Here is a 1124242-nt window from a genome sequence, read left to right as displayed (position 1 = left end):
GATCTAAGCCAGCCCTCTTCCATCCCTATTCCCTGTTGCCAACTCAGAGTCAAGCTCCTCTGATGAACCCTTCCTTGCATGACTCCTCAACGGCTCTCTGCTAACTCGCTCTTTACTATCAGGACTTAAAGGCTGTCAAAATTCCTCTCATCTAAAACATTCCAAAGTCACCTTTCTTAACCCCATACCGCAAGCCCCCTCACCAAACACAGACCAAACACAGATAAGCTAGTGATCTCTCTCTCACCTCTCCTTTACAGACAAAATTCTCAACAGTGTTGCTAAAACAAATAGATACTTTTCAGCCATTACCATATTTCAACTCTGCAGGACTTTACTTTGATTATTCCTTTTTTTTTTTTTTTTTTTAGACGGAATCTCACTCTGTTGCCCAGGCTGGAGTGCAGTGCCGCGATCTCGGCTCACTGCAAGCTCCGCCTCCCGGGTTCAAGCGATTCTCCTGCCTCAGTCTCCCGAGTAGCTAGGACTACAGGCATGCACCACCACAGGCAGCTAATTTTTTATATTTTTAGTAGAGATGGGGTTTCACCATATTGGCCAGGCTGGTCTCGAACTCCTGACCTCGTGATCCACCCGCCTCGGTCTTCCAAAGTACTGGGATTACAGGCATGAGCCACCGCACATGGCCCTTAGTCCCTCCTTTTTGAACCCCTTTATTCTCTTAGCTCTTTCCAAGACACTACACCCTCCTGGTTCTCCTCCCACCTCTGTGGCAGCTCTTCATTTTCTTTAGAAGTGTTCACATTCCATAGGGTTCTGCCCTATGCCATCTTCTCTTCTTACTCTTCACACTCTTCCTGGTGATCTTAGTCATTCCCCTTGCTTTATCTCCCCCTTTGCAAAGATTCGCATTTGGTATTAATATTAACTTAATTATATTGTATTCAATATCTATTCTTTAAGAGGCAGCATAGTATCTTAGAAAAAGAATGAGTTTTAGAGTCAGAGAGATCTGAGTTACTAAGCTGTGTGAACTCTAAATATTGCCTCTCTTTAGAGCTTTCAGGACTCTAGCAAAGCCCCCTGTTACTCCATATTCTCTCCTAAAGTAATCTTATTTATACCCTAAAATTTGTAGTGTCATTATCTGGCCATGTAAGATGTGCCTGCTTCCCCTTTGCCTTCCACCATGATTGTAAGTTTCCTGAGGCCTCCCTGTCAGAGGTATGTGAACAAGAACAACTTTATCTTGAATAGGAGCTGGGTAAAATAAGGCTGAGACCTACTGGGCTGCATTCCCAGACAGTTAAGGCATTCTAAGTCGCAGGATGAGATAGGAGGTCAGCACAAGATACAGGTCATAAAGACCTTGCTGATAAAACAGATTGCAGTAAAGAAGCCGGCCAAAACCCACCAAAACGAAGATGACGACGAGAGTGAATGTACACAGGCTAATTTCCTTAATATGGTTATTTTCAGCATCTAGGGTTACCATAGTGAATGGTAGGGCACTGATAAATATGGCTATCTAGACATTTAGAAATAGCTCCTGTATAAGTGTTCACCCTAGGGCTGGCAAATGCAGACCCTAGAAGGGCAGGCCAGGAAAGCCCTATATTCCAGTGGGACAGCAGAAATATTTGCCTCCTGGCAATTGGATCAAGATCGGATCCTAGCAATTGGATCAGGGTTTGCCTCCTGGCAATTGGATCCGGAATCTGATCCAGTTCTCCCTTGATGGGACTGAAGTAAGTTACTAAATCTTGGAGCCTTAGTTTTCTCCCCTGTAAAATGGAGATAATTCTATCCACCAAGCCCTAGGACGATCAGATGAGATAACAGAGATGAAAGCAGTCTGTTGACTTTTAAAGGGCTGCCAGATGTTCTAAATTATTACTATGCTAGGCAGTGCCGCAAATATGCATCTTAGATTTAGCAGTTTGTCCTCTAACCTACTTATTTTTATTTTAAGTTCTGGGGTACATGTGCAGGATGTGCAGGTTTGTTACACAGGTAAACGTGTGCCATGGTAATTTGCTGCACCTATCAACCCATCACCTAGGTATTAAGCCCAGCATGCATCAGCTATTTTTCCTGATGCTCTCCCTCCCCCAACCCCACCCCGACAGGCCCCAGTGTGTGTTGTTCTCTTCCCTGTGTCTATGTGTTCGCATTGTTTAGCTCCCACTTACAAGTGAGAACATGCAGTGTTTGATTTTCTGTTCCTGCATTAGTTTGGTGAGGATAATGGCTTCCAGCTTCATGTGATGTGTTATTTTGTGGTTTACAAACAAATCTAGTGATTCTGTTGCTTTTGAATCAAAATCACATGATTGCAGTGTATTACTGATTGCCATTGCTGTTCATGCTTCTTTTCTCCTGGATGTTTGGACTTAGGCAACGTTTCTTCCTCTTATACTATGCTCAAAACAGACCTACATCAAGGATACCTGTTCTTGTTTGAAATTCACAATCAGTAGAGGGAGCTAACACATTATCAATAGCTATAAAATAATTGACATTTGAGTATGGGACATATTTTTCGTTGCAGCTTATTCCAGTTAGAGTCATCACATATCTTCTTCTGTTCATCTGAGCCATCTGTGGTTCTAATATGAACTTTTGCAAAGCAGTTGTGAATAATTATTTTTTTTCTTATTTTTTTTTTTGAGACGAGGTCTGGCTCTGTTGCCTAGGCTGGAGTGCAGTGGCACGATCACAGCTCACTGCAGCCTTGAATTCCTGGGCTCAAGCGATCTTCCCGCCTCAACCTCCCTAGTAGCTGGGACTACAGGCACGTGCCACCACCCCCAGCTAATTACTTCTGAGGTGTCTGTGTTCCACATAGTAGTAAGATTTCTCATTACATCAAGAACATGCCATTTCTTTGTATCTGTGATAGGAACACTGCTTCTCATAATGTGTCAAGCACTTCCAGCATCCACATTTTGATTATTTATTATATCTCAGTTTAATAGCTGCTTGCAGCCATGGTGCTGGCAGGCAAAAAAATTTTTTAAAGGCCACAGATGTGTTTGATTTAAACCTTCAACGACTATGTGCAGCTATTGGTAATAGAGTGTTCACATTCTGGCAAGCCATTTTTCTCTCTAATTATAGGAGCCATTCCCTAAACAACCTGCTAGATATCAGTGCATTTTTGTTAATTTTATATGCACACAGTTAAATTGTGTATATAAAGGAAATTTTAAATTCTTCATATAGGAGATTTAAATTTCTCGTTCTTCTCAGCACTCTGGCAAAAGAAGGCTGATGACCCAACTCTCTTTATATATTTATTTTTGTCCAAAGAAATATTTTTCTGTCAGAGAATGCCTCTGGTTTGGTTGCAGATTACAGAGGTGTAGTACATGTGCCCCAGGGTACGTCTATTCAGATTTCACTTCCTACTTTCAAGATCTTCAGCAAACAGAGTTATTGTAGATTCTTCACCTTTTAGGTGAAGTGACATGATATTGTGATAATGCCGAAAGCATTGTCACTTGCCGTAAGACTTGACATCAACTCCGATCTGGAGAGCAATTTCATTAGCCTTTTCTAAAAACTCGTGAGCATGCAGATATAGAAATACCTGCTCTGATTTGGCAAAGTTATTCAAGTGTTTTATTTACTAAGTTAGCATGCTTTGCTCCTCTCATTCTGTTACCAATTTCACCTCCCCTGGCTGCTTGTCTTTTTATCTTTTCCTAATGTTTAAGAAACCTATGGAATATTCATACAGAAACTCCAAATTCTGAGACTATTTCACTTTTTGACTTTTCTTTCTTACCGAGTAACTTGTAGCTCTGGAGAAACTGGGAGCTAATTTTTCTCTTTAAAGCCACAACTAACGCATTGCATGGAGAGTAACAGAAAAGGCCTGCCTCACAGAAAACAAACATTCTAAAAAGGAAAGCCTAAGGGCAAGCCCAAGGCTTGGTGCAGAAAGTGGAAGTGTAGCAGTGAGGAGGCAACTCATTTTCTTAAGTTTCAAAGTTTCTAAAAACAGTAAAAGTGATGTCAACTTCACTGGAAGGGCTAATTTGAATTATCTTAATAACCAAGGTATACTAATGACTTTGAGATAGATACTGTTGCTATCCGATATTGAGTGATTAGTTTTAAGACATAAAATGATGAAACTGAGGGACGGCACTGTTTTTTAAATTATCTTCTCTTAAAATTTTGATGGAAAATTACGAACAATTCCAGTTCAAAGTTCTAAGCATAAAATGAGGGTATGTCCAATCTGTTGGTTCTCTTCTTTGATTTGCTATAAATAATCCATACTCTTATTTCAATCTTAACGTCCATATCTACCCACTGTTTAGCTCTCACTTGTAAGTGAGAACATGTGGTATTTGATTTTCTATTTCTATGTTAATTTCACTTTCTTTGCTAATTCATTTAGAATAATGGCCTATGTTTTCTATTTCTACGTTAATTCACTTAGAATAATGGCCTCCAGCTGCATCCGTGTTGCTGCCAAGGACATGATTTCATTCTTTATTATGACTGCCTAATATTCCATGGTGTATATGTTCCACATTTTCTGTATCCACTCCACCCTTGATAGGCACTTAGGTTGATTCCATGACTTTACTATTGTGAATAGTGCTGCAATAAACATATGAGTGCAAGGTTTCTTTTTAATAGAACAGTTTCTTTCTCCTGAAAAACTACCTATTGGGTACTATGTTCACTATTTGGGCAATGGGTTCACTAGGAGCTCAAACTCAGCATTATGCAATATACCCTTGTAACAAACCTGCACACATACCACCTGAATCTAAAATTTAAAAATTAAATAAATGTTTTTTTAAAAAGAATGCATACTCTAATGGAATGGTAAACCACAAAACTGGTGTCCTCATGAAAAAGGTCTGTAACTTGGCATTAGATTTTTTTCCACCTTGGCTTATTTCCAGTTGTTCAGGATTTTGGCTAAAAATCCTTCAGCATTTAACAAATTATCTGTTGGTGAAAGGTGCTGGATCTGTTTCTCTGCACATATGCTGATCTTTGTCACCAATCACTTTAATAATGAGAAAACAGCTGGGACAGGTTCCCATATCTTTCCCATTCTCCAACTGTTGACGAGAATGAAGATGTACATATAAATTGTCCCTACATGTGCAGGGATAGAAATGCATCTTTAAGTCATTGTCATATAACAAGTGCATGATTTCCACCTTGGAACAGACCAAGCATGCGTTCACCTTTGAGTTTTTGCGTCAGCTGTTTACTCTGCACTGAATGCTGAACCTGCAGATCTGTGTGCATGTCTTTCTTGTTATTCAGGCCCCTCCTTAGATGGACTTTCCATGACCACTGGCTTCTCATTAGCCACTTGCCACATGTTCACTCTACATATTTTCTTGTTTTATTTTTTATGATAATTAAAATACTTATGTTTTTATTGTTTACTAGCTTATTTTCCATTTACCATCATTAGGATATACATTTCATATGGGCAGGAACGTTATTAGTCTTGTTCACCACTCTTATCTCCTCAGGGTAGCACAGAGCTACCGTTACAGTAACGGTGTGAAGTAATTATTATAATCAGCAAAACCCCCTTTTCCAGACAAGGAAAACCGAGGCTTCTAGCCTCACAGACAGCGAGGGGGGCTGAGGTTTGCCTCCCACGCTCTTGGCTTCCCAACTCCGCCCCTCTCGAGCAATTTTCAGAAGCTCTTTTTTTTTTTTTTTTATTTTATTATAATTTAGGTTTTAGGGTACATGTGCACAATGTGCAGGCTTGTTACATATGTATCCATATGCCATGTTGGTGTGCTGCACCCATTAACTCGTCATTTAGCATTAGGTATATCTCCTAATGCTGTCCCTCCCCCTCCCCCCACCCCACAACAGTCCCCGGAGTGTGATGTTCCCCTTCTTGTGTCCATGAGTTCTCATTGTTCAATTCCCACCTATGAGTGAGAACATGCGGTGTTTGCTTTTTGTCCTTGCGATAGTTTACTGAGAATGATGGTTTCCAGTTTCATCCATGTCCCTACTGGCTAGCCATATGTAGAAAGCTGAAACTGGATCCTTTCCTTACACCTTATACAAAAATTAATTCAAGATGGATTAAAGACTTAAATGTTAGACCTAAAACCATTAAAATCCTACAAGAAAACCTAGGCAATACCATTCAGGACATAGGCGTGGGCAAGGACTTCATGTCTAAAACACCAAAAGCAATGGCAACAAAAGCCAAAATTGACAAATGGGATCTAATTAAACTAAAGAGCTTCTGCACAGCAAAAGAAACCACCATCAGAGTGAACAGGCAACCTACAGAATGGGAGAAAATTTTTGCAACCTACTCATCTGACAAAGGGCTAATATCCAGAATCTACAATGAACTCAAACAAATTTACAAGAAAAAACCAAACAACCCCATCAAAAAGTGGGCAAAGGACATGAACTGCTCGCATTCCACAGCAAAACGGTTGGAAGACAGTGCGTAAATCCTAGCGAGGGGCGGAATGTTTCGGAGTATATACCTCCCAGGGCCCTCATCAGAAATGCCCCAGCGGCTGCAGAGCTTGAAGCGAGCCGGGGGACAAAGGGACCGGCGGCAGCTGCTCTGGGAAGGCGTCCTCCCCGTTGTTCTCTGCACTCCAGCGGGGAGTGGACTCAAGGACCGCTACCTTTTTTTTTTTTTTTTTGAGACGGAGTCTTGCTCTGTCGCCCAGGCTGGAGTGCAGTGGTGCAATCTCGGCTCACTGCAAGCTCCACCTCCCGGGTTCACGCCATTCTCCTGCCTCAGCCTCTCCGAGTAGCTGGGACTACAGGCGCCCGCCACCGCGCCCGGCTAATTTTTTGTATTTTTAGTAGAGATGGGGTTTCACCACGGTCTCGATCTCCTGACCTCGTGATCCGCCCGCCTCGGCCTCCCAAAGTGCTGGGATTACAAGCGTGAGCCACCGCGCCTGGCCGAGGACCGCTACCTTTAGATGCTGAACGTGATTTCTGAATGCGAGGTCGTGGCCCGGGACTACTACTGCCCTCAATTTTATTTCAAATCTTTGCTTGCGGTGGTTCCCTGTAAGGAAAAAAACCAAAAACTTCAGGTACGTCGAATGCGAAGGTAATGGTTTTCATGTTATGTTTGAGTGTTTGAAAGCCATGTGTCCATATGTAACACGAATGAAATCAGGGAATGTGTGTGTGTTTTTCAAATTGTTCATCTTCCTACATCTTCTTGACACAGCTGTGCAGATCATTAACTTTGTTGAGAGATGGAAATACTTTTTGTAAAAAGACAGTAAATTTCTAAGTGTAATGGAAAGTCACACAAATTTGAGAGAGGTGAAGAATATGCAAGATACAATGATAGTTGATATGAAATATATTTTATTAACAAAGTAGGCAGAGGAAGGAAGGGAAACACATGAGCATTATTTGTTGAGTTTCTGCTATGTCCAAGGCACTAATACAACAGTACGCAAAACGAAGTTCCTGTCCTCTTGCAGACTGCATTTGTTGAGTTCCCCTTATATGTCAGGCAAAATTTCTTACATTCTGTTTTTGAAAAATATACATGGCTTCAATGAATATTCCAACAATCCTGGGTAGTATCATCCCAGCTACTTGGGAGGCTGAGGCAGGGGAATCACTTGAACCCAGGAGGTGGAGGTTACGGTGAGTCGAGATCGTGCCATTGCACTCCAGTCTGGTCAACAGGAGCGAAGCTCTGTCTCAAAAAAGTAAATAAATAAACAAAAGAAGTGGAGAAAAATATAGGAGATTCTTTATGTAGGCCCTTTTCCCTAAGCAACAAAGAAAAGGCAGAAATAGTAAAAACAATTACATATCTGATTATATAAAATTTAAAATTTCTTAAAAATACTATAATTAAAATAAAGAACTAACAATATCTTAAATATGTTTACAATATATATGCCAGACAAAAGGTTATGGTCCTAAATATATATAAAGTGTTCTTACAAATGAATTAGATGGATACCCCAATTTTAAAAAAAGTTAGTCAAGAATGGGAGCTAGATCCCTAGCTTTACTCCCAGACTCCACTCTGTGCCTGCTTTAGCATATCCAAACCTAGCAATGAAGTCAGGAAAAAAACCACCTTTCCTTTTACTTAACAATATCTATAGTTCCTAGAAGGCAGATATAAATTACAATTTTCCTTCATTATAATTACAAAGCTTCCCACTTCCTATATTGGAGTATTACAGTAGGGAAGCTGGGGAAAATGCCAAGCTTCTTGGGTTAGACAGCTTTATAGGATATTACACCAAAAGCACAATCCATAATGAAAATAATTGATAAGTATACTTTGTCAAACATAAGAAAATTTTTCTTTTAAAGACACTATTCAGGATTCTGGGAAGATGGTGGAGTAGGAAGCATCGGAAATCTGTCTCTCCACCTAGATAAAACTGCACTGGCATAATCTGATTTAACTACAGTCGTGTGTCATTTAACAACAGGGATAGATTCTGAGAAACACATTGTTAGGCAGTTTCATCATTGTGCAAACATCATAGAGTGTACTTACACAAACCTACATGGTATAGCCAACTACAAACCTAGGTTATATGGTATAGCTTATTGCTCCTAGGCTGCAAAGCTGTACTGCATACTGTACTGAATACTATAGGCAGCTATAGCACAATGGTAAGTGTTTGTGTATCTTAAACACAAAAGTTATAGTAAAAATACAGTATTATAATACCGTGAGACCACCATCATATATGCAGTCCGTCATTGATTAAAACATTGTTATGCAATGAATGACTCATTTTGGAACTCTGGAGTCTATTGAAAGCTTGCAACTTCCAAGGGAGGCCTTAGATCAGTGGTCCCCAATCTTTTTGGCACCAGGGGCTGGTTTCATGGAAGACAATTTTTCCATAGGCCGTGGGGTGGAGAATGGTTTCGGGATGGAACTACAGCTAGATTCTCATAAGGAGCGTGCAATCTAGGTCTCTTGCATGCGCGGTTCACAATAGGATTCGGGATCCTGTGAGAATCCAATGCTTCCCCTGATCTGACAGGAGGCAGAGCTCAGGTGGTAATGCTCACTTGCCCGTTGCTCACCTCCTGTTGTGCGGCCCCGTTCTTAAGCCACGAACTGGTACTGGTCCGCAGCCCAGGGGCTGGGGACCCCTGCCTTAGATGGCAAGTTTCAGTTGATTTTAGTCAATTTCAACTCACAAGAGTAGCTACCCAACCCCCACCCCTCAGCCCTATGGCAGGCAACTGTGCACATATTCCTGAAGCAGCATATACATAGCTTGTAGAAGGCAGGGTAGGCAAAAAGGACTCTGTCTTCCAAATATCAAGGATCCGTGCTCTGATTCTGAGTTGCTGCTTCTGATCATGGAGATGCAGACAAAAATGGTGGCAAACATTGTTGTTGCACCTCCCCACATTGTTGCAAGCCCCTCTCCCTTGGGTTGAAATGACTTCCAGGTGATTTAAAGGGCCAACGCCCCTTTCTCCCCTTCATTTTTCTCTTTCCCTTTTTGGGAAACAGATGTTGAAGACTAGATATTTAAAAGCAACTGTATATACAGAGCAAATTGGAAAGTCACAGAACATACACAGAGGAAGGTGTAGGCCTAGAGAAGATCTGAGAAGACCTGAAATTTACAGGCACAGGTACAGCCTATAAAGATAAAAAACAAAAAGAAAACCTGGAAAATTCTGGAGAAGGAGGATAACCTGATTTGCAGAATTACCACATTATCAGATTCAAATGTCCAATTTTCAATAAGTAAAAGATCACAAGGCATACAAAGAACCAGAAAAGTATGGCCCATTCAAAGAAAAAATAAACCCACAGAAACTATCGCTGAAAAAGACCTGATAGCAGATCTACTACACAAAGACTAAAACAACTGTCTTAAAGATGCTCGAAGAACTGAAGGAAGACATAGAATAAGTCAAGAAAATTATATATGAACAAAATGGAAATATTAATAAAGAGAAAGAAAACCTAAAAAACCAGAAAGAAATTCTGGAACTGAAAAGTACAGTAACTGAAATAAAAAAAAATAGGACCATAGTTCTATGTTACTGAAGTTAAGCTGGTAAAAATGTATAGAGTGTTATAACTTTAGAATGTTAAATGCAATCCCCATGGTAACCACAAAAAGATACCCAAAACATGTACATAAAAAGAAATGAGAAAGAAATTTGAACAGTTCCCTAAAAAAAGATAAAAATCAAACTAAATACAAAAAAGAAGACAGGGTATTTAGTGTGTCCATCACCTGAGTAGTGTACATTTTTGTTAACTCTAGTCACCCTACTTTGCTATCAAACATTAAATTTATTCCTTCCATCTTACTTTTACCAACTTATCTTTATCGTCTCCCTTCCACTCCACTCAACCTTCCCAGTCTCTGTTATCTACCTTTTCACTCTCTACCTCACATTAGTGAGAACGTGTACTATTGGCCTTTTTGCCTGACTTATTTCACAGTTCCATTCATGTTGCTGAAAATGACATGATTTTATTATTTTTTATGGCCACATAGTATTCTATTGGGTAGATATACCACATTTCTTTATCCATTCACCTGTTGATGGTCACTTAGGTTGATCCCATATCTTTGCTGTTTTGAATAGTACTGCAATAAATATGTAAGTGCAGGTATTTGATATAAGGATTTCTCTTCTTTGGGGTAGATACCCAGCAGTAAGATTGCTGGGTCAAATTGTAGTTCTATTTTTAGTTTTCTGGGAAATCTCCACATTGGTTTCCATAGTAGCTGCACTAGTTTACATTCCCACCAACAGTGTATAAGCATTTTTTTTTCCCTCATTTTAGCCAGTGTCTGTTATTTTATTTTACTTTTTAATAATAGCCATTCTAACTGGGGTAATATATCTCATTGAGGCTTTTATTTGCATTTCCATCATGTTGAGCATTTTTTCATATACTTCTTAGTTGTATGTCTTCTTTTTAAAAATGTCTATTCATGTCTTTTGTCCACTTTTAGGAGATTATTTATTTATTTTCTTTTGAGTTGAGTTCCTTGTATTTTCTGGATATTATTGCCTTGCCAAATGAATAGTTTTGCAATGATTTTCAACAGGTTGTCTCTTCACTCTGTTGATTATTTCCTTTGCTGTGAAAAAGCTTTTTTGTTTAATATAGTCCTATTTGTCTATTTTTCTTTTTGTTACCTGTCTTTTTGAGGTGTTAGCCATAAAATCTTTTCCTAGACCAATGTTCTGAAGTGTTTCACTTGTGTTTTCTTCTAGTAAATTTATACTTCTGGGTCTTACATTTAAGTCTTTAATCTATCTTGGTTGATTTTTGAATATGATGAGAGACAGAGGTCCAGTTTTATTCTTCCACATATGAATATCCAGTTTTCCTGGCACCATTTATATTGATTGATTGATGGATTGATTGATTGAGACAGAGTCTCGCTCTGTTGCCCAGGCTGGAGTGCAGTGGCGCGATCTTGGCTCACTGCAAGCTCTGCCTCCCAGGTTCATGCCATTCTCCTGTCTCAGCCTCCTGAGAAGCTGGGACTACAGGCACCCACCACCATGCCTGGCTAATTTTTTGTATTTTTTTTAGTAGAGACGGGGTTTCACCGTGTTAGCCAGGATAGTCTTGATCTCCTGACCTTGTGATCCGCCCTCCTTGGCCTCCCAAAGTCCTGGCACCATTTATTGAAGACAGTGTTCTTTCTCAAGTGTACATTCTTGGCACTTTTGTTGAAAAATCAGTTGGCTATACATCTGTGGATCAATGTCTGGCTTTTCTAGTCTATTCTAGTGTCTGTTTTTCTACCAAGCCATGCTGTTTTGGTTACTATAGCATTGTGATATATTTTGAGGTCAGGTAGTGTTATTTCTCCAGCTTTGTTCTTTTTGATTAGGATTGCTTTCGCTATTCAGGCTTTTTTTAGTTCCATATGAATTTTAGGATTAAAAATGACATTGGTACATTGATAAAGATTGCATTGAACCTTTAGATTGCTTTGGACTTATGGTCATTTTAATGATATTATTCTTTTGCTTCCAAGTGTAAGATTCCCTTAAGCATTTCTCATAGGGCTGGTTTAGTGGTGATGAATTTCCTCAGCGTTTGCTTTTCTGGGAAAGACTATTTCTCTTTCATTGATGAAGACTAACTTTGTTCAGTATAGTATCTTTGGCTGGTGCTTTTTCTCTTTCAGCCTTTTGAATATATAATCTCAATCTCTCCTGGCTTGTAAGGTTTCTTTTGAGAAATCTGCTCTAAGTCTGATAGGGGTTCACTTATAAAGGGCTAGATGCTTTTCTCATGCTGTTTTTAGAATCTCTGTCTTTGACTTTTGACAATTTGACTATAATGTGCTGTGAAAAAGACATTTTTGGGTTGGATCTATTTGGAGATTTGTGAGCTTCTTGTATCAGGGTGCCTAAATGTCTTGCTAGATTTGGGAAGGGTTCAGCTATTATTTTATTAAAGAGCTTTTCTAACCCTTTTTTTTTTCTTTTCACCTTCTGGTATACCAAAAATTTGAATATTTGGTTGTTTTGTGGTGTCCCATATGTTGCATAGGCTTCTTTTATTCTTGTTTGTTTATTTTAATCTGCCTGTGTTATTTTGAAATACCCATCTTCAAGTTCTAAAATTCTTCTACTTGAGCTATTGTTGAAGCTTTTGAATATATTTTATATTTCATTTAATGAATTCTTTAATTCCAGAATTCCTGTTTGGTTCTTATGATATCTACCTCTTTGGAAATTTTCTCATTTGAATCTTGAATTGTTTTTCTCATTTCTTTGTGTTGTTTTTCTATATTCTCTTATATCTCACTGAGTTTCTTTAACATCATTATTTTGAGTATTTTTAATTGGAATCTGTTGTTGAATAATTATTTTGTTCATTTGAAAGTGTCATATTTCCTTGCCTTTTCATGTTTCCTGTATCCTTATATTGATATCTGCACATCTGGTATAATAGTCACTTCTTTCAATTTTTTGCATTTTCTTGCATAGGGGAGAATTTTTTTTCCTGAAGATATGTCTATAGCATTGGTTGAGTAGAGCACTTTGACAGATTCTGGGTACGTACAATAGTTCAGTTTCCATATAATTTATTTGGTTGTAAACAGTGTCAGGGGTGTCTGTGATTTCCTCAGTGGCTTAGGGTGTGATTGTTAGTGGAGGCTGTGGTGAAGTTTTGCTACGTATGGGGATGCCAGATGGGCTTGTCCTCATGTTCTGGTGGTGGCAGTGGTGTGCCTGTTCTTGGGTCCAAGGATGAAGTATACTTACAACAGTGATATCACGTCCAGGTGGGCTGATTCTTTGGCCTCCAGGTAACTTGCTAGGGTCCCAGTACTGGCAGTGGTAGGCCAGGCAGGTGGATGGGCTCTTGGACCCCTGGGAAGTGGGTGTGGTGTGGACAATGGCAGCAGTAGTGGTGTGACTAATCTCTGGGTCCTAAAGATCCACACTGGTGTTGGCAGTGGTTGTAATATGCTGGGTAGGCTGGTCCCTAGGCCTGTAGCTGACACATGCAGGTGGGTGCCCATTGTGGTAGCAGTGGCAGGTTGAGTGGGCCTGAACTCTGGCCCCTGGACACAGGGCTAATGTGTCTATAGCTGTGGACTGGGCCTGGTGGTCCCTGGGCACCCTGATGGCATGCTCAGGCACTGGATGGGGAGGGTGATGCCAGGCCCAAGGCAGAATGCTTGGGTGGTGGTGACAGTAGCTGTGCTACAGCCCTGATACTGGGGACCACAGGGTTGCTTTCAGTGACAGGAGCTGTGTGCAGACAGATGGAGAGCATATACTGCATTTGCACTTTGGCCCTAGGTGTGGCAGTCTACAGTGGCTGCTGCTACAGGCAGGGATGTTTGTCCTCGTGGCATGTTAAAATCTGCAGCAGCTTTTCTGCTGGGGACAGTGGGGTCTTTGTTAGTGGCTTATGCTTGCCAGTGGCTCATGCCTCCCCTGGAGGCAGCAGCTAGCTGTGACAGTAGCTGCGGGTAAGGAATGTAATGCAGCCCCAGAGATGTAGAGATGTAGGGTCTGTTGGGTCCTGGGGCAAGATGCAGCAGGGCTGGGCTCTCAAAATGGTGCCTTGCTGTAGCTACTTAGTGCTCAGGCAGTGTATGGAACCCAGCCTGAGGTTCCTCTCTGGAGCAATGCCTTCACAAGGTCTACAGGCAGATCCCTCTGTTAGTCTCAGGGCCCATGAGGGCCTAGGGACTTTCCCATGGCTAGGATGCAGGAGTCTACAGTGGGAATGTGGGACCACTGGGGTCACTCACTTACCCTTTTCCTGTATTGGAGAGCCTCTCCGGGCTGATCCCCACCAAGCAGGATGCCTTATTTCCACTTTCTTCCTTGCTTTAGGTATTTCTTATCATTTCTCTGCTGAATTCCAGTGCTCTCTCTTAGATGCTATATTCAATGTGTGATTATCTACTTATTATTTTGTTTTGTGTGTGTGTGTGTGTGTGTGTGTGTGGAGTAGGTGAATACCAGATTCCTCTAGTCAGCCATCTTGACGCCCCCTCCCCCAAGAGTTTTATTTCTACTGTTTCAAATCTCTTTGATCGTCCTTATACTTACTGTCCTATTCATATGAAAGGGTAAAGCAGTGAATTTGTGGAACCACAAGAGGGAGACATTGTCGTGTGTGTGTGTGTGTGTGTGTGTGTGTGTGTGTGTGTGTGTATTTCCTGTATTCATTTTCTTTTTTTGTTTTGTTTTTGTTTTGTTTTTGTTTTTGTTTTTGTTTTTGCTTTTGTTTTGAGATGGAGTCTTGCCCTGTTGCCCAGGCTGGAATGCAATGGCGTGATCTTGGCTCACTGCAACCTCTGCCTCCCGGGTTCAAGCAATTCTCCTGCATCAGCCTCCTGAGTAGCTGGGACTAGAGGTGTGCGGCACCATGCTCAGCTAATTTTGTATTTTTAGTAGAGATGGGGTTTCACCATGTTGGTCAGGCTGGTCTTGAACTCCTGACCTCGTGATCCGCCCACCTTGGCCTCCCAAAGTGCTGGGATTACAGGTGTAAGCCACCGCACCCAGCCTCCTGTATTCATTTTCTATGGAGTTTTTGATTGGCCTCCTCAATAAATTTTCACTCATTGAAATAAGTGAAATCAACTTTCACAGTTCTGTCTGTAGAAGTCGTATCCTTCAGTATTAAGAATGTGAACTCTCTTAATTAAAGGATGGGCAATTTGAAACTTCCCTGAGAACTTGTGCTTATGTAATTTTGAAAATGAACATAAAATGGCCAATTTGATTTCCCATGTGCATATTGATTTCTTTGAAAGAAGCAGAGAACTAATTTTGAAGCTATGCAGTGAGAGACAATCCAGTAAGTGTTTGCTTTTAAAAATGTCTTAGTTATCACTGACCTTGAATAAATGTGTCGGCTTCCACAACTGTTGAACAGATGTTCTCTTCCTTCTTCACTCCTCCCTGCACTCATCTCTCAGGGCTTGTGTAAGTCTTAGTGAAATACCATAAGTAAAGAGTTAGGAGTGCCTCCAGGAGAAAATGCTATGCCAGCAGAACGTCTATGTCATAACCAGTCCCTGTTGTTTGGTCTGAAAATTGCACTGACAGGCAATAGTCTTTTCTGTACTAGACTTTTCAAATAATCATGGCTTGAAGTTTTACATGTAACTTTTCCAGAAGCGTAGGATTGACCAAAGTGCCTAGTGGGAATACACTAATGAAGTCTTACCATGGCATGCAGGAGACAGTATAGGTTGACATTATGGAGATTAGAAGACAAGGTTTTGTGAAAAGAGAAAGAAAACAGGGCTCTGGAATTTTCATTAGACTAACTTAGATCATATTCAAAAAGAAAGATCTGATAACTCAGTCAGTCTGTCTTGATTCTAGTCAAGCTTTGTTATGACATCCATTGCTACTTTATGGTGTTCAGATCTTTTTGCTTTCTCACTATTGCATTCTTATTATATATTTTCATCATTGCATAAGATGAATATAGCTACTGCTTAGAACAGTGTCTATCCCATAGTTTGGCTCTCAATAAATACATGATGAATGAATAAACAAACTTATGCATAGTTAGCTACAGCTATGTTCCTGCCCTTTAGAGTTTTCTATTTACTCTTATCAACTACATTGTCAAGTAGGGGGAAAATAATATAAAGGAAGTAACACTGTCCTTGGGAATTAGGAGAACTGATTTCTGGTACAGAAATCCACCATTAATAGTTGCTTCTCCACTTTGTAATTCAGTTGAGAGACAGTGATTGGAACCTTAGAGATTCTGACTGGAAGGGCCAGGATGGAAGTATCTATGTTTAAAAAATACTCGATTCTGACATAGAGACAGAACTTTCTTTGTAGGCCCAATTCTGACTGTAGGCAGTAATGATTTAAGAAGCCTCAAACTAGAGTGTATTGAAAGCATTGTAGAAATTAGCATGTTAAAAAAAGCTCTTTAGGAGATTTCATTGCATAAAGAGCTCTTACAAACTGACAGTAAGAAAACTAATTTTAATAGCCACAAGTTGGTTCAACCACACATAACAAAAAATCCAGATTTACAGTGATTTAAACGGAATAGACATTTTTGCCTCATATAAAAGAAGCCTGGAGTTAGTTAGGAAATCTAGCCTGCGCCTCCAGATTCTTCAAGCCTCTATCCATTACCCAGTTACAAAGCCACTTTCACATTTTCAGATATTTGTTATAGCAACACCCTACTTCTAGTACCAATTTTTTTAGTCCATTTTGTGCTATTATAACACATATAATTACCACAGACTGGATAATTTAATGATCAAAATGTTTTCAAAATTTTTTTACCTTTTTTTCTTTTCAATTGACACATAATGATTGTACATGTTTATGGGTTACATTGTGATATTCCATTACCTCTATACAATGCAGAATGATCAAATCAGGTTAATTAGCATATCTATAACCTTAAACAATGATCATTTCTTCATGTTGGGAACATTCACAACCTTTTCTTTAGTTATTTAAAAATATAGAGGAAATTGTTGTTAACCATGGTCACTCTACAGTGCTATAGAACACCAGAACTTATTTCTCCTATCTTGCTATAATTTTGTATCTATTAACCAGCCTCATTCATCTCCCATTCTCCCTACCCTTTCCAGTTTCTAGTTACTGCTCTTCTACTTTCTACTTCTATGAGATCAACTTACTTCACTTCCACATGTGATTGAGAATATGTGGCATTTATCTTTCTGTGCCTGGCTTATTTCACTTAACACAATTGAAAAGAAATTTATTGCTCTTAATTCTGAAGGCTGGGAAGTCCAAGATTAAGGGGACAGCATCTGATGGGGACTTCTTGCTGTGTCATCCCATGGCAGAAGGTAGAAGGGCAAGGGAGAGAGAAGCTTAACTCACCATTTATAACTAACCATCTCCTGTGATAACAGCATTGATTTATTCATGAGGGCAAAGTCCTCATGGCCTAATCACCTCTTAATGGTCTCACCTTTTAATACTGTTACAATGGCAATTAAATTTCAGTGTAAGTTGGCTGGGCGCAGTGGCTCATGCCTGTAATCCCAGCATTTTGGGAGGCCAAGGTGGGTGGATCACTGGAGATCAGGAGTTTGAGAGCAGCCTGGCCAACATGGTGAACCCCGTCTCTACTAAAAATACAAAAATTAGCCAGGTGTAGAGGCACACGCCTGTAATCCCAGCTACTGGGGAGGCTGAGACAGGAGAATCACTTGAATCCGGGATGTGGATGTTGCAGTGAGCCTAGATCGTGCCACTGCACTCCAGCCTGGGTGACAGAGCAAGACTCCGCCCCCCTCCCCTGCCAAAAAAAAATTAACACAAGCTTTGAAAGGCACAAACATTCAAATCATAGTGGATGCATTGAAGAGGATAAGAAGGACAGTTTTACATGACCCCTTTTCCAACCCCAGGCAGCACAGTATGGAGAAAGACACCCCCTATTGAGGGGAAAGGGAGAAAAGTGGGCACAGAACTTTCCCTTGGATTCCAAAACTTGGTCTGCTTCAGTAAAACTCAACACTTGGAGGGCCCTATGGCCCAAGACTCTAGGCAAGTACCCATAAATTGAACCTCCAGGCCTGCCCTGGCACCAGGCTGGACCCCACAGCCCCAGCCTTCAGGAATGCATAGTGGATTGTATCTCCAGTCTGTACCACCACTGGGCTGACTTCAGCAGTGCTGGGCATCAAGCCTACTCCAATACCAGGCTGGCTGCATTAGCCCTGGGATTCAGCCTGCACCAATGCCAGGCCAGGCCCTGAGGACACAGTCTTTAGTCCAGCCCTTGGGAATACAGGCTGTAGGACCACCCCAGCAGACATAATCAACAGGTCCAACTAAGTGGATACAGGATGCAGGCCCATCCACCTGCTAACCTAGGCACCAGGCCAGCCAGCCTGAGGACTCCAGCAGCAAGCCCACCATGGGTTACACCAGAATCTCTGAATGGGCTGACTGTTACAGGAATTTACCAAGCAAAGCCAGACTGCTAACACCGGAATAAGTACCTATTTTTTCAAATGTGCAGACACCAATGCGTGGTCACAAGGATAAAGAACAATCAGGGAAATGTGACTATACCAAAAGGGCAACATAAAGCACCACTGACCAACTATAAATAAATGAAGATGTATGAAGTGTCTGAAAAAGAATCCAAAATAACTATTTTAAGGAAACTCAGTAAACTTCAAGAATATACAGGTAAACAATTCAATAAAATTAGAAAAACAACAAATGACCAAACCAGGAAATTTAAAAAAAAAAAATTCTGGAGCTGAAAAATAAAATTGTAAACCAAAAATAAAATTAGAAGTCCCCTAACCATCTGAATGGACTTCCTCCTCAAGCCAGGGCTCTTTTAAAATTTAGCCTGAGAGACTGTTTCAGGCTATGACAGGAAGTGGGGGTGGGACATGCCTCATTCTATACCTCTTTGGCATTAACATTAACACAGACTTTAAATCTGATGAGAAACGTTTTACAACCTATTATCTCTGAAACCTGATACCTGGGACACACAGTCTTATCTGCATGATAAAACTTTGGTCTCCATAACTTCTTATTGTGACCCAGACATTCCTTTCTATTGATTCCAGGTCTTGGAATAAACTCAACCAATTGTCAACCAGAAAATTTAAAAATCTACCCATAAGTTGGAAGTTCTCCCAACTTCAAGTCGTCCCACCTTTCTGGACCAAACCAATGTATTTCTTATATGTACTTGATTGAAGTCTCATGGCTCCCTAAATGTATAAAACCAACCTGCACCACCTTAGCCACATGTTCTCGGGACCTCCTGAAGGCTATGTTGCGGGCCACGGTCACTTTTATTTGGCTCAGAATAAATATCTTCAACTATTTTAGAGTTTGACTCCTTTTTGTCAACATAATGAATGAAATGAAGTAGGCAATAGAGAATATTGACAGCAGAATTGACCAAACAGAAAAAAGAATCTGTGAATTCAAAGACAGGTTATATGAAAATATACAGTCAAAGGAGAAAACATAAAAAATAAGAAAAATAAATGAATAAAGCTTATGGAATTTATAGGACAACATCAAAAGAACAAATATCCAAGTTATAGGAGTTTAAGAAGGAAAACAGAGAGACAAAGGGGTAGAAAGCTTATTTAATTAAATAATAGCAGAAGACTTTCTAAATATGGAGAAAGATATAAGTATCTAGACATAGGAAGGTCAAAGATCTCTAATCATATTCAATCCAAACAAGAGTTTGTGGTTAGGTGATTTTCTCTAGTGCTTTGATTCCTTACTTTCATTTATTTTTTGTGTATTCACTATAGGTTTTTGCTTTGTGGCTATCATGAGGCTTACATAAAACATCTTATCATTATAACAGGATTTTTTAAGCTAACAAAACTTAACTTTGACCACAAAAAATCTCTACACTTTTACTGCACTCCTCTTTCATTTTGAATTTTATTGTCACAATTTGCATCTTTTTATATTGCATATCCCTTAATAAATAATTGTAGCTATCGTCATTTTTAATAATTTTGCCTTTTAACCTGCATTTTAAAAACATAAGTCCTTTATGAAATACCATTACGGTATTAGAATATTCTGAATTTGACTGCTTATTTACTTTTGGCAGTGAGTTTTATACTTTCAGATGTTTCTGCATTACTAATTAGGATCTTTTTCTTTCAGCTGGAAGAACTTCCTTTAGCATTTCTTTTAAGACAGGCCTGGGGTTGCAATCCTAGTCTCTGATAAAATAGACTTTAAACCAACAAAGATCAAAAGAGACAAAGAAGGCCATTACATAATAGTAAAGGGATCAATTCAACAAGAAGAGCTAACTATCCTAAATATATATGCACCCAACACAGGAGCACCCAGATTCATAAAGCAAGTCCTGAGTGACCTACAAAGGGGCTTAAACTCCCACACAATAATAATGGGAGATTTTAACACCCCACTGTCAACATTAGACAGATCAACGAGACAGAAAGTTAACAAGGATATCCAGGAATTGAACTCAGCTCTGCACAAAGTGCACCTAATAGACATCTACAGAACTCTCCACCCCAAATCAACAGAATATACATTTTTTTCAACACCACACCACACCTATTCCAAAATTGACCACACAGTTGGAAGTAAAGCTCTCCTCAGCAAGTGTAAAAGAACAGAAATTATAACAAACTGCCTCTCAGACCACAGTGCAATCAAACTAGAACTCAGGATTAAGAAACTCACTCAAAACCGCTCAACTACATGGAAACTGAACAACCTGCTCCTGAATGACTATTGGGTACAGAATGAAATGAAGGCAGAAATAAAGATGTTCTTTGAAACCAATGAGAACAAAGACACAACATACCAGAATCTCTGGGACACATTCAAAGCAGTGTGTAGAGGGAAATTTAGAGCACTAAATGCCCACGAGAGAAAGCAGGAAAGATCCAAAATTGACACCCTAACATCACAATTAAAAGAACTAGAAAAGCAAGAGCAAACACATTCAAAAGCTAGCAGAAGGCTAGAAATAACTAAAATCAGAGCAGAACTGAAGGAAATAGAGACACAAAAAACCCTTCAAAAAATTAATGAATCCAGGAGCTGGTTTTTTGAAAAGATCAACAAAATTAATTACATGTTATTTATGACTAGTCCAACCATTATGGAAGATAGTGTGGTGATTCCTCAAGGATCTAGAACTAGAAATACCATTTGACCCAGCCATCCCATTACTGGGTATATACCCAAAGGATTGTAAATCATGCTGCTATCAAGACACATGCACACGTATGTTTACTGTGGCACTATTCACAATAGCAAAGACTTGGAACCAACTCAAATGTCCATCAATGATAGACTGGATTCAGAAAATGTGGCACATATACACCATGGAATACTATGCAGCCATAAAAATGGATGAGTTCATGTCCTTTGTAGGGACATGGATGTAGCTGGAAACCATCATTCTCAGCAAACTATCGCAAGGACAAAAAACCAAACACCACATGTTCTAACTCATAAATGGGAATTGAACAATGAGAACACTTGGACACAGGAAGGGGGATATCACACACTGGGGCCTGTTGTGGGGTGGGTGGATGGGGGAGGGACAGCATTAGGAGATATACCTAATGCTAAATGACGAGTTCATGAGTGCAGGAAATCAACATGGCACATGAATACATATGTAACAAACCTGCATGTTGTGCACATGTACTCTAGAACTTAAAGTATTAAAAAAAAAGAATAGTGTCCACTGTATCTCTAAGACAGCCAATATTTGCTGAATGAATAATTGAAGGAATTAATAATTGGAAAGTGTACAAACCATGTAAGTTATAAAAAACAGACTGAGAGTTTAGAATAAATGCTTGGCTTACCTGATTTTAGTACAAATAAATTCATAAATCAGAGCAAAAAATCACAGGAGAGATAGAAATTCTGGGAATGAAATCTGGCTATGCTATAAATATAACATAAATTATTGCTCAAACTTTCGAATGTCCCTGTTGTATTTCAAGTCTACCCAAATAAATGGATTGCAAATCAAAAAAAAAAAAAAAGAAAATATTTTGTGCTATTTTTCTTTTGAAAGTTTTATAGTTTTGGTTTTTATTTCTATGTCTATGATACATTTTGAGTTAATATTGGTATATTATATGAGAAAAGGGTTCATATTCATTTTTTATATGAGTATCCAATTGTGCCAGAAATATTTGTAGAAAAGATAACCTTTTCTCCGTTAAATTATATTCATACCCTTGTTGCAAGTCAATTGACCATAAAAAATAAGAGTTTATTCCTGGACTCTTAATTCTGTTCCATTGATCCATTTGTCTATGTTTATGACAGTGCCTCATTGTTTTGGTTACCATAGCTTTATATAAGATTTTAAGTTGAGAAGTAAACGTACTGCATCTTGTCCTTCTTTTCCAAAACTGTTTTTGTCATTCTGGATCCTTTGCATTTTGATATCAGCTTGTCAACTTCTGAAAAATATCCTGTTGTGGTTTTGATAGAGATTACATTGAACCTATAGATCAATATGAGGAGAATTTCCATCTTAACAATATTTAGGCTTCCAGTCCATGAACATAGAGTGTCTCTCCATTTATTTAAATCTTTTAAAATTTCCCTTAGCAATGTTTTATCATTTCCATTGTACAAATCTTACACTTCTTTTGATAACTTTTATTTTATTTTATTTTATTTTTTGAGACAGAGTTTTGCTCTTGTTGCCCAGGCTGGAGTGCAATGGCATGATCTCGGCTCACCACAACCTCCGCCTCCCGGGTTCAAGTGATTCTCCTGCCTCAGACCCCCGAGACGCTGGTATTACAGGCACGCACCACCACGCCCGGCTAGTTTTGTATTTTTAGTAGAGATGAGGTTTCTCCATGTTAGTCAGGCTGGTCTTGAACTCCCAACCTCAGGTGATCCGCCCACCTCGGCCTCCCAAAGTGCTGGGATTACAGGCGTGAGCCACTGGGCCCGGCCGATAACTTTTATTTTTAAGTATTTTAATCATTTTGATGCCACTGTAAATAAAATTGTTTTCGTAATTTAATTTTGGACATTGCTAGTACATAGAAATACAATTGATTTTTGTATATCAATCTTATATTTGTGATCTTGTTGAATTCATTTAGTAATTCTAATAATTTCTTCACTCTAATCATGTATTTTCCTCTTTAAAAGAGTAACTTATTTTTGACACATAAAAATTGTTTATATTTCAAATGTACATGATATTTTAATATATAGTTACATTGTAAAGTGATTGCCACAATAAATTTATGTACCATCTCATATAGTTACTATTTTTGTGTGTGTGATGAGAACATTTAGGTTCTACTCTCTTACAAATTTCAAGTATACTATACATTATTAACAATAGTGAGCATGTTATACATTAAATTTTCAGAAATTATTCACCATATAACTGAAATTTTATGCCCTTTGACCAAAATCATTTCATTTTCCCCACTCTCCAGGCCCTGGCAACTATCTTTCTACTCTCTCCTTCTCTAAGTTCAATCTCTTTAGATTCCACATATAAGTGAGGTCATGTAGTATTTGTATTTCCATGTCATAAATCTAAAGAATATTTCACTTAGCATAGTGTCCTCTAAGTCCATTTATGTTGTCACGAATGGCAGGATTTCCCTCTTTTTAAAGACCAAATAATATCACATTGTGTATGTATACTATATTTCTTTATCCATTCTTCCATCAATGGACATTTATTGTTTCCATATTTTGGGTATTGTGAATAATGCTACAATGAACACGGGAATGCAACTATCATCTCTTCTGACTTCGGTTTCTTTGGATACATACCCAGAAGTGGGATTGCTGGATCAAATGATAATTTTTTAATTTTTTTGAGGACCTCCATACTATTTACCAATTTAAATTCCCACCAATGTTGTATGAGGTTTCCTTTTCTCCACATCCTTGCAGACATTCTTTACCTTTTTTTTTTTTAAGATGTTATTGTCTTTATTTGCATTTTGTGGAAAATCCAAATGAGTGGATAGGCAACTTGATATGGCAATGATGAAAACTTGTTTAAAAAAGCATAATTTGCCTGCTTTGGCATTTCTTCTAGCTAATGACGTTCCAGGAGCTTGTAATGAATTATTATTTTTTAATTTTTAAAATAATTAATTTAATTTAACTTTTAATTTTTGTGGGTACATAGTAGGTGCATGTATTTATGGGGTACATAGGTGTTTTGATATAGGCATGCAATGTGAAATGTCACATGAAAAATGGGGTATTCATATTTAAATGCTTTCTTAGTCTATTTTCTGTTGCTATAAAGGAATACCTGAGACCGTAATTTATAAAGAAAAGAGGTTTATTTGGTTCACAATTCTGCTGACTGTAAGATTGGGTGTCTGGTGAAAGCCTCAGGCTGCTTGGAAAGGTGAAGAGGGGCCAGCTTGTGCAGAGTTCAGATGATGAGAGAGGAAGCAATAGAGAGACAGCGGGGAGATGCCAGGCTCTTTTTAGCAACCAGCTCTTCCAGGAACTAATAGAATAAGAACTCATTGCCCTGAGGATGGCAGCAAGCCTTTCATAAGGGACCTGCCCCCACTACTCAAACACCTACCATTATGCCCCATCTCCAACATTGGGGATCAAATTTCTACATGACGTTTGTGGGTGGAAACATCCAAATTATAGCAGATGCTATTATAAGTGAAATTTTTTTCTTAATTTCATTTTCAGATAGTTTATTGTGTTGTATAAAAATGCAACTCATTTTTATATGTTGATTTTGTATCCTGAAACTTTACTGAATTATTATTCCTTTTTTCTTTGAGACAGAGTATTGCTCTCTCACCCACACTGGAGTGCAGTGGCATGATCTCAGCTCACTGCAACCTCCACCTCCTGGGTTCAAGTGATTCTCCTGCCTCAGCCTCCCAAGTAGCTGGGATTACAGGCACCCACCATCACACCTGGCTAATTTTTTGTATTTTTATTTGAGACGGGGTTTCACCATGCTGGCCAGGTTGGTCTTGAACTCCTGACCTCAAGTGATCCTCCCACTTTGGCCTCCCAAAGTGCTGGGATTACAGGCGTGAGCCACCATGCCCGGCCTGAATTCATTTATTATTCTAATTGTGTTGTGTGTGTGTGTGTGTAGTCTTTAGGATTTTCTACATATAATATCATGTCATCAGCAAACAGATAATTTCATTTCTTCCTTTCTTATTTGGATTCTTTTTATTTGTTTTTATTGCCTAATTGCTCTGGTTAGGACTTTAAGTACTAAGTTGAATAGGATAGGTGAGAGTGGGCATCCTTGCCTGTTCTGGATCTTAAAGAAAGGCCTTGATTTTTTTACTATTGAGTGTGATGTTAGTTTTGGGCTCCTCAGAAATGGCCCTTATTGTGTTGAGGTTAGTTCCTTCTATTCCTAATCTGTTAAGAGCTTTTATCATAAAAGCATATTGAATTTTGTCAAATGCTATTCATTTGTTGAAATGATCATTTGACTTTTAGCCTTCATTCTGTTAACGCAGTGTTTCACATTGATTGATTTATGTATGTTAAACCATTCTCATATTCTAGGGGTAAATTCTACTTGATCCTGTTTATGATGCTTTTAATGAGCTCTTGAACTCATTTTGCTAGTAGTTTGTTGGTGATTTTTGCATCTATGTTTATCAGGGATATTGGTCTGCAGTTTCCTTTCTTGTGGTATCTTTGGCTTTGGTATTAGGGTGAGGTGGGCCTCACAGAATTAATTTGGCAGTCCTCCATATTTTTATATTTTTTGGAAGAGTTTAAGAAGGATTGGAACTAATTTTTCTTTACATGTTTGGTAGAATTTACCAGGGAAGACATCTGGTCTTGAGTGCTTCTTTGTTGGGACTTTTTGGGTTACTGCTTGAATTTCCATATTTGTTATTGATCTGTTCAGACTTTTAATTTATTTCATATTCAGCATGGGTAGGCTGTATGAGTCTAGGAATTTATCCATTTCTTCTAGGTTGCCCAATTTGTTAAGATATACTTCTTTGTAATTGTCACTTATAATCCCTGTTTCTCGTTGCATCAGTTGTAGTATCTCCTCTTTCATTTCCGATTGTATTTATTTGAGTGTTTTTTTCTTAGTTTAGCTAAGGATTTGTTGATTTTGTTTATCTTTTTGAAAAACCAACTCAGTTTCTTTGATTTTTTCTATTGTTTTCCTATTCTCTATTTCACTTATTTCTGTTCTAATCTTTATTTTCTTCATTCTGCAAATTTGGGGCTTAGTTTGTTCTTTTTCTTGTTCCTTGAGATGTAAAATTAAGTTGTTTATTTCAGATATCTCTTTTTAAATGTAAGCAGTTTTCTCTATAAACTTCCCTATTAGTAGTGCTTTTGTTGCATGCCATAGGTTTTTGGTAGGTTATGTTTCCATTTTTGTTTGTCTTGAATAAGATGTGGTTAAAATCAAACTGTTCTTTTCACCGTCTTAAATATGTCTTTTCTATTTCTGTGCTCCAGCTGGGCACTGCAACCTCTTACCTGGGTTTCTGAGCTCTCTTGAAGGTACTTTAATCAGTTGATTGTTTTTAAATCAGTGTTTCTGTGGGGGTATGAGGGCTGGAAACTCCTACTCTGTCATCTTTTAAAATTTAGCCTTTGTAGTTATCTCAGTTTTTAGTTTTCACTTTCCTGAAGAATAGTGAGGCCAATAGCCTTTTAAAATAGAGATATATCTTTGTTTCAAGGTGGTTTATGTATGGTTTTGCTGGGAGAAAGTGGAATGAATGAAACCATCTTTGAGTCCCTTATTCCGGTGGTCCCCAAACCTGGCAGCCTATATCAGATTAATTTGTATAGTTTTATAAATGTTCAAATGCTTAGGTTCCACCTAGAAGTGACTGAATCAGAATATCCAGTACTGGATCTCAGATAATTATATCTTATAATTCAGTCATATTCACACATAGCTTAATTTAGGAACCACTACTACCTCTATCTGCATTCAATTTATTTTTAGCAATATTTTTCCAGGCGGTTTTTACACAGAGTACAATTTGAGTACCACTGATATGTTTATTATTGTTGCCTAGTGCAGGGTTACTTCGCATCTGACCCCCTTTTTAATTTTTCTGCTAATATTACCATATGCAGAGCCATGCATTCAGCTGGTGTGGACTCAAAAAATTGAGACTGTCATTCTGTTTGGCTTTGCATAATATTAATGAGGTTTAGTGCTTCCATAAACTCATGTCCTGCTGTTCAATGCCAAATATAAATGCTTAGGAGATATACCTAATGTTAAATGATGAGTTAATGGGTGCAGCACACCAACATGGCACATGTATACCTATGTAACAAACCTGCATGTTGTGCACATGTACCCTAAAACTTAAAGTATAATAAAAAAAGAAAAATAAATAAAATAAAATCTAGATGCTTCTCAAAAAAAAATTACCAATAAAGAAAAAAACTTTGCTGAGGAAAAAAAAACAAATATAAATGCGTTTTGCCTAAACCACTGTGTGTAATTCAATGGCTACAGGCATCACTGTGGCCTGATATTCCAGATGTAAATAATGCACCTGTGGTAGATAAGTAAAGACAATGAGAAAAATGATTACTTCTCATCTTAGGAGAAAGAAATGGCTTTGGAATTGGACTTTTGAAACCATTCCCTGAGTTTCTGCACCAACATGATACAGGATAAAACAACAATGTGGGTCTGCAATTTTTTAATGACATGCACAAATGCTATTTAGCATCATTACAAACTCACCCTAGTATTCTCTATAGAAGTGTAGAATGGGTGAGTAGTGAAATAAAATAATTTTCCATAATAAAAGTCATTCTGGAAATGGGAGATAGTTATATACTAGAGCCATGCAATCTAATCCTGACTTTGCTACTAACAGTGTACTGTGTTTCACTTTCCCCATTTTACACTAAAGAGAACAGATTATATAGTCCCTTGGGGGCTTTCTAGCTCTGAACTTACATAAAACTGTGATTATCACCACCTTTCTCCTTCTTTCAGACTGTGGGGAAAGAAAATATGTTGTATTGCTTTTACCCTTTCATCATAACAATTAGCTCTTGATTAGTGCTTTTCTGGCAACTATTGCATCTTAGTGAAGATGATCTAGTATTTCAGCAATTGCTGGATTCTTAAAAATGTGCCAGTGTGGTGTATTGAAATTAGTAAGGTTTCAAAAGATATTTCAAACTAGCCTTAATTAATTAAATGCTTGATAAATACAGTCCAAGGTTAACCACTTAATAAATTGGCAACCAAATAAAAAATGGAATCAAACACTTTAAGCAGCTTACTGGAAGGGATCTGGGCTCTCCACCAAGAGATTCTGTAGCAGTGCTGGCAGCAGGGTGGGTCATTTTCAAGCTCATGATTCATTGTCACTATACCCTTTCACCCAAGATGGAACCCTTCCCCCCAAAATGCACAGTATTGCTTAATCTGCAGCAATGATGTTTGTGTTAGTGTCAACAGATTAAAAGAAAATTCCCACCTGAAATGTGAGTAGTTAAGATGTTAAGAATCATCTTTAATTCACTGTGTATTTGAACACAAGAATATTATAAAAGAGGGCAGTGGTGATATTTCTTAGGTATGTAGAAAAGTTCTCTGCTGTTTCTGTGAACTGGTATTTAAGTGGAGGACTAGATTAAAGAAAAAAGGATGTTGCTGAAAAAAAGAGATCATAGGCTGGGTGCAGTGGCTCACACCTGTAATCCTAGCACTTTGGGAGGCTGAGGCGGGCAGATTCGTTGAGCTCAGGAGTTTGAGACCAGCTGGGCAACATAGTGAGACTCTGTCTTTACAGAAAATACAGAAATTAGCTGGCTATGGTGGCACGTGGCTGTAGTCCCAGCTACTCAGGAGGCCGACGTGGGAGGATCACCTGATCCCAAGGAGGTTGAGGCTGCAGTAAGCCCTGATTGCACCACTGCACTCCAGCCTGAGTGACAGAGTGAGACCCTGTCAAAAAAAATCATAAGGTAAGATAATTTGATTCTATTTAGAAGACTGTAGAGAGTGTTAAGTTACTGAAGATTTGAAAGCAAGAAGTAATTAAGGGTTGGTTATATACCAATCAAGTATGAGTAGATTAATTTAGGAAAACTCTGTTTTCTGAGAAACTAAAGGGACAGATATTATCACTCAAGTTGTTAGGAAGCTGTACTTGTAAAAATACTGAGGATTATGTCAAATTAAGTTTTAAAACCAAGGAACATATTAAGCAGCAACTTTGTGCTCAATTCTGTGCTTACAGCTAATATGAGAAAGAAATGAGTTTCCTGTCTGAGAGTACTAACAAAGGCAGCATGATATAATGGAAAATGTAAAAAACTTTTTTTTTTGAGACAGAGTCTTGCTCTGTCACCCAGGCTGGAGTGCAGTGGTGCAATCTTGGCTCACTGCAACCTCCACCTCCCATGTTCAAATGATTCTCATGCCTCAGCCTCCCAAGTAGCTGGGATTACAGGTGTGCACCACCATGCCCAGCTAATTTTTATATTTTAGTAGAGAGGAGGTTTCACCATGTTGTCCAGGCTAGTCTCAAACTCCTGGGCTCAAGCAATCCACCTGCCTCGGCCTCTCAAAGTGCTAGGATTACAGTGTATTATCTTTTTGATGTATTGTTGGATTCAGCTTATTAGTATTCTGTTGAGGATTTAAAAATCTATGTTCATCGAGGATATTGGCCTGTAGTTTTCTGTTTTTACTGTGTCCTTGTCTGGTTTTTCGCTACACTGGCCTTGTAGAATGAGTTAGAAAGAGTGTCCTCTATTTCGATTTTTAAAATAGTTTGAAATAATTGGTATTAATTCTTCTTTAAAGATTTGGTGCAATTCAGTGGTGAAGTCATTTGCTTCTGAATTTTTCTTTGTTGAAAGACTTATCATTGATTCAATCTCATAACTTGTTATTGGTCTGTTCAGATTTTCTATTTCTTCTTGATTCACATTGTTGTAGGTTGTATGTACCCAAGAATAATCAATCAATTTTCTTCTAGGTTTTCCTATTTCTTAGCCTAGTAGCAGTAGTCCGTAGTAGTAGTTCATGGTAGTCTATGATGATCTTTTGTATTTCTGTGTTATGTTTTATTTATTTGGGTCTTCTCTCTTTTTTTCTTAGTCAGGCTAATGTTTTGTTGATTTTGTTTCTCTCTTTTAAAAAACCTTTTAATTTTGTTGATATTTTGTATTGTTTTTTAGTCTCAGTTTTGTTTATTTATAATCTGATCTTTATTGTTTCTTTCCTTTTACTAATTCTGAGTTTTTTTGTTTTGATTTTCTGGTTCCTTAAGATACATTGCTAAGTTGTTTTTAGTTTTTTGAGGTAGGTTATTATTGCCATAAATGTGCATCTTAAAACTGTTTTTGCTGTCCATTGGTTTTGGTATGTGTTTCTAATTTCATTTGTTTTGAGGAATTTTACATTTTTAGTCTTAATTTCTTCCTCCACCTATTGGTTGTTCAAGAGCCTGTTGTTTAATTTCCATGTGTTTGTATATTTTCAAATGTTCCTCTTGTTATTGATTTCTAGTTTTATTACATGTGGTCAGACAAGATACTTGGTATAATTTTGATTAAAAATTTTTTTCTCATACTTGTTTTGTGTCCTAACATATCTTCAAGCCTGGGGAATGTTCCATATGCTAACGAAAACAATGTGAATTCTGCAGTTGTTGAAAGAAATGCTCTGTAAATGCTTGTTATGTCCATTTGATAGATGGTCCAGTTTAAATCCTATTATTCTTTGTTGATTTTCAGTCTAGATAATCTGTCCAATGTTGAGAGTGGGGTGTATTATTGTATTGGAATCTATCTCTCCCTTTAGATCTAGTAATGTATGCTTTATATATCTGGGTGGTCCAGTGTTTGGTGCATATATAAGTTTAGTTGTTATATTCTCTTGCTAAATTGATCTGCTTAGATCTAATGTTCTTCTTTGTCTCTTTTTCATCTTTGACTTGATATTTACTTGTCTGATAAAAGTATAGCTACTACTGCTTGCTTTTCATTTTCATTTATGTGAAATATCTTTTTTATTAAAATGTTTACATTTTAGTTATTTTGGGTATAATAGGCATAAATATTCATGGAGTACATGTGATGTTCTGAAATAGGCATATAATGTATAATAATCACACCAGGGTAGTTGGAATATCCAAGCACTGATCATTTATTTGTGTTAGGAACACCCCCAAGCACTGATCATTTATTTGTGTTAGGAACATTCCAATCTCACTCTTTTAATTATTTTAAAATATAGAGTAAATTATTTTTTACTATAATCACCCTGTTGAGCTATCAAATGTTAGATGTTATTCATTCTATCTAACTATTTTTGTGCACCCATTAACCATCCTCATTTCCCCTCCACTACCCTTCCCAGCCTCTGATAATCATTATTCTACTCTCTGTGTCTACAAGTTCAATTGTTTTAATTTTTAGCTACATGTGAGTGAGAACTTGTGAAATTAGTCTTTCTGTGCCTGGCTTATTTCACTTAATGTAATGTCTTCCAGTTCCATACGTGTTGTTGCAAATGACAGGATTTTATTCTTTTTCACAGCTGAATAATATTCTATTTTGTATATATGCACTACACTTTCTTTGTCCATTTTATTCATATATGTACACTTAGGTTGATTCCAAATCTTACCTATTGTGAATAGGGCTGCAATGAATATGGGAGTGTAGATATGTCTTCAATATCCTGATTACCTCTTTTTAGATACATACTTAGCAGTGGAAATGCTGGATCATATGGTAGTTCTATTTTAAGTTTTTCTGAGAAACCTCCATATTGTTCTCAATAGTGGCTGTCCTAATTTATGTCCCTGCCAACAGTGTATGTGGGTTTCACTTTCTTCACATCCTTGCCAACATTTGTTACTGCCTGTCTTTTGGAAAAAAGGCATTTTAACTGGATGAGATGATATCTCATTGTGGTTTTGATTAGGATTTCTCTGATTACTGATGAAATTGAGCATTTTTTTCATATACTTCTTAGCCATTTGTATGCCTTCTTTTGAGACTTGTCTATTCAGATCATTTGCCCATTTTGAAGCTGGATTATTAGATTTTTTCCTATTGAGTTGGTTGAGCTCTTTATATAGTCTAGTTACTATTCCTTTGTCACATAGGTTACTTGCAAATATTTTCTTCCATTCTGTGGGTTTCTCTTCACTTTGTTGACTGTTTCCTTGGTTGTGAAGAAGCATTTTCGCTTGATGTAATCCCACTCGTCTATTTTTGCTTTGGTTGCCTGTGCTTCTAAGGTATTACTCAAGAAATCTTTGCCCAGATCTATGTCCTGGTAGGTTTCCTCAATGCTTTCTTTTACTGGTTTCATAATTGCAGGGCTTAGATTTAAGTCTTTAATCCATTTTGATTTGATTTTTATACATGGCAAAAGATAAGGGTCTAATTTCTTTCTTCTACATAGAGATATCTAGTTTTCTCAGCACCATTTGTTCAAGAGACTGTCTTTCCCCCAATATATGTTCTTGACACTTTTGTTAAAAAGGAGTTTACTGTAAATGTGTGGATTAAGTTCTGGGTTCTGCATTCTGTTCCATTGGTCTATGTATCTGTTTTCATGCCAGCACCATGTTGTTTTGGTAACTAAATCTCTGTAGTATAATTTGAAGTCTGGTAATGTGATTCCTCCAGTTTTGCTCTTTTTCCTTAGGATGATTTTGGCTAGTCTAGGTCTGTTGTGGCTCCATATAAATTTTAGAATTTTTTTCTATTTCTGTGAAGAATATCGTTGGTATTTTCATAGGTATTGCCTTGAATTTGTAGATTGCTTTGGGTAGTATGGACATTTTAACAATATTGATTTTTCTAATCTATGAGCATGGGATATATTACAATTTTTGTTCTCTTCAGTTTCTTTTATCAATGTTCTATAGTTTTAATTGTAGATTTCCTTCACCTCTTTGGTTAAGTATATCCCTAGGTGTTTTATTTTATTTGTAGCTATTATAGATGGGAATATTTCCTTGATTTCTTTTGTATATCATTTACAGTTAGTATATGGAAATGCTACTGACTTTTTTTTTTTTTGACAGAGTCTCACTCTGTCGCTCAGGCTGGAGTGCAGTAGCGCGATCTTGGCTCACTGAAAGCTCCGCCTCCCAGGTTCACGCCATTCTCCTGCCTCAGCCTGCCAAGTAGCAGGGACTACAGGCGCCCGCCACCAAGCCCGGCTAATTTTTTTGTAGTTTTTTAGTAGAGACGGGGTTTCACCGTGTTAGCCAGGATGGTCTCAATCTCCTGAGAGCTTTTATCATGAAGGGATGTTGAATTTTATCAAATACATTTTCAGCATCAGTTGAAAATATCATATGGTTTTTGTTCTTCATTCTGTTGATATAATGTAGGACACTGATTGATTTGCATATGTTGAACCATTCTTTACCCCGGGTTGATCCCACTTTGTTATACTGAATAATCTTTTTAATGTGTTGTTGAATTTGTTTTACTAGGATTTTGTTGAGGATGTTTGCATCTATGTTCATCAGAGATATACTTGCCTGTAGTTTTCTTTTTTGGTTGTGTCTTTAGTTTTGGTATCAGGGTAATACTGGCCTCATAGCATGAGTTTGAAAGTAATCTCTCCTCCTCAATTTTTTTGAATAGTTTGATCATGTTTGATATTAGTTCTCCTTTAAAATGTTTGGTAGAATTCAGCAGTTAGGCCATTGGATCCTGAGCTTTTCTTTGATGAGAGACGTTTTATTATGGCTTTGATCTCATTACTTGTTATTGGTCTATTCAGGTTCTGGATTTCTTCATGGTTCCATCTTGCTAGGTTGTATGTGTGTAGGAATTTATCAGTTTCTTCTAGGTTTTTCAATTTATTGGCATATAATTGCTCAAAATAATCTCTAATGATCGTTTGAATTACTACAGTATCAGTTATAATGTCTCCCTTTTAATTTCTTATTTTATTTATTTGAATCTTATCTCTTTTCCTTAGTCTGGCTAAAGTTTTGTCAATTTTGTTTATTTTTGTAAAAAAGCCAGCTTTTTGTTTTGTTGATCTTTTGTACTGCTTTTTGGTTTCAATTTCATTTATTTTTGCTCCGATTACTATGATTTCCTTTCTTCTACATATTTTGCATATGATTTGCTCTTGCTTTTATAATTCTTTAAGGTGCATTTTAAAATTGGCTATTTGTCATTTTTGTACTTATTTGATGTAGGACTTATTGCTATAAACTTTCCTTTTAATACTGCGTTCGCTGTGTCCCGTAGATTTTGGTTTGTTATGCTTGCATTTTCATTTGCTTCAATACATTTTAAAATTTCATTACTAACTTCTTCATTGACCCACTGGTAATTTAAGAGCATATTGTTTTATTTCCATGTTTGCATGGTTCCTAAAGTTCTTGTTATTGATGTCTAGTTTAATTTTATTGTGGTCAGATACTTGATACTATCTTAGTTTTACTGAGGTTTTTAAGACTTGAGAATGATCCATGTTCTCAGAAGAAAGTGTATTCTGCAGCTCTTGGATAAAACGTTGTGTAAAGATTTATGAGATTCTTTTGATTTATTGTGCAGATTAAGTTCAATATTTCTTTGTTGATTTTCTATCTGGATGATCTGCCCAATGCTGAAAGCTGTGTGTTAAGGTCTCCAGCTATTATTGTATTGAAGGAGTCTATCTCTCTCTTAAAACTCTAATAATATTTGCTTTCTGTGTCTGAGTGCTCCAGTGTTGGGTGCATATATATATTTACAGTTATTATATTCGCTTGCTGAAGTGACCTCTTTATCATTATATAATGACCTTTTTAGTCTGTTTTTATAGTTTTTGTCTTGAAATCTATTTTATCTGATAAAAAGTGTACACATTTGTGCTCCTTTTTTGGTTTTTATTTTCATAGAATATCTTTCTCCAGCCCTTTATTTTCAGTCTGTGTGTATCTATATAGGTAAAATGAGTTTCTTGTAGGTACCATATAGTTGGGTCTTTTAAAAAATTCATTCGAGATTTTAGTTCATTTACATTCAATGCTATTGATAGGTAAAGACTTACTATTGCTATTTTGTTTTTTGTTTTCTGGCTGTTTAGTGTCCCTCTCTCCCTCCCCACCTCCCTCCATCCCCTCCCTCCCTCCCTCTCTCTTCCCCTTCCCCTTCCCCTTCCCCTTCCCCTCCTTCTCCTTCTCTTCCCCTTCCCCTTTCCCTTTCCCTTCCCCTTCCCCTTCCCCTTCCCCTTCCCCTTCTCCTTCCTTCCTTCCTTCCTTCTTTGTGTAAAAGTGATTTTCTCTCGTAGTAGGTTTTAATTTCTTGCTTTTTATTTATTGTGTATCTGTAGATTTTTTGGTTTGAGGTACCATGAGTCTTGAAATAACATCTTATAATCAATCATTTTAAACTGATGACAACTAAACTGTGATTACAGAAAAGCACAACAAATAAACAAAGAAGGAAAGTGAACACTAATAAAAACTACATACTTTAACACCATCTCCTCCCAGATTTTTAATTTTTGTTGTTTATAGTTATGACTTTTAATACTATCTCTTAAAACGTTGTTGTAGTTATTATTTTTATAGGTTTGTCTTTTAGTCTTCCTACTCAAGATGTGAGTGGTTTACACACCATTACAGTGTTAGATTATTCTATAGTTGTCTGTGTACTTACTGCTGCCACTGAGTTTTGTATGTTCATATGACTTCTTATTGCTTATTAGCATCCTTTTCTTTAAGATTGAAGAACTCTCTTTAGCATTTTTTTTGTAGCACATGTGTGTACTTGATGAATTCCCTTAGCTTTTTTTTTGGTCTGGGAAAGTCTTCGTTTCTCCTTTATGTTTGAAGGATATTTTTGCTGGATATAATATTCTAGGGTAAAAGTTTTTTTCCTTCAGCGCTTTGAATATGTCATGGCAGTCTCTTGTAGCCTGCAAGGTTTCCATTGAGACATCTGCTGCCAGACATATTGCTACTTCTTTATGCTATATTTGTTTCTTTTCTATTGTTGCTTTTAGGATTATGTTTTCATCTTTGACCTTTGGGAGCTTAATTACTAAATGCCTAGTGGTCGTCTCATTTAGTTTAACCCTGCCTGGTTTTATATGACCTTCTTGTACCTGAACACTGCTATCTTTCTCTAGGTTTGGAATGCTCTTTGTTATTATTTCTTTGAATTAACTTTTTACCCCAGTTTCTCTCTCTACCTCCTCTCTAAGACAAGTATATCTTAAATTTGCCCTTTTGAGGCTATTTTCTACATCTTGTAGCCATGCTTCACTTTTTTATTGTTTTTTTTCTTCTCTGTGTTTTCATATAGCCTCTGTTTGAGCTTACTAATTCTTTCTTCTGCTTGATCAATTCTGCTGTGGAGAGACTCTGGTGCATTTTTCAGTGTGTCAATTGAATATTTCTGCTCTAGAATTTTTGTTTGATTTTCAAAAATTATTTCAATCTATTTGTAAATTTCTTTGATAGGATTCTGAATTCCTTCTCTGTGTTATCTTGAAGTTTGTTGAATTTCCTCAAAACAGTTATTTTGAGCTGGATGCAGTGACTCATGCTTATAATCCCAGTGCTATGGGAGGCCAAGATGGGAAGGTTGCCTGAGAGCTGGAGTTTGAGGCCAGTCTGGGCAACATCGCAAGACCCTATGTCTACAAAATTTTTAAAAAATATTAGCCAGGCATGGTGGTGTGTAACTCTAGTCTCAGCTACTCAGGAGGGTGAGGTGGGAGGATCATTTGAGCCCAGGAGTTCAAGACTACAGTGAACTATGATCACACCACTGTACTCCAGCCTAGGCAGCAGAGCAATACACCACCCCCTCCCCCGCCAAAAAAAGGCAGCTATTTTGAATCCTTTGCTGAAATGTCACATAGCTCTGTTATTCTGGAATTTGTCGCTAGTGCCTTATTTAGTTTTGTTTGTGAGGTCATGTTTTCCTACATGTTCTTGATGCTTGTGAATATTCATCAATTAGGTTTTTATTCTAGTCTTCACAGTCTGGCCTTGTATGTACTCATCCTTCTTGAGAAGGCTTTCCAGGAATTCAAACGGTTGTGATTTAAATCTTTGGTCATTGCAACCATATCTGCACTAGGGGGCTCCCTAACTCCAGCAATGCTGCAACTTTTGCAGGCTCTTACTGCCTTGGTGCACTTGGATGAGATCCAGGAGTATTCTCCAGGCAGTCTCTAGTTCTCTTCCTTCACTTTCCCCCAACAGAAGGAATCTCTCTCTCTCTCTCCATGCTGGTATGCCTGGAGTTGGGGAAAGGGCGATGCAAGCAATACTCTGGCCGCCACAGCTGGGACCACGCTGGATCACACCTGAAGTCAACATAGTACTGGGTCTCGCCCAAGGACCATGATGATACTGCCTGGCTACCACTGATGTTTATTCAAGGCCCAAGGGCTCATTGTTCCACAGGTGGTGAATACTGCCAGGACTGGGTCTTTCTCTTCAGTATAGTAGGTTCCCTTCTGGCCCAGGGTGGGTCTAGAAATGTTATCCAGGAACTAGGGCCTGAAATCAGGGGCTTCAGGAATCTGCTTTGTGCTTTATTTAACTGTGGCTTTGCTGGTACCCATGTTGCAAGACAAAGTCCTCTGTGCTCTTCCCTCTCCTTATGGAAGCAGAAGGAGTCACTCCTTGAGTTGCACTGCCTGGAGTTGGGGGAGGGTTGACACAAGCACTCCCTTGGCTGCCACAGCTAATGTCTCACTGGTTCATATGCACTCCCATTCCACTGGCTCTGAGCACAGTGCAGCACCTGAAATTGCTCAAGGACTGCAGTTCTTGTAGCCTGACTGCCTTTTAAACCTACTGAGGAGCCAAGGGTACTTTAATTGGCCAGCAGTGGAGCTAGCCAAAACTTGGGTTTTTATCGCTGGGGCAGAGAATTCCCTTTTGGCTGGGGCTAGTTTAAATGCTCCCTCCATGGGCACTGGAAGGATTCTGCTCTGTGTTGTGTTCTGCTGTAACAAGGCAGCATTGGAACTCAGTGTGGGAACTCAGTCCCACAATCACTTCTTTCTCCCTTCCCCAAGCACACAAATTCTCTCTTCGTGTGCTGCTGGGGGATGGAGAAGTGGTGGTGTAGGCAATGTAAGACTGTATTTTGTGTCTTTTTCAGTGCCTCTTTTCTTGATATTATTTGAAAATCAAGTACTGTAATTGCTCACCTGATTTTTGGTTCTTATGAAGATGCTTTCTTGCATGGATAGTCATTTAATTTAGTTTTCTGGTAGGAGGAAGATTGCTGGAGGGTTATATTTGGCTATCCTGCTCTGTCTTCTCAAGCTGTTTAAAATGTATTTTTTCAACCCTTCCCATTTAGTCTGTGTCTTCCTGGTGATGAGAGTTTCTTTTAAGTAGCATCCAGGTGGGTCTTTAAAAAATTCCTTCAGCCAGTCTATATCTTTTAAGTCCGGAATTTAATCCATTTACATCCAAGGTTATTATTGGTAGAAGAGGACTTATGTTATTTTATTGATTTTTTTTTCTGGTTGTTTTGTATATCCTTTGTTCTTTACTTCTCTTATTGTTTATTTTTGTGGTTGGGTGGTTTTCTGTAGTTATAAAGTTTGATTGTTTTCTCTGTGTGTCATCTCTACCAGTGAGTTTTGCAGTTTTGCATGTTTTCATGATGGTGGTTATTGTCTATTGATTTCTAGAAGTCAGACTCCCTTGAGCATTTCTTTTAATACTGGTCTAGTGTTGATGTATTCCTTTAATTTTTGTTTATCAAAGATTTTATTTCTTCTTCATTTCTGAAGGATAGCTTTGCTGTGTATATTATTCTTTCCTGGCGGTTTTTTTTCCAGTATTTTAAAAATATCATCCTATCCTCTTCTGGCCTGTAAGATTTTTTGCTGAGAAAGCCACTATTAGTCTCATGAGGGTTCCTTTATATGTGACTTGATGTTCTTCTCTTGCTGTTTTTAGAATTATTGCTTTGTCTTTAACTTTCAACAATTTGAACATTATGTGGCTTGCAGAGAATCTGTTTAGGTTTAATCTGCTTGGCAACCTTTGAGTTTCCTGGTTCAGGATGGCCATCTCCCAAGGCTTGTGAAGTTTTCAGCTATTATTTCATGAAACATATTTATACACCTTTTTCCCTTCCCTTCTTTTTATGGAATGTCAATAATGTAATATTTGTTTGCTTAATACTGTCCCATACATTCTGTATGCTTTCTTTATTCTTTTTTTTTTTTTGTCTACCTCTGTTATTTCAAAACACCTGTCTTTAAGTTCAGAAGTTCTTCTGAACTCCTTTCTTCTGCTTGGTCTTATCTGTTGTTGAAGCCCTCAATTGTCTTTTTTTAAAATTTTATTCATTGAATTCTTCACCTCTGAGATTTCCGTTTTGTTCATTTTTATGATATCTATCACTGTGTTGAATTTGTCATTCAAGTCATGAATTATTTTCCTGATTTTTTGTATTATCTATCTGTATTCTCTTATATCTCATTGAGTTTTCTTAAGATTATTATTTTGAATTTTTTTCTGACATTTTGTATATTTCCTTATGATTGGGGTCTGTTACTGGATAATTATTTTTTTAAATGTATATATATTTTTAATTTTATTATTATTACACTTGAAGTTTTAGGGTACATGTGCACAATGTGCAGGTTTGTTACATATGTATACATGTGCCATGTTGGTGTGCTGCACCCATTAACTCATCATTTAACATTAGGTATATCTCCTAATGCTATCCCTCCCCACTCCCCCCACCCCACAGCAGTCCCCCGAGTGTGACGTTCCCCTTCCTGTGTCCATGTGTTCTCATTGTTCAATTCCCACCTATGAGTGAGAACATGCGGTGTTTGGTTTTTTGTCCTTGCAATAGTTTGCTCAGAATGATGATTTCCAGTTGAATCCATGTCCCTACAAAGGACACAAACTCATCATTTTTTATGGCTGCATAGTATTCCATGGTGTATATGTGCCACACTTTCTTAATCCAGTCTATCGTTGTTGGACATTTGGGTTGGTTCCAAGTCTGCTATTGTGAATAGTGCCGCAATAAACATATGTGTGCATGTGTCTTTATAGCAGCATGATTTATAGTCCTTTGGGTATATACCCAGTAATGGGATGGCTGGGTCAAATGGTATTTCTAGTTCTAGATCCCTGAGAAATCGCCACACTGACTTCCACAGTGGTTGAACTAGTTTACAGTCCCAACAACAGTGTAAAAGTGTTCCTATTTCTCCACATCCTCTCCAGCACCTGTTGTTTCCTGACTTTTTAATGATCACCATTCTAACTGGTGTGAGATGGTGTCTCATTGTGGTTTTGATTTGCATTTCTCTGATGGCCAGTGATGATGAGCTTTTTTTCATGTGTTTTTTGGCTGCATAAATGTCTTCTTTTGAGAAGTGTCTGTTCATGCCCTTTGCCCACTTTTTGATGGGGTTGTTTGTTTTTTTCTTGTAAATTTGTTTGAGTTCATTGTAGATTCTGGATATTAGTCCTTTGTCAGATGAGTAGGTTGTGAAAATTTTCTCCCATTTTGTAGGTTGCCTGTTGACTCTGATGGTAGTTTCTTTTGCTGTGTGGAAGCTCTTTAGTTTAATGAGATCCCATTTGTCAATTTTGGCTTTTGTTGCCATTGCTTTTGGTGTTTTAGACATGAAGTCCTTGCCCATGCCTATGTCCTGAATGGTATTGCCTAGGTTGTCTTCTAGGGTTTTTATGGTTTTAGGTCTAACATGTAAGTCTTTAATCCATCTTGAATTAATTTTTGTATAAGGTGTAAGGAAGGGATCCTGTTACTGGAGAATATTATGTTCCTTTGGAGGTGTCATGTTTCTATGCTTTTTCATGTTTGGTGTGTCCCTATGTCAATTTGTACACATCTGGTGGAAAAGTCACCTCTTCAAATTTTATGGAGTAGGTTTTGTAGGGAAAGATATATTCATATAGATGAGTCTTGAGGTCTTGAATAAGATATAATCTTATTCATATAGATCAGTTCAGTGGGGTGTGTTGGGTTGGTTCTAGGTGGATGCAGTAAATAGTCTCCATGTAGTTTCCTTAGCTGTAATCCACACCAGTGATGTTTGCAAGGGTCTCATTGGTCTAGGCTAAGAGAATTTGTACTGGCAGTAGTGGTGTGGCTTTGTTTTTTTTAGAAACAGCTCATCAGGCTGTTTCTCAGGTCAGTGGTGCAGGTGTGCACATGGTGGGTCAGCCAACTTAGAGTCTGACTCCCTGGGGATGGAGCTACAGGGTTATTTCTCCAGCTGGGGGCATGAACCTATGGTTGCTTACCAGCCTCAGACCGGGCATAGCCTATGGGACTGTTTCTCAGGCCCAGTAGATGGCCATACAGTTTGATTACTTCATTTTTGGTCATGTTAAGTTTTTTTTTTTTTTTTTTTTTGAGACAGAGTCTCGCTCTGTCGCCCAGGCTGGAGTGCAGTGGCGCAATCTCGGCTCACTGCAAGCTCCGCCTCCCGGGTTCACGCCATTCTCCTGCCTCAGCCTCCGAGTAGCTGGGACTACAGGCGCCCACCACCACGCCCGGCTAATTTTTTGTATTTTTTAGTAGAGACGGGGTTTCACCGTGGTCTCGATCTCCTGACCTCGTGATCCGCCCGCCTCGGCCTCCCAAAGTGCTGGGATTACAAGCGTGAGCCACCGCGCCCGGCCCATGTTAAGTTTTTAAATACCAATGAAAAATATAGCTGGAGATATCCAGAAAGCATGGGAGGATAATACGTTTGAACTTCAAGGTAAGATCTGGGTAGCGGTCATTACAAGAAAATTCATATGGTAGTTGAAGTTATATGATTACATAAAATAATCTAAAAACAACATATAGTGTGGGGGTCTTCAGAGTGTGTGTGTGTGCATGTGTGTGTACACACAGTCTTGTTTTGTTTTTAATTGGTTTTGAATGTCTTTGGTTAGGACACACACTATAATTCAAACACAGTCTTTACCATTCCCTATTTTCTTATACCTGGAAAACTTATTAAAGTTATTTTACCTGTTTGACCTCTGGAAATACTTGTGTTTTCAATTTCTGGTGTAGCAAGAAAAGCAGTGGACTTTTTATCACTTAACATTAAAAATAGATTTTAACTTAAAATATTTTTAATATTATTTTAAATCACCATACAGAAAAATTGATTTTTAAATATCTTGATGTACAGTTTTATGAATTTTAACACATGTATGGAGACATGTTATCAGTACTACATCAGGACATATAATAATTTTAACATAAAACTTCCTCATTCTACCACTTTATAGTCATCCCTCCTCCCACCCATAAATGCTGGCAACCTGTTATATTTCTATATCTTTTTCTTTTTTTTTTTTTTTTTTTGAGACGGAGTCTCGCTCTTTTGCCCAGGCTGGAGTGCAGTGGCACAATCTCGGCTCACTGCAAGCTCCACCTCCTGGGTTCACGCCATTCTCCTGCGTCAGCCTCCCGAGTAGCTGGGACTACAGGCGCCCGCCACCACGCCTGGCTAATTTTTTGTATTTTTAGTAGAGACGGGGTTTCACCATGTTAGCCAGGATGGTCTCGATCTCCTGACCTCGTGATCCACCTGCCTCGGCCTCCCAAAGTGTGTTCTATAGCTTTATAGTCTTGCATTTTCAGAACGTTATATAAATGATATAATGCAGTATGCAGCCTTTTGAGACTGGCTTTTTTATGCAGCATAATGTCTTTGAGAGTCATCCAAATTGTTGTGTGTATCAATAGTTTGGGCTTTTTATTCTGAGTAGTATTCCATTGTGTGGTTGTGCCAGTTTATTCATGTATTCACTTATTGAAGGACATTTGGATTCTTTCTAGTTTGGGGCAATTATGAATAGTGCAGATATAAACATTTGTGCTCAGACATAAGTTTTCATTTCTCTAGCATAGAAACTCAGGAATGGAATTGCTGAGTCACATGGTAAGTCTATGTTTAACTTTGTAGGAAACTACCAAACCATTTTGTAGAGTGGATGCACCATTTTTTATTCCCCTAGTAATGTATGAGAGACCCAGTTGCCCAGCACTTGATATTGTCAATTATTTTTTAAAAAATTAAAACATCATATTGTATCCTATAAATGTATAATGTATACTATTATTATTGTTTGTTAATTAAAAATTTTAAGATGTTTCTTTCTTGCTATAAGAGAAAAAGACGCTTTTTTAATATAAGGAAATATTCCCAGAAACAGATAAAATGTAAAGTAAAATCATTCATTCTCTTCCCAACCACGAGGAAATTGCTAATTGTTTCAAGTGTATCCTTCCAGAGTATTAACTGATTCATGAGCATATATAGATGTATACGACTATCCTTTTGTTACTTTAAAAATTCAAATGGTATAAAAGAATATGGTTCTGCATATAAATGTACATTGTACATTTTTATTTCTATGGTCTATTTTGAGTTAATTTTTGTATAAGGTATGAGGTTAAGGTTGAGGGCTTTTTGTTTTGCTTTCTCATTTGCATATTGATGTACCATTGTTGCAACATCATTTTTTGTTCATCCACTAAATTGCTTTTGCACCTTTGCCAGAAATCAATTGACCCATAATTGTGTGGGCATACTTATGGTCTCATTTTGCTCCATTGATCTATTCGTCTATCCCTTTGCCAGAACCACACTGTTTTGATTACTGTAGCTTTATAGTAATTCCTTTTTTTGAGATGGAGTCTCGCTCTGTCACCCAGGCTGGAGTGCAGTGGTGTAATCTCGGCTCACTGAAACCTCTGGCTCCCAGGTTCAAGCAATTCTCCTGCCTCAGCTTCCCAAGTAGCTGGGACTACAGGCACCCGCCACCACGCCCAGCTAATTTTTGTATTTTTAGTAGAGACAGGGTTTCACCATGTTGGCCAGGATGGTCTCGATGTCCTGACCTCGTGATGCACCCGCCTCGGCCTCCCAAAGTGCTGGGATTACAGGCGTGAGCCACCATGCCCGGCCAGTAATTGTTTATTTTTTTATTTATTTTTTTAAATTATTATTTTATTATTATACTTTAAGTTCTAAAGTACATGTGCAAAACATGCAGGTTTATGACATATGTATACATGTGCCGTGTTGGTTTGCTGCACCTATTAACTCATCATTTGCATTAGGTATTTCTTGTAATGCTATCCCTCCCCCATGCTCCCACCCAATGACAGGCCTCGGTGTGTGATGTTCCCCACCCTGTGTCCAGGTGTTCTCATTGTTCAGTTCCCACCTATGAGTGAGAACATGTGGTGTTTGGTTTTCTGTCTTTGCAATAGTTTGCTCAGAATGATGGTTTCCAGCTTCATCCATGTCACGACAAAGGACATAAACTCATCCTTTTTTATGGCTGCATAGTATTCCATGGTGTATATGTGCCACATTTTCTTAATTGAGTCTCTCATTGACAGACATTTGGGTTGGTTCCAAGTCTTTGCTATTGTGAATAGTGCCGCAATAAACATACGTGTGCGTGTGTCTTTATAGCAGCATGATTTATAATCCTTTGGGTATATACCCAGTAATGGCTGGGTCAAATTGTATTTCTAGCTCTAGATCCTTCAGGAATTGCCACACTGTCTTCCACAATGGTTGAACTAGTTTATGCTCCCACCAACAGTATAAAAGCATTCCTATTTCTCCACATCCTCTCCAGCACCTGTTGTTTCCTGACTTTTTAATGATCGCCATTCTAAATGGTGTGAGATGGTATCTCATTGTGGTTTTGATATACGTTTCTCTGATGACCAGTGATGATGAGCATTTTTTCATGTGTCTGTTGGCTGCATAAATGTCTTCTTTTGTGAAGTGTCTGTTCATATACTTTACCCTCTTTTTGATGGGGTTGTTTGAATTTTTCTTGTAAATTTGTTTAAGTTCCTTGTAGATTCTGCATATTAGCCCTTTATCAGATGGATAGATTGTAAAAATTTTCTCCCATTCTGTAGGTTGCCTGTTTGCTCTGATGGTAGTTTCTTTTGCTATGCAGAAGCTCTTTAGGTTAATTAGATCCCATTTGTCAATTTTGGCTTTTGTTGCCATTGCTTTTGGTGTTTTAGTCATGAAGTCCTTGGCCATGCCTATGTCTTGAATGGTATTGCCTAGGTTTTCTTCTAGGGTTTTTATGGTTTTAGGTCTAACATGTAAGTCTTTAATCCATCTTGAACTAATTTTTGTATAAAGTGTAAGGAAGGGATCCAGTTTCAGCTTTCTACATATGGCTAGCCAGTTTTCCCAGCACTATTTATTAAATAGGGAATCCTTTCCCCATTTCATGTTTTTGTCGGGTTTGTCAAAGATCAGATGGTTGTAGATGTGTGGTGTTATTTCTGAGGCCTCTGTTCTGTTCTAATGGTCTATATCTCTGTTTTGGTACCAGTACCATGCTGTTTTGGTTACTGTGGCCTTGTAGTGTAGTTTGAAGTCGGGTAGCATGATGCCTCCAGCTTTGTTCTTTTTGCTTAGGATTGTCTTGCCAATGCAGGCTCTTTTTTGGTTCCATATGAACTTTAAAGTAGTTTTTTCCAATTCTGTGAAGAAAGTCATTGGTAGCTTGATGGGGATGGCATTGAATCTATAAACTACCTTGGGCAGTATGGCCATTTCACGATATTAATTCTTCCTATCCATGAGCATGGAATGTTCTTCCATTTGTTTGTGTCCTCTTTTATTTTGTTGAGCAGTGGTTTGTAGTTCTCCTTGAGGAGGTCCTTAACATCCTTTGTAAGTTGGATTCCTAGGATTCCCAAATTCCTAGTTGGATTTTATTCTCTTTGAAGCAATTGTGAATGGGAGTTCCCTCAGGATTTGGCTCTCTGTCTGTTACTGGTGTATAAGAATGCTTGTGATTTTTACACATTGATTTTGTATCCTGAGAGTTTGCTGAAGTTGCTTATCAGCTTAAGGAGATTTTGGGCTGAGACGATGGGGTTTTCTAAATAGACAATCATGTCATCTGCAAATAGGGACCATTTGACTTCCTCTTTTTCTAATTGAATACCCTTTATTTCTTTCTCTTGCCTGATTGCCCTGGCCAGCACTTCCAACACTATGTTGAATAAGAGTGGTGAGAGAGGGCATCCCTGTCTTGTTCCACTTTTCAAAGGGAATACTTCCAGCTTTTGCCCATTCAGTATGATACTGGCTGTAGGTTTGTCATAAATAGCTCTTATTATTTTGAGATACGTCCCATCAATACCTAGTTTACTGCGAGTGTTTAGAATGAAGGGCTGTTGAATTTTTTCAAAGTGCTTTTCTGCATCTGTTGAGATAATGATGTGGTTTTTGTCATTGGTTCTGTTTATGTGATGGATTATGTTTATTGATTTGCATATGTTGAACCAGCCTTGCATCCCAGGGATAAAGCCAACTTGATCTTGGTGGATAAGGTTTTTGATGTGCTGCTGTATTCAGTTTGCCAGTATTTTATTAAGGATTTTCGCATCAATGTTCATTGGGGTGTTGGTCTAAAATTCTCTTTTTTTGTTGTGTCTCTGCCAGGCTTTGGTATCAGGATGATGCTGGCTTCATAAAATGAGTTAGGGAGGATTCCCTCTTTTTCTATTGATTGGAATAGTTTCAGAAGGAATGGTACCAGCTCCTCTTTGTACCTCTGGTGGAATTCAGCTGTGAATCCATCTGGTCCTGGACATTTTTTGGTTGGTCGGCTATTATTGCCTCAATTTCAGAGCCTGTTATTGGTCTATTCAGCGATTCAACTTCTTCCTGGTTTAGTCTTGGGAGGGTGTATGTGTCGAGGAATTTATCCGTTTCTTCTAGATTTTCTAGTTTATTTGTGTAGAGGTGTTTATAGTATTCTCTGATGTTAGTTTGTATTTCTGTGGGATGGGTGGTGATATCCCCTTTATCATTTTTTATTGCATCTATTTGATTCTTCTCTCTTTTCTTTTTTATTAGTCTTGCTAGCATTCTATCAATTTTGTTGATCTTTTAAAAAACCCAGCTCCTGGATTTACTGATTTTTTGAAGGGTTTTTTTGTGTCTCTATCTCCTTCAGTTCTGCTCTGATCTTAGTTATTTCTTGCTTTCTGCTAGCTTTTGAATTTCTTTGCTCTTGCTTCTCTAGTTTTTTTAATTGTGATGTTAGGTGTCGATTTTAGATCTTTCCTGCTTTCTCTTGTAGGTATTTAGTGCTATAAATTTCCCTCTACACACTGCTTTAAATATGTCTCAGAGATTCTGGTGTGTTGTGTCTTTGTTCTCATTGGTTTCAAAGAACATCTTTATTTCTGCCTTCATTTCGTTACGTACCCAGTAGTCATTCAGGATCAGGTTGTTCAGTTTCCATGTAGTTGTGCAGTTCTGAGTGAGTTTCTTAATCCTGAGTTCTAGTTTGATTGACTGTGTTCTGAAAGACAGTTTTTTGTGATTTCTCTTCTTTTACGTTTGCTGAGAAGGCTTTACTTCCAACTATGTGGTCAGTTTTGGAATAAGTGTGATGTGGTGCTGAGAATAATGTATATTCTGTTGACTTGGGGTGGAGAGTTCTGTAGATGTCTATTAGGTCCACTTGGTGCAGAGCTGAGTTCAAGTCTTGGATAGCCTTTTTAACCTTCTGTCTTGTTGCTCTGTCTAATATTGACAGTGGGGTGTTAAAGTCTCCCATTATTATTGTGTGGGAGTCTAAGTCTCTTTGTTGGTCTCTAATGATTTGCTTTATGAATCCAGGTGCTCCTGTATACGGTGCATATATTTCTAGAATAGTTAGCTCTTCTTGTTGAATTGATCCCTTTACCATTATGTAATGGCCTTGTCTCTTTTGATCTTTGTTGGTTTAAGGTCTGTTTTATCAGAGACTAGGATTGCAGCCCCTGCTTTTTTTTTTTCAGTTTCCATTTGCTTGGTAGATCTTCTTCCATCCCTTTATTTTGAGCCTATGTGTGTCTCTGCACATGAGATGGGTCTCCTGAATACAGCACATTGATGGGTCTTGACTCTTTATCCAATTTGCCAGTCTGTGTCTTTTAATTGGAGCATTTAGCCTATTTACATTTAAGGTTAATATTGTTATGTGTGAATTCAATCCTGTCATTATGATGTTAGCTGGTTATTTTGCCCATTAGTTGATGCAGCTTCTTCCTAGCATCAATGATCTTTACAATTTGGCATGCTTTTGCAGTGGCTGGTACTGGTCGTTCCTTTCCATGTTTAGTGTTTCCTTCAGGAGCTCTTGTAAGACGGGCCTGGTGGTGACAAAATCTCTCAGCATTTGCTTGTCTGTAAAGGATTTTATTTCTCCTTCACTTATGACGCTCAGTTTGGCTGGATATGAAATTCTGGGTTGAAAATTCTCTTCTTTAAAAATGTTGAATATTGGCCCCCACTCTCTTCTGGCTTGTAGAGTTTCTGCCAAGAGATCCACTGTTAGTCTGATGGGCTTCCCTTTGTGGATAACCCAACCTTTCTCTCTGGCTGCCCTTAACATTTTTTTCTTTCATTTCAACCTTGATGAAGCTGACAATTATGTGTCTTGGAGTTGCTCTTCTCGAGGAGTATCTTTGTGGTGTTGTCTGTATTTCCTGAATTTGAATGTTGGCCTGCATTGCTACGTTAGGGAAGTTCTCCTGGATAACATCCTGAAGAGTGTTTTCCAGCTTGGTTCCACTCTCCCCATCACTTTCAGGTACACCAATCAGACGTAGATTTGGTCTTTTCACATAGTCCCATATTTCTCGGAGGCTTTGTTTGTTTCTTTTTACTCTTTTTTCTCTATATTTCTCTTCTCACTTTATTTCATTAATTTTATCTTCCGTCACTGATACCCTTTCTTCCACTTGATCGAATCGGCTACTGAAGCTTGTGCATGCATCACGTAGTTCTTGTGTCATGGTTTTCACCTCCATCAGGTCATTTAAGGTCTTCTCTACAGTGTTTTTTCTAGTTAGCCATTCGTCTAATCTTTTTTCAACATTTTTAGCTTCCTTGCAATGGGTTCGAACATCCTCCTTTAGCTTGGAGAAGTTTGTTATTACCGACTTTCTGAAGCCTAGTTCCGTCAACTTGTCTAAGTCATTCTGCGTCCAACTTTGTTCCATTGCTGGTGAGTAACTGTGATCCTTTGGAGGAGAAGGGGCATTCTGGTTTTTAGAATTTTTTTTTTTTTTTTTTTTTGATGGAGTCTCGCTCTGTCACCCAGGCTGGAGTGCAGTGGTGCGATCTTGGCTCACTGCAAGCTCCGCCTCCCAGGTTCATGCCATTCTCCTGTCTCAGCCTCTCTGAGTAGCTGGGACTACAGGCGCCCGCCACCATGCCCGGCTAATTTTTTTGTATTTTTTTTTTAGTAGAGATAGGATTTCACCATGGTCTAGATCTCCTGACCTCGTGATCCACCCGCCTCGGCCTCCCAAAGTGTTGGGATTACAAGTGTGAACCACTGCACCTGGCCTAGAATTTTCTGCTTTTCTGCTCTGGTTTCTCTCCATCTTTGTGGTTTTGTCTACCTTTGGTCTTTGATGATGGTGACCTACAGATGGGGTTTTGGTGTGAATGTCTTTGTTGATGTTATTCCTTTCTGTTTGTTAGTTTTCCTTCTAATAGTCAGGTCCCTCAGCTGCAGGTCTGTTGGAGTTTGCTGGAGATCCACTCCAGACCCTGTTTGCCTGTGTATCATCAGCGGAGGCTGCAGAACAGCAAATATTGCTGCCTGATCCTTCCTCTGGAAGCTTCATCTCAGAGGGGCACCTGGCTGTATGAGGTGTCAGTTGGCCCCTACTGGGAAGTATCTCCAACTTACGCTACATGGGGGTCAGGGACCCACTTGAGGAGGCAGTCTGTCCGTTCTCAGAGCTCAAAACCATGCTAGGAGAAGCACTGCTCTCTTCAGAGCTGTCAGACAGGACGTTTAAGTCTGCAGAAGTTTCTGCTGCCTTTGGTTCAGCTATGCCGTGCCCCAACAGGTGGAGTTTACAGAGGCAGGCACGCCTCCTAGAGCTGAGGTGGGCTCCACCCAGTTCAAGCTTCCCGGCCACTTCGTTTACCTACTCAAGCCTCAGCAACAGTGAACACTCCTCCCCCAGCCAGGCTTGCCATCTTGCAGTCTGATCTTGGACTAGCAGTGAGCAAGGCTCCTTGGGAGTGGGACCCACTGAGCCAGGCGCGGGATATAATCTCCTGGTGTGCCGTTTGCTTAGACTGTTGGAAAAGCTTGGTGTTTAGGTGGCAGTGTCCCAATTTTCCCAGTACAGTCTCACGGCTTCCCTTGGCTGGGAAAGGGAAATCCCCCGACCCCTTGCACTTCCTGGGTGAGGCAATGCCCCACCCTGCTTTCGCTCACCCCCCATGGGCTGCCCCCACTGTCCTACTAGTCCTAATGAAATGAACCAGGTACCTCAGTTGGAAATGCAGAAATCACCTGTCTTCTGCATCAATCACACTGGGAGCTGCAGACTGGAGCTGTTCCTATTTGGCCATCCTGGAACGGACCCCAGCAATTCTTAAAATCAGGTAGTATGCATTGAGATGCTTCACAGAGCTAGAAAAAAACTATTTTAAAATTCACATGAAACCAAAAAGAGCCTGATTAGTCAAGGCAATCCTAAGCAAAAGGAACAAAGCTGGAGACATCATGCTATCCATCTTCAAATTATCCTACAGGGATAGGGTAACCAAAACAGCGTGGTACTGGTACAAAAACAGACACATAGACCAACAGAACTGAATAGAGATCTCAGAAATAAGACAGGATACCTACAATTATCTGATCTTTGACAAAGCTGACAAAAACAAGCAATGGAGAAAGGATGCCCTATTCAATAAATGGCGCTGGAATAACTGCCTAGCTATATGAAGAAGATTAAAACAGGACCCCTTCCTTACACTATATACACAAATTAACTCGAGATGGATTAAAGACTTAAATGTAAAACCCCAAACTATAAAAATCCTGGAAGACAACCTAGGCAATACCATTCAGGCCATAGGCATGGGCAAAGATTTTATGATGAAAATACCAAAAGCAATTGCAACAACAGCAAAAATTGACACATGGGATCTAATTAAACTAAAGAGCTTCTGCACAGCAAAAGAAACTATCAGCAGAGTAAACAGACAACCTACAGAAAGGGAGAACATTTTTGCAAACTATGCATCTGACAAAGGTCTAATATCCAGCATCTATAAGGAACTTAAGCAAATTTACAAGAAAAAAACAACTTCATAAAAAGTGGGCAAAGGACACTAACACTTTTCAAAAGAAGACATACATGTGGCCAGCAATCACATTAAAAAAAGCTCAATATCACTGATCATTAGAGAAATGCAAATCAAAACTACAATGAGATACCACCTAATACCAGTCAGAATGGCCATTACTAAAAGACGTACAATAACAGAGGCTGGCAAGGTTATAGAGAAAAAAGAACGCTTATACAAATGTATGTAGGAGTGTAAATTATTTCAACCATTGTGGAAGATAATGTAGTCATTCCTCAAAGAGCTAAGGACAGAAATACCATTTGACCCAGCAATACCATTACTGGGTATATACCCAAAGGAATATAAATTGTTCTGTTATAAAGACACATGCATGCGTATGTTTATTGAAGCACCATTCAGAATAGCAAAGACATGGAATCAACCTAAATGCCCATCAATGATAGACTAAATAAAGAAAATGTGGTGCATATATACCATGGAATGTTATGTAACCATAAAAAGAATGAGATTATGTCCTTTGCTAGGACATGGATGGAGCTAGAAGCCATTGTCCTTAGCAAACTAACATTTGTGATGGGCCCTGAGCATCCTTTCAACTTCTTGCTAAGTGTGCCAAAAATGCAAAGTCCTGAATGCTTTTTTTTTTTTTTTGAGACGGAGTGTCGTTCTTGTTGCCCAGGCTGGAGTGCAATGGCGCGATCTTGGCTCACCACAACCTCCACCTCCTGGGTTCAAGCGGTTCTCCTGCCTCAACCTCCTGAGTAGCTGGGATTACAGGCATGCGCTACCATGCCTGGCTAATTTTGTATTTTTAGTAGAGACAGGGTTTCTCCATGTCGGTCAGGCTGGTCTCAAACTCTTGACCTCAGGTGATCCACCTGCCTTGGCTTCCCAAAGTGCTGGGATTATAGGCATGAGCCACTGCGCTTGATCAGTCCTGAATACTTTTTATCTGTGTTGTTTCTCAGGGTTGTGTTTGCAGTGAGCAACCCAGAGTGATGACATTATGTCTCTCCTTTGGACAAAATGCAGGGGTTCAATGTAAAAGTGAATACCCCAGTCGTAGTGTTTCTCTCCCATAATGCAACCCATTACATGCGCAAGTATCAATTAAGGAGCCTCATATTTTCTGCCAGCATCCATCGAACAGTAATAGGCTATCTCATTACCTTGTAAGTAGGGTAAAATTGCAGATCCTTCACAGTTCTTGACAGTTTTGAAAATGAGTATAGGTGCAGGCTGTGTTAGTCGATATGAGAAGACTGCTCGGAACCTAATAGTGAACGGTTTCTATCCAGTGATGGACAGACCAGGGTGGGAATAAGGATCCTCCACTTCTCTAGCTGTTAATGAGGCTAAGAATTGAAAAACAAATCCCAATGGTGCTTTGATTATTGTTCATTTACCTGTGGTGGGAGGATGAAGGCATGTCATGATGACAATGGGGTGGCAAGCCCTGGGGTTCCAGCGAAAAGGCAAGGTATGGTGTGAATGCTGAATCAAAGAACCCACAATGCTAAAATACCATCAGCAGTGAGGATATAGAGCTTTGAGCAGAGCAAAACATTAGAAGTTAATTTGTTAGGCTTGAGCAGTTGTTCACTGGAAACCCAAAGTAAATACAAAGCTTTGGTGCGGAACTTAGTTCTCACTGCACTTCATGATTATTCTCTTCCCCTCTACCCTGATCTTAAGTATTTTAAGAAAAAATGAAATATGCTGGGAAATTTTGGGAAGAGGAGGGACTAAAAATTTTTATAGCTCTGTTGGATATAAGCAATTCGTGATGGGCCCTGAGCATCCTTTCAACTTCTTGCTCAGTATCCCCAAAATGCAAAGTGTTTCAAGTCACCATCTTACTTGATTTTGTAGATGTGGCCCAAAACATTGAGGACTGCAAGGTAAAGCTGCAGCAGCATGTCTGGGCCCTTGCTGGTCTCCAGGAGGTATATGGGGAAGAGACAGCACCAACTCTGGGTGAAGAAGCCAAAGGAGAAAAAAATAAAAGCCTTCCTGCAACTCAGCCTTACAAAAAGTATGTAGAAAAATCTTGCAGTGTACATCATTTCTAAGGGTGAAAAAGTGAATGCTTTTCCCCTAAGATCGTGAACAAGGTGGACTGCCTATTCCTACAATTTCTGTTCAACATAGTACTGGAAATCCTAGCCAGTGTGGTGGGGGAAATAAAGAAATAATGGGCATACTGATTGCAAAAGTAGAAATAAAATGGTTGTTATTCATGAATGACATAATCCTCTATGTATAAGGTCTTGAGGAATCTACATAAAAAGCTATTTGAGCAAATAAGGTCACAAGATAAAATATCAATTGTATTCTGTGTACTAAGCAATGAACAATTGGGAATTAAAATTTTAGAATACCATTTACAGAAGCATACAAAATCATTAAACATGGATGGATAAATTAAATATGTGTAAAAGTACAATACTTTGTTGAGAGAAATAAAAGAAGATGTAAATAAATGAAAGATATACCGTGGTCATGTATTGGAAGACGGAATATTTTACAGATATTGTGTTAGTTTTCTATTATTGTGTAATAAATTAACACAAATTTCAGGACAACACAAATTTATTGTTGTATCATTTCTGTGACTCTGGAGTTGAGGCTAATTTGTTGTTGTTGTTGTTGTTGTTGTTTATTGAGATGGAGAGACTCGCTCTGTTGCCCAGGCTGGAGTGCAATGGCAAGATCTCGGCTCACTGCAACCTCCGCCTCCCAGGTTCAAGCAATTCTCCTGCCTCAGCCTCCTGAGTAGCTGGGATTACAGGCAAGTGCCACAACGCCCAGCTAATTTTTGTATTTTTAGTAGAGACGGGGTTTCACCATGTTGGCCAGGTTGATCTGGAACTCGTGACCTCAAGTGATCCCCCCACCTCGGCCTCCCAAAGTGCTGGGATTACAGGCCTGAGCCACTGCGCCCGGCTGCAAATTGGAGGTTTTAAGGGTAATCTGAGAAGCCAATCACATCCAGCCTACTAAAGTAGGACTATGGTACAAACTTTCGGTTATAAGATTAATAAGTTTTGGAGAGCTAATGTACTGCATGGTGACTATAGTTAATAATACTTTATTGTTTACTTGAAATTCAGTAAAAGAGCAGATTTTTGAGTGCCCTAACTGCACACACACACATGCACATAGTTACATATGGTAACTCTGGGTGGTGATGGATGTATTAATGAATTTGATTGTAGTAATCACTACGCAGTGTATACCTATATCAACTCATCACATTGTACACCTTGAATATATGTAATTTTAATTCATCAATTATACATCAAAATGCTGAGAAAAAGTAGGACTATGAAGTGGAAGCTCATTTAGAGGCCTATGGGAAGCTTTTGTCTCTGTGTATGGTATCACCTCTTTGGGACCTAGCTTTTGATTGTGAATCTAGAGCTGCTTTTGGTCAGCAGGGTCAGCAGTTGGAAAGATTAGCTAAATGCTGAGCAGAGGAAGTGATGACAAATTGGAATCTGTCAGGGACCTTTGCATCTGTTCATCAACATATTTGTGGTATATTTGTATTTTTCAAAGATGGATGCAATAATATATTCCATCTTACATGCTCTTCTGCAATATGACTTGCCACTCCCCAGTCGAGAGGTAGAGTCTATTTCTCCATCCCATTGAGCCTGGCACTAACTGTGAATACTTTGACTAGCAGATGATGGTGTAAATGGTACTATACCAGTTCTGGGCACAGCACCTACCTGGCATGAAAATGGATTCCTGCCACTTAGAACACTCACTATTGGGATGCTTCCTCAAAGAATCTGGCTTCCATGCTGTAGAAGCCCTAGCCACATGATGAGGCCACATGTAAGTGCTCTAGTCTATAGCACCAGCTGAATTCCCAGCCAACATCCAGCCATGTGCATGAACCATCTTGGAGGCCCAGTCCAGTTGATTATTTAGAGAAATCCAGCCCCCAGACACCATCTGACAAACTGTAAGACCCACTCAGCTGAACCTAGTCAACTCACAGCACCATTAGAGATAATAATAAATTTTTAAGCCACTAAGTCTTGGGACAATTTGCTACATAACAATGGATAATCAGCAGTATCTGACCATGAAGACCCTCCAAGAATTATAGCTGTTGTTTTACTTTTACCTCCTAATCACACAGTTTCTTTTAATATGAAACCATTCAAATAAAGGGATTTCAGGAAATGTAGTTTCTGTTGGGAAAAGCTGAGTGTTGGGAGAGAAGCTGAGGCAGGGCTTGCATGTCTGACATAATGTAAAAGTCTTGGAACAGGTCTGGGGTCCAGGGTCTAAAACCCCTTGTGCCCTTTGGAACACCAAGCTCTGTGCTAAAGGGTGGAAGGCTACCCTGATGCACCATAATCTAAGCCTAGGACATAAAATCCCTCGTGGCTTGGATAGAATCCAGGGCTCAGGGCACAAAACCCCTCAGGGCCTCTGGAACGTGTCTAGACTTGCTGGCTCCTTGCTCCTTGCTCTCCCAGGATTGATTGTATCTTGAGTTAAAATAACCTGCTCTCCATTATCTCAAGTAGCAGAGCAGATGCTAAACCATCACAGCTGTAAATCCTGTGCTTAATGCAATGCGCCCTTTCAACCCCACATTCTCACCACCTGTTTCTTTGATCACCAATAAATAGTCTGGGCTTCCAGAGCTCGGGGCCTTCACAGTCTCCATACTTAGCGATGGCCCCCTGAACTCACTTTCTCTCTCAAACTGTCTTTTCTCATTCCTTTGACTCCGCCAGACTTCGTCACCCCCACAACCTGGTGTTGGGTCCGATCACCCCAACATTCCTGGCTGCCCAACGTGAGGCAACAAAAATCCTGGTGAAGGAATGCTAGAGAGTGTGAAAGCGGAGGATGCATTGTCAAAGGACACCCGAGGACAACTGAAAGAAGCTCGGTGGGAAAGCTTAGCACTCAGAAGAACCAAGGTAACAATGGGACAAAGTGAAAGCAAACATTCTGCTTACTTGAATTTCTTAAGGCACTTATTACGAAGAGGGTGAGGCATGGGGTAAGACCAGGGGAATCTGAGGCTTGTTTATTCAGAGGGCCCCATTTAGAGAAAAAGAAGACAAAGTGAGGACTTAGAAGGAGCCTGGGCAAGTTATCTTGAAGCTTCAGTTTCACGGTTAACCTGCCTCTGCTAGAGAAAAACAGATTTAATGAGCACAGCAGCATGATATGGGCTGAATGTAAAGAAATTTGGACTCAAGGCCCCAAGGATTATTTGTTTGAGTTGTGGAATATGCTTGATTTTGGTATGTTAGCAATTTTATCGGCATCATTCATTGCAAGATTCAGGGCATTCTGGCATGCTTCCAAAGCCCAGAGCATCATTGATGTAAATGATAATTTGAAGGACTTGACAAAAGTAACATTGGGAGATAATGTGAAATACTGCAATTTGGCCAGGAGGGAGTGGGACCCCCCAGATCCTGGTATGGTGTCTGAAGGTCTTTGTGCAGTTGCTGTGGTTTTGAGTTTCTCTGGGATAGCTTGTATTTTGCCAGCAAATGAAAGCTTTGGACCTCTGCAGATGTTGCTTGGAGGAGCAGTCAAAGACATCTTCAGGTTCATGGTCATATTCATTATGGTGTTTGTGGCCTTTATGATTGGAATTTCAACCTCTACTTCTACTACATTGATGTAAAACAAAATGAAGCCTTCACAACAGTTGAAGAGAGTTTTAAGACACTGTTCTGGGCTATATTTGGACTTTCTGCAGTGAAATCAGTGGTCATCAACTATAACCACAAATTCATTGAAAACATTGGTTATGTTCTTTATGGAGTCTATGATGTTACAATGGTCATTGTTTTGCTAAATATGTTAATTGCCATGATCACCAGTTCATTCCAGGAAATTGAGGATGACGCTGATGTGGAGTGGAAATTTGCAAGGGCCAAACTCTGGTTTTCCTGCTTTGGGGAGGGGAGAGCACTTCCTGTTCCCTTCAATCTGGTGCCAGGTCTGGGGTCCCTGTTTTGTCTCTTGCTGAAGCTTAAAGGGTGGATTTCTGAGCTCTACCCAGGGTCATAAAAAAGGTTTCCAGGAAGAGGTAGAGCTAAGTAAGTAGAGCTAAGTAAGTACAGCTAAGTAGGGAAAGACAGGAACTTGCAGGAACTAACAGGTACCATAGGGACAGACAGGGACAGATAGAGATAGGTGAAGACTAGCAATATAAGGTCAGTGCCCTAAAGAGGTACAAAAGTAGAGAATAGTGAAGACTAGCAGAGATTTGCAGGGACAGACAGGAACATTCTGAATTATGGAAATTAGCTATGGCTCAAAGTCCAATCAAAATCTGAGAGGGCAAATATAAAAGGAATAGAGAGGAGGGAGGCAAGGATAAAAATGCTCTTTTCTCTCTGACAGGACCTTTTGGGTTCAAAGTTGCGCTAGCAATAGGAAATGTTACTCTTGATATAAATAAACACTTTATTACATGCTCTGAATGTCACTTGTTTACCTGCATTAATTCAACCTTTGATAAAAATCAGATTATCTTGATAAAGCCAGGGAAGGAGTTTGGATCCCTGTGTCTCTAAATAGACCATGGGAGACATCACCATCTATTTATATTGTAACTGAGATCCTTAAAAAACTCTTATCCCATTCCAAAAGATTTACAGTTGAAGGCCATTGGAGGCTCTACATTTGTGGATTTTGTTCTGGTGGTTGTGTGCTTTTGCTGTCTCCTTTTAGTCTGCAGATGTGGAAGCTGCCTCTGAAGAGGAAGCTGCCTCTGAAGAGGAAGCTGCCATCAAGAACAAGCAATGATAGCTGTGGCGGTTTTACAAAAAAGAAAAGGGGGGCATGTTGGGAGAAGCTGAGTGTTGGGAGAAACAGAGGCAGGGCTTGCATGTCTGAAATAATGTAAAAGAGTCTTGGAACATGTCCGAGGTCCAGGGTCTAAAACCCCTTGTGGCCTTTGGAACACCAAGCTCTGTGCTAAAGGGTGGAAGGCTACCCTGATGCACCATAATCTAAGCCCAGGGCATAAAACCCCTCGTGATCTCTGGAATGTGTCTCGACTTCCTGACTCCTTGCTTCTAGCCCTCTCAGGCTCCTAGATTGATTGTGTCTTAGAATTGGCCATATCAATGCTAAACTATCACAGCTGTAAATCACGTGCTTAATGCAACATATCCTTTCGACCCCCGCATTCTCACCAACTGTTTCTTTGTCTGATCACCAATAAATAGTCTGGACTTCCAGAGCTCGGGGCCTTTGCAGCCTCTGTACTTAGCAATGGCCCCCTGGACCCACTTTATCTCTCAAACTGTCTTTTCTCATTCCTTTGACTCCACTGGACTTCGTCACCCCCATGACCTGGTGCTGGGTCTGATCACCCCAACAGTTTTGAGCTCAACACTCTAGTGTAAAGATAGACAATAGAACATTCTAGTATATTTGGCTTGGCTGTATAACTTATGTTGTATATTGGAATGTGAATGGACGTGGTGCAAGCAGAGGCTTTCAATGTACTTGTTTGTTCTTGTACTTCTGTTATCTTCCCTGAAAAGAATATGCCCTGGGTAGCCTTCAATGTGATCACACAGTAATAAGATGCATGGAGCAGACTTGAATTCAACCCTTATTCTGGAGCCAAGCCTAGCCAAGCCCAGTAGAGCCCAGAGAAACCACAAATGACTAAGAGACCTGTGAACAAGAAATAAATACTTATAAGTCACTGAGATTTGGGGGGTTATTTGTTACATCACATTATTTCAGCAATAACCATCCATTATAATGGGTAAGTAAAAAAGAATCAAACATTTATTCTGCCTTTCTTGACGAAAGTACTTCAGGGTAACCAAATAGTTGATATGGAAAAGTTCTTCTTTACAGAAGAATTCTAGTTTATAAATGCAGGAAGGATGACAGGATAGTACCACTTTGCAACCTACAATGAAATGACAGCTATAGGCAAAGATCATCAAAAACTGCTAAAATTATTAGGTGAAAAGTTAATTGGGAAGTTTATAATGGATAGATCAGGGCGACAATACATGAACAAACTAATTAGTGTTAACCTAGCAAAAAAGGAGAGACAACAAGACATATATGCCTCCTGACGTGATGCAGTAGGAAGTATAAAGGACACCATGTATGATTTATTCTTGCTAAAATTTGCATTTGTATCTGATAAACCTCTACACCAACCTATAGGAAATAGAGGGTCAGAGGAACTGGTGAGTGGTGATATCAGTTACTGAGTTAAGGAAGACACCTTGGGGAAGGAGCAATTAGCAAAATCCAGAGTGTGGGAAATTTTACAGGACAAACAACTGGTTCTTCCACAAAGACATTAAAAGGAAGGAGAAGAGAAGTGAAACCTATAATTAAAAGATTAAAGAGATATAATAATTGACTCCAATATATCCACCTTCTTTGGATCCTGATTCAAGCAAACCAATTGTAAAAAATGTAGGAGACAACCAGAGAAATTTTGACACTAAATGGATATTATATGATATTAAGGAATACTTACCCTTAGATATAGTATCTTTAGATATGATTAAGGAATAGTTATCTTTAGATGTGATATTGTGATTATGTTTAAAAGTTAGTCCCTATCTTTTAGAGGTACATGCTGAAATATTTATGGATGAAATGATACATCTTGGTTTTATTTCAAAATGTGGGGTGGTAGGTGGTGGCTGTAGAGGGAGCACTATTGGCTAAAAACCTAGGTTTTTGGCTGGAGCAATTAGGTGCATGGTAATACCAGTTAGTGATATAGGAAAAGCCAGAGAAAGAAACAGGTTTTTATCAGGCCAAGGGGAGTGGCAGATTACAAGTTCTGTTTTTGATACATTAGATTTGAAATGCCTACTAGACATAGAAGAATAGATACCAAGCAGATGGTTGGACATGTGAGTCAGGTATTCAGCTGAGAGGTCAGACTGGAGATATATTTTTGGATGTCACCAGATTCCATAGTTTACACACTCTATGTGATCTTATCTTTAATATATCTTTAATATGTCATCTTTAATCTATGTCTTCAATACTTCCTAGATTAGGTAGATGCTATTCTGTTTTGTGCAGTTTTTCCCACTCCTAAAAGGACTGTAAGTTTGTTCAGCTATTTTAGATGACAACTTAGCAATATCTCTTAAAATTAAAATGCACATCCCCAAGTGGCCAAGCAATTCCACTTCTCTGTATCTACCTTAGGGTAATATTTGCACATGGGCAAAAACAGACATATACAAGGACTCTCCCACAACCTTGTTTATAACAGCAAAATAATTGAAGCAACCTAAATGTCCATCAACATGGGAATGGCTAAATTAAAAATATTTCCATGCTGTGAATGTTATGCAACAGTTAAAAAGAATGTGGGATAGCTCTATGTACTATAACTAAAAGGTCTTCAAGATATATTGTTGAATAAGAAAAGCAAGTTGCAGAGGAATACTTTTATTTCTATTTTATACCTTTAAAAAACCTGTGTATGTGCACATGTGTATCCATATATTTGTATATATGTATAAAAATTTAAAAATACTTCAAATAATATACAACAATCAGATAACATTGGCTATATTTGGGTAGGATACTGGGTTTGGAGGCTAATCAAGATAACTTTTTAGCTTTATAAGCTAAATATAATGAATGTGGGGCTGAAGAGTATTTTTTTTTTTTGAGATGGAGTTTCGCTCTTGCAACCTCTTCCTCCTGGGTTCAAGCGATTCTTCTGTTTCAGCCTCCGGAGTAGCTGGGATTACAGGCGCCCACCACCATGCCCAGCTAATTTTTTGTATTTTTAGTAGAGACGGGGTTTCACCATGTTGGCCAGGCTAGTCTCAAACTCAGGTGATCCACCTGCCTCGGCCTCCCAAAGTGTTGGGATTACAGGCGTGAGCCACTGTGCCCAGCTGAATGGTATTTTTAAAGAAAGTCATAGCAGATTAATTCCCTAAACACTTTGCATACTTATCATATGCAATTGTGTCCAAATTGTTTTCCTTCATAGATTGCTAAATGTCTGAAAAGCCATATTGTGTCTTTCAATGGTTTTGTTAATTATTTGAAAGAAAGGAAAAGAAAACTGCGAGGACATAAATCTTCAAGGGAATGCAAATTCTATTGATGACATGTGGGGTTGAATTCAATAAAATGAAAGAGTATTTTTTCATAAAGTAAAAGAGTCTGAAATTAGATCTTAAAGTTTGTCTTATCCAACAGCTATTCAATGCTGTAATAAGCTCACCAGCATCCCAAGTAAGAATCATTCTATATCTTCTTAAGCGTTGTTTGAATGGGGGCTCATTACTTAATGAGGCAGACTATTGAATTGTTGGACAACTAGAACTGTACCTTATGTTGATCTTAAATCATCAACTTCAACTGGTTCCTTTTGCCACTAAAGATACACAAATCAATTGTCTCTCATCTTTTACATGGCAACTTTTTGAATATTTGTAGACAATGGTCCTGCTACCGTGGAATCATTTCTTTCTTCAGGCTAAAAAATCCTGCACCTATTTGATTTCCCATCCTATCACTTTCCTTATATTCTGGACCAATTCCAAGTTTAGTGGTGTTCTACTTAAACTGTAGGGTTTAGTATTTTTGTTGCTGGGAAAGTACATCTGCTATTGTGGCTCATCACTTTTGCACATACCAGAGAGATAATCTGGAGCAGTTATTCTTCTAATGACCCCATATAATTAACCCTTGTAGTGTCTAATTAAAAATAAACATATATCAGGGTCCCTATGTTTCCCTGTGGAACTGTTCTAATTCATCTTTGTCCTCTGGCTACCATTTTACATAAGATATCCATAGGGCAGTTAATTTTGGAAACACATATGATAGAAAATGCTCAGGCATGCTCAGGTATTGGATTTCTGTAATCCTGGGATTTGCTTGTTTGTTAGGGTCACTGAATTTATTTATTTATTCTTTTTTCACTCTGGCCCTTTAAGATAAGTTTCAGCTGATTCCCATGAGGCTCACTGAGTAACTTACAAACGTTGGGGTTCTAAACTTGCATCTCTATTCTTCTCTATCTACATTCATTTCCCCTCCCTCAATCAGTCCTGTAGCTCTAAATACCGTCTATATGCTCATAATACAAAAATATATATATCTCTTGTTTAAATCTCTTCCTTGAATTCTGCCATCCACAGAGTCAGAATCATTTTAAGAATGGCTGTCTTTAAAGTCATAGGATGGCTGCTGGCACTCATCAGGACTATATTTTTCTTGTTCCTGACCAATGGAAAATAAACTGCATTGTTTTCCACAGTCAAAATGTTATCATAAACTTTTTCTATAATAAATTATCATGCAGTTTTTTTCTTTTAATCTGTTAGTTTGGCCAATTACCTTTATACACCTTCTAATATTAAGCTATGTTTACATCCCTAACATAAAACGAACCATTAAATTCAGTTAGTGAATATAAATGCACAAGTTCTACATGAAATAGCATCCTCCCCTGGATTACAGAAATCCAATACCTGAGCATGCCTGAGCATGATGTACTTTATACGGTTCTGACTCCCAGAGAACCTGGGATTTGCTTGTTTGTTAGGGTCACTGAATTTTTTATTTATTCTTTTTTCACTCTGGCCCTTTAAGATAAGTTTCAGCTGATTCCCATGAGGCTCACTGAGTAACTTACAAACGTTGGGGTTCTAAACTTGCATGTAATGTCTTTGGTTTTCGTATCATGATTATGCTGCTTTAAAATAATAAGTTAGAAGCTTTCCTTCTTTTCTATTGCTAGAAGAGTTTGATTAAAATTTAGATGATCTTCTCCTTAAAATGTAGTTGAACTTGCCTGTACAAAAAAGGTGCTTTCTTTGTAGGAATATTTTAAAATACTGCTTTAATTTATTTTATGTTTCAAAGACTATTCAAACTCTTTATATGTTGGGGGTCAGCGTTAGTAAGTTTAGGTAAAACTTCTTAGTTGCGATAAACATATCTTACATATTCTTCTTAATTTTTTATCGCCTTGACCTAATTGAAAGAGGAGTATTAATATCTCTATGTAGTACGTTTGTTCATTTATCCCTGCAATTCTATCAATTTTTTGCTTCATATTTTCGAGGCTATTTATTAGGTACTAATATGTTTAAAATTTCTCTAACTTTGCAGTGAATTGAACATTTACCATTAGGTAGTGATCCTCTCTATACCTAATAGTATTGTATAAAAGTATATTTTATCTGAAATTAATGTAGATATACCAGTTTTCTTTTCCTAATATTTGCTTAATATGATTCTTTCCTACCCTTTTGTTGATTAAAACTGTTTTATTGGGCTAAATTCTAGACATTTGATACTGTTATTGTTGACTTTTAACAATTTAAATGTAACCTCCAAGTTAGCATATTTTGATCATTTAACCTTTAATTCTAGATATAAATTAATTCAGAGTAAGGCCAATTCTGCAGTCAGCCCATGACATATGTAGACTCAGCTACACACATTCATTTGGGGAGTGATACGGTTTGGATCTGTGTCCCCACCCACATCTCATATTGAATTGTAATCTCCAGTGTTGGAGGTGGGGCCTGGTGGGAGGTGATTGGATCATGGGGGTGTTTTTCTCATGAATGGTTTAGTACCATCCCCTTAGTACTGTGCTAGTGATAGTGAGTTTTCACAAGATCTGGGCATTTAAAAGTGTATGGCACCTTCCCCTTTTTGCTCTTGCTCCTGGTTTCACAGTGTGACGTGCCTGTTCCCCTTTCACCTTACACCATGATTGTAAAGCTTCCTGAGGCCTCCCTAGAAGCCAAACAGATGTCAGCACCACACTTCCTATAAAGTCTGCACAACCATGAGCAAATTAAACCTCTTTTCTTTATAAATTACCTAGTCCCAGATATTTCTTTGTAGCAATGCAAGAACTTCCTAATACAGGGAGTCAGTTTACAGTGGTCTCTAATCATTCAAGCCCACTGAGGGCAGTTTGTGTCATCAGCCTCTTTAGTACTACATATTTCTGCATTTAAATTGTGGATCTGAAACAATGACAGCACAGTGATTGTAAAGATTAAGAAAAAAACCTGAGTTATTTCAATTTCGTAATTTTTTTTTGGTCACTTGGAGTTTTGATATAAATAGACACTTCTCAGAAGAAGATACACAAATGGCCAAGAAATGTATGAAAAAAATGCTCAACATCATTAATCATCAAGGAAATGCAAATTAAAACCATAATGAAATACCACCTTACCCCAGCTAGAATAGCTATTATTAAAAAGTCAGAAAACAATAGATGTTAGTGTGGATATGGTGAAAAGAAAAGGCTTATACACTACTGGTAGGAATGTAAATTAGTACAACCTCTATGGAAAACAGTATGGAGATTTCTCAAAGAACTAAAAGTAGATCTACCATTCAATCCAACAATCCCACTACTGGGTATCTACTCAAAGGGAAAGAAGTCATTGTATCAAAGACACCTGTACTTATATGTTTATCACAGCACAATCACAATTGCAAAGATATAGAACCAACCTAAGAACCAACCCATCAACTGGTGAATGGATAAAGAAAATGTGGTATATATATATACCATACCATGGAATACTACTTAGCCAGAAAAAGAGCAAAATAATGTCTTTTGCAGCAACTTGGATGAAGTTGGAGGTCATTATTCTAACTGAGGTAACTCAGGAATGGAAAACTAAATACCATATATTCACACTTACAAGTGGGAGTTAAGCGATGGGTATGCAAAGGCATACAGAGTGGTATAATGGACATTGAAGACTCAGAAAGGGGGAGCGGGCAGGCGGATGAGGGATAAAAAAACTACATATTGGGTACAATGTGCACTAGTCGGGTGATGAGTGCACTAAAATCTCAGAATTTACCACTATGTAATTCATCTATGTACCAAAAACCTGTATATCCCAAAAGCTATTGAAATAAAAAAAATGTAAAAACATTAAAAAATCAAAGCAATAGAACAGAGTATGAGCTGTGAGATAGACTATTTTTGCTAGATAAGTGAAATTTTTAGTTCACACATGATATATTTTACTTCTTGAATATGTTTAAGATTGAAATTTAGTCTTTTAAAATTAATTTTTGGTTTAAAACTAAAGAAAAAACAACAATTTTCACAGGTTGGGTACAGATTATGTACATAATTATCATTGAAAATAATTTTCTCATACAAAGAAGGAGAGCATTTAAAAATGACTTGCTCCAGGTGATAATCTGAAGAAAAAAGTTTCTCTCTACTCACATACAGTTGTTTAACATAAAACTTCTGACACCAGATGTGTGTGGGGTTTTCCCTACACACCAAGCAATTCTCCAGTGGACACTAGGCTGGGTGTCCTACAATTTAATTCAATTCTGACGCTATCTACCTGGAGTTAGCATCAGATCCCACAGGTTAAGGGCTCAGTCTCACAAGACTGCTCCTTTACTTCGGATGCCAATTGCAAGCTCCAAGTTGTGACCTGTGACTGATCAGCTATAAATCAGGAGTTCTCACGACACCCTCTTTGGGTTTGAGTAATTTGCTGGAGTGGTTCACAGCACTCAGGATAACACTTACTCTTTTGCTGGTTTGTTACAAAGGATATTACAAAGGATACCAAGGTACCTAGGGCAAGGTATTGGGGAGGAGGCACGGAGCTTCCTGCCCTCTCAAGGATTGTCATCCTCCAGGAACCTCCAGGTGTTCAGCAATCTAGAAGCTTTCTAAACTCAGTCCTTTTCACTTTTTATGGAGACTTCATTACATAGGCAGGATTTTTACTACTGGGTGCTATTTCATTGTATGGATATGCTACAATTTGTTCATCCATTTATTTGTTTTTTTGGAGACAGTCTCACTCTGTCGCCTAGGCTGGAGTGCAGTGGTGAAATCTCGGCTCACTGCAAGCTCTACCTCCTGGGTTCAAGTGATTCTCCTGCCTCAGCCTCCCAAGTAACTGGGATTACAGGCACCCGCCACCACACCCAGTTAATTTTGTATTTTTAGTAGAGACAGGGTTAGGGTTAGGGCCAGACTGGTCTCGAGCTCCTGATCTGAAGTGATTCACCCTTCGCGGCCTCCCAAAGTGCTGGGATTACAGGCATGGGCCACCGCACCTGGCCTGTTTATCCACTTTATCTGTTGCTGGAAACTTGGGTTGTTTCCAAGTTAGGGGTAGTATAGATAAAGCTGATATAAACAAGTACAAATCTTCTTATGGAACTATGTTTGTGTTTATCTGGGATAAATACCTAGGAGTGGAATCACAAGGTCATATGAAAAGCATGTGTTTAGTTTTTATAACAAACTGCTGGCCGGGTGTGGTAGCTCACACCTGTAATCCCAGCACTTTGGGAGGCCGAGGTGGGTGGATCACCTGAGGTCAGGAGTTCGAGACCAGCCTGGTCAACATGGTGACACCGCATCTCTACTAAAAATATAAAAGTTAGCCAGGTGTGGTGGCACACACCTGTAATCCCAGCTACTTGGGAGGCTGAGGCAGGAGAATCATTTGAACCCAGGAGGTGGAGGTTGCAGTGAGCCGAGATCACACCATTGCACTCCAGCCTGAGCAACAAGAGTGAAACTCCATCTCAAAAAAAAAAAAAAAAAAACCCACACACACAAACTGCTGAAATATTTTCCAAAGTGGTTGTACTATTTAATATTCTCACAGATAAGACGTGAGTTTCAGCTTCTCCACATCCTTAGCAATAGAGGGTATCATTACATCTTTTATTTTATCTATTCTACTGTTTTGTAGAGGGTGTTTTCATGTGCCTATTTGTTACTTATATATCTTTTTTCTTCTTCCAATGACAGCAATACTGAATGTACATCTTTTATACAAAGAAGAAAATATACAAATTGCAATTATACAGAGGGCCCATTCAAATTTTTAGCTCACCTTTTCTTCTGGCTGTTTTTCTTTTATTCTTATTCCTATTCTTACTGTTATTACTACTATTGAGTTTTGAGAGTTCTTTATATACTTTGGATATAAGTCCTTTGTCAGGTAACTGTTTTGTAAACATTTTCTCACAATCTGTGACTTGTCTTTTTATTTTGACAGTATGTTTGGAAGAATAAAACTTTGACATTTTGATGAAATTCAATTTATCAGTGTTTTTTATGGCTTATGCTTTTTGTGTCCTAAGAAATCTACTTACCCAAAGGTTGTAAAGATTTTCTCTTTTTTTTCCTATTTTCCATTTCAAGTTAATTTTTATTTGCGTGAAGTAAGTGTCAAGTTGTTAAGCTTCTTTTTTTTTTTTCATGTGAACATCTAGTTGTTCCTGCTGTAAAGATTCTCCTTTTTCCATTTAGTTGCCTTGGCACCTTCATAAAAAATCAATTGACCATGAATATATGAGTCTCTTTCTAGATACCTTATTCTCCGCCATTAACCTGTATGACTATCTTTTTGCCAACACCAGACTATCTTGATTTCTGTAGTTTTATAGTCTTTGGAACATATTTTTTTCCTTAGTTTTATTGTAACTTATGATGAGCAAACAACCATATGCCTTGTAAAGTCCTTGGCTTACATTCACCCATAGTTCATGTCCTTAGACCAAGAAAAACCTTAGACCGTATACTGAGTACTAGAACTTACTGAGCATCTCTGTAAATATTAGGTCAAGGAAAACAGATGAAGGTTGACCAGACATTTTAGAAAGAAACAAGTAATTTATTTTAGTTTCCTGATTTTCACCTGCTCATTTCCAGTTTTCCTCGTCTTGGAAACATACAGCAGTGTAAGTTAACACAGTGACAATCCAGGATTCCTTCCTTTCTACTTGATTCATTCTTTCTGTTCTTGCTGTCAGAAGTTGGTATTTTTTAAACCTGAGGTCAAGTACTTCTGTTCTCATCTCTTTTTATACTTTCCCTTCTCACAGCATCAACTATCTCCTTTATGTGCGTGATTTCCAAGTCTATATCTCAAATCCATTCTTTCTATCTATATTTGAAAAGCACTTGTTCTATATTAACAGATTGATACTGTAATGATATAAAATTAAACATTTATAAATGGAGTTCATTTTTTAAAATCTCTCACTTCTATTTTTTCCAATTTCATAATTCTAGTGAGTTAAACTCCAACCTCTGAATTACATTTGACTAAATTATCTCTTTTTATATTTACCATGCCTATTTTTTTCTTTATCCTCATATTCACTACTTTGTGTATGGGTTCATGAAAACAATTTTAACTTGTATCCCTGCCTCTTTCAAGTATCATTCTGTATATTATAGACAACTAATTTTCTAACAACTTTCATCAGGACATTTAAAATTATCTTCAGTTTGGGTCCAATTCATTTTTCTAGTCCAAAAATATATTTTAAACTCTTCACTCCAGATAGAGCATCTCATTTACTTGATCAGTGCATTTTGCCCTCATATGTTTATTTTCATATATACCATTCTTCCTGTGCAATTATCCTGACACCTTCCCCTGTGTTTAGTAGTAAGTTTTGATCTCAAGTAGTGTATTACCAATTTGTTATTTTAGAAAATTCATTTTGACATCTAGATCCTTTGTATTTCTATATAAATTTTAGTACCAGCTTGTCAGTATCTTTCAAGTTAAATTTATGAATTAATATTGGGAGGATTGACACTACTGTGTCTTCCAAGCTATGAATATTATATTATATTATATTTATTATATTATATATGCCTCCATTTATTTTTCTTCAATTTCTGCAGCAAAGTTTACAGTTTTGAATGTACAGGTTTTCAATGTATTTTGTTAAATATAACCTTAAGTAATCCATATTTTTTGAATGTTATTTTAAAAGCAATTGCTTTTTATTTCAATATTTAATTGTTATGTGCTAGTTTATGGAAATGCAATTGACTTTTATATGTTGATCTTGTATCTTGTGACCTTGCTCACTTACAATTTTAATAGCCCTTTTGGAGATTCATTAGGATATTCCATGTACACAATAATGTCACTTGTGGATATAGTTTTGGTTCTTCCTTTCCAATCTTAATGTCTTTTATTTCTTATATGGACCTTATTGCAATGGCTGGGACTTTCAGTACAATGTTGGCTAGAAATGACAAGAGTGGACATACTTGCCTTGTTCCTAATATATTTTTAATTAAAAAATTTTTTTGTGGGTACATAGGTGTATATATTTATGGGGTATATGAGATATTTTGATACACGCATGCAATGTGAAATAAGCACATCATAGAGAATGGGGTATCTGTCCTGTCAAGCATTTATCCTTTGAGTTACTAATAATCCAATTACATTATTTGAGTTATTTAAAAATATGCAATTATTATCGACTATAATCACCCTATTGTGCTATCAAATAGTAAGTCTTATTCATTCTTTCTAATTTTTTTTGTACCCATTAACTATCCCCGCCTCTGGTAGCCATCCTTCTTTCTATGTCCATTTATTCCTAATCTTAAGGGTAAAGCAGTAGGGCTTTTGTTGTAGGTGCCCTTTATCAGGTTGAGGAAGTTCCCTTAAATTTCTAGTTTGCTAAGGGTTTTAAAAAATGATTATTATAAATTGGCCTTGAATTTTTTTTGCAGATGCTGTTTCTGCATCTATTAAGATGATCATATGGTTTCCCCCTTTATTCTGATGATATGGTGAATTTCAGCAATTTATTTTCAAATGTTAATGTCTTTGTCCCTTGCATTTCCAGGATAAACCTCTCTTGGTCGTGATGCATTATCCTTTATATATCTTGCTGGATCCAATTTGTTAATATTTTGTTAAATACTTTTGTATTTTTGTTCATAAAGGATGTTACTCTGTAGCCTTCTTTTGTTGCAATAACTTAGTCTGGTTTTTAAATCAGAGTAAAACTGGCCTAAAAATTGAGAACTGGCCTAAAAATTGAGAACTGTCTCTTTCTTTTCTAATTTCTGAAATAATTTGTGTAAGATTGATGTTACTTTTTCCTTAAATGTTTTATAGAATTCACCAGTGAAAACTATCTAGCTTAATGGTGTTTTTAACTGATTATGAATTCAATGTCTTTACAAAATACACTATTTGGATTTTCTATTTTTTGAGTAAATTTTGGTCATTTGGTCTTTCAAGGCAATTGTCAATTTCATTTAAGTTGTAAAATCTCTTGGCATAAAATTGTTCATAGTATTTCCTTATTATACTTTTAATATATGTAGGACCCATAGTGATATTCCCTCTTTCATTTCTAATATACATAATTTGTGTCTTCTCTCTTTTTTTCTTGATCAGATTAGCTATTTCCAAATAGCTCTTGGTTTCACTGATTTTCTCTATTTTTCTATTTTCAGTTTCATTTATTCTCTTTGTTATTACTTTCTTCTACACTTTGGGTTGATTTTGCTCTTATATTTCTAATTATTAAAGTAGAAACTTACATTGTTGATTTGAATCCTTCTTTTCTAATATAAGCACTTAATACCATACATTTCCCTCTAAAGGCACTGCTTTAGCTACACCTCACAAGTTTTTCTTTTCTGTAAATTTAACCAAAATCTCTCATTTCTAATTTTTCGAATTTCATACTTCTAGTGACTTAGACTCAAGCCTCTGAGTTATATTTGACTCAATTATCTCTTTAGATATCTACCCTGCCAGTTCCTTTATTTTATCCTCATATTCACTACTTTGTGATTATAACAAAAAAGTACAATTTCGTTAACATGGATACATTGTGTACTGATGAAGTCTGGGTAGCCACTCTCCCACATATTTCTTTTTAAGAGATGGGGTCTCACTATATTGCCCAGGCTGGTATTGAACTCCTGAGCTCAACTGATCCTCCCACCTTGGCCTCTCAAAGTGCTGGGATTACAGGCATGAGCCACTGTGCCCAGTCCTCCCACAAGTTTTGATATGCCATGTTTTCATTTTCATTCGGTTCAAAATATTTTCTGAATTAACTAGTGATTTCTTCTTTGACCCATGTGTTATGTACAGATATGTTGTTAATTTTCAAATATTTAGAGATTTTTCAGATATGTTATAGAATCCTAATTCAATTCCATTGTGGCCAGAGAATATACCTTGTATGATTTTGCTCTTTTTAAGTTTATGAGACTTGTCATCCAGAATATGGTCTATTTTGGTGAATGTTCCATGTGCGTTTGAAAATAATGTGTATTTTGCTGCTGTTGGGTGGAGTTTTCTATAAATGTCAATTAAGACATGTTGGTCAATAAGGTTCTTCAAATCTTTCATATTCTTACTGATGTTCTGTCTATTTGTTCTATCAATTACTGAGAAAGGTGTTGAAATATCCAAGTCTAATCACATTTTGTTTATTTCTGCTTTCTTTTCTGTCAGTTTTTGCTTCATGCATGTTCAATCTATTAGGTGTATGCACATTTAGAATTTCCATGTCTTCTTGGAGAATTGACTTATCATTATGAGATGTTCCTCTTTATTCCTGAAAAATATTTCTTATTCGGAAGTCTACCTTATGTTGATATTAGTATAGTCACTCTAGATTTCTTTGGATTACTTTTTGTATATCACTTTTCACATATTTCTTTTTAACTTATCTATGTCTTTATAATAAAATTATAAATAAAATTGGGTCTTGCTTTTGCATCCAAGGGAGGAGAAGAAAAAAATGTTTTTTGTAATGTAAGGAACTCCTATTTGAAAGTAAAAGTAAATGAAGTCAAGTGAATATATTTTCCAAGATGAGTCCTGCCTGACCCAGCATGATATGACAAAGGTAGGCAGTAAGGAAGAATTAACAGTATTTCTGAGTATTTTGGCATTGACTGAAAAAATGTATGACTTTCAAGTGGTATATAACATAAATTTAAAATTTTCTAGCCAACAGCTCAGGCACATTTTATAATAGGATTGCAATAGAGAGTGAAGTGTAGGCTTAATAGACATAAGTAAAATACATACATCTCTCAATTTTTAAGTCAGTATAAAGGAGCAATTACATTGATGATTCATAATGAAAAATAATCTGAAACTTATTTTTCTCAGTAGAATACACTGTAGTACATCAATATGTGCTTCTCCCCCAATAGCTTTATATGATATGCCAGGTAGTGAACATACAGGAATTAACAACACAATAATTATTCCTGCCCTTATAAAGTTTATATTTTAGCAGAAGACAGAAATAAATCTGTAATTAAATAATTAGTAGTGTAGTCAGAGATAGTTAATAGCTTTTTGGTTAATTATGATTGTGGAGATGTAGAAAAGCTAATGAATTAGAGAGATTCTTAAGAAAAAAGAATTGACAGCACTTTTTGATTCATTGCATATAGGAGATGAAGAGAATGAAGATAGGAAGATTCACAAGCTTATGGCTTGAGCATTTGAGTAGATAGTAATAACATTTATTGAGGTTGAGAACCATCAAAGATGAGCAGATTTGAGGAACAAAGTTAATTAGTTCAATTTTGAATGTGTTGAACTTGAGGTATCTATAATATATGTAGATACAGAGTATGCAATTAGATATAGCACTGAGCTTAGAAAAATGGTGTGTGGCCGGGCATGGTGGCTCAGGCCTGTAATCCCAGCACTTTGGGAGGCCGAGGCGGGCGGATCACGAGGTCAGGAGATCGAGACCATCCTGGCTAACGTGCTAACGTGGTGAAATGCCGTCTCTATTAAAAATACAAAAAAAAAAAAATTAGCTGGGCGTGGTGGCGGACGCCTGTAGTCCCAGCCACTCAGGAGACTGAGGCAGGAGAATGGCGTGAACCTGGGAGGCAGAGCTTGCAGTGAGCCGAGATCACTCCAGCCTGGGCGACAGAGCGAGACTCTGTCTCAAAAAAAAAAAAAAAAAAAAAGAATAAAGAAAAATGGTGTGTGCTGGAGATACAAATGTGGGAGTCATCAGTATAGTTGAAGTCATAAGAGTGTAAATTCCAGAAGTAGAGAAATGAAGAAATGGTTCTTGGGGGCCAGGGAGGAGTTTTGGGATGGCATTTCTTGGGAAAAGTGTGTAGACTTGTAAAACAAAAGGGACAGGAAGAGTCCTGAGTACTTCAATATTTAAAGGCCAGATAAAGGAAAAAAAACTAGAAAAAGAGACTGGGAAGTAACCAAATAATTAGGAGGGAAAACAGGAAAATGTAGCTTAATTGAAGCCATGAAAGGAAAGAACTTAAAGGAGGGAAGGGTCAATTATGTTGAAAGCTGCTGATTGATAGATCTAGTGAAAATTTTAAAAATGCATGTTTAATTTCCATGCACACATTCTAAATTGATATAATTAGCAAACAAGGTGGTATTGCAGAGTGTAAAGAACATGGTGTTTGAGACAAACCTGGTTTTAAATCCTAGGACTTCTTTTCACTTGTTAGTTTCATTGCCACGTCCATTGTCAATAGTGATAAAATATCTATATCATAAAGTTGTCATGAGGATTAAATGTTAATTTTATGCCTGAAATATAGTAAGAACTCAATAATTGTTATCTCTTATATTCATATGGTAGTTGTTTCCAAATGTGTTTCCAAATGTTTCCCTCTAGGATTACACTTAATTAATGGGAGATGAGATTGGATAGAAAAACACTCTCCTCTTCTATGTCTGGTGGAAAATTCTGGGGCGCATTCTACATGGCTCCTTAGAGAGTCCTCAGTGGGAATAATCTTCAGTGGGAATAATCCTCAGTTGCCTATAGTAGTAAACAGATCAATAACATGCCCTTGGATTGATGTTCCTTTCTTTCCTGGTTCACCTTTCTCAGTCCCTTCTCCTGTTTTCTGAATCACTTCCCTCAAATAAACTAACTGCATGTGGCTCATTGTCTCAGGTGGGGGGAGCTGTTAATGTAGACAGCACGATGGACTGGAACAAATGCTAGTGATAAACTGAATAAGATGACTGAGAATTGACCATTGGATTTAGCAAGGTAGGATCATTGGCGACATTGAAAAGAGCTATTTTGGTGGAGGGTTGGTTTAAAAGCTTGGCTAGAGTGAGTTCAAAAGAAAAGGCTATTTTCCCAGTGATATATTGCAAGGTCATAGGATGGGAGTGGAGGTATGGAGGAGGTGGGGTACTGGAGGTGTGATGAGAGAGAAGTGTGAAGCAGTCCTTTTAAAGAGTTGATTTGAAAATGAACTGAAGAGAGAAATAAAGTAGAAATACTCGGTGGCACTGAGGGCATGCTTGAATGTACCGTTTTGTGTTTTTCTCCAATGACATTCATCTGTTTAGATGAAAATGTGGAACAAGTGATTATATTTAAGGTTCAGATTTTGTCAGGCAAGTATGCTAGAGGGAGAGAGGGAATCTAATCTGGGTAACAAGGGAGGTCAGAGTTTGGGGGTATGATGGATAATAAACAATTGGGGATTAAACATCATATTAAAAATTATATACAAGTCATGTCAAGATATGCTCTCAGAGTGTAAGGAGGCACTATTAATAAATATTTTAGAAACAGGTATTAGCTGAGACAGTCCTGGGCAAATTGGGACGTATTATAATCCTATTAATATAGCCATTTTTATACTGAAAAGGAGATTGCAGTAGTTAAGAGCACAAAATCTTTAGAGTCATGGTTCCTGGGTTTAAAACCAGGCACAGAAAAACTAACTTGCCAAAGGTGGCTTAACACATGGTGGAGCCAGCTACAATCCTTTAGATGAAACCCATCAAGCATGGTTCCCTGCATTGCACACTCTCTTGTGTATTATCTATATCTTCTGATTCTAAATTCAGTGCTGCTTTTGGACTTCAGGTATGCTCTAGCCTCTTATGCAGTAATTACTCTTTATTCTCCTTCTTGGCTTCAGTCTCCATCCTGTTTATCTGAAGTGCTCTTGAAATAGATTTCAGTTTCTTCAACTATTAACGCCTACCACAACCAAATTTGACCCTTCCTTGAGAACTACAGATTGAGTCTGATTTTTCATTCTGTTCACCTGCACTTTATGCAGCTCATACCTAGGCTCTTGTGTTAATTGTTGTGAGGCAAAGTACAAGAATTTCGGCAGTGTAATTACTAGCAAGGAGCTCTTTGGGTCTATATTTTCTAGGAAATCATAGGCCCCTACATGGCCTCTAAACAACCCAATTTTTCCTGAACATAGGTCATCACCTCTTAATTACCTGAAAGGAAACACCTGCCTGAGATGAATCTGAATTATAAATATTTGTCATTATACTTTTAGGCCTCTTGATTTACACTAATTCGTTGTCTCTCTACCCTCCCCTTAAAAGGGAGGTATTTCAAGATGAAATGAGAATATATTTACCAAATAGATTTTTAAAACTTACTTGTAATGTGACATATAGAATTACCTAGTTTAATCATGGCATGTTTTACATTTTTTAGTATGGTTCACATAAGAAGATAAAGAAGTGCTTTATTAAATACATATATTTTTGTATTTAAAAATAACTTTCAAATAAATACTTAAAAATCATTGGCAAAAATGAATGATGATTAGGCATGTATATTATAATTTCAAAATAAAGAAGACATAAGAGGCCCATTTTATAAATGGTACAGAATTTTATTTTTAACAAATAAACAAGTAGCCAGATGTATGACTCCTAGGGGAGTAGAAGTGGCCCTCTGTGGAAATTCATAATATCCAGGATGGATAGGATGGGATTGGATATGGTTATCCTGTTCTGGGGCTCTGGAGTTCAAGAAATGTGTTTCTTGTGGTTACAGATTATTCTGGGAGTACTAGATCCTCAAATAATCTATTTCCTCAGATGCGCCAAGTCAGAAAGCCCCTTTCCTCCATTCTGGCTTCTACAAAAGAAGCTCCTCCTAGTGGGCAAGCCTCCCCCTTGGCTTTCCATGGGTACTGCCTTTCAGAAGAGACTTCCTTTTTTGACCTTCTCCCTTCAACCAGGACCAGCCTTGGGAACGGGATCTACAAGTTCCATAGAAACCCTGGGCTAGTTCAGTACTAAGGCCGTGTTGTGGTTGACTGAGTATATGAAATCCAGATATCCCATTGCTTTTATATTCCTCTTGATCCCTATTCCAGCAAGGGCAAGAGAAAAATGTATGACCTCTTTCCTCAACTGCTAATTTTGATTGTCACTGAGGCCAACCTCAGTTTAAAGGCACGTACGACCTACACAAGTGTTCAGTCTTGTTACATGCTATCAGGTAGACACAATACCCAAATGATTGACTAAAATAAACACAACTTTTATGTTGTTTTAGAGACTCAACCCCACATATATGTTATACATTAATTCCCTTGCATTTGCATAGAACCTTGTACATTAAGAAAAATGCTTCTGCTTTAATGATTCTCATACACTCTCTAGGCTTTATTATCTTCATTTTACAGATGAGAAAAGCAAAGGTTCAGAGGAGGAATAGGGTAGAGATAGAAGCAGTGTAGTATAAAGACAGGAATTCTGGCCTAGGAGTCTGCAGACCTGGATTCTTATCCTGACTTTGTCACTAACTCACTGTGTGGTTATGAGTAAGTCACTTTCCCTCTCTTAGCCTCACTATCTGCATTTACAGAATAAAGTGATTGGATTTTCTCAATTTTCTGTTTGCATATTATAATCATCTGGGAACTTTAAAAATCCATTCCTCAACACCTCCAAAGATTCTGATTTAATTGGTCTCAGGGTACTGTGATTTCCACAACACCACTTTGACTCAGAAAAAAACAATCCAGGGAAACCATAAATCCACTCTGGTATTTCTCTCTGAAGGAGAGAAACCTTGTCATTTAATAAAAGATCTAAGTACTATGGAGCATGTCCTAGAAGGGATTTTGAAAGGCAGATAGTGTTAGTGGCATATTCTAACTTTGAACCTCTAGGAGAGAGACCAAGTCTCCACCCATCTCTCTCTCTCTTTCTCTCTTCTGCTGTCTCCTGTTCTCCTTCCCCCCACCCCATAGAATCATTCCAGATGAAGAGCTATAGGAGTTTGGAAAAGAAGAGTGTTGATATAAGTCAAGGAAAAAATGGAGTTCAAGGGTACAACTGAACCAAGTAGTTAGTAAATGGTGTTTTAGGTGAGAGAAACACACTGATTATAGAGCTTTTTTCTTTCACATACCTCATTTTCTTAACCTTTGTTTTTCTTTCTGGATCCACATTTACTATTACTTCCCATTACTTTTTTCTTTCTTTCTTTCTTTCTTTCTTTCTTTCTTTCTTTCTTTCTTTCTTTCTTTCTTTCTTTCTTTCTTTCAATATGGTTTATGTATTAAGAAAGGCCTGGGGCCTTCTCCTCTTTGAGAGGCCTTCACCTCCATTGGAAGGGGACCATTAAGAAAAAAATTCACAGAGTAAAGTTGTTTAAGCCAACTAATCTCTAGTATAAAAATGAGTATTCCCCAAACTAATTCTGTTAAGCCTTGGTGTGTGAATCCCCATCCAAGGACACATGATTTTCTATCCAAGACTATAAAGATGAATATGAGAGTCTTTTGGAAACTTCATATAAATAATTTTCTATATAAAGAAATGCAAATATGAATAACTAATTGGTAGACATTTAAAAAAATAAGTGTCCCTTTCCTTGCAGTTTCTTTGTAGTGTTTCTTTTTGTTATCAGAGTGGTAAGACTTTGAAGATGAGGATTAAAGTACTTTAGGCCTTAGGACATAGGTTCAAAATGACTCTTCAGGGTTCACATATGGTCAACCCCATCTTTTCACAGTAAAAGAACATGCCTGTGGCTTGAATGTTAAAGCCTTATGTTAATAAAGCTAGGGTATTTGCCTACATTACCACTTGTGTTTTCAGCAGTTTAGTTAGTTCTTCAAGGACCTGGGAGCTTCCAGAGCCTTGACATCTCTGTCTTTTACCATCAGAGACATGACTATTACCTGGTATGGTCAAAAGGATTGCCAGGTTAGTTTGGGAATGACAAAGTGTGAGTTAGAATTACCCTCTTCTTTTTCAGGAGATTGGCCAATAAATACATATGGGAGCAAACATATATAACTTGCATTGTAATGACAGCAAGATTCCTAACAATAGTCAGTGTCATTCCCAAAATGTCTTTCCTTATCTTGTCCATCCTGGCCTTTAACAGCAGCAACACTGGTAGCGTCATGATCTTATCTTTGAGAGTGAAAATAAGGATATGGGCCTAAACTAGGATAAAGGGACCAAGAATTTCAGTCCTACAAAATCTTATCAAACCTTAGGCCAAAGGTCCAAATGGGGCACTAATGCTTTTGCTTTATGTGACAATGATCTACAGGACACAGGGAACTATTGTATATGTGAATAAAAGGTAGTATAATTCTTAGAATGTGTCTGTGTCATAATTAGTGGCTGAAATATTTTTTAAAAAGCCAGCCAACCAACTCATTGCTTTATTTTCATGTTACAGAATACCTTGTTTAGCCATTTTTCCCCAGCATTTATTGACTTGACCAGTTTTCCTACTATTATGCTCATGGAACCTAAAAGAACATATGTGCATTCACATACATATTTTGACTTAGACATGCTTTTTGAGGAGTTCAGTAATATGAAACTCCTTTTTATATTAAGAAGAAAGATAATTTGAGAGTTTGTTACTCCTTTAATTGAACAGGGAATTAATTTCCATATAAAAAAGAAGCCCTTTAAAGCAAGCTAGAGAATAAATAGGTTCAGGAAGGCAAACATAGTACAGTTCTAAGAGCCACAATAAAGCTTTATTTACTTTAAAGGTGGTAGGTTATCTCTAACTTACTTCGAAGGAATGTGATTAAAGACATAAGGTAAAAGCACCACCCTAGTGTAGCACTTTAAATTTAATCTCCCTATATTCATATACTTGCCTTACTGTTTATAGTGGAGCTGCAATCCTTCCCATTATTGCTGAAGCATGAAATGCCAAGGTACATATTTAAGTGCCCACCACGCACTACCCAAAAGTGTAGGAGGGTTAATATCACATGGGGAAGAATTTGACTAATGAGATGACAGCTAGCAGATGAATTCACCTCCTTTCCTCCACCAGGTGGGCTGTATGGAGATGTAGTAGTTTCATATGGTCTGTCATAAAAAATTGCAAAATTAGCTTGCCAAGGAACAGACTGTGGCCAACTCAGTGACATACTTTTTATTTGTTCTTCTTTCTTCCCTCCCTCATTAACCCTTTCCTTACTCATACTACCCTGGATTGTACATAGCTTTTGCTTCAAACTCTATTTTTTAAGAAACTGAGGCTAAGATACCTGGAAATTAGGAACTCTGGCATAAAGTCATAATTCCACTCAATTTTCAGAACTGTGTGACTTTGGACAGGTTATTTTCCCTCTCTGTGCATCCCTTTCTCCAGCTATAAAATGTTAACATCGGACTAGATGTTCTCTAAGGGTCCTTTGGCCAAGTTAAAGGATTCAGTGTGAAGGAGCTGTTGGTAAAATGTGTTATACGGACCAGTGGTCATCAGTGGTTTGCTTACATTTGAATCAGAAGAGTGCTCTCAATATAATCAATAAGGTTGAATGTTAACAGCTCTAACAAATCATAAGCTCCAAAAATAGTCTCAGTTGTACTTCGTTCAAAAAAATTGAATTAGTTTTCCCTGGCCAATAAAGATAAGGCTAATAAACTCTTACCCTCCTTGGCACAAGTGAAAATACTCCCTTAATAGCTCTACAGCATAAGCTAAGAAATGGTAACTGGCTGCATGCATGTTTTCAAAGGGAATAGTGGAAAAGTTTGTAATGTCACCATTTTGGGAGCAAGACAGCTAATATATGATGCCTGTAACTATTGCTTTACTCTTAACATAGCAACATACTTATTTTAACTCCTAGGTTGCAGGTAGACCAGAGTTAGGGAAAGAATTATTCACCATTTGAGGCTTGTTACTCCAGAATGGTTTACATTGTGCTCCAGCCTTCTATATCTGACTCTGGAGCATGGACCTGGGAGTCAGACACCCTGGGTTCAAATCTTAGCTCTACCGTTTACAATTGTTACCTTTTGTCAAGTCACTTAACTTCTCTGTGCTTCAGTTTTCTCATCTGTAAAATAGAGATTGGAATGATACCTATGTTGTAGAAATGTGAGGAATGAATGAGCTAATATAAATAATATGCTAAAAATAGTGCTTAGCACTATGTAAGTATTCACTATATTTATTATTGCTATTGTGATTAGGGAAGACGGGCTGGAAACTACAGGAAAACTCTTGGCTGATGCCATATGAAATGTATCAAGGAACCAATATGTGGAAGGCAGTAGAGATAGGGGCTAACAGATGATTTAACTGCAAAAAAATGCTAAGCTGGAAACACCCTCTAAATATTCCTGTTTATACAGGACATGACACAAAGTAGAAAAATAATGAAAACAGAGCCTCCCTGCAGGATTTAGAGTTCTTTCATATATATTTTAAATATACATGTGCAATACATTAAAATATATAGAGATGTGTGAATATATATTTACATATATATATATATATATAAAATCACAGAAGGGATACATATGCACACTCACTCACACGTCCATGCGCATACCCCAACAGGACCCATCTATACGTAAAGCAGATGCAGTCCATATCAGGCCAACTTGGACACAAGTGAAAGCCCTGACTCAACAGCAGATTGCAGATTGCAACTGTATTTGAGTAACCCTTCAATTTCTTCTACCAAGTGTAAGGCCATTTAGAAACACACTGAGAAAGGCTCCTCTGGGTATATGGCAGAACCCAGGGCCCCTCTGGCAGTGCACAATTTGCCTGAGTTAGGACTGCAAGATTGGGATATCAAGGAGCTATCAAGGAGGGAGGGGCTCGTGTTATTTTGGGGCCTGAAACTAATAAGCAAACATCCATAGAATAATTTAGCTCCAGGAACAATGCACTACTGTCAGAGAATCCTTAGATAACTTATCTCTAAGCACATTTCAGGCAGAAGCAGAGAAGTGTGTGTTGCTATTCATCACCATCCAGCTTGACCCAGAGAACTGGACAGAGCTTTTCAGGGTAGATAAGTGTAAAGTACAATCAAGCATACTTGTAAGATTAAAAAGTTACTTAAAATTAAAGGATCTGAGAGCAACATAAGAGGTTACAGGTATTGGTTTGGGTTTATAAATGTTCCAAGAAGCCTAACATTATATATGGCACCATTTGCAGCAATATCATTAACATTATTAATAATCATCATAACATATTTATATATACAAAAATAGAGCAAAGCAATTCTAGAAGAGGAGGTGTAAGTGAAGATGTGGGGCTCTGTGCAGCCCAAATGTCAGTACACTTCAGGAAGATTCAGAACCAACAAAAAGTGAGTGGCACATATTTCTGTAATATGTATCCAACAAAGGGACATGGATGTCCCCTCTTCCCCCGTGTACGACTTCTCCCCACTTCTCCACCCTGCAACACACATCCATGCACACTCTAAAAGAGATGATCTATAAAGTTAGAGTCTGGAGGTCTTAAACTAAGTTGGAGCACCTTGATTTCAAGCAAGTGCCCTCAATCTCTGAATTCCTCAGTGAATTTTGGATTCACTTATAGAGGGAAACTGTATAATTCTTGTGTCTTTTAGCAGCAGTCTTTAGGAGCCTGCCATCACCACTGCAGCTTTTCCCCATTGAAGGGGGTTCACAGCACAGGCTCTCTGTATTTTTTAAGAGAGAAGTCAGTTCTCTAAATTATACATCTTTCATCTCAGTTTTTCACTGTTGCTGAAATTTAAGTTCTCAGGCAGCTGCCATTGCAGACAAAGCCAGGAGCAAGCACAGTGTGTACAGCAAAGAGTAGATGCAATGGCGAAGATACAGCTTGGTTAGGGCTTCTTTAAGCTTTTCTTTTCCACACTTGAGCTTCTACAAGGTGACAAAGCCAAAGGTGATGTCCACTGGGGGAAGCCTCAACACCTGATAGTTAATTAGCTACCCACCATGCACTGGAGAAAGACCACCACACTAACTTGGCATGGTTCCTGAAAAGTAATTGAATGGGAATGGCTTTCTGTCACTGTTAATAGAGCCCTAGGAAAAAGTCCCATGACTCAATGTGGTAAAGGGGTAAGAATACTGAACTAGGAGTCAGAAGGCCTATATTCCAGTCTCAATTCTGCTGTTAACTCAGTGTGCGGCCTTGGGGGCAAGTCCCTTCCTATCTCCAGGCCTCAGTTTTCCCATCTGTAAAATAAGGGCATTGAACTAGATTAATAGTTAAGATTCCTTCCAGCTCTAATGTTTTATGACTTTTTATGTCCATTATTAACGCCTGAGCCATGCAGTCTCAGGGAAGTTAGCTTCTAAGAGAGAACATACCTCTGTATCCTTTGCTTTGTTCATTTAGCTATAAAGCACGTCTGCCTTTGGCACTTGGGTCAGACATACAAAGTTATGAGCATCCTGATTTACTATCCTACTCAGCATGCTAGTGGAATCTGTCAGTACTATAAGTTGATTATTGAGAAAGGGAGAAAAACTCCAACTAGTTAAACCTGGAAATATAACTTTGCCTCATGCGCTCACAAACAGGTGAGAGTGGTTGTGAGCACACACACACATCGGGATACACACTATTGCTAGTGATCAGTTCATTACAGTAATCCATTTCCCTTAATAAAAATTAGTAAATAGTATAGCATAGCAAAGTTTGGCGTCTAAGGAAACATCTATGGAAAAACAGCACTTTTGGACATGTTAGAGAAAGGAACAGGTAGAGAGAGACAAATATAGATCAAATGAGATAGAAATACAGGCAGAGAAAGGATCAGTCTGAAAAAGGAGGAGGGGAGAAGGAGAAAGGGAGGAAGAAAGAGAAAAAATAAAAGTAGACAGGGTGAGAATGAAGGGGAAAGGAATACAGAACAGAATAATGAAAGAGGAGAGAGGAATAAAGAAGAGAAGGGCAGTAACAGGGAGAAGGGGTCATATTCCCTGGAAGGTTGAACGCTGTTCCACATGTACCTGTGAAAACCATCTTAGAAGAAAGCTTCCAAAGGCACAGCAGAAAACAGAGTGACGATCAGAGCCTGCATCGAGAGGTATTACACTGGGGAGCCCCTAAACCTCCACGTTGCTGGCCCTGTCAGTCCTCAGTGTTCAAACCTCATACCCATATATCACCTGAATTTGCCATGACAGCCATAAGGGCTGAGTTGGCAGGGTGTAAAGAATGAAGAGGAGTGGGATAGATACTGTGAGAAAGAACAAGGCATCCTGCACCAGGATGTACTTGGTCATTCCCCTGACACTGCAGGAATAAAAGAGGAGAGGGCCTAACTTTGGCTAGTTTATCACTCCTCCCCCTCTCCAAAGATGAGGCCTATGCTTTACTGATGGGGGCTAGAAGGAGAAAAGCTCTGGATCCACCTTGCTGGAAGGTCATACAGACTTTTCCTGGGCCTTGGGGAAGGGTGCACTACCAGAAGAGATCTTTCTGCACACAGTGTTGGTGTGCCTTTTGCAGCGGCAGCCTGGTCGCCGGAGGCTATCATAGCCCTGTTGGCACAGATGGAGGCATCCACGGGTAGGCAGGTAGCAGCACAGGCAGGGTAGGAAGAGGGAGATGAGGCTCATGGCTGCCCAGCGGACGAAGCAAGAACTAGGCCCACAGGAGCAGGGCTCATCAGCACAGTTGTCTTCATCATCAGTGGAGCAGTGGTAGAAGAGGCCCTTGACACAGCAGAGACAAGTGCCATAATCGAGGAGGCTCTCAGCAGAGCAAAGGCAACGCTGGTTGCACAGCCAGCAGGAGGGAAGAGGGCGAGCTGCTGTGCAGGGGACACACTTGCAGCGCCCACACTCCTCACAGATGAAGAGGTGCTCACTAGGGTGCCCTGCAGATTGCTCAGCTTCTCCCTTCAGAGCACCATCAGCCTTTGGGTGGACCCCTGCTCCAGGTTGGGTTCGGATGATGGATTGGCCTGAAGGTGAGGGTGTAATGCTGGCCAAGAGCCTTTGATCAGAGGCAGTGGTGCTATGGGACATTGAGCTGGCAATGCTAGATTGGCTCAGATGCTGAGGCAAGGGCTGCAGTTGATGGCACTGGCTGAGACTGCGGGGGAGAGAAGTAGGCATGGTAGCCAGAGACCAATCAGACTTGTGGGTTTGTACAATAAGGGAAGGGCTGGAGAGGGCCTGTTTACAGGGGGCTGGAGGCCGTTCAACATAGTCATTGCTAGCATGAGTAGAGCGCAGCTGTTCAATAGGCAGAATTTGTTGAAAATCATCTGTCACCGCAGCATCCATTTTGCCTTGATTTTTTAGCTCTGAGTGGTTTTAAGTCAGGGTGGCACTTATGGTGATAAAGAGGAGCCCTTGTAGTTACATGGATCTCAGGGCACATGAGAAAAATCCTAGGAGAGAAGGCATAAAAACAGTAAATGAGAACACACAGGCATAAGTACTTTGTAAGAAACCAACAAAGCTCAGGCCCTATCACCACCGCTACCTTCAATTACTTTACAGTAATCTTCATGCTACACCTTTATTCTGTAATTAGCCTCACTTACTTCTTTATAGGCAAATCTGATCATCCCCTCCAGACTATAAAGAAGTTTGGGAACAAATATCAGATAGTTGATTCTTTTTGTGTTCCATCAAATGCCTAGTTTCATAGGAGCAGCTAGCTCATTCAGGTATTTGCTAGCAGAGACATCCAAGCCTTGGGCATCAGAATTCTAATACAAATGGAAGCTAATATTAAATGCAAAGGCTATTTTCTGAAGCAATGCTGAAGGGAAAGAGAAAGCCTCAACAGTCTCCCATGAGAAGTTGCTCATATATATATATATATATTTTATATATGTATATAAAACCAATCAAAATTATCTTTTCAGTGTGAATTTGTGATAAGCAGAAATAAACAGATAAGAAAGGACATTACTTGATTCAGTGAATACAGGCAAGCAAGGAGAATGCAATAAAGGCAGAGATACAGCAAACACACAGAGGGTAGGAATTAAGCTGTCTGCAGTGTAGTAGGGAAAAAAAAGGCTTCCCAAGAGTATAAGGAAGCCAAGACTAATCATCTTGCAGTTCTCTTCACCTTACTGGCTGCTTTAACTTACTAAGGAAGTGATTCTTTTTAAATGGAATGGAGGCTCCAGAATCAAACTTTTGTACACGTGGGAATAATACTGGGAATCAAGGAACTATAGAAGACAAGTCCTGAATTATTTCAAAAATCGTCTGTAATTATACCTATTACTATGCTAAGTCAACTCCATATTGATGGGACTTACCAAGCAGAATCTGCTTGGACTTCTTTTCTCTATCACTACCTTACACAATAAACTGACTTTCTTAAAGGAAAGTGACATTCTTATACCATATTTAAGCTAAGTTGAATGTCTAGAAAGCATATGCTTGCATTTCCATTGTACTACAGTCAGGAAGAGGTGGTTGGTCATTCCCTGAAGGATTTTGCCAAGCTTAGAACTGATAATGATGACCATGGGGAAAATACTGTACAAATAGTAGACTGCTGTATCACACCACCTAAAAGACTGAAGAGCCAAAAAGGTGTACATGAAGAAACCTAAACACAAATCCAGGAAACATCCTGGAGGCATTAGGACCTAGCAAAACACTAGCATGAATAAAGTATATATTTGAGATCCATCAGATTTCAGGCCTCCTCAAAATAGATCAATTACTCACACTACTGTACGTGATGGATAGCTTGAATGAGTAATAGAAATGAACAAGTGAGAGAGGATGGTGCTTGATTAGGTTTCCATAAGCAAGCAAACATGACACTGAAATGGGCCCAAAGCTCAATAACAGGAAAAACAAGGATGCAGTTCATAAAAGACTCAGTGGCTAATAATATGACCAGACTCAGTTGACTTTTGAGGCTATATCCTCATGCAAACCTGATTAGCTGAATTTACATCTGTTCATTATTTGAAAAGATTTAATTTGGTTAAAAATAACCTTTTTGGCATATCACATCAAAGAACCAGTCTGACAAAAATTTCACTTTTTAACTAGTTGTTTTGGTGTTAAATAAATGCAGCATAAGAGAATGCAAATAAATATTATAGAAACTCTCAGACTCAAATATTTATGTCACTTTTGTCAAATCACTTGCTTTCTTTGGGCCTCAGTTTCACTATCTATGTGAAACCGAAGGATATGTGACGTGAACAAGGTGATCTTGAAGGACCTTGAGCCATTATGGTCTGTATTTCTTTCTATAACTACACAATTTTCTAAAATATTTCTTTTCATCCGTGTCTTCTACATCTTCAAGTCCTTGAGGGTAAGGTGGGCAGTGTGCCCTTATTTATTTGGGCATTCAAAAGCAAAATGTATGTTTCCTTTATTTACTTGCACGCAAAGGCTCATGCAACCTGCCACCTCTACCTTTGCTGTATCTTTATAGATTCATAGTCTCAGCATTGGAAAGGAACTGGCAGCTTTCATGTAGACACCTAAATAAAAAAGGACACATTGTTCATTTGGCTTGGAGGGTATGTAGATGTAGGAACTTGGGACTGGGAAGAGTCTTTTGACAAATTTATGAGAAATAGATTTATGTCCCATTGATCAGCTAAAGAATATGTAGCGCCCTGCAAGTCCTTTGTACTGTAAGAACAATAATATACATGCTGAATGCGGTTTAGACTAATTGATTTCCCAAAGGAAACTAGATTCAAAACATATTGAAAATTCCAGGAAGCAATAATTTAAAGGAAGGTATACAAGGTCTCAAAGTTACAGGAGATAAACAGGTGAGATTCCAAAGACAGGATTCTAGGGATGTCACTAGGTACCTCAGGGACATGCCCAGAAGGTTGAAAGCTAATCTGGGAGGAATCTAGGTCATAATATAAATGACTCAGAAACAATAATGAGAATTATGTTCAAAGGGGATCCTGTCTGGGGAGCAGAAGGGTACATGGTGTTTAGGTTGAAAAGCTGTATTTCAATATTGATTAGATTTCTGCAAGGCTGATAAATTGAGATGCTTGGTTGGATGACTAAAGATGCTGTGGGCATTATTTCAGTCTGAAAGAATGATGCACTGTCTTGCCTACAAGTAAGGGAACTGACAGGATGAACTTAGAAGGTTTCTTCCTGCTCTGTAGAATCTTTTATTCAAATGGACTCTGGGATCTAATGTGGAAGACCTGCAATAAGTGGACAGTAGGACCTGAATAAAATGAGAGTGTTGAGTAGGATTTAAGGATTGAATGACAATAAATTGTTTGCCATTCCGGACGTGCTGAATCTGATCTGGCTAACAGGATGAACTGAAATAGATACTGTACAGGAAGGTAAGAGGGAAAAATATGTTGAGAAAGGAACAGGCAAGACACTGCTGTAGCACATAGGCTAGATGAAAAACTACCACTACACGAATGTTTATGATTCAGAAATCCACCCACTAAAGAGCCATTCATTGTGAGCAGCAACAGTTAAGAAACTGTGCAGTTGGCCAATTCCATATTCTATCAAATGAGAGAGAGAGAGAGAGAGAATGTACACATCACATACTATTAAATAAGAGCAAAGGTGATTACAGGTCTTGGCTGCACATTGATGGGATCTAGTGATTTTTGTCACGTAGTGCCTCTGCAGTAATGAATGATGCATTGTAAACCCACTCCCATCACAGTCTTTCTGGCCAGGTGCTCATAGCTTTCTAAACAGTTTTTCTGTAGCCCTGAATTTGCCATGTTCAACCTGAAAAAAATTTCTTTTCTTATGCCAATTTAGGGACTAGAAAGCTGAGCCCATTCAAGAAATGCTAATGTTTGTTAATGAAAGAAAATGTATTTTCTCCCTGGAACCTAAAATCTGCCATGTTGAGAATAAAGTTGAAAACTTTCCTATCTAAAGCCCTTCTATGCTAACGCCATAGGACAGTTCTGATTTCTATGGTAAATCCTTTCTGATACAGTAGGACTCAATGTTGATTTCAAAGAAGAGTGGGGAAGAGGAGATCCTGGCTCTTGTTTTCTCCCACTCTCATGGGTTCAATGCTGTTTTGTACCTTACTGTGTAACGGCTCTTAGGTGTGTTGCTTTTTTCTATGCTCTGCTGTTATATACACTCCTTCTCAGAATAACTGAAAGCAAACATAGGGGGAATTTCTGCTTTGGCTTTATATGTTTTCTTAGTTCTACTGTTCCAAAGTCTGCTCTCTAAAAATCCCTCTCTGTGCAAAAAGCATTTGCATCTCTATCAAAGCACTCCCCCCTTACAAATACCAAGTTGTATATAGTTTACATTACTAACCTCTCTGCCACTGACTGGGCCTCCCTCCTACCGCATACATCTTGTTGGAGCTGCCAGGTTCTCACCACATTTAACTCTTAACTTGTCACTTTGCTACCCTAGTCCTATTCATTACTTTAATGGTTTCATTAAGACTCATAGCAGTTTATTTCAAACCAGGGAGTCTTGCAGTTTTAAGACCTTGAATTTTAAAAGATATAGGTCTTTTAGTGATGAATGATACAGGGAAAAGTTGTAATACCAAATGAATTCACATACTTCTAATCCTGAGGAAAATTCTGAGAAGAAGCTGGTTGTTCATCTAAGAAGTAGGAATTTTTTTTAAAAAAACTCAAATCCTTTTATATGACACAAGAAATTTAAGTTCGAGTCCTAATGCTAGCTCTACTTTGCTGTGTGGCTGTAGGCAAATGACCTCCGTTCTGGTCTTCAGTTTCTTCATCTGCAAGATAAAAGGAGGGTTTTTAAAGGCCTTTCTTGTCCAGATGCTCTAAATTTTATGTTGGGTTTGTTGGTTGCATTTCTCTGTTTCAAAAGTCTTTAAAGAAGACTTAGTCTCCTTTCCTTTAGGTTCTTTACTTCCTCACTACTCAACTCCTCAACTCTTAATAAATATCTTCAAATCTAAGTCACTCAGATCACTATCTAGACTGTTTCACAGCTAGAGAGACCTAAAAACAGAACACAAAGGGACAAATATATAGAATGTTATGGTAATGTCTTTGTATATGTTTGTTTAGAGGCAAGAAGAGCAAGACCAATATTTCATTGTGGATAAACGGCTAGCCTGTGCCTTATTTGTATCTATGAATGTAGCCGACTTTTTGGGAACATGATTTAACACCTGGTATATCCAAATTCATGTGATAACACATCATGATACAGTGAGGTTTTAATATTCCCAGAAAAGCAACAATAGTTTCCGTTTCAAAATAGATTTTCTCCTTAAGAGTTCAAGGTCTGTTTTCTGTTCATCCAACTTGGTTTGCAGCATGCAGAGGTGAAGAATGATAATTATAATTAGCTTCATGGAAGTGAGTGTGCAGTAAACCATTGCCCTAGGTCCTATCAAATGCCTATTGGCTAACTAGGCGTGCTCACAGGTTCTCACTTTTGACAAAATTTCCATATGCCACACAGAGACATGTGCACATGTACCCAGGCACGGATCCAGAGATTTCTAAATCACTGCTCTGACTCAATGTAAGTGGGGGGTTATGCCGTGTCAGCTTGCGCCATGTCTACCAAGGGCAAGGTGATGTGATGAAATCTGAACGATGCACAGCCCAGACTTGTGAGCCAATAGCAGGCTAGCCCCATGCTGACAGGATGCCCGCTGGGCAGCGAGACTGGCCTTAGCACGGGCTCTCTCTCTGTCCTCAGCTTGGGTGGTTAGGCTGCGTTTTGAGGGCTTTAGGCAAGTACCAAAATGCATTTAAAGGTTAACAGGCTAGAAATTAAATTGACATTCGCCTACGAAAATATTATTTTGAAGTTCCATTTTGATTTACACATTTCCAGTGTGGATAGTTTTCTGCAAGAGCTGATTTATTTAAATATCATTTAAAGGGTTTTCATTTTATTTTATCTATGCGCTTGCGCGCGCGCGCGCAAGCGCGCGCGCACACACACGCACACACAGAGACAGCACAGGATGGCTGGAATGAATGGCAATCTGTGCATTGCATAGAAAGAATTCTGGGTTTTTAAAGAGCTAATTTCTATGGCTTACCTTGAGGAAAGGGCTTATCCATGCTGAGAAGAGCAGAAGAACTAATGCCCCATCTGGCTCAAAGGATCTCTTCTCAGTCTTTAGGTTTCTCCACCTCTCTTCGGAAAGTCTGAATGAAAACTCCTTCACTGGCAGGCAGTGGAGCCAGAAACAGAGATAGTTCTGTCTTGTTCTTTGACACAGCAGAGAAAACACAAAACAAAACAAAACAAAAACAAAAAAAAAAAAAAACGGGGGAGGGGGCGAGTCAAACCTGTACTGGCATATACTTTGTATAGATTTTACAGGCAGATCTAAATCTTGATGGACGTATTTCCCAAAGAAAGCTCAGCAGGGTAAGTTGTTCACCTCCTCCTCTTTCTCCTCCTCCTCCTCTTTCTCCTCCTCCTCTTCTTTCTCCTCCCCCTCCGCCTCTTTCTCCTCCCCCTTCTCCTCCTCCTCCTGTTTCTTTTCCCCCTCCTCCTCCAGTATTTTCCTTCCCCTCCTCTTGCCCTCCCCTTTCCCTCCTCCCCTTCTTCCTCCTTTACCTCCTCCCCCTCCTTCTCTTTTGCCTCCGCCTCCGCCTCCACCTTGGCCTCCCTCTCCTCCAATCTGACAGATGAACCGAAGCAGCAGAAACTGCAGTTGTAGACACAGGGTATCTCAGCGGAGCAATAGATACCGCCAGTGTGTGATTATTTATATGGCTCAGGGTGTGTTGGTATATAATCTGCAGTGGGGGCAGGGAGTGAGGTTGCAGTGTGTTCACCTTAGCTAGCTGGCTGTTTTGTGAATGTAGATGATTTCTGGAGGTCTTGTGAATGGGTTATAGGGGAGGATGGGAAAGAAGGGATTTATTGCTCCTTGTTATAATTTCTGTCTCTCCCCCCTCCCCCCCACCGTGTCGTTTGCTTTCCCGGAGCTGTAGCTCTTAATGCTTGGCTAAGTGGCGTCATCCAGATGAAATTGAATCGACCCATTAAAACTCCCCATAGGAATCTCTGTATCCGGTCCCCGGGTAATGACTGAAACAAAATTTAAAGGAACGTGGGGGTGGGGTGGAGAGTAACAATTTTAAAGAGGTCTCATTTAAATATCTTTGCCAATCACATTTCTACCAATCTACTCAGCCTGCGCTGAGTAATTGAAGCTTCAATAAGATGAAGAGAAAGAGCTTCTCCTTTGTTTAACGGTTCCTCCTACCTCTTTTCCTCATGTGTTCCCACTTTATCAGCCCTAATGATTGTCCATCCATTGCCCCTGGGAAACCATTACCCAACCTACTTTCCCTTTAGCATGGCATGCATTCAACAACAAATATTTATTAAGTGCCTTCCTTTGTACTAGGTGTTGTGGATTCAGTAAGGAAGACAGGATTCCTGCCTTCATGGAGCCTCCCTGGGACTGAAAATAAAGCAGCCTTGGACATTTTCTCTTAAAGCCAAGGACAAAGCTTTCTGTAAATTACCCTCAGTCCACTATTTAATTCAATAGGAAAGGATCTTTCTTCTGGGCATCCAGACAGAAGCACTTGGATGACAGCAAGCTTTATATTTAAAATAAAGGAGATCTGATTTCAAGTCCTATTTCAATGGACAAGTGGCAGGAGCTTGGCCATCAACATTCTTAGGATGCTTTGGTTACCTCATCTATAAAATTGAGATGGTAAATGGTGACAGTTCAGAGTAAAACAAACTGTGAGTCAGGAAACTGAGATTCTTAATCTTATTCTGACTCCTTGTGTGACCTTAGCAATTTACTTCCCCTCTAGAGTGTCAATTTTTACATTAACATGAGGAGATCTGATTAGGTAATTGCTAACATCTTTTCTACCTCTGACACTCTGTCATTTACCCTCTCTCAGATGTGTTAAGAAGACAAAAGAAATCATGAGATTAAAAAAAGTACGGTTGTGTGGGTCTGCATGCTCCTGTGTGTATGTATGTGTTTAAGGTGCTCCAAACAGTTGTGATGACATGTATGTATGTATATGTGTGTGTGTGCGTGCGTGCATGCCTTTGTATGTGCGTGTGTGTAATTTCTAAACAAATCCAGCTCTCTTTTCCCATTTGGAATTTCTAGTCAAGAGATTTTCCTATGTAAATTCTCTTTTGTGGTTCACACTTTTTCTTTACTCTTAACATTGGCTTGAGCTTATCAAGATCATGAAAACCCTTAAAGCTAAACTGTAGGTTCATCCACAGAAGAAAATATACTTGCTGATATATTTTTTCACCCACTTATTCAACAAATATTGATTGCACATTAACTATGTGTCAAGCACTGTACTAACTAGATTCAGGTCAAATAGATCAGGGTTCAAATCTTTGCTCCTCAACCTGGGAGCTACCTCACTTTAGGCAATTCAATTAACCTCTCTGGCATATAGCAAGCACCCCATGAATAGTAGCTACGAATGTTAAGAAATTGTTCTTGCTCTAATGTAACCCATAGGAGAGGCAAGAGATGATTTCAATTTGAAGCCCTTTTATTTTTTAAAGTCTGGCTTTAAAGTTGAATAGCTGGGTTGCCTAATTCCTTTCCTCCCTCCTTTATTCTGTGGGCCTATATTAAGGCAACGATTAAAACATTGGGATTATTCAACCTTCTTACCTCTTAGGATGATACCCATGACAAAAAAAAGTTAAATTGATGATCATTCATTCATTCAACCATGCCTGCTGTGGGCCACTCACTAAAGGCTAGTAATTCAACAGCTAGATTTCCTGCGCTCCTGGAATTGACATTCAAGTGGGCAGGGTGACATGTTTACTCTTTGCCAGGTGCTGTCCTATGAATTTTACATGTTTTAACCTATTTAATTCTCACAACAAACCTATGAGGTATATTAATGAATTATACTGATTTTTAAAATGAGAAACCAAGGTCCAAAGACCTTAAGTAACTTGTCCAAGGTTACACAGTTGGCAATTTGCAGATCTAGGATTTTAACTCAGGGTGACTCACTCCAGACCTTGTACTTTTAACCACTATACCACCGTATCCAACCATCTGCAAATCCCTTGAGGGATTTTTGTTCTAACTTTTAGAAATTATTTGGTAAATGCTATGGTCTGAATATTTGTGTCTCTCCAAAATTCCTGTGCTGAAACCTATCCACCAATATGATAATATTAGGAGGTGGGGCCTTTGGGAGGTGATTAAATAATGTACGTGGAGCCCTCATGAATGGGATTAGTTCTCTTATAAAAGAGGCCCTGAAGACCTGCCTTGCCACTTCCATCATGTGAGGACACAGCGAGAAGGTGCTGTCTATGAGGAAGTTGGACTCCCCCAGACACTGGTAACACCTTAATCTTGGACTTCCCAGCCTTTACAATTGTAAGAAATACATTTCTGTTGTTTATAAGTTATCTAGTCAAAGGTATTTTGTTACAGTAGCCCAATAAGACTAAGATAATATTCCTGAATATTCTATAGGCCTAGCAGTCACTTATTGCAAGAAAAGCCTAATCACCTCTCTCTTCAAAAGACCACTTTAGAACAGATTTGTCCTCTTCTTTGTGCTCCAGAGGCCCCCTTTGTGCTTACCATCATTGCAGAACTTATCACCCTTTATTATAATTGTCTGTCTCCCAATTTAGACAGTGATCTCTTTGAGGGCAGATATAATATTTATTATATTTGTCTTCACTGCCACATCCCCAAGGCCTAGCATACTGATCACTAAATTAATACTTATTGAATGAATGGATAACCAATTTTTGGAAATCTACATGAATATCTTTATTTGTTCTTTAAGCTGTTTTGTTTCTAAAAGACAATTTGAAGTTCCATGATTTTTGATAGGCTATCACTATAGTACAATTATATACAGAAATTTGATGTTGAGACATTACAAAACTCACTATGTATTGCCAGACAACTTCTTTTACAAACTTGTTAGATTCTTGTAGCAGTGCATTTCAGAAAATTTGTTTTCTTAGCTCCTTAGTTAATGGTGTACTCTTCAGAAAACATATTTTGACAGATTCATTGAGTTGTCCAAGATCATACAGCTAGTAAGTGGCAGCATTGGGCCTAGTAGTGAACACAGGTCTCCTGTTTCCCAATCCAATGCCTTCTTTCTCTCTTTAAGGCACCTTGCTGACATTAATTCAATTCCAGTTGAATTTGGATATATTGGCTCAGCACAGATCAACACATCTATTTCTGAAAGCCATTGATTTTCAATAAATAAATAAGTAACCTTGAAGGACACCAGAAAAGTCACCCTGCCTTGGAAATATCTTCTTTACTAAGTCTGTTTTAGAAATCTCTGAGTTACGATTTTGTAATGAATAAAATACATCTTTCCACGCTTTGTAGTAACTGGTTGTTCAGATCATTTCTGATATGACAGTTAACTCAAAAACATATTGAAAGAAGGGAGAGTATATCTAACAGAGCATACTGAAAAAAAGACTAGGGCATGGGTGAAAGTGATGAAGGCATTACAAATGTTGAAATAAATTAGATAGGTAAGGATTCAAAGAGGAATTGAGATCTGGGCAGAAAATGAATAACCATATATAAGTCACATGAAGGGTACATATGGAAAGCTGGATTGGTAGCAATGTGCATGGAGTCTGCGAAGAGTGAAACATTCAAACTGTCTTATTTAAGAGGTATATTGAAGAGAGGATTGGAATATATAGTGTTGGAGAATAACTCGAATGACAGGCAATTTAGACTTAATGCTCTGGGAATTAGAAATAAATTTTAGAACAAAGGACTAAAATATGAAAATAAGCCACATTTAAGAAAGATACATTGGGCATGATGTATAGGAGTGGGGAGATACTAGAGTCAGGTCAGCCAAATTGGGGTATTTTGGAGTAATCTAAACAGAAAATGATAAGGGCCTGGTTAGGGAATTGGCAGTGAGAATGGGAAGTAAGGATGAGATGTTTTCAGTTGAATATGGTAATGGCAATGATACCATTGCATACTGAGAAGTTGGAAGGGGGAGGTCAGTTTAAAGGAATAAATATATGATATTAGGGTTGTAAAGAACTTTGGTTGGGGTATGATTAATCCTGTCACCCAGGTAGTAAAAAGCAGGCTACCCAATTAGTTTTTCAACTCTTTATCTTTTCCCTCCCTCCCTCCTCTAGCAGTCCCCAATGTCTGTTGTTGCCATCTTTATGTCCATGAGTACCCAATGTTAAGCTCCCACTTATAAGTGAGAACATGAGGGGATTTTTTGTTGTTCCTGTATTATTTCACTTAGGAAAATGGCCTCTAGTTGCATCCATGTTGCAGCAAAGAACATGATTTTGTTCTTTTTTGTGTGGCTGCATAGTATTCCATGGTGTACCATATTTTCTTTATCCAATCCACTGCTGATGGGCACCCAGGTTGATTGATTCCATGTCTTTGCCATTGTGAATAGTGCTGCAAAGAACATATGAGTGCATGTGTCTTTCTGGTAGAATGATTTATTTTCCTTTGGATATATACCCAATAATAGGATTCCTGGGTTGAATGGTGGTTCTGTTTTAAGTTTTTTTTGAGAAACCTCCAAACTGCTTTCTACAGTGGTTGAACTAATTTATATTTATATTCCCACCAACAGTGTATAAGCATACTCTTTTATCTGCAGCCTTACCAACATCTGTTGATTTTTGACTTCTTAATAATAGCCATTCTGACTGATGTGAGACCAACCTCAATTATAAAATTGTATTCAAAACCACAAGCTACCTGCTCATCCTGATTTCTCTTTTATTTGAGATGACATCATAAATGCTTTAGTTACACAAGTTTGAAACTTTAACATCTATTTAACCTTTCTCTCTGTTAGCCTCCATTCATAAATGAATCAGGTACTATTGTTTCTGCCTCCAAATAGTCCAAAGACTACATCAAATATTATTTTCTCTACAATATAATTCATTGTCTCATCATCAGAAATACCTCTGAACTCTCATGACAATGTAGTTATACTTCTCTTATGGTATTTATCACTTTTTAATTTGTACTGTAGTAACTTATGTATATGTCTTATCTTTCCAACTAGAATTAGCTCCTTGAAGATTCATATATGACCCCTTCAAGGTACTGTTTACTGTGATTTTCATAAGATAAACTCTTGTTGAGAAAAACCAGGAAATATCAAGTTAGTGGCAGAGCCAGGATTAGAAACCAAGTCTCCTGACACTTGGTCTAGTATTCCTTTCACTATACCATAAATAGGGAAGATAATGAGATCTTTGAGTTATTCTTCAGAAGTGTTGAATTTGAGGTAAAGATGAGACATTTTCAAGTACGAATATTTGGTACAAAGTTAGAGATATGGTACTAGAATTTGAGTGATAAGACAGGAGAGGAACTTGAGGAATTTTAAGGCTTGTTAACATGAAAGAGATCATTGGAGTTTTGAAAATGGATGAAATTGCTGAGGTAGAGGAAAGGGAGCGTGTAAAGGACTGTGTTACCATGTGGAACAGTTAGAGAGCAAAAGGATAAAGAAGAATCATACAGCCAACAAACATATGAAAAAATGCTCCATATCACTAATCAGAAAAATGCAAATCAAAACCACAATGAGATACCATCTCACACCAGTCAGAATGGCTACTATTAAAAAGTAAAAAAAAAAAAAAATAGGTGCTGGCAAGGCTGCAGAGAAAAGGGAACACTTATGCACTGTTGTTGAGAATGTAAATTAGTTCAGCTACTGTGGAAAGCAGTTTGGAGATTTCTCAAAAAGCTTAAAATAGAACTACCATTCGACCCAGCAATCCCACTATTGGGTATATAACCAAAGGAAAATAAATTGTTCTACCAAAAAGACACATGCATGTGCCTGTTCATCACAGTACTATTCACAATAGCAAAGACATGGAATCAACCTAGGTGCCCATCAGTGGTAGACTGGATAAAAAAAATAAGGCACATATACACCATGGAATACTATGCAGCCATGAAAAAGAACAAAATCTGTTTTTTGGGTTTTTTTTTTTTTGCAGCAACATGGATGCAGCTGGAAGCCATTATCCTGAGCAAATTAAATCAGTAACACAGAAACATATACCTCATGTTCTCACTTATAAGTTGGAGATAAACATTTGGTGGACAGAAAGATGGGGACAGTAGACACTAGGGACTCCAAAAGAGAGGAGGCAGATAGGAGGACAAGGGCTGAAAAACTACGTATTGGGCACTACGCTCACTACCTAGATGATAGGATCAATCATACCCCAAACCTCAGCATCACACAATATACCAATGTAACAAACCTGCACAAGTACCCCTTGAATCTAAAATGAAAGTTGAAATTAAAATAAGAAGAATCAGTGAAGAAACAAGAGAAGGAGTAAGCAGATGTTAGAAAGGAATCAGGATACACATTGTCACAGAAGAGCAGAGAGAGTTTCAATAAAGATGGGGTAGTCAAAATGGGCTAATAGTGAAGAGAAATTAGGATAAGTAATTTAAAGTATTCAATGAATTTAGCCCCATAGGGCTATTGGTGACTTATTGAAAATGGTTTTGGTGGTGGGGTAAAATGTCAAATCTCAGTATGTTGAGAGGAAACTAAAAAATCATGGCAGAGTTATAAGATTTCAACACAGGGTAACCTAGTGGATTTTCAAGTGAAAGGAAGGAGTCAATGGGAAAAAATAAATGAAGGAGGAAGTTTAAAAGCATTCAATATTAGAGACAAATTCCAGGAAAATGTATAAGGATTGACATTTTGGACCAAATCATGGCATGTGCTTTAAAGCATGGGTCCCCAACCCGCGGACCATGGAGTGGTAGGGGTCGGTGGCCTGTTAGGAACCAGGCCACACAGCAAGAGGTGAGTGGCCCCTGAGGGAGCATGACTACCTGAGCTCCACCTCCTGTCAAATCAGCAGTGGCATTAGATTGTCTTCCATAAAATTGTCTTCCATAAAACCGGTCCCTGGTGCCAGATCTCTGCTTTAGAGTCAAAGAAAGATACAAACTTTGTCCCTGTTACAGTTTCACCTGGACTTATCTCTGCTGAAAAAGGATCTAAGCACCTGAAACCTGGTTAAGAATCTGCCAACTGAGTCCCCGTAAGTTTAATGTACTTCAAGGTTGAAATAAATAATAACTATACAAAACAATTCCAAAGCTAAGCCAATCCTTATGCTAAGGCCTTAGAAGTCAGACCTGGGCTTACAACCAGTTCCATAAATTAGTTTTGTGATACTTGGTTAACTTAAGCCTCTGAGCCTCAGTTTCTTCATTTGTAAAATAGGGACAATAAAGTCTTTGTTGAAAACAGAATGACTTGAGATAATGTAAGTAATAAGTAATATAGGCACTCAACAAATGGTAGGCATTACTACTCTATTCCAGTGTGCATCAAAATGGCTCTGCCCTCAAGGGACTCATTGGCTTGTGGAAAAGTCAAACACATTAAAACCAGTGATTACAATAGATGTAGAACATAATACTCATTATATTTGAAGAAAGCACATAAAGTTTAGGGATACAGATGAGAGATAAAGGCAAGAGAAATCAAACTCTGAAGAAGTCAAAGAAGGCTTCCTGGAGGAAGTATTTTTTTCAATTGAGTCATAGAGGATGTACTTAACTGTTGTCAGAGCATGTACTGCACTATATTTAAATGGCTTACTTACTTATCTGTGTTTCCCAATAGACTTGGGACAAAAGTCCTCTGTGTGTGTTGAATGGAAGAATAAAGGAATTAGTAAATAAATTCACCTGGTAAACATACTTCTATTTTTGCCCTCATCATATGGTAATATAATTTACATGATTCCATGCCCATTTCCTTTACTAAATTAGGAGCTCCTTGATTCATTCAACAATCAGCAAACATATATTGAGGGACAGCTTTGTACCAGGCTCTGGTGATACAGTAATAAATTAAGATACAATAATAAATGAATTTGTTACATGTTATTAATATAGATATATATAGCAATACGTTATTAGTTAATATATAATTAATAAATGAATCCCTGTTTTCAAGGGACTCATAATTTAGTAGGAAAGCTAGCCAATAGACAAATGTAATAAAGGGTGACAAGTGTTTTGGAAAGGAGCAGAGAGGAAATAATACCTAATGCAGTAATTGAGGAGATTATAAAATGCTTACAAGGAAAAGTGATATTTAAATATAAATTTGGCTAGGTGTGGTGGTTCACGCCTGTAATCCCAGCATTTTGGGAGGTCGAGGCAGGTGAATCACTTGAGGTCAGGAGTTTGAGACCAGCCTGGCCAACATGGTGAAACCCAGTCTCTACTAAAAATACAAAAGTTAGCCGGGCATGGTGGTGCGTGCCTGTAATCCCAGCTACTCGGGAGGCAGAGGTTGCAGTGAGATTGTGCCACTGTACTCCAGCCTGGGCAACAGTGTAAGAGTCAAAAAAAAAAAAAAGAATTAATAAGGTCCATTGAGAGCAGAGAAACAGCATGCACAAAGATATAAAGATGTCAAAACGACATGTTTCTAAACCATTCTAAGAGGGTCCCCTACACTCAGCTTGAGCAAATTAGAAGCAGAAATTTTCTCTAGAAGGCTACACATTGCACGATTTATTTATATTCCTAGAATGTACTGAACTTATTTAGGTTTTTACTAAAGTGTAGCAAGTGGAAATAGATTAGACATAGAGAACCAGCTTTATGTGATAGTCCAATATAGTGTCAAAAGTAATCATTATTAGGAACTTCATCCATAAACCCAATCAATTCTCTCTTATAACTCATTTTCTCTTGTTTTGTTTTTATAAAACACATGCTTCCACACAAATTCTGAAAGTCTTTCCTCATTCTCTTTCTCCCAGGACACATCCCAAATCCATTTGAGAGCCTGAAGTTCCTACAGGAGGCCAGCTCTATCCATAATCTATTGAAGTCAGCAGGAGCTCTTTAGAAGTGCCAGATAAAAAGCTGATCTGTGGACATCCTGATTCAGCAGTGGTGACACCAGAATTGTAAGCAATACCAAGGGAACATAGATTCTTAACTGAAAAGCCTATGGGGATGGAGATAATTATTTCTTTGCCACAGAAGCTGACAAATAGTTTAGGAGCAATGTTACCAATAATGGAAGTGTGTGAGGGAGGGACAAAGTGGTTCTATGTAGAGAAAACTGGACTTACCTGCTGTGTGGCTTTGGCAAGTCATTCTTCATCTCTAGGCCCTATTTTCCTTATCTGTGACACAGTAAGTTTGAATATAAAACAAACATATATGGAGTACATACTTAAGGTAAGGCAATATGCTTGATATGTGAGATACGGAAATGAATGTGACACAGTATGCCATGTAGTAGGTTATCAATACATATTGGCTGAATGAATAAATGAATAGTTTTATCCTCTCATTACTCACAGTCTGCTAAAACAAATGGATAGAACAGAGGGGTTAAATAATGATGGGCTAGCCAAAATGGCCTAATACTGAAGAGAAATACAGTTATATAAATACATAAACTGCAGTATAATCTGTCAATAAGTCAAGTCAGAGATGATTGTGGCCTGAATCATTGTAGGGACTGTGTGGATGAAGAAAAGTTGATGATTGGTAGAAGGTAGAATAAACAAGATTTAATGACTTATGTGGGGTGTTAGTAGTTCCATTTACTGAGATATGGAGGAAATATAAGAAAGCTTTGGGTATATTGGGTTTCAGGTGCCCATGTAATGTCTAGATGGTAATATAGGCAATATTATACATGGGTTCTGAGCTTAGAAGAGGATCTGGATCAGGAATAGAAATATGGACATCAGTAGGGTGCATATTTAAGCCATGTGAATGGATCACCCTAGCCAGAGAGAATGTGTAAAATGTTACAGTGATAGAAAGGTAGAGGTTGAAACCTTGGAGAGCACCTATATTTAAGTAGTTGGCAGGAACAAAGCCTATAAAATATACTGAGAAGGAATAGGAAGAAAGCTGGCAAGAGAATCATGTGTGTGGTACCTGGAAGCCAAGGAAGTAGAATATTTGAAGTTAAGAATGATCAACTATTAATTCCAACAGAGTGGTCATATGAGATACATAAAGTATGTACTGGATTTGGCAATTTGGTGATTACTAGTAAATTTGGTAGAGGTGTGTGTTTCTTTTTAGAGTGTGATTCCCAGGCAGGGCTGCACATCAGAATTATATATGGAACTTTATCAAGCTACATACTCCTAAACCTTGCCTCCAGAGATTTTTTTATTCAGAGACCTTGAGTGAGACCCAGAGAAGCTGCATTTTCAAAAAGTCCCAAATGATCCTTGGATATATCATGCTTTCTCTCACCTCCAGACCATTACAAGCATTATTCTCCTTGCCTGGGGTAATGGAAAATACCAAATCTACATCTCTGGCTCAGGCCTCTAGCTGAACTCTAGACCCACATATCCAACTACCTATCAGACAGCTGTACTCGTTGTCTTCCTTTCTCCATCAAACATGACAAAGGGTGAGGAGAATTGGTATTTTATATATGATGGTTATGGAATGTCTCCCTCACTAAGTGACATTTGAGCTGAGTCTCAAAGTGAGGGAGCAAGCCATCCAGCTATATGGGGAAGGCTTCTCCCACAGAGAGGAAACAGTAAATGCAAATCCCTGACACCAGAATGTACTTGATGTGTTCTAGGAGGAGCAAAGAGATCAGCACGCCTATGCCTAGAGTGGGAAGGGTGAGGGAAGATTAGTAGCAAATGAAACCAGAGAGGTAGCAGAGGATTACATCACGTGGAGTCTTGCAGACCATGTTAAATATTTTGCATTTTATTCAGGTTGGGCTGAGAAGATATTGTAGGGTTTTGTGCAGAAGAATGACAGAATATGACTTATGATTTTAAAAAGATCTCTCTGGCTGCCCTGTAGAGTATATATTCAGAAGAGGGGTTTATGTTGGAAGCAGGAAAACAATTAGGGAGCTATCGCAACTGTCTAGATGAGAGAGTGGTAATAGTGGAAGTGATGAATTAAAGTTAGAAGTTAGAATTCTAGTTATTTTTGTTCCATCAAAATACCCATTTTTTAGTTTTTTTTTTCTCATTCAGTGAAAGGCATCACCTATATTTTCCCAACACAACACATGTTGTTTGTATTTGTGTGTGTGTGTATCTAAATGTACCTGTAAGTCTCTGTGTCTTGTAAAGGAGCAGTAGATGGCATTGTACTTATGAACACAATTATATTTATTCCTATTGGAAAAGGAAAACTTTCTCCTCATTTCCATCTTCCTCCACATGCATTCTGTTTTTGATGGCTCAAATCATGAATTCTCTGTTTTTTCCTAATGTATCCTAACCTGAGCCTATCTGCATGCCCTACGTGAGTTCCCTAAGTACACAAGCATGACATCTCCATAGAGAACTTACCTCTATGACACCTATCAGATGCTTCAAATATATCTTTATATATGGCCTGTAATACTTCTGACTAGGTCCCAGATGTGTACCATGGATGTGGTGAATATTGCATTAAGCACCTGGCCACATGGTGTTTAGATTCTGGTATTAACTTAGCAGGATACTTCCCTGCTCCACATACACACCAACATATACTTCATTTTTCTCAGCTGTATAACTTATTTTCTCATTAATTAGAAGTTTTAAAACTTAGGAATGGGACAAGGAGACAAAGTGGGGCAAGTCCTTGTGAATGTCAGAAACTCTGAGGTAGCTGATATGACCATGTTCCACTCTCCTCTATAAGGGAGGCCAGCATGCTGCAGGTGAGCAACAGTGCAGAGGATTGCTTTCAGTTCTGGGAGCAGTTTATTTTCAGAACTGACATCCTACCCAGTACTAAATATAGCCAATCTCTTCCTTTCAAACAAGGGTTTCTTTTCTGTTAAACTTCAATAAAGCTCTTAGCTCTGTATTACAAGGTCTCCCCCAACCATCCTACCTTCATGAACTTTATTCTTGTTATACTCTCTCTCCCCAGCCACCTACTTTCCTCTCTCTGGCCTCTTTGGTTTCTCCTCCTTCTAACTTTCTTCTCTTTCCTATTTGTCTTCTCTGCTTTCTTGGAGTCTTTCACTATCTCCCTCTGGCACTTTCTTCTTCATGCCCCCAACTTTTAAAAAGGGAATCCCTTAGGAATACTCTCTCCAACAAGCCAAGAAAATGCAGATGCCTAATGGCTAAAAATAAGATGTTTTGTTTGCTTATTTTAAAATCTTCCCAGGCTGGAGACAGATCTACTTATATGCCAACTGGTTGACATGTAATATTAATGACATCCTTGCATTTATTGAGCATTTACAGTGTATTGTTTCAGGTATTTTATATACATAATCTCAAAAAAATCCTCTAAGGAAGGTGCTAAAATAACCCACATTTTAGAATGGGGCAACTGAGGCCAAGAGAGGTAAAGGTATGTTTTAGGCAAAACAGCAAATATATAGCATAAATGAGATTTGAACCCAAGCAGTTTAACTCCAGAGCCCATACCCTCAACTCCCATGCCACACTACTTCTCTACATTAGGGTTAATGTCTAAATAAAGAGGGAGTAGTTACAGGGGAAGGAAGACTGAAGATTGAGAAGCATCTAAAATAGCTCTGAGCTGATAAAGAAGATTAACTTTTGCTTTTAATAAAGTAAAATGTGAAGAAATTTAAAGACATTGGAGTAAAAGATTAAACTGGGATGTGTTCACTTTCACTTTTTACTGCAAGTTTTGAATTAGAATTCTGAGATTTAGGTACTAGTAATCTCATTACTCTCCAGTTAGACTATGTGAGTTCACCAGGACTCAAACAATTTTTACAATTTTTGTAGATATATTGCAAATTCTGCACTGTTATAGGGGCAAATGGTAGAGTGGTTATATCCATACAATGGATATACTACTCAACAATACAAATGACTTATTTTTTCCACTGCTGTTATCCAACAGCCTGCAGGGTGTGTGTGTGTGTGTGTGTGTGTGTGTGCATGCACGTGTGTGTGTATGCACACAAAATTATTTTTGCAATTATATATATTTGTAACAAACTTCCATATCAAATTCTCTATTTAAAATACACATGCACACATACACACACACACACACACACACACACAAGTTCAGCTACGTGGCAATATACAAGATCAATCAATATACAAAAGTATATTATAGTATCTATATACTAGCAATGAACAACCTGAAAATGCAATTAAGAAAACAACTCCATTTACAATAGCATCTAAAAGAATAAAATAGGAATACATTTAACAAAAAAATACAAGACATACACTGAAAACTACAGAACATTGTTGAAAGAAGTTAAAGCAGACCTATATAAATGGAAAGACACTCCATATTCATAGATTGAAAGATTTAATATTGTTAAGATGGAAATACTCTCCAAAGTGATCTACAGAAAACATAATCCCTATCAAAGTCCCAGCCAGATTTTTTGCAAGAATTCATGAATGAACCCTAAAATTCATATGGAAATGCAAGGGGTACAGAATAGTCAAAACAATCTTGAAAAAGAAGAACAAAATAAAAGTATTAAATCTTTCTGACTTCAAAGCTTACTACAATACTACAGTAATCAAGATGGTATAGTACTGGAATAACGATATACACATAGTCAAATGTAATATAATTGAGAGTCCAGAAATAAAACCTTACATTTATGATCAATTGATTTTCTACAAGCAAGTCAGCACAATTTAATGGAGAAAGAATAATCTCTTCAACAAATGGTGCTGGAACAACTGAATAGCCACATGCAAAAGAATGAAGTTGGACTCCTACTTCAAATCATATGCTGTACAAAAAATTAACTCAAAATCATAGACATAAATGTATGAGCCAAAACTACAAAACTCTTAGAATAAAACATAAGAGTAAATATTTGTGACCTTGGATTAGGCAAAGTATTCCTAGACTCAACAAGAAAAGCACAAGTGACAAAAGAAGAAATAGATAAATTACGTTTCTTCAAAATCAAAACCTTTTTTTCCTGCCAAAAATATAATCAATAATGTGAAAATGCAACCCACAGAATAGAAAATGTTTACCAGTCATATATCTGATAAGGAACTTGTATCCACAATAGATAAAGATCTTCAACTCAACAACTAAAACAAAGAAACAAATAGAAAAATGGGCAAAGGATTTGAATAGACATCTCTTCAAAGACACACAAATGGCCAATATGTGCATGAAAACATGCTCAATAACATCAGTCATTAGGGGAATGCAAAGCAGAAACAAAATTAGATACAACTTAATACCCACTAGAATGGCCAAAATCAAAGCAACAGACAATCACACGTGGTAGTGAGGATGTGAAGAAATTGGAAGCCTCGTACACTGCTGATGAGATTGTAAATCTCACAGCACTTTGTGAGTGGTGCAGCCACTTTGGAAGACAGTTTGGAATTTTCTTGAAATGTTAAACATGAAGTTATCATATGATCTAGTAATTCCATTCCTAGATATATAACCAAAAAAGTTGAAAACATGTGTCTGTACAAAAACATGTACATGAAGGTTCAATAGGATTATTCAGAATAATTGTTGAAAGATTGTTCAGCAGGACTGGCTAAACAAAACGTGACCTATCCATACAATGGAATATTTTCTAGACACAAAAGGACAAAGCACTGATACATCCCACAATATGAATGAACCTTGAAAACATCACAATAAATGAAAGAAGCCAGACACAAAAGGTCATATATTATAATATTCAATTTATGTGAAATGTCCAGAAAATGCAAATCCATAAAGAAAAGTCAATTTGTGGTTTCAGGGGCTGAGGGAAAGGAGAAATTCTGAGTGACTTCTAATGGGTACAGGGTTTCTTTTTGGGTTGATGAAAACATTATGGTATTAGATAGTGGTGATACTTGCACAACGTTGAGAATATACTAAAAACTATTGTGCACATTACATGGGTGACTTATTGCGTGTGAATTATGTTTCAATAAAGCTGTTTTTTAAAGAATACATTTGGGAGACTGTTTAGTCCTCATGCAAACAGACTCCTGTTATATTTGACTCTTTGCCAGAAGTACCAGTCTCTAACTAATAAACATTTAGATTGCTTTCAGACTTTTGGTATTACAAAAATGCTGCAATAAATATCTTTTACATGTATTTTGGATATTTGTGCTAATATATCTATAACACAAATTTCATTTCATTTTCTCACACTCTTGCCAACCAAGTATATTATCAAACTTCTCAACCTTTGTCTATCTGAGAAGTAAAAAATGATATCCTGAGTTTTAAAAAATTTGAGTGAGATTCAATACTTTTCAATATAAATATTGGCTATTTATATGTCTCATTTTGAGAACTGTATTTTCTTGTTCTTTGTCCATTTTTTCTATTTTTTCTTATTCTGGATCTGTAAGAACTTAATAGATACATTTAAATATCAATAGTAATATATAAATATCAAGATATTAAACCTCTAGCATAAACATTACTTTTTATCACTTCGCCATTGGTCTTTTTAATTAACTTATAACACTCCATGCTTTGCAAATGTTTTAAATTGTTATGAGTCAAACTCATCGATCATGTTTTCCATTATGGAATTATAGCATCTAGGTTTTGTGCCTTATCTCCTTGTGCTTTTTTTTTTTAGTATTTCTTATCTTTTGATGATTTCATATTTTTTGATAGCTCTTTGATCCATTTGAGTTAATTTTGGTGAAGGGGTGAGTTAGCGATCCAGTAGAGCTACCCCATAGGAATATGTGCTACACCAAGGTGCCTGGCAGAGGATATTCACTTTGACTTTATAGTTTAAAATTTTTACCAGAATCTGTCTAGACATGTGTCATTCTTCCCATTGCTGCTACTTGAGACTTGGTGGGCTCTTTCAATATGAACACTTAAGTCCCTTTTCAATTTAAGGAAATTTTAGTCCATTATTTGATTTCTTCATCCCCTCCTTTCCTTTTCCTTTCCTTTATTTTATTTCCCTTCCCTTGCTTTCCTTTTCTTTCCAACTCTCATTAAATAGATATTGGGATTCTCATAAATATCTATATGTCTCTTACTTTCTTTCATACAATTTCCTTTTTTTATATTGCATCCTGGCAGAATCACTATGTCCAATCTTCAACTAAGTAATTCTGTTTTCAGTTGTGTACATACCAATAGTCACCCCTTTAGTAAGGGGAAAATATTTGGCAATTGTATTTTTAATTTTAAAAATCTATATAGTAAACATTTGTCATATTTGTATCTGACCAACATATCATGTATAGCCTTTCTATATTTGGAAAAAATTCTTACATTATAATATTTACCTCTTAAATGTAGAAGTCAAAACTCAAACTTCTGTGTTGAAACTACAATGTAGGAATATGGCTTATGTTCTACCAGTAAGATGCCCTGACATGAGACTTTGATTCAGAATTGAAGCCACGCAGAAGGTAGAACTGTATGGTTTCCATTGTTGGAATAGGTAGTAGCAAAGAGACTTGACTTTGGGGAATGGCAGAGATTGCAAGGTCAAGTTCTTAATAAAGTAGTGGCATCAGTGCTGGCAGCAGTAGCTGTTGCAGTAAAGTCAATTTCTTGGCATCTAATTGTAGGAGCAACAGTTTTTCTTATCAGGGCAGTGCTGTGGCAATAGTCCTGGACATTATTTCTGGAAGCTGAACCTCAAGCATGGTTTTCTAGCCTTCCTTTAATAAATAGCTATACTACTTACACAATCTCAATTTCAGCATCCCCTTTTCAAGCCATCTTTTCCTGTCTTTTCTGCTCACTCCTTCTAATGCCCCAATTCCAACATTTTCTTGAACCTACTGGGACCTCAAATTCATTGACCCCTATTACTTTTTACTGCCATTCACTCTACACATGTTCTCACTTCTCTTCTTACCTGACATTAGATTTCATGGTTCATCATTACAATTACACTTCCAAGCATATACCATTAACTTCTTTTCCCTTCTTTCAATTCATCATAGTCACCTCTGAAAAAATCCAAACATGCCTAAATCCAACTTTCCACCTTTTCTGTTTCCATGTTAACTGGTTTGGTATTCATTTAATATTAGGCTGTTTAAATTCATGACCATTAACCTCAAGTGGGCTTTTCGAGCTGCTTGGCAATGCTGTGACATTTTTATAACCCACTAGCTGGCTATTTTATACCATCTACTCTCTCCTTAAACCTCCAAAATCTAGTACTCCATTCTCACTCTTAACTGGTGACATTGTTTTACAAGCTACCTTTGCTGACATTACCAATGATCTCCATATTGCTAAATTCAAAGGTTAATTATCAGTCTTCATCTTACTTAACCTGTTGGTATCATTTACATGGTTAATTATTCTCTCCTTCTTGAAAGACTTTCTTTACTTGGCTTTCAGGTAGCCTTTTTATACTTCTCCTATCTCACTATTTATTTCATCTCAATGTCCTCTGGTGATATTTTTTAATTCATTTTTTTAAATGATTTCAACTTTTAGGTTCAGGGGGTATATGTGCAGGTTTGTTACATGAGTATATTGTGTGATGCTGAGATTTGGGGTACAATTGATCCCATCACCCAGCTAGTGAGCATAGTACCCAACAGTTAGTTTTTCAACCCTTGCACTCTTCCCTTCCCCCGCACTAGTCTCCAGTGCCTATTGTTGCCATCTTTATGTCCATGTGTACCCAATGTTTAGCTCCCACTTGTAAGTGAGAACATGTGGTATTTGGTTTTCTGTTCCTGCATTAGTTCGCTTGGGATAATGGCCTCTAGCTGCATCCATGTTGCTGCAAAGGACATGATTTCACTCTTTTTTATGACTGTGTAGTATTCTATGGTGTATATGTATTCTGGTGATATTTTAATTCCCAACTGCAAAATACTGAAGTAATGTAAGACTCAATCCTTGGTCCTCTTCTATTCTTTATCTACATTCATTCCTTAGCTGATCTCATGCAGTCTCATCACTTTAAATGCCTTCTATATAGAGAGAACTCTCAAATTAATATCTATAGACTCAATCCCTCCTCTGAACTCCAGAATAATGCATGCCACTGGATATTCAAAATCTCCAATTGAATGTTTAAAACACATCTCCTAGTTAACATGTCCAAAACTTCAGCTCTTCATTCTCCAACAAAAGTTAACTGATTCTCCTATAATTTTCTCCATTATAATAAACAGTACCTTAGTTATTCTAGTTCCCCAGGCAAAAATCTTGGAGTCATTCTGTCATTCTCTCACACCCCGAACTCAATCCATCAGGAAATACTGTCCATATTTTTAAAAAATATATCCAGAGTCTGACCATATATCCCTGTCCCCACTGCTAATACCCTGATCCAAGCCACAATCATCAAATTCATATATCACTGTAATAGCCTGCTAACTGATGTCCCTGCTTTTACCCTTGCCACCTCTAGCCTATTATCTATATAGCTACTATAGTTATACTGTTAAAGTGTAAGTCAAATTATCACAGTCTTTTCCTCATAATTCTACAATGGCTTCTCATATATTTCATAGTGAAAGCCAAAATACAATAGTCTACAAGGTCCTATATAATTTGGCCTATTCTTATTGCCCTCACCTCAATTTCTATCACTCTTTCTCACACAACCCACTGAAGCCAAACTGGTGTCCTTGCTATTAGTCAAAACCCCCAGATACTTCCACCTCAAATCTTTTTTATTTTGTGTTCCTTTTGCTCAGAATATTTTTCTCTTGCCCTTGATTCACCTCATTACTTCCTTTGATTCCTAGCTCAAATGTTACTTTATCAGAGAGGCCTTCTCTTACCACTCTATCTATAATACATACATGCATACACAGACACACTTACACACACCCCTGTCACTTGCTGTCTCCCTTACACTGCCATCACTACCTGAATTATATGTTTATTTCCTTATAATCTCTAGCCTCTGACTGGAATATAAGCTCTTTAAGGACAGGGAATGTCTATTTTACTCACTGCTGTATCCCCAGTGCCTAAAAGAATAACCAACACATAGTTACCACTCATTAGATATTTGTTTAGTTTTAGAAAAGCCCAAGTGGATTGTATTGCTTATAGCTAAGAACTCTGATTACTTCCTTTTTTGTAAAAGCTTATTTTTATTTTATGGATCCAAGGTATTTAATGATGTATTGGGCATTGTGTGATTGACTGTGAAAAATCTTTCTCTAAATCCTGTTTATCCATATTTATAGTTCACTTCTGTTTTCTCCATATACTATTTCTTTAACCATTAGTTATTGTGTTGGTTGAGTCTGGTGGATCTAATGTTTTTGGTTTTCACTCAATTTGATGATTCTCGGTTGCCTGTTTATATTTACATATGAAGACCTAGATTAAAAAATGTTTTAGCTGGAATTCATATTTTCTGCACATGTGAAAAATCCTTGTTCCCTTGGCAATTAATGCAGAATCTGATCGCCCTATCTCTTGTTTATTGTACATGGGAAGAGAGAAAAGCCAGTATTTCCCCTTCATGGTGGATGGTTAGCTTGTCTTCTGATTCCATGTATCAGTCAGACATTCCATGAGGTATTGCCCTGTTCTTTGGCCCTGATTCCCAATATAATAGCCTTTAGTGTCAGAATTCTTCCTTTAGAAGTCTTCGTCCTGGAGCAAACATCATTTATAGAGGGATAATTCATGTAACTATTCCTCATTCCTTTAATGAAATATGCCACCTATCATCCTATTGTCAAGTCCCTTTCCCTCCTTACTGCCTCTGACCTTGGGGTTATTCCAGGTTTCTACTGGCAAAATTACTCTTTTGGAAGTCCTCTCCTTTGCCTGCTTGGTAGTCACTCCCTAAACTATATTCTTGGTAATTACATAACTGTGAGAAAATGCTTTTTGATACAACCTACTTCTGGGCAAACATACTTTTCTCCATATTCATATGATTAGCCAAGATTTCATCATTAAACTACTTTAAACATGGTTTATAAATGGCAATTGTTTTCATCGATACTATCTTTATAGCCAAGTGTTTACTATCTTGTTAAGCATGGCCAACAATCTTATATTTAACATACACACATCTCTGGTACCTACCAGCAGCAGGAATAGTTCCTTTCTAGCATGTCACTTGAACCACACTAAAAGAATAGGATGGCAAATGTAATTCTCATCCTTTCTCCCTCTCTGGAGCAGTGCTATTCAGCATGTGTTCCACACACCAGTTCCAAAACTGTTTGTTACCAGTCCCTTATAAGTATAATAAGTATATAAATTGTATAAGTATATAATTATACTGATCAAGTATACAAATGGTAAGTATTTAGACATTTTTAGAGCATTTCACATTGCTGCTTTATCCAAGTGCATCGTTTCGTATTTTACAAAAGTCCATGGCCAATTGGAAATTAAAAAAAAAAGTTCCTTCACCACAAAGAGTTGAGAAGCACTGCTCTAGAGTGTCTCAATAATGTTTTTGGTCAGGTGGCATACTTTCCCTTCTTGTATTACCTTTGTCTTCCTCAGAGTTGGCCTTTAAGCCAAGGGACCTGGCTGCCTTCCAGGCAGTCATTTCCGCATAGTTTAATAGCTATAGCCAGTGAACTGAAAGTGCATTTCCTGCCACCATACTGTAAAATTATTATTAATGTAATAGGAGAATGCACTTCTGGTTTTGGCACTGATATTTGGGATACTGCACCAGGGCTGGTAGCTTAAAAGAGTGGGCAATATTTTGGAGTATGGATTAATGGAGATAGAACCACTAGGAATACTTCCTGTTAAAATATGCTATATTTGCCATTTAGAGATAATTTAATAATATGATATTTTAAATGAAAATAGGAAAATCTCTTCTTATGTGAGGCCATGAACCTTTGCTCAAAGGAAGTTTTAAGGAGGTGGGTCTTAGCTCATTTTAAGAGCTAACTACTAATGGAATAGTTTCTAACTACTGATGGAATAGTTTTATTAGGTAAATGCTCAAAGACTGATTTACAAACTATCATTGGTTCTCTAATAATGAATCCTGCAATTAGTTGAAAATTAGATTAAGCTCTAGGGCCCCTTCCAAAGCAGAATTCTATAATTATGTGCTGAAGTAGATTTAGGCATCAAAGGAAGGAAAATTAATTTTGAATCAGCAGTCATTAAGTGTGATGTCCTGTGATTCTCCTTTAATTTAGAGAAAAATTCTGTGATACTTCAGGAAGGATGTAATACTGAGGTCATTTGAGGGCTGAAAGTTTACTTGGAGTCGTATGTGGTCCCAGATCCACAGTTTGGAGCTAAGAGGAGACAATAAAAGATTTAAATAAAGAGTAAATGGAAATACAGACAGAAATAGAAACATATAGTACCTGGAAACCTTATGTGTGGAGTGAACACTTTCAGTAGCCTTCTTACATAGAAAAGTCATGACCATTCCATCATTCATCCTTCAACAACTATTTATTGCTTGTAGTCTAGACTAGTTGCAGATTATGCAGTTCATTTATTGGGGTCATGCACAGCTGTCCATTATAGATCAGCCAGGTTAGTCCTTCCAGAATTTGAGTACCCAATGTGCAGTTATTAATGTCCAAGAACTGAAGACTCAAACACAACCAAGGTAAAGGAAAGACTGAAAAGGAACTGGTCACTATTGAAACAATCTTAAGACTTGACATATACATAAACAAAAATGTTTTCTCCCCTTTACACTCATAAATAGAGGGTTAACAGCTATTTAGGTTACTATGGAAAATTTAAATCTTGGAGAATAGAAAATTTAATTGAGGGCATGATGATTTTCTAATTGTTTACAAGGTCTTTGTATTGCCTTTTGTTCATTAAAATGAAAAAATTGTATTAACAATATTAGAAAGTTAATATGTTGCTGATGAGGTTCTCCTCTACTGGAATAATTTCTAAAAATCAAAGAAATAGGAAAAAATTAATGTTAAATTAGCTACAGTGTCTGAATCAATTTATTTCTGCAAATTATTTCTGACCAAATGTCTCAGAAACAAATCAATGTAAAAGATTATGAATATTTACTTGCTTACAGGTATAAAAGAAAGTAACATGAAACTTTTTTGAAGAAAACAGAAGAATTTTCCTATGAGCCAATTCATACTGCTGCAAATATTTTGGATCCAAGACCAAAAGCTAGAAATGTAAATAATGATAGCACTGCTGCTGCTGCCCTAGATTGAATTACAAAACAAGCAGCACATTTAGAAATTTATGCTGGAAAAATCCTTTCAAATGTGTCTGAATACAGAGCAGTTACAGTGTTTGTGCAGTCATGCAGTTTGGACTTGTGCCAAGTGTAACGCTCTTATTCCTGGTTCCACCCTTCTGATGAGGAATCTGAAGGCCAGGTTACAATTCAAGGTCTCTACGGCTAGCTCAAGCTCCTACCCAGTGTTTCTGAGCTTTTATCCCTACTAAGTTTGCTCATGAAAATAACAATATTAATAACTAATGTATATTTGGTGCTTACTATATGCCAAGCATTATGCAAGGTAAATTACATATTTTATTTTAAGCTTCACAATAAACCTATGAGGTAAATACTTTTATGTTCAGATGGGGAATTTGATTCTGTATGAGGTTAAAGAAATTGCTCCAGGTCACATCATTATATCTGTTCCATTATAAATCTATTGAGAAATCTATAGTCTTTCTGCATGTCAAGGATGATTTTTGTTTGGAAGACAAGGGCAGGTATCTTAGAACAATAAGGTCTCCCAAGCCTCAACATCTAGCTGCTGCCCTCACAGGTGACTTCCCTCAACACAAGATTTTGTCTCTTATTCTTGCTAGCTGCTTTCAGCCACACCTCTAAGAAGCTGTCAATAGCTCTCAAAAGCTGCACTTCATGATGATCCTTGTACCAGCCGCAGCCTTATGGGCTCCTCAATAGTGATATAATTTAATATTACAACAGGGTCTCTGATGCACCCTTAAATGACAGAAACAATTTGAGGAACATTTGAACGGTGAGAAAATGAGACTAGGAATTGAAAGATGTTTCTATGTTCCTTAGACATGAGTTCCAATATTATTGGAAGTTAATAAAGAGGCTTTGCACTCAGTAGCTTAACATCCTATTCTTCCTCAATTCTAAGTATTCCTAAAATACAATCTGAATCAGACACACACCAGAAAGAGCCCCTGAAGCCCAATCCAATGAACTGGGGGAGCATGAAAAATCTAAGCATTACCTGGAAAATCTGCTACAAAAGAATCCACAGGTAAAGTGGCCCCAGGTCAAACAAAAGGAGTTTGCTAAGAGTGGTGCAGCAGGTTTCTGTTGAAGACTTTGTTTCCTTCCAGTAATGCTTTACACAATGTGAGCAATGGTTGTGTGAGGCTGTGGTTCTGTCTCTCTGACTTTAGTGTCCTGGGTCTGCACTCATGTTGTATTTTTTTCCTTCTGTTTTTGTGACTAATTTTCTCTGTGGGATTAGTATTTTTATGTACAGCATGACACTGAAAGAAACACTTTAAACTGCGTTTGCCAGGAAAAGTCCCTTCCCATTTGGAATCCAAAGTGAAACCGACACCACACTTGAAGATGCCAGGATTGTTAGAGGAAAATGTCACCCAATAATCCCAGGAAGCAGGAGCCCTATTGTTGCTGTTTAACCACTTCTTTCCCATTTTGGTGGCAAGTTGCCTCCTTTTACACAAACTGCCTCAGGAAATCCTAAGGATATCATGGTGTCTGTCTGTCCTCGCAAGAGCATGCATTATGGTAGGACATTGCCTTCATTCTGTTCCTTTTTCTCCAAAACTCTTGCTTATTCTGACCATTTGGCTGGACTTTCTACTGTAGGATTACCTCGGAATCCACACGAAACCCACAGAGTTTCAGAACTGTCTTGAATTACATGTTTTCCCAAACATCCACCCAGTTCATAGGTGGCCTAACCTCTGAAGTCTCAGAGTTGCAAGATGCCTTGAGTCTTAGACTGTCTTCCGTCTTCTTTCTCCCTTCTATACCCCGTCCAGCCAAAGTTGCCCAGCCACACTAAATTGCAGTCCTTGCAGTGTTGCATGCTTCCTTTGGGCAGCTTGGCTTTTATGAATAGATGAGGAGAAAATTGGGATATGCAAACACATTTATCTCTTAATATAAATATATAAATGGAATTATTTAAAATTGTGCTTTTATGTCTAGCTTCTTAGCATAATGTTTTCAAGGTTCATTCATGTTGATGTATCATGATTTTATTCCTTTTTTATTTTTCAAGTTATCAACACTTATTTACATACTTGATAAATTTGTTGGAAATTTTAATTGTTTTATGTTCCAGGAGGAGTATATTTGCCTCATTTCAGGAACTATTTGTACATTTGTTTGTTGAGGATTATTTGGTGTTTAAAATTTACCCCCCAAAATATACTGAATTGCACAAAAGGAAAGGTTCTCGATAACTTTCTGGTTTGCTCAAAAACTCTCGGGTCTTTACATTTCTAAGGCATTTTTATATGTATATTTTACCCTCACAGTGTTACTGAGAAAGCAGGTGCTGCCATCCCCATTTCAAACATAAAGAAACTGTGGCCCAGGAAGAACAATAACATGCCCAGGTTGTCCACATATCTCCATGCCTTATCTGGTATTAAGTCCAGGGGCCCTTATTCAGCATCATTTATACCTCTAGTCTAACAGAAGCTCTTGGAGGAGACACACTTGGCATGACCATGTGCACATCCCCAGAACTAATTCAGAGTACTGCCACGGGGAGCCAATTCCCCTAGATCTCTGACACACTGGTTAGGCTTGCTGTGTCCCAGGCCATGTCTGTGATTTTACTGAGGATTTTTGCATCGAGGTTCATCAGGGATATTGGCCTGAAGTTTTCTTTTTTTGTTGTATCTCTGCCAGGTTTTGGTATCAGCATGATACTGGCCTCATAAAATGAGCTGGGGAGGAGTCCCTCCTTTTCAATGGTTTGGAATAGTTTCAGAAGAAATGGTACCAGCTCCTCTTTGTACCTCTGGTAGAATTCAGCTGTACATCTATCTGGTCCTGGGCTTCTTTTGGTTGGTGGGCTATTTAATACTGCCTCGATTTCAGAACTTGTTATTGGTCTATTCAGGGATTCAGCTTCTTCCTGGTTCAGTCTTGGGAGGGTGTATGTGTCCAGGGATTTATCCATTTCTTCTAGATTTTCTAGTTTATTTGCACAGAGGTGTTTATAGCATTTTCCGATGGTTGTATTTCTATGGGGTCAGTGGTGATATCCCCCTTACCATTTCTGATTGTGTCTATTTGATTCTTCTCTATTTTCTTCTTTATTAGTCTAGCTAGCAGTCTATTTTATTAATTTTTTCAAAAAACCAGCTCCTGGTTTTGTTGATTTTTGAAGGTTTTTTTGTGTCTCTATCTCCTTCAATTCTACTCTGATGTTGGTTATTTCTTGTCTTCTGCTGCCTTTGGGGTTCTTTCAGTTCTTTCAGTTGTGACGTTAGGTTGTTGATTTGAGATCTTTCTAGCTTTTTGATGTGGGCATTTAATGCTATGAATATCCCTCTTAACACTGCTTTAGCTGTGTCCCAGGGATTCTGGCACATTGCCTCTTTGTCCTCATTAGTTTCAAAGAACATCTTGATTTCCACCTTAATTTCATTATTCACTCAGAAGTCATTCAAGAGCAGGTTGTTCAATTTCCATGTAGTTGTGTGATTTTGAGTGAGTTTCTTAATCTTGAGGTCCAATTTGTGCTGTGGTCTGAGAGACTGTTATGATTTCAGCTCTTGTGCATTTGCTGAGGAGTGTTTTACTTACAATTATGTGATCAATTTTAGAGTAAGTGCCATGTGGCATTGAAAGGGATGCACGTTCTATTGTTTTTGGGTGGAGAGTTCAGTAGATATCTATCAGGTCTGCTTGATCCAGAGCAGGGTTCAGGTCCTATATATCTTTCTTAATTTTCCATCTTAATGATCTGTCTAATATTGACAGTGGAGTGATAAAGTCTCCTAGTATTATTGTGTGGGAGTCTAAGTCTCTTTATAGGTCTCTAAGAACTTGCTTTATGAATCTGGGTGTTTCTGTATTGGGTGCATACATATTTAGGATAGTTAGCTCTTCTTGTTGAATGGAACTCTTTACCATTATGTAATGCCCTTTGTCTTTTTTGATCTTTGTTGGTCTAAAATCTGTTTTGTCAGACTCTACAATTGTGACCCCTGCTTTTTTCTGCTTTCCATTTGCTTGGTAAATTTTCCTCCATCCCTTTATTTCGTGCCTACATGTGTCTTTGCACATGAGATGGGTCTCTTGAAGATAGCATACTGATGGGTCTTCACTCTTTATCCAGCTTGCCATTCTGTGTCTTTTAATTGGGACATTTAGCTAATTTACATTTAAGGTTAATATTGTTACGTGTGAATTTGATCCTGTCATCATGATGCTAGCTGGTTATTTTGCAGACTTATTGATGTAGTTGCTTCATAGTGTCACTGGTCTCTGTATTTCAGTGTGTTTTAGTAGTGGTTGGCAAATATTATTCCTTTCCATATTTAGTGCTTCCTTCAGGAGCTCTTGCAAGGGAGGCCTGGTGGTGATAAATTCCCTCAGCATTTGTTTTTCTGAAAAGGATCTTATTTCTCTTTTGCTTATGAAGCTCAGTTTGGCCAGATGTTCTGGGTTGGAAATTCTTTTTTTGAGAACGTTGAATACTGGCTCCCAATCTCTTCTGGCTTGTAGGGTTGCTGCTGAGAGGCCTGCTGTTAGTCTGATGAGCTTCCCTTTGTAGGTGACCTGGCCTTTCTCTCTGGCTGTCCTTTACATTTTTTCTCTCATTTCGACCTTGGAGAATCTGATGATTATGTGTCTTGGGGTTTGATCTTCTCATGGAGCATCTTACTGGGGTTCTCTGGATTTCCTGAATTTGAATGTTGGCCTGTCTTGCTAGGTTGGGGAATTTCTTCTGGATGATATTGTGAAGTATGTTTTCCAACTTGTTTCTGTTCTCCCCATCTCTTTCAGGTACCCCAATCAGTCATAGGTTCAGTCTTTTTACATAATCCCATAGTTCTTGGAGGTTTTGTTTGTTCCCTTTCATTCTTTTTTCTCTTTTCTTGTCCACCTGTCTTATTTCAGAAAGATAGCCTTCAAGCTCTGAGAGTCTTTCCTTCACTTGGTGTATTCTGCCATTGATACTTGTGATTGCTTTGTGAAGTTCTCCTGTTGTGTTTTTCAGCTCCATCACATCCACTTATGCTCCTCTCTTAACTGGCTACCCTGGTTATCAGCTCCTGTATCATTTTTTTCATGATTCTTAGCTTTTTTGCATTGGGTTAAAACATGCTCCTTTAGCTTAGTGAAGTTCATTATTATCGGGGGAACCCACCCCCAATATTTCAATGTAGGTTCTTTCTATTTTCCATAAGTGTTGGCCGGCTGAGAAATAAAGAGAAAGAGTACAAAGAAAGGAATTTTGCAGCTGGGCCTCTGGGGGTGACATCACATATTGGTAGGACTGTGATGCCCACCTGAGCCACAAAACCAGCAGGTTTTTATTAAGGGTTTCAAAAGGGGAGGGGGTGTATGAACAGGGAGTAGGTCACAAAGATCACATGATTCAAAGGGCAAAAAGGAGAACAAAGATCACATGTTTCTGAGGAAACAGGACAAAAGGCAAAACAGAACTACTGATAAGGGTCTATGTTCAGCTGTGCACGTATTATTGTCTTGATAAACATCTTAAACAACAGAAGACAGGGTTCGAGAGCAGAGAACCGGTCTGACCTTGAATTCACCAGAGTGGGGTTTTTCCCCACCCTAGTAAGCCTGAGGGTGCTGCAGGAGACCAGGGCATATTTCAGTCCTTATCTCAACCGCATAAGACAGACACTCCCAGAGCGGCTGTTTATAGACCTCCCCCCAGGAATGCATTCCTTTCCCAGGGTCTTAATTATTAATATTCCTTGCTAGGAAAAGAATTTAGTGATATCTTCCCTACTTGCACGTCCGTTTATAGGCTCTCTGCAAGAAGAAAAATATGGCTCTATTCCGCCTGACCCCACAGACAGTCAGACCTCATGGTTGTCTTCCCTTGTTCCCTAAAATTGCTGTTATTCTGTTCTTTTTCAAGGTGCACTGATTTCATATTGCTCAAACACAAATGTTTTACAATCAATTTGTACAGTTAACACAATAGTGGTCCTGAGGTGACAGACATACTTAGCTTATGAAGATAATAGGATTAAGAGATTAAAGCAAGACAGGCATAAGAAATTATAAAAGTATTAATTTTGGGAACTGATATATGTCCATATTAAAATGAAATCTTCATAATTTATGTTCCTCTGCTGCAGCTCCAGCCAGTCCCTCTGTTCAGGGTCTCTGACTTCCCACAACACATTATTACTCATCTTATGAAGCCCACTTCTGTCAATCTAGCCATCTCAGCCTCGGCCCAGTTCTGTGCCCTTGATGGAGAGGTGTGTAGTCATTTGGAGGAGAAAAGGCACTCTGGCATTTTGAGTTTTCAGTGTTTTTGCATTGATTCTTTCTCATCTTTGTGGGTTTATCTTCAATCTTTGAGGTTGCTGGCCTTTGAATGGGGGTTTTTGTGGGGTCCTTTTTGTTGTTGTTGCTGTTGCTTCCTGTTTGTTTGTTTCTCTTTTAACAGTCAGGCCACTCTTCCACAGGACTGCTGCAGTTTGCTGGGGGTCCACTCCAGACCCTAGTCACCTTGGTCCCTCCCTCACCTGGATGTATCACCAGTGAAGGCTGCAAAACAGCAAAGATGGCAGCCGGCTCCTTCTTCTGAAAGCTCTGTCCCAGTGGTCACTGACCTGATGCTGGTCTGAACACTCCTCTAGAAGGTATCTGGAGACCCCTGTTGGGAGATCTCACCCAGTCAGGAGGAATGGGATCAGGGACCAGCTTAAAGAAGCAGTCTGGCTGCCCTTTGGCTGAGCAGATGTGCTGCACTAGGGGGAACCCTTCCACCTTGTTCAAACCACCCAGACTCTCCAGAGCCAGCAGGCTGGAAATGCTGTCAGCTGAACTGCAGTGACAGTGGTTTCCCCTCCCCCTAGGGGCTCCATCTCAGGGAGAGATCAGAGTTATGTCCATATAACCCTGGCTGGAATTGCTGAAATTCCCACAGGGAGCCCCTCCTCCCACACCCCAGTGAGGAGAGATGGGTTGGGATCTCACTTAAAGAAGCAGTCTGGCCATGATCCGGCACAGCAGCAGCTGTGCTTCCTTGTGGAGAACTCCTGCTGGTCTGTACCACCTGGACTCTCTGGAGCCAGCAGGCTAGAACGGCTGACTTGAACCATAGCGATGGCATCTGTCCCTCCCCCCAGGAACTCAATCCATCTCAGGCCGTCTCCAGCCTGCTGCCTTTGGCCAGCTGGAATTCTAATCCAGTGGGTTGTGACTTGTGAGGTTCCATGGAAGTGGGGCCCACAGAACAATGCCAGTTGGCTCCCTTTATTCAGCCCCCTTCCTAGGGGAATGTACAAATGATATCCCACCTCAACCGGAATTTCCAGGGGTGGAGTATGCAAAGCTCCTGTGTCTCCGTGTGTGCCTGATCAGCTACTTTGCTGAGATTCTATACAGCCCTGTGCTTCAGACCCAAGGCCCTGGTGGTGTGGGCTCACTAGGGGATCTCCTGATCTGTAGGTTGCAAAGATCTGTGGGAAAAGTGTGGTTTCCCAGGAAGAGTTGCATAATCACTCACCACCTCCCTTGGCTGGGGGTGGGGCTGTCCTGGCTCTGTACCACTCCTGGGTGGGCCATCGCCCCACCCTGCTTTCCTTGCTGTCCATGGGTCGAGCCATCTGCCTAGTCAGTCCCAATGTGAGAACCTGGATACCTCAGTTGAAGGTGCAGAATTCACTCACCATTTTCATTCCTCTCCATGAAAGCCATGGACCGAAGCTGCTTCTAATCGATCATCTTGGCCTGTCTTATTTGTTTTCTTTAGTTCAATGTCTATGCATGTTTTTGACCACTTTCTAATTGGATTGTTTGATTTTTTTTTTACTGTTGAGTTCTCAGCACACTTTATATATATTGTGGAAACAAATTATCTGTTGCAGTTGTGAGTTGCAAGCATTTTTTTTCCCAGTCTGCACCTTGTATTTTCATCCTCTTAACATCTTTTTCCCAGTGCATTTTTTTCATTTTGATAAAGTCTAATTTAGCAATTGTTTTCTTTTAAAGATTTGTGCTTTTGGTCTCAGGTATAAGAACTCTTTATCCACCTGTAGTTCCCAAAAATTTTATCCTATGTTTACTTCCAAAAATGTTTTACAGTTTACATTTAAATCCACGATCTATTTTGCATGGATTTTTGTACAAGGTGTAAGAATTAGGTCCTAATTATTTTTTAAAGGTGAATGCATTCAAATATACTTGGGTAACTCAAATTTAATTAAAAATAGAAATCAGAGGTGGTAATAATATAAGGTTAAATATACTCTTATATTTCCACATTATAATTCATACCCCATTTTGAAGGTAGAGAATCTTCCTAAAGTACAATTCATATTGTATCACTCACTTGCTTAAATTCTTTCAACACCTCCTCACTTACCTCAGGATAAATTCTAAACTCCTTACTATGAGCAAAAGGCTTCACATGATTTGAGTCCTCTCCAGTCTTATTTTTGCCACCCTGCTCTCTATTCCCCAGTCACATTCACAATCCAGCCACAGTGAACTTCTTCAGTTTCCTGTCACATCCAGGTCTTCAAATATGTTTGGAACATTTTTTATTCATTCTTTACTTGGTTAGCTCCTATTTATCCTTTAGGCCTCAGCTTGATCATAACTTCTTCCTAGAAAGCCTTCCCTAACTCCCCATCTGTGTTATATTGCCCTTTCTATGTTCTTACATAGTACTCTGTATGATCCTCATTATGGCATTTTTTTACATTGTATTATAGTTGTCTGTTTACTTGTCTGAATCTTACCTCTAGATTATGAGTCTCATAATGACAAGGATTGTTTCTATTGTTCTCACCATTGTTTCACAGATAACTAGCACCCTGCCTGAATTGTACTGATGTTCAACAAATATTTGCTAGCAAAGACATGGAATCAATCTAGATGCCCATTGATGGGGGATTGGATAACCAAAGAACAAAAAAAATAACCAGTCTGAAGAGACAAGTTAAGCATCACAACCACACTTGGATGCAGCAGAAATTTAGGAATTATAAGACCAGAAATTTAAAATAGCTATAACTAATATGTTAAGGGCTGTAATGGAAAAAGTGAACAACATTCAAAAATAGACAGATAATACAAGCAGATAGATGAAAATTCTAAGAAAGAATCAAAAGCAAATAAGCAAATGCTAGAAACAAAAAACACTATTACATACATAATGTCTTTGATGGACTCACCAGTAGACTAGACAAGGTCCAGGAAAAAATCAGTGAAACTGAAGATATGGCAATATTAGCTTCTCAAGGTGAAAATCGAAAAGAAAAATTACTGAAAAAATAGAATATTCAAGAACTGTGTGACAACTACAGAAGATGTAATATACATGTAATAGGAATCCCAGAAGAAGAAAGAGAGAAAGAAACAGCATAAATATTTGAAATAATAATGGCTGAGAATATTCCAAAATTATTAACAGATACCAAACCACAGATGCAAGGAAGCTCAGTGAATACCAAGCAGGAGAAATACCAAAATAAACAAACAAAATACTACACTTAAGGACATCATATTTAAACTACAGGAAAGCAAAGATAAAGAGAAAATCTTGAAGGAAGCCAGAGGGGGAAAAACACCTTATCATTAGAAGAACAAGGGTAAGAATTTCAGAAACTTATCAGATACCATGAAAGCAAGAAGAAAGTGGAACCAAGTATTTGAAGTGTTGAAAGAAAAAACCCACCAACCTAGAGTTCTATATCCAATGAAACTGTCCTTCAAAGTGAGGAGAAATAAAGACTTTCTCATACAAACAAAAATTGAGGAAATGTGTCACCAGTAGGCTTGTCTTGCAAAAAATGTTAAAAGAAGGTCTTCTCCTTCAGGGAGAAGGAAAATGATATAGGTCAGACACATGGATCTGGATTACAAAGGAAGAGTGTTCAAAAACACATAACTGAAGGTAAAATAAAATATTTTATTTTTCTTATGTTTCAGTGGCCTAACAGGTAAAAGTTTGTTCAAAATAATAAGAGCAATGATATGTTGGATATCGCTTATGAATAAGTGAAATGTACGACAGAAATGTTTAAGGGATAGGAGAGAGGAACTAGGAATATTTTTTTAAGGTGCCTGCACTTTCTGTGAATCAGTATGGTGTTATTTGAAAGTGGATTTAGATTAGTTGTAAATGCATATTGCAAACTCTAGGACAACCACTTAAAAATTTTCAAAAGAAACAATATGCTAAGAGAAAAGAGAACATTGAATCATATAATATGTTCAACTTACACCAGGAAAGAAAAAAAAAGAGTGGAAGATAGAAAAAGATAAAGAACCAGGGGAAAAAGAGAACAATTATAAAAAGATACATATTGGCTGGGCGCGGTGGCTCACGCTTGTAATCCCAGCACGTTGGGAGGCCGAGGCGGGCGGATCACGAGGTCAGGAGATCGAGACCACGGTGAAACCCCGTCTCTACTAAAAATACAAAAAAATTAGCCGGGCGTGGTGGCGGGCGCCTGTAGTCCCAGCTACTCGGAGAGGCTGAGGCAGGAGAATGGCGTGAACTCGGGAGGCGGAGCTTGCAGTGAGCCGAGATCGTGCCACTGCACTCCAGCCTGGGCGACAGAGCGAGACTCCGTCTCAAAAAAAAAAAAAAAAAAAGATACATATTAATCAAATTATATCAATAATGACTTTAAATGTGAATGGTCTAAATACCAATTAAAACACAGATTATCAGAGTGTATAAAAAACAAAGAACCAACTATATGTTGTCTACAAGAAATCCAATTTAAATATAAAGACCCAGATATATTAAAAGTAAAGGGTTAGAGAAATATATGCCATGCTGTCAGCAATCAAAATAAAGCTTGAATAGCTGTATCAATATCGCATGAAGATTTCAGAGCAAGAAAAATCTTCAGGGATAAAAATGGCCATTACATAATAAAGCGGTCAATTCTCTAAGAAGAAACAACAATCCTTCATGTATCTGTGCCTAAAAACAGCATTAAAATAGATGAGGCCAAAACTGATAGAACTGTAAGAAATAATCCACTCTTATAGTTGGAAATTTCAACATCTTTCTCTCAAAAAGCAACAGATTCAGCAGGCAGAAAATCAGGATATAATTGGACTGAAAGCACTGTTAATTAACTGGACCTAATTGACACAGAATGTCAATTCTATAAATTCTATAAATGTGGAACATTTATCAAGATAAATCACATCTTGGGCTTTAAAACACACCTTAACAAATTTAAAATAATTAAAATCATACAAAGTATTCTCTTAGACCATATTGGAATTAAACTAGTCATTAGTAACAGAAAAATAGGAAGAAAACCTCCAAAACATTTGGAGATTAAAAAACATACATATAAATAACACATTGTTCAAAAATAAAATCTCAGAAAAAGTTAAATTTTTTTTAATTAAATGAAAATAAAAGTATAATTTATCAAAATTTTCAGAATGTAGCAAAAGCAGTGGTTAGAAGGCTATTTATAGCATTTAATGGATATATTAGAAAGATATAAAATCAATAATATAAACTTTTACCTGAGGAAACTAGAAAAGAAAGGCAAGTTAAGTCCAAATTAAGTAGAAGAAATAAAATAATAAAATTAGGGCAGAAATCAAAGAAATTGAAAACAAGAAATTAAGAGAGAAAATCAATGAAATCCAAATCTAGTTCTTTGAAAAGATCAATAAAATTAATAAACCTCTAGCCAGGCTAACCAAGAAAAAGAGAAGATAGAAATTATTAATACAGGCATACCTCATTTTATTGTGCCTTGGATTAATGTGCTTTGCAGAGTTTTTGTTTGTTTGTTTGTGTGTGTGTGTGTGTGTGTGTGTGTGTGTGTTTTTCAAATTGAAGGTTTGTGGACACTCTATACCATTTTTCGAACAGCATGTACTCACTTCATGTCTCAGTGTCACATTTGGGTAATTCTTACAGTATTTCAAACTTTTTCATTACTATTATATTTGTTATGGTGATCTATTATCAGTTATCTTTGACGTTACTATTACAGACCTATATTCAATTATCTTTGACATTACTATTACAGTTGTTTCAGGGTCCCACAAACTGCACTCATATATGACAGCAAAGTTAACTGATCCATGTTGTGTGTGTTCTCACTGCTCCACTGACTGGCCATCCCTCATCTCTTTCCTTCTCCTCAGGGCTCCCCATTCCCTAAAATACAACAGTATGGAAATTAGTCCAATTAATAACATTACAATGGCCTTTACGTGTTCAAATGAAAGGAAAAGTTACATGTCTCTCCTTTAAATCAAAAGCTAGAAATGATAAAGCTTAGTAAAAAAGACATGTCAAAAGGCAGGACAGGTTGAAAGCTAGGCTTTTTGTGCCAACCGGCCGAGTTGTGAATGCAAGAAAAAGTTCCTGAACAAGATTAAAAGTGCTACTCCAGTAAACAAATAAATGATAAGAAAGTGAAACAGCCTTATTGCTTATCCGGAGAACGTTTTAGTGGTCTAGGTAGCTGAAACCAGCCACAATATTCCATTAAGCCAAATCCAGAGCAGGGCCTTAACTCTGTTCAATTCTATGAAGGTTGAGAAGCAAGGAAACTGCAGAAGAAAAGTCTGAAGCTAGCAGAGGCTGGTTCATGAGATTTAAGGAAAGAAGCCATTTCCATAACAAAAGTGCAAGGTGAAGCAGCAAGTGCTGATGGAGAAACTGCAGAAGATCTAGCTCAGAAAACTGATAAAGGTGGCTACACTAAGCAATAGATTTTCAATGTTGATGAAATAGTCTTCTGTTGGAAGAATATGCCATCTGGAACTTTCATAGCTAGAGAGAAGTCAATGCCTGACTTCAAAGCTTCTAAGGACAGGCTGACTCTCTTGTTAGGGGCTAATGCAGCTGGTGATTTTAAGTTGAAGCCAATGGTCATTTATCATTCTGAAAATCCTTGGGCCCTTAAAAATTATGCTACATCTACTCTGCCTATGCTCTAGAAATGGAACATCAAAGCCCAGGATGACAGCAAATTTTTGTGGGTACATAGTAGGTGGGTATGTGTATATATATATATATATATATTCAGCATATATATGTATATGTATATATATATCAGCATTTATATGTGTATATATATACATACCCACCTACTATGTGTATATATAGTGTGTGTGTGTATATATATATATAGGGTATATGGGATATTTTGATGATACAGGCATACAATGTGTAATAATTACATCAGGGTAAATGAGATATCTATAATCTCAAACATTTATCCTCTGTGTTACAAACAATCCAAACATACTCTTTTAGTTATCTTAAAATGTACAACTAAATTATTATTAAATATAGTCACCTTGTTGTACTATCAAATACTGGAACTTATTCATTCTTTTTACTTTTTTGTACCCATTAACCATTCCCCTTCTCTCTCCCCACTACACTTCTAGCCTCTGGTAACCATCATTCTGCTCTCTATCTCCATTGAGCCCAGTTGTTTTAATTTTTAGCTCCCATGACTAAGTGAAAATAAAAAATGAAAGCGAAGATTGTCCTTCTGTGCCTGGCTTATTTCACTCAACACAATGACCTCCAGTGCCATCCACGTTGTTGCAAATGACAGGATCTCATATTTTATAAGGCTGAATAGTGCTCAAGTGTGTATATGTGCCACATTTTCTTTATTCATTCATCTGTTGATAAACATTTTGGGTTCCTTCCAAATCTAGACTATTGTGAATAGTGCTGCAATAAACATGGGAGTGTAGATATCTCTTCAATATACTGATTTCTTTTCCTTTGGGTATATACCCAACAGTGGGATTGCTGGATCATATGGTAACTATATTTTTAGTTGTTTTGAGGAACCTCAAACTGATCTCCATAGTGGTTGTATTAATTTATATTCCCACTGACAGTATGAGGCTTTCCTTTTCTCCACATACTTGGCACTATTTGTTATTGCTTGTCTTTTGGATAAAATCAATTTTGACTGGGCTGAGATATCTCATTGTAGTTTTGATTTGCATTTCTCTAATGATCACTGAGGTTAAGCACGTTTTCATGTGACTGCCGTTTGTATCTCTTCTTTTCAGAAACATCTATTCAGGTCTTTTGCATATTTTTTCACCCTTTTCCTTTTTAGTAAAAGAAAAGTGCAGCTCACTACCAGCACTCATTTAATTTTACATAAACACACTCTTTGAGGCTGGAGCAAATCTGACTGATTTGCAATGTAAAAATAAAATGTAAAAACTGTTCTTGGAATTTTTTTCTAAACAACATCAGAATCATCTGACTCATCAGAATCGTCTATTTTGGAAAACTCAGATTCTTCAAATGAATCTTCGGCCAAAAACTGTACAAGAACAATGTTAACGTGACATCTAGGAAGGCTATATTTTCTAAGATTTGACATTTTTATCAATTGAGATTTACTATATTTTGTAAATGGAAATACCATTACTAAAAACAGAATGCTATAAATAGAATGATGTGTTTTGTTTCCAAAGTCAATGTACTGGAGCAATGCGAAAATAATACTTATCTTACTTTCACTTCCTTGGTTAATACTTGCAAGCACCGTTGGCAAGTATTCTTAAGTCCAATGGGAAAAGGGCTAATAAGATTGTTAGATTTTTTCCTATAGAGTTGTTAGAGCTCTTTATATATTCTGATTATTAATCTCTTGTCAGATGGGTAGTTTGCAAATATTTTCTCCCATTCTGTGGGTTGTTTTTTCATTTTGTTGATTGTTTCCTTTGCTGTGCAGAAGCTTGTTAACTTGATACGATTCCATTTGTCCATTTTTGCTTTGGTTTCCTGTGCTTGTGGGATATGACTTAAGAAATCTTTGCCCAGTCCAATTTTCTAGAAAGATTCCCCAGTGTTTTCTTGTAGTAGTTTCATAGTTTGAGATATTAGATTTAAGTCTTTAATCAATTTGGATTTTATTTTTGTACATGGCAAGAGATAGAGGTTTAGTTTCATTCTGCATATAGATATCCAGTTTTCCCAGCATCATTTATTGAAGAGTTTGTCTTTTCCCTAATGTATGTTCTTGGCATCTTTGTCAAAAATGAGCTCACTGTAGATGTATGGATTTGTTTCTGACTTTTCTATTTTGTTCCTTTGGTTTACGTATCTGCTTTTATGCCAGTATCATGCTGTTTTCTTTACTATAGCTCTGTAGTATAATTCAAAATCAGGTAATGTGATCCTCCAGTTTTGTTCTTTTGGCTCAGGATAGCTTTGGCTATTCTGGGTCTTTTGTGGTTCCATATAAATTGTAGAATTGTTTTTTCTGTTTCTGTGAAGAATGTCATTGGTATTTTGATAGGGATTGCTATGAATCTGTAGATTGCTTTGGGTAGTATGGACATTTTTACAATATTGATTCTTCCAATCCATGAACATAGAATATCTTTTCTTTTTTTGTATGTCCTCTGCAATTTCTTTCATCAATATTTTACAGTTTTCATTGCAGAGATGTTTCACTTCCTTGGCTAAATCTCAGGTATTTGATTTTATTTGTAGCTATTGTAAATGGGATTACTCTCTTGATTTCTTTTTCAGATGGTTCACTGTTGGCATATAGTAATGCTACTGATTTTTGTATCTTAATTTTGTATCCTTCAATGTTACTGAATTTATTTGATCAGTTCCAATAGGTTTCTGGTGGAGTCTTTAGGTTTTTCCAAATATAAGATCATATCATCTGCAAACAAGGATAATTTAACTTCTTCCTTTCCAATTTGGAGGCCCTTTATTTCTTTCTCTTGTCTGATTGCTCTAGCTAGGACTTCTAATGCTACTTTAGTAACAGTGGTGAAAATAGGCATCCTTGTCATGTTCTGATCCCCATTCAGCATGATACTAGCTGTGGGTCTGTCATATATGGCTTTTATTATATTGAGGTATGTTCCATCTATATATCCAGTTTTTAAAGGGATTTTATAATGAAGCAATGTCAAATTTTATCAAATGCTTTTTCAGCATCTATTGAAATGATCATGTGGTTTTTGTCCTCCATTCTGTTGATATGATGTATCATATTGACCAATCTGTATACGTTGAACCATTGTTGCATCCCTGGGATAAATCCCACTTGGTCATGATGAATGATCTTCTCAATGTGTTGTGCAACTCGGTTTGCTAGTATTTTGTTGAGGATTTTTGCATCAATGTTCATCAGGGATGTTGGCCTGTAGTTTTCTTTTCTTGATGTGTCTCTGTCTGGCTTTGGTATCAGAGCAATATGGCCTCATAGAATGAGTCTGAAATTATTCCCTTCTCCTTTGTTTCTTGGAATAGTTTGAGTAGGATTGGTATTAGTTCTTTAAATGCTTTTTAGATTTCAACAGTGAAGCCATTGGGTCCCAGGCATTTCTGTGCTGGGAGACTTTGATCCTGTTACTTGCTACTGGTCTGTTCAGGTTAAGATTTCTTCATGGTTCAATCTTAGTGGGTTGTATGTGTCCAGGAATTTATCTATTTATTCTAGATTTTACAATTTATTGGCACATAGTTGCTCATAGTAGCCACTATTAATCCTTTGAATTTTTGTGGTATTAGTTGTGATATTTCCTTTTTCATCTGATTTTACTTATTTGCATCGTCTATCTTTTTTTTCTTAGTGAGTCTGTCTAAAGTTTTGTGAATTTTGTTTATCTTTTTAAAAACCCAACTTTTTCTTTTTTTGGTATTTTCTATTATTTTCTTCATTTCAATTTAATTTATTTTTGTTCTGATCTTTATTTTCTCTGCTAACTTTTGGTTTGTTTTGCTCTTGCTTTTCTAGCTCTGTAAGAGGCATCATTCAGTTATTTATTTGAAGCTTTTATTCTTTTTTAACATAGGCACTTATAGCTATAAACTTCACTCTTAGTAGTGCTTTTGCTGTATCTCATAGGTTTTCATATGTTGTGTTCCCATCATCATTTGTTTCAAGAAATTTTTCAATTTTCTTCTTAATTTCTTCATTGACCCACTGTTCATTCAGGAGCATATTGTTTAATTTCCATGTATTTGTATAGTTTCCAGAATTCCTTTTGTTATTGATTTCTAGTTTTATTCCATTGTGGTCAGAAAAGATGCTTGATATTATTTCAATTTTTTGAATATTTTAAGCCTTTTTTTGTTACCCCAAAATATAACCTATCTTAGAGAATGATCCACATGCTAAGGAAAAGAATGTGTATTCTGTAGCTGTTGAATCAAACGTTCTGTACATATCTATTATATTCATTTACTTTATAGTGCAGACTAAGTCTAAATTTCTTTGTTGATTTTTTGTTGGATATCTGTCCAATGCTAAAAGTGGGGTGTTGAAGTCTCCAGCTATTATTGTATTTGGGTTTCTCTCTTTAGCTCGAATATTTGCTTTATATGTCTGGGTTCTCCAGTTTTGAGTGTGTATATATTTAAAATTGTTATATCCTCTTGCAGAATTGACCCTATTATCATTATATAGTGTCTTTCTTTGTCCCTTCTAATAGCTGTTGTCTTGAAATCTAGTTTGTCTGTATATGTATAGCTACTTCTGCTAATTTTTTGGTTTCCATTGGCATGGAATATCCTTCTCCATTCCTTTATTTTTAACCTATGTGTGTGTTTAAAGGTGAAGTGTTTCAGTGGGTACAGCCCACGGAGGGTGAGTCAAAGCAGGGCAGGGCATCGCCTCACCCAGGAAGCGCAAGGGGTCAGGGGATTTCCCTTTCATAGCCAAGGGAAGTCATGACAGACTGTACCTGGAAAAATGAAACACTCCCGCCCAAATACTGTGCTTTTCCCATGGTCTTAGCAACTGGCAGACCAGGAGGTTCTCTCCCATACTTGGCTTGGCAGGTCCCATGCCCACGGAGCCTTGCTCACTGCTAGTGCAGCAGTCTGAGATCAACCTGCAAGGCTGCAGCCTGGAGGGGGAGGGGCATCCGCCATTGCTGAGGCTTCAGTAGGTAAACAAAGTGACTGGGAAGTTCGAACTGGGCCCACTGTAGCTCAGCAAGGCCTGTGGGCAGGGCATAGCTGAACAAAAGGTAGCAGAAACGTCTGCAGACTTAAACGTCCCTGTCTTACAACTCTGAAGAGAGCAGTGGTTCTCACAGTATGGCATTTGAGCTCTGAAACAGACAGACCGCCTCCTCAAGTGGGTCCCTGACACCCATGTAGCCTAACTAGGAGACACCTCCCAGTAGGGGCTCACAGACACTTCATACAGGCAGGTGCCCCTCTGGGACGAAGCTTCCAGAGGAAGGATCAGGCAACAATATTTGCTGTTCTGCAATATTTGCTGTTCTGCAATATTTGCTGTTCTGCAGCCTCCACTGGTGATACCCAGGCAAAAAGGGTCTGGAGTGGACCTCCAGCAAACTCCAACAGACTGGCAGCTGAGGGACCTGACTGTTAGAAGGAAAACTAACAAACAGAAAGAAACAGCATCAGCATCAACAAAAAGGACATCCACACCAAAACCCCATCTGTAGGTCACCAACATCAAAGACCAAAGGTAGATAAAACCACAAAGATGTGGAGAAATCAGAGCAGAAAAGCTGAAAATTCTAAAAATCAGAGTGCCTCTTCTCCTCCAAAGGACTGCAGCTCCTTGCCAGCAACAGAACAAAGCTGGATGGAGAATGACTTTGATGAGCTGACAGAAGTAGGCTTCAGAAGGTCGGTAATAACAAACTTCTCCAAGCTAAAGGAGCATGTTCAAACCCATCTCACGGAAGCTAAAAACTTTGAAAAAACATTAGACGAATGGCTAACTAGAATAAGCAGTGTAGAGAAGACCTTAAATGACCTGATGGAGCTGAAAACCATGGCACAAGAACATTGTGACGAATGCACAAACTTCAATAGCTGATTTGATCAGGTAGAAGAAAGGATATCAGTGATTAAAGACAAAATTAATGAAATAAAGTGAGAACACAAGATTAGAGAAAAAAAAGAAAAAGAAACGAACAAAGCCTCCAAGAAATATGGGACTATGTGAAAAGACCAAATCTATGTCTGATTGGTGTACCTGAAAGTGATGGGGAGAATGGAACCAAGTTGGAAAACACTCTACAGGATATGATCCAGGAGAACTTCCCCAACCTAGCAAGGCAGGCCAACATTGAAATTCAGGAAATACAGAGAACACCACAAAGATACTCCTCAAGAAGTGCAACCCCAAGACACATAATTGTCAGATTTACCAAGGTTGGAATGAAAGAAAAAATGTTAAGGGCAGCCAGAGAGAAAGGTCAGGTTACCCACAAAGGGAAGCCCATCAGACTAACGGCAGATCTCTTGGCAGAAACCCTACAAGCCAGAAGAGAGTAGGGGCCAATATTCAACATTCTTAAAGAAAATAATTTTCAACCCACAATTTCTTATCCAGCCAAACTAAGCTTCATAAGTGAAGGAGAAATAAACTCCTTTAGAGACAAGCAAATGCCGAGAGATTTGTCACCACCAGGCCTGAAGGAAGCACTAAACATGGAAAGGAATAACCTGTACCAGCCACTGCAAAAACATGCCAAACTGTAAAGACCATTGATGCTATGAAGAAACTGCATCAACAAATGGGCAAAATAACCAGCTAACATCATAATGACAGGATCAAATTCACACATAACAATATTAACCTTAAATGTAAATGAGCTAAATGCCCCAATTAAACAACACAGACTGGCAAATTGGATAAAGAGTCAAGACCCATCAGTGCGCTGTATTCAGGAGACCCATATCACATGCAGAGACACACATAGGCTCAAAGTAAAGAGATGGAGGAAGATCTACCAAGCAAATGGAAAGCAAAAGAAAAGCAGGGGTTGCAATCCTAGTCTCTCATAAAACTGACTTTAAACCAACACAGATCAAAAGAGACAAAGAAGGCCATTACATAATGGTAAAGGGATCAATTCAACAAGAAGAGCTAACTATTCTAAATATATATGCACCGATTACAGGAGCACCCAGATTCATAAAGCAAGTCCTTAGAGATCTACAAAGAGACTTAGACTCCCACACAGTAATAATGGGAGACTTTAACACCCCACTGTCAATATTAGACAGATAAACAAGAAAGAAGGTTAACAAGGATATCCAGGACTTGAACTCAGCTCTGCACCAAGCAGACCTAATAGACTTCTACAGAACTCTCCACCCCAAATCTACAGAATATACATTCTTCTCAGCACCACGTCACGGTTATTCTAAAATTGATGACATAATTGGTAGTAAAGCACGCCTCAGCAATGAAAAGGAACAGAAATCACAATAAACTGTCTCTCAGACCACAGTGCAATCAAATTAAAACTCGGGATTAATAAACTCACTCAAAACTGCACAACAACATGGAAACTGAACAACCAGCTCCTGAATGACTACTGCGTACATAATGAAATGAAGGGAGAAATAAAGATGTTCTTTGACACCAATGAGAACAAAGACACAACATACCAGAATCTCTGGGACACATTTAAAGCAGTGTGTAGAGGGAAATTTATAGCACTAAATGCCCACAATAGAAAGCAGAAAAGATCTAAGATCAACACCCTAACATCACAATTAAAAGAACTAGAGAAGCAAGAGCAAACAAATTCAACTGCTAGCAGAAGGCAAGAAATAACTAAGATCAGAGCAGAACTGAAGGAGATAGAGACACAAAAAAACCTTCAAAAAATCAATGAATCCAGGAGCTGCTTTTTTGAAAAGACCAACAAAGTTGATAGACTGCTAGCAAGACTAATAAAGAAGAAAAGAGAGAAGAATCAAATAGACGCAATAAAAAATGATAAAGGGGATATCACCACCCATCCCACAGAAATACAAACTACCATCAGAGAATACTATAAACACCTCTACACAAATAATCTATTAAATCTAGAAGAAATGGATAAATTCCTGGACGCATAAACCCTCCCAAGACTAAATCAGGAAGAAGTTGAATCCCTGAATAGACCAATAACAGGCTCTGAAATTGAGGCAATAATTAATAGCCTACCAACCAAAAAATGTCCAGGACCAGATGGATTAACAGCCGAATTCTACCAGAGGTACAAAAAGGAGCTGGTACCATTCCTTCTGAAACTATTCCAATTAATAGAAAAAGAGGGAATCCTCCCTAACTTATTTTATAAGGTCAGCATCATCCTGATACCAAAGCCTGGCAGAGACACAACAAAAAAAGAGAATTTTAGAACAATATCCCTGATGAACATCGATGCAAAAATCCTCAATAAAATACTGGCAAACCAAATCCGGCAGCACATCAAAAAGCTTATCCACCAAGATCAAGTTGGCTTTATCCCTGGGATGTAAGGCTAGTTCAACATACGCAAATCAATAAATGTAATCCATCACATAAATGGAACCAATGACAAAAACCATATGATTATCTCAATAGATGCAGAAAAGGCCTTCGACAAAATTCAACAGCCCTTCATGCTAAAAACTCTCAATAAACTAGGTATCAATGAAATGTACCTCAAAATAATAAGAGCTGTTTATGAGAAACCCACAGCCAATATCATACTGAATGGGCAAAAACTGGAAGCATTCCCTTTGAAAACCAGCACAAGACAAGGATGCCCTCTCTCACTACTCCTACTCAACGTAGTGTTGGAAGTTCTGGCCAGGGCAATCAGGCAAGAGAAAGAAATAAATGGTATTCAATCAGAAAAAGAGGAAGTCAAATTGTCCCTGTTTGCAGATGACATGATTGTATATTTACAAAACCCCATTGTCTCAGCCCCAAATCTCCTTAAGCTGATAAGCAACTTCAGCAAAGTCTTAGGATACAAAATCAATGTGCAAAAATCACAAGCATTCTTATACACCAATAACAGAAAGCCAAATCCTGAGGGAACTCCCATTCACAATTGCTACAAAGAGAATAAAATCCAACTAGGAATTTGGTAATCCTAGGAATCCAACTTACGAGGGATGTGAAGGACCTCTTCAAGGAGAACTACAAACCACTGCTCAATGAAATAAAAGAGGACACAAATAAATGGAAGAACATTCCATGCTCATGGATAGGAAGAATCAATATTGTGAAAATGGCCATGCTGCCCAAGGTAATTTATAGATTCAATGCCATCCCCATCAAGCTACCAATGACTTTCTTCACAGAATTGGAAAAAAATACTTTAAAGTTCATATGCAACCAAATAAGAGCCTGCATAGCCAAGCCAATCCTAAGCCAAAAGAACAAAGCTGGAAGCATCACACTACCTGATTTCAAACTGTACTACAAGACTACAGTAACCAAAACAGGATGGTACTGGTACCAAAACAGAGGTATAGACCAATGGAACAGAACAGAGGCCTCAGAAATAAAACCACACATCTACAACCATCTGATCTTTGACAAACCTGACAAAAACAAGCAATGGGGAAAGGATTCCCTATTTAATAAATGGTGCTGGGAAAACTGGCCAGCCATATGTAGAAAGCTGAAACTGGATCCCTTCCTTACATCTTACACAAAAATTAATTCAAGATGGATTAAAGACTTAAATGTTAGACCTAAAACCATTAAAAACCCTAGAAGAAAACCTAGGCAATACCATTCAGGACATAGGCATGGGCAAGGACTTCATGACCAAAACACCAAAAGCACTGGCAACAAAAGCCAAAACAGACAAATGGGATCTAATTAAACTAAAGAGCTTCTGCACAGCAAAAGACACCACCATCAGAGTGAACAGGCAACCTACAGAATGGGAGAAAATTTTTACCATCTACCCATCTGAAAAAGGGCTAATATCCAGAATCTACAAGGAACTTAAACAAATTTACAAGAAAAAAACAACCCCATCAAAAAGTGGGCAAAGGATATGAACAGATACTTCACAAAAGAAGACATCTATGCAGCCAACAGACACATGAAAAAATGCTCATCATCACTGGTCATCAGAGAAATGCAAATCAAAACCATAATGAGATACCATCTCATGCCAGTTAGAATGGCGAACAGTAAAAAATCAGGAAACAAAAGATGCTGGAGAGGATGTGGAGAAATAGGAACACTTTTACACTGTTGGTGGGAGTGTAAATTAGTTCAACCATTGTGGAAGACAGTGTGGTGATTCCTCAAGGATCTAGAACTAGAAATACCATTTGACCCAGTGATCCCATTACTGGGTATATACCCAAAGGATTATGAATCATGCTACTATAAAGACACATGCACACATATGTTTATTGCGGCACCATTCACGATAGCAAATACTTGGAACCAACCCAAATGCCCATCAGTGATAGACCGGATAAAGAAAATGTGGCACATATACACCATGGAATACTATGCAGCCATAAAAAAAGGATGAGTTCATGTCCTTTGCAGGGACATGGATGAAGCTGGAAACCATCATTCTTAGCAAACTATCACAAGGATAGAAAACCAAACACTGCATGTTCTCACTCATAGGTGGGAATTGAACAGTGAGAACACTTGGACACAGGGCGGGGAACATCACACACCGGGGCCTGTCAGGAGGTGGAGGGGCTGGGGGAAGGATAGCATTAGGAGAAATACCTAATGTAAATGACGAGTTGATGGGTGTACCGAACCAGCATGGCACATGTATACCTATATAACAAACGTGCACATTGTGCACATGTACCCTAGAACTTTATATATATATGTGTATATATACGTATATATACGTATATATGTGTGTATATATACGTATATATACGTATATATGTGTGTATATATACATATATGTGTATATATATATACGTGTATATATACGTATATATGTGTATATATATATACGTGTATATATATGTATGTGTATATATGTATATATATGTATGTATATATATGGTGAATTGTTTCTCTTGTAGGCAATAGATCAAAAGATATTACTTTTTTTTATCCATTCAGCCAGTCTATGTCTTTTGATTGGAGAGTTTAGTCCATTTACGTTCAATATTATGTTTGATAAGTAACGACTTACTCCTGTCATTTTGTTATTTGTTTTCTGGTTGTTTTGTGATATTCTCATCCTTCTTTCTTTCCTTCGTGTGTTCTTTCATGTGAAGGTTAATTTTCTTGGTTAATATGATTTAATTTCTTGCTTTAACTAATTAATTTATTTTTGAGATAGAGTCTCATTCTGTCACCCAGGCTGGAGTGCAGAGGCATGATCTTGGCTCACTGCAACCTCCACCTCCTGGGTTCAAGTGATTCTCCTGCCTCAGCCTCCTGAGTAGCTGGGACCACAGGCACGTGCCAGCACACCCAGTTAAGTTTTCTATTTTTAGTAGAGATGGGGTTTCACCCTGTGGCCAGGCTGGTCTCGAAACCCTGACCTCAAGTGATCCGCCCGCTTCAACCTCCCAAAGTGCTGAGATTACAGTCGTGAGCCACTGTGCCTGGCCATGCTTTTATTTTTAGTGTATTTGTTTTATGTCTTTTGATTTCAGGTTACCATGAGACTTGTAAATACTAGCTTATAACCCATTATTTTAAGCTGATAACAACTAAACACTGATTGTATGAATGAACATACAAGCAAAGAGAAAACTAATAACTCTATACCTTAACTTTGTTCCCCTGCTTTTTAATTTTTTTGTTCCTATTTATATCTTATTGTACTGTCTATGTCTTGAAGAGTTGTTGTAGTTATTGTTTTTGATTGGTCCATCATTTATTCTTTCTACTTAGGACAAGGGTAGTTTACACACCACAGTTACAGTGTTATAATATTCTGTGTTTTTCTGTGTACCTACTACTACTAGTGAGTTTTGTACCTTCAGGTGATTACTTATTGCTCATTAACATCCTTCTCTTTATGATTGAATTACCGTGTTTAGCATTTCTTCTAGGACAGGTCTGGCGTTGATGAAGTTCCTCAGTTTTTGTTTGTCTTGGAAAGTCTTTAATTCTCCTTCATGTTTGAAGGATAATTTTTGCCAGATACACTATTCTAGGATAAAGGTTTTTTTTTCTTCAGCTCTTTAAATATATCATGCCACTCCCTCCTAACCTGTAAACTTTCCACTGAAAAGTCTGCTGCCAGGTTATTGGAGCTCCATAGTATGTTATTTGTTTATTCTCTCTTGCTACTTTTAGGATCCTTTCTTTATCCTTGACCTTTGGGAGTTTGATTATTAAATGCATTGAGGTAGTCTTCTTTGGGTTAAATCTGCTGGGTGTTTTATAACTTTCTTGTACTTGGATATTGATATCTTTCTCTGGGTTTGAGAGGTTCTCTGTTACTATCCCTTTGAATAAACTTTCTGCCCTCCCCTACCCCTGTACCTCCTCTTTAAGATCAATAACTCTTAGATTTGCCTTTTTCAGGCTATTTTCTAAATCCTATAAGTATGCTTCATTGTTTTTATTCTTTTTTTATTTTGGTTTCTCTGACTGTGCATTTTCAAATAGCCTGTCTTCAAGCTCACTACTAATTCTTTCTTCTGCCTGATCAATTCTGTTATGGAAAGACTCTGGTACATTCTTCAGTATGCCTACTGCATTTTTCAGCTCCAGAATTTCTTCTTGATTCTTTAAAATTATTTCAATATCTGTGTTAAGTTTATCTGATATAATTCTGAATTCCTTCTCTGTGTTATCTCATATTTATTTGAGAGTCCTCAAAACAGCAATTTTGAATTATCTGTCTGAAAAGTCAGATATCTCTGTTTCTCCAGGATTGGTCCCTAGTGCCTTATTTAGCTCATTTGGTGAAGTCACATTTTCCTGGATTGTCTTGATACTTGTAGATGTTTGTCTGTGTCTGGGCATTGAAGAATTGGGTATTTATTGTAGTCTTCACAATCTGAGCTTCTTTATACCCAACCTTTTTGGGAAGGCATTCCAGATGTTGGTAAGACTTGGGTGTTGTGATCTAAGCTGTATCTACTTTAGGGGGCAGCAGTAACACTGTGGTTCTTGCAGACTTTTAGATGTACTGCCTTGATGGTCTTGGACAAGATCTGGAAGAATTCTCTAGATTACTAGGCAGAAACTCCTGTTCTCCTCCCTTACTTTCTCAAATAGAGTCTCTCTCTCTCTCTCTCTCTCTCTCTGTTCTGAGCCACCTGAAGCTGGGGGTGGCATGACACAAGCACCCCTGTGGTCACCACCACTCTGACTGCACTGGGTCAGACCTGAAGCCAGTACAGCATGGGGTCTTGACCAAGGCCTGCTGTAGCAACTACCTGGCTACTGCCTATGTTTGCTCAAGACCATGGGTCTCTACAATCAGCAGGTGGCAAAACCAGACAGGCCTGTGTCCTTCCCTTCAAGGTAGGATGAGATCCCCCAGGCCCTAGGCAGGTCCAGAGATGCTGTCTGGCAGCCAGGGACTAGATTCATAAACCTTGGAAGTCTACCTGGTGTTCTATTGTACTGCGACTGAGCTGTACACAGTCAACTAGACATGGTCCTTCCCACTCTTCCCTCCTGTTTCCAAATTCAAAGGAGCCCCACCCTGTGGCCAACATGATCACAGGCCCATAAGGAGTATTGTCAGACTACTGTCAATGTTCACTTAGAGCCCAAGGGCTCTTCTGTCAGCTTGTGGTAAATGCTGCCTGGCCTGGGACTTACCCTGCAGGGCAATGGGCTCCCCTCTGACCCAGGGCAGGTCCAGAAATGCCATCAAAGAGCCAAGTCCTGGAACTGGGGACCCCAAGAGCCCATTTGGTGCTCCACCCCCTTGTGGCTGAGCTGGTACCTCAGGAGCAAGGGAAACTCCCCTTTACTTTTCCCTCTGCTCTTCTCAAGCAGAAGGAGTTGCCCCATAGCCACCACAGCCGGGAATGTCTTGAGTCTCACCTGAAGCCAAATCCTTCAGTGTAGTACCTGGGGATCACTGCTGATTATTCAGGGCTCTTTAATTAGCAGGTGATGAATGCTGCCAGGACTGGGTCCTTCCCTTGAAGGCAGTGACCTTCCTTCTGGCCCAGGGTGTGTCTAGTATTGTCATCTGGGAGCTAGGCCCTGAAAAGAGGTCTTGTGACTCTGACCAATGCCCTATCCTGCTGTGGCTGAGCTGATATCCAAGATGCAAGACAAAGTCCTCCCCACTATTTCCTATCCTTTCCTTAGGTGGAAGGAAGGGGTCTCTTTTGGAGCTGTCAACAGTGCAGCCAGGGGTTAGGGGTTAGGGGTTAGGGGAGGGGTGATACCAGCACTCCCTTAGCTGCCCCAGCTGGTGTCTCAGTAGGTCACACGCTCCCCAGTCCATTGTCTCTGGGCCCAGTTCAGCACTAGGACTCGCCTAGGGGTTGCTGTCCTTGTGGCCTAGACTGTCTTTCAAGTTTATTTAGAGCCCCAGAGCACTATAGCCCACTGTAGCAAGGCCTGCAGAACTCAAGTTTAGACCATTTAGGGTTGGTGATTTCCCTCTGGCCAGGGCTGGTTTAAATGCTCCCTCCATGGGCAGGCATCAGCTGAGTTTGATTTGGTTTGTTTTCTGCTATAAGAGGACAGCACAAAGCTCAATGCCTCACAATTACTGGGCTCTCCCTCCCCCAATGCACAAAAATGCTCTCTGCACCATGCTGCAGCTATTAATAGCTGCCAGGGCACGTTGTGGGGGTGGTGGCATCAGTGATTCAAGACTGTTTTTTCTACCTCTTCAGTGCCTCTTTCAGCTAAACCAGGTACTGTGAGTACTCACCTGATTTTTGGTTCTTATGAAGGTGCTTTTTCTGTGTAGATAGTTTTTAAATTGGTGTCCTTGTAGGGTGGATGATTGGTGGAGACTTTTATTTCACCATCTTGGTCCTAGAAATCCTCATTGCTTATTTTATAACTTACCTATCATGTTTCATTTTTATATCTGTCAGTATTTTCCTATATGGTTTCCAGATTTTGTGTTTGGCTTCAGAAAGCCTTTCCTATCTCAATTTATTTTTTAAATGATCTTATATTTTACATTTAAATATTTAATACATCAGAGTGTGTTTGTTTCTATTTGGTATCTTTATAAGAATTCTAAATAAATAGCCAATTGTTCAAACACTCTTTTATCCATTGATTTGAAATGTCACATTTATTAATATGATTATATTTGTATCTGTGGTGTGTCTTTATTTTGTATTCGAAATGCCCAGTTAATTGTTCAAACACCCTTTTGTCTCATTGATTTTATATGCCATATTTATTGCATATTAAATTCCCACAGGCATTAGGTATGTTTCTAGAAACTATTTTATTTGATTAATTTGTTTATGTCTGTGTCAGGCTCATATGTTTTCTGCTATTGTAGTTTTATAATTTTTAAAGTTTTATTTTATTTATAATTAACACAAAAATTATACATAGTTATGGGGCACAGTGCTATCTGGGAGGGTGGTATTTTTCTGAACACAATCTTTTTTTGTCAAGATTTTTCTTGGATATTCTTACACATTTATACTCCCAAATGAATTTTTATCAAATCGTATTTAAAAACTTTTTAGATCATAAGACTTTCAGTTGTGGCAGAGTGAAGCCTTCAGCAAATCCTCTCCTGACAAAACAAGTATTAACTGGACATTACAGGGCTCTGGAAATTGAAAAAAGGAAAACAAAAAATAGAGAAGCAGTTATTTATGAAAATCTGCTATAAATTCCAGTAAAAACAGTGGGAGTCTGCAGCTTTCTTGCCTGAGGCCACTCCCATTCAGCTCAATCAGCATGGTAGTTTTACTATGATATTCTGGCTGGGAAAACCAAAGTTTCACTGACAGAAGTTGCTGGCTTGATTTGAAGCATAGGGCAGGACCTACACTCAGCAGTTTGCCAATAAAATCATTCTACTATAAAGACACATGCACACATATGTTTATTGAAGCACTATTTACAATAGCAAAGACTTGGAACCAACCCAAATGCCCATCAATGTGAGACTGGATAAAGAAAATGTGGCACATATAACCATGGAATACCCTGCAGCCATGAAAAAGAATGAGTTCATGTCCTTCCCAGGGACATGGATGAAGCTGGAAACCATCATTCTCAGTAAACTAACACAGGAACAGAAAACCAAACACCACATGTTCTCACTCATAAGTGGGAGTTGAACAATGAGAATATGTGGACACAGGAAGGGGAAGATCACACACCGGGGCCTGTCAGGGGGTGGGGGGCAAGATGAGGGAGAGCATTAGGACAAATACCTAATGCATGTGGGGCTTAGAACCTAGATGACAGGTTGATGGGTGCAGCAAACCACCATGGCATGTGTATACCTATGTAACAAACCTGCACGTTCTGCACATGTATCCCAGAACTTAAAGTATTTTTTAAAAAGTAGTACACAAGAGGGATGACCTACAGCTTAGCTAGCCTGATGTTGTAGTCCTTGTTGAGGTGAGTAGCAAGTAAACCAGAAATGTAATGGGAATATTCTTATAATGTGAGAGCTATAGAAGGGCTACGTAAGCTCTCCATACATCCTTGGCTGATTGGGAAGATAACAAGCATAGACAGGGTAAATCTGAGAAGGCCCAGCAAAAAAATAAAAGTTGATGATACCTTTTTTTTTTTTTTTTGACAGTCTCGCTCTGTCACCCGGGCTGGAGTGCAGTGGCGCGATCTCGGCTCACTGCAACCTCTGCCTCCCGGGTTCAAGCAATTCTCCTGCCTCAGCCTCCCAAGTAGCTGGGATTACAGGCGCATGCCGCCACGCCAGGCTATTTTTTTGTTTGTTTGTTTGTTTGTATTTTAGTGGAGACAGGATTTCACCGTGTTGTCCAGGCTGGTCTTGAACTTCTGAGCTCAGGCAATCTGCCCGCCTCGGCCTCCCAAAGTGCTGGGAGTATAGGTGTGAGCCACCGTGCCTGGCTGATGATATCTTAAAAATGTACATTGAAAGAGAGTGGAAGACTTATGGACTACAGTTATTTGAACACGTATTTTGTAGAATCATTTGCTGACCACTGAGCTGTGCAATCACAGGGGCAATTCATAGAAAACCAGAATAAAAAAAAAAGGTATGATTAAAAAAATGAACAGAGACATCAGTGGGTGCACAGCATGGGGAAGACAGATTCTGCAGATTAAGGCCAGGCAAATTATTAAAATACGAAAAGAAAAACAAAACAAAAAAGTAAAAAGAAAACATAACATTGAGGGAAAGAGCCAGAATTAAGTTGATGAAATATATTACCTAAAAAAGTTAGGTTTCAAGAAAAATTAAGAGATGTGTGGGAAAACAGCAAAATGAAGCCCATAATCAGGAGTTAAAGCAGAAACTATGAGTGGGTCCAAATGTTGGATTTAGCAGACAATGACTTCAAAGAAGCTATTACAAGAATTGAAACTAAATGACAATGATCCAACAGATAGAAAATATCAATAAAGAAATAAAACGTAAAGAACAAAATAAAAAGTATAGGGTTGAAGAGTATGATTCCCAAAAGAAAAACTGCTGTAAATGGGTTCCGCTACATCTTTGGGATGGCAAAGGAAAGAATCAGTGAACCTAAAGACAGAGTAACAGAAATTATCTAATATGAAGAATGGAGAGAAAAAGATTAAAGCAGGGGCAAGAAAGATTGTGGAATAGAAGCCTACACTGTTCATCCTCCCTGCTGGAACACCAAATTTTAACAATTATCTTCACACAGAAAAGCACCATCACAAGAACCAAAAATCAGGTGAACAATCACGGTACCTGGTTTTAACTTCATATTATGGAAAGAGGCATTGAGGAGGGCAAGAGAGACAGTCTTGAATCATTGATGCCACCCCTCCTCCATCCCCTGGCAGTGGCCATGTGTCACAGTGAGAGAATCTTTGCACTTTGGGGAGGGCAAGCACAACGACTGGGGGAATTTACATTGAACTCAGTGCTGCCCTGTCACAACGGAGAATAAAGACATGCTGGGCTCAGCCAGCACCTGTGCATGGAGGGAACATTTGGACCAGCCTTAGCTAGAGCAGTATCATGCATCCCAGCAACTGGAACTTGGGTTTCTTGTCAAGCCTTGCCACCACTGGCTGAAGTGCAATAGGGTCCTAGGTAAACTTGAAAGGACATGAGGACTGTAACTCCTAGGTGAGTCTTAGTGCTGAACTGGGCTCAGAGCCAGTGGACTTAGGGGGCACACAATTTAGTGAGACACCAGCTGGGGCAGCTGGGGGAGTTCTTGCACTACTTCTCATCTAATCACAGGCAGTGCAGCTCACAGCTCAGAAAGAGACTCCTTCCTTCCATTTGAAAATGAGAGGGAAGAGTAAAGAGGACTTTGTCTTGCAACTTAGTAGCTCAGCTACATCAAGATAAGGCACCAGGCAGAGTTGTGAGGCACCCATTCCAGGCCCTAACTCCCAGACAACATTTCTAGACACACCCTGAGCCCAAAGGAAATCTGCTGTCTTGAAGGGAAGGACCCAGTCCTGGCAGGATTTATTACCTGCTGACTAAAAAGCCCTTGGGCCCCGAACAACCACCAGTGATACCCAGGAAGTATGCCATGGACCTTGGGCTCTCAGATATGCTGACTTCAGGGGAGACCCAGCACATTCCCAGCTGTGGTGGCTACAGTGCAAGACTCCTTCTGTTTGAGAAAAGCAGAGGAAAAAGTAAAGGGGACTTTGTCTTGCACCCCAGGTACTAGCTCAGCCACAGTGAGGGTAGAGCAACAATCACACTGTTGGAGTCCCTGAGTACTGGCCTAGGCTCTTAGCATTTCTGGACCTGCTCTGGGCCAGAGAGGAGTTCACTGCCCTGAAAGATGAGTCCCAGGAATGGCAGCATTCACCATAAGCTGATGGAAGTCCTTGGGCTTTACACATTGGTGGTGGGCTGGCAGAATCCCCCGTGGATGGGTGGTGGTGGCCACAGGGAGAGGCTCCTCTGCTTGGGAAAAGTTGGGGGAAGAGCAGGAAGTACTTTGTATTGTGGTTTGAATGCCAACTTAGCCACAGTAGAATAGAACATCAGGTAAATTGCTACAATTTTTTACTCCAATCCCTGGCTCCCAAACAGCATCTCTAGACATGCCTGGAGCCTGAAAAAACTTGCCACCCTGAAGGGAAGGGCCTTGGGTAAGGCCCAGTGCTGTTCTGGCTTCAGGTCTGACCCAGCACAGTTCCTCTGGTGGTGGCCACAGGGATGCTTGCATCACCACACTCCCAGTTCCAGGTGGCTCAACACAGAGAGAAAGAAATGCCATATGTTTGGGAGAAAGTAAGGAAAAAGAATAAGAGTCTCTGCCTGGTAGTATAGATAATCCTTCCAAATCTTATCTAAGACCACCACGGTGGTACCTCTATGAGTCTGCAAAAGTGAAAGCATTATTGGGCTTGGGGTCCAAATCCCTTTGAATACCTGGAAAGTCTTCCTAAGAAGGACAGACAGAAACAAGCCCATATTTTGAAGACTACAATAAATACCTAACACTTTAATGCCCAGACACTGAAGAACATCTACAAGCATCAACACCATCCAGGAAAAGAAAACATAATCTCATCAAAGGAAGTAAATAAGGCATCAGGGATCAATCCTGGAGAAACAGAGGTATCTGTGCTTTCAGACAGAGAATTCAAAATAGCTATTTTGAGGAAACTCAAAGAAATTCAAGAAAACTTAAAGAAGGACTTCAGAATTCTATCAGATAAATTTAACACAAAGATTTAAAAACTTAAAAAGCATCAAGCAAAAATTCTAGAGTTAAAAATGCAACTGACATGCTGAAGAATGCATCAGAGTCTCTTCATAGCAGAATTGATCAAGCAGAAGAAAGAATTAGTGAGCTTGAAGACAGGCTATTTGAAAATACAAAGTTAGAGGAGACAAAATAAAAAAGAATAAAAAAATGAAGTATGCCTACAGATCTGGAAAATAGTCTCAAAAGGGCAAATCTAAGAGTTATTGGCCTTAAAGAGAAGGTAGGGAAAGGGCTATGAGTAGAAAGTTTTTTTCAAAGACATAATATGACAGAATGTCCCAAACATAGAGAAAGATAACATTCAAGCACAAGAAGCTTATACAACACTAAGCAGATTTAACCCAAAGACTACCTCAAGGCATTTAACAATCAAACTCTCAAAGGTCAAGGATAAAGAAAGGATCCTAAAAGCAGCAAGAGAAAAGAAGTAACATATGATAGAGCTTCAATATGTCTGGCAGCACACTTTTCAGTGGAAACTTTACAGGCAAGGAGGGAGTGGCATGATATAAGTGTTGAAACAATAAACCTTTTACCCTAGAATAGTATATCCAGTGAAAATATCCTTAAAGCATGAAGGAGAAATACATTCCCAGACAAACAAAAGCTGACAGATTTAATCAACTCCAGACCTGTCCTACAAAAAATGCTAAAGGGAGTACTTCAATCTGAAAGAAAAGGACATTAATGGGCATTAATGAGAAATTATTTAAAGGTACAAAACTCATTGGTAATAGTATGCACACAGAAAAATACAGAATAGTACAACACTGTAAGTAGTGTGTAAACAGCAAACCACCATGGCACACGTATACCTATGTATCAAACCTGCACGTTCTGCACATGTATCCCAGAACTTAAAGTAAAATTTTAAAAAAAAGATCAAATGATGAACCAATCAAAAATAATAACCAAAACAACTTTTCAAGACACAGACAGTACAGTAAGACATAAAGGGAAACAACAAAAAATTAAAAAGCAAGGAATGAAGTTAAAGTGTAGAGTTTGTATTAGTTTTCTTTCTGCATATATGTTTGTTTATGCAATCAGAGTTAAATTGTCAGCAGTTTAAAATCATGGGATATAAGATAGTATCTGCAGGCCTCATGGTAACCTCAAATTGAAAAACATATAACAGACACAAAAAATAAAAAACAAGAAATTAAATTATACCACCAGAGAAAATCACCTTTTCAAGACAGGAAGGAATGAAAGAAGGAAGAGATCACAAACAACCAGAAAACAAATAACAAAATGGCAGGTGTAAGTCTCTACTTATTAATAAGGACATTGAATGTAAATAGACTAAACTCTCCAATTAAAAAACAGAATGGCTGCATAAATTAAAAACAAGACCCAATGATCTGTTGCCTACAATAAACACACTTCACCTATAAAGATAGATATAGACTGAAAACAAAGAAACGGAAAATGATATTCCATGCTAATGAAACCAAAAAGAGCAGAAGTAGCTATACATATATCAGACAAAGTAGACCTCACGACAAAAATTATAAGAAGAGACAAAGGTCATCATATAATGATTATGGGGCCAATTCAGCAAGAGAACATGATTGTAAATACATATGTACCTGATATTGGAGCACCCAGATATAAAAAGCAAATATTATTAGAGCTAAAGAGAGATAGACCCCAATACAATAATAGCTGAAGGCTTCAATACCCCACTTTAAGCATTGGATAAATCTCCCAGACAGAAAATCAACAAAGAAACATGGACTAATTATGCTCTATAGAACAAATGAACCTAATGGATATTTACAGAACATTTCATCCAACAACTGTAGAATGCACGTTTTTCTCCTCAAAACATAAATCATTCACAAGGATAGATCATATGTTAGGTAACAAAACAAATCTTAAAACATGCAAAAAATTGAAATAATATCAAGCATCACAATGGAATAAAACTATAAATAAGTAACAAGAGAAATTTTGGAAACTATATAAACATACAGAAATTAAATGATATGCTCCTGAATGATGAGTTGGTCAATGATAAAATTAAGAAGAAAATTCAAGAAGTTTTTGAAAGAAATGATAATGGAAACACAACATACCAAACCCTAAGGGATACAGCAAAAGCAGTACTAGAGAAAAATTTATAGCTATAAGTCCCTACAACAAAAAAGAAGAAAAGCTTCAAAAAACAACCTAAATATGCATCTTAAAGAGCTAGAAAGCCAAGAACAAACTGATCCCAAAATTAGTAAAAGAAAAGAAATAATAAAGATCAGAACAGAAATAAATTAATCTGAAATGAACAAAACAATACAAAAGGTCAGTGAAACAAAAGTTGGTTTTCAAAAAAGATAAACAAAATTCACAAACTTTTAGCCAGACTAAATAAGAAAAAAAGAGAGAGGCCCAAATAAATAAAATCAGAGATGAAACAGAAGACATAGCAACTGATACCACAGAAATTCAAAAGATCACTAGCAGCTACTATGAGCAACTATATGCCAATAAATTGGAAAATTTAGAATAAATGGATAAATTCCTAGATATATACAACCTACCAAGATTGAATCATGAAGAAATCCAAAACCTGAACAGACCAATAATAAGTAACTAGAAGAATCTGTAATAAAAAGTCTCCCAATAAAGAAAAGCTTGGGACCCATTGGCTTCACTGCTGAATTCTACCAAACATTCAAAGAACTAATACCAATCCTACTCAAACTATTTTAAAAAATAAAGAGGGAATACTTCTAAACTCATTCTATGATGCCAGTGTTACTCTGATATCAAAACTAGACAAATATGCATCAATAAAATAAAACTACAGGCCAACATCCCTGATGAATATTGATGCAAATTCTTCAACAAAATACTAGCAAACCAAGTTGCACAACACACTGAGAAGATCATTCATCATGACCAAGTGGGACTTATCCCAGGAATGCAAGAATGGTTTACCATATGCAAGTCAATCAATGTGATATAGCAACAGAATGAAGGACAAAAACCACATGATCATTAAAATAAATGCTTAATAAAGATTTGATAAATTCAACATCCCTTCATGATAAAGAAAAACCCTAAAATAACCTAGGTATATAGATGGAACATACCTCAACATAATAAAGCCATATATGACAGACCCACAGCTAGTATCATAGTGAATGGGGAAAAGTTGAAAGCTTTTCCTCTAAGATCAGAACATGACAAGGATGCTTATTTTTGCCACTGTTATTCAACATAGTATTGGAAGTCCTAGCTAGAGCAATCAGACAAGAGAAAGAAATAAAGGACCTCCAAATTGGAAAGGAAGAAGTTAAAATTATCCCTGTTTGCAGATGATATGATCTTATATTTGGAAAAACCTAAAGACTCCATAAGAAACCTATTGGAACTGAGAAAACACATTCAGTAACATTGCAGGATACAAAATCAACATACAAAACTCAATGACATCACTATATTCCAACAGCAACAATCTGAAAAAAAATCAAAAAGTAATCCCATTTACAATAGCCACACAAAAATTTAAATACTTAGAAATTAACCAAAGAAGTTAAAGATCTCTACAATGAAAGTTGTAAAACACTGATGAAAGAAATTGAAGAGTACACACACAAAAAAAGAAAGATATTCTATGTTTATGGATTGGAAGAATAAATGTTGTCAAAATGCTCATACTACCCAAAGCAATCTACAGATTCAGTGCAATCCATATCAAAATACCAGTGATATTCTTCACATAAATCAAAAAAAGCAATTCTAAAATTTATATAGAACCATAAAAGACCCAAAGTAGCCCAAACTATTCTGAGCAAAAAGAAGAAAACTGGAACAATTATATTACCTGACTTCAAATTATACTACAGAGCTATGGTAATCAAAACAGCATGGTACTCGCATAAGAATATACACATAGGCCAATGGAACAGAATAGAGAACCCAGAAACAAATCCACATACCTACAGTGATCTCACTTTCTGTAAAGGTGCCAAGAACATACATTGGGGAAAAGGAAGTCTCTTTAATAAATGCTGAGGGGAATAGTGGATATACATAAGCAGAAGAATGAACCTAGAACCCATCTCTCACCTTATACAAAACCAAATCCAAATGGATTAAATACTTAAATCTAAGACTAAATTTATGAAACTACTACAAGAAAACATTGGGAGAACTCTCCAGGACATCAGTCTGGGCAAAAATTTCTTGAGAATTACCTAGCAAGCACAGGCAACCAAAGCAAAAATGGAAAAATGGGATCGCATCAAGTTAAAGAGCTTCTGCACAGCAAAGAATACAATCAACAAAGTGAAGAGACAACCCACAGAATGGAAGAAAATATTTGCAAACTACTCGTCTGACAAGGAATTGATAATCAGAATAAATAAGGAGCTCAAACAACTCTATAGAAGAAAATATAAAAATCTGATTTAAAAATGGGCACAGTAACCAAAACAGCATGGTACTGGTACCACAACAGAAACATAGATCAATGGATCAGAACAGAGCCCTCAGAAATAATGCTGCATATCTACAACTATCTGATCTTTGACAAACCTGACAAAAACAAGCAATGGGAAAAGGATTCCCTATTTAATAAATGGTGCTGGGAAACTGGCTAGCCATATGTAGAAAGCTGAAACTGGATCCCTTCCTTACACCTTGTACAAAAATTAATTCAAGATGGATTAAAGACTTACATGTTCGACCTAAAACCATAAAAACCCTAGAAGACAACCTAGGCAATACCATTCAGGACATAGGCATGGGCAAGGACTTCATGTCTAAAACACCAAAAGCAATGGCAACAAAAGCCAAAATTGACAAATGGGATCTAATTAAACTAAAGAGCTTCTGCACAGCAAAATAAACTACCATCAGTGAACAGGCAACCTACAAAATGGGAGAAAATTTTCACAACCTACTCATCTGACAAAGGGCTAATATCCAGAATCTACAATGAACTCAAATTTACAAGAAAAAAACAACCCCATCAAAAAGTGGGCAAAGGACATGAACAGACACTTCTCAAAAGAAGACATTTATGCAGCCAACAGACACATGAAAAAATGCTCATCATCACTGGCCATCAGAGAAATGCAAATCAAAACCACAATGAGATACCATCTCACACCAATTAGAATGGCGATCATTAAAAAATCAGGAAACAACAGGTGCTGGAGAGGATGTGGAGAAATAGGAACACTTTTACACTGTTGGTGGGACTGTAAACTAGTACAACCATTGTGGAAGTCAGTGTGGCGATTCCTCAGGGATCTAGAACTAGAAATACCATTTGACCCAGCCATCCCATTACTGGGTATATACCCAAAGGACTATAAATCATGCTGCTATAAAGACACATGCACACGTATGTTTATTGTGGCACTATTCACAATAGCAAAGACTTGGAACCAACCCAAATGTCCAACAATGATAGACTGGATTAAGAAAATGTGGTACATATACACCATGGAATACTATGCAGCCATAAAAAATGATGAGTTCATGTCCTTTGTAGGGACATGGATGAAACTGGAAACCAGCATTCTCAGTAAACTATCACAAGGACAAAAAACCAAACACTGCATGTTCTCACTCATAAGTGGGAATTGAACAATGAGAACACATGGACACAGGAAGGGGAACATCACACTCCAGGGACTGTTGTGGGGTGGGGGGAGGGGGGAGGGACAGCATTAGGAGATATACCTAACGCTAAATGACGAGTTAATGGGTGCAGCACACCAACATGGCACATGGATACATATGTAACAAACCTGCACACTGTGCACATGTACCCTAAAACTTAAAGTATAATAATAATAATAATAAAAGAAAACATAAAAAAATGGGCAAAAGACTTGAAGACATTTCTCAAAAGAAGGCACACAAATGCAAACAGGAATATGAAAAAGGGCTCAGCATCACTGATCATCAGATAAATGCAAATCTAAACTACATTCTCCTCTCGCCCCACTTAAAATGGCTTATATCCAAAAGACAGACAATAACAGATGCTGGTGAGGGTGTGGAGAAAAGGGAACCTTTATACATTGTTGGCGGGAATGTAAATTAGTACAACAACTATGGAGAACAGTTTGGAGCTTCCTCCAAAATCTAAAAATAGAGCTACCATACAATCCAGCAATCCCATTGCTGGATATATGCCCAAAAGACAAGAAATCAGTATATCAAAGAGACATCTGCACCCTCATGTTTGTTGCAGCACTGTTCACAATAGCCAAGATTTGGAAGCAACCTAAGTGTCCCTCAACCAATAAATGGATAAAGAAAATGTACATATACACAATGAGGTACTATTCAGTCATAAAAAATAATGAGATCCTGTCATTTGCAACAACATGGATGGAACTGGCAGTCATTAGTCATTGAACTAATGGAGATAGAGTATAGAAGAATGGATACCAGAGCCTCAAACTGTAGTCGTTAATAGGGAGAAGGTGGGGATGGTTAATGGGTACCAAAAAATAGTTAGAATGAATAACTTCTAGTATTTGATAGCATAACAGTGGGGGAACTAGAGTCAATAATAACTTAATTGTACATTTTAAAATAACTAAAAAGAGTATAACTAGATTGTTTGTAACACAAAGGATAAATGCTTGATGGGGTGAATACTGATTTTCCATGATGTGATTATTACGCATTGGTTACTTGTACCAAAATATCTCATGTACCCCATAAATATATATACCTGCTATGTACAGAAATTTAAAAAATATGAAGAAAGATCGAAGCAAAAATAACTTCTCAAATTTGATGAAAAGCATTAATCTACACATCAAAGAAGCTCAGCAAATGCCATATAAGATAAATACAAACAGCCACACCTAGACACATCCTCGTCAAGATGCTAAGTAACAAAGGCAAAGAAAATAATTTAGAAAGCAGCAGGAGATAACTCATCATGTATAAGGGAATGACTGTTAATGGCTTGCATTTCATCAGAATCAATGGAGGCCAGAAGGCAGTAGGATTATGTATTCAAAGTGCTGAAAGAAAAAAAGTCTGTTGAGCAAGAATACTATGTTATGCAGAATTATCTTTCAAAAGTGAAGGCAAAATAAATACAGTGTCACATAAACAAAGACTGAGAAAATTCATTGCTAACAGATCAGCCCTATAAGAAGTTTGAAAGGAACTCTCCAAGCTGAAGGAAACACATACCAGATGACTACTCAAAGTAGAGACTGATAAATTAAGAGCCATATTGTAATCCCTGGAGCAGCCATTAACAAAATAGCTCAAAAATAGAATTAAAGACTCAACAGAAGAATTAAAATTGTATATTGTAAAATATTCAACTAAAAAGGAGCTAGTAGAAGAGGAACAAAAAAGATATGAGACATGTAGAAAATATTAGCAAAGATCACATGTAAATCTAATCATATCTTTATTAAATTAAATATGAATAAATGATATACTCTAATCAAAAGGTGGATATTATCAAACTAGGTGAAAAAGCAAAATCCAACTATATGCTATCTGCTGGAGACATATTTTAGATTAAAGATACAAGGAGTTTGAAAGTAAAAGGATGGAAAAATACATACCATGCATATTATAAACATAAGGAGTTGAAATGGCTATATTGATATGAGTACATAGACTTTAAGACAAGAAAGAATATTAGAAATAAAGGGACCAGTTCATAATAATAAATATGTAACAATTATAAACGCATTCCCACCTAACAACAGAGCCCCAATACACATAGAGCAAAATCTGAAAGAATTGAAAAAAGCTGCAGAGATTTCAAAAATCTTAATAATTGCTAGGACAAATAGATATTAGTAAAGATGTAGAGAAAACTTGAACAACACCAGTGTGACCTGACATTTTAGAACATTTTACACAATAACAACATAATACACATTTTATTCAAGCAAACATGAAACATTCTACAGTATAGACCATGTAATAGGCCACAAACCCAGTCTCAATAAATTCAAAAAGTTCAAAACAAATCTATGTTCTCTGACAACAGATTAGATTAGAAATAAACAACAGAAAGAAATTTAGAGCTCCCCAAATATTCGGAAATTCAACCACACTTCCAAACAATCCATAAATAAATTACAAGGAAAATTATAGTGCATTTTAACTGGAGGAAAATGACAACAAAACATATTGAAATTTATGGTATGCCCCTTAAGCAATGCTTGGAAAAAAAATTATACTTTAAACTCTTTATCATAATGAAGAAACATTGCAAATCAATAATCTAAACTTCCCACCTTCAGAAACTAGAAACACAAGAGCAAATTAAACCTAAAGCAAGGAAAGAAAAGAAATAAAATCAGAGCATGAATCAATGAAATAGAAAAGAAAAAATGTCATAGAAGTAGAAGAAAATCAATTAAACCATAAGTTGTTTCTTTCAAAAGATCATCCCATAAGTATTTGGGAGAATGCACCAATGAAATAATATGGGCCTACAGAGTTCTTTTATGGAAAATTTTAACTACAGATTAAAATTTTAAAATAGATGTACCATTGCTATGGTTATTTATTTCTTCTTGGATGAGTTTTTGTAGTTCGTGCCTCCCAGGGATTTAGCCCATTTCATCTAAATTGTTCCATTTGTGAATATAAAGTTGTTCTTAATATTCCTTCATCCTTTTAATGTATGTGTGGTCTTTAGTTAAATGGGAATTATTCCTTCCTGATATTGGTAATTGTCTTCTTGATTTTTTTTTCTTGGTCATTCTGGTTAAAGGTCTATCAATTTTGTTGATATTTTTAAAAAGCCAACTTTTGTTCCATTGATATCTATTAATTTTCTCTTTTAAACTTTATTGATTTTTTCTCAGCTTTATTATTTCCTTTCTTCTGCTTACTGTGGGTTTATTTTGAACTTCTTAGGGGGAAGCTGAGATCATTTATATAAGACTTCTTTCCTAATATAACAATTTAAAAATATAAATTTCTCTCTAAGCACTAATGTAGCTACACCATGCAAAGTTTTATCTGTGGTATTTTCATCTTCATTCAGTTCAAAATATTTTAAAATTCCCTTTCATATTTCTTCCCTGATCATTGGGTGACTTAGATGGATGTTGTTCAATTTACAAAAACGTTGGGAATTTTTCCAGAGTATCTTTCTGTTATTGATTTCCAGTTTAATTCTACTGCAATCTGAGGACATACTTTATATGATTAATATTCTTTTAAATTTGTTGAGGTTTGTCTTATGACCCAAAGTATGGTCTACATTGGTGAATATTCCACACACATTTGAAAATAAATTGTATTCTGCTTTTGTTGGGTGGAATGTTTTATAAATGTCAATTAGGTCTTGTTGTTTGATAGTACTGTTCAGATCTTCTATATCCTTGTTAATTTTCTGTTTACTCGTTCTACCAGCTGTTGAGAGAAGTGTCGAAGTGTTCAGCTATAATTGTGGATTTCTGTATTCTTCAATTTCAGTAATTTAAAATGCTTCATATACTATGGGCTATGTACATAGTACTATGTTGTAAAGGGCATTATGTCTTTTGGATTATGTCTTTTGGAGAGTTGATCCCTTCATCATCATGTATGTCTCTCTATATCCCTGTTAATATTCCTTTTCTGAAGTTTATTTTTGTCTAATATTAGCATAGCTATTCTAGTTTTGTTTCAGCTAGTGTTTGCATTATATGTATTTCTCCACTCTTTTACTTTCAACATATCTATATCTTTACAGTTAGTTTCTTGTAGACAACATATAGTTGGGTCTTGATTATTTTTAAATCCAATCTGATACTGCCTTTAAACTGGTGTATTCAGAATATTTACACTTAATGTGATTATTGATATGGTTGGATTAAAATCTACCATTTTCTTAGCTGTTTTCTATTTGTTCTATTTCATCTGTGTTTCATTATTCTTCCTTTTCTGCCTTCTCTTGTGTTATTTGAGCATTTAAAAATTCTGTTTTATCTTCTCTTAATGACATTTTAAATAAAAATTTAGTGCCTTCCCAGAGTTTATGATACACATTTAAAAAATCACAGTCTACCAGCAAATATTATTCTCCTACTTCACATGAAGTGTAAGGCTTTTACAACTGTACATTCCCAATTGCTCCCTCCCATCCATTCTGCTTTTGTTAGCACAACTTCTAATTTTATATATGCTATAAATATACAATAAATTATTATATTTTTTCTTTAGACAGTGAGTTATCATTTAGAACAATACAAATAAGAAAAATAATTTAACTTTACCTTCCTATGTTTCATTTCCAGCACTCTTTATTTCCTTGTGTAGTCCCACATTTTAGTCTGATATGATACTCTTTCTGCCTGAAAAACTTTCCTTTATCTTGTAGAATGAGTCTTCTGACAATGAATTATCTCAGTTTTTGCTTGTTTGATACAATTTTTATTTCACTTTCATTTCAAAAAGATTTTTTTTTTATATCATTTAAGCATGTTTTCTTTAAAAACGCATTTGGAGAAGGAAAGAGAACACATTACAAAGTCATGAATTTAGATACTACATTAGGAAAATGATAAACCTACTTTGAAGATTTATTTTCCAACCATTTTACTGTAGGAATCTTTTGCTTAAAATACAGTAAGATTCTCATTATTCCCTGAATGTGCTAATGACTTTTTCTGTAGGGTTTTTTTCCCACGTTTTTTTCTCTTCTGGAGCTTGCTATTTGCCCAACTGAATGGTGCCCTTTCAAGGTTTGACTCCGTTCCTGCTTTCTACATGAAGCTTTTCCTGACTTTTTCTTAAAAAAAAATGGCATTCTTTGTCTGCATAACTCATTTCCACATTCAACAATGAGTTGCTATTTACTTTTTAAAGTACATGCTCTGTTTTCACTTGATTACTTGATTCTAACTGCTGTGTGCCTCAGTCTCATGTATAAAATACAGGTAATAACAATCATGTATAAAATTCAGGTAATATTTACCCCAGATAGATGAGGATAACATAAAACAAGTACTCAGTGAATATCAGTAATTGCTATTGTTAGCCATAAACTCCTGCAGGGAAGGAATCATACCATGTGCCTCTTTTTTTTTTTTTTTTGTCTTTTGTTTAAAAAAAAAAAAAAAAAAAAAAACAAAATCAAAAAGATTTTTTTCTGGATATAGAATCCTGGGTTGACAAATTATTCTTTCTACATGTTAAAATGATCATTCCATTGTGTCCTGACCTGTATGGCTTATGACAAATAGTCTGCTGTTATTATCTTTTTTCTCTGTGTTTGATATTTCCTTTTCTCTGCCTTCAGGATTTTCTCTTTGTCTTTTGTCTTCCAGCAGTTTGAATAAAATATGCCTAATTTGTTTGGTTTTTAAAAAGTCATGTTTGGTGCACTCTGAGCTTGGGTATGCAATTTGGTGTTTGTCATTAATTTTCAAAAAAAAATTCTCAGTCATTATTTTTTAAAATACTTTTTCTGCCCCATTCTTTCTCTCTCTTTTCCTTTGGTGATTCTAGTTACATGAATGTTAGAACATTTGATATTGTCACACAGCTCTTGAATGTTTTCTTTTCCTCATTCTCTTTTTGTCTCAATGTAATCAATTTGTTGGTCTAAATTTTTGTTTCAATTTAATATATTTTAAGGTCTATGGATTTTGTCCTCAGAGGTGTCAGTTCTGTTGGGCCCCTCAAAGGCATTCTTCATCTCCGTTATTTTGTTTTTTATTTCTAGCATTTATATTTGATTCTTTATTATAGTTTTGATCTCTCTGCAGAAATTACCCATCTATCTTGTGTGTTGTCCACTTTTTCTGGTGGAACATTTAACTAATTACTCATAGGTATTTTAAGTTACCTGTCAGAGAGTTACCAAATTTGTGTCATATCTAATTTTGATTTTGAATATTTCTTGTGTCTTTCGGAATGTGTTGATTTTTTTTGCCTTTTCACATGCCGCATAATATTTTGTGGAAAGTTGAATAAGTTGGGTAGGAAATAGAGACCAAGGTAAATAGATTTTATGCCTTGAAATGCACATGCCTTTCCTTCTAGTAGGCCTTTAGTGCGAGGGTTTGCATTATTACAGTTAGTAGTTAGGCTCAATTTGAGATATATTGCTGCTATGGTTACCATCAGTGAACCACCACAGGCTTCAAATTTTTATAGAGAATTTGTGTCTATCATGGAGAATGGTCGACCAGAACAATATCTGTTCAATTATGAGATTAAGGGTTTCTATTTGTGCTATACCCCAGAGAATGTGTCTTTGTTCCTTTCTCATTCATCTCCAAGCAGAATTCTGTTGTTATTTACTATTTTAGGCTTTTTAGCTTGATGGTAGTGTGGGGTGTGGCCTCTGTTGTTCTGATTAAGAGTTAGTTATAGGCATGCACTATGTTCTTGCATCTTAGGTATATGATCTGATAGGTTCTCCTGACTTTCCTCAGCTGTAGTTGTAGGCTCAACATGTAACCCTACTCCTTCCTCAGAAGTAAAGCTTTCCTCCTGTTCCCTTTCCCCAGATGCAATAAGTGTTCATCAATGCCATAATGCCAGAGGTTCTGGTTGACCTTCCCTCCGAAGTTCAAGGCTTTATTTTCTGTATTGGAAGCAGAGGAGAAATATCCAGCGGGAGTTTCTTGTTCCTCCAACATAGCTACTGATATCTTACTCCAAATCTGCATCACAACATACACTTCTAGAATGCTCTCTGATATTTTCTATGAGCACCTGTTGAGGTTCATGGAGGACCGTGCAAGGTGACACTGACCCCTCCAAGTTCTTGGCAAATAGGGGTTTCACACTGTCTTGCCAGATTACTCTCAGCCTTCACCATGTTGTCAACTATTCTAGTTCAATGCTTCTTACAAGGTTCTTGTTGTGTCTTATATGAGTGTGTACTTTCGTCTTCTCTTTTGTCACATGCATCATTCTTTCTCCCTTAGATATGGGCCAACTGTTTGCTCTGAAACCCAAGCTCCTTGATGGGTTCAAAAAAACTATGAGTTCTAGAAGTTTTTCTATAGACTCTTTGGGATTATCTATAGAGACACTGTTGTTGTCTGTGAATAGAGAGGGTCACCTTTCTTACTTTCCAATCTGTTTATCTTGTATTTCTTTTTTCTTACTTAAATCTTAGCACTGGCTAGGGATTCCAATACAATGTTGATTATGAGTGGTGTTAGTGAATATCTTTGCCTTCTTTTCAATCTTAGTGGAAACAAGAATTCAGTCTTTCATTATTATGATGTTAGTTATAGTCCTGTGTGGATACCACTTATTAGGTTAAATTTTTTTATAGGATATTCATTGACTGGGGAAATCTCTACACCATTAATTTTCACATGTAATACCCAACTACACATTGATAGCCATTCTGTATTAATCAGCACAGTCTAACCAGATTGTCTCTAGTGCAAATGGGGAAGGAAAGAGTCAGAAAATATTAAAGTGGATGGTGAAATAGGGATAGATAGTTGATTACTTGCTTGCTTCTCAGCATCCATTACTCCCTATTTCTGATAACAATACCTTGAATTCCCTTTTTGAAACTACTCTTCTCACATTCTCAACCATCTTGGTCAAAGTAATTGATTTGGGGATTGGTACACAATTCATTGAGAGCCTATAAAATGAAAAAAAGACTGGTTAAAGATAAGTTATTTCTCTTCCCTGGGAATTGATGGCATGAGGATGTGAGCTTTAGATAAGCAGAAAACATCTTGCCACCATATCAGGGCTAGCCTAAAGATGAAGTTTATACAGCAAGGAAGGAAGAACTAAGAGATGCAGAGAAATGGAGTGTGGTAGACACAGCCAATTAGCTGACCCAACATCCATTCCCAAATCCATTTTTATGTGGTTTGCCACTCTAAAGGCAGAAAAATCTGAATATTCACTTTATCATCCTCCTTTGTAACTAGATGTGGCCATATGACAGTTTGCCAAGGAGATATAAGTGAAATTTTGCTGAGGAAGTTCCAACAAATTTTTGTTTTTTTCTTGATAAAGGGAACATATATGAGTGGTACTACTCATCCATCTTTATTTCTTGCATTGAATGCAGATTTGATCTCTGGAGCTGCAGCACTACTTTGTAGCCATGAAGTGACAAGCATGAGGGAAGTGCAAAGATAATTGTAAAAATTGTGACATTGTCAGGCTGCTAAACAAACCCATGAAGCAACCTATTTAGAGACTTCTTGATATATGATAATAATACATTCTTCTTTGAGTAAGCCTCTGTAAGGCATTCTTTACTAATATATGAACCACATATTCATTATTTTTTGAGAAAGATTGAATTAGTTTTTCTGTTATTTATAACCAAAAATTTCTAACTGATACAGATAGTATCATAATGGAATTTCCCTAGGGACTCAGGATTACCTAAATTCAGTCTTACCTCATCTACTCTTCCTGCCCAAAGAGAAACCAGGACTCAAACTCAAATCCATGTCTAAGTTTCATTATATGAGAAATGGGTTGTATTAGTCAGCGTTCTCCAGAAAAACAGAACCAATTTATACACACAGACACACACAGACACACACACACACACACACACACACACACACCCCTACCTACAGTGCACAACCAGGCACTATTCTAAGTGCTTTATGCATATAATCTCATTTAATCCTCACATTGTCCCACAATCAGATATATATGTGTATATATATGTGTGTGTGTGTGGGTGTGTATATGTATAATTAAAAAATTGGCTAATTGGCTCGTGTGTTTGTGGAGACTGAGAAGTCTCACAGTCTTCCATTTGCAAGCTGGATATCCAGAAATGCCAATGGTGTAGTTCTAGCCTGAATCTGCAGGACTGAGAACCAGGAGAAATGAGGCTGTAACTTCCCGTCCAAATTCAAAGGCAGAGGAAGACCAATGTCTGAGCTTAAGCAGTCAGGCAGAGAAAGAATCCACCTTTCTTCTACCTTTTGTTCTATTCAGGTCCTGAATGGATTGGATGATGCCCACCTACACTGGGAAGGGCAATATTTTTATTCAGTCTAACAATTCTAATGCTAACCTCATGTCGAAACACCCTCACAGATACAACCAAAAATAACATTTAGCTAGACATCTGTGCATTCCATGGCCCAGTCAAGTTGACACATAAAATTAACCATCACAGGGGTACAATAATAGTTCTTACTTCACAGGACTATTGTGAGGATTAAATGAGATGATATGCATAAAGCACTTAGAATAGTGCCTGGTGGTACATTGTAAGTACCCATTACTAGATTGTACTACCCTGATTCTTAAGATATACTTAAAAGGCCCTTGATTACAGATTTGATCTTGACATTTAAAAAGGAATAACTATAAAAGTTCTAGTTGTTTTGAGAATACATGTCACAATCATCAACCCAGAAGTTTCCAATACTCATGTCTTTGAGGAGAGTGAAATCATTTATCTAAACCAGAAACTCAGTTGGATTGTCCATACTGAATTATGGGGTAAAACCCTGGAATGAAGGTTCTGGTTTTGTTAGTGGTGGCTAGCGGTGGCTGTGTTTATTTGTCATCTTAAACTTTATTTTATGACCAAGTTATTCTCAATGTCAATACCAAGGGGCCGAGACACAGAGGTCTTGAAATTATTCTCTGCCCAACTACATTAGGCTTAATTTTGTTGAGTGCTATTAATTGCAAGAAGAGAAAAGATTATGCAAATGGAAGGAGAAAAATGATTTTGATGCATGACTTCTGGGAAAATGATTTTTAAAATTTAGCAAGTTGCTGTGTATATATTTGGGGTCAGTGTGAATCTGTTTGTTTTAACTAAACTCAGTTATCAAAGTCTTGGGGGTATGGTATAAAAGGACACTTCAAAATATCAAATTTACCCTTAAACAATCAAGAAGGAAGTGCTGCCTCAGATATGACATGATAAGGGCTGTACGGACCACTTATCCCACAAACAGCAACTACTATTAACTCCAGACTCTCTCTCTCTCTCTCTATATATATATATGTGTGTGTGTGTGTGTGTGTGTGTGTGTGTATGTGTGTGTGTTGTGTGTATGTAATAAACACTTGAGAACTGTGAAGTATAAACAAAAGAAGGAAGATAGGGTAAGGTAGTCAAAACTGGCAAGAGGGCAAGTTCCCCGTTAAATTTTCTGAGACAACAAAACATCAGCATTCATCAGACAAATATAACAGAACCCAGAGCCTCCGTAACATAATGTCCACAATATTCAGAGTATAATCCAAAATTACTGGACACACAAACAGCCAGGAAAGAGTGCATGTCTATAAGAGTTAGTTATAGGCATGAACATAGTGCATGCCTATAAGAGTTAGTTATAGGCATTCACTATGTTCTTGCATCTTAGGTATATGATCTGATAGGTTCTCCTGACTTGAGAATTATATATTCTCAAGAGAAAATATAATCAGCACAGGCCAACTCTGAGATGACCCAGATGTTAAAATTGTCATATAAGGACTTTAAAGCAGCTATTATAACTATATTAAATTAATGAAAGAAATTACACTAGAAGTGAATTGAAAATATAGGAAATATCAGCAGAAAAATAGAAAACACAAAAAAGAAAATTTTGGAGATGAAAAATGCAATAGCTGAAATTAAAACTTCATTAGATGGGCTTAAGAGAAGAATAGAGGTGACAGAGGAAAAAGAAAATGAATGTAAATATAGATTCATAGAAATTACAATACCTGAAAATGAGAAGGAAAAAATATTTTAAAATGAACATATTATCAGATATTTGTAGGACAATATCAAAATGTTCAGTATATGTATAATTGGAGTCAAAGAAGAAACAGGGAGAAAATGGGGCAGAAAAATATGTAAAGAAATTATGGCTGAAAATTTTCCAAATTTGATGCAAGACATAAATGTACATATCTAGAGATTTCAATCAGAATACATTAAAAAAATTCCTAGGCACATTATAACCAAACTACCAAAAACCAAAAAAAAAAAAAAAAAGAAAATCTTAAAAGCATCTAGAGAACAATGACACATTACATAGAAGAAAACAATAATTTGAGTGACTGCAGACTTCTCATCATAACTCATAGAGAGAGACAATGAAATGATTCTTTAATATGTGGAAAGAAAAAATGATCAATCCAGTTTTATAAATTGTGAAAATATTCTTCAATAATGGAGATGAAATAACAACATTTTTAGATAAGGAAAACTAAGAAAATTCATGCAGAGCAAACCTGCAATGGAAGAAATGCTAAAAGAAGTAGATAGGCTGAAGGAGAATTATAACAGAGGGAAACATGGGTCCAAAAAATGAACCAAAAAATGCATCAGAGACACTGAATACGAAAGATTATTTTTTCCCTCATAATTTCTTTAAAATGCATATGCCCTTCTAAGGCAAAAATATAGTATTATCTTGTGAAATTGTTAATACAAATAGTTTTAATATGTATGAGAACTATAACATAAAGCAAGGGTCCCCAACCGCTGGGCCAAAAAGCAGTACCAGTCTGTGGCCTGTTAGGAACAAGGCCACACAGCAAGAGGTGACTGGCAGGCAAATGAGTGAAGCTTCATCTGTATTTACAGCCACTCTCCATCATTTGCATTACCACCTGAGCGCTACCTCCTGTCAGAACAGCAGCCACCGCATTAGATTCTCATAGAAGCGTGAACTCTTTTGTGAATTGCGCGTGTGAGGGATCTAGGTTGTGCACTCCTTTTTAGAATCTAATGCCTGGCGGTCTGTCACTGTCTTCCAACAACCCCAGATGGGACTATCTAGTTGCAGGAAAACATGCTCAAGGCTCCCACTGATTCTACATTATGGTCAGTTGTATAATTATTTCATTATATATTACAATGTAATAATAATAGAAATACAGTGCACAATAAATGTAATGCACTTGAATCATCCCAAAACCATTGTCCCTCACCCACCCTGGTCCATGGAAAAATTGTCTGTATGTTTCCAAGATGTCTAAATTTTCTAAGAAGTGGTACAGTATTAACTGTAAATGGACTGTAAAGATGATGCATATTTCAATGCTTAGAGAAGCCACTAAAATCACAAACACGTGCATACACAGACACACAAACATATTATCTTAAAAGGCCACAGATAAAACTGAATAATAAAAAGATCACAATAATCTGAAAGAAGACAGTAAATGGGAAATGGAGGAACAATAAAACAGAGGGAACAAAGATAAAACAATAAAATGGTAGAGCTGGGTCCAATCACATAAAAATTGCATTAAGAATTGATGGTCTATGACCAAGCATGGTGGCTCATGCCTATAATCCCAGTGCTTTGGGAGGCCAAGGCAGGAGGATCACTTGAGGTCAGGAGTTTTAGACCAGCCTGGGCAACACAGCAAGACCCTGTCTCTACAAAAAATAAAAATTAGCCAGGTGTGGTGGTGTGCACTTGTAGTCATTCCTAGCTACTCAGAAGGCTGAGGCAAGAGGATCACTTGAGCCCACAAGTTGGAGGCTTCAGGGAGCTATGATTGTGCCATTGTACTCCAGCCTGAGCAACATAGCAAGACCCTGTCTCTAAGGAAAAGAAAAAAGAATTAAACATTCTAATGAAAATACAGAGATTATCAGTATGTATAAAAATATAATTATATCCTGCCTCAAAATGGCACACTTTAAACTTAAAGATACAAAGAGACTGTTTATCAGGAGGACATAAGAATGATACATGTGTACATGCCTATAATAGAGCCTTGAAGTGCATGAGACAAAAATTGACAGAGAGAAATAAACAACCCTAAAATTGTTGTAGGAGATTTTAACACTTATGCTTTAGCAATTGACACAACTAAACAAAAAGGTCACTAAAGATATACATGACATGAACAACTCTATCAACTACTGTGACTTAATATTTATAAAATACCACACCAGGCAATTGCAGAATACACATCATTATTGTCAAGTACACATGGTGCATTTACTAAGGTGGGCTATATTCCAGGTCATAAAACAAGTTTCAATAAATATAAAGTGATTGAAATTATGCAGAGGATGTTCTCTGACCACAGGGGAATTAAATTAGAAATAAATATCAATAATATATATCAGAAACTCCAAATATTTCCAAATTTAAAAATACACTTCTAAATAAATCATGAGTCAAATTATAAATTACAAGAGGCATTAGATAATATTTTGAGATGAATGATAATGAATATGTAACAAATATTTGTTGGATTAAGATGATACAGTAGTTAGAAAGAAAAAGCTTTAAATGTTTTTTGAAAAGGAAAAAGGCCTTAAATCAATGATTAAGAAGCTAGAAAAAGAACAAAGTACAACTGAGGTAAGCGAGTAGAAGAAAGAAAAAATAAAGAGGAAAAAACAATTAAATAGAAGAAAAACCTAATAAATAAATTAAAGATCAACTAAAGATCAAAATCAACAAACATCCAGATAGACAGATCAAGAAAATAAAGAGAGAGAAAACAAACAATATCAGAAATAGCAAAGAGCACATCAGTACATATCATTAAGTCATTAAATGGTAATAAGTATGTATTGTGAATGATTTTATGCTAGAATATTTGACAATTTAGATGAACAAATTCCTTGAAAAATATAACCTACAAAATGGACAGAAGCTAAAACAGAAGATATGAATAACATTATATATAGTAAAGAAATTTAATTTGTTACTAAACATCTAAGAAATTCCAGGTCCAGATGGCTTCGCTGAAGTCTATCAGACATTTAAGGGAAAAAAATACCAGCAAAGTGACATATACATTTAATGCGATAACAATAAAAACCTCAGCAGATTTTTTTCTATAGACATTGACATGTTGATAGTATAATTTATATGGAAACACAAATAACCTAGAAAATGCAAATCAATTTTTAAAAATATAGACAGTATTAGAGAAATTACAGTGCTTAAGTTAGCCTTATTATAGTTACAGTAATCAAGAGAGTTAGACATTGGTGAAAGCATAGACATATAGGTCACTGAAACATAATAGACTCAGACATGTCCAATTCGTTTTCTACAAAGATTCAAAGGCAATTCAATTGAGTAAAATGTCTTTTCATCAAATAGTGCTAGAACAACTGGATATTCATATGGAAAAAAAAATGAACATTGACTTTTGCCTCACAGTATACACAAAATTTAACTCAAAATCAACCAGGGAGCTAAATGTAAAATATAAAGCTGTATCCATTTACTATTCCCTCTTTATCCCTCCTCCCCACTAACCTTACCAGTCTCTGGTAACCATCATTCCACTCTCTATCTCCATGAGTTCATTTTTTAAAGCTCCCAATATGAGTAAGAATATGTAATAGTTATCTTTTTGAGCCTGGCTTATTTCACTTAACAAAAAGGGTACAACAATAGAGTTGCTATTTGGGAAGTTGATGTGGGAAGATTGCTTGAGCCCAGGAGTTTGAGGCTAGCCTGGGCAACATAGTAAGACCACATCTTGCAAAAACATATAGTTAGATGGAAATAAAAAAATCTAGAGTACAATATCACAATAGGGCAACTATAGTTAACAATAATTTATTGAATATTGCTAAATAACTAAAAGAGTGGAATTGGAATGTTCCTAACATGAAGAAATAATAAATGGTTGAGGCGATGGATATCCCAGTTACTGTGATTTGATTATTGCAATTGTATGCTTGTATAAAAATACCACATGTACCCTATAAATATGTACAACTAATATCCATAATAGTTAATCCTTTTCCCATTTAGAAAAGAAAGTGCAGTTCACTGCCGGCACTCTTTTAATTTTACATAAACACCCTCTTTGAGGCTGGAGCAAATCTGACTGATTTTCAATGTGAAAATAAAATATAAAAACTGTTCTTGGAATTATTTCTAAACAGAACTAACATCAGAACCATCTGAATCATCAGAATCGTCTATTTCAGAAAAATCGAATTCATCAAATGAATCTTTGGCCAACAACTGTTTGAAAATAATGTTAACATCACGTGTCGGAATGCTGTGTATTCCAGAATTTGAAATTTTCAGCAATCAAGAATTACTAGATTTTGTAAATGTAAATACCACCACTAAAAACAGAATGCTATAAATAGAATAATGCCTTTTGTTTCCAAAGTTGATATAATTGAGCATTGCAAAAATAATAATAAAAGTGAAATATTTTGTGGCAAAGTTATCTCGGGGTAAATGCTGCAGCTGCAAGTGCCACTGATGAGTATTCTTGGGGCAAACAAGCACAGGATTAAAAATGAAAAATTAAATAGATAAAACCGTAACAATTCTAGGAGAAAACATAGGAAAAATATTTTCAAATTTGTAGGAAGGCAATACTCCTTAGATAGGACACAAATCATATACGATAAAATAAAAATGTTACAAAAATTTAACTTGATCAAAATTAAAACCTTTTGCTCTTTGAAAAAAATTGGTAAGAGAATGAAAAAGCAAGCTAGAATGAAAAAAATTCATCAGACATATATTAATAAAGATATATCCAGAATTGATATAAGTTCATCCAGAATAGAAAAAGAACTTTTTCAGGTCCAGTTGATTCAGTGCTGAGTTCAGGTAAATGTCTTTGTTAATCTTCTGCTTTGATGATCTGTCTAATACTATCAGTGGGGTATTGAAGTCTCCCACTATTATTGTGTGGGACTCTAAGTCTTTTTGAAGGTCTCTAAGAACCTGCTTTATGAATCTAGGTGCTCCTGTATTGGGTGCATATATATTTAGGAGAGTTAGGTCTTCTTGTCGAATTGAACCCTTTACGATTATGTAATGCCCTTCTTTGTCTTTTAAAAACTTAGTTGGTTTAAATCTGTTTTGTCTGAAATTAGGATTGAAACCCCTGCTTTTTTCTGTTTTCCATTTGCTTGGTAGATTTTTCTCCATCCCTATATTTTGAGCCTATGGGTGTCACTGCATGTGAGATGAGTCTCTCAAAGACAGCATACCAATGGGTCTTGGTTCTCTATCCAGATTGCCATTCTATGCCTTTTAATTGGGGCATTTAGCTTGTTTATATTCATGGTTGTTATTGATATGTGTAATTAACATGACAGACATCTACAGAACTCTCTACCCAAAAGCAATAGAATATACACTCTTTTCATCGCCACATGGCAATGCTCTAAAATTGACCACATAATTGGACACAAAACACTCCTAAGCAAATGCAAAAGAAGTGAAATCATAACAACCACTCTCTTGGACCACAGCACAATCAAATTAGAAATCAAGACTAAGAAATTTGCTCAAAACCATACAGTTACATGGAAATTAAATAACCTGTTTCTGAACAACTTTTGGGTAAATAATGAAATTAAGGCAGAAATCAAGAAGCTCTTTGAAACTGATGAGAACAAAGACACAACATACCAGAATCTCTGGAACACAGCTAAAGTAGTGTTAAGAGGAAAATTTATACCACTAAATGCCCACATCAAAAAGTTATAAAGATCTCAATTTAACAAACTAACATCACAACGAAATGAACTAGAGAACCAAGAGAACACCAACCCCAAGGCTAGCAGAAGATAAGAAATAACCAAAATCAGAGCTGAACTGAAGAAGATTGAGACATGAGAAACCATTCAAAAGATAAATGAATCCAGGAGTTGTTTTTTTTTTTTTTAATCAATAAAATAGATAGACTGCCAGCTAGACTAAGAAAGAAAAAAGGGAGAGAAGATCTAAATCAACACAATTAAAAATGACAAAGGGGTATTACCACTGACCCCACAGAAATACAAAGAATCATTGGGATATTATGAACACCTCTATACACATAAACTAGAAAATCTGGAAGAAATTGATAAATTCCTGGACACATACACACTCCCAAGACCAACCACAGGCTCTGAAGTTGAATCAGTAATAAATAGCCTACCAACCAGAAAAAGCCCAGGACCAGTTGGATTCATAGCCAAATTCTATCACATATACAAAGAAGATCTGGGACCATTTATATTGAAACTATTCCCAAAAAATGAGGAGGAGGAACCCCTCCCTAAGAGGCACAACAACAACAACAATAAATGGTGCTGGGATAACTGGCTAGCTATATGCAGAAGATCGAAACTGGACCCCTTCCTTACACCATGTACAAAAATTAACTCAGGATGGATTAAATACTTAAATGCAAAGTCCCAAACTATGAAAACCCTGGAAGAAAACCTAGGCAGTAGCATTCAGAACATAGGCATGAGCAAAGATTTCATGATGAAAACACCAAAAGCAAATGCAACAAAAGCAAAAATTGTCATACGGGATCTAATTATGCTAAAGAGCTTCTGCACAGCAAAAGAAACTATCAACAAACAGACAACCTACAAAATGGGAGAAAATTTATGCAAACTATGCATCTGACAAAGGTCTAATATCCAGCATCTATAAGAAACTTAAACAAATTTACAAGAAAAAGCCGAGCAACTCTATTAAAAAGTGGGCAAAGGATATGAACAGACACTGCATGTTCTCACTTATAAGTGGTAGCTGAAAAATGAGAATACATGGACACAGAGAAGGGAACAACACACACTGCGGCCTGTCGGAGGACGGCAGTGGTGGGGAGAGCATTAGGGAAAAGAGCTAAGGCATGCTGGGCTTAATAGCTAGGCGATGGGTTGATAAGTGTAGCAAACCACCATGGCACATGTTTACCCATGTAACAAACCTGCACATCCTGCACATGTACCCCAGAACTTAAAAAAAAAAACAATTTAAAAAAAGACATACATGCGTCCAACAATCATATGGAAAAAAGCTCAACATCACTGATCATTAGAGAAATGCAAATCAAAACCACAATGAGATACCATGTCACATCCGTCACAATGGTTATTATTAAAAAGTCAAAAAATAACAGATGCTGGAAAGGTTTTGAAGAAAAAAATGCTTTTACACTGTTTGTGGGAGTGTAAATCAGTTCAAGAATTGTGGAAGACAGTGGGGCAATTCCTCAAGGAGCTAAAGACAGAAACACTATCTGACCCAGTAATTCCATTACTGGGTATATACACAAAGGAATATAAATCATTCTATTATAAAGACATATGCATGTGTATGTTCATTACAGCACTATTCCCAATAGCAAAGACATGGAATCAACCTAAATGCCCATCAATGATGGACTGGATAAAGAAAATGTGGTCCATATACACCATGGAATACTATGCAGCTATAAAAAGGAACGAGATCATGTCCTCTTCAGGGACAGGAATGGAGCGGGAAGCCATTATCCTCAGCAAACTAACTCAGGAACAGAAAAGCAGATACTGCATGTTCTCACTTGTAAGTGGGAGCTGAACGATGAGAATACATGGACATAGGGAGGAGAACAACACACAGTGGGGCGGGGGAGGGGTGGGGGGAGGGAGAGCATCAGGAAGAATAGCTAATGGATGCTGTGCTTAATACCTCAGTGATGGGATGATCTGTGCAGCAAACCACCATGGCACACATTTACCCTTGTAGCAAACCTGCACATCTTGCACATGTATCCCTGAACTTAAAAGTTGAAGAAAAAACGAAGAAAGTAGCTTCTCCCCCAAAAATACACTTACCATAAGAGCCAGCAATCCCACTTCTAAGTATTTACCAAAGAGAAATGAAAATATATTTCCTTATGAAGAATTGAATGTGAATGATAAATGTTTGAGGTGATGGATACGCTAATTACCCTGATTTGATCATTAAACATTGTATACCACATTTTCTTTTTCTTTTTTTAAAAATTTTACTTTAAGTTCTGGGATACATGTGCAGAACGTGCAGGCTTATTACATAGGTATACAGTGCCATGGTGGTTTGCTGCACTCATCAACCCGTCATCCAGGCTTTAAGCCCTGCATGCATTAGATATTTGTCCTAATGCTCTTCCTCTGTATCCATTCACTTTCTGTGCTTTGGATAAAGCTCTCTATTTCTAGTTCCAAGAATTTACATGCCACACAGGTCTGGCCGATCACTCTTGTAAGCTACAATATGTGGTTAAGATATGAGCATGTTACTCAAGTAAACTATTCTGATCTGATCAGAGAGAATGCCAGTAATCTTGTTCAAGTAATAGACAAACAGGTGTTTTCTATTCTGCTGGACTTAAAGTCATGAAATTGTAAACCAGGAGTTATTGGCAACTACCCTGCCACAATGAGAGAAGAACCTGTAAGAAATGGATATAATGCCGAGGAAAGCATAACTGAGAAATGGATAGAGCTCATGCCTTGACATTATTTGAGTTCCTGGATTCAGTCATGTTATCTAAAACTGGATCTATCCCTGGGCTATTCTGTTACATGAGCCAATACATTTCCCTTTTGATAAAGTCAATTTGGATTAAGTTCCTGACCAGTTGCAAATATGAGTTCTAATTGAAATATTAGTCTTGTGAGTATAGACAACTGTTTTTTTGTCAAATGGAGGTATCCTGGTCTATACTGAGAAAGGAAAGCAAGCATGTCAGTCAGGCTCAAAGCCTAAGCCAAGTTGGGCTCCGCGCATTGCCTGATCAATTTATAAATGATGTTTTGTTGCAAACTCTCTGTTCTGGGTAATGTGCAAGTTGAAAACACATGAAGAAATGCTCATCATCACTGGCCATCAGAGAAATGCAAATCAAAACCACAGTGAGATACCATCTCACACCAGTTAGAATGGCCATCATTAAAAAAGCAGGAAACAACAGGTGCTGGAGAGGATGTGGAGAAATAGGAACACTTTTACACTGTTGGTGGGACTGTAAACTAGTTCAACCATTGTGGAAGTCAGTGTGGTGATTCCTCAGGGATCTAGAACTAGAAATACCATTTGACCCAGCCATCCCATTACTGGGTATATACCCAAAGGACTATAAATCATGCTGCTATAAAGACACATGCACACGTATGTTTATTGTGGCACTATTCACAATAGCAAAGACTTGGAACCAACCCAAATGTCCAACAACAATAGACTGGATTAAGAAAATGTGGCACATATACACCATGGAATACTATGCAGCCATAAAAAATGATGAGTTCGTGTCCTTTATAGGGACATGGATGAAACTGGAAAACATCATTCTCAGTAAACTATCGCAAGGACAAAAAACCAAACACCGCATGTTCTCACTCATAGGTGGGAATTGAACAATGAGAACTCATGGACACAGGAAGGGGAACATCACACTCCCGGGACTGTTGTGGGGTGGGGGGAGGGGGGAGGGACAGCATTAGGAGATATACCTAATGCTAAATGACGAGTTAATGGGTGCAGGAAATCAACATGGCACATGGATACATATGTAACAAACCTGCACATTGTGCACATGTACCCTAAAACCTAAAGTATAATAAAAAAAAAAAAAAAAGAAAGAAAAGAAAATTCTAAAGGACTTATGTGGAAAAACTTTCAGTTCTTGCACAGGTGGAATAATAGTGTATACCTTCCTTTCTCTCCCACTGAACTGAACTTCAAAATGTGGACAGAATGCATGAACAGCTATTTGAGAATGCTAAAAAGTAAATAGCATACATATTACGAAAAAACATCACAATTCAAAGTACCAATAAACCAGCATCATGTTTTTTTGTTCTGGCAGCCCCTGGCCTCAACTCAATGTAACCTAAATCTCAGAAGTTAACACTGTAGTGCAAAGCGAGATTCAGGGGAAGCCTGGCTCAAGGAGCAGGAAAGGTAATATCTAAAACTCAGGGGTGGAAGAATATCCCATTTCTTCTTTCCTTTTTCTTCATTCTCAAGTTCCCAGCCTCCAGATAATATTGTGGCAGCAACATAGCCTGGCACTGAAAGTATGCAGGAGCCAAAACTCTGAGAGAAGGGAATATTCTTCTCTATTGGATGCAGATATAGCTCCAAGAGGGCAGGGCCAAATCCCATTGCTTTTAACCCTTTCTTTGTCCTTCTGCTGGACATAGTATAATTACGGAAGGGGCAGTTTGGGGCTGGAAGACTGAAAAGTTACTTAGGAACAGAAAAATACTGGGAGATAACAGAGAGAGGAACTTGGAGAAGTGACTCCATAAAGCTGTTGAACTCCTGATGTTACCCTGACTCATTTATTCATGGATTTGATACTAATATACTAAAGAACTTTGAAAACTGAGCTAACAAGTAGATCTTCACCTACACCTCAGACTGACCACTGTGAATGATAAATGTTTGAGGTGATGGATACGCTAATTACCCTGATTTGATCATTAAACATTGTATACCACATTTTCTTTTTCTTTTTTTAAAAATTTTACTTTAAGTTCTGGGATACATGTGCAGAACGTGCAGGCTTATTACATAGGTATACATGTGCCATGGTGGTTTGCTGCACTCATCAACCCGTCATCCAGGCTTTAAGCCCTGCATGCATTAGGTATTTGTCCTAATGCTCTCCCTCTGTATCCATTCACTTTCTGTGCTTTGGATAAAGCTCTCTGTGTGACATAGACCCAAATAGCACTGCAAAAACTTTGAAAACTAAACTTACAAAGAAGACTAAAACAAAAATATCAATATTTTCCTAGGATTTAAATCAGATTGAATGCCTTAAAATGTAATATTCAAAATGTTCAGGATACAAACCAAAAACTAGTTGGCATACAAAGAAGCATGAAAATCTGGGCTTGCATGGGAAAGGACAATAGATGCCAACAATAATTATCTGACAAAAACTTTAAAGAAAGTATTATGAAAATTATCTAGTGGACAATTGTGAACACTTTTGAAACAAATATTAAAAAAGAAAGTATCAGCAAAGAAATAAAAAATATAAAGGAGAACACAATAGAAATTTTAGAACTGAAATAATCAGTGAAATAAAAATGGAATATGGTCGGGCATAGCGGCACACGCCTATAATCCCAGCACTTTGGGAGGCCAAGGCAGGCGGATCATGAGGTCATGAGATAAAGACCATCCTGGCCAACATGGTTTCTAGTAAACCCCTGTCTCTACTAAAGAGTACAAAAATTAGCTGGGCATGGTGGCACGCACCTGTAGTCCCAGCTACTCGGGAGGCTAACACAGGAGAATCGCTTGAACCCAGGAGGTGGAGGTTGCAGTGAGCTGAGATCACGCCACTGCACTCCAGCCTGGCGACAGAGCAAGACTCCATCTCAAAAAAAAGGAATACTATGCAGCTATAAAAAAGAACAAGATCATGTCCTTTGCAGGGACATGGATGGAGCTGGAGGTCATTACCTTAGCAAACTAACATAGGAAAAGAAAACCAAATACCACATATTCTCACTTATAAGTGGGAACTAAATGATGAGAACACATAGACACATGGAGAGGAGTAACATACGCTGGGGCCTATTGGAGGGTGGAGGGTGGGAAGAGGGAGAGGATCAGGAAAAATAACTCATGGGTACTAGGCTTAATACCTGGGTGAGGAAATAATCTGTACAACAAACCCCTATGACACAAGTTTACCTATGTAACAAACCTGTACTTGTACCCCTGAACTGAAAATAAAAGCTAAAAAAAAAAAAGAAATCCCCACAGACAAACCAATATTACTACATGGACTTACTGGAAAAATAGAGATTATAGAGAAAAGAGTCAGTGAACTTGAAGATAGAGCAATAGAAATTATCCAATCTGAACACAGAAAAAAAGATTGAAAAAATGAACCTCAGAGACCTGTGGAACAATAACAAAAATTCTATAATTCACAAAATTGGAGTCCAAGAAGGAGATAAGAAAGAGTGCTGAGTTGAAAAAATATTTGAAGAAATAATGGTTGAATACTTCTCAGCAATCTCATTCAGGATAAACCCAAAGAAATACATGCCCAGATACATCATAATCAAATTGCTGAAAGATAATGAGAAAGAAGTCTTGAAATCAACCGTAGGAAAGCAATGTATTCTATAGGGAAAACGGATTTCTCATTCAAAAGCATGGGGCCCAGAAGTAAGTACACAACATTTTTCAAGTACCAAAATGAAAGTTTGTCCACCTAGAATCCTAAATCCAGTGAAAATATCCTTAATAATGGTGAAATAAATATATTTAAGATTAAGAAAATGAGAATTCAAAACCAGCAAACCTGCTTTCAGAGAATTGCTAAAAAAAAAAAAAAGTTTTCTGACAGAGAGGAAATGATGCCAAAAGAAAATCTGGATCATCAAGAATGAAAGAAAAGCAATAGAAATGGTAAATATCTGGGTAAAAATAATAGACTTTTCTCCTCTTGAGTTCCTTACAACACGTTCGATGATTGAAAGCAAAAACAAACAAACAAAAACAAAAAAATATCTGATAGGATGTTCAATGTATATAGATACAATATGTAAGACAACTATAGCACAAAGATGTGGAAGGTAAAGGAATCTATACGGTGGTAAAGTTTCTACATTCCAATTGAATTAGTAAAATATCGATTCTAAATAGATTTATTGATTCTAAATGAATTGTGAAAAGCATACATTTGGAAAACCCTAAAGCAATGTCCCTTCTTTCCTTCTGTTCTGGCGGAGAAGGGTTCCTACTCCTTTTTAAGACCAGTCCCTTCACCTGCTGCAAGCTGGATCCCAGGCTCCTTGGCCTTCTCTGATTTCTTATAATAGTGATCATTCTCTCTAGCTCACTCTTTCTCCTGTATTTTCAACATCTCCAATATTCAGGAAGCAAAAAGGAAAACAGTCTCCTTCAAAACTACATCCCCTCCTCTCTCCCTTAACCTTCCTCTTCCCTGTCAACCCCCTCAAACACTCCATCATCTCACTTCTCACACTCTCTCAGTCTACTCCAGTCTGGCCTGGCTTCCACGACCCCACTAAATCAGCCTGTTGTCAAGGCCACCAATGACCTTCATGGTGTCACCACCCCTGGTCACCTGTCGGCCCCCATCTTCTGTGACCTCTCAGTGGGCTGCCCATGTCCTCCTGATGAAAACAGTTCTTTGCCGGCTTCCAGGACAGCACACTCCTGACTCGAACTCTCCAGACACTCTTCATTCTCCTTAGTTAAATCATTTTCCTCTACTCTTCCCTTAAAAGCTGGACTTTCCCAGGCTTCTGTCCCAGGCTGTCCTCTCATCTCCTTCTATATATTCTTCCTGAATCATTTCATCCATTTGTATGATCAAAATTATTATTACTGTCTATATGCCAATGGCTCCCAAATTTACGTCTCTGGCCTAGTCATCTTTCCTTAGCCAGATCTATATATCCAGCTGCCACTTTAATACAAGCATATCTCAGAGATATTGTGGGTTCGTGTTCATATTACCACAGTAAAGCAAATATCACAATAAAAATAGTCACATGAATTTCTTGGTTTCCCAGTACATGTAAAGGTTATGTTTACACCAAACTGCAGAATATTCATTGTAAAATTATGTCTAAAAAGTAATGTACATATCTTAATAAAAGATACTTTATTGCTAAAAAGTGCTAACAATCATCCGAGCCTACAGTAAGTCCTAATCTTTTTGCTGGTAGAAGGTCTTGCCTCAATGTTGGTGTCTGCTGACTGATCAGGGTGGTGGTTGCTGAAGGTTGGAGTGGCTGTGGCAATTCCTTAAAATAAGACAACAATGACATTTGCCCATTCGACTGACTCTTCCTTTCACAAATATTTCTCTGTAGCATGCAATGCTGTTTGATAGCATTTTACCCACAGCAGAACTTCTTTCAAAATTGGAGTCAATCCTTTCAAACCATACCACTGCTTTATCAACTGGAATATTCTAAATCCTTTGTTGTCATTTCAACAATGTTCATAGAATCCTTACCAGTAGATTCCGTCTCAAGAAACCACTTTCTATTTTCATCCATTAGAAGCAACTCCTCATCATGTTAAAGTTTTATCATGATATTGCAGCAGCTTAGTCACATCTTCAGGCTCCACTTCTAATCTTTCTGTTTTTACCACATCTGCAGTTACTTCCTCCACTGAAGTCTTGAACCCCTCAAAGTCATCATGAGGATTGGAATCAACTTCTTCCAAACTCCTGCTAATGTTAATATTTTGACTTCAACTCATGAATCGTGAATATTTTTTATGCCATCTAGAATGTTGAATCTTTCCAAAAGGTTTTCAATGTACTTTGCCCAGATACTTCAGTGGAATCACTATGTATAGCAGCGGTAGCATTAAAAATGTATTTTTTAGCCTGAGTGACATAGTAAGACCCTATCTTTACAAAAAAATTTAAAAATTAGCCAGGTGCGATGGCACACATCTGTAGTCCCAGATACTCAGGAGGCTGAGGCAGGAGGATCACTTGAGCCCAGCAGGCTTAGGCTGCAGTGAGCCATGATTGTGCCATTGCATTCCAGCCTGGGTGACAGAGTGAGACTTTGCCTCAAAAAATGTTTTTTATAGAAGGATCCACACAAAAAACTTGAAAGTCAAAATTACTCCTTGATCCATGGGCCACAGAATGGATGTTGTGCTAGCAGGCATGAAAACAACATTAATATTCTTATACATTTCCATCAGAGCTCTTGACCTAGCAGGTGCATTATCAATGGGCAGTAATATTTTGAAAGAAATTTTTTTTTCTTGGCAGTAGGTATCCACAATGGGCTTTAAATATTCAGTAACAGGTGTGCTGCCTTCCAGGCTTTGTTGTTCCATTCACAGAGCAAAAGTAGAGTAGATGTAGCATAATTCTTCAGGGTCCAAGGATTTTCAGAATGATAAATGACCATTGGCTTCAACTTAAAATCACCAGCTGCATTAGCCCCTAACAAGAGAGTCAGCCTGTCCTTAGAAGCTTTGAAATCAGGTGTTGACTTCTCTCTAGCTATGAAAGTTCTAGATGGCATATTCTTCCAACAGAAGACTATTTCATCAACATTGAAAATCTATTGCTTAGTGTAACCACTTTTTTCAGTTTTCTGAGCTAGATCTTCTGGCTAACTCACTGCAGCTTCCCCATCAGCACTTGCTACATCACCTTGCATTTTTGTTATGGAGATGGCTTCTTTCCTTGTAACTCATGAACCAACCTCTGCTAGCTTCAGACTTTTCTTCTGCAGCTTTCTTGCCTCTCAGCCTACACTGAATTGAACAGAGTTAAGCTCTTGCTCTGGATTAGGCTTTAGCTTAAGGGAATTTTGTGGTTGGATTGATCTTCTATCCAGAGCACACAAACTTTCTCCAGATGAGTAATATAAGGTCACCTCACTTTCTAATCATTCATGTATTCAGGAAAGTGGCACTTTTAATTTTTTCAAGAGCTTTTCTTTGCATTTACAACTTGGCTAATGGTTTAGTGCAAGAGGTCTAGCTTTCTCCCTATCTCAGCTTTTGAAATGCCTTCCTCCCTAAGCTTAATCACTTCAAGCTTTTGATTTAAAGTGAAAGATGTGCGACTCTTTCTATCACTTGTATTAGTCCATTTTCATGCTGCTGATAAAGGCATACCTGAGACTGGGCAATTTACAAAAGAAAGAGGTTTAATTGGACTTACAGTTCCACGTGGCTGGGGAAGCCTCACAATCATGGTGGAAGGCAAGAAGCAGCAAGTCCTGTCTTATGCGGATGGCAGCAGGGCAAAGAGAAAAAATGAGGAAGATGCAAAAGCAGAAACCCCTGATAAAACCATCAGATCTCATGAGACTTATTTACTCCCATGAGAACAGTATGGGGGAAACTGCCCCCATGACTCAATTATCTCCCCCTGGGTCCCTCCCACAACATGTAGAAATTATGGGAGTACAATTCAAGATGAAATTTGGGTGGGGACACAGCCAAACCAGATCACACTTGAACATTTACAGGCCACTGTATGATTATTAATTTAAATATTGTTGTGTCTCAGAATAGAGAGGCCCAAGGACAGGGAGAAAGACAAGGGAATGGCTGTTCAGTGGAACAGTCAGAACACACACAATATTTATCAATCAACTTTGCTATCTTATAGAGGCACAGTTAGTGGCATCCCCAAATAATTACAATAGTAACATCAAAAATCACTGATCACAATCACCATAACAGATATAATAGTAATGGAAAGGTTGAAATATTGTGACACTTACCAAATTCCCAAAATGTGACATACAGACATGAAGTGAGCACATGCTGTTGGAAAAAATGGTGCCAATAGACTTGCTTGACATAGGATTTCCACAAACCTTCAATTTGTAAAAAATGCAGTATCTATGAAGCACAATAGAGCAAAGCACAATAAAATTAAGTATGCCTGTATCTCTATTTGAATATTTCACACTTATCCGAAACTCAGTGTTCAAATTGAACTGATCATCTCTTTCCTGCCAAAAAATAAATAAGTAAATTCCACTATTCTAGTATTTTGTATCTCAGCGAACAATCCTGCCATCCATCCCGTCAGCCAAGTCAAACTGACTGTGGGGAGTATCCCACATTCAATCTAGAACTAAGTCATGTGTATTTTACCTCCTAAAAGTCTCTCAAATTAGATGACTTATTCCCCATGCCCATAATTTCCCATTTCTACCTTAAGTCGTCACCATTCTCTCATGGTGATTTTAGTAATCTTAAGACTGGTTCTCCTGTTACCTTTCTTGGCCTCCTATATACTAGTCTCCATACTAGGGCCAGAGTAGTAGTAGTATCTCTATAAAATACCAATTTGACCTCTTCTCTTCTCTTCTCTTCTCTTCTCTTCTCTTCTCTCTTTTCTCTCTCTCTCTCTCTCTCTCAAACACACACATACACACACACACACCCCAGCATTGCTTAAAATCTTATCTTTCAGTGGCTCCTCATTGCTATTAATATAAAGTCCCATGTTTAAAATCTTGAACCCGGCAAGAACCGTCCCATATCTCCCATTGTGGTTTCACTTTTTGATACACTCTCTGGGTTTCTACTTTCTAGCCACACTTTCCAGCTCTTAATTATTCTATAATAGCAGACACTCATGACTCTGGTCCTCTTCATATACTGTTTCCATTGCCTTGAATGTCTTCCTGCTCCCTCTCTTCGCCTACCATCTGCTTATCCCACTTTTACTCATACTTTTGCTTTCAGTGTAAACATCTTATTCATAGGAAAACCTTTGCTGATCATTCAACTCAGATAAGATCAGGTTTATATGTTCTCATAGTTCTGTATTTTTCATTTATAAAGGCAAATACAGACTACTAGTATGTAATTATTTAATGACTATCTCCCCTCACTATATTTGAAAGTTCCATGAGGACAAAAACCATATCTATTGTTTACTCATTGCTATGGTTTGAATGCATGTGTCCCTCCAAAATTCATATGTTGGAACTTAAACCCCAATGTGATAGTATTGAGAGGTGAGACCTTTAGAAGGTGACTAAGTCATGAGGGCAGAGCCCTCATGAATGGGATTATTGACATTACAAAAGGGCTAGAAGGAACTAGCTACTCCCACCCCCGTCCTTTTTGGCCTTCCTTCTGCCATATGAGAAAGCAGCAAGAGGCACCATCTTTGAAGCAGAGAGCAGCCTTCATCACACACCAAATCTACTGGTGTCTTGATCTTGGACTTCCCAACATCCTGTGAGCAATACATTTCTGTTACTTATAAGTTACCTAGCCTCAGACATTTTGTTATAGCATCATGAATAGATTAAGACAGTCTTATTCTTTTTTTTTAAATTTGTATTCATGGTTTTTATTTTTAATTTTTATTTATTTACTTATTTATTATACTTTAAGTTCTAGGGTACATGTGCAGAATAGGCATACACATGCCATGGTGGTTTGCTGCACCCATCAACTCATCATTTACATTAGGTATTTTTCCTAACGCTATCCTTCCCCCAGCTCCCCACCCCCCTACAGGCCCTGGTGTGTGATGTTCCCCACTCTGTGTCCAAGTGATCTCATTGTTCAATTCCCATCTATGAGTGAGAACATGCAGTGTTATTCTTAAGACATGAAGGTGCCTGGCACAGAGTAGGAGCTCAAGAATATTTGTTGAATGAATCTGTCCTCTCAAGACTGATCAGAGTGTAAAAGAACTAATTATACTCTAATTTTCATTGAAAAAACATACAAGTTTTCTAAATTAAATGTTGCTGAGAAAATAAAATGCACAGTCATAAGTGAGATGATAGATTACAGATTTGTCATTCACATTTATATAAAATCTAGTCCAGATTGACTTCACTTGCACAGTTTGCAAGGCATCACAGTTTTCTGTTTCTTTCCCTCACTTCAACCAAGTATTTAAAAATGCCATACAAAGGCACTCTTTTCAGTTCTTTAACAATATGTTTATTCCTCCCCTCTTCTTTTGGGTCTCTTTTTTACTCCAAGGGAAAGGGCTGATTTGGGAGCTCTGGCGAAGAAACGCAGACTGTTAATTCGCTAAGTATTTGCTAAGGGGTTTCTCCAGCCAGAAAAGAAAGGACATTCGAATTAGATACTTTATATATTAACATAACAGAATCACAAGTAGATAGGCCAGTGTCTTACTCAGCATGGTTTTTACTGTCCCTTCTGAAGGGTACTGGAGTCATTCTACTGCAATCGTTAAAGACTTTTTTCCATCCTGATAGTATTATAGGAACTTCTTCCTAAATATTTTTGGAGGTAGAATGGTTTCTCATAAATTCAGAGCATAGATAATTAAGGTAAGGAGAGAAGAATTTCTATTACATGAGGAGAAATCCCTTTTGACAACAAGCCCATTCAGTCTAGAAATACTACTCCATTAGGGTCTGTAGGGTTCCCTACATTTCAGTCCAGGCCATCTCATTCAATAAGACAGTACTGAGATACCCCCAGAAATAGCTATGTCTTTTTCAAACCTGCACAAGCTTGTGTGGAAGGGGCCAGTAAAGCTAAACACAGGTATTAGGTTTTTCCATAAGAACCAGATCTGGTGTGTTGCCTTCCTTGTGGAAGTTTTCCAAGGTTACTAGGGTGTCTAGTACCAAATTGTCACACAGTAGGCATTTCAGTCTGTCAATGGGGGCAGTGAAAGACTATTTCATCAAAGTGTTGGCCAGGAAAATAGATAATCTTTCTGCTCTGATAAACGTTTATTGGAATGACTCCCCAGATACACAATGGAGCATGACTGAAGTCCACAGACGTTGCATGTTCCTTCTAGGTTTGCAGGACTTCTACTTTCTGGTTATAAGAGTTTTAAGGATGGCACAATATGATTCACTCTGTCTTTGCCTGAGTTTGGGACCAATTGAAAGATAGAAAAGTGATACACATGGAGGTCAAAACATTAGCTTTATTATTGATAAAGCTGATATTGGAGAATGTGGCTTCCCTAATATTGCACCACAGGTAACGCTATATAACCATAGGTATCCTCATGGGAAAGTCTCTCCCTGTAAAACTTAAAGAATAAAGGAGCAGACAAGAATGCACACTTCCGATGAGCAACTGGCTCCAAAGAAAATGGAGAGGAAGGAGAGTGAATTACACTTGCTCATTTCATGCTCCTAAATTCACCAACTGGGTTAAGTCATTAGAATTAGTAGGTGAGAAAACAGATAGATGCCAGGAGAGTGTAAGGAAAATGTTTCCTGGTGGAACCCAGAGGAGAGTGGAAAAATTGATTCCCATCTCCCAGAACATCAGTTTTCACATGCAATATCTAACATTCTATAAGTCTGTATCTCCAAGTAATGAGACTATTCCAAAGTTTGCATCAGTATCTTTTTATTGATAAGTATATGTCTTTAAATTGATGCTACTGATAACTTTATTTATGGTACATTTGCAAATGACTCTTTTTGATTTGTTGGTGTTTCTCACTGTGAACATTCTGTGAGAAATGCAAATATAAAATTGTATGATTTAATTAATATCTTCAATAGCTGATCCGAATTGACTGAAAGAATACATCTAGAAATGGAAAGGATGGAAGAAAAACACAGGAATAACACAAAAGAGGCCCAAGATGTCTGTAGGGAAAATAGGTAACATAAAAGCATGAATTCTATGGTTTGAATGTATTCCCTCAAAAATTCAGATGCTGCCAATGTGATAGTATTAAGAGGCCTTTGAGAAATGATTAGGCCATGAGGGCTCCTCCCTCATAAATGGAATTAGGTGTCCCTATAAAGGGGCTTCACAGAGGGAGCTGGTTCCCTCTTGCCCTCCACCTTCTACCATGTGAGGACACAACAAGAAGGCCCTCACAAAATGCCAGTGTTGTGATCTTGAACTTTCCAACCTCCAGAATTGTGAGGAAATACATTTCTGTTTTTTAATAAATTACACAGTCTCAGCAATTTTGTTATAGCAGCACAAAACAGCCTAACATAGTGAGCATCTATGATTATAGAAATTTAATATTCTAATAGATGCTTAGAATCACAAAGTCTATAGAAGAGCTTAGGCATCACTTGACCCACTTCATTTGCCACTAAGTTCCAGAGAGGGGAAGGGACTTGCCAAAAATCATAACAGCAAATATGAGTACAGGGAGGGAAGTGAGATTAAAATTCAGGTCTTCTGATTTCCATTACAAAATATAACACCAATATTTATCCTTATATCATAATTACTCAGCTACCATGTTGCCACCATCTTCTTTGTCAAAGAATGTTACACTGGATATATTAGAACATTCAAAAGGGAGATTATAACCCAAGATAGATGAAAAAAATAGAAGAAAGTATATAGTTTACTGAATAAGTTCAAGTCTTATGACCAGATGAATAATATTCATATTGAGAAAAATTATGAATTAGATCCTTCTTGGTGATCTTTGAAGACTTATGGAGAATGAGAGAGGCACTCTAAAATAGAGCCCAGAAAATGTATTTCTTCTTTTCAAAAAAAAATGAGAGAAATTTTCAGAGCTTAAAAAATGTGACTTCAATGTAAAATTTAGTCAAGGCTTTAGAACTGATTAACAAAAAAGAACTACTGATGAGCAGAAAAAGAAGTGGTGATTACCAGGAATGAACATGTATGACCAACAGCTAGTTTTGATGAAATAATCTAATTACCCACTGAAAACTCCACGCTTATTTTTGATACAACAAAGGATCCAAATTAAGTTACTGTAAATAACAAATCTTGGTATGTGGTACATCTAGAAATATTTGTTATACTGAGACAAGCAGCTTTCTTTTCTCCTAAGCATAATATTTTGCATTTTATGCACTCTTGGCACAATGTTACACTAAGTTCAATTAACAAAAAACAATATATAACAACATTGTCAATAGCTGGCATAGGCAGCTGGCCAGCTATACCTTTCCCACACTGGCTAATTCATAGTCATTTGGATGTCCTTTGTCTCATTTATAATGACCAGAATTGTGGAAAATATTCCAGTTGGGGAACCACCATCTTTGCATCATGTCTCCTGACACTGAAAATCATGTTCTTCCTACCTTTGTGGGGCTCAACGGACTGCTTTACTTAATTTTGACGTTTCTGGCATGCCTTTAAGCTATGTACTGGCCACTCTCAATTACTTTCATGTATCACACTTCCTCTCATTATATGACCCCCCAAACTTTCCTCCTCTCTTTCCATGCAGAGACAGACTTCTGGCTTCCCTTGGAGCCTTTCCCCTCAAATAGTCCACAGACACATTCCCACAAATCATATTTGTGTACTTATTGGCAAGCTACAGTTAAGCTTCCAACTTATTTTTTCACGCTTATTTAAAGATGTATTGCAGTTCCTTCACAGGGTTAGTAGGTTAGTAGATAAGATGAATGCTGTATATATAGTGTATCTATCTGGATTGAATAAGGCAGGCATTTGACAATGTTTTGTATTGAAACGTTGTCAAACATTATATTGAAACATACTATATTTTCATCATAAAAAAGTAGACAGCAACAGAATTATATAGGTTCACAATTAATTGAACAATTATACCCAAACATTTCTGCTTACTGGATTAGTTATAAGCTCCATAAGAGCAGGAACTACAGGTATTAAGATAATCAAATAAACAATGGTTAAGAAATAGTTAAGTGAAGGGATAAAAGGTATCAAACATAGAAAGATCTGTAGTCCTTGCCTTGTTCAATATTTTTGTTGATGAGTTGGACATGGATGAAGAGAGCTGAAATGGACCCAATATTTGTTAAAAATGTGTAATGATCAATGGAAAAATCTTTCAAATACACAAGATAAAGCAGGCTTGGCTTAAGACCTTCATATACAAACAAAAAAAAGACTTTGAGGACTTAGTTGACAGCAAGCTTGAGTCAAGTGTGTAGTTACTGAAAAAGTTGGTAAAATCTCAGTCCTCATTAATTAAAGTATAATATGCAAAGGAAGGAAGGTATAAAATTCATATTTAAATTTGCTCTGACAAAATCTCACCTGAAAGAATGTGGTCTGTTCTGAGAGGCAAACTTTAGTTTGATAATAAGTAGAACTGTATAACCATTAGATTTAGCCAACAATGGAACAGACTTCCTTCCTTGAGAGAGGCAGTAGGTTTCCCAACACCGGAAGTATTAAGTAGAGAATGGAAATCTACTTGGAAAGACATTGTACGGGAAATTCATCTTCAGTAAGAGAGGATGGTGAGAAAATAAAAGGAAAATCTTAGGGCCGAATTGGTTATTGTCTTTGTCACACTGGTTCCCACAAGCAGACTATAGGTATACAATAAGATATTAATCCTTTCAGCACTCATGGCTATCAGGCAGGGTTTTGGGTAGCTGGAACCTCCAGGCTAGTTGCCTTTGGCTGCAAGCAGTCTTAGCTATATGTCCCAGTGAAATATACAAATGCCATTTTTTATTTGTGTCATAATGTAAAAAGATTGGGAACCACTGTACAAAATTAACTCTGGGTTCCTTTCAGTTATGATGAGTGAATTTTCCAAGTTAATGTCAGAGTTGTCACTAGGAATTAGTCCATGGTTCTTTCTAAATTACAGAACCCATAACAGAGAGTAAAACACCTATAGAATCTAGAATTAAAGCAAAATAAAGATAGCCGCTGTGGAATTTGACTTAGAGAAAAATAGTAAAGAAGATAAATAGAGAGGCTGCAGTTCTAAAGGTTTGGAACCTGGAGGAGGAATCCTATCCTTTGTGCATTGATGGTGGGATTGACCATAGGCAAACAGGGCTGCCCTGTCTTAAGTGTATCCTGAATCAGTGCCTATATGCAGAGAATTAGCCTTTCCAATTCCAGGGCCTTTTGAAAAAGAGCATAGATAAATTTTGACTAGCAAAAGACTAAATAGAAAAACTCCAAGAAGGAGGTGCCCAAGCAAGGCAGAAATGGATGAGATGCTATAAGATGGGGGCTTGTAAAGCTTGGAACAGTCTGAAGGCATTGAAGAGTTGAGAACCAGTAGTCAGGGAGGCTGGAAGGGCACCAAAGAAACCTTGGCTGATTCCACACTTTGGCAGCATTTCTGACAAACTTCAGCCAGAAATCTCTCCCATTGCAATGTCCCCTTTTGAGAATATCAGGCAAGATTTACAAAAACCAACAGATGCATTTCACAGAAGTAATATTAGCGCTTTTCAAATCTACTTCATATTTAGTGAACAAAGAAGAAAACAGTGTTCTATACAAATGGTAGCTTAAAAGCAAATCATGCTCATTGTCATGTGTTGTTCTCATGACATGAAGACTTTAAAGGCAGAAACTGTCTTAAGGTTTTATATTTGCATTCTGATGCCTAACAGAGCACAGCATGGATCATTTGATAGATACATACAAAATGGAGACACTATGGCTACCTGCTCAAAACAAATGTTTGAATGAAATAGTTGAATAATTATTAGGACTTGGAATGAGACCCATAAAAGACAGAGAAAGATTTTGCCATAGCCCTTGGCAGGTCATTCCTGCTTCCTCACCAAACCCAAATACCAACTCTCAAGATACCCCCATCCCCTGGACATTAGGAGAAGCAATAACCTTCCTGCAGAAGAAAACTGGTTCCTTGCCTCCAAGATCAGAATGACTCAGAGGGAGAGAGAGAGATTAAAAAAATGTTATCAGGCTAAAAGGTTACTGTTTAAATCATAAGTGTCTTAGATGAAAACCAGTTCAGAATAAGTAACTATTTTACTTTTCACAACCAGTCACTCTCTCATCTCACATAGTTCTACATCCCCAGCCCCCAACTTCCTCATCATCTCTAAAATAAAGTATCACACCTCGGTAGATTGTCTCAGCACCTTCTAAAGCCTCATAAGGTGGGATTACAGTGGTCCAGCAGGAGGTAGATGGAGATAAATGTCACATTGTATGGCAAATGTATTTACATGGAAGAAAAAGTTGCCATGAGCTCACAGCTGTGGATGTAGAAAGATTATGGACTGTAGTAATTGGTACAGATTTCCTCAAGGAATACCCTTTAGGATGATCAGTGTATTTGGCTCCTAGAGGGTTTTTAAAGGCCACGATCGTAGTATGGGAAGAACATTGCAATAAAAGGCTTGTAGCCCTCGTTCTGCCTTATGTGAACTTGGACAAGTCCCCTTTGCCATTCTGGCCTAATTTGTAAAATAGAAAAACAATTCCTGCTTTGCCTGCCCCACAGACTGTTATGAGGTCAGATGAAATAGTTATTATAAGATAATTTTAAAACAATAAAGCAGAGGTCAGATAAAAGTTATTATAAAATAATTTTTAAAACAATAAAGAAAAATACAAATAAAAGAAACATTCTACTCTAATTTATTCATTTTACAGAGGAGACAATTTCGAAGCTAAGATGTTACAGTACTGTTTACAAATACATAGCTAGTTAGTAGCAGAGCCAAAACAAGGACTCATTCTCCTGACTGTTAGTTAAGTGATTTCTCCACTACCCTAATTTGTCTTCTTCACTAACTTGGTATATGTGAGAACTCAATTGACTTGTCGCTCCAAGACACTGCAAGAAGCTTCCCCAGAGGGAAAGAATTGAACAAGGCCAAACAACTTGAGTGGATACTAAGAAGTAATGATACTGATAGGCTTAGAGAGAAAGAAAGAGCCACATTCCAGAGCATTTATGTGATCTCACTTTTTATAGTGCACTTTTCATAAATAATAGAGGCCACACTGGAATAAAGGCTATGAGCATAAGTTCTAGAACCAGAGATAGACCTGGGTTCAAATCTTGGATATATTATTTACTAGCTGTATGACTTTGAGCAAGTTACTTTATTGCTATTGCTCCCCTAGCCATCAAATGGGGATAGTAAGAAAAACTATTCATTAGGTAGCTGTTAGAAATAAATGAGATAAACCATATCACGTGTTTTAACATGATGCCTAGTACTTAAGTTCTCAATAAATTAGCTATTCTTATTATTCGTTTTGGTGTTGTTCTTAGTGTTATTCAGCCCTAAAACTTCAAAGGAATGCCTATTTCACTATGAGAGATGGTCATAGTCATGCCTATCACCACATGGTCCATAGAAGTATCAGTGCCATTTAAAATGCCAGAGACAGAGTGGACAACCTCAGACCAGCCACAAGATTACTTCCGTAAAGGAATGAAAATAGACAGTTTCCTTCCAATTCTAAGGTATTAAGAAATGTTTATCATGAACAGATATTTAGTTTCACCAAGTGCTTTTTGCCGTTTATTGAGATGATCCTATAATTTTTCACCTTAAATTGGTTAATACAATAAATTACATTCCCTAATTTTGAACATGCCCTACTTGCTCATTATAGCTTACTTTATAATGCATCACTTGATTCAATTGTCTAATGTTTTTTTTTCTTTTTTTTATTATTATTATACTTTAGGTTTTAGGGTACATGTGCACAATGTGTAGGTTTGTATTAATTTTGAAAAATCTGTTAGTGAGATTAATCTACAGGGTTTTTTATTGCTTTGTTTTGTTTTGTTTTATACTAGCTGACTTTGTTATCAAAATTATACTATCCTCACAGAATGATTTGGGAAACTCAATGTTTTTTCTCTGTGTTCTAGAAATAAACACTACAAGTTAGGGAAAGGATAAGAAGGAATGATTTATTTGGCAAAATTAACAGTAAAACTAATAAGTGAATTAGTAAGGTGGCTATATATAAAATAAATATAATTAAAATACACTTAAGTAATATAAAACAGAAAATGTTGAGAACTCTATAACTTCTGAATGGTAACACTTTTAAGGTGGAAGTAATTATACATTTGGAAAATATGAAAATTTTTTTTTCACCTTGAATGGTTTAGGACTTTATTTACATGACAGTATCAGTTTTGGTGAAGAAGCTTCTTAGATATGAATTTCATTATTATTGTAGCATTTTATATCCTCTCTGGTGAACTGAGTGTAGTTACCAAAAGTGTAAAGATGAGCATATAAGCATAGAGTGCCTAATTCATTTAGAATGATAATCTACATATTTGCGTTCACATTTCAGTGGAACTTACTGAGGAATGTCTAGATATCATCACTGTAAATTTAGGCATTGTCTGTGGATTTTTACTTAGAAAAATGTTTTCAATGCTAAACATGTCTATCTCAACATGTTTAGCCGTTAACTGAAACTGTACTGTGGTTTGTGTTATGATTAGCAGATGATGTATCAGCATAGGAATCATAAATATGCTTATGAATCATCTTTCTGGAAGGTGTAAGATTTTCCATTTGAGCCCAGTTTCTTAGAGATCTAGGTAATAATATGATAGAATGATTTGACTTAAAGATATTGTACATCATAAATAGGTCAATGTTTAAAAAGTCAGAAATGAGAAGTCCAAGGACAAATTTTAAAAGGCTTTTTAGGAGATGACTGAGGAATACAATAGTATACGTATTTAAAATGGATGATGTAAAGGAATAGGTACGTAAAGATAAAGGAAGGATGAGAAAAGAGGGCAAAGGAGAATTAGCTTAAAGGTAACCCTTAAAAAAGTCATTAATGATTATTTAGAGACACATTAGAAATTATTCAGTAGATACTTTGAGCCCCAGAATCTCTTTATTACTTGTCTGCTCTAGGTTGTTTATCTCCAAAAGCAAATCATTGGAATGGGGCCAGTATTGCATTAGGATTACTAATGGCTCACTGTCTATGTTTGCCTATTTTTTTTTTTTTTGAGAGACACTTAAAGAACAATCCTCAGTAAGTGCCCCTGAGCCCTTGGACCTTTATAACATGAACAATTCTAAATCATGGAACAGGGAAGAGGGGCAGAAATAGAATATCCTATTAGAGCCGATAGTTATGGCTTGGAACATGGTGACTGCAATATTCCTATAAGATTGGCCTAAGCAAAAAAGAAAGTGGAAAAAGGATCAGCAACAAAACAGGAAAGACACAGGGACAATATGGGCCCCAAGGAGAGGAAATTCCTCTAGGAATCTGAGGATGGTGTTGAATTTCATGGTTTAAAGCAGGCTGAAAACAAAGGAGTTAGGAGAAATGTAATGTAAGAATTACCTCAGGAGCTTTAAATTTTTAATTAAGATATAAAGTACATAAAAGTGCATAAAGAGCAGTAATCTTTAGTGTAAAGCTAAATAAAATTGGATATATGGATATAAGCCTGTGTAACCCCTATATAGATCAAGATATAGAAAACATCCAGCACTTCAGAAAGTTCCCTCTGGCCCTTTCTGACTCTATATTCCATTAATCTCTTCCCAAGAGGTAACCCCTATTCAGACTTTTTCTTATCGTAGATTACATTTGCCTTTTCTATAAATTTATATAAATAGAATAATACAGTATGTACTCTTTTGTCTTACTTTTTCACTCAGTGTAATGTTTTTGAGATTGATTCATATTATTGTACATGTCAGTAGTGTGTAAAGTTTTATTCATTCTACTACTGATGAACATTTAGGTTGTTTCCAGTTTGGGGCTATTATAAATGATGCTTTTTGGATCATTAATATCCATGTTTTGGGGTGAAGATGCACATTCGTTTTTGTTGGTTATGCATTTAGGAGTGAACTTCCTAGGTTGTAAGTATTCATACTTTCCGCTGTAGTAGATACTGTCAATTTTTTTTAAAAAGTTGTTCCAATTAATACTCCCACCAGCAACGTATAAGATTCCAAATGTTCAACAACCTTGGCAACACTTGGGGTCTATTGTTTAATTTTAGTCATTATTGTGGATGTAGAGTGGGCACATTGTGGATTTAATGTTCATTTCTTGATGAATAATTATGTTTTGTGTCTTTTCATATGTTAATTGGTCATTTGGATATCATCTTTTGTGAAATATCTGCTCAGGTCTTTGACCCATTTTTAATTAGGCTATTGTCCTTTCTTATGATTCGTAAGAGATCTTTATATATTCTGAACACAAGTCCTTTGTCAAATATATGTATTGTAATTATCTTCTACTCTGTGACTTGCCTTTTCTCTCTATTAATGGTATGTTTTGATGAAAAGAACTACTACACACACCCACCACCATCACTACCACCATCTCCCTAGCAGTCAAACTTACTTCCTACTTTATAGGTATAACAAAAGGCACCAGATAGGAGTTTCCTCATTTTCTTGCCACCAACCCTACACTTTCTGCCTCTGTGCCTATTCTATCTTCCTTTCAACTTATTATAGTAGAGGGGTTGTTCTTTCTCCTAGTTAAGGCCAGTCTCTTCCTCTATGCTTTGAATTCCATTCACTCTTACCATTTGGAGTCCCAGACATTACCAATTTCCCCCTATTTGTCCTGTATCTTCAGACTGTTCCCTGAAATGGCTCCTTCACATCAGCATTTAAGCATTTCCATTTTTCTCCCATTTTTAAGAAAACAACAAACAAAATGTCCCCTTCTCATCCTCCTACTGTATCCCTTTCCACCCCATTCACAGCCAATTTTTTCAAAAGAATTGTCCTTACTTTGTTTTGTTCATTTTGTCTGTTCTTTTCTTTATTTCTACTCACTACTTAACCCTCTCAAGTCTGATTTCCACCCCATCTCTCTACAAAGATCACTAATGACTTCAGTATCACTAAATGTACTTTACACTTATAAAATCTCATTTTGTTGGATTTCTTAGTGGTAGTTGACAGACTTGACCACCACATGCTATACAAAACACTCTATCTTTAAGTATAGTACACCACAGTCTCTTGGTTTTCCTTCTGCTTATCTTGCAGCTCCTTATCAGTATCCTTTGCTCGCTACTCCACTTCCACCAAGCCATTAAATATTGAACCTCTATTCCAGCCTCTCCTAACTTCCATTAGCTCCTAAGTAATTTCACCCACTCCCAAGGCTTTAATCATCTAAATTGCAAAGTCTTCCAGGTCCATATTTCCATTCCAGTCCTCTCTCCTAAGGTTTAAACATGTATAAATCCAAAATAAGCTCATCATTTTCATGCCACACATTCAACACAAATATATTTTACTTCCATTGTTACCATTGTTAGCAATATTGATCAATGATCAGCTCTCAAGTCAGAAACCTGGGAGTCTTCTTTGATTCTTAGCACTCTCTTTCACTCCTTGCCAATAATAATATCTTATAAACATTCCAAAATCTGTTTACGCTTCTGCTTCCCCATTGTTATCAACTTGGTCTAAGCCCATATTATCTCTTTTTTGGATTATAGCTCCTAACTGGCCTCCTTTCTTTCACTCTTATGTCCTGTAGTCCACTCTCAGTGTTGTAGTCAGAGCAGTGTTTTAAAAACACAACCCAGTTCAAGTCGTTATTTCATTTAAAACCCTCAAATGACTCCATCAAATTCAGGTTAATTCAGTTCTTAGCCAGGTTTAAATATTTGCATGATCTATCCCATAAATATACACAATTATTATCAATTAAAAATAAATAAAATATTTTAAAACAACAAAATACTTGCATGACCTGGCTCCCTGCTACTTCTGTGCCCTAATCTCCAATTGTTCATCTCATTGATCAGTCTCCTCCGGTTACATTTCCTTCCTTGATTCTCCTTGAACACCCCAACTATGTTCATACCTCAGAGCCTTTGCACTTGCTGATCCTTCAGCTGGAAATGGTGTACCCCACCAACATTCAGGTGGATTTTACTCATATTTCAGGATTCAGCTTAAATGTATTTTATTAGGGAAGCCTTCTTCAGTTGTCCAAGGATTTATACCACCATATAATCAATTTGCACATCTGTAAAAACCCAATGATTTTTAAATTTTAAAATTGTAATTATGAAATATTTCAAGCATACAGAAAATTTAAAAAGCACCTATATATCCACTATTGAGATTAAACAGACACCAAATTTTTGTTAATTTTACTTTATATCACTTTAAAAAATAAAACATTACAGATAGAGATAAACCCTACCTCCATTCCTTCATCCCCCACTTCTCACTGATAGATGACCACTATCCTGAAGTTGGCATGTATCATCCCAATACTTGTTTTTGTACTTTCACTAAATGTGTACGTATCCATTAAGATGTATTCGATTGATTTCATGCTTAAAATTTGGGGATCAAGTGTTTCATACTGTACATACCTTTTGCATCTTGCTTTTTCCCCCCTCAATGTTATGATTTTAAGATTTATCTATGTTGGTACACATTGATCTAGTTCATCCACATAACGACTTCATAGTATTCCATTGAATAAATGAACCATGCTAGCTTTTTTCTTCATTTCTCTGATGATGGGTAGTTAAGTACATTCCAATCTTTTTCTATACAAATTGTTTGCAATGAACATCCTTCACCATATCTCCTAATGCATATGTACAATTTTCAAGACTATATGCCTAGAAGTGGGTATGTATATCTCTATATTTATTAGATATTGCTAAATTCTTTCCAAAGCAGTTATACCAATTTACAATTAGTAACAATGAAAAGCTCCTATTTCTCCTCATTTCTCCCAAAGTTGGTGTTATCAGAGTAAATTTTGCCAATCCGGTGAATATTAAATAATATCTTGTTGTGATGCAACCTCTGTGAGGTTGATTTTCTTTTAACATGTTTACTGGTCATTCAAGATCCTTCCTCTAGTAATTGCTGATTCATATTATATCTATATTTTTGATTTGGTTATTTGTCTTTTTTTGTTTATAGAAATTCTTTATATATTCAGAATTTTAAACGTTTGTCATTTGTGAGTTGTAAATATCTTCTGTCAGTCTGTAACTTGCCTTTACCTTTGCTTATACTGAAATATTTTAAATTTTAATATATTTAAATTTATCTTTCCCTTTATGGTTTGTGTTTCTATGTTTTATTAAAGAGCTCCTCCCGGCCGGGCGCGGTGGCTCACGCTTGTAATCCCAGCACTTTGGGAGGCTGAGGCGGGCGGATCACGAGGTCAGGAGATCGAGACCACGGTGAAACCCCGTCTCTACTAAAAATACAAAAAATTAGCCGGGCGTGGTGGCGGGCGCCTGTAGTCCCAGCTACTCGGAGAGGCTGAGGCAGGAGAATGGCGTGAACCCGGGAGGCGAAGCTTGCAGTGAGCCGAGATTGCGCCACTGCACTCCAGCCTGGGCGACAGAGCGAGACTCCGTCTCAAAAAAAAAAAGAACTCCTCCCCATCTAGATATCATAAAGACTTCCTACTGTTCTCTTTTTTCTTACTTTCTTCTTACTAATACACAAACACACACACACATGCACCCCACAAACATATGTATTCTACTCTTCTTATTATTTTTACTTAGGGTTTAAACCTGCCAGGAATTAAATTATTAAATTTTTATAAATGGTGTATAAAGTATTGATCTAATTTTATCGGTTTCCATAAGGGTAACCAAATATCCTAACACCATTTATTGGAAAGTCCATCATTTCATACACTGATTTATTATGTACTCTATATGTCATATACTAATCACTTATTCTTGTCTATTTGTAAGTTCATTGTGATTCTCCACCATTTATTTGTCTATTCATGCTATAATATTACACTTTTTAAAAATATTATGGCTTTATGGTAAGTTTCACTATCTAGTAATGTCAATTCTTCATGCTTATTACTCAAAATAGTCATGATCATTATTACCTATTTTCAAATTTATATGAATTTTAGTATCAGTATGTCAAGTTCTGTAAGAATAATATCCTTAGTCCATATTTATTATTTATATCTTGATTAAACTTTCATTTAATGTATGGAATAACTTGAGAATAATCATTTATGTTCACAAATCTTTCCCTCAGGAACATAGTATAACTCTACATTCATTTAGGCCTTTAAAATAGATTGTAATTAAAGTTTTATCATTTTCTTCTTCAAGAGGAAACACTTTTAAATTATTGCATTTTATAAGAGTTATTTCTATATACCTTGTAATTTTTGTTGCCCTTATAAATGCTTGAGGGGATGGATACTCCATCTTCCATGATGTAATTATTATGCATTGTGTGCCTGTATCTAAACATCTTATGTACCCCATAAATATAAATCCCCTACTATCTACCTACGAAAATTAAAAATTAAAAAAATAGTAGCTATGGGAGGAGGGGGTGTCCATTCTTGCATATTGTATGTGTGTGTCTTATACCCATAAATATTTCACTATGTTTGCATTGGTTTTTAATTTTGGTCTATCTTTTGCTATTTAGAAAAATTGTATTTTTGCTCTAACGATATCTTGATTCTAGTGGTTTTCAAACTTTCAGCATACCTCAGAATCTCCTAGAGAGCTGTTACAACACATTGCTGGGCCCCAATTCCAAAATTTCTGATTCAATGGTTCTGGGGTAGGGTATGAGAATTTGTATTTCTAACAACTTTCCAAGAGATGCTGATGGTACTGGTCTAGTACAACATTTGAAGAGTTTTTATTTTATACTAATATCCTTATATAATGCTTTTAGCTCCATTTTAAAGAAACTGTCTATTGTTTCCCCTCATGAGTCATAATGAAATTTGCTGGTAACCTCTTTTTGCCTTTCCTCTCTTTCTGACCTAGCCTCTGATTTAAACCTATATCCTTTTACTCCCAGTTAATATTTACAAGGCTATCCTCTTTCTATACCCATTTTTATTATTTGTAGTATATTTATATTTCAGATCATATAATATTTAACTCTATTCTGTCATTCCATCCCCATTATTTATTCTTAGCTTTACAGGTAAATATAGCTACTGCTCACCATTAGAAATGTCCCAAGCTTCTCCTATAGTTTCTTGCTTATTTGAACCTTGTTCTCTATTAAATCCCTTAGGAAGGAATAATGACAATATTTCTTGAGTTCTTGCATATTCATTACAGCTTGTCTTTTAACTTGGTTGGATGTAAAATCTTTGGTATGCTGTTGCTTATCCATCTCATTTATAAGCAGTTTTCCTACATCACAATCTTTGCACATTTCTCTGAGGAGTTTTTTTCTGAAGCCTTTCTTCTGGAAGAACTCTAATACTACATTAAACAAATACATACAAATAGCCTTTTTATGTATACTTAGAAATCTGGTGCTCATAGGTAAGCAGCTCCTTGGCAAAAGAAGTGCAGTAGTGGCCAGCTGAAATGGCCACTTCCATCCAGAGCTTTTCAGAACTGAACATTTCTTAGGGAATTAGGTGATGTCACCAGTGTACCCTGTGCTGTACTTCTTCCACTTTTCCACGTTTATATCCACTTTTGATCTCCCTTACAGGCATTTGAACCCACATCCTAGTTAAGACCCATTTATAGTCCATAGCCAGAAAATTTCCTTTGAATGCACAACTATTCTGTTGGTGGTAGAGTTTTTGTTTGTTTTTGTTTTTGCCAAACTGCACTTTCACATGGCAAGCGGGTCTTTTAGAAATCCAATTATATGCCTTCCAAAGGTCCAAGGCCTTATTTCTAGTCAACTTGTACAGACCATTACAACTTCAGCTAACACAGCTGCACATTGCTCACCTGTCTTTTATCTGCAAGCACCACCTACTGGCCTGGAAGTAAAGCTGCACAACCCAATACAATGCCTGTTGACAAAATGCTTGTGCTGGGGAATGAGATAAGCTTCCTGAGACCTCCAAGTCCCTGTCTCTACAGGAGGCAGTAAGCTTGTTCAGATCCCCACTACACCACTACTATAATCAGATAATCAGCATTTGAGAAAACCACCACATTAAGCCTATTTATAACCCTGGCATTCGTACAGAGTCCTGGTCCCCTGAAAGCACTCAGAAAAAATGCCAAATGACTCTACTGAACATACACTACAGTCATACATTCAAGGGGGTGGGAGGAAACAAAAAGTCTCATCCAAATGAAAATAAATTCAAAAATAAGAAGTGACAGCTTATCCAGATAAGAAGGAACCAGTGTAAGAACTGTGGTAGTATAAAAGATGAAGTGTTTCAACAACCCCAGAGAATCACACTAGCTCTCTAGCAATGGATTCTAGCCAAAATGAAAATTCTGCAATGGCAAATAAAGAATTAAAAGTATGGATTTTAAGGAAACTCAGTGGAAACCAAGAGAAAGTTGAAAAGAACAGAAAGAAATCAGAAAAATAATTCAGGATATAAATGGAAATTTACTAAAGAGACAGATAATTTTTTTAAAAAAACCATACAGAACTTCTGGAAATGAAAAATTCATTGAAGAAGTTCCAAAATATAGTTGAAAGCTTTAACAATAGACTAAACAAAGCAGATGAAAGAATTTCAGAGCTTTAAGACAGGTCTTTTGAATTAACCTATTTAGAAATAAAGAAAAAAGTTTTAAAAAAATGAAGAATGCCTTTGAAATATATGGCATTATGTAAAGTGACCAACCATACAAGGTCATAGATACTCCTGAGGGAGAAGAAGAAAAAGTAAAAAGTTTGGAAAACCTATTGAGGAAATAATTCTGAAAAAAATGCCTGGTCTTGTTAGAGATTTATACATCCAGATACAATAATCTTAAAGAATTCCTGGAAGATGGATTACAGGATGACCTTCACCAAGCCATATAGTCTTCAGACTAGCCAAAGTCAAAGTGAAAGAAAAAATACTAAAAGCAGCAAGGGAGAAGCATCTAATCACCTATGAAGGAAATCCCATCAGACTAACACCAGACTTCTCAGCAGAACCCTTATAAGCCATAAGAGATTGGGGTCCTATTTTCAGTCTTCTTAAAGAGAAAACTGCCAGTCAAGAATTTTGTATCCCACTAAACTAAGCTTCATAAATGAAGAAGAAATAAAGTATTTCCCAGACAAGTAAAGGCTAAAGAAATTTGTCACCGCTAGACCAGTCCTACAAGAAATGCTGAAAGGAATTTTCAACAAGGAAACAAAAGAATGATATCCACCATCACAAGAACATACAAAAAGTATAAAACACATAGTTCTTATAAAGCAATTATACAATCGAGACTATAAAACACCTATATAACAATTAAAATTATTACAGAAACAAAACCTCATATATCAATATTAATCTTGAAAGCAAATGGAATAAATGCTCCACTTAAAAGATATTGACTAGTGGAATGGTTTTTAAAGAAACAAGATCCAAAAATATGCTGCTTACAAAAGAATCCACCTAACTGGTAAGATATTTATAGACTTGAAGTAAAGAAGTGGAAAAAGATACTCCATGCAAACAGGACCAAAAGCTAGCAGGAGCACCTCTACTTATGTCAGATAAAACAGACTTTTAAATAGCAACAGTAAAAAAAAGACAAAGAAGGTCAGTATATATATAATAAAGGAATCAAGTCAACAAGAAGATATGGCAATCCTAGATCGATATGCACACAACACTGGAGCACTCAGATTTATAAAAATGAATACTACTAGACCTAAGAAAAGAGATAGACAGCAGTGCAATAGACAGCAATTCAACACTTCATTGAAAGCACTAGACAGATCACTGAGGCAGAAAATCAACAAAGAAACTCTGGAATTAAATTGGACTCAAGATAAAATAGACCCAACAGACATTTATAGAACATTCCACCTAACAACAGCAGTATATACATTCTTCTCATCTACATCTAGAACTTTCTCCCAAATAGACCATATGCTAGGCCACAAAGCAAGTCTCAACAAATTTGAAAAACCAAAATCCTATTAAATATCTTCTCAGACCACAATGGAATATAACTAGAAATCAACACCAAGAGGAAGTCTCAAAACTATTCAAGTACATGAAAATTAAACAATCTGCTCCTGAATAATCTGTGGGTAGATGATGATATTATGGTGGAAATTTGAAAATTTTGAAACAAATGAATACAGACACAATGAACCCAAGATCCTGGGATACAGCAAAAACAGTGCTAAAAGGGGAGTTTATAGTATTAAATGCTTACATTCAAAAGATAGAAAGGCCTCTAATTAACAACCTAATGTCACACCTCAAGAGACTAGAAAAACAACAAACCAAATCCAAAGCTAGCAGAAGAAAAGAAATAACAGAGATCATAGCAGAACTAAATGAAATTGAAACCAAAAAATTATACAAAGAATCTATAAAATTGAGGGGGTGGAGCCAAGATGGCCAAATAGGAACAGCTCCGGTCTACAGCTCCCAGCATGAGCAACACAGAAGACGGGTGATTTCTGCATTTCCATCTGAGGTACCAGGTTCATCTCACTAGGGAGTGCCAGACAGTGGGTACAGGACAGTGGGTGCAGCACACCGTGTGCGAGCCGAAGCAGGGCTAGGCATTGCCTCACTCGGGAAGCACAAGGGGTCAGGGAGTTTCCTTTCCTAGTCAAAGAAAGGAGTGACAGATGGCACCTGGAAAATCGGGTCACTCCCACCCTAATACTGCGCTTTTCCAACGGGCTTAAAAAACGGCACACCAGGAGATTATATCCTGCACCTGGTTCGGAGGGTCCTACACCCACGGAGTCTCGCTGATTGCTAGCACAGCAGTCTGAGATCAAACTGCAAGGTGGCAGTGAGGCTGGGGGAGGGGCGCCTGCCATTGCCCAGGCTTGATTAAGTAAACAAAGCAGCCGGGAAGCTCGAACTGGGTGCGGCCCACCACAGCTCAAGGAGGCCTGCCTGCCTCTGTAGGCTCCACCTCTGGGGGCAGGGCACAGACGAACAAAAAAACAGCAGTAACTTCTTCAGACTCAAATGTCCCTGTCTGACAGCTTTGAAGAGAGTAGTGGTTCTCCCAGCACACAGCTGGAGATCTGAGAACGGGCAGATTGCCTCCTAAAGTGGGACCCTGACCCCCGAGCAGCCTAACTGGGAGGCACCCCTCAGTAGGGACAGACTGACACCTCACACGGCCGGGTACTTCTCTGAGACAAAACTTCCAGAGGAATGATCAGGCAGCAGCATTTGCGGTTCACCAAGATCCGCTGTTTTACAGCCACCGCTGTTCTGCAGCCACCACTGCTGATACCCAGGCAAACAGGGTCTGGAGTGGACCTCTAGCAAACTCCAACAGACCTGCAGCTGAGGGTCCTGTCTGTTAGAAGGAAAACTAACAAACAGAAAGGACATCCACACCAAAAACCCATATGTACGTCACCATCATCAAAGACCAAAAGTAGATAAAACCACAAAGATGGGGAAAAAACAGAGCAGAAAAACTGGAAACTCTAAAAAGCAGAGCACCTCTCCTCCTCCAAAGGAACGCAGCTCCTCACCAGCAACGGAACAAAGCTGGACGGAGGATGACTTTGATGAGTTGAGAGTAGAAGTCTTCAGACGATCAAACTACTCCGAGCTACAGGAGGAAATTCAAACCAATGGCAAAGAAGTTAAAAACTTTGAAAAAAAATTAGACGAATGGATAACTAGAATAATCAATGCAGAGAAGTCCTTAAAGGAGCTGATGGAGCTGAAAGCCAAGGCTTGAGAACTACGCGAAGATTGCAGAAGCCTCAGGAGCCGATGTGATCAACTGGAAGAAAGGGTATCAGTGACAGAAGACAAAATGAATGAAATGAAGTGAGAAGGGAAGTTTAGAGAATAAAGAATAAAAAGAAATGAACAAAACCTCCAAGAAATATGGGACTATGTGAAAAGACCAAATCTACATTTGATTGGTGTACCTGAAAGTGACGGGGAGAATGGAACCAAGTTGGAAAACACTCTGCAAGATATGATCCAGGAGAAATTCCCCAATCTAGCAAGGCAGGCCAACATTCAGATTCAGGAAATACAGAGAATGCCACAAAGATACTCCTCGAGAAGAGAAACTCCAAGACACATAATTGTCAGATTCACCAAAGTTGAAATGAAGGAAAAAATGTTAAGGGCAGCCAGAGAGAAAGGTCAGGTTACCCATAAAGGAAAGCCCATCAGACTAACAGCTCATCTCTCGGCAGAAACTCTACAAGCCAGAAGAGAGTGGGGACCAATATTCAACATTCTTAAAGAAAAGAATTTTCAACCCAGAATTTCATATCCAGCCAAACTAAGCTTCATAAATGAAGGAGAAATAAAATATTTACAGACAAGCAAATGCCGAGAGATTTTGTCACCACCAGGCCTGCCCTAAATGAGCTCCTGAAGGAAGCACTAAACATGGAAAGGAACAACTAGTACCAGCCACTGCAAAAACATGCCAAATTGTAAAGACCATCAAGGCTAGGAGAAACTGCATCAACTAACGAGCAAAATAACCCTCTAACGACATAATGACAGGATCAAATTCACACATAACAATAGTAACTTTAAATGTAAGTGGGCCAAATGCTCCAATTAAAAGACACAGACTGGCAAATTGGACAAAGAGTCAAGACCCATCAGGGTGCTGTAATCAGGAAACCCATCTCATGTGCAGAGACACACATAGGCTCAAAATAAAGGGATGGAGGAAAATCTACCAAGCAAATGGAAAACAAAAAAAGGCAGGGGTTGCAATCCTACTCTCTGATAAAATAGACTTTAAACCAACAAAGATCAAAGGACACAAAGAAGGCCATTACATAATGGTAAAGGGATCAATTCAACAAGAAGAGCTAACTATCCTAAATATATGTGCACCCAATACAGGAGCAAGTCCTGTATTAAAGCAAGTCCTTAGGGACCTACAAAGAGACTTAGACTCCCACACAATAATAATGGGAGACTTCAACACCCCACTGTCAACATTAGACAGATCAACGAGACAGAAAGTTAACAAGGATATCCAGGAATTGAGCTCAGCTCTGCACCAAGTGGACCTAATAGACATCTACAGAACTCTCCACCCCAAATCAACAGAATATACATTTTTTTTAGCACCACACCACACCTATTCCAAAATTGACCACATAGTTGGAAGTAAAGCAATCCTCAGCAAACGTATAAGAACAGAAATTATAACCAACTGTCTCTCAGACCGCAGTGCACTCAAACTAGAACTCAGGATTAAGAAACTCACTCAAAACCGCTCAACTCCATGGAAACTGAACAACCTGTTCCTGAATGACTACTGGGTACATAACGAAATGAAGGCAGAAATAAAGATGTTCTTTGAAACCAACGAGAACAAAGACACAACATACCAGAATCTCTGGGACACATTCAAAGCAGTGTGTAGAGGGAAATTTATAGCACTAAATGCCCACAAGAGAAAGTAGGAAAGATCCAGAATTGACACCCTAACATCACAATTAAAAGAACTAGAAAAGCAAGAGTAAACACATTCAAAAGCTAGCAGAAGGCAAGAAATAACTAAAATCAGAGCAGAACTGAAGGAAATAGAGACAAAAAAAACCTTCAAAAAATTAATGAATCCAGGAGCTGGTTTTTTGAAAAGGTCAACAAAATCGATAGACTGCTAGCAAGACTAATAAAGAAGAAAAGAGAGAAGAATCAAATAGACGCAATAAAAAATGATAAAGGGGATATCACCACCGATCCCACAGAAATACAAGCTACCATCAGAGAATACTACAAACACCTCTATGCAAATAAACTAGAAAATCTAGAAGAAATGGATAAGTTCCTGGACACATACACCCTCCCAAGACTAAACCAGGAAGAAATTGAATCTCTGAATAGACCAATAACAGGCTCTGAAATAGTGGCAATGATCAATAGCTTACCAATCAAAAAAAGTCCAGGACCAGATGGATTCACAGCTGAATTCTACCAGAGGTACAAAGAGGAACTGGTACCATTCCTTCTGAAACTATTCCAATCAATAGAAAAAGAGGGAATCCTCCCTAACACATTTTATGAGGCCAGCATCATCCGGATAACAAAGCCTGGCAGAGACATAACCAAAAAAGAAAATTTTAGACCAATATCCCTGATGAACATTGATGCAAAAATCCTCAATAAAATACTGGCAAACCAAATCCAGAAACACATCAAAAAGCTTACCCACCATGATCAAGTGGGCTTCATCCCTGGGATGCAAGGCTGGTTCAACATATGCAAATCAACAAATGTAATCCAGCATATAAACAGAACCAAAGACAAAAACCACATGATTATCTCAATAGATGCAGAAAAGGCCTTTGACAAAATTCAACAGCTCTTCATGCTAAAAACTCTCAATAAATTAGGTATTGATGGGACGTATCTCAAAATAATAAGAGCTATCTATGACAAACCCACAGCCAATATCATACTGAATGGACAAAAACTGGAAGCATTCCCTTTGAAAACTGGCACAAGACAGGGATGCCCTCTCTCACCACTCCTATTCAACATAGTGTTGGAAGTTCTGGCCAGGGCAATCAGGCAGGAGAAGGAAATAAAGGGTATTCAATTAGGAAAAGAGGAAGTCAAATTTTCCCTGTTTGCAGATGACATGATTGTATATCTAGAAAACCCCATTGTCTCAGCTGAAAATCTCCTCAAGCTGATAAGTAACTTCAGCAAAGTCTCAGGATACAAAATCAATGTACAAAAATCACAAGCATTCTTGTACACCACTGACAGACAAACAGAGCCAAATCATGAGTGAACTCCCATTCACAAGTGCTTCAAAGAGAATAAAATACCTAGGAATCCAACTTACAAGGGATGTGAAGGACCTCTTCAAGGAGAACTACAAACCACTGCTCAATGAAATAAAAGAGGATACAAACAAATGGAAGAACATTCCATGCTCATGGGTAGGAAGAATCAATATCATGAAAATGGCCATACTGCCCAAGGTAATTTATAGATTCAATGCCATCCCCATCAAGCTGCCAATGACTTTCTTCACAGAATTGGAAAAACTACTTTAAAGTTCATATGCAACCACAAAAGAGCCCGCATCGCCAAGTCAATCCTAAGCCAAAAGAACAAAGCCAGAGGCATCACGCTACCTGACTTCAAACTATACTACACGGCTACAGTAACCAAAACAGCATGGTACTGGTACCAAAACAGAGATATAGATCAATGGAACAGAACAGAGCCTTCAGAAATAATGCTGCATATCTACAACCATCTGATCTTTAACAAACCTGATAAAAACAAGCAATGGGGAAAGGATTCCCTATTTAATAAATGGTGCTGGGAAAACTGGCTAGCCATATGTAGAAAGCTGAAACTGGATCCCTGCCTTACACCTTATACAAAAATTAATTCAAGATGGATTAAAGACTTATATGTTAGACCTAAAACCATAAAAACCCTAGAAGAAAACCTAGGCAATACCATTCAGGACATAGGCATGGGCAAGGACTTCATGTCTAAAACACCAAAAGCAATGGCAACAAAAGCCAAGATTGACAAATGGGATCTAATTAAACTAAAGAGCTTCTGCACAGCAAAAGAAACTACCATCAGAGTGAACAGGCAACCTACAAAATGAGAGAAAATTTTTGCAATCTATCCATCTGACAAAGGGCTAAAATCCAGAATCTACAAGGAACTTAAACAAATTTGCAAGAAAAAAACAACCAACCCTATCGAAATTGGGCAAAGGATATGAACAGACACTTTTCAAAAGAAGACATTTATGAGGCTAACAAACATATAAAAAAAGCTCATCATCACTACTCATTAGAGAAATACAAATCAAAACCACAGTGAGATACCATCTCACGCCAGTTAGAATGGCAATCATTAAAAAGTCAGGAAACATGCTGGAGAGGATGTGGAGAAATAGGAACACTTTTACACTGTTGGTGGGAGGGTAATTAGTTCAACCATTGTGGAAGACAGTGTGGCGATTCCTCAAGGATCTAGAACCAGAAACACCATTTGAACCAGCCATCTTATTACTGGGTATATACCAAAAAGATTATAAATCATTCTACTATAAAGACACACGCATACATATGTTTAATGCAGCACTATTCACAATAGCAAAGACTTGGAACCAACCCAAATACCCATCAATGATAGACTGGATTAAGAAAATGTGGCACATGTACACCATGGAATAGTATGCAGCCATAAAAAAGAATGAGTTCATGTCCTTTGCAGGCACATGGATGAAGCTGGAAACCATCATTCTCAGGAAACTAACACAGGAACAGAAAACCAAACACTGCATGTTCTCACTCATAAGTGGGAGTTGAATAATGAGACCATATGGGCACAGGGTGGGGAACATCACACACTGGGGCCTGTCAGGGGTGGGGGGCAAGGGGAGGGATAGCATTTGGAGAAATACCTAATGTAGATGACGTGTTGATTGGCACAGCAAACCACCATGGCACATGTATACCTATGTAACAAACCTGCACATTCTGCACATGTATTCCAGAACTTAAAGTATAATAATAACAAACCAAATACAATGTAAAAAAAAAGAAAGAAGAAGAAGATATAACAATTGTAAACATATATGCACTCCAAATTGGATCAACTAAATATACAAACCAGATATTAACAGAACTGAAGGGAGAAATAGAGACAGTACAACACAAACCTTTAGGCAGACTAATTAAGAAAAAAAGAGAGAAGACCCAAATAAATAAAGTAAGGGATAAAAAGGAGACATTACAACTGATAGAAGTTCGAAGGATTCTTAGTGGCTACTATGAGCAACTATATGCCAATAAATTGGAAAATCTTGAAGAAATGGATAAATTTCTAGACATATAACCTACTAAGATTGAGTGATAAGGAAATCCAAAACCTGAACAGACCAATAACAACTAATAAGATGAAAGCCATAATAAAAAGTCTCCCAGCAAAGAAAAGGCCAGGACCTGATGGCTTCACTGGTAAATTCTACCAAACATTTAAAGAAGAGCTAATACCAATCCTATCCTACTCAAACTATTCCAAATAATGGAGGAGGCGGAACTTATTCTCTGAGGCCGTATTACACTGCTATCAAAACCAGACAAAGACATTGAGAGGAGGTTCTAGCTGGGCTTCCTGGGTCTAGTAGGGGCTCAGAAAGCTGTGAAACTCACTCATTTTCTGCAGCAGGACTTACTTTGGTCCTGGATGAATAATATTGAAGACATATACTTAAAATATTCCTAACATCAGAATTTGTGCATCTGTTTTCTTCCCCAAGAAAGCTATAAACAGCGAAACTTTTGCTGTAAGCTTCCTTGTGTCCTCGCTCCCTCTCTCCCTTCCCCCTCCCCTGAAACTAAAAGGAATGTTAAAAGCCCGTTTTTCTGTGACCAGCAGACCTTATCTATGCTCCCAATTCCGATTCCTTGTAAACACAGTTTGTAAACTCCTGTGAGATCCTGTCTTCTTTGCCATGCCGCTGCAAGGTCATAAAGTAGATAAACCTTAAGTTACAATTCCGGTTTCCCTCAAGATCTGACACATGTTAATTGTCTTTGTTTCTCGCTCTGGTAACATCTTCCCGCCACACGTATTTCCCGCCTTAAAGGGTTTAAAAGGTGATCAAAAAATCTAACACTGGCTACCGGCTCAGGACCCCTTCCACGCTGTGGAAGCTTTGTACTGCCACTCTGCTCAAAAAAGCCTACAGATTTTTTCTCTCAGTCTGATCTGTGTCTCTCTCTCACCGTGGGCTGCCACCACACCAAATCTTTGGCATGGCTAAGGCAAGAACCTTTGGCGTTACAACATCACAAAAGAAAACTATAGGCCAATATCACTAATGAATATTGATGCAAAATTTTTCAAGCAAATACTAGAAAACCAAATTCTATAAAACATTAAAAATATAATTTATCATGACCAAGTGGCATTTATCACACAGATGCAAAGATGGTTTAATATAGGCAAATCAAGTAATGCAGTACATCATATCAACAGAAAGACCAAACCATATGATCATTTCAATTGATATTGAAAAAGCACTTGATAAAATTCAACACTTCTTCATAATTAAAATCCTCAAAAAATTGGGTATAGATGGAATATATCTCAACATAATAAAAGCCATATACAACATACCCACAGCTAGTATCATACTGAATGGGTAAAACTGAAAGCCTTTCCTCTAAGATCAGGAACAGAAGGATGCCCACTTTAACTACTGTTATTCAATATAGTACTGCAAGTCCTAGCTAGAGCAATCAGACAAGAGAAAGAAATAAAAGGATCAAAAATGCAAAGGAAAAAGTCAAATTATCCTTGTTTGCAGATGATACGATATTAAACTTGGAAAAAACTAAAGACTTTACTAAAAAAACTATTATAACTGGAAAACAAATTCAGTAAAGTTTCAGGATACAATATCAACATACAAACGTCAGTACCATTTCTATATGCCCAGTGAAAAATCTGAAAAAGAAATTAAGAAAGTAATCTCATTTACAATAGCTACAAATAAAATGAAATACCTAGGAATTAACTTAACCAAAGAAATTAAAGATCTTTACCATGAAAACTATAAAACACTGATGAAAGAAATTTAAGAGGACACAAAAAAATGGAAAGATATTCCATATTCACAGATTGGAAAAAACAATATTGTTAATATGTTCATACTACCCAAAGCAATCTGCAGATTTAATGCAATCCCTATCAAAAAAAGTTGAGTTGCTTGATATTTTCTATAGATTGAGGTCTGCAGCTGTGGTTGCCCACCATTTCAGACACACAATCTTGCAAATAGATGATGTACACTTATGGTATTGACAAATACAGTAAAGTACTATAAATTTATTTTCTCTTTCTTATGATTTTCTTAATAACACTTTTTCTCTAGCTTATTTTATTGTAAGAATACAGTATATAATACATTAACATACAACATATGTGTTAATCAACTCTTTGTTATTGAAAAGGCTTCCAGTCAACAGGGAGCTATTAGTAGTCAAGTTTTTGGAGAGTCAAAAGTTATATGTAGATTTTCAACTGTGCAGGGAGTTGGTGCCCCAACTCCTGTGTTGTTTGAAAGTCAACTGTATATAAGAAACTTCTGCAACTCGATAGTGAAAGACAAATAACTCAATTAAAAAGTGGGCAAAGGACTTGAACAGACATTTCTCCAAAGAAGACATACAAATGGCCAACAGATAATGAAAAGATGCCCAACATAATTAATTATCAGTGAAATACAAATCAAAACTACAATGAGATATCACCTCATATTTATTAGGATGGCTATTATCAAAAACCCAAAGATAACAAATGTTAGTGAGGATATGAAGTAACTGGAACCCTTGTATGCTGTTAGTGGGAAAATGAAATTATGCAGCAGCTATAGAAAACACTAAAGAGTTTCCTCAAAAACTTAAAAATAAAAGTATCATGTGATCTAGCAATCCCACTTCTGAGTATATACCCAAAATAATTGAAATAAGGATCTTGAAAAGATATCTGCACTCACACATTCATTGCAGCAGTATTCATAATAGCCAAAATATGGAAACGATTCAAATGTCCAGATGAATGGATAAATAAAATGTGGTGTATACATACAGCAGAATATTATTCAGCCTTAAAGAGGAAGAAAATCTTGCCATATGTGACAACATGGTTGAACCCGGATGATATTATATTAAATGAAGAAAGCCAGTCACATAAGGACAAATACTCCTATATGAGAAATCTATAATAATCAAACTCATAGAAGCAGAGAACATAATAGTGGTTGCTAAGGGCTAGGGAGGTGGGGGAAATGGGGGCTTGTTCAATGAGCATAAAGTTTTAGTTATGCTAGATGAATAAGTGTTATAAATCTGTTGTGCAATACAGTGCCTGCAGTTAACCATATTGTATGGTTAACTACAACTTCAAAATTTGTTAAGAGGGTAGATCTCATGTTAAGTGTTATTACCACAAACAAACCAAAAAAAACAAAGGGACACAAGGAAACTGAAAGTGTTTGATTCATTTATTACATTGATTGTGGTGATGGTATAATGGATATTTGTATATACTCAAACATCAAATTATACATATTAAATATGTGCAGTTCTTTGTGTATCAATTATGTTTTAATAAAGCTGTTGTTAAAATTAGAATAATTCTAGAGGGTTTGTTTTCAAAGTAAGTATTTATAAATGTATGGATATATTGTAGAGGAAATGCAAAGCGTAATATAGGACCTAGGGATAATAGCAGTGGAGTAGCAGTTACCAAGCTTAGGCCAGTAGGGACAAAAGGAGGAAGCAGTTGTCAGAACCCAAAAGGAGTGAGTCTTGTAGAGACAGATGCTTTGAAATAAGCAGTGAGCTTCAGTTGAGGCCAACCCAAGACAATCTTTCAAGGAGAGACCCAGAGAAATAAGTACTCTGACCTCACCCTCCTCTCTCATTCTGATTTCCTTCTGGGGTTCTGGCCAAATATAACCAGAAGCCATACGGCAAGGGATTTCATTAATGTAGTCCATATTCCTGGAACATAGGGTAGGGTGAAAAAGGATGATGGGTCTGGATGAGAAGATATCTAGCACTATCATATTGATGGGCTTAAAGACATAATATGACAAAGATGTTCTCCCCAAATTGTTCTACAGATTTAGTCACAACCAAAATTTCCACAGATTTATTTTGCGACTTGACAAGCTGATTTTTTTTTTATTGTACTTTAGATTTTAGGGTACATGTGCACAATGTGCAGGTTTGTTACATATGTATCCATGTGCCATGTTGGTGTGCTGCACCCATTAACTCATCATTTAGCATTAGGTATATCTCCTAATGCTGTCCCTTCCCGCTACCCCCACCCCACAACAGTCCCCAGAGTGTGATGTTCCCCTTCCTGTGTCCATGTGTTCTCATTGTTCAATTCCCACCTATGAGTGAGAACATGCGGTGTTTGGTTTTTTGTCCTTGCGATAGTTTACTGAGAATGATGTTTTCCAGTTTCATCCATGTCCCTACAAAGGACATGAACTCATCATTTTTTATGGCTGCATAGTATTCCATGGTGTATATGTGCCACATTTTCTTAATCCAGTCTATCATTGATGGACATTTGGGTTGGTTCCAAGTCTTTACTATTGTGAATAGTGCCGCAATAAACATATGTGTGCATGTGTCTTTATAGCAGCATGATTTATAGTCCTTTGGGTATATACCCAGTAATGGGATGGCTGGGTCAGATGGTATTTCTAGTTCTAGATCCCTGAGGAATCACCACACTGACTTCCACAATGGTTGAACTAGTTTACAGTCCCACCAACAGTGTAAAAGTGTTCCTATTTCTCCACATCCTCTCCAGCACCTGTTGTTTCCTGACTTTTTAATGATGGCCATTCTAACTGGTGTGAGATGGTATCTCATTGTGGTTTTGATTTGCATTTCTCTGATGGCCAGTGATGATGAGCATTTTTTCATGTGTTTTTTGACAAGCTGATTTTTTAATGTAGAAATGCACATGGCCAAATCATCCTCGAAGAAGAAGATGTGATACGGAATAGCAGGAAAGATGATGAAGCTCGTTTAATTAGGACTTGATGTATAGTGCAAGAATAGACAAAAAAAATCCATTAGAATAGAATGAAGAGTTCAGAAACAGGCCCATACACATATCGATACTGGATTTATTACAAAGGTGGCACTGCAGAGCAGTACAGAAAGGGTGATATTTTCTTTCTTCTTTTTTAAAACTTTACATATATATATACATATATATACATATATACATATATACATATATACATATATATACATATATACATATATACATATATACATATATATACATATGTATACATATATATACACATATATATACATATATATATTTTAGAGGAGGTAGGGGCTCGCCATGTTGCCCGGGCTGGTCTTGAACTTCTGGGCTCAAGCAATCCTCCCGCCTCAGCCTCCCAATGTGTTAGGATTACAGGTATGAGCTACTACGCCCAGCCGGGTGATCTTTTCAATAAGTGGTGCTGGCTGGGATATCCACTTGAGAAAAAAAGGCAACCCAATAAGATACTCAGACACTCCACTAAAAATAAAAAAGATTCTTGACTTTATAAATCTTCTGGAAATTTTAAATTAAAACCCAGTGGGGTTACCTTACACACCCATGAAAATGGCTAAATTTAAAAAAAAGACCCCTGAGAATTACTAACAATTCCTTCTGTTGTAAGGACTGTGGAACAAAGGACATGCTTTTACACTGCTGGTGTGCCTGTAAATTGCTTGTGTCAATCAAGTTCCAGTCAGGAGACAGAAAACACACCAATTGTTTTAGCAGAGGAAACTAACATAAGGAATTGTTAACTGGGCATTGGAAAAATCAAAATGCAAAAAGAAAACAATAAGTTACCATGGATATGGTAACAGCAGGAAGCAGCTACCACTCCTAGGGTGGAACAAAGGGAAGAGTTTGAAATTATTAAATCCCAGAAGTTTGGAGGAAAGGCTTTGCAAATGTGAAATGCAGACTCCTCAGGAGGGAGCAAAGGCCTGATGATGCTCATCTGAGTGCACTTGAGGAGGGTCTTCCAATGAAACACTTCTGGGGAGGGGGTACTGCCAACTGGTGGTGGAGTATCTGAGGAAGTGCAATAAGGCTAATTCTGGAAATGTTGGGGAAACTGCAAACTGGATTAAGCTGCTGCTACTGGCAGGAACAGACACTGCCCTAGCACCTTCTCTAGGCAAAGACTACCAGGGAGCTAGCTGGCAGAGCATAAATGTGGTTTACAAAATCTGAGCCTCAACATCACAGTGTGGCCTGAGTCTCAGAGACTATTAATAACCAGTACAGCATACCAATTTGGCTACTAAGTATTCATATATATCCTTCTACATGTATCTTCACTTCTATACACCAACAAAAATAACTCTTTGTATTTAATATTATTAATTTTAATTAATAAGTTGTCACTATCCTTCACACAAAAACACTCTCACAATCTCCCCAAAATGAGAAGTGACAAAGTCACAATAGTTATTGTATTTGCCTCTGAACTATGTTGATTTCTCTTCAAATTCACTTACAGTCCCATCTGAAAATTTTTACATAAATACTAAACTGTAAAGTTAACTTCCAAAAATGATTTTACATAAAATAATAAGGGGAAAGAAGAGAAATAAATTAGTCAATATATGCATACAGTTTATATATAATATGTACATACATACATACATAAAAACAAGGAAGAGTGTCTCATTGCTACATATACACCATATAGTTTTGGGTTGTAGCTAATATCTAAAACATCCTTCTTCAACTAATTCATATATCCTTGCCCCATTTTGTGTTACCTGGTAGGGAGACCCACAGCTTTATTCCTGAACAGTCTGAATCCTTAAAAATCTTGCCTATTTCCTGTTTGATGTAGTTTTCTATTAATCTTCACTATTCAGCATAGAAATACAAAGAGGTTCCCCAGAGAATTTCTCAAGTGCAAGAATAGTCCTCTCTGACCCCACGGTGGGACAGCAACCTAATTTCTTTGGAGATCTAGATCAATCATTCCAGCCTGTAGAGTAGCCTTTCCTGATTGTTGGTTCACTGGCATAAGAACTTCCAAATAGCTAATAGCAGGTGGCAGTCAAAACTTCCAATTCAATGGAATAATTGTGTCCCCGATTAAAGCATTCCTCCTCTGGTAAGTAGACCTCTAAGCCAGCAGTGCTCAAAGTTACCAGAACAAGAACCAAAATTCTGTAAGTGAGTTATTGAGGAGCCACTTCCGCTTTGATTTCTTGGTTCCTAAAAACAAAATTTAAGTGTTGTCTCCCAACTCATATCACAGTGGATCTTCAGCAGCCTATCCATTGTTCAGTCAGTCCAGCTGCTTCTGGGTGATGTGGTATATGGTAAGTCAAATTAATTCCATGGTATGGAGCAACTTCCACTTTGATTTCTAGTTCTAGATCCTTGAGGAATTGCCATACTGTCTTCCACAATGGTTGAACTAGTTTACACTCCCACCAACAGTGTAAAAGTGTTCCTATTTCTCCACATCCTCTCCAGCTTCTGTTGTTTCCTGACTTTTTAGTGATCGCCATTCTATCTGGTGTGAGATGATATCTCATTATGGTTTTGATTTGCATTTCTCTGATGACCAGTGATGATGAGCTTTTTTCATATGTTTGTCGGCCGCATAAATGTCTTCTTTGGGGAAGGGTCTGTTCATATCCTTTGCCCACTTTTTGATGGGGTTGTTTGTTTTTTTCATGTACATTTGTTTAAGTTCTTTGCAGATTTTGGATATTTAGCCCTTTGTCAGATGAATAGAGTCCTCAAGTATCTAGAACTGGAAATATCATTTGACCCAGCAATCCCATTACTGGGTATATACCCAAAGGATTATAAATCATTCTACTATAAAGACACATGCACACGTATGTCTGTTGTGGCACTCTTCACAATAGCAAAGACTTGGAAGCAGCCCAAATGCCCATCAATGATAGACTCGATAAAGAAAATGTGGCACATAGACACCATGGAATACCATGCAGCCATAAAAAAAGGATGAGTTCATGTCCTTTGCAGGGACATGGATGAAGCTGGAAACCATCATTCTCAGCAAACTAACACAGGAACAGAAAACCAAACACAACATGTTCTCACTCATAAGTGGGAGTTGAACAATGAGAACACATGGACATGGGAGGGGGGCATCACACACTGGGGCTTGTTGGGAGGTGGGGGGCTGGGGAAGGGAGAGCATTAGGAGAAATACCTAATGGAGATGAAGGGTTGATAGGTGCAGCAAACCACCATGGCACATGTATACCTATGTAACAAACCTGCATGTTCTGCACATGTACCCCAGAACTTAAAGTATATATATATATACTTTGTATACTTTATACATATACTATATATATATTATATATAAAGTGTATATATATTTATATATTATATATAAAGTGTATATATATTTATATATTATATATAAAGTGTATATATATTTATATATATTATATATATTTTTATATAGATATATATATAAGTTATATATGTAAATTTATAAGTTATATATACGTATATATATTTTATATATGTATATATATTTTATATATATATACATATATATACGTGTATATATATATTTTATATATATATACATATATATATATACGTGTATATATATATTTTTATATATATATATACATATATATATATACGTGTATATATATATATAACTTAGGCCCAGGAGCCCTAAGTTATCTTGGGACCTCAAGAGGAGAGGAATTTACCCAACTCACAGGTATTTGATAATACAAATCCATGGCTGGGCTCAGCTTTAAAAAAGTATTGTCTGAGGATCCTTCTATGGAACAAAGTTCCATCAAAGCCAATTTAAAACGCCTATGTAAAAAATAATTATTTTTGCTGCACTTTATTCAAATAATCTGGCCAAGTGTAATACAACAAAACAAAACCCAACAAAATTTAGGAGTTGTCTCCCAACTCGTCACAACTGGATCTTCAGCAGCCTAACCATTGTTCAGTCAGTCCAGCTGCCTTTGGGTGATTTGGTATATGGTGAGTCAAATGAATTCCATGGTATAAGCCCATGCTGTGCTTCATTTGCTGTGAATTGAGTTTCTTATTAAGAATCAATGTCATTAGAATATCATGATGGTGCATAAGACATTTCACAAGTCCACACATGATAAAGCTAGCAGAAATATTATGGTAAATCCATACTCAGAGCGAGTGTCTATTTCAGTGAGGAAAAATCATTTACTACTCCTTAATAGAGGCTATCCTATGTAGTCAACTTGTCACCAGGTGGATGGCTTGTTCCCTCCAAGTGTTCCTCTCCTATCTTGGCAGGCTAGGCACTCAACAGTAACAATATCCAGGTAAGGCATGTGAGAAAATATATCAAAATGCTCCTGACCTTTGGATCCCAAGAAAACTTCACGAAAGTGATAGATTCTGATTTTTTTTTTTTTTTTTTTTTTTTGATGGAGTCTCGCTCTGTCGCCAGGCTGGATTGCAGTGGCGCGACCTCGGCTCACTGCAACCTCTGCCTCCTGGGTTCAAGCAATTCTCCTGCCTCAGCCTCCCGAGTAGCTGGAACTATGGGTGCATGCCACCACGCCCAGCTAATTTTTGTATTTTTAGTAGAGACGGGGTTTCACCATGGTGGTTTACTATTCTGTTACTAATGGGAAGTTCTTGAGGCTTATACTTGCCTCTACCTACAATAATAACTCTCATTTCATGGATCAGAGAGCAAATGTGAAGATTCTGCCACTGTCTGAATGTGTCTACTCCAATTATATATTCAAGAGCTTGGGGGAATAACCATAGGGTGGGTAATCTGATTTACTTGTCACAAACATAGATCGAAACTCCACTATCATCTTACCTCCATAAGCCCACATTTAAGCTCGTGAACCAGTGTAATAACGTAGGTTCTCAGAAATTAACATCAATTCAGAGCTAGGGTCTAATATCCCCCAAAAGATCTGGCTGTTTCCTTTTCCCTATGCTGTCACCACGGTAAATGGCTATAGGTCCCTTTGGAGAAGGTTTGGGATAAGGTTTACAGTATATATTTATGGCAGTGCTCCGGGGTGTTTCATCAAGGGGACCTATCCTCTCCTTCAATCACAGAGCTCTAGGTCTATGAACTTTTTAGGTGTTTTAGAACTGGGTTTGAGGAGCCATGAATTTCCATTTTAGTGATTCAAGTCAAGTTTCTATCAAACCTAAATTCTTGTTGTTTAGATCAAGTATCATTTTAGTAATCTACCCATCTATTTCATTCCTAAGGACACTGTGATGAATTAGCTGCCATCAAAAATTGTTGGAGACCAAAACATTGTGATAATCACTTTGTCCTTATTTCCAATTAAAGTACTTACTCTTATCTCTTGTAGTTAAGGGCTGACAGTTGGCCTCTGCTACTCAGGGATACCATCATACTGACTGATATCAGGGCACTCATCTCAGTGTTGTAACTTTCCACTGTCATACCTGGGGGATACAGTGTGTGTGTGTGTGTGTGGTGGCTGTGGAAATCACATATGATGAATTCACTCCATCATTCCTATCTCCCTAAGCTTTCGTATTCCTTCCTGTACATTATGTCACGAAAGTTCTAACATCTCAACTGATTTAAATGTAGGCTGCTATTCAGTCCAAATTTTAGTCAACTAGCCAAAGAAGCTGTTAGAGTTACTTCCTTCTGTACAAGCTAATGCACTAAATCCATAATCTCTAATAAGTGTATCTATATTAATAACTTTGTCAATAATAATTAAATTGAACATTTAAAAATAACTAAGAGTGTAGTTGTATTGTTTATAACACAAAGGATAAATGCTTGAGAAGATGGATATCCCATTTACCCTGTTGTGATTATTACACATTACATGCCTGTATAAAGATATGTACCCCATAAATATATACACCAACTATGTACCCACAAAAATTAAAATTAACAATAAAAATCCTATAACTAAAAATGCAATTAATAAAATAAAAAATGCAATAGAGAGAATCAACAGCTGAATTGATCAAACAGAAGAAAGAATGTGAATTTGAAGAAAGATTATTCAAAAATATACAGTCAGAATGGCTATTATTAAAAAGTCAAAAAAACAGCAGATGCTAGTAAGGCTGCAGAGAAAAGGGAAAGCTTATACACCATTGATAGGAATGTAAATTAGTCCAGCCCTGTGGAAAGCAGTCTGGAGACTTCTCAAAAAACTTAAAAAACAGAGCTACCATTTGATCCAGCAATTCCACTACTGGGTGTATATCCAGAGGAAAATAAATCATAAACCAAAAAGACACATGCACTCGTATGTTCATCACAGCACTATTCACAATAGCCAAGACATGGAATCAACCCAGGTGCCCATCAATGGCAGATTGGATAAAGAAAATATAGTACATATACAACATGGGATACTATGCAGCCATATTGAAGAATGAAATCATGTCCTTTGGAGAAATATGGATACAGTTGGAGGCCACAGTCTTAAGTGAATTAACACAGAAACAGAAATCCAAGTACTGCATATTCTCACTTAAAAGTGGGAGTCAAACACTGAGCACACATGGACATAAATGTGACAGCAATAGACCCTGTGGACTACTGGAGCGGGGAGAGAAGGAGGGGTGAGGGTTGAAAAGCTACCTACTGGGCACTATGCTCACTACCTGGGTGATAGGATCTGTACCCCAAGCCTCAGCATCACACAAATCCCCGTGTGACAAGCCTGCACATGTACCCTTGTATCTAAAAGTTGAAATAAAAAAAAATACACTCAAAGGAGAAAAAATAAAACGAATAAAAAGGAATAAAGAAAGCTTCTGAGATTTATGGGATAGCATCAAAAGAGCAAATGTTCAGATTATAGGGGTTCATGAAGGGGAGGAGAAAGAGAAAGGGATCAAAGCTTATTCAAAGAAATAATAGAAAAATTTCCAAATCTGGAGAAAGATATAAATCTCCAGGTACAGGAAGGTGAAAAGTATCCAATCAGATTCAATCCAAATAAGAATATTATGACCAAACTATTAAAAATCAAAGACAAAAAAGGATCCTGAAATCAGCAGCAAGAAAAATAAAGCAAATACTATATAAGGGAGTTCCAGTATGCCTAGCAGTGAACTTCTCAGAAGAAACCTTGTAGGCCAGCATAGAGTGGGATGATATATTCAAAGTGCTGAAAAGAAAAAAAACACTGTCAACCAATAATACTATACCAGCAAAACTATCCTTCAGAAATGAAGGAAATATAAAGACTTTCTCAGACAAACAAAAGCTGAGGGAGTTTAACACCATCAGACCTGTCATACAAGAAATGTTAAAGGGAGTTATTCAAGCTGCAAAAGAAAGAACTCTAATGAGTAACATGAAAATATTTGAAAGTATAAAATTCTCTAGTAAAAGTGAGGACATAGTCAAATTCAGAATAATATGGTAATGGTAGCATGTAAATCACTTATATGTTTAGTATGAAGACTGAAAGACAAAATTATGAAATATAATAACTATGATAACTTGTTAAGGGATATGCAATATTAAAATATGTAAATGGTGACATCAAAAAATTCAAAATGTGGGAGTGTAGAATGGGGTAAAACTGTAGGTTTTTGTTTGTTTGTTTGTTTTTTGGCTATCAAAGTTAAGTTGCTGTCAGCTTAAAACAACCTGTTATAACTGTACGATGTTTTTTGTAAGCCTAACAATGAAACTATGAAACTACTAGAAGAAAACATATGGGAAAAGCTACACAGTGGCCTCAAAAGCACAGGCAACAAAAGTGAAAATAAACAAATGGGATTACATCAAACTAAAAAGTTTCTGTACAGCAAAGGAAATAAACACAGTGGAGAGAAGGAGAGAAAATATTTGCAAACTATGTATCTAATAAGGAAGTAAGGAACTCACACAAGTCAATAGCAAGAGAACAAATAACCTGATTTAAAAATGGGCAAAACATCAGAGAAATGCAAATCAAAACCACAATGAGATACCATCTTACAGCAGTTAGAATGGCGATCATTAAAAAGTCAGGAAACAACAGGTGCCAGAAAGGATGTGGAGAAATAGGAACACTTTTACACCGTTGGTGGGACTGTAAACTAGTTCAACCATTGTGGAAGACAGTGTGGTGATTCCTCAAGGATCTATAACTAGAAATACCATTTGACCCAGTGATCCCATTACTGGGTATATACCCAAAGGATTATAAATCATGCTACTATAAAGACACATGCACACATATGTTTATTGCAGCACTATTCACAATAGCAAAGACTTGGAATCAACCCAAATGTCCATCAATGAGAGACTGGATTAAGAAAATGTGGCACATATACATATGGAATACTATGCAGCCATATAAAAGGATGAGTTCATGTCCTTTGTGGCGACGTGGATGAAGCTGTAAACCATCATTCTCAGCAAACTATCACAAGGACAGAAAACCAAACACCACATGTTCTCACTCATAGGTGGGAATTGAACAATGAGAACACTTGGACACAGGGTGGGGATCATCACACACCGGCGCCTGTCATGGGGTGGGGGGAGTGGGGAGGGATAGCATTAGAAGGAATACCTAATGTAAATGATGAGTTAATGGGTGCAGCACACCAACATGGCACACGTATACATATGTAACAAACCTGCACGTTGTGCACATGTACCCTAGAACTTAAAGTATAATAATAAAAAAGAAACAATAACAAAAAACAAAAAAAGAAAAAAAAATGGGCAAAAGACCTGAATCAACGTTTCTCAAAAAAAGACATATAAATGGTCAACAAGTATATGAAAAAATACCCAACATCATTACCATCAGGGAAATGCAAAGCAAAACCACAATGAGATATTGCCTCATTCCTATTAGGATGGCTATTACCAAAAAGACAAAAGATAACAAGTGTTGGTGAGGATATGGAAAAAAGGAAACCCCGGCACACTGTTGGTGGGAAGGTAAATTAGTATACTAACTATGGAAAATAATACAGAGGTTCCTCAAAAAATTTAAAAAAGCCTTGCCAGCATCTGTTGTTTCTTGACCCTTTAATAATCATCATTCTGACTGGTGTGGGATGGTATTTCATTGTGGTTTTGATTTGCATTTCTCTAATGATCAGTGATGTTGAGATTTTTTTCATATGTTTATTGGCCACATAAATATCTTATTTTGAGAAGTGTCTGTTCATGTCCTTTGACCACTTTTTGATTTTTTTCTTGTAAATTTGTTTAAGTTCCTTGTAAATTCTGGATATTAGACCTTTGTCAGATGGGTAGATTGCAAAAGTTTTCTCACATTATTAGGTTGCCTGTTCGCTCTGATGATAGTTTCTTTTCCTGTGCAGAAGATCTTTAGTTTAATTAGACCCCATTTGTTAATTTTTGCTTTTGTTGCAATTGCTTGGAGAAATAGGAACACTTTTACACTGTTGGTAGGAATGTAAATTAGTTCAGCCATTGTGCGAGATGGTGTGGCAATTCCTCAAGGAGCTAGAACCAGAAATACCATTTGACCCAGTAATCCCATTACTGGGTATACACTCAAAGGAATACAAATCATTCTGTTATAAAGATACATGCACGTGTATTTTCAGTGCAGCACTATTCACAATAGCAAACACATAGAATCAACCCAAATGTCCATCAATGATAGACCGTATAAAAAAAATGTGCTACATACACACCATGGAATACTATGCAGCCATAAAAAGGAATGAGATCATGTCCTTTGCAGGGACATTGATGAAGCTGGAAGTTATCATCTTCAGCAAACTAACACAAGAACAGAAAATCAAACACTGCATGTTCTCAATCACGGTGGGAGCTGAACAATGAGAACACATGGACACAGGGAAGGGAACAACACATAATGGGCCTGTTGGGGGTTGGGAGGGATAGCATCAGGATAAATAGATAATACATGTGGAGGTTAATACCTAGATGATGGGTTGATAGGTGCAGCAAACCACCATGGCACACGTTTACCTATGTAACAAACCTGCACGTTCTGCACATGTATCTCAGAACTTAAAATTAAATTTAAAAAATTAAAAAAGAACTAGCATATGATCCAGCAATCCCACTATTGGGTATATATCCAAAGAAAATGTAATCAGTATGTCAAAGAGATATCTGCATACCCATGTTTATCGCAGCACTATTCACAATAGCCAAGATATGGAATAAAACTAAGTGTCCATCAATGAGTGCATGGATTTAAAAAGTGGCATATATACCACTTGAAATATTATTTCAGTACCACTTTGGAATATTATTTAGCCATAAAAAAGGAAATCATGTTATTTGTCACAGCATGGATGAACCTGGAGGACATTATGTTAGGTGAAATAAGCCAGGCACAGAAAGACAAATACTGCATGATCTCATGCGTGTGAAATCCACAAGTTAATCTAGTAAAAGTAGAATAGAATGGTGGTTACCTAGAGGGCAGGTGGTTGGTTACAGGGGGCAGGTGGAGAGATGTTGGTTAAAGAATAGAAAATTACAGTTAAATAGGAGGAATAAGTTCTATCATACAGTATGGTGACTATAGTTAATAACAATATGTTGTATTCTTGAAAAATTGCTAAGAGAGTGGATGTTGCATTCTCACTACGATATGATAACTACGTGTGATAATGCACTTTTGTTAATTATGTAGATTTTACCATTCCACAATGTATATATCCTTCAAAACATCATACTATACACAATAAATACATATAATTTTATCTGTCAATTTAACAAAAGAACGATATACCAGCTCTGGCTTCAGATGAAGGAGCTTTGGGGTAGAATGATTTGAAACCTTTGCTCCCTATCAAATTCTAATGCTTTCTCAGGTCATATTGAGTTGAGATAATTGAACTGACGGAACACTTACTTACGTGGTAATTTTTGGCTAAAAAACAGGACACTGAAAACATGCCGACAATATACAAGAATGAAGTTGAACCCTTGCATCTCATCACATATAAAAATTAACTAAAAATGTATCAAAGATATAAATGTAAGAGCTAAAATATAAAACTCTTAGAAGAAACATAGATGTGACTCCTTATGACTATAGTTTGGGCAGTAGTTTCTTAGATATAACACCAAAAGCACAAGCAACAAAAGGCGAAAATAGATAAACTCAACAACATCAAAATTAAAAACTATTATGCTTCAAAAGACACCATCAGGACAGTGAAAAGACTACTCACAGATGGGAAAAAATTTTGCAAATCATATATCTGACAAGATCTTGTATCTAGAATACGTAAAATGCTCTTACAACTCAACAATAAAATGAAAAATAAGCCAATTTAAAAATGGACTAAGGATTTGCGTAGGAATTCATCCAAATAACATATTCAAATGGACAATAAGCTAATAAAAAGATGCTCAACATCATTAGTCCCTAGAGAAATAAAAATCTAAACCATAATGTGATACCACTTCACCTCCTCTAGGATAGTTAAAATAATAATAAGGAAATCAACTAAAATGAGTGTTGGAGGGGATGTGGATAAATTGGAGACCTCCATACATTGCCAGTAAGAATGTAAAATTGTGTAGCCATTGTGGAAAACAGTGTGGCAGTTCCTCAATTGGTTAAACATAGAATTACCATATAATCCAGCAATTCCATCCCTAGAGAAATGAGAATGTATTTACACAAAATATCTTGTGTATGAATGTTCGTAGTAGAATTACTCACAAAAGCCAAAAGTAGAAACAACACAAATGTATATCAACCAATAAAAAGATAAACAAGGCCGGGCGCGGTGGCTCACGCTTGTAATCCCAGCACTTTGGGAGGCCGAGGCGGGCGGATCACGAGGTCAGGAGATCGAGACCACAGTGAAACCCCGTCTCTACTAAAAATACAAAAAATTAGCCGGGCGTCGTGGCGGGCGCCTGTAGTCCCAGCTACTCAGAGAGGCTGAGGCAGGAGAATGGCGTGAACCCGGGAGGCGGAGCTTGCAGTGAGCCGAGATTGCGCCACTGCACTCCAGCCTGGGCGACAGAGCGAGACTCCGTCTCAAAAAAAAAAAAAAAAAAAAAAAAAAAAAAAAAAAAGATAAACAAAATGTGGTTTATCCATATAATGAAATACTCTTCAGCCATGAAATGAAATGAAACATGAATTGACCTTGAAAACATTATGCTCAGTGAAATAATACAAAGGACCACATTGTATTATTTGATTTATATAAAATGTCTGGAATAATAGACAGAAAATGAATTAGTGGTTGCCAGTGGTAGGGAGTGATGTTGGGGTGTCATGGCTAAGGGATGCAGGGTTTGTTTTTGGGGTAATGAAAATTTTCTAAACTTGATTGTGATGGTGGATACACAACTCTGTGGATATACTGGATTTACTATAAGTGAATTATATCTCAACAAAGTTGTTTAAAAACATTTTCACAGGCAAAACTGACTGTGGGAAACAAAAAAAAACCCTTCAACAAATAAATAACAAGAAAAAAAGTAAGGAAGGAGAGGAAATATCTATTCAAAGAGATTTAAAAAACATAATGACCAATTAGGATACTGACTATATATTTGATATCAGGGGAAATTTGTTCTAATAATTGCATGTGGTTATATTGAATAAAACAGTTTTTATCTTTTATAGGTACATCCTAAACATTTCCAGATGAAAAGATAAAATATAAGAGACTTGCTTCAAAATAACCTAGATGAAGCAAAATTTGCCATTAATTGAATAGTTGAAGCTGAATGATAGGTATATGGGGATCAGTATATCATTCTCTCTAGTACAGGTTTAGAATTTTCCATTTTAATTAGCTTGATTGAATCTTTCTACAGTGTATACATAAATCAAAGCATCACATTGTACCTCATAAATATACACAATTATTTGTCAATTAAAATTAAAAAAAAATTGATCAAAAAAGTGTTTTAAAAAGATGCCTCAAAGCTGTGAAATGTGGAATAAAGTTAATACCTCCTTTTATTTTCCTGTTTCCTTTTATAGTTTAGTGACTTAGATGAATTGACTCAACTATTCTGTGTTTCATTTTTGCATTGCAACACATTGTATTAAGAGAAGAAATTTACTTTTGTACTAGAATGTAACTTTCTTGCCAGTAGCCATTTCTATCTGTTATTCCCGGTTCTATTCTCAGAATAGGCATATAGTAGGTGTTTAATAAACATTTGTTGTATGAACAAAACAAAAAGGAAGAAATACTCTGCTGTAGTCTATTAAGTTCATTATCCTGGACTATTAAATTACTGTCAATGCACAATTTAAATTGTCTACTTCATTAAAATTTATTTGCTATTATATACTGTTATCAGGCCTGCTAAATAACATATGAAACTAATCGGTAAAAATACTACATTATGAAGTCTCTTGCCAGAGGCAAATTGATCATTTTAAAAGGGATTTTGTAGTGTTGCTATGGCCACAAATAGATGTATAGATGATAGATAGATAAATAAATAGATGATAGATGCAAATATAGATTATATAGATATAGATAGGTAAATAGTGTATTTCTGTAAGAAAGTGGTAAAAGTATAAATATTTAACTTTTCTTCATTTGTATTTTTCTGTAATTTCTAGTTTTTCATCTAAAATATACATACATTATTTGTATAACAATTTTGTTAAAAGATTTGTAGATACGCTCAGGTTACCTTGGTGCATGGTAGTTAGTTGAAAAGGAAACTCATTGTAAATAAATGCCAGATGAATCCCTCAAAAAGGAAAAAAGCAGCCTCCTATCTAACAAGGAATGTTTTTTAAAAAGCCAAATAATGCTTTTCCCAATATTGTGTTTAATAGATAAGAAAAACTGCAATGATTTATTACACTCTAAATCTGAGCCAGGTGCTTTACATTCACTATCTCACTTAATTCACACGTTAATCCTGCAAGGTATGTGTCATTAACCTTATCTCACAGACGCAAAAACTAAGACAGAGAGGTTAAGTAACTTGCCTAAGCTTACACAGCTATTAATTAAACCAAATTTTGTTTCTCTTAGAGTCAGAGCTTTTGATCTTCTTCGTGAAATGTCTGGTACTAGATAGGTTTTGAAATGCAGAAATCAGCAAAACTGTCTCTTCAAGAGCAATTGGAAAGAAAATAAACCACCTGCAAGTTCTTCTGATGCATATTGGACTGGCATCTGGACCCACAAGTAAGCAATGACAAGTTCTAACTAAAACATGAAAAATTCAGGGCGAGTCAGTTCTACTGAAGACAGAAACAGCATCAGATAGAGCAGTAACTGGTAACAGGTGAATACAGGGGCAAATCATTCATAATATTTTGGAGTATCAGTTTCCACATCTGTAAAATGAGAGAGCTTAACTAAATCAAAACAAGTTCAATAAAAAGTGCATAAAGTTCCTTTATCTCTAAAATTCTATAATTCTAAGAAATGATTTAAATAAGGTATCTTCACATATTTTGTATAACCGTATTTCAATATGATATGGCTTATTTTCAGAAAAGTGCCCATTTCTCTGTTGAAAAAAATGTGGACTTTCATTTCGGACACTGTAATTCAGGAAAATGATTCTAAGAAGCAATGAAGTTCATGGATAAATAGAGTCATAGAGGGCAATAGCCATGAAGAAAAGAAGATCCTAGGTAATCTGAATATAGTATTTATTTTTATATACTCAGTCCCTGAAATGGGCCATTGATTTGTGAAATTTGGCCCAGTATTCTTTAAGTTGCTAGAGGTCTGTGAGGCCACAGACATATAGGTAAGGATGTGACAGCAATCAATCAGCTGCACATCAGAAGTCAGCCCCACTGTGAGGTTCAGTGATGGGAATTAGGATATAGGATTCTGTTTGGCCTAGCTGGGGATTCCAAAACAATTGGTTGATATTTCTCTTAGCTCTTGATATCATATACTTGGGGAAAGCAATCCTAATATATGATGAAAAATGCAATGTCATATGTATGGAGTTCTAGCAAAGGCAGTGGTTTAACTGAGACCCCTTAATGAATGCTGGATATCTGTTATAAATGTTTCTTTATGGTCCCACTTGGGTCTTTGCCTCCAAATTTACAGACCCATCTGTTGGTCTGCTTGACTCAAGAAGTTACTGATAAAAGTATCATCTTTAGATAATTTAAAATTTTGGGAGACTGCTATCTTTTAAATATGAAGCAACTTGGAGGGGGAACCCTGGAAGTGTATGGGTGTTTAAGTTCAAATTATCAAGGTCACTTCCAGGACACTGTGATGATCCACATTATTATTTTCTCCTCTTCTAATTCTTGATTTGTATAAATTTGTATAAGTACTGCTTTCTGCACAAACTGCAGCATTTTCAGCCTGTAGTGCAAAGTCATGCCCTAGGTATCTCCATTTTTATTTTTACTTAGCAGACATGGCTCCAATAGATAGGATCCTATTTGGGTTCCACTACAGAATGAAGGTGGGGTTGGCTGTGCAAACTTGAGGGATACAGCCAGAATAAGCCCCTGAGACAGTGAATTATGGAGCTTAAACTCTAATTAAGACAAATCACATAAGTGTAGGATGTCTGGTTAACACTGATTTTACAGCATGAAGTTCTCACTTTAACTGCAGGTAGTGGTTTGTTTTCAATACCCACAATCCTTCAGGGATGAAACATGCCCTAGGGCCACTAGAACCTATTTTCCAAAAGCAGTGATATTATAATTTCTTGTTAGTCCTCAGAAAGTTATTATACTTTGCATCACATATACTTTATAGCCCCAACAGTCTGACTTTAGAGTGTGAAAAGTGCAGAGTGAGGGTTTTTCTGAATGCCCATCATGCTCTGCCAAGCACAGGTGTTGGTTTGAAATTGCTTCTACATGAAGCCTGTTGACCTTAATGCCTGTTAGAGGAGGTGGCCCTATACTCCAGAGATACTGACTTGATAGTGAGGACCACCCACCTGCCCTTTGGGGGTAGCCTTTGGCTTCTGTGAGTTTGTAGTAAAGGCAGGGCAGGGAACCCGTTTCGGGGTCTTCTGCACTGCTTTGTTGGTGAAGTTCCTTTCTCAGATGCAGAGATGTTGTGCAATAAGATACGGTATAAATGAAGAGACCCTTGAATACCTTTGGCTGCTCTGGAGCCCCAGATATATTGAGTCTCTTGCTCAGGAAGTCAGTCATACTAGAGAAGTTGGGCCAAGCATTGCTGGTAATACACTGAATTTCAAATAAATCTTTGACCATACTGAAATGAGGGGACCTTTGCTAATATCACCCTGACTACCAGAGTGGAGAGGACATCATTTGGTAACTTGGCCTACAGACTCTTGAAGACACATTTTTTCCTGTTGGCATATGATGATAGCCCAACTCATTTTATGAGAAATAGTTGAAACAAAGAGGAATGTTTAGGGAGAAGAAAACTCATGGAAGTGGGAGCGTGGTAGAACAAAGGAAAATCCAGGAAGGATGGAGTAGACAATGTGAGTAGACCAGGATTAAAACCTATGTTTGTCTGACTCCAGAGCCCAGGGTTCTTGCCTCACCAACAGTAAGACTGGAAAAAATGTAATAGGTAATATGAGAAAAAATTAATATGGTTTGATGACTAGAATATACTTCATTGTTGTATGCATTTCTTGACTTAAATCCAAAATGGATTTAAGCTATTTATAGTACAAGACGTACATAGGATGTCTGCTAAAACAAAAGTTAAAAATGATTCAGAATCACATAAGCAGAATAAACTGAAGATAATGATAGTTACAGAGTTTGATCACAAAACTTAGCTGTTCTTGCATGTTCTTGCATTCATGCTGACTCTGTGAACAATAATATTTGGCAAATTGGGTTTCCAGCATAGAAGTTGCAGCCATCGGCACTACTGGCTGCAGTAAAGTTGATTTTCTGTTGTAGAAATAGCACTGGTATATATAGGAGCATCTAGTCCTTTGTGGTAGTAAAAGAGGTTTCCTCATCACACCAGTTGTGCAGTGAGTTTTTGGTTGGTGGTCCTAGACACCCAGCCCATGCCTGGTTCTCCACGATTTATGATAATTCTGTTAGCCACCAAGTGTCTGTTTTTTCTAACTTAATTTTTATTGAAGTATAGTTTATATATAGTTAAATGTACAGATCTTAACTATACAGGTCAACGAGTTTTGACAAATGTATACACTGTGTAACCAACATCACAATCAAGATACAGCACATTATCATCACTCCAAAGGGTTTTGTCATTACTCCTTCCAGTAAATACACAACCCCTCTGCTCCAGGAAACCATTATTCTACTTTCTACCAGCATAATTTAATTTTGGAATTTCTAGAATTTTATATAAATTGTCATACAGTATGTATTCTTTTGTGTCTAGCTTCTTTAGCTGAGTATAATGTTTTTGAGGTTCATCTATGTTTGTTGCTTTTGAGTAATTATTTTATATGGGTGAGTAGTATTCCATTTTATGGATGTATAGTTTATTATCAATTTGCATGTTTTGAATTATTTGCAGTTTGGAGCTATTACAAATAAAAGTGCTGTAAAAATTTGTGCAGAAGACTGTATGAGCATATATTTCCATTTCTCTTGGGTAAATAATTAGGAGTGGTATTACTGAGTCATAGCAAAAGTGTGTGTTTAACTTTATAAGAATCTGCTAACCAGTTTTCTAAAGCAGTTGTGCCATTTTATTTTGCCATCAGCAATGAATGAGAACTCAAAATGCTCCACATCATCATCAACACTTGGTAGTATCATTCTTTTTTAAATGTTATAGCTTGTGTGAAGTGTTGTGTCTTTGTGATTTAACTTTTCCTTCAGTTCAAGAGTAAATGATGTTGAACATCTTTTCATATGTTTATTGGCCATTCATACATCTTCTTTTGTAAGTATATGTTTAAATCTTTTTCCCATTTCTAATTGGGTTTGTTTGTGTTTTTATGTTTGGTTTTAAGAGTTCTATATGTATTATAGATACCTTACTTTTGTAAGATATAGGTATTACATTTTGTATTTAGTCCATGGCTTATATTTTCATTTTCATAACAATGTCTTTGACATGCAGAAGTTTTTAATGTTAATGAAGTTTATCACTTTAAACTTTTATGGTTAATGATTTTTTTTCTATTTTGAGAAATAATTGCCTAACACAAGATCATGAAGATATTCTCCCACGTTGTCTTCCTTATGCTTAACAATTTTAGCATTTATGTTTAGGTCTATGATTACTTCTAAGTTGAGTTTTGTTTATGATATGAGGTAGAGTTTGAGGTTCATTTTCTTCAACTTTCAGTGGTTTAAGAGAATTTCCCTGTTCAAAGGCATTGGTAATGATATAAAAAATTAAATAAGACAGCATTGTATTGGCTGAGGGATAGACACTTAGATCAATGGAACCAAATACAAAAAAGCAGAAACAGACCCTCACAAATTTGCCCAACTGACTTTTGACAAATGTGCAAAAGCAAGTTAAAAAAAAAAAGTAAGGATAACCTTTCAAGCAATAGTCCTGGAGCAACTGAACATCTATAGGCAAAAGTATAAACTTCAACCTAAATTTCATACCTTACCAAAAAAAGTCACTGAAAATGGATAATGGACTTAAATGTAAGCCACAAAACTATAAAACTTTTTTAAAAACATGATAAAATCTTTGGATATAGGTTTCAGTAAAGGGCTCCAAGACTTGACATCTAAAGCACAATCCATAAAAAAACTTGGTAGATTGGATTCATCAAAATTCAAAACTTGTACTCTGCAGAATATTGTCTTATGAGGATGAAAAGACAAGCAACAGAGTGGGAGAAAATACTTGTAAACCACATATCTAACAAAGAATTAGTATGTTAAATATATAAAGTTCTCAAAACTCAACCATAAAAAATGCTGAACAATCCAAGTAGAAAATGGGCAAAAGACATGAAGAAACCTTTCACCAAAGATTATATACCAATAGAAAATAAGCACATGAAAATATGTTCAATATAATTCATCATCAGAGAAAGGCAAATTAAAATCACAATTAGATATCACCACAGACCTGTCAGAATACCTGACATAAAAAATAGCTAAGATAAAAAATACAATACAAAATGCTGGAAAGGTTGCATGGAAGCTCGATCTTTCATACATTGACGGTGGGAATATAATATGGTACAGCCACTCTGGAAGACAGTGTTGTAGTTTCTTAAAGTATTAAATATGCAAATAGCATATAACCCAGGAAATGTACTTCTGGGCACTTAGGCCAGAAAAATTAAAACTGGTATTCCCAAAAAACACATGTGTACAAGAATGCTCATAGAAGCTTCACTGACAATAGAAAAATACTGAAAACAGCTCAAATGTTCTTCAGTGGGTTATTGGTTGAACAAACTCTGATACATACATACCATGAAATACCACTCAACAATAAAAAAGAATCAACTATTGACACACACAACTTAGATGGATCTAACGGGAGTTAAGCTGAGTAGAAAAAAAGCCAATCCCAAAAGGTTACATATTGCCTAACTCCATTAATACAACATTCTTGAAATGACAAAGTTATAGAGATGGAGAACATATTAATAGTTGCCAGGTGTTCAGGAGGAGAAAGGGAAGTGAGTGTGGCTATAAAGGGGCAGCAAGAGAAAGCTTGTGGCAATGGAAATGTTTACGTTTTAATTGTGGTGGTCATTATACAAAGTTACACATATAATATTTTATACAATGACACACACACATATGCATGTGTAACTGGTAAAATTCAAATATGCTCTGTGGATATTACCAATGTAAATTTCCTGGATTGATATTGCACCAGAGTTAGGCAAGATTTAACATCAGAGGAAATTGTGTAAAGGGTACACGAGGTCTCCCTGTATTTTTTGGAAATTTCCTGTGAATTGACAATTATTTCCAAATAGAAGGTTAAAACCAAAGAAATATATGACCATAATATATGTAGGCCTATTACTGGATTCTGAGCTATTTTATAGACTTATTTGTTATTTCTTACTCTAATACCACACTGTTTTGATAAGTGTAGTTTCACAGTTAGTCTTGAAACCAAGAAGTTCTATAACTCCTCCTCTTTTTAAAGTTTTGCTAGAAACCCCAAGACATATGTTTACCCATCTCAACATCTGCACAGATTGTCTTCTCTAACGCCTTGCTCCATAGATTTCAGATGCTTCTGCTACCTTGAGCTCTGATCTTTTCCTCCTTCGTTCAATGAGACTGCAAGCTCAGCTTGGAATCTAGCTCTTGATGCTGGGATCAGAAAATAGTCACCAGGCAAAGAGCTAAGGCAGTCTTGGGGCTTAATTTGTGAGTTTCTCTTTTCCTGGGGATCATAATCATGGGCTGACTATTGCTCAATATCTTTAAACAGTTTCCTTGCATATTTTATGCAGTTTTATGATTTTTCTAACGGCAAGAGTGCTGGTCCAGTGTCATTCCCAACATAACTTTTTTTCCTGCTTAAATCAGTCAGATTCAGCTTCTGTTGCATGCAACTAAGAACCTTGACTGATACAAGCCCTTATTTTATGCCATGTCCTATGATATGTGCTTGGCATTTATTATGTGATTTAATCTTAAATTAGAGAAATAATTCCATGTGGAAACTAGAGAAATGGGCAAGAAGCATTTCTAACAGTGAAGACAAGGTTGAGGGGAGGGAGGTTGCAGTGAGAGGAGCATTCTAGATGGAGGAAGAACTTATAGATGCACAAGAGAATCAGCATGCAAGAAATAAAGTATGAAAATTTTGTCATCTTCAAGGGAATTCTTCTGAGACCTTTATAAATTATCCTAATCCAATAAAACCACTATACATAGAATTTCCTCCATAAATGCAGTAAAGTACAATTGTTTATATAGTAGGATATTATCGGACGGTTTTAACTTTCCCACCCCTATTAACATGGGTACTAGTAAAATAACTAACCATCCTAGTTTGCCCTGGACTGTTGTGGTTTTAGCACATTACAGGGAATTCCTCAGCCCCAGGAAAACTGAGAAAATTATCCTTTGGTATATGTGACATCGCTCACCTAGCTACAGTTGATTGGTCTTGGGTGGCCACCAGATTCAAACTTGGCCAATAAATCCCTCATAGATTTATGGAGATAGGACCATAAAGGTCTATGGCAATCAGGGAGTGCCTCTCAGATCTTTCAAGGGAAAACCTACTATGAGGAGTGGAGTCAGCTAACAGTCTCCAGCTGGAGCACTTTTGGGATATTTTTGCATCATTTGATCCAAGGCCATTCCCTTCCCAGGCATCTCCAGCCAATCTCTGAGCACAAGAGGTGTACTAGGGCTGTTTCTGTCTAACGCAGGATTCCTCTAATTAGCAATCTCTGTTGGGGTGGTTGAGACTTCCATAGAGCTGTACTATAATCTCCTCTTTATCTTGCCAGCCATTACCCACGATAGATCTGTAGATTTGTAACTCCATCTCAGCATCTACTTTTCAGAGGACCTGATCTGGCTTAGTGTCTCTCTTCAGTGGTTGAATCTGTAATATGAAAATCTAGGAAGGTGTCCGTAACCATATCTACTGTTAGATGGACCTTGGGAAACAAAAAGAGCTTGAGAGGAGTGAGGAGGAAAGCAAGGGAGGGAGCGAGGGAGACAGAGAGAAAGAGAGAGAGAGAGAGAGACCAGATAAATGTGTAGGGAAGAATAGGGGTAAAAGAATGATAGAGTCAATGTCATTGGAATCCTTGTTTTTGACGATTCTTGAGGCCTAACTGTACCTTTTTAAAACTTTTGATTGTTCTAATCCTTCTTGAGTTCTGTGAAACACCTTATTATCTTCCTGTAAATGACTCTCTTTTGCTTGTTAGTTTCAGGTAGGTTTTGATAACTTTTAACTAATGAGTCCTAACTAATACTTCTTCACTGCAAAATTAATTGTATAGGTTACTATGTTTATGCTGAATCACATTTCTGTTGAGAGTCAGAAATGTTCACATCCCCAGAGTCAGAAATGTTCATAAACCCAAACATAAATTAATATACCCTTCAGCTTTACCAAATTTTTGTCCACGAGTAGGTGAGGAAAATTTTGTATGGTCTAGATGATTTCTGAAAAGTTTTAGCATTTATTTGTTTCTCTATAGAGTACATAGCAGGATTCTTGTCACAGACCAAAGCTTCAGCCAAATTCAACATTGCACTGTGTCCAGAATATTTATTTTCTGGCTAAAAGTCACTACTTTTATTATAAATCTTCCTTCTTTAATTTTTTAACTCTTTCAAAGATCACTAGTAGTTAGTTCTTTTAAAGACCATCTTTGATAAATCGAAGTTCAAAATCACAATTAACACATAGTTTTAACCACATTTCAAGAACTCAAGGTTATGAATATGATTAGAGATCATTAAAGCTTCATTGAGATGCTGATAAAACAAAGGTGTAGATGTTAGTCAAAGATGATGGCTCTCAGACATCATTTAATACAGTAGTCCATGCAAGAGATGGTGATAATTTGGCCTAGAGCAAGGGTCTAAAAATTATTGCCCACAGGGCAAATCCTGCCTCTTGCCTGTTTTTGTAAATAAACTTTTATTGGAACATACCTACACTCATTCATTTATGTATTGTCTGTGACTTCTTTCACTCTATGAAAGCAGAATTTAATACTTGGAGACAGAGACTGTATATGACTCAAAAAGCCTAAAATATTTACCAGCTGACCCTTCACAGAAAAAAAAAAAAGCCAAACTCTGGTCCTAAATGTTAGCAGTACAGTGAGGGACAAATGCATGAGCAGATTATATTTTGGAAGCAGAACAAGAACAAGTTTGGTGTGTTCTAGGAACAGCTGGTGTGGCGGGAACATAAAAAGACCCAGATACTATTGTTTTTATCTATTTTGTTTTCTAGCACATTTGTACCTATTGCTTTTATTCAGCTATTCATTCATTCCAAAAATATTAAGAAGTTCCACTCTGTACCATACACCATGTGACCTGCTACACACACACACACACACACACACACACACACACAGAGAGAGAGAGAGAGAGAGAGGAAACAGTGAAATATCTGACTTTTATTTTATTACAAGTAAAATTTATATTTTATTAAAAGCAAAATATCCAGGCTCCCTAGAGTCTGGAGCCAGATTACCTAGGTTTGAATCTCAGCTCTGAAATTTAACTGCCATGTGATCCTGGTGAAAATTGCTTAACCTATCTGGGCCTCAGTTGCCTTATCCTTAAAGTAGAAATAATATCATCTACCTTAAGTGTTTGATATAAAACACTTAGCCCAGTGTTTAGCATATAGTGCACATTTTATAAATGTTGTTTACTATTAATAAGGAAACTTGCTTCTTTTACTGACTCAAACAAACAGGTGTTGTCTATCAACCTCTTGCCTTTTCTGAGTACTTTGTGTTGATTTCAGCTTAGCTTTAGTGAGCTCATTCACTGTAATTGCTACAGTTATTATCTTCCTATTACAGGACATTGGATCATGCTGTTCTTTCTGCACAAAGCTTTTTTCGTTTTCGCATTTGCTGGCCAACTCCTATTTGTTCTCCTATTTCTTCATACAGTAGGCACTCATTAATGTTTATTCCATGAATGAATACCAGCCAGACTAAATCTAGATTCTCATTGTACTTAGTTTTTCCTCTTTATGTTACATTCACACTCTGGATATGTCCTTTTGTTTACACACTGGTTCTAGAAATTTTTCAACAAATACTTATTAAATATATAGACATTTTAGACTCTGTGCTTGGAGAACAAATATGAAAAATACAAGTTTTCTGCTCTCAAGAAGCTACTTATTCATTAGAGGACAAAGACATGCAGAAAGAGAAATTATAATCTAGAATAAGTGGTACTCTTGAGACCTGTACGAGATTCATTGGGAATACCGGACCTAGGGAAAAAAATATACAAACTTATCTGGGAAAGACAGGGAAGGCTTCACAGAGAAGGTGCTATCTAAATTGAGTTAAAAATAACGAGTAGCCGTTTTCCAAATAAACAAGTGCCGGGTAAGAGCATTCATGGCAGAAGGAATTCCAGGGCAAAGGTGTGGAGGCTTTTTCCTCTTTTGTTGATCCTGACTTCTACAAACCAATTCCTTTATTGCTTTTTTGACATTAGATTAACACTTTTAATCTCGAATAAATATAATACTGCACAATTTCCCATTTTCAGTATATATGCATTTGATTTTTTTTGTTGTTCTTACTCTCATTTTTTTAATCTGCCTTGGATTTTCATTGCACATACTATTTCAGTATACTTTTTGGTCCTTCTTTGTAGTATGTATTGTTCTTAAATTTTTACCTGCATAAGGTGTTCATTCCTAATGGGTATTCCCTTCTAGTGCTCACTGTGTGTAGCACTGTATCTGGACCCTGGGTTCAAGATGCTCAGCTGAATCGATGGGAGTAATGAGCGGCATATGACTTCCATAAACTCAAGAAAGTGGTGGAAAGGTAGTAGAATTTTAGTTCTAGTAAACCTCGATAAAGTACCATAAATAGAAGCGTAGTGGGGGGACTCAGGAGGAGCACTGAAATGGCAGGCAGGGGACCCAGGTTTTATAGCTTTATGGGCCTGTTTTTTCTCATCCCTGCACCTATGGCTTCAAGTATGTTCACTAAAGGGGATTGAATAGAGTGCCCTGGTCCAGTCCTTCCGAACGGGAGACTGACGCCCTAGCACCGGGCGAAGTCCCGGGCGCCAGAGGCACCCACCCCGCAAGGCCGGAAGGAGTGGGGCGGGGCCTAGAGGCTCTCCGCTGGGCCCGAGCGGGCTGGGGGAGGGGAGCGTGGGGCCGACAGTTTTGGGGGTGAAAAGGCAAAAAGCGGGTGAAAGGCTGCCTCCCGAGGCTCTCCTTGCTTGGAATTCTGCCCACTCTGCGGAGTTAGGAGTCACGACCTCCAGCACAGGTGGGTTCCGTCCCGTGGGTCAGGGAAGCTGTGTCCCCATGGGTGCTACGGGTGGGTTTGCCCAGGCGCTCGCTTTCAGGCCTGTCGCAGTGGGCGGCGGAGGCTCTCACCCGGGCTGCTGGGCCCAAGGGCGGTGGTACTCACCTTAACCCTGGCGGAGAAGAAGGCCACTCCTGCCTTGCTGCAGGGCTGTCGTCACGATCTGTGCCAGTTGCGCGACACAGTCTGCCCGGAGATCAGCGTGAGGCCAGATGGGCCTAGCGCTCAGGAAGAGCTGGAGCAAGCTCGCGTTGGGACTGACGCCCAGTGTACATTGTTTCAATCTCGGTCGGACTTTACAGCCCTGGATCTGTCACTGACTTGGTGTTTAGCTTTTCAGCGAGTCCCTACCCTCTCCCTGCCTCACTTTGTTCGGCAGTACAGTGGAAGGTGGAACTCAGCTGTCTGCAAGATCTTGCAGCACTTTCTTTCGTTCTCATATCCACTAATGTTCTCTGCCCAGATTTTACCCTTTGTCTGCCCCCTCTGGAGCAAGGCACTGGGTAAGTTAGGCTAGGAAGTTTTCTTTCTCTTCCGAAAACAATTGAAAAGCCTTTAAATACTCCTGACTGCCCTGGAAACGACATTCAAACCATTAATTGAATTTGGTCAACTCTGAAGAATGGGTTTGTGAATGCCATACTATTAAACATTTTAACTAGATGATTGCCTAAAATGATGTGTGTTGAGTGGACATAGTACACTGCCTAGCAAAAGTCTTATGATAAATGATTTGGGTGCTTTAACTCAGTCGCTGAAAGAAAAACTTGAGCTCTCATATTTAAGAAACACTTTCATAATCCACTCCCGTACAGTAGTCTTTTAGAGTTACTTGTAGCTTGGTTTGCCCTTTCAGGACACACTGTAGTAAAAATTACATACAGTTTATTTTACGTTAACTATAAAGACAAACAAGGACTATAAACATTATGGATCAACATTTTGATGTCAACTTCTGGTTTCTCCTCATTAAGGAACTGGTGGTAATGATAATGGTTAACATATATTATGCAAAATACTATAATTTTCACAACAACCAGAAGACGTTAAGTAAGGTTATTTCTTAAAAGACTTATACTTTATCTCATAACCAGTGTGATGAAGGGAATGTTTGCTGGGGTGGTTGAGTCTGGGAGCTTGTTTAGTGTGCCCCACCTAGCTCTTTATTTCTTGGAAGCTTGGACTGGAACAGATCACTTCCTTGTTTTGGCGTCTGTTTCAGGAACCGCCGTTTGTTCTGTATTTCTGCTTGTCAACCCTGGGAACAACAGTAAAACCAGCCAAGTGGATCACTGGGTGTTTACAATGTTTCTGACAGCTGTATCTGATGCCTCCAGGGGCTGGGAGGGGGACCCCAGGATTAAGAAACCTCTTTGGTGGAGTCTCTTCCTGCAAACTGAACACGGATCCATCAGTTGGACACCACTGTGATCCCCTTTCTATAACACCAAGCATTCCCCATGCTCATATGGGCTGTACATGGACCTGCCATTGCCCCATGTAAAGATTTACAGGATAAGAGGCTCTTGAAAAAACCCAGCCTGCTCCATACCTGTAGGTTCTAGGGAAGGAGTGGCTGATATGTGGGTGAGTGTTCTTCTGCATGAGGGAAAGACCTTATGATTTCCCAAATGGTTTGAAAAGTGAGAAAAAAATTATGCTGGACATCTGCTGAGCCAACCTGAAGGGTGAGTTTTGCACTGGCTTATGTGGCAGGACCTGGTGTCTGCCTTGCTTAGCCATATTTTTACTCTATTCATCATACTCTGTTCGTTCACTCCAAAGGCAATCAATGAATGTCAACTCTGTGCCAGGATGCTGATCCATTCACTGAGATTGGCAGCACAGGAGGACAGCCAGTTCGGGAGGACAACAGGAATTCAACTTTAAGCATACTCAGTCTGAGGCCTCCTCACCTTTCCCCACTCCCTATATCTAACTGCTACAAAATCTTGTCACTTCTACATCCTGAATATTTTTAAAAAATCCATCCACTTCTCTTTGCCCCTATGACTACTCCAAATTTCAAGCCAGCAATATTCTTTTTTAACTGATTTAAAAATTTTTATTTTAAAAGACCAAATGGTTGCATGACCCTCGACTCTCATGGGAAAACCACAAGCCTTACTATCACCACCACCACCACAGCAACAACAACAAACAGCCTAATGACCTCTGTATGATCCCTAATAAACTGTCAAAGTAAAGAGACGAATGTTCTCTTTTTTTTCTTGATGCTCAATGTGTTTAAAAACATATTTAGGATAATTAACGTGCCCTAAAATTCACGTATTTAAAGTGATTTTATAAATTTATTGGGTGGTGCAACCATCACTACAATCCAATTTTAGAACATTTGCATCACGTCAGTGACATCTTCCTTGCCCATCTGCAGTCAGTCTTCATTACCACTCCCAGCATCAGACAACCACTAATCTATTTTCTGTGCCTATGGATTTGCCTATCCTGAAAATTTCATCTAAATAATGTCTCCAAAGTTTATTAATGTTGTGGCATATATAAATACTTCATTCCTTTTTATAGCTGAGTGATATTCCTTTACATCAGTGTACTATATTTTGTCTATCTAGTCATCAGTTGATGGACACTTGGATTGTTTCTGTCTTTTGGCTATTGTGAATAAAGCTGCTATGAACATTTGTGTATAAGTTTTTGGGTGGACATTCGTTTTCAGTTCTCTTGGTTAAACACCTATGAGTGGAATTACTTGGTCATATTATAACTGTATGTTTAATTTTCTGCCAAACTGTTTTCCCAAGGGGCTGTACTATTTTACAGTTATTAGATTTGTATGAACCACCAGCAATGTATTTCTTCACATCATCACTGTATTTTTTATTTCCCCGTTTTTTTGTTTTTTTGTTTTCAAATGTGTAGCTATTCTTGTGGGTGTGGAGTAGTATCTCATTGTGATTTAGATTTGCATTTCCTTAATGGCTAATTGAGCATCTTTTTATTTGCTTGTTAGATATTTGTATATGTTCTTTGGAGAAATGTCTCCTCACATATTTTGCCCATTTCTGATTAGATTGTTTGCTTCCTTACTATTGAGATGTAAGAGTTGCTTATATACAAGTCCTTTATCAGATATGTAGTTTGAAAATATTTTCTCCAAGTCTGTGGTTTGTCTTTTCATTTTCTTACTACTGTATGTTGAAGGGCAAAGGTTTTTATTTATTTTACTTTTATTTTAGTTTCAGAGGTACGGGGCAGGTTGGTTCTATAGATAAATTGTGTGTTATAGGGGTGTGGCGTACATATTATTTCATCACACAGGCAATAAGCATAGTACGCAATAGGTAGTTTTTTGATCCTCACCCTCCTCCCAACCTCCATCCTCAAGTAGGCCCCCGTGTCTATTGTCCCCTTCTTTGTATCCATGTGTACTCAATATTAGCTCCCATTTATAAATGAGAACATGTGGTGTTTGGTTTTCTGTTCCTGTGTTACTTTGCTTAGAATAATGGCCTCTAGCTCCATCCATGTTGCTGCCAAGGACATGATCTCATTCTTTTTATGGCTGCATAGTATTCCATGGTGTATGTGTACCAAATTTTCTTTATTCCATATACCACTGATGGGCATTTAGATTGACTCCATGTCGTTGCTGTTGTGAATAATGCTGTGAGGAACATATGCATGCGTGTGTCTTTATGGCAGAACGATTTATATTTCTTTGGGTATATACCCAATAATGGATGGCTGGGTCAAATGGTAGTTCTGTCTTAAGTTCTTTGAGGAATTGTCAAACTGCTTCCCACAGTGGCTGAACTAACTAACATTCCCACCAGCAGTGTATAAGTGTTCCCTTTTCTTTGCAACATCACCAACATCTGTTATTTTTGACTTTTTAGTAATAGCCATCCTGACTGGTGTAAGATGGTACTTTATTGTGGTTTTCGTTGATTAGTGATGTTGAGCATTTTTTCATATGCTTGTTGACCACATGTATGTCTTCTTTTGAAAAGTCTCTGTTCATATCCTTTGCCCACTTTTTAATGAGGTTGTTTGGTTTTTGCTTGTTAATTTGTTTAAGTGCTCTATAGATTCTAGATATTAGAACTTTGTCAGATGCCTAGTTTGCAAATATTTTTTCCCATTCTATGTGTTGTCTATTTACTCTATTGATAGTTTATTTTGCTCTACAGAAGCTCTTCAGTTTAGGTGCTATTTATCAATTTTTATTATTGTTGCCATTGCTTTTGATGTCTTTGTCATGAAATTATTTGACAGGGCCCATGTCTAGAATGGTATTGCCTAGGTCTTCTTCAAGGTTTTTATGGTTTTAGTTGTTACATTTAAGTCTAATCCATTTTGGGTTGATTTTTGTATATGGTGTAAACAAGGGGTCTGGTTTCTATCTTCTGCACACAGCAACCAGCAATCCTAGCAGCATTTATTGAATAGGGAGTATTTATCCCATTACTTGTTTTCATCAGTGTCAAAGATCAGATGGCTGTAGGCATACAACTTTATTTCTGGGCCTCCATTTTGTTCCATTGGTCTATATGTCTGTTTTTGTACCAGTACCGTGCTCTTTTGGTTACTGTAGCCTTGTATAGTTTGAAGTCAAGTAATGTGATGCTTCCAAGTTTGTATTTTTGCTTAAGATTTATTTGGCTATTTGGGCTCCTTTTTGGTTCCATATGAATTTTAGAATAATATTTTTTTAATTATGTGAAGAATGCCATTGGTAGTTTGATAAGAATAGCATTGAATCTATAAAATGCTTTGAGCAGTATCACTATTTTAACAATATTGATTCTTCCTATCCATGAGCATGGAATGATTTTTCATTTGTTTGTATCATCTCTGATTTCTTTCAGCAGTGTCTTGTAATTCTCATTGCAGATATCTTTCATCTCCCAGGTTAGCTGTATTCTCAGGTATTTTATTTTTTTTATGGCTCTTGTGAATGGGATTGCATTCTTTATTTGGTTCTCAGCTTGGACATTATTGATGTATAGAAATGCTACTGATTTTTGTACATTGATTTGGTAGCCTGAAACTTTGCTGAAGTTGTTGATATGATCTAGGAGATTTTTGTCAGAGACTATGGGGTTTTCTATGTATAAAATAATATTGTCTGCAAACATAGATAGTTTGACTTCCTTTCTTCCTATCTGGATGCCTTTTTTTTTCATTCTTTTGCCTGGTTGGTCTGGCCAAGACTTCCAGTAGTATGTTGAGAGTGGGCATCCTTGTCTTGTTCCAGTTCTCAAGGAGAATGCTTCCAGTTTTGCTCATTCAGTATATGTTGGCTGTGGGTTTGTCATAGATAGCTCTTATTATTTTGAGGTATGTTCCTTCAGTGCCTAGTTTGTTGAGGGTTTTTAACATGAATAGATGCTGAAATTTATCAAAAGCCTTTTCTGCATCTATTGAAATGAACATGTGATTTTTGTTTATAGTTTTGTTTATGTGATTAATAATGTTTATTGATTTGCATACATTGAACCAACCTTGCATCCCAGGGATAAAGCCTGCTTGATCTTGGTGAATTAGCTTTTTGACATGCTACATTATTCACAGGTATTGGCCTGAAGTTTTCCTTTTTTGTTGTGTCCTTGCCAGGTTTTGGTATCAGCATGATACTGGCCTCAAAGAAGGAGTTAGGGAGGAGTCCCTCCTCAATTTTTTGGAATAGTTTCAACAGGAATGGTACCAGCTCTTCTTTATATGTCTGGTAGAATTCAGCTATGAATCCTTCTGGACCTGCGTTTTTTTCTAGTTGGTAGGCTTTTCATTACTGATTCAATTTTGGAACTCGTTATTGGTCTGCTCAGTGTTCGAATTTCTTCCTGGTTCAGTCTTAGGAGGTTGTATGTCTCCAGGAATTTATCAGTTTATTCTAGGTTTTCTAGTTTGTGTGCAGAAAGATGTTCATAATAGTCTCTGATGGGTTTTTTTTTTTTGTATTTCTGTGGGGTTGGTGATGATGTCCCCTTTATCATTTCTGTTTTTGATTACTTGTGTCTTCTCCTTTTTTCTTTGTTAGTCTAGCTAGCAGTCCATCTGTCTTACTTATTCTTTCAAGGAACCAGCCTCATTGATTTCATTGATTTTTTTTATCATTGAATGCTACAGTCTTTCCTCTTGATGCTGTTTTAGCTATGTCTCAGAGATTCTGATATGTTGTATTTTTGTTGTCATTAGTTTCCAAGAATTTATTGATGTCTGACTTAATTTCATTGTTTACTCAAAAGTCATTCAGGAGCAGGTTGTTTAATTTCCATGTAATTTTATAGTTTTGACCAATCTTCTTGGTATAGATTTCTATTTTTATTGTGCTGTGGTCTGAGAATGTGGCTGGTATGATTTTTGTTTTTGTTGGTTTTTAAAATTTTTAATTTGCTGAGAGTTGTCTTATGGCTGACTGTATGGTCGATAGAGTATGTGCTATCTGCAGATTAGAAGAATGTATAGTCTGTTGTTTTTGGGTGGATTGTTGTGTAGATGTCTGTTAGCTCCACTTGATCAAATGTTGAGTTCAGGTCCCAAATATCTTTGTTAGTTTTCTGCCTCGAGGATCTAATACTGTCAGTGGGGTATTGAAATCTCCCACTATTATTGTATAGTTATCTAAGTTTCTTCATAGGTCTCTGAAAACTGGTTTTATGAATCCGGGTGCTCCAGTGTTGGGTGCTCCTGTGTTGGGTGCATGTATATTTAGGATAGTTAAGTCTTCTTGTTGACTCTTTACCATTTGTAATGTCCTTCTTTGCCTTTTTTCATCGTTGTTGGTTTAATGTCTATTTTGTCTGAAATTAAAATAGTAATCCCTGCTTTTTTTTGTTCTTTGTTTGCTTTGTAGGTTTTTCTCCATCCATTTACTTTGAGTCTGTGGGTGTCATTGTATGTGATGTATGTGAGATGGGACTCTTAAAGACAGCATACCACTGGGTCTTGCTTCTTTATCCAATTTGCCACTTGGATACCTTTTAATTTTGGCATTTAGCCCATTTACACTTAAGATTAATATTAATATGTGCAGATTTGATCCTGGCATCGTGTTGTTAGCTAGTTATTATGTATACTTGATCATGTGGTTGCTTTATAGTGTCAGTGGCCTATGTATTTAAGTGTGTTTTTGTGGTGGCCAGTAATGGTCTTTTGTTTCCATATTTAGCACTCCCTTAAGGACCTCTTGTAAGGCAGGCCTGATGGTAATGAATTCCCTTAGCATTTGCTTGTCTAAAAAAAGATCTTATTTCTCCTTTGTTTATGAAGCTTAGTTTGGCTGGATATGAAATTCTTGGCTGGAGTTTCTTTTCTTTAAGAATGCTGAATCTAGGCCCTTAATCTCTTTTGACTTGCAAGATTTCTGCTGAAAGGTCACTGTTAGCCTGATGGAGCATCTGATGACTATGGGGATGGTCCTCTTGTATAGTTCTTGCAGGGGTTTTCTGAATTTCTTGAATTTTAATGTTGGCCTTTCTAGTGAGGTTTGAAAAATTTTCATGGACAGTATTATGTTTTTCAGCTCTATCATTATTAGTTTGGTTCTTTCTTAAAATGGCCATTTCATCTTTCAGCTCCTGTATTGTTTTATTATAATCCTTAAATTCCTTGGATTCAGTTTCCACCTTCTCATGGATCTCAAATGATCTTAATTCCTATCCACATTCTGAATTCTATATCTGTCATTTTGGCCATTTCAGCCTGGTTAAGAATCCCTGCTGGGGAACTAGTGTTGTTTGGAGGAAAAAAGACACTCTGGCTTTGTGAGTTGCCAGCGTTCTTGTGCTGGTTCTTTCTCCTGTGTGTGAGCTAATGTTTCTTTAACTGTGGTGTAATTTGAGTATAGTCATTTGACCTCATTTCTGGACATTGTGAGAGTGCTGGAGCTTTGTGCTGGGTCTTTATTTGTAGCTGAATTCTTGTCCTTGGTTTCACAGAGGGATATATTAGCTAAGTATTTTTGGTGTCAAAATTTGGGCTGTGATCCAGTAGATGGTGCTTAAGTGTAATGGCCATTAGGTAGGCTCTTGCTCAGCCACATGACTCCTCTATTTCCTTGTGTTTGTGGCCATGCTCCCTCTTGGTGCTCTGAGGGTGTGGGCTCCTCTCCCACTTGAGTGCTGGCTGCAGAGCTTGGCTTAACACTCTTCGGCTTCACATGCAGCCTTCAGGTGAGCTCAGGCTTTGGGTTCCCTCCCCAGCTTGGGAGCAGCAGGGGCAGGGACCTTGGCAGTGGCAATTGCAGAGGGCATTTCACTTGTCTTTTGGGTCTCCACTCCAGAGAAATGCAGAACTACTATCATTTGGAGCATTCATCCTGGGGTGGAGTGGCTGCATTGTGGGCCCAAGCCGGAGCCCTGCCTGGTGATGAATGGGGAGGGGGAGAAGGGAGCTCATAGGGAAGACAGACTAGCCTCTTCTCCTTAGGTTGGCTGTGGCATGATGAAGGTATGAGTACAGCACTCAGGGTCTTTATTCCTTCTCCAATCCAAGGGCAGCAAGGGCAGTACCACTGCAGTGGCAGTCTCAGAGGCAGTCTCATTTCATTTGCCTCTGGGAGGCAAGTCTCCCAGAGGCAGTCTCATTTCATTTGCCTCTGGGAGGCAAGTCTCCCAGAGGCAGTCTCATTTCATTTGCCTCTGGGAGCTCCACCCCAGAGCAGCACAGAGCCACTGACAATAGGAATGTTCAGCCAGGAGGTAGGGCAGCTGTTCTGTGGGCCCAAGCCAGGGGCCCTGCTTGGTGAAGACCAGGGGGTTGGAGGCTCACAGAGATGAGAGACTTGGCTGTATTCTGTATGGCAACTGTGGCATGTTGGAGGTGCAAGTAAATTCCTCAGGCTCTTTATTCCTTCCCCAGTCTGAGGGCAGCAAGGACAGAGCTGCTGCAATGGCAGTGGGAGAGGGGCTCTCAGTTCTTTATTTTTGATGAAGTCCAAGTTATTTTTTTTCTTTTGTCAATTGTGTTTTTTGCTGTTGTATCTAATAATTCTTTGCCTAACCCAATGTCATGTTTTCCTGTGTTTCTAAAAGTTTTATAGTTTTACCTCTTTCATTTATGTCTCTGATTCGTTCTGTGTTATTTTGTGTATGGTGTAAGGTGAAGGTCTTCATTAATCTTTTTGCATATGGATATCCAATTGTACTATCATCATTTGTTGAAAAACTAACCTTTTCCTGTTGAATTGACTTGGAACCTTTTTTGAAAACCAATCGACCATAAATGCATGGGTTTATATCTGAACTCTCAATTGTGTTCCATTAGTTTACATTTCTATTCTTATGCCAGTCCCTACTGTCTTGACTATTGTGGCATTGTAATATGTATTTCAATTGAGAAGGGTGAATCCTCAAATTTTGTTCTTCTTTTTCAACATTGTTTTGGGTATTCTGGGTTCTTTCCATTTCCATGTAAATATTAGGATCATCTTGTCACTTTTTCTTTCTTCCTTTCTTCCTTTCTTTCTTTCTTTCTTTCATTCTTTCTTTCTTTTCTTAGACAGCATCTTGTCTCTTTCATTCTTTCTTTCTTTTCTTAGACAGTGTCTTCTTGTCTCTTTCTTTCTTTCTTTTCTTTTCTTTCTTTCTTTCTTTTCTTTCTTTCCTTCGACAGGGTCTTGCTCTGTTGCTCAGGCTGGAGTGCAGTGACACAATTGCAGCTCATTGCAACCTCAACCTCCCAGGCTCAAACGATCCTCCCACCTCAGTCTCCTGAGTACCTGGGACTACAGGTGTGCACCACTATGCCTGGCTATTTTAACAATATTTTTGTAGAGATGTGGTCTCCCTATTTTGCCCAGGCTGGTCTCAAACTCTTGGGCTTAAGCTATCCTCTTGCCTTGGTCTCCCAAAGTACTGGGATTATAGGCATGAACCATCATGCCCTGCCTCTGCTTTGATTTTGGTAGAGATTGCACTGAATCTATACATCAGTTTGGGGAGAACTGCCAACTAACAGTATTGGATTTTTCAATCCGTGAACTTGAAATACCTCTCCATTTATTCAGATCTTCTTTAATTTTCCTCAATAATGTTTTGTAGTTTTCAGTGTAAAAATCTTTTACTTTTTTTGTTAAATTTATTCCCAAGTATTTAATTTTTGGTACTGTTGTGAATTATTTTTTATAATATCACTTTATGATTTTTTGCAAGTATATAGACATACAAATTGTCTTTGTGCATATTGATTCGGTATCCTGTGACTTTGTTGAGTAGAATTATTAGTTTTAATATTGTGTGTGTGCATGTCCATGTGTATGTGTGCATGTGAGTGTGTGGGTATATTCCTTAGGGTTTTCTCATTCAGGGTTATGTCAAGGAGAGTTTGACTTATTTTTTTTCCCCAGCCTGGATACCTTTTACTTCTTTTCCTTGCCTAATTCCCCTGGCTAGCATCTCCAGTATAATGTTGAATAGGAATGACATGAGTAAACATCTTTGTTTTTTTTCTGGTCTTAGGGGAAATATTCAATCCTTCATCACTAAATGTGATGTTAGCTGTGCATTTTTCATTTTTCATAGATGTTCTTTATCAGGTTGAGGAAGTTTTACTAATTGGTTAAGTTTTTATGTTTGATCAGGAATGAGTGTTAGATTTTGTCAGATGGTTTATCTGCATCTATTGAAATGATCATGTGGTTTTTATCCTTTATTCTACACGATACATTATTAACTAATGTAACATAGGGTATTACCTTAATTTGGGGGTGTTAAACAAACTTTGCCTTCCTGGAATAAATCTCTCTCTGTCATGATATATAATCCTTTTTGAAATACTGGTGGATTTGATTTGCTAACATCTTGTTAAGGAATTTTGCATTTGTATTCATAAGGGAAGTTGAATTGTAGGCTTCTTTTCTTATACTGTATTTGTTTTGTTTGATGTCAGAGACCAGCCTCATAGAATTAGTTGGGGAGAGTTTTGTTGTCAGATGTGTATATGTTTATAGTTATATATCTTCCTGATGAATAGAACCTTTCATCATTATAAAATGTCCTTCTTTTTCTATAACTTTTTTATTATTATTATTATACTTTAAGTTTTAGGGTACATGTGCACAATGTGAAGGTTTGTTACATATGTATCCATGTGCCATGTTGGTGTGTTGCACCCATTAACTCGTCATTTAGCATTAGGTATATTTCTTAATGCTGTCCCTCCCCCCTCCCCCCAACCCACAACAGTCCCCGGAGTGTGATGTTCCCCTTCCTGTGTCCATGTGTTCTCATTGTTCAATTCCCACCTATGAGTGAGAATATGCGGTGTTTGGTTTTTTGTCCTTGCGATAGTTTACTGAGAATGATGTTTTCCAGTTTCATCCATGTCCCTACAAAGGACATGAACTCATCATTTTTTATGGCTGCATAGTATTCCATGGTGTATATGTGCCACATTTTCTTAATCCAGTCTATCGTTGTTGGACATTTGGGTTGGTTCCAAGTCTTTGCTATTGTGAATAGTGCCGCAATAAACATACGTGTGCATGTGTCTTTATAGCAGCATGATTTATAGTCCTTTGGATATATACCCAGTAATTGGATGGCTGGGTCAAATGGTATTTCTAGTTCTAGATCCCTGAGGAATCGGCACACTGACTTCCACAATGGTTGAACTAGTTTACAGTCCCACCAACAGTGTAAAAGTGTTCCTATTTCTCCACATCCTCTCCAGCACCTGTTGTTTTCTGACTTTTTAATGATCACCATTCTAACTGGTGTGAGATGGTATCTCATTGTGGTTTTGATTTGCATTTCTCTGATGACCAGTGATGATGAGCATTTTTTCATGTGTTTTTTGGCTGCATAAATGTTTCCTTTTGAGAAGTATCTGTTCATGTTCTTTGCCCACTTTTTGATGGGGTTGTTTGTTTTTTGCTTGTAAATTTGTTTGAGTTCATTGTAGATTCTGGATATTAGCCCTTTCCCAGATGAGTAGGTTGTGAAAATTTTCTCCCATTTTGTAGGTTTCCTGTTGACTCTGATGGTAGTTTCTTTTGCTGTGCAGAAGCTCTTTAGTTTAATTAGATCCCATTTGTCAATTTTGGCTTTTGTTGCCATTGCTTTTGATGTTTTAGACATGAAGTCCTTGCCCATGCCTATGTCCTGAATAGTATTGCCTAGGTTGTCTTCCAGGGTTTTTATGGTTTTAGGTCTAACATATAAGTCTTTAATCCATCTTGAATTAATTTTTGTATAAGGTGTAAGGAAGGGATCCAGTTTCAGCTTTCTACATATGGCTAGCCAGTTTTCCCAGCACCACTTATTAAATAGGGAATCCTTTCCCCATTGCTTGTTTTTGTCAGGTTTGTCAAAGATCAGATAGTTGTAGATACGTGGCATTATTTCTAAGGGCTCTGTTCTGTTCCATTGATCTATGTCTCTGTTGTGGTACCAGTACCATGCTGTTTTGGTTACTGTAGCCTTGTAGTATAGTTTGAAGTCAGGTAGCATGATGCCTCCAGCTTTGTTCTTTTGGCTTAGGATTGACTTGGTGATGCGGGCTCTTTTTTGGTTCCATAGGAACTTTAAAGTAGTTTTTTCCAATTCTGTGAAGAAAGTCATTGGTAGCTTGATGGGGATGGCATTGAATCTATAAATTACCTTGGGCAGTATGGCCATTTTCACGATATTGATTCTTCCTACCCATGAGCATGGAATGTTCTTCCATTTGTTTGTATCCTCTTTTATTTCATTGAGCAGTGGTTTGTAGTTCTCCTTGAAGAGGTCCTTCACATCCCTTGTAAGTTGGATTCCTAGGTATTTTATTCTCTTTGAAGCAATTGTGAATGGGAGTTCACTCATGATTTGGCTCCCTATTTGTCTGTTTTTGGTGTACAAGAATGCTTGTGATTTTTGTACATTGATTTTGTATCCTGAGACTTTGCTGAAGTTGCTTATCAGCTTGAGGAGATTTTGGGGTGAGACAATGGGTTTTCTAGATATACAATCATGTGATCTGCAAACAAGGAGAGTTTGACTTCCTCTTTTCCTAATTGAATACCCTTTATTTCCTTCTCCTGCCTGATTGCCCTGGCCAGAACTTCCAACACTATGTTGAATAGGAGTGGTGAGAGAGGGCATCCCTGTCTTGTGCCAGTTTTCAAATGGAATGATTCCAGTTTTTGCCCATTCAGTATGATATTGGCTGTGGGTTTGTCATAGATAGCTCTTATTATTTTGAGACACATCCCATCGATACCTAAATTATTGAGAGTTTTTAAAATGAAGGGTTGTTGAATTTTGTCAAAGGTCTTTTCTGCATCTATTGAGATAATCATGTGGTTTTTGTCTTTGGTTCTGTTTATCTACTGGATTACATTTATTGATTTGCATATGTTGAAGCAGCCTTGCATCCCAGGGATGAAGCCCACTTGATCATGGTGGATAAGCTTTTTGATGTGCTGCTGGATTCAGTTCACCAGTATTTTATTGAGGATTTTTGCATCAATGTTCATCAGGGATATTCGTCTAAAATTCTCTTTTTTGGTTATGTCTCTGCCAGGCTTTGTTATCCGGATGATGCTGGCCTCATAAAATGTGTTAGGGAGGATTCCCTCTTTTTCTATTGATTGGAATAGTTTCAGAAGGAATGGCACCAGTTCCTCCTTGTACCTCTGGTAGAATTCGGCTGTGAATCCATCAGGTCCTGGACTCTTCTTGGTTGGTAAGCTATTGATTATTGCCACAATTTGAGAGCCTGTTATTGGTCTATTCAGAGATTCAACTTCTTCCTGGTTTAGTCTTGGGAGGGTGTATGTGTCCAGGAATTTATCCATTTCTTCTAGATTTTCTAGTTTATTTGCATAGAGGTGTTTGTAGTATTCTCTGATGGTAGATTGTATTTCTGTGGGATCGGTGGTGATATCCCCTTTATCATTTTTTATTGCATCTATTTGATTCTTCTGTCTTTTCTTGTTTATTAGTCTTGCTAGAGGTCTATCAATTTTGTTGATCTTTTCAAAAAACCAGCCTCTGGATTCATTAATTTTTTGAAGGGTTTTTTGTGTCTCTATTTCCTTCAGTTCTGCTCTGATTTTAGTTATTTCTTGCCTTCTGCTAGCTTTTGAATGTGTTTGCTCTTGCTTTTCTAGTTCTTTTAATTGTGATATTAGGTTGTCAATTTTAGATCTTTCCTGCTTTCTCTTGTGGGCATTTAGTGCTATAAATTTCCCTCTACACACTGCTTTGAATGTGTCCCAGAGATTCTGGTGTGTTGTGTCTTTGTTCTCGTTGGTTTCAAAGAACATCTTTATTTCTGCCTTCATTTCGTTATGTACCCAGTAGTCATTCAGGAGCAGGTTGTTCAGTTTCCATGTAGTTGAGCAGTTTTGAGTGAGTTTCTTAATCCTGAGTTCTAGTTTGATTGCACTGTGGTCTGAGAGACAGTTGGTTATAATTTCTGTTCTTTTACATTTGCTGAGGAGAGCTTTACTTCCAACTATGTGGTCAATTTTGGAATAGGTGTGGTGTAGTGCTGAAAAAAATGTATATTCTGTTGATTTGGGGTGGAGAGTTCTGTAGATGTCTATTAGGTCCGCTTGGTGCAGAGCTGAGTTCAATTTCTGGGTATCCTTGTTAACTTTCTGTCTCGTTGATCTGTCTAATGTTGACAGTGGGGTGTTAAAATCTCCCATTATTATTGTGTGGGAGTCTAAGTCTCTTTGTAGGTCACTCAGGACTTGCTTTATGTATCTGGGTGCTCCTGTGTTGGGTGCATATATATTTAGGATAGTTAGCTCTTCTTGTTGAATTGATCCGTTTACCATTATGTAATGGCCTTCTTTGTCTCTTTTGATCTTTGTTGGTTTAAAGTCTATTTTATCAGAGAGTAGGATTGCAACCCCTGCCTTTTTTTGTTTTCCATTTGCTTGGTAGATCATCCTCCATCCCTTTATTTGAGTCTATGTGTGTCTACTGCACGTGAGATGGGTTTCCTGAATAAAGCACACTGATGGGTCTTGACTCCTTATTTGTCAGTCTGTGTCTTTTAATTGGAGCATTTAGCCCATTTACATTTAAAGTTAATATTGTTATGTGTGAATTTGATCCTGCCATTATGATGTTAGCTTGTTATTTTGCTTGTTAGTTGATGCAGTTTCTTCCTAGCCTCGATGGTCTTTACAATTTGGCATGTTTTTGCAGTGGCTGGTACCAGTTGTTCCTTTCCATGTTTAGTGCTTCCTTCAGGAGCTCTTTTAGGGCAGGCCTGGTGGTGACAAAATCACTCAGCATTTGCTTGTCTGTAAAGTATTTTATTTCTCCTTCACTTATGAAGCTTAGTTTGGCTGGATATGAAATTCTGGGTTGAAAATTCTTTTCTTTAAGAATGTTGAATATTGGTCCCCACTCTCTTCTGGCTTGTAGAGTTTCTGCCGAGAGATCAGCTGTTAGTCTGATGGGCTTCCCTTTGTGGGTAACTCGACCTTTCTCTCTGGCTGCCCTTAACATTTTTTCCTTCATTTTAACTTTGGTGAATCTGAAAATTATGTGTCTTGGAGTTGCTCTTCTCGAGGAGTATCTTTGTGGCGTTCTCTGTATTTCCTAAATCTGAATGTTGGCCTGCCTTGCTAGATTGGGGAAGTTCTCCTGGATAATATCTTGCAGAGTGTTTTCCAACTTGGTTCCATTCTCCCCGTCACTTTCAGGTACACCAATCAGACGTAGGTTTGGTCTTTTCACATAGTCCCATATTTCTTGGAGGCTTTGTTCATTTCTTTTTATTCTTTTTTCTCTAAACTTCCCTTCTCACTTCATTTCATTCATTTCATCTTCCATCACTGATACCCTTTCTTCCAGTTGATCACATCAGCTACTGACGCTTCTGCAGTCTTCACGTAGTTCTCGAAACTTGGCTTTCAGCTCCATCAGCTCTTTTAAGCACTTCTCTGCATTGGTTATTTTAGTTAAACATTCGTCTAATTTTTTTTCAAAGTTTTTAACTTCTTTGCCATTGGTTTGAATTTCCTCCTGTAGCTCGGAGTAGTTTGATCGTCTGAAGCCTTCTTCTCTCAACTCGTCAAAGTCATCCTCCTTCCAGCTTTGTTCCATTGCTGGTGAGGAGCTGCATTCCTTTGGAGGAGGAGAGGCACTCTGCTTTTTAGAGTTTCCAGTTTTTCTGCTCTGTTTTCTCCCCATCTTTGTAGTTTTTTCTACTTTTGTTCTTTGATGATGGTGATGTACAGATGGGTTTTTGGTGTGGGTGTCCTTTCTGTTTGTTAGTTTTCCTTCTAACAGACAGGACCCTCAGCTGCAGGTCTGTTGGAGTTTGCTAGAGGTCCACTCCAGACCCAGTTTGGCTGGGTGTCAGCAGCGGTGGCTGCAGAACAGTGGATTTTCGTGAGCTGCAAATGCTGCTGCCTGATCGTTCCTCTGGAAGTTTTGTCTCAGAGGAGTACCCGGCCGAGTGAGGTGCCAGTCTGTCCCTACTGGGGGGTGCCTCCCAGTTAGGCTGCTCGGGGGTCAGGGTCCCCCTTTAGGAGTCAATCTGCCTGTTCTGAGATCTCCAGCTGTGTGCTGGGAGAACCACTACTCTCTTCAAAGCTGTCAGACAGGGACATTTAAGTCTGCAGAGATTACTGCTGACTGTTTGTTTGTCTGTGCCCTGCCCCCAGAGGTGGAGCCTACAAAGGCAGGCAGGCCTCCTTGAGCTGTGGTGGGCTCCACCCGGTTCCAGCTTCCTGGCTGCTTTGTTTACCTAAGCAAGCCTGGGCAATGGCGGGTGCCCCTCCCCCAGCCTCGCTGCCTTGCAGTTTGAACTCAGACTGCTGTGCTAGCAATCAGCGAGACTCCATGGGCGTAGGACCCTCCGAGCCAGGTGTGGGGCACAATCTCCTGGTGTGCCGTTTTCCAATCCCGTTGGAAAAGCACAGTGTTAGGGTGGGAGTGACCCGATTTTCCAGGTGCTGTCTGGTCACCCCTTTCTTTGACTAGCAAAGGGAACTCCCTGACCCTTTGTGCTTCCCGTGTGAGGCAATGCCTCGCCCTGCTTCGGCTCGCACACGGTGCGCTGCACCAACTGTCCTGCACCCACTGTTTGGCACTCCCTAGTGTGATGAACCCAGTACCTCAGACGGAAATGCAGAAATCACCCGTCTTCTGCGTCGCTCATGCTGGGGGCTGTAGACCGGAGCTGTTCCTATTCGGCCATCTTGGCTCCACCCTCCAACATGTTTTTCTTAAATTCTGTTTTATCTGATATTAGATATTAGTCCAACCACTCCAGCTCTTTTATGGTTGCTCTTTCTTTTATATAATTTTTTCATTCTTTTATTCTTTTAACCTTTTTATGTCTTCACATTTAAAGTGTGTTTTTCCATTATTGTAGATGGCATATCCTTGGAGTGTGTTTTTCATCCAGTCTCACAATGTTTATGTTTTGATTGGACTGTTTAACCCATTTATACTTATAGATGTACATCTGCCTTTATTCATTTATTTCATTAATGTTTCTTGACTTCTTTGTTCCTCTGTTTCTCCTTTATTACCTTCTTTTATGTTATGTAGCTAATTTCTTGCATACCATTTAAATCCTTTTTTGATGTTTTTACTGTAATTTCTAGAGCTTTTTTATTGAATGCTCTGGGGATTGCAATATGTATGTCAACTTGAAATAACCTACTTTAGATTAATAATAATTTAATTTCAGCAACACAGGGAAGTTTTCTCCACCTATCCTTTGTGCTATTAATGCAGTATATTTTACATCTTAATATGTTATAAGCCCAACAACACAGTTTTAAAAATACTGTTTTATGTAGTTTTCCTTTAAAAGAAAGTAAGAAAAGTATGTATTTTCTCTTTTATGTTTACTTACATAATTACCTTTACTAATCCTCTTTATTTCTTCCTATGGATTCAAGTTACCATCTGATGTCATTTCCTGTTAGCTCAAGGACTTTAGTATTTTTTGTAGGGTAGGTCTGTTAGCAATGAATTCTCTGTCTTTGTGTATTGTGGAATTTCTTTATTTCACATTGATTTTTGAAGGATAATTTTGCTGGATATAGAATTCTTACCTGAAAATTTTGGGTATTTTTCTTTCAGCATTTTGCTATTCCATTGCCTTCTGGCCTCCCCCACAGGGTGTGGCCTCTGATGTTTTTACTCATTTTTTTGGTTGTTGTTGTTATTATGCTAGCTTCCAGGGGGTCACTGCTGGGCCACATTTTAGTGGTCATCCAGTGATTGTTCATATGTTATGCTTAAACACCTTCTGCCAGTGAGGGTTCCACAATTTGCTGAAAGTATCCATGTGTGGGCTGGGGCATACATTCCAGATTCACGCAGTTTAGAAATCTACCTTCGCTATTACTTGCTACTGTATAACACCTCACATTTAGGCAAAGACTAGTAGGTAAGTGAGGCACTGTTCAGTTTCTCCCGAGCATGTGCACAGACTTGGAGACCCCTAGGGATATGTAGGACCTTATTTAAAGCCCAGTATAGCTGTCTCATACAGTAGATTACTCTGTTAAATTTTAGGCTGGTCTCATTTGCTTCAACTAGTATTGCAACTTTTGTCAGCTGTGATGTTGGTCATTCCCAGTTGATTGGTTCTTCTTTGTGGAGGAGTCAAGTGTCTTGTGCCTCTAGCCAGCCATCTTGAAAGACTCTACCAATTCCCTTTTTGTAACAAATATTTTGTACCAATTTCTTTATTAACCAGAAGTGAAATTCATAGATAGCATAACCTACCTATACACATATTTAAAATATGAGCACAATGTCCTAACTAGAATTTAAAGGAAAAATTAAATGCGAGTGATTTATAATAATGTATTTAAATATGTAAATGCTGAAACATGACTACCTGAAGTAGCCAAATATTTACACCTATACATTGATCGCCATGAATGTGACAGCTACAAATATAATACCACAAAGTGTAATTATCATTGGTGACATGATTTTCTAAAACAATAATTTTGGATAAGTTTCTGAACAAAAGAAAATATACTGTTCTCTCAATTTACTTGGTAGTGTTATTCCTAGAAAATTCAGTATATAGTAAATTCATGCAAAAATACCATGTTTATGTGTAACAAAAGGAGGTAGGTTCTGGCTCTGGTAATTATAAACAGGTTTTTCATTTGTAGGCATGTCAAGGTTAATATTAAAAAGTTTAGGCAGGATTCTCCATTGCCTGGGACTGTCCTGAACATTTCAGGATGCCTAATATCTCTGATGCCACTAAATGTCAATAATTCCCCTCCAATCATTGTGATAACCAATCTGCCCCATACACATTTCCAACACACTCCCTAGACATGGCAAGATGCCTGTTGATGGTGGCAAGATGCCTGTTGAAAACCACTACTTTAGGATAAAGTATATGCATATCCTCAACTCTAATAGATAAAAAATGTCAAACTCATTTTCAACATGGTTGTATCAATTTTTGTCTCACTAAATGGAAATGCTTTTATATCTTATTGTTAAGTATGTTTGTTATGTTTTCGTACCCCTTAACAGGCTAAGGAAGTTCCATTCTATGCCTAATTTACTGAGAGACTTTTTAAATATTGTGAATGGATACATTATCTATTTTTTTCTGAACATACTGAAGTGAGTGTGTTTTGCCTCTATCACCTATTAATTTGTTGAATTCTATAATATATTTTCTAAAATTTAAGCAACCTTGAACATGATAATTCATGTCTTTACTTTTTTTCTTGGATTTGCTCTGCTAATATATTTTGTGTTCTTGACAAGCATGTTTGTGAGTGAGATTGGTCTGTAAGTGTGTTGTCTTGGTTTGATTTTGATATAAAGATTATACTTGCCTTAAACATGAGTATGGGAGTGTTTTCTCTTTATTTGTTCTCAGGAAGAGCTTGTATAATATGGAAGTACAGTTGACCCTTGAACAATGTGGAGGTTAGGGCTTCTGACTCTTGCACAGTCGAAAATCCATGTGTAATTTTTTATTCCCCGAAACTTAACTACTAATAGCCTACTATTGACCAGAAGCTTCACTGATAACATAAACAGTCAATTAACACATACTTTTTATGTTATACATATTATATACTGTATTCTTATGTGAAGATGAGTAGGCTGAGAAGGAGGAGGACTAGGAGGGGTTGACCTCACTGTCTCAGGAGTGGCAGAGGTGGAAGGGGTGGAGGAGGTGGAACGGGAGGCAGGAGAGGCAGGAACACTCGTAACTACAGAAGAACATAATAATTTCTGTCTGTATTTTTTGCTTTATCATTTCTCTAAAAATGTTCCTATATGGTACCAATTATTCCACCATTTGCTTTAGTTTCAGTGCCCATATCATAGAAAAGTCAATATTGTAAAAGAAGTAAAAAAGCAGTCTTGAATAATCAGAACCCTTCTTCCATATTGTCTAGTGTCAATTTCTTTTATTATTATTATTATTATTATTATTATTATACTTTAAGTTTTAGAGTACATGTGCACAGCGTGCAGGTTTGTGACATATGTATACATGTGCCATGTTGGTGTGCTGCACCCATTAACTCATCATTTAGCATTAGGTATATCTCCTAATGCTGTCCCTCCCCCCTCCCCCCAACCCACAACAGTCCCTGGAGTGTGATGTTCCCCTTCCTGTGTCCATGTGTTCTCATTGTTCAATTCCCACCTATGAGTGAGAACATGTGATGTTTGGTTTTCTGTCCTTGCAATAGTTTGCTGAGAATGATAGTTTCCAGCTTCATCCATGTCCCTACAAAGGACATGAACTCATCGTTTTTTATGGCTGCATAGTATTCCATGGTGTATATGTGCCACATTTTCTTAATCCAGTCTATCATTGTTGGACATTTGGGTTGGTTCCAAGTCTTTGCTATTGTGAATAGTGCCGCAATAAACATACTTGTGCATGTGTCTTTATAGCTGGCACTGCTTCATCTATGTCTTCTTCCTCATAATCTGGCACTGGTTCAGAAGCACTCATCTCCATCAAGTCGTCATTTTAAAATTTTAAAATTCCTGTGGCATGGTATCTATTAGCTCTTGGACTTTTCCAATATTCCTATCTTGAAACCCTTCACCCTTCCACCTGCTTTTGCCATATGTGCAATCTACTTCATAATTAACTTAATTGGCTCTGTCATAAGTCTATGAAGTCATGTACAACATCTGGACACAGTTTTCTCCAACAGAAATTTATTGTTTGGGGCTTTATGGCTTTCATGCCTTTTTCTATAACAATAATGGCATCTTTTTTTTTTTTTTGAAAAGGATTTTATTTTGAAGAATGTACAGGTTGAGTATTCCTTATCTGAAATGCTTGGGACCAGAAGCATTTCAGATTTTTTTTTTTTTTGGAATATTTGCATTACATGCTTACCAGTTGAGCATCTTTAATCCCCAAATCCAAATTCCAAAATTCTCCAGTGAGTATTTCCTTTGAGCTCATGTCAGTGCTCAAAATGTTTCAGATTTTGGATTTTTGAATACTCAACTTGTATTAGCTTAGGTAAAAAAATGCTTAAGAAACACTGAGCCTATCATTGTTGGACATTTGGGCTGGTTCCACGTCCTTGCTATTGTAAATAGTGCCACAATAAACATATGTGTGCATGTGTCTTTATAGCAGCATGATTTATAATCCTTTGCGTATATACCCAGTAATGGGATGGCTAGGTCAAATGGTATTTCTAGTTCTAGATCCCTGAGGAATCGCCACACTGACTTCCACAATGGTTGAACTAGTTTACAGTCCCACCAACAGTGTAAAAGTGTTCCTATTTCTCCACATCCTCTCCATCACCTGTTGTTTCCTGACTTTTTAATGATGACCATTCTAACTGGCGTGAGATGGTATCTCATTGTGGTTTTGATTTGCATTTCTCTGATGGCCAGTGATGATGAGCATTTTTTCATGTGTACTATGCAGCCATAAAAAATGATGAGTTCATGTCCTTTGTAGGGACATGGATGAAGCCGGAAACCATCATTCTCAGCAAACTATCACAAGGACAAAAAAACCAAACACCGCATGTTCTCACTCATAGGTGGGAATTGAACAATGAGAACACATGGACACAGGAAGGGGAACATCACACACCGGGGACTGTTGTGGGGTGGGGTAGGGGGGAGGGATAGCATTAGGAGATATACCTAACACTAAATGACGAGTTAATGGGTGCAGCACACCAACATGGCACATGTATACATATGTAACAAACCTGCACATTATGCACATGTACCCTAAAAGTATAATAATAATAAAATTTAAAAAAAAGAAACACTGAGCCTATTTCAATGAGTTCATATACGTAGAATAAATGTATTCCTGAGTATAGTCACTGTCAGGAATTATGGAAACTACAGAAAACATAAGAGGCGCCAAAAGATTGGGGAATTGACAAACATATTTTGAAGAGTAAATTCTGAGAAGTTGGACAACAACCCTTGAAAGTATTAGATAATGTCAGCATTTAGGGGACAGTGTATTGGGCAACTGACTGAGGTTCCTAAGAATGAGTCATGTCAAAATAGCCTCATTTTTTTCTTTTGATACAAATGGGGGAATTCTTTAATGGTGGAATCCTTCCAGACTTTCATGATGTTCTCTTTATTGGGGTTCTCTTTCATAGCATTGACAATTCTTTCTATAGAGTACTGGGTGTAATGAGCCTTAAAGGCCCTTATGACCCTCTGATCTAGGGACTGAATTAGAGACATTGTATTTGGAGGCAAGTAGACCCCTTAAACGCCTTTGGTGTTGAACTCATGGGGGTTCTGGGTGTCCAGGGACATTGTCCAATATCAAAAGAACTTTAAAAGTCAGTATCTTACTGATAAGGTACTTTCTGACTGCAAGGACAAAGCATCAATGGCACCAATCCAGAAAAAGGTTTCTTGTTGTCCCGGCTTTGTTTTACAATCAAAATACTGACAACTGGTGTTTATCTTCTCTCTTCAAAGCTCAGAGATTAGCAGCTTTGTAGATAAGGAAAATCCTGATCATAAACCTGACTGCATTTGCACAAAGCAGTAGAGTTAGCCCATCCATTCCTGCCTTAAATCTTGATATTCACTTCTCTTCCTTACTAATAAATGTCCTTCGTGGTATTTTTTTTCCAGTATAGGGCACATTTATTTACATTAAATCCTTGTTCATATAGATAGCCTTTCTCTTCGGTGATTTTCTTAATGGTATCTCAGAAATCATCTGCTGCCTCTTAGTCAGTAGAAGCTGCTTCTCTTAACATTTTTAATGCCAAACCTCTTTCTGAAATTGTCAAACCATCCTTTGCTGGCATTAAATTTTCCAGCTTTAGATCCTTCACCTTTTCGTTTGCCTTATCTTGTCATATGATCACTTCAATTTTCCTCAAATCATATTAGAATCTATAGGTATGCCTTTCTTATAGAAATCCTGTACCCATATAAAAACTGCACTTTCAATATGAGATAAAAAGGTATTTCACAAAAGGTACAAGGTTTTTGTGCCTGCTGGCATAGCTGCAGCCACAGCTTCATGAATTTTCTTTATTTACAATGGTCCTTAACTGGGTTTACTTATCTTGAAATGGTGGACAACCACAGTTGCAGACCTCAATCTACAGTACATACCAAGTAATTAAACATTTTCTTGTAATGTCATGACTTTTCTCTGCTTCTTGGACGCACTTCCAACATCACTAGTAGCACTCTGTATGGATCCCATGATGTTTTAAGATTTATGGCATTGCACTAAATACAATGAAAAATATGTGAGAATCATAAGAGATCACTTCTTACTGTGATATGCAATTTACTGCAGACATGAACTGCTCTTGTGGAGATAATTAGCATCACACAGCTTTTTAAGTGGATACTCATAATACTTGAGCCCACCCAGAATGGCAACAAGAGGTGTCTATGAAATTATTATAGTAGTATAACTACAGTAAATTTTATGCAGTTGTGATTTAATACTGCATCTTTATATTTGTTTACATTTATCTTGACCATGAATGGCATCATGTACAGTCTGTGTGTGTAAATTTTTTTTTTTTTTTTTGAGATGGACTCTCACTCTGTCACCCAGGCTGGAGTGCAGTGGCACAATCTCGGCTCACTGCAAGCTCCGCCTCCCAGGTTCACGCCATTCTCCTGCCTCAGCCTCTCCGAGTAGCTGGGACTACAGGTGCCCGCCACCACGCCCGGCTAATTTTTTGTATTTTTAGTAGAGACGGGGTTTCACCGTGGTCTTGATCTCCTGACCTCCTGATCCGCCCACCTCGGCCTCCCAAAGTGCTGGGATTACAAGTGTGAGCCACCGTGCCTGGCCAGAAATGTTCTTTAATATCTGTTAAGTCCATTTGGTCTAAGGACCAGTTTACCAGTTTAAATCCAATGTTTCTGTGTTGATTTTCTGTCTAGATGATCTGTCTAATGTTGAGAGTGGGCTGTTAAAGTTCCCCATTATTATTGTGTTGGAGTCTTTCTCTCCCTTTATATCTAGTAATATTTGCTTTACAAATCTGTGTGCTCCAGGATTGAGTGCATATATGTACTCTAAACATACAAAAAATTTTGTTTATTTTCATGGAGCACACAGATTCATAAAGCATATATATGTGTGCGTATATATATATATATAATTTATATCCTCTTGCTTGATTAATTTACCATTATGTAATGACCTTGTCTTTTTACTGTTTTTCACCTAAAGTCTGTTTTATCTAAGTATAGCTACTCCTGTTTACTTTCAGTTTCCATTTGCATGTAATGTCTTCATTATCCCCCTTTGTCTATATGCATCCTTGCAGGTAAAGTGCCCTTCTTGGAGGCAGCATACAGTTGGACCATGTTTTTAAAATCCATTCAGCCAGTCTATATGTTTAAATGGAGAATTTAGTCCATTTGCATTCAAGGTTATCACTGATATGTGAGGTTTTGTTCTTATATTGTTGTTTTCTGGTTGTTTTGTATATTTTTTATTCATTTTGTTTTCTCTTATTGTTTGTTATTTTGGTATGGTGATTTTCTGTAGTGGTATCATTTGAGTCCGTTCTCTTCCTCATTTGTGTGTAGGGTTTACTAGTGAGTTTTATACTTTTGTTTGTTTTCATGATGGTAAATACTGTCATTTTGCTTTCAGGTTTAAGACTCGAGCATTTCTTGTAGGACTCATCTAGTGGTGAAAATTCTCTCAGCATTTGCTTCTCTGAAAAAGACTACATTTATGAGGGAAATCATAAATTTCCCTTCATTTATGAGGGAAAACGTTGCTAGGGATAATATCCTTGGCTGGCAGTTTTTTTTTTTCTTTCAGGACATTGAATACATCATCTCATTCTTTCCTGTCCTGTAAGACTTCTGCTGAGAAATCTGCTGTTAGTCTGATGAGAGTTCTTTTATTGGTGGCTAGACATTTTTCTCTTGCTATTTTTAGAATCCTGTTTTATCTTTGACTTTAGAGAGACTGACTATAATGTGGTGGGGAGAAAACCTTTATGCATTGTATTTCTGGGGATGTTTGAGCCCCATATAGACATATGGATGTCTAAGTCTCTTGCTAGACTTGGGAATTTTTCACCTATTATTTCATTAAATAGGATTCCATCATTTTGTTCTCTCTTCAGCCTTGAGAACACTGATAATTCAAAGATTTGATCACTCTATGGTGTCCCAAATGTCATGAAGGTTTTGCTCATTCTTTTTAATTCTTTTTTATTTATTTTTGTTTCTGACTGAATTATTTCAAAAGACCTGTTTTCAAGTTCTGAAATTCTTTCTTCTGCTTGACCTAATCTATTATTGTAACTTTCAAATGTATTTTATATTTTATTCAATGAATTCTTCAGTTTCAGAATTTTTGTTGGGTTCTTTTTAAAAAAAAAATCTATTTGGAAAATTTCTAATTCATATCTTGAATTGTTTTTCTGATTTATTTTTGTTTTTCAGATTTCTCATTTATCTTGCTAAGCTTCTTTAAAATTTGTATTTTCAATTTGTTATCTGGGATTTTGTGAATATCTTTTTGATTGGGATCTGTTGCTGGAAAGTCATTGTGAATTTTTTCTTTTCCTCTTTTTATTTGTATAAATGTATGGGGTACAAGTGTAGTTTTGTTACATGGATATATTGCCTAGTAATGAAGTCTGGGATTTTAGGGTAACCATCACCTGAATAATGTGCATTGTACTCATTAAATAATTTATCATCCCTCACTCCCCTCCTACCCTTCCAAGTCTCTGATATTTATCATTCCTCACTCTATGTCCATGTGTGCACATTACTTAGTTCCCACTTATAAGTGAGAACATATGGCATTTTCTTTTCTGTTTCTATGTTGTTTCACTTAAAATAATGGCATTCAGTTACATCCATGTTGCTGCAAAAGACAATTTTATTATTTTTTATAGCTGAAGAGTATTCCATTTTGCATATGTACTACATTTTCTTTAGTCATCCATTAACAGACATTCAGGTTAATTCCATACCTTTGCCTTTGTGAATAGTGCTTGATATGGTTTGGCTGTGTCCCCACTCAAATCTCATCTTGAATTCCTACATGTTGTGGGAGGGTGGGAGGGACCTGGTGGGAGGTAATTGCGTCATGGGGGTGAGTCTTTCCCATGCTGTTCTCATGATAGTGAATAAGTCTCACAAGAGCTGATGGTTTTATTTATTTTATTTTTTTGATGGTCTTTCTTCTTTTCTTTTTTTTCATTATACTTTAAGTTCTAGGGTACATGTGCACAACGTGCAGGTTTGTTACATATGTATACATGTGCCATGTTGGTGTGCTGCACCCATTAACTTATCATTTACATTAGGTATATCTCCTAATACTATCCCTTCCCCCTCCCCCAACCCCATGACAGGCCCCGGTGTGTGATGTTCCCCACCCTGTGTCCAAGTGTTCTCACTGTTCAGTTCCCACCTATGAGTGAGAACATGTGGTGTTTGGCTTTCTGTCCTTGCAATAGTTTGCTCAGAATGATGGTTTCCAGCTTCATCCGGGTCCCTATAAAGGACATGAACTCATCCTTTTTTATGGCTGCATAGTATTCCATGGTGTATATGTGCCACATTTTCTTAATTCAGTCTATCATTGATGGACATTTGGGTTGGTTCCAAGTCTCTGCTATTGTGAATAGTTCCACAATAAACATACATGTGCATGTGTCTTTATAGCAGCATGATTTATAATCCTTTGGGTATATACCCAGTAATGGGATGGCTGGGTCAAATGGTATTTCTAGTTCTAGATCCTTGAGGAATCAGCACACTGTCTTCCACAATGGTTGAACTAGTTTACATTCCCACCAACAGTGTAAAAGTGTTTCTATTTCTCCACATCCTCTCCAGCACCTGTTGTTTCCTGACTTTTTAATGATCACCATTGTAACTGGTGTGAGATGGTATCTCATTATGGTTTTGATTTGCATTTCTCTGATGACCAGTGATGATGAGCATTTTTTCACGTGTCTGTTGGCTGCATAGATGTCTTCTTTTGAGAAGTGTCTATTCATATCCTTTGCCCAATTTTTGATGGGGTTGTTTGATTTTTTCTTGTAAATTTGTTTAAGTTCTTTGTAGATTCTGGATATTAGCCCTTTGTCAGATGGGTAGATTGCAAAAATTTTCTCCCATTCTGTAGGTTTCCTATTCACTCTGATAGTAGTTTCTTTTGCTGTGCAGAAGTTCTTCAGTTTAATTAGATCCATTTGTCAGTTTTGGCTTTTGTTGCCATTGCTTTTGGTGTTTTAGTCATGAAGTTCTTGCCCATGCCTATGTCCTGAATGGTATTGCCTAGGTTTTCTTCTAGGGTTTTTATGGTTTCAGGTCTAACATTTAAGTCTTTAATCCATCTTGAATTAATTTTTGTATAAAGTGTAAAGGAAGGGATCCAGTTTCAGCTTTCTATATATGGCTAGCCAGTTTTCCCAGCACCATTTATTAAATAGGGAATCCTTGCCCCATTTCTTGTATTTGTCAGGTTTGTCAAAGATCAGATGGTTGTAGATGTGTGGTATTATTTCTGAGGGCTCTGTTCTGTTCCCTTGGTCTATATCTCTGTTTTGGTACCAGTACTATGCTGTTTTGGTTACTGTAGCCTTGTAGTATAGTTTGAAGTCAGGTAGCATGATGCCTCCAGCTTTGTTCTTTTTGCTTAGCATTGTATTGGCAATACGGGCTCTATTTTGGTTCCATATGGACTTTAAAGTAGTTTTTTCCATTTCTGTGAAGAAAGTCATTGGTAGCTTGATGGGGATGGCATTGAATCTATAAATTACCTTGGGCAGTATGGCCATTTTCACGATATTGATTCTTCCTATCCATGAGCATGGAATGTTCTTCCATTTGTTTGTGTCCTCTTTTATTTCATTTATAGTTTATAGTTCTCCTTCAAGAGGTCCTTCACATTCCTTGTAAGTTGGATTCCTAGGTATTTTATTCTCTTTGAAGCAATTGTGAATGGAAGTTCACTCATGATTTGGCTCTCTGTTTGTCTGTAATTGGTGTATAGGAATGCTTGTGATTTTTGTACATTGATTTTGTATCCTGAGACTTTGCTGAAGTTGCTTATCAGCTTAAGGAGATTTTGGGCTGAGACGATGGGGTTTTCTAAATATACAATCATCTGCAAACAGGGACAATTTGACTTCCTCTTTTCCTAATCAAATACCTTTTATTTCTTTCTCTTGCCTGATTGCCCTGGCCAGAACTTCCAACACTATGTTGAATAGGAGTGGTGAGAGAGGGCATCCCTGTCTTGTGCCAGTTTTCAAAGGGAATGTTTCCAGTTTTTGCCCATTCAGTGTGATATTGGCTGTGGGTTGTCATAAATAGCTCTTACTATTTTGAGATACGTTCCATCACTACCTAGTTTATTGTGAGTCTTTAGCATGAAGGGCTGCTGAATTTTGTTGAAGGCCTTTTCTGCATCTATTGAGATAATCATGTGGTTTTTGTCTTTGGTTCTGTTTATATGCTGGATTACATGTATTGATTTGCATATGTTGAACCAGCCTTGCATCCCAGGGATGAAGCCCACTTGATCATGGTGGATAAGCTTTCTGATGTTCTGATAGATTTGGTTTGCTAGTATTTTATTGAGGATTTTTGCATCAATGTTAATTAGGGATATTGGTCTAGAATTCTCTTTTTTTGTTGCGTCTCTGCCAGGCTTTGGTATCAGGATGGTGCTGGCCTCATAAAATGTGTTAGGGAGGATTCCCTCTTTTTCTATTGATTGGAATAGTTTCAGAAGGAACGGTACCAGAAGAGCCGATGGTTTTATAAAGAGTAGCTTCCCTGCACAAGCCCGCTTCTCTTGTCTGCTGCCAGGTGAGATGTGCCTTTCACCTTCTGCTATCGTTGTGAGGCCTCCCCAGCCACGTGGAACTGTAAGTCCATTAAACCTATTTCTTTTGTAAATTGTTGAGTCTCAGGTATGTCTTTATCAGCAGTGTGAAAACAGACTAATATAGTGCTGCAATAAACATACAAGTACGTGTATACTTTTTATATAATGGCTTGTTTACTTTTGGGTAGATACCTATTAGTGGGATTGCTGGATCAAACGGTAGCTCTATTTTTACTTATTTGAGAAATCTCCATACTATTTTCCATAGAGGTTATATGAATTTACATTCCCATCAGCAGTGTATAAGCATTCCCTTTTAGCATCCTCACCAACATCTGTTGGTTTTTTTTTTTTACTTTTTAGTAATAGCCATTCTGACTGGCGTAAGATGATATCTCATTGTGGTTTTAATTTTCATTTCTCCAGTGATCAGTGATGCTGAGCATTTTTTCATATGTCTATTGGTCATTTGTATGTCTTCTTTTGAAAAATGTCTATTTACGTTCTTCACCCACTTTTTAATGGAGCTATTTGTTTTCTTTGTTGTTGTTGAGTTGTTCATGTTCCTTGTGAATTTGAGTGCTGGCTGCTGAGAACTAGGTTCATGTTGGATGCATAGTTTGCAAATATTTTTCCCCCATTCTCCAGGTTGTCTGTGCACCTGGTTGATTAATTATTTTGCTGTATAAGAGCTTTTTAATGAAGTCCCATTTTTCTATTTTTGTTTTTGTTGCTTGCGATTTTGAGGTCTTAGTTGTGAATTCTTTGCCTAGACCAATATCCAGCAGTTTCCCTAGGTTTTCTGCTAGTATTTGTATAGTTTCTGGTTTTACATTGAAGTATTTACTCCATCTTAAGTTGATTTTTTTATGTGGTGAGAGATAGGAGTCCAGTTTCATTCTTCTGCATGTGGCAATCCAATTTTCCCAAGACCATTTATTGAAAATGATGTCCTATAAAGATGGGAGCAATAGACAGACACTGGGGACTGCTAGAGGTGGGAGAGAAAGAGGGGGCTAAAGGCTGAGAAACTACCTATTGGGGACATGTTCACTACCAGAGTGACAGATTTAGTCATACCCCAAACTTCAGCATTATGTAATATACCTTTGTAACAAACCTGCACGTGTAACCTCTAATTCTAAAACAAAAGTTGAAAAAGAAAAAAAAAGGGCATCTTTTTCCCATTGTGTGTTTTTGCCACCTTTGTCAAAGACCAGTTAGTTGTAGATATGTGGTTTTATTTCTGGATTCTCTATTCTGTTCCATTGATTTGTGTGCCTATTTTTATACCAGTACCATGCTGTTTGGTTCCTACAGCTTTGTAGTATAATTTGAAGTCAGGTAATGAGATACCTCCATCTTTGTTCTTTTTGCTTAGGATTCCTTTGGCTATTCAGGCTCTTTTTTGTTTACATATGAATTTTTAAATTTTTTTCTAATTCTGTGAAAAATGATGTGGGTATCTTGATAGGGATTGCAATTAATCTGTAGGTTGCTTTGAGCAGCATGGTCATTTTAACAATATTGATTCTTTTGACTCATGAGTATGGGATGTTTTTCCATTTGTGTCATCTACAATTTCTTTCACCAGTGTTTTGTAGTTTTCCTTGTAGAGATTCTTGGTTAAATATATTCCTTAATATTTTATTTTTTGTAGCTATTGTAAATGGGATTTCCTTCTTAATTTGTTTCTCAGCTGGATAATTATTGGCATATAGAAATGCTACTAATTTATGTATATTGATTTTGTTTCCTGAAAGTTTACTGAAATCAAATCTACAAGTTTTTTGGAGAAAGTCTTTAGGGTTTTCTAGGGTGAAGTTTTTCTGGGGCTGCGATGTGAAGTGTGCCAGTTTTAGGGCCCCAGTGGTGGCAGCAGTGGGCTGAGTTTGCCTGTCCTTGAACCCCAGAGCCACGTATTCTGGCTCTGGTGTTAACAGGTGAAGGCAGGCCAATTCTTGGGCCTCCGGGTGGCTTGTTCAGATGTCAGCAGTGACAATGTTTGGCCAGGCTTATGGGCGGGTTCTCAGGCCCCGGTGCAGTGGGCATGATGTGGGCAATGGCAATAGCATTGATGGGGCATCCTCCTACATCCTATGTGGTTGAAGCTCGTCTTTGCCGTGGCAGCAATGGGTTGGGTGGGTCAATCCCCTGGCACACAGGTGATATGTGTTGGTGTTTGCCAGCAGTGGTGGTATTGGTATGTTGGGTCAGCCCAACTTCAGACCCTGAGAAGAGTACTCAGGTTCCACTGGTATGGACTGGGCTGAGAGATCCCCAGGCCTCTGGATAGCATACTTGAGTACTGGGGGCATAGGACTGGGTTAGTGTACTTGCCCTCAGGGACCCTGGTTAGTGTATTCAGGCTATGGCTGTGATAGGCAGGGGCAGGGTTGTCTCCAGGCTGCCGGCAGGATGTTCAGGTGGGGGCAGTGGTGGCTGCACTGTGGGCCTGCCATCTGGGAGGATGGGGCCATTGTTATTGTCAGCAGTGCAAGCAGGCACTTGTGGGGCACACAGCCTGCTCATACCTTGGTCCTGCAGCCTACAGCAGCACTAGTAGAACTTTTCCTTGGGGCATGTAAAAGTGCCAGGCCTTCCCCATCTCCCTCCTGGGCCTGATGGTGGCAGTGGCAGCATTAGCCCCAGGGCAGGATGCAGTTCTTTGGGGACTGGGCTCTCAATGGTACCAGCTGTAGTCCTGTCACCATATAGGGTGGGACCACTATCAGTGGGAGCAACATAGGCAGGCACCTGTGTGTTACATGGTTTTCTTGCTCTTTCGTTTCACAGCAGCCTGCAGCAGCAGCAAGGATGGGATTCGTCCTCAGAGTGTGTGAAAGTGCCTGATTTCTTCTTTCCCTCCTTGGCCAGTGGTGGCAGCAGTGGCAGTGGCACCAGGGCTAGATGTGTTAAGGCAAAAACTGCAATTACTTTTGCACCAACCTAATAGTTCTTTGAGAGCTGGGCTGTTAGTATTATCTCCATGGAAGGGGCATATACTAGCTACATCTAATCAGCCACTATGAACCTGACTGGTGTGAGATGGTATCTCATTGTGGTTTTAATTTACATTTTTCTATTTTTTTTTTTTTTTTTGAGACAGAGTCTCGCTTTGTTGCCCAGGTTGGAGCACCGTGGTGCAATCTCAGCTCACTGCGTCTCTGCCTCCTTGGTTTAAGCAACTCTCATGCCTCAGCCTCCCTGAGTATCTGGGACTACAAGTGCGCACCACCATGGCCAACTAATTTTTTTTTATTTTTAGCAGAGACGGGGTTTCACCATATTGCCCAGCCTGGTCTCAAACTCCTGAGCTCAGGCAATCTACCCACCTTGGCCTCCCAAAAGTGCTAGGATTACAGGTGTGAGCCACTGCACCAGAACTTAATTTACATTTTTCTAATGATTTGGTGATGTTTAGCATTTTTTATGTGCTTGTTGGCCATGTGTATGTCTTCTTTTGAAAAGTATCTGTTCATGTCTTTTGCCCACTCTTTAATGGGGTTGTTTGGTTTTTGCTTGTTAATTTAAGTGCCTTATAGCTTCCAGATATTAGACCTTTGTCAGATGCATAGCTTGCAAATATTTGCCCCATTCTGCGTGATGTCTGTTTACTCTGTTGATAGTTTCTTTTGCTGTGCAAAAGCTCTTTAGTTTAATTAGGTCCCATTTGTCAATTTTTGTTGCCATTGCAATTGCTTTTGACGTCTTCGTTATGAAATCCTTCACTGGGCCTGTGTCCAGAATGGTATTTCTTAGGTTATCTTCCAGGAGTTTTGTAGTTTTAGGCTTTACATTTATAAGTCTTGAAACCATCTTGAGTTGATTTTTGTATATGGTATAAGGAAGGGGTCCAGTTTTAATCTTCTGCATATGGCTAGCAGTTATCCCAGCACCATTTATTGAATAGGGAATCCTTTCTCCATTGCTTGTTTTTGTCAACTTCATTGAAGATCAGATGGTTATAGGTGCACAACTTTATTTCTGGGCTCTCCATTCTGTTCCATTGGTCTATATCTCTGTTTTTGTACCAGTACCATGCTCCTTTGCTTACAGTAGCCTTGTAGTATAGTTTAAAGTCAAGTAATGTGATTCCTCCAGCTTTGATCTTTTTCCTTACGATTGTTTTGGCTAGTCAGGCTACTTTTTGGTTTCATATGAATTTTAGATTTTTTTTCTAATTATGTGAAGAATGTCATTGGTAGTTTGATAGGAATAGCATTGAATCTATAAAATGCTTTGGGTAGTATGGCCATTTTAACAATATTGACTCTTCTTATCCATGAACATGGAATGTTTTCCTATTTGTTGGTGTCATCTATGATTTCTTTGAGCAGTGTTTTGTAATTCTCATTGTAGATATTTTTTACCTTCCTGGTTAGCTGTATTCCCAGGTATTTTATTCTTCTTGTGGCTGTTGTGAATGGGATTGCACTCTTGATTTGGCTCTCAGCTTAGATGTTGTTGGTGTATAGAAATGCTACTGATTTTTGTGCATTGAGTTTTGTATCCTGAAACTTTGCTGAAGTGCTGATTTTTTTTTTAAATCAAATCTAGGAGGTTTTGGCAGAGACTATGGGGTTTTCTAGGTATAGAATTATATAATCTGCAAACAGAGATAGTTTGACTTCCTCTCTTCCTATTTGGATGTCTTTTATCTCTTACTCTTGCCTGACTGCTCTGGCCAAGACTCCCAGTACTATGTTGAAACTGGACATCCTTGTTTTGTTCTGGTTCTTAAGGGGAATGCTTCCAGCTTTTGCTCATTCAGTATGATGTTGGCTGTGGGTTTGTCATAGATGGTTGTTAACTATTTTGAGGCATGGTCCTCCAGTGCCTAGTTTGTTTTAACATGAACAGATGCTGAATTTTATCAAAAGCCTTTTCTGCTTCTATTGAAATGATCATGTAGTTTTTGTTTTTAGTTCTGTTTATGTGATGAATCACATTTATTGATTTGCATATTTTGAACCAAACTTGTATCCCAGGGGTAAAGTCTATTTGATTGCGGTGGATTAGCTTTTTATTGTGCTGCTGGATTTGGTTTGCTCATTTTTTCTTGTGTTTCTTTGAAACTTGCTTATTTTCTTTGGCTTTCAACAGCCTATTGTGATTTTTCAGTATGTAGATTTCTTTGTGTTTATCATCTTTGGGGTTGAGATCCTTGGATGTGTAGATTAATATTTTTCATCAAGTTTTGGAAATTTCTGACAATTATATTTTCAAATATTTTGTCTGTCCCTTTTTGTCTCTCTGCTTTTTCTTGGACTCCAATGACTCATATGTTATGATATGCATTGAATTTTGTCCCTCCAAAATTCATATGTTAAAGTCATAACCCTCTATATCTGAGAATGCAATCTTATTTGAAGATAAGGTCTTTACAGAGGTAATCAAATTAAAATGAAATTATTTAACTTATATTCTTATAAAAAGGGAAAATTTGGAGACAGATACATGCAGAGGGGAAATGATGTGAAGACACGGAGAAGATGGCTATCCACAAGCCGAGGAAAGTGGTCTGGAACATATCTTTCCCTCATATCCCTTAGAAGGAACCAACACTACCAACACATGGTCTCAGACTTCTGGCCTCCAGAACTGTGAGATATGTTTCTGATGGTTAAGCCACCCAGTTCGTGGCACTTTGTTATGGTAGTCTTAGTAAACTAATACAGGTTGTTGTGTTCGGTGCTATCCCACAGGTCTCTGTAGCTCTGTTGATTTTTCTTAATTTTTTTCTTTCTGTTCTACAGATCAAGTTATCTCTATTAATCTGTCTTTAAGCTTGTTGATTCCTTCTTCTGTCAGATCAATCTGTGTAGTCTCCCTAGTGAATTTTTCATTTCAGTTATTATATCCTTCAATTCCAGAGTTTCCATTTGATTCTTTTTTTATAATTTCTGTCTCTTTGTTGATGTTCTGTGTGCTAATTGTTCTCCTAATTTCCTTTAATTCATTAAACATGGTTTATTTTGTTCTTTTGTTCTTTGAGCACATTTTTTGTCCTTGTCTGCTGTGTGCAACATCTGAGCCCCTAGAAATGGTTTTTGTTGACTGCTGTTTTCACCCCATGTATGGATTACACATTCTTTTTTATTCTCATGTCTAATATTTTTTAAGGAAAATTGGACATTTTAGACAATATTACCTCTGTATCAGCATAGCTTAGTGGTCAGTTAATGGTTGGTCAGAGATTGCAATTAAAGTCTTTAACCAGTAAGGCTAAGTTCCTACCCTTTGAAAAGTGGATCTGCATGTGGGATGGGAAACAAATTCAAAGTTCAGGCTGTTTACAAGCCTGTCTCACTCTTACTTTCTGTGTGGACAAGGACTCGTGTTCTCCCAGGGACAAGTGCATATCTAGGATCCACTTTGACCTTTCGTAAGCAAGTGTGCAGTTTGTAAATATACGTGGCCTGCCAAACCCCCAGTGATATGTGAGAACTTTTCAAGGCCTACTTTGGCTGTCTCATTACCCGGATATCCCTGTTAAATTTCTTGCTGGCCAGCCTTCTGGCCTGTGGCTCTCTACAACCATTATGGAGGCTTTAGGCTAGCTGTCATATTGGCCTTCCTTGATTGCTTGCCACTGATTTTGCTATTGTTTTCAGCAATGCCACTGGATATGGGTTTTATTGTGATCTTCTGCAAATGATGGCAGCACCCTCCATCAGTGGAGCTTTCAGTTCTTAGGGCTTCCACTGCACATTTAAAATGACCATGCCACAGAGCTGGTGGAAGGAATGGGAATGACCCCAGGTTAAAATGCCATAGATTTCTACCATTCGTACTCAAGATTCAATAGTTTTTCTTGAATTAATACTTTCAATTTGTTGTATGATTTTGTCAGTTTCCAGAGTCATGATGTGGTTGTTTTTGACAACTTTGTCCAGTTTATTTTTGCATTTTGAATAACTTTACTGAACTCCTCATTCAGCTATTCCTGTCTCCCCTGTATTTATTTTAGGTATCTATTATGGGTGATTTATTTTTTCTAATTGGATAGTTAGTTTTGTTTTATTTTGTAACTTGAGATAAATAGACATTTGGGATTTCAAGTTCTTAGATTGCTTCTTGTACTGCACAAAAAGTATAGGAAAAATTGTTTTTATTTCAGTTCCTAATACAGTCATTATGTTCAGATGTAACTGCCAGTCATTCAGGAAGTTAAATGCTCTAGCTGTTGGCTTGCAGCCTTTCAGGAGATGCTGTTTCTTTCTTTGTAGTAACCATAAAGATATCGAAGTTGGCCCATATGAAGTTGCTGCTCTGACTAGAATTTCCAACTGCGGCCATTCCCCAGACATTTCTGATTATTCTGCAACCAATAATTGTTGGATCTCGATTTGTTAATTCACATAAAAATGTATTAAGTCCTTAGTATATGTTTGATACTGTGGAGGTTACAAGTAAATTTACTCTCCAAACTCGTGGGATTTGCAGCTTAGCTAGAGAATCAAAGCTTACATACTTGATGAACCAATTAGGAGGACAGTTAAAATCAAGATAACACCAGCACATTTGGTTCAGATAGTATGCATCACTGGCCATCAGGAAAGATAGAAATCTGTGTAGTCCAAATGAAGTGAGGAAGACTTCTTTGAATGAACAGATTTCGAAATGGTCTTTGAAGAAGGAAGAGAGATTTTATATAGAGTGAAGAGAGCATCCCAGGTTGAAGTATTATGAGCAACACCATGAACAGGACCATTGACATCTCCTGACTAGCTTAGTGTGTCTCTTTTAGTCACATATACCTATTCTCTCAGCGTGTACCTCTCAACCCATAAAAAGGGAGTTCTGGTACCTTAAGTGGCCATTCACAGGGAAATAATGAACCATTCAATCTAACATTGGCTCATCTCTTACTTGACTCTCCCAGGAACCAACTTTGCCGTCTGTTCTTCTGTTGTATATCTGCCTTATCCTTCATGTTGAACACTCATTGTTACCTTCTGTCCTCCTGACTACAATCTTATATTGTCATGTTGGTAGGTCATCCTTGGACAGTCCTTGATGGTTTATTTCCTGGTTTTAGCATTGCTCACAACCTTCCTGCTCAGACTGGAAGAAATCCTTCTTGGATTGTGACATCTGCCTCTTAGAAAAATATATCTTTGACACAATGATTCTAGTGTCAACATAGTATACCCTTGGAGGAGATAATGGTGCCCCAGTGACAATATAGCTGGAAAGTGTGGCCCAGAGATAAGAAACTGTGTTTCTTCAAATTAAGAATGCTAACTGGCCAGATAACAGAATCCAGGAGTATAATCACTAATCTTGAAGTCATCTTGCTCCATCTACTGTCCCTGGAAAACACACAGATGCACATAGCCTTGGTTCAGGCTTTACTTTAAAGGTGTTAATTATACAGCATTGCTTCTGTTGGAACATTTTTTTTCTGGCTATTCATCATAGTGTCTCAGATTCATAATGGTCCCTAGGTTTTCAAAGCAACCCAAGGCATTTAGGGGGCTCTTCATTTATACTGTATCTTATCCCACCACATCTGTGCATCTGAGAAAGGGACTTCTCCAACAGAGCAATGCAGGAGACCCCCACAGGGGTGATGGGGTGCCCTACCTATACTTTTACTACAAACTCACAGCAGCCAAAGGCTACCCCCAAAGGACAAGTGGGTGGTCCCCATTTTCAAGTCAGTATCTCCAGAGTATCGAGGCACCTCTTCCACCTAGCAGTAGAGTCAATAGATTTAATTCAGAAGCAACAGTATACCAACACCTGTGCTCAGCAGAGCGTGGTGGACATTCAGAAAAACCTTACGTGGCACCTGGCAAATAAATGTGTGGATGAGGTGTGTGTGTGTGACTGTGGATTGGAGGAACTGAACTTTCACTGCCATTTGTAAGTCTTGATGGGCTAAGTCCAAGCCCTACTTTTCTGCCCATATTATAATGCCACCCCAGTGTGCCTCTGCGGCCCCTAGAAGCCCTTTTAAGACCTTTCATGGCAGTGCATCTGACATAATGTCTTCTGGTACATGGAAACATGAAGTCCATGCATTGGAACCAAGGACATACCAGGAAACCCAAGGGGTAGTTTCACCTACTCTTGACCCTAGACCACCCTTGTTTGACCTAAACTTTGCCTCAACCTTGTCCTGCCCTGCTTTTCAGTACCACAAGCCATATCCATTATGGTAAATACACTGATGTAGTTGGCTATGCCCTGCCTGATATTATTGTCTCTCACCAAAGGCCACAGTTGTCACTGCCTTTCAGACTCCAAATTCTTTAAGGTCTTCCCTTTCCTCTCACAGCATACTGTTGACAGTAAATACATATAACAGTGCTTATTCTCCTTTCACATACAAAAGATCTGAAATGCTCTGCTTAGTCAATTATTATAAACTATTTCTGCTTTTTGACTTCACTGTTTATGTCGTATAATGCTTGTAGACACTTTGCTTAACTCATACCTTTTCCTTTTGGATTGTAGTTTTTGCTCCTCCATGCTCTGAAACTACCTCTATTCTGGCAGCACATTTTAAACCCACTTTGGCTAATGCTTTTCATATTCTCACCTGGTAACTTAAACTCTTACTACCTAGATGCTATTGGCAATCCATTTTGGCCTATGTTAGGATCTATACATAACTAGCCCATTGATGGTAAAGTATATGTTAGTGACTAGAGCAGACTAGTGACAAACTGTCCACATTGGGGCTGAATATGGCTTGAAGATGTGTTTTTGGCTCATATTATTGTGGCATTGTTGAATTTAGTCACTGTGATGCCCACCACAATGTGCCACTCATATCTCCTACTAAAGGGAGTATAGCTGACTGAGGGCCCAGCTGCTGTGTTCTATCATCCATCATTGTTTCTTTCTTCCAAGGCTATACTTCCCATCGACTGTTCCAAACTACTGAATGACCATGGCAAGAATACTAATGAAAGCCCATTCCTTGGAGACCCAGACTCCTTTAATGGCCACCTTTGGCTTGAGTATTCCCCAACAGCCTTCCTGGAACTTTCTTAGATCTGCATTGCTGTCTGAGACTGTGCTTCCTTCCTTCTGTCTTCCACAGGGATAGGACCTATACCATGGTCTGATGACCCTCCAAGTCTAGACACTCTTCCCACTTCCCCTCACATATCTTTTCCCCAGTAAATTACTCACACATCTATTTTTATCATGGCATCTGCTTTTTTAGAAGACCTGAACTAATACAGTTGTTGGCATTACAATTTGGGAGATTTCGTATATAATCTGTATATCTGGCTCATTTCAAAAATTCTGAAGATTACAACACTAGGCCTATCTGTCCATAATCAGCTGGAACTAAGTAGTGGCTATGATTTTTGGACATTTCAGTTCACCCCTCTCTCTACAACACATTGTCTCTTATACTCGACTTATTTATGTTACTTGCCTAGCCCTTGTGAGCATTTAATTTTGAGTCTTTGAAAAAAAGGAACATTCTTTTAATTCATGCAATCCAACATATTATTTTGCTGATTGTGATGGAGAAAATGGCATAGACCCTGCTCCCATTAGAACTTTTTCTTGTAATAAGGCAACCAAACATTAGCCAAACAATCACAGAAATAAAAACAAATAAATAATTACAAGTTGTAATAAGTGCATTGAAGAATAAAAGGATCTATGAGAAACTAACAAATGTTAATCTTCTTTTCTCTGGCTACACCAATTCCTTTGGTAGTCTCATCTAGTCTCCTGCCTTTAAATACCAACTATGGAACAACTACCAAATTTGTATCTGCAGCTCATATCTCTCCCCCGAACTCAAGACTCATGTATCCAGCTGCCTCTCTGATATTTCCACCTAAAAATCTAATAGACATTTCAAATTTAACAGATCCAAAACTAAAATTCTAATCTGTTTTTCCAAACATCCTCCAGCAGTCTTCCCCATCCTTTCAGTTTTTCAGTCCAAATACCTTGGGTTATCATTCATTCCTTGATACGGTTTGGCTCTGTTCCCCCCTCCTGCTATCTCATCTCGAATTGTAATCCCCACGTGTCAGAGGAGGGGCCTGATGGAAAGTGATTGAATCATGGGGGTGGACTTTCTCCTTGCTGTTCTCATGATTGTGAGTGAATTCTCGGGAGATCTGATGCCCTAAAAGTGTGGAACTTCCCCTTTTGCTCTATCTACCGCAAAGGTCTCTGACATGCCCTGGAGACATTTTCTTCATTGTTTTGACTATTAACATTTGGCTTCTCTTTACTTACGGAAATTTCTGCAGCAGGCTTGAATTTCTCCCCAGAAAATGGGTTTTTTTGTTTTTTTCCTTTCTATCACATATTCAGACTGCAAATTTGCCACATGCAATCCAACATATTGCTCTATCTATCTCTTGCTACCATGTAAGTTGTGCATTGCTTCCCCTTTACCTTCTGCCATAATTTTAAGTTTCATGAGGACTTGCAGCCATGCAGAACTGTGAGTCAATTAAACCTCTTTGTTTTACAAATCACCCAGTCTCAGGTAATTCTTTATAGCAGTGTGAAAATGGACTAATACAGAAAATGGGTACCAGGAGAGTGGGACATTGCTATAAAGATAACTGAAAATGTGGAAGTGACTTTGGAACTGGATAATGGGCAGAGGTTGGAACAGTTTGGAGGGTTCAGAAACAGACAGGAAGATGTGGGAAAGTTTGGAACTTCCTAGAGACTTGTTGAAGGGTTTTGACCAAAATACTGATAGTGATTTGGACAATGAAATCCAGGCTGAGATGATCTCAGATGGAACTGAGGAACTTAATGGGAACTGGAGTGAAGGCCACTCTTGCTATGCTTTAGCAAAGAGACTGGCAGCATTGTGCTCCTGCCCTAGAGATCTGTGGAACTTTGAACTTGAGGGAGATGATTTAGGGTATCTGGTGGAAGAAATTTCTAAGCAGCAAAGTGTTCAAGAAGTAACCTGGCTGTTCCTAACAGCATAGTGTTATATGCACCTGGGTGTTCCTAACAGCATACTGTCATGTGCATTCACAAAGAAATGGTCTGAAATTGGAACTTATATGTAAAAGAGAAGCAGAGCATAGAAGTTTGGCAAATTTGCAGCCTGAATATGTGACAGAAAGGAAAAAACCAAAAAACCCATTTTCTGGGGAGAAATTCAAGCCTGCTGCAGAAATTTCCACAAGTAAAGAGAAGCCAAATGTTAATAGTCAAAACAATGAAGAAAATGTCTCCAGGGCATGTCAGAGACCTTTGCGGCAGCCCCTCCCATCACAGGCCCAGAGGCCTAGGAGAAAAAAAAAGGTTTCATGGGCCGGGCCCAGGGCCTCCCTGCTCTGTGCAGCCTTGGGAAATGGTGCCCTGCATCCCAGCCACTCCAGCTCCAACTGTGGCTTAAAGGGGCCATGGTACATTGCTTCAGAGGATGCAAGCTCCAAGCCCTGGTAGTTTCCATGTGGTATTGGGCCTGTGGGTGCACAGAAGGCAAGAATTGAGGTTTGGGAACCTCTGCCTAGATTTCAGAGCATGTATGGAAACACCTGGATGTCCAGGCAGAAGTCTGTTGCAGGGGCAGAACTGTCATAGAGAACCTCTACTAGGGCAATGCAGAGGGGAAATATGGGGTTAAAGGCCCCACACAGAGTCCACACTGGGGCACTGCCTAGTGGAGCCATGAGAAGAGGGCCACCATCCTCCAGACCTCAGAATGGTAGATCCACCAACAGCTTGCACTGTGCACCTAGAAAAGCCACAGGCACTCAATGCCAGCTCGTGAATGAAGCCTCAGTGGCTGTACCCTGCTGAGCCACAGGGGCAGAACTGCTCAAGGCTGTGGGAGCCCAACCCTTGCATCAGCATGCCCTGGATATGAGAAATGGAGTCAAAGGAGATTATTTTGGAGCTTTAAGATTTAATGGCTGCCCTGCTGGGTTTTGAACATGTGTGGGGCCTGTAGCCTCTTTGTTTTGGCCAATTTCTCCCATTTGGAATGGGAGCATTTACCCAATGCTTGTACCCCCATTGTATCTTGGAAGTGACTAACTTGTTTTTGATTTTATGGAATCATAGCAGAAGGAACTTGCCTTGTGTCTGATAAGACTTTGGACTTGGACTTTTTAGTGCTGAAATGAGTTAAGACTTTGGGGGCTGTTGGGAAGGCACGACTGGGTTTGAAATGTGAAAAGGACATGAGATTTGTGAGGGGCCGGGGTGGGATAATATGGTTTGGCTCTGTGTCCCCACCCAAGTCTCATGTCTAATTGTAACCCCCAATGTTGGAGGAGGGGCCTGGTGGGAAGTGATTGAATCATGGCAGTGGATTTCCCCCTTGCTGTTCTCATTATTGTGAGTGAGTTCTCATGAGATCTGATGGTTTAAAAGTGTGGCAATTCCCCCCACTCCTGCCATCATGTAAGACGTGCCTTGCTTTCCCTTCACCTTCTGCTATGATTGTAAGATTCCTGAGGGCTCTCCAACCATGTAGAACTGTGAGTCAATTAAATGTCTTTTCTTTATAAATTACCCAGTTTCAGTAGTCCTTTATAGCAGTGTGAAAATGGACTAATACATTCCTCTTTATCTCACACCCCATATTCAATTCATCAGCAAATGCTGTTGTTTCTGCCTTCAATAAAACAGACTCTGACCGTTTTTCACCACCTTCACTGCTACCGCCTTAGTCTAAGTCACTATCATTTCTTGCCTGGATTACTCCAATAAATCCAGTACTGTAATAGCCTACTAACAGGTATCCCTCCTTTCCTTGGCCCGTTTACAGTTTATTCTCAATACAGCAGCCAGAACAGTTCATTTAAACTGTGTCATCATGTTACCTATTAGTTTTAAAACCCTACAATGGTTCATCATTTCTATCAGAGTAAAAACTAAAGTTTTTATATATTAGCTTATAATGCCCTACATGATCTAACCAGACCTATTTATTCCTACCTTTCTCACTTCATCTCCTATTATTTTACTTCTTGCTTAGTGAGCTCCAGCTACAATGTTTTTTCTTTCTTTTTTTTTTTTTTGCTGCTTTTTTTTCTTTTGGCCACAACAGATATAATCACAACTTAGAGCCTTTGCATTGGGTATCCCCTCTGCCTAGCCTACTTTACCCCAGATATCCTTATGACTAACTCTTCCTTTGATCAAATGTCATCTTTCTTAATGAGGCCTACCCTGACCACCATGTTTCAATGTCCAACTTCCATCACACTGCTTTATCCTGCTATTTTTTATAGCTTACTATATATAACTTATTATGTTTATACTTAATTATCTACCTTCTCCCACTAGAAGATAAACTTGAAAGCAAGACTTTTTGTCTTCTTTGTTCACTGGTATATCCCTAGTGCCTAAAACAATGTCTAGCACAAAGTAGACACCTGAAAAATATTTGTTCAAATGATTAACTAATTAATTAGTTAATAAGAGTGTCAGTGAAGGTTTCTCAATGAATTGATATTTAATCTGAGACCTAAGGAATGAGCAGGAAGAACGAAGGGGAGAGCATGGTAAGCAGAGAAGGCAATATATGTGATGGTCCTGACATGGGTGGGGCAAGATAGATTATGTAACGCCCTGAGTGCAATTGTAAAGAGATTGCTCAAACCTTTGCCTCTCCTCAAGGAGCTCATAGCAATTGAGGTAAGAAAAATAATTAAAGAAATGATTGTCATATATGTTTTAAGTGCACTAATAAGGTTATGCACAGAGACCTGTGAATACACTGAGTAGGCAGTTGCTAACTCTTCCTAAGGGAGCTGGGAATATTTTACGAAGAAGGTGACATTTGAGCTAAGTCTCAGGCAGGAGAGTGGCATGATGAAAGTGTTTTAAGAAGATTAATCTGGCAATAGTATGGACAATGGATTGGAATATGGATGGACTGAAGGCAAGGAAACCATCTAGTCTATGGCAATAGGCCAGGTATGAGGTGATGAAGGAATCTATAGGAATGGAAAGAGAAGGACAAATCTGAAAGACATTTGGAAGGAAAAATTGACAGGAGCTAAATGCACTCTTGGCTTTAAGCCTTTCAGGAGGTAATGCTTCTTCCTTAGTAATAACCATGAAAAGATTCAGATTGACCTATTATGTAATTGCCTACTCTGACTAGAATTTCTAGCTATGGCTGTTCTCCAAAAGTTTCTGTTATTATGATTGATACTTGTTGGACCTTAATTTACATTACAATGGCTTTAGACTCTAAAGGTTGGGAAGCTCTCAAAAACATAATTTTGACTATGAAACAGCAAATTATTCTATTAAAGGAGAAAAGAGGAAAACCATGGGGCCACATAGGAAGTTTTACAATGAGTTCATACTTTCTTTTTTTTTTAAAAGATAATATATAAGAAATAGGAAAAAGGGCACAAACACAAGGATAAATATAACTGGTGACACGTGCCTAAAGGGTTAGTATTTGGAAGGATAAGGTCCAAAATTACCTCAGGCTTGTAGAAATGCATATTTGTAAAGACAACAAGAACAATATTTTAACTATACTCTCAGAAAGAAAAAGTACATGTGTCCTGGAATGGGTAAATTGTAACTCAGTTGATATTACTAAACTACTCTCAGTAATCAAAGGCATTAAGGAAAATAGGAAAGGTGCTTTAAGATTGGATTTATATAAATATATTACTGAGTCTAACAGAAAAAGGGGGAGTCTTCAATCTTCTAATCAGTGAGCTAAATGTCTCTTAAGTTAGCTTCTAAAACAAATTTTCAAATAAGTGAGTACTTAAAAAATTACAGTTATCAACAAAGCCATTCAACACAAACCCAGTTCTTATTTCTGACAAGGCTATTAGAGGTAGTTTATGGAAATATGGCAGACATAATTACATATCTTATATGAATGAATGAAATTTCAGCAAGACTAACAAATCATTTACGATAACCTTCTGGACAAGATAATATGGGTTATAAAAGTAATATAATTATGTATTAATTAATTAAATCACCATATTCAAAGAGTGCTGATTAACATATCATAGGCAAAGGATGAATTTTTTGATGAACTGCTGTATACCCTACCTTTGGATTGACCCAGTCAATATTATTTACTTAAGCAAGATATCTTAAGCAGACATTAAGATTAAGCAGACATTTTAGATTTAAAGAGGCTATGATGCTGGAAGAATAATAATTCAATTCAATTTTCACAAACATTTATGGAGTTCTGCTAAGTACCAGGAACCATGCTAGATGTTAGGGTATCAAAATGAATGAGACAGATAGGCCTTCCTATTGAGGAACATCCAGCATTATTAGGGGGAAAGACATATAAACATGTCATTTCAACATAATGTATTAAGAAGAAAGACATAAAGAGTATTATGAGAGAACAAAAGAAAGCTACCAGTTTATTCTGGGAGTTTAGAGAAGACTTCTTAGATGAGATGATATCTAGCCTGATTCTTAAAAGATGAATAAAAGGTAGAGTAGGAAAGGAAGGGCTTCCAGTTTTAACAAAGAGCATGAACATGAGTTTCTTCAAATATGAAAGAACATGGTAAATCTGAGAGTAAGCAATAAAGTACAAGGAGGTAAGTAGCAGGAAGTTAGGCTGAGAGGTAGCTCAGAACCATGTAGTAGAAGGCATTACATTAAGGACATTGGATTTTACATTGAAAAGCCTAGGGAGACATTCAAATGGAGTGACACACTGACATATTTTAGTTAACTCTTCCTACCATGTGCAAAAAGTTTGAAGGGAGGGCAAGAGTGGATAGGTCAATTAGAAGGCTGTTGCAGTCTTTAAGTGAGAAATAATGATGGGCCTGGACAGGCATGTTGGCAAGTAGAGATACACTATGATGGGTGAAGTTTGAGAATCATTTAGGGGATAAAAGTTATCATGACTTGATAATTGACTGGGGGGGGAAACTTTTTTTAATGAGGTATCGAGTTTGAAGCACTGATTTTTGAGTTACACAACTGGTTGAATGAGACTAGAATTTACTGTGAGGAGGAACTCTGTGGGAGGAGACAGTTTAGGTGTGGGGGGATCATGATGTCATTAAAAGGTGCTTCAGGAGGATAGGAATATTTTTGGTTGCTGATATATTTTCAGCGCCTTTAACAGTGTCTGGCACCTAATATGTATAAAGATCTGATATATTTGCAATAGGAGTCCTAGAAAAAAAGGAGAGAGAATGGTACAGAAGCAATATTTGAAGACATGATGATGAGGAATTTTTTTTTTTTTTTTTTTTTATTATACTTTAGGGTTTTAGGGTACATGTGCACAATGTGCAGGTTTGTTACATATGTATCCATGTGCCATGTTGATTTCCTGCACCCATTAACTCGTCATTTAGCATTAGGTGTATCTCCTAATGCTGTCCCTCCCCCCTCCCCCCACCCCACAACAGTCCCCGGAGCGTGATGTTCCCCTTCCTGTGTCCATGAGTTCTCATTGTTCAATTCCCACCTATGAGTGAGAACATGCGGTGTTTGGTTTTTTGTCCTTGCGATAGTTTACTGAGAATGATGTTTTCCAGTTTCATCCATGTCCCTAGAAAGGACATGAACTCATCATTTTTTATGGCTGCATAGTATTCCATGGTGTATATGTGCCACATTTTCTTAATCCAGTCTATTGTTGTTGGACATTTGGGTTGGTTCCAACTCTTTGCTATTGTGAATAGTGCCGCAATAAACATACGTGTGCATGTGTCTTTATAGCAGCATGATTTATAGTCCTTTGGGTATATACCCAGTAATGGGATGGCTGGGTCAAATGGTATTTCTAGTTCTAGATCCCTGAGGAATCGCCACACTGACTTCCACAATGGTTGAACTAGTTTACAGTCCCACCAACAGTGTAAAAGTGTTCCTATTTCTCCACATCCTCTCCAGCACCTGTTGTTTCCTGATTTTTTAATGATGGCCATTCTAACTGGTGTGAGATGGTATCTCACTGTGGTTTTGATTTGCATTTCTCTGATGGCCAGTGATGAGGAGCATTTCTTCATGTGTTTTTTGGCTGCATAAATGTCTTCTTTTGAGAAGTGTCTGTTCATGTCCTCTGCCCACTTTTTGATGGGGTTGTTTGTTTTTTTCTTGTAAATTTGTTTGAGTTCATTGTAGATTCTGGATATTAGCCCTTTGTCAGATGAGTAGGTTGCAAAAATTTTCTCCCATTGTGTAGGTTGCCTGTTCACTCTGATGATAGTTTCTTTTGCTGTGCAGAAGCTCTTTAGTTTAATGAGATCCCATTTGTCGATTTTGGCTTTTGTTGCCATTGCTTTTGGTGTTTTAGACATGAAGTCCTTGCCCACGCCTATGTCCTGAATGGTATTGCCTAGGTTTTCTTGTAGGATTTTAATGGTTTTAGGTCTAACATATAAGTCTTTAATCCATCTGGAATTAATTTTTGTATAAGGTGTAAGGAAGGGATCCAGTTGCAGCTTTCTACATATGGCTAGCCAGTTTTCCCAGCACCATTTATTAAATAGGGAATCCTTTCCCCATTGCTTGTTTTTGTCAGGTTTGTCAAAGATCAGATAGTTGTAGATGTGTGCTATTATTTCCTCAGGCATGGTTAACTTCTTGTTCCTTTGCACCTTTCACTGTGTTGTATGCTTAAAACTATTATAAATAGTTAGTAGTTATCATCCTGTACTTGTCTTTCTTCCCTGCTAGATTGTGAACATCTTGAATGGTGGCTAGGACTGCTGATTTACTTATGTTTGTATCTTAATACTTAAGAAAGTACCTATTATAGCCGGGCGCGGTGGCTCACGCCTGTAATCCCAGCACTTTGGGAGGCCGAGGAGGCGGATCACGAGGTCAGGAGATCGAGACCATGCTGGCTAACACAGTGAAACTCTGTCTCTACTAAAAATACAAAAAATTAGCTGGGCATGTGGCAGGTGCCTATAGTCCCAGCTACTCGGGAGGCTGAGGCAGGAGAATAGTTTGAACCCGGGAGGCGGAGCTTGCAGTGAGCCGAGATTGCACCACTGCAATCCAGCCTGGGCGACACAGCAAGACTCCGTCTCAAAAGAAAAAAAAAGTACCTATTAGTAATATTTATTTTGTGAAATAATGAAGTGGGTGAATATACTTAAGAGTAGATTTTTGGGAGATTATTCGATGTAGTGGGAGAAGAGTATTTGATTAAGAATTTAATATTTGACTAGGAGTTGGAAATTTTTTTTCTTTGAAGATCCAGATAGCATATATTGTAGACTTCATAGACTACAAAGAAGAAATTCTACTCTGGTCTTGGTCTGGAGTCTTGGTGTCATACTCATCTTTGTTTTTCTTTACAACTCCTTAAAAAATATAAAATCCATTTTTAGTTTGTGGGGCACAGATTGCCAACCCCTGTTTCAGACAGTATCTATAGGTAGGAGGTTGGAAACAAGAGACAGTGAAGAAATAAATGTAACCCAGATATCAGCCGAGGAGTTTCTGTGCTCTCCTCTTTGCCCTCAGCCACAAAATCTCAATAAATTTGACTTTAGCCTTCCATTCTCTATCCTGTAATTACAGACTGCTCCCTAGTGATTAGTAAATTCTATTATATTTCTAGCTATGGCTTTAGTTTATGAGATTGGTTTCATCCCATATCAGCATGACGTTCAGTCCTTTCATCAGCTTACAACTCACATACCCACACATATGCATGTGCACACACACACACAGGCACTCACCAGTCCACTCAAGATAAGCATTTTGTGGGTTTAATTACACTACTGCATATTTGAGGGTGTAATTGAGAAGGTTCACATTGAGAACCACACAGCCTATCTGCAATCACATAGCTCTCTCAGTTTTTCACCACAGGACAAATTAATTCCTTTTAAGACCTTATGCAAATGGTGTTGTTTTATTAATTTTTCTAAAACTATGCTACTCAGCATCACCAACTCCAAGCAGGTTTATCAAGGCATTTTCCCAACAGATACAGTTTATTCCTAACAACAGCCATAATAACGATATTAATAGCAGTGATACATATGTAGGGCTTAGTATGGAACATATAATTCTAAGTATTTTAGTCCTCACAGTAAAGCCATGAGATAAATACTATTCTCAACCTCATTTTACAAAGGAAGAAATGGAGTCACTGAGGGTTTAAGTAACTTGCCCACAGCACACATAACCAGCAGAGAAGAAAGTTTCACATAGTCGGAATAGGGTTGATCAATAGTGTCACAAGCAGAGAGACCCAGAAGGATGAGACATGAAAAATAATCCTTTTACAATTATGGGTCAATTGACAGGATAATGACAGGGATACATTCTGAGAAATGCCTCATTCAGCAATTTCATGGTTGTATGAACATCCTAGAGTGTTAACAAACCCAGATGGTATAGCCTACTACACGTCTAGGTTATATGATATATATAGCCTGTTGCTCCTAGGCTACAAACCTGCATAGCATATGACTGTACTGAATACTGTAGGCAATTGTAACATAACGCTGAATATTTGTGTATGTAAACACATCTAAACATAGAAAAGGTAATGCACTGTGCTACATTACCATGTCACTAGATGATAGGATTTTTTCAGCTCCATTATAATCTTATGGGACCACCATCATATATGTGGTCTGTTATTGACAGAAATGTCATTATGCAGATGACTGTATGTATTTGGAAGGTTAAGATTAATGAATTTTTTAAAGCACTGCTTCAGTTAGGTAGTAGGGCAAAAGGAAGATTGTATGACATAAAATAAGAGTGGCTAATGAGAAAATGTACGTAATGGTTATAGATCATTTATGCTTAACTTTTCACAATTTCTGCTTTGTTTAATCCTCTGTATTGAGATCATTAAATCTATCATTTTACATAATTATATCTGTAGTGTTATTCCTATAGCTTCATAAAAGTTGTTGTATATTACTACTAACTTGTTATTATCCAATCTTCTAGGATGTGGTACCACAGATTGTCCCACCTACACAGCAGGCTTCAGGACTTGCTGAAGGGAGGAGTCATATATCCGGCCCTTCCACAGCCCAACTTCAAAAGCTTACTTCCTTTAGCTGTCCATTGGCACCATACAGCCTCCAAGTCTCTGACTTGTGCTTGGCAGCAACATGAAGATCATTTTGGTAAGAGATGTGTGAAGACAGATACTTTTTAAAACTTGTGGTAAGAAATATTTGCTTTGGCAGCACATATATCAAAAATTGGAATGATAAAATTGTGGTAAGAAAACACATAGTATAAAATTTACTATCTTAACCATTTTAAGTGTACAATTCACATTGTTATGCAATGATAAATACCTTTTGTGTGGTCTGAAAATACTTTTTGTGGAGTTGACAGGACCTCTAGCCATTTATTTTTAAGATTAGCCTACAAGTTGGGAGAAAGACAAAAATAACAGAGGGCAATAGTGAAATCCCTTCTCAACTAGGGGAAGGCAACTCAGACTGCTCCAGCCCCACTCCATCTCCCTGTCTTACCTAAGGGAAAAAAAAATAAAGAAAAGAAAGCCTTAATATACAAGGGAGAGGGTTTCAAAGACATAGACTAGGAATGTTACAACCACAGAAAGTATTAGTTGGCATACCTATGTGTGTGAGTCTTCTAAGGCTGCCATAACAAATTACACAAACTAGGTGATTTAAAACAATAGTGTATTTTCTCATAGTCTTGGAGGGTTGGTAAGGCCATACTCCCTCCAAAGGCTTTGGGAGAGAGTTTTTCCTTGCCTTTTCTAGTTTCTTATGGTTGCTGGCAATCCTTGGCTTTACTTTGCTTGTGCCAGCATTACTCCAGTCTCTGCTTTCATATTCACATGGCCTTCTTCACAATGTCTAATCTCTGTCTTCAAATATTTCTCTCTTTATAAAGATAGCAGTCATTGGATTTAGAACACACCCTAATCCAGTGTGACCTCATTTTAACTTGATTACATCTGCAAAGACGCTTTCTAAATAAGGTCACATTCACAGGTACCAGGGATTAGGACTTCAACATATCTTTTGGGGGGTTACAGTTCAATCTACCACACCCTGGAAGAGAAACAAAAACAATTGTGAAAGTCACACTTCCAAGACACAGGCCCACTATGCACTCCAAAGACTGAGAATCTGAAGATTGTAGAAAGCCCTCATCCCCCCACACCCTACAACAAGCTAATAAGCCTCCAGTTAAAATGACAATGGATTACAGCTGGAAGAGCTGCAAGAGACAGCCTGTCTCTGAGGTACAGCACAGAGGGAAGGGCCAAGGCCAAGAGAGAAGACAAAAGCAAAATCACTAGAGAAGTTTAATGCTTCTGGTACCCACAGAGACAACAAACATCAAACACAACCTAACTCCGGGCCAGATTAATATAAATATACATGGTAAAATCCTACTTACCTCAGTAGCTATTGCTCTGTACAAGATGTGTGGCTTTTAACAATAATAAAATTACAAAACTTGCTAAGGCAAGAAATAACACAATTTGAACAGACAAGGCAAGATCAGAACCAGACTTACATATGACACAGGTGTTGAAATTATCAGTCAGAATTTTAGGATTTTTTCTATTTCTGTGAAAAATGTAATTGAAATTTTGACAGGAGCTGCACTGAATCTGTAGATCACTTTGAATAGTATAGATATTTTAACAATATTAATTCTTCCAATCCATGAAGATGGAATATTTTTTCATTTATTTGTGTGTTCTCCAATTTATTTAATCAATGTTTTATAGTTTTGAGTGTAGAGATTATTAATCTCCTTGGTTAAATTTATTCCTATGTATTTTTTTGCAACTATTACAAATAGCATTGTTTTCTTGATTTCTTTTTCAGTTAGTTCATTGTTAGAGTTTAGAAGCATTAATGATTTTTGTATGTTGATTTTACTGAATTCATTAAGTCTAACAGTTTTTTGGTAGTCTCTTTAGGGTTTTCTATATATAAGATTATTTCATCAGTGAACAGAGACAATTTCATCTCTTTCTTTCTTATTTGCATGTCTTTTATTTCTTTTCCTTGCCTAATTACTCTGGCTACGACTTCCAGTACTATGTGGAGTAAGAGTAGGAGGAGTGAGCATCATTGTCTTGTTCCTGATCTGAAAGGAAAAGTTTTCAACTTAAGACCCTGAATGGCTAAAGCAATCTTGAGCAAAAAGAACTAAGCTGGAGGCATCATACTACCCGATATCAAAATATATTACAAAGCAATAGTAATCAAAACAATATAGTACTGGCATAAAAATAGACACATTAACGAATGCATTATGAATAAACACACACACACACACACACACACACCTTAAAATAAACAAGCAGGACCTCACATGTAGGCATATGATATTAAAACTGCAGAAAACCAAAGACAAAGAGATATTCTTGAAGGCAGCCTAGTGGGGAGAAAAATACCTTACCTACAGAGAAACAGATAAGAATTGCAGTGGACTTCTCATCAGGAACTGTGCAAGCAAGAACACAATGGAATGACAACCTTAAAGTGTTAAAGGGGGGACAACTACCAATGTAGAATTATATATCCAGCAAAATGATCCTGCAAAAGTGAAAGATAAAGACTTTTTCATACATCAATACTATTTTGATTACTGTTGCTTTGTTGCATGTTTTGAAATTGGGAAGTGCGAGGCCTCCAATTTTGGTCTTATTTTCAAGACTATTTTGACTATTCAGGGTCCCTTGAGATTCCCTATGACTTTTAGGAAGGTTTTTTTCTGTTTCTACAACAAATTCCACTGGAGTTTTGATAGGCATTGCATTTAATCTGTAGATCACTTTGGGTAGTATGGACATTTTAACAACATTAAGCCTTCCAATCCATGAGCATGAGATGCCTTTTCATTTATTTGTAACTTTCTTTGATTTATCATAGCAACATTTTGTAGTTTTCACTGTACAAGTGTTTCACTAACTTGGTTGAGTTTATTCCTAAGTATTTCATCCTTTTTGATGCCATATGCAGAATGCTGAAACTGGATCCCTTCCTTATACCTTATACAAAAATTAACTCAAGATGGATTAAAGACTTAAACATAAGACCTAAAACCATAAAAACCCTAGAAGAAAACCTAGGCAATACCATTCAGGACATAGGCATCGGCAAAGACTTCATGACTAAAGCACCAAAAGCAGTGGCAACAAAAGCCAAAATAGACAAATGGGATCTGATTAAACTAAAGAGCTTCTCCACAGCAAAAGAAACTACCATCAGAGTGAACAGGCAACCTACAGAATGGGAGAAAATTTTTGCAATCTATCCATCTGACAAAGGGCTAATATTCAGAATCTACAAAGAACTTAAACAAATTTACATGAAAAAAAAACAATCCCATCAAAAAGTGGGCAAAGGATATGAACAGACACTTCTCAAAAGCAGACATTTATGCAGCCAACAAACATATGAAAAAAGCTCATCATCACTGGTCATCAGAGAAATGCAAATCAAAACCATAATGAGATATCATCTGACACCAGTTAGATTGGCAATCATTAAAAAGTCAGGAAACAACAGATGCTGGAGAGGATGTGCAGAAATGGGAACGCTTTTACACTGTTGGCGGGAGTGTAAATTAGTTCAACCATTGTGGAAGGCAGTGTGGAGATTCCTCAAGGATCTAGAACTAGAATTACCATTTGACTCAGCAATCTCATTACTGGGTATATACCCAGAGGATTATAAATCATTCTACTATAAAGACATATGCACACGTATGTTTATTGCAGCACTGTTCACAATAGCAAAGACTTGGAAACAACCCAAATGCCCATCAATGATAGACTGGATAAAGAAAATGTGGCACATATACACCCTGGAATACTAGACAGCCATAAAAAAGAATGAGTTCATGTCCTTTGCAGGGACATGGATGACACTGGAGACCATCATTCTCAGCAAACTAACACAAGAATAGAAAATGAAACACCGCATGTTCTCACTCATAAGTGGGAGTTGAACAATGAGGACACATGGACACAGGGAGGGGAACATCACACACTGGGGCCTGTCAGGGAGTGGGGTCTAGGGGAGGGATAGCATTAGGAGAAATACCTAATGTAGATGACAGGTTGATGGGTGCAGCAAACCACCATGGCACATGTATACCTATGTAACAAACCTGCATGTTCTGCACGTGTATCCCAGAACTTAAAGTATAATAAAAAATAAAATAAAATAAATAAATGGAATTTTTTCTTAATTTTTCTTCTTAGATTGGTAACCATTAATATATAGAAATGCAATGCATTTTATGTATTGCTTTTGTATCCTGCAAATTTTCTGACATCATTTATTAGTTACAATACTTTGTATTGCATATGGAATATTTAGGGTTTTCTACATATAAGATCATGTCATCTGTGAATAGAGACAATTTTACTTCATCTTTTCCAATTTAGATTTCTGTTACTTCTCTTTCTTGTCTAATTTTTCTAGCTAGGAATTCCAGTACTTTAACAATAGTAATATTGAGGGTGGGCATCCTTTCCTTATGATGTGCATCCATTAACATAGATCTATAATTATTTGTTACTTTTGTTTTTAAAATTTATACCATATTTAAAAGTGATTTACACACTTATATTACAATACTACACAATAAACCTTTATCAGAAGGTTTATATTTTCATATGGTTTTGTGTTGCTATTTATCATCCTTTTTCTTCAACTTGAAGGATCCCTTTAGCATTTCTTGTGGGGCAGATTGAGTGGTGATCAACTTCCTCTCCTTTTGTTTATCTGGGAAGTCTTAATCTCTCCTTCATTTTAGAAGGACAGTTTTACAAAATATAATGTTCTTGGTGGGCAGGTTTTTTTCTTCAGTAATTGAATATATTATTTCACTCCTTTCTAGCCTGCAAGGTTTTGCTGAGAAACCAGCTGATAGTTTAATAGAAGCTCCCTTGTATGTGATGAGTCATTTTTTCTTGCCACTTTCAAGATTCTGTCTTTGTGACAGTTTGATTTTGATGGGTCTCAGTGTAGGTCTCTTTAGATTTATTTCAACTAGAGTTGTTTGTGTATTCAAATTGTGTGTCCTTTTCTCTCATCAAATTTGGAGAGTTTTCAGCCATCATTTCTTCAGATTAGCTCTCTACTCATTTCTCTTTTCTCCTTTTGTGATTTGCATCATGTGTATGTTGTTCTGCTTGTTGGTGCCCCATAAATCCCTTAGGCTCTCCTCATTTTTCTTCATTCTTTGTTTTTTTTTCTTCTCTTTCTCAATAATTTCAAAGCCCTATCGATGAGTTTACTAATTCTTTTTTCTGCCTGGTCAATTCTGCTATTGAATCCCTCCAGTGAATTTCTCCTTCGATTATTAGATACTTCAGTTCCAGAATTTCTGTTTGATTCTTCTTTATAGTTTTATTTATTTGTTGATATTCTCATTTTGTTTATATGTCAGTTTCCTAATTTTGTTTAGTTGCCTATCTATGTTCTTTTTTAATTCTTCAATTATTCTGGTGATGCTTATTTTGAGTTTTTGGTAATTTACATTTCTTTATGTCTTTAGGGGTGCTTTCTGGAGGTTTAAATTATTCCTTTGAATAGTCCATATTTCTTTGTTTCTTTGTATGTCTTATTATATCTTGTTGAGACTTTAACATTTGAAAGCTCAGATACCTTTCTCAGTCTTTGTGGTCTGGTTGCATACAAGGAGGACATTCTCCAATTAGCCCAGTTAAAGAATCCAGAGACCTTCTAATCCTTTCCTGGGAATGCATACTCTTCTGGAATTGTGCATTTAATCTTCTAGTTGAAGAGATTTATCAGTTTCTATTCAGGAGTTCCCCTTGATGTCTGTCTGTGATACTGCCATCTCTCTGTTTCTGTAGTAAACTAGGGTATTGGAGCTCCACATAATATCTGTCTGTGGTCTACAGACTCAGGTGCCAGGCCAAGCCACATTGATCACCTTTGTTCTCAGCAGGCCCCCAATCTGGCTTCCCATTGCTGTCAGTTCTTAGATTCAGGCAAGACAGAAACCAGTCGTTTAGATAACACCCTGAAAAGTTAGAATGTTGGACATTCAACTTGTTTTCCCCCCTAGGATAAGTCAAGAGGTAGGGGTTTCCTCTCAGTTACAATGCACCAAGCTGGGAGAAGAGTCTCTGGTGAAGAAATGCCATGAATTTTCCTACTGGGTTTTGGTGAGGTTGGCTTTGCACTTGCCTGGGGTGCAGCAACCTTTTAACTCATTTCTGAATTTGTCATAAAGGCAATTGTTCCATAAATTGTTATTCAATCCATGGGGGAAGGAGGGTCTTTTTTTTTCTATTCTGCCATCTTGCTGATGGCACTCCTGAAATATTATTTTAATATGGGAGATATTACATGTTTGCTAATGAGGATGATCCAATAGGGAAGGAAAATTTGGTGATGCAAAAGAGAGGAATGGAACTGCTTCAGGAGCATAGTCTCTGAGTATGAAAGAAGAGATAGAATCTAGTTCATAAATGGAAGTATTGAACTTGATTAGATGCACAGATATTTCCATGATTGTAACAGAAAGAAAGGTGGAATATATGGGCACAGATGCAGGTAAGTGATTGGACATGGGGCATCAGTTTGTGAAGATTCTCTTATTGCTTCTACATTTTCTTTGAAGGAAGAAGCAAGGTCATCAGTTGAAAGTGTGAAGGGTGAGGAGGTATTGGCAGTTTGAGGATGGGGAGATGGTATGACACAGTCTTCTTAGAGAGCGAGTGATTTTACTAGGAAATTATGCAAGAATTATTTGGCTATATTGAGTACTAATTTGAGATTTTTCATGATGAGTTTAAAATGATACTAGCCAGTGCAGTTTTTAAAATTTTCTCCATCATAAGTGTCCATCAATGGATGAATGGATGAAAAAAGTGAGGTATACATACACAATGTAATACTACTCAGCCATAAAAAGAATCAGATCCTGTCATTTGCAGCAACTTGGATGAACCTGGAGGAATTTATGTTAAAGGAAATAAGCCAGGCACAGGAAGACAAATACTGCATTATCTCACTCATATGTGGAATCTAAAAAATTTGATCTCATAGAAGTGAGTAGAATGGTGATTATCAGAGGCTAGGGTGATTGGGGGGATGGAAGATGGAGACATGTTGGTCAGAGGATACATGATTAGAGTTAGATAGGAGGAATAAATTTCAAGAGTCTATCATACAGCAAAATGACTATAGTTAATGATGATATTGTATTCTTGAAAAACAGAGTTGACGTTACATACTAGCACCACAAAAATAATAACTGTGAAGTAATCCATTTATTAATTGGTTAGGTTTAGCCATTCCAAAATGTATATATACTTCAAAACATCATGTTTACAAGATAACAAAACACATTATTTGTCAATTAAAAAAAAAACATAAAAGAAAAATTTTTCTCCAGCAATTTTCAGCTGCTTGGCTGCACAGGAGGTAGGAACTTGAGTTTACCATGGTTGGGGCTTCGTCAGAGAAGTATGGCACAGAGAGAGGGGACAAGGAAGTTAAGACTGTTTGCAGGGAATTGATTAAAATGATGGACCATGGAATACGGGCTCTGTAAGGAGGGAAGTGAGGACATTAAAGGAAACAAGATGACAGAGAGTGAAAAGGAGCTTAGGGTCAATGGATTGGAGCTCTTTATGGGGTTGAAGGATTATTGGAGTGAGGAGTGCCAGAATAATTGAACTGGAATGGTAATAAGAGGTGGCTAGAGTATGGAATGTTTTAAATGAAAATTTTGAGAGTACCGTAATTAATGATGATGAAGTTGCCAAGGATGACAGGGAAAGGGTAAAGTGGACAACAGTAAACTGGTCTTCATTAAAAATGGAGAGTGACTCAAGAGGTACTTGATTAGAATAATTAAGAAAGCATGATCTTCAAAGAAGCTTGGGTTTTAGAGGAAGGAGGGAGAAAAAGTGGTCCAAAAACAACATTGAGAAGCAAGGAGGTAACTATCCTAACAGGATTACTGCAGCCTTGTCTTGCTCTCCTGTTGATCCATTATCCATCCTGAAACTAGAGTGCTCTTTCTAAACTCCAATCTGATTTTACTACCTTGATTTTTAAAATCCTTTTATAGTGTCCCGCTGTCTATAGATGATGAATATCTGAATGTGGCAGGAGAAAGGAGTGTAAATGGAGAGGTTATATGGATTTCAGAAAGATTTAGGAAGTGGAATCAACAGACCTTGGTGATTGATTAAATGTGGGTTATAAAAGAGATGAATCAAGGTGAGTTTCAAGTTTCTTTTCTGTATTAAAATTTTGATAAGATCTAATTAATAAGCATTTGTTGAGTGTTAATTTTATTAACTGAGCTAAGAACTGTTAGAGAACCAAAGATGGAAGATTCCCTTTCTCAATGTAAGATGTAGAGTCCCTGAAATGAATAAAATAAGTAAATAAATATGAGAAGCATAATTAGCTTATGCCAGACACAAATGTAAATTGAGTTGATACCTACCAAATATTTAATTTCAAAGAGGAAATAGATTATTCAAAGAAGCTGCCTTGAATAAAGGAATTTTTAGCTATATTTTGAAGGAGAAGGTGGTCATTTAATCAGATCGTCCTTTAATTAATTTTTCCTGTGATTTCAAGGAGAAAAATTACAAGTGAAAAGGCAAGAATGGACTCCAGTCAGCAAAAGGACAGTATGCATACCAACTTAACTAAAATGAAGGGATATACTGAGGCCTACTAAAAGGCAAATCTAGCCACACAGTAGTTTATTCCACTACTACACTGCTTATATAACTAGCAACTCTTAACCTGAAAATGGAATATAGCATATAGTCAGGATTACTAGGTATCTAGTAGAGCAGGAGAAGATCATTTGTAGGTACGTGGCCTGTATTGGAGTTACCAGTAAGGCAGCTGCACCACTGCTTGATTTACCATTGATTTATTCAACAAACATTTAATGAATACCTAGCAGGAATTGTCCTAAGTGCAAAGCATGCAGAGAGGAAGAAGACACATTCCCTATCCTCAAGATACTTACAGTCTTGTGGCAATGATAAACAAGCATAAGAAAACATGAGAAATTCTTTTAGGCAATGCATAGGGTGCTGTAAGAAAACCTGGAGAGTTATGAATGACTGCCTGCTGAGTCATGAGTATTGAATATGAACTAGGCAGGGGAAGAGGGGTGAGGCAGTGAAGAAGAATGTTTCAGTTAGAGTGAACTATGTGTACAAGAGTTAGGCTACAGAGAATATGTCATATTGGCCTATATGGACTGCTACATCAAGTGCAAGGAAGGGTTGATAAAAGAGGCTACAGAGGTTAGCCGGGGCCACATTGTGCAGACCCTTGTAGGCAATCTTGAGGAGATTGGTCTTTATTGTAATGGGGAACTACTTAAGGGATTCTAAGCTAAATTTCATTGTAAAGAGTATTCTGACTGATGTGTGGAGCTTAAATGGAGACGGGTTAGTTAGGTTTCAAATGCTATTAAGGTGGTAGTATTAGCTACTCTTGCCAACTCACTAGAAGTGAAAGAGAGGATGAAAAAAAGAGTTTCTGCTACAGATTATCTCAGAGGTCAGCAGACTTTTATCTGTAAAGGGCCAGTGCTATGGACTGAATGTGTTTTCTCCAAATTCATATGTTGAAGCCTAACTCCCAATGTGATGGTACTTGATGATGGAACCTTTGGGAGCTAATTAGATTATTAGGGTGGAGTCCTCATGATGGAATTAGTGCCATTATAAGAGAGAGCATATTCTCTGTCTATCATTTGAGGATATAGCAACAAGGTAGCCATCTGCACACCAAGAAGAGGGTCCTCACCAGGAATCAAATGGCCTGGAACCCTCATCTCAGACTTCCTAGCTTCCAGACAGTGGGAAATAAATATATGTTGTTTAAGCTACCCAGTCTATTATAATTTTGTTATAGCAGCCTTAACTGACTAACACAGCCATATAGTAAATATTTTAGGCTTTTTTTGGGGCCATGTACAGTCTCTGTCCCATGGTTGTCTTAGTTGGCTCAGGCTGCTTTAACAAAATACCATAGCCCAGGTGGCTTAAACAACAGACATTTATTTCTCACAGTTCTGTAGGCTACAAAATCCAACATCAGGGTACCAGCATAGTCAAGTTCTGGTGAGGACTCTCTTCCTGGCTTGCAGATGGCTGCCTTCTGCCTTCTTGCTGTATCTTCACATGGTGGAGAGATAAAGGGCTCCATCTCCTGTCCCTTGTTATAAGAGCACTAATACCATCATGAAGAATCTACCTTCATGGCCTAATTATCTCCCAAAGTCTCCATCTCCAGATACCATCACATTGGGGGTTAGAGCTTTAACATATGGACTTAGGGGAGACTCAATTCAGTCTATTACATTCCACCCCTAGATTCCCCAAATTCATATTCTTCTTACATAACATACCTTCCATCCCAACAACCCCAAGTCTTAACTCATTCCAGCATCCACTCTAAAGATGAAAATTCCAAAGTCTCAACTAAATCTCATCTAACTTTTATATGGGTGAGACTTGAGGAAGCTCCCTGAGGCCTCCCCAGAAGAAGATGCTGTTATGCTTTCTGCATAGCCTGCAGAACCATGAGACAATTAAATCTCTTTTTTTTATAAATTACCCAGTCTCAGGTATTTATTTATTTATAGCAATGCAAGAATGGTCTAATACAGAATCTAAAAACTGAGTTAAGGTATTTAAAAATGATCATGTTTCTAGGGGAAGAGAAAGAAAGTCATACAAATCCGCAGCAGCAGATATGATCTTGGTTCAAACAGAATGGAAAACAATTAAGAAGCCACTCAAGACTAAAGTTTCAAAAGGCACAGTCACCTCAAAGAGCCTCATGGGCAGGGCTGCTGCTAAATTTTGGGCTTGCTTTTTTTCTAGCAGTACCTCAAAACCCTTTCAGCCTCTACCCCATTACCCATTTCCAAAGCTGCTTCCACAATTTTAGGTATTTGTTACAGCAGTACCCTACTTCTCAGTACCAATACCTATATTAGTCAGTGTTCTCCAGAGAAACAGAACAGAACCAATAGGGGAATATATGTGTGTGTGTGTGTGTGTGTGTGTGTGTGTAAAGGAATTAGCTCACGCAATTATGGAAACTAAAAAGTACCAGTCTTCCATCCATAAGCTTGAGACCCAGGAAACCTGGTGATATGATTCCAGTTTAGTCTGAAGGCCTAAGAACCAGGAGAACCTTTCTAAGTTCTAGTCGAAGTTCAAAGGCCTAAAATGGAAGGCTGATATGTAAGTTTCAGTCCAAGAACAGGAAAAGACCAATATCCCAGCTCAAGCAGGCAGATAGAATTATCCCCGCACCGCAGAAGGCAATGTACTCTACTCAAGTCTATTGATTTAAATGCTAATTTCTTCCAGAAACACTCTCACAGAATTAATGTTTAGCCACTTATCTGGGCACCCCATGGTCCAGTCAAATTGACACATAGAGTTAACCATTACAGTGATTTTCTTTGTTTTGTTTTTGTTTCATTACACTTTTAAAGTGTAAAAACCATTTTTTATCTTGCAAGCCAAACAAAATAGGTCACACACTATATTTGACCCACAAGCTATAGTTTGTTGAACTGTGCATCATCTCACTGCAATGACCAAACTGAATAAGGGTTAGTGGTACTCAAACACTTTTGTCACTCTAAGGAAAGGGTTCTCAATATTTTTAGGTTATAGACCCAATAGAAATTCTACACACACACACACACACACACATGAATTTTGCATATTATTCCACACACCCTAGGACAAGAACCCCAACTGTAGGGCACCACCAAATGAATAGCCCTATTTCAGAGTATTAGCAGTTGTATCAGACAGTCTTTCAATTAAGTTCAGTATCTATAGATTTTCAAGCATCCAGTTGGGGTATACCTTGAAAGCACTTGTATAAGGCATGCCTGCCATCACAGACAAAATGACTCAGTAAAGACCAAGTGTTGGCTTATAATGAGGAAATAATATAGGTACATGGAGGTGATGCCCCAATAGTCCATTCTGCTTCTCTCCTGTAAAGCTCAAGACTATTAGAAGGGAAAGAGATTTTCTGCAGGACATAAGTTGCCTTCTATCTGCATGTTTGACTTAGGCAATAAGATTTCCTGTAATATTCTCAGAGGGTTTCTGATGCCTGCTTTTTTTCTGTGTGTAGGTAACCCTTCTGTTGCTATACATATCTCATGATCTTTTCTTGTTGTTGAAAACCTGGACATTTTAGATAACATTTTATGGAAACTGAGTTCTGATGTCCCCAGAGGAATTGTTGCATATTTTTCTGTATTTGTTTGTATTTTGTGTATTTGTTTGTTTTGTGTATTTTTTTGTTGTCTGGGGTAATTCTGTAGAGTCTTTGTCCCTTGCAGTGTGTAGCCACTGATGTCTCTGCTCAGGTTTTATTTTTACTTCTTGTTTTTTATTTTTAACTGTGGTTTCCTAAGCATTGCACTGGGGTCACCATAGCCCAGAGGCTCTCAATTGTGGTCTGTTTTGCCCCCCCAGGGGACCTTTGGCATTGTCTGGAGACATTTTTTGTTGTCACAACTGGAGAGGAAGATGCTGCTGACACCTGGTCAGTAGAGACCAGGGATGCTGCTAAGCATCCTACAGTCCACAGGACAGCACCCTATGACAAAAAGACTATCTGGCCCAGATGTCCATAGGCCTAGTTGAGACAGCAGGTTGGGAATTCCTGATATAGTTTAGAGGCCAGCCAACTATTGATCAGAGGTTATGCTTAAAAAACTTAATGTAATAAGGCTTCCACCCTTTGCCAGAGGATCTGTGTGTTGTTTGAGGCATACACTTGAAGTTTGAGCTATTTACAAGTGATATGGTTTGGATGTTTGTCTCCTCCAAATCTCATGTTGAAATGTGATCTCCAGTGTTAGAAATGGGGCCTGATGGGAGGTATTTGGGTCATGAGGGCAAATCCCTCATGAATGGCTTGGTGCCTGCCCCTCAGTAATGAGTTCAGACAAGATCCAGTTGTTTAAAAGAGTCTGGCACTTCTTCACTCTCACTCTCTCTCTCTCACTATGCATCGTGTTAGGTCCCCTTCACCTTCTGCCATGATTATAAGCTTCCTGAGGCCCTCACCAGAAGCAGATGCCAGCACTATGCTTTCTGTACAGCCTGCAGAACCATGAGCCAAATAAATCTCTTTTCTTTACAAGTTACCTATCCCCAGGTATTTCTCTATAATGATGCAAACAGACTAACCCAAGAAGTTTGTCCTGGTTTTTACTTTCTGTCATTCTCATGTCTCCTACAAAAAGCGTCATTTTCATCCAGAGACATGTAAATAACTAGGGCCATTTCCAGTCTCTCTTCAGTGTGCATACAGCACTGCATGCATGTGCAACCTTCCAAATACTAGGGATGTGTGGGAGCTTTTCAAGGCCCATTATAGCTTTCTCACTCCCTATATAGCCTGGTTAGATTTCTGCCTGTTCTTCTGGTCTGTTGTTTGCTCCAACCAGTATGGCTTCCCTAATTGTTTTTGATAACACCCAGATGAATGGGGGTTTTATGCATGCTCTGCTCCAAATCAAGTTAGTCATCTTTGACAGCAAAGCTGCGGGTTTTCTTGGTTTAGCCCACCTTCATGGAACTACTACTGATTGGAGCTAGAGGTGGAGGAATAGGAGTGGGAGCACCCCATGATAAATACACCACAGATTCCCACTGTTTTTACCCAAGGTTCAGTAGTTTTTTGTAAATAAATGCTTCCTTTTTAAAAGAAATTGCACTGTGTATGTTTAAAGTATATGACATGATATTATGAGATACATATAGACAGTAAAATGGTTACTATAGTGAAGCAAATTAACATATCAATCATCTCACATAGTTACCCAGTTTTGTGGCAAGAACAGCTACAATTGACTCATTTAGCAAAAATCCAAAACACAATGCACTATTATAAACTATAGTCTTCATGTTGTTGTATAACAGACATCTAGATCTGTTCATTCTACGTATCTGCTACTTTGTGTCCTTAGCCATACATCTCCCATTTCCTCCCCCATGCCCCTATCCTTGGCCCTGGTAACCACTGTTTGATTCTCTCTGTATATTTATTTGACTTTTTTTTAAGATTCTGGATACAAATGAGATCATGCAAATTTTTTTTTCTGTATCTGGTTTATTTCACTTAGCATAATGTCCTCCAGGTTCATCCATATTATGGCAAATGGCAAGATCTCCTTTTTAAAAGGCTGAATAATATTCCATTGTCTATATATACCACAGTTTTTTATACATTCATCCATCAACAGACATTTAGGTTGTTTCCATATCTTGGCTTTCATGAATAATGCTGCAATGAACATGGAAGTGCAGGTATCTTTATGAGGTAGTACTTTCATTTCCTTTGGGCATATACTTAGAAGGCAAAAGAATGAAATTGGACCTTTGTCATCCTACACACAAATCAGCTCAAAATGGATAAAAGACTTAAACAAGAATAAGACCTGAAACCATAAAACTCCTAGAAGAAAACAGGTGGTAAAGCTCCTTGACATTGGCCTTGGCAAGGACTTTTTTTGGTATCACACCAACCGCTTAGGCTGCAAAAACCAAAATAAATAAATGAGACAACATCAAACTAACCAGCTTATGCACAGCAAAGGAAACAGTCAACAAAATGAAATGATATCCTGGGGATTAGGAAAAAATATTTGCAAACTGTATTTGTGATAAGGGGTTCATATCCAAAATTTATAAAGAATTCATAAAACTCAATAGCAACAAAACATATAACCCAATTAAAAAATGGTCAATGGATCTGAATAGACATTTCCCCAAAGAAGACATACGAATGACCAACACATATATGAAAAGATGCTCAACATCACTAATTATAAGACAAATACAAATCAAAACTATTCTGATATACCACCTGACACCCATTAGAATACCTATTTTCAAAAAGACAAGAGATACCAAGTGTTGGTGGGAATGTAGATTGGTGTACCAATTATGGAAAACAGTATGAAGGTTACTAAAGAAATTAAAAATAGAATAAATACTTCTCAATTTGCTGTATACCTTTGGACAATTTCCAGAGTCTTAAAACGGTTCTTTTTTAGTTTGGCCAGTTTTATCAATACTTTTGGGGGAGAAAATTTGCCAAGCTCCTCACTGTATTTTTCTAAAAGAAGTCTCACCTCCAGACTCCCAAGGCTGTACTTTGAGATGCATTAGTGTACTAGGCTGTGGGGTTGCACGACTTGGGTTCATGTCCTAGCTCTACCACCTAATGATTATATTCTTACAAAGATACTTAGCATCTCTGAGCTTTAGTTAGTTGTCCTTAAAATGAGAATGATAATACCAGTGAAAGTAAATGTGAGAGGTACAGGTATAGCAATTTTTAAAAACTATTGCTTAATATCTTAAAATGTGGATAAACCAGTTTATTCAGCGATTCTTCCACTTCCCCACTGATAGACATTTAGTCTTTTTTCTAATTATTTTTAGTATTATAACCATCACTATTATGAATAACCTTATATGCAACTCCACATGTGTGACACTTTCTATACAATACTGAGAGGTGAACTACTGTTTGTCCAAAGGAAAAGAAGTCATTATATCAAAAAGACACCTGTATGTGTATGTTTATCGCAGCACAATTTACAATGGCAAAGATATGGAACCAATCTCAGTACCCATCAACCAATAAGTGGATAAAGAAAATGTATATATACACCATGAATACTACTCAGCCATAAAAAAGAATGAAATAATGTATTTTGCAGCAACTTGGATGGAGCTGAAGGCCATTATTCTAAGTGAAGTAACTCAGGAATGAAAAACCAAATACTGTATGTTCTTACTTATAAGTGGGAGCTAAGCTATGTCATGCAAAGGCATACAGAGTGGTATAATGGACATTGGAGACTCAGAAGAGGAGAGGGAAGGAGGGGGATAAGGAATAAAAAACTACATATCAGTTTCAGTATACACTACTCGAGTGATGGGTGCACTGAAATCTCTGACTTCACCAATATACAATTCATCCATGTAACCAAAAACCACTTGAGCCCCAGAAGCTATTGAAATAAAAAAATATTTATTAAAAGATAAAATAAATAAATAAAGTACAAGAGAAAAAAGATAAATACTGAGAGGTGAATTTCTAGGTCAAATATGCACATTTTAAATTATTTTCATAGAAACTTGCTGATTGCCATCTAGTATAACTTTAACAATATATACTCCTACTACCAATGTTTGCAAGTATGCATTTTTCCCCACATCCTTTAAAACACATTTTAATCAGCCTTTAAAATTTTTGTTGCTCTGATGGGTATAAAATGGTATCACATTTTGGTTTAAATACCCATTTCTTTGATTATTACCAAGGCTGGGGGCAGTTCATATGTTTACCGGTCACTTCTGGTGACTTTCCTTATTGATATCCTTCACCTATTTTTCTGTTGGGTTTTTATCTTTAATGATCACAGAGGTTTATTCTGTATGCTGGATATTAATCCTTTTATGCTACAAATTTTTTCCTTTTACCTGTCTTTTAACTTTGCTTTTATATTGTTTGCAGAACAGAAGGTATTTATTTTAATATAGATTAATTTATCTCTATGCCTTTTGTGTCATATTAAAACAGCCTTTCCTACCTCAAGGTTGTCAACATTTAATGTTTTACAGTTTTAATTTTTTGTACTTTAATCCATCAGAAATTTATTTTTTTGAATTATATGAAGGCATAACTTAATTTTTTTCTTTTCTTTTGTAAATTGTGTCACACACTTTATTTACCTTTTCTAAATGAGTAACCTGATGTATAGAAAGTCTTTTTTTTTTTGTAATTTTTTTATTTTGCTATAACTTCTTTTTTTTTTTTTTTTTTTCGAGACGGAGTCTCGCTCTGTCGCCCAGGCTGGAGTGCAGTGACGTGATCTCGGCTCACTGCAAGCTCTGCCTCCAAGGTTCACGCCATTCTCCTGCCTCAGCCTCTCCAAGTAGCTGGGACTACAGGTGCCTGCCACCACGCCTGGCTAAATTTTTTGTATTTTTAGTAGAGACGGGGTTTCACCGTGGTCTTGATCTCCTGACCTCGTGATCCGCCCGCCTCGGCCTCCCAAAGTGCTGGGATTACAAGCGTGAGCCACCGTGCCCGGCCTTTGCTATAACTTCAAATTAACAGAAGGTTAGTTACTAAAATAGTACAAGGACCTCCTGTATTAGTCTGTTCTCACACTGCCATAAAGAACTCCCAGAGAATGGTTAATTTATGAAGAAAATAAGTTTAATTGACACACAGTTCCATAGGCTGTACAGGAAGCATGGCTAGGAGGCCTCAGGAAACTTACAATCTTGATAGAAGGTAAAGGGGAAGCCAGCATGTCTTACCGTGGTGGAGGAGGAGAGACAGACAGCAAAGGGGGAAGTGCTACACACTTTTAAACAACCAGATCTCATGAGAACTCACTATCATTAGAGCAGCAAGGGGGGAATTTGCCCCCATGATCCAATCACCTCCCACCAGGTCCCTCCCCCAACATTGGGGATTACAATTCAACGTGAGATTTGGGTGGGGACACAGAGACAAACCATATCATTCCATCATTCTACTCCTAGCCCCTCCCAAATCTTATCTTTTCACATTTCAAAACCAATCACGCCTTCCAACAGTCTCCTAAAGTCTTAACTCACTCCAGCAGTAACTCAGAAGTTCAAGTCCAAAGTCTCATCTGAGACAAGGCAAGTCTCTTCCACCTATGAGCTTGTAAAATCAAAAACAAGTTTGTTACTTCCAAGATACAATGGGGGTACAGGCATTGGGTAAATGCTCCCATTCCAAATGGAAGAAATTGGCCAAAGCCAAGGGGCTACAGGCCCCATGCAAGTTCAAAACCCAACAGGGCAGTCATTAAATCTTAAAGCTCCAAAATAATCTCCTTTGACTCCATGTCTCACATCCAGGGCATGCTGATTCAAGGGGTGGGTTCCCACAGCCTTGGGCACCTCTGCCCCTGTGGCTTTGCAGGGTACAGCCCCTGGGGGTGCTTTCACGGGCTGGCATTGAGTGGCTGTGGCTTTTCCAGGTGCACAGTGCAAGTTGTTGGTGGATCTACCATTCTGGGGTCTGGAGGATGGTGGCCCTCTTCTCATAGTTCCACTAGGCAGTGCCCTAGTGGGGACTCTGTGTGGGGCTTCCAACCCCACATTTCTCCTCCACACTGCCCTAGTAGAGGTTCTTCATGAGGGCTCTGCCCCTGCAGTAGTCTTCTGCCTGGATATTCAGGCATTTCCAGCCATCCTGTGAAATCTAGGCAGAGGTTCTCAAGCCTCAACTCCTGCCTTCTGGGCACCCATAGGCCCAACAACACATGGAAGCCACCACTTGGGGCCTGCATCCTCTGAAGCAATGGCCCAAGCTGTGCCTTGGTCCCTTTTAGCCATGGCTAGAGCTGGAGCAGCTGAGACACAGAGACAAAGGACATGGGGGCCATGTCCCAAGGCTGCACAGAGCAGTAGGGCCCTGGGCCTGGCCCACAAAACTCTTTTCCCTCTTGGCCTCAGGGCCTGTAATGGGACGGGCTGCTGCAAAGGTCTCTGACATGCCCTGGAGACATTTCCCCCCTCCATTGTCTTGGATATTAACATTTGGCTTCTCTTCGCTTATGGAAATTTCTGCAGCCTTGAATTCCTCCCAGAAAATGGTTTGTTTTCCACCACATGGTTTCACTGCAAATTTTACAACCTTTCATACTGTTTCCCTTTTAAATATAAGTTCCAGTTTCATACCATCTCTTTGCAAATGCATATGAGCATGCACTGTTAGAAGCAGCCAGGCCACATCTTGAACACTTTGCTGCTTAGACATTTCTTCTACCAGATACCCTAAATCATCTCTCTCAAGTTGAAAGTTCCATAAATCCCTAGAGCAGGGGCACAATGCTGCCAGTCTCTGATAAAGCATAGCAAGAGTGACCATTACTCCAGTTCCCAATAAGTTCCTCATCTCCATCTGAAACCACCTCAGTATGGACTTCACTGTTTGCATCGCTATCAGCATTTTGGTCAAAACTATTCAAGAAGTCTCTAGGAAGTTCCTAACTTTCCCTCGCCTTTCTGTCTTCTTCTGAGCCCTCCAAACTGTTCCAATCTCTGCCTGTTACCCAGTTCCAAAGTTGCTTTGACATTTTCAGGTATCTTTATAGCAATGCCCCACTTCTCTGGTAACAATTTTCTGTGTTTGTTTGTTCTCACATGGCTATAAAGAACTACCTGAAACTGGGTACTTTATGAAGAAAAGAGGTTTAATTGACTCACAGTTCTGCAGGCTATACAGTAAGCATGGCTGGGAGGCCTTAGGAAACTTACAATCATGGTGGAAGGTGAGGGGAAGCAAGCACATCTTACCATGGCAAAGCAGGAGAAAGTGAAGGCAGAAGTGCTACACACTTTTAAACAACCAGATCTCGTGAGAGCTCAGTCACTTTCAGGAGAACAGCAAGGGGGAAATTTGCACCCATGATCTGATCACCTCCCACCAGGTCCCTCCCCCAACACTGGGGATTACAATTCAACATGAGATTTGGGTGGGGACACAGAGCCAAACCATATCACCTCCTATATATCCTCTATGCACCTATACTTCCTTCTTTTGATACTTGAATGGTTTCATTTTCTAAATTTAGTACTCCTATATATTTTGAGTTTATCTTGATAACCTTGTGACAACATGACGTATAGACACAAATTTATCTTTTCCCAAGTTCTATCTAGTTGTCCCAACACCATTTATTTAAAAAATTCATCTTTTCCTCAATGACTTTTGCTGTCACTTTATTACATATTAGATTTCCATATGCATTTGGGTATATTTCTGGGCTTTTTATACTCTTCCATCATTTTATCTATTTAAATACAACATTACACCATTTTAATTATAGAAGTTCTACAGTATATTTTAATATCTGGTAAGGGGAAAGTCCCTCCCCTCAACCCTTATTGCTTATTGGTAGAAGACTTTTAGAAGGAAGTTTTCTGGATGCTGATTTTTTAAAGTTATCTCAATAAATAGTTCTGATGAATGTGATCTTTTCCCTAGAGCTGAAATATGCTAATACCGTGATGCGCTTTGATTATGTCTGGCTTCGAGACCACTGCCGCTCAGCATCGTGCTACAACTCTAAGACTCACCAGCGCAGCCTGGATACTGCCAGTGTGGATTTATGTATCAAGCCAAAGACCATTCATCTGGATGAGACCACACTCTTTTTTACTTGTGAGTGGACAGGAGACTTGATCTTCTTTGGGGGTACTCTTCTGAAGGACAGTTATTTTGTGGAAAATGGTTTGTTCCTTTCAAAAATAATTAATTAGTTACTTTTCTTTTTTTCTTGTTTTGGAAGGATTTTTTGAAACATTTTATTTTTCTCTTCAAATAAAATTGTTACAATCCACAGCTAACATTATACTTAATAGTGAGACTGAATGCTTTCCCTCTAAGACAGGGAACTTGGCAAGGATGCCCACTCTTACCACTATTATTTAACATCCACTCTCACCACTCTTATTTATCATAGTACTGAAAATTCTATTATAGTAAGTCAAGAAAAGTTAATAAAATTCGTACATAAAACTCTTTATTTGCAGATACATGACAGCCCAACATAGACTACCTCAAGTAATCTATAATAAAACCGTGAAAACTAATAAATGACTTCAGTAAGGTCAGAGGACACAAGATCAACACACAAAAATCAATCATATTTCTATATACTTAAACATGCAGAAACTGAAATGAAAAATGACCATTTCAATAGCTTCAAATAAATTTAAATATTTAGGTATAATCTAACAAAATATATATAGGATCTGTATTATAAAAATTATTAAATGCTGATGAAAGAAATCAAAGAAGACATAAATACATGGAGAAACAAATCATGTTCATGGATTGGAAGACTCAACATAGTAATGATGTCAGTTTTCTCCAAATTGATCTATAGTTTTAACGCAATTCCTGTCAAAATATAAGCAAGATTTTTTTATAATTATAAACAAGCATGCTCTAAAATTTAAATGGAAATATACAGGCCCTAGGAGAGCCAACACAATTTTGAAAATGAAGAATTAAGTGGGAAGAAATCACTTCCTGATGTTAAGACTGCAGTAATCAAGACAATGTGGTATTGGTGGAGGGACAGATACATAGATCAGTGGAATAGAATAGAGAACCCAGAAATAGATCCACAGAAATATAGTCAACTTATCTTTGGCAAAAGTGCAAAAGTCATTCAATGGAGGAAGGATAGGCTTTTCAATAATTGGTGCCGGAGCAATTGGACATCCATAATGAAAAAATAAAAGAACCTCAACTGAAGTCTCACACCTTATATAAAAACCAACTTATAGTAGATTGTGGACTTAAATGTAAAACATAAAACTATAAAACTTCAAGAAAAGAACATATGAGAACATCTTAAGGTCCTGACTGGTGCTAGGACTAAATAACTCTTAAAACTCAGCATAAAAAACAAGCAATACAATTTAAAAATGGATAAAAGATATGCTCGGACATTTTCCTGAATAGGATATACAGATGGCGAATAAACACATGAAAAGATGTTCAACATTATTAGCTGTTACAGAAATGAAAGTTAATATCACAATGAGATTGCAGTACATACCTATCAGAATGACTACATTAAAAAACAGTGACTACACCAAATACTAGAGAAGATGCAGAGAAATTCTATCACTCATACATTGCTTATGGGAATGTAAAATGGTACACTCTGGAAAACAGTTTGGTAATTTCTTAAAAAAAAAAAAAAACTAAACATGCAACCCAGAAATCACACTTCTGGGCATTTATCCCAAAGAAATGAAAACTTACGTTCACATAAAACCCTGTATATTAATGTTCACATCAGCCTTATTTGTAATAGCCAAGAACTGGAAACTACCCAATGGGTGAATGGTTAAACAAACCATCCATACAATAAAATCCTACTCAGCAATTTTATTGGAACGAACTAATGATATGTAACTTGGAAGAACCTCAATTACATTATGCTGAAGTGAAAAAGCCAATCTGCATGATTTCATGTATGTAACAGTCATGAAATAACATAATTATAGATATAGAGAACAGATTATTGGTTGCCAAGAGTTAGGGATGCGGGGGTAGGAGGTGGCGGATGTAGCTGTAAAAGGGTAACACGAAGGAGTCATACGGTTGAGTATCTTGATTGTGGTGGTGGTTACACAAAGTTACACATGTAATTACACTGCGTAGAGCTATGCACACAAATGAATATATGTTTAACTGGTTAAATCTGAATAAACCCAATGGATTGTACCAATACCACTTTCTTGGTTTGGGTATTGTAGTGGGGTTATATAACATGTTAACATCAAGGAAGGGGACGAGCTCATGGGACTTTCCTACACATTTCTTTTCAACATCCTATGAATCTATTATCTCCAAATAAAAAAGTTAAAAAGCATTGGAGGAAAAAACATGCTTACGATGCATACATTGACTACTAATTTCTCTATGATAGAAAAAAAATGCTATAGAAAGGTTTATTTAAAAACAGGCAAAATATTAGCAAAATGTATGCCAAAGACTAAATGTCCCTAATATGTAAGGTGCTTTTGCTAAATTGTAAGAAAAATGTGAGAAAGGACTGAACAGACAAATCATTAAAGCAGGAGTCAGCAAACATTTTCTATAAAGAGCCAGATGGTAAATATTTTTAAACTTTGTGGGCTATATGAGTGAATGGAGCTATAGACAATATGTAACAAAATGGACAGCATGTGTTCTGAAACAAGCATTACAAAACCAAGCACCAGATTTGACTCATAAGCCATAGTTTGGTAGTCCCTGCATTAAAGAAACATAGATGTCTAACAAATATAGAAAGTATTCTTATTAGCCATATTAGTAAGCAAATAAGTTAAAATTATTACAAGATAGCAGTTCCACTTTAGTTACCAAATTAGAAAAAAATATATTTTAAAAATAAGAATACTCCATTTTGATGGACACATATGTACTGTTGGAGGGAATGAAGATAAGTAGACTTTCTAAAAAGTAATTTGATTATGTATATCAGAACTCTTAAAACTTTATATCTTTGAAATTTCTAAATACAAAGATGCAAACTTTTAAGAAATGTAATATACATTCTATTTCTAAATTATAGAAATATGGTTAAAGATGATCACTAATAAATAATAGGAAAATTTTAAAAAATAAATGTACATACCCAGAAGAACAGATGGGTTAGGTAAATCTTGGTAATGTATATTTTATAAGCTTTAAAAATTAATTTTAATGAAGGTTGAATTTTTAAAATGATAAAATTTAATTTTAAACATTGTTAAAATGTTAAGTGACAGAAAAACTGGAAGGAATGATGCCAGGCTGTCAATCATAGTTTCATCTGGGTGATAGAATGATAAACATGGTGACTTTTAATTTCCTCATACTTTTTTATGCTTTCCAAATTGTCCAGAGTGTGATACTTTTTTATCAAGGGGAGGGAGGAAAAGAGAGACACAAGTAAAAAGGAGAGGCAAGTTGTCAACATAGTCTTTCACTCCTTCTGCTGCTTCCTTTGCTTACCCTGAAGATTTTCTAAAGCATTTCGGGGTTGGTTTTCAACTTTTTTTGGGTGGGGTGTGCACAGCAGGTGAAGCCACTTACAAAGTAATTGTATTGTATTGTGTTGATGTCATATAATTAGACAGCAATGTCCTGTATCATGTAGAAGAGGAAGGCAGCATAGAATAGTACTGAACTTGTAGCAGCAAGAAGGTGGGGTTCTAGTTTCACCTATAGTACTTAGTTGTGTGATCTTGAGTGACTCACTGACTTTTTCTCCATCTCTAAAATAAAGATTAGCCCCTTCTAGCTCAAACATTCTGAGTTCCTATATAGATGGAAGACAGGGATGGGGGCAAGGGGAGAGAGTGCCAAGTAGGTTTGTAAAAGCCTACTTGGATTATCATTCTTTGATGACTTGATGAATTTTCCAGAAGGTCTTTTACTATGTAACTATAATTCTGTAAACTTATTTAGCCTCTGGGAAGATTTATTTGTTCATTCATTTATTCATGCATACCACTCAAACCACACATGTTTCTTTCTCAGAAACATTCTAGGCACTTATTTTAATTTGGTTTCATAAACAATACAGTACTGGATAACTGATTGCTAGGAAAAAGATTCTTAACTAGTTGTAACCAATTACAAATATTGACATTATTTGTAATTATTATTTTAGTGCCTTTTATTTTTCCCCTTAAAAGGGCCAGATGGTCATGTGACTAAATATGATTTGAATTGGCTGGTGAAAAACAGCTATGAAGGGCAGAAACAAAAAGTCATCCAGCCTAGAATACTATGGAATGCTGAAATCTACCAGCAAGCCCAAGTTCCATCTGTAGATTGCCAGAGCTTCTTAGAAACCAACGAGGGACTGAAGAAGTTTCTGCAAAACTTTCTGCTCTATGGAATTGCATTTGTAGAAAATGTCCCTCCCACTCAAGAGCACACAGAGAAGTTGGCAGAAAGGATCAGCTTAATCAGGTAATTCATTTGTTTCCTAAAATCCACAGTACTGTAATTAATTTCCAGAGTATGAACACCAATAAATAAATGTAACAGGTATGGTCACCCTCATTTTCAATCCAGAATATTTTGTAGCATGAATAAGGGACTCCCACTTGCAGTACTTTATTTGAGGTCTGGATTTCTAATCTCTAAATACACTTATGTGTAAAATATAATGATGACTGCAGAGTCGTTGGTAATATGTTTCTACACAACAACAATGGTACAGCAAGTCTCACTAAATACTTGCTAACACAAACTATCCTTTTTTCTTTATTCCTCCATGTCCAAAAGATGAGTGAGGATCTACATTAATCACTTCTGTGTCTTATAAAGAATATGAGAACTCTTCAGTCATCCTTGCAAATTGGATTATCCAAAATATTAGGAAATGACCACCATTATTGAAAAAATGGTACTAATAAAAGACAACAGCTATAAAAATAGTAAATAAAGTTAAGAAATCACTTCTAGAAGCAGCTGTATCATCTTTTTCTGTGAAAGAAAGGTGAGCATAGAAAAGAACCTTGAATTTATGAAGGCTATGAAAACTAGGCACATAATCAGAGTGGGATGATTCTCTAAGCTTTCATAATACAATATTATACTTCCACAGTTTTCTCCCCAACTTTCTAGAATGTTAATAAGTGACAGAATTGTCAAGACTAGCATGTTCAACTGTCATTTTCACCTTATGGATGAAATTCTGGAGCCAAAAAAATCTATTGTTATTTGTGAGTAACTAAAGAAGGTATTGGAAAGAGTTTTGAAAGACAAGAATGAACATTTCAAATAGCTAACAGGGCTTTCTTTATTTCATCTAACAGAGAAACCATTTATGGGAGGATGTGGTATTTCACTTCAGACTTCTCCAGAGGTGACACTGCATACACCAAGCTAGCTCTGGATCGGCACACTGACACTACCTATTTTCAAGAGCCCTGTGGGTAGGTGGATTAGACTTTTACAGTGTAAGATCTTTATATGTGATAGTCTTGAGTGGTTTCTTAATTATTTTCCATTCTGTTTGAACCAAGATCATATCTGCTGCTGTGGATTTGTATGACTTTCTTTCTCTTCCCCTAGAAACATGATCATTTTGAAATACCTTAACTCAGTTTTTAGATTCTGTATTAGGCCATTCTTGCATTGCTATAAATAAATAAATACCTGAGACTTGGTAATTTATAAAAAAAAGAGATTTAATTGTCTCATGGTCCTGCAGGCTATACAGAAAGCATAACAGCATCTTCTTCTGGGGAGGCCTCAGAGAGCTTCCAATCATGGTGGAAGGTGAGCGGGGAGCAAACAGTTCACATGGCAAAAACAGGAGCAAGTGAGAGAGAGTCAGGGAGGAGGTGCCACACAATTTTAAACAGCCAGCTGTCACAGGAACTCACTCACTATCTGAAGACAGCACCAAGCCATCAGTTATCCACCTCCATGACCTAAACACTTCCACCAGGCCCTACCTCCAGCATTGGAGATTACAATTCAACATGAGATTTTGGTGGGGATAAATATCCAAACTATATCAGACTCCTAGGAATAAAATAGTTTTAAGTGATTGAAAACTCATCTTACTATATAAATGGAGTCCTAATTTTGTTAATTATTAAAATGTAATTTTACATTTTTCAAAGTAATTATAAATTATCCCCCAAAAAGTATTGCCTAACCATTAGTTTTGGGATTTGTACAGATTTCTTGCATTTAGTTATTAACATATTGTAAAATGGTCGTCATGCAAACACAGCTGCTTTGAGTATGGCATTAAGAAGAATTTGAATCTGATTTACAAGAAGTTGGAGAGGAGGAATGATGGAAGAATAACTTCTTCACATGGAATAAGATGCTTTTGAGCCAAAGATGATACATACTATACTCAGTTTTCCTACCATTTGCTCTTCAGTAGAGGCACCTCTGTGGTTATTCTGTGTTCTTGATCTTGCTTCTGCATATAGATGGTGAGCCTGAGACACAAAGATATGAGTAAAATGAGTGCACATAGATTTATGGAGACTATATGAGAGGATGATAATATGCAATTGCTCATGGTTACACTGATTTCCTTTAAGGGTTTGTAACTTAAGAATGTTTGATTCAGGGAAGGAAGAACAAAGCAGCTTTTAGATATCCTGATAAATGTTATCAACATATGGAGAGATCAACAACCCTGCATCCTCATTCTAGTGGATACAGAAGGAAAAAAAGAGGAAATGGGATAAGAAGCAGCTGTACAGGGGTTGAGGTTCAAATACTGACTAGCTCTTCCCATTATGACCAACACCAGAGATAAACAACTGTTTGTGGCTTTAGTTTAATTGTTTGTAATCAATGGCAAGGACCAAGTAGATTAGCAGTATGGTAATAGCACTTAAGAATTCAGGCTATGGCATCAACCAGACCCAGATTTGCATCCCAGCCTCAACATGTATTAGATTTGTGATCTTGGACAAGTAACTTAATTTCTCTGTGCTTCAGTTTCCTCATCTGTAAAATGGGACTAGTAATAAAACCTATCCATTAGCATTGCTAAGGAATTAAATTATATGATCATACTGCCTGACACAAACTAAGTGTTCAATAAATATTAGCTATAATTTTCATCATTTTATTCATTTTAATCACCATCTTCATTGTTATATGCTTTGCTCTCTCTAAAGCTACCTTTGCTCTAGATCTCATCCTTTCCAGCCTTCTTGGGGATTTCTCTCTCCTCTATCTTCAGCCTTTCCATACCTATTGACTCCTTCTTATCAGCCTCCCATATCTTAATTCTCTATTTTTGTACTTCCTTGGACTCTATCTCCGTTTAGCTACAGCCATGTTTTTTCCTTCCACTTCATGGATAAGATTATTAAAAGAATAACAGCTACATTCAATATATTTTCATTCTCACTTCCCATTTACTCCTCAAACCCATAGGCATCTAGTTTTCCCAACCCACCCCTCACTGCAATTAAAGTTACTCTCTCTAACGTCACCAGCAACTAATTGTCATATCCAGTGTGTACTGTCATCTTACTTGATCCCTGAGACATACCATTAACCACTACTAAATTTCTTAAATATTCCTTCTTTCCTAGTTTTCTTCCTATATATCTGACCATTTTTCCTCAGCCTCCTTTGCTGGCTTCTTTTGTCTGCTTCCTAAATATTATTGTTCCTCAAGGTTTTCTCCTTATCCCTCTTTTCTTACTTGAAATGATCTCTCCAAATGACCTCTTCCATGCTCTTGGCTTTAGCTATCACTTGTAACAAAATCCACCTCTCTTCCTTAAACATCTTTAACTGGTAACTAAATAACCCTGACCTAGAAGTTTCACAGAAATTTCAATATGGCCAGGCTTACCTTTCTCTTTTTAATTGTATTTATATTATATTAGATTGTCCTTGATTTTACTCCTTCTATCTTTTTATTTCTTATTTTAATTTGCTTTTTACTTTTTCTTAGTTTTGCGTATTTGATTAAATTATTATTAATTTTATTTTCCCTCATAAATTTGAAAATTCTACCTTAGTTTTCCAGTCAATTAATAGTCACCTTACCTTTCCCTGTTAACATATTCAGACATATATGATTAGCTGTGCTAACATGCCTCTAAACTGAACTCCTTCCTCAACCTCTCATACTTCCTCATTATCATTCAATAGCATATCTGTCTGTAATCTCGGTCTTAGTAAATAGCATTATCATTTTTCAGGTGCCCAAGTGAGAAACCTGGAGTTATTCTAGATTCTTGCCTGTCCTTCAGTTATCAAATTCTGCTACTTCTACCTCGGTATCTCTCAGGTGTGTCTTCTTCTCTATAACGCCCCTTTTTGAGTTCAAGCTCTCAGTATTTTTCTTTACTATTTCAGTTATTCAAGTTGGTTTCCAAGTTTTTTGTCACGTTGCTTCTCACCAGTCCATGTTCCACACTATCAACATAATGGACTCTTTAAAATATGGATATGGCCGTAGAGTTTCACAGTTTAAAATCATTTTGTGGTTCTCTGTGCTATGCCAATAGGAACTTCTTACTCCTTGTTGTTTTACGTTGGTATCTTTGGTCATGCTTTCTCTCCGCCTAGAATGCCTTCTTCTCATCTCAATCTCCTTCTACTCCAATTCTTGCTCATTCTTTAAGATTAGTCAAAACAATTTTCATTCTTCTCCAAAACATTTCTTTATACAACACCCCACTAGAACAGATCATTCCTTTGTTTATGACCCCACTATATCTTGTATGCAACTTTATTATAATACCTATCATATTTTATTTGGTATTTATTTGCTTTAGCTCTCTTACTAGACTATGAGCTTCTTGAAAATATAGGTTATATATTATTCATGCCTGTATTCCCAGGGCCCAGCACATATAAGCTTCAATATATGTTAGATATGTTTAGAAGAAACCTCTAGTGGCATTAATATTTCAAAACACAAAAAAGTACAACTGCCTATGAGGGAAAAACAATTAGGAAATGAAAAGAAAATGACAAGTAGGTTCAGTAATCATTTTATATATAATTTCTAGAATTTTGATATGTTCTCTCTTCCACTGAACAGAAGAATTTTCTTTTCTCTCTTTAGCATTCAAGTGTTTCATTGTCTTAAGCATGAAGGAACTGGTGGCAGGACACTGCTAGTAGATGGATTCTATGCAGCAGAACAGGTACTTCAAAAGGCACCTGAGGAATTTGAACTCCTCAGTAAAGTGCCATTGAAGCATGAATATATTGAAGATGTTGGAGAATGTCACAACCACATGATTGGGATTGGGCCAGTCTTAAATATCTACCCATGGAATAAAGAGCTGTATTTGATCAGGTGAGTACCAAAGAACTATCCCCAATTGTAATATATTTGCCAAAGATTAGCCTTCTAACATAACAAAAATCCCTAAGATTCTTATATCTGCTACATTTTAATCTTGCTTTCCCATAGCTTTTTATTATCAAACAGTTTGTATTCTTCTTATAATTCCCATGGAATAATAAATAGCCACCAACCAAAGAATACTAGGTTTATTTTGGGGGTGGGGCCAAATATTAGAGGTAGTATTTTTTAAATGAAAACATTATTAAATGAAAAAGTTATTGAATTATCCTCAGTGACCAAACAGCTAGGTTACCCAACAACATTTATGTATCTAGCCCAGATTTATGCAAAGCTCTTGACCAGGGTATTCAATTGACTACTGATATCACAACTTAGATATATTTTTTTTTATTATTATACTTTAGGTTTTAGGGTACATGTGCACAATGTGCAGGTTTGTTACATATGTATCCATGTGCCGTGTTGGTTTGCTGCACCCATTAACTCGTCATTTAGCATTAGGTATATCTCCTAATGCTGTCCCTCCCCCCTCCCCCCAACCCACAATAGTCCCCGGAGTGTGATGTTCCCCTTCCTGTGTCCATGGGTTCTCATTGTTCAATTCCCACCTATGAGTGAGAACATGCGGTGTTTGGTTTTTTGTCCTTGCGATAGTTTACTGAGAATGATGGTTTCCAGTTTCATCCATGTCCCTACAAAGGACATGAACTCATCATTTTTTGTAGAATATAAAACATATCATATTCAAACGTGAACTCATCACTTCCACTCATTTTAAACCTACTTCTCCACTTATTTTCCCATTTTCATTGAATGATACCACCATCCACTAAGTTTCCCAAGCAATAAACCAAACATCATATTTAATTTTTCCCTCTCCCTTATATTACATAACCAGTCTTATCAACTCAATCTCCTATATTTTTCTCAAACTATCCCCTGCTTTCTATCTACAATGCCTCTTCTTGCAGTGAGAACACTCTTCTTTCCCATGGCTAAAGTTGTAACTGACGTCCTTGCTTCCATTGTGAGCCCTCTTCCATTAATTTTTCATGCTGTAGCTAGAACATTCTTTCTGAAACACAAGTCTTATCTTTTGCTCGCATGTTAAGATCCTTCTAAACCTCCCCAGTGTCCTTCAGAGAAAGACTAGAATCCTTCCTTATGGCTTTTAAGGTTCTGTATGATCTGATCCCTTCTTACTCTTCTAGCATGTAATTCATGTTTTCCATACATTCTTCCCTAGCTATACCAAACTGCTTTGGGTTTCTGGAGCCAATTATTTTGCATCTTGCAGCCAAGCTTTTTCTATGCATTTTTGCAGATGGATTACCCCTCCTGCTTCTGCTTAGTCCAAGCAACCTGTTACTGTGCGTTAGTTCAGTTTACTCAGCAAATATTTCATGAGCATCTACCAAGAGTCATGCTCTGTTCTTGACACTGCAGATGAAACTGTACGCACAATAGACAAAAATTCCTGGCCATCTTGGAATTCTCATTATAGTGACAAGAGAGTAATTAAAAATAAATAAGCAAATATATAATATATCAAATGGTGATAAGTACTAGGGAAAAACAAAAAAGCAGGGAAGGAGATATGGGTTGAAGAGGCAGGGTGAAGATAGCTGTAAAACTTGACATACTACAAAGAGTATAGGCTTTGTAATCAGAAGGAGTTCAGTGTGAAATCCTGACTGCCATTTATTGATTTTTGGCCTTGGACAAGTCACTTAACCTGCTAGTCATGAGTTTCCAGTTACAATAATAATACCTTCTGTGCCCATTTGTTGTGAAGTTAAAAATAAATTGTTATCCTTACCTTTACCCCTGGCTTGTAGTAGGAACTGTGTAAATATTAATTTACTTCCGTTGGATAAGTTCCTCTGGGAAACTCTCCCTCTGTTGTCTCTCATATATCTAAGTGCCTAAAACAATGAGTAGTAACTCAGTATTTTCCCAATATTTTATTATGAACATTTCTAAACATACAGAAAAGTTGAAAACATTTAACACAGAAAAGCTATAGACTTACATCTAGATTCTACCATTAAGATATTTCTATAGTTCCACTCATGTTACTGCAAAACACACGACTTCATTATTTTTTATGGTTGCATAGTATTCCATGTAAATGTAAAATGTAGATGGGTAGATGCCCAGTAGTGAGATTGCTGGATCAAATGGTAGTTCTGTGTTTAGTTCTTTGAGAAATCTCCATACTGTTTTCCATAAATGTGATAATTTACATTCCCACTAACAGTGCATAAGCATTACTTTTTTCTCCACATCCTCACCAACATCTGTTGTTTTTTGATTTTTAAATAATAGCTATTCTGACTGGTGTAAGATAGTATTGTGTGGTTTTAATTTGCATTTCTCTGATAATTAGTGATATTGAGCATCTTTCATATGTTTGTTGGCCACTTGTATGTCTTTCAAAAAACACCCATTCATGCCCTTTGCCTACTTTTTAATGGCGTTACTTGTTTTTTTGTTTTTTTTTCTTGTTGAGTTGTTGGAGTTTCTTGTAGATTCTGGATATTAGCCTTTGTTAGATACATAATTTGCAAATATTTTTTCTCATTAGGTAGGTTTACTCTGTTGATTGTTTCTTTTGCTGTGTGGAAGGTTTGTAGCTTAACTGAGTCCCGTCTGTTTATTTTTGTTTGTGTTGCATTTGCTTTTGAGGACCTGGTCATAAATTCTTTGCCTAAGCCAGGCCAATGTCCAGAAGAATTTTTCCTACATTTTCTTACAGGATTTCTACAGTTTCATGTCTAAAATATAAATCTTTAATCCATCTCGAGTTAATTCATGTATATGGTGAGAGATAGGGGTCCAGTTTCATTCTTCTGCATATGGCTAGCCAGTTTTCCTAGCACCATGTATTGAAGAGGGTGTTCTTTCCCTATTGTTTAATTTTGTCAATATTGCAGATCAGTTGTTAATAGGTACTTTATTTCTGGGTTCACTATTCTGTTCCGTCGGTCTATATGTCTATTTTTATACCAATATCATGACGTTTTGGTTACTATAGCCTTGTAGTATAATTCAAAGTCAGAATGTAATACTTCAAACTTTGTTCTTTTGGCTTAGGATTGGTTTGGCCATTCAGACTCTTCTTTTGGTTTCATATGAATTTTACGTTTTTTTAAATTATGTGAAAAATTGTGTTGGTAATTTGATAGAGACTGCGTTGAATCTGTAAATTGCTTTGAGCAGTGTGGTCATTTTAATAATATTGATTCTTTTGATCCATGAGCATGGGATGTTTTTTCATTTATTTGTGTCATACACAATTTTTTCATCAGTGTTTTGTAGTTCCTCTTGTAGAGATCTTTCACCTCCTTGATTAAATGTATTCCTAGGTGTTTTATTTTTTGTGGCTATTGCAAATGGGTTCTTCATTTGGTTCTTAGCTTGAATGATATTGGTGTAGAGAAATGCTACTGTGTTTTGTACATTGATTTTGTATCCTGAAACTTTACTGAAGTTCTTTATCAAGGCTAGGAATCTTCTGGAAGAGTCTTTTGGAGTTTTATTGTACACTATTTGGGGTTTTCAACATAATGGGGTATTTTTTTCTCCTTTATAATATGTATGCCTTTCATTTCTCTCTCTCTCTCTCTCTCTCTGTGTGTGTGTGTGTGTGTGCACGTGTATGTGTGTGTGCATGTGTTATTGCACTAGCTGGGACTTCCAGGACTAACAGTGAATAGTAGTGGTGAGAAAGGACATCCTAGACTTATTTCTGATTTTAGGGGAAAATTACTCAGTGGTTCACTGTAGGTTTTCCATGGATAGCCTTTATTAGAGTAAGGAAATTTCCTTCTATTCCTAACTTGTTGGGAATTTTATCATTAATTAATATTGAATTTTGTTGAATGCCTTTTCTGCATTTATTTATATGATCATTTGATGTTGCTTATTTAGTGTGACAACATGATAAAATACATTGATTGATTTTTGAATGTTGAACCAACTTTGAATACCTGGGATAAACTCCACTTGATCTTGATGCATTATCTTTTTTATACATTGCTAGAGTTGATTGGCTAATATCTTAGTAAGAATATTTGTACCTATGTTTATGTGAGATATTGCTATTTTGTTTTTTCCTTGTAATATCTTTGTCTGAGTTTGGTATTAGGATGATGCTATCCTCATAATATGAGTGGGGTCATTTTCTCTCCTTAATTTTCTGAAAGAGACTGTAAAATTTGTATTACATCTTACTTAAATGTTTGATAGAATTCATGAGTGAAATTGTCTGGCCTGGAGTTCTCTTTCTTGAAAAGTTTTAAATTACAGATTCAGTTTCTTTAATAGATGTCAGGCTATTCAGATTATCTACTTTTCTTTGAATTAGTTTTTTTTTTTTTTTTTTTTTTTTTTTTTACCATGTGGGTTTAAGAAACTGGTTCATGTAAGTTATCAAATATATAGGCATAGATTGATTGTAGTATTCCCCCTCTTATTCTTTTAGTGAGAACATTCAAAATCATCTCTTCTAGCTATTTTGAACTATACAACATATTATTGTTGACTATTGTGACCTCATTGTGCAAGAGAACACCAGAACTTAATCCTCCTATCTAACCATAACTGTAACTTTGTACCCAGTGACCAACCTCTTCCCATCTCTCCTTCCCTCCTCGCCTCCCCTGCCTCTGGTAACCACTGTTCTACTCTCTACCTCTATAACATCAACTTTTAAATTTATATTTGTTTTATTTTTACTTTTTATTTTTGTGGTTACATAGTAGGTGTATATATTTATGGGTTAGATGAGATGTTCTAATATAGGTATGCCGTATGTAATAATCACATCAGGGTAAAAATGGGGTATCCATCTCCTCAAGCATTTATCTTTGTATTACAAACAACCAAATTATACTCTTTTGGTTATTTTAAAAGTACGATTAAATTATTTTTTTTACTATAGTCTCCCTGTTGTGCTAGCAAATACTAGGCCTTATTCATTCTTTCTAACTATTTTTTGTACCCATTAACCTTCCCCACTTCCTCCTCACCCTCCCACTAACCTTCCCAGCCTCCCTTCTACTCTCTATCTTCATTTCAATTATTTAAGTTTTAGCTCACACAAATAAGTGAGAACATGCAAAAAGTTTGTCTTTCTCTGCCTGGCTTATTTCACCTAATGTAATGTCCTACAGGCTTATCCATGTTGTCACACATGACAGGATCTCATTATTGTTTATGGCTGAATAGTACTCCATTGTGCATATGCACCACATTTTCTTTATCCATTCATCTGTTGATGGACACTTAGGCTGATTCCACATCTTGGCTATTGTGAATAGTGCTGCAGTAAACATGGGTGTGTTAGTCAAGGTTCTCCAGAGAGACAGAACCAATAGGATATATGAGAGAGGATTTATGAGGTGTAGTTGGTTCAGATGATTATAGAGATGGAGAAGTCCCACGATAGGCCATCTGCAAGCTGGAGAACCGAAGAAGCTGGTAGCATGATTCACTCCAAGTCTGGAAGCCTCCGAACTAGGGAAGCTGAGAGTACAGACCCCAGTCTGAGTCCAAAGGCCTAAGAGCCCACAGGAGGCTGTGGATGCAAGTCCCAGAGTCCAAAAGTGGAAGAAACTGGAGTCTGATGTCCAAGGACAGGAGGAGGAAAGGCATCTGGCTCCAGAAGGGAGACAGAATGAGCAGAGAGAGAGAATTCCTCCTCTTCTGTCTGTTTGTCCCAACCAGGCTCCCAGCTAATAGGACAGTGCATGCCCACATTGAAAGTGGATCTTACCTGTTGCAGTCCACTATCTCACACACCACGCTCCCCTGGAAACACCCTCACAGACACACCCAGGAAACAATGCTTCAACAGCCATCTTGGCATCCCTCAATCCAGTCAAGCTGACCTGTAAATTGAACCATCACCATGAGAGTGCAGGTATCTCTCCAACATACTGATTTCATTTCCTTTTAATATATCCAGTAGTGAGTTCTTGGGATCATATGCTAGCTCTATTTTTAATTTTTTGAGGAACCTCAGTACTGTTGTCCATATTGCCTGTACTAGTTTACATTCCCGTCAACAATGTATAAGATTTCCCCTTTCTACACATCTTCACCAGCATATGTTGCTTCTTTAACATAAAGAGTGTAAAATCACTGTATTAGAAAGTTTAACTAATCAGTCACAAATGAACAGCATTTTTGAGCACTAAACAGAGGATTAAAATAATTTCCAAACACTAGAGAAAATTATTGAAAACTCTAATATTTTAGGCTTAAAGTATCATTACCTTCATGAAAGCAAAAATCCTATAGATGATATTTTCTAATATATATATATTCAAAGTACTATGAAATTATAATAGAAATCATCAATTAAAATGTAACAAATAAGTAATATCTAACCACGGGCAAATTTCTTTTAAGGATCACTTTATTATATTTTATGTTATTAAATTAAATTTTAATTTTTTAAATTATTATGGGTAAATAATAGTTGTATATATTTATGGAGTGCATGTGATGTTTTGATACAGGCATACAATATGTAATGATCAAATCAGGATAATTGAGGTATCTATCATTTCAACCCTTTATTATTTCTTTGTGTTAGGAACACTCCAATTCTACTCTCTTAGTTATTTTTAAATATGCAATAAGCTATTGCTAACTATAGTTGCCCTATTGTGCTGCCAAATACTAGATCTTATTCATTCTCTCTGTGTTTGTACATACTAACCATCCTTACTTTCAGCCTATTTTTTGTCTTTTTAATGATAGCCATTGTAACTGGGGTGAGGTGATATTGTGGTTTTGATTTGCATTTCCCTAATGATTAGTGATGTGGAGCATTTAAAAATATACCCATTTGCCATTTGTCTACCTTCTTTGGAGAAATGTCTATTCAGAACTTTTGTCCATTTTTAAGGGAATATGTCTTTTTTGGTTATTGAGTTTGAGTTCCTTATATACTCTGGGTATTAATCTCTTGTAGATGCATAGTTTGCAAACATTTTCTCACATTCTGTGAGTTATCTCTTCACTCCGTTGATTGATTGTCTCTTAGAAATTTTCAAATTACAATACATTGTTATTAACTATAGTCACCATGTGGAAAAGTAGATCACTTGAACTTATTCCTCTGATCTAAAATTATGTATCCTTTGAGCAACATATCCCCAACCACCCAACCACTACTCCACAACCCACCAGCCTCTAGTACCCACCATTCTGCTATTTCTATGATATCAACTTTTTTTTTTTTTACATTACACATATGAGTGAGATCATGCAGTATTGATATTTCTGTGCCTGGCTTATTTTCACTTCATGTTCTCCAGGTTCATCCATGTTGTCACAAATGACAGGACTTTCTTCTTTTTCAAGGATGAATAGTATTCCACTTTTTATACATACCACATTTTCTCTAGATACACTCCCATGTATTCTGCCTAGATTGATTTTATATCTTGGCTATTGTGAGTATTTCTGCAAAGAACATGGAAGATATCTCTTGGACATACTGATTTCATTTCCTTTGGGTATGTACCCAGTGGTGAGATTGCTGGATGATGTAGTAGTTCTACTTTTAGCTTTTTTTAGAAACCTCCATATTGTTTTCTATAATGGCTGTACTAATTCACATTCCCACCAACAGTGTGCAAGGGTTCACTTATCTCCACATCCTCATCAACATTGTTATCTTTTGTCTTTTTAATAATAGCCATCCTAAGGAGTATGAGATGATATGCCGTGGTGGTTTTAATTTGAATTTATCCGATTATTAGTGATGTTGAGCACTTTTTCATATACCTCTTGGCCATTTGTATGTCTTCTTTTGAGAAATGTCTATCCAGATCCTTTGCCCTTTTTTTAAATCAGGTTATTTGTTTTCTTACTATTGAGTTGTTTGAGTTCCTCAAATATTTTAGATATTAACCCCTTATCAGATGTATAGTTTGCAAATATTTTCTCCCATTCTGCAGGTTGTCTCTTCATTCTTTTGTTTCCTTTGCTGTGCAGAAGCTTTTCCGTTTGATGTAATTTCATTTACCTAGTTTTTCTTCCGTTGCTTATACTTTTGGATCACATCTAAAAAGTAATTGTACAGACCAATATCATAGAGTTATACCATATGTTTTCTTCTAGTAGATTTATGGTGTCAGGTCTTACATGTAAGTGTTTAATCCATTTTTAGTTGATTTTTGTATATGTTGTAGGAAAAGGGTCTAATTTCATTCTTCTGCATGTGGACATCCAGTTTTCCCAGCACCGTTTATTGAATGTATAAGAGTTCTTTTCTCTCCACATACTTGCCAACATCTGTTATTTTTGGTCTTTGTAATAACAGCCATTCTACAATGGCCATATTCCCATACTGTGGGTTGTTTCTTCACTCTGTTGATTGTTTCCCTTGCCTCACAGAAACTCTTTAGTTTAATCCAGTCTCATTCGTCTATTTCTGGGTTTTGTTTCCTGTGCTTTTGGTGAATAAAATCTTTTTTCCCAGAGCATTATCCTGGAGAGTCATCCCGAAGTTTTCTTCTAGCATTTTTATAATTTCTATAGCTCCTCCAAGGTCACACACCTGAACTGAGATTGTAATGGTGATCTATCTGAAAGCCTATTTATCTACCTATCTGAAAGCCCATCAGCTTTCACTTACACCACAATACACAAATCCATCAAATGCATCGTCCGCTCAATTATGGAGCTCTCTTGGGAAATACTTGTCTGTCAGCTAAGAAGAAGGATAACTTTGTTAAATCTTCCTAGCTTTTCTTGTCAGATGAATGCCTTCTTTATTTGCTTTCCCCTACTCCCAGGTCTCTCTTGCTTCATATCAAAGCAGGAAAAAAAGGAAAAACTGCACAATAATATGATGGCATCACTTTGTGCCAAAGTCCAGAAATAGTCTTATTCTAATCCAAAGTATTGCACAACCATTTTGCTTATGTGTAATAGACTTTTCCTGCTACTTTCTCTGTTGGCTTTAGAAAACACCACCATCTAATATAAATAGTGAATACCAAATTCCATGTAAACTTGGACAAATCACAAGGTCTTATCATTATTTTCCTTATGTATAAATTAAGATAATAACAGCTGTACTACTTACCTCACGTGGCTATCATACAGAGGGTCAATGAGATAGTGTATATGGAAACATTTCTAAGCTGCAAATCTCAGTTTGAAGTCAAAAGATTACAAGTGTGATCTGTAAAAATGTTGCTCTCATGAACAAGTGTACACAAGAATTACAATCATTTTTCTGTTCTCTGGTATAAACAATGAGTTAAAGAATTAAGGACCCCTGATTTAAAAACCTCTCTGCTACATATGAACTCTGTGGCAGGTCTCTAAGTTTCAGTTGCCTTAAATGTAAAAGGAGGTTAATAACACCTTTCCTTCTGGGATGATGAAATAAGTAAATTAAATAATATTTTTGCAAATGCCTAACCCGGCACTAGAAGTTTCTGGAAATGACAATGGGTGTCAGTAGCCTGGTGAAGACTGTGCTTCCTCACTCCATTCTCCCTCCAGGCATGGCTCCTTGAAGCCTGGGAGGATGGACTATTATATTCTTTTTCTTTCTTTCTTTTTTTTTTTTTTTTTCTTTGAGACAGAGTCTCGCTCTGTCGCCCAGGCTGGAGTGCAGTGGTGTGATCTTGGCTCACTGCAGCCTCCGCCACCCAGGTTCAAGTGATTCTCCTGCCTCAGTCTCCCAAGTAGCTGGGACTACAGGTGCGTGCCACCACACCTGGCTAATTTTTTTGTTGTTTTGTTTTGTTTGTATTTTTAGTAGAGATGGGGTTTCGCCATGTTGGCCAGGCTGGTCTCGAACTCCTGACCTCAGGTGATCTGCCCGCCTCAGCCTCCCAAAGTGCTGGGATTACAGGCGTGAGCCATCGCGCCCGGCCTATTTTTTCATTTGATTCTTGCGGTAGCCCTGTGAGATCAGCTAAGCAGATGTTATTATTGCTCATTTTATATGCAACAAAACTAACAATGTTGGCTCTGATTGCGCCATGTACTATCTAACACTAAGGAATATTGCCTGAGATGTCCAAAAATGGCACCATTGGATGTTAATTTATCTTTGGAAAGAACATCTTTGGCAGTATCTAGTAAATCTGAGCGTACACATACCTTATGATCCATAAGTTCCATTCTTAAGTTTACTTCAAACAGGAGTGAATATATTTGTTCACCAAAAGACATGTAGTAGAATGTTCATAACAGCACTGTTTGTAGTAGTTCCAAACCAGAAATTACTCATATGTCCATCAACAGTAGAATGGATAAACTGTGGTGTGATCATGCAATCAACTTCCATATAGCACCAATAAACTATTGCTAAGCAATGATGAAACTCCTAAACACAATATTAAATGAAAGAAGCCAGACACAAATGAATACATATTGTGACTGCAATTATATAACGTTTTATATAAACAGGCAAAACTAATCTTTGGTGATAGAAGTCAGGATGGTAGTGACCCTTGGGTTGGGGGATGGGCGTTACTGGAAAGGGGCATAAGGGAGGGTTCTGGGGTTCTGGTAATGATCTGTTTATTGACCTGGGTGCTAGTGATATGGATGCGATTACATCATGAAAATTCATCAAGCTTACGATTTGTGTACTTTTCCGTAATGTATACTATACTTCACTAAAAAGTTAATTTGCCTTAGGCAAAACAGAAACCCATGATCTTAGGCCAGGTTTTTCAGTGGCTTCCCATGGTACTCAGAATAAAATCCAAAGTCCTTACCATGGCATGCATGGCAATATATACATGATCTAGCCCCTGGCTACCTCCTCCGCGTAATTTCTCCCACCATTATTCCCTTTGCTTACTCAGCTCCAGCCACATGACCTTCTTACTGGTCTGCAAACAGAATAAAACTCCATTCCACCCCAAGGCTGTGTTTTTGCTTTTCCCTTTGCCTGGAATGCTCTCCCCTCAGCTTGTTACATTGTTGGTCTCGTATCATACAGGTAACAGCTCAAATGTCGCTTCTTCAAAAAGTCCTCCACTTAACACTCCATGTGAAATAGATTTCCCAGTCACTCTTTATTATATAACACTATTATTTTTTCATAGCATTTATAACTAGCTGAAATTACTTTGTTTATGTGTTTATTACTTGTTTATCATCTATCTTCCTCAATAGAAGGTAAACTCTCCAAAGACTGAGGTCACGTCTGCTGTATTCGTCCTTGTATCTTTAATGCCTGACGCACTGCCTAGCATGTAGCTGGTGCGCATATAAATGTTGGGGTTGAATGAATGATTGAAGATCCCTGGGTGAATGGTCCACTAGGCTATAGCTTGGATTCCTCCCACAAAGGGAGACACTTGAGAAGTTGTAAGTCATCCTGTTAAAAGGAAAGCTTTGTTAGTACAACCTCTCTTGTCCACCCCACCTCAGCTTGGTGAGGAGAAAGCTCAGCGCTTTCCCCAGTGCTTCCATGAACTTTGGCCAGTAAAGACTTAAAATATCATATCATAAGATGAGAGAAACCAGTTGGAACTTAACTTCTATCCCGTATCCTTAGATTATTCAAAGAAAAATAAAACACGGTCAACAGGCAGTGGAACTCCTCACTCCAATGTGATATTCCTGAGAGAATATTGACTTATCGTCACTTCATCTCTGGGACAAGTATTGAACATAGGGGAAGCCTTATATAAAATTGTTCAGTAAACAAAAGATGTCTTTAAAGTGTGTTTGAGATCTTTTTTCTCATGATTCCATGTTAGGTACAACAACTATGACCGGGCTGTCATCAATACCGTTCCTTATGATGTCGTCCATCGCTGGTATACAGCACACCAGACTCTAACGACAGAGTTGAGGAGACCTGAGAATGAGTTTTGGGTCAAACTAAAGCCTGGCAGGGTGGGTCCTAATCTCTAAAGATGTCAAGCAAGCTTGTAATACTGAAGCAGTGAAGAACGGGTACTTACTTAATATGTGAGTCACGATGTTGCAAAGGAAAAAGAGAAAAGAGTCCTTGGTTTTGGTCGTGGTCCTGCTGCCCACTCACTGAATGCCCCGGAAGCAAGCCTCATCCCATCTCTAAGGCATCAGTGACTCTATTTGTATGATGAAGAGGTTTAACTAGATGACCCCCAAGGGTCCTTCCAGCTTCATGATTCCATAGTTTTTATTTTTGGTATTTCCTCTGGATGAAAAATATCTTCAGCTTAGCATAAAATGTCATGAGATAATTTAACCCTTTGAGAAAGGGTAGAATAAGAATTAAAGAAAAAGGAAAAGAAAGAAACCAATTATCCGATTTGCTTTGATAAGAGAGCAATTACTTGAGAAACAGAAGCTCCTCCAGTGCAGGGCCCATTACCTACTGTTGCCTCTGTAACTTCCATTTAGCCTACTACAGGGCTATACACGTCGTAGTTTCCAAAAGTTTGTTTAATTTCAAAAGAAAAATACCTCATTTAATGTAACCAGAGAACAACCTAAAGGTCATCTTTTAAATGATCTCTTCTGACTTAGGGTTCCTTTGGTCTGTCCTTCTTCTGACAGTGTTTTCTCTCTCTCTTTTTTTTTTTTTTTTGGCCCATTCACAGGTCCTATTTATAGACAACTGGCGTGTCCTACATGGCAGGGAATGCTTCACTGGCTACCGCCAACTCTGTGGCTGCTATTTAACAAGAGATGATGTATTAAGCACTGCTCGCCTCTTGGGGCTTCAGGCTTAAAATTGACAGCATCGGGATCATGAATACACCTGGCACCCTGGCTACCACAATTTCATATGGGCAGAATAATATTGTGTCAAACTCTACTTCAGATTGTCTCCTTATCCCATCCCACAAAATAGAATCTGTTCGTTTCTCTAGTAAGGGAGACTTGTTAGAGAGGGGGGACTCTGAGTTACCTAATGTCAGACATCTAGTGGGGCAGCTCTCTTCCTCATGTTATAACATGGATCCACTTGTTTTATGTAAACCTTTTAATATAATTTTGGTCAGTCTCCTTCAGAAATATAATCTCCATATTGATAGGAAAGCAATAATTGCCATGAGGTAACGATTTTTTTTCCCAAGTAGATCAGTTAGAAAGAAATGCATTCTAGAAATAACAAAAATCCTGATAAAGCAACGATTTGCAGAATTTTTGGTCTTAGGACACCTTAACACTCTTAAAAGCTATTGAAGGCCCCAAGGAGTTCTTGGGTGTGAGTTCTATCATCTATTGATACTAATTATTTTAGGTATTAAGACTGAGAAATATTTAAAACTCAGGAAGAACACAGAAGCACACATCCCTCAGCTATCAGAGAGATGACATAACCATATGTCATGTAGCCTCTGGAAAAGTCCTCCGTATCCTCATGAGATAATGAGAGGGGGAAAAAAAGCTACTATTGCCTTTGTAACTTCCACTTAGCCTACTACAGGGCTATGCACATCTTAGTTTCCAAAAGTCTGCTTAATTTCAAAAGAAAAATGCCTAATTGAATGTAACTCATCTTGGTGTTACTATACAAAATAATTTTTAATCTGCAGACCCACTAAAAGGGTCTCAGGGACTCCTCCAGGGGTCTTCAGACCATACTTTGAGAACCTATAGGCTAGCGACTACCTTGAGACGACAGTCATTTACCTAGGCCTATGGATTAAAGGGTTTAGCTGAAACCCTAGATTTTTCTCTGTAGTCTAATAGAACTCCAAACATTGTAAGAATTGCTTGGTAGCATAAGCTCAGGGATAAGGTGGGAATTCAGTTCAAATATAGTGTTATATCTTCCATACAAATCATCTCTATAGGAGTTAAATTAGGAAGTCACAACAGCGCCTGTTGAACAAACTCATCGGTGTGGTAATCCTATGAGGGATAATTGTAGAAAGGTTTTAGAGACTTGTGAGGTTCCATATGATAATTCTTTACACACACACACACACCCCCACAAGAGAAAGTACACAGGGCTATTCTGTAGTATTGTTCAGGGAAATCAGCATGATAGATGCTGTGCCTCCAAAGAGTTCTCTGGAGATTACTACCCAAACGTATATTTTGGCAATTTGGTGGTATTTAGGATGTAATATGTTTTCCTCCATTTCTGCTAATTTTCTCTCTCTCTCTCTCTCTCTCTCTCTCTCTCATAACATACTATACATGTTAATTGCCAAGATTTGAATGAGTCAAATTTAGTAGCTTGCTGCTTTTATTTTTCAAATGGCTTCTTTTATGTATTGGGGGGGCAGGGTATGAGGCTTCTTTCCCCTCAGCTTTCATTGAAAGTGAAGCTGTACAATAACCACATTGACCACTGTAGGATGATGAAAGAGAATATAGGCTAGGATGCACACAAGAGGGGGGAAAAGGCATTATTAGTGAAGATAGGAGTCACAAAGCAAAGCAAAGTCAGTATTCAGATAGAGAACAGAGCCTAATCTGATGTTTGCAGGGAGTTCCTAGATCACATTTGGCAATTTACACATTATTTTATTGACCTATCCAGTGCTCCAAAATGTGTTCCAAAATATTTTGGCATTTTATTTGTACTATATAGGAATCTTTAGGGGAGTCCATGAAATTTGTTTTCCTCTTAGGTCAAAGGACTGATAATTAACTTTGGTTCTTAAGGAGTATGCCCTTTAGCAATAAGAACAGCAATAACATTTTACCCTGCAGTTTTTTCTCTATACCTACTGTTATGCACTCCTAAAATATGTCATCATTAGTCTTCATGAGGATGTTTACCATTTTTGAAGTTTTGCGTAAATTAGCCTTGAAGATTACACTATAACTGAGGTCATCAGCATTGACTTATGGCCAGCAAAGGACATGCTCATGGCCCTGGAGAGATGAGGACACAAAACAAATCAATTTCCCCACTTACTGAAGGACTCCCCTTACCTTCTGTCTCTGCTGAGACCTTGACCCGTTAATTATTTTACTCTCCTTTTTGGAAATTTGCAACCAGTCCTTCTCAACAATGTACTCCCTTTAGTACATTGAAGAAAAAGAGAAGGGAATTATTTGGGTCCTGATCACGATGCATTGAAAACTTCCTATGTGAGATGTGTCTGTTTTTACATCTCTTCCAGGTGTCCCTGAGTATATAAGCATGGGTCTATGTCTACCAAGCTCACTGCAGAGTTACTTTTACCTTTTGCTATGGTGGAATGGGATCTGTAGGGTCAGGAACACAGCACCTAACACAGTGTCTTATGGATAGTAGTTTTTTATAATACACATGTGTTGGAAGAATAAATGAATGAGTCCTTTTCAAACAAATTCACCAGAAGTTACCACATTCTCTGTATGTATGTCCTTATTCGTTTGGCATTTAGCTGACACTGACTTTTGTTTGCTTTCATCTAGAGTGACCAACTATCCTCTTGTGCCCAGAACTACAGGACTTTCCATTTTAAAACTAGGAGAGTCCCACACAAACCAGGACTGTTGGTCAGTCACTGTACCTTCTTGCTGCTAGATATGTAATTTTCTTTGGTTTTCATCACTGGTTCTCATTTCTTTGAAAGTGCTTGTAGGTCACAGACTGTGTAGTCCATGACGAAAAGAACAAAAGATGTATGAATTATGGTGTGTTGTGGTGGTTCCCAAAGTAGAGTCCCCAGACCACCAGCAGTGGCATCATTTGAGAACTCCTTAGAAATGCAAATTTTCAAGGCCCACCCCACGCCTACTAAGTAAGAAACTCTGGGCATGGGTACCAGCAGTTTGTTTTAGCAAGTCCTCCGCAGGATTCTAACAAACACATGACAAAGTTTGAGAACTACTGACAGGAAGAGTCCTGCTGCTGAGTTCTAGGCCCAGTTCTGTCACTGGCTCACTAAATGACTTGACGCATGTCCCTCTCCTGTTTTGAACTTCAACTTTCTCTTCTGTGAAATGAAAGCCTTGGACTAGGCAGCGTCTAAAGGCTCTGTCACTCTGTAATTGTGTGACTTTGGTAACTTTGTTTGACTTCTCCTTGCTTAAGTTTTCTCATATGGGTATGGTAAGGAAAATACCTACCTCACAGGATTTTCTAACAATTTTGTGATTATTAAGTATGATGACTGATGACTAATAATGACAGCCAACTCTTACACAGTGCTTTCTATATCCTGGACTGTTCTAAGTGCTTTTAATCCCCGCAACAATCCCATCTCCATTTTACAAATGAAAAAGAGAGGTCACACGGCTAATACGTGTCAGAGTTTGGATTAAAACCCAGAAAAATCTGTCCCCAGAGACAATGATTTTAACCAGCATGCCCTTTTGCTCAATAAATGTTAATTCCCTCACCCTTTCCACACACACGCAGTCTAGCTGACCATTCATAGACAATAATCCCACTTTCACAGTCCATCCAACAAGATCTTAAAAGAACCATGAGAATCTCTAGGTTTCTTTTGCAAATAGTTTTCAAGCATTTAAAAAAAAAGGTAGGGGGCGGGGAGGGAGTGGCCAAGATGGCTGACTAGAAGCAGCTAGGGTGAGTGGTCCTCATGGAGAGGGAAGAAAGGGGCGAGTAAATACAGCACCTTCAACTGAAACATCCAGGTACCCGCACTGGGTCTAATCAAGGAAACAACTCGATCCGCAGAGAATGAAGAAAAGCAAGGCAGGATGACAGCCCACCCAGGAGCAACATGGAGACAGAGGAACTTCCCCCACCCAGGGAAGTAGTAAGTGAATGTGTGATCCTCCCATGGATCCTTGCAACCCTTGGGTCAGGAGATTCCCTCGTGAACCCACTCCACCAGGGCCTTCAGTCTGACACACAGAGATACACGGAGTCTCGGCAGAGCAGCCGCTTGAGCACGTGCAGAGATCCAGGAGCTTTACGTACTCCGGCCCTGGGTTTCCCAGCAAAAGTAACTGCAACTCCTGCAAAGCGGGAGATTAGACCCCTGTACCTACCCCTAGGAAAGAGGCTGAATCCAGGGGGCCAAGCAGCAACGATCTGCGGGCCCCACTTCCACCGCACCTCACAGGATAAGACCCACTGGTTTGGAATTCCAGCCAGCCACCAGCAGCAGTGTTGCACCTACCTGGGACGGAGGTCCCAGGGGGAGGGGCAGGCTGCTTTCTGGGACAGAGCTCCCAGAAGTGGTACCCCAGAACAGCACAGCACAGCACAGCTGCTCTTCAGAAGCATGGCCAGACTGCTTCTTTAAGCAGGTGCCCAATCTGTTCCTCCTCACTGGGTGGGACTTTTCAACCAAGGCCTCCAGCAACCCCTACTGGTGTTCTCTGGCTGACAGAGATTTGAATTCTCCCTGGGACAGAGCTCCCGGAGGGAGGGAAGGGCCACCAGCTTTGCTGTTTGGGCGAATTAGCTGTTCCAGCCTCCAGGCTTTGGAGAGCCCACACCAACCAGGGGTGGAAGCAGTGCCCCAGCACAGCACAGCTGATCTGTGAAAGCATGGCCACACTGCTTCTTTAAGCAGTTCCCTGATCCCGTTCCTCCTGATTGGGTGAGACCTCCCAACCAGGGTGTCCGGCCTTGTCCTACAGGTGCGTTTGGGCTGGCAACAGGTCTCTACCTCGCTGGGCCGGAGCTCCCAGAGGAAGAGGCAGGCTGACATCTTTGCTGTTTCACAGCCTTCACTGGTGATAGCTCCAGGTACTGGAAAATCCAAGGCGACTAGGAACTGGAGAAGAAGCCCAGCAAAGTACAGCAGCCCTACAGAAACATGGCCAGACTGTTAAAAGAAAAAAAAAAAATCCAAAGGTCAGCAACCTCAAAGATTGAAGGCAGATAAGCCCACAAAGATGAGAAAGAATCAGTGCAAGAACGCTGAAAACTCAAGAAGCCAGAGTGCCCTCTTTCCTCCAAATGACTGCATCACCTCTCTAGCAAGGGTTCGGAATTGGGCTGAGGCTGAGATGGCTGAAATGACATAAGTAGAATTCAGAATATGGATAGGAATGAACTTCACTGAGTTAAAAGAGTACATTGTAACCCAATGCAAGCAAGCTAAAAATCATGATGAAACATTGCAGGAGCTGACAGACAAAATAGCCCATATGGAGAAGAATGTAACCAACCTGATGGAACTGAAAAAACACACTACAAGAATTTCATAATGCAATCACAAGTACTAACAGCAGAATAGACAAAGCGGAGGAAAGAATTTCAGAGCTTGAAGACTGGCTTTCTGAAATAAGACTGGCAGACAAGAATAGAGAAAAAAGAATGAAAAGCAATGAACAAAACCTCCGAGAAATATGGGATCATGTAAAGAGGGCGAATCTAAGACTGACTGGTGTCCCTGAAAGAGATGGGGAAAACGGAACCAATTTGGAAAACATATTTCAGGATATCATCTATGAGAAAATCCCTAACCTAGCTAGAGAGGCCAACATTCAAATTCAGGAAATCCAGAGAACTCCAGGAAGATACTCCACGAAAGGAACATCCCCAACACACATAATCATCAGATTCTCCAAGGTTGAAACGAAAGAAAAATGTTAAAGGCAGCTAGAGAGAAAGGCCAGGTCACCTACAAAGGGAAGCCCTTCAGACTAACGGTGGATGTCTCAGTGGAAAACCTACAAGCCAGAAGAGATTGGGGGTCAATACTCAACATTCTTAAAGAAACTCCGACCCAGAATTTCATATCTGGCCAAAGTAAGCTTCATAAGCGAAGAAGAAATAAGATCATTTTCAGACAAGCAAATGTTGAGGGAATTTGTTACCTCCAGACCTGCCCTACAAGAGCTCCTGAAGGAGGCACTAAATGTGGAAAGGAAGGATGGTTACCAGCCACTCCAAAAACACACTGAAGTACTCAGACCAGTGACACTACAGAGCAAACATGTAAGCAAGTCTGCAAAATAACCAGCTAGCATCATGATGAAAGGATCAAATCCAAACATACCAATACTAACCTTAAATGTAAGTGGGCTAAATGCCCCAATTAAAAGACACAGAGTAGCAAGCTGGATAAGGAACTAAGATCCAATGGTATGCTGTCTTCAAGAGAACCATCTCACATGCAATGACACACATAGGCTCAAAATAAAAAGATGGATGAAAATCTACCAAGCAAACGGAAAACATAAAAAAGCAGCAGTTGCAATCCTAGTTTCTGACAAAACAGACTTTAAATCAACAAGGATCAAAAAACACAAAGAAGGGCATTACATAATGGTAAACGGTTCAATTCAACAAGAAAATCTAACTATCCTAAATACATATGGACCCAACACGGGAGCACCCAGATTTATAAAGCAAGTTCTTAGAGGCCTTCACAGAGACTTAGACTGCCACGCGATGGTAGTGGGAGACTTTTGAACACCCCACTGACAATATTAGACAGATCATTGAGACAGACAATTAACAAAGATATTTAGGACCTGAACTCAGCACTGGATCAAATGGACCTGGTGGATCTCTACAGAACTCTCCACCCCAAAACAACAGAATATACATTCTTCTGATCACCACACGGCACTTACTCTAAAATCGACCACGTAATCAGAAGTAAAACACTCCTCAACAAATGCAAAAGAACTGAAATCATGACAAGCAGTCTCTTGGGCCACAGAAGAATCAAATTTGAAATCAAGACTAAGAAATTCACTCAAAACCATACAATTACATGGAAATTGAATAACCTGCTCCTGAATGACTTTTGGGTAAACAATGAAATTTAGGCAGAAATCAAGAAGTTCTATGAAACTAATGAGAACAAAGATACAAAGTACCAGAATCTCTGGGATACAGCAAAGGCAGTGTTAAGAAGGAGAGGTACAGCACTAAACGCCCACATCAAAAAGTTAGAAAGATTTCAAGTTAATAACCTAACATCACTACTAAAAGAACTAGAGAAGCAAGAGCAAACAAATCCCAAAACTAGCAGAAGACAAGAAATAACAAAAATCAGAGCTGAACTGAAGGAGACAGAGACATGAAAAACTCTTCAAAAAATGAAAGAATCCAGAAGCTGTTTTTTTCCTTTGAAAAAAAGTAATAAAATAGACAGACCACTAGCTAGACGAATAAAGAAGGAAAGAGAGAAGATTTGAATAAACACAATCAGAAATGATAAGGGGAATATTTACCACTGACCCCACAGAAATACAAACAACCATCAGAGAATATTGTGAACACCTCTGTGCACATAAACTAGGAAGTCTAGAAGAAATGGACAAATTCCTGGACACACACGCCTCCCCAGGCTGAACCAGGAAGAAACTGAATCCCTGAACAGACCAGTAATGAGTTCGGAAATTGAGGCAGTAATAAATAGCCTACCAACCAAAAAAAATCCCAGGACCAGATGGATTCACAGCTGAATTCTACCAGATGTACAAAGAGGAACTGATAGCATTCCTACTGAAACTATTTCAAAAAATTGAGAAGGAGGGACTCCTCCTTAACTCATTCTATGAGGCAAGCATCATCCTGAAACCAAAACCTGGCAGAGATACGACAACAAAAGAAAACTTCAGGCCAGGATCCTTCATGAACATCAATGCAAAAATCCTCAACAAAATGCTGGCAAACCGAATCCAGCAGCACATCAAAAAGCTTATCCACCACGATCAAGTTGGCTTCATCCCCGGGATGCAAGGTTGGTTCAACATATGCAGATCAACAAATGTGACTCATCACATAAACAGAACTAAAGACAAAAACCACATGATTATCTCAATAGACGCAGAAAAGGCTTTTGATAAAATTCAACATCCCTTCATGTTAAAAACTCTCAATAAACTAGGTATTGAAGGACCATGCCTCAAAATAATAAGAGCCATCTGTGACAAACGCACAGCCAACATCATACTGAATGGACAACAGCTGGAAGCATTCCCCTTGAAAACCGGCACAAGACAAGGATGCCCTCTCTCACCACTCCTATTCAACATAGTATTGGAAGTTCTGGCCAGGGCAATCAGGCAAGAGAAAGAAATAAAGGGCATCCAAATTGGAAGAGAGGAAGTCAACCTATCCCTGCTTGTAGATGACATGATCCTGTATCTAGAAAACCCCATTGTCTCAGCCCAAAGGCTTTTTAAGCTGATAAACAACTTCAGCAAAGTCTCAGGGTACAGAATCAATGCGCAAAAATCACTGGCATTCCTAGACACCAGCAACAGTAAAGCCAAGAGCCAAATCAGCAATGAACTCCCATTCACAATTGCTACAAAGAAAATAAAATACCTAGGAATACAGCTAACTAGGGAGGTGAAAGATCTCTACAAGGAGAACTACAAACCACTGCTCAAAGAAATTGGAGATGACACAAAACAAATGGAAAAACATTCCATGCTCATGGATAGGAAGAATCAGTATTAAAATGGGCATACCGCCCAAAGCAATTTATAGATTCAATGCTATTCCCATTAAACTACCATTGACAGTCTTCACAGAACGAGAAAAAAAAAGACTATTTTAAAATTCATATGGAACCAAAAAAAAAAAAAAAAAAAAAAGCCTGACTAGCGAAGGCAATCCTAAGCAAAAAGGACAAAGCTGCAGGCATCATGCTACCTGACTTCAAACTATACTACAAGGCTACAGTAACCCAAATAACATGGTACTGGTACAAGAACAGAGACATAGACAAATGGAACAGAATAGAGAACCCAAAAATGAGACCACACACCTACGACTATCTGATCTTTGACAAACCTGACAAAAACAAGCAATGGGGAAAGGATTCCTGGTTCAATAAATGGTGCTGGGATAACCGGCTAGCTATATGCAGAAGATTAAAACCGGCTCCCTTGCTTACACTATATACAAAGATTAACTCAAGATGGATTAAAGACTGAAATGTAAAACCCCCAACTGTGAAAACTCTGAAAGACAATTTAGGCAATAACCATTCAGGGCATAGGCATGGGCAAAGATTTCATGATGAAGACGCCAAAAGCAATTGCAACAAAAGCAAAAAATTGACAAATGGGGTCTAATAAAACTAAAGAGCTGTGCACAGTGAAAGAAACTATCAACAGAGTAAACAGACAACCTACAGAATGGGAGAAAATATTTGCAAACTATGCATCTGACAAAGGTCTAATATCCAGCATCTATAAGGAACTTAAACAAATTTACAGGAAAACAAACAACCCCATAAAAAAGTGGGAAAAGGACATGAACAGACACTTTTCAAAAGGAGACATACATGCGGCCAACAATCATATGAAAAAAAAAGAGGTCAACATCACTGATCATTAGAGAAATGCAAATCAAAACCACAATGAGATACCAACTAATATTAGCCAAAATGGCCATTATTAAAAAGTAAAAAAAAAATAACAGATGCTGGCGAGGCTGTGGAGAAAAAGGAATGCTTATACCTTTTGTGGGATTGTAAACAAGTTCAGCCACTGTGGAAGACAGTGTGGTGATCCCTCAAAGACCTAAAGACAGAAATACCATTCAACCCAGCAATCCCATTACTGGGTCCACACCCAAAGGACTAAAAATCATTCTGTTACAAAGACACATGCATGTGTATGTTCACTGCAGCACTATTCACAATAGCAAAGACATGGAATCAGCCTAAATCCCCAACAGTGACAGACTGGAGAAAGATAATGTGGTACATATACACCATGGAATACTATGCAGCCATAAAAAAGAATGAGATCATGTCTCATGTCCTTCGCAGGGACATGGATGGAGCTGGAGGCCCTTATCCTTAGCAGACCAACACAGGAACAGAAAACCAAATACTGCATGTTCTCACTTATAAGTGAGAGTTAAATGATGAGACCATATGGACACATAGAGGGCAACAACACACACTGGGGCCTTTTGGAGGATAGAGGGTGTGAGGAGGGAGAGGATCAAGAAAAACAACTAATGGGTACTAAGCTTAATACCTGGGTGATGAAATAATCTATGCAACAAATCCCCTATGACACAAGTTTACCTATGTAACAAACCTGCACTTGCACCCCTGAACTTAAAAGTTTAAAAAAAAAAAAAAAAGGATTTAGTGGCTAATAAACTCTAAATAAAGCATTTCAAACTTAAAAACAAAATCTGGCCAGGTGCCGCGGCTCATGCCTGTAATCCCAGCACTTTTGGAGGCCAAGGCAGGAGGATCGCTTGAGGTCAGGAGTTTGAAATCAGCCTGGGCAGCAAAGCGAGACCCCGTTTCTACAAAAAATAGAATTAAAAGAAAAATTAGTTGGGTGGAGTCATGAGTGCCTGCAGTCCCAGCTACTCGGGAAGCTGAGGTGGGAGGATCTCTTGAGCCCATCAGTTCAAGGCTACTGTGAACTATGATCACGCCACTGCACTCCAGCCTGGGTAACAGAGCAAGACCATGTCTCAAAAGAAAAAAAAAAAAATCATCATTTCTAATTTTGCCTCTTCCAAGAATGGAAGGAAATTAACCTATTCAGTACTTTTTTTCTCTTGCAAAATACCAGTCAGTTGTTAGGCTCAAAACCCTTTGATAGAACATATCCATATCACTGGCCCCAGGGTGCTCTTGGGCATATTGGAAATCCACTCACTTCGCTCAGCTGTGGATTAGCTCAACTCTTAGTTACGAGGCCAGAACATGTCTGCATCCTCACCTCCCTAAGCCTGCAGCTCATCAGAACCAAAGACCCTGGCAGAGTTTGGCGGTAGTTCTTTTTTGTCAGACTTACAGTCAGGGGTTGGTGGGTTTGTGGGTAGCCCCATTCTAGTCCTTGGCTTTAATCTGTGAGTATGGCTTTTGTCTTCCATCGTGCTCAGGGTACTTTGGAACCGCTATACATTGCAGGAGCTTAGCTTCTGGCTACCATGGTTTGCTTCCAGAGCAATAAGCGTAGTACTTCAACATGGAGACAATTATCTTTTGTTTTTGTTTTGTTTTGTTTGTTTTGTCTTGGCCATGCCTTTTTGAGTTTACCTTTTTATATTTTGTCCATCATTGCCACGTGTTTGGAGCAGTGGGCGTTCCATAACATGAACTCACTGTACCATCATGAATGGGAAGTCAGGGGAAACCTTTTCCACGTGGATTTTACTCTTCCCTGATTCCCTAAATTGGGTTTGCAAAATACTACTGTGCACTTTCTTGATGATTCGGGCTTATCTTTATGACTGTCTGTTTTTGTGTCAGACTGTAAAGAAGTATAAAAGTCTTTAGCTTGATTAATGCAATCCACGCTTCCTTTCTGGAAAAAAAAAGGGGGGGGGGCATTTTTTACAGTTGCAATAAATCATCTTAAGCCATGTTGGTGTATATCATATAGATTAGTGGTGGTGTTCTAGCTTACTTTCTGTGTGGGCAGACAGGCACGGTAATTTATCCCCTGGACAACTAAAGATCACAAGGGCTAATGCTGTGTAAACCTGTGAACTCGGTGAAGGTTTTTCTCTGTTAGCCCCATCTTTCTCCATGCTCTACCCACTGATGGTGGCCACTCCCTCCAATTCAGGTACTCCCTCCAATTCAGGTACTCCCTCTCACCATCTGCATCTGCTTTCTAACTTCCTCTCTGATGCCTTGACTGAGGCAGTGTCATGTCACAGGAAGAGCACAGACTTGGAATGATCTGGGCTTGAATTCTGTCTCTGACTTTTACTAGCCTGGGAAATTTTGGGAAGTTGCTTTCCTTCCTTGAGCCTGTGTTCCTACATATGCAAAGTGGGGCTAATAAAGGCCAGCTACCTGAAAAATCTATGATGAAGAATGAATCTATACATGTGTATAAAGTGTGAGCAGCACATAAAAAACACTCAGTACACAGTAGTTGTTTATCATTGTTGACAATATCACTATTTGAGAGAAGAGGAGGAATCAGGGCTAGGCTGTGTGTTTGACAGGAATCAACATTCTACTTAGGGGGAAGCAGCAAATTTATGACAGGCAGAATTGGAAAAGTATGTGAAAATGTTAGGGGTCAGAGAGAGTAGGCAAGTTGTGAAGCACAGATACATCGGCAAGGCATCTGAACTTCTAGGCCTGAGGGTTCCTGGATAGGAAGTTGGTTTGGGGTTTTGGCAGTCCGAAGGCTGAGAGCTGAAAGAACAGAATGGTCAGGGAACAGGTCAGAGAGCCAGATGAGAAAAGCTGAGTCTGGAGAGTTTTAGGGAGAGTGGTGTGGTAACGAAGGTGTGTAGAATCAATGAGACAGGCAGGCAGACACCCATGCTCGTGATGATGCGTAGTTAAGGTGGAGCACATACTTCCACATCTACCTTCACCATCTCCCAAAACCCCACTGGAACTGCTACAAATACGATTTTTGAAAGGATTAGAAGGATAGCAGTGAAGATGAAATAAAAAGGGTTGAAGAACAGGAAAGGAGAAAACAACTAAATTTTGGATGCCGAAGAACAGATGGATGAGTGGCAACTGACTTAGCAGATCCAAGAAGGCCACAAACTAGGAATTCTGAGACCTTAGTGGGAAAAGCAAACAGCTAACTTGATTTACTCCCCACCCCCAGGAATCTTCAAAGGCTGGACCAGGGTAACTCTGGAAGTGGAGTTACCTCTGGAAGTGAAGAGGGTTGGGTATCAAAATAATGAAGGCTGTTTGGAAACTCTTTTAAGAAGTAGATTCATTGCCAAATCCCCTCCTGCTGTCAATGCCAGTGAGGGGCTGGCCCTTCCCTGCTCTGACAGAAGCCTGGAGTGTTATTCCCTGGAGAGGGTAAAGCAGAGGGTCTCTGGATGGGGAGTTCCCAGACTTAGTTGAGGGCTGGGGTCCTGTACTGAAAACAGGGGTGCTGAGTGGAAGCATGTGTCTTGAAAGCTGTGAACTCCCAGTCTTCTTCCCTGCCCCTGCCCCTAAAATTCTGGCAGCTGGAAGAGTCTTCTGTGAGCCATCTGACCAACCTAAGAGAAAAAGATCTAAGGAGGCTGACACTGAAGGCTCCCCAGTAAAGGGCTCACTCAGCTGGGTTACTCCCCAGTGAGGTACACAGTTTGATACTGTGAGGAAGAAGACACCCATTCAATTGAGGGTACTTATTTTTGGAATAGGAGGAGAGACCTGAGCATTTTAGTGTCTGCAAGGAAAGGAGCCAGGCAGAGAAGACGGAGAGATGAGAGATTCTTGAGAGAAGACGTAATTGATGGAGTGAGGCACCTGGGGAGGCAGGATGGGATGGAACCCAGAGCAGGAGTGGAAGTGACAGCCTGAGTCAGAAGAAAGAACCTTCATCTTTCACCGAGACAGGATGAAAAGAAATGAGATCTGGTTATAGACTCAATTCGATCCATTATTATTTTGCAGCTACTATATCCAAGGCGTTGTGTGGGGTAGTGTTCATTCATCCATCCACTCATTCATCCAACATTTTTTGGAGCAACTACTGTGTTCCAGGCACTGTGCTGGGTGCTGGAGATACCGAGATGAATCAGACAAGGTTCCAGTCCTCAAGGAGCTCACAGTCACAGGGCGAAAGCAGGCTCACAACATAGGGCAATATGTGCTGTGAAACTGAGCACAGGGGGCTGTGAGAACACGGAGCAAGGGACACTGTAGAGAAGGGAATGAAGCAGGTATGGAAATGGATATAGAACAAGGCATGGACTGCTCTGTGCGTTCAAGGGCAGAGAGATCTCATCCAGCAGGGCCCATCTGCAGAGGTTTCATGAAGTTAGGTCGTCTTTGAGTTGAAACCGAGAGGATGCCTAGGGTTTCTTTCAACCTGCAGTGACGTGGGGGTGGGGAAGGGGTGCCCACCAAGAGGTGAAAACAGATGCAAAGATCCAGAGGCAGGAAATTGCAAGAGGACATGTTCAGGGTAGAGGGAGAGGCCCTGGTTGAGCACCCGAGAAGCCCCGGTTGAGAGTATGCTGAGGCAAGTAGTAGGAGGTGCAGTTGCGAAGCAGGAATAGGATGAGATGCAAAAAATATCACTGAAGCAACATCACAAAATGCAACCGGGTTGAACAAATGGATTGTGTAAAAAACACCAGACTGTGAAATGAGAAACCCGATTCTGTTTTAGGCCCAGCTCTGAAACAAACTTGCTCTTGATGTGGTATGTAGTGACTCAGTTAACGTCTCTGAACATTGGTTTCTTCATCCATCAAGTGGTAGCAGGAACACCTTTCCTGCCTATCTCATGGGGTTCTCGTGAGGAGCATATGAGTCAGTGTACAAGAAAACACCATTAAAAAAAAAAAAAAAAAAAACTCTTTAAAGTGCCGGTGCACACACGTAAAGGCTTATTATTGGGGAGGCGCTTGTGCTGGGAACACAACCCTAACCCTAACCAGGGGAGCAAATGTACTGAAATATTCTCCTAAAGGGATCCAACAACATTCCGAAACTAGTTGTTAGGTAACATGGGGAGCGAATCAACTCCTGTTAATTTGGAATGTCTATAGATCAAATTTACATACAATAAAAATAGATTTGTACTATCCCGGTAGCCTACCGATGATAGTAAAACAGGAATTATACACACAAAAACATGCAAATGTCCAATTGTTCTTCATTCACTCAACCAACATTCATTGACCACTCTGCTGTGCACTGAGGGCGGGCACAGTGGAGGCCAGAGAAATAGAATTTCTGCCCTCAAGATCTCCTTGTACCATGGGAGACAGATGTATTAACAGCAATGTTAACACCAGGTAAGCACAAGGAGTCTGTGGGAGCTCAGAACAAGGGTACCTAAACCAGTCTTTTGCAGCTGAGGTTGTATTAATATGAAGTAGTACCACTGCCCCGATTTTACAGATGAGGAAACTGAGAGTTAGAGAGCAAGTGACAGAGCCAGTACTCTAACCCAGCTGTTTTAATTCTGAATCCAGGGCTTTTTCTGTCTCGCCACAGCTGCCTCTTTTGCTTTGTAAATACTTTAGGTCTAATGCATATGGCAAAAGATAAGTTGTCTTGTGTGTCCCTGCCCGTCCTAGACTGTCTGCTCCTTTCCAGAGACAAACAGGAATTTGGGGGTTAGAGCACTTCCATTTTCCCTTAAATGTTATATTTCAGATATAAGTAATAATAATAATAATTCAATAAATAATAATAAAAGTCCTCACCCTATCTATAAGTTCCTTTTGAAAGTTTCTCAAGAGTCCAGGAGTGTGTGTGCACACACGCGTGTATGTGTGGGTGTATATGTATGCACGTGTACGTGCACGCATGCAAGTGGGTGCGTGTGCGTAGGCGTTTGGAGTAGGGAAGGTTGGGAAGCACTGGCTCCTGCATTTTTTCAACAAACCTAGATACAGAGAAAATGGAAAATGAGCCCAAACAAAAAGGAACTTGCAGAAGAAGACAGGTGAAAATAACCAATGAGAGAAAAGAGTTCTCAGGAGACACCAGGAAAGCGGTGTCTTACTGGCCACATCTACTGCTTCACTGGCAGTTCCATTAAAATAAAATATATTCCACTAAAATACATATAGGGAAAGTGGTTTTCTCCATCATGTTCTTCTGGGAATTTTGTGGAAATTTCCTGACGCTGTGTGAGTCATAAAAGGAAAAAGAAATAATTTCCATTTCTGGAAATAGTGCAGATTACATAACCCGAAATCCCTCCGTGCTACACAACACCTAAAAAAGCTGGGTAACTAGTGGTCTGTGGTTGCCAAAAATGGCATCCTGTGAACATCCGGGAGCCTCAAGCAATCCCAACACTACAGCAACTGAAAAAAAAAAGAAGGGATTGCACTAAGTCGTAAGATCCCTTTCATCCATTTCTTTGCACCATATCATTCTTTAGTTCTTGTATTCACTCATTCACTGGAACATTTACTGAGCACTGATTCTATATCAGGTATTGGCTGCATTGTGTTTTGATGAATACAAAGTTGAAAGGCATGGTCCCTGTATTCAAATAGCTCACCACGTTGTGCAGTGGCTCTTGACCGGAGCTGCACATCAGAATCACTTGAGAAGGTTTGCAACAATGCATATGCCCGCCTTCCTCACTGCCCTCAAGATTCTAACTTCATCCTGGAGGGAAATGAATAGCCTGGCATTCTTTCTGTGTTGATTTCTGAAACCCAGAGCCTGAAGGGAATTCAAAGTGTTAGACAGCATTCTATAGAAATATGAAAGGGAAAGGATTTCTTCTGGACAGGATAGTTCCACAAGCTCAGGGGAAGGTGCAGAAGAGGCGAGACCTCTGTCATTTCCAAGAGGAGTGGGAACCTGGGCCCTGCTGCCCGACAGCAATGCCAAGGAGAGACGTGGATTGATTTGAGAGGCATTTTGAAGGTAGAGTCCACTGAACTTGGTGTCCAATTAATTGCGAGAGAGGGGTTGAGGGAGAGGAAGGTGTCAAGATGACTCCCAGGTTACTGGTTTGGTCAACTGGGCACACCTTATTCACACAGGGAATATTAGAAGAGGAGAGAGCTTGGAGGGAAGATGTTTTCAGTCTTGGATATATTTGAGTTTGGGGTGCACGTGGAACAGAACATCCAGGCAGGGAAGTCCGAGAGGAAGGTGTCAAGATGACTCCCAGGTTACTGGTTTGGTCAACTGGGCACACCTTATTCACACAGGGAATCTTAGAAGAGGAGAGAGCTTGGAGAGAAGATGTTTTCAGTCTTGGATATATTTGAGTTTGGGGTGCACGTGGAACAGAACATCCAGGCAGGGAAGTCCAAGAGGCAATTGGATACTCTTATCTGAAGTTTAGCAGGGTGTTCAATCTTGTGTATCATTTTAAAGTGATTGCATCACTCCCAACCCTCTTAAAAACTTTCTGAGTAAAGCATAATACCAACTTTATACATTTCCTTTCAAAGAGTACACAAAAATCAGTTCTTTGTGCCTCAGGGAAGAGCCACACCCAGTTATCTATATAACCATATTTTGAGTACCACCTCGTGACTTTTCTGCGGCCTTCAGTACCTGCTTTTAAATGGTCACATATAATAAATGCACTAAAAGCAGCCATGTCTCACCACCGTTTGCTTAGGGCAGGATTCCCATCAGCAATGGATCTTCATATTTTTCTGCTTCTGAGCCTAGGGAAGAAAAATCCATGAAGGTAACCAGTTCACAAAGTGGCTCTTCTTCCCAAAATTTCTTGTGACATGTGGCTTTGAGCAATTAGGGCTCTTTCAACCCCTAGGCCCTTCCTCACTTATCTTAAGCTGTCATTGAGTGTCTGGCACCCCAAAGCACCAATCTTTCTTTGAGGCTACATATTCACGAAAAGTCTTCCCCCCCATCACATTCCTCTTCCAGAAAATTTGTGGGAGCTTCTTAGTGCTCTGGGAGTTTTAAAGGGGAAAGCAATTTCCATTTCTGGAAACAGTGCACACTAGATAACCTGAAAAGCCTCCTCCTGTTACAAAGCACCTTTTAAAAGGCAGGATAAAATTTAATAAATATTCCTTTTAATGCACATATGATGAACCTATGGTGGAAATTGACCCTCAGGTGTCAAAAAACAAAGAGGAACCTAAAGAGCAGATCGATGGGCATTTGAATTTATGTTAGGCTGGTAGGGGAATGGATTCAATAACCACCAGGGAGAGGAGAAAAGCCTTGGTGCCTCACAAGGGCTACACAGTCAATGAAAGGATGGACTAGGAAAAAAAAGTCTTCCCACCACCACGGTGAGATGACAAGAGGGTTTGTTTCTTCATGGGTTCTGGTGGGAGAAAATAAAATGCTTCCCCTGGTCATTTGTAACTCTAAGGCTATTGTCATGTAGGTCTAGGGTTGGAATTAATACCTCTTATTTAGGTCTTGAAAACCCCAAGCTTACACTTAACATCAAAAAGATAACAGCCAGAGATACACCCCCAGTCAAACCTCACTGAAGTCACACAGATGAAGCCGTTTGAACAAATCCCTAAACTCACAAACAAAATTATAAAACACCTGAGGGAAAAAAAAAACCGCCTGTGATTGAGTATCAGCAAACACAATGATGAGCAGGATTAGACTACCAAAAACTTCAGATAATAGAGCCAACCGAGAGTATAAAATAAGTTTGTGTAAGACACTTAGAAATAATAAGGAATCCAAACATATTCACACCAGTTAGAATGGCGATCATTAAAAAGTCAGGAAACAACAGGTGCTGGAGAGGATGTGGAGAAATAGGAACGCTTTTACACTGTTGGTGGGACTGTAAACTAGTTCAACCATTGTGGAAGTCAGTGTGGCGATTCCTCAGGGATCTAGAACTAGAAATACCATCTGACCTAGCCATCCCATTACTGGGTATGTACCCAAAGGACTATAAATCATGCTGCTCTAAAGACACATGCACACGTATGTTTATTGCAGCACTATTCACAATAGCAAAGACTTGGAACCAACCCAAATGTCCATCAATGATAGACTGGATTAAGAAAATGTGGCACATATACACCATGGAATACCATGCAGCCATAAAAAATGATGAGTTCATGTCCTTTGTAGGGACATGGATGAAACTGGAAACCATCATTCTCAGTAAACTATGGCAAGGACAAAAAGCCAAACACCACACGTTCTCACTCATAGGTGGGAACTGAACAATGAGAACACATAGACACAGGAAGGGGAACATCACACTCCGGGGACTGTTGTGGGGTGGGGGGAGGGGGGAGGGACAGCATTAGGAGATATACCTAATGTAAATGACGAGTTGATGGGTGCAGCACACCAACACGGCACATGGATACATATGTAACAAACCTGCACATTGTGCACATGTACCCTAGAACCTAAAGTATAATAATAATAATAAAAAGAAAATGTGGTATATGTACACAATGAAATATTATTCAGCCTTGAAAAAAGAGACCCTGCCATTTGCCACAACATGGATGGACTTGGAGGACATTATGCTTGCTAAGTGAAATTGGCCAGACATAGAAAAAGAAATATTTCATGGTTTTACGTATTGTGGAATCTATGTTTTTAAAAGCTCAAACACACAGAAAATGAAACAGTAGTTATCACAGGTGGGAGTGGGGAGAGGAAATGGGGTGATGTAGCTCAAAGGATACAATATGGCAGACATGTACGATGGACAAGTCTAGAGAGCTGGTGTACAACATGAGGACTGAAATTAATAAAATTGTATTGTATTAGCGATTTTGTTAAACGAGTAGATTTTAGCTGCTCTTATCACCAAAAAAGTAACACGTGAGAGGACAGACATTAATCCGCTTCACTATTCTAACCATTTTACTATCTACACATATCATCATGTTGTAAACCTCAAGTATACACAATAAAATTTATTTTTTAAAAAACAAAACAAAACAAAACAAAAAAAGAAAGATCAAGGTTCTATGGAAAAAGAAGAGGCCGGTTTCTTTCTTTAAGGAACCAAATAGAACTTCCGAAAATGAAAGACATTATTTCCAGTGACAGCAAAAGATCAGAGGATGGGTTTAAAAGCAGATTCATCTGCTTTAGTGAACTGGAAGATAGAAGTAAGGAAATTACTCAGAAGGCAGCAAGGAGAGATAGCAAATGTATAAACGGTTAAGAGATACAGAAAAATGATGCAAAGGTCCAAAAAACCTCTAATAGGAATGACAGAATCAGAGAATAAAGAGAACAGGGGTAAACCAATAATCAAAAGGATACTGGCTGGAAATTTTCAGATTTGAAAACAGACGTAGTTCCTCGTATTCTAAAAGCATGAGACAGAGCAAGAATCAATAAAACTGAATCACAGGGAAACTGGCGCAGGTCAACAAAGAAAAGGGGAAAGATCTTAAAATCAACTAGAAAGAAAAGACACAGTGCTATCAAAGGGATAATAAACTGACAGCAGACTTCTCACCAACTGCAATAAAAATGGAATCATATCACTAATGCATTCAGGGAATGGGGGGAAATGTCATACCCAACTAAACTACAATTCAAGAATGAGTGAAGTAAAGATATTCTTTTTGATATATTTTAAAATATTTATGTATTTATTTATTGAGACAAGGTCTCACTCTGTCGCCCAGGTTGGGGTACAGTGGTGCGATCATGGCTCACTGCAGCCTCGATCTCCTGGGCTCAAGGGATCCTCCGGCCTCAGCCTCCCTAGTAGCTAGGACTACAGGTGTGCACCTCCATGCCTGGCAATTTTTTTTTTTTCCCCGAGTAGCTGGGACTACAGGTGAGCACCACCACTCCTGGCTATTTATTTATTTATTATTTTGTAGAGACAAAGTCTCATTATGCTGCCCAGGCTGGTCTCGAACTCCTGAGCTCAAATGATCCTCCCACCTCGGCCTCCCAAAATGCTGGGATTACAGGTGTGAGCCACTGCACTCAGCCAGTAAAGATATTCTTCAACAAAGGTTGAGAGGGCTGACCACTCACAAACCCTCACTGAAAGAAAGACTTAAAGATGTTCTTTCATTAAAAGGAAATTGAACGAAAAGAACAAAGCAAGATGCAACAGAGGAATGGTGAACAAAGAAACTAGTAACCATGGCCATGAGTCCAAAAAAAAAAAAGACTGCATAAAAACCAATATAACTGACCAAATTATACCTAAATGCTGGACAGCACTGACTTGTAAGACAAGGTCCTTGTATTGTTTGCGGTGAAATTGGAGACGATTAAGATTTGATAAAATGAAGTGTTTGCGATTAAAAATAAAAAGACCTTGATAATTTCATATCCGCTAGTGTGGATTCAGATCCATTAGAAAGCTTACATTTATCTAAAACTAACTCCAAGTCAGCCAGAATATATCCCAGGAATAAAAAAATAACCCTTCCAAACCAGAGATTTTGTAACTGAACTCCGGTCCAGGCCGTTCATCACCTGAAGGCCAAAAACTCAAAGAGAGGAGCTTTGGTGAAAGGAAAGTTAGCTTTATTTGAGAAGCCAGCAACCCGGAGGAGTCAGTGAGCTAGACTTCAGTGATCACCTCTCTGAGTTGTGCCTCTGGATTAGGGGTTTTTAAGGGAAAGCAGAGGAAATAATGATCAAAACATTCTTCTAAAACGTGTTCAGTCTCAGGTGGGCAGTTAATCACTGCTTTCTTGGTCAATGTTTTGTGACCTTCTACAGGCACCGTCAGCCTATTCTTACCAGGCTGGTCAGCCCCTTCCCAGAGTTGCTGGTTGGCGTGTTTTCTTTTATCTCTGTTGAAGGTCCTGTTTTCCTGAGGCTATTTTTAGTGAATAATCTACAAACTCAAGCAAAGCAATAATCATATTCAAGCAAGCAAGCAAGCTTTTATCTAACTTGGAGTCAGTAATATTACAATTTATTTGTAAAAGATGGTAGAGGGAAGAAAGATAGAAAAATCTCCCTTCCCCTCTCGTACTAAATAAATAAAAAATAATCGTAAAAAGCAGAATGAGGAGAAGAGACGAATAAGGAGGAGAAGCAGGAGAAGGAGGGAGAGAGGGAGGAAAGTGGCTTCCCAGGAATGAAACTATATATATATATATATATATATATATATATATATATATATATATATAATCTGTATAAATTCTAGTGGGGAGGATGGCTGGTTCAGCACACTTCTGATTCTGTCCCCACCCCCTGGAAGCAATACTGAGGAAAAACAATGTGAGCCAGTTAGATCCTGAGAATGGGATGTAAGGCTCTCTAACTTGAGGAGAAATGGACCTGAGAGAATAAGCAGAAAAAAATTAGGTAAATGCCTTTGTGAATAGAAGCCCTCAATTGCCACTCCTAGATTTCACCAGCGGTAAGAAGGCTCCCAATTCTTTCCATTTTCCAAGACACTGTGCTGAGTTGGGCGAACAAAACAAAATCCTCAGAGTAAGACACACCCTTGCATGGATGGACTGGAGCATGATACATGATATTTAGCAAGATCTTAGAAGGAAAGGTAGATTGAAATCAACATCCCGCCTGCCCTCAAATTATCACCCTCAGAATGTTAGAGCAAATAGAAAGTCTGACAATGTTTTCCATAATTGAAATAAAAATAAATGGTTTAGCAATGATGCTAACAATCTACAGGGATAGAGAGGGAGAGGGAAAAGGAGAGAAGAGAGGAGACAGAGAGGGAGGGAGGAAGGAAGGAAGAAAGAAGAAAGGAGGGAAAAAGAGAAGAGGGGAGGAGGGAAGGAAGAAAAAGAAGAAAAGAAATAAAGAAGGAAATAGAGAGAAAGAGAAAGAAAGAAGAAGAAAGAAAGAAAGAAAAAAGAAAGAAATACGAAAGAAAAAAGAAAGAAAGAGAAAGAAAGAAACCATCATAGTATACAAAAGACAGATAACCATCACAGACTGGAAGAATGCATAAAACAAGGAACAGATGCAACTAACCCTAGAGTTCTCTAAGCCATAGTAAAATTTAAAATATGATTTCAACTTAACAAAGTTTCAAAGACCAGATGATTGGCAGCTGAATATGATTTTTTTTTTTTTAAAGGAGATTACTGAGCTCAGAAAAGAAACCGAGAACTCAGAGAACCACATGGTGGATCAAAGAAGTAAATTAGGAAGAGCAAGATGCAGAAGAGACATGCACACAAATCGAAACAAGGGCATGGAGGAAGGACTTTAGACGGTCACGCTAATGCTGATCCAACATTAAGATAATTTACATGCCTTAAGTAAAGAGCCTAATAAATGGGATAGAAAAATATCCACAGATGCCATATGTGAAAAGTTTCCAGAAATAAAGGAAGAATTGAACCTGCTCCTCAGAAGGACAAAGTCTCTACCAGGAGAAATTGATGCAGAACAATCACTATTGAGATATGTTCTAGTTGTGTTATGGTACTTCAAAAAACATTAAAGAATTTCTTAAATTCTTTAAAGACACCTAAGCATGCATGCACACGCACGTGCACGCACGCGTGCACACACACACACACACACACACATACACACATCAATTACTTACAAGGGAACAAATTTGTTCACTTAAATATAACAGTAAAACGTAACATCTCCAGAATGTTTCTGCTCCTGGGTGAGATGAAGCATGCACACTCTACTGAATGCAGCTATAAAATGTGGACACAGTGCATGGGCCAGCTATTTGAGGACTCTGAAAAGTAAACGGAAGGAGGCAGACCGGGGAAAGACTACAATCTGAAGCACCACTGAAACAGCAGTGAATTTGACATTTTCCCCCCTTTAGTATCCTTGGCTCAATGTAGCCTGCAAGTTAGAAGTAGACAGTGGTGTGAACAGAGAGAGCTCTGGTTCTGACGTGAGAAGAGGGAAAACGGAATACTAACCCTCAGCGATAGTTAAGGGAATCCTCAGTTTTTCTTTCTTCTTTTCTTTGTACTTTCATGTTCTAGCCCACAGGCAATCCTGTGGCAGCAGTGGTGGTGACAGAGGCAGTGACAGTGGCAGCCACCAGGGCCTTCAGGTGATTAAAACTCTGAAGGAAAGTAACCTTCCTCTCTGATTGTAGGTCCCAAGAGGGTGCCCATGACTTCTTTTTCCCCTCTTTGGTCTTCCTGCCGAATGACACCAGAGGAAGGCAAAGGCACAGGAAGCGTGTGGCAGAGAAGAGTAACTAAAGCAACAGCAACAGCTGCCTGGCTAGAAGGTTGAAAAGGGGAAGCTGAGGGAACCAGAAAGTGCTGGGGAGATTGCAGGGAGGGAGGAAGTGCTTGGGAAAGTAAACCCATGAAGCTGTGTATGAGCTTCCTGGCTTACCCCCAAGCTGTGTATGTACAGATGTGATCCTGTACGACATACAAAGGACTTTGAGAACTGCACTGAGTAAGGGATATAGACCTCGCCGGCTCCAAGACTGCTGATCATGCTTAACAGAACCAAATACTATTGCAAAGGCTTTGAAATGGAACTAACATTAAAACCCCTGGTCAGAACATGTGGCCTGAGCCTAAGTGACTGGGGGAAAAATGAGTGGAGACTTGGGGATCTGTGGGAATATGACAAAAGAGCTACCTTTTGTGTCATCATAGTGACAGAAGGAAAGGAGGAAGAGGGTGGGACTGAAAAAGTATTCAAATAAATAATGGCTGGAAGATTCTAAACATGGCAAAAGACACATGCCTGTACATTTAAGAAGCTGAGTGAACCCCAAACAGAATAATCTTAAAGAAACTTACACCAAGAAGCATCACAGTCAAACTTCTGAAAACTAAAGACCTAGAAAAAAAGTCTCAAAAGCAGAGAGAGAGAGAGAAAGGAAACCTTACCTATACGGGAAAAGGAATTAGAATGGCAACATATTTCTCATTAGAAACCACGGAGGCCAGAGGAAGTGGCATAACACTTCTCAAGTGGCAAAACAAAAGAACCAGAACCCTGTCTACAAAGTGAAATTACCTTCAGGAATGCAGGGGAAATCAAGACATTCGCAGAAAAAGGAAAAGTAAGAGAGATTGTTGCCATCAGACCTACCCTTACCTCTACGCTTACAGAAGCTTCCTACATGAGACTCCACTAGGCATGTAAAATGCCTTGGCTGAGCATGACCTGCTCACCAATTCTCTCTAATGTGGACATTTATCATGCTGCCCAGTATTGGGAAGATATGTCTTAGAATTTCTCACGAGCTCCTAGTACAAGTCTGGTCTAGTTTCTGCCTCCAACCCCTCCACTGAAATTGCTCTTGCCAAGGCCCCCAGCAACACTTGCATTGCTTAATTCAGTGAACGGGTTTTAATGCTTATCATTTTGGAACTCAGCAAGTGTTTCTGAGTTTGTCACTTCTTGTTCAGTTCCTCTGCCTTCCTTCTGAACCGTCTGCTCTCATCTCTTTCTGGCTTGATTATCTTTCAGCGTGCCCCCCCCACCCCGCACCAACTTTATCTGTGGAGACACTCCTCTAGTCTTCTTCCAATGATGTTCCTCTTTTGCTTGCCCCTTAAAAGAAGTTGTCCTTGGTCCCCTTATATATTCTCTCTATGTGCTGTCCCTGAATGGTCTCAGCTACATTCATGGCTTCAAGAACTACCCTGATGAGTCACAAATCTATATTTTCAGTATTGACTTCACTCCTGAACTCCTAAGCCAAATCTCCTTCATCTCCCTCTGGATATCCCACAGGCATTTCAAATTTCACATGCTCAAGACTGAACTCATCTTCCGACCCATACGCAGACCTCCTCCTTCATCCCATTTGTCCAGGAATGACTCCAAAGTCTGTAGTCACCTCACTCTATCCCTGTGGAGTCATGCTAGAGCTTTTTCACTTCCCCATCGCCACTCCCTTCCCCTGCCAACCAATGCCCCGCTTTTCCAATTGGCTAACTTGTACTCATTCTTCGACCATTTCTCCAGGAACATTTCCCCAACCCCCAAAGTCTGTGTGAAGTACTCCTCTTATGTGTTCCTACAGCACTTTCTTAGTCCATCTATGTCCATTCCATAAAGGAATACCTGAGGCTGGGTAATTTATAAAGAAAAGAGGTGTATTTGGCTCATGATTCTGCAGGCTGTACAGGAAACACGGTGCTGGCATCTGCGTGGTTTCTGGTGAGGGTCTCAGGCTGCTTCCACTCGTGGCATAAGGTGAAGGGGAGCCGACAAGTGCAGAGATCACATGGTGAGAGAGGAATCAAGGTGGCGGGGGGGAAGGGGGAGGTGCTACACTCTTTTTTAACAACCAGCTCTTGTGGGAATGAATCAAGTGAGAACTCACTCATTACTGCGAGGCTGGCACCAAGCCATTCATGAAGGATCCACCCCATGACCCAAACACCTTCCATTAGACCCCACCTTCCAACACTGGGTATCAAGTTTCTACATGGGATTTGGAGGGGTCAAACAAACCAAACTATAACCAGCACCTTGAACTTCCCCTCTCATAGCACTTATCACAGTATAGTGTTGTAGTTGTCTGGTTCCTTGTCTGTATGTTCCACCAGACTGCATGCAGGGATCTGATCTATATTTCTCGTTGGTGTTGTCTCAATGCTTAACACAGTATGCCTGGCACTACCCTTCAATATTTTTTGAAGAATGAGCACATGAATTATCATGTCTCCAGCTAGGTTTGCCAGTATGAGTAATATGTAGTGAGTGCCTACTGTGTGCCATTTTACTACCTAAACTTTTTATGAAGTCTGTCCCCTAGTCTTATCTACCAATGCCATTGTCTTAGTTGAGATACCTGTCATTTCTTGACTGGTATAATACAGCAGCTTTCTAATTCCAATCTCAGTCCTCTCTGTTCTATTCTCCACACACAATCCTCTCTGTTCTATTCTCCACACAGCTTCCAGGGTGATCTTTCTAGAGGCAAATCAGACCATGTCACTCCCAAGCTGAAAGACCACAGTGGGTTCAGTGTAGCCTACAGGGTATTCTAAAACCTGAGCATGGCATAATAGAACCTCCATGTCTTGGCTCCCGCCTACCTGTTTCCCAGCCACATCAACCACTACTGCTCCACTGGCATCCTACTCTCCAGCCTTAATGAATTGGTTGCAACTCCCCTCCTCCCACCAGTGCCTTGGCTTCTCATCGTGCTACAGATTCTTGAACACACACATTGTCCTCCAAGAAGCTTGCCAGATCCACTCCTATTCTTTCAACGAAATGTTTATTGACCACTCTTTATACACTATGACCAAATAGGATTTATCCCACAAATGTAAGGTTGGTTCAACATGTGAAAATCAATTTATATAATACACCATATTAACAGAATGCATGGCGGAGCGGCGGGGAGGGGGCTCATGGTCATCTTAATCATGTACAAAAAGGATCATTTGACAAAACACAGTAGCCTTTCATGAAAATAAATTCAACAGACCAGGAACAGAAAGAAACTTCTTCAACCTGACAGAGGGCATCCAAGAAAAACCCAGAGATAATATCATACTTAATGGTGAAAGACTGGTTGATTTCCCCCTAAGATCAGGAATGCCACTCCTAATTCAACATCATACTCAAAGTTCAAGTCAGGGCAATTAGTCAAGAAAAAGAAATAAAAGGCATCCAGATTGGAAAGGAACAAGTAAAACCATCTCTATTCATAGATGCATAGATGGCATGTTCTTATATAGAGGACACTAAAGAGTCCAACAAAAGAAAAAAAAAATGAGACGGTTAGGCTCTGTGTCCCCACCCAAATCTCATGTCGAATTGTAATCCCCACCTGTTGAAGGAAGGGCCTAGTGGGAGGTGACTGAACCACGGGGGCGGACTTCCCCCTTGCTATTCTTGTGATAGAGTGCTCACAAGATCTGATGATTGTCTGAAAATGTGCGGCGCTTCCCCCTTTGCGCGCGTTCTCTCCCTCTTCCTCCTGCTCCAACATGTGAAGAAGGTGCTTGCTTCCCCTTCACCTTCCGCCATGATTGCACGTTTCCTGAGGCCTGCCCAGAAGCAGAAGCCTGTACAGCCTGCAGAACCATGAGGCAATTAAACCTCTTTTCTTTATGAATTACCCATTCTCAGGCAGTTCTTTATAGCAGTGTAGGAACGGACCAATACGCCAACCCTGTCTGAGTATGCTCAGCAAAGCATATTAGGCTCAGCAAAGTTGCAGTATCCAAGATCAATCTGCAACAATCAGTTGTATTTCCATACCCTAGCAATGAATAACATGAAAATAAGATTAAGGAAATGATTCATTTTACAGTAGCGTCGAAACAATAAAATGTCGAGGAATAAATTTAACAAAAGGTGTATAAGACGTATACTCTGAAAATTACAAGACGTTGCTAAAATAAATTAAAGAAGACCTAAATAAATCGAAAGGCATTTTGTGTTAATGGATTGGAACACTTAATATTGTTAAGATGCCCATAATCTCCAAGGCAATATACAGATTCATTGTGATGCCTGTAAGAAACCAACCTGCCTTCTTTGTGAAAACTGACAAACTGATCCTAAAATTCATATGAAAATGTAAGGGGCTCAGGTAGCCAAAACAACCTCAGAAAAGAAAAAAGTTGAAGGACTCACGCTTCCCAATTTCAAAACGTACTACAAAGCTGCAGTAATCCGAAAAGGGTGGTACTGCCATCGTGATAGATATATTAGGTCGATGTTACAGAACTCCGAGTCAGGAATAAACCCATATATTTATGTAAAGTTTATTTTCAGTAAGAGTTCCAGCACCCCTCAATGGGTGGAGGGGAAGAATAATCCCCTCAACAAACCGCGCTGGGACAACTGGATAGCCACATGCAAAAGAATACCCCTGGACCCCTACCTCACATCATGTAAAGAATTAATTCAAAATGGATCACAGATCTAAATGTAAGGGCTGAAACTATAAAACTCTAAGAAGAAAACAGAGATGTAACTTTGCACGACCTTGGATTAGGCAACAGCTCCTTCAGTATGACACCAAAGGCACAGCCACAGACATCTTTTCATTTGGCAAGTGGGACTACATCCAAATTTAAGTCTTTTGGGCAACAAAGGGCTCTATCCAGAAAGTGAACGGGAGAAACATTTGCACATCACATATCTGATAAGAGTCTATTTTCCAGAATATATGAACAAGTTTTAGAAGCCCACAGCCAAAATACAATCAACCGAATTAAAAAATGGGCAAAGGGCTTGAATAGACATTCCTCCAAAGCAGAGGTACAAAGGGCCAAGAAGCACATGAAAAGATGTCTTAGTCTGTTTCCTGTTGCCATAATTGAATACCCGACACTGAACAATTTGCAAAGAAAAGAAATTTATTTCTTACCGTTCTGGGGACGGGGAAGTACCCCGGCATCTGGTGATGGCAGAGGGTATCACATGGCGAGAGGGCAAGAGCATGTACGTCGTTTCAGGCCTCTCTTCCTATTCTTATAAAGCCACCAGTCGCATCATGGGGGTCTCACCCCGATGACCTTATCTAATCCTAATTACCGTCTCAAAGGCTGTGCCTCCAATCAACATGTGAATTTGGGGATTAAGTTTCCAAGACACACAATTTGGGGGACACACTCAAACCACAGCAACATCATCAGCCATTTGGGAAATACAAATGAAAACCACCATGAGATAGCACTTCACACCCACTAGGATGGCTATTGTAAACAAAACAAAATGAGGCAAACAGAAAACAAGTTTTGATGAGGCTGCGAAGAAATTGGGACTCTCATGCACTACTGTTGGGAATGCAAAAGATTACAGCTGCTGTGGAAATCAGTTTGGTGGTTCCTCAATAAGTTAAACAGAATTACCACATGAGCCAGCAGTTTGACTCCTAGAAATAGACCCCAAAGAACTGAAAACAGATATTCAAAGAAAAACTTGTACAGAGATGGTCATGGCAGTGCTATTCACAGTAGCCAGAAGGGGGAAATAACCTGTCCATCAACTGACGAGTGGGTAAACAAAATGTGGCCTCCTGTTTATACAACAGAATCGCACTCAGTCATTCAAAGGAAGGAAGTACTGATTCATGCCTCTACATGGATGAACCCTGATGAAACCACTACGCCAAGTGAAAGCAGCCAGACACACAAGGCCTCACATTTGGTCGTATAATTCCATCTATAGGAAATCTCCAGGACAGGCTAACCTCTATGGACAGAAAGCTGATTGACTAGTGGTTGCCAGGGTCTACCTGGAACGTGTGCACGGGCGGGGGGAGGGGGTGTGTGTGGGAGGGTGTGGGGGTCGGTAGTGGTGGTGTGGAAGGAGGCGTGTGGCAAGTGACTGCTTATAGGTACAGGGGTTTCGGTTTCTTTTCGGGGTGTTGAAAACGTTTTGGAACTAGGTGGTTGTGATGGATGTGCAACACCGTGAAGGCGTGGTACCTATCCTCCCCTCGCCCACCCCTTTGTCTTTCCCACAACGTTCCCATCCGGTAGAAAGGGAGAGTTCCCACTGGCAAAGAGAGGGTCACGAGCGCGAGTCCCCCTGCCCCGCCCCGCCTCACCCCACCCCCACGGCCCTCCAGCCACTTCTAGGCCCAGGCCTGCTCCCTCCAGGCCAATGGGAAAGCGATGAGGTCACCTGATGGACGTGCGTTCCTTGTGAGGGGCCGTCACCACGTGCGTGCCCGTCACCGGATGTGCGTGCCCATTGGTCTCGGCTCCCTAGCCAAGGAGGGGCTGGGCCCTGGTCGCTAGGATACACAGTACTGGACGCGGTAACTGTCATCTTGAGAGCCATCTTGCCTAGCTAGGCCAAGCCGAGATAGCACACTCGACGCCCAGCATGCCGAGGAGGAGGAGCCACCGAGGGTCCTCCGGTGCTGGCGGCCGGGGGCGGACCTGCTCTCGCACCGTCCGAGCGGAGCTTTCGTTTTCGGTGAGCCAGGTGGAGCGCGGTCTACGGGAGGGCCACTACGCTCAGCGCCTGAGTCGCACGGCGCCGGTCTACCTCGCTGCGGTTATTGAGTACCTGACGGCCAAGGTCCTGGAGCTGGCGGGCAACGAGGCCCAGAACAACGGAGAGAGGAACATCACTCCCCTGCTGCTGGACATGGTGGTTCACAACAACAGGCTGCTGAGCACCCTTTTCGACACAACCACCATCTCTCAAGTGGCCCCCGGCGGGGACTAGCTTCTGACACCCGGCCCCTGGGACCTGGCAGGTCCACTCCTCCACCCACCCGGCCCCAAACTCCCCAGCCCCAAATCCCCCGGCCTTAAACACCCTCCCCCCCCCAACAACCCAGGCCCCAAAGTCTTGGGCCTTCATTAATTCTGTCAATAAAGTGTTTAAAGGAACCCACCTGCCTGCTTCAGTCACTTTGCCTTGGGGTGGGGGTGGCGGGGGGCGGTGAGATGGGTTGGGGGGGGTTGTGAGACCTCCACAGCTGGAGGGATGGAGAGGTGGTGGGGGTCTGGGGTTGGGTGGGAGTCAGGGATGGCACAGAGGAGCAGTCTCTCCCGGTGACAGTGCAGGGGAGTGGCCCTGGGTGGGAAGGGGACACCCCCGCTGGTTCCGAGCAAGTCAGGGCCTGCCCGGGAAAGTCCTCAGCATGATGGTGTTCGTGGGGGCGGGTGGGCCTCAAGGCCATGACTGCAGTGTAGCGACAGGCCGGACTTCTAAGGCAACCGGGGTGGGGACGGAGAGGTGGACCCGGCGCTTGGCAAGGGGCCCGGGACGGCAAGATGGAGGAGTGAGTGGTGGGGGGAAAACAGTCCAGAAATGCACAGACACGGAACTAGGGTCACGAGTTTAGTTTAGGTCATGTTCAGATGGAGAGGCTGTGGGATGCCTTTAGCAACCTAGACCATTTGCATTGCAGCCGAGCTAGCAGCAGCTGGTGCCCCGCCAGGCCCCGCGTACCTTCCCAGGGTCTTGGATCCGCATCCCCGAGACCCTCGATTTGCATACGCCGCTCACAGCCCGGCCAGGCCCCGCCTCCGATCCCGCTCTTTGCATGTCACCAGGGCTGGGGAGCGGGCGCGGGCACGGGCACGCCGGCAGCCCGCCAAGGGGGACACAGGGCACGTCGCCCCGCCCCGCCCCGCCTCGCCCGCCCGCCCGCCCGCTGCGGCAGCGCGTCCGGAAGTGCTTGGGGCGGCGAGCATGGCTGCAGCGGCGGCAGGCCTGGGAGGCGGCGCCGGCCCGGGACCCGAGGCCGGGGACTTCCTGGCCCGCTACCGGCTGGTATCGAACAAGCTGAAGAAGCGGTTCCTGCGGAAGCCGAACGTGGCGGAGGCCGGCGAGCAGTTCGGACAGCTGGGCCGGGAGCTGCGCGCCCAGGAGTGTCTGCCGTACGCGGCCTGGTGCCAGCTGGCGGTGGCGCGCTGCCAGCAGGCGCTCTTCCACGGGCCCGGGGAGGCGCTGGCCCTCACCGAGGCCGCCCGCCTCTTCCTGCGGCAGGAGCGCGATGCGCGCCAGCGCCTGGTCTGCCCCGCCGCCTACGGGGAGCCGCTGCAGGCCGCCGCCAGCGCCCTGGGCGCCGCGGTGCGTCTGCACCTCGAGCTGGGCCAGCCGGCCGCCGCCGCCGCCCTCTGCCTGGAGCTGGCCGCCGCCCTGCGCGACCTGGGCCAGCCGGCCGCCGCCGCCGGTCACTTCCAGCGCGCCGCCCAGCTCCAGCTGCCCCAACTGCCCCTGGCCGCGCTGCAGGCGCTTGGCGAGGCCGCCTCCTGCCAGCTGCTGGCGCGCGACTACACCGGCGCCCTGGCGGTCTTCACGCGCATGCAGCGCCTGGCGCGGGAGCACGGCAGCCACCCGGTGCAGTCACTGCCGCCGCCCCCGCCGCCGGGGCCCCTGCCCGGGCCCGGGGCGACGCCCGCCCTACCGGCCGCGCTGCTTCCTCCGAACTCCGGCTCGGCGGCGCCCTCTCCCGCCGCCCTGGGCGCCTTCTCGGACGTGCTGGTCCGCTGCGAGGTGTCCCGCGTGCTGCTGCTGCTCCTCCTGCAACCGCCGCCCGCCAAGCTGCTGCCGGAGCACGCCCAGACCCTGGAGAAGTACTCCTGGGAGGCTTTTGACAGCCACGGGCAGGAGAGCAGCGGCCAGCTTCCCGAGGAGCTCTTTCTGCTGCTCCAGTCTTTGGTCATGGCTTCCCACGAAAAGGACACGGAAGCCATCAAGTCGCTGCAGGTGGAGATGTGGCCACTGTTGACTGCTGAGCAGAACCACCTCCTTCACCTCGTTCTGCAAGAAACCATCTCCCCCTCAGGACAGGGAGTCTGATCCATCCCATTCACCCAATGACTTTTTGCCCAGGCCGGGACTTTTTGCATCAGTCACGTTCACCAGATGACTTTGCCTGTTACCAAACCTCATGCACCCACGTTTGCGTCTGGGGAGGAATGAAAAGACATCGTTCCCGCTTCTGCGTTTTGTTATTCCTACTGCCGCCATAGGAATTACTTCGTTCGCTGAACGTTACCAGCATCCCAAGAACACATTTTGATAGAATCAGGGTAGAGGACGTAGCTGTCTTCTAAAAAGCCACGACATGAAAATGACAATCCCTTTCGTCTCCTTCCTCCACTGCTTCCACCCAACGCGGCCTCCTGCCTCCGCCTTTGTTTCATAGTGAGGATTTTATTTTGCACGGCGCCCTCCCTCTAAATACCTACCCTGGATGATTTCATCCTGCTCCTCATTTCTTAACATATTCCTGTGTCTTTGTAATGGCCAAATTTCTCCTTCCACTCGTCCGCACGGTACGTCTTCATGGGAGTCATTTTATTCCTTAACAGCTTCCTTGTAACCACAGCCCTAAATCCATGATAAAGTTACTCTTGTACTCCTCATGTGTGGTTTTGGTGTCCGTCGTCTGTAAAATGTGACTCTCTTACCTGCTTGTCAGGAGGCCAAAAGCAGAACCAGATAGCTCTTTGGGCTCCAGGATGTATTCGTTCCTTTGAAATTTCACTATGCCTCCTATGTGGGCAAGGAACCTGCAGAGATCATCTATGATGTGCTCCGTACTCAGGTGACTGCAATGCAGATACATCCAGTGCAGCGGGTCTGGTGCCGATGCATCGATTTGCATTGGAATTCACGGTTCTGGTTCTATTCCCAGAGGTATATGCAGTCTGGATCACAACAGCTTTTATTTGTAATAGGGAATTTTTTTTTTTTTTTTTTTTTTTTTTTTGCCGAGATGGAGTCTCACTCTGTCGCCCAGGCAGGAGCGCAGTGGCGTCATCTCGGCTCACTGCAACCTCTGCCTCCTGGGTTCAAGCGATTCTCCTACCTCAGCCTCCAGAGTACCTGGGATTACAGGCGTGCACCACCACGCTGGGCTAATTTTTGTATTTTTAATGGAGATGGGGTCTCACCATGTTGGCCAAGCTGGTCTCCAACTCCTGACCTCAAATGATCCACCCTCCTCGGCCTCCCAAAGTGCTGGGATTACAGGCATGAGCCACCACGCCTGGCCTGTAATAGGGATTTTGCTGCAACTTTTAGTTAAGTAGGTGAAATCAGAGTGGTGGCCCTTTGGTGGTGTGCGATCACGTGACTGCAAGGCAGCCTCCGTGTTCCCCCAAAGCGGGATGGCGTTCCGTTTGAAAACACTAAAGTTTCCAAGGCTTTCTGGCTCAAATGGAGCATGCACCCCAACCAGGCTGTTTTCTTATTTATTGCGTCTGTTTAATCCTTTTGATGGTGACAACAAGAACTCTTCAGAATATAGCCTCTTTCTCAAACTTTCAACCCTGGGGAAATGCATCCTTTGGGCCGAAGTTGCACGCAATACTGATCTTCGGGGCTGAGATGTAAGGACACAGTTTGGAGTAGGTGTTTTTGTTTTGCGTCTTCTTGCAGGGGAGAGGTGTGGAGGGTTGTCACTGTGAGTTGAGTGCCTCAAAATGGGCGGGACTTGTAGGGTGCTCTTTTCTGCTTCTATTTCTATTTCTATTTCGACAGTGTGGAAGTAATGGGAAGCACAGGAGAGGCCCATTCCACCATCATTCCTCTGTCTCTCACTTGGCTGCCAGGAAGGGTCCTACAGAGCCCTGAACGCCTGGCCCAAATTATTGTAAAAGCGGTTGAAGGGCTCATGCTCCTTTGCTCTTTGGCTCTTTCCTGGTATGCTCCTCTTAACCCGGGCTGCAGACCCGGCCGGCTGGCTTCTTGTCAGGTTTAGGAGTCACGGAGCTTGACTGGTGACCAGTTTGGGATTTGGGCTTCAGGAGAAGCCTCCTTAGGCCCCTGGTCCAAACTCCTTGCATCAGGGAGGTGAGGGGAAGGATAACCAGACAGTCCAGTACTGGGTATCTGAGCATAATTCTAGGAAACACGAAAACTCCTCGTTTTCCATTTGCCGTGGGCTTGTTCATGTATCTCCCTCAGAAACTTAAGAGCAGTGATAACTGGGCCGAGGCCAGATTTCAGCATTTTTGAGAATTCCCTCGTAATGTATCACATCAATATCAAAAGTCAACACTGATTTCTAGCATGCCAAAAGCAAATACTTTCAGAGGACATGATTAGTTTGCTTTTTAACTTGAAAACAATTCCAAATTCACACTTACAACAGCGTAAACCGTCGGAAATGGTGGCAGCGAAGCAGTGAACCCTTAAAGGCTGTTGGGGTTCCCCTTCTCCCCATTATGAGGTACTCCCAAAAGGAGAAATGTTGCTTATGAAAGAATATTTTATACGTGAATAGTACAAAGACAAAGACGTTTGAGAACCGCTACGCCGGAGGAAGGTGGTCAAGACTGAAATTAGTGTATTAGGCAAGATCTGGTTCCTAGGTGCTGAGGATTCTGGTGCCAAGGATTAATGTTAACCGTGTAGGCATCTCTACCACCGTTAGAGGAGACCAGCATCCCACAGACTCTTTCTGTCAAGGGCCGGATAGAAATGTGTTAGTCTTTACAGACCACAGATGGTATCTGTTGCACAGTCTTCTTTGTTTCTTTGTATGTTTGTCTTTGCAATCCTTTAAACGTGTAAAAACTATTCTTAACTCACAGTCCGTACAAAAGCAGGCTATGGGCCGAATTCTGGGGCTATAGTTTGCCCACCCCTGAATTAGAACCCAGAACATAGTAGTTACTCAATAACTGTTTAGTTTTTTTTTTATTTCAATAACTTTTGGCTTACAAGTGGTTTTTGGTTAAATGGATGAATTATATAGTGGTAAATTCTGAGATTTTAGTGCACCCATCACCCGAGTAGTGTACATTGTACCCAATGTGTAGTTTTTTTATCCCACACCCTCACACTCTCCCCCTTCTGTGTCTCCAAAGTCCGTTATATCACTCTGTATGTCTTTGCATTCTCATAGCTTAGCTCCCACTTACAGGTGAGAACATAGGGTAATTTGGTCTTCCATTCCTGAGTTACTTCACTTAGAATAATGGCCTCCAGCTCCATCCAAGTTGCTGCAAATGACATTATTCTGTTCCTCTTTATGGCTGAGTAGTTCTCCACGGTGTGTACTTACCACATTTTCTATATCTACTCATTGGTTGATTGGTGCTTAGGTTCGTTCTATATCTTTGCATTTGTGAATTGTGCTGAAATAAACATATGTGTGCATTTGTGTTTTTCATATAATGACTTCTCCTTTGGGCAGATACCCAGTAGTGGGATTGCTGGATCGCGTGGTAGATCTACTTTTAGTTCTTTAAGGAATCTCCATACTGTTTCCCATAGAGGTTATACATTCCCACCTAGCAGTGTATGCACCGTCCCTTTTCACCACATCCACGCCAACGCCTATTGCTTTTTAATAATGGCCATTCTTGCAGGAGTAAGGTGGTATCTTATTGTGGTTTTAATGTGCATTTCCCTGATGATTAGTGAGGTTGAGTATTTTTTCATATATTTTGTGGCCATTTGTATATCTTCTTTTGACGAATATTTATTCATGTTATTTGCTTACCATTTGATGGGATTATTTTTATTTTTTCTTGCTGATTTGTTGCGTTCGTTGTAGATTCTATGTACTAGTCCTTTGTTGGCTGCATAATTTGCAAATATTTTCTCCCATTCTGTGGGTTATCTGTTTACTCTGATGATTATTTCTTTTGCTGTGCACAGTGTTTTAGTTTAATTAGGTCCCATTTATTTTTGTTTCTGTTTCATTTGCTTTTGGGGTTTTAGTCGTGAATTCTTTCTGCAGGCCAATATCCAGAGACGTTTTTCAAGGTTATCTTTTAGAATTTGTATAGTTACAGGTCTTAAATTTAAGTCTTTGTTCCATTTTGAGTTGATTTTTGTATAAGGTGAAAAATAGGGATCCAATTTCATTCTTCTACATGTGGCTAGCTAGTTTTCCTAGCACCATGTATTAAATAGAGTGTCCTTTCTCCAATTTATGTTTTTGTATGCTTTTTTTAGGATTAGTTTGTTGTTAAGTATTTGGCTTTATTTCTGGGTTCTCTATTCTGTCCCATTGTTCTATGTGCCTACTTTTATACCAGTTCCATACTGTTTTAGTAACTATAGCCTTGTATTATAAATTGAAGTCCAGTAATGTCATGCCTCCATATTTTTCTTTTTAATTATGATTGCTCTGGCTATTTGGGCTCTTTTTTGGTTCCATATGAATTTTAAGATTGTTTTTTCTAAATCTTTGAAAAACAATGTTAGCATTTTGATGGGAAATGCATTGAATCTGTAGATTCCTTTGGGCAGTATGGTCATTTTCACAATATTGATTCTTCAAATCCATAAGCATAGTATGTGTTTCCATTTGTTTGTGTCGTCTGTGATTTCTTTCACCAGTGTTTTGTAATTCTCCTGGTAGAGATTTTTCACCTCTTTGGTTAAGTGTATTCCTAGGTATTAAATTTTTTGCAGCTGTTGTAAAAGAGATTGAGTTTTTAATTTGATTTTCAGCTTGGTAATTGTTGGTGTGTAGTAGTGGTACCAATTTGTGTACATTGATTTTGTAACCTGAGACTTTACTGAACTTGTTTATCAAATCCAGGTGTCTTTTGGAGAAGTCTTCTAGGTATATGGCCATATCATTAACAAACAGTGATAATTTGACTTTTTCTTTTTAAATTTGGATGGCCTTTATTTCTTTCTCTTGCTTGATTGCTCTGGGTAGGACTTCCAGTACTATGTTGAATAGAAGTGGTTAAAGTGGGCATCCTTATCTTGTTCCAGTTCTCAGGGGGCATGATTTCACCTTTTCCTATTCAGTTTGATATTGGCTGTGGGTTTGTCATATATAGCATTTTTTTTAGACAAATCCCTTCTATGCCTATTTTGCTGGGGGGTTTTATCATAAAGCAATGCTGGATTTCATCAAATGCTTTTTGTGCACCTATTGAGATGATCATATGGTTTTTGTTTTTAATTCTGTTTATGTTGTGTATCACATTTATTGACTTGTGTATGTTAAACCTTCCCTGCATCCTTGGGATGAAACCCAGTTGATCATGGTGTATTGTGTTTTTGATGTGCTGTTGGATTTGTTTAGCTAGTATTTTGTTGAGGATTTTTCCATGTATGTTCATCAGGGATATTGGTCTGTAATTTTCTTTTTTTGTTATGTTCTTTCCTGGTTTTGGTATTAGAATGATACTGGCTTCATAGAATAATTTAGGGAGGATCCCCTTTCTCTATCTTTTGCAATAGTTTCAGTGGGATTGGTACCAGTTCTTCTTTGAATGTCTGGTAAAATTCAGCTGTGAATCTATCTGGAACTGAGCATTTTTGGTTGGCAATATATTTTTTTATTACTGATTCAGTCTTTCTGCTTCTGATTGGTCTGTTCAGGGTTTCTATGTATTCCTTATTCTGAAACAGAGTTTCACTCTTGTTGCCTAGGCTGGAGTGCAATGGCACGATCTCAGCTCACTGCAACCTTCACCTCCCAGGTTCAATCAATTCTCCTGCCTCAGCCTCCCAAGTAGCTGGGATTACAGGTACCTGCCACCATGCCTTGTTAATGTTTTTTGTATTTTTAGTAGAGATGGGGTTTCACCATGTTGGCCAGGCTGGTCTTGAACTCCTGACCTCAGGTGATCTGCCTGCCTTGGCCTCCCAAAGTGCTGGGATTACAGGCATGAGCCACCGCTCCCATCCAGCTTCCAGTTTAATGGAATCGTTGTTGTGTCTCCTGGTGGCAGCATTCCTCCCTCTGGGGCTAAGACTTCTAGGCCAGCAGAATGTAATGTTGCGGGAACAGGAAGAAAAATTTTGCTTCACTATGGGTGATGGTTAGTGGTGCCACTTCCACTTCCACCCCTTGATTCCTGGACCCATGAATCCTGGCTATGGGAGAAAGAGTACCATATATTGGACGCTGATTCAGAGCATACATGGCCTTCTGGAGAACTTTGCCCCAGCCCTGCAAAGTATTGTCACCTAGTTGATGTTGTAATTGTGGCTTCAAAAGGCCGTTCCACCATTCTGTCAATCCAGCTGCTTCAGGATGATGGGGGACATGGTAAGACCAGTGAATTCCATGAGCATGAGCCCACTGCTACACTTCTTTAGCTGTAAAGTGAGTGCCTTGGTCAGAGACAATGCTGTGTGGAATACCGTGACAGTGGATAAGGCATTCCGTGAGTCCACGGATGGTAGTCTTGGCAGAAGCATTGTGTGCCGGATAGGCAAACCCATATCCAGAGTAAGTGTCCATTCCAGTGAGGACAAACCTCTGCCCCTTCCATGATGGAAGAGGTCCAATATAATCAACCTGCCACCAGACAGCTGGTTGATCACCCTAAAGAATGGTACCATATTGAGGGCTCAGCGTTGGTCTCTGCTGCTGGAAAATTGGGCACTCAGCAGTGGCCGTGGCCAGGTCAGCCTTGATAAGTGGAAGTCCATGTTGCTGAAACCATGTGTAACCTCCATCCCTGGCACCATGACCACTTCGTTCATGGGCCCACTGGGCGATGACGGGTGGCTGGGGAAAGAGGCTGAGGGGTATCCACAGAATGGGTCATCCTATCCACTTGATTATTAAAATCCTTCTCTGCTGAGGTTACCCATTGGTGAGCACTCACATTGGATACAAATATTTTCATAGCTTTTGACCACTCAGAGAGGTCCATCCACATACCGCTTCCCCAAATTTCTTTGTCACCAATTTTCCAATTATGCTTCTTCCAAGACCCTGACCATCCAGCCAAACCATTGGCTACAGTCCATGAATCAGTATATAATCGCACTTCAGGCCACTTCTCCTTTCATGAAAAGTGCACAACCAGGTGCACTGCTCAAAGTTATGCCCACTAGGAAGATTTCCCTTCACCACTGTCCTTCAGGGATGTCCTAGAAAGGGGCTGTAGTGCTATAGCTGTCCACTTTTGTGTGGTGCCAGCATATTGTGCAGAACCATCTGTGAACCAAGCCCTAGTCTTCTCTTCCTCTATCAACTGCTCATGGGGAACTCCCCATGAGGCCATGGGTGCAAGGTTGGGGGAGAGAAGGCAGGGTGGCAGGAGTAGAGACTGTGGACATTTGAGCCATTTCCTTATATAACTTACTTGTGCCTTCAGGACTTGCTTGAGCCCGATCATGTATATACCATTTCCATTTGATGATGGAATGCTGCTGTGCATGACCCACTTCATGGCTAGATGGGTCAGAAAGCACCCAGTTCATGATAGGCAGTTCAGGCAGTATGGCGACTTGGTGACCCATAGTCAAACATTCAGTTTCCACCAAAGCCCAGTAACAGGCCAAGAGCTGTCTTAAAAGGAGAGTAGTTATCTGCAGAACATGACAGGGCCTTGCTCCAAAATCCTAGAGGCCTCTGCTGTGATTCACCTATGGGGGCCTGCCAAAGGCTTCAGACAGCAACCCTATCTGCCACTGACACCTCAAGCACCATTGGATCTGCTGGGTCATACGGCCCAAGTGACAGAGCATCTTGCATAGCAGCCTGGACCTGTTGCAGAGCCTTCTCCTGTTCTGGACCCCACAAAAACTGGCAGCCTTTTGGGTCACTTGATAAATGGGCCAGAGTAACACACCTGAATGAGGAATGTGTTGCCTCCAAAATCCAAATAGGCCCATTGTTAGATCTGACATACAGCAATTGCAGGACTCTTCAAAGATACAGGTGCTGCACTCACAAATCTATTTCTCAAGGCATTGGTCAAGGGTATATCTTTTGGACCCTCCAAGCTGGGATGAGTAGGTCTAAATTAACGAATTCACTCCACTATCCCAATCTCCCTAAGCCTTTGGATCCCTTCCTCTACATTAAACCAAGGGAGATCAGGCATTTCAGCTCGCTCACAGTGGGCTATCTTTTAATCCATATTTCAGGTAACCAAGCAAATAAACTATTAGAACCTTTTTTAACTACCCGAGCTGCAACATTAAATGCAGAGTCCCTACTTAGTGGGCCCAAATCAATAAATCCAGCCTGATCCAACTCTATGTTCCTTCCACCATTATCCCACACCCTTAATATCCATTCCCATGCCTGTTCTCCAGATTTTTGTTAATATAAGTTAGAAAAGTCAAGCAGTTCTTTTTGAGTGTAGTGTTCCTCCTCATGGGTCACACTCTAAACCTCACCTCTAGAGGCCCACTGCGACTTTAGTCTAGTTATAGGTCTAGAAGCAAACAGGGGTATTAGGGTTGGCTCCTGAGGAGAATCAACATTATCTTGCCTGGCAACTGCCTCAGGGGAGGCCATCACTGTTGCCTCAGGCAGCGCAGGGTTTATCTCTTCAGGCAAAGGTAGAAAGGCTGATGGCAGCATGGGTTAGGGAGAGGATGTTGCCACTACTGGGGATGGGGAAGCTGTTTCTTCTGGCAAAAAAGGTTCATCAGAGTTTACATACTCAGTGTCCCCAGCTTCATCAGGGTCCTCCCACACATCCCCATTCCAAGTCGCAGGGTCCCATTCTTTTCCAATCAATGCCGTCACTTTAACAGTAGATACCTGGTGAGGCTGTGCATGCACCTTTGGTTGCAGGTCAGCCACTCACGTAATAAGAGCTTGTGTCTGTTTTTCCACAATTTCAGCTCTTTCTCTACAAGAGATAACACTCTCACTCAGGGCAATCTTAGCAGATTTGAGGCTCAGTATCTGTTTCTGAAGCCAGGAGATAAAATCCCTGAGTTCATTTTCTTTCATCACGTTGTCCGCTGAACTTAGGAGCAACCAACCGGCTTCATTATATTCCTTGGTCCCCCATATAAGGTCAAAGGTATGATGTATAGAGTCTAAACTCCTTGCCTCTCACAAGTGGTGAATCAGGAGTGTTAAATGCATTTATTTTGCATAACTCTCTAAACAGTCTATGACAAGGACTATCAGTGTTCTCCATACTCTTAGAAGTAGAGTCCTTAGCATTTTTGAGTCTAATCATATCAAGCAGCCAACTCTAGAAACCCCAAAACCAATGAAAGAACTCCATCCTTAATATTTGCTTCCTCTAGAGCCACTCCTGGTACCAAAATCTGTCAGGGTTCTCTAGAGGGAACTAATTATATATATAATAAGTTTATTAAGTATTAACTCACACAATCACAGGGTCCCACAATAGGCTGTCTGCAAGCAGAGGAACAAGGAGAGCCAGTCTCAGTCCCGAAACTGAAGAACTTGGAGTCCAATGTTCGAGGGCAGGAAGCATCCAGCATGGGAGAATGCTGTAGGCTGGGAGGCTAGGCCATTCTCATTTTTTTTTCACATTTTTCTGCCTGCTTTATATTCTAGCCACACTGGCAGCTGATAGATGGTGCCCACCCAGATTAAGGGTGGGTCTGCCTTTCCCAGCCCACTGACTCAAATGTTAATCTCCTTTGGCAACACCCACACACACACACCCAGGATCAATACTTTGCATCCTTCAATCCAATCAAGTGGACAATCAGTATTAACCATCACATAGGCTAACTAAAAAATGAGAGAAGACTCAAATAAGTGAAATCAGAAATGAAAGAGGAGACATTACAACTAATCACACAGAAAGACAAAGGATCATAAGAGACTATAAGAAACAATTATATTTCAACAAATTGGATAATCTAGAAAAAATGGATAAATTCTTAGAAACATATAACCAACCAAGATTGAATCATGAAGAAGTTGGAAATCTGAATGTACCAATAATGAATTAAGAAATTGAGTCACTAATCACTAGTCTCCCATCAAAGAAAACCCCAGGACTAGATAGCTTCACCCTGAATTCTACCAAATATTTAAAGATTAGCTAATAGCAATTTTTCTCAAACTCTTCCAAAAAAATCAAAGAGGAAGGAATATGTTCAAACCCATTTTCTAAGGCCAGCATCACCCTGGTACCAAAACCTATCAGAGACACAACAAAAAAACAAAACTTCAGGTCAGTATCTTTGGTGAACATTGATGCAAAAATCCTCAACAAAATACTTCAAAGCAAATCCAGCAACACATCAAGAAGTTAATCCATCAAGTAGGCTTTATCCTTGGGATGCAAGGTCAATTCAACATATACAAATCAACAAATGTGATTCATCACATAAACAGAACTAAAGACAAAAACCACATTATTATCTCAATAGATGCAGAAAAGGCTTTTGATAAAATTCAACACCCTTTATGTTAAAAAGAAACTATTAATAAACTAGGTATTGAAGGAAAATATCTCAAAATAATATCCATATATGACAAACCCACAGCCAACATTATACTGAATGGGCAAAAGCTGAAAACATTCCCCTTGAGAAACTGGCAGAAGAGAAGGATGCCCTCTCTCACTACTCCTATTCACATAGTATTGGAAGTCCTGGCCAGAGCAATCAGACAGGAGAAAGAAATAAAGAAAGAAAATTGGAAAAGAGGAAGTTAAACTATCCCTGTTGGTAGATGACATGGTTCTTTTTTTATTTATTTTTTTTATTTATTTATTTATTTATTTATTTATTTATTTTTGAGACAGAGTCTCGCTCTGTCGCCCGGGCTGGAGTGCAGTGGCGCAATCTCGGCTCACTGCAAGCTCCGCCTCCCGGGTTCACGCCATTCTCCTGCCTCAGCCTCCGAGTAGCTGGGACTACAGGCGCCCACCACCGCGCCCGGCTAATTTTTTGTATTTTTTAGTAGAGACGGGGTTTCACCGTGGTCTCGATCTCCTGACCTCGTGATCCGCCCGCCTCGGCCTCCCAAAGTGCTGGGATTACAAGCGTGAGCCACCGCGCCTGGCGACATGGTTCTATATCTAGAAAACCTCATAGTCTCAGCCCCAAAGCTCCTTCAGGTGATAACTTCAGCAAAGTATCAGGATTCAAAATCAATGTACAAAAATCCCTAGCATTCCTATATACTAACAGCAGCCAAGCCAAGAGCCAAATCAGGAATACAAACCCATTCACAGTTGCCACAAAAAGAATAAAATACCTAGGGATACAGCTAACTAGGGAGGTGAAAAGAGTTCCACAATGAGAATTACAAAACACTGCTCAAAGAAATCAGAGATGACACAAACAAAACATTGAAAAACATTCCATGCTCATAGATAGGAGGAATCAGTATCGTTAAAATGGCCATACTGCTCAAAGCAATTTATAAATTCAATGCTATTCTTATCAAACTACCAATGACATTCTCCACAGAACTAGAAAAAACTGTTTTAAAATTCACATGGAATAAAAAAGGAGCCCAAATAGCCAAGGCAATCCTAAGCAAAAATAACAAAGCTAGAGGCATCACGTTACCTGACTTCAAACTATACTGTAGGGCTACAGTAACCAAAACAGCATGGTACTGGTACAAAAACAGACACATAGACAAATGGAACAGAATAGAGAACCCAGAAATAAGGTCACACACCTACAATCATCTGATCTTTGACAAACTTGACAAAAACAAGCAATGGGGAAAGGATTTCCCATTCAATAAATGGTGTTAAGATAACTAGCTAACCATATGCAAAAGATTGAAACCAAACCCCTTCCTTACACCATACACAAAAAATAACTCAAGATGGATTAAAGACATAAATGTAAAATTCCAAACTATGAAAACCCTGGAAGACAACCTAGGCAGTATCATTCTGGACATAGGAACGGGCAAGATTTCATGATGAAGACAGCCAAAGCAATGGCGAAAAAAAAGCAGAAAATTGACAAATGGGATCTAATTAAACTAAAGAGCTTCTGCACAGCAAAAGAAACTATCAACAGAGTAAACAGACAACTTAAAGAATGGGAGAAAATATTTGCAAACTATGCATCTGACAAAGGTCTAATATCCAACATCTATAAGGAACTTAAGCAGATTTACAAGAAAAAAAAAGCCATAATAAAGTGGGCAAAGGACATGAATGGACACTTTTCAAAAGATGATATATGCAGGGATCCGAAGGCCCCGTGGGATGTGACCAACTCAGCATTCCACTGGAGGCTATATGATCAAACAGCAAACTGTTTATGATGAATACAGGATATGGGCAAACTCACGACTGCTCCCGCTGCCAGAAGGTTTGCTGAGGGCAATCGCTTCCTGGTGCGAGCTCCTTGAGGTTATCTACTGGGACACCTAGAGAATGCAGTCTTGCAAGCCTACTCTGGACCGAGCAGCTGACTCCTTCCTTCCATCCCCCCCTTCTCACTATCTCTTTTGCCTAATAAATACAGAGGGCTATGTAAAGCTCAGCGCCCTTGTCCACTAGAGGCAAGGTGCCCCCTGACCCCTTCTTCCAAAAATACTCTTTTGTTTTTGTCTTTTATTTCTGCATTTGCCCCCTTTGTTCAGTCCCCCTAGTTCTGTGCGGGTTACAGACATACATGCAGCCAACAAGCATATTTTAAAAAGCTCAATATCACTGATCATTAGATAAATGCAAATCAAAACCATAATGAGATATAATACCATCTCACCCCAGTAAGAATGGCTATAATTTAAAAGTCAAAAAATACCAGATGCTGGTGAGGTTGCAGAGAAAAGGGAACCCTTATACACTATTGGTGAGGGTGTAAATTACTTCAACCATTGTGGAAAACAGTGTGGTGATTCTTCAAAGGGCTAAAAACAGAACTACCATTCAACCCAGCAATCCTAGTACTGGGTATATACCCAAAGGAATATAAATCATTCTACCCTTAAGACACAGGCATGTGTATGTTCATTGCAGCACTGTTCACAATAGCAAAGACAGGAAATCAATCTAAATGCCCATCAATGGCAGATTGGATAAAGAAAATGTGGTACTTATCCACCATAGAATACTATGCAGTCATAAAAAAGAACGAGAGCATGTCCTTTGCAGGAACATGGATAGAGTTGGAGGCCATTATCCTTAGTAAACTAATGCAGAAACACAAAACCAAATACTGCTTATTCTCATGTATGAGAGCAAAATGATGGAAAGGCATGGACACAAAGAGGGGAACAACAGACACTGGGACCCACTTGAAAGTGGAGGGTGGGAGGAGGAAGAGCATCAGAAAAAATAACTACTAGGTACTAGGCTTAGCATCTGAGTTACAAAATAATCTGTACAACAAACCTCTGTGACATGAGTTTGCCTACATAACAAACAGGCACATGTATCTCTGAACCTAAAATAAAAGTTATTTAAAAACAGAAAAGAAGACTGCAGGGCAATATAACTGATGAACATAGGTGCAAAAATCCTAAACAAAATACTACCAAACCATATTTACTGGTACATTAAAAGGATTTTTCACCATGATCAAGTGGGATTTATTCCTGGGATGTAAGGTTGGTTCAATATATGCAAATCAATAAATGCGATTCACCACATTAATAGAATAAAGGACAAAAAGCACAGGATCATCTCAATAAATGCAGCAAAATCATTTCACAAAATTCAACATTTTTTATGATTAAAAACTCTCCACAAATAAAATGAATGTTTCTCAACACAATAAAGGCCAGCCATGTACAAGAAGCCCACAGCTAAAATTATACTAAATGGCAAAAAGTTAAAGGCTCTTTCTCTAAGATCAGGAACAAGACAAGAATGCTCATTCTCACCACTTCTGTTCAATATAGTACTGGAAGTCCTAGCCACAGCAATTAGACAAGAGAAAGAAATAAAAGCCATGAAAATACAAAAGAATAAAGTGAAACTGTCTGTGTTTGTTAATTATTATTATTATTATTATTATTATTATTATTATTGAGACAGAATCTCACTCTGTCACCCAGGCTGGAGTGCAGTGGTGTGATCTCGCCTCACTGCAACCTCCACTTCCCGGGTTCAAGCGATTCTCCTGCCTCAGCCTCCCGAGTAGCTGGTACTACAGGCATGCGCCACCACGCCCAGCTAATTTTTTGTGTGTTTTTAGTAGAGACAGGGTTTCACCATGTTGACCAGGATGGTCTGTATCTCTTGACCTCGTGATCCGCCCACCTCGGCCTCCCAAAGTGCTGGGATTACAGGCATAAGCCACTACGCCCGGCCTACATAATATTATATATAGAAAACCCTGCAGACTGTGCCAGAAAACTATTAGAATTGATAAGGAAGTTCAATGAAGTTGCTGATACAAAATCAACTTACAAAATTCAGTAGCATTTCTATACACTAAAAACAAACTGTCTGAAAAAGAAATTAAGAAAACAATCTCATTTACAATAGCAAAAAATAATACATAGGAGTAAATTTAACCAAGGAAGTTAAATATCTGTATACCAAAAAATGATAAAATATTTATGAAAGAAATTAAAGATGACATAAGTGGAAAGATATCCTGTGTTCATGGAGTGAAATAATTACTACTGTTAAAATCTCCATACTACCCAAAATGACTTACAGATTCAATGCAATCCTTATCAAAATTCCAAGTCATTCTTCATAGAAATAGAAAAAGAAACTAAAATTTTTATGGGACCAAAAATGAAACCTAACAGCCAAAGCAACCTTTACCAAAAAGAATAAAGCTAGAGGCATCCCACTATCAAATTTAAAAATACATTACAAATCTATAGTAATCAAAGCAGCATGGTACTGGCACAAAAACAGACACATCAACCAATGGAATAGAATAGAGAGCCCAGAAATAAACTCACACAAGTATGGTCAATTGATTTTTGACAAAGTTGCCAAGAACACACATTGGAGAAAGGACAGTCCCTTCAGTAAATGGTGTTGGGAAATCTAGATATCAAAATACAGAAGAATTTTAAAAATATATAAGGAACTCAAACTACTTGGTAACAAGGAAACAAATAACCCTATTAAAAATGGGCAAAGTACCTGAACAGACATTTCTCAAAAGAAAGCATACAAATGGCCAATAGATACATGAAAACATGCTCAACATCTATAATCATCAGCAAAAATTCAAGTTAAAACCACAATGAGATATCACCACACACCTGTTATTTTGGCTATTTTCAAAGAGACGAAAGATAATAAATGTTGGTGAGGATGTAGAGAAAAGGGAACACTTATACATTGTTGGTAGTATTATAAATTAGTACACCTATTTTGGAAAACAATATGGAGATTCCTTCAAAAATTTAAAATAGAACTACTATATGATCCAGCAATCCCACTAGTGGATATATAGCCAAAGGAAATAATACTGAAGGGATGTCTGCACTCCCATGTTCATTGCAGCACTATCACAATAGCAAAGATATGAAATAAACCTGTTTCCATCAACAGATGTAATGGATTTTTAAAATGTGGTGTGTGTATACACACACACACACACATATATAGATACACACACACACACACATATATAGATACACACACACACACACACACACACAATATAATACTATTCAACCTTAACAGACAATTTTGCCATTTGCAACAACACAGATAAACCTAGAGGACATTATGCTAAGTGAAATAAACCAGGCACAGAGGACAAATATTACATTATCTGACTTATATGTGCAATCTAAAAAAGTCAAATTTATAAAAGTAAAGAGTAGAATGGTAGTTGCCAGGGGCTGGAGTGGGGGAGTGGACAGGGAAAGGGGAGACATTGTTCAACAGGTACAAAGTTTCAGTTACATAGAAGAAATAAGTTCTGGTGATCTATTGCACAGCGCAGTAAGTATAGTTGATAAAATGTATATTTTGAAATAGCTACAAGGGAGGATTTTAAATGTTCTCACCACTAAAAATGCTGATTATTATGAATTTATCATTCTACATTGTATACATGCATAAAATATGTTGTACCCCATAAATATATATAATTATTATTTGTCAATTAAAAACACATTACCTACTGAACTGTGCACTTTAGTTATTTTTGTTATATAAATTTACTTCAATTAAAAATTAAAATTAAATAAAAATTTTTAAATGAAGGAGAAACTTTAAAACTTTGAATCAAATAATTTGGTACCCAATATATCCTTTCATGGTGTAAAAATGAAAAATGGCCCAGGGAAAAGAAATTAAGGCTGTGGGTCTTCCACAGATATCTGTAAGATTTGAGGTACCTAAAATTAAGTAGAGAGAAAGAGAATGTGTTTTAACAATATTGTGGGCGTAGCTGTTCATACATGAATCTGACCAGAGCAAAATAGCTAAAACTTTGGAATAAATTGAGGGAGATATACTATCAAAATAAAAATAAGTCTGAACTAATAGAAAATATGATGGTTGTAGACTTAAAATAATCCTTTGGCCTCTAACCTTTTATGGGTGAGAAACAGGCCCAGCAGCACCTAAAATTGGAATATTTCATATAGTACCAAAGAGGATAATAGAAAAGGAAAGATTTTCTGTAGGAGAGTTCCAAGAGTCATAAATAGCAATAGGCTGGGAGAGACACTCTCAAGGAACAGAACAAGAGCCTAATTAAGGAATATTTCCCACCTTCAGTCATTTTCAGTTCAAATGTCTCTGTATCAAAAGGAGTCCCATCTGGACTTGATGACATTACCACATATCACCTAGAAATCTTAGACTTTTGAGCTCTAAACAATGACTGATTAGTAATTTTTGACTAATTGATCCTTTGACATGGGCAATTGTATTGTATATGTTTAATATTTGGTGACTAGAGGATAGCTCACAGTAAATGCTTTCACTCTTTATCAAATATTCCAGCTTTTCAACACAAGGTGCTACTTTCCATAGAAGAATTATACATCTCTTTTTTTATTAAACCCAGGAGTTGTCATGTGACTTGCCTGTGAATGAAATGCTTAATGAATATTTACTGTGCACCTAAGATTGCTAGGTGCTTTACTTCTCGTGACACAACTATAAAGATAAATAAAGTCCTTGCATTGAGAAAACATATGATCTTCCCAATAGAGAGATGTATGAAACCGAGCCTTCTTGCCCTGCTCACTAAGACTCACAGCAGTATTTGCATAAGAAACACAAACATGTTTTGAAAAAAGGTTTGAAAAGTAAATCTTTAATGAAGTCCTAGAGAAGCATAGGAATAGTTGTAGTGTGAAGGAATTATACTGAAGAAGGGAAAACGAAATTTTTTTTAAAATGCTGCTTTGGTCTACAGATACCCTTTCAACTTTAGGAAATGAAAGTAAAGAATATTACCTTTTTAGAAACGTATTTAGGTATTGAACTATGCTTCTTAGACATGACACTGCTCACAGCCTAAAGCACATCAGCTTTACAAGTGTTAAAACACAGAAAAATATTTCTTTTAAATCCATTTCGATGTCTCTCATTCTAAAGCTCCACTCATTACCACAGCTGCTGTCTCAAGTAGCTCTATGCTTTATCTTAGAAGGTAATTGTGATGAAAATATTTAAGGTTTTGTTCCTGCACAGTCAAAATTAGAATACAAAATGCAAATGTGTGTGTAAAATGGGAATTTTCCTGTCACAGAACTGCTATCGAGGACAATAGGACCAAGTAACTCTACATTAAAGAGAGGTATTTGAGGCCGGGCGCGGTGGCTCACGCTTGTAATCCCAGCACTTTGGGAGGCCGAGGCGGGCGGATCACGAGGTCAGGAGATCGAGACCGCGGTGAAACCCCGTCTCTACTAAAAATACAAAAAAAAATTAGCCGGGCGCGGTGGCGGGCGCCTGTAGTCCCAGCTACTCGGAGGCTGAGGCAGGAGAATGGCGTGAACCTGGGAGGCGGAGCTTGCAGTGAGCCGAGATTGCACCACTGCACTCCAGCCTGGGTGACAGAGCGAGACTCCGTCTCAAAAAAAAAAAAAAAGGTATTTAACCATCCATCTGAGAAGCACTTACTAAGAGCTGACTCCAAAACAGTTTTGTGACTTCTAGCCTACCATCATCCACCTCTAGGCTGTACAAAAGAACGTGAGAGTGCTTGAGGAAAGAGGCTAGTAGCACAATTTTTTTAAGGGTCTTCTATCAAGTGATGGGGTGTGGAATGCTGTTTCCCCTCTCTGGTTATCTACACAACTCTCTCCCTTTTCAAATGAGGAAATTTTAACCTCATAAAGCATGGATGTGTTTGCCAAGAGGAAAGATTTACTTCTCACCCCAGCCCTACACCACTCTTACAGGATCTTTGCTGAGAAGGAAAAATGTATAGCCCTTTCCTGTGCTATTACTGAAGTAAAACATATAAGAAAGTTCTTGGGTGAAATTTATCTGTATCTCCTGAAGTTTGAAGGGCACCAATACTGGTAACTGACTTTTCCTAGTAAATTCCAAATATAAGAAGCCAGCTGGTGCTGTTTGGAATAACAAAATACAGAGATGAAGCTGGTAAGAAGAAGCTTTCACTGTCCAAGTTTTGGTGGAAAAATATGGCAAATTACTTCCCTTGGGTGAGATCAGACATCAAAGAAGTTAGCTGGGTACATCTTGAGAGGATCCTTTCCTAGAGATCTTTCTGTTGAAGTGAGGCGAACCCCAGAAAAAAGAGGCTATGTGGGTTCTACTGTAAGTTCATAAAGGGTAGGAAAAAGAGTGCATTGTTACATCAAAGAGCAGTGCAGTATTGAAGTTCTCAAAAGAATGGGGGGAGGGGGGAGGGACAGCATTAGGAGATATACCTAATGCTAAATGATGAGTTAATGGGTGCAGCAAAACAACATGGCACATGGATACATATGTAACAAACCTGCACATTGTGCACATGTACCCTAAAACCTAAAGTATAATAATAAAAAATAAAAAATAAAAAAAAAGAATGCACAAATGCACTCCAAAATGAAAACAGCCAACATTTTGCCATCCAGAGCGCATCCAGTGTCATCTGGAAGGCACTAATTCCGGATTACAGTGGTACTATTCAATTAAAACCATTTTGCCTCCTTACTTTTCTCTTCTACTCCAATCTATCCCCAATTCTCAACGGATCTCGAAGCAGTATAATGATTTGGAGGATAGAAATTATCAGGAACAGTATATAAAATGGCATTGTTTTGTATATTTACATAAATAGATTAAAATATGAGTATAGGACAAGATAAAATGAAAATGACCATGTAAATCTGAAAAACCAAAGAGAATTCTAGAAATAAAAATATACCAATTTTAATTAAAACTCATCTGATCGGTTTGATGGCAGATCAGATACAGCTGAAATTAGAAAACTCAGATAGACCAAAAGACATTACTTGAAACTCAGCACAGAGACAAAAAATAAATACAAGGGATGGAGAACATGAAGGATAGAGCATAATGGTTTACTATATAATCAGAGGTGTAGAAGGAGGAAAGAGAAAAAACAGAGCAGAGGGAATATATGGTTATAAAGGCAGATATTTCCCAGAACTGATAGAAGACCAGTCCACAGATTCAGAAATTTCAATGAATCTCAATCAGGATGATTAAAAAGAAATTTACACTTAGACACAGCATTTAGAAATCAAGGGAATATTTTACACTGCTGGTGGGAATGTAAACTAGTGCAACCATCATGGAAAATTATGGAGATTCCTTAAAGAACTAAAAGTAGAACTACCATTTGATCCAGCAATCCCACTACTAGGATTCCTACCCCAGGAAAAGAAGTAATTATACAAAAAAGATACTTGCACATGCATGTTTATAGCAGCACAATTCACAATTGCAAGAGTATGGAACCAGCCCAAATGCCCATCAATCAACCAGTGGATAAAGAAACTGTGGTATATATACCACGGAATACTATTCAGCCATAAAAATAAATGAAATAATGGCATTCACAGAAACCTGGATGAATTGGAGACCACTATTCTAAGTGAAGTAACTCAGGAATGGAAAACCAAACATCGTATGTTATCACTCATAAGTGGAAGCTAAGCTATGAGGATGCAAAGGCATAAGAATGATACAATGGACTTTGGGGACTTGAGGGAAAGGGTGGGAGAGGGGTGAGGGATAAAAGACTACAAACTGGGTAAAATGTACACTGCTTGGGTAATGGGTGCACCAAAATCTCACAAATTACCACTAAAGAACTTACTCACGTAACCAAACATCACTTGTTCCCCCAAAACCTATGGGAATAAAAATTTAAATAAAAAAGTAATCAAAGACAATCAAAGTAGCTTAATAAATGGAGAGAAAGGAAAGATCTTCCTTAAAAAAGAATTCCAACTGATAAATGTAGAAGGAATGATGAAATTGGAAAATCACTATTTTGCAACCAAAATGGGAATAATTGATTGAGGCAAGAATCATTAATGGTGAGTTAAAGTTTATTGAGGAGTAAGACATTCGTATACAATTGTCTCTTGGTATATACATGGGCGATTGGTTCCAGGACCTCCATGTATACCCAGATCCACGCATACTCAAGTATCACAGTCTGCACATATATGAAAAGTTGGCCCTCCATAAATGTGAGTTTTGCATCCCCCAAATACTGTATTTTTGATCTGGCTTTGATTGAAAAAATCTATGTATAAGTGGACCCATGCAGTTCAAATCCTCATTGTTCAAGGGTCAACTGTAGTCTTAGAGTGTCTTCCTACAAGACAGATGTTACTTACGAAAGAAAAATTTGTTGCTTTACAGTGGGAAAAGCTGGAACACACCACCTTAACCAAGTTATCAAAGGTAACATCATCAGTAATGGGACAGATAAATATCAGGCTCACCTACTACAATACACTGAGTACACAATGTTACTTCTGTGTTATTTCTTCCAGTAGTGCATAACATGCACCTAATCATAAGGAAACATCAAAAAAACCCGAACTGAGGGACATTCTACAAAATGACTGGTCTGTTCTTCTTCAAAGTTGTCGAGGTCATAAGGAAAAGGAAAGATTGGGGAACCATTCCAGATTGAAAGAGACTAAAATAATCATGAAAACTAAATGCAACATACAATCATGTATTAAATCCTGGATAAGAAAAATTATGAGGAGTCTTATTGAAACAATTGAAAACAATTTGAAAAAGATCTGTGCATTAACTGATAGTTTTATATCAGTATTAACTCCCAAATTTCAAGGGTTGTACTATAATAATGAATGAAAGATTGCTTGTATTTTTAGACACACACTGAGCTACTTAAGGGTATTGAACATCATATCTATGACATATTATCAATGCATTCAGAAAAATGCTATTATATATATTAGTAATATAAAGAGAGATAGATGGTTATATGATATAATAATAAAGCAAATGTGGTAAAACAAAGTTTTTAATGGGGAATGTGGGTGAATTCTTTGTACTATTCTTGAAAGTTGTCCGTATGTTTGAAATTATTTCAAAATATGAAGTTTAAAAGCATTATAGGAACCTAGTTTTTTCAACTTTGGGAGGCCAAGGCAAGCAAATCACTTGAGGCCCGGAGTTCGAGACCAGCCCAGCCAACATGGCGAAACCCCGTCTCTACTAAAAACACAAAAATTAGTTGGGTGTGATGGTGTGTGCCTGTAGTCCCAGCTACTCGGGAGACTGAGGCAGGAGAATCACTTGAACCCAGGAGGCAGAGGCTGCAGTGAGCCAAGATTGCACCACTGCACTCCAGACTGGGTGACAGAGCAAGACTCTATCTCAAAAAAAAAAAAAAAAAAATAGAAGAAAAGGAGAAGATACCAATTCTGAATGTGGAAAGCAATAGAGTAGATAAAGATGTAACATAAAGATATGCAAACTATGAAAATTTGATGTAACTATATTATATTGAACACAATAAACATTAGGGTAAGGGAATGTACTAAATATTAAAAAAGGTCACTGCATAAGAATAAAAGGGTCAACACAGCAGGATGATATAACATTTATAAACCTTAGTCAAGTAAAAACGTAGCCTCAACATTTATGAATCAAAAATTTACAGGAATAAAAGAGAAATGTAAAAACTGAACATTATTGCCTTCTTCAGTAATTGATAGAAGAAGCAATCATAAATTCAATAAATGTATGAATATTGGTTTAATACAATTAGTACTTTTGATCTAATGGTGACAAACAGAATACTACACCCACCTCCCAGACAAGGACTTCAAAATAGCTGTCTTAAGAATGGATGAAACTGGAAAACATCATTGTCAGTAAACTATCCCAAGGACAAAAAACCAAACATCGCATGTTCTCACTCACAGGTGGGAATTGAACAATGAGAACTCATGGACACAGGAAGGGGAACATCACACTCCGGGGACTGTTGTGGGGTGGGGGGAGGGGGGAGGGACAGCATTAGGAGATATACCTAATGCTAAATGACGAGGTAATGGGTGCAGCACACCAACATGGCACATGGATACATATGTAACAAACCTGCACATTGTGCACATGTACCCTAAAACTTAAAGTACAATAAAAATACAATAAATGGTATCGGAAACACTAGATATCCACTTGCAAAAGGTGAAGTTGGATCCCTATTGTATTACACAAAAAATCAATTCAAAGATCTGAAACTGTAAAACTCCTAGAAGAAAACACGGAGGAAAGCTCTATAACATTGGTCTCAGCAATTACTTTTTGGATTTGGTGCCAAAAACATAGATGAGAAAGGCAAAAATAAATGAGTGGTACTATATTAAACTAAAAAGTTTCTGCAAAGCAAACACTCAATCAAATGAAAAGGCCACATATGGAATGGGAGAAAATATTTGTAAGCCACATGTCCAATAAGGGGGTAATATCCAAAATATATAAGGAACTCATACAACTCAACAGCAAATAAGTAAATAAATAATAATAACAAATAACCTGATTAAACAATGGGCAAAGGGCCTGAATAGATGTGTTTCCATAGAAGACCTGCAAATTGCCAATAGGTGTATGAAAAGATGCTCAATATCACTAATTATCAGGAAAATGCAAATCAAAACTAGAATGACATATCACCTCATACCTGTTAGAATGGCTATTATCAAAAAGTCAAAAGATAACGAATGTTGGTGAGGATCTGGAGAAAAGGGAACACTTGTACACTTTGGAGAGAATGTAAGTTGGTACAGCCACTATGGAAAACAGTATGAAGATGCCTCAAAAACTCAAAAATAGAACTACCATATATGATCCAGCAATCCCACTCCTGAGTGTATATCCAAAGGAAATAAAAATCAATATCTCAAAGAGATATCTGCACTGCCATGTTCATTTCAGTATTACTCACAATAGCCTAGATATGGAAACAACTAAGTGTCCATCAACTGATAAATGGATAAAAAATGAAGTATTATTCAGCCATAAAAAGAAGGAAGTCCTACCATTGGCAACAACATGGATGAACCTGGAGGAAATTATGTGAAGTGAAATAAGCCAGATATAAAAAGACAAATACTGCATGATCTCACTTATATGTGGAATCTAAAATATCAAACTCATAGAAACAGAGAGAAGGGTCCATTACCGGGTGGTGGGTGTGGTGGAAATAGGGAGACGTTGGTTAAGGGATACAATTCATAATGAATAATTTGGAGATCTAAAGCGAGACATGGTGACTATAGCTAATATTGTATACTTGAAATTTGCTAAGAAAATAGACCTTAAATATTTTCATCATTCATGTAAAAGTAATGATGAATGTTCATTAGTTTGATTGTGGTAATCATTTCACAATGTATACATAGATCAAAACTTACATTGTATACCTTAAATATACACAATATTTATCTGTCAATTATACCTCAGTAAAGCTGTAAAAAAGGAAAAGTATTTATGATAACAATGCCTCATCAAACAGTAAATTCCAATAAAGAGATACAATTTTTTAAATCACAAAGTGGAAAATTAGGAGTTAAACAGTAGAATAACAACTGAAAGATTAATAGAAGGACTCAACAGGTTTGAGCTTCCAGAAGAAAGAGTCACTGAACTTGAAGCAGATTTGAAAAATACTATGTGATCTGAAGAATAAAGAAAGGAAAGATTGAAGATAAATTAACAGAGCTTCTGAAAAATGTGGCACACCAATAATAGCACCAATGGACATATAATGGGCATAACAGAAGATAGAAGAGAAAAATTGAGGCAGAAAAATTTATTCATATAAATAATGGCTGAAATATCCCCAAATTGGATTTTTAAAACCATTAATATATGCATCCAAAAAGCTCAATTTATTACTGAAAGACATCCCCCTAAGATCAGGAACAAGACAGAGTCTGCTCCAGCCACTTCTATTCAACATTGTATTGAAAGTTCTGCTGTGATTATTAGGAAAGAAAAAGAAATAAAAAGCATCCAGATTGGAAAGGAAGATGTAAAACTCTCTCTATGAACAGATGACATTATTTTCTATATGGAAAATTCTAATGAATACACACACACACAAACTATTAAAGTTACTAAATGAGCTCAACAAGATTGCTGAATACAAGGTCAATGTAAAAAAATTGATTGTATTTCTATACACTAGCAGTGACACCATAAAAATAAAATTAAGAAAAAATTCAATTACAATAGAATAATAATATAATACTTAGAAATTAATTTATCAAAAGAGGTACAAGAACTCCGAAAAGAAGTATAGTATACTCTGAAAACTACAAAAGATATTTTTGAAAGAAATTAAAGACCTAAACAAATAGAGAGACATTCCACAGTCATGGATTGTAACACTTAGTATTTTTTAGATGGCAATAATCCTCAAATTGATCTACAGATTTCATACAATATTTTCAAAATCCTAGTTTGCTTTTTTTGCATAAATTAAAAAGCTGATCCTAAAATTCATGTCTAAATGCAAGGGACCTCATTTAACCAAAACAATCTTGAAAAAGAAGGACTAAGTTGGAGGATTCATAGTTTCTGATTTCAAAAAATGCCACAAAGCAACAGTAATCAAGGCATTGCAGTACTGGCATAAAGATAAATGTATAGATCAATGGAATAGAATTAAGATTCAGGAAATAAGCCCACAGGTAATAAATAGTCTGACACCATTTTTGTTTGACTACTGACAGCTCTTAAGCCTTACTTTCCCTCTTCCCTTTCTGCCTCACATCTGGGGAGGCTGATAGGAAAGCTGGGGTACTCCTTCCTTTAATGCTGGCAGGAAGTCCAAATTATGTACGGGAACCCTCACCTAGGCCACACATCCTAACTGCCAGAAAAAATGGAAGTTATTCTCCATACTCTGCTCTTCCAAGCCATCGTCAGACTTGCTTTGAAGCCACTTTGATCTTCCCAAGAAGACTTTATCGTGTGTAATAAACTTTTCATACCCTCTTGGTGTATGTGTGGCATCATTAGTCTCAACATACAAACCAAATTTTGAGTGGGGATCCATCCTGCATATTAACATGGCCACAAAACACCTTACATTTATGGTCAATTAATTTTTGACAAGGGTGTTGAAATCATTCAATAGAGAAGGAATAATATTTTCAACAAATCATGCAGAAACAGATATTCACGCAAAAAATAAAGTTGAACCCCCTACTTCACAACATACACAAAAATTAACTCAAAATAGGCCATAGAACTAATTGTAACAGCTAAAATTATAATCCTCTAAAAATTATAGTAAATTTTTGTGACCTTGGATTAGGCAATAGTTTCTTAGATATAACACCAAAGTATAAGCAATAACAAAAAATTAGATTAATTGAATTTCATCAAAATTTAAAACTTTTGTGCATCAAAAGACACTATCAAGAAAATAAAAAGAAAACCCACAGAATGAGATAAAATATTTTCAAATCACATATCTAATAAGGGTCTTTTCCATAATTTATAAAGAGCTCTTAGAACTCAATAATAAAAAGACAACCCAATTGAAAAAATGGGCAAAGTATTTGAATACACATTTCTCCAAATAGACACGAATGACCAATAAGCACATGAAAAGATTCTCAACATCATTAGTCATCAGAGAGATTCAAATCAAACCATAATGAGATACTACTCACACTCACAAGGATGGCTATAAGAAAAAGAAAATGGAAATAACAAGTGTTGGTAAGGATGTGGAGAAATTACAATCCTCATATATTGCTGGTGTGAATGTAAATAGTATGGCCATTGTGGAAAATAGTTTGATCATTCTTCAAAAAGTTAAAGTTAAACATAGAATTACTATATGACCTATCAATTGTACTCCTAATATATACTCAAAAGAATTGAAAGCAAGTGTTAAAAGAAAAACCACACAACTTTTACAGAAATTATTCATAGCAACACCATTCATAATAACCAAAAAGCTGAAACAATATCCATCATCTGATGAATGGATAAATAAAATGTTTGCATATCCATACAACGGAATATTATTCAGCAATACCAAGGGATTAAGTATTGACACATTATGACAGAGATAAACCTTGAAACCATGCTAAATGAAAGAAGTTGTTCACAAAAGACCACATATGGTTTACTTCCATTTATATGAAATATATAAACCAGGTAAATCCACAGAGATACAAAGTAGATCAGTGGTTGCCAGGGGCTGTAGGTAGGGGAGAATGTCAAGTGACTGCTAATATGTACAGGATTTTGTGGGGAGGTGATAAAGATGTTATAAAATGTGATTATGGTAATGACTGCACAAATTATTGAATTTTTATTTCAAAATTGGTGAATTTTATGGTACATAAATTATACCTCCAAAATATGCAAAAAATGAAATACAAGAAAAATTTGTTGGAGAAAATTTGCTATTTGAGATTGAGTAAAGAATATTAATGAAGAATGTTAAATGAATTCCCCTAGATTCTCTGCTACTATAATATTAACACTACCATTTAACTCTATAATTTAAATATCTAAATATAATGAAACAACTGACATCCAGAGATTGTGTTCCATTGCTGGATGAGTATTCATCTGAAAGTTCTTCACTGCCAGAAGGTCTAGGCAACCTTTCCAGTACACTTAGACGATAATGTATACCATTTTGAATTCTAAATTCCATTGAATTACCTATGTAGCTGATAGTTTTTCTGGAGGCATTGTCCTCGCATATAAAACTAGAGATTAAATTCACATAATTGTGTCAGAATTGAATAAATATTTTATACGAAAGTGTTCTGCAGGAGGTCAGTTTGGGCCCAAGTTTTTAAAGAAGGCAAGGAATAGAGAGAAAAGAATGTATTATTTACATTAAATAGGGCTATTTAGCTATTCAATTTCCAATTATTCACCTTTAGGCAATCCTGTTATGCTGAAGGCCTTCTGATGCTTACCATGTATATAATCAGACTGTATAAAACACTCCACTGAGCCATGGTCTGTTTGTTGCAGCAGCTTTATAGGCACTGAAATGAAAACAGTCAAGAGTAGAAAAAATGTCATGGGAACTGCAGTTACTTTTCATATGTCTGAGATGGTGAGAAAGCTGATATTTGGCAGATATTTATTTAAAAATCAATATATTGTGAGAGCCTGAATTACAATAGTGTTAAAACCAAATTTAAAAATTACAGCATTATCACACCTATTTATTACATTCTGAGTATTGGGTAGGGTAATGGTCTAGGCAGTATTCCAGAGAAGTGGAAGAAATAAATAAACTAATGAAATTGCAAGGCTCAGAAGTTAGGAGTGTGCACTAAGTGCTAAGGACTCAAAATGGAAAATCATGAAGAGACTTGGGATTGAAGCAATTTCAAAATAAGGATTTGACAAATACCAAAATGGGTCTGGCCATTGTTTCAATTGGATGAAATGTCTCCTTCCTCTCAGTTTAGAAAAGTATTGACATATTTTAAATCATAAAAATCAATCAAAACTTTTCTGTGATCTCACATCCCCCACAGCTATGTCTCTCTTCCTCTTTGTAATAAAGAATAGTCCACATTTGTTTTCTTTGCTTGCTCATCTTCTACTTTCTCCTCAATCCATTGCAATCTGACTGTAAATTCTACCATACCACTGACTAAAGTCACAGGCCACAGTTTTCATCTTACTTTGCCCCTTAACACTACCAGGTACAGTTGATCACAGATGACTGCACAACTCTGTGCATATACTGAAAATTATTGAATTTTTATTTTAAAATTGGTGTTTTATGGTACAAAAATATACAAAAATGAAGTACAATAAAAAATTGTTGGAGAAAGTTTGCTATTTGAGATTGAGTAAAGAAGATTAATGAAGGTTAAATGAATTACCCTAGACTCTCTGCTATTATAACTCCATAATTTAAATACCTAATTGTCTTCTTTCTCTATGCTATCACACCACATTCTTCTCATTTTCTTCCTACTTTACTTGTCTCTCCTTAGTCCCCTTTGAAAGTTTCTTTTTCTCTGCAAGTCCCTTAAGTGATAATATTCCTTAGGATTTTGTCCTATTCCCTCTTCTTTTCCAACTATACACAACAGTTATCACCATCTTATATCAACCTATTGTTTGGGGATTTCCCCCATTCTATGAATATTAGTGGGATAAATATAATCTACTTTTTAGGGCAAATGTTAGCATATTTTAAGATATATTAAGGGTAGATTTGACATCAAAAGCACAGGTAACAAAAGCAAAAATAAACAAATGAGACTATATCCAAAATGCTTCTGCACAGCAAAGGAAAAAAATCAACAAAATTAAGAGGCAACCTACAGAATGGGAGAAAATATTTGTGAACTGTGTATCTGATAAGGGGCTAATATCCAAAATATGTAAGGAACTCACATAACTCAATAACAGAAACCCCACAAAAAACTAATAATCCAATTAAACAATGGGCAAAGGACTTCAATAGACATTTTTCCAAATAAGATGTAAAATAGCCAAGAGGTATATGAAAAATGCACAAAATCAGTAATCATCAGAAAAACTCAAATTAAAACCACAATGAGATCACTTCACACTCATTACAATGGCTATTATCAAGAGACAAGTGTTCGTGAGAATGCAGAGAAAAGGGAGTCCTTGTACGTTGCTGATGGGAATATAAATTGATACAGTCTCTGTGGAAAAGAGTAAGGACTTTCCTCAAAATATTAAAAACAGAACTACCATATGATCCAGCAATCCCACTGCTGGGAGACATCCAAAGAAAATAAAACCAGAAGCTCAAAAAGATATCTGCATTCCCATGTTCCTTGCACCATTTTTCACAATAGCCAAAATAAGGAAACCACCTTAAAGTTGACACAAGTTTATGGGTCTTTGTGACAACATGGATAAACCTAGAGGGCACTAGGCTAAATGAGTAATCCAGGCACAGAAAGAGAAATACCATATGATCTCATATGTGGAATCTAGAAAGGATGAACTTATAGAAGCAGAGAATAGAACAGTGTTTGCTGGGGACTGGAGAGTGGGGGAAATGGTGAGATGCCACATATGAGATCTCTTTCAGTTACAGGATGAATAAGTTCTGATGATCTAATGTACAGCATGGTAGCTGCAGTTAATATTTGAAATTTGGTAAGATAGCAGATTATAAGTGTCCTTACACACTTAAATGCACTTAACACATGCACACACAACATGGTAACTATGATGATGACAGACATGTTAATAAATTTGATTGTGGTAATTATTGCATAAAGTATACATATATCAAATCTGTACACCTTGGATATATACAATTTTGTTTGTCAATTATATCTCAATAATGCTGGAAAAAATGTAAGGGATAGCTACGTTGGGTTAGGTGGGACTTTAACATTTTAAGTCAGTGAAGAAGAGTGTATTTTGAAATTGAGACATCACAGCTTAGATTCTTTTGGATATTGCCAACGGTTTTGGCTGCCCAAAATATTAATCCCTTTCTATGAATGCAAAATTACCCCGCCTCATGGGTTTTGGTGGGAAGCAAAATATACCTCCTACTACAAGGGATGAAAATTCTAGATGCTAACTTGCCTAATCTCCATTACAGCTGGGGAGTGGCCACATAACCTAAGCTCCCTCAATCAGATGTGTCTGTGCCAGACTGACTTGGAAACTAAAGATATAATAAGATTTCTCTTTCTGGTGGCAGTGGTATAATCATTTTTCTAATCAGATTTTTTTTTTTTTTTTTTTTTTTTGAGACAGAGTCTCACTCTGTCGCCAGGCTGGAGTGCAGTGGCGCGATCTCGGCTCACTGCAACCTCTGCCTCCCTAGTTCAAGCGATTCTTTTGCCTCAGCCTCCTGAGTAGCTGGGATTACAGGCACAAATCACCACACTCAGCTAATTTTTGTATCTAATCAGAGAATTCTAAGGTGTGATTTGAGGCATTTTTCTTAGGTATAGCTGAACCAGGTTCAGTCAGCTAGGATTGGCCTCTACTGCTTGCACCTAACAACCCCAATTGATACAGCTCCTAATATTTACCTCCGGCTCTGCCCTGACTGTGAGATATAAGTAAGATCATATCTCACATATCTCACAGGTTCCATACAGGATATCTCACAGTGGTTTGGCTCTGTATCTGATATCTCACAGTTATGGAGCCAAACCACTTACTAGCTGTGTAACCTTGAGCAGGTTACTTCTTTCTGAACCTTTGCTCTTGTATAAAATGAGAATTATATTAATACCTACCTCACAGGAATATTGTAATGGTCAAGTAAGAAACTTAGGTGTCAAAAATTGTAAACTGAATAATGCAATACAGTATTGTAAAATATAATTTATACTATTATACTTTATTCTACAGTAATTTATTAAATGGTAGTGGTACCTTGTTTTTCTTACCACATGTGTGGGAGGCTTGTAACTGTTTCTTTACTCCTGGGAAACAAGGTTTCCCCAAAGTAGCTGTATCTGCAAACAATGTAGAGTTTTATTTCTTTTGACGTTGCCTCAATAGTCCTTGTAGAGCACCAGGAGCGAAGCACTCTGTTGGTAATGATTTGAACAAACAAAAATAATTTGAGGGTTGGGAACTTGAAAGGGAGGTAAAATAGATAGCAGAACAAGAATTGATATTTCTGTAATGCAGGCTCGAGAGAGACAAAAAAGAAACTGATGCAAAATACTTTGAGGTCTCAAGGAAATAGAACTAAAAAGAGGATCTTGTAGTAAAAACAGTCTATTCAGGCTACCATCACTGAAGCAAATGAATCAGGATATTGTTAACGTTTTTGTCACTTTGCTTCAGATGCAAATATCATGGAAGAAATATGTACTGGATTGGCCTGACTTGGCTAGCACACCCGCTCTTTGCCTAGGAGAGGGCCTGGTTCCTTTAGACCATATCCAAAGGAGATAATTGTCTACAAAGAAATTGAGGGTATAGGGATGACAGAAAAATAGATGCTGACAGCAACAACAAATGCACATGATTGTGAAATGGAAAAAGTAATCTTGTTTTTTTCTACCATGTCATACTGCCAGGCTTTAGTACCATGCCAGGTTGAGAATTGTTTTTTGGTGCAGAGAGACTGGCATCATAATTTATCTTCCTTAGAAAGCAATGCCACAGCACCTCCAAGGTTATTGGCAAATATCAAATAATGATGAGTGTTGGGTTTTTGTGTTCTGAAATGAGTAAAACAAGTTCTCGTAGTTTTTTGTACTTGAAAAAGTACAGTACAATTTTTATTTATGAATGTTTTAAAAATTGCCAATTTTCTCTAAGTTCCTAATAGCTCAATTATTTTACTGCTCTAAATATAGAGTTTAAAATGTGTTGTTTTAGATTTTTGGTAACCATACATATTTAGCAATTAAAGATATTAGTGCTACCAAGCGACTTTGAAAAATACTGATTACTAAAATAAAAAAGAAATATTTTGAGTTTTAGTGCTTAATTCCTTCTGTTGGTTATAGAAGAAGTAATTGAAAGGTAGTTGGAGGAGCTAGATTGGAGTTATCTGCTATGCTCTATCACTAGGACAGAATTTCTCAACCTCAGGGGCCATTTGGGGCCAAATAACTCTTAGTTACAGCGTGTTGTTCTGTGCGTTGTAGGATGTTTAGAGTCATTTCTGGACTCTACCTACTAGATGCCTATAGCATTCCCTACCCTTCAGTTGTGACAGTGTCACATATATCTCCAGACATAGCCGACACCTTGGGGAGGGTGTATAAAATCACTGCTGGTTGAGAACTACTGGACTAGAGGTAAAGCTACAAAATCCTGTGCATTGAGAAAAATACTTATGAAGATTTCCTCTTTATACTGAGGTTGAGGCAAATCAACAAGGGTTATTCAAAACTTTGTAGCCTAAGCATTCAAGAGATTTGCATCCTACAGATCATGAATATACCAGAAGCAGGAACTAATACGATGCAATAAAAATTACAGGGCAGCATTGCCAAAAATGAGAAGGATTTAGGCCACAGACAGAAATTACATCACTGAGAATTCCATACAGACCTTGTATATGATAGCTAATGCTGAAGCACCCTCCAGCAATAATGCTGTGATATAGTGTTGCATTATTAACTGAAAATAAGTGAGTATAACTGGGTTTTCCAATGGAATTCTTAAGAATGTTAATTTTTTCTGTGGAACACACTTTAGGATGAGCTGAACTGGGAAGAAGCTACTGAGTTTGCACACTTAAGAACCAAGCAGTATTTTCTACCCACACTGTCTTGCGAAACAGCCCAGAAATACATATCAGGTGTAGTTTTCAAAAACAACATTTCTTTGGCCATGAACTAGCTGAGCAAGATTATATTCTTACTCATAATGCAATTTTAACTAGTTAAGAATGTGTATATCGTTATATACTAAGACAAAGCTAGTCTCATTACATTGCCCATATATTGAATATCATGGTGATCTGGATAATATTAATCCATTATTTAAAGCTCAGTAAACCACTGACATTAAACAAATAATTTGAAAAACTTTATTGCAGGTCTTGCATGTCTCCCATTTCCAACATACTTGTGACTGGTCCATTTTTATTCATTACATCACATTTCTGTTTTCCCCTAAGAATTTGCTATAACTTGCAGAGAAAATTGCCAGGACAGATCTATTTCTGCGCTGAAGCCTCATCGTGCCATTCTCACACATTGTCTTTATTTGGTAGTTCTCTAGGAAACAAGGCTGATGCTTTAGCTTCCCTTTCAAATTCAACACTGTATTCCAACATGTATATTTTTAAGCTGTCTGGAAGCATTGACAGTTTAAATTTCCTTAAAATGAGGATAAATATGTCATAGAGTCAGTTGAACTTGCAGAAATCAATTTTCAGAAGGATTACAATCCACAAATTACAAAATGAGATACTACAGTGAAAGTGGCTCTTATTTTTGGGTAGATTTCAGATCTTTCTCTAATTATAAAATACAAAATACCTCTGTAACCAAGACGTATTTTGTGTCTGTGGGTTATATAGCTTAAGGTATTATGCATTGATTTAAAAATTACTAAACATGAAAACACAGACATAGCACTTAGAAATGAGTCCACAAACTATGCAGGACTACAATCCTTTTTGATAAATCCCCTCTTAATTGTAAATACCTCTGTGAAACTTGCCTGGTCTATACTTATAAGACACAAGAAGCCACTTATATGTCTCAGGACATGGGTCTGGTCTAAATACTCAACTATTCACAGATATCGGATACCAGTGTTGGTCCTGGCACTCATCCACGAGTTTCTTATGAAAGAAGAGAAGAGAAGAGAAGAGGAGATTACAAAATAAAAATGTGATGTGCACATTAATGTGTTATCATTTCCACCAATGAATTTTACAACTTTTCAATAAAATGTTTCTTTTTACTCTGACATCTAGAAATTCTATTCAATGAACACCGAAAAGATATAGACAGATTGATGATAGCTAGATAGATAGATTAGACATGAAAAATTAAAACCGTGAATTACAGCTGTCATTTACTTGCTCTATGACTATTAACAAATTATATCCACAAAATTTTATTTCTTTAAGTTTCATGGAGATAGCAATTCCCAGCACAAGTTAAGGAAAAAACTATGTTCAAATTCAATTACTACAGAAATCAAAGATTTTACTATATGGAGAAGCTGAGTACTCTGGCTCTGGAAATGATTAGGAATACCACATAGGCCAATAATATTTGTGGCTCATTAAAATGGGAGAGGGCACACTGAATGGCAAGAAGAAAATCAAGAGACATGGAAACATGGAAGCCAAAGGAATTGAGTGTTTAAAAAAAGGTAGACTGGTAGGCTGTGTCAAATAATCCTAAGGAGTTAGATCAGATAAAGACATCAAAGTGTCCATCAGATTTAACAACATGGACATCATTAATGACCTCAGTGAAGCTGGTGGTGTCAGAAATAAGACTGAGTGAATTTCTATTGAGAAAGTAAAGATGGAGAGTGTGTTTTTTAAAACAGAATAATACAAAATAATAGGCCAGTCAGAAAGCTATATATTTAGCTTCTATTAGAGACTGATCTACCAGCTTTCCAACTGGTAGATCCCTTAGTCCAGCTCCCATCTAGGTCATTAATGGCCTCTGTCACTTACTAGCTGTGGAGCTATAGAAGAATCAGTTCACCCACCTGATTCTGTTTCCTCATCCTTAAAATGGTTTAAAAAATAGTGCCTACTTCATAGAGTTATTATGTAGATTAATGGCTAGAATGCTTATGCTGTGCCAAGCAACATACCTGGCACATAGTAGCTATTCAATAAATGTCAGCTATTATTATAAGAGAGGAAAGAAATTGGCCAAATTAAGATCATGTAACTAAAATCAAAATTCTCCTAATCCAAATGGTGTAGGAAAACTATCTAGGACTAATTTCTTTATTTATTTTATTTACCTTGTCCTGGTAGTTACATATCAAATCTGTTCCTTTCTCAAATAAAATCAGTGTATTTTATTTTTGAATGTAGAGTTATCTATACCCTTACTCTCTGAGAAGTTGCATCTTACCTGTCTAGTTGTGACTGACACACAGTTGGCATTTTCACTGGTCCTACCAATTGGAGTTGGGCAAAAGTTTTCCTTGGAGACTTTACGACCATAAAAAGTGGAAGGGATAACTGCCTTCATTTCATTATGTACCCAGTAGTCATTCAGGAGCAGGTTGTTCAGTTTCCATGTAGTTGAGCAGTTTTGAGTGAGTTTCTTAATCCTGAGTTCTAGTTTGATTGCACTGTGGTCTGAGAGACAGTTTGTTATAATTTCTGTTCTTTTACATTTGCTGAGGAGTGCTTTACTTCCAACAATGTGGTCAGTTTTGGAATAAGTGTGATGTGGTGCTGAGAAGAATGTATATTCTGTTGATTTGGGGTGGAGAGTTCTGTAGACGTCTATTAGGTCCACTTGGTGCAGAGCTGAGTTCAATTCCTGGATATCCTTGTTAACTTTCTGTCTTGTTGATCTGTCTAATGTTGACAGTGGGGTGTTAAAGTCTCCCATTATTATTGTGTGGGAGTCTAAGTCTCTTTGTAGGTCTCTAAGGACTTGTTTTATGAATCTGGGTGCTCCTGTATTGGGTGCATATATATTTATGATAGTTAGCTCTTCTTGTTGAATTGATCCCTTTACCATTATGTAATGGCCTTCTTTGTCTCTTTTGATCTTTGTTGGTTTAAAATCTGTTTTATCAGAGACTAGGATTGCAACCCCTGCCTTTTTTTGTTTTTCTTTGAAACCTATGAGGACAAAGACACAACATACCAGAATCTCTGGGACACATTTAAAGCAGTGTGTAGAGGGAAATTTATAGCACTAAATGCCCACAAGAGAAAGCAGGAAAGATCCAAAATTGACACCCTAACATCACAATTAAAAGAACTAGAAAAGCAAGAACAAACACATTCAAAAGCTAGCAGAAGGCAAGAAATAACTAAGACCAGAGCAGAACTGAAGGAGATAGAGACACCAAAAACTCTTCAAGAAATCAATAAATCCAGGAGCTGGTTTTTTGAAAAGATCAAAAAAATTGATAGACTGCTAGCAAGACTAATAAAGAAGAAAAGAGAGAAGAATCAAATAGCCGCAATAAAAAATGATAAAGGGGATATCACCACCGATCCCACAGAAATACAAACTACCATCAGAGATTACTATAAACACCTCTATGCAAATAAACTAGAAAATCTAGAAGAAATGGATAAATTCCTGGACACACACACCCTCCCAAGACTAAACCAGGAAGAAGCTGAATCCCTGAATAGACCAATAAGAGGCTCTGAAATTGAGACAATAATTAATAGCCTACAACCAAAAAAATTCCAGGACCAGATGGATTCACAGCCGAATTCTACCAGAGGTACAAGGAAGAGCTGGAACCATTCCTTTTGAAACTATTCCAATCAATAGAGAAAGAGGGAATCCTCCCTAACTCACTTTATGAAGCCAGCATCATACTGATACCAAAGCCTGGCAGAGACACAACACAAAAAGAGAATTTTAGACCAATATCCCTGATGAACATGGATGCAAATATCCTCAACAAAATACTGGCAAACCAAATCCAGCAGCACATCAAAAAGCTTATCCACCATGATCAAGTGGGCTTCATCCCTGGGATGCAAGGTTGGTTCAACACATGCAAATCAATAAATGTAATCCAGCATATAAACAGAACCAAAGACAAAAACCACATGATTATCTCAATAGATGCAGAAAAGGCCTTCGACAAAATTCAACACTCCTTCATGCTAAAAACTCTCAATAAATTAGGTATTGATGGGACGTATCTCAAAATAATAAGAGTTATCTACGACAAACCAACAGCCAATATCATACTGAATGGGCAAAAACTGGAAGCAAAAACCCACAGCCAATATCATACTGAATGGGCAAAAACAGGGATGCCCTCTCTCACCACTCCTATTCAACATAGTGTTGGAAGTTCTGGCCAGGGCAATCAGGCAGGAGAAAGAAATAAAGAGTATTCAATTAGGAAAAGAGGAAGTCAAATTGTCCCTGTTTGCAGATGACATGATTGTATATTTCGAAAACCCCATAGTCTCAGCTCAAAATCTCCTTAAGCTGATAAGCAACTCCAGCAAAGTCTTAGGATACAAAATCAATGTGCAAAAATCATAAGCATTCTTATATGCAAATAACAGACAAACAGAGAGCCAAATCATGAGTGAACTCCCATTCACAATTGCTTCAAAGAGAATAAAATACCTAGGAATCCAACTTACAAGGGATGTGAAGGACCTCTTCAAGGAGAACTACAAACCACTGCTCAACGAAATAAAAGAGGACACAAACAAATAGAAGAACATTCCATGCTCACGGATAGGAAGAATCAATATCGTGAAAATGGTGACACTGCCCAAGGTAATTTATAGATTCAATGCCATCCCCATCAAGCTACCAACGACTTTCTTCACAGAATTGGAAAAAACTACCTTAAAGTTCATATGGAACCAAAAAAGAGCCCGCATTGCCAAGTCAATCCTAAGCCAAAAGAACAAAGCTGGAGGCATCATGCTACCTGACTTCAAACTATACTACAAGGCTACAGTAACAAAAATAGCATGGTACTGCTACCAAAACAGAGATATAGACCAATGGAACAGAACAGAGCCCTCAGAAATAATAGCACACATCTATAACCATCTGATCTTTGACAAACCTGACAAAAACAAGTAATGGGGAAAGGATTCCCTATTTAATAAATGGTTCTGGGAAAACAGGCTAGCCATATGTAGAAAGCTGAAACTGGATCCCTTCCTTACACCTTATACAAAAATTAATTCAAGATGGATTAAAGACTTACATGTTAGACCTAAAACCATAAAAACCCTAGAAGAAAACCTAGGCAATAGCATTCAGGACATAGGCATGGCGAAGGACTTCTTGACTAAAACACCAAAAGCAATGGCAACAAAAGCCAAAATTGACAAATGGGATCTAATTAAACTAAAGAGCTTCTGCACAGCAAAAGAAACTACCATCAGAGTGAACAGGCAACCTACAGAATGGGAGAAAAGTTTTGCAATCTACTAATCTGACAAAGGGCTAATATCCAGAATCTACAAAGAACTCAAACAAATTTACAAGAAAAAAAACAACCCCATCAAAAAGTGGGTGAAGGATATGAACAGACACTTCTCAAAAGAAGACATTTAAGCAGCCAACAGACACATGAAAAAATGCTCATCATCACTGGCCATCAGAGAAATGCAAATCAAAACCACAATGAGATACCATCTCACACCAGTTAGAATGGCAATCATTAAAAAGTCAGGAAACAACAGGTGCTGGAGAGGATGTGGAGAAATAGGAACACTTTTACACTGTTGGTGGGACTGTAAACTAGTTCAACCACTGTGGCAGTCAGTGTGGCGATTCCTCAGGGATCTAGAACTAGAAATACCATTTGACCCAGCCATCCCATTAGTGGGTATATACCCAAAGGATTATAAATCATGCTACTATAAAGACACATGTACACGTATGTTCATTGCAGCACTATTCACAATAGCAAAGACTTGGAACCAACCCAAATGTCCATCAATGATAGACTAGATTAAGAAAATGTGGCACATATACACCATGGAATACTATGCAGCCATAAAAAAGGATGAGTTTATGTCGTTTGTAGGGACGTGGATGAAGCTGGAAACCATCATTCTGAGTAAACTATCGCAAGGACAAAAAACCAAATACTGTAGATTCTCACTCATAGGTGGGAATTGAACAATGAGAACACTTGGACACAGGAAGGGGAACATCACACACTGGGGCCTGTCATGTGGTGGGGGGAGGGAGGAGGGATAGCATTAGGAGATATACCTAATGTAAATGACGAGTTAATGGGTGCAGCACACCAACATGGCACATGTATACATATGTAACAAACCTGCACATTGTGCACATGCACCCTAGAACTTAAAGTATAATAATCATAAAAAAAAGCAGAAGGGATAATGATAGATGCCTTTTGTGGGTCGATGATTCCCAGTTGCTCTCTATAGCATTCATGAGCTATATGTTTCTTCAGGACCTTCTTTAGTTAGGCTGGGGGTATGTTGGAGGTAGATAATGGAGAAGAATACTGTATAACTCCCAAAGTACTTCTAGACTCTTATAAAGGACCTCAAATTTCAACCCTGCTAAATCTCCATACAGTGCCTAAGTATCTTTTATAGATTCCCAGTAATCAGTCATCTAGAATCTTCCTAAACACTTTTAATAGTAGGGTATGTTTGTTATGTGGCTGTTGAATAGTTATATTGGTTAAATGTGTTTCCTCATGTTGAATGAATTTCTGGTCTCCCTATTGCAACTTCTGCCTATTAATTCTACTTCCATCACTAGGAGTTATTAAAAAAACCAGGTCTGAGTCCTCTTTTTCATAATACTCTATTAGATATTTAAGGACAGTGACTTTCTTGCACTACAAAACAAATTTTCTCAACCTAAGTTGAGAAACTTCCTAAGTAATTTCCAAACTTCTCACCATACTTTAAAATCTCATATGAACCATGTCTAGCTTGACAATAAATTTCTTAAAGTATTAGAAACAACACCAGATAGAGTCTGAATGAAATAGAGAACAATGTGATTTCTGGAAGTCACCTTTTACTTCTAGTTTGAAAACGAGCACACTATATACTATTATCGCCTGTCTTATGAGACTGTGTCAGACACTTTATTGACTACCCAGTATTTATTTCTATCTTTCTTTACTAATAGGAGCCTTAATTTTGTTTGTGGTAATAATGTACTCAACCCCAGTTGAGACACTTGCTTTTTCAGGCTCTTTTTAAGCTAGAGCAGCCATGTCACACAGATATCTACATTTTGCATGCCATGATGTCGCAAAGGTTACTATAAATCCTTATCTTTTGCTTCTGCCTCTCCTCTTTCCCCCAAGTGAATCTACTAATATTCCTCTCTCTTCCTGAACTTCTACTAGCAAAATCCATTCTACCCAAATTTCTCATCCAATTCTGACAGAGGAAGTATATAGGCAGCCTACTATTCTAAGCTTATTGAAAAGCTTATCTCTTTTAATCCTCAAAAATACCCTATGAACTCAGTAAAATTATCCACATTTTTCAAAAGAAAAGCAATGAGGATCAGAAAGGTGAAGACACTAGAGAGTAAGTAGTAAAGCTAGTATTTAAACATAGTTCAACATGTTTTTAACCCCTGCCCTGAGGTCTTCTTACTAAGAGTCCTTTGTCAGAGGGGCCAAGATGGCTAATTAGAAGCAGCCATGGCCCGCCGCACTCAGAGGAATGAAAGAGGCAAGTGAATACAGCACCTTCAACTGAAATATCCAGGTTCTTGCACTGGGACTGATTAGGACAACTCGACTCACGGAGCACGAAGATAAGCAGGGTGGGGTAATGGCTCACTCAGGAGCAACACTGAGCCAAGGGAACCCTCAAACCCAGCCAAGGGAAGCAGTGAGTGATTGTGCAACCCCTGGAAACCACACTCTTCCCATGTATCTTTGCAATTTGCTGATCAGGAGATCCCCTTGTGAGCCCACCAGGGCCTTGGGGCTGACACACAGAGTTGTTTGGAGTCTTGGCAGAGCAGGTGCTCAGGCACACAAAGAGACCCAGTAGTATTACATACTCCAGCCCCAGGATCCCCAACATAGATGTCTGCAACTCATGCAGGGCAAGAGAGCTGCACATACCCCTAGGAAAGGGGTGGAACCCAGGGAGCCGAGCAGCATTGTTCTTTGGGCCACACTTTCATGGCACCTCACAAGATAAGACCCACTGGCTTGGAATTCCAGCCAGCTACCAGCAACAGGGTGGAGCCTGCCTGAGGCTGGACAGAGCCCCCTGTGGGCAGGGGGAGGGGTGGGCACCATCTCTGCTGTTTGGTCAACTCAGCTATTCCAACCTGCAGGCTTTGGAGAATCCAAATGGTCCAGACAGGAAGGGTCCCTCCATTGCCATATTGTGGCCAAACTGCTTCTTTAAGTGGGCCCAATCCATTCCTCCTCACTGGGCAGAACCTCCCAGCTGGGACTTCTGGCCATGCCTGCTTGCACATATTATGGACAGAGCTCTGAACTATCTCTAGGATGGAGTGCCCTGAGGAGGGGAGGGCTGCCACTTGGGTTGGTTGGACAACTCAGCCGTTCCAGCCTGCAAGCTTTGGAGAGTCCAAGCCAATGGGGACAGAGGTGGTTCCCCACCATGACATAGCTGTTTTGTTGAGGTGTGGCCAGACTGCTTCTTTAAGTGGGACCCCAATCCACTCCTCCTCATGGGGCAGATCCTCCTAGCAGGGTCCTCCAAGCCAGGGCCTCTGGCCACCCCCACCCATGTTCTATGGGGCCAACAGAGCTCTAATTTCTCCCTGAGACAGAGTGCCTGAGGGGCAAGGCAGGTCGCCACTTGAGACATTCGGGCTTCTTAGCCAGTCCAGTTTCTGGGCCATGGAAAGCCCAAACCAGACGGGGGCTGAAAGGATCCCCAACACAGCACAGCTGCTCTACCACAAAGCAGCCAGACTGCTTCTTTAACTGGGTCCCTGATCCTGTTCCTACTGACTGGGTGAGAACCTCCAAATGGGGTCTCTAGCCACCTCCTACAGACCTGTTGGAGCCAGCAATAAATCAGTAGCCCTCTGGGATGGAGCTTCCAGAGAAAGAGGCAGGCTGCCATCTTTGCTGTTTTGCAGTCTTCACTGGTGACACCTCCAGGTATGGGAATAACTGAGGCAAGTAGGGTCTGGAGTGAACCCCCAGCAAATAGCAGCAGCCCTACAGAAGACTGGCTAGACCATTAAAAGAAAAACAAACACAAAACAACAACAACAAAAGTCCCCCACAAAGTCCCCATCCAAAGGTCAGCAACCTCAAAGATTGAAGGTAGTAAGCCCCCAAAGATGAGAAAGAATCAATACAAAAACTCAAAAAGTCAGAGTGCCCCTTTTCCTCCAAATGACTGCAATGCCTCTCCAGCAAGGGCTCAGAACTGGACTGAGGCTGGGATGGCTGAAATGACAGAAGTAAGCTTCAGAAGGTGGGTAATAATGAACTTTGCTGAGCTAAAGGAGCATGTTGTAACCCAATGCAAAGAGCTAAGAATTAAGATAAAACAATACAGGAGTGGATAGCCAAATTAGTCAGCATAGAGAGGAACATAACTGACCTGTTAGAACTGAAAAACACACTACAAGAACTTCACAATGCCATCACAAGTATTAATAGCAGAATAGACCAAGCAGATTATTCTCAGGGCTTGAAGACTATTTTTTCTGAAATAAGGCAGGGAGACAAGAATAGAGAAAAAAGAATGAAAAGGAATAAACAAAACCTTTGAGAAATGGGATTATGTAAATAGACCAAACCTTTGACTGATTGGGGTACTTGAAAGAGATGAGGAGAATAGAACCAAGTTGGAAAACATACTTCAGAATATCATCCAGGAAAAATTCCCCAACCTAGCAAGACAGGCCAACATTCAAATTCAGAAAATGCAGAGAACCCCAGTAAGATACTTCATGAGAAGATCATCCCCACGACACATAATCATCAGATTCTTCAAGGTTGCAATGCAAGAAAAAATGTTAAGGGCAGCTAGAGAGAAAATCCAAGTCACCTACAAAGGGAAGCCCTTCAGACTAGCAGCAGACCTCTCAGTGGAAACCCCATAAGCCAGGAGAGATTAGGGGACAATATTCAACATTCTTAAAGAAAAGAATTTCCATCCCAGAATTTCCTATCCAGCCAAACTAGCTTCATAAGCAAAGAAATAAGATCTTTTTCAGACAAGCAAATGCTGAGGGAATTTGTTACCACCAGATCTGCCTTACAAGAGCTCCAGAAGGAAGTACTAAATATGGAGAGGAAAGACCATTACCAGTTACTCCAAAACCACATTCAAGTACACAGACCAGTGATACTATAAAGCAACCATGTAAACAAGTCTGCAAAATAACTAGCTAACATCATAATGACAGGATAAAATCCATACATAACAATACTAACCTTAAATGTAAATGGGCTAAATGTCCCAATTAAATGATACAGAATGGCAAGCTGGTTAAAGAACCAAGACTCATTGGTATGCGGTCTTCAAGAGAACCATCTCACATGCAATAACACATATAGGCTCAAAACAAAGGGATGGAGGAAAATTTACCAAGCAAATGGAAAATAGAAAAAGGCAGTGGTTGCAATTCTACTTTCTGTCAAAACAGACTTTAAACCAACAAAAATCAAAAAAGAAAAAGAAGGGCATTACATAATGGTAAAAGGTTCAATTCAACAAGAAGAGCTAACTATCCTAAATATATACGCACCCAGTATAGGAGCACTAAGATTCATAAAGTAAGTTCTTAGAGACATTCAAAGAGACTTAGACTCCTACACAATAATAGTAGGAGACTGTAACATCCCACTGACAATACTAGACAGGTCATTGAAACAGAAAATTAACAAAGTATTCAGGACCTTAACTCAGCTCTGGATCAAGTGGACTTGATAGATATTTATAGAACTCTTCACCCAAAAACAACAGAAAATACATTCTTCCATTCTTCTCATTGCCACATGGCACTTACTCTAAAATCGACCACATAAAGTAAAACATTCCTCAGCAAATGCAAAAGAACTGAAATCATAGCAGTCTGGCATCTCCCCTCTCACCCATGCTTCCTCTCTTGTCATGTGATCTCTTGCACGAATTGGCTCCCCTTCCCCTTCCACCATGAATGGAAGCAGCCTCAGGCCCCCAGCAGAAGCAGATGTTGGCAACTTGCTTCTTGTACAGCCTGCAGAACCATGAGCCAAAGAAGCAACTTTCTTTGTAAATTACCAAGCCTCAGGTATTCCTTTATAGTAACATTAAATGGACCAAGACAAGTAACAATAAGATGGAAGAGCTAAAAAACACAATGGGCTTTCAACAGGGCCATACTAACAAGATATAAAACACAGCCTAAACAAGTTACAGGTGATTAAACAGTAAGTGACCAGATTACTAGAACAAAAGTCAACATTAATAGAGGAAGATAATAGAATGCAGATTCTCTACAATATTATACACCATGTTCATAAAAGAAAATGTGACACAAAAAAAGCAATCACTAAAAATCAACCAAAAGATGCTCCAGATGTTAAATTTAAAAGAAAACAATGATAAAGTAGTTAGTATAAATAGTTTAAATAACTAAAAAAGGAGAGATGATATCAGGAAGACAGCAAGCTAGGCAGTGCTAACCTTCATCCTCTCACAAAAACAACAATTTAACAACTATTCATGGATGAAAATAGCTCTGGGACAGTTCTGGGGTACAATTAAAAAGGAACAGTAGCCAAGTGGAGCACAAAAATCAAGGATGGCTGCATAGAAAAAGGTAGGAAATATTTTACCCCTGGCTGGAAAAGCTCAGTCCCAAGAGGAATCTCCTTGGCTATGAGTTCCCACTGCAGAGAATAAGAAGAGCAGGAGGACCCCAGCAATCTTTGCCAGTGAGGACCCCAGAAGCCCTTGTGACCACCACAGACCCCTAAACAGCCTTCTGCTGGAGAGGACCCCTGCAGTCTTTGCAAATGTAAAACTCAGTTGATGGAGCCTCCTGGATCTCAAGTTACTGTGGCTCCCAAAGCCAGAGCAACCAAATCCCCCTCACCTGGATGATGCCACTGTGGGCTCCTCAAAGCCAGTGCCACTGCACTCCCCCAGCCAGTTGCCAAAAAGTGCATGTGCCCCAGACCTAGTGCTACTGCCCACTTGACCCAGATGGTGCCCTCATACTCGCTCACAGGTGAAGGCTTTTCCCTATAGTAACCAGTCCATAAAGTCTGGAAGAAGTGACTTTTTTTAATGCACAGACACTGGGTTGGGCAGGGTCTTCAAGACAGCTGATTAGAGGTATCACTTACTCACCTTGTCCACTAAGAAGAACCAAAATAGCAGGTAGATAATTACACCTCAAATAGATCATCCAAGAGAGGACACTGGAATTCAATAGCAAAATGACAGGAAACAAAGCAAGGAAAGGGAGGGAAGTGAGGCAGCCTGCTTGGCTAGGATTGGCTGGGAGCTGAGACAGACTCCCCAATGCATGGAAAACGTGAGAGACCATCAGCAGTCCACATTCCCATTATGAACTACTGAAATCCTAGTTTGAGAGAGCCCTTTAACCCTCCTTGGCCCTGAGACTAACATGGTGAGCTCTCTGGAAATCACAAGAAGGAACTGCACCAGAGAGAGTACCACAAGCTCCCAAGTCCTTGGCAACAGTGACACCATCTTTAGAGCACAGTCCACACTGGACTATGTGGTGCCCTGCATCCAGCACCAAGGTAGTAGTCATAGGCAGCAGGCAGCAATCCTTTCCCCTCACTTCCTGCAAAGGGGTGGCCATGTATTTTAACATGCCCCAAAGACAAATTCCACTGCCTGCTATTGCAGTGGCTGCAGACTGCTGCGGGCTGATGTATTAGTCTGTACTCACGCTGCTATGAAGAAATACCTGAGACTGGGTAATTTATAAAGAAATGAGAACTAATTGACTCACAGTTCCACAGGCTTGGGGAGGCCTCAGGAAACTTACAACTAGGGTAGAAGGGGAGGCAAACACATCCTTCTTCACAGGGTGGCAGGAAGGAGAAGAATGAGAGCTGAGTGAAGCAGGGAAGCCCTTTATAAAACCATCAGATATCAAGAGAACTTACTCACTATAATGAGAACAGGATGGAGGAAACCACACCCATGATTCCATTATCTCCACCTGGTCCCTCCCATGACACATGGGGATTATGGGAACTACAATTCAAGATGAGATCTGGGTGGCTACACAGCCAAACCATATCACTGTACCCCTGGCCCCTCCCAAAATTCAAGTCTTCACATTTCAAAATGCAATCATGCTTTCCCAACAGTCCCCCAAAGTCTTAACTTATTCCAGCATTAACCCAAAAGTCCAAGTCCAAAGTCTCATCTGAGACAAGAACGTCCCTTCTACCTGAGCCTGTAAAATCAAAAGCAAGTTAGTTACTTCCTAGATACAATGGGGATACAGGCATTGGGTAAATATATCCAATCCAAATGGGTTAAATTGGCCAAAATGAAGAGGCTACAGTCCCCATGAAAGCATGAAATCCAATGGGGCAGTCCATCTTGAAGCTCCAAAATGATCTCCTTCGACTCCATGTGTCACATCCAGGTCACGCTGATGCAAGAGGTGAGCTCCCACAACCTTGAGCAGCTCCAAGGCTTTGCAGGGTACAGGCCCCTTCCTGGCTGCTTTCATGGCTGGCGTTGAGTATTTGCAGCTTCTTCAGGCACGTGGTGCAAGCTTTCAGTGGATCTACCATTCTGGGGTCTGGATGATGGTGGCCTTCTTCTCACAGTTCCATTAGGCAGTGCCCCAGTGGGGACTCTGTGTGGGGGTTCACACCCTACATTTCCCTTCTGCACTGCTCTAGCAGAGGTTCTCCATAAAGGCTCTGCCCCTGCAGCAGACTTCTACCTGAACACCACGACTTGAGGCTGCACAGGGCAGGAAGGCCCTGGACCTGGCCCAGGAAACGATTTTTTCCTCCTAGGCCACTGGGCCTGTGATGGGAGAGATGATTTAGGGTATCTGGTGAAAGAAATTTTTAAGTGGCAAAGCATTGAAGAGGAAGCAGAGCATAAATATTTGAAAAATTTGCAGCCTAGTGATTCAATAGAAAAGAAAATCCCATTTTCTGCAGAGAAATTCTCAGCATCCCACCCTACCAGTACCAATTTACTGTATTAGTCCATTGTCACACTGCTATGAAGAAATACCTGAGACTGGGTAATTTATAAAGAAAAGAGGCTTAATTGACTTACAGTTCTGCTGTGTTAGGGAGGCCTCAGGAAAATTACAATCATGGTGGAAGGAGAAGCAAACACATCCTTCTTCACATGGCAGCAGGAAGGAGAAGAAGAATGACAGCCAAGTGAAGGGGGATGCCCATTGTAAAATCATCAGATCTCATGAGAACTTACTATCACGAGAACAGGATGTGGAAAACAGGCCCCATGATTCAATTATCTCCACTTGGTCCTTCCCATAATGCATGGGGTTTGTGAAAATATAAATCATGATGAGATTTGGGTGGGGACACAGACAAACCATATCAGCTGATATGTAGGCAAAGCCAACTACCTATGGCTGCTCCCAGGGAAAGCAATTCCACCTTCTTAAGTAACTTAGTAATAGCACAGCCATTGCCACCTTCACCTGAGCATTCTGTTGATGACCTATGGCTCACCTCACCCCTACATAACACAATCAGCATCTTCATGAAGCATGATGGGGGTGGTGTGAAACCACAGCTCAGCCAGGCTCCACCTCATGCCCAAGATCCAAGCATATCAGTCAGAGGCCCAGGGATTGACCAGCCCAGTTCACCACTAGTAGCACCTGAGCACTCCTCCCAGGGTCTGACATCAGGCCCACTCAACCTGCTGTTACCACCAAAGCTGGTGCCCGCCCCCGTGCATCACCTTCTAGTCTGGGCGCTGGCCTCCCCAACCCATCACAGCCACTGCCAACACCAGCATGAGCCTAATATAGCTACTGGATAGCCCTACCATAGCTACTGCCATCAGCCACATCATGCAGGCTATCCAGGGCCTTGAGGACCCACCCACATGCTCAGCCCATCAATGTCATTCCTGGCACCTGAACAAGCCACCTGGAGGCTTAAGAGTCAGCCTTAGAGGACCCATTAACACTGGCACCAATGTGTGCCAACCTAAAACCCAGGGACAGATTCACCCACCCCACCATTGCTGACATTGGGACCCAAAAACTGGCCTACCTGGCATCCCAGTCACCAGCAAAATTTCACCCCAGCCTCCAGTAGTAGCCACAACCTAAGCCACTGAGGAAATCAGTTATCACTGATGCTGTTTATAGCCAAATAATTCATGCAAAGACTACACTACTCCCCACATTCCAAAGTTAAAGCACTCTCCTATGATAGCAATGTTTTTAACTGGAAAAAGTGACTGTTACATCAGATGTATGGATATCAGTGTAAGGACAAAAGAAACATTAAAAAGAAATATGACACCTACAAAGGGACACAATAATTCTCCAGCAACAGCTCCCAATTAAAAAAAGCATAAGGCCAGGCACGGTGGCTCATGCTGCAATCCAAGCACTTTGGGATGCCAAGGCAGGTGGATCACTTGAGGTCAGAAGTTTATGACCAGCCTGGCCAACAGGGCAAAACCACATCTCTACTAAAAACAAACAAACAAAAAATAGCTGTGTGTGGTGACACATGCATAGAATCCCAGGTACTCAGGAGGCTGAGGCAGGAGAATCACTTGCACCTGGGAGGCGAAGGTTGCAGTGAGCTGAGTTCGCACCACTGCATTCCAGCCTGGGTGACAGGGTGAGACTCCATTTCAAAAAAAAAAGAAGAAAGAAAAAAAAAGCATGAAACCCCCCAAAATTCAAAATTTTGATACTAAAAAAGCTTAGTGATATATAAGAGAATTCTAGAAAACAATAGAAAGAAATAAGAAAAACAATTCAGTATACAAATGAGAAATTTACCAAAGAGATAGATATAATAAAAACAAACCAAACAGAAATCTTGGAGTAAAGAATTAATTGTATGAAATACACACTGGATTCAAAAGTTACAACAATAGACTATATCAAGCAGATGGAAGTCTCAGAACTTGATGACAAGTTTTTTTAAACAACCCAGTCAGACAAGAGTATAGAAAAAATAATAAAAAAGAATAAGCAAATCCTTCATGACATAAGGGACCCCATAGGTGACAAATCTTTGAATGATCACAGTTCCAATTGGCAAAGAGAGAATGAAAGGGTAAGAAAACCTATTAAACAAATAATAGACACAAATTTCCCAAGCAAAGAGATGTAAACATCCAGATGCAGGAAGCCCAGAGACTGCCAAACAGATACAATGCAAAAAGCTCTTCTCCACAGCACACTGTAGTTAAACTGTCAAAAGTCAAAGACAAAGAGAGAACTCTAAAATTAGCAAGAGAAAAGCATCTAGTCACTTATAAAGGAATCCCCATTAGACTAAAGCAGATTTCTCAGCAGAAACCTTATAAATAGGAGAGAATTGGATGATATATTCAAAGTGCAGAAAGAAAAAAATTGTCAGCTAAGGACATTAAACCTAACAAAGTTATCCTTTATAAATGAAGCAGAAATAAACTATTTTCCAGAAAAACAATAGCTGAGAAAATTTATCACCACTAGAATGGCTCTACAAAAAATACTTAAGGGAGTCCTACACATGGAAGCAAAACATGATATCTACTATCATGAAAACATATGAAAGTATAAAACCCATTAATAGAGCAAACCTACAAATAAGGATGAGAAAGGAATAAAATATTATCACTATAGAAAACCACCAAACCACAATGATAAACAATAAGAGAGAAAGAAAGTAATGAAGAGTATTAAAAATAACCAGAAAACAATGAACAATATGAGAAGAACAAAACCTCACATATCCATAATAACCTTAAATGTGAATGGGTTAAATTCTCCACTTAAAATGCATAGAATGGTTGAACGAATAAAAACATGGACCAAGTATATGCTGCCTACAAGAAATGAACTTTACCTGTAAAGACATATATAGACTGAAAGTATAGGGATAGAAAAATATATTTCACACAAACAGAAAGTAAAAATAAGCAGGAGTAGTTATACTTAGAAAAAACAAACTTTAAGTCAAAATAGTAAAAAAAAGATATTATTATATAATAATAAAGAGATCAATCCATGGAGAGGATGTAACAATTATAAATATACATGCACCCAATATTGGAGCTCAGATTCATGAAGCAAATATTACTAGATCTAAAGAGAATGGCTCAATATAATAATAGTGAGGGATTTCAACACCCTACTCTTAGACAGATCATCTAAAACACTAGATTTATTTATTTATTTATTTCGAGGCCAGGTTATAAGACTGGCAAATTTTTGTATTTTTGGTAGAGACAGAGTTTTACCATGTTGCCAAGGCTGGCATCGAGCTCCTGGGCTCAAGTGATCCACCTGCCTTGGCCTCCCAAAATGCTGGGATTACAAGTGTGAGCCACCATGCCTGGCTGAAACACTGGATTTAAATCAGGCTTTAAACCAAATGGATCTAACAGACATTTACAAAATATGTCATCCAATAGTTGTAGAATACACATTCTTCTCAAAAGCACATGGAACATTCTATAGAGTAGGCAATATGTTAGGACACAAAACAAGTCTTAAACTTTAAAATACCTAAGTCATATCAAGCATCTTGTCAGATCACAGTGGAAAAAAATTAGAAATCAATACAAAACAACTTTGGAAATCATATGAATACATGGAAATTAAACAACATGCTTCAGAAAGACCATTGAGTCAATGAAGAAATTAAGATGGGAATTAAAAATCATTGAAACAAATGAAAATAAAAATACAGCATACCAAAACCTATGGGATACAGCAAAAGCAGTGATAAGAGGGAAGTTTACAGCAATAAATGCCTATATTAAAAAAGTAGAAAGATTTAAAATATTAAATCTTTAAAATTTTAAATAAACTTTTAAAGTTAAAAAAATCTAACAATGTACCTTAAGGAACTAGAAAAGCAGCAACAAACCAAATCCAAAATTAGCAGAAGGAAAGAAATAATAAAGATCAGAGCAGAACCACACAAAATAGAGGAAAAAAATACAGTGCATCAATGGAACAAACAGTAAGTTTTTTAAAAAGATAAACAAAATTGATAAATTGCAAGCTAGACTAACCAAGAAAAGAAGGGAGAACACAGATACACCTAATGCTAAATGACGAGTTAATGGGTGCAGGAAATCAACATGGCACATGGATACATATGTAACAAACCTGCACATTGTGCACAAGTACCCTAAAACCCTAAAGTATAAAAAAAAAAAAAAAAAAAATTAGAAATGGAAGACATTACAAGTGATACTACAAAAATGCAAGGGATCATCATGGATTATTATGAAAACCATATACTAACAACAAGAAAACCTAGAGGAACTGGATAAATTTCTGGAAGCATACAACCTAACAAGATTGAATCAGGAAGAAATAGAAAACCTAGATGGAAAAATAATAATAAAAAAAAAAAAAAGAAAACCTAGATGGAAAAATAATGAGTAGTGAGATTGAATTAATAATTAAATGTCTCCCAACAAAGAAAAGTCCAGGACTGGATTCATTGCCAAATTCTACCAAACATATAAAGAAGAACTAATGCCAACACTTCTCAAGCTATTCTAAAAAGTTCAAGGTGTAAGAATACTTCCCAACTCATCCTATGAGACCAGCATTACTCTAATAACAAAATCAGAAAATGACACAATAAATTTAGAAAAGTACAGGTCAATATTCCTGATGAACATAGACACAGAAATTCTCCACAAGATGCTAGGAAACCAAATCCAACAGCACATCAAAAAATGAATACACCATGATTAAGTATAATTTATACCAGGGATGCAAGGATGTTTCAACATATGCAAATCACTGAATGTCATGAATCACATCAAAAGAATAAGAAACAAAAAGCATATGGTCATCTCAATAGATGCAGAAAAAGCATTTGATAAAATTCAATATCATTTCATGATTAAAAACCTGAAAAACTAGGCATAGAAGGAACCTTTATTATTTCAAAATAGTAAATGCCATATATGACAAACCCGCAGCTAGAATCATACTGAACGGGGAAAATTTGAAAGCCTTCCCTCAAAGAATTGGAACAAGACAAGGATGCCTATGTTTACCACTTTTATTCAACATAGTACTGGAAGTCCTAGGCATAAGAATCAGGCATAGCAATCAGGCAAGAGAAAGTAATAAAAAGAACCCAAATTAGAAAAGATAAAGTCAAATTATTTGTCTTTGTAGACAACATAAACTTACATTTAGAAAAATGAAAATACTATACCAAGAAGCTCTTAGAACTGATGAACAACTTTAGTAAAGTTGCAGGGTATAAAAACATAGAAAAATCAAGAGCTTTTCTATACACCAATAATGAAATGTCCATACAAGACATCAAGAGGGCATTCCTGTTTACAATGGTCACAAAAACAAACAAACAAACAAACAAACAAAAAAACCTCCGAACAAATATAACCAAAGAGGCAAAAGATCTCTACAACAAAAACTACAAAACATTCGTGAAAAAAATTGAAGAGGACACAAACAAATGGAAAATCATCACATGTTCATGGATCAGAGGGATTAATATCATGAAAATGACCATACTGCTCAAAGCAACCTACAAATTAAATGCATTTCCTATCAAAATACCAATGTCATTTTTCACAGAATTAGAAAAAAAATCCTAAAATTTATATTGAACAAAGTGTCTGACTAGCCAAAGCAATCCTGAGCATAAAAAAACAAAGCTGGAAAAATCACACTACCCAGTTTCAAAATACAAGGCTATATTAACCAAAACAGCATGGTACTAGTATAAAAATAGACACATACCTCAAAGGAACAGAATAGAGAACCCAGAAATAAATCCACAGATTTACAGCCAATCAATCATTACAAAGTCTTCAAGAATTTTCACTGGGGAAAGAGGATACCCTCTTAAATAAATGGTGTTGGAAAACTGGATAACAATAATTTTCGATTATTGTGAAACTAGAGCCCTATCTCTCACTATGTACAAAAACTAATTCAAGATAGATTAAAGACAAATGTAAGACCTGAAACTATAAAACGACTATAAGAAAACCCAGGGAAAACTCCTCAGCACCTTGATTTAGGCAAAGATTTCATGACTAAGTCCTCAAAAGTACAGGCAACACAATCAAAAATAGACAAATGGGACTATATTCAACTAAAAAGCTTCTGCACAGAAAAGAAAGAAATCAACAGGGTGAAGAAACAACCTATGGAATAAGAGGAAATATTTGCAAACTACTCATCTGACAGGGGATTAATATCCAGAATATACAAGGAACTCAATCAACTCAACAGTAAAAAAGAAAATAATCACATCAAGATGTGGGCAAAGGACATGAATACATATTTCTCAAGAGGAGACATACAAATGGTCAAGAGCTATGTGAACAAATGATCAACATCACTAATCCTCAGGGAAATGCAAATCAAAACCACAATGAGACATTATCTTACCACAGTTAGAATGGCTATTATTAAAAAGACAAAAATAACAATTGTTGGCATGGATGTAGTGAAATGGGAACTCTTACAGTGCTGATGGGAATGTAAGTTAGTAATCCCCATGGAAAACAGTATAATGATTTATCAAAAAACTAAAAATAGAACTACCATACAATCCAACAATCCCACTAGTGGGTATTTATCTAAAAGAAAATAAATCAATATATCAAAAAGATGCATGCACTCCCATGTTTATTGCCACACTATTCACAATAGCAAAGATATGGAATCAACCTACATGTCCATTAATGCACAAATGGATTAAGAGGATGTGGTGTTTATATATATGACCATAAAAAAGAATTAAATCATGTTATTTGCAGCAACACGGATGGAACTGAAGTATCTTATGTTAAGCAAAATAAGCCAGGCACAGAATGACAAATTTCACATGTTCTCACTCATACATGGGATCTAAACAAGTAGATCACAGAGGTAGAAAGTGAAATGATGGATACCAGAGAGTGGGAATTGTGTATGGGTTGGTGAAAGAAAGGTTGGTTAATGGGTACAATAATACAACTAGATAGAATATGTTCTAATGTTTGATAGCAGAGTAGGGTGATGATAGTTAACAACAATGCATTGTATTTTTAAAAATAGCTAGAAGACTTGAAATGTACCCATATATAAATGATAAATATCTGGGTGATGGATATTCTATATACCCTGTGTATTAGGGTTCTCTAGAGGGAAAGAACTAATAGGATAGATGTATATATAAGGGGGATTTTATTAAGGAGTATTGACTCACACAATCACAAGGTGAGGTCCCACAATAGGCCATCTGCAGGCTGAGGAGAGAGGAAGCCAGTCTGAATCCCAAAGCCTCAAAAGTAAGGACTTGGAGTCTAATGTTTGAGGGCAGGAAGCATTTAGCATGGGAGAAAAATGTAGACGGGGAGACCAAGCCAGTCTAGTCTTTTCACGTTCTTCTGCCTGCTTTTATTCTGGCCACACTGGCAGCTCATTAGATTGTGCCCACCCAGATTGAGGGTGAGTCTGCCTTTCCGAGTCCAATGATTCAAATGTTAATCTCCTTTGACAACACCCTCATGGACACACCCAGGAACAATACTTTGCATTCTTCAATCCAATCAAGTTGACAATATTAACCATCACACCCTGACTTTATCATTACATATTCTACACATGTAATAAATTTCACATATATCCCACAAATATGTACAAATACAATATATCAAAAATTTAAATAAAAATAAAAGTACAGATTCCAGTGCTAAGCTACATGAAATGTGAAAAATCAGGGAAACATGACACCATCAAAGCAACACAACAAATTTCCAGTAACCTACCCAAAATAAATGAAGACCTACGAAATGCCTGATGACGAATTCAAAATAATAAATCTAAGGAAGCTCAGCAAGCTACAAGAGAATACAGATAGACTACTCAACAACATCAGGAAAACAATACATGAACAAAAAAGGTCCCAAAATATTAGAAATTATTAAAAAAGATCCAAACAGAAGTTCTGGATCTGAAGAATACAGTGGCAAAACTAAAAAATGCAATAGACCACTTCAACAGCATATTCAATCAGAGAGAAATAATTAGCCAACTCAAAAACACATCTTTTGAAATTATACAGTAAGAAGAGAAAAAAATGAAAAAGAATGAGAAAAGCCTACAGGATTTATGGAACACTATTATGACATACACATTATGATATTCCCCAGAACAGAAGTGAGAGGGAAAGGAGAGAAAAGTATATTTAAAGAAATAATGACTCAAAACTTCTCAAATCTGGGGAAGAAAATAGGTACCTAGATTCAAGAAGCCCAAATAACGTCACATAAGTGGAACATAAACAGGTCTACACTAAGGCATTATAATTAATTTGTCAAAAGTCAAAGCCAAAGAGATAATTTTTAATTAGCAAGAGAAAAGTGACTCATCACATATAAAGTAACTTCAATAAGACTTTTAGTGGATTTCTCAGCAGAAGTCTTGTAGGCCAGGAGAGAGTGGGATGATACATTCAAAGTATTGAAATTAAAAAAAAAAAACTGCCAACAAGATAACTATACCTGGAAAAACTATCCTTTAAAAATGAAAGAGACATAAAGTCTTTCCCAGACAAACAAAAACTGAGGGAGATAATCACCATTACATACGCCTTATAAGAAACACTTAAAGGAGTTCTTCAAATTGAAATGAAAACATGCTGGGCATGGGCTCATGCCTACAATCCCAGCACTTTGGGAGGCCAAGGCAGGCATATTGCTTGAGCTCAGGACTTCAAGACCAGCCAAGGCAACATGGCAAAACCCTGTCTCAACAAAAAAATAAAAAATTAGCCAGGCATCGTGACATGTGCCTGTAGTACCAGCTACTTGGGAGGCTGAGGTAGGAGGATCACTGGAGCTCAAGGAGGTCAAGGCTGAAATGAGCTGTGATCACACCACTGCACTCCAGCCTGGATGACAGAGTGAGACCCTGTCTCAAAAAATAATAATAAAATAAAATAAAAACATGCTAAACAGCAACATAAAAGCACATGAAAGCATAAATCTTACTAGTAAGTGTAAATATATAGACAAATACAGAATAATGGAACATTGTAATGATGGTAATTACTGTGGGCAGCAAGCCACCCAGGCGCCGAGGCAAGAGACCAAGGACACGAGCTGTTCCAGTATAATAAAATATAAAACAAGAATAGTCATACCAGATATAGATCTTAGATATGATTATATATGAATATCATTAATCATTAGTTGGTAGTAACTACTCTTTGTCCCAATATTATAATAATCCCTGCTCTATAATCATAACCTAGGAAAAACCAGGCCATACAGAGATAGGAGCTGAGGGGACATAGTGAGGTGTGACCAGAAGACAGGAGTGCGAGCCTTCTGTTATGCCTGGACAGGGCCACCAGAGGGCTCCTTGGTCTAGCGGTGACGCCAGCATCTGGGAAGATGCCCGTTGCCAGGCAGACCTTGGTCTAGTGGTAGCAAGAGGTGTCAAGAAACAACACCCGCTACTTAGCAGACCAGGAAAGGGAGTCACATTTTCCCCGGGGGATTTTAGAGAAGACTCTGCTCCTCCACCTGTTGTGGAGGGCCTGACACCAGTCAGGCTTTCCCGCAGTTATCCAGAGGCCTAACCATCTCCCTGTGATGCTGTGCTTCAGTGGTCACGCTCCTAGTCCACCTTCATGTTCCATCCTGTACACCTGGCTCTGCCTTCTAGATAGCAGTAGTAAATTAGTGAAAGTACTAAAAGTCTCTGATATGTAGAAATAATGGCGTGAGCTGTCTTTCTCTGTCTTCTCTCTCTCTCTGCCTCGGCTGCCAGGCAGGGAAGGGCCCCCTGTCCAGTGGACACGTGACCCACGTGACCTTACCTATCATTGGAGAAGACTCACATTTTTACCCTGCCCCTTTTGCTTTGTATTCAATAAATAACAGCGAAGCTAGACATTCGGGGCCACTACCAGTCTCTGCGCATTGGTGGTAGTGGTCCCCCGGGCCCAGCTGCCTTTTCTTTTATGTCTTTGTCTTGTGTCCTTATTTCCACACTCTCTCGTCGCTGCACACGGGGAGAGACCCACCGACCCTGTGGGGCAGGTCCCTACAAATTACTATTACCCTAATATAAAAGTTAAAAAACAAAAATATTAAGAATAACTATAACCACAAAAATTTGTTAATGACTGCTCTATATAAAAGAAGTACACTCTGACTACAAGAACACAATGTGAGGGAAGGACATAAAAGTATAAAGTTTTTATATGGGATCAAAGTTAAGTTGTTGTCAACTTAAAGTAGACAGTTATAACTACAAGACATCTTATGCAAGCCTTGTAGTAACCACAAATAAAAAACCTATAATAGACACACAAAAGATGAAGAGAAAAGAATCAAAGCAAATGACTATAAAAAACGATCAAATAAAGAACACAAGAGAGGACTAGAGGAACAAAACAACAGCAAAATGGAGAGAAAACAATGAGCAACATGGCAATAATATATTGATATGGTTTGGCTGTGTCCCTACCCAAATCACATCTTGAAACGTAGCTTCTATAATCCCCACGTGTTATGGGAGGGATCCAGCGAGAAGTAATTGAATCATGGAGGCAAGTTTTTCCCATGCTGTTCTCATGACAGTGAATAAGTCTCAGGGATGGCTTGATAAAGGGAAGTTACCCTGCACATGCTCTCTTGCCTACCACCATGTAAGATGTGCCTTTGCTGCTCCTTCACCTTTGCCATGATGGTGAGGCCTCCCCAGGCATGTGAAACTGTGAGTCCATTAAACTTATTTTTCTGTATAAATTACCCAGTCTCAGGTATGCCATTATAGCAGTGTAAGAATGGACTAATATAGTAAATTGGTACCAGTAGAGTGGGGTACTGCTATTAAGATACCCAAAAATGTGGAAGCAACTTTGGAACTGGGTAACAGGCAGAGATTGGAACACTTTGGATGGCTCAGAAAAAGACAGGAAGATGTGGGAAAGTTTGGAGCTCCCTAGAGATTTGTTGAACAGTTTTGACCAAAAAGTCCAGGCTGAGGTGGTCTCACATGGAGATGAGGAACTTATTGAGAACAAGAGCAAAGGTGATTCTTGCTATGCTTTAGCAAAGAGACTGGTGGCATTTTACCCCTGCCCTAGAGATCTGTGGAACTTTGAACTTGAGAGAGATGATTTAGGTTATCTGGTGGAAGAAATTTCTAAGCAGCAAAGTATTCAAGATGTGACTTGGGTGCTCTTAAAAGCATTCAGTTTTACTGATTCACAAAGATATGATTTGGGATTAAAACTTATGTTTAAAATGGAAGCAGAGCAGAAAAACTCAGAAAATTTGCAGCCTCACAATGGGAAAGAACAGAAAAACCCATTTTCTGAGGAGAAATTCAAGCCAGCTGCAGAAATTTGCATAAGTAATGAAGAGCCAAATGTTAATCGCCAGACAATGGGGAAAATGTCTCCAGAGCATGCCAGCAGTCTTCACAGCAGCCCCTCCCATCACAAGCCGGGAGACCTAGGAGAAAAAAACTGGTTTTATGGGCCTTGCTGCTTTGTCCAGTTTCAGGACTTGGTGTCCTGCATCCCAGCCATAGCGAAAAAGGACCAACATACAGCTCAGGCCATTGCTTCAGAGAGTGCAAGCCGCAAGCCTTGGCAGCTTCCACATGGTGCTGGGCCTGCTGGTGCTCAGAAGTCAAGAACTGAGGTTTGGGAACCTCTGCCTAGATTTCAAAGGATGCATGGAAACACCTGGATATCCAGGTAGAAGCCTGCTGTAGTGGCAGAGCCCTCATGGAGAACCTCTGCTAGGGCAGTGCAAAAGGGAAATGTAGAGTGGGAGCTGTCACACAGAGTCCCCACTGGGGCACTGCCTAGTGGAGCTGTGAGAAGAGGGCCACCATCATCCAGCCCCCAGAATGGCAGATCCACCAACAGCTTGCACTGTGCACCTGGAAAAGCCTCAGACACCCAACTCCAGCCCATAAAAGCATCCAGGAGGTGGTGCGGGCTGTACCCTGCAAAGCCACAGGGACAGAGCTGCCCAAGACCATGGGAACTCACCTCTTACATCAGTGTGAACTGGATGTGAGACATGGAGTCAAAGAAGATCATTTTGGAGCTTTAAGATTTGACTGCCCCACTGGATTTCAGACTTGCATGGGCCCTGTAGCCCTTTTGTTTTGGTCAATTTCTCCAATTTGGAACAGGTGTATCTACCCAATGACTGTATCCCCATTGTATCTAGGAAGTAACTAACTTGCTTTTGATTTTACAGGCTCATAGGCAAAAGGTACTTGCCTTGTCTCAGGTGAGACTTTGGACCGTGGACTTTTTAGTTAATGCTGGAATGAATTAAGACTTTGAGGGACTGTTGGGGAGGCAGGATTGGTTTTGAAATGTAAAGACATGAGATTTGTGAGGGGCCAGGGGTGGAATGACATGGTTTGGCTGTGTTCCTACCTAAATCTCATCATGAATTGTAGCTCCCATAATCCCCAAGTTTCATCGGAGGGACCCAGGGGGAGGTAATTGAATCACAAGGGTGGGTTTTTCCCATGCTGTTCTCATAATAGTGAATAAGTCTCATGAAATCCAATGGTTTTATAAAGGGCAGTTTCCCTGCAATGCTCTCTTGCCTGCTGCCGTAAAAGATGTACCTATGTACCTTTGCTCCTCCCCAGCCATGTGAAACTGTGAGTCCATTGAACCTCTTTTTCTTTATAAATTACCCAGTCTCAGGTATTTCTTCATATCAGTATGAAAATGGACAAATACATATGTCTTCACTTATCAATAATTATTTTAAATATATATCAATTGAACTTTCCAGTTCAAAAGACATAAAATGGCTGAATGAAACCAAGTGTTGAGCCATAAAATAAATCATAAATCTCAATACATTTCCAAGGACTGAAAACTTATATATTCCCTGACCACATGAAGTTAAATTGAAAATTAAATAATACACTTTTAAGAACTAAGTGGATCTAAGAAATCACATTATACATCATACAATATTGTGAAATGAATTATTATAAAAAAGCAACACATCAAAATTTATAGACTGCAACTAAAACAGTTCCTAAATGGAAATTTACAGCTTTAAATGCTTACATTAGTAAAGGAGAAAGGTTCAAACTCAAACACATTTGTAACTTCCTTAAGCAACTAGAAAAATGAGAGAAAAATAGACCTAAAGGAAGTAGAAGGAAAGAAAGAATAACCAGAGCAGAAATCATTGAAATACACAACAGATTAAAAATACAAAAAATTTTAAAAGTCAATAGCGTCATTGAAATGAATACTCTGACAAGTCAGCAACAAAATGAATCAAAAAAAAAAAAAAAAACAAAAAGGAGTGAGGAAACACAAATTCTCAACACGCCCAGGAATGAATGAAAGGATGTATCGGCAGATTCTAGAGATGCTGGAAGTATAACAAGGAAATATTAAGATCAACTTCAGTCAAAAAATGCAAAAAAAAAATAGACAAATACAAGTTACTAAAAGTGACCGAAGAAGAAATTTAAAATGGGAATTGTCCTATAGCTATTAAAGAAATTAAAATCAGGACAAAAAACCTTTCTTTGTGAAGAAAATTTCAGACCCATATAGTATTACTGGTGAATTATATCAAACACATAAAAAGCAATAGGCGTTGGCGTGGATGTGGTGAAAAGGGACGGTGCATACACTGCTAGGTGGGAATGTATAACCTCTATGGGAAACAGTATGGAGATTCCTTAAAGAACTAAAAGTAGATCTACCACGCGATCCAGCAATCCCACTACTCGGTATCTGCCCAAAGGAGAAGTCATTATATGAAAAACACAAATGCACACATATGTTTATTTCAGCACAATTCACAAATGCAAAGATATAGAACGAACCTAAGCACCAATCAACCAATGAGTAGATATAGAAAATGTGGTAAGTACACACCGTGGAGAACTACTCAGCCATAAAGAGGAACAGAATAATGTCATTTGCAGCAACTTGGATGGAGCTGGAGGCCATTATTCTAAGTGAAGTAACTCAGGAATGGAAGACCAAATTACCCTATGTTCTCACCTGTAAGTGGGAGCTAAGCTATGAGAATGCAAAGACATACAGAGTGATATAACGGACTTTGGAGACACAGAAGGGGGAGAGTGTGAGGGTGTGGGATAAAAAAACTACACATTGGGTACAATGTACACTACTCGGGTGATGGGTGCACTAAAATCTCAGAATTTACCACTATATAATTCATCCATTTAACCAAAAACCACTTGTAAGCCAAAAGTTATTGAAATAAAAAAAAAACTAAACAGTTATTGAGTAACTACTATGTTCTGGGTTCTAATTCAGGGGTGGGCAAACTATAGCCCCAGAATTCGGCCCATAGCCTGCTTTTGTACGGACTGTGAGTTAAGAATAGTTTTTACACGTTTAAAGGATTGCAAAGACAAACATACAAAGAAACAAAGAAGACTGTGCAACAGATACCATCTGTGGTCTGTAAAGACTAACACATTTCTATCCGGCCCTTGACAGAAAGAGTCTGTGGGATGCTGGTCTCCTCTAACGGTGGTAGAGATGCCTACACGGTTAACATTAATCCTTGGCACCAGAATCCTCAGCACCTAGGAACCAGATCTTGCCTAATACACTAATTTCAGTCTTGACCACCTTCCTCCGGCGTAGCGGTTCTCAAACGTCTTTGTCTTTGTACTATTCACGTATAAAATATTCTTTCATAAGCAACATTTCTCCTTTTGGGAGTACCTCATAATGGGGAGAAGGGGAACCCCAACAGCCTTTAAGGGTTCACTGCTTCGCTGCCACCATTTCCGACGGTTTACGCTGTTGTAAGTGTGAATTTGGAATTGTTTTCAAGTTAAAAAGCAAACTAATCATGTCCTCTGAAAGTATTTGCTTTTGGCATGCTAGAAATCAGTGTTGACTTTTGATATTGATGTGATACATTACGAGGGAATTCTCAAAAATGCTGAAATCTGGCCTCGGCCCAGTTATCACTGCTCTTAAGTTTCTGAGGGAGATACATGAACAAGCCCACGGCAAATGGAAAACGAGGAGTTTTCGTGTTTCCTAGAATTATGCTCAGATACCCACTACTGGACTGTCTGGTTATCCTTCCCCTCACCTCCCTGATGCAAGGAGTTTGGACCAGGGGCCTAAGGAGGCTTCTCCTGAAGCCCAAATCCCAAACTGGTCACCAGTCAAGCTCCGTAACTCCTAAACCTGACAAGAAGCCAGCCGGCCGGGTCTGCAGCCCGGGTTAAGAGGAGCATACCAGGAAAGAGCCAAAGAGCAAAGGAGCATGAGCCCTTCAACCGCTTTTACAATAATTTGGGCCAGGCGTTCAGGGCTCTGTAGGACCCTTCCTGGCAGCCAAGTGAGAGACAGAGGAATGATGGTGGAATGGGCCTCTCCTGTGCTTCCCATTACTTCCACACTGTCGAAATAGAAATAGAAATAGAAGCAGAAAAGAGCACCCTACAAGTCCCGCCCATTTTGAGGCACTCAACTCACAGTGACAACCCTCCACACCTCTCCCCTGCAAGAAGACGCAAAACAAAAACACCTACTCCAAACTGTGTCCTTACATCTCAGCCCCGAAGATCAGTATTGCGTGCAACTTCGGCCCAAAGGATGCATTTCCCCAGGGTTGAAAGTTTGAGAAAGAGGCTATATTCTGAAGAGTTCTTGTTGTCACCATCAAAAGGATTAAACAGACGCAATAAATAAGAAAACAGCCTAGTTGGGGTGCATGCTCCATTTGAGCCAGAAAGCCTTGGAAACTTTAGTGTTTTCAAACGGAACGCCATCCCGCTTTGGGGGAACACGGAGGCTGCCTTGCAGTCACGTGATCGCACACCACCAAAGGGCCACCACTCTGATTTCACCTACTTAACTAAAAGTTGCAGCAAAATCCCTATTACAGGCCAGGCGTGGTGGCTCATGCCTGTAATCCCAGCACTTTGGGAGGCCGAGGAGGGTGGATCATTTGAGGTCAGGAGTTGGAGACCAGCTTGGCCAACATGGTGAGACCCCATCTCCATTAAAAATACAAAAATTAGCCCAGCGTGGTGGTGCACGCCTGTAATCCCAGGTACTCTGGAGGCTGAGGTAGGAGAATCGCTTGAACCCAGGAGGCAGAGGTTGCAGTGAGCCGAGATGACGCCACTGCGCTCCTGCCTGGGCGACAGAGTGAGACTCCATCTCGGCAAAAAAAAAAAAAAAAAAAAAAAATTCCCTATTACAAATAAAAGCTGTTGTGATCCAGACTGCATATACCTCTGGGAATAGAACCAGAACCGTGAATTCCAATGCAAATCGATGCATCGGCACCAGACCCGCTGCACTGGATGTATCTGCATTGCAGTCACCTGAGTACGGAGCACATCATAGATGATCTCTGCAGGTTCCTTGCCCACATAGGAGGCATAGTGAAATTTCAAAGGAACGAATACATCCTGGAGCCCAAAGAGCTATCTGGTTCTGCTTTTGGCCTCCTGACAAGCAGGTAAGAGAGTCACATTTTACAGACGACGGACACCAAAACCACACATGAGGAGTACAAGAGTAACTTTATCATGGATTTAGGGCTGTGGTTACAAGGAAGCTGTTAAGGAATAAAATGACTCCCATGAAGACGTACCGTGCGGACGAGTGGAAGGAGAAATTTGGCCATTACAAAGGCACAGGAATATGTTAAGAAATGAGGAGCAGGATGAAATCATCCAGGGTAGGTATTTAGAGGGAGGGCGCCGTGCAAAATAAAATCCTCACTATGAAACAAAGGCGGAGGCAGGAGGCCGCGTTGGGTGGAAGCAGTGGAGGAAGGAGACGAAAGGGATTGTCATTTTCATGTCGTGGCTTTTTAGAAGACAGCCACGTCCTCTACCCTGATTCTATCAAAATGTGTTCTTGGGATGCTGGTAACGTTCAGCGAACGAAGTAATTCCTATGGCGGCAGTAGGAATAACAAAACGCAGAAGCGGGAACGATGTCTTTTCATTCCTCCCCAGACGCAAACGTGGGTGCATGAGGTTTGGTAACAGGCAAAGTCATCTGGTGAACGTGACTGATGCAAAAAGTCCCGGCCTGGGCAAAAAGTCATTGGGTGAATGGGATGGATCAGACTCCCTGTCCTGAGGGGGAGATGGTTTCTTGCAGAACGAGGTGAAGGAGGTGGTTCTGCTCAGCAGTCAACAGTGGCCACATCTCCACCTGCAGCGACTTGATGGCTTCCGTGTCCTTTTCGTGGGAAGCCATGACCAAAGACTGGAGCAGCAGAAAGAGCTCCTCGGGAAGCTGGCCGCTGCTCTCCTGCCCGTGGCTGTCAAAAGCCTCCCAGGAGTACTTCTCCAGGGTCTGGGCGTGCTCCGGCAGCAGCTTGGCGGGCGGCGGTTGCAGGAGGAGCAGCAGCAGCACGCGGGACACCTCGCAGCGGACCAGCACGTCCGAGAAGGCGCCCAGGGCGGCGGGAGAGGGCGCCGCCGAGCCGGAGTTCGGAGGAAGCAGCGCGGCCGGTAGGGCGGGCGTCGCCCCGGGCCCGGGCAGGGGCCCCGGCGGCGGGGGCGGCGGCAGTGACTGCACCGGGTGGCTGCCGTGCTCCCGCGCCAGGCGCTGCATGCGCGTGAAGACCGCCAGGGCGCCGGTGTAGTCGCGCGCCAGCAGCTGGCAGGAGGCGGCCTCGCCAAGCGCCTGCAGCGCGGCCAGGGGCAGTTGGGGCAGCTGGAGCTGGGCGGCGCGCTGGAAGTGACCGGCGGCGGCGGCCGGCTGGCCCAGGTCGCGCAGGGCGGCGGCCAGCTCCAGGCAGAGGGCGGCGGCGGCGGCCGGCTGGCCCAGCTCGAGGTGCAGACGCACCGCGGCGCCCAGGGCGCTGGCGGCGGCCTGCAGCGGCTCCCCGTAGGCGGCGGGGCAGACCAGGCGCTGGCGCGCATCGCGCTCCTGCCGCAGGAAGAGGCGGGCGGCCTCGGTGAGGGCCAGCGCCTCCCCGGGCCCGTGGAAGAGCGCCTGCTGGCAGCGCGCCACCGCCAGCTGGCACCAGGCCGCGTACGGCAGACACTCCTGGGCGCGCAGCTCCCGGCCCAGCTGTCCGAACTGCTCGCCGGCCTCCGCCACGTTCGGCTTCCGCAGGAACCGCTTCTTCAGCTTGTTCGATACCAGCCGGTAGCGGGCCAGGAAGTCCCCGGCCTCGGGTCCCGGGCCGGCGCCGCCTCCCAGGCCTGCCGCCGCTGCAGCCATGCTCGCCGCCCCAAGCACTTCCGGACGCGCTGCCGCAGCGGGCGGGCGGGCGAGGCGGGGCGGGGCGGGGCGGGGCGGGGCGACGTGCCCTGTGTCCCCCTTGGCGGGCTGCCGGCGTGCCCGTGCCCGCGCCCGCTCCCCAGCCCTGGTGACATGCAAAGAGCGGGATCGGAGGCGGGGCCTGGCCGGGCTGTGAGCGGCGTATGCAAATCGAGGGTCTCGGGGATGCGGATCCAAGACCCTGGGAAGGTACGCGGGGCCTGGCGGGGCACCAGCTGCTGCTAGCTCGGCTGCAATGCAAATGGTCTAGGTTGCTAAAGGCATCCCACAGCCTCTCCATCTGAACATGACCCAAACTAAACTCGTGACCCTAGTTCCGTGTCTGTGCATTTCTGGACTGTTTTCCCCCCACCACTCACTCCTCCATCTTCCCGTCCGGGGCCCCTTGCCAAGCGCCGGGTCCACCTCTCCGTCCCCACCCCGGTTGCCTTAGAAGTCCGGCCTGTCGCTACACTGCAGTCATGGCCTTGAGGCCCACCCGCCCCCACGAACACCATCATGCTGAGGACTTTCCCGGGCAGGCCCTGACTTGCTCGGAACCAGCGGGGGTGTCCCCTTCCCACCCAGGGCCACTCCCCTGCACTGTCACCGGGAGAGACTGCTCCTCTGTGCCATCCCTGACTCCCACCCAACCCCAGACCCCCACCACCTCTCCATCCCTCCAGCTGTGGAGGTCTCACAACCCCCCCCAACCCATCTCACCGCACCCCCCCCCACCCCCACCCCAAGGCAAAGTGACTGAAGCAGGCAGGTGGGTTCCTTTAAACACTTTATTGACAGAATTAATGAAGGCCCAAGACTTTGGGGCCCGGGTTGTTGGGGGGGGGGAGGGTGTTTAAGGCCGGGGGATTTGGGGCTGGGGAGTTTGGGGCCGGGTGGGTGGAGGAGTGGACCTGCCAGGTCCCAGGGGCCGGGTGTCAGAAGCTAGTCCCCGCCGGGGGCCACTTGAGAGATGGTGGTTGTGTCGAAAAGGGTGCTCAGCAGCCTGTTGTTGTGAACCACCATGTCCAGCAGCAGGGGAGTGATGTTCCTCTCTCCGTTGTTCTGGGCCTCGTTGCCCGCCAGCTCCAGGACCTTGGCCGTCAGGTACTCAATAACCGCAGCGAGGTAGACCGGCGCCGTGCGACTCAGGCGCTGAGCGTAGTGGCCCTCCCGTAGACCGCGCTCCACCTGGCTCACCGAAAACGAAAGCTCCGCTCGGACGGTGCGAGAGCAGGTCCGCCCCCGGCCGCCAGCACCGGAGGACTCTCGGTGGCTCCTCCTCCTCGGCATGCTGGGCGTCGAGTGTGCTATCTCGGCTTGGCCTAGCTAGGCAAGATGGCTCTCAAGATGACAGTTACCGCGTCCAGTACTGTGTATCCTAGCGACCAGGGCCCAGCCCCTCCTTGGCTAGGGAGCCGAGACCAATGGGCACGCACATCCGGTGACGGGCACGCACGTGGTGACGGCCCCTCACAAGGAACGCACGTCCATCAGGTGACCTCATCGCTTTCCCATTGGCCTGGAGGGAGCAGGCCTGGGCCTAGAAGTGGCTGGAGGGCCGTGGGGGTGGGGTGAGGCGGGGCGGGGCAGGGGGACTCGCGCTCGTGACCCTCTCTTTGCCAGTGGGAACTCTCCCTTTCTACCGGATGGGAACGTTGTGGGAAAGACAAAGGGGTGGGCGAGGGGAGGATAGGTACCACGCCTTCACGGTGTTGCACATCCATCACAACCACCTAGTTCCAAAACGTTTTCAACACCCCGAAAAGAAACCGAAACCCCTGTACCTATAAGCAGTCACTTGCCACACGCCTCCTTCCACACCACCACTACCGACCCCCACACCCTCCCACACACACCCCCTCCCCCCGCCCGTGCACACGTTCCAGGTAGACCCTGGCAACCACTAGTCAATCAGCTTTCTGTCCATAGAGGTTAGCCTGTCCTGGAGATTTCCTATAGATGGAATTATACGACCAAATGTGAGGCCTTGTGTGTCTGGCTGCTTTCACTTGGCGTAGTGGTTTCATCAGGGTTCATCCATGTAGAGGCATGAATCAGTACTTCCTTCCTTTGAATGACTGAGTGCGATTCTGTTGTATAAACAGGAGGCCACATTTTGTTTACCCACTCGTCAGTTGATGGACAGGTTATTTCCCCCTTCTGGCTACTGTGAATAGCACTGCCATGACCATCTCTGTACAAGTTTTTCTTTGAATATCTGTTTTCAGTTCTTTGGGGTCTATTTCTAGGAGTCAAACTGCTGGCTCATGTGGTAATTCTGTTTAACTTATTGAGGAACCACCAAACTGATTTCCACAGCAGCTGTAATCTTTTGCATTCCCAACAGTAGTGCATGAGAGTCCCAATTTCTTCGCAGCCTCATCAAAACTTGTTTTCTGTTTGCCTCATTTTGTTTTGTTTACAATAGCCATCCTAGTGGGTGTGAAGTGCTATCTCATGGTGGTTTTCATTTGTATTTCCCAAATGGCTGATGATGTTGCTGTGGTTTGAGTGTGTCCCCCAAATTGTGTGTCTTGGAAACTTAATCCCCAAATTCACATGTTGATTGGAGGCACAGCCTTTGAGACGGTAATTAGGATTAGATAAGGTCATCGGGGTGAGACCCCCATGATGCGACTGGTGGCTTTATAAGAATAGGAAGAGAGGCCTGAAACGACGTACATGCTCTTGCCCTCTCGCCATGTGATACCCTCTGCCATCACCAGATGCCGGGGTACTTCCCCGTCCCCAGATCGGTAAGAAATAAATTTCTTTTCTTTGCAAATTGTTCAGTGTCGGGTATTCAATTATGGCAACAGGAAACAGACTAAGACATCTTTTCATGTGCTTCTTGGCCCTTTGTACCTCTGCTTTGGAGGAATGTCTATTCAAGCCCTTTGCCCATTTTTTAATTCGGTTGATTGTATTTTGGCTGTGGGCTTCTAAAACTTGTTCATATATTCTGGAAAATAGACTCTTATCAGATATGTGATGTGCAAATGTTTCTCCCGTTCACTTTCTGGATAGAGCCCTTTGTTGCCCAAAAGACTTAAATTTGGATGTAGTCCCACTTGCCAAATGAAAAGATGTCTGTGGCTGTGCCTTTGGTGTCATACTGAAGGAGCTGTTGCCTAATCCAAGGTCGTGCAAAGTTACATCTCTGTTTTCTTCTTAGAGTTTTATAGTTTCAGCCCTTACATTTAGATCTGTGATCCATTTTGAATTAATTCTTTACATGATGTGAGGTAGGGGTCCAGGGGTATTCTTTTGCATGTGGCTATCCAGTTGTCCCAGCGCGGTTTGTTGAGGGGATTATTCTTCCCCTCCACCCATTGAGGGGTGCTGGAACTCTTACTGAAAATAAACTTTACATAAATATATGGGTTTATTCCTGACTCGGAGTTCTGTAACATCGACCTAATATATCTATCACGATGGCAGTACCACCCTTTTCGGATTACTGCAGCTTTGTAGTACGTTTTGAAATTGGGAAGCGTGAGTCCTTCAACTTTTTTCTTTTCTGAGGTTGTTTTGGCTACCTGAGCCCCTTACATTTTCATATGAATTTTAGGATCAGTTTGTCAGTTTTCACAAAGAAGGCAGGTTGGTTTCTTACAGGCATCACAATGAATCTGTATATTGCCTTGGAGATTATGGGCATCTTAACAATATTAAGTGTTCCAATCCATTAACACAAAATGCCTTTCGATTTATTTAGGTCTTCTTTAATTTATTTTAGCAACGTCTTGTAATTTTCAGAGTATACGTCTTATACACCTTTTGTTAAATTTATTCCTCGACATTTTATTGTTTCGACGCTACTGTAAAATGAATCATTTCCTTAATCTTATTTTCATGTTATTCATTGCTAGGGTATGGAAATACAACTGATTGTTGCAGATTGATCTTGGATACTGCAACTTTGCTGAGCCTAATATGCTTTGCTGAGCATACTCAGACAGGGTTGGCGTATTGGTCCGTTCCTACACTGCTATAAAGAACTGCCTGAGAATGGGTAATTCATAAAGAAAAGAGGTTTAATTGCCTCATGGTTCTGCAGGCTGTACAGGCTTCTGCTTCTGGGCAGGCCTCAGGAAACGTGCAATCATGGCGGAAGGTGAAGGGGAAGCAAGCACCTTCTTCACATGTTGGAGCAGGAGGAAGAGGGAGAGAACGCGCGCAAAGGGGGAAGCGCCGCACATTTTCAGACAATCATCAGATCTTGTGAGCACTCTATCACAAGAATAGCAAGGGGGAAGTCCGCCCCCGTGGTTCAGTCACCTCCCACTAGGCCCTTCCTTCAACAGGTGGGGATTACAATTCGACATGAGATTTGGGTGGGGACACAGAGCCTAACCGTCTCATTTTTTTTTTCTTTTGTTGGACTCTTTAGTGTCCTCTATATAAGAACATGCCATCTATGCATCTATGAATAGAGATGGTTTTACTTGTTCCTTTCCAATCTGGATGCCTTTTATTTCTTTTTCTTGACTAATTGCCCTGACTTGAACTTTGAGTATGATGTTGAATTAGGAGTGGCATTCCTGATCTTAGGGGGAAATCAACCAGTCTTTCACCATTAAGTATGATATTATCTCTGGGTTTTTCTTGGATGCCCTCTGTCAGGTTGAAGAAGTTTCTTTCTGTTCCTGGTCTGTTGAATTTATTTTCATGAAAGGCTACTGTGTTTTGTCAAATGATCCTTTTTGTACATGATTAAGATGACCATGAGCCCCCTCCCCGCCGCTCCGCCATGCATTCTGTTAATATGGTGTATTATATAAATTGATTTTCACATGTTGAACCAACCTTACATTTGTGGGATAAATCCTATTTGGTCATAGTGTATAAAGAGTGGTCAATAAACATTTCGTTGAAAGAATAGGAGTGGATCTGGCAAGCTTCTTGGAGGACAATGTGTGTGTTCAAGAATCTGTAGCACGATGAGAAGCCAAGGCACTGGTGGGAGGAGGGGAGTTGCAACCAATTCATTAAGGCTGGAGAGTAGGATGCCAGTGGAGCAGTAGTGGTTGATGTGGCTGGGAAACAGGTAGGCGGGAGCCAAGACATGGAGGTTCTATTATGCCATGCTCAGGTTTTAGAATACCCTGTAGGCTACACTGAACCCACTGTGGTCTTTCAGCTTGGGAGTGACATGGTCTGATTTGCCTCTAGAAAGATCACCCTGGAAGCTGTGTGGAGAATAGAACAGAGAGGATTGTGTGTGGAGAATAGAACAGAGAGGACTGAGATTGGAATTAGAAAGCTGCTGTATTATACCAGTCAAGAAATGACAGGTATCTCAACTAAGACAATGGCATTGGTAGATAAGACTAGGGGACAGACTTCATAAAAAGTTTAGGTAGTAAAATGGCACACAGTAGGCACTCACTACATATTACTCATACTGGCAAACCTAGCTGGAGACATGATAATTCATGTGCTCATTCTTCAAAAAATATTGAAGGGTAGTGCCAGGCATACTGTGTTAAGCATTGAGACAACACCAACGAGAAATATAGATCAGATCCCTGCATGCAGTCTGGTGGAACATACAGACAAGGAACCAGACAACTACAACACTATACTGTGATAAGTGCTATGAGAGGGGAAGTTCAAGGTGCTGGTTATAGTTTGGTTTGTTTGACCCCTCCAAATCCCATGTAGAAACTTGATACCCAGTGTTGGAAGGTGGGGTCTAATGGAAGGTGTTTGGGTCATGGGGTGGATCCTTCATGAATGGCTTGGTGCCAGCCTCGCAGTAATGAGTGAGTTCTCACTTGATTCATTCCCACAAGAGCTGGTTGTTAAAAAAGAGTGTAGCACCTCCCCCTTCCCCCCCGCCACCTTGATTCCTCTCTCACCATGTGATCTCTGCACTTGTCGGCTCCCCTTCACCTTATGCCACGAGTGGAAGCAGCCTGAGACCCTCACCAGAAACCACGCAGATGCCAGCACCGTGTTTCCTGTACAGCCTGCAGAATCATGAGCCAAATACACCTCTTTTCTTTATAAATTACCCAGCCTCAGGTATTCCTTTATGGAATGGACATAGATGGACTAAGAAAGTGCTGTAGGAACACATAAGAGGAGTACTTCACACAGACTTTGGGGGTTGGGGAAATGTTCCTGGAGAAATGGTCGAAGAATGAGTACAAGTTAGCCAATTGGAAAAGCGGGGCATTGGTTGGCAGGGGAAGGGAGTGGCGATGGGGAAGTGAAAAAGCTCTAGCATGACTCCACAGGGATAGAGTGAGGTGACTACAGACTTTGGAGTCATTCCTGGACAAATGGGATGAAGGAGGAGGTCTGCGTATGGGTCGGAAGATGAGTTCAGTCTTGAGCATGTGAAATTTGAAATGCCTGTGGGATATCCAGAGGGAGATGAAGGAGATTTGGCTTAGGAGTTCAGGAGTGAAGTCAATACTGAAAATATAGATTTGTGACTCATCAGGGTAGTTCTTGAAGCCATGAATGTAGCTGAGACCATTCAGGGACAGCACATAGAGAGAATATATAAGGGGACCAAGGACAACTTCTTTTAAGGGGCAAGCAAAAGAGGAACATCATTGGAAGAAGACTAGAGGAGTGTCTCCACAGATAAAGTTGGTGCGGGGTGGGGGGGGCACGCTGAAAGATAATCAAGCCAGAAAGAGATGAGAGCAGACGGTTCAGAAGGAAGGCAGAGGAACTGAACAAGAAGTGACAAACTCAGAAACACTTGCTGAGTTCCAAAATGATAAGCATTAAAACCCGTTCACTGAATTAAGCAATGCAAGTGTTGCTGGGGGCCTTGGCAAGAGCAATTTCAGTGGAGGGGTTGGAGGCAGAAACTAGACCAGACTTGTACTAGGAGCTCGTGAGAAATTCTAAGACATATCTTCCCAATACTGGGCAGCATGATAAATGTCCACATTAGAGAGAATTGGTGAGCAGGTCATGCTCAGCCAAGGCATTTTACATGCCTAGTGGAGTCTCATGTAGGAAGCTTCTGTAAGCGTAGAGGTAAGGGTAGGTCTGATGGCAACAATCTCTCTTACTTTTCCTTTTTCTGCGAATGTCTTGATTTCCCCTGCATTCCTGAAGGTAATTTCACTTTGTAGACAGGGTTCTGGTTCTTTTGTTTTGCCACTTGAGAAGTGTTATGCCACTTCCTCTGGCCTCCGTGGTTTCTAATGAGAAATATGTTGCCATTCTAATTCCTTTTCCCGTATAGGTAAGGTTTCCTTTCTCTCTCTCTCTCTGCTTTTGAGACTTTTTTTCTAGGTCTTTAGTTTTCAGAAGTTTGACTGTGATGCTTCTTGGTGTAAGTTTCTTTAAGATTATTCTGTTTGGGGTTCACTCAGCTTCTTAAATGTACAGGCATGTGTCTTTTGCCATGTTTAGAATCTTCCAGCCATTATTTATTTGAATACTTTTTCAGTCCCACCCTCTTCCTCCTTTCCTTCTGTCACTATGATGACACAAAAGGTAGCTCTTTTGTCATATTCCCACAGATCCCCAAGTCTCCACTCATTTTTCCCCCAGTCACTTAGGCTCAGGCCACATGTTCTGACCAGGGGTTTTAATGTTAGTTCCATTTCAAAGCCTTTGCAATAGTATTTGGTTCTGTTAAGCATGATCAGCAGTCTTGGAGCCGGCGAGGTCTATATCCCTTACTCAGTGCAGTTCTCAAAGTCCTTTGTATGTCGTACAGGATCACATCTGTACATACACAGCTTGGGGGTAAGCCAGGAAGCTCATACACAGCTTCATGGGTTTACTTTCCCAAGCACTTCCTCCCTCCCTGCAATCTCCCCAGCACTTTCTGGTTCCCTCAGCTTCCCCTTTTCAACCTTCTAGCCAGGCAGCTGTTGCTGTTGCTTTAGTTACTCTTCTCTGCCACACGCTTCCTGTGCCTTTGCCTTCCTCTGGTGTCATTCGGCAGGAAGACCAAAGAGGGGAAAAAGAAGTCATGGGCACCCTCTTGGGACCTACAATCAGAGAGGAAGGTTACTTTCCTTCAGAGTTTTAATCACCTGAAGGCCCTGGTGGCTGCCACTGTCACTGCCTCTGTCACCACCACTGCTGCCACAGGATTGCCTGTGGGCTAGAACATGAAAGTACAAAGAAAAGAAGAAAGAAAAACTGAGGATTCCCTTAACTATCGCTGAGGGTTAGTATTCCGTTTTCCCTCTTCTCACGTCAGAACCAGAGCTCTCTCTGTTCACACCACTGTCTACTTCTAACTTGCAGGCTACATTGAGCCAAGGATACTAAAGGGGGGAAAATGTCAAATTCACTGCTGTTTCAGTGGTGCTTCAGATTGTAGTCTTTCCCCGGTCTGCCTCCTTCCGTTTACTTTTCAGAGTCCTCAAATAGCTGGCCCATGCACTGTGTCCACATTTTATAGCTGCATTCAGTAGAGTGTGCATGCTTCATCTCACCCAGGAGCAGAAACATTCTGGAGATGTTACGTTTTACTGTTATATTTAAGTGAACAAATTTGTTCCCTTGTAAGTAATTGATGTGTGTATGTGTGTGTGTGTGTGTGTGTGTGCACGCGTGCGTGCACGTGCGTGTGCATGCATGCTTAGGTGTCTTTAAAGAATTTAAGAAATTCTTTAATGTTTTTTGAAGTACCATAACACAACTAGAACATATCTCAATAGTGATTGTTCTGCATCAATTTCTCCTGGTAGAGACTTTGTCCTTCTGAGGAGCAGGTTCAATTCTTCCTTTATTTCTGGAAACTTTTCACATATGGCATCTGTGGATATTTTTCTATCCCATTTATTAGGCTCTTTACTTAAGGCATGTAAATTATCTTAATGTTGGATCAGCATTAGCGTGACCGTCTAAAGTCCTTCCTCCATGCCCTTGTTTCGATTTGTGTGCATGTCTCTTCTGCATCTTGCTCTTCCTAATTTACTTCTTTGATCCACCATGTGGTTCTCTGAGTTCTCGGTTTCTTTTCTGAGCTCAGTAATCTCCTTTAAAAAAAAAAAAATCATATTCGGCTGCCAATCATCTGGTCTTTGAAACTTTGTTAAGTTGAAATCATATTTTAAATTTTACTATGGCTTAGAGAACTCTAGGGTTAGTTGCATCTGTTCCTTGTTTTATGCATTCTTCCAGTCTGTGATGGTTATCTGTCTTTTGTATACTATGATGGTTTCTTTCTTTCTCTTTCTTTCTTTTTTCTTTCGTATTTCTTTCTTTTTTCTTTCTTTCTTTCTTCTTCTTTCTTTCTCTTTCTCTCTATTTCCTTCTTTATTTCTTTTCTTCTTTTTCTTCCTTCCCTCCTCCCCTCTTCTCTTTTTCCCTCCTTTCTTCTTTCTTCCTTCCTTCCTCCCTCCCTCTCTGTCTCCTCTCTTCTCTCCTTTTCCCTCTCCCTCTCTATCCCTGTAGATTGTTAGCATCATTGCTAAACCATTTATTTTTATTTCAATTATGGAAAACATTGTCAGACTTTCTATTTGCTCTAACATTCTGAGGGTGATAATTTGAGGGCAGGCGGGATGTTGATTTCAATCTACCTTTCCTTCTAAGATCTTGCTAAATATCATGTATCATGCTCCAGTCCATCCATGCAAGGGTGTGTCTTACTCTGAGGATTTTGTTTTGTTCGCCCAACTCAGCACAGTGTCTTGGAAAATGGAAAGAATTGGGAGCCTTCTTACCGCTGGTGAAATCTAGGAGTGGCAATTGAGGGCTTCTATTCACAAAGGCATTTACCTAATTTTTTTCTGCTTATTCTCTCAGGTCCATTTCTCCTCAAGTTAGAGAGCCTTACATCCCATTCTCAGGATCTAACTGGCTCACATTGTTTTTCCTCAGTATTGCTTCCAGGGGGTGGGGACAGAATCAGAAGTGTGCTGAACCAGCCATCCTCCCCACTAGAATTTATACAGATTATATATATATATATATATATATATATATATATATATATATATATAGTTTCATTCCTGGGAAGCCACTTTCCTCCCTCTCTCCCTCCTTCTCCTGCTTCTCCTCCTTATTCGTCTCTTCTCCTCATTCTGCTTTTTACGATTATTTTTTATTTATTTAGTACGAGAGGGGAAGGGAGATTTTTCTATCTTTCTTCCCTCTACCATCTTTTACAAATAAATTGTAATATTACTGACTCCAAGTTAGATAAAAGCTTGCTTGCTTGCTTGAATATGATTATTGCTTTGCTTGAGTTTGTAGATTATTCACTAAAAATAGCCTCAGGAAAACAGGACCTTCAACAGAGATAAAAGAAAACACGCCAACCAGCAACTCTGGGAAGGGGCTGACCAGCCTGGTAAGAATAGGCTGACGGTGCCTGTAGAAGGTCACAAAACATTGACCAAGAAAGCAGTGATTAACTGCCCACCTGAGACTGAACACGTTTTAGAAGAATGTTTTGATCATTATTTCCTCTGCTTTCCCTTAAAAACCCCTAATCCAGAGGCACAACTCAGAGAGGTGATCACTGAAGTCTAGCTCACTGACTCCTCCGGGTTGCTGGCTTCTCAAATAAAGCTAACTTTCCTTTCACCAAAGCTCCTCTCTTTGAGTTTTTGGCCTTCAGGTGATGAACGGCCTGGACCGGAGTTCAGTTACAAAATCTCTGGTTTGGAAGGGTTATTTTTTTATTCCTGGGATATATTCTGGCTGACTTGGAGTTAGTTTTAGATAAATGTAAGCTTTCTAATGGATCTGAATCCACACTAGCGGATATGAAATTATCAAGGTCTTTTTATTTTTAATCGCAAACACTTCATTTTATCAAATCTTAATCGTCTCCAATTTCACCGCAAACAATACAAGGACCTTGTCTTACAAGTCAGTGCTGTCCAGCATTTAGGTATAATTTGGTCAGTTATATTGGTTTTTATGCAGTCTTTTTTTTTTTTGGACTCATGGCCATGGTTACTAGTTTCTTTGTTCACCATTCCTCTGTTGCATCTTGCTTTGTTCTTTTCGTTCAATTTCCTTTTAATGAAAGAACATCTTTAAGTCTTTCTTTCAGTGAGGGTTTGTGAGTGGTCAGCCCTCTCAACCTTTGTTGAAGAATATCTTTACTGGCTGAGTGCAGTGGCTCACACCTGTAATCCCAGCATTTTGGGAGGCCGAGGTGGGAGGATCATTTGAGCTCAGGAGTTCGAGACCAGCCTGGGCAGCATAATGAGACTTTGTCTCTACAAAATAATAAATAAATAAATAGCCAGGAGTGGTGGTGCTCACCTGTAGTCCCAGCTACTCGGGGAAAAAAAAAAAATTGCCAGGCATGGAGGTGCACACCTGTAGTCCTAGCTACTAGGGAGGCTGAGGCCGGAGGATCCCTTGAGCCCAGGAGATCGAGGCTGCAGTGAGCCATGATCGCACCACTGTACCCCAACCTGGGCGACAGAGTGAGACCTTGTCTCAATAAATAAATACATAAATATTTTAAAATATATCAAAAAGAATATCTTTACTTCACTCATTCTTGAATTGTAGTTTAGTTGGGTATGACATTTCCCCCCATTCCCTGAATGCATTAGTGATATGATTCCATTTTTATTGCAGTTGGTGAGAAGTCTGCTGTCAGTTTATTATCCCTTTGATAGCACTGTGTCTTTTCTTTCTAGTTGATTTTAAGATCTTTCCCCTTTTCTTTGTTGACCTGCGCCAGTTTCCCTGTGATTCAGTTTTATTGATTCTTGCTCTGTCTCATGCTTTTAGAATACGAGGAACTACGTCTGTTTTCAAATCTGAAAATTTCCAGCCAGTATCCTTTTGATTATTGGTTTACCCCTGTTCTCTTTATTCTCTGATTCTGTCATTCCTATTAGAGGTTTTTTGGACCTTTGCATCATTTTTCTGTATCTCTTAACCGTTTATACATTTGCTATCTCTCCTTGCTGCCTTCTGAGTAATTTCCTTACTTCTATCTTCCAGTTCACTAAAGCAGATGAATCTGCTTTTAAACCCATCCTCTGATCTTTTGCTGTCACTGGAAATAATGTCTTTCATTTTCGGAAGTTCTATTTGGTTCCTTAAAGAAAGAAACCGGCCTCTTCTTTTTCCATAGAACCTTGATCTTTCTTTTTTTGTTTTGTTTTGTTTTGTTTTTTAAAAAATAAATTTTATTGTGTATACTTGAGGTTTACAACATGATGATATGTGTAGATAGTAAAATGGTTAGAATAGTGAAGCGGATTAATGTCTGTCCTCTCACGTGTTACTTTTTTGGTGATAAGAGCAGCTAAAATCTACTCGTTTAACAAAATCGCTAATACAATACAATTTTATTAATTTCAGTCCTCATGTTGTACACCAGATCTCTAGACTTGTCCATCGTACATGTCTGCCATATTGTATCCTTTGAGCTACATCACCCCATTTCCTCTCCCCACTCCCACCTGTGATAACTACTGTTTCATTTTCTGTGTGTTTGAGCTTTTAAAAACATAGATTCCACAATACGTAAAACCATGAAATATTTCTTTTTCTATGTCTGGCCAATTTCACTTAGCAAGCATAATGTCCTCCAAGTCCATCCATGTTGTGGCAAATGGCAGGGTCTCTTTTTTCAAGGCTGAATAATATTTCATTGTGTACATATACCACATTTTCTTTTTATTATTATTATTATACTTTAGGTTCTAGGGTACATGTGCACAATGTGCAGGTTTGTTACATATGTATCCATGTGCCGTGTTGGTGTGCTGCACCCATCAACTCGTCATTTACATTAGGTATATCTCCTAATGCTGTCCCTCCCCCCTCCCCCCACCCCACAACAGTCCCCGGAGTGTGATGTTCCCCTTCCTGTGTCTATGTGTTCTCATTGTTCAGTTCCCACCTATGAGTGAGAACGTGTGGTGTTTGGCTTTTTGTCCTTGCCATAGTTTACTGAGAATGATGGTTTCCAGTTTCATCCATGTCCCTACAAAGGACATGAACTCATCATTTTTTATGGCTGCATGGTATTCCATGGTGTATATGTGCCACATTTTCTTAATCCAGTCTATCATTGATGGACATTTGGGTTGGTTCCAAGTCTTTGCTATTGTGAATAGTGCTGCAATAAACATACGTGTGCATGTGTCTTTAGAGCAGCATGATTTATAGTCCTTTGGGTACATACCCAGTAATGGGATGGCTAGGTCAGATGGTATTTCTAGTTCTAGATCCCTGAGGAATCGCCACACTGACTTCCACAATGGTTGAACTAGTTTACAGTCCCACCAACAGTGTAAAAGCGTTCCTATTTCTCCACATCCTCTCCAGCACCTGTTGTTTCCTGACTTTTTAATGATCGCCATTCTAACTGGTGTGAATATGTTTGGATTCCTTATTATTTCTAAGTGTCTTACACAAACTTATTTTATACTCTCGGTTGGCTCTATTATCTGAAGTTTTTGGTAGTCTAATCCTGCTCATCATTGTGTTTGCTGATACTCAATCACAGGCGGTTTTTTTTTTCCCTCAGGTGTTTTATAATTTTGTTTGTGAGTTTAGGGATTTGTTCAAACGGCTTCATCTGTGTGACTTCAGTGAGGTTTGACTGGGGGTGTATCTCTGGCTGTTATCTTTTTGATGTTAAGTGTAAGCTTGGGGTTTTCAAGACCTAAATAAGAGGTATTAATTCCAACCCTAGACCTACATGACAATAGCCTTAGAGTTACAAATGACCAGGGGAAGCATTTTATTTTCTCCCACCAGAACCCATGAAGAAACAAACCCTCTTGTCATCTCACCGTGGTGGTGGGAAGACTTTTTTTTCCTAGTCCATCCTTTCATTGACTGTGTAGCCCTTGTGAGGCACCAAGGCTTTTCTCCTCTCCCTGGTGGTTATTGAATCCATTCCCCTACCAGCCTAACATAAATTCAAATGCCCATCGATCTGCTCTTTAGGTTCCTCTTTGTTTTTTGACACCTGAGGGTCAATTTCCACCATAGGTTCATCATATGTGCATTAAAAGGAATATTTATTAAATTTTATCCTGCCTTTTAAAAGGTGCTTTGTAACAGGAGGAGGCTTTTCAGGTTATCTAGTGTGCACTGTTTCCAGAAATGGAAATTGCTTTCCCCTTTAAAACTCCCAGAGCACTAAGAAGCTCCCACAAATTTTCTGGAAGAGGAATGTGATGGGGGGGAAGACTTTTCGTGAATATGTAGCCTCAAAGAAAGATTGGTGCTTTGGGGTGCCAGACACTCAATGACAGCTTAAGATAAGTGAGGAAGGGCCTAGGGGTTGAAAGAGCCCTAATTGCTCAAAGCCACATGTCACAAGAAATTTTGGGAAGAAGAGCCACTTTGTGAACTGGTTACCTTCATGGATTTTTCTTCCCTAGGCTCAGAAGCAGAAAAATATGAAGATCCATTGCTGATGGGAATCCTGCCCTAAGCAAACGGTGGTGAGACATGGCTGCTTTTAGTGCATTTATTATATGTGACCATTTAAAAGCAGGTACTGAAGGCCGCAGAAAAGTCACGAGGTGGTACTCAAAATATGGTTATATAGATAACTGGGTGTGGCTCTTCCCTGAGGCACAAAGAACTGATTTTTGTGTACTCTTTGAAAGGAAATGTATAAAGTTGGTATTATGCTTTACTCAGAAAGTTTTTAAGAGGGTTGGGAGTGATGCAATCACTTTAAAATGATACACAAGATTGAACACCCTGCTAAACTTCAGATAAGAGTATCCAATTGCCTCTTGGACTTCCCTGCCTGGATGTTCTGTTCCACGTGCACCCCAAACTCAAATATATCCAAGACTGAAAACATCTTCTCTCCAAGCTCTCTCCTCTTCTAAGATTCCCTGTGTGAATAAGGTGTGCCCAGTTGACCAAACCAGTAACCTGGGAGTCATCTTGACACCTTCCTCTCGGACTTCCCTGCCTGGATGTTCTGTTCCACGTGCACCCCAAACTCAAATATATCCAAGACTGAAAACATCTTCCCTCCAAGCTCTCTCCTCTTCTAATATTCCCTGTGTGAATAAGGTGTGCCCAGTTGACCAAACCAGTAACCTGGGAGTCATCTTGACACCTTCCTCTCCCTCAACCCCTCTCTCGCAATTAATTGGACACCAAGTTCAGTGGACTCTACCTTCAAAATGCCTCTCAAATCAATCCACGTCTCTCCTTGGCATTGCTGTCGGGCAGCAGGGCCCAGGTTCCCACTCCTCTTGGAAATGACAGAGGTCTCGCCTCTTCTGCACCTTCCCCTGAGCTTGTGGAACTATCCTGTCCAGAAGAAATCCTTTCCCTTTCATATTTCTATAGAATGCTGTCTAACACTTTGAATTCCCTTCAGGCTCTGGGTTTCAGAAATCAACACAGAAAGAATGCCAGGCTATTCATTTCCCTCCAGGATGAAGTTAGAATCTTGAGGGCAGTGAGGAAGGCGGGCATATGCATTGTTGCAAACCTTCTCAAGTGATTCTGATGTGCAGCTCCGGTCAAGAGCCACTGCACAACGTGGTGAGCTATTTGAATACAGGGACCATGCCTTTCAACTTTGTATTCATCAAAACACAATGCAGCCAATACCTGATATAGAATCAGTGCTCAGTAAATGTTCCAGTGAATGAGTGAATACAAGAACTAAAGAATGATATGGTGCAAAGAAATGGATGAAAGGGATCTTACGACTTAGTGCAATCCCTTCTTTTTTTTTTCAGTTGCTGTAGTGTTGGGATTGCTTGAGGCTCCCGGATGTTCACAGGATGCCATTTTTGGCAACCACAGACCACTAGTTACCCAGCTTTTTTAGGTGTTGTGTAGCACGGAGGGATTTCGGGTTATGTAATCTGCACTATTTCCAGAAATGGAAATTATTTCTTTTTCCTTTTATGACTCACACAACGTCAGGAAATTTCCACAAAATTCCCAGAAGAACATGATGGAGAAAACCACTTTCCCTATATGTATTTTAGTGGAATATATTTTATTTTAATGGAACTTCCAGTGAAGCAGTAGATGTGGCCAGTAAGACACCGCTTTCCTGGTGTCTCCTGAGAACTCTTTTCTCTCATTGGTTATTTTCACCTGTCTTCTTCTGCAAGTTCCTTTTTGTTTGGGCTCATTTTCCATTTTCTCTGTATCTAGGTTTGTTGAAAAAATGCAGGAGCCAGTGCTTCCCAACCTTCCCTACTCCAAACGCCTACGCACACGCACCCACTTGCATGCGTGCACGTACACGTGCATACATATACACCCACACATACACGCGTGTGTGCACACACACTCCTGGACTCTTGAGAAACTTTCAAAAGGAACTTATAGATAGGGTGAGGACTTTTATTATTATTTATTGAATTATTATTATTATTACTTATATCTGAAATATAACATTTAAGGGAAAATGGAAGTGCTCTAACCCCCAAATTCCTGTTTGTCTCTGGAAAGGAGCAGACAGTCTAGGACGGGCAGGGACACACAAGACAACTTATCTTTTGCCATATGCATTAGACCTAAAGTATTTACAAAGCAAAAGAGGCAGCTGTGGCGAGACAGAAAAAGCCCTGGATTCAGAATTAAAACAGCTGGGTTAGAGTACTGGCTCTGTCACTTGCTCTCTAACTCTCAGTTTCCTCATCTGTAAAATCGGGGCAGTGGTACTACTTCATATTAATACAACCTCAGCTGCAAAAGACTGGTTTAGGTACCCTTGTTCTGAGCTCCCACAGACTCCTTGTGCTTACCTGGTGTTAACATTGCTGTTAATACATCTGTCTCCCATGGTACAAGGAGATCTTGAGGGCAGAAATTCTATTTCTCTGGCCTCCACTGTGCCCGCCCTCAGTGCACAGCAGAGTGGTCAATGAATGTTGGTTGAGTGAATGAAGAACAATTGGACATTTGCATGTTTTTGTGTGTATAATTCCTGTTTTACTATCATCGGTAGGCTACCGGGATAGTACAAATCTATTTTTATTGTATGTAAATTTGATCTATAGACATTCCAAATTAACAGGAGTTGATTCGCTCCCCATGTTACCTAACAACTAGTTTCGGAATGTTGTTGGATCCCTTTAGGAGAATATTTCAGTACATTTGCTCCCCTGGTTAGGGTTAGGGTTGTGTTCCCAGCACAAGCGCCTCCCCAATAATAAGCCTTTACGTGTGTGCACCGGCACTTTAAAGAGTTTTTTTTTTTTTTTTTTTTAATGTTGTTTTCTTGTACACTGACTCATATGCTCCTCACGAGAACCCCATGAGATAGGCAGGAAAGGTGTTCCTGCTACCACTTGATGGATGAAGAAACCAATGTTCAGAGACGTTAACTGAGTCACTACATACCACATCAAGAGCAAGTTTGTTTCAGAGCTGGGCCTAAAACAGAATCGGGTTTCTCATTTCACAGTCTGGTGTTTTTTACACAATCCATTTGTTCAACCCGGTTGCATTTTGTGATGTTGCTTCAGTGATATTTTTTGCATCTCATCCTATTCCTGCTTCGCAACTGCACCTCCTACTACTTGCCTCAGCATACTCTCAACCGGGGCTTCTCGGGTGCTCAACCAGGGCCTCTCCCTCTACCCTGAACATGTCCTCTTGCAATTTCCTGCCTCTGGATCTTTGCATCTGTTTTCACCTCTTGGTGGGCACCCCTTCCCCACCCCCACGTCACTGCAGGTTGAAAGAAACCCTAGGCATCCTCTCGGTTTCAACTCAAAGACGACCTAACTTCATGAAACCTCTGCAGATGGGCCCTGCTGGATGAGATCTCTCTGCCCTTGAACGCACAGAGCAGTCCATGCCTTGTTCTATATCCATTTCCATACCTGCTTCATTCCCTTCTCTACAGTGTCCCTTGCTCCGTGTTCTCACAGCCCCCTGTGCTCAGTTTCACAGCACATATTGCCCTATGTTGTGAGCCTGCTTTCGCCCTGTGACTGTGAGCTCCTTGAGGACTGGAACCTTGTCTGATTCATCTCGGTATCTCCAGCACCCAGCACAGTGCCTGGAACACAGTAGTTGCTCCAAAAAATGTTGGATGAATGAGTGGATGGATGAATGAACACTACCCCACACAACGCCTTGGATATAGTAGCTGCAAAATAATAATGGATCGAATTGAGTCTATAACCAGATCTCATTTCTTTTCATCCTGTCTCGGTGAAAGATGAAGGTTCTTTCTTCTGACTCAGGCTGTCACTTCCACTCCTGCTCTGGGTTCCATCCCATCCTGCCTCCCCAGGTGCCTCACTCCATCAATTACGTCTTCTCTCAAGAATCTCTCATCTCTCCGTCTTCTCTGCCTGGCTCCTTTCCTTGCAGACACTAAAATGCTCAGGTCTCTCCTCCTATTCCAAAAATAAGTACCCTCAATTGAATGGGTGTCTTCTTCCTCACAGTATCAAACTGTGTACCTCACTGGGGAGTAACCCAGCTGAGTGAGCCCTTTACTGGGGAGCCTTCAGTGTCAGCCTCCTTAGATCTTTTTCTCTTAGGTTGGTCAGATGGCTCACAGAAGACTCTTCCAGCTGCCAGAATTTTAGGGGCAGGGGCAGGGAAGAAGACTGGGAGTTCACAGCTTTCAAGACACATGCTTCCACTCAGCACCCCTGTTTTCAGTACAGGACCCCAGCCCTCAACTAAGTCTGGGAACTCCCCATCCAGAGACCCTCTGCTTTACCCTCTCCAGGGAATAACACTCCAGGCTTCTGTCAGAGCAGGGAAGGGCCAGCCCCTCACTGGCATTGACAGCAGGAGGGGATTTGGCAATGAATCTACTTCTTAAAAGAGTTTCCAAACAGCCTTCATTATTTTGATACCCAACCCTCTTCACTTCCAGAGGTAACTCCACTTCCAGAGTTACCCTGGTCCAGCCTTTGAAGATTCCTGGGGGTGGGGAGTAAATCAAGTTAGCTGTTTGCTTTTCCCACTAAGGTCTCAGAATTCCTAGTTTGTGGCCTTCTTGGATCTGCTAAGTCAGTTGCCACTCATCCATCTGTTCTTCGGCATCCAAAATTTAGTTGTTTTCTCCTTTCCTGTTCTTCAACCCTTTTTATTTCATCTTCACTGCTATCCTTCTAATCCTTTCAAAAATCGTATTTGTAGCAGTTCCAGTGGGGTTTTGGGAGATGGTGAAGGTAGATGTGGAAGTATGTGCTCCACCTTAACTACGCATCATCACGAGCATGGGTGTCTGCCTGCCTGTCTCATTGATTCTACACACCTTCGTTACCACACCACTCTCCCTAAAACTCTCCAGACTCAGCTTTTCTCATCTGGCTCTCTGACCTGTTCCCTGACCATTCTGTTCTTTCAGCTCTCAGCCTTCGGACTGCCAAAACCCCAAACCAACTTCCTATCCAGGAACCCTCAGGCCTAGAAGTTCAGATGCCTTGCCGATGTATCTGTGCTTCACAACTTGCCTACTCTCTCTGACCCCTAACATTTTCACATACTTTTCCAATTCTGCCTGTCATAAATTTGCTGCTTCCCCCTAAGTAGAATGTTGATTCCTGTCAAACACACAGCCTAGCCCTGATTCCTCCTCTTCTCTCAAATAGTGATATTGTCAACAATGATAAACAACTACTGTGTACTGAGTGTTTTTTATGTGCTGCTCACACTTTATACACATGTATAGATTCATTCTTCATCATAGATTTTTCAGGTAGCTGGCCTTTATTAGCCCCACTTTGCATATGTAGGAACACAGGCTCAAGGAAGGAAAGCAACTTCCCAAAATTTCCCAGGCTAGTAAAAGTCAGAGACAGAATTCAAGCCCAGATCATTCCAAGTCTGTGCTCTTCCTGTGACATGACACTGCCTCAGTCAAGGCATCAGAGAGGAAGTTAGAAAGCAGATGCAGATGGTGAGAGGGAGTACCTGAATTGGAGGGAGTACCTGAATTGGAGGGAGTGGCCACCATCAGTGGGTAGAGCATGGAGAAAGATGGGGCTAACAGAGAAAAACCTTCACCGAGTTCACAGGTTTACACAGCATTAGCCCTTGTGATCTTTAGTTGTCCAGGGGATAAATTACCGTGCCTGTCTGCCCACACAGAAAGTAAGCTAGAACACCACCACTAATCTATATGATATACACCAACATGGCTTAAGATGATTTATTGCAACTGTAAAAAATGCCCCCCCCCCCTTTTTTTTTCCAGAAAGGAAGCGTGGATTGCATTAATCAAGCTAAAGACTTTTATACTTCTTTACAGTCTGACACAAAAACAGACAGTCATAAAGATAAGCCCGAATCATCAAGAAAGTGCACAGTAGTATTTTGCAAACCCAATTTAGGGAATCAGGGAAGAGTAAAATCCACGTGGAAAAGGTTTCCCCTGACTTCCCATTCATGATGGTACAGTGAGTTCATGTTATGGAACGCCCACTGCTCCAAACACGTGGCAATGATGGACAAAATATAAAAAGGTAAACTCAAAAAGGCATGGCCAAGACAAAACAAACAAAACAAAACAAAAACAAAAGATAATTGTCTCCATGTTGAAGTACTACGCTTATTGCTCTGGAAGCAAACCATGGTAGCCAGAAGCTAAGCTCCTGCAATGTATAGCGGTTCCAAAGTACCCTGAGCACGATGGAAGACAAAAGCCATACTCACAGATTAAAGCCAAGGACTAGAATGGGGCTACCCACAAACCCACCAACCCCTGACTGTAAGTCTGACAAAAAAGAACTACCGCCAAACTCTGCCAGGGTCTTTGGTTCTGATGAGCTGCAGGCTTAGGGAGGTGAGGATGCAGACATGTTCTGGCCTCGTAACTAAGAGTTGAGCTAATCCACAGCTGAGCGAAGTGAGTGGATTTCCAATATGCCCAAGAGCACCCTGGGGCCAGTGATATGGATATGTTCTATCAAAGGGTTTTGAGCCTAACAACTGACTGGTATTTTGCAAGAGAAAAAAAGTACTGAATAGGTTAATTTCCTTCCATTCTTGGAAGAGGCAAAATTAGAAATGATGATTTTTTTTTTTTTCTTTTGAGACATGGTCTTGCTCTGTTACCCAGGCTGGAGTGCAGTGGCGTGATCATAGTTCACAGTAGCCTTGAACTGATGGGCTCAAGAGATCCTCCCACCTCAGCTTCCCGAGTAGCTGGGACTGCAGGCACTCATGACTCCACCCAACTAATTTTTCTTTTAATTCTATTTTTTGTAGAAACGGGGTCTCGCTTTGCTGCCCAGGCTGATTTCAAACTCCTGACCTCAAGCGATCCTCCTGCCTTGGCCTACAAAAGTGCTGGGATTACAGGCATGAGCCGCGGCACCTGGCCAGATTTTGTTTTTAAGTTTGAAATGCTTTATTTAGAGTTTATTAGCCACTAAATCCTTTTTTTTTTTTTTTTTAAACTTTTAAGTTCAGGGGTGCAAGTGCAGGTTTGTTACATAGGTAAACTTGTGTCATAGGGGATTTGTTGCATAGATTATTTCATCACCCAGGTATTAAGCTTAGTACCCATTAGTTGTTTTTCTTGATCCTCTCCCTCCTCACACCCTCTATCCTCCAAAAGGCCCCAGTGTGTGTTGTTGCCCTCTATGTGTCCATATGGTCTCATCATTTAACTCTCACTTATAAGTGAGAACATGCAGTATTTGGTTTTCTGTTCCTGTGTTGGTCTGCTAAGGATAAGGGCCTCCAGCTCCATCCATGTCCCTGCGAAGGACATGATCTCATTCTTTTTTATGGCTGCATAGTATTCCATGGTGTATATGTACCACATTATCTTTCTCCAGTCTGTCACTGTTGGGGATTTAGGCTGATTCCATGTCTTTGCTATTGTGAATAGTGCTGCAGTGAACATACACATGCATGTGTCTTTGTAACAGAATGATTTTTAGTCCTTTGGGTGTGGACCCAGTAATGGGATTGCTGGGTTGAATGGTATTTCTGTCTTTAGGTCTTTGAGGGATCACCACACTGTCTTCCACAGTGGCTGAACTTGTTTACAATCCCACAAAAGGTATAAGCATTCCTTTTTCTCCACAGCCTCGCCAGCATCTGTTATTTTTTTTTACTTTTTAATAATGGCCATTTTGGCTAATATTAGTTGGTATCTCATTGTGGTTTTGATTTGCATTTCTCTAATGATCAGTGATGTTGACCTCTTTTTTTTTCATATGATTGTTGGCCGCATGTATGTCTCCTTTTGAAAAGTGTCTGTTCATGTCCTTTTCCCACTTTTTTATGGGGTTGTTTGTTTTCCTGTAAATTTGTTTAAGTTCCTTATAGATGCTGGATATTAGACCTTTGTCAGATGCATAGTTTGCAAATATTTTCTCCCATTCTGTAGGTTGTCTGTTTACTCTGTTGATAGTTTCTTTCACTGTGCACAGCTCTTTAGTTTTATTAGACCCCATTTGTCAATTTTTTGCTTTTGTTGCAATTGCTTTTGGCGTCTTCATCATGAAATCTTTGCCCATGCCTATGCCCTGAATGGTTATTGCCTAAATTGTCTTTCAGAGTTTTCACAGTTGGGGGTTTTACATTTCAGTCTTTAATCCATCTTGAGTTAATCTTTGTATATAGTGTAAGCAAGGGAGCCGGTTTTAATCTTCTGCATATAGCTAGCCGGTTATCCCAGCACCATTTATTGAACCAGGAATCCTTTCCCCATTGCTTGTTTTTGTCAGGTTTGTCAAAGATCAGATAGTCGTAGGTGTGTGGTCTCATTTTTGGGTTCTCTATTCTGTTCCATTTGTCTATGTCTCTGTTCTTGTACCAGTACCATGTTATTTGGGTTACTGTAGCCTTGTAGTATAGTTTGAAGTCAGGTAGCATGATGCCTGCAGCTTTGTCCTTTTTGCTTAGGATTGCCTTCGCTAGTCAGGCTTTTTTTTTTTTTTTTTTTTTTGGTTCCATATGAATTTTAAAATAGTCTTTTTTTTTCTCGTTCTGTGAAGACTGTCAATGGTAGTTTAATGGGAATAGCATTGAATCTATAAATTGCTTTGGGCGGTATGCCCATTTTAATACTGATTCTTCCTATCCATGAGCATGGAATGTTTTTCCATTTGTTTTGTGTCATCTCCAATTTCTTTGAGCAGTGGTTTGTAGTTCTCCTTGTAGAGATCTTTCACCTCCCTAGTTAGCTGTATTCCTAGGTATTTTATTTTCTTTGTAGCAATTGTGAATGGGAGTTCATTGCTGATTTGGCTCTTGGCTTTACTGTTGCTGGTGTCTAGGAATGCCAGTGATTTTTGCGCATTGATTCTGTACCCTGAGACTTTGCTGAAGTTGTTTATCAGCTTAAAAAGCCTTTGGGCTGAGACAATGGGGTTTTCTAGATACAGGATCATGTCATCTACAAGCAGGGATAGGTTGACTTCCTCTCTTCCAATTTGGATGCCCTTTATTTCTTTCTCTTGCCTGATTGCCCTGGCCAGAACTTCCAATACTATGTTGAATAGGAGTGGTGAGAGAGGGCATCCTTGTCTTGTGCCGGTTTTCAAGGGGAATGCTTCCAGCTGTTGTCCATTCAGTATGATGTTGGCTGTGCGTTTGTCACAGATGGCTCTTATTATTTTGAGGCATGGTCCTTCAATACCTAGTTTATTGAGAGTTTTTAACATGAAGGGATGTTGAATTTTATCAAAAGCCTTTTCTGCGTCTATTGAGATAATCATGTGGTTTTTGTCTTTAGTTCTGTTTATGTGATGAGTCACATTTGTTGATCTGCATATGTTGAACCAACCTTGCATCCCGGGGATGAAGCCAACTTGATCGTGGTGGATAAGCTTTTTGATGTGCTGCTGGATTCGGTTTGCCAGCATTTTGTTGAGGATTTTTGCATTGATGTTCATGAAGGATCCTGGCCTGAAGTTTTCTTTTGTTGTCGTATCTCTGCCAGGTTTTGGTTTCAGGATGATGCTTGCCTCATAGAATGAGTTAAGGAGGAGTCCCTCCTTCTCAATTTTTTGAAATAGTTTCAGTAGGAATGCTATCAGTTCCTCTTTGTACATCTGGTAGAATTCAGCTGTGAATCCATCTGGTCCTGGGATTTTTTTTGGTTGGTAGGCTATTTATTACTGCCTCAATTTCCGAACTCATTACTGGTCTGTTCAGGGATTCAGTTTCTTCCTGGTTCAGCCTGGGGAGGCGTGTGTGTCCAGGAATTTGTCCATTTCTTCTAGACTTCCTAGTTTATGTGCACAGAGGTGTTCACAATATTCTCTGATGGTTGTTTGTATTTCTGTGGGGTCAGTGGTAAATATTCCCCTTATCATTTCTGATTGTGTTTATTCAAATCTTCTCTCTTTCCTTCTTTATTCGTCTAGCTAGTGGTCTGTCTATTTTATTACTTTTTTTCAAAGGAAAAAAACAGCTTCTGGATTCTTTCATTTTTTGAAGAGTTTTTCATGTCTCTGTCTCCTTCAGTTCAGCTCTGATTTTTGTTATTTCTTGTCTTCTGCTAGTTTTGGGATTTGTTTGCTCTTGCTTCTCTAGTTCTTTTAGTAGTGATGTTAGGTTATTAACTTGAAATCTTTCTAACTTTTTGATGTGGGCGTTTAGTGCTGTACCTCTCCTTCTTAACACTGCCTTTGCTGTATCCCAGAGATTCTGGTACTTTGTATCTTTGTTCTCATTAGTTTCATAGAACTTCTTGATTTCTGCCTAAATTTCATTGTTTACCCAAAAGTCATTCAGGAGCAGGTTATTCAATTTCCATGTAATTGTATGGTTTTGAGTGAATTTCTTAGTCTTGATTTCAAATTTGATTCTTCTGTGGCCCAAGAGACTGCTTGTCATGATTTCAGTTCTTTTGCATTTGTTGAGGAGTGTTTTACTTCTGATTACGTGGTCGATTTTAGAGTAAGTGCCGTGTGGTGATCAGAAGAATGTATATTCTGTTGTTTTGGGGTGGAGAGTTCTGTAGAGATCCACCAGGTCCATTTGATCCAGTGCTGAGTTCAGGTCCTAAATATCTTTGTTAATTGTCTGTCTCAATGATCTGTCTAATATTGTCAGTGGGGTGTTCAAAAGTCTCCCACTACCATCGCGTGGCAGTCTAAGTCTCTGTGAAGGCCTCTAAGAACTTGCTTTATAAATCTGGGTGCTCCCGTGTTGGGTCCATATGTATTTAGGATAGTTAGATTTTCTTGTTGAATTGAACCGTTTACCATTATGTAATGCCCTTCTTTGTGTTTTTTGATCCTTGTTGATTTAAAGTCTGTTTTGTCAGAAACTAGGATTGCAACTGCTGCTTTTTTATGTTTTCCGTTTGCTTGGTAGATTTTCATCCATCTTTTTATTTTGAGCCTATGTGTGTCATTGCATGTGAGATGGTTCTCTTGAAGACAGCATACCATTGGATCTTAGTTCCTTATCCAGCTTGCTACTCTGTGTCTTTTAATTGGGGCATTTAGCCCACTTACATTTAAGGTTAGTATTGGTATGTTTGGATTTGATCCTTTCATCATGATGCTAGCTGGTTATTTTGCAGACTTGCTTACATGTTTGCTCTGTAGTGTCACTGGTCTGAGTACTTCAGTGTGTTTTTGGAGTGGCTGGTAACCATCCTTCCTTTCCACATTTAGTGCCTCCTTCAGGAGCTCTTGTAGGGCAGGTCTGGAGGTAACAAATTCCCTCAACATTTGCTTGTCTGAAAATGATCTTATTTCTTCTTCACTTATGAAGCTTACTTTGGCCAGATATGAAATTCTGGGTCGGAGTTTCTTTAAGAATGTTGAGTATTGACCCCCAATCTCTTCTGGCTTGTAGGTTTTCCACTGAGACATCCACCGTTAGTCTGAAGGGCTTCCCTTTGTAGGTGACCTGGCCTTTCTCTCTAGCTGCCTTTAACATTTTTCTTTCGTTTCAACCTTGGAGAATCTGATGATTATGTGTGTTGGGGATGTTCCTTTCGTGGAGTATCTTCCTGGAGTTCTCTGGATTTCCTGAATTTGAATGTTGGCCTCTCTAGCTAGGTTAGGGATTTTCTCATAGATGATATCCTGAAATATGTTTTCCAAATTGGTTCCGTTTTCCCCATCTCTTTCAGGGACACCAGTCAGTCTTAGATTCGCCCTCTTTACATGATCCCATATTTCTCGGAGGTTTTGTTCATTGCTTTTCATTCTTTTTTCTCTATTCTTGTCTGCCAGTCTTATTTCAGAAAGCCAGTCTTCAAGCTCTGAAATTCTTTCCTCCGCTTTGTCTATTCTGCTGTTAGTACTTGTGATTGCATTATGAAATTCTTGTAGTGTGTTTTTTCAGTTCCATCAGGTTGGTTACATTCTTCTCCATATGGGCTATTTTGTCTGTCAGCTCCTGCAATGTTTTATCATGATTTTTAGCTTGCTTGCATTGGGTTACAATGTACTCTTTTAACTCAGTGAAGTTCATTCCTATCCATATTCTGAATTCTACTTATGTCATTTCAGCCATCTCAGCCTCAGCCCAATTCCGAACCCTTGCTAGAGAGGTGATGCAGTCATTTGGAGGAAAGAGGGCACTCTGGCTTCTTGAGTTTTCAGCGTTCTTGCACTGATTCTTTCTCATCTTTGTGGGCTTATCTGCCTTCAATCTTTGAGGTTGCTGACCTTTGGATTTTTTTTTTTTCTTTTAACAGTCTGGCCATGTTTCTGTAGGGCTGCTGTACTTTGCTGGGCTTCTTCTCCAGTTCCTAGTCGCCTTGGATTTTCCAGTACCTGGAGCTATCACCAGTGAAGGCTGTGAAACAGCAAAGATGTCAGCCTGCCTCTTCCTCTGGGAGCTCCGGCCCAGCGAGGTAGAGACCTGTTGCCAGCCCAAACGCACCTGTAGGACAAGGCTGGACACCCTGGTTGGGAGGTCTCACCCAATCAGGAGGAACGGGATCAGGGAACTGCTTAAAGAAGCAGTGTGGCCATGCTTTCACAGATCAGCTGTGCTGTGCTGGGGCACTGCTTCCACCCCTGGTTGGTGTGGGCTCTCCAAAGCCTGGAGGCTGGAACAGCTAATTCGCCCAAACAGCAAAGCTGGTGGCCCTTCCCTCCCTCCGGGAGCTCTGTCCCAGGGAGAATTCAAATCTCTGTCAGCCAGAGAACACCAGTAGGGGTTGCTGGAGGCCTTGGTTGAAAAGTCCCACCCAGTGAGGAGGAACAGATTGGGCACCTGCTTAAAGAAGCAGTCTGGCCATGCTTCTGAAGAGCAGCTGTGCTGTGCTGTGCTGTTCTGGGGTATCACTTCTGGGAGCTCTGTCCCAGAAAGCAGCCTGCCCCTCCCCCTGGGACCTCCGTCCCAGGTAGGTGCAACACTGCTGCTGGTGGCTGGCTGGAATTCCAAACCAGTGGGTCTTATCCTGTGAGGTGCGGTGGAAGTGGGGCCCGCAGATCGTTGCTGCTTGGCCCCCTGGATTCAGCCTCTTTCCTAGGGGTAGGTACAGGGGTCTAATCTCCCGCTTTGCAGGAGTTGCAGTTACTTTTGCTGGGAAACCCAGGGCCGGAGTACGTAAAGCTCCTGGATCTCTGCACGTGCTCAAGCGGCTGCTCTGCCGAGACTCCGTGTATCTCTGTGTGTCAGACTGAAGGCCCTGGTGGAGTGGGTTCACGAGGGAATCTCCTGACCCAAGGGTTGCAAGGATCCATGGGAGGATCACACATTCACTTACTACTTCCCTGGGTGGGGGAAGTTCCTCTGTCTCCATGTTGCTCCTGGGTGGGCTGTCATCCTGCCTTGCTTTTCTTCATTCTCTGCGGATCGAGTTGTTTCCTTGATTAGACCCAGTGCGGGTACCTGGATGTTTCAGTTGAAGGTGCTGTATTTACTCGCCCCTTTCTTCCCTCTCCATGAGGACCACTCACCCTAGCTGCTTCTAGTCAGCCATCTTGGCCACTCCCTCCCCGCCCCCTACCTTTTTTTTTAAATGCTTGAAAACTATTTGCAAAAGAAACCTAGAGATTCTCATGGTTCTTTTAAGATCTTGTTGGATGGACTGTGAAAGTGGGATTATTGTCTATGAATGGTCAGCTAGACTGCGTGTGTGTGGAAAGGGTGAGGGAATTAACATTTATTGAGCAAAAGGGCATGCTGGTTAAAATCATTGTCTCTGGGGACAGATTTTTCTGGGTTTTAATCCAAACTCTGACACGTATTAGCCGTGTGACCTCTCTTTTTCATTTGTAAAATGGAGATGGGATTGTTGCGGGGATTAAAAGCACTTAGAACAGTCCAGGATATAGAAAGCACTGTGTAAGAGTTGGCTGTCATTATTAGTCATCAGTCATCATACTTAATAATCACAAAATTGTTAGAAAATCCTGTGAGGTAGGTATTTTCCTTACCATACCCATATGAGAAAACTTAAGCAAGGAGAAGTCAAACAAAGTTACCAAAGTCACACAATTACAGAGTGACAGAGCCTTTAGACGCTGCCTAGTCCAAGGCTTTCATTTCACAGAAGAGAAAGTTGAAGTTCAAAACAGGAGAGGGACATGCGTCAAGTCATTTAGTGAGCCAGTGACAGAACTGGGCCTAGAACTCAGCAGCAGGACTCTTCCTGTCAGTAGTTCTCAAACTTTGTCATGTGTTTGTTAGAATCCTGCGGAGGACTTGCTAAAACAAACTGCTGGTACCCATGCCCAGAGTTTCTTACTTAGTAGGCGTGGGGTGGGCCTTGAAAATTTGCATTTCTAAGGAGTTCTCAAATGATGCCACTGCTGGTGGTCTGGGGACTCTACTTTGGGAACCACCACAACACACCATAATTCATACATCTTTTGTTCTTTTCATCATGGACTACACAGTCTGTGACCTACAAGCACTTTCAAAGAAATGAGAACCAGTGATGAAAACCAAAGAAAATTACATATCTAGCAGCAAGAAGGTACAGTGACTGACCAACAGTCCTGGTTTGTGTGGGACTCTCCTAGTTTTAAAATGGAAAGTCCTGTAGTTCTGGGCACAAGAGGATAGTTGGTCACTCTAGATGAAAGCAAACAAAAGTCAGTGTCAGCTAAATGCCAAACGAATAAGGACATACATACAGAGAATGTGGTAACTTCTGGTGAATTTGTTTGAAAAGGACTCATTCATTTATTCTTCCAACACATGTGTATTATAAAAAACTACTATCCATAAGACACTGTGTTAGGTGCTGTGTTCCTGACCCTACAGATCCCATTCCACCATAGCAAAAGGTAAAAGTAACTCTACAGTGAGCTTGGTAGACATAGACCCATGCTTATATACTCAGGGACACCTGGAAGAGATGTAAAAACAGACACATCTCACATAGGAAGTTTTCAATGCATCGTGATCAGGACCCAAATAATTCCCTTCTCTTTTTCTTCAATGTACTAAAGGGAGTACATTGTTGAGAAGGACTGGTTGCAAATTTCCAAAAAGGAGAGTAAAATAATTAACGGATCAAGGTCTCAGCAGAGACAGAAGGTAAGGGGAGTCCTTCAGTAAGTGGGGAAATTGATTTGTTTTGTGTCCTCATCTCTCCAGGGCCATGAGCATGTCCTTTGCTGGCCATAAGTCAATGCTGATGACCTCAGTTATAGTGTAATCTTCAAGGCTAATTTACGCAAAACTTCAAAAATGGTAAACATCCTCATGAAGACTAATGATGACATATTTTAGGAGTGCATAACAGTAGGTATAGAGAAAAAACTGCAGGGTAAAATGTTATTGCTGTTCTTATTGCTAAAGGGCATACTCCTTAAGAACCAAAGTTAATTATCAGTCCTTTGACCTAAGAGGAAAACAAATTTCATGGACTCCCCTAAAGATTCCTATATAGTACAAATAAAATGCCAAAATATTTTGGAACACATTTTGGAGCACTGGATAGGTCAATAAAATAATGTGTAAATTGCCAAATGTGATCTAGGAACTCCCTGCAAACATCAGATTAGGCTCTGTTCTCTATCTGAATACTGACTTTGCTTTGCTTTGTGACTCCTATCTTCACTAATAATGCCTTTTCCCCCGTCTTGTGTGCATCCTAGCCTATATTCTCTTTCATCATCCTACAGTGGTCAATGTGGTTATTGTACAGCTTCACTTTCAATGAAAGCTGAGGGGAAAGAAGCCTCATACCCTGCCCCCCCAATACATAAAAGAAGCCATTTGAAAAATAAAAGCAGCAAGCTACTAAATTTGACTCATTCAAATCTTGGCAATTAACATGTATAGTATGTTATGAGAGAGAGAGAGAGAGAGAGAGAGAGAAAATTAGCAGAAATGGAGGAAAACATATTACATCCTAAATACCACCAAATTGCCAAAATATACGTTTGGGTAGTAATCTCCAGAGAACTCTTTGGAGGCACAGCATCTATCATGCTGATTTCCCTGAACAATACTACAGAATAGCCCTGTGTACTTTCTCTTGTGGGGGTGTGTGTGTGTGTAAAGAATTATCATATGGAACCTCACAAGTCTCTAAAACCTTTCTACAATTATCCCTCATAGGATTACCACACCGATGAGTTTGTTCAACAGGCGCTGTTGTGACTTCCTAATTTAACTCCTATAGAGATGATTTGTATGGAAGATATAACACTATATTTGAACTGAATTCCCACCTTATCCCTGAGCTTATGCTACCAAGCAATTCTTACAATGTTTGGAGTTCTATTAGACTACAGAGAAAAATCTAGGGTTTCAGCTAAACCCTTTAATCCATAGGCCTAGGTAAATGACTGTCGTCTCAAGGTAGTCGCTAGCCTATAGGTTCTCAAAGTATGGTCTGAAGACCCCTGGAGGAGTCCCTGAGACCCTTTTAGTGGGTCTGCAGATTAAAAATTATTTTGTATAGTAACACCAAGATGAGTTACATTCAATTAGGCATTTTTCTTTTGAAATTAAGCAGACTTTTGGAAACTAAGATGTGCATAGCCCTGTAGTAGGCTAAGTGGAAGTTACAAAGGCAATAGTAGCTTTTTTTCCCCCTCTCATTATCTCATGAGGATACGGAGGACTTTTCCAGAGGCTACATGACATATGGTTATGTCATCTCTCTGATAGCTGAGGGATGTGTGCTTCTGTGTTCTTCCTGAGTTTTAAATATTTCTCAGTCTTAATACCTAAAATAATTAGTATCAATAGATGATAGAACTCACACCCAAGAACTCCTTGGGGCCTTCAATAGCTTTTAAGAGTGTTAAGGTGTCCTAAGACCAAAAATTCTGCAAATCGTTGCTTTATCAGGATTTTTGTTATTTCTAGAATGCATTTCTTTCTAACTGATCTACTTGGGAAAAAAAATCGTTACCTCATGGCAATTATTGCTTTCCTATCAATATGGAGATTATATTTCTGAAGGAGACTGACCAAAATTATATTAAAAGGTTTACATAAAACAAGTGGATCCATGTTATAACATGAGGAAGAGAGCTGCCCCACTAGATGTCTGACATTAGGTAACTCAGAGTCCCCCCTCTCTAACAAGTCTCCCTTACTAGAGAAACGAACAGATTCTATTTTGTGGGATGGGATAAGGAGACAATCTGAAGTAGAGTTTGACACAATATTATTCTGCCCATATGAAATTGTGGTAGCCAGGGTGCCAGGTGTATTCATGATCCCGATGCTGTCAATTTTAAGCCTGAAGCCCCAAGAGGCGAGCAGTGCTTAATACATCATCTCTTGTTAAATAGCAGCCACAGAGTTGGCGGTAGCCAGTGAAGCATTCCCTGCCATGTAGGACACGCCAGTTGTCTATAAATAGGACCTGTGAATGGGCCAAAAAAAAGAGAGAGAGAAAACACTGTCAGAAGAAGGACAGACCAAAGGAACCCTAAGTCAGAAGAGATCATTTAAAAGATGACCTTTAGGTTGTTCTCTGGTTACATTAAATGAGGTATTTTTCTTTTGAAATTAAACAAACTTTTGGAAACTACGACGTGTATAGCCCTGTAGTAGGCTAAATGGAAGTTACAGAGGCAACAGTAGGTAATGGGCCCTGCACTGGAGGAGCTTCTGTTTCTCAAGTAATTGCTCTCTTATCAAAGCAAATCAGATAATTGGTTTCTTTCTTTTCCTTTTTCTTTAATTCTTATTCTACCCTTTCTCAAAGGGTTAAATTATCTCATGACATTTTATGCTAAGCTGAAGATATTTTTCATCCAGAGGAAATACCAAAAATAAAAACTATGGAATCATGAAGCTGGAAGGACCCTTGGGGGTCATCTAGTTAAACCTCTTCATCATACAAATAGAGTCACTGATGCCTTAGAGATGGGATGAGGCTTGCTTCCGGGGCATTCAGTGAGTGGGCAGCAGGACCACGACCAAAACCAAGGACTCTTTTCTCTTTTTCCTTTGCAACATCGTGACTCACATATTAAGTAAGTACCCGTTCTTCACTGCTTCAGTATTACAAGCTTGCTTGACATCTTTAGAGATTAGGACCCACCCTGCCAGGCTTTAGTTTGACCCAAAACTCATTCTCAGGTCTCCTCAACTCTGTCGTTAGAGTCTGGTGTGCTGTATACCAGCGATGGACGACATCATAAGGAACGGTATTGATGACAGCCCGGTCATAGTTGTTGTACCTAACATGGAATCATGAGAAAAAAGATCTCAAACACACTTTAAAGACATCTTTTGTTTACTGAACAATTTTATATAAGGCTTCCCCTATGTTCAATACTTGTCCCAGAGATGAAGTGACGATAAGTCAATATTCTCTCAGGAATATCACATTGGAGTGAGGAGTTCCACTGCCTGTTGACCGTGTTTTATTTTTCTTTGAATAATCTAAGGATACGGGATAGAAGTTAAGTTCCAACTGGTTTCTCTCATCTTATGATATGATATTTTAAGTCTTTACTGGCCAAAGTTCATGGAAGCACTGGGGAAAGCGCTGAGCTTTCTCCTCACCAAGCTGAGGTGGGGTGGACAAGAGAGGTTGTACTAACAAAGCTTTCCTTTTAACAGGATGACTTACAACTTCTCAAGTGTCTCCCTTTGTGGGAGGAATCCAAGCTATAGCCTAGTGGACCATTCACCCAGGGATCTTCAATCATTCATTCAACCCCAACATTTATATGCGCACCAGCTACATGCTAGGCAGTGCGTCAGGCATTAAAGATACAAGGACGAATACAGCAGATGTGACCTCAGTCTTTGGAGAGTTTACCTTCTATTGAGGAAGATAGATGATAAACAAGTAATAAACACATAAACAAAGTAATTTCAGCTAGTTATAAATGCTATGAAAAAATAATAGTGTTATATAATAAAGAGTGACTGGGAAATCTATTTCACATGGAGTGTTAAGTGAAGGACTTTTTGAAGAAGCGACATTTGAGCTGTTACCTGTATGATACGAGACCAACAATGTAACAAGCTGAGGGGAGAGCATTCCAGGCAAAGGGAAAAGCAAAAACACAGCCTTGGGGTGGAATGGAGTTTTATTCTGTTTGCAGACCAGTAAGAAAGTCATGTGGCTGGAGCTGAGTAAGCAAAGGGAATAATGGTGGGAGAAATTACGCGGAGGAGGTAGCCAGGGGCTAGATCATGTATATATTGCCATGCATGCCATGGTAAGGACTTTGGATTTTATTCTGAGTACCATGGGAAGCCACTGAAAAACCTGGCCTAAGATCATGGGTTTCTGTTTTGCCTAAGGCAAATTAACTTTTTAGTCAAGTATAGTATACATTACGGAAAAGTACACAAATCGTAAGCTTGATGAATTTTCATGATGTAATCGCATCCATATCACTAGCACCCAGGTCAATAAACAGATCATTACCAGAACCCCAGAACCCTCCCTTATGCCCCTTTCCAGTAACGCCCATCCCCCAACCCAAGGGTCACTACCATCCTGACTTCTATCACCAAAGATTAGTTTTGCCTGTTTATATAAAACTTTATATAATTGCAGTCACAATATGTATTCATTTGTGTCTGGCTTCTTTCATTTAATATTGTGTTTAGGAGTTTCATCATTGCTTAGCAATAGTTTATTGGTGCTATATGGAAGTTGATTGCATGATCACACCACAGTTTATCCATTCTACTGTTGATGGACATATGAGTAATTTCTGGTTTGGAACTACTACAAACAGTGCTGTTATGAACATTCTACTACATGTCTTTTGGTGAACAAATATATTCACTCCTGTTTGAAGTAAACTTAAGAATGGAACTTATGGATCATAAGGTATGTGTACGCTCAGATTTACTAGATACTGCCAAAGATGTTCTTTCCAAAGATAAATTAACATCCAATGGTGCCATTTTTGGACATCTCAGGCAATATTCCTTAGTGTTAGATAGTACATGGCACAATCAGAGCCAACATTGTTAGTTTTGTTGCATATAAAATGAGCAATAATAACATCTGCTTAGCTGATCTCACAGGGCTACCGCAAGAATCAAATGAAAAAATAGGCCGGGCGCGATGGCTCACGCCTGTAATCCCAGCACTTTGGGAGGCTGAGGCGGGCAGATCACCTGAGGTCAGGAGTTCGAGACCAGCCTGGCCAACATGGCGAAACCCCATCTCTACTAAAAATACAAACAAAACAAAACAACAAAAAAATTAGCCAGGTGTGGTGGCACGCACCTGTAGTCCCAGCTACTTGGGAGACTGAGGCAGGAGAATCACTTGAACCTGGGTGGCGGAGGCTGCAGTGAGCCAAGATCACACCACTGCACTCCAGCCTGGGCGACAGAGCGAGACTCTGTCTCAAAGAAAAAAAAAAAAAAAAAGAAAGAAAGAAAAAGAATATAATAGTCCATCCTCCCAGGCTTCAAGGAGCCATGCCTGGAGGGAGAATGGAGTGAGGAAGCACAGTCTTCACCAGGCTACTGACACCCATTGTCATTTCCAGAAACTTCTAGTGCTGGGTTAGGCATTTGCAAAAATATTATTTAATTTACTTATTTCATCATCCCAGAAGGAAAGGTGTTATTAACCTCCTTTTACATTTAAGGCAACTGAAACTTAGAGACCTGCCACAGAGTTCATATGTAGCAGAGAGGTTTTTAAATCAGGGGTCCTTAATTCTTTAACTCATTGTTTATACCAGAGAACAGAAAAATGATTGTAATTCTTGTGTACACTTGTTCATGAGAGCAACATTTTTACAGATCACACTTGTAATCTTTTGACTTCAAACTGAGATTTGCAGCTTAGAAATGTTTCCATATACACTATCTCATTGACCCTCTGTATGATAGCCACGTGAGGTAAGTAGTACAGCTGTTATTATCTTAATTTATACATAAGGAAAATAATGATAAGACCTTGTGATTTGTCCAAGTTTACATGGAATTTGGTATTCACTATTTATATTAGATGGTGGTGTTTTCTAAAGCCAACAGAGAAAGTAGCAGGAAAAGTCTATTACACATAAGCAAAATGGTTGTGCAATACTTTGGATTAGAATAAGACTATTTCTGGACTTTGGCACAAAGTGATGCCATCATATTATTGTGCAGTTTTTCCTTTTTTTCCTGCTTTGATATGAAGCAAGAGAGACCTGGGAGTAGGGGAAAGCAAATAAAGAAGGCATTCATCTGACAAGAAAAGCTAGGAAGATTTAACAAAGTTATCCTTCTTCTTAGCTGACAGACAAGTATTTCCCAAGAGAGCTCCATAATTGAGCGGACGATGCATTTGATGGATTTGTGTATTGTGGTGTAAGTGAAAGCTGATGGGCTTTCAGATAGGTAGATAAATAGGCTTTCAGATAGATCACCATTACAATCTCAGTTCAGGTGTGTGACCTTGGAGGAGCTATAGAAATTATAAAAATGCTAGAAGAAAACTTCGGGATGACTCTCCAGGATAATGCTCTGGGAAAAAAGATTTTATTCACCAAAAGCACAGGAAACAAAACCCAGAAATAGACAAATGAGACTGGATTAAACTAAAGAGTTTCTGTGAGGCAAGGGAAACAATCAACAGAGTGAAGAAACAACCCACAGTATGGGAATATGGCCATTGTAGAATGGCTGTTATTACAAAGACCAAAAATAACAGATGTTGGCAAGTATGTGGAGAGAAAAGAACTCTTATACATTCAATAAACGGTGCTGGGAAAACTGGATGTCCACATGCAGAAGAATGAAATTAGACCCTTTTCCTACAACATATACAAAAATCAACTAAAAATGGATTAAACACTTACATGTAAGACCTGACACCATAAATCTACTAGAAGAAAACATATGGTATAACTCTATGATATTGGTCTGTACAATTACTTTTTAGATGTGATCCAAAAGTATAAGCAACGGAAGAAAAACTAGGTAAATGAAATTACATCAAACGGAAAAGCTTCTGCACAGCAAAGGAAACAAAAGAATGAAGAGACAACCTGCAGAATGGGAGAAAATATTTGCAAACTATACATCTGATAAGGGGTTAATATCTAAAATATTTGAGGAACTCAAACAACTCAATAGTAAGAAAACAAATAACCTGATTTAAAAAAAGGGCAAAGGATCTGGATAGACATTTCTCAAAAGAAGACATACAAATGGCCAAGAGGTATATGAAAAAGTGCTCAACATCACTAATAATCGGATAAATTCAAATTAAAACCACCACGGCATATCATCTCATACTCCTTAGGATGGCTATTATTAAAAAGACAAAAGATAACAATGTTGATGAGGATGTGGAGATAAGTGAACCCTTGCACACTGTTGGTGGGAATGTGAATTAGTACAGCCATTATAGAAAACAATATGGAGGTTTCTAAAAAAAGCTAAAAGTAGAACTACTACATCATCCAGCAATCTCACCACTGGGTACATACCCAAAGGAAATGAAATCAGTATGTCCAAGAGATATCTTCCATGTTCTTTGCAGAAATACTCACAATAGCCAAGATATAAAATCAATCTAGGCAGAATACATGGGAGTGTATCTAGAGAAAATGTGGTATGTATAAAAAGTGGAATACTATTCATCCTTGAAAAAGAAGAAAGTCCTGTCATTTGTGACAACATGGATGAACCTGGAGAACATGAAGTGAAAATAAGCCAGGCACAGAAATATCAATACTGCATGATCTCACTCATATGTGTAATGTAAAAAAAAAAAAAAGTTGATATCATAGAAATAGCAGAATGGTGGGTACTAGAGGCTGGTGGGTTGTGGAGTAGTGGTTGGGTGGTTGGGGATATGTTGCTCAAAGGATACATAATTTTAGATCAGAGGAATAAGTTCAAGTGATCTACTTTTCCACATGGTGACTATAGTTAATAACAATGTATTGTAATTTGAAAATTTCTAAGAGACAATCAATCAACGGAGTGAAGAGATAACTCACAGAATGTGAGAAAATGTTTGCAAACTATGCATCTACAAGAGATTAATACCCAGAGTATATAAGGAACTCAAACTCAATAACCAAAAAAGACATATTCCCTTAAAAATGGACAAAAGTTCTGAATAGACATTTCTCCAAAGAAGGTAGACAAATGGCAAATGGGTATATTTTTAAATGCTCCACATCACTAATCATTAGGGAAATGCAAATCAAAACCACAATATCACCTCACCCCAGTTACAATGGCTATCATTAAAAAGACAAAAAATAGGCTGAAAGTAAGGATGGTTAGTATGTACAAACACAGAGAGAATGAATAAGATCTAGTATTTGGCAGCACAATAGGGCAACTATAGTTAGCAATAGCTTATTGCATATTTAAAAATAACTAAGAGAGTAGAATTGGAGTGTTCCTAACACAAAGAAATAATAAAGGGTTGAAATGATAGATACCTCAATTATCCTGATTTGATCATTACATATTGTATGCCTGTATCAAAACATCACATGCACTCCATAAATATATACAACTATTATTTACCCATAATAATTTAAAAAATTAAAATTTAATTTAATAACATAAAATATAATAAAGTGATCCTTAAAAGAAATTTGCCCGTGGTTAGATATTACTTATTTGTTACATTTTAATTGATGATTTCTATTATAATTTCATAGTACTTTGAATATATATATATTAGAAAATATCATCTATAGGATTTTTGCTTTCATGAAGGTAATGATACTTTAAGCCTAAAATATTAGAGTTTTCAATAATTTTCTCTAGTGTTTGGAAATTATTTTAATCCTCTGTTTAGTGCTCAAAAATGCTGTTCATTTGTGACTGATTAGTTAAACTTTCTAATACAGTGATTTTACACTCTTTATGTTAAAGAAGCAACATATGCTGGTGAAGATGTGTAGAAAGGGGAAATCTTATACATTGTTGACGGGAATGTAAACTAGTACAGGCAATATGGACAACAGTACTGAGGTTCCTCAAAAAATTAAAAATAGAGCTAGCATATGATCCCAAGAACTCACTACTGGATATATTAAAAGGAAATGAAATCAGTATGTTGGAGAGATACCTGCACTCTCATGGTGATGGTTCAATTTACAGGTCAGCTTGACTGGATTGAGGGATGCCAAGATGGCTGTTGAAGCATTGTTTCCTGGGTGTGTCTGTGAGGGTGTTTCCAGGGGAGCGTGGTGTGTGAGATAGTGGACTGCAACAGGTAAGATCCACTTTCAATGTGGGCATGCACTGTCCTATTAGCTGGGAGCCTGGTTGGGACAAACAGACAGAAGAGGAGGAATTCTCTCTCTCTGCTCATTCTGTCTCCCTTCTGGAGCCAGATGCCTTTCCTCCTCCTGTCCTTGGACATCAGACTCCAGTTTCTTCCACTTTTGGACTCTGGGACTTGCATCCACAGCCTCCTGTGGGCTCTTAGGCCTTTGGACTCAGACTGGGGTCTGTACTCTCAGCTTCCCTAGTTCGGAGGCTTCCAGACTTGGAGTGAATCATGCTACCAGCTTCTTCGGTTCTCCAGCTTGCAGATGGCCTATCGTGGGACTTCTCCATCTCTATAATCATCTGAACCAACTACACCTCATAAATCCTCTCTCATATATCCTATTGGTTCTGTCTCTCTGGAGAACCTTGACTAACACACCCATGTTTACTGCAGCACTATTCACAATAGCCAAGATGTGGAATCAGCCTAAGTGTCCATCAACAGATGAATGGATAAAGAAAATGTGGTGCATATGCACAATGGAGTACTATTCAGCCATAAACAATAATGAGATCCTGTCATGTGTGACAACATGGATAAGCCTGTAGGACATTACATTAGGTGAAATAAGCCAGGCAGAGAAAGACAAACTTTTTGCATGTTCTCACTTATTTGTGTGAGCTAAAACTTAAATAATTGAAATGAAGATAGAGAGTAGAAGGGAGGCTGGGAAGGTTAGTGGGAGGGTGAGGAGGAAGTGGGGAAGGTTAATGGGTACAAAAAATAGTTAGAAAGAATGAATAAGGCCTAGTATTTGCTAGCACAACAGGGAGACTATAGTAAAAAAAATAATTTAATCGTACTTTTAAAATAACCAAAAGAGTATAATTTGGTTGTTTGTAATACAAAGATAAATGCTTGAGGAGATGGATACCCCATTTTTACCCTGATGTGATTATTACATACGGCATACCTATATTAGAACATCTCATCTAACCCATAAATATATACACCTACTATGTAACCACAAAAATAAAAAGTAAAAATAAAACAAATATAAATTTAAAAGTTGATGTTATAGAGGTAGAGAGTAGAACAGTGGTTACCAGAGGCAGGGGAGGCGAGGAGGGAAGGAGAGATGGGAAGAGGTTGGTCACTGGGTACAAAGTTACAGTTATGGTTAGATAGGAGGATTAAGTTCTGGTGTTCTCTTGCACAATGAGGTCACAATAGTCAACAATAATATGTTGTATAGTTCAAAATAGCTAGAAGAGATGATTTTGAATGTTCTCACTAAAAGAATAAGAGGGGGAATACTACAATCAATCTATGCCTATATATTTGATAACTTACATGAACCAGTTTCTTAAACCCACATGGTAAAAAAAAAAAAAAAAAAAAAAAAAAAAAACTAATTCAAAGAAAAGTAGATAATCTGAATAGCCTGACATCTATTAAAGAAACTGAATCTGTAATTTAAAACTTTTCAAGAAAGAGAACTCCAGGCCAGACAATTTCACTCATGAATTCTATCAAACATTTAAGTAAGATGTAATACAAATTTTACAGTCTCTTTCAGAAAATTAAGGAGAGAAAATGACCCCACTCATATTATGAGGATAGCATCATCCTAATACCAAACTCAGACAAAGATATTACAAGGAAAAAACAAAATAGCAATATCTCACATAAACATAGGTACAAATATTCTTACTAAGATATTAGCCAATCAACTCTAGCAATGTATAAAAAAGATAATGCATCAAGATCAAGTGGAGTTTATCCCAGGTATTCAAAGTTGGTTCAACATTCAAAAATCAATCAATGTATTTTATCATGTTGTCACACTAAATAAGCAACATCAAATGATCATATAAATAAATGCAGAAAAGGCATTCAACAAAATTCAATATTAATTAATGATAAAATTCCCAACAAGTTAGGAACAGAAGGAAATTTCCTTACTCTAATAAAGGCTATCCATGGAAAACCTACAGTGAACCACTGAGTAATTTTCCCCTAAAATCAGAAATAAGTCTAGGATGTCCTTTCTCACCACTACTATTCACTGTTAGTCCTGGAAGTCCCAGCTAGTGCAATAACACATGCACACACACATACACGTGCACACACACACACACACAGAGAGAGAGAGAGAGAGAGAGAGAAATGAAAGGCATACATATTATAAAGGAGAAAAAAATACCCCATTATGTTGAAAACCCCAAATAGTGTACAATAAAACTCCAAAAGACTCTTCCAGAAGATTCCTAGCCTTGATAAAGAACTTCAGTAAAGTTTCAGGATACAAAATCAATGTACAAAACACAGTAGCATTTCTCTACACCAATATCATTCAAGCTAAGAACCAAATGAAGAACCCATTTGCAATAGCCACAAAAAATAAAACACCTAGGAATACATTTAATCAAGGAGGTGAAAGATCTCTACAAGAGGAACTACAAAACACTGATGAAAAAATTGTGTATGACACAAATAAATGAAAAAACATCCCATGCTCATGGATCAAAAGAATCAATATTATTAAAATGACCACACTGCTCAAAGCAATTTACAGATTCAACGCAGTCTCTATCAAATTACCAACACAATTTTTCACATAATTTAAAAAAACGTAAAATTCATATGAAACCAAAAGAAGAGTCTGAATGGCCAAACCAATCCTAAGCCAAAAGAACAAAGTTTGAAGTATTACATTCTGACTTTGAATTATACTACAAGGCTATAGTAACCAAAACGTCATGATATTGGTATAAAAATAGACATATAGACCGACGGAACAGAATAGTGAACCCAGAAATAAAGTACCTATTAACAACTGATCTGCAATATTGACAAAATTAAACAATAGGGAAAGAACACCCTCTTCAATACATGGTGCTAGGAAAACTGGCTAGCCATATGCAGAAGAATGAAACTGGACCCCTATCTCTCACCATATACATGAATTAACTCGAGATGGATTAAAGATTTATATTTTAGACATGAAACTGTAGAAATCCTGTAAGAAAATGTAGGAAAAATTCTTCTGGACATTGGCCTGGCTTAGGCAAAGAATTTATGACCAGGTCCTCAAAAGCAAATGCAACACAAACAAAAATAAACAGACGGGACTCAGTTAAGCTACAAACCTTCCACACAGCAAAAGAAACAATCAACAGAGTAAACCTACCTAATGAGAAAAAATATTTGCAAATTATGTATCTAACAAAGGCTAATATCCAGAATCTACAAGAAACTCCAACAACTCAACAAGAAAAAAAAACAAAAAAACAAGTAATGCCATTAAAAAGTAGGCAAAGGGCATGAATGGGTGTTTTTTGAAAGACATACAAGTGGCCAACAAACATATGAAAGATGCTCAATATCACTAATTATCAGAGAAATGCAAATTAAAACCACACAATACTATCTTACACCAGTCAGAATAGCTATTATTTAAAAATCAAAAAACAACAGATGTTGGTGAGGATGTGGAGAAAAAAGTAATGCTTATGCACTGTTAGTGGGAATGTAAATTATCACATTTATGGAAAACAGTATGGAGATTTCTCAAAGAACTAAACACAGAACTACCATTTGATCCAGCAATCTCACTACTGGGCATCTACCCATCTACATTTTACATTTACATGGAATACTATGCAACCATAAAAAATAATGAAGTGTGTTTTGCAGTAACATGGGTGGAACTGGAGTACATAGTTATCTTAAGTAAAATAATTCAGAAACAGAAAGTCAGATATCACATATTCTCACTTGTAAGTGAGAGCATAACAATGGGTACACATGGACATATAGAGTAGAATAATAGATACTGGAGACTACAAAAGGGTGGCAAGTTGACAATGGTTGAAAAAGTACCTCTTGGGTACAATGTTCACTATTCAGATGATGGGTACACTAAAAGCCCAGACTCCACCACGATGTGATATATGCATGTAAGAAATCTGCACTTGTGCCCTCTAAATCCATTTTTAAAATTGGAAAAAATCACCGTAAGATACCGCTTCACAGCCACTGGAATGACTATTATAAGCAAACAAAGCAAAGAGCAAACAAGTTTTGGTAGGGCCTGGTGGGAGGTGTTTTCATCATGGGGGCAGGTCCTTCATGGGTGGTTTGGTACCACTCTCACAGTAATGAGTGAGTTCTCCCTCTGAATTCATGCAAGAGTTGGTTGTTTAAAAGAGTGTGGCATGTCCCCCCACCACTTTCTCTCCTCCTTCCACTTTCATCATGTGAGATGCATGCTCCCACTCTACCTTCTGCCATGATCGGAAGCTTCCTGAGGCTCTCACCAGAAGCAGATGCTGGCACCATGCTTTCTATACAGCCTGCAGAATCATGAACCAATTAAACCTCTTTTCTTTATAAATTACTCAGCCTCAAGTATTTCTTTATAGCAAAGCAAAAAGGGACTAACACAACATTTATATGAAATATCTAGAATAGGCAAATCCATAGGCACAGAAAGTAGATTAATGGTTGCCTAATACTGGGAGTGGTAATGAAGATTGATTACAAATGGGTAAGAAAGATGTCACTCATGTGATGCAGGTGTTCTAAAATTAGATTATAATGGTGGTTGCACCACCCAATAAATTTATAAAGTCACTTTAAATATGTGAAATTTATGGCATGTAAATTATCCTAAATACAATATTTAAACACTCTGAGCATCAAGAAAAAAAGAGAACTTTCATCTCCTTACTTTGACAGTTTATTAGGGATCATACAGAGGTCATTAGGCTGTTTGTTGTTGTTGCTGTGGTGGTGGTGGTGATAGTAAGGCTTGTGGTTTTCCCATGAGAGTCGAGGGTCATGCAACCATTTGGTCTTTTAAAATAAAAATTTTTAAATCAGTTAAAAAAGAATATTGCTGGCTTGAAATTTGGAGTAGTCATAGGGGCAAAGAGAAGTGGATGGATTTTTTAAAATATTCAGGATGTAGAAGTGACAAGATTTTGTAGCAGTTAGATATAGGGAGTGGGGAAAGGTGAGGAGGCCTCAGACTGAGTATGCTTAAAGTTGAATTCCTGTTGTCCTCCCGAACTGGCTGTCCTCCTGTGCTGCCAATCTCAGTGAATGGATCAGCATCCTGGCACAGAGTTGACATTCATTGATTGCCTTTGGAGTGAACGAACAGAGTATGATGAATAGAGTAAAAATATGGCTAAGCAAGGCAGACACCAGGTCCTGCCACATAAGCCAGTGCAAAACTCACCCTTCAGGTTGGCTCAGCAGATGTCCAGCATAATTTTTTTCTCACTTTTCAAACCATTTGGGAAATCATAAGGTCTTTCCCTCATGCAGAAGAACACTCACCTACATATCAGCCACTCCTTCCCTAGAACCTACAGGTATGGAGCAGGCTGGGTTTTTTCAAGAGCCTCTTATCCTATAAATCTTTACACAGGGCAATGGCAGGTCCATGTACAGCCCATATGAGCATGGGGAATGCTTGGTGTTATAGAAAGAGGATCACAGTGGTGCCCAACTGATGGATCTATGTTCAGTTTGGCTCCAAGCAGGAAGAGACTCTTCCCAACAAAGAGATTTGTTAATCCCGGGGTCCCTCTTCCAGCCCCTGGAGGCATCAGATACAGCTGTCAGAAACATTGCAGACACAGAGTGATCCGTTTGACTGGTTTTGCTGCTGTTCCCAGGGTTGACAAGCAGAAATACAGAACTAATCATGGTTCCTGACACAGATGCCAAAACAAGGAAGTGATCTGTTCCAGTCCGAGCATCCAAGAAATAAAGAACTAGGTGGGGCACACTAAACAAGCCCCCAGACTCACCCACCCCAGTGAACATTCCCTGGTTGTAGAGAGAAGTGAAATTTGCAACCCAGAACAGAAATCTGGCTGTGTGAGCAGTAGAATTGGGGGTGGAAACATTTAATAAAGTACAATTTTTTAACCCTCTTTTAGACAGTATCATTGGATAAACATCCTTTTCAATAATAAAAATCCAAGTCATTTCTGGCCCTTTTCCTGGAAGTGCTTTCAAGTTACAGGAACACCAATAAGAGGCCCTTTTCTGGGCATGGAGCCCAGGTCTCAAAGGGAGGCTCTAGAAAACATCTGGTCTGCTTGATATATAGAAGCTAGCACTGCATGTGTGTGTTTGTGTGCATGTGTTTCTCCTGTGCTGACTCATGGCATTGAAGCCTCTCTGGAAACACCCCCACCCTTCTAGCCAGCCAGTTTATACACACCCCTTTGGCTCCTCCTTGATTTAAATGTTAGGTCACGAGGAAGAAGGAAAACGATTTCAAGAGCTTCACTTAAGCATCTAGAATTTTCTGCGTCACACCTCTTGAGAGAAGAGACTGGCTCCAGGTCTGACTCAGGCCACTACAAGCTAGACTCTCTTCTTAAAGCACCAACATTATTTGAGTCTTTGGATAAAATTGAGAAAAGAGTCTACAAGTATTGTGGACTCTACAGGAGGCAGGAGGCTGACAACTGGCAGTAAAGACAAAGATGTCAGGCCTGAGGCCCAGCACTCAAGTGGACCCTGAGATTGAGCTTTTTGTAAAGGTAAGTTTTCCAGCTATAATAACTGCATGTAGAATATATTAGTTTTTGACACTGAAGTCCAATGTCTTTAAAAATTCTCCACATTTGGGCTAGAGATAGGAAAGACTGTTGTGATTATTTTCCTACTCTGAGTTCTAGAAGAATGCCCGGGTGTGTGACTGTTCTTAGATGACAACTGGAAAACAGATCTCTTCTGAAAAAGGCAAGGTGATATGGTGGAAAAGCACTAGACTGGTTTGTAGTGAGCGACTAAATTATATTCTCAATGGCTTCCTATATAACCTTAGAAAAATCCCTCCCTCTCTCCAGACTTTTGTTTCTCCATCTATACAATGAAGGAGCATGACAAGATGATCCTTAAGGGCTTTCCAAGTCTCAAAATCTGTGTTTTATGAGACAGGTTTTGGAAGGCCTGACTGGGTAGAGGAGAGGGCCGAGAATGACCTGAGAACTCCATTCCCACACATAGCCCAGACAGAACTTTCTAAACTTCTGCAATGGACAGACATCACAGCAGGGTCACATGGACACTGTGGGAGAAAAAAACCAGGAGTCTGTGTGCTTGTTATGTGAGGAGGGGGACATTTTAGAATGCTCTGCTTCTTCTTTTTGGTCTGCCATGGAGTTTTTTTTTTTTTTTTTAACATGTCTTAACTTTTCAGAAAAGCACTTTGGAAAACCCCTAATTCAAGAGAAAGGAACATGTGTTTCCAAATTAGCTCATCAAGAAAGAAAAATTTATATGGGTTATTCCCAGTAGAAATTAAATAGCTTACTAAATCCTCGCTTACATTAACTGTGTAGCTTTTCCCTTTATTTTCACTGACTATTGGAAGTATTCAGGATAATAAGAACAATAACAAACTCATACTGTGCCTGGCTCTTTTCTAAACACTTTACATATGTTACCTAATTTAGTCCTAACAACTTAGGAGATAGGTTGTTATTAATGGTGCTTGTATAGTACTAGCATCATCAGTAGTAGTAGTGATAGTAGTAGTTATTACTACTTCATTGCAAGTTTTAGTTATTACAATATTATAATGTTGTTCTCATCATTTCTAGATAGATAAACTAAGGCATTAAAGTTTAAGTAACTTGCCTCTAAAACTATACAGCTTCCTGATGGCTTACAAAGACATAAAATAAGATATACTTACCAAATGTTAAGTTAAATACCTATTGGCAAAAGTAATGCTTTTACAGCCAGTTAGATTATTTAACAGCTTGTCACATATATACACCAAGGACATCATCAACCTGTCTTTTCAAAATTGTAAGAGAAAGACCCTTGAATTCCTGCAGTGCTAGGTAATGCAATTAAGTGTTTGCTAAACTATCAGGCATAAGAGCAACTTCTCCTATCTCTGGGTTGTAGCAAAACATATAACTGCTCAGATAGGATATAAATGAGCTGTAATTTCCTAACTGGCTTTTTACATTTACCAATTCCAAATCAGAAGTAATGTCTCTTTACTGGGTAACTAAAGTGTTCCCTTTGTCTGAACTGTTCATTCAACTCAATTAGACTCCTTAAATCAATTGTTGGCTTTGACCTATGTGTTTATCTTCATAGGCTTTTCATATTTGGGTGGTAATCTGGACAGCAAACTTTAGCAAGTCACACATGGATGAGAAAATGTTGAATTAAATAATAACTTTCAAAGTAACCAATAATTTATTGAGTACTTACTATATGGTAGGCACTGTGCTAAGTGGTTTATTATTAACCCTCTTTTATGAATACAGAAATTAAAGCAAAGAGCAGCTAAGTAACTTTGTCCAAGGTCACAGAGCTAGTTAGTGGCAGAGTTAGAATTCTAATCCTTTAAAATAGCTATGTCTAATATTATTCAATTGTTTTCAGTTGTGTGAACTTTTTAGTAAACTAGTCCAGAATTTTTTCAGGTGGAGTGCTTTAGATGTAAGCTTATCTAATGACATTCATACAAATTACAGATTTTCTGGAAGAACCTCAAATATCATCTGGTCCAGGTTTTTGTTTTATTTTAAGCTGTGTTCCACAGATCTCTAGAAGTTTCGTGGAAGATACTGGGAGGGGAAATAGGGGTTGAGAAGGACTAAAAGTGCTAATAAGTAATTTTTAAAAGGCATTACTACAAGAGATTAAGCATTCTCCTGTCACAATTAAGAATTTATACAACAATATCTATGTGTTCTGTGTAGTCAATAAAAACATTGTCTTTTAGCTCTGAATGATTTGAGCAAGGTTTCTATCCAATAACTAAGAACAAAGGATTTCATAACACACATTTTATTTTCTCTAAGTGCAGGGATGAAATAATCTTAATGATTTGTTTTTTGTTGTTAAATGGAATGTTTGCATTATGTACCAAAGACTCTAAAATTAAGTTTTAGTATATTTGTACATAAAATTATGGAATCTAACATTTGGGCCAAAATTCTGAATGTAATACTTTTGTCAAAAACTTTTTTTTAACGTGTAGGGGAAAGAGGGAAGAGATGATACTCTTTTCTGAGTGTTCAGACCATTTCAAAGTATCTTATAGCTATTATAAATACTCATAAAGACTGATTAATATAAAAATTTGACAAAACTATTAAATGAGAGAAGGCAGTGTTTAAGAGTATGGTGTCTGGAGGATATAGTCCTGGTCCTGAATGCTAAGTGAGCAGAGGATGTGTGTCATCAATTCTTGATTAGCCGACTGTACTTGAGCAAGTCAGCCTGTCTGAGCCTCAGTTTCCTCACCTGTAAAACAAGTGTAATAACAGAGCCTACCTCATAGCATCATCCTATTTGTAAGGATTAAATAAAACAAGTATATAAAGCACAGTAGTTGGCAATGTAGTAAACACTATATAAATGTTAACTATTGTTGCCATTATTATTTTTCGTGTTTGAAAACTTAGATCACAAACACAAAGAGAAAAAATTGTTTTGGTGAATGGCCGCAGCCTGTCTTTGCCAGCTGAAGATAATTAAGAGATCAGTAATTCATCAATCAGGCTAGCGAATTTATATCCTAAAATTGTATGTGATGGCACTTTAAAGCAGCATAACAGAACAAAAAAACCCTTCAGTTTTCCTGTAAAACTTTACTGCATTTCCCCCACACCTCAGTGTTTTGATTTTCCTTTTGCCAAAGGCGATCCACCCTTCCTGCTGTATCTATTATCAGACTCCATTCTTCTTCCTGCCTCTCACCCTTAATCATGTTTCCACTCACTAAACCTAGTTTTGATTGGATCCTTAGTCTGACTTCTATTACAAAACAAATGCAGCTGGTAAGGTTGGTTGCCTCTTCCCATTCCTCTTCACACCCTGCCGTCACAAAGATCAACAATATCATTTTCTTTGTCACATCCACTATCAGGGAAAGAAAATTTTGTCAAAAAATTGAAATTTTGTCCAGTGTTTCTGGACCTTAATAATTCTACGCATAATAGATCAGAGCAGCCGTAAGATGAAGTGCCTTTTATTTCCTTCTATAGGCTACTCTCTCTAGTCTTTCCTATCGTAATTCTTGGTGATTTTAATCTCTACACAGATGATTCTTCCAACACTCTAGCCCCTCAGATCCCTGACTTTCCCTCCTCCAGGGATCTTAGTCCTCATCATCTCTCAGGTGTTTCTTCCCATAGTCATACCCTTACTTTGTCATTGCAATGTCTGCAACCTCTGCATAATATCATTTATTTGGGGGTGTTTTTTGTTCTTCTTTTTGAACTTCTCTATTTTCATATATTTTATCAAAGTAAAATTTACATAAAATAAAATGAGTGCATTTAAGTATACAGTTCAATAACTTGACAAATGTATATACACATATAACCACCATTCCAATCAAAATATAGAATACGTCCATCACCTCAGAAAGTTCCCTTGTGTCTCTTTGCAGTTAGTCTTCTCTACCCTACCCTTTACCTCTCTCTGCCACAGCCAACCATTGATCTGCTTTCTGTTAGCCTTACATTTTCTAGAATTTTCTGTAGATGAAATTATACAGTATGTACGCTTTTGTGCCTGCCGTCTTTCACTCAGCACAATTATTTTGAGATGCACCCATGTTGTGTGTTTCAATATCTCATTCCTTTTTATTACTGAAGCATCCCATTGTATGGATATATCATAATGTGTTTATTCATTCATCCATTGAAAGACTTTTGGATTTTTTCCATTTTGGGGCTATTGTGAATATTGCTATAAGTATTCGTGTACACATTTCTATGGCAATATGCTTTCATTTCTCTTGCATAAATACCTAAGATTGGAATTGCTGGATCATGTTATAGGTACATGTTTAACTTTGACAAAATATTTTAAAAAGCAGTTGTACCATTTTACACTTCACTTCATTATGTGAGAGTTCCACTTGCTCCACTTTCCTCTCAACACTTGGTATGGTCATTCTTTTTCATTTCAGTTATTCTAATGTGTTTATCATGGTATCTCACTGTGGTTTTAATTTGCCTTTCCGACATGTCTAATGATATTGGGCATCTTTTCATGTCCTTATTTATCATCTGTATATCTTCCTTTGTAAAGTGTTCAAATGTCTTCCCCATTTTAATTGTTTTTTAACTTCAATTTTTAATTTTTGTGAGTACATAGTAGGTATATATATTTATGGGTTGCATGGAATATTTTGATACAGGCATGCAACATGTAATAATCACATCAGGTAAATGGGGTATCCATCCCCTCAAGCATTTATCTTTTGGGTTACAAACAATTCAATTATACTGTTTTGGTTATTTTTAAATGTACAATTAAATTATTTTTCACTGCAGTCACCTTATTGTGCTAGCAAATACTAGGTGTTATTCATCCTTCCTAGCTATTTTTTGTACCCATTAACACTCTTCACTTCCCCACACAGACAGCCTCACTACCCTTCCCAGCCTCTAGTAGCCATCCTTCCACTCTCTCTCTCTATGAGTTCAAATGTTTTTGTTCTTAGCTCTCACAAATAAGTGAGAACGCGTGAAGTTTGTCTTTCTGTGCCTGGCTTATTTTATGTAATATGTGATGTCCAGTTCCATCCATGTTGTTGCAAATGACTGAATCTCATTCTTTTTTATGGTTGAGTAGTACTCTGTTGTGTATATGCCCACATTTTCTTTATCCATTCATCTGTTGATGGGATATTTAGGTTGCTTCCAAATCTTGGCTATTGTGAATAGTACTGCAATGAACATGGGAGTGCAGAGATCTCCGTGATATGCTGATTTCCTTTCTTTGGGGTAGATACCTAGCAGTGGGATTGCTGGATCATAAGGTAGCTCTATTTTTATTTTTTTGAGGAACCTCCAAACTGTTCCCCATAGTGGTTGTACTAATTTACATTCCCATCAACAGTGTATGAGGATTCCCTTTTCTGCATATCCTCGCCAGCGTTTGTTATTTCCTGTCTTTTGGATAAAAGCCATTTTATTAGGTTGGTGCAAAAGTAATTGCGGTTTTTGCAATTGAAAGTAATGGCAAAACTGCAATTACTTTTGCACCAACCTAATAACTGAGCTAAGATGATATCTCATTGTAGTTTTGATTTGAATTTCTCTGATGATCAATGACATTGAGCATGTTTTCATATGGCTCTTCACCATTTGTATATCTTCTTTTGAGGAATGCCTATTCACATCTTTTGTCCATTTGTCAAACACAGTATTAGATTTTTTCCTATAGAGTTATTTGAGCTCCTTATATATTCTGGTTATTAATCCCTTGTCAGATAGGTGGTTTGCAAATACTTTCTCCCATTCTGTGGGTCGTCTTTGCACATTGTTGATTCCTTTGCTGTGCAGAAGCTTGTTAACTTGATGTGATCCCATTCGTCCATTTTTGCTTTGCTTGCCTGTATTTATGGCATATTATTCAAGAAATCTCTGCCCACTCCAATGTCTTGGAGAGTTTCCCTAATGCTTTCTTTTAGTAGTTTCATAGTTTCAGGTCTTAGATTTAAGTCTTTAATCCATTTGTATTTGATTTTTTGTATATGGTGAGAGATAAGGGTCTAGTTTCATTCTTTTGCATATGGATATCCAGTTTTCCCAGCACCTTTCCCCAGTGTATGATCTTGGCACCTTTCCTGAAAATGAGTTCACTGTAAATGTATGGACTTATCTCCAGGTTCTCCATTCTTTTCCACTGAGCTATGTGTCTTTTTTTATGCCAGGACCATGCCATGTTGGTTACTATAGCTCTGTAGTATAATTTGAAGTCAGGTATTGCTTAGGAGATAGCTTTGGCTATTCTGGGTCTTTCCTAGTTCCATATAAATATTAGGGTTTTTTTTTTAGTGAATAGGTTTTTTTACTTTATTTTATTTTATTATACTTTAAGTTTTAGGGTACATGTGCACAATGTGCAGGTTTGTTACATATGTATACATGTGCCACGTTGGTGTGCTGCACCCATTAACTCGTCATTTAGCATTAGGTGTATCTCCTAATGCTATCCCTATTTAATAAATGGTGCTGGGAAAACTGGCTAGCCATATGTAGAAAGCTGAAACTGGATCCCTTCCTTACACCTTATACAAAAATTAATTCAAGATGGATTAAAGACTTAAATGTTAGACCTAAAACCATAAAAACCCTAGAAGAAAACCTAGGCAATACCATTCAGGACATAGGCATGGGCAAGGACTTCATGTCTAAAACACCAAAAGCAATGGCAACAAAAGCCAAAATTGACAAATGGGATCTCATTAAACTAAAGAGCTTCTGCACAGCAAAAGAAACTACCGTCAGAGTGAACAGGCAACCTACAAAATGGGAGAAAATTTTCGCAACCTACTCATCTGACAAAGGGCTAATATCCAGAATCTACAATGAACTCAAACAAATTTACAAGAAAAAAACGAACAACCACATCAAAAAGTGGGCGAAGGACATGAACAGATGCTTCTCAAAAGAAGACATTTATGCAGCCAAAAAACACATGAAAAAATATTAGGATTTTTTAAAATTCTGTGAATAATGTCTTTGTCATTTTGATAGGGATTGCATTAAATCTATAGATTGCTGTGGGTACTATGGACGTCTTAACTACATTTATTCTTACAATTCATAAATATAGAATATCTTTCCATTTTTGTGTGTCTTTTTCAATTTCTTGTATCAATGTTTTATAGTTTTCATGTAGAAATCTTTTAGTATTTTTGTTAATTACTATGTACTTTATTTCATTTGTAGCTATTGCAAATGGAATTACTTTCTTGATTTTTTTTCAGATTGTTCACTGTTGGCATATATGTCACTGATTTTTGTACATTGATTTTGTAACCTGCAACTTTACTGAATTTATCAACTTTAAGAGTTTTCATTGGAGTGTTTAGGTTTTTCCAAATATGATATCATATCATCTGCAAACAAGGTAATTTGACTTCCTCCTTTCCAGTTTGGAAGTCTTTTTATTTCTTTATCTTGTCTGATTGCTCTGGCTAGGACTTCCAGTACTATGTTGAATAACAGTGATGAAAGTGGGCATCCTTGTTATGTTCCCAATCTTAGAGGACAGGCTTTCAGCTTTTCTCCATTCAGTATGATACTAGCTATGGATTTGTCATATATGGCTTTTATTCTGTTGAGGTATGTTCCTTCTATACCCATGTTTTTGAGGGTTTTTTGTCATAAAGGGATGTTTAATATTATCAAATGCTTTTTCAGCAACAATTAAAATGATCATAAGGTTTTTGTTCTTCATTCTGTTGATATGATGTATCTCATTAATTGATGTGTGTATGTTGAACCATTCTTGCATCACTGTAATAAATTGCACTTGGTCATGATAAACGATCTTTCGTTTTGTTTTTGTTTTCACTTTTAAGTACAGGGGTACATGTGCAGATTTGTTATATAGGTAAACTTGTGTCATGGGTGTTTGTTGTACAAATTATTTCATCACCCAGGTATTAAGCCTAGTAACCATTAGCTATTGTTTTTTTTCTGATCTATTCCTTCCTCCCACCCTCCGCCCTCCGATGGGCCCTAGTGTCTGTTGTTTCCTTTTATGAGTCCATGTATTCTCATCTTTTAGCTGCCACTTGTAAGTGAGAATGTGTGGTATTTGGTCTTCTGTTGCTGCATTAATTTGCTAGGGATAATGGTTTCTAGCTCCATTCATGTTCCTATAAAGGACGTGATCTCATTCTTTTTTTTTAAAGTGACTTTATTTTATTTTAGTTAAATAAATTACAAAATATCACTAAGTGAAAATAAAATCAATAAAAATCATCCATGATACCACTCACTTTAACATTTACGTGTATAGCCTTTTATGCTTTATTTCTTCACATATATAGATAAATACATTCATCAAAAAGAGGTTATTTCATATATTAAGTTGGTTCAAAATTAATTGCGCTTTTTGCCATTTTTTTAATACATTGTTTTGCAAAATATATTTAACAATGTATTATGAATTTATTTCTATAACATTAAATATATTCTCTGTGTGTATGTGTGTCTTGGTTTCCTATGACTAAAATTTTTTAAAACTAAGGTGTTATGTTGAGATAGTTGAAGATTCACATGCAGTTTTAAGAAATAATACAGAGAGATGCTGTGTGCCCTTTACCAAGTTTCCCTTAATGATAACATCTTGTAAAATTATAGTACGATAAGAAAACCAGGACATTATTGACATTGATGCAGTCAGATACAGAAAATTTTCATCACTACACAGATCCGTGTTGCCCTTTTAAAGCCACATCCACTTGTGTCTCATCCAATCCCTCAACCATTAATCTCTTTTCTGCTTTGATAATTTTATCATGTCAAGAATGTTATGTAAATGGAATAATACAGTATATCACCTTTTGGGATTGTCTTTTTTTCCCCCACTCAGCATAATTCCCTGGAACTTCATCCAAGTTGTTGTGTGTATCAACAGTTCGATCCTTTTTATTGCTGAGTACTACTCCATGATACTGATATGCCACAGTTTGTTTAATTATTCAGCTGTTGAAGGACATTTTGGTTGTCACTAGTTTTGGGTTATTACAAACAAGGCTGTATAAATCCTCTTTTACAGGTTTCTTTATGGACATAAGTTTTCATTTCTCTGAGATAAATGCCAAAGGGTCTAGTTGTTTGGTCGCATAGCAGCTGCATGTTTAGATTTGTAAGAAATTGCCAAAGTGCTTTCCAGTGTGGTCATACTATTTTACATTAAAACCAGCAATATTTCTGTCCATTCTTACCAGCATTTTGTGTTGTCACTATTATTATCTTAACTATTTTGAAAGGTGTGTAGTGACATTTTATTGTTTAAATTTGCATTTCCCAAAAGGCTAATAAAATTGAACATTTTGTGTGCTTATTTGTCATCTGTATGTCCTCTTCAGTGCAATGTCTATCCATGTCCTTTGCTCGTTTTCTTTTTTCCTTTTTTATTTTAGAGTATTTAATTGGCAAATAAAGATTGTATATATTCAATGTATACAACACAACGATTTTGTTTCTTTTTAAAAAAATTATTTATTTTTTGATGGGTTTTTGGGGAACAGGTGAAGTTTGGTTACATGAATAAGATATGTAGTAGTGATTTCAGAGATATTGGTGCACCCATCACCCAAGCAGTGTACACTGTACCCAATGCATAGTTTTTTATCCTCACTCCCCCACCCCTTTCTCTGAGTCTTCAAAGTCCATTGTATCATTCTTATGTCTTTGCGTCCTCATAGCTTAGCTCCCAATTATAAGTGAGAACATACCATGTTTGGTTTTCCATTCCTGAGTTACTTCACTTAGAATAATAGTCTCCAATTCCTTCCAGGTTGCTGCAAATGCCATTATTTAATGCCTTTTTATGGCTGAGTAGTATTCCATGGTGTGTGTGTGTGTATATATATATATCACATTTTCTTTTTTTATTATACTGTCAGTTCTTGGATGCATGTGCAGAACGTGCAGGTTTGTTACATAGGTATACATGTGCCATGGTGGTTTGCTGCACCCATCAACCCATCATCTAGGTTTTGGGCTCCACATGCATTAGGTAATGCTCTCCCTCTCATTTCCCCCCACTCCGCAACAGGCTCCAGTGTTCCATGTGTTCTCATTGTTCAACTCCCACTTATGAGTGAGAACATGTGGTGTTTGCTTTTCTGTTCTTGTGTTAGTTTGCTGAGAATGATGGTTTCCATCTTCATCCATGTCTTCGCAAAGGACATGAACTAATTCTCTTTTATGGCTGCATAATATTCCATGGTGTATCTGTGCCACATTTTCTTTGTCCACTCTATCATTGATGCCCCTTTGGGTTGGTTCCAAGTCTTTGCTCTTGTAAACAGTGCTGCAGTAAACATAAGTGTGCATGTGCCTTTATGGTAGAATGATTTATAATCCTTTGGGTATATACCCAGTAATGGGATTGCTGGGTCAAATGGTATTTCTGATTCTAGATCCTTGAGGAGTTGTCACACTGTCTTCCACAATGATTGAACTAATTTACATTCCCACTAACAGTGTAAAAGTGTTCCTACTTCTCCACATCCTCTCCAGCATCTGTTGTTTCCTGACTTTTTAATGATTGCCGTTTTAACTGGTGTGAGATTGTATCTCACTGTGGTTTTGATTTGCATTTCTCTAATAGCCAGTGATGATCAGCTTTTATTCATATGATTGTTGGCCACATAAATGTCTTCTTTTGAGATGTTCATATCCTTTGCCCACTTTTTGATGGGGTTGTTTGGTTTTTTCTTGTAAATTTGTTTAAGTTCCTTGTAAATTTGTTTAAGTTCCTTGTAGATTCTGGATATTAGCCCTTTGTCAGATGGATAGATTGCAAAAATTTTCTCCATTCTGTAGGTTGCCTGATCACTCTGATGACAGTTTCTTTTGCTGTGCAGAAGCTCTTTAGTTTAATTAGATCCCATTTGTCAATTTTGGCTTTTGTTGCCATTGCTTTTGTTGTTTTAGTCATGAAGTCCTTACCCATGCCTATGTCCTGAATGGTATTGCCTAGGTTTTCTTCTAGGGTTTTTATGGTTTTAGGTCTTATGTTTAAGTTTTTAATCCATCTTGAGTTAATTTTTGTATAAGGTGTAAGGAAGGGGTCCAGATTCCGTTTTCTGCATATGGCTAGCCAGTTTTCCCAGCACCATTTATTAAATAGGGAATCCTTTCCCCATTTCTTGTTTTCATCAGGTTTGTCAAAGATCAGATGGTTGTAGATATGTGGCATTATTTCTGAGGCCTCTGTTCTGTTCCATTGTTCTATGTATCTGTTTTGGTACCAGTACCATGCTGTTTTGGTTACTGTAGCCTTGTAGTATAGTTTGAAGTCAAGTAGCGTGATGTCTCCAGCTTTGGTTTTTTGTTTGTTTGTTTGTTTGTTTTTGGTTTTTTGCTTTTGCTTCAGATTGTCTTGGCTATACAGGCTCTTTATGGGTTCCATATGAAATTTAAAGTAGTTTTTTTTTATTATTATACTTTAAGTTTTAGGGTACATGTGCACAATGTGCAGGTTTGTTACATATTCCAATTCTGTGAAGAAAGGCAATTGTAGCTTGATGGGAATAGCATTGAATCTATAAATTACTTTGGGCAGTATGGCCATTTTCATGATATTGATTCTTCTTATCCATGAGCATGGAATGTTTTTCCATTTGTTGTGTCCTCTCTTATTTCCTTGAGCAGTGGTTTGTAGTTCTCCTTGAAGAGGTCCTTCACATCCCCTGTAAGTTGTATTCCTAGGTATTTTATTCTCTTTGTAGCAATTGTGAATGGGAGTTCACTCATGATTTGGCTATCTATTATGGGTGTATAGGAATGCTTGTGATTTTTGCACATTGATTTTGTGTCCTGAGACTTTGCTGAAGTTGCTTATCAGCTTAAGGAGTTTTTGGGCTGAGACAACGGGGTTTCCTAAATATACAATCATGTCATCTGCAAACAGATACAATTTGACTTTCTCTCTTCCTATTTGTATATGCTTTATTTCTTTCTCTTGCCTGATTGCCCTGGCCAGAACTTCCAATGCTATGTTGAATAGAAGTGGTGAGAGAGGGCATCCTTGTCTTGTGCCAGTTTTCAAAGGGAATATTTCCAGCTTTTGCCCATTCAGTATGATATTGGCTATGGGTTTTTCATGGATAGCTCTTATTATTTTGAGATACATTCCATCGATAACTAGTTGATTGAGAGTTTTTAGCATGAAGGGATATTGAATTTTATCAAAGGCTTTTTATGCATCTATTGAGACAATGATGTGGTTTTTGTCATTGGTTCTGTTTACATTGTGTATTATGTTTATTGATTTACGTATGTTGAAACAGCCTTGTATCCCAGGGATGAAGCCAACTTGATCATGGTGAATAAGCTTTTTGATGTGCTGCTGGATTCAGTTTGCCAGTATTTTATTGAGGATTTTCACAACGATGTTTATCAGGGATATTGGCATGAAATTTTCTTTTTGTGTGTGTCTCTCTGCCAGGTTCTGGTGTCAGGATGAAACTGGCATCATAAAATGAGTTAGGGAGGAGTCCCTCTTTTTCTATTGTTTGGAATAGTTTCAGAAGGAATGGTACCAGCTCCTCTTTCTACCTCTGGTAGAATTTGGCTGTGAATCCGTCTGATCCTGTGCTTTTTTGGTTGGTAAACTGTTAATTACTGCCTCAATTTCAGAACTTGTTATTGTTCTATTCAGGGATTGACTTCTTTCTGTGTCCAGGAATTTATGCATTTCTTTTAGATTTTCTAGTTTATTTGTGTAGAGGTGTTTGCAGTATTATCTGATGGTAGTTTGTATTTCTGTGGGATGAGTGGTGATATCCCCTTTATTGTTTTTTATTGTGTCTATTTGATTCCTCTCGGTTTTCTTCTTTATTAGTCTGGCTAGCAGTCAATCTATTTTGTTCATCTTTTCAAAGAACCAGCTCCTGGATTTATTGATTTTTTTTAAGGATTTTTCATGTCTCTACCTCCTTCACTTGTGCTCTGATCTTAGTTGCTTCTTGTCTTCTGCTAGCTTTTGAATTTGTTTCCTCTTGCTTCTCTAGTTCCTTTAATTGTGATGTTAGGGTGTTGATTTTAAATCTTTCCTGCTTTCTGATGTAGGCATTTAGTGCTATAAATTTCCCTCTAAACACTGCTTTAGCTATGTCCCAGAGATTCCAGTACATTGTGTCTTTGTTCTCATTAGTTTCAAAGAACATCTTTATTTCTGCCTTAATTTCATTATTTACCCAGTAGTCATTCAGGAGCAGGTTGTTCAGTTTCCATGTAGTTGTGCGGTTTTGAGTGAGTTTCTTAATCCTGAGTTCTAATTTGATTTCACTGTAGTCTGAGAGACTGTTTGTCATGATTTCCATTCTTTTGCATTTGCTGAGGGGTGTTTTACTTCCAATTATGTGGCCAGTTTTAGAATAAGTGTGATGTGGTGCTAAGAAGAATGTATATTCTGTTGATCTGGGGTGGAGAGTTTTGTAGATGTCTATTAGGTCTGCTTGGTCCAGAGCTGAGTTCAAGTCCTGAATATCCTTGTTAATTTTCTGTCTCGTTGATCTAATGTTGACAGTGGGGTGTTAAAGTCTCCCACTATTGTTGTGTGGGAGTCTAAGTCTCTTTGTAGGTCTCTAAGAACTTGCTTTATGAATCTGGGTGCTCCTGTATTGGGTGCATATATATTTAGGATAGTTAGCTCTTCTTGTTGCATTGATTCCTTGACCATTATGTAATACCCTTCTTTGTCTTTTTTGATCTTTGTTGGTTTAAAGTCTGTTTTATCAGGGACTAGGATTACAACCCCTGCTTTTTTTTTTTCTTTCCATTTGCTTGGTTAATATTCCTCCATCCCTTTATTTTGAGCCTATGTCTGTCTTTGCACATGAGATGGGTCTCTTGAATACAGCACACTGATGGGTCTTGACTCTTTATCCAATTTGCTGGTCTGTGTCTTTTAATTGGGGTATTTAGCCCATTTATATTCAAGGTTAATATTGTTATGTGTGAATTTGATCCTGTCATTATGATGCTAGTTATTTTGCCCATTAGTTGATGCAGTTTCTTCATAGTGTCAATGGTCTTTACAACTTGGTATGTTTTTGCAGTGGCTGGTACCGGTTTTTTTTTTTCCATGTTTAGTGCTTCCTTCTGGAGCTCTTGAAAGGCAGGCCTGGTGGTGACAAAATCTCTCAGCATTTGCTTGTCTGTAAAGGATTTTATTTTTCCTTCACTTATGAAGCTTAGCTTGTCTGGATATGAAATTCTTGGTTGAAAATTGTTTTTTTAAAGAATGTTGAATATTGGCCCCCACTCTCTTCTGGCTTGTAGGGTTTCTGCAGAGAGATCTGCTGTTAGTCTGATGGGCTTCCCTTTGTGGGTAACCCAACCTTTCTCTCTGGCTGCCCTTAACATTTGTTCCTTCATTTCAACCTTGGTGAATCTGACAATTATGTGTCTTGGGGTTGCTCTTCTCAAGGAGTATCTTTGTGGTGTTCTCTGTATTTCTGGAATTTGAATCTTGGCCTGCCTTGCTAGGTTGGGGAAGTTCTCCTGGATAATATCCTGAAGAGTGTTTTCCAACTTGGTTCCATTCTCCCTGTCACTTTCAGGTACACCAGTCAAACGTAGGCTTGGTCTTTTCACATAGTCCCATGTTTCTTGGAGGCTTTGTTTGTTTCTTTTTATTCTTTTTTCTCTAATCTTGTCTTCATGGTTTATTTCATTAAGTTGATCTTCAATCTCTGATATCCTTTCTTCCACTTGATTGATTTGGCTATTGATACTTGTGTATGCTTCACGAAGTTCTTGTGCTGTGTTTTTCAGCTCCATTAGGTCATTTATGTTCTTCTCTATACCGGTTTTTCTAGTTAGCAATTTGCCTAACCTTTTTTCAAGGTTCTTAGCTTCTTTGCATTGGGTTAGAACATGCTCCTTTAGCTTGGAGGAGTTTGTTATTACCCACCTTCTGAAGCCTACTTCTGTCAGTTCATCAAACTCATTCTCCATCCAGTTTTGTTCCCTTGCTAGCGAGGAGTTGTGATCCTTTGGAGAAGAGGCATTCTGGTTTTTGGAATTTTCAGCATTTTTGCACTGGTTTTTCCTCATATTTGTAGATTTATCTACTTTTGGTCTTTTATGGTGGTGACCTTCGGATGGTGACCTTCTGTGTGGACGTCCTTTTTGTTGACGTTGATGCTATTCTTTTCTGTTTCTTAGTTTTGCTTCTAACAGTCAGGACCCTCTGCTGCAGGTCTGCTGGAGTTTGCTGGGGGTCCACTCCAGACCCTATTTGCCTGGGTATCACCAGCGGAGGCTGTAGAACAGCAAAGATTGCCTTCTGTTCCTTCCTCTGGAAGCTTTGTCCCAGAGGGGCACCTGCCAGATGCCAGCTGGAGCTCTCCTGTATGAGGTGTCTGTCGACCCCTGCAGGGAGGTGTCTCCAGTCAGGAGGGACAGGGGTCAGGGACCCACTTGAGGAGGCAGTCTTCCCTTAGCAGAGATTGAGCACCACGCTGGGAGATCCACTGCTCTCTTTAGCACCAGTAGGCAGGAATGTCTAAGTCTGCTGAGGCTGCACCCACAGCCACCCCTTCCCCCTGGTGTTCTGTCGCAGGGAGATGGGAGTTTTATCTATAAGCCCTGACTGGGGCTGCTGCCTTTCTTTCAGAGATGCCCTGCCCAGAGGAAGGAATCTAGAGAGGCAGTCTGGCTACAGCGGCTTTGCCGAGCTGCAGTGGGCTCTGCCCATTTCCAACTTTCTGGTGGCTTTGTTTACACTGTGAGGGGAAAAGAGCTTACTCAAGCCTCAGTAATGGTGGACGCCCCTTCCCCTACCAATCTCAAGCATCCTAGGTTGACTTCAGACTGCTGTGCTGGCAGCGAGAATTTCAAGCCAGTGGATCTTAGCTTGCTGGGCTCCATGGGGATGGGATCCACTGAGCTAGACCACTTGGCTCCCTAGCTTCAGCCCCCTTTCCAGGGGAGTGAATGGTTCTGTCTCACTGGTGTTCAGGCACCACTGGGGTATGAAAAAAAGCTCCTGCAGCTAGCTTGGTGTCTGCCCAAATGGCTGCCCAGTTTTGTGCTTGAAACCCAGGGCCCTGGTGGCATAGGCACCGGAGGGAATCTCCTGGTCTGCTGGTTGCGAATACCATGGGAAAAGCATAGTATCTGGGCTGGGGTGCACCATTCCTCACAGCACAGTGCCTCAAGGCTTCCCTTGGCTAGTGGAGGGAGTTCTCCGACCCCTTGTGCTTCCTGAGTGAGGTGACGCCCCACCCTGCTTTGGCTCACCCTCCTTGGGCTACACCCACTGTCTGACCAGTCCCAGTGAGATGAGCTGGGTACCTCAGTTGGAAATGCAGAAATCACCCGCCTTCTGTGTTGATCTCGCTGGGAGCTGCAGACCAAAGCTGTTCTTATTTGGCCATCTTGCCAGCCCCCAATTATTTCTTCTGCTATACAGAAGCTTTTTCATTTAATTAAGTCCATCTATTTAGCTTTGTTCATGTTGCATTTGCTTTTGGGTTCTTGGTCATGAAGTCTTTGCCTAAACCAATGCTTAGAAGAGATTTTCCAATGTTTTCTTCTAGAATTTTTATGGTTTCAGGTCTTAGATTTAAGTCTTTGACTCGTCTTGAATTATTTTTGTATAAGGTGAGAGATGAGGATCCAGTTTCATTCTTCTACATGTGGCTTGCCAATTATCCCGACATTATTTGAATAGGATGTCCTTTCCCCACTTTATGTTTTTGTTTGCTTTGTTGAAGATCAGTTGGCTATAAGTATTTGGCTATATTTCTGGGTTCTGTATTCAGTTCCATTGGTCTATGTGTCCATTTTTATACCAGTACCATGCTGTTTTGGTGACTATAGCCTTATAGTATAGTTTGAAGTCGGGTAATGAGACGCCTCCAGATTTGTTCTTTTTGCTTAGTCTTTCTTTGGCTATGTGGACTTTTTTGGTTTCATATGAATTTTAGAATTGTTTTTTCTAGTTCTGTGAAGAATGACAGTGGTATTTTCATGGGAATTGCATTGAATTTGTAGATTGCTTTTGGCAGTATGGTCATTTTCACAATATTGATTCTACCCATCCATGAGCATGGGATGTATTTCCATTTGTTTGTGTCATATATGATTTCTTTCAGCAGTGTTTTGTAGTTTTCTTTGTAGAGGTCTTTCACCTCCATGGTTAGGTATATTCCTGAGTTTTTTTTTTTTTTTTTGCAACTATGGTAAAAGGGATTGAGTTCTTATTTTATTCTCAGCTTGGTCACTATCATTGGTATATAGGAGAGCTACTGTTTTGTGTACATTAATTTTGTATCCTGAAACTTTGCTGAATTTATTTACCAGTTCTAGGAGCTTTTCGGATGAGTCTTTAGAGTTTTCTAGGTATACAAACATATCATCAGCAAACAGCAACAGTTTGACTTCCTCTTTACCAATTTGGATGCCCTTGATTTTTTTCTTTTTTCTGATTGCTCTGGCTGGGACTTCCAGTACTATCTTGAATATAAGTGGTAAAAGTGAGCATCATTGTCTTGTTCCAGTTCTCAGGGGGAATGCTTTCATCTTTTGCCTGTTCAGTATAACGTTGGCTATGGGTTCGTCATAGATGGCCTTTATTACCTTAAGGTATGTTCCTTCTCTGCCAATTTTGCTGAAGGTTTTAATCATAAAGGGATGCTGGATTTTGTCAAATGCTTTTTATGTATCTATTGAGATGATCATGTGATTTTTGTTTTTAATTATTTCTATGTGGTGTATGACATTTATTAATTTGCAGATGTTAAACCATCCCTGCATCCCTGGTATGAAACTCACTTGATCATGGTGGATTATCTTTTTGATATGCTATTGGATTTAATTAGCTAGCATTTGGTTAAGGATTTTTCCATGTATGTTCATCATGAATATTGGTCTGTAGTTTTCTTTTTTTGTTATGTCCTTCCCTGGTTTTGGTATTAGGGGGATACTGGCCTCATAGAATGATTTAGGGATAATTTCCTTTTTATCCAATGGAATAGTGTCAATAGAATTGGTACCAATTCTTCTTTGAATGCCAGATAGAATTCATCTGTAAATCCATCTGGTCCTGGACTTTTGTTGTTGTTGTTGTTGTTGGCAATTTTTAAATTATCATTTTAATCTTGCTGCTTGTTATTGGTGTGTTCAGAGTTACTATAACTTCCTGGTTTAATCTAGAAGATCTTTATATTTCCAGGAATTTATCCTCTTCTCTAGGTTTTCTAGTTTATGCATGTAAAGATGTTCATAGAAGCCTTAAATAATTTTTTGTATTTCTGTCGTATCAGTAGTAATATCTCTCATTTCATTTCTAATTGAGTTTATTTGGATCTTCTCTCTTCTTTTCTTGGTTAATCTCACTAATTGTCTATCAATTTTATTTATCTTTTCAAATAACAAGCTTTTGTTTCATTTATCTTTTGTGTTTTGTTGGTTTGTTTCAATTTCATTTAGTTCTGCTCTGCTCTTTATTTCTTTTCTTCTGCTGGGTTTGGGTTTGGATTGCTTTTGTTTCTTCAGTTCTGTGAGGTGTGACCTCAGATTGTGTATTTGTGCTCTTTCAGACTTTTTGATGTAGGCATTTAATACTATGAACTTTCCTTTTAGCACCACTCTGATGGTTAATACTGAGTGTCAACTTGATTGGATTGAAGGATGCAAAGTATTGATCCTGGGTGTGTCTGTGAGGGTGTTCCCAAAGGAGATTAACATTTGAGTCAGTGGGCTGGGAAAGGCACACCCACCCTTAATCTGATTGGGCAGCATCTTATTAGCTGCCAGCATGGCTATAATATAAAGTAGGCAGAAAAATATAAAAAAGATGAGACAAACTTAGCCTCCCAGCCTACATCTTTCTCTCATGCTGGATACTTCCTGCCCTCAAACATTGGACTCCATGTTCTTCAGTTTGGGGACTTGGGCTGGTTCTCCTTGCTCCTCAGCTTACAGACAGCCTATTGTGGGACCTTGTGATCATGTTAGTTAATACTTAATAAACTAATAGGATATATATATATATATCCTGTTAGTTCTGTCCCTCTAGAAAACCCTGACTAATACAGCCACTTTTGCTGTATCCCAGAGGTTTTGATAAGTTGTGTCACTGTATCATTCAGTTCAAACAATTTTTTATTTCCATCTTGATTTCATTGTTGACCCAACAATCATTCAGGAGGTTATTTAATTTTCAGGTATTTGTGTGGTTTTGAGGATTCCTTTTGGAGTTGATTTCTAATTTTATTCCACTGTGTTCTGAGAGAATACTTGATATAATTTTGATTTTCTTAAACTTACTGAGACTTGTTTTTTGCCCTATCATGTGGTCTGTCTTGGAGAATGTTCCATGTGCTGATGAATAGAATGCATATTCCGCAGTTGGGAAGAATGTTCTGTAAATATCTGTTAAGTCCATTTGTTTTAGGGTATAGTTTAAGTTGATGGTTTATTTGTTGACTTTCTTTTTTGATGACCTGTCTAGTGCTGTCAGTAGAGTCTTAAAGTCCCCCACTATTATTGTGTTGCCATCTATCTCATTTCTTAGGTCTAGCAGTAATTGTTCTATAAATTCAGGAGCTCTGGTGTTAGGTGTATATATATTTAGGATTGTGATATTTTCCTGTTGGACTAGTCCTTTTATCATTCTTTAATGTCTCTGTTTGTCTTTTTTAACTGCTATTGCTTTAAAGTTTGTTTTGTCTGATATAAGAATAGCTACTCTTGCTCACTTTTGGTGTCCATTTGCATGGAATATCTTTTTCCACCCCTTTACCTTAAGTTTACCTGAGTCCTTATGTGTTAGGTGAGTCTCCTGAAGACAGCAGAAACTTGGTTGGTGAATTCTTATCCCTTCTACCATTCTATATCTTTTAAGTGAGGCATTTAGGCTATTTACATTCAATGTTAGTACTGAGATGTGAGGTACTATTCTATTCATCATGCTATTTGTTGCCTCAATACCTTGTTTTTTTTTCATTGTGTTATTGTTATATAGATGCTGTGAGATTTGTGCTTTAAGGAGGTTCCATTTTGGTGTATTTCAAGGATTTGTTTCAAAATTTAGAGCTCCTTTTAGCAGTTCTTGTATTGCTGGCTTGGTAGTGGCGAATTCTCCCAGCATTTGTTTGTCTGTAAAAGACTGTATCTTTTCTTCATTTATGAAGCTTAGTTTCACTGGATACAAAATTCTTGGGTGATAATTGTTTTGTTTAAGGAGGCTAAAAATAGGACCCCAATTCCTTTTAGCTTGTAAGGGTTTCTACTGAGAAACCTGCTGTTACTCTGATAGGTTTTCCTTTATAGGTTACCTGATGCTTTTTCCTCATAGCTCTTAAAATTCTTTTGTTTGTCTTGATTTTAGATAACCTGATGACTATATGCCTAGGCAATTATCTTTTTGTGATAAATTTTCCAGGTGTTCTTTGAGCTTATTTTATTTGGATGCCTAGATATCTAAAGGCTGGAGAAGTTTTCCTCGATTATTCCCTCAAATATGTTTTTCAGACTTTTAGATTTCTCCTCTTCCTTGGAAACATCAATTATTCTTAGGTTTGGGTGCTTAACATAGTTCCAAGCTTTTTGGAGGCTTTGTTCACTTTTTTTGTTTTTTAATTATTTTTTTCTTTGTCTTTGAGGGATTGGGTTAATTTGAAAGCCTTATCTTCAAGCTCTGAAGTTCTTTCTCCTGCTTGTTTGATTCTATTGCTGAGACTTTCCAGTGCATTTTGCATTTCTATAAGTGTGTCCTTAATTTCCAGAAGTTGTGGTTGTTTTTTATTTATGCTATCTATTTCATTGAAGATTTTTGCTTTCATATCATTGAAGATTTTTCCTTTCATATCCTGTATCATGTTTATGATTTCTTTAAGTTGGAGTTCACCTTTCTCTGATGTCTCCTTGATTAGCTTAATAATCTACCTTCTGAATTCTTTTTCTGGCAATTCAGGTATTTTGTCTTGGTTTGGATCCATTGCTGGTGAGCTGGTGTGATCTTTTGGGAGTGTTAAATTACCTTGTTTTGTTGTATTACCAGAATTGATTTTCTGGTTATTTCTCATTTGCTTAGACTATGTCAGAGAGAAGATCTGGGAGGGGCTGTTCAAATTCTTTTGTCCCACAGGGTGGTCCCTTGATGTGTTGTTCTCCCACTTCCTCTAGAAATCGGGCTTCCCGAGAGCCGAACTGTGGTGATTGTTTTTGCTCTTCTAGGTCTAGCCACCTAGCAGAGCTACTGGCTTCAGGCTGGTACTGGAGAGTATCTGCAAAGAGTCCTGTGATATGACCCATCTTCATGTCTTTCGGCCATGGATACCAGCACCTGCTCTGGTAGAGATAGCAGGGGAGTGAAGTGGATTCTGTGAGAGTCTTTGGTTGTATTTTTGTTTAATGTGCTGGATTTGTATTGGTTGGCCTCCAGCCAGGAGGTGGTGCTTTCAAGAGCACATCAGTTGTAGTACTCTAGGGAGGAAGCAAACTTTCCCTAGGGTCACCTGGTTAAGTATTCAGGTTTCTCAGGTGGTGGGGAGAGCCATAGAGCTCCCAAGAGATTATGTCCCTTGTCCCTGGCAACCAGGGTGGGTAGAGAAAGACCACCAAGTGGGGGCAGGGTTAGGCATGTCTGAGCTCAGACTCTCCTTGAGTGTAGCTTGCTGTGGCTGCTGTAGGGGATGGAGGTGTGGTTCCCAGGCCAATGGAGTTATGTTCCCGCGGGGATAATAGCTGCCTCTGCTGAGTCATACAGGTCACCAAGGAAGTAGGGGAAAGCTGGCAGTCACAGGCTCACCCCGCACCCATGCAGCCTGAAGTCCTAAAGGCCAGTCTTACTCCCACTGTGCCCCCTCAACAGCACCGAGTCTATTTCCGGGCAGCTGGTGATCAAGGCTGAGAACTTGCCCTGGACCACCAGCCTCCCAGCTAAAAAGCAACGAGACTCACAGTTTTTCAGCATCTCAGGGAGCATGCAGCAGTGCTCCAGTTCCTTTAGAGGGTCTGTGGATTCTCTCAGCTTCCCTGGAATGTTGCTGTGGTAGTTCTTGGAGCAAAAGATCATGATGTGAGCCTCCACACCTCTCTGTCTGTCCAAGTGGGAGCTGCAGGCTAGTGCTGCCTCCTATCTGCCATCTTAATGATCTTATTCTTTTTTATGGCTGCATCATATTCAATTGTGTGTATGTACCACATTGTCTTTATCCAGTCTACCATTGATGGGCATTTAGATTGATTCCATGTTTTTGCTATTGTGAATAGTGCTGCAGTGAGCATGTGTGCATGCATCTTTATGATAAAATAATTTATATCTCTTTGGGTAGATACCCAGTAATAAGATTGCTGGGTAAAATGGTAGTTCTATTTTTAGGTCTTTAAGAAAATGTCACACTGCTTTCCACAGTAGTTGAACTAATTTAGACTCCCACTTAACAGTGTATGTGTTCCTTTTTCCCTGCAACTTTGACAGTATTTTTTTTTACCTTATTTATATAGAGAGGTGGCATTTTGCCATGTATCCTGGGCTGGTCTAGAACTCCTGGGCTCAAGTGATCCATCCTCCCTCCGTGGCATCCCAAAGTGCTAGGATTGCAGGCATGAGCCATGGTGCCCAGCCTATTTTTGACTTTTTAATCATAGCCATTCTGACTGGTGTGAGATGGTGTCTCATTCTGGTTTTGATTTGAATTTCTCTAATTATCAGGGGTGTTGAACTTTTTTTTCATATGCTCATTGGCCACATGCATGTCTTCTTTTGAAAAGTGTCTATTCATGTTATTTGCCCACTTTTTAATAGGCTTTTTCTTGTAAGTTTGTTTAAGTTTCTTATAGATGCTGGATATTAGGCCTTCATCAGATGCATATGGAAAAACATTCCATGTTCATGGATAGGAAAAATAAATATCATTAAAATGGCCATACTGCCCAAAGCAATCTATAGATTCAATGCTATTCCTATCAAACTACCAATGACATTCGTCACAGAACTAGAAAAAATTATTTTAAAATTCATATGGAATCACAAAAAGAGCCCAAATGATTGGTTCATCACATAAAGAGCCTAAATGATCAGTTCATCATTTAGTCTTTCTACTTAAGAGTAGTTTACAAACCACAGTTACAGTATTATAATATTCTGTGTTTTTCTGTGAGTTTTATACCTTCTGATGATTACTTATTGGTCATTAACCTTATTTTTTTTCTGATTGAAGTACTCTGTTTAGCATTTCTTGTGGGGTATATCTGGTGTTGATAAAAAGCCCTCAGCTTTCATTTGTCTGGGAAGATTTTTATTTCTCCGTGTTTGAAGGATGTTTTTGCTGGATATACTATTCTAGGGTAAAAGTGTTTTTCTTTCAGCACCTTCACTGTGTCATGCCACTCTCTCCTGGCCTGTAAGGTTGCCACTGAAAAGTGCTTCCAGATGCATTGAAGTGCCATTGTATGTTATTAGTTTCTTTTCTCTTGCTGCTTTTAGGATCCTTTCTTTATCCTTGACCTTTGAGAGTTGGACTATTAAATGCCCTGAGATAGTCTTTTTTGGGTTAAATCTACTTGGTGTTCTATGACATTCTCATACTTGCATATCAATGTCTTTCTCTAGGTTTTGGAAATTCTCTGTTAATATCCCTTGAATAAACTTTCTATCCTATCTGTTTCTCTACCTCCTCTTTAAGGCCAATAACTCTTAGATTTGCCCTTTTTAAGCTATTTTTTAGATTTCATAGGCATGCTTTATTCTTTTTTATTATTTTTTCTTCTTTCTCATCTGTGTGTTTTAAAATAGCCTGCCTTCAAGCTCATTAATTCTTTCTTCTGCTTGATCAATTCTGCTATTAAAAGACTTTGATGCATTTTTCAGTATGTCAGTTACATTTTTCAACTCCAGAATTTCCGCTTGATTCTTTTAAGTTATTTCAATCTCTTTGTTAAATTTATCTGATAGAATTCTCTGTGTTATCTTGATTTTTTTTTAGTTTCCTCAAAACAGTTATTTTGAATCTTTATCTGAAATGTCACATGTCTCTGTTGCTCCAGGATTGGTCCCTGTGCCTTATTTAGTTCATTTGGTGAGGTCATGTTTTCCTGGATGGTCTTGATTCTTATGGATGTTTATCTACATCTGGGCATTAAAGAGTTAGGTATTTATTGTAATCTTCACAGTCTGGGCCTGTTTGTACCCATCCTTCTTGGGAAGACTTTAATTTGGCTTTCCTGCTCCACCTCTCCTCTCTTTTGCCCAATTTATTTTAAGATGGAGTCTCACTCTGTTGCCCATGCTGGAGTGCAGTGGCATGATCTTGGCTCACTGCAACCTCTGCCTCCAGGGTTCAAGCAATTCTCCTGCCTCAGCCTCCAAAGTAGCTGGGATTACAGGAGCCCACGACCATGCCCAGCTAATTTTTAGTAGAGATAGGGTTTCATCATGTTGCCCAGGCTGGTCTCGAACCCCTGACCTCAAGTGATCTGCCTGCCTCAGCCTCCCAAAGTGCTGGGATTACAGGCATGAGCCACCACACTTGGCCTCTCTTGCCCATTTTTAAAGTTGGGTAGTTAGTTGTTGAGTTGTGTTCTTTATTTGTATTTTTATATGTTATGGATACAAGACATTTTTTATTTTCTTAATAATTCTTTTGAAAAGCAGGAGATTTTAGTTTTGCTGTATCCCAGCTTATTGAATTTTTCTCTTCTCTCCCTCCTCTGAATCCCAGTCATATTGACCTTCTTTCAGTTCTTTATACATGCCATGCTCAAGCCTATTGCCCATTCATCTAATTAACTGTTACTTATCCTCTGAACTCAGTTTAAATGCTACTTCCTCAGGGAAGGCCTTCCCTGACAGACCCCACATAGATTTCTCTGAGTTTCTCTGTTAAACACTCATAAAATGCACTTCCTTTCTTCAAATAATTTATCTGTTTAAAACTGAGAGTTAATTTGGGGGAATGTTTTTATTTTAATATCTGGTGTGTATATACATATATATGTATATGTCTGATATATGTTACACACATAATTTGTTCAGTGAATATTCATTGGGTAAGTAAATGAATAAGTAAAGAATAGAGGGTCCACCAATAAACTCAAGTGCATATAAAATTTCAAAGCAGAAAAGTGTTTTCAATCAGTAGAAAAAAATGATGGTTGATATAGTTTGGATATTTCTCCTTGCCCAAATCTCATGTTAAATTTTAATCCCCAATTCTGGAGGTGGGGCATGGTGGGAAGTGTTTGGGTCATGAGGGCAAACCCCTCATGGCTTAGTGCTGCCCTCATGATAGTGAGTGAGTTCTCATGAGATCTGGTTGTTGTAAAGTGTGGCATCTCATCCCCCACTCTCTCTCTCTCTCGCTCCCGCTTTCGCCATGTGAAGTGTCTGCTCCCAGTTCAACTTCTGCTATGAGTAAAATTTTCCTGAGGCCTCCCCAGAAGCTGAGCAGATGCTGGTGCCATGTTTGTACAGCCTGCAGAACTGTGAGCCAATTAAACCTCTGTTCTTATAAATTATCCAGTCTCAAGTATTTCTTCAGAGTAATGCAAGAGTGACCTAATACAATGATGTATCAGGCTGTGTTTGCAATACTATAAAAAAAAATCTGAGCTTGGGTAAATTATAAAGCAAAGAAGTTTAATTGACTCATAGTTCTGCAGATATTACAAGAAGCATGGTGCTGGCATCTGATTCTGGTGAGGGCCTTAGGAAGCTTACAATCATGGTGGGAAGTGAAGAAGGAGAAGGTGTCCCACATGCTGAAAGTGGGAACAAGAGAGCAAGGGGGGGAGGTGCCACATACTTTTAACAACCAGATCTTGAGTGAACTAACTGAGCAGGAACAAACTTATTACCAAGGTGATGGTGCTAAACCATTAATGAGGGATCCGCCCCCAGGATCCAATCACCTCCTACCAGGCCCCACCTCCAACATTGGAGATTACATTTCAACATGAGATTTGGAGGGGACAAATATCCAAACCATATCAGATGGATTTATTTAACGAAAGGCATAAGACTATTAACTATTTGTAAAAATCTAAAAATGCTAAAGAAGTCCTCATACACTTCTTACACCAAAACAAAATCCAAATAAATGAAACAAATGCAAAAATTAAACCATGATGGTGCTAGAAGAAAACGTGACAGAAAATCCTTATGGTAAATCAAAATATGAAAATAAAGTAAGGAAATATGTTTTTTGTAATCTTAATGTATATAAGCAGATCAGAAAAGCCAGACCACATAGAGAAAAAGCATGGTAGATCTCATGTAAATTTAAATTTTACATAATCCATGTTTTTAAAATTACATGTAACATATATCACAAAGAGTTAATGTCTTTAATATACAAGTAATTTTTCCAAACAATAAGAAAAAGTCATTACCTTCATAAAAAAATTAAAAACTGTCATGAACAAACAATTTGTAAAATAAGGAAATGGTCAATGGCCATATGGAAAGGTACCTTTCAGAAAGGAAATTTGGTAAGATCTATCAAAATGGAAAATGTGCATACATTTTACTGATCATTTTCATTTTAAAGATTAACCTTAAAGATATAATCTCAGAAGTGGAAGAAGCTATATGCCCAGAAATGTTTGTTTCTGAAGTACTTAGAGTAGTAAAAATTTTGGAATATCTTAAATGTCTATCAATAGGAAAATTATATAAATTCTGATAATATATAAAATTTATTATTATTATTATGTACCCATCACAGTTGTAACTTTACATATAATGAAATTATTTGCTTCCCTATATCTCTTTGTCCATAGATGATGGAGTACATGAGATTAAGAATGTCCATGTTTGTCTCTAGCAACTGGCTCATTTCCTAGTAGGCACTGAATACATACTTATTGAACAAACAAATGAACTGAGGTCTCTCTTTATCTTAATAGGCTGGAAGTGATGGAGAGAGTATTGGAAACTGTCCCTTTTGCCAACGCCTTTTCATGATCCTCTGGCTTAAAGGAGTTAAATTTAATGTGACAACTGTTGACATGACCAGGTAAGAGAAATCAGGACATGTTAAATTCTAGGAATTGAGATTGGTAGATACCAATAAAATATTGGTGTTTATTTAATGTGTACTTTATCTGGAGACCTAACTCTGCTTATTTTTAATAATCATAGAAAGCCTGAAGAACTGAAGGACTTAGCCCCAGGTACCAATCCTCCGTTCCTGGTGTATAACAAGGAGTTGAAAACAGACTTCATTAAAATTGAGGAGTTTCTAGAACAAACCCTGGCTCCTCCAAGGTACAGCATTTACAGGATACTATTTTGCTGAAGATAATCTATTTTACTGGCTTGTTTATTGCAGATTTAGTATTCTTACCAATTTAAGTACTTTTGGATTTCTGGGCCTACATGTCAAATGACACACATGCATGAACATCCCCCTCCAACTTCAAATACAAAAAGATGATATGTGTAATATTTCAAATAATTTTTAAAAGCTGCATAACATACATAACACAAGAAGGTAAGTTCTCTGTGCTCTAGAAATAGAGTAGGGACATATAGTGAGATGGGAGTGAGGGAGTGGGATACTAACACTATGTAATGCATAAGGATTGGTCATGACTGGTCCTTAACACCACTGACGAAATGACAGAACACACCCAACACAAGGGCTAGTGGCCAGGAAATAGACTTCAAGCAGTTAACCAGAGGCCAGAACTGCACTGCCTACACTTGAATGACAACCGCACATCTCTGTCTACCCAGGATAGGTCTAGAAACAAGAAGCATGCTGTATTAATTTTCTATTGCTGTGTAACAAATTACCACAAACTTAGCATCTTAAAACAACACCTATTTATTATCTCACAGCTTCCATTGGTCAGTTGTCTGGGCATAGCCTGCTAAGGTCCTCTGCTCAGGGTATCAAAAAGTGGCATTCAAGGTGTTGGTCGGGAACGCAGTTATCATATGGGGCCCAGGTGACTCTTCCATCTTCATTCAAGTTTTTGGCAGAATTCGGTTCCTTGCACCTATATGACTGAGGTCTTAGGTTATTGGGTAGCTATTTGTTGGGGTTGGGTTGGCATTCAATTACTAGCGGCTGCCCCTCTGTATAGGCATTTCACAACATAGCTGATTGTTCCCTTCCTCTAAAACCTGCAGGAGAATGTCTCTCTGATGGTTCATCTTCTTTTTTTTTTTTTTTTTTTTGGAGACAGAGTCTCGCTCTGTCGCCCAAGCTGGAGTGCAGTGGCACATGTTGGCTCACTGCAAGCTCCGCCTTTTGGGTTCACGCCATTCTCCTGCCTCAGCCTCCCGAGTAGCTGGGACTATAGATGCCCGCCACCACGGCCGGCTAATTTTTTTTTTTTTTTTTGTAATTTTAGTAGAGACGAGGTTTCACCGTGTTAGCCAGGATGGTCTCGATCTCCTGACCTCGTGATCCACCGGCCTCGGCCTCCCAAAGTGCTGGGATTACAGGCATGAGCCACTGCACCCGGCCTGATGGTTCACCTTCTTTTAAATTTTTTTTATCAGTACAAATTATGGGATACACATGAAATTCTATTATGTGTATGTAATGCATAGTGATAAAGTCAGGGTATCTACGATGTCCATAACCCAAGTACAATACATTTTTGTAACTATAGTCACCCTACTCTTCTATCAAACATTGAATTTATTCCTTCTATCTTATTTATGTGTGTACTTTTAAATACACTTCTCTTCATCTTCCCTTCCCCTCCCAATCACCCTCCCCAGTCTCTGTTATCTATCTTTCCATTCTCTATCTTCATGTGATCAACTTTTTTAACTCACACATACAAGTGTATACCACACTTTCTTTATCCATTTATCTGTTGATGGACACTTAGGTCGATTCCGTACCTTGTCTATTGTGAATAATGCAACAATAAACATGAGAGTGCAGGTATCCCTTCGACATACTGATTTCTCGTGCTTTGGATAAATGCCAATTAGTGAGATTTTTGGATCTTATGATAGTGCTACTTTTGGTTTTTTCAGAAATCTCCATGCTGTTTTCCATAGTGGCTATATTTATATTCCCAAAAACAATGTATAAGAGTTCCTTTTTCTCCACATCTTTGCCAATGTCTGTTAATTTTTTGTGTATTTTTAATAATAGCAATTCTGACTGAGGTGAGATGATATCTCATTTTGGTTTTGGTTTGCATTTCTCTGTTGATTAGTAACATTGAGCATTTCTTTATGTACATTTTGGCCATGCCCTTTGCCCAGATTTTATGAGATTTTTTTTATTGTTGAGTTGTTTGATTCCTTGTATATTCTGGATATTAGTCCCCTGTTGAATGGTTTGCAAACATTTCCTCTCATTGAAAAGGTTGTCTCTTCACTCATTTCTTTTGCTGTGCAGAAGCTTTTTAGTTTAATTGAGTCCTATTTGTCTATTTTTGTTTCTATTGCCTGTGCTTTTGACATCTCAATCATAAATTATTTGTCTAGACCAATGTCCAGAAGAGTTTTCCCTAGGTTTTCTCTTATTATTTTTATAGTTTTGAGTATTATGTTTAAGTCTTCAGTCCATTTTGAGTTGATTTTCGTATATAGTGAGAGATAAGGATCAAGTTTCATTCTTCTGCATATGGCTATCCAATTTTCCCAGTACCATTTATTGAAAAAGGTGTCCTTTCCCCAATGTTCTTGTGAACTTTGTCAAAGATCAGCTGGCAGTAAATATGTGAATTTATTTCTAGGTTCTCTATTCTGACCATTGGTCTATGTGTCTACTTTTATACCAATAACATGCTATTTTGGTTACTATAGCCTTGTAATATATTTCAAAGTCAGGTAATGTGATGCCTCCAGCTTTGTTCTTTTTGCTCAGAATTGCTTTGGCTATATGGAATCTTTTTTGGTTACATGTGAATTTTAGTATTCTTTTTTTCTAATTCTGTGAAAAATGACATTGATATTTTGACAGGGATTGCATTGAATCTGTAGGTTACTTTGGGAAAATCACAATTCTAATAATATTCATTCTTCTGATCCATGAGCATTAGATGTTTTCCCATATATTTTTATCATTTTCAATTTCTTTCATTAGCATTTTGTAGTTTTCATTGTAAAGATCTCCCACCTCCTTGATTAAAATTATTCCTAGATATTTTAATTTTTAGCTATAGTAAATGGAATTGCCATCTTAATCTCTTTTGTGGGTAGATCATTATTGGTGTATAGAAATGCTACCTATTTTTTAGTGTTGATGTTTTTAACCTGGAACTTTACTGAATTTACTTATCAAATCTAAGAATTTTTTGGTGGAGTTTTTAGGTTTTACTAGATACAAGATCATGGCATCAGTAAAAAGGGACAATTTTACTTCCTTTTTTCCAATTTGGATGCCTTTTATTTCTTTCTCTTGCCTGATTGCCATACCTAGGACTTCCAATACTATGTTGAATAGGAGTGGTGAAAGTGGGCATCCTGGTTTTTTTTCCATTTCTTGGAGGAAAGGCTTTCAATTTTTCCCTATTCAGCATGATATCAGCTGTGGGTTTATCATATATAGCCTTTATTATTTTGACATATTTTCCTTCTATGCCCCATTTGTTGAGAGGTTTTATTATGAAGGGGTGTTGAATTTTATCAAATGCTTTTTCTGTATCTATTGAGATGATGATATGTTTTTTGTCCTTTATTCTATTGATGTCATATATTGAGGTTATTGATTTGCACATGTTGATCCATTCTTGTATCACTGGTATAAATCCCACTTGATCATGGTGTATTATCTTTCCGATATGCTATTGGATTCAGTTTGCTAGAATTTTGTCGAGAGTTTTTGTATCTATGTTCATCAGAAATATTGGCCAGTAGTTTTCTTCTGTGTGTGTGTTCTTGTCTGGTTTTTGTATCAGGGTGGTGCTGGCCTCATAGAATGAGTTAAGGAGAGTTCTCTCCTCTTCCATTTTTTTAGAATAGTTTCAGGAGAATTGGTATTAGTTCTTCTGGTAGAATTTGTCAGTGAATTTGTCCAGTCCTGTGCTTTTCTTCATTGGGAAACTTTTTATTACTGACTCAATCTTGCTACTCATTATTGGTCTGTTCATGTTTTCTATTTCTTCCCAATTCAGTCTCAGCACATTGTATGTTTCCTGGAATTTATCCATTTCCTCTAGGTTTATCAGTTTGTCAGCATAGTTGTTCATAATGGTCTCTGGTGATCTTTTGTATTTCTTACATATATGACTTAATGTGTCCTTTTTCATTTCTAATTTGTTTGTTTGGGTCTTCTACTGTTTTGGTTAGTCTAGCTGGCAGTTTATCAATTTAACAAAAACCAACTTTTTGATTCATGATGCTTTATATTTTTTAGTCTGTATTTCATTTAGTTCTGTTCTTTATTACTTCCTTTTTCTGCTAATTTGGTGTTTGGTTTGTTCTTGCTTTTCTAGCAGCTTTACATACATTATTAGATTGTTAATTTTTCATTTTCCTACTTTTTTGATGTAGGCATTTATTGCTATAAACTTGCCTCTTAGTGCTGCTTTTGCTGTATCCCACAGGTTTACGTATGTTATGTTTCAATTTTCATTTGTTTCAAGAATTTTTTTCTTCTTAAATTCTTTGTTGACCATTCGTTGTTCAGGAGCATGTTGGTTAATTTTTATGTATTTATGCAGTTTCTAAAGTTCCTCTTGGTGTTTGTTTATAGTTGATTTGATTTCATTGTGGCCTGAGAATATCCTTGGTATGATTTTCATTTTGTTAAATTTATTGAGACATTTTGTGGCCTAACATATGGTCCATCCTGGAGAATATTCCATGTGCTGATGAATGTATATTCTGTAGTTGTTGGATAGAATGTTCTGTAAATGTCTGTTTGGTTCATTTGGTCTAAAGTCCAGTTTAAGTCTAATGTTTATTTGTTGATTTTCTGTCTAGATTATCTATCTAATGTTGACAGTGGGATGTTAAAGTTCCTTCCTATTATTGCACTGCAGTCTGCCTCTACCTTTAGATCTAGTAATGTTTGCTTTATGAATCTGGATGCTCCAGTACTGGGTGCATATATATTTAGGATTGTTATATCTTTTTTGCTGGGTTGATCTCTTTGTCATTATATAATGATAGTTTTAGTCCTTTTTTCACTTTTTTTATTTAATGTCTGTTTTATCTTATATGATTATAGCTAATCCTGCTCACTTTTGGTTTCCGTTTGTGTGAAATATCTTTATCAACCCCTTTCAGTCTATATGTGTCTTTACTAGTGAGGTGAGTCTCTTGTAAGTACTATGCAGTTGGATTATGTTTTTTAAGTCTATTCATCCAGTGTATGTCTTTTAAGTGGAATATTTAATCTGTTTATGTTTACATGTGAAGACTTATTTCTGTCATTTTGTTATTTTTTTCTGGTTGTTTGTATATTCTTTGTTTTTTTTTTTTTCTTTCTCTCTTGTCATTTATCATTACAGTTTGGTGGTTTTGTGTAGTGGTAACATTTGAGTCCTTTATTTTCTTTATATCCAAGCAAGAAGGATGGCCACTATTCTCACATTGGGAGCAGTGTATAAGTGATTCAGCCTTTCCTTTCTTGTTGGACTCCTTACCCTTCAGACGAATTCCACATGTAGCATTTGGAATGACCTTTGGCTTGTACCCAGGAACTGAGTTGGACAGTACAGAACGTTTGGGACCATCTTTTCTTGGAGCGGCAGCTTTGTCTTTTGATTTCTGTCTTCCCTGAAAAGAGTCCTCCTGGCTGTCGGGAGAGCTTTCCCCTTCAGATACCTTGCCAGAGGAGCTGTCCTAAGTGCCTTTATTTTTCTGCTTCTCGTCACCTCAACCATCTTTGCCATCATCTGAATCACCGCCACTGTCTAGAGCAGGGAGCTCAGAATCCAGAGTGGCCTCCTACAGGGCTGTGTTTAATGGCAGATACCATAGCTCATCTGGTGAGTACCTCTTATAATATTCCTGGAACCGTCCGGGGATGAGAGCCACTGGGTAAGAACTGACCTTTGTTTGCACTGTTGGCAAAACTTCCTACTTCTCTTGAGGCACCTGGATAACGTGTCTGCAAGTCAAAATAAGCTCTTCTTTCTTCCATGCGTTCCCGGTTTAAGTTGCTGCTTTTTTTGGCAGTTTATTTATTTATTTATTTATTTTGAGACAGAGTCTCGCTCTGTCGCCCAAGCTGGAGTGCAGTGGCACGATCTCGGCTCACTGCAACGTCCACCTCCCGGGTTCATGCCATTCTCCTGCCTCAGCCGCCCAAGTAGCTGGGACTACAGGTGCGTGCCACCACGCCCGGCTAATTTTTTTGAATTTTTGGTAGAGACGGGGTTTCACCATGTTAGCCAGCATGGTCTGGATCTCCCGACCTCGTGATCCACCCGCCTCGGCCTCCCAAAGTGCTGGGATTACAGGTAGATTTCTTAATATACTCAGGCACTTTACTGGCTTCAACTTTCTGAGTATTCTGTTGTTACATTTGGGAATACTCTTTGTAATGGTCTGTAATTTGTTGACGTTCTTTTTCTTGTAGAATAACAGAATACTCAGCATGTTTGGCTGGATATTCCTTTATCATTAAAACAATCACTTCATCACTGTGCAGTTAAACCTAGAGTGCACTGAGTTTCAGTAATGACATTTGGCTCTCTCAGGTAGAGTTTCTCCTTGTAAGACAAATCTCGTCTCTCTAAATCTGGATATTTCCTTTTAAAGGAGGTCACAACTAAATATTAACTGACTTGTTCTTGAAGCATATAGTATTCTCCTGTTTCATCAGGTGGCCATTTCACAACTCCTAGAACTATCTCCTGAGCCCATATACCTCTTTTTGGATGCCTGGGTCCTGTCATTTGAATTATCTTCAATTTCATCCTTCGAGAACTGCGCTCCAGGGGTGGCTGGGTCGCTGTCGCATGGGGGGATCCTGACATCCGCCCGACCCCATATTGTTTTAAATATTTGTTTTATTCAGCATACCCTTTTCCCACATATCTGTAATACTAGGCATTAGCACTCTTTTTACATCTGTGCCAATATAATACGTATAGTGACGTCTCATTGATACTTAACTTGTATTTCCTTGAATAATAGATACATTTAAGCATCTTTACCTACGTTGTTTGATCATTTGGTTTTGTTCTCCTGTGAATCATCTTGTCAAATCCGTCTGATTTTCTATTAGCTTCATACTGAATAGGCAAAAGCTGGAAGCATTCCCCTTTAAAAGAGGCACAAAACAAGGATGCCCTTCTTACCACTCTTATTTAAAATAGTATTGGTTTGCATTTCTCTGATGGCCAGTGATGAGGAGCATTTCTTCATGTGTTTTTTGGCTGCATAAATGTCTTCTTTTGAGAAGTGTCTGTTCATGTCCTCTGCCCACTTTTTGATGGGGTTGTTTGTTTTTTTCTTGTAAATTTGTTTGAGTTCATTGTAGATTCTGGATATTAGCCCTTTGTCAGATGAGTAGGTTGCAAAAATTTTCTCCCATTGTGTAGGTTGCCTGTTCACTCTGATGATAGTTTCTTTTGCTGTGCAGAAGCTCTTTAGTTTAATGAGATCCCATTTGTCGATTTTGGCTTTTGTTGCCATTGCTTTTGGTGTTTTAGACATGAAGTCCTTGCCCACGCCTATGTCCTGAATGGTATTGCCTAGGTTTTCTTGTAGGATTTTAATGGTTTTAGGTCTAACATATAAGTCTTTAATCCATCTTGAATTAATTTTTGTATCACTGGCCATCAGAGAAATGCAAATCAAAACCACAGTGAGATACCATCTCACACCAGTTAGAATGGCCATCATTAAAAAATCAGGAAACAACAGGTGCTGGAGAGGATGTGGAGAAATAGGAACACTTTTACACTGTTGGTGGGACTGTAAACTAGTTCAACCATTGTGGAAGTCAGTGTGGCGACTCCTTGGGGATCTAGAACTAGAAATACCATTTGACCCAGCCATCCCATTACTGGGTATATACCCAAAGGACTATAAATCATGCTGCTATAAAGACACATGCACACGTATGTTTATTGCGGCACTATTCACAATAGCAAAGAGTTGGAACCAACCCAAATGTCCAACAACGATAGACTGGATTAAGAAAATGTGGCACATATACACCATGGAATACTATGCAGCCGTAAAAAATGATGAGTTCGTGTCCTTTGTAGGGACATGGATGAAACTGGAAAACATCATTCTCAGTAAACTATCGCAAGGACAAAAAACCAAACACCGCATGTTCTCACTCATAGGTGGGAATTGAACAATGAGAACTCATGGACACAGGAAGGGGAACATCACGCTCCGGGGACTGTTGTGGGGTGGGGGGAGGGGGGAGGGACAGCATTAGGAGATACACCTAATGCTAAATGACGAGTTAATGGGTGCAGGAAATCAACATGGCACATGGATACATATGTAACAAACCTGCACATTGTGCACATGTACCCTAAAACCCTAAAGTATAATAAAAAAAAAAAAAAAGAAGAAAAGGAAAAAAATAAAAATAAAAAAATAATAAAAAAATAAAATAATATTGGAAGTTATAGCCAGAGCAGTGAGGCAAGAGAAGGAAATAAAGGGCATCCAAATAGGAACATAGAAAGTCAAACTATCCCTGTTTGCAGACGACATGATTCTATATCTAGAAAACCCCATACTCGGCTGCACTCAGCATCGGAGCCAGGAGCTAGTGGCCGCTGCCATGTCCCACCAGACCCGCATCCAAGCAAGTGAGGATGTTAAAGAGATCTTGCCAGAGCCAGAAATGGAAAGTACAGACTTCTGAAAATATCTATTGAAAATGAGCAACTTATGATTGGATCATATAGTCAGCCTTCAGATTCCTGGTATAAGGATTATGATTCCTTTGTTTTACCCCTGTTGGAGGACAAACAACTGTGCTATATATTATTCAGGTTAGATTCTCAGAATGCCCAGGGATATGAATGAATATTCATTGCATGGTTTCCAGATCATTCTCATGTCCGTCAAAAAAGTTGTATGCAGCAACAAGAGCAACTCTGGAAAAGGAATCTGGAGGTGGCCGCGTTAAAGATGAAGTATTTGGAACAGTAAAGGAAGATGTATCATTACATGGATATAAAAAATGTTTGCTGTCACAATCTTCCCCTGCCCTACTGACTGCAGCTGAGGAAGAATTATGACATTAAAATCAATGAGGTACAGACTGACGTGGGTGTGGACACTAAGCATCAAACACTACAAGGAGTAGCATTTCCTATTTCTCGAGAAGCCTTTCAGGCTTTGGAAAAAATGAATAACAGCTGAACTATGTGCAGTTGGAAATAAATATAAAAAATGAAATTATAATTTTGGCCAACACAGCAAATACAGAACTAAAAGATTTGCCAAAGAGGGTTCCCAAGTATTCAGCTCGTTACCATTTCTTTCTGTGTAAACATTCCCATGAAGGAAACTATTTAGAGTCCACAGTTTTTATCTATTCAATGCCCGGATACACATGCAGTATAAGAGAACGGATGCTATATTCTAGCTGCAAGAGCCCTCTGCTAGAAATTGTAGAAAGACAACTATGGATGTTGTAATGGATGTAATTAGAAAGATCAAGATAGACAATGGGGATTAGTTGACTTCAGACTTCCTTTATGAAGAAGTACATCCCAAGCAGTATGCAGGAAAAAGAAGAATTCGAAGACTAATTAGGGGCCCAGCGGAAAATGATGCTACTACTGATTAGAGTCATCACATTAAACATAGCAATACTAGTTTTTTAAAAGTCCAGCTTTTAATACAGAAAAACTGAAATCATTCCATGTTGATATAAAGTAGGGAAAAAATTGTACTTTTTGGAAAATAGCACTTGTCACTTCTATGTATTTTTAAAATTAATGTTACAGAAGAGTCATGATTTCTATTTTTGACTTAAAGCTAGAAAAGGATTCAACATAATGTTTAATTTTGTCACACTGTTTTCATGGTGTTGATTCTACACTTTCACATACTTCTTAAAATTTTATACAGTTGGGCCAGTTCTAGAAAGTCTGATGTCTCGAAGGATAAACTTACTACTTTCTTGTAAGACAGAAAGACCTTAAAATATTCTTATTACTTAATGAATATGTTAAAGACCAGGCTAGAGTATTTTCTAAGCTGGAAACTTAGTGTGCCTCGGAAAAGGCCAGAAGTTGCTTATTCTGAGTAGCTGTGCTAACTCTGTCAGACTATAGGATCGTGTCTGCAATTTTTAGAAATAGTGCTTTATATTGCAGCAGTCTTTTATATTTGACTTTTTTTAAAATAGCATTAAAATTGCAGATCAGCTCACTCTGAAACTTTAAGGGTACCAGATATTTTCTATACTGCAGGATTTCTGATGACATTGAAAGACTTTAAACAGCCTTAGTGAATTATCTAAGGCTCTGTGAAGCCAAACATTTATGTTCAGATTGAAATTTAAATTAATATCATTCAAAAGGAAATAAAAAAATGTTGAAAGAGTTTTAAAAATCAGGATTGACTTTTTTCTCCAAAACATTTATAGGCAAATTGTGTTCTTTGTCACTTCTGAACAAATATTCAGATTTAAAATTACTTTAAAGTCCTAGTACTTAACAGGCTAACACAGATAAACACCGTAATAATCTCCTTTCAATTAATATTGTATTTCAAACCACATTTAACTGTCTTCTAATGCTTTGCATTTTCAGTTACAACCTAGAGAGATTTTGAGCCTCATGTTTCTTTGATTCTTGAAATAGAGGAAGCTAGAACACTTCATGTATGGTCTGTTAAACCTTCTACAAAAACCATAACTTTGAGGCATTTTCTAAATGAGCTGTGGGGATCCAGGATTTGTAATTTATTGATTTAAACTTTATGCTGCGTAAATCAGTTATCAGAAATGCACATTTCATAGGGTGAAGCACTCATTTTTTTTTTTTTTTTTTGAGACAGAGTTTCGCTCTTGTTCCCCAGACTGGAGAGCAATGGCATGATCTCCGCTCACTGCAACCTCTGCCTCCCGGGTTCAAGTGATTCTCATGCCTCAGCCTCCCAAGTAGCTGGGATTACAGACATGTGCCACCATGCCTGGCTAATTTTGTATTTTTAGTAGAGACGGGGTTTCTCTATGTTGGTCAGGCTGGTCGTGAACTCCCGACCTCAGGTGACCCGCCCGCCTTGGCCTCCCAAAGTGCTGGGATTACAGGTGTGAGCCACTGCGCCCGGCCAAAGCACTCATTTCTAAACCTTATTATCTAAGGTAATATATGTACCTTTCAGAAATTTGTGTTCAAGTAAGTAAAGCATATTAGAATAATTACGGGTTGACAGATTTTTTATATAGAATTTAGAGTATTTGTATGGGTTTTTGTTTACAAATAATCAGACTATAGTATTTAAACATGCAAAATAATTGACAATAATGTTGCACTTGTTTATTAAAGATATAAGTTGTTCCATGGGGGCACACATAGACAGACATACATACACCCAAATTATTGCATTAAGAATCCTGGAGCTGTGTTGCAGACCATAGCTGAAGCAGTTATTTTCAGTCAGGAAGACTACCTGTCATGAAGGTATAAAATAATTTAGAAGTGAATGTTTTTCTGTACCATCTATGTGCAATTATACTCTAAATTCCACTACACTACATTAAAGTAAATGGCCATTCCAGAATATAGATGTGATTATAGTCTTAAACTAATTATTATTAAACCTATGATTGCTGAAAATCAGTGATGCATTTGTTATAGAATATAACTCATCATTTATAGTATGTTTTAGGTGGCATTATCATACCTAGACAATGAATAACATATTCTCAATAAATTTATATAGCAGTGAAGAATTACATGCCTTCTGGTGGACATTTTATAAGTGCATTTTATATCACAATAAAAATTTTTTCTCAAAGAAAACCCCATACTCACAACCCAACAGGTCCTTCAGCTGATAAACAACTTTGGCAAAGTTTCAGGATGCAAAATTAATGTACAAAAATCACTTGCATTTCTTTACATCAACAACAGCCAAGCTGAGAGCCCAATTGGGAAGGCAATCCCATTCACAATTGCTACGCACAAAAAAATAAAATACCTGGGAATACAGCTAACTCAGGAGGTGAAGGATATCTACAATGAGAATTACAAAACACTGCTCAAAGAAATAAGAGAAGACACAAACAAATGGAAAAATATCCCATGCTCCTGGATAGGAAGAATCAATATCAACAAAATGACCATACTGCCCAAAGCAATCTAAAGATTCAGTGTTATTTCTAACAAACTAACAATGACATTCTTCACAGAACTAGAAAAAACTATTTTAAAATTCTTATGAAACCAAAAAAGAGCCCGGATAGCCAAGGCAATTCTAAGCAAAAATAACAAAGCTGTAGGTATCGCATTAGCCAACTTCGAACTATACTGCAAGGCTACAGTAAGCAAAACACAGCATGGTACTGATACAACACCTGTAATCCCTGCACTTTTGGAGGCCGAGGCAGGTGGATCACCTGAAGTCAGCTGTTCCAGATCAGCCTGGCCAACACGGTGAAACCCCGTCTCTACTAAAAATACAATAGTTAGCCAAGCTTGGTGGCAAACGCCTGTAATCCCACCTACTCAGGAGACCAAGGCAGGAGAATCGCTTGAACCTGAGAGATGGAGGTTGCAGTGAGCCAAGATCACGTCATTGCACTCCAGCCTGGGCAACAGAGTGAAACTCCATCAAGAAAGAAAGAAAGAAAAGAAGAAAAGAAGAAAGAAAGAAAGAGAAAGAAAGAAAGGAGGGAGGGAGGGAGGGAAGGCAGGGAGGGAGGGAGGGAAGGCAGGAAGGGAGAGAGAGAGACAGACAGACAGACAGAAAGAAAGAAAGAAAGGAGAAAGAAAGGAAGGAAGGAAGGAAGGAAGGAAGGAAGGAAGGAAGGAAGGAAAGAGAGAGAGAGAAAGAAAGAGAGAGAAAAAGAAAGAAAAGAAAGAAAGAAAGAAAGAAGAAAGAAAGAAAGAAAGAAAGATCAGGCACATAGACCAATGGGACATAATAGAGAGCCCAGTAATAAGGCCACACACCTACAACCATGTGATTTTTGACAAAGCTGACAAAAACAAGCAATGGAGAAAGCACTCCCTATGCAATAAATGGTGCTGGGCTGGCTAGCCCTATGCAGACGATTGAAGCTGGACCCGTTCCTTACACCATATACAAAAATCAAGATGGATTAAAGACTTAAGTGTAAAACCCAAAACTACAAAAACCCAGAAGACAACCTAGGCAATGCCATCCTGGACATAGGAACAGGCAAAGATTTCGTGACAAAGATGTCAAAAGCAATTGCAACAAAAGCAAAAATTGACAAATGGGATTTAATTAAATGAAAGAGCTTCTACACAGCAGAAGAAACAATCAATAGAGTAAACAGACAACCTACAGAATGGAAGAAAATTTTTACAAACTGCATCTAACAAAGGTCTAATATCCAGTGTCTATAAGGAGCTTAAATAAGTTTACAAGAAAAAAATCGCATTCAAAAGTGGGCAAAGGACATGAACAGATGAACAGACATACATGGGGCAAATAAGCTTATGGAAAAAAGCTCATTACTGATCATTGGAGAAATGCAAATCAAAACCACAATGAGATACCATCTCACATGAGTCAGAATGGCTAAAAATAAAAGTAAAAAGTCAAGAAATAGCAGATGCTGGCAAGGTTGTGGAGAAAAGCAAACACTTATACACTGTTGGTGGGAGTGTAAACTAATTCAACCATTGTGGAAGATAGTGTAGTGATTCTTCAAAGAGCTAACAGCAGAACTACCATTTGACCCAGCAATCCCATTACTGGATATATATCCAGAGGAATATAAATCATTCTACCATAAAGACACGTGCATGAGAATGTTCATTGCAGCACTATTCACAATAACAAAGACATGGAATCAACCCAAATGCCCATCAATGACAGACTGAATAAAGAAAAGGTGGTACATATATACCATGGAATAGTATGCAGCCATAAAAAGGAATGAGATCATGTCTTTTGCAGGAACATGGATGGAGCTACAGGCTATTATTCTTAGCAAACTAACACAGGAACAGGAATCCAAATACTACATGTTCGCACATATAACCAGGAGCTAAACGATGAGAACTCATGAACACAAAGAAGGGAACAATATACACTGGGGTCTACTTGAGGGTGGAGGGTTGGAGGAGGGAAAGGAGCAGAAAAGATAACAACTGGGTACTGAGCTTAATACCTTGGTGATGAAATAATCTGTACAACAAATTCCCATGACATGAGTTCACCTATATAACAAACATTCACATGTATCCGAAACCTAAAATAAAATTTTTTAATGAAATAAATATGGTTTTTGGGGGGCCTCCTCTTTCAGCTTTGGAGCCCCCCTCCCTCTATCTCGATACGGGGGAGTTTCTTCCTTCTGTCTTCTCCCTTCCTTCTTGCCTATTAAACTCTCTGCTCCTTAAAACCAAAAGAAAAAGGAAAGGAAAGGAAAGGAAAGGAAAGGAAGGAAGGAAGGAAGGAAGGAAGGAAGGAAGGAAGGAAGGAAGGAAGGAAAGAAGGAAGGAAGGAAGGGAAGAAAGAAGAAAGAAAGAAAGAAAGAAAGAAAGAAAGAAGAAAGAAAGAAAGAAAGAAAGAAAGAAAGAAAGAAGAAAAGAAAGAAAGAAAGAAAGAAGAAAAGAAAGAAAGGAAAGAAAGGAAAGAAAGAAAGAAAAGAAAGAAAGAAAGAAAGAAAGAAAGAAAGAAAGAAAGAAAGAAAGAAAGAAAGAAATATGGTTTTTATTTTTCTCACATAAGAAACTCAGAATGAACCTGGGATGATAGCTCCATAATTTCATTAGGGGTTTCAACTCTTAATCTTTCTTCTCTGCCATCCTTCAATTGAGGCTTCCAGTCTCAAAGTTAACTCATGGTGACAATATGTCTGCTGGAACTCCAGGCAACAGATCTAATATACAAGCCAGCTCTAAGGAGTTTTCACGGAAGCCACACCCAAAAATTTCCATTTACAGCTCATTGTCCAGAGGTAATTCATGTGGTTATATCTAAGTAGTGGTATATAAGTGTGTTATCTGCCATAGTTTGCCCCTCTGACCACCCAAATAGATGTATGTATCCCTCTTCTCATATATGGAACACACAGTTACTACAGTCAGCTCAAAGTCCAGAACCTTTGGATGATGTACAATATATCTCCATTAGATATTAATGGTCAAGCAGTCAAATATATTAAAAATTATCTCCACCCACTCTTTGACACACCCATTTTTAAAAGTGAAGATTCGATAACACACAACAACCACTGGTTCATACTAGTTCATAATAGTTACCATGACTTGAAAAAGGACTGAAATATTGTTTCTAAGTTTTATTGTTACAAACACTGCCAAAAGGAAGTCTTTTTACAGGGCCCTCCACAGCGGTTAGTCTTCCATATTGCTGGATATGGGAACCCTTCCATATGAACTTTGTTTTATCTCCTTTTTAAAAGCCTTGTAAACACCCACATTAATGGAAATGGTGGAGTAGGGAATTCCAGAACTCCATTCTTTCATAAAAGCAATGAATAGGCTGGCAAAACTGTCAGAAGCAACTTTTTCAGAACCCTGGAATCTAAGCAAAAATTACAGCAGCCAGGAGAACACTTAATGAATAAAAAATCTAAATTTCAGAGTTCTGTGGCATTTTTGGTTACCTTGATACCATCCTCCAACCCTCAGCCCATCAATAGCCTTAAAAATGGCAGCTTATATTGCAGGTGCAGGTTACTGGTACCAGAGGAAGTGATATTGACCTTATTTTCAATGAACTGTGATTGTGTGGTTTGACCTATCTGGTGGTTCCCTGAAGGATTACCTCAATAGTTTACCTTTTTGTCACCTGCATTAGAGCTTCCCCAGGGCTGAGGCACCTTCCCTGGTGGTGGTTGTGGAAAGAATTTAAAAGCAAATGTATTAGTCACAGCTACACAGGACAAGGAATAACATTTGGGAAAAGCAATCGACAAATTGAAAAATCCCAGGAAGGGCCAGGCGCAGTGGCTCATGCCTATAATCCCAGCACTTTGGGAGGCCGAGGCGGGCAGGTCACCTGAGGTCAGGAGTTCAGGACCAGCCTGACCAACATGGAGAAACCCCATCTCTACTAAAAACACAAAATTAGCTGCGCATGGTGGCGCATGCCTGTAATCCCAGCTACTCGGGAGGCTGAGGCAGGAGAATCGCTTGAACCTGGGAGGCAGAGGTTGTGGTGAGCCTAGATTGCGCCATTGCACTCTAGCCTGGGCATGGACAACAAGAGCAAAACTCCATCTCAAAAAAAAAAAAATTCCCAGGAAGAAAGAAGCTGAGATACTTGGGGGATGCTTAGGGAAATAACGGCTTCAAAACATTTTATGTATTCTGAGGACTATAGAAGACTATGTATGGACCAATTTCTAGATGTGTGCTCACAAAAGAGCTGAGAAGACTAGACTCTCAATTCTGGCTAAACTTCAGGCACCATACAAGCAGAAAATGAAGGCTAAGGCAGAACTTTAAACTGTGTAGCTAAGCAATGAAGGAGAGCCCCAACACAGAACTAACCCTCAAAAACTAAGAAAGCTTTTTCTTTTCATAGTTTGTTTCTTTGTTTTGCTTCCAGGAGTTTAATAAAATCTCTGTAAAATCAATAGCTGACTAAAGCTAATGGAACAAATATTTCAGAGGCCACACATACCAAAAAAATCTAGGCTTTACAAAATTAGTTAAGAAAATTAACTAAACCAACAACAACCACAATAAGCAGCAACAACAAGACCAGGGGAGTGGGAGAATCAATCAGATTTCCAGAGTTTCTACATTCTAACATTCAAAACATCTGGTTTTCAAGAAAAAAAAAACTGAGGCATGTGAGGAAACAAGAAAGTATGGCAAGGACAAAAAACCAAACACCGCATGTTCTCGCTCATAGGTGGGAATTGAACAATGAGAACACTTGGACACAGGGTGGAACATCACACACAGGGGCCTGTCGGGGGGCGGGGAGGGATAGCATTAGGAGATATGCCTAATGGGTGCAGCACAGCAACATGGCACATGTATACATATGTAACAAAACTGCATGTTGTGCACATGTACCCTAGAACTTAAAGTATAATAAAAGAAATGAAAAAAATACATTGCATAGATGAAATACGATCATACATTTATAGCATTTAGCACAGTTCCTGACATAATAAAATACCCAATAAAACAACAACAACAAAAAAGAAAAACCCACAGCTGACATTGTACTCAATAGTGAAGGACTGAAGTTTTTCCCCTTAAGATCAGAAACAAGACAAGGATGTTCATTGTGGTTGGAAAAAATAATTGATATAATTTCAATCTTTTTAAGTGGTTAAGAATTGTTTTGTGACCTAACATATGATCTATCCTGGTGAATATTCTGTATGTACTTGAAAATAATGTGTATTCTGCTACTGTTGCCCAAAATCTGGGGTTGAAGAGGCCAGCTTAGTACTGGGTTGGGCCTGAAGCCTGGGGCTCTGTGGGTCAGCCTTTTTGGGGCTTGGTTGGAGCCTGGTCTGGGCCTGAAGCCTGAGCTTGAATGGGCCAGCCTGAAATCTGGGGCCACTAGGGATGGCCTGGAGTCTGTACCCATGAGGGCTATATTGGAGGCTGAATGTTTGGATGCTGACCTAGTACCTGAGGCCATGGGGGCCAGCCTGGAGCTGAGGTCCGTGGGTGTCAATGTGGCACTGGGACAGACCCAAAGCCTGGGAGTGTGAGGGCCAGCCTGGAGCTGAGTTGGTCTGGATACTGGGTCTGTGGGTATTGGCCTTAAACTGGGGTCCAAAGGTGCTAGTCTTGTGATGGAGAGGGCCTGAAAGCTGAGTCTGGGGGTACAGTGGCTGTCCTGAAGCAAAGGGGCTGTCTTGGAGGGGTGCAAGCCTGGAGGTATGATCTGGTGCTGAAGGAAGTCTGGAGTCTGGGACCTGCAGGGATGGCCTGGACATTGGGGCTACAAGGGCTGGCCTACTGCCCAAGTCTGTGGGGACCAGCCTAAAGTCTGGGGTAATCATGGCCTGTCCAGGGCTAGACTTTACTGTGTTGGGCCCAGTGCTTGGGTCTGAGGCAAAGTCTGGTGTTCACTTACCTCTTCTCCTCCCAAGCAAAGGGCATCTCTCTCCATACTGTGTTGCCTGGGGTTGGGGAAGGCATAACACAGGTAATTTAAAACTGTCCTGCTAAAGTGAAAAATAAAGCAAAAAAGAGAAGTAGTGATGTTAGGGAAAGGAGTGATGTTGCAATGTTACAATTGAGCGTCCAGAGAAAGTAGGGGAAAGACACGATATGACTTACATTTTAACATGATTGCTCTGTCTATGGGTGGAGAATATTCCAGGTGTATGAGGGACAAGTATGGGAGTAAGGAGAATAGTCAGGAGGCTTTGGACTGGGCAGGGGCGGGGGGGTGGACAGATTCTGGATACATTTTGAAAGGTAAACTGACCAGAGTTGCTGATAGATCAAATGTGGAGTTAGAGGGAAAGAGAAGAATCAAGGAAGATATCTAAGTTTCTGACCTGACCATTTCTAGCTTCCAGTGAGTTTTTTTTATGAAAAGGAATTGAGTGTTTTAGCCTTTGTTTGTATTGTATATATTTAAGGTATACCACATGATGTCTTGATATACATATATATAGTGAAATGATTACTACAGTCAAGCAAATTAACATATCCGTCGCTTCATATAGTTACCTTTTTTATATGGTAAGAGCACCTAAAATTTACCCTTTGCAAATTTTCAGTATACAATATTATTAGTCCTCATATTATATATTATATCTCTAGACTTACTCATTCTACATAACTGCAACTTTGTACCCTTCGACATACATGTCCCTATTTCCTCCCCCCACTGCCCCTGGTAATCACTGCTCTATTCTTTTTTCTATATATTTGACCTTTTAAAGATGCCACACATAAGTGAGATCATGGAGTATTTGTCTTTCTGTGCCTGGCTTATTTCATGTTTATTTATCCATGTTGTTGCAAATGACAGGATTTCATTCTTTTTAAGGCTGATTAATATTCTATTACATATATATATATATATATCTCACAATTTCTATATCCATTCATCTATTGATGGGAACTTAGGTTGTTTCTGTATGTTGGCTTTTGTGAGTAATGCTGCAGTGAATATGGGAGCACAGATATCTCCATGAGGTGCTGATTTTTTATTGAATACTTTTCTGCATCTAGTCATTATCAAATGGGTTTTCTTATTTGATTTGTTAATGTGGTGAATTATATTATTACATTATTTTAATTATGCTAACTGAGCTTTGTATTACTAAGAGAGGATATCTTGGCTACTTTTTTCCCATTTTCTCCATCCTATTTATTCCATCATTTATTTTATAAGTTGTAATATTTGAAACCAAATTTTTCTTTTTCTTTTTTTTTTTTTTGAGACTGAGTTTCACTTTTGTCCCCCAGGCTGGAGTGCAATGGTGCAATCTCAGCTCACTGCAACCTCTACCTCCCAGCTTCAAGCAATTCTCCTGCCTCAACCTCCCGAGTAGCTGGAATTACAGGCACCCACTACCACGCCCAGCTAATGTTTGTATTTTTAGTAGAGACAAGGTTTCACCATGTTGGCCAGGCTGGTCTCAAACTCCTGATCTCAGGTGATCCACCCACCTCAGCCTCCCAAAGTGCTGGGATTACAGGCGTGAGCCATTGCGCCTGGCCAAAACCATATTTTTCTACTATTCATGTCTGAAAATGTATTGTACTGACATTATATCTTCTGACAAACAGGCTTTCAGGAGCAAGTATGGAAACCACCATTTGAAACATTGTTTCTACAGATAAATGAGCTTTGGATTCCAGACAACTGATTTCTCTGTGAACTTTAGAAACTAAAGTGTTCTGAGATTGGAAAAAATATAAACTTCTACTGAGAGACTTCTAAGGGTGTTTAGTTTCCAGCACAATGTTCCACAACTTCCATTTTCAGTATAGTGCAAGCTAGGGCACCTGGTCTCTGTCATGTTATGTGCAAATGATAGTTGAGTCATGTTTCTTTTTAAGGTACCCTCACCTGAGTCCCAAGTACAAGGAGTCTTTTGATGTGGGCTGTAACCTCTTTGCCAAGTTTTCTGCATACATTAAGAATACACAAAAGGAGGCAAATAAGAGTAAGATACCTTTCTTTAAATCTCTATTTTTCTCTCACTCTTCATATTCTCACTCAGCAAAAATAGAATTTTCCTGAATATATAGTATATTTTGGGGACTAGCCTAGTCTTCCCCTCATTCTCTGTACTCTCCTCTGAAATTCCCTTGCATGAATTTTTATTAGATTTAGAACTCAAGATTCAATATAGCAATTACCAACATAGCTCAATTAGAATATTGACATACCAGGTGTGAACTAACTGCAGGACTGTGTACCTTTAAGGTTTCTTAAACTGTGGCACCTACCATTTCCCACGAACATTCTTAAATTGGTTTATTATCCTCTGAGTCACCAGAACTGTGTTTTTTCTTTCGCTTTCTAACTCTTCTGAGTTGGATAACATGTATCACTTTTCTTTCTTTCTTTTACTCTCCTGCCAATGCACCTCCCTAAGAAAAGCCCAAAAGATTTACACTCACTATTTGATCTTACTTTGTCTTATCAGTGAGTAGCTGAGCATTCTAAATAGTTAACTAGATATTGAAGAGCCAGTGTAAGTACTATGTATAGATAGAGGTGTCTAAATATGTGGAAAGCATATTTAGAATGTATTTAGTCAAAAGACAATACATTTACAAGTAACTCTATTACTTCATTGCCTCAGATTTTGAAAAATCTCTGCTCAAAGAATTCAAGCGTCTGGATGACTACTTAAACACCCCACTTCTGGATGAAATTGATCCAGACAGTGCTGAGGAACCCACAGTTTCCAGAAGACTATTCTTGGATGGGGACCAGCTAACACTGGCTGATTGTAGCTTGTTACCCAAGCTGAACATTATTAAAGTAAGTCTTTATAGGGCAGGCTGAATGGGTGGGAGGGGTTTGCCAGTTGCCAGCACAAAGCATAGTGATCTTCCGGTGCAGTATTATTATATTATAGCTTTGTCATTATCATCATCATCATGTGTAGTATATACATCTCTTTTTTCTCTTTAGAGGGAAGACCCATAATGTTCTCTTCTGGGAATTATTAAAACTTGTTTCTTTTTTTTTTTTCTTTTTTGAGATAGGGTCTTGCTCTCACACGCAGGTTGGAGTGCAGTGGCATGATCAAGGCTTATTGCAACCCTCACCTCTGAGGCTCAAGCAGTCCTCCCACCCCAGCCTCTTGAGTAGCTGGGACTACAGGTGCGTGCCACCACGCCTGGCTAATTTTTTCTTCTTTTTGTAGAGACAGGGTTTCACCATGTTGCACAGGCTGGTCTTGAACTCCTGGGCTCAAGTGATCTGCCTGCCTTGGCCTCCCAAAGTTCTGGGATTACAGGCATGAGCCACCGTGCCCAGCCAAAACTTGTTTCTTTCTTTCCAAATCAGAAGGTATTTTCCACTGTCTTATTTTGTAAAGGATAATAATATTACCTATTTTACAGAATTGTTAAGAGAATTAAATAAATTAAAGCATTTAAAATGCTTAGAACAGTGCCTAGATCATAATAGGGAATAACCAATTTGGGCTTTTAGTATTATGATGAATTAATCATAAATTTAACAAATATTTATTGCATAGACTTATGCAGAATTTACTCTTTGAGTCCTATGCCAAACACAGAGAATATGTAAAGAAATAAGTCATAGGACTCTAAATAAATTCTTAGTCTAGTGGTGGTGGGTATGTGCTCATTTTCTGTGCTTCCTTCCTCTAAATATAGTCATAATTAAATACGGAATCAATATAAACATGATTGTAAGCATGTAGTTTTGTCAACATTTGTAGACAAAACATCAAAATAGTCCAAGATTCGAGTCTACTTCGTAGTTTGTTTTATAGTGCTTTTTGTGTCAATAAGATGCCTTTGATAATCTTGACTTCTAAGATACATTTCTACATAGCAGACATATTACTGATGCCTTTTTTTCCCTCTTTTTTTGCAAAATTCTAGGTTGCTGCCAAGAAATATCGTGACTTTGACATTCCAGCAGAATTCTCAGGAGTCTGGCGTTATCTCCACAATGCCTATGCCCGTGAAGAATTTACCCACACATGTCCTGAAGACAAAGAAATTGAAAATACTTACGCAAATGTGGCTAAACAGAAGAGTTAGGACAGCTCTTACAGGAGAAAAGGCTATATTTGTGATGAAATTTTACTTAGTGACGTATTAGAAAGGTTTTTGCAAATAAGAATATGAAAAATACTGTTTCTTCTTTCCAACTCTCTTATGAAAAGAAACTCTGTATTTCCTGTTAGCCATAAACAATCTGTCCACTGTATTTTACAGGTCTTCATACTTTTACTTAATTTTCTTTATTTGTATGGCAAACCACTGCAATCCTGAATGACATGGAAAGCATCACGATCTTTTGCCCTTTGCTTGAATTCCTGGAATGCATACATATAAGCTAAACAGATGTCTGCAGTTATAAATGTCATAAGTACATTTCCATATAAATCGCTAAAATAATTTCACATTTTTGTTACTTTAATATATACATGAGTTTATTTCTGATATAAATAATAAATTCAGAGAGTGAGCATATCAGAGAGGCAAATTCTTAAAGAATGATTTTTAAAATTAGCTCTAGGAAGAGATCAAGATCAATTGGTCGTAGAACAGCAGATTATATTATTTTTAAATGAAGAAGCACTCATTAAATAAAACATAATTTTAAAAAACAAGATAAGAAACAAAGTCCACTGAATCTTTTATTCATAGAAATGAAAAGGAAAATAAAAAATGTGGCTGACCAAAAGGTCTTGTTGTTGTCCATAAAAGGATAAGGTAAACAGTCCTTAGATAATTATAAAACTTTCTACAAAACTTAAAATGTTACATTACTATACGTATTCGTATTCACTTGTTAAAGTACTCTTAAATGATTCAAATCTGGAAACAAAAGCTGAACTTAACTCTTGCTCCCTCAAAGGAGAAACACAATCGTAAGTGCAGCTTCAAAAAAGGAAAACATTTTAGGCTTTGGTGGAAGGGTGGAGTTTAGATAAAATTTAAATGAAGTAGCGTTTTAATAGGTTCAAAGAAAAGTAAGGCAATGAGCAAATGCAAAGTACTGTCCTTGAAAACCATAGAGTCAAGATAAATGTATAGTGTATGGTTACATGACAGAGAAATGCAATCATGTTGATAATCTTTCAGATACATCCTCTCATCAGTATATTTCAGAATACATGCAATACACTAGCAAGTTACAATTTATAGAATACATTTGAAATGTTAAATGAAATAAGCCAGGCACAGAAAGACGAACACCACATGATCTCACTCATATGTGGAATTTTAAAAAGTTGAGCTCACACAAGTAGAGGGTAGAATCGTGGTTACCAGTGGCTGGGGAGAGAAAGAAGGCAGAGGCACTGAAAGATGTTGGTCAATGGGTACAAATTTACACCTAGGAAGAATAAATTTTGGCATTCACTGGGGATGGAGCCAAGATGGCCAAACAGGAACAGCTCCAGTCTACAGCTCCCAGCGTGAGCGACGCAGATGGGTGATTTCTGCATTTCCATCTGAGGTACCGGGTTCATCTCACTAGGGAGTGCCAGACCGTGGGCGCAGGACAGTGGGTGCAGCGCACCGTGCGCGAGCCAAAGCAGGGCGAGGCATTGCCTCACTTGGGAAGCGCAAGGGGTCAGGGAGTTCCCTTTCCTACTCAAAGAAAGGGGTGAGAGAAGGCACCTAGAAAATCGGGTCACTCCCACCCTAATACTGCACTTTTCAGACACGCTTAAAAAACGGCACACCAGGAGATTGTGTCCCGCACCTGGCTCGGAGGGTCCTACACCCACAGAGTCTCACTGATTGCTAGCACAACAGTCTGAGATTAAACTGCAAGGTGGCAGCGAGGCTGGGGGAGGGGTGCCTGCCATTGCCCAGGCTTGATTAGGTAAACAAAGCAGCCAGGAAGCTCGAACTGGGTGGAGTCCACCACAGCTCATGGAGGCCTGCCTGCCTCTCTAGCCTCCAATTCTGGGGGCAGGGCACAGACAAAGGTTGCAGACTTAAATGTCCCTGTCTGACAGCTTTGAAGAGAGTAGTGGTTCTCCCAGCACGCAGCTGGAGATCTGAGAACAGGGAGACTGCCTCCTAAAGTGGGTCCCTGACCCCCGAGCAGCCTAACTGGGAGGCACCCCCCAGTAGGGACAGACTGACACCTCACACAGCTCGATATTCCTGAGACAAAACTTCCAGAGGAATGATCAGGCAGCAGCATTCGCGGTTCATGAAAATCCGCTGCTCTGCAGCCACCGCTGCTGGTACCCAGGCAAACAGGGTCTGGAGTGGACCTCTAGCAAACTCCAACAGACCTGCAGCTGAGGGTCCTGTCTGGTAGAAGGAAAACTAACAAACAGAAAGGACATCCACACCAAAAACCCATCTGTACATCACCATCATCAAAGACCAAAAGTAGATAAAACCACAAAGATGGGGAAAAAGAGCAGAAAAACTGGAAACTCTAAAAAGCAGAGCACCTCTCCTCCTCCAAAGGAAGGCAGTTCCTCACCAGCAATGGAACAAAGCTGGACGGAGAATGACTTTGATGAGTTGAGAGAAGAAGGCTTCAGATGATCAACTACTCTGAGCTATAGGAGGAAATTCAAGCCAAAGACAAAGAAGTTAAAAACTTTGAAAAAGAATTAGACAAATGTATAACGAGAATAACCAATACAGAGAAGGGCTTAAAGGAGCTGATGGAGCTGAAAGCCAAAGCTCGAGAACTACGTGAAGATTGCAGAAGCCTCAGGAGCCAATGCGATCAACTGAAAGAAAGGGTATCAGCGACGGAAGACGAAATGAATGAAATGAAGAGAAAAGGGAAGTCTAGAGAAAAAAGAATAAAAATAAATGAACAAAGCCTCCAAGAAATATGGGACTATGTGAAAAGACCAAACCTATGTCTGATTGGTGTACATGAAAGTGAGGGGGAGAATGGAACCAAGTCAGAAAACACTCTGCAAAATATTATCCAGGAGAACTTTCCCAATCTAGCAAGGCAGGCCAGCATTCAGATGCAGGAAATACAAAGAATGCCACAAACATACTCCTCGAGAAGAACAACTCCAAGACACATAATTGTCAGATTCACCAAAGTTGAAATGAAGGAAAAAATGTTAAGGGCAGCCAGAGAGAAAGGTCGAGTTACCCACAAAGGGAAGCCCATCAGACTAACAGTGGATCTCTCGGCAGAAACTCTACAAGCCAGAAGAGAGTGGGGGCCGATATTCAACATTCGTAAAGAAAAGAATTTTCAACCCAGAATTTCATATCCAGCCAAACAGCTTCATAAGTGAAGGAGAAATAAAATCCTTTACAGACAAGCAAATGCTGAGAGATTTTGTCACCACCAGGCCTGCCCTAAAAGAGCTCCTGAAGGAAGCACTAAACATGGAAAGGAACAACTGGTACCAGCCACTGCAAAATCATGCCAAATTGTAAAGACCATCCAGGCTAGGAAGAAACTGCATCAACTAATGAGCAAAATAACCAGCTAACATCATAATGACAGGATCAAATTCACACATAACAATATTAACTTTAAATGTAAATGGACTAAATGCTCTAATTAAAAGACACAGACTGGCAAATTGGATAAAGAGTCAAGACCCATCAGTGCGCAGTATTCAAGAAACCCATCTCACGTGCAGGGACACACATAGGCTCAAAATAAAGGGATGGAGGAAGACCTACCAAGCAAATGGAAAACAAAAAAAAGGCAGGAGTTGCAATCCTAGTCTCTGATAAAATAGACTTTAAACCAACAAAGTTCAAAAGAGACAAAGAAGGCCATTACATAATGGTAAAAGGAACAATTCAACAAGAAGGGCTAACTATCCTAAATATATATGCACCCAATACAGGAGCACCCAGATTCATAAAGCAAGTCCTGACTGACCTACAAAGAGACTTAGACTCCCACACAATAATAATGGGAGACTTTAACACCTGACTGTCAACATTAGACAGATCAAGGAGACAGAAAGCTAACAAGGATACCCAGGAATTGAACTCAGCTCTGCACCAAGTGGACCTAATAGACATCTACAGAACTCTCCACCCCAAATCAACAAAATATACATGTTTTTTAGCACCACACCACACCTATTCCAAAATTGACCACATAGTTGGAAGTAAAGCTCTCCTCAGCAAATGTAAAAGAACAGAAATTATAACAAACTGTCTCTCAGACCACAGTGCAATCAAACTAGAACTCAGGATTAAGAAACTCACTCAAAACCGCTCAACTACATGGAAACTGAACAACCTGCTCCTGAATGACTACTGGGTACATAACGAAATGAAGGCAGAAATAAAGATGTTCTTTGAAACCAATGAGAAAAAAGACACGACATACCAGAATCTCTGGGACACATTCAAAGCAGTGTGTAGAGGGAAATTTATACCAGTAAATGCCAACAAGAGAAAGCAGGAACGATCCAAAATTGACACCCTAACATCACAATTAAAAGAACTAGAAAAGCAAGAGCAAACACATTCAAAAGCTAGCAGAAGGCTAGAAATAACTAAAATCAGAGCAGAACTGAGGGAAATAGAAACACAAAAAACCCTTCAAAAAATTAATGAATCCAGGAGCTGGTTTTTTGAAAAGATCAACAAAATTGATAGACTGCTAGCAAGAATAATAAAGAAGAAAAGAGAGAAGAATCAGGTAGATGCAATAAAAAATGAAAAACGGGATATCACCACCGATCCCACAGAAATACAAACTACCATCAGAGAATACTACAAACACCTCTACGCAAATAAACTAGAAAATCTAGAAGAAATGGATAAATTCCTGGACACATACACCCTCCCAAGACTAAACCAGGAAGAAGTTGAATCTCTGAATAGACCAATAACAGGCTCTGAAATTGTGGCAATAATCAATAGCTTACCAACCAAAAAGAGTCCAGGACCTGATGGATTCACAGCCAAATTCTACCAGAGGTGGAAGGAGGAACTGGTACCACTCCTTCTGAAACTATTTCGATCAATAGAAAAAGAGGGAATCCTCCCTAACTCATTTTATGAGGCCAGCATCATCCTGATACCAAAGCCGGGCAGAGACACAACCAAAAAAGAGAATTTTAGACCAATATCCTTGATGAACATTGACGCAAAAATCCTCAATAAAATACTGGCAAACCGAATCCAGCAGCACATCAAAAAGCTTATCCACCATGATCAAGTGGGCTTCATTCCTGGGATGCAAGGCTGGTTCAACATACGCAAATCAATAAATGTAATCCAGCATATAAACAGAACCAAAGACAAAAACCACATGATTATCTCAACAGACGCAGAAAAGGCCTTCGACAAAATTCAACAACCCTTCCTGCTAAAAACTCTCAATAGATTAGGTATCGATGGGACGTATCTCAAAATCATAAGAGCTATGTATGACAAACCCATAGCCAATATCATACTGAATGGGCAAAAACTGGAAGCATTCTCTTTGAAAACTGGAACAAGACAGGGATGCCCTCTCTCACCACTCCTATTCAACATAGTGTTGGAAGTTCTGGCCAGGGCAATCAGGCAGGAGAAGGAAATAAAGGGTATTCAATTAGGAAAAGAGGAAGTCAAGTTGTCCCTGTTTGCAGATGACGTGATTGTATATCTAGAAAACCCCATTGTCAGCCGAAAATCTCCTTAAGCTGATAAGCAACTTCAGCAAAGTCTCAGGATACAAAATCAATGTGCAAAAATCACAAGCATTCTTATACACCAATAACAGACAAACAGAGAGCCAAATCATGAGTGAACTCCTATTCACAATTGCTTCAAAGAGAATAAAATACCTAGGAATCCAACTTACAAGGGATGTGAAGGACCTCTTCAAGAACTACAAACCACTGCTCAGTGAAATAAAAGAGGATACAAACAAATGGAAAAACATTGCATGCTCACGGGTTGGAAGAATCAATATCGTGAAAATGGCCATACTGCCCAAGGTAATTTATAGATTCAATGCCATCCCCATCAAGCTACCAATGACTTTCTTCACAGAATTGGAAAAAACTACTTTAAAGTTCATATGGAACCAAAAAAGAGCCCGCATCACCAAGTCAATCCTAACCCAAAAGAACAAAGCTGGAGGCATCACACTACCTGACTTCAAACTATACTACAAGGCTACAGTAACCAAAACAGCATGGTACTGGTACCAAAACAGAGATATAGATCAATGGAACAGAACAGAGCCCTCAGAAATACGCCACATATCTACAACTATCTGATCTTTGACAAACCTGACAAAAACAAGCAATGGGGAAAGGATTCCCTATTTAATAAATGGTGCTGGGAAAACTGGCTAGCCATATGTAGAAAGCTGAAACTGGATCCCTGCCTTGCACCTTATACAAAAATTAATTCAATATGGATTAAAGACTTACATGTTAGGCCTAAAACCATAAAAACCCTAGAAGAAAACCTAGGCATTACCATTCAGGACATAGGCATGGGCAAGGACTTCATGTCTAAAACACCAAAAGCAATGGCAACAAAAGCCAAAATAGACAAATGGGATCTAATTAAACTAAAGAGCTTCTGCACAGCAAAATAAACTCCCATCAGAGTGAACAGGCAACCTACAGAATGGGAGAAAATTGTTGCAACCTACTCATCTGACAAAGGGCTAATATCCAGAATCTACAATGAACTCACACAAATTTACAAGAAAAAAAACAAACAACCCCATCAAAAAGTGGGCGAAGGACATGAACAGACACTTCTCAAAAGAAGACATTTATGCAGCCAAAAACACATGAAAAAATGCTCATCATCACTGGCCATCAGAGAAATGCAAATCAAAACCACAATGAGATACCATCTCACACAAGTTAGAATGGTGATCATTAAAAAGTCAGGAAACAACAGGTGCTGGAGAGGATGTGGAGAAATAGGAACACTTTTACACTGTTGGTGGGACTGTAAACTAGTTCAACCACTGTGGAAGTCAGTGTGGCGATTCCTCAGGGATCTAGAACTAGAAATACCATTTGACCCAGCCATCCCATTACTGGATATATACCCAAAGGACTATAAATCATGCTGCTATAAAGACACATGCACACGTATGTTGATTGCAGCACTATTCATAATAGCAAAGACTTGGAACCAACCCAAATGTCCAACAATGATAGACTGGATTAAGAAAATGTGGCACATATACACCATGGAATACTATGCAGCCATAAAAAAGGTTGAGTTCATGTCCTTTGTAGGGACATGGATGAAGCTGGAAACCATCATTCTCAGCAAACTATTGCAAGGACAAAAAACCAAACACCACATGTTCTCACTCATAGGTGGGAATTGAACAATGAGAACACATGGACACAGGAAGGGAAACATCACACTCCGGGGACTGTTGTGGGGTGGGGGGAGGGAGGAGGGACAGCATTAGGGGATATACCTAATGCTAAGTGACTAGTTAATGGGTGCAGCACACCAACATGGCACATGGATACATATGTAACAAACCTGCACATTGTGCACATGTACCTTAAAACTTAAAGTACAATAATAAAAAAAAGAAAGAAAAGAAAAATTTTGGTATTCACCACAGTAGGGTGACTATAGCAAATAATAATGTAGCATGTATTTCAAGATAGCTAGAAAAGCAGATTTTAAACGTCACCACAAAGAAATAGCAAATGTTTATAGTGATGGATATGGTAATTATGCCTATTTGATCATTATACTGTGTGTACATGCATTGAAACACCACATTGTATCCCATATATATGTACAATTATGTGCCCATTATACATTTAAAAAATAAATTTTAAAAACCTTCAATTAACTCTTGGTTTAAAGGAAAAATATAAACCAAAAGTACACTATCTCTAAAACAAATAATGATGATGTAAACACTTCATATTAGAATCCATGGGATAAATATAATGCAGTGATCAGAGGAAATTTTATAACACTAAACACTGCTATTAGTAAAAATAAAAGATTGAAAATAAATTGATTAAATATTGAGCTAACAAAAATTTTTAAAATGTGCACAACAATGTGAATATACTTAACACTTATCAACTCTCTGCTTCAAAATAGTTAAGATGATGAGTTTTAAGCTATGTGTTTTTAACACAACTTAAAAAAAAAATGTCCAAAGGGATCTTGGTAGAGCACCAGCAAAAAACAAAAAGAAACTTAGAATAAGTACAACAAATTAAGTAAAAGAACACAAGAAATTAACAAAAAAGTAAGAATTAACAAAAGAGAATAGAAATAACATAGACCTAGTTAATGAATCAAAATCCGTATTTTTTAAAAGACTGATAATACAGACAAACCACTAGCTACATTAATCAAAATAAAACAGAGAAAGCGAAAGTATGCAAAATAAAGAATGGGGAAATAACTATTAGAAGAAATTTAAGACATTATAAGAGACTACTTTGCAGACCTCTATGCAAATAAATTTTAAAATCTAGATGATAGAGATAATTTCCTAGGAAAGTAAAGATTACCAAAAACAACTTTATTAGAGACATAAAAATTACAGAGATCAATCTTCATAGAAGAAAGAGAGAACATTTTTTAAAAAGAAGAAATAGAGAAAATTATAAGGAACTACTTTACCAAAAAGTATCAATCCCCAGATAGTGTCACAGGGAAATTCTACCAAACTTTAAAAGACCGTGTATTCTCCAAGTAACTTTGTGAAACAGTGTTTCTTCTGGAAAATATAAAACAAAATATAAAGAAACTATATATAAACATTGTACTCTAATTGGCAAAGTTCTTTCTCAAGGGAACATGTGTAGACAATTCTGAAACAGCCATACATGTATACTAAGACTGAAAAAATAAGTAAATGAACTGTAGGTGGGAAGTACAAATAATCAAGAAAAGAAGGCTAGGATGAACTATGTGGTATTAGATTCGATTCAGAGACATCAGTATGTACTCATGTTTAACTTAATATTGATAGAGGTGAATAGATACAAAAATAATTACACGTGTGTATATACATGAGTCAGTATACATATGTGTAGTTCCTAGCCCTGTGTCCTGAGAGGGCCTAGAAGCAATAGTACCCTAGTAGCAACAAGCACACCCAATGCTAAGACTTTGGATTCTAATATCATTCTCCAATAAAAGGAACCAGAGCTCCTTGGAGAAGTAACTGATTCTAGGACCAGGGCAGGGGAAATATGAGAATCTCATAGCACCAGAAAGTAAGGAATCGAAAAAAAAAAAAAAGATGAAGGCATGGCAAAGGGATAGAGGAGTCATCCTGAAAGATTGCCAAATTTGGAAAAATTGCAGCAATAAAATATAGATACTCCTCACCTTCTGATGGGGCTATGACTTAATAAACCCATCGTAAGTTAGAAATATTGTAAGTTGAAAAGGTATTTAATACCCCGACAAACCCATCATAAAGTCAAAAAATCATAAGTCAAATCATAAGTCAAACCATAAGTCCAGATGCTTTTCAGGTTACCATGCAATTACATCCCAATAAACCCACCATAAACTTGAAAATTTGTAAGTAAGTCAAATGGTCATAAGTTGAGGTTTGTCTGTATTGCAGTATTAGATTATAACACAAAGTATAAAATAGATGAGTCCATATGGACACAAATGACTAAATCAATTAATTAATTAATGGAGGAAAAAAGGCAAATCTCTCATTACAGAGAAATTTATTTATCCAATCATCTGTTGATGGATACTTAGGTTGATTTCATGTCTTTGCTATTGTAGATAGTACTATGATGAATATACAAGTGCAGTATCTGTTTGGTAAAATGATTAATTTTCCTTTGGGTAGATACCCAGTAATGGGATTGCTGGGTCGAATGGTAGCTTGTTTTAGTTCTTTGATACATCTTTAAGCTGCTTTCCACTGTGGCTTAACTCATTTACATTCCCATCAGCAATGTATAAACATTCCCTTTTTTCCACAGCCTTGCCAGCATCTGTTATTTGACTTTTTAGTAACAGCCATTCTGACTGGTGTGAGATGGTATCTCACTGTGGTTTTGATTTTTATTTCTCTAATGTGATGTTGAGCTTTTTTTCATATTATTGTTGGCCATATGTATCTTTTTTTTTTGAGACGGAGTCTTGCTCTGTTGCACAGGCTGGAGTGCAATGGAATGATCTCAGCTCACTGCAACTTCCACCTCCTGGGTTCAAGTGATTCTTCTGCCTCAGCCTCCCAAGTAGCTGGGACTACAGGTGCATGCCACCATGCCTGGCTAACTTTTGTATTTTTAGGAGAGGTGGGGTTTCACCATATTGCCCAGGCTGGTCTCGAACTCCTGACCTCATGATCCACCTGCCTCGGCCTCCCAAAGTGCTGGGATTACAGGCATGAGCCACCACGCCCAACTGTATGTCTTCTTTTGAGAAGCGTCTGTTCGTATCGTTTGCCCACTTTTTAATGGGGTTATTTGGTTTCAGCTTGTTGAATCGTTTAAGTTCCTTATAGATTACAAGTATGAGACCATTATGAGATAGTTTGAAAATATTTTCTTCAATTTTGTAGGTTGTCTGTTTAATCTCTTATTAATTTATTTATATTTCAATAGCTTTAGGGGTACAAGTGGTTTTTGGTTACATGGGTGAATTGTATAGTAGTGAAGTCTGGGCTTTAAGTGTATCTGTCACCTGAATAGTTTGCATTGTACCCAACAGGTGGTATTTTTTATCCTTCACCTCCCTCCAGCCCTCCCCCACTTCTGAGACTCCAATGTCCGTTATACCATTCTGCAAACCTTTACATACCCATCGCTTAGCCCCTACTTATAAGTGAGAACATGTGGTATTCAATTTTCCATTCCTGAGTTACTTCACTTAGGATAATGGCCTCCAGTTTCACCCAAGTTGTTGCAAAACATATTATTTCATTTTTTATGGCTGAGTAGTATTCCATGGTGATATATATACATATACAGTTAACCAAAGAAGTGAAAAATCTCTACTATGAAAACTGTAAAACATTGATGAAGCATTGATGAAAGAAAGAAAAAAATGAAAGGATATTGCATATTCATGGTTTGGAGGAATAAATGTTGTTAAGATATCCATACTAACCAAAGCAAGCTACAGATTCAATGCAATCCCTATCAAAATTCCAGTAACATCTTCACAGAAATAGAAAAAATAATCCTAAAATTTATATTAAACCATAAAAGACCCAGAATAGCAAAAGCCATCCTCAGAAAAAGAACAAAACTGGAGGAATCACAGTACCTGACTTCAAATTATACTGCAGAGCTATAGTAACCAAAATAGCAAGGTACTGTCATAAAAACAGACACATTGACCAATAGAACAGAAAAGAAAATCCAGAAATAAATCCATGCATTTACAGTCAACTCATTTTTGACAAAAGTGCCAAGAACATGCATTGGGAAAAGGACAGTCTCTTCAACAAATGGTGTTGGGAAAACTGGACATCTATTTGCAGAAAAATGAAACTACCCCATATACAAGAATCAAATCAAAATAGATTAAATAATTAAATCTAAGACCTGAAACTATGAAACTACTACAAGAAGACATTGGGGAAACATACCAGGGCATTGGTCTAGGCAAGGATTTCTTGAATAAGACCTCAAAAGCACAGGCAAGCAAAGCAAAAATGGACAAACAGGATCACATCAAATTAACAAGCTTCTGCACAGCAAAGGAAACAATCAGCAAAGTGACAAGACAACCCACAGAATGGGAGAAAATATTTAAGAATACTCATTTGACAAGAGATCAATAACCAGAATATACAGGGAGCTCAAACAATTCAATAGGAAAAAAACAAATAGTCCAATTTAAAAATGGGTAAAAGATCTGAGTAAACGTTTCTCAAAAGAAGACATACAAATGGCAAACAGGTATATGAAAAAAATGCTCAACATCACTGATCATCAGAGAAATGCAAATCAAAACTACAATGAGATACCATCTAACCCCAGTTAAAATGGCTTTTATGCAAAAGATGGGCGATAACAAATGCTGGTGAAGATGGTGAAAAAGGGGGAACCCTCATACACTGTTGATAAGAACATAAATTAACACGACCACTATGGAGAACAGTATGGTGGTTCCTAAAAAAATAAAAATAGAACTACCATATGATCCAGCAGTCTCACTGCTGGGTATATATCCAAAAGAAAGACAATCAATATATTGAGGAAATATCTGCACTCCCATGTTTATTGCAACACTATTCACAATAGCCAAGATACAGAAGCAACCTAAGTGTTCATCAACAGATGAGTGAATTTTTAAAATGTCTGACAGGTACACAATGAAATAGTATTTGGTCATAAGAAAGAATGAAATCTTGTCATTTGCAACAATATGAATAGAACTGGAGGATATTATATTAAGTGAAATAAGCCAGGCACAGAAAGACAAAAATCACATGTTCTCACTCATATGTGAGCTCTAAAACAAAATTTAACTAATGGAGATAGAGAGTGGAATCATGTTTTCCAGAGGGTGGGAAGAGTAGTGGAAGGGGAATAAAGTGGGGATGGTTAGATAGAATAAATAACATCTAGTCTTCAGCAGCACAATAGGGTGACTACAGTTAACACTAATTTATTATGTTCTTCAAAATAACTAAAATAGTAGAATTCTAATGTTCCTATCCCAAAGAAATGATAAGGGCTTGAGGTGATGGATACCCCAATTACCCTGATTCAATCATTACACGTTGGATGCCTGTATCAAAACACCACATGTAACCCATAAATATATACAACTATTATGTACCCATAATAATTAAAAATAAAAAATGAAAAGTGGGAAAAAATGATTTACCACTTACAAGGGAACCCTAATAAGATTAACAAATGACATGTCAGCAGAAACAATGGAGTCCAAAAACAATGAGGTAACATATTCAGAGTGATCAAAGACAAAAGTCACCCAAGAATTTTATATCCAGCAAAGCTATCATTCAAAAAAAGAAAGCAAATAACGACATTCCCAGATAAACAAACAAAAACTGAAGAATTTGTTGCTAGCATGTCCACCTTGCAAGAAATATTGAAGGAAGATATTCAGACTGAAAGCAAGTGATCTCAGATGATAATTCAAATCCACAGAAACAAATAAAAAACCAGAACACCAGTAATTATGTAATTATAAAAGACTGCATAAATGTATATTTTTCCTTTTTTTCTATTAATTGATTAAAAAAGCAATTCCATAACATATGTATAAAATGTATTTTTCAGTCTATAACATAGAATGCAGTATATTTGCCAAAAGCAACACAAAAGAGGTGGCTGAGAGCAAAGCAATATTGGGATAAGCAAATATAGATGATAAAGCAATAATTATAACAATGCATTGATAGGTTTGTAAAATTAATAGACATAATATGCATAACATTAGTACCAGTAAAAAACAGAAAAGACAATAGAACTATACAGGAGTCTGGGCGTAGTGGCTCATGCCTGTAATCCCAGCACTTTGGGAGGCCCAGGCAAGTGGATCACTTGAGGTCAGGAGTTCAAGACCAGCCTGGCCAACATGGTGAAGCCCCGTCTCTACTAAAACTACAAAAATTGGCCAGGTGTGGTGGTGCACGCCTGTAGTCCCAGCTACTTGGGAGGCTGAGGCAGGAGAATTGCTTGAACCTGGGAGGTGGAGGTTGCAGTGAGCTAAGATCATGCCACTGCACTCTAGCCTGGGTGACAAAGCTAGACTCCATCTCAAAAAAAAAAAAGAACTATATAAGAATAATGTTTCTATATGTCACTAGAATAAAGCTAGTATAAATCTGAAGGTGATTCTCATAAGTCAGGATATATATGGTAAGATCTAAAGCAACCACTAAAAAATACTTCAAAATATAGTGAAAAAATTTTAATCAAGAATTAAGAAACTCAAATGGTACATCAAAAAATATTCACTTAGTGCAAAAGAAAGCAATAAGAGAAGACTAGAGGAACAAAAATATTAAGACATACAGAAAAACAAATGGCTGGCATAAATCCCACTATATCAATAAATAACATTAAATGTGAACAGATTAAACAATCTGTTTAAAGAAAAGCAAAGATTATATGGCTAGATGTTTCGATTGATACAACTATATGCTGTCTACAGCAGACACTCTATATTCAAAGATACAAAGTGAGTGAAAGTAAAATGATGGAAAAATACATATCATGCAAATACCAACCACAAGAAAGCTGAAGTGACTATACTAATATCAGAAAAAATAGACCTCAAAACAAAAACAGCTACTAAAGAAGGACAATTCATAGTGATAAAAGGGTCAATCTATCAGAAAGATACAATTACAAACATATATGCATCTAACAATAGAGCTCCAAAATATGTGAAACAATAACTGACAGTTAAAGTGAAAAATCGTTCTACAAGAATAGTTGGAGGCTTCATTCTCCACTTCCAATAATATGTAGAACAACCGTACTGAAGATCAACAAGGAAACAGTAGACATAAGTCTAAGTCTTTATAAACCAACTAGACATAACAGTTATATATATATATGAGCAGAGGATATATTCTTTTCAAGTGTATATGGAGCATTATCCAGAACAGACTATATACTATGCCAAAAAAAACAAACATCAAGAAATGTAAAAGGATAGAAATAATACAAAGTATGTTTTCTGACCACATGGAATGAAATTAGAAATCAATAGCAGGAAAAAGATATAAGAAACTCACAAATATGTGAGAATTAAACAAAACACTAATAAATAACAAATGGGTCAAAGAAGAGATCAAAAGGAAAATCAGAAAATACTTTCAGATAAATCAAAATGAAGGCACAAGAAAGATACCAAAACTTATGGGGTTCAGATAAAGCAGTACTCAGAGGGAAATGTATAGCTATAAGTGCCTTTATTATGAAAAAAAATCTCAAATCAATAACTTAACCTTACAACTTAAGAAACTGGAAAAAGATGAGCTAACTAAAAGAAAATCAAGCAAAAGGAAGAAAATAATAAAGATTAGGGCAGAGATAAATGAAACAAAGGGAATAAACAATAGAATCAATGAAACTAAAAGTTGGTTCTTTGAAAAGAACAACAAAATTGTCAAACCTCTTTTTTGGTTCCATATGGAATTTAAAGTAGTTTTTTCCAATTCTGTGAAGAAAGTCAATGGTAGCTTGACTGGTCATTAGAGAAATGCAAATCAAAACCACAATGAGATAATATCTCATGCCAGTTAGAATGGCAATCATTAAAAAGTCAGGAAACAGTGGCACGTGCCTGTAATCCCAGCTACTTGGGAGGCTGAGGCAGGATAACTGCTTGAGCCCAGGAGATGGAGGTTTCAGTGAGCCGACATCATGCCACTGCACTCCAGCCTGGCCCCACAGAGCGAGACTCTGTCTCAAAAAAAAAAAAAAAAAAAAAGGAAACAACAGATGCTAGAGAGGATGTGGAGAAATAGGAACACTTTTACACTGTTGGTGGGAGTGTAAATTAGTTCAACCATTGTGGAAGGCAGTGTGGTGATTCCTCAAGGATCTTGAACCAGAAATACCATTTGACCCAGCAATCCTATTACTGGGTGTATACCCAAAGGATCATAAATCATTATACTATAAAGACACATGCACACGTATGTTTATTGCAGCACTGTTCACAATAGCAAAGACTTGGAACCAACCCAAATGCCCATCAGTGATAGACTGGATAAAGAAAATGTGGCACATATACACCATGGAATACTATGCAGCCATAAAGAAGGATGAGTGCATGTCCTTTGCAGGGACATGAATGAAGCTGGAAACCATCATTCTCAGCAAACTAACAGAAGAACAGAAAACCAAACACCACATGTTCTGACTCATAAGTGGAAGTTGAACAATGAGAACACATGGACACAGGGAGGGGAACATCACACACTGGAGCCTGTTGGGGGTGGAGGGGTAGGGGAGGGATAGCATTAGAAAAAACACCTAATGTAGATGACAGTTTGATGGGTGCAGCAAATCACCATGGCGCGTGTATACCTATGCAACAAACCCACACATTCTGCACATGTATCCCAGAACTTACTATTTAAAATAAATAAACAAATAAATAAAAACTATTAGGACTAATAAGCAAGTTCAGCAAGGTTGGAGGATATAAAATAAATATGCAAAAATTAATTGCATTTTATAAACTTGCAAGGAGCGATCTAAAAATGAAATTAAGAAAACAATTCCATTCACAATAGCATCATAAATAACAAAATACTTGAAGTACAAAACTTCTGCACTGAACACTATGAAACATTGTTAAAACAAGTTTTAAAAACCTAAATAAATGGAATGATATCCATCTTGTGTTCATGGACTGAAAGACTTAATTTTGTTAAGACAGCAACACTCTCCAAATTGATCTACAGAGTCAAATCAATACCTATCAGCATTCCAACTGCCTTATTTGCAGAAACTGATAAGCTGTTCTTAAAATTCATACGAAATTGCAAGGGGCTCCAAATGACCAAAACAATCTTTGAAAAGATTGGATCCTCCACAGTAGGAGGACTCACACTTTCTGATTTCAGAACTTTCTACAAAGCTACAACAGTCAAGACAGTGTCATACCGGCATAAGGGCAGACATATAGAACAATGTGTATTGACCATTTCATTTCCTCTTCTGGGAATTGTCTGTTTATATACTTTGTATTTTTTATGTGTAATCTTTTATCATTGCCTTACTGTTTTAAAAAAATCAGCTTTATTAACATAGAAATAGAAAGTCCAAAAACACATCCATACATCCATGGTCAATTGATTTTCCAGAGTGTCAGAATCATTCCATAGAGAAAGAATAGTATCTTCAATAGAGTGCTGGGATAGCTGGATATCCACAAGCAAAGGAATGAATTTGAACCCCTTCCTCACACCATGCATAAAAACGAACACAAAATGGATTATAGACCTAAATGAATGAACTAAAACTATAAAACTCTTAGAAGAAAGCATGAATAAATCTTCATGGCCTTGGATTAGGCAAAGTATTCTTATACATGACACCAGAAGCGTGAGCAAAAAAATAGAAACTCGATAAATTGTACTTCTTAAAAATCTAACTTTGTTTTTCAAAGGGCACCCTCAAGAAAGTGAAAAAAAAAAGAACACACTGAATTGGAGAAAATATTTGCAAATCATATATGTGATAAACGACTTGTGTCTGGCATATATAAAGAACTCTTATAACTCAATAATACAAAGACTAGTAATCCAGTTTAAAAATGGGCAAAAGATCTAAGTCAATATTTTTCCAAGGAAGATACACAAATAGCCAATAAGAATGTAAAAATATGCTCGACGTCATCAGTCATTAGGGAAATGCAAATGAAACTAGAATACGGTACCACTTCACATCCGTGTTAGAGAGAATGTGGAGAAACTGGAACCCCATACGCTGCCAGTGGGATGTAATATGGTACAGCCACTGTGAAAGTCAGGCATTTCATCAAAGGGTTAAACATAGAGTTGCCACAGGACTGAGGAATTCCACTCTTAGGTATAAATCCCAAAAAACTGAAAACAGATATTAAAAAAAAACCTTGTACATGAATGTTCGATGGTAGGATTATTTAGAATAGCCAAAAGGTGGGAACAACCCAAATGTCTCTCAATGAATGAATGGATAAACAAGAAGTGGTCCATCCATACAATGGAATAGTATTCAGCCACGAAAAGGAATGAAGTACTGATACTTGCTATAGTGTGAATGAACCTCGAAAACATTATGCCAAGTGAAAGCAGCCAGTCACAAAAATGCACATATTATATGATTTCATGTATATGAAATGTTCAGAATAGGGAAATTTATAGAGACAGAAAGTACATTAATGGTTGCCAAAGGCTGGAGGAACATGGGATAGAGAGATGATAGCTAAAAGGTTCTGGGTTCCTTTTTTTTTAAAATATATATATATTTTTTTATTACACTTATTAAGTTCTAGGGTACATGTGCAGAACGTGCAGGTTTGTTACATATGTATACATGTGCCATGTTGGTGTGCTGCACCCATTAACTTGACATTTAGCATTAGGTATATCTCCAAATGCTATCCCTCCCCCCTCCCCCCACCCCTCTGGGTTACTTTTTGAAGTGATAAAAATGTTATAAAATTAACTGTGGTGCTAGTTGTACACATCTGTGAGTATATTAAACACCTATGTTAAGAATTGTTCACTTTAAATGGGTGAATTGTACAGTATGTGAATTTTCATGTTAATGAGGCTGATTTTTTTTAAAGAGTAAGGCAATGATAAAAGATTACACATAAAAGGCCGGGCGCGGTGGCTCACGCCTGTAATCCCAGCACTTTGGGAGCCCGAGGCGGGCGGATCATGAGGTCAGGAGATCAAGACCATCCTGGCTAATACAGTGTAACCCTAGCTCTACTAAAAATACAAAAAATTAGCCAGGCGTGGTGGCGGGCACCTGTAGTCCCACCTACTCGGGAGGCTGAGGCAGGAGAATGGCGTGAACCCGGGAGGCGGAGCTTGCAGTGAGCCGAGATCGCGCCACTGCACTCCAGCCTGGGCGACAGAGCAAGACTCCATCTCAAAAAAAAAAAAAAATTACACATAAAAAATACAAAGGATATGAAGAGACAATTCCCAGAAGAGGAAATGAAATGGTCAATACACAAGACTTGGTATTGACCTCATCAGTAGTCAGAGAAATGTAAAATAAAGCAATGAGACATATTTTTATTTAACTACATTCTATTGAGAAGAATTAAGAAAGAATAAAACATACATATGATGCTTGAAATAATGCAGAGCGATGGTCTTTTCCCACATTGCTGGGTAGAATTTAAACTGCTAAATAGTTTTGGAAAGTAGAATGCCCATGTCCATTAAATTTAAAATACATCTACTCTTTGAATTCATGGTCCCTTTTTTAAGACTCTAGCTCGTAGAAATAAAATACGTGCTTGTGGGCCCGGACTGCGCTCCCACCTGAACCTCTCTTGACCCGCGGTATCCCAGATCTGGAGCTTGATGCGTTTTCCTGGCTCGATCTCCACCAAGCGGGAGAAAAAATCCACCCCCAAGGTGGGGTCAGAAACCTGGGCAAAGCGACCCTCGGTGAAGCGGCGGATCAGGCAGGACTTGCCCACTGTGGAATCCCCGATGACAATAAGCCGGAACTGGTACAGCCAGATGGCCTCCATGGCCGCGGCTCTGCAGGTCTCCTTGGCCCGGATAAAGAATCTTTATTGCAGCATTGTTATAACAAAAGGGAAATTAGGTGGAAATGGAAAGATATTTATGATGTTTTATTAATTGCAAAAAGCAATTATTAATTGAAAGTAAGGCCCCAGTTTAATTTTTGTAAAAACAAACAGCAATAAATGCATATAGGAATACAAACACATATAATATTTGTGTGTTTATGTGAGCATGGAAACACTTGTAGACTAATATATAATTATGTACCTTCCCTTTTTTGCGCAGTTTTGTATTGCTTTGCTAGTTTCCATGAAAAGGTATGACATTTGCAGTTTGAACGACAGACAACAGTTTTAATTAACAGAGGGTGGGTGGGGTAGTTAGAAAGGGAGGGAACGCGCTAATTTTGCAGCCATTTTGTGTGCGCTCCTCTTACAGACAGTGCGGTCGGCCCAGGCGTCGCGTCTACGCGGGGGATTACAGTAACCCGGTTGTCAGTGATGAGTCAGAGTGCGTGGTGCTGATGCTGCTGCCATTTCATCACCTTTGCGAGCGCAGCATCCATCCCTCCGCTCTCCGGGCGCCTGGGCCTACCCAGCTTCGGGCTCCCAGGCCAGCGATGCGCTCGCGGCTGAGCTAGATCCTGCCGAGCCGCGCTCTCTGAGGCGTCGGCGGGGCGCCCCCTCCCGCCGTCCCCGGTCCGGGCCAAGGAGACCTGCAGAGCCGCGGCCATGGAGGCCATCTGGCTGTACCAGTTCCGGCTTATTGTCATCGGGGATTCCACAGTGGGCAAGTCCTGCCTGATCCGCCGCTTCACCGAGGGTCGCTTTGCCCAGGTTTCTGACCCCACCGTGGGGGTAGATTTTTTCTCCCGCTTGGTGGAGATCGAGCCAGGAAAACGCATCAAGCTCCAGATCTGGGATACCGCGGGTCAAGAGAGGTTCAGGTGGGAGCGCAGTCCGGGCCCGCAAGCAGTGGGAGGGTCTTCGGGGTTTGCACCGCCTCTGGGGAGAGAGGACTTCCTGGTCCTAGGTGCAGTCCAGGAGGGCAACACCAAGGGTCTTAGGGATTCTGCCAAAGCCCATCTTCGGCTAACCCGGAGTTCAGTGCAAGGAAAGAAGCGCCCTGGCAGGGAAGGCCGGTCAATAACACATATTGCTTGCACTACAACTCCACCAACCTGCCCCTTGGTGGCTAATAAACTAGCTGGAATTGATCTCTGTATCTCTAATTCATCAATCTCAGTCCCTATGTTACACACTTTCGAAAACGTTCCCAGGTCATCCTAACATAACTGACAGAGATTTAGATGCATAAATACATGTGTATTATGTTTTATTTCCATATCTGTGTGTGTGCACATATATATGCTAACATATGTTCTAACATAAAGGAAATAGATACGATTGATTCCTTCTTGCAACCAGCACACATTCAGTGATCATCTACTATGTGCCAGACTCTGGGCTTGTTTCTGGGAAAACAGTGTGAGGAAACTCACACAAGGGGATGCCATGTAATCTAAACAGACAAAGCCCCTTCACTCTTGGAACTTCTGTGTTAACACAGTTGAGAGAAATAGATAATCAGCAATTACAAAAGTGTGTCTTGCTCATATTTGTATGCCCACACCCTACTGTAACACTTGGCACAAAATGAACATGCTTAATTTCAATCAATGAATTCATTGAATAATCAATGAATATGTTTACTTTCACTCAGAACCCTTTGCTTTTCTATTGTAGCATGTATTATTTGTAATTATATGTATGAACACAGAGGAGGAATAATAACTGGGTATGACTGCCCAAGCAAAGACAGGAAACGCCCAGGGATAGGAAATAGCATGAATAAAGACAGAAGTGAGAGGGAGCAGAGGGTACACAGAAAACTTTGCAGAGAACAATTTGAACTAAAGTAGAGCAGCAGGAACCAGATCAAGAAAACTGAATAGCCCAAGTTTATGGTCATTTACTCATTTATCTATTGAAAACTAACTAAGCATAGAAGATACTGGTTGGGTAATTGAAGAGGGGTAAGGAGAAGAAATAATTACAAACTTAAGTTGCCTCCAGCTCCCCACTTCCACAAACAACACTGTGGAAAATATCACAGGTTCACTTTGAACTTGCGATTGCATTTCTCCTAAGCAAAGAAAGGTATCTTTTATGTGTTTGTTGGAATTTCTTTCTATATGAACAGCCTGTTCATGTCCACTGCTTATTATTTATTGGGCACTATGGACTTATACGAGTACTTTATAGGTTAAGAATATTAACCCTTTCCTGTCATGTATGTTGTAAGATATGTTCCTAGTTTATCATTTGTCTTTTCACATTATTTAAGATTTTTTAATGTAGGGAAGAATTTAAGGTTTATGTAGCCTTATGTCCATGCTTAGAAAGCCTTTGTCACTTTCTTTGCTAAGTACTCACAAACAATTAATGTAATAATATATTCCAGAGTTTTGACAGTGATCTACAGATTGTTTGTTGATTTCTTGAATCAAGCTTCTCACAAATCAAAACCTTTGTTTGTTCATGTCTAAATTTTCTGGTAAATCTACCATTCTCCATGAATCTTCAAACCTAAGAGCCAAGAAATGCTTTCAGTCCCCAGGGCTGATTTGCGTGATTCTGGAGACTTAAAGTCATTTGTAAGTTTTACCATCATCTAGCTTGGACTGTAGGTCCCTGGACAATGCTTGTTCTGTTAACATTGGGCCATTTTCTCTAAGCTATTGAGTCCTTCATTGTCTATCTTCTTTATCTGAGGAAACAGAAAACCTAAAAATAGACATAGATAAAAAAAAAAATCACATTAGTCTAAAGCAAGTGATTGCAGAGACAAATAGGCCTATACCCTGCAATAAGCTTTAATACACTGTAAGCAAAGTGCCATAATGTATATTTATAATGAGGCTCCTCAAATCAAGAAGTTAAAACATGTGAAGTTCCTTCTGATGGCTCCTGAGTTGGCCTCTTTGAAATGTGTCTGGAAATAGGGCTGAGAGGCACTTTGCCTGAACCCTTCGCCACCTCTCTTTTTCCCATTCGCACAGGCTTTGAAAATAAAAAATAAAATTGTGTTTCTCCTCACAGAAGAGATTGAGGATCTTTGGTAATTATAAATGGAAAAAATGGAGTGGCAAGATACCTACTTTAAATATTTTGTTAACTGTCACAAATTCATTTCTATGTTTTAAAAATCCTGTTTCAGCTGCTAGCATTTGTAATGACCTCTCCACGTCACAGAACACTTTAATATCCATTGTTTCATTTTGCCTCATGGTAACACTGTGACTTAGGTATCCTATTTTGCAGAAAGGGAAGTCTCTGTCAGTTATTCAGATTTGGGGGGTGGGAGAGTTAGTTGTAGTTTTACCTGAAGGCAAGAAATAGAACTAAGTTATATCCCAGGGTCACTCTCCAGTACTGAATCCATGGAAAATGCCTAAAAGTTCATGAACATTCATTTCTAGAAGATGCCCATGTCAAAGTTTTGCCCAACTGGAAACTCACATATTAGTAGTATTATGGAATGCCATTTGTATTCCCTTGTTTTTTTTTAAAAAAAAAAAAAAAGAAAATCATTTTTATTAAAGGACTGTGTCAATAACCAGGAACACTTGAATATACTGAGTTCATTGACATGCAGAAGTTTGGGCACGGCCTTTATTCTTTACTTCTTTCTTGTGTTTTAGATCCATCACTCGCGCCTACTACAGGAACTCAGTAGGTGGTCTTCTCTTATTTGACATTACCAACCGCAGGTCCTTCCAGAATGTCCATGAGTGGTTAGAAGAGACCAAAGTACACGTTCAGCCCTACCAAATTGTATTTGTTCTGGTGGGTCACAAGTGTGACCTGGATACACAGAGGCAAGTGACTCGCCACGAGGCCGAGAAACTGGCTGCTGCATACGGCATGAAGTACATTGAAACGTCAGCCCGAGATGCCATTAATGTGGAGAAAGCCTTCACAGACCTGACAAGAGACATATATGAGCTGGTTAAAAGGGGGGAGATTACAATTCAGGAGGGCTGGGAAGGGGTGAAGAGTGGATTTGTACCAAATGTGGTTCACTCTTCAGAAGAGGTTGTCAAATCAGAGAGGAGATGTTTGTGCTAGTCAGTTCTTTTATTTCCAAAACATGCTCTCCTACTTGAACTGAAAAGTAAGAGAAATAAATAGAATCTTTGTGTAACTGATGAGAACTCAACCTCCATTTGGATACCAAGTGAGCCTCCTTCTCAGGGGGACTCTGACAGACTCGTGTGCAGGTGGATGGGGGTGCCTGAGTGCTGTGACCAAGGGACTGAATTGCTGACATGGGCCGGGCCAGGCACTGTTTTGTGGCCCATGCTAGGCAGTGGCTGCTCCATGAGCCCTTTGTGGACCACATGTTAAGGGCCTGGGGTTTAGGAAGCTAAAGTCCCAGGAAAACATACCTACAGACAGGACAACTATTCCTTGGTATTTGAGCTCACTTATAGGCCATGAACATGAAGAAATACATAAAGGGGAAAAAAGTATCACATTGGGGACAATTAGCATAACTAAACAAAGATTATGAGCTCTACTTATTCTGTGAGAATAGCCTGCACCAAAGGTGTTTGCTGGGTTTGGTTAAAAGGTACCAATTAACTTTTAACAGCTTTCTGTAAAATGAGGAACACAGACCAAAAGGTCTGGTGTTCAAGTAAAAATGATGTGAATATGAAAAATAAGGCGATCTATGCAGTTATTTAGCACATTTCAGAAAATGAACACCCTTGTGATAGAATTACCAGCTGTATGAAACAAATTGTCCCACGCAAATTACCCTGTAACTAGGAAAGAGACACTATAACCCAAATACCATACCCCCTTTTTCCTTTGACCACGCCTGGAGTTTCACTGCCTTGGCACCTGCAATCTGGAAGTAAACAGTCTGCTTGCTTCTTTAGGCACCTGACAGTGACAACACAGGGACTGCCTCTGAAAAGAGCCCTGAGGCAAACACTCTCTCCTGCTGAAGAGGAGGCACTGTAACCCTTACAAACAGCTTACAGTTACTTGAGCTATTTATTTGATTATCGTAACAGGCCTACGAGGTTTTTGCCCCATTTTTACAGAACAGTAAACTAAGAGCCATGAGAATCACTTGGCCAAGGTCAAGGACTCGTGACTTCTAGCTCTTTTCACTGCATCATACTGCTGTCAGATGAATAAATGATTATGAATTTGTTTACTTGGGAAGAGATATGACTGTAAATAAATGTTCTCTACATGTTAGGATATGTTTTCCTTATTGATTACAACTCAGCTATAATCCTGAGGGAACATGGGAAGGAATCAAAGGTAAAGCCCATTCAGGTATTATTGACAAGAGGGCTTTAAACAAGTGAATAATTGCACAACTAAAAAGACATTAGAATTGTGTGGGCTATAAGTGTTCTTATCACTGAGACACAGTGGATTTTTACTGAAAGGAACCACATACAGCAATGGGGAGTGGGATAGGGATAAAATACCCACCCCAAAATGACCTTGGCCACCTGTCTGCCATATACGTACACTGAGTTCCTGTCTACCCAAGAGAGTCAGCCCTTAATTCTCAGGTGAACAAACAGCTAACTGCATCAGCAAATTGGAATGGCTGGCTTGAAGTTTCCATTATTTTCTTGAAGAGAGGTGATGCTTTAAATTACTTTTTGGATTGTAGCCAGTTCAGCTAGGCAAAAGCCATACTTTTCACAATTAAAAAAAAAACTATTCTGACTAGAGTCAGGTTTCTCATATCCATTGTGATAGGAAGGCCTAAGAATGGCAAATTGCTTTGAGATATAATATTGAACTTCAGTATGAATGTGACTGAATCTGAAAGTTTGGGAATTTGCTTCAGCTAGAATAAAGAAGCCAAATCATGAAAATTATGGAAGACTATTCTGCCACCTGTGCCCCAAGTTGGATGAGCAAATCACTTTGGATCAATTCACAGCATTAACTACAAGTGAACTGATCATCTTCTCTATATTCATTTCACAAGAGCTGGCTTAGGTGGGGTAATTAAATTGCCACCTTCATGGTTGTAAAAGACAAATGAAACATGGCAAATTTGATTAACACAAAATTTCATCAACTGCTGTACTTAATTATGTTTAGAAGATTCTGAAAGCAAGATTATCCAGTGGGTAAATGAGAGTTGAGTGGATTCTGTCAGTTCAAAAAAGGAAAGAAACAAAACCCTACAATTTTCTTCACTAAAATTTATTATATGTACACTATTCCCACTCCTGGCATTTTCTGGCAGGTTTAAAAATATTCAGCATAAATCCAGCAGAGGTGGCTGAGCTTAATTGCTTAAATAAGTTCTAGAAAATTTAAAAATCATTTTAGTAGAATTCAGTACCGTTGTCACTGCAATAAGTGGGTTTTAGAAAATAAGTGTGAAAAAAATCAGGTGTTAATATAATACTAAGGATAAAGCTTTAGAAGCTATTTTACTACATAGGTAAAGAAAAGATAAACTAACTTGTAACAAAGACCACAACTGCATGTTGGATTAGATTGTCTCATATTTCAGAATAAAATGTACTGTATACTTTTCCTCACTTTGTTGTGCACTGTAATGAAATGTGAAAAATGCTTTATTTAGCTGTATGTGAATGAAAATATGCTTGTATTTAGTAAAATGATTGATTATGTGACTGTGAGATTCCAAGTGTGTGTTATAGCTATTTCCAGAATCTGTTACTACAGTGTAGCAACTACTACCAAGGATGTCAATAAGATGTGACATATACCATACACAATCGTATTCACCATTATCTTAAAGCCAGAAAGAGAATATAATTTTTGAAAGTTATCTGACCATCATATCAAAAGTCACTGGGACCTCAATATTTCCTAGTGAGCCTATGCCACTTTGAGAAAAGTTGTTTCTGTCAAGCCTAAATCTTCATCATGGTGATTTTTAATCAAGAGTCTTAGTTCTGTTGCCAAGTAGTTGATTACAACTATTATGTTCCCTGGAAAGTCTTCTTTTTTCCAGGCTAAGTTGCCTCAGCTTTTTCAAATCCTACTACAGCATGCTTTTTATGCCAGGATCACTTACAGTGTGGCACCGACATAAGAACACAATAGTTCAGCACATTTCCCAGGATTGATAGTACACATGTGGGTGGGGGGAGGGTAAAAAAAAAAGGAAAGAGAATGGATTCTGAGTCTGGGCATAAGTAGATAGGTAGCCTAAGTTCTGTACCGCTTTATCACTTTTATAGTTAAGAGGGAATGGAAGGGAGGGAAGGGGAGAAGAAGGAAAGAAGAAAGGAAAAAAAACAATGTAACATCTCCTTCTCCTTAAAATGCTCCCCAGAGCTTGATCATTTTTTCTTCATTTATATTAATTCTCTTGGTGGCTTCATTCAGTCCCATGGCTATAAATTAAATCTATAAGTCCTGAATTTTTATCTTCAACTTGTCTATTTCCCATGGACTCCAGACCCTTATAACCAACTGTTTACCTGACATCCCCACTTGAATGTCTATCAGGCATCACAAATTTAACATGTCCCAAATCATGCTCCTAATCTTCCTCCCCAAATATGTCCCTCTCATAGTCTTCCCCTCCTCAGTAAATGGCAACTTTGTCCTTTCATCCACCTTTGCCAAAAATCTTGGTATCATCCTTGACTCCTTTCTTTCATAGTCCACATCTGATCTATCGGGAAATTCTGCTGGCTCTACCTTAAAAGTATAACCAGAATATGACAGCTTTTCACCATTCTCAACGCTAACACGCTGGTGCTGTCCACTATCATTTTTCTGAGTTATTGTGACAGCTGGTCTCCCTGCTGCCACTCTTGTCGTCTCCCCTTCCCCACCCCTGCCATGCTTGCAGTTTATTCTCCACAGAGCAGCTAGAAGGAGCCTGATAAAACATTAGTTATAAGCAATCGTCTACTCATAATTCTCCAGTGGTTATACATTTTACTCAGCTTAAAACCCAAAGTCCTTCCAATGGCCTGCAGAAGAACCCTTGGAAATAAATTCCATCTCCATCTCATCACCTCTGTAACCTCATTTCCTACTGCTAACCCTCTTTATTTTGCTCCAGTTACATGGGTTCCTTTCCTGTTCTTCAAACACACTAAGCACATTCCCACCTCAGGGACTTTGTATTTGCTTTTCCCTCTGTCTGGAATTCTTTTTCCTGAGATACCTGCATGGATTGCTCTCTCACCTTCATCAAGTTCTGGAGCCAGCAGCTTCCAAGAGTTGGAAGCAGTTTCCTCATCCTAGGGAAGACGTGGCTCAGTTTCCTCATCCTAGGGAAGACGTGGCTCCAAAAGTCATTGCTGACAGCTCAACCTAGAGTCTTACTCTTTAGTCTTCCCTGGGTAACAATAAAGTGTAGGGCACACAGAAAAGGGAAAGGAAACTTACAAGGAGACAATGAAATCCTGGAGAGTACAGTTTTACAGGATGGCGTGAACAGTAGTATCAAAATGCAGCAGTCGATTCAGAAAGATAAAAACTAAAATGAATCCGCAGGATTTGAAAGAACAGGAAGTCATGAGTGGTCTTTGCCGGCATAGTGTTGGTGGAATGATTGCTGCCTATATTAAGCCTCTCAGGAACTTGGTGTTCTCAGTTCTGTCACAGGACCAATTCTCTTCTCTCTTTCTTCTCTCTATCCTCTCCTCTCCCTAGACATTCTTACCTACTCTCGTGACTTCAGTTACCATCTTTCCATTGCTGATTCCAAAATCAGTAACTCTAGCTCACTGTTCTGAACGTTATACCAATACAGCCAACTTGCCTACTAAACAAACCACAAATTTCTCAAACTCAACATATCCAATACTAAAATCAATGTCTATCAAAATGACACCACCATTCACAGAAATTGGGAGTTATTCTTAATTCCTCACTCCCCCTCACTTCTCATATTAAATCCCTCATCTAGCACTGTCAACTCTAACTTCAAAATATATGTCTGACCCTGGGCAACACAGTGAGACCCCATCTCTACTAAAAAAAAAAAATAGCCCAGCATGGTAGCAGATGCCTCTAGTCCCAGCTACAAGGGAGGGTGAGGTGGGAGGATCACTTCAGTGAGCTGTAATCACACCACTGCACTCCAGCCTGGGTGACAGAGCAAGACCCTGCCTCAAATAAATAAATAAATATATATATATATGTGTGTGTGTGTGTGTGTGTGTGTGTGTGTGTGTCTGCCATTTTTCTCCATCTCCATTGAGATCACGTTTGTCCAGGCCACTATCAACCTGAACTACTTCATTATCTTCCTAACTAGCCTCCCTACTCCTTGTTCCCACTCCCATGATACATTCTCAACATAACAGCCAGAGTGATCTTTTTACAACATAAGTCAGATCAAGTAATTCCTCTGATTAAAACCCACTGATGGTTTATTGTCACATTTAGAACAAAATCCAAATAAACCCTACATTTCTTAACATGGCTACAAGGCCCTGCATGATCTGGCCTGGGTCTACCTCTCCAACTGTGAGGTCTACAAAAGCAGGAATCTTACTCATCTTGTTCACCAGTATTTCTCTAACTTGTAGCAAGTTAGGTGCTTGAATAATCTATACATACTTGAATGAATGATTGTTTTCTTGCTCTACTTTAATCCAATGACCTTGATTCTTACTTCACATCAGTAAAATACACACATGTCCCTATCTTGAAGCATTAACAAATTTTATACAGCCTCTAGAGTTCTGATTATAAGCTCTGGTTGCTCACTCTCTCCTATGAGACCTGCTTTTAAATGTCTTTAGGACGTTTTAGGCAATCAACCAGTCCCCACTGCCAGTCTATCAATGTATCCCTGGATTTTGTTTTCCTTCCCGTTTTTCCTGGCTCTTGTAGCCAACAGCATTCAACCATAAGTTCCTGAAGAAAATGACTGTTAAAAACTTGGTCTATTTCTTTCTATATATTTTTATTTCCATTTTCAAAAGGTTGTTTAATGTAGTGGTTAAGACTATGGATTTTGGAATAAAACAGACATGAGTTCAAATTCTGACTACCAGTTATGTGTCATTCAATCTCTCTGAGTCCCAGTTTACACACATATAAAATTGGATAATAATAGTATTAATTCACAGAGTTGTGAGGATGAAATGAGATAATCCATATAAAGTACTTAGCACAGGCTCTGGCATTTGGTGAACATCACATAACAATCTTACTCAGGAAAGGTTACGTACTATAATATGTTTGCCCCGAAATGAATCTTTTTCATAAAGGGTATCATGTAACACATACTATGCCATTACCTTTTTCACATGTTGTATATTCCCTGCAAATACACAAGGACAGAAACTATGTCTGTTTTTGCTAATCATTAAATCTTTACAGTTTATCAGTACCTGTACATATTTGCTAAATGTGATCAACAGTTAGTTGACATACTAAAGATGACAGAGCAAAGATAGAAGAAAACTGAGTCCTTGATAATGTCATTGAGCTACAGATTTAACTACCCTGGAGTCACCCTATATTAAGATTCCTTGTTTCATGAGTAATAAATCCCATTTTAGTTTGTGCAATTTTTTTCCACCTATAGCTGAAAGTCTCCTGATACGATAGTATTCCACTGTATGGATATACAAGTTATTCAATCAATCCTCAGATTATATGCAAATTTTGCTGTTATAAAGCAATACTATGATGCATATATATCTTTGTATATTTCACTATGTCCTCAAGTCAAAATCCTAGAAGTAGAATTTGTGAATCAAAGAAAATATACATTTAAAATTTTGATATAATTGATTAGATCAATATTTTTTAATGTGCATATCTTGGTTACTGGTTTTCTGTGGCTTGCAGCTGAGGCAGTCCTATTTATTAGTATGACCTCCTTATATATGTAAATTAGTTTTTTATTCATCATATATGTTGCAAATTTTTTTAGGTTTTTCTGATTTCTTAAGCTTTCTGGTGGTTAATACAGAAGTCTCTCATATATAGGTGATTAAATCTGTTGTCTACAATAAACTGGAAACAGTCTTTGTCTCAGAATTGGGGAACTGATGCCTGGAAGACAAGCTGTGAGGAAGACTTAATTTCCATTGGATAACATTTTGTATCTTTTGATTTTTGTGTCATGTAACTTATGTTATCTTTCTTGTACAGTATGTTGTCTTAATGTTTTTCGGCAATGATGTTAGGTTGAGATAGGCCTTCCCCACTCAAAAACTAGAAAACGGTTTTCCTATGATTTCTTATAATGGATTTGGGATTCCCTTAGGAATTGACTTAGGTATAGGAAGTGGAGATAGGGATAAGAACTATTTTTCCCAAATGACTAGCTATTTGTCCCTCCACCATCTGGAGAATATTCCATTGTTCCTTTAATAATTGGAAATTCTACCCTTTTCAAATATTAAATTGTCATACAAACATGAGTCTGGTTTTGGACTTAGCTTTTTTAGTTCATTAATCTAGTTTTCTATTCTTGCCTACATTGTTTTAGTTATAGTAACTCTGTAATATGTTTTCATTATCTTTTGTCACTTCAAAATTGTCTTTGTTATTCTCATGCAGTATATTAGAACCTGAAGATGTGTCAAGTTTCCCCTAAGGTAATATTGGGATTTTGATTGAAGTTGCATTAATTTACTGACACTGATATATGGCAGGAACAAGTGTCTTTACAATATTTGCCCAAGAATACGTCATTCAATTATTTTAATCCTTAAGTTTATGTCTATCAGTAACTTCTTATAGTTCTCTTATAAGTTTAGCCATTTTCTGTTTATTCCTAATTTATAACTTCTGCTATCATTGGAATGACTCTTTTTCTCATTATATGTTCTAAATGATCGTTGCTAGTATGTAGGAAATCTGTGGATTGGTTTATATCTTGTAGCCAGACACCTTACTAAACTCTCTTATTACCTCAAATAGTTTTTCAGTTGCTCTCTTCTGCTTTCCAGGCAGACATTATAATCTACAAGTAATGATAATGTTCTCTCTTCCTTTTAATATTTATACTTCATTTCTTTTTATTGTCTTTTTACACTGGCTAGATCTTAGAGTAAAATGCTAAATAACTGCAGTGGTGGTGAGCACCTTTGTCTTTTTCCTGCTGTTACGTGCTTCTAGCATTTTGACCTTAAATTATCTTTAATAGGCTATGGAACTTTTCACTGCATTATTATTTCACTAAGTGCTTTTAGAAAGAATGCATATTGACTTTTTCAAATGTCTTTCTGGTACCCGTTGAGGAAATCAAATGGTTTTCTTCCCTTAACCTGTGAATGTAATTAATTATATTAGTAAATCTGTTTATGTTAAACCATATTTATTTACATTCTTGGAATAAACTCTACTTGTTCATAGTGTATTTTTTAAATACTGCTTAATTTAATTTACTAACATTTTATTTAGGATCTTTGCATTTACATTCATGTTTCAGATTGGTTCATAATACCATTTCCAGAAATGTATTCCATGGGGATTACAAAGAATCTAGGTGTGTGTTGGGGAACACCTAGAGTCAAACAAATTCGGAAAATTGTGGATTAAATAAAGCAAAATAGTATTCTGTAGGACTACTGAATACTATGGTATACTGGGACCCTCCATTGGGAGGTAATTTTATACAGCATCTCCTCAACTTATATGACAAAATAACTCAGTTTCTGAAGCATCTTAACAGACATTTCAGTGAATAACACATTGGAAAATGTTGATCTTCTGTGCTTTCTGTCAGGTTTTGGTATCATGGTTATGCTGGCCTCAGGAATGATGAAATTATTAGAAATCTGTCTTCCTCTATACACTAGAATATTTTAAATAACGTGGGGTGGTCTGTTTCTTGAAGGTTTGATAGACTTCACTCATAAGAGCTTTTTGGTCCAGCATTCCTTTTTTTTTGTACAATCCTTTCCATTTATTTCATGGTTATGGTTAGATTCAGTTTTCAACCATAATATTGACCGTTTTCATATATGTTCATTGCCCTTCCCTGAAACAGGATTATATTTCCCTCTCATGATGTAGGTTTGGCCATGTGACTGGCAATGTCCCAGCTAGAGGCTTTTCTATTAGCTTGGATTCAGGAGTAAAGTAAACATGGAGCAGAGCAATCCTTGACCTATAATGGACATGTAGCCACCAGGACTGGGAATGACTACCACAGCATGTCATAGCCAATCTAGATTAACACATACATCTGGCTGGGCATGGTGGCTCAAACCTGTAATCTCAGCACTTTGGGAGGCCAAGGCAGGAGGATGGCTTGAGGCCAGGAGTTCGAGACCAGTCTGGGCAACATAGTGAGACCCTGTCTCTACAAACAGAAACAAAAACAAAAACACTGCATACATCCTCATGAGTAAATTTTGGTAATTTGTGTTTTCCTTGAAAATTATCTATTTCATGTAGATTTTCAAATGCATTGGCATACAGTTGTACTTAGCATAATTTAAAAATTTCTGTAATGGTGGATAGAAACCTCTCTCTCATTTGTAGTCTTGTGTGTTTTCTCTTTTTATTACTTATTTTTATCGGTATTTTCAAATAACCAGCACTTGGTTTTATCAATTTTACTTCCTCTGCATTCTAATTTATTGATTTTTAATGTTATCTACATAAAGTCATACTTTGCCCTTTTTTGTGTGAATGAATATTTTCCTGGTTCTTCATATGCCAACTAATTTTTTATTGTACTCTGAACATTTTGAATATTATGAGATTCTGGGTCTTGTTTAAATCCTACGGAGGATTTTGATTTTTTACTTTGATATACTAATTAGGAACACATCCAAGCTCGTGCAGCTATGCGATTGCTTTTCAGAGCTCCTCCCTCTCCTTGTCCTCCATCTCCAGCACTTTCCACTTCCCTGGAAATTCCCTTTTGGGTGCTCTAGGCAGAAATCTTGGGCTTTAGCTATCCTGCTCTGCTGTGCAGTGTCAGGGGCCATACAGCAGGAAAACTAGAAGAAAAAATGGTAAACTCACTGTGGGTTCACTGGTACTCCGAATTCAGTTATTCTTTCCTGATAGCCTACTGGTATTTTATTTTCTGTGTCTTTAAATAGCTGTTCCATGCATTCTGCCTAGGTTTTATAGCTGTACTCAGCAGGGGAGACAGGATGAAATGTGCTTCCTCCATCCTATCCACGAATCAAATTTTACTCAATGTATTTTTACAAAGGTGCCAAGGTATTTAATAATTTAATGGGGAAAGGATAATATTTTTAACAAATAGTGTTGAAAGAATTGGACATACATATGCAAATAAATGAACCTGAACCCTTACTTCACGCCATACACAAAAATAAACTAAAAGTAGATCACACACCTAAATATGAGGGCTAAAACTATTTTTTAATTTTTATTTTACTTTAAGTTCCAAAATATATGTGCAGAACGTGCAGGTTTGTTACACAGGTATACTTGTGCCATGGTGGTTTGCTGCACCTATCACCTGGGTTTTAAGCCCTGCATGCATTAGCTATTTGCCCTGATACTCTCCCTCCCCTGCCCCCACCCCACAGGCCCTGGTTTGTGTTGTTCCCCTCTCTGTATCCATGTGTTCTCATTGTTCAACTCCTACTTATGAGAGAGAACATGCAGTGCTAAAACTAAACTTCTAGAAATTTAGATAGGATGAAAACTTAAAAACAGTTTTTAAAACTGATAATATGATTTCATCAAAATTGGAAACTTTTTGCTTTTCAAATGACAGTTAAGAAAATGAGAAGTCAGGCCACTGACCTGGAGAAAGAATCTGCAATATCTGATAAAAGACTTATATGTCTAGATTATCTGAAGAACTCTCAAAACTCAATAATACAAAGATAAACAACCCAATCACAGTACACAGGCCACAGAAGAGACAAGTATACTTCTTGCTATTCACTAAAAACGCAATTTTCTTTCACAGCTATATTTATATAAATATAGCACTCCCTATGCCATCAAATACTTTTCCCTTTCTAACCTTTTAAGCAAATTGCTATTCAAACTATAATATTCAATTCAAGCATCATCTTCTTAGAAAATTTATCCACCTGATTTAAGTAATATCAAAAGGTCTCTGCTTTGTGGAGATTGTATATGGAATACAAACACATATTTCTCTGTTAAAGCAGACATCACATTTTTTTATGATCGCATCTACTATACATTTGATTTTCTTATAGAAACACAAGTTCCTTGAAGGTAGAATCTTATTCTTAATTAGGGAGGTAATAGAGCTGAAACTCAAAAATAAATCTGATTTCAAAGAGGCACTGACAAACCACAATAGAAATAATTAATTTTGATTTTTAAGAAGTCTCGCCTTTTCCTTGGGACATAATGTAGTATCAATGAAGCATCACATCTCAGACCAATTATTGAACTTTTGCACTTTAAATCTCCACTAGTTTCCAACAGCAATTTCACAAATATGTTTTTTTACACCAATAGCAATTTCGAAGACATCTGTCCTCATAAACTCTTCTTAAAGGGGCCAGACTTATTTTTAAACATTTGAGCATATCTTACCATAAAAGAACAGATTTTGCCAGGCATGGTGGTTCACACCTATAATCCTAGCACTTTACGAGGCTGAGGTGGACAGATTGCCTGAGCTCAGGAGTTCAAGACCAGCCTGAGCAACATAATGCAACCCCTATCTCTACAAAATATACAAAAATTACCTGGGCGTGGTGGCACGTGCCTATGGTCCCAGCTACTTGGGAGGCTGAGGCAGGAGGATCACTTAAGCCTGGGAGATGGAGGTTGCAGTGAGCCAAAACTGCACCAATGCACTCCAGCGTAGGTGACAGAGGAAGACCCTGTCTCCAAAGAAAAAAAAAAAGGACAGATTTTTTTTTTTGAGACAGAGTTGCATTCTTGTTGCCCAGGCTGGAGTGCAATGGTGTGATCTCGGCTCACCGCAACCTCTGCCTCCCGGGTCCCGGTTCAAGCAGTTCTCCTGCCTCAGCCTCCTGAGTAGCTGGGATTACAGGCACACGCCACCACGCCCAGCTAATTTTTGTATTTTTAGTAGAGACAGAGTTTCACCATGTTGGCCAGGCTGGTCTCAAACTCCTGACCTCGTGATCCGCCCGCCTCAGCCTCCCAAAGTGCTGGGATTACAGGCATGAGCCACCGCGCCTGGCAAAAGAACAGATTTTTAAACAATGTTTCATTCATGCATGCAATATATGAATCCTCACTGTATGCAAAGCACTGTTGTAGGTACTAGGGATAGGTGAAGATTAGAACAAAAATTTTTGCCCTTATACAACTTAAGTTCTAGGGTAGGGACACAGACAACGAGTAATATAAATATATAGCATGTAAAATAGTGATGAGGAGACTAACCACATAGTTTATCATCCAAGCTGGGCTTCTACTGAAAGTAGAAAGAGGAGCTAAAAATAATTAATAGTTGTGAACAACACAAACCAGACTGTCCCTGGCAAACTATGGCATATAATTACCCTAGAGTTAAGCACTAACAGGAAAACAAAGCAAGGAAGAAAGATAATGATATGCATTTGTGTGAGGCAGGGGAGTAGTAATGAAGCTTATATTTGAAGTTATATTTGAGTGAAGATCTGAAAGTGTTAAGGAGTAAACCAAGTAGATATCTGTACATTCCAGGAAAAGAGAATAACAAGTAGAAAGTCCTGTGGCAGGAGCAAAATGAGTATGTTTCGAGAACAGCAAAGGAACTGGTGTGCTAGAGCATAATGAGCCAGGGAAGAATGAAAGGGGGGTAAATGAAGAAAGAGAGAGAGAGAGAGAGAGCGGGGTGGTGGGGGGGCAGGGGCTGACTCACATAGATTAATTTAGAGAGGGGGTGTGGGACCCAGATCAGGTAGGGCTTGTACATCATTGTAAGGACTCTGGCTTTGCTCTGAATCAGATAAAAGTCACTAAAAAGTTTTAAGCACAAGAGACACTTGATCTGACTTACATTGTACCAGAATTCCTCTGGCTTCTTGTAGAGAATGGTCTGAAGAGGAGCGACTGTGGAACCATGAGAGATGTTGGTGACTTGGACCAGGATGGTAGCTGAAGAGGTGATGAGAGGTGGTCAAATTTTGGATAAACCATGAATTTAGTCAGGAATTGCTGATGAACTGAATATGACGTATAAGAGCATGGGTGGGATTTGAGGTGAGGAGAGGAAGGAGGAAGAATCAGTTTAGTTTTCAACACATTCAATTTGAGATGCCTATTAAGTTTCACATATGGAGATGTCAAGTAGGCAGTAGGATATGAGAGTCTAAAATTCTGAGGAACACTAGAATTTAGAGGTCATAGAAGATAGAAGTCCTACATGAAACTGAGGAGCAGGCGGGGAGGTGGGAGGAAAACCAGGCAAGTATACTAGAAACCAAGGAGGTAGAGTTAAAAGGAGAGAGCAATCAACTGTCAAATGCTGCTGATAGATCTAATAAGATGAAGATGAAGACTGGCCATTGGATCTCGCAATGTGCATGTCTGGAGACCCTGACAAGAGCAGTTTCTGTGGAGTATAGCATAGAAAACCTGGTTAGAAGAGAACAGGAGGGAAAAAAAGGAAAGTGAGTACAGAATACTTCCAAGCAATTTTCTGTGAAGACAAGTAAAGATGACAGCTTGCGGGGGTGTCAGGCCAAGAGAGTTTTCTTTTTTTTTTTTTAAGATAAGAAAGATTCAGTGGAGAAAGACTGAGGATTCAGGAGAGAGACAAGTTGCAGGGGAGAACCTTTCTTCTCTTTAAGATTGCAGGGACACTTTATCAATGGAAATGAGAAGTAAAGTACAGGGTGTTCTGCTGTGTACTATAATGCAATGCATGTGCTCCTAAAACTTTAAAATTCTGCAAAATTGCACAGCAGCTGTTTTAAGTTGAATTGTGTTCTCCAAACATGTCAAAGTCCTTGCCCTCAGTACCTGTAAATGTGATCCTATTGGGGGGGGGGGGGGGCGGTGGTGGTCAAATTGTAGATGTAATTAGTTAAGATGAGGTCATACTGGAGTAAGGTGGGCCCCAATCCAATGACTGGTGTCTTTATAAAAAGGGGAAATGTGTGCACAGGAAAAACACCAGGTGAAAATTGGAGTTCTGCTACCACAAGCCAAGAACTACCAGAAGCTAGGAGAGAGGCTTGCAACAAATCTTTCCATAGAGCCTTCAGAGGGAGCATGGCTCTGCTAACACTTGACCTTGGACTTCAATTCTCCAGAACTATGAGGTGATACATTTCTGTTTATTGTTTATCATACTTTGTAACAGCAGCGCTAGCAAATTAATATACTAACAGTAACAAGGCCTAAGGGAAAAATAGGTTTGGGGTGTATCACTTAAAATCAATACAATTTTGTGGCCAGAGCACTCAACAGAAAAGGTCATTGGTACTTAGGAAATAACATGTGCACTGCCTAGGCCAGAACTCCTCTAACTTGAGGCTGAGCCAGGCAATGTTACAAATATACCATCAATTGCCCTGGAAATGTTTATAATGCTTTGGTTAGGGCAAGACTGGGGGCCGAGATGAGGAGGATGAAGCAAAGGCTTATGAATATGGGCAGATGGTGGGTAGATGTGGGGTGGAGTGCATGGAGAGTCCTATCGTTGCTTCAGTCTTCTTGGACAACTAGAAAGCAGAAATATCAGCTGTGAGCAACAACCAGAGAGGGAGCGTCAGGGTTTGAGACCAGCAGAGAGGGTATGAAATTGTCTTGCAAGGGGAATGAATGGATCACTGCACAGCATCACTGCCCTCTTGAGACTTGCAGTGGTGACCTTTTTTTAGTTACATTAAGCTGCCCGGGAATTGGCAGAGTTGGTCTGAACCAAGACAGTGACTCAGCTAAGTCAGTATAGCAAAGCTGGATGACAAGAACATTGACAACATGTACAAAGAATGAAATACAAAAGAAGAGAAGTCAGGGCAGCGAAAACCTGAAAAGGTAGGCGGTGGTGGTCAGGGAACAGAATGGCTTGAGGCTGAAATTAGGAAGGAGCAGCAGTGGTTGGTAATGACAAGGTCTCAGGTGTGACCATGGGAATAAGTGACTAAGGAGTGGAGAGACAAGATCACCAAAGGAAATAATGCCAAGCTATTGGAAGGATTCACATAAATGCTGACAGAGTTAAGACAGGAGACACATAGTATTATCCTAAGAGACAGATTATCCTTACTTTTAATGATGAAGGAAGCAAAAGTTAGTGTTGGTTACTTGATTTGTTTTTTATTCTTTTGAGTTTAGCAACAAAGGCTTATATTTTAATCTGAATCCCCTGTTCTTAAGGTTATTAGTGTTCTCATTGCATCAAATTCTAATTTTGTAATTGTAATTTTGACCTGAAAGTTAACATAGTGCTTAATTTTGAAATGTTTCATATTTTTCTCATTTAAACCATTATTCATTCCAATTTTATCTGCATTACGGTCAGAAAATGTGGCCCAGATGATTTGCACTTTTGGAAATTTGACATTTTCTTCATTAGCTTAATATGTGCTCACTTTTTGTAAATGATTTTTGAGAATTGGGTTTGTAGGTGCCAACATTTATTAAATTAGCATTACTAGCAGTCTTGCCTAATTAACCTGTAAATGACTGTGATTAATATATTAGGACTCCTATTAATGTTTCTGTCCATTTTCCTTGCATTTCTAACACTTTATACGTTTTCACGTAATGTTATTCATCAGATACATGTTCACGAAGGTTTCATCTTTGTCATAAATGGTAGTCTTTACCAATGCAAATAAATATATGAAAGGAAAAAGAAAAATTACCTTAAGAAAACAGCAACTTGAACTTCTACCACAAATTCTCAGGTGACCTGGCACTTTGGAACCCACAACAGAATGAAAGCTCGCAACAGATATTTACACTTTAATAGAAGACCAAAGATTGCTTGATTTTCCAAAATATCCAATTGCCATCTCATTTGAAGTTTTGAAAACATTTTCTAAAATGTATGTCGCTCTGAAATACTTTACATATACTAATTATAATTCTGTAGAAACATTTTCTGGGGTTGGAAGGAGACTTCCCTGAAGGGGGCAGGTTAATAAAAGTCACATTAAATCATGTGTATAATATTTAATATGGTTGATAATTGCCATAAGCAGTGTTCAGTATTTCAGTATACCCTGCCGCTTTTAAGTACTAAAATACTGGTATCTATTTGCCATTATTCAGTAATAATCTAAATAATTTTGTCTCATCACATATGTAGTCATGCATGAAAAGTTTGAGCTGCCCAGTACTCTGATCATATTCCTCCCCCTTAAAAAAAAAAAAAACAAACGCTTTGAAGCTGTATTCTTATTATCAGCTTTTTAAATGATCCTTTCCTTGGTCATTAGAATCAGTAATCCATTTTCCCTACGGTTACTAGATTTCTCCCAGAACCAATCTGAGCCCCATCTACTTTCAAACATTCCTGATGTAACTAACTTTTCACCAAGGAGAAATGGGACAGGTGGAGGTTAGGGGTTGGGGTAGAGAGATGGGCCATTGGATACATAAGGAGGAGGGTGTGGTAGGGACCAGAGAAGAAGGGATCAGTCCTTAGTTTCCAGCTTTCCTGCCTCTATCTATTTTCAGGGCCAGATTCCCATCTCTGCTTGCCTTTTGTCTTCCAGAGTCATCTTTGTTTTGGGACTTGTCCACTCCTTCCCTAGGATAAAATTTATTTTCTCTGGACCTTCTTCCTCTATCATCTGTCCTGCACAAACTCTAGCCAGAAAAGTTAAAAGAGAAAGTCCTAGACCATGGTCATCTCTCAGATAACCAGGGTAATGACCCTTTCCTTGGTCATTAGTATGAGTAATCAGATTTCTCTATAGTTGCTAATTACCTGGATTTCTCCCAGAATCAGTTTGGGATCTGGTGGCTGAGGACCAAGTGGAGAAGAAAAAGGCAACTACAGTCCACTTTTTCTTTCTCTTTTTAAAGGCTCAGAGGGTACATGTGCAGGTTTGTTACATAAATATATTGCATAGTGGTGACGTCTGTGCACCACACTTCTTAATGCATCACTGGTATCAGTGTCTCAGTGTGACACACACACACACACACACACACACACAAAGCCAGCATTGCCATTTTACTCTGGTATTGCAACCAGTTGTTATAGTAAAGTTGAAAATTAGTTAAAAATCTAACACCAATGAAAATTTAAATACCTAGGAATACATTTAACCAAGGGAGTGAAAGAAATCAGAGAAGACACAAACAATGTGGCAGACGTGCTAGATAAAGCAATTAGTAAAGTAAAAGAAATAAAAGGCATCCAAATCAGAAGTTAAACTGTCTCTGTTTGCAGATGACATGATCTTACATACTGAAACTGTAAAGATCCCACCAAAAACTGTTAGAACTAATAAATAAGTTCAGGAAAGTTGCAGGATACAAAGTCAACATACAAAAATCAGTACTATTTCTATATGCTAACAATGAACTATCTGAAAAAGATATCAAGAAAACAATAACATTTACAATAGCCAAAAAGTACTCGGAAATAAACTGAACCAAGAAAGTAAAAGTCTATACACTGAAAACTGTAAAATACCAATGAAAGAAATTGAAGAAGACACAAATAAATGGATAGATACCCCATGTGCATGGACTGAATAATTAAAACTGTCAAACTGTTCATACTTCCCAAAGCAATCCACAGAATCAATACAATCCCTATCAAAATTCCAATGACATTTTGCACAGAAATTGAAAACAATCCTAAAATTCATAAAATCACACTCTCTGATTTCAAAATCAACTAGAAAGCTATAGTAATCAGAACATCATGGTACTGGTGTAAAACAGACACATAGACCAATGGAACAGAGAGCCTAGAAGTAAATCTACACATTACAGCTAATATGTAATGGCATCAGTAAAGATATTCACATACAGAAGACTGATATTGGACCCCTATCTCATTCCATATATGATAATCAACTCAAAATGGATTAGACTTAATCATAAGGCCTGAACCTGTAAAAACTACTGGAAGAAAACATAGGGAAAAAACTTGGTAACATTCATCTGGGCAATGATTTTTTGGGATATGACCCTAAAAGCACAGGCAATACAAGCAAAAATAGACAAATGCAAGAGATGTTATCCACTGACCTTTTACCTTTAAATTTTTTACTTTTACTCTAGAATCCACAGCTTTGATCTAGGGAAAGTAAACTGATTCAGTCTAAGATGGGTGTACTTGGAAAATCTGGAAAAAAAAATCCTATTTGGTCATTGCCTACTTGTATATCAAATATCCACAGAAGGCAAATAGAGTTGTCACATAATCAACTAACACATAAAATTATTTGAAAACCATAATCAAGAGGCATGATCCTTTATAAAGAAACTGCTCAAAAATACCGTGCACACCAGGTCTATCCTTTTTGACGTGAATACAACTAAATCTGACATCAGACAGGAGAGGAACACAAACACAAGTATATTCTCTAGTTAAACTTTAGGGCATAATCCATATGAATTTTCATGTGTAGATGAGATCCTGGGCCATCTTCTCCTAACCAAACAAGAAAAGGAACTCTGTGCACATAATACGTGAATCAATTTCTCCAGCCTTGGACACTTCCAATCTCAAACTGGTACCTTCTCACAACTGGTCATACAAGCAGTTCTCCCTGAGTACAGAAAGGAGTATGAATATATAGGAAATATGGTTAATTAGCAGGCCTAACGATGACAGTGGTCATAGTTACAAAATTTCAAAATAAAAAGTGTGAAAATGAAAATTTTAGTTATTGCCTAGTTTGGGCTACAAGCCTTAAAAGCTTGCACTCTGCAATGACTTCATAGGTTCACTAAATTCGTCACATCACTTGGTTTTGAGTTGAGAAAAACGTTTTCAGATCCATTTATTAAGGAACTTTGGAGATTAACTACTTGGACCTCCTGGCTGATTGTGTTTCACCTAACCCAGACAGAAATGTTTCCATCTGACCCTTAAAATTTACTGCAGACAATATTACTACATTTTCCACAGTTATTAGCTAAGAGGCCTTACAAAAGGAACTGAAAAGGGAAGCAGGCCAATGACAAAAACTGGGCCATGATTATGCAAGATTCAACAGGTTATGAGTGAGGTGTTTCAAATCCCTTTCTTTTAAGATTTGGCACTGACGTTGGATAGCTTTCTAGCTTGGTTCCCCTGGAAACCTGATGAAGGTAGACCACCAGCTGTCTGACAAGAGACTGCTTCTGGTAAAACGCTCAGCGAAGTATCCTGTGTGCAAGCTAGGAGGGCTGCAAATGAATGTAAACACCTGCTAAGAGTCACAGCTCGGGCTCCAAGAGCGCAGTGTACAACTTGTTCCTGGGCTTTGTCCCTAGCCAGAACCCAAGGATGCTACATGCACAGGGAACGGTTAAAAAGAGGGTGGTCGGCCGGGCGCGGTGGCTCACGCCTGTAATCCCAGCACTTTGGGAGGCCGAGGCGGGCAGATCACGAGGTGAGGAGATCGAGACCATCCTGGCTAACACGGTGAAACCCCGTCTCTACTAAAAATACAAAAACTTAGCCGAGGGAGGTGGTGGGCGCCTGTAGTCCCAGCTACGCGGGAGGCTGAGGCAGGAGAATGGCGGGAACCCCGGGGGGCGGAGCCTGCAGTGAGCCGAGATCGCGCCACTGCACTCCAGCCTGTGGGTAAGAGCGAGACTCCGTCTCAAAAAAAAGAGGGTGGTCCCTTATGGCTTCTAAAGCCAAGGTAACTCCTGTGTCCTTTTGTGCAGTCTGTGGGGACAGCGAAGATAATTCCCATAGAACTCTGCCTAAAGCCACCCTCTGGCATGCTGTCTTGACTGTCCAATGTCCTTCAGAGCAAACTGGTAACAGAGGAGGCCTTTCCGTGTCATGGGAGTTTGTGTAGTTGAACCCAACACCAGCTGTGATGGGTGCTGCCCTAGCACTCAGGAGTGTCTTCAGAGGCAACCCCATCCCACATTGGCACCACATTGTCATAGCCATGACTATCACAAGAGTATGGGATTAGAACCAATGAAGGCAAACCTTCAAAAAATGGTTTAAGATCTTTAAAGACATCACTGAAGTTTAAGGCTGTGAATAGCAAATATATAAAGGCAGAGCGTTCATTCATTAAAAAATGGACCTTAGCATTTTCCCCAAACTTAGCTATTACTAAGTAAAGGAGCAAGGCATCATGGTATAGAGGGGTAAATTTTCCCAGAAGCAAGGAAATGTGGCTCTCATTCTGGCTGTGCACATAGCTGCTGTATGGCCTTGAATAAGGTGCTTCTCCCTACAGATGTCAGTGTCTTTATATTGAAGAGGATGGGTAGGGGGAGCAGGGGATGATGGAAAGCACAACTGAAGTACAGGAGAAACAGGAATTTAGAAAAATGTTACATTAATAACAGCTGGAAAAAAGAAAACACCATCTGGGCTTTTAAGGTGAGAACAAAAACAATTGAGTTTTCAAAAAACCTATGTACAGAAAAAGAAACAGAATACATAGAAATATCAAGGTGGACTGTAAATAGAACATCTTTTTTTCCTGTTTTCTAAATTTTCTTAACTGAACATCTATTTTATAATGAAAAGCAGTTCAATTTAAGTTGCATTTCCAACACATTTCTCAGCATCAAGTTCTGTAGTCAATATTTTGCCCATATCCTCTCCTAGTATGCTATACTAACATTAAACTTCAAAATATGTCAAATCAGGATGGTTATGTTATTCTGAAAATGTAAACAACTCTAACAGAAATTATCTGGCAGAGGTAAGATTTAAATATCTTTCATTTAATTAACAGAGCCTAACACAATTCCTGACATATAATGGGTGTTTTTAAATATCTGTTAAATAATTACCTTAATTTTTGGCCTGTAATTCATATCTCGAAAGAGTTTTGTTTCTTCATAGTCCTTGTAATTACCTAAAAATCCATATTTATACTTTCAAAGACAAAATGAAGATCTTCAGAGCAAACCATTCCTGTTCTAACATTAACAGGAACATTTCATACCAATATATACTTACCATACATATCTCAAGATGTTTACAAACCTCAAATTCTAAAATACGAGAATTTAAAATTATGAAAGAAAAATTCAATCAAGGAAATTTTGTTATCTTTTCAATGAACTTCTCAATTGTCTGCAGATCTGTATTCCTTCCACAGGGATTTTATGTTGTTTCTAGAAATATAGGTTGTTCTTGGAACATGCTAGTATATGTACAAGTAAACTTTACAAATATGTGAAAAGACTCACGTTAACTTTAAAAAGGTGTTATTGTCTGAATCTTTGTGTCACCCCAAAATTGTTATGTTAAAATCTTAACCCCCAAGGTGATGGTATTAGGAGGTGGGGCCTTTCGGAGGTGAGTAGGTCATAAGGGCAGAGCCCTCATGATGAGATTAGGGCCATATTAATGAGGCCCAAGGGAGCTCCTTGCCCCTTCTGCCACGTGAGGGCGCAGTGAAAAGGTGCCGTTTACGAACCAGGAGACAGCCCTTACCAGACACCAAATCTGCCAGCACCTTGATGTTGGACTTCCCAGCCTCCAGAACTGGGAGAGATAAATTTCTGCTGTTTATAAGCCCCCCACTCTGTGGTATTCTGTTATAGCAGCCCAAACACAGTAAGACAAAGAGTAACATGAAAAAAGTGCTCTGCCATAGTTTTAGTATCACTGTTTTAATTTCATGAAATACAAGTACAAAACATTGTATAAGTATACTTTTTACTACACGGAGATGAACTAATACGTTTATGTTTTTATCAGAATCTGTATCACCTAGCACTGGTCAATGTACTAGTAGCTTTCCACAGGGATTTTTTTTACTATTCCTATGAGGTTTTATCATGAATAAAAAAGCTCACAACTCTTTTCAGCCATTGCAGATTTACATTTATCTTAACAATCCTGTTCTAGATACTTTGGAGAACTGTTAAGAACTACAAAATTACCTTAGGCAGAGTTTTGAATGAGTAATTTTATTTCACGTTGGCCAAGATCTCCCTTATGTTGGCATTGCAAAGACACTGCACTTATCTGAGGTTAGAAAAAATGTTGTCTTAATAGCCCTCTTAATGTGTAGCAAGGCAAATTACCATTTCCTAAAATGTCCAGAATATCATAGTAGATAGTTATTTGTTAAGCAGTAAGTCATGAAACCCCACTTATAGAAGACAATAGCAACAGAGGAGCACCAAGTCCTAAATATACCAAAGAAAAACAAGTTTACAAATATTCAAACTGTCTTCTCTACCTCTAAAATGGTTTAACCACATCAAGTGAGAGTAACATCAGCCAATTAGAAAGGGAAAAAGTAAACTGTGCTAGCGTCTGGCATTCAGCTTCTATAGCATGCCTCACAGTTTTCGGCCATTTCAGCTAAGAGTTTTCTTATGACAGGCAAAAATAATGATTAAAATACCATTAGCTTTGCTGAGAAATGTGAAAAAAAAATCGCAATGTCAAAAATATTTGAAACTAATTTTGTTTTTATAAATAAATAAAATGGTGTTTATCTTTTCTTAAAATTCTTGCTGTTAAAACATTCAAAGTTATGTCAACCTGTAAGGATAAAGGGGTATTTAAGATAACATGTTTGGAAAACTGAATCACATTTTTAATTGCCAGCATTATGCTTTGTTCTTGGTAGAGTCATCCTTGTTTCTTCTTTTTACATCCCAATTATAAACCCTGGCCATATCTGCAAGAATTGTCAAAGAAAATGCAAATGCAATTCTAAAGATAATGCATGCAATGACTAAGTATTCACTCCACTCACACAATGAATCATAGACACAGAAATGAAACATACACAAATACTGGTAACAAATAGTATTGTAAGACATCCTGCTATAATGTCAATTGCTAGGAAAATATTATAATTAAACTCTATCAAAACTAAGGACTCAAATCAATTGTTAACCCACTGTTTACTATGGTATTAGTCAACTGTCAACTAGTCAACTATGATATAGTTAACGAATATGTACTAGACACTCTCGATAGTTTTAAAGACAGTCCCTCACCCAAGAAATCTGAAAGATCACTCAACCCATATCCTGCCATGTAATATTTATATTAGTACAATTATCAATAATTTTATCTCTTACCCTCCCTTTGGCTTAACAAGTTTATTAAGCATCTACTGTATTTCTGACTAGGCACTGTACAAAGCCCTGAATAAGACAGGTGAAGTCCTTTCCCTTGTGGAGCTTAGACTCCAGTAGAATAGTCAATGTAACAGAGACTGCCCACCCTAGCTCCCTCACTTGTCTGCACACCTTCCTTTCCTACCTTTGCAGTACTAGCAATAACAAATGGCATTTAACTAAGCTTGTAGGACTCATCTTAGAGGATTTCCTCGCTTTTGGCTCCGGTACCCATCTAAGTCACTGGATCCTGTTTTTTCTCACACATTTAATATCTTTTCCTTTCCACAAGCACCACCCGTCCTAGGCCCTCATCATCTCGCAGCTGGATGAAGTTTCCACACTACCCGTCAGATGACGATGATCACTGCACTAGGCCCCAACAGGCCTGCCTTCCCTCAGCCAACCATAAACAACTGCCACATGCTGCACACTGGAAAAGAAGAGAAAGTGCAGCTCCCACATTTGAAGAGCTCACGGTTTGGCAAGGTAAAACTAAGCAGTATGTGTTAAGCAAGGACACAGGAAACACCCTGAGGATCAGGAAATGTTCAGGAATGCTCTGATGCTTGAATTGAGATATTTAGGGTAAAAGGGTAAAAAAAGAGCACATCCTGTAAATATGGGAAAGTCATTCCAGTTAGGAGGAACAAAACGTAGAAATGCAAAGGGTGTGGCACAATTGGGGAGTGTGTACAATAACTGATTGGGGTTATCTGGAACCTGTAATGCACTGGGGAAAGGCAAGAAGAGGTCAGTGGCATGAGGTGAGACAGGCTGGGGGCACTTCACAACAGTGCCTATATGTATATCTTATAAGTAACAAGGAACCGTTGAAATATTGTAACCAGAGGAATAAAAATGAGTGACCTAGTAAATTCATACTAGAGATAGTGGGAAGGACAGATGGAATGAGAGGAACCTAAAAAGCTACTGAGTGCAGGTTTTGGAGTCCCAGAACAAGAACAGTAATGGGCAGAGAGATTTATGAGGGAAATTTGATGTGAATCTGGCAATTGATTTATTATTGGTAGTGAGGAAGACAGAAGTGTGAAAGGTGACTCCCGTGATTTTGTCTCGAGTGACTGTGACAGGAAGTAGGAGGAAAAGACAGGCCAGAGAAGAAAGGCAAAGAGCTTGCCTTCCCCCTTGACCAGAATACCCCACTCCCACCTCTTCTCTCGGCTGATCTTTAAATCCTATGCCGCCTTTAAAAAAGCAGCCTAACTTTTATCTTCTCAGCAAAGCCTTCTTTGAACTAACTCCAGCCTACATCTTTCCCAAAGTTTAAATTGCCTTGGTGTTGCATATGTTAATTTACTTATAGTTTGCTATGAATTATCATTCAGCTGTTTTACATGTACAGTTCTAACAGAGAAAGGCACTGCCACTCTTTTCTAAAATTGATTTTCATGCCCCATATGGCTTAGCACAGTTACAGGAACATAGGAGACCCTTAACAAATGCTTGTGAAATTAAACTATTTAACCAGTTATAAAGTTGTCTTGGGAAAATATTTGGAAGAAAAATACTTATTCACCTATGTGAATTTGCTGTTTCCACATCACATTTCAAAATCACTAATCTATCTACAAACTTATTTAAATCCTAGTTCCAAATATCTTATTATCTTATAAAATCTATAACCTTATATTAGCCTAATAAGGAAATTCTTCCCACTAAAGCAATGTAAGAAAGAATGTGGGAGGTTTTCTGCATTCTAATTTTTTTTTTAGTTCTAGGGTACATGTGCAGGATGTGCAGGTTTGTTACACAGGTAAACGTGTGCCGTGGTGGTTTGCTGCACCTATCAACCCATCACCTAGGTATTAAGCCCAGCATGCATCAGCTATTTTTCCTAATGCTCTCCCTCTGCCCATGAAAGAATGTTTTTTTAAAAAATCTTTCTCCTTTTTTCCCTTGCTTTTTGTTTTAAGAAAGGATACTGACTTCTGTGGTAGTAAATTGATCTCGAAGAAAGTCAAGGTCTTCCTCAAGGGAATCAAGATTCTTTGTGGCAGTCGATAAATTCTTTTCCAACAATGCCTGAGCTTCATCAATATCATATTCAAGCATTACATTAGCCTGAAGAGAGAAAGTCATGACAATTACTCAATATTTACACAGAGCTTTATAGGTTAGAGTAAGTGTGGGCAAACTACAGCCCTCAGGTCAAATCCAGCCGCTGCCTTTTGTTGTCAGTTAAGTTTCACTGGAGCCCAGCTATTCTCTACTCAGGCTTTCATACCACAATGGCAAAACTGAGTGGTTGAGACGGAGACCATGTGATCTACGAAACCAAAAATATTTACTATTTGACCTTTTACAGAAAGTTTGCTGATCCCTTGGTTAAAGAATATGTTTACATACATTGTATCATTTAATCCTCAACCCTGCTGAGGCCAAAGTTATCTTCTTCACAGTTAAAGAAATTAAGGCTCAGGTTTCCTTGGCCGGCATAGCTAGTGGGTAAATGGGAGAATCAGGATAAGAAATCAGTATGTTTAGATACAAAATCCTATCTTTCTACTACCTCCATCGTGAAACTAAATAGTGTTGTTTGTATCAATTTAAATGAATTCTGAACTTGAGATATGATATTAATTTAAAATTTTTCAAAGACATTTATTATCATCTATATTTGACCAGGTAAAAAAGACAGCTAGCTTTTACTTGTCCCTTCCTACTACTTCTGACAGATGTTAGGGATTAAGACAAGGTAATGCGTCTGTCATTCTGAAGATCTAGTGTTACTGCCAATATTCAGGGATGCATGTACCCTGGAATTGGGAAGCCATACCTTTTACAGCTTTGAACTCCCCCTATCACCTGACTTACCACTGGGCATTTCCTAAACCACTTTCCTCATCTCACAAATGCAATTTTAAAATTAATCAAAGGATTGTTGTAAGGATTAAACAAGACAACATGAAAGTATTTGGCACAAAGTAAATGCCAAATAAATACTTATTGACTGAATAATCCAATCCGTAATTAGAAAACTGTATTAAAATTCAGATAGGACAAAAATATTCAACATAAGCAAAGACTGAACATAAATAAAACAAGAATCCACAAAGAAAAAAAACCAAAGCAGGGGACCACAAAAATTTCTAAATCCTTCATTTCAACAAAATGTTCCTGAAATGTGACACATGCACATACTACACACACACACACACACACACACACACGCACACACACTGGGTAAAATGACACACAAAATGAAATGAAAGGGTACGTTGTATACCTGGGAGAAATTGACCCAAAAGTCCTTTGAGCATCCAGGCAAAAAGAACACATCACTCATAAAGGAAAGAAATCAGTTTGCCATCACACTTTTTGACAGTGATGCTTTACAACAAAAGAAAATGGAGCACTGTATAAGATGCTCAAGGAAATAAAATGTGAGTTTAAGATATTATATCCAGCAAAACTGAATTTCAAGTACAAAGGTCACAGACAAGTTGTCAGCAACATGAGATAACTCAGGGAATATCATTCCCATAAATCTTAAGGCAATCTACTTATCAGACGAATGAGTAACATACAATCAAAATGACTGGGGGGACATCAACATAAAGACTATGATGTGCATTGAATATTTACACGAAGAACAAGAATAAATGAAAGACATGAGAGAGAGAGAGAAAAAGAGAGAGCAAACAGTATATAATGGCTCTGTGCTCCAACAATGTGGGAACAACCTTATAAAGAATGGGTAAGGACAGGAAGAACATATGCAAAAATGTCAGTGGTAACAGTGTTGGGTGGTGTTATTCTAAGAATGCTTTGTGTGTGAATAGTAATGTTGTCTAGCTCAATTCTATCACCCTTGGTATTTCTGAAAACCAGGATTCTTGATATAGAAGAAACGGGGGCTGGGCGTGGTGGCTCACACCTGTAATCCCAGCACTTGGCACGCTGAGATGAGTGGATCACTTGAGGTCAGGAGTTCAAGGCCAGCCTGGCCAACGTGGCGAAACTCCGTCTTTACTAAAAATACAAAAATTAGCTGGGCGTGGTGGTGCGTGTCTGTAGTCCCAGCTACTCAGGAGGCTGAGGGAGGAGAATCGCTTGAACCCAGGAGGTGGAAGTTGCAGTGACCCAAGATCATGTCAGTGCGCTCCAGCCTGGGCGACAGAGCAAGACTCCGTCTCAAAAAAAAAAAAAACAGAGGAATAACTAAAGTGAAAACTCTGTTGTCCTGAATTTGAATTGGAGGTAACAGTATGAAATCATGAAGTACACATATACTAACCTGCACCTTTGTACACAAGTTTATGCAGGTTAGCTATATCCTACTGGTTCTATTTCTCTGGTTGAACCCTGATAACAGATTCGTTCACTTACACTTTGCTTTATGCAGTTTTCTGATTTTTTTGTTTATATTTAATATTATATACATATAGAAAAGTATTCATATCATAAATATGTAGCTTGATGTATTTTCACAAACTTAACACACTCATGGAACCAGCATCCAGATCAAGGACAGGTTATCACCAACACCCCAAAGCTTCCTTGTGAACACTTCCAGTTACCACCAGCACCCCCACCCCAAAGGTAACCATTAACCTGACTTAGAGCATAGTTTTGCCTGTATTAGAACTTTACATAAACAGAATGACACAGTATATGTGCTCTTTTGTGACTGACTTCTATAGTAGGCAAGAATTATGGCTCCCATAACAGCTGTCTCATTCTAATCTCTGGAATCTGTGACTCTGATGAGATATTTACATCATTTGTCAGATTTGACCTTAATATACAGACTGCCTAGGTAGGCCTAATCTAGTTATATGAGCCCTTAAGAGCAGAGAACTTTTTCTGGCTGGCAGCAGAATGAGAAGTTTGAAAGATCTGAAGTGTAAGAAAGACTAGTCATATCACTGCTTTGAAAATAGAAAGGACTTCTAGAAGCTGAGACTGACTCCTGGACAACAGGCAGCAAGGAAACAGGGACCTCAACCACAGAGAACTGGATTTTGCCAATAACGTGAATAAGGCTGAAATCTAATTCTCCCCCAGAGCTGCCAGTAAGGAGTACAGCCCTGTTGACAATTTAATTCTGGCTTTGTGGGACCCTGAACAGAGGACCCAGCCAAGCCCATCTGGATTTCTGACCTATACAGCTAGGAGATAATGGATATTGTTTTAAGCCTCTGAGTTTGTGGTAATTTGCTATGCAGTTTCTTTCACTCAACCTTGTTTGTGAAAATCACCCTTGCAGTGCTGGCGTGTAGCAGCAGTTCATTCCTCCTCTGTACTGTATAGTATTCCACAGTCTGAACACATCATGATTTACTCATCCATTCGACTGTGATGAACATTTGGGTTGTTTCCAGGTTTTGGTTACTACAGAGTTGATATGAACATTCTTATACCTTTCTTTTAGTTAATATTTATACATTTCTTATATATAGCAAAAGGCAGAAAGAGATCGAGACAGGCATGGAACTGCTATGGCGTAGGCAATGCATATGTTCTGCTTTAACAGATACTGCCAGTTTCCCCAGTGGCTGTGTCCATTTACACCTTCACCAACAGTAAATCAGTGTTCTCACTATTCCATGTCCTACCATCACTTAGTATCACCCTACCATTCCGGTGGGTACACAGTGAGATCACATTGTGCTTTTAATTTGCATTTCCCTGTTTACTAATGAAGTGGGACAACTTTTCATATGTTTATTGGCCATTGGGAGGCCCTCTTTCTGGAAGTCACACACCCATTATCCTGAGGAGTTGCTTATCTTTCCATGTTATCCTTAACAAAAAAGTTTTCTAAAAAATTTAAGTATATAAATATTAGGAAAAAGAAAATGTTTGCAGATTTGGTGAAAGGAGTATATTGTTAAGATAAAATTATAAATATCTGATAAAGTCGATTACATTAAAATTTAAAACTTCTAAGAGGTACCACAAAAGACAAGTGACAGATAAGAAAAAGTATCTGCAATATTAAGAGAAGACTCTGCATCCGAAATACATAACATGTAAAGAAGACCTAAATGTCTATCAAAAAAAAAAAAGAATCCAACAGAAAAATGGAGCAACAACATAATCAGGAAGGCAAACAGAAGAGGAAATACAAATGAGCATTTTGTCATACAAAAACCTGTAAGATGATACTATTTTCACCTATAAAACTAGCAAAAATCTAAAAATGTGAGTGAGATTGTTAATAAAAGGGTATTTTTATATACTGTTGGAGAAAATGAAAATTGGTAGTCTTTTCTGGAGAGCAATTTGATAGTATCCATCAACATGTTAAATGTGCATACTCTCAGACACAACAATTCCGTTTCAAAGCAGCATACAAAAATATGCCTTTGTATACAAGTCTATACGTGCAAAAATATTTACTACAGCACCGCTCACTGTACAAGAAATTTCAAAACAATCTAAACACCCCTTGACTTGGGAATATTATCACATAGCCCTACCACAGAATAGTAAGCCAATAAAACGAAGGAGGCAAACTCTGTGTCTACTCACAAATAAAGACATCTGTGCTGAACAATATACAATATATATCCCATTTTTGTAAAAACAATTAACAAAATTCCCAATATTTAGGTACATACAGATGTACAGACATGATTAAAAGTGGGTGCATCTGGGGATGGAGCAGTAGCCTGCTGCTATTTGCTCTTTTAACCATTAGCATGTATGAACTCTGATGAAAAACCAACAAAAATGTCATTCACCCAAGAAAAATTTTTACTGAGCACTTATTATGTGTCAGGGAACTGGTAAATACACCAGTCAATAACATATCAGGGAGTGCTAAGTACTTCGAAGGAAAACAATATAAGATAAACAGTACAAGTGAAACCAAGGAATGCTGACAGACAAATCATAGCAGGTCCCTAGGGGAACTAACAATTGGAACTGAGAACTCAAAGGATTGAGTGTGAACAATACAGAAGTAGAAATGTGCGGCCACACTGGCAGGTTCCAGGAACAGTTAGGGGGCCACCATGGCTACAGCAAAGCGAGCAAAAGAATGAGCACAAATGAGTGCTGAGAGGGAGTAGTGCTGTCTTGTGGAAAGGACACCTCTGTATTCCACCCTTGGTGACAGGGAAACCAGTGGAGTCTTGAGCAGAAAAGTGGAATGATCTGACATGTTTTAAAAGCATTACTCTGGCAGCTTAAGCAGAGGAAAGAGCTAGAACAAAGTTTCTGAGGCAGGGCCATTCCCAGCATGCTCTAAGTCTGGCAAGAAGTCCAAGTGTGGCCAAGCAAGGACGTAAGTGAAGAACAGAAAGACTGGACACAGTGGCTCATACCTGTTATCCCAGCACTTTGGGAGGCCAAGGTGGGCAGATCACCTGAGGCCAGGAGTTCGAGATCAACCTGGCCAAAATGGCAAAATGCCGTCTCTACCAAAAAATTTAGCTGGGCATGGTGGCATGTGCCTGTGATCTCAGCTACTCAGGAAGCTGAGGCACAAGAATCGCTTGAGCCTGGGAGACAGAGGTTGCAGTGAGCTGAGATCACAACACTGTACTCCAGCCTGGGCGACAGAGTGAGACTCTGTCTCAAAAAAAAAAAAAAAAAAGAGAAGTACCAGAGAGTACCAGATGTATAGGAACTTGTCAGCCACTCAAAGAACTTGGACTTTTCCTCGGAATGTGATAAGAAACCATTCAAAGATTTTGGGCAGAATAATGGAATGACCTGATTGAGATTTCCAAGCATTAATCTGACCACTGTGCTAGAAAGGCTTTAGGAATTCCAGCAAAGGCAGAAGCAAGACAGTGAATTAGGGTATTATTATGGGTTAAAGAGTGTCCCCAAAAAAGATACATTTAAGTTTTAACCCCTTATATTCGTGAATGTGACCTTATGTGGAAGTAAGGTATTGTGGATTGAATTCTGTCTCCCCAACAAAAAATAAGTTGGACTCCTAACCCCCAGTAGCTCAGAATGTGACTTTATTTGGAGATAGGGTCTTTCAAAAGGAGAAATTTGGACACATGCATGCATACATGTGAAGATGAAGGCGGAGATCACAGTGATGCTTCTACACATCAATATGCCAAAGACTGTCCGCGAACACTAAAGCTAAGAGAGAAGGCTAGAACAGATTTTCCCTCACAGTTCTCAGAAGGAATCGACCCTGATTCTGGGGCTCATCACAGACTTCTGGCCTCCAGAACTGTGAGACAGTCCATTTCAGTTGTTAAAGCCACCCAGTTTGTGGTAATTTTATTATCGCATCCCTAAAAACTAATACAGACATTATTCCCACGGTCCTGGCAAGAGACAAAGGTAGCCTGGACCATGGTAATAGCAGTAAGGATGTGAGAGATAGTTGGCTTCTTGATCTATTCAGAAGAAGGAACCAGTGGGGTTTGCTGAAGGACTGGTTGAGAGATATAAAATAAAGAAGAGTCAAAGAAGACTCAAAGATTTTTGTTCTGAGCAACCAGGCAAAATATTCTGCCATTTACTGAGATGGAGAAGATTGTGGGAAGTGCCAGTCTATGAGTGGTGAAATGAGGATTTAAACATTCAAGAGGAATAAAAGAAGAAAAACATGAAAAGAGCAAGAAGAGCTCAGCAAAGAAAATGAAGAGAAAGACAAACAGAACAGGAATGAAAGACAGAGTAAAAGCAACAAAACAGAATAACTACAAGGGAAAACACAAAGTCATGGGGAAGCAGCCAGAGGAAATCACGCAGAATGAAACACATCGAATAACTGAATACAGAGAACATGATAGGTACTGAAAACAGATAAAGGAGATCGAACATATGCATATTTATTATTCCCAAAAGACAATAAAAGAAATGGGGCAAAAGTCACATTCAAGTACACAACAGAAATTATCTTTCCTGAAATAGAGTAACACTTGAATTTGTGAATCAAAAGGTCATGCAATTTCTACAAAAAAACTGAATACAGTAAATCATTCAATCCTTAGACACTCAGGTGTAGTTGCTATGCTTCAAAGTTATTTTTTAAAAAGCCTTAGTGATAAATACTGAATCCTTCCTTTTAAATACAGAACTAAGTGTAGGAATTATGATTGTATAGTGAAATATAAATGTTGTACAAACTTTGAGCAAACCTCCTTGGGCTAATCTAGAGTGCCTCCCCAGAGTGATCCTACAGGACAGGTGCTAGGGGAAATCCTCCCAGTAGGACAGCTGGTAGAAGTACACTCGGCTTGCTACTTTGTATGAGAACTCGCCTGAGGTAACAAGATCCATGGACAGGTAGCTGGATAGTCAGAGGACTGAGAAGAGCAAGATAGGTAAATCACAGACAAGCTCAATGAAATCATCTAAAACTGAAATACATGGTTTTAAAAAATAAACTCTAACCTCAAGCTTTTTGCAATACTCTTTTTCCCCTTAAATTTAAAGGGATCTTTCTAGAATTATTAAACTCTTATGGGAAGAAGCGTTTATCCAAAGTTCAGCAGTACCTTCTATTTTACTTCTATTGCTCTTCCTCCATATATTTAAGAGAGATAAAGCATTAACTGGAAGAGAAGCGGGGTTTGTTTGATCAGTTTTACCTTGATTGGGAGAGACTTCAGTATGTTTTTGCTGCGATCTTCATCGCACTTCTGATTCTAGTCAGTTTCTAATATGAACCACTTGAACTCTGTCCCTTTGTCCCTTCCACAATCAAAAGGAGACGAACACTTTATACATCTCGAGCAATACTATTAAAATACTAGCAAATACTAGCAAATATATTTACAAATATATCAGCTGTGGCTAGAACGTTTACTTACCCCCAACCACAGACACACTTTATCGGTAGGAGGAACTGAAGCTTTGCAATACAGGTTATCTGCCAGCAAGAATCTGGTCTCCATTGAGTTGGTGGACTCCTTCAAAACAAAAAAAAAATGACAGTACCATAAACAGGCCAGTTTGATACCAAGGTTATAAAGGAGAGACTGCACAGTTGAACCTAGGACATTTAAAACAGTACCATCACGCAGGCTAACTGTAGTGGTAAAAGAAATGAATGCTAGACCCAGGTGGCTGGGTATGGACTCTGGCTCAGCTACTCACTAGCTGTACAAATCTGGCATCTCACTTAACTTCTGTATCTCAGGTTCTTCATCTGTAAAATGAGGATTATAACAGTCCCTACACCTATGAAGTCAGTGGTAAGCACTGAGCATACACAAACACACACACACCCCCGAGTGCCTGACATACAGAGAAAGCATTATTATAAGAATTAGCCATTCTTCTATTATTTCATTGGTGCTTCATGCCCAATCAGTTGCTGAAGTCTTACAAAGTTCACCACATATTAAAATGTACTAGAAATAGTTATTCTACCAGTCAAGCAAAATCATAAGCATACACACAATCTTTTAAATACAATATGCTTACGAGATTTAATCTTTACAACCTGTTTTTATTTAATGAATACTGGATTAAGACTTAGAAGACTCTCAAATTTAGTTCTGCCAGTAACTAACTACATAGACAATGGTCAAGTATAACCTCTCCGTAACCATTTCCTCAACTATGAAATGAGAACCTGAAACAGATGATCTCTAAGATTCTTTCCAGCTCTATAAATCTTGGACTAATTCCTTATTCTTAGAGAGAAAGACAACAACAAAGAAAAAACCCTAGATGCTGCTAGCACAGAATAAGACATTTTCTTTGTACACCTACAACAATTTCAAATTGCATTTAAGTTTCACAAGCACTAAAGATAAGCAAAGCAATCCAAGTGTGGGCCCTAGAATTAAACTCGACTTTTGGGGGAAGGCCACAAAGCCACATTTGCTACAGAAGCACATCATAACATTACTGTATGTGCTTAAGAAGGCAGACTGGATTCCACAGCACAGATCAAATATCAGTGACCAAAGAGTCAAAGAAGACGAGTTTCTGCTGACATATCCTAGTTTGCTCATATTTACAAACAAATATGCACTTACTTTTTTCTTCTGCATGTATTTTAGAATTTCCAAAGTCTGTTTAATTTCAGGAATCTGACCTTTTAGCCTGTGAACAAGAAAAAGACTAACTTAGTATTTTGCAAGCAAAAATAAACAACAGGACATGGTCTTACTAACTTTGCATTTTCTACTAATGTGTTCTTGAGGGCTATTTATAGATATAAAATACTTAAGATATTTTTAGATATGAGATGAAATATTTAAGATATATTTATAAAAATAAAATATTTAATGAAATATTTACCTAAAGAAAATATATTTAGTAAAATATTCATAAAATATTTAAAGTATAAATACTTAATAAAAATATTTAAGATATACTAGCGAATGTTTATGGAATGCCTATTCCATGAAGACAAAGCTCTGTTCTATTATGTCAAATACCCCATTGTTATTTAATATTTCTAGAGTAGACTATATTCCAGAGGTGATTCATAGGTTCTGTACTTGATTAGAATGACATTTTAAATAGATTAATTTTAAAACTAATTTTAAAAATAACATGGATTCAAAACATTCTAAAATAGAAGACACCAATCCCCTATCCAGTGATGCACATAGCTACTCCTGGTGTGTTCATTCGGTATACACACATGTACATCACAGTCAGCTAAATGCCAGGCAAAGCACAGTGACACCTTCTCAGTATGTGCACTTGTCACACTGTGAAAAATGTACACCATCATCTGAATGCCAAACACACCACATTATGATACAGTATAATTTAGTGATTCTAAGCTTTGGGTATTTCTTCCTTAACTTTTATGTTGATAAATGCTCTTGTTTTCAAATGAGGTAACAATTGTTCTTAAAATTATAAATGGATCACTGATTTAAACACAAGAAATTAAGTTCTAGGGTCTCTGTCAAATGTAATTTCTAGCAAAATAGACTAAGGATATAAAAACAAAGCTCTGGTTCTTTCGAGGTAAATGTACTAAATATTATTAGAGACCAAAATGTAAACAAAATTTAAACACAACAATGAAAACGAACATACTCCTTATGTTGTATGTGTATCACATACGAACATATCATACAAAAATAAGCACACTCGCGCAATCTATGGCATCCAGATTGAATTGTAGTGAAAAAATGAATGCTAAGTATTTCTAGATTATTCACTGGACTGTATTATCAAATGATAAACATAAGGAGTATGTTCAGATCAAGATTTTTTGGTCATGTAATGATGTTGCCCAGGCTGGAGTGCAATGGCATGATCTCGGCTCACCACAACCTCCGCCTTCTGGGTTCAAGCGATTCTCCTGCCTCAGCTTCCCGAGTAGCTGGGATTACAAGCATGCACCACCACGCCCAGCTGATTTTGTATTTTTAGTAGAGATGGGGTTTCTCCATGTTGATCAGGCTGGTCTTGAACTCCCGACCTCAGGTGATCCACCCGCCTCTGCCTCCCAAAGTGCTGGGATTACAGGCGTGAGCCACCGCGCCCGGCTGGGGTTTGCGTTTTAAACTCAATCAAGATCCTAAGATTTGTTCATTCATTTTCACTGCTGTGTACTATTCCATTACAAATATAACAAACACAACTTCTTTATCTACTCTTCTGTCAAAGGGCACTTCTGCCAGCTCCAGGTCATTGTTACTGTAACAACAATGGAAACCTCCAGGTCCTCGGAGGGGCTAAAGCAGTGAAAGGGGAGACAGCAACTTAGAAGGAAAGTGAATCAAGCCTTCAAAAGAGGAATAAAGCTAAAAGAAAATGTTCTAGCTGTGTTCCTTTTCTCCCTCTGAACTGCCCCCAGGGAGTCACATTACCTACCTCATCACTGCTACAGGGCAGAAAAATGGCAGAATTGGCTAGTGGCAGGGGGAGGGCCAAGTTGGGAAGCTGAGAATTACAAGTACTAGTCCCCAGCAGCCCACCTCTCCCGACTCCCTTTCCCTCCTGTGATGATAATGAAGACAGCAGAAATGGAAAGAATCCCCCAGAGGTGGAATTACCTGATTGGGGAGAAGTATGTATCTGATGGCTATGCCCTTAGACTGGGATACCAGCAGCATTCCTCCCACCGCTACCCACCAGGAGTGACTTAAATTACCCCCACCTCCACATACATTACTGGCCAAAGTAGCTGATATCCCTGAGGGAATCTAAGCTGACAGGGAAAAGACATTATAATTTGATCAGTATAATAAATAAAGACAATAAATTCAACAACCTCTACCATATGAAACAAAATTAACAAATACCGAAAGATAAAACTATCATTAAATACTTAAAGATACCACAAAGAGAAAAGAAAGCATACTGGTAATATGAAGAAGAACCAACCAGAACTACTAGGTATAAAAATCGTAACAGCTGAAACAAAGAACTCATGGCTATCCATCTAATTGCCAAAAGATAAATGACAAAAGACATTTATCTTCCACACAGGTGGAAGAATTGCTTGAACCCAGGAGGTCAAGGCTGCAGTAAGCTGTGATCACACCACTGCACTCTGGCCTGGGCAACAGAAAGAAAGCCTGTCTCAAAAAAATAACCAGCCCACTATTAAAATAGGTAAAACTCAAGAAAATTTTCCTAACTCACTATCTCCAATTCTACCATTCTCTTTTAAAACACTAGACAAACACTGTTCTCATCCAGAACACCAACATTCACTGATGTTTCCTAAGTGCTTCGAATTTTTACCCCTTCTCCCCACATTTAGGCCTAGACCGTATGTTAAGCTAGAGTGAGTATCCTGCTATATACCACAGTTGTAGTGTTACCAATATAACTTTTTGTTTGTTTGTTTTTGTCTATCAATCATTAATTTACTAGTTAGAAGGGCAATGTAAGTTTGATACACAAATTTCCCCCTCTCCCAGGACTTGGTCCCAAGGCCCATTTTCTTTTCCTTTTTTTTTTTTTTTTCCTTTCTTGAGACAGGGTATCATCACTCTGTTGCCCAGGCTGGAGTGCAGTGGCACACTCACAGCTGACTGCAGCCTCAACCTCCCTGGCTTAAGCCATACTCTCACCTCAGCTTCCCTAGTAGCTGGAACTACAGGTATGCACCACCACACCTAGCTAATTTTTGTAGATATAGGGTTTTGCCACATTGCCTACACTGGTCTTGAACTCCTGGGCTCAAGCGATCCGCCCACCTCGGCCTCCCAAAGTGTTGGGATTACAGGCATGAACCACTGCACCCCGCCCCAAGGCACATTTTCTTCTCTATCTGTAACCTCCCTGTAGGTGATCTCAAATGCAATGGCTTTATTTTTCTTTTTCAAATAAACTTTTACTATCACAAAAGCAGTACATGTACATTGTAAAAAATTAAGAAAACAGATAAGCAAAAACAAGAAAAATGCCATATTCTAACTACCCAGAGATTACCACTGTTAATATGTCTTTAGTGTGGATTTCTCCAGATATTCCTGTGCATATATACATTTTTTTCCAAAACGAGAGCATACTGTTCTTAGTGTTTTCTATCTTGCTTCTGTCCATTAACACTCTCCATCTTTCCATGTCAATGACTTTTCATCTCATCTAATACTCAGTACATATTCAACTTTGTACAACTGTCACCAAAATCAAATGAGAAAATGTATCTACAAACTTCTGTACCTTTGCATAAATGGTGCCTTATGCCCTGACTGCCCCTTCCTCACTTTAGTCTGCCTCCAAACTCACAACTAATCTTTGAAATTCTATACAGCTATCTGTTCCTCTTAGAAGCTTCCTCTGAACCTCCTTGGCCCCTCCAGGTTAATGACGTGCTTTGGTACAAAGTAATGAGTTACCATCCCCTGTACCTCTACTGTTCTACTTTGTGTGCTAATTTTATTTATATACCTATAATTTCCCCCAAACTGTGTCCCTGGTTTTTTGTGTGGTTTGTTTGCTTTTTAGACTGGGTCTCGCACTTTTGCCGAGGCTGGAGTACAGGGGCATGATCACATCTCACTGCAGCCTCAACGTCCTGGGTTCAGGCGACCCTCCCACCTCAGCCTCTAGAGTAGCTGTGACCACAGGTGCATGCCACCATACCCAGCTAATTATTACTATTATTATTTTTGAGATGGAGTCTCACTCTGTCACCCAGGTTGGAGTGCAGTGGCACAATCTCAACTCACTACAACCTCCGCCTCCTAGGCTCAAGCAATTCTCCCGACTCAGCCTCCCGAGTAGCTGGGATTACAAGCACGTGCCGCCACATCTGGCCAATTTATTTGTATTTTAGTAGAGACGGGGTTTCACCATGTTACCCAGGGTGGTTTCAAACTCCTGAGCTCAGGCAATCCGCCCACCTCAGCCTCCCAAAGTGCTGGGATTACAGGTGCGAGCCGCCGGGCCCAGCCTGATTATTTTTTAATTATTTGTAGAGACGGGGTCTCCCTATGTTGCCCAGGCTAGTCTCGAACTCCTGGACTCAAGTGATCCTCCCACCTCAGCCTCCCAAAGTGCTAGAATTACAGGTTTGGGCAACCATGCCCAGTCCTGTGTCCTTGTTGAAAGCAGATACTGGATGTTATTTCACCCAAAACAGTACGTGGCATCTAGCTGGCATTCCATAAATATTTATCTTACAGAAGAATGCTGGCACATGCACAAAACAGAGATCTGTAAATATTTATTACAGTGAATTGACTTTATAAGCTATATAAAATAATGTACGGAAATAAAGAGTTGAGAGTAAAGATACCTTTTTTCCTATGCCTATTAGTTATGAAATCTTGGGATTTCATAACTAATTAAGTCTTATGCCCAGACTCTGTGGGTCTCTAATCTCCCTTGCAAAATTAGAAGGAAGAAGTAGACATATAAGACGTTATGATTTTGAAAGCTTTGGAATACAGTCCTTAACAACCATTCTATTAAGGTTTCAAAACCACATTTAGACTGGCAATACCAAGTGTTGGCAAGGATACGGAACAACTGGAACTCTTCTACATTGCTGGTGGAAATTTCATATGGTACAGCCACCTCGGAGGACTGAACACTTGACATCTGAATATTTTATTATATGTAAATTATATCTCAATTTTTTAAAAGTTCAAGCCATATAAGATTTTCAAAACTTAGAAATTTTTACACTTACCTTCTTTTCTTTTGAGCAAGGTTGAGTTCCATAAACTTATACTTCTGGTACTGTTCATCCAGCTTCTTTAATACAGTATCTGCAGTCTCATTCCCAGGCTGTTTCATGAAGGAATCTACATCTTCCTTTAATATCAAAAATAATACTTTACAAATTTTAAAATTCATGCCACTCAGATTTTTTGACTGCTTTGTTTTTAAAACATAAAAGAAAAAAAAGCTTTTTCTCCAAAGGTTTGTTTTTAACTAAAAGTACAGGTTAAGCATCCTTATCTAAAATGCTTGGGACCAGAATTGTTTTGGATTTTAGATTTTTTTTTTATTTTGGAATATTTATATTATACCAGTTAAGCATCCCCAATCCAAAAATCCAAAGTCCAAAATGCTCCAATGAGCATTTCCTTTGAGCATTATATTGGTGTTCAAAAAGTTTTGGATTTTAGAGCATTCTGGATTTCAGATTTTCAGATTTAGGATGCTCAACCTGTAGTTATAAAAAGTTAGAGACAATTTCAGACGGTACATATATATTATATAGCTAATTTATTCTCTCACTTTCCTCTTCATTTTTTATTCAAAAATAGGAAAAGAAGAATGACCTTGCCCACCACTTTATGCATTTCCCATGCATCCCTAGTAGTAAATATGAAAATATTAACAATCAAATACATTGCCTATTCATGCATCCTATTCACAAAATGATTTTACAGGTTGTATGTCAAGATTATCAATTTTATTACTTATTTTTAATTCAACAAGTTTTGCCATAGAAATCATACTAAATATGGTTACTGGGTTCCCAAGGCAATCCACAAATGCTTCCTTCAGTATCAAATAACTGAAACAAAGTAAACCTAAAAGGAAACAGAATAATTTTTTGTAACAGGAATAACTGATCAAAAGAAAAGCAGTAAAACTGATGTTAAAATATTTTTTATACCACATGCTGATCCTTGAAGAAAGGCTAGTTAATTAGATAAGGATCAGAAACAAGATGAAAATATATGGAAACTTAAAAGAGATGCTACAAGAGCCGTCTAGTACTTTACAGAACTCTAGTTCTTTATTATAAGTAACTTCAATTATCTTATAGCTTCTAAGATCTTCACATCATTATTCTTATCCATATTTACTAGCTACCAGAGAATATCTTAGCTGAAACAAGGAAGAAAAAGGAAGAGAAACACAGCAAGGGAGTGAACTATGAAGCCATCAAACTAGACAGTAAAGGAAATTGAAAAGGTGAGGCTGAGAGTTAATGGCTGAGGAGAGATGCCATCTTCCTAGAAGGGTCACTGCAGGGAAGAGAAAGAAGTGTAAGTTTCTGGCATATGATACATGTTATTAGGTGCTGGAGTTTAGCAAGAATTAACTACAGCAGCATAGGCTGTGGTTAAGAGACAGGAGGTGCCTGGTTTGAATCCCGGCTTCACCACTCGTTAGATGAGTTGACCTTAGGGAAGTTATTTAACCTCTCTTTGCCTCAATTTCCTCATCATCTGTACAAGTACCTTTTCGTCACCAGGGATTAAATGAGTTAGCATATGTGAAACGCTTATAAGAGTACGTGACACCTATCTATAGCATAATGTGCCATAGGGACACAAAGTGCCAGGGATTTTGTTTTGGGGTAGAGGTCAGAGAAAAACTACAGGGAGATGATATCTGAACTAGATGTGGAAAGATGATGAGGTCATGAAATGGACAATGGTGAAACAACAATTCAAGCAGAGAAAGAAAACAAATTACTACCTCAGTGGGGTTGGGGAATGGACTGGGTCTGACTTCTAACCACTATGGTATATTGCTTCCTATCATCATGAACATTAATACCTATTCGACACCTACCACACTGCAATACTGCAAGCATGTTCTCTGGTTCCCATAACAACTCTCTAAGTATTGTCATCCCTACTTCAGTTAAAGAAACTCAGGCTCAAAGTGGTAAAATAATATGCTTAAGGTTAAGCAGCAACTGGGAAGCAGAGCCAGGATTCAAACCCTGGTCTATTTAGAAGCCAATAATCTTTCTACAACACCACGTCACTTCAATTATTAATAGTTTGGAAACAGAAACAGTTATATAAAATTTGGGTTGCTTATTACATTATGTTGGTAGAAATTTTAAGGTCTAGAAAAAAATAACCACGACACTGTAGGGAAAAAGCATTTCAAGACATTATAAAGCCCTCAGATAAAGTGTCTCCTCCCGAGTTAGATTTCAGACGCCATCTATAGCTGAGCACTATGAATGTAACATTGAAGGCACTATGGAAATTCAATTAGACACTTAGTTTGAGCTTATACTACGTGTCAGGCACTATGCTATGACCAGGAGAAGTGGGGCGATTCATGAGAACTACCTCATCTCCTCCCAGTAGCAGAGCATGAGGGGTAAGCTGCCGGTGTGGACCTCCACGGATTGCCCAAGTTCAAATCCTGGATACCTCACTTACATCCTGTGTGGCCTGGGGCAAGTTACTCAAGGGCCCCGTATCTCAGTTTTATCATCTAAAAAACGGGCATAACAGTAGCTACCACCTCGAGTTTTGTAAAATCATTAAGAAAGTGCCTGGCACTCAACAAATTTTATTCTTTGTTATGATTAGGTAATAGATCAATGTAGAGAAATAAATGACACAGCTCATAAAAACACAAAATAACCAATTACGAAATTCAATCAGCAAATGTGAATATACAATATCAATTCAATCAGCAAATGCGAATATACAATATCAAGTGTGGTATAAAGAAATGAGTCTTTAGAAGGATATAAGACGTGGTTAGTAAAAAAGGCAGAGGTAAGGTAAGGTACAAACCAAAAGATTGAGAAACTTCCATGAAGATTTTATAGTAGCTAAGTGAGGACAGACAGATGACCTGGCCTGGAGGGCCAGTCAGATGTTTTCTCTCATTAGTCAAATAGTTTTCAACTACCATTTCTAAATTAAATACATAAAATAACATTTTTAAAAAGCCACCCAGAACAGGCAGCGCCCTCCAGAACGGCCTGTGGAGCGACCCGATCCCCTCTAGGACACTAGCGAACCTGAGACCTAGCGCCATCACAAGGGTTCAGCCTCCCCTCTCAACAATTCATTCTCCACTAAGTTGTTAGAATGATGTAGTTAAAACGAAAGGCCTTCTGATGACAGCCCGTTGCCTACTGGAAAAACCTCAATTCCTTAGCAAGACACAGAAGGATTTTACACTCTCACCCTATCATCCTACTTTCCCATCGGTCTTTTCTTCCATTTCCCCAGAGGCAACATTCCCGAGACCACTGCCTTCCTTCAACAGACAAAGTGATATTCCCCGTTTTCACATCTTAGCACTGGCTGTTCTGCCTATTCATCGTACTCTCTCTCCAGCATCCATGCTGAGTCGAGAGCTCCTCACCACCTCCCCTTTTCCAACCAGCAGGGGGGCGAAAACCGGCGGCAGCCCGGAGGTCCCTCAGGCCGCCCTGCCCTGCCACCCGCCCTACCTCGCCCCTCGCCCCTCGCCCCGGCCCCGCACCCCGTTCTCTTCTAGGGCCTTCTCGAGCAACGTTTCTTCCGGGCGGGCCCCCAGCAGAGCTCAATCTGTCCAGGTGCGAGGGGTGAGAACAGACCGAGCGCCCCCTCCCTGAACACTTAGCTCAGCTCCTTCCAACAGTCGAGGCCTGTGTGGGAGCCGGGAAGAAAGGGGCAGTCCAAGGCCTCAAGCCAAGATGCCAGGGAACAGCGTGCCTCTTACCACAAACACGGCCTCAGGAATCCCCAGGTGGAGCCGCCGCCCATTCCCTGTGGCCATTTCTCCTTTGCCACAACTGTCCTTAACGGCCGCCATCTTGGGGATGCGAGCGCGCGACTGCCTTCCGGGCCGCCGGCCCCCGGGATTCCGTGATTGGCTTGTTGGCACTTGCAGGCCCGCCTCTCCATGCACACTCATTGGTGCGCAGGGAGGGTCCCCCACAAGCTCCCCTTCTCCTTTGGCCGAAAGTAGCCCAACCTCTAGGTGCTGATTGGCTGCGCTCAGGTAAGTGACAAGCGTGGAAGGGCCGCGGAAGAGAAGCTGGAGCGACAGGAAAAATCCATACGTCCTCCTGGGAAAAGGGGTCTTGGGAGTGAGCGGTGCTAAAGCCTTAGGAATAGGGACCTAGCCTGACCCCACCCCGACCCTAGAACTGGCAGCAGCCTTCACGATGGCCTCTGGAGCGACCCAATCCCCCTCTCGGATGCTAGCGAACCTGGGACCTAGCGCCATCAGGAGAGTTCAGCCTCTGTGCCTTTCTGGTCTCACCATCCCAGGGAGCTTCCTGCGCCTTGAAGGGAACTTACTTTGTGTCTGTTTCAGAGTGGTCACTGGCCTCATTCTAATAAATACCCTGCCTGTCGCACCAGCCTTTCCTGAAAGCCAGCTTTGATCAGAACGTCTTCTCTCCAGCTCAAACGTTTCCAAAACTCCATAGTCTACATACAAAATCCTAAGAACTCCACCTAGACTTCTAGGCCCATGGACTTACCCAATGTCATCCTACACTACAACCCTTTAAAAGCACATGTGTCATACAGAACCAAGGAATTATTCTTCGGGCTCTTTTCTGTGCTTTATTTCACTGGAGTGTTTCCCAGTGAGGCAGTGCTTCATCTACTTGCACAAATTCTACCATAAGCCTAAGAATTATGCAATGGAAAGTAAGTCTCTCTTCTCAGAGGCAATCACTGTTACCGGTTTATCTCCACAGATAATGTACGATCAAGCATATAGACATAGATATGTCTTTATATATAATATGAGGAAGAAATTGGTATCATATTGTGAATGAGGAAACTAAAGCTCAGTGAACCTGTACAGCTCCTCCAAAATCCTACAACTACCTAGTAGTGAAGCCGGAATTCCAAACTAGTTCTCCAGTGGCTTCTATGCGATTTGGCTTGGGAGGATGAAGACGTGTTAGCTAACCATGACTCTGACCTTTTCTGGTCAGCAGCTTTGTAAGATAATGTCTCTGTTCCTGGAGAGAACAGAGAAAAGTATATGGGAACTCTGTTCTTCACCACTCTCCCCCACCTCAATGCCTTCCAAAAAAATTTTGTTTTTGAAAAGTAGGTAACGTTTCTACAGAAAAACATTGAGATATCAGACACACATGCAAATTTTGTTCAACTTCACTCATCCCTATCTATATTAATCATTGTTAGAACTAATCAAGGACTTACTTCAAACTTTAGGAATATTTCTCCAAATTATCACTAATTTTAATTTGGAATAAATCCCTCTAAGAGATATATTATTTGACACTTCGGGCCAGGTTTTTCTTTTGGAGCCAAAAGCCTTATCAGCTTATCACTCATGTTTTACTCCCTTATAGGTACAAACAGAAGAGTCCCTTATTTATACTGCTGAATATATTTCCTTTCTAGTCCAGCTAATTTTTGTATTTTTGTTAGAGACGGTGTTTCGCCTCGTTGGCCAGGCTGGTCTGAACTCCTGACCTCAAGTGATCCGCCCACCTTGGCCTTCCAAAGTGCTGGGATTACAGATGTGAGCCATCATGCCTGGCCACTCTTGAGTTCTATAAAACATGTTTGATGGTTGATAACAAAAAGTGTAAGATTGTCTGCATGGTTTTTCGATGTATGTAGATGTAATCTATAGACAACTATAACATAAAGGGAAGAAGGTAAGCTGGACCCATATGGTGCTAATGTTTCTACATTCCAACTGAAGTGGTCAAATATTGATTCTAAACTCACTGTGAAATGTGTTTGGTAATTGCCAGAGTAAGCACTAAAGGAAACTACACGAAGATATAATTCAAATCACAATATATAAATTAAAATGGGATACTAAAAAATGTTGTGGGCTTCCCCAGTTCCCCCAACTTTCTTTCCGAGTCTTGACAGAAAATCACAGAGTGACTTGATCACTTTGTGACCCAGCCCACTCCAGGTTTTTGCCAGGAGGCCTGAACAAAAACTGAGGCCTTGAACATTCCCAGGTGCTAATAAAGGCATCTAGCTTGTTACCCAAAACACTGAAAAAAAAAACTGGCCCCACAATTGAGCCAAATTTCTTAAACCTTAATAAAAACTCCATCCCCTGCCCCTGTATCTGCAGACATACCAGTCCATGCTTTGGACTGATCACCCTGGCACTTAGTGCATCTTTCTTTGGAATCACAAACAGCCCCATCTCAGGACGGTTTGGGGCACTCCATTGTGGGAACTCCTCTGCTCCTGCTTTTGAGGTGACTCCAGTCACAGGTCCTGTGGGACAAAACAAATGTTCAAAGAACCCAGAAGGCAGGAAAGAGGAAACAGAGGAACAACAACAAAAATAGAGGGGATAAACAGAAAATAATAAAATGGTAGACCTAAATACAAACATCAATAATGAAATTAAGTGCAATTGCTCTAAATACACCAAATAAAAGACAGAGGTTGTTAGAATGGATTTTTAAAACAACCCAACTCTACACTGTAGACGAGAGACTCACTTCAAATACAATGATATAGGCAACTTAAAACTAAAAGAATGGAGAGAAGATATAATACACAAACACTATTCAAAAGAAAGCTGTTATATTAATATCAAAGTAGACTTCAGAGCAAAGAAAATTGCCAGGAATAAAGGGGAACATTACTTATTGGTAAAAGGATCAATCCACCAAGAATACATAATAATCCTAAATGTGTATACACCAAATAACAGAGTTTCAAATTCTATGAAGCAAAAACTGACCAGACTGAAAGGAGAAATGAACAAATCCACAATCACTGAGGACTTAATACTCTACTCTGATGTCTAGACAGAAGGACTTTGCAGAAATCAGCAAAGATGCAATCAACCTACAGGATCTAATTAACGTTTACATAACATTTCACCCAACAATAGCAGAATATAATTGTTTTCAAGTGCCCATGGCCTGTTCACAAAAACAGACCATCCTCTGTGTCATAAATCAAAACTTGGCAATTTAAAATAATTTAAAGCATACAAAATATTCTCTCTGACCACAAATGAATTAAACTAGAAATCAGTAACAGAAAGATAACAAGAAAATTTTCCAACATTTAGAAATTCCACAACACGGCCTGGCGTGGTGGCTCACACCTGTAATCCCAGCACTTTGGGAGGCCAAGGAAGGTGGATCACCTGAGGTCAAGAGTTCGAGACCAGCCTGGCCAACATGGTGAAACCCCATCTTCACTAAAAATACAAAAACTAGCCAGGCATGGTGCCGGGCACCTGTAATCCCAGCTACTTGGAGGCTGAGGCAGGAGAATTGCTCGAGCCCGGGAGGCAGAGGTTGCAGTGAGCTGAGATCACACCATTGCACTCCAGCCTGGGTGACAAGAGCAAAACTCCGTCTCAAAAAAAAAAAAAAAAAGAAAAGAAAAATTACACAACACATGTCTAAATAATGGGTCAAAGAGAAATTAGGAAATATTTTGAACTGAGTGAAAATGAAAATATAATAAAATGTTTGGTTTATATCTAAAGCAGGGCTTAGAGGGCATTTTATAGAATTAAACACTTGTATTAGAAAAATATCAACTCGATAATCTAAATTTCCACCCCAAGAAACTAGAAAAAGAAGAGCAAAGCAAACCCAGATAAAGCAGAAGAAAGGAAACAACAAAGACTAGAAATCGATAAAATTGAAAACAAAAAAATCAATAGAGAAAATTCACTGAAACTAAAATTTATAATCCTTGTATTAGTCTGTTCTCATGCTGCTGATAAAGACATACCCGAGACTGGGTATTTTACAAAGAAAAAGAGGTTTCATGGACTCACAGTTCCACGTGGCTGGGGAGGCCTCACAATCATGGTGGAAGGCAAATGGCACGTCTTACATAGAGGCAGATAAGAGAGAATGTGAACCAAGCGAAAGGAGTTTCCTCTTATAAAATCATCAGATCTCATGAGACTTATTCACTGCTGTGAGAACAGTATGGGGGAAACCACCCCCATGATTCAATTATCTCCCACCGTGTCCCTCTCACAACACTTGGGAATTATGGGAGCTACAATTCAAGATGAGATTTACGTGGAGACACAGCCAAACCATATCAATCCTCTAAGCAAGGCAAAGAAAAAAAAGAGAGAGAAGACATAAATCACCAATATCAAGAAATGAAAGAGTAGAGATCACTACAGATCGCATAGACATTGATTAAAAGGAAAATAAGGGAATACCATGAACAGTTCTATGCATATAAATTTAAACCAAATTTTTATGTTATTTCTACATTTCATCTTCTTTACTGCAAACCCATTTCTTTGCTATACCTTTTCTAGTATTTCTTAGTCATCTGTGTCCTCTATTTTCTAAGCATCCATTTCCCTCAAATTGCCTTACCTTGTTTTCAAATCTATTGCAGTAGCACAGCCACAACTTTCCTCAGTATGTTTCAAAGTTACTCCTTCCTTCTTCCCAAACCCTACCAAAATTTTCATTCCTAGATATATCTCAGCTGGATATTAGAAAAAGAAAAGTCACTATCTACTCAACAGTTAATGTACAGTTTGTTATATCTATGGAACAAGGAAGTTTTAAAGCAAAATCATACAAAAAATAGCACAGGTCCACAATCCTATATTTTAAATCCTTGGGATCAAAAGTGTTTTGAAATTCACAATGTTTTGTATATTAAAAGACAATTTAGAAAATGCATATAAAACATATGATGTAACACCTCAGGGGGGATGCGATAGTACCCTGTAATCAAATGCATTAATATTTATGCAGCAAAATGCAAACAAGATCATAAATAATGACTATAGACTCATTATAGTTCAGATAACATTTTGCAGCCAAAAGAGTTTGTCACAAACCTTAACTAAGTAAGTAAACTTGTTGTCCAGAACTCTTTGAATTTTAAAATTGCATATAATTTATAGGGGATCTATCTTTCAACTTTCAATCTATTAGCAAGTCCTATTAATTCTATCTGTGTATCTCTGAAATCTCTTTCTTTCAAGGTCCACTGTCACTACTCTAGACCGGGCCACTTGAGACCTCCTGCTTGGATAACTTGAAAAGACTTTCTAATTGACTCCTTCGCTCTGTCTTACTTGCCTACTATCCATCTTCCATACTGTTCCCAGACTAATCTTTCAAAAATGTAAACATGATCATGTTATAGCTTTGGCTCCCCACTGCCAATAAGATAAACTCTTATACAAGTTCCTATGAGTTCTGGCCTCTATTAACCTTTCTAGCTTTATCTCTTATTGCCTCTGTCATATATTATGCTACAGCCATGTTAAGCTATTTACATTTTTCTGAATAGCCCATGTAGTTTTCTGCTCCCTCTGCTTGTGATGCCCTTGCCCTATTTGTCAACTGGTTGGAACAGGAATTAAAAGAAATTGGCCAGGCGTGGTGGCTCACGCCCGTAATCAACACTTTGGGAGGCCGAGGTGGGTGGATCACGAGGTCAGGAGTTCAAGATCAGCCTGGCCAAGATGGTGAAACTCCGTCTCTACTAAAAATACAAAAAATTAACCAGGCATGGTGGCACACACCTGTAATCCCAGCTACTCCAGAGGCTGAGGCAGAGAATTGCTTAAACCTGGAGGGGCGAAGGTTGCAGTGAGCCAAGATCACGCCACTGCATTCCACTCTGGGCGACAGAGCGAGACTCCGTCTCAAAAAAAAAAAAAAAAAAAAAGAGACATATACACCATGGAATACTATGCAGCCATAAAAAATGATGAGTTCCTGTCCTTTGTAGGGACATGGATGAAACTGGAAAACATCATTCTCAGTAAACTATCGCAAGGACAAAAAACCAAACACCGCATGTTCTCACTCATAGGTGGGAATTGAACAATGAGAACTCATGGACACAGGAAGGGGAACATCACGCTCCGGGGACTGTTGTGGGGTGGGGGGAGGGGGGAGGGACAGCATTAGGAGATACACCTACTGCTAAATGACGAGTTAATGGGTGCAGGAAATCAACATGGCACATGGATACATATGTAACAAACCTGCACATTGTGCACATGTACCCTAAAACCCTAAAGTATAATAAAAAAAAAAAAAAGAGAAAAGAAATTAAAGAATGTGTAAGCAGAAACTCAGTTGTATGTAAGAAAACCCAATTCCCCCGAGAAAGAGAAAGAGCTGGAGTCCTTTAAAATTAACTGCCTGTTTTTCTGTGGCTAGTGAGCCTTATCTCTCCTCCTTTCCCAGGCATTTTGAAGACCCTGTTTCTCTAGCTGTGCAGCTGCAAGGTCACTAAAAAGATAAACTCAAGCCATAAAACATGTTTTTCCTTAAAAAGTAAGAAATGATGTAAAGCATGTCTCAATTAATTGAATAACTGTCATTGTTTCTTGCTTCTGTAATATGCTTCCCCCTGCACAGATCTCTCCCCACCCCACAAAATGCTTGAAAGGTAACTTAACTCTTTGTTCAGGGCTCAGTCCTTTGGATGTTAATCTGAACTGGGCTGGTGCACCTAAATAATAAATATCCTCCTAACCCCATTGGTCTCTCTAATTCCTTATCAATCCCGCTACATGGTGACTATCAATTTACCTCATCTCTTTTCTGAAAAAGTTTTTTATTGATACATAATAAATGTACATATTTCAGGGGTACATGTGATAACACATTCATATAATTTGTAAAGATCAAATCAGGGTAATTGGGATATCCATCACCTTAAATATTTGTCTTTTCTTTATCTTAGAACCACTCAAATTATTATTTTCTAGCTATTTTGAAATATACAATAGATTCACCTCATCTCCTTTTACCTCATGTTCAGTTTCCTTGTAAAATTAATCAGTATACCCTCTGAAGTGTTCCACCTTAGCACTTAACAATATTCCATGTCTTTATTTCATCCACCCTTACAGTAGCTCCTTGAGAGTAGAGCCTAGTTCCTATTTGATTCTGTGTCTTTACCACTTAGCACAGTGCATGGTACCTAATAGGTATACAATAAAAGTAGAGCAAAATAGTGGAAGTGTAGATTCTATGATGAGAAGAGAACTGTAGGCCTTATAGAGATCCTAATGTGAATTTTCACATTTCAATTTATGAAATAGTTTAATGTACTTACAAGTGTTAGTGTAATACATTAAAAATGATTAAAAAGAAAACACTTCTTGCTCTACTAACATCCTTAATACAATTTTCTATGTTATATGTATATATCAAAAAACTAGAGTAATTATACAGCACAAATTTTACCACGTAGGGAAGAGGAGCAGCAATGGAATTCCATATGATTGATGTGCAGGTGAAGGTATTCAACTGCCAGTTTATTTCATCATTAATTTCCATCTCTGAAGGCTGACACCACTTCATGTCAGATCTAATGGGAAAAGAACAGTCTCTTCAATAAACGGTGCTGGGAAAACGTAATATTCACATGCAGAAGAATGAAATCGAACCCTTATCTCACACCATATACAAAAATCAATTCAAAATGCATTAAAGACGTAAACATAAAACCTGAAATTGTAAAACTACTGGAATAAAACACAGAAGAAAAACTATATGACATTAGTTGGGGCAATAATTTTTTGGATTTGACCCCAAAAGCTCAGGCAACAAAAGCTAAAATAAACAAATAGAATTAAATCAGACCAAAAATCTTCTGCACAGCAAAGGAAACAATTAACAGAGTAAAGAGAAAACCTATGGATTGTGAGAAAATATCTGAAAGCCATACATCTGAAAAGGGGTTAATATTCAAAATACATAAGGAGCTCAGACAACTCAATAACAAGAAAAGAGATAACTCAATTATGGGCAAAGGACCTGAATAGACATTTTTCAAACGAAGACATACAAATGACCAACAGATATATGAAAAAATGCTCAACATCACTTATCATTAGGGAAGTGCAAATTAAAACCACAAGATATCAGCTCATATCTGTCAGAATGGCTATTATCAAAAAGATGAAAGGTAAGTGTTGGCAAGGATGTGGAGACAAGAGAACCTTTGTACACTGTTGGTGGGAATATAAATTAGTACAGCCATTATGGAAAACTGTGGTTTTCCTCAAAAAGCTAAGAATAGAACTGCCATATGATCCAGCAATCCTGCTTCTGGGTATATATCCAAAAGACTCGAAATCAGTATATTGAGGAGATCTCTGCACTCCCATGTTCATCGCATCACTATTCACAATAGTCAAGATACAGAATCAACCTAAGTGTCCATCAATGGATGAACTGATAAAGAAAGTGTGGTATACACATAATGAAATACTATTTCATTTCATTATAAAAAGAAGGAAATCCTTCCCTTTCAGTGGGGAACTGAAGCTATAACATGATCATGTTTACATTTTTGAAAGATTAGCCTGGGAGGAGTATGGAACATGAATAGCGGGCAAGTAAGATAGAGTGAAGAAGTCAGTTAGAAAGTCTTTTCAACTTTCAATATACTTAAAATATTCAAGTCATCCAAGCAAGAGGTCTCAAGTGGCCTGGTCTAGAATAGTGATAGTGGACATTTGCAACAGCATAGATGAAACTGGAGGACATTATGCTAAGTGAAATAAGCCAGACACAGAAAGATAAATACTGTATGATATCACTTATATGTAGAATCTAAAAAAAGTTGAACTCATAGAAGCAGAGAGTAGAATTGTAGTTACCAGGGGCTGTGAGGCCTGGGGAGAAAAGGGATTGGGGAGATGTTGATCAAAGGATACAAAACTTCAGCTAGACAGAGGAGTAAGTTCAGGAGGCCTATTGTACAACACATTGATTGTAGTTAATAAGAGTATATTGAATATTCAAAATTGCTGAAAGTAGATTTTACATGTTTGCACCACAAAAAAAATGGTTTAAAATAGCCGGGCATGGTGGCTCACACCTGTAATCCCAGCACTTTGGGAGGCTGAGGTGGGTGGATCGCCTGAGGTAAGGAGTTCAAGAACAGCCTGACCAACATGGTGAAACGCCATCTCTACTCAATTAAAAAAAAAAATAGCCAGGTGTGGTGGTGCACGTCTGTAATCCCAGCTAGTTGGGAGGCTGAGGCAGGAGAATCGCTTGAATCTGGGAGGTGGAGGTTGCAGTGAGCCGAGATCGTGCCATTGCACTCCAGCCTGGGCAACAAGAGCGAAACTTCGTCTCAAAAAAAAAAAAATTAAAAATATGAGGAAACTGATATGTTAATTTGTTTAATCATTCCACAATGTATATTAAAACACCTGTTGTATAACATAAATCATAAATATATAAATTTTGTCAATTAAAAATAAATGTTCAAGACACATTTTTAAAAGAAAGATTGTCGGTAAAATAAAAACTGGAATATCTTCAGAGTTGTCAACATTAAATATAATACAGGCATACAATTTTTTATACCTAGGTTTACTAGTCAATCAAGCTTATGTTATCTTTACTAGATACTTAAGATTATAAAACTATAAATGTATCATCCCAGGCAGGGTTTCATACAGTATGCTCCAATATCAAAGAAGCAGTCTGTGCAAGTAGTGAATTTTTAAAATATATTCTTGGATTTTATTTGTTAATATTTTATGTAGGATTCTGCCAAATATAATGAATACATGAGACCAGTCAGCAGCTTCCTTTCTTTGTTCATCTTCATTCAGCTTTGATATTAAAGTTATGTCACTTTCTACACTGAATTGGAGATCTTCCCTTTTTCTATGGCGTAGAATTGAAATTACCTAATCTTTAAGGGTTAGATAGCTCAACTGTGAACTCATGATGCATTGGTAGATCTTCAGCTACCTTTTCAAAGACTTATGTGGTAATTGGTCTATGCATCTTTCTGCTTCTTCTTGGACGGTATATAGTAATTTATATTTTACTTGGAAATCATCCATTTCCTCTAGATTTTCAAATAGGCTGTTGTCAAACGGTTGCACAATCATAATTATTTTAATCTCCCCTCCATCTGTCAGCTCTTTTATTTCCAATGTTGTAAACATTTGCATTCTCTTTTCTATTTAATCAGAGGAGCTTATTTTATCAGACTTTACAAGGAATTTTGTATCTGTTTTTGTTGGTAGTGTTATTAATTTAAGCTTTTATCTTTAAAAATTTTATCTTCCTAATTATTTTCTACTTTCTTAAGATAAAAATGAAATTCTTTCTTAAAATTTATCTTTTTTAAACCATAATGATATTTAAAGCCACAGATTTTTATCTGAGTTTTAGCTCTCACAGTGCCCTATTAGCATTGGTATGAAGTTTTCTTCTTCATTACCTTTAGATAGTTAATAATTTTCCTTTTGATTTTCTCTTGGGCAAAAGAATTATATTTTTAAATTTCTAAATGGTTAAAATTTTCATGGTCAAATTTTTATTAATTAGTTCTAATTTTATTGAATTATGAGAAAATATAGACTGTAAAATTCTTCAAAATTTTGTTACGGTTTTCTTTGTGGCCAAGTATATTATTGCTTTAAAGAAAATGAACGTTCTGTGTGTGTGTGTGTGTGTGTGTGTTCTGGTTTATTATCGTTATTTATTTATTATGTTTTATTCAAATTCCTTTGTCTTATGTTTTATCTACTAGACCTGTCTAATAATGAAAGAAGTGATCTGAAATTGCCATTATAATTATACTTTTCTCAAGTTCTCCATGTATTTCTAATAACTTTTGCTTTCTATATTTAGCTTAGTGCTACAGCATTAATATTGTTATGTCTTCATAAATAGTGCCTTTTACCGTTATATTCTATCCCTCCTTATCCTTAAAGGAGGGATTTTTAGGTAGACCTAAAAATCCAGGTAAGAAACATCCTTATGTCTGAAGGCAAAGGATCACAGAGAAGAATCTGAAGAAACAGGCCTTGCAGTTTCCCCTAGCTGTTTAATATCAGATCATGCCCTTTTTGTCAGATAAGGCCCCAAAATCCTTATCCTTATCCTCTTTACCTGGCTTTTAACCTTACATTCTATATTATTTGTTGGTAATATTATCACTTCTGCCTTCCTTTGGTTTCCATTTCCCTATTATTTTTTTGGCTGAAATTTTAGGAGTTAACTCACTGAAGTTCACGTTGGTTAACCTATGATACTCAGGAGCTCCAACTAGTTGATTCATTATTTTTTGAAAATACTACATGGTGACTATCAATTTACCTCATCTCCTTTCTGAAAAAAATTTTTATTGATACATAATAAATGTACATATTTCAGGGGTACATGAAATAACACATTCATATAATTTGTAAAGATCAAATCAGGGTAATTGGGATATCCATCACCTTAAACATTTGTCTTTTCTTTATCTTAGAACCACTCAAATTATTATTTTCTAGCTATTTTGAAATATACAATAGATTCACCTCATCTCCTTTTACCTCATGTTCAGTTTCCTTGTAAAATTATATGAACAGCCACTTCTCAAAAGAAGACATTTATGCAGCCAAAAGACACATGAGAAAATGCTCATCATTACTGGTCATCAGAGAAATGCAAATCAAAACCACAATGAGATACCATCTCACACCAGTTAGAACGGCGATCGTTAAAAAGTCAGGAAACAACAGGTGCTGGAGAGGATGTGGAGAAATAGGAACACTTTTACACTGTTGGTGGGAATGTAAACTAGTTCAATCATTGTGAAGACAGTGTGGCGATTCCTCAGGGATCTAGAACTAGAAATACCATTTGACCCAGACATCTCATTACTGGGTATATACCCAAAGGATTATAAATCATGCTGCTATAAAGACACATGCACACGTATGTTTACTGTGGCACTATTCACAATAGCAAAGACTTGGAACCAACCCAAATGTCCAACAATAAGAGACTGGATTAAGAAAATGTGGCTCATGTAAACCACGGAATACTATGCAGCCATAAAAAATGATGAGTTCATGTCCTTTGTAGGGACATGGATAAAGCTGTAAACCATCATTCTCAACAAACTATCGCAAGAACAGAAAACCAAACACCACATGTTCTCACTCATAGGTGGGAATTGAACAATGAGAACACATGGACACAGGAAGGGGAACATCACACACTGGGGCCTGTTGCTGGGTGGGGGGAGGGGGGAGGGATAGCATTAGGAGATATACCTAATGTTAAATGACAAGTTAATGGGTGTAGCACACCAACATGGCACATGTATATATATGTAACAAACCTGCACGTTGTGCACATGTACCCTAAAACTTAAAGTATAATTTAAAAAAAAGAAAAATACAAAAAAGAAAACTGAAATCAACCATAATTGTTACACTTAGAGATAGCTAAGGCTGGTTGCAGTGGCTCACGCCTGCAATCCCAGCACTTTGGGAGGCAGAGGCGGGCGGATCACCTGAGATCAGGAGTTAGAGACCAGCCTGGCCAACATGGTGAAACCCCGTCTCTACTAAAAATACAAAAATCAGCAGGGTGTGGTGGCATGTGCCTGTAATTCCAGCTACTGGGGAGGCTGAGGCAGGAGAATCACTTGAACCCAGGTGGCAGAGGTTGCAGTGAGCCGAGATCACACCACTGCACTACAACCTGGGCGACAGAGTGCGACTCTGTCTCAAAAAAAAAAAAAAGAAAAAGAAGAAATAGCTAATGTGAACAGTTTGGGGTGACATACCTCAAATTTTGCATTATTCAGTTTATATGTATATGCATATATAGCAGAGTACATGTATGTGTATGTGTAGATAGATGTGTGTATCTATACACACGTCTTGAATGTTACTATGTGTTCTATTCCATGAATGAGCACTTTGACACGTCATTAAATAATCTTCTACGATAATAGTTATTCTCACTAAAGGAGCCCCTAGGTGAAGGAATCAAATTCTTGAATATTCCCATCCCAATCTCTGACTTTGCAAATCATTCAGTTTAATAGAAGATGTTCCTTTGGGAAGCATATCATCCGGTGAAGAGTATGGAATCCCACAAAAGACTGAAAACCTCGGTCCCATATCGTCATTGAAAATAGCTGAATAGTATTCCATCATATTCATAGCCCATAATTTATTTAGTTGATCGCATATCATTAAACATTTAGGATGCAGGAAATTATCTAGAGGGAAACAAAATTAACCTACATTAAGACATTTATTAACTTACCAGTAAGGAGGTAAAGTGTCATTTTTCTCTTCCAAAGAAGGTAAATGCTGTTTTAGTGCTTCAAGTAAACTGTGGGGTGCCTAAAAAAGATATTATGAAACACTTATTTTCTGATAGTTTTAGTGAATTCATACTCTTCTATATTACAGTCAGCCTTCCATATCCATGGATTCCACATCCATGGGTTCCACATCCATGAATTCAGTCAACCATGGGTTGGAAAGTATTCTGAACAAAATAGATGGTTGTGTCTCTATTGCACATGTAAAGATTTTTTTCTAGTCATTATTCCCTAAACAATACAGTATAATAACTATTTACATACTACTTACATTGTACTAGGCATTATAAGTAATCTAGAGACGATTTAAAGTATACAGAGGATGTGTGTATGTTATATGCAAATGCTACACCATTTTATATCAGAGACTTGCACAATCCCGCGTGGACAATGAGGGACAACTGTATAAAAATATTTTGAACAAAAATTAAGGTGCCTCATTAAAGCTAAAATTGCTACATGTAAATTCAGTATTAAAAGTAGCATCTTGGTATCAAATCAGATTTTCAAACTATGATTTAAAACACATTGTTAGGCTAGGTGCAGTGGTTCACACTTGTAATCCCAACACTTTGGGAGGCCAAGGCAGGAGGATTGTTTGAGCCCAGGAGTTCGAGATTAGCCTGGGCAACAGTGAGACCTCATCTCTACAAAAAATAGAAAAATTATCTGGGCATGATGACGCACACCTGTAGTCCCAGCTACTTGGAAGGCTGAGGTGGGAGAATCACCTAAGCCCAGGGAGGTCAAGGCTGCAGTGAGCTGTGATTGCTCCACTGCACTGCAGCCTGGGCCACAGAGTGAGACCCTGTCTCAAAAAAAAATAAAATAAAATACGTTTTTAAAAACAAAAAAAAAGTTTCTTAAAAGATCGAAAAACTGCTAAAATATCTATCTCCTCAGAAGACACTGGGCTTCCAACAGTCTCATTAATGATAAGCTTTATTTTTCACCAAGACACTAATTTTTATTAACATTACAGATTTCTTTCTGTATATGTTTATTGTCTGTTTCCCTGCAATAGACTATAAGCCCCATGAAGACAGGGATTTTGTCTGTTTTGTCCACTGATGAATCTTAAGTGCCTGGCACATAGTAAGTGCTTAATTAATATTTGCTGAATGAATGTGGATGTATCTTTTTATTCTGTTTCCACTAAAAATAGACTAGAGGACTAGATTGCAGCTCCCAGGTGGACAGACAGAGCAGTGTGAGACTCTGCATTGTGAAATTTTGCTCCAGAACTACTGCAGGAATAAACTAGGAAAGCCAAGAGAACCCAGAGGCCCTCTGAAGGAAGCGGGCTGCTCCTGCAGGATCCAGGAGACACTCTGAATACTGTGACTGCCCAAGCTGTGGAAGTGGGAAAGGGGGATCATCCACCCCTGAACACACACCCTCACTGGGGAACCTGAAGGTCTAGATCACGGGAGAAGATTCTGACTTTACCTGAAGCTGAGTCAATTTAGAGAGCTGAGCAAAATACAGGGGTAGAGGAAGCAGCAGGAAAAACCCTTTGAGCTCGCTGGGTTCCCTGGGAAGCCATTTCTGGTTTGTCTCACAGGGGTCCTTGGGGAGGACTATCAGAGGTACTGGGAAAAGGAAACCTCCAGCTGAACTTTGTAAAAAGTCTAAGGGATCGTGAAGTCTCCTGGCCAGAACTCAGGGGAGGGCATAAATCCGGTGTGCAGACTCCACAGGCAGGGAGGCACAAAAGCCGTCCTTGCTTTCATAGCTGGGAGGCTGGTAGCCTGGGGCAAGTTCTCAGCCCTGCTCGCCCACTCCCTGGAAACAGACTTGGTGCCATTGGCGGGGGCACAGTGGGAGTTAGACGGGCGTTTGGGGTTGTTTGGGAGCTGGGTAAGGCCTGTGACTGCCAGCTTTCCCCCACTTCCCTGACAACCTGCATGACACAGCAGAGGCAGCCATAATTCTCCTGGGAAGATAATTCCATTGACCTGGCAACCACACCCCCATCCCCCACACAGCCACAGCAAGACTCGCCCAAGGTGAGTCTGAGCTTAGACACTCCTAATCCTGCCCCCAACTGATAGTCTTTCCCTACCCACCCTGGTAGCTGAAGACAAAGGTCATATTCTCTTGGGAGTCCTAGGTCCTCACCCACTGCCTATTCCTCCCTATACTACCACAGCTGACGCGCTCTTAAAAGCCCCACCTCCTGGCAGAAGGCCAACCAGCACAAAAATAGTGCATGAAACAACCAAAACTGAGGACCCCCACAGAGTCCATTTCTCCCTGCTGCCACCTCCACTTGAGCAGGTGCTGGTATCCACAGCTGAGAGACCTGCAGACAGTTCACATCACAGGACTCTGTGCAGACAACCCCCAGTACCAGCCCAGAGCCTGGTAGACATGCTGGGTGGCTAGATCCAGAAGAGAGAACAGTCACTGCAGCCCGGCTCTCAGGAAGCCAGATCCCTAAGAAAAAGGGGAGAGTACTACATCAAGGGAACACCCCGTGGGACAAAAGAATCTGAACAGCAGCCTTGAGCCCCTCTGATATAGCCTACCCAAATGAGAAAGAACCAGAAAAACAATTCTGGTAATATGACAAAACAAGGTCCTTTAACACCCCCCTAAAAGCATCACACTAGCTCACCAGCAATGGATCTAAACCAAGAAGAAATCCCTGATTTACCTGAAAAAGAATTCAGAAGGTCAGTTATTAAGCTAATCAGGGAGGCACCAGAGAAAGGTGAAGTCCCATTTAAGGAAATAAAAAAATGCTACAAGAAATGAGGGGAGCAATCTTCAGTGAAATAGATAGCATAAATAAAAAATAATCAAAACTTCAGGAAATAATGAATGCACTTAGAGAAATGCAAAATGCTCTGGAAAGTCTCAGCAATAGAATTGAACAAGCAGAAGAAAGAACTTCAGAGCTCAAAGACAAGGTTTTCAAATTAACCCAATCCAACAAAGACAAAGAAAAAAGAATAAGAAAATATGAACAAAGCCTCCAAGAAGTCTGGGATTATGTTAAATAACCAAACCTAAGAATAGCTGGCGTTCATGAGGAAGAAGAGAAATCTAAAAGTTTGGAAAACATATTTGGGGGAATAATTGAAGAAAACTTGCTGACCTTGCTAGAGACCTAGACATTCAAATACAAAAAGCTCAAAAAACACCTGGGAAATTTATCGCAGAAAGATCATCACCCAGGCACATTATCATCAGGTTATCTAACGTTAAGATGAAGGAAAGAATCTTAAGAGCTGTGAGGCAAAAGCACCAGGTAACATAGAAAGGAAAACTTACCAGATCAACAGCAGATTTCTTGGCAGAAACCCTACAAGCTAAAAGGGATTGGGGCCCTATGTTCAGGCTCCTTAAACAAAACAATTATTGACCAAGAATTTTGTATCCAGTAAAACTAAGCTTCATAAATGAAGGAAAAATACAGTTTTTTTCAAACTAACAAATGCTGAGAGAATTTGCCACTACTAAGCCAACACTACAAGAACTGCTAAAAGGAGCTCTAAATCTTGAAACAAATCCTGGGAACGCATCAAAACAGAACTTCTTTAAAGCATGAATCCCACAGGACCTATAAAACCAAATTGCAATTAAAAAAAGATATACATGCAACAAATAGCATGATGAGTGGAATAGTACCTCACATCTCAATACTAGTGTTAAATGTAAATGGCCTAAATGTTCCACTTAAAAGATACAGAATTGCAGAATGAATAAGAATTCACCAACCACCTATCTGCTGCCTTCAAGAGACCCACCTAACACATAAGGACTCATATCAACTTAAGGTAAAGGGGTGGAAAAAGACATTCCATGCAAATGGACACCAAAAGCAAGCAGGAGTAGCTATTCTTATAAAAGATAAAACAAACTTTAAAGCAAGAGCAGTTAAGAAAGACAAAGAGGGACATTATGTAATGGTAAAAGGACTAGTCCAACAGGAAAATATCACAATCCTAAATATATATGCACCTAATACTGGAGCTCCCAAATTTATAAAACAATTACCACTAAACCTAAGAAATGAGATAGGTAGCAACACAATAATAGTGGGGGACTTCAATATTCCACTAACAGCAGTAGACAGGTCATCAAGACAGAAAGTCAACAAAGAAACAAGGGGTTTAAATACACCCTGGAACAAATGGACTTAACAGATATTTACAGAACATTCTACCCAACAACTGCAGAATATACATTCTATTCATCAGCTCATGGAACCTTCTCCAAGATAGACCATATGATAGGCCACAAAACAAGTCTCAATAAATTTAAGAAAATTGAAATTAGATCAAGTACTCTCTCAGGCCACAGTGGAATAAAGCTGGAAATCAACTCCAAAATGAACCTTCAAAATCATGCAAATATACGAAAATTAAATAACCTGCTCCTGAATGATCATTGAGTCAACAATGAAATCAAGATTGAAATTTAAAAATTCTTTGACCTGAAAGACAATAGTGACACAACCTATCAAAACCTCTGGGATACAGCAAATGCAGTGCTAAGAGGAAAGTTCATAGCCCTAAATGCCTGCATCAAAAAGCCCAAAAGAGCACAAATAGACATTCTAAGGTCACACCTCAAGGAACGAGAGAAACAAGAACAATCCAAACCCAAACCCAGCAGAAGAAACGAAGTAACCAAGATCAGAGCAGAACTAAATGAAATTGAAACAAAAAAAAATGCAAAAGATAAATGAAACAAAAAGCTGGTTCTTGGAAAAGATAAATAAAATTGATAGACCATTAGCAAGATTAACCAAGAAAACAAGAGAGAAAATCCAAGTAAGCTCAATTAGAAACAAAATGGGAGATATTACAACTGACACCACAGAAATACAAAAGATAAGTCAAGCCTACTATGAACACCTTTACACATATAAACTGGAAAACATAGAGCAGATGGATAAATTCCTGGAAAGATACAACTCTGCTTGCTTAAATCAGGAAGAATTAGACACCCTGAACAGACCAATAACAAGCAACAAGATTAAAATGGTAATTTTAAAATATTACCAACAAAAGAAGTCCAGGACCAGATGAATTCACAGCTGAATTCTACCAGACATTCAAAGAAGAATTGGTACCAATCCTATTGACACTATTCCACAAGATAGAGAAAGAGGGAATCCTCCCTAAATCATTCTATGAAGCCAGTATCACCTTAATACCAAAACCAGGAAAGGACATAACCAAAAAAGAAAACTACAGACCAATATCCCTGATGAACATAGATGCAAAAATCATTAGCAAAATACTAGCCAACTGAATCCAACGACATATCAAAAAGATAATTTACCATGATCAAGTGGGTTTCATACCAGAGATGCAGGGATGGTTTAACATATGCAAGTCAATAAATGTGATACACCACATAAACAGAATTTAAAACAAAAATCACATGATCATCTCAATAGATGCAGAAAAAGCATTTGACAAAATCCAGCATCACTTTATAATAAAAAGCCTCAGCAAAATCAGCAAACAAGGGACATACCTCAATGTAATAAAAGCCATCTATGACAAACCCACAGCCAACATAGTACTGAATGGGGAAAAGTTGAAAGCACTCCCTCTGAGAACCAGAACAAGACAAAGATGCCCACTCTCACCACTTCTATTCAACATAGTACTGGAAGTCCTAGCCAAAGCAATCAGACAAGAGAAAAAAATAAAGAACATCCAAATTGGTAAAGAGGAAGTCAAACTGTCGCTATCTGCTGATGATATGATTGTATACCTAGAAAACCCTAAAGACCCCTCCAAAAACTCCTAGAACTGATAAAAGAATTCAGCAAAGTTTCAGGATACAAAATTAATGTATGCAAATCAGTAGCTGTCCTATACACCAACAGTGACTAAGCTGAGAATCAAATCAAGAACTCAACTCCTTCTACAATAGCTGCAAAAATATAAAATACTTAGGAATATACCTAACCAAGCAGGTGAAAGACCTCTACAAGGAAAACTACAAAACACTCCTGAAATAAATCGTAGATGACACAAACAAATGGAAACACATCCCATGCTTATGGATGGGTAGACTCAATATTGTGAAAATGACCATACTGCCAAAAGCAATCTGCAAGTTCAATGCAATTCCCATCAAAATGCTACCATCATTCTTCACAGAACCAGAAAAAAAATCCTAAAATTCATATGGAACCAAAAAAGAGCCTGCATAGCCAAAACAAGACTAAGCAAAAAGAACAAATCTGGAGGCATCACATTACCTGACTTCAAACTATACTATAAGGCCATAGTCACCAAAACAGCATGGTACTGGTATAAAAATACATGCATAGACCAATGGAACAGAATAGAGAACCGAGAAATAAAGCCAAATGCTTACAGCCAACTGATCTTTGACAAAGCAAATAAAAACATCAAGTGGGGAAAGGACAACCTTTTCAACAAATGGTGCTGGGATAACTGGCTAGCCACATGCAGGAGAATGAAACTGGATCCTCCTCTCTCACCTTATATAAAAATCAACACAAGATGGATCAAAGACTTACACATAGGACCTGCGTCTATAAAAACTCTAGAAGATAACGTCAGAAAAACCCTTCTAGACATCAGCTTAAGCACGGATTTCATGACCAAGAGCCCAAAAGCAAATGCAATAAAAACAAAGATAAATAGCTGGGACTTAATCAAATGAAAGAGCTTTCCAACGGCAAAAGGAACAGCCAGTAGAGTAAACAGACAACCCACAGAGTGGGAGAAAATCTTCACAATCTATACATCTGACAAAGGACTAACATCCAGAATCTACGATGAACTCAAACGAATTATCAAGAAAAAAATCCCATCAAAAAGTGGTCTAGGGACATGAATAGACAATTCTCAAAAGAAGATATACAAATGGACAACAAACATATGGAAAAATGCTCAACATCACTAATTATCAGGGAAATGTCCATCAAAACCATAATGCAATACCACCTCACTCCTGCAAGAATGGCCATAATCAAAAAATAATAGATGTTGGCATGGATGCGGTGAAAACGGAACACTTCTACACTGCTGGTGGGAATGTAAACTAGTACAACCACTATGGAAAACAGTGTGGAGATTCCTTAATGAACTAAAAGCAGAACTGCCATCTGATCCAGCAGTCCCACTACTGGGCATCTACACAGAGGAAAAGGAGTCATTATACGAAAAAGATACTTGCTCATGCATGTTTATAGCAGCACAATTTGCAACCGCAAAAATGTGGATCCAACCCAAATGCCCATCAATCAACGAGTGGATAAAGAAACTGTGGTATAGATATACGATGGAATACTACTCAGCCATAAAAAGGGAATAAATTAACAGCATTTGCAGTGACCTAGATGGGATTGGAAACTATTATTCTAAGTGAAGCAACTCAGGAATGGAAAACCAAACACCGTATGTTCTCACTCACAAGTGGGAGCTAAGCTATGAGGATGCAAAGGCATCAGAATGATACAATGGACTTTGGGGACTTGAGAGAAAGGGTGGGAGGGGGTGAGGGATACAAGACTACAAATTGGGTTCAGTGTACACTGCTCGGGTGATGGGTGCACCAAAATCTCAGAAATCACCACTAAAGAACTTACTCATGTCACCAAATACCACCTCTTCCCCAAAAACTCATGGGAAAAAAATTTTAAAAAATAGAAACAATAGACTCCCTCTTATATAAGGCCAATTCCTCACCAGGATTCTATATTCCACCAACTCCCCTGAACCATTCACTGATTCTTTGTTCAAGAAATATTTATGATAATTTACCATAAGAAATGGGGATATAACCATAAGCACAAACAACTTGATCCCAAGCTTCATAAGATTACAGTCTTCTACAGATAAGGAGAAGATATATCAAACAATCACACAAATAAATGTAAAGTCATTTTAAGTTGTAAACAGTAGCATGAAAGAGAGGTACACAATACTCAGTGTTGAAGCAGGGGAATCTAACCAAGTCAGGGAAGTCAGGGAAGCAAGCCCTCCTGAAGAAAGTAATAGTTTGTGCTGTGTATGCTTATCCTTATGAAGGATAGCTGAGGAATAAGTAGTAGGTCAGTACAGGAAGAAAGAGCATTGTAGACAGAGGAATAACATGTGCAAAGGCCCTGGGGAAGGCATGTGGCACAGATGAACCCTGTTGCTAGAGCAGAAACAGCAGAGGGGAGCATAAGGGAGATGAAGCTGGAGAGTAGGAAAGGATTCAACAATGCAGGACCTTAAATTAAAAGCAATGTTGAGGAGCTTGCACTTTGTCCTAAGAATCCTGGGAGACTTTCGAGGGCTTTTAAGTGAGAGGTGAAATGACCAGATCTCTATTTTGGATGTTATCAGATCTGCATTCTGGATGCACTGTGTAAAATAAACAGCAGGGAGCAGAGTATATGGAGACAGACTGGTTGGAAGGTGAGAGAGAATGGAAGTTGAAGCTAAAATGCAGAAAAGAGGAGGCATTGCAGGCAAAGTCGTTAGGATTCAGTGTTGGATTGTAAAGGGGAGTTGAGGGAGAGAGTACCAAGGATGAGAAGGGTACACAGAAAGAGAAGCAGATCTGGGCGGAAGATGGGTGATATAAGCTGCTGAGCTAGCAGGTTTAATGTACTACTTACAGAGGTGTGGACACAGCTAAGGGACAATTCTGAGAGAATAAATAACAAAAGTTGTAGGCATTTGAACAATGTTGGAAACATTTTATTTTGTATGATTTCCTTTGGGACAATTCACTGCCAGCTATAAATTTGTGGAAACGCTGCCACACAATCTTAGCAGACAAGATCGGCAGAAAATCGCTTAGAAACACTGCAAACATGTGACAAGTTGCTTTCCGTGAAAAGAGTGGATGCGAAGCAGTAAGGACCCCCTTCATGAAGCACGCGGTCACCTTCCAGCCACCAGAACCACAGGAATGTTGTGGTAACTGAGGGAAAACGCATCTAGGCACACGTCACGGTGGCACCTTCCAGCAGGTCCCCAGGGTTGCGCCCCTGGAGCTCTGACAAAGAGTGTGGCCCAGAAATGTGATGTTTGGACTGCGAGTTTCGGTGAGAAATAACAATGCATCAGGTTGCAGACAAAGCAGACCCTGCTATGTGCGTTTATGGGAGCCACGCCCAACAGGAACCACAGGGAATGATGGAAAGGAGAGGGACGGACACAGACACATCAGAGAGAGGTTCTCAGGAGGAGGCTCTGTGGCCTCCAGACCACGTCAAAGCCAAGGCAGAAAGGATGAACTGAGGAAAGGAGGAAAATTTCCCCTTAAGGAAGGTAGAATCCAGAAGGGATCCCTAAAATGGTGAGCAGTTTAAACCTAGCAGTTTTGCATTAATTCACATAAAGTATAATGAAAACTGTTGGACACACAAGGAGAGACTGGCCAATCTACAGTCACAGAGGAAGGCCTTCACACCCCTTCACAGGATCTCACAGCAGATTGGCTGAAAAGTCTCCTTGAAACTGCAGACCTCTCTCAAGGAGACCCACTGAGTTGCGTAAAGGTGGGGCTGACTTAATTCTTGCCTCCCTGCTCTCCCACGTAGCCCTGCATTTCACTCCATTCCAGGGTTTCTGGGACACCCGAGAAAGCACGTAGTCCAGGGAGCATGTCTGCCAACTGAAGGCCTTGACAAATGACTTTCTGTACTGGCTGAGGGCCAGGGCCCAGCGTACTGATAAGGACGCTCTTCCAGAAAAAGGGTTGATTTACAGAGGAATGAATCTGCATGAAAGTTTACCAACAAGATCCCTGCCTGCCTTTTGCAGGCTCCCCTGCCGCCATCTACTTCATTTTTGATCTCAGGAAGACCAGAGCTGAGGTAAGGAGGAGGGTGGACTGGTGGGAAATGTGGCCCTCCACTCAGGTACTCCTCCTGGCAAATGTCCCTTAGAGCTCTAAGCACAGGTGCTGGTCAGTTAATGCTCATCTGTATCCCGACAATGGCTGGTCCCCTTGCTGCCCCCACCACCTCCCTTAGGGAAGAAAGGTCAATGTAGAAAAAAATCAGAGGATACCTTATGATAGATATCTAGTGATTCTTCATGTGTAGTTTTCGTTCAGTCTTTTTTGGGAACTCAGGGGCCGAGATTGTGTCTCATTCATTATAACTGAAAAGGAGTCAAGCATGTTTACGAATCAACGTTGATTGAAATCAACTGGTTATGTCACCATGAGGCAATGAAAGTCTATCTTCTCCCCTACTAACCCAGACATTCTCATTGTCTCTCTCTCTTCCCACCGCTGGTCATCTGACTTCTCATTCAGGAAGCCATGCATTATTTCACCCAACAGTGGTTCCCATTGTGGACCACTTTGTGGGATTTCAGGGCTACGTGCAAGCTGCCTTTGTACTTGTCTGCACATGAAGGAATATTTGTGCTGTGTATACTTGACAGAACATTCCTTTCCTTCAAAGATTTATAAGCCATCAGCCAAAAAACCCCTCCTTCTCTGCCACTAAACCTAACATTTTATTTGCATCTGCAACCATCCTCTCTCCCCTACATCCTCATTTTCTCTCTCTTCACAGGCTTCTTCACATACACATGACTGCCACATGAACCAGGCACCGTCTGAGCATTCCACATGTGTTATCTCAGATAATCCTTCATTCTTCTAGTCCCAAACAAGGCAGGTCTGCCACACCAGTCCCTGATACATAGGATGGGGACAGCTGGGGGATGGCTGTGAAAGTCTTGAGTCTCCAGATTTTCCAGAAACCTCTGAGCCTCCTTTGTTGGAGATGATGCAGAGGCCTCTACTCCACAAGTTACATGCCCCATCAGGATCTGCTCCCACCTCCATTCCTGTCCTCTAGGCACTCAGCTAGGGGTGTGCCTCTGATATAGCCCCCAATCACCCTCCAAGCAAAACAGTAGATTAAAAAAAAAAAACAAACAGGACTACCTCCCAAGAGGATGGCAGAAATTAGCACAAATCTAAATAGTAGAAAGGGTTATATTAGTGGTGATAGTCCCCATTCCCCATCAAAACCAGTTGGGTTCTGGAGATTAACAACTACAGCAAAGTCAATCAAGTAGTACCCCAATTGTAGCCACTACGCCAGCCATGATAGCTTCTTTGGTAGAGGTGGAGTTAATGCAGCTTTAGGTACATAGTATGTGGCTGCTGGTTTGGTAACTGTGTTGCTTTCTATCACCATCAGAAGTGTGACTCAGAAAGAGTTCACAGGCACATGGAATGAACAAAACTTTACATTTTCAGTTTTATACCCATGGCTGTGTTAACTCTCTTATCTTCTGTCATAATAAAGTTAGAAGTCTAGAACATCTGGTTACTCCTCAGAACATGAAATTGATCCACTGTATCTATGATGTCATGCTCACAGGATCAGATGAACAGGCAGTGGGCAGTATAGTGAAAGATACATGCAGTCTACATTCTTTTCACACTGATAAAATTAGGGGGGTTCCAGTGGTCAGAGGCATACCAGGACATCACATCCAAAATAAAAGATAAAGTATTGCATCTTGTACCTCCCACAACAGAAAAGGATACATGATACCTGGTAGGCTTCTTTGGGCTCTGGAGACAGCATATTCCCACATGAGGGAAAACTGCTCTCACCCGTATCCCAGGTGGCCTAAAATTTAGGCCTGCCACCTAAATTTGGGGGCCCAGAGCAGGAAAGGGCTCTGTAGTAGGTACAGGCTGAGCCAGAAGCCCTGCTGCTCAGGCCCCATGATACATCTGGGTTGGAGCACAGGCAGGTCCAGAGGGCTAAGTAGGATGCACAAGCAGGTTGCCTGAGGCCCATCTTGTCCACACCTCCAGCACTGTGAACCTATGCCCATGAGGGGATCCCTGAGAACTAGTTGCTGAGGAAGAAAAAAAACCTGAGCTCATTTGATTCTTACAACACTACTATGAGCCAGGTGGTGCATCATACCCGTTTTGCAGTTGCACAAATGAGGAACAGAGAATGGAAATGAGTTGCTTGAGACCATATACCTGAAAGGTGGACAAGGCAGTCCTCAAACCTAAGTTCATTATTCCAAATACCCTGCTGTTTCTACTGATAATATTAAAAGCGTGGTCTAGTTGTTATACACACACACACACACACACACACATGATAAGCACACATATATATGTTACTTATGGAGAAATGAAAATGCACACACATAAGTATACAGCAAAGGATGGAGAATCTCAGATGATGATTAATATAATAAACACATAAACAAAGACAAAAACATCACTTAAATACATAGAAGAGATACACTGACCTGAGTAATATATGGAATGCTGCTCTGGTCAATTCTGACTTGCTGAAACAAAAAAGGGGGGCGAAAGTACACATTACAGCAGAGAGTGGCAACAACAAAAATGTAACTGAGAGATCATTGTGTGCATGAAAGAGAAAATACCCCAAGAGTATGATGTCTTCCTGGGCTGGTACCTTATCAGGCTAAAGTATGCCTCGCACACTTAAGGACACCCTTATATTTATCCTAAGGATAGACTTTTTTATTATTTTTATTTTTTTATTATACTTTAAGTTCTGGGATACATGTGCAGAACGTGCAGGTTTGTTACATAGGTATACACGTGCCATGGTGGTTTGCTGCACCCATCAACCCGTCATCTACATTAGGTATTTCTCCTAATGCTATCCCTCCCGTAACCCCTCACACCTTGACAGGCCCTGGTGTGTGATGTTCCCCTCCCTGTGTCCATGTATTCTCATTGTTCAACTCCCACTTATGAGCGAGAACATGCGGTGTTTGGTTTTCTCTTCTTGTGTTAGTTTGCTGAGAATGATGGTTTCCAGCTTATTGAGTCTTTGCTGATTTAAGAAGAGCTAAGCTGCATTTTGGATATCATACAAATGTGTTCTAATTTTTCAAGTAGTCAGAAGTCAGCCATTATTCGTATTGTCATTCTCCCATGGGTAATATGTCTTTGTTCTCTTTGGTTTTCAGAAGCTTGACTATCACTCGCCTCCGTGTGGTTCTCTTTGTATTTATCCTGCTTGGGTTCCTCTGAGTGTCAGGGAGAACATGGGGCTCACCTCAAGTGTTTCTGTCACTGACCACAAACCTACCTATTGTTCACTACCTAAAAAGACTTATGTCATATATATTTTGGTCTACTTTTAGAGTTGTTTCTGGTGGAAGGGTAAGCTTGGTACTGGTTATCTTTATGGCTGCAAACAGAAGTCCTTGTAAGATTGCTTTTGAGTGCAAGTGCATTGGATAGTACATTTGAAGTACCTAACTTTAGTTTTAGTTTTAGTTTTACTGTTTACAAAGTAGTTAAAACAGCTACCAATTTCTGGGCGTTTGTGTGGTTATGGTGGTGGAGGAAAGAGGTATAGTTTCAACTGATACTAAATTATTGCAAAAAAAAGAAACACCTTAAGTAGAAATGGATTTCTGTACCTCTGCAACTTTCAGAAACTGTGTCAATTTGGTTGTATGAACTTGATGTAAATATCCAAACTTTCCCTGCATTGGTTCTTCCTCATGTCAAAATATTTGTCTAAAAATAGAAAAAAATTACCATAAAGGAGCCAATGTCTTAGCAATTTTCAAGTTTTACTCCATTCTGATTGTTCTATTTTAAGCTAATTCTGGATATGAATTTAACCTGTTCAAAACAATTCTAATTTTAATCAAGTTATTTTCTGTTTTAATAACAAGAAATAGCACTGCTCAATCCCCATAATCAACAATTTTTTATGGAGTAACTACTGTATACCAAATACTGGTGCTGGGTATATGGAAGTTAATAGCATGCACAGATAGTTTAGATTTTAATTTCAACGACTTCTAGTCTATAGTCTTTTTGATTAATACAAAGCTCTGCAACCCTTTGAGGGAAAGGGCTGTGTTTCCTACTCTCTTATAACCCTACAAATGTATAATACTACGTATTTCTTCAGTATAAGGAAAGTTATCAAATTCCCGTCAATAAAGTTTAGAGAATAATTGCAGCTAAATGAATCATTCATTAGGGCTAAATGATGACAGTAATTTCCTGAAAAGTCTAAAAATATATGCTTGTATATCATCAATAACAATTACTTATGTTGTAGGCTTTACCTTCTTAGGAAAGTCAAAACTGTGTTATTTGAACTTGGTGGAAATGGGCCTTATTAACATATAATGAATAAACATGGCAACCTAGGTTGATTCCCTGACAAATTTCCCAGAAATATCAGTTAGCACTTACATACAAGTGGAAAAGTTTTGTGGCTGATTAGACAAATAATGTTTAACCAATGAAGCAATATAATATTTGTATTGAAAAGTATACGTGACCCTGCAAAGATTTTCTATTTTGTATCTAAAGCAAATGTGAGTCTAAATGTAGACAAGGGATTTTTACAAATAAATTATTTTACCATTTTATGCTTTAAAAAGTAATCATTTAAAAAGTTTATTCTTTATCCTACCTAGCAGATTAAGGATCCCTTCATCATAAGCTGTAAAGAGACGAAGAGAATCTTTAAAGAGGAGCATAAAAGCAGCACGTATTATACCATTAGTTAGTTCATCAGGATTTGCCTGAAAATTAAATAAAAAAGTAACCAATTAACACCACAGTTAGAAAATTATTTCTCCTACCTATAGTTACAGGATGCTATTTACTATATTTTTAAACAAATTTTATAAAGCTCTTACGTTAAAACTAAGAAGAGCATTAAACTGGGTTTGAATAACTGGAAGTGTATTTAGCAGCTCTTCAGTATTCATAGTTCTTATCACACCATCTGTCCTATAAAAGATAGAAGAACTTCAAGAACCTCAATAATTAAGAGTTTGAGAAGCTCTGTGACATCAGCATCTTGAAATAGGGCTGTTTTTGACAAACTACAAAGCAGACCACATGTAAGTTTCAGTACCTCTTGCTTACAAACTAATGATATTTACTGACCCTCTCTTGGTTTTTGTGATGTCAGATGAGATCATTCTATATGCGAGTGACTTTTCATTCAAGTACTTGCTGTATCGTCTGATGAAGGTTGACATAGTATAGCCTAAAAATGAGATATTTCGATTATTTCCAATTCAACCAACAGTAGCTTTTTACAATATGTCAATAAATGCAAATGCTTATTCCACATTCACCTGTATACTTCAACAATATCTTTGAAGCACAAAAGCTAGAATGGCCTTTATTAATCACCTATTCCAACATTCTTCCAGCTTTCTGTTAAAGATTAATTTTTATTTCCTTAGAACCTTGATATCATCCCTTAATGGGATATTGATGGTGACATTCCTCGACAGATGAAATAATTGAACTGTATCAGCTCCTTTGACATTTTCACAGAAACTATTATAAATTGTTAGCATTTTCCTTACTCTCCTCATCCCACTGCCACCATCCCTCCTCCCCTCTCCTTCCACTCAGCAAAAATGACCTGACGCCTACTTCATAGAGAAAAAGGAGAAGAAAGGCCATGGTACAAACTCAACTACTCTCTACTCGACCTCCAAATGTATGCTGATTCCCCTTCAATGTATTCATTCATTCAACAATCACTGAGTGCCTACTATAAGCCAGGCGATGTACTAAGTGCTGGAAGTTCAGCAGTGAAAAAAACAGACAAATATTCCTGCCCTCATAGGGCTTACATTTCAATGGGAAATGACAGACAATTATGTTAAAAAAAAAAAAAAAAAAAAAAGGAACACAGAGACAGGGAGAAGGGGAAAGAGTAAACCCAGGCAGAGAACTGGTGTAAAGGTGCTGCAATTTTTGGTAGGCTGGACAAGGTTTCGCTGAGCAAAGACCTGTAGGTCTCATTAACTTTTCTGTCTCTAGCATATGGCATATTCTGTTATTCTTAGTAAGCTCCAAAATATACGTTGTATCAATGAATTTGGGGATTATTTACATTCTTAAAATGTATAGCACATCGCAGCCTTCATAATTTAGAAACTTTTTTAACTAGGCACGATTTTCAGACCTTTTCCCTCCTTGGCATATGGAAATATTTCCATCAAAGAATCATCTTACCTTCTATGACACTTTTATCCAGGAAATTGTGTAAAGTGAACAAAGAGCTCCGACATGAAACATGTTTAATGAAACGCTGTCAAACAAATGTGCCAAATTCTAAAATTAGTTTCTGTACACACAAAAAGTTCCTTAATGATTGTCATTATGAATGTATACTTAATTCTGTCACACACCTTGTATCTATTTCAGGAGCATTGATTAAGTTGAGCACAATCACATCCTGTGCTGGCCAACACAAGGATTTGCAGTGCTGCCAACTTTCCTCTATTTATATACCCCCCAAATAAACAAGGAGTTAAACATTAAAGCTTATGTGAATACACACTGTGTCCCTCTAAGACTTTCTATCTAGCCATGCCCCACTCTTGATTTTGAGCAATTTTAAGTTACGGAAGTATACAAATAATAATATGATACATCTGTGGACCCCACTACCTAGAAATGATAACTGCTAACTTTCTGACATATCTGCTTCAAGTCTATTATTAAAATAAGAGAAAATAAATGATTACAGATAAAGCCCCATCCCCGAGATCCATTTCCTGCTTCTGCCTAGAAGTAACTGGTATCATAATTTTAATGTGTTATCTTTACAGTCTATTTTCCTCATAGTTTCACATGTATTTGTTCCATGGACAAGTACTGTGTGTATTTTAAATTTTTTTACATAAGTAGTTTTGCACTCTAAGTGTCATTCTACAATTTGCTTCCTCTATTAGCATTGTTTTTGAGATCTAGCCTTGTTGGTATACAATCCCATTTAATGTAATACAGCATTTCATTGTATAACGACACTAAATTTTATCTGTTCTCTAGTGATGGAAATTTAGGTGATTTCTAGTTTTTCATTATTATAAACATGATGTAAGAAGTGGATTTGCAGAGTCACTGGGATGGGCATTTTCAACTTTCCAAATGTGTCTCAATGTTCTCCTCTCCGCAGAGTATGTGAATTCTCATTACCTCAATGTCCTCCCGACTATTCGTACTGTCAGAAATTTTAATTTTTGCTAATATGAGCATGTTCTCGATGATTATTAGACACTCTGTTTTCCTTTTCTATAAACCCTCTTCATTTCTTTTGCTCATTAATCTATTGTAGTGCCTTTTTCTTACTAATTATGTATTCTGAATATTAACCTTTAGTCTATAGTATATATGTTGCAAATATCTTCTTTTAACTATGGCGCCTTCCCTACCCAAATGTCATAAGCATGTTCTCCTACATTTTCTTCAATTTTATCTATTTTTTGAATTTAGATATTTCATCCATGTGGAATTTATTTTTGTATATGGAGTAACATAAGCATCTCATTCTATTTTTTCCATAGGGATGCTGCTTGTGCCAATAGGCTTTATTTTAAATTCTTTCCCCCATACTTTTCCCCACAATTTTTAGTGCCACCAAGTTCCCATATAAGTGCAGTTCTATAACCAAGCTCTCTATTATGTTGCATTTATATATATGTTCTATTTTTTACCAATACTATACTGTGTAATTACTGTTGCTTTATAATGAGTTTCAAAATCCAACCAATTTCTAAACCCTAATTTTTTAATACAAAACTTACTGAGGGAAAATGTCTGTGAATTTAAAATAGAAAATAATAAGTAATTTAATGTTATGGAGCATTCCAGTTGTTCTGTAAAATATAGAGAGATGGGTAGGTGATGAGGTAATATGCTTAGGTGTACAGTCTCTCCTGGCAAAGTAAAGCAGGTATGAGGTAACACATTTCTAAGGGGCTTTTTGGGGTCTAAATCCTCTAAAGAATTGACAGAAATATCCACTCTATTATGGACATTGTTATCCAGTGGCTATTTTATCAGTGACTAAAATGATACACCTCAAATAATACTGATCACAAAGATATATTCATTAATAAAAACAGATAAAAATATTTAAAATACATACTGCTATTCACTTCCCTCACTTGCCACTAATTAAAGTAAAAGGTAGTAAGCCCTTGACAAACCAAGAACATTTTGCAATTGCATGCTTACGCTCACCTCATTTCTGTGCACCATGAGGTGATGTACAGTAACCAGGGCTTTGAACACCACCACCCAGCTACTGCTCCTAGTTTTTTCAGAAAGAACATTAGCCAGATGTTCAATGCTCATGTTAGTTTCATTGATGTACTGTATTGGATCTAAATTAGAGACATGACAAGCATTAGAATACAGACTGAGAAATAATTTTCAAAACCAAAATTGGTAATTTTAACTTAAGTACAGATGCAATCAAATGTCGGAGAAATGACATAGGGAATCCTCAAAAACATTTTCTTCATTACATGTATTACAATTTGCACTGTTATATGTTACATGATATTTAATGCCTTTAGTTATCTTGCATACTTGATGAGGGGAGGGAATGAATCCATTTTGGTCCTCAAGGCCCAGCAAAGCAGATGGCACATAACAGGTTTTGGTCAATACTTATTAAATGAATGAACAGTACTGAAGAAGGTAACATACCCAAGATCATACAGGTAGTTAAATGGCAGGGCTGGGATTTGAAATTAGACTTGTTTGACCCTAGAGACCAAGCTATTAACCACTGTCACTGCTTCTCTCAAGAAAACTGTCATTCCATGAAGGTTCAGTTAGGAACTTTCTTTGTACTGTCACCCCATCTCTGATCCTTTTATCTGCATCCTGTATCCTTTTATTTATTGCTTCTTTTTCTTGAGTCCACTACCTCATAGCTTTGTACCTAGTTTATTGTGACAGCTTTTAAATTTCTGGCCTCATGCCTATAAACCATTCATGAATTCATTTCATACAGCCCCTCAAAAGTTAAGTTTCATAATTTGATTTTCACATTCAAGAACATGGCAATGATTCCCTACTTCTTACCAGTTCAAAATCCTCTTTGCTTTCAGAACTGTCTACAAACTATCATTATGCAACAACTTCATCCATGGCACTTATTCATTAATGAGCATTTCTTTAGGTCTTCAGAAGCGAATTCTGGCATATATTACATAAGTATCCAGGACTGTATAATACATACAGAGAATCTAGTATGTGGCCTGCTGAGAATAATGCTTTGCAAACATATATATATATGTATATATATGAAATTAATCTCTGTTTAACTTAGTAACTTGCTGTAACACATGCACATTATCATGATGATAAGAAGATAAAACTTCAGAAGGCAAATACAGATTAAGTCAATGAATAGTTTAAGCAAAATACCAAAATAAAGGGGTGATCAAAACAGTGAGTTAGCTATGAAGCTTTCAATAGCTGTAAAATTTAGGTATATTGCCAATAGCACACATTGTTTATCAAGTCACTGCTCACTACAAGCTCAAACAACAGGGAGTGGGGCTAGACTGGGTAGACTGGGAGTCTATCCTTTGAGCAACGGGTCACTCTAGGAATCAAAAATCTTCCTCATAGAAACATACACAGGGCACAAAAATTGTGCCATGGACACTCTAAAGCCTATTCATGGATGTTAGGTTAGGAATACCTAAGGGAGAATCTATTCAATAGACTTTCCTTCAGAAGACTCGCCGAATGTTGTAATTTATAAGGGCACTGGGGTGAACTCGGGAAATGAGACTTTTCTAAGAAGCCTGGGTTATTATTCCACCCTCTTTGTCTCCTATCTTAGTTGAATAATTTCTAAATATTTTGGAATTTGTAGTTAAAAACACCAGAGGTCGCTTCGGAAGGCTGAGGCGGGCGGATCACCTGAGGTCAGGAGTTCTGAGACCGGCCTGACCAACATGGAGAAACCCCGTCTCTACTAAAAATACCAAATTAGTTGAGCGTGGTGGCGGGCTACTGTAGTGCCAGCTAGTCAGGAGGCTGAGGCAGGAGAATCGCTCGAACCCAGAAGGCAGAGGTTGCAGTGAGCAGAAATCGCACCACTGCACTCCAGCCTGCAACACAGCGAGACTCTGTCGCAAAAAACAAAAAACAAACAAACAAACAAAAAACCCACCGGGGGTTCCCTTCTGTGCTCAAAGATTACTAGAAATGACAGCTCAAACTCCCCCTCCTGCAGGGACGTGGAAAAGGGGAGGGCACTGAGGTGAGGAGGAGGGGGAGTTGGGGGAGGCGAAGGAGAAAAGGTGCCGCCATTAGGAGGTTCTTCCCCATTCAGACTGCACTAGCTGCGTGGGCTGCCCATACCCAGCCTCCTACTCACCAGCCAGTTGTTTCGGCTCAGGCTCCGTGGGCTCATCGGTGGTCGCCCCGAGGGCAGCCTTGGACGCAGATAACCCCATGCGTGAGTCGCAGACCGCCAGCCACGAGGGTGATGGCGACAGAGTCCAGCCCCACCTCTTCCAGACCACAGAGGACCCGCATCCCTGAGCAGGGTACCGGCACCCCTGGTGTTGGACAAGGAGCCCCAGGTGACGGAAGAAATGCCTGACCCTGCAGGGAGCCCTCACCGGGCGACCTTACTCATGCAGCCTGACGCACACATCCAGCATTATGAGGTGGGATTTGAACTTGAGAGGAGCTCGGGCTCTGCAACAATGCTGGGAAAGATGGCTGCCCGGCCCAAGAAGGCAGGTACCACGCACTTGCTTGGTTTCTGAGGGCAAGTCCAGGTTTGGGGCAGGGCATCTCTAGAGGAGCTAGGGCACTTTGCATAGTACATGGCACAGTAACAAAGTAAACAACAACCATTAACGAATATTATGAGGAACGGGGACATGTTGGGGACTCCATATGAAAGCTCTCGAGATCTTCAGGTCTTGGGAAGTTAGGTGATCCTATGACAGTACCTTGGAAATTCTTGATATGACATTGTTAGGGAAGCTTCAGTCACACATTATCAGGGCTGTAGCCTGCTTGAGGTCATGTCTTCCTACTCTTCAGGCGGCATCAGATCCACAAGTCCATAGAGTTGTTCATAGTATTTCTTTATTATCCTTCTAATACCTGTAGACTCTTTACTGATGTTACTTCTCTCACTCTTCATATTGGTAATGTATGTTCTTTTTTTCTCTTGATTGGTCTGCCTGAAGAGTTAATTGTGTTGATCTCAAAGAACCAACTTTTGGTTTCATGGGATTTCTCTATTTTCTGTTTCTATTTCATTAACTTATGCTTTTTATTATTTCCTTTCTTCTACTTGCTTTGGGTTTATTTTGCTCTTTATTTTCTGGTTTCTTAAGGTAGAAGGCTAGGTTTCCGACTTGATATATTGCTTCTTTTATAATATAGCCATCTAGTGCTAAATACTGCTTTTGTTGTCAAAACACCTTTTTCTGACTTTGGTCTTTTAAAATTTGAGATTTATTTTATGGCACAGAATACAGTCTATCAAGGTAAATGTTCTTCTTTTTTTTTTTTTTTTTTGAGACGGAGTCTTGCTTTGCTGCCCAGGCTGGAGTGCAGTGGCGCAATCTCCGCTCACAGCAAGCTCCGCCTCCCGGGTTCACGCCATTCTCCTGCCTCAGCCTCCCGAGTAGCTGGGACTACAGGCGCCCGCCATCACGCCCGGCTAATTTTCTGTATTTTTAGTAGAGATAGGGTTACACTGTGTTAGCCAGGATGGTCTCGATCTCCTGACCTCGTGATCTGCCCACCTCAGCCTCCCAAAGTGCTGGCATTACAGGCGTGAGCCACCACGTCTGGCCACTTCTTGATGATCATATCACAGTTCACCAAAGCTCTGTTCATTTCCATTTTTTAAGAGCCTTCCTCCTACCCTATGCTTCAGTTTGGAGATTTTCTTTTGCTATGCCTTCAAATTCACTGATCTTTTCTTCTGCAGAGTCTGATTTGCTGTTAATCCCATCTAGAACATGTTGCGTTTCTAATATTGCATTTTTCATCTCTAGAAGTTCCATTTGGTTCATTTTATATGATTCAACATAATGAGAGTAATGAAAGATTTTAAAAGAATGAACATTTTCCTTTAAACCCTTGTGGATATTATAATAGTTATAACGGTTATTTTTAAATGTTTGCGAATTCCATCATCTTGGGCATTTCTTGGCCTGTTCCTATTGACTTATTTTTGTCTTGTGTATGGGTCACATTTTTCTGCTTCTTCCTATACCTAGTAATTGCTGATTGGATGCCAGATACTGTTAATTTTGCTTTGTTGAATGTTGTATGTTCATGTATTCCTTTAAGAAATGTTGAAGTTTGTTTAGACAAGCACACACATTACTTTTAAATCACATCTTTCTAAGGCATATTTTCTTAAATGGCTTTATTGATATTTAATTCACATATATCTTTGTTATGAGAAAAGCCTGGTACTGTAACATTCCCTCAAACTGGGCCCCCCAAACTGGGAAGTCCATCTTAGGAGTTTATTAGGACTTACATGCAGGGCACTCCTGGGCAGCAGCAGGACAACTCCAGAGATCTGCCCTGCCTCCCATCTCTAAGATGCCTTTAAGCTAATTTCCTGGCTCTTTGCCTACTGTGTGCAATGAGACTGTTTGCTGTAGTAGGTTCCCAGATACATTCCAGGATGTCTGGGTTCTCAAGGACACCTGCTCCTTGGCTGGGCACCATGGCCTTGGTTCACCGCCAAGGCTTGAAGTTTCAAGCCATTGGACATACACTCTAAGTAACATGGTGGGGGACCCACCACACTACAACTTTTCCCTCATTTCATGTAAAATTCAGTAGTTTTTAGTATATTCATAGAGTTGTGCAACTATCACCAAGATCAATTTACAAACTTTCTACCACTTTCAAAAGAAACCCTGTACCCATTTGTTTTGACAACCGCCAGCTAAATTGAGGTTCCAGTACCAGAGCAGCTAGCAACCCTGCCCAAACTCTGCAGCTTTGAAGAGCTCATTTATTAGCTCTAATAGGTTTTTTTTGTGTGTGCATGCATTCTTTAGGGTTCTCCGTACATAATATCAAGCCATTTGCAAATAGATACAGTTTTACGTCTCCTTTCCAATTTGGGTGCCTTCCCCCGCCCTCAACTGCCCTGGCTAGAATCTCTAGTACAATATTAAAGTGGCAGGAAAGAACATCCTTGTCTTGATTCTGATCTTATGCAGAAATAATTCAGTCTTTCACCATTAAGTATATTAGCTGTGGGTTATTCATATATGGCCTTTATCAGGTTTGGGAAGTTCCTTCCTCTTTGTAGTTTGTTGAGTGTTTTTCTCATGAAAATGTGTTGGCTTATGTCAAATGCTTATCCTGCACCTGTTGAGATGATCATGTAGTTTTAGTCCTTTATTCATTTAATCTGGTGTATTATATCGATTGATTCTTGTATGTTGAACTGTCCTTGCACTCTTAGGAAAATTTTCACATGGTAATGGGGCCATATTCTTTTTATATGTTGCTGGATTAGGTTTCCTAGGATTTTGTTGAGGAATTTTATATCTATATTCATAAAGAATATTGGTGTCTAGTTTTCTTTCCATATGATGTCTTTGTCTGGTTTTGGTATCAGGGTAGTATTGTTCTCATAGAATGAGTTGAGAAGTATTTCCTCTTCTGTTTTTGAAGAGCTTGTAAAGAACTGGTGTTAATTCTGAACTGGTATATGAATTCAAAAGTTTGGTAGAATTCACCAGTGAAGCCATCTGGTCCTGGGCTTTTACTGGTGGAAAGTTTTAAAACCAGTAATTCAATCTCTTTACTTCTCATAAGTTTATTCAGATTTTTTGTTTATTGGTAGGTCAGTTTTGGTGGTTTTTGTTTTTCTAAAAATTTGTCTACTTCATCTATATTATCTAATTTATTGTAATATAATGGTTCATACTTTTCCCCAATCATCCTTTTCATTGTTAAAAATTTTTATTTTTAATTTTTGTGGACAGGTGTATATATTTATGGGGTACATGAGCTGTTTTGATACAGGTGTGCAACACATAATAATCACATCATGGAAATGGGGCATCAATCCTGTCAAGTATTTATTATTTGTGTTACAAACAATCCAATTATACTCTAGTTGTTTTTAAATGTACAATTAAATTAGTATTTACTATAGTCATATTGTGGTACTATCAAATTCTAGGTCTTATTCACTCTTTCTAACTATATTTATTTTTACCTGTTAACCATCCCCATCTCCCCTCCACCCACTCCCAACTACCTTTCCGAGCCTCTGGTAACCATCCTTCTACCCTCTATCTCCATGAGTTCAATTGTTTTGGTTTTTAGATCCCACAAATAAGTGAGAACATGCCATGTTTGTCTCTCTGTGACTGGCTTATCTCACTCAACATAATGATCTCAAGTTCCATCCATGTTGTTGCAAATGACTGAATCTCATTCTTTTTTATGGCTGAATAGTACTTCATTGTGTATATGTACCACATTTTCTTTATCCATTCTTCTTTTGATGGACCCTTCGGTTGCTACCAAATCTTAGCTATTGTGAACAGTGCTGCAACAATATCTCTTTGGGAGTGCAGATAGCTCCTTAATATACTGATTTTCTTTATTTTGGGTATATACCCAGCAGTGGGATTGCTGGATTGTGTGAGCTGTATTTTTAGTTTATTGAGGAACCTCCAAACTGATCTCCATAGTGGCTGTAACTAATTTACAGTCCCACCAACAGTGTAAAAGGGTTCCTTCTTCTTCAGATCCTCGCCAGCATATTATTGCGTCTTTTGGATAAAATTCATTTTAAGTGGGATGAGATGATATCTCATTGCGGTTTTGATTTGCATTTCTCTGGCGATCAATGTTGAGCACCTTTTCATATGCCTGTTTGCCATTTGTATATCTTCTTTTGAGACATGTCTATTCAAATCTTTTGCCCACTTTAAAATCAGATTATTAGATACTTTCCTATATAGTTGTCTGAACTCCTTATATACTCTGGTTATTAATCCCTTGTCAAATGGGTAGTTTGCAAATATTTTCTCCCATTCTGTGGGTTGTCTCTTTATTGTTTCCTTTGCTATGCAGAAGCTTTTTAACTTGATGTGATCCCATCTGTCCATTTCTGCTTTGGTTGCCTGTGCTTGTGGGGTATTACTCAAGAAATTTTTGCCCAAACCAATGTCCTGGAGAGTTTCCCCAATGTTTTATGACAGTAGTTTCATAGTTTGAGGTCTTAGATTTAAGTATTTAATCAATTTTGATCTTATTTTTGTATATGGTGAGAGATAGGGGGTCTAGGTTCATTCTTCTACATATGGATATTCAGTTTTCCACACACATTTTATTGAAGAGATTGTCTTTTCCACAATGTATGTCCTTGGAACCTTTGTTAAAAATGAGTTTACTGTAGGTGTGTGGATTTGGTTCTGGGTTCTCTATTCTGTTCCATTGATCTATGTGTCTGTTTTTATGCCAGCTCCATGCTGTTTTGGTTACTGTCGCTCTGTAGTATAACTTGAAGTCAGGTAATGTGATTCCTCCAGTTTTGTTCTTTTCCTTAGGATAGCATTGGCTATTCTGGGTCTTTTGCAGTTCCATATAAATTTTAGAATAGTTTTTTTCTATTTCTGTGAAGAGGGTCATTGATATTTTTATAGGGCTTGCACTGAATCTATACATTGCTTTGGGTAATATGGACAATTTAACAATATTCATTCTTCCAGTCCATGAACATGGAATCTCTCCATTTTTTGTATCCTCTTGTATTTTCTTCACCAGTGTTTTATAGTTTTCACCGTAGAGATCTTTCACTTATTGGATTAATTCCTAGGTATTTAGTTTTATTTGTGACTATTGTAAATGGAATTACCTTTATTTTTTCAGATTGTTCACTGTTGGCATATAGAAATGCTACTGATTTCTGTAAGCTGACTTTGTACCCTGCAATGTTACTGAATTTATCAGTTCTAATAGTTTTTTGGTGGAGTCTAGGTTTTCCCAAATATAAGATCATATCATCTGCAAACAAGTATAATTTGACTTCTTCCTAATTTGGATGCTCTTTATTTATTTCTCGTCTGATTGCTCTAGCTAGGAATTCCAGTACTATGTTGAATAATAGTAGTGAAAGTGGGCATCCTTGTCGTGTTCCACATCTTAGAGGAAAGGCTTTTAGTTTTTCCCTATTCAGTATGATACTAGCTGTGGGTCCGTCATATATGGTTTTTGGGGAATGTTCCTTCTGTCCCCAATTTTTGAGTTTGTTTAAATGATGAAGGGATGTTGCATTTTATCAAATGCTTTTTCAGCATCAGTTGAAATGATCATGTGGTTTTTGTCCTTCATCCTGTTGATATGATGTACCCCATTACTTGATTTGCATATGTTGAACCATCCTTGCATTCCTGGGATAAATCTCACTTGGTCATGATAAATGATCTTTTTAATGTATTGTTGAATTCAGTTTCTCAGTATTTTATTGAGGATTCTTGCATCAATATTCATCAGAGATACTGGCCTATAGTTTTCTTAATGTATCTTTGTCTGGTTTTGGTATCAGGGTAATAACCCAGAGATTAGAATAAAAAATCTTAGAAATTTACCTGATGCTCTGTTCTACTGTGGTTCAGCTGGCACTCAAACCACAAGATGAAGTACTTCCCACTCTTCCCTCCCCCTTCCACAGGCAGAGGTGCCTCTCCCTGTGGCTACGATCAACACTGTCCCTTGGGGGGCTCTTCCAGGCCACTTCCAACATTCACTTAAAGCCCCAGGGCTCTTCATTCAGCTTGTGGTGAATGCTGCCAGGTCTGGGACCCACCCTTCAGGGCAGGGGGCTCCCCTCTGGCCCAGAGCAGGTCCAGAAATGCTGTCAAAGAGCCTCCTCATTGTTCTACCACATTGTAGCTGAGCTGGTACCTAAGGAGCAAGACAAAGTTCCCTTTACTTTTTCCTCTGCTTTTCTCAAACAGGAGTCTCTCATTGTAGCCACCACAGCTGGGAATGTGCTGAGTCTTACTTGAAGACAGCACATCTCAGAGCCCAAGGCCCACAGTATATTCCCTAGGTATTGCTGCTGGTTATTCAAGGCCCAAGGGCTCTTTAGTTAGCAGGTGATGAATCCTGCCAAAACTGGATCCTTCCCTTCAAGACAGTGGGTTCCTTCTTGGCCCAGGGTGTGTCTAGAAATGTTGTCCATGAGCTAGGGCCTGGAATGGCGGCCTCATGACTGCCCAGTGCTCTATCCTACTTTGGCTGAGCTGGTATCCAAGGTGCAAGCCAAAGTCCTCTTTACTCTCCTCTCCTTAAACATTTCCTTGATGCTAGCTGCACTGCTTGGTGTTGAGGGAGGGGTACTGCAAGCACTCTGTTAGGTATGTGTTTCACTAGGTCATGTGCCACCCTAGTCCACAGCTCAGCATTAGGACTCACCTAGGAATTGCAGTCCTTGTGTCCTAGACTGCCTTCCAAATTTACCTAGAACCCCAGAGCACTTTGGCCCATGGTGGCGAGGCCTGCAAAAACTTAAGGTCTGACCACTGGGAAGGGCAATTCCCCTCTAGTTAGGTCTGGTCCATATGCTCCCTACCTGCAAAGGCATGGTCGCTACCAGGGGATGGAGGAGGGGTGCTGTCTGTGAGTCAAGACTGTCTCTCCTATCCTATTCAATGACTCTCAGAAATAAGTTAAAACCAGGTACTGTGATTGCTTACCTGATTTTTGGTTCTTGTGGTGATGCTTTTGTGTGTGCAGATAATTGTTAAAATTTCGTGTTTCTGTAGGGGGAGGGAGGATGAACAGCATAGGCTTCTATTCTGCCATCTTGCTTTGCCCCTTTGGATATAATTCCCATTTTCTTTTTGTAAGGTTTGTAGTATTGTCTCCTATTTCATTCCCAATTTTAGAAATTTGAATCTTTTATTCATAGTCAGTCTAGCTATAGGATTGTCAGTTTTGTTGATCTTTTCAGCAAACCCACTTTTGGTTTTATTGATTTTTCTCTATCGTTTTCCTGTTCCGTCATTTGTCACCACCCTAACCTTTATTATATCCTTCCCTCTGCTAGCTTTGGGTTTAATTTGCTTTTTTTCAGTTCCTTAAGCTGAGAAGTTGGGTTATTAATTTGAAATCCTTTCTCTTTTTTACTGTAGGCATTTATAGATATAAATTTCCCCCTAAGCGCTGCTTTTATTGCATAAGTTTTGGTTTGTTATGTTTTTATTTTCATTTATCTCAAAGTATTTTCTATTTTCCCTTATGATTTGTTCTTTGACCCAACGGGTATTTAGGAATTTGTTGTTTAATTTCCATAACTTGGTGAATTTCTCAAATTTCTTTGTTATTGATTTCTAATTTTATTCCATTGTGGAGAGAGAACATACACTGTATAATTTCAGTCCTTTAAATTTATTGAAACTTGTTTTGTGGCCTAACATATAATCTAACTTAGATAATTCTTCATGTTTAGTTGAAGAGTATGTATATTCTGCTGCTATTGTTGGATTAAGTGTCTTATAAGTTGTCTGTCAGGTCTTCTTGGTTGATAGTTATTCAGTTCTTCTATTTCCTTGTTTATCATCTACCTAGTTGTTCTATCCACTATTGAAAGTGGTGTACTGAAGTCTCTAACAGTCATTGTTGAATTTTCTATTTCTGCTTTGATGCTGTCAGGTTTTGCTTCATGTATCTTGGGCTCTGTTGTTATGTGCCTATATGCTTATATCATCTTCCTAGTGGATTGACCATTGTAACTTTATAAAATGCCCCTATTTGTCTCTAACATTTAAAAAAATCTATTTTGTCTGATATTAGTTTAGCTGTTCCAGCTGTTATGGTTGCTGTTTGCATGATATATCTTTTCCCATCATCTTATTTGTATCTTTGAATTTAAAGTCTATATCTTGTGAACAGCATATAATAGGATTTTTTTGTGTATTCTAATAATCTCACTCATTCATTTATATCTAATTACTGATAAGTGATGATTTATGCCATCATTTTGCCCTTTGTTTTCTATATGCCTGTCTTTTGATCTTCTATTTCTCCATTACTGCCTTCTTTTGTGTTATATATTTTCTAGTACACCATCTTAATTCTCGTTTCTTTACTATATTTTTGAATTATTTCCTTAGTGGTTGCCCTGGTGATTACAATTAACATCTTAACTTAAAATCATCTGGTTTTAATGAATACCAATTTAATTTCAACTGTATTAAAAAAATTTGCTCCAACATGGCTCTATTCTCTTCTCCTCTCTTTTGGGCTATTATTGTCATACATATTATATATTTTTTACATTATATGCCCATCAACACGTCCTAGAATTATTGCTTTATGCAGCTGTCTTCTAAACTAAGTAGAAGAAAAAAGCGTCACAAAAATACAACATACCATCTCTTATATTTGTCTATGTAGTTACCTTTACCAATGATATTTATTTCTTTAAGTGAATCTGAGTTACAGTCTACTATTCTTTCATTTCAGCCTGAATAACTCTCTCTAGTATTTCTTCTAAGATAGGTCTGCAATGGCAGTCTCTTGTTTTTCTTTCTGGGAATGTCATTATTTTTTCTTTTTTTTTATTCAATCCAACAGATCCACTGGTAAGGAGATGTCATTATTTTACTTCATTTTTGTAGGATAGTTTTGCTGGACATATAATTCTTCATTGACACTTTTTTTTCAGCACTTTGAATATGTCATCCCACTGCCTTCTGGCCTCTATGATTTCTGACAACAATTTGGCTGTCAATATTATTGACATTCAATTGTATGTGATAAGTCGTTTCTCTTGCTGCTTCCAAGATTCTGTCATTGGCTTTAGACATTCTGACTATGAAGGGTCTAGGTGTGGGTTTATCCCATTCAAAATACTTAGAGTTTCTTGAATATGTAGATTCATAGCTTTCATCAAATCTGGGGAGTTTTTGGCCATTACTTCTTTATGCCCCTTCTTCTTTCTTTAGCTACAACTCCCATTGTGGGTGCATTGTTATGCTTGGTGGTGTCCCACAGGTCTCTGAGGATCTGTTTTTCTCCATTCTTTTTTCTTTTTGATACTTGGGTCTCTGATAATTGACCTACCTTCAAGTTTACTGATTCTTTCTTCTGCCGGCTCAAATCTGCTGTTAAGTCTCTCTCATGAATTATTCATTTCAGTTATTATAGTTTTTAGCTCCTGAATTTCTATTTTGTTCCTTTTAAAAATTTTATCTTTGTTATCTCTATTTGGCGAGATATCATTTTCCTGATTTAATTCGTTATTCATGGTTTCCTTTTGCTCTTTGAGCATATTTACAACTGTTGATTTAAATCGTCTAGTAAGTGCAAGACCTGGGTTTTGTCTGGGACAGTTTTTATAAACTTTTTTTTTCCTGTCAGTGGGCTGTACTTTGTTTCCTTGAATGCCTCATAATTTTTTGTTTAAAACTGGACATTTTGATGTTATAATGTGGTGGCTCTGGAAATCAGATGTCCCTCTCCCCAGGGTTTGCTGCTGTTGTTGTTTAGTGAATCATGAAATCATGCTACTGCCACCGGATAGGAGAGTAAGCTACTATCTAAAATTATAAATTATGAAACCTATACAACATAATAAATTTTTAGAATTATGTTAAATGAAGAAATCCACATGCAAAACTATAAGATGCATTAATACTAGAAATGAATAACAGAAATAAGAAAGAGAAAACCAAAAGGACTACCAAAAATGATAGTTATTTTGAGGAAATTATAGGTTTCTCTTCACATTTTTCAAGTTTCCTTTATTATATTACTTTTGTGATTTTAAAAATTGGACATTTTAATTTTGTATTAAGAAAGTAATACATACTCATTGTAGAAATTCAAAAAACAATTTACAGAAGAGTTCAAAGTGAAAAATAAGACTCCCCCCTGGCCTTAAGCTCAGTCACCAGAGGTAATGAGCTAATTAGCATTTTCTCATGTAGCCTTTCAGACATTGTATATTATATGTAGATTTTAAAAAGTAACTTGTTATAAACTTACCAAAAAGTTGGAGGAATAGTACAAAGAACTCCCATGTTCACTTCATCCAGATTGTTCAATTGATAACACTTCACATTTCTGCAGCGTGCATGCGTGCAGGTGTGTACCACCATTATCAAATGGCTTTTTCTTAACCATTTGAGACCAAGTTGCAGACATGTTCCATCACTCCTAAACACTCCAGTGTACAATTCTCAAAAACAAAGACACTCTTGTACATAACTACCACATTGTCAAAAAAAGGCCAAGCCCAAGAGTGATTCATTTGGCTTCTAAAGTAATGACATGTCCTTTTAAGATTCAGTTTGTTATCTACATAGACAGCAAGAGGAAGATGGGCCAAAGGTGCCAGCTCCCCATGTCCTTGTTCCCTGCACCAAACAGGACTTCTGAAACAAGGCCTGCATGTCTGCTGCACCAGTTATGGGACACCCCCTTGCTGAGGAGCCCCTTTTAGACTGCAGCTAGCAGTTTTATATTCTGTAGCTATACCCTGAGTGGGGCAGGGCAGATAGCCTCAGACCTCAACAGTACTCAGATGAGAAACTGTCTGTCTCAGTGACAGCCTCCCAGGAGAGATTAGGTTAGAGATAGCCTTGAAACAGCACCTCACCAGCCTCCCATCCTCTTGTGTTCTGGGAGGATCATGATACATCCCGCCAAGACTCAGATAAGTTGCAATTCAAGCCTAGCTTGCATAGATATATGCATACCAGGTCACAAGGGCACCATGGCAGATCCACTCTCTACAGCTCCATCCCTCACTTTTCAAATAGCTAGCTAAGAATTCTCAGGAGCATAGGCCACCCCATCAAGTGTACTCTAATTAATTGTGCTTATAGGGGCCTTAACCAAATACATTCTGATTTTTTTGGCAACATATACAAGAATGATTCTCTAATTAGGCCCACTTGGAGGATACACTGCAGCTAGGCTCCCCAGCTGGAGCCAAGCCAGTTAAATATTTCATTAACCCAGGTGCAGTAAGGGATGCTGACAGTTGCACATATCCTGCCTTGACTGACCAGCAGGAAGTCCTGGGTAATGTGTTATTGTCCCATTACCATGTACATTAGAGATAATACACCAGTTTGTGTGTGGCAAGCTAGTATAGGTAGCTTCTTATTCACATAAGAAGTTGTAGTGACCTCAGCAGTGCCATTGTGTTGAGTTGGGATCGGGTCCAATTCTATTAAGCTCTTGTACAAAAGAGTTTTGTTAGTTTCCAGAAAGTTAATCTCATTCTATCGTTTTGAATGGAGGCTGTTAACTACTTGAGTCAGCAGTTCCTGGGAAGTTTCTGAGAGTCCTTAGATTAAGATTTGCTGGCCAGCCATTGAGTTGAAAGTGGTGGTGGCAGTCTGGGCTAAATTTTCCAGAGGCTCTGCAGACAAGTAGCTGAGATGTTAGCAGCCCCTCCTCTGCCTTTACAGAGTTTCAAGTGTGCTCTCTCCACCAGTCAGGACTGTTGCCCTCCTTTCACAGCCATGTGATTGATGTTGCCAGTCCTTACAGCAGTCACTTCACCCTTTTCCAGTCCTTTCCTTGTCTTACCTACACCTTGCTCCTAAATTGTGTATTAGTCCATTTTTGCATTGCTACAAAAGAATACCTGAGGGTGGGTAATTTATAAAGAGGTTTAAATGGCTCACAGTTCTGCAGGCTGTACAGGAAACATGGCATCAGCATCTGCATCTGATGAAGGCCTCAGGAGGCTTACAATCATGGTGGAAGGCAAAGGGGGAACTGGTGCCTGCTGCCTGGGAAGCACAGATCTGATGAGTGTGTGGATTCCAGTGATACTCACCCTCAGGCTCCTGGGTCTTGTGCCATCTGCTGCTGTAATGTTTGTCTCACAGAGGCTGAAACATGATCATCCAGTCATCTTGCTGAAAACTTCCTAAGTCTAGTCAAAGATTTAGACATCCAGATACAGGAAACTCAGAGATCCCCAAATATATACAATTCAAACTGTATAAGGAGTTGGATCTTTTTTCTTTTTAAACGAAAGCAGACATTACAATAACCAATAGCTGTTGCAGACCAGGAGCTCATTTTATCTCCTTCGCAGGGAGCTTAGGGAGCACAGGTCAGAGCAGAAGAGGCCAGCCTGCAAGGTCAGCTGGAGCTGCAGGAAAGTTTCTTCTTTTGTGTGTCTTTTAAAAAAATAAAGTTTTATGGATACATAATTTATATACAACACAATTCACCCATTTAAAGTGAATAATTTAATGACTTTTAATATAGTCATGGAGCTGTACAACCATCACTGCAGTCAACTTAGAATATTTTCATCACCTCAAAAAGAAACCTCATCCCTCTTAGCTATCAACCCTCTATCCCTGCTCCTTCCTACCCCTCATTCCTTTTTATGGCCAAATAATATTCCATTAAAGAATAGACTGCATTTTGTTTACCCATTCATTGGTTGATAGACATTTGGGTTGTCTAGTTTTTGTTTAAATTTCTGTCTTCAGTTCTGTGGGATATACACCTAGAAATGCAATTGCTAGGTCTTATGGTAATTCTGTGTTTAACTTTTGGAGGAGCCATCAGCCAGTTTTCCAAATTGACTACACCATTTTATATTACTACCTGTAGTGTACAAGAGTTCCAATTTCTCCACACCCTCACCAACACTTGTTATTCTCTTACATTTTTATTCTGGTTAGTATAAAGTCATATCTCATGATTTTTATTTCTCTGGTGACTAGTAACGTCAAGCATCTTTTCATGTGCTTCTTCACAATTCGTAGGTCTTCTTTGGAAAATTCTATTTAGGTCTTTTGCCCATTTTTGAATTGTGCTGTTTGGTTTTTGTTGTTTTCAGTGTTCATTATATATTTTGCATACTAGACTCTTACACGTAGGATTTGCAAATATTTTCTGCCATTGTCCTGAGTTTTCACTTTTTGATCATGTCTTTGGATGCACAAAATTTTCTAACTTTCATAAATTCCAATTTATCTATTTTTATTTGTTGCTTGTACTTTTGGTGTCATATCTAAGAATCCACTGCAAAAACCAAGATCGTAAAGATTTACTACTGTTTTCTTATAAAGTTTTTATTGTTTAAGCTCTTGAATTTAAGTCTTCAATATGTTTTGAGTTAATATTCATTTATCGTGTGGGGTCTCAGTCCAACTTCATTATTTTGCACGTGGATATCCACTTGTCCATTCACCAGTTGTTGAAAATCAGTTGACTGTAGATGTGTGGGCTTATTTCTGGACTCTCAATTCAATTCCATTTTTAGTGGAGGATTTGAAAATCAGCATCTTGGTGCTAGGTGTGCTCATAGCCACTGGGTGTCACTTCTAGTCCCTCTTGGTGGATGGAGCTGAGAAAGATATGTACATATACACATACCTTTCTCAGCTCTGATATATATATATATATATATGGTTTCTGTGTGTGTGTATATATATATGTGTGTATATATATATATGGTTTCTGTGTGTGTGTATATATATATGTGTGTATATATATATATGGTTTCTGTGTGTGTGTATATATATATGTGTGTGTATATATGTGCGTATGTATATATGTATGTGTGTGTGTATATATATTTCCTTTGAACAAGAGTTCATATTAATGAACTCTTTTCCAATTTTAATCCAATACCATGAGATTCATTTTACCCTTCCTCCTTTCCATGCTTTTTTTTTTTTTTTTTTGAGACAGAGTCTGGCTCTGTCGCCCAGGCTGGAGTGCAGTGGTGTGATCTTGGTTCACTGCAGCTCTGCCTCCTGGGTTCACGCTATTCTCCTGCCTCAGCCTCCCAAGTAGCTGAGACTAAAGGCGCCCGCCACCATGCCTGGCTAACTTTTTTTTTGTTTTGTATTTTTAGTAGAGATGGGGTTTCAGCGTGTTGGCCAGGATGGTCTCAATCTCCTGACCTCGTGATCCACCCGTCTCGGCCTCCCAAAGTGCTGGGATTACAGGCGTGAGCCACTGCGCCTGGCCTTTCCATGTTTTCAAATAATTTTTCTGACATTTTCCTCAACAGATTTACTTCTTCGCTCAATCAACTTAGTTATTTGCTTAATGTAGCACATTGCTGGCTGCCTCCTCACCCTGAGGGCACTGGCACAACATGGCTTCCACTGGATCTCTCCCCCTGCCCCTCCACCCGACCATGGAGCCACAAAGCTGGAAACTCTGACACCTCCACGCAGTAATCCCAGCCTGCTTCCTCAGCCATCAGGCACTTTGACACCTCCATGTACCTGCTCCTCAGCCAACATGCTTATCCTACAAATTACTCAGATTACTAGGTTAGAAAAAGAATTTCAAATTGCTATAATTTATCAATATAAATAGTTTAGAAGGTGATGGAGAGAGATGTTAAGAATGTCTATTTGGTTTCTGGTTTGTGCAAATGGATGTTACATTCACTATTCACTGAGGTAAGAAATGTTAGAAGGGAATATAGTTTATTGATTTCAGATTTAGATATATTAATTTTTATGTGCCATTAAGACAGCCAAGTGGAGGCCAGGCACGGTGGCTCGTGCCTGTAATCCTAGCACTTTGGGAGGCCGAGGCAGGTGGATTGCTTGAGCCCAGTAGCCTCTTCAAAAAAAATACAAAAAAAAAAGCCAGGCATGGTGGTGCGTGCCTGTAGTCCCAGCTACTTGGGAGGCTGAGGTCAGGAGGTCGAGGCTTCAGTGAGCCATGATCATGCCACTGCGCTCTAGCCTGGGCAACAGAGTGAGACCCTGTCTCAAAAAAAAATATTTAAAAATTTAAAAACACAGCCAAGTGAAATGTCCAGTAGGTCTGGAGTTCAGATACAGATTTGTGTGTCAACTGCATATAGGTAAGCAAAGATAGAGAAGTCTATGAATGAATTTGAGAAGGAACAGCTAGAGACGAAAAGAATAGCAGGAAGGATAGCCAGAGAAGAAAATAAGAGAAGCCAAAAAGGAAGTAGATTTCAAGGAGAAGTGACCAAGTCTGTCAATACTGAGAGGTTCATTAAGGACGGGAAAAGCAACTATTGACTTTCACTGCATGGAGATCACTGGTGACTTTGGCAGGAGTAGTTTCAATGAAGTGCTGTGGGCAGAGGTCACACGGCAATGAGTTGAAATTATAGGAGATAAGAAAACAGAGAGAACAAGTATGTACAGTTACTATGAGAGTCTTGGATGTGATTGAAAATAGAGAATCTAGTGTTCATAAGGGGATACAGGGTTGTGTAAACGTAAGCCAGATTGGTGCAGCTGGGAAAATAATGACACATCCTGTTCACACCACTGTTTCTTGTGATGCTCAACACTTTTAAAGACTGGACACTGAGCTAAAAGAAACCTTGGTGGTCAACTACTCTAATCTCATTCTATACCTAAAGAAAATGAAACCCAGAAAGGGAAAAGGACTTGTGCTAAAGGTTGGCCTATAAAAATATTCCAATCGTTTTATTCCCCTCAAATTTTCTAGCACCCTTTTCTTATTTCATAAAATAGGTACCATACATCCCAGTTCCTTACTTAAAACTTACAACTTTTCATTTTGCAATAATTATATACTTATAGGAAGTTGCAAAAATAGTACAGAGTTTCATGTATCCGTTACCCAGTTTCCTCCAGTGGTACGGTTTTGTAACTATAGCACAACTTCGTATCCAAGACATTGACAATGATATTATACTGCTATCTAGACTACAGACTTTATTCAGTATCACCAGATTTTACATGCATTCATTTGTGTGTATGTAGGTCCATACAACTTCAGCACAGGTAAAGATTCATGTGCTTAAGCTCATAATCAAATGTGATAATCAACATCATAATCATCATAATCATATAGAACTGTTCCATCAGCACAAAGGAACTCCTTGAGTCATCCCTTTATAGTCATACATACCCCACACCTCCTCCAGTCCCTATCCCTGGCAACCATTAATCTGTTCTTCATTTCAATAATTTTGTCACCTCAAGAATGCTATATAAATGCAATCATACAGTATGTGACCATTTGAGACTGGCTTTTTTTGTTCACCATAATATCCCTGAGGTACAACCAAGTTCTTGTATCAACAGTTAGCTCCTTTTCATTCCAGAGTAGTATTCCAAGTTATGGATGGTTTGTTTAACCATGTACCTGTTGTAGGACATCTGGGTTGTTTCCAGTTTGGGGCTATTACAAATAAAGCTCCTATGAATATTTGGGTACAAGTACAATATAGGGTTTCGTTTCTCTGGAATGAATGTCCAGGAGCACAACTGCTGGGTCTTATATTTAACTTGATTAAAAAATTATGTTTAACTTGATAAGAAATTGATAAACTCTTTTCCAGAGTGGCTGTACCATTTTACATTCCTGTCAGCAATGTATAAAATATCCAGTTTGTATCCTCATTAGTATTTGGTATTTTCACTATGTTTTCTTTAGCCATTCAGATAAGTAAGCCACAGCCTCACTGTGGTTTTGCATTCCCTGATGACTTACGGAGTTTAACAGCTTTTCATATGCTTACTTGCCATCTATAGATCCTCTTCAGTGAAACATCTATTCATGTCTTTTGCCCATTTTCTAATTGGACTGTTTGTTTTTATTGTTGAGTTTTTGTGGCCTTTTTTTTTTTTGAGACAAGGCCTCACTCTGTTATACAGGTTGGAGTGTGGTGGTGTGATCATAGCTCACTGCAGCCTCAAACTCCTGGGCTCAAGTGATCCTCCTGCCTCCCTAGTAGCTGGGACTACTGGTGTGTGTCATGGTGCCCAGCTAATTTTTAAAAAAATTTTTTTTGTACAGACAAGAGTCTCACTGTGTTGCCCAGGCTGGTCTGGAACCCCTAACCTCAAGCACTCCTCCCATCTTGGCCTCCCAAAGTGGTGAGATTACAAGCATGAGCTACCATGCCTGACTTCACTTGAGTTTTTAGCACACTTTATGTATTCCAAATTGATCAGATATATGGTTTGCAAATTCATCTCAATCTGTAGCTTATCTTTTCCTCTTCTTAAATCACAAGTTTTTAAATTTTGGAGAAGTCCAATATATCAGTTTTTGTCTTTTATGGATGTGCTTTTGGGGCAAAGTCCAAGAACTTGTCACCTAGCTCAAGATCCTGAAGATTTTTCTCCTGTGGCTTTTTTCAAAGTTATATAGTTTTATGTATCACATTTAAGTCCGTTATACATTTTGAGTTAAATTTTACATAAGATGTGAGGTTTAAGTAGAGGTTCTTTTTTCTCCTCGCTATGGGTATCTAACTGCTCCAGCATAATTTGTCAGAAAGGCTATTCTTCCTCCATTGAATTGCTTTTGCACTTTTTCAAAATCAGTTGAGCATATTTATATGGGTTTATTTCTGGGTTCTCTCATCTGTTCCATTTATCTATGTGTCTGTTCCTCTGCCAATACCATCTATCTTGATTACTATAGCTTTATAGTAAGTCTTGAAGTCAGGTAAAGTGAGTCCTCCAAGTTTTTCTTCTTCAAAATTGATTTAGCTTAAGTAACTTTACACTGGATATTTTCATCTTTCCTATAGGGAAAGAAAAAGAATAGAGAAGAACAGTGGCTGTGGGAAATTAGGGACAATATAGTATATACATTCCATATGCTCAAGGCTAGTGGTTTTCAAATGTTAGTATGCCCCAGAATCAGCTAAGTAGTTCATGCAGATTTCTGGGTTTTATCCCCAGAGATAGAATATGACCTTCAAGTGATTCTGATGCAGGTGGTTCTGGACAACACTTTGAAATTTGAAAAATGAAAGGAGAAACAAAAACCAAAAACAGCCTTTATCACTTAACTTCCAGTATCCAACAAGCATACTTTGTTTCCAGTATGCAACAAGCACACAGAAAAGTATGTCTTTTCTGAAGACACATTTATCATTTGTGCTTTCACATGATAAGAGTAATGCAACCAAACTTTTTAAAGCATGATTTTTATTACATCCTAAATCCTAAATGTTTCTGGAGAAACACATTTTACTATAATGGAAACTCCTAGGCAGATAGGATCTGCTCAATAGGAATTTACTTCAGAGTCAAATATGCTAGAACTCATGTTTGGTTAAAAAGGGCACCTTCAGAGATTCAACGTTTGATAGGTATCTCAGAACATATATTTTAGAAATCAAGAAGGAAGACACTGCCCTCTCAATGAGGGCACAGAGGTGGGGTGCTTCCTTCCACTCACACTAGATTTATTATTTGCTTGTCCAACATAAGCATCATACCTACAAAATTGAAACATAAAATATTCTAGCAAAACATAAAATACATAAAACATAAAATGTATTTGAAAATGAAAATAAAGACTTCCAAGTTAAAAGAAAGGGAAATATAAATGTTTAAAATATACTCCCCAGACATTTTATTCTAAGATATTCCTTGCCATTGTACCACCCATAGCCTTTTTAAAAATAACTTTCATATTCTACTTAAATCATCTTGCATAAGCTCCTTATTGGTCAGTTATAGGTAGGAGGGTTCAGTGAACTCTAATTAAACTGTCAGGAAGACATCCTGTGCTGATTGCATGTGAAAAATAACTACTCCATTGTCTGCCTGCATGTGAGCTGTGTGCATTTTCAGACTGTGTTTAGTACACAAATTGAAAAAGAAGTTTTTTACCCCATTTTGTCTCCTGCTTTATTCTAGAGAAGAAAGTTCTTGCATAAGCTCTTCCTTTTCTTGTTGCAATTCCTGCAAATGCTGTTGGTTTTGCTCCAGTCTGTCCTCCAACCACTGTAGGAGAGGCCCGCTGACTGCCGACATCTGACTGCACAGATTCTTGGTAAACACTTCAATAGGAAAAATAAAGATGGGAATAATTGTGGAAAAGCACCATCCACTAGCATGTTTCCACTCTATCACCAACAGACCCCCAACCATAAGCACAGAAAGAAGGGGTTGGAGAAGGAAGGAGAAAAAGTGTAATAAGTAGGATTGGTAAACTATTTTCTGTGCCCAGCCAGGGGAAAAACAGAAGAGCTGAGCATAGAAAATACCCATTCTGAGGACATCTTGAATCCATAAGCCAGAGGGAAGCCTGGCAGAAAGAGGGCCAGCTCTTTACTCCCTTAGGCAAAAGGGCTAAGAGCCACGAAAGGGTTCCTTTCCCCAGCCTTTCAGACCTTCCCTTGCTGTAAACCACCATAACCTCCTAATGGACCAGTATAACCTCCTAATGGGCCAGAAGTCTGCCTTCTGCAACTTACGTTTCCAGAATGCCCTGTAGGTATATAAACTGTTCTGTATATTGCAGAAATATACATTAATTGAATACACCTGAGAGCTCCTCTTTTAAAATGAAGAACAGAGGGATGAAGAGTAAGGGAGTTACCATCTTTTATGCTTTACTGTGAATGTTCAGCTTCATGGTGAGACAAAGATTCTAAGGTACTCTTTTAAAACAAATTCCATCTAATGTAAGTACCTTTTTCTCTCTCATAATATGTGACTGTTACTTAAATGACCACTGTCCAGTTTTTTGCTATTTTAAAGATTGCAGTTAAGTGAGATTGCTAGATCTAAGTACATGTACACTTTAAAACTAATTATCCAGTATTTTCCAGATTGTACCAAATTATATCTCCAGGAACAGTGAGACTGTTCACTTCCCTCACATCCTCACCTAATTGTCTCTCAATTTAATCTTTGAAAAGGTGAAAAACTGATAATCTTATCTTAATCTATACTTCTTTTAAAGGTAATAATTAACATTTTTATTTTTGTAGGGGCCCATAAAAGTCTTTAATTTTTATTTAGTCAATCTTTCCTTTTGTGAGTTCAGGGTTTCACATTATACTTAGGCTATCACCTTCCTAGAGTCTGAAAAAGATTCTTGTAGTTTCCTCCTGTATTTCTTTAACTTATAAAATGAGCTTTTGGGGGTGTAATTTACAGACAGTAAAATGAACCAATTTAAAGTATACAGTTCTATGAGTTTTGACAAATGTATACCCCATGTTATAATTTGGATATTTGGCCCTCCAAACCTCATGTTAAAATTTGACCCCCAATGTTGGAGGTGGGGCCTCCGTGTGAGGTGTTTGGGTCATGGGGGTGGGTCCTTCCTCTCTCAGGGGTGAGTTCTTTCTCTGTTAGTTTCCACAAGAACTGGCTGTTAAAAAGAGCCTTGTCCCTCCCCCATTCTCATTTCCTCTGTTGCCACATGATGTCTGCATACACAGGCTCCCCTTTGCCTTCTGTTACAAGTGGAAGCAGCCTGAAGCCCTCACCAAATGCAGGTGCCAGCACCATGCTTCTTGTTCAGTCTGCAAAACTGTAAAGCCAAATAAACCTCTTTTCTTTATAAATTACCTAGCCTCAGGTATTCCTTCATAACAACACAAAATGAACTAAGACATCCCATGTAACCAGTGCTAGTCAAGATATATACCATGTCCACCACCCTCAAACAATCCCTTCCGCAGTTCCCTTTGCATCAAATGCCCCTTCACCCCTGGGCCCAGGCAGCTACCACACCACAGATTAGTTTTGCTTATTCTTGAATTTGGAACCATGGAGTATGTAGCCTTTTGTGTGATGCTTCCTTCACCTGGCATAATGTTCTTGAGATGAGTCCTGTTTGTTCATGTTTCAGTAGTTTGTTCTTTTTATTGTTGAGCTGTACTCCATTATATGGATATATCAGAGTTTATCCATTCACCCACTGATACACATTTGTGTTGTTTCTACCTTTTGGCTATTGTGAATAATGCTGCTGTAAACATTTGTGTACAGGCTTTTGTTTGAGCAGCTGTTTTCAATTCTTTGAGGTATACACCTAGGAAAGGAACTGGTATGACATTTGGCAAGTACAATTGCCAACCTCTTTTCTAAAGTGGTTGTACCACAATAGTAAAAGTTTAAATATATCTGGAATTTATTTTTTGTGTAGGGTATTAGGTAGGAATCTATTTTCCCCCAAATGGAAATAAAAGAATGTTAACTCCATGAAGGTTAAGACTGTCTCTTTTGTTCAGCACTGTACCTCAGTGCCTAGAATAGCACTCAAATGTTTCCTGAATGAACAAACAAAAAAATGAACTGTCCCAATCCTATTTAGTAAATAATTCATGTTTTTTTCATTTATTTAAAGTAATATCTTTGTTAAATATAAATTGTTATATATACATAGGCCTATCTCTGGACTCTGTTCGGTTCCACTGATCTATTTGTTTATTTGGAGCTATTATTTATACTTTTTAAATTACTATGGCTTTAGAATATGGTTATACATCATATATTACCAACTTTTAACTTTGTCATGCTTTATCCTGAGACCGAAATTATGGGACAGATAGACCAAGCCATTTCTCCCTTTTCTTTGAAAAGTAACCACCTATAACACTCAAAAGCCTCCCCTTCTTCCTCACTGGTGACTTTGGAAGTAACTGGGGAAGAGTGCACAGAATGACCCAGAAGTCAGGGTTACTCAGACAGAAAGTGTGGCTGGGGAAATGTGTATGTTAGGGACAAGTTAATTAGTATATATATTGTATTCAGCTTTTTGTTCCTTTGCCTTGTACAAAAATTACTTTTATATTTATTGACATCAAAGATTTTCTCCCTCATGCCTTCCCTTTTATCTGTCTATCTGTGTATCCATCCATCTCTTTCAATTCCCACCACGACAGGCTGGTAGTGTTATGCTGGAACCAATTCATGCCAGCTCACAAAAGCCAACTATTAAAATTCCAAGAAGTTTGTAAGCTAGTTGATGACATGTTAGTTGCTTGAAACCAGCCATGCCAGGGGCATTACAGCATGGAAACCGTCAAACACAACAAATCAGGGTCCTCCCTGCTCCTTGAGAACTGGTTGTTAAATGTGTGCCAGTATATCACTAAGTAGGTCTATCATAAAGCTCTTCCCTGTCTTTCCTCCTGTCTTACTCTAGGCTGTATTTATAGTATTCATGGATCCCCAGAGTTCAAAAGAAATGTTGGGCTCAGGATCAGGAAAACCCTTGGGAAAGGAAGCCTGAGGACAACTTGTATCCATCACTTCACTCACTTAAACTAAATTTGCATCTGTCAGCTGAGTATTTCAGGGAAATACTCAGAAAAAATGCTGAGTACTCAAGAAAAAATTCTTACCTGAGCCATTATGGATCTTGGTTACTGAGTCCAGATGTGTAAGGCTAAAGGATAAAATAGTTTAGGTTAGTGGCAAAGCAGCACTGAAGGGAAAGCAAAATGGTCATGGACTATACCAACCATAAACTGCATCACACCGTTGCCAACTGTATTAGATGAATATGTAGTATTTAAATCCCCAATATTAACTTCTTGATGATTTGGGGGATGTGATTTTATTCAAAGATATTTCAAAGTGATAATTTTGAAATTGCTGTCTCTCACCAAAGCTCTGACTTAGTACAAATTTATTGGGCAAGACCTAGTGCTTGGCAACAGGATTAAGATGTTGTGGATTATCCTCTTTTCTCAACCAAAAAAGAAAGTGTTCTTGCCCTTGAAAGATCCAAAGTAGCAGGAGAAAAACAAATGTTGAAGAAATTATCATACAACGTGAGAAACATTATGATTGGAGACTGCTAGAAAGCTTCCCAGAGAGGCAAAAAGAAAGGGGCTTCAAGAGTTGAGCTGCTAAAGATAAAAGGACAGAAGAAGAAAAGAGAGACTAGGTCCTGAGAAGTAGAGAAGAGGCGTGAAGAGGGTCTCTACCTGTGGATCCTCCTATACGCATCCTGCTCCTCCTGGCACAGGATCTTGGGCAGCTCTACTGCTGATTCAAGGCACACTTTCCCGATAGTGACATGAGGTACAATATGGATTGGGATTTCGATTCTCTCATACCTGTGAGGCAATCAGTTCAGGTCAGTTTTTAAACCCTGAGTTGTTATAATCAGAAGTCCTCTACAGTTTTAATTCAAAGTTTGGGATATGGCATACTTTAAAGATTAAGCATTGCTGTAATTCATTTAGTGATGCAACTTCAAAGTGGATAGAGTTCAAACTGGGTTTGTCTGGAGAGCAAACTAAAAGCCCGTCTGCAGAGCCGGTATTCCCTAGTTCCATAGAGAATCTAAGGCCACTTCTGTGAATTTAAGAGAAGCCTTGAGAGCTCAAGGTCCTTATGTCTGCTTCCCAGTCAGGGGAAATAGCTAATTAATACTGTTTTCAATCAAGAAGTTGCCAGTGAGGTTGAACAAATTAATCACAAAAGTCTGGAGAAGAGGAACTACAGACTCTTCAATGACTCCATCACATTCATAATGTAGGTGGGATTACTCACTTGTCCTAACTCAGTGTTTACCAGTGGCCCTCACTTCCCATTTTCTCCCCTGGGGGGAAATAGGTAAGAAATTCACAAATATTCACACGTTCATGCTAGAGTGGGAGAAACAGAAATGTTTGTTACTAAGGCCCAACCAATCTACCTCTACCCACTTCTCACCCCAAATACACCTAAACTCTACCTACCAGCAAGTTCAGTGGAGAATTCAGGTTGAAGGCCCCTGGCACTATGAGGCCCCACTGGCACATGGTGGTAAGGCAGCTTAAGATCTAGCTTCCCCATCCCAGCAGAACATGTCTAGTCCCCATACCACAACCTAGATGGAACACAAATGGTGGGGCATTACAAGCCCTCCCCTCCCCACACCCAAGTAGTCAGGGTGTGCTTCCATCTAAAATCATATATTTTCAGTCTGAAGAACTTTTAATATTTCTTGTAGTGAATTCTCCAGATTAATTCTGCCTGCTTTTTTCCATAAAAATGTCTGGTTTGTCTTAATATACATTTCTGGGGTTGATAGCTTTTTTCTTCATGCACGTTAAAGATGTCACCCCATCATCTTCCAGCCTCCCAGGGTTCTGATGAGAAGTCAGCCATCATTCTTATCATTGTATTGCTCCACTATTTGTAACATATCTTTTATTCCTTTAGCTGCTATAACGTGCCTATTTTAGTTTGCTTGTATTCATATTGCTTGTGGGTGTGAATCTATGGGTTTCATCTATGGGTATGAATCTATGGGTATGAATCAGTTTTTAGAGAATTCTTAGCCATTATCTCTTTAGGCATTCTTTGTCTACTTCTGGTGCTTCAATTACATGTAAATTAAAATGGTTCACACTGCCTCATGGTTCTGTCACACGCCATTCTGCTATTTCATTCTCTCTTTTTTTTAACTCTTTGCTTCACTTAGGGTATATTTTATCGACCTGTCTTTGTCATTGATCCCTTCTGCTATACCTGAGTCTGCTGCTAGTCCCTCTGGTGATTTCTTAATTTTAGGTATTTTCCACTTTTACAATGTCCATTTGGGTTTTTTTTTAATTGTGGTTAAAAAAATAAAATTTACTATCAACCATTTTAAGTGTACAGTTCAGTAATGTAAGTATATTAACATTGTTATGAAACAGATCTTTAAAACATTCTCATCTTGCAAAACTGAAACTCTATACCCATTAAACAACTCCCCTTTCTGCCTTCTCCCAGCCCCTGGTGACCACCATTCTACTTTGTATATCTATGATCATTAGATACCTTATATAAATAGAAAAATGCTGCATCTGTCCTTTTGTGAATAGCTTATTTCACTTAGCATAATATTCTCAGGGTTCTTTCATGCTGTAGGTTGTAACAGGTTTTCCTTTATTTTTAAGGTTGTATAGTATCCATTATATGTTACATTGCATTTTGTTGGTCCATTCATCCATTGATGGACATGTGGGTTGCTTTTACCTGTAGACTATTGTGAATAATGCTGTGAACATAGGTATGTAAATACCTATTTGAGATCTTGCTTTTAATTCTTTTGGATATACACCCAAGAAGTGAGACTGGTAGATCACATAGTAGATCTATTTTTAGGTTTTTAAAGAAACTACAGGCTTATTGCACCACTTTACAATCTCAACAATAATGTACAAGGGTTCCAACTCCATATTCCCACCAACACTTGTTATTTTCTGATTTTGTTAGATAGTAGCTGTCATAATGGGTGTGAGGTGATATCTCATTGTGGTTTTGATTTGCATTTCTCTGACAATTAGTGATATTGAACACTCTTTCATATGCTTGTTGACCAAGAGAGATATCACTTTAAGTCCTTTGCCCATTTTAAAATCAGATTTTTTTGTTGTTGAGTGTAGGAGTTCTTTATATATTCTGGATATTAACTCCTTATTAAATATATGATTTGCAACTATTTTCTCCCATTCCATAGGTTGCCTTTTCACTCAGTTCATTGTTTCCTTTCATGCACAGAAGTTTTAAAGCTTGATGTAGTCTCATTTGTCTATTTTGCTTTTGTTTGCTGTGCTTTTGGTGTCATATTCAAGAAATTATTGTCAAATCCAATGTCATGAAGCTTTTTCCCTATGTTTTCTGCTAGTTTTGTAGTTTGGGATCTTATGTTTTGGTCTTTAATTCATTTAAGTTTTATATACAGTGTAAGATAAGGGTCCAGCTTCTTTCTTTTGCATGTGAATATTCCGTTTTCCCAATATCATTTATTAAAGAGACTGTCTTTTTCTGATTTAGTGGTGTTGGTATCCTTGTTGAAGTTTGCTTGAGCATATATGCAAGGGTTTAAATCTGGGCTCACCATTCTGTTTCATTGATACCACACTGTTTTGATTACTGTAGCTTTGTAGTTACTTTTGAAATCAGGCAGTGTGAATTGTCCAAATTTGTTCTTTTTCGAAATTGTTTTGGCTATTCAAGGTCCCCTGAGATTCTATATCAACTTTGGGATAGATTCTTCTATTTTTAAAATGGCCAGCCTGGGTGACAGAGCAAGACTCCATCGAAAAAAAAAAAGATAAGGGGAGACTGCTTTTTGTAATTTGCCACTATTTTTTCTGATTCTATAGGTTATTTTCACCTTCTTGATAATGTGCTGTGATGCACAAAAGTTTTTAATTTTTATCAAATCCAATTTATCTGTTTTTTTTCCTTTCTCCCTTGTGCATTTGATGTCATATTTAAGAAACTAGTACCAAACTGAAGGTCATGAAGACGTACCCCTATGTTTTCTTCTAAAGTTGTATTGTTTTAGCTCTTCTATTTAGATCTTTGATCCATTTTAATTTTTGTATATTGGGTGAAGATAGTGGTCCAGCATTATTCGTTTTGCATGTGGATATCCAGCTGTCCCAGCACCATTTGTTGAATTGCCTCTTCTTTCCCTGTTGTATTGTCATGGCACAGTTGTTGAAGATCAATTGACCAGAAATGTACAGGTTGACTTATGGACTCACAATTCTATTCCACTGATTTATATATCTATCCTTTGCTACCTTTTGTGGTTTTTCTACAGTTCTCTGAAACTCTGTCCCTTTTTTTCCCAGTCTTTTCTGTCTGTTATCCAGCTTGGATAATTCTATTGATCTATCTTCAAGTTTACTGACTCTTTCCTCTGGCATTTCCACTGCATTCTCACTTTTAATCTAGAGTTTAAAATTTTTGGTTATTATATTTTTCAGTTGTAAAATTTACATTTGCTTCTTTTTATCTTCTATTTCTTATATGATACTTTCTTTTTAAATATTTGTTGCAGCATTTCTGTGACTGATAGCTTGAGCATTTTCATAATAGCAGCTTTTAAAGTCTTGTCAGATATTTCCAACATAAGTGTCATCTTGCCTTTTGTATCTGTTGATTATCTTCTCCTGTACAAGATGAGATTTCTGTGGTTCTTAATATGTTAAATAACTTTGGTTTATGTCCTGGTTATTTTGGATATTAAGTTACGAGACTTTGGATCTTTTATATATCCCCACTTCTGTGGTATTTTGAGTTTTGGGGCCCTTCTCCAATCTGCCTGTTATTTACATTCCAGAGTTCACAAATAGCTAGGCTTGGCATTCTTTCCAGAGTATATAGTTGAGTTCAGTGAGATATAGGGGCAGCATGTGTTGATTTCATCTTATGTGTGAAATCATCCAATGCTTTGAAATTTAATAAAATATTTCTAAGTAACACCTACATCAAAGTAAATCACAAAGGCAATAATATCACAAGGGAAATACTTTGAACTGAAGGATAGTTTTAAAAAATAAAAATTATGGATGTACCCAAAGAGTGCTTAAAGGGACATTTATGGCTCTTTTGAAAAGACTGATATCATTAATAAACCCCCACCAAGACTGATCAAGGTAAAAACAGAGAACACAAAAATTACTAATGTAAGGAATGAAAAAAGAGAAATCACTTCGGATCCTACAAACTTTAAAAGGATAGTAAGAAGATATTGTGAACAATGTAAACTACAGTTCTAGGATAAATTCCTAGAAAAGCACAACTTGCCAAAACTAAAACGATACAGAAAATAAGAATAATCCTACATATTTTAAAGAAACTGAACCTATAATTTAAAACTTTACACAAAGAAAACTCCACACTGACATTGCTAATCTGTTACATTCTATCAAACATTTAAAGAAAAAACCCAAACTTACACAAACCATTTCAGAAAATCGAGATATGAGAACATTTTCTACTTTGTACTATGCAGCCAGCAAAACCATGATATCAAAATCTAGCAAAGGTGTTTAAAGAAAAGAAAATTATGGATCAATCTTATTTATGAAAAACATATATAATTCCTAAAAAGATTAGCCTAGTGAATACACTAAAGAGATAATATACAGTGACTAAGGAATGCAAAGCTGGGTTAAGATTCAGAAATCAGTTCATGCGACTTACTACATTAAGGCAAATAATCATATGATTATCTTAATAAATGCAGAAGGAACATTTGATAAAATTCAACATTCAGTCATAAAAAAGAGGCTTAGAATACTAGGAACTTCCTTAATATGATAGAGGCTAACTACAGAAAAGCTAAATTACACACCAGAGATAATTGGGAAATTTTAAAGCATTCTCTTTTACATTTTATTCATAAATTTTACTGGAAGACTGAGACAGTATAATAAGGCATGAAAGATACATAAAAAGGTGTAAAGATTGGAAAGGGTGAAATTAAATCGCCCTTGTTTATGGAAGACATGACTGTTTACATAGAAAATCCCAAGGAAATAAAATCTGCAGATAAATCATTAGGATTAATAAGTATATTTATATCCATAAGGCTGCTGGATATAAAGCCAATATACATATATCAATTTGCTATCTAAATAACCGGTACCAACTGGAAAATTATGAAAAGATACCAACTACAATAACATAAAACACCAAATTCCCAAGAATAATTTAAATGAAAGATGTGTACAATCTTTTCAGATGTTTCACAGAAAAATACAAAAGATAGAGAAATTAAAATCTAAATAAATGGAGGGATACATCAAATTGATGAATGGATTCAATTCTATCCCAATCAAATCTCAGCTGACATGTTTCAGCAAGTTTTCTTGTGGAAATCAACAAGCCGATTTTAAAATTTATATGGGGTTACAAAGGGCCAAGAATAGCCAAGACAGTCTTGAAGAATAACTAACAACAAAGAGGAGAACCAATGTTACCACATATCATCAAGACTTATTATAAAGCTACAGCAACTAAGTGTGTTACTGACACAAGGATAGACACATACACAAAACAGAATTCGCCTAGAGTCCAGAAACATAACCATATATATATGGACAACTGATTTAAGGCAAAGTGGCAGGGCAGCAATAAATGGTGCCAGGTCAATTAGATACACACGTGGGAAAAAGGGAACATCAACTTACATCCCACATCATATCCTAAAGTTAACACTAAGTAGATTGTAGATTTAAGCATGAATGGTGAAATAATAAAGCATCTCTTTCAGATAGGGAAAGATGTCTTAAATAGTGTAGGACACTAAAAAGCACTAGATCGAAAAGATAAAAAGATAATTTGGACTATTATATTAAATAAACAACTTAGGCTCATCAAATGATACCATTAAGATAGTGAAAACCAGCTCAGGGTGAGAGAGTAGATACTTGGAATAGGTATAGCTGACAGCTTGTATCCAGAACATATTGGAATTCTTTTGAAGTACGAAGAAAGTTAAAGAAAAATGAATGTGACTTATACATGAAAGGATATCCAAAAAGCCGATAAACACTTGAAAAGGTGTTCAACCTAATTAGTCACTGGGGAAATCCAAATTAAAACCACAATAAGATACTACTGCACACTCACCAGAACTGCAAAAAATGAAAAAGTCAGAAAATACTAATTGTCAGTGAAGCTGTTAAGCTGTGAAAACCTTCATACACTGTTGGCAAGGATGTGAATTTGTATGATAGCTTGGAAACTATTCTACTAAAGTGATAACCCAGCAATTCCACTTCTATGTACATACTGAAAAGATATGCATTCACATGGGCAACAGGAGGCTTATGTAAGGATTATTTTCATAGCAGCTTTATTCATAAGAGCCCCAAACTGGAAACAACCCAAATGCCTAACAACAGAGCATATAAGTAAATTGTGGTAAATTCCAACAATGAAATATTACACAGCAATAAAAAAGAACTACCATAACAGAGTGAAAGAAGCCATACACAAAGTTGTACTTACCGTGTTTTCCCATTTATATAAAATTCAAAAACACAAAATTAATCTGTGTTGTTAGAGATTAGGATAACGGTTACCTTTGGGAAAAAACGAGGGCATAACAATTGAGAGGAGTCACAAAGGAGGCTTCTGGAGGGCTGGTAAGGTTCTACTTCTTGATGTGTAGTACAGTTTCACAGGTGTTCACTTTGTAAAAATTCATGGAGCTGATCTGGGTTGTCATTGCATAGGTGTTTTCACTTTGTGAAAATTGATTGAGCTGGACACTTGTAATTTGTATACTTTTCTGTGTGTTACACTTCAATTGAAAAGCTAACACCAACCAACCAAACTAAGTTTATGACAAAGAAGCTCTAGAGTATGCTAGAGCTCACAGGTCAGAATGTATGTATTAAAATAGTAGTTTTGAGATCTACAGCTGAAGGGACACTAAACAAATATTTACTGAACACCACGGGAACAGTAATAAAAAAGCATACCTTCTTTCAAGGATCTTACAATATTAGTGGAAAAACAAAATACTAAAATATAATGTTATAAGTATTACAAAAAGGAAGTATATGATTTTATTAAGTTTCCAGGAGGAATGCTTAACTGGGATGGTATCGGGGGTTGAGAATTATGAGAGAAGAATTCCTAAATTTGATCTTCATCTTCAAAAATGACTAGACATTGGCCAGGTGGTATAAGGAAAAAGGAAACTGTAGGCAGAGTGAGCATATGACAGAGAGAGAACATGGCTGGAGAAATAAGCAAACCATGAAGGGCTGCAGGTTTGGGGTTTTATTCTGAGGGCATTGGGGGGCAGGATCATTTTAGAATAGCTACACCATGATACCAAATTGAAAGGAAGCAAAATGGGTGAGTGCTAAAATTAAAGAACTTTTAAAAAAATAATAAAAATAAAAATACTACTTAGCATCTATGGGATATATTTAAAGCAAAGATCAGTGGAAAATTCATAGCCTTAAGCATTTATATCAATAATAATGAAAGACAAAAAATATATTCATTAAATTCCAAACTCCAAATGCTAAGATAAAGCACAACAAAATGACCAAAATGAAACATAAGGAAGGAAATAATGAACATAAAAGAAAAAGTAGTAAGGTTGGGAATAGAAAAAAAATAACTAAATAAAAATCAGTGTTTCAGGGAAAAATAACAAACTTGACACACCACCGGCTAACATAACCAAGGGAAAAAAGAAATAGCACAAATATACAAAATATGAAATGACAAGGGGGAGATAACTGTTGAAATCTGGCAGAGATATCTCTGTGTAAATAAATTTGCAAACCATACAAAATGAATAATTTCTTAGGAAACTGTACTTTACCAAAATTGACCCCATTACAGAAAGAAAGCATAAACAGATAAATTCCCAGAGGAGAAACACAAAAAGGCCTAGTTGATTTCATAGAGGAATTGTCAAAGAACTGATTGTCTCACTGCTACATACATTTCTGTCACAGCCTAGACAATGAAAGAAAACTCCAAACAATTCTTCTGAAGCAAATGTAATATACATACCTAAACCTGATAAAGACAGTACAAAAAAAGAATATTTCTGATAGTACTTATGATTTTTCCTGAATACAGAATCTTTCTTAATGAAGAAATGCTACAGGAATTTCCATAAGGATCAGAAACAAAACAAGATTATCTACTATTTCCACTACTATTTAATGTTCTAAAGAAGATACTAGGCAATGCAGTTATATTTAAGGAATCAATTAGAGGTTTAGGAATTGGGAAATAAGTAAAACTATTTGCAGATGGAGTGTGATACTTATCTGGAAAGCTCTAGAGAAATAAAGGTATAATTAACTCAAAGAACAAAAGAATTCAGAAAGATAAAAGTTTACATATAGAAATAGTAGCCTTCAAATATACAAGCAAAAAACAGAGGATGTAATAGAAAAAAAAACATTAACAAAGCAAAAAAGAAGATAAATGCTTACCTTTGTAGGGACATGGATGAAACTGGAAAACATCATTCTCAGTAAACTATCGCAAGGACAAAAAACCAAACACCGCATGTTCTCACTCATAGGTGGGAATTGAACAATGAGAACTCATGGACACAGGAAGGGGAACATCACACTCCGGGGACTGTTGTGGGGTGGGGGGAGGGGGGAGGGACAGCATTAGGAGATACACCTAATGCTAAATGACGAGTTAATGGGTGCAGGAAATCAACATGGCACATGGATACATATGTAACAAAAGTGCACATTGTGCACATGTACCCTAAAACCCTAAAGTATAATAATAAAAAAAAAAAAAAAAAAAAAAAAAAAAAAAAAAAGACATCAGTGGACATTGAAGTGGACCAAAAAAAAAAAAAAAAAAAAAAAAAAAAAAAAAAAAAAAGAATAAATTTCAGTACAACATATACAAAACCTATATGAGAAAAACAACACTCCCAAAAGACACAAAAGTAGACTACAGCAAATGGAAAGACAGCCAGTGCTCTTGGATAAGATGATGCAACATCACAGATTAATTTATAAATTTAACACAATCTCAATAGAAATATCAAAAAGTTTTTATCTGGAGCTAGACAAGTTGATAGTAAGGTTCACATGAAAAACCAAACATGTAAGAATAGTCAGGGTCTTGGACGGGCGCGGTGGCTCAAGCCTGGGCTCACACCTGTAATCCCAGCACTTTGGGAGGTTGGGAGTTCGAGACCAGCTTGGGCAACATGGTGAAACTGTGTCTCCACTAAAAATACAAAAATTAGCCAGGCATGATGGCACGTGCCTGTAATCCCAGCTACTCAGGAGTCTGAGACAGGAGAATAGCTTGATCCTGGGAGGCAGAGGCTGCTGTGAGCCAAGATCGCACCACTGCACTCCAGCCTGGATGACTGGGTGAGACTCCATCTCAAAAAAAAAAAAATAATAGTCAGGGAAACACTGAAACACTGAGAAAAGAAAAGCTACAATGGAGACTAGCCCTACGGATAATAAAACATACAATAAAGCCACTATAATTAATGTGATGGTAACGAAATGGACAGACAGAATAGAAAGAAATAGATCCAAGTGAATAGGGAGCTTTCATATGTGGTAAAAGGTGGCATGTAAAATTGCTGACATGAAGATAAGCTTTTTTTTAATTATTATTTTCCCTCGCTCTGTCGCCCAGGCTGGAGGGCAGTGGCACAATCTCAGCTCACTGCAACCTCTGCCTCCTGGGTTCAAGCAATTCTCCTGCCTCAGCCTCCCGAGTAGCTGGGATTACAGACATGTGCCACCACACTTGGCTAATTTTTGTATTTTTAGTAGAGATGGGGTTTCACCATGTTGGCCAGGCTGCTCTCGAACTCCTCACCTCAAGTGATCCACGAGCCTCGGCCTCCCAAAGTGCTGGGATTACAGATATGAGTCACTGTGCCCACCTAACACAAACTTTTTAAACAATGGTTTTGGAACAGGTAGATTGCCATTTAGAAAGGGATAAAATTAGACTCATATCTTAGTCTATACAAAATTAACTCTATATAGTTCTGACTTTTGACTTTTTGAACCATGTTGATGTTTCATATCCTCTAAAAGGGAAAAAAGTATGGGTTAAAAAACATCCTAAAATGGAAAACAAGCAAACAAGAAAAACCTGTCTTTCAAATAAATCATATAACCACACTGAAGTGGTCAGGGGGAAAACAGACTCTTAGGCATATGTCCAAACTTATCAAAATGTGTACATTAAATATGTGCAATTCTGCATGTTAATTATACCTCAATAAAGCTTAATAAAAAGAACTGTGAACAAATTTTGATCTCTAGTTAGTAGGTTTGTCTTTCACGGTGATATAGATTAGCAATTCTGAAACTACTTTCTGTATATTCTAGGGCTGAGTAACAAGTAAACATATTGTGGCTACCAGAAGCAAGACATCTGTCTTTTGAAGGAAAAAGTTGCAAATATGGAAAAGGAGAATGCTAGGATGAACCTTAAAGTATGGAAATAGAATTGGAGTTATCAGGTTGAACTCAGAGGTAAACTGGAGAAAGTTTCCAAGCTGAAGCACAAGGAGAACCCCCAGGTAGAGCTTGGCAGATGCCAAGTTGAGAAAATGGAGCTGAGACTCTGGGAAGGCCAAGATAGCTTGTGTTTGCAAAGCAAAGTAGCATAGAGGAAAGAGCTGCATAGGAAGAGAACTCTATAGAGACCTTTGGAGGGTCCTCTTCAAGTGTTCAGTTGATGACTGGTCTGGACATATGTGTGAGCAAACTACTCAGTCAGAGAAACAACAACCTAAAGGGATTAAAGGCAGCGAACTCCAAAGTATACACAGGGGCAGGAAAACCATCTATTTCCAACAGTCTGAATGGAAAATCTCATAATATTGGAAGCATCAGTGTTAAAAAGGGTCTTGCCTCAGTAGTGGGGAAAAAATGAACCTTATATTAAACACTGCTTTGTTTCTGCCTAATAAAGCTTAAAAGCAAGATCCAAAGGGATAGGACTGTTTCCTAATAACTTTAACAGTATCTTGAAACAAAACTCAAGAATATTTTTAGGAATACAAATATATCTAGTACCCAATAAGGTAAAATTCACAATGTCTGCATCCAATCAAAAATCATCAGGCGTGAAAAGCAGCAGAAGAGTCCAACCTATAAGGAGAGGAAATGAATTGGAATTGGCCCAGAATGATGCTAATTTAGTGACAAAATTGGAGGACAAAAACATTAAAATGGATATTATAACTATTTTGTATGTTCAAGAAGCTAGAAGATTAAACATGTTAAGTATAGAAAAGAAAAAATTTAAAAGATCCAAATGAGACTTTTAGACATGAATATTACAATGCCTGAGATAAAAAGTACAGTGGCGTATTGGCACATGCCTGTAGTCCCAGCTACTTGGGAGGCTGAGGCAGGAGGACTATTTGAGCCCAGAAGTTGATGGCTTCAGTGAGCTGAGATCATACCACTGCACTCCAGCCTAGGTGACAGAGCATGACCCTGTCTCTAAAAAAAAAAAAAATACATAAAAATTAAAATGTACAGTGGACAGGATTAATGGTAAATTTAACATTGCAGAAAGAAAGATGAGTAAACTGGAAGACAGCAATAGAAACTATACAGAACAAATCAGAGATAGAAAAAAAAAAAGACTGAAAAACAATGAACAGAGCATCAGTGAACTGTGAGGTAACATTAAGTGGCCAAATATATGGTTAGTTGAAATACCTAAAGGAGAGGAGAAAGTGGGACATAAAAAACTAGTGGAAATAATGTCTGAAGTTTTTCTAAATTTGATGAAAAAAATACATAAACCCACAGATCCAAGCAGCTCAATGAAACCCAAGCACAGGGCACATGGAAACAATTACAGCATGATACACTTATACTCAAATAGTTTAAAGCGAGTGATAAAAACAAAACCTTAAAAGAAGCCTTAAAAAAGGACACATTAAGTAGAGTAGACAAAGGTAAAAATGTCAGCCACTTTCTTGTTGAACAGCGGAGAAATATCTTTACAGTTCTGAACGTAAAAAAGGCAACCTAGAGTTCTTTACCCATTGAAAATATCTTTCAAAAAATGAAGGCAAAGACTTTTTTCAGACACATCAAAGTCAAAAGAATATAGCACCGGCAGAGCTACACTACAAGACACATTAAAGGATGTCCTTCAAGAAGAGAGAAAATGATACCAGATGTAAACAAAGAAACTAAGAGCACTAGAAATGGTTAACCATATGGTTAAATACAAAGACTTTTCTTATTTAAATTTCTTGAAAAGATAATAAACTGTTTAAAGTAAAACTTATATATACAAGTAAAATGTATGACCACGATGGCACAAAGGCCAGGAGGGGAGAAATGAAAGTATGATGTTGCAAGATTTTTATACTACGTATGAACTAGTAAAATATCACTCGAAGACAGACTGTGATACGTAAAAGATAACTAGTGGTTTTCAACCAGGGGTAATTTTTCCCTGCAGAAAACATTTGGCTGTGTCTGGAGATGTTTCTGATTATAACAAAAGACTACAGCTGATTAGTCTATAAAGGAGATAACCATTTGACAAAATACGACATCTGTTTTTGTTGAAAACATTTTCTTATCAATCCAGGAATTGAAGAAACTTCCTCAAACTGATTAAAGGAATCTATGAAAAATCTTCAGGTAACATCATACTTAATGGTGAAAGAGTAAATTATTTCTCCAAAGATTAGGAACAAAGTTACCATGACCGCTCTTACCAGCTGTATTCAACAGCTTATTAGAGGTTCTAACAATGCAATAAGGCAAAAAAAAAAAATAAATAAACAGAAGGCATCCACACTGGAAAGAAAGAAGTGAAACTACCTTTAATCACAGATGACATAATCGCCTGTAGATAATCCAGTGGACCCTTCAAAAAAGCTATTAAAAGTAACTGAATTTAGCAAGGTTGTAGGATATAAACTCAATATACAAAAACGACTTGTATTTTTATATAGTAGCAATGAATAGGAAATTGAAATTAATACAATCACATTTACAATAATATAAATACATGAAATGTATAGGGATAAATATGACAAAAGATATGGAAGACCTGTATATTGAAAACCACAAACTATTACTGAGATAATTAAAGACCTAAATAAATGGAGAGATATACCATGTCCATACTTTGGAAGACTCAATATTATTAAGATGTTAGTTCTCCCCAAAATGAATCTATAGATTCAACAAAATCCCAATTAAAATCCTAGCAGGCAGTTTTGGGAAACAGTCTATCAGTGTCTTAAAAAAATCAAACACACATCTACCGTATGTTCAGCCAGTGTGATCCTAGGTATTTCCCCAAGGAAAGAAAAGGCATATATCCACACCAAGACCTATATACAAATGTTCTAAGCAGCTTTATTTGTAATAGGCAAAAACTATAAATAACTCAAATATCCATCAACAGGTGAATGGATAAACATATTGTGGTAATATTTATACAATTTAATATTATTCTGCAATAAAAGGGACAAACTATTGATACATGCTGCGACATGGCTGAATCTCAGAATAATTATGATGTATGAAAAGAGACAGACAAAAAAGTACATACTCTATGATTCCATATACAAAAAAATCTAGAAAATGAAGACCAATCTGTACTAATAGTAGATCAGGGTTTTCTATGGTTAGAGAAGTGATAGGGCATGATGGAAGAAAAGAATTACAAAGAACCAAGGCTCCCTGGAGAAATAATGAATCCAGGCTGGGTAGAGGAAAGAATGAGACAAACCTGGAACATCTACTTGTGCTAGAAAATCAAAGAAAGATGGGAGTAAGTCAAAATAACACAGGAAAAACTTCTACTAGCCAATTCTGAAATATTGGGTGCCTCAAAATAACTAATGATAGTAATGGATCAAAACTCATTGAATAAAATAAGGATCCAGGTGTTCACATTAATATAAATAAATGAACAAATAATCAAATTGGTAGAAGAGAAAACTCTTTCTTAGAGTAGAATACCAACAAGTAAATGTTGAAGGAATGATGGAATTAGAACATTGCCATGTGACAAACATCTTAGTAATAAGTAATTTAGTAATAACTAATTGATGAATGCTAAAACTCCCCACAAGATACAGTCATCCCTTCGTATCTGTTGGGGATTGGTTCCAGGACCTCCCACAGACACTGAAATCCATAGATGTTCAAGTTCCTGATATAAAAGGGTGCAGTATTTGCATATAACCTCATCCTCCTGTATACTTTAAATTCTCTCTAGATGACTTATCATCTCTAGATTATTTATAATACCTCATACAGGCTGGGTGCACTGGTGCATGCCTGTAGTCCCAGTACTTTGGGAGGCTGAGATGGGCAGATCGCTTGAGCCTGGGAGTTTGAGACCAGCTTGGGCAACACGGCGAAACCCCACCTCTATAAAAAATAAAAAATAAAAAAAAAGCCAAGCCTGGTGGCACATGCCTGTAGTCCCAGCTACTTGGGAGGGTGACGAGGGAGGATCCCTTGAGCCTTGGAGGTCAAGGCTGCTGTGAGCCATGATCACACCACTGCATTCCAGCCTGGGTGACAAGGCGAGACCCTGTCTCAAAAAAAAAAAAATTATTATACTGTATTGTGTAGGGAATAATGACTAGAAAAAAATCTGTACATGTTCACCCTGTATGCAGGTTTTTTCCAAGTATTTTTGATCCAGGGTTGGTTGAATCAATGGAAACAGAATCCATGAATGCGGAGGGCCAACTGTTTATTAATATCAAAGGGAATAATTAACTTTACAGTGGAAAAACCTATCAGGCACTACCTTAAGCACATGGTCAAAGTTAAAGTCACCAGTAATGGAACAAATTGACATGGGCCTCCTGATACAAATCGCCAAAACAACCAACATAACTCCAGTGGCGTTATTGCCAAAAGTGCATAATCTACATCTAATCATGATAAAACATGAACAAATCCAAAATGAAGGACATTTTCCAAAATAACTGCCCTTTAGTAGTCTTCAAAAATGTTTAGGTCACAAAAAACATTAGGAACTGTTTCAAGGTTTTTTCTTCTGTTATATGGATGTAATTAGAAAAATTGGTGATGACATTTGAATACTATCTATGAATTAGATAATAATGCTGTATGGACTTTAATTTCCTGATACGGACAATTATATTCTGGTTATGTAAGAGAATGTCCTCGTTCTTTAAGAAATGCCTACTGAAGAGGCATCATGTGTGCAACTTACTCTCAAATGGTACAGGAAAAATATCCATACAATAAAGAAAAAAATGACAATAGAAATGTGACGAAATACCAACATTTGGGGAATCTGGGTGAGGGGTATACAGGAATCCTTAATACTATTCTTACAACTTTACTGTAAATCTAATATTATTTCAAAACAGAATATTAAAAAACATTGAGTAATAACTTTAAAAATTGATTTAGTAAGGACAATTCCTAAAACAGAAAAGTCAGACAACAGAAAACTCAATCAGTGCAAGTGACAGGAAGGGGAAAAAATTAAAAGCATAGTAAACAGAAGGCAAAACAGATAATGGCAGAAATACTGCCATAAGAGGCATACCTAAAACAAAATAACTGAGGAAGGTCAAAAATAAAGGAGTGGAAAAAGTTATAACAGGCAAACAAATGCTAACAAGAACTATAATACACAACAGGCAGTGGCAGAGATTGCTGGCTGCCTATTCCAAATGTGCCTTCTCACTTTCCTCCTTGATAACAGAATGTTGAGCTGGGGGACAGGCCCCTTTTTGCCCTCCTACCTTTCCTCTTCCTTCTGGCCCTCAATGGAGATGTGCTGGCTGGAGCTCCAGAAGTCTCGTGGACCATGAAGGGACCTTAGGATGGAAACCACACACCAAGATGGTGAAGCAAAATAGAGGAGCCTGGGTCCCTGATGACACTGCAGAGCCCTGAGACCTGATATCCATCTCCAGACTTCTTTTATCAGAAAAAAAATAATATTTCTAATTTTATTTCTTATTTAAATTTTTTTCTAATATATGCTGCTGAACCTAATCCTGACGGGAACAATAATATTATTTAGAAAGAAAGAATTCAAGGCATAAATAAAAAATAAATAGAAGAGGACTATTTCATATTGTATGAAGGAAAAACACAGAGAAGTTTAATAGTTATGACCTGTAAATATTCTGCCCTAAAACAAACAAACAAACAAAAAAACAGCTTCAAAGGATATAAAGCTAACCCTGACTAAAATATGAAAGTGGACAAATAATTTAGTTGGGATGGAAGTTTATACATACACATCTCTCTCAGATATCGATAATCAAAACCACAATGAAGGATATAAGGATTGGTATAACACAACTTAAGCTTATTCTAACAGGGATATAAGGAACTTGTACCCAAGAGAAAATACACATACTTTCAACCCAAATGAAAAAGCTGTGAAAATTGACTATGTTTTAAGTCAGGGATCAGCAAACTCTTGAAGTAAAGACATATTTTAAGCTGTGTGGGCCACAGGGTCTCTATTACAACACTCAGCTCTACAATCATAGCTGGAAAGGGGTCATAGACAATATGTAAATAAATGGATGTGGCTATATTCCAATAAAACTTGATTTACAAATATAGACCCCAGGCCAACCTGGCCTACAAGTTATAGTTTGTGGATCCCTGTTCTAGGTAACAGAGGAAATATTTTAAAAATCCATAAGGCTGATACAACACAGGCCACAGTTACCATAATGTAGAGTTAAAAATTAACATACTAGTCCCTCCCTCAAATCTAAACAACTGGAAATTTCAAAATTTTAAATTTTTAAATGCACTTCTAAATAACCCTTGGGTTGAAGAGAAAATAAAAATGGAAAGTACAAATTATTTACAAGTAAACAAACAAAAAACATCAGAACCACCTTACTACATATACATCAAAACCTGTGGGCCCAGAGTGAAGAGGAAAATTTATGACCTCAAATGTATTTATTAGAAAACCAGGAAGATAGAAAATAAACCTGGTTTTCACCTCAAGAATTTAGAACAATACAACAATAAAATGCAAAGAAAATAGAATAAATTAATAAAGAGAAATGCAGAATTTTTTTAAAAGGCTAAGAAACTGAGTTGTAAATAATGCTGCTATGAACATGGGTGCACAACTATCTCTTAGAGATCCTGCTTCCTCTTTTTTTGTTTTTGAGACGGAGTTTCACTCTGGCGCCATCTCGGCTCACTGCAAGCTCCGCCTCCCGGGTTCACGCCTTTTTCCTGCCTCAGCCTCCCCAGTAGCTGGGACCACAGGCGTCTGCCACCACGCCCAGCCAATTTTTTGTAGTTTTGGTAGAGATGGGGTTTCACCGTGTTAACCAGGATGGAGAGACCCTGCTTTCAATTCATTTGGGTATATACCAAAAAGTGGAGCTGCTGAATCATATGGTAGCAATATTCTTGATTTGAGAAACTACCATACCATTTTCCACAGTGGCTGTACCATTTTACATTTCTACCAACAGTGTATAAGGGTTCCAATTTCTCCATGTCTTTGCCAATACTTATTTTCTGGTTTTTTAAAACACCTTTTTGAAATACTGATTTCAATTTTATTGGATATATTCCTGGAAATAGGATTGCTGATTCATATGACAGTTCTATTTTTTGTTTTTTGAGGAATCTCTATACTGTTTTCTATCTCTGACTTTTTGATAATAGCCATCCTAACTCATTATGGTTTTGATTTGCATTTCTCGGATTAGTGATGTTGAGTACCTTTACATGTACTTATTGGCCATTTATATGTCTTCTTTGGAAAAATGTCTATTCAGGATCTTTGCCCATTTATAAATTATATTATTTGGGTTTTTTGCTATTGAGCTATGTGAATTCCTTATATATTTTGGATATCAGCCCCTTTATCAGATATATGGGTTACAAATATTTTTCTCCCCTTCCGTAGGTTGCCTTCTCATTTTGTTCAGTTTCTTTTGCTGTGCACACGTTTTAGTTTGATGTAGTCCCACCCGCTTATTTTTTCCTTTGTTGCCTGTGCTTTTGGAGTCGTATTCATAAAATCTTTGCCAAGACCAATGTCAAGGAGCATTTCCTCTGCTTTCCACTAGTAGTTTTACACTTTCAGGTCTTTAAGTCTTTAATTCATTTTAAGTTGAATTTTGTATATATGTGTGATAAGGATCCACTTTCATTCCTTCGCATGTGGGTATCTTGTTTCCCCAACACCATTTATTGAAGAGACTACCCTTTTCCCGTTGAATATTCCTGACATCTTTGTTGACGGTTAGTTGACTGTGTAAGCATGGGTTTATTTCTGGGCTCTCTATTGTCCTATTAGTCTATGTGTCTATTTTTATGCCAGTACCATATTGCATTGATTATTATAGCTTTATAATATACTGTGAAATCACATAGTGTGATTTCTCCAGCTTTGTTCTTCTTTCTCAAGATTGCTTTGGCTATTCAGGAACTTTTGTAGTTTCATATGAATTTTATGATTTTATTTCTATTTCTGTGAAAAATGTTATTGGAATTTTGATAGGGATTGCATTGGATCTGTAGATGACATTGGGTAGTAGTGTGTGGGAAGTAATGTCTCATTTTGGTTTTTATTTGCATTTCCCTAAAGACTAACGATTTGGGGCAATTTTTCACGTGTTTATTGACCACTTGTATATCTTCCTTGGAAAAACGTCCATTCAAATCCTTTTACACCTTTTTTAAAATTTAGGTGAAATTCACATAACATAAAATTAACCATTTTAAAGTGAACAATTCAGCGGCATTTAGTACCTTCACAATATTGTACAACCACCACCTCTATCTGATTCAGAAACATTTTCATCACTCCAAAATAAAATCCCGTACCTATTAGTTACTCCACATTCTTCCTTCCCACCAGCCCAGGATAACACCAATCTGCTTTCTGTCTCTATGGATTTAGCTATTCTGGATACTTCCTATAAGTGAAATCATACAATATGTGACTTTTTGTGTGGCTTCTTTCACTTATGTTTTCAAATTCTTTCAGATTGTAGCATGTTTCTATACTTTGTTTCTTTTTTATGAATAATATTTGATTGAATGGATATACAGTCATGCATTACTTATTGATGGAGATGCATCCTGAGAAATGCATCGTTAGGCAACTTCATTGTCATGCAAACATCATACAGTGTACTTATACCAAACAAGATGGTACAGCCTACTACATGCCCAGGCTATATGGTATCACCTATTGCTCCTATGCTATAAACCTATACAGCATGTTACCATATGGAATACCATAGGCAGCTGTAACACAATGACAACTATTTGTGTATCTAAACACAGAAAAGGTACAGTAGAAATACAGAATAAAAGACCAAAAAAAAGTACACCTGTATAGGGCACTTACCGTGAATGGAGTTTGCAGGACCGGAAGTTGCTCTGGGTGAGTAATTGAGTGAGTGGTGAGGGAATGTTAAAGCCTAAGATATTACTGTACACTACTGGAGACTTTATAACACTGAACACTTAGGATACACTATATTTAAAATTGTTTCTTTCTTGGCTGGGCACGGTGGCTCATGCCTATAATCCCAGCGCTTTGGGAGGCCGAGGTGGGTGGATCACCTTAGGTCAGGAGTTCAAGACCATCCTGGCCAACATGGTGAAATTCCATCTCTACTAAAAATACAAAAATTAGCCAGGCGTGGCAGTGCACGCCTGTAATCCCAGCTACTCGGGAGGCTAAGGCAGGAGAATTGCTTGAATCCAGGAGGCGGAGGTTGCAGTGAGCCTAGATCCTGCCATTGCACTCCTGGGTGCAAGTCTGGGTGACAAGAGCAAAATTCCATCTCAAAAAATAAATAAATAAAAATAAAAACAAAATTTTTCTTTCTTCAATAATTAACCTTAGCTTACTGTAACTCTTTTACTTTATAAACTTTTTAATATTTTGAATCTGATAATACATAGCTTAAAACACACTGTACAGCTATATAAAATATTCTCATTCTTTATATTCTTATTCTATAAGAATCAACATTACACTCAAAGAAAATGACCATTGGAGCACTGTGGAATTCATATTTTCAGATTAGGGATGCTCAACCAGTAAGTATAATGCAAATATTCTAAAATCTTAAAAAATCTAAAATCTGAAAGTATTTCATATAAAGGATACTCAATCTGTATTTGCTTTAAAGTCTTTATCACACAATTCCTACATGGGTGTCAGCTCAGTGTTGGCAACTGTTAATGTCCTTTTCTATGCAAGTTGAAATTTTCTCAGTTCTTCACATACCAAGTAATTCTGAATTGGATTCCCAGTATTTGGAATATAATGTTGACACACTGGGTCTTGTTTATATTCTATGGAGAATGTTGTTACTTTTGTTTTAGCACACAATCCACCTAGTTAGGTTCAGGTTCAATTTTCCACAGCCTTCTGTAGGCAGCAGTTCTAATTTTTCAGAGCCTTTGTAGCGTTCTTAGGATCATACCTGCATGTGCACCACCTAGTGGTCAGTATAGGATCTATGCGGTGGTCTATTGGTTAATTCTGTTCTAAATTATGCTAATTAGGATCAGATCCATGCATGCATTGCTCAAGTATTAGCCCAGAAATTTATGAAGTTGCTTTATCATGTTCCTCCCTTTATGTGATTTCTTGGACCCCTCCTGTTCCTCCTACCAGAAACGAGACTCTAGCTACTCTCTTGTGTTCCTCCATGATTTGGCCTGCGTATACACCAAATGTTTAATAACCAAGCTTTCATTCTTTTATCAAAATAATAATAATAATAATCATTATCATTTGTAGTAACAGCAGCATCAAGAATTCTTCTAATTAATCGTTAATAGTGATAATAATAATAATGATAAACTGTCTGGGAGGAAGTATGACAGCAATTGCTAAGACTGGTGTCCCAGAGCAAGATATCTCAGGTCTAGCACAGAGTGATACCTGAACAAAAAAGCTGGCTCCCAACCTATTCACCGTAAAGTGAAGCCTCATGTTGACAAGCCAAGGCCACAAAAAATGAGCTACCACTTCACTTTTTGTTGCTTTATTCTTAAAAAGGGATAGACAAGAAAGATTTTAAAAATTAAACAAAAAAAATTATCAGAGGAAACAGATAACTGTAAATAACAGAAGGCAATCTAACATTTCACTATCATATCAGTAAAATAAAAAAGGATGCTGTGAAATGGGAGTAACCACCAAATGTAGAAAAAACTCTTGAAAATTAAAAATGTAAAATTGCCAAAATAAAAGAGTTGGAAGATAAAATTTTAAACATCCGAAACTAGAACAAAATAAAAGAGACAGAAAATATGAGTAAAAAGAAAGAGTCATTAGGTCAATTTAGGACCTTTAACTTGTGACTGATAAGAGTTCTAGAAAGAGAAAGGGAAAAAAACGGGCAGGAATTATCAAAGAACAGAGAAAAGGATATGATATCTCTGTCCTATTAACTTAGGGGGAAAAGGAAGGAGAGAGCTATGAGAGAGGAAGCTGGTGATGCATCTCCTTCTGCTAGGACCTCAAGTCCATGAGACAGGATTACATTGGATAAATTAAGGAGAACACTGACCATGAGAACAAGGACTCCTACACTGACTACTATAACCAGCATGAGACCAGCAAGCCTCCTTTCCTTACAGTGTAGATTTATTTAAGTCATCTTCCCAATACTTCTGATGCCATCTTAGAGTGAATATGGGGAGTAACGGAAGTAACCAAAGGAATGAGAAGTCATTCCCCAAAGACCAATATAAACTAGAAGAAACTGTTTAAATTATGGAATTGGACTGAGTTACAAATAAGATTTCCTCTCTCCAGGAACTAGGTAGGTTGTGGATTGTTTTATCTGGGCATACAAAACAAACAAACAAGCAAAAAACAACAGAGAATTGCCCAGAGCTGAAAGACAAGCACTTTCTGATTGACGTGCACAGCAGTTTGAATAAAATATCCACATTCTAACTATATGATAGTTAGAAAATCATAGAAAATTTCACATCAAGAATAAAGAGAGATACCTAAAAGCTGTCAGAGAGACAGGGGAAAAAATGCCCTACAAAGGCTTATCATCAGTAACATTGGATGTTTAAAAACAATGCCTTCAAGGTTATGAGGGGGAAAATTTCCACTTCGAATTCTTTATCTAGTAAGGTTATTAATTAAGAATAAAAACATTTCAGACAAGCAGAACTCAGAAAGTTTAGCTCAAATACACACCATTCTTAGGAAGTTACTAGAGAGTCTTTTCCAGCAAAATGACACAGTGAACCAAGAAAGATAACATAAAATCCAGATCACAGTGGATCCAACCCAGGAGAATAATGAAGGAAAGTTCCAGGATGTCAGCTGTGCAGTAGGCCTAGAGAAGATACCAGATCAGGGTAAGAGGATAGTGGGTTTCAAGGGAACAATTATAGGAAAAGCAAGGATTCCAAATATTTTAATATTACTTCTGAGGATGTAGAGCTCTGGGAGATGATAAAGGCAGAAAAATAAGGGGAAAAAGCCACTCAAAACCCCATGTAAAAAACAAAAAGCTATATAAGAAAGGAAGTGGAATCATAGTACACTACACTGCTTGGTTGTACAGAGAATAATCTTTACATAATAATAACAATATAAACACTTTATTTTCTACTCTCAGAATCAACCATAGACAAAGCACAGAAAATGCAATTATGGTTACAACACAGAACATAGATGCTTACAACTGTGAAAATATAAATGCTTAGGGTAAAACTACAAGTAACAGCAGGGAGCCAAAAAATATTGTCTACTATCAATTGTTAATAGAATAAATAAGCAAACTTTAAGATTAGAAAAGTAACCAACAGAAGAACAAAAAATAGTAACATAACTACATTGAGGAGAATGGAGATGGGGTAGTATAAGTGAGCTAAATCCTCATTTGTGAGAGCAATATAACACAATAATAAATAAGAATAGAAAATATCCAAAATTGGTAAATCAAGAAAGAATATCATAAGTATATTATTTAGAGATATCAAAGTAACAGAACTAAAAGGAAAATTAGGAGAAAGAAGTGGTTCCATCTGAGGAGTGAAACTATTTATTATAAGCCCTTCTGTACCATTCAATATTTTTATGCATATGCATGTATTAGTGTGGTGAAAATTTTAAAAATTAATATTTATTGACTAGGTATTTATCTATTTCTCTTCCACATCTTTACACAAATCATAGCATACTGTTCTTCTACCCTGCATTTTCCATTTAACAAAATATCTTGGAGATATTTGTGTATTACTACCAAGCTTCCTCGCTTTTTTTTTAACGGCTGCATTTTATTCCATTATATGAATGTATTATAATTTATTTAATCAGTTCTGTACTGATGAGTATCTGTTTTTTCCCAATTCTTTGACATTTCAAACAATGCTACAATAATAAATTGATAAATATTACAAGAAAAAAGGTAATACAGTATTTGCTTCTATCTCCCAATTAGACAATGAATGAACATGGCATATAGTAGGTACTCAATTAAGATTTGCTATGGCCGGGTGCAGTGGCTGACACCTGTAATCCCAGTATTTTGGGAGGCCGAGGCAGACGGATCACCCGAGGTCAGGAGTTTGAGACCATCCTGGCCAACATGGTGAAACCCCGTCTCTATTAAAAATACAAAAATTAGCCACACGTGGTGGTACATGCCTGTAGTCCCAGCTACTCAGGAGGCTGAGGCAGGAGAAATGCATGAACCCGGGAGGTGGAGGTTACACTGAGACGAGATCACACCACTGCACCCCAGCCTGGGTGACAGAGTGAGACTCTGTCTCAAAAAAAAAAAAAAAAAAAGATTTGCTAATTTAGATTGAACTGGATTTCAATAAGGAAATGGATCTATGCAAACATTTAAATCAAGTTTATGACACAGCAAAGACAAGAATCTATACAAATCTAGTACTCTGCATGTTCAGTCTTTGATTTATGATTTACCAGAGAAAGGAAAAATAGTTACGATAAGTGTACAAAAGGAAACGTCAGGCAGGACTGTGGTGATGTAATTACAGTGAAGAGGCTGCTCATATGACCCTAGCTTCCTAGGTCCCCAATATCCAAGCTGCTAAAGAGATTCTAACTCATCATAGAGCTGTAAATGAGTATAAACAAAAAGGCAGAGTTCTTAGTGTCTTACCAGTGAAAGGAATAAAATGAAACAAAACAATAAATTCCCTGAATTGGAGATTAGCCCTCCAATACACACATAAGTCCCTCCCATACTTACTCTGAACTCTTTTGGGCCTGTATGGATTGGAAGCAAGTGTAGAGTACCCGGCCAGTCTATCAAAGGAAAAAAGAAAGAAAGAAATATCACACAAAGAAAGATTAATATTGAGAAAGACCCCAAAGGTCCCTCTAGAAGCAGAAGGTTAAAAGAGATTCCAAAGATGGAATATGCCATAAATTAATTTCTATAAAAAGGATCATATGCTCAGTCAACATAAGATGGTCACAACCAAACATCTGCTCATGTAACAGCAGGGAATTGTTAACAAACACAAGAACCAGGAACCTAAGAACCTGAACATTCAAACTGCCATCCTGAAAGCTGACAAACTTATTCAACAACTACTTATGATGACAATAAATAAATAAATGCATGATGACAAGGTTGAAAGCATTTCAAATGATGTATAAAGTTCAAGGTACTGAACTTCAGTGTTTCTGGAAAACTGATTTTATGAAAAATATTCATTATTAACACAGATTCTGAGAATATAACTAATGCACTAAATAAGACACTATTGTTATTCTTAGCAGAATTCATACCTACAATGTTAAGTAGTAATTTTCTTTTTGTTTGAACTGACACATATTATAACCTCTTGACATGAACATAAAATTCAAACAGAATTCAAATAAAGAATGGCAAGACTGGCCACTGATCAAACTGTTTAACCTCTCTGACCTTCAGTTTGTTCATTCATAAAATGGGAATAATACTTCTTCTGGGGTTTGTCAGGGTTACAGCATATTTACGTAAAGCACCTAATAAGTACATGCCATACAATAGGTGATAAATGGTAGCTGTTACTATTAGTAGCCATCAAACTATATTCAGCATCCAACCACTTCTCATTATCTTCACTCTTACCACCATGAGCAAACCTCCATCATCTCTTGTCTAGATTACAGCAATATCTTCCTAACAGGTTTCACTGATGCCACGGATTCCACCCCCACCCTCTGCCCACTGTTCGGTCTACACAGAAGCCAGAGAGATCCCATTAAAACATAAAGATCTGGACCTTGTTTAGGACAACTAAATGAGTTATCATTCAAACTGGGACACTTCCAAGAGGGAAGGACACTAGGATAATAGGGTAAAACTGGGACTGACAGAGGCAAACTGGGATGTATGCTCATGGTCTTCCTCACTCTGCTGCAGCCACACCAACTTCCTTGATGTTTCCTGAACATGCCACACTCACCTTAGGGTCTTTGCACTGCCTATTTCCTCTGCCTGGAACGTTCTTTCCCCAAGAAATCCACAAGATTTGTTCCCTCACCTTCTTCAGGTCCTGACTCAATGACCCTTTTCATTGAAACCTTTCCTGGCCATCCTATTAAAATTGCAAAGAGATTTTTCTCTACTCTGTGTATACACACACACACAGACCACACACACACACACACACACACACACACACAATACCTTTGTGTTCTTATCTTCTATGAAACAGGAAAAAATAAGTCCTACAAAGCCTTGATCCATCATCTGGTACATGGCTTGTGTGCGAACATCTGAAAATAAATGAAAATTTAAAAATCTTCGGTCAATAAGCTGTGTCTCACAGACTTAAAGATTTAAAGATAACAGCGACATATAATCTTCCTAGGATTCATATTGTACAGGCAAAACAGGAATATATCCTAAGGACGATGTCAAAGTAAAAATGTTTTGCTAGCTTAGGGTAATACTATCGAAAGTCTGCCATTAAATAATAAAACTTATTAATAACTCTAACCTGCCTAGCCCAAGAGTAGCTCTGCTATGGAATATGGTATAGAAAGAGAAATTAAAAATTTCAGTTACCCCAAAACTTGATAATTTCCTCCATGGAGAGTCAAAGAAAGGCTTTGGAAGGAGAGAAAGTATTTCCTAGAAAAAGCCTTTTGATGGACAGCTTCTAGGAAAGTGAACATATTTATTAGGCTTGCTACTAAAGAATAGAAGTGTGGAACAATTACAGAGGAAGCCATTGTATGGAAGTGGTTGTGATATAAATTCAACATTCCAGAGAGTAGAAACCCCTCCTATATGGTTACTTGATTTTTTTCTTAATTCTGCTTGATATGGTTACTGAACTTTTGAAAAGAGATAATAAACAGGCACCAAATAACAACATTAGAAAGGATTAAAATATTAAATGCCAAAAACGGCTGGGCGTGGTGGCTCATGCCTGTAATCCTAGCACTTTGGGAGGCAGAGGCAGGCGGATCACCTCAGGTCGGGAGTTTGGGACCAGCCTGACCAACATGGAGAAACCCCTTCTCTACTAAAAATTCAAAATTAGCTGGGTGTGATGGTGCATGCCTGTAATCCCAGCTACTTGGGAGGCTGAGGCTGGAGAATCGCTTGAACCTGGGAGGCAGAGGTTGCAGTGAGCCGAGATCATGCCATTGCACTCCAGCCTGGGCAACGAGAGCAAAACTCCGTCTCGAAAAAAAAAAGCCAAAAACTAAACAGAGGCTAAATTTAGTCTTCAGACCATTGTTTATAAAGGATACAAAAGATCAGGTGTCACAATGAAACACTGCAGATTACAGTTTTGCCCAATGGCTTACATTCACTTAGTTTGGCAATGTGTTCTTCAACATTGTTTGTGTGTATACCTTTTTGATCTGGATTTTGACTTCTCCCCAATGTCCTCCCAAGTAAAGACTGAGACCAAACAGTACCCAGCAATGAGTACAAAGGAAATTGGCTGAAAATATTGCTAAAAGTACATAGCATTGTAAAAATGGTCTCTGTACTGCTATATGACCTTGGTAAAATTATTGGTTCTGTTAAGCCTATTTCCTTATCAGTTAAATGAGAATAAACATCATCCCTTCTCTCATAGGGTTTTGTAATTTTTAAATTGCAAAATTTTTAAGACACATCAAAGGTACTTCATAAGCATTACTTCCATTCAATTTTATCTACAACCCAAACTGCTTTTTGTCAAGGTCACCAATGATTTATTCTTGGTCTTCAATTTACCTGATCTCAGCTGGTCACTGCCTTCTTGAAACACTGTCTTCACTTCGCCTCACGTTCCCACTCTTCCTACTTGTCTGTAACTTCCTGTCTCCGTTGCCGGATCCTTCTCATCTTCCCACTCCAAATATTGGTGTGGCCCAGGCTCAGTGTTCAGTCCTTTTATCTATCTACCCTTACTCTTTGGGGGATTTCATCTAGTTTTGTGGCTTCAAATCTACACCAGCCACTCCCAACTCCTGCCCAACAAACTCTAGTCCCAGAAATCCAGAACCATAGATCTAAGTTGTCGTCTGACAGTTCAACTTGATTGTCTTAAAACAATGCTACTGAGAGTATGTCTCACGTAAGCTCAGTACCTCCACCCTGGCGCCTGCCAAAGCGAGTCGACCCTGCCCGTCCACTGGCTACCAAGAGTCCCCGACCTTGGGCCCCCAGAGGCTCAGAGTGGCCTCGGTCACCCCCCCGGGGGAGACCCTCGTACTCCCATCTTCCCCCGTGGGAAGGCGTATTCTTCTCGCCGGCGAAGCTTCTCCGGGTGGGATCATTCTGGCACCCCGTCCTAATGGATGTACCCCGTCTGAGCATTGTCTACCCCTTGGGAGACCACTTGAGCTCCGAGGGACCCACTCCAGCCACCGCTGCCTGCGAGGAGCTGTCATCCTATGGACACTCATTCTCATCTCAGCAGCCTCGGACTCTGCACCACTCACCCTTCCCGACCTCGGCATCTACTCAGAAATTCTCTCAGGCATTCTGCTTCCCATCCAAACACAACGCTATCTACCTCTGCTGGCCACCTCTCAGCCTTTCCTGCTCTCTAAGTGAAAAGCCCATTGGTGCCCTCAGAACAGCCAAAGACTTATTTCAGAAGCCTCCAACAGAGGTATGAGATGCTTTAATGACATCGGAGCATTAGCCTGGCCATCTTTGGGATATAATGGATAAGAACAGCTGCTGCTTGCTATATGTTTTTGACGATCAGCTATATAAAGTGGAGTGAACCTTCAGAGCCAATTATTTGACCAACACTAGGGCAATTCGAGAACAGGGATGGGGGTGCTTTGCAAGAGGCTGCCTGGTTTGAATACGCGACTGCCCAGTCCTGCTTTGAGGAAGCCGAGAGATTGGGAACGCCTTTACTCTGGTTTTTAAGAGCTTTAATCCAGTTCTTACACAAGGATCCACCAGATGGCGCTGTGAGCAGGGGCTTCTCCTGGTTTCCTAAAGAAAGGGCCGGCCAGGCGCGGTGGCTCACGCCTGTAATCCCAGCACTTTGGGAGGCCAAGGCGGGCAGATCACCTGAGGTCATGAGTTTGAGACCAGCCTGGCCAATGCGGTGAAACCCCCTCTCTACTCAAAATGGAAAAAAAAATTAGCTGGGCGTGGTGGCACACGCCTGTAATCCCAGCTACTTGGGAGGCTGAGACAGGAGAATCGCTTGAGCCCAGGAGACGGCGGTTGCAGTGACCTGAGATGGCGCCATTGCACTCCAGCCTGGGCAAGGAAGGGAGGGAGGGAGGGACAGAGGGAGGAAGGGAGGGTGGGCGGGCAGGTGGGGTTCTCTACAAGACTGGGTACACAATGTGGACATGGCGTGCATGTTGCTGTGAAAAGCCACTCTGGACACTGTGCTTTCTCTCGGACATGCCTTCTGACCAGATATGGCCTCCTTAAAGGATGCAGATGCCACTGTGATCAGCATGAAGTTTCCCAATGGGGCGGCTGTTAGCTTGGATATCAGCCAGCACCGGACAGACAGCTGTGACCACAGACGGGACGTTCATGATTCCCAAGGTGTGTTGCAGATGAACAATCAGAATTCCTTGGGCATGACCAGGCAGGGTATGTCCTATCCCTCTGCTCCCAGACCCAGGCTGGCCGCTACCAAAACTCATATCGAGAGCGCTTCAGACATTTTGTCTGAAGAACCCTTAAAGGGAAAGAACCTCCTGAAATCACCAAAGAGCAGTTCCTCGGAGTCATTCAGGTAGCTGTCATGGCAAAGCAGTCCTGGGGGAACCAGGCAGCCATGGACCTACCCAGCAAATTGGTAAAGATCTCCGTGGTCAAGAGAGAAACTCTGTAAACTGCCCCAAGGCTCAAGCCAAGACCCTGCTTGAGATCCGATTGCCTGTTTCACTTCTCCCTGTTACTGAGAGAGGGAGGTGGAACTCTCTGGTGACATTATCCTCACCGGAAATAAAGAAAGGAAAGCAATAGGAAACCATGTATGTTTCATTACTGGTGTAACCAAACTCTTCAGGATGTGACTTCAGACCCAAGAATAAAAAGTTGGAGGTCCCTTATCTGTTTTCTGTTGAAAACCTGAGCCTGGTACATGAGAGATGCTCTTTTGGTCAGAGTTTCCTCTGGTTGGGTCTCTCAGGAAGAAAGCAGGTTGGGGACTGGACCACATAAACTGACCTGGAAACCAGTGGATTCAGCTTTTCTGTATGGCAAGTAAGGCAGAGGGCTGGTTAAGCTGTAAGTTAGACTAAATGTCACATGCACTGGGCCCCTTTGTGGGCAATTACACAGGTATTTAAGAAACAGTTTTCTTGAAGAATCTGTAACTTTGTGCACAGTGATATTACACAGCACCATTCCTAAGAAATATGATGAAATAACCATATGTAGTATTAAAAACCCATTTTATTATTCTTGCCTGAAATAGACATTCTCTTTTAATGTCAGTGGAGGAATGAACTGAAACTGCTTTCCCCCCAAGGGGACGTGGAAACATTTCAGAAATAGGCCTTCTCATTTCCTTTTAGGAGCTACGTGGCGAAAATGTTCCTGTGAAGTGGCAGACCTGCTCTGAATCCAGCCTATCTTTCCAAAATTACATGTGGAGGCCACTGGAAATGTTCTTAGCCTTAGCCTCCGGAGTAGCTGGAAATACATGCATGCATCACCACACCTGGCTAATTAAAAACAAAATTTAAGAGACAGAGGCTCGCCATCTTGCCCAGGATGGACTTGAACTCCCAGGCTGAAGCAATCCTCCCACGTCAGTCTCCCAAAGTGCTGCAATTACAGGCAGGAGCCACTACACCTGGCCTATCCTACTTTAAAAAAACTTTTTGGGGCTGGGCGCGGTGGCTCATGCCTGTAATCCCAGAACTTTGGGAGGCTGAGGTGGGTGGATCACAAGGTCAGGAGATCGAGACCATCCTGGCTAACATGGTGAAACCCCGTCTCTACTAAAAATGCAAAAAATTAGCCAGGCATGGTGGCAGGTGCCTGTAGTCCCAGCTACTCGGGAGGCTGAGGCAGGAGAATGGTGCGAACCTGGGAGGTGGAGCTTGCAGTGAGCTGAGATCGTGCCACTGCACTCCAGCCTGGGCAACAGAGCCAGACTCTGTCTCAAAAAAAAAAAAAAAAAAAAAAAACTTTTTAAACAAAGATATTAGAACTCACCTTAGTGCTAGAAAAAAAAAATTGAGCAGATCTTAAAATGAGGAACATAACTACAGGTACATGTCTCCTTGGATAAGCATTTACAAGTAAAATAAAATGAATATAAGAATAACTTCTACAAACAGTACCAAGTCTTGAGAGATTTATGAAATAGTCTGCACTATTTAAATCACTTATTTTTCTTTTGCAAACGTGTACCGTATAGGTAAAATTCAGGTACGTTAAGTGTGTGTATGACGTAACTGAACTGTATCTCTTTCCCCATCACCAAACCTATGTTTCCTCCTCCACTTCCTACTTCCATGAATACGATTCCCACTTGTTCAATCAAAGTGAGATGCTGCAGAAATCCTAGGCTCTAGACTCATATAAACTCAATTCAGATACTGGCTCTGCTACTTACTAGCCATCTGGTTTTGGACTGGGTATTTCAGCTCTGACTGTCAGCTTAGTTTGTTCCCCCAAAAGTCACACACTCCTCGTGATTAGCTGGGAAGTATTTCAATAAGTAGAGAGTACCTGACAGTGTCAATGTTTTATAAGATGGGATTTTAAAATGGTCACTAGATTTTCAACATGGATACCATTGATGACTCTAGCAAGATCCACTTATAATAGAAGCCAAACTAGAGTGTTTTTGTTGTTTTCCTCAATGTGAAGTATGAACATATTTGAAAGCTCCATGAAGGCAGGGACCATGTTTCTCTCATTCATTATCTTCAGCACTTTGACACATGATAGACACTCAAATTTGTTGGAAGAAATAATGATGGGAAGAATCCAGTATAGTGGAAAAGTATGTAGATGTGTAAAAAAGAGGGGCAAAAAAACAGTGTAAGGTTCTTGAGAATGTAGGAGGCAAAGATAAAATAGGAGGGAAAAAGGGAGGAGAGGCACAGTGAGAAGTACGTGAATCAAGAGAAACAGATGAAATTCCTTTCTAATGGTTCCTGTTTTCTCTATTAAAGTGGGAAGCAATGTTAGATAACATTGCTGAATGTGAAGGCAGAAATGGGGAATTCAGAGGTTTGAAAATGAAAGGGTTTGCCTTTGCAGAAAGTAGGAGCATACTGATCAGAGATATCATGGAACATGCACAGCTTCCCAATTTTGGAATTGGCTTTGCAGATATTATTACAAATTGGTATGGGCAAGTCCTCAGTATCTGTTCAACAAATGGACAGGCTGAGAAGAGGCTTGTTATCACCTCTTCCCATTTGACTCACATTTGTTAATTCTGCCTCATCAGTGGCATGAAAATGTTAGTGTCAGGCAGAGAAATCACGCACGTCCTGATGGGAGACGCTGAGACAGGCCTAGCACCACATGACAAAAGTGCATAACCTGAATCTAGTCATAAGTAAACAGTAGACAAAGTCAAATGGAGCAACATTCCATCTCCTAAAATGTCTATGTCATGAAAGAGGAAAAAAAGTCTAAGGAGCTGGTCCAGAGGAAAGGAGACTAAAGTGACATGAAGGCTAAATGCCATGCATGATCTGAGATTGGATCCTGGATTGGAAAGAAAAAACTGCCATAAAGGACAATATTGAGTTAACTGGCAAAATGTGAATAAGTTCCGTGTAGTTTGCACAATATGATCGCATTTATTAAATGTGCTTATTTTGACAATTGCACTGTGGTTATGTAAATAAATACCCTTGATCTTGAGAAATACACAATGAAGTATTTAAATGTAAAGGAGCATCATGTCTGCAACTCACTCTCAAATAGCATGTGTGCACACGTGCATGTGTGTATGTTGGAGAGGGAGGGAGAATATGATAAAGCAAATGCGACCAAAGGTTAACAATTGTTGCATCTGGTTCTTCATACTATTCTTGAAATTTTTCTGTAAGAATAAAATTCTTTTAAGATGAAATTTTAAAGTCTTTGTGTGTGTGCTTGTCCTACCTCACCCTTGCTTTTGTTCACTGTCCCCCCACCCTCCACTGCCAACCTCAACCCAACGCCAACTCACTTTATGTTCTTTTGAAGGAATGAATACATTCTGAAAGTGGGTCATCAAGTTCTATTTCAACTAGTTTCCATTCCTTACATGTAAAACTTTATCTTGTGTACATGTACGTTGCTATGGTAGGGCACATAATTCAGCCTCATTAGAGTTTCCTTAGTTACTACGCCTTTTGTTATAGAATGAATGACCTATCTTCTCTCACTTACCCTTTAGCTGATGATGGCTGCTCTTTATTTTCCCCACACAGCTTAACCTAGCTTGTTAGTTTTTGTTCAAGTCTTTAGGTTTGCAGCTTGTCTTTAATAACATCTTATTCTTCCTTTTTCCTAATCCCAAGGCTTCTATTTTTATAGGTGCTTCCCCTGTTTATATTTACAAGTACAAATGTTCTATATGGACTATATCTCATTTCTTCTTTATCACGTTACTCACTGTTTTCCCCTCAACAAAATCATTAAGGTCTAGGACAGCAGGAGCCATGACTTTATTATTCCTGAAGAATCATTTTATGGAATGATCCCTTTAAATTATGTTCAAAACAGTGTTACCTAGCCCACTGGAACTTAACCTAATTGCACTAATTACCTTATTAAAAGCACTGAAATGGTCACATCACTCTCCCTCACCAACTAAAATTATACCTTTCCTTTAACAGAAAAAAAGATTTCACTTTCTCACTTGTCATTCTTTACCACGGCTTGGAATTCTTTTCCTATTAAACGTAGTTTTTATTCATTGCTCACTTTTTCTGAGGTTTGCAATGCAATACAATGCCTCTGTTAGACTCAATTCTTTTTTTCCCATTTATTTACTTTCTCAAATATTAGTTTTAATTGACAAATCATAATTGCATACATTTATAAGGTACTACTTCTTAAAAGGCTGTTTGGAGATAAGTGTGAATGCCAGCTCAGTTGAGCAATTATTTTTCTTTAATTGTACCCATAGTTCCATTACTGTACTTTTTCTTTTTTTTGAGACAGAATCTCGCTCTGTCACCCTGGTTGGAGTGCAGTGGTACAATCTCAGCTCACTGCAACCTCCATCTCCCAGGTTCAAGTGAATTCTCCTGCCTTAGTCTCCCCAGTAACTTGGATTACAGGCACCCGCCACCATGCCTGGCTAATTTTTACATTTTTAACAGAAACAGGGTTTCACCTTGTTGGCCAGGCGGGTCTCCAACTCCTGACCTTAAGTGATCTGCCTACCTCATCCTGCCAAAGTGCTGGGAGTACAGGCGTGAGCCACTATGCCCGGCCTGTAAATATTTTTGAGATCTCAGGTGACAGACCTGACGTGTCCTCATTGTTAATCCTTTGAATATTGTCTGCCCTTCAATATAGATATTTCATATACTCTCTCCATGTCCTTGAGAGTTTTAAAAATAAATGCTTTGGCGTCTTTCTTTTATTGTTCATTTTATAGGTGAACAGCTACCATGGTAAGTGTGGAACAAGGTGTCGCATACATGATTTTCATACACTACTCTTAACAACTCTGAGACTATGTTCTTTTCTGACAGAGAGGAAACTAGAGAGGCACAGACAAGTTAAAATATTTTCTCGGCCGGGCAAATTTGGGGCCGGGCGCGGTGGCTCACGCTTGTAATCCCAGCACTTTGGGAGGCCGAGGCGGGCGGATCATGAGGTCAGGAGATCGAGACCACGGTGAAACCTCGTCTCTACTAAAAATACAAAAAATTAGCCGGGCGTGGTGGCGTGCGCCTGTAGTCCCAGCTACTCGGAGAGGCTGAGGCAGGAGAATGGCGTGAACCCGGGAGGCGGAGCTTGCAGTGAGCCGAGATTGCGCCACTGCACTCCAGCCTGGGCGACAGAGCGAGACTCCGTCTCAAAAAAAAAAAAAAAAAAAAAAAAAAACAAAAAATTTTCTCAACTAGTAAGTGACTGAAACAAGATGCTAACAGAGACCTAGTCTCCAACTAAATCAAAGCTGGTATTCAAAGCATATTCTAATACTTGTTCAGGTAGGATCTCTATACTCTGGACTCCAAATCTATTTTGTCTTGAATTATTTGCACATGGCTCCTTAATCATTTCATAATTTAGAGTTTATTTTTTTCAGTTACTTTCTGCAATATCCCTTTTTTTTTTCCTAACTGCTATGAAGATTGAAACGTTCTCACTACTGTTACTGCTGCATTACAAACTCCTACCTGGATTCTTGTTTAATGGCTCAGATCTTCTCCCCTGAGAGAATTCAATTATTCTCTGAACTCTGAAACTTTCTGGGTGCTCTGCTTCAGATACTTATAAGGTATTTTTCCTTAAATTCGTAGGGAATTTTTTACCACCAAATTTTATGTATTTATTTCCCACTGTAACTTATTACTATAGTGAAAATAATTGTTCAGTAATATATGTGTCAAACTTTTCTTCATTAGTGGCTGATCCCACTACCATGGTAAAAATTTTAGGCCAATCTGATTTCAGTGTTGACAATGACAGGAAAACAAATCAGACACTGAATTTTTTCAGTGACATTAAGGCTTTACAGGAATATATTAATAGTTATAAAAACAACTTTATTGGGACATCAGTGAGCCAATTAAAGAATCTGAATAAGGTCTGTAATTTAAATAATAGTATTATATGAATGTTAATTTCCCAATTTTTATAAATGTACCATGGTTATGTAAGAGAATTTCTTTGTGTTTAGGAAATTCATAGTGAAGAGTAGGGGTAAAAGGTACCATGTCTGCAACTTAATCTAATACTTCAGGAAAAAATTATCTTCAGACACACACGTATACACATATATGTAAAAGAGAATGATACAGCAAACGTTGCCAAATGTTAAAATTTGGCAAATCTGGGAGAAGGTAGATCTGTCATCTCCCTTACTCTAAATCAGTATTTAACTGAGGGTGTTCAACAATATCCCCACCTAACACCTATTCCCAGAGGTTGTTACAGTAGGTCTGAGTTAGGGTCTAGGAAAGATTAATTTGGGGCAGGCACATTTTATGAAAGCTTTCTCAGGTGATTCTGAGAAACATCCTCACCCACCCAAGACTGAGAACTAATACTGTATTTCTTAGGACCACTCGTGTTTCATTAAAGTCTGGGACTGTACCACTGATGATTTTTTGCCATTCGTATCACAGTGTAGATGAATATAGAACTTGCTATCAACTCAAACCCATATGACTAGTAGTAGCACAGTGGGAAGAGCAGACTTGGAAGTCAGACCTGGGTTCTAACCTCAGCTCTGCCACTTACTTAATTCACGTGAGTCTTTGTTTATCCTTCTGTGCAATGGGGGTAAGATCTCTAACTCACAGGTTGCCACAAGGATTAGAGAAGAAAACATTTGTAAACCATTAGCACATAGTTAAGTGCTCGTGAATATTATTAGTTCACTCTCCCCAAGTTATTCTCCTTCTTTCTGGAGAGGCAGATACGGACAAAAAAACCACCATGATTCTCAAAAAGGGGTAAAGGTAGAAAGAAAGCAATTTAGTTACATTACACTGATTAGAAGGGTAAAGATGTATATTGAGAGCCCCAATGGACTATACGTAAACAGCAACTGTAAAAATCAATTTTGCAAAATTTACCCTTTAATATCTTTAAGTCTGCAGAATGGGAGTGTCCTGGACAGTAATGATATTCAGCAATCAGCAATTTTCAGTTAACAGTTTAATTTTTTTATATCAACTGACAGACTTATTAAAAACAATCAATATGACATAAATCATTACTTTTAATACATAATAAAATAAATCAAAATAATGACATCTGCTAAAGGACAGTCAAATTTTGGTTTAAAATAACCACAGCCTATGTAATGGAGAAGGAAACATGATATTAGTTTCTGAGAACAATAAACACTGCAACCCTATGATACTTACCAACATGTGAAGGCCAAACAGTTATATGAGGATGGGAATGATACCAGCCCACAACTCTCATGGGGCGGCCTGTCAGTTCAGCCAACCTGTGTGTCTGTCAAGGTACTTTCAAAATGTGGCAACAAAATTTATGATGCTAATAAGGGTTGAGAAAGCATGCTGAAGTTTAAAATAAGCTTATTACAATTTAATGGCAACAAAAGAATGAAATAAGGTTAATGCTGAGTTTCCCATAATGCCCATTTAAAGCCAAAATTTCTAAAACTACTTACATCCTCAAGTTTAATTTAGCTGATGTTTCATCACTTGAATCCTTACCACTGTGCTATCTGAAAAGCTTTTCTAAATCTTCAGAAGTTGTCACTTTCAAGACTGCTGCTATTATCCTGTAAAATGCTGATTACTTTTCCTGCAAATTATTATATTAAAATATAATAATCCTTTTTATACAACTAAGTCTGAGAAACAATATTTCTAAGATATATTTTCAAGTTTTCAAATGCCAAGAGAAACTACTTAACTTCTCTTAGCCCATTTCTTCAGCTGCAGACTGAGGCAGGAGAATAATGTTTCAGAGCAGTGAAAAGTAAGTGCAATAATCCACACACGGTGTTTAGCACAGTGCCTGGCAAACACCTAGTAAGTGCTTAACAAATAGTAATTGCAGCTGAAGTTTGCAGGGCAGAGGACCAGAGAGGAGAGCTGCAGAGGGATAGCCTGCATATCCGCACTTGAGGGTCCCACTTGAGCCTTCAGCAGATCACTGATGAGCGGAAGCATGTGAGGAAACTACCGGAGGCCAGGGAAAGGATCCCTGAAGAAAACAAAAGTGGGATGGGGATCAGCTTCATATTCACTTACGAGGCGCCGGCCAGGACACTCAGAATCATACTGAAACAAATCACAGGAAACAAATGCCCCATTTGATCATTTTGGGGTTATATTTAACATGAAACATTGCAATCAGTTCCCAGCATTGCATTTTTTGAGAGGAAGTCACAAAAGAGAATCTCTCAAGAGGATAGAGACCAAGATAGTAAATGGCCTAGAAATTAAATGATACTAGGAAAACCGGAAGGAGGGGCAGGGAGGATTGGAGAGAAGACTAGGGAGGAAGATGGAGGGGACTCCACACACGGTTCATTGTCACAGGGTTTGATCCTGAGATCTTTTGGCATTTAGGAGCAGGAATGTCAGAAAATTTCTAATTCTTCCAATAAAAGCCACTCAAAAGGAGAAATAGAGAGAAATTCTAATAACCAAACAATTGGATCTAACGGAAGAAAATTTGTGAAACCACCTAAAGCAGGATGACTGCAGCAAGCAGCAAGGCGGCCCAGGAACCCCAGAGCACATAAAAGCTTCTATTGACCAGTAAGGATATCTCTGCCTCTGTTGAAGCTGCAGACAGCTGCTCTGGAGAAATTTCTACTCGGTCCTTCCTCTTATCAGAACGTCGTAAGATGATGACAGAATGAATGTGAACAATTCTGACGGCATCAACCTAAAGGAAAATGCACAGAAATGGTTACTTATGGCTCTCTCCAATAACACACCCCCCTTCAACTATAGAATTGCATTTTATTATAATACCAGATAAAATATTCCATTTTAGAAAACTGACACTTTTCTCATGAATAATGAAATGTTTCAAATAAAAGACACCCAACCTCAATATATACATTTCAGACACAAAAATATAAAATATATATGCTAATATTTAGGTCAAGGAAGGACTTTTAGGATGATCAACTAGTAATTATTTGACTTACAACTATGTACAAAACAGTGTATCACACAAAGGAATATAAATCAGAGTGCTGACAAAGGGTTCAATGTGCTAATGACACGGTTGAGTGGCAAGTTGTCATTCATGAAACTCCACTAAGATAATGTTGTAAGTCAATGCCATAGGAGCTGATACAGCTGGGCTCTGTGTCCCCACCCAAATTTCATCTCAAATTGTACACCCCACGTATCAGGAGAGACACCTGGTGAAAGGTGATTGGATTGTAGGGGTGGATTTCCCCCACACTGTTCTCATAATAGTGTGAGAGTGAGTTCTCAGGAGATCTGATGATTTAAAAGTGTGGCACTTCCCCCCTGACTCTCTCTCCTACCGCCATGTAAGATGTGCCTTGCTTCCCCTTCACCTTCCACGATGATTATAAGTTTCCTGAAGCCTCCCCAGCCATGTGGAACTGTAAGTCAATTAAACCTCTTTTCTATATAAATTACCCAGTCTCAGGGAGTTTTTTGTTTTTTTTTTTTCACACAGTCTCACTCTGTTGCCCAGGCTGGAGTGCAGTAGTGCAATCTCAGCTCACTGGAACGTCTACCTCCTGGGTTCAAGCGATTCTCCTACCTCAGCCTCCCCAGCAGCTGGGATTACAGGCACACGCCACCATGCCCAGCTTTTTGTATTTTTTGGTAGCTATATTGGCTAGGCTGGTCTCAAAACTCCTGACTTCAGGCCCGCCTCGACCTCCCAAAGTGCTGGGATTACAGGCATAACCCACCGCACCCGGCCTCAGAGAGTTCTTTACAGTGTGATAACAGACTAATACAAGAGCTCAGAGGAAAGAACTCACTTATATTAGAAAAGTAATCTTTTACATAAGCAGAATATGAATCTAAAAAAGAAAAAATCTTCATAGAAAAGGCAGACAAGTGTATCCATTCCTTGATTACTGTGGGAAGTTGGGGGAACAGATTTTCTACAGGTGCCGAATGGAAGTAGTAAACTGTAAATGAGGTGTCTGGGAGACAACTTAGCCAACTGATTTAGATACAGAGCTTGAGGTGAAATGGCAGATGGCAAAGCTAAGAAAGTTGGAGTGAGAATGTACGAGACCTCAAATGCCAAGCCATAATTTGCAGGATGAACTCGAACGAAAAAAAAATATTTCAGATAAACTGTACATGAAGTACTGGGCTAAGCAGATGGCAGAGATGGAAGAAACAGATTTGAGACCCATTAAAAAGAATGAATCTACAAGATTTGGTAGCTTATGGACCATGGGTGATGGTGGACAAGAAACGGTCAAAGAGGACTCTAAAGTTTCAAGGTTGAAACTAGGTAGAACATGTGAGGCAGATCTAAGTTTAGAAAGGGTCAGGAAGGAAACAAGATGAGCTTGTTTTCAGATGAGATAATCTGGGATGAGAGATCTACAATATGGCAATTTTTAGCAGGCAAGTGGGATTATAGCTTAGACTCAAACAGAATCAATGCAGGAATCAATAAAGCATTTATGAGTGGACAAAAAAGGAGTGGAGAAAGGGAGCAGAGGCCTTGGCCTGAATCAAGGGGAGTGGCCACATTTAGTGCGGGGAAGAACAAGAAGGGCCAGGGAGGAAGACAAAGAAGGCAAAACCAGAACAATGAAACGGTACAAGAGTTTCAGGGGAAAGAGTGGGCTTAGCATTATCAGATGTTGAAGGGACAAGGGTGAAATCTGAGAGAAGGCTTTTGAAATAAGCTATAGATTTTCACTGTGCAACAGGTCTAATTTCAGATGTGCAGCAAGTATGAAATACACAGAATTCAAAGGCAACACAAAAGAGAAAAAAGGAATGTAAAATATCTCAACATTTCTTAATATTCACTACATATTAAAATAATAATCCTTCAGATACTTAGGTTAAATAAAATACACCCTTCAAATTAATTTCATTTATTCCTTTTTACTGTGATTACTAAAAAATTTAAAATTATGTATATGGATCACATTCGTGGCTCACATTATATTTCTTTTTTTGCGGTTTATTTTTGTTTTGTTTTTCAACTAGATACTCCACTTAAAAAGATTATCACACTAAATTTTTTAAAAAGTATTTACCACACTGACTTCCACAATGGTTGAACTAGTTTACAGTCCCACCAACAGTGTAAAAGTGTTCCTATTTCTCCACATCCTCTCCAGCACCTGTTGTTTCCTGACTTTTTAATGATGGAAGTCAGTGTGGTGATTCCTCAGGGATCTAGAACTAGAAATACCATTTGACCCAGCCATCCCATTACTGGGTATATACCCAAAGGACTATAAATCATGCTGCTATCAAGACACATGCACACGTATGTTTATTGTGGCACTATTCACAATAGCAAAGACTTGGAACCAACCCAAATGTCCATCAATGATAGACTGGATTAAGAAAATGTGGCACATATACACCATGGAATACTATGCAGCCATAAAAAATGATGAGTTCCTGTCCTTTGTAGGGACATGGATGAAACTGGAAAACATCATTCTCAGTAAACTATCGCAAGGACAAAAAACCAAACACCGCATGTTCTCACTCATAGGTGGGAATTGAACAATGAGAACTCGTGGACACAGGAAGGGGAACATCACACTCCGGGGACTGTTGTGGGGTGGGGGGAGTGGGGAGGGACAGCACTAGGAGATATACCTAATGCTAAATGACAAGTTAATGGGTGCAGCAAAACAACATGGCACATGGATACATATGTAACAAACCTGCACATTGTGCACATGTACCCTAAAACCTAAAGTATAATAATAAAAAATAAATAAAAATTAAAAGTATTTACTGCTAATAAGAGACACATTTTAAATATTAGTATACAGAAAGGCTAAAAATAAAAGGATAAAAAATACACTATGCAACACTAAAAAGGCAGCTTAACTAATAAAGTTTAATATCTAATTTAGACAGTACAAACTGACATAAAACTCAAGACGAGGGCATGAAATCTTGAATAATAAAATTACATTATTAAGATTTGGAATGTATCTTAGTAACTGATGCCCAGGGTGAATTGTTTCTCTCTTTCTTGCTTTAGTCAGAGATTTCAGTGCCTAAGAGGAATGAGTAATATTTAATGCATAGACAGAGGAGGAAGAGGCGTCCACAAAGGATTGTGGGAAGGGGGAAACAGGAATAAAGGCAATACAGCAAAACCAACAAAAACTCATGAGAGTTCAGAGATTCAAGGAGAAAGATTAAGATAAGCACCAGGAAATAATCCACTGAAGGTAGAATTAGAAACCAGACCTCAGTGGGTTTGACTGGGGAAGGTGAAGGAGTAGTAATTGTAGCCCATTCTTTTAAGAAGTCTGGCTATTAAAGGAAGGACATAAGAGTAGTGACTACAGGAAGATACAGGATTAAGAAGTAGCTTTCCTTTCTGAAAATGAGAGTAATTTAAGCATATTTTTATCCTAAAAGAACCAGGTGACAGGGAGAAGACCCAGAAAAGAGACAGAACATTTGATAAACAAGGTCTCTGAAGAAGCTGCAGCTTTGGATAGGAAGAGGGCTTACTTCTTTGATATGGGAAGAGATGCAAAGTGATTAAAGTGGAGAAGTTTGTAACTAGTAGTAATAAGTAGATGAAGCTGTGGCCTGATAACTTGGTGGGAGGAGGGGAAGTAATTCATTTTTATTGTATTTTACAAAAGCATCGGTCTGTGACAGACTGAGTGAAACATTAACTGGTCCTATACCACGATTAGGTGAGAAGCATTACACTAGACCATCAAGGCTAGAGCATGCCAGAAAAGATGGTGTAGGCGTGCAGACAGGAAAAATGTCAAGGTAGACTAAGAACTACGATGCTATGGTTAGTTTGCCTGTTTAAGAAGAGAGGGTTGCATGAGTAGATGTTGGAATTCGAGATAAAGAGGTAATAGTGATGTGAACTACATGCCAAACAAAGTATCAAGGAAAGTGGGAGAAGGGCCAGAAAACAGGCAGTGACAGCAAGGAGAGCAGCAAGAGGATGGTACTGACAGTGATTATTAATCTTGATCAAACAGAGACAATTTGCTACAAAGAAAAGAAAATTAGATCCCATTCCTAGTGAGTAGATTCTTCATCTGATTTTACTAGAAAGAATATGTCATCCAGCCAGAAACCACATACTCTGGCTGAGATCACTGGATTACAGAAATCTTTCCCCAATTGCAAGTTTCCATCATGCAAAATGTTAGCACACATACCTTTTCAGCAACTGTGCGCATTTCAGTTCCAGTATATGCAAATTTGGAGTCACTCCTACTGGGAATAAATTAGAAAAAAAAAAGGAAGTGGGGTTTGGAATATAAAAAGGAATTAAAGCAAAATAACAGGACTAACTGTTTTTGCAATGAAATCTTAGCAGAGACCAAAGAAGACGAGGGAAACTGAAGTGAGGCTAGAGCTGCACTCTCTATATCTGTTAGAAGCAATCTGAGACACATGCACAAGTGGCTGAGTGTATGAAGTTATAATGGACAAAGCTAAATTCCTGGAATCCTGGGAATTAAGGAGGTGGGCTTGAGAAGTAAACTATGGTATGATTTGAAGTTTAAATTAAAACATTACCGAAAGGTTTCACCACGTGACGTATTGAAGCTACTGGGGATCACTGAGATCACTGAGGTCCATCAGGAGGAAAGGCAATGTCACTGTCAATTTACGTGAAGGAATGGGTCAACAGGGGGAAATGCCTCTAAACGTATATGCTCTCTGTCACAAAGAAAATTACTGATATCTCACTGGCATTTAAGGAGACACAGAACATGAAATACACTGAGCAAGGCCAGGTGTGGTGGCTCACGCCTGAAATCCCAGCACTTTGGGAGGTCGAGGTGGGCAGATTGCTTGAGCCCAGGAGTTTGAGATCAGCCTGGCCAACATGGTGAAACCCCGTCTGTACAAAAAAAAAAAAAAAAAAATAGCCGGGTGTGGTGGTGGGCACCTGTAATCTCAGCTATTCGGGAGGCTGAGGCATGAGAATCGCTTGAACCTGGAAGGCGGAGGTTGCAGTGAGCAGAGATCAAGCCACTGCACTCCAGCCTGGGCGACAGAGTGAGACTCTGTCTCACCCCTAAAACCCAACAATTATGATAATGCTTATTTAGATGTTTATGCCATATCTCAACTGAATAGGAGGTAAGGCAGAAACCAAAGTTCAAGGTTGTATCATTGAGGGAGCCCCGGAGTGATAATGGTAATTAATTTAAGACACGATCCGGACACAATACTGCCAAAGTCGCCATAATTTTAGGTTAACAATGACTTAGAGATTATAAGATATGAGTAAACAAATACAGTCTTACCTTGTATCATCGTTCAACTAGAGTGGGAAAAAGCAAAAAACATTATTGATCACATTACGTTTGTTTGACATATGATGCAGATTATATGACAATTAGGTCATGTGTTCACGCACATGGTATGAAAGACTGTAGAATTACTTTAAATTGTAAACAGTTGAACTGTATTTCCTCATCCTCTTTGGCCCCTCCTCAACACAATGCAGCGGAAACTTTTGCTTCCTTCAAGCCCCGCACCTTCTGTTAGGCTCTTCGATACCCTTCAAATGGTTTGGTTGATATCTCTGCTCCCTAGACAGAAGACTCGAGGCGAGGCAAGGGGCTGTAACTGTGGTCAGCTGCTGCGTCGTAATACCCGGACATCCTCATTATACTCCAGTGTCTTTCTGACCTGCCTGGCAGTTTTGGTCAACGGGGCGAAAAGCGCAGATCTAAAGAGAAGCGCCAGGCTACAGGAGAAAGGGCAAGGCTCCCGGGGCCTGTACAGACCGCCGGGGGCTCCTAGGAGACTAAACAAGTGTCAGGCGGCCAGAAGAAACCGGGATCCCCGCGACAGAGCTATGTAAAGGGTGTCCAAGGACCTAAATCGAGGATGCCTGTGGCCTCCGCAGCCCTGGGAGCTGCCGGCACCCACCCCGGGGACACATTAGGACTGCTCAGCAGGGTTCCATCCAGGCTAACAGACCTACTCACCTCCCCTATGCACAGCCCCATTACTTCCTCCTTCTCTGTGCTCAGAGCGTGGTTGAGGCAAACGAGGAAAGCGTCAGACTCGAGATGAACCGCCTGCACCGCCTGCACCACCTGCACCGCCATCTTGGCCCGACCCTTCTCACGTCCGCTTCGGGCCCACTTGGTCCTGACCAACCGGGTGCTGCGGCGCAGCCTCCCCAGCGCCCCGCGCTGTGCGCTCCGCCCAGGCCTGGCCTTCGGCGCGCGGGTTCCTCGGGGGCGGGGCTTAGGGAGCGGGCGGGGCTGTGGGGGCGGGGCTGTGGGGGCGAGGAGGGGGCAGCGGGCGCGAGGCTGGCGCGCGGGGGCGGGCCTTGGGGCGCGGGGGCGGGGCCCGCCCAGCAGCACCTGGGAAACGCCCGCGCGGTTTGGGGCAGGCGTGGCCGTCGGGGCGGAGGGCGGTGGCCGGCCGCGGTCCGGGCGTCAGGCCGGGCGGCGGGGGCGGCAGGGAGGCGGCGCTCTGGGGCCGCAGGCGGACGTACTCTGTGAGCGGCGCCCGGGCGCCTGGGCAGGCGCCTCCCGAGTACCGGCGCCCATTTTGCCCGCCCGCTAAGGAGACCCGTGCGCGGCCTACACGCTTGGGGGACAGCCCTTTAAGACGACATCTCCGCGAACGCCGGCCTCTTGAGCCAGGGGGACGCTCTTTTGAAAGTCAGTCCCAAAACAGTTAAGGTTTTATTTTATTTTGTTTTATTTCCAAGTCACAGCCCCCGAATCTCGTACAACTCTCCCTGGACCACTTCCGGTTGCCGGCCCGCGCCTCATAACTTCGGTTCGAGTGACCTCGGTCCGGGATGCCCCTCGGCTCACCCCGGGCTCACGTCGCGATCCTGGCTTGAGTGGCCCAGGGTGGGAGACCTGGAAGTTTTAGCCTAGCTGTTCTCAAGGCGGATTAATTAGCCCAAGAAACATTATATTCATGTGAGTAACCTTTTGCAGAAACAGTGTTATACTGTATCTGAAAAAGTATCACTCTTAAGCTTGGCTGCTGCTACTTTCTACAAAGGCTTTTAGGTAGCTATTTGTTGGATACAGGGAAGGGGAAATGGAGAACTTCAGTTTTTATTCAAGTTCGGATGTATCACATTAGGTATCCAGAATGCAAGTTTCCTCGGGTCTCCTTGTCTCGATGATATCAGACAGTAAAAATATATGTAAAAGTAATTTTTATTTCGAGGTATGTCAAACGTGCCAAGGATAAAAGTACAGATCTTCCAACTCACGAGTCTAGGAATCACACGTGGATTTTGAAAGCGATTCTAAATCAAAGCACAATATATGCCGTGCCGCCTCCACAGCCCGTCCGTGTTCGTGTCTTTGATTTGGTTTTCTACTTTGTGTAGTTTTGAAGCCAGGCAGGTATGGCAGTACTGGAAAGGGAACATTCCCAAGGTGCTACTTGAAGTGTTGATGCTTTGCTCTTTTCTCCCAAGTCAGTTCCAACCCAAGTCTCCCCACACATAGGGTCCCCATCCAGTGCAACGATCTGTAATGTGCACGCCAGCAGCCTCCGTTTTTACCTAACGATCTGTAAGGATCACATGGCACATCTTTCTATAATTAATTTGATCATGATGAAGGTTGGAAAATTTTCGTGTGCAGTTACATTGGACCTGTCTAAATTTTCTCTTGTTTCAATTTTATATCATATGTTATTTTCAGTTACTGTTTGTGGCTAGTATGCCCCGTCCTGATGGAGCAGGAACGGCTGTTCTTATTATTATGATATTAATATTTGGTGATGGGATATAGTGCCTTTAGGCACTTTCAAGAAGAAAAATACCTTTTGTTTGTTATCGGCGGTAGTCAATCTCATATTCCAGAATGAGGTTCACTAACTTTTCTAATGCTCATGGCTGCCTTTTACAGCTCCAGGCATTTAATTGGAGTAGAACAAAATTATTAACATTTATGGCAAGCTTATTATGTGCTAGATACTAAGCATTTATATGCCTGGTACATGTAAACTGCCCCATTTGGAGTCAAGCTCAACAACTTCCCCACTGTGTGACCTTGAGCAAGTTACCTAACTTCTCTGTGCCTTACTTTTCCTCACCTTTAAGTGGGGATGATAATCTGCCCACCTCATAGCGCCCTAAGAAGATTGTGAAAATTAAATGAGTCAATATATGTAAACATATAGGAAATGCTAAATAAAGACTATCGTGATTAATATGTTCTTTAATTCTCATTTTACACCTCAGGAAACTGAGGTGGAGAGACGTTAACTTGTCCAAGGTCACAAAGCTAGTAAGTGACAGACTCAGGACTCATACACAGGCCTGGGCCTGTGTTCTTGGTAATTTCACTCATTGTAATTGGACGAGTTTATGAATTGACTTCTAATAAAATAAGTGTATTCAACTGATCAATGTTTAAAAACTGTTCATCAACCTGGCAATTAAAGCAAACTATACTTTTTTTAAAAAAAGACACAAAAGAATTTATTCTGTAAAGGAAAAATGATAGTTTTACTTAGATTACTACCTAAGGAAGCCCTTCTATCTTATATGTCATCCATTTAAAACCTAATTTACAAAATGCCTTACTAAGAAATTGTCTGTCTTGGCCAGTGTGCTCTCTGGCCCCGAAATCAAGGTGACCCTCATGGGGACAATCTCTTCTAGTGGATGATAAAGTTATGCAGTTATCTAAACATTTTTGGAATTCATTTGTATTTGCAGCTGGCAGTATTCCTTGAGTTGAGTTGCACAAGTTTATATTCCATGTATTGTATTGCACCTTGTACCTAAGTCTATGTTGAGGTTTTAAAAGATTCGTCTTAGTTCGAGAAGTCCTGAATTTTGTAAACAAGTATCATGTGCAAATAAAATGTTCTCTAGTCAAATAAATTTGGGAAATGTTAACATAAAGTTTCTTTACTGCATAACTTGCCAGAACAGTTACTACACTAATGTGCTTTATGACTCTCCAAGATTCCCAAACTTATTTGACCAAGGAAAATGTTGGGAGCAAGTTTTCTAAGAATCACATTTTTCCACTCATAAAACCTGTGATTTTATAGGCTTTGATCTGAATCCCTCTCCCTCAGCCTTTGCATTTCTCTGCTGAGGACTTTGTTCATGCTCATATGGTGACTTCTCTGTCCCTTGATCACTGCAGTTGTCTTTCTCTGGGCCTGCATGCCCTCTGAATGGTAGCACACACAATTCCAGGATACTGTGCTGAGAGGTGGTTCCCAGGCTCATCCCGCTGATGCCCAGCATGTTGACCTTTGGGTCACAGCAGCACATCACACTGCCTTTCTTCTGAGAATATTTTGTAGTGACTCATAGGCCTCTTTGTAGTGACTCAGTAACTCAGACCATCATCTCCAAACTCTTTGCCCTCTATTCTACTGGCATTATTTCCTTTTAATGTCAGTATAACCAATGCAATTTTGTTTTCCATTCAAAACAAATTTAAATGTCAACATGTTGGTTGTTCCTAGCACTTATCTATGAAGTTGAGATGGTCCTGAAACCCTTAACACATGGTTTCCACTTTTTTAAAACAGCTATTGGCCACACTTAAGTCTTTTGTGCTTGAAATCCGAATTTAATATATTTTATTTTGACATTAGTATTTACCAGGTTTTTATTTGTATTTCTCTTTTCCAAAGCTCTGGGAAGGAGAGGCAAAACAACTGTATCTGCAAATGGGAAAAAAAAGGGGGGCTTTGGAAAAAAATTATAGCCAGAGGCTTATGCCTAGAGAATCAATCTCTACCCACGTATACATAGCCAATCATGGCGACCACTGTGGCGTTCCTTTGTTTCCCTTCCCTACCCACCATACATATACACCGGTTCACAGAAACATTGCTTGACCAGTACCTGGTGTAGCAAGGTACAGGTACAGACTTGGGGTGCCCAGAACTGTATCATTCCTGCTATTACACCAGGAATATTGAATATTACACCAGGCTCAGAGTCAGATGCACTCAGGGTATAATGGGTGAAGCATCTCGTTGCTCTTGACAGTCTCACTTTGAGGACTCTAACAACCACCCTCCCACGCTGCATTTCTTTTCCCACCTAATGAGAATAGGAGGTCTTTGTTTTGCGGGGCAGCTCCCCCAATGCCGTATCTACTCTGGCCAAAGGTAGAAATACAGTACAACTGCGCTATAATGTTCTGAGTAAGGTCTAGAAGATTCACTCATGCAAAATGCACATCAAGTTATTGTGAGGTCCTGAAATGAGATCTGGGGCTTGGGCAGAGGATCGTTATAGAGTTTGCTTCGGGAGGTATGCTTCCTTTACACCTCTCAAATGTGCTTCTGCTCTTCTGGCTTAGGAAGTCAAAATTTAAACCTAGTCCTCTATGGAAAAATGGGCTCCTGTAACATCCTGCAGAATTATTAAAATAAAACAAGGACCTAGATGGATAACTTTCATCTGCAGTCACTCAGCTCCAAATCAGCATGATCCCCAAAGTCTCTTGCAGCTCAGAAATTCCATGAAGCTAGCTTACTTTTCCTAACAAGAAAATCCCCTTCTAGAAATGTCCATCCGCTATTTGTAAACTTTCTTAGTAAACTGATAAATAGATCATTTGCCCTTAAAACAAACTTTCAATTTCAACTCTGAAAGACATGCATATATATCCTTCAGAATCTTACCTTTTAAAATGGAAATGGCTTGGAAGTGGCTTTTACCTGGGGAATATGGCATGCATGTGTCTGTTATACTGCCTTCCTGCCAAAATAAGTGTGTCCTTAGGCACGCTCTTTGCATATTCTATTGCTAACTACATTTTGCCAGACACTGCTTGTGAATGCAGTATGTGTGAGACCACTGCCCAGCTTCCTGTAGTGCTAGTCCTACATTTCCACAGAACTCCTCACCTAGCCAAATTCTTGAGCGCTTTGCAGTCAGCAGCACTACCTGAGGCTCTGCCTGAGTGTCACTTTAGTTGTCTTGCAGAAAGCTTCAGATGTCCTTGGTTCTATTTAGGTTGTGCAAATAGACATATATGAGGTTTGGTTCTGGTTAGTGGTTGCTAGTACCAGATCACCTTGCTTACTGGTGAGTTCATTCAAACCCGAAAAGTCACACCTGTGTCCTGTGCGCGGGTGCTGCAGGCTTAGGTGGAGAAAAGCAGGGCTAGAATTGGAACCCAAAGCCCAGAATGGCAGGAGAGGATGTGGGGGCTCCACCCGATCACCTCTGGGTTCACCAAGAGGGTATCTACCGCGACGAATACCAGCGCACGTGGGTGGCCGTCGTGGAAGAGGTAACTGTTTACATTTTGCTTATTTCTTTGATTTTGCTTTCAAGTAACTTGGTTTCTATTCCAGTCTCAATATTCTGAAGTCTTTGGTTTTATTTTTGATCATTCCTTTCCATTAGGAGACGAGTTTCCTAAGGGCACGAGTCCAGCAAATTCAGGTTCCCTTAGGTGACGCAGCTAGGCCAAGTCACCTTCTTACCTCCCAGCTACCTCTCATGTGGCAACTCTACCCGGAGGAGCGCTACATGGATAACAACTCTCGCTTGTGGCAGATACAGCATCATTTAATGGTACACATGTTGCTTAATTATTTTCCATTGTATTGGGACTCTCGTAACAGAGTACTCCATAAACTTTTCTTTTTCTGACAGGTCAGGGGAGTACAGGAGCTGTTGCTTAAGCTTTTGCCTGATGACTAACCTGGTATGTATTTCTATTTCTCCTCTGTCCTCCCCCTCTTTGTTTTGGCTCTATTCAGTTGTGGTGATTTTAATGATTTTTTTTTCCAGGTGCTGGGATTCTACGAAGATATGCTCCTTTGTTCTGTTCAGTATTTGGCAATCACTTCATCCACTACTGCAGTGCACCCACCCTTGGGCTTGGGGGGAGGGAGTGGGTTGAAAAACTGCTCAAGAAACAGAAGTTTAGCAAGGGTCATGAAGAATACTGCAAGTGAAACTGCAGAGAGAGGTTACGTAGGCAGAAAGCAAGTCAACAAAAGCACTTAGTCAGGATCCGTAACTTGAAATTGACTCCTTTGGAAATTGCCATAGAACCCTTAATGGACATCATCGGCTGGACCTGGGATCTGATGAATCCCACAAAAGTCAGCACCTTCTACAGAACAGATGCCCTGATCACCAAGGACTTGGTACTGATTTAGAGAGAAGAGAGCAGCTCCTAGCAGCATCAACATCTATTTGTCGCTTATTTGCCCTGCAGCAATTCACCTGCCTTTCCTTCTCCCATCCTGTAAATATCCTAGGTTTTGCTCCAGTGTTTCCCATCCCAGTACTGACCTAATTTGGATCTACTGAGTATTTAGAGGGCTCTGAAAAGAGATATGCATTGATGAAATTAGCTACAAAGGCTTGTGGGCCTTTTTTCTATCTGAAATCATGTCTTCAAATTACTGGAAGTTGCTGATCAAAATTGTGGGCTCTTGAATTCATTCTCTGATTACAGATATTTTAAATAAGCTGGTTTCTATAAGAACTTCAAGAAAAACCATTTTAGCTGCTTAACTGGCACCTTTCTCAGGAAGTAATAACACCAAATATTGCTGATTCCTAGGAAAACATTTACTACTTGTAAAGAATTTCCTGAGTTAAAGTAGTTATAACAGTTTATATACATTAAAAGTAAGGTTTTAGTTTAAAAAAAAAAAGTCTTGGGAATAATAGCTACCATGTATTGAGTCCTTTCCAGGCACTATTGTATGTACTTTATATACTTTATCACATTTAATCCTCCTGTCAATGCTTTGAGGTAGGTATGATTCCCATTTTATATATGAGTAATAAAAAAAGCTCAAGGAGTTTAATCATTTATCAAGGGTTTCTTCTGCGAATGATAGAGCCAGGCTGCGCCGTCGGCTCCTCTAGCCTAACGTTGGTTTACAATATTCAAAAAGAGTTGATTGAATTCAAGGTTTTTTTTCCATGTAAAGCTATTTATATCTTCCAAGCCTAATGAAATGGATATTATAAAAATACAGTTGATTCATCCTATGTTTGGGAAGAGTATTTTTAGTGTAATTATTTTCCAGCAATTGTAAGGGCATACTGCTTGTCTCAGAAGAAAATTCCACATAGAGGGGCTTTAAAGTCTTTATGGAAAAAAAGGAAAATAAAAATCATTTTTCTTGTTTTAGTTTTCTGGATATGCCGCAGAAGGATCCGTGCCAGAAGCAAGCCTGTGAGATACAGAAATGTTTACAAGGTAGTATATTGTAAAATGCTTTAAAAATATTTTTCCACTGTGAACTAACTATGAGACCAATTATTCTTTTATCTGTATTAACTCTTTTTTAAGAATGTAACGTATACGTAATTATCCTGAAGATTCTCTTCATTGTATCATCAAAGATGCAGAAAATAAAAAGTAATGTGATCAAAGCTAGGGGTTTTCACTCCAGGTGATTAGCATCACCTGGAGATCTTTAAAAACTTACCTAGAACAATTCAGACTTCCTAGGGCTAGGGTCTGGCTGGGAATCAGTCTAGAAAACTAACCAGGTGATTTTAATGCACAGCCAGCGTTGAGAATTACTCAGCTAAGGAAAAGGGTTTTTTTGTTGTTGTTGTTTGTTTTTACTAAAAGGCTAGTTTTAAATTGGTTGGTTATACTTCACTGCAGCTGACAATTCACTTTTTAAAAGCAATCTGGAAGAGGTGGGGTTGAAATGACAATTGGCATGCAGGCTGCCAAAGTCATCAACTAACTCTTAAAGGCAGAAGTGAATCTCGACTAAAGCATATTTGTGGTGATTTGTCCATTTGTCCAGCTGCTAAGTTTGACCAAATGTTGGAGGATTTTAGTTTTCTAATCAGTGAATGACTATTGCCAGAAGAGCAAATAGAAAAAGCTATAAGGCTATCTGAATTTGAAAAAATTTTAATAAGTTTTCCCCACTAGTAAAGTAATAGATGGAGATGGACGGTCATGAAAATATAGAAAGGTATGAAGGAAAAATGTTCAGAGTTCCCCCAAAGATTCACCACCAAAGAAATCCTTTGTTTGTATATTTCCTTGGACTTTTAGCTTTCATTCTTGGACTTTTCATTTTTTTGATGTTAGCAATATTTTATAAAATCTTTTAGATTAAAATCTGGATGTATAATAATGCCATTTTAGTCAAACTTCTTCCCTCCAACTTTAAGGAAAAGGAAAAAGTTTTTTGCATTTAATTCCTTCTCCCAAATAAATCCTTACCTTGTTTGAAATAACCCACGGCTAAGGGAAAAAATAAGTTAAAAAGAGCTGGTGACACCCCCTTGGCACAGTGTGGGAGGATTGAGAACTGGAAAGACTAAAAGATGACAAGCACTGTTGTAAGGACTTTATATATATTAAGCCTTTCATCCATGAGGTAGATGCTACTATAACCCCCATTTCATAAAGGGGAAAACAGACACAGAAGTTATGTAATTTGACTAGGGTCACATAGCTAGTAAGAGGTATGGTGGGAATTTGAACACCCCCCCCAACCCCGCCCTTGGTCTAGCTCCAAATCTGGATGGACTGTTACCCACCTTGCTATACTGCCTTTCTAATCAGAATTGTCTTTCCTATCCTGAGCTAACTACCATGTACCCCATTTTAGTACTGGGGGACTCAGTAACTGCAGCTGACCTAGAGCCTTTAGGTCAGGTCCCCCTTAGTGTTTATGTATAGTAGGGATCTGCAAATGTTTTATGAAAAAGGCCAAACAAGTAATATTTTAGGCTTTGGAGGCCAAAGGCCTTTGTTGTATATATTGCATATGTGTTGTGTGTTTACAACCCTTTAAAAATCTAAAATCCATTCTTAGCTCCCAGCTGTAAAAACCGGCTGAATTTGACCCTAAGGCTGCAGTTTGCCAATTCCTGATGCACAGCCTTAGTAGGGGAGGTCCAACAATCAGCTTAAACTGTATGCAAAATAACGTGTGGTGTATGTGCATTTTCCTAATTCATCAAATTAGTGACCAGTAATAAAAATGATGTTAAAAAGCAATGTCCTAGAAAAAGGTGCATACATGCTATTAACCTTAAAGGAAATTATATATTAAAATAGCTCTCAACCACTTTGTAAATCATACTTTTCTTCCTAACGAACCTGTCGACAGGTCTCTAAATTAGAAAGAATTCAGTGGACTTTGGTATATCTTCTTTCTTCCAGTTCCGTAGGTACTGAAAGTGAAAAGGGGTGGGAAGCACTGATCTAAACCTCCCTGTACCTTAGTCCTATGAGATCATGATTAGAGTCTGCCTGTATGTTTTTCAGCCAACAGCTACATGGAATCAAAGTGTCAGGCTGTCATCCAAGAACTGCGTAAGTGTTGTGCTCAGTATCCCAAGGGAAGATCTGTCGTCTGTTCAGGATTTGAAAAAGAAGAAGAAGAAAACCTAACACTGAAGTCTGCATCAAAGTAAAGTTCTGCTGAAGTGCTGCTCCATGTTTCCACCAAATGAATTTTTTTTTATCCTCCTGACTTTCTTCAGGCCAGGTAGCAGCAAATAGCAAATGAAAAAGTCAGCTAGAAAAGTTAATGAATATGCCATCTATGCAGAACAGGCAGAAATATAAACACATTAAAAGACAAATATGTAGAATGTAATATACTGAGCTGCTAAAATAAACCTGTTTAAGAGAAAAATTTGGGTTTTGTACTAAATGTATTTTAAGACTATTAGATATAGGGTATTAATGAGTTCTCTTGAAGTTCAGGCCACTAGTGCCATTCATCAAATTTAAGTCATATGAGGTATGTTAGGTGAAAGGACTCACTTCCAGCATCACAATTTTGACACCCCCTCCCTTTTTTTTTTTTTTTTTTTGAGATAGAGTGTCACTCTGTCACCCAGGCTACAGTGCAATGGTGCGATCTCGGCCCACCGCAACCTATGCCTGCCGGGTTCAAGCAATTCTGCTTCAGCCTCCCGAGTAGCTGGGATTACAGGCATGCACCACCACGCCTGGCTAATTTTTGTGTTTTTAGTAGACGGGGTTTCACCATGTTGGTCAGGCTGGTCTTGAACTCCTGACCTCGTGATCTGCTTGCCTCGGCCTCCCAAAGTGCTGGGATTACAGGCGTGAGCCAATTTTGATACCTTTTATAGATTACATGCTAAACTAATCAAAGTTTCCTTTAAACTAACTCATTACCTTTTGTACTTCCAAAAATGCAGAGCAAAAAGTGTCTTTCCAGATGCCAGTACGAGCATTTCTTTCTGCTTTTGCATCCCCACCTCAGCAACTAACCAGGGAGGAAAGGCATAGAAATGATCCTTGTAATGTTTAATGATCCTTAATTTATCATGCAGGAACTGAAGAAAAAATTTTCATTGGCAGTCAGATAGGCAGCAAGATAATTCAAACTTAGTTGGTTTATCTATTCTTTATATCCTGATAATAAAAAGCTGTTACAGAGGATCCAGACAACATTAATACAAAGCTGCTGGATGAAGCCTGTTGATAGTTGTCAGTCACTTTATGAAGTAGGAGGAGGCAGCATGCAACAGGCCATTTGCTTTCCTCAAATGGATGCTTGAACCACCAAAGTCCGTCCTCTAAAAAATAAAAAGATGACTAAAAGCAGGAATAATTTCTGCTAGGTCCCTGATGTTAAAATACCATAATTATTTGAGACCACCTGTTTTCTTTAAAGCAGCATTACTCAAAGTGTTTCTAGGAATTGCTGTAACCGGAAGAAAAAAAAGGCTTCTCTGGTCAGGTAAGTTTGGGGAATATAAGTACACAAGTTAATTTCCTGTCAGACTTCAGAGCTTTCAAAAAGCCTAAGTGTACCTGTTTTGCAGACAGCATCTCTTTGTGTGAATGCTCTCCAGAGAGACTTAAAGAGACGTTTCTAAGTTTCTAACCAGAGTGACAGAGCTAAATCCCCATGAAATTTAAATGAAGTCTTGTGTTAATAATAAAACAATAAAACATTATACAACTTTAATGTTACACCATCTACAAATCTAAATTACATTTAAAATTATCAGTTGACAGTTGTACTAGGATTTATATTAGGAATCACTACATGATCAAATAGATTGTTTTTCTGTGTTTTATTGCCAAGTTATTTTTACTGAGTTAACTACTCCAGTTTCAGACTCTTTTAAATGTTTTTATGCTAAAGTATATGTATTAGTCCATTGTTGCATTGCTATAAAAAGTGCCTGAGACTGGGTAGTTTATAAATAAAAGAGGTTTAGTTGGCTCACAGTTCCATGGGCTGTACAGGAAGCATGGCACTGGTATCTGATGGGCTTCTTGGGATGCCTCAGGAAACTTACAGCCATGGCAGAAGGCAAAAGGGGAGTGAGCACTCCACATGGCCAAAGCAGGAGCAAGAGAGGGGTGAAGTGCCACACACTTTTAAATGACCAGATCTCATGAGAACTCACTATCATAAGTAAAGTACCAAGAGGGGATGGTGCTAAACCATCCATGAGAAACCCACCCCCATGATCCAATCACCTCTCACCAGGATCCACCTCCATTAGGGAATACAGTTCAACATGACATTCAGTGGATCCAAACTATCAGTATACTACTTTCTTTCAGTTTTGAAAGGTTCAAATCAGTTCCTTTAAAGGATTGTGTCAGTTTAAGTCAACAAATCTATTTGAAGACATTAATTTAACTCTTATTATTCTTAGCTATTATTATGACATACAAAAAAATAGCCATCATAGAAGGCTTAACATTTACTGAGTGCTTCTTATTGTTAGGGACCAAGATTAACACTGAATCTCAGTCTTAAGGAAAGAACTCTAGGAAGGTGAAAACTATGATCTCCCATTTTAGAAATTTAAAAAAAAACCCTGTTAAGTTGGCTATTAGTGATGCTAAGTTTAATCACTTGGTTAGTGACTGACCTTTTAGCTAGAAAGGTAGTTTTCCCTTCGTAATGGGTAAGTCATTTGTGGGGTGATATCTTGTCACTCCTTTCCTTGCATTCACTCCACACGATTCCTAAGACATTTAATGAACTATAATATTACACTTGTGTTCAGTATTCAGAAGGCATCTGAAGTTGTATGGCACTTAATAGAAAAGGCTTTAAAGCCCTCTTAAGGAGTTAACAGCAAAACTCTTAATTTTTTCAGCACCAGCTTCCGACTGTGTACTTCAGTGGTTCTCAGTCTCTGCTGCTCATTAGAAAAAGCGAAGACACTTTAAAACCTCAGGATGCCTGAACTGCACCCCAGACCAGTGAAATCAGAATCTCTAGGATGAGAGCCAGAGCCAGGCATTAGTAGTTTTTAAAATTTCACAGGTGATTCCCAAGTGCAAGCAAGGATGGAAACCACTGCTCTCAGGAATATCATTTCTTACCATTTTAAAATTTAAAAAGGTAGACAGTTTTGACAAGTCAATAAACTGACTTTATTATAAAAATGTGAAAAAGTGCGACACTGTTTTCTTTAAAAAAAAAAAAAGTATTAAGATTCATGATCCCTTAAAAAGAATGCAAGCATCAGAAATATAAGCTATACCATATGACTTCTAGAAAAATCAAGCTCAGAACTAAAATAGGTTTTCTGCCCAATTACTCAGATGTTAGTGTGACCTCTTAGAGAATTGGGCAGAAAATGTATTTTAGTTCTGGGCCTGATTTCCGAGAAATCATACTAGATTTCATGACAAAGAAATGAAGCTGATAATTTGGTGGAGGGAGCAGAGGGCAGCAGTCAAATTTTTCTCTGGGGTCCAAAACTGGCTGTGAGCCTCCCTCTGAGAAGAAATTGAGATCATCATGAAACATTGATGATACTCAGAAATTTCAAATCCATCAGTATACCATCTTTTCAAGCAAAGATGCCCAAACTGTACAAAAGTAGAGGTTCCAAATAAGAGCCCAACCATTAGTTATGCCCATCTTTCTGGCAACCATCAAACAAAAGAATGATGGAGAGACTATTCTTACAATAGTTAACTACACAGTAACTCTGCTTTCCAAAACCAGAAGCACCCACCCCAAGAGCATGTTGGCTAGAATTATGCAAGAGATCATTCCTTGTAGAATCTAGTCCGCCAACTTGAATCGTCTTCTGCCAGCATCCATGAGACAGTAACTGCCCAGATCCAGTATCAAGGACTGTCACCCCAGTGGTGGGGTAGTCAAGAACCCCACTGTCCTGTTAATGAATGTCTGGAGGCTGAGTGGCAGGAGATTGCAGCACACAAGCGGCCATTTGGGAGGAGAGTCATGCTAACATCACAATGGCAATAACACTCATGACAATGGGCTGCTCAGGCAAGGGTGCCCACCACCACATCTCTCCCTGCACCCAGCTCCCGTGTCAGCAATAAGGATACACATCCTTGGGGGAGACTGAAACATTGGACTCCATCTGTTGAGCCCGAGCAGGCAGGCCCTGGATCCGTCTCTGCTCTCCGACTCTGGAGAGAACCTTGGGAAGAAGAGACTCAAAAGTTCTACCTCTCCTGTAGCATGCTCCAAGTCCCCATCCCACCAGGTCCCATTGCGGGAAAGACGCTGGGTCAAAGGGTGGCTCAAAGTGGCGAGGACGCAGGGCGGACCCATAGTAGCCAGGAAGGGGACAGAAGGGGTCCCTGAGCCGGGACACTGTCCAGCACGCTGCAGGGCAAGGGAAGGGAAGCCTTCACTACGTAGATGCCATCCTATTGGTTGACAACTTGGAAGCCTTGAGTGCGGTGTTACCACATCGCCGCCACAAGGGGGCGATGAAACCCCGAACACATTCCAAGTCAAGTTTCTGCGGACCATACACAGCGACAACGCTCTTCCCAAGGAAAAACTTCCGCCCCACCACCACTAATTAGGAAGTCCAGAGCGTCACTGGACTCTGCTACTGGAGAAAATACGTGCCTAGCTAAGCAGGCCTCACCAGCCAAATGAAAATAGTGCACTGAAAGGTGGAGCTGCCTGGTCCTTGAATCATCTCGGTTTTGCATGGAGGAGTGGCAGCTGTTCTTTTGGGGGAAACCTCAACTCCCACTTCACCACCTGAAACAAAACTGCTGGCACAATAGAGCCTTGATTCACAGGTACGCCTAAATGCCTGAGCCTACTTCAATGATGGTTCAGCTAAACTGAAAACAAGGTGTGCAGCTGTGCGTGTTCAACCTCCATGCCAGCTCTGCACAATCCCAAGTGGTCACAGTGGCCTCACATAGTGGGCAGAACTCACAGCCATTCTCATACTAGCAGGATGAGGCCAACCTGCAATACTGACCTCAACCATGACCCTCACAGTCCTAGAGGCAGCCAGCTGGGAAAAAACTTCAGGAGGGACCTACCTACAAATCTTAATTCAGACAATCAGAATACAGTCTGAGGTCAGAATATTTATTACAACCTACTCAAGGTAGTTTAGAACCACCTGCTAATCTTTGCTGCCCTCACCAATAATCACAGGAAAAACAGATGCATCAAAAGACAACCCCTACCCCACTGGAGAGGCATTGGGTGGCCAGTCTCCCCACATGCAACCCAAAGGGGCACAGAGCACTTTGGTTAGCTTTGCTGTTGCCATCCCATTGCTGTGGGTAAGTCACAGGTAAAGTGGCTACAGCCACTATCACCATATATGGCATAACCCAGAGACCCAGATGTCAGGAGAGGCAGAGTGTGGGGAAGCAGGAAACAGATGATATCATATAGCAAATACGATGTGAACCTTGCATGAATTTTAATTCAAACAAACTAAATGTAAAACACTTGAGGAAATTTTGAACACTGATCAGATTTTGGATATTATGTAATTACTGTTAATGTTTGATATGATGAGGTATTATATTTATGATTTTTAGAAGTAATTCTTACCTTTTAGAGATACATACTGAAATATGATAAAATGACATTTTGATATTTGTTTCACAATAATTGGTAAAAACCAGCAGAGCTATAATTTGATGATTGTTGTGAGTGATAGATACATGGGGGGATTATTGTACTATATTCTCTACTTTTATATATTCCTGAAAGCATCCATAATAAAAAGTGAAAAAAAAAAGTTCTTATAGAAAAATATGCAGCAAAGAGGCTCATACCATTATGGTTTTGAGATGATTCATACATATTGCAAGCAAAATGGCTTATGTTTCCTTAAATGTGAGGAGAAAAACGCAAATAGGTGATTTCTGTAAAGTTCCACACATCCACTGGTAGTTTTGATTTTCAAATTCAATACATCATTCTCAAGACAGGTTAAAATGCAAACATTTTTAAATGTATGGCCTTAGAAACACACTCATATTTCACAAGAGATCATCTCCAAGATTAACAATTCTGAGTAAAACTAACCTTTAATAGTGAGTTTTCTTTCTATAAAGTCATTATTCATATATTCAACAAATACTCGGCACCTATTAAGTGCTAGGCCCCGAGTATAATGGTGAAGACAGAAGTCTTGCTCTCTGAAAGCTGATTGATATTCTAGTTGGGACTGTAGACATGGTAACATGCCAGTACAGCAAAATGTGCTAAGATTCTATGTGTGCGTGTGTGCATGTGTGTGTGTGTGTGTAAGCTTTTAAAGAATAATTCTAGGGGTTGTGGTCATAATGAGACGGTAGATTATACTTGATGGAAATTTATTTCTCATGTCCTATCACTATCTTTCTTAATTCTGAATCCCTGCAAAGCTACTTCTTTAAAATTCTGGTTTAAATGTTGTAACTAAGTAGATTAAAAAAAATAGTAGAAGTGGCACAGATGAGTTATGGCCACCCCTAATGTTTTGATAAGAATATTTCATTCACATTTCAAAGCTTAAAACCTTTTCTACGAAATAAAAATCCAAAATCTTCCCTTTCCCACCTAAATCACTTGTTTTACAATAAATAAACCCTTTGGAAACAGCCATGAGATACATTATCCTGTACGGTAGAAAACATTCCTGGACAATATCAGATTTTTCAATTATAGTAATTATGCTGCCAATTTTGTCGGCATAATTATAACACATTTAAATAGCTCTTTCTGTAATGTAAAACCAACTAAAAAAGAAAGTAGACACCAAGATACCAAAATCTTTCATGCTTAAAGGCAAATGTATTCAGTTCCTTTCCATGCAGCACACAATAAGGTTATCTATGTGCTTATTTCTTTTCCAAATCAACAGTTTGGGACAACCTTTCAGGATCCACTCATCCTCCACGGTCAGCCATCTTGCAATGTGTTCTCATACGTGTCTTGCATAGGGGTAAAGGAACCTTCTTGTTGACCTATAGACTGACCAAGTAGGGGGTGTACTGGGAGGAGAGCTAAGGACTATTGTCTCTTCTGCCACCATCAAGCTCATGGTGCCACATTAACTTGTACCAGCAGATGCTTATAGAAGCCACTCGGATTTGCCATGGCAGGGAGGAAGGCATGGGAGAAGAGGAGGAGGGACTCGATGTCCTATGATGGAGTGTAGAGGCTGCTGGCTGGAAAAAACCAGGAACAATGAACATGAGGTCATCTTCCTTAGGATGCCATGCCAAGCAGAAAGCCTCCGAAAAATCCCCCAGTCACTAGAACATTCTTCTTCACAAATGACACCACCTGAAAACAGAAGATAGTACAATGGGTTGTTTTGCTAAGGATGTTAATAATATTAAGAATCATCTCTATTGTACCTATGCCAGTCTTAACAATGTCAATCCCCTCATCGGTTACGTAATTTGCACTTTACCCAAAGGGCAATGGACTTACATTAATATATGAAACATATATTATGAAACATATGAAATGTGAACATATGAAAATGACTACTGGCTGGTGTGGGGAGAGTAAGACTAGAGAGAGCCTGATGGGAAGGAGGATGCACATCAGGAGGTGGAGACAATGGCTCTTTGAATCAAGGACAGTTATGGGGAAAGAGTAAAGCTGCACTAAATAAACTGGTTACAGAGGCAATTCTGTTTCCAATTTTGCTCCTTCCTTCCTCTTTGGCATCTACCCTCCAATAGAGGCTTCTCATTTCCTGAAGTCTCTCCCCTAAATCTCTCCATCCATGCATTCCCCTCTGAAACCTGCTCCCAGGTAGATGCTATAAATTATCATTCTCACACTTCACCACATCTAACATGATTAACACGTGACGTTCTTATTTCCTTAAGTTCCCAAAGCTTCCCACCTCCCCTCTACCCTCCTGGAATAGCTCCCGGTCATCTGAGACTCAGTGCATACATTCAGACACTCTTTATGGCTCCTTAGTCTGTGCTCTACCAATCGCCTGACCACTCCCCACCCTTCCAATTTCAGAGACAATTTTGGTAAGTGGCTCAGACTTCCTCTTTCTCCTAAGTGTGATCACCACCTTAGAAAGTGTTCATATGAAGAAGACATCCAACATCCTGGCCTGATCATTTCTTGAACTCAAGTACAGTGACTTCCATCTCCAAACCACCTAAGCTACTCACACCCTGACATTCCCCTAACATTTTTCACACTACCACCCCATCCTCCTAGGACCACTGTCTTCTAACCCTCCAGTAAGCCCTTACTCCAACTATGCCTATGTCTTCCTGCCTCATTTCCACTCCTCCCCCAACTCTCCTGGACCTCTACATTTCCTTAAATGAAGCACTTTTGTCATCTGCCATTGGGGTAAAGAAAAAAAATCATACAACTTCCTGAAAAAATTGGTTTCGTTTATTATTTTTACTACTCTTTCTTCAACTTGCTAATTTGGCTTTCAACTCCACCACCCCACTAAACTGTTCTCACTGAAGTCATCTTGTTGCTAAATACTGAACTAAATCTTCATCCTGTTTCTCAAATCAGACCACCGGCTCTATGAGTAGGAAAACCAGCCACTACATCCCCAGGGCCTGTGACAGTGAACTCAATTCCAAATTATCTGGTTACTTTATAACAAACTCCCTCTGTGAGTCAACAGTTGGTTCTAATCAAATATTAACTTTATGCTTTTTATCATGTACACTTCCAGTATTATTTTAAAAGTTTTCAGCAAGGTGCCGTGGCTCACATCTGTAATGCCAGCACTTTGGGAGGCCAAGGTGGGAATACTGCTTGAGCCCAGAAGTTTGAGACCAGCCAGGACAACACAGGGAGACCCTGTCTCTCCAAAAAATTTAAAACTTCACTGGGTGTGGTGGTACACACCTATAGACCCAGCTACTCAGAAGGCTGAGGTCGGAGGATCGCTTGGTTGAGGCAACAGTGAGCCATGACTGTGCCACTGCACTCCAGCCTGGGCGACAGAGTGAGACCTCTCTTACAAAATTTGTTTTTACTCACTGTGGTGAGTCACTGTGCCCAGCCATGCATTATTTTTATAAACATTTGAATAATAAAGTTTTCATGACATAAAAAATGTAACTTTCCTAACTTTGAGGAGAGACAGAAGGAAGAATGGAAAGAGGAACCATCTGGGCTCTGGGCTCCTGTAGATACCCACCTCTGCCACCTTCCCACTCTGGGTAAAGGCACCAGCTTTGACCAGCCACTTGCCAATCACCAGCACGAAGAGCCACTCACAACATGAGAAGCCTGAGGTGCACACAGGGTATTTCTCCTCCCCTGCACTCAATCTGTCTGTTTTCCCTGTGAGGCTAGAGTGAGCTAATGGGAGAATCTCTCATCACTCCAGGCTACAGAAAGTACCAGCTATCTTCTTGACACCCTGATCCTTGTTTATTTCTCCCCAGTTCAGTATACTTATTTATTTGCGACATCTGACATATTTCTAAAGGTAATAAAGCAACAGCAAAATATATCCTTTTAAAAAGGAAGGACTTCTCCTGTCCCTGCAGTGCCAGGTTATAATCTAACTTGGCTTTAATGAACAAGATCAGGGGTTAGCAAACTACAGCCCATGGGCCAAATCCAATCTGAACCTGTTTTTAAATAAAGTTTTATTGCAACACAGCCACATCCACTTATTTAATATATCATCTATGGCTATTTTCATGATATACAGTGGAGTTGAATACTTGTGACATTTCCACCAGTTATATGCAGAACAAGCAGAGCATGAATGTTTCAGAGATACGCGTGTATAGTGACAAAATGGGACTCAAAATAATTATACTGGCCATATATCCTTCCCACCTACTATGCTGCCCCACATTCCTACAAGAACTGGTTAAAGGGATAATCACTCCACAAATGTTCACAGACAAAGGTCACCAAACACTTAATTATCCAGCTTTTAAAAATGTTCTGAAGTGATGATATTCCAAGTTAGTTTTGTCTCATTACTCTAAGTTCTTTGTAATGCTTAAGCCCTGTCCATCACTGAGATATGGTGCAATCGGGTTAAGCCCTGTATTTGTCTGCACTGTTCACACACTACACATGAACAATGCAAGTCTCACCTCCTCAGCTTTGCTCCTGACCTCAGTAGGTATCTGATTGCTCTTACGGATCTTCAGCTGCTCTTTGGCTTTCTTCATGTCCTTCTCCACTCGTTGCCAGTCAACTTTGATGTAGCCAGTATGGTTTGCAAGCTACAGTATCAACAATAATGACAACAAGAAATGAGAAACAGATTTGTTATTTCTTTTAGTCAGAATAAATCCTGAAGTAGACTCTCGAAACCCTCTGACTTTCCATTTTTGGAGACATCTGCCATTTGATTCTTTGTATCATGATGACATCTACTCAGCATCCCCCCTATATGCGAAGCCATATGCCTGGCACTAGAAATAACTACTGGCAATTCTTTTAAATTATTTATACTCTTACAACCCTTTTAGAAAGAGTTACGTAAGATGAAAATCAAGGTGAGGGGTCAAGATGTAGGGTGAAGAGATGGACCTTACAGCTGATACAAATGTTTCCAGAGAATGTGAACAGAACAAAGCATTCAGGCAGTTATTACTGTTGCTTAACAGGAAGAAATCTAGCATCTGGCCCCACAGAGATTTCTCATGAGCAACTTCATACAAAGGGGTATTAAGAGAACCACATCCAAAGACACCTGCAGCATATATCTATTTCCCTTGATAAAAACAGCAGGCACAAACACTAAAACTCAGTGTAAATCTGATTCAAGCATGTAGTTTTTTGATGATGGATTAATATCATCCAAGGAATGAAGAGAATGACTATAGCCAAACAATCAATGCCCTATCAATATCACTTCTCTCTCCCAAATTTTTGGCAAGTCATATCTACCTGGATATCTCAAAATACCCGAAACTAAAAGTCTTCACCTTGCTAGAGTCTCCTCCTGCACTGTTGCTCTTCCTCTAGGCCCTATTTTAGCTAACGGCACCACCAGTCACCCAAACAGACTAGAGAAAATACTTGTGATGTGTATCATAAACAAAACACTGATACTCAAAAAAGTGAACTTCTTCTAGAGATCAGTAAGAAAGAAAATTCACTTTAAAAATGGGTAAGGGCAATTCAGAGGAAAGTGTCCATGAAAAGGAAAAAGTTCAACTTCACAAGTAATCAAGCCATAGTACCTTTACTTATGAGTCTATAACTGGAAATACACAAAAGTCTATCAACACATGAATGGATAAACAAATTGTATCATATTTACACAATAGAATATTACTTAGTACTAAAAAGAACAAACTACAGCAACCACATAGTTGAGTATCACTATTTGTACCTAAAAGAAGGCTCTGGTTCATTTACTCCACCCTGTTTATCCCACAAAATCCTGCTATTAAACTGAGAGAATACATTGACTAGCTATTTGAAGGCTCTTACATAAAAACAGCGATATGCAGATTGACCAAACTGGTGGCGTGTTTCCTGCTTTTCCTGCAGTTATCACCTGGCCTAACCTCAAGGCAAGACTCAAGAAACATCTGACAAAATTCAACGCAAATTCATGATAAAACTCTCAGAGAAAGAGGAATAGAGGGGAACTTCCTCAACTTGATAAAGAACATCTACAAAAAAAAACCCTGCAGCTAACACTGTACATAATGGTGAAAGAATGAATGCAGGGAACAAGGCAAAGATGTCCGCCCTCTCCACTCCTATTAAATATCATACCAGAAGTGAACTCAGAGTCAGCACAACAAGGCAAGAAAAAGAATTAGGAGACATCCTGATTCACAAGGAAGAGGTCAAACTGTCTCCAATCATAGACATCTTTGTGTACATAGAAAATTTCACAGACTTCAACAAAAAACAAAAACTCCTAGACTAAAAAAGTGAGTTTAGCAGGGTCACAGAATACAAATTCACACAAAACCAACTGAATTTCTATATGCTAGCAATTTGAACTGGAAATGAAAAATGTTTAAATGATTTACAACAATGGGTGCAAAAAATAATTAAATATTAGGTACAAATCAAATAAAACATACAGGATCCGTATACTGAGAACTACAAAACGCTGAAGAAAGACCTCAAAGACAACCTAAATAAATGGAGAGACACATCATGTACATGGAATGGAATACTCAACACAGAAATGATGCCCAGTTCTCTACAAATTATCTATAGATTTACTGCAATCCCAAATCACAAATCCCAGTAGGATTTCTTATAGATACATAAGTAAGCTGGTTCTAAAATTTATATGGAAAGGCAAAGGAACTGGAATCACCAAAATGAATCTGAAAAAGAACAGAGTTGGGGGAATCACACTACCTGATTCAAGATTTACTATAATGCTACAGTAGTCAAGACAGTGTGTGATACTGAAGAAGAGATAGACACACAGACCAACAGAACAGAATAAAAAGTACAGAAACGGACGTGGACAACTACAACAAACTGATCGTTTACAAGGGTGCAAAAGTAGTAATGGTGGTGGTGAAGTCCCCTGGGTGGCCCAGGCCAGGATTGCGAGGTGACTTCCTGCTCTCCTTGGCATTACTGGGGGACTGCACTGCAGGGGTAAAGCAACACCAGAACTAGGAAAAGCAGCCTCTCCCGCTGCAAGGTCCCTCCAGCGCCCTCTACTGACAAAGCTCAACATCCTACTTCCATTGCAGCACAACAAGTAGAGGGAGCCGAATAAACTGAAAACTGGCAAGCGTTGTTGCTGGGCTCTGAAAGCTGCAAAAAGTGCTGGAAAGGATCTACAGCTTGGTAAGAAAAAGCAACTACATTCATAAAGACGTAAAGGAAAAATTTCACTGTTCACAGATGGCATAAAAAGATTTTATAGACAAAACCCAAAAGAATCCCAGACAAGTCAGAAATAAGAGACTTTTTTAACAAGGTGGCTGGCTGAAAGAGCAACATAAAATATCAACTGTATTTCAACACACTAGCATGAATCAGAATGTGTAGTTTTAAAAATCGTATCATCCACAAGAGCAACTAAAGTTATAAGGTATTCAGTAATAAAACTGAATCACAGATGTACAAGATCTATATGGAAAAATAATAAAAGTCTATTCAAAGGCATTAAAGAAGACCTAAATAACTGGAGAGAAAACCCATGTTCACAGATAGAATACTCAATATCATAAGAGATATCTACATGGTTCCAATGCAATTCCAATAAAAATTTCAACAGGATTTTTGAAAATAACTGACAAGTCTGATCTAAAATTTAGATGAATGAGCAGAAACACAAAAGTAGCTGCAACCCTCCTGAAGAATAAGGTGGAGGAATTTGCATTACCAAATATTAAGCTTTAGTACTGTCATAAAGATAGAAAGTTGACCAGTGGAACAGAACACAGAAACCAGAGTCACAGACACACATACATGGGTTCTGATATATGAAAGAGACAATGCTGCAAATGTTGGGAATGGGAAGAATTATTCACTAAATTCTGCTCAATTATCAGTATGGAAAAAAGGAAACTGGATCCCTACGTCAAACTATAACTTGTGATATAACTGATCTCCCAACATTATGCTTGCCTCCTGCTCTCACTCCTCTGGTGACAGATAACATGAGTGCCTGCCATAGATTCTCCATGTCTCACCTCTGCAGCAAAGCAGTGTCCCTGTACCCCTTGAATATTGGAATTATCCAACACCAGAATCTCATTTTGAGGTGCCTTTCTAGAGACATTTTCATTACCAATTATTTCTGTCAGGGCCCCAAAAAGAAACAGAAGACACACTCAAATTAAAACATTTCAAAGCAGTATTAAAATGTTTATGAAGTTTGGGGCAGCATATAAGGGAAACCACAGGGATAGAGCTGTTACTGCACTTTCACCTGAAGGGTCAAGGGGAAGGAGAGAGAGGTGTGAGGAGGGGCCCCACCTTGCAGGGAGTCTGACCTGTCCAGCAACAGAGCCAGCACCTAACAAGCCCACAGGGAAGCAGCCAACAAAAGTGATGCTGCATGACTTCTGAGGCTTGGGCAACAAAGGAGATGCAACTTGCACCACGTTTCTGGAGAACTGTGCTTGGGAGTCCTGAGGTCATGGTGGTGTGAGGAAGCCTATATCGGCACAGGAACCACATGGAAGAGCATTAAGACCATGGACAGGGGGGAAATAAGGAGAGGAGGAGGGAAGACAAACAGAGACAGAGAGACAAAGAGGCCCCACAAGTCCAGACCTACCCCAGCCCTCTGATCATCTGGCCTGTAACCACATGAGACTCTGATCCACAAGCACCTACCTTAACCCTCCCCAAACTCCTGTAACCATGAGAGAGAATAAAGTGATCATTATTTGAAGCCATTAGGTTTGGGGGAATTTGTCACGCAGCAATACCACACTCAAGCCAGCTACAGCCTGATTTTCCTTCTTCAATACATTTGATTTTCACCTGACCTATCTGCAAAACTCACTCCAATCATGGTGCTAATGCAGAACCTACCTTGCAAAAGTGAGGGTTGCCAACTGTGGGAAGAGACAAACGGCTGTGAATTCAGACTCTGGCATGATTCAGCAAGTTATAGCTCCCACAGCACAGCAGCTCTATGCACCGCTGCACAGCAGAATCACCTCAGGAGTTTTAAATTTTTCGATGAAATCAGACTGTGGGTCAGGAGTGGCACATGTTGGCTCTTTAAAAAAACTTCTAGGTGATTCCAATGTGGAGCCAAATTTGAATACCAATGCTGCAGAGCTAAGAAATGTATGCCTAATACAATCAAATGTCAGTTTTCTTTTGTTTTTGGAGAAACTGCTCCCTTTTTCTTTTTCAGGTCTTGTTTGTTAGTCTCTCCTAAGCAGTCTCAGAGAACTGGCAGCCACTGGTTCTGAAACTATGGGTCAAGGAGACAGCAGATGACATCTGACTGTACTGTCACTTAGCTCCCATTTCTCATCACATGCTCAACGTCCCCTCTGTAAAAGCTAGCTATATTAGCATATGAGACTAAATCATCACAGCACACTTGTATTTTTGAAATCACATCTGCTTAATAATTCAGCTGGTCTTAAAAACTCTTTTAAGGGAGCTATGATAAGGAATTTGCACTTCTGTCCCCACATGAGGAAATAAAATGTGACTGGCAAATAACATTTACTAGTATGATGAATAAAATTTGACTCAAACAGTCACTAGCATTTAAAATAGTACATGAAAACAAGTGCAAAGGCTAGTCTAGTGTGACATAGCCAGGACTGTATTACAACTCCCCACACCACATTCCTTAATGGGCAGGTGGAATTTCCAAACATCTGAGAACATTTCACATACAGACCTGAAGGAGAAAAAATCCACCTCCCACAGCTGTTGCAGCCAACTTTCCAACCTTCTGGAATATGAAACCCGTGCACCTACAAAAACAAACCAACATCAGACAAATTGATGAGCTGTCAGTTACACACAAACATGCATTTCTGGCAATGTTCATATCTTAATTAGCTTAAGATGATCTAGCTCCTTCCTACCCCCTACATAAAGCCAGCCCCAAGAGGAGCATGACATAAGGAAATCAAATCTTGGCTCTACAAATCTTGTGGTCTTGAGTAATTCCCTTAAAACTCTCAGGTTATATTTTTAAAAGATGACTCTGGTTACATTGTGGAGAAGAGATTAAAGGGGGAGGACGAAGGCAGAGACTAGTTAAGAGGGTGAAGTAGCGATCCAGAAGAGAAGTGAATGCCAATGGGCCAAGGTAGAGATGGCAAGGAGGGAGCAGACCTGAGGAACTGTTTGTGAAGAAAAAAATAAAACACTCCTGAGTTTGAGGACAGGATGGTTGCAAGGGATAAGGCACAAGATTCTGTCCTGAATGTGGCATTTTTTACAATATAAAAACAAGGAAGAGGAATAGAGGAAAAGATGCGGGAAGGGACGGGAGGAGATAACGTCATTTTGAGTATGTTGAATGCAAAATGTCTATATGATATCTGAGTGGCAACATCTCGTAGCCAGTTTCATATAATTATGTGTTTCTTTATTATTGTCTATCTTCCTGACCCCACCCGATACTAAAATGTAAGCTTCATGAAGGCAGAGATTTTGTTGTGTTCATTGCTGAACACATATCAGCTGTAATCATTAACCATTGTTGAAAAAATCCTCCCTAGACTCCAATTCTCCAGCCACCTTCCCTTTTCTCTGCTCTCCTTTACAGCAAAACTACTTTGAGGCCGTCTCTTTTGTCCTGTGTCCATATTCTCTTACACCTACACCATTCAGGCTTTTGTCCCATGACTTCAATGAAACCATTCCTATCAAGGTTACCACTGATCTTGACCTTACCAAATGCTAGTGTTCACTTCTCAGCTTTAATCTCATCTGACCTACAGCAGCTTTTGACACAGCTGATTACTGTCTCCTTTTTTTAAAAAAGGAATTTTATTGTGTATATTTGAGGTTTACAACATGATGTTATGGGATACATATAGACAAGTAAAGTGGATACTATAATGAATCAGATTAATATATATATCATCTCACATACTTACTTTTTTGTGATAAGAGCAGCTAAAATCCACTTAATTCACAGAAATCCCTAAGGCAATACAGCTGCAGTCCTCATGCTGTACATTGGATCTCTAGACTTGCTCCTCTTACATATTTGCTACTTTGTATCCTTTGACCTACATCTTCCCATTTCCTCCCATCCTATCCCTGGTAACCAGTTTTATTTCTTTATATTTATTATATTATACAACTGTATATATGACTTTTTCCCCACACATATGAGATCATGCAGTATTTTGTCTTTCTGTGTCTGGCTTATTTCACTTAGCATAATGTCCTCCAAAATCTATGCTGTGGCAAACAGCACAATCTCCTTTTTTAAAGCTAAATAGTATCCCACTGCATACACATTTTCTCTATCCATTCATCCATTGATGGACACTTAGGATGTTTCCATATCTTGGGTACTGTAAATTAATGCTGCACTGAACATGAGAGAGGAGATATCTTTATGAGGTGGTGATTTCATTTCTTTGGGGTATATACTCAGAAGAGGAATTGCTGGGTCACATGGTAGTTCTAATTTTAATTTCTTTAGGAACCTCCATACTGTTTTCCATAATGGTTTACCAATCTACATTCCCGCCAACAGTGTACTAGGGTTCCTTTTTCTCCACACCCTCATCAACAATTATCTCTTGTCTTTTTGATAACAGCCATTCTAACAGGCGTCAGTTGATATCTCATTGTGGTTTTAATTTGCATTTCCCTGATAACTGGTGGTGCTAAGCATCTTTTCCTATACCTCTGGTGGCCATTTCTATGCCTTCTTTGGGGAAACGTCTGTTCAGGTCTTTTCCCCATTTTTAAAATCAGGTTATTTGTTGTTCTGCTATTGTACTCTCTCCTTCTTGACATCTTTTTGCTCTGGAATACCATTCTCTCTTGGTTTTCCTCATATATCACTGGCCATTCCTTATGAGACAATTTTGCTGACTCCTCCCTCTTTCTGACTCCTGAATGTTAGGTTGTTCTGAGGGCTCCGTCCTAGAACCTCGTTGCTCTGTGTATTCACTTTCTATCTGCTGGGTCTATACCATGATCTCTGATGTAGGTTACTGTTACAGCTCCTCATCTGGACTCCTTACCTCCACTTTCACAACACCCTAGAATCTATTCCCAATATAGCAACTCATACAGTCCTAAAACAGGGGTCGACAAACCACAGCCTGGGAGCCAAACCCTGCCAGATGTCTCTTTGTAAATCAAGTTGCAACAGAGATTGTGTGATCCATAAAGCCTACAATATTTACCATATGGGCTCTTTACAGAAAAACTTTGCTGACCCCTACTCTAAAATGTAAGATCAAGGTACACTTCTGCTCATAACCTTCCAGTAGCTTCCCTCCTCACTAAGAGAGAAAGTTAAAGCCTTACACTTAACATCTTGTCTCCCATTACCTCACTACCCTCATTGTCTACTGTTCTCCCCTTATTACATTTCAGCTCAGTAAGAGAAAGAACTACAAATACAACAATGCATGCAGAACCTCATAAGACTTTTAATCTTTTTTAAACAAAAGTTAGATGTCAGGCAGTATATTTCTGAAGCGACTCTGAAATTGGAAGGGTGGTAGGACCAGTAAATAAATGATAAGGGTCCATTTTAAGAGCATTCCACTGTTCAGACTTACTAAAGTATAATCAGAGTAACTGATACATATTTAGAATGGTTACAGATTTTTGCTGTTACAAAAATTGTTGCACTGTTTATAACACCTGGCTTTTTCTCTTTTTAAAACAAAACACACATTTTAAATAAAGCCTAATAATAAAGCAAGACCCAAAAAGATCAAGTGATTTCTAAGTAATTGCATCCAAGAACAAGAATCAAGCACATTTATAAGAATAAAAAATATCTAGCACCCAATGAAGTAAAATTCATAATATCTGCCATCTAATTAAAAACTACCAGGCTTGCAAGGCAGAAAAATATGAACCATAATAAAAAAAAAAAAACTAAAAGAAACCCAGAAATGATACTGATGAAAAAATTAGTAGACAAAAGCATTAAAAGTTATTACAATTATATTCCATATGTTCAAGAAGCTAGAGAAAAGATTGCACATAATAAGTAGAGGCAAGGAAGCTCTTTTAAAAACATGCAAATCTTGGCTGGGTACAGTGGCTCATGCCTGTAATCCCAGTACTTTAGGAGGCCAAGGCAAGAGGATTGCTTGAGCCCAGGGCAAGAGGATTGCTTGAGCCCAGGTGTTTAAGGCCAGCCTGGGCAACATAGTGAATCCTCATCTCTCCAAAAATAACTTTTTTAAATTAGCCAGGCACGGTGGCATGCACCTGCAGTTCCACTATTCAAGAGGCTGAGGTGGGAGGATCTCTTGAGCCCAGGAGATAGAGGTTGCAGTGAGCTGTGACTGTGCCACTGCACTCCAGCCTAAGCAACAGAGCAAGAAAGTCTCAAAAAAAAGATGCAAATCAAACTTCTAGAAATAAAAACTACAATGTCTGAGACAAAAAATATAGCAGTTTAGACACTGTAGAACATTAATAAACTTCATGAAATAGCAATAAAAACTATCAAAAATGAAACAGAAAAGAGACAAAAAAATGAAAACGGTTATGATACTGAACTATAGTTAGACAAGATGTCACCTTGGGGGGAACTGGGGAATGGGTACAAGACCTCTATGGATTATTTCTAACCGCATGTGAATCTACAATTATCTCAAAACAAAGTTTTTAAAAAGTAAACAGTATTAATGAACTGTGGAAAAACTTCACACAGCCTAATAAATGTGTAATTGGAATCACTGAAGGAGGACAGAAAAAAATATTTGAAGGACAACAGAAAATATTCCAAGCTTCGTGAAAACTATAAATCCACAGATCCAAAAAGCTCAATGAAATCTAAGCAAAAGAAACAAAGGCCAGGCATGGTGGCTCACACTTGTAATCCCAGCACTTTGGGAGGCTGAGGCAGGAGGATCACCTGAGGTCAGGAGTTCGAGACCAGCCTGGCCAACATGGTGAAACCCCATCTCTACTAAAAATACAAAAATTAGCCAGGCGCGGTGGTGCACACCTGTAATCCCAGCTACTCCAGAGGCTGAGGCACGAGAATCACCTGAACCTGGGAGGTGGAGGTTGCAGTGAGCTGAAATCTTGCCACTGCATTCCAGCCTGGGTGACAGAGAAAGAGTCCATTTCAAAAAAAAAAAAAAAAAAAAAAAGATAGAAAAACAAAACTATAGCAAGGTATAACATAATCAAACTGCTTAAAACAAATAGTAAAGAGGAAATATTTTTTTCTTTTTTCTTTTTTTTTTTTTTGAGACAGAGTCTTGCTGTCGCCCAGGCTGGAGTGCAGTGGCACAATCTCGGCTCACTGCAAGCTGCGCCTCCCGGGTTCATGCCATTTTCCTGCCTCAGCCTCTCCGAGTAGCTGGGACTACAGGCGCCCGCCACCACGCCCAGCTAACTTTTTGTATTTTTTAGTAGAGACAGGGTTTCACCGTGTTAGTCAGGATGGTCTCGATCTCCTGACATCATGTTCCACCTGCCTCAGCCTCCCAAAGTGCTGGGATTACAGGCGTGAGCCACCGCGCCCGGCCTAGAGGAGATTTTAAAAGGAGCCTGAAGGGGGAAAAAAGAGGTATTGGGTACAGAGGAATAAGGTTTGAAGTGAACACATTTCTCATAGAAAATAATACAAAGCCAAAAGATAATGAAATGACACTTTTAATGTACTGAAAAAAAAGCAACAACCCTGTCAATCTAGAATTCTACACTAAGTGATCTTGCAAAAACAGAAATGAAATAAAGACCTTTTTCACAGATTCAAAACCTGAAAAAAAAATATCCCCAGCAGACCAGCAATATAAGAAATGTTAAAGGAAGTCTTTCAGGCAGGGGAAAATGATATCATATAGAAATCAGGATCCACACAAAGGCATGAAGAGCACAAGAAATGGAAACTATCGAGTGAAATGTGAAAGGCTTCCTTCTTGTTATTAAAAACTATAAAAATTCAACATTTAATGCAAAAATAGTAAGAATGTATTATGAATTTATATAAAAGTAAAATTTATAGCAATGAAAACAAAGGGGGAAGGGGACAATGGAAGCATACTGTTATATCATATATGAAGCGTTAGATTTCTTGAAGGCAGACTATAAGTAGAAGATGTATCCTATAAACCCTAAAGCAACCACTAAAATTACACAATGAACAGTTATAGCTAATAAGCCAACAAAGGACATAAATGTAATTATGAAAATATCCATGAAAACAGAATTATGAAAACGGAATTGAAAATATTTGATCTAAGCAACAAAAGAAATAAATTGGACCTCATCAAAATTAAAAATTGGACTTCATCAAAATTAAAAACTTTCTTGTATCAAAGAACATTATCAAAACAGTGAAAAGACAAGTTAGAGAACAGGACAAAATATTTGCAAATCATGTCTGGTAAGGATCTAGAATCCAGAACATATAAAGAACTCTTACAGCTCAATAACAAAAAGATAAACTCAATTAAAAAATGGGCAAAGGACTTGAGTTGACATTTATCTGGAGAAGATATACAAATGGCCAGCAAGTACATGAAAAGATGCTCAAAAGTTAGGTGGGTCCTCAAAAAAGTAAACATAGAATTATCATATGATCCAACAATTCCACTCCTGGGTATATACAAAAAAAAAGAAGACCTAAAAATAGGTACTGAAAAAATACTTACACCCAATGTTCATAGCAGCATTATTCACAACAGTCAAAAGGTGGAAACACCCCAGATGTCCACCAACAGATGTATGGATGAACAAACTGTGGCATATACATACAGTGGAATCCTATTGAGCTATAAAAAGGAATGAAGTAGCAATATATACACACTATAACATGGATGAACCTCAAAAGCATTATGCTAAGTGAAAGAAGCCAAACACGAAAGTTCACCCATTGCATGATTCAATCTATATGAAATATTCAGAATAGGTCAATCCATAAGGACAGAAAGCAGACTGTGGTTGCCAGGAGTTGTAGGAGGGAAGAATTAGGAGTAACTGCTCAATGGGTACTCAGTTTTATTTGCAGGTGATAAAATTATTTTAAAACCATATAGAGATAGTGGTTGTACAATACTGTGAATGTACTAAGTTGTACTAAGCTATTCACTTTAAAATGGTTAGTTTTATGTTATGTGAACTTCACCTCAGTATATATGTACACACATATATAACATATATATTTATATTATACACACACACACACAAATACTTGATCCAAAAGAAAGCAAAAAATAAAAACAAAGAACAGATTAAATACCAAGATGGTAATTTTGAACCCAAAATAACAAAAACAAACGTCCCACTTACAAAAAATATACACTTATGAATAAATCTAGCCAAGAAGGCAAAAGGTCCATACACTGAAAACTATAGAAGGCTGATGAAAGAAATTGAAGATAACACAAATAAACAGAAAGATATTCCATGTTCATGAATTGGAAGAATTAAAATTGCTAAAATCTCCATACCTCCCAAAGCAATCCACAGATTCAATGCAATCCACATCAAAATTCCAATGACATTTTTCACAGAAAGAGGAAAGAAAATCCTAAAATTCACATGGAAGTACAAAAGACCCCTAATAGCCAAAGCAATCTTGAGCAAAAAGAACAAAGTTGGAGGCATCATCACACTACCTGATCTCAAAATATACTACAAAGCTATAGTAACCAAAACAACATAGTCCTGGCATTAAAAACAAACACATAGACCAACGGATCAGAATAGAGAGCCCAGAAATAAATCCATGTTCTTACAGCCAACTGATTTTTGACAAAGATGCCAAGAACACACAACAAGGAAAGGATAGTCTCTTCAAAAAATGGTCCTAAGCAAACTGTTTATCCACATGCAAAAGAGACCCTCATCTGAAACCATTGCAAAAATCAACTGGAAACAGATTAAATACTTAAATATAAGACCTGAAACTATAAAACTGCTAGAAGAAAACAGGGAGAAAGCTCCATGACACTGGTCTGCACAAAGATTTTTTGGATATGACCCGAAAAGCAAAGGCAACAAAAGGCAAAAACAGACAAATGGAATTACATCAAACTAAAAAGCTTCTGTACAGCAAAGGAATCAACAGAGTGAAGAGACAATCTAAAGAATGGGAGAAAATATTTGCAAAGCATACATCTGATAAGAGATTAATATAAAAGATATACAAGGGATTAAACAACTCAATTGTAAAAATATAACCTGATTTAAAAATGGGCAAAGGACCTGAATAGACATTTCTCAAAAGAAGACATACAAACATACAAATGGCCAATAAATAAGGTATGTGAAAAAAATGCTCAACATCACTAATCATGAGAAAAATGCAAACCACAATGAGATATCACCTCACACCTGTTAGGATAGCTATCATCAAAAAGAGAAGAGATAACAAGTGTTGGTGAGGATGTAGAGAAAAGGAAATCTTTGTATGCTGTTGATAGGAATGTAAATTAGTAGAGCCATTACAGAAAACTGTATGGAGACTCCTCAATAAATTAAAAATAGTAGAACTAATAACATATGATTCAGCAATCACACTACTGGGTATACAGCCAAAGGACATGAAATTAGTACGCTAAAGAGGTATCTGCATTCCCATGTTCACTGCAATTATTCACAATATCCAAGATATAGACGACTTAAGTGTCCATCAACAGATGGATAATGAAAATGTGGTATATTACATAATGGAATACTGTTCAACCCTTAAAAAGGAAATCTTGACATTTGTGACAACATGGATTAACCTGTAGGACATTATGCTACGCAAAATAAGTCAGGCACAGAAAGACAAATACCAAATGGTCTCACTTATATGTGGAATCTAAAAAAGTCAAATTCATAGAAACAGAGAATGGTGGTGACCAAAGGTTGTGGGGTGGGGCGGTTGGGGAAATGTTGGTCAAGGACACAAAAATTCCAGTTAGGAGGAAGAAGTTTAGGATATCTACTGTATATATCATGGTGACTACAGTTAATAACAACATATTATATATTTGAAAATTGCTACAAGAGTAGGTTTTAAGTGTTCTCACCACAAAACCATCGTAAGTATGTGAGGTAATACATGTTAAATAGCTTGATTTAGCCATTCCACAATGTATACATATATCAAAACATCATGTACGCCACAAATAAATACAATTTTGGTGTTGCTGTTTTGTTTCCTTTTTGAGACTGGGTCTCATTCTGTCACCCAGGCTGGATGGAGTGCAGTGGCATGATCTTGGCTCACTACAACCTCCCCCTCCCAGGTTCAAGCCATCCTCCCACCTCAGCCTCCCAAGTAGCTGGGACTACAGGTGCACACCACCACGCCTGGCTAATTTTTCTATTTTTTGTACAGATGGGGTTTCGCCATGTTGCCCAGGCTGGTCTCAAACTCCTGAGCTCAAACGATCCATCCGCCTTGGCCTCCCAAAGTGCTGGTATTAAAGGTGTGAGCCACTGCACCCAGCCTACAATTTTTACTAGTCAATTAAAAGAATTTTAAAAATAAACTTAAATGTAAATAGTCTAAGCACCCTAATTTAAAGGAAGAGACTGTCAAATTGGATTCTAAAAAATTAACAACCACCTATATGGAACCTACAAGAAACCTACTTTACATGTAAAGACTCAGCTGGGTGTGGTGGCTCACGCCTATAATCTCAACACTTTGGAAGGCTGAGGCAGGCAGATCATTTGAGGTCAGGAGTTCGAGACCAGCCTGGACAATATGGCGAAACCCTGACTCTACTAAAAATACAAAAATTAGCCTGGTATGATGGTTCACGCCTGTAGTCCTAGCTACTTGGGAGGCTGAGGTAGGAGAATTGCTTGAACCCGGGAGGCAGAGGTTGCAGTAAGCCGAGATCACACCACTGCACTCTAGCCTGGGTGAGATAGCAAGACTATGTCTCAAAAAAATAAATAAATACAAATATAAAGACTCCACAGTACCCTATTCCATGTGCCTCTTCCCTTGGCTGAGTTAATCTGTATCATTTTCTGTTAAAAAAATAAAAAATAAAAAAATAACCCTGAGTGGAACAGCTCTGAGTTCTGTGAATTCTCCTAGAGAATTATCAAACATGATGGCGGTCTTGGGGACCCCTGAACTCTGCAACTAGTAAGTGGCTTTAGCAAGACTACAATATACAAGATCAATATACAAAAAAAACTATTGCATTTCTATATACTATACAAGCAATGAACAATGGCAACTTGAAATTTTAAAAGTAATACCATTTATAATGGTATCAAAAATATGAAATACTTAGGAATAAATCTGATATAAGATGTGTAAGATCTACAAAGCATTGCTGAGAGAAATTGAAGAAAACCTAAACAAATTGGAGAGATACACTAATGTTTATGGATCAACGCAATCCCAGTCAAAATCTCATCAGGTGTCTGGCAGAAACTGGCACCAACCTAATTCAAAAATTCATATGGAGTGTATAAAAACAAGATAAAATTCAGACGGAAATGCTAAACACCTAGAATACTCAAAAGAGCTTTGATGAAAAACAAAATTTCAAGACTTGCATTACCTAAGTTACAGTAATCAAAACAGCGTGATAATGGCACCTAGATCAATTTGGCAGTACAAAGAGCTCAAAAACATATAGTCAACTGATTTTCAACATAGGTGTAAAGACAATTCAGTGGAGAAAAAGACAGTCTTTTTTACAAATGTGGACACAACTAGATACCCATACACAAAAAAAACTTGGATTCCTACCTTATACTATATACAAAAAAGTAAATCAAAATGGATCACAGAACTAAATATAATATCTGAACCTATATACCATCTAGAAAAAGCGAGAGAAAATCTTGGTGACCCTGGATTAGGCAAATATTCTCAGACATGACACCAAAAGCTGGAGCTACAAAAGAGTTGCACTTCAAGATTAAGAACTTCTGCTCTTTGAAAGGTACAGTTCAGATAACGAAAAGCTACAGAGAAGTAATATATTTGCAAATCACATATCTAAGACTTCTATGCAGAATATTTAAAGAACTCTCACGATTCAGCAATGAAAGAAAACCAACAACCCAATAAAAATATGTGGAAAAGATTTGAACAAATAAGTCATCAAAGATATATGAATGGCAAAAAATAAGCCCATGAAAATGCTCAACATCATTAGTCATTAGAGAAATGCAAATTCAAACCACAATGAGATACAACTTCATACCCACTAAGATGGTTGTGATCAAAAAGATAATACCAAGTGTTAGTGAGGATGCAGAGGAACTGGAACCCTCACACATTGCTAGTGGAGATGTAAGATGGTACAGGCACTTTAAAAACTGGCAGGTACTTGTAAATTTAGAACATTCACTTACTACCTGACTCAGCCATACTATTCCGAGATATTTACCCAAAAGAAATGAAAGCATATGTTCATACAAAGACTTGTACACTTGTACACAAACTTGAAGTTTTATCTGTAATAGCTAAAAAGTGAAAAAAAAACTCAAATGTCCATCAAAGGTGGATGGAGAAACAGATTGTGGTACATCCGTACAACGGAGTACTGCTTAGCAATAAAAAGAAATGAACTGTTGATAAACAGAAAAGCACAGATTATCTCAAAATTATTATGGTGAAGGCTGACACAGGAGAATTGCTTGAACCCAGGAGGCAGTGAGCCAAGATCGCGCCACTGCACTCCAGTCTGGGCAACAGAGCAAGACTCCGTCTCAAAACAAAAAAATATATTATGGTGAATAAGAGAAGCCAGACAAAAAAGAATATATACTATGTAATTCCACTTCTAAAAAGAATCTAGAAAACATAATCTATAGTAATAGAAAACAGATCAGTGCTGGGAGGATGGCATGAAGGAAAGAGCGTGGAATTACCAAGAGGTACAAAGCAGCTTTTGAAGTAATAGGTATGTTCATTATCTTGACTGTGGTGATGGTTTTATGGGCATGTACATATGTAAAAATGTATCAAATAGTATACTTTAAATATGTGCAACTTATAAATATATATACCTATTTATTAAATTTAAAAACTAAGAGATAAAGAAAATAGCCAAGATGTTCCTAAAGAACAAGATAGCAGACACACACATATGCATGCACACACACACTCACATAAAGCAGCGGGGAAAGGGATAGCTTTCGCAATAAATTAAGTTGGGACAAATGGGTATTCCACATGGGGAAGAAAAGAAGGAATCTACCACATACTGAGCACAAAAACAATTCCAGGTGGATAATAAATCTAAATGTGAAAAGTCAAATAATAAAAGTTCTGAAACATGTGGTAAGCAAAGATTACTTAAATAAGTCACAAAAATCACTAACCATTAAGGTTAAGATTGATAAAATTGACTATATTAAAAATAAGATCTTCAGTTCATCAAAAGATACCATAAAATGAAAAGATAATAACAGAATGAGTGACAATATCTATAATACACACAACTAACAAAGGACTGAGAATATTCAGAATATATAAAGAACTCTTACAGCTTAACAAGGGAAAGAATGACAACTTCAGAGGAAAAAGACTAGAGTGGAACTGAAAGAGGAGATCCAAATGGTCAACAAACATGCATAAAAGTTGATCAATGTCACTCCTACTCAGGGAAATGTAAATGAAGCCACCATGAAATACTACTACCTAACTACCAGACTGGCAAAATGTTAACAGTCTGGATTTAACTTGATTACCTTGCTAAGGAAAAATTAACTAATTTTTTAAAAATTTAATAGCCTGGCAAAATCAAGTGCCATCATGCAGAACAACAGGTTCATTTAGTCCTTGCTGGGACTGTAAACTGTTAAAAACAGTTTTGGAAGGTGGTTTGACATTATTTAGTGAAGCTGAAGATACCTATACCCATTACCTAGCAATTTCTAGGTACAGACCCTACATATACACTGGGAAATCTAATACTCATATCAGCATAGTATTAGCCAAAAATGAAAACAACTCCAATATCAGTCATCAACTGAATATACTATGGTATATTCACAAAATGGAACTCAAAATACAAGTGAAAGTGAAGAAACTACAACTATATACAATGTAGCTGAACATATGAAACATCAGGTTGAGCGAAAAAGCAAGACTCAGAAGAATATATACTGATTGCATTTACTTTAAGTTGGAAACCAGGTAAACCACAGTATGTTATTTAGTGACATAACTGGTGTTAAAACTACAAAGAAAAGCAATGAAATAACTGCTTAATAACCTCTTGAGTTTCTAGGGCGCTAGCCACGTTTTTTTAACCTTAGCAGTTGTTACATAGGTGTTCACTCTAAGTATTTGCTAAAATGTACACCTGTTATATGTGCTGTTCTATATTTGCTATATGGTGCTATAAAATTTTTCAAACGTAAAGAGTCTATGAGATTAATGGATTCAATATTCACCTATGAAATCTGCTATTAACATTTTTTGAATTTATTACAAATGAAACCATAAGCTGTGTCACATTAACTTATCATCTGACATAGCTAATAAGTAGTTAGCTCCTTATTCTACCAGTTACCAGCTATGTGGCCTTGGGCAAACTAACCTTTCTGAGCCTCAGTTTCTATAAAATTCCAGAGTTGTGAGAAGGAAATGAGACATCTATGTAAATACTTCAAACAGAACCTGGCATATAGGAAACAATCATTATGTGTATCCATTAAATGGTACTTTAAGATGATGTTTAGATACATGCTACACATTGTGACCAATTTCACAAAAGCCAATGTGTTTTCACTGGTTAAAGGAGATGATGGTACCTATAACTGCAATACTAAATCATGCACAAAAGACAGTGGACATCTTTCACATCACTTACCATCCAGTGACACCTCCAATGAACAGCTGGGTTGCCACACTATACTTTTCTGCTGAAGGTCCAGATTCCTGCCCGAACAGCTTACGCCACCATGGCTGCTTCTTAGCAAATTCCGCAAGGTCCAGTGACTCAAAATTTCCCTCAAAGTTTCCTACAAGAAGTAATATGTTAAATAAGAAAATATTTACTTTTATAATAAATCACTACCATACCTAACTAGATTAAGAGATATTTAAAGAAACAGATGTAATAAGAAACCTCCAAATATTCTATTTTAAATAATAAATTTATTCTAAGTTGCAATTTTGGAAAATCAGACTAAAATCAGCAAATACTAATGTCTATATTAGAGGGAAAAACCTAGAAAATCTAGAATTAGTCCTCTAGTTTGTCCTCTCAAATTTAAAAATAACAAAAAATGCCAGGCGCGGTGGCTCACACCTGTAATCCCAGCGCTTTGGGACGCCGAGGTGGGCAAATCACCTGAGGTCAGGAGATCGAAACCAGTCTGGCCAAAATGGCGAAACCCCATCTCTACTACAAATACAAAAATTAGCCAGGCATGGTGGCAGGCGCCTGTAATCCCAGCTACTCGGGAGGCTAAGGCACAAGAATTGCTTGAACCCAGGAAGCAAAGGTTGCAGTGAGCCGAGATAGTGCCGCTGCACTCCAGCCTGGGCAACAGAGCAAGACTCCATCTCAAATAAATAAATAAATCCAAAAAGACCTACAAAAAACTGCCAGTAATGCATCCCAAATGAAACAAATTTGCCCCTTCTCTTCAGAAGTAACTCAATGCTATTCAGTAATCCACAAATTTTCTAAGTACTACGTGGATCTCCAGTGATAATGAAGATGAGAGGTAATGTTTAATTGAGCTCTTACTATTTACCAGGCAATGTGCTAAACATTAATCATGTATATCTAATTAAATCCACAGAATAAGGTAGGTACTACTTATTAACTCAATTTTATAATTAAGAAATGAAGGCCAGGTACAGTGGCTCACACCTGTAATCCCAGCACTTTGGGAGGCCAGAGGCGGGCGGATCACCTGAAGTCAGGAGTTCGAGACCAGCCTGACCAACATGGAGAAACCCCATCTCTACTAAAAATACAAAATTAGCCGGGGGTGGTGGCACATGCCTGTAATCCTAGCTACTCGGGAGGCTGAGGCAGGAGAATCACTTGAACCTGAGGGGCGGAGGTTGCGGTGAGCCAAGATCGCACCATTGCACTCTAGCCTGGGCAACAAGAATGAGACTCCATCTCAAAAAAAAAAAAAAAAAAAAAAGAAGGCACCGGGCATGGTGGCCCACGCCTGTAATCCCGGCACCTTGGGAGGCTGAGGTGGGCAGATCAACTGAGGTCAGGAGTTTGAGGCCAGCCTGGCCAACGTGGTGAAACCTCGTCTCTACTAAAACTACAAAAATTAGCTAGGCATGGTGGCACGCGCCTGTAATCACAGCTACTCGGGAGGCTGAGGCAGGAGAATCACTGGAACCGGAGAGGTGGAGGTGGCAGTGAGCCGAGATCGCACCATTTCACCCCAGCCTGGGCAACAAGAGTGAAACTCCATCTCAGAAAAAAAAAAAAAAAATGAAATGAAGGTTCCAAAGTTAAGCGATTTGCCCAAGCATGAAGAAAGAATTAACAAAATGTCAATCCCTTTCTCTGTGGGAAGATAATGTCAGGCTCCCCTACTATACCCAGCCCTGTTTCCCTGGAAACACACCGCACTAAGAAATGTCTGATATGAAATGTCAGCAATGTACTATTCAAAGCTGTTTACTGTAAAATTGACCTCAAATGATCAACTTCATCTGGCATAGAATGTGTACAGTCTTTTCACACATAACGTAATACACAACAGAAAATTACTACTACCCATGCAAAGGCAAAGCCATATAAAGGAAACAAAATTTGTTTAAACAAAAGAAACAGAAGCAGGCCAGGCACGGTGGCTCACCCCTGTATCCCAGCACTTTGGAAAGCCCGGGGAAAGGATCACTTGAAGTCTGGAGTTCAAGACCAGCCTGGCCAACATGGTGAAACCCTGTTTCTACTAAAAATACAAAAATTAGCTGGGCGTGGTGGCATGCACCTGTAGTCCCAGCTACTCAGGAGGGTGGGACAGGAAAGTCACTTGAACGCGGGTAGCGAAGGTTGCAGTGAGCCAAGATCACACCACTGCACTCCAGCCTAGGTGACACAGCGAGACTCAGTCTCAAAAAGAAAAAAGAAAAAGAAACAGAAACAGAACCAGTGATGATCAAGATGCTGAAGTAAACAAATAACAATGTTCGAAAACTGCTCAAAAGATTAAACATCTATGTAATTGGAGTTCCAGAAGATTAGAAAGAATGGGATAGAAGTAATATTCAAAGAGGTACACAAAAGTTATTCAGGCTGACAAGAAATGATGCCACATGGAAGTCTGGAAATGCAGAAAGGAATGAGACACTGGAATGGGCAAATAGGTGGATAAATCTAAATGAATACTTACTATACAAAATAATAATTACAGAAATTTTATACTTCAAAATCAAAGAAAAAAATCAGAATAAAAAGTAGAAAATAGGGGTTGGGCATGGTGGCTCATGCCTGTAATCCCAGCACTTTGGGAGGCCGAGGCGGGTGGATCACCTGAGATCAGGAGTTCGAGACCAGCCTGGCCAACATGGTAATACTCCGTCTCTACTAAAAATACCAAAAATTAGCCGGGCATAGTGGTGGGTGCCTGTAATCCCAGCTACTCAGGAGGCTGAGATGGGAGAATTGCTTGAACCCGGGAGGCGGAGGTTGCAGTGAGCCGAGATCAGGCCATTGCCCATTTTCCTGGGCAACAAGAGCGAAACTCCATCTCAAACAACAACAAAAAAAAGTAGAAAATAGGAATAGAAGGGAATTTCTTCAATCTGATATAGGACATCTACGAAAAATATACAACTAACATCATACTTAATGGTGAAATATGGAACACTTTCCTTTCCCTAAAATCTATTCAACTGTTTTTTGTTTTGTTTTGAGACAGGGTCTCACTTTATCACCCACATCGGAGTGCAGTGGCAGTATCACAGATTACTGCAACTTCAAACTTCTGGGCTCAAGCAATCCTCCCACCTCAGCCTCCCCAGTAGCTGGACTACAGCTGTGCACCACTGTGACCAGCTTATTTTTTTTTTTTGTAGACAGGAGGTCTCACTTTGTTGCCTAGGCTGGTCTGGAACTCCTGGCCCCAAGTGATCCTCCCTCCTTAGCCTCCCAAAGTGCTGGGATTACAGGTGTGAGCCACTTTGCCCGGCACTGTACTGGAGTTCCTAGCCAGTGCAACGAAAGACAAGAAATAAAAGTCAACAAGATTAGAAAGGAGGTACAATAATAATTCTGTCTTCATTGGCAGATAATATAACGGTGTATATAGAAAACCCAGAAAAATCTACAAAAAGGTACCAGAAGCAAGGTCACACATTATAAGACCAATATTAAAAAGTCATTTGAATTTTTATGTATTAGAAATGATGAACTGGAAAACAAAATAATTTTAATTGCAAAAATTATGTTGTAGTAAATTCAATGAAAGATGCACAAGACCTCTTCACTGTAAACTAGAAAACACTGCAAACTACAAAACACTGCAAAGAAATTGAAGATGACCTAAAATAACAGGGATATACTGTTTATGTTTTGCAAGACTCAATATTTTTAAGATGTTCATTCTCTCCATATATTGATCTATATATTCAATACAATCTCAATTAAAAAGTAGGTTTTTTCTTTTTTTTTTTTTTATTGAGACGGAGTTTTGCTCTTTTTGCCCAGGCTGGAGTGCAATGGCGCAATCTCGGCTCACAGCAACCTCCTCCTCCCAGGTTCAAGTGATTCTCCTGCCTCAGCCTCCCAAGTAGCTGGGATTACAGGCATGCACCACCACGCCTGGCTAATTTTTTGCATTTTTAGTGGAGACGGGGTTTCTCCATGTTGGTCAGGCTGGTCTCGAACTCCCGACCTCAGGTGATCCGCCTGCCTCGGCCTCCCAAAGTGCTGGGATTACAGGCGTGAGCCACCACGCCTGGCCAAAAAGTAGGTTTTTATGTAATTGACAAACTGGTTCTAAAATTCATATGAAGATACAAAAAAACCCAGCAGTGTTCCAGTTACTTCGGCTGTATAACAAAATACTCCAAAACTTCATGAAGCAAAACAATCATATATTATGCTCTCAGATTTTGTGGATCAGGAATTCAGCCACAGCACTGTGGTTTGTCTTTGCTTCATGTCTGAGGCTTTAGCCAGAAGACTTACAGGCTGGGTCTGAAGACTCTACACTCACACAGATAGATAGGCTGCTACTCTATGTGAGTCAATCTAGGCTTCCTTACAGTATAGGAGCTGAGGTCAGGAGGTGAAAGTCCCAAGAAAGGGAGAGAGCAAATGCACTGTTACTTCCACTACATTCTGTAGGAACGGGCAGTCAGTCACAAAGTCCCATCCAGATTCATGAACAGGGCATACAGATCCCACCCCTGGGTGGGAGGAGTGTCAAAGTCACTAGGAAAAAGACCATGAGGAACGGTAAATATTGCTGCAATCAGGAAAATACAAATTGCCACAATAATCCTGGGGGCGGGGGCGGGCAAGGGAAAGAGGAGGGTTCAAGGAATTTCAAGGCTTATTATAAAGCTACAGTATAATATACAACTATCTTAATTTCAAGACTTATAAAGCAATGACATTCAACACTGTCAAACTGACCCAAGGATACCCAAATATAGCAATGGAAGAGAATCCAGAATCCAGAAATAGATCCACACATATAGTCATTTGATTTTTAATAACATAGCACCAAGGTAATTCAATGAAGGAAACAACAAATGATGTTAGAACTACTATATATTTGTGTTTCAAAAAAAACTACTCTCTACCTTAAACCATACACAAAATATAATTCAAGAATTCATTCAGGATACATCACAGATGCCCATTTAGCAGAACAAAATATGGATGTTTGAGCACCTGGGTACTCCATGGCCTCTCAAGTAGTTAAATAATTAATTTTTCTAATGTAACAACAAAACATTACAGTTTTGTTTTAACGTAATTTGACCAAGCCCCTTAGATCAACAGGTGGCTCCATTGGGGCTGCAGTGAGCTATGATTGTGCCACTATGCTGTAGCCTGATTGACAGATCTAGTCCCTAAAAAAGGGAGTAGGGGGAAAGGTAGATAAAATGCAAGATATTTGGTCAGTCATTGGTCAAACACCGCTAAGCACTATGATAGACAAAAGTCAGCCAATAGCCCCGTTTATGAGCCCACAAAATCAATGATCACAGTTATTATGTGATCATCACTGTGATAACAACTGAAATTCATCTTAACCTCAAAATTTCTCACAACAATTTCCTAGCTGCAAATACCTGATCAACCTGTAAGAGCAGTCTGCTCTTATAAAAGTCAGTAAGAGCAGTCTGCTCTGCAGGAAAATACATTATCACATTGCACATTCCACCTTCCCAGAGTCATCTAAAATTTAGTGGTGTGCTGGTAAAATGCTTAACAGTCGGCTTTAGGCAAGGGCTGATTTGTAGTGTGGCCAATTTCCATTGTGTATTCATTCATCGTGAGCGTGACGTTACTGAATTGTGACACTCCTGAACCCAGAGTTGGGAAGAGATGCACAGTAGAGCACCACAGTATAGTATCTCCACCACAGAGATACAATAGATGTATAAATAACCTCAAAAGTGAAGTAACAATAAAACATGGTAAATAATAAAAGTGATGAGTTTTTAGTATTTTCACTGCCTTTGTTTTTAACATAATTGACGTAATTTTACGTTTATATGATTTTCAATGATGGCTCTGTTTAGCATTGGGATCCTGTGAGTCAGTACTAAATTAAATACACCTAAACATTCAAAACAGGGTAAGAAGCATAACTTAAAGACGTGCTCCACTGCGAATTACACGGAATCTTTGACTACGCCGACTAAACAGAAGGCTATTCCTAAGTACCATCCCTTATGTGCTAGTTTTTCAAAACCAACAATAAAGCAGTTGGGGAGGTGCCTTGTACACAGAATGACGCCACGAGGCATTTGAGATGAACGTCCAAAGGGACAAAGAAGCCAGACCGCTTCTGAGAACAGGGACAGAATGTCTTCGGGCTTCTGCTGCCGGGGGCGGCGCCGGAAGGCTGGGTGAGCTCCACTGGAGACTACACCCTGGGGTGGTTAGGCCCCAGAGACGCGCGTGACCTTGGCCGGACCCTGGGAGCGGCTGAGCCAGGGAAGAGCCCCGAGCGCCCTCCCCATCCCCGCGCCGCTTGGACTCCCCGGGGAGCTCGGTCGGGACTGGCGGGCGCGGAGCCCTTCCCCTTCCGGAGCCCAGGAAGGCGGCTCCCCGCGGCGCCGGCCGCGCGCGCGCCCGCCCTTACCTTGACTGGACGCGGCCATTTCGGTGAGCTTGTCTCGCGAGGACACACGTAGAGGATCTGCGCGGTAGGCCGCGGAGTGGCGCGCAGTTGTCGCCACCACTTGGCTTCCGGCACGTGGGGCAGATGTTTCCATTCCCACAGCGGCAGCGGAAGAGGGCGGGCCGGGCGCGCCGCGGCTGCTTGCAGTCGCCGCAAGCGGCTACATCATAGAGCTCAGCGTGCAGTGTCACAGGCCCCGCAGTCCCGCCCAACAGATGCACCGAGATGCGCGTGCGCAGAAGGCGTCCTGGGGGTGAGGCTCCTTCCCTCTACTCCCCCCGACTCTCCCCCACTTTCCCCCCTCCACCCACTGCGGCCGTCGGGGCTCGCTCGCCAAGTACCTGGAGGCGAGTTCCTGACGCGACTGCGACTCAATCCTCGCCTGGTGAAGAATATTTTACCTATGACTCACTGAAAATAAAGACGGCTGAGTGACCGTGTTTGTTCATGTAAACATTGAACAAATATTTATCGGCTTCTGCGATGTGCCCTACCTTTTAGTGGAGGAAGACACATTTTATTTATGTATTTAATTTTTCTTTTGAATTTTACATGTGAGTTATACTTAATAAAACTGACTTCAAAATATATCTTCACCAGAAAATCCAGCAACAGTTTCTATTATGTTAGTTAAAACAGCCAGTCTTTTCCTTTACTTTTAAAAATTATTCGTAAATATAATTAGTGAATTATAATAAACATTGACATCTGGTCCACTGCTTTAGGAGTGACACAAATGAAGTAACTCAAGCTATTTTCTTTATAATCATTGTGCTATTGTTTTCTTTTTCTTTTCAATTATACTGCTTAATATAGGATTTTGTAGCACCATAGGAGTTGAGTAAAAATAAAAGTAATAAAAATATACCTTATCTGGCCGGGCGCAGTGGCTCACGCCTGTAATTTCAGCACTTTGGGAGGCCAAGGCGGGCAGATCACGAGGTCAGGAGATCGAGGCCATCCTGGCTAACATGGTGAAACCCCGTCTCTACTAAAAATACAAAAAATTAGCCAGGCGTGGTGGCACGTGCCTGTAGTCCCAGCTACTCGGGAGGCTGAGGCAGGAGAATGGCGTGAACCAGGAGGTGGAGCTTGCAGTGAGCCGAGATCATGCCACTGTACTCCAGCATGGGCGACAGAGCGAGACTCCCTCTCAAAAAAGAAAAAAAAATACGTTATCTATGAAGATTTCCAATTTGATTTCTATTTATCACAAATGGCCACAGTACTCTTCTGTACTTTACCACATACCATATTGTATGCTGTAATTATTTGTGAATATGTAATTGATAGTATTGTAGGTTTTAGAGAATCCTTGAAAACATGAAAATTTGGTAATGGGGTCTATTTTGATTATTTATTTATTTATTTTATTTTATTTTATTTTATTCTGAGACAGAGTCTCGCTCTTGTTTCCCAGGCTGGAGTGCAATGGTGCGATGTCGCCTCACTGCAAGCTCCACCTCCCGGGTTCAAGCGATTCTCCTGCCTCAGCCTCCCAAGTAGCTGGGACTACAGGCGCGTGCCACCACGCCCGGCTAATTTTTTGTATTTTTAGTAGAGAAGGAGTTTCATCTTGTTAGCTAGGATGGTCTAGATCTCCTGACCTCGTGATCTGCCGGCCTCGGCCTCCCAAAGTGCTGGGATTACAGGCGTGAGCCACCGTGCCCGGCCATATTTTGATTTAAAATTTAGCAATAATAGATAAAATTTTCAATCAAGTAAGCCCTTGGGCCAGGGAATGCTATTCCTTAAAAAGTGCTTCTATCAATATAGCCTCTGACTCATTACTTTGGTAATTTTAAAATTGTATTTCATTCCTGATTAACATTCCCACCCAGATTATTAATTATACAATCTGTTAACTGTAGAATCTCAAACATGTTGGATTGTACTGTATTTGTCTGGAAGACACATTTTTAAAACGTTGTAATCGCTATAAGAGAAGCACTGGGAAAGAAAGGAGCTTCTATGCCTGCAGTGCCTGAGGAGCCCTTTAACAGTGTGCCCCGCCCCTAAGCTACTGATGCTGTCATCCCCATCCCAGTTAGTCAGCTTTATTCCAAAAAACTTGGTGTTCCAAATTTTTCCTTCTCAAAGCCCACAGATCCAAAATTCATCAGCAGTTCCCACAAACGTTACCCTCACAATGAATCCAGCCATTTTTCACCCTCTCCTGTGGTTCCATCATAGCCCAAGCCACCACCATTTCTCACCCCCGGTTAACAGGCCACCCTCATTCTACCCTTATCCCACTAGAGTTTGTTCTATCTACAGTGATCAGAAAGATCAGCCTAAAAGATAATTCTGATCACCACCCTCCTCTACTCACAACCCGGCCGTGTCTCCCCATTGCCCTCAGTGTAGAAATCAATGTCCCTTTGCTGAAATGCAACCTTAGTGAAACTTTCCATGACTAACCTCCTTTAAAATTGCAACCTGGTCCACCCTTACTCCCCTTTACCCCACTTCTCTTTTTTGCATAGCACTTATTTTACCTTCTAACATACTGTATAATGTACTCATGTATTGTAATTATTGCTTATCATCCCTCTTTCAGTTGCTTATATTTTTCATCATTGTGTACCCAGTGCCTAGGACAATGTCTGTCTAGGACAAATGGGTAGTTATGTGGCTGTAGGCAAGCCATTTAACCTCTCTGTACCTCAGTTACTTTATCTGTATCCACTTTGCAGTGTTGTCATGAGGATTAAATCAGATAGCCTATGTGTAGCACCTGGCAGCGAATTTATCACCCTGTACTATAATTGTCTACTTTTCTGTCTCCTGCATTGGACTGTCATTCCCAGGGGGTTGGGAACTGGGATTTCTTCATTTCTGAGGCATAGAAGTATAGCATAGTGGGTAGGAGCATGACTTCTGGAGCCAGAGTACATGGGTTTGAATGCTACCACTCACAAGCTGTGTGGCCATTGGAGAAGTTGCCTAACCTCTCCGTGCTTCAGTTTCATCACAGATAAAATGAAGGTAAGAATAGTACCTGTATTTAAAAGCACCTAGAACAGTTCCTGGCATATAGTGTCAGCTGTCATCTCTGCATCCTTGTACCTGTCAGAGAGGAGTATTTATCAAAGGGGCTTCTTGCTGCCTGTTTCCAAACCAGTCAACGATATACCAATTGCTCCCTAACACATTCTTGTTTGTGCAGAACTGAGCTCAATGATAACATTTTTATAGCAACCTTGATCAAGTTTCCTCTCATAATCTCTTACACTTTGAGGCCCCTGCAGGGGCCCTCACTCTCCCTAATACAGATTAACCTGAGTAGGGTGTTTGAGCTCACCATGGCTACATTCTGATGTAAAGAGATATATCCTATACCTGGGCCAAATGTAAACAACCTGGAAAAGTGTTAGGTTAAAAAGAAAACAAAATAAATAAATGAATAAATGCCAGGTGGTTATGAGTGCTATTGAGAAAAATGAAGCCAAGAGGGATATCAGTAATGCAGGTGGGGGTAAAGAGCTTACAACATAAATGTGGTGTGCCATATTTAAACCTCATTTAACAGGCAAGATTTGAGCTGAAATGTGAAGGAGTTGTGGGAGTGGAACTACGTGGAAATCTGGGGGAAAGGTGTTTTGGGTAAAAGAAATAGCAAGTGTTGAGGTCCAGGGGCATGAGTGTGCTTGATATTTTAGGGAAGAGTAAGGAGACCAGTATAACCAGAGTGAGATGAGACTACAGAGGTCAGGAGAAAGGGCATGCAGACCATGTGGGATGCTCTAGGACCTAGGCCATGGTAAAGATGTAGGGTTTTACCCTGATGGAGGTCAGAAGCCATTAGAGGATTCTGAGAAGAGGAGTGACAGGACTCGCTTTATAGTTTTAAATTATAACTATAAATTATAGTTTTTAAAACAATAGTTGCCTAACCTCATGTTATATGTAAAACTACAGTTTTAAAAACTATAAATTCCTCACACTGCTGCCAGTGTGAGGAGCAAGGGCAAAAGCAGAGAGACTAACAGGTTGCTGGTTACTCTTGCTAGTGCAAGTGAATTCTAGAATCTTCGACAACATCCAGAACTTCTCTTGCTGCTGCCACTCAGGAAGAGGGTTGGAGTAGGCTAGGAATAGGAGCACAAATTAAAGCTCCTGTTCACTTTGACTTCTCCATCCCTCTCCTCCTTTCCTTAAAGGTTCTGATTAAAGCAGACTTCTTATGCCCCTACTGCTATCAGAAGTGAATGGGTTAAGTTCAGCAGCCTCCCTTTTCCTACTTCAGTTTTTCCTGTGGCTGCTTCCCACTGATAAAAAGGAAGCAATCCTATCGGTTACTGCTTAGTGCTAAGCACATCCAGCGGGTAAAGTTCCTTAAAATGCTCTGCAAAGAAATTGGGACTTTTCATTAAATCAGAAATTTTACTTTTCCCCTCCTGGGAGCTAAAGATATTTTAGAGAAGAATTAACCTTTTGCTTCTCCAGTTGAACATTTGTAGCAATAAGTCATGCAAATAGAGCTCTCCACCTGCTTCTTTCTGTGCCTTTTGCGATTCTGCTTTAGTGCCACCAGAAGATACTACCTGGGTGCAGTGGAACTGTCATGGGACTATATGCAAAGTGATCCCGGTGAGCTGCCTGTGGACATAAGGTAAAGGCATGTCCTGTAGGGTCTGATCGGGGCCAGGATTGTGGGGATGTAAGTCTGCTTGGAGGAAGGTGCAGACATCGGGTTAGGATGGTTGTGATGCTACCTGGGCCCCAAAGAAACATTTCTGGGTAAGGTGTGCCACATCTGTGTTATTAGCAGAAATGCTAATTGCCAGTTCTTTTCATAGATAGGTCTGATCTATTTGTTGATATTTTGTTCTGTTTTGTCCATTGCTTCTCTTTGTCACATGCTGCTCCTCCAGAATCTAGACACTGGAGTAGAGGGAGGGTGAAGGGACAAAGACAAAACTTCCCTCCACCTGCCCAAGCTTCCATAGAGAGAATCAAGGCAATGAAATCCAATCAATATCACACACAAGTTTCATGTCTGGTTCTCTTGTGTGTATATGCAATGTGTGTTTTTTTTAATATCTTTTCCTACTTTGGGTGTAAGGATAATATGAGCCTTGAGTTCAGAAGCTTTTCGTGTTTTGGGGGTTCTGGTGCATTTAGGGAGAGTATTAAATAACTTTATCAATATTGTTTATGGTCATCAGTTGATTCAGATTTTTCTGTCTCTTCTTCAGTAAATATTGGTATATTTTGGTTTATATTTTGGTCTATATTTTCATAGAAAGCAATCTACTATCCCTAGATTTGATAATGTATTGGTATCAAGTTACATAAGAGTCTCTTGTGATTTCATTAAACGGTTCTGTGTCTGTAGTTATATTTCCTTTTTCATATATTTTCTTTTGGTTTGAGTTATCAATCTCTTTTTTCTTTCTGTTGCATCAGTTTCTGCTTCTACTTACATTGATTCATTCCTTCCTTCTAACTTCCTTTGGTTCATTTTGTTGTTAGATTTTTGCTTATTGAGTTGAATGCTGAAATCATTTATTTTATATTTTGTTTTGTCTTCTTTAAATGTGTATTATAAAGATTTAAATATAATACATAGATAGTGGCTATGTAAACATTAAATGTGGTCATGTTGTACATACTTCATAGTCTTTTTGGTTCTTTCTGTTTGGCTCCCCACCCTCTTTCCACATCAGTCCCCTTCTCCCCCATCTCAACTAGGTAACCCCAGTATAATAATATATATTCACATACACATACACACACACAAAGGTTTTCTTGGACATTATTTGTTTTATAAAATTGGGACATTATACACACATTTCTCACTCATTAACATGTACTAGAACTCTAAGTCAATTGGTATGGCTTTAATTCATTATTTTTATTGGCTATATAAGATTCTATGGTATGGCTGTATCGTAATTTAGTCAATATGTTCACTTTATTCCAGTTTTTGGCTACTATATCCTATATCGTTACATGCTGGTGCTTTTACTTCTGTTGAACAAATTTGCAAGAGGAATATTAATGGAACGAAGGGAATGTTTCCTTCTAAGTTTTAATTTCCAAAGAGGCCAGAAATTTTCAAACATTTCTACCATCGAAGTATGAAAATGGCCTTCTCTCTGCATTCACATAGCGATAAGTTTTATCCTGTTTTTAAAATTTGCCAATTTTACAGGTGTAGAGTGATATTGCATCATTACTTTCGTTGTGTTATTTTTATTTCTAATAAGTTGAGCATCTTTTTAAGTGCTTGTTGGCTATTGGATTTATTTAGGGGATTTAATTAGTCATATGCTTTGCCCATTATTCTTTGGACTCTTTCATTTAAAAAAAATTATGAGAACCCTTTTATTATTACAAATATTAACTCTTTGTCATGTATATTGCAGTTTCCCCCAAGATCCATTGTTTGTCTGTTGACTTTGTTATAACTTTTACCAAAACAGTTTTTAATTTTTATAATCAGAGATATCTTTTCTTTCATATCTTCAGAGTTGGCAAGGTTGGTTAAAAATGTTTCCCACACCTCAAGATTGTATGTGTAGTCTCCCAGATTTTCTTGCAAGATGTTTACTGTTTCGCTTTTCATATGCATTGCTTCAATTATCTGCTAATTACTTTTGTCATATGGCATAAGAGAGGGATTTGTCTAGTTTTATTTCCATCCAGATCAATAGCCTGTTGTGATGGCACCTTTTGCCACTGATTTGAATCAACACATTCATCATATAAAGTTCTCATATATATTAGCATGTATTTCTGGATTCATTAGGCTGTTTCACTAATCTACTGTTATCTTGCTATGCCAGTACCATAGTGATTTGATTACAGTGAGCCTATGATATCTTCTGATATCTGGTGGGTGAAAGCAATCCTCACTATTCTTTTTGTACCTTTCTTAGCTATTCTTAGACACTTTATTCTTCCACATAAAACTGTTAAGATATTTTTCAAATTAAAAAGATCCAAGCCCTGTTGTGATTCTAACTGAAATTTCATTAAACTCCTGCCTTAATTTTATTAATGTAATAAATTTAAATATTTTTCTTATTACATTTATCTCTATGTATTTTATAAGTGTGATGCTATTGTTAATAAGATAGTTTTCTCCTATTTCCATTTATGAGTGCTTAGCACCAAATAGAGATAAGCTATTGGTTTGTGTATTTTCAGCTTTTTCTTTTGAGGCAGGGTCTCATTTTGTCACCCAGGCTGGAGTGCAGTGGGTTGATCTCACCTCACTGCAGCCTCAACCTCCTGGATTCAAGCAATTCTCCTGTCTCAGCCCCCCAAGTAGCTGGGACTACAGGAGCAGGCCACCAAGCCTGGAAAATTTTTGTATATTTTTTAGAGATGGGTTTTGGCCATGTTACCCAGGCTGGTTTTCAACTCCTGAGCTCAAGCTTTCCCCCCACCTCAGCCTCCCACACCCAGCCATTGTATATTCATCTTAAATCTAGCTACCTTACCAAATTCGCCTATTAATTCTAGTAATTTTACCCTAAAGTCTCTATGAGTATTGAATCATATCATCACTTAAATGAGACCGATTTTAGCTCATTTCCAATGTTTATAGCCAGTTACTTCATTTTCTTATCTTATTGAATTTATTAGAAAACAAGAGAAAATGTTAAATAATAACAGTGAAACTGAACATTCCTTCTACTCTATGATTTTACTTGAAATAATTTTTGTATTTTGCTATTTAGAGTAACATTTGCTGTTTTGGTTTTTGTAAATGGTGTTTGTTACTTCTATTCTCATTTGCCACAAAACGTTTATCATAAATAACTTTTCAGCAGCTGGTATAATCTGAATTGTCTTCTTTGATATGTTGATAAACAAATTATGTTAATAGATGTCCTGACACTAAATACCCTTACATTCTTGCAGTAAAATCTACTATTCATGTAATTTGATTATTAGTGGGTTCTATGTACTACTATTTCTTTAGACACTGTGTGCCTTTAAATGTGGGATTGATCTATAGCTTTTTTTCTTTTTCTTTTTACTATTCTTAGTAGATTTTCACTACTGGACCTACTAATAATAATAAAGTTTTGTTGGCTTTATCAAATGAATTGATGGTACTCCATCTTTTTCTATTGCTTAGAATAGCTTAAGTAACATTTGAATTATCCATTGTCTAAAAGTTAGGTGAGACTCATTTATGAATCCATTTGGTCCTAGTGGCATTTGCAATGTCTTTAATCACCCCTCCAGGCTCTTCTATGATAATCAGTCAATTCAAGTTTCAACTTCTAATAATTATATACCTTTCTAGGAAGTAACTTTATTTATTTTTTCAATTTTGTTGCCACAGTGTTACATGTAACAATCACTCATGATTCTTTTACTCCACATTATCTGTAGTTATGTGCCCTTTCTTATTCCTAAATTCCTCTATCTTTGCTATTTATCTTTTTTCCTTGAATAAGCTTGCCAATGACTTGTCTATTTTGTTGCTGGTGGTGCTCTTTTCAAAGAATGAGCTTTTGGATTTATTTTTTTTTCTAGTTGGTATAAAGCATTTTTATTTTCACTGAGCAGAAAAAAAAAGCTATTGATTCATTAACTGTGCTGCTTTATAGGCATGTAGCTATGCACTGTTCACACATTAATATATAAAACTCCTCAGTCTGTTTTATTTTGTCCGATGGGAAAACATGAACAGTGAGATTTCTTATGCAAAAAGTGAACAGTTCAACTATGCTAGCTCCATATACCTTTATTAACATTCCAGAGACTTATCCTCTCAACATGATCTGACTTCTGTAGGATAACTTTTCAGGAAAAGTATTTTCTGATCAGTGAAGCTTGGAGATATAAATAAGCAATCGGCCAGGTATGGTGGTTCATGCCTGTAATTCCAGCACTTTGGGAGGCCGAGGCAGGCAGATCACCTGAGGTCAGGAGTTCGACACCAGCCTAGCCAACATGACGAAACCCCGTCTCTACCAAAAAAAAAAAAAAAATTAGCCGGGCATGGTGGTGCTCGCCTGTAATCCCAGCTACTCAGGAGACTGAGACAGGAGAATTGCTTGAACCTAGGAGGCAGAGGTGGCAGTGAGCTAAGATTGTGCCACTGCACTCCAGCCTAGGTGACAGAGTGAGACTCCATTTCAAAAAAAAAAAAAAGCAGTATCTCTCATATTCATTAACTGGACCCTGAATTTCTTAAAGCTCACCCCAAAGCTGAAGTCCATGAAGGCACTAGTTCTCAAACTTCAGTGTGCATAAGAGTCACTCGGGAAGCTTATTAAAATTTAGGTTCCTAGGCCCCATCCTCAGCAAACTATTTAGTCCCCATGTAATTCTATCCCACCCCGCCCCAGCTTTATTGTGGTATAATTGACAAATAAAAGTTGTATATATTTAAGGTGTACAACATAATGTTTTGATGTAAGTATACATTGTAAAATGGTATAGCATGGAGGGTTTTCTTTTCATTTTTTTCAGAATAGTTTGTAATATCTTCTTTGATTTCGTCTTTGATAATCTAGACGTATGATTTTAATTGCTTTTTAAATTTATCAAGTTAGTTTGTAGTATTTGGGTCAACTTTGAATATCCTGTTAATTTCCTATTGCTGTGTAACAAATTACATCAAATGTATCAGCTTATGACAGCACCCATTTACTGTCTCACAGTTTCTGTGGGTTAGAAGTCCAGGTGGGCTCAGCTGGATACTCTGTGCAGGGTCATACAAGGCCAAAACCAAGCTGTTAATAGGGTAATGTTAGCAAATTCAGTTCCTCCTCTCACTTTCCATATAGTGCCCTCTACCAGCAATGGTGCATCAACACTCTCTCATGCTTGGAATTGCTCTAACTTCAATTTTCCGTACATATCTCTGGCCTTTTTTGCCTCTCTCTTTTACTTTTAAGGACTCATATGATTACATTGGGCCGACCTGGATAATTCAGAATACTCTCCCCATCTCAAGGTCAGCTGATCAGCACCCTTAATTCCATCTGCAAAGTTTCATTTGCCACATAATATATTTTTGGACATGACACCAAGGAGCAAAGGTGATGTGGGCCAAATTTTTACCTGCCACAGGTATAGTTTACATACAATGAAGCACATCAATTTTAAATGTGCAGTTTGATGAGTTTTGACAAATGCATACACTTGCATAACCACCACCCTAATCAACATGCATTTACGTCAACCCTCCTGCAACTTTTTAATGAGTCTCCCCCACTGACCTGGCCTCAGGCAGTAAACTGCTATCTGGAAATTACAGATTTGTTTTCACATGTTCTAGAATTTTACATCAGTGGAATCATACGGTATGCATTCTTCCATGGCTTTTTTTTCTTCAGCATCATGATTTGGAAATTCATGCAGGTTGTTGTATAAAGTATTTCTATCCTTTTTATTGCTGATTACTGCTCCATTATGGGATTATATCATAATTTTAGATTATTTCCAGTTAGGAGCAAATACAAATAAACCTGCTATGAACAGTGCTCCACATGTTTTGTGTGAACATCTATTTTCATTTATCTTAGTTAAATATCTAGGAGTGGAATTGCTGGATCATATGGTAAGTGCAGGTTTAACTTTAAAAGAAACTGCCAGACAGATTTCTTGAATGTACCATTTTATACTCCCACCAGCAATGCATGAGAGTTCCAGTTGCAATATATCCTGAATAACATTTGATGTTGCCAGTACTTAATGACTGCACAGTGGTATCTCACTATACTTTTTTTTTTTTTTTTGAGATGGAGTCTCATCCCATCACACAGGCTGGAGTGCAGTGGCGCAATCTCAGCTCAACATCTGCCTCCTAGGCTCAGGCGATTCTCGTGCCTCAGCCTCCTGAGTAGCTAGGACTACGGTCACACGCCACCATGCCCGGCTAATTTTTGTATTTTTAGTAGAGATAGGGTTTTGCCATGTTGGCCAGGCTGGTCTCAAACTCCTGGCCTCAAGTGATCTACCCGCCTCAGCCTCCCAAAGTGTTGGGATTACAGGCTTGAGCCATTGAGCCTGGTTATACTTTTAATTTGCATATCTCTGATGACTAAAGATGTTGAGCATCTTTGCATGTGCTAATTAGCCATTCCTATATCTTCTTGGAAGTGTCTATTCATACCATTGGTCCTTCTTTTTTAAACATAGTTTCAACTTTTAGACTGAGGAGGTACATGTGCAGGTTTGTTACATAAGTATGTTGCATGATGCTGAAGTTTGGGTTACGAATGAATGATCCTGTCACTGAGGTAGTGAACATAGTACCCAATAGGTGGTTTTTCACTCCTTGCTACCCTTCCTTCCTCCTCCCTCCTTCCTCTAGTAGTCCCCAGTATCTATTATTCTATGTCCATGTATTCTCATCATTTAGCTCCCACTTATAAGTGAGAACATATGGTATTTGGTTTTCAGTTCCTATGTTAATTCACTTAGGATAATGGTTTGCCAGTTTTTAATTGGGTTGTCTTGTTATTGTTGAGTTTTGATAATTTTTTATCTATTCTGGGTACAAGACTTTTCAGAGGTACCTGTTTTGAATTTTTTTTTCCAATCTATGGCTTGCATTTTCATTTTCCAAATGGTGTCTTTCAAATAGTGGAAATTTATAGTTGTAGTTAAGTCCAATTTAGCTTTTCTTCTTCTATAATTCATGCTTTTTTTCCCCTGTCCTAGGAAATCTTTGCCCACCTCAAGTTCACAAAGCCTTTCTTCTGTTTTCTTCTAGAACTTTTATCACTTTAGCATTAGTATTTAGGTTTATAATACATTTTGAGTTAAATTTTCTGTATGGTGTGACTTCTCTTTCTCTATTGAATTCCCTTGGCACCTTTGTAGAAAATTAAATGACTGTATATAGGCAAATCTGTTTATGGATTCTCTAGTTCCATGGATGTGTATATCTGTGCTTATGCCAGTACCAAATTATTTTTATTGTTTTAACTTTATAGTAAGTCTTAATATCAGGCAATCTAAAACCTCTAACTTACTTTTTTATTGAAATTGCTTTTGATATATTTAGGCTTTTATATTTCTGTATTAATTTTATAGTCAACTAGCCAACTCCACCAAATAGCCAACTGAGATTTTGACTGGAATTGAATTGAATCTGTAGATCAATTTGGGGAGAATTGACATTTAAACAATATTGAATCTTTCAGTACAACAACATGGTATGCCTTTGTTTCTTTAAATTTTCTTTAATTTCCCTCTAGGATATTTTGTAGCCTACAGAGTAGTTCTTGCAAGAATTATATTAATTGTATCCGTAAGTATTTTGAGGGATTCGATGCTATTGTTAATTGTATCATTTTTATTTGTTTTCGTTTTCCAGTCATTTGTTACTAAAATATAGAAATTCAATTGATTTTTGTATATTGACCTTGTTCACTCTAATCTTGTTAATTTGCATTTTAGCTCTAGTAGCGTTTTGCACTTCTTTTAGAATTTCTACATATACAGTAATGTTGTCTGCAAATAAAGACAGTTTGCTTCTTCCTTTCCAAACTGGATACTTTTTATTAATTTTTTTCATGCCTTACTGCACTGGCAAGGGCCTCCAGTACAATGTTAGATAGAACTGATGATAGCAGAATCCTTGTCTTGTTCCTGATTTCAGAGGGAAAATATTCATTATTTTACCATTAAGTACAATTACTTGTAATTTTTTCATAGATGCCCTTTGTCAAATTGAGGAAGTTTCCTTTTATTCTTGGTATGAGAGTTTTTATCAAGATTTGATGTTGGATTTTGTCAAATGCTTTTTCTGCATCTATTCAAATGGTCATATGGTTTATCTTGTTTATTCTGTTATGGTGAATTACCTTGATTGATTTTTTAATGAGGAACTAGCTATATATTCCCAGGGAAGAAATCCACCTGGTTGTGACATATTATATTGGCAATATTTTCGCTATGGACTGAATTGTCTCCACCTCCCCCCACCCCAAATTCATATGTTGAAGTCCTAACTCTCAAGATGATTATATTTGGAGATAGGGCTTTTAGGAGGTAAACAAGGTTAAATGAGGCCATAAGGATGGAGTCCTAATCTGATAGGATTGGTGGCCTCACAAGAAGAGAGAAAGTTCTCTCTCTACACTCATGCACTGAGGAAAAGCCATGTGAACATACAGCGAGAAGGCAGCCATCTACCAGCCGGGAAGAGGGCTCTCACTAGAAACTGACTGTGCTGGCACCCTGATGTTGGATTTCCAGCCTCCGGAACTGTGAGAAAATGAGTTTCTGTTGTTTAAGTCACCCAATCTCTGGTATTTTGTTATGGCAGCCCTGGCCAACTAAAACTGTTTTGTTAAGGGTTTTGGTGGTGATGGTGGTTTTTTAGTTTTTGCATCTGTGCTCATGATGGATATTTGGCTGTGATTTTCTTATAATGTCATTGTCTGGTTTTGATATAAGAGTGGTATTAGTCCGTTCTAATGCTGCTATGAGGACATACCTGAGACTGGGTAATTTATAAAGGAAAGAGATTTAATGGACTCACAGTTCCACGTGGCTGGGAAGGCCTCACAATCATGGTGGAAGGCAAAGGAGGAGCAAAGACACATCTTATATGGCATGGTGGCAGACAAGAGAGCATTGTACAGGAGAACTGCCCTTTATAAAACCATCAGCTCTCATGAGACTTATTCACTATCGTGTGAACAGCATGGGAAAAACCCACTGCCATGATTCAATTACCTCCCACCCCGTCCCTCTCACAGCACATGGGGATTGTGGGAGCTACAATTCAAGATGAGATTTAGGTGGGGACACAACCAAACCATATCAAAGAGTAAGACTATTCTTTTTTTTTTTTTTTTTTTTTGAGACAGAGTGTCGCTCTGTCCCCCAGGCTAGAGTGCAGTGGTGCGATCACGGCTCACTGCAAGCTCCGCCTCCCGGGTTCACGCCATTCTCCTGCCTCAGCCTCCTGAGTAGCTGGGACTACAGGTGCCCGCCAACACGCCCGGCTAATTTTTTGTATTTTTAGTAGAGACGGGGTTTCACCGTGTTCGCCAGGATGGTCTCGATCTCCTGACCTCGTGATCCGCCCGCCTCGGCCTCCCAAAGTGCTGGGATTACAGGCGTGAGCCACCGTGCCCGGCCGACTATTCTTATAAAATGAGTTGAGATGTGTTCACTCTTCTATTTAATGAATTTGTGTAGAATTGGTATCATTTCTTTTTTAAAAGTTTAACTATATTCACCAGGGAAATCATCTTATCCCAGTGTTTTTTGTTTTGGTTTGGTTTGGTTTTTTTAAGGGTCTTAATTATGAATTCTATTTTTAATAGGTAAAGGGCTATTTGAATTTTCTATTTCTTATAGGATAAATTTTAATAATTTCTTTTAAGAAATTCCATTTGAGACTGGGCATGGTGGCTCACACCTGTAACCCCAACACTTTGGGAGGAGGCAGCAGGATTGCTTTAGGCCAGGAGTTTGAGATCAGCCTGGGCAACATAACGAGACTTGACTTCTACAAAATTTTTTTTAATTAGCCAAGTGTGGTAGCATATACCTGTAGTCCCAGCTACTTGGAAGGCTGAGGCAGGAGGATCACTTGAGCCCAAGAGTTCAAGGCTGCAATTAACTATGGATCATGCTACTGCACTCCAGCCTGAGCAACAAAGCAAGGCTCTGTCTCAAAAAAAGAAAAGAAATTCCATCTGAGCTGTTGAATTTAATAGTATAAAGTTCAGAATATTTCCTTACCATTTTTTCACTCCTTGGAGGTATGATTTACATACTGTAAAAATCACTTATTTTCAGTGTGGAGATTTTTTTTCCTTTCCTAAATCTCCACATTTTTATTGACATATAATTTACATATCATAAAATTCACCATTTGAAAGTGTACAATTCAGTGGTCTTTAGTGAATCCGTAAAGTGTGCAACTATCATCTTTATTTGATTCCAGAATATTTTCGTCACCTCAAAAAGAAACCCTGTAACCATTAAACAGTCACTTCTAATTTTCTTCCTTTCCCCAGCCCCTGGCAACCATTAACATACTTTCCGTCACTGTGGTTTTGCCTATTCTGGATATTTCATGTAAATTAAGGGATAAAATATGTGGCCTTTTGTGTCTAGCATCTTTTGCTTAGCATGTTTTCAAGATTCTTCCATTTTTGCAGAATGATAGAGGAGTTAAAATAAGAAAATAAAGATATAGTAAGAATGAAACTATTTTCATTTTTTAATTTAAAAAAATCTCCCATGTTGTAGTATGTATCAGAATTTAACTCCTTTTTATGGCTGAATAATACTCCATTATATGGAGAGACCACATTTTGTTTATCCATTCATCTGTTGATAGACTTTTGGATTGTTTCCCCTTTTGGCTATTATGAATAATGCTGCTATAGAACATTCATGTACAAGTCTTTGTGTACATATGCTTTTATTTCTCTTCAGAATATACTTAGGAATATAATTGCTAGGTCACATGGTAATTCTATGTTTAACTTTTAGAGGAACTGCCAAACTTTTTCAAAGCAGCTGCACCATTTTACATTTTCACTAGCAAAGTATGAGTGTTCCAATTTTTCCATATTCTTATCAACACTTGTTACTGTCTTTTTAATTATACCCATCCTAGTGTGGATAATGTGATATCTCATTGTAGTTTGGATTTGCATTTCCCTGATGACTAACGTTGTTGAGAGTCTTTTCATGTGTTTATTGACCATTTGTGTATCTCCTTTGGAGAAATGTCTATTTAAATCCTTTGTGTATTGTTAATTGGATTATTTGTTTTTTAGTACTGAGTTGTATAAGTTCTTTATATATTCATAATATTATACCCTTATCAGAGCTGTGACATGAAAATATTTTTTCCCATTCTGTGGGTAGTATTTTCACTTTCCTAATAGTATCCTGTGATGCACAAAGTTTTTCATTTTGATGAAGTCCAATATTTATTTATTTTACCCCTTTGGTTGCTTGTATTTTTGTTGTCATATCTAAGAAATCAATGTCAAATCAAAGATCACAAAGATTTAAACCTATATTTTCTTTTGAGACTTTTATAGTTTTAGTTCTTACATTGAGGTCATTGATCCACTTGGAGTTAATTTTGGTATATGGTGTGAGGAGGGGATCCAAGTTCATTCTACAGCCTATATAGCCTGCAGATGAGCAATGTTAGTGACCTTGAAAGTAGAAGCCCAGATTGTCAGTAGCCTGGCATCTAACTAAACAACCATTTATCCATTAAAGTTAGCCTTGTTAACAATTAATATTGAGATAATTTTACTTAATACACTGTGTATATTTTAGTGTCCATCTAGCATGCAGCCTGAGGCACAGAGAATAATAGTTTGAGTATAAAATTGAATTGAATGGAATACATCATTAATTTATTATCTAGTTTTCTGTTGTTGTATAGGCAGTCACATGTATTTACCAGAAAAAAGTTGATAGAATTTTTATTTTGATGAAACCCTTTTACACTTTAGATTATTTTGATGCTGATTAACAGGATAAGCTGACTCTGGACACATCCTGACAGCCTCTGCCAAGGTTTGAAATAAACAGCTGGGAAAATTCAGTTTTATATTATCTGTTCCCGCAGCTGCTCAGTTTCTGCTAACCATGGGTCAGGGAATATAATAGGTTTTCCGATTAGTTTTAGATAAAATGTGAAAGAACAGTTCATGTCAAGGACAATGGTTGCCAAATATATTTGGCAGGATTTCTATATTGAATCCCAAAGGAAATACACAAACAAAACCCCACAAAAGTTAGGAAGGAGTAAAGCCCAGGAACCCTGGAACATTTTGTCACTTACTATGCAGATTAGCCTGAAAGTGAGACAGGCAAATAAATCACATGTTTCTGCCAGCGTGGAAAATATTCATTCAAATGGCAAAGGTCTCAGGCTGGGGAGCTGGATATTGTCCTGTAATAGGTTCATCTCAGAACTGAACCGCACACTTGGAGGGTGTTAATGCTCTTAGGAACATCTAGTTATTCCCTTTGAATAGAGTCCTGTCCTGAATCACATACTACTTGACCTAGGGCCTAGGCCTTTTTGTTTTTCTGTCTCACAATCTTGTTTCTCTATCAATTATGTGTTTTCACTCTTCTCTCAGAGAGGGAAAAAGTGTTTCTGTCTGCTCTTGATCCTGTTCCCTCTCTGATCTTCCAATCTCTTGCTCTATAACATATATTATATGTGTCTTATATCTTCATTTTAGTCAGAAACATTTTATTTATTTATTTATTTATTTATTTATTATTTTTTTGAGACAGAGTCTCACTCTATCCCCCAGGCTGGAGTGCAGTGGCGTGATCTTGGCTCACTGCAACCTCTGCCTCCCATGTTCAAGCAATTCTCCTGCCTCAGCCTCCTGAGTAGCTGGGATTACAGGCACGCCCTACCATGCCCAGCTAATTTTTGTATTTTTAGTAGACAGGGTTTCATCATGTTGGCCAGGCTGGTGTCAAACTCCTGACCTCAGGTGATCCTCCCGCCTCGGCCTTCCAAAGTGCTGGGATTACAGATGTGAGCCATTGCATCTGGCCTTTAGTAAGAAACATTTAAAGTGAAAGCACTGTGGTAACTTATGTTGAAATACCTTAGAAATCAATGGAAACTGTACAGAGAGGGGGTAGGATAGACGTAGTGGAACCAAGGATATGATATGGAAAAAGGAGAAAGGTAGCAAACTAGGGATGAGTTGGTGAATGTGGAAGGGCATAATAATGTTAAATGACTAAAAACTACATAGGCTTATGTTAAGACTAGTGCCATGGAAATTTTTAGAGGTAGATGACATTAGATTATGTTTAAATATAAATTAATGTTACCGGTTGTGTTCCCTAGATGTAGACTCTGAGATGAAGATTAACATGCAGGAATTTTATTTGGAGTGTTCTTGGGATCAACACCTGAGGAATCAGGGATAGGCAGAGGGAGAAGCGCGCTGCCGGGTAGGCTCCAGGACAGCCTTGCTGGACCTTACAGGGAGCTCTGGAGCTGGAATGAACCTTCCAGGTTGGACCAACATGTCCAGGCCTCTGTGTCCCTGCACTGAGCACTCATGAAGTGCTGTCCATCCCGGGACAGGGCAGAGTCAGCCCTGGGAAGAGGCGTGGCCTGCCCAGAGAGGGGGTGGGGCCTGTCCTGGAAGTAGGCGGGGCATGCCCTGGTAGAGGGGCGTGGTCTGTCTTGGGCAGGAAGGTGCGTGGCCCCCCAGGCAACATTCCTCTGGGGCGGTCCCGGCACACACCTCAGCGGAGGTGAAGGCTGACTTCCCACACCCAGCGGCTGGGACTGGGGAGTTCTTTCCTAGACTGCCGTCCGGGCGCCCCTCACCCTCGTGCTGCTCAGCTTCAGGTCGTCGTGGGTTCAGGGCTCAGCTGCACGCTCCTGCCCGCGCCCTGGGCGTGATGGCACCCCCAGCCCCTGCCATTCTTCCCCCCACCCCCTCTCCCTGCCACTGCTCTGCATTGCCCTGGGTTAGCCTGGTGGGGCCAGGTGGCACCCGCTGTATACTCTTGCCTTTCTGCTGCAGGGGCCTTCTAAACCGCGGGTCCCAGAGCTGCAGGGAGGGGCGGCACAGACTCCCCACGTGGCTCATTGGCGGGGGTGGTAATCCAAGTTCTTTTGCTGCCCACTCTTTGATTCCCAAACCCCATGTAGTCTTCTTACTGGGGACACAGAATCATCTTTGAATTCATACATATACAGCACCTTGGAGGCTGGCCCTCCATCCTCACAGAGACCTGCCTCCAAGCTGGAGTTTTACATGTGCCTGGTTGTGGACCCACTCCCTCATCTCTTTTGCTGTGCAGTGATTCCCCAAGTCTACACGGTGCTATATGGAATGCCACATCAGTGAATCAAATCCTCTGTAAGATTTCAGATAGTGGTGCTGGCTAAGGCCCTGAAGGGAGGAAAGGCTAAGTTATGCCAAGATTAGGTATCACAATGAAGTCCTGTCCTTTCTAGGATGGAAGGAGTCCAGTGTGTCTGGCCACCAAGAAGCTGGTTTGTCTCTGTGATGGACAATACCATATTACAGCAGTACCCAACCTTTTTGGCACCAGGGACTGGTTTCATGGAAGATAATTTTTCCAGAGATTGTGGGGTTGTTGGGAATGGTTACGGCATGAAACTGTCCACCTCAGATCATGAGGCATTAGTTAGGTTCTCATAAGGAGCACAAAACCTAGATCCCTTGCATATGCAGTTCACAGTAGCATTCGCACTCCTATGAGAATCTAATGCAGCAGCTGATCTGACAGGAGGCAGAGCCCAGGCGGTAATACAAGTGATGGGGAGCCACTGTAAATACAGATGAAACTTTGCTCCCTGCCTGCTGCTTACCTCCTGCTATGTGACCCCATTCCTAACAGGCCACAGACCAGTACTGATCAGGGGCCCAGGGGTTGGGCCCAATATGGCATATTGGGAGCTCAGCATTGATTTTTGTTGCTGGCAGGTTGGACTTTGGTGGCAACAGTAGCTAGATCAGCCTTAGTCAGTGGGAAGCCACACTTTTGGGTCCATGCATAAATTCTCTCCCTGCTGCTATAGCCATTTAGCTCATGTCTTGCCAGTACTGCGATGGCCTATGCAGAGGCTGGCTGATGTTAATTGCCAGAGTCATTTTTATCTGTGTTGTTGGTTTGTGCTTCCTTCAAGGTGGATGCTTTCTGTTGGCATTAACGTATTACTTGGAGATTTTTCTAGTTTGTGTCCACTCACTAATATACCTTTGTCCCAACTTTTTACTGGAAGAGCTTCCTTATCAGTACGCTGGGCCCTGGCCCTCAGCCAGTACAGAAAGTCATTTGTCAAGGCCTTCAGTTGGCAGACATGCTCCCTGGACTACGTGCTTTCTCGGGTGTCCCAGAAACCCTGGAATGGAGTGAAGTGCAGGGCTACGTGGGAGAGCAGGGAGGCAAGAATTAAGTCAGCCCCACCTTTACGCAACTCAGTGGGTCTCCTTGAGAGAGGTCTGCAGTTTCAAGGAGACTTTTCAGCCAATCTGCTGTGAGATCCTGTGAAGGGGTGTGAAGGCCTTCCTCTGTGACTGTAGATTGGCCAGTCTCTCCTTGTGTGTCCAACAGTTTTCATTATACTTTATGTGAATTAATGCAAAACTGCTAGGTTTAAACTGCTCACCATTTTAGGGATCCCTTCTGGATTCTACCTTCCTTAAGGGGAAATTTTCCTCCTTTCCTCAGTTCATCCTTTCTGCCTTGGCTTTGACGTGGTCTGGAGGCCACAGAGCCTCCTCCTGAGAACCTCTCTCTGATGTGTCTGTGTCCGTCCCTCTCCTTTCCATCATTCCCTGTGGTTCCTGTTGGGCGTGGCTCCCATAAACGCACATAGCAGGGTCTGCTTTGTCTGCAACCTGATGAATTGTTATTTCTCACCGAAACTCGCAGTCCAAACATCACATTTCTGGGCCACACTCTTTGTCAGAGCTCCAGGGGCGCAACCCTGGGGACCTGCTGGAAGGTGCCACCGTGACGTGTGCCTAGATGCGCTTTCCCTCAGTTACCACAACATTCCTGTGGTTCTGGTGGCTGGAAGGTGACCGTGTGCTTCATGAAGGGGGTCCTTACTGCTTCGCATCCACTCTTTTCACGGAAAGCAACTTGTCACATGTTTGCAGTGTTTCTAAGCGATTTTCTGCCGATCTTGTCTGCTAAGATTGTGTGGCAGCGTTTCCACAAATTTATAGCTGGCAGTGAATTGTCCCAAAGGAAATCATACAAAATAAAATGTTTCCAACATTGTTCAAATGCTTACAACTTATGTGCTTCCTTGGGTGATTTTACAACTTTTTAAACACACGAATAAAAATTATTGTCTGCTTTTTTCTCCTTTTTTCTCTCTTTCTTTTTTTTCTTGCATGCAGAAAGTTTATAGGAGGGGGATCCTCTGGATCAACACCCATGGGGGAGTGAAGGAAGCAGGATTGGGTAAAAGAAGTTGAGGTGATACAGTCTGAACAAAGGTCAATCCCACAAGGAGCTCAAGCTAGGATGGCTCTGCAGAAATGTTCTCTATTGAGGCAAGTTGTCTGGACCTATATAGTCCCACATTTACCACGAATAAGGCCTGCGTTTGGGTGTGGTGAATGACTTCAGCCAAAATTGGTTCCCAGAGAGGAATTCAGATTAGAGTTGTTAGCTGTCAGCACACCCAGCAGCTTAGTCCTGAAGCGGTGAATGTGGACACCAGCCTCCACTGTGGTCCACCCTTTCTGCTGCTCAGATTCATTTCCTTCATAAGTTCTGGAATGGTTCCTTCAGGATTCTGATGGGCTCTCTTTCCTGGGGAAACAAAAGAGAAAGATTTGGAACAGAGCACAACTCCTGCTGCTTTAGCTTTTCTTGAGTCTGCAACTGGTACTCATCATCTTCCCCTTCTACTACCTGTTCTAGATCCCTCCCCCCACCACCCTCTCAGTTCATACTTCTGGTCCAAGTGGGTTACCAGATAAGGTACCTGGTCATCATGCCCTTTGTAAGCCATGACTGTACTTGTGCGTTTATCATCAACATTGAACAAGGGAATACTAAGAGATACCCAAGCAGATGACCTGGCTGCCAAATATATTCTCCTCTGTCTCCATTGTGTAATGTCAGCCCTTCCTCCTGATGATCAGGATCGGTCACTCTTGACAGGATAGTGATTCTTTTCCTTGCCTCTTGGTCTCTTAATAGTGATCTGAAGTAATATGATGGCAACCATAGTTTCAAGTTTAATGAGACTCTTGATGTGTCCACTGGCGGACATATTCCCCTTTTAAGAACAGTACTTCTAAACTCTCAGAGCCCAGAGTTGGGATAAGAGGCATAGTTTCCCTAATTGGGTCACTGGGAGTAATGGTAGTGTGAGGCTGCTCCTACTTCCACTCCTTGTTTCCCAAAACCATATATTTTACTTCGGGACACACCCCACTAAATGATGGCCATTGATCTAGAGTATATACTGCATCCTGCAGGATGGCGCCTCATTCTTATGGTATTATGTCTAAGCTAGTGCCTCAGCTGTGCCTTCAACAAGCTGTCCTACCACTCTATCAAGTGGGTAGCTTCTGGGTAGTGGATTCCATGGTCATGTATCTTCTTGCTTTAAAGTAGGTCTCTTGGTCTGATGCAATGTTATGTAAGATCAAATATTCTGTGAGGCCTTGAATGGTGGTGTTTACTGAGGCTTACCAAGCGACTGAATGATTTTCTTGAGAAATGGTGACATATCAGGGCCTTAGCTTTGGTCTCTGTTACTGGCAAGTTGAACATTAACAACATCAGTAGCTAGATCTGTATTGATGAGTCCATGATGTTGGGCCCATGCATAGCCTCTGCCATGGCTCCTCCTTTCATACATCCATTTTGCAAGAATCAGGGCACCAACAGCAGAGGCTGGTAAGCATCAAGTGGCTAAGTCATTCAGTCTACTTGGTTGTTTAGTGCTGTTTCTGTGGCTGATGTTCTTTTCATTTATTCATTCTGTAATGTGTGTCCTTTGTAGATTCAATTTCCTTCTCTCTGAACAACTTCTTTGGATATTTATTGAAAGGCAGGTCTACTGGCAATAAATTCCTCAATTTTTGTTGTCTGAGAAAGTTTTTATTTCTCCTTCATTTTTAAAGGATATTTTCACAGAGTTCAAAGTTTTAGCTTGATTGTTTTTTCTTTCTCTCAACACTTTAAATATGTCAGTGCACTCTCTTCTTGTTTGCATGGTTTCTGAGGCGAAGTTGGATGTAATTTTTATCTTTGCTCCTCTATAGATAAAGTGTTTTTCCCTATCTGGTTTCTTACAACATTTTTTGTCTTTGATTTTCTGGAGTTTGAATATAATATGCCTGGGTGTAGGGTTTTTTTATTTGTTTGTTCATTTGCATCTATCTTTTTTTTTTTTTTTTGGGGGGACAGAGTCTCGCTCTGTCACCCAGTCTGGAGTGCAGTGGCATGAACTCGGCTCACTGCAAGCTCCGCCTCCCAGGTTCATGCCATTCTCCTGCCTCAGCCTCCTCAATAGCTGGGACTACAGGTGCCCACCACCACAGCCTGCTAATTTTTTTTGTATTTTTTAGTAAATATGGGGTTTCACCGTGTTAGCCAGGATGGTCTCGATCTCCTGACCTCGTGATCTGCCCGCCTCGGCCTCCCAAAGTGCTGAGATTACAGGCGTGAGCCACCGTGCCCGGCTGCATCCATCTTCTGTGGTATTCTCTGAGCTTCCCGAATCTGTGGTATGGTGTCTGGTGTCTGACATTAATTTGGGGGAAATTCTCAGTCATTATTGCTTTAAAAATTTGCTCCTATTCATTTCTGCATTCTTCTTCTGGCATTTCCATTATGTGTATGTTACAACTTTTGTAGTTGTTGTTCCACAGTTTTTGGACATTCTGGGCCCATGCATAGCCTCTGCCATGGTTTTTTTTTTTCAGTCTTTTTTTCTCTTTGCTTTTCAGTTTTGGAAGTTTCTATTGTCATGTCCTCAAGCTCAGAGATTCTTTCCTCAGCCATGTCTCGTCAACCAATGAGCCCATCAAAGACATTCTTCATCTCTGTTACAATGTTTTGATCTCTAGCATTTCTTTTTTATTCTGTCTTAGAATTTCCATATTTTTCCTTACAATATACATCTGTCATTGCATGTTGTCTACTTTTTGCATTAAAGCCCTTAGCATATTAATCATAGTTTAAAAAATTCTAGTCTGATAATTATGACATTCCTGCCATATTTGACTCTGATTCTGATGCTTGCTTGTTCAGTCTCTTCAAATTTTGTGGGTTTTGCCCTTTAGTATGCCTTGTAATTTCTTGTTAAAAGGTGGACATGATGTACTGGCTAAGAGGAACTGCAGTAAATAGGCCTGTAGTGATGTAGTGAGAGGGAAAGCGTTCTCTAATCCTATGATTAGGTTTCAGTCTTTGGGTGAGCCTGTGCCCCTGGACTGTGCCCTTCATCGGTGCTTCTCTGATTCCCCAACCCCCCGTAGGTTGTACAAGATAGGTAGAGGTTATTTCCTTTTCCCTAAGTAGGTTAGGCTCTGATAAAAGAGCAGAATGTTTTGGCATATTTCAAATGGTTACTTCTCCCTTGCTCCTGACAGAAACACAGGGCATTTTCCTTCAATATTTATTATGAGGACCTGGTAGAGCTCCTAGAGGTAAAACTCACAGCAGCATGGGAACCCATCTATTACTGGGTCCCCTGAGGTTGTTGTTGTTTTTTTTTTTTTTTTTGAAATGGAGTCTTGCTTTGTCACCCAGGCTGGAGTGCAGTGGTGTGATCTCGGCTCACTACAACTTCTGCCTCCCAGGCTCAAGCAATTCTCCTGCCTCAGCCTCCCAAATAGCTGAGATTACAGACACATGCCACCACTCCCGACTAATTTTTGTATTTTTGGTAGAGAGAGGATATCACCATGTTGGCCAGGCTGGTCTCGAACTCCTGACCTCAAGTGATCCGGCTGCCTCCCAAAGTGCTGGGATTACAGGTGTGAGCCACCGCACCTGCCCCCCTCCCCAGTGGAGTTTTAAACTCTCAGACTTGTCCACACTGAGCTTGCAGCAATTTGTCAATTACAGTTCAGGTTTTCCTACCCTGACACTGGTTCCCACTGAAGTTTCTGTGCTTAGGTTTTGGCTTCAGTAAGTTGTGATTCTCTGTATTCACCTGTCTGTCTTTCCAATTTGGGGGCGGGCAGCAGATTGACCTGTGACCTTACTTCTCTGACTTACCTAAAGAAGAGTTGTTGATTTTTCAGTTTATTCAGCTTTTTACTTGTTAGGATGGAGTAGCAACTTCTAAGCTCCTTACCTGCCAGACTGGAAACCAGAAGTCTGATTGTCTACTTTTTAAGTTACGTTGCCTTCTCAAAATTAAAAATTACTCACACCAATCCTTCTCAAACTTTTCCAAAAAATGTAAGAGGGAACATCTCTCAGCTCATTCTATGAGGTCAGCACTACCCTGATCCCGAAGCCAGACAGAGACATTATGAGAAAACAAAAACAAAAAACAAAACAAAACAAAACAAACAAAAACTACAGGCCAGTATCTCTTATGATGCAAAAATCCTCAACAAAATACTAGCAAACCAAGTCCAGGAGCATATTAAAAGGATTATACAACATGACTATGTGGGATTTATTCCTGGAATGCAAGGATGTTTCAGTATACAAAAATCAATGTGATACACCACATTAACAGAATGAAAGACAAAATGTGATTATCCCAATTGATGCAGAAAAATCTTTTGACAAAATTCAATACCCTTTCATGACGATAACATGCAACAAACTAGGAATAAAAGGAAATATCAACATAGTACAAGCCATATATGAAAAACCCACAACGAACATCATACTCAATGGTGAAAAACTGAAAGCTTTTCCTCTAAGATCAGGAACAAGACAAGGATGCCCACGTTCACCACTTCTACTCAACACAGTGTTGGAAGTCCTTGCCAGTGCAATTAGGTAAGAAAAATAAAATACATCCAAATTGGAATGGAAGAAGTAAAATTATCACTGTTCACAGATGATATAATCTTTTTTGTAGAAAACCCTAAAAATCACACACACAGACAGACAAACACACACACACACACACACCTGTTAGAACTAGTCAACCAATTCAACAGAGTAGCAGGATACAAAGTCAACACAAAAAAATAAATTGTGGCTGGGCATGGTGGCTCACACCTGTACTCCTGCACTTTGGGAGGCCAAGGCAGGAAGTTTGTTTGAAGCCAAGAGTTGGAGATCAGCCTGGGCAACATAGCAAGACCCTGTCTCAAAAAATTAAAAAAAAAAATTAGCCAGATGTGGTGGTGCAAGCCTGTAGTCCCAGTTACTTGGGAGACTAAGGTGGGAAGATCACTTGAGCTCAAGAGTTCAAGCCTGCAGTGAAGCTATGATTGTGTTACCGCACTCCAGTGACAGGCAGTGAGCTATGACTGTGCCACTGCACTCTAGTGGCAGACCATGACACTGTCTCTTAAAAAAAGTAAATAAAAATTTAAAAAATCAGTTGCATTTATATGCACCAAAAATGAACACTTCAAAAGAAATTAAGGAAATAATTCCATCTACAATAGCATAGAAAAGAATAAAATACTTAGGAATTAACCTAACCAAGGAGGTGAAACACTTGTGTGCAATGAAAACAACAAAATATTCCTGAAGGAAATTAAAGGAAACATAAATGAATTGAAAGACATCCTATGTTAATGGATTGGAAGACAATATTGTTAAGGTGTCAATATTGTTAAGATGTCAATTTATAGATTTAATGCAATCTCAATCAAAAATCCTATGCCATTTCTTGCAGAAATAGAAAAACTCATCCAAAAATTCATATAGAATCTCAAGGGGCCAGGCACGGTGGCTTACGCCTGTAATCCCAGCACTTTGGGAGGCCAAGGTGGGCAGATCACAAGGTCAGGGGATCTAGACCATCCTGGCTGATATGGTGAAACCCCATCTCTACTAAAAACGCAAAAAATTAGCCGGGCATGGTGGCGGGAGCCTGTAGTCCCAGCTATTCGGGAGGCTGAGCCAGGAGAATGGCATGAACCCGGGAGGCGGAGCTTGCAGTGAGCCGAAATCGCACCACTGTACTCCAACCTGGGTGACAGAGCAAGACTCTATCTCAAAAAAAAAAAAAAAAATCTCAAGGGACACTGAATAGCCAAAATAACTCTAAAAAGAACAAAGTTAAAGGACTCATATTTCTGGATTTCAAAACTTACTACAAAGCCACAGTAATCAAAACAGTGTGGTACTGGCATAAAGACAAACATATAGACCAATGGAATAGAATAAGGAGTCCAGAAATAAGTCCTTTTGTATATGGCCAAATGATTTTCTACAAGGGTGCCAAGACCATTCAATAGGAAAACAATAGTCTTCAACAAACAGTGCTGGGAAAACTGATTATCTACATGAAAAAGAATGAAGTTGAACCCTTATCTAACACCATATAAAAATTAACTCAAAATGGATCCATTACCTAAATGTAAGACCTAAAATTATAAAACTCTCAGAAACATAGGGCAAAACTTTGTGGCTTTGGATTTGGCAATGATTGTTTGGATATGACACCAAAGGCATAGACAATGAAAGAAAAAGACAAATTGGACTTCATGAAAATTTAAAAAATTTGTTCATCAAAAGACATCATCAGCAGAGTTAAAAGACAACCCATAGAATGGGAGAAAATCTTTGCAAATCATATCAGATAAGGGATTACTATCCAGAATATATGGAGAACTCCTAAAACTCAACAACAAGAAAGCAGATAACCTGATTTAAAAATGGGCAAAGGACTTGAGTAGGCATTCCTACAAAGAAGATATACAAATGGCCAATAAGTACATGAAAAGATGCTCAACATCACTAATCATTAGAGAAATATAAATCAAAACTACAAAGAGATACCACCACACACCAATTAGGACGGCTACTATCAAAACTAAAACAGAAAATAATGAATGTTGGTGAGGATGTGGAGAAATTGGAACCCTTGTGCACTATTGGGAATGTGTAATAGGGCAGTTTCTCAAAAAATTAAACAGAATTACCATATGATCCAGCAACTCGACTTCTGGCTATATATGCAAAAGAACTGAAATGGGGTCTTAAAGAGATATTTATACATCAATTGTATTAGTCAGGGTTCTCCGATGAAACAGATCCAAGTGTGTGTGTGTGTGTGTGTGTGTGTAAATATATGCCAATGGTAAAAGTACAGGGTCTGAGTCAGAAGGCAGAACCAAGAATGCTTATGTCCAAGGGCAGGAGAAGATAGATGTCCCAGTTCAAACAGGGAGAGTGAATTTACCCTTCCTCTGTCTTTTTGTTCTATTCAGGCCTTCAGTGGAATGGATAATGCCCACCCACATTGGTGAGAGTGATCTTCTTTACCAATTCAAATGCTATTCTCTTCTGGGAACATCATCACAGACATACCTAGAAATACTGTTTTACCATGTATCTGGGCATCTCTTAGCCCAGTCAAGTTGACATATAAAATTAACCATCATATCCATGTTTATAAGCAGCATTATTCACAATAGCTAAAATGTAGAAGTACTGCAAGTGTCTATTGACAGATGAATGGATAATCTAAATGTGGTATATACACACAAAGCATTACGAAAGAAGGAAATTCTGACACATGCTACAACATAGATGAACCTTGAGTATATTATGCTAAGTTAAATAACCCAGTCACGAAAAGACAAATGCTGTATGATTCCACTTATATTGGGTATTCAGAGTAGTCAAAATCATACAGAAAGTAGAATGGTGGATGCCAGAGACTGCAGGAGGTGAGAGTTATTGTTTAATGTTTATACAGTTTCAGTTTACAACATAAAATTAATTCTGGAGGTAGATGGGAGCACATTACATGTTTTCTTTTTGGAGATGGGATCTCACTCTGTTGCCCAGGCTGGAGTGAAGTTTTGTGATCATAGCTCATTGCAGCCTTAACTGTCTGGGCTCAAGTGATCCTTCCACCCCAGGCACCAAAACAGCTAAGACCACAGGTGCACACCACTACGCCTGGCTAATTATTATTATTTGTAAAGGCCAGGTATTGCTATGTTGCCCAGGCTGGTGTTGAACCCCTGGGCTCAAGTGATCATCCTGCCCTGGCCTCCCAAAGTACTGGGATTACAGGTGTGTGCCACCACACCTGGCCAGAATATTTAATACTACTGAACTGTACATTTAAACATGGTTAGGCTGGGCGTGATGCCTCACGCCTATAATCCCAGCACTTTGGGAAGCCAAGGAGGGTGGATTGCTTGAGCCCAGGAGTTTGACACCAGCCTGGGCAACATGGTGAAACCCTGTCTCTACAAAAACATTAACCAGGCGTGGTGGCACACGCCTGTAGTCCCAGTTACTCTGGCGGCTGAGGCGGGAGGATCGCTCGAACCCGGGAGGTGGATCTCGCCACTGCACTCCAGCCTGAGCAACAGAGTGAGACCCTGTCCAAAAAAAAAAAAAAAAGATTTAAGATAGTAAATTTTATGTGTATTTTACCACAATTATTAAAATTGAAAAAATCCCCATGGGTCACTGGTTTACCAATTTAGCCATTTTCACCACTTTTAGATTGCATTTTCCTTCTCTATCTCAGCATTCTGGCTAAAGGAAAAGCAAAATTTCTTACAAGAATGAATGATTCTCCAGTGTGGCTGCTCCTGAAAGGAACAATGAGACTTTTGTTATTTCACCACAAGATTGAGAAAGAAATAAACAAGTGATAAATGCCAAGACCCCTTCTTATTCATTCCACATCCTGGTAATCTGAGGCATGGTGTGGCTTTTACTCCAAGCATATGAATACTTACAATCAGAAGCTGCCTCTCCTTTCCCTCACTTTATCATTATTGCCATCATTTATGACAATGGAGGGAGTGTCTCACTGGATGATATTTGGGGTTCTTTCTTCAGTGGTCCGCCATACCGAGCATTTATTTGTGCTGTTCTCCATCTTTCACATCTACCACTTTTCAAAAGTCCCTGAGAGTCAATAAGACATGAGACTCAAACAACTGCTTCACATCTAAGTGTATGTCTTTAAAAATCTCTCTTTTTCCATGTTTATGTCTGATGTGTTTTGTTATGGCACAGTGGCATGTAGTATTGGTTCATAAGTGAATCAGTGTACATCTGTGGAGGGCGAATGCTCAATTTTAGATCTACACATGAAAGCTTTTTTCCAGCGCAGGAGCCTTGCTTTCTCCAACTAAGCCTTAATTACCCAAATGCCCATGTGTTGTGCCTTTGGCGTCTTGAAATGATACCAACTGGTAAAATCTGATGGGAGATAAAAGTTAGATGTCCAGAAGCATAAAAGTCAGAGAGAGAGGCTCTTTATGGCATAGAGAAAGCTGCAGAACTGCTCCATGGTGTGCAAAACTCATCAGCACATGAAACTAGTGAGTGGAGATAGTCACCTTCAACCACTTTGTAATTTCTACCAATTCACTTGGGGCCAGTGTCCCTTATTCACCAAGATTCACATTGGTCCTTTTGATTATTTGGCGTGAGGAGGCCCCCAGACATGCTAAACTGTCATGCAGGGAGAGAGGAAAAGCTGGGAACCAGCCTTCGCTTAAAAGGGCTTTGACAATGGAGGCAAATAATAACATTTTGGGAACATTTATATAAGTAATTATATAATTTCTGATTCAGTAGCTGGTTCATAAATACATGAGTAATTGGGAGTATCTGAGTGGAGACAAGAATGAGCATTAATGTAGGACTGATTCTGAATTACAGCTCCTGGCACTAGTAGGTTTCAATATACATAGTCTGCTGAAAGGTAATTTTCTCTGTGATATTCCTGGTATCCCTAAGGAGGGAAGTATAATTTTAGGTACATACTGACAAAATTTGAACACAAGGTACTTAGATGGAAGTTATAGTCTGTTTTAGAAATGAAATTGAAGGATGCAGTAGCTATTGCTTTGGCAAAGGATTTTTGGCTGATGCAGTGTATGGTTATTGATTTTATGATTCTTATCATATGGCACCTAATGTATCAGTTGACTTGTGAAAACAGTGTTTCGGTTTAATGGTTGTTAGGGATTTACATACAACTTCAAATTTGCCTCCTTGTTAATAGTAGAAAAGAGTAGTATGGAAGCATTACTTCCAGCTGCTTTTTGAAGTGTCCACCAAAATGAATGACTTTTTCCTTTCTTCACGCAGATTTCCTCCTAGAGTGCCAAGATCTTTTCCATTCAACACCTCAGTCGTGTACAAAAAGACTGTGTTTGTAGAATTCACGGATCACCTTTTCAACATCGCTAAGCCAAGGCCACCCTGGATGGGTAATAAAAACAATGTTGAATTTTAATTATGAAATTGGGTATCTTACTTTCTATCACAGATTCCCCAAGCTTGAGGTTGCAGTTAAAAAGTGCAGCTGCCAAAGAGAATGTTTCCCTAACTGCTACCTATAGGGAAATACACTGACTGCATTTTCTGTCTTTTTGCTGGGCTGTCTTCCTCTGCTTGGTCTATGCCAACTGCTTACCTCCACTTAGATGTCAAATAAAGTATGTAACAACATGTTATGACAGGACATTTTCTGTCTTAGAATTGTTGCTGAGAATTATAGGTGGGAAGTATCCCCTTATTCTTTTTTTTTTTTTTTTTTTTTTGAGACGGAGTCTTTGCTCAGTTGCCCAGGCTGGAGTGCAGTGGCACGATCTTGGCTCACTGCAACCTCCGCCTCCCGGGTTCACGCCATTCTCCTGCCTCAGCCTCCCAAGTAGCTACAACTACAGACGCCCGCCACCACGCCTAGCTAATTTTTTTTTTTTTTTGTATTTTTAGTAGAGACGGGATTTCATCATGTTAGCCAGGATGGTCTCGATCTCCTGACCTTGTGATCCACCCGCCTTGGCCTCCCGAAGTGCTGGGATTACAGGCGTGAGCCACCGCACCCAGCCAAGTATCCCCTTATTCTAAAGAGAGATATCAGCCTTTCGATTTAGAACTTGTTCAGGTAGTAGTCCAAAATTGGTTCTGCAAGCCTTAGGCCCTGACTCACCTCCAACCTTGTATAAAAAAAGGCTAGGAACTTATGAAAGACTTTAGATTTGAATATTTATTTGGAGAGCCTCTTTGGTGTTTTATGTGTTGCTTACCCCATGGGGGGTGGGAGGCCTGTCCCTCATGTCAAGGAATAATGAAGGAGGCTTCAGGAAAACCACTTAGAAGACTGGACAAGGTACCTATGGAACTTGGGAGACATTGACCACTGCCTGGTTTTTATCTGGAGAAATTTTCAAGGTCGGAGGCCAAAAGGACTTCTCCCGATGGAATAGCAGGGGGAGTGGGCAATAGTGGGAGCTAACTGCACTACCATTGTTAAGTGTAAGGCCAGGAAGGTCACTGAATGGGACTTGTCTTACAAAGACTCTGCCTGAGAGGTCTTCTTGCCAGGATTAGATAACCCTAACAGAAAAAGCCTGTATGGGTTGTACTGCCAGAAGCAGAATCTGAGAGGAGAGATACAAGTGACCAGCTGGAGAAGGTATATCCCATGCCAAGATCAGGAGCAGTGGGGTGTCTCCATGTTGGCAGGGAGAGGTCTCCAAAGAACTCATAAGTTCCCTAAGAAAGAAAGGCAGAATTTTGGTATGTGTCACAACTAGGGAGTACTAATGCCCTTCACCCACTTTTTGATGGGGTTGTTTGTTTTTTTCTTCTAGATTTGTTTCAGTTCTTTGTAGATTCTGGATATTAGCCCTTTGTCAGATGAGTAGGTTGCGAAAATTTTCTCCCATTTTGTAGGTTGCCTGTTCACTCTGATAGTAGTTTCTTTTGCTGTGCAGAAGCTCTTTAGTTTAGTTAGATCCCATTTGTCAATTTTGGCTTTTGTTGCCATTGCTTTTGGTGTTTTAGACATGAAGTCCTTGCCCATGCCTATGTCCTAAATGGTATTGCCTAGGTTTTCTTCTAGGGTTTTTATGGTTTTAGGTCTAACATGTAAGTCTTTAATCCATCTTGAATTAATTTTTGTAATAGGTGTAAGGAAGGGATCCAGTTTCAGCTTTCTACATATGGCTAGCCAGTTTTCCCAGCACCGTTTATTAAATAGGGAATCCTTTTCCCATTGCTTGTTTTTGTCAGGTTTGTCAAAGATCAGATAGTTGTAGATATGCGGCATTATTTCTGAGGGCTCTGTTCTGATCCATTGATCTATGTCTCTGTTGTGGTACCAGTACCATGCTGTTTTCGTTACTGTAGCCTTGTAGTATAGTTTGCAGTCAGGTAGCGTGATGCCTCCAGCTTTGTTCTTTTGGCTTAGGATTGACTTGGTGACGCGGGCTCTTTTTTGGTTCCATATGAACTTTAAAGTAGTTTTTTCCAATTCTGTGAAGGAAGTCATTGGTAGCTTGATGGGGATGGCATTGAATCTATAAATTACCTTGGGCAGTATGGCCATTTTCACGATATTGATTCTTCCAACCCATGAGCATGGAATGTTCTTCCATTTGTTTATATCCTCTTTTATTTCATTGAGCGGTGGTTTGTAGTTCTCCTTGAAGAGGTCCTTCACATCCCTTGTAAGTTGGATTCCTAGGTATTTTATTCTCTTTGAAGCAATTGTGAATGGGAGTTCACTCATGATTTGGCTCTCTGTTTGTCTGTGATTGGTGTACAAGAATGCTTGTGATTTTTGTACATTGATTTTGTATCCTGAGACTTTGCTGAAGTTGCTAATCAGCTTAAGGAGATTTTGGGCTGAGACAATGGGGTTTTCTAGATATACAATCATGTCATCTGCAAACAAGAACAATTTGACTTCCTCTTTTCCTAATTGAATACCCTTTATTTCCTTCTCCTGGCTAATTGCCCTGGCCAGAACTTCCAGCACTATATTGAATAGGAGTGGTGAGAGAGGGCATCCCTGTCTTGTGCCAGTTTTCAAAGGGAATGCTTCCAGTTTTTGCCCATTCAGTATGATATTGGCTGTGGGTTTGTCATACATAGCTCTTATTAATTTGAGATACGTCTCATCGATACCTAATTTATTGAGAGTTTTTAGCATGAAGGGTTGTTGAATTTTGTCAAAGGCCTTTTCTGCATCTATTGAGATAATCATGTGGTTTTTGTCTTTGGTTCTGTTTATATGCTGGATTACCTTTATTGATTTGCATATGTTGAACCAGCCTTGCATCCCAGGGATGAAGCCCACTTGATCATGGTGGATAAGCTTTTTGATGTGCTGCTGGATTCGGTTTGCCAGTATTTTATTGAGGATTTTTGCATCAATGTTCATCAAGGATATTGGTCTGAAATTCTCTTTTTTGGTTGTGTCTCTGCCGGGCTTTGGTATCAGGATGATGCTGGCCTCATAAAATGTGTTAGGGAGGATTCCTTCTTTTTCTATTAATTGGAATAGTTTCAGAAGGAATGGTACCAGTTCCTCCTTGTACCTCTGGTAGAATTCGGCTGTGAATCCATCAGGTCCTGGACTCTTTTTGGTTGGTAAGCTATTGATTATTGCCACAATTTCAGAGCCTGTTATTGGTCTATTCAGAGATTCAACTTCTTCCTGGTTTAGTCTTGGGAGAATGTATTTGTCGAGGAATTTATCCATTTCTTCTAGATTTTCTAGTTTATTTGCGTAGAGGTGTTTGTAGTATTCTCTGATGGTAAATTGTATTTCTGTGGGATTGGTGGTGATATCCCCTTTATCATTTTTTATTGCATCTATTTGATTCTTCTCTCTTTTCTTGTTTATTAGTCTTGCTAGTGGTCTATCAATTTTGTTGATCTTTTCAAAAAACCAGCTCCTGGATTCATTAATTTTTTGAAGGGTTTTTTGTGTCTCTATTTCCTTCAGTTCTGCTCTAATCTTAGTTATTTCTTGCCTTCTGCTAGATTTTGAATGTGTTTGCTCTTGCTTCTCTAGTTCTTTTAATTGTGACATTAGGGTGTCAATTTTAGATCTTTCCTGCTTTCTCTTGTGGGCATTTAGTGCTATAAATTTCCCTCTACACACTGCTTTGAACGTGTCCCAGAGATTCTGGTATGTTGTGTCTTTGTTCTCGTTGATTTCAAAGAACATCTTTATTTCTGCCTTCATTTCATTATGTACCCAGTAGTCATTCAGGAACAGGTTGTTCAGTTTCCATGTAGTTGAGCGATTTTGAGTGAGCTTCTTAATCCTGAGTTCTAGTTTGATTGCACTGTGGTCTGAGAGACAGTTTGTTATAATTTCTGTTCTTTTACATTTGCTGAGGAGAGCTTTACTTCCAACTATGTGGTCAGTTTTGGAATAGGTGTGGTGTGGTGCTGAAAAAAATGTATATTCTGTTGACTTGGGGTGGAGAGTTCTGTAGATGTCTATTAGGTCCACTTGGTGCAGAGCTGAGTTCAATTCCTGGATATCCTTACTAACTTTCTGTCTCGTTGGTCTGTCTAATGTTGACAGTGGGGTGTTAAAATCTCCCATTATTATTGTGTGGGAGTTTAAGTCTCTTTGTAGGTCAGTCAGGACTTGCTTTATGAATCTGGGTGCTCCTGTATTGGGTGCATATATATTTAGGATAGTTAGCTCTTCTTGTTGAAGTGATCCCTTTACCGTTATGTAATGGCCTTCTTTGTCTCTTTTGATCTTTGTTGGTTTAAAATCTATTTTATCAGAGACTAGGATTGCAACCCCTGCCTTTTTTTGTTTTCCATTTGCTTGGTAGATCTTCCTCTATCCCTTTATTTTGAGTCTATGTGTGTCTCTGCAGGTGAGATGGGTTTCCTGAATACAGCACACTGATGGGTGTTGACTCCGTATCCAATTTGCCAGTCTGTGTCTTTTAATTGGAGCATTTAGCCTATTTACATTTAAAGTTAATATTGTTTTGTGTGAATTTGATCCTGTCATTATGATGTTAGTTGGTTATTTTGCTCATTAGTTGATGCAGTTTCTTCCTAGCCTCAATGGTCTTTACGATTTGGCATGTTTTTGCAGTGGCTGGTACCAGTTGTTCCTTTCCATGTTTAGTGCTTCCTTCAGGAGCTCTTTTAGGGTAGGCCTGGTGGTGACAAAATCACTCAGCATTTGCTTGTCTGTAAAGTATTTTATTTGTCCTTCACTTCTGAAGCTTAGTTTGGCTGGATATGAGATTCTGGGTTGAAAATTCTTTTCTTTAAGAATGTTGAATATCGGCCCCCACTCTCTTCTGGCTTGTAGAGTTTCTTCCGAGAGATCAGCTGTTAGTCCGATGGGCTTCCCTTTGTGGGTAACCCGACCTTTCTCTCTGGCTGCCCTTGACATTTTTTCCTTCATTTCAACCTTGGTGAATCTGACAATTATGTGTCTTGGAGTTGCTCTTCTCGAGGAGTATCTTTGTGGCGTTCTCTGTATTTCCTGAATCTGCACTTGATCTTAGCCAAAAGGCCGAGAAGCGATATTTCCTGAATCTGAATGTTGGCCTGCCTTGCTAGATTGGGGAAGTTCTCCTGGATAATGTCTTGCAGAGTGTTTTCCAACTTGGTTCCATTCTCCCCATCACTTTCAGGTACACCAATCAGACGTAGGTTTGGTCTTTTCACATAGTCCCATATTTCTTGGAGGCTTTGTCCATTTCTTTTTATTCTTTTTTCTCTAAACTTCTCTTTTCGCTTCATTTCATTCATCTTCCATCGCTGATACCCTTTCTTCCAGTTGTTCGCATCGGCTACCGAGGCTTCTGCAATCTTCACGTAGTTCTGGAAACTTGGCTTTCAGCTCCATCAGCTCCTTTAAGCCCTTCTCTGCGTTGGTTATTTTAGTTATACATTCATCTATTTTTTTTTCAAAGTTTTTAACTTCTTTGCCATTGGTTTGAATTTCCTCCTGTAGCTTGGAGTAGCTTGATCGTTTGAAGCCTTCTTCTCTCATCTCGTCAAAGTCATTCTCCGTCCAGCTTTGTTCCATTGCTGGTGAGGAACTGCATTCCTTTGGAGGAGGAGAGGTGCTCTGCTCTTTAGAATTTCCAGTTTTTCTGCTCTGTTTTTTCCCCATCTTTGTGGTTTTATCTACTTTTGGTCTTTGATGATGGTGATGTACAGATGGGTTTTTGGTGTGGGTGTCCTTTCTATTTGTTAGTTTTCCTTCTACCAGACAGGACCCTCAGCTGCAGGTCTGTTGGAGTTTGCTAGAGGTCCACTCCAGACCCTGTTTTGCTAGGTGTCAGCAGCAGTGGCTGCAGAACAGCGGATTTTTGTGGACTGCAAATTCAGCTGTCTGATCGTTCCTCTGGAAGTTTTGTCTCAGAGGAGTACCTGGCCGAGTGAGGTGTCAGTCTGCCCCTACTGGGGGGTGCCTCCCAGTTAGGCTTCTTGGGGGTCAGGGACCCACTTTAGGAGGCAGTCTGCCCGTTCTCAGATCTCCAGCTGCATGCTGGGAGAACCACTACTCTCCTCAAAGCTGTCAGACAGGGACATTTAAGTCTGCAGAGGTTACTGCTGCCTTTTTGTTTGTCTGTGCCCTGCCCCCAGAGGTGGAGCCTACAGAGGCAGGCAGGCCTTCTTGAGCTGTGGTGGGCTCCACCCAGTTTGAGCTTCCTGGCTGCTTTGTTTACCTAAGCAAGCCTGGGCAATGGCGGGCGCCCCTCCCCCAGCCTTGCTGCCACCTTGCAGTTTGATCTCAGACTGCTGTGCTAGCAATCAGCGAGACTCCGTGGGCGTAGGACCCTCCGAGCCAGGTGCGGGACACAATCTCCTGGTGTGCCGTTTTCCAAGCCCGTTGGAAAAGCGCAGTATTAGGGTTGGAGTGACCCGATTTTCCAGGTGCCGTCTGTTACCCCTTTCTTTGACTAGGAAAGGGAACTCCCTGACCCCTTGCACTTCCCGAGTGAGGCAATGCCTCGCCCTGCTTTGGCTCGAGCACGTTGTGCTGCACCGACTGTCCTGCACCCACTGTTTGGCACTCCCTAGTGAGATGAACCCGGTACCTCAGATGGAAATGCAGAAATCACCCGTCTTCTGCGTCGCTCATGCTGGGAGCTGTAGACCGGAGCTGTTCCTATTCGGCCATCTTGGCTCCACCCTCTGCATGATCTGTCTTGTTTGCTACTGCACCTCCAGTGCATAAGACAGTTCCTAGAATATAGTAGGAGCTCTAGTTGAATGAATGAATGAATGAATTGAATGATTGCCAGAAATCTTTCCTCAGAGCAACCATAAGGTTAGGCTGATGTTGGCAGCAAGTAAATACTACTTTTTATCAATAATTACAGGGGCATTCTTCTCCACTGTGACCTTGACTCTAACTTTTGTAATAACAGGCTTTCTGGAGTACTATCCTGAAGTGACCTTTGGTGGACATCTCATTCTTACAGGTCTGCTGGGTCCTACCATCCAGGCTGAGGTTTATGACACAGTGGTCATTACACTTAAGAACATGGCTTCCCATCCTGTCAGTCTTCATGCTGTTGGTGTATCCTACTGGAAAGCTTCTGAGGGTGAGTCAAATGCCCTCCTATTGTCCTGTCATTCTACAAATAGAACAGTGAGATGTATGTGCTTTGTAATGGTGGCACACCTGGAGTTGGATCCATTCTCTTAAATACAAACTTACTGAAAAATAATAATAACAACAATAATGACTAATATGTATTGAGTTGAAGGTTGTACAGCTAGTAAGTGGTGGAATCAGGATTCAAACCTAGCCCCATCTAACTCCAGAACTTATGCTTGGAACCACTGTGCTACAGTGCAAGCATTCATATAAATAATGTTGAATTTGGTTCATGTAACTGAAAAGTTCCATGGAGTCAGTCAAGTATGGCTGGATCCAAGGATTCAAGTGATGCTCTCAGCATTGTGGTCATTTTTCTCCCACCATGTCAACTGGGCTGTCCTTTTTGGTTTCATTCTAAGGCAGGCTTTTCTAATATGATGGCAAAGATAGCCACTGGCAGCTCAAGGCTTATCTCATTCTTACAGATTGTGATCCAGGAGTGGGAAGGAAGCCTCTATCCCAGTATTTCTTGATGTTGAGTGGTATGGAAGAGTTAGAAAGCAGGAGGCAGCATCAGTCTCACTCAATCCAATGACAATGGCCAGGATGATGGAGTTCTTCAGCACTCTCTTGAGAAAGGGTTCTGGTAGAAGGAGCAAACCGAGAGACCTAGTGGTCTCCGCACCAAGGACATATTGTTTTATGAAGCCAAATAGAGTTGCAGTGTTAGTTATTTGAGAGGTAGTTAAAGTTAATTTGCTTGTAGGGCATCTTGATTTGAGACAGACAACTATATTTTTTCCACCTGTATGAAAATATCTCCCTGAATTTCCAAATCTCCAAAATTTCTGCTTTACCTGGGTCACACAGACCTCTTTAATACAAATGAACATGGTCTGGAGATTGATGTGGGCAAGCTAGAGTGCAAAATAGATTCCTATAGTAGATCCTGTTTGCAGGTAATCCAAAACCCAGGGAAGTCAATGAAGGGTAGAAAGCATAAACTGAAGGAAGCACAGTTAGATTGGCCAGTAATTACAACCATGTTCTGCCTACGTCTCTGCTCATTTTTAGAAATTGAAAATTCTTTCAACTCTTTTAGGGTCCTAACTGAACGTTATGTGTGCTTCTTAACATTTACTAGATTATAAATATCTCAAGATAGGAAAATCCATCTTATTTATTGCTGTGTCCTTAGCATATAACATATTGCCTACCCTATAGTGGATACTCAATACAAGAATGAGGGTGTAGTGGACACCAGTCACTTTTTCTTCCTAAAATTAAACATTTCTCACCTGTGTACTCCCTAGGAATTGCTTTTCTGAATATACTTCAAACAGAACCTGCCATTTTCTTAAAGCCCATGCCTCCCTGGCCATAGCAATTGATCTAGGAGTGAGCAGTTGACATGGGTATCCCACCTCCTTGGCCACAGTTGATTGGTCCAGAGATGGGCACCTTACCCAAGCTAGGCCAATGAGAGTACTTGCGCTAGCATTTTGAAATTTATGAGAAAAAGGACCTACTATTACCAGGTAATCCTATACTTAGGGGATGGAGCCCAAATATATGATAAAATCAAGATTCTACTACTTCATGTATATCATGTGGGCCATGGATCTTATAGGAGTCTTAAGGGGGTGTTGGTCTTGTCCTTTTCATAGTTGCCTAGCTCTTTTCAGGCATGCTGCACAGGCAGGACAACCTACCTTTATCTGCTCCTTCTATACCACTGATCCTACCCTAAACACGCAGCTGTATAATCAGAGACAGGAAGCCATGGCAAATGTGGAGGGTCTGGACTTCGCTATATCTTAAAGAGTTACATGTAATCGTAATTCAACATTGGGGAAATTTTCCAAAAATTGGTGGAGAAAAGAGTGGCCAATGCAATTTTATCTTTTTCTTTTCTGCTGACATCAGGGAGAGAAAAGAACTTTAAAATCACAATTATGGGGAGATAATATTTTAAAATCCAGCTCAAGTTAAACCCATCAGAAAAGGTAACACCTTTTGGGACCCCCAAATGGCCACATCTTATCCAGTGAGGGGACACCAACCATAGAGTCTATACTGCACAGTTCAAATGGTAGCCGTGAGCTATCAGGCACTTGAAATGTGGTGAGTCCTACTTGAGACATACTGTAAAATACACACCAGATTTCAAAGGCTAATTACAAAAAAGACTAAAAATATCTCATTCATTGTTTATAAGTTGAAATGCTTATATTTGGATATACTAGGTTAAATGAAATACATTATTAAAATAATTTCACCTGTTTCTTTTTACTTTTCTTAATGGGACTACCAGAAAATTTAAAATTACATATGTGGTTTGCATTATATTTCTGTTGAACAGCACTCATCTGTACACTTCCAGTGAAATGTTTAGCATATGTTGAAGTTGCTGCTCCTGATGCAGTGGCTCATCTCAGATTTGGCCAAGTTCTTCTGTCCAAGGAAAACTAGATTCAACCCATTCCTGGAGAGAAAGAGACTCAAATCTTTCTGGGCTGGGTCACTTACCTTGGTTAAATCTGTTCTCCACCTATTCTACCAACAACCAAATGGATGGACATAGCTGAAATAAAAATCACGCAATCACACTGAACGGTATCTCACCTCAGGTGGGCCTTCAGCATTGCCTAGCCATTCTACTGCTACATTTCCCCTAATCCATTTACTCTCTCTTTCCCCAAGACAGCTACAATGTTTCACACATTCTTAGCCTCTCATCGAACCTCCAACATGTGTTCCCACCCCTGCCCCCACCACAACCTGAGCCTTAGGAAAAAGGGTATTTTTTTCCTAATGAAATATTTCAAACAAAGATAGATACAGAAAATAATATAACAAACAAACATGTGCCCATCACCTCACCTTGCCAAATCTTAACATTTTGTCATCTTTGCTTAATTTATTTTACAAAATTAAACATTTTACATACAGTCTGTACCCCTCCATGGGGCTGGCAGGAAAGGGCTCTCATTGTCAAAGTTCAAAGTAATTGATCATTGAAAAAATAATGATCACATTAAAAACAACACTTATATAATAGAGATACATATTGAAATACTCATAAATGAAATGATATCCTGTCTAGGATTGGCTTCAAACACATCCAAGCTGATGTTACAATCATTAGGTGAATTCCTGATGTGGAATTTAACATTTGTATGGTGCCAAAATAATATCCCAGAGATTTTTTTCTGATTGTAAGTGGAAATGTTAACTTTAGAATGGAGGTATCAGGCTAATCCACGGGTCAATTTTAGTGTCACTAAGGATGGGATGGCCAGATATTATCTGCCCCTGATATGATAAGGGACTCAGCATCATCTTTGATATATTTTAGCCAAAAAACTTATTTAACTTGAATCTAATCAGAACTTAGGCATATTCAATAGCATGGGATATTCTACAGGACTACAAGCCAAATTTCTTTCACCAAATGAGTGTCAGAAAAAAAGGGACTACTCCATACTGAAAGAGACTATGGGCCTAAACAACCAGATGCAATGTGCAGTCTTAGGTTGGATTCTGATTTGGACCAACTAGCTACAAAGGATGCCTTTGAGGCAATTAAGAAAATTTGAATATTACATTGATATTAGGTGATATTAACTGGATCAGGTGTGCTAGTGTCATTTTGTTTATGTGGGCAATTTTTTTTAAAAGATGACTTCTAAAGTATATGGGAGTAGACTGTCATGAAATTTGTAATGTACATTAAAATGCATCATCATAAAAAGTGTGTTGAAAGAAAAAAGTGAAAGTAGCAATGCAATTCTAAGAATAATTTTCTAACATCCACTCACAAAAATATTAAATTCTTTATATTAAACACATGAAAAAGAACACAAATGTATCTGTCTTTTAAGATTCATCTCAAATTCCGCCTCCTTCATCAAGCATTACTGAAGAGTAGGAAGCTTGTTTACTTTTTTATCCACTGGGTTGCTCGCTCCAAGAGCATAGAGACTTCTATCTTGATCTTTATATTTTCAGCTTGTAGCTGAGTCTGGTAAAGAATAAGAACTCAATAAATGTTTGTGAATAAATACGTGAATATTTCACATGGTATTATAATTATATCTTTATATGCCTATGTCCTCCACCAAACATAGTGTTGTACCACTAGGAAAGAACAAAGTTTAAGAAATTTTCTGAAATCTCTCTTTCTTACCCTTCCCTGACCCTCACTAGTGCCTACCAAAGAGTCTGTGATAAAGTGTATTTGTTGTTGAATTGAATTAGGCAAAAAGATGCAATAATGGAAGCAATTTATTATTTAACAGAACGTGGAGATCTCAACCAGAACCTAGTTTTTACTGCTCATACTAGGGTTAGTGATCTTAAGATCCTCTGGAATATATGAAGCTTCTCCCCATTTGTGGCTGCTGCTTGTTAGTTTTTCAAATGAAGATGCAGAAAGTAGGCCGGGCGTGGTGGTTCACGCCTGTGATCCCAGCACTTTGGGAGGCTGAGGCAGGTGGATCATGAGGTCAGGAGTTTAAGACCATCCTGATCAACATGATGAAACCCCGTCTCTACTAAAAATACAAAATTAGCCGGGCATGGTGGCGTGTGCCTGTAATCCCAGCTACTGGGGAGTCTGAGGCAGGAAAATCACTTGAACCTGAGAGGCGGAGGTTGCTGTGAGCCAAGATTGCGCCCCTGCACTCCAGCCTGGGCAACAGAGTGAGACTCCGTCTCAAAACAACAACAACAGCAACAAAGATGCAGAAAGTCTGTTTCTTATGTAGAACCTATTGGTGACAATAAACTTGACATGTTTCTTTGAGTGCACAATGAGTATAGAAAGGACAATTTTATTTCTTCCTGCTATAGGAGCTGAATATGATGATCAGACCAGTCAAAGGGAGAAAGAAGATGATAAAGTCTTTCCTGGTGGAAGCCATACATATGTCTGGCAGGTCTTGAAAGAGAATGGTCCAATGGCCTCTGACCCACTGTGCCTTACCTACTCATATCTTTCTCATGTGGACCTGGTAAAAGACTTGAATTCAGGCCTCATTGGAGCCCTACTAGTATGTAGAGAAGGTAAGTGTATGAAAGCGTAGGATTGAGATGAAATAAGCAGAGAAGTACAAACAACTGAATCTATCTATAACAGTTAGCATTTGTGTCCCTTCACCGGAAAGGGGTTTCTTTACTCCAGCATCATGCTCATGGAAAGGAGAATAATCCAGTTTCTGAGAGAAGCAGATATGCATTCTATATAACCACAATAAACTCTAAGCTGGGATCAGGAGGAGCTGAGTTCCAGAATTAAATCTCTCTCCTCAAAGCATTGCTATTTTCCTCTTCAAATCTGTGGGCTTTATCAGTAGTGATTTCTACTATCCTCTGCCTTTTGCAAACTTTGAGCTAGGTTCCTTGAAAACTTCATGGAGGTAAACACATCCAAGTATGTGATCAATGGCATATAGACTGGTTCAGGTGGTTAGTTTGTCATCTGTAAACCAAAAGTATATAAAAATCTAAGAAAAGTCAGCATTTATTTATATGTTACTGAAAATTAACTAATTTGGATTGAATTAATATATTCTAAAATAATTCTAATCAAACCTGTTTTTAATTTATACCTTAGCATAAATTAAATTAGGGAAGTAAATTCTGCATAATTTGTTTTTTATCCTATTTTTTATGGTGAAATCAGCTTCACTGTACCTTTTTCTTGTTCCAGTTATCTTTTACTGCATAACACCACAATTTAGTGGCTTAAAACAACAACAATCACTTATTATCTCTCATGGTTTCTGTGAATCTCATGGAATTTGGGAGTGTTTTGACTTGGTGGTCTATCTAAGTGTGTCTCATGAGGCTGTAGTCAAACAGTGGCTAGAGCTGAAATCATCCCAAAGGTGACTTTATTCACATGTCTTTAACCTTGGCTTGATGGTGCTCTCCACATGGTCTCTCTCACATGGGTTTTACAGGGTAGCCAGACTTCTTATATGGTCCTGAGATAGCCCATTAGAAGCTGTTTCACGATTTCTAATGTAACCTTGGAAATCACTCACATAACATACATTCTAGTAGTTAGAATGCATCACTAAGACCAGTCTATAAAGGGAGACTCCACCTTTTGATGGGGAATAGGCAAAGAATTTATTAACAGGAATCACCATACTCTTTCTGAATGGTGATGATGAATGTGATTCAAAAAAAAGATGGGAGCGGGGAGTGGAGAAGATGAGAAAGGTTTGTAGTTTATAATAGTTTCAGATGAAAGTATGATTTCTCATATACTGAGTTCAGTTTCATAGTCATAATTAATGAGAAAGTGCCAAAACCACAGTGTGTTATTTATGGGATGTAAAGGCTAATGGAACAATGAGATCATCAAAACATTAGTGTTTACATATGACATATAAAGAAATAAGTTAAAAACCCAAATAATTCTTCGACACAGAGTTGAACTAAAGAGTCTACAGAGGTTCTAGTTCCAAGTAAAATGGATAAACACACTCCACCCTTTATTTCCCATTGAACTTAACTATAAAACCTTGACAAAATGCAAAGCCCAGATATTTAAAAATTTCTAAAAAGCAAATAGAACAAGTATATAGAGAAAAGACACTAGAATTCAAAGTATTACCAAACTTGTGGGGAGTATACCTTTTTCCTCACTCTAGTATTCCTTAACCTGAATTAAAACATAACTGGAGACTTGGAAGTGAGTACTATGTTGCAAAGAGAGCTCCAGGACAAACCCTCTAGGGTTTCAAGGAGTGGGAAAGGTAACTATAAATGCTCAGAGAGCATGGGAGGGGAAATCCCCTAGGGTTTTTGTCCTCTTTTCCACCATTCTCTCAAGCTTCAGTCCCAGGTTGCCTGTGACAATGACGGTGGCTGGCAACAGAAACCTGCAGGAGTAAAAACTTAGGGAGGGGAACATTATTCTTCATTCAGTACAGCTACAGATCTAAGACATTGGGGGAAAAGCACATTACTTTTCTCTCTGTCTTTCCCCTTCCATTGCTTGACCTTAGCTATGATGTAGTTGTGGAAGTTGGAAGCTTCTTGTTAGAAAACCAAAAAAGGGAGTTCACAGAACTGGAAAGTTTATAGATGACAGAGAGAAAAGATCCCAGGAAAGTAAACCCATAAAGTTGTGAATTAACTCCTGGATTCACCCCCAACCTACACATCCAGGTATGTAGTTTCAGTGTCAGATCTGTTTTAAACCCTTTGCAGTGCCATTGAGTCCAACCCAGTGGCCAGTCTGGTGCTTGAGGGGAAATCTCAGTTTCATAGTCTTCAGCATGTTCCATTAGCCTTTACATCCCATAAATAACACACTGTGGTTTTGGCACTTTCTCATTAATTATGACTATGAAACTGAACTCAGGATATGAGAAATCATACTTTCATCTGAAACTACAGCCCACAGAATTCCTTAAAACATGTCTGATGGCTGAAAGAAAAGATAGAACATTGTGAGATAGGTTTTTTAATGTATGGTAGGTATAATACATAAAAGAATCATAGCATAACAAGAGGAGGGTAAGGAAAACTTTATGGTCCATTCAACTTCATTCCAATTCAAATGGTAAAATGTTGACTCTAAGTAGATGATAGTGAAAGGTTAAGTATGTATTTTGTAATCCCTAGAGCAACCAATAAAAAATTATACAAAGAGACATAGTAAAAAGTCACAATAAACTAATTACAATGGTTTATCAAAAATGTTCAAATAACTCAAAAGAAGGCAAGTAAGGAGAGATGAAAATCAGAGAGAAGAAGCAGTAAAATAATAATAAAATGATAGGCTTAAATCTAAACATATTAATACTTATATTAAGTGCAAATGGCTAAAACACACCAATTAAAAACAGAGATTAGCACACTGGATATAAAAGCTTGAACCAATTATATTTTGTTTACAAGAAACTCATTTCAAAAGTAATGATATAGGTAGGTTACCAGCATAAAGATGGAAAAGGATATATGATGCAAACATGAATATGAAGAAAGTTGAAGTAGTACAAATCTGTAATCAAAACACTGATTTTTGCCAGGAGTGCCAAAACCATTCAATAGGGGAAAGAATAGTGTCTTCAATAAACAGTGCTGAAACAGGTGAATATCTGCATGCAAAATACTGATTGAGTATCCCTTACCTGAAATGCTTGGAACCAAGAACGTTTCAGATTTCAGATATTGGAATATTTGCACATATATAATGAGATAGCTTGGGGATGAAACTGAAGTCTGAATATGAAATTCATTTTGGATATAAGTCCCTTCCTAGTTATGTGATTGGCAAATATTTTCTCCCACTCTACAGTTTGTTTTTGCATTCTTTTAATGGTTTCTTTTATAAAACAAGAGTTATATGGACAAACACATGAAAAGATGTTCAACATCATTAACCATTAGGGAAATGCAAATTCAATCAACAGTGATGTATCTATTAGAATAGCTAAAATAATAATATAAAATTGCCAAGAATGCTGTCAAGAATTCAGAGCAACAGAAAGTTTCACAATGCACAATGGTATAGCCATTCTGGAAAACAGAACGGCAGTTTTGCTGCTTGGTAGAGAAACAGTCTCTGGCAGTTTCTTATAAAATTAGATGTACACTATAGAGGGATAGCAGGAGGGAGTTCTTTTTGGATATTGAAATGGATCTGTATCTTGATGATGATGGGGTTTCATGAGCTTATATCTTTGTTAAAAGTTATAGACCTATACACCAAAAGAAAAAGAAAAGTCAATTTCACTATAATTGAAAATTTATATAAAAGTAATTAGAATGTTTTAAGACAGCTTTATATGTATTTTAAACGTGTCTCTAAAGTTTTTAATCCAGTACTTCTGGTAAAGATGGCACAGGGTCTTCATACTTAGCCATTTTTCCATCCTCCACCTCAACCCCAACCTCGCTGAAAACCAACAGCAAAGATAGGTAAACCATAAATAGAGAAAATCGAATAGGCATGGTCAAGCTGAAAGAGAAGATAAATATTTGTGGACCAGAAGCAGAACAGGAACTGTGAGTAGTAAAAGGGGTGGAAATTACAGGCCAACTGAGATCTGGGTCAGGAAGCCAGCTGCGGTAGCCAAGGAGTCAGGATGGCAAGGATAAATAGTGCTCCCCATCAGAAGGACCTGGAACCAGGTGGACTGAGCGCCCATATCATAGAGTTGGGCTCTTCTTCACTTGAAAGAGAGCTGAGCACAGCTGCTGCTCACTCTTTGTTTAGGGCCATGGCTTTGTGGAAACTCAGGGTCCTAGAAGAGGGGAAAGCAAACCCAGTCCTAGAATAGGAACTGAACTAAGTTTTCTCGGTTCAGTGGGCGAATCTGCAATATCCTCAAGGTTTCCATTGGCCAGTATCTCCAAAATTCCATTCTAGGGTATGATTTGCAAGATAAAGAATAGTGAACACATCCTTTTTTTATTAATCAATGATCACAAGGGACAGCAAAGATCACTATAGTTCAACAAAGTCAGATTTATTGGCTCATGGCAACAAGAGACTGTGGACACCTCCCTAAACAAAGGGAAATACTGTATAGAGTTAGTAAAGAATTTTGGGGAAGGGTGGAGGTTAGGTGATATTTAAATGAAGCAAAGTAGAGTTGTGTGTCAAGAAATAACCGTGAGGTCTAGACTGTGAAGTGTCCTGGTTAACTAAAAAGTTAACATAGACATGAAATGTTAAGTCAAGGCACCCCTTACCTGAAGCTTGAGCTTTAAATTGAGCTGCTTCTTTGTGTGAAAGTAATTTAGATGACCTAGGAAAGAATGAGATGTTTCATTCTTGTTGCTGTTAGTTCAAACATTTCTGGCAGGCTGTGAATTCAGAGAACAAACAACTCAATTGAGTAAGAAAGCAAGAGATAATCAAAGCAAATAGTTGGCGTTCAGTGAGTTTATACAGTGGCAATGTGTCCTTGGGAGAAATGGTGTTGTTAACTCTGCTGTTAGCTTTATCTATGTCTCTTATCCCAGCCTGATGAGTAGCAGCACACATATTGTTGCTTTCTTAGTCCAAGCTAATTTTTATTTCTAAGCATTAAGGGTGCGAGAGAGAGAAAGAACGGCAAAATGTCATAAACAAAAAATCCTTCTACGCAAAATAAGCCTGCAAACAAAAGTTCCCAGTCAAATTAAAAAAATATATAATGCTAAGAAAGATAGCCAATAAACTCAACAGTTAAAGCATGAAACAGACTAGTTTGTTCCATTAAAAACTTTAGCTATTGATATACACGGAATTCATTTAAAATGTGAGTATAATTAGAAGCACTGTGGGCTATTGAAAAAAATATCATGAGTATAGATGTTTAATATGGACAATTGTTATTTTACTCAAAACTTTTAATTTACAATTGCAGAAGTATGAAAAGTTACAAGAGTAACAGAAATTATCTATAATTTCACTATTATCACACAGTGTATGAGGGCTTGTATTTTGTAAATGTTTTTAATTTTTTTCTTTAGTAATTCATTTTTATCATATTTTACACAAGTAGTGGTCTTCATCAGAGTTGAAATAAAAAAATTCTTTGCTCCAGATAGTTTTAGAAACACTGGTATAGGAGACCTGACATCAAAGCAAAGTTAACAAGAGACAGAAGACTACATTTGTTCTTACTGTCAAGTAACTGATGAAGAAGTGTCTCCTCCTAGTGACAATTTCCTACAATGAGATTTTTTAAATAGAAGATAAGTGTTCTCACTTCTTTTTCAGGGAGTCTGGCCAATGAAAAGACACAGACCTTGCACAAATTTGTACTACTTTTTGCTGTATTTGATGAAGGTTAGTGAGTCTTAATCTGAATTTTGGATTCCTGAAAGAAATCCTCTGCTACTATTAAGAGGAGGTGATTATAGAAAGATCATAAATTACATTACTGTTCAGGAATGAAGGAGATGGGGTTAAAAATGAATTCCAAGGAAACGAAACGTAACCTCAGTTCCGCTGGCTGCCAGGTAAGAAGACAGAGGATCTGGATAATGGACTGGCCTCATCTCCCTCATTAAGACCGTCAACAAATACTTTGGGCTCTACTTTCTAAATACTTTCTCTTATCTTCATCTATTATTAAGTGCACAACCTTTGGCAAGTTATTTAACCTCTCTGTGTCTCAGTTTCCTAAACGGAAATAATAGTACATTTTTTCATAAGATTGTTGTGAGTGCTGAGTGATTTCATTTAAGTAACCTAGAGCACTGTGTGAAATCACAATAGTGATTTCACTCAATAGTGTTAGTGCCTCCACCTCCTCCTCCTCCTCCTGATGTAACAATAACATAATATTCTTCTCGCCCCCTTATCAATTTACATTGCCATCTTCTTAATTGAGGCCCTCATGATCTGTCTCATAGCTCTCAAAGGAAGCTTACTGAAGTGAGTATCTGATCTTGTCACTCTAGCCTCTAAAATATTTCAGTTTGCCAGTTTCGGTGGCTCATGCCTGTAATCCCAGCACTTTAGGAGGCTGAGGTGGGCAGATTGCTTGAGCCCAGGAGTTTGAGACCAGCCTGGGCAACAGGGAGAAACCACATCTCTAGAAAAGAATAAAAAAATCAGCCGGTCATGGTGGCAGGTACCTGTACTCCAGCTACTTGGGAGGCTGAGGTGGGAGGATCACTTAAGCCCAGGAGGTGAAGGTTGCAGTGAGCTGTGATTGCGCCACTGTACTCCAGCCTGGGTGATAAAGCCAGACCCTATCTCAAACAACAAAACAAATAAAATAATTCAATTTCAAGGTGTAGTGCAAAATGCATTATCTATTCCCTGGTGACATTTCCAGCCTTGTTGTGTTCCATTTCCTGCCTTATCTTCCATGTCACCCAAACATGTAATGCTTTTTCTTGCATGAGACCTCTGCTTATGCAGTTCCCTCTGCCTAGAAAAATCTGTCTCCCTCTTTACATTAAGTAAGCTTCTCCTTTTTCTTTAAGTCTGACTTACTTCAGTTATCCCCTTCCTTAATTCCTTCTCCCAGGATGACCTCTAGTCTGAATTAGATGCCTGCTTATATTTCCACAGCATCTTGAGCTTACTCCTTATCATACTATATCAGTATTTTCTACTTTACTTATTTAATATTTATCTTCTTTGATCTCATATCTTTTTCCCTTCAAGCAAAGTGAAATTTCTTCTCCTCTCTGCTCCCTATAACACCCTACTCTCATCTTTATTCTATCACTCTTTACTCTTTATTATAATTATCAGCTTCTCTGACTATTCCAGCTAGAGCGTAAGCACCTTGAAATCAGAGGCTGTATCTTCCTCTCTATCATCAGTGCCTATAATCAGTAGTGCTAAATAAATATGTGTTTGAATGAATGAACAAATGAATGGCTGCCTCATAAAGTTGTTGAAGGACAAAGGGGTAACTCCAGGGAGTCACTGTTCAATCGTATTTCCAGAGCTTCAGCCCTTATCAATTTCAGAGACAATCATATAAGCTGGGATGAAGCAATTATAACAGAGACAGGGACTGACAGACAGCCTTTTTCCTAGGACAATTTTCTTTTTTCTTTTTCTTTCTTTCTTTTTTTTTTTTTTTTTTTTGAGATCAAGTCTCACTCTGTTGCCCAGGTTGGAGTGCAGTGGCACAATCTTGGCTCACTGCATCGTCCACCTCCCAGGTTCAAGTGATTCTCCCGCCTCAGCCTCCTGAGTAGCTGAGATTACAGGCACATGCCACCATGCCCGCCTAATTTGTCTATTTTTAGTAGGGATAGGGTTTCACCATGTTGGCGAGGCTACTCTCAAACGCCTGACCTGAAGTGATCTACCTGCCTCAGTCTCCCAAAGTGCTAGGATTACAGGTGTGAGCCACCGCGCCCAGCCCCTAGGATGATTCTCATAAGCTTTCTTTTAAATAATTCAGCTAATAAAAAGAACTGAATCCCGATGCCTCAAGCTAACCAAAATTCTGTCTTCTATTATTATCCGTTCCCACTTATTGTCATGGACAAATGGAGGGAGGGAATATCAGTTCGAGCAAGGGATGTCTGCCTTTAGATAATTATCTTCTCCCTCCCTCACACTGACTTTGAGAGGATAAGTGCTGTGTGCCTACTTTGCTGACAAAAATGCTTAAGGTGTGAGCATGCTGGGAGCGGGGAAGGAGAAAAGGGAGGCGGTCATTCATGAGAGACATACTTAGCTGACTCTATCTTTGCCTTCTCTCTCATCAGGGAAAAGTTGGCACTCAGAAACAAAGAACTCCTTGATGCAGGATAGGGATGCTGCATCTGCTCGGGCCTGGCCTAAAATGCACACAGTCAATGGTTATGTAAACAGGTCTCTGCCAGGTATGTACGCACCTGCTCAACAATCCTCAGGGTCTTCCAAATTCAGCAGCAGAGTTCTGTACTCCAGTTCACAAACAGCTCTGCATCCCAGAGGATATAGCCCACTGAATACTTTAAGATCTCTGGCCTCTGGGGATCTTAATGTATAGTAGGCAATTCCTCTTTTGGTCACCTGAAAATGAAGGCTTACCCATGTACATACAGCCCACAGTCAGATTTTTCTTTCCTTTTCTTAAATGTGAGTGGGCAACCAAGGATGAACAGACATTTAAAAAGAACCTAAAATATGGAAGGGATATGTAAAGATGAACAAAGAAAATAATAATCCCAGAATAAAAAAATCTATGGTTCAGAACAGAACTCATCAGAAGCTCTTACTACTATTTTCATAAAGATTCAAGAAGATACTGCATCAATAAAGTAACAATAAGATGACTTCCAGTTTTAAAATAGGGGCATAGAGGCAGGTTGGCTTTACTCCCTCCCACAGAAAACCAAAACCAAACATACAGCACCAATATCTATACCAACAACAACCCAGAGCTCACATGTGAGGATGAGACAGTTCCCGGAGCCACAGAGAAGTGAAAAATCTTTGAGAATCAGACTTCCACATCCATGACTCTCCTTCCTCCCATTCTGCCCAGCACCAAGTGTATGGAAAATCTCCCCTCAACTCATGGTTTCTACACTGGAAAAAGTGACATTGAGGTGTTCAACCAGCTTCTCCACCTTCTTGGGTTCCCTGGGGGGAGATTTGTCCTTGCCTTAACCCACAGAAAACATCATGACTGTCTGAAGGCAGAAATATCCCAGAGTACAGGCAGAGACAAATGAGGGAGGAAGGGCTACCATCCCCAGCCCTGGAAATTCTGCTCTATAACTTCGCCAAAGGACATGCAAATTCAGAATGGCCGTGCAGCAGCACCATGCTGTAGCAGGTTTATCCTGCAGGTCACCTTGGCATGAATCACTAGCTGGCCTTCCAATACTGCTAAGATAATCCCTTTGGGACCTCACCCACTTGGGACAGGCAGGGCTCTGACCACTTACTAGAGCTGAGGTGGCTGGGCGCGATGGCTCACACCTGTAATCCCATCACTTGAGCTCACCACAATAACAATAGGAGATGACTACTACTGTTAATTTTATGCAGTTACGATTTAATACTGGATCTTTACATTTGTTTACATTTGTCCCAACTGGCACCTTCATCACCCCCACCCTCCCCACCCCAGACTATGGTAACCACGATTCTACTCTCTATTTTCACAAGATCCACTCTTTTAGCTCCCACACATGAGTGAGAACATGTGGTATTGCCCTCCAGCACCACCTATGTTGATGCAAATGAAAATATTCTTTTTTATGGCCAAATAGTATTCCATTGTGTATATATACCACTGAACTGTACACTTAAAACTGGTAATGATGGCAAATTATACATGTATATTTTACATCAATAAAAAGAAATTTAAAAATAAAGTAACAATAGGATTCTATGAAAAACAATCATAACAAAACGTAAAAATTAGAAACACAATGGTCAAAATAGAAACTCAATAGAAAGTACTAAGAATAGATAAAATCTTTCATAAGGTCAAACAAAATGTGGTTGAGAATATAGTTGACCCTTGAACAATGTGGGGGTTAGGGGTACTGACTCCCTGCACAGTCAAAAATCCATGTATATCTTTTGACTCCCCCCAAATTCAAGTACTAATGACATATTGTTGACCAGAAGCCTTATCAATAACATAAACAACAAATATTTTGTATATGTATTATATACTGCATATTTTCAATAAAGTAAGCTGGACAAAAGAAAATGTTATTTAAAAAAGCATGGGGAAAATACATTTACAATACTGTACTGTATTTGTAGACAACATAAGTTTCTCATCTATTTATAAGATGAATCATCAGTCTGAAATGGTGGGCAACCACAGCTGCAGACCTCAATCTATACATATCAAGAAATTCAGTGTTTTCTTGTACACTCATGACTTTTCTCTGCTTCTTGGGAGTACATCCAGCATCATTAGTGGCACTTTATATGGGTCCCAAGTATCATTCAAAGTTTATGGAGAGATGAAATGCTTATGCAGAGATCATTAGCATCATGCAGAGTTTTAAGCGGATGCCTGCAACACTTGAGCTCACCACAATAACAATAGGAGATGGCTACTACTGTTAATTTTATGCAGTTACGATTTAATACTGGATCTTTACATTTGTTTACATTTGTCCCAACTGGGAATGGTGCCATGTATGGTTGTAAGTATGTAAGTTTTTATAAATTTCAACTTTTTATAATAGAATTTTGTATATTTTATGGTAATAAATGATAAAATAGTCTATTATCAACATATATATGTATATATAAGTGCATATACATATATATTTTTTTTTTTTTTTTTTTTTGAGACGGAGCCTCGCTGTCGCCCAGACTGGAGTACAGTGGCGTGATCTCGGCTCACTGCAGGCTCCGCCCCCCGGGGTTCATGCCATTCTCCTGCCTCAGCCTCCCGAGTAGCTGGGACTACAGGCACCCGCCACCTCGCCCGGCTAATTTTTTGTATTTTTAGTAGAGACGGGGTTTCACTGTGTTAGCCAGGATGGTCTCGATCTCCTGACCTCATGATCCGCCCGCCTTGGCCTCCCAAAGTATATATATATATATATATTTTGAGACAGAGTCTTGTTCTGTCACCCAAGCTGGAGTGCAGTGACAAAATCTCAGCTCACTGCAACTTCCACCTCTTGCGTTCAAGCGATTCTCCTGCCCCAGCCTCCCAAGTAGCTAGGATTACAGGCATGTGCCACCACGCCCACCTAATTTTTGTAGTTTTAGTAGAGACGGGGTTTCACCATGTTTGCCAGGCCAGTCTTGAACTCCTGACCTCGTGATCTGCCCGCCTTGGCCTTCCAAAGTGCTGGGATTATAAGTGTGAGCCACTGCATCCGGCCATCTACATATATTTTTTGCATTCATAACATACCTAACTTTTTCTTAATTTTTTTGATATTTTTACCCTATGTGGTTCATCTGAAAGTTTTTTCAAATTGTCATAAATTTCCAAAAAGTCTCAGTATATTTATTGAAAAAAAACTGCATATAAGTGGACTCATGCAGTTCAAACCTGTGTTGTTCAAGAGTCAACTGTATGTTTTAAAGCAGATTTTAACATCAAGAACTGATAGAAAAATGATAAGAATTAAAAGAGATAAATATTCATATTAAAATTGCCCATCAGGAGCTTCTGAGTAGCTGAACACATGGAGGTTCCTGGAGAGTGGCTGGCCCCATGCCCCTTCCCACATACCCTTCCTTATATATGCATCTCTTCCATCTGGCGTTTATCAGAAAAGGTGCTGACTGCTGAATTATAAGGACACTGTGGTCTACTAGATAAAGGTTGAGGAGAGGGGTTTGGGCTTCTATTGTTTTCTTCCCAGGCCTTCATCTCCAGATGGCTAAATTAAATAGTGCATGCTGAGTGGAGCTAAGTGGTGGAATAGGACTCTTCAGCAATAATCTCCTCACAGAAACATCAAGTTAACAACTTGATGCGTGAAATTACCTTCAGAAGAGTTAAGAAAACCCCAACCTATGAGCAAGACTGTGAAGCCCTTTTGGACTGCAAAGACGAGTAAAACCATAGTTGGACGTAAAGGGGATTGGTTCTTTATGAGTGAGACCCCACCCGCAAGCCACTGCAGTACCACAGGCGGAAAGTCACCATGGACCCACGGTTTTTACACCGGAAAAAAAGTGAGCCGGAGGCAGACATTTGGCTTCTCCACCATCCTAGGTCCTTCTATAGGAGACTCACTCCTGCATCAGCTCATGGGGAGCACTGCGAGTATCAACTGGATTGAACCACCTGAGGCCAGCTATGGACGAAGCAAGGGGGCGAGGCTAGTGGCAGCAAGCAAGCAGAACTTGGCAGTGGCTCTGCATCCCTGAAGACGGAGACCTTGTGTTCCTCATGGAGACCTGAAGATGGACCCTTAGTGTTCCTCATTTTCACCAAGGACTCTTGCAATCCTAGCCGCAGGAGAGCCCCTTATTCCTTGACAGCACAGAGACTAGCATAGGGAGTTGCCTAAAGACCATGTGAAGGCATTGCAACAGAGAGCTCACGCTGGGTTCTGCAATTCTACCAAGCAGCTGCAGCACAGCACCATTTTGAGAGCACAGCCCACACATCCTGCCCTGCTATGATGGCCGTGACTTAGGCAGGAGCCCTGAGCAATGATCCTGCCCCACCCAGCAGAGGAGTGCCCATGCATTTTCACAAATTCCAAGAACAAATTCCACCACTTACAACCACTTCCCACACCAGGCCGTGGGAAGCATGGTTCACAGATCCTGTGGACTTGAGAGCCTGACCGGCTCTCCCGTATGGCCTGGGTGCCCTCTGTGGATCTCCCATGGGCCCATCCAGGCTGGACACTGCATCAGTAGCAGAGCCAGCATGAGACTTGCGGCTAACCTGGGCTTAGGGCGCCCTCTAGTGCTAAAAGGAAATACAACAGTCAGTCCATTCACTTTCTTTTTGATATGGTCTCTGTTGCCTAGGTTCGAGTGCAGTGGTGCGATCATAGCTCACTGCACTCTCGAACTCCTGGGCTCACGCGGTCTTCCCACCTCAGCCTCCAGAGTGGGACTACAGGTGTGTGCCACTATGCCTGGCTAAATTTTTGGGTTTTGTGCGTGTGTGTGTGTGGATATTGGGGTATTGCTATGTTGCTCAGGCTGGTCTCGAACTCCTGACCTAAAGCAATCCTCCAGCCTCAGCCCCCTAAAGTGCTAGATTACAAGTATGAGCCACCACACTCAGCCCCACTCAATTTCTAAATGAGCTCACTGAAATAGAGCAGTCACAAACAAACCCAGACTGTGAACATGAGAATAAATACCTGATTCTTTAATGTGTAGACAGGGATGCATATCTACAAAGAATAAGAATAGCCTAAGAAAGATGGCCTCACCAAATGAACAAAATATCATGCCCATGACTAATCCTAAAGACATGCAGGTGAATGATCTGGTAGACAAAGAATTCAAAATAGCTATTTTAAGAAAACTCAACAAACCTTTATAAAACACAGAGAAACAATTCAGAAATTTATCAAAGAAATTTAACAGAGAAATTGAAGGAATAAAGAAAGTCAGAGAGAAATCCTGGAACTGAAAAGTATAATAAAAAATGACACATGCAATACAGGACATCAGCAACAGAATTGATCAGGCAGAAGAAAGGATCAGCAAGCTCAAAGACAGTCTTTCCAAAAATACAATTGGCGGGGCTTCAGGATAGTTGACTAGATGCATCTAGTGCTCATCCCTTCCATGGAGAGGAGCCAAAGTAGCAAGTAGATAATTATACTTTGAATAGGTCATCTAAGAGAGAACACCGGAATTCAACAGAGAAGTGACAGGAAGCATTGAAAGCAAGGGAGGAGAGAGAAATCAGGCCTGTTTGCCTGGGATTGGCTGGGAGTCTGGAACAACTTCCTAATGTGGGAAAAAGGTAAGAGACCCTTAGTGTTCCTCATTTTCACCAAAGACTCTTGCAATCCTAGCCGCAGGAGAGCCCCTTATTCCTTGACAGCACAGAGACTAGCATAGGGAGTTGCCTAAAGACCATGTGAAGGCATTGCAACAGAGAGCTCACGCTGGGTTCTGCAATTCTACCAAGCAGCTGCAGCACAGCACCATTTTGAGAGCACAGTCCACACATCCTGCCCTGCTATGATGGCCGTGACTTAGGCAGGAGCCCTGAGCAGTGATCCTGCCCCACCCAGCAGAGGAGTGCCCATGCATTTTCACAAATTCCAAGAACAAATTCCACCACTTACAACCACTGCTGCTGCAGGCTGCTGTGGGGCCAAAACACTAGTGAACCTTGTGCTCCCAAGCTGCCTGCCTACAGCTGCTCCCTGAGAAGGCAACCCCACCTTCACCAAGAGCAGGGCTATAGCACAGCTACTGCTGCACCCCAACCTAAGCATTTTGCTAGTGACCTGGGTATCACCCTACCCCTGCATAGCACAACCAGCACCTCACACACTACCAAGGAGTCTGAGGGCAGGTTCACCTAGCCCAGCTCTACTTGCCCCCAGTACCCAAGCATATCATCCAGGCGCCTAGGGATCACTTAGCCCTGTCCACCACTGGTGGCACCTGAGCACCTCCTGGGGTCTGAGGTCAGGCCCACTCAACCTGCCCTACTGCCACAGTTAGCACTCACTGCATGCACCACTTGAGGGTCTGGGGACTGGCCCATGCAATCCATAGCAGCCACCACCAACGCCAGCACAGACCACTTGAGATTCAGGTTGTTTCATTACTACGATTGCCATCAATCGTGCCACTTTGCTGCTCAGGAACTTGAGAACCCACCCACCCACGTGATCCATCAATACCAATTCTGGCACCCAAGTAAACCACTTGGAGGCCCACAAATCAACCTGCCTGGACCTAAAACCAGTGCAATCATATGCCACTATGGTACACCAAAGACAAGCACACTCAGCCCACTGCTGCCACCACTGGGGCCTGAAGACAGGCCTACCTGGCATCCCAGTTCTCAGTAAAACTTCGCCACAGCCTTCACTAATAACCACACCCTAAGCCATTGAGAAAATCACAAATATCACTGATGCTGTTTAGAGTCTTGTACAGAGGCTACTACATTCACCCAGAAACAAAACCAAAGTGCTCTACCCAAGCAACACCACAGATATATCTTCAGGAAAAAGTTCTTTCCTATAAAAGCAAATTTTAAAAATTGGAAAAAGTGATTATTATACCAGATGTGCAGATATCAATGTAAGGACACAGGAAGCATGAAAAATCAAGAAACTATGACACTCCAAAGGAGCACAAGAATTCTGTATCAAGAGATCCAAATAAAAAAAACTTAAGATGGGTACAAAAAGTAGAAAGAATGAATAAGACCTGCTATTTTATAGCACAACATGGTGACTACAGTTAATAATAACTTAATTGTACATTTTAAAATAAACAGTGTAATTGGATTGTTAATAACTCAAAGGATAAGTGCTTGAGGGTATAGATACCTCATTCTCCATGATGTGTTTGCTTCACATCACATGCCTGTATCAAAACATTTCATGTATTCCATAAATATATACACCTACTATGTATCCACAAAATAAGAAAATCATAGTTTACAAGCAAAACAGTATATGTGACCTTTGGTTTTTAAGTAAACTGGCCAACATCTCTTTAAAAATTTATGAAATCCTGGAAAAATAATTCCAAATTTTGATACTAAATAAACTCAGTGAGACACAAGAGAATTCTGAAAAAAAATACAAAGAACACAGAAAAACAATTGAGGATATGAAAGAGAAATTTACCCAAGATATAGATATCAAAAAAGAACCAAACAAAAATTCTAGAACCAAATAATTCATTGAATGAAATACAAAATACGTTTGAAAGGTTCAACAATAGACTGGACCAAGCAAAAGAGTATCAGAACTGAAATACAGATATTTTGAAATAACCCAATCAGACAAAAATAAAGAAAAAAGAATAAAAAAATGAGCAAAGATTTCATGACATATTAGGCACTATAAAGTGACCAAATATTTGAATCTTCAGTGTCCCAGAAGGAAAAAGAAAATGAAGAGGTTAGAAAGCCTATTTAATGAAATATTAGATGAAAAATTTCCAAGTCTACCAAGAGATTTAGACATCCAGATAAAGAAGGCTCAAAAATACCCAAATAAATACAATGCAAAAAGGTCTTCTCCAGGGCACATTATAGTCAAACTATCAAAAGTCAAAGAGAAAAATTTAAAAACAGCAAGAGAAAAGCATATAGTCACCTATAAAGGAGCCACTATCAGACTGTGAATTTCTCGGCAGAAACTTTAGAAGCCAGGAGAGAATGAGAGAAAAAAAAAAAAAAAACACCTGCCAGCCAAGGATACTGTACACAGCAAAATTATCCTTCATAAATGAAAGAGAGATAAAAATATTTTCAGACAAAAAAAATGAGGAAATTCATGGCAACCTGATCTGCTTTACAGGAAATGCTAAAGGGAGTTTTTCAAACTGAAAGAAAAAGGTCCTAATGTGTAACATGAAAACATCTGAAGGTATAAAACTCACAGGTAAAAGTAAGTATCCTGACAAATTCAGAATTCTCTAACATGGTAATTGTAGAACATAAATCACTTATATCCTTAGTAGGAAGATTAAAAAACAAAACACATAAAAATAATTACCATAACCTGTTAAAGAATAAGCAATATAAAAAGATGTAAATGATGACATCAAAAACACAAAATTTGGGAGTAGATTTTTAAAAAAATTTTCTTGCAATCAAAATTAAGTTGTTATCAGTTCAAACTAACTTGTTGTAACTATAAGGTATTCTGTGTAAGCCTCATGGTAATTACAAAGCAAAAATTTTTATAATAGCTACACTAAAAATAAAAAGCAAGGGATTAAAACATACTGATAGAAAAATCACTTAACCACAAGGGAAGAGATTAAGAGAGGAAGGAAGGAACAAAGGAACAACTAGAAAACAAGTAAAAATATGGCACTACCAAGTTCTTACCTATCAAAAATTACCTTGAATACAAATGAGTTAAATTCTCCAACTAAAAGACATAGAGCGGCTGAATGAATATTTTTTTAAAAAAAGATCTAACTATATACTGCCTACGAGAAAGACTTTACCTGTAAGGACCCACATAGACTGAAAGCGAAGGGATAGAAACAGATATTCCATGCAAATGTAAACAAAAAGAAAGCAGGAATAGCTATACTTATATCTGTTAAAATAGACTTCAAGTCAAAAACTATAAAAAGAGACAAACAGCTGGACGTGGTGGCTCATGCCTGTAATTTCAGCACTTTGGGAGGCTGAAGCGGGTGGATCACCTGAAGTCAGGAGTTCGAGACCAGCCTGGCCAACATGGTGAAACTCCATCTCTACTAAAAATACAAAAATTAACCAAGCGTGGTGGCGGTTGCCTGTAGTCCCAGCTACTCGGGAGGCTGAGGCAAGAGAATGGCGTGAACCCGAGAGGTGGAGCCTGCAGTGAGTCGAGATTGCACCACTGCACTCCAGCCTGGGCACACAGCGAGATTCCATCAAAACAAAAAATTAACAAACAAGGCCATTATATAATAGTAAAGAAGTTAATACAACAGGAGAATGTAACAAGCATAAATATGTATACACCCAACACTGGAGCACCTAAATATATTAATATTTGATCCTTGTATTTTCTAGTCTCATTAAAAGTAAGGGCAAAAACTACAATTACTTTTGCACCAATCTAATATAAAGCAAACATTAATAGACCAAGAGGGAAATGAAGACAGCAATGAAATAATAGTAGAAAACTTTAACACCCCACTTTCACCAATGGACAGATCATCCAGACAAAATATCAACAAAGAAACACTGGACTTAAACTGCACTGTAGACCAAATGGAGCAAACAGACATTTACAGAACATTCCATCCAACAGCTACACAATTCACATTCTTCTCAACTGCACATTGAACATTCTCCAGGAGATTATACATTAGGCCACAAATCAAGTCTTAACTAACTTTTTTAAAATAAAGTATTTTTTTCCTGCCAATAATGGAATAAAACTATAAATCAACAACAGGAGGAACAACTGTACAAATACATGAAAATTAAAGAACATGACCCTAAACAAACAATGGGTCAATGAAGAAATTAAAGGAGAAATTAAAACATTTCTTGAGACAAATGAAAATGGAAACATAACATGCCAAAACTTATGGGATGCAGCAAAAGTAGTCCTTAAAGAAAAGTTAAATGCCTACATCAAAAAAAATCTCAAATAAACAACCTAATTATGCATCTCATGGAACTAGAAAAACAAGAACAAACAAAACCCCAAATTATTAGAAGAAATGAATGAATACAGATGAGAGCACAAATAATCAAAATAGAAACTAAAAGGTACAAAAGATCAGTATAATGAGTTAGTTAGTTCTTTGAAAGGATAAACAAAGTCAATAAACTTTTAGCCAGACTAAGTGAAAATAAAGAAGAAAAACAGAAACAAATCAGACATGAAAAAGGAGACATTACAACTGATAACACAGAAATACAAAGAATTATAAGAAACTATTATGAACAACTATATGCCAACAAATTGAAAAGCCTAGAAGAAATGGATAAATTCCTGGACACATACAACCTACCAAGGTTGAATCAAGAAAAAAATGGAAAATTTGAACAAATCAACAATGAGTAACAAGATTGAAGCAAAAATAAAAAGTCTGCCATCAAAGAAAAGTTCAGTACCTGATGGCTTCACTGCTGAATTCTACCAAACCTCTAAAGAACTAATAACAATTCTTCACAAACTATTCAAAAAATTGAAAAGGAAGAAACTCTTCCAAAATTATTTTAGGAGGCTATCATTATCCAGATCCCAAAACCAGACAAGGGCACAATAACAACAAACAACTACAGGCCAATATCCTCGACAACATACTAGAAATAGAATTCAACAGCACATTAAAAGATCATTTACCATGATCAGGTGGGATTTATCCCAGTGATGTAAGGATGGTTTAATATATGCAAATTAAGAATGAAGGACAAAAATTATATTATCATTTTAATAGACACAGTAAAAGCATTTGACGAAATTCAATATCCCTTCATGATTAAAAACTCTCAACAAAGTATAGAAGGAACATACCTATATGATAAACCTGCAAACAAGATGAAACTGAGTGGGGAAAATTTGAAAGCTTTTCCTTTAAGAACTGGAATAAGACAAGGATATACACTCTCACCACTTCTATTCAACACAGTACTGGAAGTCCTAGCCAGAGCAATTAGGCAAGACATCCAAATTGGAAAGAAGGAAGTCAAATTGTCCCTGTTTGGCCAGGCTCAATGGCTCATGCCTGTAATCCCAGAACTTTGGGAGGCCAACGCGGGCAGATCACTTGATGTCCAAAGTTCGAGACCAGCCTGGCAATATGGTGAAACCCCATCTCTACTAAAAATACACACACACACACACACACACACTAGCCAGACATGGTGGTGCGCTCCTATAGTCCCAGCTACTCGGGAGGCTGAAGCAGGAGAATCACAGAGTGATCACACCACTGCACTGCAGCCTGGGCAACAGAGTGAAACACTGTCTTGAAACAAAAACAAAAACAAAAAAACAAATTGTCCCTGTTTGCAGATGACATGATCTTATATATAGAAAACCACCAAAACTACACCAAAAAACTGTTAGAGCTAATAAATGAATGTAGTAAACTTGTAGTCTACAATATCAACATACAATAATGTCTATATGCCAACAGTGAACAATCTGAAAAAACAATCAAGAAAGCAATCACGTTTACAATAGCTACAAAAAATATCCGGAAATAAATTAACCAAGGAAGTGAAAGATCTCTATAATGAAAACTATAAAATATTGATGAAAGAAATTTAATAAGACACAAATAAATGGAAAGATATTTCATGTTCATGGATTGAAGAATTAATATTATTAAAGCCAAAGCAATCTACAGATTCAATGCAATTCCTATCAAAATTCCAATGTCATTCTTCACAGAAATAGAAAAACAATCCTAAGATTTGTGTGGAACCACAAAAAATCCCAAATAGCCAAAGAAGTCTTGAGCAAAAAGAATAAACCTGGAGGCATCACATTACCTGATTTCAAATTATACTACAAAGCTATAGTAACCAAAACAACATTGTGTTAACATAAAAACAGACATATAGACCAATAGAACAAAATAGACAGCCCAGAAATACACCCAAACATTTAAAGCCAACTGATTTTCTACAAACTTGGCAAGAACACATGATGGGTAAAGAACAGTCTTTTCAATAAATGGTGCTGGGAAAACTGGATATCCATATGCAAAAGAATGAACCTAGACCCCCTATCTCTCACCATGTATGAAAGTCAAATAGGCCAGGCATAGTGGCTCATGCCTGTAATCCCAGCACTTTGGGAGGCCAAGGCAGGCAGATCACTTGAGGTCAGGAGTTTGAGACCGGCCTGGCCAACATGGTGAAACTCCGTCTTTACTAAAAATACAAAATTAGCCAGGTGTGGTGGCATGCCTATAGTCCCAGCAACTTGGGAGGCTGAGGCAGGAGAATCACTTGAACCCTGGAGGTGGAGGCTGCAGTGAGCCTAGATCGTGCTATTGCACTCCAGCCTGGGCAACAGAGTGAGACTCTGTCTCAAAAAAAAGGAAAGAAAGAAAAGAAAAATAGATTAAGGAATTAAATTTAAGACCTGAAACTGTGAAATTATTAGAAGAAAACATAGTGTAAGCATTTCATGACATCAATTTGGGCAAGAATTTGTTAGACAAGACCTCAAAATCATGAGTAACAAAAGCAAAAATAAAGAAAAAGAAAGAAACTGGATTACATCAAACTAGAAAGCTTCTGCACAGCAAAGGAAACAATCAACAGAGTGAAGAGACAACCTATAGAATGGGAGAAAATATTTGCAGATTATACATCTGACAAGGGATTGATATCTAGAATATATAAGGAACTCAAACAACTCAATAGCAAAAATCCAAATAATCCTATTAAAAATGAACAAAAGACCTGAATAGACATTTCTCCAAAAGAGACATACAAATGGCCAACAGGTATATGAAAAATGCTCAACATCACTAACCATCAGGAAAATTAAAATCAAAACTACAATGAGATATCACTTACCCCTGTTAGAATGACTATGATAAAAAAGACAATAAGATAACAAATGCTAGCAAGGATGTGGAGACAAAGAAACTCCTATACACTGTTGGTGGGAATATAAATTAGTTAAGCCATTAGAGATAATGGTATAGAGATGCCTCAAAAATTAAAAATAGATCTATCCTATTTTCTAGCAATCCCACTACTGGGTATACACCAAAAAGAAATGAAATCAGTATGTCGAAGAAACATCTGCATCCCCATGTTTATGACAGCATTATTCACAATAGTCAAGATATAAAATCAACTTAAATGCCCATCAATGGATGAATGGATAAACTGTGGCATAGATACACAATGGAATACTATTCATCCATTTAAAAAAGATGAAATCCTGTCATTTGCAACAACGTGGATGAGCCTGGAGGACATTATGTTAAGTGAAATAAGCCAGGCAGAGAAAGACAAATACTCCATGATCTCACTCCTATGTACAATCTTTAAAATTTGATCTCATACTAGTTAAGATTAGTGATTCTGGGAAGATAAGGGGGAAGTGGGAGATGGGGAGAGGTTGGTCAATGGGTACAATGTTACAGGTAGATAGAAGGAATAAGTTCTGGTACCCTATTGCACAGTAAGGTGACAATAGCCAACAATAATATATTGTATATTTCAAATAGAAGAGAGGATTTTGAATGGTCTCACAACAAAGAAATGACAAACATTTAAGGTGATGGATTACCCTGATTTGAATAATTACACAATGTATACATGTATTGAAACATCACATTGTACCCATAAATTTGTACAATTATTTATGTGTCAATAAAAAGTAATACAGTTAAAAAAATAAAATTGCCCATTAGAATAAATAAAAAGACCCCCACACAAAATTATCATTGTGGCATTTCAGAGCACAAAGAGAAGATACTTAAAGCTTCTTCTGAGAGAAACAGGATGCATACAAAAGAATGGGAATTAAACTGACAATATAATTAAGCAATATTGTAAAAGATCTAAGGGAAAAATTATTTTGAACCTAGAATTTTTAGTCAAACTATTAATCAATTTTGGGGGAAGAAAAAAGACATTTTCATATATAGAGGGCCTTACTAGTCACAGAATGTGTACTATAGTAAAACCAGAAACTACATAAAAGAGGAATTTGGGAGATTCAGCAACCCAAGAGAATAATGAAGTATGAGGGGGATGTTTTCTCCTTAGTTCTTTTCTGTATTTTTCAATAATTTGATAATAAACATGCATAATTTTATAATTAAAAAAGAAATTAATTTTAACAACATGCAAGTTCCTGTTCTCACATACCTTATAGTGGAGAGACAGATTGTAGTCAAATAAGCATAATAATACATACAAAATTACAAACTGACCATTACTCTGAAGGAAAATTACATAATTCTATGTAAGCCTGTAATACAGGAATCGGACCTAGACTGGGGAATCAGAGAAGGCTTCCCTAAGCAAGTACCCCTTGAACTTAGCTTGAAACTGGGAAAATGAGGCAATGTGAGATGAAGCTGTTAGAGGTATTAGGAATCAAACCTATTGGGGCCTTCTAGTCCTTAGTAGAGAGTCTGGACTTTATTCTATGTGGAATGACAGCCTCCAGTGGGCTTTCGGCTGGCAGATACTACAATCAGATCTGGAATGCAGAAATAGTACACCAGTTTCTTTGTGGGTAAAAGTCTTAGAGGGGAATATGACCAGCTATAGGGAGACCTGTAAAAAAAGTTTATCAGTAGCTCAGACGAGATAATGGTAGCTTGGATTAAGATAGTGGTAGCAGTAACAGTGAAAAAATAGATACATTTGAAAGCTTTTAGGGCCAAAATAGGAGGCAGCTGTGCCCTTGTAGTTACCAGTGTGGGATCTGAACACATGACTCCTTGGGTTCAAATACTGAGCAAATTAATTAACCTCTCTGGGCATCCGTTTCCTCTCCTGCAAGATATGGATGATAATGGTTTCTACATTCATAGGGTTGTTATGAGTAATGAATGAATTAAAACTTGTAAAATACTTTGGATAGTGCTTGACATAAAACAAGGGCTCAATAAGTATTAGCTATTACTGATTATATTGCCCCGGTCAGTGTCAAATTGCATATGGGAGATGAGAATAGTAACAAGGATAACTCTCGCTTGCATATTCAAATGCAGGATGCTGCCATTCACTGTTATAAAAAACTCTGGAAGATAATGCAGTGATGAAAATTGTAAATTCGGTTTTGAACATGTGGGTTTTTTGAGAGATCTAGGTGGAGATGTTGAGAAAGTGATTGGCTGTATGAGCCTGGAGTTCCAGAAGAGGTCAGGAGGGGAGACAGAAGAAGGAGCAGTCTGAGAAGTAGGAGAAAAAAACCCAGAGAGATGTTGGCACAGAGGCCAAGGGAAGAGAGAGTTTTAAACAGGAATGAATGGTCAACAGGTGCAAATAAAGAATGAAAAATGTCCATTGGATTTAGCAGCATGATGGTGATTGGTGACCTTGGCAAGAGCTGTTGGTTTGACAGTAGCCCAATATTCTTGATAAATTTGTTTACAAGTCAAGGTAGCAATAAAGTGTCTAAGGTCAATTTGTCCATTCTGTCCTAGCAAGTGTTTTCCATTTCAAATTCTCTACTTCTTAGCCGTAGGTGTCTTATTCCTACTTTACAGGTCTGATTGGATGCCACAGGAAATCAGTCTATTGGCATGTGATTGGAATGGGCACCACTCCTGAAGTGCACTCAATATTCCTCGAAGGTCACACATTTCTTGTGAGGAACCATCGCCAGGCGTCCTTGGAAATCTCGCCAATAACTTTCCTTACTGCTCAAACACTCTTGATGGACCTTGGACAGTTTCTACTGTTTTGTCATATCTCTTCCCACCAACATGGTAATAGCTTGGATCTTTAAAATGAATATTATAAATATCCAGTCCTACTTTTAATAGAATTTACTGGACAATGTACAGGAATATAGTGTGTTGCTGAAGGGGACATTATAGAGTTACTATGTTAGACCTCAACCACGATCCCCTAGTTTCTAGCTTCCAGTGTAAAGTTTTTACCTTGACTATAAAAGGGCTTGAGTATTAGTAGGACTCACGGATTTTTAGTTAAATGTCTGTGATGGAGAAAAGATGGCTTATGGATGATTGAGGTGGGAAAATGAGGAGAATAGTATGCCCTTGGTTTCTCAGCCTTATCCCATTAACTACACTCCAATATTATGGAGAGAGGAACTGCAGGTTGTAGCTGAAGAGATTTTTTTTTTTTTTTTGGAGAAATCTAGGGAAACGGAAAAAAAGGCATTGCCCAGATTGCAACTGTAAGGGCTCCACTATATCATTAGTAATGCCCAGAGCAGTAAATAGCAAATATGACAGGCTATTGTAGAGCTTGACTTCAGACACCAGACAGCTAGAGGCACTCTGTAGATACCTGGCAGTAGATGAGAGACACCTGTGAAACTGAGGGCAGGTCAGGAGCTAGTGAATTTTAGGAGAAGTAACATGGGATTGAAGGGACTATTTGGTGGGAACTTTGCAAAGAGTCAAAGGTTCTGTGTAAGCAAATTAGGACGATGGTAACTACAGTTTTAAATTATTGTTAATGTAACTTTATTTGTAACTGCTAGTTGTGCAAATTCAGATTGCATCATCATTTCACCCCAGTTTTCCTTACTTTTCTATTTATTCTGCTAACTCTTAATCTTGGATCAACCTAATAACCCTCTTTCTCTACCCCTCTTGTGGCCATTGAAGTCTCTTAGTTTGTGCTGCAATAACAGAATACCACAGAATGGGTAATTTATAATGGACAGAAATTTATTGGCTCACATTTCTGGGGGCTGGGAGGCCCAATATCAAGTTGCCAGCAACTAGCAAAGGCCTTAACATGGTGGAAGGCATTATATGACAAAAGGGCAAAGAAAGGGTGAGAGAGAGAGAGAGAGCAAAAGGAGGGTGAGCTCACTCCTGTGATAACAAATCCACTCCCATGAACCCTTTCCCCAGATAACTGCATTAGTCCATTCATGAGGGTGGAACGCTTATGACCAAAACACCTTTTATATGTTCACCTCTCAATACCATCATGATGATAATTAAATTTCATTATGAGTTTTGGAGGGGACAGACATTCAAACCATAGCAAGAGCTATTGGAGAAAAATGTTGGAGAGGCCTAATCTTTTATATTTAATAGCATTTCTTTCTTCCTATTACTCTCATATTAACCTTCTCCTCAGGTTCCTTGGTTGACTTAGAAAAGAGATTTGATCTTGCCATGTATCCACCATTTTCCCCTTTATGTTCTATTAGTGACCTTGTTTATAGTCTTCTGTAGTGATTAAGAATAGAAATCTCTTTTCCCCACGTGTCACATAATATTTATGGAATTTTGACAAGACCTTAGTGGACAAAAAGTGTCATACTGAATGAGTAACAGGAAGTTGATGCACAAACAACATTCTTGCAGGCACAGAGGTCTTGTATATGATCATTGTCAATCAATCATTGTCCAGTTAGACCCTGATTCAGTTTATTTTTTGTTTTGTTTTTTTCCTTTTCACAGATTCTATCCAGCAATTTTAATCTTTATTTTTCAGAAAAAAATGCTTTATCTTATTGAACCTCAGACAAAACACTTTGTTTTTCGATGCAGACTGAATTATGTTTAAGGCTACATGAACCCCAGACTAGTTGTTTGCTGCTCCTAAAACCTGCCCTGTTCCTCATAAGCAAGTAAACAGGTCTCCCTTCTTATAAGTATTTGATCTTCAAAATTGCCCTGTGGTATAAATAGGGCAGGAATTATTATTATCCATTTTACAAAGCATAAAGATGAGACTGAGAATGTTGAATAGATTTGTCATAAGGTTTACAACTATTCACAGGCAGACATGCTCTTAAAATATATATCTCCTTGATTTTAAGTTGTATCTTGTCATGGTTTTATGAACTTGGAACATGTCTTAAAGTTTATGTCTACACTAACATTTTTCCCAATAAGCCATTATTAAATCAATGATTTGTGGCAAGAAGGGATAGTGATGTGGAAAGGAGGGTACTTAGGGGAGAGCCTGGAAGGCCTAATAAGAGAGAAAGAAGTCATAAAAGTTAAGGCAAGTGATATGGTTTGGATATCTATCTTCACTGAAATCTCATGTTGAATTGTAATTTCCAATGCTGGAGGTGGGGTCTGGTGGCAGATGTTTGGATCATGGGGCTGAATCCCTCATGGCTTGATGCTGTCTTCATGATAGTGAGTTCTCATGATATTTGGTCATTCAGAAGTGTGTGGCAACTTGCACTCTCTGTCTTGCTCCTGCTTTCACCATGTGACATGTCTCCTCCCCCTTCACCTACCCCCATGATTGTAAGCTTCCTGAGACCTCCCTGAAGCCAAGCAGATGCCAGCACCATGCTTCCCATATAGCCTGCAGAAACATGAGCCAATTCAATCTCTTTTCTTTATAAATTACCTAGTCTCTGGTATACAACAGCCTAATATAGCAAGACACTCTGACATTGTTTGGTTTGTCTGACTCCAGATGGCATGGAAGCTTATGTCAAAGTAGACAGCTGCCCAGAGGAACCCCAACTACGAATGAAAAATAATGAAGAAGCGGAAGACTATGATGATGATCTTACTGATTCTGAAATGGATGTGGTCAGGTTTGATGATGACAACTCTCCTTCCTTTATCCAAATTCGCTCAGTTGCCAAGAAGCATCCTAAAACCTGGGTACATTACATTGCTGCTGAAGAGGAGGACTGGGACTATGCTCCCTCAGTCCTCGCCCCTGATGACAGGTAAACACTTTTTGACTATTGGTACTCTCTCTTCCCCATACTCAAAAAGTTCTTACCAGTTATTCAGACCAACAAATCCTGAATCCATGTTTAAGGTTAGGTACAGGTATGGAAACAAATGGCAAGGGTATTAACATTTGGAAACTAACATAGCTAAGCAGCTGAGAAGCTTGTATTTTTCTCACTCCTTGCCTTGATTGAATCATATAAGCTGTTTTAGAGTTGGATTTGAGCCTACCTAGAATTTTTCTTCCCAAATTCTCACCTTTTTTTCTCTTATACAGAAGTTATAAAAGTCAATATTTGAAAAATGGCCCTCAGCGGATTGGTAGGAAGTACAAAAAAGTCCGATTTATGGCATACACAGATGAAACCTTTAAGACTCGTGAAGCTATTCAGCATGAATCAGGGATCTTGGGACCTTTACTTTATGGGGAAGTTGGAGACACACTGTTGGTAAGTTGAGGAAAAGATTTAAGGTCAGGTAAGAAGAAAAAGTCTGGAGAGTTTTGAGTTTCTAAAATACTTCATAATTCACCTTGTCTCCAATGGACATGATCTTTTAAAAGCTATAAATGTTACACAAATAATAGCTGATTGTATGTATTTAAAGTTTGAGTGTATAGAATAAAAATTTAATGTCACCCATTAAACTCGACACTCCTGTGAAATACTGCTTAGACTTTGATACATATCCTTCCAGATCTTTCTCCATTAATTATGTCATATAGGAGTCAGCAGACTACGGCCTATGAACAAAATTTGACTTGTGGCCTGCTTTTGAACAGTCCATGAGCTTAGATGAGATTTTACAATTTTAAAATATTGCAAAGAAAAGAAAAGAGGATGGGAGGAAGAGGAGGAGAAGGCAGAGGAGGAAGAGAATATGTGACAGAGGCTAGATAGGGCTCACAAATTTTAGAGTACTTACTATCCAGTCTTTTCCAAAAAATGCTTGCTTGCCCCTGATCTAGGATATTAAGAATGAGTATGGTGTAAGTAACAGAATACTCAATGGACAGTGGTTTAAATAAATAAGGGTTTATTTTCTTCACAAGAAATTTGAAGATAGGTTGTTGGTTTCATAAATTCAGCTACTGAAGAATGTCATGAAGAACACTGGTTTTTAGATGTGGAGTTTTGTTACATACTGCCAAACTGACTTTCAGCAATTTTGTACCAATTTGTATCCCCTACCATAAGTATATGACTGCCCTTTTCCCCACATCATTGCCAACAACATATATTATAAACCTTCAGAAAATTTTCCAATTTGATGAGCAAAATGTTTATATGTTGTCTTTATTTGCATTTCCCTGGTTAGTAGTCAAATTGTATATTGTTTCATGTTTGTTGGCTATTTGTATAACTCCTTTCTGTGAATTGCCTGCTTGTAAATTTTGTCCAGTTTTCTATTTGATCAGTCATCTTTTGCTTATGTATTTGTAAAAGGCCTTTATAGATTATGGATATTGACACATTGTTATTTATCTTTCAAATGTTTTCCTCACATTGTCACTTGTACTTTAACTCCTTTATGATATTTTTTGTCCTTCAAAGGTTTTTGATCTTTATATAGCCAAAACCTCCTATCTTTTATCAATCTTTTCATTTATATTCCTCTGGATCTTTTTCACTTATGTTTTCTGCCTGAGAATGTCTTTGCCACCCCCAAGACATTACAAAAATAGTTTATATTTTATTCTCTTACTTATATAGCTTTATTTTTACAGTGAGCAATCTAATTGCCCTGGAAGTTACTTTTGGATGTAGTGCATAATTCAAATAGAAATTTTCCCAGATGGCAGCTGACACAACCAATCCTTTCTTCATAATTTGAAAATGTCTTCTTTATCATATACTAAATTGCTAAAATCTGGGATTTTTAATTCTCCTTAACTAATCTGTTACCACACTGTTTTAATGACTTCAACTTTGTGATATGTTTGATATCTGTATGACATCTTCTTTCATTGTACTTCTTCAAAATTTTTATTAGCTATTCTTGTACAATTTTTCTTCATAAATTTTGTTTATGTATTTTTTCTTTTTTTCATTTTTTGAAGACTGTATAATTTTATTTTTTATTCATTAATTTTTAAAATGCATAATGACACAATAATTGTACATATTTATAGGGTATTTTTTGTGTATTTTGAGTTACTTTTACTGGTTAATTTAAAAATAGATAAACAAGAGCATACAATAAAATGTAAATTTTCCTCCCTCTTGGACTTCCAACCCCATAGTCTGACAGACAGTCATTGCTGTGGGTTTGTATACTCCCCTCCAGAAGTAGTGCATACATGTACGAATGTGTGTGTATGTGTGTGTGTGTGTGCATTTCACACAAAAACAAGAGCAGTGTAAATTGGTCTGTACCTTGCTTTTTAAAAAGTAACAATATATTTTGAATTAGCCAGGCATGGTGGTGCATGCCTGTAGTCCCAGCTACTCTGGAGGCTGAGGCAGGAGAATCGCTTGAATCTGGGAGGTGGAGGTTGCAGTGAGCTGAGATCGCACCACTGCACTCCACCCTGGGCAACAGAGTGAGACTCTGTCTCAAAAAAAAAAGTAACAATATATTTTGGATATCATTTCATGTCAACATATATAGATCTACCTCATTCTTTGATTTATTCAGGTTATGCTCTGGATACCATGCTGAATCCTACACTTAAACATTACCTCAAAATGGATCAAAGATAAAATGTAAGAGCTAAAACTACAAAATTATAAGAAAATAACAGGATAAATCTTTGTGATCTTGAATTAGACAATAGTTTATTGGATAGGACACCAAAACCAACAAGCAACAAAAGAAAAACCATTTGACCCAGCCATCCCATTACTGGGTATATACCCAAAGGAATATAAATCATGCTGCTATAAAGACACATGCACATGTATGTTTATTGTGGCACTACTCATAATAGCAAAGACTTGGAACCAACCCAAATATCCAACAATGATGGACTGGATTAAGAAAATGTGGCACATATACACCATGGAATACTATGCAGCCATAAAAATGTCCCTGTTTGCAGATGACATGATTGTATATCTAGAAAACCCCATTGTCTCAGCCCAAAATCTCCTTAAGCTGATAAGCAACTTCAGCAAAGTCTCAAGATACAAAACCAATGTGCAAAAATCACAAGCATTCTTATACACCAATAAAAGACAAACAGAGAGCCAAATCATGAGTGAACTCCCATTCACAATTGCTTCAAAGAGAATAAAATACCTAGGAATCCAACTTAAAAGGGATGTGAAGGACCTCTTCAAGGAGAACTACAAACCACTGCTCAGTGAAACAAAAGAGGACACAAACAAACTGAAGAACATTCCATGCTCTTGGATAGGAAGAATGACTGGGTTTTAAGACAAGAGCAGAAGTGGAAGTTGCATTTTTATCCTCATATCACACACATCAGATCTGGAGGTGGGATTGATATTTTCAGGGTTCTTCACTGCAGCTTCCATGTTATTGCTCTTCCATTCTCTCTCTCTCTGTCTCTCTCTCTCTCTCTCTGTCTCTGTCTCTCTGTCTCTCTCTCGAGATAGGGTCTCATTATGTCACCCAGGCTGGGGTGCTGTGGTGTGATCACAGCTCACTACTGCAGCCTCGACTTCCTGGGCTCAAATGATCCTCCCACCTCAGCCTCCCAAGTAGCTGGGACTACAGGCATGCACCACCATGCCTAGCTAATTTTTTTATTTTTTGTAGAGATGAGGTCTCACTGTGTTATCCAGGCTGGTCTTGAAATCCTGGGCTCAAACGATCCTCCTGCCTCAGCCTCCCAAAGTGCTGGCATGAGCCACTGCACCCAGGCCTTTGTTTTCTTTTAAAGCTGGTGCAATCAGGCAATACCACCTGCTACCCTTGCTTAATACTGTAATCAACTGTCCTCTTGGTCATGCCTGCTCATTCACCGAAGATTTTATCTCCTGAAACACTGTCTCTTTCTCTGTTATCAGTGAATTTAATGCCCAAATAGTGATAAAGGCTGAGAGGAAGCATTGTCCTCACCAGACATCCAAATTTCAATTAGTGTGAGAAGCTGCAGAGAATACTTCCTGAAGCAATTGAAACAATTTTTAAAGAAATGGAAAGGGGCCTTTAGAGAGAAACTTAAGTACTGTCAGCCCTCCACGTCGTCAACTGAAGAATCCTAAGTTTGTAAATTTGGAGTGGAAAGGGCTGCAGGCTGGAAAGTGTAGCCTCTGGCAGCAACTGGAAGCAAGCACTTTGAAGAAGGAAGGATGAGATAGGAATTTATGCTGAATGAGTTGGCTAAGTATACATATTTAACAGGTTCCAGGAGGAGCTGTGAATATTTATGATGGGGCACCTGCAACCATACATGTTACATACATTCCATGTTCACTTTGGGGTGGAGACTTAACATTTAGATGCATGAAAATTAGGCTGTATATGTCAAAAGATGAAACAGAGGACACAGAGGCAGCCTCTGTAAACTGGCCAGAGCCAGTCCATGGTCAGTGGTCTCTTATCAGGAAGGAATGCTGGTCAGTTGTTACATCAAAACTGCACAAAGGGAGGGGAATCCACCACGTCTTTAGAAAGGACTGGTTTATGTTTAACCCTTAAGAAAGAAAGTCTAACGGCAGATTAGGGAGGGAGAGAATGTAACAAGGCATGCCTGATCTCCCATCCCATCATGGTCAGAAACTCAGTTTTTAAGCCGTCTCTGGGGTCTCCTTGGCTGAGAAAGAGGTCTCTTCAGTCGTTTGGGGATGCTTAAGATTTTATTTTTATTTTTCAGTATCACTGGGTTTCTAGTCTCATATTCAAACAACCATTGATTGAAAGTATTCAGAAAACAACCCCAAAACAATAAAAGATAATAATACAACAATAAATAATAATACAAAGAAGCAATACGGTAAAACAACTATTTACATAGCATTTACATTGTATTACGTACTATAAGAAGTCTAGAGATGAGTTAAAGTACATGAGAGGATATGCATAGGTTATATGCAAATACTACATCATTTTGAGTAAGAGACTTGAGCATCACAGATTGTGGTATCTGCGGGGGTCCTGGAACTAATCCTGCATGCATGCCAAGGGACAATTTCATGAAAAGACCAAATATTTTGAGTTTTATCTAGCCTCAAATTACTATAATGTAGATAGAGGCCGCTTTTATTTATCTGGAGTTAGACCACAGTTTTCTTGTTGATCCTAGTTGTTTTAGGATTTGATCTTAGATCTCACTTATACTTTCAGATTATATTTAAGAATCAAGCAAGCAGACCATATAACATCTACCCTCATGGAATCACTGATGTCCGTCCTTTGTATTCAAGGAGATTACCAAAAGGTAAATATTCCCTCGATTTATAGCTCTTTTTTACCTGTAGATACAGATGAGATAAATATCATCAATAACAACTAAAATTATGTTGGTCCTTTCTCCAGCTGTTGGCCAGACCTCAAGCTCCAGTCTAAAGTTATAAAAATCAATTATAGGAATCCTCAGGTGATGTTTCATGTAAATTCGTGAAGAGTCGCCTGATGTGTTTTTCCTATTACCTAGTGGTGATGTTCAAATATTTCACAGCCAATTAGATTGGCACCTTTCCACTGCAACTACTGTAAATGCCCTAAAATCTTGAAGCTGGTTCTTCTAGCACTTAAGATAATTTTTTTTTCTGAGTACAGTTTTCAGCTACATTCCACACTTTTGGTATCTAGTGTGGTATTCCACACTTTGGGTATCTAATTTCATATTTTCAGGATTCTTTGCTGCAGCTTCCATGTTATTGCTCTTCCTTGCTCTCTCTCTCTCTCTCTCAACAGGGTTTCACTCTCACTTTTGGTATCTAGTTTGATATTTTCAGGGTTCTTCGCATATTCATTTTTAAATAGTTCACAACTCCAGTTTTTATTTACTATATTGTTTGCTGTTTAAAGATTTATTTTTTCTTTTAGTAGATTGGATGTTATATATATTCTATTATTTAATTTTGGATGAATATTTATCAAAATAATAGATGTGTATGCTTAAAACTACAAAAGGGCTGCCTCCCTAGAGGCATCCATTTTTAAGAATTTCTGTTTTTGATTTTTGGTGGTTATCTCTACATCTCTAAAAAGTTACTTATACTGCTAACTCTTTGTTTTTCAACTTTAGACATTATATATTTACTTTGTTTTGTGCTTCTTTCCATTTGAGTTGTTTCAGTTTTATCAGTGTTTTCAGTTGGATTGGCTATCATTAGAACTTTAAAAATATACTAAACATCAACTTTTAGTAAGATATTTTCCAATCATGGATTGAAAATATCTTTTGACTCCATACTGCATAAATTAAGGATATTAAAAACTGTACCCCTCACTTTTCCTTTCCCCAAACCTTTCTTTTCTCTACTGCTGCTAGCCATTCCTTTACTTTTACAAAACTAAACTTGATAACATTTACATTTTGTACTGTAATTTGAAATAACTCTTCCTTGCTTTGTCTATATATTTTCTCTAAAGCTTAAAAAATTAAAAAACAGCATTTGTATTATTTTAGTATGCAAGTTTCTTTTTATAAATGTTAACTGCAGAACTAGGTAATATGCTACGATTGCTCTCTTTTCTACAGCTCAAGTGATTTTACTATTAAGATAAAATAATATGTAGAAGGAAAAAAGTTGATCTCATAGAAGTAGAGATAAAATAGTGGTTACTAGAGGCTGAAGAGGGGAAGGGGAGGGGGAAATAGGGAGACATTGGTTAATGGATGCAAAATTCCCCCTAGATAGGAGGCATAAGTCCTAATGTTCTATAGCACTGTAGGGTGACTGTAGTCAACAATGACATATATTTTCAAATAGCTAGATGAGAGGATTTGGAATGTTCCCAACACAAAGGTGTATCCTGAAGTAAGACTTTGTTTTCTTTTATTAGGAAAAGAAATGTAGGCTTCTTCAACCCTATTTCTTAGGCCTTTCAGCTTCTTAATCATTCTATTTGTTGCTTGCTATCCAAATCTTTCATTTTTTTTTTTGAGACAGCGTCTCGCTCTGTCACCCAGGCTGGAGTACAGTGGCACGATCTTGGCTCACTGCAACCTCTGCCTGTCAGGCTCAGGCTATCCTCCCACCTCAGCCTCCTGAGTAGCTGGGACCACAGGCGCACACTACCATGCCCAGCTAATTTTTTTTTATTATTTTTATTTTTTGTGGAAATGGGGTGTTACCTTGTTGCCCAGGCTGGTCTCGAACTCTTGAGCTCAAGCGATCTGCCTGCCTCAGCCTCCCAAAGTGCTGGAACCAAATCTTTTTCTTCTTAAAGACATTCTTGCAGTTAACAACATTAACTTCTTTTCTCTTGTACATTTCTATTTTTTGATTTCTTCTTTTGTTTTTCTGGAAGTATATTCTCAAGTAGCTTCTAAATATGTGGTACATAGAGGGTGAACTTTCTGAATCCTTCAGTATCACATGATGGGCAGACAGACTGGTTATAAAAATTTTCCCCCTGGGTGCGGTGGCTCACGCCTGTAATCCCAGCACTTTGGGAGGCCAAGGCGGGAAGATCACTTGAGATCAGGAGTTCAAGACCAGCCTGGCCAACATGATGAAAACCCATCTCTACTAAAAATACAGAAAAAATAGCCGGGCACTGTGGCATGTGCCTGTAATCCCAGCTACTCAGGAGGCTGAGACAGGAGAATTGCTTGAAACTGGGAGGTGAAGTTTGCAGTGAGCCAAGATCACACCACTGCACTCCAGCCTGGGCAACAGAGCAAGACTGCATCTCAAAAAATTATTCCTTCCCCTGTTTTCTAATATTCATTATTGCCGATAAGAATTCTTTATTTGCATTCCTTTATGGAAGAAGGGCATAGTGACAGAGTTCTGGGGAGATTTTGAATGTGTATCCTGAAATTTGGAGGCATACGTGGATACAGTTACTGGTAACCTGCTTTTTCCATGGAGAATTTTGAAGGCTGTAATGCCCATAATAGTGGGCAAGAAGAGAGGGCAAGAGTGGAGCAGTTTACCTTTCTGCTGTTTGACATGAGTTTATTCTGTAACAAGTGAATACTGTTGAAAGTAGCTGGGCTTTATCCCATTTGAAGATATTCTGCCCAAGAAGGCAGTTAGGCAGGCTGAGGGGATAGCAGAACCAATAGAGTCGTGGATATATCACTGGAAGTAAGAAGAGCTGATGGGGAGAGGACAGTTGCAGAAGGATAGCTGAAGAAAAACATCTCTCATGTCATGAAACTATGTACTGCTGAGGTCCCCGTGGTAACTCTAAAGAAACCATACATGTGTCCTATGAAAAGACCAGCATTTGGGCACCTCCCACACAGAGAACATTGATGACCAAATAGTGTTGTCAAAGATAGAGCAGCAGGACCTGTTAAACAAAAGTCTGTTTGCCCTTTCTTCTATTACCTACCCTCCCTCACCCCCAGCTCCTGGAAAAGGGAAGAGAAGGCTCAGAAATATTGAAAGAACATACTACACCATTCCCTTTCTTTCTTTTCTTTTTTTTTTTTGGAGGCAGAGTCTCGCTCTATCCCCCAGGCTGGAGCGCATTGGCATGATATCGGCTCACTGCAACCTCTGCCTCCCAGGTTCAAGTGACTCTCATGCCTCAGCCTCCCAAGTAGCTGGGATTACAAGTGCCTGCCACCACACCTGGCTAATTTTTGTATTTTTAGTAGAGATGGGGTTTCACCATGTTGACGAGGCTGGTCTCGAACTCCTGACCTCAACACCATTCCCTTTCTGTGGGTCCTCTAACCATAGGTCAGGCATAACTTAGTGAGGTGAGGAAGAGCTTAGAATGAATATAAAATTAAAATTTTGATTTAGATTGGATCTTCAGGTATTAAACATACCCAGAATGAGACTTAATTACTAAAATCAGTTCTTGTCCTGAGGACTCATTACCCTGAGGGCAGATCTCAGTTCTTCCTCCCTTTCCTCACAGAAGTCAGAGACTACATCTTAAAACTCCAATGCCAAGCTCTTTGGCATATATTCAGGCCTGACACTTTCACAGTCAACCAGATAATCAATTACAGCTTTTTACTTTTTAAAAAAATTTTATTATTATTATACTTTAAGTTTTAGGGTACATGTGCACAACGTGCAGGTTTGTTACATATGTATACATGTGCCATGGTGTGCTGCACCCATTAACTTGACATTTAGCATTAGGTATATCTCCTAATGATATCCCTCCCCCCACCCCATAACAGTCCCTGGTGTGTGATGTTCCCCTTCCTGTGTCCATGTGTTCTCATTGTTCAATTCCCACCTGTGAGTGAGAACATGCAGTGTTTGGTTTTTTGTCCTTGCAATAGTTTGCTGAGAATGATGGTTTCCAGTTTCATCCATGTCCCTACAAAGGACATGAACTCATCCTTTTTTATGGCTGCATAGTATTCCATGGTGTATGTGTGCCACATTGTCTTAATCCAGTCTATCGTTGTTGGACATTTAGGTTGGTTCCAAGTCTTTGCTATTGTGAATAGTGCCGCAATAAACATACATGTGCATGTGTCTTTATAGCAGCATGATTTATAATCCTTTGGGTACATACCCAGTAATGGGATGGCTGGGTCAAATGGTATTTCTAGTTCTAGATCCCTGAGGAATCGCCACACTGACTTCCACAATGGTTGAACTAATTCACAGTCCCACCAACAGTGTAAAATTGTTTGAATCTTAAAATTATAATAGGTGCGACTTCAGCTTCCACTTACTCAGAAACTTCATATGTACATGCAGATCTATAGAACCCTTGCAACAACAACATGATTACCAATATGTGGCTTGTTGTACTCTAATTGAGCTATTTCTGGTTTTGCTTGTGGGTAGGTGTAAAACATTTGAAGGATTTTCCAATTCTGCCAGGAGAAATATTCAAATATAAATGGACAGTGACTGTAGAAGATGGGCCAACTAAATCAGATCCTCGGTGCCTGACCCGCTATTACTCTAGTTTCATTAATATGGAGAGAGATCTAGCTTCAGGACTCATTGGCCCTCTTCTCATCTGCTACAAAGAATCTGTAGATCAAAGAGGAAACCAGGTAAGTTCTTGCCTTTCCAAGTGCTGGGTTTCATTCTCAGTGTATGTCCCCTTATAACCTGAAGAAAATATAATGGTTTGCAATATAGGTCAGTAAAAGAAATGAGCTTAGCTTTTACTGAATTTGAGTTTGGTGTAGTAAACATGCCTGCTGGATGGATAGGCCATAGAATGTAGGCCCTAGATTTTTCCTATAGTACTCATTCCCAGTCTGGGATTTAGCTCTCTCTAGCTGATCCTCCCCATTTTTATATGTCCAATTACCACCTATTTTCAGATGACCCACAAATTTATATCTACAGCCTAGATTTCTTCCATGGGCATCTCATTATGGGTGACTCAAAAGTACCTCAAAATTAACATGTCTGCAGCATGTAGCACTGTTGCGGGAAGTCAGGGACCCCAAACGGAGGGACCGGCTGAAGCCATGGCAGAAGAACATAAATTGTGAAGATTTCATGGACATTTATTAGTTCCCCAAATTAATACTTTTATAATTTCTTACACCTGTCTTTACTGCAGTCTCTGAACATAAATTGTGATGATTTCATGGACATTTATCACTTCCCCAATCAATACTCTTATAATTTCCTATGCCTGTCTTTACTTTAATCTCTTAATCCCTTCATCTTCGTAAGCTGAGGATGTATGTCGCCTCAGGACCCTGTGATGACTGCGTTATCTGCACAAATTGTTTGTAAAGCATGTGTGTTTGAACAATATGAAATCTGGGCACCTTGAAAAGAACAGGATAACAGCGATTTTCAGGGAACAAGGGAGATAACCATAAAGTCTGACTGCCTGCAGGGCCAGGCAGAACAGAGTCATATTTCTCTTCTTGCAAAAGCAAATAGGAGAAATATCACTGAATTCTTTTTCTCAGCAAGTAACAGCCCTGGGAAAAGAATGCAGTCCCAGGGGGAGGCCTCTAAAATGGCCGCTCTGGGAGTGTCTGTCTTATGCAGTTGAAGATAAGGGATAAAAGATGCCCTGGTCTCCTGCAGCGCCCCCAGGCTTGCTAGGATTAGGAAATTCCAGCCTGGCGAATTTTAGTCAGACTGGTTGTCTGCTCTTGAACCCTGTTTCCTGTTAAGATGTTTATCAATGACAATGCGTGCACAGCGGGACATGGAACCTCATTAGCAATTCTAATTTCGCCCTGGCCTTGTGATCTTGCTCTGCCCCCATTTGCCTTGTGATATTTTATTGCCTTTGAAGCATGTGATCTCTGTGACCCACACCCTATTCGTACGCTCCCTCCCCTTTGAAAATAGCTAATAAAAACTTGCTGGTTTTGCGGCTCAGGGGCATCACAGAAACTGCTGACATGTGATGTCACCCCTGGAGACCCAGCTGTAAAATTTCTCTCTTTTGTACTCTTTCTCTTTATTTCCCAGACTGGCCGACACTTAGGTAAAATAGAAAAGAACCTACATTGAAATACTGGGAGGCCGAGGCAGGAGGATTGCTTGAGCTCAGGATTTCGAGACCATCCTGGGCAAAATAGTAAGACCTTGTCTCTACAAAAAAAAAAAAGAAAAATTAGCTGGGCATAGTGGTGTGTGCCTGTAGTCCCACCTACTCAGGAGGCTGAGGTAGGAAGATAGCTTGAGCCCAGGAGGTCAAGGCTGCAGTGAGCCTGGGTGACAAAGCAACACCCTGTCTAAAAAAAAAAAAAAAAAAAGCTTAATAAATACTTTTGGGCAAAACATAGGGAAAGATATAAAATATTTCAAAATATGGCTAGAATTTGGACCATTTTTACTGCTTTAAAAAATAAAGCTAAGTTCTCTGAACAAGAAAAGCTTAGTTCTTCACAAAACTCATTGCTTGGCCCCAGAACAACTCAGTGCCATATTGCTGAGGCTTGACTATGTGTCCATTTGATTATATTTATGATACATAAGATCCCTACTAGTCTGAAAACATTTCATTTGTTTAGAGAGTAAAGTATATGAACTTTGGTGCCAATAAAACACGTGGCACATAAATTCAGAGAAGTATAAATTTTGCCAAGTACTTGTCCTGACTGATTTTTCCTAACTATAGTTTTTTCATCACTTTTGGGAAGAGAACTGAAATATTCTATATTCTCCAATCTCCTCTCTTCAGTATTTTGGTTTATATAGCTATAGGTTATAAAAAATGAAGTTTATACATATTAGTGACATTTACATATGAAATCTTAGCAGATCCAATTAGCAAGCGACTAATTCATAAATCTGGTTCATATACAAAATGCTCTTCTGGAAAAAATTTGAATATTTTAAACAAAATTTAAGGTATTAGTGTTGTTTGAGATTTTTGTGGTTCACCTTATCTTTCTTATTTGATTTCTGTTTTTCTATTTTTAATTTTTTATAGCCTTGTGGAAGGTCAGTTGCTAGATGGAAGTTTAGGAAAGTCAGTATCATCTCATTTGACTTAACTAACTTAAGAAAGGCACTGAATAACCACTTGGTTCTTTAAGGAATTAAATCTTCTAATCTGAACATGAAGAGAATAAGGCTACAGACTGTACCAAAAGAATCAGCTAGCATATGGCCTTGGGTGCAGAAAAAACTAAGTTCAGTGGGATCAGTCACCCTCTTGTCCTGGGGACATATTTGTTGTAAGCATATACTCACTGCTCATAGCACCCACCCCCAACTCCCAAGCCCTGGTATATGCCTAAGAGGAAATGGAATTAAATCAACGGATTAGATATATCACATGCATGCCATCACTTTCATCATAGACTGCTAGCTCCTACCTGACAACATCATAGCATTTCTTTACCCTTTCAATATATGTAATTAACAGATAATGTCAGACAAGAGGAATGTCATCCTGTTTTCTGTATTTGATGAGAACCGAAGCTGGTACCTCACAGAGAATATACAACGCTTTCTCCCCAATCCAGCTGGAGTGCAGCTTGAGGATCCAGAGTTCCAAGCCTCCAACATCATGCACAGTGAGTAAAGCAGCACTTAAGTCCAGTGGGTGGTGAATAGAGAAAAATTGATGTAATCAAAGTGATGTCCAGATAATGAATGAATTGTATGTGCATATAAATTTAACAATTATGTTACCTATAAATGTATAATTTTTACTCAAATACACGTGATCGTATAACCCATATTTTAAAAATCCAGTCACCATTTTTTCCTTTCAATATTTACTTGATTTCCCCCTCCCTTTTAATTCCCCATCTCCTTCTATATTACATCTTTTCACCAACCGTTCCATGCACAGGTAACATATTTTAAGACATATTTTCTCTATAATTATATAATCATATATAAACACATGCGTACATTGTATTAGTCTTCTAGTGCTGCCATAACAAAGTACTGCAGACTGGGTGGCTTAACCAGCAGGTATCTATTGTCTTACAACTCTGGAGGCTTGAGATCAGGATGTGGGCAACATTGGTTTCTTCTGAGGCTTCTCTCCTTGTCTTGTAGATGGCTTTCTCCCTTGTTTTCACATGCTTTCTTCTTTATATACCTTTGTCCTAATCTCCTCTTCTAATAAAGATACCAGTAATGTTGGGCTAGGGCCCACCATAATGACCTTATTTTAACTAACTACCTATTTAAAAACACTATCTCCAAGTATAGTCACTTGCTGAGGTACTGGGCTTTAGGACTGCAAGGTATAAATTTGGGATGGGGGAACACAATTCAGCATACATACACTGCATACATACACATGTGTATATATTTATATATACCCACAAATCTGAATGGCCAAAAATATGGTAAAAAATTCCAATTGCACTATCCTACAGGGAAATGCGAAATAGAATAACAATAGGATAGCACTTTATACCCATCAGACTGCCAAAATTGTAATTACTAGTGGGCTTGTGGATAAAAGAGTGTTCTCATGCTATATTAGTGGATAAGTAGTATAGTCTTTTCAAAACCAATATATGCCTTTTGAAATTCTGATTTTTAAGATGTTTAAGATGGAGTGAGCACACATTTCCATGTGTGTGCCGCTGGATGCAACTAAAAATCCTGAACAGGCCGGGCGTGGTGGCTCACGCCTGTAATCCCAGCACTTTGGGAGGCTGAGGCAGGCGGATCACGAGGTCAGGAGATCGAGACCATCCTGGCTAACACGGTGAAACCCCATCTCTACTAAAAATACAAAAAATTAGCCGGGCATGGTGGCAGGCGCCTGTAGTCCCAGCTACTTGGGAGGCTGAGGCAGGAGAATGGCGGGAACCCAGGAGGCGGAGATTGCAGTGAGCCAAGATCACACCACTGCACTCCAGCCTGGACAACAGAGGGAGACTCTGTCTCAAAAGAAAAAAAAAATCCTGAACAAAATGCATGGGAACCTTGAAAAGTTATAATGTGGGTTATACTCACCTACCAGAATATGGCATATGTTACAATTCTATGCCCCTCATCGCAAAGCTTTAGCCCTTTAACTTTGGGTTGAGCCTCATATTTAGCTTGAATTTCTAGTAATAGTGACATATTATTCTCCAGAGTTAAAGTCCTTTACTATCCATTATTCTAAAAATTTTAAGGTTGTTTAGTCCTTTGAGTTGCATTTTTATTTTTTACATAGTTCAGGGTATTGCTTTCCTTCTGAAGGATTCAGATTTCACATTTGTGCAAGAGTCTTAGTATTTAATTCTAGTGGCACAGAGCTTTTCCTTTTCTCCCTCTTCTCTCCAGCCTCATGGCTTTGGTTTAGAATTCCTTCAGCCTGATAGAATATTGTATTTTATAATTTCCTTATTGTGTTATTTACTAGATATTTGTTCTTTTATTTTTTTTCTATTCATAATTTCTCCATTTCCCACCACATCTTTTTTCCAAGTAGGATGTGCACCTGCCGCAGTATCTGGACAGTTAAACCATCCCATTTTCATGGAGATGGTGATTAAAACTAGAGAGATATAGTAACATAAGCAGAGCCAGAAAACAATTTCACTGAAGATGATATATATATATATATATTCCTCTGGGATTTCTAATATAGCTTTTGGTGGAGATAAGAGTCTGGAATTGAGAAAGAAGAGATTGGAGTTGAGAAAAAGAGTCTGAGAAAGCACAGAGAGAGACACAAAGGCAGAGACCAAGAGACACAGGGGAAGGATCTTCAGAGGAAGAGTCCAGGGAGAAAGATGCTAAGACAGAGGGATAAGAAAAGAAGAAAAAAAAGGACCAGGAGGAGAGAGACCCAAACCATAAACCACTCCTATTTCCATTAGCAGTAAAATTGATAATCTATTTTCATACAATGAAATACCATGTGACAATGAAGATTCACAATATGAATAAGTATCACAAAGACAATTTTTAGTAAAATGGTAAGTGTCAAAAGAATATATACAGTATTACATTATTTATATAAAGTTCAAAAATGGGCAAAATTAACTTATATAGTTTAGGGATACAGAGGAAGAAAAGTATAAAGGTTAGTAAGGACATGATTATAATAAAAGACAAGATAGTGGCTACCTCTTAGAAAGAGTTCATTTGAGAATAAACACGTGTTTTGTGGGGATAGCAGTAATATTGTATTTCATGACCTAGATGTTTGTTTTATAATTTTGTGTTTTAAAAAATTGTAGGATTTATTATTTATTTTGTAGATGGATCCTACAAACGATAGGGAAATTGCAGTAGGAATGAAGAGGAAGGAACATGTACAGGATTTGTTTAGAAGATAGAATGCACATGATTTGGTAAATAATTAGCTATGTTTGGTAAAGGACTAAGAGGATTCGAGGATGATTACCAAATTTCTGATGTGGGTAACTAGGAGAAGAGACAGACAAAATGGAAGAAAGTGTATTTATAGAAATGATAGCAAAAAACTTTCCAAATCTGGAGAAAGATGTAAATATCCACGTACAAGAAGCTCAAAAATCTCTAGTCAGATTAGATTCAAACAAGACTATATGAAGACACATTACAATCAAACTGTCAAATATCAAAGACAAAGAGAGAATCCTGAAAGCAACAACAGAAAAGAAGCAAACCACATACAAGGAAATTCCAATAAGGCAGAAACTTTACAGGTCAGAAGAGGGTGGGATGATATATTCCAAGTACTGAGAAAACTTTACCTAGAAAATGTGTCCTTCAGAAATGCAGACAGATAAAGACTTTGCCACACAATTCCAGTTAGACAAGAGAAATAAATTAAAGACATCTATTGTACACTATGGTGACTACAGTTAATAAATTACTCATTCCAATATATACATATATAAACATTGTGATGTATATCATAATATATTCTGTTTTTCCCTTTCAATTAAAAAATAAATTTAAAAAGACTGGATAGAGAAGCATCAGCCATTCTAGTAATTAAGCCTGAGGAAGCTTACATTCCAGTGATTTCAGATAACCATTATGCAAGTTAAGGAATAAACTGGATAGGATGATATTAAAAAAACAAAACCACCAATGAGATACACCAGAATGGCTAAAATTAAAAAGACTGTCCATACCAAGTATTGGTAAAGATGTAGAGTAATCAGAACTCTCATACATTTCTGCTCAGGATGGAAATTTGTGCACTTACTTTGGGAGTATCAAAAGCCAAACATAGGCATACCCTATTGACTCAGGAAATCCACTCCTAGTATATACCTGTTATGTCCTGAATCACGTCCCCTAGAATTCATATGCTGAAGCCCTAACACTAGTATTTCAGAATGTGACTGTATTTGGAGATACGGTCTTTAAGGGGTTTATTAAGTTAAAATGAGGTTGTTACAATGGGCCCTAATCCAATATGACTAGTGTCCTTATAAGAAGAGGAAATGAGGGCCGGGCGCGGTGGCTCACGCCTGTAATCCCAGCACTTTGGGAGGCCAAGGCGGGCGGATCACGAGGTCAAGAGATTGAGACCATCCTGGCCAACATAGTGAAACCCCATCTCTACTGAAAATACAAAAATTAGCTGGACATGGTGGCGAGCTCCTGTAGTCCCAGCTACTCGGGAGACTGAGGCAGGAGATCGCTTGAACCCAGGAGGTGGAGGTTGCAGTGAGCAGAGATCATGCCACTGCACTCCAGATGGGCAGACAGACCGAGACTCCATCTCAAAAAAAAAAAAAAAGAAGAGGAAATGTGTACACAGAGAGACACCAGGAATGCATATTCACAGAGGAAAGACCAAGCCAAGGAGAGGCCTCAGTAAAAACCAAACCTGCCAATATAAAATCAAAATTCCTTGATCTTGGAATTTTAGTGTTCAAAACTGTGAGAAAACACATTCCTGTTATTTAAACCTCCCAGTCTGTGGTATATTGTTATGGCAACCCTAGCCACTAGTACAGCACCCAAAAGTAGTGTGTACATATTTCACAAAAGACATGTAACTATTTAATCCATGTGGAGTGTCAAAAGGCAAAAATACAACAAATGTATTTTAAAGATTATAATTGGCTTTTTTTACATGATTCTAGAATCAGATAGCCCTCAGAACCAAATACAGAACAGCAGCCAGCAACATAATATGGATAGAAATTGGAAGTGAGGTTTAGAGACAGCTTAATTGATTACAGTTGGGCATTTTTGCCTTATTTGAAGCTGTTAGTTGCCTGCAATTGATGGAAGTTCAGCTGCTATAATCGGCTGAGACTGAGCTGCTTGTTATAAAAGCATATTCCTAAATTAGGCTTTCAGTTATTCATCAACTAAGCCAGGCTGCAACTTTGTTGTGCAAGGACTCAAGTGCAAAGGTACCCTTAGGCAAAATTCAGATTAATTTAAAAGGACTTTACTTTTATTAGTTATGTGAAATGAAGTGGAATCTATTTTTTCCAAGTGGATAGTCATATTTTCTATTATCATTTACCAAATAGCTGATTTTTTCCTGTACTGGTTGGAGATGCTGTCTTTATTATATATTAAGTTTCCACTTACATCTTGTCAGTTTCTGGACTCTATATTCTGTTTGATATATTTATCTATTCTGCATTAAGACTGCATTTTTAATTATAATAGCTTTATAATATCTCTTAATGCTGTATAGGAAAAAAACTTCAATTACTAATTAGTTATACTAAGCCAATGTCTGAGTATTGCTTAGTGGTTTGTGGGCAACCATCTTACACAGTACCTAGTAACAGAGTAGACAAGTGTTTATTGAATGGATGGATGAATGGATGTGTGGAAGAGGCTTTCAGAAACAATTCCTTTTATAGACTAAGGCCAATGTTACTTTTGCTTAGCTCTTTCGTTTGAAATAATTTAAAATGTACAGAAAAGTTACAAGAATAATACATGGAACTTGCATACACCCTTTACCCAGATTCACAAATGTTTAACATTTTGCAATTTTGTTTTTCATTTTCTTTTCTTTACATACACGCTTCTGTTACTTATTTTCTATTTGAAAATTAGTTGCAGACATCACATCCCTTTACCTCTCAATACTTTAGTACACATTTCCTGTGAATAAAGATATTCTTTTACATAACCAGAATGATGCTATGAAATTACAGACACTTCAAATTGATAAAACACATTTCTGTAATTTACAACTGGTATTCCAGTTGTATCAACCAATGCTATCATTTATAGCATTTTCTTCCTTGAGGTACAGGGATCTAGTACAAGTAACTACTTGTCCCACTTCTTTCATTTCCTTGAATCTGAACCTTCATCAGATGGTAACTTTAAGCACCCAAAGGTTTTTTTCTGGTTTCTCCTCTGTGTAGTCATTATTTTCACCCTTGCAACTAATAAACGGTTTGAAGGGATATACTTTAAGACCATGCAAACATCCTGCTACTCATCAAAATGCCCCCCACATAACATGCAAATTAATCTTTATCATGATGGTTTATGACTGTCTCCTCACATTGGGATTGGGGCCCAACTGATTATTAACAATCTACTTTTTTGGAAGATATAATATCTCTTCCTGGGAATAAGATAATGGGCATAACATATAATAATTCCTAATTGTATCATGACAATCACAATCCAAAATACCAAATCTGTGATATGACTAAATCTCTTTTCCCCATTGTTTTTGCAGGCATCAATGGCTATGTTTTTGATAGTTTGCAGTTGTCAGTTTGTTTGCATGAGGTGGCATACTGGTACATTCTAAGCATTGGAGCACAGACTGACTTCCTTTCTGTCTTCTTCTCTGGATATACCTTCAAACACAAAATGGTCTATGAAGACACACTTACCCTATTCCCATTCTCAGGAGAAACTGTCTTCATGTCGATGGAAAACCCAGGTTAGTTATGTGTATTTTTCTTGTACCAACAGCTGTGAATGCTTCACTAGCCATTCATGTGCTCTTTTGCCCACTAGCTCACATTTGGGCAGATATGAAACGGTTCAAGTGATTCTGGTAATTGCAAGGCATTTTAATGACAGCACCAGCTCAAGTATTTAACTTAAAAGTCTTTGCTCTAAAAAGTGTCTTCACATGCCAAGGGCCAATTTTTACAATTTTTATGGATACATAATAGTTGTGCCTATTAAGGGGGTACATGTGATATTTTCATACAAGCATACGATGTGTAATGATCAAATTAGGGTAACTGGGATATTCATCACCTCAAAACTTATTATTTATGTAAGGGACATTCCAATTCCACTCTTCTAGTTATTTTGAATTACACAATAAATTATTGTTAACTATAGTCACCCTACTGTAATATTGAACACTACAACTTATTCCTTCTATTTAAGTGTAATGTTATACCTATTAATCAACCTCTCTTCATTCCACCCCACCCCCCCCCATACCATTCCCAAACTCCGTTAAGCACCATTCTACTCTCTGTCTCCATAAGATCCACTTTTTAAGCTCTCACATGTAAGTGAAAACATGTGATATTTGTCTTTCTATGCCTGGCTTATTTCACTTAACATAATGACATCCAGGCTCATCCATGTTGCCACAAATGACAGGATTTCATTCTTTTTAATGGCTGAGTAATATTCTATTGTGTATATATACCACACAGTCTTTATCCATTCATCTGTTGATGTATACTTAGGTTGATTTTATATCCTAGCTAATTGTGAATGCTGCTGTAATAAATGTTGGTGTGCAGCTATCTCTGATACACTGATTTCCTGTCTTTGAATATATATCCAGCAGTGGGATTGCTGGATCACATGGTAGTTCTATTTTTAGTTTCTTGAGGAACCTCCTTACTCTTTTCCACACAGTATCTGTACTAATTTACACTCCCACCAACAGTGTACAAGCATTCCCCTTTTGCCACATCCTCACCAGCATTCGTTAATTTTTTTTGTCTTCTTGATAAAAACCATTTAACTGGAGTGAAATATCTCATTGTGCTTTTGGTTTGCATTTCTCTGGTAATTAGTGAGGTTGAGCAGTTTTTCATGTACTTCTTGGCCATTTGTATGTCTTCTTTTTTTTTTTTTTTTTTTTTTTGAGACAGAGTCTCGCTCTGTAGCCCAGGCTGGAGTGCAGTGGTGCAATCTCGGCTCACTGCAAGCTCCGCCTCCTGGGTTCACATCATTCTTCTGCCTCAGCCTCCCTAGTAGCTGGGACTACAGGCGCCTGCCACCACGCCCAGCTAATTGTTTGTATTTTTAGTAGAGGCAGGGTTTCATCGTGTTAGCCAGGATGGTCTCGATTTCCTGACCTCGTGATCCACCCACCTCAGCCTCCCAAAGTGCTGGGATTACAGGCATGAGCCACTGTGCCCAGCCTGAATGTCTTCTTTTGAGAAATGTCTGTTCAGATCTTTGTCCATTTTTAATAGGGTTCTTTGTTTTTTTGCTATTGACTAGAGTTTCTTATATATTCTGGTTATTAATGCCCTCTCAGTTGTATAGTTTGCAAATATTTCATCCCATCCTATAAACTGTCTCTTCACTTTGTTCATTGTTTCCTTTGCTGTGCAGAAGCTTTATGGCTTGATATAATCCCATTTGTCTACTTTTGCTTTAGTCCCCTGTGCTTTTGAGGTCTTACCTGCAAAATCTTTCCCAGACCAATATCCTGGCGCATTCCCCCAATGTTTTCTTCCAGTAGTTTCATACTTCCAGGTTGTATATTTTAGTCTCTAATCCATTTTGATTTGATTTTTGTATATAGTGAGAGATAGGGGTCTAGTTTCATTCTTCTGCATGTGGATATCCAGTTTTCCCACACCATTTATTGAAGAGACTATTCTTTCACCAGTGCATGTTCTTGGCACTTTGTCAAAAATGAGTTGACTATAAATGTGTGGATTTATTTCTGGGTTCTCTGTCGTGTTCCACTGGCATATATTTCTGGTTTTATGCCAGTACCATGCTGTTTTGGTTACTACAGCTTTGTAGTATAGTTTCAAGTCAAGTAGTGTCATGCCTCCAGCTTTGTTCATTTTGCTCAGGATTATTTGGCTGTTTGGAGTCTTTTGTGGTTCCATACAAATTTTAAGATTCTTTTTTCTATTTCTGTGAAAAACTTCATTGGTATTTAGATAGGTATTACATTAAATCTGGTAGCAATGATATTTTAACAATATTAGTTTTTCCAGCCCATTAAAATGGGATAGATACCTTTTCATTTTTTTGTGTGTTCTTCAATTCCCTTTATCAGTATTTTAGTTTTCATTATAGAGATATCTCAGCTCTTTGGTTTAATTTATTCCAAGATATTTATTTTTATCATAGCTGTTGTAAATGATTTTTTAAAAATTTCTTTTTAGGTTGTTAGCTCTTGGTATATAGAAATGGTACTGATTTTTGCATGTTGATTTTGTATCCTGCAACTTTACTGAATTTGTTTATCAGTTCTAATAGTTTTTTGATGGAGTCTTTAGTTTTTTGTGAAATATAAGATTATGTCATCTATAAACAAGGAGAATTTGACTTCTTCCTTTCCAATATGGATACCCTTTATTTCTTTCTCTTGCTTACTTGTTCTGGCTTGGACTTCCAAGACTACATTTTATAGAATTGGTGAAAGTGGGCATCCCTATCTTGTTTCAGATCTTAGAGGAAAGGCTTTTGGTTTTCCACATTTGGTATGATATTAGCCATAGTTTGTCATATATGGCCTTTATTGTTTTGAGGTATGCTTTCTATACGCAGTTTGTTGCGAGTTTTATCATGAAGGGATGTTGAATTTGATCTTTTTGGCATCAATTGAAATGATCATATGTTTTGTCCTTCATTCTGTTGATATGATGTATCACATTGATTCATTGATTCATTTCCATATGTTGAACCATCCTTGTATCCCTGGGATGAATCCCCCTTGATCATGATGAATGATCTTTTACTGTGTTGTTGAATTTGGTTTGCTAGTATTTCGTTGAGGATTTTTGCATCAGTGTTCATCAGAGATATTGGCCTGTAGTTTGTTTTTGTGTATGTGTGTGTCTTTGTCTGGTTTAGTTTCAGGGTAATTCCACTGGCCTTGTGGAATCAGTTTGGAAATATTTTTTCCTCCTTGATTTTTGGGATAGTTTGTGGAGAGTTGGTATTAGTTCTTTTAAAAAAAATGTTCGGTAGAATTCAGCAATGAAGCCATCAGGTCCTGAGCTTTTCTTTGTTGGGAGACTTTTTATTACTATTTCTATCTCATCCCTTGTTATTAATCTATTCAAGTTCTTTCTTTCTTCTTTCCTTATTTCTTACTTTCTCTCTCTCTCTCTTTCTTTTTTTTTTCAGAGTCTTGTTCTTCACCCAGGCTGGGATGCAGTCTATCTCAGCTCACTGCAACCTCTGCCTCCCAGGTTCAAGTTATTCTTGTGCCTCAGCTTCCCAAGTAGCTGGGATTACAGGTGTTCACCACCACACCTGGCTAATTTTTGTATTTTTAGTAGAGACGGGGTTTTGCCATGATGGCCAGGCTGGTCTCGAACTCCTGGCCTCAAATGATCCACCCGCCTTGGCCTCCCAAAGTGCTGGGATTACAGGCATGAGCCATTGTGCCTGGCCCAAGTTTTGTATTTCTTATGTTTAATCTTGGTAAGTTGTATATGTGTAGTAATTTATCCATTTCTTCGACGTTTTCCAATTTATTGGCATATATTCCCTCGTAGTAGCTTTTAATGTCCTTTGAATTTCCATGGTATCAGTTGTAATGTCTACTTTTTTGTCTATGATTTTAATTATTTCTGTCTTATCTTTTTCTTTTCTTAGTCTGACTAGAGGTTTCTCAATTTTGTTTATCTTTTCTAAAAACCAACTTTTCATTTCACTGATCTTTTTTACTGTTTAAACTTCATTTATTTCTGCTCTCATTTTTATTATTTCTTTCCTTCTATTAATTGTGGGTTTGGTTTGCTCTTGCTTTTCTAGTTCTTTAAAATGCATCATTGTGCTGTTTATTTGAGGTCCTTTTACTTTTTTGATGTAGGCATTTATTGTTATAAATTTTCCTTTAGTCCTGCTTTTGCTGTATCTCATAGGTTTTGATATGTTGTATTTCCATTTTCATTTGTTTAAAAAAATTTTAAATTTTCTTCCTAATTTCTTCATTGACCAATGGTCATTCAGAAGCATGTTTTTTAATTTCCATGTATTCGTATAGTTTCCAAAGTTCCTCTAGTTACTGATTTCTAGTTTTATTCCATTAAGATCAGTAAAGATACTGGATATGATTCCATTTGGGAAGAATATTTTTAATTGTTTTGTGGCCTAATATGTGATCTGTCTGAGAATGTTCCATATGCTGAGGAGAAAAAAATGTGTATTCTGTGGCTGTTGGATGAAATATTCTGTAAGTGTCTATTAGGTCCATTTGGTCTATAGTGCATATTAAGTGTGATGTTTCTTTGTTAATTTTCTATCTAGTAATCTATCTAGGGCTGAAAGTGCGTATTGAAATACCCAATTATTGTAATGGGGTCTATCTCTCTTTTTAGCTCTAATAATATTTGCTTTATGTATCTCAGTGCTCCAGTGTTGGGTGCATATACATTTAGATTTATTATATCATCTTGCTGAATTGACCCCTTTATCATTAAGTAATGACCTTCTTTGTCTCTTTTCACTGTTTTTGAATTGAAGTCTATTTTATCTGATATAGCTACTCCTGCTTTTTTGTTTCTATTTCCATGGAATATCTTTTTCCATGCCTTCATTTTCAGTCTGCCTTTCTTTATAAGGTAAAGTGAGTTTCTTGCAGGCAGCATATGGTTGAATCTTGTTTTCATCCATTCAGCCACTCTATGTCTTTTCATTTGATAATTTAGTTCATTTGCACTCAATGTTACTATTGTTAGGTAAGCAGTTACTAGTGCCACTTGGTTATTTGATTTGTGGTTATTTTGTTAGTCTTATCTTCTTCCTTTCCTGTCTGTCTTTGTATAAAAGTGACTTTCTCTAGTAGTATGTTTTAGTCTCTTATTTTTTGTGTGCGTATCTATTATAGGTTTATGCTTTGTAGTTATCATGAGGCTTGTAACATTTTTTAACCAACTATTTTAAACTGATGACAACCTAACTCTGATCGCAATTCAAAGAAAAAAAAGCAAAGAGAAAACTAAAAACTATCTTTTAAAGTCCATCTCCTGCCTCTTTTTGACTTTTTGTTGTCTCAATTTATGTCTTTTTACATTGTCTATCTCTTAACAAAATTTTATATTATAGTTACTCTTATTTTTGTTAGGCTTCTCTTTTAGTCTTCATACTAAAGATATGAGGAGTTTACACACTGCAATTACAGTGCTAGTGTATTCTGTATTTTTCTGTGTACTTACTATTGCCAGTGAGTTTTGTGCCTTCAGATCATTTCTTCTTGCTCTTTACCATCCTTTTCTTTCAGATTGAAGAACTCTCTTTACCCTTTTTTATAAGATAGGTCCAATGTTGATGAAATTCCTTAGCTTTTATTTGTCTGGAAAAGTCTTTATTTCTCCTTAATGTTTGAAGAATTACTTTTCTGGATATAATATTCTAGTTTGGAAGTCTTTTGCCTTCAGCATTTTGAATAAGTTATCCCATTTACCCTTGGCCTATACAGTTTCTGTTATTATGTCTGTTGCTAGACATATTGGAGTTCCTTTATGTGTTATTTGCTTCTTTTCCCTTACCGCCTTTAGATACTTCGACCACTAAGATTTCATTATTATATGCCTTGAGGTAGTCTTATTTGGGTTGAATCTTCTTGGTGTTCCTTGAACTTCTTGTGCCTGGATGTTCGTATCTTTCTCTCAGTTTGGAAAATTCTGTCATTCTTTCTTTTTTTTTTTTCTTTCCAACTTTATTTTAGCTTCAGGGGGTACATGTGCAGGTTTGTTACATGGGTAAATTGCATTTCATGGGGGTTTGGTGTACAGATTATTTTGTCACCCAGGTAATAAGTACTGAATAGGTAGTTTTTTCATCCTCACCCCTCAACCCTCAAGTAGGCCCCAGTGTCTATTATTCTCTTCTTTGTGTCCATGTGTACTCAATGTTTAGCACCCACTTATAAGTGAGATCATGCAGTATTTGGTTTTCTGTTCCTGCATTAATTTGCTTAGGATAATGCCTCCAACTCCATCCATGTTGCTGTAAAGGACATGATCTTGTTTTTTGTGGCTGTGTAATATTCCATGGTATATATGTACCACAATGTCTTTATCTAGTTCACCATTGGTGGGAATTTAGGTTGAATCCATGTCTTTGCTAGTGTGAATAGTGCTGCAATGAACATATACATGCATGTGTCTTTATAGTAGAATGATTTATATTCCTCTGGGTATGTAATCAGTAATGAGATTGCTTGGTCAAATGGTAGTTCTCTTATAAGTTCTTTGAGAAATCTCCAGTCTGCTTTCTACAGTGGCTGAATTAATCTGCATTCCCACCAGCAGTGTGTAAGTGTTCCCTTTTCTCCAAAACCTGACCAGCATCTGTTATTTTTTGACTTTGTAATAAGAGGCATTCTGACTGGTGTGAGATGGTATCTAATTGTGGTTTTCATTTGCATTTCTCAAATGATTAGTGATGTTGAGCAATTTTACATATATTTGTTGGCCACGTGCATACCTTCTTTGAGAAGTATCTGTTCATGTCCTATGCCCATTTTAAAATTTTTTGTTTGCTCATTAATGTAAGTTTCTTATAGATTCTGGATATTCAACCTTTATCAGATGCTTAGTTTGCAAATATTTTCTCCCATTCTGTTGGTTGCTTGTTTATTCTGTTGATATTGATAGTTTCCTTTACTGTGCAGAAGTTCTTTAGTTTAATTAGGCCCCACTTTTCAACTTTTGTTTTTGTTGCAATTGCTTCTGGGGTCTTTGCCATGAAATCTTTGTCAGGGACTTTGTCCAGAATGGTATTTTCTAGGCTCTCTTCTAGGATTTTTATAGTTTTAGGTTTTACATTTAAGTCTTTAATCCATCTGGAGTTGATTTTTGTATATGGTATAAGGAAGAGGTCCAGTTTCAATCTTCTGCATACAACTAGCCAGTTATCCTAGCATCACTTATTGAATAGGAAGTCCTTTCCCCATTGCTTGTTTTTGTTGACTTTGTCAAAGATAAGATGATTGTAGATGTATAGCTTTATTTCTGGGTTCTCTAATCTGTTCCATTGGTCTATGCATCTGTTTTTGTACCAGTACCATACTGTTTTGGTTACTGTAGCCTTGTAGTATAGTTTGAAGTTGGGTAGCATGATGCTTCTGCCTTTGTTCTTTTTCCTGGGATTGCTTCAGTTATCCCATATTTCTCAGAGGTTTTGTTCATTCTTTTTAAAAATTTTATCTGACTGAGTTGATTCAATAAACCAGTCTTTGAGCTCTGAGATTCTTTCCTCAGCTTCATCTATTCTGTTGTTAATACTTCTGATTGTATTGCTGGAATTCTTGTAGTGAGTTTTTCAACTCTATCAGATTGGTTTGGTTCTTTCTTAAAATTGCTATTTCATCTTTCATCTCTTGTATTGTTTTATTGGATTCCTTAGATTCCTTCAATTTGGTTTCTACTTTCTCCAGAATCTCCATGATCTTTGTTCCTATCCAGGTTCCAAATTCTATACCTGTAATTTCAGCCATTTCAGCCTGGTTAAGAGCCATTGCTGAGGAGCTAGTGCAGTTATTTGGATATAAGAAGACATTCTGGCTTTTTTAGTTGCCAGAATTACTGAACAAGTTTTTTTCTCATCTGTGTGGGCTGATGTTCCTCTAATCTTTGAAGTTTCTGGTTTTTTGGGTGGAGTTTTTTGCTTTCATACTCTTTGAGGCCATTCAGGGTTTGACTGTGATATAAATTGGGTTCAGCTGACTGGCTTCGTTTCTGGAAAATTTCAGGGTGCCAAGGCTCAGTTCAGCACATCTGGGCTATGTTCTCTATCCCTGGGGTGCTGGTACCAGGCCCACAGCTTTGTTCTCTGGCCCTTCAAGGTAAAGCACCTGCTGCACTGGAGGGGTTGAGGTGTTCCCAGTCCACTGGCGAGAACACTCCAATGCGGGGTGGGGGGGTGGGCAGTGCCAGCTAAACTGCTTCATTGGGGCAGTGGCAGTGGGCTCTATGCTTGTGTGTATTCTGGCGGTAGTGTGGCAGGGTGCATGTGTGCCAATCACAGCAAGGTGTGTGTGTGCACATGCTGGTGAGGGAAAAGGAGTGGGGGCAACATTCACATGCATGTGCACTGGTGGCAACAAGATGATAAGGTCCACATGCCCTGTGCATCAGCAAAGCAGTGGGTGGAGGCTGTGGGTGAGGGTATGCCAGCAAAGTAGTGAGGGAAGGCTGCAGGTGAGTGGGTGTGAGTCAGCAGAGGCCCATCTGCTGAAGCTCTCCAATGATTAGGCAGGGTCTGCTAGTAAAGGAGCTATGGTGGTGGCCACCGGGAAATACCCTGGTTGGGCATCCAAGGCTGCACTACAAGTGGGTGGAGCCACGCAAGGACCCCAACAGAGGCCGGCAGACAGAGGGCACTCAGATCAGACTGGCCCCATCCCACAGGCAAGACTGCCCTCCTCTGTCCAGGTCTGATAGTCAATAAAGGCCAAAGCCACCTAGAGGAACATGGTGAGCCTTGGGGGATGGGCATCCCTGGTCGTGCTCCACTGCAACCCTTCCCATGCCAAACCCGCTAGGCTCCACTGAGGCTGGAATTCTGTCCCTTCCACCTCTCCAACCAGCTCTCCCTGTCAGTTGAAATGCCCATGGGGGTCAAGGAATCTTCTGCAGCTAGGATTCTGGGGGTCTGTGGTGAGAATGGGCCACTCCTTGCCTATTTAACTCATCCATTCACCAGGAGCTACTTACAGCCAGGAATGAGTCCTGGTTCTTGGCAGCCCCCATGCAGGGTTCCAAGCTTCCTTCCCCTTCAGCCCAGGGTCTGTATCCTCCCTCAGTCCACTCTCAACACCTTCCTTCCCACAGATCTGCTTGGAGTGTCTTCTCGATAATCTGGTTTCTTGTTGGGAGATCCTCTTCCTAACTATGTCTAGTTGTCCATCTTGGAAGAGCTCTATTATTATTTCTTTTAATAAACTTTCTACCATGATCTCTTTCTCTACATCCTCTTTAAGGCCAATAGCTCTTAGATTTGCCCTTTTTGGGCTATTTTCTAGATCTTGTAAGGCATGCTTTCTTCTTTTTTAACTTTTTTCCTTTTTTCTCCTCTGTGTATTTTCATATAGCCTGTCTTCAAGCTCCCTAATTCTTTCTTCTGCTTGATCAGTTCTGCTGTTGAAAGACTCTCATTCATTTTTCAGTTTGTCTATTAAATTTTTCAGCTCTAGAATTTCTTCTTGATTTTTGAAATCATTTCAATGTCTTTGTTAAATTTCTCTGGTAGATTTCTGAATTCCTCCTCTGCATTATCTTGAAGTTCACTGAACTTCCTCAAGACCGCTATATATATGTATTGGAGGGTCTTACTCTGTAACCCTGTAGCCTTGACTTCCCTGGCTTGGGTGATTTGGTGATTCTCTCACCTCGGCCTCCCAGGTAGTTGGGACTACAGGTGTGTGCCACCACACCCAGCATATAGATAGATAGATAGATAGATAGATAGATAGATAGATATGATATATATTATATATATATATATATTAACTAGAGAATAAAAGCTAATGTCATCATACATAATCACACATTTACTTTCATACCTGGAAACTTATATTACTTCAAGTGATGTATTTTTCTGGGAAGTGAGATATGTATATATAATATATATATATATAATCTATCTATGTAGTGTGTATGTGTATATATATATATATATATATATATATAGTAGAGACAGGGTTTTGCCATATTGTTCAGGCTGGTTTCAAACTCCTGGCCTCAAGTGATCTACCTGCCTTGGCCTCCCAAAGTGCTGGGATTACAGGCATGAGCCACCATGCCCAGCCAAGACAGCTACTTTGAATTCCCTGTCTGACAGGTCACATATCTCCATCACTCCAAGATTGGTCATTGGTTCTTTATTTAGTCCATTTGGTGAGGTCATGTTTTCTTTGTTGTTTTTGACACTTGTGGATGTTCATTCATGTCTGGTCAATGAAGAGTTATGTATTTATTCCAAACTTCACAGGCTGGGCTTATTTGTACCCATCCTTGAGAGGGCTTTCCAAAAATTCAAAGGGGATTGAGTGTTGTTACTTAGATGACTGTGGTCATTTCAGCACTTGGGGGTACCCTAAGCCCAGGAATGCTGCAACTTTTGCAGACTCCTAGATATACAGACTTGGTGGACTTAGGGAAGATAAGGGAGAATTCCTTGGATTCCCAGGCAAAGTCTCTCACTCTCTTCCCTCACTTTCCTCCAGACAGGAGTCTCTCTCCATGCTGGCCTGCCTGGAGTTGGGGGAGGGGTGATGCAAGCATTTCCATGGTCACCACAGCTGTCACTGTGGTGGGTTGCACCTGAATCCCATAGTCTCTCAGGCTAGTGCAACACCTAGGCTCCCCAAGGCCCATGACTGCTACTGCCCAGTTACTGCTGCTGTTTATTCAAGGCCCAAGGCCACCTTAGTCATCAGGTGGTAAATCTTGCCTGGACTTGGTCTATCCCTTCAGGGCAGTGAATCCCCTTCTGGCCTGGGGTGGGTCTAGAAATGCCATCCAGTAGCAAAGGCCTAGGATTGGGGATTTCAGGAATCTGCCTGGTGCTTTATTTTACTGTGGTTGAGTTGGTACCCAAGTTGCAAGACAAAGTCCTCTGGACTCTTCCCTCTCCTTTTCCCAAGTGGAAGCTGAGTTTCCCTGCACTACATCACCTGGAGTTCAGGAAGGAGGGGCATGGGCACTCCCATGGCCGCCACAGCTGTTGTCACATTGGAGTACACCTCAACCCACTAAAAAGCCAAACTTTCATTTTTTTTTTACATTTTTATTTATTTTTTTTTATTATTATACTTTAGGTTTTAGGGTACATGTGCACAATGTGCAAGTTTGTTACATATGTATCCATGTGCCATGTTGTTTTGCTGCACCCATTAACTCGTCATTTAGCATTAGGTATATCTCCTAATGCTGTCCCTCCCCCCTGCCCCCACCCCACAACAGTCCCCAGAGTGTGATGTTCCCCTTCCTGTGTCCATGAGTTCCCATTGTTCAATTCCCACCTATGAGTGAGAACATGCGGTGTTTGGTTTTTTGTCCTTGCGATAGTTTACTCAGAATGATGTTTTCCAGCTTCATCCATGTCCCTACAAAGGACATGAACTCATCATTTTTTATGGCTGCATAGTATTCCGTGGTGTATATGTGCCACATTTTCTTAATCCAGTCTATCGTTGTTGGACATTTGGGTTGGTTCCAAGTCTTTGCTATTGTGAATAGTGCCGCAATAAACATACATGTGCATGTGTCTTTATAGCAGCATGATTTATAGTCCTTTGGGTATATACCCAGTAATGGGATGGCTGGGTCAAATGGTATTTCTAGTTCTAGATCCTTGAGGAATCGCCACACTGACTTCCACAATGGTTGAACTAGTTTACAGTCCCACCAACAGTGTAAAAGTGTTCCTATTTCTCCACATCCTCTCCAGCACCTGTTGTTTCCTGACTTTTTAATGATGGCCATTCTAACTGGTGTGAGATGGTATCTCACTGTGGTTTTGATTTGCATTTCTCTGATGGCCAGTGATGATGAGCATTTTTTCATGTGTTTTTTGGCTGCATAAATGTCTTCTTTTGAGAAGTGTCTGTTCATGTCCTCTGCCCACTTTTTGATGGGGTTGTTTGTTTTTTTCTTGGAAATTTGTTTGAGTTCATTGTAGATTCTGGATATTAGCCCTTTGTCAGATGAGTAGGTTGCAAAAATTAGGTATTGATGGGACATATCTCAAAATAATAAGAGCTATCTATGACAAACCCACAGCCAATATCATACTGAATGGGCAAAAACTGGAAGCATTCCCTTTGAAAACTGGTGCAAGACAGGGATGCCCTCTCTCACCACTCCTATTCAACATAGTGCTAGAAGTTCTGGCCAGAGCAATCAGGCAGGAGAAGGAAATAAAGGGTATTCAATTAGGAAAAGAGGAAGTCAAATTCTCCCTGTGTGCAGATGACATGATTGTATATCTAGAAAACCCCATTGTCTCAGCCCAAAATCTCCTTAAGCTGATAAGCAACTTCAGCAAAGTCTCAGGATACAAAATCAATGTACAAAGACCACAAGCATTCTTGTATACCAATCACAGACAAACAGAGAGCCAAATCATGAGTGAACTCCCATTCACAATTGCTTCAAAGAGAACAAAATACCTAGGAATCCAACTTACAAGGGACGTGAAGGAACTCTTCAAGGAGAACTACAAACCACTGCTCAATGAAATAAAAGAGGATACAAACAAATGGAAGAACATTCCATGCTCATGGGTTCGAAGAATCAATATCGTGAAAATGGCCATACTGCCTAAGGTAATTTATAGATTCAATGCCATCCCCATCAAGCTACCAATGACTTTCTTCACAGAATTGGAAAAAACTACTTTAAAGTTCATATGGAACCAAAAAAGAGGCCACGTTGCCAAGTCAATCCTAAGCCAAAAGAACAAAGCTGGAGGCATCACGCTACCTGACTTCAAACTATACTACAAGGCTACAGTAACCAAAGCAGCATGGTACTGGTACCACAACAGAGACATAGATCAATGGAACAGAACAGAGCCCTCAGAAATAATGTCGCATATCTACAACTATCTGATCTTTGACAAACCTGACAAAAACAAGCAATGGGGAAAGGATTCCCTATTTAATAAATGGTACTGGGAAAACTGGCTAGCCATATGTAGAAAGCTGAAACTGGATCCCTTCCTTACACCTTATACAAAAATTACTTCAAGATGGATTAAAGACTTACATGTTAGACCTAAAACCATAAAAACCCTAGAAGAAAGCCTAGGCAATACCATTCAGGACATAGGTATGGGCAAGGACTTCATGTCTAAAACACCAAAAGCAATGGCAACAGAAGCCAAAATTGACAAATGGGATCTAATTAAACTAAAGAGCTTCTGCACAGCAAAAGAAACTACCATCAGAGTAAACAGGCAACCTACAGAATGGGAGAAAATTTTTGCAACCTACTCATCTGACAAAGGGCTAATATCCAAATTTTCAAATGTGTTTGCTAAACTGTAGTTGTAAACATACATTTAAACATGCAATGAACATGTGAACCTCATTTTCACAAGTCTTGTGAATATTTGTGTGTGCCTTGTGAACATTGGTATTGCTGGATAAATACCACCTAGAAGACCTTGGGAAATGCATAGTAATCTTCTGCACATATATCCCCAAACCACTGTGAGGCCTCTAGAAGGAATGTGGCTTTCAGCATCTCTTCCTCTCTCTCCATCAATAACCACTGCAAGGCTTTAGAGACCATCAGCTCTAAGTCCAACACAGACTTCTATGTTCACACAGCTTACTAACAAGCACTAGGCCACTGCATGCTTCCTGGCCCCTCCAACCCCCATCATCTACAGAGGGAAGAACATAAAACTACCTGCAGATTGTAGTTACTGTCTTACTCTTATGGCATTTCTGGAGATAAGTGCTCATGGGGAAGTTTCTAGAGAATAAAAACTAATGTAATCATACATAATCACACATTTACTTTCATACTTGGAAACTTATATTACTTCAAGTGATGTATTTTTCTGGGAAATGAGTGAGGAACCTGGAAGAACCCCCAGTAAAATCTCTGAAAGTATCTTGCTTATTTATATGTGTTTATGTCTTTATCTGTGTCCCAACTAAGTTGTAAGCTCTCTGAGAGCAGAGACCTAGTCTATCTTGTTAATCACCACATCCCCAATATCTATGGTGCTTGACATATAGTAGGTACTTTAAAAATATGTAAAAATAAATGAATGTGCTGGACACAGTGGCTCACGCCTGTAATCCCAGCACTTTGGGAGGCTGAGGCAGGTGGATCACCTGAGGTCAGCAGTTTGAGACCAGCCTGGCCAACATGGAAAAACCCCATCTCTACTAAAATACAAAAAAATTAGCTGGGCGAGGTGGTGGGCGCCTGGAATCCCAGCTACTCAGGAGGCTGAGGCAGGAGAATTGCTTTAGCCCGGGAGGTGGAGTTGCAGTGAGCCAAGACCGTGCCACTGCGCTCCAGCCTGGGCAACAGAGTGAGACTCTGTCTCAAAATAAATAAATAAATAAATAAATAATAAATAAACATATGCAAAAAGATTGTATACAAGGGTATATATGGCAGAACTACCTATAAAGGTACTAGTAAACACTTGGAGGAAATGTAAATGTCCAACAATAGGGGATTAGTTAAGTGTGGCTTGTCCATATTATAAGAATCCTATATATACCTAATGCTAAATGATGAGTTAATGGGTGCAGCACACCAACATGGCACATGTATATATATGTAACAAACCTGCACGTTGTGCACATGTACCCTAAAACTTAAAGTATAATAATAAAATTTAAAAAAAGAATCTCATGAAGCCACTAAAAATAATTAAATGGAAGAATATCTAATGACATTGAAAATATTCACAACTAGGTGGAAAAACATATATACTATAATAAACCTATTACAGAATAATATGCATAATATGGTTGTAATTGTCTAAAACAAAGAGAGAAAATGTGTGTGTGTTTGTGTAGGCAGAGAAAAATATTAGATATCAATAATTTGAGAAAGATTTAAGCTACTTTGGTGATCACTTCTAAAGACAAATTAAAACTCTGTTTTATATTCTTTGATGGAAAATTTTAATATAGTATCATCGATTACAAAGCTCAAACTAAACAAAATGCCTAAAGAAGATTTCCTGTGTTTAATATGATAAAGTCTGGTCCTTTTTATTTGTTTATTTTATTGAAACCCCATACCCATTAAGAAGTCACTCTCTATTTCCTCCTCCCCCAGCCCCTGGCAACTGCTGATCTACTTTCTGTCTATAGATTTCTCTATTCTGGACATTTCATATAAAAGGAATCCTACAATATTTGCCCGCTGTATCTGATTTATTTCACTTAGCATATTGTTTTCAAGGTTCATTCACATTGTAGCATGTATCAGTACATCATTCTTTTTATGGATGAATAGTAGTCCGTTGTATAGATAGACGACATTTTGCTTATCTACTCATCTATTGATAAATAGTTGGGTCATTTTCACCTTTTGGCTATTGGGAGTAGTGCTGTTATGAAAATTCATGTACAAGTATTTGTTTAAACACTTGTTTTCAATTATTTGAGGTGTGTACTCAGGAGTAGAATTTCTGGGTCATATGGCAATTCTATGTTTAACTTTTTCAGGAACTAACTGCCAAAATGTTTTCCACAACAGCTGCCCCTTTTTATGGTTGTACTGAAATGATATGTATGTAGGGGAGGTGGGTGGCTGCAAAATGAAGAGCAGGGCATTGTAGGCAACAATGAGAAATGGGTTAGAAAAAAGTCTTTAGAGTTCTGCTGTTTTCTCTTCCCCCTTTTTGTTCTGGGATGATCATTCCTGCCACTTCTGTACAGAACTTGTCAGCAAACTCTGAAAAATTTATCTCCTGTGCAATTTTTATAGTCTTGGGAAAATACTAGAGGATGTGCTCTACCAAGATGATAAAGTGAATTAATGAAAAGGAAAATCTTGGGATCCAGGATTCAGGCTATGCAATACAATAGACAGGCAAAGCACATTCCCAGGAGGAGGAAATGAAGATCCTAGACTAACACCTGTGTAGCAGGCTTAGTGAGCAACCAGTCTATATGGGAGAAGAAAAACAAAGTCTTAAAGTGATGAAAATACAGGAGAAATTGAGCTGATTTGGCAGATGATAAGATCATTGTGTTGAAAGGAGTTTCATGGTTCTGTCAGTTTAAGGGTGAAGTAGTAATAAGTATACAGAAAAACTAGTAAAACAAAAAATGAGCCAATTATTAACCCCAGCATAAATGAAAATTTTACAAGAAAAATATTTAAGCATAGTACACTACATGGCTCATCTGTGAACAAATATTTACATAATGATATGAATACCAGAAATTGATTTAACCAAAACTTGTGATATAATATTGAGAGAATGGGTGGAAGAGAGGTATATATATTTAACAATATTTCTCCTTTCTAAAAAAGCAAATCAAACTTTGTCTTCTGAGAATTATCTTAGAATATGAGCTGAGGGTATATTACTCTTTTAATATACTGTTAAGCACTATTTTTATATTTTATTTAGAATAATGTATATCTATATTAATAAATGAGATTAACTCATTTGCCTTTTTATGCCATTTTAATATTTTTAATATTAGAATTACACTAGCATTGTACAGAAATCAAAAGCATATCATTTTTTCTATGCTCTGAAACAGTTTAAATAATCCAGAAACCATGGATTTCTTGAAGATTTGAGAAAACTTGCCCATAAGAATCATAATTTTGGCCAGGCTTGGTGGCTCACACCTGTAATCCCAGCACTTTGGGAGGCCAAGGCAGGCAGATCACCTGAGGTCAGGAGTTCGAGACCAGCCTGGCCAACATGGAGAAACCCAGTCTCTACCAAAAATACAAAATTAGCTGGGCGTGGTGGTGTGTGCCTGTAATCCCAGCTGTTTGGGAGGCTGAGGCAGGAGAATCACTTGAACCCCAGAGGCAGAGTTTGCAGTGAGCCGCTGTCGTGCCATTGCCCTCCAGCCTGGGTGACAAGAGCAAGACTCCATCGCAAAATAAAATAAAATAAAAATCATAATTTTATGTCCTAGTATACTTGGGGGTACAACTGAGGCTTTCATTTCCACCATTCCACTGAACAAGTTCTTTTCAAGGAATAAGTCACAATTGACCTCTGTCTTGCCAATTTCAACAGTTCCCAAACCTTGACTTAACAGACCTCTCAGCATCAATTGATGGAGTTGGTCACGTTCTTCTTGAAACTTTCTTCACTTGGCTTCTAGAAAACCACTGTCTTTGGTTCTCCTTTCTTACTGACAGCTCCTTTGCATGCTCTGTGTTTCAGGGCCCCTCGGTACTTAAACCTCTTCTTTCTAATTCTCTCAGTTTATTTAGGATTCCTTTAATATTCCTCAATAAAATTTTATAATTTTCCCCATAAAAGTACTGCAAATCTTTGTTAATTTTATTCATGCTTATTAGATATTTTAATGCTATTCTTGGTAATTTTTACATTACTCTATTTGGTGCTTTATGTAGACATAAGTAATTTTGGATATTGACTTTTTCCAGAAAACTTGATAACATTTTAAATAAATTATAATAGACCCTTTTGATTTTCTACATAAAAAATCCAATTAAGTTTTGTTTCTTCTATCAGTTAGAGTGATATGTTAATATCTCATACTATATTGTGTTTTTGTCTATCTAATTCTGTCAATTTTTAAATATATTTTGAGACTGTATTACTAGTATGTACAAATTTATAATTGTTATATCCTTTGGGGTATGCCCCTTTTTATCATTATAAAATGTTCCTCCTTAAATCTACTAATGTTCATCATCTTAAAATCTACTTTGTATGATATTATTACATATGGTTTATTTTAGTTTGTGTACAGTATTTCTTTTTTTCTTACTTTTATTTGCAGTCTTTCCCCATTCTTATAGTTAAATGCGTCTCTTGTAAACAACAAATAATTGGTTTTTATTTATTATCCAGTCTGATAATATTGATCTTTTAGTTGATGTAATTGATCCTTTACATTCAGTGTGTTTACTGATATATTTGGATTTAAATCTCACATCTTATTATTTGCTTTCTAGTTGTCCCACCTGTTTTATTATCATTTTTCTCTGCTTTCTTTCCTTTGGAATTGAGTCTTTTTTATTATTTATTATTATTTTATTATTTCATTTTCACTCTATTCATTTGTTAGTTTACATTCTTCTACTGTTTCATATGGGATATCCTAAGGTTACAGCATGCATTCTTGACTTACTGAAGTCTAATTTAATTTGTTACCACTTCCCAGACAATGAAAAGACTTTCTTTTATTATTATTATTATTATTATTATTATTATACTTTAGGTTTTAGGGTACATGTGCACAACGTGCAGGTTTGTTGCATATGTACACATGTGCCATGTTGGTGTGCTGCACCCATTAACTCATCATTTAGCATTAGGTATATCTCCTAATGCTATCCCTCCCCCCTCCCCCCACCCCACAACAGTCCCTGGTGTGTGATGTTCCCCTTCCTGTGTCCATGAGTTCTCATTGTTCAATTCCCACCTATGAGTGAGAACATGCGGTGTTTGGTTTTTTGTCCTTGCGATAGTTTGCTCAGAATGATGGTTTCCAGTTTCATCCACGTCCCTACAAAGGACATGAACTCATCATTTTTTATGGCTGCATAGTATTCCATGGTGTATATGTGCCACATTTTCTTAATCCAGTCTATCATTGATGGACATTTGGGTTGGATCCAAGTCTTTGCTATTGTGAATAGTGCTGCAATAAACATACGTGTGCATGTGTCTTTATAGCAACATGATTTATAATCCTTTGGGTATATACCCAGTAATGGGATGGCTGGGTCAAATGGTATTTCGAGTTCTAGATCCCTGAGGAATCGCCACACTGACTTCCACAATGGTTGAACTAGTTTACAGTCCCACCAACAGTGGAAAAATATTCCTATTTCTCCACATCTTCTCCAGCACCTGTTGTTTCCTGACTTTTTAATGATCACCATTCTAACTGGTGTGAGATGGTATCTCACTGTGGTTTTGATTTGCATTTCTCTGATGGCCAGTGATGATGAGCATTTTTACATGTGTTTTTTGGCTGCATAAATGTCTTCTTTTGAGAAGTGTCTGTTCATATGCTTTGCCCACTTGTTGATGGGGTTGTTTGTTTTCTTCTTGTAGATTTGTTTGAGTTCATTGTAGATTCTGGATATTAGCCCTTTGTCAGATGAGTAGATTGCAAACATTTTCTCCCATTCTGTAGGTTGCCTGTTCACTCTGATGGTGGTGTCTTTTGCTGTGCAGAAGCTCTTTAGTTTAATTAGATCCCATTTGTCTATTTTGGCTTTTGTTCCCATTGCTTTTGGTGTTTTGGACATGAAGTCCTTACCCATGCCTATGTCCTGAATGGTATTGCCTAGGTTCTTTTCTAGGGTTTTTATGGTTTTAGGTCTAACATGTAAGTCTTTAATCCATCTTGAATTAATTTTTGTATAAGGTGTAAGGAAGGGATCCAGTTTCAACTTTCTATATATGGCTAGCCAGTTTTCCCAGTACCATTTATTTATTAAATAGGGAATCCTTTCCCCATTGCTTGTTTTTGTCAGGTTTGTCAAAGATCAGATAGACGTAGATATGTGGCATTATTTCTGAGGGCTCTGTTCTGTTCCATTGGTCTATATCTCTGTTTTGGTACCAGTACCATGCTGTTTTGGTTACTGTAGCCTTGTAGTATAGTTTGAAGTCAGGTAGCGTGATGCCTCCAGCTTTGTTCTTTTGGCTTAGGATTGATTTGGCAACGCGGCCTCTTTTTTGGTTCCATATGAACTTTAAAGTAGTCTTTTCCAATTCTGTAAAGAAAGTCATTGGTAGCTTCATGGGGATGGCATTGAATCTATAAATTACCTTGGGCAGTATGGCCATTTTCATGATATTGATTCTTCCTATCCATGAGCATGGAATGTTCTTCCATTTGTTTGTATCCTCTTTTATTTCATTGAGCAGTGGTTTGTAGTTCTCCTTGAAGAGGTCCTTCACGTCCCTTGTAAGTTGGATTCCTAGGTATTTTATTCTCTTTGAAGCAATTGTGAATGGGAGTTCACTCATGATTTGGCTCTCTGTTTGTCTGTGATTGGTGTATAAGAATGCTTGTGATTTTTGCACATTGATTTTGTATCCTGAGACTTTGCTGAAGTTGCTTATCAGCTTAAGGAGATTTTGGGCTGAGACAGTTTGGTTTTCTAGATATACAATCATGTCATCTGGAAACAGGGACAATTTGACTTCCTCTTTTCCTAATTGAATGCCCTTTATTTCCTTCTCCTGCCTGATTGCCCTGGCCAGAACTTCCAACACTATGTTGAATATGAATGGTGAGAGAGGGCATCCCTGTCTTGTACCAGTTTTCAAAGGGAATGCTTCCAGTTTTTGTCCATTCAGTATGATATTGGCTGTGGGTTTGTCATACATAGCTCTTATTATTTTGAGATACATCCCACCACTACCTAATTTATTGAGAGTTTTTAGCATGATGGGTTGTTGAATTTTGTCAAAGGCCTTTTCTGCATCTGTTGAGATAATCATGTGGCTTTTGTCTTTGGTTCTGTTTATATGCTGGATTACATTTATTGATTTGCGTATGTTGAACCAGCCTTGCATCCCAGGGATGAAGCCCACTTGATCATGGTGTATAAGCTTTTTGATGTGTTGCTGGATTCGGTTTGCCAGTATTTTATTGAGTATTTTTGCATCAATGTTCATCAAGGATATTGGTCTAAAATTCTCTTTTTTGGTTGTGTCTCTGCCTGGCTTTGGTATCCGGATGATGCTGGCCTCATAAAATGAGTTAGGGAGGATTCCCTCTTTTTCTATCGATTGGAATAGTTTCAGAAGGAATGGTACCATTTCCTTCTTGTACCTCTGGTAGAATTCGGCTGTGAATCCATCTGGTCCTGGACTTTTTTTGGTTGGTAAGCTATTAATTATTGCCTCAATTTCAGAGCCTGTTATTGGTCTATTCAGAGATTCAGCTTCTTCCTGGTTTAGTCTTGGGAGGGTGTATATGTCAAGGAATTTATCCATTTCTTCTAGATTTTCTAGTTTATTTGTGTAGAGGTGTTTATAGTATTCTTTGATGGTAGTTTGTATTTCTGTGGGATCGGTGGTGATATCCCTTTTTCATTTTTTATTGCGTCTATTTGATTCTTCACTCTTCTTTATTAGTCTTGCTAGCAGTCTATCGATTTTGTTGATCTTTTCAAAAAACCAGATCCTGTATTCATTGATTTCTTGAAGGGTTTTTTGTGTCTCTATTTCCTTCAGTTCTGCTCTGATCTTAGTTATTTCTTGCCTTCTGCTAGCTTTTGAATGTGTTTGCTCTTGCTTCTTTAGTTCTTTTAGTTGTGTTGTTAGGGTGTCAATTTTGGATCTTTCCTGCTTTCTTTTGTGGGCATTTAGTGCTATAAATTTCCCTCTACACAATGCTTTGAATGTGTCCCAGAGGTTCTGCTATGTTGTGTCTTTGTTCTCATTGGTTTCAAAGAACATCTTTGTTTCCGCCTTCATTTCGTTATGTACCCAGTAGTCATTCAGGAGCAGGTTGTTCAGTTTCCATGTAGTTGAGCAGTTTTGAGTGAGTTTCTTAATCCTGAGTTCTAGTTTGATTGCACTGTGGCCTGAGAGACAGTTTGTTATAATTTCTGTTCTTTTACATTTGCTGAGGAGTGCTTTACTTCCAACTATGTGGTCAATTTTGGAATAGGTGTGGTGTGGTGCTGAGAAGAATGTATGTTCTGTTGATTTGGGGTGGAGAGTTCCGTAGATGTCTATTAGGTCTGCTTGGTGCAGAGCTGAGTTCAATTCCTGGATATCCTTGTTAACTTTCTGTCTTGTTGGTCTGTCTAATGTTGACAGTGGGGTGTTAAAGTCTCCCATTATTATTGTGTGGGAGTCTAAGTCTCTTTGTAGGTCTCTAAGGACATGCTTTATGAATCTGGGTGCTCCTGTATTTGGTGCATTTATATTTAGGATAGTTAGCTCTTCTTGTTGAATTGGGCAGGCCTGGTGGTGACGAAATCTCTCAGCATTTGCTTGTCTGTAAAGTATTTTATTTCTCCTTCACTTATGAAGCTTAGTTTGGCTGGATATGAAATTCTGGGTTGAAAATTCTTTTCTTTAAGAATGTTGAATATTGGCCCCCACTCTCTTCTGGCTTGTAGAGTTTCTGCTGAGAGATCTGCTGTTAGTCTGATGGGCTTCCCTTTCTGGGTAACCCGACCTTTCTGTCTGGCTGCCCTTAACATTTTTTCCTTCATTTCAACTTTGGTGAATCTGACAATTATGTGTCTTGGAGTTTCTCTTCTCGAGGAGTATCTTTGTGGCGTTCTCTGTATTTCCTGAATCTGAATGTTGGCCTGCCTTGCTAGATTGGGGAAGTTCTCCTGGATCATATCCTGCAGAGTGTTTTCCAACTTGGTTCCACTCTCCCCCTCACTTTCAGGTACACCAATCAGACATAGATTTGGTCTTTTCACATAGTCCCATATTTCTTGGAGGCTTTGTTCGTTTCTTTTTATTCTTTTTTCTCTAAACTTCTCTTCACACTTCATTTCATTCATTTCATCTTCCATCGCTGATACCCTTTTTCCAGTTGATCGCATCAGTTACTGAGGCTTGTGCATTTGTCACGTAGTTCTTGTACCACAGTTTTTGGCTCCATCAGGTCCTTTAAGGACTTCTCTGCATTGGTTATTCTAGTTGCCCATTCGTCTAGTTTTTTTTCAAAGTTTTTAACTTCTTTCCCCTTGGTTCGCACTTCCTCGTTTAGCTCGGAGTAGTTTGATCTTCTGAAGCCTTCCTCTCTCAACTCGTCAAAGTCATTCTCCATCCATCTTTTTTCCGTTGCTGGTGAGGAGCTGCATTCCTTTGGAGGAAGAGAGGTGCTCTGATTTTTAGAGTTTCGGTTTTTCTGCTCTGTTTTTTCCCCATCTTTGTGGTTTTATCTACCTTTAGTCTTTGATGATGGTGACATACAGATGGGTTTTTGGTGTGGATGTCCTTTCTGTTTGTTAGTTTTCCTTCTAACAGTCAGGACACTCAGCTGCACGTCTGTTGGAGTTTACTGGACGTCCACTCCAGACCCTGTTTGCCTGGGTATCAGCAGCAGTGACTGCAGAACAGCAGATATTGGTGAACCACAAATGCTGCTGCCTGATGATTCCTCTGGAAGTTTTGTCTTAGAGGAGTAGCCGGCCGTGTGTGGTGTCAGTCTGCCCCTACTGGGGGGTGCCTCCCAGTTAGGCTACTCGGGGGTCAGGGACCCACTTGAGGAGGCAGTCTGCCCATTCTCAGATCTCAAGCTGCATGCTGGGAGAACCACTACTCTCTTCAAAGCTATCAGACAGGGACATTTAAGTCTGCAGAGGTTATTGCTGTCTTTTGTTTGTCTGTGCCCTGCCCCCAGAGGTGGAGCCTACAGAGGCAGGCAGGCCTCCTTGAGCTGTGGGGGGCTCCACCCAGTTCGAGCTTCCTGGCTTCTTTGTTTACCTACTCAAGCCTGAGCAATGGCAGGCGACCCTCCCCCAGCCTCACTGCCGCCTTGCAGTTCGTTCCCAGACTGCTGTGCTAGCAATGAGCGAGGCTCCATGGGTGTAGGACCCTCCGAGCCAGGTGCAGAATATAATCTCCTGGTGTGCTGTTTGTTAAGCCCATTGGAAGAGCACAGTATTAGGGTGGGAGTGACCCAATTTTCCAGGTGCCGTCTCTCACCCCTTTCTTTGACTAGGAAAGGGAATTCCCTGACCCCTTGCACTTCCTGGGTGAGGTGATACCTCGCCCTGCTTCGGCTCACACATGATGCACTGCACCCACTGTCCTGCACCCACTGTCCGGCACTCCCCAGTGAGATGAACCCGGTACCTCAGTTGGAAATGCAGAAATCACCTGTCTTCTGCGTCACTCACACTGGGAGCTGTAGACTGGAGCTGTTCCTATTTGGCCATCTTGGCTTCCAATGCAAAGACTTTCAAACAACGTGACTCTATTTTCTCACTCCTACCTTTTGTGCTCTTGTCATTTATTTGAATTCTACATATATTTTAAACCCCGTAAGACGTTATTATTGTTTTATATAATCAATATCATTTATATATATATATATATATATATATATATATATATATTTACACCTTTCGTTTCTTTCATTCTTTTCTGCATTTCTTGCTTCCATCTATGATCATCTTTTTGTCTGAAGAAACTTCTTTGGAACTTTCTTCAGTGTGGGTTGGCTGGTAAAAAGTTCTCTGTCAGTTTTTGGTCAGAATGGGTCTTTATTTTGCCTGGATACAAGTCCTTGGTTGGATTTACATATTGTGAATGTTTTCTCCCAGTGGTTTGTCTTTTCGCTCCTTTAAGGGTGCATTATGGTTAATAGAAGTTCTTACATTTAATTAATTCTTATTTTTCAGTTTTTTATGGTTAGTGCCTTTTGTATTCTGTTTCAGAAATTTTTGCCTATCTTAAGAACATGATTCCATCCTTCTATATTTTCTTTCTACAGATTTTAAATATTTTCTTCTTGAAGTCTGATGGTTGTGTTGTTCACAATTAAGTTTATGATTCATTTTTAATTAATTTTGATGGAGTGATGCAGATAAAAGTTCATTTTTCCATATGGATATTCAATTGCTTTAGCACCAATTGTTGGAAAAAAATAATTTCCTCACTGAATTGCACTGTTGTCTTTGCTGTGAATCTGATGACCATATCACTGTAGCTTTGTTTCTGTACTCTATTTCAGGGGTAGGTTATGATCCACAAACCAAATTTGCAGCCTGTTTTTATATGGCATTGAGCTAAGAATTTTTTTTACACTTTTAAAGAATTGTCACACAAAACAAAAAAAAACAGCAAAAAAAAAATAAGAATATGTATCATGGACCATATGTATCTAAAAACCTAAAATACTTGCTATGTTGCTTTTTACAGAAAAAGTTTGCCAACCCCTGATCTCTTATATTCCATTGACTTATTGGTCTATCTTTGTACCAGTAACATACTATCTTATAGTAAGTTTTAATATTTGTTTGTATAATTCCTCCAACTTTGCTCTCTTTGATTTTTATATAAATTTTAGAATCATCTTGTCAATTTTATCAACAAAAATATCTTCTGAGGTTTTGATAGGGATTCATTGACTCTGCAGATCAATTTGGGGGAGCATACATCTTGGCAATATTGAGTATTCCTGTCCATGAGCATGGTTTATTTATTTATTTACATCTTTTAAATTTTCTCTTGGCAATGTTTTTGTAAAATTTTAGTGTACAGGTCTTGCACATTTTTGTAAAATTTATTCTTTGGTATTTAATGCTATTTTCTATTTCTTCTGGTATGAGTTTTTGTCAATTGTGTTTTTCTAGAAATATGTCCCTTTCGTCTAAGTTGTTTAATTTACTTGAAGTAAGTTATTTGTAATGTTCTTTTATCATCCTTATAATGTCTGTACTGATGTCTCCCTTTTCATACCTGATATTGTTATTTATATTTTATCTATTTTATCACCTTTGTTATAGGTTCATCAAATTTACTAATCCTACCAAAGGATCAAATTTTTGCTTTGTTCAGCCAGTCATAGAATTAAAAAAATTTTTTTGCTTTATTTTCTATGTTGAATTTTTATTTTTATTTTGCTTTTCATTTCACTTATTTCTGGTCTTTTGTTATTATTCCAATACTTTCTCTGGATTCAGTTTTCTTTTTCTTCTTGACTTCTTGAGATTAAAACTTGGTTCATTGATTTTCAACATTTCCTACTTTTTAAAAGTTCATACAAAGCTATAAATTTCCCTTTATGTACTGCTTTAACCCCATATCACAAATTTTGATGAGTCGTATTTTTATTATCATTGAGTTTAAAATATTTTATAAATTTTATGTTATTTCTTGTTTTATTCATAGTTATCTTACAGTGTTTTACTTAATTTCCCAACATATGGTGATTTTCTGGCTCACTCTCTGTTGCTGATTTATTTGTTTTACTATGATCACATAACATACTCTATATTATTTCAATCATTTGAAATTTGTTGAGACTTGCTATATGCCCAGTAAATAATTTAATTTGATTAATGGCCCACTGCATTTGAAACAAATATGTCTTTGTTGTTGTTGGGTAGAGTGTCATATATTTGCGTATTATGTCAAGTTGCTTTATCATGTTTTTAAAATCCTTATAAACTTCCTGATATTTTGTCTGTTTCTTACAGACATGGAGGAAACTGTGACATCTCTATGATTGTTGAGTTTGTTATTTTGATTTTTGTATTTGTTAGTAAGAATGTTTCAAAATAAATGAGGCAATATAAAATCAGGTGCTTACAACGTTAAGATTGTATTCTTATTAGATCAATTCTTTCATCTTTGTGAAATGTCCTTTTTGTCTGAAATAGTGCTTGTTGCCTTAAACATCTGCATTGTCTAAAATTTATACACCTGCACTATCATATTTATTTTGGTTAATGTTTGTGTGGTATGTATTTCCCATTCTTTTCTTTTCAACCTATCTGTATCCTTATATTTACAGTGTCTTTTTTAACATTTTCTGTAGTGCAAGTCTGTTGGTTAATTAATTTTGTCAGTTTTTGCTTCTCTGAAAAGTCTTTATTTCTGTCTTTGAATTATATCTTCACTGTGTATAGAATTCTGGGTTTGTGGTTGTTGTTTTTGTTTTATTACATTTTGTTTTATTGGTTTTTTCCTCAGCACTTTAAAAATGCCGCTCCATTGTTTCTGCTTGCAGTTTTTCACAATAAGTTTGTTGTAATTCCCATTTGTGTTCAACTGTATATAATGTATCTTTTTAAAAAAATCTGGATGGCTTCAAGCTCTTTGATTTTCGTGTGTGTGTGTGTGTGTGTGTGTGTGTTACTTTGGCATTCTCTAGGCTGTGATCTGTAATTAGGTATCTCATTAATTTTGAAAAATATTTATCATCTGTGTCTTCAAATATTGCTTCTAATTCTTTCTCTTCTTCTGGTATTGCATTTACATATGTTATACTGTTCAATTTTGTCACACAGCTCTTGAATATGCTGTTCTAGTTTGTTTTCTATCTCTTTTTCCTTCCAGTTCTTCGGTTTTGTTGACATTTATTGACCTATTTTTACTTCAATAATTGTTTCGTGGGTTGTTGAGTTAACTGATGAACTCATAGATGACATACAATTTATCTTTTTTATTCTTGTGTCACTTGTGCTTTTGATGTCACATCTAGGAAGGCTTTGTCTAGCCCAAGGCCACATTTACTTCCATATTTTCTTCTAAGAATTTGATAGTTGTAGCTGTTACATATATGTCTATGATCTAGTTTGAATGAATTTTTGTGTATGGTGTGAAGAAGAGGTCTAACCTCTTTTTTACTTTTTGCATGTAAACACCCAGTTGTCCTGGCACCATTTGTTGAAAATATGATTCTTTTCCCATTAAGTCATCTTGACACCCTTGTTGAAAATCAATTGACCATAAACGTGAGAGTTTATTTCTGAACTCTCCATTCTGTTCCATTGACCCATGGAACAGAATTTCTATAAATTCTTACAGCTAATTCTACATTAGACTTTGGTTTTTCAGATGTGGTCATCTCATTAGATTATGGTGATATGTTTGGTTACAAGTTTTATCTTCTCCTTGGCAACATTTTTTGATTACTGCCCTTCTTTTGTTTGTTTTTGTTGTTCCTTTCTCTTTTTTTGAAACAGGGTCTCACTCTGTTGCCCAGGGTGGAGTAAGTGCTGCGATCATGGCTCACTGCAGCCTCAACCTCCTGGGCTCAAGCAATCCTCCCACCTCAGCCTCCCAAGTAGTGGGACTACAGGCATGCACCATCATGCCAGGCTAACTTTTATATTTTTTGTAGAGACAGGGTCTTGCTTTGTTGCCCAGGCTGGTCTTGAACTCCCAAGCTCAAGCAATCCTCCAACCTCAGCTTCCCAAAGTGCTGGGATTACCAGTATGAGCCACTGCACCTGGCCTTGTTGTTCCTTTCTTCCTTTTATCTTGTAGTATCTCGATCCTTTTTGCTTACTATTTATCATTGAGGTGAGTTTGTTCTAAATAAACTTTTCACAGAAAGTTTATGTGGATATATTAATATCAATGAGGCATTAGGAGTGAGTTTTAGATTAGCAGGAATTCTCTTATGAAAGGTATTGATTGTATGTGTGAGTTTTCAGCCTTTACTTCTCTCTAGCCCATCAAGATCAAAGCTGCAGAGTTGTTTACATTTCAGAATTTCTTTCCTCCCCTCCCCACCTTACAAAACAGACTTACACTGCAAAAATGACTTGTCAATGTGATTATTTGTTCTGGTCCCATCTTTCCTACCTTTTGAGACTTGTGTTGAAAGGAGTCCAGTAGAACCACCGATGCTAGCTTGTATACCCTGATCCCATTGTTATAATGAATGACTGACTGTTTTTCATATCAAAGTGTAATACTTGCACCTTGTTAGAAGAAAGAAACAAGGCCAAGCACAGTGGTTCATGCCTGTAATCCCAGCACTTTGGGAGGCTGAAGTAGGAGGAATAATTAGACTTTGATATAAAAAATGGGGAAGATATGGAGGTATAAGATATGAGGAAGTATGTCTTCTTGGACTTTTCTGAAATCTGCCAGCCATGAGCATCCACTCTTTGTATCTTTTGATACCTGTCTTATATTAACTATACTTCTATTTTGTGGTTTCATGGCTTCAGATATCTTCCAGATTAATTGTACTCTGTCTTTAATTATTTGCAGCAATTTCTGAAAGGAGCAAGAAGAAAAGCCAGACCTTTCTTCACCACCTTAAAAACTGGTCATCTTTTGAAACCCCATGAAAGGCACAGTGGGTGACCATCTACATCAGGAGTGGGCAAACTATGGCCCTTGGGTAGTCTGGTCTCCTGTCTGTTTTTGTAAGGCTTTATTGGAACCCATACACACACAAACTGATCATCTCTTGTTATGTGTTGTTTTCTTATAATTATTCTTTTCTATTTCATCCAGCTGAATTACCATTTCACCTTGTGTATGCCCTTTCCAGTCTTAAATTATAGAAGCTATGTCTTTGTGGTTTTAAATTATGGAAGCTGTGTCTTCTTGTGTTTTAGTATGGCAAGATATTTGTTCTTACTTTTCCTCTAGAATCTGCAGTGGATTACTTTCAGAAGTAGGTATTGCCTCTAAGTTTCCTGACTTCTGTTTCCTTCTCCCTGTTCTGTAGTATATTTATAGATTGCATGTTTTCTCATCCTTAAACAAGGTACAAATATGTTCTGATCAAGGTTTGCTAGCCAAGAGGATAAGTGGCTTGCTCTTAGCCTAACTCTCTGTCTACTTAATGGATGTTGAATTCCCTTCTCAACTCAACAGCTAGTAACTAGTTCCAAGATCAGATAATAGCTTACAGCATTAATTAGTTCAGTGAAAGTCCTGGTTTGATCACAGAGGCAGGAGACTGATCTATATATTTGTAGTGCTGACTAGACCCCAACTTGGCTAGGTAGCTTATACCTGTGTCAGAAGTTGGAGAAGGAGATTGACAGCTGAGGTGTCTCCAAGGGAATTACAATTATTTTCATTTTCTTCGTGTCTGTAATTATGTCTCTTTTCTTACTTCAAATTTTGTATATGTGAAATTTATTAATTTTTATTTGGTTGTTTATTTTATTGACTTTTTCATCAAACAACCAACTCTGTGCTCTTGGATTGAAATTTATGAATTAATTATAGTTTTAAATTTACCATTAGTCACACATACAATACAAAAATATATTTTCATTACAAAATTTTAACCCAAGCCATTAAAACTAAACTCCAGCTTGATCACCATTCCTAATACCAGGCCCCTCTCAGAGGGGAGGGTAAATAAAAGTCCATTTTGGTAACTAGTTTGACGAGAATCTCTAATTGTTTCCCTGTTTTTCTTATAATGTCTTCCTTTGAATTATCCTCTTTTTTTTCAAGAGTTCCATCATATAATGACCTCCTAGAGGCATGCATCCCCCTGCTCCAGTCTGAGCTAGTTCTCTCTAGGCCTGAGGCTCAGTTATCAACTTGGGACTTTTATTTACCCTCCCTCAGGATAGGTACCTGGTTCTTGGATACCAGGTCTTACTCTTGTTTGAAATACTCCTTTATTTTGGTGGCAAACATTCCATAATCACTTCCTGATAATGGTGACATTTGAGGTAGATTTTCTGAGTCTTTATATGTTAGAATATATTTTTATTCTCCTTTGCCACTTGATTGATAATTTGGCTGCACATAGAATGTAAGCATTCACAGGGCTTTTGGGAGTAGCTTCCCTTGAGGAGAAGGTGGATGCAGTTAAGATCTTCCCTGCAAAGACTGTGTGAAATGACAAGGCTATTGAGGTACCCAACGGGTAGCTTGTAAAGGTGTATCTTGTCTCTTATGTTTATGCATCTACTTTACCACCATGTAATTAGCCTATTATAACTTATTGCATTCCTTCACTCAGCGAATCTTGTTCATGGTAGAAATTAATATTGCTAGTACCATGGTAGAATTTTATATTAGCTGGATCCTAGACCTAAATGCTCCTTCCTTGTGCTTACATATTCTGCAAGTGGGTGACAGTGGATGCTAGGTATTGTGCTATGTGATTTCAATGTATTATATTGATGGGGTAGATACTATTAGCCTCATTTGCAAATTAGAAACCTATTGTTCAGAAAGCTTAAGTGACTTTCTCAAAGTCACACAGCTGGTAAGTTGCTGAACTGGGATTTGAATCCAGGCAATCTGATGGATTTAAGAGGAACCTGTGCCACTATGTGATATAGCAATAACATCTAGCCAATATAAATACTGTCCTGAATTAAATGACTGTCATATTCAGAGAGTTCTGTGTCACTATTAAGACCCTCCACTATTGTGTATATTAATTACATTTCCCTATTTTAATCCCAATATCTATTCATTTTTATCACAGTCCTTTCTTATGGTCACAAACAGGCATAGCACAACAGCAGCAATGCAAAAACCACTTTTACATGACATATTCCAGGGATTTAACCCAATGACCTGTGATATAATGATACTGACTAGTATTTTTTCATTTATCTGGCAATGGGAGAGAACCTCTAACAGAATGTTTTAGAATCTGTGTTATGAGTAACCGGAGTCTTATTCTTCATCTCCAGGCCTATGGATTCTGGGGTGCCACAACTCAGACTTTCGGAACAGAGGCATGACCGCCTTACTGAAGGTTTCTAGTTGTGACAAGAACACTGGTGATTATTACGAGGACAGTTATGAAGATATTTCAACATACTTGCTGAGTAAAAACAATGCCATTGAACCAAGAAGCTTCTCCCAGAATTCAAGACACCCTAGCACTAGGCAAAAGCAATTTAATGCCACCACAATTCCAGAAAATGACATAGAGAAGACTGACCCTTGGTTTGCACACAGAACACCTATGCCTAAAGTACAAAATGTCTCCTCTAGTGATTTGTTGATGCTCTTGCGACAGAGTCCTACTCCATATGGGCTATCCTTATCTGATCTCCAAGAAGCCAAATATGAGACTTTTTCTGATGATCCATCACCTGGAGCAATAGACAGTAATAACAGCCTGTCTGAAATGACACACTTCAGGCCACAGCACCATCACAGTGGGGACATGATATTTACCCCTGAGCCAGGCCTCCAATTAAGATTAAATGAGAAACTGGGGACAACTGCAGCAACAGAGTTGAAGAAACTTGATTTCAAAGTTTCTAGTACATCAAATAATCTGATTTCAACAATTCCATCAGACAATTTGGCAGCAGGTACTGATAATACAAATTCCTTAGGACCCCCAAATATGCCAGTTCATTATGATAGTCAATTAGATACCACTCTATTTGGCAAAAAGTCATCTCCCCTTATTGAGTCTGGTGGACCTCTGAGCTTGAGTGAAGAAAATAATGATTCAAAGTTGTTAGAATCAGGTTTAATGAATAGCCAAGAAAGTTCATGGGGAAAAAATGTATCGTCAACAGAGAGTGGTAGGTTATTTAAAGAGAAAAGAGCTCATGGACCTGCTTTGTTGACTAAAGATAATGTCTTATTCAAAGTTAGCATCTCTTTGTTAAAGACAAACAAAACTTCCAATAATTCAGCAACTAATAGAAAGACTCACATTGATGGCCCATCATTATTAATTGAGAATAGTCCATCGGTCTGGCAAAATGTATTAGAAAGTGATACTGAGTTTCAAAAAGTGACACCTTTGATTCATGACAGAATGCTTATGGACAAAAATGCTACAGCTTTGAGGCTAAATCATATGTCAAATAAAACTACTTCATCAAAAAACATGGAAATGGTCCAACAGAAAAAAGAGGGCCCCATTCCACCAGATGCAGAAAATCCAGATATGTCATTCTTTAAGATGCTATTCTTGCCAGAATCAGCAAATTGGATACAAAGGACTCATGGAAAGAACTCCCTGAACTCTGGGCAAGGCTCCAGTCCAAAGCAATTAGTATCCTTAGGACCAGAAAAATCTGTGGAAGGTCAGAATTTCTTGTCTGAGAAAAACAAAGTGGTAGTAGGAAAGGGTGAATTTACACAGGACGTAAGACTCAAAGAGATGGTTTTCCCAAGCGGCAGAAACCTATTTCTTACTAACTTGGATAATTTACATGAAAATAATACACACAATCAAGAAAAAAAAATTCAGGAAGGAATAGAAAGGAAGGAAACATTAATCCGAGAGAATGTAGTTTTGCCTCTGATACATACAGTGACTGGCACTAAGAATTTCATGAAGAACCTTTTCTTACCGAGCACTAGGCAAAATGTAGAAGGTTCATATGAGGGGGCATATGCTCCAGTACTTCAAGATTTTAGATCATTAAATGATTCAACAAATAGAACAAAGAAACACACGGCTCATTTCTCAAAAAAAGGGGAGGAAGAAAACTTGGAAGGCTTGGGAAATCAAACCAAGCAAATTGTAGAGAAATATCCACACACCACAAGGATATCTCCTAATCCAAGCCAGCAGAATTTTGTCACGCAACGTGGTAAAAGAGCTTTGAAACAACTCAGACTCCCACTAGAAGAAACAGAACTTGAAAAAAGGATAATTGTGGATGACACCTCAACCCAGTGGTCCAAAAACATGAAACACTTGACCCCGAGCACCTTCACACAGATCGACTACAATGAGAAGGAGAAAGGGGCCATTACTCAGTCTCCCTTATCAGATTGCCTTACGAGGAGTCATAGCATCACTCAAGCAAATAGATCTCCATTACCCACTGCAAAGGTATCATCATTTCCATCTATTAGACCTATAGATCTGACCAGGGTCCTATTCCAAGACAACTCTTCTCATCTTCTAGCACCATCTTATAGAAAGAAAGATTCTGGGGTCCAAGAAAGCAGTCATTTCTTACAAGGAGCCAAAAAAAATAAGCTTTCTTTAGCCATTCTAACCTTGGAGGTGACTGGTGATCAAAGAGAGGTTGGGTCCCTGGGGACAAGTGCCACAAATTATTCAGTCACATACAAGAAAGTTGAGAACACTGTTCTCTTGAAACCAGCCTTGCCCAAAACATCTGGCAAAGTTGAATTGCTTCCAAAAGTTCACATTTATCAGAAGGACCTTTTCCCTACAGAAACCAGCAATGAGTCTCCTGGCCATCTGGATCTCGTGGAAGGGAACCTTCTTCAGGAAACAGAGGGAGCGATTAAGTGGAATGAAGCAAACAGACCTGGAAAAATTCCCTTTCTGAGAGTAGCAACAGAAAGCTCTGCAAAGACTCCCTCCAAGCTACTGGGTCCTCTTGCTTGGGATAACCACTATGGTACTCAGATACCAAAAGAAGAGTGGAAATCCCAAGAGAAGTCACCAGAAAAAACAGCTTTTAAGAAAAAGGATACCATTTTGTCCCTGAACGCTTGTGAAAGCAATCATGCAATAGCAGCAATAAATGAGGGACAAAATAAGCCCGAAATAGAAGTCACCTGGGCAAAGCAAGGTGGGACTGAAAGGCTGTGCTCTCAAAACCCACCAGTCTTGAAACGCCGTCAAAGGGAAATAACTCTTACTACTCTTCAGTCAGATCAAGAGAAAATTGACTATGATGATACCATCTCAGTTGAAATGAAGAAGGAAGATTTTGACATTTATGACGAGGATGAAAATCAGAGCCCCCGCAGCTTTCAAAAGAAAACACGACACTATTTTATTGCTGCAGTGGAGAGGCTCTGGGATTATGGGACGAGTAGCTCCCCACATGTTCTAAGAAACAGGTACGAATTCATTGGTTATTCCTTTGCTCTGCTCTTGTGACATTTGACTTTACCAGATGATGACACCAACAATGAGAGTTAGAGGATGAAAAATCAAGGTGTCTTGAAACTCTTATTACTCTGGTGAGATAGAGAGAAGAGAGGTTTACAAGAGGGTAGAGGAACCAGGGTCAAGAAGGAGCAATGGGGAGCAGGAAGAAAGTCAACCTCACCTATCAACCTTATGAGCTGCAGGGGAAATCTTAGTCTCATCAGAGAACTTTAAGCAAGGCAGAAGGAAGAAGAGAGTTCGTGTTAAAGAGGTTAAGAACTTGGGGAGGATTGGTTTTCATGATACTGGGGATCCAGAGGGCAAAGTAGGATGATTTTACTTTTAGGTGAGTAGAGGGAGGTTGAGCAGTCAAGTAGCACAGAGAAATGTGGAATATAAACATAAGGAGAGTCAGTCAGTCACAAATATTTATGGAACACCTACTACATGCCAGACACTTTTGTACACATTGGAGTGCAGCACTGCAGGAGCTTATATTCTATTGGGAAGAGCAAGAGACAAGTTAGTACAAAACTAAATAAGGCAATCTCAGTTGTGTTATTCAGAAGATAGAATAATATGGTAGAGAGAATAATATGATAGAGTAATATGGTAGAGTGTTACATTAGCTTTGGTGGTCATAGAAAAAAATCATCTTTGAGGAGTTGAGACCTAAATGATGATAACAGGCCAGCTGATGGAGCTCTGAGAGAAGACGTTTCCAGACAGAAGGAAGAGAAAATGCAAAGGCCCTGAGAATGGAAAAAGTTTACCATGTTTGAGGAACAAGAAGGGACGAGCATGACTTGTCACTTTCCTGCCTTGCTTTCTAGCTCAAGTAAGCCGTTATTGCTGCATAGCAACCACAGACTATTTCCCTAGTCCACTGCCTGTCTCATTCTCCTGGACCTCTATCTTAGATTTTCTGTGTTTTCCTTAAATCTCGAGCACCTTTTTTCCATTCTCCAATGCCCATTTTCACTCTTAGCTGATGCTGTGCAATGAACCTCCACAGACTCCCAATATCACATTTACTGGCATTTGTACCCATAGACTCTGCCTGCACACTTATTACAATAAATAGAATGTCTGTGCTCCTAAGGCCAACCTCTCCAGTTTTGTGCTTGATTCCCATCTCTTCTCCCTTCATAAAAAATGTTGCTCCAGCAATTTCTCCTTTTCTCCCTGACATCATCAATTTATCTATCCACTAGATTAATCTCATCAACATCAATCATGTTATTATTTCCTCCCCTATCTTTACAGAAACCATCTTAAAATAATTGTCCCTGCTTGCAGCCTTTGCATCTTTTCCTGCCATTCTCTCCTCTTTAACCCACTCCAAAGAAGCTTTTATCTCTATTATTTTATAAGAACTACATTTTCAAGGTCATTATTGATCTTTACATTACTGATTCCTAGTCCTCATCTTATTTGAACTCTCAGTATTTGAGAGGTGATTACTCCATCCTTGATACAGGTTCTCACTTGGTTTCTCTAACATCACTTTTCTTCACTTTTCTACTAAACTTACTGCCAATCTTTGTCAACTTTGCGAGTCCTTCTTCATCCCCCTAATCTTTAAAGCTTAGAGTGCTCCAGGGATTAGTTCTCCAACTTCCCCTTTATTCTATTTATACTCACTCTGTGACGACATTGTTTAGCCTCATGATCTTAAGTACTATCTATCTGCAGGTAATTCCAGTTGAATATCTGGAGATATTCTCAGATCTCTCTCCTGAAGTCAAAATTTACATATCAACTCCCTACCTTAACATGCACACAATTAGACTCTTAATTCCTGTCCCTTCCCAAAACCTGCTGATTGCTCAGCCTTCTCCATGGCAATCAAAAACCATTCCTGGCCGGGCATGGTGGCTCACTCCTATAATCCCAGCACTTGGGGAAGCTGAGACAGGTGGATTGGTTGAGCCCAGGAGTTCAAGATCAGCCTGGGCAACATGGCAAAACCTCATCTCTATTAAAAATACAAAAATTAGCCAGGCGTGGTGGTGCATACCTGCAGTCCCAGCTACTCAGGAGGCTGAGGCATGAGAATCGCTTGAACTGGGGAGACAGAGGTTGCAGTGAGCTGAGATGGCCTCACTGCACTCCAGCCTGGGCAACAGAGTCAGACTTGATCTCAAAAGAATAAATAAGTAAAACCATTCCCTATTTCAGTGATTCAGTCCACAGACCTTGAAGTTTTCTAACTCTTTTTTTCTTACATTAACGTCTAATCTGTAAAGGATCCTGTATTAGTCCCTTTTCACACTGCTAATAAAGACATACCTGAGACTGGGCAATTTACAAAAGAAAGAAGTTTAATGGACTCACAGTTCCACATGGCTGGGGAGGCCTCACAATCGTGGCAGAAGGCAGGGAGGAGCAAGTTATGTCTTACATGGATGGCACAGGCAAAGAGAGCTTGTGCAGGGAAACTCCTCTTTTTAAAATCATCAGATCTTGTGGGACTTATTCACTATCATGAGAACAGAAAGGGAAGGACCTACTGCCATGATTCAATTACCTCCTATCAGATCCCTCCCACAGAACATGGGAATTCAAGATGAGATTTGGGTAGGGACACAGCCAAACCGTATCATTCTACCCCGTCCCCTCCCAAATCTCATGTCCTCATAGTTCAAAACCAATCATGCCTTCCCAACAGTCCCCCAAAGTCATAACTCATTTCAGCATTAACTCAGAAGTCCACAGTCCAATGTATCATCTAAGACAAGGCAAGTCCCTTCCACCTATGAGCATGTAAAGTCAAAAGCAAGTTAGTTACTTCCTAGATGCAATGGGGTATAGGCACTGGGTAAATACAGCCATTCCAAATGGGAGAAATTGGCCAAAACAAAGGGCCTACAGGCCCCATGCAAGTCTGAAATTCTACAGGGCAGTCAAATCTTAAATCTCTAAAAGTGATCTCCTTGTGTCTGCCTTCATGGGCTGGCATTTTCTGTAGCTTTTCCAGATGCTGGTGCAAGTTTTTGGTGGATCTACTATTCCAGGGTCTGGAGGACAGTGGCCCTCTTCTCACAGCTCCACTAGGTGGTACCCCAGTAGGGACTCTGTGTGGGTGCTCTGAGCCCATGTTTCCCTTCTGCACTGCCCTAGCAGAGGTTCTCCATGAGGGCCCACCCCCGCAGCAAACTTCTGCCTGGGCATCCAGGCATTTCCATTAATTTCTAAACAGCAAAGCATTCAAGAGGCGACTTGGGTGCTATTAAGGGCATTCAGTTTCATAAGGGAAGCAGAGCATAAAAGTTTGGAAAATTTGCAGCCTGACCATGTTATAGAAAAGCAAATCCCATTTTCTGAGGAGAAATTCAAGCCGGCTGCGGAAATTTGCATAAGTAATGAGAAGCCGAATGTTAATCCCCAAGACAATGGGGAAAATGTCTCCAGGGCATGTCAGAGGTCTTCACAGCAGCCCCTCCCATCACTGGCCCAGAGGCCTAAGAGGAAAAAGTTGTTTCATGGGCCAAGCCCAGGATCCCCATGCTGTGTGCAGCCTAGGGACTTGGTGCCTTGTGCCCCAGCCACTACAGCCATGGCTGGAAGGGGTCAATGTAGAGCTCAGGCTGTGGCTTCATAGAGTGCAAGTCCCAAGCCTTGGCAGCTTCCACATGATGTTGAGCCTGCGAGTGCACAGAAGCCAAGAACTGGGGTTTGGGAACTTCCACCTAGATTTCAGAAGATGTATGAAAACACCTGGATGCCTAGGCAGAAGTTTGCTGCGGGGGCGGGCCCTCATGGAGAACCTCTGCTAGGGCAGTGCAGAAGGGAAATGTGGGCTCAGAGCCCCCACACAGAGTCCCTACTGGGGCACCACCTAGTGGAGCTGTGAGAAGAGGGCCGCCGTCCTCCAGACCCCGGAATGGTAGATACCCTAAATCATCTCTTTCAAATTCGAAGTTCCACAAATTTTTAGGACAGGGGCAAAATGCCACCAGTATCTTTGCTAAAACATAATAAGAGTTACCTTTGCTCCGGTTCCCAACAAGTTCCTCATCTCTATCTGAGACCACCTCAGCCTGGATTTCATTGTCCATATCATTATCAGCATTTTGGTCAAAGCCATTCAACAAGTCTCTAGGGAGTTCCAAACTTTCCACATTTTCCTGTCATCTTCTGAGCCCTCCAAACTGTTCCAACCTCTGCCTGTTACCCAGTTCCAAAGTCGCTTCCACATTTTTGGGTATCTTTTCAGCAGCACCCCACTCTACTGGTACCAACTTACCATATTAGTCTGTTCTCACACTGCTGATAAAGATATACCTGAGACTGGGAAATTTACAAAAGAAAGAGGTTTTATGGACTTACTATTCCACATGGCTGGGGAGACCTCAAAATCATAGCAGAAGGCAAGGAAGAGCAAGTCATGTCTTACATGGATGGCAGCAGGCAAAGAAAGAAACTTGTGCAGGAAAACTCTTTTTTTTCTTTTTTTCTTTTTAGACGGAGTCTTGCTCTGTCACCCAGGCTGGAGTCAGTGGCATGATCTCGGCTCACTGCAACCTCCACCTCCCGGGTTCAAGTGATTCTTCTGCCTCAGCCTTCCAAGTAGCTGGTACTACAGGCATGTGCGACCACATGAGATGAGATTTGGGTAGGGACACAGCCAAACCATATCATTCCCCCTGTCCCCTCCCAAATCTCATGTCCTCACATTTCAAAGCCAATCATGCTTTCCCAACAGTCCCCCAAAGTCATAACTCATTTCAGCATTAACTCAAAAGTCCACAGTATTTTTAGTAGAGATGGGGTTTCCCCATATTGGCCAGACTGGTCTCTAACTCCTGACCTTATGATCCACCTGCCTTGGCCTCCCAAAGTGCTGGGATTACAGGTGTGAGCCACCATGCCCAGCCAAAAACTCTTCTTTTTAAAACCATCAGTTCTCATGAGACTTATTCACTATCACAAGAACAGCATAGGAAAGATCTGCCCCCATGATTCAATTACCTCCCACCAGGTCCCTCCCACAACACATGGGAATTCAAGATGAGATTTGGGTGGGGACACAGCCAAACCATATCAGATCCTGTTGGCTATAGTTTCAAAATATAATCAGGGTTGATTATGGACTTAGTATTGAATAAGATGAAAATGTACTGAAATGGAACAATGAAGATAATTGACCAGGGAAAGCAGGTTACAAGCCAAGCGAGGATACAATGTCACTTCAGAAGCTATAAAAGTGACGTTTTTATTTTTTGAATGTTATTTGCCTATATTTTCAAATTATTTATACTGCATATGCACTGCTTCTGTAATAATAAAAGGGTATTAAAATAATAAAATCAAGTCTATAAATCACACAAGCACACGCACCCCAGCCTCTTCTCTACACCTCAGTGACTACTAACCAGATCTAAACTATCATCAACTCTCATCTGAATTATTGCAAGAAGCCATTGCAATAATTCAGATGAAAGCTGATACAAAGCCTTCCTGTTTCTAACCTCACCCTCATATAGTCTTTTCCCAACATTGCATCTAAAGTAATTTTTCAAATTGCAATTCTGATCACTGTTCTCTGCTTCAAATCCTCCAGTGGATTTTCATCTCACTCAGTAAATTCCAAAGCCTTCACCATGGCCTTCATGACCCTACGAAATTTGACCCTCTGCAACCTCTCTGTCCTCATCTGCTACCATTGTCTCCTGTTAATCCTGCCTCAGCCACACTGACCTCCTTGTTCTTCTGAAATGGACCAGATGTGCTCCTATCTCTAGACCATTACAGTTTCTGTTCTCTCTACTTAAAATTATGTCCCCTGATACTCTAATGCAAGTCCTCTTACTTCCTTCAGGATGCTGCTCAAATTTCATTTTATCAGTGAGGCTTTCCCTGAACACTGTATGTAAATATTGCTCCCATCATTTTTTTTCAATGCACTTAACAGTGCCTGAATATTATGTATTTATTTCTTTATTGTCTATCTTCTCTGACTGTAAGTTAAGCTCATTAAGAACACAAACTTTGGAGGTATTGTTCAATATTGTGTCCCCAGAACTTTGAACAGTGCCTGGCACATGGCAGATGTTCAAATAAATGTATGTTGAATGAATTAGTAAATGATAAATGTAGGGAGACAAAAGCAGGTCTCCCATTTATATCCAAACTCTAGGACTTTAGGAAAGACCGATTATATGGAATCATGTCACACAGCATCCATGGGCAAGAGTGGAGGCAGACATACCAGTTAAGATGCTATTGCAGTCATACAGATAAAAGGAGACAGCTATTTAGACCAGTGTGGTTGTGACAGAAATAGAAAGAAATGGAAGGATGTTGGGTATAATTAAAGATAAGCATATAAGACTGGCTGTTAATTGAGTATGGGAAGAATGAGGAGAGAGGATGTAAAGAACATTTCTTTCTGTTTGTTTGTTTTGTTTTGTTTTTGTTTTTTTATTATACTTTAAGTTCTAGGGTACATGTGCACAACGTGCAGGTTTGTTACATATGTATACACGTGCCATGTTGGTGTGCTGCACCCATTAACTCATCATTTACATTAGGTATATCTCTTAATGCTATCTATCCCTCCCTCTTCCCCCCACCCCATGACAGGCCGCGGTGTGTGATGTTCCCCTTCCTGTGTCCAAGTGTTCTCATTGTTCAATTCCCACCTATGAGTGAGAACATACAGTGTTTGCTTTTTCTCCTTGCGATAGTTTGCTGAGAATGATGGTTTCCAGCTTCATTCACGTCCCTACAAAGGACATGAACTCAACCTTTTTTATGGCTGCATAGTATTCCATGGTGTATATGTGCCACATTTTCTTAATCCAGTCTATCATTGATGGACATTTGGGTTGGTTCCAAATCTTTGCTATTGTGAATAGTGCCACAATACATATATGTGTGCATGTGTCTTTATAGCAGCATGATTTATAATCCTTTGGGTATATACCCAGTAATGGGATGGCTAGGTCAAATGGTATTTCTAGTTCTAGATCCTTGAGGAATCGCCACACTGTCTTCCACAATGGTTGAACTAGTTTACAGTCCCACCAACAATGTAAAAGTGTTCCTATTTCTCCACATCCTCTCCATCACCTGTTGTTTCCTGACTTTTTAATGATCACCATTCTAACTGGTGTGAGATGATATCTCATTGTGGTTTTGATTTGCATTTCTCTGATGGCCAGTGATGATGAGCATTTTTTCATGTGTCTGCTGGCTGCATAAATGTCTTCTTTTGAGAAGTATCTGTTCATATCCTTTGCCCACCTTTTGATGGGGTTGTTTGTTTTTTTCTTGTAAGTTTGTATGAGTTCTTTGCAGATTCTGGATATTAGTCCTTTGTCAGATGAGTAGATTGCAAACATTTTCTCCCATTCTGTAGGTTGCTGTTCACTCTGATGGTACTTTCTTTTGCTGTGCAGAAGCTCAATAGTTTAATTAGATCCCATTTCTCAATTTTGGCTTTTGTTGCCATTGCTTTTGGTGTTTGAGACATGAAGTCCTTACCCATGCCTATGTCCTGAATGGTATTGCCTAGGTTTTCTTCTAGGGTTTTTATGATTTTAGATCTAACGTTTAAGTCTTTAATCCATCTTGAATTAATTTTTGTATATGGTATAAGGAAGGGATCCAGTTTCAGCTTTCTATATATGGCTAGCCAGTTTTCCCAGGACCCTTTATTAAATAGAGAATCCTTTCCCCATTTCTTCTTTTTGTCAGGTTTGTCAAAGATCAGATGGTTGTAGATGTATGGTACTACTTCTGAGGGCTCTGTTCTGTTCCATTGGTCTATATCTCTGTTTTGGTACCTGTACCATGCTGTTTTGGTACCAGTACCATGCTGTTTTGGTACCAGTACCATGCTGTTTTGGTTACTGTAGCCTTGTAGTATAGTTTGAAGTCAGGTAGCGTGATGCCTCCAGCTTTGTTCTTTTGGCTTAGGATTGACATGGCAATGTGGGCTCTTTTTTGGTTCCATATGAACTTTAAAGTAGTTTTTTCCAATTCTGTAAAGAAAGTCATTGGTAGCTCGAAGGGGATGGCATTGAATCTATAAATTACCTTGGGCAGTATGGCCATTTTCACGATATTGATTCTTCCTATCCATGAGCATGGAATGTTCTTCCATTTGTTTGTGTCTTCTTTTATTTCATTGAGCAGTGGTTTGTAGTTCTCCTTGAAGAGGTCCTTCACATCCTTTGTAAGTTGGATTCCTAGGTATTTTATTCTCTTTGAAGCAATTGTGAATGGGAGTTCACTCATGATTTGGCTCTCTGTTTGTCTGATATTGGCGTATAAGAATGCTTGTGATTTTTGCACATTGATTTTTTATCAGCTTAAGGAGATTTTGGGCTGAGACAATGGAGTTTTCTAGATATACAGTCATGTCATTTGCAAACAGGGACAATTTGATTTCCTCTTTTCCTAATTGAATACCCTTTATTTCTTTCTTCTGCCTGATTGCCCTGGCCAGAACTTCCAACACTATGTTGAATAGGAGTGGTGAGAGAGGGCATCCCTGTCTTGTGCCAGTTTTTAAAGGGAACGCTTCCAGTTTTTGCCCATTCAGTATGATATTGGCTGTGGGTTTGTCATACATAGCTCTTATTATTTTGAGATATGTCCCATCAATACCTAATTTATTGAGAGTTTTTAGCATGAAGAGTTGTTGAATTTTGTCAAAGGCCTTTTCTGCATCTATTGAGATAATCATGTGGTTTTTGTCTTTGGTCCTGTTTATATGCTGGATTATGTTTATTGATTTGCGTATGTTGAACCAGCCTTGCATCCCAGGGATGAAGCCCACTTGATCATGGTGTATAAACTTTTTGATGTGCTGCTGGATTCGGTTTGCCAGTATTTTATTGAGGATTTTTGCATCAATGTTCATCAGGGATATTGGTCTAAAATTCTCTTTTTTGTTGTTTCTCTGCCAGCCTTTGGTGTCAGGATGATGCTGGCCTCATAAAATGAGTGAGGGAGGATTCCCTCTTTTTCTATTGATTGGAATAGTTTCAGACGGAATGGTACCATTTCCTCCTTGTACTTCTGGTAGAATTCGGGTGTGAATCCGTCTGGTCCTGGACTTTTTTTGGTTGGTAAGCTATTAATTATTGCCTCAATTTCAGAGCCTGTTATTGGTCTATTCAGGGATTAAACTTCCTGGTTTAGTCTTGGGAGGGTGTATGTGTCCAGGAATTTATCCATTTCTTCTAGATTTTCTAGTTTATTTGCATAGAGGTGTTTATAGTATTCTCTGATCATAGTTTGTATTTCTGTGGGATCATGGTGATATCCCCTTTATCGTTTTTTATTGCATCTATTTGATTCTTCTCTCTTTTCTTCTTTATTAGTCTTGCTATTGGTCTATCAATTTTGTTGATCTTTTCAAAAAACCAGCTCCTGGATTCATGGATTTTTTGAAGGGTTTTTTGTGTTTCTATCTCCTTCAGTTCTGCTCTGATTTTAGTTATTTCTTGCCTTCTGCTAGCTTTTGAATGTGTTTGCTCTTGCTTCTTTAGTTCTTTTAGTTGTGTTGTTAGGGTGTCAATTTTGAATCTTTCCTGCTTTCTCTTGTGGGCATTTAGTGCTATAAATTTCCCTCTACACACTGCTTTGAATGTGTCCCAGAGATTCTAGTATGTTGTGTCTTTGTTCTCATTGGTTTCAAAGAACATCTTTATTTCTGCCTTCATTTCATTATTTACCCAGTAGTCATTCAGGAGCAGGTTGTTCAGTTTCCATGTAGTTGAGCAGTTTTCAGTGAGTTTCTTAATCCTGAGTTCTAGTTTGATTGCACTGTGGCCTGAGAGACAGTTTATTATAATTTCTGTTCTTTTACATTTGCTGAGGAGTGCTTTACTTCCAACTATGTGGTCAATTTTGGAATAGGTGTGATGTGGTGCTGAGAAGAATGTATATTCTGTTGATTTGGGGTGGAGAGTTCCGTAGATGTCTATTAGGTCTGCTTGGTGCAGAGCTGAGTTCAATTCCTGGATATCCTTGTTAACTTTCTGTCTTGTTGGTCTGTCTAATGTTGACAGTGGGGTGTTAAAGTCTCCCATTATTATTGTGTGGGAGTCTAAGTCTCTTTGTAGGTCTCTAAGGACTTGCTTTATGAATCTCGGTGCTCCTGTATTGGGTGCATATATATTTAGGATAGTTAGCTCTTCTTGTTGAATTGATCCCTTTACCACTGTGTAATGTCCTTCTTTGTCTCTTTTGATCTTTGTTGGTTTAAAGTCTGTTTTATCAGAGACTAGGATTGCAACCCCTGCCTTTTTTTGTTTTCCATTTGCTTGGTAGATCTTCCTCCATCCCTTTATTTTGAGCCTATGTGTGTCTCTGCAGGTGAGGTGGGTCTCCTGAATACAGCACACTGATGGGTCTTGACTCTTTATCCAATTTGCCAGTCTGTGTCTTTTAATTGGAGCATTTAGCTCATTTACATTTAAGGTTAATATTGTTATGTGTGAATTTGATTCTGTCATTATGATGTTAGCTGGTTATTTTGCTCGTTAGTTGATGCAGTTTATTCCTAGCATCGCTGGTCTTTAAACTTTGGCATGTTTTTGCAGTGGCTGGTACAGGTTGTTCCTTTCCATGTTTAGTGCTTCCTTCAGGAGCTCTTTTAGGGCAGGCCTGGTGGTGACAAAATCTCTCAGCATTTGCTTGTCTGTAAAGGATTTTATTTCTCCTTCACTTATGAAGCTTAGTTTGGCTGGATATGAAATTCTGGGTTGAAAATTCTTTTCTTTAAGAATGTTGAATATTGGTCCCCACTCTCTTCTGGCTTGTAGAGTTTCTGCCAAGAGATCTGCTGTTAGTCTGATGGGCTTCCCTTTCTGGGTAACCCGACCTTTCTGTCTGGCTGCCCTTAACATTTTTTCCTTCATTTCAACTTTGGTGAATCTGACAATTATGTGTCTTGGAGTTTCTCTTCTCGAGGAGTATCTTTGTGGCATTCTCTGTATTTCCTGAATCTGAATGTTGGCCTGCCTTGCTAGATTGGGGAAGTTCTCCTGGATCATATCCTGCAGAGTGTTTTCCAACTTGGTTCCACTCTCCCCCTCACTTTCAGGTACACCAATCAGACATAGATTTGGTCTTTTCACATAGTCCCATATTTCTTGGAGGCTTTGTTCATTTCTTTTTACTCTTTTTTCTCTAAACTTCTGTTCTCGCTTCATTTCATTCATTTGATCTTCAATCACTGATGTAGCCATTCTTCTAGTTGATCGAGTCAGCTACTGAAGCTTGTGCATTCATCACGTAGTTCTTGTGCCATGGTTTTCAGCTCCATCAGGTCATTTAAGGACTTCTCTACACTGGTTATTCTAGTTAGCCATTTGTCTAATCTTTTTTCAAGGTTTTTAGCTTCTTTGTGATGGGTTCGAACATCCTCCTTTAGCTCGGAGAAGTTTGATTGTCTGAAGCCTTCTTCTCTCAACTGGTCAAAGTCATTCTCCGTCCAGCTTTGTTCCATTGCTGGTGAGGAGCTGCATTCCTTTGGAGGGGGAGAGGCGCTCTCATTTTTAGAATTTTCAGCTTTTCTGCTCTGTTTTTTCCCCATCTTCGTGGTCTTATCTACCTTTAGTCTTTGATGATGGTGATGTACAGATGAGATTTTGGTGTGGATGTCCTTTCTGTTTGTTAGTTTTCCTTCTAACAGTCAGGACCCTCAGCTGCAGGTCTGTTGGAGTTTGCTGGAGGTCCACTCCAGATGCTGTTTGCCTGGGTATCAGCAGCGGAGGCTGCAGAACAGCGAATATTGCAGAACAGCAAATGTTGCTGCCTGATCATTCTCTGGAAGCTTCATCTCTGAGGGGTACCCAGCCATGTGAGGTGTCAGTCAGCCCCTACTGGGGGGTGCCTCTCAGTTAGGCTACTCAGGGGTCAGGGACCCACTTGAGGAGGCAGTCTGTCTGTTCTCAGATCTCAAACTCTGTGCTGGGAGAACCACTACTCTCTTCAAAGCTGTCAGACAGGGACATTTAAGTCTGCAGAGGTTTCTACTGCCTTTTGTTTGGCTATTTCCTGCCCCAGAGGTGGAGTCTATAGAGGCAGGCAGGCCTCCTTGAGCTGTGGTGGGCTCCACCAAGTTTGAGCTTCCTGGCTTCTTTGTTTACCTACTCAAGCCTAAGCAATGGCAGGCGCCCCTCCCCCAGCCTCGCTGCTGCCTTGCAGTTTGATCTCAGACTGCTGTGCTAGCAATGAGTGAGGCTCTGTGGGCGTGCGACCCTCCAAGCCAGGCACGGGATATAATCTCCTGATGTGCTGTTTGCTAAGACCATTGGAAAAGTGCAGTATTAGGGTGAGAGTGACCCGATTTTCCAGGTGCTGTCTGTCACAGCTTCCCTTGGCTAGGAAAGTGAATTCCCTGACCCCTTATGCTTCCCGGGTGAGGCAATGCCTTGCCCTGCTTTGGCTCATGCTCGGTGGGCTGCACCCACTGTCCTGCACCCACTATCTGACAAGCCCCAGTGAGATGAACCCAGTACCTCAGTTGGAAATGCAGAAATCACCCGTCTTCTGCATTGCTCACACTGGGAGCTGTAGGCTGGAGCTGTTCCTATTTGGCCATCTTGGAACCACCCCCAAGAACATTTTTAAGTTTTGTCCTGAGCAAGTAGGTGAATGATGGTGTCATTTGCTGAGATATAGAAGGCTTGAGGTACAACAGATTTATTTCAGGAAACACTGAAGGGTCTGTTTTTTACATATTAGGTTTGAGATGCCAATTAGATATCCAAATTGAGATGTTTAGTAGGCAGCTTGATATATGAGTCTGGATAGTTAAGGAAGAAGTCTGTGCTAAAGATATAAACTTAGGAGCCATAAACATATAGATAGCATTCAAATAACACTTAATGGGGTAAGCAAGGAAATAAAAATAGATGTAAACTACGCTAACTTTAAGCTTGGTCCCTGTATTAGTTCTTTTTCACACTGCTGATAAAGACATACCCAAGACTGGGCAATTTACAAGAGAAAGAGCTTTAATGGACTTACAATTCCACATGGCTGGGAAGGCCTCACAATCATGGTGGAAGGCAAGGAGGAGCAAGTCACATCTTATATGGATGGCAGCAGGCAAGGAGAAAGCTTGTGAAGGGAAAGTCTCCCTTATAAAACCATCAGATCTCATGAGACTTATTCACTATCATGAGAAGAGCACAGGAAAGATCTGCCCCCATGATTCATTACCTCCCAGCGTGTCCCTCCCAAGACACGTGGGAATTGTGGGGGTTACAATTCAAGATGAGATTTGGGTAGGGACACAGCCAAACCACAGCCAAACCAAGAGAAATATCCTCAAGATAATGGCGAATCAGATAACTTTCACTCCATTAACTTACAGTCCAGTTTTCTGTCATCTGTGTTGTCTGTTAAACCTCTATTCTTTTTTTGTGTGTGGTTATTCCTGCCACTATAGTGACTTTCCAAAACAGCTCACTTTATTTTTTGGATTGTGCTAATTGTGGATCCCTGGACATTCACCCTCCCCACCTCCCACCCCACATCTTACACATCACAGACCCAATTTCTCCTCCACATAACAGCTTTTCAAATACTTCTATCTTAGGTAACTCTTCTGTCCCAGCAAAATTGCTCCTATTCCTTCAAATCTTGCTCACTGGACCTTTTTTGTTTTTAGTTTTCTTGCCCTTCTGGCCTCTCCAAATTTTTCTGGCTCTCTTTAAAGGGGTGTCCAACCCTCAGATTGAGTTGCAGGGCTGATGCTGATGTTCTGGACAATAGTTGTCTGATACAGCTGGGCTGGTGGAAAACTTCCTGAGCTTCTTTACAATCATTTTCTTTCATTCTGCGATTCTCAGAGGCAGGAATGGTCCATGTGTTTGGGAACTGGTGTCTGTTGGCAGTTTATAATATTCTGCAAGCACTATAAAGTGATCTGAATTTTTCCCAAGTGGAGCATATGATTAAGAAAGTCGCTAAGGTCTGGGAATTTTTTTCTAACTTTTATTTTAAGTTCAGAGGTACAAGTGCAGGTTTCTTACATAGGTAAACTTACGTTATGGGGATTTGTTGAACAGATTATTTCATTACCCAGGTATTAAGCCTAGTGCCCATTAGTTATTTTTCCTGATCCTCTCCCTCCTTGCACCCTCCACCTTCCAAAAGGCTCCAATATGTGTTGTTCCCCTCTATGTGTCCATGTGTTCGCATCATTTAGCTCCCACTTATAAGTGAGAACATGTGGTATTTGAAACCTCTATTCTTGATCATAATTTAAGTCAGTTTTTGATTGGCAGTGTTCCCAGGCATCTGGCAGAAGAAAATATAAAATTTTTCTAGAGAAGAAACCAACTTTCTAGGGCTCAAATTATTTTCATAAATATTTCAAATACAATATCCAGAACAGAAAGATATTAGGTACAAAAACAAATAAGAAAAAGTAAGCAAGACACAACAGAAACAACAGAGAACCAAAATAAACTCACAGACCTAAGATCTTGGAATCATCAGATACCATTATTAAAACATGAAAAAAGAATTGGTGGGTTAGTAGGTAAGTAAAAAAGAAATTCTATGAAATGCAGCATGTGGAGTTTTTTTTTAAGTGGAAAAACACAAAAGATATAATCAGAGACTATGGCTAACTGTATTTTCCAAAAATTGATGTGACAATAAAGCCTGTCCTACATGCTCTTATACAATGTGACCTTGCCACTCTGTCATTCAAGGACTAGAGTATAATTCCCCTCCCCTTGATCTGGCCTGGCATTACGACTCCTATGTGACCAATAGAACGGAACAAAAAATTGCAACCTGTGGATGTGGTGGAAGCGATGTTGTGTGATCCCTGAAGCTAGTCCAGAAAATACCTTGCAACCTATACCTGGTTCTCTTGGGATTTTCTCTCTGGAAAAATGTAGCGACCACATAAAAAATCTGACCCTGGTGCCACAATTCACATGTAGGCCCTTTGGTCAAGAGTCCCAGCTGAACCCAACTTTCCAGCATTCTCCACTAAGTCACCAGACATGTGAATGAAGCCATTTTAGACTCTCCATACCAGCCCAGATGCCAGCTGTATGTTACTGAGTGACTTCATTCGACACCATGAGGAGCAAAACTATTACCTAGCCAACCCCTGTTGGAATTCCTGACTCACAAAAAATCAGTACTATAATAAAATGGTTGCTGTTTCAAGCAACTAACGTTTAGAGGTAGTTTTTGATACAGCAACAGATAACCAGAAAAGAGACATGGAGGACAGAGTGAGGAGGACTAAACTATGTTTAATTGAAATCTCAGGAGGAAAGGAAAGAGGGATTAGAAGAGAAGCAATATTTGCAGAGGTAATGGCTGAATATTTTCCAGAATTTAAAAAACATATCAATACACAGGTTCAGGGAGCTCAACAAATCCCAACCAGGGTAAATAAAAAATAAACACAAAGGCATATTCCATCAGAGTGAAACTGCAGAAACCCAAGAGAAAACTCTTCAAAGTAACCAAAGAAAAAAGACAACACACTCTCAAATGAGATGCAGACAGGCGAGTTTTCAATAGTAGTAATTAAAGATAGAAGCTGGGTGCAGTGGCATGTGCTTGTAGTCCCAGCTATTTGGAAGGCTGAGACAGGAGGATTGTTTGAGCCCAGGAATTCAAGACCAGCCTGGGAAACATAGCAAAGTCCCATCTCAAAAAAACAAAAAGAAAAAAAAAGAAAGAAAGATAGAAGAACATGGTGGAATAGAAGGCTCCTGACTCTCCCTCCACCCATGGATGCACCAAATAAACATCTATTCACAGATCAATTCCTTCTGAGGCAAAGTCAGAAATCAGTTAAGGGACTTCTACCAACTGGGCAACTGAGCAAACTTCTACATCAAATGAGTAGGAAAAGCTGAGGCATGAGCCCTGCCCCAGGCACTGCACCATACACTGGGAAAAGAATCCCCAGCACCCAGATTCCCTCTGTGGAGAGGAGGGTTTGGACATTACATATAGGTCCCTAACTCTGAGGCTCCCCACGGTTTGGCTCTTAAATCACCAACTCTGAGAACAGAGGATATTAGGCATATACAATTCTCTCTATGCTATAAGAAAAATGCGGCGGTTTTATGTGACTCTGCAAGCACTCCCAGGGGCCTCATCCCCAGGGAGCAGTACAGAGAAGGGGCATAGAAAAAAAATGCGGCTCCCCATTTCTCTCCAGAAAGGGTTTATGACACATTCTTCTAGTAGCTACTTTGTGGCCTGGCTTCTAATTAACTTGCATAAAGGAGCTGAAGACAGACAAATAGTAGCCTGCTGGCAGCCTGAAAAGCAGATTGCTACTTCCCAAACCTTCTGCTTCAGCTCATCCCAGTGATAACACCAGGTCTGTTAATCCCTCCTGAAAGAATTTGTCCATAAATCCAGTGTCCCAACTTTTACTTTACAGCTTCCACCTGAGGGACTGCATCCTAAATCTCCTAGCTTTGAGAGCAGAAGAGACTAGGCAAACACGATTTTCTCAATACCACAGGAAAAAAAAAAGCAGCAATTTTATACAGGCTCACAAGTACTTCCAGGGGCTTCATCCCCCGGGAGTAGTGTATAAAAATACAACTTCCTGTTTTTCCCTGGAAGGGGTTTATGGCACATGTTGAGCACCCAAAGTTTTACAGCTATCACCTGAGGAATGCATCCTAAATCTAGCTCTAGGAGGGAAAGGGAGTAGGCATATGCAAGTCTTCCATAGATCACAGAAAGAGATGGTTTTAAATGGGCAGTCAAACACTTCCACAGGCTATACCCCCTGAAAGCTGTGCAGAAAAGAGGCTGGAAAACACAACTCCCATTTTCTTTCCAGAAGGGGTTTACTGCACACTATTCCAGTGACTACTTGACAACCTAGATTCTAATGAAATTGCATCAGGGAGCTAAAAGGGCAGAAAAACAGTAGCCCTCAGGCAGCCTGAGCAGAAACTCAGCAATTCCTGAGCCTTTCCTCTGGCTCACCCCAGTGATAAATCAAGGTCTACTCATTCTACCTGGAAGAAGTTTGTCCATGCACAAGCACAACTTCTATAGCTTCCACCTGAAAGACTGTCTCCTATACAACCAAGCACTGGGAGTCAATGAGGCTTTGTGCTTCCAAGTGGCCATAGACCACAGAAAAGAAAGAGGTGAATATACAACAGGCCAAATTCCAGCAGCCATCTCCCCAGAATCAGAACGTACAGCCTGAATATGAGTACAGGCATTTGCCACAGATTTTCTCTCTTAGTACAGAGAGTTGGAGATAAACACCTGCACTCAGCTTCACCATGAGGATAGAAGGAACTGGAATGCGTATCCAATGCCCCAGCCTTTCCAGCTACATCTAGAGGGTCTGCCTTCTACTTTACTGGTCTCAGGATGTGGCAAATTCTAATCTCCAGGGGACCACCAAAAACAGAGACAGCACTTTGGACAAACACAAAGATTTGTGAGGCACCTTAAAGTCTCTAGCTGGACCAACTGGTGAGATCCTTCTCCTACATGAGGCATGTCTGACAAGACTTGGAGAGGCAGTTTTCTTATCTGATGTGCAGACACCAGTGCAGGGAGGCAAGGAAAATGAAGAAACAAGGAAATACATTCAAAATGAAAACAAGATAAACCTACAAAAACCTACCTGAGTGAAGTAGGGATATGTGATTTACCCAAAAGGGAATTTGAAATGATGGTCATAAAGATGTTCCCTAAAATCAGGAGAGAAATGCAAGAAAAAAAACTTAGAATTTCATCAAAAAGGTAAAAAGTATTAAAAAGTACCAAACAAAAATTATAGAGTCAAAGAATATTATAACTAAACAGAAAAATTCAGTAGAGAGGTTCAAAGCAGACTAGATCAAGCAGAAGAAAGGATCAGTTAACTCAAAGACAGGTCACTGAAAATCATTTAATCCAAAGACCAAAAGAAACAAAGAACAAAAGAGCAAATATAGCTTAAGACACTCATGGGACACCATCAAATGGAACAGCCTATGTATTCTCAGTGTACCTGAAAAAGAAGATAAAGGGGCAGAAAATGTATTCAAAGAAATAATGGCCCTGACAGATAACACGTTGGTTGCTTGGTTTTTTGGTAAATGTGGTACCATCTGCATGGAGGATCTGATTCATGAGATCTATACTGTTAGAAAATGCTTGAAAGAAGCAAATAATTTCCTCTGGCACTTCAAATTATCCTCTCCATGAGGTGGAATGAAGAAAAAGACCATCCATTTTGTGGAAGGTGGAGATGCTGGCAACAGGGAAGACCAGATCAACAGGCTTATTAGAAGGATGAACTAAGGTGTCCACTATGATTGTTTTTGTAATCTTGTTAGTTAATAAACAGTAACTGCTTTCAAATTTTAAAAAAGGAATACATCAGGAACTCAAACAACTCAGTAGCAGGAAAACAAATCATCTAATTTAAAAATGGGTAAATGAACCAAGTAGCCATTTCTCAAAAGAAGACATGCACATGACTAACAGGAGTATGAAAAAAAGGCTCAAGATCACTAATCATCACCTGTAAGAATGGCTGCTAATAAAAAGACCAAAGATAAGAGTTGGTGAGGATATGGAGAAAAGGGAACCCTTCTACACTGTTGGTGGGAAAGTAAAAGGGTACAGCCGTTATGTAAAACAGTATGAAGGTTTCTCAAATAATTTAAAATAGAACTACCATATAATCCAGAAAAAAAAGAAATAATGGCAGAAAACTTCCCAAGCCTGAGGAAGGAAATAGAAATCCAGATCCAGGATGACTACAGACACCAAGAAAGGTCATTTTAAAGATACTCAAAGTGTGACACATCAAAATTAAATTGTCAGAAGTTAAAGACAAAGAGTCTTGAAAGCAGCAAGTGAAAAACAAAGTATTATGTACAAGGGAACCCCCATAAGATTATTAGTGGATTTCTCAGAAGAAATATTGTAGGCCAGAAGGGAGTGAAAATATAGATTTAAAATCCTGAAAGGAAATAAAAACTAGCAATGAAAAATACTATATCCAGTAATTTTATCTTTCAGAAATGAAGGAGTGATAAAGATTTTCTCAGAAAGACAAAAGCTAGATCTGCTTTATAAGAAATGCTAGAAGGAGTTCTTCAAGCTGAAGAAAGAGGATGCTTATTAGTAATATGAAAACATATGAAAGGATAAAACCCACTAGTAAAAATAAGTACATTGTCAAATCCAAAACACTCTAATAGTGTAATGGCAGTGGGTAAATTAATTATATCTTTAGTATAAAAGATAAAAGACAATGAAAGCTATTTTAAAAACTAAAGCTATAATAATGTGTTAAGGAATGCAAATTATTAAAAGATGTAAATTGTCACATCAGAAACATAAAATAGGCTGGGCACAGTGGCTCATGGCTGTAATCCCAACACTTTGTGGGGGCCGAGGTGGGAGGATCGCTTGAGCCCAGGCGTTTGAGACTAACTTGGGCAAGATAGTGAGATCTCATCTCTATAAAAAAAAATTTAAAAAGTAGCAAAGCATGGTGGTGCATGCCTGTAGTCCCAGCTACTCAGGAGGTGGAGGTGGGAAGGCTGCTTGAGCCTAGGTGGGGGGGGGGTCAAGGCTACAGTAAGCAATGATCACACCACTACACTCCAGCCTGAGCAACAGAGCAAGACCCTGTCTCAAAAAAATAATAATATGTAGGAGGAAGGGAATAAAAGTGTAGAGTTTGTGGATGCAATAAAAATTAAGTTGTTATCAGTTTAAAATAGCCTGCTAATTTTGTGTAAGCCTCATAGTAACCGCAGAGCAAAAACCTATACTAGATACACAAAACATTTTAAAAAGGTCTAAAGCATACCACTACAGAAAGCCATCAAACTATAAAGGAAGAATGCAACAGAAGAAGAAAGGATCAAAGGATCTAAAAAAAAAAAAAAAAGAAAGAAAGCAATTAGCAAAATGACACAAGTATGACCAAAGTCCACTGCTTCTTTATTACCGATATAGAATATCTTTCAGATCTTAAGGGACTGATTAATTACTTGGGAGAGAAAGTTTGTGTTGAGATTTGCTTGTGTTGCAATGAGAAAGGGAAGTCCTTCTACTCAACAGAAGCTGTACAGGCATATATGACAAAAGCCGGTGTAAGCTTTTTACAGATGGTGATGCTGCTTTGGAATTTGCAGACTTCTATGATTTTAGGAGTAGCTACCCAGATCACAAGGAAGGAGAGGACCCTAATGAGGCTGAGGAGTTGCCCTTAGGAAAGGACTTAGAATATGACGATGAAAGCATGGAACTGATTCTGCCTTCTGATGCCAGAGTGGGTCATCACTCCTTGATGAGATACTACAGACAGTGATTTGGCTTGTCAAGAGCTGTGGCAGTTGCTAAATATTGTAAGGCCATGGGCTGAGTGCTTCAGTAATAGAGAACCCTGGGATAGACTGGCAACACAGGAGCAGCTCTTACATGAAAGTGAGACATGCATTATATCCAAAGGATGAAGTCAAAATGGATGCTGAAGACAGAAATGAAGAACAATGCCACCAAGCAGATGCACTTTAGGGTCCAAGTGAGATTCTGAGAGTCTGCCAGGATTGAGTGATTGTCTCCTGCCCAAGTTTCCTCCTTGCCCTGACGACCAGGGAAAGCCAGATTGTATGATGGACACTTTTGCTGCTACTTCACTTGATCTAACCTAATAATAAAAATGAAAATCTAAAAAATGTTTGATTGAAGAATGAAGGTGAAAGAAATACATTTTCAGACAAGCATAAACAGAGAAACTTCACCACTAGCAAAAGTCCACTAAAATATTCTAATGTTATACTTGAGACAATAAAAAAGTGATACAGAATGGAAGGCATGAGAGACAAGATGGGATAAAGAGCAAACAAAGTTAAATATGTGGATAAATATAAATATCATAAAACATGGTCAAATGTTTTATGAGTGTTAAGATATATAGAATTGCTTTATTCACAGTCGGTTTGCTGTCATAACACAAGTATCATGAAAATCACTGCTAAATCTAAGCCAAAATTGGGAAAGGAAAACGTTCGTGTCACTATCATCAACATTGGGCATGTAGACTCAGGAAAGTTCAACACTACTGGCCATCTGATCTAGAAATGTGACGTGATCAACAAAGGAACCATTGAAAAATTTGAGAAAGAGGCTGCTGAGATGGGAAAGGGCTCATTTGAGTATGCTTGGGTCTTGGATAACTATATAACTGAACATGATATCACCATTGATATCTCCTAAAGAAACCTGAGGCCAAAAAGTATCCTGTGACCATCATTGATGCCCCAGCACACAGGCGCTTTATTAAAAAAAAAACAAAAAAAAAAAAAACAAAACAAAAAACATGATTAGAGTGATATCACCAAAATGGTGGATAGAAGCAATCTGGCTTCACTCTCCTCCAGAAAAACCAAGGAATATCCCATAACTCAAAACAGAGGCTGTGAGGATCTAAGTGGCCCACATAGAAGAGAAAAACTGCAAGCAGAAGATAACAAAAATGGGCCTCTTTAACTGCAACATCCCCTTCCCAAGCTGCCAGGCACGATGCAGAAAAGTTCCCCCAGACTGACAGTATGTACATCAGAAAAAGTGACATCTAGGTGAAGAGCCAGCTTTCCCACCATCTTGGGTTCCTTTGCAGAAAAATCATTCCTGCCTCAATCCGTGGGAAGCAGCCTGATTGCCTCTAGGATAAAAAAAACCCTGAGGGCATCTAGAGACAAAGGATGGAGGTGGGGCTAGCAATCCCAGCATGCAAAACACATTGGCTGCTCTTCATCTAAGCCAAAGAAGACACCAAATGAGAGAGACTGTTCAGCTGTAAGAGGCACACTCCATGGTTCCTCTGGACACAAAATCCTAACCAGATCTCCCACCCAACCAGGATATCCAGTTTGGGATCTCCCCCCAAATCGGGAATGGGCAGTAATCCAAGCCTTTGCAGGAGCTGCAGCAAATCTGGGCTTACAGCACCATCTAGTGCCAAAAAAGAGGCAGTATTCTCAGAGTAAGGGAGCTCTAATTCCTACATAACCTTTAGACAGGCATACTCCTGAAAAACCAAACTAAACCAGACATAAAGACTGGAATAAATAACTTAGCATTCATACAAAGACACAGATATATGTGCATAAAAAACAAGAGCAAATAGGGAGCTGTGACCTCTCCAAATGGAAACAGCATGGAGCCAGTGACCAACCCTAATGAGATGGCAAATTGTAGCTCTCAGATCAATAATTCAAAATAAAAGTTCTGAGGAAACTCAAAGAACACAAAAAAGCAACTGAGAAATTTATGAGATAAATTTAACAGAGAAATCAAAATAATAATTTAAAAAACCAGAAATGCTGGAGCTGAGAAATACAACAGCTGAACGGAAAAAAAAATGCACTGGAAAGTCTAAACAGCAGAACTGATCAAGCAAAACAAACAATCAATGAGCTCAAAGACAGGCTATTTGAAAATACACAGTCAAAGGACAAAAAAATAATTAAAAGGAATGAAGAACACTTGCAAGATCTAGAGGACTGCCTCAATAGAACAAATCTAAGAGTCATGGGCCTTCAAGAGAGAAAGAGCAATGAATAAAAAGCTCAAAGAAATAATAACAGAAAATATTTCCAAACCTACAGAAAGATGTAAGTATCCAGGTATAGGAATGCTGAAGATCACCAAACAGAGTCAACCCAAATAAGACTACCCCAAGGCATATGATAATTAAACCCTCAAAGGTCAAAGACAAAGAGAGGATCCTAAAAAGAGCAAGAAAAAAGAAGCAAATAACATATAAAGGAGCTCCAATTCATCTGGGAACATACTCTGGACCAAATGAACGTACCTGATGTTTTACAGAACATTTTATGCAACTACTGCAGAATATACATTCTTCTTATCAGCACATGGAACATTCTCCAGGATAGACTACATGTTAGGCCAGAAAACAAGTCTCAACATTTAAAAAAATAAAATTATATTAAGTATCTTTTCTGACTACAGTGGAATAAAACTAGAAATCAATAACAAGAGGAACTTTTGAAACTATACAAATACATGGAAATTAAACAACATGCTCCTGAATAACCAATAAGTCAATGAAGAAATTAAGAAGGAAATGTATTGAAACAAATGAAAATGGAAACAACATACCAAAATGAATGGGATACAACAAAAGCAGTACTGAGAAGTTTATAGCTATAAATGCCTACATCAGAAAAGAAGAAAGACTCAAATAAACCTGGTAATGATGTAACTCAAGGGCATAGAAAAACAAGAGCACACCAAACCCAAAATTAGTAGAAGGAAAATAATAATAATCATCATAGAAATAAATAATATTGAGAAAAAACAATATGAAAGACCAATGAAATTTTTAAAATGGCTTTTTGAAAGATAGATAAAATTTAAAATCTTTAGCTAGACTAAGGAAAGAAAATGAGAGAAGACCCAAATAATTGAAATCAGAAATGAAAAGAGTCATTAAAACTGATAACACAAAAATACAAAGTTTCACTAAAAATTATTACGATCAACTATATGCCAACAAATTGGAAAAACTAGAAGAAATGGATAAATTTCTGGACACATACAACTTACCAAGATTGAACTATGAGGAAATAGAAAACTTGAGCAGACCAATAACAAGTAATGAGATTGAAGCAGTAATAAAAAGTCTGGCATTAAATAAAAGTCCAGGACCTGATGACTTCACTGCTGAAGAAAAACTTACACCAGTTGTACTGAAACTATTTAATATAGCAAAAAATTGAAGAGAAAAGAATGCTTCCAAACTCATTCTACAAGACCAGCATTATCCCAATACCCAAACCAGACAAGGACACAACAACAACAAAAAGAAAACTACAGGCCAACTTTGCTGATGAATATAGATGCAAAAGTCCTCAACAAAGTACTAGCAAACTAAATTCAACAACACATTAAAATGAGTATTTGTCATGCTCAAGGGGGATTCATCCTAGGAACACAAAGATAGTTCAACATATGGAAATCAATAAATGTGATACACCACATTAACAGAAGGAAAGACAAAAACCGTATATTTATTTCAATAAATGTCAAGAAAACATTGAATAAAATTCAACATCCCTTCGTGATAAAAACTCTCAACAAATTTGGTTTAAAGGAGCATACCTCAAAACAGTAAATGTTATCTATGACAAGCCCACAGCTAACATTATACCGAATGGGAAAAAATTGAAAGCCTTTCCTCTGAGATCTGGAACAAGACAAGCATGCCCACTTTCATCAATTATATGAAGTGTAGTCCTGGAAGTCCAAGATGGAGCAATTAAGCAAAGGGCCTTCAAATTAGAAAAAAAGAAATCAAATTCCCCTTCTTTGTAGATGATATAATGTTATATTTAGAAAAACCTAAACACTCCACCAAAAAACTGTTAGAACTGATCAACAAATTCAGTAGAGTTGCAAGATACAAAACCAACATACAAAAATCAGTAGCATTTCTATATGCCAAGAGCTAACAATCTGAGAGAGAAATCATAAAAGCATTTTCATTTACAATAGCTATAATAAAAATAAATATCTAGGAACAAATTTAACCAAAGAGGTGAAAGATCTCTATACTGACAACTGTAAAATACTGATGAAAGGAATTGAAGAAGACACACAAAAAATGAAAAGGTATCTATCCCATGTTCATAGAATGGAAGAATTCATATTGTTAAAATATCAATACTACTAGATTTAATGTATTACCTATCAAAATACCAATAACATTTTTCACAGAAATAGAAAAAGCAGTCTTAAAATTTGTACAGAACCACAAAAGACCCAGATATGGTTTGGCTGTGTCCCCATCCAAATCTCATCTTGAATTGTAGTTCCCATAATCCCCACATGTCGTGGGAGGGACCCAGTGGGAAGTGATTGGGTCATGGGGGCAGTTTCCCCCATGCTGTTCTTGTGATAGTGAGTGCGTTCTCATGAAATCTGACGGTTTTCTAAGTGTTTGGCATTTCCCCTGCTGGCACTTATTCCCACTGCCACCTTGTGAAGAAGATGCCTTGCTTCCCCTACGCCTTCCACCATGACTGTAAGTTTCTTGAGGCCTCTCCAGCAATGCGGAACTGTGAGTCAATTAAACCTCTTTCCTTTGTAGATTACCCAGTCTCCGGCAGTTCTTTATAGCAGCATGAGAACAGACTAATACAGTAAATTGGTACCAAGGTAGGGGGGGCGCTGCTATAAGGATACCTGAAAATGTGGAAGCAACTTTGGAACTGGGTAACAGGCAGAGGATGGAACAGTTTGGAGGGCTCAGAAGAAGACAGGAAAATCTGGGAAAGTTTGGAACTTCCTAGAGAATCATTGAATAGCTTTCACCAAAATGCTGATAGTGATATGGACAATGAAGTTCAGACTGAGGTGATATCAGATGGAGATGAGGAACTTGTTAGGAATAGGAATAAAGGTGGCTCTTGCTATGCTTTAGCAAAGAGATTGGCAGCATTTTGCCCCTGCCCTAGAAATCTGTGGAACTTTGAACTTGAGAGAGATTGTTTGGGGTATCTTGCAGAAGAAATTTCTAAGCAACAAAGCATTCCACAGTGATGGAGCATAAAAGTTTGAAAAATTTGCAGCCTGATGATGCAGTAGAAAAGACAAACCCATTTTCTGGGGAGAAATTCAATCCAGCTACAGAAATTTATATAAGTAACAAGGAGCCAAATGTTAGTCACCAAGATAATGGGGAAAATGTGTCCAGGGCATGTTAGAGACCTTCGCAGCAGCCCCTCCCATTGCAGGCCTGGAGGCCTAGGAGGGAAAAATGCTTTCGTGGCCTGGGTCCAGGGCCCCCCTGCAGTGTTCAGCCTGGGACTTGGTGCCCTGTGTCCCAACCACTCCAACTAAAAGAGGCCAAAGTACAGCTTGGGCTATAGCTTCAGAGGGTGCAAGCCCCCAGCCTCTGTTCTGTGGGTGCACAGAAGACAAAAATTGAGGTTTGGGAACGTCCACCTAGATTTCAGAGGATGTATGGAAATGCCTGGATGTCCAGGTGGAGGTGTGCTGCAGAGGCAGAGCCCTCATAGAGAACCTCTGCTAGGGCAGTGAGGAAAAGAAATGTGGGGCAGGAGCCCCAACACAGTCACCACTGGGGCACTGCCTAGTGGAGCTGTGAGAAGAGGGCCACTGTCCTCCATATCCCAAAATGCTGGATCCACTGACAGCTTGCACCGTGCACCTGGAAAAGCCACAGGCACTCAATGCCAGCCCATGAAAATAGCCAGGAGCAGGGCTGTACCCTGCAAAGCTATGGGGGTGAGCTGCCCAAGGCTGTGGGAGCCTGCCTTTTGAATCAGGGTGACCTAAATGTGAGACACAGAACCAAAGGAGTACATTTGGAACTTTCAGTTTTAATGACTGCCCTATTGGATTTCAGACTTGCATGGGGCCTGTAGCCCCTTTGTTTTGGCCAATTTCTCCCATTTGGAATGAGTGTATTTACCCAATGCCTGTACCCCTATTGTATCTAGGAGGGAACTAACTTGCTTTTGATTTTACAGGCTCATAAACGGAAGGGATTTTCCTTGTCTCAGATGAGACTTTGGACTTGGACTTTTGGGTTAAGGCTGGAATGAGCTAACACTTTGGGGGACTGTTGGAAAGGCATGATTCTGTTTTTAAATATGAGGACATGAGATTTGGGTGGAAACATATGGTTTGGCTCTGTGTCCCCACCCAAATCTCATCTTGAATTGTAGTATATTGTTTGTAAAAAATTCCTGCCTATCCAGAGATTTTTTTTTAAACACCTATACTTTCTTCAATTTTCTCTTACAATTTAATTTTTTACATTTAACTTTTTAATACTTCTTGTAGACTAAAAGTTATTTTGGTGCATTGTGTGAACCAAAAATCAAAGTAGTTTTATTTTTTTCTGAAAATATCTATTCATTGTTTCAATTAATTGATTGTTTATATTAAGGATATAGGAGGATCTGAAATTATGGAATTGTGGGCAATTTTTGCCTTACATTTCATGTAAGGCAAAATAATCCCCATGTGTCATGGGAGGGACCCAGTAGGAAGTGATTGGATCATGGGGGCAGGTTCCCCCATGCTGTTCTCATGATAGTGAGTAAGTTTTCATGAGATCTGATGGTTTTATAAGCATCTGGCATTTCCCCTTCTGGCACCTCTCCCTCCTGCCGCCTTGTGAAAAAGGTGCCTTGCTTCCCCTTCACCTTCCACCATGATTGTAAGTTTCCAGAGGCCTCTCCAGCCATGTGGAACTGTGAGTCAATTAAACCTCTTTCCTTTATAAATTATGCAGTCTCAGGCAGTTCTTTATACCAGCAGGAGAATGGACTAATACAGACCCTAAATAGCCAAAGCAGTCCTGAGCAAAAAGAACAAAGCTGGAGGCATGATGCTACTTTATTTCAAACTATACTACAAAGCTGTAGTAACCAAAACAGCATGGTACTGGCATAAAGACAGAAACATATGCCAGTGGAACACAACAGAGAACCCAGAAATGAATCCACACATTTAGAGCCAACTCATTTTTGACAAAGTGCCAAGAATATGCATTGGTGAAAGAATAGTCTCTTCAATAAATGATATTGGGAAAACTGGATATCCACATGCAGAAGAATGAAACTAAACCCCTATCTCTCACTATATACAAAAATCAAATCAAAATGGATTAGAGACTTAAATATAAAACCTGAAAGTATGAAGCTACTGGAAGAAAACATTGGGGAAATGCTCCAGGACGTTGGTCTGGGAAATATTTTATGGCCTGGGAAATATCAAAAGCACAGGCAACTAAAGCAAAAGTAGACAAATGGGATTATATCAAGCTATAAAGCTTCCACACAACAAAGGAATCAATTAACAAAGTGAAGGGACAACCTATAGGATGGGATGAAATATTTGCAAACTATACAACTGAGAGGATATTAATAACCAGAATATATAAGGAACTCAAGTCAATGTATTTTTAAATTGTATGTTTCAAAATAGCTAGAAGAGAAGATTGGGAATGTTCACAACACAAATAAATGACAAATGGTTGAAGTGATTGATATTCCAATTACCCTTATTTGATTATTACACATTGTATTAATGTATCAAAATATCACATGTATCCCCAAAACATGTACAATTATCGTGTATCAATTTAAAAATACATCATGATAGGCACCTCTCACGTTGACTGTACTGTCCTGATTATTGCTGGTGGTGTTAACAAATTTGAAGCTAGTATCTTTAAGAATGGGCAGATCCATGAGCATGCCCTTCTGATTTACACACTGGAAGTGAAACAACTAATTGTTGGTGTTAAAAAATGGATTTCACTGAACTATGCCATCGCCAACAGAGCTATGTGGAAATCAATAGGGAAGTCAGCCCTAGATTAAGAATATTGGCTACAACCCCAACACAGTAGTATTTATGCCAATTTCTGGTTGGAATGCTGACAACTTGCTAACATGCCTTGGTTAAAGGGTGGAAAGTCACCTGTAGAGATGGCAATACCAGTGGAACACACCGCTTGAAGCTCTGGATTATATAATGCCACCAGCTCGTCCAACTGACAAGGCTTGTGCCTACCTCTCCAAGAAGTCTACAAAATTGGTAGTATTGGTATTGTCTTTGTGGGCCTAGCAGTGACTGGTGCTCTCAAACCCAGCATGATTGGTCGGCTTTGCTCCAGTTAACATTACAACTGAAATAAAGTCTGTTGAATTGCACCATGAAGCTTTAAGTGAAGCTCTTCTTGGGGACAGTGTGGGCTTCAGTGTCAAGAATGTGTCTGTCAAAGATGTTTATCATGGCAATATGGCTTGTGACAGCGAAAATGACTCGCTGACGGAAGCAGCTGGCTTCACTGCTCAAGTGATTATCCTGAACCATCCAGGCCAAATCAGTGCTGGCTCTCCACCTCTGTTGGATTGTCACACAGCTCACATTGCTTGCAGGTTTGCTGAGCTGAAGGTGATTGATTTCCTTCTGATTAGAAGCTAGAAGATGACCCCCATCATGATTTTTATTGCTATGGTTTCTTTCTAATTTAGTCTTGAGGTCTCTCCCTTGAGAATGGTCATAAGCCAAGATAGCCACTTTCTAGGAGAGTCCTGACCAGGGGGAAAGTTAAGTTTAAGTGTGTCAGCTTGGTGAGACACAATGAAGAAGTAAAAACAAAATAAATAGTGGAATAGAATACTAACAAGTACCTAGAAATAAGTCTAGCTAAAAATTTGCAAAATGTCTATGGAAAAAAAAACTATGGAAATTTACTGAGAAACTTTAAAGAGTACCTAAATAACTTTGAAGATATACCACGTACGTGAATTGGAAAACATGATATTTGAAAATGTCGGTTATTCCCAAACTGATTTATAGATTCAGTGCAACCTCAATGAAAATCCCAAGACTTTCCTTTTGTAGAGCTCAACAAGCTGATTCTAAAATTAATATGAAAATGTAAAGGTTTACGAATAGCCAAATCCTTCTTGAAGAGAAAGATGAGAGTAATTGTTGTATAATATATTGAGACTTATTTTAAAACTATAATAATTAAAACAATGTAGCAGTTGGTATAGGGATAATCAAACAGGTAAATGAAATAGAATAGAAAATCCAAAACTAGTCTAACGCATATAGACACTTGATTTATGACAAAGGTGTCACAGAAGTAGTTTCAATAAAAGATGCTGGAAAATGTTGGTATCTATATAGATAAAACATTACATTGGATTCCTAACTCCCACCATACACAAAAATCCATTCACGTTGCATTACTAGTCTAAAAGTGAAATATAAAATCATAAACATTTTAGAAAGAAAAAGTAAAAGAATATATTAATAACCACAGGGTAGGGAAAGAAAAAGAATTGACATCAAGATACAAAAAGCACTAGCCAATAAGGATTTTTTTTATAAGTTCCACACATTAAAATCACAAACTTATGCTCATCAAAAGATAACATAAAAACAATGAAAAGATTAGCCACAGAATGGTAAATGTTTGCAATACATAACACAAAGGACACACAAAGGAAACTTATATAATAGATTTTAACAGGCTTCTCTGTGTCCTCCTTCTCCAGCAATCAAGGATATATAAAAAAGCATATCAAGGATATATAGGGCACTCTTTTGATTCAACAAGAAAACAGCAGATTATCCAAGAGAAAACTTGGCAGAAAAAAACTTGGATAGGTGCTCCACAAAAGAGGACATCCAAATGACTGCTACTCATAAGAAAAGATGCTCAACCTCATAGAACATCTAAAAATGTAAAAACACAGTCAATACCAGGTATTTGTAATACTTTGGAGCAAATGGAACTCTCATACATTGCTAATGAAAATGGAAAATGGTCCAGCTGCTTTGGAAAACAGTGTGGCAATACCTACCAAAGCCAAACACATGCATACCTAGTAATTCCACCCTTATATATGTGCCCGACAATGCACATATATGTTCACCAAAAGATATGCACCAGAAGGTTATAGCAGGCCCATTTGAAAGTGCCAAAGATTATAACGACTCGAATATCCGTGATTAGGGTATATTCATATACAACAGTAGGAATGAACAAACTATAGCTACATATGATAATATAGATGAATCTCACAACCAGAATGCTAAGTGAAAGAAGAAACAAAAGAATATATGTAGTATGTTTTATTTACACACTTCAAAACAGGCAAAACTAAACTATATTTTTAAAGGATGTATACATAACTGGTAAAATTATGAAGAAAAGCAAATAAATGATTATCATAAAGATCAGAATAGTGGTTACCTTCAGTGGAAAGGGAGAAAGTATGATTGAAAAGGGACATCCAGTGAGTCTTGTGGGTTGTTGGCAATGTTACTGATCTGGGTGATGATTGCATTTATGTACCAAAGGCATTTGTGTTTTATGCACTTTATTGTATATGTTTTAGTTCACAATTCTTTTAGTTCACAATTTTAATAGGGCTTTAAAAAGTAAAAAGAAAAGAGATCCAAGGGCTTGACCATGGGACTCTCTTATATTTGGAGTATGTTCATAAACTCTACATTCATTCAACATTCGACAAATATTTTTTGAGCACCTACTTTGTGCCAAGCACTGTTACAGGTGCTGGGAATACAACAGGGGACAAAATAGACAAAACCCCAGCTTTCATGGAACTTACATACTAATAAAGCTTGGCAAGAGTATTTCAAGGAAGATGAAGTGGTTAACTATGCAAAATGCTTCTCAGGCACCTAGGAAAATGAGGATGTGAGGCATTTCTACCCACTTGGTACATAAAATTATTGCTTTTCCTCTGCTTTTTTTTCTCCAGGGCTCAGAGAGGCAGTGTCCCTCAGTTCAAGAAAGTTGTTTTCCAGGAATTTACTGATGGCTCCTTTACTCAGCCCTTATACCGTGGAGAACTAAATGAACATTTGGGACTCCTGGGGCCATATATAAGAGCAGAAGTTGAAGATAATATCATGGTGAGTTAAGGACAATGGAATTACAAGAAAATTAATTTTATATATTTATTTTTTTGCTGACTATAATGTATTCCCACTTTTGGAAATTTTTAAAGTATAGAAAAATAATTCCATAATTATTTTTCCTATGCATTTTTCTCCTTACGTATTCAAATTATACCATACAGAATTCTGATTCTTGTTTTTTTACTAAATATCACGTCATAAACATTTCTTACATCATTAAAAACACTTCCTATGTATGTTTTTAAAATACTGCATAATAGTCTATTATATGAATTTATGGAACCATAGTTTATGTAACCATCTGTTTTGAACAATCTTTTAGACAGTTTCTTTTTTCACTATATAAATAACGCTGTAATCACAACAGTTTTTCTAAGATGAAATTCCAGAAGTGCAATGTATTTGAGCATCTTAAGAGTTTTTCTTATTAATTATTTGGTAATGTCCTTTGCACATTTGTCTTTCATGGAGGAAGTGCTTCTCTTATTAATTATGTTACCTTATATATTAGATAGTAAACCACTGAACAGTTTAATGAGAAGTACTTTTTCAAGTTTTTGTTTTCTCTTAATTTTATAAATGATGGTTTTTGAAATAAAACAGGTTTTAATTTTTAGGTAGTAACCCATCAATCTTTACTTTTTGACACTTTCATTGCTTTTATGTTTATAAAAATTCCTGCCTATCCAGAGATTTTTTTAAAAACACCTATACTTTCTTCAGTTTTTCTCTTACAGTTTAATTCTTTACATTTAACTTTTTAATACTTCCTGTAGACTAAAAGTTATTTTGGTGCATTGTGTGAACCAAAGATCAAAGTAGTTTTATTTTTTCTGAAAATATCTATTCATTGTTTCAATTAATTGATTGTTTATATTAAGGATGTAGAAGGATCTAAAATTATGGAATTGTGGGCAATTTTTGCCTTACATTTTATTTTACTTTCCATATATTCTATGATAAATATGTATAATTTTTAATCTGGAAAGTAAGCCTTTTTTAAAAGATAATATGCATTCATTCTAGAATTTGTCATGAAGAACCTTAACTTACATATCAACTCCTGGCGTTATGGTCTCTTATAACCCCTGCGGTAACATTTTCCCTTTTACTCTGGAATTGCTTTTAAGTGTTTAGGAATTTTCTCCTTTGCAACTTTGAGTTCATGCCTTAAATTTAGAATACAAAACCTCCTCAGGATTAGGTTTGGGTTCTAACAGCATCCGTCTTCTGTACCACTTCTTCCAGGGTATTAAAAACTTTGATAAAGACTAAAAGACAGGTATTTCTTTTAGGGATGTAAACCCTAAGGACCTTAAGACCCTAGAAGATTATTCTTGTTTTTTTTTGTCGTTATTGTTCTGCAGGTAACTTTCAAAAATCAGGCCTCTCGTCCCTATTCCTTCTATTCTAGCCTTATTTCTTATGAGGAAGATCAGAGGCAAGGAGCAGAACTTAGAAAAAACTTTGTCAAGCCTAATGAAACCAAAACTTACTTTTGGAAAGTGCAACATCATATGGCGCCCACTAAAGATGAGTTTGACTGCAAAGCCTGGGCTTATTTCTCTGATGTTGACCTGGTAAGCAGGTGTCTATTGTGCTGACCACTTTTTGGTTTAAAAGAAATGGTCTTTGTGTGCTAAGAATTTTGGTATTTATCCTACGTGCAATGAGAAGCTTTAAATAGGAGAGTTGATCATTATATTTGTGTTTTAGAAATGTCATTCTGGAATCTACTGAAGAGGATGGATTATATTTTTGGAAGATGGGAGGCAGGTTGGAGTGGCATAAAAATTGATGAGAAATCCACTCTAGTTCATAGGTGAGAGAGCTTATACTCACAGGATTGATGTCTTCCCTCCCTAGGAAAAAGATGTGCACTCAGGCCTGATTGGACCCCTTCTGGTCTGCCACACTAACACACTGAACCCTGCTCATGGGAGACAAGTGACAGTACAGGAATTTGCTCTGTTTTTCACTATCTTTGATGAGACCAAAAGCTGGTACTTCACTGAAAACATGGAAAGAAACTGCAGGGCTCCCTGCAATATCCAGATGGAAGATCCCACTTTTAAAGAGAATTATCGCTTCCATGGTAATATATTCCACATCCAAACATTATCACTGTGAAATGCAGATTGCACTTTGACAAATGAGACTTGATCCAGGGACTTGAACATTGTATTTATTTATAGTATATCTGTGGGAGTTGAATCCTCATAGATGTCAGTTTTTTTGGTGGAGTGGAGAGAAAGAAACTTATATAATAGATTTTAACAGGCTTCTCTGTGTCCTTCTCCAGCAATCAATGGCTACATAATGGATACACTACCTGGCTTAGTAATGGCTCAGGATCAAAGGATTCGATGGTATCTGCTCAGCATGGGCAGCAATGAAAACATCCATTCTATTCATTTCAGTGGACATGTGTTCACTGTACGAAAAAAAGAGGAGTATAAAATGGCAGTGTACAATCTCTATCCAGGTATGAGCTTGTTTGTGCTCTTTCTTCTACCTACTCTATTTGTTGAGTACTTACTTTAAGTGGTCTAGGCACTGGGAACACAATCAGTGAACAAAGCAGACAAGCTCCATGCTCTCAAGTAATACTTTTTCAAATGCTTTTTAAACCATTTGTTCAAAGCAAATGAACAAGATAATTTCAGATATAGAAAAATTGCTAAAAAGGAAATAGAACAGAATAAATGGATAATTAATGTCACAGTACTTTCCTAGGGAAAAGGAATTTATTCCTTTATCATTTACCATCTCAAATCCCATAGGGCACCAGTAGTCATCCAAAGAGTGATTTGTTTATGTATGTAACCGGTATATTGATTAAGCACTACTCATAATGGTGATCACAACACAATTTTATTTTGGTTCTCCACTGTCCCTTTAAAATAGGTTTGGCCAGGTGCGGTGGCTCACACTTGTAATCCCAGCGCTTTGGGAGGCCAAGGTTGGAGGATTGCTTGAGGCCAGGAGTTCAAGACCAGCCTGGGTGACAAAGTGAGACCCCCCGTCTCTACAAAAAATAATTAGCCAGACAAGCCTGGATAACAGAGCAAGACCTTGTCTCTAAAAAAAAAAGAAAAAATCCAGTTTAATAGTGGGGGTAAACTTTCCTTATTTCTTCGTAAAAATTCTGATAAGCCCTGTCACTTTTCTGCTCACCCTTAAGTAATAAACAGGACTAAAGTCACTTTATATCACAAATATAGTTCAAATCAGAAATTACAGTGTCCATCCCAAGATATTAATGAAAATTCTGAACTTGATTTAACTTCAATCTCCCCTCCTCCAACTTGAGCCTGCATCAGGCTGGAAGTCTGCACTGGAAAAGGGAGACATGGTTGAGTCCTCTGTTTCTGTACCCTGTGATGATCGTGCTTCCCCACAACCCCTTTATAGCTGCTGTTTTGAACTCCAACATGGATAGGTTAAAGGTGAGGGGATAAGATAGTTCTTACCTATTTAGAGCTGGCACCATTGTTGTAAACTAGCTTAACACTGTTGTGCCTGGCAGTACTTAAAGTTGACTCTTTCTCCTGCAGGGCACTTTCAGGGAACTCTTTAGAGACTCCCTTACGTGACTGTCATGAAATCCCCTTGACATGGTTTCTTCCACCTTTATTCTGGGTGGTCACTTTTGACTCATTTCTCAGCCCTCAGTGTTCACCTGCAGCTTCTTGTTGCTGGGGTAACTTTACCCTTGTAGGCAGCCCTAGTGGACTGGATCCAGAGGGAACTCATCCTGACTTATCTGTTTCACAGAGTCCACATCTGGCCAATGGGAAACACGCCTTTTGCTCAGAAAGACCCTGGGAATGTAGGTCAATCATAATGCAGTAGCATTCTCCTGTCCCCACCATCAAAGAATTCAGTCACCCTGTTTCTCATCTCCTGGGAGGAGGGGAGTGGTCAGAACTCAATCTCCACGACCCCCAACTATAAGGGTCACATACTGAGCACTTTGCGTTTGAGGGGTCCAAAAGCAGTGGAACTACCAAATTTGGTAGGTCTACTCTGATATTTCACATAAACCAATGTATCTCATGCTCATTTTTTAGTGAAAAGAAGTAATTTCTGTTCCTTTTGGTTTTTATAAGGTGTTTTTGAGACAGTGGAAATGTTACCATCCAAAGCTGGAATTTGGCGGGTGGAATGCCTTATTGGCGAGCACCTGCATGCTGGGATGAGCACACTTTTTCTGGTGTACAGCAACAGTGAGTAGCAATGTGGGCAGAGGTTCCCTACCTACTCAGCGTACTTCTTTACAGCTTTCCTCCTTTCTGGAATGGTTGCTTGTGTCAGGAAATAAATACAAGCTTATATCATTATCAAATTTAAAACGAATATTGCCGGTAGAAATCATCAGAGTTCTCAGAGGAAGGCAGATATACTTGAAGCTTTGAACACTTTGTACCTGAAGCTCTAAATAATTGACCAAAAAAAAAAAAACCACCTCATTTTCACAACTTGGTAAAGCTCGAAGATCTCCAGTAGCAGATTTTGGAATTTAATGTTGATTTAGTTACCAGATAACTTAGAAATATTACTTGGAAGAGTTTGGAGATTTAATCCTAAACAAGAGAGTCACTGGTCTATTTGTGTATGGACCCCAGTTTCTTCAGCTGTAAAATGTGAATCATTCTAGCACCTGTTAGGATTAATTAAATGAACTAATACAGTAAAACATTTAGTACAGTTCTTGGCACATTTAAACACTAAAAAATATTAGCATTTGTTGACGTTCTCCCATTTTCATTGACTTACACTTGAGAAGCTGAATTTTGTGCACTTCTAGTTACTGTGTTCCACCTGTTTCATTTCAGAGTGTCAGACTCCCCTGGGAATGGCTTCTGGACGCATTCGAGATTTTCAGATTACAGCTTCAGGACAATATGGTAAATACTATTATTTTTGCTCCAAGAACCTGGGCTGATTATATCTTTTTTTAATAACCTGTTGGAGAATCTCAGATAACGAATCCATCTCCATGCTTCTATTAGTTCTATTCCATAAGTGCCTCTCAAATACATCTCCTCCTCTCCATTTCCCACTGTGGCCATCTTAACTCAGGTCACCATCATTTCTTACCTGGGCAATGACACTGCCTCCTTAAATATCCTCCCTACCTTCAGTATTTCTTCCTTGAGTCAATTCTTTTCACTGTAGCAGGAAGCTATACTTTCCTATGAGCAGTAATGGTAAAGTTTGACTAGGGTCTATAGAGAATTCTCAAAAATTGTTTTAGAGCACTACTGCCCACAGGCTAAATGCAGCACACTGCCTGTTTTAGTATGGCATGTGAGCTATGAACAGATTTTCCATTTTTAAATAACTGACAAAAAGACAAAGACTATTTCATGACATGTGAAATTATAAAATTCAAATTTCAGCATCCATAATAAAGTCTTATTTTGGAACACAGCCACGTTCATTAATTTACTTATCATCTATGGCTACAGCAGCAGTAACATAGTTGCAACAGAGACCATATAATATGCAAAGCCTAAGTGATTTACTATCTGGCCCTTTACAGAAAAAGTTTGCCAACCTATGTTGTTGTGGGGTAAAAAAATTCTCTTGAAAAAGAGGCTTAAGAGTTTTACACCAAAATAGTAACATTTTTCACTAGGTGGACGGGTTACATTTTAAAATTTCTTTTGTTTGTATTTTTACTTATTTTTATTTTTACTTTTCATTTTCTGATTTTTCTACAATGAACATACATTGTATAATAAATAATAGGCGGGGCACGTTGGCTCACGCCTCCCAGCACTTTGCAAGGCTGAGGCAAGCAGATCACCTGAGGTCAGGAGTTCAAGACCAGCCTGGCCAACATGGTGAAACTCCGTCTCTACTAAAAATACAAAAATTAGTCGGGCATAGTGGTGCACGATGGTAGTCCCAGCTACCCAGGAGACTGAGGCAGGAGAATTGCTTGAACTCAGGAGGTGGAGGTTGCAGTGGGCCAAGATCACGCCATTGCACTCCAGCCTGGGTGACAGAGCAAGACTCCATCTCAAAAAAAGAAAAGAAAAGAAAAAATAATATTATTATTTGGTAGTGTTGGTAACAAATTGCAGTATCAGCTAATTAGAGGTGCTAACAATTAACAAAATTGTAAATTTTAGAAAATGAAACGGACAAGGATAAGCAATATCCTTAGATAGTAATTGATACTGGTATGCCATAAAGCCTTTATGTTTTTCTCTATTTTCACCACAGCTTAGATTAACCTTTCTCAACACAATAATTTTATTCTCAAGTGTCTAGGACTAACCCAGCTGAATTTAATCTCTGTTTCTTTACTTGGGCAAAGGACAGTGGGCCCCAAAGCTGGCCAGACTTCATTATTCCGGATCAATCAATGCCTGGAGCACCAAGGAGCCCTTTTCTTGGATCAAGGTTAGAAAATGTAATCAGTGATGGGAAATGTATCACATTCGATCAATTGCATTACTTATTCCTCTTGTAAGCTCAAAGGATTCTATGAATATGAGAAAACTAAAGAACAGAATGCCTTATGATTTGTACAAAAGCAGTCATGAACAAAGAGATATGGTGATAGAATTGAGTATACTGATATGTCCTATTTCTGTATTTTAGTCCTTCTACTGGGATTAGAACATCTGAATATTTTCTATAATATTGAACTCGTCATCTCTCAAGACAGTATATGTTGTTATTAGATGCTTCCAACTGCCCACATGTCCTTAAGTACTCCAATCCCCTTTATTTTAACATAAAACAAATGGTTCAAAAATGCAAACCACATGTGTAATTTTACATTTTCTTTTTTTATTATTATACTTTAGGTTTTAGGGTACATGTGCACAATGTGCAGGCTTGTTACATATGTATCCATGTGCCATGTTGGTGTGCTGCACCCATTAACTCGTCATTTAGCATTAGGTATATCTCCTAATGCTGTCCCTCCCCCGTCCCCCCACCCCACAACAGTCCCCGGAGTGTGATGTTCCCCTTCCTGTGTCCATGAGTTCTCATTGTTCAGTTCCCACCTATGAGTGAGAACATGCGGTGTTTGGTTTTTTGTCCTTGCGATAGTTTACTGAGAATGATGTTTTCCAGTTTCATCCATGTCCCTACAAAGGACATGAACTCATCATTTTTTATGGCTGCATAGTATTCCATGGTATATATGTGCCACATTTTCTTAATCCAGTCTATCGTTGTTGGACATTTGGGTTGGTTCCAAGTCTTTGCTATTGTGAATAGTGCCACAATAAACATACGTGTGCATGTGTCTTGATAGCAGCATGATTTATAGTCCTTTGGGTATATACCCAGTAATGGGATGGCTGGGTCAAATGGTATTTCTAGTTCTAGATCCCTGAGGAATCACCCATCAAAAAGTGGGCAAAGGACATGAACAGACACTTCTCAAAAGAAGACATTTATGCAGCCAAAAAACACATGAAAAAATGCTCTTCATCACTGGCCATCAGAGAAATGCAAATCAAAACCACAATGAGATACCATCTCACACCAGTAATTTTACATTTTCTAGTGGCCACGTTTTCAAAAATGTGAAATTCACTTTAATAATACATTTTATTTAACTCAACATATCTGAAAATACTATCATTTCAACATATGATCAATCAGGCCCCTTCAAAGGCAGACAGATGGAAACTCTTGGGTCTCTTCCATGCCTCACAAAAGCTGAGGGCAGCTTGGAAGTGCCTACTCAGCCTCTCCACCTAAACATAAGGCTAGATGCCTTCTAGAAGCCCAAACAGGAAATGGAGAAAACATTTTGGTTTCCATCTTTGCAAATAGCATGTCTATTAATGCCACAGCATTGTTTTGTAGACACTGCCAATTTTGACTCAATCTGAGCTGCTGTTTACTAATCCCTAAGTATTTTTTGTTTGTTTGTGCTCCTGCCAAACAACATGTTATGTTCTTCACCTTGTATTTCTATGGTTATTTTCAACTTTAAATGTATCCTTATATAGAGAACATGTTTATCTATTTGGCCACCCTGTGTCCGTCTGTGCTATTTAATTTTTTGTAATAACATTCTCCTTTGGGAGGGGGGAATTATATCTTCCTCACTAGATACAACCTGATAAGACTAGTAAATAGAGTGTCCTGTCTGTGCCTAGCCAATGAACCCTGAACAATATACCCTGTTGTTTCCACTTACTAGATTTGGCCCATTGTTTCAGCTTGCCGATCTTCAGTGTCCCAAAGTATTTCCTAGTTTTTCCAGTTACTGATTTGATCAGTAAACTTTGTAATACTGCAGCAAAGTCATGATCAAAATATTGAAGTAGACAAGACTTCCTTAGTATGTGCACAATACAAATCAAGCTGTTAAGTCCTCACTACAACCTTGTGAGGTAGACGTTACTATCATCTTCATTTCAGATAATGAAATTGAAGCATAGAGAGGTTATTTTGGCCCAAGTCACACGGCTAATAAGTGACTGAGCCAAAATTCAAATTCTGATAGTTGGGCTCCAGAACCCTAATTGGTAATCATTGTACTACACTGTTTCCGGAATGCTCCCTTTAAGTTGATAACCATCTATTAACTGTCACTGTTTACTTGTGGTAATTAAACCAGTTACAAATCCACCTAGTTATGTTATCATCTACCACTATTAAATCGCCTTATCTTCAAGGTGGTTTTTGCCATCTGTCTTACTAAGGTCCAGCTAGACTTTTTATAGATCTTGTAACTTTATAAAATAAACCATGGAGATGGAGTTGAAAGGGGGTGCTGACAAGGAAGGGAGTTGGAGAAGGCATCTATTCTCATGAGAAGGCCTGAAGAGTGCACAACAGCCTGGCCCCAAGACACAAGAGCACTGGGCTGGCTTGAGGAGCACCAGGTGACTAAGACCAGGCAATGCACAGGGGGAAGTCAGCAGGCCCCATGGAGATACGCAGCTGCAGTGTTTGTACTTTTATACAATGAAACTCATTACAACCTTGCTTACTTCCTAATAGAGAGATGTGTCTTGTGGTTACACTGAAACACCTGGCTGGGCCCATAGGTGAAGCTGTTGAGTCTGTAATTGCCAAACTGCTCCCAGGTGCCAATTACAATGTAGAAGAGGCACAAGAAGATGAAGTAGATAAGCCTGGCAGTTTGTCAAGCATTCATCAGTTGTCAAGCATTTGTCAGTTGCAGAATGTAGGTAGGCTGCCAAGGCTTTATTGTAGCCTGGTTCTATTGCGGCTTTATTCTAGCAAGGCTGCTAGAAAATACAATAATCGCTGGTCCAAGAAAGAACTCTTATACTCTATCTATATGAAGAAACAGTAAAAGTCAATTCAGTAGAAGTCATGATTTTTGTGCCTGGTGCTTTCACTTTTTTATGCCACAATACCAAGAGGTTAAAATGAAGTGTCTTTGATTGGGAATACCATCTAATCTGGGAAAAGACAGTGCTGCAACTTCTGAAGACCTTGACACTCTGTCCTGTTACCCTGCTTCATTTTTCTCCTGCACTTATCACTACTTGATGCTATAAACAAATAAAAACATGTGATATAAGGTCTATTTCCCCTACTCAACTGTTGTGGGCAGCAAGCCACCCAGGCGCTGACGCAAGAGACCGAGGACACGAGCTGTTCCAGTATAATAAAATATAAAACAAGAATAGTCATACCAGATATAGATCTTAGATATGATTGTATATGAATATCATTAATCATTAGTTGGTAGTAATTACTCTTTATCCCAATATTATAATAATCCCCGCTCTATAATCATAACCTAGGAAAAACCAGGCCATACACAGATAGGAGCTGAGGGGACATAGTGAGGTGTGACCAGAAGACAGGAGTGCGAGGCTTCTGTTATGCCCGGACAGGGCCACCAGAGGGCTCCTTGGTCTAGCGGTGACGCCAGCGTCTGGGAAGACGCCCATTGCCAGGCGGACCGTGGTCTAGCGGTAGCAAAAGGTGTCAAGGAACAACACCTGCTACTTAGCAGACCGGGAAATGGAGTCTCCTTTTCCCTGGGGGAGTTTAGAGAAGACTCTGCTCCTCCACCTCTTGTGGAGGGCCTGACACCAGTCAGGCTTTCCCGCAGTTATCCGGAGGCCTAACCGTCTCCCTATGATGCTGTGCTTCAATGGTCACGCTCTTAGTCCACCTTCGTGTTCCATCCTGTACACCTGGCTCTGCCTTCTAGATAGCAGTAGTAAATTAGTGAAAGTACTAAAAGTCTCTGATATGTAGAAATAATGGCGTGAGCTGTCTTTCTCTTTGTCTTCTCTCTCTCTCTCTGCCTCAGCTGCCAGGCAGGGAAGGGCCCCCTGTCCAGTGGACATGTGACCCACGTGACCTTACCTATCATTGGAGAAGACTCACATTCTTTACCCTGCCCCTTTTGCTTTGTATCCAATAAATAACAGTGCAGCCAGACATTCGGGGCCACTACCGGTCTCCGCGCATCAGTGGTAGTGGTCCCCCGGGCCCAGCTGCCTTTTCTTTTATCTCTTTGTCTTGTGTCTTTATTTCTACACTCTCTCGTCGCTGCACACAGGGAGAGACCCACCGACCCTGTGGGGCTGGTCCCTACAAACTGTAAGTTCCATGAGGGCAGGGCTTTGTTTCTTGTTTACTACTCTATTCCCTGTACCTAAAACAGTGCTTGGCACATAGCAAGTGCTAAAAAATGTTCTTTGAATGAGTGTATGAATGGAACTTACAGTCAGCTGAAGGAGACAGTTATTAAGCATGAGAGTCATGACCAGTCCAATTTGTGTGTGTCAGGCATTTGTGAAAACATGCTAAATTTGACTTGCTTGTTAGGACAGTAACTGATACTTCTAATGTTCTTGCAGTCCGTGACCTCTTCTTTAAGAAGTGTCCATTCTGTACTACTTTCCCATTATTCACTCATTCATTCCAAAGCATTTGCTATAAAGCAGTATTATACCAGATACCATATTAGGTGCTGGGGCTAGAGAGAATATAAAAGCTAACAGCAATTGAGTGTTTAGTATGCGCCAGGCACTGAACTCAGCACATTACATGTATTAACTCTTTAACCCTTATGGCAGCCCTTTGAGATAAAAACTAATATTATCTTCACTTTACAGATAAATTGAGACACAGAAAGTTAGGTGACTCAAATGGGTTCATTGCCTTAAGGATCTCAGTCTAATAAGGAAAGCAGAAAAGCAAAGCAACCTTATAATATGGTGCAATAATGTGCTATAATGAAGTTATATACAAAGTGAAGTAGAAGCGTAGAAGAAGCAGCACTAAATTTGTCTGGGTGAGTCAGAGAAGGCTAACCAGAAAAAATAGTTTCTGAACTAACACTTGAAGGAGGTGCAGCAGTTCATCACTGACAGTGATGTTGGGGTGGGTCTGGTTTCGGGAGAGGGGAGGAAATTGGCTTTGGTCTGAGGCTGAGGTGTGGGCAAAGCATTAGCTTATGTGGGTCCATTAGCTTATGTGAGTCCACAAAAGGTGCGTGTGTGTTTGTGTGCATGTGTGTGTGTGTGTGTGTGTGTGTATGAAATGGGGGCTCAATGATTTGGTAGTGGTTTTGTTTGTCAAGAAGCAGGCTGGGAACTCAATAAGCATCTTTCTATTCGTTTCTACTGTGTATCCCACAGCTTCACACACACATGCACATTTCAACATTGGTGACTGCTTCACTTGCACATCTAAGGTAATGATGGACACATCTGTAGCAATGTAGATTCTTCCTAAGCTAATAATTAGTTTCAGGAGGTAGCACATACATTTAAAAATAGGTTAAAATGAAGTTTTATTTTAATTGGTAGGTGGATCTGTTGGCACCAATGATTATTCACGGCATCAAGACCCAGGGTGCCCGTCAGAAGTTCTCCAGCCTCTACATCTCTCAGTTTATCATCATGTATAGTCTTGATGGGCAGAAGTGGCAGACTTATCGAGGAAATTCCACTGGAACCTTAATGGTATGTAATTAGTCATTTAAAGGGAATGCTTGAATACTTTAAAGAATTTTGGCAGATTTCAGATATTGGACAAACACTCTTAGCTTCTACAAACTTAACTCCAAAAAATAATTTTTCACTTATGAGCAATAGGAGTTATTACGGACATATCAACAAAAATGTAGTAGTGTCAAGGCTCATAGATGATAGAAACGAAGAGATGCTGTATTGACAGAAATATGTGATTCAGGACTATGTGGATTGATGATTGTGAGCTTGCTTATGGATATCTAGGTTTGAGGTTATAGTAGGACAATCAGGTTGAAATGTCCAGCAGGCAGTAGGCGAAAGACAAGTTTAGGGGGCAAAACCATGGATGGAGATGAAGATTCATGACTTCCACATAAAAGGATGGGTGAAACTTTGGGAATTGCTGAATTCTCTAGAGGTGAGCTCAAGACCCTTAAAGGCTTAAAACCTCAGCGTTATTGTCTACTCTTCCCTCATTTTTATGCCCACAAATCTGGTCAATCCTTTATTTGTAATGCCTCTCACATCTCTTTCTGCTGTTTCCATTTATACCGCTGTTGCCACAGCCCAGGGTCCCATTACCTCACACTTATCTATTGTATTACATTCCTAACTAGTCTTCCCCCGTTTCTAACCTGTTCTCCAATAAAAGCTGCACATCATTTTCAGGATAATCATCAGTTGCCTACCTAAAACTTTTCAATGTCTTCCCATTGTCTTCAGAATAAAGTTCAAAGTCTTCAAATGACCCCAAGCAAGATAACTTTTGTTTGCCCCTTTAGATCCATTTTCCTGCTTCTCTACCCTGCTTCTTGTTCTGTGAGGTGAACTTGTGTAGAATACAACAACAGGCTACCTTGTCCTCCAGCTTTTGGTTGGATTTCACCAACAGGGAGCACTGGCAAAAGATTGGCATATTTATTCTTCTGACTTTCTCCTTGTAGAGGAGTTCACTGTATCTCCCCACTTAAGGTCACTGCTTCCCTCAGAGTGGCTTTTTCTACCTGTACTAGTTACTATTGCTGTGTACCAAGCCACTTCAAAACTTAGTGTCATAACAATGACCATTATGTTTTGCTCACAGATTCTGTAGATCAAGACTTTGGGACACAGTGGGGATGGGTGGTTTCTGGAGCCTCAGTTAGGATTAACAGCTGGGTGCTGGAATCATCTGGAAGTTCCTTCTTTTGCTTTTCTGGTGGTTGGTACTGACTGTCAGCTAGGACAGAATCTGGGGCTGTTGAAAGATGTAACTTTACATGGATTTTCCCTGAGGCCTGGGCTTCCTTACAGCATGTTTCAAGGTAGTTGGACTTCTTTTTGTGGGGGGAGGGACGGTGGGAGGAGGACAGAGTCTCACTCTGTTGCCCAGGCTGGAGTGCACTGGTGTGATCTCGGCTCACTGCAACCTCTGCCTCCCGGGTTCAAGTGATTCTCCTGCCTCAGCCTCCTGAGTAGCTGGGACTACAGGCTCATGCCACCACGCCCAGCTAATTTTTGTATTTTTAGTAGAGACAGGGTTTTGCCATGTTGACCAGGCTGGTCTTGAACTCCTGACCTCAGGTGATCCGCCCACCTCAGCCTCCCAAAGTGCTGGGATTATAGGCGTAAGCTACCACATCCAGCCTGTAGTTGCACTTCTTACACGTCATTTTAGGGCCTCCAAGTGTGAGTGTTACAGTTAACAAGGTGAAGACTACATAACCTTTTCTGACCAAGTCTTCTAAGTTATGTAGCATCACTTTTGTCAACAAAAAGTGTTGAACTCCATAAAATAGTTGAAGAGATTTATTCTGAGCCAAATATGAGTGAGTATGGCCCATGACACAGCCCTCAGGAGGTCCTGAGAACATGTGCCCAAGATGGACAGGGCACAGCTTGGTTTTATACATTTTAGAGAGGCTTGAGACATCAATCAAATACATTTAAGAAATACACTGATTTGGTCCAGAAAGGCGGGACAACTCAACCTGGGGGCTTCTGGGCTACAGGTGAATTTAAACATTTTCTGGTTGACAATTGGTTGAGTTTGTCTGAAGACCTGGGATTGATAGAAAGGGAATGTTCAGGTTAAGATAAACATTGTGGAGACCAAAGTTCTTCTGAAGTCTTATAGTGGCTCCCCTTAGAGACAATAGATGACAAATGTTTTGTATTCAGATCTTAGTTAATCTCTTTAGGATTGGGAGAGGCTGGGAGAAAAAGATCTAGCTATGTTAATAGAGATTCTTTACAGATGCAAATTTCCCCCCACAAAGAACAGCTTTGCAGGGCCATTTCAAAACATGGCAAAGAAACATGTTTTGGGGTAAAATATTTTGATTTTCTTCCTTGTCTCACAGTGTTATGCCAGAGTCAGGTTGGAAAGAAAATCATGACATATAAGGTTAAATAAAACCCATCTGATGAGAATTTATGATTTGTAGGGCATGACTCCCCAGACCGCTTAGATAGGAATTTGGGCAAGATAAAAAAAAATCAGAGTTTAGTCCTCACTTTCAATACATTCTATTGGTTATAAGCAAATCACATATCCACCCAGATTCAAGGGGAAGAGACATACACCCTAATTTTTAATGGGAGAAATGTTAAATAATTGGTGGTCATTTTTTAAAGCCACTACAATAGTCTATCCAATTCTCTCTTTCAGGATGTTTCTCTCTTCTGATCCTTTCAGGTTTAGGGATTGTCAACAAACAAAAAGTTAAACCCTGTAAAATACTTGAAGAGATTTATTGTGAGCCAAATATGAGAGACCAATGGCCTGTGACACAGCCGTCAGGAGATCCTGAGAACATGTGCTCAAGGTGGTCTGGCTACAACTTGGTTTTACCAAGTAAATGGAGTTTTACTCCATTCCTGGGAAAACTTTCGTCAGTCATAGTGTGTTAGTCATTTAAAACTTAGCTGGATCCAATTTGCCAACATTTTATTTATAATTTCTGTATCTATATTCATGAATGAAATGGGTTGAACGTTTTCAGTAGCTCTACTTATCAGGTTTTGGCATGAGGGTTATATTAAACTTGAAAATAAAGTGGGAAAGCTTCCATTTTTTTCCATGAAACTATCGCTCTAGAATAGCTTATTTAATGTAGGAATCCAGTATTTAATGAGAGTAAATGAAAAAGCCATGTGAGCCATGTGCTTTATTTAGTGAGAGATACTAGGCTATATTTTCCAATCCTTATATGATTATTGCTATTCTCATTTGTATTGCCTTGAGTTAATGTCTGCAAATGTGCACATTAGACTCATATATCCCTTCCTGTGCCATACAGCTATATCTGCATACATACATATATGTCTTTTCTCCTTTTTTCCCTTCTGTATCAAGAGTTGGCAAGTGTTTGTCTATTCTATTAATTTTTCAAAGAATCAGGTCAGTTTTAAACCCAAACATGGTTTTGAAAGAGCTGTTTCTAGTTCATCAATCTCTGTTCAAAACTTTAAAAATTCTATTTTCCTTTCTTTTGGTTTGTTTCCTACAATCTGGAGGTGAATGCTTAGTTCACTTATTCTTCAATCTTTGTCTTTTAACGATAAGGATAAATTACTTATAGTTATTAACTACTCTCATGAGGTTCATTCCTTGAACAGTCACTGAGCAACTACTATGTTCTGGGTTCTAATTCAGGGGTGGGCAAACTATAGCCCCAGAATTCGGCCCATAGCCTGCTTTTGTACGGACTGTGAGTTAAGAATAGTTTTTACACGTTTAAAGGATTGCAAAGACAAACATACAAAGAAACAAAGAAGACTGTGCAACAGATACCATCTGTGGTCTGTAAAGACTAACACATTTCTATCCGGCCCTTGACAGAAAGAGTCTGTGGGATGCTGGTCTCCTCTAACGGTGGTAGAGATGCCTACACGGTTAACATTAATCCTTGGCACCAGAATCCTCAGCACCTAGGAACCAGATCTTGCCTAATACACTAATTTCAGTCTTGACCACCTTCCTCCGGCGTAGCGGTTCTCAAACGTCTTTGTCTTTGTACTATTCACGTATAAAATATTCTTTCATAAGCAACATTTCTCCTTTTGGGAGTACCTCATAATGGGGAGAAGGGGAACCCCAACAGCCTTTAAGGGTTCACTGCTTCGCTGCCACCATTTCCGACGGTTTACGCTGTTGTAAGTGTGAATTTGGAATTGTTTTCAAGTTAAAAAGCAAACTAATCATGTCCTCTGAAAGTATTTGCTTTTGGCATGCTAGAAATCAGTGTTGACTTTTGATATTGATGTGATACATTACGAGGGAATTCTCAAAAATGCTGAAATCTGGCCTCGGCCCAGTTATCACTGCTCTTAAGTTTCTGAGGGAGATACATGAACAAGCCCACGGCAAATGGAAAACGAGGAGTTTTCGTGTTTCCTAGAATTATGCTCAGATACCCACTACTGGACTGTCTGGTTATCCTTCCCCTCACCTCCCTGATGCAAGGAGTTTGGACCAGGGGCCTAAGGAGGCTTCTCCTGAAGCCCAAATCCCAAACTGGTCACCAGTCATGCTCCGTGACTCCTAAACCTGACAAGAAGCCAGCCGGCCGGGTCTGCAGCCCGGGTTAAGAGGAGCATACCAGGAAAGAGCCAAAGAGCAAAGGAGCATGAGCCCTTCAACCGCTTTTACAATAATTTGGGCCAGGCGTTCAGGGCTCTGTAGGACCCTTCCTGGCAGCCAAGTGAGAGACAGAGGAATGATGGTGGAATGGGCCTCTCCTGTGCTTCCCATTACTTCCACACTGTCGAAATAGAAATAGAAATAGAAGCAGAAAAGAGCACCCTACAAGTCCCGCCCATTTTGAGGCACTCAACTCACAGTGACAACCCTCCACACCTCTCCCCTGCAAGAAGACGCAAAACAAAAACACCTACTCCAAACTGTGTCCTTACATCTCAGCCCCGAAGATCAGTATTGCGTGCAACTTCGGCCCAAAGGATGCATTTCCCCAGGGTTGAAAGTTTGAGAAAGAGGCTATATTCTGAAGAGTTCTTGTTGTCACCATCAAAAGGATTAAACAGACGCAATAAATAAGAAAACAGCCTTGTTGGGGTGCATGCTCCATTTGAGCCAGAAAGCCTTGGAAACTTTAGTGTTTTCAAACGGAACGCCATCCCGCTTTGGGGGAACACGGAGGCTGCCTTGCAGTCACGTGATCGCACACCACCAAAGGGCCACCACTCTGATTTCACCTACTTAACTAAAAGTTGCAGCAAAATCCCTATTACAGGCCAGGCGTGGTGGCTCATGCCTGTAATCCCAGCACTTTGGGAGGCCGAGGAGGGTGGATCATTTGAGGTCAGGAGTTGGAGACCAGCTTGGCCAACATGGTGAGACCCCATCTCCATTAAAAATACAAAAATTAGCCCAGCGTGGTGGTGCACGCCTGTAATCCCAGGTACTCTGGAGGCTGAGGTAGGAGAATCGCTTGAACCCAGGAGGCAGAGGTTGCAGTGAGCCGAGATGACGCCACTGCGCTCCTGCCTGGGTGACAGAGTGAGACTCCATCTCGGCAAAAAAAAAAAAAAAAAAAAAAATTCCCTATTACAAATAAAAGCTGTTGTGATCCAGACTGCATATACCTCTGGGAATAGAACCAGAACCGTGAATTCCAATGCAAATCGATGCATCGGCACCAGACCCGCTGCACTGGATGTATCTGCATTGCAGTCACCTGAGTACGGAGCACATCATAGATGATCTCTGCAGGTTCCTTGCCCACATAGGAGGCATAGTGAAATTTCAAAGGAACGAATACATCCTGGAGCCCAAAGAGCTATCTGGTTCTGCTTTTGGCCTCCTGACAAGCAGGTAAGAGAGTCACATTTTACAGACGACGGACACCAAAACCACACATGAGGAGTACAAGAGTAACTTTATCATGGATTTAGGGCTGTGGTTACAAGGAAGCTGTTAAGTAATAAAATGACTCCCATGAAGACGTACCGTGCGGACGAGTGGAAGGAGAAATTTGGCCATTACAAAGACACAGGAATATGTTAAGAAATGAGGAGCAGGATGAAATCATCCAGGGTAGGTATTTAGAGGGAGGGCGCCGTGCAAAATAAAATCCTCACTATGAAACAAAGGCGGAGGCAGGAGGCCGCGTTGGGTGGAAGCAGTGGAGGAAGGAGACGAAAGGGATTGTCATTTTCATGTCGTGGCTTTTTAGAAGACAGCCACGTCCTCTACCCTGATTCTATCAAAATGTGTTCTTGGGATGCTGGTAACGTTCAGCGAACGAAGTAATTCCTATGGCGGCAGTAGGAATAACAAAACGCAGAAGCGGGAACGATGTCTTTTCATTCCTCCCCAGACGCAAACGTGGGTGCATGAGGTTTGGTAACAGGCAAAGTCATCTGGTGAACGTGACTGATGCAAAAAGTCCCGGCCTGGGCAAAAAGTCATTGGGTGAATGGGATGGATCAGACTCCCTGTCCTGAGGGGGAGATGGTTTCTTGCAGAACGAGGTGAAGGAGGTGGTTCTGCTCAGCAGTCAACAGTGGCCACATCTCCACCTGCAGCGACTTGATGGCTTCCGTGTCCTTTTCGTGGGAAGCCATGACCAAAGACTGGAGCAGCAGAAAGAGCTCCTCGGGAAGCTGGCCGCTGCTCTCCTGCCCGTGGCTGTCAAAAGCCTCCCAGGAGTACTTCTCCAGGGTCTGGGCGTGCTCCGGCAGCAGCTTGGCGGGCGGTGGTTGCAGGAGGAGCAGCAGCAGCACGCGGGACACCTCGCAGCGGACCAGCACGTCCGAGAAGGCGCCCAGGGCGGCGGGAGAGGGCGCCGCCGAGCCGGAGTTCGGAGGAAGCAGCGCGGCCGGTAGGGCGGGCGTCGCCCCGGGCCCGGGCAGGGGCCCCGGCGGCGGGGGCGGCGGCAGTGACTGCACCGGGTGGCTGCCGTGCTCCCGCGCCAGGCGCTGCATGCGCGTGAAGACCGCCAGGGCGCCGGTGTAGTCGCGCGCCAGCAGCTGGCAGGAGGCGGCCTCGCCAAGCGCCTGCAGCGCGGCCAGGGGCAGTTGGGGCAGCTGGAGCTGGGCGGCGCGCTGGAAGTGACCGGCGGCGGCGGCCGGCTGGCCCAAGTCGCGCAGGGCTGCGGCCAGCTCCAGGCAGAGGGCGGCGGCGGCGGCCGGCTGGCCCAGCTCGAGGTGCAGACGCACCGCGGCGCCCAGGGCGCTGGCGGCGGCCTGCAGCGGCTCCCCGTAGGCGGCGGGGCAGACCAGGCGCTGGCGCGCATCGCGCTCCTGCCGCAGGAAGAGGCGGGCGGCCTCGGTGAGGGCCAGCGCCTCCCCGGGCCCGTGGAAGAGCGCCTGCTGGCAGCGCGCCACCGCCAGCTGGCACCAGGCCGCGTACGGCAGACACTCCTGGGCGCGCAGCTCCCGGCCCAGCTGTCCGAACTGCTCGCCGGCCTCCGCCACGTTCGGCTTCCGCAGGAACCGCTTCTTCAGCTTGTTCGATACCAGCCGGTAGCGGGCCAGGAAGTCCCCGGCCTCGGGTCCCGGGCCGGCGCCGCCTCCCAGGCCTGCCGCCGCTGCAGCCATGCTCGCCGCCCCAAGCACTTCCGGACGCGCTGCCGCAGCGGGCGGGCGGGCGAGGCGGGGCGGGGCGGGGCGACGTGCCCTGTGTCCCCCTTGGCGGGCTGCCGGCGTGCCCGTGCCCGCGCCCGCTCCCCAGCCCTGGTGACATGCAAAGAGCGGGATCGGAGGCGGGGCCTGGCCGGGCTGTGAGCGGCGTATGCAAATCGAGGGTCTCGGGGATGCGGATCCAAGACCCTGGGAAGGTACGCCGGGCCTGGCGGGGCACCAGCTGCTGCTAGCTCGGCTGCAATGCAAATGGTCTAGGTTGCTAAAGGCATCCCACAGCCTCTCCATCTGAACATGACCCAAACTAAACTCGTGACCCTAGTTCCGTGTCTGTGCATTTCTGGACTGTTTTCCCCCCACCACTCACTCCTCCATCTTCCCGTCCGGGGCCCCTTGCCAAGCGCCGGGTCCACCTCTCCGTCCCCACCCCGGTTGCCTTAGAAGTCCGGCCTGTCGCTACACTGCAGTCATGGCCTTGAGGCCCACCCGCCCCCACGAACACCATCATGCTGAGGACTTTCCCGGGCAGGCCCTGACTTGCTCGGAACCAGCGGGGGTGTCCCCTTCCCACCCAGGGCCACTCCCCTGCACTGTCACCGGGAGAGACTGCTCCTCTGTGCCATCCCTGACTCCCACCCAACCCCAGACCCCCACCACCTCTCCATCCCTCCAGCTGTGGAGGTCTCACAACCCCCCCCAACCCATCTCACCGCCCCCCCCACCCCCACCCCAAGGCAAAGTGACTGAAGCAGGCAGGTGGGTTCCTTTAAACACTTTATTGACAGAATTAATGAAGGCCCAAGACTTTGGGGCCCGGGTTGTTGGGGGGGGGGGGAGGGTGTTTAAGGCCGGGGGATTTGGGGCCGGGGAGTTTGGGGCCGGGTGGGTGGACGAGTGGACCTGCCAGGTCCCAGGGGCCGGGTGTCAGAAGCTAGTCCCCGCCGGGGGCCACTTGAGAGATGGTGGTTGTGTCGAAAAGGGTGCTCAGCAGCCTGTTGTTGTGAACCACCATGTCCAGCAGCAGGGGAGTGATGTTCCTCTCTCCGTTGTTGCCCGCCAGCTCCAGGACCTTGGCCGTCAGGTACTCAATAACCGCAGCGAGGTAGACCGGCGCCGTGCGACTCAGGCGCTGAGCGTAGTGGCCCTCCCGTAGACCGCGCTCCACCTGGCTCACCGAAAACGAAAGCTCCGCTCGGACGGTGCGAGAGCAGGTCCGCCCCCGGCCGCCAGCACCGGAGGACCCTCGGTGGCTCCTCCTCCTCGGCATGCTGGGCGTCGAGTGTGCTATCTCGGCTTGGCCTAGCTAGGCAAGATGGCTCTCAAGATGACAGTTACCGCGTCCAGTACTGTGTATCCTAGCGACCAGGGCCCAGCCCCTCATTGGCTAGGGAGCCGAGACCAATGGGCACGCACATCCGGTGACGGGCACGCACGTGGTGACGGCCCCTCACAAGGAACGCACGTCCATCAGGTGACCTCATCGCTTTCCCATTGGCCTGGAGGGAGCAGGCCTGGGCCTAGAAGTGGCTGGAGGGCCGTGGGGGTGGGGTGGGGCGGGGCGGGGCAGGGGGACTCGCGCTCGTGACCCTCTCTTTGCCGGTGGGAACTCTCCCTTTCTACCGGATGGGAACATTGTGGGAAAGACAAAGGGGTGGGCGAGGGGAGGATAGGTACCACGCCTTCACGGTGTTGCACATCCATCACAACCACCTAGTTCCAAAACGTTTTCAACACCCCGAAAAGAAACCGAAACCCCTGTACCTATAAGCAGTCACTTGCCACACGCTTCCTTCCACACCACCACTACCGACCCCCACACCCTCCCACACACACCCCCTCCCCCCGCCCGTGCACACGTTCCAGGTAGACCCTGGCAACCACTAGTCAATCAGCTTTCTGTCCATAGAGGTTAGCCTGTCCTGGAGATTTCCTATAGATGGAATTATACGACCAAATGTGAGGCCTTGTGTGTCTGGCTGCTTTCACTTGGCGTAGTGGTTTCATCAGGGTTCATCCATGTAGAGGCATGAATCAGTACTTCCTTCCTTTGAATGACTGAGTGCGATTCTGTTGTATAAACAGGAGGCCACATTTTGTTTACCCACTCGTCAGTTGATGGACAGGTTATTTCCCCCTTCTGGCTACTGTGAATAGCACTGCCATGACCATCTCTGTACAAGTTTTTCTTTGAATATCTGTTTTCAGTTCTTTGGGGTCTATTTCTAGGAGTCAAACTGCTGGCTCATGTGGTAATTCTGTTTAACTTATTGAGGAACCACCAAACTGATTTCCACAGCAGCTGTAATCTTTTGCATTCCCAACAGTAGTGCATGAGAGTCCCAATTTCTTCGCAGCCTCATCAAAACTTGTTTTCTGTTTGCCTCATTTTGTTTTGTTTACAATAGCCATCCTAGTGGGTGTGAAGTGCTATCTCATGGTGGTTTTCATTTGTATTTCCCAAATGTCTGATGATGTTGCTGTGGTTTGAGTGTGTCCCCCAAATTGTGTGTCTTGGAAACTTAATCCCCAAATTCACATGTTGATTGGAGGCACAGCCTTTGAGACGGTAATTAGGATTAGATAAGGTCATCGGGGTGAGACCCCCATGATGCGACTGGTGGCTTTATAAGAATAGGAAGAGAGGCCTGAAACGACGTACACGCTCTTGCCCTCTCGCCATGTGATACCCTCTGCCATCACCAGATGCCGGGGTACTTCCCCGTCCCCAGAACGGTAAGAAATAAATTTCTTTTCTTTGCAAATTGTTCAGTGTCGGGTATTCAATTATGGCAACAGGAAACAGACTAAGACATCTTTTCATGTGCTTCTTGGCCCTTTGTACCTCTGCTTTGGAGGAATGTCTATTCAAGCCCTTTGCCCATTTTTTAATTCGGTTGATTGTATTTTGGCTGTGGGCTTCTAAAACTTGTTCATATATTCTGGAAAATAGACTCTTACCAGATATGTGATTTGCAAATGTTTCTCCCGTTCACTTTCTGGATAGAGCCCTTTGTTGCCCAAAAGATTTAAATTTGGATGTAGTCCCACTTGCCAAATGAAAAGATGTCTGTGGCTGTGCCTTTGGTGTCATACTGAAGGAGCTGTTGCCTAATCCAAGGTCGTGCAAAGTTACGTCTCTGTTTTCTTCTTAGAGTTTTATAGTTTCAGCCCTTACATTTAGATCTGTGATCCATTTTGAATTAATTCTTTACATGATGTGAGGTAGGGGTCCAGGGGCATTCTTTTGCATGTGGCTATCCAGTTGTCCCAGCGCGGTTTGTTGAGGGGATTATTCTTCCCCTCCACCCATTGAGGGGTGCTGGAACTCTTACTGAAAATAAACTTTACATAAATATATGGGTTTATTCCTGACTCGGAGTTCTGTAACATCGACCTAATATATCTATCACGATGGCAGTACCACCCTTTTCGGATTACTGCAGCTTTGTAGTACGTTTTGAAATTGGGAAGTGTGAGTCCTTCAACTTTTTTCTTTTCTGAGGTTGTTTTGGCTATCTGAGCCCATTACATTTTCATATGAATTTTAGGATCAGCTTGTCAGTTTTCACAAAGAAGGCAGGTTGGATTCTGACAGGCATCACAATGAATCTGTATATTGCCTTGGAGATTATGGGCATCTTAACAATATTAAGTGTTCCAATCTATTAACACAAAATGCCTTTCGATTTATTTAGGTCTTCTTTTTATTTTAGCAACGTCTTGTAATTTTCAGAGTATACGTCTTGTACACCTTTTGTTAAATTTATTCCTTGACATTTTATTGTTTTGACGCTACTGTAAAATGAATCATTTCCTTAATCTTATTTTCATGTTATTCATTGCTAGGGTATGGAAATACAACTGATTGTTGCAGATTGATCTTGGATACTGCAACTTTGCTGAGCCTAATATGCTTTGCTGAGCATACTCAGACAGGGTTGGCGTATTGGTCCGTTCCTACACTGCTATAAAGAACTGCCTGAGAATGGGTAATTCATAAAGAAAAGAGGTTTAATTGCCTCATGGTTCTGCAGGCTGTACAGGCTTCTGCTTCTGGGCAGGCCTCAGGAAACGTGCAATCATGGCGGAAGGTGAAGGGGAAGCAAGCACCTTCTTCACATGTTGGAGCAGGAGGAAGAGAGAGAGAACGCGCACAAAGGGGGAAGCGCCGCACATTTTCAGACAATCATCAGATCTTGTGAGCACTCTATCACAAGAATAGCAAGGGGGAGGTCCGCCCCCGTGGTTCAATCACCTCCCACTAGGCCCTTCCTTCAACAGGTGGGGATTACAATTCGACATGAGATTTGGGTGGGGACACAGAGCCTAACCGTCTCATTTTTTTTTTCTTTTGTTGGACTCTTTAGTGTCCTCTATATATGAACATGCCATCTATGCATCTATGAATACAGATGGTTTTACTTGTTCCTTTCCAATCTGGATGCCTTTTATTTCTTTTTCTTGACTAATTGCCCTGACTTGAACTTTGAGTATGATGTTGAATTAGGAGTGGCATTCCTGATCTTAGGGGGAAATCAACCAGTCTTTCACCATTAAGTATGATATTATCTCTGGGTTTTTGTTGGATGCCCTCTGTCAGGTTGAAGAAGTTTCTTTCTGTTCCTGGTCTGTTGAATTTATTTTCATGAAAGGCTACTGTGTTTTGTCAAATGATCCTTTTTGTACATGATTAAGATGACCATGAGCCCCCTCCCCGCCGCTCCGCCATGCATTCTGTTAATATGGTGTATTATATAAATTGATTTTCACATGTTGAACCAACCTTACATTTGTGGGATAAATCCTATTTGGTCATAGTGTATAAAGAGTGGTCAATAAACATTTCGTTGAAAGAATAGGAGTGGATCTGGCAAGCTTCTTGGAGGACAATGTGTGTGTTCAAGAATCTGTAGCACGATGAGAAGCCAAGGCACTGGTGGGAGGAGGGGAGTTGCAACCAATTCATTAAGGCTGGAGAGTAGGATGCCAGTGGAGCAGTAGTGGTTGATGTGGCTGGGAAACAGGTAGGCGGGAGCCAAGACATGGAGGTTCTATTATGCCATGCTCAGGTTTTAGAATACCCTGTAGGCTACACTGAACCCACTGTGGTCTTTCAGCTTGGGAGTGACATGGTCTGATTTGCCTCTAGAAAGATCACCCTGGAAGCTGTGTGGAGAATAGAACAGAGAGGATTGTGTGTGGAGAATAGAACAGAGAGGACTGAGATTGGAATTAGAAAGCTGCTGTATTATACCAGTCAAGAAATGACAGGTATCTCAACTAAGACAATGGCATTGGTAGATAAGACTAGGGGACAGACTTCATAAAAAGTTTAGGTAGTAAAATGGCACACAGTAGGCACTCACTACATATTACTCATACTGGCAAACCTAGCTGGAGACATGATAATTCATGTGCTCATTCTTCAAAAAATATTGAAGGGTAGTGCCAGGCATACTGTGTTAAGCATTGAGACAACACAAATGGGAAATATTCTGTTGTATAAATAGGCCACATTTTATTTACTCATCAGTTGATGAACAGTTCATTAAGTGATTTCCATGGCAGGGGACGTAAATGTTGTCCTCTATCCTCTTAGATTCTCCAGCTAGGACGTAAATAAGATAGATTAACAAGAGAAAAGCATACAAAATTTTATTTGGTATTTTTTACATGTACATGGGAGTCCTCATAAGAAATATGAAGACTCAAATGATCAATTACAGCTGAATACTTACATACTAGGGTGGAAAAAGTATGGTAAATTGTGAAAATATAACAAGACAATGGGGTTTGGGCTAGGAGAGTTAATTGTGGAAAAGTCACTAAGAAGGTAAGAGTTGTGTAACAAGGTTTTTTGGTGCAGCTTTCCCTCCAGCCTCGACTCCCCATCTCTGGTAATAAGAATGTGTTTCGTCTTCCTGGTATACAGATAATACCTTTCACATCAGAGTTTCATCTCTTCCTTTCATGAAAAAAAAGGAAGGTCAGTGTGCCCTTCTTGCATCTGCTACTTTCAAGTGCCTTTAAACACAAAATAATCAATATGCCAAAGTGGCATATTTTGAGGTGGCATTTGATCCCCTACATTACTGATTGGGTAGTGTGAATAGTGCTGCCATGAATGCTCCTGTACAAGTGTTTGTTTGAACAGATGTTTTAAATTACAGATGCTCCTCAACTTGGGATGGTATTACATCCTGATAAACCCATTGTTAGTTAAAACCATTATTAGTGTAAATTCATTTAATACAGCTATATTAGTCCATTCTCACACTGCTGTAAAGAACTACCTGAGACTTAGTAATTTATGAAGAAAAGAGGTTTAATGGACTCACAGTTCTGCAGGCTTACCAGGAAGCATGACTGCGAGGCCTCAGGAAACTTACAGTCACAGCAGTAGGTGAAGGGGAAGCAAGCACGCCTTACCATGGTGGAGCAGGAGAGAGAGAGAGTGAAGGAGGGAAATGTCATACACTTTTAAACCATCAGATTTCATGAGAACTCACTCACTGTCTCAAGAACAGCAAGGGGAAATCCACCCCCATGATCCAATCACCTCCCACCAGGCCTCTCCTCTGACACATGGGGATTACAATTCGACAGAGCCAAACCATATCAACAGCTAACCTACCAATCATCATAGTTTAGCCTGGCCTACCTTAAACATGCTCAGAACACTTACAATTAGGCTACAGTTGGGCAACATCGTATAACACAAAGCCAAATTTATAATGAAGTGTTGACTATCTCATGTAATTTATTCAATATTGCACTGAAAGTGAAAGGCAGAATGGTTGTGTGTGTACTTTTAAGTACTTTTATGCATATAGATTCTACTGAATGCATGTTGCTTTCATACCATCATAAAGTCAAAATATTGTAAGTCCAACCATTATAAGTTGGGAACCATCTGTATTTGAGGTACATACCCATGAATATATTTATGGGTTTATTTGTTGCTTCTTAATTCTATTCCATTTATATATATGTCTGTCCTTATGCCAGTACCACAAAGTGTTGATAACTGTAGCTTTATACAAAGTTTTGAATTTGGGAAGTGTGAGTTATCCAGCTTTGTTATTTTGGGATTATTTTGGCTATCAATTACACATGAATTTTAAGATTGGCTTTTCCATTTCTGCAAAAAAATAAAAATGGCCATTGGGATTTTGATGCAGATTGTATTAAATCTGTAGATCACTTTGGGTAGTACTGTCATCTTAATAATATTGTCTTCCAATTCATGAACACGGGATATATTTTCACTTCTTTATGGTGTCTCTAATATCTTTCAGCAATGTTTTGTAGTTTTCAGTGTACAAGTCTTGTACCTCCTTGGCTGAATTTATTCCTAAGTATTTTATTCTTTTTGATGCTATTTTAAATAGAATTATTTTTTATTTTGTTAATTTCATCTCCGATTGTTCATTGCTAGTGTGTAGAAATACATCTGATTTTTGCGCATTGATCTTATATCTTGCAACTTTGCTGAATTCGTTTATTAGCTCTATAGTGTTTTGTGGATTCTTCGGGGTTTTCCATACATAAGCTCATGTTCATCTGAGAATAAGATAGCTTTACTTATTCCTTTTCAATTTGGATGCCTTTTATTTCTTTTTTTCCTAATTGCTCTGGCTAAGACTTCCAATACAATTTTGAATAGAAGCAGTAAAAGCAGGCATTCTTGTCTCATTTCTAATGTTAGGGAAATATCTTTCAGTCTTCTGCCATTGAGTCTGATGTTAGTTTTGGGTATTTTATGAATGCTCTTTATCATGTTGTGGATTTTCTCTTCCATTTCTAGTTTGCTTAGTGTTTTTTTTTTTTTTTTTGTCATGAAAAGGTGTTCAGCTTTATCAAGTGATTTTTCTGCATCAACCAGAATGAACTTGCAGGGGGTTTTTTCCCTATATTTTATTAATGTGGAGTTGACTGGTGGATTGATTGTCTTATGTTGAACCAGTCTTGCATTATTGGGATAATTTCCACTTGAGCATGGGATACAACCTTTATAACATGCTGCTGGATTTGGTTTGCTAATATTTTGTTGAAGATTTTTGCATCTAGATGCATAAGGGAATATTATACTCACATATTCAATTACATGCAATTTGTAATTTTCTTGTGATATATTTTTCTGGCTTTGATATCAAGATAATGGTGGCCTCATAGTATGAGTTGTAAACTTTACTCTCCTTTTCTAGCTCTTGGAAGAGTTTAAGAAGGATTATTGTTAATCCTTCCTTAAACATTTAGTAGAATTTACCAGTGAGGCCTTCTAGCACAATGCCTGGCACATAATATATGGAATCTAGGATTTGTGTAGTCAGTCATTAACTATTTGTTGAATTAATAAATTGTCTCCCCAAGCAGGTTTCTAATCAGGGCACAAAGATTGAGTAATGAATGAAGGCAAAGCCAATGTGTATAGTATTAGTTTTCTAATGCTGGGGTGGCAAATTACCACAAACTTAATATGGCTTAAAACAACACAAGTTTATTATCTTACAGTTCTATAGGGCAGAAGACTGACCCAAGTCTTACAGGGCTAAAATCAAGGTGTCATCAGGGCTGCATTTCTTTCTGGAAGCTCTAGAAAAGGATCCTTTTTCGGGTGCCTGTAGTCCCAGCTACTCGGGAGGCTGAGGCAAGAGAATGGCGTGAACCCGGGAGGCGCAGTTGCAGTGAGCGGAGATCGCACCACTGCACTCCAGCCTGGGCAACAGAGTGAGACTCCGTCTCAAAAAAGAAGAAAAAGAAAAGGATCCTTTTTCCTTTCTTTTCCAGCTTCTAGAGGCCACACGCATTCATTAACTCATGGCTTCCTTCCTCCATCTTCGAAGCCAGTAACATTGCACCTTTGTGACTATTCTTAAGTAGTCACATCTCCCTTTGACTCTCCTCTTCTGCCTCTCTCTCTCACTTTCAAGGCCTCTTGTGATTACATTGGGTCGACCTGGATAATCCAGGATATTCTCCCTATTTTGACATCAGCTAATTGGCAGACTTAATTCCATCTGCAACCTTAAGTCCCTCTTGCCATGCAACATAACACAGTCAAATGTTCTGGGGATTAAAATGTGGACATCACTGGGAGATCATATTCTTCCTAGCACATACAGTTTAGTCACAAGTTAATGATCAACATTTATTAACTATATAATACTCTTAAATTCAACATAAACTTTTCGATGCTGATAAAACGGAATGGCATTTTACATTGATATATACTTCATTTCAAGACTTCTTCTACTTCTCAATGATTATTCTGTAGCAACAAATTTCTTTTAAATCAGAAATTTGGAAACATAATGAGACCTATCTCAAATCAAAGATGACTATCCCCTTTTGGAGTCAGACTACACATTCATTATTTTAGTCAAAATGAGACATAAAATTCAGGCCCCCAAGAGCTGCCAGTACCCACTTACGCCAGAGGTAGCTAGACGAAACAGGTGGCTTTCTACAAATAATTTTGTACCATCCCACCCCAGAGAGGTGGGTTGGAGTGTTTACTTATTACCTGGGATTTAATTATACTAGCTCTTGCAAAAGCCAAGTCTAAAGGCCATAAACAGCAGGTAAAATTTTCTCCTATATAGAAAGGAGAGTTGCAGAGAAAACAAAATCCTTGGTAAATCTTTAAATAAAGTTCTATGGTTTGAATATGTTATTCATTCTATTTTAACCCCCCAATACAGATATATTTATAAAAAAGAATATTGTGATTTCTGGTATAACTTGTTTAGGAACAAAGCCACAAATTTATTAATATTTTCTATTCCATGGGAAGAAAAAAATGCTACATGGCAGAATAATTTTTAAAAGTTTCCAGCCAGGCACAGTGGCTCACGCCTGTAATCCCAGCACTTTGGGAGGCAGAGGCGGGCAGATCACAAGGTCAGGAGATAGAGACCATCCTGGCTAACACGGTGAAACCCCGCCTCTACTAAAAAAATATAAAAAATTAGCCGGGTATGGTGGCGGGCGCCTGTAGTCCCAGCTACTCGGGAGGCTGAGGCAGGAGAATGGCATCAACTCGGGAGGCAGAGCTTGCAGTGAGCTGAGATCACGCCACTGCACTCCAGCCTGGGTGGCAGAGTGAGGCTCCATCTCAAAAAAAATGATGGGTGGAGCCAAGATGGCCGAATAGGAACAGCTCCGGTCTACAGCTCCCAGCGTGAGTGGCACAGAAGATGGGTGATTTCTGCATTTCTGTTTGAGGTACCGGGTTCATCTCACTAGGGAGTGCCAAACAGTGGGTGCAGGACAGTTGGTGCGGTGCACGTTGCGCGAGGCGAAGCAGGACGAGGCATTGCCTCACTCGTGAAGCGCAAGGGTTCAGGGAGTTCCCTTTCCTAGTCAAAGAAAGGGATAACAGACGGCACCTGGAAAATCAGATCAGTCCCACCCTAATACTGTGCTTTTCCAACGGGCTTGGAAAATGGCACACCAGGAGATTGTGTCCCGCACCTGGCTCGGAGGGTCCTATGCCCACGGAATCTCGCTGATTGCTAGCACAGCAGTCTGAGGTCAAACTGCAAGGCAGCAGTGAGGCTGGGGGAGGGGCGCCTGCCATTGCCCAGGCTTGCTTAGGTAAACAAAGCATCCAGGAAGCTCGAACTGGGTGGAGCCCACCACAACTCAAGGAGGCCTGCCTGACTCTGTAGGCTCCACCTCTGGGGGCAGGGCACAGACAAACAAAAATTCAGCAGGAACCTCTGCAGACTTAAATGTCCCTGTCTGACAGCTTTGAAGACAGTAGTGGTTCTCCCAGCATGCAGCTGGATATCTGAGAACGGACAGACTGCCTCCTAAAGTGGGTCCCTGACCCCCGAGCAGCCTAACTGGGAGGCACCCCCCAGTAGGGACAGACTGACACCTCACTCAGCCAGGTACTCCTCTGAGACAAAACTTCCAGAGGAACTATCAGGCAGCTGAATTTGTGGTCTCACGAAAATCCACTGTTCTGCAGCCACCGCTGCTGACACTCAGCCAAACAGGATCTGGAGTGGACCTCTAGCAAACTCCAACAGACCTGCAGCTGAGGGTCCTGTCTGGTAGAAGGAAAACTAACAAACAGAAAGGACATCCACACCAAAAACCCATCTGTACATCACCATCATCAAAGACCAAAAGTAGATAAAACCACAAAGATGGGGAAAAAACAGAGCAGAAAAACTGGAAACTCTAAAAAGCAGAGCACCTCTCCTCCTCCAAAGGAACGCAGTTCCTCACCAGCAATGGAACAAAGCTGGATGGAGAATGACTTTGACGAGTTGAGAGAAGAAGGCTTCAGACGATCAAACTACTCCGAGCTACGAGAGGAAATTCAAAACAATAGCAAAGAAGTTAAAAATTTGAAAAAAAATTAGACGAATGGATAACTAGAATAACCAATGGAGAGAAGGGCTTAAAGGAGCTGATGGAGCTGAAAGCCAAGTTTCCAGAACTATGCGAAGATTGCAGAAGCCTCGGGAGCTGATGCGATCAACTGGAAGAAAGGGTATCAATGATGGAAGATGAAATGAATGAAATGAAGCGAGAAGGGAAGTTTAGAGAAAAAAGAATAAAAAGAAACGAACAAAGCCTCCAAGAAATTTGGGACTATGTGAAAAGACCAAACCTACATCTGATTGGTGTACCTGAAAATGATGGAGAGAATGGAACCAAGTAGGAAAACACTGCAGGATATTATCCAGGAGAACTTCCCCAATCTAGCAAGGCAGGGCAACATTCAGATTCAGGAAATACAGAGAATGCCACAAAGATACTCCTCGAGAAGAGCAACTCCAAGACACATAATTGTCAGATTCACCAAAGTTGAAATGAAGGAAAAAATGTTAAGGACGGCCAGAGAGAAAGGTCGGGTTGCCCACAAAGGGAGGCCCATCAGACTAACAGCTGATCTCTCGGCAGAAACTCTACAAGCCAGAAGAGAGTGGGAGCCAATATTCAACATTCTTAAAGAAAAGAATTTTCAACCTAGAATTTCACATCCAGCCAAACTAAGCTTCATAAGTGAAGGAGAAATAAAATACTTTACAGACAAGCAAATGCTGAGTGATTTTGTCACCACCAGGCCTGCCTTAAAAGAGCTCCTGAAGGAAGCACTAAACATGGAAAGGAACAACCGGTACCAGCCACTGCAAAAACATGCCAAATTGTAAAGACCATCAAGGCTAGGAAGAAACTGCATCAACTAATGAGCAAAATAACCAACTAACATCATAATGACAGGATCAAATTCACACATAACAATATTAACTTTAAATGTAAATGGGCTAAATGCTCCAATTAAAAGACACAGACTGGCAAACTGGATAAGGAGTCAAGACCCATCAGTGTGCTGTATTCAGGAAACCCATCTCATGTGCAGAGACACACATAGACTCAAAATAAAGGGATGGAGGAAGATCTATCAAGCAAATGGAAAACAAAAAAAGGCAGGGGTTGCAATCCTAGTCTCTGATAAAATAGACTTTAAACCAACAAAGATCAAAAGAGACAAAGAAGGCCATTACATAATGGTAAAGGGATCAATTCAACAAGAAGAGCTAACTATCCTAAATATATATGCACCCAACACAGGAGCACCCAGATTCACAAAGCAAGTCCTGAGTGACCTACAAAGGGACTTAAACTCCCACACAATAATAATGGGAGATTTTAACACCTCACTGTCAACATTAGACAGATCAACGAGACAGAAAGTTAAAAAGGATATCCAGGAATTGAACTCAGCTCTGCACAAAGTGGACCTAATAGACATCTACAGAACTCTCCACCCCAAATCAACAGAATATACATTTTTTTCAGCACCACACCACACCTATTCCAAAATTGACCACATAGTTGGAAGTAAAGCTCTCCTCAGCAAATGTAAAAGAACAGAAATTATAACAAACTGTCTCTCAGACCACAGTGCAATCAAACTAGAACTCAGGATTAAGAAACTCACTCAAAACCGCTCAACTACATGGAAACTGAACAACCTGCTCCTGAATGACTACTGGGTACATAATGAAATGAAGGCAGAAATAAAGATGTTCTTTGAAACCAACGAGAACAAAGACACAACATACCAGAATCTCTGGGACACATTCAAAGCAGTGTGTAGAGGGAAATTTATAGCACTAAATGCCCACAAGAGAAAGCAGGAAAGATCCAAAATTGACACCCTAACATCACAATTAAAAGAACTAGAAAAGCAAGAGCAAACACATTCAAAAGCTAGCAGAAGGCTAGAAATAACTAAAATCAGAGCAGAACTGAGGGAAATAGAGACACAAAAAACCCTTCAAAAAATTAATGAATCCAGGAGCTGGTTTTTTGAGAAGATCAACAAAATTGATAGACTGCTAGCAAAACTAATAAAGAAGAAAAGAGAGAAGAATCAAATAGATGCAATAAAAAATGAAAAAGGGGATATCACCACCGATCCCACAGACATACAATCTACCATCAGAGAATACTACAAACACCTCTATGCAAATAAACTAGAAAATCTAGAAGAAATGGATAAATTCCTCGACAAATACACCCTCCTAAGACTAAACCAGGAAGAAGTTGAATCTCTGAATAGACCAATAACAGGCTCTGAAATTGTGGCAATAATCAATAGCTTACCAACCAAAAAGAGTCCAGGACCTGATGGATTCACAGCCGAATTCTACCAGAGGTACAAGGAGGAACTGGTACCATTCCTTCTGAAACTATTCCAATTGATAGAAAAAGAGGGAATCCTCCCTAACACATTTTATGAAGCCAGCATCGTCCTGATACCAAAGCCTGTCAGAGACATAACCAAAAAAGAGAATTTCAGACCAATATCCTTGATGAACATTGATGCAAAAATCCTCAATAAAATACTGGCAAACCGAATCCAGCAGAACATCAAAAAGCTTATACACCATGATCAAGTGGGCTTCATCCCTGGGATGCAAGGCTGGTTCAACATACGCAAATCAATAAATGTAATCCAGCATATAAACAGAACCAAAGACAAAAACCACATGATTATCTCAATAGATGCAGAAAAGGCCTTTGACAAAATTCAACAACCCTTCATGCTAAAAACTCTCAATAAATTAGATATCGATGGGATGTATCTTGAAATAATAAGAGCTATCTATGACAAACCCACAGCCAATATCATACTGAATGGACAAAAACTGGAAGGATTCCCTTTGAAAACTGGCACAAGACAGGGATGCCCTCTCTCACCACTCCTATTCAACATAGTGCTGGAAGTTCTGGCCAGGGCAATCAGGCAGGAGAAGGAAATAAAGGGTATTCAATTAGGAAAAGAGGAAGTCAAATTGTCCCTGTTTGCAGATGACATGATTGTATATCTAGAAAACCCCATTGTCTCAGCCCAAAATCTGCTTAAGCTGATTAGCAACTTCAGCAAAGTCTCAGGATACAAAATCAATGTACAAAAATCACAAGCATTCTTGTACACCAATCACAGACAAACAGAGAGCCAAATCACAATTGCTTCAAAGAGAATAAAATACCTAGGAATCCAACTTACAAGGGACGTGAAGGACCTCTTCAAGGAGAACTACAAACCACTGCTCAATGAAATAAAAGAGGATACAAACAAATGGAAGAACATTCCATGCTCACGGGTTGGAAGAATCAATATCGTGAAAATGGCCATACTGTCCAAGGTAATTTATAGATTCAATGCCATCCCCATCAAGCTACCAATGACTTTCTTCACAGAATTGGAAAAACTGCTTTAAAGTTCATATGGAACCAAAAAAGAGCCCACATCACCAAGTCAATCCTAAGCCAAAAGAACAAAGCTGGAGGCATCACGCTACCTGATTTCAAACTATACTACAGGGCTACAGTAACCAAAACAGCATGGTACTGGTACCACAACAGAGACATAGATCAATGGAACAGAACAGAGCCCTCAGAAATAATGCTGCATATCTACAACTATCTGATCTTTGACAAACCTGACAAAAACAAGCAATGGGGAAAGGATTCCCTATTTAATAAATGGTGCTGGGAAAACTGGCTAGCATATGTAGAAAGCTGAAACTGGATCCCTTCCTTACACCTTATACAAAAATTAATTCAAGATGGATTAAAGACTTACATGTTAGACCTAAAACCATAAAAACCCTAGAAGAAAGCCTAGGCAATACCATTCAGGACATAGGCGTGGGCAAGAACTTCATGTCTGAAACACCAAAAGCAATGGCAACAGAAGCCAAAATTGACAAATGGGATCTAATTAAACTAAAGAGCTTCTGCACAGCAAAAGAAACTACCATCAGAGTGAACAGGCAACCTACAGAATGGGAGAAAATTTTTGCAACCTACTCATCTGACAAAGGGCTAGTATCCAGAATCTACAATGAACTCAAACAAATTTACAAGAAAAAAACAAACAACCCCATCAAAAAGTGGGCGAAGGACATGAACAGACACTTCTCAAAAGAAGACATTTATGCAGCCAAAAAACACATGAAAAAATGCTCATCATCACTGGCCATCAGAGAAATGCAAATCAAAACCACAATGAGATACCATCTCACACCAGTTAGAATGGCGATCATTAAAAAGTCAGGAAACAACAGGTGCTGGAGAGGATGTGGAGAAATAGGAACACTTTTACACTGTTGGTGGGACTGTAAACTAGTTCAACCATTGTGGAAGTCAGTGTGGCGATTCCTCAGGGATCTAGAACTAGAAATACCATTTGACCCAGCTATCCCATTACTGGGTATATACCCAAAGGACTATAAATCATGCTGCTATCAAGACACATGCACACGTATGTTTGTTGTGGCACTATTCACAATAGCAGAGACTTGGAACCAACCCAAATGTCCAACAATGATAGACTGGATTAAGAAAATGTGGCACATATACACCATGGAATACTATGCAGCCATAAAAAATGATGAGTTCATGTCCTTTGTTGGGACATGGATAGAACTGGAAAACATCATTCTCAGTAAACTATCGCAAGGACAAAAAACCAAACACCGCATGTTCTCACTCATAGGTGGGAATTGAACAATGAGATCTCATGGACACAGGAAGGGGAACATCACACTCCGAGGACTGTTGTGGGTTGGAGGGAGGGGGGAGGGACAGCGTTAGGAGATATACCTAATGCTAAATGATGAGTTAATGGGTGCAGCAAACCAACATGGCACATGGATACGTATGTAACAAACCTGCACATTGTGCACATGTACCCTAAAACCTAAAGTATAATAATAAAAAAAAAAAAGAGATGAGTAGAAGCTGGAACTATACAATGCATGGGGCTGACTTTACCTCTTGCAGACAATGTTTGATGGATAGGTAGAAATGAGGTTGATGGACAAAATAAAATCAGATTCATTTTAAAAATAATAATAATAATAAAATAAAAAATAAAAAAATTTAAAAAAAATTCCCATGATACTAAACTCTGATGTGTGATTATATAATAGACTTACATTGATTCCTGTTTTAGTATATTCAAGCAGATAAAAAATCCCAGGTATTCTAAGAGTGATATCATTTTCAGTATTTATTATGCTGTATGCCATGGTTTAAATCTAGGCCTTTCGAATTGACATTACTACCATATTTCTCAAACGGTATTCCCTTTCCCTTGAATATGTTATGTAATGTTGTCCAGAACCTAGACATGTCAAGGTGTGAAATCCGACGTTTTGGATACTAACATATGTCTCATTAATTCATACAGTGAGATCATTCATTAATGCCCACATTATAGACTCTCTCTCTCTACACATACACACACACACACACGTACACACTACATTCTTAGAAGATCATTCTGAGACCAGGGTGGAGGATAGGCTGTGCATTCCTAGTACTCTTTCACAGCTGACTCTGTCCTCTGCCAGTGTTTTTCAAACTTTAGTGTGCTTATGAAACACCTAAGGTTCTTATTAAAATTTAGATTCTGATTCAGTAGAACTGACATGGTGCCCAAGGAACTGCATCTCTTTTAAAAAATCTTTAGGTATAATTGACAAATAAAAGTTGCATATATTTAAGAGGTACAACTTGATGTTTTGATATATTTTGTTTTTGATATATGACGTTTGATACATTGTGAAATGGTCACCACAAGCAAGCTAATTAAGACATATCTATCTCTTTGCCTAGCTACCTTTTTTGTGGTGAGAACATTTATGACCTACTCTTTTAGCAAATTTCAAGTATACAATATTGTTTACTATAGTCACTATATCGTACATTAGATCTCCAGAACTAATTTATCTTGCATAATTGAAATTTTGTACCCTTTGATCAACATCTCCCTGTTTTCCCCACACCACGGTCCCTAGCACCTAACATTCTACTGTCTGCTTTTATGAGTTTGAGCATCTTAGATTCCACATATGAGGTCATGAAGTATTTTTCTTTCTGTGTCTGGCTTATTACACTTAGCGTAATATTTTCCAGGTTCATCCATGTTATCACAAGTGAGAGAGGATTTTCTTCTATTTTAAGGCTGAATAATATTTTATAATTGTGGGAATATTCCATCAGAGATATATATATCAGATTTTCTTTATCCCTCCATCCATCAATGGAAACACTTAAGTTGTTTCCATATCTTGGCTGTTGTGAATACTGTTACAGTGAACATGGGAGTGCAGATATTCAACATACTGATTTTGTATCCTTTAGATATATAACAGAAGTGAGATTGCCAGATCACGTGGTATTCTATTTTTAGTTTTTTTGAGGAACCTCTATGCTGTTTTTCATAATGGCTGTACCAATTTATTTTTGCAGCAACAGTGTACAAAGGTTTCCTTTTCTCCACATTACCACCAACATTTGTCATCTTTTGTCTTTTTGATAATAGCTATTTGCTATGGTTTGAGTGTTTTCCCCAAAAAACATGTGTTGGAAACTTAATTCCCAATGCAACAGTATTGGGAGGTAGGGCCGAATGGGAGGTGTTTAGGTTATGAGGACTGCACCGTCATGAATGGATTAATGCCGATTACAAAAGCACCTAAGGCTGTGAATTTGAACTCTTGCTCTCTCTTGCCCTCTTTTTGCCCTTCTGCCATGTTATGATATAGAAATAAGGCCTTTGCCAGATGCTGGCCTCTTGATCTTGGACTGCCCAGCCTCCAGAACTGTGAGCCAAATACATTTCTGTTCACTACAAATTACTCAGTCTGTGATATTCTGTCATAGCAGCATAATAAATTAGAGTCCATAATAAGTTATAGTCCATAATAGACTAAGACATTATTCTAATAGATGTGAGGGAATATCTCATTGTGTTTTGATTTGCATTTCCCTGTGGGTTAGTGATGCTGAGCATCATTTATCTGTTGGCCTTTTATATTTCTTCTTTTGAAAAATTCTATTTGGGTCCTTTGCCCATTTTTAATTGGATTGTCTCTTACTAATGAGTTGAGTTTCTTACCCATTATCAGATATATAGTTTGCAAATATTTTCATCCATTCCATAGGTTGCCTTTTCACTCTGTTGATTATTTCTTTTGCTGTGCAGAAAGTTTTTAGTTTGATGCAATCCCAGTTGTCTATTTTTGTTTTTGTTGCCTGTGCTTTTGGTGTCATATAAAAAAATTGTTGCCCAAATCAATATCAGGTAGCTTTTTTCCTGTTTTCTTCTAGGAGTTTTATAGTTTCAGGTCTTATATACAAGTGTTTAATCAATTTTGAGTTGAATTTTATGTATAGTGGGAGAAAAGGGCCCAATTTCTTTCATCTGCATGTGGATATTCAGTTTTCCCAATATCAGTTATTGAAGAGACTCTCTCTTCCCCGTTGTGTGTTCTTGGCACCCTTGTCAAAAATCTGTTGACTGTAAATGTGTGAATTTATTTCTGGGCTTTTCTATTCTGTTCCCTTGGTTGATGTGTCTATTTTTATGCCAGTACCATACTATTTTGATTACTGGAGACTTGTAGTATATTTTGAAATCAGGAAGTATGATGCCTCTAGCTTTGTTCTTCTTGCTTAAGATTGCTTTGCCAGGCTGCATGTGGTGGCCCACGCCTGTAATCCCAGCACTTTGGGAGGCTGAGGCTGGTGGATCACTTGAGGTCAGAAGTTTAAGAGCAGCCTGGCCAACACGGTGAAACCCCGTCTCTACTGAAAAAATACAAAAATTAGCCAGGTGTGGTAGCAAGCCCCTGTGATCCCAGCTAATCTGGAGGCTGAGGCAGGAGAATCACTTAAACCTGGGAGGCAGAGGTTGTAGTGAGCTGAGATTGCACCACTGCACTCCAGCCTGGGTGACAGAGCAAGACTCTGTCTCAAAAAAAAAAAAAAAAAAAGATTGCTTTGCCTCCTTGTGGTCTTTTGTGATTTCATATTAATTTAAAATTTTTTTTTTTATTTCTGTGAAGAACACCATTGAGATTTTGATAGGGATCACATCAAATCTATAGATTACTTTGGGTTGTGTGGACATTTTAACAATACTAATTCTTCCAATCTAGGAATATGGAATATCTTTTATTTATCTGTGTCTTCTTTAATTTCCTTCATAAATGTTTTCTATATTTTCATTGTACAAGTCTTTCATTTCTTTGGTTAAGTCTATTCCTAAGTATTTTATTCTTTTGTTGCTATTGTAAATAAGATTATTTCTAATTTCCTTTGGGATAGTTTATAGTGTATATAAAAACACCACTGATTTCTGTATGTTGATTTTGTATCCTGCAACTTTACAGAATTCATGTGTTAGTTCTAACAATTTTTTCTTGAGTCTTTAGATTTTCTACATGTATGATCATGTCATCTGCAAAAAGAGATGATTTTACTATTCTCTTCTATTTGGATGCTTTTTATTTTATTTATTTTTTAAATTATATTTTAAGTTTTGGGTTACATGTGCAGAACGTGCAGTTTTGTTACATAGGTATACACGTGCCCTGGTGGTTTGCTGCACCCATCAACCCGTCACCTACATTAGGTATTTCTCCTAATGTTATCCCTCCCCTAGCCCCCCACCCCCCAACAGGCCCCGGCGTGTGATGTTCCCCTTCCTGTTTCCATGTGTTCTCATTGTTCAACTCTCACTTATGAGTGAGAACATGCGGTGTTTGGTTTTCTGATCTTGTGATAGTTTGCTGAGAATGATGGTTTCCAGCTTCATCCATGTCCCTGCAAAGGACAGGAACTCATCCTTTTTTATGGCTGTATAGTATTCCATGGTATATATGTGCTACATTTTCTTAATCCAGTCTATCATTGATGGACATTTGGGTTGGTTCCAAGTCTTCGCTATTGTGAATAGTGCCGCAGTAAACATACGTGTGCATGTGTCTTTATCGTAGAATGATTTATAATCCTTTGGGTATATGCCCAGTAGTGAGATTTGCTGGGCCAAATGGTGTTTCTAGTTCTAGATCCTTGAGGAATCACCACACTGTCTTCCACAATGGTTGAATTAATTTACACTCCCATCAACAGTGTAAAAGCATTCCTATTTTTCCACAACCTCTCCAGCATCTGTTGTTTCCTGACTTTTTAATGATCACCATTCTAACTGGCGGGAGGTGGTATCTCATTGTGGTTTTGATTTGCATTTCTCTAATGACCAGTGATGATGAGCATTTTTTCAAATGTCTGTTGGCTGCATAATTGTCTTCTCTTGAGAAGTGTGTGTTCATATCCTTTGCCCATTTTTTGGTGGGGTTGTTTTTTTCTTGTAAATTTGTTTAAGTTCTTTGTAGATTCTGGATATTAGCCCTTTGTCAGATAGATAGATTGCAAAAATTTTCTCCCATTCTGTAGGTTGCCTATTCACTCTGATGATAGTTTCTTTTGCTGTGCAGAAGCTCTTTAGTTTAATTAGATCCCCCTTGTCAGTTTTGGCTTTTGTTGCCATTGCTTTTGATGTTTTAGACATGAAGTCTTTGCCCATGCCTATCTCCTGAATGGTATTGCCCAGGTTTTCTTCTAGGATTTTTATGGTCCTAGGTCTTATGTTTAAGTCTTTGAACCATCTTGAGTTGATTTTTGTAATAGGTGTAAGGAAGGGGTCCAGTTTCAGTTTTCTGCATATGGCTAGCCAGTTTTCCCAACACCATTTATTAAATAGGGAATATTCTCCCCATTGCTTATTTGTGTCAGGTTTGTCAAAGATCAGATGGTTGTAGCTGTGTGGTGTTATTTCTGAGGCCTCCGTTCTGTTCCATTGGTCTATATATCTGTTTTGGCCCCAGTAACATGCTGTTTTGGTTACTGTAGCCTTGTAGTATAGTTTGAAGTCAGGTAGCATGATGCCTCCAGCTTTGTCCTTCTTGCCCAGAATTGTCTTAGCTATGCGGGCTTTTTTTTGGTTCCATATGAAGTTTAAAGTAGTGTTTTCCAATTCTGTGAAGAAAGTCAGTGGTAGCTTGATGGAGATGGCATTGAATCTGTAAATTACTTTGGGCAGTATGGCCATTTTCTTTTTTTTTTTTTTTTTTTGAGAGGGAGTCTCGCTCTGTCACCCAGGCTGGAGTGCAGTGGTGTGATCTTGGCTCACTGCAAGCTCCGCCTCCCGGGTTCACGCCATTCTCCTGTCTCAGCCTCCAGAGTAGCTGGGACTACAGGCGCCCGCCACCGTGCCTGGCTAATTTTTTGTATTTTTAGTAGAGACGGGGTTTCACCGTGGTCTCGATCTCCTGACCTCGTGATCCACCCGCCTCGGCCTCCCAAAGTGCTAGGATTACAGGCGTGAGCCACCACGCCCGGCCTGTATGGCCATTTTCATGATATTGATTCTTCCTATCCATGAGCATGGAATGTTTTTCCATTTGTTTGTGTCCTCTCTTATTTCCTTGATCAGTAGTTTGTAGTTTTCTTTGAAGAGGTCCTTCACATCCATTGTAAGTTGGATTCCTAGGTATTTTATTCTCTTTGAGGCAATTTTGAATGGGAGTTCACTCATGATTTGGCTCTCTGTTTATCTGTTATTGGTGTATAGGAATGCTTGTGATTTTTGCACATTGATTTTGTATCCTGAGACTTTGCTGAAGTTGCTTATCAGCTTAAGGAGGATTTGGGCTGAGATGATGGGGTTTTCTAAATATACAATCATGTCATCTGCAAAGAGAGACAATTTGACTTCCTCTTTTCCTATTTGAATACCTTTTATTGCTTTCTCTTGCCTGATTGCCCTGACCAGAACTTCCAATACTATGTTGAATAGGAGTGGTGAGAGAGGGCATCCTTTTTTTGTGCCGGCTTTCAAAGGGAATGCTTCCATTTTTGCCCATTCAGTATGATATTGGCTGTGGGTTTGTAATAAATAGCTCTTATTATTTTGAGATATGTTCCATTGATACATAGTTTATTGAGAGTTTTTAGCATGAAGGGGTGTTGAATTTTATCGAAGGCCTTTTCTGCATCTATTCAGATAATCATGTGGTTTTTGTCATTGGTTCTGTTTATGTGATGGATTATGTTTATTGATTTCCATATGTTGAACCAGACTTGCATCCCAGGGATGAAGCCAACTTGATTGTGGTAGATAAACTTTTTGATGTGCTGCTGGATTCGGTTTGCCAGTATTTTATTGAGGATTTTTGCATCGATGTTCATCAGGGATATTGGCCTGAAATTTTCTTTTTTTGTTGTGTCTCTGTCAGGTTTTGGTATCAGGATGATGCTGGCCTCATAAAATGAGTTAGGGAGGATTCCCTCTTTTTCTATTGTTTGGAATAGTTTCAGAAGGAATGGTACCAGCTCGTCTTTGTGCCTCTGGTAGAATTTGGCTGTGAATCCGTCTGGTCCTGGACTTTTTTTGGTTGGTAGGCTATTAATTACTGCCTCAATTTCAGAACTTGTTATAGGTCTATTCAGGGATTCAAGTTCTTCCTGGCTTAGACTTGGGAGGGTGTATGTGTCCAGGAATTTATCTATTTCTTCTAGATTTTCTAGTTTATTTGCATAGACCTGTTTATAGTATTCTCTGATGGTAGTTTGTATTTCTGTGGGATCAGTGGTGATATCCCCAATATAATTTTTTATTGTGTCTATTTGATTCTTTTCTCTTTTCTTCTTTATTAGTCTGGCTAGCGGTGTATCTATTTTGTTGATTTTTTCAAAAAAACCAGCTCCTGGATTCATTGATTTTTTGAAAGTGTTTTTGTGTCTCTATCTCCTTCAGTTCTGCTCTGATCTTAGTTATTTCATGTCTTCTGCTAGCTTTTGAATTTGTTTGCTGTTGCTTCTCTAATTCTTTAATTTTGATGTTAGCATGTCAATTTTCAATCTTTCCTGCTTTCTCTTGTGGGCATTTATTGCTATAAATTTCCCTCTAAACACTGCTTTAAGTGTGTCCCAGAAATTCTGGTACGCCGTGTCTTCATTCTCATTGGTTTCAAAGAAAATCTTTATATCTGCCTTCATTTCGTTATTTACCCAGTAGTCATTCAGGAGCAGGTTGTTCAGTTTCCATGTATTTTTGCGGTTTTGAGTGAGTTTCTTAATCCTGAGTTCTAATTTGATTGCACTGTGGTCTGAGAGACTGTTTGTTATGATTTCCATTCTTTTGTATTTGCTGAGGAGTGTTTTACTTCCAATTATGTGGTCAATTTTAGAATAAGTGTGATGTGGTGCTGAGAAGAATGTATAATTTGTTGGTTTGGGGTGGAGAGTTCTGTAGATCTCTATTAGGTCTGCTTGGTCCAGAGCTGAGTTCAAGTCCTGAATATCCTTGTTAATTTTCTGTCTCATTGATCTAATATTGACAGTGGGGTGTTAAAGTATTCCATATTATTGTGTGGGAGTCTAAGTCTCTTTGTATGTCTCTAAGAACTTGCTTTATGAATCTGGGTGCTCCTGTATTGGGTGCATATATATTTAGGATAGTTAGCTCTTCTTGCTGCATTTTTCCCTTTACCATTATGTGATGCTCTTCTTTGTCTCTTTTGATCTTTGTTGGTTTAAAGTCTGTTTTATCAGAGATTAGGATTTCAACCCCTGCTTTTTTTTGTTTTCCATTTTCTTGGTAAATATTCCTCCATCCCTTTATTTTGAGCCTATATGTGTCTTTGCATGTGAGATGAGTCTCCTGAATACAGCATACTGATGGGTCTTGACTCTTTATCCAATTTGCCAGTCTGTGTCTTTTAAATGGGGTATTTAGTCCATTTACATTTAAGGTTAATATTGTTATGTGTGAATCTGATCCTGTCATTATGATGCTAGCCGGTTGTTTTGCCCATTAGTTAATGCAGTTTCTTCATAGTGTTAATGTTCTTTACAATTTGGTATGTTTTTGCAGTGGCTAGTGCCAGTTGTTCCTTTCCATGCTTAGTGCTTCTTTCAGGAGCTCTTGTAAGGCAGGTCTGGTGGTGACAAAATCCCTCAGCATTTGCTTGTCTGTAAAGAATTCCATTTCTCCTTCACTTATGAAGCTTTAAGAGGTTTAATTGACTCATAGTTCTGCATCGCTGTCCCATAAGTCCCATGTTCTTTCCTCAGGAAACCTACAGTCATAGCAGAAAGGGAAATAGGCACATCTTACATGGCAGCAGGCAAGAGAGAGTGTGTGAAGGAGGAACTGTCAAACATTTATAAAACCATCAGCTCTCGTAAGAACTCACTATCAGGAGAACAGCATGGGGGAACCACCCCCATGATCCAGTCACCTCCCACTAGGTCCCTCCCTTGACATGTGGGGATTATGGGGATTACAATTCAAGATGAGATTTGAGTGGGAACATAGAGCCAAACCATATCAGTATCTAAAAGGAAAAGCCTTCAGTTTTTCCACATTCGGTTATGATATCAGCTGTGAGCTTTTCCTATATGGTCTTTATTGTGTTAAGTTCCTTCTGTATCTATCTTGCTGAAAGTTTTTATTACGAATGGATATCTAGTTTTGTCAAATTCTTTTTCTGTATTGATCGAAATAATCATGTGTTTTTCATCTTTGATTCTGATAATGTGGTATATCACATTGATTGATTTGCCCATGTCGAACCATCCTTGCATCCTAGGGATAAATACCACTTGTTCATGATCAATGATCCTTTTAATGTGCTGTTGAATTTGGTTGGCTGGTGTTTTGTTGAGGAATTTTGTATCCGTGTTCATCAGGGTTATTGGCCTGTAGTTTTCTTTCTTTTCTTTTCTTTTTCTTTTTTTTTTTTTTTTTTTTTTTGAGACAGAGTCTTGCTCTGTCACCCAGGCTGGAGTGCAGTGGTGGTATGATCTTGGCTCACTACAACCTCCACCTCCTGGATTCAACCAATTCTCCTGCCTCAGCCTCCTGAGTAGCTGGAACTACTGGAACATGCCATCACACCCAGCTAATTTTTGTATTTTTTTTAGTAGGGATGAGTTTTCACCTTGTTGGCCAGGCTGGTCTCGAATTCCTGACCTCAAGTGATTTGCCTGCTTCAGCCTCACAAAGTGTTGGGATTACAGGCTTGAGCTACCACACCTGGCCTGGCCTGTAGTTTTCTTTTCTAGTGTTGTTTTTGCCTGGATGTGGTATCAGGGTGATGTTGGCTAATAAATTGTGTTTTGAAGTGTTCTCTCTTGTATTTTTTGGAAGAGTTTAAGAAATACTGGTATTAATACTTCGTTGAATGTTTGATAGAATTCATCCATGAAGCCATTGGTCCTGGGCTTTTCTTTGTTGGAAGGTTTTTGATTACTAGGTTTAATATCCCTATTTGTTGTTAGTCTGTTAAGGCTTTCTATTTCTTTGTTATTCAGTTTTGGTATGTTATATGTTTCTAGGAATTTATCCATTTCCTCTAGGTTAACCAATTTGTTGACACTTACAATAGTCCCTTATGGTTCTGTCTGTTTCTGTGACATGAGTTGTAATGTCTCCTCTTTCATTTATATTTTATTTATATGAGTCTTCTCTCTTTTTTTCATAGTCTAGATAAGGACTTGTCAATTTTGTTTATTTTTTCAAAAAAAATCAACTCTTAGTTTTGTCAATTATTTCCAATTGTTTTTCTATTCTCTTTTTTATTTATTTCTGCTCTAGCATTTACTATTTCCTTTGTTCTGCTACCTTTGGGCTTAGTTTTTTTTTCTTCTTTTTGTAGTTCCTGGAGGTGATAAGTTGGGTTATTTCGTATGTTTCTTCTTTTTAAATATAGGCATTTATTGCTATAAATTTCCCTATTAGTATGCTTTTACTACATTCTTTAAGTTTTGGTATATTATCAAGATTTCAGTTTCTTCTGTGACCCAATGGTCGTTCAAGAATGTATTGTTTAGTTTCCACATATTTGTGAATTTTCATGTTTTCTTATTGTTATTGATTTGTAGTTTCAATCCATTGTGGTCAGAAAATATACTTGGTATGATATTAATCTTCTTAAATTTATTATGACTTGTTTTGTGACCTGAATGGTGATCTGTCCTGAAGAATGTTCTGTGTGTGCTTGATAATTCTACTGTTGGGTGGAAAGTTCTGTATATACATTTTAGGTCCATTGGGTCTATTTTATTCTTCAGTTCTGTTTTGTCCTTACTGATTTTCTGTTGGGATGATCTATTCATTATAGAGAGTGGAGTATTGAAGTCAACTATATTGTATTATTATCTATTTCTCCTTCCATGTCTGTCAATGTTTGCTTTATATATTTAGGTGCTTTCATGTTGGGTACATATATATTTATAATTATTACATCTTCCTGTTCAAGTGACCCTTTTATTATATAATGACCTTCTATGTCTCATGTCACAGTTTTTTTACTTAAAGACTATTTTTTCTCATACAAGTATAGCCACCCCTGCTCTCTTTTGGTTACAGTTTGCATGGCATAACTCTCTCCACCCCTTCACTTTCAGCCTATGTATGTCCTTATATCAAAAGCGAGTCTGTTATCAACAACATGTAGTCGGGTCCTGTTTATTTTTGTTTCTTACTTCCCACCTCTGAATTGTTGGCTTTTTAAAAAGCCCATTCAGTTACTCTATGTCTTTTGATTGGGGAGTTTAGTCCATTTACACTTAAAGTAATTATTGATAGGTTAGGACTTTCTGTTGCCATTCTGTTAATAGTTTTCTGTTTTGTAGTTTTCTTGTTTCTTCTTTTTCTTTCTTTGTGATTTGATAATTTTTGCTTGGATGTGTTTTGATTCTTTTCTCTTTATCTTCTGTATATCTACTGTGTGTGTGTGTGTGTGTGTGTGTGTGTGTATGTGTGTGTGGTTACCACAGGGATCAAATTGAACATTTTATAGTTATGGCAGTCTGTTTTAAGCTGACAACACCTTCAATCACATACAGAAACTCTATACTTTACTCATTCCCCCCGCCACAACTTTATGTAATTGACGTCATATTTTACTTCCTTGTATATTGTGTTTCCATTGACAAATTTCTGTCACTATAGTTACTATTACTATTTTTGTCTTTTAATTTATAAATTAATATTAATAGTGATTTATAACAATCATTATAGTGTTATAATATTCTATGTTTCTCTTTATATTTACCTTTAGCAGTGAAAGGATTCATATGCTTTTGTGTTATTGTTTTTTTTTATTTCAACTTGAAGAACTATTAGCACTTCTTATAAGGCAGGTCTCATGGTGACAGACCCCCTCACTTTTTGTTTGAGAAAGGCTTTACCTTTGTCTTCATTCTTAAAGGACAGTTTTTCCGGATAAAGTATGGTTGATTGGATTTTTTTCTCTCAATACTTTGAATATATCATCCCACTCTTTCCTGACCTGCAAGGTTTCTGCTGAGATATCCACTCATAGTCTTATGGAGCTCCCCTATAGGTGACAATTCACTTTCTTCTTACTACCCAAAATTCTCTTTTGTCTTTGTTGATAATTTAATTATAATGTGTCTCACTGTAGACTTCTGTGGGTTTAATGTATTTGGTTATCTTTGGGCTTGATGAATCCAGATGGCACTTTCCCTCCCTAGATTTGGGGAGTTCTCACCTATTATTTCTTTAAATAAGTTTAATAAGTTTCCTTTCTCTCTCTCTTCTCCTTTTAAGATGTCTATAATGCATCTATCATTTTGCTTGATGATGTCCCATAAGTCCTATGTTCTTTCTTCACTCTTTCTCATTGTTCTTTTTATTCCACTAACTAGATAATTTCAGATGACTTGTCTTCAAGTTTACAAATTCTTTCTTCTGAATGATTGAGTCTGCTATTAAAGAGCGCTATTAAATTTTTTAGTTCAGTCATTCTTCAGCTATATTCAGCAATATTCTTTAGCTACAGGATTTTTATCTGGTTCTTTTTCATGGTTTTTATTTCTTTATTAAACTTCTAATGTTGTTCATGTATTGTTTTCCTCATTTTGTTAGTCGTCTTCCTGTATCCTCTTGTAGCTCATTGAGCTTCTTTAAATGATTATTTTGAATTATTTGTCAAAAATTTCATGAATCTCCATTTCTTCAGGGTTGGCTACTGGAGCTTTATTAGTTCCCTTTGGTGATGTCATATTTGCCTGATTCTTCATGATCCACATAGCCTTGCATTGGTATCTGTGCATTTGAGTGAGCTGACACCTCTTCTGGTCTGAAGTTGGGTACTCAGACAATGGGCCCATTACCAGGGCTTTGGATAGGTGTAGCTCTCACTGGGTCCTTGAGTGGGCAGGACTGCCTGCAGACCATGATGCAGCAGACCTGAAGCTGGGTCAAAGGGCTGCTTCAGGGTCCCCACTTGGGCCCACAGTCGGTGGGCCTGTTATGGGGGCACAGGTAAGTGTGGATTCAGGCAGGACTGTCTCCAGAACATGGTACAGCAAGACTGGAGTTGGCTCACAGGGTTACTTCTGAGTCCACAGTCAGGTCTAGTTGGTAGACCTGCTTCCAGAGGTGGACTGGCATGACTCCCACCAGTTTCCTGAGTAGGCAAAACTTCCCCAAGACCATGGTAGTGTGGTACTGAAGCTGCTTCAGAGTCCACAGTTGGGAGCCCTGTTACTGGGGTTGCCAATGGGAGTTGCTCCTCCCAGATTCCTGGGGAGTTAGGGATAGTGGTAGGACCACATACAAACAGCTCTGGAGCTAAGTCACCAACCAGAACTACAGTTGACAGGCCTGCCACTAGAATGTGGGCCTGCCTTATTAAAGTATTCATCTTTGTTCTTGAGCTCTACCAGGGTTTCTCAACCTCCTACCTGAATCCCAAGGCTCCCACAAAGACACTTTTGTCCATAGATCGTTGTCAAATTATTGTTCCTGTGGGGGAAAAAGAGCTAGGGACCTCCTATCCCATCAACTCACTGATACCGTTCTCCTGATGCTGCATTTTGAATTGCCCTCAGGTGATGCTGCTACTTCTGGTCTGTGGACCATGCTGGAGTAGCAGAACCCAAATGGCTTCCTCAACTTTTATGAGCCTTTTACAGGAACTCAAAGTAGAAAATAACTTCACTTGCCCCAGACCTAATAATTTCCCTTGTTCCCACTTCTTCTTGGTGCCTTCCTCCTTTGTGTCTACCCTCGTAACATCCATCTAACCATAGTTGTCTTATGTAGATGTTGGATGCTGTTGAGAAATGCACAAAGCAAATTAGAAGGAAGATATGATTGACAGAAATTGCTTTTTACTCTGTATTCATTTTCCATGTATTTGTGCTAATCTCTCCATACAGGTCTTCTTTGGCAATGTGGATTCATCTGGGATAAAACACAATATTTTTAACCCTCCAATTATTGCTCGATACATCCGTTTGCACCCAACTCATTACAGCATTCGCAGCACTCTTCGCATGGAGTTGATGGGCTGTGATTTAAATAGTAAGTGCCAAGTCATCCCATATCCTTCTTCCCTCAACCATGGGTAGGGTAACTGTTCTAGTTATCCTGAGACTGGGGGAGGGGTTCCCAGTATCAGGACACAAAATTGTCAGTGCTAAAACCAGCATAGTCCTGGGCAAACCCAGAAATACCATTCAACCCAGCAACCCCATCACTGGGTATATAATCAAAGGAATATAAATCATTCTGTCATAAAGACACATGCACGCATATGTTCATTTCAGCACTATTCACAATAGCAAAGGCATGGAATCAACCTAAATGCCCATCAACAACAGATTGGATAAAGAAAATGTGGTACGTACATACCGTGGAATACTATGCAGCCATAAAAAAGAATGAGATCATGTCCTTTTCAGCAACATAGATGCAGCTAGAGGCCATTATCATAAATGAACTAACACAGGACAGAAAACCAAATATCATGTGTTCTCATAAGTGGGAGCTAAACATTAAATGCACATGGACACAATGATGGACACTCAGGAGGGGAGAGGTTGGGAGGGGGGTGTGGGTTAGAAGGTTATGTATTGGGTACTGCACTCACTACCTGGGTAAGGGGATCATTCATACACCAAGCCTCAGTGACATGCAATTTACCCATGCAACAAACCTACCCATGTACCCCTAGAATCTAAAATAAAAGTAGAAGAAGAAAAGAAACAAGGAAAATTAAAGAGTCACACAAAGTGGGAAGAGCTGGCCAGAAAACAGATAACAATAACAGAATTGGCCAGGCGTGGTGGCTCACACCTGTAATCCCAGCACTTTGGGAGGTCAAGGCGGGCGGATCACGAGGTCAGGAGATCAAGACCATCTTTGCTAACACGGTGAAACCCCAACTCTACCAAAAATACAAAAAATTAGTGGGGCATGGTGGCATGTGCCTGTAGTCCCAGCTACTCGGGAGGCTGAAGCAAGAGAATCGCTTGAACTCAGGAGGCAGAGGTTGCAGTGAGCCGAGATCACGCCACTACACTCCAGCCTGGGTGACAAAGTGAGACTCCATCTCAAAAAACAAAAAACAAAACAAAACAAAAAACCAATAACAGAATCTGTGCAAAAGTTAACACCTGAGAAATGATATTATGATGACAGTAGCCCTAGAATATCAGTGGAAGCTGCTCAGTATAACTGAGGCTGCAGCACGTCCTTGTGATAACCTTCTTTTTTCTTTTCTTTGAGGTTGCAGCATGCCATTGGGAATGGAGAGTAAAGCAATATCAGATGCACAGATTACTGCTTCATCCTACTTTACCAATATGTTTGCCACCTGGTCTCCTTCAAAAGCTCGACTTCACCTTCAAGGGAGGAGTAATGCCTGGAGACCTCAGGTAAGAGGCAACAGATTTACTGTTTAACTGACTCAGAGCAGTGGTTGGGGAAAAAATCAGGGAAGGCCTTGACTGTTTCTTCTGAGGTATTTCTGTCAACTGTTAGTTCTAAAAAGTGTGTCAAGGAAGTTTGGTTATGGGCAGACAACCACACAGGCATTTGGGGGAAATGATCCCTAATTGAACCTCCTGGAAGAAGAATCTCTATATCTAGTACTGGGCTAATATCTGTCAAATAATTGTAGAAGCTAAAGTCCATTTTACAGATAAATATCAACAATTAGCTTTCTTTCCAGGTTTCTCATTACATCAATGAAAAGTAAACATTTACTGCACATCTTAGTATCCCAAGGATGAGCCTAGGGATACAAAGGTGAATTGTGAAAAATTTTGGCCCTGAAGTTGCTTAGAGTTGAATAAGAGAGACTGACTAGCCAATAGAAAGTAGAGGCTGGGTGCGGTGGCTCATGCCTGTAATCCCAGCACTTTGGGAGGTTGAGGCGGGCCGATCACAAGGTCAGGAGTTCTAGACCACTCTTTTGCTGAGGCAGGATAATCGCATGAACCCGGGAGGCAGAGGTTGCAGTGAGCTGAGATCATGCTATTGCACTCCAGCCCAGGCAACAGTGCCTGACTCCGTCTGAAAGAGACAAACAGAGAGAGAGAGAGAGAGGAAGGAAGGAAGGAAAAGAAAGAAAGGAAGGAAAAGAAAGAAAGGAAGGAAGGAAGGAGTGAGGCCGGGCAGAGTGGCTCAGGCCTGTAATCCTAGCACTTTGGGAGGCCTAGGTGGCAGATCACCTGAAGTCAGGAGTTCAAGACCAGCCTGGCCAACCTGGTGAAACCTCATCTCTACTAAAAATACAAAATTATCCAGACATGGTGGTGGGCACCTGTAACCACAGCTACTCGGGAAGCTGAGGCAGGAGAATCGGTTGAACTCGGGAGGCGGAGGTTCAGTGAGCTGAGATCGTGCCATTGCACTACAGCTTGGGTGACAGAGCAAGACTCCATCTCAAAAAAGAAAGTAGAGTGAGAAGTGCTGTGGTATGGTTAAGAGGGATTTGGGGATTTCTGGGAGTAAATGGTGACCAAGAGGCTACTAGTCCAACTCTATTGCCCTCAGGTGAATAATCCAAAAGAGTGGCTGCAAGTGGACTTCCAGAAGACAATGAAAGTCACAGGAATAACTACTCAGGGAGTAAAATCTCTACTTACCAGCATGTATGTGAAGGAGTTCCTCGTCTCCAGCAGTCAAGATGGCCATCACTGGACTCTCTTTTTTCAGAATGGCAAAGTAAAGGTATGCTAGTCTCCTTGGAAAGAAAGAAAGAAAAAAAAAACCACCTCTCCTAGAGCTTAACATAACATAACCAGGTTGATATATGACCAAACTTTCAGGGCAAAATTTAAGGTCACCCTTCATTGAGCACTCACATGGGACATAAATATATTCACATCCTTTGCCATTGTAAAAGGCATTCTGAGAGAACACAGTGACTTTAAGAAAAAGGTAAAATACTGAGAAAAGGGCAGAGTAGATCCAAGAGTTAATTCTCCTCATCAGCACCTTGATTCCCAAGCCTTTTTGACCTTTAACTTTAGTGATCCAGGAAGTCTTCATTCTTAATCTGGGTTTGCTGGATAATTCAACAAATTGTGCTGATTAAAAGACGTGACATAAAGTCTTATCACCCCATGAGTAATGGGGGAAGAAATAGTTCCTTTCTTTGGTGTTTTTCATATTATTTTTTCACCAAGAATTAACCATGATGTGGTCCTTACCAATCTCTCCAATACAGTCTCTTGCCACTTGGCTCTTTAAGCTCTATCCATACTAAGAAATTCTCAGGTCACTAAATACAGCCATTATATCTCATACCAGGCTTTTAAATAGATACTGTTTCTTCTACCTGGAACATTTTTCTAGCTACCCTCTACTGCCACTTTCACCTGACTCATTCGTTAAGTCTTGGATAAACGTCACGTCCAAGAAGAATTCCCTTATCCATCAAGGCTGGATGAAAGACTTCACCAAACTGGCAGTTTGGTCAACTGAAGTCTAGACATTGGATATTCTAGAAGAAATTCCCATTTAAAAAAGGTTATATCTCTGATTAGTGCCACAACATGATGAACTTTGAAAATATGCTAAGTGAAGCCCGGGCGCAGTGGCCAATGCCTATGATCCCAGCACTTTGGGAGGCCGAGGCGGGCAGATCACGAGGTCAGGAGATCGAGACCATCCTGGCTAACACGGTGAAACTCCGTCTCTACTAAAAATACAAAAAATTAGCCAAGCGTGGTGGCGGGTGCCTGTAGTCCCAGCTACTCGGGAGGCTGAGACAGGAGAATGGCATGAACCCAGGAGGCAGAGCTTGCAGTGAGCCGAGATCACGCCACTGCATTCCAGCCTGGGCAACAGAGTGAGACTCCATCTCAAAAAAAAAAAAAGAAAAAGAAAAGAAAATATGCTAAGTGAATAGGCCAGACATAAAAGGATAGATATTGTATGATTCTACTTATATGAGTGTGTTAGTCAGGGATATCCAAAGAAACAGAACCAATAGGAGATTCTGTCTGTCTGTCTGTCTCTCTCTCTCTCTGGATGAGCTACACTGTTTTAGTTCAAAACCGAAAGCAGGAAAAAGCTGATGTTCCAGTCCAAAGGCAGTCAGGCAGCAAGAATACTTTTTTACTTGGGGAAGACTCAGCCTTTTTGTTCTATTCAGGCCTTCAACTAATTGGATGATGCCTATCCACATTAGGGAGAGCAATCTGCTTTACTCAGTCTACTGACTTCAATGTTAATTTCATTCAAAAACACCTTCACAGAAATAACCAGAATAATGTTTGAGTAAATATCTGGGCACCTTATGACCAAGTAAAGTAGATACATAAAATTAACCATGACAAGTCCACCCCTTGTCAATGTAGCACCCACCATACACATCTCCTTTATCTCTAAATAGAGACAAAAATGAGGTCATAATTCCACCTAACATGATATAACAAAACTTGGCTGGTATTGATAACTACCTTCTTCTACTACCCATTCTGTATTGACTTTGCCTTCAGCAAGAATCTCAGCTGATTGTGGTTCTTTACCTGATGAGGTGACCCAAACCTGTATTCCTGAAGAGCCTGGGCCACTAGTAGTCCTGCATGGATTGGGTTGCTGTAGTTTCCCATTGACCAGAATCATAGGGCCTGGTAATACTAAGAGACACTCTAAGGGATCTATTGTATTCCAGACATACTCTTCCATACCTCCATTGTGAAGTAGTAGTCCAGTTTCCTTCCAGGAAGGACAAAACACTGCCCCTTCCGTGATGAACATATTCCAATGTAATCAACCTGCTGCCAGATAGCTGGCTGATCATCCTGGGAAATACTGCCATACTGGGGACTCTCTGTTTGTCTCTACTGCTGGCAGATTGGGCACTTAGCAATGGCCATAGCCAGGTCAGCCTTGTTGAATAGAAGTCCATGTTGCATAGCCTCTATCCCTGCCACCATGGCTACTTTGTTCACGAGCCCATCAGGCAGTAACATAGGTGGCTGAGTAAAAAGGATGACTGGTATCCACAGAACAGGTCATCATATCTACTTTTTCTTTGAGATGGAGTCTTGCTCTGTTGCCCAGGCTGGAGTGCAGTGGCACGATCTCGGCTCACTGCAACCTCTGCCTCCCGAGTTCAAGCATTTCTAGTGCCTCAGCCTCCCGAGTAGCTGGGACTACAGGCGCACATCACCACGCCTGGCTAATTTTTGTATTTTTAGTAGAGACGGTTTCACCATGTTGGCCAGGCTGGTCTTGAACTTGTGACCTCAGGTGATCCTCCCGCCTTGGCTTCCCAAAGTGCTGGGATTACAGGCATGAGCCACTGCACTCGGCCCATCATATTTACTTGATTATTGAAATCCTTATCTGCCAAGGTCACCCTTCATTGAGCACTCACATGGGACATAAATATATTCACATCCTTTGCCCATTCAGAGAGATCTGTCCACATACCTCTTCCCCAAATTTCTTTGTCACCTGTTTTCTAATCATGTTCCTTCCAAGTCCCTATCTGGACAAAACACTGACTACGGCCCATTACTTGACATATAATTGCACACCTGGCCATTTCTCCTTCTAAGCAAAGTCCATAACCAGGTACACTGCCTAAAATTCTTCCCACTGTCCTTCATGGGTATCTCAGATAGGGACTGTCCACTTTTGTGTAGTACCTGCATATCGTGCAGAACCATCTGTAAACCAGGCCCAAGACTCCTCTTCCTCTGTAAACTGATCATAGGGAACTCCCAATGAGGCCGTAAGTGCAGGCTGGGAGAGAGAAGGCAGGGTAGCAGAAACAGGCACCATGGACATTTGGGCTACTTCTTCATGTAATTTACATGTGTTTTCAGGACCTGTTCAGACCTGATCATGTATATACCACTTCCATTTGATGATGGAGTACCATTGTTCATACCCAACTTTATGGCTTGGTGGGTCAGATAACACCTAGTTCATGATGGGCAGTTCAGGTCACATGGCAACTTGGTGGTCTGTGGCTAAGCATTCAGTATCTACTAAGGCCCAGTAGTAGGCCAAGAGCTATCTCACAAAAGGAGAATAGTTATTCACAGAGGATTACAGGAGGACTTCTCACTACAACAGCCCCTGCTCCATAGGTCAGGGAACCAATGTGAAGATCCTGCTAGCTGCTCAATATATCTCTTCCAATTACACATTCCAGGACTCGGGAAATAACCACAAGATAGTCTCACAGATCCTCTGCATCCACTTTGAGATGGACTTGAGCTAAAATTCCATCAGTCATTTGACCCTCCATAAGCCTATACTGTGGTGGACCACAGTGACATTTTGGGTCTCCTGAAATTAGTGCCAGTTCAGAGCCATTGTCCAGTAGTCCCTGAAAGGTCTGATTAATTATTTTTCTTCGATGCACATTTATTCTTATAGAAAGGCCATATGTCCCTTTGGGGAAGGCTGAGAGAAAGAGTGACAGTATTCTTGGCAGTGTACCAGAGTCCTTCCTCAAGGATACTGAGCCTCCCCTTCATTCAAGGAGTGCTGGGTCTGTAAACTTGCTCAAGTCTGGGAATTGATTGAGAGGCTGTGACTCTGTTTTTATTATTCAGGTTAGACTTTTGTTCACTTGACCTAGAACTTTTCCGCTTATGCAGTTCAAGAATTTGGTAGGCATTCTATCTATATCACATCTAAGAACACTATAATCTACTAGCCAACACCATAGGTCCGTGCAAGTCATACTATTCTAATTGCTGCTTTGACTCTGCTGTCCCTTATGGCAACTACACTTACCTTGCCTTTGGCAGCTGAGTGCTGCCTATTGGCCCCTTCCACCCCAGGATCCAATTATTCCCATTGTATTTAGGTTTTATAATTCAGTACTGCAGGTCCTGCTGTAAGGTGTCACCTACAGAGAAGAGTGATCACAGAGCCCTTCAAGGATGCTGAGATTCCCCTCACAAATTTATTTCTCAAAGTAATGGTGAGATCTGTGTCTTCTGAACTCTCCCAGTGTTGGTGAGTAGGTCTTAAATGACAAATTCACTCTAGCATTTCAATCTCCTTTCTTCTACATTAAACCAGGGCAAGTCTGAAATTTCTAGTTTGCTCACTGTGGGCCATCTTTTGGTCTGTGTTTCGGCCAACCAATTAAACCGTTGGAGGCCTTCCTAATTCCCTGAGATGCAACATTAAGTCCAGAATCTCTGCTTAGTGGGCCCATGTCAATAAATTTGGCCTAATCCAACTTTATGTGCCTTCCACTATTATCTCACATCCTTAGTACCCATTCCTATACATATTCTCTGGATTCCTGCTTGTGTAAATTAGAAAACTCAAGTCATGATTTTGGAGTATAGTGCACCTTGTCATGGGTCACCTTCATACCTCACCTCGCCTGCTGGGACTTGACTGTAGTTATAGATCTAATAACAAAGAGGGGTGGTAGGGTGGGTCCTGAAGGGAATCAGTATTATCTTGCATGGCAGTTGCCTCAGGGGAGGCCATTACAGTTTCCTCAGGCAGTGCAGGGTTAATCCACTTAGACTGGAGTGGAGATACTGCCACCACAGGGATGGAGAGAAAACTTTCACTGGGAAAGAAGACTCATCAATATTTAGGAGCTCTATGTCCCCAGCTTAATCAGGGTCTTCCACACATACCTAATCCAACTTATAGTGCCCCATTCTTTCCCGATCAATGCCCTTGCTTTAACAGTAGACACCCTGCAAAGCTGGGAGTTTGGCTTGCTTTATAATTCAGTTAGTCACAGGATGAGATTTGGCATTTGATTTTCAGCAATCTCAGCTCTGTGGCTACAGTAGATAAGGGTCTCCTTCAGGGCATACATAGAATCTGTCAGGTCATTTATGCAGCTCTTGAGCTGGGAATTCAAATTCCTGAGCTCCTCCTTTTCTTTCATCACTTTTTCCAGCAACATTAGGAGCAACCAACTAATCTCATAATATTCATTAGTTTGACAAATATGTTCATAAGTGTCAATATACATAGTCACCAAGACCCTTGCTTCTTAAAAGTAGTTGATTAGGAGTATCCAATGGAGATATTTTGCATATACATATTTTTTGAGATGGAGTCTCGCTCTGTCACCCAGGCCAGAGTGCAGTGGCATGATCTCAGCTCACTGCAACCTCTGTCTCCCAGGTTCAAGCAATTATCATGCCTCAGCCTCCCGAGTAGCTGGCATTACAGGCACCTGCCTAATTTTTGTGTTTTTAGTAGAGGCATGGTTTCGTCATGTTGGCCAGGCTGGTCTCGAACTCCTGACCTCAGGTGATCCATCTGCCTCGGCCTCCCAAAGTGCTGGGATTACAGGCGTGAGTCACTGTGCCTGGCCATATTTTATATATTTATGGTTTACATATGTTTGCTACCTGCATAGAGTGTATAATGATCAAGTCATGCTGTTTGGAGTATTCATCTCCAGAGAGAAACCCTGTCTCAAAAAAAAAAAAAAAAAGAAAGAAAGAAGAAAGCAAATGTTGGAAATTAACTGTCCTATAAAAACAAAAGTGAATTACGAAATCACAAGACTCACAAACCTCTTTGGTCCCATCTATTAAATAAATTACACTTCCATTTATCAACAGTAGAGGGTACTACTGGCTAAGAAACCTAGTAAGCCACCCAGCCCTCATGTCTGCCTGCATAAATCACCTCTTATTGCTGAAACAAGAAAATGTAAGAAATTTGTAAATGAACAGAAAATAGCATATGAGGCAGATGGTACTGATGTTCTTGAGTTTTTATTCCCTCTTTCCTTGAAAGCCTCATCAACATTAGGCATGGCTGTGTGGCTCATTTTGATCAATAGATTGTGATTGGACATGACATATACCACTTCCAAACAGAAGCTTTAAATGTGATTTTGTGTTTGACACACTCTTTTGTGCCTCTGCTCCAGGCTCCAGACTTTAAGCCTCTAGAACGATAAGTGAATAAATTTCTTTTGTTTGAAAGGCACCAAGTGTGTGGTGAATTTGTTACAGTAGCCCTAGAAATCTAATACTAACAAAAAGAATGTTAGAGTTGAATTAGAAGTGTCAGTGAGAACTTAGGAATTTAAAAAATCATATTCTTAGCACTGTTCACTGAAGGAATCTAGAAGTAATTACACTGCAGTAATAACGAGCCCATCCCATGCCCAAATCTTGGTCTCTAACTACCATTTTCCAGTCAAAAGAATCTGAGCTCCCTAGAGAAATGACTTTTTTTCAAGGCTGGATCAAGGAAACTGCCAGGCGATCTTAGATGATCTTGGTGATCTTGATGTGCCAGAAGATTAATGGGATCATGTGAAAAGAACACAGAAACTGGCCTGAAGGGCTTCCTGTTGGCCAGATTTGAGACAATTTGAGCATCAAAAGGAATAAGAAGGGTAATGGATCATAATTGGAAAATCAGTTTGCAACCATCAATGTACTATTGAATACTTGTAAAGAACTTTAAGGGTTGCTAATACCATTGGATAAAAGCTTGTTGTGAAACAGAATATTTGCATGGTCTCAAAGTCTCACTCCACAGATTGTTAGGAAAGGGAAAGGGTTACCTTTATAAATATACAGATTAGGTGGACATCTTAACCAAGTGATCAAACTTAGCATCATCAGTAATGGGACAATCTGGCATCGCATGCCCCCTGATTTAACGCAGTAAGGATTAAATCTAACAAAAGATGTACAAAGCCTCCAAATACACCATACACATTTGTAAAATAATCTCAGAACAGGGACCTTAATGTTTCTCAAAAATTTTTTCAAATACAGAACTTTATAGATGTTTATGGTATATTTGCCACGCTATATACATTATGCTATATATTCTATGTGCTGAAGATACAACAATGACCAAGGTCTTTGCCCTTGTGGAACTGACATTTGATGGCAAAGACAAAGGAAACAGTCAATAAGCATGTAAAGAGATAAAGGAAAAGATACTGAATGCTACAAAGGAAACAAGTAAGTTGAGATTTAGAACAAACAAGAGTCCTATTTTACATGAGGAATAATGAGGAAGACCTTTCTAAAGAGGTAGCTCAGCACTTTGGGAGGCCGAGGCAGGTGGATCATGAGGTCAGGAGATCGAGACCATCCTGGCTAACACAGTGAAACCCCATCTCTACTAAAAATACAAAAAATGAGCCGGGCATGGGGGCGGGCGCCTGTAGTCCCAGCTACTCGGGAGGCTGAGGCAGGAGAATGGCGCGAACCTGGGAGGCAGAGCTTGCAGTGAGCCAAGATGGTGCCACTGCACTCCAGCCTGGGTGACAGAGCGAGACTCCGTCTCAAAAAAAAAAAAAATTGAGGCAGAATTTCGCTATGTTGCCTAGGCTTGTCTCAAACTCCTGGGCTCAAGCAGTCCTCCTGCCTCAGCCTGCTGAGTAGCTGGGACTACAGGGGCATGCCACTATGCTTGGTTTAAGAGGTAGTATTTAAACTGAGACCTGAAGGGTAAAAAACATAGATAAAAGAAGAAACAGAAGGGGTAAGAGCCTTCCAAGCAGAGGAAATCACATATACAAAGGCTCTCATGTTAAATAAAACAAGAGTTGACATCGTTGAGAAACTAAAAGATTAGCTTATCTGCGATGCGGTAAAATAGGAGGAATGCAGTGGGAGAACAGATCAGAGACTTGGGCAGTGGCTATATTAGGCAGAACTTGGAGACCAGAGTAAGGGGGCCAAGGTGGGAACAGACCAATTAAATTGGCTTCTCTTGGAGGGGTGGGGGGGGTGGGGAGCTAGCCCATGCATCATTTTTTAAAAGCTCCAAAGGCGATTCCAATAAGCAGCCAGGGTTGGGAACCTAGGGGGAAAATGTAGCTAGAGTAATGAAGATGGCCCAAACTTCTTTTGTTCTGATAGCTAAACTCTCTGTAAGATCACAGTGTTACTTCACAGCACATTTACCAGGAAAAGTCCCTTCCCATTTGGAATCCGAGGTAAAACCGACACCACGCTTGAAGATGCCAGGATTGTTAGAGGAAAATGTCACCCAATAATCCCAGGAAGCAGGAGCCCTATTGTTGCTGTTTAACCACTTCTTTCCCATTTTGGTGGCAAGTTGCCTCCTTTTACACAAACTGCCTCAGGAAATCCTAAGGATATCATGGTGTCTGTCTGTCCTCGCAAGAGCATGCATTATGGTAGGACATGGCCTTCATTCTGTTCCTTTTTCTCCAAGACTCTTGCTTATTCTCACCATTTGGCTGGACTTTCTTCTGTAGGTTTACCTCAGAATCCACACAAAACCCACAGGGTTTTAGAGTTGCCTTGAATTACACGTTTTGAACATTCGGATCTTCATTTTCCCAAACATCCACCCAGTTATAGGTGGCCTTTGCTCCAAAGTCCTGGAGTAGCAAGATGCCTTGAGTCTTAGACTCTTCCCACTTCTTTCTCTCTTCTGCATCCCCTCCTGCCAAGGTTGCCCAGCTACACTAAATTGCATGCCTTGCTGTGTTGCATTCGTTATCATTCTAAAGTTGTCACCAACATGTGAGAAACCAGTTTATCTGACTAATAACGATTAAGCTACCATTTTCTGAGCTCTTGCCATGTACTCCTCTTGCCAAAGCCTGACTCTCATCTCCAGATGGTCCAACACAGGTGCTGTGTGTGACCCAGGACAAAGCACTTAATGTCACTGAGGTTTGGGAAGTGGGTGAGAACATTCTAGATATAAGGCCAAGCTAGAGTGAAGGCCTCCAAAGCAGGGTACTCTTAATTCTAGATGTCCCAGATGCGTGGGACAGAGTCATCTAGTCATCTTCCAGGGTTTAATCCTGGACTACTGGAAACAACTAGAAGTGAGAAAAGCGTCTGTGCTTTGCAGTGACCATTGTCCTGTCCAACAACCAATAAATGCTATCTTTCCTCTTTCAGGTTTTTCAGGGAAATCAAGACTCCTTCACACCTGTGGTAAACTCTCTAGACCCACCGTTACTGACTCGCTACCTTCGAGTTCACCCCCAGAGTTGGGTGCACCAGATTGCCCTGAGGATGGAGGTTCTGGGCTGCCAGGCACAGGAGCTGTACTGAGGGTGGCCACTGCAGCACCTGCCAGTGCCATCACCCCTCCCTCCTCAGCTCCAGGGCAGTGTCCCTCCCTGGCTTGCCTTCTACCTTTGTGCTGACCTTCGGTTTACTTCCTGCCCCACATTGTCCATGGCACCATTATTTTGCTATGTTTTTAAACTATACAGTCCTAGCAGACACTGCCTTGAAGCCGCCTGAATTAACTATCATTAATCCTGCATTTCTTTGGTGGGGAGCCAGGAGGGTGCATCCAATTTAACTTAACTCTTACCTATTTTCTGCAGCTGCTCCCAGATTACTCCTTCCTTCCAATGTAACTAGGCAAAAAGAATTGAGGAGAAACCTGCATGAAAGACCTCTCAGAGTCACCACTTCCTCTGCTGTAGAAAAACTATGTGATGAAAGTTTGAAAAAGATATTTATGATGTAAGCATTTCAGATTAAGCCTCATACATTTAAAATAAAACTCTCAGTTGTTTATTATCCTGGTCAAGCATGGAACAAAACATGTTTCAGGATCGGATCAATACAATCTTGAAGTCAAAAGGCAAATCATTTGGACAATCTGCAAAGTGGAGATAATACAATAACTACTACATTAAAGTCTGTTTCTGCTTCCTTACACATAGATATAATTATGTTATTTAGTCATTATGAGGGGCACATTCTTTTTTTTTTTTTTTATTATACTTTAGGGTTTTAGGGTACATGTGCACAATGTGCAGGTTTGTTACATATGTATCCATGTGCCATGTTGATTTCCTGCACCCATTAACTCGTCATTTAGCATTAGGTGTATCTCCTAATGCTGTCCCTCCCCCCTCCCCCCACCCCACAACAGTCCCCGGAGCGTGATGTTCCCCTTCCTGTGTCCATGAGTTCTCATTGTTCAATTCCCACCTATGAGTGAGAACATGCATGAGGGGCACATTCTTATCTCCAAAACTAGCATTCTTAAACTGAGAATTATAGATGGGGTTCGAGAATCCCTAAGTCCCCTGAAATTATAGAAGGCATTCTGTATATATGCAAATGTGCATTTTTCTGACGAGTGTCCATAGATTTAATCTCAGAAAGATGTACATGCAAAGCCATTTGGTCTTAATTCTGACCAATAAAAAAACAAGTCAGGAGGATGCAATTGTTGAAAGCTTTGAAATAAAAAATGTCTTCTTGAAATTTGTGGTGGCCAAGAAAGAAAATGATGATGATATTAGGCTTCTAAAGGACATACATTTAATATTTCTGTGGAAATAATGAGGAAAATCCCTGGTTATCTGAGATAGGAGATACAAACTTTGTAATTCTAATAATGCACTCAGTTTACTCTCTCCCTCTACTAATTTCCTGCTGAAAATAACACAACAAAAATGTAACGGGAAATTTTATACCATGACTGAAAACTAGAGTCCCACTTACATAGTTGAAATATCAAGGAGGTCAGAAGAAAATTGGATGGTGAAAACAGAAAAAATACTCCGGTCTGCCATATCACCACACAATAGGATCCCCCATCTTGCCCTCCACCCCCACAAGATTGTGAAGGGTTTAATGCTCCTTCCATCTGCCTGACCCCTTCACTATGACTACACAGAATCTCCTGATAGTAAAGGGGGCTGGAGGCAAGGATAAGTTATAGAGCAGTTGGAGGAAGCATCCAAAGATTGCAACCCAGGGCAATTTGAAAACAGGAGATCCTAATATGAAAGAAAAATGGATCCCAATCTGAGAAAAGGCAAAAGAATGGCTACTTTTTTCTATGCTGGAGTATTTTCTAATAATCGTGCTTGACCCTTATCTGACCTCTTTGGAAACTATAACATAGCTGTCACAGTATAGTCACAATCCACAAATGATGAAGGTGCAAATGGTTTATAGCCCTGTGAAGTTCTTAAAGTTTAGAGGCTAACTTACAGAAATGAATAAGTTGTTTTGTTTTATAGCCTGGTAGAGGAGTTAACCCCAAAGGTGATATGGTTTTATTTCCTGTTATGTTTAACTCAATAATCTTGTTCTGGCGTTCTTTTCCCATTGACTGTATACATCTCTATTTCTCAAATGTTCACGGAACTAGCTCTTTTACTTTCCTGCTGGTTTCTTCAGTAATGAGTTAAATAAAACATTGACACATACAAACAAATGCCGTTGAGAATTGTGTTTTTACACTGGAAATAAAAATGTGAACACTGATTTTTAAAACAAATAGGGGCACTGAATAGCAAGACGGGCACTCTAGAAAACCAAATTAGTGAGTTAGAAAACCAGATTAAATTGAACTCAGAGTAAAAATGATATAATTCATGAGAGTCTGAATAAAATAAATCAGAAATGGAGCCTCAATCCAGGAGAACAGCTTATATGGAGAGAGAGAGACTGAGAGAGAAATGGGAGTTTCTGTTCAATGGGCATAAAGTTTCAGTTATGCTGCTGGGCACGGTGGCTCATGCCTGTAATCCCAGCACTTTGGGAGGCCAAGGCGGGCGGATCACCTGAGGTCAGGAGTTCAAGACCAGCCTAGCCAACATGGCGAAATCCCGTCTCTAATAAAAATATAAAAATTAGTTGGGCATGGTGGCACATGCCTGTAGTCCCAGCTACTTGGGAGGTTGAGGCATAAGAATCACCTGAACCCGGGAGGCGGGTGGAGGTTGCAGTGAGCCGAGATCATGCCATCACATTCCATCAGCCTGGGCAACAGAGTGAGACTCCATCTCAAAAAAAAAAAAAAAGTTTCAGTTATGCAAGATGAATTAAGTTCTGCAGATCTAATGTACAACATTGTGCATATAGCTAACGATACCATACTGGGCACTTAAAAATTTGTTAAGAGAGCAGATACCATGTTGTGTTCTTACTACAGTTTTACAACAATGCAAAAATGCATTGTAAACACTATGTGCAAATAGAATAGCAAAGAATGCATACAATGCCCATGAGCATCAGAGTTCAGTGAGACTCAAAGGGAGAAGAATGTTGACAAAGTCAGTGGGGAGGAGAAAACGAGTGTGATGAAATAGGCGGTCTCATTAAACTTCCCTTACAAAACACAAGATCAAAGATAAAATTGTTAAGAATTTCAAGACAGTGACATCAGAGCAAAAAAAACATAGGGCCCCTCAGGGTGTGGGGCCCTGTGGACCTTCATAGATCAAACTCCCATGAAGCCAATCCTGAGTCCCAGGCAAGCTGGGACTTTTGGTCATCCTAGCAATAGTCATGTGAATGCACCATCTTGGAAGCAGATCCTCCAGTACAGTCAAGCTTTCAGATGACTGCAGTCCCAGCAGATAAGTGACTCCAATCTCATCAGAGACCCAAGCCACAACCACTCAGCTAAGCCACTCCAAAACTCCTAACCTACAGAAACTATAAGGTAATAAATGTTTTCTTCACAGTTGCTAAGTTGGAGGTAGTTTTTCATTCAGCTAAAGTTAACTTATATGACAGCCATATTCTTTTTACAATGGAAAAGTCAGGCACACAATGCTCATTTTCAGCTTATTCACATTGTCACTATTTTGTGGGGTTACCTGGTGGGCACAGGACAGTGACCAAGTTTGCAGGTCCTCCAGCTCCTGCTGGCTCTTTTAGCTTCTCCAAATCCTAGAAAAGTTGTGTGTTTAGCTCTTTCAGGAAACACAGGACCTTCTCATGCATGTTACTCCACCATCGAAGTTAGAAGCTTGGAGATAATATGAGACTGATGCAGGTTTTAGTCCATTTCATGGGCTCTTCTCCTTTCAGGCTTCCAGTGTACACTTGCTTTCTCCACTTCACCTCACCTTTCCCTCCACAGAAAGGTCAGGGTATGGAACTCATATGAGGGTTTAGAGGAATTTGGCTCAAGGGCCAGGGCCAGTTTTTTTCAGTGTTCGGGGTCACAACCTAGATACCTTTATCAGCGCCTGGGAATGTTCAAGGTCCCAATTTGCATTCAGGCCTGCTGGATGGGTCACAGAATGATCAAGCCACTCCATGATTTTCTAGCATGACACAGCAAGAAACTGGGGGAGACTGGAGGACTCAACAAAAGCTTTCATTTTATGTATTTCCTGGTAGCTCTGTTTTCTGATAGAACCCTAACTGAGATACCATTTTTGCCAGTTCTTCTATGGATAAATATTATTTTTTTAATTTTTTAAATATTTTATTTTTTGTAGAGACAGTATCCTGCTATGTTGCCTAGACTTGATTTGCATTTTTTTTAAAGTTCTAGGATACACGTGCAGGTTTGTTACATAGGTATACATGTGCCATGGTGACTGGGTGCACCCATCAACCCATCATCTAGGTTTTAAGCCCTGCATGTCACCCCGGCTGGAGTGCAGTGGCATGATCATAGCTCACTGCAGCCTCAATCTCCCAGGCTCAAGCCAGGCTACTGCCTCAGCCTCCCGAGTAGCTGGGACTACAAGCATGCACCACCACACCCAGCTAATTTTTAAATTTTTTGTAGAGACAGGATCTCGCTATGTTGCTCAGGCTGGTCTCGAACTCCTGGGCTCAAGCTATCCTCCTGCCTCAGCCTCCCAAAGTGCTGGGATGACAGGCGTCAGCCACAGTGCCTAGCCAGAACTATTTCTTTTTAATTAGTTTGTAAGAGTTCTTTGTACGTTAACAATCTTAATTGAATGTCGTATATGCTGTGAAATTACTTAATTTGTCATTAATCTTTTATCTTTTTTAAACAATGCTTTGGGTTTTATGACATGCTTAGAGTAGCTTTTTCTGCACCAAGATTATAAAAATATCCACACATAGAATTTTCTATCATAAAAGTATGACAGAAAACGTCATATTTTGTATATGATTTTATTTTTTGTTTAGTCCTGGATCCATCTAGAATTTCTATTTTGCATAGCATGGCAAAGGGCTCACACCCAACATCATATTAAATAATGTCTTTTTCCCTGACATGAAATGCCACATATATATGTTATTATAAGGCATAGTTAGATACCATGTGGTGAATAAAATATCTTAGAATTATTCAAGCCTAAGAGGATAGAACTACTGTAAGGATGGGTCTTGGTATCAACACAGATGTTTATACATAGACAGAAAATGATGTCTGTGTGCTTAGCTGTCAAATAAAGAGACTGGGGGAGGGTTAAATGTAATCGATGATATCACAAGGAGTGGTAGAATTCTATTTGGAACTTCAGAGACCTAAGGAGAAGACTGACCAGCTTCTTCTGAAGACTTCTGAGCTTTAAAGACTAAGGCCTAATTCCACTGGTTTCTTTGAATTCCGTGGTGCTAAGTCTGTTTTCAGGTAAGTGGTTTCCCACTGGATGTGGGTCTCTTTAAGCCCTATCAAACAGTAGGTGAGTATATCAGTTATAAATGTCTTAAGCAATAGGAGGCCCAAATTATAATGGCTCAAATAAGAGTATATTTTTCTCATACCATGCAGTCCAGAAGTAAGCAGATACAGGTGTTAGTTTAGCGGCTTGAAATTATCAGAGCAACTTCAGGCAACATTTCTTAAACAATATTCAAGGCAGCATAAAGGGAAAATGGTAGCACCATCTCTCTTATCAAGGCAGCAAAAAGCCTTCCCAAAAGCTATCCATCAGATTTCCCTTATGTTTCATTATCCCGAGCTATGTCACATAGCCATGCCTAACTTCAAGGATGGCTGAGAAAGAGAGGATTCAGCTTTTTCAGCTTATCTAGTTGGATGTAGTAAATGAAAAATGAGTGGGAACAATATCTGCCAAATGTCGCCATTCATTCAAAAAATACTTATTGAGCACCTGGATACCCTATGTGCTAGGTACTGTTTAGCAGTGAACAAAACAGAGAAAAATCCCTGCACTCATAGAGCTTACATTATATTCAGGAGATACATAGAATAAAGTAAGTAAAATATATTCTACTAGGTTCTGATGAGGTTCTGGAGAAAAATCAAGCAGGTAAGACAATTAGGAAGTCTGTAGGAGGGTGGTACAATTTTAACGATGGGATCTAAGGAAAATCCTCATTGAGAAGGTGATATCTGAGTACCTGATGGAGGTGAGGAAATAAATTCTGAGAATACCTGGGGGAAAAGCATTCCCTGGAAAGGGAAAAGCAAGTGAAAAAGCCCCAAGGTAGGAACACGCCTAGCTTGTTCAAAATGAAATGAGGCTAAGTTGGAGTGATGATTAAGAGGAGACTCGTAGGATATGTGGTCAGCAGTAACTAGGACATGATCTGACCTACAACTTACCAAGATCTCTTTGGCCACTCACTGGAGAAGAGGCTTAAGGGAGGCAAGGATGGAAGCAGAAAGACAGAAATGATGGTGGGTAGCAGTGGAGGTGGTGTGAAGTGGCAGGATTCTGGATACGTTTTGTAAGTAAAGGTGACTAGACTTTTCTGATGGATAAAATGTATGAGAGAAAAAAGAGTCATTACTATATATGTAAATCTAAACAAACATTTACTTTGTAAAGCAATATAAAAGTTTGTTACTTGAATATATAAAATATATTATGGAGTTAAAATATATAGATATATAGAAATTTATTATATTTGGTATCTAAACTGGTCAAATTCATAGAAACAAAAAGTAGAATGGTGGTTACCAGGGCCTGGAGGGGAGGGGGAAATGAGTAGCTGTTTAGAGTTTCAATTTTCCAAGTTGAAAAAGTTCTAGAGATCTGTTACACAACAATGTGAATATACGTTTTTTGGCCTGAACAGGTGAAAGAGTTTCTACTAATTGAGTTGGGGAAGACGGAAAAGGTATCAGGTGTAGGAGCGAATGTCAGGTATCTGACCTGATAGAGCACAGTCAGGTTTTGTTTTGTTTTCTTGGAGGGGATACATTTTGCTTTGGAAACTGACCATTTTCAGGAGTCACCTGTGTAAGTCAGTCAATTATCCTTATGTTCGTGATGGTGAGAAGATTTTTGGAATATGAACTAAACCATCATTGTCTAACTTTTCAGACAAAGTTTCTGTGGAAAGACCTACGGACAAAGACATCTCTCCTTGGCAGAGTGAGCTAGGATTACCAGCTCTTCAGCCGCAGCTGAAGGCGGGAGTCCATGGAACCCCAGAAGCTGCTGATAATTGGATTTCTCTTGTTGGAGACAGTAGCTTCCTCTCCTTCGCCTTTGTCTGCCTTGGGAATACAAGAAAAAACAGGATCGAAACCACGCTCAGGGAGTGTGTTTGCTGTTAGGATGAATGTTCCTTTCTTCATAGGACCTAAGATTCATGTTTCAGGTTAGGTAAAATGAATTTCATGTTTAAAAAGAATGTTCATAGGAAAGCAAACTATTCTGGTTTGTTTCAGTTTAGTTCAACAAGCATTAACCTACCTACTACGTACCAAGCCCTTTTCTGAACTACATGGATTAGGAGTTGAACAGCCTCTGCTATGAAGGAGCTCACAGATAGGCAGACAAAGCCATAGATGCCAACCTTCCATGGAGTATGATCAATGCTCCCAGGGGACAAGGGGATAATTTAAATTGTTTTGGGGGAGGGGTCAGGAAAGACTTGACAAAGGAGGTGAAATTGAAAATAAACCCGATGGTCCACTGATCCACAATCTAGGTTCCAGCATGCACACACGTGCTATTCAAGTGTCTTGCTGGTTAGTGGTGAATCCTCTCAACTCCATGCTGCAGACACTTTCATTTCCCCCTACTTCTTTCTTTAGGGTCAAAGCACTGTACCTTCCTCCCCCAGTTGCTAATGAAAAGACCCAACATCCCCAGCCTTACATTGATCAGCAAACTCCCCCAGAGGTCCTTCTTCCAGTTGCCCCGGCCCCTTTCTCCTCTGCTCTTAGGGCTGGTGGCCTTCTCCTTTCTCTTCCTGGGATACTCCCGCTCCTCAGCCTCCTGTAGGACTCCCGGATATACTCTAGGCAACAACACTTTAGTAAAGACTTTCTTGTTATCAATTCATGCTTCTCTTTCAGAAAGTACCCAATATACTCAAAACAACCCTTAAGATACCTGAAACAACAATTATTGCTCCTATTTGACTTACAAGGAGGCAAAAATTATATCCATCTCAGGATACTTTAAAAACAAAATGTTTGCCCTTTGAACATCTTACAGCCAACACAGCAAAGTAGTTTAGAATATGAGCTCTGGACAACTATAAGAACATGATATCTGGGACAACTATTTGAACTCGAATTTGGATTCAAACGCCAGCCCTATCATTTACTTGACCTCTCCTCAATGAATGTCTATGCTCTTTCTGCAGGTAATCACAGGTCCTGGCTGAACAACTTCAGGGATTACTTACGGCAACTTATCAAGAGTGCCTTATCTCCAGCAGCCATTGTTGCTTTTCTTCGCACCTCAGCACTGATTGGGATCCTCTGCTGCTTCACGTAAGCTTCTGTGGGAAGAAGAGACAGGGAGGAGAGAGGGAACGTGAAGGGGGGTGGGAACAGAAACAGGTTGCTCACCAGCCTGCATATCTGTAATTAACGGAAAGTTTTAAGAAATTCAATTCTGGGAGGAAAACTGTGAAAGGTCATGCAACCCCCTTTTAAAATGTCTACTTTCTCTTTTACTTCCTCCAACTTGCTCCATTTGTTACCAATGACTGACAGGTCACATTTAATGACCAGTGTTTACAACTGGTCATTTCTTTTATCAACTTTATTAACTCCTAATTTTTCTTCCCTGTGGCTCAAGAACTATACATAGAAAATATATAATTAGCTGTGCTCTCAATTTCCTGAAAATTTACCATAATATTTATCTACATAAATCGTATAAAGCCAAAAGAATCCTGAGGAAAACAAAATAGTTGAGCTAAATTTTAATTCAGTCAGTATTTACCAACAAATGACTACTTGCTTGTCTCTGTGCTTGTTGCTAGAAAGACAGAGAAAGAAGACAATTAAAAATTGCAAATTGGTAGGTCATTGCTATTGTGGGAGACAGAGTCCAAGTGGGGAGACCTATGAAAGTGATCAACAAAGGTATTAAAGAGATGAGGTCAGGAAATAGTTGGCCAGTTTGCAAGAGGAACTAAAAGGGAATAGAGAATAGAAATGGGGGGTCCTGCAGAGCTCAAAAATCTAATAAAAGTGGCTGAGGATAAAGATCAGATTAAGGGTGTGGCATCACCTATGGCTCCTGTAACCTCAAAATGATCACAGGATCAAGAACTGTGTCTAGGAAGCAACCTTGGATGTGGTTACTGGCACATGGAACTGATTGGAGGCAAATAGATTAGAAGTCAGCTAAGCTTTTGAGAGAAGCTTATTGCCAGAGAAACCATAAGCCAGAACTAAATGAGCCATCAGTTGTAAACAATAGTTAGGCCTCCAACCTTCCATGAAAAAGAAGGACACCAGCTTTGACGGTCCCAACATTTGCTTCAGATGCAGCCATAGGGAATAATGGATCAGTAGAGCCTCTCACAGAGTGACCCTTTGAAAGCAGGATTTGGACCTAATCCATGCCTACCTACCGGGACTCCAGGATTGCCACAGAGCAGTGACTGCTGTGTGTCTCTCATTCTTCCTATTTCCAAATGGGAATGTTTATGGTGCTTATCCTCATCCTGTTCCATCATTATTCTGGGGTGTGGAGATCAGGAGCAGATAACTGGTTTTAGTTCATAGGTCACTTAACCAAGCAGAGCCACCCCCACACTTGAGAGAACTAAGCATCACCCAGATACTCTGGACTTTGAGCTGGACACAGTGATGAGTGTGATTTAGTACTGAGGAAAGGGATAGGTCAGGTATTCTGAAACTAGACAGGGAGACCGGAATTTGGCACTCAGAGTATTATTAATGATCAACGCCTGTGGAAGATAGGGGGTGGAAGGGAGAAATCAAACTGTCCTGCAAGCCCAACAAAGACTCAGTCAGCCCCATCAGGGTTATCCCACATGGCTGAAATGGCTGGACCTCTCTAACCCCACCTCAGTCATTCACTGGATGTGGGCTGCCCCCAGAAAGTACATGGAAGCTCTCTGCAGCTGAGGCAGACTCTGAATGAGCTAACAGGTAGAGGCTTTCTACTGACAACACTCTCAGCAGCTAGGGAAATAAAGCCTTTTTCAAGCGGAAATATGGGTGGAATATTTCCATATGCATGACAGGGTGGCTGTGTTCCACGTATGAAAGGAAAAGTGAAACAGATACTGAGTGATCAGAAAGACAGACTGCAACAGAGACTGGCTGTATGTTCAGCAATCCTGTTCCTTCTTCCCCAAGCACAGAGTAACGTTATTTGTCAACTTTCCTTCCAATTAGGCTGGGACCACAGTACTGAGATTTGGCCAGTAAAATACGAGCAAAAGGAATGTATGACATTTCCAGGCCTAGCCATAAAATATCTTGCACATGTGTCCATGCTGCCTCTCTCTTTCACATACGCATGGCTTCAACTGAAAGACTCTAAGATGGTGAAGCCACATGATGGAAGGAGCTGGGATCCCTGAATCACCTTGTGGAGGAGAACTTAACTTACATCAGAATGAGGCATGAGTGAAGGATCAATTTTATTGTGTTAAGCTACTAAGATCTCGACTGTTTGTTATAGCAGCTGAATATCCCTGACTAGCAACCAACCAAGGAAGCTGGAACTCAAATCAAGATATGTCTGGTTCCACATGTTTGAAGTCATTGTTACTCAAACTGTGGTCGGCAGGTCAGCTGCATCAAAAGCATCTGAAGTATTGGTTAACCATGCATATTCAGAGGGACTTCTGTGAAGATAAAGCAGGCAATATGCCAAGAAAAAGAATTCCTTCTTTGAAGTAGATGGCTTAACCTGAAGAGAAAAGCCAATAAGCCCTTGCTGGGAACAAGCAAGCTAACTAGTGAAAGAAACATTTCTGGACCCAATTGGGCACCAAGTAGAAGCCTAACAGATAAATTTGAATGAATAAGCATATAGGCAAGCTGTATTTTTAAGAAGCAGTCTGTTGAGGCAAGAAGGTAAAGTCTGAAACTTCTTTATGCTCAGACCTACATCTGCTGCTCTCACTTGGCTGGAAAGAAGTAAAGGCTACAAGAGCTCACACATACCTCAGCATCATGAAGAGAATTACTAAAGTATAGCACTGGACTTGTGCACATCTCTTGTAAATAACTGGTCCAGTAAGAGTTTACCTCATTCAACAGGGAACAGCACCAGATCTATACAGAGTTACTGTATGGAAAACACAAGAAACGTATAAGCAAGAAATGGCAGATGAGGAATACTCACTAGAAAAATATCTCAGGGCAGATAAAAACCGTGTACTAACATATTGCCATAAATTCAAAACATTTCATACAAAATATAAAATAATAGCTAAGGTCGGGCATGGTGGCACATGCCTGTAATCCCAGCACTTTTAGAGGCTAAGGCAGGAGGATTGCTTAAGGCCAGGAGTTTGAGACCAGCCTGGGAACATAGCGAGACCAGAACAAAAGAAGAAGATGAAAATTAGATGGAAAATCCTAAGAAAAATGTAAAGGACAAAAAGTAAACCTATCACCAAAATGAGGAAACATGAAGAAAAAGAGACATTGGTGCAAAATATGAAAGAAAATATGGAAAACAGGATTACATAGGCAAGCAGTATTAAGTAAACAGTTTGGTGAAAGTAAGATTAGAGAAGAAATGGTAGATGTAGGAGGCACAGAATGATTTCCTTGATGAAGAGAACCAAAATAATCCAACAGAAGAAAAAGTTATAATTTTTTCTTCTTCTTTTTTCTTTTTTTATTATTATTATACTTTAAGTTTTAGGGTACATGTGCACAGCGTGCAGGTTTGTTACATATGTATCCATGTGCCATGTTGGTGTGCTGCACCCATTAACTCGTCATTTAGCATTAGGTATATCTCCTAATGCTGTCCCTCTCCCCTCCCCCAACCCCACAACATTCCCTGGTGTGTGATGTTCCCCTTCCTGTGTCCATGTGTTCTCATTGTTCAATTCCCACCTATGAGTGAGAACATGCGGTGTTTGGTTTTTTGTCCTTGTGATAATTTACTGAGAATGATGTTTTCCAGTTTCATCCATGTCCCTACAAAGGACATGAACTCATCCTTTTTTATGGCTGCATAGTATTCCATGGTGTATATGTGCCACATTTTCTTAATCCGGTCTATCGTTGTTGGACATTTCGGTTGGTTCCAAGTCTTTGCTACTGTGAATAGTGCTGCAATCAACATACGTGTGCATGTGTCTTTATAGCAGCATGATTTATAGTCCTTTGGGTATATACCCAGTAATGGGATGGCTGGGTCAAATGGTATTTCTAGTTCTAGATCCCTGAGGAATCACCACACCGACTTCCACGATGGTTGAACTAGTTTACAGTCCCACCAACAGTGTAAAAGTGTTCCTATTTCTCCACATCCTCTCCAGCACCTGTTGTTTCCTGACTTTTTTTTTTTTTTTTTTGAGATGAAGTCTCAGTCTGTCACCCAGGCTGGAGTGCAGTGGCACCATCTCAGCTCACTGCAACCTCTGCCTCCCAGGTTGAATTGATTCTCCTGCCTCAGCCTCCTGAGTAGCTGGGATTACAGGCACGCGTCACCACGCCCGGCTAATGTTTGTATTTTTTGTAGAGACGGGGTTTCACCATGTCGGTCAGGCTGGTCTCGAACTCCTGATCTCGTGATCCACCCGCCTCGGCCTCCCAAAGTGCTGGGATTACAGGCGTGAGTCACCGCACCCGGCCAAGTTAATAATTTTTTAAGTGTTGCAGAAATTAAAGAAGACTGGAGTCTGTGGTCATAAAGGACACATCAAGTCCCAGGAAAAATTGGGACTTGGTACTGGGCACATAGTAGACTCTCAGTAATACTTGTTGATTTTTAATTAAGACATTTCACAGTGAGGATTGCACACAGTGAGGATTGCAAACAGCCCCTCTGTGCCTCATTCTTCCTCCTCTATACTCACCTGTATATACCATTAGCTGCAGCTGTAATGAAGGCTTAAGCTAGCTGCTTATTACCTGAGGCAGATGGAAGCTTGGCTAATCTCCCAGCATTCCAGAAGCAGAGGTGGCAATCAGGAGGACTGACAGGCTCTAACAAGTCCACAAAGATATGTGTACAAGGAATTTTTAGTATGGCTTACAATAGTGAAGAAAACTTAAATGTCCATCAGTCTGGGGCTAGCTAAAGAAAGCATTGCACATCCATACAATGAGTACTAAGGATAATTACACAGAAACATATTCATGAAATATCATTGAGTGGAAAAAGCAGATTATAACAGAAGATATATAGTTTAGTCTAATTTCTTATTAAAAACTAATTGTATAGGGGGAAAGCCTCTAAGAACCTAACCAAAGTATTAGACATTGGTTATCTCCTTGTGGTAGTGAATAGGTTGTTTTATTATTATTGGTGGTGGTGTTAACTTTTTTTTCCTGTCTAATTGCACTTTCTGATCTTTCGTTTTTTTTCTTTTCTTTTTTTTTTTTTTTTTTGAGATGGAGTCTCGCTCTGTCACCCAGGCTGGAGTGCAGTGGTGCGATCTCGGCTCACTGCAAGCTCCGCCTCCTGGGTTCCCGCCATTCTCCTGCCTCAGCCTCCCGAGTAGCTGGGACTACAGGCGCCCACCACCACGCCTGGCTAATTTTTTATATTTTTAGTAGAGACAGGGTTTCACCGTGTTAGCCAGGATGGTCTTGATCTCCTGACCCCGTGATCCACCTGCCTCGGCCTCCCAAAGTGCTGGGATTACAGGCGTGAGCCACTGCGCCCGGCCCACTTTCTGATCTTTCTACAATGAGCTGTATTGTTTGATCAGTTCATTTTTAAAAAGATACTTTAAAAACGAAAGAAGAAAAACTACCTAACCATACTTATACCACTACCTCCAAGCTCCACTGTACTGGAAACACATTCTTACTCTGCTTTTTCATCAAAGTATTTTGTTTGTATGGAATTATTTGGTTCATATTAAGAGAAAAAGTGCTGTAAAATCCGATCTTTGAAAAGGTGATATAATTACATAGTAACTCTGTGTAGAGCATTCACCATTTTATCTTCCTTTCCCAGCATTCTTGTAGTTGATCCAGTCCAGTGAAGAACTAGAAGATTCAATAGGGCAAGTGTGGTCTCTCCGGTTGGACTCCAAAAGAGTGGGGCATTTGCTATCTGCTTAAAATGAGGAATTATCTATCAGTTAAAATTAAATTGTCTTCCAACTTAAATTATCTTTGCCTTCATTTTCTCCTTCAAAAGTTGTAATTTTAAAATGTGAATATCCTTATTACTGTTTTGGTTATAATAGTAATATTTATTGAAAAAAAATTTTGAGAAATACAGAGAAAAGAATAAGTTTCCATAATTCTAGCAACCAGAAATAAACATCATTAACATCTTGATGTACCTCCCTTCAATTTTTTTCTGTATAGGTATTACAAGTTTTCCAAAGTCTGTTCTGTGAAACAATAGTTCTGTTTTAATAAAAGTCACAAAACAGTGAGGGCCCTGTGGTCAGTTATGTTTGGGAAATGCTGGATTAAACAAATTTAAACCTATTTTTCTTTGCTCCAGGACTTCTAAGAACTTTTAACAGGCTAATATTAATCTCCACAAGGGAGTATAATATATAGCATTTCCCAAACTAATTTAAACATGAGATTTTTTTTTTAATGTAGTGGACATGACGTAAGTCATGTAACGGCCTCTCCATATAATAATTATTTAAGGTGTTTCTATTTATTCAGTATTATAAATGTAATACAGGTAATATTATTAAAAATTATTGGCTGGGTGTGGTGGCTCATGCCTGTAATCCCAACACTTTGGGAGGCCAAGGCGGGTGGATCACCTGAGGTCAGGAGTTCGAGACCAGCCTGGCCAACATGGTGACACCCCATCTCTACTAAAAATGCAAAAATTAGCTGGCCATGGTGGCACGCCCCTGTGATCCCAGCTACCCAGGAGGCTGAGGTGGGAGACTTGCTTGAATCCGGGAGGTGGAGGCTGCAGTGAGCTGAGATAGTGCCATTGCACTCCAGCCTGGGTGACAGAGCAAGACCCTGTCTCAAAAAAATATTTATTAATTTGCTTTTCCTTTTTGCTGTTCTGAGTTTGAAATCATTCATTCGACAGACACTTGTTGATCACCTGCTGTGAGCCACACACTGGACAGGTAACAAACAGACGGCGTCTTGCTCTGTCACCCAGGCTGGAGTGCAATGGTGCTATCTAACCCCAGCTCTTGTGGAGCCACCATGCCAATGTGAAGATTCAGATCTTTCAAACAGCCACATGGTGCTGAGGCAAGAGCATCTCTGGTATATTTGAGTGGTAGCAGAGAAACCAGATTAAGCGAGGGGCAGAGTAGATATTGTGAGCAATTGAAAGGATGTAGGCTCTTCCTGGGGGCCATGGGGGGGCCAACAGAAGGTTTAGATCGGAGGAGGGATGTGAAGGGAGAGCAGATGGGATTTGATCAGGATTTGGATGAGATGAGAGAGAGAGTGAGGCTTCAAGGATGCCTCTGAGGTTTTTGGCCCGAGCAAATGAAAGAATGGGGTTGTTATTTATTGAGCTAGAGAAAACTGCAGGAGGTTAGGAATTTACTACAGAGAAAATGCAAAGAGAAAGAAAAACTGAAGTGAAATTCTAATTGATGCTGAGGTGAGATCCAGTGGGCTGCCGCATGGCCTGTCATGTGGCCTGCTATGGCAAGCCAAGGTGAACTCAGAAAAGACTTGGAGTTTTGTTTAAGTCCAATATTTCCTTATTGACTATCTTTCTGGGTGATGTGTCCACTGTTGAGAATGGGGTGTTGAAGTCCCCGTGTTGCTGTCAATTTCTCCCTTGTGTTCTGTAAATATTTGCTTTATATATTTAGCTGCTCCAATGTTGGGTGCATATATATATATATTTACAGTTGTTATGTCTTCTTGATGGATTGACCCCATGAAAGGAAAATAAATCGCCCCCAAATGACCAAGCCAAAGGGAAAAGTCAAGCTGGGAAGTGCATTGGGCAAAACTGCCTCCTATTCTATTCCTAAATAAGATAACTACAAAGATTTTTTTTTAGCTACATACCTTCCTCACAATTTGCCCATGAAGAAATTCCTTGTAAACAAAGGACAGGCAGAATTCAAAGTCATCCCTCTGCTCACATGAGACAAATGCATATCTGATTGCTTCCTTTACCCTATTGTTTCACAAAGTCAGACTAAAGCATAAGTGACTCTTCCTGCTCTCACATGTAAATTGTGTATTCAGTGAAAGGCTAATCAGAAACTCAAAAGAATGCAACCATTTTTCTCTCATCTACCTATGACCTGGAAGCCCCCTCCCCACTTCAAGTTGTCCCACCTTTCTGGACCAAACCATTGCATATCTTACATATATTGATTGATGTCTCATGTCTCCCTAAAATGTATAAAACCAAGCCTTGGGCACATGGCATCAGGACCTCCTAAGGCTGTGTCATGGGCATGTCCTTAACCTTGGCAAAATAAAGTTTCTAAATTCACTGAGACCTGTCTCAGATATTTGAGGTACACATTTGGTGACCACAAAGAGACTCTGAATGGAGGTGGCCCTGACCTTTGACAAATCTCCTATCAGTACTTGGTACCAACTTGAGCTATCTTTATGGCTCAAACCAATAGAACAATTTGCTGAGGCCTGGGAGCTCCCCTCCCTCCAGAGAATCCCTCATCTCCGAAAATTTGGTTGAGATCTAAAGTTTATTTTGCTGTACAACTCCTTTTCTGGAGTTTTGCTTGCTTCCAACAAGGAAGGCAAGTTTTCCTGCTTCCATGACAATGAAAGGCAAATAACTGCATTCTGGAATTTGAGCTCATTTCCAACAGGGAAGGTGAGTTTGAGTTTTTTCCTACTTCTGGGCTGGTAGAGAGCAGTCTTCAGCCTGAGACCCACTCCTAAGTAAGCAGCTGAATTGGAGTTTTGTCTTGGCTAAAGTTATGATGAACAGTCAGCTGGTCTTAATTTCTCCATTAGAGGACTCCGTAATCATATTGTTGGCGTTCTTTTGTTGTTTGTTTCAGTCTTTCTCCCATCAGATTTGGCCAATTCTACCTGACTTGGTCAAATTCGAATGAGAATTCCAAACGGTGAGTAACAAGGTATCTCTGAATTGGCTAAAATTCCCTGCAGCTGCAAAAGAGAAAAAAAATGACCAAACATGCACTTGGTTTGTGTGTTTGCTCCCTGTCTTAAAAAAATAATTGTTCTTTCATCTACTTTTCTTCCACCCTATTCCTCCTTCTCCCCTCGCCATCTTTGGTACCAAGAAGAATCTAAAGAAGGCATCTAATGGCTCTAACCCTTTAAAGAACTCAGGACAAAGGCACCATTCACTCCTTTGGGGGTGTTCTGTTTTCTTTGTGGAGTTTCAAGAGTCATGGGCAGATTCTTCTTAGGTGTAAAGCTCTGCTCTCCTGTATTGCATTACCTGACCTCTTTGGCTTTTGGGGGTGAAGTGGCTACATTGTCTGGGGTATACACCCTGGGGTTCGTTGTCATGCGCCAGGAAAATTTAGGACATGGACACACACAAGTTTAGGAGCAGAGGTTTAATGAGCAGAAGAGAAGAGAAAGAGAAGCAGCTTTCTCTATAGAGAAAGGGGTCTCCCAGTGGAAAGGACCAGAGGGTGGTGGATGCACCAAATTTTAGTCAGGTTTGAGGAGGCGGTGTCTGATTTACATAGGGCTCACAGATTGGTTCGATCAGGTATGACGTTTACATAGTGGGGGGAAAGGCTGGTGGCCCCAGCTGAATATTATTATGCAAATGGAGTTTCCAGTTGATGGGAGCCATCTTGCCTCTCTGTGTCTGCAGCTGAACTTTACAGGCTGCTCTTTGTTAGAAAATCATTTGGGGCTGCTTTTCATTAAAAAGAAAAACTTTACTGAGGATCCCCATACCCTTACTATCTGCCTAAGTGATTTCTTCTTAAGTCCTATTTCGGGGTACCAGAGATTACCTTGTCCTGTGAGAGGATTTGACTTTGGCATGTGTCATAGCAGACAAGAGCTATAGTTAAAGGTGGCCGAGGACAGTTTACAGAAAGTGGTCTTGGCTGGGCTTTTTTCCTCCTAGGAAGTTGTTTAGGATCTCAATTCTAATTCAGAGGTGCATTTTAAAGAGTCTTCTCCATTGCCTTTCCTCCCCAAATTAATCTCCACTGGCTTGTCTGCATATTTGCATGAGGAACTGCACTGTCGCTTTCATAGATAAATGAGGGACTGAGTTTCCTCAACTCCAAAGAGAAAGGGATTTTGCTCCTCCCAGTCAAAAGGTGCTCCTGGGTGACTGGAGGCCAAGCGGGAGTGTCTGGGGGTTGCCTCCCTGTGATGTGCAGTAGCCCTACAGGGAATTGCCAACAAAATTAGTTTTAAAAGGCTCATCCAGGGAGCACATATAGGAGCTGCTCACCCCAAGCTTTGAGCCCTCCCAGAGGTGCTAGACCTCTGGAGAGAGAAACTGAGACACAAAAGAGGACCGAAACAATTCAGTGGTGATGCATTGTGGAGTCCTGTCCACAACCAGCACACTTTGACCCACCACACTGAACCCTAGGCCGCAGCTCAGTTCCTCCTTTTAAGAAAAAAAAAAAAAAATGTGGGAAACACATCATCTAAGAATAAGGAAAGACAAGGAGAACAACCCCCCTTAGAACCCCATTTGGTTTTATGGCTCCTGTACTTGCAAGTGGCATGCCAGATTTTCTAATACTCCAGCTGGTTACGCGTTAGGTCTGTTCTTGTGCACATTTTAAGCTGACAGGCAAATTACATCAAGGAAAATTCAGAGCCTGAAGGTTGATCTGCAACTATAAAGCTCCTAAGTTCCCTATCTCTCTGCTTTCTTTTCTGCCTGCTTTAAGTCTGTTGTTACTTTTCTACTGAGATAAAATCCACTGTTTGTACCTAACCATTTCTTTTTGTTATTGTTTTTGCAAACCAATGACTTGTTATTAATATCTCATGGCTAGAGTTCTGAAGTAAATGCTCTAGGATATTTATTTATATGAGTGTGTATGTGTGTGTTTATGTGTATGTAGATGTATTTTGTTGTATGTTTTCTGCCACAAGGTACCAAATTTGGCTTAAAGAGTACTCATAAATTAAATAATAAGCCCAAATGCTTTTCAAGCTCACATGACTTAAGTAGAGCTTTTAATAAGCTAGCTTTAAAATTATTGGTAGAGTAATATTACAAATATCTTCAGAAATGTCAGTATACATTTTTGTTTGCATTTATTGATCAAGAGATTTCATACTTATCCCTGCCAAATATTATAAGGTGTCCAAATTTGTCATAAAGGTTATTTTATTTTATTTTATTTTATTTATTTTATTTTTTGAGATGGAGTCTGGCTCTGTCGCCCAGGCTGGAGTGCAGTGGTGCGATCTCAGCTCGCTGCAAGCTCCGCCTCCAGGGTTCACACCATTCTACTGCCTCAGCCTCCCAAAGTAGCTGGGACTACAGATGCCCAGCTAATTTTTTTGTACTTTTAGTAGAGACGGGGTTTCACCATGTTAGCCAGGATGGTCTCGATCTCCTGACCTTGTGATCTGCCCATCTCGGCCTCCCAAAGTGCTGGGATTACAGGCCTGAGCCACCGCACCCAGCTGTCATAAAGGTTATTAAACAATAAACCCAGCCCAAAACAGAATGATCTTTGCTTGTGTAATCTTTCACAAAAAAGACATTATTATTGGTTTAATGAAAACAGCTAAATCCTGAATTATTTGGTAAAATAACCATGTATTCAATCTTAAGATTCTAACTCAGATAAATGCCTGAAATTCACAAGCTATAAAATGGTTGATAGGAAAATAACTTTGGTGACTGTTGCAGTTTTCATAAATAATCTAGGTAAACTATTAAAATAAAATAATTAGGTAAATGTGATGGGATAAATACTTGTAGATAAACTTGCCATAATTTAGAATCTAAAGTTAAATAATAGGTATTTCATTAAATGGGTATTTTCTAATTAAAAAATATATATTGTAGGAAAACATTTTTTCTAAAAAATGTGTGTGTTCTTGTTAAAGGGCGAATAATTTTTGTCTAATTCAAAGGTTATTTAAAGGTTATGTATAAAACAAAGTAAAAAGAATTGGGAAATAAGACATATGTAAAGAAAGGTATAGAAATAAAGAAGTATTTTTGGTAAGAAAGCTTAAAAATAATTTTATATGATAAAGAATCTTATACGGTAATTTTTTGTCCCAGAATAAAATGATTGGTTATTTAAGAAAGAGGGAAGGTCAGGACAAACCAGAAAGTCCAAGCATATCATGAATGGTCTGGCCACAGCTCAGTTCCTCCTTTTAAGAAAAAAAAATGTGGGATCAAATCTTACATGATCGGTGGGTCTCAGCAGCTCGGGCGGCGGGAGGAGTGGCAGCAGCCAGGCAGCCCAGTTTCACGAAGGTGCGCCGCAGCCCGCAGGCACCCAGCACACGCCCTCCCTGCCGCCAGGATGCCCAAGAGGAAGGTCAGCTCCGCGGAAGGGGCCGCCAAGGAAAAGCCCAAGAGGAGATCAGCGCGGTTGTCAGCTAAACCTCCTGCAAAAGTGGAAGCGAAGCCGAAAAAGGCAGCAGTGAAGGATAAATCTTCAGACAAAAAAGTGCAAACAAAACGGAAAAGGGGAGCAAAGGGAAAACAGGCTGAAGTGGCTAACCAAGAAACTAAAGAAGATTTACCTGCAGAAAACGGGGAAACAAAAACTGAGGAGAGTCCAGCCTCTGATGAAGCAGGAGAGAAAGAAGCCAAGTCTGATTAATACCATATACCATGTCTTATCAGTGGTCCCTGTCTCCCTTCTTGTACAATCCAGAGGAATATTTTTATCGACTATTTTGTAAATGCAAGTTTTTTAGTAGCTCTAGAAACATTTTTAAGAAGGAGGGAATCCCACCTCATCCCATTTTTTAAGTGTAAATGCTTTTTTTTAAGAGGTGAAATAATTTGCTGGTTGTTTATTTTTTGGTACAACCAGAAAATAGCGTGGGATATTGAATTATGGGAGGCTCTGACTGTCTCGGGTGTCAGCTTAACATTCCATAGATGGGAGGTTAGTTTTTATATCCTATAATACAAAGCATATTAAATGGCAATATGGAGTCAGTCCTGCATTTAATGTCTTGAACATTTTAAATTACTTCTATTCCCATGTTGTTTTTTAGTAGAATTGTTTTCTAAAGAAAACCACTCTTCAATCATGGCTCTCCCTGTCAGAATTGTGTGCACTCTGTAACATCTTTGGTTGTGGTAGTCCCGTTTTCCTAATAACTTTGTTACTGTGCTGTGAAAGATTACAAATTTGAATATGTAGTGTACGTGCTATTGAGTTGTGAACTGGTGGGCTGTATGTAACAGCTGACCAACATGTGAAGATACTGGTACTTGATAGCCTCTTAAGGAAAATTTCCTTCCAACTTTTAAGCTGGAAAGTCACTGGAATAACTTTAAAAAAGAATTACAATATATGGCTTTTTAGAATTTCATTATGTATGTTAAGATTTGTGTACAAATTGAAATGTCTGTACTGATCCTCAACCAATAAAATCTCAATTATGAAAATAAAAAAAATCTTATATGATCAAGTTGTCTATAGTTAAAGGGAAATCATTTATAAGGGTCTTTCTAGAGATTGGGTTTTGATATTTAAAGACAAAAACACTTATACACTAAAGGATTGATTAGAACAATGATATTTTCTTAAGGTATTTGCTTTACCCTTAATAAAATTATAAGACATTATGATTTTTAATGCAAAGTTCAACTTTGTGTCTCGTTTTTTCAGCTTTCTCTCCCCTGTTAAAAGTCTGAAATAATAACTCTCCTTCAACTCATTTTCAGCTCCTGTACGTTTTTTTTTTTTTCTCCTCCTTTGGTTTCTGTTTATTGTGATCTGATGCTAAAAATGTTTTATCTTAAAAGTCTAAAGAAAATGTTTCCTTCCAACATAATACTCTGTGCTCTTGGCTTTAAAATGTTCTATGGATCTGAAAATTTGCATTTATGATCCAGGAAACATTCTTCCTATGTTTAACTAGTTCAAGTACCTTTTTCATTAGTTTTGACTAGAAGTTATCTAAATGGAACTCCCCATAGGGAACAGCAGTCGCACTGCAGAAGGTCTCTTTTGCCTTTGGGTAACTGGCCTAATAAACAGATTTTACGCTTTATCAAAATAATTTCTATGTCATTATTACTAAGTTTTGATTTGTTTAGGGAGAAAACTGAGATTAAAACTTTTTTTAAAATTAAGGTTATTACATCCATGTGACTTTCTATATGTGCTTTTAAAGCTCTTGTGCCAGTAAGTCACAGGGCTTTGACTACTGGGTCTAAAAGGAACCCCAAGTCCTGCTAAATATTAAACACTGACGGCAGTTAAATCCTCATCTTCAGACCCCATAGAAGATGCCAATGAAAATAAACTTTGTTCATGAGACACATGGCCAGAAATTAAAACTATTTAACTCCTCAAGGCCCAGGGACTATCATGGAAGAGGCAAGCACATGAGATTATAAGGGCTGATTTTGAGAGATAAAGTAAGTTCAGTTTCTCTATAAATTAACCATTAATGTTGAAGGCACACTGATGTAGGACTAGCATATGGGCCCCTATGTCAGATTAACAAGGTTTTTTTGAAGCGTTAAACTACTCCTTAATAAAAGATTATAAAGGTTATAAAAAGGCTATGGAAATTATATCTTATGGTCAAGATGGGTAACATTTTATAGATTGTTTATAAAATTTTGAAAAGAATTTAATTGGCCTCATGCTGTCTTTATTAGGGCTTATTGTTTGGAAAATTAAGTCTCTTCTCAAAGACTAAAGATTTTCACCTTTAAAAAAAAAACTGAGTTATCACTTTGGCTAAATGAATGACTTATTTTACAATGACCTGTGATCCTATTTTGTGATATCAAGTGTTTTAAACTTTTTATATTTGACAAACTTTCCAAAATCAAATGTTAACTTCAGTCCTCACTAATTTTTTTATATTAGTTCCCTGAAGTTCAGAAGAGACATATTCAGCTTATTTGATATAATAAAGTCATACAGGAAGTATTGTCAAATATGAAACAGTGTTTAAGCTTCTTTGGATTATGTTTATATAACTGTGTTATTAGTGTATGTTCCAGAATTGTATGAAATTCCTGTGATTCTGATAGGTCTTAGCATATGTTACCAGTAGTAATTATGGTTATTATGTAAAACCGTTGTATGCCACAGAAATAACCAAATTTTCTTGTCAATTGTGTGTTTAACTACGACTATTCTAAGACTTTTGTCATCCACAGTTGTTTTATTTTTATCCTTTTCAAAAGGTGATTTATAATCAGCATAGGACTCTGACAGGTGCTCTTGATTGCAGGTTTCTGATAACCTTGGCGATTGTGACACTAGAATAGAGGAAAATGTTCATGAATATCAAGCAGAACACGAGTTAACTGCATGGACTAAACTAATAGAAGACTGAAATAAATCCTTTTATGACTTTTTGCTTAAAACATTGCTGATCTTTTGTTTGTTTTTCAGAGCCAAAGAAACGTTTTGAAGCTTTTGACAACTAAGTAAAATATATTCCTATAAACAAAATTTGGAGCACATTTCTCTCTACCTGATTTCTCCAAAATTTGGAAAGTAGTTGTGAGTATTCTCAACTTGTGGCAATATTGTTATTTGCCTAAGTACAATAAGAATCTGCTTTCTTTGGTAACAGGACACCATTGGAGACACTGGTTTTACCAAGGTTTTGACTGGAATAACATGCTTTGAAATACAGATTCTTTCACATCATCAAAGTTGAATTATAGAGCCAATAAAAGCCCCTTGGGAAAACATGCCTCATACCTTGTCTATGCAGTCCCTATATAGGTTCCTGACCTGTGGTAAGTAAAAGATGTCACTTTCTGACTGGCCCAGGATCCCCAAGTTTTCTTGGAACCTCGAGGTAAGGAATTCACCCAATTAACATAGGTATTTGCAGACATAGGATGGGCTTAAGACATTAAATTCAAATCTGAGATTCCTTATGGAATAAAGTTCCAGCAAATAATTATTCTTGCTGACTTTATATATATATATATATAATTATTTATAGACTTTATGCAACTACTCCAGCCAAGTATAGTAAGACTAAAACTTATTTTGCAAATGAATTTGTCTTTAGTGAAAATGGAACTGGAGAGAGAAAAATTATGTTTCAAAATAAACTATGGTACACCTGTTATTAGATTCTGGTCTTGCCTAACGTTTTTCAATTTTTATGATTTTCTACAGTTTGGGCTGAATTCTAAAATTTTCTCTGGCTACAAGTCTCCAAAATAACGTTTCCAATTTTTTGTTCTTTCCTTTTATCCCATTTTTCCTGATATGAAATTTAAAAATTAAGCTGTGCTTTCTTAAAGCTCTGTAAACTAAAGCTAGACAACTTAAACTTCAGAAGAAAACAACAGCAACCAATTTACACATTACACATAAACCAATTTCATATCTGCCTACTGATGTATGGACTTCAGAGAAATATGGCCTATATTGATTTTCCAGGATTGTTCTTCAATTTTTGTTTGTTTCTTGTTGTTTTTCTCCCTTCCTACCCCTATTTTCCCTTTGTAGGACATGAGACTTCACAGCCTGTTAAAAATGAGCTTTCCTAATAATGTGGGACCTATCTATTGAGGAATAAACCATCCTAGCCATGAGAGATCAGACAAAATCTGAGACCAGAGACTCATTTTCTTCTAAAAAGAAAAGGGGAGCATATGAAAGGAAAATAAATCTCCCCAAAATCACTAAGCCAAAGGGAAAAGTCAAGCAGGGAACTGCATTGGGCAAATCTCCCTCCCATTCTATTCCTAAATAAGATAGCTATAAAGATAATAAATAAATAAATAAATAAATAAATAAATAAATAAATAAGCTACATACCTCCCTCACAATTTGCCCACAAGGAAATTCCTTGTGAAACAAGTGGCAGGCAGGACTCAAAGTCATCCCTCTACTCACATGATACAAATGCATATCTGATTACTTCTTTTGCCCTACTGTTGCACTGAGCCAGACCAAGGCATAATTGACTATTCCTGTAAATCGTGTATCCAGTGAAAGACTAATCAGAAACTCAAAAGAATTCAACCATTTGTCTCTTATCTACCCATGACCTGGAAGCTTCCTCCTCTATTTCAGTTGTCCCACCTTACTGGATGAAACCATAAATCTGTTTCTAGCCTCTCCCTTCTGGTCCATTGGTCTATTTCTGTGCCTATACCACACTCTTAATTACCATAGCTTTATTAAGGTCTTGCTATCTGCAAGACAGGTCCCCCACTTTGTTCTTCTTTGGCTAGTCCTGCTCTTTACAACTCCACACATATTTTGAAATTAGATTGTCAAGTTTCACAAAACATACCTGTTGAGATTTTTATCAGGATTGCATTGAATCTATAGGCCAATTTCAGGAGAACCTACATCTTAATAAAATTAAACCCTCCAAACCATGAGCATGGTTTCTCTTTCAATTTTTAGCTCTTCTTCAATGTATGCGGATAGAATTTTACAATTCTCTCCATACAGTTCCTATATATGGTTCAATTTATTCCTAGGTATTTGATCATTTTAGATGTCATAACGAAATGGTGTCTTTTAAAATTAAATTTTCTGTGTGTCATTGGTGTATAGAAATACAATTGATTTCTTTATATGACTGTAGCTAACAACCTTGGTAATAGCATTTATTAATTTTAATAATTTATCTGTAGATTTTTAAATATTCTATATAGACAATAATATATCCATAGATAACAACAATTTTGTTTCTTCCTTCCCAGTCTTTATACCATGATAATTTATTTTTGCCTTATTCTGCTGGATAGAACTTATAATACAATACAGAGAAAAGTGGTTATAGAGGCATCTTTGTCTTGTTCAACATGTTAAAGGAAATACATTCAGCTTTTTAAAACTATATTCGTTGTAGGTGTTTTAGATGTTTTACAAATAGTTTTTAAAAATCAGGTTAAAGAGGAAGATTTTTTTGTTTGTTTGTTTGTCTTGAGACAGAATCTCACTGTCACCCAGGCTGAAGGCTGAAGTTCAGTGGCATGATCTCAGTTCACTTCAACCTCCGCCTCCTGGGTTCAAGCGATTCTCTTGCCTCAGCCTCCCGAATAGCTGAGACTACAGGTGCTTGTCACCTCACCCAGATAATTTTTGTATTTTTCATAGAGATGGTTTTTAGCTATGTTGGCCAGGCTGTCTCGAACTCCTGACCTCAAGCAATACACCCACCTCGGCCTCCCAAAGTGCTGGGATTACAGGCGTGAGCCACCGCGCCTGACTAAAGATGGTTCTTTCTATGCCTAGATTTGATAAAAGATATTTTATCATTAATAGACATTGAATTACATTGAATATTTTCCACCTACTGAGATAACATGAGTTTCTCCATGAATATGGTAAATTGGATTAATAAATTTTCTAGTGTTAACTAATCTTGAATTTCAGTATCTGAAGTTTTTGGTCCAATTTGGTTACCTATAGTTTCTGCTGGATCTCACTCACGGGACTTTGTTTCCTTGATTGTTTAGCGATTTATTAGTCTATAAACATGTATGGAATTTAAGGTCTGGTATCAATGAGGACTCCTTCAAAAAGACATATTTTGCTCTGCCAGGCACCTTGGGGCTCTATCAGTCAAGAAAACACTTGAAGTTAAATTATCTACTTAAAGTTTGTCAGGTCACTCAGGTAGTGCGACTTTGAGCTGCCAACCAGAGCAAGGGCCAACTTGTACTTATGAATTCTCAGGGCAGGGCTTTTATTAGTCCCTTGTGGTAGATTCAGTTAGTGGTCCCACAGAAAGTAGATTAGTGGTTGCCAGGGACTAGGAATGGGGAGTGACTACTAATGGGGCTGGGGTCTCCGTGGGTGATGAATCCGTTCTGGAATTACGCTACAGTCTGGATATTTGTGTTCCCCCAAATTCCTATGTTGAAATCTAATTCTCAATGTAATGGTATTCAGAAGTGGGGCCTTTTAGAGGTGGGGCCTTTGGGATTAAAGAGGCCCACCTCTTTACAGTGCAAGCTTGTTTTGCCCCCCGCTTCCACCATGTGAGAATTCAGCAAGAGGGCACCTTCTATGAGGAACAGGCCCTCAGCAGACACAGAATCTGCTGGCATCTTAATCTTGCACTTCCAGCCTCTAGAACTGTGAGCAATAAATGCCTGTTGTTTATGAGCTATCCAGTTTGTGGTATTTTGTTATGGCAGCCCAAACAGACTAAGACCAATTAGATAGTAGCAATGGTTGCACAACTCTGTGAATATACTAAAAACCACTGAATTGTTCACTTTAAGAGTCTTATGCTCTGCTGACTGAGCAAGCTGCACCTGCAAATTGTTCACTTTAATTGGATGAATTTCACGATATGCAATTGTTATCTCAATTTTTTTAAAGTACTTGTTTCATAGGATTGTCATAAGACTAAATGAAAGTATGTAAAATATACAGTGACTGTACTCAATGAACAGAAGAAAAAAAAAGCTAGTGGTCTAACTCTTGACTACTGTAATAGAATTTTAAGTGCACACCCTTGCCCTGGCCTCATGGTAGGTAGAGAATACTTTCTCACTCCTTGACTGTGGGCTTAGTCATGTGACTTCCTTTGGCCATGACTGTATTCAAGAATGTGTTAATATATTTTAACCAGCATTTTCAGTTGTTTTCACCAACAGAGTCGTCCAGGTACCCGGTCTGCCATGGTGCCAGAAATTGCCTTTTTTTTTTTTTTTTGCATTATTTCAATCTGTATTTCAAATTACCAGTTTGGTTGAATAACTTGCCATATCTTTTTCTGTACTTTTATTTGTATTCCTTTCTATTTCTCATTTTTTATATTGCCTGTTCATAAGTCTGTTGGTGCTTTTCATTGTTTATTTTAAAGGGTTCTTTTTAAAATATTTTTATTTTTTATTTCAAAATTATTTGGGTAGAGGTGGTTTTTAGTTACATGGATAAGTTCTTTAGTGGTAATTTCTGAGATTTTGGTGCACCCATCACCTCAGCAGTGTACACTGCACCCAATGTGTAGTCTTTTGTCCCTCATTCCCCTCCCACCCTTTCCCCCGAGTCCCCAAAGTCCATAGTATAATTCTTATGCCTTTTGTCCTCATAGCTTAGCTCCTACTTATAAGTGAGAACATACAATATTTGGTTTTCCATTCCTGAGTTATTTCACTCCATCTGTGAGTTGCCATTATTTTGTTCCTTTTTGTGGCTGAGTAGTATTCCATGGTGTATATATACCACATTTTCTTTATCCACTTGTTAGTTGATGGGCATTTAGACTGGTTCCATATCTTTGCAATTGCAAATTGTGCTGCTATAAACATGCGTGTACAAGTGTCTTTTTCAAATAACGACTTCTTTTTCTCTGGGTAGATACCCAGTAGTGGGATTGCTGGCTCAAATGGTAGTTCTACTTGTAGTTCTTTAAGGAATCTCGGTACTGTTTTCCACAGTGGTTGTACTAGTTTACATTCCCATCAGCAGTGTAAAAGTGTTCTCTTTTCACCACATTCACACCAACATCTATTCTTTTTTGATTTTTTTATTATGGCCATTCTTGCAGGAGTAAGGTGGTATCTCGTGGTTTTAATTTGCATTTCCCTGATAATTAGTGATGTTGAACAGTTTTTCATATGTTTATTGGCCATTTGTATATTTTGAGAATTGTCTATTCATTCCTTTGCCCACTTTTTGATGGGGTTATTTTTTTCTTGCTGATTTGTTTGAGTTCCTTGTAGATTGTGGATATTAGTCCTTTGTCATCAGATGCGTGGTTTGCAAATATTTTCTCTCATTCTGTGGGTTGTCTGTTTACTCTGCTGATTGTTTCTTTTGCTGTGCAGAGGCTTTTCAGTTTAATCAGGTCCCACCTATTTATTTTTGTTTTTGTTGCATTTGCTTTTGGGTTCTTGGTCACGAACTCTTTGCCTAAGCCAATGTCTAGAAGAGCTTTGCCAATGTTATCTCCTAGAATTTTTATGGTTTCAGGTGTTAGATTTAAATCTTAGATCCATCTGGAGTTGATTTTTGTACAAGGCGAGGGATGAGGATCCTGTGGCTGCCAATTTTCCCAGCACCATTCGTTGAACAGGGTGTCCTTTCCCCATTTTATGTTTTTGTTTGTTATGTCAAAGATCAGTTGTTTGTATTTGGCTTTATTTCTGGGTTCTCTATTTTGTTCCATTGGTCTACATGCCTATTTTTATACCAGTACCACGCTGTTTTGGTAACTATGGCCTTGTAGTATAGTTTGAAGTTGGGTAATGTGACCTTAGATTGTCTATTTGTGCTGTTTTAGACTTTTTGATATAGGCGTTTAATGCTATGAATCTTCCTCTTAGCACCACTTTTGCTGTATCCCAGAAGTTTTGATAAGTTGTGTCACTATTATCGTTCAGCTCAAAGAAATTTTTGATTTCCATCTTGATTTCATTGTTGACCCAAAGACCATTCAAGAGCAGATTATTTAATGTCCACGTATTTGTATAGCAAAAGTCCTATCCTGAGGGTCTGTTTTCTGAGGCCACCCCATTTCTGACACCTGTTTTCTTAGCCTATGTTTGGTAGAAAGCAAAGCCTGGAGCAAAACGTATGTGGTAAAGCTTTAGTGAAGGATGCAATCCCATGGGTGTAAGAGTGAGGGAATAAATGAAGTGACGTAGGGAAGGATGGAAACAAAATATACTTTGGTGTGCTACTGAGTTCGCCACTGTTACTCAAGAAAACACAGCTTGTTTCACAGTCTTCCTGAATGTTTCCAGACGAGTGGTATAGAATTACACCATCTTGAAATGGTTGAGGAAAGGAATTGATCTGCCTACAGGTGTTTGTCTCATTTCTGTCAGTGGTCAAAGTTCACCCTATTAGGTGTTTGTTAGTTTCCGCACACCTCTGAGCTGTGTTACCTTGGTCCTGGTAGTCAGTAGGAAAGCCAGATCCCACACACCACAGTTCAATCCTGAATCCAAAAGTGGTAGGAGTCATAGAGCCTCCATGGATCTGGTCAGGATGAGCTTGAGTGCAGAAGCTCCTGCTGCAGTGAGTGCAGTAGAGGCCATTTCAGAACCTAGCCCTCACTTTAGAAAAGTGAAGGAGTCAGAAGTGTCAGGAGATGTGAAAATGGCAGTGGCAGTCAGGGATTTCCATTGATCAAGTGCCTGATGGCCTGGGAAGTAGATAAGGCTGAGAAAATGTGGAAGGAGTATAAATTGGAGCAAGTCCATGCATACTATGGTTTTCGCACCTGGACAAACAAGGCAACTCTAGTCCTGAATATTTTGCAGATGCACAGAGGGAGACCTGGAAGGTTACAGACCAAACTGGGAATAGTTGTTCCCTCTAGGAGCAGAATTGCTGGCTCAGAGGGTAGATGTATGTTCAACTGTAAGAGATAATGGAAACGTGTTTTCCTTACAACTGGTACCAATTTAGACTCCCACCAGCAATATTCAATAAATCATACAGATTCACATCCTCCCCAACACTTGGTACTGTTAGACTTTTAAATTTTTGACAACTGAATGGGTGAACAGTGGTATTTCATTGTAATTTTGCTTTGCATTTTCCTGATCACTAATGATGTCGAACATCTCTTTATATGTTTATTGGCCATATGTGTCTCTCCACTGGTGAAATGCCTATTCATGTGTTTTGCCCACTTCTTTACTGGATTGTGTTTGTCTTAATAATTTGTAGTCCTTTATATATTCACAATTGGAATTCCTTGCCACTTATCTGTATTGAAAATATTTTCTCCCAATGCACAGCTGTGTTTTTTGCTCTTTATGGTGTCTTCATAAATTAAAATTCTTAAAGTCAAAGTTACCACTATTCTAGTCTATGGTCAATGGTTTGTCTACATTGTTTAGAAATCTGTATCCCAAAGTCTAAAAGTTCTTTGCCTATGTTTCCTGTCAAGAGCTTTAAGGGTATGTTTTTGACATTTAATTCCTTAATCCATCTGGAATAGATTATCATTATTTTCCATATCACATGAATGAGGGTTCTAATTTCATCTTTTCCAATATAACCATTTTCCAGCATCAGTTAATAAAATGTCCGTTTACTTACCTAACATGCCACTTCTATCATATACCACATTTCTATACTTGCATGGTTGCATTTGTGGGCTCTCTATTCTATGCCATTGCTCAATTAGTCTATCCGTGCCTCAATATCACAGTCTTAATTTCAATCTCTCCCCCCCCACCCACCCTCTCTCTCTCGTTCGTTTAGAGTGATCACATGAGTTCGGCCTCTTGGTAGAGATTTTCTCCTCTTGGCTATGAGCTCCTCCTTCCCAGGAAGCTTTGAGGAAGGTCAGAATAGGATTACATGTAGTGATGAACTGCTTCTAATACTGTGAGGCTACTAGCTTGGGGTAGGGGACCAAGAGCCGTACAAGCCCATTAAATGTTTGTTTTGTTCAGAAAGCCTTCCATCACTGTGACCGGTGTTTGAATGTCTCCAATGCGTTAGGATGCTAAGGAATCCTCCTCTAGGGTTACTAAGGAATGTTTGCTCCCTTTGCTTTCGCTGAACCGGAAAAATTTTGTGGCATTTACAGCAGGAGATCTGCCCCAAGTAAAAACAGTTTGGTTTTGAAGGCAATAAGATGTTTCATCATCGAACAGCATACAACAATTAAATGACAGGGTGCAGCAGCACAGGAGCCTTAAAGGCATTTTCGCAATGTCCAGATCTCAAAGGGTAATGCTGCGCCCGCATCAATTTATGGGAAGAGTCTAGAGTTCACCTACATCTTTCGAACTCCACCAAGCCGGCCGATTCCGACTTCCCTTGTTGCCTCCCTGCAATCTCCACGAATTTGGCCAGGGCACCCGGGCGGCTCAGGCCCAACGGGGCGTGAGCCGTGTGCTCAACCAACCAGAAGCTGGGGGCCCCCTCCCCGTTCTTATCTTTCTGGCATTCATCTCACGCGGCCACCTACAGCTACGACTTCCTCAGGCCCTTTAAGGGCCGCTTCTCAGAGCGCAGGGAGCCGCGGAGTCCGGGGCGTGGGAGCGTTCCATGGGCGGAGCGAGGGCAGGAGTGGGCGGACCGTGGGCGGAGCTCCGTCCGCGCCCTCCCGGCGCACCGCCTGCGGGGCGGTGACTGGCCCAGCCGCACCGCGTCTCCCGCCGTCTCTGCGGCCCCGCAGGCCCCGGGCCCTCTCATTCCCAGCGCTGCCCTGTCTTGCGTTCCAGTGTTCTAGCTTCTGCGAGATGACGCTCAAGGCGAGCGAGAGCGAGAGTGGGGGCAGCATGCACACGGCGCTCTCCGACCTCTACCTGGAGCACTTGCTGCAGAAGCGTAGTCGGCCAGAGGTGAGCGGGCCCCGCGAGTCCCAAGGGTGCTGGGCCGGGGCTCGGCCATTCATCTCGGGACTTTCCCTGTCCCGGGCCCTGTCCCCGGGGGGCCTGTCCTTGCGGGTCCTGGCCATAGGTCGGAGGCCGCGATAGCCGGCGGGGTGAGGACAAGGCCAGCGCGCGGCCGGGTTCGTACCGGGCTGCTGGTGCAGTGGATCCTTGCCCGCTTCAGTCCTAGTTGGAAATCAGGAGAGGCAGCGGCCTGGACAGTGCGCTTATTAAGGTCAAGGAAAACTTCTCGTGGACGGCAGTCAGAGTAACAGAAAGTCTTTAAGGAACACATCAAGGAGTAGGTCTGCCTGGTTGTTGTTGAAGTGCTTGTGTTTGGGTCAGCAGAAATGATTGTAAAAGCCAGCTTCTGGTTCTAAAGAGCTCACTCACTGTTCCTCTTCATTTAGGCAGGTCCCCTTGTGCTATGGTGCAAAGAGGGTGGCCAGTGTATATTTGCGGGTGGAACAAGGAATCCAGATTCCAGGGATGGATGGCTGGTAAATAGCTATTAACCTCTGTCCTCAAAGATGCCCTAAGGGTAGGCTGTGCTTATCTGTTACTGGCAAATCTCTCCCAAACTCGCTGGTTTACAACACTGAGCATTTTCTTGTCTCTCATAGTTCGTTTTGGTTGGGCCCAGCAAGGTGGTCGTCACTCAGGGTCTGTCAGGTGGGGACACTTACTCATCTGCAGGTTGATGCTGGCTCTCATTTGGAGCCATGAGCCAGAAGATCAACCAGCAGCCTCTCCCTGTGGCTTGATCTTCCTCACAGCATGCTGGCCAGGTCCCAAGGGGAAAATGTCCAGAGAGAACCAGAGAGTCAGGCAGAAGCTCAGAAGTCACAGCATGAACCTCCTTCCTAGACTGCAAGGTCTTCTAGGGCAGGGCCGTGTCATACTCACTTCTTTAAGTGCCCAATAAGTGGGTCCTCAGAAATATTTGCTAAATTAACAAATGACTGAAGAGGTGGACATTTGGGATTTAGAGTAACCCTCCGATTTCACAGATGAAAAAACTGAAGATCCCTGCAACATAAGGCAAACAGTAGAGCTGTAGAAATTTAATTGTGTAGTTTGATGACATTTGACAAATGTATATAGTCATGTAACGACAACCACAATCATGACAAAGAATAAACATTTTCAAGGTTCCAGAAAGTTCCCCTGTGGCCCTTGGCAGTCAGTCACCTTCCTCCACCTGGAACATGGCAACCACTGATCTATCACTATAGATTTGCCTTTTCTGGAATTTTATATAAATAGAATCCTACAGTATGATGTATTTTGTGTCGGGGTTCTTATGTAAACCTATGTGTTCCCTTATGGGCATGCTTGAAAGACTGTGCCTTTTTGAAAAGAGGCCCTGTCACCACCAGTGTTATGTTGTGGGCACACCCTCTGAGTAAACAGCACATTCTGTGGGGCTGAGAGTTTATACCATAATATTGGAGATAGTCTACCAGTTAGCTAATTTGTTTGGTTTTTATTAAAGGATTTGAAGAAGATCAAATAAGAAAACTTACTAAATCCCTGAATGAAATAGTATCCAGCTGTGCCAAAGTGAGCATCTGAGGGAGAATCTTCACACGATGAAGTGTGGCTTGACTCCACAAACCTGCAGATTCTTATTTCTTTAGCTTCACCTTCCCTTTGGGGCTCTTACCAGTCTTTGCTGCAGCACCAAGCTCTGCCTTTCACTTGCTGCGTGGCTTTGGGCAAGCTGCTGAAGCTCTCTCTGCCTTAGGTTTCTCTCCTTTATGAAACTGGCAAGTTTGGAAGGTTGTGGCAACATTTACATGAGATAATGCTTGACAAGGACCTTGAGCCACACTGGGACATCCAGAGTAATGACATCTCCCTAGGAGCTGCCTGCCCAGTAGTAGCAGTCAGAAAGTTTTCCTATAATGGCAAGATTTGAAGCAGGAAAACCTGTGAGGAAGTTGTTGGCTTCAATAGAAATTATAAAATTATTTTGCTGAAAGTTTCATTTAAAGGTGTCACTTTATGGAAAAAGGCTGCCGATTCAAAACATAAAGTTTCACTTCCAATTATAATCCACATTTAATACTGAAAAAATATTGTCTAAAGATAATTTTGCAACAGGTTTGAATGTAGCCTATCTCCCCTATTTAAGTATATCTCCTTCCTTGGATAAACTAATTTTTTTTTCTTTTCATTGTGGTCTAGGCAGGTTAATGGAGAAACTAATTTTATTAGCTCTCTCTGGCCTTGTTCTTCACAGTAGTACCCATTAATGCACATAAAAGTAGTTGTACAATTCCTGATGCTGCTTTTCTCTTCGGGCCTATTTGAAGCAACACTTTACCCAGGACCTGAAGCAATTGGTTGAGAATCTCTGAAAATTCTCTTGGGCCTATCCTACATCAAAAAAAAATCACCTAAGAGATAAGTCAGGCTCCAGGCAAATTTCCACTAAGAAAACCTGTTTCTTGGTTCTTAGGCCATCACATGCAGCATTACTCCCCGCTGGTGGTCATTGAGTGTGACGCAGTGTTGTTTGTTGCCTACTCCAGGTCTGCTGCTGGAACGAAGAGGCAAATAAGGAAGGACACAGACATAGAAACAAATACAGTAGTGCGATGGCGATGCGATAGAGGCAGGTGTGGAGCTCTGTGGAGCAAGGAGGGGCACCCAGTACAGTGGGCTCTTGCATTTCGCAGTCCCTAGGCTGTAACTGGCAAGTGGTACCTGGGCAGAGGGAACAGCCTGTGCACGGACACCAAGGTGCATGCCGAGTGCGGCACCTTCTGCAATGGCAGGAGGTCGAGTCTGTGGCGTGCATGATCACTGACTCTGCTTCTGACTAGTTGTAATTTCACCTGAGAAAGAACTTTTGCTCCAGACTTGGATCTTGCTGTTTCCTTTGCAAAGGAAATGTTTCTGTTCAAGGCTTTTCTTTTCACAGAACTGATACTAGAAAGTGAAGTGTAGTTTTCAAATTATTTAGTCCTCTGCCCAATCTCCCCAGTATGTAGTGTGGTCTCAGCCAGTCTGCCTTTCCTGTCCTTCACTTCCAGGAACTTCATGACTTTTTTCTGTTCTTTTTTTTTTTTTTTTTTTTCTTTTTTGAGACAGAGTTTTGCTCTGTCGCCCAGGCTGGAGTGTAGTGGCGTGGTCTCGGCTCACTGCAACCTCTGCCTCCTAGGTTCAAGCGATTCTCCTGCCTCAGTCTCCCAGCTACCTGGGATTACAGGCGCCTGCCAACACACCTGGCTAATTTTTGTATTTTTGATAGAGACAGGTTTTTGCCATGTTGGCCGGGCTGGTCTTGAACTCCTGATCTCAGGTGATCCGCCTGCCTCGGCCTCCCAAAGTGCTCGGATTACAGGTATGAGCCAGCGCCCCGGGCCTTTCGTGACGTTTTTTTCAAAACTAGAAGGGCTTAGGATACCTTGCAGATAAGAATCTGCTTTTATTGTGGCTAAGTAGATTTGAGTTTCATCATGAACGTTCTATTCTTTTCTAACTCATTTGTTCTCCCTACACAAGACACTGAAGTATAATAGAATACCAGGAACAGATATTTCAAGTTAAGATCAATTCCCTTAAATTGGAGTTTGCCAACCTGGGCACTGTTAACATTTTGGGTCTGATAATTCTGTTGTAAAAAGTAATACCTCGCCACTAAGTTGTGACAATCAAAAATGTCCTGAGGCAGTGTCAGGAGGGGAGACAAAATTAGTTGATGCAGAGATTTTTCTCCTAAGCAGTGAGTTGCCTCTAACCTTTCAGTGTTGCTAAAAAAGAACTCTGGGTGTGGAGTGTAGAAATTTTCCAAAATTGGCTGGGGTAGGGGAAGTGACGCCAGAGGAGGGGAAGAGGAACTTTCGTAACATAGAGTCTTGCTTTTCTTTTTCTCTTTCATATGAAGAAATATACGTGAACAAAACACATAATAGGTTTTCCCTCAAAAGTTATCTTCCTTGGGAGGCCTTTCTGCTTTATTTTCCTCCTTAGTACCTGTCATCATCTGTGACTATTCTGCACAGTGCAGAGGCAGCCTTTGTGTGAGGGACACAGCACCTGCATTCTCTCCTTGTACCTGCACAAACTCCAAAGTCCATGCTTATAGTTCAACTTCTGGAGTCTGAGGCTTACTCATCCTTTAAGCTCAGACAGGTTTCTGAACCATTTCATGTCTTCAAATATTGACCACAGAATGGGGATGAGCATTTGATTTAATGAGTGTTGTTATTTGCACACAGCTCCGGCACTGGTTTAATGGCAGTGTGGGGACTTGGTGCCAGGTATCTGCAGCCCTGTGTTTCTGCTGTGTGGAACGGTGCTACTTGAGTTTCCTGTTGTTTTTTTACCCCAGTGGAAGCAAAAGCCTTTGCATGTGTACTTGGCCTTTAGGTTGCTGTATCCAGATGGATTTAGTACCTGAGAAGCAAAGCACCTGGTTAATGTATGATTTTCAGACAGTACCTGCCAGAATATCCTCTCTCCCTAGTTCCTGTCATTTGTGGTTAAACAGTGCTAATCTCTTTCTAATACTTCAGAATACCCTTGGCTTTCTCAGTTCCTCTTGTTTTTTCCCGAAGTGGAATAGGATACTCCCCATGCAAAGAGAGGGAATTTGTGGGCACCTGGGGCCAGGGCTTGCTGGGCAGCTGTCTGGCATCACCTCGCCTTCTTGGACTTGGCTTTCTAAGTCTCCACGTGGGAGCAGTTGGCAAAGAGCCTAACAGTAGGCTGAGCAAATGTTTGTTCTTTCCTATGTTCACTGTCACTTAATCTAATTGTTTGGATTAGAAAGCCAACTTCAGTTGCCCCTGCTCTATTCACCCCCGCCACCGCCCGTCCCCCGCCAAGTTTGTTTTTCATCTCTTTTTAAATTCCAACTTCCTTTGAGCAACTGCCTCTGCCCTTTGAACCCTGCTGCAGATGTTTCCTCCAAAGGGGCTTTCAGAGCGGCAGGCATTGCCACTCCAGCACTTTGTCTGATTAAAGGCCAGAGGCTGCAGAACAAAAGCCAGACATGGAGTCCTGGGTGAGTGTTTATTCCCTGGCTCCTCCTGAATCCCAGCAGTCATCCTTAACAGAGCCACTTCCGCCTTGCCTTGTTACTGGTCAGGGGCAGGCCTGCCATAGCTCTGTGGCCTCCTGTATCCACTAGAGAGGATGGTGGCTGCTTTGAGAGGATGATGTGGAGGTTGTGAAGTGAACTCTGAGAAATAGAATCTAGTACCTTTGACCTTTATTATTTGTTCAGCATTACTCATGTCACTTACAGTATATGTCTGCATATCTTTTCTCCTATGATATGTCAGTAATGAGGAGACATGGGGACTAGTTGAAGGAGTTCTGTAAGATGAGGTCACAGAGAGCTGACCCTCCCTTTCTGAGAGTCCCATGAAGACAGGGTGGCTCAGGGACAAGTTCATGGTAGAGAAAATTGTGCTTTGCTTTTGGAAAACTTACTGTGTACTTTAGTTACCACGTTGGAAGTTTCCGTTTTTCTTAGTCATCGTTTGCAACTTCTGGGTAAGCGTGATAGTGACTCTTAGTCATCGCAAAGAGGAACGTCTTGATGGATAAGCACATCTGAAAGACCAACCTTTGGGATGGCAACTCTCGAACTTTTCCAGCTGGAATGATTCTGCCTCTAGTAAGCTTTGCTGAGTCTTTAATTTAAAGGCTGACATGTAAAAAGCAATCACTGTAATAAAGCTGGATAAGAAGAATATGACATAGCTAGGCATGGTGGCTCACGCCTGTAATCCCAGCACTTTGGGAGGCCGAGGCGGGCGGATCACCTGAGGTTGGCAGTTCAAGACCAGCCTGACCAATGCGGAGAAACCCCATCTCTACAAAAAATACAAAATTAGCCGGGCGTGGTGGTACACGCCTGTCATCTCAGCAACTCTGGAGGCTGAGGCAGGAGAATCGCTTGAACCCAGGAGGCAGAGGTTGTGGTGAGCCGAGATCGTGCTATTGCACTCCAGCCTGGGCAATAAGAGTGAAAGTCTCTCTCAAAAAAATAAAATAAATAAAATAAAATTCCTCTAGCCACCACCACAATGAAGATACAGAACTGGTCCATCCCCACAATGTCTCTATGATTTTGTCATTTTAGGAATGTTATATAAGTGGAATCATATAGTATGTGATGTTTTGAGATAGATTAGCTTTCTTTCAGTCAGGATAATGCCTTTGAGATGGATCCCAAGTTGTTTTAGTATCAATAGTGTTTTTTGTTTTAATTGCTGAGAAGTGTTCCATGGTATGGATATACCACAGTTTAACTGTTCACCTGTATTTTGGTTCTTTATAGATTTGGGCTGTTATAAATAAAGCTGTTATGAGCATTCATGTATAGGCTTTTGAGTGAACATAAATTTCCATTTCTCTAGGTGAATATCCAGGAGTGCCATCCCTGGGTTTTATGGTAGTTGTGTGTTTGGTTTTTTAATAAAGTGTTCAACTGTTTTCTAAGGAAGCCATATCACTTACATTCCACCAACAATGTATGAGATGCCCAGTTTCCCCTCAGCTTCACCAGTTACGAGTATTGTCACTATTTTTTTGTTTCAGCTATTCTGATAGATGTGTAGTGATATATCATTGTTGTTTTAATTTGCATTTCTCCCTGATGGCTAATGATGTTGAACATCTTTTTATATCCTCATTTGCCATCTTTATATATCCTCTTTGGTGAAATATCTGTTCATGTTTTTTGCCCATTTTCTAATTAGTTTGTTTTTACTGTTGAGTATTGAGCACTCTCTTTTTATATTCTATATACCAGTCTTTTATTGGATATGTGGTTTGTAAATGTTTCTCCCAGTCTGTAGCTTGTATTTTCACAATCTTCGCGTGGGCTTTCACAGAACAAGAGTTTTTCATTTTGATGAGGTCCAATTTACCAATTTTTCCTTTTGTGGATCCTGCTTTTGGTGTCATATATAGGAACTTTTTGCCTAGCTCTAGATCCTGACAAGTTTCTTCTATTTTTTTCAAAATATTTTCTAGTTTTGCACTTTACATGTAAGTCCATATCCATTTTAGAAGGTTCAGGTCAGTTTTTCCCTTTTTGGCGATGAGTTTCCAATTGCTGCAGCACCATTGAGTTGCTTTTGCATCTTTGTTAAAAATCAACTGGGCATATCTCTGTGGCTCTGTTTCTGGGTTCCCTATCCTGTTCCATTTATCTGTATGTCTATACCACGTAGTCTTTACTGTGCGGACTGAGTCTTCCTACTGTCCTGTTTTTCAAAATTATTTTAGCTTTTCATGGGTCTGTACCTTTCCATCATGTATATGATTTTTAAAAGGTCAAGTCATCTATATGTGCTTTTAGTGTAACCTACATGGACCAAGTGAGTGAAAGCACTTGTGTATAAGAAAAATAACACCCCAGGTATAGGGTGATTGGTAGCCAACACTGGCTTCTGGCTGAGGCATCAGTAGGGAATGTGAGAGCTGGGGCCACCTGAAGAGCGATGCCAGATCTTCTGATACTTTAAAAAGAAGGTGGAGTCCCCTGATTTTTACTAAACAAAACAGAGACATGTGGTCGAAATAAAACAGTTTGCAACTTCTGCTTTGCAGCTTTTTCTTTTCTTTTTTCAGAGATAGAGTCTCGCTCTGTTGCCCAGGCTAGAGTACAGTGGTGCTGTCATAGCTCACTGCAGCCTTGACCTCCTGGGCTCAAATGATCCTCCTGCCTCAGCCTCTCGAGTAGCTAGGACTACAGGCACATGCCACCACACCTGGCTTGGAACTTTAAATAATGCATTCATTCCTTCATTTATTGTCCAACCAATGCAGATCCTACTTCTTGACTCCCCACTTTGTAAGAGAACAAGATTACAGGCCTCTTCCTTTCGATTTTTCTCCCCTTTTTACCTGCCAATTTCCTATCATGTACATGTGTACCTTAATATTGTCATGGTGCCGATATTTACAGTCCGTTATCTGTTTCATCATTTGTTTCTAAGTGAGTTCTAAAAAGTAAAAATTAATAAGTGGTTTTTATATTACTATAACTGGTTGCCGATCCAACATCCCACTTCTCACTTACATATCCCTGATCTTGTTTGGGATGGCAAGATGCTCAACTAAACTAATCTTCCCAGCCTCTTTTTTAGCTGGGACGGCCATGTTCCACAGTTCTGGCCAATGACACAAGAACCACAGCCTCACTTCTTTTGGGGGTCTCTGAGCCCTGAATCTGTTGTTTTCTGCAGAGGCCACAGTTATCCCCTTGGCTGGTGCCTCCTGTATGCACATTCTAGGCTCTAGCTGTCTCAACTCTCCTTGCTCATTCCTCCATCTGCTTTCTGTCTTCTAGAAAGCTATTGAAATCCTGGCCGGGCATGGTGGCTCATGCCTGTAATCCCAGCAGATTTGGGAGGCCGAGGCAGGTGGATCACTTGCAGTCAGGAGTTTGAGACCAGTCTGGCCAACATGGTGAAACCCCGTCTCTACTAAAAATACAAAAATTAGCTGGGCGTGGTGGTGGGTGCCTATAATCCCAGCTACTCGGGAGGCTGAGGCAGGAGAATCGCTTGAACCCGGGAGGCGGAGGTTGCAGTGAGCCGAGATCACGCCATTGCACCCCAACCTGGGCGACAGAGCGAGACTCTGTCTCAAAAAAAAAAAAAAAAAGAAAGAAAAGAAAAAAAAAAGAGAAAGAAATCTTTCAACCCGATGACTTTTTGTGGGTTTCTATTTCCCTCCTCCCGTTTACTCTTACTTAAACAGGGTCAAGGTTGAGGCAGGACAAGATCCACACAAGTACTTGAACCTGAGTCCCAATCACTTTGGAAAATTCTTTTACTAATTTCTTTTATTAAAGTAACACAAGCACATAATACATAATTTGAAAGGTATAACTTGATACACAGTGAAAACAACTTCCTTCTCACCCCATCTTGTAGCCACCCAGTTCCTCTCCCTAGAAGCAACCACTGTTTCTTCTGTCTCCTTCCAGACATAGTTTATGTATTTTCATTTATTTTATTGTTTGAGACAGGGTCTCAATCTGTCACCCAGGCTAGAGTGCAGTGGCATAATCACAGCTCACAGCAGCCTTGACCTCCCAGGCTCAAGCAATCCTTCCGCCTCAGCTTCCCTGGTAGCTGGGATTACAGGTGCACGCCACCATGCCCGGCTAATTTTTTTATTTTTTGTAGAGACGAGGTTTTACTATGTTGCCTAGGCTTGTCTCAAAGTCCTGGGCTCAAGTGATGCTCCCACCTCAGCCTCCCAAAGTGCTGGGATTACAGGTGTGAGCCACTGCACCTGGCCAGTTTATGGATTTTTAAGCAAATGTGAATATAATCATTCTTTCACTGTTTATGATGAAGCTAGTATACCCTTCATCACATCATTATTATTTTTTGCTTAACAATAAATCTTCAAGATTACCCTCAGAACCTCCTTTTCATACCTACATGGTGTATCCCGGGTATCATAAGTCAATTTTTAAAATATAAGCCTATCTTAGACAATTTTGTTATAGCAGCAATGCCATATGACTTGGTGTCATGTGAGTTTTTTGAAGTTCTAGTTGCTAGACAAGGCAGTTTCTCTTTCTCAGTACTTCCCTCATTTGAGGTCACCTGATAGCGAACACTACTTCAAACCTCAGCATGTTTTTTGTTTGTTTGTTTGTTTGTTTTTCTGAGACAGGGTCTTCCTCTGTTGCCCAGGTTGGCAATCCTCCTGCCTCAGCCTCCTGAGTAGCTGGGACCACAGGCTTGCACCACCACACTCGGCTAATTTTAAAATTTCTTATAGAGGCAGGAGTTTCACCATGTTGCCCAGGCTGGTCTCAAACTCCTGGGCTTAAGTGATCTCCCCACCTTGGCCTCCCAAAGTCCTGGGATTACAGGTGTTAGCCACTGCACCTAGCCCAAACCTCACCATCTTATCAAAGTTTCTACTTAGAAATCAGAGTCCCTTAGAAATGATGTAAGCCTCTACTCCGGACTTCCTTGTCTCTCATCTTCTAGTCCTTTTCTATGCCTTGGGCAGGCCAGTGGACACTGCTCAGGAATACATGTATTCCCATCTAGGGACCCTTCTCCTTCCCCACACAGTGAATGGCACACTCCTCACAGTTCTGCCTATTGGGAAGATCTTCCCTCCCTACTGTCTTTGAGGGTCACCTCTGGGTGTGACTGGAATGCAGCTATCCCCTATTTTCAGCAGACCCTTCCATAAGCCCACTTCAGGCCTATTCCTCCTCCTCCTCCTCCTCCAGGTGGCTATATTATTTTTGATTTAATATTTTATCTGGGGTGGGCAGGGAGCGTTTTCAGAGGTTTCCATAGTTTTTCCCCATTGTGATTGCTCTTACCCCAGGCCCTGGGCTTCTTTAACATTAACAGATCAGCAAAGCAAACTGAGAAGGAGCATTTTAAGGAGAAGAGAGTGACCACCTGTGAGACTGATCCACAGGTGATCTACCATGTTGTGGTGTAGCAGTAGCCATTCATTCCCATTGATGTGGGGTATCCACTGGATATGCCTCAGTTTATGTGTTCTACTGTTGATGGACTTTTGGGGTATTTTCAGGTTTGGCCTTTTAAGAATAGTGTTGTTCTGGAAAGGGCACACCACTACTTTCCTGGAATTCCTGCCAAAAATGCAAAATCCCAGTCTAATCTTGAAAAAACATCCGATGATAAACCCAAACTGACAGACATCTACAAAATAACAGGTGTGTACTCTTCAAGAATGTCAAGGTCATGAAAGAAGAAGAAGAAAGGCTGGGGAAATTTTTCAAATTAAGGAAGAGTAAGGAAATGTGAAATGCATGATTGGATTCTGGTCTTAGATTGGATTCTGGGACCAAAAAGTCCTAGTTTGGATTCTGGACTGGGGAAGAAATATATAGCTATAAAGGACATTCTTGAAAGGGTTGGCAGATGACAATATTGTGTCAATGTTAAATTTTCAGTTTTGAAAATGCTCGTTCCTAACATATGGAGACATTTATGGGTAAAGGAGAATGAAGTCTTCAGATTACTCTCAAATGGTTAAAAAAATTAAATTTTATAATATTTTTTAAAGAGTACTGGCTGCTCTTGGAATGGCACCTAAAAGATGAAAGAATTTTATAGTAACACCCATATAGCCACACCTCCTAGATTCTACAATTAACATGTCGCTATGTTTGCTTTATCACATTTCTATCCAAAAACTGCCCATCTATCCACCTTTTTTTTCCTGGTATTTCAAAATAAGTTTCAGATGTCAGAGCACTTTACCCCTGAAAGCTTCAGCATGCATAGCATTGGCTCGAGTTCAGGATTTGTTTATGGTTCTTTTCATCCTGTTATTAAATTGTAAGTGTTCTTTGTATGTTCTGGATACAAATCCTTTGTCAGATGTAAATATTGCAAATTTTCATTCTCAGGTGTGTCATACCTGTCTAGTTTCTTATGTAAGATGTTTGACTTTGATGAAGTCAATTGTTTGCTTGTATGATTATTGCTCCCTGTGTCTTGTCTACTAAATCTTTGCTTATGTCAGTGGAGTTTTTTGATGAATAGACTTCTTACTTTTAAAGTGTTTGTCTTGGCCGGGCGCGGTGGCTCACGCTTGTAATCCCAGCACTTTGGGAGGCCGAGGCGGGCGGATCACGAGGTCAGGAGATCGAGACCACGGTGAAACCCCGTCTCTACTAAAAATACAAAAAAATTAGCCGGGCGTGGTGGCGGGCGCCTGTAGTCCCAGCTACTCGGAGAGGCTGAGGCAGGAGAATGGCGTGAACCCGGGAGGCGGAGCTTGCAGTGAGCCGAGATTGCACCACTGCACTCCAGCCTGGGCGACAGAGCGAGACTCCGTCTCAAAAAAAAAAAAAAAAAAAAAAAAAGTGTTTGTCTTTTTAGTTTTCATTTTATACTTGGGACCTTTTATGACATTTATTGTGCAGACCATTTTTCCCCACTGCACTGCAGTGTCACCTGACTATAAATGTGTGGCTCTGTTTTTGCACTCTCTGTTCCGTTACATTGGTCTTTTGTCTTTCTTCTTACCACAGTGCCTTAAATTACTTTAGATTTATAATAAAGAGGTCTTGCTGCCTGGTAGAGTAACTCACTTAGCTTTGCTGTCTTTGAGATTAGGGGAAGGAGTCACAGTGGCTCAGACCTAAGTGCCTAATTCTACAGGCAGAAGTTCTTTGTAGCCCAAGGGGTGATTCATGAGAAACTGATGCTAACCTTAATTACCTTTATTGCTGTGTGACCGAGAGCATCAGGTTGTTCAAGGAAATACAGAGGAGAAGGGAACATGCCAGAAACCCTTGGAGCCTGAGGTGCTGCAGGATTCAGAATCTAATTTTGTTATATATTATGTAATACCCCAAGCAGGGTCCAGGGGAGCACCATGTAAATCAAGGCACATTAATATTTCTGCAGCAACCTAGATAAACATGTCTATTTTATTTATTTTTAGAGACAGGGTCTCGCTCTGTTGCCCTGGGACTGTAGCTGGGACTACAGGTGCACACCACCATACTTGGCTAACATGTCTATTAAGTTGGAGAAATAAAGCTTACAAACAGCTTCATGTCAATTCAAATGAGAATGAGGCCAAACTTATGAAATAAGTTTTCAGAGCCTCTTGAATGTTAGAATTGCAGATTGTGGACTGACTGTGGGCCTTGCTCCTGATTTCATACATCGCTTTGTTGTTTTGACTTGACAGGCTGCATCACATCCATTGAATACTGTGACCGAGGACATGTACACCAACGGGTCTCCTGCCCCAGGTAGCCCTGCCCAGGTCAAGGGACAGGAGGTGCGGAAAGTGCGACTCATACAGTTTGAGAAGGTCACAGAAGAGCCCATGGTAATCCCTCGTCATATTGTCACCCACCAGTTACTCTCTGCCCCGTGAGTCACTGGGCCAGAAGAGTCAACGCAAGAGGCTGCTCATGGAGTTAGGGAACTGGCCAACCCCAAAATTGTCTTTTCATTCTTATCTCAGATTCCTCCTCAAAGCAGGCTTCATGCCTGTTCTGGTTGACGACTATCTTGGGTATAAATGGAAAATATTTTCCTGAGAAATTGCCATAAGTTCTTTCTAAAATAACCTCAGAAAGAGCTTAAAATAAAGCTTATCGTGCCGTTGCCTTTATTTCAGGGAATTACTCTGAAGCTGAATGAAAAACAGTCCTGTACGGTGGCCAGAATTCTTCATGGTGGCATGATCCATAGACAAGGTACTCTGTGGGAGCTCTGGGTGGGGTTTGATTCAGGGATTAATAATTTACTCCCTATTCCGTGGTGTGGGGCATGAAGCTTATAATCCTCTAAACTGGTAGCATTTTTGTGAGTGTTCCAAGAGACCTTTTGTGGCTTAATAACTGGCTCTGTAGAATCACTACGTGATAAGATCTCTATGTGAATTGCCCAGTGCCACCATCTCCCTATCTGAGCCTCCTTTCACACCTATTTATACCAATATTTTTCTAGTAAGTTAATATTTGAGCAATTACCACATGCCACCCATTGCATTAGACTTGGAAAGGACAGCAGTACCATTTGGTAGCATTTTGGGGTTTGAGCTAAACAACAAAGAAACATGGAGCTTGCTGGTGAGAGAGGAGTACTGAGTTCTTTGCCTTGCTTTGTTATTCTTTTTAGTATATACATCTGTGTCATAGCCTGGAGTCAGTAGCCACTCTAGTTCCAGGAATTTGAGGACAAGGCGTTTTATTGTGCTGTTGGACTACTGAGGCCAAGGAGGATGAGACCATCTTAAACTGTCAAGTCAAATGTTTTCAATCCTGAGTATTTGACACAATCTGTGTCATAACATGCTGTAAATCCTGGTTTCTCTTCTATGCTATCTTGAGTTACATTGACAGCTCCTGTTTGAACTTTTGTTCTTTTGTGGATTGATTTTTCATTTCATGGCAGGCTCCCTTCACGTGGGGGATGAGATCCTAGAAATCAATGGCACAAATGTGACAAATCATTCAGTGGATCAGCTACAGAAGGCGATGGTGGGTATTTTCTCCATAAGTGTTGATCCACATTGGTATCAGTGACCTCATCTTTCTGTCGAAGTATTTGTACCTTCTTGAGGGGGCTCTTTTCACTGCTAGTCTTTATTCTGTGTAAGAAATGATAATTTTCTGCCTTTATTTAGTAACATTCTAAAACAGGGCAAATAACCCAGAGCATCAATCTGGTGTTCCATGAAGTAATGCCAAATGAAGTAAAGCAAGTTATAACATATATAGTAGAATCCCATTTTTGTTAAAAACAAACAATACATATATGTATAATGTATGTAAATATTTGTAATGCTTTTATTGGTATGGGGAAAAGCGTGGATATATATACGCCATAGTTCATTTTTAGGAACTTCTTCAGGACTTTTTGGGGTAAAGAGTGGGGAGGAAAAGTCTTTTTTTTTTTTTTTTTTTTTTTTTTTTTTTTTTTTTGAGATGGAGTTTCACTCTGTCACCCAGGCTGGAGTACAATGGTGTGATCTCGGCTCACTGCAACCTCCGTCTCCTGGGTTCAAGCGATTCTCCTGCCTCAACCTCCCGAGTAGCTGGGATTACAGGTACCCGTCATCACGCCTGGCTAATTTTTGTATTTTTAGTAGAGACAGAGTTTCACCGTGTTGGCCAGGCTAGTCTCGAACTCCTGACCTCAGACGATGCGCCCACCTCAGCCTCCCAAAGAGCTGGGATTACAACAGGCGTGAGCCACCGTGCCCAGCTCAGAAAAGTCTTTAGTTAGCTTTTCTTTGTTACTCTTTGCATGTCTTCATATTGTTATGCTGATTTCTGGGGCACATGACACTTTTGTATTAAAGGAGGAATTGTCCTACAAAGTCTCAAAATGTAAAGATGGTTGTTGGGGAAAAAACCTGGGACTTAGTTTTCTGTACAATTTTCTGTCCATTTTTTTAATAGAAAGAAACCAAAGGAATGATCTCATTAAAAGTAATTCCCAACCAGCAAAGCCGTCTTCCTGCACTACAGGTGGGTGGCGCCATTTTCTCTGTTGTCAGGAGTCGGACCATGTTGTCTTGTATTCTTTGAAATTTGATTATAAGGGATGTGAGTCTAACTTTAAGTTCTAAGTATCTCACAAGTGTGTGGCTGCTTGGCTCAGGGTCCCCTTTCCTCAACAGAGAACATAGTGGCGACAGCAGTAGAGAATGAATGAGCCTTTGCTGCTAGTGGTCAGGTAGGAAGGGAGAGGGTAATTTTTTTCTACAGGTGGTAGGGAATCAATACAACTCCAAGAGGAAAATGGGTAAAGGGAATGAAGAGGTCATTCACAGGAGGAAAACTACAAATGAGCATTGAACATATGAAAAAATATTTTATCTTACCTGTCATCAAAGAAATGCAAATTAAAATATGCATGAGACACCAGTTTTCACCAAGCAAATTGGCAAATAATTTTTAAAATAGCAATAATAAAGCCCCGTGATTGATAGTGGCAAAGTAAAGAAAGAAAGAAAAGATAGATAGAATCTGTTGAGCACTTATTCACAATTTATTGAGGGTCTACCATGTACAAAGTACTGTGCTAGAACATGGAGGTGATATAAGAGAAATGGTTCCCACTTCACACATAGCTCATCAACCAGCAGAGGAATAGATTGGACAGGGCCATGGCAACTCAATGTGGAAGAAGTAATGAGGTAGGGGTGTGTGTGTGTGTGTGTGTGTGTTTGGGAGCAGGAGAGGAGAATTTTCAATAATAAATTCAAGTTCTTTGATAGATATATGAGTGTCCATATTTTCAATTGTGAAAACAGTTGTTCAAGGAAACATACATCTCAAAGAGCAGCTGCCCTGTACTGAGACAGACGACCCAGATCCGGCGGTAACTGCAGACATGTTGACGTCGAAAGACATCCCATGCCTTCTTTTTATATATATATTTTTTTGAGACAAAGTCTCACTCTGTCACCCAGGCTGGAGTGTAGTGGCACAATCTCGGCTCACTGCAATCTCCACCTCCCAGGTTCAAGCGATTCTCCCGCCTCAGCCTCCCAAGTAGCCAGGACTACAGGTGCACGCCACCACACCTGGCTAATTTTTGTATTTTTAGTAGAGACGGGGTTTCACCATGTTAGCCAGGATGGTCTCCAACTCCTAGCCTCATGTGTTCCACCCGCCTCGGCCTCCCAAAGTGCTGGGATTACAGGCGTCAGCCACTGCGCCCGGCTTCTCATGCCTTCTTGTTAAAGGGATTCGTTCTGACCCCTCAGCAAATACAATCATTTCAGTGTTTCAATTTCTCTTTCTTGGGTGCTCCCCCACCATTCTTACCTCCCTGTTGTTCATTCCATCCTGACCCCATTTGTTTACAGCAGGACATGCTCTGATGCTGGTGTTTCTTTTGAAGCTGCCACCTGCAGTTCCTTTTGCCTTCTTTTTAGATGTTCATGAGAGCGCAGTTTGACTATGATCCCAAAAAGGACAATCTGATCCCTTGCAAGGAGGCAGGACTGAAGTTTGCTACTGGGGACATTATCCAGATTATCAACAAGGATGACAGCAATTGGTGGCAGGGACGGGTGGAAGGCTCCTCCAAGGAGTCAGCAGGATTGATCCCTTCCCCTGAGCTGCAGGAATGGTGAGCCGTTTTTGTGCAGGTGGAAGGGCCATGTGCCTGCCACAAATAACTTAGCTTCAGAAAATCTGTCATTTTGTTTGTAGTTTCTGTTTCTCAACCAAGGAGACCTCCTAGATTTCCTGGCATAATGGGTGGGGGAGGGTTAACCATGCGTTGATAAGCTGGACTGAGAGGCAACTACAGGCAAGGAGCCCAAATAGCTCTTCATTCCTATGTGGGCCTCTTGCTTCCTTAAACGTTTTCCCCATAGTTACCAAGCACATGACAGTGCTGGGACTGACCCCTCCCTGGTCTCCTGTTTCCCAAGCTAGTGCGCTTCTACCAGCCATGCTGTTTCTGGGATTTCCTTGGAGTCCTGCAGAAAACAGTTGCATTTAAGTACGTGTCCTTTAGGCACATTCCTGGTACATAGAAGAAATAATTCCTGTCCCCGAGTCAGATTGCTCACTTAGTCCTGGTTACATCATAGGAATGGCAGAAAAATTCACAAAACAGTTCCAACTGAGAAGACATCCAACACTGAGCCTCCCTCTACCTGTGCAAAATTACCCCAGTGTAAAGATTACAGCCGTTGTGGGGTTGACACTGAATAGAAATATTAGAATATGTTACATGTAGTAATACAAGTTATTGTTTTGTGAAGCAGTTATTTTAGATATATGTGGGGTGTGCGTATGTGTTTTGTTTATAGATGTATGTGCAATAATGGCTTACAATGCACCGTGTAGTTCTTAGAGTGAGGTAGGGTCATAAAGGTTTGAGACCTTTATGGTCTAGAGCAAAGAAAGAGAGTTGTTTGTGGGTTGTGTCCAGAATGTGCTGACAGGTACTAGATAACACAGACTCAAGGAACCAGGTCCCTGGCTGAGGGCAGGGCACGGTGCAAGATGCACCAAACAGTGTATGGGGTGCTTTGCACACATTATCTCCCACTGTAATGGACAGTCAGAAAGTGAAGGGGGTGCCATTAGAGAATGAGTGGCTGGGGTGGGGGGGCATGAGGGGAGGGGGAGGAAAGCTGACCCCTTGATCGTCTTTTCCTACCAGGCGAGTGGCAAGTATGGCTCAGTCAGCTCCTAGCGAAGCCCCGAGCTGCAGCCCCTTTGGGAAGAAGAAGAAGTACAAAGACAAATATCTGGCCAAGCACAGCTCGAGTAAGCTTTCTGAGCCTTCTTGCCCCAGGCTCCTGGCAGCATTCATGTGTTTCCCAGTCTCTGTAACCAGCAGAAAAGGGACATCTTCTAAGATAAGGGACATTCGGGCAGAACAGAGACAGCATTGGCATTCTTCAGCTCTAAGTGCCAAGGGAACATCTGATACTGAAATTATGGAGAAGAGATGAGGACAGGAGACAAGAAAAGTTGGCTCAGAGAGACAGAGCAAGGAGGAAGAGAGGGTCCAAAAGTTAGATCAACTCCCTTGCTCAAAATTCCCTCCCCACACTAAAAATACGGTCCAAAGTCCTTCCTCCACACCAACCTCCCTGATCTCATCTCTAGTCACTTCCTCCCTGCTTGTTGAGATGTCGCGAGGCTGCTTCCCACTTCAGAGCTCTGGAAATGAACACTGCTTGGTTTTCTTTCTCTCTAGTTTTTGATCAGTTGGATGTTGTTTCCTACGAGGAAGTCGTTCGGCTCCCTGCGTTCAAGAGGAAGACCCTGGTGCTGATCGGTATCTTCTCATTGCCCCATTTGCACATTTCTGTCTTTATTTTCCTGCCTGCATCACGCGCCCACCCCCAAAAAAGGCAGTGAGGAAGAAAAGAAGTGAGGTCTCTTGGGTTCTCCATATAGAGCAGGTGTAAGGAATTTCTGAATCCTCACGTGCACCCCATCTGGGTCCACCTGACAAGTGAAACTAAACCTCACAAGTTTCTCTACTATTTAACAGCGAATTATTTTCGGTTCAGTTTCGTGCTGTCTGCTGGCAGTGACGCGCTTTGTAAAGCTCCCTGCCCCTAAGCAGTGACTCTGACCTGAAACAGAATAAGTCCTTGTTCAAACCCAGGTATGTAGGCTTTGCCTCTGGTGGGCTGCTCACCTTCCTGTCTTTAGAGTTGAAACTTTAGTTGGTTAGAGGATCTACATTAAGGTTTTGGTAAAATTTCTAGTAAAAACACTGGCTTAAATTCAGTTCCATTAATTTTGAAGAAATTTTAGAAAATAAACAGAAAACCTCATATGTTAGCTGGCTCCTCTGCAGAAGTGACAGTTACATTCTGAGTCCCAACCCTTAGTCCTCAGAAAGAGCCTTCTCCCCGAAATGTAAAAAAAGGACCTGAAGCTCCTTGGTGGCCCCAAATCTTCTGACAGCTTAAAGGCCCTGACACCAGCCCAGATGCAACCCCAACTCATGTTCACCTGTTGGCAGTTTTGAGTGCCGAGAGGAAAATCCGTATCTTATCCTCACTCCTCTCCCCCCTTTCCAAAAGATGTTCTTCTCTCTCTACACAGGAGCCAGTGGGGTGGGTCGCAGCCACATTAAGAATGCCCTGCTCAGCCAGAATCCGGAGAAGTTTGTGTACCCTGTCCCATGTAAGTAGCTCTTAGGCACCTTGGAGGGGAGGTGACAGGCTGAAGGACGGGGCATCAGTAGCACATTTTATCACAGTACCGCTCTCTATCTGAAATACCATAGTGTTATTTTATTTTTTTAATTATTTTAAATGATTATTAAAACTAAACAAAATATGGAAAGATAAAAATTTGTGCCCACAATTCCTCCACCTAACAGAATAACTGTTTTCTTATTGTTATTCGTGCTGTTTGTCTACATAACAGAAGCTATAGTAAACATTTCTATACTGCCTTAAAAATTACTAAGTATTAAAGTTTATACATATAACTTTGTCATTTTACTTTTTAAACATTTTCTCATGTTCCTCTGCAATTTGCCTAATTCTCTTTGAGAACGGTTTTATAGTCCACCGAGTGGATGTACTTGGTGGATTTCCTTAGCTATCCCACTCTTGATGTTCAGGCTGCCTCTCATTTTCATGGAATGTCTTCTAAATCAAAGCAGTGCCTAGGAAAGGCCCAAACTATCTCAACAGCAGTCCTAGATATGGAGAAGAGTAGCACCAGTGATCAGGTGGAGAATTTGATAACTCTTCCATTCCCAGAAATGACGCTGCATGGTATAGTTGTGTACGTTCCCAGAAAGAAATACAGTCATTCCTCACTTAATATTGTCAATAGGCTCTTCGAAGACTGTGACTTTAAGTGAAATGACATATAACAAGAGCCAGTTTTTTTACTCATCAACAATACAATGAAATGAAGTTGAACTAAACCATGTTAGTCAAGGACCAGCTGCATGTGATTTCACTTAAAGTCACATTTTCTAAGAACCTACTGATAATAATATTAAGTGAGGAATTACTGTACTGCTAAGCAAAATAGAAAACCAGATTCTAAACCTCATATTAGTATTTTTTTATTCTTTCTTCATTTTGCTTTTTTACACATGGATCATTGAGAGTTGTCTCCTTGCTGGAGGGACGTAGAGTTATTCCAGTGTCGCATTAGGAGCAGAAAGCAGATGGCCCCAGGAGTGAGTGGGGAAGCAGAAATAACCAGTACAGGCTCCTCCTTCAAGAGAATCACACGTGGTTGTAGACTGAGGGGAAGGGGCCAGTTGAGAGACAAGTGTGATCCGGAAGGCAAAGGAGACAGTCAATGGAAGATGGAAAGAGGGGAGGTTGGGAGAATTGTGTTTCAAGCTACAATATCTGGAGCATATTTTACTGATTAGACAATTTACATGAGTAATAGAAAATAGTCCAACTTTTAACAACATGAGCTGAAACTAAACCAAAGTACTCTTCTTTCCAAGTCATGAAAAAGAAACCTTAAATATATTTCCAAGAAATCCTGACCATAGTCTGTAGATCGGTTTTTAAAATATTTTCTGCTATCTTCATTTCTAAGTTTCAATATTACTAGATTTGGTAGTTTGAGAGATGTAACTTCATTTAGGGAAAATGATAATAGGAATTTTCTGTGTTAGGCTTTGCCTCTTAAAAATTAAATGTATCTTGGGCAGATGGAGGGATTTCCTGGTGTGCATCACTTTCTAGCATCAGCTCTTCAGGAGCCCACGGGAGGAACCCCTGTATTAAAGTCAATGCACCAAAGGCAGCTAGGGTTTCAATACAGACACCATGGTCCAAGCCCTCGTGAAAGGGTGAGGACCTGGAGTTTGTCAGGGATTTGGGTTCTTGTACACAGACACAACGCGGCCGCCAAGGAAGAGTGAGGAAGATGGGAAGGAGTACCACTTTATCTCAACGGAGGAGATGACGAGGAACATCTCTGCCAATGAGTTCTTGGAGTTTGGCAGCTACCAAGGCAACATGTTTGGCACCAAATTTGAAACAGTGCACCAGATTCATAAGCAAGACAAGATTGCCATCCTTGACATTGAGCCCCAGGTGGGTAGGCATGGAAGGGCAGGGACAGATGGGCTCAGCCACACGAGGGATGGCGAGGAGAGTGCTGAAAAAGCCAGTGCTCCTTGGGAATCTTCTGGGGGCTCAGGATTGCTTCAGCACCTTTAATGGGGTCAGCCTGGAACAAGAACAGTAGTCCTGGGAACGATGGAAAGTGGTATTGGGGTAAAGCTCAAAGCTGCTTATTAGAAGGAATCCATTATGACAGCTATGTAGTTTTGTTTTTTTTTTTTTTTTCACTTTCCTTTTCTTCCTTCCCCCCCTTCTTTTTTTTTTTCTAGACCCTGAAAATTGTTCGGACAGCAGAACTTTCACCTTTCATTGTGTTCATTGCACCTACTGATCAGGGCACTCAGGTGAGGAGAGGTTGTGAGGGATGGGTAGGAGTTCACTTTCTCCAGGCCTGCCCAGACTAGGACCTCAGTCCAGGTCATTGGCCAGAGTGCTGGCTGGAGGTCACAGCTCCAGCTGGGCTTCTTCCTCCAGGGCCAAGAAGCCAAAGGGCATGCACATTCATTCGAGCTCTTAAACCACTGGCTAGGCCAGTGCCCATGCTAGGTAACAAGGACAAAACAAACCAGACCCAGCCATTGTCCGGGAGGCACACAGTTCCAGGGGCCAGACATGGACAGTTGAGCAGATCCTGATACTGGTGGGATGCAGGCTCTGGCAGGGGAAGCTGTGATGGATAGAGGCGGCACTGAACCCGCCCTGGGGTGCAGTATGGCTGTGGGGAAAGACAGAGAGGCCAGGAATATTATCAAAAAGCATACCCTGCTCCTCTGCCCAGCCCTGCCCATGCACTGTGCTTTTTCATTGAACAATGGACACCTTTCCCTATCAGGGTGTGAGAAACTCTTTTTCTCTATAGCTGCATGGTCTTCTCCTGCATGCATGTGTAATTACTTAACCATTCACCTGTTGATGACCATTTGGGTTGCTTTCAAACAATGATTATAAAGAATACTGCAATCAATAGCCCTGTGCATATAGCATGTGTGCAAATATATCTGTAGGAAAAACTCCAAGTAGGATCACTGGGTCCAAGAGCACACACACTTAGAATTTGGACAGGGACTGCCAAATTGCGCTCCTTTAGGATTTATAGTCCCTCCAACCACCTGTGAGAGTGCTTGTTTCTCTTTGCCTGTAGCATGTTGTCAAAGTTTTCTTTTTTTGCCAGTCTACTGGAGGGAAAAATAGTATCTCAAGTTTTTTTTTTTTTTACTAAAAGAGATGATCAGGTACTTTTTCATATGAAGAGCAATCTGTATTGCCTTTTCTGAGAATTATCTGGTCATGTCCTTAGCTCATTTTTCTGCTGAGTTATTGACCTTTGATTTATAGGAGGTCTATATTAGGGTAATTAGCCCTTTGTAATATCAGCTGCAATTTTTTTTTTCCAATTTGGCATGTCTTTTTGCTATGCAGACATTTTTACTTTTATGTAGTTACATGATTTGTCTTTCATGGCTGCTTCGTTTTAGGTCAAAGACAGAGTCCTGAGGTATACATACACACACATTTTTAAATTTTGTTTTTCGTAGAAATGGGGTCTCACTGTGTTGCCAGGCTGGTCTTGAACTCCTGTGCTGAAGCAATCATCCTGCCTTGGCCTTCCAAAGTGCTGGGATTACAGGTGTGATCTGGGATTAGAAATCACCTTTATCTGACTGGGTGCAGTGGCTCACACCTGTAATCCCAGCACTTTGAGAGGCCGAGGCGGGCGGATCACCTGAGGTCTAAAGTTCAAGACCAGCCTGGCCAACATGGCAAAACCCTGTCTCTACTAAAAATACAAAAATTAGCCAGATGTGGTGGCACATGCCTGTAATCCCAGCTACTCGGGAGACTGAGACACGAGAATTGCTTGAACCCAGGAGGCGGAGGTTGCAGTGAGCGAGACTGTGCCACTGCACTCCAGCCTGGGCCACAGGGCAAGACTCTGTCTCAAAACAAAACAAAACAACAAAATCACCTTTATCTTTGTTTTAGGATTGCAGCTCTGGTGGTTGTTGAAATGGCTCTTCCATGTTCAAAGGGCATTAAGTGGGAGATGCTGGTGAAGTCCATGCATAGCTATTGGTCCTCCAGAGGACTCGATTAGTCAGGGTTAGCTTGAGATCCTCTGAGAATTGCCATGGTCTTTTGAGATTGCCTCTTCATGCCCTACATTAACATTCTTTCACAATGTCTTCTGAGTTTGACTCGTCAAGTATGATGCACAGCTGAGCAATGCTAACAATTGCTGTTTGAAATCTGTCACTGGCCTCTCTGGGCTGGGGGCGGTGCAGCTTGCTTCATCTGTGGCTTTCTTCTTTGCAGACAGAAGCCTTGCAGCAGCTGCAGAAGGACTCTGAGGCCATCCGCAGCCAGTACGCTCACTACTTTGACCTCTCACTGGTCAATAATGGTGTTGATGAAACCCTTAAGAAATTACAAGAAGCCTTCGACCAAGCGTGCAGTTCTCCACAGTGGGTGCCTGTCTCCTGGGTTTACTAAGCTTGTAGAATGGGGGAACCCACTGTATGCCCCTCTCCAGCGTTTGGGACTCCACCCGCCTTGCTTTAAGACAAACAGGGCTGCTCCAACTAGTTTTGTGTCAGCTTCCAGCTCTCTGCAGCTATCCTAATTAAGCCAGTAGGGTTCAGTCTTCTTGCTCAGGCTCGTGAAGGGTTGAGATTCGATTTTCCTGCTAGATGGGGCCCCACTGATCTGCATTTCAAGAGGATTTCTAGAAATTGGGGGTCAGAAGTACTACCAAAATGTAACTGCTAATCAAGGATGATGCACAGCAAAAGCAATGGACCCCATCCCTCTAAAGCCTGCCCTCCTTTGCCTGCAACTGTATATGCTGGGTATTTCATTTGTCTTTTTATTTTGGAGAAAGCATTTTTAACTGCAACTTTCTATAATGCCAAAATGACACATCTGTGCAATACAATGATGTCTGCTCTAGGGAAACCTTCAAAAGCAATAAAAATGCTGTGTGGACATGCCAATGACCTTGTAACTCTGGGTTTCCACACAAAAAGAAACGTGGCCCATTTCACTTAAGCTCCTGGACAACGGCGTTAACACAAGATGCCTCTCTTGTGTTCAGATGATAAACATTGGTGCCCTGGAAGAGTCCCCATTCTCTGTGCCCCCACTGCAGGTCTCTACTGGCTAGTGCCCATGTAGAAAAACACCCCTAAGGTTGTCGTATCTAGGGGAGAGCTCATTGTGGGCACATATTTAGAAAGAGAAAAATCCAAGCCTGGGGTCCCGTGGTACAGTGGAAGGCCGGTCGCTGAGCCAGGGCTGGGGGACCACTCTGCACGCCTGGCTCATGATATGGCTACAGCTCAGGGCCTCTCCTCGCTGCATCCAAGAGCGTTTTTTTTTTTGGAGACAAGTCTCACTGTTTTGCCAGGCTGGAGTGCAGTGGCAGGATCTCGGCTCACTGCAACCTCCACCTCCCCAGGTTCAAGGGATTCTCCTGCCTCAGCCTCCTGAGTAGCTGGGATTACGGGCGCACACCACCACACCTGGCTAATAATTTTTGTATTTTTAGTAGAGATGGGTTTTGCCATGTTGGCCAGGCTGGTCTCAAACTCCTGACCTCAGGTGATCTGCCCGCCTCAGCCTCCCAGAGCACTGGGATTATAGGTGTGAGCCGCCGCACCCGGCCTCTTTCTTGGTTCTTAATACCAAATTGGAAGCAACCCTAGACCTTTCTTCCACTAATCTGTCACCAAGGCCTTCAGATTCCTGCATGTCCCCACCCTCAGCTTCCTTCTCCCGACTCACCCTGCCCGGCTCCTGCCAGGCCCACTATGTATAAATACATTAACCCTCTCCTTCTCTGTTCTTCTAGAGATCACTGGTTTTGTGGTAATCACTGCCTCTGAGTACCTGATCTCACATCAGATGGCAGGGCCCAAGGTGGATTGTGTAAGATACAGAACAAAAATGTAAAAACCAGAAAACATAAAGGAAAGGCATCACATTTCAAATAGGACATAAAGGTCCCTAGATTTTTAATCAAAATATTTTACAATTTTTGCTCTGCTAGCAGGAGATCACCAACAAGAAAACCCAACGGGAATACATAAAAAAACTTAACAAGTTGACTTTAATAAGTAAAAATTACAACATTCTTCTCCCAGCAATGAACAATTTCATTTTTTAAAAGTAAACGAGGCCTAAAACGAGGGCACAGGAATAAGTAGTCAGATGGATTTAGGTGAGCACTGTACACAAGCTTTGAGGAAGTGCAAAGGACTGACCTCTAGGCCAGAACAAGATGGAAAACTACCAGGCCCATCAGGCCTATAACCCAGACACCAGCATGGACAAAACTCAGTTATACTGAATTCAGAGACAAAATTCAGTGACACTCTTCCACCACTTATTTAGGGTTCTACACCATTTCACTGAGCAGACTTAGTTTTTTTGTTTTGTTTTACAAACCTTTGAAACAGAGGGGATAAAAAAATGCAAACTAGGACTATGATGTTAAGACAACCACTAGCAGACAGCTGCGGACAGTTACTGGGTCTGAAGGTGAGGCTTCCCAACTCAGAGAAGTCATTGGGATAAACTCTGCCTCTTTCATCTTTCATCACCCATATCCTTAAAACAGGACAAGATGGGATGACCACACCAGGTAACATCACCGAGGTCTCAAAGTAGCAGCTAAAATGTGCCAGAACTCTTCACCCCGTCTAGGACCTATGTTCCACTCTCAGCAACAAAAGGATCTATAACAATAAGGCTTTAGTTTCTCCTCCAGCTGGACACAATGCTTCAAGTGGCCTTCACTACTCAGAAACCAATTCTACCTCTTTTGCTTTCTTCTTCTTCTTCTTCTTCTTGGTATCACTGTCCTAGAAAGAAAGAGAATGAAAGCTCATAGATACCATCCACTAACAAAGCTATGACTCTCCCAGGAGGAAATCTGGTAAAGGTCCACAGTCAAGCAAGCCTTTTTCAGGACCTGTAAGGATATTTTGGGTTAAATACTGCATGTGACACAAAGTTCTGTGAACCTTTCAGTGACACCCTAGTGGTCTACTTTTGGAAGTGGAAACATTCAGATCACCATCCTACACATCCTCTCCACCCACCATCAATAGAGCTCTAAGTATAAGTGGTAGAGGCCGGGTGCCTCTATCTGTCCATTCTACAGGGAGGGCAAAAGCACTCCAGGAACATGGGGAAGCACTAAAGGCACTCGGTGGCACCCCACCCCCAGGCCACAGCTCCTCCAGGAAGAGTAACAAAGCTGGTGCCACCTGGTTAATTCTTTCCCCACGCAGGGACTAAGCCAGCCCAAGGAACCTGAACGTGTTTCCACACACCCCATCTCCGGGCTCAGCCCCGCTCTCCAGACCAGCTTTGGCCTTCTTGTCCTTCTTACTCTTCTTCTTTTCCTTCTTGATCAACTGAGGAGCTGCTGGAGGAGTCTCATCACTTTCACTCTCACTGTCTCGCTTCCGCTGAGATGAAAGCAATTGGTTAAGTGTTAGATCTTGGGCAATAATGGACAAGAAAGGTTCAGTGAGTCAAAAGGTAGCAAGGCACCAAGAAAGATCCCAATTGAATCCAACAGGACGTTTTCTGACTATAAACCCGGACAGGGCCTTAGTTTACTGAGGATTTGAAGACAGTCTCATCCCCCAAATCCAAGAAGCCTTGAGGCAGGCACGAGAGGAGGAGCACAGCAGCAGCACAGGCCTTGGGGTGGAAAGGCCCGGAGGAGCTGTTTCTCTCATGACTGCAAGGACCTCTCACAGAAAGCAGGCAAAGCAGGAATTCACATCTGACAAGTCAGAAGCTCCTCCCACACAGCCTGTGCAGGATACTCAGTACCGCCCCCCGTTTCTGAGTGCAGACCTGTCATTCTGTGCTCTAATGCCAGCAGCTCCATGGGGTGGAGTTGCCACCCCATCCTTGACTCTTTCAACACTGGGTGGTGCCAGGTTAAGATGCAATTCTGCTCTCTGCTGAATTTTGTATGGCCTCGAGTGTCCAACAGCCATGGCCTGATTTCAACACATCTGTCCTACACCATTTGACCCAGGGCGGGGGCCAGAATTGACACACATACCACCACCCGTTCTATCACTGTGTTGCTGCCATAGCTGAGGTAGGAGTCGAGGCCGGTCTGATTCCTGAGCCCACATTCCTCCTTCCAGCAGATACGACAGAGAATACAAATCAGAGGAGCCTGCAGAGCCCAAACAAGCACCCCAGGGTATGAGGCAGCATTACCTGTGTATGCACTGCACCTCTGATGCTAGCGTATATGGCTGGACTGCAGACAGTCACAAAATAAGACGAATGCCAGTGCCTCTTAGGATTATCTCCCTAAGCACATTCCAAACTGATGACAGCATGCCACTCACCTTCGCAGTTTTTGCTGCTTCGGCAACTACCTGCGGGGCTTTTACCACTTCAGCAACCACCTCTTTTTTGGCAGACTCACTGAAAAAGAGGTAGCAATAGGTCAAATTCACTGAATGGCTTTCCAGGGCAGTACTGATGTTATACAGTGTTATCTGGCAAGTCTAAAGCCACCATCAAAATACTGACACTGAACAGAAGAACTCACCACTTACTGCTGCAGACTGACTCCCTCTACAGTCCCACGAGCCAGACTAGAAAGGGGTAACTGTCTGCCGTGCAGGCCCACACCCCTAACTGGCCTGGGCAGCCAAAACCTTGAGGGAGCCGAAGAGCTGGTTCCTGTGGTCCTGCATTTAGCAAGTCTGCCCCAAACCAAGTGACTCCCCCTCCCCTGGGCTCTACAACCTCCATGCTCACCTGCCCCTCACCTGTTGTCCATGTACTCCTGCGTCCAGATGGCAAGTGGGCTCTCTCTACCCTCCCATCCTCACCTGTTGTTGATGTACTCCTGCATCAAGGCAGCAAGTGTGCCGTCTCTACCCACCCCTGGCTCTGAAACATCCTGCCCTCACCTGTAGTCAACATACTCCTGCTTCCAGGTGGCAGGTGTGCTGTCTGTGGGCTTCCCATGCTTGTCCAGAAGGCCCTGCTTGATCATCAGCTTCTTCTGACTTGCCTGGTGGAACATCAAGGTGTCAACATTAGAATGGAAGCGGGCATGGTGACTGCAAAGAATAGAACAAGGTACCTCCCTGGTGTATTCTCAGCAGGGCCTCAAACTCCTCTCCAGAGCATTCAGAATTTGCCCACTAACTCCAACACACACACAGGACTTGTTGAAGGTCACAAAGCTTATTAGTGAGAGCCTCTGCAGACACACGTCCCCGCCACAGCCACTCTACTCTTTTGCCTTTGCACATGCTGCTTGCTCCCACTGCCCTGAACTCTCCCCCTCCCCTCTTCACTTCACCAACACCTAACCCACTCTTCACACTGGTGTGGCTTAACAGACGATCCCTTGACCAGACTCCTTGACCACTGTGGACACTCCAGGTGACAGACACCTCTCTGCATTCCTTGGTAGCCACTAACGTGCATGAAATTCGCCATTCCACTGTGTGATTACGTAAGTAATGCCCAACTGTTTCCCCTCATTAGACTGAAATCTCTAAGGCCCAAGACAGGGCCTGTTTCCACTCATCGACAACCCAGAGCCCAGCACAATACAAGGCTGCGGTGGTGAAATGCACCAAGAGCTGCCCAAGTATTCAACAATGCCAAACAAAAGAACCTGGCAGGGCATGCAACCCAGTACCACTTACCTTTGGACCTAAACCCCACTTCCGAGGGTAAGTGTCTCTCTCCATGATCACTCTCTTGATCTTGGCTACTATACCATGGTCGCAGGTAGAGATGACCGCTGTGGTCATTAATGCAATAGCTACAGGCATTGAATAAAGAAAAGAATTATTTGAAGGGGGAAAGAATTGATAATTGATGAGCCCCAATTCTACTGTTGTATACCACTTTAAAACTTTTAAAACTCTGAGCTACTACTTTAATTGGGGTTACCTTTGCTCAGGATGTGCATATGGAGGAAATACACCATTATGAGAAGGAGGCCTTTGAAATGATGTTAAACTTCTCAAGTTAGAAAACACCTAACCAAAGCACCTAACGATATACATAACAGGCTTGCAGATCAAGACATCTACAGGAATGGCATGCACACTCCCTTTAGGGCCACAGAACCTTTGAAGTTTTAAAGATTCCTTTTCTGCTGCTCTCCATAGGCCGTGGCTGCCTTGCCTGCTCACAGAGCTAAGGAATCCTAATGACATGCTTACTTCTGGTACAAATTAGACCCACTAAATGAGTATCTCTAAGGTTCATTCACTAAGACGGTGCGCAGAGCATTTAAAGTCTTAAGAGACAATCCAACAGTAGCTAAGCTTTCATGAGTTAAAAAACACTGGTACCTTATATGGAACCACAAAAGACTCAAAATAGCCAAAGCTATCCTAAGCAAAAAGAACAAACCTGGAGGAATCACATTACCTGCCTTCAAATTATAGTATAGAGCTACAGTAACCAAAACAGTATGGTACTGGCATAAAAACAGGCACATAAACCAATGGAACAGAATAGGGAACCCAGAAACAAATGCACACACCTACATTTAACTCATTTTTGACTAAGGTGCCAAGAACATACACTGGGTAAAAACCAGTCTCTTCAATAAACGGTGCTGGGAAAACTAGATATCCATATGCATAAGAATGGGAGAAAATATCCACAAACTACCCATCTGACAAGGGATTAATAACCAGAATATATAAGGAACTCAGCGCTATAGGAAAAAAAATCTAATAATCCGATCAAAAAACAGGCAAAAGATTTGAACAGACACTTCTCAAAAGACGACAAATAAATGGCAAACAGGCATATGAAAAGGTGCTCAACGCTGATCACCAGAGAAATGCAAATAAAAACTACAATGAAATATCATTTCACTCCAGTTAAAATGGTTTATATCCAAAAGACAGGCAATGACAAATGCTGGCAAGGATGTGGAGAAAAGGGAACCTCTGTACATTGTTAGTGGGAATGTAAATTAGCATAACCACTACGAAGAACAGTTTGGAGGTTCCTCAAAAAACTAAATTGAGCTACCATAGGATCCAGCAATCCCACTGCTGGGTATATACCCCAAATAAAGGAAATCAGTGTTATCAAAGAGATCACAATAGCCAAGATTTGGAAGCAACCGAAGTGCCCATCGACAGATAAATGGATAAAGAAAATGTGGTACTTATACATGATGGATTACTATTCAGCCTTAAAAAAGAATGAGATCCTATCATTTCCAACAACATGGATGGAACTGAAGATCGTTATGTTAAGTGTAACGGCCAGGCACAGAAAGACAAACATTGCATGTTTTCACTTATTTGTGGGAGCTAAGAATCGAAACAATTGAACTCATGGACAGAGAAGAGTAAAAGAATGGTTACCAGAGACTGGGAGGGTAGTGGGGGGCTGGCAGGGAGGTAGGGATGGTTAATGGGTACAAAAAAAAAAGAAAAAATCAGGCCAGGCACGGTGGCTCACACCTGTAATCCCAGCACTTTGGGAGGGCCGATCACCTGAGGTCAGGAGTTCGAGACCAGCCTGACCAACATGGCAAAACCCCGTCTCTACTAAAAATACAAAAAATTAGCCAGGTGTCGTGGTGTGCACCTGTAATCCTACCTACTCAGAAGGCTGAGGCACGAGAATCACTTGAACCTGGAAAGCAGAAGTTGCAGTGAGCTGAGGTCACGTCACTGCACTATAGCCTGGGCGAAGGAGCAAGACTGTCTCAAAAAAACAAACAAACGAAAAAAAAAAGAAACCACCGCCACCAACAAAAAACCAAAAGAATGAACAAGACAAGTAAGACCTACTATTTAATAGCACAACAGGGTGACTATAATCAACAATAATTTAAGTGTATATTTTAAAATAACTAAGGTGATAACTAACAGTAAAATAGGATTGTTTGTAACACAAAGGATAAATGCTTAAGATGGATGCCCCATTCTCCATGATGTGATTACTATGTATTGCATGCCTGTATCAAAACATCTCATGAACCCCATAAATATATACACCTAGTATGTAACCACAAACATTTACAATTTAAAAAATAAACATCCCCTCTTACCCATGCAGATTGCTTCTCCTTTGGTGGTGATAACCACAATCTCCTGATTGACCTCAATGCCGTCCTCATATCGAAGAACACCTGGAAGCATGATCTTGGCCCCATAGCAGATGGCATTTACCTGCAGAGATGGCACCATGTGTAAGGGGCCCAGCTGCTGCCCTCCACCCCACTCCTACACCAGAGTAAAGGAGGACAACAAGGGAGTGGGGCCTGACACCAGGAAACAGGGATGGCACTTACAGCCCACTAGCCACAAGGGGCATGAAGGGACTCAGAAGAGCAACAGCCACCTTATTGTGCTAGGCACCACTCTCCGCACTTTACAAACATGACTCAAAAGTAGTCAAGAAGACTTTCAGGTTTTCAGGTTCTAGAGACTCAGAGGTATTTTCATTTTTTATTTTTTATCTTCAGGCAGAACCTCCCTCTGTCGTCCAGAGTGGAGTGCAGTGGCATGTTCTCAGCTCACTGCAACCGCCACCTCCCGAGTTCAAGTGATTCTCAGCCTCCCGAGTAGCTGGGATTACAGGCATGCGCCACCACGCCCAGCTAATTTTTGTATTTTTAATAGAGACAGGGTTTCACCATATTGCCCAGGCTGGTCTCAAACTCCTGAGCTCAAGCAATTTGCCCGGCCCGGCCTCCCAAAGTGCTGGGATTATAGGTGTGAGCCACTGCACCTGGTCCTTATTTTCATTTTAAACATAAAAATAGCCTTGGCATTCCTTAATTGCTCCTCTTTCCTCCTTATCAGGAGAAAGAATAGATTTACTGGAGATCCAGGCAATAACAGGCTCTTAAAGAACTTGAAAACAAGATTACTGAGGCCTGTTGAACCAATCCCACAAAAGTCTTGGTGCAGAATTTATAGGTCAGTGGGTACAAGTTAAGGCTACCTCTCCAGAGGTTCAATGGTACCCAATGCACCCATCTGCCTCATACCATCTCCACTCACCTAGATCTCTTTTGCTGATCATTCTCCCCTCCCTTTACATTCATCCAGAAGCCAATGGTTTGATAAGGAGGACATCACATTTATGTTGTCCACTGTTTTGTGAGTGAGTTTTTTCAACTATTTTGGTACCATCTTTATTTATTACAGCCTATACACATACAAAAAATGTGAACATCTATACAAGATTTGAATATAAGTAATTATCAACTACAAACATTTTAAATATCCAGAAATTTTTATTCCTCAAGTTAGAGAAAAGACAATGTTTTAATTTATAAAAGGCCAACTCTCTGATCATCATAAAAACACAGCTCACAGCCTTGATCTCCTGGACTCAAGCTGGTCTCAAACTCCTTCCTGGACTCAAGTGATCCTCTTGCCTCAGCCTGCCAAAGTGCTGGGATTATAGGCATCAGCCACTGTGCCCGGCCTAATGTGCCTTATTTTTAAGTATGCCTACCATTAAACTTTTACTTTAAATTAGTATACTTGGTTTGGACTTGAAAAAAATAAAATAAAACCCAAGGAAAACAATAAAAAGAGCAAGCCTCATCTTTGGAGTACGTTCTGTCCAAATATAAACTCCTAACCCGGAACTTACTGCACTGTCTTTCATAACCAGCCGTTTATGAGATGTCAACAGCTTTTCCAAAGGGTAAACAACTCGCCGCAGGTAACTCTCATCCTTGTGGTTATCATACAGCCACTGAGCATCAAGCACATCGTGCATTGTCACCATGTGGTCCTGAAAAGCAGCCACATATGAAAATAATTCAGTTTATTTGTATCTCAGCCCATCAGACCCCAAACTTCCTAAAACTGAATGTCACTTGTTTACTAGTCCAAGCTCATTATGTCTTCAGCCTCTTCAGTCCTGGCTCTTCCAGGCATCTTTAACCGTTGAAGTATTAGACCCCAAGCAGGCATTTTTGTAGGCTGGGAGGCAAATGAATAGAATAATACTTTCTACCCAATCATCTCCCTTAGCCCATTTTAATGTCCCAAAGTTTAATTAACAGAACAGGGAAGCTGCCCTGGACTGAACTCAACACTTTGGAAAGCGCCTTTCCCACGACATGAAGCAAGTGGAGTGCCATCAAAGGCTGGCAGATGGTAAGAACCAGCTCTAAAACTTCTAGCCCGTAACACATACCTTTTCACTCATGACTCCAGAACGAACCCTCCGAAGCTCCTGCATCTGACCACCAACTCCCAATAACAAACCAAGGTGCACACATAATGTCCGAATGTAGGTGCCAGCCTCACAACTCACCCAAAAGATTCCTAAGATACACACACACAAAAGAAAAGCAGCACCTACTGTAAATACATCACTGGTTGAGAAATGCAGTTATCCTTCATCTGAGCCACCAAGACTAGAGGTGACAGACACGCTTCTTAAAATATAAGCATTGCTGTAAAGATCTGTAATTCTGGCCGGGCGTGGTGGCTCACGCCTGTAATCCCAGCACTTTGGGAGGCTGAGGCGGGCGGCTCACGAGGTCAGGAGATCGAGACCATCCTGGCTAACATGGTGAAACCCCGTCTCTACTAAATGTACAAAAAATTAGCCGGGCGTGATGGTGGGCGCCTGTAGTCCCAGCTACTTGGGAGGCTGAGGCAGGAGAATGGCCTGGACCCGGGAGGCGGAGCTTGCAGCGAGCTGAGATCGCGCCACTGCACTCCAGCCTGGGCGACAGAGCAGCAAGACTCTGTCTCAAAAAAAAAAAAAAAAAAAAAGATCTGTAATTCTGATATTAGCAGAATTTTTAACACTTAGTTGCAGGTATATTCAACATGGTATGTTTCATGGATGGGAGGAAAATAGGCATTGTCTTAAGTTTACTTCTGACAACAGAAACTTGTAAGCAGTCAAAATTGCAACAAATAAAAAACACACGCAAAACATACTTTGGTGAAAACACTTACCTTTGAACAAAGCACCAAACTACACAAATGCAGAATGAAAACATTTCAATTCCAGCAGAAGCAGGCATCATAAAAGGTGTAAAAGCCATCTCACTTTACTAGGCACTGTTCACTTTTTCAACAAAAGATAACAAAAACTATTGCCCACAGACAATATCCCAGCTGTAGGGCAGGTTTCAGAAAGTCTTCAACTTCAAGGACATCTACTTTTAACAAGAGAACAGAATCCTGAAGAATGTGTTCATACCCACTCACAGGCCTAATGACCCACCTAATCTTCTTTCAGGATCGTATTCAATCATTTTGCTCTCGTAGATGGTCCTCACTCGGAGCTGCCTCTTTACTGCAGCAATAAGTGGGGGTCGCTGGAATAGGGCACCTGTCAGAGTTTCTAGGGCCTAAGAACGAACACAAACCAAAACACCTCATCAGAATGTACATGTGCAGTCACTGGTCCAGGCTGGCTGCGGCAGCCGACTGAAAAGGGCACAAAAGGAGTCAGTCAGATGTTTAGGAGCTCAGAGATCCAAGTCAACAAAGGGTGTCCTCCCTACAACTGCACACTTACCCTAGAAAGCTGGGTCCCCCCTTCAATAGCATTGTGCAGCCGGACAATCCCCACATACTCTTTGCCTGAAAAATGACAAAAGAGTAGTCAGGTGTGGCCACTGAGTTTTCTGTTTTCCATATTTCTTACATGCGCAGTCACTCCCATTTTGCACAGCAGAAAAGCGGCAGTTTGACCTTGTGTTTCTATAAAATTTGCATTAAGAGAGATTTCGTGGTGATGATGTGGGAAAGAATGAAGACACTTTCTCACTGGGAATTCAATGTACTGACAGGGACAGTAGAACCTGCCTGGAAAAAGCCTTGCAAGATAAGCAGGCTTTTCTCAGACAAAAATGAACGAAGGATACTTTAGGCAGAAGCGGTAGCACAGACTGAGAAGCCTGGAGTGACAAGCTGAGAGCTGAACCCGGACAGAGTTCTGCCTCCAGGCTACAAATGGATCCAGTCAACTTGATGAATACATGCTTAGTATGTGGAATTCCAAAAAGGGCGGACCACCAAGATCTGACAGGGGACAGAACGTACACAGAAACCAAAACAATATCCTTGCTTTAGGATTTTTTTTTTCTTAATGAAGAAATAGTTTCCAGCAGACAAAACGTAGAAGGGAAATACAGAAGGCTTTTCACTCTAGCCAGTCCTTCCCTCCCTCTCCCACATACCTGCACTCTGTTGTGACTTCACCAAGCGAGTGGCTCGTTCTATGCACACGATTAAACAACCAGTCACCTTGGGATCCAGAGTACCACTGTGCCCTGTCTTCTCCACCCTAAGTATCCGTCGAATCCAGGCTACCACCTCATGGGAAGAGGGGTTAGAGGGCTTGTCAAGATTAATGAAACCTGTCCTGGAATGGAAAAAAAAAAATTAATGTATCACCCACTCTTATGCTCCAACGAAACAACAAATCTGAAGAGTTAAAAAGAAAAATAATTCACCGTGGGCACAGGTTATATATTCAAGACAAAGCTATTCCGGCATGCCACTGCCTTCTTGAATAGCTGATGTGAAAGCATTTTCAAGAGAAAGTAAGTTTGCACAGTGCCTCCTCCCAGCACTTACCTGATATAGTCCCCAATCTCTCTCTTCAGAGGATTTGAACCACATGCAAGAGGTGTATAGTGTGTTGTCCTTACATTCAGCTTATCAAAATTCTGCAAAGCAACGACACAACACAAAACAAAATACCATGCTGTGAGCACATGGAAAAAAAAGAGTACCACTATGTGGCCCACAAACTGGCATAGTCTGCAAGATGGAATAAGTGCAGAAACTGAGAACTGTTTACAAACTTAGCCATTTAACACTGTGGGGCCATGTATTCTACAACAGTGTAGAGTGCACTGCAAATTTTTTACAAACTTGGTTCTTCATTTCAGATACCTTAAGGAATCCTGCTTTAAACTGTTATCAGTGGGAATTTCCTAAAGTCAAGGATGCCAGCAGTAAGCATTCTCAATCAACTGTTTAACACTTTGAAATAACGTAAAAGCAGGCATTCACCTGATGCACAATTTTAACCACATACCTTTAGCAAAAGGGGCCACTGAGACGTGTCCAACTTAGCAACTTTGGATTCAGGTTTGATAAGAAATTCTTCAGCGTGTTGTATTTCCTTCGACAGGACAGAAATATAACCTATTAAACTTCCCACCCGATTTTGAACAATTCCATTACTGCCACGGAAATGTATGCCTTTTAAATAGAAAACAAGGCTTCCTATGCCTTTTCACTGGGACCTCCAAGGGAAAGAGAGAGAAGAAATGAAATGCCACTAAGATGGGTCCAAACATTTAAAGAGAAAGGGAGATGGTGAGTCTGTGGGTGGCATAAGGAAGAGAAATTCAGAGAGAGCAGTTGGTAAGGCCAGCACCATTTAGTAAGCTATGCCTGAAGGACACTTGGGCTGTCTGGGGCTGTGTCATTTCAGTGCTTTTTCGAATCTACACAATGACTACCAATGCTGGCCCATTCCTTGGAAACCTTTAAAAACACTTCTTTCCTTTAGTTTGTTATTTAAGTAAACTTTCTTTTTAGTCAAAGTGAAGTCAAACACATTACTACTCACGGCTACATCTTCTTCTGGCAATGACTTCCGCTCCTTTTTCTTCTTATGTTTCTTTGGCAAAATAATTACTAAAAAAACAAACACAGGATTTGGGAATTTTCCCCAAGAACAAATGAAACAAGAGTTTAAAATAAAGACCGAAATTAGGGCAGGTAGGAAATGGATTTTAGGTCTACAATTACAGTCACATGCCACATAATGTTTTGCAAGGACAGACTGTGTATGTGACGGTGGCCCCCGTAAGATTATAACAGAGCTGAAAAATTCCTATCTCCTAGTGATGTCTTGATGATCCTGACCCTGTGTAGGTCAAGGCTACTGTGTGTGCTGTGTTTGTGTCTTAGTTAACAAAAAAAAATTTTTTAAGAAAAAAATTAAAACATTTTAAAATAGAAAACTTATAAATAAGGATATAAGCAGAGAAAATATTTACGTACAGCTGAATAATGTGTTTGTTTTAAGCTAAGTATTATTACAATAGTCGAAGTAAAAAGTTTATAAAGTTACAGTAAGCTAAGGTTGATTTATTCTGAAGAAAAATATATTTTTATAAATTTAGTGTAGCCTAGGTGTACAGATTATAAAGTCTCCAGTAGTGTAATGTCTGAGGCCTTCACATTCAGTCACCGACTCAGCCAGGGCAACTTCCAGCCCAGCAAGCTCCATTCATGGTAAGTGCCCTCCTCTACTTATAACCTTGTGTACTATATATATATACATGCGTACATACACATATATAATATACATATGTATATACATACACACACACACACACACACATATATATATATATATATATATTTTTTTTTTTTTTTTTTTTTTTTCTTTGAGACAGTCACACTTTCCCCAGGCTGGAGTGCAGTGGCAGGAACTCGGCTCACTGCAACCTCCGTCTCCAGGTTCAAGCAATTCTCCTGCCTCAGCCTCCCGAGTAGCTGGGATTACAGGCGTGTACCACCACGCCCACCTAATTTTTTTGTGTTTTTAGTAGAGACGGGGTTTCACCATGTTGGCCAGGCTGGTCTTGAACTCCTGAACTCTCAGGTGATCCGCCAGCCTGGGCTTGCCAAAGTGCTGGGATTACAGGCCTGAGCCACCGCGCCCGGCCCTGTGCTACATTTTTACTGTCCTTTTTTTGCTTAAACATGTTTAAATACACAAACTCTCGACGCTGTGTCCCAACTGCCTACAGCATTCCGCATAGCACCATGCTGTCCAGGTTTGAAGCCTAGGAGCTATACGCTACACCATATACAGCCTAGGTGTGTAGTAGCCTATGCCACCTAGGTTTGTGTAAGACCCCTCTGATGTTCACACAATGATGAAATCGCCTAACGACCCATTTCTTAGAACGTATATCCGTAGGTAAGCGAGAAAACTAAGTGTGTAAGGCCAAATGTATGGGTCGCATGGCTGGGTAACTGCAGGCTACTGCACGTGTAGGCTTCCCTTCCGGTTCACCACGTGGCTATGGCAGGGCTTAAACATCCCACAGAAGCGCTCACGCAGGGGGCCGGAAAGTTCCATAAGCGACCACTCGACTGTCCCCGCGGGCTTGTGGCCTCTAGAACTTTCTTGCAACTCGGAGCTCTATCCCTGCTCCGGGGTCCCTCGGCTCCTTTTCTTCTCGGCCCGTTTCCACTACCCTTGCTCCCCTAGTCGCATGGAGCTGTAACGGCGGCGTCCGGGCTGGCAGCAGCACAGACACTGCCACGTCCCCCGCCACCACGGGTTGGGCAGCACGGCAGATGTCTTTCGACGGCGACCCGGACCCCAGGGGGGTGAGAAGGCCGAGCCCCGTCATGCCAAGTCACCGCGAGGGGCTCCCACTCTCGCGCCCTTGCCATGGAGCCAGGGCCGAGCGACAAGGCCGGCTTAAGGCCGGGCGGTGAAGAGGCCGACACGCCGGCGGAAACCAGAGGGAGGCGTGCGCGGGCCCCGATACCATCCCCCCACCCCCGTTCCCCGAGTCGCCCGGAGTTAGCACGGCCCGGAAGCCTGCAGCCCTTACCTTCCGCATCCGCCATGTTACCCTGCCCCGCGTGCGCGCCGCCCGGTCCACAGCCGAGGGAACGACCGCAGACTCCCGCCGCCTTGGTCCCGTCAGGCCGCGCTGCTAGGACCCACCCACCCGCGCACCGCCCTGTGCGTGCCTTGCCGCGGGGCGGGAGGGGGCGGGGCCATCCCGGGGGCGGAATCCGAGGCGCGCGCTGGTCGTCCGCGCAATGCGATTTGCTGGCTCGGCCAGTACGGAGGGCGAGACCGCGCATGCGCTTCGAGCCTCAACCAGCCTGGTTGGCCCAGGCTGGAAGCGCGAGTGCCGCCCGCCCCGACAGCCCGGAGTCTGTGGGCGTGGCCCCAGCTGTAGCTGGTTCACCTCCGGGTTTAGCTCCGCGCCTGCGCCTGGGCTCACGGCTGAACGCTCCGTGAACAGTACCTCTTTCTTTGCTTTGTCACACCGACCCTTTCAGGTTGGTGTTGGATCAGTCCTGATTAATAAGTGAACATGTTGAAGCTCGGAGAGGTTGAAAGCCCTTTGCTGCTTGCAGTTCCCATCCAGCTAGAGCGGATGGCCAATAGGAGTAGTGTGCGTGCCACATGTTGACTTTTAAATTTTCCAGCAGCAACATGAAAGGAGTAAAAAGAAAAAGGTGAAAATGATTTTTATAATGAATTTTTTTAACCCAGCATATCCGAAATATTATCATTTCCACATATAGGCAAAACACAACAGTATGAATGGGATATTTTACATTGTTTTTTTTTTTGTCCCTGCAAAGACTTTCCGGTGTGTGCGTTTATGCTCACAGCACACCTCAATTCGAACTCTACGACCGGGCTTCACGCCAAACAGCAGAGACAAAGCACTGGCACTAAATCTCATAGAAACAGGATGAGCCTGTGTATCATGATAGGCAGCAGGGCTGCAAGCTGGAACCAAACTGATTTCTCCCCAGGGATCTTTGATGATGTCTAATTGATCACAGTGTCCTGTAGTAAGCCGTCATGATCTGTATAACCCCGGTAGCTCTAGGTCTGGCTAAAGGCATTCTGCCTTGAATCACCACAATGGGAAATCATGGTGCCTCATCTAATTCCCAGATCTAGTCAGTCCACAGGCCAGAGCCCGTGAGGTGAGCCTGTAAAGGTGAGGCCAGGCACACGTAACGCTACAAGTGTGTACTTTAAACCTGCCTCCTCCCTTCTGCTGGGACCCGTGGCCATTTACCAGGGACTTGCACTAGCCTGTGTTAATCGCTGGGGAATTAGAATGCCACTTGGTCCAATGGTCAGAAGTGGAGTCAGCCCACGTCCCTTTCACTATCAGCCACCCTGTGGCTCTTTCCCCGGTTCTTGAATCCATACTTGTAATAAACACAATTGGTAGCTGGATAAATTCCCGTAGGGGCTTCCTGACTCAAGGACTGAGGGTGATAATGGAAGGAAAGATCAAAGGAAGCCTCTGGCACATTATCATAATTGAGTCCCTGGGAACTGATTTGATCATCTCACTGTACCCCAAGACATCATGCCAAGTGGGCCTGATGCATAGGAAGTGGCAAATATTTCACCACAAGGTGAGAGATAAGCCCCTTGAAAATTCAGGGAGGTGACACCTCAGTGAACTTCCTGGGCATCCAGTGGGCTGAGGCATGTTGAGACGGTCCCTCCAAAGAGAAAGACAAGTTGCCTTACCTGGAACCCTCTGCTTGCTAAAAAAGAAGCGTGACACTCAGTGGGCCATTTTCTGGAAATGGCATATCGCATTAGGATGCTACACAGAGCCTTTTCCAAGCTTTAATAAGAGACTCACAGTTCAGCCCTCTGGAATCTGAAATAAACTTAAAGCTAAGACCTCCATACACAAAAAATAATAATTTGCCAGGAGGAAAAGCTCCTGGCTTGCTGTAATTATTTACTGAAACAGAATGACTGTGATACACGTGGTCTTAAGACCTGAGCTGCCCATGATAAACTGGGTGTTGTCTGACCAAACCATGAGGTTGGGCATGTGAAGCAGCACTCCATCATCAAGTACAATGATGCAGCCACTTTAGAAAATGGTCTGGCAATTCCTTGAAAGGTTAAACACAGAGTCACCATATGACTCACCAATTCTACTCCTAGGTATAGACCCAAGAGAATTGAAAATGGATTTTTAGACAGATGGTTGTACACATATGTTCATAGAAGAACTGTTCACAACGGCCAAAAGGTAGAAACAACCAAAATGAACAGATGAATAGATAAACAAAATGTGGTCTATTCATACAATGGAGCCATAAAAAGGGATGAAGTACTGATCCATGCTACAACATGGATACAACATTGAAAGCATTATGCTTAGTGAAAGAAGCCATACACCAAAGGCCACATTTTGTATGATTCCATTTATAGGAAATATCCAGACTAGGCAAATCTAGAGACAAAAAGCAGATTAGAGGTAGCCTTGGCCTAGGAATTTAGGGGAACATGGGGAATGACTGCTAATGGGCACAGAGTTTCTTTTTGAGGTGATTAAAAAAAGGTTCTAAAATTACATTTTGGTGATGGTTGCACAGGATTTCAAGAATTGTGGGATAGGATGGCCACTCATGATGGTTTGGGATCATCTAAATGACAGCCAAATTCGTCGAATTTTTGGTTTGGGTCACAGAGGGAATTTCTATAACAATGCTTAAGGAATTACTTATCTTTTACAGGCACAAGAATAAAACAACTAAAAACCAAACTTTAAAATTTTGACCCATCACCTTTCCAAATTACAAAACTCAGTGAATTCACAGCCTTCTTAGTTCTCTTAGTAAAGGTTGGGGCCATGTTCAGAAAAGCATAGAACACTGGGATTTGAAATGGGAGTAAATTGGAGAATTGGGAGTCCCCAGAATCCCCAACTCTTACTGAGCCTCCATTGTTAAACAACCCCCACGTTTATCTGATTGCAGGTTCCCTTACTGTCTCCTGAGGGAATTAGCAGGGAAGCAAAAGCACTTCCCTCCTACTCTCCCACCCCAATGTCTCCAGGCCTGTAACTAGAGTTAACCTCTACATTGCCTCAACTGAACAGTTTAAGTCATGCAGCAGGAGAAAGCTTGCATATGAAAACAGTAGTAGGAGTTTGCAAACATGTACCAGGAAACAGGTAATATTTATGTAAATGATATGTGAAGGTTCTTGACCCAAAAAGAGAGAAGATCATTTTAAATCAGGCTGAATTCTTGGTATAGATGCTGGAATAGAGGTTCATGTGGAGGTGATGCCTGGGCGATGGAGTTCAGGTGAGAATGTACAAGGATTGAAGGAAATGTTTTGCTAATAAATGCTGTAAGCTACTAGATTCCCATCCCAGATTATTTTTCACCACACTGTTTTCACCACATCTAGCCAGATAAGCAAAACAAAATTCTTGCATTTGTCTGAATGCAAGATTCATGGAAGACTTTGCTTCTAGTACCAAATCTTGTGCCAGTTAGAAATGTTTGTTTGGAAGTAAAAGAAACAGACTGTTATTATTGGAAGGGTATTATAGACTGTGGGACTCAATAAAGAACAGGTTTAAAGAGTGGGGTGAGTGAACATTAAGGGCAGGCCTCAAAATTGTTTATGTCTCATCTCTCACCTTCACAGCACCACACCACACCAAGTTATACCATTAAATAAGACTTTAGTGGATGTTTGCAGAGGTAAAAACAGAAAATCACATTTAAAGAAAGGAATGTAAAACAATGCCCTGCATGGATGCTCTTTAGTTCCCAGCCTGCTCTCCTGCCCTCAGGTCCTGTGGGGTTACACTGCTTCTAAAACGTTTCACCAGGTCATGTGTGGTAAGCACTGTTGGTTGGCTGCCTAACAGCCATCCCTTTCCTCTTCTTTCTCCATAACAGAGCCCCAGTTTTGGCCAGGACAGCACTGTGCCCAGCAGCAGGGGATGCAACACAGTCGCTCTAAGCCAGTCAGATCCTTTGTCACATCATTTACTGGCCTCTCTTGCAGTTAGGGTGGCCATGTGACACAGTTCTGGCCAACGAGTTGTAACTGGAAGTCAGCTGAAGAGGGGAGGGTTGGGTAATGGCATGAGGAGCCAGAAGTGGCCAAGTGGCTCTGTTTCCAAGTTAGTGAAGCGATCCTCATAAGTGGAAGCATGTTTTTCTTGGGTACTAGAATCTAAACCAGCCAGGTACAAAGTCATGAGGTTGAGAAGCAAAAATTCTGAAGGCAGATTATTCAGCATATCTGTGAGATATGCCATTCCCCACCTCAACTCTGTTTTCCAGACCTCTTATATTCTGACCATCAGAAAAAATGCACCATTTAATGGTTTCTAGTTCAGCGTATGGTCCAGATCCTCACAAGAGTGTTGTGTCCCAACTAGCAACACAGCGGAATCTTCAACAGGCCATTTTATCATTGGCCAGATCAACAGCTGCCTACAGAATGTTGGAAGAGGTATGGAATTGTTTTAACAAATAGATCACATCTGTAACCGTAGCAGCAATTGAAATAACCATCTGATTATGCTTTCAGTAATCCACAGTCATTTAACGACCACAGTTTAGGTTTCTACTGCTGCATAACAAACCATCCCCAAACTTAGTGCCATTAAACGGCCATTTCATTGTGCTGACAGGTTCTTCAGGTTAGAAATCAAGACAGGACACAGCGAGAATGGTTTCTCTTTGCTCTGTAATGTCTGAGGTCTTGGCTGAGATGACTTGATGGATGGGGTGACAGGATGGCTGGAGGCTATAATCTTCTGGAAGCTTCTTCACTAACATGCCTGTTGCCTATACTAGGATGGCTGGAAGGCTGGGTTCCACTGGAACTGGAGCACCTACTACACACAGCCTCTCTTTATGGCATGGCAGCCTTAGACTAGCTGGAGTCTGTACTTGGTGGCTCAGGACCTCCAAAGCAAGGGTTAGAGTGAAAAAGGCAAAAAGCTGCATCACCTTTTATGACTCAGCCTTGGAAGTCTCATCATGCCATTTTTGTTGCAGTCTATGGTTGAAGCAGCCACAAGCCTGCTCAGGTTCAAGGGGAGGGAACATTAACCCCACCTCTCAGTGGGAGGACTGTTAAGATTTCTGGAGTCCTGGTTTAAAACTGCCACGTTCACCAAGGCCTAACCAACTGCTGTGCAGGCCAAACGGATGAATTAAATGAGGGTGTGATAGGAATTTCCTTCCCTGCATTTTTCAAGTCTTTGATGAGGGAACTAATTTCTGAAATTGCTCATATGTGGTATTCTTTGTTTTGATTTACACTTTGTGAGAAGGGGAAACTCTAGGGGTTTCCACTTCGGCCTTTCTGTCATGATGGCCTCATTCTGTAGGTCAGGAAATCATTGTGGGAATTTTGTTTTGTTTTCTTTTGAGACAGGGTCTCACACTCTGTCAGTGCCTCAACCTACTGGGCTCAAGTCATCTTCCCATGCCAGCCTCCCAAGTAGCTGAGACTACAGGCTGCACCATCATGCCCAGCAAATTTTTGTATTTTGTGTAAATACACGGTCTCAATATGTTGCCCAGGCTGATCTTGATCTCCTGGCCTCCCAAAGTGCTAGGATTACAGGCATGAGCCACCATGCCTGGCCCAATGTGGGGATTTTGCTGACTTTTTTTTTTTTTTTTTTTTTTTTTTGAGACAGAGTCTTGCTGTGTCACCTAGGCTGGAGTGCAATGGCTCGATCTTGGCTCACTGCAACCTCCACCTCCAAGGTTCAAGCGATTCTCCTGCTTCAGCCTCCCTAGTAGCTGGGATTACAGGCACGCACCACCACGCCTGGCTGATTTTTGTATTTTTAGTAGAAACAGGGTTTCATCATGTTGGCCAGGTTGGTTGCAAACTCCTGACCTCAGGTGATCTGCCCGCCTCAGCCTCCCAACGTGCTGGGATTACAGGCTTGAGCCACTGTGCCTGGCCAGCTGACTTTTTTTTTTTTTTTTTTTTTTTGCCATTTAGATGAGTAGGTAGTGGTGGTTTTAATATGCATTTCTCTAATAGCTAATGATGCTGAACCTCTTTCTATGGGCTTATTTGATACCTGTATATCCTCTTCAGTGAAATATCTCTTCTTCTTATCTTTTGTTTATTTTCTATTTGGATTTTTTTTTACTGTTTATTTTTGGTAATTCTTTATATATTCTTGATATGAGTCCTTTGTTAGATACATGATTTGTAAATATTTTCTCCCAGTCTGTAGCTTGTCTTTTTATACTTTTTTTTTTTTTTTTTTTTTTGAGACAGAGTTCCAGTTTTGTTGCCCAGGCTTGAGTGCAGTGGCATGATCTGGGCTCACTGCAACCTCTGTCTCCCAGGTTCAAGCAATTCTCTTGCCTCATCCTCCCAAGTAGCTGGGATTACAAGGGCCCACCACCACGCCCAGCTAATTTTTGTAATTTTAGTAGAGACGAGTTTTCACCGTGTTGGCCAAGCTGGTCTCGAACTCCTGACCTAAGGTGATTCACCCGCCTCGGTCTCCCAAAGTGCTGGGATTACAGGTGTGAGCCACCACGCCTGGCTGTCTTTTTATACTTCTTAATAAGGTATTTTGTAGAGCACAAGTTTTAATTTTGATGAAGTCCAATTTATCACTTTTTTCTTTTTCTTTTTCTTTTTTTTTTTTTTTTTTTGAGGTGAGGTCTTGCTCTGTCACTCATGGCTGCCTCAATCTCCTGGGCTGAAGCCATCTTCCCGCATCAATCTCCTGAGTAGCTGGGACTACAGGTGTGCACCACCACATCTGGCTAATTTTAAAAAAAAATATTGATGTAGAGACACCGTTTACCTTTGTTGCTCAGGCTGGTCTCAGACTGTTGGGCTCAAGTGATCTTCCTGTTTCGGCCTCCCAAAGTGCTGGGATTACAGGCATAAGCCACTGCACCTGGCATCAAGTTTTTCTTTTATGGATTGTATTTTTGGTGCCATGTCTAAGAACTTATCACCAGGTCGTAGGTCCCAAAGATTTTCTCCTATTTTATCTTCTAAAAGTTTTGTAGTTTTACATTTTATATTTAAATCTAGGATCCATTTGGAGTTCATTTTTGTATAAGGTGTGAGGATTGGGTTGAGGTTTTTTGTTTGGTTTCGGCCTATGGACGTCCAGCTGCTACGGTTTGTTGAAAAGACTATCCTTCCTCCATCGAATTACTTTTGCACCTTTGTCAAAAACCAGTTGGATGAATTTATGTGAGCCTATCTCCAGGCTCTCTATTCCATACCATTTATCTATATGTCTATCCTTTCACCAATACAAAAAGTTTTGATTACTGTAGCTTTATAATAAGCCTTGAAATCGTATAAAGAGATTTATGTGTTGACCTTGTATCCTGCAACCTTGCAAAACTCACTTATTAGTTTTGGGAGTTGTTTCTGCATATTCCTTGAGATTTTCTATGGAGACAGTTATGTTCTGCAAATCGAGACATTTTCTTCCCAATCTTTATGCCATTTGTTTCTTTTTCTTATCTTATTGTACTGAACTAGGACTTTTAGTACTATGTTGAATACAAGTGGTGAGAGTGGATATCTTTGCCTTGTTCCCAGTCTTAGGGGGAAAGTGTCCAGGTTTTCACCAGTAAGTATGATGTTACCTGTAGGCCTTCTGCAGATGTTCTTTAATATATCGAGGAAATTCCCCCATTTTCTGAGAGTTTTCTGAGAGTTTTTGTCATGAATTCTGTCAAATGCTCATTCTGCATCAACTGGTAAATCATGTGATTTTTCTTCTTTTGTCTGTTAATGTACTGTATTGCATTAATTGGTTTTCAAATATTGAACAAGACTTGCATCTCTGAGACGCATGGTATATAATTATTTTTATGTATTTGTGGATTCTATTTGCCAGTATTTTTCTAAGGGTTTTTGTGTCTATATTCATGAGGCATATTGGCATGTAGCCTTCTTTTTTTAACTTTTTCTGGTTTTGGAAGTATCAGAGTAATACTGGCTTTATAAAATGAATTGAGAAGTGTTTGATTTGGACCTATGACAACAATTTTGTCCAATCTCTTATTTATTTATTTATTTAGAGATGAGGTCTTCCTATGTTGCTCAGGCTGGTCTCAAACTCCTGAGCTCAAGGGATCCTCCTGCCTCATCCTCCCACAGGGCTGGGATTACAGGTGTGAATCACCATACCTGACCAATTTTGGGCAATTTTAAATACAACAATAATGGATACGATGAAAGACTATCACTGATAATAATAAAGTCAAATTTCATATTCTGGATGAAAATTTGATGATTTTAACTTGTAGAGAACTCGTTTATGGATGCCTATACAGGAAAAAGAGTGTTCTCCTATCTGAACTTGTGCCATGGCACTCCAGGCCTTTAATTCACATACTTCTTAGATTTATTAAATCAGGAGGTGGGTGAGAGGTGGGAGATATAGGAAGGTGCAGTCCTGTCCCTCATTATTGGCTTTCGCGCACATGTGAAGCTGTTTCCCATGCCTGCCTATGATCCAGAGTTTTCTTTTCAAATTTTCTTTTCATAGCAAATAAGTTAGATGGATAGTCACTTTGACTCATCATGATGAAATTGAGATAGAAACTCTTCTGTCATAGTAGGCATTTATTTTCACAAGTTTGTAGTTATAAGATTTACAGAAGTTAATGAACTGTGAAACAAAGTCTATTTTAAATAAAAAATAAATGGGGAAGCCACAAAGGGAATCCAGGTGCCAAAAATCACTTGCTATTCAACTTCTCTCCTCTCCCCAGGCTAGAGTGCAGAGAAGCTAAGATGAGTTTCCATGAAAGGAACAATTTCGATTTCTCTGGCAGGGAGAACAGTGTACCCTAAAAGATACAGGAATAATTACTCATATCACATCTTTATTTAGCCCATCTGGCTAGTTTGGAGATTAATAGTGGGTCATTGTAGAATTAATCAGGTGGTGATTTGAACTGAAGCTGCTATTCCAGATGATGCTGTTTGCCTACAGCAAATCAATACAGCCCCCTGGCACCTGGGATACAGATATTCATCTGCCAAATGTTATTTTTTCCCATTCAGCAGAGAACACTAGAAGCAGCTTACTTTCATCTGGTGGGAACAGAAATACAACCTTAGGACTATATCTATTCTCTGGCTCACTGTCATAATCCACGTTGAATGGAGCTTGATTGCTGTGAATGTTGTGCTGGTTTATTACACTGATGACATATGTACTGGACCTGATGATCAAGAGGTAGCGAATACTCTAGATGCTTTATTAAGATACAAGTACACCACAGGGCGGGAGATAAGCCCCGTGAAAACTCAAGAGCCTGAACCTCAGCAAAGTTTTTAGATGGTCTGGACCATGTTGGGTATTCAACATGTTGTTGTACCTCTTACCACCTACCACTCAGAAAGAGGCACAGCATTTGGTGTGGATGTTTGCATTTTGTAGGCAACATATGCTACATTTAATTGTGCCGCACCAATGCACTCAGCAAGTAATCTGTAGGGTTGCATGTTTTCAGGGAGAGATCCAGGACAAGAAAAGGCTCTGTGACAGGTCCAGGCCACTTGACCCTTATGACCATGTAAATTCAACAGGTACAGAACCGTTGACACATTGGGAGGCTACATGGAGCCTCTGGCAAGTCCCAGTAGGAGAAACACACAGCAAACCCCTAGAGTTTTGAAGTGAACCATGCCCTCTACCACAAAAGAAGTATTTTCCTTTTGACCAACAGCTTCCAGCTTGCCCCTGGGCTGTGGCAAAGTCTGAATGCTTGACCACGGGGCACCAAAGAACCATGTAACTTCAGCTGCCCCTGATAAATTTGGTGCTATTTCGTCCTCTATTGGAAGTGGAATATTTGAGACCAGACTCAAGCAGGTCTGGAAGGTACAGGAAAGTTGCTTGAGCAGGTGGCTCACATCTCTGTGGCCCCTGCTGCTGCATGATCACCATTCCCTGGACTCACACCCAGAATGTCGTAGGGAGTTCCTCATGACCAGGTCTATTGGTCAAGGTTTCAAAAGGAAGCAAATAGTAGACTCAAGGGGTTGAAATGAGGAAAGTATAATTAAAGGTTGTTTTTTTTTTTTAACAGAGATGTAAGCAAGACTTAGAGAATTAGCAATGCATAGTGGGGCTCTTAGGGACTGGCAACAGTTGATATGGCCACAGCCACTGCTAAGTGCTCAAACTGCCCACAGGCAGAGACAAACAATGAACCCCTAATAGCATTGCATTCCCTGGGGGAACCAGACAGCCACCTGGACTGCCATTTGGAAGGGGCAGCAATTTTTTCTCACTCGAACAGGTATTAATTTTGTACATGGATTCGCTTTTTTAAAATTCACATTTTTGCTGGCACTCCCGCCCATTGACTTACTGAGCCCATTATTCACACTGACATTATCTCACACAAGAAAAGCATTATAAGCCAGTGTGCCCGTGCTGATGGACTCCACTAGTGTTACCATGTTAGCTCATCGCCCTGAAGCACCTGGCCTGATAGGATGGTAGGTTGGTCATTCTGTTGAAGATGCTAGCAAACGTCACACAGATGATACCCACAAAAAGCAGAGGGTGGTGCTTAGGTGGATGGGCTCTTGACACAGCTCTGGCTGCCTATGGATGATTTTCTAGTTGTGTGGCTCTCGACAAGTGACACTGTCATCCTGTTTTTCATTTTAGTAACCTGCAAAATTGAGATAATAGTAAGAGCCCTTTGACAGGGTGTTTGTGTGGATTCAATGAGATAACGCCTGTAAAGTGCTTAGCACAATCGCTGGCATGGTGTTAGCTTGGCAGTAAGGAAGGTCACAAGTGTTAGGTGCTCATGATTGTTATTTTTATTTAGCGTGGTCAGCACACTAGTTGGCACAATCAACTTTAGATCCATCTTTTAAAACCTTCCAGTCAAAGAGATTGCAAACAGCACTACCTTTTGAGTTTGGGTCATTTGGGTTCATTAAGGCATTTAGACCGTTTAGCCGGCAAAGCTTATCACTGAATACAACGATCTTTGGGGGAGGGACGTAGAAAACACAGTACTCTGCAAACAATCAAGTGGAATAGGGAAGTCCAAGAGGAGTCTTGCTTTTGTTTCTCCGTGCACTATGCACATGGCAGATGCGGGTGGTACTTGGGTTTCGGCTCCAGGGTCCCTGAGGCCCAGGGACTAGCCCGTTTGGCGTGGCTGATTGGGGCTGGGGCATGAGGGCAACAGATTCCAGGCTGTACTCCCATTAGGTCGAAGGGCTCCTTCCGAGCGCTTTCTCGTGACCCTGGGTGAGAGTGGCAGGCGCCCTGCTGCGTAGGCTCCCCCGGGCACAGCCGCTGGCGGCGCTGCAGTTGCTCGAAGGGGCTTCCCAGGCTTCGCTGCTTGCTTTTCCCGCCGTCTTAGGTTGCGGGCGGCGTCGGTTCCCTCCCCGGGGGGCGCAGCGGCCGGAGGCGGGGGTCGCAGCGGCCGCTCGGGGCGGCGCTGGGCGGGCGGGCGCTGGGCCCGCCCCGCCGGCATCCTTGGCCCGACTTCCTTCTGCCGCGGGCGGCTGGCCCAGCTGGAGGAAGCGGCGGTGGCGGCCACGATGAGTGCGGGCGACGCAGTGTGCACCGGCTGGCTCGTTAAGTCGCCCCCCGAGAGGAAGCTACAGCGCTACGTGAGTAGGGGCGCCGCCACCCGCCCGGCCTTCGCGTCCCGGGGCACCCGCCCGCCGGGCGGCCGCGCGGTGGCCGCGGGGAGCCGCTGGGCTCTGGGCGCGCCAGGCGCAGCGGCTCCCAGCGCCCGGGACTGCGGGCGAGGCCGATGGACGGAAAGCGAAATCGCACGTCGAGCCAGCTTCGCCGCTGTGCTAGGCAGCGGGCCGGAGACCAGGTGGCGCCTGCCCGCGGGGCTCAGGGACTCCACACCGCCGCTGACTCTAGCCGAGGGAGGCGGGTTGGGGCTGAAACCTCAGGCGCCAGTCTCCGTGCAGGAGCGGCCAGGGAGACATCTCGAAAGCGTGCCCCCTTCTTTGGCTGGGGGTGGCTCTGAGACCCATTGCCCCGCGAAGGAGACGCGGCAGGGGATAGTGAGACTGACAGCAGGAGGGGAATTGCCTGCATTCCCCCTGGACCGTAAGGAGTAAGGAGTGCTGCTCTTGTAGCTGTCATCGGACACTGCTGTCTGGAACCCTACACAATGTAACTCGTTTCTCATCGTGTAACTCGTTTCAGCTTCTTCTTAATGCTGACACCGCGCTTTTATAGTGCCAGCTGGACAATTGACTTTTACTAGCATGAAATTAGGAATACTTGGAAGAGCGTATCTTCCTACATATTCCATTACCGTTTTAAGATGTACTATCGACACCTCAAACGTTCATTATCTCTATCAGCGTCCTCACGATAAGATCTTAAAAACATTCTGCTTAAAGACCTGATTGCTACTCAGTGTTTTTCAGCCATTAGGAAGAACCACTTCAGTCCCCAGGGAGTTGCATATAAATAGATATTAGGACTTCTTGCTTTTTTTAGGCTGGGAGTAGCTGGATGGATTCATCTTGTTCTTAATTCCTAATTTATCTGCAATTTCACTGCACGGTGGTAGGAACAAACTCGCGCATGTCTGCGCTCATCCAAAGCAGCCCACCCCAAATGTGGTTCAGCCTTGTGCTCTTGTCTATACGATGCTCTCAAACTGCTGTCCTCTTTTGGCCAAATTTCACAACTGTTTTTGTTCCCACATAGATGAGGCACATATTGTGTGGAAGTTCAAGAGGTGGGATTATAAAAAGACTTTAATAATGTATGAATACTTCCAGAATGTGTGGCAGGAGATTTTCCTGAACACAGAGTTGCTCAAGCCCTCTTTCCCCATTCACCCCGGGCTAGGCAGTGTTTGTTTCTCTCTTAGGGGTCTTTGAAAAGATTTTTGTTGTTTGTTCTGCAGAACAGAACTTTAGAGGAACGTTGTTCTATTTAGCATGTGAATATCAGGAGTGCATAAATACTGAGATTTCTCTAAGTGCCAGTGTGTCCCTACATCATTTGCTTTTGAGTCCAGGAGTCCATAAGCACAGGGTCCAATATCTCTTGGCCTCTGCATTATCCAGCTGCTTCCTTAACTGTGAAGCTACTCAGAGGAGGCAAGAGAAGAAAACCTGCTCCCATCACCTGTGGTGCTTGCAGTGTTGACTCAGGATGGGTTTCCTTGTTGTCCTTTGGAATGACAGACATTTTAAAGGTTCACTATACAGTTTCAGTAGATGATACAGAAAGATGCCCCTGGAGGGCAAAGATTATAGAATATTTCATTTCCCAGTCTTTTTTTGTATCTTAAGCAGACTGGCTTAGGGAAGTTTATTAGTATTTCATCAACTTTGGGAAGGCATGAGTGTGTGTGCCTATTATCACACGTGGTTCATTCCTTTAGGGAATGTGGCAAGAGTGGACACTGCGCAGCTTAGAGATATGTGGGGCGTGTGATGATGGGGCAGTGACTAGACTTAAGACACAAGAGTACCTAGGTGTCATCTTACCAACACTCCAAGACATAAACCTTGATGTTTGAGAACTCTCTCTAAGAAAGATCATAGATAGTCAATGCTTTTTTTGCTGGCAGGCATCTGTCCCTGGAACACACCACAGAAAGAATTCTTTTTCCTCTCATAGCTAAATTCTGCAGGAATCCTTTTGACCACTAGATGGTGATCATGTGTCACTTCGACGGGGCCTGGACAGGGCTGTTACAGCTGCTTAAATTCAATTCCTGTCACTCCCTCCCGTTAACGGAGCGCTAACTCCGAACTAGGCCCTGTGTTACAGGCTGGGAAGACAGAAAAAAAAAGACTTGATTCCAATTTATAGTTTAACATTTATAATAATAACATAGCAAAACTAGTTATTGGCACAACCAGGACGATAACTCAGTTATTCGTGCTGCCAGGCCAGCAAGCAGCACTCCATCAATGTTTGCTGTTACAAATGGAAGCTCAGGCAGTTTTTAGGCAAACCTTTCAGTCCAAAGTAGGCTTGTACTTCATCCACTTGAATCCATCAGTGAAGACAATCAGAAAGTTATTTTTTATCATTGGTCTTTTAAAAGATAGTTATTTTCATTTGTATTTTTTGTTTCACAAGAAATATATTGTTATGTTAATAAATAGAATGAAAAGTGAAGACCCCCTTTAAATTTCCCCTACCCCCCTACCTTCCCTTTGCTCCCCTCCTTATTCCACTCCCCAACCCAGGCGTAACAACTGTGAGCAGTTTAGTGAGTACCATTCTACAAAGTTTTTCAGAAAATATATAATTTTCTTTTTGCACAACTGGGATCATATTATACTAATTGTCCTGCAATTTGCTTTGTTCACAAAAATTCTGGACATCTTTCCAGGTTAGTACATATAGATTTACTCCATTCTTTAAAGCATTGTCAAATATTCATTGTAATACATATAATATAACACTTTCTCTATTGGTGAACATTTGGCTTGCATCTATTTTTATCAATTTTAAAGAATCCTATAAGAACAGTGATAATAAAGCTATAATAGTTCACTTTTATTGAATGTTTATATGTGCCAGGCACTACACTAAGAACTTGTATTAACTCATTTAGTTTTCAAAACAATGCCAAGAGCCAGGCACTGTTTTTGTCCCTGGATATAGGTTCTCTGGATATAGGTTCTTTGTTGCATATTTAATTTGCAAATATTTTCTAGCAGCCCATAGTTTTTGTCTTTTCATTCTCTTTTGAAGAACTAAAATTTAAAAATTTTAATGAAATTCCCAATACAATTTTTCTTTTATGAATCATGGATTTAATGTCAAATCTAACAACTCTTCATCTAGCCTAAGATCCTGAAGATTTTCTTCTGTTTTTTCTGTAAGTTTTTTTTTTTTCTTTTTGAGACAAGGTCTCACTTTGTCACCCAGGCTGGAGTGCAGTGGCATGGTCATGGCTCACTGCAGCCTTGACCTCTTGGGCTCAAGTGATCCTCCCACCTCAGTCTCCTGAGTAGCTGGCACTATAGCTGCTCCCCACCATGCACTGCTAATTGTTGTATTTTTTGTAGAGAGGACAGGATTTCTCCATGTTGCCCACAGGCTGGTCTCCAACTCTTGGCCTCAAGTGATCCTTCCACCTTGGCCTTCTAAAGTGCTGGGATTACAGGCGTGAGCCAATGCACCTGGCCTCTGAAAGTTTTATATTTTTACGTTTTATATTTAGATCTATGATCCATTTTGAGTAAATTTTATAAAAGCTGTGAGGTTTGTATCATGGTTTCTTTTCTTGCATACCGATTTCATTTGTTCCAGTACTATTTATTGAGTAGACTGCCTTTATTCCCTTGATTTACTTTTGAAACATCATCAAAAATCAATTTACCTGAAGGGCACAGTGGCTCACGCCTATAATCCCAGCACTTTGGGAGGCTGAGGCTGGAGGATCACCTGAGGTCAGGAGTTCAAGACCAGCCTGGCCAACATGGTGAAACTCTGTCTTTACTAAAAATAAAAAAAAAATTAGCCAGGCATGGTGGTGGGCGCCTGTAATCCCAGCTACTTGGGAGGCTGAGGCAGGAGAATTGCTTGAAAACTGGAGGTGGAGGTTGCAGTGAGCTGAGATCACACCATTGCACTCCTGGTGTGACAAGAGCAAAACTATCTCAAAAAAAAAAAAAAATCCATTTACCATATCCATGTAGATCTATTTCTGGATTCTCTAGTCTGTTCCATTGATCTATTTGTTCTATGCCAACAACATGCTGTTTAATGACTAATGACTGTAGCTTTACAATAATTCTTGAAATCAGGTTATTTTAGCCCTCAAACTTTTTCTTTCTCAGAGTTGTTTTGGCTATTTTAGGTCCTTTGTTTTTCTATAACAATTTTAGAATTGGTTTGTCAATTGATTTCACTGACCTCATATCCCATAGCCTTGCTAAACTCACTTATTAGTTCTAATAGCCTTGTCTGTAGTTGCAACCTGCAATACTATAAATGTTGCATAGAAATGACGAGAGCAGACATCCTTGACTTTTTCTTGATTTTAGAGGGAAAGCATTCCATTTTTCACCTTTTAAGTATGTTAGCTGTAGGCTTTTTGTAGGCACCTTTTACCAAATTGAGGAAGTTCCCCCATATTGCTAGTTTGCTGAGGCTTCTTCTCATGAGTTGGATTTTGTTGCCTTTCCTGCATCTATAAAAATGATGATATGTTTTTTACTTTTTAGTCTGTTACTATGGTGAATTACGCTGCTTGATTTTGAATGTTGAACCAACCTCGAACTTCTGGGATAAACTTCAGTTGGTTGTAACATATTATTCTTTTCATATATTTCTGGATTTGCTTTGCTGATAGTTTGGCTGAAGATATTTCTGTCTCTGTCCATGAGGGATATTGGTCTGCAGTTTTCCTTTTTTATACTATCTTTGGTTTTGATATTAGCATAATGCTGGCATCATAAAATGAAATCAGAAGTTCTCCCTCCTCTTGTATTTTCTGAAAGATGTTATGTAGAATTGGTATTCCTTCTTCCTTAAATGTTTGGTAGAACTCACCATTGAAAACATCTGGGCCTATACTTTTCTTTTTGGGAAGGCTATCAACTACAAATTTTCTTTCTTTCTTTTATTTTCTTTTTTTTTTTGAGATGGAGTTTCATTCTTGTCACCCAGGCTGAAGTGCAGTGGCACGATCTTGGCTCGCTGCAGCCTCCACCTCCTGGGTTCAAGAGATTCTCCAGCTTCAGCCTCCTGGGTAGCTGGGATTACAGGCGCCTGCCACCATGCCTGGCTAATTTTTTTATTTTTAGTAGAGACAGGGTTTTGCCATGTTGGCCAGGCTGGTCTCGAACTCCTGACCTCAGGTGATCCACCTGCCTCAGCCTCCCAAAGTGCTAGGATTACAGGTGTGAGCCACTGGGCCCAGCCAAATTTTATTTCTTTAATAGATATAGGGCTATTTGGGTTATCCATATCTTCTTGAATGAGTGTAGTTAGTGTCTTTCAAGGCTTTTCTCTATTTTGTCTAAGTTCTTGAATTTATTGGCAGAAAGTTGCTCATTATGTTCCCTTATTATCCTTTAAATGCCTGTATGATTTGTAGTGATGCCTCAGTTTTCATTTATTACATTAGTTTTTAGGAACCATCCTTTGGTTTCATTTATTTTCTCTACTTTCTCCCTGCTTTCAATTTCATTAATTTATGCTCTTATCTTTATTATTTTCCTCCTTTTGATTGCATTGGGTTTAATTTAATCACTTCTTTATCTAGTTCCTTAGGGAGGAAACTTAAATTACTGATTTGAGACCTTTCTTATTTTCTAATATAAGCATTTAATGCTACAATCTTCCTTTTTTTTTTTTTTTTTTTTTGAGACAGAGTATCACTCTGTTGCCAGGCTGGAGTGGAGTGGCATGATCTCGGCTCACCGCAAGCTCCGCCTCCTGGGTCCACGCCATTCTCCTGCCTCAGCCTCCCGAGTAGCTGGGGCTACAGGCATGCACCACCACACCCGGCTAATTTTTGTATTTTTAGTAGAGATGGGGTTTCACCACGTTGTCCAGGATGATCTCGATCTCTTGACCTCGTGATCCGCCTGTCTCGGCCTCCCAAAGTGCTGGGATTACAGGCATGAGCCACCGCACCCAGCCTCTTACCTTGTTTTAATTGGCATATTTAGTTCATTCATATAAAGTATGATCATTGAAACGTTTATATTAAAATACGCCATCTTGCTAGCTGTTTTTCATTTGTTCTACTTGTTCTTTGTTTCTTTTCTCCTCTGTTTCTGCCTTCTCTTGGGATAATTGAGCCTTTTTTATTATTCCATTTTATCTCCATTATTAACTTACATTTCATAACTTCATATTTTTGCAGTTGCCCTAGAGTGTAAATTATACATCTTTAATTAGTTGCAGACTTCCTTTAAATAATATCATTATAATATTAGTAGTATAAGGACATTGGAATAGTATATTCCCAATTCCATTCGTATATTCTTTGTGCTGTTGTCATGCATTTTACTTTTACATGTGCTATAAACATATGATACACTACTACTAATTTTGCTTTAGACAACCAGTTATCTTTTCAGTCAATTAAAGAGAAAAAACTAGGCCGGGCGCGGTGGCTCACGCTTGTAATCCCAGCACTTTGGGAGGCCGAGGCGGGCGGATCACGAGGTCAGGAGATCGAGACCACGGTGAAACCCCGTCTCTACTAAAAAAAAAAATACAAAAAATTAGCCGGGCGTGGTGGCGGGCGCCTGTAGTCCCAGCTACTCGGAGAGGCTGAGGCAGGAGAATGGCGTGAACCCAGGAGGCGGAGCTTGCAGTGAGCCGAGATTGCGCCACTGCACTCCAGCCTGGGCGACAGAGCAAGACTCCGTCTCAAAAAAAAAAAAAAAAAAAAAAGAGAAAAAACTAAACTTTTATTTTTCTTTTATTTATTCCATTTCCATCACTCTTCATTTCTTTATGTAGGTTCAAGTTTCTGTCTGCTGTCATATTCCTTCTGCCTGAAGAACTTCCTTCAGCATTTCATGTAGTTTAGGTCTGCTGGCAATGAATTCTCTGTTTTGTTTGTCTGAGAAGGCCTATTTCTCCCTCATTTTAAAACATATTTTCACTGGGCATAGAATTATGGGTTGACAGTTTAAAAATTTTGTTTTGTTTTGTTTTTCTTTTCAGCACCTTAAAGATGTCACTTTATCAATCAGGAAAACTGTTAGAACACTTAGTTCTTGAGCTAACACATTAAATCTAGAATCTCTGGTAAGCACACACACATATTAATACGTTTAGCTCGATCCAATATTATATTCTGTCTTCCTTGGCTTAACATCCTGGGAACCCATTTACACAGATTTCAGTGGTTTTTAAAGACAGCTTTATTGAGGTATGTGTGTGTGTGTGTATACATATATATGTACACACACTATAGAATTCACCCATCATAAGTGTACAGTTGGTTGACTTTGAGTAAATTTATACAGTTATGCAACCATCACTGTGGTCTAGTTTTAGACCATTTCTATGCCCATGAAAAATTCCCTCAGCCTATTTGCAGTCACTCCTCACTCCTATCTCTAGCCCCAGGCAGCAACTGACCTGCTTTCTGTCTCTATAGATTTGCCTTTTCTGGAAATTTCATATAAGTGGAATAATAGACTATGTGGTCCTTTTATTTCTGGCTTCTTTCCCTTAGCATTGACCCCACAGCAGCCAGTTTACTTTCTGAAATTCATTTAAAGTAGAAGCTGCAGCCATTGATATGAGATCTTTCTTATTTTCTAACACAGATGGTTCCTGACTTATGATGGTTTGACTTATGACTTTTTTTGCTTTACAGTGGTATGAAAGCAACACTGATTAGTAGAAACTATACTTCAAATTTTGAATTTTGATTCAAAATTCTTTATAACTATTATAAAATAGGCTTTGTGTGAGATGATTTTGCCCAACTGTAGGCTAATGTAAGTGTTCTGAGCACATGTAAGGTAGGCTAGGCTAAGCTATGAAGTTCGATAGGTTAGGTGTATTAAACGCATTTTTGACTTAGGGTATATTCAACTTATGATGGGTTTCTTGGGATGTAACTCCACTGTAAGTTGAGGATCAACTGTGTAGACATTTAGTGCTACAAATTTCCCCCTTGGCACTGCTTTAATAGCATTCCACAAATTCTGGTGATATGTTGTATTTTTGGTTCTATTCACTTCAAGATATCTTCTAATTTCCCTTGTAGTTTTTTTCTGTGACCTACGGGTTATTTAGAAATGTATTGTGTAATTTCCAAATATTTGGGAATTACCTGGATGTCTGTTTTTTACTTCTAATTTCAATTTGTGGTTGGTTGAACCTGTGGTTTATGGAACCCACGAGATGTGGTTTGGCTCTGTATCTCCACCCAAATCTCACCTTGAACTGTAATCCCCATAATCCCCACATGTCAAGGGCAGGACCAAGTAGAGGTAATTGATAATCAGACTATGGGGGCGGTTTCCCCCATGCTTCTCATGCTATTGGGTGAATCTCACAAGATATGATGGTTTTGTAAGGGTCTGGCATTTCCCCTGCTTGCACTCACTTCATCCTGCTGCCCTGTGAAGAGGGTACCTGTTTCTCCTTTGCCTTCTGCCATGATTGTACATTTCCTGAGGCCTCCCCAGCAACGTGGAACTGTGAGTCAGTTAAACCTTTTCCTTTTTTCTTTTTCTTTTCTTTTTTTTTTTTTTTTTGAGACGGAGTCTCACTCTGTCACCCAGGCTAGAGTGCAGTGACGTGACCTCGGCTCACAGCAACCTCCGCCTCCCGGGTTCAAACAATTCTCCTGCCTCAGCCTCCTGAGTAGCTGGGATTACAGGCGCCCGCCACCGCGCCCGGCTGATTTTTGTATTTTTAGCAGAGATGGGGTTTCACCATGTTGGCTAGGCTGGTCTTGAACTCCTGACCTAGTGATCCACCTGCCTTGGCCTCCCAAAATGCTGGGATTACAGGTGTGAGCCACCACGCCCAGCCCAACCTTTTTCCTTTATAAATTACCCAGTCTTGGGTATGTCTTCATGGCAGTGTGAGAACAGACTAATACACCACATATATTAGTCTGTTTTCACACTGCTAATACTGACATACCAGAGACTGGGCAATTTACAAAAGAAAGAGGTTTAATGGGCTCAAAGTTCCACGTGGCAGTGGAGGCTTCACAATCATGATGGAAGGTGAAAGGCACGTCTCACATGGCAGCAGACAAGAGAAAGAACTTGTGCGGGGAAACTCCCCTTTATAAAACCATCAGATCTTGTGAGACTTATTTGCTATCATGAAAATAGCATAGGAAAGACCCACCTCCATGATTCAATTATCTCCCACTGGTCCCTCCCACAACATGTGGGAATTATAGGAGCTACAATTCAAGATGAGGTTTGCATGGAGACACAGCCAAACCATATCTCCATGGATGCATTCTCTAGTAGGTAGAGGCCAGGGATGCTGCTAAATATTCTGCAATGCACAGGACAGTCCTCCACCACCATGAATTTGGCCCAAATGGGTCCAAGTGGTGCCAAGAGGGAGAAATTCTGTTCCAGATTGAACAGCGAATTCCTTCAGCTTAAATGAGAATTCTGTTGATAGATATCCACTTAATTCTTTCCTGTTATGGTGAAGAGGAAGGCCAGGGACCTGGGTTGGCTATACAGGTGGCTTGTTCTCTGGGTCGTGGGCTACCTCAGCAAGTGGAAGTCTCTGTACTTAGGATCACCACTAAGGGAGGGATCTCCTCCATGAGTCCTATATACCATGGGAAGGGATTGTCATCCCTCTTTGGAAGTCAGATCACTTGGGTGCCTTGTGACCTCCACTCTCTGATGGGCTCAAGAAAATGAAGATTTTGTGTTTTGTCCAGCTTTTCTCATCATAGTGGGAAGGATGGTCTTTGGATCTTTTTACAGTCCTAGAAGTGGAGACCCCTTACATTTCTTTTCTGAGACAAGTTTCTTGATTTTCTTTTCAGATATATTCCATGCATATACAAGCACATATACTTCCCCATTTTTTGCACAAATGGTAGCACACTATACTCACTATTTTGTAACCTCCTTTCTTAGTAATGTATTTTGGAGATTGGTCCATATCAGTCCATAACAGCTTCATAATATTTCACTATGTGGAGATACTATGATAGAACTTCTCTTGTTTCCAGTCTCATGCTGCTGTAAACAATACTGTGGTGAATATCTTTGTACATTGGTCTTTGTGGTTATGTGCAATTATGCTTGTAAAAAAAACTCTTAGAAGTTGAATTGCTGAGTCGAAGCGCATGTAAACATATAATGCCAATTTTTACTCTCCGCAACAGAGTATGAAAGTGCTTGTCCTCCTGCACCCACTGAAATATAGTGTACTGTTAAATGTTTTTATCTTTGAAAAATCAATAGATGATAAATGGCATCTTGTTTTAATTAAATTTCTTTGTGAGTGAGTTTGAACATCTCTTCAAGTATAAAAGCCATTTATATTTCTGTTTCTAGAAAATTATCTTAAATGTAACCTAAATCTTAAATCCTTCGTTGGGTCTGTTTTGGGGCAGTTTTGTTGATCTTCCTGTCAATTCTTCTACTTTTGCCTTAGTTTTAAAAATTGCTATCAAATAGGTAATGCAGTCTTGTTTCAAAAATTAAAAAATATATTTTAAATGTTTGATGAAAACTTCTTCCACCTCTGTCTTCATCCACCCTATTTACCACTACCCCCAAATAACCATTTTTTAACTTGTTTCTTTAATATTTTCAGTATTTCTTTATATGAACACAAGGAAATACATATACAGCTTCTTATTCCTCCTTTTCTTACACAAAAGATACACAATGTTCTGTACATTAGTCTGTTCATTTAAAAATTTATCCTAGAATTGTCTCCATGTCAGTGGCCAGAGTTCATCTTTTTTCTTTTATTGATACTATATATATATATATATATATATATACTTTTTTTTTTAAGACGGAATTTCACTTTTGTTGCCCAGGTTGGAGTGCAATGGCACGATCTCGGCTCACCACAACCTCCACCTCCCAGGTTCAAGCAATTCTCCTGCCTCAGCCTCCCGAGTAGCTGGGATTACAGGCGCCCGCCACCACGCCTGGCTAATTTTGTATTTTTGGTAGAGACAGGGTTTCTCCATGTTGGTCAGGCTGGTTTCAAACTCCCGACCTCAGGTGATCCGTCTGCCTCAGCCTCCCAAAGTGCTGGAATTACAGGCGTGAGTCACTGTGCCTGGCCATATTTTATATATTTATGGTTTACATATCTTTGCTACATGCATAGAGTGTATAATGATCAAGTCATGCTGTTTGGAGTATTCATCACCTTAAGTATTTTTCATTTCTATGTGTTGGTATCCATTCATGTCCTCTTTTGTAGTTACTTTGAAATATGCAGTACCTTGTTGCTAAGTATAGTCACCCTACTCTGCTATTAAATATTAAAACTTCTTCCTTCTATATAACTTTACATTTGTACCCATTAACCAACCTCTTCATTCACCCCCCACCCTTCCCAGTCTGTGGTATCTATTGTTCTATTCTCTGTGTCCATAGCATCAAGTTTTGTAGTCCCCATATATGATTGAGACCATGTGAAATTTGTCTTTCTGTGCCTGGCTCATTTCACTTAATATAATAACCTCCAGTTCCATCCGTGTTGCTGTGAATGACAGGATTTCATTATTTTTTATGGCTGAATTGTATTCCATTGTGTGTATATACCACATTTTCTTTTTCCATTCATCCATTAATGGACACTTAGGTTGATTCTGAAGCTTGGCTATTGTGAATAGTGCTGCAATACACATGGATGACATGAGTATACTTTAAGTATGGTGTAAATATGTAAAAACAGCTTCTGTTAATGAGTTTCAGGGCATGGTACTGAGAAGCTTTGTTTTTTAAAATCATGTATCTTTAATAAAAACTTTAATTTTTGACACTGGGCTCCCACTCCCCCCTCCCCCAAAACCTTATCTTTACTGGGCATGTCATTTCAGGTAACTAGATGATGATTTAATTAGGCAGATAAAAAATACTGTTGTGGGATCTGCAGAAGCAATCTTGAGGTTAAACTGTCAGGAAAGATGATCAGAATCTGTACCTTCATTGTAAGGGAGACAGGAAAAGAAAGGATCCGTCATTTCTTGCTTCTATACCTGGAGTTGGTCTCTTCTCTCCCAGTAACTTATAAGGTTGGGAATTCCCCAAATATAGAAAAAGGTGCAGATGCTGGGTGGCCAAAACAACTGACAATGTTACTCCAGATTGCCACTTAGATTCTGGAAGTCAGGTTGATTGGGATGGTATTTGAAGATGTCCTTTTTAAAAAAATCTTTCCTAGGCAAGGCGACTTATTCCAGGGTATTAATGTGAATGCAGCAGAAGGGAAAATATGAGAATATTTTAGATAAATAATCAATGGGAAATGTTGATTGCTTAATTATAAGGTATGTGAGAGAGGGCGTAATTAAAGATTTTGAACTTGACAGGAGTAGGGATGAGAGCAAGGGTGATTAGCCAAGATGAATTACAGCAACTCCAGTGCTGGCCACATTTTTGCCAGCCATTTGTTATCTGGACACTTCCAATGATAGGGAACCGGTTACATAATATGCTGCCCAAATAATCGTGTGATAGTTCTGACTGCAAGAAATTGGTCTTGGTGTTACCTCCTTAGAATATACAGAACACCTCTAATTCTTTTTCAATTTGAGAGCCCTGCAAATATCCAATCTAAATGTTGCCAGTTTACTCAGTCATTCCTTAGGACAGTCCTGTATATTTCCTCTGAACTGGCACCAGAACTAAATAAACTCCTCCAGGACCATCATTGCTCATCTGGACATCGTGCTTCTGAGAAAGCAGCTGGAGATTCCATTAGCTTTGTTCTGGCAGCCACGCCACACCGTTGACTCACACTTAGCTTCCTGTCAAACGGACTTAGTTTTCCTCTGTGTTTCAGCTAAGCTATCTTTTCTCCAGTCTGTTCTTGTGCTATTGGTGTTTTGCTTAAGCCCAGGAACAGGACCTACATTATTACTGTTGAATTTCATTTTTTATTTATTTATTTTTGTAATTGATTCTTTTTTATTTTTTTGAAACAGGATCTCATTCTGTTGCCCAGGCTGGAGTGCAGTGGTGAAATCTCAGCTCACTGCGACCTCCACCTCCCAGGTTCAAGCAGTTCTCCTGCCTCAGCCTCCTGAAAAGCTGGGATTACAGGCACCTGCCACCATGCCCGCCTAATTTTTGTATTTTTAGCAGAGACAGGGCTTCACCATGTTGCCCAGGCTCGAACTCCTGACCTCAGGTCATCCTCCTGCCTCGGCCTCCCAAAGTGCTGGGATTACACTGCGCCTGGCCTGTAATTGATTTTTTACGCCACATCTTTTTGGACACTGACTGTGTCATACAAACACTGTGAGCAGGAGCATAGGAGAAAAGACCCAGTTTGGGGGCAAGTCAGTGAGACTGGTACATTCAGGCTGGCACATACCGAGTTTGAAGTAACCATGGGTAAATTTGTCTAGAGCCGAGGGGAGGTACCCGGGCTCCAGATGGAGTTTTGGTGGTTACTGGGGTATAGGAAGTCGTTAAAGTTATGGGGGTGGATGAGATTATCCAAGGAGGGTGTGATGAGTAAGAAGGAAAAGGACCTAGGGCAGAATTTTGGGAGATGCCGCAGTTAGAGAGTAGGAGGAAAAGTGTCAGCCAAACTGAGAAGAGATAAGAGGAGAGACCATTAGAGGCGATGGATAACCCTCAATACCTTGCAGTGGTAATGCCAGTCACCCGTCTTTCCTCCCAGGGCTCTGACTGATAGGGCACAGAGAAGGAATGGACAAGGGGCACGAGATAAGGAAGATGGATGCAAAACAGCTGTTTTATCACTGAAAAAGCTGAATTGGAGAAAGCTACTTGGGCCTGAAGTCTAAGTGGGGCTTCCGAGTCTTTCTGGTGAAGCGGATTCCCAATATTAATGGTTTAGGAAGAAATGGGTAGCAAGGACAGCAAGAAATGTGGCAGTGGAAGAGAAAGGAGATGAGATGGTAGTTAAAAGTGAAAGAAGCAAATGGGAGGAAAGTATTTATTCATTTGCAGTGTCAACCAGAAAACCAGTGACCCAGGCTACCAGACCCAGGCCTAATAAAGAAAGAAATACAACCAAGTGATGAGATGCACTCAAAGTCAACAATTTTCCGAAGGGCTAACTACATCTTAGGGCCTGGAGTGTATGTTTTAGATGAGTTCTGCCAATAGGTATTTGTGAGACTGAAGATAAAGTGCACAGGTTGGAAGTCTTAACAGGAAAAACCCCTGGACTGGTTCCTCCACAGGCCAAATGCTTTGGGACAAGCTCTCTAAATGGCAGAGAGGTCACTCAGGTCCAACCCTGGCTTATTCTCCCTGCCCTTGCATTTGATGAATACCTTAAACCTTTATCATGAATCGGATACAAGACTTTCAGGAGAATAACCACTCTTAGCACCAAAATACGTACACACCACAGAAAAGCAGAAAGAAAACTTCAAGTCTAGCATTTTACTCTTTGTAAATTGGAAGATGGCAGTATGTGGATCCACTTGGCTCTAGATGATAACAGTCAGCACTCAAATATGTTGTTATTTTCTGAGAGAATAATATAATGAGCCCTTCCTAGGTGGTATTATTGTACTTCCATTAGGAGGAAAATCGTATCTGGTTGTCTCCCTTTTTGTGATTGTAGCAGCCACTGATGCTTAAGGCTTAAATTGATTAATTCATTAAGGATTACAAATGGTGAGATTCTATTTCTCATTCGCTCCCAATCAAGTGTTTACTCCACCACTCCATCAAAACTGCTCTTGTCAAGGTTGACCAATGTCCTGCGTCATGGGGTTGTTATGAGGATGAAGTGAGTTATATGTAATGCACTTCATAAGTAGCCAATAAAGGTGACCAATTCATATTGTATTACTAGTACTGCTAGTACTAGTACCACAGAAAAATACTGGAGGATGTGCTCCTCTCCCCCCACTTTGGGGGGCTTTCACTTCCAACAGCAGCAGCTCCTGTTTGAGAGATTGCTATTGGCCTACTAGAGACCATTTTGCTTGCATGTTACAGAGCTAAAGGTGTCTGGGAATGGCATACCCCACTCCTTAATCAGGGGAGGGGATGGACAATGTACAGCCTCTGAAGCAGGAACACGCCTGCAGCCCAGGGAGTAAGGAATGGAGCAGATGAGGTCAGAGTGGTGATGCTTTAGCCTTTGGCTTTTCGTCTGGGTAAGGGAGGAAGACACCAGAGGGTTCTGAGAACAGAACTGACGTGGTTTGATGTGAATTGTAACAGGATCACTCTGGCAGCTGCCTGCAAGCTGTAGGGGCCAGGGCAGAAGCAGGGAGACCAGGTTGGGGGCTAGTGCAGTGATACAGGTGAGATGTGTGGAGAGGGGTATCTTCTAAAGGTAGAACCGGCAAGATTTTCTGATGGATTGGTTATTCTATGCAAGAGAAAGAAAGGGGTCAAGAATTCCAGTGTCTTGGCCTGAGCACCTGGAAGGATAGAGTTGCCATGTACTGAGATGTGAAAGCGTGTGGAAGGAACAGGTTTAGTTGGGGAGACCTCAGCTACCCCCATGGGCTCCATTCTGGAAAGATGTCTTGTGAACAGTCTGCGTTTAATTGTTTTGAAAATTTGCTTTTGGAATTATAGACTTTACTCTTCATTTCCCCCCGACTTGTAAATGGGATGAAAGGAATGGAACTCAAATAATCACAGCACATGAGAGTGCCGAGATTGCCGAAATATAAGCGTAGACTGGGGTGGACGGGCTTATGTGTGTGGTTCGCTTATTCATACCATAATTTATTCAACCTTTTGATAGATGTTTAGTTTCTTTCTGATTTTTAGTCATTATGAAAAATGACATTAAGATACATTGCACATGTTTGAACATTTTTGCCAGGCTTATATACAAAGATGTGTCATTTAAAATTAGATATGGATATACAGTTTGGGGCCATTTCTGTTTCTTTTTCTGTGAAATATTGATTCATATATTTTGCCCATGTTTTTCTATTGGGTTGTTCATATTTATCTTAAGGTCTCATAGAAGCTCTTTTTGTGCTTTGTTTATTAGATACACATTTATGTGTAATTCAACATAAAAGATTAAAAGAAAACGTAGGAAAATATTTTGATAATCTTGGAGTGGAGAAGGCTTCCAGATCGCATAATAGGAGGTGAGCCCCCACTTCAGTCAGGCTGGATGTGCTCAAAGCATGCTGGGAAGCCTTGGCTGGGGTGGCTCCAGATCTGCTGTCTCTGTAGCTAAGTTCAAGCGTTAGAGTGGAAACAGCGATCAAAGTCAGTTTCCTTCCCTTGCAAAGCAGCCCCTCTGTTTACTTGTCTGTCTCCCTCCCTGAGCGCCTCGCTCAGCGCTGTCTCCCCAGGGCCTGCAGTGTGCTACATCAAAGTCGGGGTTCCTTCCCTCGTGGGTTGTGCCCAGTGCCTGAAAACACAGTGTCTTCCTGCCAAGTAGAGCCTTGTACGAACGTCCTACTGACCTGCAAAGTGTGTGGGCGAAAACCTTCCCATCCTCCCTCTTAGGCCCTGGACTTCCCTCTGTTACAACATTAGCATTCTGCACAGTGATTATTTGTTTGACTTACTCATATTTGTAGCCTTTCACTGGAGACTTTCTATCCAAGTAATTCAGCCTATTTTGCCTTCTTTGCACATAAGAACGTCACCATGCTCTAGACCAAGCTAAAGCTTTGGCTATTACTTGCTAAAAGGCAACAGCAGCAAAGTGACAGCTAGGCCCCCAAAGCTGCTTTTCTGTCCCCTCCTTTTCTTTAGTTATTTCACCACTAAGTCATGACTTCCTGTTAGAGGCTTCCAGTTCTGGCAGTATTTGGTTCCTATTTCACAAGAAGCCAGTCTGTTACATTGTGGCTTTTAGTGCTAACAAGAAATCAGTGGTTTAGGGTCTTTGGGCAGGAGAACAGTGTAATTAGAAGTTAAACTGAGGTTTAAACAGTAATTTAACCCCACCCAAATTTTCACACCAAATGAGAATTCTAACATTGCCTTGCCAGAAAAAGGGCACACTCTTCAAAGTGTTAGCCCCTAAAATGTTAGACCGATCAACATTGTAAGTAAATATAAGAGATGAAAATTATTGTCAGATAATTACCTCCAGGACAGATAACTGACTCGGAAAGTCTTTAGATTTCAGATCGCCTGAGCTTTAAAGAACATATAACTCTCACGCTCTTGAAACTAGGCACAGAAAAAGATGCAAACGTATTTGGTTCATTGTATGAGGTTAGTATGACCCTGATACCAAATTAGGTAAGGAGCTTACGGTACAAAAAAGAAAATTATAGATCAATCTCACTTAACACAGATATGAGAGACGAATTCCAGATGTGTTGTATTTAAATGTAAAGAAAACGAAATAATATAATTTCTAGAAGGGACAATGTTATTGAATCTCAATCTGATCTTCCTTTCTAAACATGACAGCAGAGGAAAAACTATAAAGGAGGAGACAAGGATTTTTGCTACATGAAAATAAAACATATCTCTTTGCTTATTTATTTATTCAGTCAGTTCTCCAACAAATAATCTAGTGAGTGTCTCCTATATGCTGAACACTATTTTAGGTACCTCAAAAACAATACCAACTTTTATAAGGCAAATGACAAAATGTGAAAGTTTTTCACATCATACGAGGCAAGCAAAGAGTTCATATTCTTCACCTTTATGAGTAATCCTGATCAATGATTAGAAAAAGATCAGCATCACAATTGGAAAATGGGCAACATACATGAACAGCAGTTCACAGACAGTTCACAGCAGTTCACAATGGGACATGACACACAAAAAATAACATACATTGAATTGCAAATGAGCCTGGTTGGTGTTGTTGTATCCAAGTGTGCCTATTGACATATTCTGGACCAATGCTCACTGATTCATTCAGCAAACATTTTCTGAACCGTAACTTGCACATGTGTTGTTGGGAGGAAAGAAAAGGCATTGCATTTGGGTCAACAGTGAAGAGGCCAAGAGTTTGTCTGGAGCTGTAAACAATAAAGGGTTCTTCCTTCTAGCAGATGTGCTTTGAGCCAAGCAAGTAATGAAACCAAGTTGAAATTGAGAGTGTTCTTTTCCTCTCCAAGTACCTGGGGATAAGTCAGCAGGCAGATGCCCTCTGGGGTCTTAACTTCTCCCACGCTGAGACAGGAGCTTAAGTAAACACTGGTGCCCTGTGGTCTCTGATGGAGCAGCTTCTATTGGCTCAAGGTTATGTGCCGGCCAGGGGCTCGGACGTGGTTTTGGCAACTTCCTCCAGCCAGAGGAGTACCTAGAACTGATGAACCACCCTGAAAAAGTTCATTTGGGGCTGTAGCTGACTGCTGGATTTCCCACTGACCCTGGGGTGCTGGGACCCCTTCTAGAACGGCTCACTCCTTCCCCTGTCATCTCTTTTCTTCCCTCTCACCCTTAGACTCACACACAACACTTAGGTGTTTCAAGCATTTCTACTTTTTAGGAATTCATATATGGTCAGAAAGCCTTCCCAGCTGCCAGTATTACGTAAGTGTCCACCTCTATTTTTTCAGTACTGTCAGTTTCTTTATTTCAATGTAAATGTTTAATCCAGGAAGAATTTATTTTTATTATATATAGAATGAGATAGAGATTCATTAATTAATTCAACAAGATTTACTGAGTCCCTGTTAGGCACCAGGCACTGTTGGGACATTTGAGAAAGACTTTCTTCAGTATTAAACGTCAGATTATATTATGTCCAATAACACAAGATACAAGGTTTTCTGAATGCTTTCCAAATTCATGTATTTTAGGAAAAAAAAATAGGAGGACCTCTTGCTAGACTATGAGCTCATTTTTACAAGATGATGTTGTATTTTTCTCCTCTCCTAGACTTTTTAACCTGAATACACACTCTTCCACAATCCCAGTCATTCAGCTCACGCTTTTCTTCATGTAGAATGAGGTTCCTCTTTGACTCCTCACCCACTGCCCACTCTGCTGATGTGCTAAGCTCTTTGACCTACATAGCTCTAGTCAGCGGATAACAGCTTCTCGACATCACACATAGTCTGTGATTAGGAACCAGACCGAAGCAGACAATCTGATTTCATGGCCACCTCTGCCACATATTCGCTCTTGCCCAACTGCAACTTGCTCGACCTGTCTGTGCCTCAGTTTCTGCATACGTATAGAATGCCCTAAAAAGAGTATTAACTCACATGGGGTCTATGTGAGTGTCAAATGATTTAATTTAATTTAAAGCATTTAGAATAATTCCTGGGATATACATGTTAGCTATTAATATTGCTACTGCATATTTTGAGGGATCTGCATTACTTCATGTTTGTCTGTGACTCTGGTACTGATATCTTCTCATTGTTAATGGACTCCTTTAGAGAAAATCCCAGGAGCCACCGCACCTGTGCACTCAGCTTGGGCAATGGGGAATGTCCCTAGGGAATACCCGTGGGTGTGAGGGTAACATTTTTCATTACTTTTCTTGTGGGAAAAGATACGTAACATAATATTGACCATTTTAACCATGTGTAAGGGGACAGTTCAGTGGCATTAACTACTGTACCTTCATAATGTTGTGTAACCATCACCACTAATTATACCTAACACTTTGGAGTTATTCTTAATGTTTTGCAAGTACCTCTGCTTAGAAGAGCCTCCCCTCAACCACATTGGTCTCACACAACTGGTGAGTTCAGCTGCGCCGTCACTTCCTCTATATTGCACCTTCCTTGATTCTCCATCCAGACTTGATTACCTCCACTGCACCTCAGACACTTACTGTATCACAGAACTTACCAGAGTTTAAAATAACTTTATTCCTGAGTTGGTTTTGGCCCATTGTTTCAACCCACAATTTTGCATCCTGATCCTGACCTAACATATTAGTGACCCTCCCAGGTTTGTAAACACTTGCAAATTTGATTAGCTGGTCTTAATGACCTCAAAGATTCTGCCGCACAAGAAATAATGAGAAACTAGCCAGGATATTCAGTGGCACTTTGGTTGACAATACATGAGGAAGGTCAAGCCCATGTCATGTAGTGTGGCTGTACTTGAACACAGCCCTCTTGGCATGCTTATCTTTGCTGAACATTTCTCCTCAGGATTCTTCCTTCCAAGGCCCACCATACTGTAGAGATGCAGGACTTTTCTGCTTCTGTTGACAAGCTATGGAAGCAGATCCTGTGGGCCAGGCCATCTTCAGGACAATCACAGGAAGTTATTCCACGCCTTGGACAAGTCCCAACTCTATCTGGCAGGGAGCAGAAGGTTACAGGCCATCAGGCTGAAAGGTCACCAGCAATCCCAGGGCTAGTGGCATTGAGCCAGGATAGAGAGGAGAAGTGTGTAACCTGCTCCTGGAAACTCCCAACCTTTGTGGCCCCTCTTGAGTCAAGCTCAGCAGAAAATAGAAAATTAACCAGATTTCTGTTTCTTTAATGATGCTTACCTTTTGCAACACATAAACACCCCCAGCCTCGTGAGTGCGTTCAAGGTGTAGCTACTGGGCAGAGAACGGGAGATCAGCTTAGAGGAGCAGGTCTTGGGAAGTTACCAAAAATCTCTAAGTTGTTACCAAATGCTTTATTTCATTTCATGTTCTGGGACCACATCCAAGATTCCTAGGGGCCTTGCAAGTGGCAGTCAGTAATTGAGTTGTTAAATTTTCTAAACAGTAACTAGAATCTACTAAGTATATGTCAATAGCAACACAAGAACAAGAAAAACACAGCAGGGAAAGTTGTCCTTAGTCAGAGGAACAGGGGTGAGGAAGGGTGTCAAAGGAAATGAAAAGTCAGTAAATCAGACGAGCAAGTCTTATTCCTCTTTCCTTCTTTTCCTCTGTGTCTTCTGGACTCCAAAGAATGTTTGCACATGAAGGGACAGAAATATCCAACTTTGCAATACAGAGCTAAATCAGAGGAAATAACTTTGACAGTTCCATGTAATAGAACAGTGCCCAAAGTGCTCTAGCACATGACTGTTTTCCTCCAGATACCCCCACAGCAAACTGCAGAGTGTGGCAGGAGCAACCAGCTTGAAAACTTGCCTGGTAAAGTTCTAAGCTATCTTGAAGGGTCATCAACCAACTTGAATGGGCACATACCCTCTCCTTACTGTGGCTCTGTTTTCTCTCTTCTTTAATTTCAAATAATTCGAAACAATGTTGTTGAACACTGAATAGGGGAGCCGTGGGTTCAGATTCACTGTTACTCAGTGAGCAAGCCACTTCATCTGTCTGAGTACCAGTTTCTTTTTCTGGAAAATTAGGGTAGTAGCTGCCTTGACCACTGCACGAGATTAGGAATGTCAATTGATAAAAACTTGTAGGAGAAAGAAATGTCATCAGTGAAAGCTCATTTGTCCTTGTTCCATGAGGCCTTGATAGCATGTTACACAATAGTATTATCTGCTAATTGCAAACCAGAACCCTGTGATTCAGTCTGAATCCTTCCCTCTCCCTGGTGGCCCACATGCATTTGGTGACCCAGTCCTGTTAATTCTCCTTGCAACTTGTCTGCTACAGCCACATCTCTAGCTTCATCTTTCGTCACTCCAAACCTCTGGCAGTTACGAACTCATCCAGGTGGCACTCATTAACAGCATTTGGCCCAGTTCTTGGTTCATTGCACCAAGCATCATAGGAGCAGGGCCTGGGTCGTACTCTTCGCTGTTTCCCTTGCACACATCACCGGGCTTGGTTCACAGTAGGCATTGGATAAATGTCTTTTCACAAGAGCATTGAGTCCATTTACATGTAAAGTAATTATGGGTGCCTTTGGATTGAAGTCAAGCATCTTATTGTGCTTTTTATTTGCCCTATCTTTTCTAGGTTTCTTTTTCTGCACTTTTTTAAAATTTCCTTTGGATTGAGTGTCTTTTTGTAAACTTACTATTTTGAAATCACTAGATTCACAGGAAGTTGTAAAGAAATGTCCAGGAAACCAGTGCACCTTTTCCCCCAGTTCCCTCAGTGTCGCCATCTAGCATAATTCTAGTTCGGTCTCACAACCAGCAAATGACATTGATACCCTCTAAGAGCAGCTGTAGATGTCACCCCTTACACGTGCATGTGTGTGCATGTGTAGCTCTGTGTGATTTCATCACCTGTGTAGAGTCATGTACCCACCACTGAAACCAATACTGAACTGTTCCATCACAAAGATCCCTTGTGTTGCCCCTTTATAGCCATACTTTAGTCAGTCATGCTGTCCACAACAACACATTGAGTATGTATTGTATGCCAAGACTCTTAAAGATGTTGGAGGTACTTTAGGGACCAAGATGGGCAACATCCTTGCCTTCACAGAGCATACAGTTTAGGTCAGCACAGGCTAAGATCCCAGGGAAAGTTGGAGCCAGTTGCTGTTTACTGGGTGTGGCTTGGTTTCCAGGATTTCTGTGTTCTATCTGTAACTCCAACTGCTCCCCAAGCTAGTTCCATTTCCAACGTCTCATCAATTTACATTCAACTTGAAAGCCTTTCACAGTTGGTTCGGGTAGGTTCTTAGCAACATTTTTTTTCTCCTTGTTGCCTTTTAATCTGAGGCATCTCCTATACCTGGTCAATAAGGCCACTGAAAAAGCAGCGCAGAAGGAGACCAACACCTGTAAGCAATCAGAACAATGAGAATCTGAGCACCAAAATCCTGGCGCTCTAGACGCTCTTGGCCAGGACAGTATGAAGCACGTCCATGGGTCAGGAGGGGAAGAGGCCCACACAATTCCTTTTGGCAGGTTCAGTCAAAAAGTGTCATTGCTGAAATGACAGCAGTATTGAAGGATCAAAACAGAGCTCCAAATGCAGATAGATATAGCTTCTCCTCCCTCAGCCTGAGTTGGAAAGCCTGGCTCTGAAGGCAGGTTGCTGACCCCTCCTGTGCACATGTGAAGGAAATGATTTCATAGCTTTGGGATTTCACCACTGCAGAGGGGGCAGAGGGCCAATTCTGCTGAAACAAAGGGACAATAATCACTCTCACCAGAAAAGTAGTTTAAATCAGAGGTGTCTCTTTACAGCCTCAGAGACTTTCAGGATGTTTCTCAGTTCATTTCTGTGTCTTTTGACAATGGATACAATCCAGGCGGGCCACTTCAATTTTATTGGAGTAAATTCTGGAGCCAAAGAAGTGAAACTTGCGATAACCCAGCCAGGTTTATTTTACTGTGCAAGTAGAATTGAGTGCAGGAGGAATGTGTCCAAACTTCTAAGCCTTGTTCGTTGTTCAGTTTAATCCTGAGCAACATGCTGCAATATCTGGATAGAGTATTTGCTGGTTTTGAGTTAAAACTCTGGTATGATGCCTTGCCTGACAGCCTAAGTTCCAGCTTGGAGACTGTGTCTATCTGGTTCACTGTTACATCTCCAGCTTCTAGCATATAAATATGTGATGAGTAAATTCTGGTGATTAGGTTTGCTATAAACTACAGTACTAGTCTTGTTCCTCAAGAGTAGTGTTTTAAACCTAGGTCCATGATATCATGAAATCACATGTGCAATTCATTCGTTCAACAAGTATTTACTGAGCAACTATCCTGTGCCAGGCACTACTAGGCCCAGAGGATAAAACAGTGATCAAGACTGACAAAGCCTCTACTGTCCGGGAGCTCACATTCTGGTGGTGGAGGCAGAGAATGACTGTGGCTGGCCACTTCAATATGGATGATCAGAGAGGGTCTCTCTGAGAGATGACAATTAAGTTCAGGTCTCAATGACAGGAAGCAGAGATCTGCATGACAGCCATGCAAAGATCTGTGTGACAGAATATTCCATGAAGAAGGAACAAGTAAGGCAAAGCCCCAAGATGGAGAGGACATTCTACATGTTCAGGAACAGCAAAAAGACCAGTGTGGAAGAGCAAGAGAGTGGCTGAGATGTGAAGTGGGAGAGACAGGCAGAGCCAGTTCATGTGGGACGTTCCAGGCTATGTGAAAGAGTTTGGGTTTTGGTTTTAATATATTGGGAAGCCTTTGGAGGGTGCTAACCAAGGGAACAACATGATCTGATTTATGATTTTAAAATGTTATTGACTTCTTTGTTAAGAATGAATTTATGGGGGGAGTTGAGAGTGGTTGTGGGGCAGGGGTGGTGCATGGAGAGAAGTGGATTGATTTGGAATGTTTTGAAAGTAGAGTCAACAGAACTCACTAGTGGTTTGGATGTGGAGAGTGGAAGCAAAGATCACTCCAAAGTTTTTGTATTTAGAAAATGGAAGGATGGTGGTACCATTGGGAGGTATTGAGAGGCTGGGAGAGGAGAGGGTTAAGTGGCCATGAAATAAAAGCTGCCATGTTAAGTTTGACAGACCTCTTAGATATGTAAGTGGAGATGTCAGTTAGATGGTTGGCTATTGGGTCTGAAGTTCATGGGAAAGATCCAGATTGGAAACATAATTTTGTAAACCATCATCAAATAGATGGTAGTTAAGGGAAATGAGACTGGATGAAGCCTCTTTTATTTTCATTTGTGGCCACTTACTTTTATGCATCGTGATCTGCACCTCTGCACCAAATCAGGCCTGGTGACTTAGGATCTCTGGAGGTGAGGTCCAGGAATGTGCGTTTTTAACAGCTCTCTGGGGGATTCTGGTTATTCCTCTCTTCCCAGGCTCTTCTATCTGTGCTTCAGGTTTGATGATCACTTCTTCAGAGTCTAAGATGTTATGCCCATCTAGTGTATTTTTTTGTTTCAGATGTTGTATTTTTTACCTACACATGTTCCATTTTTTTCTTGTCTGTAACTTCCATTTCTCTCATTATGTTGGTATTTTCCTTTAAATCTCAAATGTTATAATAGCTGTTTTAAAGTTGTCTGCTTATTCTATAATCTCTGTTATTTCTAGGTTTCTTTCTATTGACTGATTTTTCCTTTGGTTATGAGTCATATTTTTATGCTTCTTTGCATATTTAGTAATTTCTTGGATGTTTTCATTGTAAATATTATATTGTTGAGTGTCTGCTTTTGTCTTTCCTTAGAGTGTTGAATTTTGTTTTGGCCAGCAATTCATTAACTTGCTGATGAACTTGATCATTCCAAGCCTTCTTTTTAAGCTTTCTTAGGGCAAGTCTAGAGCAGCCTGTACTCTAGGGCTAGTTTGGCCTTACTCCTGCTTCTAAGGTGTGGCCTTTCTTTGAGTCTCTACTGAATGTTCCAGGTCTCTCCATTATGGCTGATCAGCACTCAAACATGTCCCAGCCCTGTGTGAGCTCTGGCAGTTGTTTAGATTGGGAGTCTTCAGTAGTTGTGTTAGGATGCACCTCATGGGATTTCACTCTACACACATGAATGTTAGTATTCAGCCAAAGTCTCATGGGGAAACACCTATGTAGATTTGTAGAGCTCTTTCTCTACATAGCTGTGTTCTCTGTGGTCCTTTGTCCTGCAAATTCTAGCCACCTCAACCACCCAGAATTCTGATCTCTGCTTTCTCAACTCTGTGAGATAGCCATGGTTGAGAAAGTGCTTACAGGATGAAAGCCAGGGTGATCAGGGACTCACCTCTTTTGCTTTCCTTTTTATAGAGGCCATAGCCCTGCACTGACTGCCATCGAATGTCTATTTCATGTATTTATTTGGTCTAGTTTTCTAATTGGTTTTATGGGTAGGGGGCAAGTTCAGTGTCCAGTACACTAATGTGGCTGGAAGTGGAAGTCCTTCCAGGTGATTCAGATGCATAATAAAGGTTGCAGAGTGTATTAGTTTCCCAGGGCTGCTGTAACAAAGTACCACAGACTGGGTGGCTTACACAAGAGAGGAGCATTATAGTCTCACGGTTCTGGAGGCTGGACATCTGAAATTAAGCTGTCAGCAGATTTGGTTCCTTCTCAAGGCTGTGAGGGAAGGATGTGTTCCAGGCTCCTCTCCTTGAGTTGTAGATGGCCATCTTCTCTCCGTGTCTTTTCACACTCTTCCTTCTATGCATCTCTGTGTTCCAATTTCCCCTTTTTATGAAGACACCAGTCATATTTGATTATGACCCCACTTTAACTTGCTAAAGACTATTTCCATATAAGTTTATATTCCGGGATACTGGGGGCTTAGGAGTTTAACATATGAATTTGGGGGGGGCGGTGACACCTGCCATTGCATAGGACCCACTTCAGCCTTGCAGGTACTCACACCTTTGTTCACTCCATTAAGAAACAAACTTGGAGATGTTTGTTAACTATGTAATCAGCAAGTTGAATTGTTTTAAGATGAGAACAATGTGTAGCTTTTATTCTCAGAAGAATGGGATTAAACTGTTCTCTAACAATTTTATGAAAACTAACAAGCCTGTGACCTAAACACACCTTCCTGGAGGAGACTAGAAATGAGCACAAACACCTTTCCACAATGTTACAGGATATTGCAGGGTTTTGTTGTTAGAGATGATACTGGTCGGTGGTAATGAGTCAGCTTGGTTGCTGTGGCAGGAAAGGCTGATGGGAAGTGGATCTTTTGATGGTCAGAGCTGGAAAAGCCCTCAGAGCTCATCATTGTATAGTATGGAGACATGGGCTCCAGAAGGGGAGAAGCAGTTTCCCCAACGCAAGTGATGCCATGAGCCCTGGGGGCCAACAGTAACACTGTCACTTTATTTTTATTTTTATTTTTATTTATTTATTTATTTATTTAAGATGAAGTCTCACTCTGTTGCCCAGGCTAGAGTGCAGTGGCCCAATCTTGGCTGACTGCAACCTCCACATACTAGGTTCAAGCAATTCTGCCTCAGCCTCCTGAGTAGTTGGGATTACAGGTGCGTGCCATCACACCTGGCTAATTTTTGTATTTTTAGTAGAGACAAGGTTTCACCATGTTGGTCAGGCTGGTCTCGAATTCCAGACTTCAAGTGATCCACCCGTCTTGGTCTCCCAAACTGCTGGGATAACAGGCGTGAGCCACCACACCCAGCCCATATTGTCATTTTATAAGTTACTTTTACATTGATAATGTTTTGCCATTGTTTCTCATTGGTTCACTACAATCATACCATAAGGGTGACAGGGCAGGGTTTACTATTTCCATTTACAGATGACAGGACTGAGGTTTGCAGAAGTTGAGTTACTCAAGTATCGTGTGCTCAAAGTCACACAGAAAGTAGAATCAGAATTCAAATTCAGATCTCCTGACTTTCAATTCAGTGCCTCCCCCCCTGCCCATTTTTGTACTCCGTTTCTCTAAGTTACTGTTATGGATACTTGTTTGCATAGTGATTCTGCTTTCTATATCCTCTTGACCCAGGCTCATCTTCACAGTCTATCCTGAACTCTTGACCTCACCCTTTTCCATCTTGGCTTCCCAAGCTGCTCGTGACCTACCCAGCAGAGAAGGCCTGAGGGGAGAAGGTGAAGTCCAGTGCAGCTACTTGAAGCCAGCAAGCCTGCAATTTTATGTTTCCATAAAATGCAAACATCTCAGTAAGAAGAGAGGGCAGCCCTCAGGTCCTAACATCCTCACACCCTCTATTCTGAAGTGTTCACCATCATCTTTTGTACTCTTTACTTCCTGACCCATCTCTGAACTTCTTAGGTTCAGACCCCTCCACTTATCTCTTATTTATACTCTGACTCCCCCTCCTCACATCTGGTAGTTGATGCTGGACATTGAGCATAAACCTCTGCTTTCCTTCCTCATCCTGTGAGCTTACGAACTGCCTGATAAACATAGCTCCCTTTTTCTTTACATGCACAGTGTCTGACACATAGTGGACACTCGGTAAATATTGATTGAATGAATCCACAAATGTGCCCTGTACAGAGGAATTGTTTTAAGATTTTTTTGTCATAAAAGAAAACACAAGGCTGGGCATGGTGGTTCACGCGTGTAATCCCAGCACTTTGGGAGGCTGAGGCAGGCAGGTCACCTGAGGTCAGGAGTTCGAGACCAGCCTGACCAACATGGCGAAACCCCATCTCTACTAAAGATACAAAAAATTAGCTGGGCATGGTGGTGCATGCCTGTAATCCCAGCTACTTGGGAGGCTGAGGCAGGAGAATCGCTTGAAGCTGGGAGGTGGAGGTTGCAGTGAGCCGAGATCACGCCACTGCACTCCAGCCTGGGTGACAAGAGCAAAAAACTCTGTCAAAAAGAAAAAAAAAAAAGAAAAGAAAAGAAAACACAAATATTGCAAACCACATAAAACAAATGTATTGAAAAATAGAACTTTGCCACCCACAACAGAAGTCCCTCCATGTGTCCTTCTCAGTCATAACCTCCTTCTTCTCCCCATAAATAACTACCATCCTGACATGTATAGAAATATCTTCTTTGCATTTTTAATGTTTTTATCACTCAAATGAGTATCTGCTAGGCACATTTAAACATTTTGATGTGTCTTTTAAGTATTATTTAATCCATAGATCTCTCCTCTGTCCCTTTATTTTTCTTTTCTTTTTAAAAATAAATTTTACTGTATATAATTTGGAGTTTACAACATGACCTTATAGGATACCAATGGATAGTAAATGGTTACTATAGTGAAGTAAATTAACATATAATCTCACAATTGCATTAGCTGCCGGTTGGATCTCTAGACTTGCTCCTCTTACATATTTGCTACTTTGTATCCTTTGACCTACTTCTTCCCATTTCCTCCCATCTATCCCTGGTAACCAGTTTTATTTTTTTATATTTATAAATATACAACAGTACATTTGCCCTTTTTCCCCCACATGCAAGAGAGATCATTCAGTATTTGTCTTTCTGTGTCTGGCCTGTTTCACTTACCATAATGTCCTCTAGATCCATCTATCTCTTTGCAAATGGCAGGATCTCCTTCCTTTTTAAGGATGAATAATATTTCATAGTGTGACGCAATGCACATGCCACAATATCTTTATCCACTTATCTGTCAACAGATATCTAGAATGTTTCCATATCTTGGCCATTGTAAATTAATGCTGCACTGATCATGGGAGTGCAGATATCTTTATGAGATAGTGATTTCACTTCCTTTGGGTCTATACTCAGAAGAGGGTCTGCTGGGTCAGGGTCTGCTGGGTCATGTGGTAGGTCTAATTTCAACTTCCTTAGGAACCTCCATAATGTTTTCCATAAGGGTTGTATGAATCTACATTCCCACCAACAGTATACTAGGGTTTCCTTTTCTCCACACCGTCACCGACACTTGTTATCACTTGTCTTTTTGATAATAGCCATTCTGATGAATATGAAGTGATATCTCATTGTGGTTTTCATTTGCATTTCCTTGGTGATTAGTGATGTCGAGCACCTTTTCATATATCTGTTGCTATACTTGAATGTGTCCTCCAAAGTTCGTGTGTTGGAAACTTAATCCCTAATGTAACAGTGTTGGGAGGTGGGAACTTTAAGAGGTGATTAGGTCATGAGGTCAGCCCTCATGAATGGGTTTATGTCAGTGTCAAGGGAGTGGGTTTGTTTTCGAGAGAGTGGGTTTGTTCTAAAAGTGAGTTTGCTTGCCCTTCTGCCTTCTGCTGTGGGGTGACACAGCAAGCAGATCCTCACCAGATGCTGAGCAGATGCTGGTGCTATGCCTTTGGACTTCCCAGTCTCCAGAACCATGAGCAAAATAAACTAATATTGTTATAAATTATCCAATCTCAGATATTCTGTTATGGCAAAAGAAAATGGACTAAGATACCTGCTAGACATTTTTATACCTTCATTGGAGAAATGTCTGTTCAGATCCTTCACCCATTTTTTAATTGTTTCTTTTTCCACAATTGAGTTGTAAGAGTTCTTTGTAAATTTTGAATATTAACCCCTTAATGTAGTTTGCAAACATTTTTTCCCAGTATATAGGTTGCCTTTTCATTTTATTGATTGCTTCCTTTCCTGTGCTTTTCTTTTTCTTATAACTTATCCATCGAAGAACCTGGGCTTTTGACCTGTAGGGTTTTCCACAGGCTGGCTTCTGATGATTGCACCCTCGTATCAGGCTATCAAAGGCACAGAATGTCTGATTGTTTCTTTTCCCAAGTTAGCAGCTGTTGATGCTTAATGGCTATACCTATTAATTCACTGGGGCTAGCAAAATGGGGATATTCTAATTTTGTCATTTGCTTTTCCATTACGGATCAGAATACATTCATAAAGAGACATTCCCTTCATCTACCCAAGTGGGACAGCTCACATAGAGGAAAGGTTGGATAATGCTTGATTCTTCCCTTTTACTTAAGTAGTTTTCAAGGAAACAAAGTAGTTCCCTTACATCCTCTGATGATGACAAATTCTTTTTCTAATATCACAATGAACTCATGGGTTTAAGTGTATTTGATGGATTTCAAGCTACTATAATTATTATACAATCATGCATCATTCAATGACGGGGATATGTTCTGAGAAATATGTCATTAGGTGATTTAGTCACTTTGCAAACATCACAGGGTGTACTTACACAAACCTAGCTTACTACACACCTAAGCTATATGGTATAGCCTGTTGCTTCTGGGCTGCAAACCTGTACAGTATGGTACTATATTGAATACTGTAGGCAATTATAACACAATGGTAGGTATTTGTGTATCTAAACATAGAAAAAGTACAATAAAAATATGGTATTAAATCTTTTGGGACTCAGATGTCTCGGAGGATTGAAAAAAAAATCTTACAGGACCACCATTGTATATGTGGTTCATTGTTACTATAATGTCATGCAGCATATGACTGTATTTATGAAAGCAAAAATTCTTTCATATATGGCCAGTGGTAGCCTCTTCAGGTTAGCCCCTAAGTCCTTTTGACATGGCCCTCGTCATTCCTCGTGGCATTGTTTCACTGTAAAAAGCTTCACTTCAGTGCTGGCAGACTGACTGCTTTCAGGGGCTTTGTCACATGTCTTCCATTTTCCAGAAGCCTGTAATCCTGGTGGAACAGAACTATATGTGGCCTCTGGTTTTACCTACTTAGCAAAGAGCTCCAAGAACACCTCATTTCTGTTTTTGCATAATCACAACTCTTACGTAGAGATTTAAAAACCTAAGGGATGACACACTGGCGATTTTGCATGATTCAGCATCAAGACTATGCTACATCCTATTTAAGTTACTGTGTGACTGTTCTTTTTCCTTTCCACCCTCATGCCTGCCTTCCAGCCCTGCTGAACTACTTACGCAAAGTTTTGAGCCTTTCCACCTTAATGCCTTTGTGCATGCTGCTTCCTCCTGCCCCACTTTAGCCTTAGCTTAGTCACCACTTCTTCCTGGAAGCCTCCCCAGGCAACTGATCTGAGAGAGATGTCTCTTTTGTTTGTTCCCGTAGCATCTTGGTTTTGCCTTATCGTAGCACTTATCTCACTGATTGCAATTGTCTGTTTATCCATCTGCTCACTCCCTTGTTACCCATGAGACTGTGAATGGCAGGGCATGTGGCTTGCTCACTTCATCTTTCCCAGTATCTGCACAGTGTCCAGCATATTAGTGGGCTATCAACAGGTAATTGTTGAACGAATGGATAAAGCCCAAACTTCTTCATGTCACTCTTCCCATTGCACTCCCACCACTCCTGGTTCATTCTTCTGCTAGACCGCTCACTATGCTGAGTTGAAATCTACCCATATCATAATTCTACCCTTCCTCTACCCAGCTAGAGAGTGAGGTCTTTTAGGGACCAGCTCTAATCCCCTTTTCTAGCTTCATTGTCTAGCAGGATGCACAGTGCAGAGTAGGCACTCAAATAAACTCTTGGTGTTACTTCTCTTCCAATATTGTTATTAAAAGATAAGAAATCTATTGTCTCCATAACACTAAGAGCAGTTAATGTGAAACTTGTTCCTGTGCTTAGTTTGACTTCCTCTTTTAGAATTATTTTTGGGAAGTGCAACAAAGTTCCTCTTTACATTTCCCCCACCAAAGTGGCTTTTGGAAAGTTTGGAGCACCCCATGCTCCCTCCCCATGGAAGCTTTCCTCAGCAGGCACACATGGCATTCTCTCATCCCCTGAGCCCCTTCCCTGGACTAGGCCTTATGTTCCTGTTTGCCTCAGTTGATGCCAGAAGCCCAGGTTTCCCATTTTCAAACCCCACAGCAAGACTTGAACTCCCTCTCTTATGTTTAGTGGCTCTACTCCCATCCAGTGCCACGTTTTTGCAACAGGAATTTATTGAATCAATTTTTCTCTCCCTCTTGGGTCACCCCCACGAGCATACAAACATGCTGTTATTTTTCCTGTCTTAAAAACATGGACTTAATCACACCACGTTCTTTGTCTCCTGAGTTTGTCTCCTTGTTTGACTTATGGCCAGACCTCTTCTCAAAGCTTTATACTGTCTGTAAAGGCAGGAGCAAACCAGGGTTCACCTGCCCCAACCTGACATGGAGTGACTGCCTTCCTTCTGCTTGCTGCCCCTTGCCACAGTCCTGGAAGGGCTTTTTATTCTAAGGCATAATTGGAGGTCAGTGCTTCTCTGGATTCTCTGCCATCTCAGATTCATGTTCTCTGAGCAGGGAGGGAGCTGCGAATACTCCAAGTAGTGTCTTTTCCTTTTTCCCTGGCCTCTTGGTCAAAGCTGGCGGACTTAAAAAGTATCACACATAAATGAAGCTAGAGATACAAAAGACTTCCTGTTCCAGGGGTCGCTGTACCTCCTGGCAGAACCCCACACTTCCTGCTGTCACACATGCTACCGCATGGGAGAGAAAACCACAGAGCTATAAATCTCCCTGCGGTCAGCCTGTCATCCTTCTCTGTGCTCAATTCCCAACTGGGGCTAATGCCATAGTTCCCTACCGCAGAAAGTAAGGATACGCTATCCACGCAGGCTGGCCTGTCTGGCCCTTTGATGAACAAAGGGCACCTAAATGTAAGAAGACAAGGAACTCAAACATTTCCTTCCCCCTGGCTCCATGAGAGGGCAGGGAGGTTTACAGATCCAGGAGACTCCTTAGGACTTTGGTCAATTGTAAATACCTCTTTCCCCAGGCCAGAGATCTGCACCCTTTCTTTGTACTGAGCCAAGATGGTACTGTCTACATCAAACATTCTAAGTCAGTGGTGAGTGGGAAGCCAAGGAGCCCTAGGTCATTCTCAGTAGTTCTCAGGGCACAAAAAGAGACCTGTCATATCTTGGCACTGGTTTCTGTGGAATATCATTCTCTTTTCTTTTCTGAGCATGGACTGAGCTTTACCTGTTCATCTGACCTCCAGGCTTGGCTCTTTCCAAGATTCCTATCCATTAAGGAAAATTCCTTTTTGTTTTTAGAGTGTTTCAAAACAGGGGCACTGATAGCTTTAGGCCAATCCTGCCATGCCCCACCCCCCACCCCATCTCCAGCCTTTATAACAAGCAAAACCCACATATTTTCAGATGCTCCCAAGAGGAATTATACCATCTCTGGTTGAGAAACACTGTGACTTAGGGGGTGAATGTTTAAGAGTCTTGACCTCAGAGCTTTCCCCCTTTACAGTCAGATGTTTCTGAAGAGCTGGCTACACTTCCTCTCTCTCTCTTTTTTTTTTAACTTCACATCCATTACCGATCCTTCCATCCCAACCTGAGTTCAAATTCATTCCTACAGTTGTTTAGCTATGTGACCTTGGTCACATTACTTAATCTCTCTGAACCTCAATTTTATCAGACATAAGATGGAGATAGTAATAGTTACCCCTCCCATAGTATAGTTTTAGGGATTAAATGGATTACAGTAAAGCACTTAGACAAGGGTCTCTTACATAGGAAGTATAACTAGCCAAGCTAGTTAATTGTCTGAGAATTCTATTAGTGTTTTAATCATCATTGGGGGTTTTATGGAAGACAATTGGTCACCTTCAGACACTGGCAATCCTCTCTCCTCCTCTCCAATGTGTATGATTTTCCTTCTTGGCCAGTTGTGTAGAACTTAAATAACAATGTTAGAAGATACTGGGGCAGTGGTGAGCATTTGTGATTTTCATCTGATGTATGATATTGGCTCTTGAACTGAGATAGATAGATAATAGTAAGAAAGCTTCCTTCTAGTTCTTTATTGCTAAGATTCTTTTAAAGCTTGAGCATATGTTAAACTTGTACTACATTCCTTTGCTGCATCAATTTCAATGATTGTATAATTCTGGCCCTTCAAACTGTGAGTGTGAATCCCATTACTAGACTCTCCAATCCTGACTCATCCTTAAAATCATCCAATAAAGCGGACTTGAAGATGGGCACTAGTCCTGTAATACAAAGCGTTTCATCATTAGAATGGCTGATTTGCTTCCTTCCTGCTGTCCTTGTCATGTCGTGGGTTCTTGGCATAGCCTGAGAAACAAGAGAAATTGGTCCAGTAACTCCTTATTGAATTGCCTTTCTGCAGGCCTGGCGCAAGCGCTGGTTTGTCCTCCGGCGAGGCCGCATGAGCGGCAACCCCGATGTCTTGGAGTACTACAGGAACAAGCACTCCAGCAAGCCCATCCGGGTGATAGACCTCAGCGAGTGTGCAGTGTGGAAGCATGTGGGCCCCAGCTTTGTTCGGAAGGAATTTCAGAATAATTTCGTGTTCATTGTCAAGACTACTTCCCGTACATTCTACCTGGTGGCCAAAACTGAGCAAGAAATGCAGGTGTGGGTGCACAGCATCAGTCAGGTCTGCAATCTTGGCCACCTGGAGGATGGTGCAGGTAAGAGCGGAGTTGGGGCTCCCATGTGCTAAGGGATATCCCAGGACTGGAGGGTTACTGCAGAAAAACAGTTCAAGATGCCAAGCCTGCCTCCTTGAGGGTGTTTTGGCAGGCTAATTTATATCAGAACTCTTCCTACCAAATACAATACTGGAGATTGCCCTCTTTTACCCAGTCCAAATGTGGGAAGGCAGAGTCCATGCACACACTGAGCACTGCAGGTTACTTTAATGGCTTTAAAACCGCTTCATGTCTTTGCTCTCATTCAGCCACAGTGAAAGTCAAATGTGGATGAAGATATCTTCCCATGATGCTGACACTCATGACCTTCTAGAAATATCAAATATTGCCATACTTCAAAATATTGTGGAACTCCAGCATTTCTGGTGCCTATTGGGTTGTTCATCACTAAATGGTAGAAAGAGAGAACTTGGCTACTTATCGTAGGCAAGAAAGATTTCCTGATACCTCCAAATGTCTCAAGTTCTCTGCAGAGGAAATTAGTTGTAAGTTTGCTCTGGGCCATTTCTGGGCAGTGGGAGCAATTGACCCATGAAGAGTACCCCAGAGTCTCTCTCTCTCTGTCTCTGCCACACGCACACACGCACACACACACAACTCATCCTATGTAATTTTCCAGGTATATTGTAACCTAGGGTTACAATTCACTTCCCTTCATGGATTTTGTTGTTGAGCCCCTGACATTATTGCAACATGTCCTGTTCCTCAAAATATGAGGTTTTGAATCTGGTTTCTTTTAGCCTCTTAGTCTAGTAGACAAAAGTTTGCCCCTAAATCCTGTAATCTATAGTTGCTTCAACATTTTAAGGGTTACTGCATGGTTTCCACCATCTGCCACTGAAATATCCACACTCTAACGCTAGGTGGCAATGGAGAGTCAGAGTTGAATCTCCCTCCAGGACAGGCACAAGAGAGTGCTTCCTGAGAACACATTCCTTTCCGTTTCATGAACCAGGGAAGCATATTAAGTGAGGCTATTCAATAATATTGCTGAGCATTGGCAGCACTCAAATAAAAGGAAATGAAGTGATGGCAAGTTCTTTATCCTTGGTACAATGGACAAAACTTAATTGGAAAAGTAGCATTAAGTAGGTTCTGGCTAGAATCTGACATTATGCAAACCAAGCAGAGCCTCCCTGACCAACTTCTCCAGCCTTGCTGCTGGCTCCTTACCACCCTGTTCTGCACCTTTAGCCCTAACTAGGTAGATCGTCATATACTGTGTTATATGTCTCCTCTGTTTCTTTCCTTATCCAGGAGTTATCCTAAAACATACATACATAATATGTTTCCCAGTAACCCAAGAGCACCAGGAATGAGTAAGGCACCAGGCCAAAACTGGAGAGCTTGCCCCGTCATGAAGTTGGAGGAAGCCAGAAAACTCACCTATGACCCTTTCCATTCTCTGTAGCGCCTCCCCGCCCCCCCCCCCCCCGCCCCCGCTGAGTTTTCAGAACCACGTAAGAGCAGGGTCCTCTTCATCTGAGAATTACACCCAAAGGGCTGTCTTGTGGCTTTTCACAGAGTGTTTGGTTCTGTCTCCAGCAACCATACAGTAGTCAACAGTGTTTGGTTCTGTGTGTGTACTCTGGCCAGGAGCTCTGTTGAAATGCTTTTGTATATTAACTCGTCTCATCCCCACAGCAGTTCTATGGCCTATGTGTGATTATCATCTCCGCTTTATAGAAAAGGAAACTTGGAGAAGGCAGGCCATGTAGTAATGGCTATGTAGTAGAGCCTGGACTTGAACCCAGGCAGTTCTGGGTCATCCTGACTCAGGAATCTTGGACTATTAACTTGGTTCAAAAGGGAAATAAAAGCAGGCTTTTCATTGGCTGTTTCTGATCTGGAGTTCTCATTGATTCCTGATTCACATTCATCTTAAGGGCCATGTTCTCAGGTGATGGGGAGAATGTTATGCTCCTTGAGAAAAAGAAATGGGCTTTTCCAGCCACCACAGCACTATGTTTCTTTCCTTCCTTTTACTTATAACAGTGATGAACAGGATTCTTTATTTATGTGTTATTTGTCTGTCTTCTCTGCTAGAATCTAAACTTCAATAAGGGCAGGATCTTTGTCTTGGCTGTATTGTGAGGGTTAGTGGCATTCTGGGCGCATGGTAGATGTAATAGTTATTCTATATAGACATATACCTATATAATAAACATGTATAGGTATACATATATGCACAAGTACATATATAACTATATGCATGTACTTGTTATGCGTATATATATGTTTGTTTGTTGAGTGAAAAAACAGTGAGGCAGGGCTGCTGCTGAGGGCCATAAAGAAGCTGTGTGTAGATTAACTGCAGATTTTTAGGCCAAGAATGCTGGGTTTTTTACTCTTAATTGATTCAACACTTTGCTCTTGAAACACTGGCCTTCTTTCCCAGACATTGTTTATAGCTTGGGGAAATGGTCTCCTCCATCAGTACAAACACCAGCTGTGATTTGCATCTTCTGTTTGGCTTCTTTGATGCTGTTGGAGAAATTTTGAGTGTGTGTTATAGCCATTCTTAAACATTAACCTGGGAAATGATTTCTCCAGCAGATTCCATGGAGAGCCTCTCTTACACGCCCTCCTCCCTGCAGCCATCCTCTGCCAGCTCCGTTCTTACCGCCCATGCTGCCAGCTCCTCTTTGCCAACAGATGACCCAAACACTAATGCCGTAGCCACTGAGGAAACCAGAAGTGAGTCAGAGCTTCTCTTCCTTCCAGATTATCTGGTTTTGTCCAACTGCGAGACTGGAAGACTGCACCATACCAGGTATGCTTATGCCCAGGACTGTGTCTGAGCTGGGCCTGCTAGCATGCTCTCTAGAGTCACACTGCCTCCTCTTGCAGTCTGTAGCTGAGATGTGTCCAGTGTGCTTCACCAAATTAGTCCATTTAGTGGTAGCATTTTCTAGTGGGTGTGTCTGCTCTCACCTCTCTTCCTGCCAATGTCAAGGCAGGAACAGATTGCTATGAACCACTGTGAAAGATGAAGGATGTAGTATACTAAACAGAATGAGTCATGCTTTTCAGCATTGTGGTTTTCACTTTTAGCCTTGCATTTTCATGTGTATCTGATGCTTAGAGGATGAAAAAATCAACAAACCATTTTTCTTTTGCCACACCAAGGGGTTGGTGTAACTGAGTGTTGTAGAGGGAATGTGGCTATGCAAGTAGCAAGCAAGGTGGTACTGGGGAGATGGGAATGAGGGCAGCGTTGGTTTTGTGGTGGGTGGATGGCTGCATTTTAGTCCAACTTACATGCTTTTCTTCCCCAGTCTACCCACCAGATGTGATAGCTGGTCAAACTCAGACCGTTCATTGGAACAGGCTTCATTTGATGATGTTTTTGTTGACTGCCTGCAGTCGCTCCCCTCCAGTCATTTGGTCCACCCCTCATGCCATGGCAGTGGAGCTCAGGAGGTGCCATCCTCGAGGCCTCAGGCTGCCCTGATCTGGAGTAGAGAAATCAATGGGCCACCCAGGGACCACTTGTCTTCTTCACCATTGCTGGAAAGTTCCTTAAGTTCCACCATTCAGGTAGATAAAGATCAAGGTTCCTTACCCTGTGGAGCAAAAGAACTAGACATTATGTCCAATACCCCACCTCCCCGCCCCCCTAAGCCAAGCCATCTGTCTGAACGGCACCAAGAGGAGTGCAGTACACACAGCGGCAGCAAGAAGCCAGAATGCACTCTGGTTCCAAGAAGAATCTCCCTCTCTGGTTTAGACAACATGAGAACCTGGAAAGGTAAGTGTTGGGTCCTAAGATTCAGGTGCCAAGAAAACCCTGGCTCCTCTTCACTCTTTGTGTTCATCTGAGGTCGTGCCAATGGACCAAACCGATGGGGCTGGGTTAGAATTACCTTAATGTGTGCAGCTTGGTAAAAAGCCACATCAGTAGTGTGTACTTGTGTACATATGTGCTTGTCCCTTGCTCAGGCTGGCCTGATCTTCTAATGGGCCTGGATCGTTGGCGGAAGCATATACCCTGAAAGCAGCACTCTTCTGTTCCTGGATCCCCCCGCCCCTCCTTTGAGCCTGACCACCAGGAGAGACATTTAGGTCCCCATAGATGCTGCAATAGGTTGGAACCCTGGTCCCTTGTGATGGGCTTGCCCATGCAAGTCCTTGCCCAAGTGGTAAGCTTCCCACCTGAGTCTGAGCTGCTAGTGGTTTTGGAGTCTTTTGTCTCAACTCAGTCCCATTCCCTTCTTTGCCTCTCTCTCACATACATAGAGAGTCCTGAGACCACAGACCATCACTGCCTTCTATTTTTTAGCAATCCCATCAGCCTCATTCATCATCCCACTAGACTTGTTCTTTCCAAATTCTAAGTGGCTGTACAAAGGGCCCTCCCACAGCCCTCTTTTGCCCTTTTCTATAAGGCCATTTATCCTCACGAGGTTATCTTGCAATTCTGCTTGCAATTCCATCTTCCTCCACCTGTTTCTTTCCACCTGGGCCTCTCTGGCCTTCAGAAGCTGTTTGGTGAAAGCCAATTCAAGCCCATTCATTGTGGTTTTTCAGTAACCTCTTCTTTACTGCTTTGCTGGGCCACCTCATCTTTCTGCCATGAGCCAACCAACCTTAGCATTTTGCTCTTCTTTCTTACATCAGTCTGTATGTCTCAGATACACAGACAAACACAAAAACTAGTTGTCTATCTCTGTGTCTTTCTCCTTTCTTCTTCTTCTCTCTCTGTCTTTCTCTCTCCATTGAAATAAATCACCCACACATCACTACTTATTTAGGCCATGTTTTCAAGGAATTATGGAAAGTGGAAGGAGTGCAAATTTATTTTCAAATTGTACAAATCTCTCATTCTGACTGAGAATTAAGTCACTAGTAAAAACCTTCCCTAATGTCCCTAATGATGTTACCATTACGTATGTTGCTTCCTTTTGACAGTCGTTATGAAATAGGTGTATACTGATTACACAAATGATCCGGATATGCTAACATGCGTGAACAGTTGACAAAAGGGGAAAAATGAAAGTGGTTAAGCAGATTTTAGGAAGTGAAATGAATAAAACCAGTAGAATAATAACATATGAAAATGAATTAAAAGTCTTAAATTGAAGAACAAAAACTTGAAATAATTTGAAATTTCAACACAAACATAAAACAGTTAGGTTGTGTTCTTTTACATGAAGGCAAACAAAGGTTAAAACTAAGTAAAATAGAGGTTTTGACCATGAAACAAAGACCAAGACAACAGTGGTGCCTAGAAGCAAAATGGCTCTGATGAAGCAGAGGGAATGCATAAAGTTTATTGTTCTGCCTTTCCCACTGAGATTTGCCTGGAATCTGTGTTGGTACATGGTGGCAAAGTGAGGTCAAGGTTCATTTTTGTCCATCTGGATCTCCATCCGATGACCCTGCAAGGCCGTCCTGTCCCCATGGCTCTCCAGCGCCCCCTCTGCCATAGATGAAGTGCCCATGTACGTGAGGGTCTGAGTCTCCTTTCTGCTTTCTATCCCTTGGAGCCTACTTGTCCAGCTTGCACCAATACCACACTCTCTTAATTACTGTACCATTCTATCTTAATATCCAGTAGGACAAGTCCTCCTGCCTTTAAGAATATAATGGCTATTCTAGGGTCAATTTTACAGTCAGCTGGTCAGGTTCTAGACACACATATATAAATATATTGGGGATTTGAGGAGGATTGCATCAGATCTGTAGATCAGTTTGTGAAGATTTGACATCTTTCAACGTTGAATTTTCCAATCCGTGAATAGGAAATATGCTTCCATTTATATAGGTCTTATTTTTGTATTTTAAAACATTTAATTGACAAATAAAGATTGCATATATTCAAGGTGTGAATGCATATGCATCAGGACATGATGATTTGATATGCATATGCATTATGTACTGATTATTACAATCAAACTAATTAACACATCCATGGCCACCCATGCTGTACATTGGATCCCCCAGACTTGTTCACTTATCACTGAAAGTTTGTACCTTTTGACCAACATATTCTCATTTACCTGCATTCCCCAGTCCCTGACAACCACCATTTTACTATTGCCATGAGTTTGACTTTTTTAGATTCCACATATAAGTGAAATCATGCAGTATTTTTTTTTCTGTGCCCAGCTCATTTCACTGAACATAATCTCATCCTGATTTACCCATGTTGTCACAAATGACAGAATATCATTCCTTTTTAAGGCTAAGTAATATTCCATTCTGAATATATACCACATTTTTTATATCCATTATATCCTTTATCCATTCATCCAGTGACGGACACAAATTGACTACATGTTGTATTAGTCCATTCTCATACTGAGAATGGACTAAAGAACTATCTGAGGCTGGGTGCGGTGGCTCAGACTGTAATCCCAGCACTTTGGGAGGCGGGGGTGGGTGGATCACAAGGTCAGAGGTTCAAGACCAGCCTGGCCAATATGGTAGAACCCCATCTCTACTAAAAATACAAAAATTACCCAGTGTGGTGGCAGGCGCCTGTGGTCCCAGCTACTCGGGAGGCTGAGGCAGGAGAATCGCTTGAACCTGGGAGGCAGAGTTTGCAGTGAGCCGAGATCACACCACTGCACTCCAGTCTGGGTGACAGAGCAAGACTTCATCTCAAAAAAAAAAAAAAAAAAAAAAAAAGAACTGCCTGAGACTGGGTAATTTATAAAGAAAAGAGATTTAATTGACTCACTCACATTTCCACAGGCTGTACAGGAAGCATGGCTAGGGAGGCCTCAGGAAACTTACAATCATGGAGGAAGACAAAGAGGAAGGAAGCATGTCTTACATGGCTGGAGCAGGAGGAAGAGAGCGAAGGGGGAGGTGCTACACACTTTTAAACAAAAACCAGATCTTGTGAGAGCTCTATCGCAAGACAGCACTAGCGGGATGGTGCTAAACCATTAGAAACCACCCCCATTATCCAATCACCTCCCACCAGGCCCTACTTCCAACATTGGGAATTACAATTCAACATGAGATTTGTGGGGGACACAGGGCCAAACCATATCACATGTTGTAGCTATTGTGAATAGTGCTGCAATAAACACGGGAGGGCAAATATCTCTTTGACATGCTGATTTCATTTCTTTTGGATATGTACCCAAAAGAGAGATTGCTGGATCATAAGGTAGTTATATTTTTAGTTTTCTGAGGAACCTCCATACTGTTTTCCATAATGGCTATACCAATTTACATTCCCACCAACAGTGTACAAGGGTTCTCTTCTCTACACGCTGCCCAACACTTGTATTTCTTGTCTTTTTTGATATTAGCCATCCTCACAGGTGTGGGCTGATACCTTGTGTGGTTCTGATTTGCATTTCCCTGATGGTTAATGATGTCGAGCATTTTTTCGTATACCTGTTTTCCATTTGAGAAATGTCTATTAGGATCTTTGCCCATTTTAAAATTAGGTTATTTAGTTTTTTTGCTACTCAGTTATGTGAGTTCCTTACATATTTTTACTGTTAACCCCTTTTATATGATTTGCAAATATTTTCTCTCATTCTCTAGGTTACCTTTTCATTTTGTTGATTGTTTCCTTTGCTGAGCAGACACTTGTTAGTTTGATGTAGCTCCGCTTGTTTATTTTTGCTATTTTTGCCTGTGCATTTGGAATCATATCCAAAATATCATTGTCAATACCAATGTCAATGAGCTTTTCCCTATATTTTCTTCTAGGGGCTAAACGGTTTTAGATTTTAGATTGAAGTCTATAATCCATTTCAAGTTAATTTTTTGTATCTGATATAAGAAAAGGGCCCAACTTCATTCTTTTGCATGTGGATATCCAGTTTTCCCAACACCATTTATTTATTTATTTATTTATTTTTTATTTTATTTTTTTTTTTTGAGACGGAGTCTTGCTCTGTCGCCCAGGCTGGAGTGCAGTGGCGCGATCTAGGCTCACTGCAAGCTCCGCCTCCCGGGTTCACGCCATTCTCCTGCCTCAGCCTCTCCGAGTAGCTGGGACTACAGGCACCCGCCACCACGCCCGGCTAATTTTTTTGTATTTTTAGTAGAGACGGGGTTTCACCGTGGTCTCGATCTCCTGACCTCGTGATCCACCCGCCTCGGCCTCCCAAAGTGCTGGGATTACAAGTGTGAGCCACCGCGCCCGGCCCCCAACACCATTTATTGAAGAGACTCTCCTTTCTCCATTGTGCATTCTTTGCACTCTTGTCAAAGCATAGTTGACCATGTACATGTGGGTGTATTTCTGGCCTCTCTATTCTGTTCTTTTGGTTTATGTATCTGTTTTTATGCCAGTACAATGTAGGTTTTATTTAATTTGTGTATATAATGTTTTATAGTTTTTAGTGTAGAAATTTTACATATCTCTTATTAATGCATTTCCATGTATTTGCTATTTTTTATGTTATTGTCAATGGTATTTTAATAGCTGTTTTTTGCTGTTGTATGAAAACTTAAATTGAGTTTTGGATTTTGATTTTATATCCAGCTTTTTAAAACTATGGATTATTTTGTCTTTCCTTTGCATATAATTATATTGCCTGCAAATAATAATAGCTTTGTTTTTTCTTTAACAACCCTTGTATTTTTCATTACTTTTTCTTTTTTTTTTGAGACGGAGTCTCGCTCCATCGCCCAGGCTGGAGTGCAGTGGCACAATCTCGGCTCACTGCAAGCTCTGCCTCCCGGGTTCACGCCATTCTCCTGCCTCAGCCTCTCCGAGTAGCTGGGACTACAGGCACCCGCCACCACGCCCGGCTAATTTTTTGTATTTTTAGTAGAGACGGGGTTTCACCGTGGTCTCGATCTCCTGACCTCGGAATGTGCCCGCCTCGGCCTCCCAAAGTGCTGGGATTACAAGCGTGAGCCACCGCGCCCGGCCTTCATTACTTTTTCTCATGTCACTGCATGGGATAAGAAGTCCAGGACGTTACTGAATAGTCATGGTGACAATACGGATCCTTGTATCATTCCTGATCTCAGATAGAAAGCTTCTAATATTTCACCATTACAATGTGGTTTGCTGTGGAATATTGTAGATATCATTCATTAGATTAAAGTCATTCACATATTTTCTACTTTGCTAACTGTTATTTTCTAAAGTCATGAATAGATGTATTTCTTTTATTTTTAATTGACAAATAATTGTATACATTTATGGGATGCAATATGATGTTTTGATATACATCTATATCGTGGAATGATTAAAATCAAGCTAATTAACAAACATTACCTAATATAATTATCATTTTTTGTGGTTGAAACACTTTATAATCATTATTTTTATCATGTTAATGTCAAGAAATTCACTGGATAATTTTTTTAGTGCTAAACTAACCTTGGCATTTCTGGAATAAACCCAACTTTATCATGATGCCTATCCTTTTTATAAATTACTAGATTTGTTTTGCTCATATTTTGTTTAGAAATTCAAAAAAATCTGTGTTCATGAGGGAGATTGTCCTGTAACTTTCTTTTATCATGACGTCTTTGGTTTTTATACTGACGTCATAAAATGTGGATTTATTTCTGGGTTCTCTATTCTGTTCCATTGGTCTATGTGTCTGTTTTCATACCAATATCATGCTGTTTGGGTTATTATAATTTTGTATATTTTGAATTGAGGTAGTTTGATGCCTCCAGCTTTGTTCTTTCTAAATTTTTTTGGCTTATATCCAAAAGACAGGCAATAACAAATGCTTGTGAGGATGTGGAGAGAAAGGAACCTTTGTACACTGTTGGCAGGAATGTAAATTAGGATAGCTTTGGCTATTCTGGGTTTTTTATGGTTCCATACAAATTTTAGGATTTTTTTTCTATTTCTGTGAAGACTATAATAGGTATTTTGGTAGGGATTGCATTGAATCTGTAGATCGCTTTGGGTAGTATGGACATTCTAATAATGTTGATTCTTCCAGTACATGAACATGAAATATTTTTCTATTTTTTGGTGTACTCTTCAATTTCCTTCAATATTGTCTCATAGTTTTCATTATAGAGGTCTTTCACTTCTTTGGTTAATTCCTAGGTATTTAAGTTTATGTGTGGCTATTGTATATGGGACTACTTTTTAATTTCTTTTTCAGATTGTTCACTGTTGGCATATAGAAATGCTACTGATTTTTCTATGTTGATTTTGTGGCCTGCAACTTTACTGAATTTGTGTATTAGTTCTAATAGTTTTCTTGTGTAATCTTTAGTTTTTTCCCAATATAAGGCAGAGGAGCCTCACTCCATAGCTACCACCACCCCAGGCCATGGGGAGTACTGTCTGCCCATGTTCCCTTAAGGCCCAAGGGCACTTCGGGAAGCTTGCCATGAATGCTGTCATATAAGAGAAAAAGTGCCTTCCTTTACTCTGATCCCATCTGCATTCTATCTGTCACAAATCTCTTGAAGTATCTGGCACATGGATTATACCTATGTCTTTGATTCAGAGTTTTCTCTATATTTATGTTCTTTGATGACTTCAAAAGGGTCTGGTAGTGGAAAGGGAGTTAAGGGCTTGTGCTCACACATGCAAGTCCCACAATAAGATATTATTCCATAATAGTTTCTAAGAATTATTAAGTACTTTCTGTGTTCTAGGCAGCGTTCTACATCCTTTCCAGAAGTCCTATGAAATAGGTTCTATTATTGGCTTCACTTTATAAATAGGAAACTGAGACACAGAGAGGGTAAGTAACTTGTCTAGTGCCACACAGCTAATACATGGTGGTGTAGGGATTTATAATTAGACAGTCTGACTTCAGAGTAGTTTTTAACCAGTACTTGTACATCTTTAAACATATGTAAGCATAGATATATACATATATACATACACATATATGTATATATAATATATATGCTTAATTCCATCAGTCTCTGTCACATCTTTTCTGAGCTGGGAGTTGTCCTTGCATTTTAAGATGTTGTTGAATTTTAAGTTTATTTCTTAGAGGCCTCCTGACTTTTCACACCTCCAAGCTCTTGAGGGCTGAGGGCTGAGGGCCGCTTTGCTCTGGCCACCACGTGCTGGGAGCACTTGCTGGACTTCTCTGCACCACTCAACACTGTTGGCCATTCTTTCCTTCCTGGGGCTTTCATGGCACCATACCCCCCAAGTTTCCTTATTAATCTATGGTTGCTCTTTCTCAAGATACTTCACTGACTTATCTCTTAGTTCTTTGAATCTTAGGATTCTCTAGAGTTTTGTACTTTTCTCAACACTTGCAACCTAGATAGTTTCATCTACTCTTGTGGTTTTGACTGCCGTCTCTAAGCTGCTAAATTCTCTCAAATTATATCTCATTTGAGTCCAGGCCCAGATATCTTGCTGCCTTCTGAACATCTTCTCTTTAAATTCAACAATTATTCTAAATTTTAATATCACACTGTTTCTTGCATCCATCTAATGAGTTTCTAATCCTGGATAACTCCAAATGTCCTTTCTCTCCATGCCTCTACCTGAGTAGCTTTTCTGGTCACAGACCTCAATTGGGCCCTTAATGCTGCTCCACAAGGCAATCGTTTCTCTGTTCACCCTGTTCTCCTGCTCATTACAAGGAATATTTCAAACCTCTCTCCTCTCCTCAAACCTCCAGTTCTGCCTCCAGCTCAGAATATTTATGTAATAAATGCAACAAGCATTTGTTAATTACTTGCTATATCTCCTCCTAATTCACAGAGAGAACTCAAACCATCGGCTAGAAACTTCTTCAAAATCTGGTCTGATTTTTCATCTGTTGGGGAAATGTGTTCTGACTGCCCAGCTAGACTCTAATAGCAACTGTTGTGTTATGCTTCTCTGCCTCTCTGGACTCTAGTTTCAGTTGATATTGTTCTGCATTTCTCACCACCTTGGCTTATTTCTTGCAGCTGACGTAGAAAGCCAATCCTTAAGACACCGAGACAAGCGGCTTAGTTTAAATTTGGTAAGTTCAACACTCAGGTTCTTTTAAGCATCAATTTTACCAAAAATAGCTTGATCTATGTATATTCCCTTGAAATCTTTAAGATTCAGCACTCTGAGTCTCTGAGACTCTTCCAGTCTCCCCTGAAGACTTGAACTACAGGACTTGGTGGTCTATAAGGGCCTTATTGGTTCTAATGGTTCAGACACTTGCTCAACTTGGTATAGCTACTTAAGGCATCACTTTATACTTAAAGCATTTGCATAAATTCATAACCCTCTGTCTTCCACTGTCAGATCTTGGAGAGTTATCGCCTATACTAAAATGATAAGTCCAAAGGCAGAACTTGAGCTAGAGGCTTGTCTGACTTTGCTGAGGAAGTTCAGAGTTATACTTGGATAATTTGGAACTGAAACCACATGTACAGCTTTGGCCGCCCTCTGATAGCAGTTTCCATGACTGGTCTGTGGTTCCCAATCGGTATCTATTCTTTTGCAGCCATGCAGATTCTCCCCAATGTACCCCACAGCTTCAGCCAGTATCGAAGACAGCTACGTGCCCATGAGCCCGCAGGCTGGTGCCTCTGGTCTTGGACCCCACTGCAGCCCTGATGACTACATTCCAATGAACTCAGGAAGCATCTCAAGCCCGTTGCCTGAGCTACCTGCAAACCTGGAACCTCCCCCAGTGAATAGAGATCTCAAGCCTCAGAGGAAGCGTAAGCACTTGACCAGGCCTGCTGTACAGGGGTAGGGGAGCAAGGTTCCAGTGGTTGCATAGAAAAGGTTTCTGTAAAGGAAGACCTAGAGAAACCACCCCAGAGGGCCAGAAAGTATAAGGTCAGGAAAGAAGTGGCTGGGATGGAACAGGAAGGGCTGGGGCCCCTTGCTGCCCCAGATTGTCATGATAATAGGATTCGGGGGACTTACAGGCACTGTGGCCTTGCGAATACAGCTGACAAAGCCAAGTTCATTCCAGAGGGCTCGTCTTTGGCTTTTCCCTAACAAAGGCCCAGGAATAAGTGATGGTGGATTAGAATGGAATCCCACCTGGCACCTCCTCATTAGATAGCACTTGAATATAATCATAGTGCCAGCCTCTGTAAGGCAGTCAGGAATAGCCTTTGACACCAATTCCTGAAGGTCAGACCCAGTCACATGCAGTTTATCACTCATCGTTCTGTGCATGCCCGTCAGCAGAGGTATTCAGGGGTAGAAGAGGATTTTGGCAATGAGCAGGCTGACTCCTCTGTGCACGGGATGCCTTGCAGCTTCTGTCTTACTCCCAGGTAGCTTCTCTGGTCTGCTAAGCAGCATGGACAGACAGGGAGATAGATAGGAAAAGAGGGAAAGAGGAAGAGCAGGTCAGAGTGACTTATTAACTTCATTCTTGCTCATCCTCCCCTTCCCAGTTGGCTGCGTGATTACAAGGAAGCATGGGTAGAATGACTGATCTCTTGTCCATTCCAACTTCTCTTTGCCCTTTAGAAAGCAAAAAAAGTCACTTCAGGTGGCTGTGCCCAAAGCTGCCAACTAAGACCCCTACTTATGCCTGGTCTACTCCAGGCATATTCCCTTAAATTTCAGTCAAACTACATTTATACATTTACGATGCGTGTGCTGCATATGTATTGCTGTGGTGGGCACTGGGTGGGATACAAAGATGAGGAAGCAAGGAGGGTTCTTCGGTCTGAGGGGGAGGAAGATATGTAAAATCCACCTGGACCACAAAATAGAATTATGAAATCAGTGCTAAATAGGAGAACAGACCCTGTCTTATGAGGTTCAGAGGGAATAGCCATTAATTCTGGTCAGAAACAATTAAACAACAACAGAACTTTCTGTGATGTTGGAAATAATGGCTACTGAACCCTTGAAATTTGGCTGTGACTGAGGAACTACATCTTAAATTGTATTTAATTTTAATAAATTTACATATATGTGTAAATGGGCACGTGTGGCTAGTTGTCACGACAATGGACAGTGCAGCTCTGCAGGACCTTGTGATAGGCAACAGAAGATGTCTGACAGACTCAGGGTTGGAGATTTAATGAGTGGATGCAAAGGTAGATACCTGTGCCAGGACTAACTCAGGAAGATGGGCCACTGAGGTGGAATAAGGGTTGGGGCAGATACCAAGTGCTTCTCTAGGTGCCCAGGCTACTGCAGTGAACAAACCAGATATACCCCTATTCTCCTGGAGCACAGTTTAGGCCCAGATAAATCATGGATGAGTGTATTATCACAAACCGGGGCTGTGCTGTGAAGGGTAAGTACAAGAACTTGAGAGCCCAGGCTGTGGGGCCTGATCTTGTCTGGAGGCAAAGAGATGGGAAAGAATGTTCTAGGCAGAAGGATCATCAGGTGGACAATGGATTGTAGGTGGGGAAGACTAGGACCTGGGTGATCATCTCTGCCCGTGATAAGAAAGGTAACATTTCCACTTCAGACACATCAGGTGTGAGGTAATAGGCATTGCAATTCCACAAGGTCAGAGACTTTCATCTGCTTTGTTCATCCTGTGCCTTCGACACCTAGAAGCACGCGTGATATACAGAGACTTCTTAATAATGCCTTGCCACGTCGTTACCTCCAGCAGGTAACGTGACCATTTGCTCAGTATTTGTCTTTACTCCTAGTGAGGCAGGGAAGAGGAGGACAGTGAAATTCACCCTCATCATCAGTGCTGCCTGTTAGTAAATGTGGATTTGGTGTGCCGGGAAAGTGAAATGTCATAGTTTTACAGCCTTTAGATTCTGGCCTTGACCTCCTGGATGTTGCACACTGTCTTGTAGCACGGCCACCTCCCCTGGACCTGAGAAACCTCTCCACCATCCGGGAACATGCATCTCTTACCAGGACCCGCACTGTGCCTTGGTAAGACTGACTGCTCAAAAGAGCCTCATCCAGCACAAACACCCCGGTGTGTGTTAGGCCTCTGATTAAATGTAGTTGAAGCCCACTTGATCTAGTTTAAGCCAAAGGAGGGGTGAGGTTTATTATCGAGAGCAAGAGCTGTTTTATAGATCACAAAGGAAGGAATATGTCTGGGTCTCCCAGGATCCTGGAATCAGGAACTAGTGTGCTGTTGGGAACCCAAGGAATCTGCGCACTTCTGCTTCACTCTTCACATCTGTGCATTCCTTTGTCTTTGCAGTATTCTTTTCTATTGCACAATCCTCATGGTCAGAGATAGCTGTACCATACCCCCCGAGCTTGTTTACACCTACAACTCCAGTACCAGCAGATGGGCTTTTTCAATGCCAATTCCGATTTCCTGGGGAGAGAGAATTGTGTTCCCCAGTCTCAGTGGAACTGGCTATGGCCCAAGCCCAACTTTGTGAATGGGGTAGGACAAGGGAGTTCCCAGGTTCACGGGCTGGGTAGACAGACTTCAAAATATAATTGCACCCTTTCATCTCACGTTTTAGAAGTTGCATTTTTAGTCCTGAGCTTGGCTCAGGAGTTTCTCGGTTCACTCTAAATGCCACAAAACACAATTGCATCGTAAAGCAGAATTCTGCAATGAGCTGTATTTCCAGCCAAGACTGTGACTCAGCTCATGCTTCTGACTCAGTCCTATCAGAGGAATGGCCATACTTCCTCACTTTTCCTTACATTGAATAGAAACAAGAGGGCCCCAAAGGAGTTTTTTGGTTTTTTTGTTTTTTTTTTTTTTTGCTAAATGATATGATGCCCTCGTCCGTTTAGAAAGCTCATGAGCTGTGTCACATAGAGGGCCTGAGAAAAAGCAGCCTTTGTGAATTGGGAGCCATTTGCCCCAAAGTGGAGCAGAAACTGTTGGGCATTTTCTGCCTCTTCAGGAATTGCTTTGGCCGGAAGGAAGTTGTGTCTGGAAGAGGAGGGCTGAAACCCCATGAGGGCCATGTTAGTTCCTGGCCGGCTTTCAGAGCAGCTGGAAGACATTGCTTTGACCTCATCTATATTTTTATTCCTAGCAGTCGAACCAGCTTTCTCTCTCCAGAAAGAAATGGTATTAATTCTGCAAGATTTTTTGCTAATCCTGTTTCCAGAGAAGACGAAGAAAGCTACATCGAAATGGTAATCATATTTTTCACACTCTTCTTATCCTTCACCCCAATCTATATTCTTATGAGCTCATTATAAAGGAAACACATCCTTCAGTAAGCCCTGTGCAACTTTAAAACAACCACTTGATCGTAAAACCAGGCCACAAGCTTTTCTAGACTTGGAACAAATCAATTTGAAGTTGGCTTTCTTTCCTGCAACATTCAACTCCTCATACCATTTTGAGATTGCAGTATTTCAAGATAGCTCAGGGCTGAGGCTTGCTTAATTTGAAAATGGAAATGCCAGCAATTCTTTTCACCAAGGCTGTGATGTCCTGTTTGACCCCAAAAGGTTTGTAGTTCTCTGGATGTCCAGAGTTTAAATTGTAAAAACTCAACATATTACATGTTCCCTTCCACCAGAACACCTGGTGGCCCTGTCCTGACTGCTTCTGAACCTTTCTGGAGGATGAATCAGAGTCCCATTGGGAAAGGTACAGTGCCCTGGACTGTGAGTGTGTCTTAGCCTCCGGAAGACTCCTATTATGGGTCTCTCTATAGACCTGAGTGGATGGAGACTTGATTAACCATTCGCAGTTGAAGAGTCCTGATGTTTCCCTTCTAGCCTGTTGTTCCTTCTAATCTGTTCATCTTGGATGCTATTGAGAATGTGGGCTTTTTGAAGATGGAGAGGGACTTTTAGCACCTCTGGCAATTAGCAGACACTTTAGCCATGACAGTGCCTGTTCTGCAATTTAGAAATGTAGGGAACTCAAGAGAGAGCTTCTGTTTGAACTACGAAATTTTGAAAAGAGATCTTAGAAGGACAATGTTCAAGGCTCTGTGACAATATACTCTTGAGAAGACAATTCTGCCTTCCTATATGCAAGGATAATCAGCAACTGAAAATCTAAAAATAGTGATCTCCAGTTAAGCTATAATTAAATGCTTCATTTTACCTTCTTATTTTATTCAAATCATGCTGTAAGTGCACTTAACCGTATGCAGATGCAAAGTGACTCATATACAAATCTGTTATGGTCTTCCCAATATTTCTCACACTTAGTAATGGCCCTTGGGAAATTTCTAGAAGAAAACACTCTTATAAAACGATGCTTAACAGCTGCGCTCTGTCTCCAGAGAACAGAAAAAGGAAGTGAATCTAAAACCCAATGGAAGCAAGTGCAGAGTCATTCCAGATACCAACAGTTCATTTCTGATCTTTGATGTTGTGAGAAAGATCAGTGTTGGCTGGGCGCGGTGGCTCACGCCTGTAATCCCAGCACTTTGGGAGGCCGAGGCGGGCGGATCACGAGGTCAGGAGATCGAGACCATCCTGGCTAACACGGTGAAACCCCGTCTCTACTAAAAATACAAAATACAAAAAAATTAGCCAGGTGTGGTGGCGGGCACCTGTAGTCCCAGCTACTTGGGAGGCTGAGGCAGGAGAATGGCGTGAACCCAGGAGGCGGAGCTTGCAGTGAGTAGAGATCGCACCACTGCACTCCAGCCTGGGCGACGGAGCCAGACTCTGTCTCAAAAAAAAAAAAAAAGAGAAAGATCAGTGTTTCATTAACAACAAAGTTAAAAATCATTTGTTTGCCTAGGTTTATAATCACTGATCAATGACTGTCTCTGTGTATTAGTAGGCAACATGACACAGCAGATTAAGAACCCAGAACACTGGCTGATAGTAGCTATGATCTGGGAACTGTCATATAAAAATGTTTAAAGGCTATCCCATCTTGTTCAATTGTGTTTTTTTAAACTTTAGTAATAAGACAGTTTCATATGACTTTGATTTACATTATTTCACTTGTGCCACATAACAGCCCAATATGGTAGTCAAACCCAGTATGATTTGACTTTGATTTTGGGCATAAGTATATATGTTAATTTTTTTTTCTCTTTAAGGGCAAGTTCTGATCTGAATGTAGTGATTAAGGCCAGGGGCTGAAACACGGTTTTGCTTTACTGAAATACAAGTTGTGCCATATATCCTTCTTTAAATGTTTGTGAAATTATAGAAAATTTAGAAGAATAAACATAATTTTATTATATGGGATTTCTTCTCTATCACTTTTTCAAGCCCTTTGGTTTCAACAGTTTTGTAAGGCTTTTATAGTAGAATTCTAGACTCTTAAATCTCACATTAATTTTTTTATTATGGTATTACAATACTTTTAAGTTTTTAGAACATTTTTACATCATACAGTGAAATTGACTTTCTCTTGGTGTGCAGTTCTACGAGTTTGAACATATATAGAGATTTGTGTAACCACCACCATAATCAGAATACACAACAGTTCCGAAATCCCTCATGCTACCTCTTTAGAGCCACATCCTGTCTTCACCTGTAACCCCAGCAACCATTGATCTGTTCTTCATGACTATAGTATTGTGCTTTCAAGAATGCCACAAAAATAGAATCATACGGTACCTTTTAAAACTGGCTTCTTTCACTCAGAATGGTTTTTTTGAAATTCATCCATTGTTACATGTATTAATAGCTCTTTCCATTTTATTGCTGAGCAGTGTTCAAGCATATGGATGTGTCATATCTTGTTTGTCCCCTCACCCATGGAATGACATTTGGATTTTTTTCAAGTTTTTAGACAATTAGAACTGTTAGATACTTTCTTTTACAGTTTTCGAAAAATATTTTTCTTGTAGTAAAGCTCTACTTTCTGTCTCTATGAACTTACCTATTCTAGGTACCTCATATTAAGTGGAGTCATACAATATTTGTCCTTTTGTGTTTGTCTTCTTTCATTTCGTCTAGTGTTTTCAAGATTCATCCATATTGTAGGATACAACAGAATTTCATTTCTTTTTAAGGCTGAGTAATATTTAACTATATAGACCACATTTTGTTCATCCATTCATCTGCTAATGGGCATTTAGGGTTGTTCCTACCATTGTCTATTATGAATAATGCTGCTATAAACATTGGCATACAGGTGTATGCTTGACTTCCTGCTTTCAATTTGTTTGTATATATATATATATGTAGAAGTGGAATTTCTGGATCATATGGTAATTCTATGCTTAACTTTTTAAGGAACCACCAAACTTGTTTTCCACAGTGACTGCACCATTTTACATTACTGCCAGTAATGCACAAGGGTTCCAATTTCTCCACATCCTCACTAACACTTTTTATTTATCTTTTTTTTGGACACAGAATCTCGCTCTGTTAACCAGGCTGGAGTGCAGTGGCACAAGCTGGGCTCACTGCAACCTCCACCTCCCAGGTTCAAGCAATCCTCCTGCCTCAGTCTCCCGAGTAGCTGGAATTACAGGCGTGTACCACCATGCTCAGCTAATTTTTGCATTTTTAGTAGAGATGGGGTTTCACCATGTTAGCAAGGCTGGTCTCGAACTCCTGACCTCATGTGATCTGCCTGCCTTGGACTCCCAAAGTTCTGGGATTACCGGCGTGAGCCATCACGCCCGACCTATTTATCATTTTTTATAATCAGTATCCTAATGGGTGTGAATTGGTATCTCATTTGTGGTTTTCATTTGCATTTCCCTAATGATTAATGAACATCTTTTTATGTACTTATTGGCCATTTATATATCTTCTTTGGAGAACTGTCTATTCAAGTCCTTTGCATGTTTTTAAGTTAGGTTGTTTCTTTTTTTGTTGTTGAATTATAGGAATTTTTAAAATATATTCTGGATGTTAACCCCTTATCAGATACATGATTTCCAAATATTTTCTCTCATTCTGTGGGTTGTCTTTTCACTCTCTTGATAGTGTCCTTTGATGCACAGAAGTTTTTTCTTTTGATGAAGTCAAAATTTTCTTTCCTTTTATTGCCTCACTTTTGGCATCATATCCATGAAATCATTGCCAAATCCAATGTTATGAAGATTCTCTCCTATGTTTTCTTCTGAAAGTTTTATAGTTTTAGCTCTTATGTTTAGATCTTTGATCTTTTTTGAGTTAATTTTTGTATGTGGTATAAAATTAGAGTCCAACGTCATTCTTTTGCTTGTGGACATTCAGTTTTCCCAGCACCATTTGTTGGAAAGTCTAGACTATCCTTTCCATGTCGAATGGTCCTGGCACTCTCCTTGAAAATCTCATTGAAAATCAATATATGCAAGGGTTTATTTCTTGGTCTATATGTCTGTCCTTATGCCAGTACCACACTGTTTTGATTAGTGTAGCTTTGTAGTAAGTTTTGAAATCAGAAAGTATGAATCTTCCAACTTTGTTCTTCTTTTTTATGATTGATTTGTCATTTAAGGGTCACTTAATGTTACATGTGAACTTTAAGGACAGAGTTTTTTATTTCTGCAAAAAAAGACCATTGGAATTCTGATGGGGAATGCTTTGAATCTGCAAACTGTTTTGCATAATATTATCATATTAACAGTATTAAGTCTTCCAATTCATGAACACAGGTATCTTTTCATTTACTTATGTCTCCTTTACCTTCTTTCTTATCGTTTTCAATGTATAAGTCTTTGCCTCCTTGGTTAAATTTATTCCTAAGTATTTTGTTCTTTTTGATGATATTGTAAACGAAAATTTTTTTTTAATTTCCTTTTGTGATTGTTCACTATTAGTGTATAGAAATGCAACTGGTTTTTGGGTATTGATATTATATCCTGCAACTTTGCTGAATTTGTTCATTTTAATTTATTATTAGTTTTTGTGTTTTTTTAGGGTTATTGATATATAAGGTTATATTTTTATATAATTTTTAGGGTTTATATAATTTTTAGGGTTATCTATATATAAGGTTATATTATCAGCAAATAGAGATTACTTTACATCTCCCTTTCCAGTTTGGATGTCTTTTCTTTCTTTTTCTTGCCTAATTGCTTTGGCTAGAACTCCCAATGCTTTGTTGAATAGAAGTAGCAAAAGTGGGCATGCTTGCCTTGTTTCTGATCTTAGTGGTATTTGACAGGTTTCTACGTGGATAGACGTCTTCATTTCTCTACATCAGTGGTTCTCAGACAGTGGTGATTTTGACCCTCAAGGGATATTTGGCAATGTCTTGAAACATTTTTGGTTGCCACAACTTGGAGTGGAGTAGGTAGTGCTAATGACATCTAATGGAAAAAAATCAGGGGGGCTGCTATACATCCTACAGTGCACAGGACAGCCCTCACAACAAAGAACTATCCAGCCCCAAATGTCATTAGTGCCACAGCTGAGAAATCCAGCTCCAGGATAAATACCTAGAAGTGGTGTTGCTGGGCCATCAAATGTATGTTTAACTGAGTCATCAATTGTTTATTTAACTTTGTAAGATATTGCTAAAATGTTTTCCATAATGGCTGTACCATTTTGTACTCCCACCAGCAACTTATGAGAGTTCCAGTTGCTCCACCTCCTTTGCCAGCATAGTTGGTATTACCAGATTTTTATTTCTTTATATTTTTTTACTTTTCTTTTTTTTATTATACTTTAAGTTTTAGGGTACATGTGCACAACGTGCAAGTTTGTTACATATGTATACATGTGCCATGTTGGTGTGCTGCACCCATTAACTTGTCATTTACATTAGATATATCTCCTAATGCTGTCCCTCCCCCATCCACCCACCACACAACAGGTCCCAGTGTGTGATGTTCCCCTTCCTGTGTCCAAGTGTTCTCATTGTTCAGTTCCCACCTATGAGGGAGAACATGCAGTGTTTGGTTTTTTGTCCTTGTGATAGTATGCTCAGAGTGATGGTTTCCAGCTTCATCCATGTCCCTACAAAGGACATGAACTCATCCTTTTTTATGGCTGCATAGTATTCCATGGTGTATATGTGCCACATTTTCTTAATCCAGTCTATCAGTGTTGGACATTTGGGTTGGTTCCAAGTCTTTGCTATTGTGAATAGTGCCACAGTAAACATACATGTGCATGTGTCTTTATAGCAGCATGATTTATAATCCTTTGGGTATATACCCAGTACTGGGATGGCTGGGTCAAATGGTATTTCCAGTTCTAGATCCCTGAGGAATTGCCACACTGACTTCCACAATGGTTGAACTAGTTTACGGTCCCACCAACAGTGTAAAAGTGTTCCTATTTCTCCACATCCTCTCCAGTACCTGTTATTCCCTGATTTTTTAATGATCACCGTTCTAACTGGTGTGAGATGGTATCTGAGTGTTGTTTTGATTTGCATTTCTCTGATGACCAGTGATGATGAGCATTTTTTCATGTGTCTGTTGGCTGCATAAATGTCTTCTTTTGAGAAGTGTCTGTTCATATCCTTCACCCACTTTTTGATGGGGTTGTTTGATTTTTTCTTGTAAATTTGTTTGAGTTCTTTGTAGATTCCGGATATTAGCCCTTTGTCAGATGAGTAGATTGCAAAACTTTTCTCCCATTCTGTAGGTTGCCTGTTCACTCTGATGGTAGTTTCTTTTGCTGTGCAGAGGCTCTTTAGTTTAATTAGATCCCATTTGTCAATTTTGGCCTTTGTTGCCATTGCTTTTGGTGTTTTAGACATGAAGTTCTTGCCCATGCCTATGTCCTGAATGGTATTGCCTAGGTTTTCTTCTAGGGTTTTTACGGTTTTAGATCTAACATTTAAGTCTTTAATCCATCTTGAATTAATTTTTGTATAAGGTGTAAGGAAGGGATCCAGTTTCAGCTTTCTACATATGGCTGGCCAGTTTTCCCAGCACCATTTATTAAATAGGGAATCCTTTCCCCATTGCTTGTTTTTGTCAGATTTGTCAAAGATCAGGTAATTGTAGATGTGTGGCATTATTTCTGAGGGCTCTGTTCTGTTCCATTGGTCTATATCTCTGTTTTGGTACCAGTACCATGCTGTTTTGGTTACTGTAGCCTTGTAGTATAGTTTGAAGTCAGGTAGCGTGATGCTGCCAGCTTTGTTCTTTTGGCTTAGGATTGACTTGGCAATGTGGGCTCTTTTTTGGTTCCATATGAACTTTAAAGTAGTTTTTTCCAATTCTGTGAAGAAAGTCATTGGTAGCTTGATGGGGATGGCATTGAATCTATAAATTACCTTGGGCAGTATGGCCATTTTCACGATATTGATTCTTCCAACCCATGAGCATGGAATGTTCTTCCATTTGTTTGTATCCTCTTTTATTTCATTGAGCAGTGGTTTGTAGTTCTCCTTGAAGAGGTCCTTCACATCCCTTGTAAGTTGGATTCCTAGGTATTTTATTCTCTTTGAAGCAATTGTGAATGGGAGTTCACTCATGATTTGGCTCTCTGTTTGTCTGTTACTGGTGTATAAAAATGCTTGTGATTTTTGCACATTGATTTTGTATCCTGAGATTTTGCTGAAGTTGCTTATCAGCTTAAGGAGATTTTGGGCTGAGATGATGGTGTTTTCTAGATATACAATCATGTCATCTGCAAACAGGGACAATTTGACTTCCTCTTTTCCTAATTGAATACCCTTTATTTCTTTCTCTTGCCTGATTGTCCTGGCCAGAACTTCCAGCACTATGTTGAATAGGAGTGGTGAGAGAGGGCATCCCTGTCTTGTGCCAGTTTTCAAAGGGAATGCTTCCAGTTTTTTCCCATTCAGTATGATATTGGCTGTGGGTTTGTCATAGATAGCTCTTATTATTTTGAGATACGTCCCATCAATACCTAATTTATTGAGAGTTTTTAGCATGAAGAGCTGTTGAATTTTGTCAAAGGCCTTTTCTGCATCTATTGAGATAATCATGTGGTTTTTGTCGTTGGTTCTGTTTATATGCTGGATTACGTTTATTGATTTGTGTGTGTTGAACCAGCCTTGCATCCCAGGGATGAAGCCCACTTGATCATGGTGGATAAGCTTTTTGATGTGTTGCTGGATTTGGTTTGCCAGTATTTTATTGAGGATTTTTGCATCGATGTTCATCGGGGATATTGGTCTAAAATTCTCTTTTTTTGTTGTGTCTCTGCCAGGCTTTGGTATCAGGATGATGCTGGCCTCATAAAATGAGTTAGGGAGGATTCTCTCTTTTTCTATTAATTGGAATAGTTTCAAAAGGAATGGTACCACCTCCTCCTTGTACCTCTGGTATTACCAGATTTTTAAATTTTCTACCTTCTAATGGATGTATATTGGTATCTCAGTGTGGCTCTAACACGTACTTTCCTAATGGTAAATTATGTTGGACATATTTTGGTGGAGTATCTGTTCAATCTTTTTGCCAATTTTTAAATCAGGTTGTTTGTTTTCTTCCATTGAGTTTTGAGAGTTCTTTATATATTCTGTGTACAAGTCCTCCAAAGGGGCCAGGCATGGTGGCTCACGCCTGTAATCCCAGCACTTTGGGAGGCTGAGGCGGGAGGATCATCTGAGGGCAGGAGTTCGAGAGCAGCCTGGCCAACATGGTGAAACCCTGTCTCTACCAAAAATACAAAAATTAGCTGGGCGTGGTAGCATGTGCCTGTAGTCCTAGCTACTCGGGAGGCAGAGGCAGGAGAATCACTTGAACCCAGGAGGCAGAGGTTGCAGTGAGCCAAGATCATGCCACTGCACTCCATCCTGGGTGACAGAGTAAGACTCTGTCTCAAAAAAAAAACAAAAACAAAACAAAAAAACCCCAAGTCCTCCAATGGATATATAGTTTGCAAATATTTTCTCCATATCTGGAGCTTGTCTTTCCATTCTCTTCTGTCTTTTGCAGAGCAAACATTTAAAAATTTAATTAAGTCCAATTTATTTCTTTTGTTTCCTTAATGGATTGTTATGTCTAAGAACTCTGCCTAACCTTCGTTCATTAGAATTTTCTCCTTTATTTCCTTCTAAAAGGATCACGAGGTCAAGAGATTGAGACCATCCTGGGTAAAATGGTGAAATCCCGTCTCTACTAAAAATACAAAAAATTAGCCGGGCGTGTTGGCGGGCGCCTGTAGTCCCAGCTACTCGGGAGGCTGAGGCAGGAGAATTGCGTGAACCCGGGAGGCGGAGCTTGCAGTGAGCCGAGATCGCGCCACTGCACTCCAGCCTGGGGGACAGAGAAAGACTCCGTCTCAAAAAAAAAAAAAAAAGAATTATGGTTTTACATTTAGGTCTATGATCCATTTTAAGTTAATTTTTGTATGAGATGTGAGGTGAAGTCGAAGCTGACATTTTGCATATGGATGTCCAAATGTTTCAGTACCATTTATGGAAAATATGATCCTTTCTTCATTGAATTTTCTTTGCACCTCTGTAATAAATCAGTTGGGCATATTTGTGTAGATTTTCTATTCTGTTCCATTGTCTGTTTCTTTGCCTATGCCATACAATCTTGATTATTGTAGCTTTGGAGTAAATTTTAAAATCAAGAAGTGTATTTTCTGTAACTTCATTCTTGTTTTTAAAACTTGTTTTTGTTATTCTGCTTCCTGTGCCTTTCCATGTATAATTAGAATCAGATGTTCATCTACAAAAATATCCTGCTAAGACTTTTTTTTTTTTTTTTTTTGAGACAGAGTCTTGCTCTGTCACGCAGGCTGGAGTGCAGTGGCACCATCTTGGCTCACTGCAAGCTCTGCCCCCCGGATTCACGCCATTCTCCTGCCTCAGCCTCCCGAGTAGCTGGGACTACAGGTGCCCACCACCACGCCCAGCTAATTTTTTGTATTTTTTTTAGTAGAGACGGGGTTTCACCGTGTTAGCCAGGATGGTCTCCATCTCCTGACCTCATGATCCACCCACCTCAGCCTCCCAAAGTGCTGAGATTACAGGCGTGAGCCACCACGCCCTGCCTAACACTTTTTTTTTTTATTGGAATTGCATTAAATCTATACATACATTTGAGAATTGAGTCTTTACTATTCTGAATCTTCCAATTACTGAGCACAGTATATCTCTCCATGTATTCAGACTGGTGTTTTGTTTTGTTTTGTTCTGTTTTGTTTTGTTTTTCGAGACAGAGTCTTGCTCTGTCACCCAGGTTGGAGTGCAGTGGCACAATGTCGACTCACTGCAACCTCCGCCTCTCGGGTTCAAGTGATTGTCATGTCTTAGCCACCCGAGTAGCTGGGATTACAGGCACACACCACCAAGCCTGGCTAACTTTTTTGTATTTTTAGTAGAGACAGGGATTCACCATGTTGGCCAGGCTGGTCTCGAACCCCTGACCTCAAGTGATCCGTCTGCCTCAGCCTCCCAAAGTGCTGGGATTACAGGCAGGAGCCATCGTGCCTGGCTCATTTATTCAGATTTTCTTTGATTTTTTTCGCCTCATAATTTTGTAATTTTTACATAGATCTTATGCGTGTCCTATTAGATTTATATCTAACTATTTCATTTTTGGAGCTATTATAAATGGTATTTTTAAAATTTCAGCTTCCAGTGACCCATTGGTGGTATATAGAAATATGATTGGCTGAGTTCAGTGGCTCACACCTGTAATCTCAGGACTTTGCGGAGGCTGATGTGGGAGAATGGCTTGAGCCCAAGAGTCCAAGACCAGCCTGGGCAACAAAGCGAGACCCTGTCTCTACAAAAATGTTATTAAAAATTAACCATGCATAGTAGCTGTGCCTGTAGTCCCAGCTAATCAGGAGGCTGAGACTGGAAGATCCCTTGAGCCCAAGAGTTTGAGGTTGCTTAATTAACTTATTAATTATAGGAGGTTTTTATTTTCTTCAGATTTCTTGAGATTTTTTTTTTTTTGGTAGAGACTGGGTCTTACTATGTTGCCCAGGCTGGTCTTGAACTTCTGAGCTCAAACCATCCTCCCGCCTCAGCCTCCTAAAATGCTGGGATTATAGGCATGAGCCACTGTGCCAGGCTTTAAGCCAGTCTTGTATTCTCTAGATAAACCCCATTTGGTCATGGTGTATTATTTCTTTGTATATATTGCTGCATTTCATCTGCTAATATTTTGTTGAGGATTTTCATGTCTGTGTTCCTAATGTGTGTTGATCTTTAGGTTTTTGTAGTGTCTTTGTGTGGTTTTGGTATTAAGGTCGTGCCGGGCTCCTCAGGAAGTGTTCTCTCCTCTTCTAGTTTCTGGAACAGATCCTGTAGAATTAGTTTTGTTTATTCTTTAAATTTTTGGTATAATTCACCAGTGAAACCCTCTGGGTGAATTCAATTTCTTTAATACAGGATCATTATCTGTTTGAACTCAGGTGAATTATGGTTATTTCCTAGGAGTTTTCTAGTTTTACCTTCACATTTGGATTATACCACCTTGAATTAACTTGTGTGTGCTGTGAGATAGGGGTCAAGACTCATTTTTCCCCATATGTTTATCTAATTGGTTGGCACCATTTATGTAAAATGACTATCATTTACTGACTATTCGGCAGTGCCATCTTTGCCATAAATCAAATATCCATATATGTACGAGTTTTTTATGGACTCTTAATTCTATTCTGTTGGTTTCCCTGTCTATCTTTGAACAATACAAACTGCCTTAGTTGCTGTAGCTTCATAAGACTCAAAATCAAGGAAAGTAAGTCCTCCTGCTTTGTTTACCTTCCTCTAGGTTTTTTCATTTTTTTCTTTGACTTTTCTACTCCCATAAAAATTTTAGAAACAATTTTTTAATTTCTACCAAAAAAGGAAAAAAAATATTGTTCTCGGCAGGAAGGGTGGTCAAAATTACTTTATTCAACATTACTGGAGGTGAAACTACATTTATTCTATTTTTAAAATTTGATGGAACACCTTGGTAGGCAAGATAGCATGAAAAACACCTCTTATTATAAATATGATACATTTTTAAATCTAAAACTCAGCTGACAAGAAGGGAAGGGAAAAGAAATCTCTGGGGCCAAAAATATTGAGAAACGGCAACCCCCCAAATTAATAAGAATTACAAATAATAGAATCAAATATGGAAGTAGGCAGTTTTGGGAAACACTGGATTTTGAATATAAGATAAGTAGTTTTACTATATTTAAAGAAATAAATGAGAAATTGAAAGTTGGATTAAGTAATGAGATACTATTAAAAATGGCCAAGTAGATTGTAAAAGACCATTTACAATTTGTAGAAATAAAAACAAGAATGAAATTAGAAACTCAATGGATGAGATAAACAGACTAAGCACAAAGAGTGATTTAGAGAGCTGGAAGATAATTTATGAATAAGTTACTAATAAATCAGAACAAGGAGTTAAAAACATGGAGAATCTGAAAGAAATTTGGGACATGGAAGATAGAATAAGAAGGTCAAATATTTGTATAGTCGGAGTTGTTGAAGGAGATTATAGAAAAATAGGAGAGAAGCGATATGTCAAGGGATAATGCTAGAGGTACCATTTCCTCCACAAGCCCAAAGACTTACAAGCAGGTTAGTAGAAGAAAATGTTAATGGAGTATACATGGTGAGTATATTTTCTTTAATTTGGCTGATTGCTGGAAAAATTTTATAATAATAAGTTTAGAAAAACCCTACAAAAGTGAAATGGATAAAGGCAAAAACAGAAACTAACAAAATAAACAACAAAATCAGAGAGGATCAATACAGCTGTAATAGGCTCTTTAAAAAGACTAAAATTTAACAAAACTAATACAAAAGATATGAAAACAAATAAGTAATATTAAGAACGAAAAACAGATAATAATCACAAATACATGAGAGATTACCTAAGAGAATTTTGTGAACAACTCTGTACCAATAAATTTGAAAACTTTTGTGATAGGCAAATTCTCTGGATTAAAAAAAAATCAGAAATTGACTCAAGTAGAATTAGAAAACCTGAATGTTTATGTACCTATTAAAGACACTGAATCAGTAGGAAAATTTGTACTACAAAGGATCATAAGGCCCAAAAAACTTTACAGATAGTTTCTACCAAAAAGAAGAGATAAGTGCAATCTTATATAAACACCTACCAGGAATGGGAGAAGAGAATATTACCCACCTTACTTTATGAGGCTAAAATAATTTGATAAAACAAATAGCAATTACATAAGTAGAAAGCTGTAGGCCAATGTTACTGGTGGATGCAGATTTTAAAATCCCAAAGAAGAGTATGTCTAACCAAATACTCGTACACAAATGTTCATAGAAGCATTTTTTCATAATAGCCAGAAAGGGAAAACAACTCAAATGATCATCGACTGATGAATGTGTGAATAAAATGTAGTATAGTATATAATAAAATGTAGTATAATATTCCATTGTATTATGCAGCCATAAAAAGAAATAAAGTGCTGACACATGAACCTCAGATAGAAGATTGACCACAAGCTTCCAATTTCTCTCCATCCCCAAACACCCTCTAAAATAACAGTAAAGAAATCTGTTAAAGGCATAAACCCACAAAGATATGAAGAATTGGAGAAGAAAATAGCAGTAACATATTGGAAACTGGAATGCAGATAGATATGTAGTAAATGACTTACAAGACCCCTCCCCCCCGCAAAAAAATTAAATCTTAAATGTGGTGGAAGGAAGGCAAGAAGCAACTTGACTTATACTGCAGACTACCCAAAGAGTTCAGGAATTGTCCACAGTAGGTAGTTCTGAAGTAGGGTTGAAGGGAAAGTAAAGGAAGCAGTAATGGTCAAAGGCATCAGGTAAATTCCAAGATCCCTTCCCTCACTCCATGGAGGTGAAACACTGTGACTTTCCATCCCCCATCTCATAGAAAAGTTGAAGTTCAGTCTCTCTGGAGAGAGTAAAACAAAAGGTCTTTGCACTGGGGGATGCTAGACATATTTGACCACGAATACTATACTAACAACAAGGTGATTAAGTAAATGGGCATAATGGATATGAGAACCATTCTCAAGCCCTTTTCCAGAAGATTGACAACCAGACCTTTACAATTGAGTTTGGAGATTAGAAAATATTTCTCTGGGCTATTTGAGCAGCCCAAGTGGCAAAATGTAGTTCCTAAATTGGGGGTTACTCAAGATAACCACCCAATGGGATCACCCTGCAGAAAACTCCAGAGTTGACAAACACCATCCATGTACACAAAGCTTCACGTTAGCTTTTTGGTCTTTCACTCATAAGTATAAGCAATAGTCAGTGATTTCATGTGACATTTCAGGAGAACTCTAGCATGAAAGATTGAAATCAAAACAGATTGGATGAAATAAGAACTATGCCAGAAGGAAAAGCCTTTTTGTTTATTATTTATTGTTTTATTTTTTTGTGACATGGAGTCTCACTCTGTCACCCAGGCTGGAGTGCAGTGGTGCGATCTCAGCTCACTGCAACCTCTGCCTCCCGGGTTCAAGCGATTCTCCTGCCTCAGCCTCCCAAGTAGCTGGGACTACAGGCATGCGCCACTATGCCTGGCTGATTTTTGTATTTTTAGTAGAGACAGAGTTTCACCATGTTGGCCAGGCTGGTCTTGAACTCCTGACCTCAAGTGATCCGCTTACCTCGGCCTCCCAAAGTGCTGGGATTAAAGGCGTGAGCCACTGCGCCCGGCTAGGAAAAGCCTTTTTAAAACTCTATTATTACCAATATTCTCAGAGAGATGAGCTATTACAACCATAAACCAGGAATATCTATTAAGTCAACCAAGCACATTAACAGATTAAAGGAGAAAAATGATATATTATCTTACTAGATGCAGAAAAAGCATTTGATAGAACTCAACATCTATTAATGAAAAAATCTATTAGTAAACAAGGAATAGAGGAATTTTCTTTAACCTCATAACAAATGAAAAATGAATCTTATAGAACCTATAGTAGATATCATACTCATCTCCTAAAGAAACAAAATGAATAAGAATTGGAAAGGAAGGAAGAAGACAAAGAGTGATTATTCATAGATGAAGCAATAACTCAAAGTAATCTGCTTATATGAGTGATAACTCGAAATAATCTACTTAGAAATAATTAGAATTACAAAGTTAGTAAAATAAATAATTACAATTAATAAAAGATATCAGGATTGATGGATATAAAATCAATATACACAATCCAGTTCGATGTCTAGATAATGGTAACAAACAGAAACAAACAAACAGTAACAACAAACTCTAGGTATTTAGGGATAAATCTAACAAAAAATATTGTGGAAAAAATTATTAAAACTGATTGAAAGACATTAAGGAGAATGAAATAAGTGGAAAGTAGACCATGTTCCTGAATAGGAAGACTCAAATACTAAAGACATTATCTTACCAATTCCCTAACAGAGATTTTTGAGGAACTTTGAAGCTGATTCTAAAAGGGTCAAGATCACTCAAGACATTCTGGGGGAAACTAGGTTATCCACGTTGAGTAAAAACAACAACAAAAATGGAATGAATTTTATTTCTATTGCACCACCATATACAATATTAAAATCCTTTCAAGTGAGATTATTGCTTAAACGTGAAGCAAATTATTGCAAAACTTTATAATTTCAGGAAAAATATAGAGAAATAAATTATGACCTCAGCATAGGGAAGGATTCCTTAAACGTACTGTAAGCCATACAGGAAAAGATCAACATATTACATTAAAAGTATTTCTTAGTCAAAGGAAATACCATAAAAAGAAATGAAAAGACAAGAAGCTAGACTGTGATGAGCTGTCTGCAACATACATGATAGCAAATGATTACTCTCCAGGGCAGAGGAAAAAGTACTAAGGGTAAGTAAGAAAAATATACAAATAATTCAATACAAAAATTAACCAGAAACAAGGCAAAAAAAAAAAAAACCCAAAAAACAAAACAAACCCAAACAGGCAATTCACAGAGGAGAAATAAACAAATGACCTTTCAACATATGAACAGGTGCTCATACTAATAAATAATCGGGGGAATGGAAAATCAAACCACAGTAAGATACCATTTTACCTGTCTCAGGTAGGAAAAATGTTAAAAAGTCTGACAATACCAAGTGTTGGCCAGGATGGGAAGCAATAGAAGTTCTTATACACTCCTGGTACACGTGTAGATTGGTTCACTCTGGAAAATAGTTTGGTGATATTTAGTTAAGTTGAAGATGCTCATATCCTATAACCCAGTGATTCTATTCCCAAGTAAATGCCCTAGAATTTCTCCCACAGGTGCATGAATGTCCATGGCAGCATTGCTTACAATAGCCCCCAAACTGGGAGCAACCCAAATATCCTTTGATGGCAGAATGATTAAACAAGTCATGCAATGGAATATCTGACCCAGTGCAAAGGAGTGAAATAGGGCTAATGCTTAGACACAAGTGAATGTGGAGTACCTAATATTGAACACAAAACTGAAGCCACCCAAAATGCATACAATGTGATTCTGTTGATATGACATTCAAAAACAGGCAAAATGAAATAGTCTGTTATTTAAGGATACTTGCATACTCATAAAACTATATTTAAAAGTAAAAGGAGTGGTAAGCACAAAATTCAAGATATGGATTGGTAGCATTTCACTTCTGAAGCTGGGCCCTGATTTTCATCTGTGTTATAACTGTTTGTATTGTGCAAACTACATTTAAGTGCATTTGGGATGCCTTCACGAGAACTTTAATAAGTATAGTTGATCTTGTCAGGGTTTAATCTCTGAAGTATCACAGGCCTGTCAGATTCATGAAGCAAATTCCTTTTTGAGTGAATTTTGGCAAACTGTTCCCATGGTGAATAATGGTATCGTTTCATTGTGAAGGCCACATTGGCTATATTCTGTTTGAAATTACAGTTCTCACTCAGATCTGCAGGCTGATTGACTCAGGTGTCATCAGACTGTTCTGTTACGATCTGACGGCAGCTGCTTGGGTGAAGCCACAACTTGCCCTCCTTCCCTTGAGCAACCCAGATAGACATCATTAACCCGACTCCTGTGATGTTGGTTCCTAGGAGGAGCACCGAACAGCCAGTTCCCTGAGCAGTGGTGCTCTTATGTGGACAAAGAAATTCAGCCTAGATTATTTGGCCCTGGACTTCAATTCAGCATCACCAACTCCCATGCAGGTAGGAAGGGCTTTGCATCTAAGAATTCCCGGGTGATTCCATTTCTGCCTAGACTTTTCTGATTATCAAACCATGCATATTCTCCTTAGAAAGTGTTAAAAATGCAGACATGTATAATGAAGACTATTAAAATCAGCCCTCATCCCGCCTCCCAGAGAGAATGAAATCTTGGTGTATTTCCTTCTAGGGTGTGTTCTTTGTGTGTATATGTATAAATAAATGTGATATTCACACTTCAAAATTTGGACCAAAAAGTTTATAGAAAAATATCTCGAACAGAAATGAGGGTGGGGTAGAGGACCCTCCAGGTGTAAGAACATCCTGTTTAGGGAACGAGTAATAGCCTAGTTTGGTTAGACTTGAGGGAGCAATGGAAAGAACTGTTAAGTTGGAAGTGGAACCCCTCAGTAAGGGGCCTTGAAGGCTAAGTTGGGCAGCTACCCCTTTGGGTAGAATTCTCATCTGAAAAATAGGAATCAGAAATGACAACACTTATGTCAGGGGCTATTGTGAGGATTAATTGAGTTAATATATGTAAGTTATCATATCTGTGAACTAGTATCACCCACTGTACAGCGTAAGGAATGACTGCATGGGAAACAATGGAGGACTTTCCTGCTCTTCTGCTGAGGTAACTCCTACTTGTTTTCTACTTTTAATATCGTTCCAAAAACCTGATATGAGACTGGAGAAAAGCTGGTAAGAAGGGTGGGAGCAATAAGTATAAAAGGAGCATTAGTCAGTTTTGGTAGACTATGCACTCAAAACAACCCCGAAATCTCATCTGCTTTCAACACAAAGGCTCTTTTATTGCAGGCCAGAGCCTTTGTGTTCCAGGTCATCTCCAGTCCAGGGCCGAGGCAAGAGAAGCAGCCCCTGTCTGAAGTGCGCTGGCCTCCTGGCAGGGGAAAAAGAGAGATTGCAGAATCACAGAATACCTCTTTCTCCTTAGGATTGGAACATGTCACTTCCTTTTTGTTATAATTGTTTTGTTTTCTCGAGACAAGATCTCACTGTGTCACTCAGGCTGGAGTGCAGTGGCATGGTCATAGCTCACTGAATGACAGAGTGAGATCTCCTGGGCTCAAGGTATCCTCCCATCTCAGCCTCCCAAGTAGCTGGTACTACAGTTGCACACCATCACCCACAGCTGTTTTTTATTTTTTAATAAAAAATGATCTTGATCTCCTGGGCTCAGGTGATCCTCCTGCCTTGGCCTCTGTATTAGTCCATTCTCACACTGCTATGAAGGAATACCTGAGACTGGGTAATTTATAAAGGAAAGAGGTTTAATTGACTCACAGTTCAGCGTGGCTGGGGAAGCCTCAAGAAACTTACAATCATGGTGGAAGGGGTAGCAAACACGTCCTTTTTCACATGGCGGCAGGAAAGAGAAGTGCAGAGTGAAGTGGCGAAAGCCCCTTATAAAACCATCAGATCTCTTGAGAACTTACTATCATGAGAACAGCATGAGGGTAACTATCCCCATGATTCAATTACCTCCCACAAGGTCCTTCCCAGGGCACATGGAGATTATGGGAACTACAATTCAAGATGCGATTTGAGTAGGGGCACAGCCAAACCACATTCCAGCCTCTCAAAGTGCTGGGATTACAGGCACGTGCCACCATGCCAGGCCATGTCACTTCCACTTACATTATATTGGTCAAAGCAAGTCAAGTGGCTAGAGCAAAGTTGAGGGAAGCAGAAGCACGTGCGTGCACACACAGAAGCACACATACAAAGTATAAAGCTTCCACACAGAGGAAAAGGCAACAAATATTTAACAATGTAATTTAATACAAAAGGGTAAACATTTTTCTGACATTTTAAGTTAGATGTAATAAAAACCTTTTTGTTCTCCTCCTTCAGAAACTTCTCCTTTCAGAAGAACAAAGAGTAGACTATGTCCAAGTGGATGAGCAGAAGACACAGGCTCTCCAGAGCACAAAACAGGAGTGGACAGATGAAAGGCAATCCAAAGTATGAGAGGTGCGGGCTTGTGCCATGTGTGAAACAGGGAAGCTTGGGGCTCAGTTTGAGTTTTTTCTTTTTTTTTTTGTCCACTAAAAACACACTGATGGTCAACACAGGTCAAAATCAAGAGGGAATGTGTAGTTTTCAAGGTCTTGGCCAGAACCTTTAGGAAAGAAGACCTGTTTATACATTGAAGGAAGAAAAGAAGGAAGCAATTGCCTTCCAGAGGGGGCTCTGAGAGAATCTAGCCTCCCCTCTGTCCTATTGGAGCAAAGATTGGAGTGAGTGTTGCCACCAACAGGATTTTATCGTTTGACTCCAATACCTGAAATTCTGACCTCTCTCCTGTGCTTCAATGAGAATGATAAATTATCCTAGCAAAGGGGCCTCTGGAGACCATCTTATTCCAGCCTCTGAAGACAGTTGAGGAGATCAAGCCCAGCGATGGTGGCGTCATTTCAATACCCAAAGAAAGACAAGTGACAGGGGCAATGGATCTCAGGCTCTGAGATAAGTATATCAGATGACACTGGTGGCTCTAAGGATATTGCAATTAAGCAGCTACCTGTAGCCAGGTATTCTGCTGCTCTTGGCCTTTCCCCACGCATCGTCTCATGTCTTCTCCAAAAGACCTTGGAAGATAGGCCTGGAAGAGACTGTTGATGCCACTTTGAAGAAAAGAACACTGAGAACTAGAGGAGGGAATGCTTTGCCCAACATTACTCACAAAGCCAAGACCCAGAGTCCGGCTTAGAGAATAGAGTTGTCCAGGCTGCCAATTGCAAGCTCATTCCTCTACCTCACACTTCCTCTGAGGATTTTGACAAAATGGATTAATTGGGTGAGCCTTGGAGACATGTGGGAAACACCTGCAGACATAAAATGAGTAATCATCTTGTCTCCCTTTCAATAGGGATCTGAACAGGTGTTTTGATACTTGAAAGGTGTGCATGTCAAGTGAGGGTTTCTTTCTGTGATGTTCAACTGGAACTCTCTCATCAGTAGTTACAATTAGAAATACCTACTGATGGTCGGTCTGAAGGCCATTCTCATGGTCACCTATACAGTGTGTTTCCCTGTGAGCTGGCTAACGCTAGCAGAGGAATTTTTACCGCCTTGGGGAAAGCATAGGTTGTCCCTGGTTATCCTATGATGGGCCCAAGCTTTGGAGTGATAGAGAAAAATGACCAGGAAAAAACCTATGAATTCCATTCTTAGATTTCCCAGCCAATTGCTCCCTTCTGCTTGAGAAGTGACTAGGTACTGAGAGTACAAACACTCCCACTTTATAATGAGGGCGTCATGTCACCCCTTCCTTTACAGGTCTTGGGGTCCAGGAGACCCAGAATGAAGGTGTCAGTTGGGCATGAAGTGTTATTTAATGTCCGTTCTTGATCCTTCTGAGCACCTACAGCTGGAAACTAAGCAGATACTGGTCCTGCATTCTGACTGAGATTGTGTCTTCTTTATGAGGATAGATCAAATTGGCAGTCAGGCCCATGATAGTCAGTGCAGTTGGTGCAGTTGTAGACCTTGCTACAAGATTTCAGGGTTTCCAGTCACCCCACAGGTAAGTAAATGCCAAAGCCTTCTTTTTTCAGACCGTACAAGAAGCCATTTTGATTTCCAAAAAAGCAGGTTCTGGTGACATTATTTTCTTCCTTGGACAAAGTGGGGGAAAATTTCTAAGTATTTTAACTGAGTTCGGGGTCCTTAGTGAGCCTGGACAGAGCAGGCAGAGGGCTCCCCACTCCCTAAGCCCCACAGTCAGCTCTGCATCACCACACACAGCCTTCTTCCCCATGTGACTTGCAAAGAGTCTCAGGCAAGAAACCAGGGCTTCAAACTGCCAGTTCCCATGGAGGGTAGTTCCCTCATGTGTGGAGCACTTGTGTTAGGATCACTGATTATCTGACATAGGCTGGTGCAGAAAAAAATTGTAGGCCCAAGTGTCAAGAAGCACGCCAGATTGGAGATAGAAAAGAATAGCTGAAATTATGTCAGTAGTGAAATGTCACTCAATTGACTCACCGAAAAAAGAAAAGAAATCTGTTTCGGCCGGGCGCTGTGGCTCACGCCTGTAATTCCAGCACTTTGGGAGGCCGAGGCGGGCGGATCACAAGGTCAGGAGATCGAGACCATCCTGGCTAACACGGTGAAACCCCGTCTCTACCAAAAATACAAAAAATTAGCCGGGCATGGTGGCAGGCGCCTGTAGTCCCAGCTACTCAGGAGGCTGAGGCAGGAGAATGGCGGGAACCCCGGGGGGCGGAGCCTGCAGTGAGCCGTGATCGCGCCACTGCACTCCAGCCTGGGCGACAGCGAGACTCTGTCTCAAAAAAAAAAAAAAAAAGAAATCTGTTTCTACAAAACATTTCCCGAAACATATTTATAGCATGAAGAAATACACACATGGGTAGTGTGACCTGTTTGGATGTGATTACTTAAAAATGGAATGCTCTGAATAGGCACTCTCTACATTAAAGGTATGGAAGGCGATAGGGGTCAGAATTTTAAAAATTTAATTTTGAAAAAGGTGACTCACCCCTCATTTCCAGAGTGTATGCAATTATGTCCTGCTTTGATAAAACTGCTAGAGGATGGCTATGCAAAAGCATAACAATTCAAGGAAACAAAGTACAGGTAGTTTTTGAGCTGACAGCAGCAAAGGCACCATAAGTCAAAATAATTGGTTTTGGTGGAGATGATCGATGTGTGTATGTGTGAGAGAGAGCTATGTTTCTGACCAAGGGCCCGATGTTTGTTACAGAAATGATCCCAGAGACCTACAAGATGTGGGAATCAGCATAACAGGGCAATGCAGCAATTAACCCCACATTGTTTTCTGTAGTTCCTTTTTGTTTCATTTTCTTCTGTCTCATCTCGTTAGAAAATTCCTCCCAGTCAGGGGTCGTCCAGTGCAGGACGGGGGACCCAAGGGTCTCAAGCCTGAAAGTCCAGAAGGTGACAAACCCAGGAGTACTGGGAGTTAAGCTTTCCTTGGGGAGGGAAGAGCCTTGATGTCCAGCACACATCAGGAAGAGCCTGGCTATAAACGCACGAAGCGACCTACCCACTGTAGAGTCCACTTCACAGAATCAGCCGAATCATGACCTTTAAAAGTTCCGAGTTGAAACTGAAGGCTCTCCTCAGACCTGGCTTTTTCCTCAGTCCCTTTTCATACCATCTCTGCACCCACAATCACACTGATTTTTCAAATTCATTTTGTTTTTGCTGTTTCATTTCTGGCATTAATAAAGTCTTATAAGGAGAAATCGTGACTTAAGTTCTTTTTTATTTAAGTGATGACATCCAATATAAATAAGGAACATGTTTTGAAAGCGGAATATTTGAAAATGGACTTCATAACCACTTTTACGTTGAAGTACAACAAACTTAACCTGACTCACGTGCATGTTGTTTCACTGCAAACAGTTGAGCAGGTGTCTGTAATCAGTACTGCTTCGGCTCAGCCAAACCATATCTTGTCATTTTCTTTATTTCTTCGTTGGAAACTCGCTTTGATAATTGACACTAAAATCAACTGCTCTTCTTGACACCATAACATGACCTTCATGATTACTTGCATGAGAAGGCAACTGCCCTACGCCTGCCTGTCCCCAGCAGGCGTCTCTTTTGCCACCACCTCCCTTTTCTCCATAGCTGAGTCTCCCAGGTGCCCTGGGTGCTGGGTCAGTGGCATCTCGAGGCCGTGAAACAAGGAAGGGACAAACAAAGTGGGGGGGGAGGGTGGGCTCAGGATTGGGGGAAACAGGCCAAAGGCATAGAGAGAACAGGCCTGGGGGATCCTGGGGCCTAGAGAAAGGACAAAAAGCCACATTAAATCCCTCACCCCTGGAGAAGTATGAGGCCAATCATGAACACTTTTTCCCTACACACACACTCTAGACCCTCACATACATGGACACTTCATCTATAACAGAGTGGGCGCTGGAGCGCCTCAGGGACTGGACGGCTGTGCAGGGTGATCAGGTGGACAAAATGATCCAGATGGACAAAAATGAACCTTGACCCCACTCTGCCGCCACACATAAACACAGATTCCAAGCAGACCTCAGTGGGAAAGGCGGAACAATAAACTCTATGTGTTCCCTCTGCTTTAGAGGAGCCGTTTTGCTTCTAAGCACTGTTGTTTGGTCTTTGTTTCATGGTCAAAAACCTCTATTTTACTTAGTTTTAACCTTTGTTTGCCTTTATGTAAAAGAACAAAACCTAGTTGTTTTATATTTGTGTTTGTTTGAAATTTCAACTTCTTGTTCTTCAATTTGAGGCTTTTAATTCATTTTCATACTCTATGGTGATAGAAGTCAGAATAATGGTTACCTCTATTGGGGAGATTATTATTGATCATAAAAGGTCATAGGAGAACTTTCTGGAATGATGGATATATGCATATGTAAAAATTTATCAATCTGTAAATTTAATATTTGTACATTTTGCTGCGTGTAAACTATACCTCAACAAACCAGTTAGCATGGAGGGGGAAGAAAAAGACTCCAGGGGCATTAGAAAGTTAATGTAAGAAACACAACTGTAAAAAGTATTAGAAAAAGCTACAGAAAAACTTGTATTATCTTGGTTGTGGAAGATCTTTAGCAGCAAGGCACAAAAGACAAAAGCAAGAAAAGAAATATTTATTCCATTGACAATTCCATTCAGTTTAACAAATATTTAATGATCACCTGCTACATAAGAGGTATTCTTATTGGTGCTGGGTATATAAGAGCGAGTGAAACAAAAATGTCTTTCCTTAAGCTCATATTCTGGCAGGATGTGGTGGGCAGTGTTGGTGCCCTGCCCAAGTCCTCTGGCACCCCTTTCTCTGATTCGACGTGCTCTTCCTTCTGAAGCCTACACCCCTGGAGCTCCTTCTCAGAGGATAGCCCCTCAGCTCCTGGAGCTGCTTTACCTGCATGAGCAGAGAGCTGGAAATGGCTTGGAATTCACTCTCCCTACCCTGTGGAATCTTTCCTCCCTCTGGGATTGCACCCTTGCTTGGATTCTTCCACTTCTTTGTCCCGCTTCCCCCACTAGGAGTTCTCAGCCTTTGGCCGACCCAATTTTCATACATTGCCTTCTTGAAAAATGGTCGCAACAATATTTTCTGTCTTGCTTGCTCTTTCAGCATCTAGCCACTCCCCATTAAGAGATGGAGTCTAGCCGGGCGCGGTGGCTCACGCCTGTAATCCCAGCACTTTGGGAGGCCGAGGCGGGCGGATCACAAGGTCAGGAGATCGAGATCATCCTGGCTAACACGGTGAAACCCTGTCTCTACTAAAAATACAAAAAATTAGCCGGGCGAGGTGGCAGGCGCCTGTAGCCCCAGCTACGCGGGAGGCTGAGGCAGGAGAATGGCGTGAACCCGGGAGGCAGAGCTTGCAGTGAGCCGAGATCACGCCACTGCACTCCAGCCTGGGTGAAAGAGCAAGACTCTGTCTCAAAAAAAAAAAAAAAAAAAGAGAGATGGAGTCTATGTCCCATCCGGTAGAACTTGGGTAGTGGTGCCTTGGCCAATGGCAGAGGGGACTTTGACTTCTGAGGCCAGGTCATACAAGATGATACATCTTCCACCTGGTTCTCTCTCTGTCTCTCTCTCCGTCTCTCTCTCTATCTCTTTCTCTGTCTCTCTCTCTCTCTATATATATATACACATATATATACACATATATATACACATATATATATATACACATATATATATACACATATATATACACATATATATATACACATATATATACACATATATACACGTATATATACACACACATATATACACACATATATACATATATACATGCATATATACATATATATACATATATACATATATATGTATATATATATATATATATATATACACATCCTTGGGATCCAGCCATTATGCTGTGAGGAAGCACAGGCCACATGGAAAGGAACCAAGTTGCTTGGCCCTCAGACTCTTCTGAGTGTTACCAGCTGGCAGCCAGCACAAAATTGCCCCCTCCCTGTGTAACACATCTTGGAAGCAGATTCCTCCAGCCTTTGGTTTAGCCACCCTAGCTGCTGCCACATGGAGCAGACATGAGCCTTACTCCCGGTGGCTGCCCAAACTGGTTTGTTACGTCCCAACACTTACTAGACCACCAACCGAAGACAGGTGAGACAGGAAATACAAAACAAATTTGTACATTATACTGTATTTTAGAAGGTGGCAAGTAGTATGGGCTAAAAGAAAACGGCAGTGAATTGGTTGCACATTGGTCTGTGAGGGGGGCAGTTGCATGATGAAGTAGAGTGAGATGAAAATTGAGAAGATTTAAAGGAGATAAAGGAGCCAGCCACTAGCTAGATTTGAGAGAGCACCAAAGGCAGAGAGAGCAGAGTGTGCAAAAGCCCTCAATCAGCAGAAACCCTGGAATGTTGAAGGCACAGCTGCAACACCAGGCTGGCTGGTAAGGAGTTTGCAAGAGAGAGTATAGCAGAGAAGGTGGAGAGGTAATGGATGATTCACAGATTACAGTGTAAGGCCTTACTGGTCCTTATAAGGATTTTAGCTTATCTTCTGAGTGACAGGGAAGTCAGTGAAGGGAATTGAGTAGGGGAGACATGTGATTGGACTTAATGACGTGAAAGGATCACTGTAGATAATACACTATAAGAAGGTTAAGATTAGAATAGGGAGACCAGGTAGGAGGTTATTACACTCAGATAGGCAAGAGGTGGTTGTAGCTCAGACCAGAGTGGCAGCAGTGGAAGTGGTGCGATGTGGTTGCATCTTGGATAGCTTAGACAGAATGACAGAATTTGCAGACGGATTGGATGTGGGTGATGAGAGGAAGAGAGGAGTCAAGCAACTGGATGGGGGTATTTTCTTGGATTTCCAAGCAGATCATTATTTTTAGTATATGCAAAAGCTATAGAGTCCAATAGTTGGGTTCATTTCCTAGGGACTCATGACATTGTGCAACCTCCCTATGCCTCAGTTTGAGTGCGTGTGTGTGTGTGAGAGAGAGAGCCCACTCACATGCACATACCCCTTGAGGTTTTCCAACTGCAAAATGAGGGTTGTAACAGCCCCTAATATACCTAGAGATTATTGAGTCACGGTTGTTGTTAGATGACATAAAAGAGGTGATACATCTATAACAAGATCTGACCCACTAAATATTACCACTTGCTATTTTTAATGGAAGTTAGATATTATTTTAAATGCTTTGCATGTTATAGCTGATGAAATCCTCACTATGTGGCAGATATTATCAAGGTCAGCTTTATTGACAGGTGAATTTAAGGATCTGCTGACAGATGGTATAAGGGATGTGTGGCCAAGAGAAAAGTCTAAGAATTCAGCATATTATTTTTGATCTGAGCAACTGTCATTAATCACTGTGTAGAAGAGTTGGAAGTGGGGAAAGATTAGAGGTTCAGTTCTGGAGTGTGAATTTTCTCTCTCAAGCAATTGCAGATGTCAGGATAGGCAATTGGATCTATGAGTGTGGAGTGTGTCTTGGAGTCTAGAGACATAAATTATATATACACACACACACCCATGTTCACATTTAACATAATATCTAACTTCCATTATAAATAACAAGTGGTAATATTTAGTGGGTCAGAGCCTGTGTATAATTTATGTCTCAACATGAGTCAATACGCACACATACACACACACAATTTATCCATGGGATTAGACCAGGATATCAAGAGAATGACTGTGGAAGTGAACATGCCCTCCTCAGCTCCGATGTAATTGCCTTTAAAAACAAACAGGTGGGCCGGGCGCGGTGGCTCACGCTTGTAATCCCAGCACTTTGGGAGGCCGAGGCGGGCGGATCACAAGGTCAGGAGATCGAGACCATGGTGAAACCCCGTCTCTACTAAAAAATACAAAAAAATTAGCCGGGCGTGGTGGCGGGCGCCTGTAGTCCCAGCTACTCAGAGAAGCTGAGGCAGGAGAATGGCGTGAACCCAGGAGGCGGAGCTTGCAGTGAGCCGAGATTGCGCCACTGCACTCCAGCCTGGGCGACAGAGTGAGACTCCATCTCAAAAAAAAAAAAAAAAAAAACAGGTGAAACAATTCCCTGTAGTTCCCATCTGTCCCTCTGTCAAGACACATACACACATACACATACTCACATTGCAACCTACTACATGGATTTCATTCCCTTTCGCCTCCCAGGTGTCTCCATCAACAGTTTGAGAAGCCCTACCCTAGCTAATAGAGACGCAAATAGCAGACTCAATAAATTTATGGCCAGATGTTTTCTCTTAGGTGTCACAGATACAGTGGACTCTGCAGCAGGACCATGAACTGCTTTATCTGTGTTTCAGAGGACAAAGCCCAAAAGTTCTCAATTCCATGAGAGCAGCAAAGCCTCACACACTCTGTCCACTGACTGCAAGTGTGCCCAATAGATATAAAGTGTCCAGAGGAAACTGGTTAACACACATCTCAGTGAATATCGATTTCCTTTATTGAGAGAATGATTCGTGTCTTCAAATAATACAAATTAAATTCCTACTAAAAATGCTTTTCTGTCCTAGTAGACAAATTAGACATTTTGCCTGTAGGAATGGTGACCTCACCACCATTGATTATTTGGGTATGTGTTCTACACGTTTTTACTAATGTTAAACGCATTTGGTAGATTAAACTCCAGCATTACCTCATATTGCATAATAATTTAGCGTTCATATTCATTTCGTCCTTGCCCTGCGTTCTTCTCATGTACCAAAAGTAAGACAAATGGGTGGGGGATGGGGCAGTAGGCCAGCAGTACTAGAGCAAGAGAACCATGATGCCTTTTGTTCCTATCGACCAGGGTGATGCTTGATGAAATGGCTTTTTACCAGTTCACATGTTCCCTCTATAGCACCTTCTGCTTAGAACTGAGGCCTCGAAACTGAGCACGGCAATCATCTCAGTACCAATATTATAACTCCCAGCTGTGTCCTTTGCCCTCTGTCGCTGTCCAGGCATCGAGCTTGCATCACCCCCTGTGAAACAATTTGACACGGGCCTTGAAGAATGACTAGGCTTTGAATTCCAAGCCGGATGATTTTTGTAAGCCAGAAAATGGTTTCTGAAAGATGTGGTTTGTTTAGGAAACAGCGAGTAGACCATTTGGTTAGACTTGAGGAATCTTAACAGACAACAGTCTGAAACACAGCCAGCATATCCCTATGGGTATTCCAGGACTTTCCAGGGGCCACACAGGCACGGATATTCCCTTCCAGGCTGTTGAGTTGCAACTGTAGTTTTTGATAAATTTGAGCTGACTTAGGATGACCTGGCAACTCCTGACTTCTCTTTTTCCACCTCTCTCACGCTCACCTTTTTCTGGCGAGAGAAAGAAAGGGGTAACTTTCATCCATTCACTAGGAGGCATTGCTGGAGACGCAAATCCTGTAAGGCATGGGGAGGGTTGGCTGAACAAGAGGTGAGTGAGAATGCATTAAGTCCCCAGACGGGAAAGTAGTGGGGGTTAGGCAAGAACCGTTGAAGGGAGTCAACAAGGCAGCAGAAGAGGAAGCCCCAGGCCACGGTTCCCCCTCAGAGACGCTGACTTAACAACCATTTGCATCTGTTAGAACTCCAGGAATCAGCTCAGAGCTTGCAGCACACAGGCCAGTGGGAGCCAAGAAGAGCTGCACAGAAGCAGGTAGGAGAGTTCCTTGCATTTTGCCTGCCTATCTCCTCTGCCTCCCCAGCGCCACGTGGTGGAATCCGGAGAAAAACTCCCGACTCGAGGCTTACCCCTCGGGAAGGAAAAAGAAGAGTAGAACTTGCATCCCACAGTCAGCCCGGGGGCTGGCCAGTTGCTGCCTCACCTGCCTGGGTGGGAGCTCTGCCTCATGCACAGCAGCTCCAGAGAGCCTGCAGTACCGCAGATAAACGCCAGGTGGAGCAAGACAGCTGGGCTCCTGAGAAGAATCGGGGCTGATCTCTAACTGGAAAATCACACACGCAAGACCAGAGAAGGGCCCTGGTGCCCTCTTGGTGGGAATCTCAAATCCTGTAGCTGCTATGGAAAACAGCATGGAGGGTCCTCAGTGAGTTAAAAATAGAACTGCCCTAGGATCCAGCAATTCCACTGCTGGATATGGTCCCAGAAGAACGGAAAGCAGGGTCTCGAAGTGGTATTCAACATCCCAGTTCACTGCAGCATTATTCACAATAGCCAAGAGGTGGAAGCGACCCAAGTGCCCATCAGCAGATGAATGCATAAACCAAGTGTGGTCCATCCACACCATGAAATATTATTTGGACTTAAGGGAATCCTGTCACGTGCTACAACATGGATGAATCTTGAGTACATTAAGCAAAGTGAACCAGTCACAGCTAGGCAAATACTGTATGATCCTTCTTACGTGAGGTCCCTAGAGTAGTCAGATTCACAGAGACAGAAAGTAGAAGGGTGATTACCAGAGGCTGGGAGTAGGCTGCAATAGGAAGTTGTTTAATGTGCATAGAGTTTCTGTTTGGAGAATGTTCTGGAGATCTTTTGCACAACAATGTGATTATAGGGATCTTATACAACTTTGGGACACATACTAAGAATGTATTTATATGAATATAACCCAAAGAAAGCTTAACGCTACTTTGTATTTGACAATATTTCTTACATGGCTTCAATAGACCAAATATGTCTCTTTTGGACTTCAGAGTATCTCATATCCAAAAGGGTTGACCAGGTCAAAAAAGGACTTAATTTAGAATTTTTACTTTGGAATGTTTGTTACATATCAAAGATTTAACCACTTGATATTACAAAATAGAATCCCGGATTACTATATGTCATTTATTTAGACAAAATGGTAACTCAAAAATTTTAAAAAGGCAAAAATCTTTACTTGTTGGTAGAGGAAAGACTTGGCTTTCTAAACAAGACCCAATAAAGGTAGCATGAGGCCAACTAAATCTGTCTTTTCTTTCCTCTTTTTTCTGTCATTTATTCAAAAGGAAAACAAAAATCTTTCATTATCTTTTAATAGTACATGAAAATCTTGTTCAACACAGAAGCCAAATTTCACCTTTGAATTAGTGTACCATCTATTAATGTTAAACACATTTTTTTTTTTAGACAGGGTCTCACTCTGTCACCTAGGCTGGAGTGCAATGACGTGATCATGGTTCACTGCAGCCTCAACTTCCCAGGCTCAGGTGATCCTCCCACCTCAGCCTCCTGAGTAACTAGGAATACAGGTGCTGGCCACCAAGCCCAGCTAATTAAAAAAAAAAATTTTTTTTTGTAGAGATGGGGTTTTGCCATGTTACGCAGCCTGTTGTTGAACTCCTGGGCTAAGGCAATCCGCCCACCTTGGCCTCCCAATGTGCTGGGATTACAGGCATAAGCCACCAGGACTGGCCTTTAACCCAATTCTTAATAAAACCTTATAAACAAATCTATCCAATCTCAATTCGTTTGACCATAAGGTAAGATTTCCATAAAGTTTTATAACCCTTTACAATTTTTGTTAAAGAAAAGATGAATGCTGTAAGAAAACCAGATAATTTGGCTCAGATTCTGGCCCTGCATCAATGTGCTTTATTTTGATATTTAATTTATACGAAAACTAAATAATCCCCTTCAAATTTCAGCCAGCTTGCTCACACCTGTAGAACTTCCTTTACAAGATCAATCTTTCACAAATCTTTTACAACATGTTTAAACTTTCAGTATTGTCTTATTCTTCCTGCTTAGGACAATGCTTCAAAACCTTTGAACTAGCCAAAATTGCCTTCCCTTGAACAAAAACTATATATCCATGCCTTCTTATAACCTTTTGTCAGAAACACATTCCACTTTCCTTATCCGCTTTGCATGTAAAACTGTTTCTTCAGTAGTCTCAATTATATATATTACAGTGTTAATTCTCAGCAACTTTTATTTTTGGTGAAAAACCTGGTAAGTAAGCAATTGTAACCATGTATCTGCTTGCAGAGCCCAGGACCAGGACAAACAGGGCTTTAGACAATGTCAGGGAAGTCAAACAATTATTAAAACTCATAGAAGCAAGTTATAACCTTAAAGCATCTAGCAAACAGTATCTGACCTGCCTAAATTAGACCGAATGTCTAAATTTTGAAGATGTTTTTATTAGTTTTTATTTACTTTACCAATAATCTTTAAGCAGTCTTTATTTCTCAAAGATTATTGGAGTCGGATGACCTAAAGGCATTAAAGTTTCTACTTTTCTGACAATATGATTGATTTAACACTTATTATATCTTAAGCCAATTAATTAGAGCTCTTTTATAAATTTTGGTAGCAAAACTGATAGAAGCAAGTTATAACCTTAAAGCAATTGTCTAAGTCTTTTGTCAATTCTTTAACTCAATTGTTTATCATTTTGCTTGAGTTTTAGGAGTTTGTTGTATATTACGAGCTGAGTTTTAGGAGTGTGTTGTATACTACGGATACTAAACCCTTATCAGATACATGACTGGCAAATATTTTCTCACTTTCTTCAGCTTGTCTTTTCACTTTTGTGTTGAGGCTTAATATTACCATGCTGACCCGGCATCCATTTCATTGTCTTGACATGAGTCCCCAGATGAGACACAATGCCCTTGGTTAATAGCCTAAGCCCAGTTCCCAACTGCTGCCCTTCGATTCCACTTTCCTTCCCCTAAAAGCCATCTCACCAGTACACACACACGCACCCAGCTGCCTGACCAAATGTAAAGTTAGATTAGATCCATGTGGTGGGAGCCCCTTTTTGAGGGCATTTGCTTCAAATGCTCCAATCTTCTCACCCCCTACTGTGATGCTCTGACCACCTCCCTGGACCCAAATAAAGACAAGTGCCCCAGGTCCACATGTTGAATGACCTCCGTGTAGCCTCCATAACCTGTGAGTAATAGAAGTTCTTTGTTTCCGTCTTCTGGCTCTTCTAATCACTGAAGGAGTACTCTCCATTTTCAAGGAACTAAATTAAAATAACTTTCTTGATAATGTTCTTGAATGCACAAAAGTTTTTCACTCTGATGAAGTCCAGTTTAACTATCTTTTCTCTGGCTGCATGTACTTTTGGTTTCATATCTAAGAAGCTATTGCCAAATCCAAGGTCATGTAGATTCACCCTGTGGTTTCTTTGAAGAGTTTTATGGTTTTAGCTCTTACATTTAGGTTGCTGATCGATTTTGCGCTAATTTTTACTTACTGTGTTACATGGGGGTTCAACATCATTCTTTTGCATGAGTAATTCCACTTGTTCCAGCACTGTTTGTTGAAGAGACTGCTGGATTGGCACTCTCGTCAAAAATTATTTAAACAGGGATCACATCAAGTTAAAACAATCCACAAAGTGAAGAGACAACCCACAGAATGGGACAAAGTATTTGCAAACTACCCGTCTGATAAGGGATTAATGACCAGAATACATAAGGAACTCAAACAACGCTGTAGGGAAAAAAAGTCTAATAATTCAAGTAAAAAAGAGGCCAAAGAAGCAAAGGAACAGGAAGGGTATAGGGACGGTTGCAGGGGGGATGGGGCAACCAGAGACAGGATGGAGATTTAAGGATCCCTGTGATTCCCGAGATGACTCTGAGAGCATCAGCTGGGGAACCGGATGAAAATTCACAGCAGATGTGCATTGTTTGGAAGGAGGCGAGGAGCCAGAAACGGCCACTCGATCTGTTCTTTGGTGCCTGACACACGGTGTGCTCCATAAGAGGGACATCCTCATCCCCCTATTTAAAAAAAATTTTTTAAGTATAATAATAATAAAATTTTTTTAAAAAGTGAAAGAACTCAAAAAAAATATTTTTTTTTTGAGACAGCATCTCCTCTGTTGCTCAGGCTGGACTACAAGCACGGCGTACATTGCCTGGCTAATGTTTTCTGTTTTTAGCAGAGACGAGGTATCACCATGTTGTCCAGGCTGGTCTCAAACTTCTGGGCTCAAGCAGTTCTCCCGCCTTGGCCTCCCAAAATGCAGGATTACAGGTATGAGCCACCTCAGGGAGCCAGAATTTCTTTCTTAAATGTTTGATTCATTAACCAATAGAGCATCCAGCCTGGAGTTTTCTATGTGGCAAGGTTTTTAATTATGAATTTATATGGGTAATTGATATAAAACTCCTTTTTTTCTTGTGTCAGTTTTAGTAATATGTGTCTTTCAATGAAATTATACGTTTCATCTAAGTCACTGAATTTATAGTCACAGAGCTGTTAATAGCATTCTTTTTTTTTTTTTTTTTTTTTTTGAGACAGAGTCTCGCTGTGTCACCCAGGCTGGAGTGCAGTGGCGCTATCTCGGCTCACTGCAAGCTCCACCTCCCAGGTTCATGCCATTCTCCTGCCTCAGCTTCCTGAGTAGCTGGGACTACAGGCTCCCGCCACCATGCCCGGCTAATTTTTTTGTATTTTTGGTAGAGATGGGGTTTCACCGTGTTCGCCAGGATGGTCTCGATCTCCTGACCTCGTGATCCGCCCGTCTCAGCCTCCCAAAGTGCTGGGATTACAGGCGTGAGCCACTGCGCCCGGCCAATAGCATTCTTTACTAGCCTTTGACTTGTTCCACTGGTGTCTGCTTTGTGATTTATTAGGTCCTCCTTCTGCTTGTCTGGGGCTAACTTTCTCTTTTCCTCTAGGGTCTTAAGAGGAAAAGCTGAGATGATTGGGCCAGGAGGGAATGGGCACGGGGAGTGGGGCACCTCGAGTCCACAGTCCAGACCACTGTCGGGAGGGGCCGCACCCTAGCCATGGAGAGGAGGAGGAGAAAGTGCTGTCGCTGGAGGGGCATTTGGGGCTGAGGAGAAGCCAGTGGGTTTGTACAGGTGCTGTTGGGGAGGACGGAGGGGTGAGGTGTGTGGGAGGGAAGAGCCCAGCTGGAAGTGGGGGCTTTGCACGGGAGGAGCTTCTCCCCTGTACAGAGCCCAGCTCCAGGGGATCCCTTCTCCCCCAGATTCTCACGCTCTGGACCGAGATGCCTCTTGGCGACAGAAGCTGGAAGATCATCAGCCTCGTGCCCAGCGAAAGCTACGGGTGGTGGAATCGGTGAGGAGGGGGCTTCTCAGTCTTGAGCCATCCTCCTGTCCTGGGGAGTGGCTGGCTCAAGCCTGGGTCCCCGGGCTGAGCCCTGAATTGGGTGTCGCGGGGCAGATCACCCTGGCCAGGATGTCTCCAGCACACCTGGGTCCTGAAAGGAGAGGGAGTGGCAGACAGTACCAGGCAGAAGGCAGGGGAGGCAGGATGTGGTATTAAAGAGGCTGGCCAGAAAAGCCTCTCTGAGAGGGTGACAATTGTGTGCAATGCTGTATTTAAAATGTATTTCTTGGGTAGAAATTGGGATCATGGCAGATGGTAGGCGGGACTAGATTGCAGCTCTGAATAGACCCTCCTCTCCTGAACACACCCCCCACCCCACCACTGGAGAAACTTCCAGTTAGAGAGCCCAGCCGAGTGAAATACAGGGATAGAGGAAGTAGCAGAAAGCAGGCAAGGTGAGAGCCGATGGCTGGAGTGTGGGCTGGATGGGATGGGTCAAGCGATAGGGAGGGGACCCGGGTGATGCTGAAGGGGGCAGGGTGGGGAAGGCCTTGGAAGGGCACACAGGAGTCAGCTTGGGGTGCCACAGAGGAAAGTGGGGAATCAAGGTAGCTGGGTGGGGTTGCTGCAGAACCTGGGCCAGCGTGTGAGGAGACAGCCTGAGGGGATGAGACGGGCACCGGCCGAGTCCTAGGAGATGGCTCCTTAACCGGGTCCCCACCAGCCGCATCAGGATGCCTTTCTCATCGCCCATGGAATACACAGAATAAAATGGGATGGAGGACATTTATTAATGATAAAGGGTTCAATTCACGAAGAAGACACAATAAATATGTGTGTACTGAATATAACAGAGCTTCAAAATACATGAAGTTAAAGTCATAGAAGAAAAGGAGGAATACATAAACCCACAGAGGTGAATATTTTCACACTCCTCTTTTAGTAACTGATAGAACAATATTTTAGAAAATCAGATATAGAAAAGCAAATTAGACTGTGCACAGTAGCTCATGCCTGTAATCCCAGTACTTTGGGAGGCTGAGGTGGAAGAATTGCTTCAGGCCAGGAATTTGAGACCAGCTGGGAAACATAGTGAGACCCTGTCTCTACAAAAATAAAAATACAACAAATTAGCCTGGCATGGGGCACACACCTGTAATCCTAGCTACTTGGGAGGATGAGGCAGGAGGATAACTTGAGCCCAGGAGTTTGAGAATACAGTGAGCTATGATCATGCCACTGCACTGTAGCCTGGGTATTAGAATGAGCCCGTCTTTAAAAAAATGAAAAGAAAACAAGAAACAAGAATGAATTATAGTCTAAATATAGGAATGATCTCAGCCATGTAGAAGAATAGGAGTTCTCCAGCTTTACTCTCCCAAACAGAAATCCAACCAGTAACTATCAAAAGGCAAGACTACCATTGTGAGCACCACAGAACTCAGAAGTGAATGTGAGACACCCCTTTGAACTACAGAATCTAGAAAGCCCACAATCAGATGGTAAGAAGAACAATTCTTTCTGACCTTGCTGCCCTTCCTCCAGGCTGGCACAGTACCGCACACATAATTTTTCTGAGCTCATAGTTTCTACTGTGGGAGCAGTGAGTTGGAGGCTGACATTTGTCTTCCCCACCATTCTGAACCCCTTTCAGGAGGCTCAGTCTTGCCACATACTTCAGGGAACACTGGGAGTGCCAGCAGGGCTGGACACGTGGGGTAAGTTGGAGATGGAGGATAGGGGTGGAGCTTACAGTGACAAGGGAACAGATTTTGGTGGTTGCTCTGCATTCTAGCCAATGGAGGCACCATGCTGGAGAAACTAGCCAACGGCATCACACTTTAGGAAATACAATACAGATTCCAAACAATAGTACCACATGGCCTGGGAAGACAACAGCAACCTTGCCTAATCAGAGTTGATTGCAGAGCCCAGCCAGCAGCCCCACCTGACAGTGAACTCCAGCCAGTGGTCTCACTGGACCATGGCGCAGAGGCAGCACTACCATTCAACCTCAGAGCACAGGAAGCAACTCAAGAACATGACACCAAGGACTGCTTGTATATGGTTGCAACCAGCTGGCCCATTCAAAATCTCAGGTTAGACTAAATAGTAAAGGTCTATTACCACCAAAGAATACCTGCAAAGAATGAAAGAGGTGGCTAGGTCCTCAAATGCACAGGCATCAATGTAAAAAACACAAAGATTATAAAAAAATCTGAAAAATACAACACACGAGAAGAAACTAATAAAGCTTCAGTAATGGACCCATTAGAGAAGGAGAGCTATGAAATAACTGACAAATAATTCAGAATAATCCTCTTAAAGAAGTTCAGAGAACTACAAAAATACAAATAGATAATTAAATAAAATAAAAAACAATTCATGAACAAAATGAGAAATTTGACAAAGAAATGGAAACAAACAATCAACAACAACAACAAATCAAATAGAAATCCTAAAGATGAAGAATACAATCACTTGTGGAGCTTGGTGGCTCATGTCTGTAATCCCAGCACTTTGAGATGCCAAAACAGGTGGATCAATTGAGCTCAACAGTTTGAGATCAGCCTGAGCTACATGGTGAAACCCTGTCTCTACAAAAATTGCAAAAAATAGGCTGCTGTGGTGTCTCAAGACTGTGGTCCCAGCTACTTGGGAGGCTGAGGTGGGAGAATTGCTTGAGCCCAGGAGGTGGAGGTTGCAGTGACCAAGATTCCACTTCTGCACTCCAGCCTGGTTGATAGAGAGATACTCTGTCTCAAAAAAAAATTGTAGAATACAATAATTGAACCCTAAAACATCAATAGAAGGCCTCAACATCAGAATAGACCAAGAAGAAGAAGAAGAAGAAGAAGCAGTGAGCTCAATGACAGGACATTTGAAATTATCCAATCAAAGAAGCCAAAAAAAAAGGATCATAAAAAGGAATGAAAAAAGCTTAAGGAATTTATGAGATAGCATCAAAAGGGCAAGTGTTTGGGTCATCAGAATTCAAGCAGGACTGAGAAAAACAACTAGGTAGAAAGCTTATTTAAAGAAATAATAGCAGAAAATTTCCCAAACTGGAGAAAAATATAAATATTCAGGTACTGGAAGGTCAAAGGACACCACTCAGATTGAATCAAATAAGACTACCCCATGACATATTAGAATTAAATTGCCAAATAACAAAAACAAAAAGAGAATTCTGAAAGCAACAAGAGGAAGGAAGCAAATAACACATAAGGGAGTTTCAATATGTCTAGTAGCTGACTTTTCAGTAGAAACCTTACAGGCCAAGAGGGAGTGAGATAGTATATTCAAAGTGCTGAAGGAAGAAAAGAACTACCTACTAAGAACACTATACCCAGAAAATCAAGACAATAGAGACTTTCTCAGAAAAACAAAAGCAGAGACAATTCATAATCAATAGACCTATCTTACAGGAAATGCTAAAGGGAGTTCTTCAAGCTGAAAGAAAAGGATGCTAATGAATATGATAACATCTGAATTTATAAAACTCACTGATAAAAGTGAGTACACAGTTCAATTTACAATATTACAGTAATGATGGTGTATACTTTGCGTACATCTTTAGCATGAAGGTTAAAAGACAAAACTATTAAGAATAATGACAATGGGGCTCCATTCCAAGATGGCCTAACAGGAAGAGCTCCGGTCTGCAGCTCCCAGTGTGATCGATGCAGAAGAAGGGTGATTTCGGCATTTCCAACTGAGGTACCTCGTTCATCTCATTGGGACTGGTTGGACAGTGGGCGCAGTCCACGGAGGGTTAGCCAAAGCGGGCAGGGCATCACCTTACCCAGGAAGTGCAATGGGTCAGGGGATTTCCCTTTCCTAGACAAGGGAAGCCGTGACAGACTGGACCTGGAAAAACAGGACACTACTGCCCAAATACTGCACTTTTCCCATGGTCTTAGCAACCAGCAGACCAGGAGATTCTCTCCTGTGCCTGGCTCGGTGGGTCCCATGCCCACAGAGCCTTGCTCACTGCTAGCGCAGCAGTCTGAGATCCACCTGCGAGGCAGCAGCCTGGTGGGGGGAGGGGCGTCTGCCATTGCTGAGGCTTGAGTAGGTAAACAAAGCAGCCAGGAAGCTCGAACTGGGCGGAGCCCACCACAGCTCAGCAAGGCCTACTGCCTCTGTAGACTCCACCTCTGTGGGCAGGGCATAGCTGAACAAAAGGCAGGAGAAACTTCTGCAGACTTAAACGTCCCTGTCTGACAGCTCTGAAGAGAGCAGTGGTTCTCCCAGCACAGCATTTGAGCTCTGAGAACTGACAGACTACCTCCTCAAGTGGGTCCCTGAACCCTGTGTAGCCTACCTGGGAGACACCTCCCAGTAGGGACTGACAGACACCTCATACAGATGGGTGCCCCTCTGGGACAAAGCTTCCAGAGGAAGGATCAGGCAGCGATATTTGCTGTTCTGCAGCCTCCACTGGTGATACCCAGGCAAACAGGGTATGGAGTGGAACTCCAGCAAACTCCAACAGACCAGCAGCTGAGGGACTTGACTGTTAGAAGGAAAACTAACAAACAGAAAGGAATTGGATCAACATCAACAAAAAGGACATCTACACCAAAACCCCATCTGTAGGTCACCAACATCAAAGACCAAAGGCAGATAAAACCACAAAGATGGGGAGAAACCAGAGCAGAAAAGCTAAAAATTCTAAAAACTAGAGTGCCTCTTCTCCTGCAAAGGATCGCAGCTCCTCGCCAGCAATGGAAAAAAGCTGGATGGAGAATGACTTTGACGAGTTGACAGAAGTAGGCTTCAGAAGGTCAGTAATAACAAACTTCTCTTAGCTAAAGGAGCATGTTCTAACCCATTGCAAGGAAGCTAAAAACCTTGAAAAAGAGATTAGATGAATGGCTAACTAGAATAAACAGTGTAGAGAAGACCTTAAACGACCTGATGGACCTGAAAACCACGGCACGAAAACTTCGTGATGCATGCACAAGTTTCAATAGCCAATTCCATCAAGTTGAAGAAAGGATATCAGTGATTGAAGATCAAATTAATGAAATAAAGCAAGAAGACAAGTTTACAGAAAAAAGAGTAAAAAGAAAAGAACAAAACCTCCAAGAAATATGGGACTATGTGAAAAGACCAAGTCTAGGCTTGATTGGTGGACCAGAAAGTGACGAGGAGAATGGAACCAAGTTGGAAAACACTCTTCAAGATATTATCCAGGAGAACTTCCCCAACCTAGCAAGGCAGGCCAACATTCAGATTCAGGAAATACAGCGAACACCACGATGATACTCCTCGAGAAAAGCAAGCCCAAGACACATAATTGTCAGATTCACCAAGGTTGAAATGAAGGAAAAAATATTAAGGGCAGCCAGAGAGAAAGGTCAGGTTACCCACAAAGGGAAGCCCATCAGACTAACAGTGGATATCTGAGCAGAAACCTTACAAGCCAGAAGAGAGTGGGGGCCAATATTCAACATTCTTAAAGAAAAGAATTTTCAACCCACAATCTTGTATCCAGCCAAACTAAGCTTCATAAGTGAAGGAGAAATAAAATCCTTTACAGACAAGCAAATGCTGAGAGATTTTGTCACCACCAGGCCTGCCCTACAAGAACTCCTGAAGGAAGCTCTAAACACGATAAGGAAAAACTGGAACCAGCCACTGCAAAAACATGCCAAATTGTAAAGACCATTGATGCTATGTAGAAACTGCATCAATTAATGGGCAAAATAACCAGCTAACATCATAATGACGGGATCAAATTCACACATAACAATATTAACCTTAAATGTAAATGGGCTAAATGACCCAATTAAAAGACACAGACTGGCACATTGGATAAAGAGTCAAGACCCATCAGTGTGCTGTATTCAGGAGACCCATCTCATGTGCAGAGACACACATAGACACAAAATAAAGGGATGGAGGAAGTTCTACCAAGCAAATGGAAAGCAAAAAAAAAGCAGGGGTTGCAATCCTAGTCTCTGATAAAACAGACTTTAAACCAACAAAGATCAAAAGAGACAAAGAAGGCCATTACATAATGGTAAAGAGATCAATTTAACCAAAAGAGCTAACTATCCTAAATATATATGCACCCAACACAGGAACACCCAGATTCATAAAACAAGTCCTTAGAGACCTACAAAGAGACTTAGACTCCCACACAATAATAATGGAAGACTTTAACACCCCACTGTCAATATTAGACAGATAAGAAAGAAGGTTAACAAGGATATCCAGGACTTGAACTCAGCTTTGCACCAAGAGGACCTAATAGACATCTACATAACTCTGCACTCCAAATCAACAGAAGTAAAGCACTCCTCAGCAAATGTAAAACAACAGAAATCTTAACAAACTGTCTCTCAGACCACAGTGCAATCAAATTAGAACTCAGGATTAAGAAACTCATTAAAAACCACAAAACTACATGGAAACTGAACAAACTGCTTCTGAATGACTACTGGGTAAATAACGCAATGAAGGCAGAAATAAAGATGCTCTTTGAAACCAATGAGAACAAAGACACAATATACCAGAATCTCTGGGACACATTTAAAGCAGTGTGTAGAGGGAAATTTATAGCACTAAATGCCCCCAAGGGAAAGCAGGAAAGATCTAAAATCAACACCCTAACATCAAAATTAAAAGAACTAGAGAAGCAAGAGCAAAGAAATTCAAAAGCTAGCAGAAGGCAATAAATAACTAAGATCAAAGCAGAAGTGAAGGAGATAGAGACACAAAAAACCCTTCAAAAAATCAATGAATCCAGGAGCTGGATTTTTGAAAAGATCAACAAAATTGATAGACTTCTAGCAAGACAAATAAAGAAGAAAAGGGAAAAGAATCAAATAGGCCAGGCACGGTGGCTCAGGCCTGTAATCTCAGCACTTTGGGAAGCTGAGATGGGCAGATCACGAGGTCAGGAGATCGAGACCATCCTGGCTAACACGGTGAAACCCTGTCTCTACTAAAAATATATATATAAAAAAAAAAAAGTAGCCAGGCATGGTGGCAGGCACCTGTAGTCACAGCAACTCAGGAGGCTGAGGCAGGAGAATGGCATGAACCCAGGAGGCGGAGCTTGCAGTGAGCTGAGATCGCACCACTGCACTCCAGCCTGAGCGACAGAGTGAGACTCCGTCTCAAAAAAAAAAAAAAGAAAAGAATCAAATAGACGCAATAAAAAATGATAAAGGGGATACCACCACCGATCCCACAGAAATACAGACTACCATCAGAGGATACTATAAATACCTCTATGCAAATAGACTAGAAAATCCTGGACACACACACCCTCCCAAGACTAAACCAGGAAGAAGTTGAATCTCTGAATAGACCAATAACAGGCTCTGAAATTGAGGCAATAATTAATAGCCTACCAACCAAAAAGAGTCCAGGACCAGACGGATTCACAGCCGAATTCTACCAGAGGTACAAAAAGGAGCTAGTACCATTCTTTCTGAAATTATTCCAATCAATAGAAAAAGAGGGAATCCTCCCTAACTCATTTTACGAGGCCAGCATCATCCTGATACCAAAGCCTGGCAGAGACACAACAAAAAAAGAGAATTTTAGACCAATATCCCCCATGAACATCGATGTGAAAATCCTCAATAAAATACTGGCAAACCAAATACAGCAGCACATCCAAAAGCTTATCCACAGTGATCAAGTTGGCTTCATCCCTGGGATGCAAGGCTGGTTCAACATACACAAATCAATAAATGTAATCCATCACATAAACAGAACCAATGACAAAAACCACATGATTATTTCAATAGATGAAGAAAAGGCCTTTGACAAAATTCAACAGCTCTTCATGCTAAAAACTCTCAATAAACTAGGTATTGATGGAACATATCTCAAAATAATAAGAGCTATTTGTGACAAACCCACAGCCAATATCATACTGAATGGGCAAAAACTGGAAGCATTCCCTTTGAAAACCAGCACATGACAAGGATGCCCTCTCTTACCACTCCTATTCAACATAGTGTTGGAAGTTCTGGCCAGGGCAATCAAGTAAGAGAAAGAAATAAAGGGTATTCAATTAGGAAAAGAAGAAGTCAAATTGTCCCTGTTTGCAGATGACATGATTGTATATTTAGAAAACCCCATCATCTCAGTCCAAAATCTCCTTAAGCTGATAAGCAACTTCAGCAAAGTCTCAGGATACAAAATCAATGTGCAAAAATCACAAGCATTCCTATACATCAATAGCAGACAAACGGAGAGCCAAACCATGAGTGAACTCCCATTCACAATTGCTACAAAGAGAATAAAATACCTAGGAATCCAACTTACAAGAGATGTGAAGGACCTCTTCAAGAGAACTACAAACCACTGCTCAACGAAATAAAAGAGGACACAAACAAATGGAAGAACATTCCATGCTCATAGATAGGAAGAATCAGTATCGTGAAAATGGCCATACTGCCCAAGGTAATTTATAGATTCAATGCCATCCCCATCAAGCTACCAATGACTTTCTTCACAGAATTGGAAAAAACTACTTTAAAGTTCCTATGGAACCAAAAAAGAGCCCGCATTGCCAAGACAATCCTAAGCAAAAAGAACAAAGCTGGAGGCATCACGCTACCTGGCTTCAAACTATACTACAAGACTACAGTAACCAGAACAGCATGGTACTGGTACCAAAACAGAGATATAGACCAATGGAACAGAACAGAGGCCTCAGAAATAATACCACACATCTACAACCATCTGATCTTGGACAAACCTGACAAAAACAAGAAATTAGGATTCCCTATTTAATAAATGGTGCTGGGAAAACTGGCTAGCCATATGTAGAAAGCTGAAACTGGATCCCTTCCTTACACCTTATACAAAAATTAGCTCAAGATGGATTAAAGACTTAAATGTTAGACCTAAAACCAAAAAATCTCTAGAAGAAATCCTAGGCAATACCATTCAGGACATAGGCACGGGCAAGGACTTCATGACTAAAATACCAAAAGCAATAGCAACAAAAGCCAAAATAGACAAATGGGATCTGATTAAACTAAAGACCTTCTGCACAGCAAAAGAAACAACCATCAGCGTGAAGAGGCAACCTACAGAATGGGAGAAAATGTTTGCAATTTACCCATCTGACAAAGGGCTAATATCCAAAATCTACAAAGAACTTAAAAATATTTACAACAAACAACCCCATCAAAAAGTGAGCAAAGGATATGAACAGATATTTCTGAAAAGAAGACATCTATGCAGCCAACAGACGCATGAAAAAATGCTCATCATCACTGGTCATCAGAGAAATGCAAATCAAAACCACAATGAGATACCATCTCATGTCAGTTAGAATGGCGATCATTAAAGTGTCAGGAAACGACAGATGCTGGAGAGGATGTGGAGAAATAGGAACACTTTTACACTGTTGGTGGGAGTGTAAATTAGTTCAACCATTGTGGAAGACAGTGTGGCGATTCCTCAAGGATCTAGAGCTAGAAATTCCATTTGACCCAGCCATCCCATTACTGGGTATATACCCAAAGGATTATAAATCATGCTGCTATCAAGACACATGCACACATATGTTTATTGCGGCACTATTCACAATAGCAAAGACTTGGAACCAACCCAAATGTCCATCAGTGATAGACTGGATTAAGAAAATGTGGTACATATACACCATGGAATACTATGCAGCCATAAAAACGGATGAGTTCTTGTCCTTTGCAGGGACGTGGATGAAGCTGGAAACCATCATTCTCAGCAAACTGTCACAAGGATAGAAAACCAAATATCACATGTTCTCACTCATAGGTGGGAATTGAACAATGAGAACACTTGGACACAGGATGGGGAACATCACACACCGGGGCCTGTTGTGGGTTGGGGGGCTGGGGGAGGGATAGCATTAGGAGAAATACCTGAGGCAAATGACTAGTTAATGGGTGCAGCAAACCAACAAGTCACATGTATACCTATGTAACAAACCTGCACGTTGTGCACATGTACCGTAGAACTTAAAGTATAATAATTAAAAAAGAATAATGACAATGGTTTATTTTAAAATATGCAATATGAAAAGTTGTAAATTGTGACATGAAAAACTCAAAATGTGGGCCAGATGCAGTGGCTGCCACCTGTAATCCCAGAATTTTGTGCTGAAGTGGAAGGATTGCTTGAGCCCAAGAGTTCAAGACCACACTGGGCATCATGGGGATACCTTGTCTGTAATAAAAAGAAAAAAACATTACCTGGGCATGGTGGCTTGTGCTTGTAATCCCAGCCTCTGGAGAGGTTGAGGCAGGAGGATCACTTGAGCCCTGTTGGTCGAGGCTACAGTGAGCTGTGATGATGCCACCTCACTATAACCAGGTCAACAGTGAGTTCCTGTCTCAAAAAAGTGTGTGTGGAGGGAGTGAAGTAAATGTGCAGAGGTTTTTATTTTTGTGATCTAAGTTGTTACCAGCTTAAAATAACCTGTTATAACTTTAAGATGTTTCCTTTAAGCCTCATGGTAACCACAAAGCAAAAAGCTACAACAGATAAACAAAAAATAAAAAACAAGGAACCAAAACATAGTACGAGAGTGATCGCTTAACCACAAAGAAAATCAGTAGGAGAGGAAAAAAGGGAGAATCGACACAGCAACTAGAAAACAATTAACAAAGGCCAGGCGCGGTGGCTCATGCCTGTAATCCCAGCACTTTGGGAGGCTGAGGCAGGCGGATCACGAAGTCAGGAGATCGAGACCATCCTGGTTAACATGGTGAAACCCCGTCTCTACTAAAAATACAAAAAATTAGCTGGGCGTGGTGGTGGGCGCCTGTAATCCCAGCTACTCGGGAGGCTGAGGCAGGAGAATGGCCTGGACCTGGGAGGTGGAGCTTGCAGTGAGCCAAGATCATCCCGCTGCACTCCAGCCTGGGCGACAGAGTGAGACTCTGTCTCAAAAAAAAAAAAGAAAAAGAAAAAAAAAATGAGACGGTGGATGCACATAATTGTCTTCCTGAGAAAAAACCTCCATATTCTCAAAATTCCCCACACCAAGAAACTCAGCCCGTGGCTCGGGGTCAGGCCAAGGACTGAGAGGGTGCCACAGACACTAGGATGCCACAGGAAGCCAGATGAGAACGGCCCAAGCTGGGCTCAGGGCACGGGTTTTGAGAAACGACCCTCAAGAGGCTTCGGAAGACGTTTGATGTGGAAGTTGAAGAACGGGGTGCAAGTGGAGAAATGCAGCAGGGAATTGCCTTGCTCACCCTGTTTTTACGGCTTTACCCGTAGCTCCTGAGTGGGTGGGGGCAAGCAGAAGCACAGG

At 39.4% G+C, this 1124242-nt stretch overlaps 23 protein-coding genes, 2 long non-coding RNA genes, 2 other non-coding genes and 2 pseudogenes across 56 annotated transcripts; 15 read left to right on the top strand and 14 right to left on the bottom strand.

Moving 5' to 3' along the window:
* Positions 1 to 52525: 52525 nt before the first annotated feature.
* On the top strand, positions 52526 to 56726 carry LOC129475444 (short transient receptor potential channel 6-like; the record flags this gene model as incomplete). Its single annotated transcript, XM_055267483.2, has 4 exons — positions 52526 to 52586; positions 52979 to 53141; positions 55870 to 55931; positions 56278 to 56726. Coding segments are annotated over exons 1-4 (735 nt in total), but the record flags the coding sequence as incomplete, so codon positions are not given.
* Positions 56727 to 56728: 2 nt separating this feature from the next.
* LOC134735989 (short transient receptor potential channel 6-like) lies at positions 56729 to 57169 on the top strand (the record flags this gene model as incomplete). The annotated part of the gene is made up of 1 exon (XM_063634602.1): positions 56729 to 57169. A coding segment is annotated over one exon (441 nt), but the record flags the coding sequence as incomplete, so codon positions are not given.
* Positions 57170 to 75560: 18391 nt separating this feature from the next.
* SPRY3 (sprouty RTK signaling antagonist 3) lies at positions 75561 to 234930 on the bottom strand. Its single transcript, XM_063634660.1, has 3 exons — positions 234880 to 234930; positions 89966 to 90137; positions 75561 to 84341 (listed from the first exon to the last, which is right to left on the bottom strand). The coding sequence occupies exon 3, from the start codon at positions 84232 to 84234 to the stop codon at positions 83368 to 83370; it is 867 nt and encodes a 288-aa protein (XP_063490730.1). The 5' UTR covers positions 84235 to 84341; positions 89966 to 90137; positions 234880 to 234930; the 3' UTR covers positions 75561 to 83367.
* Positions 234546 to 329655, top strand: TMLHE (trimethyllysine hydroxylase, epsilon). Of its 5 annotated transcripts, XM_063634656.1 has the most exons (9): positions 234546 to 234735; positions 248257 to 248418; positions 284908 to 285089; positions 305040 to 305216; positions 309260 to 309539; positions 310391 to 310510; positions 314143 to 314379; positions 326148 to 326286; positions 326979 to 329655. In XM_063634656.1, the coding sequence occupies exons 3-9, from the start codon at positions 284909 to 284911 to the stop codon at positions 327108 to 327110; spliced, it is 1266 nt and encodes a 421-aa protein (XP_063490726.1). In that variant the 5' UTR covers positions 234546 to 234735; positions 248257 to 248418; position 284908; the 3' UTR covers positions 327111 to 329655. The 5 variants fall into 5 exon arrangements, with proteins under 5 accessions (XP_063490726.1, XP_055125435.1, XP_063490729.1 ...); XM_055269460.2 differs by lacking the exon at positions 248257 to 248418; XM_063634658.1 differs by lacking the exon at positions 305040 to 305216 and having other exon boundaries at positions 234579 to 234735.
* Positions 329656 to 357209: 27554 nt separating this feature from the next.
* Positions 357210 to 357827, top strand: LOC129476461 (histone H2A-Bbd type 2/3). The gene has a single exon (XM_055269462.2). It carries the CDS (start codon positions 357309 to 357311, stop codon positions 357654 to 357656), a length of 348 nt encoding a protein of 115 aa, XP_055125437.1. The 5' UTR covers positions 357210 to 357308; the 3' UTR covers positions 357657 to 357827.
* Positions 357828 to 358515: 688 nt separating this feature from the next.
* LOC129476460 (40-kDa huntingtin-associated protein) lies at positions 358516 to 360313 on the top strand. The gene has a single exon (XM_055269461.2). The coding sequence runs from the start codon at positions 358632 to 358634 to the stop codon at positions 359742 to 359744; it is 1113 nt and encodes a 370-aa protein (XP_055125436.1). The 5' UTR covers positions 358516 to 358631; the 3' UTR covers positions 359745 to 360313.
* A 62470-nt stretch (positions 360314 to 422783) lies between these two features.
* F8A3 (coagulation factor VIII associated 3) lies at positions 422784 to 424584 on the bottom strand. Its single transcript, XM_055267296.2, has one exon. The coding sequence runs from the start codon at positions 424463 to 424465 to the stop codon at positions 423353 to 423355; it is 1113 nt and encodes a 370-aa protein (XP_055123271.1). The 5' UTR covers positions 424466 to 424584; the 3' UTR covers positions 422784 to 423352.
* On the top strand, positions 424530 to 519341 carry CLIC2 (chloride intracellular channel 2). 2 transcript variants are annotated; one of them, XM_055267291.2, is made up of 6 exons: positions 424530 to 424714; positions 496331 to 496440; positions 496566 to 496691; positions 516500 to 516606; positions 517252 to 517433; positions 518531 to 519341. In XM_055267291.2, exons 1-6 carry the CDS (start codon positions 424619 to 424621, stop codon positions 518690 to 518692), a joined length of 783 nt encoding a protein of 260 aa, XP_055123266.1. In that variant the 5' UTR covers positions 424530 to 424618; the 3' UTR covers positions 518693 to 519341. The 2 variants fall into 2 exon arrangements, with proteins under 2 accessions (XP_055123266.1, XP_055123267.1); XM_055267292.2 differs by lacking the exon at positions 424530 to 424714 and adding an exon at positions 469035 to 469483.
* LOC129475192 (histone H2A-Bbd type 2/3-like) lies at positions 425298 to 425896 on the bottom strand. The gene has a single exon (XM_055267295.2). It carries the CDS (start codon positions 425795 to 425797, stop codon positions 425450 to 425452), a length of 348 nt encoding a protein of 115 aa, XP_055123270.1. The 5' UTR covers positions 425798 to 425896; the 3' UTR covers positions 425298 to 425449.
* LOC129475193 (uncharacterized) lies at positions 452488 to 456932 on the bottom strand. The gene is made up of 2 exons (XR_008654773.2): positions 456798 to 456932; positions 452488 to 456113 (listed from the first exon to the last, which is right to left on the bottom strand). It is a non-coding gene; the product is annotated as an uncharacterized lncRNA (long non-coding RNA).
* On the bottom strand, positions 497314 to 503231 carry LOC129476346 (PHD finger protein 10-like; annotated as a pseudogene).
* LOC129475189 (twinfilin-1-like) lies at positions 504873 to 506204 on the top strand (annotated as a pseudogene).
* Positions 519342 to 538240: 18899 nt separating the features above from the next.
* RAB39B (RAB39B, member RAS oncogene family) lies at positions 538241 to 544453 on the top strand. Its single transcript, XM_055268361.2, has 2 exons — positions 538241 to 538707; positions 541465 to 544453. The coding sequence occupies exons 1-2, from the start codon at positions 538493 to 538495 to the stop codon at positions 541889 to 541891; spliced, it is 642 nt and encodes a 213-aa protein (XP_055124336.1). The 5' UTR covers positions 538241 to 538492; the 3' UTR covers positions 541892 to 544453.
* Positions 544454 to 563412: 18959 nt separating this feature from the next.
* On the bottom strand, positions 563413 to 584950 carry VBP1 (VHL binding protein 1). The gene is made up of 6 exons (XM_055268003.2): positions 584654 to 584950; positions 580917 to 581041; positions 575836 to 575902; positions 574660 to 574758; positions 566845 to 566983; positions 563413 to 564450 (listed from the first exon to the last, which is right to left on the bottom strand). The coding sequence occupies exons 1-6, from the start codon at positions 584846 to 584848 to the stop codon at positions 564380 to 564382; spliced, it is 696 nt and encodes a 231-aa protein (XP_055123978.1). The 5' UTR covers positions 584849 to 584950; the 3' UTR covers positions 563413 to 564379.
* Positions 584951 to 607646: 22696 nt separating this feature from the next.
* Positions 607647 to 693039, top strand: MTCP1 (mature T cell proliferation 1). Of its 2 annotated transcripts, none has more exons than XM_055269187.2 (5): positions 607647 to 607840; positions 691161 to 691312; positions 691429 to 691599; positions 691681 to 691732; positions 691819 to 693039. In XM_055269187.2, exons 2-4 carry the CDS (start codon positions 691208 to 691210, stop codon positions 691726 to 691728), a joined length of 324 nt encoding a protein of 107 aa, XP_055125162.1. In that variant the 5' UTR covers positions 607647 to 607840; positions 691161 to 691207; the 3' UTR covers positions 691729 to 691732; positions 691819 to 693039. The 2 variants fall into 2 exon arrangements, with proteins under 2 accessions (XP_055125162.1, XP_055125163.1); XM_055269188.2 differs by lacking the exon at positions 607647 to 607840 and adding an exon at positions 686521 to 686995.
* LOC129476360 (uncharacterized) lies at positions 610271 to 612461 on the bottom strand. Its single transcript, XR_008654912.1, has 3 exons — positions 612443 to 612461; positions 611427 to 611526; positions 610271 to 610313 (listed from the first exon to the last, which is right to left on the bottom strand). It is a non-coding gene; the product is annotated as an uncharacterized lncRNA (long non-coding RNA).
* Positions 634477 to 686291, bottom strand: BRCC3 (BRCA1/BRCA2-containing complex subunit 3). 5 transcript variants are annotated; one of them, XM_055269182.2, is made up of 12 exons: positions 686039 to 686291; positions 685349 to 685365; positions 684248 to 684305; positions 679660 to 679779; positions 678276 to 678363; positions 667456 to 667544; positions 666025 to 666080; positions 657550 to 657624; positions 641486 to 641617; positions 640898 to 640941; positions 637425 to 637594; positions 634477 to 636325 (listed from the first exon to the last, which is right to left on the bottom strand). In XM_055269182.2, exons 1-11 carry the CDS (start codon positions 686159 to 686161, stop codon positions 637443 to 637445), a joined length of 954 nt encoding a protein of 317 aa, XP_055125157.1. In that variant the 5' UTR covers positions 686162 to 686291; the 3' UTR covers positions 634477 to 636325; positions 637425 to 637442. The 5 variants fall into 5 exon arrangements, with proteins under 5 accessions (XP_055125157.1, XP_055125158.1, XP_055125155.1 ...); XM_055269183.2 differs by having other exon boundaries at positions 684248 to 684302; XM_055269180.2 differs by lacking the exon at positions 657550 to 657624 and having other exon boundaries at positions 686039 to 686264.
* CMC4 (C-X9-C motif containing 4) lies at positions 686407 to 695669 on the top strand. 5 transcript variants are annotated; one of them, XM_063634652.1, is made up of 3 exons: positions 686407 to 686725; positions 693183 to 693250; positions 695297 to 695669. In XM_063634652.1, exons 2-3 carry the CDS (start codon positions 693193 to 693195, stop codon positions 695443 to 695445), a joined length of 207 nt encoding a protein of 68 aa, XP_063490722.1. In that variant the 5' UTR covers positions 686407 to 686725; positions 693183 to 693192; the 3' UTR covers positions 695446 to 695669. The 5 variants fall into 5 exon arrangements, with proteins under 5 accessions (XP_063490722.1, XP_063490723.1, XP_055125167.1 ...); XM_063634653.1 differs by having other exon boundaries at positions 686407 to 686740; XM_055269192.2 differs by lacking the exon at positions 686407 to 686725 and adding an exon at positions 686855 to 686995.
* Positions 695670 to 700684: 5015 nt separating this feature from the next.
* On the bottom strand, positions 700685 to 731177 carry FUNDC2 (FUN14 domain containing 2). The gene is made up of 7 exons (XM_055269184.2): positions 730978 to 731177; positions 730451 to 730520; positions 730071 to 730269; positions 723632 to 723782; positions 710563 to 710638; positions 705341 to 705472; positions 700685 to 702560 (listed from the first exon to the last, which is right to left on the bottom strand). Exons 3-7 carry the CDS (start codon positions 730201 to 730203, stop codon positions 702483 to 702485), a joined length of 570 nt encoding a protein of 189 aa, XP_055125159.1. The 5' UTR covers positions 730204 to 730269; positions 730451 to 730520; positions 730978 to 731177; the 3' UTR covers positions 700685 to 702482.
* Positions 730205 to 948241, top strand: F8 (coagulation factor VIII). 5 transcript variants are annotated; one of them, XM_063634645.1, is made up of 27 exons: positions 730205 to 730362; positions 734638 to 734724; positions 760800 to 760921; positions 767930 to 768052; positions 772906 to 773118; positions 778787 to 778855; positions 781252 to 781368; positions 796799 to 797020; positions 799680 to 799941; positions 800226 to 800397; positions 805202 to 805295; positions 809803 to 810017; positions 812819 to 812969; positions 819023 to 819232; positions 850266 to 853374; positions 884716 to 884869; positions 886243 to 886455; positions 886742 to 886970; positions 887178 to 887360; positions 888988 to 889104; positions 889714 to 889785; positions 891207 to 891292; positions 896668 to 896823; positions 934003 to 934147; positions 935354 to 935502; positions 936626 to 936802; positions 945949 to 948241. In XM_063634645.1, exons 1-27 carry the CDS (start codon positions 730325 to 730327, stop codon positions 946102 to 946104), a joined length of 7041 nt encoding a protein of 2346 aa, XP_063490715.1. In that variant the 5' UTR covers positions 730205 to 730324; the 3' UTR covers positions 946105 to 948241. The 5 variants fall into 5 exon arrangements, with proteins under 5 accessions (XP_063490715.1, XP_055125143.1, XP_055125145.1 ...); XM_055269168.2 differs by lacking the exon at positions 730205 to 730362 and having other exon boundaries at positions 734582 to 734724; XM_055269169.2 differs by lacking the exons at positions 730205 to 730362; positions 734638 to 734724; positions 760800 to 760921; ... (18 more) ...; positions 891207 to 891292; positions 896668 to 896823 and adding exons at positions 904928 to 905172; positions 905477 to 905887.
* F8A1 (coagulation factor VIII associated 1) lies at positions 902693 to 904374 on the bottom strand. The gene has a single exon (XM_055269179.2). The coding sequence runs from the start codon at positions 904372 to 904374 to the stop codon at positions 903262 to 903264; it is 1113 nt and encodes a 370-aa protein (XP_055125154.1). The 3' UTR covers positions 902693 to 903261.
* Positions 905233 to 905683, bottom strand: H2AB1 (H2A.B variant histone 1). The gene has a single exon (XM_055269185.1). It carries the CDS (start codon positions 905681 to 905683, stop codon positions 905348 to 905350), a length of 336 nt encoding a protein of 111 aa, XP_055125160.1. The 3' UTR covers positions 905233 to 905347.
* Positions 948242 to 953138: 4897 nt separating the features above from the next.
* Positions 953139 to 960247, top strand: SMIM9 (small integral membrane protein 9). Of its 2 annotated transcripts, XM_055269191.1 has the most exons (3): positions 953139 to 953259; positions 954316 to 954445; positions 960093 to 960247. In XM_055269191.1, the coding sequence occupies exons 1-3, from the start codon at positions 953139 to 953141 to the stop codon at positions 960118 to 960120; spliced, it is 279 nt and encodes a 92-aa protein (XP_055125166.1). In that variant the 3' UTR covers positions 960121 to 960247. The 2 variants fall into 2 exon arrangements, 1 of the variants encoding a protein (XP_055125166.1); XR_008654911.1 differs by lacking the exons at positions 953139 to 953259; positions 960093 to 960247 and adding an exon at positions 956333 to 956475 and having other exon boundaries at positions 954328 to 954445.
* A 6237-nt stretch (positions 960248 to 966484) lies between these two features.
* LOC129476357 (non-histone chromosomal protein HMG-14-like) lies at positions 966485 to 966980 on the top strand. The gene has a single exon (XM_055269190.2). The coding sequence runs from the start codon at positions 966529 to 966531 to the stop codon at positions 966829 to 966831; it is 303 nt and encodes a 100-aa protein (XP_055125165.1). The 5' UTR covers positions 966485 to 966528; the 3' UTR covers positions 966832 to 966980.
* Positions 966981 to 978095: 11115 nt separating this feature from the next.
* MPP1 (MAGUK p55 scaffold protein 1) lies at positions 978096 to 1002541 on the top strand. 4 transcript variants are annotated; one of them, XM_055269174.2, is made up of 12 exons: positions 978096 to 978461; positions 991182 to 991325; positions 991620 to 991698; positions 992399 to 992484; positions 993409 to 993477; positions 994893 to 995089; positions 996137 to 996243; positions 996680 to 996760; positions 997543 to 997623; positions 999319 to 999521; positions 999821 to 999895; positions 1001865 to 1002541. In XM_055269174.2, the coding sequence occupies exons 1-12, from the start codon at positions 978360 to 978362 to the stop codon at positions 1002039 to 1002041; spliced, it is 1401 nt and encodes a 466-aa protein (XP_055125149.1). In that variant the 5' UTR covers positions 978096 to 978359; the 3' UTR covers positions 1002042 to 1002541. The 4 variants fall into 4 exon arrangements, with proteins under 4 accessions (XP_055125149.1, XP_055125150.1, XP_055125151.1 ...); XM_055269175.2 differs by having other exon boundaries at positions 978213 to 978461; positions 991182 to 991274; XM_055269176.2 differs by having other exon boundaries at positions 978214 to 978461; positions 994953 to 995089.
* Positions 1002542 to 1003530: 989 nt separating this feature from the next.
* DKC1 (dyskerin pseudouridine synthase 1) lies at positions 1003531 to 1017506 on the bottom strand. Of its 2 annotated transcripts, none has more exons than XM_055269172.2 (15): positions 1017175 to 1017506; positions 1015164 to 1015231; positions 1014624 to 1014710; positions 1014158 to 1014249; positions 1013758 to 1013942; positions 1013094 to 1013158; positions 1012797 to 1012923; positions 1011750 to 1011880; positions 1011198 to 1011341; positions 1009639 to 1009759; positions 1007255 to 1007373; positions 1006505 to 1006608; positions 1005932 to 1006010; positions 1004885 to 1005022; positions 1003531 to 1004410 (listed from the first exon to the last, which is right to left on the bottom strand). In XM_055269172.2, exons 1-15 carry the CDS (start codon positions 1017431 to 1017433, stop codon positions 1004345 to 1004347), a joined length of 1785 nt encoding a protein of 594 aa, XP_055125147.2. In that variant the 5' UTR covers positions 1017434 to 1017506; the 3' UTR covers positions 1003531 to 1004344. The 2 variants fall into 2 exon arrangements, with proteins under 2 accessions (XP_055125147.2, XP_055125148.1); XM_055269173.2 differs by having other exon boundaries at positions 1006520 to 1006608; positions 1017175 to 1017395.
* On the bottom strand, positions 1006079 to 1006207 carry LOC129476584 (small nucleolar RNA SNORA56). Its single transcript, XR_008655012.1, has one exon. It is a non-coding gene; the product is annotated as a small nucleolar RNA SNORA56 (small nucleolar RNA).
* Positions 1011524 to 1011655, bottom strand: LOC129476579 (small nucleolar RNA SNORA36 family). The gene has a single exon (XR_008655007.1). It is a non-coding gene; the product is annotated as a small nucleolar RNA SNORA36 family (small nucleolar RNA).
* A 10688-nt stretch (positions 1017507 to 1028194) lies between the features above and the next one.
* Positions 1028195 to 1101228, top strand: GAB3 (GRB2 associated binding protein 3). Of its 7 annotated transcripts, none has more exons than XM_055268068.2 (11): positions 1028195 to 1028771; positions 1062969 to 1063272; positions 1065850 to 1066066; positions 1066572 to 1067044; positions 1075120 to 1075175; positions 1075653 to 1075872; positions 1077949 to 1078030; positions 1079113 to 1079215; positions 1095869 to 1095982; positions 1097655 to 1097657; positions 1097855 to 1101228. In XM_055268068.2, the coding sequence occupies exons 1-11, from the start codon at positions 1028700 to 1028702 to the stop codon at positions 1097969 to 1097971; spliced, it is 1761 nt and encodes a 586-aa protein (XP_055124043.1). In that variant the 5' UTR covers positions 1028195 to 1028699; the 3' UTR covers positions 1097972 to 1101228. The 7 variants fall into 7 exon arrangements, with proteins under 7 accessions (XP_055124043.1, XP_055124042.1, XP_055124044.1 ...); XM_055268067.2 differs by having other exon boundaries at positions 1028196 to 1028771; positions 1065847 to 1066066; XM_055268070.2 differs by lacking the exon at positions 1097655 to 1097657 and having other exon boundaries at positions 1028197 to 1028771; positions 1066018 to 1066066.
* The last annotated feature ends 23014 nt before the right edge of the window (positions 1101229 to 1124242 follow it).

Source organism: Symphalangus syndactylus, chromosome X (genome assembly GCF_028878055.3).
Source record: "Symphalangus syndactylus isolate Jambi chromosome X, NHGRI_mSymSyn1-v2.1_pri, whole genome shotgun sequence".
Lineage (NCBI taxonomy): Eukaryota > Metazoa > Chordata > Mammalia > Primates > Hylobatidae > Symphalangus > Symphalangus syndactylus.
The sequence above is the reverse complement of the archived record's forward strand: the minus strand, read 5'-3'. Positions and strand labels throughout refer to the sequence as shown.

What these genes read in the sequence shown, in the direction of transcription:
- SPRY3 (XM_063634660.1), bottom strand. Translation starts at nt 84,234, where the DNA reads ATGGATGCTGCGGTGACAGATGATTTTCAACAAATTCTGCCTATTGAA.
- TMLHE (XM_055269460.2), top strand. Translation starts at nt 284,909, where the DNA reads ATGTGGTACCACAGATTGTCCCACCTACACAGCAGGCTTCAGGACTTG. An exon ending in GAAAGGATCAGCTTAATCAG is followed by an intron (nt 309,540 to 310,390) that starts GTAATTCATTTG and finishes TTCATCTAACAG; the next exon opens with AGAAACCATTTATGGGAGGA. An exon ending in TCAAACTAAAGCCTGGCAGG is followed by an intron (nt 326,287 to 326,978) that starts GTGGGTCCTAAT and finishes GCCCATTCACAG; the next exon opens with GTCCTATTTATAGACAACTG.
- LOC129476461 (XM_055269462.2), top strand. Translation starts at nt 357,309, where the DNA reads ATGCCGAGGAGGAGGAGCCACCGAGGGTCCTCCGGTGCTGGCGGCCGG.
- LOC129476460 (XM_055269461.2), top strand. Translation starts at nt 358,632, where the DNA reads ATGGCTGCAGCGGCGGCAGGCCTGGGAGGCGGCGCCGGCCCGGGACCC.
- F8A3 (XM_055267296.2), bottom strand. Translation starts at nt 424,465, where the DNA reads ATGGCTGCAGCGGCGGCAGGCCTGGGAGGCGGCGCCGGCCCGGGACCC.
- CLIC2 (XM_055267291.2), top strand. Translation starts at nt 424,619, where the DNA reads ATGCAAAGAGCGGGATCGGAGGCGGGGCCTGGCCGGGCTGTGAGCGGC. An exon ending in CAAACCCTGGCTCCTCCAAG is followed by an intron (nt 496,692 to 516,499) that starts GTACAGCATTTA and finishes TTTCTTTTTAAG; the next exon opens with GTACCCTCACCTGAGTCCCA. An exon ending in CCAAGCTGAACATTATTAAA is followed by an intron (nt 517,434 to 518,530) that starts GTAAGTCTTTAT and finishes GCAAAATTCTAG; the next exon opens with GTTGCTGCCAAGAAATATCG.
- LOC129475192 (XM_055267295.2), bottom strand. Translation starts at nt 425,797, where the DNA reads ATGCCGAGGAGGAGGAGCCACCGAGAGTCCTCCGGTGCTGGCGGCCGG.
- RAB39B (XM_055268361.2), top strand. Translation starts at nt 538,493, where the DNA reads ATGGAGGCCATCTGGCTGTACCAGTTCCGGCTTATTGTCATCGGGGAT. An exon ending in GCGGGTCAAGAGAGGTTCAG is followed by an intron (nt 538,708 to 541,464) that starts GTGGGAGCGCAG and finishes CTTGTGTTTTAG; the next exon opens with ATCCATCACTCGCGCCTACT.
- VBP1 (XM_055268003.2), bottom strand. Translation starts at nt 584,848, where the DNA reads ATGAGTGTGCATGGAGAGGCGGGCCTGCAAGTGCCAACAAGCCAATCA. An exon ending in TTCCTGAGGCCGTGTTTGTG is followed by an intron (nt 581,042 to 584,653) that starts GTAAGAGGCACG and finishes TTGATATTAAAG; the next exon opens with GAAGATGTAGATTCCTTCAT. An exon ending in CTTGCTCAAAAGAAAAGAAG is followed by an intron (nt 575,903 to 580,916) that starts GTAAGTGTAAAA and finishes TCTTGTTCACAG; the next exon opens with GCTAAAAGGTCAGATTCCTG.
- BRCC3 (XM_055269182.2), bottom strand. Translation starts at nt 686,161, where the DNA reads ATGGCGGTGCAGGTGGTGCAGGCGGTGCAGGCGGTTCATCTCGAGTCT. An exon ending in TAGAAGATAAGAACACAAAG is followed by an intron (nt 666,081 to 667,455) that starts GTATTGTGTGTG and finishes TTCCTTTGATAG; the next exon opens with ACTGGCCGGGTACTCTACAC. An exon ending in GCGTATAGGAGGATCCACAG is followed by an intron (nt 640,942 to 641,485) that starts GTAGAGACCCTC and finishes TTTATCCTTTAG; the next exon opens with CCTTACACATCTGGACTCAG.
- MTCP1 (XM_055269187.2), top strand. Translation starts at nt 691,208, where the DNA reads ATGGCAGGAGAGGATGTGGGGGCTCCACCCGATCACCTCTGGGTTCAC. An exon ending in GGGTGGCCGTCGTGGAAGAG is followed by an intron (nt 691,313 to 691,428) that starts GTAACTGTTTAC and finishes CCTTTCCATTAG; the next exon opens with GAGACGAGTTTCCTAAGGGC. An exon ending in AGATACAGCATCATTTAATG is followed by an intron (nt 691,600 to 691,680) that starts GTACACATGTTG and finishes TTTTTCTGACAG; the next exon opens with GTCAGGGGAGTACAGGAGCT.
- CMC4 (XM_063634652.1), top strand. Translation starts at nt 693,193, where the DNA reads ATGCCGCAGAAGGATCCGTGCCAGAAGCAAGCCTGTGAGATACAGAAA. An exon ending in GATACAGAAATGTTTACAAG is followed by an intron (nt 693,251 to 695,296) that starts GTAGTATATTGT and finishes TATGTTTTTCAG; the next exon opens with CCAACAGCTACATGGAATCA.
- FUNDC2 (XM_055269184.2), bottom strand. Translation starts at nt 730,203, where the DNA reads ATGGAAACATCTGCCCCACGTGCCGGAAGCCAAGTGGTGGCGACAACT. An exon ending in AATGGCCGCGTCCAGTCAAG is followed by an intron (nt 723,783 to 730,070) that starts GTAAGGGCGGGC and finishes TACTTCTTGTAG; the next exon opens with GAAACTTTGAGGGAAATTTT. An exon ending in GTGGATTTTTTCTCCTTCAG is followed by an intron (nt 705,473 to 710,562) that starts GTCTGTATGTGA and finishes TTGATACTGTAG; the next exon opens with CTTGCAAACCATACTGGCTA.
- F8 (XM_055269168.2), top strand. Translation starts at nt 734,582, where the DNA reads ATGCAAATAGAGCTCTCCACCTGCTTCTTTCTGTGCCTTTTGCGATTC. An exon ending in CCTACTAGTATGTAGAGAAG is followed by an intron (nt 773,119 to 778,786) that starts GTAAGTGTATGA and finishes CTTCTTTTTCAG; the next exon opens with GGAGTCTGGCCAATGAAAAG. An exon ending in CCACATGTTCTAAGAAACAG is followed by an intron (nt 853,375 to 884,715) that starts GTACGAATTCAT and finishes TTTTTTCTCCAG; the next exon opens with GGCTCAGAGAGGCAGTGTCC.
- F8A1 (XM_055269179.2), bottom strand. Translation starts at nt 904,374, where the DNA reads ATGGCTGCAGCGGCGGCAGGCCTGGGAGGCGGCGCCGGCCCGGGACCC.
- H2AB1 (XM_055269185.1), bottom strand. Translation starts at nt 905,683, where the DNA reads ATGCCGAGGAGGAGGAGCCACCGAGGGTCCTCCGGTGCTGGCGGCCGG.
- SMIM9 (XM_055269191.1), top strand. Translation starts at nt 953,139, where the DNA reads ATGGAACCCCAGAAGCTGCTGATAATTGGATTTCTCTTGTTGGAGACA. An exon ending in ATCGAAACCACGCTCAGGGA is followed by an intron (nt 953,260 to 954,315) that starts GTGTGTTTGCTG and finishes CTCTTTCTGCAG; the next exon opens with GTAATCACAGGTCCTGGCTG. An exon ending in GGGATCCTCTGCTGCTTCAC is followed by an intron (nt 954,446 to 960,092) that starts GTAAGCTTCTGT and finishes TTCCTTTCCCAG; the next exon opens with CATTCTTGTAGTTGATCCAG.
- LOC129476357 (XM_055269190.2), top strand. Translation starts at nt 966,529, where the DNA reads ATGCCCAAGAGGAAGGTCAGCTCCGCGGAAGGGGCCGCCAAGGAAAAG.
- MPP1 (XM_055269174.2), top strand. Translation starts at nt 978,360, where the DNA reads ATGACGCTCAAGGCGAGCGAGAGCGAGAGTGGGGGCAGCATGCACACG. An exon ending in AGGTCACAGAAGAGCCCATG is followed by an intron (nt 991,326 to 991,619) that starts GTAATCCCTCGT and finishes CCTTTATTTCAG; the next exon opens with GGAATTACTCTGAAGCTGAA. An exon ending in GAAGACCCTGGTGCTGATCG is followed by an intron (nt 996,761 to 997,542) that starts GTATCTTCTCAT and finishes CTCTCTACACAG; the next exon opens with GAGCCAGTGGGGTGGGTCGC.
- DKC1 (XM_055269172.2), bottom strand. Translation starts at nt 1,017,433, where the DNA reads ATGCGCGGTCTCGCCCTCCGTACTGGCCGAGCCAGCAAATCGCATTGC. An exon ending in GAGATTGGGGACTATATCAG is followed by an intron (nt 1,013,943 to 1,014,157) that starts GTAAGTGCTGGG and finishes TTTCCATTCCAG; the next exon opens with GACAGGTTTCATTAATCTTG. An exon ending in CGATCCTGAAAGAAGATTAG is followed by an intron (nt 1,011,881 to 1,012,796) that starts GTGGGTCATTAG and finishes TGTGTATCTTAG; the next exon opens with GAATCTTTTGGGTGAGTTGT.
- GAB3 (XM_055268067.2), top strand. Translation starts at nt 1,028,700, where the DNA reads ATGAGTGCGGGCGACGCAGTGTGCACCGGCTGGCTCGTTAAGTCGCCC. An exon ending in CCACCTGGAGGATGGTGCAG is followed by an intron (nt 1,063,273 to 1,065,846) that starts GTAAGAGCGGAG and finishes TGATTTCTCCAG; the next exon opens with CAGATTCCATGGAGAGCCTC. An exon ending in AAGAAAGCTACATCGAAATG is followed by an intron (nt 1,079,216 to 1,095,868) that starts GTAATCATATTT and finishes GTTGGTTCCTAG; the next exon opens with GAGGAGCACCGAACAGCCAG.